The 1,153,433-nt window shown below is 44.7% G+C and overlaps 4 protein-coding genes and 1 long non-coding RNA gene across 23 annotated transcripts; 1 reads left to right on the top strand and 4 right to left on the bottom strand.

Annotated features, from left to right (window-relative positions):
* Positions 1–356,435: 356,435 nt before the first annotated feature.
* On the bottom strand, positions 356,436–957,144 carry GRM4 (glutamate metabotropic receptor 4). Of its 5 annotated transcripts, XM_053249246.1 has the most exons (12): positions 957,059–957,144; positions 834,437–835,341; positions 759,788–760,758; positions 635,101–635,317; positions 519,289–519,424; positions 504,505–504,659; positions 494,728–494,868; positions 441,037–441,237; positions 432,147–432,283; positions 429,992–430,927; positions 379,468–379,714; positions 356,436–357,355 (listed from the first exon to the last, which is right to left on the bottom strand). In XM_053249246.1, exons 3-12 carry the CDS (start codon positions 760,316–760,318, stop codon positions 357,306–357,308), a joined length of 2,751 nt encoding a protein of 916 aa, XP_053105221.1. In that variant the 5' UTR covers positions 760,319–760,758; positions 834,437–835,341; positions 957,059–957,144; the 3' UTR covers positions 356,436–357,305. The 5 variants fall into 5 exon arrangements, with proteins under 5 accessions (XP_053105221.1, XP_053105222.1, XP_053105224.1 ...); XM_053249247.1 differs by lacking the exon at positions 834,437–835,341 and having other exon boundaries at positions 957,059–957,134; XM_053249249.1 differs by lacking the exons at positions 834,437–835,341; positions 957,059–957,144 and adding an exon at positions 825,420–825,489.
* A 132-nt stretch (positions 957,145–957,276) lies between these two features.
* Positions 957,277–1,023,913, top strand: HMGA1 (high mobility group AT-hook 1). 8 transcript variants are annotated; one of them, XM_053245558.1, is made up of 7 exons: positions 987,883–987,984; positions 988,166–988,265; positions 1,002,634–1,002,742; positions 1,007,802–1,007,885; positions 1,014,739–1,014,789; positions 1,015,396–1,015,446; positions 1,015,521–1,016,447. In XM_053245558.1, the coding sequence occupies exons 3-7, from the start codon at positions 1,002,641–1,002,643 to the stop codon at positions 1,015,611–1,015,613; spliced, it is 381 nt and encodes a 126-aa protein (XP_053101533.1). In that variant the 5' UTR covers positions 987,883–987,984; positions 988,166–988,265; positions 1,002,634–1,002,640; the 3' UTR covers positions 1,015,614–1,016,447. The 8 variants fall into 8 exon arrangements, with proteins under 8 accessions (XP_053101537.1, XP_053101534.1, XP_053101532.1 ...); XM_053245562.1 differs by lacking the exons at positions 987,883–987,984; positions 988,166–988,265 and adding an exon at positions 957,277–957,402 and having other exon boundaries at positions 1,015,521–1,016,452; XM_053245559.1 differs by having other exon boundaries at positions 987,874–988,265; positions 1,002,637–1,002,742; positions 1,015,521–1,016,452.
* On the bottom strand, positions 980,960–987,828 carry LOC128323045 (uncharacterized). The gene is made up of 3 exons (XR_008306163.1): positions 987,415–987,828; positions 983,265–983,339; positions 980,960–981,713 (listed from the first exon to the last, which is right to left on the bottom strand). It is a non-coding gene; the product is annotated as an uncharacterized LOC128323045 (long non-coding RNA).
* Positions 1,023,914–1,027,393: 3,480 nt separating the features above from the next.
* Positions 1,027,394–1,040,407, bottom strand: SMIM29 (small integral membrane protein 29). 2 transcript variants are annotated; one of them, XM_053245565.1, is made up of 6 exons: positions 1,040,266–1,040,407; positions 1,039,957–1,040,055; positions 1,034,452–1,034,627; positions 1,032,258–1,032,283; positions 1,031,414–1,031,519; positions 1,027,394–1,029,044 (listed from the first exon to the last, which is right to left on the bottom strand). In XM_053245565.1, the coding sequence occupies exons 3-6, from the start codon at positions 1,034,560–1,034,562 to the stop codon at positions 1,028,982–1,028,984; spliced, it is 306 nt and encodes a 101-aa protein (XP_053101540.1). In that variant the 5' UTR covers positions 1,034,563–1,034,627; positions 1,039,957–1,040,055; positions 1,040,266–1,040,407; the 3' UTR covers positions 1,027,394–1,028,981. The 2 variants fall into 2 exon arrangements, with proteins under 2 accessions (XP_053101540.1, XP_053101541.1); XM_053245566.1 differs by lacking the exons at positions 1,039,957–1,040,055; positions 1,040,266–1,040,407 and adding an exon at positions 1,039,733–1,039,921.
* Positions 1,040,408–1,051,236: 10,829 nt separating this feature from the next.
* Positions 1,051,237–1,144,461, bottom strand: NUDT3 (nudix hydrolase 3). 7 transcript variants are annotated; one of them, XR_008306915.1, is made up of 7 exons: positions 1,143,677–1,144,461; positions 1,103,123–1,103,233; positions 1,095,249–1,095,293; positions 1,094,632–1,094,716; positions 1,077,801–1,085,324; positions 1,059,202–1,059,491; positions 1,051,237–1,055,250 (listed from the first exon to the last, which is right to left on the bottom strand). XR_008306915.1 is itself a non-coding variant. In XM_053249220.1 (5 exons), exons 1-5 carry the CDS (start codon positions 1,143,773–1,143,775, stop codon positions 1,085,152–1,085,154), a joined length of 513 nt encoding a protein of 170 aa, XP_053105195.1. In that variant the 5' UTR covers positions 1,143,776–1,144,461; the 3' UTR covers positions 1,073,077–1,085,151. The 7 variants fall into 7 exon arrangements, 4 of the variants coding, with proteins under 4 accessions (XP_053105195.1, XP_053105198.1, XP_053105196.1 ...); XR_008306916.1 differs by lacking the exon at positions 1,059,202–1,059,491; XR_008306917.1 differs by lacking the exons at positions 1,051,237–1,055,250; positions 1,059,202–1,059,491 and having other exon boundaries at positions 1,073,077–1,078,015; positions 1,078,725–1,085,324.
* Positions 1,144,462–1,153,433: the final 8,972 nt, after the last annotated feature.

The raw sequence follows: 1,153,433 nt of genomic DNA, 5'->3' as shown, positions 1-1,153,433 counted from the left end.
CAGGCTCACTTTCCTCTTTGCTAAAAAAAACCCACACACATGTATTTTATACCTTCACTTTCTTGGGTTAAATATCAGACACAAAATGAGCATTCCAATAGCCCTACAGTAACAAACTTCCACAGAAGCCTCTCAGACATTTTCCAATTTCAGGCTCCTAAAAAGTAATTATGGTGCATAGGGTTGTCTGAAATGTCTTCAAATGATAAAGAATGCCTTGTTCTTCTAAAATGCGGGGGGTGGGGGGACTTCCTGCTCATTCTGAAGACAGAGTCCAAATCTTTGTAGCAATTTATGTTTTCTTCTTCAGATCACTTAGCCAGATCCTAGCTATCCTAATTTATTTTTACTCCAGCCTCACTCAGACTTTATAAAATCACCCTGTTGTAGATATGCACAGCAGGGTGAAGGGGGAGGACATCTTGGCCCTACCACATCAATCACCCTTGTGCCCCATCACCCTGCTTAACATGGCTTGTCTGAAGAGGGGAAAGCCCAGTGCATGATAGCGGGCACTTCTGTGATTGTGAGACTGGATTGATCTAGTCTCACAATCACAGATGCACCCATCATCACAAATTGGGCTTTTCCCTCTTCAGACAAGCCCCACTCTAAGCGTGGCCTTGCCTTGCCTGGGTTCTCCAACTTACCCTTGCCTCCAGCCTTGCCTCGCACCTCCCACCTCACCTCACCCTACCTCCAGCCTCCTGCCTCACCACATGCATCACCTCACCTTTTCTGGCCTCACCTCAAGCTTTCTATCTTGCCTCTCCTTAAGCCTCCAGCCTTGCCTCCAACCTCCCACTTTGTCTCCCCTTCAGGCTCCCACCTTGTGAGGCTCCTGCCTTGCTTTGTGCCTACCACTGTGCCTTGTGCCTCATCTCGATGCCAGCCTCCTGCCTCTCCTCTCCTCCTGCCTTGCCTCACTTCCAGCCTCCTGCCCCTCCTTCAGACTCCCACCTCACCTTGCCTCCAGCCTCCCGCATCATCTCACACCTCCTGCATTGCCTCAAGACTTTTGCCTCACCTCCCACCTTGCCTAACCTCAAACCTTCCACCATGCTTCCAGCCTCTTTCCTCACCTCACCTCTAGCCTCCTGCTTCGCCTCACCTCCAGCCTTCTGCCTCCAGCCTCACCTCACCCAGAACCTCCAGCTTCATCTCCAGCCTCACACATCAGTTTGCCTTAAACCTCCCAACTAACCTGGCCTGGCCTCCAGCCTAGCCTCACTTAACCTTACCTCCAGCCTCGCCTTGCACCTCACCAGAGGCTAGGCAAGGCTCAAGGTGAGGCAGGAGTCCCTCAAGTTTGGGTCCTCAAGCTTGGGTCCCTAGCTGTGGTTCCCATCATGCCCTGCTGTGATGGACAGTAGGGTGATAGCTCTTGGAATCCAGCCACAGCTGGGTACCCACAAGGAAATAATAGAATTTTAGAGTCATAAGGTACCAACCTGTCAGCACAAACCTGAGCATGGCCACACCAGAGCAGTGGGGAAATAACCCATGTCCAAGTCTCCTTCCCAATCACTAAACTAACCAGGTGACATTGTGCCAGTCCCATGCTCAGATTAATCGAATTGATTAATTTAAAAATTGATTAATTAAAAAAAATTCTCCCATATCTTTTAAAAAACTGTCTTTTTCAGAGGAGGCATGACTCTACCTCCCCTGCTGAGAGACAGGGGAGAAACTGGTAATTGCTGGTAACTGATTAGCAAAAACGTGCAGATTAACTTTTCATTTGCAAATGAAGCCACAGCATGAGAATTAATTGAAGAACATTCTAAGAATAATTGGAAGTTCAGCAGGATATTATTGCAATTTCCTACCTCACACATTTATCATGAGAATCATTTGAGAATATTTTGAGGCGTATTCTTCCCAAGTCTATCCCCATCCTCTTTGTCTTCTCAATTCCTTTGAGAAACAAGGAATTAAATAAAATTGAAGGGAACATTCTTCCATCCTGTATTTGAAGTGTGATGGAAGTGATTAGTGAATACACATTACCCATGTTCAGGTGTTAGAGAAAGTGGGAATGCTGTTCTTATGTACAGTGTCCTTAAGAGCATGCTTGGGAATCCCATCCTTTTCTTACTTAAAGTATTATGTTAATCATATTAGTCAGTAATATTTTTAGTCAGTACATATATAGTTATATTTTAAGTTAGTAATAAGTTAGTATTTTTAGTATCACCATTAAGAACTGGCTCGACCTCGAGGTGGTTCACACATTCCTATCCAGGTCCTCTCTCTGGCAAGCCATAAGCTGATTGCAATAACATAAGAACAGCCTTGTTCGATCAGGCCCAAGGCTTATCTAGTCCAGCATCCTGTTTCACACAGTGGCCCATCAGATGCCTCTGGGGAGCCCACAGGAAAGAGGTGAGGGCATGCCCTCTCTCCTGCTGTTGCTCCCTTGCAACTGGTATTAGGCATTGTGCCTCTGTGTCTGGAGGTGGCCCACAGCCACCAGACTAGTAGCCATTAATAGCTACTAGGCAGAGCTTTAAGCTATAATGCCAATTCGGACCTTTAAGTTAAAAAGCCTCTTCATGAGTCCCTAATGTATATTGCTAGTTAAGTTTTATTGTCTTTTATCACTTAGGAACATAGGAAGCTGCCATATACTGAGTCAGACCATTGGTCTATCTAGCTCAGTATTGTCTTCACAGATTAGCAGCAGTTTCTCCAAGGTTGCAGGCAGGAATTTCTCTCAGCCCTCTCTTGGAGATGCCAGGGAGGGAACTTGGAACCTTCTGCTCTTCCCAGAGCAGCTCCATCCCCTGAGGGAAATATCTTACAGTGCTCACACTTCTAGTCTCCCATTCATATGCAACCAGGGCAGACACTGCTTAGCTAAGGGAACAAGTCATGCTTGCTACCACAAGACCAGCTCTCCTCTCCTATATTTGCTTAACTATTTTTCATTTCCTGTACCCCAATAATCCTTGTACCATATTCCTATCTCGTCTTTATTTCCAGACCAAAGCTTTGCACAAACTGACACTGTAATGGACTGTTCATTCTAGTAGCGCTAATTCCCCACACAAGCTGAAAAGTAATAACGGGATGTTTCACTAGCATTCCACAACTGTTGGTTTAACAGTTCTGAGAGATTATTCTCATGATTAGAATGCTGGGGCTCCAGTTTTCCATATTGTGAGGAGGATATCTCTACAAGTACAGGGTTTGTCTCCTCAGACAAATGCTATAAGCATGGAACGTGGGAGTAGGGCGTTTCATGGTGGGAAAGCACTTCTAAGTGCAATCTTGGGAATACTTGATATTAGGGGTATGCATGAACCAAACAAGAGTTTGGTTCAAATTTGAATCAACTTGAACCAAACTGCATTGCGCCAAACTGGTTTGATAGAATCGACTGGCCAATTTGGTCCATTCAGTCGAACCTGCTCAGTGGTTTGGGCAGCAATACTCGTAAAGGGGGATCCAGTGAGGATTCCCCTTTACAAGTAAAGGGGCAGGGGAGCGGCAAAAAAAATGTTTAAGTCTCTTACCTGGCTCGCCTCCCCCATCCACAGCCAAATTGCTGGACAGTTTGCTCTTAAAACACGGGTGGCCTGTACGGCAGTGGGGCAGTTCTGGCTTCTGCACATGTGTGGAGAACAGAGTCATGCTGCCACTGCACAGGCAACCTGAGCTAACCAGGCGGTGATTCAGCTGGGGTTGGGGGTGTGGAGTGGCGGCGACTGGCGGCGAGCTGGGTAAGAGAAATGGTAAGAGACCTTTTTCGCCACTCCCTTTCAAAGCACAACCAGTTCTTATCATGGACCGGACCAACCCCAGTTCTGTTCACAATCAAATCACCAAGCCAGCCTGGTTCAATGTGTATCAGTTCAACACTGAACAGTTCATGCACACCCCTACTTTATATGGGTAAAATATTGCCACTTTCTATAATGCCTGAACAGGGCTATTCTTTGTTCTGAAAACAAATCAGAATGCAGGAAATGTGTATTCAACTTCTACCATATTTAATATCAGGCTAAAGACCTTTGAAGAACTTTCAAATTGAAATTGAAAGGTTGCATTTATAGTGGAGGTGGACAAATCAGCTTCATCATGACTTTGGTGGTTGGCAGCAGTGTTCTTGGTGGTTAATGGGTTTCTTTCTTTCTTTCTTTCTTTCTTTCTTTCTTTCTTTCTTTCTTTCTTTCTTTCTTTCTTTCTTTCTTCACTCCACCTGCTAGTAAAGCCCCCAGAATCTTATAGTAAATCCAGACGCCACCACCACCATTCAAATGCACCTTTATGCACTCTCCTTTTCATTGCAGTGACAGTGTGTGTGCGCTGGGGTGTTTCAGGCCAGCCCTACTTAGGCTTTTATGTCTCTTTTCTTCCTTAGATTCCAGGGCAGACAGTACAAAGAACAGGTTTGTCATTTACCACTTTTGCCAGATGAATTGCATATTTCTCCCACAGCCCTTATTTCTTTCTCCCTTCTTTAACCCACTCCCCAATTGCACCCCTTTTTCTGCATACCAAATTGAAACAATTTATTAAAGCAGTTACCAAATTGGCTTGTTCCAATCTACCAGCAGTGACAAAGAAAAATGGGCTGTTCTGTTCCCTGGTGTTCCCCTGCTCATTAGGAAGGATAATGCTTTGGTAGCAAGGGAGCCATTTGCAGCATGCCTGACTGGGGAAGACTTATTAAACGCAAGACACATGACTTCAGATGATAAGTGATACTCAATATGATGAATGGCAGAAGCAATCTAGCCCCAGGATTCCCCACAAATATCCGGGGAAAACCCTGCAGCCCCAAACTCTGCATATGCCATGATTAATACAAGGCACAGGTGAAAGATTACTATATGCATTCAGCATGCTATCAGCGAGATAAAAATGGTGTGAGAAATGTGAGTGGATTATAAACAGAGGATGAATACATATGACCAAATGGGAAATTACTAAGCAATTACATGAACTCAGTGGAAAGATTTTCATCTGAAAGATCCTGCTACATTCTGAGGAGAATTTTGCCACTGTTTCTGCCTTAGATTTCTGATTTGTGTATGGTAAGACTCACCTTACTGCTTAGGAAGAAGTCACAGTGTGGTTACATATTATCATTTTACCACACATCTGCCTCTGTGCTGCCCTTTATGCCTGGAACTGCCTCTCAGAGTATCTGTGAAATGCCAGCTCCCTCATTACTTTTGGAGGCCACCACGCATGCACAATGGGCCTCTGCATGGCCTGGGTCATGTCCGCAGTCTTGGAGAGGCCTCCAAGAGGGGTAAGTTCTATTTTAAAAAAAGATTTACTCTCAGACCCCCCACAAACGGCTGCTGGTGGTGGTGGGTTTCGGTCCAGGGTTGGCCCAAACAGGGGGTGGTTCAGTTCAACCCTGAATTTGCGAACGAAATTGGTTCAACGTCAAATGCATTCAATTTCAAACCTGTTTGCACATCCCTACTCATACCCCACCAGCATATATGTGAATTTGGGGTTTCTTGCCCCAATATTTATCACTTTACACCAATGACGGCCGTTGGGTACTAGGGCTAGGTGGCAGAGGAGAGCCCACTCACCAAGGCAGGAGTTCCCCTGCCTCCCACTGTGCTTTCCTCCATGCAGGTGAGGGATAATAACATTGAACCACATTTGCCATTTTGTCACCCACTCACCCAATTTGGAGAGATCCTTTTGGAGCTGCTCACAGTCTGTTTTGGATTTCACTACCCAAAAGAGTTTGGTATCATCTGCTTCTAGATCATTTATGAATAAATTAAAAAGCACCGGTACCAGTACAGATCCCTGGGGGACCCCATGTCTTACTTCCCTCCATTGTGAAAACTCTCCCTTTATACAGGTGAAACTCGGAAAATTAAAATATCATGCAAAAGTCCATTAATTTCAGTAATGCAAATTAAAAGGTGAAACTGATATATGAGACAGACGCATTACATGCAAAGCGAGATAAGTCAAGCCTTAATTTGTTATAATTGTGATGATCATGGCGTACAGCTCATGAAAACCCCAAATCCACAATCTCAGAAAATTAGAATGTATACCTGTATACAGTGTAAAAGTATACAGTGTACTGTGCTTGATTGGCCAGCAAACTCGCCTGACCTGACCCCATAGAGAATCTATGGGGCATTGCCAAGAGAAGGATGAGAGACATGAGACCAAACAATGCAGAATTGCTGAAGGCCGCTAATGAAGCATCCTGGTCTTCCATAATACCTCATCAGTGCCACAGGCTGATAGCATCCATGCCACGCCGCATTGAGGCAGTAATTGCTGCAAAAGGGGCCCAAACCAAGTACTGAATACATATGCATGCTTATACTTTTCAGAGGTCCGATATTGTTCTATTCTTCAATCCTTGTCTTCTTGGTTCCATGTAATATTCTAATTTTCTGAGATTGTGGATCTGGGGTTCTCATGAGCTGTACGCCATGATCATCACAATTATAACAAATTAAGGCTTGACTTATCTCGCTTTGCATGTAATGCGTCTGTCTCATATATCAGTTTCACCTTTTAATTTGCATTACTGAAATTAATGGACTTTTGCACGATATTCTAATTTTCCGAGTTTCACCTGTACCTACCCTCTGTTTCCTGTCCTTCAACCAGTTAGCAATACACACATATACTTGTCCCCTTATCCCATGACTTCTACATTTTCTCAGGAGTCTTTGATGAGGAACTTTGTCAAAAGCTTCTTGGAAGTCCAGGTATACTATGTCAGCTGGATCACCTTGATCCACACACTTGTTGACACTCTCAAAGAACACCAAAAGATTGGTGAGGCAAGATTTTCATTTGCAGAAGCCATACTTGTTCTCTCCCAGCAGGGCCTGTTCTTTGTGCTTCAAAATTTTATCCTTGAGGATGCTTTCCATCAATTTGCCTGGAAAAGACGTTAAGCTAACCAGCCTGTAATTTCCCAGATCACCCCTGGATCCCTTTTTGAAAATCGGTGTTACATTTGCTACTTTCCAGTCCTCCGGTAAAGAGCCTGATTGAAGGGATAAGTTATATATTTTAGCAAGGAGGTCGGCAATTTCACAAGTAAATTCTTTGAGGACTCTTGGATGGATGTCATCTTGCCCTGGCAATTTGCTAGTTTCCAGATTTTCCAGACAGTTTAGAACATCATCTCTTGTCACTTCTATCTGACTCAGTTCTTTAGGCTTCATCCCTGAAAAGCCTGGTTCAGGAACAGGTATATTCTCAGTAACCTCTGCCATGAAGATGGATGCAAAGAACTCATTTAGCTTCTCTGCAACTTCCATATCTTCCTTAATAATCCCTTTCACTCCCTCATTGTCTAATGGCCCAACTGTCTCCTCGGCAGGTTTCCTACTTCTGATGTATTTAAAGAAGTTTTTGTTATTCCCCTTAATGTTTTTAGCTAAATGTTCCTCAAACTCTCTTTTTGTCTCCCTTATTGTCACCTTGCATTTCTTTTGCCAGAGTTTGTGTTTCTTTCTGTTCTCCTCATTTGGGTTGGCCTCCTAATTTCAGAAGGAAGACTTCCTCCCTTTCCCCTTGCGATGGCAAGCATGACTTGTCCCCTTAGCTAAGCAGCATCTGCCCTGGTTGCATATGAATGGGAGACTTGAAGTGTGAGCACTGTAAGGTATTCCCCACAGGGGCTGGAGCTGCTCTGGGAAGAGCAGAAGGTTTCAAATTCCTTCCCTGGCAGATAGGGCTGAGAGAGATTCCAGCCTGCAACCTTGGAGAAGCCGCTGCCAGTCTGTGAAGACAATAATAAGCTAGATGGACCAATGGTCTGACTCAGTATATGGCAGCTTCCTATGTTTCCTATGTTTAGTGGTACCTTTCCTCCATTTGGGTATACAATCTAACTGGGCTTCTAGTACTGTGGTTTTGGCTAAACTCCATGCACTCTGGAGTGAAGTGACTCTTCTGATTTTCCCTTTCAGCTTTCTTTTCACCATACTCCTCATTTTGGAGAAGTTTCCTCTTCTGAAATTCAAAGTGTTTGTGTTAGACTTGGTGATTCTCTATCTGCATGTATGCTGAATTTGATTGCACTATGGTCACTGTTCCCTAAAGACTCGATGACACTGACATCATGCACCAGGCCCTGGGTGCCACTCAGGATTAAGTCCAAGGTCGCCTTCTCTCTGGTTGGTTCCAAGACCAACTGTTCTAGGGCACAGTTATTCAGCGTATCTGGAAATCTGACCTCTTTGTCATTACCTGACTGTGAATTTACCTAGTCTATGTGTGGGTAATTGAAATCAACCATTATTACAGCCCTGCCTCTTCTTGAAGCCTCCCTGATTTCCTCCTGCAATTCCCAGTTACTGTCAGTGTTTTGATCCCGAGGGCTATAGCATGTCCCCAGTAGCACATTTCCTTTCAGGCCTTGTATTGTCACCCACAGGGTTTCTGTGGAGGACTCCAGTCCACCTAGGTTTTCTACTTTGTTAGATTCTATCTATCCCTTCTTTAACATACAGTGCTACTCCACCTCCAAGTCGCCCCTCCCTGCCTTTTCTATAGAGTTTATATCCAGGGATAACAGTGTCCCACTGGTTCTCACTATTCCACCATGTTTCTGTTATGCCCACTATACCTATTTCTGCCTTAGCAACCAAGCACTCCAGCTCACCCATCTTGGCTTGGAGGCTTCCGGTATTGGCATATAAGCACCTATACGCTGAATCTCTCCCCTGGTGTCTGCTATCTTTCTTTCGACTCTTTGACCAGCTGGCACAGCCTTCTGTCTGCTCTTTATGTGGTTCTGCTCTACCCGCTTGTGTTTTATCTTAACCCTTTGCACCCTTGCACTTTAAAGGATTGCATTTGCTGAACCGGATACTGTCCAGCTCCCATTGGCTGTTCCTCAGGCATCATTTTAAAAGCTGCTCTGCAACCTTTTTGATTTTAAGCACCAAGCAGTCTGGTTCCATCTTGGATCAAGTGCAGCCTGTCCCTTTTGTACAGGCCTTGTTTGCACCAAAATGTATCCCAGTGCCTAACAAATCTAACCCCCTCTTCCCGGCACCAGCGTCTCATCCATGCAATGAAACCCTTCAGCTCTGCCTGTCTCACTGTACTTGCGCGTGGAACAGGTAGCATTTCTGAGAATGCTACCTTGGGGGTCCTGGACTTCAATACGCTACCTATCAGCCTAAATTTGGCTTCCAGGACCTCCCAACTACATTTCCCCACATCGTAGGTCCTGACGTGCACCACAATAGCTGTCTCCTCCCCAGCACTGCCTAACAGTCTAGCTAGACACTGCGTGATGTCTGCTACCTTCGCACCAGGCAGGCAAGTGTGGTCAACACGAGGGTCACAAACCCATCTCTCTATACCTCTAATATTGAATCGCCCACTACAAGAATATTCCCACCCCCCTGGGGAGTATCCCCTGTGTGAGAGGATATGGGCTCATCTTCCACGGAAGGGGTCCCTTCTAAACGAGGATTTCCCTCTTCCTCAGACCTATGTCCTCCTTCCCCGAGACCTTCATTCTCCCTGGCAGCAGAGGGATGCCACTACCACGGCCCTGAAGATCTTGTCCACATGCCTCTCTTTCTCTCTGAGCTTCTCCAGATCTGCAACCTTGGTCTTGAGGGAACGAACTTGTTCTCTGAGAGCCAGGAACTCCTTGCACCGAGCACACACCCATGACTGCTGCCCATGGAGCAAATAGTCATACATGCGACACACTGTGCAATACATTGGGAAGTACCCCTTCCCTTACTGACTTTCTGTCTTCATAAATGGTTCTGTTGTCTGTTTACAGTATTTAGAGATAGTTTATTAAAAGGATAGGTCTCAGCTGTATTGGTCAGCTATTTAACTGTCCAAATAGCCTTTCTCAGGAATTTGAGGGAGGGATCAATACTTATATGAGGAAGGGATTTGTACTTAACTTCCCTTCTCCACTGGGCTCCTTGTGATCACAGAGACTTGTTCCAGGCAACCCTGCACACTTTCCGCTAAACTCCCACAAAACTCCAATGCCCTGTTCACTATGCTCTTGGGCCTGCAACTCTTATGTAGAGGTTAGGCTTCAAACTGAGACACAGGATGTGTGTCAAAGGAATCTGGGGCCTCCCACAGCCCTAGCTGACTGCACCCCCTCCAGGCAGGGACAAACAAAAACTGGATGTCACAGGAATTTGCTAGCCCTGGCAAGTGCTAACCCTGGCAAATAACAAAGACTAGGACTTATCCCTTAAAGAGAAACCTGCCCCTCAAAATCTCCCCTCTTCCTGTTCTTAGTTTGAAGGGAGGAAAGGCTAGATGTTGTTCTGTTTAGAAAAGCTTGCTCACCTCCTGAAGCTGCTTCTGCTCTTTCCAGAGTAGGCTTCAAACTCTATTCTGGTAGGGATAAGTAAGAGTGTGTGTGTGTGTGTGTGTGTGTGTGTGTGTGTGTGTGTGTGTGTTTGCAAGGGGGTTGGCAATTTCACATTTGAGTTATTTAAGGACTCTTAGGTGGATACCATCTGGCCCTGGCAATTTGTTAATTTCTTATTAACATCATCTCTCATTACCTCTATTTGACTCAATTCTTTAGCCTCTGTTCCTGAGAAGTTCAGTTTGGCACAGGTATATGCTCAGTATCTTCTTCTATGAAGAGAGATGCAAAGAACTCATTTAGCTTCTCTGCAATCTCCATATCCTCCTTCATAATCCCTCTCACTCCCTCATTATCTAATGGACCAAGAGCCTTCCTGGCAAGTTTCCTGCTTCTGATGTATTTAAATAGGTTTTTGCTATTCCCCTTGATGCTTATAGCTAAATGTCCCTCAACCTCTCTTTTTCCCTCCCTTATTTTCTCCTTGCATTTCTTTTGCCAGAGTTTGCGTTCCTTTCTGTTCTTTTCATTTGGGCAGGCCTTCCAATTTCTGAAGGAAGTTTTCTTCTCCTTTATAGATTCCTTGACTTTACTTGTTAGCCATGCTAGCATCCTCCCAGACTTGGTGGTACCTTACCTCTTTTTTGGTATACTTTGTAAAGTGCCATGCTCTATACTTTCATTAATTGGATGATGTAAGGTAACAACAACCACAAATCTTCCTCACTATTTGGCAGGATTAGCTCATATAGATTACCAAAGTACCCAGGGATAAATTCTGTCAACCCTGAGTAGACAGTATGTCCATAGCATCCTGCCAGATGGTAATGAGGATTGCAAGCACAGATGTGTAGGGTAAAACTTGTGATAACATGGCTGTCTGTACCTGCTCATTGATTCAAAGGACCTAGCCCACCCCAAGTTAGTTTGGTACACAAACACCCATTCACACAACCATGCATACCCAGGTCAGAAACTGTACTCAGGTATATACAGTATGGCCATGTGAATGGGTTGACTAGCATACCAAGTTTTTACATGTACACCATGATGTGTTACACCTTGCTAAATGGTTGTTTATATGCATCCAGGATGAGTAACTATCTATCTTTCATTAAATAATGCTAAATGATTAATGGTCCATTAAATAAATGTGTTACTGCCTCACAACTGGGCCTGCCTAAAACCTGCTTCATGTTATCTAAGAGGGAAGGAGGCCATGAAAAGCAATTGTTCCCTTTGGACTGACAAATTGTGTCAACAAAGCTCTACTGCGGGGTGCTGGCTACAGAAGTAGGGCTGGGGGACTAAAAACCAATGGAGACATCAGCTAACAGGTAAAGAGAGTGGGAATACAAAAATCTGTGTGAAATAGAAATGTCAAAGCCCAGGTATGACAGGTTTTAATCCCAAGTGCTTTGACAGGGCTGTCGCCTGCCATGTTTTGTCTGTGCTCTGCAAAGAGAGGGCCTTCTTAACGGGCACCCTTGTCACACATGCTGTCATGGTAATTTGTCACAAGCCCCTTGAAGTGCTGGGCCTTTGGATCTCCAGTGTCATCCTGGAGGAAAGGAAAAATGGAACGAGAATGTACGTGGCTGGCATTTCGCAGGTCACTTTTACACCCCTAGTTATTTCAGTCATTCAGCAGAGGATTCTTGGAACTCTGTGTTAAATGACATCTGATGTGAACAGAATACATCTGGTGAGTTTCTATAAACAATAGCTGAAGGTGTGGACTGTTGTCAGGATGTTGTCCTCCTGGGAGATGAAGGGAGGAGAAAGCTAAGGCCAAGTTTGATACTCAAGGGTTTCTGTGCCTGTTTCTGAACCTGCACTTGTAAATATACCCACAGCTTCAGTGTATGGGTTCAGAGCTGCAGATTCTCCCAGTCTTATTCTGCAAAAGATATACTGAGAGGAGATTAGTCTCTACACAAGGCCACTTTGTTTCTTGAGGATACTGCTGCAAAAAGTGTCATCATTTAGGACCATCTGCATTTTTTGACAGGCAGAGGATGACAAACCATAGGCTTGGCTCAGCACAGATTCCTCTCACCTGATGAAACAACCTTCATACTATGTTCTAAAAGGTGTGTAGAGCTCTCATTTAGGCTTCCAGGAAGAACATTGATGGAGTTTATTTTTGGACATTATTGTGCAAATTATTTCACATCAGCCGCCAAGCAGTCCTCCTGGGCTCCTTCTCCTTTTCAGAAGGATATGCTAGTATAATTTGGTGGGCAGACTGTTTGGCCTGGACTTTTAAATTTCAGCTCAGCCTTGGGTCTCTCTAGGTGGGTTTATGCAAGTTATAATCTTTCAGCCCTGTCCCCATTTACTTGGGAAGGATAATAGTATTATAATGGCTAAGTTGATAAAAGATCATAAAACACATTGCAACACCCTCAAAATGTTTTAAGAATGGTTAAAATAGAGCAGATTTTAGCTGGTGCAGCTAATGTCACATGAGAACTTCAAGCACTTGCTAAAATTCCCTCATACGCATAGCTATTAAATGCCCAGGAGCCCTTGTAAAGCGGGCCACTTGTACCGGAATGCCAAGTGAAGTGAAGTGAAGTGAAGTGAAGTGTGCCGTCGAGTTGGTGTCGACTCCTGGCGATCTCAGAGCCCTTTGGTTGTCTTTGGTAGAATACAGGAGGAGTTTACCATTGCCATCTCCTGTGCAGTATGAGATTATGCCTTTCAGTATCTTCCTATATTGCTGCTGCTCGATATAGGTGTTTCCCATAGTCTGGGGAACATACCAGCCGGGATTCAAACCGGCAACCTCTGGCTTGCTTGTCAAGTCATTTCCCCGCTGCACCATTAGGTGGCCTGAATTCCAAATACAGATTCTCAAATAAATTAAATAGAGGCCTTGATCAAATTAACATCCCCCCAAATCCACTCAGGGTTTATCACTGACTATAGGAGAAGTGGGATTTACATGACAGCAGAGAGGGTTAGTTCAAAGAAATCAGGATGCAGTCTGGATACTTCCTGTACCACACTCAGTTACAATTTTACTTCATCCTAGCTAGAATGGTAATCTGACCTGCTGTAGTGCAATGAGGACTTCCATTCACACTTGTCCTGTGCTTCCTTCTGTCTCCTCAGACAGCAAGACAAGTCTGTAGTGGGTGAATATTTTTGATTTTTTATTCTATTTCTAGCTGTTTGTGTGTTTTAATCCCACGCCCTACAGCCACCAGGTGCATTGCCAGATGGGCTGGCAGCTGACGTCCCCACACCTCCTGTTGAGCTCAGATCTGGAGAGATCTTGCAAGACATACCATCGTTCAAACTTAGACTCTTGGCTACACTTGGTACTTTCTCATGCAGTGGGACATGTACTTATATGCTCCAGCACAGGCAGAATCTAATTTACTCAGAAGGAAGATGTTTCTCTTAAGCTTTCACAAGATTTTCAATGTGTCACTAACTAGGGGAGCTACAGAGTCAGAATTCATCCATGGTATAATGCCACTGATGCCATCTCCTGATGCAATAGATGACATTTTCCAGATGAGAGTTTGGCCTATTAATTTTTCAATACATTTTAATCAGGGTCATGAGTCCAGCTCATGTTTTTACAACCAAATGGCCCTGAAGTGTAGACAAAGTTCAAATTTGCATCTTAATCTTACGTCTAATCAAAGCTACTATTCTGCTTGTACCACCTTTAGAGGCCATCTGTGATTCTTGTACAGACAGTTGTAAAATAAACTGCTCCCAGTTCTCCAGGATCTGATATTCTGATCTGGAATCAGAGCAAGGAGCAGTGTAATACGATTAAAGGAATTTCAAGACAATTTGAGGGGAAATGCATTACATTAGAGGCACACTGAGAAATCAGGTGTCCAGGCTCTTAAGTCTCAACATGGCTTTACATATAGGGTTTTCAAAAAACCAATAGGAGAGAAAACCTATTAAACAGTTCAAGGCAGCAATCCTGCATCTTGGTTTCAGTGCAACAATTCAGTGTTGTTACATTTTGGCATAACTGCATTATTCTGAAACTTGCCATTAGGCTTGCAATATATGTCAAAGTCTATTTGTTGAGAGAGATATCATGATTCTAGACCCAACCTCCAGTTGGTGTTATGGTACAAGAGTGAATATATTTCCACACATCAGTATTTTACTTTTTATTATATCCAGTTCTCCAATAAGGACCCAGTCATTCTAAAACTATATATATTGATGGCTCAGGTCCTAAATTCTTCCTTATATCTACATTTGTCAAAATTTACCCAGTCTTTGAATCCTTGACAACATTTGATGGCCAAAGGTATAGATTCAGTGAGTGATGATACTTTACTTCATCTTTAAAATCCCTAATCTAAATATACATCAGCTTTGACACTGATGTGTTGATGAAGCATGGGAGATATCAAATGTGGCTTGTATGACTTGGCCTAATGGCTCTACCCAGTGCAGAAAAGAGCATTCATGTTGAATATATTATTCCTTCTGAAATTCCTAAGCTGACAGGAATGGAAACAGTCTAAGATGAAATTTTATGAATAAACTGGCATGTTGAGATGCTGGGTTTTGTGGATCCATGAAGAGTTTGACATGTGGCAAAAAAAAAAAAAAAAGTGTGCTTGCTTTCAGTTCATAATTCTGAACTGAAACCTGTTGGAACAGTGAGAACCAGTGGGATACTGTTATTCCTGGATATAAATTCTGCAGAAGGGACAGGGAGGAGAGGGTTGGAGGAGGAGTAGCACTGTATATCAAAGAAGGGATAGATTCCAACAAGCTAGAAAACCTAGGTAGGCCGGAGTCCTCCACAGAATGGGTAACATTACAAGGAATGAAAGGAAATGTGTTACTAGGGACGTGCTACTGCCCTCCAGATCAAAACACTGAGAGTGACCTGGAGTTGGAGAAACAAATAAGAGATGCATCAAAGAGAGACAGGGCAGTAATAATGGGTGACTTCAATTACCCACACATAGACTGGGTAAATTCACATTCAGGTAATGAAAGAGAGGCCAAATTTCTAGACGTGCTAAGTGACTTAGCTGTCATGGGATAAGGAGATAGGTTCATATATGGATTGGTAACTGGTTGAAGGACAGGAAATAAAGGCTAGGAATAAATGGATAGTTTTCACAATGGAAGTAAGTAAGAAGTTGGGTCCCCCAGGTATCTGTACTGGGACCAGTGCTCTTTAACTTGTTCATAAATGATCTAGAAGTTGGGGTAAGTAGCAAAGTGGTAAAATTTTCAGATGACACTAAATTATTTAGGGTAATGAAATCCACAACAGGCTCTGAGGAGCGGCAAAAATATCTCTCCAAAGTGGGCGATAAAATGGCAAATGCGGTTCAATGTAAGCAAATGTAAAATGATGCATCTTGGGGCAAAAAACCTCAAGATGGCAGGTTTGAAACATGATATCTCATAACTGGGTTATGATCTTGTGGTAGAGTGCTGGTCTTGTGGTAGCAAGCCTGACTTGTCCCCTTAGTTAAGCAGGGTCCACCTTGGTTGCATATGAAAGAGAGACTACATGTGTGAGCACTGTAAGATATTCCCCTTAAGGGATGGAGCTGCTCTGGGAATAGCATCTAGGTTCCAAATTCCCTCCCTGGCATCTCCAAGATAGGATTGAGAGAGACTCCTGCCTGCAACCTTGGAGAACCCACTGCCAGTCTGTGTAGACAATATTGAGCTAGATGGACCGATGGCCTGACTCAGTATATGGCAGCTTCCTATGTTCCTAACTTGTAAGCTGTCAAATACTTATTACCATTGCATGTTATCTACCAGATGCTACAAGACAAGTGCAACTACATGATGAATACTAGTTAATATTAAATACTATTTCACACTTACCATCAAATGCTGTCAAATATGATATACCAATGGTTTTTAAACTATCTCCAGTGAACCTAAGGGTCTTTGGAAGCTTATCAGGGTTCCTTAATTAGAAGAACAACTGAAATGCAGCTTATCTACCACTACTGATTTTATCTCCAATGTGCAGCTATAGGTTTTATTTTGGACAGGATTTCCCAGTCTTGGGTCCCAAGATGTTGTTGGACTACAACTCCCATCATCTCCAGCCAGAATGGCAATTGTGGCTGGGGATGGTGGGAGTTGTCATACAACAACGCTTGGGGACCCAAGGTTGGCAACCCTTTTACTGGAACATGCTCTCACTTAACAATGAGCAATGGTAAAGCTTAACACTGTCCCATGTGGACACTAGAACATGCCCCAGAATTCCCAGCAACATGCAAAATTCCAGGGCAGCACACACACAAATGCTTGAGCAGGTGTAGATGTGGAATGTGTTCCTTGAAGGCAGTTAGATATTTCCTATGCTCTGCCACTGTGCATCAGCTGTTGAGATTATGGCTGGGTTCACACATAACGCCAAACATTAAAAGTGGCAGAGGTTGTAACTTCAGTACATTCAAATGCGTGAAACAGCAGTTCCAGGCCAAAAGCAATCTTCCGTTTGCCTCAGCAAACTCCAATTTGAAACTTCAGTTTGCACTAAGGTTCACTGCTGAGACCCAAGGTTTGGCTGCCGAGGTTTTATGCCCAACTCTGGACACTGCCATAAACACAGTTTGGGGCCAATTTCCAAACTGCAATCATAGAGGTGGTGGTGTAGACCTGCCCAAGGCTGTGGCTGCTCTATGCCTTTGGCGCTTCTTGCTGGCCTCTCAGAAGCCTCTCAGAAGCCAGCCCCTCCCCTTCACTCACTATCTATTATTATTATTATTATTATTATTATTATTATTATTATTATTATTATTATTTTACACAGTCAGACAGGTGTTATTGACTGGTTTGTTTTATCCATTAATTCAATTTCTATACCGCCCTTCCAAAAATGGCTCAGGGTGGTTTACACAGAAAAATAATAAATAAATAAGATGGCTAATAATTCTGTCTAATGATAGAATTGCCAGGCAGCAGGGACAGTACTACACCCCATTGCAGCCTTGCCATCCTCTCAGTGGGCAGTCCCTGTCTCAACTCTGCCCCTTGCTCCCCCCAGCTGGCAAGCAGGAGGGAAAGGGGATGAGATGACAGGAGGAGTACTAAAATCTTTGCTTCCTGATAAGGAATAGACAGCAGTGTTTCCCTCAAGCACAAACGTAAGCAAGGCAGTGTTGCTCCAGTGAAAGGAGTGATTCCTGCTATGTGATGAGGATGGATGCTGACCCAGAGTGGATGGCACTCACTCAAGAAAGTGCCAGGCCATGGGGACACCCCCACAAAACTCACGAGAAGAACCATCAGAGCGGAGGGGAAAGCATTATCGAGCAAGATCTTTAATCATGTGTGATGACAAAAGATCTCCCTTTTCCACGGAAAGCTTCCTTTCTAGAGTGTCAGGCCACTGGGGCTCTAAACAGAGCCAGGTTGCTGTGTGGAGGGAAGCTGTGTGGAGGGGTACCCCAGAGATTGCTTTCCTTGGCATCTGCCTTCAAGCTGCTGCAAAAACGTGCCCGCTGCCAGCCCCTCCACCCACGGGGACATATGAACCCTTGCCCCCACCCCTAAAGGGTGACCAGCTAGAAACTGGAACTCCCCTCTCCCATGAATCCACGCACCTGCAGATCTGCATATGGCATGATGCCAGACCAAACCCAGGTATTTTGAAAGGTCTTAAAGGTCTGCTTCTAACCCAGTGTCTCCCACATCAGTGCAACTGCTTTGCGGGCTGGGTGCTCATATCCGAGAGTAAAGGGCAGCCCAGGAATACTTGACAGTCAGAGTTCTATTTTTCACATGGAAAGGTTGGGGAAGGGGGGGCAGCCCCATCCCCTTTGGAGGTTTGCGCTCCCTTGGCTTGCTCATGGGTTAGTAGTGAACCAATACGTGGGAAGTGCACTACTGCTGAGAAGATAGGGCTACCCGACCGGGGCGCACTGCTCAATCACGAAAGGCCAAGGGGGCACCCCCTTTCAGCTCATGAGAAGAACCATCAGGGGAGAGGGGAGAGTTGCCGAACAAATTCAGTCATGATGCCTGATGGGAAAACATCCCCTTCTCTCACCAATTGCTCCCTTATGGGAGTGACAAGCCACTGGGGCTCTATGTTGAGCAAGGTTGCACTGTGGAGGGAAACTGTGGGGAGGGGTACTCTGGAGACTGCTTTCCCTGTCTTGGAGGATGCCGCCAAGTAGCTGTCAGAGTGTGCCCCCTGCCAGCCCATCCGCCCATGTGGACTTGTGCACCATTGCCCATGCCCCCAAATGGAGAGCCTACTGTCCCAAGGTTGCTTTAAAATGGTGGGCTCCTCTCTCCCACTATTCCCTGCGCTGACAAATCTGCGTATGAAGCAGTGCATATGAAGCAGGTCCTTCCCAGTGTCTCCCCCCTCCCCTCCATGCACGCGGCAGGGTCATGACACACGGGAGTGTCTGGATGTCCTTTGAGTGCATGAAAGTCTCCACAGGGAATAAGGGTGGGGAGATTTATGGGAATCTGTTCTATCTTTTACCATTGAGAGTTGGGGGCCCCACACAAGAGAGGCTCCCTTGGGTGCATGGATGGATGGGCTGGCTCAACCCGTGAGTTCACAGTCCATGGGTGGAGCAGCACCCTTTCAAGGGCATAGCCTTCCCCAGAAGACTAGCCGTTTCATGAGAGAGGAAGCCCGTTCGGCAGCAATCTCCCAAACAGCAGGATTCCAGTTGGGTGTGCATGGACTATTTTGCCAGGATTACCCTCCCAACATCTTCCCAGGTTATGGTGGGACAGACCCCCAGCATCCTTTGCCCTCCCTCATCTACATATCCCTTTATAGGAAGTCTCCATGTTCCCCTCCCCTCCCAGAGTAACAGCAGAATACCAACCCCCATACTCCCCACAAGAATTCATCCTTGTGAGGGACTATAAGAGTGGGGGCTAGGGATGTTTACAGAACCAGTTCAGAGAACTGACTATTCCACCAGTTTGAAGGCGGTGGGGGTCTCCATTTAAAGGTGGGGGGAGGGTGTACTTACCCCTCCCGCTGCTTCCCTCCAACGGCGTCAGTTTTTTATAAAGCCCATTGAGGCAGCAGCTTACCTCCCTGCATGCTGGTGACTTCCAGTCATATCCGGAAGATGAAGTCCATGGGGCAGCAGGGAGATACGCTGCCGCCCCGATGGGCTTTTAAAAACACTGAGGCTGGCAGGGGAAAGCGGTGGGAGGGGTAAGTGCACCCTCCCCCCCACTCTTAAAGGGAGACCCCCACCGCTTTCAAACTGCCCCAATGCAGTTCCATGCACATCCCTAGTGGGGACTCCTTGGGGGGTAACAGTGCCATCACTTGCAGAAGAAGCCATGGCAGGGCAGGGCAGGGCAGGGCACTGCAGGGCATTTAAATGCTCTTTCCATGCTAAGGGTGGGTGGGGTGCTCTGAAAATGCACAATTGCACTCGGCATGTCCCCTTCGAGATTGTGGCCAATAGTGGCCACCCTGCTGACGTGGTTACGCTTTGCCTACAGTCTGGCCATGGAGCTTGCTGGGATCTGGCTTGGCAGCCGAGCAGTCGTGAGAGGCTCTCCTCTCCTGGAACCTGGCAGGCGTTTGATGAACATTTGTGGCGTGATTTGGAGTTACCAATTGAAACTGCGGGTTCGCCTATCATGTTATGTATAAACCCGGCCTATCAATACTAATATCACCAAACTGCGTGTCAGCTATCAAATCCTGCCAGATATCAAACTCCAGGTATTAAATATCATTGGACGTCAAATACAGATGCCACATATAAGAGAATATTCAAACATGCCAATAATCATGGGAGAATGTCCAACTGCCAAATGCACTGAGGGAAGCTTTGGGGAGCCAATTTTTATCAGCTCTAATTCACAGTAACATGAGACCTGCCAAGCTGGTCCACCTTGTTCAGCATTCTGTCTGGCAACGATAGTCACCCAGATGCCCCAGGAAGGTTTGCAAGCAGGCCACAGTGGTAACAAGACTGGCCACCTCTGTGCCCGCAGTGCAGAGAGAGATGAACATAATTAAAACTAAAGACGAAAATGATTCACCAGAGAGGGTTCTGAGCCAATAATTAAGAAATAAGAATTAGTATGAGTAGTAAAAATAAAGTTGTTGGCATGCCTGTAGAGCTTTAAATTGCAAATTGTTTAACACACTCATTATATAGGAGTATTTCCATGTTTTCATATTAAAACAATATCTCAGAATTTGTACAGATATGATAATTTGGAGCAAACGAAAGACTCTGTCAGGCCCTGAACTGTCATCTCCTGCCAGGCTGCAACATCTCTGTGACAAACATTACCCTGATTTAGCTGTCTCTTGCCAATTTGTTCATTATTTCCCATTCTTAGGTCAAAGCTATAGCAGCCCCCTCCTCCCAAAGGCCAGTCTGTTCTGCAGCCGGGAGACTGCACAGCCAGAAGAGTCCTTGAGTGCATTTCCACTTGCCTAATGCTCATTTAAAACAATTACATTCTTGTCTCAGAGTTTGGTCATTAATTTTTTTAAACCTACTGGGAGCTTCATTAGTGACTGTGCAAAAGGATGTAACACATAAAATGCAAATGCTGGAATAACATTAAGGAGTGTACAAGTATTGTTATGTAGTGCTAGGACAGTGGTCCATCCAGTCCTGACACTTGGTGATTGAAGGGGCTCTGCAGTAATTGTGTATGTATCAACAGAACCCTCTGAATTGTTTCTTGTACCTCCCACCAGAAAAGGTTTGTGTCATTCATATCTCATCATCCCTTTAAAGAGTTCAGGGATGTGCACAGAACAGGATTTGTTTTCTGTTTTGAGCTTGGAATGGAACACAAATGCCCAGAATGTTCTGTTGGAACTACCAGTTGAGCTGGTGGTTCTGACGGAATGAACTCAGAACATTTCGAGTGTTCCTAGGGCCGTTTTGGAGGTCTGTTTCCCCGTTGCTGACTAGTTTTGGCACTGGCTTCTGATTGGCTTGTGATCGCCTTGCTTCTTGGTTGCCTTGTTATTATACAAATCAATTTTAATTTATTTATTTATTTTATTTTATTTTATTTTATTTTATTTTATTTTATTTTATTTATTTAAAATATTTATACCTCTCCCCTCCAGTGCACTACTGCTCAGGGCGGCTCTCAACAATAAGACAGACACAAGATAGAATAAAATTAATAAAATTAACTAAATTAAACAAACAAAAGTTGTCAGATTAAAAACTACAATCATTATTAGGTTCAAATTAAAACTGAAAATTATAAAAAGCTAAAGAACCTACCAAATATAACCAATGAATGAATGAATGAATGAATGAATGAATGAATGGAGCATTAAAAAGCCTCCTTAAAAATGTTTTAAGATTTTTTTTAAAAAATGTTTTAAGATTTGTTTTAAGATTTTGTTTTAAGATTTTTTTAAGATTTTAAGATTTTTTAAGATGTTTTAAGATTTTTTTAAAAAAAAAAACTCTCAGGGGGGAGCATGGCGAAGCTCTTCAAGGAGGGCATTCCAAAGCTGACGGACCACAACCGAAAAGGTCATCTCTAGTCCCCACCAATCAGATCTCTGTTAGTGGCAGGGTCATGAGCAGGGCCTGAGATGATGATGGGAGGGCCTTGGCAGATTCATATGGACGAATGCGGTCCGACAGGTACCCTGGCCCCAAGCTGTGTAGGGCTTTAAAGGTCAATACCAGCACCTTGAATCTAGCCCAGAAGTGGACCAGTAGCCAATGAAGCTGACGCAGGATGGGTGTAACACTCGTGAAGCAACTTGCGCTCACGAACATCCTTAGGGTAGCATTCTGAACCAGCTGAAGCTTCTGAACAGTCTTCAAGGGCAGCCCCACATAGTAGTCCAATCTGGATGTTACCAATGCATGAGTGACTGAGGTCAGATCTGACTTCTCCAAGTAGGGTTGCAGCTGGCATACCAGCCATAGTTGGTAAAAGGCGCTTCTGCACACCGCTGCCACCTGTGCCTCCAAGGACAGTGTTGGGTCCAGAAACACTCCCAAGCTGCGGACTTTGTCTTTCAGAGGGAGCGTGACCCTGTCCAAGACCAGATTTACCTCATTACTCAGATGATCAGTTCTGCCAACCCAGAGCACTTTCATCTTATCTTATTCAGTTTGTTTGCCCCCACCCATTGTTATATGATAACAATCCAACCAAGAAGCAAGGAGATCTCAAGCCAGTTGGAAGCCAGTGCCAAAACCAAGCGAAAAACATACCTCCAAAATTGCACTTGGAACACTCAGAGTTTCAACTTGGAATGGGGTCATTCCATTCAGAGCTTGAAACAGGCCCTTCATTTGAAGGGTGGTCTGTTTCAAGCTCTAAACCAGGCCTGCTCAACTTCGGCCCTCCTGCAGATGTTGGCCTACAACTCCCATAATCCCTGGCTATTGACCACTGTGGCTGGGGATTATGTTAGCTGTAGTCCAAAAACAGCTGGGGGGCCTAAGCTGAGCAGGCCTGCTCTAAACACTTGAAACAGCATATTTTGAGTCAGAATGTTTTGAGCCTGAAACACTCAAACACTGTTCAACTCCACTTTCCCCCTCACCATAGGAAGTAGGTGAGGTTGAAAGATACTGACCCATGCAGTGGGCTTCACAACTGAGTAAGAAGAACCAGGTGTTCCCAACCCTAGTCTAACACTCAAACTACTCGAACCACATCACAGTTGCTTTATGCACAGAGGACAAATATATTTACAAGAAAAAAAGTCAACTAAAAATAGATTGGAATAATTCATGGATTCTGGTCCTCACATATGCACAGTATAGGACCTTTACAATGAGAACAAAAGGAACTATGGTATAAAACATAACTCCATAATTTTTTTGCAGTGGAGTCCATGAAAATTCAAAGAACTTGGCCACGGCTGACATGCTGATCAGTGGACGTTTCCAAAACATCATCATGAGGAACCAAATTAAAGCAAACTTCAGCTGTCTAGATAAACTTTCCACTTGTTCTATATGATTAAATAAATGCACTGATCATTGCAATCACAATCCTGCCATTTCTCAATGCTGGTACTGAGAAATAGTTCAAGATCAATAGTATTCAGAGCTCTTAAAGGCAAGGATGCAAAATATAAGACACCTTCAGTTCAAAAGGACCCATGATATTTAGTAGATTGCAGTACTCATACATAGCTGGCTTTTTGATTCCTTGGGGAAACTGTGGAATTGTGCTCTCAAGTTCGTGAAAAGCTTTGCTACTCTGCAGCTCCTGTTCTCATTCCCTGAGAAATCAATTTAAAAGCTCCTCAATGATCTTTTAAATGTTAAATGTCAGCAGTCTAGTTCTATTGTGGTGCAAATGGAGCCCATCTCTTTTGTATAGCTTCTCTTGTCCCCAAATGTTCTTGCTCCAGCTCCTAAAAAAAAATCTAGATCATTGCATCCAGTGTTCCCTCTAACAGGGATTCCCAGATGTTGTTGACTACAACTCCCAGAATCCCCAGCTGCAATGGCTTTTGCTTGGGGATTATGGGAGTTTTAGTCAACAACATCTGGGAATCCCTGTTAGAGGGAACCCTGATTGCACCCATGCATTAAGACCCCAAGACTCTGCCTGTCTAGCTGGCCCTGCATGAGAACAGTTAGCATTTCTTAAAATGTTATTTTTGAGTCCCCACCCTGTACTTCAAAATCCCATGTGGTGACCTACATATTCCCCAGGACCTCACAATTACATTTCCTAACGTCACTGGGAACTTTTGTTGAAAAGAGGTATATCAATATTAGTCATATACATATTCATTGACATCAGCTCGCAGAATGATCACTGACTTCTTCTGCCGGCTCTCTACCATAATTTGATGTCAATTGAAACAATTGCACTCTCTCCTACCCTAATAATAAATTAATATCTGTAGAAAAGACAGATCTGCTAAGAGGATTTATCTATTGTGTGGCAAGCAAATGTGTGCCATAGATCAGCATCTTAGCGCCAAAGCACTTTTGATCTGCAAAGTGTTGCAATCTGCAATACATGCAAACAATTTGAACATATTGCTTGGCCAAGATGTTGCATGGATGTATAGGTTTTATGCAGAGGTGGATTTAGCCACAAACCTTGGGGATAGGGTCCATGGCCTCCTGTCTCAGGGGCCCTCAAATGTTCTGGGGGGCCTCCCCACCACACCGCTGCCCCGCCACTTAATTTAGGAAAAAAACCTTTTAATTGTCTGCCACTGTATGGCGGGGATGGCCACTTGAGGGGAGACCAAGGCGGGAGAGGTGGAGGCAGCAGCAAGAGCTCCCTCTTGGAGCCTGCCTGCCTCCCCAGTGACAGATCGGTCCCCTTGAGTGGCTGTCCCTGCCGCGCAACAGCAGACTGTTAAAAGTAAAAGAGAATTAACTTGCCCCCTAAGCCCTCAAGTGGTGGTGGTGGGGCTCCATAGCCTGGCCCCTTCCTAGGTGTGCCTAGGTATGCATAAAATTACCTAGGTATGCCTCTGGTTTTATGTACACATGTATATGTTTTTGTGTGAATGACTGTAAAGTGTTCTTTTAAAAAGTGAATCTGGCTACAGGCCCCCTCAAACGCAGGCTCCAGATAGGAAGTGTACTACTATCATTTGTGCATTGAACATAATGAGGCTGTTCACACACACAGGCTAGCCTAGCCTAGCCTAGAGCAGCCCAACCTGTGGTTCACTTAACCTTGGCCAGCATCGTGTTCATGATCACCACCGGGTTCAATGGCTTCCCCCCACCCTGGGCTCACTGATATTCCTGGCGGCTGTGCCAAGTGTGGCGGCTGCTCTAATGTGAGCAACCACCATGCTTGTAGCGTGGGGCACCCTAGGATGCAGGAGGGGGGAAGTCCTCCTGCTTCCAGATCTTGGCTTCACCGTGCCACCGCTCATGTGGGCACACAATGTGGTGAAGGCAAGAATGGTCACTGCTTGCCTGCTGAGGAAGGAAGGTGAACTCCTGCCTTCCCCGCAGCCCGTGAAAGCAGTGGCCGTAGGTCATGCGTATGACCTTAATGTGTGACTAATTGTACATAAGTACAGATCTGTACACATACAATGTGCATGGATCGTATGTGTGCTGAACATAATGTGTGAATGGGGATATAATGTAGCCAACATGCCTATCACACACTCATCTCTCCATCTTCCTAGTTATCAAACTTCTCACTACCGGAACTAGATCCTATTTGGTAGGGATACATAGGGAAGTGAGGGATTAGAAGCAGGAGGTATTAGAAGACACAGCAGGGTTAATGAAACTCAAGCTGTAACTGGAGATGGAAATAACCCCAATGCTTGGATCAGTAGAATTGGACTCTGTGAGACATTCTTATCCCAGCCATAGTTCAGCAAGTTCATTTAGGCCCTGGTACCTTTACAGAACTCATTACACACTTTGCAGATCAAAGTGTTTTGGCACTAAGATGCTGAGAATCTCTGGCACACCTATGCTTGCCACACAATAAATAAATCCTCTCAGCAGATCTGTCTTTTCTACGGAGATTAATTTATTATTAGGGTAGGACAGAGTGCAATTGTTTTAATGAAACACTTTGGCTGGCTACACAGCAAATGTATTCATCTAATAGTCCTATTATTCCTCCTATGCAGCACGCCAAATTTCCCATTGTCTCTTATACTTTGCTGTATTTTGAAGCATAATGCTCATTTTTCCCTTTAACACTGACTTTTGTTCCTAATTTAAAATACAGATGCAGTTTAATATGCTGAATGGATGGGTGAATAGAGTGACTCCACCTTCCATAACCAGCACCCATTCTGGTATGCATCCCCCATATGCCATATAGGCTTGAGGATCCATATCCCAGAGGCTGGATTTATCCATGAATTCCTGTTCTCCACCATAAGTTAGGAACACAGGAAGCTGCCATATACTGAGTATATACTATCTAGCTCAGGATTGTCTTCACAGACTGGCAGTGGCTTCTCCAAGGCTGCAGGCAGGAATTGAATGTTCCCCTTCTCGTAATCAGGTTAGTATACCTGTATGTCATTTATGCAATGCTCCTGCATAGGAATAGGGAGGGAAGACGCGACCAAGAGGTTCACGCAGATGAGACAGTAAATCTCTTCTGGAAAAGTTCGTATGGTTATGTGCAAAAAGACAAGAGTATCTCTTCTAAACAGCAATGGGACAAATTATGGAAATGGACATTGGACGTACCCCCCCCCCCCCCGATTACCTGATGTGCCTTGTAATCCCCCACCCCTGAGTTACAGTACTACCTGCATATACTTCATAACCTTGTGGGTTTCCAAATCCTTGTGTGTAAATCTTTGTAGATATATCATGTACAAACAACCACTTTGTATATAATTGTGCTTTGGCAATGTAATATATGCTTTGGTAGTTTGTTGGTTCAATAAAAAAATCTTGTCTTATTAAAAAAAAAAAATCTTGTCCTATCTCGGAGAAGCCAGGGAGGGGACTTGAAACCTTCTGCTCTTCTCAGAGCGGCTCCTGAGGGGAATATCTTACAGTGCTCACACACATAGTCTCCCTTTCATATGCAACCAGTGTGGACCCTGCTTAGCTAAGGGGACAAGTCATGCTTGCTACCACAAGACCAGCTCTCCTCTCCTCTCGTTGAAGTTCTATTCACGACACCACTGCAAGCACTTTATGAACTGAACTGTAAATGCCTCGTACTTGGTTTACCTCAGAATGAAGAAGTGATTAAGCATTATCATTTATTTATTATATTTATATCCTGCTGTTCCTCCAAGGAGCATGGTTATGTTTGTCTCCACAACAATCCTGTGAGATAGGTTAGACTGAAATATAAATGGCTGGCCCAGAGTTATCCACTGAATTTCATGGCTGAATGGAGATCTGAACTTGAGTCTTCCACAGTCTAGTCTAACACTCTAACCATTACACCACACTGGCTCTCCTATACCACACTGGTATGTCATTAATGGCATGGTGCAAGCAAAACTGCTCTTTACCTCAGTCAAGGTGAAGACAATTTTGTTGTCTTCACCTGATTGGATCTTGTATGGAGATTTTTTTGCCTACTTTACACTGATTCTTTGGGTCTGCGTTGTGTTAGTGGTGGTTGCCATAACTCATGTTAGTCCCTAGTCAGACTGATGCATGAATATTGTTGTGCAACCAGAGGCACTTTTATTGTCAAGGGGTGTTTACATGGAAGAGGCCTCAGGGCTTGGGAGACCAGGGTTGTTTGGGAATGGAAGCCTTTCAGGGACTTGTTCACCTTGATCATTCAGAGTTGCGGGGCTTGGGTAATGGTGACTCAGGCAGTCCTGCCTCTTCTGCAGTGCTTTCTTCTGCATGATCACCTTCTTCTGCATGAGCGCCTTCTTCTGCATGAGTGCCTTCTTCTGCATGAGCGCCACCGCATGTTAAGGTCATCTAAGGAAGTCTGTCTCCAGTTACCACCGGTACGTCTGGGGCGACTCAGAGGCGGGCCTTCTCTGTAGCCGCTCCTGGGCTGTGGAATGCGCCCCCTGACCTCTTTAGTGACCTTCAGGAGAGCCCTTAAGACTTATCCATTATCCATGGCCTTCCAGAATTTTTAAATTGTTGTAAGGGGTTTTTAATGTACTGGGTTTTTTAGGGTTTTAAAATGGTTTTTTAACTGATTGTTTTATGGTATTTTGGGATTTTTGTTTTTGTTGTTGACTGATTTTGACTGTTTTTGTTTTGTTTGTAAACTGCCCTGGGCCAAATTGGGAGGGGCAGTATAAAAATGCAATACATAAATAAATAAATAAATGGCAAACTGTGTGGGCTTGAAGAGGCCCAAAAAGTCACATTATTGTTACCAGCCTCTGAGCCCATTTAGCATGTCTATTTGGAAATGTCTATTGGAATTGTCTATTGGAATTATGCAGTTTTCACCTAATGAAGCTGCTTCTCACTTGGGATTTTACCTGCACTCTAGTAGGGATGGGTACGAAATGGATTTTGTGTTTTTTGTTGGTTTTTTTAGCTCAAAACAAAACACAAAAATGGCCAAAACATTTTGTCAAAACAGCAGTCAAACCAGCTGTTTTGATGAAACCAAATTTGAAACATTTTGAGTGTTTAGACCATAGGGAACAATGGAAAACGTGAAACACCCCATTGTTCCCCATGGATAGCTACTAGGGGGTTGTGTAATAGGGCATGATGGGTGCTACCTATCATCCAGCACACAAAAGAAATGGACAAGCAGGTGATTTTAAACAAAAAGTTAACCTAGGATCCTATGGGGGTTTGGGGGAAGCATTAAACATTTGTCTAAAATCACCTGCTTGCCTTTTTTTTTTGGTGGGTTGGGTGGTAGGTAGCACCGATCATGCCCTACCACACAACTCACTTTGGTGTCCCTAAGAGTTAGCCATGGGGAACAATGGGGTGTTTTGAGTTTCCACATTGTTCCCTATGGCTGGAACAAGCTGCACTCACAGAGTGCATTGCACACAAGTTTTACATTGAAATTTGCAATGCATTTTGCAACCCTGCCTTGAAAAACACTGAAGAATGACACAGTAAATGAGAATCTGTCCCTCCCAACACAGAACAACATATTTTGCCAAACACATAGTCCAAAAATGGCCAAAAAAGAATCACTGGCCCAGAATCCACTCCCAGCCATAGTGCTGGCACTGCAGTAACATCATTGGCACAAGTTGCTCTCTCACACATAATTATGACTCTTTACTTCCTAGCATTGCAACAACTGCCTTAGCAGCACCCTTAGCAGCAAGTATAGCCATAAGCTCAACTACAGCGACATTTTGACCGAGTACACCTTGCAATGCAGATTGCAGAGCAGATCAGAGCAGTGAGTGAAGCACAAGTTAGTCTTAAGGCCAGACATGGAGCTCATCATAGCAATCATCAGGAAATATGAGAGAGGGAGGGAGGGAGGGGGGAGGGAGACAGACTGTCACAGTCCATTTCTCACCACAACACTATTCTCACAAACAAACCAAACAACAACTCAAGTAAGTAAGGCACCCAAGTTCTGCCCTTGTCAATCTGAGATCCAGCAAAACCAGATAGTTAGCAGCAATAGCACAGAATATTATACTCAGTGCTGAAAAATGAAAATCACAAACTCAAATCTTTCTTGATTCCTTCTTCTTCTCCTCTGGATGTATCCTCTTCAAGAGAGGCACACTATAAGGGCTCTCTCTGTCTCCCAGTCCCTTTTGTTCCCCTCTCCCTACCCCCAGCCAATGGGGCACATGCTAACACTTGATTTGTATGATAACAAGCCAACCAAGAAACAGGGAGATTGCAAGCCAATCAAGCCAGTGCCAGAAAACCAATCAGCAAGGGAAAAACAGGCTCCAACATGGTGCTCATAACATCGAAATGTTTTGGATAGAAACAGTATTGCTTTGTTCTGGGCTTTAAACAGGCCCTTTATTAGAGGATGTTTTGTTTTGAGCTTGGAACACTTGTAACAGCCCATTTTGTATGAAAACATTTTGATGTCATAACATTCTGCACATCCCTACACTCTAGTTAATTGTTTGTTGCAGATCTTTTGTAGCTATTTAAGTAAGTGTGGCCCTAGCTTCAATCCATCTCATGTGTCTCAACTCTTATTTGGGGGTCCAGGCACAATTCAGTCTCCCAAATGCTAATAGCTAAGTATTGCCATAAGCAAAGCAGCCTGAACCAAGATGAGTGTAGAAAGCAACTTCCAGGTATCCATTGCATTTTTTCATCAAAGTTGTTCATGACCTTACAGAATCATGGCATGGTGATTGATCTCTTAAGACTGCACATTTGCCTTCAAAAACCAGGAACTTGGACTATGTTTAATGCTAGTAGCTAGAAGTGTTCATAGAAATGGTGTACATATTCAATCACACACCACTTTCATAGGGATGTCTATATGATTGAATGCAAGGGTGCGCACATTTACCTTGAACTTTTATCCACCTCTCCAGCATATTCTCACCTTCCCTCTATAACTATCCAAAAACTGAAAGCTCTCAAACAGCATTTGAAATGGAATCTGGAAGCAACTCTGAAATTATGCTCAGCTTATAAATGAAATACATCATGCAAGATGAAGTCAGTGGCCATGATCCTAAGATCCAAGCGCATCTACTTGCAGATAGCCACTTTGACTATGCTCCAAGCATTCTATGGGGAGAAATGGAAACTAAGAGGCTGTTCTCATGCACTGCCTAATAGTGATGTGCCCGGACCGTTCCGGAGGCCATTCTATTGCCCTCTGGACAGGTCCGGACATGGGCGACGTGCGCGTACGTGTGTGGCCGCGCACGCGCACGTCGCAGAGACGTGAAGCACGTGCAACGTGCGCACATGCAAAAGGCTTCTTGAAGCCTTTTGCAGCCAAGCGGGGGAAGGGGTGGCAGGGAGGTATCCTGTCACCCCAATTACTGAGGAAAATACGTGCGCCGGAGTGGGAAAAGCAGCAGGAGGGGTAAGTAAACCCTCCCCCCTCCCTTAAAGGAACCTCCACCCCAGTGCTGGACCGCAGCTCCATGGTTCTGTGCACACCTGTACTGCCTAACCCAGGACAGGTTAGAGAAGCCCAGCCTAGGTTAGGCTGTTTGTGAGAACTGCTGGGATCAGGCCCAATCCTGGCGTGGCAGTGGTGCCTAGACTGGGTTTGAATCTTTACCCCAGCTGACCCAGAGATGGGCACCTAGAGCACCCATCTCTTAGGGGCATCTTCCAATGCATCACGTGTGTCATGCAGAGCATTGTGGGATTCCCAGAGGCCAGGACACATCGTCCTGGCTTATGGAGCTGCATGCTGCACTATGCAGCGCTGCTTGTCTGAGAGCATGGTCCATGCTCCCAAAACAAAAATCACTTGCCTGGGGGGAAGATGAGTTTACCCAGCCTATCCCTCACCTGTCCACCACCACCCCACCTGGCCAGTCATGTGAACAACATCCAGATATCTCAGTGTATCATTCACACCTAGAACTGCTGCCAGAATCATATTTATCATAAGAGATACATTGTATTGCCACTTTCATTTCCAACAGCTCCCAACAACAAAAACTCATTCTGCAGCATATAATAATAATAATAACAACAATACAACATATTGTGCATTGCAATGTTTCAGATTTCAAAAATTCACTTTCAACAGTCACAACAGTGGAGAGCACCAAAATGAAATGTTGAATATCTGGAATCAAATTATGGCAGATTGAAGATAAATCTTAAATCTGATTAATGCAATTAGAAATGGTGAGTGTTCACACCAGATGTGACTATTGCAAAAAATAAGCATAACAAAATAACTTTCTACAAGATCATAGTTCTGGAGGTCAGCAACTTCTTCTCCTTCTCCTTCTCCTTCTCCTTCTCCTTCTCCTTCTCCTTCTCCCCCTCCCCTCCCCCTCCTCCTCTGCAAAAATTCTCCAGAGTTTTTCTTTGGAAGGAACCCTGAATTTCTTTTTGAAATTCACTTTGGAGAAAAGTGAAATTTTGCTTCAAACTCAACTCAGAGACACTGTCCTCTCAAGATGGCCAGCCATTTCAAAACCTTAAAAGAATATATTATATTCATAATAACAAAAATTTGGGCTCCCTGACTCAGATACTAGATCAAGGCAAACCTATAGCACACACATCAAGGCTTAAAAAAAAAATCTTCTACCCTCTCCATGCAAAAGCAGATTACTCCTGTCAGGAAGATAAAATGGTAAAGCTGTGTAGCAAAATCATGGACCGAATAGTTACAGACTAGCAGTAGGTGACAAGTAATTAAGGGACAGAAAAATGTATAGGAAACTCATTTGGATGAGAGGTGACTGATTAATACAATCACAGCATTTATTTTCTGTATTTATGGCCTAGTGCTGCAATACGTTCATGTGTAACACCCCCATATACAATAGTGGTTGTGACATGCAGAGGGAATGAAGAATCCTAAAAGAAATCAAGCTGATCTATATGACTGTTCCAAAAAAAAGAAGGAGAAATTAAGTAAGTAAGTGATACACTAGCTACTTAAATATCATCTGTCTAATGAAATGCAAGAAGCCAAGTGACAACTGGGTCATATTTAAGCATTAACCATTCATAATGGCCTGAAGAAAGTTGATCATTTATCAGTGACTACAAACAGAACCTAAAGGTGAACAGGGTCAAGACTCCAATGTCCATGGTGCTCTATAAATTTCAATACATGAACCAAATATTAATCAATCAAGTATAAATAGTGATTGGATTGTCTTTAAAGTGGAAGCTTATAATCTGACCCCAAAAAATAGAAGATAGAAGACATTCAAGGTTGTTCAAGCTGGTCAGTAGCACCCACTGGAATCAAGTCCAAGTATTCTGGTCATAGCTCATTCTCCCTCTTGTCTCCACCAAATTTTAGTGATGGTATCAAGATGCCCCTACATCCCATTTATGACAATTTACAATTCCAGTAAATTGTCTTATGCCATTGGTTCTCTTGATCTCTACGAGGCATGGACTCGTTTGAAACTATGAGGACTGCACCCCAGCATCTATATGCCACTTGTATCCTGTATATCTGCTGCTACTAGCAATGCAAGCATCTCAAAGTCACAAGCGGAGGGAGGCCAGTAGCAGCCCATATCTGGCTGTCAAAACGGCCCCCCTCGCCCCACCTTGCCCCACCCCCTACGTCTGATGTCAGATGTGGGTGGTTAGCAACATCCCCGGGGTCTTATCAGATGCATGGGCATGGTCTAGCTCCCAAACTGGGCTAAGAGGCCCCATTTTGGAGTTAGATCAGGGCCAGTGATCCTGGCAGGGAAAGCTGCTCCTGGCCATGCTGCGAATGCAGTGCTGGCCATTTAATTCCCGAATGGGGCCATGTGGCCCCATTCAGGAGCTAAACCACGTACCCCCCACAACTGACATCAGAAATGGGGTGTGTGTTGGGGCCATGAGGCATGGCCCCTGAAGGGCAGCGGCCCAAGTTCTTTGAACCCGGTTGCCCAATGCTGGCTACACCCCTGCTCAAAGTCATAACAATTGAAAGGAAATGCTGGCAATTCTGATAGGGGGGAAAAGACCAACTAGCTTAACCCATGCAGAGCATCTGCGCGCTTGTACATGATTGCTCCCCTCACCCCCTGCCACAGTCCTCCTCACCTCAGAGATCTCTCCTCACCTCAGAGATACGCACTTGAGCCGCACTCCTGTTCCTCCTCCTCCATCCTGTTGCTTCCATCCCCCTCACCCCTCTTCGTCACGGCTGCAGCATTGCTAGCACCTATTGGCCAAGCTGCAGCCTCCTATCCCCGGAAACCTCCCCACCTTCACCTGAGCCCCGCTCCTATTCCTCCTAAAAGCAGCAGCAGTTGACTGGGCCCTTCCTCACTGCTGCCACTGCCATGGCCTCTCGTTCCCCTCAGGCCGCTGACAGGCCGGGGCTCGTCCCTTGCCAGCCTGCCTGCCTCCCTCCGCCAATGGCCCAAGCAGCAGCAGTGGTTGACTGGGCCTTTCCTTGCTGCTGCCACCATGGCTGCTCATTCCCCTCAGGCAGCTGACAGACTCAGGCCCATCTCTCACCCTTCCTTATTTCTCTATTCCACTCCCTTTCTCTCTCCTCCACTTGCTTTCCCCCTTTGTCTGTCTTCCCCGCCCTTCTTTCTTTCTTTCTCTCTCTCTGTCCCTTCCTGAGTTAACTGATCTTGTTCATCTTGTTTCCTCATCTAATTCACACAACAGCAGCCTCCTTCTCCTGAAGGGGCTCTTTCCTCCCTCACAACCTCTCTCTTCGCAGACCCCTGCCCACTATCCTTTTATATATAGATAGATTCCTCTCCTCTACAATCAAGAACATCTTTTGACCAGTAACAGTTGCATTCCAACTGACCTTAACCATCACAGGCTCCTCCTCCCTATGGAATCCCCATTGCCTAATCACCATGGTACTTCTGCTCTCACAGGCTCTTCCTCCCTATCTGCATATGGAATACCCACTGCCCAATAAGGTGCTTTTGCTCATGGACTCTCAGGAGATCTGCCACGCACGGGATTAGCCACAGGTATGCCTTAGAGAATTAAATATATAGATAACATAAAGTCAGTAACATGGACAAATACAGAATCATGCTGTTTTCTGAAGGATGAGGAGCCCAGAACTGTGATGAAAAGCTCTCATTCAGGTGGCAGTCCCATTAAAGTATAGGAGAAGAGAATTGCCTTTTAAAATAAAGTTGCAAAATAACAGACTTAACACAACAAAAAGCCTTTTTTAAAGTAACAAAGAGTCCCCTTAAACACTAAACGATTTAGTATAGCATCAGCTTTCATGGAGTACAGTTCATTTCATCAGATGTATGAAATATCTTCAACTGAGAGGGTGTCCAGGGATTTGTAGTCTTTTCAGAGGCTGCAGCCATTGCGAGTCAAACTTAAATAGGTCCCCAAAGCTTCACAGAGCCCTATCATGAAATACAAGACATACAGTGAGGACATTCAAACAATCAAAAACTGTGTTCTATCCGGGTTTGGGAGCTATGTGTGCTCCCAATTTAACCCACTCCCTCAACCCTGCTGCTGGGAGCTACACGCAGCCTGAGGAAACACAGAGATGGGTGCCTAGACCAACTGTCTGATGGGCAATCCCATCCATGCACCGTGCTTGTGGTGTGATGCACTGTGGGATATCCAGAAGCCAAAACACATTTTCCCAGTCTCTGGAGCTCCACACTGCATGGCACGGCACAGATAGTCTGGGAACGCGGTCTGCTCTCCCATCAGTATTTTTGTGCTCATCTGGAAGGAAGGTGAGTTTGAGCAGCCTTACCCATCCCCACCCACCTGGTGGTGTGAATGGCCCCAGTGACACTGCAGTAATTGTTCATTTAAAAACCCTTATAGCTCAGTTTAAGTTAATTAACTCTGTAATGTGATAGGAATCCAGAATCCAAATTAAAGTCTGTGTGGATACAATCAAATATCATGATATATTCTGAATTTTTCCTTAAAGCTCCTCTGCAGAAGAATGGCAGCTTTCATACCAGCTATAGGGAAGGGTAGCCTAGAAGATTACTGTCCCCGTGTTTTCTGAATATTCCCATTTTTATTTCAGATTTGTGTCCATTTGTGTAGAGATTGACCTCATCATCCTATGTATATATCAGAAGGGCATGGCTAGTAGGTGAAAGCATATGCCATGATGGAGGATATGCAGGCATGAACGAGCCTCTGATTGTATGGCTGATGTTATTATTGTTTATTATTATGTCCAGTAATAATATTGCCTAAGTTGATCTGGGGACAGAATTAGCATTTAGCTTTGTTCCAGAATCTGGTCCCTCTGTTTTTGTCTCTTTTGTAAAGTCTGTTATTAGTGATGAGTATCTATCTTAAGATCAGTGCAGCCCCAGACACGCCCCCCGTATCTGATGTCAGATGCGGGGGCGTTATTTCGGTCCCAAATGTGGTCGCGTGGCACCGTTTGGAGCTGAAATCAGCACGCACAGCATTGGCAGCATGGCCAGAGTGACTCTCCCTGCTTTAAAGGCAGGGAGAGCCGCTCCTGGTCTCGCTGCCAATGCAGTTGGGCCGATTGATCTCCCTCCCAAACAGTGTCGCACGGCCCCATTTAGGAAAGAGATCAGCCCGTGCTGCATTGGCAGCACGGAAGGAACAGCCCTCCCTGCCTTTAAGGCAGGGAAAGTCGCTCCAGCCCACGCTGCCCAATGCAGCACAGGTCTATCTCCCTTCCAAACGGGCCCACACGGCCCCGTTTGGGAGGGAGACCACACACCCCCACTTCTGACATCAGATGTGGGGGTGTGGCTAGCTTCCAGCCACATGGAGGCCACCGCCAGCTCCATACAGGCTTCCACCAGCCTCCCTATGCTCCTGGTTGTAAGTAATTGAAGATATGTTGGAATGGTTTTAGCTGAGAACTGTAGAGCATCACAGAAAACCTTTTCAGGGGATCTGTATTGTTTTTGCTGCAACAGACTAAAAGGGGAACCTTTTAACATGGGGGAACCTTTTAACCTGGGGCCCTGATCAGTGGAGGCGGCTGAGATCTTCCTCATCTCCTGTATCATCCAGGCCATGTACAAAGTTTGAAGAAACATGATGGGAAAAATACCACCTATTGTCATTCAGTTACAAACTAATGGATTGCCACTGCACAATACCCAACTGAAAGGGTTGTGGTAGTAAAACAGTTCACTTTGTGCATACACTAAGCAGTTGTGCATATATTTCATCACCCCACTTCCAAACAACAATCTTTTATTTATAGTACTTGCAAGTGACAGTGGCCTTTCATCTGGCATTACCTGCGGTAGACACTATCCCATGAAAGTTTCTGTTTTCTCTAACTTGGGAAGGAAGCACAGGGTGTGAAGCCACCTTCTTTCTTCCTTTTACTAAATAGGATGGCAAATAGGGTCAGGTGAGGGCCATTCTAGCTTAGAACTTTATGAGGCAGTCCTTAAGTGTAATGATTTGGGTGAACAGATCCAGTGTGAGTCCTAGAGGAATTCCTCAGGGTTGCCTGTGGTGGAATAAGTGAAGGCATTCTCTTGTACGGAACTGAGAGTGTGACCTATGTAAATTCTTGTAGAAGTCTGATAGAAAGCTGGGAATGAAGGACACTCTAGGCTATTGGAAAGCCTGGTAGGGCTCTGTTAATGATATTAGAAGTTAAACAGACTTGAGAAGGACGTGAAGTTGAACTTGATGGGTCTTATCTTGTATTTTCTTTGAGGGAAAATGGAGACCTAGAAACAAGAACCGCAGGCAATACTTCAGTATTCTTGCCACATCACATTAAAACCAGAGATGGCGGCTGAACTTTTATGAACAGTCATTTTTCTTGACTTAAATCAGATAAATAAACTAAGGATGTGCAAAATGTTTCAACGTCAAAATGTTCGACTTGAAATGGGCCATTTTGAGTGTTTCAAGCTTGAAACAAAAAACCCTTTAAATTAAGGGCCTGTTTCAAGCTCAAAATAAAACAACCCCATTTTGATTGAAATGTTTTGACATTTTGAGTGCCATTTTGGAGGCCTGTTTTTCCCTTCCTGAATCAGCAAGGGAAAAACAGGCCTCCAAAAAGGCCTTTCTGGCATCTTTATGGCACCAGCTTCTGATTGGCTTGCAATCTCCTTGCTTCTTGAGAGGGGGGAATTCAAAAGGAGGGGATTTCAAAATGTATCCAAAGGGTCTGGGAGACAGAGGGGCTATTCTCACAACCAACAAAAATTGGGCTAGCAGAGGCTAGCCCGATTTTTGTTGGTCATCAGAACCACCGGGCTTGCAGCCGAGCCCAGTGGTTCTGGAGCGGCTAACCCGCTCGAGAACCTCTGGCAAAAAGCAGGTTTGTGGAGCGAGCTCTCCTGCAAACCTGCTTTTTGCGATCATGAGTAGCAGCGGTGCGCCTTCGCAGCATGCCTACTCATGAGTAGACCCCCGGTCGGGAGGCTTAAAAGCAGCCTCCTGGCTCGGGGGTCTCCCCAATATGCCCTGCGCACTCACGCAGGGCATACTGGGGCTTACGGGCGCCATGTGGCCCCCGCTCCCCCCACCCGCACGGCTCCATCAGCAAGGGAAGATTGTGAGACCCGGTCCAGAGAGAGCCCTTATACTGTGCCTCTCTTACAGAGGATACATGAGGAGGGGAGGAGGAAGGAATCAAGGAATGTTTGATTATGTGGGTGATTTTTAACAATTGTTTAACCTTTCTCCAAAACCCCCTTGGGTTTGGGGAAAAGGTTAAACATTTATTTAAAATTGCCTGCTTGCCTATTTCTTTTGGGTGCTGGGTGGTAGATAGCACTCATCATGCCCTACCACCCAACCCACTTTGGTGTCCCTAGACACCATGGGGAACAATCGGATGTTTCAAGTTTCCCTATTGTTTCCTAGGGCAGAAACAATTTTTAAAAATCATGTTTTGTTCCATTGAAACAAATGGTTCAACTGCTATTTCCCTGAAACATTTCATCCATCTCCATTTTGTTTTGAGTTCAAAACAAAACACAAACTCTGTTTCATGCACAACCCTAAAATAACCCCCACTTCTTTCATGTCTTCTATAGATACAAACCAAATCCTTAGGCTGCATTTTACCTAGCTCTCGAGTCTATCTGTTATCTGCTCACTTGCCATCCTGAAGTTAACTATAGTGATGTATTATCAATCTCTGTGTTCTGGCTCACAATTAATCCATTAGTTCAAATTCACTTTGAAGCAATGACATTTTTATGAAGTTTTTGATAGCCACTGAGGATTGCTTCAATGAAATCCTTCTAAATTGTGTCATGGGTAGAGCAAGCCTTGGAAATATGTAGCATTCCAGCCATGATCCAGATAACTGCACAGTTAGCTCTGTGTGCCAAAGGGCTTTCAGCTTATGCAGAAGTAAGTTTCAAAACTGATTTGTGATATGGCAGAGGAGTGCTGTTCCAAGGTGGGGAAAGTAAAAAAAAATCTCACTGGGTGTACCTTGGACATGCTCTTTGGATCTTACAGGATCTTACATGCTCTTTGGAGACAGGGCACCTGTTGTTGTTCTGTACACTATCCGTGTACCCAATATGTACATGGTGTTGTTGCTGCGTACACCATGAGTGCACATGATGCTTTACAAAGCACAAGAGTACAGGTCCCTGCCTTTAAGGGCTTACAACCTGGATACTGAAACAAGGAAGACAAGAGGGGAAGGTGTAAATACAAAGCAATCTTATGTTTGTTTAACTAAGACTTTATTCAAGAAACAACTCCATTTTCTCCTTCTTCTTTTCTTCCCTTTTCTTTCTGACTTCACTCCCCATACTTTCTACAGGATCCCCACTGGGACTAACTTCTAATCAACAAAACATAATGGACTGCTAGATAGAATACAACAGAAGGGAACGGAAATGAAGAGGAGGGTGAACAGCATGTGTAATTTCAGTTGCATGTACTTAAGTGCATTATATGGCATACAAACATGCAAATGCATGTATGCACACACAATTTTATAAATAAATGTCACCCTTTCCCCTTCTCTCTGTTGCATCATTTAAATGTCCCTTGAACCTTTCCCCCTTATCTAGGTAAAGCTTAGAAAATGTTTGCAAAAGTGCATAGCTATGAAATGCAGGTTATTTAAATGCAAATTGCACAAATAAAACTTCCTTTGTTAAAATGCAAATTGCTGTTCAAGGGTAACACATCCTGCATGTCCATCCCTATTGAGATAGGGCCTTGTATCCAAACCCTGGGCTCCCCAGAGGCTAGTAATGCCAGTGAAAGTCTTGCTATGATGACAGAGAAGAAGAAAAAAGAGCATCAAGGGCAGAAAAGGAAAGGGTTGAATCCTGAACCCATGATGGAGGAATCAAGAGATGAAGAAATATAGAAAAGGAGAGAGGTCTGCTTTTCAAGCGAATACATTTCTGAATCCAATTACCTCCCTCTGCAGTTTGTGTTGTGAAAGATGTCAGTCTTAAGAGTTTAATTTCATTATAAGAGTTGGAGATCTGATGGCACAGAGCTGCCATTTTGAAATGAATAATTATTGTTTTCACATTCCAAGAGATTTCTAAAACAATATTCTATGGAGAGGAAAAGTAATGACCCGAACAGATGCTGCTGGGGAAAACTTGGCTTCCTACCCATATCTGTGCCAAGCAAGGAATTTCTGTTTAACATTGAAAAGAACTTATTAATGCTATTTAATAAGTGTGAGTGTGCCATCAGTTTATGGTTTAGGCAAGTGTGAGGGTGTTTTCAATTTTCAAAGCACACTAATAAAAGATTAGTATGTTTTTAAATGGCAAAAAAATTTCAGTTAGGAGGCTTGATAGGATATGAAGATGTGGCCCAGAATATTGGAGGTCTATGATTGTGGCAAGACTCAAGAATTGCCTTCTTTTTAAAGTGGTGGCTCTCTTTATATTTAGGAGAAGGAGAGAAAATGTCCTGACTCACTGATTAACCCAGCATAGCAACTCTCCACTGACTGTTGCCAGTGTCGTGTGTGTGTGTCTGTTTATGTTTTATTCTAAGTCCTCTTGGGACAGGGAACCATTTTCTCATTTCTTTTACTATATAAAACCCTTTGAGAAGAGAACCTTTGTTGAAAAAGCTCTATAAATACAACAATAACAACAACAATAATGGTCAACATTCTGATTAAGACTGCACATGTGTAATGTGTGATGCAGTGGAAGGCTTCTATTAATTCAGCTACAGCAATGGTATGGGGGCGGGGGGTGGCGGACGGAGAAATGTGCCACTACTGCAGTAGATGGAAAGCCTTCTGCAGCATGGGTGCTTCTTCCCACAGCACACATACAGCTTTGGTCAGGGTGTTGGCCTATAATAAGTAATAATAATAATAATAATAATAATAATAATACTGCATTTACCCCGGAGTGCATACTCTACAGCCCTGCCTCTCTGATGGATGAATCTGTATGATACTCCTGCATTCAAACACCTTTTTGGCATGTTCAGAATTTACATTTCAAGGTATATCTTAACAAATTTAGTTGCCCACCTAAAAAATATGATTTGGGAAGCAGAGCTCAGCTCTTCTTACTGGGGCTAACTTCTGATGTCCCGCTTTACGTTGATCTTGGATTATTTTAATTTGATAGATATTATTTTATATTTAATGAATATTTTTGATTTAACCAGTAATGTTGCTTATGCAAAGTACAGATAGTATTTCTCTGTTTTAGTAGGTGAGGGACGTGGGGGAGAGGCTAAATACATAGAGAACACTGAGACATTCTGACACTTGATGGGAATGACGTAAATAACTCACAAGAAGATAGATTTTATCTCACCTGGACCCCTCTCTCTTTCAGACCCCTCATCTCATCTTCCCCAGATGTACCCAAACCCAAACCCAAACAGGGGGTGGATTTGGGGGTGAATGTACCAGGTGTTTGTAAATGCCCCTTGGATGACCCTTCCCAGGGATTTTAGGAGGCTATTCAATTAGAAGAGGGAAAGAGCTACTTTCTCCTTTGGTCTTGAACTTCTGTAAGCAAGTACAAGCGAAGGACATTTCAAGAAGTTTTTGCTCCTGCCAACCCGGCACATACCATCCTGTGATTAATTTTGCATATCAATCATTATAAGGCAGGGGTAATATGACTCAAACCTGCCAAGAACCAGATGCTCAGATCCCTGTTGTGGCAGCTGCAATGGCAAATCAAGATCCTTCCCTGTGCATACAAATGAGGCTGCATCTGAGGGCTCTGGCAGGGTTACTTCAGAACCACTTGCTGGGGCTTTGAAGAATGCAGCAACTTCAGATTAATGCCTGTGTCATCTCACTATCCCTCTGTTCAGAGCACAAAGGGCCTACATTGTGATTTTTCGAACTGCTCCCTATGACAGGAATCCTTTTTTTAAAGTGTGGAAAGCATATTATTAAATTGTGGTTGGAAAGGCCTTGATGGGGATGCACTGCACTTATGCTCCAAGTATATTTTGTCATTGGGGTAGGGAAAGGTGGCACAAGCACATTATTTCTGGAAGCTACCTGTCCCCAATTTAGCCCCTGTTATGGAAACACAACCTTCAGTTTTCTTTAAAGAGGCATGGAGAAATAAAGGGATACTCCTTTATTCCTGTATGTTGCAGGCATAGTTGGTTAAATGATCCAGCCAACCTATATGGGACACCAGCCAATGGCCAAATTCAGATGTAATGTTAAACAAGAGTTAAACAGGACAAAGGTTTGAACTGCATTATATCCACATTTGTGCAACTGTGGTTTCGAGCCGGAAGCAACCCCCAGTTTGCCTCACCAAACTCCAATTTGAACCTTCAATTTGCACAAAGTTTTGCTTCTGAGACCTCCAGTTTGGCTGCCAAAGCATTATGTCCGAACTGGACACTGTCATAATGGCAGTTTTGTGCTGGTTCTGGAACCACAATCATAGTGATGACAGCACAGACCTGCCCAGGATCACCCCCAACTCCATGCTTGCAGCGCTTCTCGCTGAGTGCCTTTCTGAGCACCAGCCTCACCTGTACTGTCAACTATCCAGCAATACAGTTGCCCAGCAACAGGGACGCCACCACCTACTATCCCAAGCCTGTCAGCCTATCAAGCAGCAAAGTCACACAGGGGCATTCCCATTCCCATCCCATTCCATCCTTTGCTCCCCCAACTCCTGACAAGCAGGAGGTAACGGGGATGGGATGACAGGGCATACATTAAAGTCCTTCACTCCCCGAGAACAAAGTAAAAATGATATATATTCACAAGCACAAACACTCCAGGTGACTACATAAGCAGGGTACCCTTACACAATGCTGGGATGGAGACATATGCTGCAGGTGGGGGTGTAGCCAGAGTCTTCATATGTGATGGTTATGGATGCTGACCGGGGGCATACTGCACTCAAGAGAGTACTAGGCCGTGGGGACGCCCCCTCACACCTCATGAGAAGAAGCATTTGTGGGGACAGGGAAGATGTCAGCCACAACCTCTAATAACATGTGATAACAAAACAATTCCTTCTCCGATGGACAGCTCTCTCATGAGAGTGTCATACCATGGGGACACCCCCTCATAACTCATGAGCAGAACTGTCTGTGGGGACCGGGGTGTCAGGGCAGAATTGCTAATAATGTGCAATGATAAAACAACCCCTTCTCCCACAAACCTCTCTCTCACAAAAGTGTCAGGCCATGGGAGCTCTCTTTAAAGCCAGGTTGCTCTATGGAGGACAGCCGTGGGGATGGGTACCCCGCCCACTGCCCGCCCTATCTTGGCAACTGCCAACCAAGCAGCTGTCAAGGCATGCCCCATGACAAGTAGGTGGACATGTGTACCCTTACTTGTGTCCCAAAATAGCGACCCCACTCTGCTGGGGTTGCTGGAAATTGGTGCTCCCCTCTCCTGAGAATCCCTGTGGTGGGAGATCTGCATCCGGCACAATGCCAGCCCAAACCTGGGAATTTTAAATGGGAGTAAAGCTCCGTCCCCACACCCAGTATTCCACCTGTCCATGCACACAGCCAGGCTCTGACAAGGCTCTGGCAAGGCTTCCCAGGGAAGGAGGGGGTTGCAGTGCAAAAGTTCTATCTTTTAACATGTGGAGTGGGGACCCAAGCAAGAAAGGCCCCCCTTTGTTGAGTAAGCTTGTGAACATGCAGTCTAAGGGAAGATGTAGGGTTTATAACCCCATGTTCCTCTCCAGTAGACTGGCCCTCTCATGAGAGCAATAGCCCACTGGCAGCAAGCTGACGGGGAGAGCAGGGGTGTGGTTTAGTTCACATGCACTGTTTTGCCGGGGTGACCCTTTGCAAGAGCATCTAAGTCACAGCGGGATGGACAACCCCCCCTCCATGGATCCTCTGCCCTCCCTCCCTCATATACATATCCCATCCTAGGAACTCTTCATTTTACCTTCCCTTTCCTGAGTAACAGGGAAATCGTGCCCCACAACCCACCCCCTACAATCATGCTTGTGCAGTATTATTCTGGTGCAGGGCTTTTAGGAGGGAAGCAGTTCCATTGCTGTCAGAGGAAGTGCTGACATGGCATGGTATTTAAAGGGATTTAATTGCCCTTTCCATGCCGAGGATGGGTGGTCCACTTTGAAAATGCACAATTGCACTTGGCACGACCCCTTCAAGTTTGTGGTCAGTCACGGCTGCTCTGCTGACGTGCTGACTCTTTGCCCACAGTCTGGCTGTGGAGCTTGTTGGGATCGGCCTCGGTGGCTGAGCAGCAGGAAGGAGCTCCCCTCTCCTGGAACTGGAGGTTGGCAGACCGTTGGGCGAGCATCTGCGATGCAATTTACAGTTTAAAATTGAAACCACAGTTTGGTCAACCTCCAGTTTCACGTTATGTCTGAATGTGGCCAGTGCTACAGCCATATGGAGTAAGGCTGGGCATTAGCAACATAATGAGAATCTGACCCAATCCTGATTATGTGCATCGATGAATATCTGAACTGATCTTGATTAGGTGCATTGGCAATGTGATGCACATGGTGTTACATGCATCACATCAAGCCAACACATTGGATTGGTTCGATGCACCATTGAAGGTGGGAGGCTTGTGTGTGAGATGATCAGCAAGCTCTTCTTCTATAGTTAAACTGAAAACCTGATGCCTTCCAGGCAGTGGCAGCAGCATACTTTACAATGGCACCTTTTTTGCTTGTCATTACCTCATAATGCACTGGGGAAGGAAGCAACTTTATGACATTAAGTCTTTCCCCAGTGCAATACTGGGGGGTGGGGGTGGGGAATGACTGTTACTTTAGTTGCAGGATCTGGGCATTATTTTCAGTAATGTGCCAGTGCATTCCTTCCCCAGTGCATGCATTGTAGGGTGACTACAATTGAAAAAATGCAGCATCTTAAAGTGTCACTGCTCTAAATGCAATCGATTATCAGCTTAAAGATGGAAGGGGAACCCACTAACAGGTAAGCTCTCCCTGCCACTGATACACTTCAGTGCAGTATGATATCATATAGCATTTTATCCAATTATATTATTTTGTCAGGTAATTTTTTCAGCGGATTGTATGTTATGAAAAATTGCCCAACAGAACGTGCATCATGTTGAGTCAGATTATCTGTGCAATGCAGTGCACAGCCCTACTATGGAGCTCTGATCATGTAAAGATGTGCTTTGGGACAACTCTGGCAACTATGTTGCTGCAGTGCTGTTTGGATCTTCTCAAATATATATATTATTCTAGGTTAAACCCAATCAAATTGCAGGCCAGTGTCTACCATTTAAATGCTGCTTTAAAAAATATATATTGAGATAACTCTCCCATCAGCAGTTTGAAAGTAGATCATATAAAAAGGTAAATTGTTTTTAAAAGGGGATGGTGAAAAATACTAGTGTCCCACGTACTGTGCAGCATCCGGTGGGTGGTTTCTGCAGCTCCTATGTGGCAGCAGGCATTTAAAACAAAATTTCTGTGGTTGCTCAAGAGCGCTCTTGCACAAATGCCTAAAATTGCACAAATGCAGTTGTGTGACACTAGGGCCCTTATTTCCACTGGATGTAGTGTTGTGCAACTATTTAAAGCATCTGCACAAAAGCGCTCTTGCTAATTTTGTTTTAAATTCCCACACTGTATGGGTGGTACAGAAACTACATGCAGAATGCTGTGTGATATGTGGGCTACTGGGAAGCAGATGAGTGGGCAGAGGAACAGCAATTGTTCCATGAAATGGCATCAGGTACTGAAGACTCAGCCTTTGATTGCTGGAAGCCCCATTTTCTCAGACTTCAGCAGGCATAGGACCAGGTCTCACGATCAGTGAGACCCGATTTTGTCTGGTGAGCGGGAAGAGCGGGCTAAGCTAAGAGCGGGCAGGGAGCCCTGGGTGGCCGGATCGGCCACTCACACGATGGCCAGCTCTGAGACGTAGCCGGCGGGGGGTGGGGGGAGTGGGAGCTGCGCGGCTCCCGCAAGCCTCAGTATGCCCTGCGCGAGCGCGCAGGGCATAATGGGGAGACCCCTGAGCCGGGAGGTGGCTTTTCGCCTCCCGGCCGAGGGTCTACTCATGAGTAGGTGCGGTGCGAAGCCGCACTGTGACTACTCACGAGCCTAAAAAGCAGGTTTGCTGGAGCACTTGCTCTGCAAACCTGCTTTTTGCCAGGGTTCTTGAGTAGGTTACCCACTCAAGAACCACTGGGCTCGGCTGCGAGCCCAGTAGTTCTTACGACCAACAAAAATCGGGCTAGGCTCTCCTAGCCCGATTTTTGTTGGTCATGAGAATCGCCCCACTGTCAACACATTTCCAAGCACAGAATAGGTTAGAAATGTATTTTAAAAATGAAAGCAGTATCCCCATGATAATGGAATCTTTGCCAAATACCAACTTCCTATCTTTTATAATGATGTTTTAAAGGTGTGGGATATTCATTCATCAGTGGATTCTCGAACCATGTTGACACACAGGAATGTCTGTCACTACGAATAGGAAGCAGTTCTCAATCAGATGTGCACTCTAATTCTAAGTGATTCTAAGTGATGGTGTGCACTCTAATTCTAACAGAGAACTAACTTTGATTGGTGTGTGAATTAATAGGGTGGCTTAACTTGTGAAGAAATGGGGAATGGGACCTTTAAGAGTTGCCCAATTGTGCTCTATGGAGAATATGGCCCTGAATCTGAAAATGGCCAGGAAAACTGATCTTCATCTCATGATGAACAAACTTCCCTCAGCTAAATTCAGAATAGACTAGGCAATCACAAGTATTCTTGGTGTGGAAAAGGTTGTCTATTTTCCAAGAGTTCTCTCCCTGTTGATTCATGTATAATACAATCATGCTGATAGGGGTGTGTTCTTATGCCTTCTTGTATTGTCCCACGGGAATCATGGTGGTGAGCTATTAGTGGGGAAAATCAACCACTCTTATCAAACAAACATAGCTCTGAACAAGATAACATTTTAGATATCAATGGGACATAAAATATTTTATTTTTATTAGTATTTTAGGTATTGATGGGAAATAAAATATATTGTTGTATAAAATATAGACAAATATAAAATATTTGCCCCTGCTAACTGGGTAAAGAGGTACTTTTCAAAGTGGTAATTCTCTATATTATGTAGGGGGAGAGCAACTGTTGCTGGTGTCTACCTTGTGTTTCTTTTTAGATGGTGAGCCCTTTGGGACAGGGAACCCTCTCCTTTTTATCCTTTTGCTATGCAAAATGCTTTATTTGTTGTTGTTGAAATGCAGTGAACAACCTTCAGTGAACAAACTGAAAATAAGTCCAGATGACAGAAGTGATCCTGGTCAGCTGCATATCTGCACGCCTGCACAGTTGATATAGTCGCAAACCCGGATGTCACAGGCTTGTGACGATTTCTCTCAACTGTGCAGTTAGTAAGAGTTGCTGGGCCAAACAAACAGGCCCAGCACTCACTCTGGCCGCCACCGCCGATGAGGGGAGGACTGCTTGGCTCATCCCCGGTAGCCACCCCTCGGCCGCGCAGCAGCTGAAATTTTTTTAAATGGAGGTTCAGCACAGCATGAGGTCCCCCCCAAAGTAAGTTTTGGAGGGCTTTGTGGTGGTGGAGCTTCTGGGGGGGCTTGTGGTGGGAGCAGTCCAGGCCCCATTATTACCTAGGTGCGTCCCTGAATACAGCCTGTGCTAAGTGGGGTTACACTCCCTTTAAAACTCTAGGTTTACTGTCTGAGGACCTGGCCTTGAGCTTGGATGCCTGGGTGGCAGGTGTGGCCTGTTGCAGTTGTATCAGCTGTACCTGTGTATCAGCTGTACCTGTTCCTGGTGATTGCAGATCTGGTAATGGCGATACATGCTCTGTTGACATCTTCTGGAGGACTGCAATGCACTTACATGGGGTCTCAGGTTCAATCCTTGGCAGACAATACTGAGCTAGATGAACCAATGGTCTGCTTTAGTAAAAGGCAGATTCCTAGGTTCCACTATTTTATTATTTGTTTTCCCCCCTGAATAATGAGATTGTTAAAATGTATTTTAAATGGTGTAATTGAAGCCTTATGCATTCTATGAATGGAAAGAGTATTTGTAATAAAAACAAAGAGCAAAAATAAGAGCGTTGACAAGAAATGTGTTTGCAGATGTATCTACTTGGTCTGCTGAATGCCACCTGTGCATGTGAGAATCTTGCAAACTCTTGTTTTACATTTTGAGCCAGAGAAGAATTTCTGTACTACACCCAAGCATTATAAGCTGCTGGGCAAGTTTGTATTTCAATCGAAGTAATTATGAACTACAATGACATCACTAGCTTTAACTAGGTGCACCTAATCCCTTGTTCACATGCAAAGGCACAAAGCACGGCTAATAATATTTCTCCCTCTACAGGGGACTGAATTGTTTCAATGATCTGTATGTTGCCCTTGATGCACTGTCTTTATCGCTCTTGCTGGGTCAGTATAGACTGTGTTGTTCCCTTTGTCCTTACTCAGAAAAGTATACTATCCATGTTATTTCCTTCAAGGTTAGAGAAAACAAAATGTTCCTGTCCTCCTACATGATTCCAGTAGCAGCTGTCTGATAAATTATAAGTATAATAAACTGGAGAAGCTGATTAGCAATTAGCCTTGTGGAGACACTGATCTAAGTGTGTTCAGCATATCCCTATTTTCTTTTAAAGCCCCAAATTCTGCACTAACCTTACATTCTGTACTCTCATTAAATTATGCAAATTACAAAAATATGCCAATCTGTACTTATTTTACATAGTTTAATCCATTTCCAAGATTCAGGTTTCAGAATCTTGTTGCAAGGAATGACAAGGAATAGGAATTGGCAAAGAAGGGAAATTAGAACTGCTGTCAGGAGTAGGGTTGTGCTTTCCCCCCCGTTTTGTTTTTGGCCCGAATCCGAAACACCCCCATTTTGTTCTTTGTTCGAAATCAGTGAATCCGAAACACGCCAATTTTGTTCTTTGTTTGAAATTGCAAAATCCAAATCCGATTTTAAAAAATGGCCCCGGGGCAAAACTAGTGGTTGGGGGTGCTAGTGCCCAATGGGTAGAAGCTACCACCCAAATTTCAGAGGAATTGGGCAAAGGGCTGATATTTGGTGGATTTGTGAAGTTTAAGATTTTTCCCATAGGAAATGATGGAGGTTTCAGCAAAAGTATAATTTCACGTTGGGGGGGAAAGAGTGGCCCAGAGCAGAGCAGGGTGCATGGTAGTGCCCGGTGGGGTCAAGGAAACTGCCAGAATTATTTCAAAGGAATTGGGCAGAGGGCTGATTTTGAAAGATTTGATCGAATTTATGCGTCTTTAAAGTTCTTCCCCATAGGGAATTATGGAGGTTTCAGCAGCCCCATAACTGCACTTGAAGGGCATCAGGGTGGCCCAGAGCGAGTGGTGGTTTAGAACACATAGGGTTAGCAACCCATGGGGTACTGGGTTCTGTTGTTTCTGAGATGTTTTTAGTGTAGATTCTCTGGTAGCATATGAGAGTGGATTCATGGTTTGTCGTTGAAAATCTCATATGCTACCAGAAAATCTACACTCAGAACACCTCAGAAACAACAGAACACAGCACCCTGTGGGTTAGCAACCCATGGGGGTGGTGGGCACCCTACGTGCACTAGGGTGCCAACCACCCTAGAGTTGGCACATAGGGTGGTTGGCACCCTAGGGTGCCAACCACCCTAGACACTAGGGTGTCTAGAGTACTAGACTAGGACCACTCGCTCCCGGCCACCCCAGTGCCTCCTAGGTGGAGTTATGGGTCTGCTGAAACCTCCATTATTCCCTAGAGGGGGAAACCTTAAAGTTGCATAAACTTCAACAATTCCTAAGAAATCAGCCCTTTGCCCTATTCCTTTGGAATCTGGGTTGTGGCAGGCACCCCTTGGGGCGCTGTCACCCAACCCACTGTTTTGCCCTTCAGGCCCCCTTTCTGCTCCAAATCTGCCCCCAATACTTGTAAAATTCAGAAATTGTTTAAAAATCAGCCCTTTTCCCAATTCCTTTGGAATCTGGGTGGCAGCAGGCACCCATTGGGGCACTACCACCTGACCCACTCTTCTGACCCCAAAGCCCCCTTTCTGCCCTGAATCCACCCCAAATAACATCAACATCACTCATCAACAACAGCAGCAGAACTTTGCAAAGAACCAGGCAGATTTCCAAAGGTCATGCACACCCACATCCCGCCCCCACCAAAAATGAAATTGATCTACACACAATAGTGTGAAACAACAACAATGAAATGCACACTGCCCCACGCAGTGTGCACACTGCGCCACTGGCCAATGAGGGTAAATTTTACCCTTAAATTTCCTTAAAAGGAATAAGGAGGCAATTGCCAGCAGATCAGCCCATGCTTTCGCTGGCCAATCTGCAGGCTGGAAGGACCAGAAATTCAAACAGATGTCAAAACTCAAAATGGAAACTGAAGGAGAAAGACTTTTCACAACTGCAAAATGGAGTTCCAAAACAGCCGAAACAACAAAACATTTTGTATCCGAAACAAGGACATTTTGTTTCAGCTACAAAATTTCTGTTTTGAGCATTGGGTGTTTTGTTTCAGCTACAAAACAGCCGAAATGGCCTGTTTTGGGCACAAAACATTTTGTATCTGAAACGAAACACACATCCCTAGTAAGGAGTCAGGATATGTGGGCTGAATGTGTTTCTTTTAAAGAATTGTCCTTGTGTGTGTGTTCAGCCCAGAATGATCAAACTTTCCACATCAAGAAATTCACAAGCTTGTAGGCATGAAGTAAACTACAAGTTCAGCCAGAGATGGATCACTTGATTTCAGCCTTTGAACAAAGACAGGGATATCCATCCAAAAGCACGAGCACCACACTTAAAAACACACACCTGACTTCACCTGGATCAAACTCTGGGGGCCAATTGCTCTCCACAGCCCTAGATGCTATTGAAACAGCCTGCTCATTCAGTTCTCTTCCCACCCTGAGTCCTGCCTCCTAACTTCCCTAGTTCTGGGACATTCCTAGAGGCTGGCTGGGGCATGTTCCTGGAAGATTATTAAAGATAGCAGGAAATAGAAAAGGTCCAAAGTGTCTCATTCTTTCTGATGCAGTGGTTCCCCCAGGACAGCATTTAATTGCTTTTTGAATGATTCCAGAGTTTCTGCCTGATCACCCAACCATTCCTGATATTTATGAGTCCACAGGGCCTGCTCTGGGATTTGTTTGCCTTTCACTTTCCATTACTGCTGTCCTAATCCTCCTGCCTCCTGAGACTACTCAACTAATGTGGCCTTACCTGACATGTACCTCAGCCTTTGCTCAGGCATCAGTAGAAACTTTTCATGCATACTGTATTTCCTTTTCTGTTCAACACAATTGAGAATTTTCCTCTGATGGAGAAGGGATGATTATCATGACCGAAAGAAAGTCAGCATAGCGTAGTGGTAGAGTGCTAGACTAGGACCGGGAAGACTCAAGTTCGAATCCGCATTCAATCACGAAACACACTGGGTGACTCTCGGCCGGTCATATATCTCTCAGCCTACCCTACCAACAGGGTTGTTGTGAGGATAAAAATAACCATGTACACGGATCTGAGCACTTCAGGGAAAAAGCGGGATATAAGTGTAAAAAGAACCAACACCACACAGCCAAATGCCTGGATGGGAACACCTGAAGAGTGAGCAGAGATTTATTTATTTATTTTATTTATTTACATTTTATATCCCGCTCTTCCTCCAAGGAGCTCAGAGCGGTGTACTACATACTTAGGTTTCTCCTCACAACAACCCTGTGAAGTAGGTTAGGCTGAGAGAGAAGTGACTGGCCCAGAGTCACCCAGCTAGTTTCATGGCTGAATGGGGATTGGAACTTGGGTCTCCCCGGTCCTAGTCCGGCACTCTAGCCACTACTGGATCTGGGAGAACTGAGCTCCAGTTCCCTCTCTGCCATTAAACTCACTGTGTGGCCTTGGGCATGTCACCATGTTCTATCTTTACTTTTGTAGGTAACGTGAAAACTGCATGGGGCTACAAATTAAAAAGTGCTATGCAAAGCACTTTTGATGGATGCATATTCACAGCAAAGTGTGAAGCTGTATCTAACAATGCAGTCTTTCTTCAGTTTCAAAAGCTGCCCAACTTATTTGCTTGCAACACCAATTGGTGTTGCACCAACTGGTGTTCTGTTCCGGCATCAAAGCCAGACTGCTGGGGAAACAGTGGGGCTGGCCATTTAGAGAACAGAGACTCCCTTGCTATTTTATATTTATTTTCATTAGATTAAATCCATGGATATACTCTCTTTGCTGTTACTGCTGAAACGTCAGTGCTAGGATATTGATTTCTCATTACCATGAATTGGTCTCAATGTTCCTGTCCTGTTTAATTAAAATTGCATGGAAACAGGGTGATGGTGTGAGAGTGTGAGTGAGTAGGGTGGGGGAGGAGAAAACAAAGCCTTTAACTGGAAAGGATACCTTGTTCCCTGTGCAGCTTTCAAAGGAATCTGCACAGATTTCCTGTTTCTTGACCACAGTATCAAAAGTACCTGCCAATTATTATAGTAGCCTGGCAAAATAGATTATTATAGAAGCAGATTGTAGGACACTCTAGGACTCTTGGTTTAATCTTGACATGGATTCCTGTCTTTTCAGGAATCTCTCATAGGACACTCCTAGTGAAACTCCTGCTCTCTTTTATCCAGTTTTGAGGATCAAAAGCTGGAAGGAGGAAGTTTCACATATGTATAGGTCACTTTTCTATTCCATGTCATTTTCCTGGGTCCACCATGGCTAGGCAATGGGTGATCCTGCAGTTAATACAGAGAAGGCTCATGAAAATTTGCAGGATGAACTGGATGACCTCAATAACCGGCATAACAGAAATGCAATGAAATTAAAATGTGAGGTCATGTGCTTATGCAAAAACATTCTTGCTATTGCCTGGAGTCTCATTTGCTGCCAATAAAGGTGCAGTAAGATTCATACCGGCTAATCATAAGATGACTCTGAGTCTTCAATGCAAAATGGCTGTGATGAAAGCAAATACAATTCTTGGATAATAGCAAGCAACTTCATTATATCGATTTTGCTCATTTTTCAGGACAGGGACCAACTGATTTGTGATCAGGCAAGAATTCTCTCCCTCACACAACTCCCTGCTTAGACTAATGGTCAATAAGTGTGTGCACGAATTGCTTTTTTCATTTCAATTTGTACCCAAATCGAAATACCCCCAATTTGTTTTGGGTGCAAATCTGACCCCCCCCCCCGAATCACCCCTGATTCGATTTGTACCTGAGTTTTCCGAATCTGAATAGATTTGGAATTGTAAAAGGGTCATGGGGCCAAGGGGGGGTAGTGCCCAATGGGTGCAACAAAGGTACCACCCAGATTTCAAAGGAATTGGGCAAAGGGCTGATCTTTAAAGAATTTGTGAAGTTTGTGCATCTTTAAGCTTTTTCCCCATTGCCATTGAAAATGAAATCCACTCTCATTTGCTACCAGAGAATTACACTCAGAATACCTCCGAAACAACAATACCCAGTACCCCATGGTTGGCACCCTATGTGCACTATGCCACTACTCTCTCTAGACCACCCTAATGCCCCCCAAGTGGAGTTACGGAGCTGCTGAAACCCCCATTATACCCTATGAAGGAAAAGCTTAAAGCTGCTCAAACTTCCCAATGTTTTAAAAAATCAGCCCTTTGCCCAATTCCTTTGGAATCTGGGTGGTAGCAGGCACCCATTGAGGCACTACCACACAACCCACTCTTCTGCACCCCAAACCCCTTTTCTGTATCAAATCTGCCCAAAAGACAAGCAAACTTCACAACTGCTTTAAAAATCACCCCTTTGCCCAATTCCTTTGAAACCTGGGTGGTAGCAGGCACCCATTGGGGCACTACCACCTGACCCACTCTTCTGCACCTGAAGCCCCTTTTCTGCCCCAAATCTGCCCCAAAGATGCATAAACTTCACAAATTCTTTAAAAATCAACTCTTTGCCCAATTCCTTTCAAATCTGGGTGGTAGCAGACACCCACTGGGGCACTACCACCTGTTCCACTGTGACACTCCTTGGAGAAACCCACAGGAAGAAATGGGCACTGCCTGTCCCCATTGTCCCATAGGGTGGATGCAGCACACATCATCAACAGCAGAGCTTTGCAAAGAACAAGGTTTTCAAAGGTCACACACATCCACTGTGTCACACACTCACCAAATCCATTGTGCACCCCCCCCGAAATGCAATTGATCTTCACACAACAGTGTGAAACAACAACTATGAAATGCACTGCCCCACGCGTCACCTTCCAATACAGGATAACAGCAGTAGCCAGCAGCAAGCAAGCAAGCAAGCAAGCGTAATATCACAGATGTAGCAGACTAAGGCAGCAGACTAGGGCCAACAACAGCATCAAATGTGTCCTGCCCTCCCTCCCCCAAGCATTTTTCATCCACAAGCAACAGACACAGCTACATCTGTGGCACCCAGCCATAAAAGCGGGTTAAGTAAGGAAGGGTGCAAAACAAACTTCTGCCAGTAGAACAGCGAGGTTTGGGCCCCCTCCTAACTACACAAGTAAAAGGGTAGTGATGACAACAATGGCACACAATTTTGGTGTTGTTATTGTTTTGACTTTTCTGCAACAGATCGGAGGCCTGTGGCACCAGCACAACACATTGTAGATGCAAGCAATCTAGTTTGAATAAAAATGATGATGATGCTAGAAATCACAATATGACCCAATCTTCATTGCAAAGAAGTCCACAGGGAGAGAGAGAAAGAACCTGCCCTGTGCCCATCCATGAGGTCCCCAAAATACAGGCACAACAAACCATCCAAAGCATTTGAACTGCATTATATATATATATATATATATATATATATATATATATATATATATATATATAAAATTATATATATAAAATTATATATATAATATAATTGCATTATATATATAGCCTTAGACTGAGTGAGTGTACCCCATTTTTACACACACACACACACACACACACACACACACACACACACACACACACACACACCACTCCACTGCTAGACTTGAGATTATGTAGGGGGGAAGCATAGTACACCTGTGCATTCGTGCTCTGCGAAAGGGTTAGTGGGTTTTGGGTTAATTTTTGCCATGGCCTCAGAATGCTGTAGTTGAGGTGGGGGTAAATGGGCACAGGGAGGAGGCTAGAGTCTGTGCCTTCCTGCCCACTCATATTATGGGCACAGAGGGCTGGAGGACAGGCTTCTGTTTTTTAAAAATGCAAAAAAATAATAATAATCTTTTGAATGGAAAAAGAGAATGAATTGTTTTTTAAAACCATGAGGCTACGCTACCCTTCTAACCACCTATTAGTACTAGCTAACGGGGATCCCTCCCACACAGAACCCCAGTTTAAACTTCTTCTAAACTAAACAACACACAACCTTTTAAATTCAATTGCAACCTCAAACCTCTCTACAAACAGGAAAAACCCCGAGAATACAGAACTCCAGAGGGGTGTGTGTGTGTGTGTGTGTGTGTGTGTGTGTGTGTGTGTGTGTGTAAATGGGGTACATTCACTCAGTCTAAGGCTTGACCCACATTGTGTCCTGTTGTCCACTTCTGTGGTCTGGTCTCTGAGTCTACTCTTTCTTCTTCAATCTTCTTCTTGACTTCTCCTCCTTCTTCAGTTTTCAGATTTGTGGGGGGAGGGGGCACTGGGGCAAAGGCCTGGAAAATCTGGGGGGAAGTGGTGGCTGGCCAGGTGGCCAGTGGCTACAGGGGCTGGGGCTGGTGGCTGGCACAAGCAGACACAGCAGGCACAGGCAGACAATGATTCTTTCAAAGGGGTGAAAAATGAATTCTTCTCAGGAACACCACCACCAACAAAAAAGCAATGCAGCAGAGATAATCCATTCCCAGGCTGGCATGCAGTAGCCACTAGCCAGCAGGGGCAGGCAGGCTGGGTGGCAAGGAATGCAGGCTGGGCTCAGGCTGGCAAGACAGAAGGCAATAGGCAATAGGCAATAGGCAATAGGCAATAGGCAATAAGCAATGGCATGGCATGGCATGGCATGGCAAGGCAAAGCAAAGCTCTCTCTCTCTCTCCTCCCATGAGGCAGAAAGGCAGAATGGTGGCTGCTGCCTCTTTAAATCTAATTGAATGAAAAAAAATCCCACCCTTACCCCTTCTTCGACTCTTTCCCTTGCCCCTGGAGTGGCAAGAGCCAAAACAACCAATCGGGAACAAGGAGACAATTGTCAGCAGAGCAGCCCATGCTTTTGTTCACTGGTCTGAAGGCGGGAAATTCAAATAGACGTCAAACACAACATAGAGACTTCATGGAGATCGCCACAAAATGGAGATCCGAAACAACAAAATTTTCAGATCCAAAATTTGAACAATTTGTTTTGTCAACAAAACTTCCGGAACTTGCAATCGGGTGATTTGTTTTGTGCACAAATCGCCTGAAATGGCCTGATTCGGGTACAGATTATTCTGTACCTGAAACATTTCACACATCCCTTATGGCCAAGCCAGCAATGAAATACAACGATAGTGACTGTGGGATTGTCCTAAGAGAATGAGCAGAATTTAATGCCCCACGTGTCCAGTGGGTAGGTTGATTCTACATTCTCAGAGAGGCTGAACAAAATCAAGTCTTTTCTAATGGTAAGCAAGGGTTACAGCCTGTTTTTTCATCAGTGCAAAGGCAGAAATCACTGGATGGACTCATCTGGGCTGCATTATGCATGTTGTCAAATTAGACAGTCATCACCGGCCCTAGCAAATCAATGAATCACTTCTTACTGCTGTCAATCCCTCCAGCTCCTATTGATGTTGTTTTGTGATCTCGTCTCAGCGCAGAATCAATGCATCTAAACACATCAGCCAGGAAGGGCTAAACTTTGGGCAAAACCAAATGCTTAAATGCACCACAGCTCTTGTCCTCATCTCCCAGCCCAGGAGATTAATTACCACAGCCCACCCTGCCTGTCACCTAAACTCTCCTAGGTGGCAAGATCTGAATTACAAATGAAATATGTCTCCATTGCATCCAGGTTTCCCTCCAGTTTTCCTGCACCTGTTTTTAAAACAACAGCTAAATAACCTCCCTCTGCTCAGCTGCATAAATCACCCTGATTATGGTTAAGTGACAGAGGCAAATAGCTCAGGTTTGAGGCAGATTCTGGACACACACAGAAAAAGGAATGCTCTAAAATCTCACAGACCTCAGGCTGTCAGCAGTCCTGCTGTTCCACACATGGGAAATGTGTTGGGTAGACCCTGCTGCTACCACAAAGCTGATTCACACATGGATGTCTATCACTTGATACCTAAGCAGAGGTGCACCTAGGTAATTTTGGAGCCTGGACCTAAGGGCCTTTGGAGCCCCCACCACTGCAAATTAAGCATCATCATGCTTGGCCAGGCAACCACACCACCCGGGACAGACTAAAGAGGATTGCGGGGGGGGGGGCAGGGGCTGTGTAGGCCATGGACCTCAGCCCCAAAGTCCAGGGGTAAGAGCGCCTCTGCACCTAAGTACTTAATGACTTGCAGATGAATATTTGACTTACTTAAACTGAAAAGTATCCTATTTGCAACAAATGATCTCAGCATTCAGAACTCAAAGTGGCACCCTTCCCTCAGCCCTATGTGAGGTCACCTCACGAGTCAAATTGGATCTGCCCAGCCAAATTTCCATTTTTGTTCTGAGCACTGGTACCCATTATCGCATTATCAACAAGCTATGATTGACCTTTTCTAGGGGCAGACCAAGTTATTTTGGTGCCTGAGGTGAGATGCCAAATGCTGCCTTGACCCATGCCCCTGGCTGGGCAAACTTTGCAAGTGGGGTAGAGATAGGGAGGAGGAAATGCAACCTCCTCTTGTCTCCTTGTGTCTCCTGCAAGCTTTGCCAGGAGTGTGAGGAGAGATGCTCCTTGCAAGAGGGGGACATCTTGATGCCCTGCTGGTGCCCCAGTAATCTGCTGCTTGAAGTGACCACATCACCTCACCTCATGAAAGGACTGCTCCAACCTCAACAATCAGAATGTTTGTGAACATTTCATGACGTCAGTGGAAGGAGAGCTGGTCTTGTGGTAGCAAGCATGAATTGCCATTTTGTTAAGCAGGGTCCAACCTAGTTTACATTTGAATGGGAGACTACATGTGTGAACTCTGTAAGATGTTCCCCTTTGAGGATGCGGTTACTCTGGGAAGCATGAGGAGGTTCTACATTCTGCCCATGGCATCTCCAAGATAAGACTGAGAGAGATTCCTGTTGGTGACCTTGGAGAAGCCACTGCCAGTCTGTGTAGACCAGAGATTCTAAACATTGGGCCCCCAGATGTCATTGGACTTACTCCCATAATCCCCAGCCCCAGTGGCCTTTGGTTGGGGATTATGGGAGTTGAAGTCCAATAACATCTGGGGACCCAACAATGAGAATCTCTTGTGTAGACAATACTGAGCTAGATAGGCCAATGGTCTGACTTGATATAAGGCAGCTTCCTACATTCCTATGTTCCAGTGCAGCACAGCCAATGGCCACAGGGGTCTCACAACATTATCATGTAGAATAACACATTCTTATACTCATAAGTGTTTGATCGTACTGACTTTTGCACATGTACAAGTCATAGTGATGTTGCAGTCACTGGGTGATGATCATGCATGTGTAAACTCATCCTAAGATAGGGCACAACAGAAGCCTAATTCCACATCATTCGCAGTAGGGGACTAGATCTGTAAATAAGGATTTGAGGAAGGTATTATTATTTCTTCTTTACACAGTCAGACAGGTGTTATTGACTGGTTTGTCAATCCAGACATCGAGTCCTTCCCAAGGACCTGGGATGGCCGAATTTTATCATCAATACTGCTTGTTATTATAGATATCATCGCAAAATATAGGCTGTTCCCAGTAAAGTTGCTTTTTGTAATTGGCTGATGGTGATTTCTGTGGCCCCTATGGTGTTGAGGTGCTCTTCAAGTTGTTTTGGAATTGCACCTAGGGTGCCAATTACCACTGGGATTATTTTGGTCTTTTTCTGCCACAGCCTTTCAATTTCAATTTGTAGATCTTTGTATTTTTTGATTTTTTCTATTTCTTTTTCTTCTATTCTGCATCCCCTGGTATTGCTGTGTCGATTATTTTAACTTGTTTTTCTTTCTTCTCGACTACAGTTATATTTGGTGTATTGTGTGGCAGATGTTTGTCTGTTTGTAGTCAGAAGTCCCATAATCTGGTCTGCTAGCCTTTGTTCTGTTATTTCTGTATCTGGATGCTTCTCTTTCCAAATTTGGTACATTCTTTTTAAATAACCTCTTCTAGTTGGACTAGACTTGTAATAGCAGATCATTATTTCCTTCTTGGCATTTTTCGTATATTTTTTTCAGTTAAGTGATGTATCTTCCAGTAACCTTGCAGACTCCAGCCCTGGTTGCTCAACTGAAGATCCTGTTGCCAACTTGCCACCAGACGTCCCGGGACTCCAGCACCTGGCATGGTCCTTGTTGACCCGGGCGACAACCGATCCAGTATAGGTTTATTAAAGTTACATCTCACCATATTGTTGATGGGAGAGGCACTCTTTGTCTGGCTCCTCTGGTGAGACCTGTCCAGTATGGTTGGACCTCTGGCATAGCTCTAACCTTCCTTAGAGCATGCAAGCCCCACAACCATGCCAAGGTAGTGTCTCACTGGGGGGTATTATTATTATTAATAATAATAATAATAATAATAATAATAATAATAATAATAATTTGATTTTATACTGCCCTTCCAAAATGGCTCAGGGCAGTTTACTATTAAAACAAAGCCATTAAAATCAGTTAACAATTAAAACAACAATTATAAAACAATTATAAAGTTAACAATTAAAACATCATAAAACAGCAATTAAACAATCACAACAATTAAAAAAACACTGAAAACCAGGTTACAACATTAAAACCAAATACAACTATTTAAAAGCCCTGGAAGGCCTGGCCAAACAGATAGGTTTTAATGGCTCTCCTGAAGGCCAACAAAGAATTCAAACTGTGGATTTCTGCCGGGAGTGCATTCCACAGCCCAGGAGCAGCTACAGAGAAGGCCCACCTCTGAGTCACCACCAGACAAGCTGGTGGCAACTGGAGACAGACCTCCTCAGATGACCTTAATGTGCAGTGGGGATCATGCAGAAGAAGGCACTCTCTAAGAAAACTCAGACCTAAGCCATTCAGGGCTTTAAAGGTAATGACCAGCACTTTGTATTTTGCCCGGAAACATATTGGCAGCCAGTGTAACTGTTTCAAAACAGGCATAATATGGTCTCTCCAGGTTGCCCCAAAGACCAAACTGGCTGCTGCATTCTGAACTAACTGAAGTTTCTGGACTACGTACAAAGGCAGCCCCACATAGAGCGCATTGCAATAGTCAAGCCAGGAGGTTACCAGCTGATGAACCACTGTTTTGAGGTCATCCTCTTCAAGGAATGTGCGCAGCTGTCGAACCAGCCAGAGCTGATAGAAAGTACTCCTGGCCATGTCCTCCACCTGAGATACCAGGGTGAGGCCTGGGTCCAGGAGTACTCCCAAGCTGCGTACATGTTCCTTCTGAGGGAGTGTAACCCCATCCAGCACAGGAAGATCTAACTCACCCCTCAGATTCTAAGCCCCCACAATGTGCACCTCCATCTTGCTTGGATTCAGCTTCAATCTGTTATCCCTCATCCAGCCCATTACTGCCTGTAGGCAGCCGTTTAGAGAATGCCATTTCCTGAAGATGAAAAGGAGAAGTAGATTTGGGTGTCATCAGCCTACTGATAACACCCAGCACCAAAACTCCTGATGACCTTACCCCGCGGTTTCATGTAGATATTGAAAAGCATTGGTGACAGAATGGAGCCCTGAGGAACTCTATATAACAGCTCCCATTTTAAGGAGCACCCGTCACCAAGCTCCACCATCTGGAATCTACCCGAAAGATAGGAGCGGAACCACTGCAAAGCAGTGCCCACTATCCACAACTCCCCTAGGCGAACCAGAAGGATACCATGGTCAATGGTATCGAATGCTGCCGAGAGATCCAGAAGACCCAGAAGAATCATACTCCCTCTGTCGATTCCCCAGTAAAGGTCATCCATCAGGCCGACCAAGGCTGTCTCAACCCCATAGCCAGCTATAAAGCCAGTGTGAAATTGATCTAGATAATCAGTTTCTTCCAAGACTGCCTGGAGCTGCTCGGCCACCATGTTGACCATTTTGTTGTCATTTTGCTGGAAAAGTACTTAAATAAGATTCAAGCACTGAATGAGGTTCACCCAGAATCCTCCACAGGAAAAAGGTTGGTTGCTTCTATCTAATTTTTCAGGAAAATAGAAGCCAGAAAAATGTCACATGGAATTAACATTGCAAAACACCACCAATCTTTTCATTGCTAAATGACAATCAAAATGAGAAATCTTGTTTGGCATGTCAGAATATCTTCAGGCTGATGTTCCTTCTCCATCTCACCTATTCTTCCTGGCTTTCTTATGCCTGTATGACTTGTCTAAACTCTGAAGTATTTATATAATGCTAAGGGATGGCAGGGCTTACTATACACTTGCCACTGAAAGCTAGATTGCCATTGACCCAGATAGGTAGACCATGGATGAAATCCTTCAACATATTCAGTGAGCCCTTGCTCATGATCAGTGAGAAGGGGCTTGGGGCATGTGGGGAGGAAGGCTGTAAACACTTATCTCCCCCTCAGATGATTGCCCCAACTGTGCTGGGCATGCAGATCTTGCGCCCAAATGGACACCAGCTTTTCCTGGCTGAATGGCTTGTTGCCCCAACCCCTGGGACTCCCATAGTGCACTGCACAAGTGCATGGTGCATTATGGGGCTTCCCCCAGCAATAGGCAGCTGCCCATCAGTGTCACAGCATCGGCTGAAAGCAGCCAACGCTGTCACACAATTCCAAACATGGGTCAAAGGAAGCTCATGCTCTCTTAACCTCATTTAAATGGGAGGCTGCCTAGGTGGATTTGTCGTCGAGGTGCCACTGGGATTGGGCATGATCCTGGTGGTTCTTATGCACAGGCAAGACCAGATTTGGCTTCCTTAGCCGAGTTTTGCTTGCACATGAGAACAGCTTCAGTCATTATAAAGGGGCTGGGCATGGAAAGCATTGGTACAGATCCTCAAAAACAGTTAAAGGGGTTGCAATGTGAGCTCCTAGGAAAACAAATATACTAATGCATATATTTAAGAGAACATATTTTTCACTATGAGCCCCATCGCCCATTGAGATCAGCTGGAGAGGTTCATCTGCAGTTGCCACCAAACTGATCAAAAGTTATTTTATTCATTCATTCATTCATCAAACTTATATACCGCCCTAACCTTCGTCTCTGGGCGGTTAACATAAAAATCATCTGAGTCCAATGGGAGCTTTTTAAGAGGGGCCTAATGACTGCCTACTTCATTAGGAAGGGTTCAGAGAGGCATTCACCGCTGCCCCCACTACAGTACCCAGTCCCTTCCTAGCAGCCTCCACCAACAATGAAGGGCAAGGGTCAAGCACACACATGGTAAGCCTCAGCCTTCCAAGCAGCCTGTCCACCTCCTCAGGCAACACAGTCTGAAAACCATCCAATATAACAAGACTAGACAGGGCACTGGCAACATCCAGTTCTGGTGCCGTAAAAACAGCATCCAAGTCAGAATGGATATGAGCGATTTTATCCACAAAATGTAATGCAAACTGCTCACAGCAGGCTGCCAAGTGATGGTCTTTGGGGCCCTCAATTGGAGGCCCTGAATCACATGAAAAAGCTCTGCTGGATGACACTGAGCACGTGCAATGGTGGTGGAAAAGTAGAATTTCTTCATCTCCATCACCACCATAGAATGGGCCCTAATATGGGCTCTAGCCTGTGTTCGGTCACATTCATTCTGAGTTTTCCACCAGCAACGCTCAAGCTGTCTACTAGCCTGCTTCATTGTCCACTGCCGGAGGTGCACCTAGGTAATTTTGGAGCCTAGACCTAAAGGCCTTTGGAGGCCCCCTCCCCTGCAAATTAAGCATAAGTATGCTCCACTGGGTGACCACAGCACTTGGGACAGACTAAAGAGGATTTGGGGGACCCCAGGGGCTGTGGAGGCCCTGGACTTCGGACCCAAAGTCCAGGGGTAAGAGTGCTTCTGTCCGCAACTCACCTATATACCTGGAAATCGCTTGGACTCAGTGGGTTGGGAGAGGATGTCTAGGCATGACCATGTCAATCATCTCCTCATACCAGAGGGAGACCAGGGCGTCAACAGGACCATTCACTCTCTCAGCAGGAAAATCCCCCAGAGCCTTCAGGAAATCCATTAGGATCCATAAGCCTCTGAGGGTGGACCATCCTAACTGATCCCCCACCTCTGCAGAGGTGTGTTGGGTCCACCCTCAGTCCAATCTTCACCAGATAGTGATCCATCCATGACAATGGTATTAAGGCCTCCTGGACTATCCACAGAGCACCACTGCCCACCATTGACCCAAAGACCAAATTGAGTGTATGGCCTGGCACATGTGTGGGACTAGAAATCAGTTGAGACAAGCTCATGGTCATCATGGAGGACACGAAGTCCCGAGCCACACCAGACAAGGCAGACTCAGCATGGACGTTAAAGTTCCCCAAGACTAACAGCCTCAGGATCCTCAATGCCACATCTGAGACCACCTCAAGCAGCCCAGGCAGGGAAAATGTTAAACCGCGGGGTGGGCAGTATACCAACAGAATCTCAAGTTTGTCTCATGATCCCATCACTGCATGCAGGCATCAAACTGGTCAGAATGGCAGATAATGCATCTGGTGAGGGGGGTGGTCTCCCAATGAACCAGGGCAACCCTACCTCCCTGCTCACCCTATTTTTGCTCATGCTACACCTAGAAACCTGGTGGGCACAGCTGAGGGAGATTTGCACACCCGGTCCGCATGCTCATCCAGGATAATCTCCCGGATGGCTGTGGTCTTTGCATTTGTGGACCTGGCATTTAATAGCACTAGCTTCAGGTAAGGTGGGCTGCTGGGAGAGTTACTGGGGTCCTCTTGGATGGGGGAAGGACTGGAGAGTGTGATTGCTTTGAAATAGCCAGCACACCTTCCACTTGGCATGTCCTACTCCCACTGCCATATCACCATCTGCCAAGGACAGCCTCAATTGGAAGCAGAGGTGCTCTTACCCCTGAACTTCTGGGCTGAAGTCCAGGGCCTCCACAGCCTCTGGGAGCCCCCAAATCCTTCTTAGTCTGTCCCAGGTGGTGTGGTCACCCAGTGGAGCATGATGATGCTTAATTTGGGCTCCAAAGGCCTTTAGGTCCAGGCTCCAAAATTTCCAAGTGCACCTCTGATTGGAGGGGCCTCCTCCAAAGTATCATGCCACCCAGACACATGTTGTGAAGAGCAACACCTTAATAATGACAAGAAATAAAAACTCCCTCCTATTAAAGCAGAGGCCAAGCTTCCATTTGCTCATGCATGCCTCTAACAAAGATTGGCATTTTGAAGTCTTCCAGTTCACCACATTTGCAGCTTTTATTCTTCTTCTCATTTGACTGGTTATTGCAGGTCATTTGTACTGGTTCTGGGTTTGCATGCCATACTTTAATATTAAATTAAATTTGGTAATTATTTGGTGACTTTTTAAATATGTTGTTCCCCATTCCCCTGCAATTGCTAGTCTGAGCCCACCCCCAACAGCTGGACCTGAGATTTGCTTTTTTTTAAAGTCAAATTTGCATAATGTTTGCCCTCTCCTTGGCCATTTATAAGTTCTACTAAGTTGGATATGGCTGGTCAAATTAATTGCTTGAGTCAAGGCTCAGGAACTCATTTTATAAAGTTCAAGTCACTTTCAGAAATCAGCAAGGATATGCCCAACACCAACAGAGCAGCTGACTTTTTGGACAACTAATGAGAGGAATGTAGAACTTGCAGATGCAAAACTGGCACATACATTTCAAAAGCGTACCAATTTAAACTATGAGCTGAAGACTGCTCATAGCGCAAGGGAGCTCACCTCAGAATATATCTTTGTATCACAACTTGGAAAATTCATATCTTGAGCCCTTTCTCACAATTGAGTGAGAGGCCCTTTCTCAGACGGCCTTCCCTGCACATGGCTGTCCATAGGGAGCCCTTGCAGGGGGCAGGGCCTGGGGCAAATGAGCCAGTGTGTGGCCTCCTTCCAGTTAATTCTAATTGGGGTTAAAAGAGCAGGGCCTGGGGCAGTCACCCTGCTTGCCATGCCCTAAGGACAGCCCTGTCCCCTCAGATGAGCAATGTGGAGTTGCTGGGCATCTGAATCATGCACCCAGATGGTCCGTGGCTGCCACAGGCAGCGCAGAGATGTAGGGGCCGGGATGCCTCATTTTCTTTCTGACTCCACCCCCACCTGCCCCCACTCTCTCTACAGGATCCCCACTGGGACAAGCTTCGTAACAACAAAAAACAAAAGGTTACTAGATAGAATACAACATAAACCTTGGCAGCTTCACTCATTTTCACTATTGACAGCAGCAAGGTGGGTGGACTTGATTACGACAGCAATGAATGCACGACTGAGAGACCTTAAAGGCCAAGTTGAAGAAAGATCAGTTTGGAGAGAATCTATCTATGTGGTCGCTAAGAGTCGACACCGACTTGATGGCACTTAATCAATCAATCAATCAATCAACATTTGAAAGAGATTTGAAGGGGGGGGATACCCCAAACACTCTTCCTTAAAAATACAGAGCAGAGGCGAAATATTACCCAACTTCTAAAAAGGAATTACAACTCTTACAAACCAAATTTAAAAAGAAAAACTTCAGAACACATTTTGTATTAGAAATGTTAAATGTTTACTTTGACATCAATGCACACATTATAACAAATGACCCAATTTCAGTAGGAATTGCCTTTTAACATTACAGCCGCATACTGAGCCATTTCTTTCCTGAAACAAAGAACCAGGAAATGGTGCCAAAACACCAGCAAAGCATGGAAGGACAGATAAAATGAACTTCTTTACTACATAGCAACAGGACAAGTCAGTTACTAGGGGTGGTGCAACAACAACCATGCAAAAGAACAATAATGACTACTATAGTAGAGCACTGTTGCACACATTTAGGTAATGAGCAAGCAGCCATGCATTTGCCCTGGGATGAGCTGGTTATTTGCATTCACCTATATGCATTCCACAGAAGTTTTAGAAAGTGCACTGATAATATCAACTATCAAATGGGAACCAAGTTTGCCCAGGCGAATGAGGTGGCATTTTAACACATCCCATCTCATACTTTCAGAAGATAGAGGAAAGTGAGAGCTTAAAACAAATACAAAAAAACCCCACAGAAGCCCATAAATGCTCCCACAGCCATTTCTCAGAGCCAACTGAAATATTTTGAAGAAGCACTTGGTAAATTCTTGCTGGCGTCTATGCCACTTCAGAATGCAGATGTTAAATTGCCTGACTGAATCTCCCATGTGTTGAAAACTTCCTGGCGGGCATCCAGACTAATGCAGTGCTGGGGGAAGGGATGATTTACAGTACCTCAATCTCCCCTTCCTTCTGAAGCCCACTGTGCCTATTACCTCAGAGACACATTTTTGGGAATCTCTGTGGGCTTCAGAGGGAAGGGGAGATAGATGAAAATAGCCTCTCCCTCCTAACACCAGAGCTGTATTATTTTGGATGGCATACCTTATATTTTGAAAACATATACATCAGGGGGAAAGCTCTGCTCTCTAAGGTATCAGACTAATTATTGCTTGTGCTTTTTGTACTTATTATAAGCAAAAATAATTATTATATAATTAACTATTATATTGAATAATTATAATTACTATTTGACTTTTTATGTTATGATTTTTGTTATTAATCATTTTTCACAACTGAAACGTATATTATACATCATGCATTATAACATATCTCCATTACTATTCTTATCCACATTAAAATTTTAATTGTACATGATGCATACTTTGTATATTGTGCATTCATTCTTCATCACTAAGCCATGCATATAACTGTAAACATTGTCCTATTTAGTCTGACTAACTAACACATATATTGTGCATTATAACACAACCTCATGACTATTCTTATAGGGGTGTGCACGAACCAAAAATTACAGTTAAGCTCAAATTCTAATCAAATTCAAGCTGATCCACATGCTGCCAAACCAGTTCAGTTGAATTGATCATCACCGAACTTGTTTGGTGGTTCAGGAAGCGAATACTTGTAAAGCATAATCTGGTGACTGGGGAATCCACCCCCAGTTTGGACTGCGGTTGAGCTACCAAACTGGCCTGATTTGAGGTGAACCGGTTTAGTGCCAAACGGTTCCTGCACAACCCTATACTCTTATCCACATTAAGATCTTAATCTTACATTTACATATGCAATCCAAAAAAACAGTTAGTGAATGCTTGAACCAATAGGTCATTTATGAACTTGACATCTATGAGAAACCACCAACCTGCCCATCAATACATTCCATTACTAGTGTCAGGTCCATGCAGATACAATTGTATCAAATTTCTCACTATTTTTGAGACCTCTGCTTCAACCTTCAGGGACAATCTTCCCTAACCACTGAGTAACTGGCCCTATCCACCCCCAGCACAGTATCTCCAGTGACTGGTGTTTATCATGTTTCTTCTTAGATTGTGAGACCTTTAGGGGCAGGGATCCATTTTCTAAAAATGTATGTTTGTATGTATGTATGTATGTATGTATGTATGTATGTATTTCTCTGAGTAAACCGCTTTGGGAACTTTTGTTGAAAAGCGGTATATAAATATTTGTTGTGGTTGTTGTTGTTTCTTGCTTTTCCCAAGGCCTCTGGTTAATGGATTAATGAAACTTGTACCCATGCTCAAAGCATAACTGATTATTCTGGCAGTTAATATTTTTATCTCCCCCTGCTTGACTTCAGAACCCCACAGACATGGTCACCTGTCAATTCAGTTGCAACTTGAACACACGGTACTGTGGCTCTTGCACAAACTTCAAAGGTGGTATTATTGAATCAATGCTTGTTGGACAAACATGTTATTTATTTATTTATTTATTTATTTATTTATTTATTTATTTATTTATTTATTTATTTTATTCACCTTCATATGATCCTACACTCACCCATTAATTATTTACACTAGTAATTTATGGCAATCCCCTCCTACTGCCCCCATCAATAATTTCCCGCTTAATTACATTTGTCCTCATCAAACCCCTAGAATGAGATTCAACTACATTTATAAACTATGGGCACTATTATGGTCTTTAACATGTTCTACAGATTGTAAATGCAACCAAAATTTATATATTGTAGCTTAAACTTTAAAGCACGACACTGAAGATGTTGATATGGGTGAATAAAAATAGCCCAGAAACACAACATTTTGGTCCTAAACATGCCATTGTTTTTAGTCAGTTTTACACATGCAAATCTCCACACCCCAGTGATAATGCCCCCAAACCCCTAAACAGACCAATGGGGCAGGTATCAGGTGCACCATAGATGCCTTGCCTTATATGCCTTGCTATAGATGCGTAGCCATAGAGGCCTTGCCTTGCCATGCCCATGCGGGTACACAGCAGTGATTAAGACATAAGCAAAAGCTTGACTTAGCTATGACTAACCCTAGGGTCAGTAAATTTTGTGCCAGCCACCATAGTTACATGAAGACCCTAAATAACAGCCCCCAGCATAAAGCATGGTTAGAAAATATAGTAAATTTAAGGAAGATTTTTTTTCCTAGCTGGAAAATGCCACAGAACAACCTTTAAACTGCTTAAACTAACTTTAACCTAATGAAAGATATGACACTGGAATTAGATACTCCACTATGCTTAGCCATAAACTTAGACAGTAAAAACACCAACTATCTGCCAGAGAACTACAAGCAAAAAACTCAAAGGATTTGATGATGTCCTACATCAACCTAGAGGAGCCTGTCCTATAATAGATGCTCCACATTAAACCTCACCGTTTTTGGCTACCCCAGCCTATATACTGCCATTGCCAGCCTATCCTATGAAGGCCAAATTGTAAGCAAAATAGCCCACACTAAAACATCATGTCAAGGTGTGGCTAAGAAGTAAGATGGGAGGGATTGGCTACATTTTCTGTGACAGAAGATATGAAAAATACAATGACATTTTGTAACAGAAGGTGGATTTAGCAGTATAATAAGCAAGAAATTTTATTTTAAACTTGCCCTGGGACGTGTACATACTGCCCATCACCCTCCTCAATTTGACGTAATATCCAACATATAAAACCACTAATCTACTAGATGAGGCAAGTCAAAGCATGGTAAGCATACCAGAAAGTAGGGATGTGTGAACTGATTTAGGTACAGAACAATTTGTACCCAAATCTATCTGTTTGGGGCGATTTGTGGACAAAACAAATCACTTCTGTGCTAGCTGGCCAGATTCAGGTATAAAGCAAATCACCCAGATTTCAGACCTGAAAATTTTGTAGATTCAGACCTCCATTTTGTGGCGATCTCTCTTGCTGTCTCCATTTTGTGTCAGGAATTTTTTTTTATAAAAAACAACCAATCCCGCCCTCCCAAGCTTCAGGTTGGTGACTTGCAGTGTGCAACAATTGGCTGGCTATTTCCCCCTGGCTCAAGACTGGCTTATTTCCATTCAAATATTGTGTTGCCAGGGGTGACTGACCCTGCATTGGCTAGGGGAAGGGTCAAAGAAGGGACAATGGTGGGGGAAGTTCAAAGGAGGTATTTTCAAATGTACCTAAGGAGGCAGCAAGCCACCATTCTGCCTTTCTGCCTCGTGGGAGAAGAGAGAGAGAGTCAGAGTCAGAGGAGCTTTGCTTTGCCTTGCCTGCCTGCTGCCTGGAGTGGATTTTCTGCTTTTTGTTCCTGCTTTCCTGATTGAGGAAAAGAGAAGAGGGTCCCCCGCACACACCCTCTTCCTGCTGCTGAGAGAATCACTGCCTGTGCCTGCTGTCTGTGCGAACTGATTTGGGTATAAAACAATTTGTACCCAAATCTACCTGTTTTAGGAGATTTGTGGATAAAACAAATTGCCCCTGTGCTGGTTGGCCAGATTCGGACCCAAAACAAATCAGGGGTGAACAAATCGAATCAAAAAAATCAATTCGTGCACATCCCTACCATAAAATGCAGTGAATTTGAACCTCCAGTAAAAATGCTGGAATAAGCACATAAGACAAAAAGACCCTGTGGAGCTTTCAAACAACCTGCAAAACGTGACAAAACCAACAGCAAATTGTAACTAGTTTTTACTTGGGAAAACGTCAGAAGAAAATAAAACTTTCAAGCATCAGGACCAAATAACTCTCAGGACGGCTAACAAGCCAAAGCACACTACAAAACTTGACCTGGCCCAAGCCAATAAATGAACCAAGTTACCCCAGGGATAACAGCATTGTTTTCTTTTAGAGTTCTTGTTGATCATGTCAACAAGACAGCTTACGACCTCAATGTTATGAGGTGTGGCTTTTCACCACAGAATCTAAAAATACAAATCATGAAGAGAACACATCTTCATTCAAGGAAATCAGCAAATGCCTGCTGATTTCATAAAGTGGGTACCACTAGGGATGTGCAAGCTGGCTCAATTTGAAATGCAGGCTGAACTGAACCAGTCTGGTTTAGCCAGTACAAGTTCAAACCAGACCAGCCCTGGTTTGAAAAGAAGTGGTCTGAACCGATTTGGGATATACTTGTAAAGGGGAATCCAGTGAGGATTCCCCTTAACAAGTGAAGGGGGATTCCCTATCATTCGGCCGGTGGGGTGGGCAAGCAAAAGAGTACTTAGCACCTTCTATTTTCAGGCAAGGTGACAGTGGTAGAGAGTCTCTGGAGACGTTAGAGGTGGCAGGGGCTCCTCCAAGTCCACCACCGGCCCCCTGAAGGACAGCCCGGGTCAGCTGCAGCCCTGTTTGAACCTATGCATATGTGCGGAGGAGCCCCTGCCACCATCCTCTGCTTCTGATATCTCAAGAAACTCTCCGTCGCCTCCACTTCACCTGAAAATAGAAGGTACTAAGTACCCTTTGGCTCACCCCACCACCCTGGCCTTATGATAGGGAATCCGCCTTTACTTATAAAGGGGAGACCTTGCTGGCTTCCCCTTTACAAATATAATCCCTAAACTGGCCCATTAACCAGTTTAGCCCAGTTCGATGGCCAGACCAGACCCGGTCTGGATTCTAATTGAACAGGCCAAACTAGTTTCATGCACACCCCTAGGTACTGTAGGGGAAGAATGGCAGTTCAGTCTCCAAATAGCAGAGCAAAACCAGTTTGGTGAGAAAGCAGCAAAGCAAGAGGACTTGAGACAGTTCTTTAGTACTGAAGAACTACAAGGACTTGTTTAAATAAAAGCTTACAAAAGAACAGGAAAGCTGAACTTAAGGCTGAAAGGGGAAAGAGACTAAACAAACAGCTATCTCTGCAGAGACAAAATGGAGACTAACACTGGAAGAACAAAGAGGGGAGGAGTCTAGGACTTATATCCATGACCCTAACCCCACAAGTGGTCAATATGAGACATTACAGTTGAGAGCTGATGCTACCAGGGTCCTAGCTCCAACAAATACCACCACTGAAAAGGCCCTTTAACGTGTAATTGCCAACTGAGCCTCAGAACACAAGGGAAAATAAGAAAAAATTTAACTCAATCAATCAATCAATCAATTTAAAGGGTAGCAGATTTCTTCCAGACAAGTCGGATCATAAGAACAGCCCTGCTAGGTCACACCCAAAGCTCATCCAGTCCAGGATCCTGTTTCACAAGATGCCTCTTAGGGGTATGCAAACAGGTTCGATGTCGAACAGGTTCGACCATTTGGGGTTGAACCAAACCACCTCCTTTTTGGTCTGACCCCGGACCAAACACCCCTCGAAGTTTGGGGGGTTTGTGAGCTTGTAATTCATTCATATCTATCTATCTATCTATCTATCTATCTATCTATCTATCTATCTATATCCCCTCGGGGGAGTTCCTAGAGGTAGTGGTGGTGGGGGTCAGCGGATGTTCCTGCTCCCCCCACCAGCCTTCGAAGTCAACCCCTTGGCTGGTTCAGCCACTCTTTGGCTGCTCTTCGGCCTTCACCTGGCAGCCCATAAGCCATTTTGAAGGCTGTGTGTCTGTGCACATGACCTCTGCATGGCCTGGCCATGCTGAGGCTAATTACACAGGTGTAGTAGCCTCCAAAATGGCCACGGCGCAAGAGGGGAAAGGCCCGAATGGGCCAAAGAGCTGGCCAAACAGTTGGTGGTGGCATAAAGGGAGGCCGGCGGAGCAAGGGGGACCTCTGTGGACATACACACCCCACTGCCTCCAACAACTACCCCAAAGGGAGTATGTGTGTGTAAATATATATATATATATATATATATATATATATATAGAGAGAGAGAGAGAGAGAGAGAGAGAGAGAGAGAGAGAGAGAGAGAGAGTTTGCGAACCTCCCTGGACCGAACCAAACTGTGGGAGTTCGAGGGGGTGCCAGACTGACAGACTCAAACCGAACCGGACCAGCCAGTTCCGTGCACACCCCTACTAGGGATGTGCATTTTGTTTCGGGCACAGATCATTCTGTGCCCGAAACAATGAATTTCGGGTGATTCAGCGCCGAGCCGAATCACCCCTGAGGACCCCCGAAATTTTCTGTGCCCGATCCGAATCAGCCCGATTTTGTGAAAAAAAATTCGGGTGATTCGGACCTCCATGGGCATGTCTGCAGCCTCCATTTTGTGGCTGCAGAATTGCCTTCTTCTTCCCCCTCCATTTTCATTCTGACAGCTCTTTGAATTTCCCGCCTTTTTTCTCCATTGACTTCAATGCAAAAAAAATTTCCCATTCACCTCCATTGAAAATAAAAGTTCCTACCTGCAGAGGAAAATGACCAAATAAGGTTTGGATAGTAAATCACACCCTCCCATTGGCCAGGTACAGGTGGAGGTAGGGTCAAGGGTGGAGGTGATTTTTGGAGGGCTTTGCAGGAGGGTATTTAAGGGGCCACCAGTAGCCATTTTCTTCCTTTCTGCTGCCTTGCGTGGGAGAAGAGACACAAGAGAGAGCTTTGCTGCCTTGCTTAGTAAGCCTTGCCTCCATTTTGATTTTGGATTTTTGTGGGTGCTGTTTTTCTGCATTTACGCCAGTGCTCTGCCTTGTTGGTTGGTTTTCTGATTTATTTAAGCAATTTTTTAAATAGAGAGAAGAGGGAAAAAATTTTTTTTAAAGAAACCTCTGCCTTGCAGAGGTTTCCCACTGCTCATTTTTAAATCCTTGTTGGGGCTAGAAGAGGGGGAGATTTTTTTTTTTTTTAAGGAAACCTCTTCCTTTCAGGGGCAAACCGCTTCTCAATTTTTAATCCATTTTTGGATTAAAAGAGGGTGAGATTTTTTTAAAAAAAGACACCTCTGCCTTGCAGAGGCAAACCCTCTGCTCATTTTTTAATCCTTGTTGGGGCTAGAAGAGGGGGAGATTTTTTTTTTTTAAGGAAAGGAAACCTCTTCCTTGCAGAGCAAACCTCTTCTCATTTTTTTTTAAATCCTTTTTTGGGAAGAGAAGAGGAATAGATTTTAGAATTTTTTTAAAAAACATCTGCCTGGCTGCAAGCATCGCCAGCCTGCAGCCCTTGGTGGGAAAGGAGGGGTTTTTTTTCTCTCCTTTTGAATCCCCCCACCCTATCTTTTGCCAAAACACTTTTTTGGCAATTTTTTTCTGCGGAGAGTCACTGCTGCCTGTCCCTGCCTGCCTGCCTGCCTGCCTGCCTGCCTGCCTGCCTGCACTCCAGGCCCTCCTGTGTGTGACCACCAGACCAGACCCTCAGAGGTGGATGACAGAGACCCGGCGTTGGAGAAGCCTACACCTGAGTGAGATTGGCCCAGCCATTTATATTTTACACACGCACACAACACACAGACACACGCACGTCACACACGGCGTTCTAATCTGTAGTGTTCCGTTCCTTTAACTGTGCGTTTGGGGTTTATTATTTTCCCCCTGTTTTTAGGTTTTTGGGGTTTTCACTTTTCTCTATAAGTATAGTGTTGTGATAGTTGTAAGATTGGGTTTTAAATAAATAGTGTTTTAAATAAATAGGGTTTTAAATAACTAGGGTTTGTGTGTAGCCTTCCCCGGTAGCTAGCTATTAGGAGGAGGTTCAACTGTAGAGTAGCAGTAGACTGTAAGAGTGGCCTGGCCTAGTAGTGCTGCAACTTTATATTTCTGTTGCTGCTTTCGTGTATTTTGCAGAAATATTTTTTAAGGGCCTAGTCTGCCCACAGTTACTTTTCCATCTTGTTTGCCTGTGAAATTGACACAGAGATGATTTTTTGAAACATTTTTGTAACTGTGTGTTACTTTCAGACCACAGAGAGAGTAACTTTCCCCTGTGGTGGAGTGCGTTTGATACATTAGTAACAACAACACAAGTTACTTGCAACAAATTCTCCAGTCCATTCCATTCAAAGTGGCCACAGTCAGAGAAAGATAATATAACTAAACTTACTTTCACTTCTACTGACTAAGTGCACTGCACACTGTGTGCGCAAGGCTCCAGCCTTAAATAACTCCTCCTGCACCTGTGCACTGCACAGCAGCTGAGCTAATATTTTAATTTTTAATTTTTATATTTTTTTGTTGCACAGCCTGCTTCTGTTGTATCGCGCATCAAGTAACTCCCACTGTCTCCCAGTCCCTCTGTGACTGTGTTGTGATACATTCATTGCACGGCAACTTCTGACTGAGATCTTGCAGCAACAGCATTTGTGCCAACAACAAGCCTTAAGCAAGGAGGCATTGTAAAGTCACCGGCGCCGCAGCACATCCACTGTTTTTCTGGCCCTCTAGTATACCTGCCCCCTGAGACAACTACCCCTTCTTCACATTTTGAAATTTTAAAAAAAGTTTTAAAAAGCAATGGTTGGGAGGACAGCAGGAAAAGGGAGGGCGCAAGTAAGTGGGAGGCTTGTCTTCCCTACAGCTGGTTGTGGCAGGGGGCGGCAAGAGGGGCCTACTCCCCAAGTCACCCCCGGCCCTGCTTCGGTGCGCAGGCTTGACTTCTTCTTGGGTCAGCCTGGCCCTATGCCAGGGCCTGCGGCCAGGCAGGATTTAGGGGGGGGGGGCCCTCCCAGATTGCCAGGGAAGAAGATCTTCCTGTGGCAGCTGAGGAGGTGGTGCTGGTGGAGGAGGTTGGCAGTCCAGCCAGATCCACCTTGCGGACCCCCCAAACGGTCACTATGGGGGTTGGGGGGGCTCAGTCTGGCATCTGAGGGGGCTCAGGAGGAGGGAAGATCTTCTCCTGCCCCTGGGCCTTCCCATGCCAGCGCTGAGGGCATCGGTGGTGGTATGCCCGAGAAGGAACCAGCAAAAGTTCCACCAACAAAGCGACCTCGTGTCGCTGGGGAGTCTGGCAGTGTGGTCTGGGATCACTTTGAGCTTAGCCCTTGTGATCCCACCCATGCTGTGTGCACCCACTGCAAGGCACTGGTCAGCAGAGGCAGGGACCCTATGCACTTCACAACCTCGGGGCTGTGGTCGCACATGCGTCGGCGGCACCCAGGTGTGGAGACCGCTGCTGGCACTGGCAGTAGGCCCGGTGCCTCACCTGGTAGCAGAAGCAGTAGTAGTGACAGCAGCAGCAAGCGGCCAGCAGCTCCTGCCCACAGGCAGGAAAAGCTGACCGATCATCAGTGGGTGCAATCTCTTGGGAAGCGGTCTGATCGTCCAAAGCCTCATCTCGTGACTCGGGCCATTGGTGAGATGATCGCTCTTGATGACCAGCCGGTCTCCATTGTCGACAATGTCGGCTTCCAGCGTCTGCTCCAGCTGCTTTCTCCGGAGTACAAGATCCCCTCAAGGACCACTTTCAGCAGGAGGGTGGTCCCCTCCCTGTACCGTGCATGCAGGGGGGCCGTGTTGGCCAAGCTGCGTGCAGCTGGGCCAAACACCAGTGTGCATTTCACTGCGGATATCTGGACTAGCTGCAGTGGGCTGCACACTGCCTTCATGTCCCTGACAGCCCATTGGTGGGGGCATGGGGGTGAGGGGACATCTGGCGCTGCTGGTGCTGTATCCAGCTCCTCCCATGCATGCACGACTTCTTGAGCAGTGTTGCATGTGGAGGCGATGGACACAGACCACACTTCAGATGAGTTGGCTGCCGTCATGGAGCGGCAGGTGCGGGCGTGGCTGGCTGGGGAGCCAACCCTCCGCCGAGGCTTCATGGTGATGGACAATGCAGCCAACATCACCAAGGCTGCTAGGCGGGTTTACGGTGTGAACATCGCTTGCGCTGCGCACACCTTGAACCTCGTAGTGAAGGGTGCGCTTGGCCTCAAGGAGGAGCCGAAGAAGGCCAAGGAGCACCAGCGTGTTCGGGGCTCTTCTAGTAGTTTAGGTCAGGATCCTGCTGCTCCCGTGGCCGCCCTGGTGGACCGTTGCCGCCAGGTAACGGGCCACTTCCACCGGAGTGAAAAGGCAAGGCGCCAGCTCAAGGCCAGACAGATCGAGCTGGGCCTGCCTGAACACCAAATCCCCCAGGATGTTCCTACCCGGTGGAACTCCACTTTTCTCTTGCTCCGGCACATGCATGAGCAAGAGGGAGCACTCAACAGCCTGGGGACGCGTGGTTGCTTGGATCTGTGCAAGTCTCTCTATGATGACTGGCCGGTGATCCGTGAGCTGGACTTAGTACTAGAGCCGTTCTATTCTACTATGAATGACTTGTGTACTCAGACCGCCATGCTGAGCCTGGCTTTGCCCACTGCAATTCTCTTGGAGAAGGCAATGAGCGATCTCCAGACCACTCTGACCACTGGGGTTGCGATTGCCCTGGCAGGTCGGTTGTCGACTGGGGTAGTTGAGCGGCTCAAGACACCATGGGCCGCATCTGCATGGCATGTCCTGGCATGCATTTGTGACCCAAGGATGAAGGGCAGCGCTGTGCCTCCTGGCGAGCTGCCCAGGTGGAGGGACCTCCTGGTCGAACACGTGAAGCGTGAAGAGGAAAGGAGGCTAGGGATAGGTGATGCAGCAGACAACCAGGAGGAGGGGTCTTGGTCACAGGCTGGCACTGCGCATCCCACCCCCAGCAGCAGCAGCAGCACTGCCACCACCCCCACTTCTTCCCAGTCCAGCGGCGTGGTTTCTCCAGCAGTGGGACCAGCAGAGCAGCCAGTGCGACCTCAAACCACCACCCGGTGGCTCAGAGGCTATGCTAGTCTCATGCCGGGGAGACGGGAGGAGCCTGTCCCTCGCCCCAGCCGTACTGAGCAGACTGTTCTGCAGTACCTGGAGGAGGTGACGGAAGACGAGGAGAGTGAGCCGTTCCCCTTTTGGGCAATGCGTCACAAAGTCTGGCCGGACTTGGCGACCGTTGCTGTCCGGTTTCTCTCTTGCCCGCCAACCAGCGTCTCGAGCGAGAGGTTGTTCTCCATGGCCGGGGACGTGGTGACTCCTCTGTGCTCACACCTGGATGCTGAGTTGGTCGAGCAGCTCGTCTTCTTGAAGGCCAACCTCCCCCTGCTGGGCTACCCCGAACTGGCCGTGGAGGGCGAGTGACTCGCGTCATCCCCCCTATGCAGCGCCTCCCACGCCACGGCAGTTCATCCCGGCCAGAAGATGTGTCACAGTCCATCCCTCTAAGACCACCCTGCCACTAAAACATGCCCCTTAGTGCTGCTGGCACATCCAGACACGCATGCAAACACAGGCACCGCAGCACTGTCAGCCTGGGATGGTGGACTGCCAGGTGAGTGCTCCCAGCATGAAGGAGGGGTTACCACAGATGTGGCAGAGAGAGACTACAACTCCCATTTCCCACTGTCTCGATGGCTGGCCACCATCAAGACTAGGGACAATGGGAGCTGTAGTCGCTGTCTCTGCAGAAGAAATCTGTGGTGGCCCCCCCCCTGATGCTGGGAGCACCCACTTGCCCAGTGCTGGAGGCTGGGCCGTAGGGCAGCGCACCATCCATCCACAACCTCAGAGACAGGCTGCTGCGTGTCCGTGTGTGGGGGGCACAGTCAGGATTGGAAGGGACATCCCTGGGGGAGAGTAGTGGCTCTGTGCAATGGGCCTGTGCCTCCTGGCGAGGGGGGCACACACACTGTCACTGAGAGGGCTTGCTGCTAATTGCTAGCCTGCTTGCCTGCTAAAACTGTCATCATTGCTTCCTCCCATGAACAATAGCATTGAAGCTGAAATCTAAAAAACGTCTGTCTGCTGCGTTTCTCAATGTGATGTGCTTATTTCTGATTTTGGCTTGCTGGTCAGGTGATGTTCTTTCTTAATCTTCATGCTCTCCTCTGTTCAAATCCAAATATGTGGTTTGCCTTGGTCTACTGAGCTATTAGGTTGTCGCTGCTGCCGCTGAGTGAGATGGTCTGCTCTGCTGCTGCCTGCTTTTTCTGGCCACAATGGGAATAGTACTACTGCTGTGCCTGAAGCGGCACACACACACACATGCACCCCCCTCCCCTCCCCCCAAAAAGCTGTGTCGCCAATGATGAGCTTGATGCTGGTGCAGCCCTCACACAAATGTCTGTCTCACGCAGACAGAGAGAGCACACATTGCAACCTGAGGTGACACAGCCCTTTCAGCCCTAACCCTCTTGCAGAGTGAGTGAGCAGCACACCCGCACAGTGCACACACACAGGGGAATAAAGGCATCTAGACTCCAAACTAGTGGCAATGTTGTATCATGTGATTGCACACAGTCTTTCTGCCCAGTATCTGCGGTATGCATTGGGATGCAATCCGAAAAAGCCTGCAAATTCTAGCTTGCTTTGTTGCAGAGACCTCTTCGTGGAGTGTGGTGTTGTTGTGTGATATGGTGTGGTGTGGCCGCGTGGGGCCCGGTAAAGGACAGGACAGGTGCAATTCACTGTGCCTGTGCGTGTGTGTGGGGAGATGTATTATGTTTCCAAATGAAGATCGGGTCATGTTTGAGAGTTGATTGACAGCATTTTATTTGAAGATTGTGCTTGCCCATACATAGATGCGGCGATCTCATGCCACAGAGTCAGACAGGTTGCGGAAAAGAAATGTCCAGAGACACGTGCGTGCTGCCATTCTCTTCTTATCTGCCATCATCATCCATTACTCTACAAAGCTGTGTGGGCTAGGAGGGGGCAACAACAACATGCCAAGCCTTGCTGCTCCACTTGCGGAGTGTTGTTGTCTTGCGTGCGTCCTCCACATGCTATGCGTGTTCCCTCCTGGCTGTGCCTGTCTGTTTACTGTAGTGGGCCAAAAAAGTTTGGATGAGGTGAGGTTCAGGGCATGGCACTGTTGCTGGACTTGGAGTGGGATATGGGGCAGCAGAGTGGGGTGGGGTGGGGTGGTAGTGCCTAATGGGTGTAGGCTGCCACCCCAATTTCAGGGGGGTGGGACAGAGGGCTGATTTTTTGTGAATTTCTGAAGTTTTTGTGTCTTTGGGGCAGATGTGGGGCAGAAAGTGGAGCTGCCCCCAAAGAGTGGGGTGGGGGGTAGTGCCTAATGGGTGTAGGCTGCCACCCCAATTTCAGGGGGATGGGACAGAGGGCTGATTTTTTGTGAATTTCTGAGGGTTTTCTTGGGTGCAGCAGAGTGCTAGATTGATTCATTCTCATACTCGTCATAGTAATAAAGGAGAGAGTGAGAGAAAGTGAGAGTGTTAGGGTCATTTAGAGTTGAGAGTGCTATGCTGCTTGATGAATGAATGAATGAATCATTTAACTGATGATACTGAAACCAATCTCTAACCAAATTTTGTTTTCAGTTAAACTTTTTAACTTACAATCCTTGTCTTGAAAATGTAGTTTTTTACACATATCTGGTAGCTGGTTTTTTACACATATGTGGCATAGGGGCCACAGAAATCACCATCAGCCAATTACAAAAAGCAACTTTAGTGGGAACAGCCTATATTCTGCAACGATATCTATAATAACATCAACAACATTGATAGCAAAATTCAGCCATCCCAGGTCCTTGGGAAGGACTCAATGTTTGGATAAAACAAACCAGTCAATAACACCTGTCTGACTGTGTAAACAAGAAATAATAATTATAAAAAAATTCAACCCAAACTGGGTTTTCTGGTTTTTTACACATCCCTTGTGTATTGGGAGAATTTCAAAGGGTTTTTATTTTTATTTTTAAAATACCGTCACATTTTTTCCTATTGGGAAGCCCAAGAACAATAGCTGCAGGGACAATGGCAAGATATATTACAAGCATATGCAATGTTTCCTACCCTAAAGGAGAATCAGAACTTAACCCAACCATAACAAACTGCACCCACCATGCAGAAATGTTGAGGAATGCCCTGGAGCCAGAACCTAGGCCTCACTCAAAGATGCAGAGAGATGCAACATCAGAGGATGGGTATGTGGGTGGAACTGCTGTATGCAGCCAAATTAGCTGCCATCTATGTGTAATGTCATTGGGAAGAGCACACTTAACAAACGCCACCACTTAGCAGCACTAGGCATCACTGGGAAGCCACATCCCTATGCTTGCTGATGAGCAGCAGTAGAGAGACAGCATTTAAAGCATAATTGTATGTACTTATTTTTATCTATGTAAACCATTTTGGGAACTTTTGTTGAAAAGCAGTATATAAATATTGGTCTTATTCCCTTTCATTATATCCCCTTTCATCACAAGGCATTTCCCATTAGGGAGGAAAGTGTGTGAGAGAGAGAAATGGAAGGAATGAGACAGAAGGAGAGAATGGAGTAATGAAAACAGAGCGGTATGAGAGACTGAATGCTCAGATAATTTAGCACTAATTGTGTAATTATTTTATTACAGAATGTAACTCACTGGGGGGACAAGGTACGCTTCTAGCGTAAATTTCCCATAGTGAAGAATCACTCCATGTTTGAAAACACTGTAATTATTCCTTGAAAACAAGTTGCACTGTGAGTAATTTGAGAGTTTTATCTCTTGGGTTCTGCAGCAATATAATTGAGCAAGTGGCAGTAAATCTTATATTAATACAAAGTAGTGGATTCCATAGGGTGGGGGGAGTAGTAAAAATACAGGGTCCGGCTTAATGCTTACTGTTGGAATCATAGAAAATGCCAGACAGGGTCAAAGCCTCATCTATCTCACCTAACGATCCTTTCACAGCAACAGCCAATACCAACTGCCACTCAGGATAGTGTATGGAAACCAGCATGAAGTAATTATGAGATAACTTGCCCTCAGAGGTAGCTTTTTTTCTCCTTACCTCCATTAAATTTATGTCTGGCTTCAGTATTGAAATGTGAAAGTCTGCATCTTTTCAGAGTTCTTGCATATTTTGTAAGTTGCATTCTTCGATAATTCGTTTTGAAATTTAGCAAAAATTCTTCTGTTTTCTAAACACAACTGAATTGAGTTATCTTTAGCCCAATTCAGACATTATGTGCATACAGGTATCTGTACATATGTGCATATTTTGGGGTAAAAAACTGTACAATACATCCATTTTAAAAGTGAATCTGGATATAGATCCCCTCAAATGCAGGATACTGATAGGCAGTGCATTACTATATGTAATCATGCTCAACATTCTGTATGCAGATCTGTGAGTACATACACTGTACACAGATTGTAGGTGCATTGGACATAATACATTAATAGGGCTCATTTGGCAGTGAATTCTGCATGCTATTTGTCCACTAGTATCTCCTTAATTGTACATATTCTGGCTGACATACTGGGAAACATTAGAATGATAATGTAACATTGTGATTTTGCAAATGCACAAGAGTGCTGTTGTGGAAACGCAAAAAAAAAAAAAAAGCACAAACGTCATTTGATTGGCGATTGTGCAACCATTGGAAATAATTGACATCATCATGCAACTGCGTCTGTTCATTTTTTTGCATTTGCACCTTCATTGTAATGTTGCACAGTATGTCAGCCTCTGTTTCTAAAGTTATTTTTTAAAAGATAAGAAGGGGGTCAGTTTGTTATTCTGGTGCAATACCCCGCATGCCGCTCCCCACCCTCTGGCTTCTTGTAGAGCTCAGTTGGATGTAGAACAGGCCTGCACAACATATGGCCCATGGACCAGATTCAGCCCATGGGCATGTTTTCTCCTTTCCAACAGTGGAGCCAGCCCGCCCTGGTGAGTGTGTGGGTGAAGGGGTGGCAGGAGCAGTGGTGAGATAGTGCAGGGCTTTGAGACGGGGGTAGGGTGCTGCCTTCAGGCCGACCAAGGCAGTCTTCACTCCGTAACCTGCCTGAAAGCCAGTTTGAAATGGGTCTAGCTGATCTGTTTCATCCAAGACTACCTGGAGTTGAGAGGCCACCACCTTCTCAATCACCTTGGCCAACCACGGGAGACAGGCCTATAGTCATTACAGTGCTGGATTAGGACCAAGGAGACCCGAGTTTAAATCTCCATTCAGCCATGATACTTGCTGGGTGCCAGTGACTTCTCTCTTAGCCTAACCTACTGTGTTGTTGTTAGGAGAAACTTAAGTATGTAGTACACCATTCTGGGCTCCTTGGAGGAAGAGTGGGATATAAAATGTAAAATTAAAAAAAAATAAAAATGAATAAATAATTGGAGACAGGCCTATAATTGTCTGACTCTGCGGGATCAAGCATAGGCTTCTTAAAAAAGAGGTCTAATAATTGCATCCTTTAAACAAAGAGGCATCTTACCTTCCCCCAAAGAAGCATTTATGACTTCGACCAGACCCTCTCCAACAACCTCCCTGCTTGATAATATAAGCCATGTCCGACAAGGGTCAAGAGTACAGGAGGTGGGATGCACAGTTCCAAACAGCTTTTTCATGTCCTCAAGAAACACCAACTGAAACTGATCCGATTTAACCTCACAGGAGGAGTTACTGGATACCCCCACTAAAGACTACACCAACAGTGGAATCCAGGTCGGCTTGAATATGTGAGATTTTGTCCACACACAAAAATCATTCAAAGCTTCACAGTGACTAACTTATGGCTCCAAAGCTGGAGTGGAAGGGGCCTGTATAAGTCCCCTTGCCACCCTTGACTAATCCACTGGATGGGAACCTGTGGACACAATATGTGCAGCAAAGAATCACTTCTTTGCCACACATATTGCCAGAGTGTAGGTCTTCAACTGTGCTGTTCAATTGTGCTCTTGTGTTCTTATAAACCACAGCCACTCTACCTCCCTGCCCACATCCTCTCACCTGCTGCACAACAGAATATCCCGAAGGGAGAAGCTGGGACCAAACTGGGCCTCTAGCCTCTTCCAACCAGGTCTCTGTAATGCATGCCAGATCAGCTCCTTCATCCACAATCAAATCATGAATAATTTCCGATTCATTTTGGACTGACCTGGCATTGCAAAGGAGCAAGGTGAGGTTTTGTGGGCAGCTGCCACTGTTCCCCAAGGTCAAAGAGCTCATAAGGCAGCTGGAGGGGGAGACAGCTATTGAGTTTCTGTTTTCCCTTCCCCTGTAATGGCCTGCAGACCTGCCAGGGCTCTTTCTTCTGTTTCCCACCATCACTGAAATAGCCACCTCGAGCTTCTCCATCCCCTAATAAGCTAAGACACATCTTTCAGCCAAACAAACAGAGAGGCTGTCCCAAGACCAATCACAAGTCCTTCAAAAGAAGGTTACTGCCCCCAGCCCTCAGTCCCACCACCCAAGGCCTAGCCACCCAAGGCTGGTAGGGGTGTGCACGGAAGCATTTGTGCATGCGCAGCGGCCACCAAAATGGTGGCTGTTTGCTCTTATGGCGGCCCAAAAGGGCCGAAAAGGATTTACTTACCTGGCTGCGGTGGTGATGAAGAAGGCCGGCGGGGGGAGAGGGAACCCGCGTGGACACACACAGGTGGCCTCTGCAAGCCCCCCGAAGGGGCTACAGGTACTTCATTCACTTTAATTCTTTTTTTTAAAAAAAAAATGTTTGCGGACCTGCCAGACCGGACCCGGCGGCCTGGTTCCAGTCCGACGGAACTGGGGGGTGGGTGGTTCAGTTAAACCATGAACCCCCGAACTCTCAGACCAAACCACCGGACTGGTCCGCACATCCCTAAAGGCTGGTCCCCTTTGGTGGCCAGCTTCAGTTGCCGCCAACAGGTAGGCCACAGGCCACCTTGCTGTGTCATTGGCTGTGCCTTTGGTCACGGACAGGGATGTCATTAGGGCGGGGTGACTGAGGCCATTGCCCTGGGCCCCACACTGGGAGAGGCCCCACACTGGTGGGTGGGCACTTTGGATGGGGAGGGGAAAGTATTGCCTGCTCCTCCTGCACTCTGTTTCTGCTCCCTGCCACCTCTCCACGGCCCAGCACCACTGCCGGTACAGTTGTGCTTGTATCCTGCTGGGAACAGGAAGTTCCCTGTTCCTAGCATCCCACAGGGGGCAACATCACACTGCAGATGCCATCTTGAGTGCCCTGGGCACTCAAGATGGCATCTGTAGTGTGACATCGCCCATCCCCCCGGATGCTGGGCATAAGGAAATTCCTGTTCCCAGCTAGATACAAGCACAGCTTTACCAGCAGCAGAGAGGGCATGGCCGTTTCTGTGTGATGACACTGAGCCCCAAAGAAGTAGCGGAAGGTAGCAGCAGAGCATGGGAAGGGCAGGTAAGACCTTCCCCATCCCATCTAAAGTGCCTGCTCGCTACCTGACTTTTTGTTCTGGGGTCTTGTGCTCCTCCCCCCACCCCCTATCCCCACTGGGAATTGCTGAGTGAGTGGGACATAATTGGCTGTTGGGTTTGTCTTCCCCCAGGATGGTAAAGCAAAACTCCTACCCCTTATTATCTGTTTGTTTTGTGTGTGAGAGTGATTTGTTCCCTTTGCTTAAGGCATGAACTGTGTGTGTGAAAGAAGTAATCTCAGTTTGTGCACATGTGTTTCTTTCGTTTGTGTCTGTCTGTTTCTGTGTGTGTTCCTCTGTGTGTGTGAGAGAGAGTTTTACTCTTCAAAAAAATCATTATCAAAGTATGCCCAAACTGTACAAACTTCTAAGAAAAACCCTCCCCATCCCAACAATACAGTATGCCTTCTTGTGAGGAAATTAGTCAGTTCAAAAGTATTAAAAGCTCTAAAGAGAATAAGAGGGAAGAAAAAATGCTCCAACAAAATGGATCTATTTTTGGTTTTGTTCTTGAGGAAACTAAACTGCATATAGCTCTAATCTAGTCCCTGTGTGGGGGTTTCTCCACCCTCCCCCACTTATTAAAAATATTTATATGCTGCTTTTTTTAGCAACTAAGTTCTCAAAATGGCTTGAATAGCAAAATATGAAAGAATTGCTTTTCTCAACATGTTTCCCCTTATAATCATTACTGTTTTATTTTGCTTTGTGCTTGTAACAGTAGTTCACAAATAAAAGACTTAAATATTGTCTTTTTAATAAGTTGGTAATGGATTATGTAATGGAAATACTATCAGCATTTCTGCAATGCTACACATATTTTCTTGATGCCCATTAAAAGACTGCTTCAAAGGAAAAAAGGAAAATAAAAGACCACCTTTGGTGGGTGAAGTGGTGAGGCAAGAGGGATGGATTAAAGAAGGGCTTGGGGAAGGGGGAGGAGAAGCAAGCAACAGGATCAAGCTGTGGATGGATATTCTTCTCTTATTTTTTATTTATATATTTATTTATATTTAACCCAAAAATGGTAAACACAAAGAATTTTAGTGCATTAGTGTTCAAATTTTGCTGAATCATAAGCATTTTTCTTCACGGTATTCCTGCTTTTGTGACAGAAGCACACTTGTATGCTTCACAAAGTGTTTTACTGTCAGTTTTACAGATAGGAGCAACTATCAAATCTGGGTTTTTGTCCAATATATTCAACTAGTAGGTGAGGCCTGTTGTTTGTAGGGATGTGCACAAATCAATTTTTTCTTTTCAATTTGTACCTGAATTGAAACACCCCCAATTTGTTTTGGATCTGAATCTGAACCCCCCCATCACCCCAGATTCAATTTGTACCCAAATTATCTGAATGTGAATCAATTTGGATAAAAAAAGGGTCCTGGGGCCAAAAGAGTGGGGTGCTGGTACCCAATGGATGGAAGCTACCACCCAAATCTCAAATAAATTGGGCAAAGGAGTGATTTTAAATAATTTTTGATGTTTACGGCCTGTAAGATTTTTCCCATAGGGAATAATGGAGATTCCCACAACCTGATAGCTCCACTTGGGAGGCACTGGGGTGGCCCAGAGTGGGGTGTGGTGGGTGGTAGTGCCCAATGGGTGCAAGGAAGCTACCACCCATATTTCAAAGGAATTGGGCAAAGGGGTGATATTTAAATGATTTTTGAAGTTTATGCATCTTTAAGCTTTTCCCCATAGGGAATAATAGGGATTTCAGCAGTTTTAGTTATAACTCCTGGTGGTGGTGGGGTTATGGCACCAGGGTGGCCCAGGGCACGTTGTGGTGGGTGGTAGTGCCCAATGGGGGCACCCATTGGGCAACACCCAGATGGTGCCCCCACCACCCAGATTTCAAAGAAATTGGGCAAAGGGCCGATTTTTAAATGATTTTTGAAGTTGGCATGTCTTTGGGGCAGATTTGGAGCACAAAGGGAGTTTCGAGGGCAGAAGAGTGGGTCAGGCGGTAGTGCCCCAATGGGTGCCTGCTACCATCCAGATTTCAAAGGAATTTGGCAAAGGGCTGATTTTTAAAGAATTTGTGAAGTTTGCACATTTTCACTTTCTCAGAAGTGTCTGGTATGATGCCTTGCTTTGGTGTTGAGGTGGGCTACTAGTGCTTTTTCTTTGCTGAGGAGACTCCTCCAAGAAGAGAGGCAAGGCGCAGAAATGGTGCTGGTTGGCACAAAAGGGGAGCTTGCATCTAGCTCCTTCTTTTAGTCCTGTTTCCCAAGTATGCTGGGGTGAAGGGAACGGCATGTGTCAGAGGTGGATGTGGGGTTAAGGGGATAGGGGGGCGATACATCTTCTAAAACAGCATGTGATTAATCAGGGCACTCCATTAATCATTAGTAAGAGGTTTAATTGATTAACAGATTTGCTTTGATGATTAAACACTGCAGTCCTGGAGATGGGTTGTTTTTACCCCATAATGCTATGCAGAGCACCCCTCCTAGTTTTGTCTGAGGAAAATTGCAGAAAGGCCCCAGCCATTAAAACCAATGCCATAAAATGGCCCTCCATCTCATAGCATTTAATTCTCGACTAATATGTTCTTAGTATTCAATTAGCATTTATGTAACACAGCAAAGGATTATCCTATTAAGCTTAAATTAAGTGCCTCCTTCATTAATTAACATTTCTTATTTCAAGCGCTGCCAACATTTCTCCAAGGAAACATAATATTGAAACCAAACAAAATATTCACAAATCAAGAAAGGGACTTTATTTCCCCTTTCTAGAGTTGTGGATTCCTTAGAGGTGCAGAATGATTGTAGAATTTGCTTGGCTTGTGACCCTTTTCCCTCTGAGAATAGCATACTTTAAGACAATAGCAAAAGGAATAGTGAAGCCACAAGCAAGACCTGGCTATTCAAAGCCCAGAAATCTTAGGACCATTTCCCAAATTCCACTTTCTGAAGGAGTGGTATACGATTATATAGTACATCATACCAATGAAATTGTCAGTACAAGTAATCAGCTAAATTAACAAAGGCAAGATACAATGGCTGACATCCTGATCAGTGAAGTGTGGGCCCTTAATAACATGTTTTCGATCTAAAAGAGCACTTTGGAGCACAGGCGAGCTCCAAAAAGTATTTTCACATTGCACAAATGCAAAATTTGTGCAAATTGTGTCACGCAAGAATAAGCACATTGCTTCCGATGGGATTACTTTTGAGTAGCACAGTTTACACAAATGTGATGTTACTAGGCTGACATACTCCTGTGCATTATGTCAACCACTGTATTTTAATTCTGTTTCATTCCCCAAATTAACATCGGTATCTGTACACGTCTGGTGTGTGTGTGTGTGTATGACTTTACATGTGTTCCTTTATGAGCCTAGGTACATACCGTCTCAAATGCAGGCTACAGATAGGAAGTATGCTACTGGATGTGTGTTGAGCACATATTTGTGTGACTACAATGTGTACAGATTGTATCTGTGTTTAAAAATAATTTGTGAACAGAGCTATTGACAATCCCTTATACGTTAAGCACCTGTTTTTGAATGGATTAAAACATTTTTGCATGTCTGAAGTTTAGCAATAACAAAGTGTGCTTAATTTTAAACATTAGTCATTATTTCTTGGATTTTTTTTTTTAAAAAAAATATCCTATCCAAATAATCCAGTAATATAACTAAAATACTTTGGGGTAAATCCAAGTTCGTGAAAGGTTAGATATTAAAGTCGTTCACACAGCCTTTTGCTGGGCCGGAGAGGGTGGGTGCGGGGAAGGTTAGAGGGCACCTATCTCCCTCCAAGGTGATCCAAATTCGATCCCAGCTGTGGCTCACGTGCCCATACAACTGGCACTGCCACGAGCCATGCAGCATTCTGGAGGCCGGGAGAAAGCACCCCAGCCTCCAGATATCCCACAATGCACTGCACAATAACCACGGTGCATTGTGGGATTCCCCCATGAGTCAGGCACTCTAGGTACCTGGCTCTGTGTCTGCTCTGGCTACGTGCCCAATCATGTACCCAGGTAAAAGATCATGTATCCAGATCGTGTACACACGATCATGTACGCAGGTAAATGTTCAGGTTAAATTCCCAGGCTACCTGGGGAGGCAGCACCAGCATTGGCCTCGATCCCGGCACTTCCCATGAGCAGCCCTACCCAGATAAGGCTGCCCAAGTTTGGGTAGGGCTGCTGGTGTGAACAGCCTCTTTCTGTCCTGGATTTTTAAAAAACACATTTGGTACATATTTTCATATACTTGTTTGTGGATTTCGGCACACTGAACTAGTCTCGCTGAGAATGCCCCAACTTATGTTCAGATTCTTTCTTAGAATGCTCTGGTTCAATCAAGTTTTGCAAGTGTATTAAGATTATGCTAGCTGACCCCGCACAGAACATCTGTGCAGTTGTGCACTGAGCCTGTGGCATCCCCCCCGCAGCTCTCTTGCTTGCTCTCCCCGCATAGCTCTCTCGCTCGCTCTCCCCCCGCAGCCCTCTCGCTCGCTCTGCCCCCTGCAGCTCTCGCTCGCTCTGCCCCCCACAGCTCTCTCGCTTGCTCTCCCCCCGCAGCTCTCTCACTCTCCCCCCCCCACAGCTCTCTTGCTCACTCTCCCCCCCCACCCCCACAAACAGCAGCAGTGGTTGACTGGGACCTTCCTTGCTGCTAGTGCTGCCATGGCCACTCATTCCCCTCAGGCTGCTGACAGGCTCAGACCAGTCCCTTGCCCTTTCTTCTCTCTCTCTTCCCCCTTTTCCTCTTTCTCTCTCCTCCACTCGCTCTTCCCCACTCTTTCTTCCCCCTCCCTTCATGTTTTTTCTCTCCCTCCCTCCCTCCCTCCCTCCCTCCCTGAGTTAACAGATTTTGTTCATCTTGTTTCCTCATCTAATTCACACAATGGCATCCTCCTTCTCCTGAAGGGGCTCTTTCCTCCCTCACAACCCGTCTTTTTGCAGACCCCTGCCTGCTGTCCTTTTATATATATAGATTCCTCTCCTCTACAATCAAGAACATCTTCCTACCAGTAACAGTTGCATTCCAACTGACCTTAACCATTACAGGGTCCTCCTCCTTATCTGCATAGGGAATCCCCACTGCCCAATCACCACAGTGCTACAGGCTCCTCCTCCCTATCTGCATAGGGAATCCCCACTGCCCAATCATCATGGTGCTTCTGCTCTCACAGGCTCCTTCTCCCTATCTGCATATGGAATCCCCACTGCCCAGTTAGGTGCTTCTGCTTGCAAACGCTGTCAGCCAATTGCCTCCTTTCTACCACATCCCCACGCATGGCCCGTCTTGGAGAATTAATAATATAGACTAGCTGACACCGCACAGAGCATCTGTGCACTTGTGCACTGAGCCTGTGGCATCTCCCCGCAGTGCTCTCACTTGCTTCCCCCCACAGCGCTCTCTCTCGCTCTCCACCCTGCAGAGCTCTCGCTCCCCCCGTAGCGCTCTTGCTCGCTCGCTCTCCCCCGCAATGCTCTCATTCACTCTCCCCTGCAGTGCTCTCGTTCGCTCTCCCCACAGCGCTCTTGCTTGCTCTCCCCCCACAGTGCTCTCGATTGCTCTCCCCCGCATTGCTCTCATTTGCTACCCCCCGCAGCTCTCCCGCTCTCCCCCCGCAGCTCACCCTCTCCTCCGTAGCTCACCCTCTCTCCCCATGCAGCTCGCCCGCTCCCCCTGCAACTCGCTCGCTCTCCCCCGTAGCTCACTTGCTCTCCCCCCGCAGCTCGCTCGCTCTCCCCCCACAGTTCACTCGCTCTCCCCTCGCAGCTCACTTGCTCGCTATCCACCCCGCAGCTCGCTTGCTCTCCCCCCACAGGTCGCTCGGTCTCCCCCCGCAGCACATTCACCCACTCTCTCCCCCACAGCTCTCTCCCCCCACAGCTCTCCCCATTGGGCCAGCCAGGCCAGGCCATCCCGCTGCCGCCTCCCACCTCCTCCTCCCGGCTGGTAGGGCTTTGCCTGCCATCTGCCCACCTCCTCGCCACTGCCATTATTTCTCCACCTCCTCTTCCTGGTCAGTGGGGCTCCCCTCATCTCAGAGATCTCCCCACCCTCATCTGAGCTACACTCCTGCTCCTCCTCCATCCCGTTGCTTCCACCCCCCTCACCCTCCTTGGCTGTGGCTGCAGCATTGCTGCCAGCTATTGGCCAAGCTGCAGCCCCCTATCCCCAGAGACGTCCCCACCCTCACCCGAGCCCTGCTCCTGCTCCTCCCTCCAAGAGCAGCAGCATTGGTTGACCGTTCCTCGCTGCTGCCACCACCATGGCCGCTCATTCCCCTCAGGCCACTGACAGTCCCAGGCCCATCCCTTGCCTGCCTGCCTCCCTCTGACAATGGCCTCGGTATCCCCAAACAGCAGCAGTAGTTGACTGGGCCCTTCCTTGCTGCTAGTGCTGCCATGGCCGCTCATTCCCCTCTGGCTGCTGACAGGCTTGGGCCCGTCCCTCACTCTTCCTTCTGTCTCTCTTCCCCCTCCCTTCTTTTTCTCTTTCTCTCTCCTCCACTCGCTTCCCCCCACTCTTTCTTCCCCCCCTTCATGTTTTTTCTCTCCCTCCCTCCCTGAGTTAACAGATTTTGTTCATCTTGTTTCCTCATTTAATTCACACAATGGAATTCTTCTTATCCTGAAGGGGCTCTTTCCTCCCTCAGGACCTGTCTTTTTGCAGACCCCTGCCTGCTATCCTTTTATATATATAGATTCCTCTCCTCTACAATCAAGAACATCTTCCAACCTGACCTTAACTATCACAGGCTCATCCTCCTTATCTGCATAGGGAATCTCCACTGCCCAATCACCACAGTGCCACAGGCTCCTCCTCCCTATCTGCATATGGAATCCCCACCACCCAATCAGGTGCTTCTGCTTGCAAACTCTGTCAGCCAATTGCCTCCTTTCTACCACGTCCCCAAGCATGGCCTGTCTTGGAGAATTAATAATATAGATTGTATGGTTATGGCATGCACGCATTCTGAAACTTCTCCAAGACCCATTTAATCAGCAAATTACAGACAAAAAGCAGCCCATATTAGCTTCAACATATTACAAATGGTTCTTTGAATCAACAAAATACTAGAGCAGAGTAAAAAATTGGATCCATATTTTCTGTGTGCTGGCCCACTGTTTTAACAAGGCTGCCATTCTTTTCCTCAGTGTACGAGACAGTAGGTGAAGCTGTAAAGAAGTAGACGTTTTGGAAAGTGATAATCTGTTGCTCCACCCTCAGCTGGCCTTCTGAAAGTGGAGATGTGTGGGCTCACCATTAACAGTGTGAGTCACAATGCTAGCATTCTGAAAATATCAAATTGTGTCAATTTCACATGTGCATTCTAAAATGGCAGCAATGCAATATCATCATCAAAAACTGCCATAGTTGCTAATCATTGGCTGCTCACCATATTTGAGGAAAAGTGCAAAATAGGGATGTGCACAAAACCAGTTTGCCCGGTTTGGTTCGAATTCGAACCAGGTTCGAACCAGGAGGGGGTGGTTCGGTTTTGGTTTTGCTCGAACCTCCCCTGGTTCGGTTTGAATTTGAACCAGTTCATACCGATTCAAACCAGTTCAGACACCCAAAAATTGGTAGGATGGTAGTTGGCACCCAGGGGTACCTGGCACCCAAACTCCAAAGCAATCGGACACTCGGACGATTTTTTATTGATTTTTGAAAAATATTTATATTTTTTTCTCATAGGATACAATGGGACTCCAACCAGCCCATTATTCCTTATTGTGGAGCACCCATGGCTGCCAACAACCATGCAAACCCTGAAGCAATCAGACACCCCTATGATTTTTTATGAATATTTGAAATATTTTTAATTATTTTTCTCATTGAGTATAATAGCACTTACACTTACATTTATATACTGCTCTATAGCCGGAGCTCTCTAAGCGGTTTACAATGATTTAGCATATTGCCCCCAACATTCTGGGTACTCATTTTACCGACCTCGGAAGGATGGAAGGCTGAGTCATTTTACTGACCTCGGAAGGATGGAAGGCTTAGTCAACCTTGAGCCCCTGGTCAGGATCGAACTTGTAACCTTCTGGTTACAGGGCGGCAGTTTTACCACTGCGCCACCAGGGGCTGTGCCACCAGGGACCCAAACCAGCCCGTATCCCCTATTGTGGAGCACCTAGGGGCACAAAAGTGGGGTAGGTGGTAGAAAACTAGGGGTGCCTACTATCCACAAAGTTCCAAGGCAATTGGACACTCCTCTGATTATTGGTGATTTTTAAAATTATTTTGGAATTCCTCATAGAGAATAATGAGGATTGCAGCAAATGTATAGCTTCACGTTGGGGAGAAAGGGGTGTCCTAGAGAGGAGTGTGGTGGGTGGTAGTTCCCAAGGTGGGCAAGGAAGCTATCAGAATTATTTGAAAGGAATTGGGCAAAAGGTTGATATTTAAGTGATTTTTGAAGTTTACGCGACTTTAAGGTTTTTCTCCATAAAGAACCATGGAGGTGTCAGCAAATGTATAGCTTCACGTTGGGGGCAAAGGGGTGGCCTAGAGCAGAGTGTGGTGGGTGGTAGTGCCAAGTGGGGCAAGGAAGCTATCAGAATTATTTGAAAGGAATTGGGCAAAGGGCTGATTTTTAAGTGATTTTTGAAGCTTATGTGTCTTTAAGGTTAGCAGATGAGAGTGGATTCATGGTTTGTCATTGAAAATCTTATATGCTACCAAAAAATCTACACTCAGAACACTTCAGAAACTACAAAACACAGTACCCCATGGGTTAGCAACCCATGGAGGTGGTTGGCACCCTCGCTCTGGGCCACCCCAGCACCCCACAAGTGCAGTTATGGGGCTGCTGAAACCTGCATTCTTCCCTATGGAGAAAAACCTTAAAGCCACTTGTGGGGTCCTGGGGTGGCCCAGAGTGAGTGGTGGTCTAGTGCAAAGAGGGTGCCAACCACCCTCTTTTACAAGATTAGATCACGAGCCCTTTCTCATTAGCACTGGGAAAGGGCTATCTGGTTTGTGGGGAGGAAGCCCTAAAGACCTTACGTCCCCACAGACAATCAATCCAACATCCCTGGGTGGGCGTGATCACCCGCCACACAAGCTGCCGGCAGTTCCGAGGGTTAGGGTGCCGGGATACATCGTTGCTTATCACCCTGCCCCCGGAGCTCCAATAATGCACCACATGACTGCGCTGTGCATTATGGGGATCCCCCCCTCCACTGCCCGCTTGCAGCCGCAGCTGACACACAATTTAAAAAATGGGGTTAGGATTGCTCAGGCCTGAGCTTGGTCCCGATCTCGGCAGTTCACATGCACTTGCAAAACCAGGCTGGGGTCCCTTAGCCCAGTTTTGCACTTGCATGTGAATAGCCTCAGAGTGTATTGTTAAAGAGAACAGATATCAGTGGGAGTTTAGAGTTTCCAATTATTTCAAGGCAAAGTCTTGCATCCTCTCAAGTCAGACATGAAGCTTGCAGTAGCTTGAATAAATATCCCTTCATTCTGTAGTTATTAAATACTTAGGCTATATACTGGAGGAAATCAAACCCTGATATTACTGTGTTGTCATCAGGCATGTTGCACTGGGGAGGAATTAGACCCAATAATGCCTATGCTGTTGACAATAGTTGCTAAGAAATAGCATGAAATTTAAATTAAACAAACAAGAGGTTCTTCTCAAAACAAATTCTTTCCCCCAAACAGGCTTTGTTACAAAACTCAATTATCCACAAGGCTGAGCTGCAGTATGTTCCAAGAAACAAGTTCACTGCAAGCATTTCATGTTACATTCAAATTATAACTTCCCTTCAGTGCAAGTGGGAGGTTCAGCGAACACAACTCATTGGTCCTTACCATTTGATAAAAAGCAGCAAAACAAGCTTTAATTCACAGAAAGAACACAGCTTATGTATAGGCAGCATCTTCTATTTTGCTAAGTAAACGTAGCATCTTCTGGGAAATAGAGGTTCATCAAAGCTAACAAGGGTGCAAATGGACTTTGGAATATCATGACCACAGGAATAAATCTTTATCTCTCTTTCTTCTCAGTCCAGATACATTCCATTTAAAAAAGAACATGATCAATGATTATAGTAGGGATATGTATTTTTTTTTTGTATGTTTACATTTCTATCCCGCTCTTCCTCCAAGGAGCCCAGAGTGGTGTACTACATACTTGAGTTTATGCAGAATGTTCAATCAGCAGAACGTTCCAACTCAAAACAGGGTGTTCCAAGTGTTCAGAGCTTGGAACAGAATGAAGGGCCTGATCCGAGCTTGGAATAGTAATATTGTTTTCTCTTTCAGATTTGTTGCAGCTTCCAACAACTATGCTGGTACTCATCTGTGGCCATAGTTATGTTTTTTGGGCCAGTCAAAGTGTGCACAACACAAGTGTGGACACTCAGTTGGGTTGTGTTGGTATGACAGAAGTTGTCTGGCTTGATCATCGAGGGATGCTGTGGTGCTGCTTCCTGTCACTTCTAAATGAGTACGCCACGTTGTATGGGCCCCCATGTGTCCATGTCATTCATCTGGAAAGCGATGATCTTGGCTTGCTAAAGGGCAAGGCTTTGATTTTGCAGGCGATTGCTGATCTATGTTTTTTGCTGGTCCAGTGACCAGGTTTGTTGGTATGATCCAACATGATTCCTCATGTGTGTTGGAAGGGTCAAGGTGGCCTGACTTGCTTTAACATGGCTCACAAGAAACTGAAGGTTGTCAAGCAATTGCTGCTTTGTGGGGGAGGGTAATTTCATTCACACCCTGACATACGTCTTCAGTGTGGCCCGCTTTACAGGGCAGATGGAGTTCACCTTTCTGATGTGTGGAACAATTTGTTCCTCCGGAACTTGCAGTGGGGTCTTTGAGATGATTAGGCAGGATGGGGAAAAGGGACTAAATGGAGGTGCCCCCCCCCATTTTGTGGTGTTCAGGCAGAGGCCCATTTTGTTGAGGGGGGTTACCATGGAACAATCCTTCAAGGTTTTGTGGCCCAAAGGGTTGGGAATGGCCCCCTTTGGGGGGGGTTTGCTTTGCTCACCAACCGACAGCTTTGTGGATTAGGTTGTGGTGCATCAAGTAGCCTCCCCTTGACATGGGAAACCCACATGGTGAGAGGATGTCAGGAGTTTGCCTCCTGACAGTTTCAGCACCCAGCCATTTCACCTTTGTGTGAAGGACAGTCCTCTTTAGGAGGTTGTTTCACAGGGGGAGGAGTTCTCACACTCTGGTTAGTTTATAACCCTGTTGCAAGTTAATTTGTTGCAAGTTAATTTGGGTTTATTAATAAAGTAGCTCTAGTTTACTCCATTAATGGACCGGGTCTCACGATCAGTGAGTCCCGGTTCCTAGCGGTGAGTGGGCAGGGAGCCCTGGGCGGCCGGATCGGCCGCCCACACGATGGCCGGCTCCAAGATGGAGCCGGCGGGGGCTGGGGAGCTCGGGGGCCGCGCGCCCCCCTGAAGCCCCAGTATGCCCTGCGCAAGTGCACAGGGCATACTGGGGAGACCCCTGAGCTGGGAGGCTGCTTTTAAGCCTCCCGGCCAGGGGTCTACTCACATGTAGCCACGGCGCGAAGCCACGGCGCGGCTACTCACGAGCAGATAGCCCGGGTTTGCTGAGCGCTCGCTCTGCAAACCCAGGCTAAGGTGTGGGCTACAGGGCTAGGGTTAGCCACTCCAGAACCACCGGGCTCGCCTGCAAGCCTGGTGGTTCTGACTATCACAAAAATCGGGCTAGGATTTTCCTAGCCCAATTTTTGTGATCGTAAAAATAGTCCCAATGTGTTTTATGCCTTATTTTGAGTTTTGGGTACAAAAAAAGAGTTCCTCCCAACAACTGTCTCCTGGTCACCACTATATCCCCTCCCCCAACAATGTTCCAAAAATGCCCTAATGGCTGTATGGCATTGTTGGCAGAAAACATGGCATTTGCTACAAAAACATAGTTAAGCTCTTCGCACGATCCATGAGAAAAGCTTCTTCCAGGTCGGCGGGGAGAGCGGGCATAGCCTGCTCTCCCCACAGATGAGCAGCCACTCATAGCTGGGCGGCTGGATTGGCTAACCACACGGCTCGGCCGGATTGGCCGCCCACACAGCTGCTGGCTCCGTCACGGAGCCAGCGGGGGCTGCGGGAATCGGGGGAAGCGTGGCCCCTGGAAGGTCCAGGATGCCCCATGCAAGGGCGGGGGGGGGGAATCCTGGAGCAACCCCCAAGCACAGGAGGCTTCTTGCAGCCTCCTAGTCAGGAGTCTACTTGTGTGCTGCCACACGCCGCAGTAACACACGAGCAATGAAATGAGGTTAATGGAGCGCTCACTCTTTTAGCCCCATCTAAGGGGAGGGTGTTTTAGGTGGGCTAGCTGCTTTGGGAGCACCAGGCTTGCCCGCGAGCACAGTGGTTCCCATGATCCATGGAAAGTGGGCTAAGCTTCCTTAGTCTGCTTTCCATGGATCGTGGGAATAGCCTCAGTGGCCGTTGAGGGGGGAAATGCTGAGCCTTACTACAAAGTAAATCCCCACAGCTACAAAATAAGCCCCCACGGATCCTTCATTATGACAACAAATGGGATAACAAAAACAGAGAGGTTGTAATGAAACAAATGTGAGCTTAAATGAATCAAACCAAACCAAATAGGGGCTTAATAATGAAAGCAAATTGAATCCCTAAATTAAAAGTGTGTGTGTGTGTGTGTGTGTGTGTGTGGTGGTGGGGGGAATCTTGCACATCCCTAGTTCATACATACCTCTTTGTTGTGGTATTCTGATTAAATACCCACTTCTTGTTTTTGTAACAGGGAAGTTGGAATTTAATTATAGAGGTTAACCTTTTTGTTATAGTTGTTCAGCCTTGTGCTGGATAAAACCAAAAGTTCATCAAGTCCAACATTCTATTTCCCATTATTTGTGAGACTTGTGCAAGTTATTTGAGGAGGATATGTGTGAAAATCTCCCTATTTTCCATTCTTCATGCATTTTGCATGCCTGTTTGCAGCCACTGTTTCCCTGATCCACGATATCTTTTTTAAAAAAAACAAAAACCTTGGAAATTATTCTTCACTGTGCAATCCCAACCAACTGGGAACACACTGACCATGTCATAATAACACAGCAAATTAGATTTGCCTACATGAGGATGTCATTCAGAGCAAATGAAGCCTCCCGTTGCTCTCCCATTGAATGGATATATGTGGACAGACTATGTCCCCTTGTCTTGGCAACTTGGCAAACACTCTCTGTCTTGTCAGGCTGAACTGGCAGTTTCATTGCCTGCTAGCAGAGTGCAATGTAAGTCTTTCACTGTGATCCAAAAATTGCACATAATTACATATAACTAGCTTAGGCAGAATGTGGTTAGGGGATGAGTATTGAATACTTAAAATGCATTTTCCATTGAAAGTAATGAGTGCAGGTAGACAATATCCCATGTGCCCATGTCAACCATCTAGAGTGCATCATTTTCAGTGGAATGTGCATTCAAACTGTATCCCCATCCACATTCTGCCCTAAACATCAGCCCTGCTGCTGAGTCAATATGGATGTGTTCCCTCTTTCCTGTAGTATTTTGTATATAGTTTTGCTCCCTTTCACAAAAATATGTCAAAAGGGGGTGCATTTTATGAAATGGGTGCACATATATATTAACTCTGGATTAATGCAGTGCCCAGTCTTAAGGTAAAGTGTGCCATCAAGTCAATTTCGAGTCCTGGCATGCACAGAGCCCTGTGGTTTTCTTTGGTAGAATACAGGAGGGATTTGCCATTGCCTCCTCCCACACAGTTTGAGATGACGCCTTTCAGCATCTCCCTATATTGCTGCTGCCCAATAAAAGTGTTTCTCATCGTCTGGGAAACATACCAGTGGGGATTCGAACTGGCAACCTTCTGCTTGTTAGTCAAGCATTTCCCCACTGCGCCACTTAAGGTAACTTAGTCAGAACAATTTCAGGTAAATCAGGATGAAGGCGGTCTATGTTCTGTTGCATAGTTATGGTGTGAATAGGACCACTTATGCTTCACAGACAGAAAGACATTTTGACAGAAAGAAAGAAAGAGGGCATTTCTTTTAAAAAGAGGGCATTTTCTCTAGAAAATGAAAACTTCTTGGGAAATAGGTAGCCAAACATTTTACCAGTTGCAAATTAGTGCTGCTTCTTATATCTACTATAGTTGGTACAAAATCTACTTCATGTGAAGGCTGCATTCTAAGCCCTATTCAGACATTAAGACCATTCACATGACCAAGTGGGGTGGGCTGCGGGGAAGGCAGGATCCTAGCTGCCTTCCCCCAGATGATCAAAGCCTCCTCTGCACCCCACTGCTTGTGCACCCACATGACTGGTGTGGTGGCAGACACACAAAGTGGGGTCGGGAGGAAGAAGTCCTGCCGTATCCCACAATGCACCGTGCAGGCAGCAGAGAGGCAGCCCTCATTAATGCAGCCGCCGGTGTGCTTCTCCCTGGCTCTGCTTTCCTCTGGATTCTTTTGTAGGAGTGTGCACAGAACCATTAATTGTGGTTCGATTCGAATTCCAGTCAAATTTGAACTGAACTGCCAGTCTGTGAACTGGTCTGGTTGGACTGACTGATTCGATGGGTCAAACTGGGTTGACCGGGTCAAACTGGTTTGACTCTATTCAAGGGCTTTGCTTGTAAAGGGAAATCCAGTGAGGATGCCCCTTTACAAGCAGAAGGATAGGGGGATCCTTAAAAAGGCTTCTAAAGAGCTTCACTGCTCGGGTGGCAGCCATACTGCCACCTCTAGAAGGCCCCTGGCCCATGTGGCTTGGAATTGCTCCCCAGCAGCCTGCCCATGCGACATTGACTGGCCTCTGTGCATGCACCGCAGCTATGTCATGCAGGTCATCTTATGGGGAGCACCGGGGGCCTTCTGTGAATGGCGGTATGGATCCCCTTTTACAAGCATAGCATCAGATTACAAGCATAGCCCCTGGATTACAAGCATAACCTCTCTGGATTTCCCTTTGCAAGCATCGTCCCCATGAATCGCTGAACTGATTTGACCCAGTCCACCTTGGACTGGGCTCAGTTCGGTTTGATTGCAGACTGAACTGCCTCCAGTTTGGTCCACAATTGAAACATCAATCTGGCCCAGTTTGAGGTGAAGCAGTTTGCCTCGAACCAGTTCATGCACCCCCCTACCCTCTTGTAAACATGGCCAACTGCTCCCAAGGTATGAAGAAGTAGCTGCAATCACCCATAGGATCAAAAGCTGAGTTAGGACAGCAGGGGTTTCTGTACTATCTGGGTTAAACCATGGGTCCAAAAGCTGTGCTACCCACTGAGGTAGGCACTGGGTAGGAGAGGTTTCTATGGCTCCAGACTAGCCCTCTGCACCAGGCTTAACCGTCTCCTACCCACAAAAGACTGGTTGTGAGAATGACTTCATTATGTTGTACAAGTATGTAGATGTCCGCACACAGGTACATGTAGGGATGTGCAAACCGGTTTGAATTCGAACTGATTTAAATCCGAACTGGGGTGGTTCGAAGGTTTGAATTCGAACCGAACCAGCCATCAGATTCGAGCTGCAGGTTCGAATTCGAAACGAAGCAGGGGGTGGTTCGATTTGAACCAGTTCAGACCTCCAAAAGTGGTTGGGGTGGTAGCTGGCACCCAGGGGTACCTGCCACCCAAACCCCAAAGCAATCGGACACTCTTACGATTTTTAATGAATTTTTGAAAATTATTTTTATTTTTTCCTCATAGGGTATAAGGAGACTAGAACCAGACTATTATTCCCTATTGTGGAGCACCCATGGGTGCCAAAAACCACCCAAACCCTGAAGCAATCGGACACTCTTACGATTTTTAATGAATATTTGAAATATTTTTAATTATTTTTCTCATAGAGTATAATGGGACCCGAACCAGCCCATATCCCCTGTTGTGGAGCACCTAGGGGCACAAACATGGGTTGGGTGGTAGACACCCAGGAGTGCCTACCACCCACAAAACCCCAAGGCAATTGAACACTCTTCTGATTATTGGTGAATTTTAAAATTATTTTTGAATTCCTCATAGGGAATAATTAGCATTGCAGCAAATGTATAGCTTCACGTCAGGGGGAAATGGGTGTCCTAGAGTGGAGTGTGGTGGGTGGTAGTTCCCAAGGTGAGCAAGGAAGCTATCAGAATTATTTGAAAGGAATTGGGCAAAGGGCTGATTTTTGAAGTTTATGCAACTTTAAGGTTTTTCTCCATAAAGAAGCATGGAGGTGTCAGCAAATGTATAGCTTCACGTTGTGGGGGAAAGGGGTGGCCTAGAGCAGTGTGTGGTGGGTGGTAGTGCCCAAGTGGGGCAAGGAAGCTATCAGAATTATTTGAAAGGAATTGGGCAAAGGGCTGATTTTTAAGTGATTTTTGAAGCTTATGTGTCTTTAAGGTTAGCAGATGAGAGTGGATTCATGGTTTGTCATTGAAAATCTTATATGCTACCAAAGAATCTACACTCAGAACACTTCAGAAACAACAAAACCCAGTACGCCATGGCTTAGCAACCCATGGGGGTGGTTGGCACCCTCTTTATACTAGACCACCACTAACTCTGGGCCACCCCAGCACCCCACAAGTGGCTTTAAGGCTTTTCTCCATAGGGAAGAATGGAGGTTTCAGCAGCCCCATAACTGAACTTGGGGGTGCTGGGGTGGCCCAGAGCGAGGGTGCCAACCACCTCCATGGGTTGCTAACCCATGGGGTACTGTGTTTTGTTGTTTCTGAAGTGTTCTGAGTGTAGATTCTTTGGTAGCATATTAGATTTTCAATGACAAATCATGAATCCACTCTCATTGCTAACCTTAAAGACACATAAACTTCAAAAATCACTTAAAAATCAGCCCTTTGCCCAATTCCTTTCAAATAATTCTGATAGCTTCCTGGCCCCCCTTGGGCACTACCACCCATCACACTCTGCTCTTGGACACCCCTTTCCCCTCGATGTGAAGCTATACATTTGCTGACACCTCCATGCTTCTTTATGGAGAAAAACCTTAAAGTCGTGTAAACTTTAAAAATCACTTAAAAATCACTTAAAAATCAGCATTTTGCCTAATTTCTTTCAAATAATTCTAATAGCTTCCTTGCCCACCTTGGGAACTACCACCCACCACACTCCTCTCTAGGACACCCCTTTCTCCCTGATTTGAAGCTATACATTTGCTGCAATCCTCATTATTCTCTATGAGGAATTCCAAAATAATTTTGAAATTCACCAATAATCAGAGGAGTGTCTGATCGCCTTGTGGGTGGTAGAAACCCCCGGGTGTCTACCCCCCCCCCCACCTTTGTGCCCCTATGTGCTCCAAAATAGGGGATATTGGCTGGTTCGGGTCCTATTATACTCTATGAGAAAAATAATTAAAAATATTTTAAATATTCATTAAAAAATCATAGGGGTGTCTGATTGCTTCGGGGTTTGCATGGTTGTTGGCACCCATAGGTGTTCCACAATAGGGAATAATGGGCTGGTTCAAGTCCCCTTATACCCTATAAGAAAAAAATAATAATTTTCAAAAATTCATAAAAAATCATACGAGTGTTCGATTGCTTTGGGGTTTGGGTGGTAGGTAGCCATGGGTGCCAGCTACCAAACTAACCATTTTTGGATGTCCAAACCAGTTCAAACTGGTGGTTCGAGCAAAACCAAACCGATCCACCCCCTCCCGTTTCGAACCTGGTTTGAATTCGAACCGAACTGGGCAAACCAGTTTTGTGCACATCCCTAGGTACATGCTTTTATGTGAATGACTGTAGCTGCATTCATGTTAAAAGTGAACCTGTATACAGGCCCCTCAAATACACAGTGCTGCTGTACTTGGGTTGAACATGAGAATAATTGTACCAGTATACAGATCTGCACTTGTGCATACTGTACACTCAATTGACTGTTAAACATAAGGTCTGAACAGAACTTCAGTGACAATGCACTATGCTTCCCTTCTCTCTCACATACATATGCCATGTTTATTAGGGATGTTTGGAACCAGTTTGACCGATTCAAGCTCAAACTGAACCAGCCCTGGTTCAGATCGAACTGGTTCGGTCTGGTTCTTGATGCTTGTAAAGGAGAATTGGGTAAGGATTCCCCTTTACAAACAAAGAGGGATTCCTAGCAACTAAGGGGGTTCAAAAAAGTGATGGGCAGGTGGGAGGGTCGGTGGATTGTCACCTTATGCGTGGCGGCTCCATGGCAGTGGTGGTGGGCAAGTGGCAGCTCCTCTAGGCCTGCTGGTGCTCCCTCCCATCAGCACAGGCCAGTGGGGGCCCTCACTAATGGGGGGAGCATCATTAGGGCCTAGAGGAGCTGCTGCCGGCTTGCTGCCACCAAACCAGCACTGCTGCCACATGTTAGGTGACCACCCCGTCTGCTTCTTTGAACCCCCTTTTAGTTGCTAGGGATCCCCCTTTGCTTGAAAAGGGGAATCCTTACAGGATTCCCCTTTGCAAGCATCCTGAACTGAGACAAACTGGTTTGAGTGCACAAACCGAACCACCCTGCTGGTTCCAACAAACTGTTTCGTGGATGGCGGTTTGGTTTGAATTCAGTTTGAATTTGAACTGAACCGCCCATTACGATTCTGTGCACACCCCTAATGTTCATCCACTACTAACCACAGACTGAGATGTGCTTTCAACTAGAAGAGTGAGCAGAAGTGGCAAGTGGTCTGGTGTGTGTCAGCCCTATGGTGAGAGGCAGTCTGGTCATTTTCTGGTGCTTATTGTACCCATAATTAGTTCTGATAACATTAATATAAGTCTAGAAGGAACTTTTGTTCCGGAAAGGGAAATGTTCTGCAAATTGAGGAAATTTGATGAGGGGGGTAAATGCTACAAACATTGCATTCATGTTTACAGACAGCTCACCAAGTTGCATGGTCCCAGCGCAAGCCCTGCCCCCCAGAAGAAGCCCAACGTTTGTGTGTGTGTGTGTGTGTAACTTTTAAAGAGATTGGTACCCCTTTGCAAAGAAATTACAGAAATGATTGCTTTTCCATAAAGAATCATTTTATAGAAAACCATCCGTTGCAGTAAATGTACAGAAAGTAGTATTCACTTCTCTTCTCTTTTCTGCAGATGTTGAATTGTTCTTTAATTAAAATAATTTCTGTAGATTCCTTCAGTTTCTTCCTATATATAAGGACAGGCTGAACACTGGAGAAAACCTCTTAATGGTAGAGCAGTTCAACAATGGAATCATTTACCTTGGGAGATGGGGAGCTCTCCACTGGAGATCTTGAAGCAGATGCTGGACAGCCATTTCCTGGAGATGCTCTAGCTCTGGGTTTCCTTCTTTGAGCAGAAGATTATACTAAATGGTCTCTGAGGCCCTCTCCAACTCTTTTTTCTTACTTTTCACTTTTGTGAGGGTGTTTTAAATACTTTCCTGTCAGCATACAAGACCACTCTATCCTGAAGAACAAGCACTTCACACTTTCCAAGTGTTGACAAACCAGCCTGATATGTATAGAAAACTCATATAGCCTTCACAGACTGGCAGAGGCTTCTTCAAGGTTGCAGGCGGGAGTCTCTCAGCCCTATCTTGGAGATGCATGCCAGGAACCTTGGAACCTTCTGCATCTAAACATGCAGATGCTCTTCCAAGCAGGGCCCCATTCCCTCAGGGGAATATCTTACAGTGCTCAGCTCACACATGTAGTCTCCCATTCTTATGCAACCATGACAGACCCTGCTTAGCAAATGGGACAATTCATAGGTCCTTCTTGCATCGTACTCAATGGTGGATGCTAGCAGCCTCCAGCAAGCCACCTCATGAACCACCACTGTCCTTATATCTAGTTTAGCAATACAAGCCATTTCAACACTGCTCATTTTATTACCCTCCGTCGTTCCTGAATTAAGCTACAGTGCTGCATTCTCAACCCTCTCACTGGTGCTCCAGTTTTGTCAAGTCAAGCAGAAGCCAAATCTTGCAGAGATTTGATTCCATCAATGTATGTTAGGTTTGCAGATAAGAGAAACTCGAACCTGGAAGACTGGAGGAGAGCACCATGGCTGAGCAGCTGATGAGAGGTACGACTGCCTGGTGGTCTAATTCCTGTGAGCATGCTCATGAGCAGTGCTGCTCTCCAGTGTACTGGGAGTCTTGGAAACAAGAGACACAGAGACAGGAATCATCACACACCAAAAACTTAATGAGCTCCCAGTCTACACAAAGTAACTGTCAGTTATTTCCCCAGTGTGTCTTCCAACTCCAGGTCCAATACAAAACCTCAAATGGGTTAGTAAAAAACAGCTACTGTTGGTCTAAGCATTCGTCCATATTATGTAGGAACATGGTCTAAACTCTTCATGAACACACCATACAATAACTCTTGCATCAAGAACCGTAAATGTGAAACCAAGAAAACAAAGGAATACTGAACTGCACTAAAAAAAAAAAAAAAAAATCTGCTTCCAGGCAATCCCAATTCTTCTTTAGCACAAAAATGTGAACTAGCAACATGAATCAATTATACAAACTAGCATGATTTCATTTTATTTTGCACAATTTAGTCTACAATTGTTAATAGTTTGTATTACTCTATTGTGATTTTGCTTGTCCTAGAGACAGGTAAGGGATTATAAACTGCAATGAGACACTCTACCCTCACCCACTGGAAATTCTATTCATTCACTTCTCTGGTATTTGAAATTTCAGCAGTCTTTGCCAATACACTGTCAAGCATAGTTTCAGAGCTAAGATTTCCAGGAAGCTGATTTCCACATCCAGTATTGCATACTGCACTTTTTCTGTGTTACTACAGAATCACAGCATATGGACAACAGCCCTATCCATAGGTTCTGTGCTCTGTGAACTAGCTTGAACTGTGCCAGTTCTTAACTCGTAATTCAGAAATGGGCAAACTAGACATTGTTTTGTCCTTTACCTTGCTGAGTTCCCATGTACTGGACAGGTGCGCTTTCCATCAAATAAGTTGCTCCCATTGGGCTTGAAAAAAGGTCACAAGAGTTCATGTGCAGCCCAGAAATCCATCAAATGTTCTCATCCCCTTGAAAGGCTGGAGGAAATCTCTTCTCTGATTATTTCCCTGGCAGTGGGGGAAAAAATAATAAGAAAACAGTTTACAGGCAATTTCCTTGTCAAAAGTTCCTGTCTATAAATACAATCAAGATAAGACTGACATGTCTAATAGCTCTTTCTTTCTGGAATGAATTATTCAATTCACAACTGATCCTCTCTAACTGGCTTATATTGCATCCCCTCCCTCCCTCCTTCCTCTTTTCCTATTTATTTTTACTTTATTTAGTCCTGCTGAGAAACTGGTGCCAATAAGCTAAAATATATCAGGTGATAACAGGACTTGACAAAATCTCCCCACGCCCCTTAAAATCTCTGCTCAGTGCTAAGACCTTTCTGGCATCCCTCCAGCCCCCTCCCCTTAGCCCATTTCAGATGTAAGCTCCAATGAAAGGGTGATGGATCAAAGCACATTATATTTAAGCAGGCTCCTTTATCCATGCATACACAAGGGTGCAAATCTTTTCAGTTGGGAGCTTGCATGCCATTCTTAGTGGCACACATAGAAAAGCTCTCCTATTTTAGAAAAAGGAAATGACTGGTCTGACTTTCAGGATACCTGCCTCTAACAGATTAACATAAGAACATAAGAATGGCCTTCCTAGATCCAAGGTCCATCTAATCCACTGAACTTCAGCTAGGGGTCTTGACTCACAATTGGGTCACACCCTAATCCATGGTGGGTCACATCAGCGACACGAGAAGCATACAGCCTTCAAATATGGAAGATTGTTGTATGCCCCACTTCTGAAAGTCTGTCCAGACTCTTTTGAACCCACACTCCCTTTTGAAGCTGCCCTTAGTTCCAACATGCACTGTTAAACAGAAGCATAAGAAGTGTCTCTGAAAAGGTAAGACAAGGAACCTTTTCAATTGGAATACCCCACCTCCAAGACTGGGAAGCTATCTACAGTATGTAGTAGACTGCACAACCCATGTTGCTCTAGCTTGCGCCCAATAGTCATGTGCCTATGCCATGCGTGATACCCAGCAGGTATACTTATGACTACTGATGCCACTGAACCTTGTATTTTGCCATTTCATAATATGAATCCAAATTGCTCATTAATCCTGTTTGTATAGCAATCTCTGAACCCCTAAGCATGAAAATGCTTGTGTTCTGATTTTTGGTGATTTTTTGAATTTTTTGTAAATGCTTGTCTTCCCCATTGCAGAAACACACAGTCAGTAAAAGTTAAAGTACTTTGAATGTTTTTGGCTTTGTGGTTAGAAAGAATTTCTCATTTCCCCCTTTTTAAAAGGTCTGCCAGTTCCTGCAATGGAGATCCAAAACATTTTGTAATGTTCTAGCTTGAAACAAGCCAGATTTCACAAATTTTAGCCATCCCCCCCCCCCCCAAAAAAATCCAACAAAAATCAGAGGAGTAACCTCTAATTTGGTTTTTCAGATTTCAAAACCTCTAGGACAGGGTTTCTTAACCTTGGGCCCCCAGATGTTGCTAGACTACAACTCCCATAATCCCCAAGCAAAAGCCATTGCAGCCGAGGATTCTGGGAGTTGTAGTCCAACAACATCTGGGGGCCCAAGGTTAAGAAACCCTGTTCTAGGAGGCATTGAAAAAGATTACACAGAGTCCTTCCAATGTAGACTTCGTCATGTGCACCAGATTTCATAACTATGCCCATCCATTCTGGAAATATAAAAGGGGGGCAAAAGGGGCATGCTATTACACCTTTTCATGAAGGCAAAGGGCAGATTTCTCCACATGTTGGTGATGGTCCAAGGAGGCTCTTCAGCTTCAGAGGTTTTTGTTTAAAGTTTTCATCTTTGATCTATTTTATGCTGTAAATTCCCCAGGAATGGAAGTTTGGGGCAGTCTAAACATTTGAAGAATGAATGAATCGATGAATATGTTCTGGCTTGAAATAAGTCAAATTTCACTATTTTAAGCCACTTTTAAACAAAAATTTCAAAGATTCACTAGAAATCAAGGGGTTGACCAATTCTCTTCAAATTCACTAAAGAGGCCCCTGACCTCCTTTCCCACATGTGTGGCAGGTTTCAAGGCTCTAGGACCAACTGATGATTTTTGGCGATTTTTAAATTTTTCCCATTGATTGCTATGGGGGGAAATCCGAATTTAAGTTGGAATTCGGATTCGGATTCCGAATCCAATCCAATATCTGACATTGCAAGAACCCATTGAATCCACCACCACCACCACCACCACCACCTTTTAATTACATAGCAAAATTGAAATATCTGTGCTGTTTGCACATGGTCAGATGTTCTTTATTTTAATCTCTTTGTTACACAGTGGAATTTACATTAGCTGGTAGTACGCACCACTGAGCACAGTGGGACTTATTTCTGAGTAAACATGCAGAGGACACAGTAAGTAGCATAATGTTGCTTCTTATTTGATGTGTTTATGCTGTGGGGAACTGGGAAGGATGGTGTTGGTTTGGACAGAGGAGGTGCTTTTTCAGAACAAGATTACATACAATGCTCTCTCCCTTGCAACTCCTAGTCTCAAGGATTGGGATCTTCCTGCATATGGGAAGGTGCCTCTGCCAGCTGTTCGCTCAAAATCACAATTTTCACAAGCACATGCACAGGAACACTGGCCAATCAGGAATGCCAGTATTGCCTTGCACATCATGTAGGCCTGTAATTTTTGTTTTTTATGCCTTGATTATTATATAATTGTATTTTTTGTTGTCCATCCTGCTGATAATTTCCATTAAAATGAAAAGGGGGGGGGGACACCTTCAGGCACCCTCAGCAAACTGCCCTCCACATGCCTCCTCCTACCTGGATGAGCACTGAGTCAATCAGCCACCATCATACGAAGACTATGAGCACAGGGGTGATCTTGGGGATCAACAAAAGGCCTTTCCGAGGGCCCTTGGTAGCTGCCCAGTTATGCCAAGCCTTGATGCCAGTAGCCAGAGGTGTGCTGGGCCAAGCCAGCACCCCCCTCAATTTTTCTCTGACCCCTATAATTTTTGCAAATGTGTAAGTGTCCCAGTACTTTTTTGTGGATCCCCTGAACTTTTAGGCTTGCTAAAGGCCTGAGGCTAGTCCTGCCTACTCTACAAGTTACATGGCATAGACCAATGAAGTTGTTATAGCATGTGACTTGAACTTGGAGTCAGGGGGGATATTTGGTTCCACGGTCTGCTGGAGAGATTTCAAGTAGTGCCCCACCTGATGCTCTTGGCTTGCCTGGGCTGTGAATTTGCTTACTGGGCTTATTTGCTCCTTGGATGTTGTTTGCTAACAAACAAAGAAAAAAATCCTTGTAAGCACATTAAAACATATCTACACTATTTACAGTGTTTACAAGCGAGAAAGTGAAATCCAAGCTCAAAGGAAATGATTGTGCTCTAACAGAGAACTGTTGCAAAAGCAGCCAAATATTATCTGGAGAGACAATTCAATTACACAGAAGATTAGTGCTGTTCTGTCTATGGAAGCCAAAGTTTCTTGCTGAGGTTGGGTTCCGAATGAGAACTTCATAAAATGCAAGCGAGATAAGAAAGGGCGGGAAGGGGACACAAGCAAAGAGGGAAATTGAATTTCAGCCCAGAAATATGGCACACATATTGAACAGCAAAAGTAATTACCCACTGCAACAGCCTATAGAGGGCCTAAACCCAGTGCAGTTGAACCAAAATTAGATTGGAGACTCTTTCCACAGGACATCAGATCCAAGGATCCAACTCTAAATAGAACTGTTCTCAGTTGCGATGAATGGTACACTTCATACCTCCCAGAGCTATCATTCTGACTGACTGCAGGTTCCAGCAGGCCTTGCTACCTTTAGTGTAGAAGTGGTATTTTTTAAGGTTGTCAGAACAACATAAATATATGAGCAATTTTAGAAAGAGAACGAGAGAGGGAGAATAAGAATTGGAAGGGGAAAACAAAACGTAAGTCATGACCTCTCTAGCTCGAGGATATCTTCCTGAAATTCATCATCGGGCTTTTGGACATAAGAGTGAGATGTTTGTGTGTGTGCATCCCACAAAAAATCCCCACAGTTAGTTGTATTCTCGTGAAATGTTTGATTTCTGGTGCTTCTGTTGCTGTTATTTCAGCCTACAAAGGTCAAGATGATTCTACTCTTCCTTTCTAGTTCATCAGAGGCCATCATCAGTAAAAACAGGAGCTGACATACCACACAATGCATTTCAACAAAGCATGCATGCAATTGCACTCTTGTGCAAATACATAGAATTGTCCAAGCAGAGTTGTGCGATCGATGGCTATTGGAAATAATGGCCGTCTATCACACAACTGTGTTTGTGCAGTCTTGTGCATTTGCACAAGAGTGCTCTTGTGGAACTGCGCACACAGTTGTTAAAAAGCACACAGAACACTGTGCAGTGTGCCAACCAGGATGTTGGGTTTCCCAGAGGCATCTGATTGACAGCGCTTGGAAACAGAATTAACATCAGATTGATAGTCCATTCATCTAGCTTTCTGTTTCCAACATTGACCAGCCAGATGCTGTTTCAGAAAGGTCACAACAGGGTTAAGTACAACAGCCCTCCCCTGTCCCCAGATAACAAGTATTTAATGGTACAGTGACTATGAACATAGAAGCTCCATTTAGGTATCATGTTAAACATGAGATATATATTCTATGAATTTATTTAATTCCCTTTTAAAGCCACCTAAGCCAGTGACCTCCATGACATTCTATAGCTACAAATGAATTACTCACTATTTGCAAAGAAGTATTTGTTTTCATCTGTCCTGAATTTAGTAGCTGACATCCAGACAAACACTGCGCTAGTGCAATAAACAAAGAAGTGTGTGCGCAAGAAGGTCACGAAGCTGAGTGGATGATCAATATTGCTCAGTCTCATATGCTCTTGGTCCATTTGTGCAACAAAGTTAGCAGATAGCTTTGCATCATTCCCTGCAACATATATGGACCACAGGTGTAGGAGGTGTACCACAGTTTGTGCAAGTGCACCCTGTTGCTCTAGTATGGAATGCAAGCTCTCAGATTAGTGAAGCTAGCTAATGGAATGTATTTGCACTAGTGCAGTGTTAATCTGGATGTTAGCCATTGTCAATAAATTTCTTTAGGTACCCTGAGTTCTAGTACTGGGGGGAAAAGAAAGAAAAACTTCTTTGTAGTATATATTTCTCCCACATCATCTGTAATATAAATCTGCTTGGGCCTCACTCCCTCACTCTCTCACTGACATGGAACTTCCAGTCCAAACCATGAAAGATAGAAACATGCTGCTTTTGAAGGTAGGTTCCAGACCTCACCCAGACTAGCAAAAACATTTTCCTCATAGGGGAAGGGTGTGGGCATTCAAAATTATTCTTCATTTTGGTTGCCCTATTGTCTTACCAGTTCTATGATATCTTTACTGAGATGGGGCCATCAGAATTTCACATAATTCATAACATGGATTTTAACTTTTTTCCCTCCACCACTGCACACTGAGTTGACATTTTCATTAAACTATCTGCCATGAACCCAGGATCTCTTTACTCGATAGTCCAGATACATCTGTATAGGTGTGAAATCGGGGTTTTCTTGCTGTGCATCACTTTACACTTGTTTACAGGGGATTCCACTTGCCATTTTTTGCTTCTTATTAGCCAGTTTGGAGGGATTTATGTGACATTCTTCACAGTCTGCATGGGTTTCACCATCCTGAATATCGGGATGCCACCCGCAAACTGGTGAGGAAGAGAACTGATCTTGCGGTAGTGAGCATGAATTGTCCCCTTTGCTAAGATTTGCATTTGGATGGGTGACTACATGTGAGCGGTGCTCTCACTGCTATAAAATATTCTCCTTAGGGGATGGGGTCATAGCTCAGTGATAGACCATCTGCTTGCATGCAGAAGGTCCCAGGACCACTCCCTGGCATCCCCAGATAGGGCTGGGAAATACTTCTGACTGAAACCTTGAAGAGTGGCTTCCAGTCAGTGTAGACCAGGGGTAGGCAACGTGACCCTCCCTCTGTTGTGGAACTACAACTCCCATCTCCCCCAGCCACAATAAATTGTGGCTGGGGATGATGTGAGTTGCAGTTCAACAGCAGCTGGAGGGCCAGGTTTGCCCACCCCTGGTGTAGACAACACTGAGTGACATGAATCAATGCATGGATGCTCTTACCGATGGTAGGAAAGGCTCCATGCATCCTAAATGCTGCATCAGAGCAGCTGCAACCTACTGGGGAATGATGAGAGTAGGTCACAGCCACTTTGATGCGGTGCTTAGGATTCAGGGAGCCTCCCCCCACCTTGGTAGCATCCATGCACAGGTGAGTGCCGCAAAGCCAGTGAGCCTCCATCCCTCTTGGGTGTGCAGCTGGCTGTACAAAATGTAAGCCCCTGACTCCATATAATTGATTATTAAGGGTCAAACTAGACAGGGCCCGGAACTTGATCTATCATAAGGCTCTCCCACTGTTGCTGTTGTTATTCCTGCGATGACTGGGTGCTGTGCAAACATTCAAAGTGAAGCAGGCCCTGCTGACAGGTTTACAATCTGAACAGTAAAGGCAATACACATTAGGGAGGAAAGGAGAAGAATGGTGCTAATACAAGCAATTATGCAAGTTGCATCCGTTCTTTCGTCTGTGGAATCCGTCTTTCCTTGGCAGAGTCTTTTCCTTGCAAAGTTTCCTTTTCCTTTTGTTTTCAGCACAGGCTACACACACACCTTTGTGTCCCTTGTCTCTTCAGATGAAACCCATGAAGGTGGGGAGAGCTCTTCTGTTTGTACAGCTCCTTGCACAATGGGCCCTTCACTTCAGGGGTATCCCCTGAAAATTGGTAAAATGAGAATGCTGGCAACGATAATTGATTGGAAAGGTGCAGGAGAAATGGTGGTGAGGCACACAGGGAAGTAATAATAATAAGAAAAGGAATCTAGGGTGGAATTGATTTAGGAAAGACTGCCAGCATCTCCTAGAAGTAGAGGCCGAGCTCTTTAGAAGCAATTTTAACACCTTTTCATTTCCTTCTTTGTAAAAGGGGAAAGGAAAAAATAACAAACTGATTCCTCTTCAGATAATGTAGAAGGGCTCCGAGTGCATTGTAAATGGATGCCTTTATCCATGAGGCAATTTGCTGAATTTCATAGACTGCTTTTGTATTTCTGTTTGCAGAGCTGCAACATCCTCAGCGGAAATCTCTCTTGCTTTAATACTCTCTTTAACACTCTGCATAATTGCTGGGCTTGATTTGTTCCCTGGAAAGGTTGCAGTGCGAAGAGAGGGGAGGAGGTAGGAAGGGGAAGAGAGAAGAAAAAATAAAATGGATGGCATTTTCAATTAAATCTATAGTATGGCTGTGAAGGAATGCAGCTGGAGTGTGTGGCCTAGCTTGCAGTACCGACCCTGGCCTGAAAGGCTGCGTGGGCATCACATCTGCAAAGGAAAGAGACATTTGAATGACAGCCAGCCAAATAATTCCATTTAGATTGAACAGAACTGGCTATTGAAAAACCATTCCTTGGTTTGTAAATATCATCAGCAATGCCTAACTAGCTTGCTTAGAACGTCGCCTCCATTACCTTGATACGCATGCGCTCCACAGCTCCTTGATATTTATTTAGCAGGCAACGAGTCCTCTGCTGAATCTCTGTTCCGTGCATAGTGATGGGAAATGAATGGCTCAGGGGAGCAGAAAGCAATGAGACACAGAGCCGCATGCGTCCATTCAGCCCTTAGCTGCCAATAAGGAGTGCCAATGAGCAGTGGGGATGACTTCGATGCAATCCATTGAAGCCCATGGAAGCTTTTCAGCTGACAGGAGTGCCTGCATTAGAACAGACCTTAATCGAGAATAAATTTAACAGGAAGGTCATTCTCATGACCAAACCGTGGGCAGGGGGTGGGGAGCAAATGATAAGGCAAGCATCTACCTTCCTGCTCCCATATGACACGAGCCTCCTCTGGGCTCTGCTGCTCATGTGCCTGCACAAGTAGTGAGGCAGCAAGTTACAAGAGCTCAGAAAGGAGGGGGGGAAACTCACACTGGGTCCTCCAAGATCTCACAATGCACTGCACAAGCAGCAGAGTGGCTGCCCTCAGCATTGCAGCAGCTCTCTCTGCCTGGCCCTTCTTTCCACCTGACTCTCTGATTAACATGCCTACCAGCCACCCTGGACCAGTTTTTTAAGCAGCAGCGGTGCAGATGACCAAAGGAGGAGGTAGGAAGGGGTTTCTCCTCCTCTTACCTCACTTTTAACCTGGGTAGCTGAACTGGGCTACCCAGGGATGGAGCTTCTGGCTCAGGAGGGCTCCCACTGCTGCAGGAGACGAGAGCTAACTGGGATAACCCTCCCCTAGCCAGGTAGCTTCCGGCCATGGAAATAGCACCAGGGATTCAGAGTTGTCAGTAAAATGTGGGAACTGCAAGACATAATACAAGAGGGTGGGTCACATGGCAATTACTAGGGTAAGAGATGTCTCCTATCCTAGTTTGGGAGCTGGGTACACTCCTGATTTGCCACTGTGTGTTAGATAAAAGCAAGGTTGGAAGTGAGGATCTTGATTGTCTGTCAAGCCTCGGCTGGGCAGGACAATTTCCCCACCTACCTCATTCAGAAGCTGGGGGCAGAAGCTGGGTAGAATGCACTCCTCCAATCCAGCTTGACAGTTGATCAAGATCCCTGCCTCTGGCCTTGATTTTATCTAACACACAACCACAAACTGAGAGCATGCCTGACTCCCAAAACTGGGTAGGACTTGTTTCCTACACAGTTTATGGTTGTGTTTAGTGCCCTAAAAACTGCTTTGTTGCATCAGACCAAGGGTCCCTCTAGTTAAGCATTCTTGTTTCAACAGTGGCCAGCCAGATGCCATAGGAAGCTCAGAGGCTGGACAATATAGCCCTGTTATTTGCCCCATCATCCAGAAATCAGAGATATACTGCCTCTAACCACAGAGGCTCATCTTGGCTCTTCAAAACTAATATCCATGGATAAAGCCATCTTCCCTAAATTTGGTCCTATTTTATCTGGATGAGAACCAGCATCCTGAAGCAAAGGACGAATATCCTCAAGAGGACAACATTCCTCCTTTAGAGCATCACATCTAAAAAAGGACATTGTAGAGTTGGAAAAGGTGCAGAAGAGGGCAACCAAGATGATCAGTGGCCTAGAGCATTTTTCTTATGAGGCAAGGCTACAACACCTGGGGCTATTTAGTTTAGAAAAAAGACAACTGTGGGGAGACATGCTAGAGGTCTATAAAATCATGCATGATGTGGAGAAAGTGGATAGAGAGAAATTCTTCTCCCTCTCACATAACACTAGAACCAGAGGTCATCCCATGAATTTGATTGCCAGGAAATTTAGGACCATCAGACAGAAGTACTTTTTCACACAATGCATAATCAACTTGTGGAATTCTCTGCCATAAGATATGGTGACAGCCAACAACTTGGAAGGCTTTAAGAGGGATTTGGATAACTTCATGGAGGAGAGGTCTATCATCGGCTACTAGTTGGAGGGCTATAGGCCACCTCCAGCCTCAAAGGCAGGATGCCTCTGAGTACCAGTTGCAGGGGAGTAACAGCAGGAGAGAGGGCATGCCCTCAACTCCTGCCTGTAGGCTTCCAGCAGCATCTGGTGGGCCACTGTGTGAAACAGGATGCTGGACTAGATGGGCCTTGGGCCTGATCCAGCAGGACTGTTCTTATGTTCTTATGTTAATGGGGTCAGTTTTGTTGTTTAAGAAGGACATGGGCATAGTGGCAAGGATTCCAAGATAATAAGAGGCTGAGAAGGCAGGGGGAGCATTCATAGGACCACTTTACCGCATGGCATATGAAGGATTTGTACAGACTTTTTAAAGGGGGAATAATTTCACTGGTAGCTCAGTACTCACTGTTGCTTTGCTATTACATCAGTGGCATGACAGAAGTGCAAATATAAGGGGGAGCTGGGGGGAGCCTTGATGTCTTTGTGTGTGGGGGGGATGTGTATTTCAGCAATGGAAAGGGATTGCAAAGGGAAAAGAAGAAGAAATCATTCAGTAAATGAGGGCACTGCAGCAAGAGAGAGGGCAGCTTTGGTCATGCCCATCGGTTTTTTCTTTTAAAAGGATATAGGCACACACTCATGTGGAACAGTGGAGAAATACCCAGCTTGGGGGGGGGAGGTCTCTAATAACATTACCAAAACCTGCATGAGCATGGCTGGAGGGTGTGTGTGTGTGTGTGTGTGTGTGTGTGTGTGTGTGTGTGTGTAAGCGTCATGCTTTGTCATTGATGCCCTAGACAGTCACATAACCACATTATGCACGGGATCGCTTAACAGCAGTAGTTTAGGAGGTGAACTGCCTGTCATCAGCACTACTGAACTGCAATTTGAGGGTTGGGTTCCCTGTGAAAAGCCTGACCTACAGGGAAGGTGTTTCTTTCACTTTGCAACTAGTCTAGCACTCTGTTTCCAGTCACAGCCAATCAGATGCTGTGGGAGCTAACAAGTAGAATATGAAAGGTGGTGACTAACCCCTGTTTTCAAAAACACCTCCATATACAGACAGTATACCCCTGAACATCAGTTGATTGTTTGTCCCCAGCATCTGGCATTCAGAGCTATACTGCCACTGTATATGTAGGTTCAGTTTAGCTCATGTGTAAAAGCTGTTGATAGACCAAACCTCTGTCTTAATTAAAAATAAATAAATAAATAAATAAATAAATATCCAACCCAGTGTAGATGGCCAGTAGCAAAAACAGCTTTAAATTTTATTTTTTAAAAGAAAAATTCAAATACATTTTAATCCATAAGGATTATGGATTAATCCATAAGGATTATGGATTAATCCATAATGGGAGCAATAAATGATCAGGGTTCCCTTATGCAGAGTCAGACCATTGACTCATCCAGCTCAGGATTGCTTGCACTGGCTGGCAGTGGCATTCCTGGGATTCAGCTAGAGGAGCTTCCCCAGCCTTTCCTGGAGATGTCAGGGATTGAACCTGGGCCCTTGTGCATGCTAAGCAGATGCTCCACCACTGAGTGGTGGTCCTTCCCCCGTGTGAGCTGAGAAGATGAGTTCACACAAGCAGAAAGGGTGCCTCAGTGGGGTGTGTGAACGATGTATGTGATGTCAGGCCAGCTTCACCAGTTACAATTCCTTACACACACATGCCCACACTCACGTAGAAGGATGTGTGCATTGAAAATAAATAAATAAATACAGGAATAGACACACAAGAGTGTGAGACCTGCATTTGGAAACCAACTGCTGCTTCCATTTCCAGAAACAGGCTGAGAAAAGCTGCTTGCGCAGAGATGGAGACGATGATTTCAATTACATACAGCTTCAGTCCCCAAAGTGAACCTGCATATATTAAATCATAAACGGATATAAGCATCCTTCAAAAGGATGGAGACTGGAGGAAAGGAGAGAGACAGGAAAGGAGGATTGGGAAAGGCAGGAATGAGGTGCAGAGACATCTGGAGGATGGGCACAAAAAGGGGAATGGTAGTGGAAGTGCAAGGGGGGAGAGAGGTTGGGTGCAGTGAAGGCAGGCTGTGTTTATTAACTTTCTGCCTCGCTGCGTTTGATGCCATAGCTGAGAGATCATGGAGTTGCTACACACCCTATTAAATAATTCAATCTGCAAGGAATCCAAGTGGGTAAGCGAAGACTCGACTTCTGTGTCTTAAAATGTAATTGTGGAGCTAAATGAGATTAAGCATAAGAAGTACATAAAAGATATAAATAGATGCTGTCCTTCAAAAAAAAAAAAAAAAAAAACACCACACAAAAAAACCACCCTAGCCCCAACATAAGCCTTCACCCCATTTCTCACTGGACTCCACTAAGCAAAATCAACTCTTTCCTCGCTCCTCGTTCAGTTCTTGCTCTATTTACAGCTGTGTTTGCAAGTGACAGGCTCGCAAATCACTTAATATCCATTAGAGCAGCTCTGTTTGGCTCGCCAGACTCCCCGCGTTATCGGTTTCTCTGTTATAAATCCCTATTTGCTGGGTTTTAAACTCAGCCCTGGAAATTTGCTCCAGCGTCCATTCTTCTTTTCCCTGGTGCTAGCCCTCAGTTCTTCCTAAATGTTCCAGTAATTGTTTCATGGAAGCTTTTCTCTCTCTTTGCTTTCATTGTGATTTTAGAGCTAATGAACAGTACTGTCTGTCTACAGACTACCGTGTGGGCTGGGCATAGACTGTATGACAGAAAGCACTTATCATTCAACTAAGGCTTTTTATTTGTATAACATTCTACATCTTTGGAATCTTACCTTGCCCATTCTCATGGCGCCTCTGTGAGGCAGACCCCAGATATTCCTGTCTTACAGATCAGAAACTGAGCCTGAGACGTGATAAACTTCTTGAGCCACAGATTCACCAACTAGCCCAGGACAAATTATCACCATTTCTCAGCCTCAGTCCACTATCTGCAAATGGGAAGATTTGTGGTCTACCATACAGGGTTGTCATGAGAATGGGTAATTTAAGGATGGTAAAGCACAAAGATGCTATATTCTGGGTCAGCTGAGAGCGTCACCAGCTTCTGTTGGGTGCTAACAGATTAAAAGGCTTTCATTCCCTGTTCCAAGGAGATAAAGGGATCATGCTTAACTCAGTCTTACATTCAAGACCTTGGAACATGTTCAGTTCTACTGCACTACTACCCTTTATTTTATTCATTCATTCATTCATTTACATTTATATCCCACTCTTCCTCCAGGAGCCCACTACACACCTAAGTTTCTCCTCACAACAACTCTGTGAAGTAGGTTAGGCTGAGAGAGAAGTGACTGGCCCAGAGTCACCCAGCAAGTATCATGGCTGAATGGGGATCTGAACTTGGGTCTCCCTGGTCCTAGTCCAGCACTCTAACCACTATACCATGCTGGCTCTCTTTAAGGAAGTACTAGTGACTTTCTTTCTTTTAACTTTCCTTTAAAGAAGTACTAGTGAATCCTGGACTTTTCTGATAAACATCTCTCTAATGCTTTTGAGCCATTGAAGATATTTACCCAAACTAAGAGGGATAACAGGACACAGATAAGAGTATAACTGAGGGCCAAGCAACACACTGAGGAGAGTCTCACGATTGGTGGGATCTGCCTTCAGAGTGTTTGCAGGGAGAGTGGGCTTAGCCTGCTCTCCCCACAGATGATCCCCAGACAGTCCAGGGCGGCTGGTTCGGCCGGCCACACAACTACCGGCTCCATCACAGAACCAGCGGGGGCTGCAGGGATCAGGGGCCACGCAGCCCCTGGAAGTTCCAGGAGGCCCCGTGCGAGTACAAGGGGCATTCTGGAGAGACCCCCAGGACTGAGAGGCTTGTTTCAGCCTCCCGGCGGGGGTCTCTTCATGTATTGCCGTGGCGTGGAGCCACACCGTGGCAACACATGATCGGAAAGACAGGGTTAGCAGAGCGCTCGCTTTGCTAACCTTGTCTAAGGGGAGGGGGAATTAGGAGAGTGTGCTGCCAGGAGCCACACGTCTCCCCTGGCAGCAGATGATCCGGCAAAAGCGGGCTAGGCTCCCTTAGCCTGCTTTTGCCCGATCATGAGAATCTCCTCATTATGTTCAATGCATCCATGTGTAGTTATATGCTTAAGTTTACTTGTGAGTAGCAGCTGTGAAGGGTGCAATTTGGATCAGGAGTGCAGCATTAAGAAAGGGGGTGTTAAATCCTATACATCCATCATGTTTTCTTCTGAAAAATACACTTCCCAGCTATTTAACCCCAGATGTGCCATTGTAACAAATGACATTTTCAAGATTAAATAGCTTCTTTGAAGGGGATGGTTTTCAGTAGGAAAACCAAACAATGCAGAGTAAATGGTTAAATACCCCCTACCTCTGTGCTGTTGTCCCAGTCCAAACTGAAGCCCTGCACAGCTGCTATTCACAAGTAAACTGAAGCCTGTCATTGCACACTGATTCATTGCCACCTTCAGACATAATGCAAAAATGGAGTTAAATGGGAGTTTGAGGGGTATGAGTTAGTGGTCATCTGAATGCATGAAGGCATGGTTTCATCATCCAGCCACGATTCCATTCTCCTCTCCAAAACTGAATTGGAACCTTCTGTTTGTAGTGAGTTTCTCTGCTGCAACCTTCAATTGTGCTTTTGCGACACAGTATAGCTGCAGAGCTCTTGAACGGGCAGTGGTGCAAGTGGTGTGAAATGTATTTTCCCTGCCGAGGGTGGGTGATTGATGCCGAAAAGGCACGATCGCACTGGACACCCCCTCTCTAAGACTGTGGCCAGTGGTTTCTGCTTTATTGATGTCCTGATGCCTTGCTTGCAGTCTGGCAATGCATATCGTACAGAGCTTGCTAAGATGCAGCCTCAGCAGACCAGGAAAAGGGAGGGGTCCTTCTGCCCAGAAACCAAGGATTGCGAAACCGCGATTGAATGATCATCTGTGGGATGACTCCTGGCTTCACGGATTAACCGCAGGTTCATCTACCCAAGGCTTAGCACTATGTCCAAACGGGCCTTAAATATCATATGAAATTTGGCCCAATAAGAGTCAGGAAGATGGACCATTTGCAATAATCAGATTGAAAGTTTAATATAGCTGGTCATATTAGTAAAGCAGAGGCTGGTGGGTACAGGAAACATGGCTACAAAGGCAGTTTGGGAGGGAAGTGCAGAATCCAGAGAACTAAGGATTGCAGTGCAAAGGGACCAGCAAGTAAAATAAATTAGGCACATATGGCATTTAATAATGAAAGGTCTTTAGTTTTCCAGACAGCAAAAAGTCCAGCCTGCTTTCCTGTTCTGTTTCTTCTCTCACTGCTCCAGCGCCCAGTCTAGGCCTAGAGTAGGCTGTAACTCTGTGGTAGGTGTTTGGCAGCTTAGCTCCCAGCTCTTCTGAAGTAGTAGCTCATGCTTTGGGGTTTGCTTCTCCTTTTCCTTCCCTTCCCACCAACATGGCAAATCTGACTGGTTATCAAAATGGTGGCATGTCTATTGTATTCTCTCTCTCTCTTTGAGTGATCAGGGAAGCTTTTACTTGCTCTCCTATTAATTTCGCCCAAATTTCTTCCCCCACAAAGCAGATTATCTTTCTCCCCTCCTGTCCTGCAACAACATTCTCCTGGAATTCAGGAGGTTTGGGATTCAATTCCTTATTCTGATGGTGTAATTTTTTTGTACAAGCTGTCAATTCTTGTACTCATTTGTACGAGTTCTGTATCTAGGAACATAGGAAATTGCCATATACTGAGTCAGACCACTGGTCTATCTAGCTCAGTACTGTCTGTCTTCACAGACTGACAACGGCTTCTCCAAGGTTGCAGGCAGGAGTCTCTCTCAGTCCTATCTTGGAGAAGCAAGAGAGGGAACTTGAAACCTTCTGCTCTTCCCAGAGCGGCTCTATCCCCTGAGGGGAATATCTTCCAGTGCTCACATTTCTAGTCTCCCATTCATAAGCAACCAGGGCAGACCCTGCTTAGCTAAGGGGACAGTCATGCTTGCTACCACAAGACCAGCATTCCTCTACTTTTTGCAATTAGTTTGGCCTCCATAAGCCACCTTTTTTGGCTCTGACTCCCTAAGCCACTGTTTTGTGCTCCCAAGGTTCTGGCCCCAAAAAGTAGCTCCTGGTCCTGGAAGCCTTCAGTCTGCCCACTTCTGCTGTAACTAATCTAAATAATTCTTCAAAAGCTGGTCTGGATCAAGGAATGGATTTCTTATACACCACAGGAAGACAGACTAGGCATGAGAAAGCAAGAACCTGTGTTCAGAGCCAGGTGGGTCATAGGAAGAGTAGGTGATGGCGATAGGCTAAACCTGATCTGGAAGCTTTTGGCTCCAAAGGGGTCACCCAATACCCAGTCAGTCCATTGGATGCTCATGGACAGTTTTATTCATACTGGCACTCGCCCCCCAACCCAACTAAAATCTAAACATAGATCAGTATTTACACTGACATGGAACAACAGGAATAAGTCAATGGGAAGGTTATCAGCAAAAGTCTAATAATAATAAACTATTCAGGCCTAGTTTTCTCAGCAGTAGAAGACTTAAAACAGTATATTGCCTTTTTTGTATGTGTTAAATTTAAATAGGGCCAGCTGCTCCTATGGTTTTATTTGATCACAGTTCCAAGAGGACCAAGTTGACCGAGGAGATGGACATTATCTATTAGTGCAGAAAAGCAAGCAGGGATGGGAAGAATCAGGGAGCATGGCAACTGCTTTCACGCTCCCATGGCTTAATAGGAATGGCCTTGCATCTGAAAGAAATCTATGAGGCGGACAACCACCACTAAGTGCTGCTATAAAGAATGGAATAAAACCAAATATTAGAGCCACCAGAGAACTTATTACTAAATGAGCAGAACTTAGAAGCATTATTCCCCATCATAACCCACCATTTGTCAAGGATAAGCTACATGAGAGTGTCGAAGAATTGGCTGAATGGCAAGCGTTGCTATCCCAACACAAAAAAATGGTATAGTACTCAGAAACCTTGCCTGAGATTCAGGAATGCACAAGTTTGCTCTCTTCTCCATCACATGCCACCATTTCATACAATGTTTTTCGAACAAAACGCTTTTCATGGGATGTTCAGTTCACAAGGTGGACATGTGAATGCTCACCACTCCTTGGAAAATCTTCCCAAAGTAGGTTGGAGCAGGACGTGGCAAGTCACAATCTGACACATGCTAGAACACGCACAAGACCAATTCAACATGTCAAAATCCACTGAAAGAGTTGGTTCTGATTAACATCACCACTGATACATTAGTGATGAGTGAGCACTTCTTGGCTTGACTTAGGAGTTGCTTAGTATTTAAAAGCTTTTGTGGCAAGCATTCAGAAAAATGTTGTTTATCTCCCAAGAGTTCTCTTCTGGCTCATAATGCTGTTGACACATACATGCTGATGGTGACATGTGCATGAATATTCTATATTGCATTGGAGGAACTGTAGTCTAGTCTTACCTGCTCTGAACCTATCCCAGAGCTCCAGCCATGGTGAAGAGCAGCTTAGTAATTCAACACTCCCTCCTAAAAACACACCCAGAAACTAAAGAGAATTGCAGATCTGCAATTGCAGACAAGGACAATTGAAATAATGGATCCAAACAGAGAAGATATGCACCAACACAAAACACTGCTTGTTCTCATAGTTCACAACAATCACTGAGTTTTATTGAGATTAAGGAATTAAACATTAGAGGAGCACATCTGCCTACAAAAGTGCTTTGCAATAAGGGATTAACACCATGAGAAAGGGGTTAACAAAGAACTTCTGCACAAAGCACTCACAAAGCAGCAGACCTTGGGCACTTTGGTCTGCTGACCACTGACTAGGCATGGTGAAGGACTGTAGCTCACTGATGAAACACATGCTTTGCACTTAAATATGAGACTAAGGGGATGAGGCTCAGTGGTAGAGCACATGGTTTGTTTGCAGAAGCTCACAGGTTCAATCCCTGGAATCTCCAGATAGGGATGGAAAATAAACCAAATTTGGAACACTGGAGGGTTTCTGTCAGGCATTGTAGATACTGACTTAGATGGAACAATGGTCTGACTTAGTAGAAGGCAGCTTCATATTATTGTTTCTAAAATCTTAGTTAACATTTCAAGCTGTAAAAGAATTTCTGGGGGAAATGGTATTCAATTTGTAATATAGTCAAGTATCACCATCTTCATCATTATTATTATTTATTGAATATTTCATTTATATACTGCCTATCCGAAAACAGCTCAGGGTGGTTCACAATAAAAATAATAATAAAACCATATACAATATTAACATAAAACATAACATAAACCTATTAAAATTTTTAACATAATCTCATTTAACATAAAACTTATTTAAAAACCATTTTACAGCGACTTTCTGTAAATAGTATTAAAAGCCAAGGTGAAGAGATGGGTCTTTATGGCTCTCTTGAAAGCCTCCAAAGATGATATAACCACAGGGAGCATGTTTCACAACCTAGGAGTGGCTACTGAGAAGACCTGTTCCCAAGTCACCACCAGATGAACTGGTGTCACCTGAAGTTGGACCACTCCTGATTATCTTAATGAGCAGTGGGGATCTTGCAGAGAAGGTGCTCTCTCAGGTAACCTGGGCCTAAGCCGTTCAGGGCTTTAACCAGCACAGGGGTGTAACTATAATAGGGCAAGAGGAGACAGTTGTCTGGGGGCCCACTGCCTTGGGGAGCCCCCCAGAGGCAAGTCACATGATTGACTCCCCCAGATGCACACCTGCCCAGGCTTCCTTCAGTTGTATTCATCCTCCAAAATTGATGTGAGTGTTAAGACCTGGAGCTACCAGAACAGCATGTCTTTCTGTAGTACCATTAAATGACCTGCATTGTCCACAATTTACAAAAACTTTAAAAAAATCATTTAGGATGATGTTCTATTGTGGCACATAGGTTATATATATCTATAATACTCATTTAAGATTTCTTTACTTCATGAGCTGAGCTTCAGTGGCAGTGGCGGGGGGCGCATTTTAAAACCTTGTCTCTGGGCCCACTACAACCTTGCTATGTCCCTGAACCAGCACTTTATATTTTTCCTGGAAACATACCAACAACCAGTGTAACCGTTTAAGAACAGGCATGATATGGTCTTTCTGAGCTACCCTTTCTGACTGCCGCACTGTAGACTAACTGAAATTTCCAGACTACAAAGGCAGCCCTACATAGAGCATAGTCCATCCTAGAGGATACCAGTTGATGCATCATTGTCTTGAAGTCATTCTCTTCAAGGAATGAGCAGAGCTGTTATATCAGTCAGAACTGATGAAATTGCTCTTGGACATAGCCTCAACCTGAGACACTTCATCCAGGAGCACTTCCAAAATCCAGGAGCACTTCCAAACTGCATATCTGTTTTTTTTTTAATCTGGGGGAGTGTAACTCCATTCAGAGCAAGAGATTCTATCCCATCCTGCAGATTACGACAAACACACACCCCAATCAGCACCTTCATCTTGCTTGGATTCAGCTGAAATTTATTATCCTTCATTCAGCCCATTACTTTCTATAGGCAGGCAGTTAGGGAGATAATGCCATTTCCTGATAATGATGACTTGGAAAGATATATCTGGGTATCATCTGCATACTGATAACAGCACCAAATCTCCTGATTTTCTCACCCTGTGTTTGTTGGAAGGGAAGGACTATGCGCTGTCTCTTGTCTCAATTACATAGGAGGACAGACTAGTGAGTCAGAGGGCTAGAGGGTCAAGACATTGGTCATCCCTTCTCTGCTGCTCTGACACTATCCCTTTGATATGTAGATTGCTAATCTTAGGGACTTCCTTCCTTCCAGCCACTTCCTTCCTCTTCCTTCTCTTCCCTTCCTTCCTCCTCGCAATATGCAAGCTCCTCTCCCCTGCACCATGTGTGCAGAGATGCAGAATCCATCTGCATCCAGCGAGCTAGCTAGATTAGAGATCCTAACTCCTCACTTTCCTATCTAGAATGGAGTTCTCTAATAAATACCACTTATGTTGATTTGAAACGATGAACTTGCTCCAAGTTACTTTACTCTCAGAATACATGCATGCCTACCTAAATTCTGCTGTGCTGTGCCTCTGTGCACTCTGCTATAATGAAAAAGGGTTTCTCCTACCAGAGAGAATTCCCAACAGGTTATGGGAGCCCAGTATTTTGAGCTGCGTGTACTGCAGCAAAAAAGCAAAGTCTGTTCCAGGAGATCCAGTGAGATCTAGCTGTGGACACTTTGAATTGCTAATCTACAGCAGCTGCCCTTTTACGGAGCTCAGTGAGGATGGCTACTTTTCTAGAGGAAAAGCTCAGGCTGACTATCCTGAACCCAGACAGTTACTTGGAATGGAAAACTCGACTGGCTTGTATTACGAGCCGAAGGACTACAGAAAGTCATTGAAGAAGATCCCCCCACAGATGGAACCTCAGCTGCTGAGAAAACTGCTAAAGAGGCGTGGCAACTCAAAGATGCAAAAGCTCAAGCTTTGATCGCTGCTTCTGTGAGTGAAAATTAACTTTCTACTATATGTAATCTTGAGACCTCAAAGGAAATGTTAAGCAAGCTAGATCCTTGCATATGAAAAAGGGGTGGGCATACACCTTTAACTTGAGAAAGAAAATGCAGAATCTCCAGTATAAAGACGGGGACCATTTTGCCACGCATGTAGGATTGCTGCAAGATTTTTTCTTTGAATTTAAAGCTGCAAGAGAGGATTTTACAGAGAATCAGAAATTGGAAGCTCTGTTTCTAAGCATGCTCTGCAGCTACAGAAATATAATCGGCCAATTGGAAACCCACACTGCTCTAACCTTTGAGAGAGCTGTGGAAACTATCTCTGCTGAAGCAAGCAGAAGACAAGTTTTGAATTCTCGATATGAAGGTAAATTGGCAAATAACTTTGCTCTTAAGTTGACAATTGGCCATTCCAGAGGAAACCCAAGGTGGGGAGGGAATGCTGCAAGAGGAAACTGCATGGGCCCCCCAAATTTGTATACAAAGAGATCTGGCTCCATTGCCAAGGGAACTCAGTCCAGAGAGAGAGGTCACATGACTGCCAGCAGGGAGACTGCTCCTGGAATGAGGCCAACTGGGACTAATGCCTTTAGATGTTTTCTGTGTAACCAATTTGGCCACAAGGTGGCAAACTATCCCCAGAATCAGGCAAAGAAAGCTGACTTTATAGAAAGAGATTCAAATAAGAATTTCAGTGTTCGCCTGATACAAGGCGATGAAAAATTTATTCTGGACACAGGTTTCATGGTCCATATTTCAAATTGTTTAGATTTCTATACTGAACTGTTTGATATTCCCGAAGAGATTGTTCATTTGGGCAATAATACTACAATTAAAGCAAAGAAGAAAGGCGAAGGAATTTTGTATTGCAAGTTATTAGATGGATCAATTAAACAATTTTTTGGGAAGGATGTTTTGTATATCCCTGACTTCTCTGATATGAAGAGGCGAGACTAACTCCATTTTGTGTCTGACTCCATTTTGTGTGCAAACAAGTCTCTCACCTCCCTGCTTGATTCTTCGCAGTTTAAAAGTTGACAGCTAAGGGCTTTGATCAAAAAGGCTAACAGAAGGTTACAACAATAGCTATAACGGATATGCGGGGTGATGCAGTGTCTGGAAAAAAGAGGAAGGAGGCAGTTAGACATTGCTACACGACCCCATGCCAGTTAGGTATTATTGCATTAACATGCTCTTTTGAACTTGCTGATATTAACACAAATATTTAGGGGGCATTAAGTAATGGTTGGGAGGTAGAGAAAGCTTGTTGTGTAAAATGCTGTAATCATTCAAAGATTGTATTAAAAACCACTCTGAGGAAGGAGGGGTGTGCTTTTGCTTTGTGAAATTATTCCCAAAGTGCCACCTTTGCTATTCTGCAGAATAAACTGGTTTTGGTTTGGACCTCCACTCTCTTGGTGTGTTAATTGGACCTGCACGCCAGGCAAGAGCCCGGCTTTCTGTCATAACAGTTTTCTCAAGCTCTTTGCTTTCAATATCCAAGCTAGAGAAACAAGGTTGTGAACTTTATATTAGAAATGGACAGTGTGTTGTTACCCAGAATGGAGAAGTTTGCCTTGTAGGCTCTGAATGCAAAGGCCTGTACAGCGTGCAGGAGCAACCTGTGCCAAAGACAGACAGAGAACATAAGAACATAGGAAGCTGCCATAACTGAGTCAGACCATTGGTCTATCTAGCTCAGTTTTGTCTTCATAGATTGGCAGCGACTTCTCCAAGGTTGCAGGCAGGACTCTCTCTCTTCCCTATCTTGGAGATGCCAAGGAGGGAACTTTGAAACCTTCTGCTCTTCCCAGAGCAGCTCCATCCCCTGAGGGGAATATCTTGCAGTGCTCACACTTCAAGTCTCCCTTTCATATGCAACTAGGGTGGACCCTGCTTAGCTAAGGAGGACAAGTCATGCTTGCTACCACAAGACCAGCTCTTCTGGTCTAAACCTGAAGCATACGAGCCCAATGAAATGAACTTTGCTCAGTCATGCTCGCATGAAAACTGCTTGCAACTGTGGCATAGACACCTAGGACACAGGAGCTATGAGTCAATCTAGAACATGAAGGAACTGGATTAGCATTGATTTTGTACCATGTGACATTGTGACTACAGAGGCGTAACTATAGGGGGGCAGGGGGGGCATGTGCCCCGGGCGCCATCTTTTCTGGTCACGTGGGGGGCGCCGCCATGACAAAAAAATTTTTTTAAATTTTTTTAAAAATTTTTTTGTTAATACAAATGTTTCCTGCTCAGTGCAGCAGCGCTGCAGCAGTCAAGGGAGCACGTCGGCGCCCCCTCCCCCACGAGAGGTCCCTTCCACACCGCCCGAGAATTGGCGGCGGCGGGCGCTTGTGAGGAAAAACCTAAGTATAATGTCGTATGTGGGGGGGCGGGGGGCGCCATTTCAGTGCTTGCCCCGGGCGCCGTTTTCCCTAGTTACACCTCTGTGTGACTAACTGTGTTTGTTGTCTTGAGTCCAAAGCAGTTAACAAGCCATTTCCTAAGCAGAGTGAAAGGAAGACCAGAAGACCCCTGGAGCTGATCAACAGCGATATATCTGGACCACTACTAGCAACCACAGGTAATTTCAGATATTTTCTCATATTCATTGATGATTTCTCACGATACATCCTTGTCTTTCTACTAAAGGAGAAATCACAGATGCTCGAGAAACTACAGGATTACGTGGCTATGGCAAGCAACACATTTGGTTGGAAGCCAAAGATCCTGCGCACAGACAATGGAGGAGAATATATGTCCAGCGCCACACAGCAGTTCCTGAGAGAACATGGAATCGTGCATCAAACCACGGTAGCTTCCAACGCATCACAGAATGAAGTGTCAGAAAACAGAAGTCTACTGGACATGGTAAGAGGCATGCTTGCTGACGCACACTTCCCACAGAAACTCTGGGGAGAATGCATCATGACTGTAACATACACACAAAACAGAATGCACACATAGCCTGTAGGAATAACACCATATGAACTTTTTGGCATGGTCATAAGCCGTCCATGACGCATTTGCGTGTCTTTGGAAGCACAGCTTACTCATACATCTCAAAGGAGAAAAGGACTAAGTTAGGGGCTAGGGCCACAAAAGGGATTTTTGTAGGCTACTCAGCACAATCCAAAGGCTACAGAATTCTGGATCCTGACACCAACAAGATAACCATAAGCAGATCGGTGTATTTTGATGAGAATGAAAGAGCTACCTGTCTTCAGAAGGGGCCTACACCGAAGCAAGCAACCAGACCAAACACCCTGATGACTGGATTATGCTTCCTGATCTCAGCAGAATTGAGGAGGAGGAGACAGCAGATCCAGATCCAACCACGCTCAACACAGAGACCCCCAGCGATCTACCAGACACACCTGAGATAATGGAAGGGACCACAGAGGGTGAGGTGAGGTGATCAACGCACTCAACCAGAGGTGTTCCAGCCCTGAGACTGTCCTACCTCGCAAGAATGGCGGAACAACCAGAACCCTCATCATGGGAGGAAATATCCCAGCTACCACAACCAGAAACCAAGAAGTGGAAACAAGCTGCAATTGAAGAGTTTGAGGCTCTACAGAAAAACAAAACCTGGACTCTTAGTAAGTTACCTCAAGGGAGGAAAGTTATAGGTTGCAAATGGGTTTTCAATCTCAAACATGATGCTGATGGTGAGATTCAGCGCTACAAAGCCAGATTAGTAGCAAAAGGATATTCACAGAAATATGGAGAAGATTATGATGAAACATTTGTACCAGTGGTCAAACACATCATAGTAAGGACTCTGTTAAGTATTGCTGCTAGCAAAGGAATGCATGCTTTACACCTAGATGTGAAAACTGCACTCTTGCATGGCAAACTAGAAGAGGATATTTACATGCAACAACCTCCAGGTTTCTTAGAGAAAGGCAAAGAGGACCTTGTATGCAAACTGCAAAAGAGTATTTATAGTTTAAAACAGGCTGCCAGAGCATGGAACACAAAACTAAATGATATGCTGCTTCAAGCAAACTTCAAAAGAAGTGAATCCCTGATCCCTGCCTGTACACGAAATTCAGAGATGGCTAGAGGGTCAAGACATTGGTCATCCCTTCTCTGCTGCTCTGACACTATCCCTTTGATATGTAGATTGCTAATCTTAGGGACTTCCTTCCTTCCAGCCACTTCCTTTCTCTCTCCCTTCTCTTCCCTTCCTTCTACCTTGTTGGGGAGTGCAATTTGATTTGAAGTCAAATCGATTCAGGTCAAATTGGGGGGAATTTGCAAATTTGACCTTGAATCGAATCACCCTCAAAATAGAGAACCAAGTTCAGGGTCAAAGTGAATCACCCCAATTTGATCCGAACCGATTTGAGTGCATTTTGAGGCCCATCTTTCTGAAAAAAATGGGTCTCAAAATGGTGCTTTCCCCCACAGGGAGAGCTGGTCTACCAATTGGGGTTAGCAAGTAGACCAGTCCTCTGCTCCAGATTGCACATCTGTCTGCATTGAGGGACTAGTCTACCCAGGTAGACCAGAGAAAACTGCTCAGGAAGCAGATAAAAGTATTATGGTTTAATCTTCTTCCTTTTAACATGAGGATTTTTAAAAGGGCCACTAAAGGGGGATGTAAAGGGCAAGCTGTTACCCAGCCACTGGGGCCCCCTCTCATAGGGGCCTAGGGACATTCCCTTCCTTGTTCCGTTATAGTTATAGTTATAGTTATATGTTACCAAACTAGCTGAATGTTGGTGCCATTGCTAATGAAAATGATTGTGTGAATTTGCCTTTAATATGACTGTGACTCAATTTCACTTCATAACCACAATTGCACACCTGCCAACATGTCCCTATTTTCCCATTCACCTGAAGCTAGCACCTGAATGGGAAAATAGGGATATGTTGGCAAGTATGCAATTGGAGGCTAAAAGAACTTCCTAGGAAGGCTGAGAAATCTTTACTAAACTATGGCCAGGCCATGTATTATTAAAAGGACATTGAAGTCTTATAAGCTAGAATGTTTTCAAAGCCAATGTGGAGTAGCAACCCTTCTACAAAACCTGGAGAGCAGCAGTAGTGCAGCCCTGCATTAATCGTTACCTGCAAGACAGAAATTTACAGCTCCAGCTTCTTTCCCAGTGCTGCGGGGTTAGGAAAAGCTGGAACCTACCAACATGCCTGTGTATGTCCAACTATTTAAAGGTGCACACAATTCTCTGCATATTGAAGCTGGCACCTCCAGGGCTCACTGGAAGCCTGCCACAATGGTGAATTCAGCCTGTTTGTTCACAACAACAGTTCTAGGTGGGAATGCAGGAAAGAAAGTCAGGGGGGGAAATTACCCCTTGACAAAAACAAGAAGTGAAGGAGCCGGCTTACAGCCTGAGAGAAAATTACTATCTAGCACCTGGTGAATTTATCAGCTTTTAATTACATTTGATGCTAATTATCTTGGTACATGGGGGGGAAATAATAGAAGACTGGTGCTCTGCTTATTTAGGAGACTGGCAGGAGGAGGAAAAGCTGAGGTTTTTCTTTTTTCAAAAAAATCTGTCATTCATATTCTGTCACTTCCTTTGTAAAGTGGGATCTTACCCAGCTGCAAAGAGAGAGAGTGCTTGGTGGTCTTTTTGGTATTGTTCTGTTTTGGGTTTGGGGTTTTTTGTAATGTTGCCTTTCAGAAAAAAGGAAACTCAAGCCCAGTGTGTAGATTGCATTACTTAAATTGACATCTGGAGATTTCCCACTCAATTAACTCTGTACTGTTACTTTGTACGCATCTCATTGTTACAGGAAGTCTGGGTTTTCCAGGGTATTTGTAAACAGTGCAAAAGTCTCTTGTGTAGCTGTGCTATGGGATCTAAAATTGGATTGTCTGTACACCCCTTTAGCACCCTACAGAGGTGCCTGGCCTGGCTTGACCTGTGTTTGAGAGCAAGACTTCAGGAAAGGATAAGTGTTTTTCTCTGAAGCTGGGAGCTCTGAAGCAAGGAAGAAAACATGGTCACAGCATCCTATCCCCCCAGAAATCTACACAGGGCTCCCTGACTTCCCACCTGGCCTCTCTTAAGCACTCCTGAGACTTCCAAACCAGGTGTCCATGGATCTTTCTCCTTTCCAACAAGTCCCTTGCATTCCTCACCTAGACATTAAAACAACTCATCCTCTATCCCGGATCTGCCTAAGCCTTAGAGTCAACAAGCCCTAAAATCCCTAATCTACTCTCCCCATCTAACCCCTTTGAATTGAAGGAAGGAAGGAAGAGAAAGGAAGAGAAAGAGAGAAAGAAAAAGAGAGAGAAAGGAAGGAAGGAAGGAAGGAAGGAAGGAAGGAAGGAAGGAAGGAAGGAAGGAAGGAAAGAAAGAAAGAAAGAAAGAAAGAAAGAAAGAAAGAAAGAAAGAAAGAAAGAAAGAAAGAAAGAAAGAAAGAAAGAAGGCAGGCTTCTTTCATTCCTGGTAGGGTGGATGCCAATTCCCCAATGGAATGGGGAGTTTTCATGGCTTAACTCCATCTCCACTGCCCAATCTCCGGAAGAGGTGGGGACGCTGATCCCAGGAGCCTGCTGGAAGTCAGGAGATTGGATCCAGGGAAATGGAGAAACCCTCACATTTAGCCCGACCTGGTGGTACCATAACTACACACACACACACACACACACACACACACACACACACACACACACACACCATGGAAAAGAAGGGGAAGAGGGGAGAGAAGGAAAATTTTCTGGGAGCAGAGGAAGGAGGAAGGCTTCCTATACTACCTGTCCCATGTGAAGCCTGAATATTCAGTGGAGAAGTGAAAAGGCACAGGGTCACAACCTCTGAGATGCATCCCAGAGGCTGCACACTTTAGAGGACTTCTGACTGGCTATTTTATATTTTGGGAGATGATTTGTGTGGTTAAGGCTGCATTCTAAACCTGTCTGGGTTAATGGTTAAAGAGGGTGATCTCTAGAGGAGAACAATGGGTTTCAGGGTAGTTAGACATCAATATGGGATTTCCTTAGGACAGAGGCTAGATCTTGACTTTAGAGATTTTGAGCCAGGTCTCACGATCAGTGAGACCCGGTTTGGGAAGGTAAGTGGGGAGAGTGGGCTAAGCAGACGAGCAGGGCGGGAGCTCTGGGTGGCCGGATCGGCTGCCCACATGACTGCCGTCTCCGTGACAGAGCAGGCGGGGGCTGGGAGGATCGGGAGTCGCATGGCCCCCGGGAGCTCCAGTATGCCCTGCGTGAGTGTGCAGGGCATACTGGAGAGATCCCCGGAGCTGAGAGGTGGCTTTTTGCCACTCCTCCAGGGGTCTACTCGTGAGTAGACATGGCACAGAGCCTAGCCCGATTTCAGCTGATCGTAGGAATAGCCTCATTGTCTTGTTGACTAGGGATTTGGGTAATCTGAAAGGCATGACTCAGTGGCATCAGTCAGTGCCCAAGTCAGGAGTGAAGCTAAGAAACTGGGTGAAAGGTGAGCTACAGTCATCTTGCCCTGAGTTTCAGGAAGGCTTGGATCTTCACTAAAAAAAAAAAATTGGGTTCAGGGTGTCAGGATGCCTGAGCCAGGTCACCCTAGGATAGGGAGCAACAGCTAGGCTTCTTTCTTCACTGGTTTCCCTCTGAGGTTTCTAGATCCAGTGGGCCCATTTTGGGACTCTTAGGAGGACACTTCATGTGTGTAGGGGTGTGTGTTTTTTGGACCTCATAAGAAACCAATTCTATGACATTTCAACAGTTCAACCAATGGGAACTTGTTCTGGAGTAAACAGCAGCCTCTCTGAATTGAATCTTGCTGTCCTGCAAAGTAGGACCATGATGGGGCATGGGAATAAAGCCGTCCTACAGCCCAGTCTCTTGGTGGGTAACCCAGCAACTATTAATGAAAGAAAAACTAAGTCTACCAGGGCTACTAACACGTTAAGTTCCGCATGTAGTCTGGCCCTATGAGAACTACTCAAACATCAAACTACTCATTTTACAGAACTCACAGGACTTACCTCTATGCTTTAAACCAAAAAAACCAAAGCAGTCTGGACAAGTTGTGAATCAGAGCAAAACAAGGACATCAGAAAGAAGCTGCTTAATCTCTTCCTCTGCGGTCTTGCTTCTTCTCTGGTTCTTTTTCACTTGTAGAAGGAAAGCTATGGAGTTTCGAATAGCTTCCCCTAGGGATGTGCAAACCAGCTCGACCTCAAGACAGTTCAACATCGAACTGGTCCACTTTGAGGGCTTGACCCTCAAGGTTGTGCTAAAAACCCCTGGACTGGTTTGGGCCCAGTTCAGGGTGCTAGGGATGTTAATTTGGGGGGGGGGAGGTGGACTTACCACTGCTGAGAGCTTCTGTGGCCTCCGGTGGTGCTGCTGCAGCTACAAGGAGTCTCTGGCAGTCCTCCCCTCTCCCTCCCTGGCCCGTTTGGAGCCTCTCTGAGTGTGCGGCAGCCTTTTTAGAGGCCACCACACATGTGTACAGGCCATTTGGATGCTGAGGGTCATGACTCGGACACGCAAATGGCCCATGCACATGCTCAGCAGCCTCTAAAATGGCCACCATGCATTCAGATGCCCCAAACAGGCCAAAATGGGCCGGGGAGACCATGGGGAGGACAGCGGAGGGAGGGGAAACTGCTGGAGACCCCCCCCAGACACAGCAGCACCCCCCTAAGACTGCAGAAGCCCTCAGCAGTGGTAAGTCCACCTACCCCCCACCCCCCAAAAAATTAACGTCCCTAGCACCCCTGCACCGGGCCAAAACCAGCCCAAGCTGGGCCACATATTTGGGGTGCCAAAACCGAACATGCCTGGTCTGGTTTGAGTCTGGACTCAAATCAACCTGGGAAAACCAGTTATGAGCACATCCCTAGTTTCCCTATATCTCCCCCTACCACTGGTGAAGCAGCAGGATGGGAAGAGTGATTTTGAGCTGCTCAGTTGCAGCCTGCCCAGGACTGCTTTGAGTGTAGAAACAAAAACTCTGCAGAAAAGAATCACAGAATTCTACACAAGCCCATGAAGCTCCATTTGACCAGAAGAAATGACAGCTGTCTCTTTTAAGAGCTAGAATGATTGATACGTATCATAGCAACCTATGAATTAAAGAGCCTCATGCTCTGACACCAGTGGTGGTAAATGCCATTGAAGATCAGGCATTATCTCCTGAACATGTTTTTCCTCTCTCTAAGCACAGCTAATTTAGATGATTTAGTAAAAGAGAACAGAGTGTGTGGAAGGCTATGTGAAGGAAATAAGAGGTTGTCACAACTATTTAGCTTTGGCAAGTTGTTGGGTCAAAACATGTCAGTCAGAGTTCCAGCTGAAGACAATAGCAGCTGTGATGCTCAAGTTGCGTACAACTGGGCCCTTTGGCTAGTACCAAAGTTCTCCATGCAACTTTGAGAGCCAATGTGGTGTAGTGGTTAGAGTGCTGGACTAGGACCGGGGAGACCCAAGTTCAAATCCCCATTCAGCCATGATACTTGCTGGGTGACTCTGGGCCAGTCACTTCTCTCTCAGCCTAACCTGCTTCACAGGGTTGTGAGGAGAAACTCAAGTATGCAGTACACCGCTCTGGGCTCCTTGGAGGAAGAGCGGGATATAAATGTTAAAAATCAATCAATCAATCAACTGCTCACTTCAATATGTGTTCTACTTAGGCCTAGTTCTTGCTCAGGTAGGATTCCTGTGTCTGGGCTGTAGCGGGTGTGTGGTCCATATGAAAGAATTAATAAACAAGGTCTTAGTCACAACTGCCCTTCCCAGTGTTCATTCTTGGGGTACTTTCAAATTTTGGTTTCCTTTAGCAATTGTCATGTTTTGTTTATTTGCTGAGTAGCATATCTATCTGCAAACCAGACCTCAGTTATGCTATGTAATTCCTGTGCTGATCACACTGTTAGGAGCTTGATCCAAAAATATCTGACAAATATATATTCAGTGACCCAGGGTGCTGAGGTACCTGGGGGCAGAATGAACTGGGACAACTTTCCAGAGAGCTGACAACATTCGCATGAACATTTCAAGTTGGGGGGCAGCTTACTGAAATTTGTGGTGGTGGCATGTGCAGAATTTTGATCCTTCAATAAGGATAAAAACTTGCAGGTTTGGCCGTGCTTGAAACATTGCTGTTCTTCCTGGTGACCAGTTTTTGCTGGTCACTATGTCTAATACTATTCCCTGTCACATTCTGGGGGAAATGGATCCAGAAGGAGCTGGCTACTAGGATGAGCAGCAGTGCTTCAAGCACAGCTGCTGCTACTACTACCATATATATATATATATATATATATATATATATATATATATATATATATATACACACACACACACACACACACACACATAGCGAGAGAGAGAGAGCGCTACACACACCATTGCCCATACTAGTAAGCCAGCTCCCACCCCAAAACTTTCATATGCATTTTGTGGGAAGATGACCCCAGCACACCTGGTCTCCCTGGCTGCTGGGAGGTGCCTCCCACCAACCTGGCTGCACTTGCTGCTATTGCTTGTTTGGAGTAGAGGACAGGAATGTGCAAATCAATTCAAATTTGAATAAATTTCAAATCACTGAAATTTGGGTGATTTGGGTGATTTTAATCCAAACTGATTCATCTCTTAAAAGGGCAACTCAATTCAAATTTGAAAGGAATTTCTGAAATTCAATTCAAATTTGATTCAAGAGCCATTTGGCACCTTTTAAAAACCATTCAGCACCCCCCATTGGTTAAAAAAAAGGTGCTAAAACAGGGTTGAATCAATTCAAATTTGGGTTGAATTCAAATTTGAATCTGATTTTTGGACCAAATTTGAATCTGATTTGAATTCAAAACAAATTTTCAGATTTCAATTCAAATTTGAAATGAACCAAAAAATTAATTCTGTGTATATCTCTAGTAGAGGAGTGAGTGAATGAGGCTTCTGTAAACAATGGAGGCCTTTAAAAATAATTCATTCAAGCAATAGGACCACAATATCAAATGTCTATTATCTGCCACTTTGCTGTAAAGTTCCAGTCTGGTGGATTGGGGTGGGGTGGCGGGAGCAGGAAATATTTTGTAGGGAATACCTCTGCTGGTGCTGAGAAGAAGGAATGTTCCCATGAACTCTCTTCCAGATTTAACCCTACCCCCAAAACTACTATTAGCTTTGCAGTGGAAAAAATATAGATATGCCTATATTTTTTCTTCTGCTAGGCAAATAACTGCTTTGAGGGTAGGTAGGATTTATGGCCAGAAAATGGCATGCCGGAGGGTTAATCAACCCTTCTCCAGCATGGGGGGCTGCTTCATTCAAAATTAGAGCCCCATATGGCTCCTTTAAACTAAAATGATGAAACTTGGGAACATCAATCTATGTCCACAGTCTAAGTGCACTGACAGGATGAGCAAGAAGATAGCTTAATGACTGTACAAAACCAGTGGCAATAGCTCCAGTCACCCTGAGTAAATGGCTCCTCTTTTATGAGACACCTCCTGCTTCACTTCCAGGCTTGTGGTTACCATGATTAGGGAAGCTGACATCTCTGGGTGCACCTTTTGTTGGTCTTCCACTCATTTCAAGTTTCCTACTCTGTGCCTTTCAAATGCAGCATATCTCCAAGAACTCAAAGTTTTCATCACCCCCCACAATCTGGCCTATGACATCAATATAGCAGATGGCCACAATTGTCTCCTCCCAACATTTGAAGAGCAAAGTAAGGGGCAAGAATGCAACCTGAAGGGTGATCATCCTCTTAGACTTTCCCATGTAGCTTGAGAGTACGGTTGTCAAATAAAACTAAATGTACAACAGTCTGCTAAACTAACCAAGTAATGTGTGCATGTCTGATGTTGTCTTCTTGTTTCCTCTTTTCTATCTCTTTTAAAATGACCGTTTCAGCAGTTTTACTAAGCATCCTTACAGCCCTTGCTAAGTTCACTGCATCTCTCCCCTGCAGCACACAAAAAACAAAAGCATTCACGTGAAGAATTCAATAAATTAGTATTCTAGAGGCAAAGGGCCTTAAAATAATTTTGTTTTGCTGTAGTGGCACTTTAAATCTAGAGCTATTGAAAATCCAATTTGCACTTAGAAACATTCAATTTGTTTGCAGGTGTTTTTTCTTTAAGTCATGCAGTGTAATTTAGACTAGCAGAGCAAGAACCAAGGGCCTGGGACCTATGTTGTGGCTGAGCCAGCCAGGCCGCTTCAGGTCATGAGATTTAAATGGTGCTTCACTGTGGAAGTAAATTAATTTATCAAGTCCAGTCAAGTCTCAGAAATAAATTCTGGGATAGACCCATATCCACATTGTCAGATGTGACAGTGAACTCTATTGAGGCTCCAGATAATCTCGGCAGCATTTATGTCAATATCTGGAATCCCTATTTATCATTGAGAATATGGGAAAACGAAATAAATGGAAGGCTAAGGACCCCAAAAGGAGACTTTTGCCTAAATGTGATGTGGCTTTATTAATAATGCTTTATTAAAATGTTTAAAAAGCCACATCAAATTTGGGCAAAAGTCTTATTTTCATGGACTCATGTACTTTCTTCCCTCCTGTAAATAGCATACATGGGGGATGATCCTGTCTGGGATCATGGTGGGAAGTAGTGGGGCTTTAACCCTATCTTCTTCACACAGTTCTGATCTGGATCAGGTCTGCCTTTTTTATTTCTAGAAAAAATACATAGAAGAATTATGCATTCTTGGATGAGGAAATGACACACTTACACTTATTGAAAGCAACTAATCTTTGAAGCTACCTATGCAACCAAGGACTGTGTGTTAGGAACATGAAGAAGAAGGCTGACATGGAAATATTGCTGGGAATCCATTATGTGTTGCTTCAAAGAGCTTCTGTGTAATTCTTCAGTGAGGTGGGTCACATGATCAGTGATCGACCTGCTTTTGTCGATACTGTGGGGAGAGTGGGCTAAGCCCGCTCTCCCTGCAGACTATCACGGCAGGAGCCCTGGGCGACCGGATCAGCCACCCACGCGATTGCCGGCTCTGTGACGGAGCCATCGGGGGGCTGGGGGGAGCGGGGGAGCCCCTGCAAGCTCTAGCATGCCCTGCGTGAGCGCGCAGGGCATGCTGGCGAGACTCCTGGAGCCGGGAGTCAGCTATTCGCCTTCCCTCCGGGCATCTCTTCGTGAATCACTGTGCCTCAGATCTGCGCCACGGCTACTCACGATCAGAAAGCCCAGGTTTGCGGAGCACTCCCGGGCTTTAGGGAGGGCTACTTGAGCAGGTTACCTGCTTGTAAGCCACTGGGCTCGCCTGCGAGCCTGATGGTTTACACGATCAACAAAAATCGGGCTAGGCTCTCCTAGCCCGATTTTTGTTGATCATGAGAATAGCCCCAAGGTCTTTTCTAGAATACTTTTGGCAGTTGTATTTCAGGATATGGAAAAATACTTACAAGCATGTTCTTGTACAGCTAATGTGTAAGTGTCTGAATGTTATAGAAGGCAACGATTGGCCATTAGGGGTCTGTAAGCTTGCTCGGAATTGAGCCAGCTCAAGGTCAAGCCAGCTCTTACCTTCCTGCTCCCACACAAGATGAGCCTCCTCTGGGCATTAGCAGCATGGTGGTGAGTTCCAGAGCTCAAATGGGAGGGAGAACACTTGTGCTAAGTCCTCTAGGATCCCACAATGTAATGCACAAGCAGCAGAGTGGTTTCCTTCAGCAGAGCTGTTCCATTCTGCCTGGCCCCACGCTCCACAGGACTGTATGGTAGTGACAGCTACCAGCAGCCAGAGCTGCATTTTTACCTGATCGCATACACAGATGACCAAACGCTGAGGTAGGAGAGGAGCTGTTTTCCTCTTACATCAGTTTGGACCTGGGTAATAAAATCAGGCTACCCAGGTCTGAACAGGGCGGGTGTTCAGGAGTTGCATGGTAGACCCAGACAATCATGAAAAGCTGTCTCTACAACCCAGCTTTTCTGTTCATGAGAACAGCCCCACTATTTCACTCTGTAGCAAGGCTATCTATCCAGCACCCCAATTACATGGGGACAATATATTGTGGTACTGTCCCAGATCTGGCTAGTACTACTTTCATGCTATCATAACACAGTTATTGTTTCCATATGTTCCTTGTTTGGAAAAGAAGCGATTCTATGAGCAGCCTAACCCAGGCTAGGGCAGCCCTGCCTGAGTTAGGCTGCTTGTGTGCAGCATGGGATTGCTCCTGCTCCCTACTCTTCTGTCCTGCCTAACTTGACTTTCTATCCCAGCATTTAGCCAGGGTTAAGGGTGCAAGCTCTGGGGTTGCGTGTGTTCGGGCTGCACACAACCCAAGCATTTAAAGCTGGACACCTCGAGTGCCCGACACATGGGGGATTCCCCCAATGCACCTCACTCATCATGCAGTGCATGGTGGGATATCTGGAGGTCGGGACTCGTTTTCTTGGCCCCTAGCAATCTGCAGTGCCTGGAGCAGCGTGGATTGTGTGGGCATGCGATGGCACACCAAAGAGGAGGCTGCAGATCATCTGAGGGGAAGGTAGGTCCAACCCTGCTTTCCACCCCCCACACTTGTCCTCCCCACCACTCCCACTGTCGTGTGGACGGCATTACAATCTTCTAGTGAACAAGACTATTCTACATGCAGAATACCTGTCCAATAGAGAACTTGGGGTGTTTTAACTGATTTCCATACCGACTTCACAAGGAAACCTCAAAATGCCTCTTTTGTGCCAAATAAAAATGCAAAGCTTTGGAGTTGTTGAGACTGTTGTCAAGCCCTTGTCATCCCTCCTGTGAGACAGTATGCAGTTCCCACTTTTCCCTACCGGGCTTTCTCTTATTTGAAGAACAGGGAGGGCGGGGAAGACAGAGGCCATAAAGATTAAGAAGAGAGGTCAATGAGGGGAAAAAATTAAAGAGGGACAGAGATCATGCAATATGTAACCTTTTCATTAATGATGATCTTCAGACAGATACATCACGTGTTTCATTAGAAAAGAGTTCTCTTAATGGGAGTCATGTCTAGAAAGCCGCCGGAGTACTGCATCTTGCTGGTTTCATCAGTAAGCTTTATGACAAAATACTTCATGCCAGCTCTGGTGAGTTCAAGCAGTTTTCTAGGTCGGGTAATATGCACACTGCTTTCAGGCAGCAGTTAGTTGCTACTTTCATCATTTAAAAGGCACTAGATGCACTTGGCCCCAAAGACTAAGTGAGAGATGAGTATTCGGTTGTTGTGTTGCCTGAGTCAAATTTCTATTCTGAATCTCCAGAGTTAAGCACTAGACTGTAGCCTGAATTAGATGTTATCCAAAAGCCCCGCTGTAGCTCTATAGAGTGGTGTGAAGCAAGACTTGATCGAGCCACACTTGCAGTCACAGGAGCGTCCACCATCACAGGTAGGGCTCTGCCCTCTTCAGAGGAGCCCTGCTGTAAGTGTGAGCGATAGGCACATGGGTGAATGATGAAGGAGAATGGGACCCCCTCTTCCTTCGCCTCATTTACATGGCTACAGTGGGGCCAGTGGTGCACCTGGGAGATTCTGGAGCCCAGACCTAAAGGGTTTTGGAGGCTCCCTCCACCATGAAGCCTCCCCACCACCCCTTGAGCCCCCACTTAGGGAAAGCTGGAGTTTTTTAAAAGAAAAGAAAAATTCTGAAGATACTTCCCACTGACCTGCACTTCGCACCCGTCTCCTGTCCCTGCTGGGAACCTCCAAATATCCTGGGAGACCTCCCGGAAACCCAATGCTCCCTGAAACCCAACCTCGCCCCGATGCACCAATCTCCACTCGCTTGTGTGTGTGTGCCATGTGGTTGGAGGTGGGTTCTGAGAGCCAAGCGGGCCTCTGTGGTGGTGCAGAGGCAGTGGCTAAGCCGCTGAGCCTGGCCAGGCCTGCTGGTGGCTTGAGCAGGAAGCCTGCTTCCATATGCCTGTGCAGTGCAACCCGTGAGCATCATAAGCATGTGACATCACATGCTTGTGATGTCGCAAGATGTACTGCACAGGCACACGGAAATGGCTCGCTTGTTCAAGCTTCCAGCAGGCCCAGCCATACCCAGACCCTGACCATTGGTTTAGCCACGGCTGCTGCACCACCATGGAGGCCCACTCAACTCTCAGCCCCCACCCCCGAACCACATGGTGCATACACACAAGCGACTGGAGATCAGCACAGCACGGTGGTGGCAGGCACAGTGGCAGCAGTGGCAGTGGGGGCGGTGCGCTCCAGGACATTTGGAGGCTCCTCCCAGTGCTGAGGATTGGACGTTGGACCCAAAATCCAATCTGAAGAGCGCCTCTGAAAGGGGCATTTTTATAACATCTGCCTTGTGTCAGATACTAGTTCTGCTGTACCTGCAACACAATACAGATAATTTTCTATCTTCGGATATGTTCAAATGAAACCTGAAGATTAAGTGATTTGTACAAATTCAATATCTGGTATGTTTTTGAAATGAAATCCATAACTGCAAATTTTGACATTAAATTTCAAAATGTGTTTTTAGTAGCCACTTTCAAAAGCTAAATCCTTTGTTGTTGATTTTTTGAAAAACTGCTAAGTCTTAACTTGCCAAATTCAGTATTTTACCATTTCTTACTGTTTGTTGTAAACCACCCTGAGCCACTTTGGAAGGGCGGTATATAAATTGAATACAGTAAATAAATAAATAAATAAATAAATAAATAAATAAATAAATAAATTACGATCTTGATATTCAAATTCATATACAGTATATGGTGTGAAAAAGCATTCAAAATTTGCAGCCACATACAAGGCAGAAGAGCTTGGGAACGATTTCCCAAATTCATCAAAGATCTTTATTAGATTTGAAAATCTGGAGGGGCAGGTTAGGACTCGGACAAACAAACAAACATTGGTTTCTTGGAGTTTTCCTGTCTTGACATCTGCCTCTTTTGATTGCAGGGGCGTATCTAGGGTGGGGCAGGCAGGGCACGTGCCCCAGACGCCACTTGAAGGGGGGCGCCATTTCTTAAAATTATTTTTTTTTTAAGAAAAGGCTGCCGAAAACAAAATGGCCACCACGCATGCTCAAATGGCCTCTGTGAGGCCCTAGGCCATACCAGGCCTCACAGAGGCCATTTGAGCATTTGTGGTGGCCATTTTGTTTTCAGCTGCAATTATTTGAAAAAATATATATTAAAAAATGGCCACTGCACATGCTTAAATGGTCCCTGTGAGGCCCTAGAGGCTAGCAGGGGGGAGGGGGAACCTTTGCAGACCCCCCCAGCCTTTAGGAAGCCCCCCAAAGGGGCTACAGGTTATATATATATATATATATATATATATATATATATATATATATATATATATATATATAAATAAAATAAGTCACTGTACACATATTCAGACATGTGACTTGTATGTGAACTTCAGACTTGTATTTTTCCACTGATATTATGGTAAAGTTATCTGAAAGATGGGTGTGAGCTGTTTGGACAGGGGGCGCAATTTCAATGCTTGCCCTAGGTGCTCTTTTCCCTAGATACGCCTCTGTTTGATTGTTCTTAAACTTGCTTCCTAGTCTGGATATTTAGAAATGCTGCTTTCATAGAAACTGCTGCTAATCACAAACATTTCCTTAATGCATCACTCTGATACTCCTTTTACGTCCCTGCACACTTCTTAAGGCCTTGCAGGTATTGATCCTGCAAACACCCGCTTCACTGGAGTCTGAAATCAAATGACTTAAAAAGTCCAGCTGAGCCCAAACCCTTCAAATCATGTTGACATGTTTAGGAGGTGCCGGATGCTTCATCCTCTCTGCTCCGATATGTAATTATGTAAGTGTCACAGTGATATAGGTGCTGAAAGAGGCCATAAAACCCCAGAGGCTCCTACAAGCTTGGACTCTGCCATTCCAAAGTGTCCACAGGAGTATTGCTGCCAATTTCTCTTTACAGTTAGGCTAAAGGGAAGAGTGTTTAATAACACTGGGCTTGTAGCAGAGCAATAGAAGTAATTGTCCCAGGAGATAATAGGCAGGGGAAGATTCTGAATTACTGCTCTGCCTCTGAGGAGCTCACTAGGGACAGATAATCACTGATTTTCTCACACCTGCCACTGCCCTTTCAATTGCTTGACTCAGGGGCATAGAAGGGTTGGAGTGGGACCTTGGAGAAGGAAGAGAAGATGCACCCGGCCTCCCCTTACATTCTTCTTCAGAGAGCAAAGACCCAGTCAGTGGGCCTCCCTCCCCCATGGACCCCAGGGTCATTTGTCCCCTCTTGTTCAATTGTGGCTACTGTATTTTTCAGAATCTAAGACTAGTTTTCCTCCAAGTTCTTCGATGGTATAAATGGGGGGGGGGCTTAAATTCAGAGTCCTTTTCCTTTGGGGTAAATACAGATATAATCTGGATTTAATCTGGATATTTTTAAGGGGGTCATCTTAAATTCAAACTCACCTTCTATTCGGGTAAATATGGTTCTCCCCTGGTTTGGCCAAATGCTTCCCTTTATTATTATTTTTACATTACTTCACTTGCTTAGCGAACTGTATCCCTTCTTTACTCTTTCTGTCTAGTCGTGGCCTAAATGTTTCCGACAAAACTGTCTACCCATCCCAAAATAGTGTCTCACATACTGCACAAGGCATTGTGGGCAGCTGGAGCACTGCTGTATCTGTGTAAACTTCACTGACAGTGTTGCAAAACAGTGCCAGTATGCTCCAGTGTAGAGTTGCACAAGCGCAATGATGTCCTCTGGGCAGTGATGTTGAGCAACATGTTTGTGCAACCTTATGGCAGAGTAGAACAGTGCTGTTCCACAGCACTATTGGCAATGTGTATATGGACGTAGCAGAACAGGTAGGGTGCCCACCACCTGTGATATATGAGCCACTCTCATTGAATTTTTTTTCTTTTTAAAAAAAATTCTAGGTGCCTTTTAAAAATGTTTGAGCATTGTTTTCATTTTTAAAAAATCATCCCCCACCCGCATCCTTTACAAGTACATAACATCATAACATGCACTGTAGAAAAATGTGGTTCACTCAATTATTATTTTTAAAAAAATAATGCTCCAGATCTGCATTTCCCCTGCAATATTCTCATACAAGATTTTTATTGTGTTGAATCAAAAATTATAACAAGATGCTGGACATTAAAATATCCGGATATGTATATTAAAACTTGGTTTTGATCCTGATCTGGAAAAACAAAAAACTAAGCACAATCCACTTCATTTTAATTTAAGCGTTTCTATTGATTTCAGTGGGATGTTAAGCATGTACCCAAATCTATTCCAAATCTGAAATCAACAGGTCTTTAAAATCCTTAATTCTGGCTGCATCCTTGCTGCCGAGCAGGCTAGCCCTCTCATGAGAGGGCTGGTCTACTGGGAATATGCTGTGCCTGTAGAAGGGAAATTCCCAACCCACGGATTGAGAGCTCATGAGTATTACCCACCAATGAACCCAATGGGGCCCTTCTTTAGTGGAGCCCTGTAGTGAGCAGCCTTCTGGCTCTTATAGGGTTAACAGGAAGTTAACCCCTGTCCTTGACTGATAGGCTGGCAACCATGGGTCTTGACCAATCAGTCCACAAGGTGTGTGGGACATGAGAGGTCCTGGGAATGCTGGGAGGAAGAAGCAGGAAGAAAGTGCGGAGGAACAGTGATTGGCATGGAGTCGACTCCCACATGGTGAGACTGCAGGAAAATCTCTGGGTCAGAGGGTCACCACCACATTCTTGGGAGCTCTCCTCACCACCTTGGTTAGTTTTACCATGGGACCAAAATGAGGCAGGATTCCAGGACCTAATCCATTTCCCACCCAATCAAAAGTTCAGATTAATTTTTGCTAGCCTGCTCAGCAGCAAGGATGCAGCCAGAATTAAGGATTTTAAAGGGATTTCATCTTGCCAGGATTTTGGTGAGTTTCAAGGGGGGAATGAAGCCAAGGCTTTGTGGCTTTGGAAGCTAGTGCAGGGGAAAGTATGTTTAGAAAGGCTGTGCTTCAGAAGTTATTTCTTCTAACTTCTTTGCAATTGCTGCAAAGAACAATTTTCTTTGGGTGTGCTTTGCAATTGTTACCCCTGCTAACTGGGCAACGAGGCACCTTTTAACATGGTGATTCTCTTTATTTAGCAGGGGGAGAGTAACTTATCCACCCCCAGCACAGTACCTCCAGTGACTGTTGCTGGTGTCTATCTTATGTTTCTTTTTAGATTGTGAGCCCTTCGGGGACAGGGATCCATCTTATTTACTTACTTACTTACTTACTTACTTACTTACTTATGTCTCTAAGTAAACTGGGAAACCTTTGTTGAAAAGCGGTATATAAACATTTGTTGTTGTAATTCCTAAATATTTATTTATTCATTCATTCATTAATCACACTTATATACTGCCCTGAACTCGTGTCTCTGGGCGGTTCACAATGATATAAAACAGTTAAAAACACATATAAAACCCCCATAAAACAAATAAAAACTAACAGCAGGAATCGGTCACAAAATTAAAACCTAGAAATTATCCAGAAGCTGAAAAAGCCTGAGTAAAAAGATGAGTTTTAAAATATTTTTTAAAAATTGTCAGAGATGGGGAGGACCGTATCTCAATAGGGAATGCATTCCATAGTCCTGGGGCAGCAACCGAGAAGGCCTGTCTCCGTATGGCCTCCAGACGAACTGATGGCAACTGGAGATGGACCTCCACAGATGAACACAATGGACGGTGGGGCTCATAATGAAGGAGACGTTCTCTCAGATACCCAGGGCCCAAGCTGTTTAGAGATTTAAAAGTTATAACTAGCACTTTTTATTTTGCCCGGAAACCTATAGGCAGCCAGTGTAACTCCATCAGCAGAGGTGTAATATGGTCTCTCCGAGATGACCCAGAGACCAGCCTGGCCAACGCATTCTGAACCAAGTTTCTGGACTATGTACAAAGGCAGCCCCATGTAGAGCGCATTACAGAAATCAAGTCTGGAGGTTACCAACATATGTACCACTCTTTTGATACGCAGTTGGCGTATCAACCAAAGTTGATAAAAAGCACCTCTGGCCACCTCATCCTGAGAAACCAGGGAGAGTGTGGATCCAGAAGTACTCCCAGACTGCGAACCTGTTCCTTTTGGGGAAGTGTGACCCCCATCTAGAAAAGGTAGATCAAAATTCTGTCTGGAGTTCCGACCCCGCACAATAAGTACCTCCGTCTTATTTGGATTCAGTCTCAGCTTATTCTCCCTCATCCAGCCCATTACTGCTCCCAAGCAGGCATTTAGGGAGGATATGCCATCTCCTGAAGAAGTTGACATGGAGAAGTAGATCTGGGTGTCATCAGCATACTGATAATACCCCACTCCAATATCTGTTTCCTTGTAATGGAGTAACTAAGATGTCAATGTGTGCCAACTAAAAAAAGATCTGGGTGTTCTGAAACATTCTTGTAATTCAAGTTAAGTGTTTTTGAGTGTATTTAAAAAGCCAAAACCTCAGACGAACCAGTCTGTAATAATTGAATAAAATATTTTTCTCTGTTCTTTTCTTTTTACAAGCCTCTCATAGTTGGTTATTAACTCAGGAGAACGAAGTGGGGGTGGAAGGAGAGAATTCCTCTAGTGCAGATGTGACGTCAAAAGAGCTTAGCCAGCTATCATTAGTTCCACATACAGGCAAACGCACAGGGGAGCAGTGAGTTTTTATATACTTGCCTGTTAGCAAGTATATAGTAGAGTGAAACTGGACTTTTCAGTCACTCAAGCCCTGTTAGGAAAAACTTTTAAAAGTGACTTGGTGGCAGCGATTTACTCTACCAGAGATTCGTCTTTCCATTAAACTACCAGAGTTTTCCTTTTCCCCACCCTTTAACTTCTTATCTTTAAAGTAAAAGATTAAACCCCCAGTCAGGTAAAGAACCCCACATTTCTATGGTAAAAAATAGAAATGATTCTCCACTGCCCCCATCTCCCTGAATCTCTCTGAAGCCTTGCCCAGATCAGTGCGAAACTGCGGTTATAGCTGAGCCACATGTCAGGCATAATGTTTCTGCGGCAAAACCTCAGGTGTTGTTGGCAAACCTTACAGATAACCGAAGGTTCAAATTGGAGTATGGAGAGGAAAATCGGAGGTCGCTTTCTGCCCATAACCATGGTTTTGTACATTTGGGCATAATGGAATTACAACATTGGCCACGTTTAACTGCGGTTATCCATTACATCTGAATGCGGCCCAAAAATCATAACTTGAAACTCATTTGTGGTTGTGCTAACCATGGTTCCTGATATGTCCAAATTTATAGATTATTAACAAACCTTAGTTAGGGTTATGACTCCAACTCAAATGGACTATTGAAACATGGAAATAGGAGAGAACTTAGGAACATATAGAGCTGAGCCCTGAGCAGATGGGGAACAACACAGACAAGCAGCTCTAAACTATAGGTTGCCTGTCAAACATATGCCTGAAAGCAAACCGTGGTGCAGGATTTTAACTATGATTAGCACAAACCATTATTTCATGTTATGTCCAAACCCAGCCTGAGGTATCCAGGATCCAGGATTCTGAATCCTGTACCAGATGCCAATTTCTGCCTTTGTACAGTATCACTGAATACACACAGCACAGGCTTTAGATGAAGAAGTGCCAAGCAGTCCCAGAATTGCCAAGATTTACTTTTAAGTAGCACAAGCTGTTCCCTGCTGTTCGATTCTTCCCATCAATGCTCAGAAAGTGTAATTTTTCTCCACTAATATATCTTTGGCTTGATGAGCTGTCGATGGTAGGAGAATTTAATCTCTTGTTCTGTCGCTCTCTTCCAAATCCAGTAAGGTGGAGGCACTTTATTACAGAACTACTCAGCTGTCCGTTTCTATCGATCAACCCTTGGCATGGGTGACCTTGGATCAATAAGCTAAGGATTATTTAGTGCCTTTTTGCCAATCAAATGCCGCTTTGGACTGATGGCAACATGTTGATATCTGACCTCCAAATCAGAATCCAGGCTCTGCTGTGGTAAGATTTGCATAGTTAAATTTGGCAGTCTGTTATTAGAGCAGGTTGACAGAACACTACTGTGTGGAAGTCCACTATAGCAACCTCACTCTGTTAAAACTCTAATATATGGGTGTACTGGCCTGTAAGGCTACAATCCTATGTACTTGGAAATAAGTTGTACTGAAATCATAGGAACATAGGAATATGCCTTATACCAAGTCAGACGATAGGTCCATCTAGCTCAGTATTGTCTATAAAGACTGGCAGTGGCAGGAGCCTTCCGGTCTTGTGGTAGCAAGCATGAATCAATGGCACGGACTTCTGAATGTATAGGATTGGGCTGCACATGTAATGTTAGACCCTTTAGTTGGATTTTCCCAATACTATATTTTCTAGGCTTTTGAGCATAACATTTTGAATACTGAGTTTCTTTTGGACTCTATCAGGCGGTTCCCATGAGCAGGCAGCCTGCTCCCGGCGGCTGCAGCAGCCATCCACATGACTGCCGGCTCTGTCACGGAGGCGGCGGGGGCTGGGAGGATTGGGGGACGCGCGGCCCTCAGAAACTCCAGCATGACCTGTGCGAGTGCAGGAGGAGGATGGGCAGTGGGCAAAGTGCCGCCACTCTGAGGAGGATGGCGAGGTGGAGGGAGGCGGCAGGATGGTGAGGCAGAGGGAGGCAGCAGCGGCACCCTGAGGAGGAGGGCAAGAGGACAACAAGGTGGCAAGAAGAAGATGGGTGGCTGGCGACGTTCCGCTGCCCCGAGGAGGAGGATGGCGAGTCGGAGTGAGGAGGCAGGAAGCCCTGGTTCTACCCCCCTCCCCGGAGTGAGATGGAGGTGGCATGGGGGAGGGGGATGGCTGGGCCCAACTAGAGGCACAGATGCTCTGTGCCCGGGCCCACAACTGCAAAATAATTTAAGACTTTAGGTGTGAAACCATCTACTACTGCTGCTACTGAGGAACCAGCTTTTCCACCATGGAAATCTCTTCATAAAGCTTCTTGCCAAAGGTAGACCCTTGCAATCCCATGTAAGCCTTTGAAAATGTACGACAGCAGACATCTGCAAACCTTTGCACCAGAGGCACCTGTGTTTAGCAGGCAGATGGACAGACTCAAGTACTGCAGTAGTTCAGTAACATATTTTTGGAATGTAGTTGTGCTGGAAGATGCGAGCTTGTTAGAAGATCATTATCATTATTTACCTGCTGTGCCCATTGCTCTGTACCTTTTAAAGCAGCATTTGCTGTTCGCCCACCTGTCTCTATGTCTTTTATTACGATAACATTAAAATCTCTGCCTGTTTCACAGACACCAATAACATCCGTTATGCATTGGTGGGGATAATGTGTTTTTATTTTTGTGAAGTCTTCAAAGGCAACAGATTGGATAAACTGAAGCCTCGTAGACATGGGCAGTGGTCGAAGGGGCTTTGGTGCACAGCTTCCCTTACTTGCATGCAGCTACCCTTCACAGTGCGAACAGCCATTCAATCCCATTTAGCGGAACCAAAGTGTGGTTGTTCTGAAAAGAAGATAATTAACATGGGGAAGCTGGAAAATTTCACTTGTGCTTTTACAGCCTCTAACCCTATTAGACTGGCTATTTGGAATCCTGGGAGGGCCATTTCTTGGGAGAATGGATTGCAGCAGAATTGAGTTTCATTATATTTTTAATTAAGAGGACAAAAAGCAGGGTGGAAAAAATGGTACAGTTGTTAGAAACTTGGGAAGAAATTTTAAAGACTTCCCAACTTATCTACAGTACCTAGGTTAAATTGCTTCCTCTTTCCCAATCACATTCCAGCTGGGATGGAAGTAGGGATGTGCACAAAGCAATTTGACATGTCCAGTAGGGACATGCTGAATTGATTTGGTGCGGCCTGCCGAATCGTTTTGGTGGGGCAGGGAGCGGTACCTTTAAGCATGTGTAAAGCAGGTCCTTGCTGCTCTGCTACCCCGCTGTTTTTCTAGTGCGGTGCTGTGCAGTTCAGAAGTCCACGTGTGGCTCTGGGACTTCATCCAGAAGCCTGTGCGTGGTGGCCATGTGCTTTGTCAGCAACACCATGCTGACCACACACATGGCCGCTGCACACGTGCAGTGGCCATGCGTGTCCCACCGTCGTTTGCAGGCTGCTGAGTGAAGCCCCACGGCCACCTGCAGACTTCTGAGCGGCACAAGAAAAGTAGCAAGGTGGTGGAGGTGTAGGTAAGGACCTGCTTTACTCATGCTTAAAGGTACCACTCCCCGCCCTGCCAAAACATTTGTGTACATCCCTAGATGGCAATTCACAAATGGCAAATGGTTAACCAGAATGGCAGAGACAATAGTTAATAAATAGAAGAGGCGAAATTAAAGCAGCAGAAGGGCAGGACAGGTGGATGCTGAGTAGCAGAATGGCAGCATAGCAGGAACTGTGGTGAATGTGAAGGTCTGCAGCCCCATAGCTACCATGGGTAGCAGATAAATTGTTATGATGAAGGCCACATCTCACCGGAATCCTCAGATTCTAAAGCAGGCAATTGACTGCATTATTGAAACATGGCACTCAGATCATGAGAAGTATTCTTTCTGTTCTATTCTGTGTTGTTGGTCATACACTTGGACTACTGGCTCACATACTAAAGAAGTGCTTGTGGTAGCAGACTTTAATGGGGGATGCAGGTGGAATCTGCACACTGCTCTGTGTGCCCATGTTCCATGCATGCCACACAATGGAGCAAGCTGGAACTTCTTGTGCAGCCATCTCCCTCCCTGAAGCCCTCTATCACCATGGAAACATGTCACAGAATGCTGTGATATTTTGTATGAATTACTATTTTGTGACTGACTCTGCCTCCTCAAGCCACCATTTTGTGACTGACTTTGCCTTTCCAAGCCACTATTTTGTGCTGGCAGATCCCCAAACTCTGGCAAAAAATGAAAGTAGCTCCTAAAAGCCTTAAATCTGTCCACTCCCACTGTAGCAAATTCCTGCACTGAACAAGGGACTGGGCAAGAAGACCTACAAGGTCCCTTCCGACTGGGATCAGAGTTTGACAGCATCTCCTCCTCTTAAGAGAGATCTGGAGAAAGGTGTTTGGGAATGTTGGACCTCCAGGACTGGTTCTTCTGGCTCAAGGTCACTATTGGAGGGAACTGGAGGCTCCATTAAGAGTAGACACCCTCCATCAAGACTGGTGCGAAAGTAGCTTGTCTTAGATTAAAATAAAGTGGTTGTTGTTGCTCATTGAAGGATCTTAGTGAAAGCTAACATGCAAAACCAACAGAAGTCTAAATACTGAAACAAATGTTATTGGCCAACATTTAGATGAATGGAGTGTGTATGTAGTTAATGCTGTGTGCACTGTGAGAAAGGGATGATTTTCATCAATCTTCCCTTCCCCCTGTAGCCAACTGTGACTCCTGAAAATATATCCCTAAGGGCTATGTGACTCTCAGGGACATATTTTCAGGAATCATAGTCAGCCTCAGAGGGAAAGAGGGATCGATGGAATTTGCTCTTCTTCTGTAGTGCAATTATGTTCACTACACATGCACCATTAATCTGGAAGCCAGCTATTGATTTCACTCATGGGCACTAAAATCCAGATGTTCCACCTTTAAGATATTTGACTACCTCAGTCGAACTGAACTAAGTGTATAACACTTAGTGCATAGATTGTGTTTGTAATTAAGGTCTGACCTCATTGTTTGTTAGACTACAACTCCCATCATTCTCCACCCTAATGCCCTTGTTCATTTAAATATCAAATGAGGGCTTACAAATTAACAAACAATGCAACAGGTATAGTACAATGAGGCTGTTCACATGAACAGCCCTAGCCAGGTTTGGGCAGCCCTACCTCGGTAGGACTCCTCGTGTGAAATGCTGGGATTGTGGCCGATTCCGATGCTGCCACTCCAGATAGCCCAGGAATTTCCCCCGGGCTTTTACCTGGGCACAAGTTTGTGACACCCTTGTACCCAGGTCCCTGGTCTGCAGGCAGCCCAAGCAGACACAGAACCTGGTGCCTAGAGTACCCGGCTGAGGGGGAATCTCTAAATACCCTGTGCTCCTCACATGGTGCATTTAGGGATATCTGGAGGCCTGGCTGCATTCTTCTGGCCTCCAGAATGCTACGCTGCTGGGAGCAGCACAGCTCATGTGGGTATGTGAGCTGCGAGCCCCACACAAGGATACAGTTCATCTGTGGGGGATGTAAGATCAATCTTGCCTTCCCTCCATAACCTCCCTGTCCAGCTAATAAGGTTGTGAGAATTAGAATTCTCGCAATGAGGATTTAACAGCAATTTGTCAACATTCTAAATTACAAAATGTAATGGGGAAATTATTAGGCAAGTTCACAGCCATTTAATTTAGCAGATCTAGACAACCTGAATCCAGCTCCCAAATTCTCTTTGATGTTGTGAGATTTGAAAGCAAAGTTACCTATATCCTATTACCGATTTCTCCTCCCCCAGCTGTTGCTATGGGGACACAATATTAGAAGATTTACTGTTGCAGGTATATGACTGATGCATCATATTAAACCAGCAACTCATAGATTTGCCAGTATGCAAAATAAATATAGATCAAAATAACAGGAAACTTGAAAAATACCAAGACCAGAAGTAAAAATAATTGGCTTTTGGCAGCCTGTAAGTCCTTCCTAGCCATCTGTTGAACTGGTGTGATGGAGAAGCCTGGATAAACCTTCAGGCTTCTCCAGTTTATTGACATGAGCCTCAGCAGACTGCCCTCCTGCCTGGGTGGACCCTGAGAGAGTTGTTCAGTTGCTACCATTATACAAAGGCTATGGGTGAAGAGATGGTCTGGAGATCGGCACTACATCCTTCTGAGCATCCTGGTTCAGGTGCCCTGTAAAGCTAGGCCCTGGGCCCGAGCATTTACAATTTCTACACTTGTCCACTTGAAGCACACCCAGCGAGTTCCAAGGTGAATGTAAACCCCTCCACCAATATGTTCTTCTGGGTGTCCACCTCTCATCTCTCCTTTGCTTTATGAGTCCCTTGATCAGCTAATTCTTTCAAGCCATAGTGAGTCCAAGAAAGACACTGTGCCCAATTCTCCTTTCAGTTTTCAACAACACTCGAAACCAGGCCTGCTCAGCTTTGGCTCCCCAGCTGTTTTTGGACTACAGTTCCCATAATCCGCAGACACAGTGGCCAATAGCCAGGGATTATGGGAGCTGTGGGCCAACATCCAACCACCTAATGGCACAGTGAGGAAGTAGCTTGCCTAGGGAGCAAGAGATTGCTGGTTTGAATCCCTGGTGGTATATTTCCCAGACTATGGAAAACACCTATATCAGGCAGCAGCAATCTAGGAAGATGCTGAAAGGCATCATCTCATACTGTGCGGGAGGAGGCAATGGTAAACCCCTCCTGTATTCTACCAAAGACAATCACAGGGCTCTGTGGTCACCAGGAGTCGACACTGTCTCAACGGCGCAACTTTACCTTACTAGGCCAACATCAGTAGGAGGGCCAAAGTTGAGCAGCCCTACTCTAAAGAGTGAATGATGGCAGCGGCTCCAGGACTGGAGTGCCAGTGGGTGCTGGTGGTCTGTTTTAAAGTGAATTGGCAGTGCTGTGTGAGGAAGAGGGGATTGGGAAAAATATCACTTCAAGCAGGCAGACCAGGGCTGTGGTTCATTGGCTGAGCTGTGTGAGGCAGCCTTACTTCTAGCTAGCTGATTAGACTTTCATGAGTGCTATAACTCTCCCTGAGTCATTCAATGTATTCATTATTTTTTAAAGTATGGTCCCATATCCTGTGATGTGCCCTGCATAGTGTGTCTAAGAAGCGGTGCTCTTTCTTATCTGTCTCCCACACTGTCTCAGAATTCTTCTGTTAAGTGTCTTTTGTCCGCTAATAAACTGATAAGCTCCTGGTAATCCACTGATTGCTGATAGTGGGAGCAGGTCTGCCCTGGCCTGGGTAGATAAGGAAGCTCTTTGCCAGCAAGTGGAGAGGGTGATACAGCAAGCAGAGTATGTGACATAGTGGTGACAGGGCCTCTTCTTGGTAGCCAGTCCTTAAAGGTTCTGCAGACTGGCATGAAGGGTGCTTCTTTTAGTGCCAGCACACCTGAAGGAGTTGAAGTCCCTTGAAACCCGACTGGGCAAGTATTGCAACACACATGTCAACAGCTGCAGCTTTCTCATTTGCTTTTTACAGAGACATATCATAAGCAGTGAGCCTTTTCACACGATCTAATGGGGGCAAGCTGGAGGGGAGGCAAGAACCTACATGGTTCCCCCTCCCAATGATCGGAGCCTCCATTGGGCTTTGCTGCTCACACACCCACATGAATGCCACAGCGGCATTCTTCAGGGCTCCAATCGCAATGGGGTCACATGTTTCCAGCCACAAATGAAATCCCCTGCGACAGAAATTCTAAAGCAGGAAATTGGATGTATTGATTCCCTTGGTAATCCAGCTTCTAGCCCACACAGCTTTAAGTTTGGGACACATCTTTTTGAGTCCTTATTAAAATTGCAGAACTGATAGATTTCTCCGTGGCCTAACAATCTGTAAACAAGTGTGCTAACGAGTAGTCCCACCACTAAAAAAAATGATTAGTGACAATGCTTCAAGGACCCAACTTTTCTGTATTGTAATTTGCTAGCAGCAATAGCAAACAAGTGCTGGTTAAAATCTATCAAGCGAGTGTCAGCTCAGGGATATTGCTGGATTAACCCTTAGAGATCAAAGCAAACAAAGAAAAGGAGGAAGTGGAAAATAATGAAATGGATAACAACCTCAGCTACCTTAATCATCTCTGAATTGTTTCATTTTGCCTTAGACACAGCTCAGAATTTTTCTTCCAGACACACCTCAGAATTGATCATCTGCCCCTTTCTTAAAGATGTGAGGTCTGGATATAACTAGTTCTCAAATAATGAACCACTAAGTGTATCCAAAGCAGATTCTATCCATTTCAGCCATGAAGCATCTTTCTTCAAGTAATTCTCACTAATAGAAGCCATTTGCTGGGCTCAAGACATTTTCACCGTCCTTCCCTTCTTCATTTGAACAATATTTTCTTCATTCTGTGTGGTTATTGTCCATCCATCTGATGTGTTCAGGGAATTCCAAGGATACATTAAGAAGTTCTTGAGTATTAGTACTAGGGATGTACGGAGCCCCCACCCCCGACCCCACCCTCAGGAATTTTGTTAACTTTTTGGATACTTTGGCCTCTCTCAAGATTCCCCATCTCACCTGGGAAGATACCTCCAAATTCTCTTTGAATTTCACTTTAGATAAGCCTAGTGACTTCATCCTGCCACCCAGAAGACTGATACTGTTTTCATTGAAAGTAATTTGGTTTCCTCTAAAATGCCTCACAAGCTTTACTTGAGAAGGAACTCTCACATTGGCTTGGGATTTCACCTGAGGTGAATTGAGGGCCAGTCTGGGCTGAATGAAAATGTCTTAAGTGTCTTCTCCTCACAGGGACATTCTGCTTTTAATGTACCCTACATGCTTCTGGATGCTGAAATAGAAAAGTCTTGCGACAGCAGGGTCAACCAATGTGCCTCCTAAGCTGAAGATAGTGAGGCTGTGCACATGAGCAACCCCACCCAGGTTCGGGTAGCCCTACCCAGGTTCGTGCTGCTCGTGTGCAGTGCTAGGATCTAGGCTGATCCCAGCGCTGCCTCCCCTGGTAGCCTGCGTTTTTTTTAACTTGGGCTTTAACCTCGGTTAAAGGATGCAAGCACACCCTTTATCCCAGTTTCAGGGTCCCAGTTCCAGGGTCATGTGTATGCATAGAATCAGGTGCCTAGAACGCCCAACTCCCAGCCTAGATTGCCAAACACCACTCATCACACAGAGCATTGTGGGATTCATGGAGGCTGGGAAAATGAACCCCGGCCTCCAGAGATCTGCATTACATGGAGCAGTGTAGATCATGTGGGTGTGCAGTGGCACACCAAAGGTAATCGTCGTTCATCTGGGGGGGGGGGCAGAGGCCAGAACCAAGCCACCACACAGGTGGCTGGGTAAAGGACAGAGGGGTGCATGTGACCCCTGCTAATTTGGCAAAGAGGCACCTTATAATTCATTCTCTTTATTGAGCAGGGGGAGAGTAACTGGCCCTATCCACCCCCAGCACAGTACTTCCAGTGACTGTTGCTGGTCTCTATCTTATGTTTCTTTTAGATTGTGAGCCCTTTGGGGACAGGGGTCCATCTTATTTATTTACTATTTCTCTGTGTAAACTGCCCTGAGCCATTTTTGGAAGGGCGGTATAGAAATTGAATAAATAAATAAATAAATAAATAAATATGATGATGATGTGAGCTGCATGGGGGGGCAAGCGGCAGTGCTGGCAGCCATGCTGGGCAGTAAGAAGACCCTTAATCTACCTCTCTCACCACCCAACCCCCGCCACCCTTTCAGCGCTGAACCAGTCTGCCCAAACTGGGCTTGGTTCAGTTCAGTCATGGACCAAAACACCCCTGGTCCAGTCCATGACTGAGCCGCTGAATCAGCAATTTGTGTTAAAACAGTTTGGCACTGAACCATTCACACACACCCCTAATGCCTCAGCAACCATTCGGTCTGATTGTGATGGATTTTTTTCATTCAGTGCAGCCGGAGGAAGTGGACAAGATCCTAGGCAGTAGGGATGTGCACAAATCGATTTTTTTGATTCAATTTGTGCCCCAAACAAATCCCCCCTTTTTTGTTTTGTGTCCAAATCTACCCCCACAAATCACCCCAGATTCGATTTGTTTTTGCATTGATTTGTATTCAGACTGATTCGGACCATTTAACAAGGTCCTAGGGGCACCAAATTTGGGTGATGGGTAGGTCCCCATGGGTGCAATCTACCATTCCAATTTCAAGGCAGTGGGACACTTGGTTGACCTTTAATGATTTTTTTTTTCATTTTTACTTATTTTGAACATTTCCGCCATAGGAAACAATGGGGATTTCAAGTTACCATATCTTAACCTTAACACGGATCCCCAGCTTTAATTTTTTTTTAAAAGGCTAACCTCTAGCCCTTGTAGAAGTGGAGTTAATGGAGCAAAATGTGCAGTTATTATTTTTCTAAGAGTTTGGATTCTTTGGTGTATAATAACTTTTCCTCATAATGAATCCCTATGAGGATTCATTGCACACCTTCATTTCTTCTGTTCATTTTGACTGTCACTGGACAGTGTCAACTGCCATGTGCCAACTACACCCCACCACCACTACCTGCAAGGCAGTGGGGTACTCATTTTCATTTTTAGGAATATTGAAATGTTTAGATTCTTTGGTGTCTAATAACTTTTCCTCATAATGAATCCCTATGAGGATTCATTATACGCTTTCATTTCTTCTGTTCATTTTGACTATCATTGGACGGTGCCAACTGTCAGCTGCCATGTGTCAACTACACAACCACACACACACACACACACACACACACACACACACACACAGAGGTACTCAGTTTATTTTGTAGGTATTTTTGAAGTGTTTAGATTCTTTCGTGTCTTCATTACACACCTTCATTTCTTCTGTTCATTTGACCCCACTGCTTTGCAGGTAGGGGTGGGTAATTAGTTGCATCCCGTGTTCCAACTACCCCGCAACCAACTAGCCACTGGGTGCTTCGTTTATATTTTAGGAATTTTTGAGGTGTTTAGACTCTTTGGTGTGTAATGAATCTGCATAGGGATTCATTATGAGGAAAGGTTATTAGACACCAAAGAGCCTAAATACTTGGGGGGAAAACCCCTAGAACATAAACTGAGTAGTACCCCACTGCCTTGCGGGTGGGAGTGGGGTGTAGTTGGTACATGGCAGTTGACAGTTGGCACTGTCGAAAAGACAATCAAAATGAAAAGAAGAAATGGAGGTGTGTAATGAATCCTCATAGGGATTCATTGAGGGGAAGTTATTATACACCAAAGAATCCAAACACTTAGAAAAATAGTGACTACACATTTTGCTTTGTAACTCCACTTCTCAAAGGGCTAGAGCTTAGCTTTTTTTTTTTTTTAAATGAAGGCTGAGAATCTGGGGGGAATTAATAGGAGGGATCCAAATCTTGAATCAATCCAAATCTAATCAGGCATGATTTGATTTGTACCCCAATCTAGCCAATGGACCACAGGGGTGATTTGTTTTGTCTCCAAATCACCCAAATCAGCTAGATTTGGGTACAAATCAATTTGTACCCGAATCAATTTGCACATCCCTACTAGCCAGTGTGCAGGCAACTTCATGTGATATGGACCATTGCCTTTCATAGCTAGTAAAATCTGTCAGGGAAGGAAAAGATAGGTAGTTAGGGCCAATTATTAATGCTTCATTAAGGGAGGGTAAGATGCAAGCAAGCCTCAAGCAGGGATTGGAAAGATCACTATTTAAAAATTCCTCCCTTGATTCCACCAACCTTAATAATGATCAATTGGTTTCAATTCTTCCCTTTTAAATTAAGGTGACTGAGCGTGTGTTGTCTGTGCCGCTGAAAAGGGTCTTGGATTATACAGATTATCTAGACCCTTTTCTAGGTTTTTGCCCTAGGTTTGAGACTGAAATATCCCTGGTCACCCCTAGTGGATTACTTCTGCTGGGAACTAGAGAGGGGGAGTGCTTCCCTGTTGGTTTTGCTGGACCTCTCAGCAGCATTCAATACCATCGGCCATGGTATCCTTTGGACTGCCTCTTAGGTATAGGGAGGGGTGTGTGTATTGGAGTTGTCCTTTCTTGCAGGGAGGTTCCTGAAGATGGTGCTGGGCAATCTGCTTGACTCCTTGGCCTCTGGGGTCCCGCAAGGCTCAATATTGTCCCCCATGCTGTTTAACATCTACATGAAACCACTAGGAGAGGTCATCAGGAGGTTTGAACTGAAGTATCATCAATATGCAGATGACATCCAGCTCTACTTTTCTCTGAAATCAGATCCTAGGAAAGCAGTGGATGTACTGTACCGGCGCTGGAGGTGGTGATGGGATGGATGTGGGCTAGCAGACTGAGGTTAAATCCAGACAAGACAGAGGTGCTGCTTGTCAAAAATCCAATTGGGATAGGATGATTCAACCAGCTCTGGATAGGGTTGTACTCCCCTTGAAAGAGCAAGTGCACAGCTTGCGGGTGTTGCTGGCCTGGCTGTGCTACTGGATGCTGTTCAGGTGGAGACAGTGGCCAGGGGTGCCTTTGCACAGCTTCTGTTAGTGTGCCAGCTGTATCTTTTCTCAAAGAGGCAGATCTGGCCACGGTTACCCATGCCTTAGTCATGTCACAGCTGGAATACTATAATGCCTTTTACATGGGGCTGCCCTTGAAGAATATCAGACACTTCAGTTGGTGCAAAATGCACCATATGCTCATTCAGAGCATATTACATCTATTTTGAAAGACCTGCACTGGCTGCCAATTTGTTTCTGGATCCAATTCAAGGTGTTGGTTATTTATATATTTATTTTCCTGGGTGTGCCATGGAATGTGCATCCCGGCAACCCAGCTGATTGGCTGGGGCGCAGGCCAATGGTGGCGGCGGGCCGGCCTGCTGAGACTGGCTGGCACTGGGAAGCAAGTGGCGGCTGTGGAGGCCAGCGGCGGGCTGCAGAATCGGTACTTGGCCTCGGTTGCGGAGGCAAGGTGGCGGTGGGCCCAGCCATGGTGGCGTGGCAGTGGGCCGGCCTGCTGGAAGTGGCGGGCCGCGGAGCTGGTACTCGGCCCGGCGGCAGGCCTGTGGGCCCGGCTACAGAGGCGAGGCAGCAGCGGCGGGCCAGCCACGGAGGCACCCATGAAGCCAAGGTGCCTGTGGGAGGCCGGGGCAGGCGGGAACCGGGTGGAGGAACTTCCCTGTTTGCTGCTCAGGAGGAGGAATGGCAGCAGCGGGGGCCTTTTCAGCCGCCTGCCAACCGGTAAGGAGGGCCTGGCCTGTGGCAGCGGAGGTAAGGTACTCAGTGTGGGGAGGGGAGGGGAGGGGGAGGGCAAGAGAGAGTGGGGCAGGAGAGAATTGGGTGGGAGGGTGGCGGAGGGAGGGCAGGAGAGAAGGGGAGGGAGGGTAGGAGAGAATTGGGTGGGAGGGAGGGCAAGAGAGAATTGGGTGGGAGGGGGAGGGGCAAGAAAGTGGGGTGGGAGGGAGGGGAAGAGGGGCAAGAGAGTGGGGCAGGAGGGAGGGGGAGGGAGAATGGGGCAGGAGCGAGGGGGAAACAGCTGGCCTCAAAGAGCACACAGATGCTCTGTGCGGGTCGGCTAGTTATCTTTAAAGTGCACCGCCTGCTCCCAAGGGTTCCTGCCCACCCAACAAGGTTGTCAGAGGGGCCTTTGCTCCATGTGTCAACATTGAGAAAGGCTAAATTGTTGTGCACATGGGACAGGGCCTTCTCTGTTGTTGCCCCCAGGCTCTGGAATGCTCTCCCAGTGAATGCCTGCTTTTTGACATCTGTGGCAGCTTTTAAAAAACACTAAAGGCCTTTTTATTTGTTCAGACTTTTACCCCTTAGGGGCTTCCAGGCCTCTCAGCTTTCCTGATTCTGTCCTGTTTATTGTTATGAAGTTTTATTGTATTTTAACTTTTGTAAACCACCTTGGGATGTTTTATAAAAGGCAGTATAAAAACTGAACAATAAATTTAAAAAATAAAATAAACTGGTAGGAGTTCTTGTTCCTTACAAGTAGCATCTGGAAAAAGAGCTTTCTGTATTCCGGCTTACCAGTCTTCATGCTATTATAGTTGACCTATTTTCCCTTGCCAGTGATGTGGAGGGCTAACAAATTACAGTGGGTGGAGAGGATGGACCTTTCCCCAAATTGAGCTCTTAAAGGAAGAGGAACAATTTTGGTGATGGGCTTGGAGCAGGAGCACAATTGATTGAGGAGAAGAAAGACTTGAGGTGGGTGGGGCAATTCCATCATGTGGCCATAAAAGAACGATAGATACTTTGGAAAATTTGGCCCAGTGTATTTGCTAATTGCTGAATGTTGGAAGTGAAGGAATCTGTGCTATCTCATGTCTCAATGACAAAGGGGGACAGACTAGTGATTCAGAGGGCTAGAGGGGTCAAGACATTGGTCATCCCTTCTCTACTGCTCTGACACTATCCCTTTGATATGTAGATTGCTACTCTCAGGGACTTCCTTCCTTCCTGTCTTGCCACTTCCTCTCTTTCCTTTCCTTCTCCCTTGCAACATGCAAACTCCTCTCTCCCTGCACCATGTGTGCAGAGATGCAGAAACCATCCCTCTGCATCCAGCTAGCTAGCTAGATTAGAGATCCTATCTCTCCACTTTACTATCTAGAATGGAGTTAACCAATAAAGACTCCTTATATTGATTTGAAACTATGAACTGGCTCCAAGTTTCTTTTACTCTCAGCATACATGCATGCCTAGGCAGACTCCACTGTGTTCTGCCTCAGTGCACTCTGCTGTAATAGAAGGGTATCGCTTACCAGAGAGAATTCCCAACACTGAACAGAAGGGAAGGGCTTAGCTCTAGGGTTGTGCGTTCCCCCCCCCCCGTTTGTTTTTTGTTTTTGGCCCAAATCCGAAACAACCCCATTTTGTTCTTTGTTCGAAGTCAGCCAATCCAAAACACCCCAATTTTGTTTTTTGTTCAAAATTGCAAAATCTGAATCTGAAACATTTTGGATTTTTAAAAATGGCCCCAGGGAAAAACTAGTGGGTGGTTGTGGTAGTGCCCGATGGGTGGAAACTACCACCCAAGTTTCAGAGGAATTGGGCAAAGGGCTTATTTTTGGTGAATTTTTGAAGTATAGGATTCTTCCCATAGGGAAGAATGGAGATTTCAGCAAAATTATAGCTGAATGTTGGGGGGAAAGGGGTGGCACAGAGCAGAGTAGGGTGGGTGGTAGTGCCCAGTGGTGACAAGGAAGCTGCCAGAATTATTTCAAAGGAATTGGGCAGAGGGCTGATTTTTAAAGATGTAATGGAGTTTGCATGTCTGTAAAGTTCTTCCCCATAGAGAATGATGGACCTCCATAATTCCTGCCCCATAACTGCACTTGGGGGCACCAGGGTGGCCCAGAGTGAGTGGTGGTGTAGAGCACATAGGGTGCCAACCACCCCCATGGGTTGCTAACCCATGGGGTACTCGGTTCTGTTGTTTCTGAGATGTTTTGAGTGTAGATTCAGATTGTCTGATAGCATATGAGAGTGGATTCATGGTTTGTCGTTGAAAATCTCATATGCTACCAGAGAATCTACACTCAGAACACCTCAGAAACAACAGAACCCAGCACCCCATGGGTTAGCAACCCATGGGGGCAGTTGGCACCCTATGTACACTACACCACCACTTGCTCCCGGCCACCCCAGTGCCCCCCAGGTGGAGTTATGGGTCTGCTGAAACCTCCATTATTCCCTGGGGGGGGGCTTAAAGAAGCATAAACTTCAGCAATTCCTAAGTAATCAGCCCTTTGCCCTATTCCTTTGGAATCTGGGTTGTGGCAGGCACCCCTTGGGGCACTGCCACCCAACCCACTGTTTTGCCCCTCAGGCCCCCTTTCTGCCCCTTTTTCAAAAATTATTTAAAAATAAGCCCTTTCCCCAATTCGTTAGGAATCTGGGTGGCAGCAGACACCCATTGGGGCACTACCACCTGAACCACTCTTCTGCCCCTAAAGCCCCCTTTCTGCCCCGAATCCACCCCAAATAACATCAACATCACACATCAACAACAGCAGAGCTTTGGAAGAAAATCAGGCAGATTTCCAAAGGTCATGCACATCCACATCCCCCCTGCCTGAAATGCAATTGATCTACACACAACAGTGTGAAACAACAACAATGAAATGCACACTGCCCCACTAGCCAATGAGGGTAAAATTTACCCTTAAATTTGCTTAAAGGGAATAAGGAGGCAATTGCCAACAGATCAGCCCATTCTTTTGCTGGCCAATCTGCGGGCTGGAAGGGCTGGAAATTCAAACAGATGTCAAAACTTAAAATGGAGACTGAAGGAGAAAGACTTTTTGCGACTGCAAAATGGAATTCCAAAACAGCCGAAACAACAAAACGTTTTGTTTCCGAAACAGGGACATTTTGTTTTGGCTACAAAATTTTCTGTTTTGAGCATTGGGTGTTTTGTTTTGGCTACAAAACAGCCAAAATGGCCTGTTTTGTACACAAAATGCTTTGTATCCGAAATGGAACACACATCCCTACTTAGCTCAGTGGCAGAATTCAGGCTTTGCATGCAGAAGGTCCCAGGTTCAAATCCTAACATCTCCAGGTAGGGCTGAGATGAGAAAATCCTTTTTGAACCAGTCTATTTCTCTCTAAGGGAGGTTTTGGCATAGAAATAGAAACCTAGTTTCTCAGTATAAGGCAGCTTCATATGTTCAACAAATACAAGATGTCCCTCATCAGTCAAGTTAAAAATAGCTAGTGACACAAATCAAACTGCTAGCCATTTTGCTCCAGTCAGGTTGAATCAGGCCCCCTTCACTTTGGGCTGTTTTGGCAGTTTTCTCCCCTAGCTCCCCCCCCAACTTCCTATGGGTAAGAGAAAGGCGCAGCTACAGTGATGTAGCTTCAGCACTGATTGGCTATTCTCATTTGCATAAAGTCAAAGATTTGAACATTTGCTTTTGTGCAAGTAAAATAACATATCTATCTATCTATCTATCTATCTATCTATCTATCTATCTATCTATCTATCTATCTATCTCAGGACAAGTACCTCAGAAGTTTTCAGGTTGGCCCTGTTAGCCTAGGAAAGAGCCAAACAAAAGTGTTCACTCATTCTTAACTCGTCATTATAGAAAAGAAAGCAAATAGGTTTTTCTCAGCTTCCATATTATGTAAACTGGTGATTTACTTGCACATGAGCTGCATCTAATTTAGTGATCAGTAATGCCCTGTAAATAGGTGTTGTCATGATTTAAAAATAACTCTGTGTAATGTAGATGGACAATTGCATCTTCTATTTCACTTGTTAATAAAACTGACACAGGAACACATTTACACTGCTTTATTTACTGTAAAAACCCCCCAGCAATTTCCCTTGGTGGGAGGGGAAAAATCACTCATAGTTTCTAAGGCTCTAGCCACAATGTTGCAGACTCCACAAGGCACCTTAATAAATGTGCTCCAAACCAACACTAACACCAGTGCATCACCACCCGAAATAATAATGATGATATTAATAGGGGCAAGATGACATTCAGTGGCCATCTGGGGCATAAGGCACTAGGAAGTTCTCTTCTCCTTAACAAGTCTCATGTCATGATATTTTCCTGATGAATCAAGCCCTTGGGTATTTGTACCTGATCTGAAAAGAACAAGCCAGAGCTGAATGACACAGCATTCTTCGTATTCAGCATTCCCTTTTCTCGTGTCTCCATTTATTTACATCATTTTATATCCCAGTCTGCAATTTCTTGTGGGTAGTGGAACTCCAGTGTACATAAGGAGCCTGCCTGCTAGTACTTCTCTTCATTAGCACAAGAAGATGCATATGTAGAGCAGCTCCTTCTACAGAAATGAATGGGAAGCCCACTTGTCATGAGGGCTTTAGCCCACAGGGAGTTCGGAGTCATCGCCCCAGAGTACAAAGTACTTTGCCATTTTTTATTTTGTTTAGGAACATAAGAAGTCAATATACAAAGTCAGACCATTGGTCCATCTAGCTGAGTGTTGTCTGCTCTGAATGGAAGTGGCTCTTCAAAGTTTCAGGCAGGAGTCTCTCCAAGCCTTACCAAGAGCTTTCCCACGAGGCTTTCCTGGGTGTTCAAATTTGTAAAAAGAAAGAAAGAAAGAAAGAAAGAAAGAAAGAAAGAAAGAAAGAAAGAAAGAAAGAAAGAAAGAAAGAAAGACCTAACACAAAAAGTGGATTTTTATTAACCCAGGACATAAATTGGGCTAGGCTCTAATGCAGACAAAAAAACTGGAATTGTGAGTACAGTGCTCCCCAATGTCCATGTTTAGGGAGGAGGAATTCTCTAGATAAACTTTCCACCCTCTTGCACTAGATTATAGGCATGGGCATTGCCTCAGAGTTGGGGGAGGAGGGAAGTATATTCAGTCCACTCCTTCTATCAGCAGGAGCAAAAAGTCAACTCCTCTCCCAGAGTCCACCAGACCAACAAGCCCTGCTGATCCTCTCATCTTTGGCAGCCCCTGTCTTAAATAAAGCCCTACATTTGGGTCACTACCCCCCCCCCCCACCTTCCAACGTGCTCCTTTTTCCCAGGCCAGGCAGGTGGATTGGTCAGCCAATCCCTGGCCTCCAAAGGGGACTTGTTCTTCAACTCCACCCCCTTCATTAACCTTTCTATACCCGTTTGCAGCTGTGGAGATGGTATTATTGCTATTCCCTCTCCACCATTTTGCTGCCTCTTGGGCTGCACCCGCCCATCCCCCAGCAGTGGTTGCATGCCTCTCTGAGCCCTTCCTGACTTCTGAAAGGTAATTGCTGGGGTTGTCCTGGTGTCTGGAGCCCCCTTCTTCTCCCAGCATACTGCCATTTGACAGGGTGAACAACCCTGTCTCAAGGAGGAGGGTAGGAAATCCCGACACCCAATATCTCGCACAGGCTTCTGCTCGAATCTGGCTGATGTGTGACTACATACCCTCCATTCCGAGCCAAAAGCCCTATCTGGAAATGTACCTGGAGATGTCAGAGAGTGAATCTGAGAGCTCCTGCATGCCAAGCAGATGCTCTGTCACTGAGCTATGGCCCCATCCCCATGGTCTCAAAACCACCCTGTATGGTTCTCTGCCTTTATTCCCATTTTGCAGATACAGAACAAACTGGGCATGACTTATTTATTCCAGTACTACTCCCCATGTACAGCCTGAATGAACTCTGAACCAACTAAACAACGTTCCATCAAATACTCTTGTACCTGCTGTAACATGTCAAGATGAACCTTTCTTGAGGATTCAAGGGAATGGTTGAATAGCCTCTGTCTTTCAGCAGCATTATCCTCTTAGCAGCAATTTCTGTTCTCAAACTTTAGACAGCCATGGAAATGCTAAAATATCCATAGGAGGTCTATATCTATGCTATTTTCAACTTGCCCGAAAGCAGAAGCATTTAACTTTGTATTTGTCAAGATTTCCTAGCATCTGCTGTCCAGGCTCAAGAAAGGTGGAATAAGCACCAGACTGTTGAGGCTTGTCTGAATCCTGACGACAAGACCTTGGTTTATGATCTTAGTTATGGTGGCATAATTCAGGAGTAACTTTAGTGACACACTTTACAGTTAAAAAGCTGAACTGAGAAGTGGATCTTTAGGTGTTCCCGCTCAGTGGCCTTCTCTCACAGACCATGGTCATAGAGTCCATTTTTACTTTCAGTTCTGTGTACTTCTCTCCACTATCATGTTACACTGCATAACTTCAAGTGAATTAATAGTACTGTTGGGATGCTATGTTACCTGGTTCCCTGTGTGGCCCTGTGGAGTCTGGAGGAGGACATGGCATCCATCCCTTGGGCTTCTGTTCCCTTCAGGGGACGGTAGAGGTGGTCTCAGTAGGGTTGGTCCAGGCTGGTCAGGTCCCACTGGGGTTGAGAAGGCAAGACATGGAAAGTTGCAAGGAATGGCTCCAGAGAGACAGTTAAATTGGGCTGGGTGGGACAGGAAGCAAGGTCAGAAAGGGGGCAGGGCTGGAAGTAGGCTTTAAGCTCTGCACTGGGGCATTTAAAGACAAAGCAGCTGATGAGGAGGGGCTGCTTCTGAGTATGGGAGCCAGGAGTTCCCCAGGAGAGAGAACTGGCTGAATGCAGCAAGCCAGGAGGAGGACTCAGGTGGCAAACTAACCTCCTCCCCTGGCTCTTCCTGAGGCTGATCTTTTCTGTGCCTACCCAGTCATTCTGGGGTTCAAGAAGGGCCGGGAGCCCACCTCATCCCCTGGGCGTCTGACAAGTACCTTCTGTATAGCCCCAGTTTGAGTTCCTCCAAAATGTTGTTCTGAAAAATTCATATTGGGAAAACCACCCAGGGGAAGGTTAATGCAATCAGTGTCCTATCTCCTGAGAAAAGAAATACCTGACAGGACTAGGTATTGTCAAAGATACTTGATAGACAGGCCCAGCCCCTTCCTCTTCACAAATGTGTAATAAAGATTGACTGGTGTGTGGAAGCTTTCTGATAACAGTTGCAGTTTCAGAGGATCAAAAATTGTCAGTTGAGAACTGCTGTGGAGGGCTTGGAACAGAAGAGAGCTGTCAGAGGCTGAGGAGAAGCATGAAACTATGGACAAGAATGCAGATGCACAGGAGCTAGTCTGGAAGGCATAACAGGGGCAAAAAAGACTCGGCTGATTATGCTGGGAAATGTACTAGGCCGGAGGATTAGTAATGTGAATTCCAAAGCAGATACTTCAAGCCCATTGCAGAAATATGGCTGCATACTTAAGGTTTGCAAGGCTTAGTTGTAGTGATGGTATGAATACACCACCACCCCAATAGCAGTAAGCATTTAACAATCCACAGATAGGGATCACTGATACCTAGAAGTTTAGCCAGTCATTCATGAGAATAGGTTTCTGTTCCTATGCCAAAATCTCCCTTGGATATCTTGTTCAAATTATTCAGTTTCCCTGGGCTTCAGATTCCACATGGTAACTTCAGAAATTACAGAATGCTAAACCTCACATGACTATTGTTAGTGGGAAGACCTTATGGTCTCATCTACACAACACTATCCATAAAATGAATAGCTTTGCAAGCTCTTTGTTACACATATCAATACAAGTAGTTGTAAGTAGAACTAATTGAGCCTACTTTCCACTTCTTTATCATGGTGGCTCTTACTTAGGACCCCCCTCCCATCTACTGTGAATTTGATTTGCATCTGACTTTGAGCACATGAGTTACAAAGGTGTGTTGATTATACTTTGAATGAGCACCATGTTGTACCTACATGGCAGATTGGCAAAAAGATGCCCCTGTTGGGGACCCCTAGGATACCCTCACATGTGCTGTGAATTTGGTTTGTAATGAGTTATAAAGGGGTGTTGCCTCTACTTCATAAGCAGCAAAGTGGCCAAATTTGCAGATGACACTAAAGGATTTAGGGTAGTGAAATCCAAAACAGAATGTGAGGAGCTCCAAAAAGATATCTCCAAACTGGGGGAGTAGTGACAAAATGGCAAATGTGGTTCAATGTAACCAAATGTAAAGTGATGCATATTGGGGCAAAAAACCTCAACTTCACATATATGCTGATGGGATCTAAGCTTTCAGTGACTCACCAGGAGAGAGATCTTGGGGCCGTGGTGGACAGCTCTTTGAAAGTGTCAACTCAGTGTGAAGCAGCGATTTTAAAAAGCAAATTTCATACTAGGGATCATTAGGAAGAGGACTGAAAATAAAAATGTTAATACTATAATATTAATATTAATTATTTATTAATATTAATAATTCCCCTGCTAACCTGGCAAAGAGGCATCTTTTAATGTGGTGATTCTCTTTATTTAGCAGCGGGGGAGTAACTGGCCCTATCCACCCCCAGCACAGTACCTCCAGTGACTGTTGCTGGTATCTATCTTATGTTTCTTTTTAGATTGTGAGCCCTTTGGGGACAGGGATCCATCTTATTCATTTATTATTTTTCTGTGTAAACCACCCTGAGCCATTTTTGGATGGGAGGTATAGAAATCAAATGAATGGATGAATGAATGAATGAATGAATGAAATTACAGGTGAAACTTGGAAAATTAGAATATCGTGCAAAAGTCCATTAATTTCAGTAATGCAAATTAAAAGGTGAAACTGATATATGAGACAGACGCATTACATGCAAAGCGAGATAAGTCAAGCCTTAATTTGTTATAATTGTGATGATCATGGCGTACAGCTCATGAAAACCCCAAATCCACAATCTCAGAAAATTAGAATATTACATGGAACCAAGAAGACAAGGATTGAAGAATAGAACAATATCGGACCTCTGAAAAGTATAAGCATGCATATGTATTCAGTACTTGGTTTGGGCCCCTTTTGCAGCAATTACTGCCTCAATGCGGCGTGGCATGGATGCTATCAGCCTGTGGCACTGATGAGGTATTATGGAAGACCAGGATGCTTCATTAGCGGCCTTCAGCAATTCTGCATTGTTTGGTCTCATGTCTCTCATCCTTCTCTTGGCAATGCCCCATAGATTCGCTATGGGGTCAGGTCAGGCGAGTTTGCTGGCCAATCAAGCACAGTACACTGTATACTTTTCAGAGGTCTGATATTGTTCTATTCTTCAATCCTTGTCTTCTTGGTTCCATGTAATATTCTAATTTTCTGAGATTGTGGATTTGGGGTTTTCATGAGCTGTACGCCATGATCATCACAATTATAACAAATTAAGGCTTGACTTATCTCGCTTTGCATGTAATGCGTCTGTCTCATATATCAGTTTCACCTTTTAATTTGCATTACTGAAATTAATAGACTTTTGCACGATATTCTAATTTTCTGAGTTTCACCTGTAAATACCCTTAAACAAATCTCTGGTGCGGCCACATCTGCAAATACTACATACAGTTTTGGTCATCATATCTTAAGAAGGATATTGTAGAACTGGAAAAGATGCAGAAGATGGCAACCAAGATGATCGGGGCCTGGAGCACCTTCCTTACAAGGCAAAGCTACAGCTGGGGCTCTTTCGTTTGGAAAAGAAGTGACTAAGGGGAGACATGACTGAGGTGTTTAAAATTATGCATGGAGTGTAGAGATTGGACAAAGAGAAATTTTTCTTCATCTTTCACAACAGTAGAACCAGGAATCATTCTATGAAACTGAAGGCCAGAAAATTTAGAACTGACAAGAGGGAGTACTTTTTTACATGGCGCATAATGAATCTATGGACTTCTTTGCCATGGGATGTGGTAATGGCCACTAGCTTGGACGACAAGTCTATCAATGGCTACTAGTCTGGTGCCTATGAGCCACGTCCACACTCAGAGGCACGAAGCCTCTCAATACCAGTTGCAAGGGAGCAACAGCAAGAGAGAGGGCATACCCTCAACTATTGCCTGTGGGCTCCCCCAGAGACATCCTGTGTGAAGCAGGATGCTGGACTAGATAGGCCTTGGGCCTGATCCAGCAGGGCTGTTCTTATGTTCTTATGTACCTTGAGTAAGCACCATTTTGTACTGACATGGCAAATTGGCCAAAGAAAACAAAACACACAAACACACACGCAAAACCCCTTAGTCGGAGTCCTCTGGAATCTCCTCCTACATGCTGTACATTTGTTTTGTATCGGACAGTCAGCACACGGATTATCAAGGGGGTTGAGTGGCCTCCATCCCCAAGCCCATCTCATGTGCTTTGGTTTGTATCTACTGCTAACGCATGAGAGGGAGTCCTATGTAAGGGCCCGCATATTAAAATAAGTGGAAAATAAGTTCCAATCCCGGCTAAGTGGGTAAACAGGCACCTTTTAAAGTAGTGGCTGAGGCTGTTGTTATGATCAGCCAAAACTGGGCTAAGGAAGCTAAGCCTAGTCTGGGGTGATCATAAGAACTGCCAGATTCATACCAAATCCCGGCAGTATTTTGGCGGCAAACCCGCCTGCAGAACCCACCGCTTAAACGGGGTTAAGGGAGGAGCAAGTGCTCCCTTCACCCGGTTTGTCTAATTGTCTGTCAGCGCCTGCTGCTTTAAGCCAGTGCTGGGAGACTGCGGGGCTCCAGTGCCAGGGGAATCTCCACAATGCACCATACACTCACGCGGTACATTGTCGGATTTCCTGGTCCCCCAACCCTCCACTCTGCCAGGGGCAGTCAGCAATCGTCTGGGTGGGTGATCCAGCCACCCAGCAAGGACTAGGTGATCGTCTGCAGGGAAGGTAAGTGTCTGAAGCCTTCCCCACCACTTGCCCACAAGCCCATATCATGGACCATGAGAAAGGGCTCACAGCCTTATATTTAGCAGGGGTGAACAACTGTCCCTATCCCACACCAGCAAGTCTCTCCAGTGACTGCTATGCTTCTTTTTAGATTCTTTCTGAGCCCTTTTGGGACAAGGAATCATCTAGTTTCCTTTTCTATGTAAACCACTTTGAGAACTTATTCTTCTTTTTTGGCTGAAAAGTAGTATATAAATATTCTTAATAATAATAAATACTTATTTCTGCTTAGAACTACTTGTTAAATCAAGAAGTTCTTGGAGAGAGTTAGAATAAATTTGCCCATAAATAACTATGTTTGATTTGATTTGAGAAATGCATGCTGCTGTTTTATTTATTAATGCAATTTTAAAACAATCCCATTAGGGTTTATACAACTGGTATCAATCAATACATTTCTGGCCTGCACCTGCTGGACATCTGTTTTTCTTTCCCTCCTGCTTCACTGGTGTTTCTTTTCAGAATTTTCCTTAGAATTTTTGATGCTGAATGTTCTCTGAATATGCAAATATTTGCTATTCAGTATCAGCATTCGATATCCAGAGATCCTGCAGCAGCAGTCAGCATTTGATAGTATCTCACAGTTTGCATGCTTGAACTGTCCACGTATGACACTGTTTGGCTTGTGGCATATTTGTCAACTGACATGCAATAGCAGACATGTATCAGTCAGCATTTGACAGCATCTGACACCTGGTATGCAACAGCAAACAGTATTTGTCATAATCTGAAATGTAGTAGTCAATATGTGACAATATGTGACAATATTTGACAGCTGACATGCAGTAGATGCCAAGATCTGACAATATCAGCCATGCAGCAATCAACATTTAATAGTATTTGACAGCAGACATACAGTAGCAATCAGCACTTGTGCAGTATCTGACAGATGACTTGCAAGTTAATAAAATTGTACATAAACATCATTAATTTAGCCAATATTAAAAGGTGAATCTGATGTCAAATTTCAATTCTCAAACTTGAGTGGCAATTTTGGTTGTGGCAATTTTGGATATTAAATTCCACCTTCAAAATCTGAGATCAGAAAAACCGCCATATTTTGAAAAGTGTGCAAATATTCTTTCTAGCTCTCTTCTTGGACAAAGAGGCAGCTGCAGTGTGTGCCAATCTGCACATTGTTCCAAGGTTCACATATGTGCACTTCCTCTCCAGTGAGGCCACTTTTCACACATTACGGGAAGAATGTAATTAATATGCACAGTGGCCTTGAGAAGGAGAAAGTTCTCTACAATCAATTTTGGCTTAGGAGAAGATCGCTTTTTGCTAGAGTGTAAGCCGATTTTTGTCTTGATTCTCTGAGGGAGGGCAAGATACCTCCTTATCAAGGAGGCAATTATTAAACCACTTCTGAAGAAGCCTGCATAGGATCCCTCTGGGTTGAGCAACTGCAGGCCTGTCTCCAACCTTCTGTGGCTGGGCAAGGTAACTGAGAGGGCAGTGGCCTTCCAGCTCCAGACAATCTTTGAGGAAACGGATTATCTACATCCATTTTAGACTCGTCTTCAGGCGGGCTATGGAGTGGAGACTGCCTTGGTCAGCCTGATGGATGATCTCCAATTGGGAATTGACAGAGGAAGTGTGACTCTGTTGGTCCTTTTGGACCTCTCGGCAGCTTTCAATACTATCGACTATAATATCCTTCTAGAGCGTCTGAGGGGGTTGGGAGTGAGAGGCACTGATTTGCAGTAGGGAGGTGCACAAACCTGTTCAGAGGCCCTTTTATGGCCTCCGAACAGGTTCAAACACCGGGCGATTTGGAGGCTCAAAGGCGAGGTGGAGACTTTAAGGACGGGGGATGGTGCACTTACCCCTCCCTCCGCTCCCCCCCCCCCCAGCACTGGATTTGTAAAGACTCATTCGGGGCAACTCCGTATCTCCCTGCCGCCCCATTCCCTCCTTGGCTGGGTGTGCATTTGTATGTATGTTACCATGGCACACCCCTGCTAACTTGGCAAGGAGGCACCTTTTAACGTGGTGATTCTCTTTATTTAGCAGGGGGAGTTTAACTGGCCCTATCCACGCACAGGACACTACCTCCAGTGCCTTTTGCTGGTGTCTATCTATGTTTCTTTTTAGATTGAGAGCCCTTTGGGGACAGGGATCAATCTTATTTATTTATTTATTTATTCCTCTGTGTAAACCGCCTTGAGCCATTTTTGGAAGGGCAGATAGAAATCAAATAATAATAATAACAACAATAATAATCCCCAGTGAGGCACTGCCTTGGCGTGGTTGTGGGGCTTGCGTGCTCTGAGGAAGGTGAGAGCTATGCCAGAGGTCTAACCATACTGGACAGGTCTCACCAGAGGAGCCAGACAAAGAGTGCCTCTCCCATCAACAATATGGTGAGACGTAACTTTAATAAATCTATACCGGATCGGTCATCGCCGGGGTCAAAAAGGACCATGCCAGGTGCTGGAGTCCCTGGACATCTGGTGGCAAGTGGGCAACAAGACTCAGGATCTTCAGTTGAGCAACCAGGGCTGGAGACTGCAAGGTTACTGGAAGAAATGTCGCTTAACCAGAAAAAAAATATACGAAAAACGCCAAGAAGGAAATAATGATCTGCTATTACAAGTCTAGTCCAATTAGAAGAGGTTATTTAAAAAGAATGTACCAAATTTGGAAAGAGAAGCATCCAGATACAGAAATAACAGAACAAAGGCCAGCAGACCAGAGAAGAATCATAATAAGACATAAAGTATTCACAGAAGTTGAGCTTGAAGAACTGCAAAGAGCAACACAGGCTCAAGATAGGAAAGAAGAATTACCACCAATTAACAGGCTATACGTGTTATCAGATACACTGCAGGAATAATAGACTGGACCCAGGCAGAGCTAGAGACTCTAGATTGTAAGACCAGGAAAATAATGACCATCAATCATGCTCTGCACCTCCGCAGTGATGTAGATAGGCTATACCTCCCTCGCAGCTCAGGTGGAAGAGGAATGCTGCAAGTCCATCAAACAGTAGAGGAGGAGAAAAGAGGCTTTGAAGAATATATCAAGGACAGTGAAGAAGATGCACTTAAAATGGTAAATAATGAGAAACTGTTCAACACCAATGAAACAAAACAAGCCTACAAGAAAGAACAAGTCAAGAAACGAGCAGAAAAATGGAGAAATAAGCCACTGCATGGTCAATATTTGCAACATATAACTGGAAAATCAGACATCACCAAGACCTGGCAATGGCTTAAGAATGGCAACTTGAAGGAAGAAACAGAGGGTTTAATACTGGCTGCACAAAAACGGGCACTAAGAACAAATGCAATAAGAGCAAAAGTCGAAAAGTCAACAACAAACAGCAAGTGCCGCCTTTGTAAAGAAGCAGATGAAACCGTGGACCACCTAATCAGCTGTTGTAAAAAGATCGCACAGACTGACTACAAACAAAGGCATGACAAGATAGCAGGGATGATACACTGGAACATCTGCAAAAAATACAAGCTACCTGTAGCCAAACATTGGTGGGACCATAAAAGTGAAAAAATTGTCGAAAAAGAAGATGCAAAAAGATTATGGGACTTCCAACTACAAACAGACAAACATCTGCCACACAATACACCAGATATAACTGTAGTCGAGAAGAAAGAAAAACAAGTCAAAATAATCGACATAGCAATACCAGGGGATAGCAGAATAGAAGAAAAAGAAATAGAAAAAATCACCAAATACAAAGATCTACAAATTGAAATTGAAAGGCTGTGGCAGAAAAAGACCAAAATAATCCCAGTGGTAATTGATGCCCTGGGTGAAGTTCCAAAAGACCTTGAAGAGCACCTCAACACCATAGGGGCCACAGAAATCACCATCAGCCAATTACAAGAAGAAACTTTACTGGGAACAGCCTATATTCTGCGACGATATCTATAATCATGGTCCATCACGGTTTTTAGAAAGCTTCTTAAATCTTGGCTTTTTACCCAGGCTTCTACATGACCATTGCTACTGCTGCTTCTATGTGTTCTTACTTATTTATAGTTTTTTTGTTTGTATTTTATAGTTTTAAATTAGATTTGTTTTATATTTTTAGCTTAATATTTTAATTGTCATTTTTATTGTATGTTTTTAACTTTTGTAAACTGCCTTGGGGTTGTTTTTAATGAAAGGCAGTATAGAAATTCAGCAATAAATAAATAAATAAATAAATAAATAAATAAATAAATAATAACAGCAACAATATTGATAATAAAATCCAGCCATCCCAGGTCCTTGGGAAGGACTTGTTGTATGGATAAAACAAACCAGTCAATAACACCTGTCTGACTGTGTAAATACATTAATGATGATGATGATGATGATGATGTCGCATGTGCGTGCCCACACCCAGCACTTCCAGCCACTTCCGGTCAAGGAGGGAATGGGGCAGAAGGGAGGTATGCTGCTGTCGGTTGCTGATAAGTTTCCGGGCAAAATACAGGGTGCTGCTTATTACCTATAAAGCCCTAAATGGCTTGGGCCCTGGATATTTAAGAGAACATCTTCATTGTCATGAATTCCACCGCCCATTGAGATAATAAGGAGAGGTCCGTCTGCAATTGCCACTGGCTCATCTGGTGGCTACTCAGTCAGGGGCGGTCCTTCACTGCTGTCCCAAGGCTTTGGAACATGCTCCTTGCTGAAGTAAGTGCCTTCGCATCTCTGACAACTTTAAAAACATTTTTAAAGATATATCTCTTCACTCAGGCTTTTAATTAAATATGGTTTTAATAGTTTTATCATTGTTTTACAATTTTAAATTGTTGTAATGTTTTAACTTTTTCCTGTTGCCATTTATTTTGTTTTATTGTAAACTGCCCAGAGACGTAAGTTTGGGGCAGTATAAAAATATGTTAAATAATAAACAATAATAATTGATTGAAGATCCAGCACAGGATTAAGGTTTACACAACTATTCCAAATGGTGCCTGTATCTGTTTGTTTTAACATGTGAGCTGACCAGCAGGGTGCCACAATCACTGGCAGGCCTTTATCACCAATCCCAAGGTGCCTCCATCAAGCATGGTCCAAGACTACCACCTCTGCTCTTCTTTCCTGCTCTGAAACAGGAGTGGGAAGCATAGGGCTTGTGTGTTTGTTTAGTGGTTGATGGAGGTGCCCTTGATGTTGCAAACAAGCACTTTAAAGGACCCCTACTCTGGCTTTTCTTTCTTGCTCTGGAACAGAAGTGGAAGCATAAGGTTTGTGTGTTAATCTGCCCAGCTGAAGCACCTTGGGGGCCACTACCAAGTACCAACCTCAATCATAAAGGCGATGGCGCAGACATGCCCAGGATCATGCCCCCTCCATGCCTGCAGTGCTTCTCTCTGGTCACCTCTCTGAGCACTCGCCCCACCCCTCCTGTCTCCAACCCAATAAAGCAGTTGCCTGGCAACAGGGGACATAGCTAGGTCCCAGCCCTAGCTTGTCAGCCAGTCAAATGGCAAAATCACAAAGGGTCATTCCTTCTTACCACTCTGTCCCTTGCTCCCCACTCCTGGCCAGCAGGAGAGAAAGAGGATGGAATGACAGGATGCGCACTAAGTGCCCTGCACCCCGAAAATGGAGTGACAGTGATGTATGTTCATAAGCACTCCACATGGCAACATAAGCAGGGCACCCCATTAGAGTGCTGGGATGAAAACATATGGCAGGGCGGGGATACCCAGGGTTGGGTTTAGAAGGCCATCCCAACCAGGGATTCTTGAATGGCCAAGGACTATTTTTTGTACAGTCATGTTGGGGAAGGGGGGCCCAGCCCCTTCCCCTTGGGGGTACCTGTGCTGTTCCTAGGCTTACTTATGAGAAGGGCCAGGCAGCAGGATCAGCATTACGCCTGTGCATTTCTAAATGTATGACGATGATGGATGCTGATCGTAAGTGGACCGCTCACTCATGAGAGTGTAAAGCCATAGGGACACCCCCTCACAACTCATGAGAAGAACAGGGGACAGGGGTTGGGCTGAAGCACTAATAATGTGCAACAACAATCTCCCTTCTCTCACGGACCACTCTCTCATGAGAGTGTCAGGCCATGGGGGCCAGATGGCAGATGCTGCCCAGAAGGGTTGCTCTATACAAGCTAGCAGCAGGGATGGGTACCCTGTCAACAGCTCTCCCTATCTTGGCAACTACTGCCAAAAAGCTGTTATAGCATGCCCTCTGAAGTTCATCCATCCATTTGGGCATGTCCACCCTTGCTTGTGCTCTGAAATGGCAACCCTGCTCTCCTGGGGTTGCTGGAACCTGGGGCTCTCCTCTCCCATGATTTCCAGCAGTGACAGATCTGCATATGGTGTAACGCTGGTCTGAAACCTGGAATTTTGAATGAGAGTAAAGATCCGTCCCCTCGCTCCGTGTTTTCCCTGTCTGCACATGCGGCAAGGCTCTGACACATGGAGCGTCAGAATCTCATTGGGGTCCATGCAAGACTTCCCAAGGGAGGAGGGGGTTTCAGTGCAAGAGTTCTATCATTAACCAGAGAGAGTGAGGGGCCCATGCAAGCAGAGGGCCCTTTGGTGGGTCTGCTCAACTCATGAGTGCACAGTCAGACAGGAGACATGGGTGTTTGTTCCCAAGGTCCTCCCTACTAGACTGGCCCTCTCATCAGAGTGCTTGTCTGCTGGCAGCAAGCCACCAGGGGAGCAGGAGTGTGATTTGGTCTGCATGGACTGCTTTCCTGGGCTGAGCCCTCGCAGGAGCATCCTTGGTCACAGTTCGCCAGACACCACCACCCCCGGATCCTTTGCCCCCCTCATAAACATGTCCCCTCCTTTCCCAAGTAATAGGAAAATGGTGCCCCCCCAGGTCCCCCTCCCCCAGAAATTGTGCATGTGTGCGATAGTATTGTTTCAGTGCACTTATGATGGTGGTGGTGAAATTGCTGTAAGAAGAAGCACTGGCATGGCATGGCATTTAAAGGGATTTCAATGCCTTTTCCATGCCGAAGGTGGGTGGACCATTCCAAAAGGCATGATCACGCTTGGCATGCCTTTAAGTGTGGTCAATGGAAGTTACTCTAGTGATGTGCTGATGCCTTGCCCACAGTCTGTTTATGTGAGCACTATGGACCTTGCTGGGACATGTCCTTGGCAGACCCAGAAGAGGGAGGGGCTCCCCTGTCCTGAAACCAGAGTTTGCCAGACCACAGTTGGACGCATGTCTGCGATAAAATTCATGGTTTCAAAGTGAAACCATGGGTTTGGCAACCTTCGGTTTCGCATTATGTGCAGATGTGGCCTATAGGTTTCCAGGGATCTCTCCTCCAAAGGAAACCTGAATCAGAGAAGCACTGCAAATTTCTTACCACTTGGAGAAATGTGGAGTGCATGTCACATTTTATAGAAATATAGATACAGAGAGAAGGAGCTAATCCCCTTAGGCTTAAGCTTAGAACAGTACTCTCTACGTTAGATACTGTGATAATTTAATCTCTTCTTTACACACTTGGTCAAAGAGGCAGAAAGCATTTTGCCATTTCTGTATTCTTTCTAAACTGGCTCTCCCAGTTAGAAATAGTAAAGCTATACTAGCATTCCCTTCATCTCCTAAAATTCTTATGGGCACATCCTCCCCCCCCACCCCCCACCCCTCTCTCTCACACACACACACGGCTTCAGGACACACATGTAATTCATTTTGATCCTATTTAAGGTGCTTGCATCTGTGACCAAGGAGACCTCTAGCATGAAGCATAATAGTTATTCTCCATTTGCAGTGGCAAAGTGGCATGACATAGACCTCCACTGCAAATGGAAAGTAAGTATATAAAATTGAGAAGTAAAATACCCTAAAAATCACAGGCAGTTAATGGGCTCACTGCCTCAATCCACCAGGGTCACAAAAGAAGCATCCCAAAGTGAAATAAATGCATCCCACAATTTTAACTTTCAATTTCACCTCTTGTTACGTGCTGGGTGTTGCCTTCTGCTTCTTTTAGAAATGATCCCCTTCTGTGTCCTTTGTTCTGAAAGACAACCTGCATTTGTCATTATATGGTAGTATTTCAAAATGATATAAGGATTGCTTGTGCCCGTCTCAGGTGTTATGCTATATGTCAGCACCTTATACATAGACTATGATGTAAAAGATCCCTCTCCTTTTCAGGCATAGTAAAATATGATCAATGGTTTTCAGTAATCTCTATTAGAAAGAATGCCTACATGTGCTTCATCTCACTCCCCATATCATGGGAATCAAAACAATGAATAAATGTTTGTGCCTCTCTCATGGGAAGCCAACAATCACTCTGTGTAAGGGCCAAATCACACACTACAAACAGGATTTCTGTAATCAGAAATCCTGACCTTTTAGCTTTTACTTACACGTAGACACAGGAGCTCCAAATATGATCAGAGCAATGACACTGGGAGAAGGGGTGTTTAATATTAAATTGACACAAGCCCACTGTATGTAATTTAGAAAGACCTGAAAAGCAGAATGAGTTTTATGTACATATATAACATACTCACAAATAAGTGTTTGGTTTTTTTGGAGTAACTATCATATATGGCTATACCAGCACTGGAGTGGCAGGTAGGTTCCAGGTACGAAATAGGTACTGAAGGCAAAAAAACCCAAACCCTGATTGATCCTTTCCACCTGACCATATGGAGGTGGATTGGGGTGGGGGTGTAAAGAGCCCCTACCTTAGTGGCAACAGTCTTTCAGAACCCCTGTTTGGGTCACCAGACTCAGCACACACACACACATACAAGTAAGACAGCCGAGAACTACATGGTTGACATTAGAAGCTGGAACAGTAGATTGAACAACATGCTTTGCAGTTGCACTGCCAGTAGACGGGCAGCCCTCATTACATCAGCACGTGACCTGATTGCCCATGAAGGGGCAGGAGGTGGGCCTGTGGAAGCACCTGCAAACCTAGGATCATCGAGTGTGCTTTGCAGAGTGGCATATTCATGGAGGGCAGCCCCTGTAGCCGGAGCTCTCTATTGTTGTCATGGCTACTAGTTACCGGTAGCTATAGGAAAGGTAAATAGATCCACATAACCAAAATAGCAAGGTTGAAGAGCTCTTCTCCTACCTGGGTTAAAAAGCAGGTTAAAAGCAGGGTACAGAAGGTACAGAAGTTGAGTTACCCTGTTTTGAGCAACCTGAATTGGAGGGATTTTAATGCATTCACAAACCCAGGGTACAAGGCTTCCTGCCTGGATGCCGATGGTCATGTGGGAAATCAGTGATTGGATCGCCTAAGGTTTTTAATTTTTTACTTAAAAGCTGCTATGGTAGGGTGCTGAATTTGACTGGAACAGCTGTTCTGGGTATGGAAAAGTTAAACTTTCCCCCTTGTGCTGTTATCCTGTTCTAAATGCCCCCGCCCAGCTGCTCTTTGATCCACTATGGAAAAAATACAGATACTTGTATACCCCCACCTTCCATGAGATTAACAGCAACTTTGAGTGGGCCATTTAGAGAGGTAAAAACCCTTTTCCTAGCACTGATATCCCACCAAGCCTGGCTTTATATAAAAATTTTTAAAAGCTGGCTGCTCTGATCTCCTATGTAACATGTGGTTTGGCCCTCAGTATCACTGACCTGGAAGTTTACCTGCCTTTCTGGTGTCAGAATAGGCAGATATAAAAGCTGGTAGATCTATGAAGATCTCATGACACCTAATGGCACAGCGGGGAAGTAACTTGCCTAGGGAGCAAGAGGTTGCTGGTCTGAATCCCCACTGGTATGTTTCCCAGAAAATGGGAAACACCTATATCGGGCAGCAGCAATATAGGAAGATGCTGAAAGGCATCATCTCCAACTGCACAGGAGATGGCAATGGTAAACCCCTCCTGTATTCTACCAAAGAAAACCATAGGGCTCTGTGGTCACCAGGAGTTGACACCAATTCGACAGCACAAATTTACTAGGGATGTGCATGAATTGATTTTTTTATTCGATTTGTACCTGAACAGAATCACCACCTATTTTGGGGGGATCTGGATCTGCCCCCCCTGGCCCCCAATCACCCCAGATTCGATTTGTACCCGAATTTCACAAATCTGAATCAGAATCAATTTAGGGCAAAAAGAGGCTCTGGGGGCAAAAGGGTGGGGTGGGTGGTAGTGCCCAATGCGTGGAAGCTACCACCCCGATTTCAAAGAAAATGGACAAAGGGGTAATTTCTAAAAAATGTTTGAAGTTGGCACATCTTTAAGGTTTTCCCCATAGGGAATAATTGGGATTTCCTCAGCCTTAGTTATAACTCCCTGGGGAGGGGCACCAGGGTGGGTGGTGGTGCCCAATGGGTGCAAGGAAGTTACCACGCAGATTTTTTAAAAAATGGGCAAAGGGGTATGTGGCAGATTCGGGGCAGAAAAGGGTTCTGGGGCAGAAGAGTGCGTCAGGTCAAATGGCAGTGCCCCCTGTGGGTGCCTGCTACCACCCAGATTTCAAAGAAATTGATGAAAGGGATGATTTTTTTTTTTTGAAGTTTGCATGCCTTTAAGCTTTCCCCCCATAGGGAATATTGGAAAATTTCAGCAGCCCCATAACTCCACTGGGGGGGGGGGGCACCAGGGTCACCCAGAGTGGGTTGTGGTACAGTGCACATAGACTGCCAACCACCCCACAAAATGACAAGCCCATGGGGCACTGAGTTCTGTTGTTTTCAATGTCTGAAGTGTTCTGAGAATAGTTTCTCTGGTAGGAAATGAGAGTGGATTCTTTCTAAGTTTAGTCATCATTTTGCACCCAAGAAGATTATGAATGAACAAGAGCACCTCAAACACATTTTTTCTCATAGTGTGTTGCCATGGCACGGCTCCACGCTGCGGCAACTCACGAGTAGGCTCCTGACCAGAAGGCTCAAAAGCAGCCTCCCAGCTTGGGGGTCTCTCTGGCATGCCCTGTGCACTCGCGCAAGGCATGCTGGAGCTTCCAGGGGCCACGCAGCCCACAATCCCCCCAGCCCCCGTCAGCTCTGTAATGGAGCCGGAAGTCATGTGGGCGGCCAGTTCGGCTGCCTGGAGCAGACTGCCTGCTTGTCTGCGGGGAAAGCGGGCTAAGCCCGCTCTCCCTGCACACCCTCTCCAGGCGCCTCCCACTGATTGTGGGAACCTCCTCACTGAGTATTTTTAACTATATCTAAAAGCTGAGAAAGCCTCAGATGAAACCAGTCTGCAATAATTGGAAAATACTCTGTCACCATTTAAGTGTTTTTAAATGAAAACTAAAACTGAAGCTTAAGACTACCTATTTTTGGAGCCTTTTGAATGAAAGTTTTCTTTTTCTGTGTGTTTTTAAATTTTTTACAAGCTTCTCAGAGTGGGTTTTATAACTAAGTGGAATAAGGGGGATTTCTCTGGTGCAAACATGTCCTCAGGAGCTCAGCAGCTATCTGTTTTCTCACTACATGTAGGTGTACACTTGGAAGATTTTTGTACTTGCCCAATAGCAAAATTAAGAGAGTTTTTTCTGGATTATCCCACTCCAAGCTCAGAGAGTTTCTGTAGACAAAGGGGGCTGGCAGTGGCAGCATCTGGAATCTACCGGTAATATAGAATAGTTTCAGCAGAAGCCCAGGGAACTCAGCAAGGATGACTTGGCATTTTCTCTCCCTCACATGAGCTAGCTCTGAGACAAAGGCTTTAATCTGCTACAGCTGGCTTTAGCTTTTATAAGAAAGAAACTTGTAAATTCCCCATCTAACATGTGAGAGATTGTAGCTAGGTCAGACTTTCTTAACCTTGGGCCCCCAGATGTTGTTGGACTACAACTCCCATCATCCTCAACCACAAAGGCCATGTATGGGGATGATGGGAGTTGTAGTCCAACAACATCTGGGGACCCAAGGTTAAGAAACCCTGAGCTAGGTGATAATGAATAATCCCCCCATACATTCCTTTCACATCTCTTGGATCAATGGGCTGATTGCTCTGGCAATTGAAGACAAGGACTCCAGCCATTACTTTAATCACTGTCCCAGGAAATAAAATAGAACTTGTGGGCTTCCCCTATTTGCACTGATGACCTGGTACTTAGCACCATTTGTGTCTTTCCTGACACAGGAAGGAGATCACATAGAAAGCAGGTTGGGTTGGTGACTAGGCAGAGGTGCACCTAGGCAATTTTAGAGCCTGGACCTAAAGGCCTCCCCCCACCCCATCCCCACAAGATAAGTTGCAGTGCACTGTTTTTACACCAGAACATGCTCAAGGAGAGCTGGGTGTTTGTGTTTTGGCATTTTTAGAAGAAATTCTAAATAAGATACTTTCCACTGACCTGCACATTACCACATTTTGCATGGACAGTCCTGCCACTTAAATTAGCTGAATGTACTATTTTTATACCAGAACATGCTCAGGGAGAACTGGAATTTTTTAAAGAAGAAATTCTGAATAAGATGCTTCCCACTGACCTGCAAATACCACATTTCTGCATGGATAATCATGCCACTTAAATAAGCTGAACGCACTACTTTTCACACCACAATATGCTCAAGGAAAGGTTGAAACATTTTTTGAGCAGTGGGTGGATATTTTTAGAAGAAATTATGAATCAGACACTTCCCACTAACTGAAAGATGCAAATTGTGTATGGACAGTCCAGCAACTCTCCCCTCTGTTTGGAGCCCAAAAGCAAGTGGGCAGGGGAAGAAACACAATACTGAGGCAGGCCAGGAAGCAACTCTTCAAGCAGGCACAGCTGGAGTCAGGTGGGGTGAAGGAATGTGGTGGGTGGTGGGAACCAGCCCCAGCAAGTGGGGAGGAATCGGGAATGCTGCCACTTCAGTGGGGGGGGGGAGAAATGTGGAAACAAGCAAATATCCTCCCATCCCTGTCCTCCAGCTCCAGCCGTGGCACGGCACCACATGGGACAACGGTGGCCCACTGCTGCTCCACACCGGAGAGGGAATTTGTTGACCCCAAGACCTTCAGGGGACTGAACTTCCACACAGAAGTCCAGGAGTAAGGGTGCTCCTGTGACGAGGAGACATGCATACACAGGGCTAAACATAAGGTCAGACAAGCTCAAAACTGAGTTTAGAATTTTAAAAAATTGAGCTTTTGGACTGAATAGAGACAGGTTTCATGACAATATGAACCTTACAATATGATTGCTGGGGGAGAAGAGAAGAGAAGAGAAGAGAAGAGAAGAGAAGAGAAGAGAAGAGAAGAGAAGAGAAGAATGTTTTCAGCAGTACAAAGTATTCTACGCCAAACAGTTATCCTGAGTCTACAGCTGGAGCAGAGTCCTAAAGCTCTGCATCTCTTGCCATTCAAGTCTTGCGAGGAGCCTCTTAATTCAGCACAAGCTCACTGCCCCAGAGCCTCTCTAACAGTCCTCAAAATACGAAGCAAGAGGTCAATGCTATAGCTTTGCCTTCTTCCAGCAGCTGTTTCACACACAGAAGCTGGACAAAGCAGAGACTGGGGTCAGGTACTAATTGTGCAAGCATTGTGATCTTTACACTCAATCCTGTGAGCTCATGTGTTCCTGAGGCTGCTCACAAGATTGAGCCATTCAGCGCTTTCCAAAGTCATCTAAGTGCATTCAACAAAACATGTTATTTCTCCTTCATCTTATATACCAGACATCCTGAATCTGTTAGGATATAAATGTAACCCCACAAAAAGGGTAAATTTTATATACATATATATAATCTAACTTTATGGGGTGGCTAGATTTATTGGTACCCCACAATCTATTGATCCTGGTACCATTTTTCTTTAATGCCATTGTTTTACTTTGCATCCAGTGTACAGCCAATGAAAAAGGCACCAGTGGCGAAGTTGTTTAATAAAATTGAATTTTTATATAACTCTTCTAACTACCCAAGCTCTGTAATTTAAAGGGAGATATAAAACCTGGTAATGAAAACCATGAAAAGCTTTATTTTATTCAATGCCAGAACAGTGAATAGTTTCTGTCTTGGCTGGTTCTAACAGGTTGATAAGCATCATGTAATATAATGATTACATCGCATTATATAAACGATTGGCTGATGGAGAGAGAGGAAGCAACGTGTATTAAAATACAGCAGGATTAAATACCAAAATGATATTTCAACTAAACTTGTGTAAGGCAGCCCTGCTTCCATTTTGGGACCACTTTTGAGCTTCCAAAGAGTCCTCTATTTTCCTTTGCCCCCCTCATATCTACTTCAAGGGGGCATGCTTTGCTTCGATCTGAACACTTCAGCTGCTTGAAATGATTCTCTGCCCTCACAACAATTACTTACCAAGACTGACGGGGACCAGGAGAAAAGCTTCTATATCCTGCCTCTTTTCTTCCCATTGCAAGGGAGCAAGCAGTTGTCTTCCACAGCTTGACTTTTAACATGACTTTTCTCCCTTTCCTCATGGAATTCCAGGAATTGCACAGGGGCTCCTGGGATTTTGTAGTCTTGTCTGAGGCTGCAGAAGTGGCCACAGCCTCAGAAAAGACTACAGATCCCAGGAATACCCATACCATTCCCAAGTCTCTATGGGGAACGACTTTTAAAAAGTCAAGCTATGGAAGGTGGCTGCTTGCTCCCTCATGGTGGGAGTGAAGGGTAGAAACTTTCCTCCCGGCCCCTGCTGTTTTTGTAACATCTGTTAATAGTGTTAGGGGTAGGAGTGAAGTGGGAGGTGAAGGGTTCGGCCTGGTTTGCTTGGCTTTGACACTTGAGAACCACCTGCCTCCAGATAGCACTTCACTTCAGGCTGAACCTGAACAACTCCCAAAACTTCGAGTAGCCATAATTTCTACTTTCTCCTGGACCAAATCCTATAGTGACACACATCCAGTCACCAATGCCTGAACATAGGACATTGCCTTATAATGAAACAGGCCCTTACATTATGTTGTATACATGTACAGAAGACATGTACAATATTTACCTGAATTTAGGTTTTTTCCAAATTCATTGATATTAGAAATTGGGGGGTCGTCTTAAATTTATGATCCTCTTCCTTATGGGTAAATAGTGTAACCTATATTTAAACCATATTTCTTAAGTGGGGGGGGGGGTCATCTTAATTCAGAGTTGTCTTCTATTTGAGTAAATGCAGAATACTCTACCCCTCTCAGAGATCCAGAGCAGTCTGAGCCACTTACAGCTTTGGAGGTCCCTATCATAATAAAAAATATTTCTCAAAATTTCAAAAGTGTGTCCTCATGAAAATTGCTATACAAAACTCTCCTCACAAATTTTCACCTTGAATCTGGGCCTATAGACTGCAGATCTATGATGATGGTCAATGTAGGGCTCAACCAACCAGTCTCATTTTTTACCTACAATATGAAGATAATGATACAGAAATTCTCACACATAAATAATTCCTCCTTAGTCAATTAGTTGTAAAACTGAAAAGACACTAAAAGGTAACAATTCTCTACCTTTCAACATGCACTTGATCCTGCACAAGCCACTAGTAGTGGTTTGTTTATATAATCAGTGGATCTAAGGGGACATGTTCATCATGGTCTAATCTTCTGCATTCAGAACCAATATGTTTTTATTAATAATTATGAACGTGTTGTTCTTTAATATGACAAAATCTATATCAGTTAACAACAACAAAAAGCCTTTTACCAAATCACATGTCTTATTAGCTTAAATTTGTAGCTTTAAGCTGATAGTCTGTGCCACATTATGGTTCAATAGAGATGTAAGTAAAAAACAAGTTGTGAAATTTATCAAATGCCAAAAAATCAACAGGTGTCTAAATCCGAGGTCCCTTTTGAACTTGAGATCCAAGCCAAATGGTGCTCCTGGCCCCTGCTTCTGATTGGCCCTGTATATATACAATCTGGGTACACCATACACAGATTGTTGATCTGCACACTTTACTGTTATTCACATGTTATGTTTGACAGCAGTACACATAATCTGTGCTTTGCATCTGAGGGTCTGGTCCTCAGGTTAAAATTTCAAATGTTAAATGAATTCAAGTACAATTGTTCACAAAACAGGTAGCTGTGAACAGTCAGTTATATGTGCATACAAGATAACAAGGTCTTTCTCACAACTGGCCAAAGCAGGGTAGGAGGAGGAAAACCAGGACAGAGAGGTTTGTGTGGAGCCACGGTATCTGCTCCTACCCTGCTGCTCCAGATCAGGGCTACCCTGTTTCTTTTAAAAACCTTGGGCTTAACCAAGGTAAGAGGGAGGAAGCCCCATCTTACCTCAAAGCCCTGATTGTGTGTGCAATTGAGATTGTTAGCTGCAGCTCCCAGCAGCGCAACTCACTTCCAACCATTGAGTGCTGCCTATAGAGCAGCCAGGAAGCAAGGAGCTGCAGCACTAACATGGGCAGCCTCTCCACTGCCCTCACAATGCATTGTGGGATACTGGAGGACTTCTTCCTCCAGATCCCGGCTGTGGATTAGGGATGTGCTGCCGGGGCGTCTCCCAGCTGCCTCTGCATAGCACCGGCATGCACATGCATGCATGGCAGCCATTTGTGTGGCCAGCAACCACGTCGACCACCACAATGTGGTCGATACCATCGATACCGTTCGATACCATCGACCATGGTATCCTTCTGGACTACCTCTTGAGTATGGGAATCGGAGGCACTGCGTTGCAGTGGTTCCGGTCCTTTCTTGAGGGGAGGGTCCAGAAGGTGGTGCTGGGGGACTACTGCTTGGCCCCGTGGCCGTTGGCCTGTGGGGTCCCGCAGGGTTCGGTCTTGTCCCCCATGCTGTTTAACATCTACATGAAGCTGCTGGGAGAGGTCATCCGGGGATTTGGACTGAGTCGTCAGCAATATGCGGATGACACTCAGCTCTATCTCTCCTTGTCATCTGATCCTAGGGAGGCGGTGGATGTCCTGAATCGGGGGCTGGAGGCCGTGATGGGTTGGATGTGGGCTAACAAACTGAAATTGAATCCGGATAAGACGGAGGTACTGTTGGTCAGTAGGAGAGCCAATCGGGATAAGGAGGTTTTACCGGTTCTGGATGGGGTTGCACTCCCCTTGAAGGAGCAAGTACGCAGCTTGGGGGTACTACTGGACCCGGCTCTGCTTTAGGAAGCTCAGGTGGAGGCGGTGGCCAGGGGTGCCTTTGCACGGCTTCGGCTGGTGCGCCAGCTGCGTCCCTTTCTCGAGAAGGCAGATCTGGCCACGGTTACCCATGCCTTAGTCACGTCGCAGCTGGATTACTGTAACGTGCTCTACGTGGGGCTGCCCTTGAAGAATATCCAGAAACTGCAGCTAGTGCAAAACGCGGAAGCGAGGGCTTTATCCGGAGCTGCCCGTTGGGAACATACCACCCCCATTTTGAAAGAGATGCACTGGCTACCGGTTCGTTTCCGGGTCCAATTCAAGGTGCTGGTTTTGACCTTTAAAGCCCTAAATGGTTTGGGCCCGGGGTATTTGAGGGACCGCCTGCTCCCAAGGGTTGCTGCCCGCTTGACGAGGACATCTGAGGGGGCCCTGCTCCGGGTGCCGACAATGAGAGAGGCCCGGCTGTCGTGCACTCAGGACAGTGCCTTCTCTGTTGCTGCCTCCAGACTCTGGAATGCTCTCCCAGTGGCCATTCATTCCTCGGACTCCATCACGGCTTTTAGAAAGCTTGTAAAGACTTGGCTTTTTACCCAGGCTTTTACATAATCATTTTAACTGCTGCTTTGGGGTGTTCTTATCTGTTGTATTGTTTTATGTCTGTTTTTATATGTTTTTATACTTTTAGCATGATGTTTTTATTGTGCTTTTATTGTATGTTTTTAACTTTTGTAAACCGCCTTGGGGCTATCTTTTAATGAAAGGCGGTATAAAAATGCAAAAATAAATAAAAATAAAATAAATAAAACAATGGCCACCATAAACACGCAGAGGCCATGTACATGCCAGTGTTGCTCAGGGGCTGCTGGGAAATGCCCTGCCAATGCACTGGCATAGCTGGGGGGAGCACTGGGATGGCAGTAATGGTGGCGGTATGGACCTGCTCTCTTCCACTTTAAAGGGCCTGAGTAAGCCCTCTATTTTAAAGGGAGGTACTCATGATTCGGACAGCCAAATCATATTTCAGCACATCCCTACTGTGGATACCTCCGCCACACCAATCGTGTGGGGCCATGGTATGGCAGAGTGCAGGTGAGCCTTCGGTCATGTGGCAGAAGACAGGTTGTGTCCTGCCTTCCCCCAGTGCCCTCCCTCCAGCCTCTACATATGAGCAACCTTAATGGGTTAATAGTTATTAGATATTCTAATTAAGAGCCCCTGTACAATGTTGAGCCTCTTCCTTCCCTTGCCACACTGTTCCCCATCTGCCACAGGGGAACACAACCCAATGCTATTTGAAATGTTGCTGGCATTGACACAGAATAATAGTTCTGACATTCAATTCTAATTCCCAAAATTTACATTTCTATACCCCACCTGCATTTTGTAATCCGGCAAAATTTTATTCTAGCCAATGTGTTAGAGAGTTGCTAGAGACCAATTTGGTGCGGACTTGATAGGGAAGATTGATACCAAGGACTCTTCTGCAGTTCTGGGAATGAGCAGCCAGCCTCTAGCATCTTTTTTTTTTTTTTTTGCCAGTTCTAAAGAGGTAACTGAAGTTTATAGCTTAGAGCCCCTTACATGGTTGCACAACAGACTGCAAAGAGTGAGACCCCAGAGAGTATCTGAGTGACAGATTAATTAATGGGAAGAAAGAGCACTAAGTGAGCTCTGTCTAAACACACACACACACACTCTCTCTCGCACCTCTGCTCTGCTCAAAGATAAAAATAATCTTCAGCACTTCTTTTGCATTCAGGAATGGCCTTGAAGTGTAAGAAAGGGTCAGGAGAGAAAGCTGCCCTCATATAGCACAAGGCCAGACAGGTCTCACTTATTTCATAGACATTGAGATGAGGCAATATATCACTTTGGCTGCAGCTAAACTGCATGGAAGTCATAATCTAATCCATTTGATAATGATAAACCAATCAGCACAATACTGTTTGTCTAACACGGTCTCTCTCTCTCTCTCTCTCTCTCTCTCTCTCTCTCTCTCTCTCACACACACACACACACACACACACACACACACACACACACACCCCTGGCTGTTGCCAACATACACATTTGGATCAAAGTCAGTTTCTTTCAAGTAATTATTCAAGTTCATTTACAGGGCAAATGGCAAAAACAGCTGCCAAATGGTTTGTCTTCACTAATAAGAGCATCTATCACATCACACAAGTTCTGCTTGGTAACCTACACTCATTAAGATTAACAGTATTATCATATAGTTGTTATTCCATTCTAGGTTCCATTCTCCCTTCCCCCCACCCCACATCACAGATGTTGGGAGGAGTGAGAGCCATTGGATTAGATTATACAAAGATGGGGGAATAAAAATTAAAGTGTGCCGTCAAGTCGATTTCAACTCCTGGCGACCACAGAGCCCTGTGGTTTTCTTTGGTAGAATACAGGAGGGGTTTACCTTTGACTCCTCCCGCGCTGTCTGAGATGATGCCTTTCAACATCTTCCTATATTGCTGCTGCCTGATATAGTACCAGTGGGTATTCGAACCGGCAACCTTCTGCTTGTTAGCCAAGCATTTCCCCACTGCACCACAAAGATGGAGAATAAGTCATCATAAATATGCTTATGAGACCAAATCTTTTGTTTCATCTGAGGTAGATCCTAGAATCTGTATACTTAATCTCTGGCCAGGATCAGGATATAAGGAGCTGCTGTATACTGAATCAGACCAATGTCCCCTCCTGCAGAAGCTGAAATACATCCAACCAAACACAGCTGTTGTGGCATCCACCAGGAACTCAATAAATGCCTTGTTTTTGCTGCCTGCCTTGAATTGCAACAACTGGGGTGGTGGTACTTGGCAACCTTCAGGACATGGCAGTACATGTGTACATATACTCTGTTCCCTAGGATGCCAACCAGGGACTATAACTCTCATCACCCCAAACACATTGGCCAAAACTGGGAATGATGGAGTTGCAGACCAGCGATATAGGAAGATGCTGAAAGGCATCATCTCATACTGTATTCTACCAAAGAAAACCACAGGGCTCTGTGGTCGCCAGTAGTCGACACCGACTCGACAGCACACTTCACCTTTACCCAAGGTTAGGAACGCTTGCCCTAGAAGATTTTTAGAAGCTGAAGTTGGTGCTCCTGGACCTATTTGTTATGCCTGAAATAGCCAGAAATATTTTTGTTTTACACAATCCATCTAATGCAAAAGCTAGTTTCTGTGTTGCACAATGATGATCTATTCATGATGTCCTTGCCTAATTTTTTAGAAAGAAAGGGTGAACAAGTGGGGCCCAGCCACTTCCCTGGGGTGTGTGTGTGTGGGGCGGGGTTTACAACACTGGCCTGCTCATGAACAGGGCCAGAAGGCTAAGGATCACTCCAGTTTTTGGAGTGATACTTCCTTTATGATGAGGGTGGCTACCAAAGCCCACATGGACTATGCCCGCTCATGAGAGTGTCAGGCTCCAGTTGCTGTGTGTTGGGAAGCAGCGGGCAGGGGTATCCCAGAGACTGATTTCCTGATCCCAGGGATGGTGGCAAAGGTGACGTGGAAACAACTGACTCGGAGGCCTGGCCATCCACACCAGTGCACAGGTACACACTCACTTGTAGCCCCTGCAGTCAACCCAGCTGCCCCGGGGTCAGGGGGGCAAAGGAGTGGGCCCTCTCCTGTGATTCCCTGTGTCCGCTTATCTGCATATGGTGCACAGATGGAGTGGACCTGAGATTTTAAAATTTGTGTAAATGTGCAGTCCCGTTGGCCTACTCCACAGCTGTGCACGTGGCCAGACTATGGCACATGGGGTGTGAGGATGTCCTCTGGGGCGTGTGCAAGGCTTCAGAGGGATTTGGGGAGAGCGCGGTAGTGGAGATTCCCCCCCTATTTTTATCAAAGAGGGTTGGGGGCCCACTAAAGCAGGGCCCCCTTGGATTCCCTGGTGGTTACGTCAGCTGGCTATTCTTGTGCGCTCTCAGTACATGGGTGGGGATTTGCCCTTTTACGAGCGAAACCAGTCTACATCCCCAGTAGACTGACCCTCTCATGAGCTACCAGCCCACTACCAGCCCACCCAGCATCAAGCTGCTGGACAGAAGGAATTCACTTGGGTCTGGATGGGCTGCTTTGCCGGGTCACCCTCGCGACATCTTCCCTCCCCCATCTGTGTATTCCATTCTAGCGAATGTAGGGTTTCCCCTCCACTCCCCCTGCACTGAAAGCAGGATTCCATCCCCCCCACCCCAACCCTCCCCCCCACCGGGAATTTGAGTTTGCATGGTCCTTTTGGTGTGCATATCTACTTTGAGAAGGTGACATTGCTATAGCTGGCAGAAGCATCTCTGGCATTGCAGGGCATATAAAAGGCTCTCAATGCCCTTTCCCTGCGAAGAGCAGGTGGAGCACTCCAAAAATGCACGATCATGCTCAGCATGCTCATTCAAGATCATAGCCAGTGGCGGCCACCCTACTGTTGCGATGAAGCTTTGCCCACAGTATGGACCCGGAGCTGGCTGTGATCAGGCTGGGAGGCCGAGCAGCAGGGAGGGGCACCCCTCTCCTATAACTGGAGTTTTTTCAATTTTATTATGGCCATTGGCCAGCAGAAATAGGAGTAACAAATATACTCAATACAACGATCAATAAACAATGCTAAAACACAATAAAACAGAACACAATCACTCATAATAAATTACTTAAAAACAATAAACAGCTCTCGCAATTAAGCACTTAATAGGGACCTTAACCTGATGGCAATGTAGAAAAATTTAGCTACAACTGTTGTAATCCCGGGGCTTGAATCCGTGAGGCAGTAATATGTATAAAAGAGCTCACACCTTCTGGGGAATTTGAGTAACAGAGGGGAAATAAGTTCTTCTCTAGCATCCCGATATAAAGAGTAATATAGCAATACATGGGTGACAGTTTCCAGGAGGCCAACGCCACAAGGGCAGAAAATCGCAACAGGATGATCTTTAGCAAACCTCCATTCCAAAAGAGAAGAGGGCAACACATTAAACCGGGCCCGAGCAAATGAAACCCGAAATTTAGAAAAATGCAGCGTTGTTAAGTAATTAGCACCTCTATCTCCCCAAGGTGGCAAAATCCCAAAATGTAAAGGGGAGCAAGTCCTTTTGGCCGAAGACCTAAGTTCCTACCGTTCAATATCGTGCAACCGGAGAAATAATATTTCCTTCACCTTATTATATTCCCAAGTAAGGAGTTCTGAAAGAGAAAGGCCCAGTTGCATAATTTTATTATTTACATATGTTAGCCAAGGGTTGGGATAAGAATCCACCCATAAATATTGGAAAAAAGAAAATTCCTGAACCTCTGAACAGAGTTTACTCCATCTAGCAAAAGTAAGCTCCCAGGCTTTACAGACAATAGAGAAAGACCCAGATTCCAAGCATAGAGCAGAATAAGGCACGCACCTAGGCACTGCAAAGATTGCTCTTAGAAAAATAGACTGTACTCTCTCCCTATAACTGGAGTTTTGCTGGCCACGGTGTGTTGAATGTTTGTGGCACAAATTGAAGTTAGGAATTGAAACCAATTAATTGCACTATTAACTGCGGTTATCCTGTATGTCTGATAGGGATGTGCAAACTGGTTCGACCCCGAACCGACATCAAACCAATTCAGTTCGGGTTTGAACCGAAACACACACCCCCCCCCCCCCGTTTGGTCTGGACCCAGACTGGCACCCCCCGCCCCTGCCGAAGTTCGGGGGTTTCGCCATCCTTAATTTTTTTAAAAAAAAATTCTTTATTTCTTTATTACCTTGTACTCCCCTAGGGGGAGTTTCTGGAGGAGGTGTGTATGTGGGTGTGGGTGTCTCGCAGAGGTTTCCCCTCCCCCCACCGGCCTTCTAAATCACCCCCTCGCCTGATTCGGGCACTCTTTGGCCAGTTTTCGGCCTTCACCGGTGGCCCACCGGCCATGTTGGGGGCTGGGCGCTAGGTGAAGCACCCAAACTGGGTGAGGGGGTGATTTAGAAGGCTGGTGGGGGGTGGAAGAAACTCCACGAACCCCCCACTGCCTCCAGGAACTCCCCCAAGGGGAGTACAAGGTAATAATAATATATATATATTTAAAAATTTAAGTATTGTGAATCCCCTGAACCAAATCGAACCGGGGGGGGGAGTTGAGGGGGTGCCAGTCCAAACTGGCCTGGTTGGGTTCGAGGCCACTCTGGCCTCGAACCCAACCAGGCCAGCCAGTTCCGTGCACATCCCTAATGTCTGAACCCAGCCATTAAGTCCCTCATTCTCCCCACATTGTTGTGATCCTGTCCCAGGGTTAGACTTTGGTCACAGTAGTGCAAACAGGGCTTTTTAAAATGTGCAGCTGGACACAGCCGCAGGGCAGAAGTTGTGCAGCCCTGTTCTAAAGCCTATATTCTAATCTAGCTGCTACTGATGGAGCCTGAGCTGGTGAAGATGCTCACATTATCTTTTGGACCACCCTCTCTGCCTATTGACTTCTATCTTGAATAGAATTTCTTAATGAGATGCAGGTTCATTAATCTGTAGCACCACTTTGTGATAGAGAGACAGCAGTCTAGTTTTTCAGGGACATGTTTGTCACTGTCTAAAACAAAAACCAAAAAAAACACCCCCTATTATCAATAGGCTGATATCCAGATCAAGTTAATCATGAGGAATCCCATTGAAATTAATGGGACAAGTTAGTCATGAGGAGCTTGTCTAATTAATTTCATTGAGGCCACTCATGGTGGGTAATTTAGTCAAGATGTCAGCCAGGAGTGTTTGGGACTCTCTACCCTGCACTGTATTTGTTCTCTGTTGCAGAATAGTGAGAACAGAAAGAGAAAAACATCTCATTCTGTATTCGGTTCTATATAAGTGTATGGCAATTTTCACCATCTATTAAATTATATAGGATTTTTCTGTAAGGCAAAGAAAGAATTTGAGGCTCCAAAGGTGACAATTCAGTGCAAAATGATTTTTAAAAAACAACAACCCCAAAACCAGTGGTTGCAATGGCAGCAGGCAACTCTGAAGTTAAAAGGCACATTCAGTTATGGCTCCAAAGGAATTAGCCCCTATAAAAATGAACAGGAAATTGCCTTAACGGGTAGCCTGGATGAAAGTCACTTCCTCTAATGGCAAATTCCTTGTTCAAGGGGCGGTCCTGCTTTGAACAGCAATTCTATCCAAAAGGCATCCTGGGGTTCCATGTTTGTTCGCTTCTCAGTGATGTGGCGTCAAATTTGCTTTAAATAAAAAACATCTGCTGCATTTGTAAATGTAACTGCAAGAGCCCTCCGCTCAAGCTGGGATCTGAAAATTAAGCCATGTGCTTTCTGGCTCCCATTCTGCCAGCTGTAATGGATAGCTGGAAATGCTGCATGTAACAGGGTACGTTTCCAGAGGCAAAAATCACAGATGCCTAAATGTCCACTAACTTTCCTTTGAGATATGGGGCCTCAGGGAGTGACTACCCAGGCATGTGCTTTGCTTGTCAAGCTTATTTCTATAGCTCATGCTTAGCTGCCAAACTAGTATGTTGCTTAGTCCAGACTGATAAACATTTGCTAGCCAGCCCAGATAGCATTCTGGACATTCATTCCTGTCACTCATAGTGCCTCAGTGTTCAGTCAGGCCAGTTTCCAAGCCAGGCTAAATAGAAGGCCATAGAGTTCTGTCCTGGGCCTTGTACTATTCAACATTTTCATAAACCACTTGTAGGAGGGGATGCTTCTCAAATGTGCAGATGACATGAAGCTGGGGCCGGGTAGCTAACACCTTAGAAGACAGAATCAAGTTACAATCTGATCTCGACAGGCTCAAATATTGGGCCAGAACTAACAAGATGAAGTTCAGCAGAGAGAAATCTAAAGTCCTGCATTTTGGTAAGAAAAATCAGATGCACTAGGAGGGAGAAAACCTGGCTTGGCAGTTGTACATACAAAAGGCATTTAGGTGTCTTAGTGGACAGCAAGTTGAACATGAGCCAACAGTGTGATGCAGCCGCTTAAAAAGCTAATGCAATCTTAGAATGCATTAACAGAGGCATAATGTCCGGATTACGAGAAATAATTGTTTCATTCTATTCTGTATGGGACAGACTCCACTAGGAATACTTGGTCCAATTCCAAGCCCTGCATTATAGTAGGACGTTGATAAACTGGCACGGGTTCAGAGAAGGCAACAAAATTGGTGAGTGGTCTGGAAACCAAGTCCTATGAGGAATAGCTTAAGGAGCTGGGTAGGTTTAGTTTGCAGAAGAGAAGTGGGAGGATATGACAGCTGTCTTCAAATATCTGAAGGGCTGCTACATACCAGAAGGAGTGAACTTGTTCTCTGTTACTCTTGAGTGCAGGACTAAAAACTATGGGTTGAAATTACAAGGCTAAACACTAGGAATAATTTCCCAAATGTAAGCACTGATTGACAATGGAACTCTCTGCCTCATGCAGTGGTGGACTCTCTTTCACTGAAGATTTTCTTTCAGTCAGGGGCTAGGCAATCATCTGTCAAGAGATACTGTAGCAGTTTTATGATATAAGAAAACACAGTTTTCCAACTCTGAGATCAAATTATTTTATTAATAAAGCACTTATGTAGGAATACAGAGGCACCCAAATCACTTCCAAGAAATCCGAAAAATCTGGGTAATGTCTTGAACCTTGAAAGATTATGCATACCTTACAATCCATAATCTTTCTCCTTTGCACTGACTTGGGTTTGCAGTCCATAAAATAGGAACTAGATGTCTAAATCTGGACTGCTGACTGATCACCAGTTTTCTGTTGCTGAGTTAGAGGAAGGTACATTAAGTGGTGCGGCAGGGAAATGCTTGACTAACAAGCAGAAGGTTGCCGGTTCAAATCCCCCCACTGGTATGTTTCCCAGATGATGAGAAACACTTTTATTGGGAAGCAGCAATATAGGAAGATGCTGAAAGGCATAATCTCATAATGTGCAGGAGGAGGCAATGGTAAACCCCTCCTGTATTCTACCAAAGAAAACCACAGGGCTCTGTGGGCACCAGGAGTCGAAATTGACTTGATGGCACACTTTACCTTTACATTAGTCATCATCAAGGTTTAAGAGGATGTGCAGACTTAAGCCAAGTTCAAATAGATGTGCAAATCAGGAAATCCAGAGCCTTGACACATCAATGGAGAAACATGGATCCTGACCTCAATCCTTTTATGTAATATATTCCTCCCTTGTGCCATCATTGCCCTTGCAATTGTTCATCCTGATGCCAGTCAAGCTAGACTAAAATCTGTTCCTGTGGCTGTATGGATTCAGCAAGAAAAAAAATTCAATTCATCTCCATAATCATGGAAACAAGCAGATGTATTTTTCTTATATCAGAACGGCAGCCCTGAACATTCAGTAAGCACTATTTATAATATTAATGTCATGCACTTCACTAATGATATTTAGCTTCTAAGTTGATTAATTCTGCCACATCATATGCAGAGAAACAATTAACCTTTTACTGCAGATGGGATTTCAGAGAGGTTAAATGCCTTTCCAAAGGCAAAACAGTGAAACAATATCAAAGATAAAAGGAAATAATTATACAGATTTCCAGCACAGTACTCATTTTTATCTCCTAAAAATCCATGTCTCATTTTCATTTCTGCCTAATCATTCAGACTTTTATTCCTGTACATATGTTTTAAACAGAGAAAGCCATGTAAGCAATGAGAGTAGGCAAAGCAAAAGCAAAACTATCATCTAGAATTTTGTGCAACAATCCACCTGTATCCATTCTACAGGTAAATGTCTGCAGGAATTGTGGGGCTCCAGTGGATTACCACAGAATCTATCTGGTCCTTCTGCCGTGTCAAGTGTATGCATGCCATGTGCATGTTACGAACCCAGTGACAACTACAAAAACTTTAGTATTGGCACAATGGAGCCATGCAGTCCCTGAGCCTAGGGGATTCTGGGGAAGCCTAGGTGGAAAAGTAAGTTGTTTCATTAGGACTGATAGGGTAGAAATTGCAGACCTTTGGAATATCAGTGGTTGAGGTTTCTCTCAAATCGTCTTGTGCTGATACAAAAAGGTAGTCCAATTACTACTGTAGTCTCCTTACGGCTGAAAACCATTCTTCTGCAAAGCACCAATCTGCCATACTTCTAACATAAAATGATATGGGGGAGGGAGATTTGTAATGGAAACTGGGTAAAGGGGGACAGGAGAAGGCTCCATTGATTCAGTCATGCTTCTCTTGTGCTCACACTATGAAGACATAAAGCTCAGGGATACAGGCTTTCTATCTAAGTATGTAACTTCCTTAATGAGCCTTTACAAGTTTTTGGACCTTAAATGTATGACTCAAGATACTCTTAAAGGGGTTGGTTCTTCTCACACATCTGTGCTTGGTTATAATTGGGATAACTGAAACCCCTTCCCTACAACAAGCCACCTGTCGCAGAAGCGTACCATCTAACACTGGGGTCAGGTACCATGAGATGTTTTCATCCCTGGGGATGGAACATTTCCTAACCCAGGCAATTGTGTAGTGGTTAGAGTGCTGGACTAGGACCTGGGAGACCCAAGTTCAAATCCCCATTCAGCCATGAGACTTGCTGGGTGACTTCTCTCTCAGCCTAACCTACTTCACAGGGTTGTTGTGATGAGAAACTTAAGTACCACTCTGGGCTCCTTGGAGGAAGAGCGGGATATAAATGTAAATAAATAAATTAGACAGTCTGCAGCTCCTGACTTCTCCTATAGTACATGAGCCAGTTGGAGTGGTTGATAACATATTGGGGAACAAATGCTTATTGTGGTTTTTGACAAGATCTACATCTCTAGAGATGGAAAATGGGTGATAGCATGGCAATACTTTCAGTGTATTATCATGCATTTATTGTCCTGACTATCGGACATGCAACATCCAAATTTGCAATAGTGTTTTAAGACCATTGTTGATGTTGTCAGAGGAATGGAAATGAAAATTGGCAGGAATGTCCTCCAGAGATTACTCCACAGAAAGAGTACAACAATTTGTTCATTATTACCCTAACCCTGACCCTTTGCTCTGTGCAAAAATGACTGCAATTTTACCCTAATTGTTTTGGTGGAGGATAAAGAAGGGGTAATAATACAAAGAAAGCTGTAAGTGCAACAATGCTATCACCTCTTTTCTAAGACTGTGCACGACTGCAAAGTTAGAATTGGATCAGGTCTGATCTGAACTAGAACCACAGTTCTTGGCTTCAGGTCCTTTCAACACTTCAGAATGTCAGGATTGGATCTGATCCTGACTTGGAGTCCCCATAAAAATCTATGGGGAATGGGGTTTTTTAAGCCCCCCCAAACCAAACAGAGAGCCCTGAAATTATGCATAGAAGTAGGTAAGGATGGCTAGATAATGTGTATTTAATTACAAATGAATCTGACCATCTGCTGTTTTAAAATTAAATTTTAAAGTAACCTGGAAATTGTACTCACAGAGAATCACAAAAAGTGATGTAACACAAGAAAATATCAGGGAAAGGGATGTAATACAAGAGTATATCAGGGAAAGTGATGTAACACCAAAGACTCTCAGGGGAAGTGATGTAATAGAGAATCTTCCACTTTCTTTTTTCTTTTTAATTGTAAGTATAAATCCAGGTTTTTAACTTTAAAAAATAAAAAAAAATGTGCAGGCAGGCAAATAGATGCCAGGAGATGGCTCGCCACTCCACCACCCAGCTGCGATTGGCAAAAAAACTGGATTCCCACTGCCATTGGAGCTCGTAAATGCTCCAAACCACATTGAAAAACTCTGAACCTACCTAGGCTTTCCAAGGTTAGGTTAGGTTTTTCTCCAATACCCGAAGTGGCCCAAATCAGAGCATTCTCAACCTCCCCAATCTGACCCTTCAATTTTCCCTCTCTAGAGAGGTAGATGTTGCAAAAAAACCCCACAACAATTATGATCATTCATCCCCCAAGATGGTACTGATGGCCAAAACCTGTGGGCCCAGCTCATGGACTACTAGTGCTGGTTTCATTGGTCAGCCTAGTAAAATACCAGCTGGCTGGTCACCTGACACAGAATATGTATAGCACTTAGCATGCCCCACCAAACAAGGAGACAAGGCAGACAGCATAAGAAGCACCCGTGCTCCCTGTTACACTGCAGGTATAAGCCAAAGACTTGCATGTAAGTTTAGTGTGTTTGCATTTGCTTCATGTTCTCTTCTCTGCCTGGAAGTTCTCTTTGCCTGCATAGGGATAATCCTAACCCTAACCCTCCTGTGGACATGGACTGAGCAAACTGTGTAGCAATGTACAGCACACCTTATCAGAGCCACTAATCCAGGTTGAAAGGCTGAGGGGGGATGAGATTTATGGACTTATTTAAAATATGTGTAGACTGTTTCCCCATAAGCTCAACAATGTTAACTCAAACACACCAAGTCCTCAAAACAAACAGTAGCAACTACAAATAAATCAGTTCTCAAAAGAACCCACAATACAAATATCCTACCTGACTGAGAGCCCAGACTCCACAGCCGCCACTGACCATCCTTCCTTGCTATGAAGATATGTGTGTTTTATCCTTATGCTATGGCAGGTTTATTCTGCCATTTGCTAATAGAGTTTTCTTATTTAATCTATGGAGTATTTGATCATCTACTGTAAATGAAAGGTTGCCTTTTGATCGGTAATAAAATGAAAAGTCTTATAAGCCCGATTCCTGCTCCCCTGCCCTTTATTTACCATTTGGAATTGCATTAATTCATTTTATCAGACAAACAAAGCTTTTCCACAGTAATAACATTCTTGGGGGCTATCTAGTCTCAAAGCTACAGGATAAATATACTGGCAATTTATTCCAGAGCAGGGGGTAGGGGAGCTATTTCTCCTTGCTGCAGTGGAAACAGGGGAATTCTGCCCATAGAGAGTATGAGCCTTGGAATTCTAAGATGCAGTGGGCCCAGGATTTTACACAAATCTCTAGTTTATATATTTTTGGGTTTTCCCAATAATATTTAACTGTGGGGGAAAGTTACAGGAGGTTATCTTGGGACTGAAGCAGAACATATGTAAACATTGAAGTTCTCCACGGTATGTTGGCACATGGCAGCTTGCACATTAACTGCTGATTAGACAATGTCTTTGGAGTCTTCTGCACAATCAGGTGCCTTGGCTAACAGATGTACGTGTGCTTTTGATCTGTCACTCACAATCTTCATAAACTTGCAATATTACCCTCATATGACACATCCAACGGTCTTTCCCACTGCACCCAAACAACTTCATCTCCATGCTGAGAAACACTGCATGTGTTTGAAACACAGTCTGACACACAGTTGTTAAAGGCATAGGAGCTCTGCCAGGAAAAACAGTCAACAACATTGTGTGCAAATAATGAGAGTTGCTAGCTTTTCAGCTGAGCAATGTAGCTGTGCCTGTCATAGCAGTGTGATGTGCAGATGTTAGCTTCAGTTGCTGATTTCTGCTGCATCTTAAGTTGCTGATAAAAGACCAGGTTGTTTTTCTGGTCAGCTGGCGACCTTGCCCACATCTGATGGGACTTCAGAAGTTGTTTCACCACTCACACATCTCCAGCATAGTTGATTATAACAGGCAGTAGTATTCAAAAGGAAATTATTTCATTCTAGCCACCTAATGACGCAGCAGGGAAATGACTTGACTAGTAAGCCAGAAGTTGACAGTTCAAATCCCCACTTGTATGTTTCCCAGACTATGGGAAACACCTATATCTGGCAGCAGCTTCATAAGAAGATGCTGAAAGGCATAATCTCATACTGCATGGGAGATGGCAATGGTAAACCCCTCCTGTATTCTACCAAAGAAAACCACAAGGCTCTGTGGTCACCAGGAGTTGACACTGACTCGATGGCACACGTTACCTTTTACACCCTCACTCACAATGGCAGAAAGTGAAGTGAGAATAAGTGTCTGCCAGTGTCATATTATGCCAGATGGAGTAGTGTCAAAATTTCAAAGAAAATCGCCTTGCTGAGAAGAAGCTACCCATCCAATTAGGGAAAGTTTTGCTTTGAAACTCCCAGTGCCACATCTTAAGTGGTAGCTCTGTGCTTAGAAAGACCAAGGAGGACACAGCTCCTGTAGCTTTAATGGTTATTGTGTGAGGAGGGCCCATAGCTCAGGGTAGAGCATGTACTGTGTGCACAAAATCCAGAGTTCTGTCCCTGGCCCCACCAGGTAAAGAATCTCAGGTGGCATGGCTGAGAAAAATCTCAGCCTCAAAGACCCTGAGAGCTACTGTTGATCAGAAAGGGGCTAGACTGTTGGGCTAGATAGACTAGACCACCAGTGGCTCAATTCAACACAAGACTGCTGTGTGTTTGTATATACACAAAAGGAAATTTGGGTAGGTGTTACTTTTCACTCAAGGTGACAGTCACTGAACTTTTAGAAATTCCTTCTTTGCCAGTTGATATACTGGCGATGGATTTACACCAAATTCTTCTCTGCAGACCTATTTACTGCATAAATTAAAAGAAAATTTAGAACTGCAAATAAGGAACAGATATTTCGATGTATAGACATCAGCCTCAGTGTTTAAAAATCCACACTTTTATATCCCAAACACTCTCCCTAAGTACATTCAGGCACCTGATTAGCATGTGGAGGGGGTGGTGGTGGATGCATTTATTTAATGCATCATTCCTTCTTTGTTATAGAAGTGTCCTGTCTGTCTTCCTTTGTAATGATAATCTTCACGGTGTTCTTTCTGAGGGGTATAAATTTTAAACAGCATACTGGAACTGGAGAGTTATGAAGCTGGAAAAAACTTAAGATGTGTGAATCAATTTGGGTACAAAATGATTTGTACCCAAATCTACCTGTTTGGGGCAATTCATAGACAAACAAATCACCCCTGTACTAGCTGGCCAGATTGGGTCCAAAACAAATCACCCAGATTTCGGACCTGAAAAATTTGTAGATTCAGACCTCCATTTTGTGGCGATCTCTCTTGCTGTCTCCATTTTGTGTCAGAATTTTTTGGGGAAATCCCACCCTCTCAAGCTTCAGATTGGTGACTTACACTGTGCAACAACTGGCTGGTGATTCCCCCCTGGTTCTAGATTGGCTCATTTCCATTCAAACTTTGGACCGGGTCTCAAGATCAGTGAGACCCGGTTTGGGGCAGTGAGTGGGAAGAGTGGGCTAAGCCCGGTCTCCCCGCTCACGAGCGGGCAGGGAGCCCTGGGCAGCCCAACTGGCCGCCCACACGATGGCCGGCTCCGTGACGGAGCCGGCAGGGGGTGGGGGGAGTGGGGGCCGTGCGGTCCCTGCAAGCCCCAGTATGCCCTACGCGAGCCGGAGGAAACCTCCCGAGGAGACCTCCAGAGCTGGGAGGCAGCTTTTCACCTCCCAGCCGGGGGTCTACTCATGAGTATGCACGGTGTGAAGGTGCAGTGTGGCTATTCACGATCCTAAAAAGCAGGTTTGCTGGAGCGTTCGCTTCACAAACCTGCTTTTTAGCAGGGGTTCTCGAACAGGTTACCCGTTCAAGAACCACCGGGCTCAGCTGCGAGCCCGGTGGTTCTTACGGTCAACAAAAATCAGGCTAGCCTCTGCTAGCCTGATTTTTGTTGATTGTGAGAATCGCCCCCTTGTATTGCCAAGGGTGACTGACCCTGTATTAGCTAGGGGAAGGGTCAAACAAGGGACAAGAGTGGGAGGAGTTTGAAGGAGGGATTTTCAAATATACTTGAGGAGGCAGCCAGCCACCATTCTGCCTTTCTGCCTCATGGGAGCAGAGAGAGAGAGAGCAAGAGTAGCTTTGCTTTGCCTTGCCTGCCTGCTGCCTGGAGTGGATTCTCTACTTTTTGTTCTTGCTTTCCTGATTGAGGAAAAGAGAAGAGAATTTTTTTTCCATCCACTTCCTGCTGCTGAGAGAATCACTGCCTGTGCCTGCTGTCTGTGTGAATCGATTTGGGTACAAAACTATTTGTGACCGAATCTACCTGTTTGGGGAGATTTGTGGACAAATCAAATTGAACCTGTGCTAGCTGGCCAGATTCGGACTCAAAACAAATGGGGGTGATTAAATTCAGGTACAAATTGAATAGAAAAAATCAATACATGCACATCCCTTAAAAAAACACAAGCAAGGAAGTTGATGGAGCACTTTATGAATCAATACTCTTGAGAGTTTCAGTGGTCAGTGATAAAGACACAGGCTGGTGCAGTTTTCAGTGAAGCCAGTCGGAGCTGCTTGTTCCCTGCATGGATGAGTGATTAGAATCGAATCCCTTGGCACCCAGCAAATCTTGTCTGCAGAGAGGTTTTTAAAGGAATCCCAGCTTTTTTACCCCAAGTTTAAATTCTAATTTCAAAAACAGCTGGACCAGCAAAACAATAAAGTCAATGTGGTGCCGGCTGACTGAAGTTCTTTCAAAACTGGGTTACCCTTCTTTTGCTATCATGGAAAACATCAGTGCTAGTAGATTTAATGTAGAGAGGAGTGGATTTTCCCCATTCCATTGCTTGATTATTCTGTGGGTGTGTTCTCCCTCCCTCCCTCCCTCCACCATGTTTTACAGATGTTCCAGTGTGTTCCTGCATTGTGGCAAAACACTGCACAAAAAGTCATGCGTATGATCATACCAAGATTCCCTTTTGGTATGTTTTACCAGTGCATGCATGTGCATTGGTAAGGCAGGGGGAGACACACAAATGAACTGAATGTTGTGGCACAATGTGCAGGAACAGTGTGGAATAAAAAGTAGAACTCTGGAGAGAAGTGCTGTTTTCACGATCATAAACAGGGTTGGAGGAGTGGCTAGCTGTGGTAGGAAAGTTGTGTGCACGCTCCAGATCAGCAACCATGTGTTTGCACAGATCAAGGTAGAGGAGGAGAAATTAATTATATGGGAGCCAGGAGCTGAGAAGGTAGGCTTTTTGTCCACCCTCAATAAATGCTGCCTCCCGCATTTACTGAGGATGGACAAAAAACCATATGACCGCCGATCAAGAGCGGGTGATCTTCCAACCCTTTTTAAAGGTTGTGAGAACAGCTCTACTCCCTAATGCATTGGTGGCCAACCTGAGGCTCAACTACTGCTGTTGGACTACAACTCCCATCATCCCCAGCTGCAATAAAGTGATGATGGGAACTGAAGTCCAACAACAACTGGTGAGCTTCAGGTTGGCTAACCCTGCCCTAATGCATCAGTTTCATTTTGGAAACAAGCTCAGGTAAACCAGAACTCCATAATCCAGAGACAGGTTCAGAGAAGAATTTCAAAATCAATGCTATTATTTTTCTCTCAGCTTACCAAGTTTTGTGAATATGATTTAAATTTCATGACTCCCCACCCTCCAGGGGGAAAAAGAAAAAAGAAAATGGGGGAATACAGTAAATTCTTCTTCACTGAAGTCTTCTAATACAAAGTCATCTGAAGAGAGGTAAGAAGTGGGAAGGGGATCTTTGTACATGTTGAAAACATGGAGGAGGGCTTTTTGAGTCACTGTTTGAACTGGGGTTCTTAAAGCAGGAGGAAACGATGGCTTCCAGACCTCCAGTTGAGCTGTAAGGACTTTCTCAGAAAGAACCATGTTTCTCCTATAAGAGGGATCGGGGGTTTTAGATCAGAGCAAAATTTCCCCTCAGATTAATGATGGCCTGTGGTGTGAGTTGCCTAGGGCTGTTCTGAGCTTCCAAGAATGTAGCTTTGCCCTCCCCACTTCTATGGAAATGAACTTTACATTCACAAGTGTTTTTGTGCATCCTCCTTTAGCAAGCAAGTATGCTCAGCAGGAACCATATTCCTCCATGGTTTCCAGCTGTAGAGGTAAAGAAGCATTTTATTTATTTAATGTATTGAATATCTTTTCATGTCTACATGACACCATATTCAAAGCAGCTAACAAACATGATACAATTCCGTGCAAAGTTTAGGATTCCCAAAGTTGGTACGTGGCTTATCCTGGGCAGCCAGAAAAAACATGGGGGGAAGCCAACTCTCTGATGTTCTTCCTACTTATGCTGCTGTCCTGAGGGGATTTCGGGGGAGCCCAAATAGAAATAGCTTCTCTCCAGCAATTATGCTGCCAGGCAGCCCCAATGAAAACAGAGACCAATCAGAGGCCCTCTTCTGAATCCAGAAACCTTACGATGGGCCCAAGAGAATACTGAAGCAGAGCCAAGCCAGGAGATACTTACATGGAGAGCTAGCGTGGTGTAGTGGTTAGAGTGCTGGACTAGGACCAGGGAGACCCGAGTTCAAATCCCCATTCAGCCATGAGACTTGCTGGGTGACTCTGGGCCAGTCTCATCTCTCTCAGCCTAACCTACGTCACGGGGTTGTTGTGAGGAGAAACTTAAGTATGTAGTACACCGCTCTGGGCTCCTTGGAGGAAGAACGGGATATAAATTGTAATAATAATGATGATGATGATGATGATGATGATGATGGTGGTGGTGGTGGTATTAACGCAGGCTGGAAGCATACTTCAGAACTGCTATGGAGCTTTCTGTACCAAGTGCACCCAGCTGGCATTCCTGAGCCTCCATATACATGCCGAGGTCTTGTGGGATGAAACCTCCAAATCATTGCACTGGCTTAAATAATTGCACAGTTCCCTTCACTCACCATGCTACCTGGAGAAGCCAGAAAGGAATTAATCCCACTACAGAGAGATTCCTTGGCTGCCGTCCCAAACAATTCTAAGGATGATCTTTTCCTGCATGAACATAACCAGAAATTAAGTATAAAACATCTTAAATGTTTTTGAGGTGTTGTTTATTATATTGTATTCTCTTTCTCAATGGTGGATTAGCGCATAGGCAGTACAGGCAGCTGCCTGTGGAGGCAAAGCTTGGAGAGCGGCATCTAGGAGGGAAACTTAATTCTTTCCCCCGCAACCTTTAAAAATGCTGCTGTGTAGCAGCAGAGGCTCCACCCACCTCCTAAACCATCCAGGGGTGTAGCAAGGTTGGCGTAGGCCCAGAGACATGATTTTAAAATGCCTCCCCCCCCCCGCCACTGAAGCTCAGCTCATGAAGTAAAGAAATCTTAAATGAGGCTGAATAGTGGTAACAAAAAGCAGAGTAAAAATTCATACACACACACACACACACATATATATATATATATGCGCTGCAACAGAACATCATCTTAAATTATTATTTTTAAAGATTTTGTAAATTGTGGATGATGCAAATCATTTAATGGTACTAGAGAAAGACATGCTGTTCTGGTAGCTTCAGGTCTTAACACTCACATCAGTTTTGGAGGATGAATACAACTGAAGGAAGCCCGGGTAGATGTGTGGCTGGGGGAGTCAGTCATGTGACTTGGGGGAGGCAAGTCATGTGCCTTGCCTCTGGGGGACCCCCCAAGGCAGTGGGCCCCCAGACAACTGTCTCCCCTTGCCCTATTATAGTTACACCCCTGAAACCATCACAGGAGGTGTGATGGTCAGGCACTGGAGGACAGCAGTGAAACAGGTCCTCACTCAAGCCCGACTTACAAATGACACAGAGCAGGTGATTTCAGGCCTCTGCACACATGCATGCATGCACAGAGGCCTGAAATCACCTACTCTGTGTCATTTGTGAGTAAGCTGGGCTTGAATAAAGACTTCTTTCGCTGCCATCTCTGCCATCCTGGCCACGCACAGATGCGGCGGCCTCAAAAACAGCCACTGTGCCAGAGGGGGAAGGTCTGAACGGGCCGAAGAGCTGGCTGAACAGGCTGGTTTGGGCAGTAAGGCAGGCCAGCAGGTGAGGGGGAACCTTCAAACATACCCCCCACACACACACCTTGAGCAACACCCCCGGAGGGGGTAAGCTAAAAAAATTAAATTAAAAAGAATTTTAAAACCCCTGAACTGCCAGGGGAGGGGGTTCAGTCTGGGGTCAGACTGAACAGGGGATGGTTCAACGTTGAACACCTTTGACATTGAACCTGTTTGCACATCACTAATGCCCTCCTCCCCTCTGCCACACCACGTGCCCACATGAGTAGCAGTGTGGTGGCAGCAGGAGCTGGGAGGACTTCCCCCTCCCACATCCCAGGGTCCCATGTAGCACAAGCACAGTGGCTGCTCTCATTAGGGCAGCCACCAATCTTGGCGCAGCTGCTCCTTCCCTCTGGCTTGCTGCCAGAAATGGCAGCAGGCCAGCAGGAAGCCTTTTAACCTGACAGAGATCATGCACATGATTACCTGCCAAGGTTAAACAGACCACAGGTTTAAAAGTGCAGCTAAAGCATTCTGGAGTAGCGAGAGCCAAGGGCTCCTGGTGCTCCAGTTGACACATTACTCCAGGCAGCTCATGCCATGTGAATAGCCTCTTTCTCTCTCAAATAGGAACATAAGCAGCTGCCTTATACTGACTCAGACCATTGGTCCATCTAACTTAGTATTGTCTACGCAGAATGGCAGCGGCTTCTCCAAGGTTACAGGCAGGCGTCTCTGTCAGCCCTATCTTGGAGATGCCAGGAAGGGAACTAGGAACCTTCTGCACCCAAGTTGCAGGTGCTCTTCTCAGAGCGGCTCCATCCTGTTGTGTTTCACCTTTGATTGCTACCTATTTTACATAGGCCTATAGCCTCTGAACAAAGAAGGATGGACAGTTCCCAGAATTTTTTGGATATGAAACATGAGTATTAAAACAAATTTATATCTATAGTATAGACATATACTACATCATTTAATCTGAGTGCACAGAAATAAAAAATGAGGTCATTTTAGAACCCAGTAATAGCAACACAAAGAAGTTAATTATTTGATTTCCTTGCAGCAGAGGATATTGGGGGGGGGGGGTGCATGTGTATGTGTGCTGGCTCAACATAAACTAATTCAGTCTGAGTGATATTCCATTTGGGTAAAGTAAGAAGCTAACCAACAGATGGAAACCACTGTTTCCATAACATCTTTAATTTCAGCTAACAGGGAACCAAACCTGGGTGCAACAGAACTTATAGCAATACTCAGATTGGGGCAATGAACAGCTGCATAATACTCAAGTTGGAGCTACACAATCATGAACACTTTGTCTCTGCGTGGTTTATTGTGTCTCTCATTTTGGAGAGTCGTGCTTCTAAATTGTATTCAGGGAATGCATGTTGAGGAAGCACAAGGCATTTGGCTGTGGTTGCTTAGAGAGGAAAATAAACTCCTGTTATAGAAGGTGTTCATTATGTCTTGCTTACTTCCCCACGTTAGGATTTACTGAGTGGGGGAAAATAGTGATCTGTCAGACCATGCGACTTAACCCAAAAGGCTGATTGGCATAGGCTCAGTCTTGTATATCTTTTGTGTCTTGTTTCTGCCCCCATCTAAGTAGCTAAGAATGTCTTGTTCTGGCACTATACTGATTTAATCTGCCAAGAACATGCCCAACCATGCATCACTTTAGCTGCTATGATCCACACTTTATCCATCACAAGGTCTTCCAGTGGGGTTATCATGCTGTGTCTTGCATTTCCAATTCCAACTTGGCAGAATGAAGTCTACTAAGAGCTCTGCTAGCAGCCGACAAGCTGAGAAATGATTGCATTGATTGCATGCTTATGTTTGTCCTGTTGCAAGTGGTCAGCAAAACGTTGCCTCTTTGGTTGCTAATGTAAATGTTTTTATCAGTATTTGCCGTATGCATTGTAGGTTTCCTTCATTCAGTCTTGTGCAGGTTCTATTTCTGGTGTTTGATCCAGATTCCCGGTCCGCACCAACCACTAGGCAGACTTAGGCCGTTGCCTAGGGCACCAATACTTTGGGGGTACATAAACAGTGCCAGAACAGAGTACTGCCAATTATTATTTCTTGCCCTCTTGTATTGCAGCCCTGGAGTACTGCACAGTAGGGATGTGTGAACCGGTTTGAATTTGAACTGGTTTGACATCGAACAGGCCCACTTCAAGGGCTCGATGTTGAGCCAGCCTCAAACAAAACCTGCTCCACTTAGGCTTGAGATTAGGCTGAACACCCCTGGCTGGTTCAGGGGTTCTAACTGTTATTTTTTTTAAAAAAATCACTGCTCTGGGGGTGCTGCCATGGCCATGGGAGGGGCAGTGGCCTCTGGAGGTTCATGCAGGTATCCACTGCACATTAGTGGCAGCCTCCAAAATGGCCGCTACAACTACACAGAGGCCTGGAACAGGCCGAAAACCACCCAAACCAGGCTGTTATGATGCCGGGCAAGGCCAGCAGAGGGAGAGGGAATCTCTGAAGATCCCCTCGCAGCTGTGGCAGTGCCCCCGGAGGCAGTGAGTTTTTTTAAAAAAAAATTTTTTTACCCCAAACCGGCTTGAACCGAACCAGGTGGTGTTCGCAGGGTGTTCAGAAATGCACAAAACCAAACATACCCAGTCCAATTTGAGTCCAGTTCTTGAATCAGACCCCTACTGCACAGTGGTGTAATAATGTAAAATGCAGTACTGCACCCTGCTTCCCAAAGTGTCTGCACATTCTGTACCCCAAAATACGCAGACTTTGCTCATTGTACCTCAGCCCTCAATAAACAGCTTGTTTTATAAGCTGCACTTCTTCTCTTGAATATGAATTGCTTGTCTCAGCATTCATTTCCAAAAAGAAATAGACTGGATTTCAAAATTAACAGCAGCAACTTTTCATCTCTGAAGTGTTGGAGTTTTGCCTCCATGAGTTCAGATCCCCTTTAAGCATTTAAAGATTTCCCTTCAAAGTGCTTTTCTGTCCCCTCCTCAAAAGTGTATTTCTTCTATCACACACACACACACAATTAACTGAGGAGCAGCTCCTCAAGCATTTCCTGTCTGCACCCAATATGATCTACACAGCCGTGTGATCTGATCCTCAAGAAATAAATGGGGAAGTAAAGAGCAATGAGAACAGAGAAGGACATTTGCCACTACTGATACCCATTGAAATTAAATACCACACTTAATCACATAGGCCTGGTTCACACAATTGTTCAGATCCAGGTTTAATGTAGGTTACTGACATTAGCATGATTGTGTGAATCCACACCAAGGTAGTTTATGGCTTGAGATGAATCTGAGATCCTGCCTTGGTGCAGGTTCACACAATCATGCTAGTGTCAATAACCCACATTAAATTGAGATTTGAAAGATTGTGTGAACAAGCCCACAGTGAGCAAAATTTCAGTATGTGAAAAAAGGCACCTCTGTTGCTAACCATTTCCAAATGACTCCTTTACTTTTAAGTGTCCTCCTTCCAAGAAGGTGTTATTTCCTTTTATGAATGTTATACCATGTTTGCCACACCCTCCAAGAATTTGATGAATTAATAGCAGTGAACCTGATACACACACTTCTGGGAAAGTTGTTACAAGGGCTGGTAAAACATCAATATATCAAAAGGTATGGCATGCCATAAAGTGCCTTTACATCTTAAGTTGTGACAAACCATTCTACTACCTCTGCTCTGGCTTTTAGTATTAACAAAGCAGTGGACCCCAGATAGTTGAAACAATGGTGAAAGATTTATTTTAAAATTATCTCTGCTGAGAAGGAAATAATTCTTGAGGAAGTTAACATTGGCTGGAAGTATCTGTATAGCCTACCAAGCCAATCCCAAGACTTAATGCTCCAGAGATATTACAGCAGTACAATGTTACAAGACATTAAGGATATTCACATGACCAGGAGGCAGGGAGAGCAGGCGGGGGAAGGCTGCGCTAAACCTACCTTCCCCCAAGATGAGTCCCCAACTTTGGTGGGAAGCACGGACCGTGCTCCCACACAATACACAGATCTCTGGAGTCTAGGACATATCCCACAATGCATTGTGCAATGAGCATCGTGCATTGGGGATACCCCCATGAGACGGGCACTCTAGGCAAGCAGCCCAAGCACATACACAATCCCAGCGCACGTGCCCCTAACTACTACTACTACTATGCCTATTTATATACTGCTTTTCAGCCAAAGTTCTCAAAATGGTTGAAATAGAAAAATAAATACATAAATAGGATGGTGCCTTGTTTCCAAAGGGCTCACAATCTAAAAAGAAACATAAAGCAAATACCAGCAAGAGCCACTGGAGGGGTGCTGTGCTGGGTTTGATAAGGGCCAGTTGCTCTCCCCCTGCTAAATATAAGAGAATCACCACTCCAAAAGGTGTCTCTTTGCTCAGTTAGCAGGGGTTAAAGTCCAGGCTTAAGAGTGGGACTAGCTGGGTGGGCAGTGCCAGAATCCGTGCAGATCCTGGTGTTGCACACAAGCAGCCTAAACCAGGCTGGGCTACCTGGGCTAGGCTGCTCATGAGAACAGCCTAGAGAACATATTATGGCATTGGGATATTGCAAAGATATTATGCTAGGACAGTATTTCAGATAGGGGAGTTAAATGCAGACAGATTCTCCACAAAAGTGTTTTACTGAGAGTTATATAAGGAAAAGGCTTTATGGTAGCAAGCATGAATTGTCACCTTTGCTAAGCAGGATCTGCCTTGGTTTGCATTTGGATGAGAGACTGCACGTGAGCGCTGCAATATTCCTCTTAGGGGACGGAGCCATAGCTCAGTGGAAGAGCATCTGCTTTGTTTACTGAAGATCCCAGGTTCACTCTCTAGCATCTCCAGGTTGAGCTTGGAGAGACACCTGCCTGAAATCTTGGAGAGCCACTCTCAATCAGTGTATATGATACTGAGCTAGATGGACCAATGGTCTGACTTGGTATATGGCAGATTCCTTTGTGCTTGATCCTGCAGCCATATTGTCTACAGAAAACAAGGCAAATAGCATGGGGGCAAATGGGACTAATCCTAGAAGCATGCCAAGAGCATATTTTACATGGATTCTTCGATGTCAAACATCTGGCCCATGAGCTGGATCAAGCCCATGGAGCTCCACTGACCGGCCTGCATGAATCCGGGCAAGCCATTGCCACTTTTCTTCTCCCTGCTGCCTGCTGAAGAGGTGGCATATCTTCTTATTTTCCGACTGACCTACAAGCTTCCTTTCCCACTCACTGGTGGTGGCATTTCCACTCACGGTGGCCATTTTGTTTTTGGTGGACATTTTTTTAAAAAATTAATTTTAAAAAAATGGCACCCCCCTTCAAGTGGCACCTGGGGCACATGCCCTGCCTGCCCCATCCTAGATACACCCTGCTTGGGGCATAATGTTGGTTTGATTAGTGATCTGATTATTAAGTGTTAAAAAACTGTTGAGAATACTGTTAATATATGATTGTTATGTTCACAATTCCTTCTAAAAATAGAAAAATATTAAAATTTCCCTGAGCATATTCTGGTGTAAAAAGTAGTGCATTCAGCTAATTTTAGGGGAAGGATTGTATATGCAGAATTTGGTATCTGTAGGTCATTGGGGAGTATGATATGCAGAATTTATTCACAAAATAACAGAAAATTATTTAAATTTTCCTCAAGCATATTCTGGTGTAAAAGTAGTGCATTCAGCTAATTTAAGTGGCAGGGCAAGGAAGGGAGAAAGAAAGGGTCAGAGAGAGAGAAAGAGGGGGGAGGAGGAGAAAGACAGAAGGCGGCATGAGGTGGGTGCGAGGTGGTGTTAGGTGGCATGAGGTGATGTGCGGTCCCCTGGAGGTGCATCAGAATCAAATTCGGCCCACCACCTGACAGAGTTTGACACCCCTGGCCTAAGGCATGTCTTTGTTATTTTTTCAGATAACAGATGCATTCAAACTGCATAAGTAATCACTGGTACCCTTTTGGGTGAGTTCTATGGTCCTCTAAGTTTTCCTGCTTAAGTTATTTGCATCATTGGCAGGGCAATTGCCACATTGCAGCTGCTTCTGGAAGTATGCTTAGCTGCCATGCACTCATATGCCCTCATTCTTCTTTGCCGCAAGAAGAATATATCACAGAGAGAAGCATCAAAGGGAAAGAAATAGAAGGATTGCTGTAGCCGGTAGCAGATCTCTTTGTGTTGCTATCCTTCTGTGGATCAGCTTCTAGCTCTCCAGGATAAGTCTCTAGAATTCTCTTATTGCAGGTTGTGATGCATTGTATTCTAAGTCATGAACCACAGCCAATGGAAATCAATTTATGATGAATTGGGCAGTTCATTGGCACTGTGGATTGCCACTCCGCACAAGTGCCCCTTGGAGATTATGCAGATGTTTTTTCTGAGCAAAACACTTGGGAGAGTCTTCACAGGCAATTAGCATCACCAGACCACCACCACCACCACCACCCCATACACTGAAGCCTATAGGAGATGAAATGCAGTGCACTCTGCACAGTACAAGACATTGGAACATCAGAATTCCCTTTTCCTAAAAGGGAAAAAGGCATTCAGAAGTCTAGATACTTTTCCTTTTGCCTGGCTTGTTCTGCTCCTCCAAGACCCATGAAAACACACAGACAAGTGATTAAAAATTAACAGTGTTTATTCTCACCCAAATCTTGACAGCCTTCAGCAAACAGAAGTAAGAGACAATTTTAGAGTTCAGGCACCATGTTTTTGGCATCGATCAGATATTTGGCTGTCGAAAATCAAAAGCTATTTGTCTTCACACTTTCTCCCCTTCCTGTCTCCTTTCTCTCTTTCTTTGGTTGTGCTATCACATGTGGTTCCTTGAAGGTGTGTCTGTTCTCTCATCCTCCTCCCTCATATTTTGTCTTAGAGTCATGCACTCAATTCTGTTTCCTTGTTTGTCTTAATAATGATTGGTCAGAAGAATTCAGACCACTGATAACCTATAACCTAATTTGTCACCCCTTTCTGGCTTATAAATCAACTGACCAATCATACTGTGTGTAGAATTTGCACAATCGATACCTGCAAAATCTTTATCTAGGTATTGTTAAAGAAACTACCTATAGCACAACTGCATCATACAGAACTTACTGTGGTTTATGCTCATCCTGTCAAAATGCCACAGCCCATCAAATCGCCTTTGAAGTAGAATTCAAGCTAAACTGGGAAAGCTGCCAAGATGCCCTTGGTCATGCCCTTCGGTGTGCCCCTGAAAGAACACCCTTTGACATTTGGAAACTGCTTGAAACTTATAAAAAAACAGATCATAATGGAGATAGCAGAGAGAGCATGTTTCTGCCATCATAGGCCCCAAAGCCTAGTTTTTCTAAAATCATTGTCAAGCAGACTGGTCAACCTGGCCATAAAAAAATGCCCTTCATGGGGTATAACAACAGGACAGAAACTCGGATCGATCTTCTAACAGGTGGAGATTTCGCCATCTTCTCCTATATGGGATTGTTTGCTCTCACCTTCCCAGGAACTAAGGAAGAATAGGGATGCTTTTCAAAAGGACTAGACTGATTAGTTTTGCATCTCTTCCATTTAAAAGGAATTGAGTACACCATAGCTAACTACTATTTTTCTATGGGAAACGATATGGCCACTGCTCTTTTCCAACAAAGGAGGTAGTGTCATCACATTATCCATCCTGAAAATGGGAGTATTTAGTTCTGCCAAATATAATCCAGTTTTAATTTTCAGGAAGAAAGTAGCAATTTCTATGTCTTTCTAAACAAGTTGTTCTAGTAAGAACTAATCTGCCTACTTTCCCTTCACTATCCCTACAACTGGACTAAATTTGGTCCAAATTGGTTAGGCAGTTCACGTCAGCCCACTTGTGCCTCAAATGTTCACATGTCTGCCATCTTGAACTGGGGTGGATGATATCATCACAAACTATGCATCTGAAGTGTCCCTATGTGTCCCTACAACTGTACCATATTTGGTCTAAATCAGTTCCCACTTGGAGCTTAAACGTACACATATCTGCCATCCTGAATCAGGGTGGATGACATTGCTGGTTCAAATAGGTTAGGCGGTCCACAAGTTAGCCCTCTCATGCCTCAAACATTCATGTGTCCACCATTTTGGATTGGGGTGGATGACATATTACAAACTACACCATGGAGATTGTCACTCACAACTGTACCAAATTTGGTTCAGATCAGTTAGACGGTGCACAAGTTGCACTTTGCACCTCAAACATTTATGCATATGCCATCTTGAAATGGGGTGGATGGCATCATCACAAATTACACCACTGAGGTGGTGTAACTATGTGTCACTCACTACAACTGTACCAAATTTGGTTCAAATTGGTTAGACAGTCCACAAGTTAGCCCATGTGCCATTCACATGTCTGCCATCTTGTATTGGAGTGGATGACATCTTCACAAACTATGCCATTGAGGTGTCCCTATGTGTTCCTACAACTGAACCCGATTTGGTTTATATTGGTCCAGGCATTGCAAAGTTGATACCGGGGGACACACAAAGACAGACACATGGATGGACACACACACGGAATGCTGAGTGATCTCATAAGCCTAATGGAAATTAAGCTTTTAAAAGACATAGGTTAAGCAAATATTTATTCACCATTTCCCCCCATCCTGTTTGGTGCTATCATTTCCCCAAGTGGCAGCTACTGCTGCTTCTGCACTATTTTGTTCCCCTGGCATACACTGCTTTCTGCTTTCTGGATCAGCCACATGGATAAACCCAACCCTATTGGTGATTACATAATGAAAGGAAAGATGTCACAGTGCTCCATAGCTTATCAGACTTGCCTACATAATGACTTTACTGAGGACAAGTGATGGCAATGGAAACAAATAAGCAAACACTTCTGTGAGGACTGCCAAAAAAACCTGACTCAAAAGATAGGAAGAGTTGTTTTTTGGTACTGCTAAAAGTGTTTAAAAAATTGAAGGAAGGAAGAGGACATTTCTTAACTACTAACTCTCTGTTTATTATCCTTCCACTTCTCTTTTCACTATCCTTTATTATCTACCCCAGAAAGATCAGGAACCAACCAAGGCCTCCCTAATCTCCCCAGTAATTAATCCAGGGTTTTGTGTGCGTGTGTGCATGCGTTCAGTAAGGAACAGAAGACAGATTAGGTAAGATACAAACTCACAGTTTACCTCAATTCTTACATCAGAATTATGCCTCTGCATGAGGGAGCTGGTATGTCAAAAGAAGCATAGAAACCTCCCCTCAATGCAAGCAGGGAAGTTGTCATGCCACCATGAACAGTGGGCTGTATAATTAAAGCATAATTGCATCCTTAAAGCCCATGCTGCATTTAATGAACACATTCCATTTAAATCCACTATGAGTCAAGAAAAGGCAATGGCACAGTCCCCCTCCCTCTTCAGTCCTGGAGCGGGAGGGAAATGGGGGGGGGAGAAGAAAAGGTGGCCGTTTCATCCTAATTACAGCTAAACCCACCAGTGCTTGGCCCTCACCTTTTCAGCACCTTTCCTGCTCAACCGCTTAATCACAGTAAACCAGTTTCTGTAATTAGTACCAGAAGCTATTTATCTTGGGCCCAGCAGGGCTGTGGTGTCATTTAGCAGGAACTTGGGAGCAAAAAAACACACACACCCCAAACCAAAACCAGGACAACTTACTAGGTAGTGTGGGAGGAACACTAGGAAGAATCAAGTATGTTGAATTTCTGCAACTCTCTTTTTTTCAAATTACTTCCGCCTACCTAAGTCCTGCAATGGCTGACAGAATGTTTTCAGTGCTGGAATCTTTAGTATTTTATGGATCTAGCGAAGGAGGACATGCGGACGCTTAGATCTCTGGCATGTATTAACAGGGGTGTTCTGAAGGCTGGAGTCATTTTCCATTATGAACACTAGTTGTCCTCCTAGAGAAGCTAGCATGGCCAGAAAGGATTCATTTTCCACTACATACAAAGAAGAGAACCACAGTTGTTTGCCTTGCAAATAATTTTAGAAAATTACCAAGAAATAATTTCAGCAAATGCAGACAGCTGCTGTGGTCCACTAGAAAACAATCCAAAAAAGGAGCTTAATACTTTTATTAGGATCTACGAAAAATCACAGCATAATGGCTGACGTGATGTACAGCATTACAGTGATGGTGTGAACCATGACAGTGTTGCTACGGATGCACAGTCACCCCCATATACTGTTAAGAAAAAGTGGTTACACAAGCAGTGCTACTGCCGCAGTTATTTTCATTCGCTGCTTGTGTAGCCACTCATGGGGCTTCTTGCATGCCAGCAGCCCCATTGTGGTTTGCACCATTTCTAGAACGCTGTGCATCATGCTTGCCAATGAGTTAGCTTTCAGGTTCCACTGAACTCTTCCTCAGGCTTGATGCTAAATAAGAAACAGGAAAGGAGGACAGGGGAAAATACGTTGCTGGTAGAGGGTATATTGGAAGTCCATCTGCAATTAAGACAGTGAATCAGGAAGTTCTTTGTGGAATAGTTAGGTAAGGACAGGGAAGCCCAAGGTATTATGCTGCCTGAGGTGAGGTGCAAAATACTGCCTTGCCCCACACCCCTGATGGGGTGAGCCCCCTTTCAAAACCACCCTTACAAGCAAGGAAGTTTGTTTCTCTTCTTGTGCTTCTTGCAAGCTTTGCAGGGTATGCAAGGCAAGGCACCCCTTGCAAAGCTTGCGAGGGTCAGATCATTCCCAAAAAGCTGCTGCAAAGGCAACAGGAGGCATTTTGCCTCCTCAATGACTTCCCAATGATCTGCCACCAGAGAGGACTGCCTCACCCTGCCTCATGAAAGGGCCGCCTCTGGGTAAGGTATGCTTCCAAAGTTCCCCTCATCTAAACTTCTTATTTTAGAATTTTTAGAATTGTTTTAGAATTTCTTATTTTAAAATTTTAGAATTCCAAAATACCATTTTTCATTTCCAAATGAAACTGATGCATTAGGAATTCTCCATTGTTCTGCTTTTTAGATTTTGTACAGAGTGCTGTACATGGACAATTTACCACAGTTTTCAGTTCATTTACATCCTTCCCTTTCACATTATTGATAAACATGTATACATTCTGAAAAAAGCAGTGTTTTTGCAATTATATCAAGATTCTTTCTGTGCAGTACAGTATTTCTGTCACACCCTATTGGACAAAGCATACTGAATGGACAGACACTGTCCCAATTGCTGGGGCTATGGTCCAGCCTCAGAGATATGGTGCCCTGACAACTTCACTGGTTGATGCCTGTTAACTTCCCAGGTGAGCCCGGCCTCGGTCATCCTTCTGAGGGCCTTTGTCATCCCCCAGAGCTGCCTACACCTCCACAGCTCTCAGTGCTCTGGCCCCTCATCACAGGCCAGACCAGCCTTTTATAGTCGTGAAATCTTGTGGCAACTCTTGCAGGACCCGGTATTCTTGCTGGAGACCTCATGAGTGTTCGAGACAGGATCTCGCGAGATATCGACAACTTCTTGTGAGATCCCGTCGGTGTCGGGCAAAACTAGGTCGCCCAACCACGGAGACCAGTAAGGCCTGCCTGGCTCGGCAGGAGGGGTATAAAGTCCGGTTGAGGGTGCAGGGACCTCGTTCCAGCTGGGTGAGGAAGGTTCAGCTGAGCCCTTGCAAGGTAAGAAGCGGGGATCCCAACAATTTCACATAATACAAACAAGTGTATATGTGCATTACTAAAGCACCATACATACAATCAATTCAAGAGTGATAAAAGACTGCAAAAATGCAATCTTAAACCATACATGCAATACAAAACAGAATTTAGCAATCAGGATTATTTTTGCACATAGTGTTTTTACTGATGCACATGTACACGTATGCATCTGCAAAATACTAGACAAATGTAATATATGTATGATTGCATCAAAACTGATAAAACACTGCAAAAAAGCAGTGCGTACATGTCGCAAATAATTTAGCAAGGAGGGGGGATGCAAATATATCGAATTACTTGAAAACTGCAGCAAATGCTCCAGTTCTGGAATTATTTTTTTAGAAATGCTGCTAGTTAAACCAGAATTCAAGAAAAGTGGGATACAGGGCAGAAGTGAACCCACAGAACAATAAAACAAATGGAATAGGTGTAATTCATTCATTCCTAGGTTAGAGCACATCCAGTACAAAAGATCACAGGTTACACTGAGATAAATAAGCAAGGGCTGCTCTCTGTGAAAATATAAATGTCAGTAGCTATTCAAATCTTTTTTAACACTAATTGGAACTCATGGACTACTTCTAAGATAGAGAGCAGAAATAAAGAAAAATGTGGTCATCCATAAGTTAGTAAAGCTGGAGACAATGTCCCAGACAGATAATCAACAGAAGTCAAATTGAGTGATATTTAGTGATTGGAGGACATGGTTTGGGTTTTGTTCCCCCTTTGAAGACCCCTGCTAACTGGGCAAAGAGGCACCTTTTACCGTGGTGATTCTCTTTATTTAGCAGGGGGAGAGTAACTGGCCCTATCCACCCCCAGCACAGTACTTCCAGTGACTGTTGCTGGTGTGTGTCTTATGTTTCTTTTTAGAATGTGAGCCCTTTGGGGACAGGGAGCCATCTTATTTGTTTGTTATCTCTCTTTGTAAACTGCCCTGAGCCATTTTTGGAAGGGTGGTATAGAAATCGAATTAATAATAATAATAATAATAATAATAATAATAATAATAATAATAAACAACCTCATTTGCCTGTCCTTTAATGCAAAACTCAAGTTTTAGACAGAAAGTATACTGAACATTGTTGGCAAAAAAGGCTATAAATCTTACATTTATGGATTATTGTAGAAAATATCTGAGCTTATATATACTGTCAGACTAGTGGTCCATCTAGCCTTATATGTCAGCTACAAATGTCCGTGAGTCTCAATCCTAACTCTGCACACTTTCAGAAAAAGGCCTGCTACTTAAGCTCTGTAAGCAGAGTCACCAGACAGATATTAGGGGACCCTAACCTGAGGTGGCGCAACTTTGACCTGCCAGCTATTGTTAGACAACTACTTCAAAGATTTATATACCACTTTTCAACAAATGTTCTCAGAGCAGTTTGCAGTTGCACAGACCAAATAAATAAATACTAGCTGGCCCTGTGCAGAACTTCTGCATGCTAGGACTTTATTGCTCTCCTTAAAGTCCTGCCACAGCCTCTGCTTTATTGCTCAGTGTCAGCCAACCCACTGGCAGCCACCCCTCTGCATCCTCATTCACAACCACTCCACTTGCAGCCACCCCCTCTCCTCCACTCCCCCACTCTTTCAGCTCACCCAACTGCCGCTCCCTCCTTCAGCAACAACCGCTGGTCTCTGACGCCTTGCTGAGTCTCCTCATGAGGAGGATGGCCAAGTCGGAGCGGGAGAGAGCACCAAGGGCCATCTTTGTAGGCCAGATGGGAAGCCCCGGTTTGGCTATTCTCCTCACGAAGAGACTCAACATGGCATAAGAGGCTGGCAGTTGTAGCTGAGGGGAGGGTTGGAGGAGCAATGCCATTGCTCTTTCTTCGGCCCTCCTGCTCCTCCTTGGCAGTAGCTGCTCCTCCATCTGGTCCTCAGCCACCTCCTCTGTGCCCTCTCTCTCTCTCTCTCTCTCTCTCTCTCTCTCTGAGTATTGTCAGAACTCTCGCAAGATGTGCCACGTACCATGGGATTTGTTACATACTTCCTAAGGTTTTATTTGCACATTAAAGAGGTCTTTGAAAAAGCGTGTGGATTTTGGAAGATGCGTATCTCATCATTGTTATACCGTCTTAATAAAACAAACAAATAAATAAAATAAGATAGTTCCTTATTCTAAAAGAACTCATAATAGAAAAATTAACACATGGTGGATGTCAGCAACTGTCACTGGAGGGACACTTTGCTTGGGTGGATAAAGACACCACTTTAAAAGGTGCCTCTTTGTTCAATCAGCAAGGAGCTTCTGACTGAGGCACAGTGACCAATATAGTCCAATAGCTGGGGAGCTGGAATTGTGCAGCCCTGCCCTAAGCTGTTGTGTTCTACCACTAAATCCTTCATCTCTTTGTGGTTTGTTGAAGACTCAGTTGGTACTTTCAAGGTCTATGTTGTGTTGTGTTGTGCGTGTGTGCGTAATGATGACCTGTAGAAAGTCTCAGGTTCTCCTGTGTTGATACTTCTTTGTGATCTCCAAAAGTCTCACATCTCAAAGCCGATCCCAATGATCAACAGGCCATAAGACTGTAGCCTAGTTCACCTACATAGGATTTCATGGATTATTTCCAAGAAAGACAGGGAAAGTTGGGCCAAAGAGCCAGGCGTGTGTGTCCCCAGGTGGTGACATTAATAGCCCACCCCACATACTTTCTCTTTGCTGCTCGCAGTGACAAAAAGAGAAGTGTGCCGGCTCTTTGCTGCCAGCGGCGATGGGGGAAAGAGGTGAGCAGACAGGCTTCTGTGGAGCCAGGCAGTGTGTGGTTTCTATGTGGCTCTAGCCCCATTGGGCAGCCATGTTCAAAGAACATCGGCTGCCCAATGGGGTAAATCTGCCTCTGAGTCTTATCATTGTTAGTTGGACTGGGAGCTCTGAAGGGATGCTGTTAAGTAGCTCCCAACAGATTTCCAGGTGAGCTGGTGCAGCTCATACCTGATTGCAGGGGCGCACCAAGAGCCGGGACCTCCAACACTGGAGCTGGATGCTAGGAGCTGAAGACTAAAAGATGGCAGGCAGAAAGTACTGTGACATTAGCAACAGGAAGAGAGGTGCACTGGCAATGACAGGGAGAGAGAGAGAGAGAGAGAGAGAGAGAGAGAGAGAGAGAGAGGCAAGCAAGTGGGTGGGCAGGTAGGCAGAGGCCAGTGTTGGGGGCAGTGGCATGGGGGAGCCACCAAAAAATCTTGCTGCAGGCTGCCACTCACATCAGTGGGCTAGTGATAGGCCTAGAACAGGCATGCCCAGATTATGCAAGCCAAACTCACTGGGTTGTCAAGAGAATGTCAACATGGCTGCTGGAGAAGAATGCAGCCAAAGCCCGGCAAGATTTATGGCGTCTCTCACAGGACAGCTCTGGCAGCGCTGTAAGGAGTATGGGCAGGTGTTCAATAAAAGGGAAGAAGCAGCCAAGTAGGAGCAAACAGCCACAGCTGCGGACTAGGAAGGGAATCAGCTGGGAGAAGGAACACCCAAGTGAAGTCCGAACCCCACCCCTGCTTCTTGCATTCTGAGGCCATGAGGAGAGAAGGGAGCACTCACATCCAGAAAATGACTTCAGAGAAGCCAGTAAAATACCCTCCAGACCTAGATTCCAGTATGGCCACTTATAGTGGAGTGGAGCTGGTCTTGTGGTAGCAAGCATGACTTGTCTCCTTTGCTAAGCAGAGTCTGCCATGGTTTGCATTTGAATGGGAGACAACTTGTGAGTGAGGACTGTAAGATGTTCCCCTCCGGGGATGGGGCTACTCTGGGAAGAGCATGCAGAAGGCTCCAAGTTCCCTCCCTGACATCTGCAAGATAGGGCTGAGAGAGAGACCTGCCCGCAACCTTGGAGAAGCCGCTGCCAATCTGTGTAGATGATACCGAGCTAGATGGGCCATGGTCAGACTCAGCATAAGGTAGCTTCCTATGTCCCTATAGTCTCAGCCTTACCCGAACAATGGATCTGTGATGTATCCATTAAAACTGTATTGTGTGAAACAGTCCTCAAAGAAAGAAAGTCATTTGGCTCATTCCACATAGGGACTGAATCTGCAAAACACTCTTTGTAACACGTAGACAAAATGAGAGGAATTGGACATTCCAAAGCAAGAAGACACAGTATTTTAAACAGACTGCAAAGAGTTAAGGTTGTTAAGCAGCATATCATTTACAAAACCCCAAACACTATAACATCACTTTCAGAACCTAAGCACCTCAAAGCAAAATCATAAATAGTTTATTACTGCAAAGTATTTTTACAGTGAATGTTTATGGGAGTAAATTACATAGTTGCAAATAAAAACAAACAAAACATCCAGTTTTTAGATTACATGAGTATGGGTACTGTGCATTATTCAAAGTACTTAGCACATTATTATTTTTTGTTTTGCTTTGCAGATTGTAGGACACCTTATATGCTTATAAAATATACAGTGGTTAATATTTCACAACAGCAACATTTTAAAAAATCATGATTTGATTGCTGGCCTAATTACAAGGCTTTGCAAAAAAAAAAAAAAAGGCTGAAATTTCAGGAGTGCAATTCTTGCTGTGCAGGAAAACTAAGGGGATAATCCAGTTTCCCCCCTGCCTACAGAAACTCACACCTCTGCATGTATGGAAAGGCGGAGGAGGCGGGGTCAGTACATAAATCCTCTGGTGCACATGCAGCTTGGAATGGGCAAGGGGGAGAGATCTAAAGAAAGAAAGGATAATCCCTGTAATATATATTTTATATATCTTTAGCCCCTTTTTGATATAAAAAGTTTGAAAACATGGTCCAAATATACAAGGCCCAAAGGGAACCCTGCTAACTGAGCAAAGCAGCACCTTTTAAAGTGGTGGCTCCCTTACATTTAGTAGGGAGAGAGCAGTTGTCCCTATCCAACCCAGCACAGTGTCCTCCCAGTGGCTGTTGCTGGTGTTTTCCTTGTGTTACCTTTTAGATTGTGAGCCCTCTGGAGACAGGGAACAATTTTCTTATTCCTTTTGCTATGTAAACATTTTGTTCATTTTTCTCTCTTTATCACATATATTTACATGATTTTTGTTGAAATGTATTATAACTCATCATCATCATGGTCCACATTCTCCACAGCTTTTCAAGGGCAGACACTAGCTGCATCACACTATGGCTCTGCAGCCCAGCATGTGGCAAGGGGGATCAGGAAGCCTATATTCTGCGACGATATCTATAACAATTGACAATAAATTTCTGGCATCCCATGTCCTTGGGAAGGACTCGATGTCTGGATAAAACAAACCAGTCAATAACACCTGCCTGACCGCATAAACAAGAAAATAATAAATATTAATTAATAAATAATGAGGCCTCTATAATTCATCTGTTGAATCCAATAACTACATTCAGTATGATATTTTAAAAGGTAATTATGTGCGGTGCTTTTTCAAACTCATGATTTCCATGAATTCTGCTCATTATTTTAGCACGTGTTATTAAAAAAATGCTTATATACTGTTTTTTGAGCAAAAAAATCTCAATAGTTTATATAGCAAGAGGCAGGAGGAAATGGTTCTCTGTCCCACAATAACTCATCTAAAAAGACATTTCTTAACTTTTTATAAAAGGAGAGAAGAGGGGAGGTGGTTATCGACAGATTACAAAAGAGCAATGTGTAGGTAAAGGGTGTAGATTAACAGCTATTTCAGCAAAGTTCTCTCAAGCCAAGCTTGGGAACTGACTCAAAGAAAAGCCAAACTTCACTACTCCCTCAGATTGTTCTCCAATGCAGATTTTAATGCAAGCCAGAGAATAACTGCTGGCTATGGATCTCCACATAGGGACTGAATTCAGATGTTGTTTTTGGGAATAAACCAAAGATGGGGAAACCTCTCAATCTCTCTCTCCAGAGAGGAGAGCTGGTCTTGTGGTAGCAAGCATGACTTGTCCCCTTAGCTAAGCAGGGTCTGCCCTGGTTGCATATGAAAGGGAGACTAGAAGTGTGAGCACTGTAAGATATTCCCCTCAGGGGATGGAGCCTCCCTGGGAAGAGCAGAAGGTTCCAAGTTACTTCCCTGGCTTCTTCAAGATAGGGCTGAGAGAGATTCCTGCCTGCAACCTAGTCTGTGAAGACAATACTGAGCTAGATGGACAAATGGTCTGACTTAGTATATGGCAGCTTCCTATGTTCCTATGTAACCCCCTGCAGGTCCTCCAGGGGAAGACTGGCTTGGAAAAATGATTCGAGATCTGAACCTTGTGGGGTGGGGTGAGGAACACCTCATATAATGTATGACTTAATCTGGGGTGAGTTTTGGAGGGCTTGCCCATCTCTAATAACTAGATATAGTGAAAGGGTCCCTTTTAAGGCAGAAGAGCGACTATCATGCCACTTAGTTTGATTTGCTTATGACTGTTGCACATTCACATTTCTGGGGCTTCTTTTTCAGTCTGGGAAGATTTTCTTCCAGCATAGATTGAATGCAATTGTGTGCAAGAAATACAGATCGTGTAAATCAGACACCAGATGCACAAATTGCCAGAAAGCACATAACACAATGTTATTGCATACCACATGCTGATGGCTTGAACTTCTTGCAATCAGCATAAATGACCAGTTTACACACAGTAACCTGTGTAAACAGTTTACTCATATACATATTCAATCCATGTTGTTTTAAGAGTGAAATTAATTTGTGTTAATGTGAATTGGCACTTAGCGAGCCATCTCCAAATGTGTTAAATGCACTCTTTATTCTAACTGTCATTAAAGATAAATAAATAAACCAGTTACTCTGCAGGACTATTTAAAATTGGTCTACCCATGAGTGAAATTTAGAGAGAAGGGGAGACCTGCAATTGATCACAAATTGCAGTGTTCCTTGTAAATACAACAATGCTTTTTACATGGGCTGGAGGAGAGTGGTGGCTGGAGATGTGGAAAATGACATCAGTAGAAGCACAGGAAAAATACTAGCCTGAATAATTAAACAGACAAGGAGAGAACATTAATGACAGACTGGACCCGATCTTCTTTGTGTATTCTGTTCGACTGATGTTGACTTCATACACAATGGCTTCAACCAGAACAGAAATTCAGTATGAATGCATTCTTGGCACTTCACTACTAGCAACTTTTAGACTGATCTCTGTTTTGCCTGTATGCTAAGCAGTATCAGAGTCAAGCTGTGACCTTTCAGAATTATCATCCACCAACAAAAGAGTCTTAAATCAGAACCCAGGAACTTATAGTTTCTAAAGCATGAGATGTAATCAAATCAAGCCTACTTGTCCACAAGTATATACACAGTGCGCCACCATGATGCGAATACATCTGGGAGAGAACTTACAGACAATCTGGTTTATCACCTTAGGGGAGCATTTGGATAAATCCCGAGGGCAAACACTGAAGACCCTCTGCTTGGGTGGTGAGAGACTTTGACAAGGGACTTCCCTACACTTTTTCTTCAAAATTAACTTTAGTGGATTGTTTTAAATAAAAGCCTTAAGGACTGGAAAAAGAGGAAACTTCCTATAACAACCAGTATTGTTATTATTTATATATTGCTTTCCAACAGAAAAGTTCTCAAAATAGTTTACACAGAATAAGAAGATGGTTCCCTATCCAGGGGCGGTGCTACCATTGTGCAAATGGGTTCAAAGAACTCGGGCCGCTGCGCTCAGGGCCGTGGCTCACACCCCAGCCACACCCCCTGCGTATGACATCAGGCACAGGGGGCGGGGCGTGCTTGCAAAGAGAGCCGCATGCCCTGTTTTCAAGCAGATTCCGGCCAGTGCCACATTTGCAGCAAGGCAGGAGAGGCGCTTCCTGCCTTAAAAGGCAGAGAGCCACGTTCCTGGCCAGGCTGGGAAGCCAGTGCTGGCTAAGCTTCTCAAAAAGAAAGCCAAGCTGTGCCATTTTTGAGAAGCTTAGCCAGCACCGGCTTCCCAGCTTGGCCAGGAACACAGCTCCTTGCCTTTTAAAGCAGGGAGAGCCACTCCTGGCCTTGTGGCGCTGGCCAGAAGCTGCTTGAAAACAGGGCACACGGTTCTCTTTGCAAGCACACCATGCCTCCTGCGCCTGATGTCATACATGGGGGGCGTGGCTGGGGGGGCCCACCACTGAGCTGAAACGGGGCCACCAGCAGCTTCCCTACACTCCTGTCCCTATCCCCAAAAGGACTCACAACCTAAAAAGAAACACAAGGTAGAACAAGCAACAACCACTGGAGAGACACTGTGCTGGGACTGAATAGGGATAGTTGCTCTCCCCCCTGCTAAACATAAAGGTGATTTATGTTGAAAAGTGCCTCTTTGCCCAGTTAGCAAGGAAACATGATGAAATAATCCCGCTCTCTATGAATGAAGGTTTTAACTTTTAAGAGCCTCCCAAAGTATTATTATTCCCTCAGAGAGAGCACAAACTCCAAGGAATAACTAATTTCTGCATTTATTTGGATTGCAAAATCAATCCTTAAGTAAAGACATGCTGAGACTCCAGAAGAGAATATTATGAACAGTATAGAAGAAGCTGCCGGTCTCAAGAGCTGGAACATAGTCAGTGATTAAGCTTGCTATTTTATAAAGTACCAAAGCCTTACCTCTTCAGAGACCAAGAAGCAATCAAAAATGATGAGTAGAAGAGATAAAGGTAGTCACTGTCTATGGGATGTTGCAACCTCCACAGATTCAGAAGTGCCATATCTGTTCTGTTCCAGGCCAAACCAGGGCCTCTGCTGAGGCAGGGATATGGAACAGATGTCAGCTTTAGACAGAGAGCTGTCTTGAGGGGAAAGGCTCAGGACCTAATTCCAAGCAAGAAAGCTGGGCAACACAGAGTAAGAGGAATGTTATTCCAGCAAATGTTTGGCCCCAGCAAATATTCCGAGCCAATTGCTCCAACCATTTAAAAAGAGAGAGAGAGAGAGAGAGAGAGAGAGCTGTCCAGGTAGAGTTGTTTGGCCCCTGGGGAAGATTCTGAGAGCCAGTGTGGTGTAGTGGTTAGAGTGCTGGACTAGGACCGGGGAGACCCGAGTTCAAATCCCTATTCAGCCATGGAACTAGCTGGGTGACTCTGGGCCAGTCACTTCTCTCTCAGCCTAACCTACTTCACAGGGTTGTTGTGAAAGAGAAATTCAAGTATGTAGTACACTGCTCTGGGCTCCTTGGAGGAAGAGCGGGATATAAATGTAATAATAATAATAATAATAATAATAATAATGAAGAGGCCGTGCCAGATTTTCCTAACTGCTGGCTCCAGCAGTGTTGCGGGACTTGTACTTGGGCTAGCAGGCCTTCAAGGGAGTCTCTGTCAGAGGATGAAGGCAGGGCTGTAGTAGCCTTGGGTTGTTGTGGTGGAAGTGCTGGCTGTAATTCCCCTGGTTTTTCTAGTATATGGGATCCTAGTGACATAGGGTTGCCTGGGGTCTGGGTCAAAGGATCTTCCCACCTGTCTCATCCCCTGAACTGTCTACCTTGTCCCCCAATTGGTAGGCCCTGGATCTGGGATCATGACAGTATCATGTAATATATGTATGCATGTACATACACATATGACAGGGCATGCCTTCACATTGATCTAGATTTACAAAATGCTTCTGAACAGGAAGCATTAATGTGTCTTTCCTAGATTTAAATGGCCAATTTCAGCTGAAGTGAAATTAGAGGCAAAATTGGACGTTTCTGCTTGGGCAAAGCAAATGGATTTTGAGAGAAATAAAGAGAGTTTCAATAAGAGTAGCAAAATGTCAAGGATTTCACACATCCCTATCAAAGATGAAGGGAAAGGATCTTAGCTCATTCATAGGCTAGAAAACTTTGACAGGGAAATCTGGTAAATCAGTGTGAGGTCTATTTACATTAGCATCATTCTGAAGCCCAGTTTCAGTTACAATGCTTCTTCCCCCAACAAAACATTTAAGGTTCAAAAAGTTACCCATTTTGTTTACCGATTGTGACACTTTCCCAAACCTTGGGCTCTAGAACTACAATAACTGACAAAATTGTTTCCCCCACACAGCCTTTGCATGGGGGCTCCTGGATTAATGCTCTACCTGCCTTGTTCCTGCAGCTAAGCCACTACTTAGGAACTTTTGGTGGGCCAAAATTGGCTCTTTATCTTTTCAAGGAAGTAATCTTTGCGGAATCATTTACAAAAAGACCTACTGTATCCATCTGATTCCTGTGCATCAAGATATCCTCTTTAAAACCTGGACCTTCTCAGAGCCAACAATTTGCCGAGCTTTGACCTGGAAGCTGAGAAAGAGATAGATGCACCTTATTAAGATCCGACAAAAATCAGAGCCCAAATAAATTTTTTAAAACTCAATATTATTGCAACAATTAAGTATTTTTATTAAAACAGATTAGCATTTTAATCATTCAAAAACACCCCAGATAGAAGCCAACTTTGGAGAAAGAAAAGGAACATCTTTCCCAAACCCTTCTTCTCTCCCTTCCTTGCCATCCATGTCTAGAAAAAGTTGCCTTGTCAACCTATAGTGTAGCCCAGATGGCCTGCATGGGTCTCATTCTTTAGGCATAACTCGCATCTTTATCATACAGGTAATATGCTCAGAACAAAACTGAACAGCAGATATAGGATCAGGACCCCACATTTGCTGAAATAATATGAATGTGGGTGGACTCACAGAGGAGGACCGCCCTTCAAGGCAACACTTCCCCTAGCTGGCCTCACCTCCTATTTTGGAGTCTGGGTAGGGGAAAACAATTAAAAACTGCCATGGGGAGAACTGGTGGGCAGGGAAATGGTTAAGCATCTCCACCCATTTGCTGATTGTCTCCTGAAAGTACCTCCTCAGTCCCCACCTCAGCATTCAGCAGGAATCAAAGGGTTGGGAATCTTATGTTTTCCTTGTAATGTTTCGTTATGCTGTCAGTGAAGTATGAGGGTGGAAACCATTTTCCTACTCAGGCCTTGCAATGTGTATAGTGACCATAAAGAAAGAAGCTACCTGGTGAGGCTCAGACAAAAAATCAGAGAGGCCCAAATGCACAATGAAGGGAGAATTTAAGGGAAAGGGAAATCTGCACCATGCATGTCTTTTTAATGTATGAGTAATCAGATACAAGTTTAAAACTGGGCTAGATTCAAAGTGCTGGTCTTGACCTTTAAAGCTCTACACAGCTTGGGGCTGGGGTACCTGTTGGACCACATTCACTTATGTGAACCTGTCAGGGCCCTCTGCTCAGCAGCTCAGGCCCTGCTCATGGCCCCACTAACAGAGATCCAGTTGGTGGGGCCTTTTTGGTTGTGGCCTCTCAGATTTGGAATGCCTTCCCCAAAGAGCTTTGCCATGCTCCTTCCCTCCATGTTTTTTTTAATTAAGTGTACTATGAGTTGGCTGGAGGCTGAGCTCTTCGCAGATATGGGGCCTCTCTCTGGGGATCTGTTGTGAGATAAAAGATCTGCTCTTTTGTAGGAGTGTCCGCTGTTTGCCTCCATTTAGCGTCTGCTTGCATAGTTGTAGATAAAGCTTATATGATGAACATACCATAAACAGGGCTGTCCTTAGGGCAGGACAAGCAGGGCGATCACCTGGGGCTCTGCTATTGTTGCTGACACTGAAATTAACTAGAATGGGCCCTGCACTGGCTGATTTACACCAGGTCCTGCACTGTGCCAGCAGAGGTGCTCTAACCCCCGGACTTTGGGGCCCCGGTCCCGTGGCCTCCAAGGTCCGGGGGAGCCTCCAAATGGCCGGCGGGGCCTCCTACAGCCACCCTGCACCTGCCTGCCGCGGCTAACCTACGTGCCATTTTTTAAAAACAAAGCCACTGTGCGGCCGAGGGGTGGCCGTGTGAGTGTGGGTGAGCTGTATAGTCAACCTCCTCCCCGCCACCGGCGGCGGCGGCGATGGGGTGAGCGATCACGGGGCACGTCCTCTCTGCCCAGCAGCTGCTGTGAACTGCAAGGCATGCCTGCGCACAGTTCAGAAAAAGATCATCGCAAGCCTGTGACAGGGGGGAGGAGGAGATTGACAACTCAGCTCGCTCCCTCCCCGCAGGCACCCCTCAGCGGTGCAGCGGCTTTGTTTTGTAGAAAATGGCACATAGGTTAGCTGCAGCAGGAGCCCCCCCCCCACAAAGTAGGTATTGGGGGCCTTGTGGAGGGGGGCCACCTGGTGGGAGGGGCCTTGCAGAAGGGCTGGTCCAGGCGCCAGGATCATCAAGGTGCACCCCTGTGTGCCAGGGCTCTTGAAGGACACCCCTGACCAGAAGTCCCCAGTGCTCTCTCATCCAGCAGAAACCAAAGTCAGGGAACCAAAGTCAGGGAACACTCCCCCAGGAAATGCTCAGTGCTCAGGGAAGTGGGGGGCATGCAACAGTTCTTTTAAATTTCATTGATTTCACAAGGAGTGTTAAGCATGTGCTCAAATCTCTACCACTGAAATAAATGGGACTTAAGTCTTCTAATAGTTTGCTTGATGGTGCCCATGCATTTTTATTCCTCTTCCAACTGTCTCCAAATGCCCCTGGCAGCGGCGGCTGGGGGTGGGGATCATGTGGGAAGCAGCCTGAGGGCTACATCAGCCCTCAGATGATGTACACCTAAGAGTGTATACATCATGAACATGTGGAGTACTCCATCATGTTTGAATTGAAGATCTATTCCACCACAGAGCTGAGACTGGCCATGGCTTCCCTGTGTGTGCACAGTGTATATACATGCATTGAAACTGGCACACAGAGGTGCTTCAAACAGGATGGTGTACATTGTGTTTGCATGTTTGTATAATGATGTAGGGTCTTAATCTGTAATGTGTAAAGTCGTACCTATGAACTTGGGTTGCCTAATTCTTTCCCCTCAAATTTGTATCCATCCCTAATACACACACACACACACACACACACACACACACACACACACACACACCCTAATATATCAAATAAGTCGCCTCCCTATCCCAGAAACCTCTCTCAGCTGCATTTAAAATTTCTGCCATCAGGCACTAAGAAATCAAATGGTGATATCACAGAGCATTAGAATTAACATACTTTGGCCATGCGCCTAGCTACTGAGCCACACTTCAGCCCCGGTTCTGAGCCCTGAAATCTCCTCAGCAAGGCAGCTCCATGCCTCTGAGCTGAATCAAGTTTGACAGTGCTCAAGAAAGAGGGTCCCAGGGGAGAGGGAAAGAGGTGAGTTGCAATTTATAAAGCCGCTTTCAGTTTGACTGCATTAGCTTTGCCTTAGGCTCCAAAGCAAGACAAAACGAAAGCCAAGCAAAGGAAAGGGCTAGGGAAGGGAAGCTGGGGGGGGGGGCAGGAAGGGGGAGAGCAGAAAGCTGTAATTGCAATTGCTGGAATTCACTTTTAATGTTAGCTGCTGAATACAGTAAACACACTCGTGCGATCTAGGGAATAGACATTGATTTTTGCAAGTGTTCCAGTGAAAAGCTTCAATCAATCCTGTTCTGTCAGAGACTTTTGCCTCCTGGCCTCCAATTACTCAGCCTCAACCTCACCTTCCTCCAGTACGGAGGGACTGATGATTTAAAATTAACACACACATACACACACACTCCTTCTCGCTGGTTGTGAGGGATACTGGAGGAGTAAAAAGGGAACATAACCACAGATGAAAAATAAAACATCCCTATTAAAAATGGGCATCAACTGATGCAGCTTAGAAAGCAACAGGGAAATAATGTGTTTGCCTGACCAAACCATTGTATTGTGGAGTCTCCAGTCACATGACACAAGCCAAGAAAAAGTCAAGAGGAGAATATATAGTATGGGAAACAACAGACCAATGGTAGCCATAAGGTCTGAGACAGAGTAGTAGAGGACTTGCACCGATCTATAGCTGGCTTGCACAGAGCTATATTGTCCACCCTGATGACACATGTATGCCCGGTCACCATCCCCCGACATAAGGTCATGGAGAGAGGACTGTCTCTGGCTGCCACCTGCTTGCCTGGCAGTGATCTGAGCTCCAACCTTCACTGTGGTTGCTCCTGGGCTGTGGAATGTGCTCCCTATAGATATTCAAGGCTGTGTATTGCAGCCTCAGATGAAATCAGAAAGTATTATGTATAATATTAAAATGCATCCCCCAAATTCCTGTATTTGGGGGCCCTGAACCTGGAAAGCCTTCATCAGTTATCCTGCCTGCCGTTGTGACTGTCTTGATTCTGAGCTGGTTTTCTCACCCAGAGAAGGGAGGCAATAGTCACATAGCAATTGCCATAGCAATTGTCCTTAGAGAGGGCCTTCTTCAGTATGATCCCCATCGCTTGTTGAGGTCATCTGGAGAGGTCCGTCTCCAGTTACCACCAGTACGTCTGGTGGTGACTCAGAACCGGGCCTTTTCTGTAGCTGCTCCTGGTCTATGGAATGCACTCCCAGCAGATATCCGCAGTTTAGGCTCGCTGTCGGCCTTTAAGAGAGCCCTAAAAACTTATTTGTTTGGCCCAGCCTTCCAAGGCTTGTAAAGTGTTGGTTTTTAAAAATATTTTAATGAGTTTTAAATGGTTTTAAATGGTTTTTAAATTGTTTTTATATTGTTTTTAGCACTGTGTTTTAATTGTGTGTTTTTATGTCTTTTTAAAGTTGTTGTACACTACCCATAGCCTCTGGATGGGGCGGTTTATAAATGTAATAAATACATAATAATAATAAATAAATGAATATCTTGTGCTTCTGTCTGCTTTTTTCCTGGTTCTACTTTGTCCTCTTCTGGATTATCTGAAACATAGATATCCTCATACCTTTAGGGATGATATTTGTCAAACAGGTACTGCCCCACTCTCGTGGGCTATACCCCAGGCGTCCTCTTTTCTGTCCTCATTTTCGGTGATGGGTTTCCTCTTCTTTTGTGATGTGTATGTAGCTATCTTATGCTGATATCTAGTAAATAAAGTTTCAGGTCAAGTTTTCAACCCATATTTCTGTATCCTGTCTCCAGGGCCTTTTTAAGACTTTGAGGGGCCTGGGGGCAGAATGCTCATTTGATTCTCCCCCCACCCATTTATCTGACTGACATACTGTGCAGTGTTACACATATGGTGAGACTTAATATTTGTGCAATTGTGCAAGTGCATACTTTGTGCAAATGGAGATGTGCGGCAGGCCAATATATATAATGGCCTCACTGTTGCACAACTCCATATGTACATTTTTTGTGCTTGTTAAACAGTGTTTTTTCAAAATTGTGCAAACATTAAGTTCCACCGCATGTAACATTGTGCAATATGTCAGTCACTGCATCCTGCATCAATATAATAACCCCAAATGCTGAAATAGCTTTTGATCCTGGGATTGTATTTTGACTGATTGGTTTTACTGCCTTGAATAAAAAGGAGCGATCTGGTAATTTCAGATACTGATCTATACTTTGAATCGAGCCCCTCCTCTATATGTGTGGCCCAGGGCAATTGCTCCCTTTGCACACACGGCTCTGCCTGTCTACTATTTTTGGGTGTAGGCTCAAAGCTCCTTGCATTTTTGTGGCTCTCTAAAAATATAGCCATACTTTGGGCTGCAGTCATTTGTTCCAGTGTGTTTTGTGACCATCAAGCTCTCCTTATTCTGTCTGTGCTCCTATCTGTCAATTCTAACCCAAGGTCTTCAACAAACTATCATTCTTAATTAACTGCAATCAAGCTTCTTTTATATCCTATCACCTGATCACCTTAGGGGAAGCTAATCTGGCATTGTTGTAATTTCATTGGTTGACTTGTAGAAGCAAAAGAATCAGCAGACAGTGAACTGAGCTGTGAACCACTTAAATATTTAGTGTAACCTATGAAAGCCAACATATGGTTGTTCACCCTTAGTTTGCCTGCCTTTTGGATCACAGTATTAGAGCGTGAATTTAACCCTGCTCATAACCAAGGAGTGTTTATTCAGCATCTGTTCTGTTTACTTAAAAAAAATACAAAAAAGAAAAAAGAGAAGAAAAAGAAAACCACTCCATCTGAAAATGAGCATCCATATGGATCCTACTCAATTTTCTTTTCATCCATTTCAGTAGCTTGGCTGCACTGGAATAATTTTCCAATATGCCTATAACCTACATTCTTTCCAAGAAGTCCACCACCTAGAAGTCTAATTACACAACCCAAATCAATGGGAGTATTGAAATCCAGCTGATAAAGTAAATGGGAAGAACACATTGGTTGCATTTGTACATAACATGAAACTGGACTTGAGGGGGCCTCTGGTTGAAAGGTCTGTACATTCGAATGCGTGCAACCGCAGTTTGGATGGGAAATGGACCTGCAGTTTCCCTCCCCAGACTCTAATTTGTACATATTTGTTTATTTTTATTTATTTTTGCATTTTTATACCGCCTTTCGTTAAAATATAGCCCCAAGGCGGTTTGTAATAAGTTTCATTCCCTGTACCTTGGGTTTTATGGTGCCAGTGTTACATCCGAATGTGGCACCACAGTCTCACTCTTCGGCAACCAGAGTTGAGGGAGGAAGCTCCTCCCTCCCAATAGATGTGGTACGATTGGCTGCTGGAGCTGTCCTTCAGTCAAGAAGGAAGCCCATGCAATCAGTTTGCCCTCCTCTCTGCAGTCTCGCTGACTGCAGAGAGGGTGCTCTCTGTTAAATCTGAATTTAGACAGGAGAGAGGGGGAGGGGGAGGGGGAGGCAACCATGGGTCCATTGTACCTGCGATTCCATGTTATGTGCGGATGCGACTGTAATGTTAGCTATAAAGTCTGAAGTAACCCCTCACACCCTCAGTGTGAATGAGTGAATTTAACCTTCTTTATAACCTATCAGGGGGCTAGCAAGGTTGAAGTGGACCCTGGGAGTGGGCCAATAAGTGAATCTGGGCCCTTGGGCCCTCTGCCACCACCATCTTTCTCCCTGTCTCCACCATATTTTTTGCTGCAGAAGAACTATGTGGACATGGTAAACAAAAACAAAAAAAAACCATTCTCAGCATGCCCTTTCTCTTGCTCCTATGCAAATAATATCACACACTCCCCACGCTCTGATCAGGAGCCAGCAGCTTGCCAATGAGTCAGGGAGGCAGGAAGGGAGAGTGAAGAAAGGGCTGGTTCCCAGCTAGAGGGCCTCCTCTCCCTCATGGGCCCAGGGACATTTGTCCCCACTTGTTCAGTTATAACTGTGCCCCTGTAACCCAGACTACTGAAGGGTTAGCAGATTAACAGCCCAGCCCTATGCATGTTTACTCAAAATGAACTCCCACTGACTCTGGTGTGACTTCAGGGGCACAGCTATAATTGAACAAGGTAGGACAAATGTTCCTGGGACCCTGAGAGAAGTGGGGCCCACTGGCTAGGCAACAGCTTGCTCTTTGCTTTCGTGTGTGGGAAGTGTACCATATTTCCCCAGATAGAAGGCAAATTTCAGTGTAGGATGATGCCTTAAAAGATAGAGGGTAAATACAGGTTATATCTGTATTTACCCCAAAGAAAGAGGAATCTGAATCTAAGATGACCCCTTCCCCCATATTTAACAGAAAAGAACTGGGCGGGGGGTGGGGGACTCGTCTCAGATTTGGGTAAATACGATATATTTGCGAGAGAAAAGGTGCATGGGGAATGTTTTGTTTTTCACCATGTCCTTACAGTATTTCTGCAGCAAATACATGGGGAGAAGAGAAGAAGGAAGTGGGGTGGAGGGGGCAGGGGCCCATCTTCACTCTTGTCCCAGTGTCCACTCCAAACATGCTATGCCCCTTTGTGAAGTGTGGCTTTGGCAGCCAAGCAGTGGTTTGTGCTGTTGCAGTAAACATAGGTATATACTATACCTGCCAAGGGAGTGAGCAAAAGCCTGCCCTGACAATTAAGCCTGCCCAGCAACCCTGACTTCCTTACATGGGTGGTGTGTCTGCAGCTCCAGGTGCCTGCCCATGTTGTACAAGGGGCCTAGAAGAGGCCCTCCCTCTATCCCACCAAAAGGGTGTAAGTGTCCTCGTTAGTTAGCACTATTCCTCACTGCAGCAGTCATGCCAACTTAATGCTTATTTACTTGAATCCTTACTGCAATCCATTGCATGGGGACCAGGAGCATGTGCCAACTGAGCGGTGACCATGGTTGCTGCTGTGCTTGAGCAAGGATGCCATTTGGTCTTTGTCTCAGGGCCAGGACCCTTATGCTTAATTTACCCACTCCAGCATCAGAGTGCCAGGCTGAAGGATCAGACTGGAAATGAGATCAACAGCTATTATCTCAAAATCGGAATGAAACCTTTGGGAGCACGACAGGAGAGATGGTACACATGATAAAGATAAAGATAAAGTGTGCTGTTGAGTCCTTGTCGACTCCTGGAGACCACAGAGCCCTGTGGTTGTCTTTGGTAGAATACAGAAGGGGTTTACCATTGCCATCTCCTGCACAGTATGAGATGATGCCTTTCAGCATCTTTCTATATCACTGCTGCCTGATATAGGTGTTTCCCATAGTCTGGTAGGCATACCAGCAGGGATTTGAACTGGCAACCTCTGGCTTGCTAGTCAAGTCATTTCCCCGCTGCACCATTAGGTGGCTCATGCACATGATAAGCGGGCCACAAAACTGAACATTAAGTACAGCAGGGCCAGATTTCCCAAACATCTCAGCATCAAATGGGTCCTGGTGTGTAATAAGTCTTTGTGAGCTTTAAGATTCATACTCCTCACTTCCTCACAAGATTCCAGGGGCAGTCCTATATGAGGCTGGTTTCTTTTGGAGGAGAAAACTCTCCCCCAAGAAGATTATGAGTTCTTCTAATACATGCCACTAATTACAATGGAGAACACCCACAGAGGACCCTGCTGGCCTCAGAGATCTTCTGCCATCAATTACCAGAGGCTGCAATCGGATGACTGACTTGATACAGTCAGCCGTGTGCCAAGACAAGCAAGGTCTCTCCCAGTCTCTGAATTTTAGACCTCTGGCTGAGCTAACTCTCAAAACCCACCATTGTTTCTCGCAGGTATGAACATACATACCAGTTCATACTTCAAGATTATAACGATCCACAGTTCTTGTCTGTATTCAGTTGATCCGTGGGTATTGTCTATTCATTGCTATTAGCTTTTATAGCTGTGATGTGAAACATTTTCTAATTAAAAGAGGGTTTCTTTTATGTACTAATAAACTTTGCTGCCCCAGTCCTCCAAGATGCCTTCTGCAGTTCTCTGCTGTGCCTCTGCCTGCGTCTTTCAGACTGCTGTCCCTTCACATTCAGCCTGCCAAGAGCTTGTCTTAGTACCCCATCTCAACCCCTGAAGGTGACTTGCCCATTCAGGAAATATCCAAGCCACTAAGAGACATTTTTGTCAAAGAGATATTTTTGTCAAAATCAGGACTCTTATCAGGCAACAATGTATGGCCAAACCATCGCAATAGACCCATTCATGGTAATCAGACAGCAAACTCAAAAATATTATCATGGGAATTTCTGAAAGAAGGTTGCTAAAGCTACTGTATATTCCCACCCCAAAAGAAATAAATACATATTTTTAAAAGAAAGCAATGAACTCTGAGGGCCAGGCTGTTGTTATGGGGCAATCCTGACATATTTATTTATGGATGTAAAAAATTCCCCTGAGAAATTTTGCTAAACGTATTAGAACTCCTTATCTTCCTTTGAAAATCTTCAGTTGTTTTGTTCAAGCAGGAATCTCAGCATTATTGACTCAAATTTCTTTCTTCCACCAGTGACAACTAAGAGGTGTGTGAAAGTCCTCTGGGAAATTTCACCAGTCTTGTCATATCCTTGACATTTCTTTGCCAGAGTATAAACATTTTTGCCATAACAGAAACCTCTAAACTCACCTCAAATTTTGCTTTAGGTGAAATTTGGAAGCAGCAGTTATATTTTAAAAGTTTAAAAACTCACCTGTCCCCCATCAAGTGGTGCCCTGTCTGGTTTAGGGAGGAAAACACCATGTTACCTTCTCCCATCTTCCTTGAATGTTGAGAAGGGCAGTGCTACTCAGCTGTGTTTCCTTTGAATGACAGTGCACTGGAGATTTAAGATGTCTTTGTAGTGCTTGCTTTATCTACACATATAGAAACAGAGCATGTGGAGACAAACAGGCACTCCTAAAAGCAGAAGATTCCCAGACAATGGGAGCACCTTGGACAGCAGCCCAAAACTGCACTTCCAATTTCAAAACTCCCTCCCCCACAGCTGCAAAGCTGTGGATTTCCACACATATACACACCTCACATCTGCTCTCTCCTTCCCCCGACCTGGAAGGGTGACACCTTTCCCAAGCTCTGGTGGGTCTGTCATTTAAAAACAAAAGACAATCCCAACTATCTCCTAATCAACAGCTCCTGTTGATGTTATATATGTTAGTGACCATCCAGGACTGTTAACCAGCATTGTGCCTAACAAAGAAATGGACAGCCAGCAGTCATAATGAAATAATTTTTTTGAAATAATGGCAGCTGCAGGGTCCCATATGGCTGCAGAAGGGCAGTTCAACGATACTCTCCTTGCCACTGACACTGTTGAAAATACAGGTGAAACTCGGAAAATTAGAATATCGTGCAAAAGTCCATTGATTTCAGTAATGCAAATTAAAAGGTGAAATTGATATATGAGACAGACGCATTACATGCAAAGCGAGATAAGCCAAGCCTTAATTTGTTATAATTGTGATGATCATGGCATACAGCTCATGAAAACCCCAAATCCACAATCTCAGAAAATTAGAATATTACATGGAACCAAGAAGACAAGGATTGTAGAATAGAACAATATCGGACCTCTGAAAAGTATAAGCATGCATATGTATTCAGTACTTGGTTTGGGCCCCTTTTGCAGCAATTACTGCCTCAATGCGGCGTGGCATGGATGCTATCAGCCTGTGGCACTGATGAGGTGTTAAGGAAGACCAGGATGCTTCATTAGCGGCCTTCAGCTCTTCTGCATTGTTTGGTCTCATGTCTCTCATCCTTCTCTTGGCAATGCCCCATAGATTCTCTATGGGGTCAGGTCAGGCGAGTTTGCTGGCCAATCAAGCACAGTATACTGTATACTTTTCGGAGGTCCGATATTGTTCTATTCTACAATCCTTGTCTTGCATAATCATCACAATTATAACAAATTAAGGCTTGACTTATCTCGCTTTGCATGTAATGTGTCTGTCTCATATATCAGTTTCACCTTTTAATTTGCATTACTGAAATTAATGGACTTTTGCACGATATTCTAATTTTCCGAGTTTCACCTGTACTCTGTAGATATTGCAGTGAGCTTAACATTGGCCTTGATTCCCATTCTGTTCCTAGTTCAGGGAGATAAGATACAATAGCTAAAAAACCCCACTCTAGCTTGAAACAAAACAAAACAAAACAAGAGAGCTGCTTGCACTAGTTTGTTTTGAATTTTTTACACGTAGCTTACCCCCTAAACTGCATACATTTTAAAATCAGGCTAAGAGGAGAAGAACCAAGGCAGAGGAAATCAGAGAGACAAGAACAAAAATCAGATTTTAAAAATAATTTTTTTTATTATGAGACAAGCATTAAGGAAGATGAGAGAATCCCCTTCCAAGTATCCTCAGGTGAGAATAAAACTAGGGATGTGCATAAAACCAGTTCTCCCAGTTCGGTTCGGGTCCGAACCGGGTCCGAACCAGACCGGGGTGGTTCGGTTTTGGTTTTGCCGAACCACCCCCCGGTCCGGTTTGGATCCGAACTGGTTTGGATCTCAACCGAACTGGTTCGGATCTCAAAGAGTGGCTGGTTTTGAAGGGAACCTTGTGTTCTACCTGCCACCCAAATTTCAAGTCGATTGGACCTTCCTCTGATTTTTTACAATTTTTTTTTTAAAATTAATTTTTGCCCATAACTCACAATGTGGAGCCCTTAGGGGCAAAAAAGCTGGGGTGGGTGGTAGCCACCCATGGGTGTCCTCCACTCCAAAAATCCCAAGGCAATTGGTTGCTCCTAGTATTATTGGTGAATTTTTGAAGAAAAATTTTTTTTCCACTGTCTAGAATGGGGGTTTGGGGCTGCCCCAGACCCGCCTCTGTGGGGTGGCAGCACCCCCAAAGTGGGTCCGGGGCCATGGCAAAAATGCCCTCAGTCCCTCCCAGCAATCCCCGGAGAGATAGGAGTGATGGTTCTGTTGTTTTTCTGAGGTATTCTGAGTGTAGATTCTATGATAGCTAATGAGATTTCCAATGAGACACCATGAATCCACTCTCACAGAGGTGGGTCTGGGGCAGCCCCAAGCCCCCATTCTATCCAATGGGAAATATTTTTCTTCTTCAAAAATTCACCAATAATACTAGGAGCAACCCAACAATTGCCACCCCGTCTTTTTTGCCCCTCTCTCTGGGCGCCCTAACACGTAACACCTAGTCAGTCCATCTTAATGCCTACCTACTACCACCACTCCTATCCAAGCAAGTAAGAGGAGGACACTCAGAGAGACAACACCCACTCTCTGATCTAACAAAAAGGCCACTGCTGTGCTGCCTGCCAGCACAGCAGCAGCAGCGGAGCAGCACACTAAGCACAAGAGCACACACACAGAGAAGAAGCAGGAGGCGGAGCAGCAGAGCAGCAGACCTGCCGCTCTGCATGATGGGTGATGTGATGCCCAAAGAAACCACCGCCTCACTCAGTGCCTGCCACTGACTAGGCCCGACAGACAGAAGCCAGCCAAGCTGCTCTGCTCTGCTCTGATGCTCCCCATGGATGATGCACACACACCCTACATCTGCATCCAAATTACCAGACCAGACCAAGTGTAGTTCAACGATGGAGGGGCAGAAGTGAGGAGACAACACTATTTATGTGTTGTTGCTCAACTCACCCCCAAGCAGAGACAAATGAAATAAAACAACTTTCAAAAGAAAAAAAAACGATGGCGGGGACCTCCAGGTGAGGTCGGAGGTAGGATACTGTGTGGCTGCAGCTGTGGGAGGAAGAAGAAGTGAAGGGATGAGCAGAGAGAAAGAGAGAGAGAGAGGAAGAATAGAGGAGGAGCTGTAATGTAGCAGCAGGGAGGGGGATTCGGGTGTGGGAGGACAGCAGCAGCAGCGGTGACGGTCCCAAGAGGGGGAGAGACCAACAGAGGGTGTTTGGGGGGTGGAGTGTGTTTCAGGGGGTCTGGGGTATGTAGCAGGGAGTCAGGGGGGCAAGAGGGGGAGAGACCAACAGAGGGTGTTTGGGGGGTGGAGTGTGTTTCAGGGGGTCTGGGGTATGTAGCAGGGAGTCAGGGGGGCAAGAGGGGGAGAGACCAGAGGGCAGGGTGTGTTTTGGGGGGGATTAGTATGCGTCAAGGGGATGAATCTGGGTGGGAGGGGGCAGGCAGGGTAGGAGTGGAGGAGGAGGTGGCAGTGGGGGGAGTGGGTTTCTGGAGTGGAGGGAGGGGGGAAGCTGGGAGCAGAGGGCCACACAGAGGGGAACAATCAATGAATCAATCAAAGCAAACCAAACAATATGAAAAAAAAAGTCCAAAAAAGAAAACCTGGGACCAATGGGCAGAAAGTCGGGGGGGGGGGGAGGAACCAACAACAACCAGCAGGGAGGAATGGGACACACACACACAGCAAAACCAGAACCAAAAGAAGCTAATTGATTTCACCAAAAAATCCAAAGTAACTAAGACAGGACTCAACAGGCAGCAGCAGCACCAGGGAGGATGGGGAACAACACTCAGTCTGGGTGGGAGGGGGCAGGCAGGGCAGGAGTGGAGGAGGAGGTGGCAGTGGGGGGAGTGGGTTTCTGGAGTGGAGGGAGGGGGGAAGCTGGGAGCAGAGGGCCACACAGAGGGGAACAATCAATGAATCAATCAAAGCAAACCAAACAATATGAAAAAAAAAGTCCAAAAAAGAAAACCTGGGACCAATGGGCAGAAAGTCGGGGGGGGGGGAGGAACCAACAACAACCAGCAGGGAGGAATGGGACACACACACACAGCAAAACCAGAACCAAAAGAAGCTAATTGATTTCACCAAAAAATCCAAAGTAACTAAGACAGGACTCAACAGGCAGCAGCAGCACCAGGGAGGATGGGGAACAACACTCAGTCTGGGTGGGAGGGGGCAGGCAGGGCAGGAGTGGAGGAGGAGGTGGCAGTGGGGGGAGTGGGTTTCTGGAGAGGAGGGAGGGGGGAAGCTAGGAGCAGGACCACACAGGGGAACAATCAAATTTGAATCAAAACAATCTATACTCAAAGTAAAAAAAAGGAAACCAAAGGGCAGCCAGAAAGTCTCGGGGGGAGGGGTAACAACTACCAGGGGGAGGGACTGGGGGAGTGGGTGGGACACACACAGCGAGCAAAACCAAAACCAGAACCTAATTCCACAAAGAAATCCAAAGAATGCAAGACTCAACGGGCAGCAGCACAGGAGGGAAACAATCTTATCTGGGTAGGAGGGAGGGAGGGAGGGGGGAAGCTAGGAGCAGGGCCAGAGGGGAACAAATTAACAATCAAAATCAGAACACAAGGAATCAAATTGCAGCAATAATATAAACTAAATCCTCAGAAACACAACTCAGACAGGCAGCCAGCAATAACAATAGCACAAGTTATTAATTAAAAACCAAAATCAGCAAATATATAAATTTACACAGAAGCAATAATTGAATGAAACTCAAAAAGTGGAACAAAAGTCAGGCAAGGCACAAAAACAGGAAAGCAATGCAGAAGATGGGTGGGGGTGGGTGGGGGGGAGGAGGGCAAGCCAAAACTTTGGGAGAAGGATTGAGAGAGAAAGGGTGAGAAGAGAACAGAAAACACAACAGGAAAAGTTGGAAAAAGTTGAGGGAAAAGTATTAAAGAGGTTTGGACAGAGACAGACAGAGGGCAGATGGACAAGGTGGCACACAACAACACACAGAGAGAGCAAAGAGACAGACACACACTAATGTGACACACAGTCACGGACTCACAGATGACACCAGCAGCAAAACAGCAAGGTCTCAGAGATGATCCCACAACTGCAGCCAAGAGAAGTTTCCAGAGAAGAGGCTTGGGTTTATATAGGTTTGAAATTCCCTCCTTTGGGAGCCCCCACCTTTGCACTCCCCCCACGGCCAACAGGGTGCCAGCTCTCAACAGTGCAACAGCCAAGCAGCCTACCAGACCAAAGGACTCATTCTGGCCAATCAAGGATCAATAGCGCAGCCAATACAATGCCTGGAAATAGCATCACAAAATGGATGCAAGGAGGAGCAAAAGTTTCGGGAAGGAGCCACAAAATGGAGGACACACTTGAAACTTTGAAACAACACTCCAGAGACTCAATAGAAGGCAATGGCACTCCCGAACCGGCTCGGAGTCGGTCCGGATCGGTCCCAGAAGGGCCCGATTCGGTCCGGGACCAAACCGCCGGATCCAGACCGAACCGCACATCACTAAATAAAATTGTTTCGCTGCCATGATTTATTTCCAAATTGAACCTAATGATTTCATGCATACTCATTTGGAATAAAACCAGCCACATGGGAATACAGCAAAAGGATACAATCTAGATCCATGAACAATAATGGGGGATTTGCCTTTGATTTCTGTGATGGGACAGTTGTTCCTGAATGTGCTGATCTGGTTTCAAATAGATACACCATTGTCAGGCAAGGGGGAAACAATGTTGGCTGTGATAACTGATCAGCAGGGAAGAGGCAGAAGCACTGAGCTGTTTGGAAGCAGATGCGGAATTCCTCTGGCAGTGATGGAGATGTCCCTTTCCTGGACTTAGCTCTGTTTGTCCTCTATCTCAGCAAACTGTGAAGGATCTTGAAGTGGCCAAGCTGCACCAGAATGTAGATATGGCAAAACTCCCCGGTGTGTCACGTTCTCCACTTCCCTGACAAATGGAAAATTCATTGAGTAAGGAATTTTGGAACAAAAGAAGACCAGAAATGTACAATTTCTTTCTAATAACCTGTTTGCTACAAATGTCCAGGTTGAGTAGATGTTCATAAGGGAGTAGAAGCAGCCCCATAAGTAGGCCTGAAGCAACATTAGGCCAAATCCAACAACTCAGTTTTAAAATTACTGCCGGGAACCCTCCAGGCACTCATTCTGCCAGGCTCAGCCTGTACAAGCCAGTTGCAGTCCTCCATATCTATGCAAGACAGAACTTGCATTCCATATGGATAACCATTCAGACAGGCTGAGGTGATCCACTTTTTTTTTTTTTTTTTTACTATTCACAAATTAGTGGCCATTGTCCACCAATAACAACCAGGCCATGACAAGCTCAGGAAGAGAGCTATTTCTTTAATATCTTCATCAGAGGCCTTTCTCTGGGTACTCCTTCCTTTTGAATTGAAGTGACTAGCAACCACCACCTGCAAGGGTCTTGCAGCTGGTGGCTCCTTGGCTGTGGAACATTCTTCTCACCAGCAACACTTGACTGGCACCTGCTCTGACATTTAGAAGAGAGGTTAAAAACAATGTTGCTCTCCCAGACTTTGTATGAGTGTTGCTGCTCTGCTGTTTTCACTGCTACTTACTTACTACTATTTATACACTCCTTTTCAACAAAAACATTCTCAAAGTGGTTTACATAGAAAAAGAATAATAAGAAAGGGCTCACAGTCCAAAAAGAAACATGAGGTAGACACCAGCAACAGGCACTGGAGGGATGCTGTGCAGGAGTCAGGAGCATAGCTATAATTGAGCGAAAGGGTTCAAAGAACATGGGTCCCCAGCTCCTGAGGGCCTCCGGCTCCATCCCTCCCTATTATCTTCATTATCTCCCTCACTCTGGGGGGCTGCCAGAGAGAGGGATGAACACGGGCCCCCTCTCTCCTAGCTACGCCCCTGGAGGGAGTTGAACACAGTCAGCTGCTCTCCCCTTGCTTTATATAAGAGAATCACCACACTGAAAAGTGCCTTTTTGCCTAGTTAGCAGGGGACAACTAGCAGGGAACAAGCTTCTTTTTATTCTTTATTGATGTGTCTGCTTGGGAAGCTTCCACTTTTACTTTTCTATTTTTCTTGCTTCCATTTTGTTTGTTTGTTTATTGTGGATGTGCGGGGTGGGGGGGGTGTATTAATGGATAACTTTAATCCTTGTGTTATCCACCTTGGAAGCTTTTGAGTTGAAAAGTAGGATACAAATCCGTACAACAGATTAGATAAACGTGACCCAGAACTGACTTGCCTTCTTCATGATCTTCCAAGGGCTGTGCTGCCTGCCAACTCTTACTCTTCCTCCTCCTCCTCCTCTTTGTCTCTTTACAAGCAGCTTTGAATTGATGGCCTGTGGGAAGGAGGAAAACTCCTGTTATTGGCTGCATTTCTGCTTATTCTGCCTGACTCAGCCCCAAATTGCATGAAACATGGCTGAACTTCTCCTGACATTTGATTGCCCTTCTCCAGAATGGGGAATATGGACCTCAGGTTTAATCATCAGAAGTGCTGAACCTTCACATCTCAATTTGACAAAATGGGATTTCCTGTGCAAGCTCTAGCCTTAAATGGATACTTAGGGACGCCAATACATAACCTGCAAGACCAGGGAATGTATTCTATTTCAGTACAAGCAGCTCTGAAAACGAGCTCCACATGTTCACAGGATGAGCTCTTCAGATCTCTGAATGGTACCACGACTGGCTATAACTGAGACCTAATTCAGGACCCTCATGCTGATGGCTAACATCCACTCTTTGAGAATCCCTCCCCCCCATCTAAATACCCCATGGGTATTTAGACTATTGCTGTGCATATTGATCCCTAGAGATCCTTACTTTGAGAAAGCACCTCATATTGAGATGTGAAGAATCAGCATTCCTGGTTATTAAAACTGGAGCCCATATTACCCATTCCAGAGAAGGTCAACAAATGCCAGTTGCTTTTAGAAGATGGTCAATTGGCTCTGTTTAATTTCTCATCAATAATCAGCAAGATATTCCTCAGTGTGGTTTAATAGTATTATTTTATGCAAAGCTCCCCTTTCACCATTCAACAAGGAGTGCTATCTAAAGATATATGAATAATTATAATTTCCCATGTTATGCTTCAGACAGGTGCTTAGCTTACATCAGCGCTTGTTCTCAGAGTTATGAGGATCCCCTCTCTTGATGTAACTAGAGATGTGCTGGTAAGTGGTTCTGGAGAAAACAACAACTGGATTTTCATTTCTTCTCTAGAAAACAAGGAGAATATAAATATATATTATATAATATAAATTTATGCAATATTATCTTTTATAATATATTTATAAATATATATATTATATTTTATATAATATATTATATAGAATATAATATTTTCCAAGAATATAAGGTTTTTTATTCAGTCCCTCTCCACAAACAAACAGAGAACACATGTTTTCTTGAAAATTAGTTTTCTTGAAAATATCACATGAATATGAACAAAACAAGACAGTAAAATCAGTTTTCCAAACATGATTAACCTGTATAATTACTTTGTTCACTGCTCATTAAGGGCCACCAGATACCTGAGTAAGTAAAGCAAAGAAAAAGCTGAGATTTTCTACAAAGGTGAATGGTGTGGCATTTGTACAAGGTGGGAGTATCCAACATGCTACTACCATGTGTTTCAAATCCTCTTAAAATGGAGAATGAGAGAGATTAAACCACCCTTGGTGGGATGGTGTGTAAACTGAAATGGAGTGGGAGCTTAATAGATGAAATGGATGCAACAAAGTGGGATGTGTGAGAGGCCTATGAGAACAGTATTTTAGATCTGAGACACTTGCTTTTATTAACTACTTCTCAGCCAGAATCCATCCAAAGGAGAACAGGCCGGAACAGACATTTGATAAATGAGGATTGTGCAAAAACCAGTGAGGTAATGTTAGAGACATATGAGAACAAAATTGTGGAAATAAGATCCATATATTATTAAATATCCATTAACTCCTTCCCAGCTTAAAGCCAGTTTAACCAAAAACTATAATGAAACATAATGATTCTAAGGCATCAAATAGAGCCATATTCACACACCAGAGAGGTTTAGATGGGGGCAATGCGGATCAGACTTAGAAGTCAGCAACATATCGTATCAGTCTTCCATATTATGGCCTTTGCATCTACGATGCTGCAGCTCCTGCCTGGCCACTTCCATTCTAGCTGAAGGATCTCTTGTCTCTCTCCAGTGCCTGCTCCAGTGTCCACGTGCTTGAGGTGCGCCCCATGCGTTGCTGGCCATACCCTCTCTTGCAGTGTTGGGGGTTCGCTTCCTATGCATCCCTCTACCCCTCAAGGTTGACTCAGCCTTCCATCCTTCTGAGGTCGGTAAAATGAGTACCCAGAATGTTGGGGGCAATATGCTAAATCATTGTAAACCGCTTAGAGAGCTTCCAGCTATAAAGCAGTATATAAATATAAGTGCTATTGCTACCCTCCATCAATGCTGGGTGCATTTTAAACTTCAAGTGGGGCAGCAAAGAGGAAGGAGATTGCCCAGCCTGAAGTTTAAAACTGATCCCCATGGCAATGAGGAAGGGTGGCAGGGCAGCCAGGAATGGGAGGCAGGTGTAATGGCATTCTTACCCCTGGACTTTGAGGCTGAAGTCCAGGACCTCCACACCCCCTGGGCACCCCCAAGTCCTCTATTCTATCCTGGGTGGTGTGGTCACTGTTGGCCTGCACTGCACCGAGTGTGATTGTGACCCGTGCCTGGTGCTTTAGAGACAGAGGGGGGAGTGGGGAAATAAATTTGCGGGATGGGAATATGTTAAGTTGCATGTTGAAATGTTTCTGCAAATGCAGAAACATGTTTTATATTCTTAAGTCCCTGTGTTATTTCAGTTGCTGTTTGTGCCCTCAAGGACCCACATGTTAAAAATACTGTGTGTGTCACGCTGTGTAGGAGGAGGATGCTTAATTTGCAGGCAGGGGAGGGGGCCTCCAAAGGCCTTTAGGTCCAGGCTCCAAAATTACCTAGGTGCACCTCTGGGTAGGTGAGGCAACATCCAGGTTGTGGGGAGCAGCATGGGATGTTCACACATACCCACCCCATCACAGGGGGTGAATGCACCAAAGAGTCTAAACACTTCAAAAATCCCTTAAAAAAAACCCTGAATACCCCACTGGCTTTCAGGTTGGGGAGAGTTGGAAGCCAATGTGCCCTACCCCCAAAACCACTTTGGACCACCTTGCTACTACTCATGAGAAATAATGGGGATGCTTTAAATACTCATTATTCCCTATGGCGAAAAAATAAACCACTTCAAACTCAAAAAAATCCTTTAAAATCACCCATTTGGCCAATTCCTTTGGGGTTTGTGTGGTAGTTTGCATGCAAGAGGCACACTGAAGAAGGAAGGTTTGGTCATCTGTGGGGGAAGGTGGTAGTTGGCATCCATGGGACATGTTTCAATGGCAATGACAAAGGGGAATTGAACCTCAAATCAATTCAAATCGAATCTGGGAAGATTCAATTCAAGTTCTATTTTGGCCAGGGGTGATGGGGCAGATTTGTTTCAAGCTTGAATCACTTAAATCAACCAGAGTCAAGTTGAATAAATTCAACCCTGAAATGATTTGCACATCCCTACTCTGAAAGGCCTTGTTACAGAAATCTTGTATTCCAGCACTTCACTATAGAGAACAGGGATGCAAATACTTCCTTACATTCCCAAAGCATAACCTTCCACTATAGGTGATCACATCCGGAAGCTCTGACTTTCTACACTAAATTACAAGGACAGTGCATTCCTCTTAAGGATAAGCACAGTATTCATGGTGGCGTGTTAGGCACTGCAGGGCAATGCTGTGGAGACACAGCTGTTCATGTTGCTAACAGCTGAAGAACTATTTTTCTGTCTAAGCAATTTATTATTGAGTAGAGTGTCCTCTTTCACCCTTAGTTCAAGAGTGGTACCCTGTTAAAATCTGCAAAGCTGTTACATTATCCCTTTTTAAATCTCTCCTTAAACCTGCCTTTGCTCTGACACCTGCAAAACACTTGAAGACAGCTAGGCTTAGCAGATTTTAACAGGATTCTTACTTATTATATTGGCCAGACCTGCCTCATCACTTTGGTTTCATATTCTTCCAGTGCAAACAAACACAGTATATTCAATAGTACTACTCATAATATGTTGAAGCTGTTCTCAAAAACAGCCTAACCCTGCCTGGGCTGCCCCAATTAGGGCTATGTTGGTTGTGAGAAGTAGCAAGATCCTGTGTGGGGGGGATGGGGTGGGGTGGGGTGGGGGTTCCCAGCCTTGTTGGACTAAAACTCCCCTCATCCCTATCCAGAATGGCTGAAGGTCAAAATGGGAGTAGATAATGTGTCCACAACTATCAACTATCAATGGTTGGAAACCCTTGATGCAGAGAGGATACTAGCCTCCGCAGCCAGGCAACATGTGGCTTCGCTTGCTTCCTTGGATCAGCTGAAAGTACTTGTTCTCCTGCCACCTAACTGTGCACCTTTGTGATTGTGGCATTACATGAACTAGACTGTATGAACTGTATGTAGCATGATCTGGTGAGGTCATTACACAATCAAAAACTGTGTTCTGCCCAGGTTTGGGAGCTGTGTGTACTCCCAATTTTTGATTGTGTGGAAGCAAGGTTAGAGGAAAACCTGGGTAGAAGTGATTGTGTGGAAGCAAGGTAGGAGAAAAAGCTACCCAGGTTTTCCTCTAACCTTGCTTCCGCACAATCAAAAATTGGGAGTACACACAGCTCCCAAACCTGGGCAGAACACAGTTTTCGATTGTGTGAATGACCTCGGTGTTGACCCTACCTTACAGATTGTATTTCAGTTCTTTCAAGGTGCAGAATTCTATGTCTGTGCCAATGGGAGCCATAGTTATCCTGGTTCTCAAAAACATGCCTCTTGAAAAATTCCAAATGTGATGTGGGAAGATCCTGGGTGCTGGCTAGCATTGCTGCTGAATGCCCATTTTCTATGATGCTGAATAAGCATGAAACAAACACCACTGCATATTAGCAGCCAAAGGCTCTAGGCAGGCTACAGCTTGCATGGCATGGAGTTGGCTCTCCCTGCTATTTGCAGATGACACCAATAAGGTTCTTATCAGGAACATAGGAAGCTGCCTCCGACCGAGTCAGACCCTTGGTCCATCTAGATTAGTATTATCTACACAGACTGGCAGCGGCTTCTCTGAGGTTGTAGGCAGGAGTCTCTTTCAGCCCTATCTTGGAGATGCCAGAGAGGGAACTTGGAACCTTCTCCATGCAAGCATGTAGATGCTCTTCCCAAAGCAGCGCCATCCCTAAGGGGGATATCTTACGGTGTTCACATGTGGTCTCCCACTGAAATGCAACTAGGGCGGACCCTGCTTGGCAAAGGGGACAATTCATGCTTGCTACCACAAGACCAGCTCTCCTCCCTCTGCATCATGGAGAGAGCCTCAAATGCCAGCATATAAATTAGGCCTTTTCTCTCTCCTCTTCTATCACAGGCTGTGATTCTTCACTGCTCTGGGCAACTGAGTAACACACATGCACACCGGAATTTTTCAAGAGAAGAAATGTGCGTTGATGTGCATTGCACATCAGTTGTGCCAAGCCACTGGCTTTTAATTTAATTGGTGGTTGAGGCCTGCCTGCAATGATTCCTGCTTATGAATAGGATAATTTAATTTCTACAGCATGGTAAAGTCAGATTAAATAATCACAGTAGCTTTCTTTGGCTATAGATAATGTTGAACATGAAGTGAATATTTTAAAAGTACTCTAGGAGTTTTAGGAATGTAGGTTTCATTGAAAATCAATGACTTATCGACTCCTTGTTTTCCGTAGGCAAGTATAAAAATTGCACTCACCAGAATGCTGATCCTGAAAACACACATGAGCAGAATCATAGTAGTTTCTATATTTTGGCATTTATAGGAACAGAACTAAATATTGTGAATACTGTTTGTTTGTTTTTGTTATTAATACATTTAATCTTTTATCTATGTTGCCCTGGTCTAGCAAGGGAGATGGAAGTAGATTTCCAGTGGTGCAGCAGAGGTGCATATTCATGGCAATGTTCATTCAACTGGCTGGATGCATTTTTGATGCATGTAGGAATGTACATCTGTATCTGCAGACATTCGTCGTTCTGTGTAACTAGTTGTACATTAGAGCTGGAATGGGGCCTGTATGATTATTAAAAAACAGCTGATTATGCCAGCCAAACCTGGAAATAATAATAGATTTTTAGACTGTTTGCACTGCCCATCTTTTATTTCAGGAAGAACACAACATTTTATTTATTTAAGTGTGCACTCTTTGGGTTCAGTTCTGCCAACACAACAGTTTTTTTTCTCCCATGTAATGAGTGTGTATGGCAAACTGTTTATGCCCATCTGTCCAACATGAGTTGAAATCAATGAGCTGTGCCAATTTTCTTGCAGATTGTAATACTGCTGCCTCACGCTTATCATAGTCATGGTGGCCCACATACTGAACAGCATTTTGTAAGTATTTTGTGCACCATGGGAACTGCTATGGGTTCCTCACACATAATCAATGCAGTTAGACAAGAGCGCTTTTGAACAAATGTTAGCAATTATGCAAATACAGTTGCATGATAGTACAGACATGGGGGGAAATGTCTATACCATCACGTAACTATATTGATATATCTTCTGTTGTACTTATAGACCACTGTTCACAGTCTGCTTTGGTCTACTGACTGCAATAAATCTACTGTGCTATCACATAACTATGTTCATGCAATTTCTGACATTTTCACAAAAGTACTCTTGGGCAACTGTGTGGACGATGTGTTAAGAACTCGTGGCATTTCCTGCAATGTACAAAATGCCTGTGGGACACTGCACAGTATGTGGGCCAGTTAATCCATATTTTACCTCATGCATGTACACCATGCTGGGGGCGGGGGCCAAAAAGCTGTTGCACATATTCAAAAAGAAGCTTGCAAACTGGTTGTGTAAAAAAGTAGATTTCCAAATCCTCCTGGGCATCAGCTTTGGACTTGACAAAGATCAACAAATTCTGTCTCTCTGCTTCCCCATCAAGTTCAATGGATCTTCTTATTGTCCCCCCCCACCGCCCGAGATGCACAAGCTGCCCTTTCATTTGGAGCTTACGCATCTGTCCATATGGAGTGGGATGCTGTGAATGAGATGTTGAAGTTCTTCAGTAAAAAAATGATGGAGACAAGAAGTACAAGGCAAATGAAAACACGTTTACTCTGTACCAATGGGAGTAGCTCAAGGGTGTTATTTTAACATAGTTCTTAAATGCGCTTTATTGTAACGTGCAGTGATGGCCCAAGACTTTGGGGCACCTGAATCGGAGTGCCAAATTCCACTGCCTGCCTGGCTCCCACTGCACTTGTCCCCCATTGCTGCATCTGCCCCCTGCCTACCATTCAGTGGCAGTGGAAAGAGCTGCTTCTCCTCCTCTTCTTCTGCATACTGGATCTGAGCAATGGAGGAGAGGAGAATAGTGCAATAGAGCATCTCGCCATCACACCCCTCTCTGTTACACGTCCTCTTCTACTTCATCACCCTTCTTCTTTTCAAATCTAGCGTGCCAAGGAGAGCAGGAGGAGGAGGAGCAGCAGCAATAACAACAGCAGCAAGAGCAGTTCTTTGCACTGCCATGAACAGTGGGGAGAAAGGGGCAGTGGAGGCAGCCACCCCGCAATCTGCCACAAGATGTCTGCTTTCGTTCACCTTGTTATGATGCTGGACATGGTAACTTTATTGTAAAGCTTACACACAGTGCAATTGAGGCTCAAAGACATACTTATTTCTCAGGTGAAAACATCCCAAAAGTGGACTGTCTTAATATCTTTCTTAATAACAGCCATGGTAACCAGAGGTTTTTTTAAAAAAATAGTTTTCTTTAAAAATATGGTAACAATTAAAGAGATACTGCTAAATGAGAAACTGAATCAATGAACTTACTAATAGCTGAAATATGTGGCCTGGAAGATCTGCAGCTGGGATTTCTTGATCTTGGTCAAAATTCTACATTCAAGCTGCTATTCGCCTTGCTGTGGGTGGGTGGGTGGGTGGGATACGGGTACCTGTAGTGTACCTGTCTATTTTCATTGACGTTTTCTTAGCAGCATCTGGGATGATTTAGTTCTAGAAAATGGCACGGGGGGGAATATACACATGTACCCCAGCACCACTACACCAATCAAAATCAGCACCCCTGTCTTAGCTGGTTAAATAGAAAACATTATCAGGAGATCTGGTTATGTATCTTCCACACAGCACATCTTGTTTCAGCTCTAACATTATGGTGCTCTTCACAAGTATTCATCATGCTGCCTGGATAGCTATCCCACTTCAATTTTATTTTCAGCATTTCAGGTAAACTTTTAAACTTCCCGACACCCGGCTTATAAGTGCTTGAAATTAGCTGGAATAAAGCCTGAATGCACAACTGCAAACTACAGGGAACATATTGAAACAACCAAGAGGAAAAAAAGAGATAAGTGCGACATAAAATCAGAAACAAGGTTGTCCTTGATAGATCTCGCTCCAAGGTTGATGAAGCTGCCAGGAGATGCAGCAAGTGCTCCTTATTGATCTATCAAAGTCTGTTTTACAGAGAGGGGATTATTCACTTCTGATAACATATCAAGGTTGCCACTGATGAAAATCAATAGATTTGGGCTGCCCAGTCCTCATTTAATTAGATAACACTGTAGATATCAAGAGAGGACATGCGTATTTGTCACAATTAACTTAGGTTCCTCTTCCTTTAACCAGGAGGCTTTACACACAGGGCTTCTACTCCAAATCTACTCCAGAGGAGAATGTGTGTGTTCACACACCAGACAAACTTACCCGAAGTCCCTTAGAGAGCCTTGGACCCACTTTACATACAAATCGGGCTTTGTGATGTGAATTCTAGCTTATCCCAAACTATGTCCAGATTTTTAAAATGCTGGTTTTAAGCTACTTTTTCTGAAAACGATGGAGCAAATCGGGAGAGGCACTGACGTAGAAACATTAGCATGATAAGAGGGATGTTCTCTTTAGAAATTGAGATATCAGTCTTTAGGAAGCTCCCATCCCCCATTGGCTAAAAGGAAAACACGGAGCATGCCATGTGAACTTGTTTCAAAACAAAATCCGAGAGCAGAGGGGAGGGGTTGCTTCCCTAAATGCCATGAGTGTAGTTCGAAGTGGCTTCGCTAAACATTTACCCTGAAGCATGAAGCCATGTGCGAATAACTCACTGGGCATTTTTCACACAGGGCTTTTCGCTCACATCTCCTCCAGAATGGAGAGTGTGTGTTCACATATTGGCTAGATTTACCCCGAAGTCCCTACAAGCTATTAGAGATCACATCACACACGATTTGGGTTTTTCATTGTGCATTAGCGTGTAGCCCGAATTATATCCAGGGTTTAAAAAAATCCACCTTTTGCGTGGATTTTGGGAGGCAACTTCGAACTCCCAGTAAAAGCTTGCAGTAAACACGTAGTAAAGCCTGCTGTCTGAAAATGCCCCAGGCCCAGCCATTGTTTCAGAACTGCAACATTATAATGCAATCTAATTAGCCTAAAACTAACATAAGGTGCAGTAAACACATGAATGCGTCATCTCTCATTGGAAGGAAAAGATAACATACTAACCTCATGGCTGCTTAGAAACATGATTACTGCCGCAAAGCACCCAAGACTCAAAGAAAACAGAAAACCTTGAAGCGATGAAGCCACAATAGTGATTCTATAATTAAGGTGAAGTTTTCAGCTAGAACTAAGTAAGATTTAAATGTCTGCTGCTTCTAAACTCTGGGCTGTATCATGCTGGCCTTTGCCATGATAAAGGAATGCCTTGGATTTGAGGGGACATTTGGTAAGAAATGGTGCTGCTGTGGGGGCTGCAAGGCAACTCAGCATTAGAGTGAGAGTATAGTACATCAGCTTAGGCCTAAAAGGCACTTGATGGCATGCTTGAAAGGATATGATCCTTTCATATCAGACAAATGATATGATCCTTTCATATTGGTTACTGACCATGTGAAACCCAAATGTTAGTGACCATTTGTTGGATAGATGACATGGTAGCATTCTGTGGATTGCTCCCATCCTGCATCCTGTGCTTGTTGGGAATTCTTTCTGGTAAGAGATACCCTTCTAATATAGCAGAGTGCACAGTGGCACAGCACAGTGGAGTCTGCCCAGGTGTGCATGTATGCTAAGAGCAAAATAACTTGGAACCAGTTCATAGTTTCAAATCAATATAAGGAGTATTTATTAGTGAACTCCATTCTAGATAGTAAAGTGGAGAGATGGGATCACTAAACTAGCTAGCTAGCTGGATGCAAACGGATGCATCTCTGCACACATGGTGCAGGGAGAGAGGAGCTTGCATGTTGCAAGGGAGAAGAAAGGAAAGAGAAGGAAGAGGAAGTGGCAGGCAGGCAGGCAGGAAGTCAGTCCCTAAGAGTAGCAATCTGCATAACAAAGAGGTAGTGTCAGAGCAGCAGAGAAGGGATGACCAATGTATTGACCTCTCTAGCCCTCTGACTCACCAGTCTGTCCCCCTCTGATATTGAGACATGAGACAGAGCAAAGTCCTTCACATCCAACAGTGCTGGGGGATAGACCTTTGTCCCACCCACCCCCAGGTGCATTCCCGAGGAGGGCCATGATTGACTGGGGCTGAGCAGAGGGCAGGGACCACGCGCTGTCTGAGCAGCTCCCTCGCTTCCTCTGCCTTGAAGTGAACTGGGCTCTCCCTGATTCAGCAAGCCATCGCCAAGTTCGCTACCATTCGCCAGTGGGCCCCCGGGGTGTACATTGTATGGGCTGCCTGCCTTCAATGTAGGGTTTGGTGTGGGGCCCTGAGCCCTGCAGATGTCAAAGGGGCTCACAAGAAGGTGAACGCAGCTATGAGCAGGTATGTCATGGCCCAGGGGGACACTTACACCCCACAGCTGGGTATCGTGCACTCGTTGCCGCAACTTTTTCATCCCAACAGGGTGCATTTGTTCATGGTGGGTGCGATTTGTACCAGGCGAACCTGTGGAGTGGGCTTGCTGCGATCTTGGAGGGTGGTGGGGTCGGAAGGCCAAGCTAGGCTGACCTCCCTTTGTGGCAGGTACAGTGCAGGCTGGGTGGAGGTGTACATGGTTTTGAGATCGGTGAGCACCCTTGGGCATTTTGGAAAAAGGTGGATTGGACAATCAGTCCCTAGAGGCTTGGCGGCTCAGGGACTTAGATCTGCCAGGAAACCTGCTTCAGGGCTTCATACGCCTTAAAGACTGTGCGGCTTGCAGGATGTGAAACCCTAAGAGTTGCCCTGATCCTGATGGGTTGACAAGGAGGGGGATGAAGCAGGCTTATCCCGCTTCTATCCGGAGTCAGGGTGTGTCGCACATTTGGGGGCACGGGCAAGGACAGCAATGTCCCAAACCACCCTAGTTAGGCCCGCACTGCAAGGGGGTGGAGTCTACCAGAGCTCCTGAAGATGCCAGGCATTGAACCTGGGACCTTCTGCATGCAATTTTGCTACAGCCCCAAATCCCATCCACAATTGTGTCTGATTTTTAAAGCTCCTCCTTTCCAAGCTCTTAGTAGTCTTCTGCTGCAAGGCAGGCCATAATTCATGCTGGTTGCAGGTTTTGCAGTAAGGAAGAACTCATTCTTATAGCAGCTGGTACAATTAAAACATAAATCCAGTCCCAAGCCCAGTGTTGATTTCTCAGACAGCATTTGTGCTTCAGACACGGGTTATAAATAAACATAACAAAGTGTCTTGTGACACCTTAAAGGCTAACATGTTTATTGTAGCATGTGCTTTCATGGATTAGAATCCACTTTGTCAGATGCATGTACAGTGTGTGTGTGTGTGTGTGTGAGAGAGAGAGAGAGAGAGAGAGAGAGAGAGAGAGGTTTTGCAACAAAAAAATGTTAGTGTTTAAGGTATCACAAGATGTTTTGTTATTTTTACTGTAATAGACTAACATGGCTGCCCCTCTGGAAGTGGTTCTAATCAGAGACTTCTAAAGCTCCTAACTGAAATGAACATGTCTATGTAGGATAGTAGAAAAAATGGCTGCAGACTAATTAAGAGCTATGCTTTTCTCATTTACTTAAAACATTTCTATACAGCCTTTTGTTTGGGCAGCTTTCCAAAGCTTCTTAGATAAAATATCAATAGATATAATAAAATGATAAAACAGTACAAAATTCACATGCACTGAGGTCTCAATTACATTGTAGAATGCTGGGCCAAATTATGAGCATGATTTATGTATGTCTTTTCAAAAGTAAATCCTATTTACTTAAATAGGCTCCCTGTGAGCCCTGAGAACACCGCTTTGGAAATTTGATAATTTGACAATTATCAAATTCTGTCTGCAGTATCAATATTTCTAGTCAACTGAAGAGAAAGTTTAATATGAGTCAGGGCTCATCAGTGCTTAGAAACAGAACCTGGTTTGAATGTCATGGCTCATTCATTGAAATGTAATGCACAGAAAAATTATGTTCTGAGTATGAGCAAAGTGCCTAACTTTCACCATCAGATAATGATAAAAGCTATAATTAGGGAATCAGAGAGAAGAGCTTGGGGAATGTGGGAATAGGGCCAACAAACAAATAAGGTAACACAAAGAAAAACAAAACCCTCCCTCCTGCAGAAATGCTAGCATAAACGGCAATATTCCCTCTTCCCATCCACTCTCCAGAAACACTTTCATGTAACTGTAGTTAAAGAATGAATGCTCACAACTGCAGGTCCTTCAAACACAGGAGATATCTAAAGATGTCCCAGAAAGCGGGGATGAACTCACCCTTTTGCATAACTGAGCCATTTTTGGAAGTTATTATTTTGATTTATAAATCAAATCACATCAAATCAATCAATCAATAAGCAAGCAAGCAAGCATGTTGTTTAGGCTTTAACAAGGCCCTTTTGCATAACTGAGCATGCTCAGATTCACCATTTTACTCTTTAAAATTTAAACACCACCCACATGAGTGCCAGCACACTTCCCCGATTTCTGTTCTTACTTAGCCTCTGGCCCAGAAGCTTCACCCACTGGCTGAGGTCCCTACAGAGGTCACATTACTGTAAAGATCATAACTATTGAACAAAACTTCTGGACCAGGGACTAATAGAGATTAGAATAGAAAGTGTTGAATCAATGTGTGGCTGCTGTGAAAAAGGCCAATTCCATGCTAGGGATCATTAGGAAGGGGATTGAACATAAAACGGCTAATATTATAATGCCCTTATACAAAACGATGGTGCGGCCACACCTGGAGTACTGTGTACAATTCTGGCCACCACATCTAAAAAAGGACATTGTTGAACTGGAAAAGGTGCAGAAGAGGGCAACCAAGATGATCAGGGGCCTAGAGCACCTTTCTTATGAGGCAAGGCTACAACACCTGGGGCTATTTAGTTTAGAAAAAAGACGACTGTGGGGAGACATGATAGAAGTCTATAAAATCATGCATGGTGTGGAGAAAGTGGATAGAGAGAAATTCTTCTCCCTCTCACATAACACTAGAACCAGGGGTCATCCCATGAAATTGATTGCCAGGATATTTAGGACAAACGGAAATACTTTTTCAGACAACACATAATCAACTTGTAGAATTCTCTGCCACACAGTGTGATGACAGCCAGCAACCTGGAAGGCTTTATGAGGGGCTTGGATAACTTCATGGAGGAGAGGTCTATCAATGGCTACTAGTTGGAGGGCTATAGGCTACCTCCTGCCTCAAAGGCAGGATGCCTCTGAATACCAGTTGCAGGGGAGTAACAGCAGGAGAGAGGGCATTCCCTCAACTCTACCTGTAGGCTTCCAACAGCATCTGGTGGGCCACTGTGTGAAACAGGATGCTGTACTAGATGGGCCATGGGTCTGATCCAGGAGGGCTCTTCTTATGTTCTTAACTTGTGGACATTTGATGCTGCCTATAGAAGGCAAGGTTATATCATGTGATTCTCAAATTAACTACTCCCATAAAGTAAAAGTGAAATTGTGCTGTCGAGTCAGTGTCGACTCCAGGCGACCACAGAGCCATGTGGGTTTCTTTGGAAGAATACAGGAGGGTTTACTATTGCCATCTCCCGCGCAGTATGAGATGATGCCTTTCAGCATCTTCCTATATCACTGCTGCCACATATAGGTGTTTCCCATAGTCTGGAAAAACATACCATCGGGGATTCGAACTGGCAACCTTTTGCTCCCTAGGGAAGTTACTTCTCCTCTGCACCATTAGGTGGCTAATTACCCCCATACCATTCCCTGATTTAGTTTGAGAGGAGGAGAATAATGAGGAGAACAGTGTGATGGTTAGCAGTGTGATGCAGTGTGATGCACCCCAGTGTTAGCAGTGTGATGCACCCCAGTCCTCATGGCCATTTCACCTGGTACAGTTTGAATACAGGCATTGGTTAGACCAGCAGCTGTAAAGAAGGAAATTGCACCAAGGGTGCTGAACACCAAACTTGCTGAAAGATCCATGGATGGCGTTGCTGATTACAACTGTGGCTTTGAAAGTGAGATTAGTAGAATCCAGGGAAGCATGAATCTAGGGAAGCATGAATCTGTAACTTTTGTATTTCTGATATATGCTACTGTCATTGCTCTAAGTGACTGGCATATTCACCCTCTATGAGACAATAGTCCCGTTGTGACCTCACCTTACCCCTCTGCCTTTTCCGCTCCTAATTCCCCACTTTGAAGTGTCAATAAAAGTTTTGATGGCTGAAGGGGCGAGGAAGAAAAGCTATAGTTGTTTGACAGTTAGTGCTTCTCAATCAAGGCCCAAGGCCAGGGCAAGGGAGAGAATGGCAACAACTCTTCTGAAACATCCTGTACCAAGCCATGGGGTGCAGGAGATAGGGACTATAATTTGGACCCATGTGTGATGACAGGACCAGAGAGTGAGAACACAACAACATTTTCTGCGCCCAGACAGATGGCATTGAGGATGGTATAATTGCACCCCTGACGGATGTAAGGGTTGACCCCACCCTGACCATCAAAAGACAGGAGCAGTATAAGACCTCATCAGAGGGCAGGTCCAGAAGTCACATCTTCATCCTCTCAAATGCTGCAGTGTACCTCACACCACAGCTCCAAGCACCCCTCCCCCCTCTTTGAACCACAGCATTTTCAGTCACCAGGAGAAACAGCGAACTGGGCATTCATTAGTTTCCCTGCTTCCTTTGGTAATGAACTCTTCTCCCTTCCCCTTTCCCCCCTCCTTTCCCTCTAACCCTCTCCTCTTCCTCGCTAGATAGACTCGCTTATATTTAGGATAGATGGGCCAGCCTTCGCTTCCCAGAGCCCATTAGCTACTGTCAATCCTTAGGTCTCTTTCTTCCGTAAAACTATAAAAGACATCCCTGCCTTGGTTCTTTGTGTCTCCTCACACAACCATTGGTCATGGCCCCCATAACTGGGCCACTAAGTCCTGAAAAAGTTGCACTGTCCCTGCAGGACTTATATGTTGGTGAAATCCTTGACTATAGCCCAATAGGGAATTGGTGAGGTCTCGGCTATAGTCCAACATTCAATTGGTGAAGCCCAGCTATAGTCTAATACAGGGGTGTCAAACTGAGGCCCTCCAGAAGTTGCTGGCCTACAACTCCCATCATCCCTGGCTACTGGCCATGGTGACTGGGGATGATGAGAGTTGTAGGCCAACAACAGCCTGAGGGCCACGCCATCTCCTATTAGACACCCCTGGTCTAATAGGAGATGGGGTGTGCATAAAACCGCCTGGCCCAGTTCGGTTCGAGTCTGGTCCAGACTCGAACCTGACCAGACCAGTTCGGTCCGGCACCCCTCCAAACCTCCCCATCCGGGGGGGGGGGTGTTTGTGAGGTGTGTTTTTTTTAAAATAATAATTTTAATTTACCTTCAGCCCCCTCGGGGGGCTTCCTGTAGGCCACAGGGGAGTCTGCCAAGGTCTCCCCTCCCCCCCCACTGGCCTCTCACATCACCACTGTGGCCTGAATTTAATCAGTTTACTGGCCCGTTCAGGCCTCCATAAATCAGTGTGATGGCCATTTTGGAGGCTGCAGTGCATGTACAAATGGCCTCTGCAAGGCCTGGCATGGCCCAGGGCCTAGCAGAGACTATTAGCACATGAACGGTGGCCATCTCTAAAAAATATTTTTTTAAAAAAAATGGCTGCTGGGGAAAAAATGGTGTTGCACATGCACAAATGGTCTCTGTGAAGTCCTGGGCCATTCCAGCCTCACAGAGGCCTCACAGAGGCCATTTGCGCATGTGCGGTGGCCTCCAAAATGGCCACCGCGCCAATTTATGGAGAGTAAACTGATTAAATTCCCAATGGGAGGGGCTGCTGAAGCTCCCAAGGGGGTGTGGCTCAGGACAAGGAAGAGCCCTGAGCAAACTCACCCCGCCCACAAGCGAGCGCTTCCCTGTCTTTTTCAGGCAGTGTTTGCTACCTGAAGGCATCTATTTCCCTTTATCTCCCTCCAGAGAGGGAGAGAAAGGGAGAATAGGTGCTTTCAGGCAGCAAGCACTGCCTGAAATGACAAGGAAGTGCTGCTCGGGCTCATTGGAGCCCGAGGCCATGCCCCCTTTGCACGTGATGTCACAAAGGGGGTGTGGGCCCAGGCTCCAACGCTTGCTCATGGCTCTTGGTAGCCCAGGCGTGGGCAGGGGGTGTTCCCTCGGGGCTCTTCCAGAGCCCAAGCCATGCCCACTTGGGGGTTTCAGGGATGCGCATGGGACATTGTTGGAGGGGCCGCTGGGCAGGGCCGGACCGGACCCAAGCTGCCACTCAGCTGGCTCCGCTCCTGACTGTGGCTATAGAGCAATACAGAAAAAAGGAACAGGACTGGTGAGGTCCTAGACTACAGTCTGACATCCAACTGGTGAAGCCCTGTTACAGTCCAATAGGCGATTGGTGAAGTCTGTGGCTCTAGTCCAGTGGTACATTGGTGACGTCTCTGACTACATTCTAACCAGGATGAACACACAATGAGCAGGCATCTGGTATCCTGGAGTGGTGAGCAAAGCTCCCTTTGATGCACAACAGCACTCTTTAATTCTCCCTCCCTGTTGGAGTTCGACATAGATAGCACATAGCAGTGAGAAAAACAAAGCCTTCAGTTAAATATTTTTTATTTTTCCCTGCTGTCAGAGTGGGCACACCCCACAGCCAATAATGGAGGAGTCTCCTCTGCTTTCAGACACCTGGTAGTCACCTGTGTGAAACTGAGCAGCCATCACTATGTACACAGACATAATAGGGTGGTTCTCATGACCATAAAGCTGAGTTGGGGAGAGCAAACCCAGCTTTTCCTTTCCTTTTTTCTTTTCTTCTTTGTGTTAATTGGGCCCATGGAATTCCTTCACTCCCACCCCATTTGGACCTGGGTAATATGGTTTTGTTTCCCAGGTCCAAAGTGATGTAGGAGGAAAACAGCTCCTCTCCTACCCTTGCATTTTGTTGCCTGCATGGGCAATCAGCAATAACAGCAGCTCTGGCTGCCAGTGGCAATCTTTATCAAAGAGTCCTGTGGCTTGCAGGGCTAGGCAGAGTAGAGCTGCTGCAGTACTGAGAGCTAGCTCTTCACTTCTCCTGCAGTGCATTGTGGAATACTGGAGGACCCAGCCTAGGTTTCCCCCACTCCTGGAGCACACAACATCCCGTTTATGTGAGGGCTGGGTAAGTAAACCCATATGGGGAGTTGGGTCATCAGAAAGGCATGTGGTATGAGCATGCCTCCCCTCCAGCCTACCCCTATGTGGTTGTGTGAAAGAGCCCAACGTCTTGAGAACTGTGGCACAGGATATGAGCAAATATTATTTACAAATGTGTGAATGGCCTCTGGAATTTTTGAAATGCTTTCCCTCAACTGGGAAATAGATGTCTGTCTATCTATCTATCTATCCATCCATCCATCCATTCATCCTGAAGTGACATTCTGCACACATCTTTGAGCATGGAACTGAAGATGCACATTTGTAAAACTATAATGTCAGAAATGATGCTCAGACAACAGGCAGCACACAGACTCTCTAGAGAGCTGCTCATATCCAGCTCAGGGAGCATGTCAGTTCATTGCTTCCTATAAATTATGGATCCAACCTGGATCCAGTCCAAGTCATCCAAGAGTACAGTGTGCGCAAAGAGCTCCCAAAGGATTCTGCATGTTCCAGCCTGACTGTAGCAGACTGGAAGTACCCACCGAAAATTGATGTCACTGTTTGAGTACCATATCGCCACCTGTTGGCTCATATTTCAATATCAACAATGAAAATCAAATTCCAGAGATGGAGTTCACTCAGTACCAAACCTTTCTTACCTTGTTTGCATGTGTACAGCTGTTATAAGTTCTTTTGCAGGAGCTGTACACACACACACACACACACACCCTCCAAAGCTCAAACCTGTGTTTAAAGCCTCACAGAGTAATCCTAGGCCATCAGTTAAATGGACTAAGGCAAGCAGCCCAGGGCAAAATTTGTATTGCATTCTGTTCATACAAGAATCTACAGCTGTGCTGGCTGTATTATACACACACAGCTTGAATGTAGCCATAAATCTGCAGGATCACCAGCCCATATTTCATTATTATTGCCACCTTCCAGGCACCACTATCCTTAAGCCACTATGTTGATCTGATAGTGTTTTGCTTGCCCTGCTCAGAAGCTGCATTGGACAGTAGGCATATCCCTCTCTCATCTGAGCTTCACAGCATGATAAACGAAAGCCTTCCTGCTACAGCACTCTTAAAGACTACAGTCTGGAGCCAGCTGGGAGGCTGCCCACTATTGCCTGTGGCTTCTTGGAATACTTTGCTGGTCTGTATTCTAGAGTTACTTCATTTTATCCCAAAGGACCAGGGCATATCTATCCCAGAAACTCATATGCTACCAGTTTGTCATTCATGGCTTCATCAAAGAAATTACATTTTTGGTGAAAATACTGAACATTCATTAGAGGCCCCTATGCCCCATCATAGAACAATAGTGCTTGGGTTCCCTGGAGGGAGAGAATAATTGCTAAACCCATTTAAAGATATGTCCAGAGCCAGTGGCTTTCATACATCACAGTGCTCCACTGATCCAAGAGTGGGGCACCTGATTCTAAGCCATGCTCCATCTGATTCTAAGCCACGTCCCCACTGTTACTCAGTAGGAGCTGGTACAGGCGGTGAGTGGCACCTTTAAGGGTAAATTAATAGGTGCTTACCTCTGCTCTTGTCACTCCTGAATGCTGCTCAGAGCAGCAGTGCGCCACCCAGCACCACTTGCAGAGGGGGATCGCCTCTGCAACTCACCTGGCTGCTGGCGGGAGATCAGCTCTGCACAGAGGCCAGGTGAGTGGTGGAAGCAATCCCCCACTGAAGGGGATGCTGGGTGGCATGCTGCTGCTCCAAGCAGCATCCAGGTGGAGCGAGAGTGGAGGTAAGCACCTATTAATTTACCCTTAAAGGTGCCTCTTACTACCCACACCAGCTGCTACGGCTGTTACTGAATTTGGAGAGACTCTGTGGCAGCTAAGAATTGTGTCAGCGCTGAAGTGACGCCTCTCCATTAGGAATGATGGTAGAGGTACTGATGGTATCAGCACTGATGCAAATCTTAGTCACCACAGAGCCTCTCTAAGCTTGGTAATAGGGATGTGCACAGAACCAGCTCCGTGCACACCCAGGAGGCAGGGGGTAGCTTTAAGGCATGGGGAGAGTGTCCTTACCTCCCCCACCACGTTTCCCTTTCTGGTGCTGCTCCCAAACTACATGTGCATGTGTGACTTTAGTTTTCCCACTAATGAAAGAACTGACACACGGATGCTGGCCCCTTCCACTATTACGCTGACCAGGGTGGCAAGAGGGTATACTTCCGCCCCGTGACAGTGGTTTTGGAAGCAGTGTCAGAGGGGAAAATGTGGTGGGGGAGCTAAGGACACCCTCCCCGCACCTAAAAGCTACCCTGGCGGCGGTGGCAAGAACCTCAGGGGTATACTCATGAGTCAAATGGGCCATAACCCAAAATTTGGCTTTAAAAAAGCCAAATCTGGCAACAGAGCCCCCCCCCACACACACACACCTTCGAACCGGTTCAAACACTAGCCTTTCGAACCGATTCAGCAGTCTGTGAATAGGCTACCGAACCAGTTTGCACACACCCCTACTTGGGATGTAACAGTGTAGGCACAGTTTAGAATCAGGTGGAACCCCACTCTTGGACCAGTGGGATACTGCACAGTATGTAAGCCAGTACTCCTTGCAGCATCATCCAACTAACCATTACTGTTGGGCAGGATAACTTATAGTGTGAGTCTCTGAACTCAGATCTCTGCCATGCAACCTGGCAAGGAAGAATGGGCTGGCACAAACAGCCTGCATTGTGCTGTGGGCACCCAGTTTCATCTCCAGGTGGGAGTGAAAGGAGACGCACACTAGCAAACTGCCCCATCAAATCTGTGCATGTTAAAAAGCAGTGGCATACTCTCATTTGTGTTCATTCTAAGCAGAAAGCATATTGTTGTCTGTAATTTGTTTGCTGTCACGCCAATAGATCATGCCTGTCAGGCAAGTGTCATTGACAGAGGTTCTTGAAGCATATTTTCCAGTGGGCTGTGACAGATCTTGGCAGACAGGGGGGCAGTTGGGTCATGTAAGGATAACTGATACACTCTGGAGGGTAGGGCTGAATGGAAAACAGAAGTTACTTAAGCCAGTCCTGCTGTACCTATTACTCCACAGCATGGCTGCTTCTTGGGATTAACAGTTTCCCTGGTATAAAAAGGAGGTGGCAGTGGCGATAAGACAACTGAAGCTAAACCATCAAAGCAATTGAATGAATTCCTGTGTACAATAGCCTAATAAATGTGATCCAACAACCCAGGCACATTGGCGTGGTTTTTAAAGGGTTTGCTTTGCATCCTTGATTCAGTGTACTCAGTCCCTGCCAGTTACACCACAGGCAGCTTCCTAACATGCAGTCCTCTGCTCTGTTTATATTAGTGGCGGCTGGTGGTTCATGGGACTGGGGACACACTAGGCAGGGCAGGTGATGAGTGGAGCCACAGGTAGTGAGAGGTGGTGCCAATTGTGGACAGCTGCAGAGGTGGAGCCAGAACTAGGTGGGTGCCTTAGCAATAACTGGCAATGTGCAGATTTGTAGCTAACGAGTGGGATCAAAATACAAACACACACACACAAGCACACAAATCTCAGTTGCTCATCAGCAGACTTTCAGAGAAATATGGAAAACACCAGTTGTTTTATAGTGCTTAAGAGGACTAGAGTAGGGTATAGATTTGTATCTACCATGACAGGATCAAAAAAAAGCACACATGCACACAGGAAAAGAACTGTGCAAGCCACAAGTAAAGCACAGACTAGCTACAACAGGCTGCTTCTGTGGAGAGTAAATACATTCTGAAGTCACCAGGGCAGCTCTGTCTGATTATTTAAAAAATGAATACTAATACTAATAAATAACAACAAGAAAGAAGTCTGAGCCAGAGTGGTACAGTCATTAGTGTGCTGGACTAGACTGGGGATATCCCAGTTCAAATCCCCATTCAGCCATGAAACTCACTGGGTGACTTTGGGACAGTCATTCATCTCTCAGCATAACCTTCCTCATAGGGCTGTTGGGAGGATAAATGTAACCATGCACACCACTCTTGGCTTCTTGGAGGAAGCAAAGGCTATAAATGTAAAAGTGACTCTATATAAGCCACAGGTAAAGCAGAGGCCAGCTACAAAAGTGGAGAACAAATTAATTCTGAAGTTACAAGGGCAACTCTGCCTGCCTATTTAAAAATGCATACATAAATAACAGGGAAAGCACAGGTCTTTCAATGATGCTTGCTGCAGCTATGAACCATTTCGTGTGGCTTAGAGGACACCATGGGAAGCAAAGATGCATGGGGACACCCCCTCCCAACTCCATGCCTGCTGAACAGCTGCATGCTACTCTCTGACCACCTTGGGTGCTCACCCCTTTGCATGAGTGTCCATCTTAGCAAGCAAGAAATGTTTTTAACAGAGATCACTTCCTTGATCCTTGCCCAATGATCCATAACCCCCAGTGGACTTATTAATGTTACAGATAGTGGTCACAATCCAGAAAAAAACCTGGTTAGCTCTCTGAATAGCAAATTTATTTCTAAAATTATTTTCCTTCCAACAGAATCCATTCCTTCTCTACAACACACCCACATGGATAGCCATTTCTGCAATTATTGGGACTCAGAAATCCATGCATATGCCCTAAAAGAACTTTCTGGCTTCTTATGCCAGTTTCTAATCTAATTTTAGTCCAGTCTTACAGTTTGCTGTTCCTTCCAATGTTTTATGGCATGTCATTTTGAGAATGAGCCATATTACTGTGCATACAGATCAGATCAGGGAGCAAGGGAGAAAAAAAGAGGTTATATTCTGCCCCCACCCCCACAAACCAATGCAAACAAAGAAGCCAGCAAAAGATCAGACTTAACAACAGACAGCCAGCATACCTGCTCTCTAACCAAAATGGTGATTGGATTCTTCTGAGTAGCTAAAAGAAAAAAAGACTTTCCCCGCCCTCTGGGCACATGAGTCAATCCTCAGGCAGGCCCCCGAGCCTGCAGTGTAGGCTCTCTGTTGGTCTTTAAGAGAGCCCTTAAAACTTACTTGTTTTGCCTGGCCTTCCAAGGTTTGTAAAAAAATTTTTTAAAGCATTTTATTTTAAAATGGTTTTAATTGTTTTTAATTGTTTTTATGTTGCTTTTAGCACTGTGTTTTAAATGGTGTGTGTTTTTATGTCTTTTTAAATTTGTCGTACACCACCCAGAGCCTTTGGATGGGACAGTTTATAAATGTAAATCATCATCATCATCCAGCCTAGTCCCTCTCTGATTGGCTTATAGGGCAGTCCTGGGACTGACCACTTTGCAAAAACAAAAGTGAGCATGCTTATTGGCTCCTGCCTTATTGACATTAACATTTTCAATGATCTGGGTGCGTTTCATTTGTTCTTTGAGGCTGGTGCTACCATCGCCCACTTCACAACTCTTAAAGCTGCATCAGGCTGCAGGCAAAAGCAGTAGAGAACAACGCAGGGAGGCAATAGGCACACAAAATGGAGGCAGAGACAACATGGCTGACTGAGAAATTTAAGGTGAGTGCTGTCCACTTTGCCCATAGTTAAGATCTGCCCCTGGTTTTTATATACATGAGGTGTAGCGAAAGGGTTCAAAGAACCTGGGGCCCCCAGCTCCTGAGGGCCCTATTTTCTTCAATATCTCCCTCTCTCTGAGGGGCTGCCAGAGAGAGGGGTGAACACGGGCCCCCTCTTCTCTAGCTACACCCCTGATATATACAGTATAATAGACAGCTGCCAGAGTGGGATTAGCACATCCTATGTTTTCTTTATATCAAAGATGCAAAGTTGGCCTGAAGTTTTTCAATAGCACATTATTTAAAAGTATGCTTCCTGCACTACCAATTGAATGCTGGAGTACTGAAATGCAGTGCTTCTGCCACTGGAAGGAAATTTCAAAGAAACATACAAATTCTCCACCTACTTAGATCTCTATTTTTAACCCTGCCTCTAACCTGCAGTATCAATGCATCCATTTATTTATTTAGCCATAGCTATTATGAAGATATTTAATTCAAAATTAGTTAAGGCAATGAATAGTATCCCAAAGACTTCCCTGGGTTAAGCACAAGCAATGGCCGAATAAGTACATCACATAAACCATTGTAGGAGTTTTATTTTTTAATGTCTCAAATCTTAGTCTTGCCTAGACTCACATAGACACAAATGCTCTATCATAGGAATTCCAGCCATATAGCCTGTCAGCAAAGTGGATGGTAAGACATTAACTCTGGCAAGTGAAAAGGCTTCCCTAAGTCTTATAGATTTTCCTAAGTCTTATCACATTTAACAAATAAGGGGCTGGGAATGAGGAACTCTAACCTGCAGTAAAACAATGGACTACACAGTACAGCAGATCTGGTGTCAGTCACTCTCTCCCACCCCTACCCCCCAGTATGAGGAAGATGGACAGCACTGGCATTGAAAGGGACATTTTAAAATATTTTAAAACTAAAAAAAAAAGCATCTGATGCATTTAAAGAAGTTTTTATTCCCCTTGATGCTTTTAGCTAAATGTTCCTCAAACTCTCTTTTTGCCTCCCTTATTGTCACCTTACATTTCTTTTGCCAGAGTTTGTTTTCCTTTCTGTTCTCATTTGGGCAGGACTTCCAATTTTGGAAGGAAGTCTTCTTCCCTTTTATGGCTTCCTTGATGGTCCCTGTTAGCCATGCTGGCATCCTCCTGGACTTAGTGGTACCTTTCCTCCATTTTGGGTATACAATCTAACTGGGCTTCTAGTATTGTGGTTTTGAGTAAACTCCATGCTAGGGATGGGCCCGGACCGGTCCGGAGGCCATTGAGAAAGCCTCCAGACCGGTCCGGACCGGTCTGGACCTTGGCGGTCCGGCACTGGGGGGGGTACCTTTAAGAGCAGCGGGAGGGTTTACTTACCCCTCCCGCCGCTTTCCCGCTTGGCACCGTAATCCTATGTGTAATTGGGGAGGCAGGACACCTCCCTGCCACCCTTCCCGGCGTTGCTTGCAAAATCTCCCAACAGTCCTTTGTGCACGCGCGCACGTCACAGAGACGTGCGCGCGCTCATCTCTGTGACGTGCACACGCGTGCAAAGGACTGTTGGGAGATTTTGCAAGCAACGCCGGGAAGGGGCGGCAGGGAGGTGTCCTGCCTCCCCAATTACACATAGGATTACGGCGCCAAGCAGGAAAGCGGCGGGAGGGGTAAGTAAACCCTCCCACCGCTCTTAAAGGTACCCCCCCACCCCAGTGCCGGACCGCAGTTGGCGGTTCCATGCACACCCCTACTCCATGCATTCTGGAGCGAAGTGACTCTCCTGATTTTCCCTTTCAGCTTTCTTCTCACCATACTCCTAATTTTGGAGAAGTTTCCTCTTCTGAAATTCAAAATGTCTGTGTTAGACTTCCTTGGTGATTCTCTCCCCAACATATATGCTGAATTTGATCGTACTATGGTCACTGGTTTTTTTTGGGGGGGGGGGTGCACTGCCCCTCCTGACCATTCACCACTGCAACTTGGTGTAGAGTTGGTGTAGAGAAACTGCCACATTCGTTGCTGTCTTCAGCGTCAACATGGCTGGCAATGACTTTTGTAAACAATATGATGTGATAATGATGCAGCCAATAAGGTTCCACATTTAATGTTACATATACTGATGCTGTTGCCCTTGATGTTTCCCATGCTGATGCTCACTGCCCATATGTTTTCCTCAGTGTGGCAAATGGCAGCAGGTGGTAGGAGAACAATTATAACTGGAAACTCAGCTGGGGAAAAGGTTAAAACCCCCTCCTCCAGCACCATGATTCTGATCCATTCCCTCTACCCCTGCAGCAGCTACTGCTAAGGATAAAAAGGAGCATAAGATCTGATCATACATTTCCTTGTGCCCTTTCTAAGACTCGAGAAGGCCCAGGGCCCCCTTCCTTCTCCCTGCACTGTGTGTCAATGTTGGGGAGGCCCATGCCCATGTGTGAGGCTACGGCAATTTTTCCCATTGCTCCCCCAAATAGACCTGGATTTCCCTCATCTTGTCAAGTTTGGCCCATAGGGCCAAACCATCACTGAGCTGGTTTGGAAGAATGCCAGCCACAACATGTGATCAGGATGGGGGCATATTGCGAGTGTACCTGTGCAGACATTACTGGAGGATATCCCGAAAGAACCTTTGACTAGTACATTTCTATGGACCTCAGGGAATCTGAAAACTGTTGAGGCATGAAATGGACACGTTAACCCTATTCACACATTGTGTTCAACACTCATTCAATCTGTGTACAATGTACAAAGGCACAGATCTGTACACCATTTCAATTATTCACGTATTATGCTGAACGCAGGTACAGTAGTACCCTTCCTATCTCTACCATGCATTTAATGGACCTGTACCCAGGTTCACTTTTAACATGAAGTGAGGTACAGAAACTAAGGTTCAGATCCCATTATTTCATTCCAGATGATCTCAAATGGCAAGCCACTTTCCCTGTACTCAAGAGCCCTAGTTCACACAACCATTAATTGGGTAGGACAAGCATCCTACCAAAGTTTGCGAGCTGTGTGCACTCCCGTTTTGTGATTGTGTGTGAGTAAAAAGCAAGGAGGAAGTGGAGAAAGTGATCGTGTGCAAGGCTTGCACTGGGTAGGGTGTCTCTGTCCTACCCAAATGCTATACTCCGCTGTTTAATGTTGAAGCCCTCCTACCCATTGCAAGCCTCACATGCGATCAATTTCTTCCCCTCCTACCTTGCTTTTTACTTGTACATGATCACAAAACATGAATGCACATGGCTCCCAAACTTGGGTAGGATTCTTGTCCTACCCAATTAATGATGGTGTGAACTAGCCTAATGTCTGAATAGGGCTCTTGAGTAGTGGGAAAGTGGCTTGCCATTAGAGATCATCTGGAAAGAAGTCATGGGAACAGAACCTTGGTTTCCTTATACCAGACTCAGCACCCTACGACTTGGTTTGTCTCACCTTCTGATGATGTTGCTTTAAGTCCTTACTAGCTGTGTAGCTGCCCATGTCTTACTTCAAATGGGGAGGGGAGTGGGTGGATGGTGGCGGTGGCTGTTTGTACATCTCCAGTTTTCTTCACATGTGGATTTTGCTATTTATCACCAAGGGAAAGGAAACTGTTCCCATTAATCTCACACACCATTTCTGCCATCCCCAGGTTTCTACCTACTGGGCCTGAGTAGGAGGAAGGGGAAATTCTTGCCTTTCATCTATCTAAGACAAAACAAAAGCTGTTACAATAGTGCCTCGGAAATCTGCAGCACTCCTGAAGCAGCCTGGGGGTCAGGGCTTTGTTCCTTGACAGGTCTAGGTCTTCTCAGTGCTGTAATTTCAATGTCAATTTCTGCTAAAATCCCTGCATTTATGCGCTGGAAGAAATTCACAATAGAGCTGGTTAAAATGCTCTAAAATAAATCATCATATCTTTCTCCAGCGAGCTCAGATTTGTTGCAGGAAGCCATCCTCAGTCCCACCCAGCCTTTATGAGGCCAAGTGTACATCACCAAGCAGTGCCAAAGCTTCAAGGCTGTCCAGTAGCCAAGCATCTGGGAATCTGGCCTCAAACTGATATTGCTTTGGAGAGGAGATTTTCCAGGAAACTCCTGATGGGAATTGTAGCTCCAGGGGTGTAGGTATAATTGAAAAAAGTGGGGGGGGGGGTGGGGGGGATGTCCCTGGACCCATGAGGAAGTGGGTAATATCTTGCTCTTCTGCAGCAAAGATATTATGGTATGGGAAGAGGATAAAAGGCAGGGAACTGAGGGGATACGTGCCCATCTTCACTTTTTGTCCCAGGGCCGACTAATACTTTGTTACAGCCCTGTGTAGCCCAACAATATTGGGGACTCAAGGATGAGAAACCCTACTTTAGAAGGAAGGGCCCGGAACTTAGAATGCACCACCAAATGTCCAGCACCAAAAGACAGTGGCCGACATGATGCACAGTCTCCTGTCAATAGTAAGGACACATTGGGGCCACTGCACAGGTTCAAATGGTGATGTGATGGGGCTGCTGCAGAATGACATTAAACCAGAGGTTCCATGGTACTCCAGATGTTGCTGAACTACAATTCCCATCATCCTCAGCCACAATAAATTGTAGTTGGGGATGATGGGAGTTGTAGTTCAGCAACATCTGGAGTACCACAGGTTGGCAACCTCGGCTTTGAACTGTTTCCAAGCAACAGTACAGTATTCTTACCACTGGAGACTGCGCATCATAAAACTAAAGTAACTAACAAAAAAGAAAAAACCAAATAGGTAAACTACAGGGCAAAAACCTGGTGAAAAAGAAAAGTCTTCAATAGAGATTTAAAGATCAGTAAGGAAGGGGATAAACGAATCTGAAGGGGAAGGGAGTTCCAGAGAAGTGGGGCAGCAACCGAAAAGGCCCTTTCACGGGACCTAGTGCCCTGAACCTCTTGGAAATCAGGGACTGACAAAAGGACCATCTGAGATGATCTGACCGGATGAGATGTAACTGGATGGGAGAGGCGGGTCTGTAGGTAGACAGGCGCCAAACCCCACAAGGCTTTGAAGGTCTTATTTGTTTGTTATTTCTCTGTGTAAACCGCCCTGAGCCATTTTTGGACCTTAAATTGGTCCAGGACCTTAAATTGAACTCGATGGACAGATGCTTGTCTGTGTGAAGGTAGGTTCGATGCTGCCTTCCCCCTGCCTTGCCCTCCCTGCCCCAGTAACAGTCAAGTTAATGACCTTTATAAATATTCATAGTAGTAGTCGTAGTAAACTGTAGCTGTGGATACAGTGCTAAAACATTTCTCACTCATTCTAAGGAGATCGCACACCCAGATGTACAGCTGCCCCCTTGGGCAGCGAGGAGGGTTGGGAGCCAGGATGCATCGCCCCCTGGAATTCCAATTATGCACCGCCAAGTGTGTGGTGCATTATGGGGACCGCCCCCCCCCCCCCGGTGCCGGCTGGGATTCCCACAGTCTCCCAGGACTGGCTGGCAGACAACCCTATAAATGAGGCCAAGGGAGTGCTTCCTCCCTTAACCTCATTTTAGAGGTGGGTTCCAGAGGTAGGCTTACCACCGTGGTGCCGCCTGGAGCTGAGCAGCTCCCAGCCATTCTCACACACAAGGGAAACCAGGCTGGGCTTTCTTAGCCCGGTTTCCCCTTTGTGTGAGAATAGCCGCACAGAGTTGTACTGAGAGTTTCACTGGCCAGATTTGGCCAGATTTTTTAAAACAAAAATCTAGAACATGGACTTCTTGTACATAAGAATTGGCAAAGGCCAGTGGTCCACCCTCAGCTTTAGTCACCTGCCATTCTTCCCCAGCACCTGTATTTGAAACCATCTGAGCTAGGGCGAAAATATGTCCAGCCAGTCCTACAGTGCTATGGAAGCGATGAACGGGACTCTCTGTGTGATTAGATAATGGGCCCGTAGGTCTTCAAGGCTAGGCAGAAGAATGGGAGCCCTGTGGGTAGTCATCAGAGGTTGGCCTTGCTACATAAATATGGGGCAGTGCTTAGGGCATCATAAACTGAAATGCCATCTGTGGTGCCCTTTGCACTAGCAAAGAATATTGGTCCTAAGAGAAGAAAGGGACATTAAAAACTAATTCATCAGCCAACAGCAAATTTGCTTACAGAATCTTGACACATGAGTTGCATGCTTTTATGCCTTGTTGGCTGTATGATTAATACAGGCGCTTTCTCTCCCTATGCCGCCTCTGCCCCCTCTACACTGAGGGACGTCTTCATGAGTTAGTCAACATTTTTGTGAAATTAAATTAAAAATACAATTAGCTCGGAGAGAATTCAAGGGCAATGCAGGGTTGAGCTGGCATGGTGATTAATTACAGCTGAGCGGCTGTTGTACCAGTCACCATTCATTCTTTCTTGCACAGAGGAGAATCCTTACAGGTTGAAGCCAAACACAGTGAAAGAGGCTTTTGAGCAGATCCTGGGCAGCAGAGATCTTTGATGCACTACACAGAACTGGTTACAGACTTGATATTATTTATGTTTCCTTATGTTTATTACTTTTGTATTTATGTTTCACCTTTCTTCCATTGTGAAGTTAAAAGCACCATGCATACACCAGTTGGCCACACTTCCAATCACTGATCAGACTTAGACCTGTTTAGCTTCTGGAAGATGGCTGTATCATATGACCTCAGACTATGCCCTGGGACCTGTTATGCCAGAAAATGTGTGTAGGCATGGTGAAACAGACACATATGTGTTCATACAATGGGACTGTATATTGTGGTCCTCATGCTTTACCAATACTGATCTGTATAATATTTGTGTAGGCAAATTATCATATGTAAAAGAGCCCTCACTTGATTAGAAAGGAATGAATTTGCCATTCACTCATTTGTGCTTGCCAGCTGGAGTATTAAAAGTGCTGGTTTGATGATTGGCTTGGCAATTCCCTAATCACTCCTAGGTACACTAGGAAGACTACAGTACATAAGAACATAAGAGCAGCCCTGCTGGATCAGGCCCAAGGCCCATCTAGTCAAGCATCCTGTTTCACACAGTGGCCCACCAGATACCTCCGGAAACCACAGGCAGGAGTTGAGGGCATGCCCTCTCTCCAGCTGTTACTCCCCTGCAACTGGTACTCAGAGGCATCCTGCCTTTGAGGTAGCCTTTAGCCCGCCAGCTAGCCGATGATAAACCTCTCCTCCATGAAGTTATCCAAACCCCTCTTAAAGCCATCCAGGTTGTTGGCCGTCACCACATCTTGTGGCAGAGAATTCCACAAGTGGATTATGTGTTGTGTGAAAAGGTACTTCCGTTTGTTTGTCCTAGATTTCCTGGCAATCAATTTCATGGGATGACCCCTGGTTCTAGTGTTATGTGAGAGGGAGAAGAATTTCTCTCTATCCACTATATCCACACCATGCATGATTTTATAACCTCTATGATGTCTCCCCGCAATCATCTTTTCTAAACTAAGAAGCCCCAGGTGTTGTAGTCTTGCCTCATTAAAAATGTGCTCTAGGTCCCAGATCATCTTGGTTGCTCTCTTCTGTACTTTTTCCAGTTCTACAATGTCCTTTTTTAGATGTGGTGACCAGAATTGTATGCAGTACTCCAAGTGTGGTCGCACCATAGTTTTGTATAAGGGCATTATAATATTAGCCATTTTATTTTCAATCCCCTTCCTAATGTTCCCTAGCATGGAACTGGCCTTTTTCACAGCTGCTGCACGTTGAGTCAACACTTTCAACAAACTGTCCACCATGACCCCAAGATCCCTCTCCTGGTCAGTCACCGAGAGCTCAGATCCCATCAGCATATACTTGCCGTTCCAGGCAAAGGTGCAAAGGATTCAGATAAAGCAGAAGGGGACAGAGCAGAACCACATAAAGCACAGACAGGAGCCTGTGCCAGCTGGTCAAAATGTCAAAAGAAAGATAGCAGACACCAGGGAAGAGATTCAGCGTATAGGTGCTTATATGCCAATGCCAGAAGCCTCCAAGCCAAGATGGGTGAGCTGGAGTGCTTGGTTGCTAACACAGAAATAGATATAGTGTGCATAACAGAAACATGGTAGAACAGTGAGAACCAGTGGGACACTGTTATCCCTGGATATAAACTCTATAGAAAGGACAGGGATGGGAGCTTTGGAGGTGGAGTAGCACTATATGTTAAAGAAGGGATAGAATCTAACAAGCTAGAAAACCTAGATGGACCGAAGTCCACCACAGAAACCCTGTGGGTGACAATACAAGGCCTGAAAGGAAATGTGCTACTGGGGACGTGCTATCGGCCTCTGGATCAAAATGTTGACAGTGACTGGAGTTGCAGGAGGAAATCAGGGAGGCTTCAAGGAGTGGCAGGGCAGTAATAATGGGTGACTTCAATTACGCACACATAGACTGGGTACATTCACAGTCAGGTAATGACAAAGAGGTCAAATTTCTAGATATGCTGAATGACTGTGCCCTAGAACAGTTGGTCTTGGAACCAACCAGAGAGAAGGCAGCCATTGACTTAATCCTGAGTGGCACCTAGGACCTAGTGTGTGATGTCAGTGTCATCGACCCTTTAGGGAACACCAAAAGAATGTTGAGGTTGGTGTATGCTTGACTGTGGACAGTAGGTCTGGAGCAACCACATATATAAAATGTGCAACACAATTTATTAAAAGCCCAACTACTCCAACTCTGATGAAAGGCATAACAGAGATGAATTCAATTTTTTATTGGGCCAGATAGTTGTTTTTAACCTTCATACATGCTTAAAGAAAAGCTTTTTAAACTTTAAACCAATTCCACCTCTTTTAAACAAATATCTGATTTAATGCATATCTTATTTGACCTAGTCCAAATATCTCTCATTTTGTGGGGCCAACATGGCTAGAGGCACACTCTGGTCTAGAGCCACTCCAGAATAGCATTTAAATTGTATTGAATGACAAGGTCAAAGCGAGCTATGACCAAAAGTTCACCAAGAGTTGAGAACTCAATTGATCGATGAAGAATAAAGTATTTGATTATGGGAGTTGAAGTCCAACAACATCTGTGGACCCAAGTTTGAAAACCCCTGCCTTACTCCAAACAGGAGATATTTCCTATTAGCTAAGAGGGGCCTTTACTTCTTTTCAGTTACGTGGAGTTAGCATGTATGCACATGTCTCTTCCCCAACAGGCTATAGTCAGGTAGGGTTATCACATATCTGGGATTGGCTTAGAGAGTCCAGGAATCAGAAGCCCTGTCCAGGATGTAGGGAAAGTGGCAGCCTGGACACAAAACGTCCAGGAATCTAAGGAGGGGAATTGCATTAATGATTTTTACCAATTTTTATGGTGCTTCTCTCCAGACATTGTAGCTATATGGTGTTTAAAGGCTCCATATTCTTACGCTTTACCTGGCACCAGTGTTCCCGACAGGTTAGGTTGGCTCTGGCTCAAAAAACAAAACAAAACTGAGGATGGTAGTCACCCTCTGTATTTTGTTAAGAAGTGTAAAGACAAAAAGAGCCCCCTCTTTCTCTAGAAAGTTTAATTTCTGTCCAGAACACTCATTACCTGATATAGCACCTACTAGGGGTGTGCAAACAGGCTTGAAACCAAATTAGTTCAGTGTCAAACTGGTTCTGTTTGAAGGTTTGGGGTGAGCCGAACCCCTCCATGTTCAACCCCCTTCAGGGGGTTCAATGAGCCTTTAATTTTTTTTTAACTTACCCCCTCTGGGGGGCTTCTCCAAGGTGGCAGGGGGATCTGCAGAGGTTCCTTACTTTAAAATCTTTAAAATCCACCCGATTTGGGTGTCCCCAGCCCTTTCTGGGCCTGTTCCCTAGCACGGTGGCCATTTGGGAGGCTGCCGTGCGTGCACAGTCCATGCAGGGTCCCACTGTGCAGGTGCAGCAGCCTCCAAAACTGCGCCAGGGGATAGGCCCGGAAAGGACTGAATATGCCTGTATATGCCAAATTTTAAAGGAAGGAATGCTGGTGGGGGGAAGGAGAACCTTTGTGGACCAACCCCCACTACTACCTTGGAGAAACCCCCTGGAGGGGGTAAGTTCTTTTAAAAAAACGAAATTTAAGGCTCGTTTAATGGGGGGGGGAGGGTGAAGGTGGCCAAAACTAAACTGGCCCGGTGCAATTTGAGTTCAGTTCGAACTCGGGCCAGGTGGTTTTGTGCACCTGGTGGCTTGTGCTGTGTCCATTGAGGTGGTGGAGGTAATGTCTTGTGATTTCCTTTGGGATATGTTTGAGCTGTGGAGGCTGATGATGTGGATAGGGTTCTCTGTGGTATGAGTACAGCGTCTTGTTCGCTTGATCCTTGCTCCTCCTGGTTGATTTGTTCAGCCGGGAGGGGTGTGAGGTCCTGGGTCCAGGAGCTAGTGAATTCATCACTCAGGGAGGGAGAGGTTCCTTTAGCTTTGAAAGAAGCAGTGGTCTGCCCTCTCTTGAAGTCTTCTTCCCTGGGCCCAGAGATATTAGATGGTTTTAGACCTATCTACAACCTTCCATTTTGGGGGAAGGTTTTGGAGAAAGTTGTTGCTGTTCAACTACAGAGAATCCTAGATGAAGTGGATTTCCTTGACTCTTTTCAGTTGGAGTTTAGGCCATGGCACAGCACGGAAACAGCACTGGTCACTCTGGTGGATGACCTCTATCGGAGCCTCAATGAGGGGAGTGTGCCTCTCTTGGTTCTATTAGATCTCTCAGCGGCTTTCCATACCATAGACCATGGTATCCTTCTGGATCATCTTCAGGGGTTGAGACTCAGGGGCACAGTGTTGTGCTGGTTCCCTTCCTACCTTAGTGCACGGTTTCAGACAATTTGCATTGGAGGTGAGTGCTCTATTCCATGGCCTCTCTCATGCGGAATGCCGCAGGACTAAGTCCTCGCTTCCATGCTTTTTAACATCTATATGAAGCTGCTGGGTGAGGTCATCCATCAGTTTGGGGTGAGGTATCAACAGTATGCTGATGACACCCAATTGTTCATCGCCATCCTGGGCTGATCCGGAGATGCCGTGAATGTGTTGACCCAGTGTCTGGAGGCTGTAAGGCTTTGGATGGGCCAAAACAAGCTCAGGCTTAATCCCTCCAAAACAGAGTTGCTCTTGTTCAGTTCTCGATCTGGCCAGGTTCTGGTTTTGAGTGTTTCCCTGGATGAGGTCATGCTCCCCTTGAAAGAGCAGGCTCATGATCTGAGGGTCATACTGGATTCATGGCTCCTTCTGGAACAGCAGGTGGAAGCAATGGCCAGGGAAGCCTTTGCTCAGCTTTGTCTGGTGCACCAACTGCAGCCTTACCTCAACTGGCAGGCCCTGGCAACTGTAACTCATGCCCTCGTCACCTCTTGGTTGGACTACTGCAAAGTGTTCTCCCTGGGTTGCCTTTGCAGATGACTCGGAAGCGTCAGCTGGCCCAAAATGCCATGGCCCAGCTGCTTATGGGCAGCAGAAAATATGATCATGTTTCACCTTTGCTGAGGTCACGGCAGTTTGCTTCTGGGTCCAATTCAAGGTGCTGGTTATCACCTTCAGGGTTTGGTGCCTGTGTACCTTCAGGACTGCCTCTCCCAACTTCAACCCACCATGTAAGATCGTCTCAGGTGGGCCTTTCCAGAGTTCCGGGCCCAGGGGAGGTACATGGGGCTTGTGGGAGGGCCTTATCTGTTGCAGCCCTCTCCTTATGGAACATTCTGCCTCCTGAGATTCATAATGCCCCTCCCTTCTGTCCTTTAAGAAGCCCCTGAAAACCTTTTGTCAGGCTTTTAGTTTTTAACGGGTGTCTGTGTGGAGAGGGGGTTATTTTTCTTTTTCCCTTTTCTTTTTTTCTTCCCCCCAATGGTTGGATGACATTGTCACAGTCTAAGCCATTGAGGTGTCCCTATGTGTCCCTGCAGCTGTAGCAAATGTGGTTCAAATAGGGTAAGCAGTTCACAGGTTAGCCCACTTGTGCCTCAAATGTTTACGTGCCCACCATCGAATTGGGTTGGATGACATTGTCACAATCTATGCCATTGAAGTGTCCCAGTGTGTCACTCACTGCAACTGTATGCAATTTGGTTTAAATCAGTTAGACAGTCCACAAATTAGTCTGCTTGTGCCTCGGATGTCCATGTGCCCGCTGTCTTGAATTGGAGTGAATGACATCATCACACACCATGCCATTTGGGCATCCCTATGTGTCCCTACAGCTGTAGCAAATCTGGTCCAAATTGGTTAAGCAGTTCACAAGTTAGCCCACTTGCGCCTCAAAAGTTACTCATTCACCATCTTGGATCAGGGTGGATGACATCATCACAAACTACGCCATTGAGGTGCCCCTATGTGTCCCTAGAGCTGTACCTGATTTGGTTCATATTGGTCCAGGCATTGCGAAGTTCATGGGGGGGGGGACACAGAGACACACACAGAATGCTGGGTGATCTCATACGCCTACTGGAAAGTAGGCTAAAAAAGCTGAGTTTTGTGTGCCCCACCCTTGACCATTGTTTCCAAGAACTTTCTGCAACTAATGTGGCAACCCTATAGTCAGGCCATAAAGCTAAATGAAGTGGGCCTCTACAGGCAGCAGATTGTGGTCTAGTTTTTAGAGAAAGCACAGTAGCACAAGAAGGCATGCACACCAATTGCTGTTCTGCTTCAGGCAGCAAAATGTCATGGGCTGGCGCTGGCTACAGTACATCTGAAAACAAAATGGATACTGTTTCTACACAGAGTGTTTGCAATGCAGGCATTAGGGTGTCTTCTTATTATCAATTCCCAAAATGCCTCTGCTGTAGAGCTTACATTAGTGTACACAGGCAAGGGATTGAACTGGCTCAGTCCCACCAGTATTTCTGGATAAAGGCCAAGAAGGAGGCCAGTATAGTTGGTTATTGGACTGCATCAGCTCAGCCACTCCATTATCCTCCCACAGTCAAGATCGCTTGTGCTTTAGATGCATGGCCTACCTGCCTTGAAAAGCAACCGGGCTGGCAGGCCTGACCTGCATTCTAGTGAAGCTTTGATACCAGTGGCCAATACCAGCAGAACTATTAGTACAAAGAGATTAAACCAACCGTGCTCACTTACACGGTTACCGTGGTAACGCCTGCTCTGTACAGTGTGTGAAACACTCCATTCGTTTATTGATTGAGCCCCAGTCAAATTCAATCACAAGTGAAAATGGATTTTTTAATGCGACTATTAGCTGCTTTTGAAAGGCAAATTGAGTTCAGTTATACGAAGTCAGCCATCAAAAAACAATTTACCATCAGCCAGACAGTCCAGATCGGAGCCTGGCTCTGGTGCTTAGGGGAGAAAGTGAAAAAGTGAAAGCCAAAGAAATCAAAAGGGAAGGAAAGAGAAGAACATCATTTTCAGCAGATTTGAGGGATGTGGCATTGTGCATCTCCGTTCTGTGCTACTTCTGCTACCCATTAAGTATAACTATGCTTTCCCTCAGAAAATGAGAGTGTGTTCTCAGTGGGTAACATATACTTGCAAGACAAATGCTTGTGTGTCTTGGGGGTCTTCTTCCAGAGCTGCTGCTGATTTTCTAAAATGTCCCTCTGAATAGAGAGTTGAGTATTCGTGATGAATCAAGAGGGGAAGATATTGTCAGGGGCGTGTCAAGGTTGGAGTGGGCCTGGAGATGAGAATGTGAAATGGGCCCCTCACTGCTTTCCTCTCCTTCACCTTCTGCTAGGTGTAGAACAGATCTCAGTACACGTGGGGGGGGGGCAGTAGAACAAAGAAAAAAGTGGCTGCCCTGCCCCACTTTAATATAAAATCTAGCAGTTAGTTGAATCTACGTCCAGCACTAAAAAACAAAAAACCCAGATTTCTTTCAAGGCAGACACACACACACACACACACACACACACACACACACACACACACACACCTCTCACCCAACTCAAGACCTATCAGTCTTAACCTCCTGTACTCCATCTCAAGCCTAGAACCAGGATTTGGGGCTTGTCCTTGCCTCTCTTTAACATTCAGCTTGAAAAAGATACTTCAGCGTTTGCTTGAGATACTTTAGTTGGTCCCAATAAAGGTATTACCTTACTTTGGATGCTTTCCCTTAATAGACCGATGGCCACCCATTGGTCAAATTCTGGCCACCCATAATTTCAGGGGCCCTATCCCAACCCTATCTGACAGTGCCATGGATTGAACCTGGGACCCCCCTTCTGCATGCAAAACATGTGCTCTTTTACAGAACTAGAGTCCGATGATCCCTAACAGACAAACGTACACCACAGTTAACACAGATTAGGGATTCTAACATAAAACACAAAACACTGGAAAGCAGAACTGCACAAACACCTAGTCAAAGGGAACCATACTGGTAATAAACACCAAGGCTGAAAGCTAAGCAATTGGCACAATTTAACTTGCTCTAGCTAAATGAGTGGGAATCATCAACTTTCTGATGCCAATCTACCCAGTGCCTGCTTCTGCTTTAACATGCCACAGGGCTCTTTGTCTGCTCTTTGCCCCTCTGCTCTGATTCTCACCCTGTGCTGCTGCTCTTCTGCTTTGGATGTCAGCCAGCCCTCAGCACCAGTTTTCTACCTATTTTATTTCATTCATGTGCAGAATGAGTTTTGTTTTGGGCAGCAGTATCAAGGCAATCTGTGCAAATTTTGTATGCCATTATAGATGCAAGTGTACACACACATATCCACAAATATGACAGAAAAAAATTGATTTCACAGTTTTTTCCTTTCTTCCACTTCACATTTGCACATAGGGAACAGATTCAGTCCTGAACAAAAAAATAATAATATCTTGAGTTCGTCCCAGTGAACACAGGTTTACTATGGAGTAAGTGTACATGTGTGTGTTTTTAGTTTATGCCAGCCAACCTTAATAATGTTTAGCCACTCCAGCACTTGTTTCATAGCTAAAATAAGGAGTTGAGTCTCCTTTGTCTCCTGTACTCAGTAACCCACTTAGTTAAAAGTTAACTGGTTAGAGTGTTGGATGAGAATTGGGTTCAAATCCTTCCATACGCAGCCAGGAAGCTCAGGGGATACCAAACTAGATACTGAGGTGACTCTCACGATCGCCAAAAAGTGGGCTAAGGGGGCCAGGTCCGCCTCTTGGCAGTCGTGTGCTGCCACAGGAGACGCGCAGCTCCCAGCAGCAAACTGCGCTAATTCCCCCTCCCCTTAGCCGAGGTTAATGGAGCAAGCACTCCAATAACCTTGGCATTTTGCTCATGTGTTGCCGCAGCGTGTGGCGACACAAGTGTAGACCCCCGACCGGGGCTCGGGGGTGTCTCCCGGATGCCTCACGCAAGCATGTGGGACATCATGGAGCTTCCGGGGGCTGTGCGGCCCTCGATCCCCACAGACCTTGCAGGCTGCAAGACGGAACCGGCAGTCATGTGGGCGGCCAATTCGGCTGCCCGGGGCTGCAGGAACAATCATCTGTGGAGAGAGTGGGCTAAGCCCACTCTCCCCACTAACCCCCTTAAGGTGAGTCTCACTGATTGTGAGACTCGCCTCATTCTCTCTCATCCTAAACCACCTCACAGGATTGTTGTAAGAATGAAAGTAGGAAGAAAGAATCACACAAACACTACCCTGAGCTATGCCAACAGGAAAAGAAGTTACCCACCAGCAATCAGTTTAGACAATCAATCTCTATCTCTCCAAATTTGATTTCAAACCAGACAACAGAATGGAATACATGGAGGCATCCCAGTTGCTTGGGATTTAAGTAGTAAGCATTTCAGGGACAAGAGAGAAAGGCAGCTTTAAAAAAAAAAATCCCCATCATCAACTGATTTGCAAAGTCTTATTTCAATACAAGTTTTTTAAAAAGCATTTATTCAGCAGCTCTTTAGCCCCTTATCAAATGGATGACACAGCCTGCAAAATCCCAACATTGAACACCAACTGTTCTCTCTACCTCCATCATGCTTACTTTTTAAAAATACAAGTTTCTTTTACCTTACCTTCCTCAGTACCAAGGTATCCCCCACCCCTTTCTCATCATCTCTTCCTCTGTTTTCATTGGTCTTCTTCACATTCCACTTGTTCTCTCCACCCGATGGTTACTTTTAAAAACACGAGTTTCTTTTACCTCCCTCCCCTTGCCTTGCCTTCTTGAGGGTCAGTCAGCACAGCAAAACAATGGGATTATGCAGCCCTGAGGGAGCTTTTCCTTTACATTCTTCTTCCCAGGGGTGTATCTAGAATGGGGCAGGCAGGGCACGTGCCCTGGGCGCCACTTGAAGGGGGGCGCCATTTCTTAAAATTATTATTTTTTAAAAGGCTGCCGAAAACAAAATGGCCACCACGATGCTCAAATGGCCTCTTTGAGGCCCTAGGCCATACCCGGCCTCACAGAGGTCATTTGAGCATGTGTGGTGGCCATTTTGTTTTCAGCTGCCATTTTTTAATAAAAAATTATTTTTAAAAATGGCCACCGCACATGCTTAAATGGTCCTTGTGAGGCCCTAGAGGCCAGCAGGGGGAATCTTTGCAGACCCCCTCAGCTTTTAGAACCCCCCAAAGGGGCTACAGGTAATTTTTTTAAAAAAATTAATATAATATAAGTCACTGTACACATATTCAGCTATGTGACTTGTATGTGACTTGTATTTTTCCGCTGATATTATGGTAAAGTTATCTGAAAGATGGGTGTCAGATGTTTGGACAGGGGGCGCAATTTCAATGCTTGCCCTAGGCGCTATTTTCCTTAGATATATTCCTTCTTCCCCTCCCCCTTCCTAATACAACTAGCATTTACTTTACCCACTGCCTTCTTGTGAGTCAGTCTGTCAGCAACAAAAACAAAACAAGGCTTTTATGCAGCCCCCAGGTAGCCTCCAGCCAGCAGCTCGGCTTCAAAGCTCCAGCACTCCCTTTTGCTGCTGCTGCTGCTGCTGCTGCCTGACTTGTGCCTGCCGGACCGTCACTCAATTGGCATGCTCTCAGTTTCAGTGAGTGAGTCTGCGCAGAGCACAGCTGGTCCAGAGCAGCCACGCTGAGAGGAAGACAGGAGGCAAAAAGAAGAAGAAGTGGGTATTGGATCACTGTGCTGCTGCCACAGCAACAGAAAAAGGGAAAGCGTAAGAAATGGGGAAAAGAGAAAGGGCAAGGGCTGGCCTTGGGGGGTCCTAAGAGGCTGTGGGCGAGGAGACATTTGTGTCCCTTTGCCTAATTAATGGTACACCTCTGATATTATTGTCGATTACAAAAGGAGCCTGAAAGAAGGTGTGCTTCAGGGCTTCTTGCTTAAAATGGATAAGCAAGAAGATAAAAACTGGAGAAGTCAAGGAAACAGAATGAAGTTGAGAATGAAGGCAGACACAGAAGAGATCCCTTTCATGGGCATGTCATTCCATTCCTAGAGCTTGGAGCATCTTCCATTGGAGAAAAGACTAAAGAATTTTGGCTTTTTTAAAATTTAGGGGGAAAGACAAGAAAAGGAGGGGAACATGATAGAGGTCTATAACATCATTTTCATCATCACCACCACCATCATCATTGAGCCTAGAGCCTTTGGAGTCAGTTGGTATATAAATTTAATAAATACAACAAAAATTTTATTATTATTTCTTACAGAGTCAGACAGGTGTTATTGACTGGTTTGTTTTATCCAGACATCGAGTCATCCACCTGAGCGGCGAGGGAGGTATAGCCTACATCACTGTGGGGGTGCAGAGCATGATTTATGGTCATTATTTTCCTGGTCTTACGATCTAGCATCTCTAGCTTTGCCTGAGTCCAGTCTATTATTCCTGAAGTGTATCTAATAATAGGTATAGCCCAGGTATTTATGGATTGTATGGTGTTCCCACCATTGAGTTTGGACTTGAGGATTTTTCTAACTCTCCTGATGTATTCACTTCCAATTTTTCTTTTAACTTCAGTGTGTGTGATGTTATCAGCCTGGAGAATGCCCAAGTATTTGTAAGGTTCTTTCTCTTCCAGGTTCTTGATGTTGCTTCCATTGGGCAGTTCTATTCCTTCTGTTTTTCTTATTTTTCCTCTGTTCATTATTAATGCAGCACACTTGTCTAGTCCAAACTCCACTACTATATCGCTACTGAATATACAGACAGTGTTTAGCAGTGATTCGATTTCTGACTGGGACTTTCCATACAACTTCAAATCGTCCCTGTACAGCAGATGGTTTATTTGACTTGATGTTTTAGATGTTTGGTATCTGAGGCCTGTTTTATTTAGTATTTGTGAAAGTGGAGTCGTGGTGATCACAGAGGGTGATCACAGTGAGTCCCCTTGGAAAATATCTCTTCTAATGCTAACCTGTTCAAGTGTCTTGCCATTGATTGTTAACTGTGCACTCCACATGTTCATTGCTTTTATAATAAGTATCTGAATGTTTTTGCTGATACCAGTTGTTTCTAAACATTTTAGTATCCATGTATGAGGCAATGTGTTGAAGGCCTTCTTGTAGTCAATCCATGCAACACTTAGATTGGTTTTTCTTCTTTTGCAATTTTCTAAAATCATTTTGTCAATCAGCAGCTGATCTTTTGTGCCTCCGGTGTTTGGGCAATTTCCTTTCGGTTCAACTGGAAGTGTTGCATTACTTCATCTGTTATTATTCCAGTTAATAATTTGAACATGGTTGGCAGGCAGGTTATCGGTCTATAATTACTTGGAACTGCACCTTTTGCTGAGTCTTTCATTATGAGATGGGTTTTCCCAGTTGTTAACCATTGTTCAATATCACCTCCTTGCAAAATGTGATTGGACTGTTTTGAAAGTTGTTTATGAAGGCTTGTTAGGTGTTTAAGCTAAAAGCCATGGAGTTCATCGTCGCCTGGTGCAGTCCAATTTTTAATTTTCTTTGCTCTTTCACTTATTAATTCCGGTGTTATTATTAGATCTTGCATTTGCTGATTACCTTTTTCGACCTCTTTTACCCATATTATATTCTATTGGATTGTCCCATAATTTCCCCCAGAATTGCACAGTTTCTTTTTATTTGGTGTTTCTATGTTTCTTGCAGTTTCTCCTTCAATGCTTCGGTAGAAACAATTCTGATTCGACTGGAATTGGAGATTCTGCCTGTGTTGTGTAATTCTGGCTTTGTATCTGCTAATCTTCTTCGACACTGCTGTTATTTGCTGCTTTATTATTTACAGGACTTCTTTAATTTTCCTTGAATCTAGATGGTATGTTTGGATCAGATACTATTTGGTGTTTTCATTCTTCAGCTTCTTGTCTTTCATATCTTTCAATTTACTAGCATCTGATTTAAGCCTGGCGATTTTATTTTCTAATCTAATCTTCCATTTAGGTGATGTACTGCTTTCTTTTTTTACAGGTCCACTGATCTTATAACTGAGCTCTTGTGTTGTTATTGTTGCTGCACTGTACATTAGTTGGTTTGTTTCTTGCAAATTATTGTTATTTCTGCAAGTGCAGCATTGACATCTTTTAATGCCTGAGCAAGTTGTTTTTTGGCAACTGTCCAGTATGGTTGAACCTCTGGCATAGCTCTCACCTTCCTCAGAGCATGCAAGCCCCACAACCATGCCAAGTTAGTGCCTCGCTAGGGGATGATGATGATGATGATGATGATGATGATGATGATGATTTCAATATACTGCTTTTCAACAAGAATGTTCTCCAAGTGGTTTACACAGCAAGGTTATAAGAAAATGGTTCCCTGATCAATAAGGATTGCACAATCTAAAAATAAACACAAGGTAGACACCAGGATCAGCCACTGGAGGGAGATTACACTTGGCCTGGATAGGGATAGTTGCTCTCCTCATGCTAAATATAAGAGAACCACCACTTCAGATTGGTGCCTCTTTGTCCAATTAGCAGGGATGAAGAGGTATATAGAGAGTGGTTTCTCTCTCTCAAAATGTAGGGTCTGGTTTGGCAGTCATTTTAGAACTGACAAAGCAGGTCCTATTTCAACCAATAAATTATTAATTTACAAAACTGAAGTGATGGTCATTAGCTTAGATGGTTTTAAAACTATTAGACTAATGCATGGGAGATAGGTCTATCGACAGTCTATCCATGTGGAATTTCTAATGTTCATAGACAGTAGGCCACTGAATGCCAGTTCCTGGGGGGGCCATGGTGGGGGGAGGTATTACCTTGGTGCCTTACTTATTTATAAGCCTGACACTTTTGCTGTTGTAATTACCTTTTGCTCCCCCCGCAAACTGCCTTGCTCTCCTTAGTTTTCCCCTAATGTTCTATTTCTGTACCAGTGTAGGTTCAAATTCATCACCACACATTCTATCCATTGTGATGGAGTTAAAGAAAATAAACCAAAGTAAGGAGCCTCACCCAGATAAAAAGGAATTTCACTTTCAAAGGAAAGTATTTGAAAGTCATGCCACAGCATGCTTTTCCACAGGGTTTCCACTTTTTCCCTGACAGAGGCTCTGAGCCGTTCACAATGGCATGTCAGGCAGAAATTCGAAGCATGGGGGTTCACACAGCTAATAAAGGGACAGTGCTTATGTCAGGAAGAAATGGTGGCAACCTTTTCTGCACTTGAGAGTGCTGTTTGATGTAATCCATAGAAACCAACTCACATGTTAACCACGTTCTGCTTCACACACAGCAGAAGCAGAAGTGGCTGTACCTGAATACTTATGGCTCATAGGATTGCCATATCCTTGGCCAGAAATTATGCCAGTCCTTCAAAAAGCTCAGAGGCAGAGAGTTTGTAGCTGCTGCTCTGGCCTCTTTGCTACCTTTATATTCTATCTGCTGAAGCAAATAGGACTCTAGTTTTGCCCCACAGTGGGTGAGAAAGAAGACTGGTCAACAGAGATGTGCACAAAAAGAATTTTTGATTTGTTTCAAATTCAAATCATATTCTGAAAATTCACTTCAAGTTTGAATCAGATTAGAGTTCGGTCCAAAAATTAGATTCAAATTCAAATTGAATTTGAGTTGTTTTGACTCTGTTGTGGAGCCTTTTTTTAACCAATCAGGGGACCTGAATGGGGTTTTTTAAAGTGCCAAAAAGCTCTCGATTCTAATTTGAATCAAATTTCCAAAATTCATTTTGAATTTAAATAGAATTGCCATTTTAAGGGGTGGGTGAATTTGAATTCAAATCACGTGAATCACCCAGATTCAGGACAAACAGATTTGAATTTGAATTTATTTGTACATCTCTACTGGTCAAGGCAACTAGTGAAGCACCTAGGTTGGAGGTGCAAAAGATGTATCTTCTGATAGTGCCCTAAAGCAAATTACAGCTCTCTGTTGCATGAAGTCCTGGTTACCCTATCAGCCATTACTGATGTCATGCAGGCACTATGATGTTCCACCTGCATAGAGGTCTATAGCATCCTGCATGGCCAATGATTTCATCCAGTCTCCTTCTGGTAGGGTTACCAGTTTTCTTCTGGAAAATGTTAAGTAGGTGAAGTGTACATCTGAGCAGCTCTCTATAGGCTTCTGTACAAAACCAGAGCCCTATTCAGTCATTATGTTGTACAAGTGTACAGATGTCTGTACACGGGTACATGTTTTGTGTGAATAAGTGTACTTGTGTTCACCTTAAAAATGAACCTGGGTACTAGCCCCTCAAATCCATGGTATTGATAGGAAGTCTACTGCTGTACCTGTGTTCAACATAACATGTCAAAAACTGTACCTGCACCCAGAGGCGTATCTAAGGAAAATAGAGCCTAGGGAAAGCACTGAAATTGCTCCCCCTCCATCCAATCTGACACCCATCTTTCAGATAACTTTACCATAGTTCAGGGGTTCCCAACCTGTGGCACTCCAGACATTGCTGAATGACAACTCCCATCATCCCAGCCACAAAAACTGTATCTAGGGATGATGGGAGTTGTAGTTCAGCAATGTCTGGAGTGCCACAGGTTGGGAACCCCTGCTCTAGTTGAAGGGCTTCCCAAATGAAGGGCAAAGAAATAAGCGTCTAAGCCCATTTGAACTCCTACAGTCCTTGTTTTACACGTTAGGAACGGTGGATGCCCTTCCGGTTGCTGCATATCAGAGGGACCACTGAAGTATGCAATCCTTTTAAAAAGGGAGAAAGTGACTTTTATTTCACCAAAAGCTGGGAAGGGCCAAGAACTGTGCATGTGTGTTGCACTCATGCTGCCTTTGAACACTGATACCAGTCTCCTAGAATTCTTTATAAGCACTTGAAACCAACTAAGCATTTTTTTTCCATACATCAGACTTGAAGCAATGTGGGGGAAGTGGGGGGGGGGGGCAAACAAACACACACGCACAGGGCTAAGGAAGGAGCGCCTCTCTAAGGAAGGTACCCCGGCCTGGGAAGCAGAGTGGGGGAATGGGGTGCGGTGGGGTGGGGCTGGGGAAACAAACAAAAAACACACACACACCCAGGGCTAAGGAAGGAGCACAACCCTGAGGAAAGTGCCTGGGGAAAGCAGCGTGGGGGAAGCAGGGGACGCACACACACACGGCTAAGGAAGGAGCACAACCCTCATCCAATAATAATAAATAATAATAAAATAAATAAGGAAAGCGACGGGGAAGCAGTGTGGGGGAAGCGGGGGGAGCAAACAAACACACACAGGGCTGAGGAAGGAGCCCCTCTCTAAGGAAGGCATCCCAGGAAGCAGCGTGGGGGAACAAATACACACACACACACACACAGAGGGCTAAGGAAGGAGTGCAACCCTAAGGTAAGCACCTGGGGAAAGCAGCATGGGGAAAGCGGGAGAAACAAACAAACACACGCGCACACACAGGGCTAAGGAAGGAGCGCGGGAAAAGCGGGGGCGGGGGGAACAAACAAAAACACACAGAGGGTTAAGGAAGGAGCGCCTCTCTAAGGAAGGCGCCTGGCCCAGGAAGCAGCATGGGGGAAGCTGGGGGGGGGGCACAAACAAACACACAGGATTAAGGAAGGCAGAATGCTCAGCAGGCAGCTGCTTAGTTTCCCTGGCCATGTGGTTGTGCAGGGAGGCATGCTCTGGATTCAACCAGGTCGGGGGCACGCGCTTTACCAGCCAATGGGAGCGCCCGCCCACTGCTTGGAGATCTTGCGAGTGCGCTGTTCAGCTGCTGCGCCTGGACGAGTGGGGGAGGGTGCACGGGTGCCAGGTCCAGGCGCCCGACGCTGGCCAGCCATAGTGGTGAGCAGCACCATCGCCCGCTGGGGCTTGTAATTTTTTGTGGTAGGGCAGTCATCTTGCAACCCCCCTTCATGTGGTGCCCAGGGCACATGCCCTGGCTGCCCCCCCCCCCGGTAGTTACACATCTGCCTGCACCTGTAACATGTGAATAACTGTACCTGTACAGTTAGGCAAATAACTGTAACAGCATACTTGTTCTATGAGTTTTGAACCTAATGAGGTCGTTCTCACAACCAAACAGGAGTGGGCTGGAGGGAAGGTGGGAAACTTCCTGCTTCCTCCCACACAACTGGAGCTTCCGTGGAGCTCCACTACTTGCCTGCCCACACAAATGCTGCAGCAGCATTCCTCAGGGCTGCATTCGAGGTGGGAATCCTTCAGTATCCTACCATGCACCACGCAGGCAGTGGAGAGGCTGTCCTCAGCAATGCAGCAGCATGCCTCTCCCTGGCCCCACTTTCCACTGGAATCTCTTGTTAACATGGCCACTGGCTCCTAGGGGTTGCAGAAACCAGAGCACTCACTCATAATATCAGAAGCTGAGGTAGGGCAGGGGTGGAGTTGGGGTTGGGAGTTCTGTACTACCTTGTTTAAAGACTGGGTACAAAAGCTAGGCTACCCAGTTAGGCAGGCACTGAGTAGGAGAGATTACCGTGGCACCAGACAAGCTTAACCCTCTACTACCCACAAAAGGCTGGTTGTGAGAATAGCCTTAATGTGTGAATAGGGGTCACATCTTCCTCATATTCTGTTGCTACTCTGTAGTGGTGGCCAGAAAGTGCAACAATCACCCACAGTTGGAATTCTGGGGGAAACATCCAAATAGGCCCTTTTCCAGTAAGCAAACTGCTCTAGGGTGTCATTTTTTTAATCAGTCAAAATACTTGCAGTACTCTTGTCAGATATTAAACATAGCAATAGCAGCTTGGAACATCCTAAGGGATTTGCTCTCTAGGCTTCCTGCTCTCCTTTCCAAAGCCTCTGGTCTGAACTAATGAAAACAGCACTTAACCATGTTTGTAGTGGAGGAAAGAGTGTCATTTTACAATTATTGTCATTCAAATATTATTTATTTAACCTGCAGCCACATTATATCGACCGCAGAATTACTTTCATTTTTACATTTGATGGCACCCATATTGAGCAAGGCTCGCACTTTGGCTTTGCATCCCCAACTATAAATGCTATTTTTTATCAGATAAATTCTCTCTCCCTCTCTCTCTCTCTTCAGGACTTTGGTGCTCTGATGTGAAGCAGTTTTCTTGGCTGGTACCAGCCTTTCACCATGTGAAGAAGGTATATCTTTTCATAAGCAATCTCTCTGTTGTTCACCCCACTTTCAAAACTACTTATTAGTATTTATGGTAAATTAGCAGTGAATATTTTTCTCCTAAGATATTGTGCCTGAGTTCCAAGCCCAGACTAATATAAAGGGCAGACACCTTTGTGTACTAATTTGTGTACTAAGTCTTGCAGGACATGGGGTACAAGAGGTAAATGCTGACACCCAGACACAGTTTTTCAACAGTACAACTTAGGAATTATGCAAAAGGATCGGTCAATTTCAATAGGACTACTCAGGAGTAATTTGGTCTAGGTGTCAGCTGCAGTCCAGAAATGGTAACTTCTGTATCATCTTTCCACATCCTGTCTTGCAGCTTTCTCCAGGAACTTTGCTTTGATACAGCTGAACTTGAAAAATTAACATCAGCACTTTATCAGGGGTTCTTGAAAATCCCTGCTGAAAATGCACAATATTGAGGTAGCATATAAAATGCAGACCATCATATGAAGAATTGCCAGGGTAGAACAGTAGTTTTTCTGACCTGAAGAAGACACATAAGCAAAATGGAATTATGCCAAGGCTTGAGCATTCTAGAAGCAAGGGGTGATAGTTCATTGCCAAAGCTGGACTTGTCTGTATCAAGTCGAAGGTCCAACCCACTTCAAGGCTTTTGGGTAGCAGTGTTGGGGAAGATATCTGTCCATGATCTTGAAGAGTTACTGTCAGTCAAACTAGACAGTACAGATCTAGATATACTAAGAGCCTGATGCAAGTCCCAAACAAGGTGGCCATCAATGGGGCTGGGAGAGACTTTATAAATTATACTTGCCCCATTTCTTTCAACACTGCTACAGCCAGGAGGAACTGAATTCCTCAGTCCATGTCTGGGTGAGGAGAACTCTGCATTGAGGGAAAACATCTGGCCCTAGAGGCAATTTTAGGGGTGGGTGTGGTATTTCTCCAAGGCCTAAGACCTGACACAGATGGTGTCAGCTAGGGATGTGCACGGACAAATTTGGAGGCCCTGTTATAGACCTCAAAACTGGTTCAGGCAGTTCAATGGCAGGGGTTACCTTTAAGGAGCTGGGAGGGTGCTCTCTTTGCCGCCCAGAAGTGCCCAGTGTGTGCGCATGTTGTGTGGCAGTCTCCAAAATGCCCACTGCTGGCACAAAGAGGCCCAGAATGGGCTGAGAGCAGCCCAGAATTGGCTGAAACCTACCTGACCCAGGCTGTTTTGAGACCAGAGGAGGCTGGTGGGAGGAGGGAGAACCACTGGGGGCCCCACCACAGCCGCAGAAATGCCCCCCCTCCCGGCAGTGAGTTCTTTAAAACAACTTTTTTTGTTTGAATCCCCAGACCAGCTCCAATCTGAGCTGAGCCACAGGGTCTGTTCAGGGGGAGGGCCAAATTGAACATGCCTGGTTCTTTTCAAGTCCATTTTGGACTCAAACTGAACTGGGCATACCGGTTTTGTGCACAACCCTAGAGGGCTTCATCTTACTAACATCCTGTGCAAGGGCATAGACTGGTATTGTTGTGTATAGACTGTTGTGTGTAGATTTTCCTTTGAGAAGTATCCTCCATTTTGACCCTGAAGGAGTAGGAGGTAAACATCTCAAGCACCTATTGTCGCTTGCAAGACATTGAGGCTGTTCACATGAGCAGCCGGGCTAGCACAGCCCTACCCGGGGTGTGCAATAGCCTGGCTCAGTTCAAGGTACCTTATATAAATAATGGCCTGGCTCAGTATAAGGTACCTCCTTATATCTGGCAGCTGTCATCTAGTATAGATATAGTGCAATGTCATATGGCTATATAACAAAAAGTCCAAAATACAGCATGAAGAAATTCTGAGCTGCTACATTTTCAAAGACCCATTCCTATGTGCCAGAAGCTTGAGGGAGGAAAATTTTCTTAACCTTCAAGAGCCAGTGTGGAGGAGGAAATCCTATTACCATGACTGACAGTGAAATCCCAGGCAAATTTATTCAGAAGTAGGTCCCACTGTATTCAGTGGGGCTTACTCCTAGGTAACTGTGCATTGGATAGCAGCCTGCATTATGTAACCAGCCACAAACATTCTCAGAGATTACATTATTGATGTTTTTCCTTAGGCAATGCCTGCACTTTGCCTCCCTGACACTTCGGTGCAGCAGGAGGCAGGATGAACTGCTGAGAGGTGCTTCACACAACAAAAGTGAGATGGTGTAAGATGCTGAAGTGTTGACAATTCTTATACGGGGACTAGAAAAAGAAGCTTGGATCCTGCAAGTACAGATATATGATTCTGACTGATAAGTATCCCTTCTCTGAAGCCAGGTCTGAAGAGGCAATGGAGACACACCCCAATATTTTGTCCTATGTATGCAGTCTGGCTTACTCTGTGCTGTAATACTGGTTTCTGTAAGAGGTCCCATGTTTTTAACTGTGCTGTGCGAACATTTTCCCTTTTCAGACTAATCATTGTGCATTTCTAACACAACATTCTGACAAGAAATAGGAAGGACCCTCTGCTGTAAGCCATCCTCACTCTATAATGTTGCGGCTGCTGCTTTAAGAAACCTAGGATGCAATATAACATTCCAGTCACCACAATATCTATTTACACAGAGGAGTAAATCACTAAACAATTTTTACAAGCCATCTGAAAAACAACAATAATAGTAACACAACATAATTTGTCAATTTTCTGTGTCTGTATACTTTCGACGTTGAGCTTGTTCTTCCAGTAGCTCTACAGTCTCCAGCCCTGGTTGCTCAGCTGAAGATCCGGAGTCCTGTAACCCATTTTTCAACAAGTGCCCAGGTACTCTAGCACTCAACGTGGCCCTTGTTGACCCCAGCAACAACCGATCTGGTATAGAATTTGTTTTTCTTGTTCTCGGATCAGGCACATTTAGTCTGGCTTGGAAGACCCTCCAGCATAGCCCTCTGCATCCTCGAAGCTCGAAAAAGAAAACAATAGTGGTGCCAATAGTTTTTTGTGCCCTTGGTGCAGTACCAAAAGAACTTGAACACCATCTTGACACCTTGGGCATCAATAAAATTACAACACATCACCTTCAGAAGGCCACACTACTTGGGGCAGCATGAATACTACGATGCTATCTTTAATTTTTATTTATTTATCCTAGACCCTTGGAAAGGGCCTGATAATTAGAGTACCAAATCCAGTCAATAACATCTGGCAGACTGTGTGTAAATAGCATAATAATAAAAGAATAATTGCCAACCAACCTGGCAGCAGTTTTCTCAATAGTCTCATGAGGTAGGGAAACACCTGGCATGTTTGATAAGATGAAGTTTTCCGGTGCCAAAATAGAGGAGAGGTGAGCAGTACTTCACCACATGGGTGGTCAGAAGAGAACTTGTAAATATGAACAAATGCAGAGGGTCTTGGGTTCAAGAAAATTGTAAACCGCCCTGAGCCATTTCGGAAGGGTGGTATATAAATCAAATAAATAATAATAAATAAATAAGAAAATTGATTCAGCTCGAAACAGAAATGCTGGGAGGAAGACAGGGTTTACTCAGGCCAGCTACATTTCTCAGGGTTTCTTTCCTCTCAGTCTGTACTACTATTTGACAGTGCCTTTTCCCTCCCTAACACAATCCCCACCAATTACAAGTAAAATATATTACAAATAATAATGGCTGAGATTTATTGATTTTAAAAAAACACAAAAAACAGTATGTAGTAAAAATTAAATAGAATGACACACTCTGGGCAACTCCAGGACTCCAATTCCCACATGCCAGTTTTAATTTAAAGCCATTTGTCTCAAGGTTCGGCTTTCAGCTGATACAGGGTATTTGATTTTATGTTAACAAGTTTCAAGAGTACACTATAAGGCTTCACACGCTGATGCCATGTAGTGTGAGTGGCATATGTCCCACTGCACTTTAAATAACAGTGCTTCAAGAGCTTCAAATTGCATTGAATTCCTATGCTGCAATACTGGCTCAAAAAGTATATTCCTCATTTATTTTCAAAGAAAGAGACATGAATAGCCCTCTTTTGCATCATGATGGTTCTTTCTGGCAGACTTAACTCTGTGATATATTACAGAAACATTGTTATTCTTCAGCTTTTCCCACTTTCTCGCTCTTTCCAGATGCCAATTTCCCCGGGATTGTTGTTGTTGTTTGTGGGGGCGGGGGGTGGGGGCGATCCTAGAAAATAAATCCCTGGTGGAACAGTACAGATAAGTCGTTGGATTCAACAGGAAAATTATTTGCAATTATTTGTCTGGACTCAGTACTAGGATAAATTCTTCTTCTGTACATAGTATCTGTCCAATGTTTAGCTTTAAAACTGGAATTAAAACCTTTAGTTGAATGATTCCCAAATGTTGCGTCAGGACCCACCAAGAAGTTTCAGGGATTTTGTGAGTAGATCATCAAGATGCTAACAAGTGAGTGTTGGAATAATACAAAATTTAAATAATTTCCAGGTCAAAGGAGGAAATTACAGGCTGATTAAATGTACAAATCAAGGTGAAATTCTGTTGGTGTGTCTGTTTTGTAAAAGTTTTGTAAAAGTGTGGAAATCATTCTGGTGCTTTGCTGAAACATTTGAATGAACTGGCAGTAGAATTTATTTTATCCTCAGATTTGCACAAGAAGAAAACAGTCAAACTTTTCATTTCTGAAAAAGATTTCAGAAATGTTCTCTTTTTATTGAGGAATGCTTTGGGGAAAGTAAGGTTCATATTAATTTACAACATAACAATTTGATCTACATGGTAGCCAAACATCTTTACAGATGCAATCACACCATTTCCAGGATTTGTACAATTTCCAGAACAGTCCTGATGCAAGAATGTCCTATGACATATCACCCCTTGTTCTTGACATATAAAATATCTCATAACCAAGTGTTTTTCATTGCACTGGACCTGGAGCCAGTGGTGGCCCCCACGGACCCTAAGTGCAGCTCCTTGACTAACTGTGGAACTGTGTGGAGGCAAATTCCCACTGTGCAGGGCTGTGATTTGCCCAACACCAGTGAGCTTCTTCAAGGGAAACAGCACTCTCAAGCTCCAGTGCCATATTGGGAGGTATGCACGGAACACTGGGAAGTGTATAAAGCTCCAAAGCTCTATAGAGAAAGTGGTGGGAAGGACTACACTTTCCAGGACTCTGAAAGCTTTTTCACATAATTGTATGGGGTGGGCTGGGGGAGGCATGCTCCTACCCATATGGCCCTAGCCCAGAGTTGGGTTTTCTTACCCAACCCGCACACGAAAGAGCTGCTGCACACTCCAGGAGAGGGAAGGAAATTAGGCGAGTCCTCCAGTATCCAACAATGCATTGTGGGAGCAGTAGAGAGGCAGTCTTCAGTTCTGCCACAGCTCTGTTCTGCCTGGACCCACTTTATATAGGACTTTATAGTCCTGACAGCCCCTGCAGCTGGAACTGCTTTATTATTATTATTATTATTATTATTATTTCTTGTTTACACAGTCAGACAGGTGTTATTGACTGGTTTGTTTTATCCAGACATCGAGTCCTTCCCAAGGACCTGGGATGCCAGCATTTTATTGTCAATTGTTATAGATATCGTTGCAGAATATAGGCTGTTCCCAGTAAAGCTGCTTTTTGTAATTGGCTGATGGTGATTTCTGTGGCCCCTATGGTGTTGAGGTGCTCTTCAAGGTCTTTTGGAACTGCACCCAGGGCTCCAATTACCACTGGGATTATTTTGGTCTTCTTCTGCCACAGCCTTTCAATTTCAATTTGTGGATCTTTGTATTTGGTGATTTTTTCTATTTCTTTTTCTTCTATTCTGCTATCTCCTGGTATTCCTATGTCGATTATTTTAACTTGTTTTTCTTTCTTCTCGACTACAGTGATATCTGGTGTATTGTGTGGCAGATGTTTGTCTGTTTGTAGTCAGAAGTCCCATAATATTTTTACATCTTCATTTTCTTCAACTTTTTCAATTTTATGGTCCCACCAATGTTTGGGTACAGGTAGCTTGTATTTTTTGCAGATGTTCCAGTGTATCATCCCTGCTACTTTGTCATGCCTTTGTTTGTAGTCAGTCTGTGCAATCTTTTTACAACAGCTGATTAGGTGGTCCACGGTTTCATCTGCTTCTTTACAAAGGCGGCACTTGCTGTTTGTGGTGGATTTTTCGACTTTTGCTCTTATTGCATTTGTTCTTAGTGCCCGTTCTTGTGCAGCCAGTATTAAACCCTCTGTTTCTTTCTTCAAGTTGCCATTCTTAAGCCATTGCCAGGTCTTGGTGATGTCTGATTTTCCACTTATATTGTGCAAATATTGACCATGCAGTGGCTTATTTTTCCTTTTCTGCTCGGTTCTTGACTTGTTCTTTCTTGTAGGCCTGCTTTGTTTCATTGGTGTTGAATAGTTTCGCATTATTGACCATCTGAAGTGCATCTTCTTCACTGTCCTTTATATATTCTTCAAGGCCTCTTTTCTCCTCCTCTACTGTTTGATGGACTTGCAGCATTCCTCTTCCACCTGAGCTGCGAGGGAGGTATAGCCTATCTACATCACTGTGGGGGTGCAGAGCACGATTGATGGTCATGATTTTCCTGGTCTTACGATCTAGCGTCTCTAGTTCTACCTGGGTCCAGTCTATTATTCCTGCAGTGTTTCTGATAACAGGTATAGCCCAGGTGTTTATGGCTTGTATGATGTTCCCGCCATTGAGTTTGGACTTGAGGATTTTTCTAACTCTCCTGATGTATTCACTTCCAATTTTTCTTTTAACTTCAGTGTTTGCGATGTTATCAGCCTGGAGAATGCCCAAGTATTTGTAAGGTTCTTTCTCTTCCAGGTTCTTGATCTTGCTTCCATTGGGCAGTTCTATTCCTTCTGTTTTTCTTATTTTCCCTCTGTTCATTATTAATGCAGCACACTTTTCTAGTCCAAACTCCATTGCTATATCGCTACTGAATATACGGACAGTGTTTAGCAGTGATTCGATTTCTGACTGGGACTTTCCATACAACTTCAAATCGTCCCTGTACAGCAGATGGTTTATTTGACTTGATGTTTTAGATGTTTGGTATCCGAGGCTTGTTTTGTTTAGTATTTGTGAAAGTGGGGTCATGGCGATTACAAACAACAGAGGGGATAGTGAGTCCCCTTGGAAAATGCCTCTTCTAATGCTAACCTGTCCAAGTGTCTTGCCATTGATTGTTAACTCTGTACTCCACATGCTCGTTGCTTTTTTAATAAATATCTGAATGTTTTTGCTGACACCAGTTGTTTCTAAACATTTTAGTATCCATGTGTGAGGCAATGAATCGAAGGCTTTCTTGTAGTCAATCCATGCAACACTTAGATTGGTTTTTCTTCTCTTGCAATTTTCTAAAATCATTTTGTCAATCAGCAATCACCCTTTCTGTTCAACTGGAAGCTGTTTGTTAGTTAATAAGTGCTGCATCACTTCATCTGCTATTATTCTAGTTAATAATTTGAACATGGTTGGCAGACAGGTTATCGGTCTATAATTACTTGGAACTGCACCTTTTGCTGGAATGTACTTCAAGGGGGAATTATTGGAGGGAGTTTCTTTTTTTATAAGGCTAAGAAGAACAGATTTACTGAGCTCCTTAAAGTGCAAGAATTCTGGTGGAAATATATATTTTTTAAAAAAACTTATCTTTTGAGCATCCAGCTCCTTCAACACATAATTCAAATTAGACCAAATGGCTAATAGAGATTAGAGGACTCTCTCTTAGAACATTAATGGGTTAAATACAAAAAACAAAACAAAACAGACTCTTTCATTCTTTTAAGAAACAAAATTTGGACATTGTGTGTTTGTAGAAGACATATATTAGAAAGCAAGAGAAAATTTTTTTTAGTTAATAAGGCTTTTGGACAAGGATTTGTTTACCTAGACAAGAAAAAAAGGGGGGGAGGGGTAGTATTTTATGTCAAATAATAATTTGAATCTAAATTGATTTTCAAAGATGAGGAAGATAGGTTATTAGTACTGGAAATTCAAATATTTGGAATTAAAATGGTGATAATTGGAACTTATGCCCCTAATGAAAACGCTGAATTTTATAATTATTTAGATTTTTAAGTTGGATTTGATGATTAGATTTTAAGTTCTGACAATTAGTTTCTAAATGTATAAAGTGTTACTTTTGGAGGAGACAAGAGAGGAAGTGGTTAAAATGTTTATGAAAAAGTGGGCTCAAGATGTGGGGTGCAATATAGAAACGGCAACCTGGGAAAAATTATGGAAAACTGATTTAAAATTCACTGTATCTTATGCTCTAAAAGGAAATTATTATAAAATAATGTATAGATGATATTTGATAACAAAAAAAATGGCATTGATGTATATATGTATAGTAATGGAAAAGTAGTGAACTGCCTTTAAAAGAAGATTGGTTGATAAAAATTTTGGAATATGTGGAGATGGCAAAATTTATAACACTGATAAGAGACTAAAACTTAGAATGTTTTAAAGAAGATTGGAAATTAATTTTGTTGTACTTAAAGAATTCCTACTATGGATCTTACAGCTGGATTTGAAATCTGAAATGCAGGTTGGGTAGATTAATGGTGGTGGAAGGTTTAAATTTGTGTTTTTTATTAATATTATAATAAGGGTAAAATTTATAGTTGTTATCATGAAAAGAGGTGCGCAGGAAGTCAATTTGTAATTGTGTTTAGTATGACTGTTATTGTTAAAAGTTAATAAAAATTTGAAGTTTAAAAAAAAAAGGAACTGCACCTTTTGCTGGGTCTTTCATTATGAGATGAGTTTTCCCAGTTGTTAGCCATTGTTCAATATCACCTCCTTGCAAAATGTGATTGAACTGTTTTGATAGTTGTTTATGAAGGCTTGTTAGGTGTTTAAGCCAAAAGCCATGCAGTTCATCATCGCCTGGAGCAGTCCAATTTTTAATTTTCTTTGCTCTTTCACTTATTAATTCTGGTGTTATTATTAGATCTTGCATTTGTTGGTTACATTTTTTGACCTTATTATTATTATTTTATTTTATTTTATCTATTTTATTGAATGTCTATACCACCTGATATAGAAATCTCTAGATGGTGTACAAATTAAAACATAATATTAAATATGAAAGATTTAAAATTCACAAAACATAAAAATCACAATAGATAAAAACACATTAAAATTTAAAACTTAGATTTCACTTAAAAGTCTGGGAAAACAGGTACATCTTCAGGGTCCTCCTAAAAATAAACAGAAAAGTAGATGCACTTATTTCAGCAGGGAGCGCATTCCAAAGCTCTGGGGCAGCCACAGAGAAGGCCCAATCTTGAATTGCCACCGACCAAGTTGGTAGCAACCGGAACCAGAACTCTCCAGATGATCTTAATAGGTGGCAGGGTTCATGTCGGAGAAGGTTCTCTCTTATGTACCCTGGACTCAAGGCATTAAGGGCTTTATAGATAATAATCAGAACTTTGTATTTCATTTGGAAACATATTGGCAGCCATTGCAGTTCTTTTAGAATTGGTGTTATATGGTCCCTTCAGGTAAACCCAGAGACCAATCTGGCTGCTGCATTCTGTACCAATTGTAGTTTCCGAACTACATACAAAGGCAGCCCTATGTAGAGTGCATTACAGTAGTCAAGCTTAGAGGTTACCAGCATATGTACCACCGTTTTAAAGTCATTTGTCTCCAGAAATGGACGTATCTGGCGTATCAAAACCAGATCACACTAGAACATTTTTCCCCTCCTACATTGGTTTGGACCTGGGTAACAAAATTAAACCATATCATAAAACAGCCAGGGAGTAATACAAAAGTAAAGTGTGCTGTCAAGTCGGTGTTGACTCCTGGTGACCACAGAGCCCTGTGGTTGTCTTTGGTAGAATACAGGAGGGGTTTACCAAAGCCACAAATTGGCTTGAGCCAAAGATGTGTCTCAAAGCCAGCAAGTAGATGGCTGGATGAGTGACAAGGAGGGGAGTGCCCACTTGGTTGCCTGCTTGCTTGATCATTCTAACAATGGTAGGTGTACACACATGCCTGCAGGGGTGGGTGACCTGCGCAGCTGGCACATGACTCAGGACGTTGAAGCTCCTCCCTGCTTGCCACCCTAGGTGACTGCCTAGTACAGCTAGTGGATAAGCTGGACCTGACTGTATATACTACCACCTGCTTTTAGAAGTAATCAAAAAATGACCCCAAAATGAGCTTGGTTTCCACTATCTGTATACCAAACCCCTTCAAGAAGCCATTCAAACCTCCTGTATAGATAAGGCTTTGGTGGTTACTCCAGAGGTATAAAAATCCATGCCCTTAGGGAACAGGAATATAGTCAATATATGTAATATTTATTTGCAAGAGTGAAAACCGCATATTTGCAACTACAAAGAATGTCCTAAACATGCTAACATGTTTTCAGGTAGTTACTGCAAATTCATAATAAATTGGCGGTGTGTGTGTGGTTTCTTTAATGAAGTGATAAGAACATAAGAACAGCCCTGCTGGATCAGGCCCAAGGCCCATCCAGTCCAGCATCCTGCCCAACACAGTGGTCCATCAGACGCCACTGGAATACTACAGGCAGGAGTTGAGGACATGCCCTCTCACCTGCCGTTACTCCCCTGCAACTGGTACCCAAAGGCATCCTGCCTTTGAGGCTGGAGGTGGTCCACAGTCCTCCAACTAGTAGCCGTTGATAGACCTCTCCTCCATGAAGTTATCCAAACCCCTCTTAAAGCCATCCAGGTTGTTGGCTGTCTTGTAGCAGAGAATTCCACAATCTTGTAGCAGAGAATCTTGTAGCAGAGAATCCCACAAGTTGATTATGCGTTGTGTGAAAAAATACTAACGTTTGATGGTCCTAAATTTCCTAGCAATCAATTTCATGGGATGACCCCTGGTTCTAGTGTTATGTGAGAGGGAGAAGAATTTCTCTATATCCACTTTATCCACACCATGCATGATTTTATAGATCCCTATCATGTCTCCCCGCAGTCATCTTTTTTTCTAAATTAAATAGCCCCAGATGATGTAGCCTTACCTCATAAGAAAGGTGCTCTAGGCCCTTGATCATCTTGGTTGCCCTCTTCTGCACCTTTTCCAGTTCTACAATATCCTTTTTTAGATGTGGTGACCAGAATTGTACGCAGTACTCCAGGTGTGGCCACACCATAGTTTGGATAAAGGCATTGTAATATTAGCCATTTTATTTTCCTAACGATCCCTAGCATGGAATTGGCCTTTTTCACAGCTGCTGCACATCGAGTCAACACTTTCAACCAGCTGTCCACCATGACCCCAAGATCCCTCTCCTGGTCAGTCACCAACAAACAGCTCAGATCCCATCAATGTATACTTGAAGTTGGGGTTTTTCATCCCAATGTGCATCACTTTACACTTGCCAACACTGAGCCGCATTTGCCATTTTGTCCCCCTCTCCTCCAGTTTGGAGAGATCCTTTTGGAGCTCCTCACAATCCATTTTGGATTTCACTACCTGAAACAGTTTGGTATCATCTGCAAATATGGCCACCTCACTGCTTACCCCTACTTCTAGATCATTTATGAATAAATTAAAAAGCACCTGTTCCAGTACAGATCCCTGGGGGACCCCACTTCTTGCTTCCCTCCATTGTGAAAACTCTCCCTTTATACCTACCCTCTGTTTCCTATCCTTCAACCAGTTAGCAATCCACACATGTACTTGTCCACTTATCCCATGCCTGCTAGGTTTTCTCAAAAATCTTTGATGAGGAACTTTGTTGAAAGCTTGTTGGAAGTCCAGGTATACTATGTCAACTGGATCACCTTGATCCACACACATGTTGACACTCTCAAAGAACTCCAAAAGGTTCACAAGGCAAGATTTACCTTTGCAGAAGCCATGCTGGTTCTCTCCTAGCAGGGTCTGTTCTTCTATGTGCTTTACAATTTTATCCTTGAGGATGCTTTCCATCAATTTGCCTGGAATAGACATTAAGGTAACCGGCCTGTAATTTCCCAGATCGCCGCTGGATAACTTTTTGAAAATCAGTGTTACATTTGCTACTTTCCAGTTCTCCGATACAGAGCCTGATTGCAGGGATATGTTATATTTTAGCAAGGATGTCAGCAATTTCACATTTGAGTTGTTTGAGGACTCTTGGATGGATGCCATCCAGCCCTGGCAATTTGCCAGTTTTCAGTTTTTCCAGACAGTTTAGAACATCATCTCTTGTTACTTCTATCTGACTTGGTTCTTTAGCCTCCATCCCTGAAAAGCCTGTTTCAGGAACAGGTATATGCTCAGTATCCTCTGCTGTGAAGATGGACAAAAGAACCCATTTAGCTTCTCTGCAACCTCCATATCCACCTTAATAATCCCTTTCACTCCCTCATCGGACTGGGTCTCATGATCAGTGAGACCCGGTTTCTTTCAGTGAGCGGGGAGAGCGGGCTAATTCCGCTCTCCCTGCACACAAGCGTGGAGGGATCCCTGGGCGGCCGGATTGGCTGCCCACATGATTGCTGGCTCCTTGACAGAGCCAGCTGGGGAGCTCGGGTGCCACGTGGCCCCCGGAAGCCCCAGTATGCCCTGCACGAGCATGCAGGGCATACTGGGGAGACCCCTGAAGCTGGGAGGTGGCTTTTTGCCTCCCCTCTGGGGGTCTACTCACGAGTAGCCAGAGCACGGAGCCGCACCACGGCTACTCATGATCAGAGAGCCCAGTTTTACAGAGTGCTCGCTCCGCAAACCCGGGCTAAGGGCAGGGGTACTTGAGCGGGTTAACTGCTCGGGAACCACCGGGCTTGCAACCGACCCCTGTGGTTCTTACGATCAGCAAAAATCGGGCTAGGTTCTCCTAGCTCGATTTTTGCCGATTGTCAGAATAGCCTCATTGTCTAATGGTCCAACTGCCTCCCTGGTAGATTTCCTGCTTCTGATGTATTTAAAGTAGTGTTTGTTTTTTCCCCTTGATGCTTTTTGCTAAATGTTCCTCAGACTCTCTTTTTGCCTCCCTTATTGTCACCTTGCATTTCTTTTGCCAGAGTTTGTGTTCCTTTCTGTTCTCTTCATTTGGACAGGCCTTTCAATTTCAGAAGGAAGTCTTCTTCCCTTTTATGGTTTCCTTGACATTATCTGTTAGCCATGCTGGCATCCTCCTGGATTTAGTGGTACATTTCCTCCTTTGGGGTCTACACTCTAACTAGGCTTCTAATATTGTGGTTTTGAGTAAACTCCATGCATTCTGTAGCAAATTGACTCTCCTGATTTTCCCTTTCAGCTTATTTCTCATCATACTCCTCATTTTGGAGAAGTTTCCTCTTCTGAAACTCCAAGTGTCTGTGTTAGACTTCTTTGGTGATTCTCTCCTCACATGTATGCTGAATTTGATCACGCTATGGTCACTGTTCCCTAAAGGGTCCATGACATGCACCAGGTCCTGGGTGCCACTCAGGATTAAGTCCAAGGCCACCTTCTTTAGGGTTGGTTCCAAGACCAACTGTTCTAGGGCACAGTCATTCAGCATATCTAGAAATTTGACCTCTTTGTCATTACCTGACTGTGAATGTACTCAGTCTATGTGTGGGTAATTGAAGTCACCCATTATTACTGCCCTGCCTCTCCTTGATGTATCCCTGATTTCCTCCTGCAACTCCCAGTCACTGTCAGCGTTTTGATCCCGAAGGCTATAGCACATCCCCAGTAGCAAATTTCCTTTCAGGCCTTGTATTGTCACCCACAGGGTTTCTGTGGAGGACTCCGATCCACCTAGGTTTTCTACTTTGTTAGATTCTATCCCTTCTTTAATATAGAGTGCTACTCCACCTCCAAGGCGCCCCTCCCTGTCCTTTCCATAGAGTTTATATCCAGAGATTATTTATTTATTTGATTTGATTTGTATACCGCCCTTCCAAAATGGCTCAGAGATAATAGTGTCCCACTGGTTCTCACTGTTCCACCATGTTTCTGTTATACCCACTATATCTATTTCTGCATTAGCAACCAAGCACTCCAGCTCACCCATCTTGGCTCGGAGGCTTCTGGTATTTGCATATAAACACCTATACACTGAATCTCTTCCCTGGTGTCTGCTATCTTGCTTTTGACTCTTTGACCAGCTGGCACAGCCTTCTGTCTGCTCTTTATGTGGTTCTGCTCTGTCCCCTTCTGTTTTATCTGAATCCTTTGTACCCTCGCACTTTAAAGGGTGGCATTTGCTGAACTGAATACTATCCAGCTCCCATCTGCTCTGGTTGCTGCTCTGCAACATTCTTGATTTTAAGCACCAGCAGTCTGGTTCCATCTTGGTTCAAGTGCAGCCCATCCCTTTTGTACAGGCCTTGCTTCCCCAAAATGTATCCCAGTGCCTAACAAATCTAAACCCCTCCTCCTGGCACCAACATCTCATCCATGTATTGAAACCCCTGAGCTCTGCCTGTCTTACTGTATCTGCATGTGGAACAGGTAGCATTTCTGAGAATGCTACCTTGGGGGTCCTGGACTTCAAAACCTTACCTATCAGCCTAAATTTTGATTCTAGGACCTCCCGACTACATTTCCCCACATTGTTGGTGCTGATGTGCACCACGACAGCTGTCTCCTCCCCAGCACTGCCTAACAGCCTATCCAGACACTGTGTGATGTCCACAAACTTCTCACCAGGCAGGTGAGTCATTGTGTCGTCAACACACGGGTCACAAACCCATCTCTCTATACCTCTAATGATTGAATCGCCCTCTACAAGGAGGCCCCCACCTCGCAGAGGAGTATCCCCTGTGCGAGAGGAAATGGGCTCATCTCCCACGAAAGGGGTCCTTTCTAAAGGAGCATTTCCCTCTTCCTCAGACCGATGTCCTCCTTTCCCAAGACCTTCATGCTCTCTGAGAGCAGCAGAGCTATCAGCCCTGGAGTAGGAGCCTCTACCATGTCCCTGAAGGTCTTGTCTGCATGCCTCTCTTTCTCTCTGAGCTTCTCCAGATCCGCCACCTTGGTCTCAAGGGAACAAACTTGTTCCCTGAGAGCCAGGAGCTCCTTGCACCAAGCACACGCCATGACTTCTGCCCATGGAGCAAATAGTCATACATGTGACACTCTGTGCAATACTCTGGGAAGTGCCCCTCCTTCTGCTGGCTTTCTAGCTTCATACTGGTTTTGTTGGCTGTTTACAGTATTTAGAGAAGGTTTATTAGATGGATAGGTCTCAGCTATTTAACTGTCCAAACAGCCTTTCTCAAGAATATGAGGGAGGGATTTGTATTTACCTTCTCTTCTCCTCCGGGCTCCTTGAGATCACATGGGCTTGTTCCAAGCTCCCCCGCACAATTCCCACTAAATTCCTGCAAAACTCCAATGTCCTGTTTGCTATCCCTGTTTGCTATGCTCTTGGGCCTTCACCTCTTATGTAGAGAGTAGGCTTCAAAGTGAGACACAGGCAGGCTTGGACTTGCCCACAGGGCAACAGGGCATATTCCTGGTGTGCCCCATCTGCGGGGTACCCCTATGGCCCGCCGTACTTGGCATCAGTGAATACTCCCACCCTTAAGTACCCATTCTGCTCAAAACCTAGCGCCCTCCCCACATACATTCCTCCACCCTCTCAGTGCCCCCAGTCTGGCCCTGAACACAGGATGTGTCTCAAAGGAACGTGGGGCCTCCCACAGCCCCAGCTGACTCCACCCACTCCAGGCAGCGACAAACTAAAACACAGGCGTTTGCTAGCCCTGGCAAATAACACACATAGAGACTAGGACTTATCCCTTAAAGAGAAATCAGCCCCTCAAAATCTCCCCTCCTCCTGTTAGTTAGTTTAAAGGGGGGAAAGGCTAGATGTTGTTGATTAGAAAAGCTTGCTCACCTCTTGAAGCTTCTCTTGCTTTTTCCAGAGTAGGCTTCCAATATGATGCTTTATTGTGAAAGGCATTGCATACATCTACACAGAATGGGAACAATGTACAATAATGGTAGAATCTACAACAGCATACAATCAAATCAGTTGGAAAATTTTGCCTTTGCTGAAGCTTTGAATGAAACAAAGGGTGTGTCAGATATACTGCCTTTTTCATTGGGGGGCCAAAACCAGTGATATATGAGAAGGAGAGAAGCATTTCCTGAAAAACTTTTAATTAGGTAAATAGTCTTTCTCTCAGTCCTTCATGCTACCATTGTTTTCCCTGTTGCTTTGGTGTCATTTTATTCTACCAACTACTATTTCTTTTTTCTTTCCAGATGGGATGTCACAGTGCTACATAGTCAATCAGATCTGTCTACATGAAGATGCAGTGAGGACAAATGAAATCTATTGAGAGAGTGAGAGGACTGATTCCTGCATCAGTCACATAGATGATCTCAGCCTGTGAGGGGTCACACAAAATAGGATAAATGTAATGACATTATTGAGGCAAATGAAGCCGATTGTGAATGAAAACAAGATGTAAACTAGCTTGTGAACATTTTTGCAGGCATCACCAACAAATCATTGAAAGGGGGACAGTCTTCAACATTGCTAAAAAATGTTCCCAGAAAAATGGGCAGTTTCAACTCAGTCCTAATAGGAACTAAAATAGGTGCTAGCAAGCTAGTTAGGGCTTTGAATACGTGATATAAGATGAGCACTAGCAAGATGCTTAGGGCTTTGAATGGGGAAGGGAAACAAAGATGAGCACATTGCCTATTAGTAAGATCTGGCACATTGCCTAATAGTAAGCCATCAATGATTTTAAAAGGTAATAATGCAAAATAGTCATTTTTCTCCATCACCCCACTCCACACCCTCTAGAACACCCTTTGGACTGTATTCTTTTTAACCAAAGAAAGAATGGCCGACATCCTAATTAACAGTGATTTTGAAAAAGGATGTTGTGCTTGTGGAAAGATATTGTCCCAGTGAGTTCTGCTAGGTCTGGAGCTTGCATTCCAGACTAGTGTTGCATTCCACTAGCCCAAACACATCTGCACTTGCACAACAGGTGTGTCGGGTAGCATTCCTCATGTGTTTCAAAGGATACCTTTTCACAATTGTGCCCTTGCAATAGTCCACATCTGAAAATCCCTATGATTTTCCCAGCTATTTATTCTTCTTGTGAAAGCACAACTTTGTTTGCTCACTGTTATTCAAGATATAAGCCAATGTGCACATGTGTGTTTCTGTAAAATAAAATTTTAAGGTGGTGTCTATGCTCTTAAATAAATGAGGAATCACGCACATGCACACTCGAATCTGAACTATTATGCCAGTAACAAAAGATCTAACCAATTCAAAATAGCATGTCTAGTTTTAGGCAAAAATGCTCTAAACATGTAATGGTACTTCCACACAAGTAACAGGGGGATATTTCATGCACCCCTAAAGCTGTCTGAGCATCTTTCAGAAGCCCTATAAGAAACCTTTGCTTCAGAGATGGAATTCAGCAGGTTTTATGATCTAGTAAGAATTTAATCTGGAACTGATTTATTTGCTTGCCTTATTGTCACCTCCTTCAATCCTCAGGATCAGATAAGAAAAAGTCTAAATAAATAATATGAATAATAGAGTGATACAGCAAGGACTGAGTGGCAAAAGTATGTTTTGACATTTTTGTCATGGAAAATAGGAATCATCTTCAGTCCTGCTTATTTGTCAGTGGATCCCTGTTCCCATGCCTCCCATATACGTGCGCAAATGCCAGCGAACAGGTGCTTATCGAGAGTGAATAATATACACACAAGTCCTTATTAAAGTGCACACTCTGCAACACATTGCAGAAACAGATGAAGAGCAATGACCCTGAAGCTAGTTCGAGAAAAATTAATACATGGGGGAAACTCCTACCACTGCACAGCTGGTTTCCCTGTGTTGCTACAGAAAGGTCAATTCCCTTGGCCTTGTAGGTCTGAGCCAAGATATCCCTTCTGCCAGAGAAATTGCTCTGGTCCTCTTAATGCTCATGTACATTGTTGCTATAAATTCTCTCGCAGGATTTGCCCCACCATTTATTTTTATGAAATGACACAGAAGCTCATTCCCAAGCAATTTGGTCTGGTGATAGGAGAAAGAGAAGAAACTGCAGCCAGTTTGGGAAATGCAAATCTGGTGGGTACCTAAGTGTTAAAAGTACAGACTACAGAGAAGTTGATGAAATAAATAGATTTAGCACAAGGTTTCTTAACATCTGGGCCCCCAGATGTTTTTGGACTACAACTCCCATCACCCTCAGCCACAAAGGCCATATCTGGGGGTGATGGGAGTGGTAGTCCAACAACATCTGGGGGCCCAAGGTTAAGAAACCCTGAAGTAGTACATTGCACATGCTGAAAAAGAGACTGTAGGAGGAGTCAGATTATGTGGGGTCCCAGTCTCCATTTTGATGCTACTTTCCTGATGAAACCTTGGACATTGCTTCCTTCCCATGCACCACAGTTCTCATTCCCATTCTTTGATTGCAAACAAAGCTGGGTCCAAAGAATATACTGATAATCTACATTGTGTTCTTGCTTGAAACATAGTTGATGCTCTCTGTCCTTAGGAGAAGCAAGGGGGCAACTACTGTATTTGTCAGTTGAAGGGAATTTTAAAGGAGCCCAGTGTACAGAACAAGAGAAGGGCACTGCACATTGTGAAGCTGTCACCTGCTCTCACAGTCAGAAGTTTCAGAGGTGCAGTGGTATTCAGGTTCTGGCTTCCTTGGGAGGAGAGTTCACTGGAGACTTATGGTGCTTTTGTAATATTTGGTTTACTTAGAAATATTCAAATTGAGAATTCGAGGGAGTCAAAGAGCAATCCTACAAGTCAACTACAGGTTTCCTCTGTTCTGGTGTAAGTACATCATGTTTACATGGTGCACATGTATCACAAGAGGCTTCAGTTCCCTGACCATTTCTTCATTCCACTCTCTGCAAACCTCAGCCTGTGTCTCTATCTTACACCAAGCCTATTGGTATTTCTTCACATTGACCTCCTGTTTTATAGTTGCTTCCCTTGTAAATACAAAGTAGTCTTACATTGTGTTACCTAAGACTTTATTCAGAAACAACTCCATTTTCTCTCTCTCTCCTTTCTCCCTTTCCCCCCTGACTCCACTCCCCACACTATCTACAGGACCACTACCACCCCCGCACTGCTGTGACAAACTTCTAAAATGACAAAACATAAAAGATTACTAGAATACAACACCCCTTCAGACACCCTTGGCTGTGCGAGATGAGCCATCTCACATTCTCACATCACCAGGTGAAAGATATGTGTGTCTTCTACTTCTGGGTGATCTCTCAGCCACTAAGAAACATCAGCTGGCCTCCTGAACTATTAGGCAGACAATTTGCCTCAGAAAATAGTTGGCTAGCTAGCATTCATAATCATAACCTCAAATCAGTTACATGATTATGCCACACTGGGACCCCTTTACTGTAGCTTGCTCACCATAACAGCTAGTCTAGCCTTGGCAGAAGTTAATATTGAACTTCTTGCTTGGAGAAACCTGTCCGAGTAGCTTGAGGAGTAGCAGATGGCTAATTACAGGTGAGTACACTAATTTGGGGAAAGCTCATTAGTTATGCAGATATAACTGCTGCTATATTTTCCATAATGGGAGGGTGGTGGAAGGAGAGAAGATGGCTATTGCCAATGTGTATATGTTAACCCCCTTTTTAAAATGGAACTGTCCATTTGTTGGCTAACATCTAACCAACTTTTAAATAAAAGCAAAATGGCAACCAGAGCTGGTGAACAGGAATCAGAGAATGATGGGCTTTTGTAGTCTTGTCAGCTAGGGTGACTAACAATATATATCCAATTTATTCTAGAGGGAAAGTTGGAAAATCATTTGTAGCTTAAGGGTGAGCACTCATTTTCATAATGAATGAAATGCTGAAATGAAAAGAGTTCATTCGTTCCACCTGCTTTTATTTATTTATTTAACATATTTCTATACCACCCAATCTTTATTAGTAAAGATATGAATGCCAAAGATACAAATGAGTTCCGAAGGGTCATATGTCCATTTGTTCTATTTTTAAATTGTTATTTTCTCCCCTAACACACCAGCCAGAATAGGCCAGATGAAGGGAAAAAGAAAGAGATAGCAAGCAAACATTGGGCAATTTACATCAATCGTCAAACATATTTAATAAAAAGTGTTCAGCATTCTGATAGGTCTGGTTTCAACGTTCAGCATTCCAATCACAGTGGCAAGGGTAGGGAGTGTAATGACCCCAGCCCTCAGCAGTAGAATGGTGTCATACTCTGAGGAGGGAGGAGCAGTTGAGGGGGAGAAGCCAGGCCCAACCCAGCTCTGAGCCCTGATACTAAGCTGCAGCCTGAACCTGCCTACTAGGAGACCCTAGAATCAGAAACCTTGAAACCAGCACACACTGAGCCTGCGCTCAAAGCCTCCAATGAACTGGTCTCTTCTGCACCAGGTACCTCATGTTTCACGAGGCGTGCACAATCGTGAAGATAATGGGTCAGAAGGGACTTAATGGAGCAGAGGACAAATGCTTGACTCCAAGCATGAGGGCTCCACGCCCTTTAAACCTCTTTGCTCTTCAAGCAAGTAAGAGAGTCTGAGAGGGTTACCCTGAGTCTGGAGGTATTTAAAATCTCATTCCATCTTTGATCCTTAATGGACCAGGGTGCTCACTGGGAGATATCCAGGATGCTGAAACCCGATGGCCTTGTTGCCTCCTGGTCTAGACTCTTGATTTTGGGACAAGACAAGAACTTGTGGAAGTCTCAGGGCTGGCCATGCCACCCCTGCTAACTTGGCAAAGAGGCACCTTTTAACGTGGTGATTCTCTTTATTTAGCAGGTAGAGAGTAACTGGCCCTATCCACCCCCAGCACAGTACCTCCAGTGACTGTTGCTGGTGTCTATCTTATGTTTCTTTTTAGATTGTGAGCCCTTTGGGGACAGGGATCCATCTTATTTATTTATTATTTCTTTGTGTAAACCACCCTGAGCCATTTTTGGATGGACGGTATAGAAATCAAATAAATCAAATCAAATAAAATAAATGAAACAAGGTGAAGTGGGCTGTTCCTCCACAGTGGATTTGGAGGCATTTGTCATTTTTGCTCACTTACTCACATGTAACCTTACATGTTTATAGAAAGGGAATCAAACAAAATTCCTTAAGTTTATGTTTGCTCCTCTAAAGTAGGTATAAATCAGGGCAGCAGCAGGAAATGGGCAAGCAGGCAGTTTTAAACAAAATTTTAGCCTCTCCCCCAAACCCCCATAGGATCCTATGTGTCAGGGTCTCGACCGGACTTGGCTGCACTCTGTCGACATATAGTGACGAATGTTGTTTTTCAGCAGGGAGTAGCCGACTGGCAACGTGATATATAGTGCAAGCCACGAGAGCTCCCAGCTGGCAGGGATTTAAGGCTTATCAGCCCTCTGCAATAGGCGTTTGCTTTTCCTAAGAGTCTCTAATTGATCCCTGCGTCTAGTGACACGCCGCTGTTGGGGGGTCGGCGGGGGTTGGTTACATAGCTCTTCTTCTGATTGGTCTTTCATGATTTCTGCTGCCTCAGGTTGTTGTGCCTGCTCAGAGTCATTATCCACAGCTGTTTCATGAATACTGACAGCCAGGCTCTGCCCCTCAGACACTCCTGCCTCGCCTGGAAAGTTGACAGCTTCCCCTTCCTCCTCGCTGTCGGAGATCGAGGGCGTGACACTATGAGTGTTTGGGGGGAGGATTTAAAATTTGTTTAAAATCACCCGTGTGCCCATTTCTTTTGTGGCTTGGGTGGTAGATAGTACCCATCACACCCTACCAAACAACCCACTTTGTTGTCCCTAGGAGCTACCCATGGAGAACAATGGGGTGTTTTGAGTTTCTCCATTGTTTGCTATGGCCAGAACAAGCTGCACTCACAGAGTGCACTGAACACAAGTTTTGTTTTGAAATGCATTTTGCCTTGAAAAACACTGAAGAAGGACACAGTAAAAAGGAATCTGTCCCTCCGAACACAGAGCTACACATTTTGCCAAACACACATTATAAAGATGGCCAAAAAAGAATCACTGACCTAGAATCCACTGCCAGACACACTGCATACGCTGCAGTTACATCACTGGCACAAGTTGCTCTCTCACACACAATTATGACTTCTTATGTTACTTCCTAAGAATTGTAATAGTCAGCTACCACAGCAGCACCCTTACTTAGCAGCAAGCATAGCCATTATGTCAACTAGAGCAACTTCAGCCACATTTTGACTGAATACACCTTGCAACACAGATTGCAGAGCAGAGCAGAGCAGGGAGTGAAGCATGTTAGTCTCAAGGCCAGGCATGGAGCTTATCACAGCAATCACCAAGAAATATCACACACACACACACACACATACACACACACAGCTGCCACTGTCCATTTCTTGCCACAATACTACCTCACAAACCACATCTCGAGGAAGGCAGGCACCCAAATTCTGGCTTTGTCAATCTGATATCTAGAAAAACCAGATAGTTATAGCAGCAATAGCATTGCATATAATACTCAGTGCTGAGAAAAGAAAACCACAAAATCAAACCTTTCTTCCTCCTCTCCTGATGTATCCTCTTCTTCAAGAGAGGCACACTGTAAAGGCTCTCTCTGCCTCCAGTCCTTTTCAATACATTTTGAAACTCCCGCCTTTTATGTCCCCTCCACCCTCCCCTCAGCCAATGGGGGCACAGTTGCCCATGACAACACTTGATTTGTATGATAACATGCCAACCAAGGAGCAAAGAGATCACAAGCAAATCAGAAGCCAGTTCCAGAAAACCAATCAGCAAGGGAAAAACAGGCCTCCAAAATGGCGCTCGAAATGTTGGAAGATTTTGATCAAAATGGGGTTGTTTTGTTCTGAGCTCAAAACAGGGCCTTTATTTAGATGGTGTTATGTTTCAAGACTGAAACACTCAAAATGGCCCATTCCGAGTTGAAATGTTTTGATGTCGAAACGTTCTGCACATCCCTACCGAATATAGTTATGGCAGTACACTTCCTATCAGCACCATGCATTTGAGGGACCCATTCACTTTTAACATGAACACAGGTATAGTCATTCACACAAGCATATGTATGAGTGTACAGACAGCTGTAGACTTGTACAATATAATGAGGTTGTTCACATGACCTTTGAGAGCACCAAGGAGGGTGGGAAAGAGGAAGGCAGGTTAGCATCTACCTTCCCCGCCCAAGACCATCTGGTATTGTCCGGGGCTGCTCAGCTCATGCACCCACACAACCAACTCTTTTGTGAGCCATGTGGTGTTCTAGAAGCTGGGAAAATGTATCCTGAACTCCAGATATCCCTCAATGCAACATGTGACAAGCGCGATGCATTGAGGGATTCCACCATGGGCTGGGTGCTCTAGGCATCCGACTCTATTTGTTCAGGCTGCATGCAGCCCTGTGCAGGCAAAAGGGTGTGCTCATGCTCTTTTAGCCTGGTAAACAGTTGGGGGGGGGAATACCAGGCTACCTGGAAGGGTAGTGCTGGGACTGGCCTCAATTCTGGTGCCTCCCATGAGCAGCCCTACCCAGTTAGGGTTACCCTAGCCGGGGTAGGGCTGCTCATGTGAACAGCCTCAATGTCTGAATAGGGCTATTGGCAGACATTGGAGATGCAATAATGCCTGTCAAAGTCAGTCAAGCTCCACAGGAAAGCAATGGGATCGTTTGGGGAAAGTCCAGTTGTTTACCTGATTTCCCAACTAAATGGCTTTTACCTGAGCAGATTAACCTTCATTCAAGGGTTACAAAAGATATATGCACAAAAATAAATGAAACACATCATCATTGTTTAATTAGAAACTAACTTGGTAAATGGGACTATGGAGACAACAGCTGGGCCTGACGTGAAGTTGAGCAGTGGGTCATGAGGCCTCAGGAGAACATTTCTCTTCCATGAATTGTTATCTGTGATCACATTGCCTCTTGTCAACAGAGCTTTTTGCATATGCAAATGAGGCCATCCTCCCTGCTATTACATGGCAATCAGAGCCAAATTACATTCTTGCTGTTTACTTTCAGTGTCCTTAATTAATCCCGTTATTAGACAATTAATGAAGCTTGTTTGGTATGAAACTCACAGTGTTTGGGGAGAAGGAAACCTGCATATGTGCCTGTTTGTGGCTATGCCCAGGAAACAGACTAGGAATAACACTGTGACTCAGAATCCCTCACTGACTTGATTCTATTCTGATTTGGAGTCAGGAACTCGAGTTTACAGACGTGTGTCCAGATTTACATTAGAAGTTGATGACTCCACATCTGTGGCCAATTCCAATGCAAGATGCTTCCAAATGTCACCTAGAAAAGGTAGGTAGGTAAGTAGATAGATAGATAGATAGATAGATAGATAGATAGATAGACATCCCTCTTTATTGACTAGTTCATAACTATGGCGTTTGTATTTTCCGTATCTCTAGCAAGCCATGATTATAGATATAGAAAATGCCTTGGATCCAAACTGAAAAAAACAACCAATCATTGTTACAAATCTACTAATATTTGCATCCATCTTGTTGCCTGCAAAAGATATGTATAGGGTTGGATCCAAAATTTCTCCAAAGTGGAATTTGAAAAGGAATTTCAAATTGAAATGTGAAGAAAATTTAAGAGTTCCTCCCAAAAATTGTGTTCTCAGATGTTTTCTCCACATCATGAGGCGAGACCAAGTAATTCAACATTTGTTCTTCCTTCTCAGACGGATTAAGGCTGTTTTTACATGTAGCCCAACCCAGGCTAGGGCAGGATCCCTCAATGCACTGCGCTCCTGGCACGGTGCATTGAGGGATACCAGAGGACTTCCTCCTCCGGCCACCACTTACAGTGCTGCTGCTCACTCATGTGCTGCAACAAGTGGCAGAGTGAATTGGGAAGAGTGATCATGTGCAGGGAGGCAGGCAGGAGACTGCTTCCCTGCCCACCCTCCCCAGAGAGGCCATGTGCATGACCTTATTGGTTGCAATCCTAATTAAAGTGTGCAGCCAAAAAATTGCATGTGTGGAGAGAGAGCATCCCCACTTCTGAAATGCAGGGGCTCACACACGAGGGAGGCAATTTTAGCTGATCTCCTCTTCCCTCTCTGTGCAGCATGAAATTATGTCCTTAAGGGGCATAATTCCTCAGGGACATAATTTCACGTGACACAGAGTGCTCCCAAAGGAAGAGGAGATTGGCGAAAATCCCTCCCAAGCCCCAATGCTTCAGAACTGAGAATGCAATATCTGCATGCATGCCTTTTTTGGCTGTACTCGCACAGTTAGAATGTAGCCACTGGCTGCCTTTAGTTAGAATGGTAGCCACTGGCTACCTTTGGATGTAACATGGAATCACGGGTCCAATGGACCCACATTTCTGCTCCCCCTCCCACCGCTCTCCCGTCTGAATTTGGGCTTCAGGAGAGCTCCCTCTCTGCACTCTCGCTGGCTGCAGAGAGGAGGGGGAACAACTTGTTTGGGCTTCCTTCTTTACTGAAGGACAGCCGCAACAGCCAATAGCAGCCAGAGCAAGAGAGGAGCTTCCTCCCTCAACTCCAGCTGCAAAGCAACCAGTTTGGAATCTCAGTGTTCAGATGTAACACTGGCACCGCAGAACTGGAGGTCCAGGCAGCGGACCTCATTACAGACTGAAAGTACAAATCTCTGTCTGAGGAAGAAAACTGTGGGTCCTTTTTGTTTTTTTGTTGTTTTTTTTTTTTGGTTTTTTTGTTTTTTGTTTGTTCCAAAACTGCAGTTGCCTGCATTTGGACATACTTAAAATGAAACTGGAGGTCTTTTCACTGGTTTCATGTTACATGCAAATGCAACTACTGTGTGGTGGTGGGGACTAATGTTTGATAAGGATTAAGGCAGTGGGCATGGTGACTGGTTTGTAGGTGGTTGTGGTGGTAATTAGTTAATTGGGCATTCTTCAGATTATTTCTTTGAATTTCCTCGAAAGATGACCTCTTCCTGCATCTGGAGTGGAGTAGTGGTGGTAGTATTTAGCAGTACCCCACCGATGGCTGTTGCTAGTGTCGATGTTTCTTTTTAAATTGTGACCCTTTGGGACAAGAAACCATCTTGTTTGTTTGTTTGTTTGTTTTTCTGTGTAAGCTGCTTTGAGCACTTTTGTTGAAAAGCAGTATATAAAATATTTGTTGTTGCACTAATAGTAATTGCTGCTGAAATGAGCCATGAGGTGTCTCCTCTCAATTGGCAGTTGAACTCCAAGACCCAAGTGTTGCAGGGGCTGCTCACTCTTCTCTTGCAGCCACCTTTGCATCCTCTGCATGCAGAGCTGTGTTTACTTCAGTTCTAAACAAAAACTGAGGCATTGGCTAATCAGAGGCAGATGTGTCATCACCAGGTTGGCTGCCTTGTTAATGGTGAGGCACACCCCTTCCAAAGATGCACTTTGGAAACATGCATCAACTGAATAATGAGCAGATTTGAAAGCTTGGCATATGCCAACAAATCACTGGTCTGAGGTGGTCAGCAGGGCCATCTCTATTGCCAAAGTGGCTGGTTTTGAGTTCAGCTAATATTAAACTGGACTCATGTTTATGAGTCCAGTTTTATGCCAAATGGATCATAGAACAAATCAATCCAGAATTTTCACTCGAGGCACAAATGACCAGGTTCAAACTATCATACTTTGGACACATTATGCAAAAACCTAGCTCCCTTGAGAAGTCCATAATGCTGGGGACAGTTGAAGGAAAGAAAAGAGGACAACCAGCACCAAGGTGTATGGACTCAATTACAACAACAATGAATGCACCACTGAGATATCTTAAAGGCCAAGTTGAAGACAGATCATCCTGTAGAGAGTCAATCTATGTGGTCGCTAAGAGTCGACACTGACTTGATGGTACTTAATCAATGAATGAATCAATCAATCAGTCAGTCAGTCAGTCAGTCAATCAATGTTAAACTGACCTCAAGCTTACTGTATGCCTTCCCCACAAGCACCTGATGCTTTTTGCTTCCCCATCTTCACTTACCCCAAAGGTCAACCCAACTTATGTTTGATTAAACCTCTGATAATTAAGTGGCATGTTAGTCTAATGATCAAATTACAATGGCACAGGCCCAAAGGAATGAGGAGAACTAATTAAGGAACAAATTTGCATACTCTAGTGTTTCTGGTCTGTGAACATGGTGTACATGAGTAGTTCCCATAGAAACTGGTACAATAAGAAGCTCACGTGTGTTTTTCAGTGCTTTTTCTTCCCTTTGTGTCTAAATTCCCATTGTTCTTGTGAAGATAGTGAAGGCTTTGTAATCAAGGAGGCTTGCTGCCCAGAGAGGCGACTAAAAATCTGTAGCATGAGAAACCAGAACAAGCACCAAAGCCATGGAGTAAGGGGATGTGAAGCACATTCATCACCCCTATGGCATGACTGAGGAAAGAGGAGTCCGGAAGAAAAGCAGAGCAAGGCTCCTTGAAGGATGGTGTGGGGAAAAGAGTTTTGGCTGGTGATGCTCATTATACAGATGTGAGAAAAGCTGTGCCTGCCAGAAATGCCTCTTCAACACCCCTTCCTAGAGAAGGCAGATCAGGCCACTGCAGCCCATGTTTTAGTCATATTGCATCTTGATTACTGTAATCCTCCTATGCTGGGATGCTCTTGAAAAAGATTTGGAAATTGCAGCTAGTACCACATATGTGACAGCTAGATTATTATCAGGAGTAGCACATATTACTCCTATACTCCAATTTGATTCTGGATCCAATTCAAGGTGGTGGTTATTACCTTTCAAGCCCTAAACAGGCCACATCCTCGGTACCTGAAGGTCTGCTTACTGCCAAGTGAATCTATCAGCATGCATGACCCTCTGAGACATATTTTTGGGTGGTGCAAAGCACTTCAGAGCAAAGCAGAGATCAGCTAAACCCCTGCCCCCCACCACACACACTTTACTCTGGAATGCAGCAACTGAACATGTACTTCTTTTGCTGCTTGCGCATAGCATTAGTCAGGATGTTGGCCACCTAAATTAAAGCTACATTGCAACATTAGTTGCTGAGTCACTCCTCCCCTCTCAGAGCAGCCTGGGCTTGGTTTTCTCTTTAAAATAAAACTTTTTATTTCAAAGCCTTCGGTAGATTTAATGCTGCCACCAGACACTCTTTTAATCAGAGATAGGTCTGCCAGAATGGAGTGCCACAGCCAGACTTCAATCCTTGCCTTGTTACTGGACCAGAGGCATAACTATAGGGGGGCAGGGGGGCACGTTCCCCGGGCACCATCTTTTCGGGTCACATGGGGTGTGCCGCCATGACCAAAAATTGTTGTTGTTGTTGTTGTTGTTTTAAAAAAAATTAAATACAAATTTCTCCTGCTCAGTGCAGCAGCGCTGCAGCAGTCAAGGGAGCGCGTCGGCACCCCCTCCCCCACAAGCAGTCCCTTCTGCACCACCCGCACCCCCCCCCCATTGCTTTGCTGGCGGCCAGTCAGTGGCCTGGCTTGGCGGCGGGCGCCTTTCATGCTGCTCACTGCACCTGCCCTTGGCTGAGGCTCACTCGCTCTGTCGCTCGCTTAGTCTGGAACAACCAGAAAGAGGCCCTCTAGTGGCTTGCCAGCCACAGGGTCTCTAATCATTGACTCATGCATGCGCGACTCGGCCGGAGTGCCATGTCGCGCTGCGCATGCGTGCAGTGCGTCCATCCTCCTCTGTTCGCCTGCACGTGGTGGCGCGGTTGCCATCGCGGAGGAAAGCGTTGTTGCTGGGGCTGGGGCTGCACTGCAGCAGGCGCAGGCAGGACGACGAGGACACACATGGACACCCGCATGGAAGAAAGGATTCGGCAGCGGGCGGGTGGAAGCAGCAGACCAAGTGTCAGGGTGAGAAAATGAATGAGTTGCAAAAACTACAGAAGCCACATGTGGGGGGGGAAACATATTAAAGAATCAGGCTTTTATTTAGCTGCCCAACTATGGTTCTCAGATGCCTAACAGGTGTTAATGTTTGCATTATACGCTCCTCTCTCCGCCCCAAAAGAAAGAAAAACAATCATAAAGATTCTTTGGCACTCAATCTTAAATGCATGCATGTATATGGAACTGAGAGTCAATTCCCACAGCCTGGGTAGTACAGCAGCGTGAGTTGACTCAAGCAGTGTAACATAGCTGCCTGTGCATTGTTACAAGGTGTTTCAAGAGAGTTTTACCATGAGTTCTGCTTGCTGGCATGCTCGTTTTTGCACTGTGAAAGCTTGCCTTGTGATCTCAGTTTACGCTGAAGTGCTCCTATAACAGCTCCATCTCAGAAAAACCTGCAGTGTTAGCTTTAACAAGTGACTGTGGTATCCTGCTAAAGACACAAAGTTCGGCAAGAAAAATGGGGGAGGGGGTTATATGCCAGGACCTTTGGAGATTGTCTCTTGCTTGTGAGGAAAAACCTAAGTATAATGTGGTGTGTATCATCAATCATTGCATCATAATTCTGTTGTTTGAGATACAAGCCAACTCCACAGGGTTGTTGTGAGGAAAAAACACATGTGTGTCAGTCAGATGTATGCTGGGGGGGCGGCGGCGGGTGGGGGGCGCTGCGGGTAGGCGCAATTTCAGTGCTTGCCCCGGGCGCCATTTTCCCTAGTTACGCCTCTGTACTGGACAAATATAACAACCACCCACAGTTTTGCAGTAGAGGTATACCTCCCACCCCCCTTCCAGAGTTAATCAAACTCTCTGTGAGGCTTTAGGAAACAAAAGAAAAAATGATTTATTAAGAAGCTTGTCCTTAGGCTTCAGCATTTGGGTTGCATTTAGGAATACTTAAAATGGTTACAAGAAGGTTTCACAACACCCAGGATGGTTTGGAGCATTGGCTATTGGTTCTTATTTCATTACGTTACAGAGGTAATTCTAGTACAGAATCTGGGATAGCAAACCAACACACTCAAAGGAAAATAAATTCTAACACAAGTTCTTGCTAAACACTTTCTCCTGAGCTAAACGTCTGAAAGCCACTAACCTTGGCTTCCCTTTCCTTGGACTTAACCAAACCCCTGGCAAGCCCAAACCCCTGCAAACTTGTCCACCAAGAGTTGCAGACTCACCATGAGGTGATTCAGCCAAACACCATTGTTCCTTCCCACCTGGGTCACCTCTGTCACACCTTTTTCATCCCAGAAGCCACCTGGAGACCCCTAGGACCCGCCCAACCAGTAGGGGTGTGCACAGAACTGGGTGGCCCAGTTCGGTTTGAGTCCAGACCATACTCAAACCTGACCGGCCAAGTCTGGTCCAGCCGCCATCAAATCCACCCCACCCCCCAGTCTGGTCCAGACAAAGTGCACAAATTATTATTTTTTAAAAATGCCTTAAAATTACCTTTAGCCCCTTCGGGGGGCTTCCTGTATGCCACAGGTGTGTGTGTCCATGAAGGTTCCCCCTCCCCCTGCCAGCCCGTGCATGTGCAAATGATCACCTGTGAGCCCTGGCATGACCCAGGGCCTCGCAGAGGTCATTTGCCCATGCACGGCAGCCAAAACACAATGGCCACTGTGCATGCGCAAATGACCTCTGTGAGGCCCTGGGTCAGGCCAGGGCTCACAGGGGGTCATTTGCGGATGCACGGGCTGGCAGGGGGAGGGAGAACCTTCACGGACACAGACAAACACACACCCGTGGCAATCAGGAAGCCCCCCGAAGGGGCTAAAGGTAATTTTAAGGCATTTATGTATTTATTTTAATCACAAACTTTGTCCGGCGGTTTGGTTCCGGTCCAGATGGAACCGGGGTGGTGGTTTTCGGTTCAATCCCGAATCCCTTGAACCTCCAGATGGAACTGCCGAACCCACGAACCACCGGACCATTCACACATCCCTACCAACTAGCAAATTGGGTTATGACCTAAGGTCTCCAGTCTGTCAATCAGGCTCACCTGCTATCTCTCAGTTAACTCTATCAGTTCTGGCTGTCTGTCCACTACAGGTGGTTCCATACATCTAGGGCAGTCGTTCCCAACCAGGGTTCATCCAGATGTTGCTGAACTACAACTCCCAGCATCCTCAGCTACAATTTATTATGGCTGGGAATCTGAGAATTGTAGTTCAGCAACATCTGGAGGAACCCAGGTTGGGAACCACTGATCTAGGGTGTTTTAATTCTGCAACCCTGGTCCAGATAACTGGTACTAAAATTCTACATCCAGTGCTCTAATGGATGGCAAATGCCCATGCATCATCTCATTCAAGAGAATGGCACATAAAATGCTCAAAGCCACTAAGCCTACCCATCTTTCCACTCCTTGATTTCCTGTCTGCCAGCTTCATGCATTAAGATGATCTTTCTTTCTTTCTTTCTTTCTTTCTTTCTTTCTTTCTTTCTTTCTTTCTTTCTTTCCTTCGTTATCCCAGAGGAACAGAGTAAGCTATACGTTGCCCTCTGAAAAGATCCATCAAAATAAATCTGAGGCTTAATCACTATTCACTTTCCAGATATTTGGATTTATTCTCGTGACTGCAGGCTCACACACCTTAGGGCCAAATTAGATATGACACATGTCGTATGTAATTTGACACATGTCATATGTGCCTGTGCATCATGTCAGCTGCTATTTTAAAGTGAAAATAAGCCTTAAACTAGATGATACATTTCTCATCACATCTGATTTGGCCCACATCTGATTTGGCCGCCTTTAGTTAGAATGGTAGGCAGTGGCTGCCTTCAGACGTAACGTGGAATCATGGGTCCAATGTAGGGATGTGCGAACAGGTTCGGATCCAAACTGGTTCCGGTTTGGAGGTTCGGATCCGAGCCGAACCACCCCCGGTTCGGTTCGGATCTGAACCGAACCGGGGGTGGTTCATTTCAAACCGGTTAGGACTGGTTAGGACCGGTTCAGACCCCTGAAAGTTGGTAGGTTGGTAGCTGGCACCCAGGGGTACCTGTCACCCAAACCCCAAAGCAATCGGACACTCGTACGATTTTTTATGAATTTTTGAAAAATATTTTTATTTTTTTCTCATAGGATATAATGGGACTCAAACCAGGCCATTATTACTTATTGTGTAGCACCCATGGGTGCCAACAACCATGCAAACCCTGAAGCAATCAGACACCCCTATGATTTTTATGAATATTTGAAATATTTTTAATTATTTTTCACATAGAGTATAATGGGACCTGAACCAGTCCATATCCCCTATTGTGGAGCACCTAGGAGCACAAAAGCGGGGTGGGTGGTAGACAGACAGGGCTGCCTACCACCCAAAAAATCCCAAAGCAATTGGACACTCCTCTGATTATTGGTGAATTGTTAAAGTATTTTTGAATTCCTCATAGAGAATAATGAGGATTGCAGCAAATGTATAGCTTCATGTCGGGGGGAAAGGGGTGTCGTAGAGTGGAGTGTGGTGGCTAGTAGTTCCTAGGGTGGGCAAGAAAGCTACCTGAATTATTTGAAAGGAATTGGGCAAAGGGGTGATTTTTGGTTAATTGTTGAAGTTTACGTGTCTTTAAGGTTTTCCCCCATTAGATATAATGAAGGGTGTATAGCTTCACGTCGGGGGGAAAGGGGTGGCCTAGAGCGGTGTGGGGTTGGTGGTAGTGCCGGTTATGGGCAGGGAAGCTACCTGAATTTTTTCAAAGGATTTGGGCAGTGGGCTGATTTTTGGTTAATTGTTTTGGTTAATTGTCTCTTGTTTCTGAGGTATTGAGTGTGGATTCAATGATAGCAAATGAGATTTTCAATGAGACACCATGAATCCACTCTAATATGCTATCATAGAATCCACAAGCAATACCTCAGAAACAAGAGAACCCTGTACCCCATGGGTTAGAAACCCATGGGGGTGGTTGGCAACCTATGTGCACTACACCACCACTTGCTCTGGGCCACCCCAGCACCCCCCAAGTGCACTTATGGGGCTGCTGAAAGCTCCATTATAACTTCTTACGAGGAAAAACCTTAAAGACGCGTAAAATTCAACAATTAACCAAAAATCAATTAATTGTTGTAATTGTAATTAATTTAAAAATCAATTAATATTTCAAATATTCATAAAAAATCATAGGGGTGTCTGATTGCTTCAGGGTTTGCATGGTTGTTGGCGCACAATAAGTAATAATGGCCTGGTTCGAGTCCCATTATATCCTTTGAGAAAAAAATAAAAATATTTTTCAAAAATTCATTAAAAAACCGTACGAGTGTCCGATTGCTTTGGGGTTTGGGTGACAGGTACCCCTGTGTGCCAGCTACCATACTAGCTACTTTTCGAGGTCCGAACCAGTCCGAACCGGTTCGGTTCGGATCCGAACCAGTTCGGATCCGAACCGAACCAGGGGGTGGTTCGGACAAAACCAAAACCGAACCACCCCCTCCTGGTTCGGTCCTGGTTTGGATCCGAACCGAACCGGGCAAACCGGTTTTGTGCACATCCCTAGTCCAATGGACCTGCGTTTCTGCTCCCCCTTCCCTCGCTCTCCCATCTGAATTTGGAAGTTCAGGAGAGCTCCCTTTCTGCACTCTTGCTGACCGCAGAGAGGAGGGGGAACAAGCTGTCTGGGCTTCCTTCTTTACTGAAGGACAGCTCTGGCTGCCAATAGCAGCCAGAGCAAGGGAGGAGCTTCCTCCCTCAACTCCAGTTGCAATGCAACCAGATTGCAGTCAGTGTTCGGATGTAACACTCCGAATAGTAATTAATCAATTAATTCTTTAGTCCAATTAATATTACTCCTGGTTTACCTAATAGCCACCACAAGAAGGTAACACCCCTGCCTCACTGTTTATAAATATCCATATCTGAGAAGTCGCGTGAAGCAGCACTCAGACTCCTTCTAGAAATAAGCAGCTATTTATTGAAATATTTTCAGTGAAATATGTTTACCTTTCCAAAGCTAGAGTGATGTGACTGGGGTGGCATAAACAATATGACAGACTTTGCCTCTTTCTGGCTGTGAATTGCTTGTGAGCAAAGCACAGTTCTCCTCAATTTATCTGAAGATTATTCACCAGAGGATTCCAAGTCTCCAGGCTGCAGAAGAGCTGTCTGATGCAAGTTCTCAATAGCGTCTTTTTGCATTATCAAAGCACAGGAGGCCTCAACGGATCAGGATGAATTCAGGTGACCCATTCATAGGATGACCTATGTACTGTGTGTACAACCTCCTTTCCCATTGTTTGTGCGTCTTGAAAGGGCTGTCATGGATAATAATGAAGATATGACAGATTTTTCAAACAACCAGACTACCATACTTTCTTCTGATGGGCCAAGCCATTAACTGCTTTGCCTTCTTTTTGTACATAGATTTTGAAGAAATGTCTGAGTAGAGAACTAATGTGTTTCCAAACAAGTACCATATTTAAGGATATGTACTTTGATTAGTGCTGGAGATGGAAGAATAAACTGCTGGATTTTTTGTTTTCTAAAAATGAAATTAGAGCCACTATTGACTCTTCTTTATCCCAGAAGCCCTGGGTGCAGTCTGAGATCATGTTTAGCATCCAGTAAGGCTGATCAAGATAAGTCTGCATAACTCCTCATGGCTCCATCTTTTTCTAAAATGTAGGTCTTTGGGAGCCATCTCACCAAGCCAAACTCTTCACCTCCCTTTTGCATTATGGGGAATATGAGGAACATCCCTTTCTCACTTTATACAGTAGCCGTACTTGAACAAACCTGAAATGTTGGCTGTTTTGCACCCCATTTCTGATGCACATACAATTTAAATATTTTTTGCTTCTCCCTTACCTGAACATGAATCCTGCATCCTCAGAGTGAGATGGCATGGAAAACCCTATTTTTTTGTTGCTATTGGGAAAGTTTGACGGTATCTTTGCATTCTCTCAGCAGTTCAAATTGTGATTTTCCTGTAGTAGAATGGGGAGTAGTTCAGTAGTTTCACAGATTGCCTCTTTCCAGGGTTGTTGCTCCTTTAAAAGGATGCATTCTTACCTGCTCCTCCACTGCCACTGCCACACCACCTGTGGCAGTGGCAGTTCTAAAAAGCTGTGCTGTGTGGCTGTGGTGCTGTTCTAAGCAGCCCTTGCACCATGTGGCTTTTTCTAACTGACAGCACCATGGTGGGGTGGCAGGGGTGGTGAAGGAGTAGGTAAGACCTGTGTGCCTCATTTTAAGCTACCCCCCCCCCCCGCGGGTGCACGAAATGCATCATGCACATCCCTACTTTCCAATAAGTCATCCTCAAGGGAATGACTTAGTGGAAAATAGGGGTGTGCATGATACATTTTGTGCAGCTGGGGCGGGGGGGCAGAGAGTGGGAGCTTTAAAAGAAGGCATGTAGATCTTACCTCCTCTGCCACCCCCCACCACCCCACCATAGTGCTGTTGGTTCTAAAAAGCCATACCACACAAGGGCTGCTTAGAGCCACAGCCACACAGCATAGCTTTTGAGAACTGACAGTGCCACAGTGGGTTGCAGGGGCAGTGGAGAAGCAGGTAAGATCTGCATGCCTCCTTTTAAAGTTACTGCTCCTCCACCCCAACCAAAATGATTTGGCTATGGCAGCACAAATGAGGTGCCGAAATAATTCGGCCACATTCCTAAAGGAAAGAATGAACAGGTGTCATGCCCACGAGCTCCGACAGCGAGGAGGAAGGGGAAACTGTCGGCTTTCCAGCTGAGTCAGGAATGTCTGAAGGGCAGAGCCCGGCTGTCAGCCTTCCTAAGACAGCTGCAGTAAATCCAGCTGATGATTTAGAACAGGCTCAGCAGCCTGAGTCAACAGAAAGCGTGAGGAACCAATCAGAGGGTGAACTAGACATTGGAACACCGCTGACACCGCAACAACACAAGTGTTCTAAACGCAGGACACAATTAGAAGCGGTTAGGAGGAGCAAATGGCTATTGTTGAAGGCTGACAAGCTGTGAATTCCTACCAGCTGAGAGCTCTCGGCTTGCTCCATAAATTACAGCTCCAAACTCCAACTCATTACTGAGATTCAACGTTCGTCATTCAGCCGACAGCGTGCAGCCAAGCCGAGAACTTCCCTGGCCTTGGGCCAGACCTTGACAACAGGTTAGTGAAAGAAAGTTTAGAGCTTGCTACTACGCAACAACCAACATGGGTTAAAACATGGTTATGCAAGTATTGCTCCATTTCAGATGAGGTAAACTGTGTCCCATTGTCAGTCACAAGTTCTTTAGGAAGACCTTCCCTCACAAAAACTGCAGCCATGAACAGGATCATCTTGTTTGTAGTAATATTGTCAGCAAATGAAACTTCTGGGCACCTGGAATAGTAATCCATCATCATTATAACAAATCTTTCCCAATTTGGTAATCAAAAGGTCCCATTATATCCAGAGCAAGGTTACCCCAGTGACCACTGGGATACTTTATTGGAGTCAAGAGAGTGGTAAAGGTCTTCTGTGATTTGTCTTCTGTGGTATTGTACAAATAGCTTCATCCACTCATGGAATGATCACCTCTCCTGAATGCTGATCAAGTGCGCAAAGAATGTAAATCTTACATAACTAATGGATGGCCATGCAAAAACAATTACTACTCCTTCATCCTCTTTTTCTGGGATCTCCTCTTGGCCTGGAAATGGAAGTTGAGATAAACAATCTGCAGTTGTAATTTAAGACCTGGAAGATATTGCATCTGAAAACCAAAGTCCATAAATCTGGTGATCCATTTGCCTATTCATGGGGTTGCATGAATTGATCTGCAATTGAAAATAAAACTGTTAATATTATAATGCCCTCATACAAAACGATGGTGCAGCCACATTGTGTACCAATTCTGGTCACCATACCTAAAGAAGGACATTGTAGAACTGGAAAAGGTTCAGAAGAGAGCAACCAAGATTATCAGAGGCCCAGAGCACCTTCTCTACAAGTCAAGGCTACAGCACCTGGGGCTTTTTAGTTTAGAAAAAAGACCACTGTGGAGAGACATGATAGAGGTCTATAAAATCATGCATGGAGTGGAGAAAGAGAAATTCTTCTCCCACCTGCAAAACACTAAAACCAGGGGTCATCCCATGAAATTGATTGCCAGCAAATCTAGGACCAACAAACGGAAGTACTTTTTCACACAACACATAATCAACTTGTGGAATTCACTGCCACAAGATGTGGTGACAGCCAACAACCTAGATGTGCTTAAAAGGGGTTTGGATAACTTCATGGAGGAGAGGTCTCAACAGCTACTAGTCTGAGGGCTATAGGCCACTCAGGATGCCTCTGAGTACCAGCTGCAGGGGAGTCACAGCAGCAGAGAGGACATGCCTTCAGCTCCTGCCTGTGGACTTCCCATCAGCACCTGGTGAGCCACTGTGTGAAACAGGATGCTGGACTAGATGGGCCTTGTTGGGCCTGATCCAGCAGGGCTGTTGGAGTTCTTATGTTCTTAGCAAATAAAGCAGCGAGGTGTTTATGGTCTCACCATAAAGTGAATTTTCTGCCCCACAAGTAAGTCCTGAAGTGCCTCACCACCCAGAAACGTGCTAGAGTTTATTTTTCAATGACAGAATACATCTTATCTGATGCAGTAAGCAGGTTATCCAGTAGGGATGGGGGCAAAAAAAAAAAAAAAAAAAAAAAGGTGGTGATGGGATCTGAATCATACTGCAGTGATACCTTCAGGGATTGTGCAGGTCAGGAAGCTGGAGAAACAATCAGCAGCAGTGACAGTAGAAAGCAGTTCAGGAATGTAGACCCAGTAATGCAATGAAATGAGGTTGCAGGAACTTTCACACGCTTTGCAGGCTCACTTAGCTGCTGGTTCAAAATCTTATCACCAAATGTTTCATAGCAGCTTTCCTCATGAACACAAGGTAATCTTATATAGATTTAACTAAGAGTTTATTCAGATACAACTCCATTTCACCCTTCTCCTTTCCCTCCCTTTTCCCTTTTGACTCCATCCCCCTCCCCCCACACACAATACACAGGACCACACTGGGACAAACTTCTCAACCACACAACATAAAAGATTACTAGATAGAATACAACAGCCACTTCTGCCCAGAAGCAAACCCATCAATCTGATTCTTTCTTCCAATTTCACTGACATAAAATCAGGGCAATTTAGTCGGCAGAGTTTTATGCAAAGGAAAACAGAGTTCCTTCCTGTTTGTTTAATAGCTATGTAGATGAAAGAATTTTGGCAGGTGCAGCTTTTCTCATCCCTAGATACCATTCTTCTGCTACATAATTATTAAAGTACAAGAACTCTGTTTTTCTTTGAATCTGGACACCTTGTTCTCCATCTAGGCTATGATGTACTACAGAGGAAAACATTCAAAAAAAAATTTCTAACATATACATGGTGGAGGCTACCATTTCAAAAACGCTAATCATTCCTCTTTCTGGGAGGATATGCAAGAGCTCCAGAATGAAAGGGGGGGAGGTAGGCAGAATAAATAGCCCATCTCTGCACACCATATGGAAAACAGCATGCTGTGTCTCTGATGTTAAGAGCCTAGAATTAATGCACTAACACCCAGCGTTAGAGTAAATTAACTATTAGCTTTATTGAGCAGGTCCATTCTGCTGGATATTAGCAAGCATCTCTCATGTAAACAACAATATTTGTTATTTCTCTGAGTAAACTGCCCTGAGCCATTTTTGGAAGGGTGGTATAGAAATTGAATAAACAAACAAACAAATAAATAAATAAATAAATAAAATAATAGCTGAGTCTGGCCAAAACCTGAACAAATTCATGGGATGGAACCGAGGTTCTCTTTACCTGTAATATGCAGCCCACAGTGGGCCAAGCTTTCCTTCAGACATTGGAACTAGAGCCACACATGTCATGAGAAATTCACTACCTTTTTCCAACTCAAAGAAATCTTCAGCTTAAACATAAGTCATATTTATCCAGAAGGAGCCCTCAGGCCTCAAGGTGTTCAAAACCAGACCAATTCTTCATTTTCAAGATGAACCAAATACAAAATTCATATTGTTTTCTCCACTCTTATAATTTAATCTTGTATCCCTTGGTAAGACCATCATGCCATTTTATGTAAGTTCCAAGTTCCAGAGTTCAAAAAGGGCAATATTTTCACTGGACCAGTGTCTATTGTTTCATGTGCACTAGGATGAAGTTTCACTGAATCTTTTATTATTACATAGTAATGGGAAAGTTGATGCTTCCAATTGCTGAAGTTGCAAGATCCTTAAGGTAGCTTCTCATGTTGCTTTTTCCAACATGGAGATTATCTCTATGTCAAGAATAAGCATAGTCACATGAAGCCACTCAGTATATGGGCCAAAATACTCATACATCCATAACCGAGTGAGAAAGTATTTGATGCAGACATTACAAAGTTGGCTTGTAGAGTCCATAGATGCTAATATTTTTCAAAAACATCCACATATGTAATGTCCCTACATGAGGCCTACAGCATGGCCGCAAGGGTCAGAAACAAAACACAAATGTATGGAAAGCAGCTTTGTTTTCCACTGTGCTTTAAATAGTTACAATTCCTAACCAATCTGCATGATTTAAAATAGGGATGTGCATGAACTGAGTTTCATGCGCTGATTCAGTGCAAAGGGAGGGAGCGGGATCTTTAAAAAAGAGAGAGATGAAGTCCTTACCTGCTCTTCACCACCCCATGCAGCTTCCTGCTGCAGTGGTGCTTGTCCCAGGAACCTGCGCATGGCGCCAGCACACACATGACATCTGTGCATGCGTGGGCACCATCTGTGTGGTCAGCAACACCATGCAAATGGTGCCCACACATGCATATGCACAGATGCCATGTGTGTGCCTGAGATGCACATAGGTTCTTAGAAGCACCACTTCAGCAGGAAGGTCCATGCAGCTGCAGAGAGCAGGTAAGGATCTGCTCTCCTTTTTAAAAAAAGATCTCCCTTTCTGCTCCCCTCCCTGTGGCACCGAACCAGTGTGGCATCAAACCAGTTTGACCTCATTTCATGTACATCCCTAATTTAAAAGCCCAATTCAGGCATTAATTTTAAAAAGAAACCAGGCGCTTATGGTTACAGAAGCTGAAAGCGGGTGGGAAGTCCCACCCCATGCTATCACGCACCCTCTCCACCTTGTCCTTCATGATTACAGAGCTGTTTGTGTAAAGAGGGAAGCACTGTAACTATGATGGCCCGTGTTTCCATGATCGCTCCCAGCTGATGATCACAGAAACACCGGCTATCATGGTTACAATGCTTCACACAAGCAGCTCTGTAATCAGGAAGGGTGGGGTGAAGGGGAGTAACAGCATGGGGTGGGACTTCCTACCCACTTTACACTGCATAACCATATACATGGTTTCTTTTTCAAAAAGGCAAGTATATTTGTTTGTACATTTAGTTATCTTGAGATAACAGTTTTTCTCTTTCACCCAGGAAAATCTGAAGTAGTTTGGAATGTAACCATAGTGTGATTTCATACTGTAGGTTCTGACTGAGGAAATGATTTGGCAACTTAGCAAAGGCTGTCCTGGTGTTTCTCCTATTCTTAGAACATCCATCTAAGGAAAGCCTCCATAAGAAAGTTAGGAAGAACTCTATATTGTATCTGTTGCTACTGCCTGAGGGATGCTAAGTGGATTGCCACAGTTCAGAGGGTGATCTGGTCTGGAGGGCAAGATCAGAGTGGAAGCTGGGTATCAAGCTGTGGCACCAGCCCATGCATAGCCGATATTGCTGACCATACAAAAAGTAGTTCCACCTATTCCTTGACTTGCTGTGGCTTGCTTCTTCCTCCCAACCAGGTCCATGGAAAAGCAATGCCTTGGGAAACTAGGAAGGTGCTTCTCAACCAGTTCTTCTGATGCCACTGCTGCTTTGGGGTCCCATGAGCAATGGAGGGACTGGAGTGGGGCCAGGCAGCCCGAAGGTGGAAAGTGAGATCCCGTGAGATTTCAGCTCCTCAGAAGAAGTATTCATGGGAGGGGGAAATTCCAGATGTCTCTCAAGGGCTGAAGCCACTGACCTTGGTTGGTTCTAGGAGGCTGGACCTCCCTTCTCCCTAGAGGAGGTTTTGTTGGAGTCCAGCATGGCTGCCTCCTGAGTCCTGACAATTCGCCACCTAAGAGCCTCTCCTCCCTTAACATTGTTTTCATTTTTGCCTCTTTAAAAAAGAAAAAAAAAACCCTCAGTAAAAACATAATTACAGGGCTTTTAAAAAAACTCAACAAATTATAGTGACATACTTTAATTATCTCTGAGCAATGGAGAACTAAATTACACAGCCAGGGAATCTGAGGTTACCTAAAAATAAAAGAAAGAAGTCTCATTAAAAACTAATTGCATCTTTTGCCACTGAAGTGAGATTTTAACACAATTTGCCTTTGACTCATTTGGCCATTTATGAGAGTATTTGCAAAAAATCTGGTGTGCAAACAGAGATAGATAGTCTCTCCAGCTGATGTTACATTTGCACAGGGACTAAATAGTGGCTATTCACATGTTTGGGGTGAAATCCAGATGATGCCCCTAGTTAGCACACCAGCTACTGGGAATCTGTGGTTTCCCCACCAGTTGTGGAACAAAAGGTGAAATCTGGCTGACATGCTAGATTCATAATCACCTGGGATGGGTCTGTGACATTATAGCCAAGCAGCAGGACACTCGTCCTCCCCCACTGCTGCTGCTAGAGCCATTTTGTGAGTAAAAAGCTTTTCTAGTTTTTCCTTCCCAGAAGTAGTTGTACTAAGTTAATGGCCTGTTTTCATCCCAGTTCAATGCCCTCCACACTCTCCAAACTGCTTAGCCACCTCATGTTTCCATCCATAGTTAGGGTTTGATGAAAGCTCTTTGAGATATCTCACAAAGCTTATTATGATTTTCTCTTTTTTTAGCTTTCCTTAAAATTAGTCAGACATTTTGCCTAGACAGGCAAGAATTGTCTCTAATTCCCCTGTGGGCAACATTCAGGGACATACATTATAGATGTATGAAATGTAAGAGAGCTCACGAGGGGAGATTTCTTTATCTGGCCCAGCTACAGCAGAAGTGCACAGACAATGGAGCAGTGCTAATTAATGTTGTCTGGAGATATGGAGTTAAAGTTCTAAATAAAATAATTTCTTTAGGAAATCCATCAGAGAGAGAGATAAGACCTACATGCTTTGTTGCCAGCTTTATACAGGAAGTGGGGGAAGTGGAGAAGATGGAAGTCTCTCTCTCAGGTGAGAGGATGAAACCTATCAGTCTAACGAAGGGGAGTCAGACTAGAGAAAGCATGGTCAGAGATGCCCTTACTGGCTATCTCTACCCCAGTGCCCCTAATGGTCAATAGAGTTACTGGTAGGGATGTGCGAACTGGCTCAAGGTCAACCTGGTTCACCATCGAACCAGGCCTGTTTGATGGCTCACTCTCCATCCAAGCCGGGCTCGGTTTGGTATGCTTTGGCTCCACCTCAAGCCAAACCCACCCACCCACGCTCTGGTCCAGCTCGGAGGTTCTAAAACTAAACTAAACGGAACTAAAATTTAAAGAAAACTTACTGCCCAGTCTGGAGGCCTCTGGGGGATGGGACTGGTCTCTGCCAGCCTCCGCCCAGTCATTTAGGGCCAGTTTGGCCTGTGAATAGGTTTTTTTGGCCCTCTCCCTGCTCGCAGAGGCCATTTTGAAGGCAGCTATGTATGCACACTGGCCATTTGCATGCTCAGGTCATGACCAGGCATGCAAAACGCTAGTGCGCATGCACGGCAGCCTTCAAAATGGCCACTGCAAGCATGTAAACAGCATGTAAAAGGCCCATAAACAGGCTGAACAGGCTCTAAAAAGATCAGGGGGAGGCCAGCGGGGGGAGCGGGAACTGTTGGACACACACACACACACACCTGCGCCTGTGACAGCACCCCCGGAGGCCGCCAGACTGGGTGGTAACTTTTCTTTTTTAAGAAAAGTTTTTGGATCCCTCCCTCCCACCGCCTTCAAGCTGGGCCCAAACTGTTTCAGCCTCAAGCCGAACTGGGGCCCAGCTTGATATGCATGGAACCGAACCGGGCCTGGTTTGGTTCTAGTCTAGTTCGATTTGAACCAAACTGGCCTTCCCAGTTCCATGCACACCCATAGTTGCTGGTGCTAAGAGTTGATGCCATGAGAAGCAGCATCTCCAGCATGAAATGCCTCTGGGAAAATTTTCTAATTCCTGAAACATGTTTAGCTTCCGTTAGAAGAAACCACCACATTTCCCTCACAATTCTCCAGAGTCTAATCTATGGTAATACAAATAAAGACGTTATTTATTTTTATCATAGGAAGTGGTGGGAAAGAAAAAGCCACCCCCAGCCTATCTCTCAGTTGCTTCAGTTTTCTCTGCCTCGATTTGCCAACTAATGGAATAATGATTTTGCTGTCACTGTCACTGGCGGCACCGGCTCCTCCCCTTGCAGCCCCCTCTCCCTGCCAGCAGTGTCTATCACCCACTGTCAAAGAGGAACAGCCGCTAATTTTGCCCAAGCTGCCGTATTTAAAGCAGGGGGAGCAGAGTTGGAAGAATTCACAAAGAAATGATTTTGTTTTTCTGTTTCCTATAGCACTGGCCTAATTGTGTCGCTAAGTCTGTAATTTGCCTCTCACAGAGCTGAGGTAATGATAGGCCCCACACTGCTGCTTCTCTCTCTTTTGATAGATTAGTAGTGTACAGACATGCATACACAGCCATCCCAAGACTTACAGGCTTTCCAATCACAGCTAGCAGAGCCTATACCAGCAATGACCCGCTGGGCAATCCTTCTCTTTCTGCTTTGGTTTAACTTTCTTGGTAGAAACGCTGTGAGGTCAAGAGCAACTTACTCTTGACAAACTGACAAACATTTCCACTGAGGGCAAGAAGAAGAAGAATACAGCCCAAGCAACTTCAGCGTCACCCAGCCTACATGATCTGACCTAGTCTTACGTTAGTGCTCCCATTCCTTATAAACCTGGACCAGGGAGACCCGAGTTCAAAACCCCATTCAGCCATGAAACTAGCTGGGTGACTCTGGGCCAGTCACTTCTCTCTCAGCCTAACCTACTTCACAGGGTTGTTGTGAAAGAGAAACTCAAGGATGTAGTACACCGCTCTGGGCTCCTTGGAGGAAGAGTGGGATATAAATGTAATATTATTATTATTATTATTATTATTGTTATTGTTATTATTATTATTATTATTATATTAATAATAATAATACCTAACTGTGCAATCTTACAGATCCATTGTGGCACTGACTAAGGCAGAAGCTTATGAAAGCAGCCCTCACCTCACTCATTCTTAGTGTCAGGGGAATCTGGGATAATGTAATGTGTCAGTCAAGGTAGCTCTGGCAGACCCTAAGCACTAATGGGATGCTGTGCAAGGATGCCAAAGATGAGTCTGCCCCTGACCTTTTCTATCCCTGCTAAATCTTCATCGCTGCACAACCACCAATGTTGCAGGCTACAGCTATGCCAATCCCATGGTTAGGCATTGGCTCCTCTACAAGAGTGCCATTTGTATTGTTAGTGTAAAACTAAGTCCGGGGAATTGATTCAGGAGAGGAGAGCAGGTCTTGTGGTAGCAAGCATGACTTGTCCCCATAGCTAAGCAGGGTCTGCCCTGGTTGCATATGAAAGGGAGACTAGAAGTGTGAGCACTGTAAGATATTCCCCTCAGGGGATGGAGCTGCTCTGGGAAGAGCAAAAGGTTCCAAGTTCTGTCCCTGGCATCTCCAAGATAGGGCTGAGAGAGATTCCTGCCTGCAACCTTGGAGAAGTCGCTGCCAGTCTGTGAAGACAATACTGAGATAGATAGACCAATGGTCTGACTCAGTATATGGCAGTTTCCTATGTTCCTATGTTCATGAAGCATAGAGCCCGCCTGTCTGGCCACAAATCCACACATGCTTGGAAATATGTTTTACTGATATCAGTGGGTTTCTCTTCCATGTAAATGTGATTAGGATTAGGATGTAAGGCCGCAAATCATGTATTAGCTGCTAATGTATGTGGGTTTACTGGTGTGTGTGGACTGTATCATAGGGAACTTGGGGATAGGAACATAGGAAGCTGCCATATACTGAGACAGACCATTGGTCCATCTAGCGTAGTATTGTCTACACAGACTGGCAGCGGCTTCTCCAAGGTTGCAGGCAGGAATCTCTCTCTTCCCTATCTTGGAGATGCCAGGGAGGGAACTGGAACCTGATGCTCTTCCCAGAGCGGCCCAACCCTTAAGGGGAACATCTTACAGTACACACATGTAGACTCCCATTCAAATGCAACCAGGGCAGACCCTGCTTAGCAAAGGGGGCAATTCATGCTTGCTATCACAGGACCAGTGGCAGCTCAGTGGTAGAGCATCTGCTTTGCATACAGAAGGTCCCAGTTTCAATCCCTGGCATCTCTAAGTAGGCTGGGAAAGACTCCTGCCTAAAACCTTGAAAAAGCTGCTGCCAATCAGTGCAGACACTTCTGAGCTCGATGGGCCATGGCCTGACTCTGTATAAGGCATCCTCATTTTCATTTGTGCCCATGTTGTTGTGTACAGTACTAAAAAAAGGCTGAGTGAACCAGAAAAACCCAGTTCAAATCTCACATCTGCAAATCTTCACTAGGTCGCCCTAGGTAAACATCAGTCCCGCTCGGCAATGTGGGGGGCAAACTATTCACGTGCCGTGCAGGGTTTTTGTAAGGATTAGTAGCTTACATACCACCCAGACTTACTCACCGCTCTGTCTATGCTTTCTTGCAAAGGCATGAGAGGTTCCATGCCAACCATCCTTTGCATCATCATTGCTGCGCCTGACCCCCATCAGAATTATGGGAGTCGGGCGCAGCAGCACTGATGCAGAGCATCATTGGCATGGAGCCTCCCACACCTTCGCTAGAAGCACAGACAGAGTGGTGAGTAACACACAGCCAGCAAGCCCACATCCTGCTTGGGTGCACGGCTGGCTGCACAATATGTAATCCACTGTTCATTAATATATGTGATAGTGGACGCTCTAAATGTCTGTATAAATGCTAAGTATTATTATTAAATGAGTGGACCAAAATGACAATGGGCCATTTAATTATAAAATGCATTTCCCCTGCCTCCTCCAGGCCTTTCCGTTCCTCCCCTTCTTTCTTGCTTCTCTCTATGACCCCCCTGGTTACATTTAGTTTCCACTGAACCTCACACATGCTCTGCTGGCAGCATTAAGATCATCTCCTTTCACTATGAGTCATGATCAGCATCTGCATTCCTTGCAGAAATTAAAACCTCCCCTTCTGCTTCAGTTCTAACAAAAACCTGGAGCGTGGCCGTGCCAATCACGGGAACGCTGCCAAGAGCTGTGAGCTGCAGACACCTCCCTACAGGATGTGTCGGGTTGAAACACAACTTTTGAGGATTATGAAATGGGGAAGAAGAAGAAAACACATGCTTCCCTCCTCCCCATTTCATTTAGTGCCCCCTTTTAAGTGTAACTATGTTTTTAAACAGTGAAAGGGGAATCATAAGATGTCTCCAGAGTAATATCAGGTCTTTTTAAAGTGAGTGAGTGAGAGGGAGGGAGGGAGAATACCCCATACAGTTTAAGGAGGGTTTTTTCTAGTCATCTTGAAACAGGTAGCGTTTTCATCACCCTAATTCTCCAAGACAAGAGGAACAAGTCTTGCAGTATCATTTACTGCAGGGGTTTGGTTTATTGTGGCTAGGGATGAGTGAGTAGTAGTTCAGCAACATCTGTAGTGCCACAGGTTGGGAACCCCTGGTTTATTGACTCCTACCTCTGTTAGTACAGGAGTAAAATAAAAGTCTGGGTGAAGAGTTCTGTGTTACAAGAAAGCTTGCAAACAAGCCCTAAAGGAAGAAATTACTCTCCTTCAAACACCTTTTCTGCCATCTCTCAGCTTTGCCCTGAATCCAATGACATTTGTGTTCTAGTCAGGAACCTTCCTATTCCATCCATTCTGTATACCTTACGAACCCTAGATGGAGTGAAAGTGACAGGAGAAGACACTTGAAGAGGGGGACAAGTGTATTGATTGATAGCCAGAATCAATTGGCTGTTTAGGCAGGCCACAAACAAACCAGCCATGCAAGTAAACAGAAATTCTATGCTTTGCAAATGCTGACACCAGATCCTACACAATCAATTTATTCTCACATATAAACACTATAAAAGCACCACTCAATGCACTCAGATATTTATAATAGCTTATGTCATGTTTTTATTTTAACTTTAACAAATGCAGGAAATACACAGAGATCTCTACCAATCGTTCCTTGTAGATCAGATTCCCCACATCCACAGAGCTGCAAGCCAAACATCAATATACACAACAATCCCTGAGGGGAGCTGGTATATTGTTCCTATTTCTGTTTTCAAGAAGCGAGAAAGGTAAAAGGTGCCATCAAGTCATTTTCAACTCCTGGCGCCCACAGAGCCCTGTGGTTTTCTTTTGGTAGAATACAGGAGAGGTTTACCATTGCCTCCTCCCATGCAGTATGAGATGATGCCTTTCAGCATTTTCCTATATCTCTGCTGCCCGAAATAGTAGCAGCAGGGATTCGAACCAGCAACCCTCTGCTTGTTAGTCAAGCATTTCCCTGCTGCGCCATTAAATTCTAGTGCCACATTAAGGGAGGATTTCATGCTTATCTTTCTCTTTTGGTCAATATCATGCAGTACTCGATGGAAAAGGAGATCATTCATTCATTCATTCATTCAATTTCTATACCAACCTTCCAAAAATGGCTCAGGGCGGTTTACACAGAGAAATAACAAATAAATAAGATGGCTCCCTGTCCCCAAAGGGCTCACAATCTAAAAAGAAACACAAGATAGACACCAGCAACAGTCACTAGAAGGACTGTGCTGGGAGTGGATAGGGCCAGTCACTCTCCCCCTGCTAAATAAAGAGAATCACCACATTAAAAGGTGCCTCTTTGCCAAGTTAGCAGGATCAGAGGTAATCCAGGACTTTGGGCAGGGATAAGCTTCTTTGGTTCTGGTCTGACTGAACATATTAGCTGAGATTATTTAGCGGAAGATGCTATGAATTGAACCTGGGACCATCTGCATGCAAAGCATGTGCTCTGCAATGGAGCTATGACCCCCCTCCCTCAATGTACCAAATCTCATTTGAGGAGCCAGCAAACCTAGCAAAACAATAAGTCCTAAATGATATTAAGGGTATTCACATGACCCACTCTCATTTCCTACCAGAGAATCAACTTTCAGAATACCTCACAATGACAAGCCCATGGGGCACTGGGTTTTGTTGCTTTCAATGTCTGAGGTGTTCTGAGAGTAGATTCTCTGGTACGAAATGAGAGAATCCACTCTAATTTCCTACTGGAGAATCAACTCTCAGAACACCTCAGTCTTTGAAAACAACAATACCTAGTGCCCCATGGGCTTGTCATTCTGGGGGGTGGTTGGCACCCTATGTGCACTATAGCACAACCCACTCTGGGCCACCCTGGTACCCCCCAAGTGGAGTTATGGGGCTTCTGAAATTCTCCATTATTCCTTATGGGGGGAAAGCTTAAAGATGCACAAACTTCAGGAAAAAAATTAAACATTACCCTTTCACCAATTTATTTGAAATCTGGGTGGTAGAAGGCACCCATTGGGGCACTAAAACCTGACCCACCCTTCTGCCCCTAAAACCCCCTTTCTGCCCTGAATCTGCCACAAAGACATGCCAACTTCAAAAAAAAAAAAATAAAACATCCCTTTGCCCAATTTCTTTGACATATGGGTGGTAGCTTCTTTGAACCCATTGGGCACTACCACCCACTACAACCCACTCTGGCTGGTACCCCACCACAAGGGAGTTATAACTAAGGCTGATGAAATTCCCATTATTTCCTATGGGTAAAAGCTTAAAGATGTGTGAACTTGAAAAATCTTTTTAAAATCACCACTTTACCCAATTTCTTTGAAATATGGGTGGTAGCAAATTCTTTAAAAATCACCTCTTTGCCCAATTTCTTTGAAATGTGGGTAGTAGCTTCCATCCATTGGGCACTATCACCCAACCCACTTTGGCCACAAAATGGAGGTCCAAATCTCCAAATTTTTCGAGTCCAAATCTGGGGTGATTTGTTTGTACCTGAATCTGGGCAATTGAGCACAGGGGTGATTTGTTTTGTCTACAAATCACCCAAATCAGCCAGATTCGGGTACAAATTATGTTGTAGCCAAATCGTTCCACACATCCCTACACAGAACTATCCAATATTCAGTAGTACAGTTGTCCCTTGACAACCGCAAGTGTTCCTCTCCTGGAAACCTTTACGGGTGGAGAATCCATGGTTGACTAGGCATTGAAATGAATGGGAAACAGGGGGTTAAGGAAATTGCAAGTGCCAAAGCACCTAAAATCCACCAACAAAGCAAAAAAAACAAAAAACAAAACCCCATGACCCCTGATCAGCCCCAACCCCCCCCCAAATCACCCAAACCCCCTGAAATCACCCTCTGACCCCTTGTCCTATAAATGACTCACTGACCCTCGGATTGACCCCATGACCCCAGAAATTGGCCCAAAAAAGGCCAAAACATTTAAGAAACGGCACCGAGGGAGGTAACAATTTGCCAGTTGCGGATACTCAAATTCACAATTGGCAAACCCGCCGTTGGTGAGGGACAACTGTACACACACAATCTATCACAGGATTATAGCACGTTCCATGCCATTTTTTAATCTTTTATATATATTGTGAAGCTGGAAATACTTCCCCATTTCACTTCTGTTCTATGCCCATCTCTATTTCTGCAAATATCTCAAATATTTTAAAGCCAGATTTTAACAGAATAATTTGAAATATGGCACAGATGTGTTGGTTTTAGATTCCCTTTGTTTGGATGTTAAGGGTCTATTCACAGACAGTATACAAGTTCATTCACAGATGCCTAGAAAGATTGTTGAATCACTTCTAATTGTAAAGTACCTTTTGGAAGGAAGGGAGTAACTAGCCATTTGTGGCATTCTAGAACTCCTATGAAAATATTTCCTTGGATACTATATGCAGCCAAGACCTCGATCCCACATCTGCTTTCTAAAACCCATAGCAACAAGGTGGGTGTTGTTTCATTGAAGAGTGACTGTCAATACGAGCTAGTAAATCAGAATGTTACTTGCTGCCATGTGCTTCATCCCACTTCCAGTTCCCTCATCAATCTGACAAAGTCCCATCTCAGCAAGATGCAGATAGATGGATGTTTCTGGCTTCCTTTGACATCCATCATGGTATCCCTCTATTTATTTGATATTCATCAAATATTTGTCCATTCCCACTGGCCACTGACAGGCTTTGCAATTTCATCCAGCGACATAGCTTTGAAAGCGACATAGTTTTGAAAGTTACTTTCTTCTTCCTTTTCACAATCTTGGGCAAGAAGACGAGGCCCTGTTAAAATATGTGAGAGCTAGAGTGGTACAGTGCAGGGGTTGTCATACTAAAGGATATTGTGGCTGGGAATAATGGATGTAGTCCAACAACATCTGGGGACCCACATTTGAGAGCCCCATATATATTGGATAGAGTGATGTGCTTGAACTGGGGAGACCTGGATTCAACATCTGCTTGGTTATGAAGCTGTGTACAAGTGGGATAGCCCCATATATGTTTCTCTCACCTAGTAGAAAAGACCAAACAAAAGTGATCAATACAGTTACCACTTGAAGGAGTAACTGAAGCCTTCTTACAAGGTACAGCCCCCAATGTATGTACTTTGTGGTCTGAACAGATTCCCATTCGTACAGCTGCACATGTGGAGGGCTCTCCTCTCTGTATTTGAGGACCCTGAAAAAACAGGATTTTGGAATGCACATTAAAAGCCCATGTGTTCAGACATGTAATGAATGCATCCTGTTGAGCATAACAATAATTTAAAAAAAAATCCCTGCTGGATCAGACCAAGGCTTATCTAGTCCAGCATCGTGTTGAACATAAGAACATAAGAACAGCCCTGCTGGATCAGGCCCAAGGCCCATCTAGTCCAGCATCCTGTTTCACACAGTGGCCCACCAAATGCCACTGGAAACCTACAGGCAGCAGTTGAGGGCATGCCCTCTCTCCTGTTGTTACTCCCCACTACTGGTATTCAGAAGAGTCCTGCCTTTGAGGCTGGAGGTGGTCCTCCAACTAGTAGCCGTTGATAGACTTCTCCTTCATGAAGTTATCCAAGCCCCTCTTAAAGCCATCCAGGGTGTTGGCTGTCACCACATCTTGTGGCAGAAAATTCCACAAGTTGATTATGCATTGTGTGAAAAAATACTTCCATTTGCTGGTCCTAAATTTCCTGGCAATCAATTTCATGGGATGGCCCCTGGTTCTAGTGTTATGGGAGAGGGAGAAGAATTTCTCTCTATCCACTTTCTCCACACCATGCATGCTTTTATAGACCTCTATGATGTCTCCCCACAATTGTCTTTTTTCTAAACTAAATAGCCCCAGGTGTTGTAGCCCTCAGAGGCCTCTGGGAAGCCCCCAAGCAAGAAGCCTTTCTCCCACCATTGCTGCCCTGCAACTGTTATTCGGAGGTGTATTTTGTCTGAACCTGGACATAGCATGTGGCCATCAAGATCAAGACTAGCAGTCATTGAAACACTTGTCTGCCATGGAGTTATCTAATCCACTTTTAAATCTATCTCTTCTAGAAGCCTACACCACATCCTGCAGCAGCAAATTCCATAGACTAATGTTGTGTTGTGGGAAGAAGTACTTCCTTTTGTCTATCCTAAATCTTCTGCCAATCAGCTTCATTGGATGACCCCAGCTTCCAGTGCTGTGAGAGGTTGAAAAACCTCCTTCTCTCCATTTTCTCCTCGTCATGTATAATTTGATAAGCCTCAGTCATGTGCCCATTTAGTCCTTTTTTTTCTAAACTAAAAAGCTCCGGACATTGTAGCCTTCCCTCATAAGGAAAGGTGTTCCAGACTCCTGCTCATTGTGGTTCTCCTCTTCTGCAGCTTTCCCCTGTTGCAGTCAAAGCCTGTTGACATCACCCGCTCCACCCTGCACATTCATTGTATGCACGTTAAAATGTCTGAAAAGGGCTCAGGAACATAAGAACATAGGAAGCTGTGTTACCAAATCAGACCATTGGTCCATCTAGCTCAGTCTTGTCTGCACAGGCTGGAACTCTGGCAGCAGCTTCTCCAAGATTATAGGTAGGAATCTCTCTCAGCTCTAACATGGAGATGATAGGGAAGGAACTTGGAACCTTCTGCATGCAAGCATGCAGATGTTCTTCCCACTTACAGTGCTCACATGTATTCTTCCATTCAAATACAAACCAGGATGGACCTGGCTTAGCAAGGGGGCAATTCATGCTTGCTACCAAGACCAGCTCTTGAATGAAACAATGCAGAGACTTTGGAAGCTGACTTATTTCAGTTTACCCCAAACTGACAAGCATCCCTCTGGGTGAGAAAGGCCATATTGGGATGTGCAAAGACTTCTATTAGCAAGGATTCCTGTCCTCCGCACCCTGCAGATGAAAGATATCTGTAGCTGATAGAGCTAGAATTATCAACCCTAGAAGGAGCAGACCTGGAAGGCCAAGTCATTGTTTGCATGCGATAGGGCTTGATATCTCAACCCCATATTGCCTAATAGTCCCATTAAAGTCATGAATAATCTCTTGTATGTAAGATAGTAGTACTTAACAGCTTAGGGAGAAAAAGAATGGCAGGCAGGCTCAGGTTTACATGACTCTTCTGAAGTAGCTGGTGTTTCACATCCAATCACCAAATGATGAATGTGGAGGGACGGGGTAATTTTTTCTTCCCAGAAGCTCTTTTGACAAGTGTGATCTTATCAAAGTTTCAGGCTTTTCATTATCTCAGGGGTTTTTAGCTGCTGCACTCAGACCTGCTCCCTCCTCTCCTCGCTGGCAAAAGAACATTCACTTTTTCTTGGACTGATTGATTGCATTCCCTCGGCCCAGGCAGCTCTGCCCTCACGCTCAGAGCCCGAAGAACAGACCGCTCCCCATTTCCAGGACCCAGGAAAGTAGAGAGGCTGTTTCCGTTCCTAGACCTGATCACTTACTTCAGATCTGGTGCACCTGAACACCCAGCTCAGATCAGTATGCTGTCTTGAGCTACATAAATTAGTTCCTTTCCAGCCCTACACTTGTGAGAGGTTCATCTTTTGACAGGATGTGTGTGTGCATGAAAGTGCGGACTAATTCTGAAGACTGGACGCCAGAACTAAAATAACTCTAAGCACTATTTAAGGCTGAGTATGCATATGCACACACATGAACACAAACACCGACATCCTGACTGATGCTGCAAATGTGCAGCAAAGGAAGTGTGCGTGCAGTGTGCTGCCTTCCAGACTAAGGTTGTGGTGGTGTACATGCATGGGTGTGTGTGTGGGGGGGGGGGTGCTTTGCTGATCTCTTCCCTCTCAAATGCTCTGTGACTCCCAGAAATATGTCCCTGAGGGTTGCACAGCCCTCAGGCAGTATTCTTGCCTCAACAAACTTTGGGCTTTATGTCTATCATGATAGTCAAAAAAACTCACATCCAGTTTCACAGGTTCAGATGAACCATTTTCAGTTGTACTGAAAACTTAAATAGCAAACAACTTGTAAATATAAAGGGCTGAATACTCTGCTATAAGTAGAGGGTAAATAAAGGATTAGCAGGCTTGAATCAAGGAGATTGGATGAGGTGAGTCTGTTTGACAATGCAAGCCCAGGCCTTTCTAGGCTACAATACTTAAAAGCAGACTCCAGTTCAGTGAAGAGCTCACTTGCTATAAATATTTGTAGCAAGCAGTAGTATAAATGCATTATGGATCATCATGATTAGGTGTCACTTTGTGGGCATGGTTTGTGTTGGCATTTGCAAACCTCCATCCGGTGCAATATAGGATTTGCTGAAATATTTTCTGAAACACTGTATTTCATGGCTTTGTGGGGTGGTTGTTGTTTGTAAAGCTATTTGGAAGTTTTATGTTCACCCATACCCCTGACTAAGCTTCCATCTCAATATTTTTACAAAGTTGAGTGCTTGGATATTGGAATGAAGCTATTATTACCAGGGTGGCAGTAATTAAAAAAAAACCCCAAACTATTCTAGTCTGAATAATATTGAATTGCAGTCCAGATGTGTGTCTATGCACTGCAGTCCACACTCATCGCTGTTGTTCAAATGGAAAATGTTGTTGGAACAGTCAACCCTGGGCCCAAGATTGTGGCAGTGGGAAGCTGGGCACCGGACAATCATGGGCTGAAATACTGTGCCCAGGTACATGAGCCCAGTAATGTTGCATGCATGCAAAACACAAATGCAAAACTTGTGCAAATGACATGATCCAAAGTGATACAAGAGTAAGTCAATTGGAAATAATGGGCTTAGTCTTGTGGAATGTCATTTGCACAGTTTTGGTGCTTGTGCAATTTGTGCAGTTGTGCAGCTTGCAAATGTGCACCATTACTGGACTGATGTATCCTTGCACGCTATGTCAGCCATTGACTTTGTCCTCTACTTGGCTCCTTCACCATCCCCCACCCCCACCCCCTGTCTCCCTTGCCTCTACACTTGTCCTGTTAATCTTCTTTGCATCTGTTTTCCTTCCCTGTGATCTTCCCCTCCTTTTGCCTCTTTCAAGCCTCTTCCCATCCCCTCCTGAAGGATGCCTGATGAAAAAACCTGTGTTTCCCTTATTTTAAAAGACTGCTTATTCCAGCATTTCACAGGAGACAGCAGGGGTTCTCTTATGTTGGAACAGTGCCATTAACAATACCACAGCTCTGCAATGTCCTTCACTTTGAGATGGGCCTGCTAAATCATTACACCAGTGCAACTCAACAGCAAACACCCCCACCACACACACACACACACACTTTGACTTCTTTTCTTCTAGACCTCCCCCTTAGATAATGGGTATGCAGCAGGCTGGTGTGGCCAAAGTACATCTCCCATGGTGAACAAGGACTGCCCAGGTTGCCCATTTTCTGCCATTAGTCACACAACACATGCACACAGTGAGAACCCTCTTCTGCATAATTCAGCCAACCAGCAACATTTAAGGTTTTCCCCTAGGCCACCGCATGCTGCTTTCTCATCTCTCCCATCAGGCTGCCTGATCCCTCCCAAGACTGCCACACAAGGCTGCTTCTCACCTGCTGTACCCAGAGGCAGCTCTGCCCTTTTGCTAGACTCTTCCCCATTCCCCCCAGGGCACTGCTTATTATCAACCACATGCAACGGCACACAGTGCCCTCTTCCCTGGAACGCTCCCAAGGAGCAGACAGCATGTGGCGGCCATAGAAAGAGAAGCCAAGGCTTGCATAGGAGGCAACGCAGAGAAAAGGCAGTGGCACAAAAACAGGGCATGGGAGGGGGATGGGCTGCAGCTCTGTGACATGTTTTATATGGAGAAGGTTTCCATTTCAATCTCTGGCATCTGGCTGGGATAGACCCCTGCCTGAAACGCCAGAGAGTTTCAGCTGCCAGTCATTGCTGAGCTGGAGGGATGAATGGTCTGACTCAGTAGAAGGCAGCTTCCTATGATCAAAGGAACACAGGAAGCTGCCATATACTGAGTCAGACCATTGGTCCATCTAGCTCAGTATTGCCTACACAGACTGGCAGCAGTTTCTCCAAGATTATAGGCAGGAGTCTTTCTTAGCCAAAAGAGTGTGGCAGGGAGTAAGCAAGCTGTTAGAGTGGCCTGATTTGGAAAAACAGACTTGGGAAGAACTAACCTCGGGTTTGAGCAATAGAACCTCCTTTCGAGGTCCCAGAAAGAAACCTTCAAGGAAACGAGACGGAATGGGTGCCCTCATACTAAGGAATTGGAACGTTCCCCTTCTCGTAATCAGGTTAGTAAACCTGTATGTCATTTATGCAATGCTCCTGCATAGGAATAGGGAGGGAAGACGCGACCAAGAGGTTCACACAGATGAGACACTAAATCTCTTCTGGAAAAGTTTGTATGGTTATGTGCAAAAAGACAAGAGTATCTCTTCTAAACAGCAATGGGACAAATTGTGGAAATGGACGTTGGACGTAACCCCCCCCCCATTACCTGACGTGCCTTGAAATCCCCCACCCCCGAGTTACAGTACTACCTGCATATACTTCATAACCTTGTGGGTTTCCAAATCCTTGTGTGTAAATCTTTGTAGATATATGATGTACAAACAACCACTTTGTATATAATTGTGCTTTGGCAACATACTGTATGCTTTGGTAGTTTGTTGGTTCAATAAAAAAAAAAATCTTGTCCTAAAAAAATAATAATAATAAAATCTTGTCCTAATTTGAAGATGCCAGAGAGGGAACTTGGAGCCTCTCTTCCCAAAGCGGCCCCATCCACTAAGGGGACTAGCTTGCAGTGCTCACACGTCGTCTCCTATTCAAATGCAAACCAGGGTGGACCCTGCTTAGCAAAGTGGACAATTCATGCTTGCCACCACAAGACCAGCTCTCCTGGTTCACAAAAGTGTGAATCATGTGTGAGTAGGGCAGAGAAGGAGCCACAGGAGATGACATGATGTATCTAAAAGTGCGACTAAAGCAGGGGTGTTGCTCTTGTGGCAGCCTAGATCAGACGCAGCATCATTTGAGGTGCAGTGAGGTCCCTAGAGAAAATGGCTTCACTCCTGTGCAGCACCCTGCTCTTACATCAGCACGGCATGTGCACTGGCTTCGTGAGTGTGGGGAGCCCATCCATTCTCCTTGCAAAAATGTAAGCCCTTGTTAAGAACTGCATCTATGCTGTGGAACATAGGAAGCTGCCATATACTGAGTCAGACCATTGGTCCATCTAGCTCAGTATTGTCTACATAGACTGGCAGGAGCTTCTCCAGGTTGCAGGCAGGAATCTCTCTCAGCCCTCTCTTGGAGATGCTGCCAGGGAGGGAACTTGGAACCTAGATGCACTTCCCAGAGTGGCCCCATCCCCAAAGGAGAATCTTACACTGCTCATACATGTAGTCTGTGGGATGTTCCCTTCTTGGGAATAATGGGAGAAGCACCCGGATGTGATTCTTAAACACCAAAGAGGCTCTGCACATTTACAAGGAACCAGGGTGCTTGTAAATTGGGTGGAGGCAGGGAAAGGAACCAGGAACCATGCAGAGGCAGGAAAAGGAGCTCCCAGTCAGTGATTCAATGAACTGCTGACTGGGGAAACTCTGCAGGAGCTGAATGGCCCCATGTCCAGTATTGGTCACACCCCCTATGTCTGATATCAGATGCAGTGGGGCATGGCTTGGGGGGCACGCTTTGCTCGCACGATTAAAAATCAAAATGGGTGGGGGAGTCGTTGGCAGGAGGACTTTGTCCTCTGGCTGCAGGTGAGTTCCCTACATGATCCCTGCAAGGTACACTGATGGACTCTTCACACTCATACCCCACTGATGGAAGAGCAAGAGGCAGTGCAGTTTCTAAGGCAATGTCTGGAATAACAATGTACTTGCCTATTAGAAAAAAGTGGTGGATTAAGGTGGATCTCATCACTAGCCTAACCTCTTGGCAATCAGTCTCTGCAGCTCTCAGTTCTGGCATATGAAATGGTCACAGGTTCACTTCCTGTTCCTGTGTTGTCTGACTGGGGCAGGTTATGTGCTACTGCCTCATACAGAGCTTGCAAGGCACAGCACATAGTACTGGTGCAGAGTAATTACTGATCTTGTATATGTGATTACACAGGAAGCAACTTGAACTGAGAAACAAGAGTTTGATATTTCTTACGCACTAAAAACATAGGCTAAGAAAACGATAAACAGGCTCTTATGCAGAGAGAGGGAGAACCTCTCAGTTTGCATTCAAGACAGCAAGTAAGGAGGAGACAGACAAACACAGTGGCCGACTTCAGATGTAATACAGAACCGTAGGTCCTCATCCCCCCTGCCCCGCTCCCCCGTCTGCATCCATACATTCAGGAAAGCATCAGCGAGACTGCAGAGGGGTGGGGAAGCAGGCTGTGTGGGCTTCTTTCTTTCCTGAAAGACAGCCACACTTCCAATAGCAGCCAGAGTGAGGGAGGAGCTTCCTCCGCTTGTGGAGAAGTACTGGTTATTGCCTATAAACCCCTTAATGGCTTGGGTCTGAGGTATTTAAGAAAATGCCTTCTTCTTCATCAGTCCCTATGTCAGGCAGTGGACCACTTCAGAAGTTTCGGAAGCGGAACTGCTTGACCCACAGTCCCCTGATATGGCCCTGCTGCAGGATGCTGAGGAGGAAGCCCCACAGATGAAGAGCTTATCTGTTGTGGAACAGCAAAAGACTGCCGGGGAGCCGTTGCCTTCCTCAGATGGGGAGGATCTGGGACCAAGCAGCAGACCTGTGAGCTACGTGGAGCGTTGGCATGACTGCAGAAAGGTGCAGCGTTTTGTGCAGAGAAGAAGTAGCTGTTGGTGGCTGCAAAGGCTGACTGGGGAGGCAGCTGAATCTTTAGCCCCAAAGGCAGGTGGGGCTTAATTGGCTTCACCTGGTGATTAGCCTTGAAGGGGTATAAATTCAAACCACTCACTCTACACCGTGCTGGTTTCAACTGATCGCTTTGGAGTGCAGTTCCAGCTCCCTGCTCTTGAGGACCTTTCTCCTGTTTGCTCCTGGGAACTTGACACTTTGCCTGGCTCTTGACTTGTGACTCTTTTCAGAATGTCCTGGACTACAGAACTGGCAACCGACACCTCTCCTGGCATCGACCCATATTAGACTTGGCATTTGCTTATGATTTATGGACTTATGATTCAAATGTGGTAATTTCCATTGACTTTGTCCTACGTACACTAGTAAAAGTGTGCTAGTAAAAGCTCTAATCCCATGCATTCCAGCTGTTGCCTTGATGTATTGCAGGAGCATGCGCTCTTGACACCCACCACCTCTCAAGATCACCTGGGGAGGTCAAGCTGAGGTTGCCACCAGCTCGGTTGGTGGCGACTCAAAACCGGGCCTTTTCTCGAGTTACCCCAGGACTCTGGAACTTGCTTCCTAATGAAATTATAGAGTTTCCCCTTCTCTGAATGTTTTTAAGAAGGAATGAAAAACATACCTGTTTAGTCAGGCTTTTAGTTTATAGTTTTAAAGTTTCGGTTTTTAGAGGTTTTATTGTATTTTAAATTGTTGTAATTATGTTAATGTTTTAATGGTTTTTATATTGTGAACTGCCCAGGGACATTTTCTATAGGGCAATATATAAATGTACTAAACAAACAAACAGCAGCAGTGTCAGCATTCAGATGTAATGTGGGCACTGCCAAACTGGAGGCTGGGTCAACAAAACCAAGAGTTAACCAAAAAGTGACAAATGGAGTTTGGGGAAGCAAACCATTGGTCCATTTCCCCCTTTAACTGTATTTTGCAGCATTCAGACATTTGGTTAGCAAAACCGGCGGTGAGTGGACCTCTGGTTTTGTATTACATGTGAATACAGCCACAGATTTCTCCCCCAAGTCGGTACACAGACACATTCAAATATATACAGTAATGCCCTACATATAAAGAACTGAGGCAATGTCCATGATAATATCCCAACAAGTACATCATCAGGGCTTTTGTGGAGCCCAGTTGAGGTGCTGCTCAAGCAGGCCGAATACAAAGTGATAGATAGAGGCCAACAATTATACAGCTTCTGCTGCACAAGTGACTTCCTGGCTCTTGGGAAATCATGAACCAGACTTTCAAATGCTTGCCAGGATGCTGAGATCACCACTCACATCATGGCACACCTAGCCAGAGCCCAGTACATTGGTTGGATGAGCAAATGGGTCTCATCAACAGATTCGGCTTGAGCAGTGTCTAACTCTATATAAATGTGTCTGGCTGTCTGAGCCTTGAGCTTATTTATCCTTCCTCCTGCCCAGCTGGCTCTCCAGGCTCTCTCATGCAAATGGCATCTCTCCTGTTAGGACTAGATGAGGAGAGCTTCATTTCCTCAGCGCATCTGCATTCCAGTCATTCTTGGTCAGTCCTTGGCATCCTTCCAGCTAGTTTATTCATACCCAGTGAAGGCCGACTTTTGTGCTGCTTTATCGGAAGTCTATGAGGTCTTGGCAGTTTTGCTGCAGTGCAAACCTTCTCTGGGGACGGGTGTCAGGCCTTGTGCCATTGGGTCCAATAGAATCTGGCATTTCCATTAATGCCCCCCTGACTCTAATCACATTTTGTGATTTCCTTTGCCAGCTCCAACCCTATAGAGTGGTTCAGATCCCTCACAGCTTATATGGCAGCTCTACCCCACTAACTGCTGCAGAGAGATATCCCAGCAGCTCCTCTTTTTCAGTTGGCATGCTTACCATTGAGAAACATTTGGGAGATATTGCAATTTGCAAGGTTTATCAGCAATTCATAGGAAACAGAGGAATGTGGAGATATATATGAGAGTGGGAGGAATGCTGCAGATATACTGAATTGCATAGTTGCAGGGAATAGTAAAATAATGGGGGAAATAACCAGAACTAAAACAAAATCACAGTGGAGAAACTCATCTAGAATGTGTGTTTGTATTAAAATTGAGGGAAGGTTATGATTTGCCCCTCAGTACAGACTCTGGCTTCCTCCTAACTTAGGCCCCCAGGATGTCTACACACAGGCACCCTACAGGGCAGGGGCGAGCAGGCTGGAGGTTTCTGGAAGCTGCTGTGGTTTTTTGTGCCAGAGCCTTGGGAGCTATCACCATGAAATAGCAGCTTGGGGAGGCAAAACTAGTTGCAAAATGGCAGCTTGTACAAAAGTTTGCATTGACTGAAGAAGCAAGAGAAGTTGCTTTGTGGGGGAAGAAAGTGGAGATAAATTAGTGGGAGAAAACTAGTGGGAGAAATTAGATAAATTAGTGGGAGAAAGTGCAATTCTGATCACCCTGAGAAAGAGACTAAAAAATGGCACAGACATGCTGTCACTCAGCCAGCCAATTGGCTTACCAGTATTGGCTGGAAGAGAAGTGAAAAAGAAACAAGGCCAAATGCCTGGAGATTTATTTCAGATAAGTTCGGTAGCTCCAAGTAGCTCCCAAGCAACCTAGTGCTGACCCCTGCCATAGGGAGTGTGTGGTTGTGGTGTAATGATGAGGATTCTAGAATGATCTGAAAGGACGGTGAGTTTCTGGGATGCAATGATCCTACACTTTGGTACTTCCACTCTTGATACACCAACACTAGATTCCCATGCCTAGAGGCCCCCTGTCTGTCTCCTCCTGTTGTGTGTACTGTGAAGTTGGCCACTGCAGTGAGACTGTTTCATAGCAATGGAAGCTGCACAGTGGGAGCCGAGGCCAGATGAGTGGCTGGTGATGGGAGGCAGAATGGAGCTCAGTTGCCTAGGAGAATTGACCTGCTAGTTTGGGAACCCCTGCAGAGGTAAGAGAATTTTGAAATGCTGGCAGGAGGAGAGGGCAGCTTGTGCATTAACCCCCATGAATGAGGAGGAGCTGTGCTCAAATCACGCTGGACAAGTTGCTGCATTCCAGCTATATATACACCTTGTAAACAGGAAGCTGTTATGTTGCACCTTTGTGCACAGTCATCCAGGAGACAAAAAGACCACCTGGGGCGAGAACATAATTAAAATGCTAATAAACCTGACTCAGAGAGAAAAGCTTTTCTCTCCACTCCCACCTAGGGAATGCATGCATGTACCCTTTTGAAATGGTAACAAGAGGCACTGACTGTAAACAGGGGCAAGAGAAAGGAACCTTTCCAAAAGCTTCCCCATGGGGTGGAGGCAGGGGGGACAGGGCAATCTTTGTGCTTGCCCCATAATATTGTGCCTTAGCAGTAAAGCCATAATGTACCAAGGGTGACATCGATTCTCAACCACCGTTAAGAGCTCTGACAAGCAGTCCAACAAAGAACACGGTGGTGGGATTGAGAAGGAAAAAAGAATGGCCTCTCCAGAACCACCCAACAAGACAGTCAAATGATGAGTTGTGTCACTAGAGCTCCCAGAGGCCCTTGGGAATGAAGTCTCCTGCTTTGTGCTCCAATGCACCTTCCACACTTGAGTGAACTGGAAGCCCTTGTAAACGCCATGTATGCATATGTGGCAACCTGGCATTGGTGGGTTTGCACAGTACACTATGGTGGATTAACGTAGTATCAAATGTAGCATTTGTTACGAGCCCCACATTTTCAAGGGCCCTGCACACCCGGCTTCCAACTGGGAATTAAAGTTAAAACTTTGCCTGTTTTATTTGGTCCATGTTAGATAAAATATCCCTTTTCTGCTATATGTGCCTTTTAAGAGAAGGCCCAGCACAGCATTTGTCCAGTGGCTGTTGCTGGTGCCTACCACATTTTTCTTTTTAGAGTGTGAGCCCACTGGAGACAGATAATCATCTATCCACTCTTTATTTTTCTATGTAAACCACTTTGAGGATTTTGATTGGAAAACGGTATATAAATGTTCACTGTTGTAGTAAGTGTGAGTTTGTGGCTTGGTCTCCCGTACTCCAAAATATAGCAAATGAAAAAAATGAATCACTTTACTATGCAAGTAAATAATTTATGTTTTAATATTTATGTGCATTAAAAAAAAAAATTAGGGGCCCTTTATAACATATGCTACAGGTCCCACACTAGCTTAATTCAGCCCTGACAGTACAGAAGGCAGGCTTGTGGCTTGATGTGGAAGTCCATGTTCATCGGGAACCAAAGATTGGTGGGATAGGACTTGCTGCTATTCATGTGAACCCATCCAGTTAGAGCTGACTGAATTACACATGCGGCTCAGGTGCTGGATGTGGGAGTTTGTACACTGCACAGAATGCTTGTGTACAGAGAGTGCATTCAGCAGGCCAGTTCACCCTTGTGAAATTGGGCAGCTGACCTTAATGGTCTGCACCATCTGCCTGACCTCAGTTCCCAGGCTGTACAATGAGAAGGGTATCACCTTGCCTCACAGGAGTGGTTTAAAGATAAACGAGGTAAGGATTGTAAAACATTTTGCACATTAACACCCTAATCCAGAGGTTGCTTATGGAAGCAGGAAATCTCAACACTTCTACATATACAGACTCCTCCATCCCTTTGTGTGCATTCTGAGTGAGCGGAGGAACCTAGGCATGTTGAACCCTCATGTGTACATATAGGAGCATACACAAGGCTCTGGAACAGGGTGGGGGGAAAATACTACCAAGTTGATCAATGTATAAAATATATATACATGGATATTTTGTACAGGATGCAGCATTTACTTCTGAAAAGCAACACTTTTTTTAACCTTTAGGCACAGACCAACATCAAGCAAGGAAATACAACTCATGAGTGCAAAACCATGGTTTTTATTAGAAATATTCTGGTATAAAAATGATCATGCTCTACACATTGTCATTGAATAATTCATAAACATCCAGGCACTGAACTTTTGAATTTTTTTGTGGTTTTTTAAAATCTTTTTTGATTGGTCAGTACATTAAAGCAGACATATTTCAATCCATATGATCATCACATACATTAATTTACCACCTATAGAAATCAGCACTTTGAACACAGTCTAGGTTTTGTTTTCATTTTTGTTGTTGTTGTTGATGTGGTGTTTTTTTTTAAAGGAATTTTTACTATTTTTTGCAACACAGAATTTGGTAAGGAAGAGAGGGAGAAGACAGAAGGGAAAGCAAGGCGGAAAAAGAGTGAAGAGGACAAATGACAGGAATGAAAAAGGGAAAAGAAAAAAAAGGAAAATGAGAGAAAAAAAGACTCTTCACAACCACAAACCATCTCACAAATTTTTGGATAAAAGGGAAATTTATTCTTATTCTTTTTTTTTCTTTTTTCTAATGCCGAGATACAGAAAGAAACCAAAAAGTTGCTAAATATCTGTCACCTTCTTTCCACTGGTGTGAGTGTGATGTTCACTCCATTAGCCTGTTCCTCTCCCTCCGATGGAAGGCAAATATTCATGTGGAGTTGGCTGGTTCCTTCTGTTGCTATTGGTTGGCAGCCATCTTCTGGATGAGCTGCTTCCAGCAGCCCAGCCATCAGAATCAGGCACCGGTGATGCCTTCCTGGAATCTCGTTTTGTTTCACCCTCTCCCCCACTTTAGCATCATCTGTGCTGAGGGGCTCAACTCCACTTCCTGGTTCCTTCTCTTCAGCAGCCCTTTTCCGGTGGTCAGTTGCCACTGGCTGGGTTTAAATTGCGTGGTTGCTATAGCTGACATAAGTCTGTTTGGTAGCCAGAGCTGGAAGAAAAGAGAAAACATACGACTATCAATAACAAAACTTTTGTCCCCTTCCCCCTTTTTAAATGGAGAACCTTATTTAGATTTCAATTTCCAGCTTTTCTTGCATGCACAATCTAAAGCAGGTGACCATTTACAAACAAGTGAATACAAACAAGCACTAATATAATAAAACATCCTCACCAAAGCAAATACCAGCAGAAAACATTTTTAAAACTGTCCAAAAAGATTTCAAACAGCCCCAGAGTCAGCAAAGAGCAATTTCCTAGCAACAGAAATGAACTAATGCCAAAGCTTTTTGAAAAGTCAAGTCTTTGTTTGGCCTCTTATGTATGAAGAAATAAAAATTAGGGGCCAATATAGGTTGCCACAGAGAGGGAGTTCCTCAGTGTTGGTGCTGCAGCTGAAAAGGCCCTGCTCCTAGTGGATTTCTACCACACTTCAGAAGGCAAAGGCATCTTGAGTAGGGCCTCAGATGCTGAATGAAATGCACAAGAAGGGAGACATGGTCCTTCAGAAGCCATTTAGGCTTAAAGGTAGGAGCCAGAATGATGAATAGGGCCTGGAAACAAAGAGGGACTCAATGTAGATCAAATAACATTGGGACAATAATGTTGGCAAAAGCATTTTGTACCACCTGAAGTTTCCAAACACTTTTCAAGGTCAGCCGTACGTAGTGTGCATTGGAGTAGTCTTCACTTTCCTCTCAGCCATGCCTGCACATGACCACATTGTAGGGCTCCCAGACGTGGACTTTTATCCCAGATTTGCAGCTATTTTAAACCCCTTTAAACTATTTATGTGCTGGAGGAGGTTTCTGGAGTTCCTGCAATCCTGCTGCAGGCTCCGAGTGGCTGAAATCACTCAGTGACTGTTACCGGTGAGCAGGCCCATCGGAAACAATTGTCTAACAAACATGTGTGATGTTTTGTAGTGTGGTGGCAGGAGCAGCTCATTTGTATGCTGCTGCTGTCTGTGCTGGCAATTGCCATCCCATTTCCTCAGCCAAGTGTGTTTTGCAGCAGCCTGCCACCTTGTTTTCTCAGCGACTCATTGTGACTGGCCCAGGAGGGACTTTTTCTGACTGTGTCTGTCTCTGCTGCTCTGCAGCCAGCAAGCTCCCTCCAGGTCAGGAAACTGATGCTTCACCTATGTGCACCACTGTGGAGGGGAGGCTAGTGTTGAACTGTGGGTAAGGGGTGCATCTCTCCCATAATGATTTTCAAAAAAGGTATTTATTTATTTAATTTATATACCACCTTTTATTAAAACAATCCTAAGGTGGTTTACACAAATATTAAAAACAAGACTCTAAAAATGACACAATTAAAAAATTAAGCTAAAATATAAAACAAATCTGATTAAAAAGATTTAAAATACAAGCATAAATACTGTACAAAATACAAAGAAGCAGCAGTAGAGATAAACATATAAAAGCCTGGGTAAAAAGCCAAGATTTAACATGCTTTCTAAAAACTGTGATGGAGACTGAGGAGCGAAAAGCCAGTGGGAGAGCATTCCAGAGTCTGGGGGCAGCAACAGAGAAGGCCCTGTCCCACGTGCATGACAACCGAGCCGCCTTCATTGTTGACACCTGGAGCAGAGCCCCCTCAGATGACCTCGCCAAGTGGGCAGCAACCCTTGGGAGCAAATGGTCTCTCAGGTATCCCGGGCCCAAACAGTTAAGGGCTTTAAAGGTCAAAACCAGCACATTGAATTGGACCCGGAAACAAACTGGTAGCCAGTGCAGCTCTTTCAAAATGGGTGGGATGTGCTCCCACCATGCAGCTCCAGATAAAACCCTAGCTGCCACATTTTGCACTAGCTGCAGTTTCTGAATATTCTTCAAGGGCAGCCCCACGTAGGGTGTGTTACAGTAATCCAGCTGTGACGTGACTAAGGCATGGGTAACTGTGGCCAGATATGCCTTCTCGAGAAAGAGACGCAGCTAGCATATTAGCCAAAGCCGTGCAAAGGCACCCCTGGCCACCACCTCCACCTGAGCTTCCAAAAGCAGAGCCAGGTCCAGTAATACCCCCAAGTTGCATACTTGCTCCTTCAAGGGGAGTGCAACCCCATCCAGAACCGGTAAAATCTCTTCATCCCGATTGGCTCTCCTACTGACCAACAGTACCTCCATCTTGTCCAGATTCAATTTCAGTTTATTAGCCCACATCCAACCCATCATGGCCTCCAGCCCCTGATTCAGGACATCCACTGCCTCCCTAGGATCAGGTGACAAGGAGAGATAGAGCTGAGTATCATCTACATATTGCTGACAACTCAGTTCAAGTCCCTGGATGATCTCTCCCAGCGATTTCATGTAGATGTCCCCCATATATCATGTCCCCCATGTAGCATGGGGGACAAAAGCATGCCCCCCATGTGGCATGTCCCCCATGTAGCATGGGGGACAAAACTGAACTCTGCAGGACCCCACAGGCCAATGGCCATGGAGCAGAGCAGTAGTCCCCCAGCACCACCTTCTGGACCCTCCCCCAAAGAAAGGACTGGAACCACTCCAACACAGTACCTCCAATTCCCATACTCAAGAGGTAGTCCAGAAGGATACCATGGTTGATGGTACTGAACGCCGCTGAGAGGTCCAGCAGAACCAACAGGGACACACCCCTCCTGTCTAGTTCCTGGCACAGGTCATCCACTAGAGCGACCAAGGCAGTTTCAGTCCCATATCCAGGGCAGAAGCCAGATTGAAAAGAGTCCAGGTGATCCGTATCAGCTGGGACACCGCCACATACTCTATCACCTTGTCCAAAAAGGGCAGGTTAGACAGATCTATAATTGTGTGGGTTGGAGGGATAAAGAGAGGGCTTTTAAAATAATGGCCTTATGATCGCCTCCTTGAGGCACGATGGCATCCTGCCCTCCCTTAATAAAACATTAATAATTACCTCCAACCATCTGCCTGTACCCTCCCTGGCAACTTTTATTAGCCATGAAGAGCAAGGGTCAAGAGCACACGATGTCGCCTGCACACTGCCTAGGATCCTGTCCACATCCTCAGGCTGCACCAACTGAAAAGAATCCAACACAGTAGGACCAGATGGTACCAGAGGCATGTCTATCGGAACTGCCAAAACTCTGGAGTCCAGATCAGCACAGATGCGAGCAATTTTATCTGCAAAGTGACACACAAACTGATCACAACAGGCTGTAGATTATTCCTCTCCCATTACCTGGGAGAATATGTGCAGCACTATCTTTGCTACACAAAACAGCTCCGCTGGTCTGCACTGAGCAGATGCAATGGAGGCAGAGAAAAAGCATTTCTTCACCACCCCCACCGCCACGGAGTAATCCCTAAAATGGGCTCTAGTCCGTGTTCGGTCAGATTCGTCATGACTCTTCCTCCCGCATCATTCCAGCCATCACCCAAGTTGTTTCATCGCCCTAAGCTCTGAGGAAAACCAAGAAGCCGAAAGGGTTCCACCAAGCCAGAGAGGGCATTTAGGAGCAACTACGTCAACAGCCTGGGCTGTCTCTCCATTCCAGCGATTCACCAGGGCCTCGACAAGGTCACCAGCTCTGGACACTGGAAACTCCCTAAGGGCCGTCTGGAAACCAAGCAGATCTATAAGTCTCTGGGGGCGGATCATTCTAATCAGTCCACAACCCCTGCAGTGGTCAGATGGAGCAGTCAAACTAAAGCCCACCAGATGATGATCTGTCCATGACAAAGGAGTTATCTCAAACTCCCCCACCTCCAGATCATTTATTCCCTGGTCACCAAAAACCAGATCAAGAGTATGTCCTGCCATGTGGATAGGGCTCGATACCAGCTGAGACAGGCCCATGGTTGCCATGGAGGCCATGAAATCCTGAGCTGCACCTACTAATCGGGACAAATTAAAATGCACCATTTGACCCGAGAGATTCTGTAATCCAGAGGTTACTGGTGTTTGAACCAGGGATTCTCAACGTTGGGTCCCGAGATGTTATTGGACTTCAACTCCCATAATCCCCAACCAAAGGCCATTGGGGCTGGGGATTATGGGAGTTGAAGTCCAATAACATCTGGGGACCCAACATTGAGAATCCCTGATTTGAACTGTGTGGAAAAACTGCTGTGGTGTTTTTCCTCCCCTTTGAAAATGAAAAGAAAATGCTACCATTAAGAAACATTTGGGAGATATTGCAATTTGCATGGTTTATCAGCAATTCATAGGAAATGGAAGAATATGGATATATATATGAGACTTTTTTGGTGAACAGCACCAACTATTTCCATTTTTGTGTGACAGAATTTGACTATCTTCACCACCTGGACCTGGCAACCCTACCACACCGTGCTGCTAATTTGTCCAACTCTTGACTGTTGGTTTGAATTAGTCAATTGCTGGCAGTGCTGGCCCATGTCATTCTGCTACCTGGAGCAAAAAATAGCACCCTCCTCTTACCCTCTTTTTTTCTATTAAAATACCCCCCACCCCATTCCTTCCTCCTCTGAAATCTCTTCTCCTTTCTAACAGAAAAGGAGGAAAGAGGATAGAGAAAACCACCTCCATCCATGGGGAGGGTGCTGGGTGGCCTGCTGTGCTGCCCCAGAGAACTGGCCCACAACCTGCCACTGGAAGCAGCCCACTTTACCCAGCTTCATGGTAGGGCTGGTTGCTGACATTGCTTAAGGTGGTCCAGGCCCTCTTTCCAGAGTTCTGACTTCCAGGCCTCAGACTAGTCTTTCAGCCATTTGAGCCCCAGATGAAACTGAACTTAGGTGTTTAAAGGGAATAGCTCACCCTCACATAGGCTGAATGTTCTCTGTACTGGGGGAAAGGGGGAAAGCCAAGCCAAACAAAAGTAATGGAGTGTTGATTTGGTCAAGGGGATGATTTGTCACAGCCTGCACCCGCTCTTTGGGGGGGAAATCAAAGGGAAGGGTTGAGAGGAGCAAAGAAATATAAAATGCAAGTGAGCAGCAGTGCTTGGGGAACAGAGCTCACACTGAGCAATTTACTTCTCCCCTGGGGTGTAATATGCATTAAACAGCAAGAGATAAAGGAAGGAGGGAAAGGAAAAGAAATGATTTCCTTGGTTTTACTCCAGGCACGAGAGTCTATGATGAGTTGCTCTTAATTAAATACCCACTTCCAGATGGGGAGCTGACTCTTGCAATAGAACAGATTAACCTCCCTAATGGACATGGGAGCAGGAGAGCCAGCCAGCCCCTTGGTCTTCCTTGTATTAGTTCAAGGAAAAAAGGTGGGCGCGGGAGGCTCACACTTTGAGTACTAGAAGACTTTAAAAGGGATGGGAGAAGCAACTCTAGTGCTATGATGTCCTATATATAGCCCTACTAGGAAGGGATTCTCTCAGAGAGGACAGCGAAGAGGGTCAGATTTCACCAAGACCCAGAGCTTCGAGAAAGAGGAATTTGTTCTGGAAAGATATAGTACCACGCTTGAGAATATATATTTACACAATCCTCTATAAGAAAATGGTTAGGTGTGTGCCCGTGTCTCTGTGCCCGTGTCTTTCTCGGCCGTTCTGGGCATGTGCTCCGCAGCCAGAGGGGAAAGACAGAGGGGAAGGAGAGAGAAAGAGAGAAAAGAAAGGACAGGAAGAAAGAAAGAAGCAACGGTGAGGGACGGGCCTGGGTCTGTCAGCAGCCTGAAAGGAATGAGCGGCCATGGCAGTGGCAGCAGCGAGGATGAGCCGGGTCAACCACTGCTGCTGCTGCTTCTGCAGGGAGAAGCAGGAGTGGGTGAGGGTGGGGAGCTCTCTGGGGTTAGGTGGCTGCAGCTTGGCCAATCAGCACCAGCAACGCCGTAGCCACGACCAAGAGGGTGAGGGGTGGAGCCAGGGGTAGAACTCTAATAGGGCAAGGGGAGACAGTTGTCTGGGAGCCCACTGCCTTGGGGAGCCCCATAGGCAAGTCACATGACTGACTCCCCCAGCCGCGCACCCACCCGGGCTTCCTTCAGATGTATTCTTCCTCCAAAACTGATGTGAGTGTGAAGACCTGGAGCTACCAGAACAGCATGTCTTTCTCTAGTACCATTAAATGACTTGCATCGTCCACAATTTACAAAACCTTTTAAAAATAATTTAGGATGATGTTCTGTTGTGGCATGTGTGTGTGTGTATAAATTTTACTCTGCTTTTTGTTACCACTATTCAGCTTCAGTTAAGATTTCTTTACTTCATGAGCTGAGCTTCAGTGAGCTTCATTTTAAAATCTTGACTCTGGGCCCACTTTCTACACCCCTGGGTGGAGCAATGAGATGGAGGAGTGACCAAGAGGGGTGAGGGGGATGGAAGCAACAGGATGGAGGAGGAGGAGCAGGAGCGTGGCTCAGGTGAGGGTGGAGAGATCTCTGAGGTGAGGAGGCTTTGGTGGGGGGTGAGGGGAGCAATCAGGTACTAGTATACAGATGCTCTGCGCAGGTTAAGCTAGTTTGCTATCAATTGTTTTAACCCTTGTAAATTGTCTCGAGCATTTCTAAGAATGGAAAGGCAAAATGTAAGTTTACACACCTACCGCGCCACCAAATTAAAAGAAATAAATTTACTTGCTGTTTAAACAAGGCCTTGGGGTGCATGTAGAGGGGCAATCAGGCTGGCTCTAGGTGTTTCGGCCCGCTAGGCTAAGTTTGATTTTGTTGCCCTGCAACCAAGAAGTGGATAGAGCTCCAGCTTTATCTTGCGCCATATAGGCTGCTTATTTGTGAGGTCAAATGACCATCCCATGCAGGATGAGCAATGAATGGTCAAACCAGCCCATTCTGGTTTGTGGATACAGTGGGAGAGAGTTCCCAGTCTATTACTGGGCAAAATATCTCTTCATTGATGACAAGATACTGCTGTTAATTTGGAAATCCAGTCTGAGACTATTTATTTTTGGAAATGAATGCTGAGGCAGGCACTTTGCTTTCAAGAGAGGAAGTGCAGCTTATGAGACTGTTTATTGGGGGATGAGGTGCAATGAGCAAAGAAGATTGTGCATTTGATGGTGAAGAATGTGCAGGCCCTTTGGGGAGCAGGGTGCAGTATTACCTATTACATTCCTACATCCCTGTGCAGTACTTCAAGGGTACAATTGAAGAGAAAAAGAATAATAGGAAGTACTATCTTCTGGCATTACCTTTGTGCCCCTCCCCTAAGAACAGGTGTCCTAGGCAAGTGCCTAGGTCTGCCTAGTGGATGAGCCAGCCCCAGGAGCAATTAGGATGATGAACACTCCATTTATGCGATTAAGGGGCACCCTGAGTATGTGTCACGATGTCCTTGTGTGACAACTGGGCAGGTGAGCTCTTCGTGCATCCCCACTTTATTGCACATGCCAGGCAAAACTCATCCAAACCAGTTCTTTGCCTTCTTTATTACAGAACTCTACATATTCACTGGGTCAGCCTGGGCATGTATTTCATTTTAATTTATTTGAACATGCAAAGGTGAAAGTTGAAGGCTTTGTGAGAGTTGAAGGCTCCATTTCAGCTTGTTGAATGCTAGTTGGTTCAGTAAACCAACCTCACTCTATGTGTTCATTTTCATTTATTTTGCCCATGCAAGATCTTCTAAAGTTTGGGGATGGAGAGATTACCATTTGGTCCTCTTGGTATAGAGTTTAGGAACAAGCATTATCTATGCTAATATTTTCCCGGTGTGCTCAGGCAGCACAAAGTGTCCTTAAAAGCGGAGAGGGGCTAGATATCTATATGCCAAAGACATGAAAATACCTTTGAGGGTGGTTGTTTTCTTTTCAAAGGGCTGCCCAAACCTGGACTTGGCTGCTCGTGTGCAGTGATAGGATCAATCCCAATCCCAGTGCTGCCTTGGCCCCTAACCCCAGTCTTTTATCAGGGATAAAGGGTGCGAGCGCGCCTTCCACCCTCAGGGCCAAGATCGGTGCTTGCCCGAGCACACACAGAGTTGGGCACCTGGAGTACCCAACTCACAGGGGATTCCCCAAACACACCATGCTCATCACACAGTGCATTGTGGGATATCTGGAGGCTGGGACTTGTTTTCCCAGCCTCCAGAGATCTGTGCAGCTTGAAGAAGTGCGGATCATGTGGGAGCATGAGTCACACTCCATACAGGGGAAGAATGAACATCAAGGGTGGGGTGTAGGTCCATCCCTGCGTCCCGCAGCCACCCACCTGCCTGCACTGTCAGTTGTGTGAATAGTCTTCTAGGATTAGCCCACTGTTGATTATGTACATTAAGCTTGGGCAGACCAATTTCTGATACCAAATCAAGACTGCTGTTAAAAAGCAGGCCATAATTTCCTGTTTTGTTGGTTTGTTTGAAATCACACCACCAATGTTCTTCCTGTCTAGTTAGCACTGCAGGTCTGGGCTCCTTTCAGTCTCCATCCTGGTACCCCTGGGAGAAACATACAGGTATTTAATTTCTGACAGTGTGTCCCATATCTGGTATTTGTGGGATCTCCCCAGCCCTCTCTTAATGGAAGCAGCGCAGGCTGAATGGGGCTGTTTTTTCTCCACCTGTGATGATGCCTCCCTGACAAATGAACCTTATTGAAGATTTCAGGCACTGTTATCCTCAGATAACGATTAGATGGGCCATAAGAAATCAGAGCTGACAGCACTATTTGTTAGCCACAGTGTTTTCATAGCCAATCTGCCTGCAATCAAGCCCTGTAAATTATTTATTCTCTTGTTTATTTAAAGATACGTGACCTGCCATTGACAGAGTGAAAAATGTCTCTTCCTTCCCATGCTGACAACTCCATAGTATCTCCTGTCCCCAGCGTTAACAACATGATTGCTCTGTGATATTTTCCTCAAGTTGCCTTGGCATTTGTATAACAAGTCATGCCAGCTTCCATTTGGGCTGAGCTGCCGCATTCCAAATGTGAAGCACATGATCGCCCAAGGTGCCACAGCCTGAAGGATAGCTTCTTGCTCTTCACTGCTCTCTGTCTGAGCTGGCTCTTAGTGCCAAGGGCAAGAAAACCCAACCCAACCCGTGTTTCCCCCTGAGACCCAGGATTATGACATGTGGCCAGAAAGGAAGAGGTCTGCTGCTTGTAGCTTGGCCAAGGTTCTGGCCTTGCCCTATAGGCAACTGCAGAAGCCAAGTCAACAACATAAGGCCATTTATCATACTTATATTTTTGTAACTTTGCACTCATCTCTACCTGGCCATTTACTGCAAAGGTGTTAATAGGGAAATGTTATCCTTTTCTGAATGACAGCAGGTCCTACCACACTTGGGAGTTTCCACCCCTACATTTATCCCCAGGGATAGAAAAATATTTAAGATTTCTAGATGGAAGAAAACATGTAAGCTTCCAGGCAAATAGATGCTTACAGTATTGGTTGTTTCAATTGGTTCTTTCCTTGAAGATTTGCTTTTAATTTCTCTTCAGTTCTCTGCTTTGTCACTGAAGTCTCATATTGCCTTGGTCAAGACACTTGGATTAGACACAGAGGTCATTCACATAATCAAAAACTGTGTTCTACCTGGGTTTGGAACCTATGTGTGCCCCCAATTTTCAATTGTGTGGAAGCAAGGTAAGGAGAAAACCTGGGTAGCTTTTCCTCCTACCTTGTTTCCACAAAATCACTTCTACCCAGGTTTTTCTCCTACCTTGCTTCTGCATAACCAAAAATTGGGAGCACACATAGCTCCCAACCCTGGGTAAAACACCGTTTTTGATTGTTTGAATGAACTCACAGTCTTCCAGATAATTAAAGTATCATTTCAGTGACAGTACCCAAATGTTAATAATGGGACTGTTCTGAGGTCAAGACCACTTCTCACATTATACAGTTAGCAGATACACTGTAGCCCACTTCAGACATTATAGGAACACAGGAACGTAGGAAACTGCCATATACTGAGTCAGACTCTTGGTCTATCTAGCTCAGTATTGTCTTCACAGACTGGCAGCGGCTTCTCCAAGGTTGCAGACAGGAATCTCTCTCAGCCCTATCTTGGAGAAGCCAGGGAGGGAACTTGAAACCTTCTGCTTTTCCCAGAGCGGCTTCATCCCCTGAGGGAAATATCTTGCAGTGCTCAAACATCAAGTCTCCCATTCATATGCAACCAGGGTGGATCCTGCTTAGCTATGGGGACAAGTCATGCTTGCTACCACAAGACCAGCTCTCCTCTCCTTATGTTGTACATGTGTACAGGTGTCTGCACACATTTACATGGGTTTTTGTGAATGACTGTACATGCATTCATTTTCAAATGTACAGGCTCCTTCAAATGCAGAATACAGACAGGAAGTGTACTACTAAATATGCATTGAACATAATGTATGAATGACTGTATGTGTGTACAGATTTGTATGTGCATGCACTACAATTATATGTGTGTTGAACATAAATTTAGAATGGGGCTTGTGTAAGCACTGTGTGTATCTTTGGGGTGTCAAAAATGTTTGATGCAGATATTAGTACACAGGACAGAGAACTAAAGCCAACTGGAGCAATCCTAACACCTATGTAATAGGGAAGTTTTTCTGGTCTGATGTCAGATCCTGTTCTTCTCCTGCTATGGAGCTTCTCCTCCTGGACCTAAAGGCCTTTGGAGCTGCCCCACCCCCACCCCCCGGCTGCAAGTTAAGCATCACTTTTTAACTCATAGGTTCTTTAAGGCACAATCCACACCACCTAGGACAGACTAAAGAGGATTTGGGGTCCCCCAGGAGTGTGTGGAGGCACTGGATTTTGGCCCTATAGTCAAGGGGTAAGAGCACCTCTGGTCATATGTCTTTGCCATCTGCCCCATTTTGAAGGTGCATTTTCTTTTCCCTGTTTAGGAACATAGGAAGCTGCCATATACTGAGTCAGACCATAGGTCCATCTCACTCAGTATTGTCTACACAGACTGGCAGCAGCTTCTCCAAGGTTGCAGACAGGATACTTTCTCAGCCCTATCTTGGAGATCCCAAGGAAGGAATTTGGAACCTAGATGCTCTTCCATCCCTTAAAGGGAATATCTTACAGTGCTTACTCTTCTAGGGCAAATCTGCTTAGCTAAGGGGACAAGTCATCCTTGCTACCACAAGACTGCCTCTAGCCGTTCATTTCTCCCTGTTAGCCCTTATCTATAATCCCCCTATGAGATTAGACACACTGAGTATGTGGAGAATCACTGGGTTTACTTGAATGAGGGAAAGGCTTCTGAATAAGCTCAAAGGCACTGCTAACTTCCTATTTTAAGAATTATGTTCTTAATTCCTTAAAGTCCTGTTGGATTGGACTGTGGGTCATTTTTTGCACAACATCCTGTTTCCAACAATGACCAGGCACATGTTTACAGAAAACCTCCCCAAGCCTGGCATGAAAGCAAAAGATCTCCCCTGTTGTTTGCCATCAAGCAAGTATTATTCAGATACACACTGCCTGAACATGGAGGTTCCATTTGCCTATCATGGTTAATAGCTATTAATAGATGTATCCTCCATTAATTTGTATGATCTTCCTTTAAAGCCATGTAAGAAATGATGCAGGAGAACTGTGAACAAATATCCCAACAGGATTTTTTTAAAGGCTTAAAAACAGCTGCAGGGGTGGGGCATTGGACTGGAGCCACATAATTGGGAGCGGAGGTGTTAATCCTTTCCCCCTGCACCTTCTGAAATAAATAATCTCAAAACAGCTATTAGCTAAAGCCAGATACAATACAATAAACTATCCTTTTCTCCACGGTGGCTGATATAATCTCTCTCTCTCTCTCTCTCTCTCTCTCTCTCAGAAGATGGGAAGCAGCAAGAGGGAAATAGTTAAATCTCCCTCCCCCACCACCGTGGTGCAATCTAATCTCACCACCACCACCACCCCCTCACAGAGAGAGGGAGAGAGAGAGAGAGAGAGAGAGATGCTTTTAAGTCTACAAAACTAAGCTAGGACCTAAGCTTGGTCCTAAGGCAGTGGCTATCACTGTATCTTGTCAAATATATGGCAACAAATTCCACAATAAAAGTTTGTGTGGATTGTTTATTTCTTTTTGCCTGTCCTGAATCTTCTGCCAGTCAATTTCATTGGGTGACCCAAAGTTCTGGTATTGTGAGAAAAGGTGAAACACTTTTCTCTATCCACTGTCTTCATACCATGCATAACTTTATACACCTCTTACTATGTGTTCCTCCAGTTAGGGGCGGCCATGTAGTGAGGCAAGGTGGGGCAGATGTCTCAGGTGGCAGATTACTGGTGCAGCAGCAGAGTGACAAGGCGTGCCCATCATCACCACCACTGGAGCAGCTCTTGAGGACCTAGCAGTCCCTTGCAAGCTTTGCAAGGTGAACCTATCCTCACAAAGTTTTCAAAAAGCACAAAAGAAGAGAAGAGGAGGCAACCTTCCCTCCTTCCTGACTGAAAAAGAGTCATGACTATTCATTGGAATGCCATGGCCTGGGTATGATTTCAGAGGGACTGTTCTCATGATTCTTCTTATGGCTTACAAAAGCTGTGCTACGAGGTGTGTGTAGGAAACAGGAATACCAGTGTTAAAATTACACACTCCCCCCCCCCCAAATACTGGACAAAGAAAGTGACAAGAATGTCATTGACTCTGCCCACAAGCAACAGTCAATGTCTGATTTGCTGAACTTTTGGCCGGACATTTTTTTAAACAGTGTGTCTAATCTATTAAGGTCCCTTTGCACTTCTGCAGACAGATACAGTTCTAAGCATGATAGCACTGCTCTGTTATCTCTCTACACCAATTCCCAGGCATTTTCAGCACAGGTCAGATATACAATGATGAATCTACAAGAACACAGCAAAAGCAAGACTAAGTCAGGAAGCTTTTTGTAATGGTGACATCAATTTACAGGCACCTAGCACCTTTCATCTCAAGATCTCAAAGCACCTTATAAAGGCAAGCCTATTGATTTAAGACCACTGACTCATAATCCGATTAAATGGAGACCCACCACAGACTATCAGGGAAGCTATAGGAGACAGAAGAGAGGGACAAACACTGTTCTTACGTTCTAAACAGAAATGTAGCTGTTAAAACAGTACAAAGCTGCCAGACAATTTCCCTTCTTTTTGAGTTGATTGTGAGGCCAGAAGAGATCCTTTGTTGCTGGATCCTCTGCATGTAAAAGGTGTGAAAAAATTATTTAGAGTGCTCCCCCACACTGCCTTGAATATTTCTTCATGCTGACTGCCCAGAGCTTCGTGGCTGGAGATAGTACAGGCCCTATGCTGTGCTGTCACCAGGCAGTTTCCTTCAGTGTCTGCACAGCAGAGCAGATCTTTAACATGCCCCAGCAGGAACCTTCAGCAGCATGATGTTTCTTGCATCCTTCAGATGTTGACATCTACCTGACAAGGACCTCAGCAGGACAAAAGAAAAGAGCACCTGCAGGAGGGATGCTAAGGACCCAGAGCAAAGCAGATCTGAAGAAAGGACGTGATGCCTTCTTCAACAAGGTTGTTAAGGGACTTTCAGGCTACAAACATGCAGGAGCTATCCCAAGTCTTTTGCCTCATGGCAGCTTTATTTTTAGTTGGGAAGCTCAGGAATTCAGGAGGTATAAAAGAGTTGAACTGTGCAGGCTGGGGTAGAATTGTTTGGTGCCTTTACAGTGAATAATTCTACATGACGTATCACTGACTTCAAAACTCAATATGTTCAACCATTAGGGATTTTGTATTGGACAATCTGTTTTGTAAGTTCTTAAAGCCCACACCCTGGGACCATTTTGTCCACTGTTTTTTCACATTCAGCCAATTAATAAAATCAACAGATAGGCTTAAAAATGTATAACTATGATTACTGATCAAGATGGTTGTAGATGAGCACCAGGGGCTTATACGATACTCTTTCTTCCTGGATGAATTATGGCAAGCCTGTTTGCATCTTCAAAATTCTCCTGAGCCAGGCTCAGAAACTAATTCCAGGGATTTGATAGAGCTGATATCCATGGAGAGGTGAACTTTACAAGATCCTGAATTCTTCCTCAACTTGGAATAAAATCTAAGTGGGGAAGAATAGCTGGATTTCCTTGCTCCTTATTATAATGGAGCTACAAGGCTCCATTGCATTAAACAGAGGGCATACTCAGACATGACTGGGGCCAAAAAACCCGTTTGGAGGAAGTGTGAAAGAAAGTCAGTACTCAAAGGGCCCACAGGTGGTGGCTTCCTCTCCCAGCTACCGCCCCCACCCCAACTGGGCCTCTGCAGAATTTTAGTGCAGCTCCAACTGAATGTAATGGAGTGACAGTCAAGTCCACCTTCCCATCTGCTTACCTGGTTTGCTGTTCCAGTGGCCTTGGCAGTGGGAGAGAGGAAGGGGGGACTCTCTTTTCTCCCCCTCCCCAGCTCCTGAAGGGGAAGAATGAGAGAATATCTCTCTTTTCCCCCACCGCTCTGCTGCAGCTATCAGAGCAGAAAGCCAGGTAAGGGAGCAGATGAGTGAGTGAGTGGGAGGAGGTTTCCAGGGGTTAGGGAAGGGATTCGATTCCCTCAATCTCCCAATGACATAGCAAGTGCTATGGAGTGTGAACTGGGTCCAAAATAAATCAAACTATTTTCCAAGTTATGAGGAATAACATTCAGTTTTCTGATCCCAATTCTGAAGCTGCGTGATGGAGTTTATAAAAGTATACCAGCCCAATACTTTTATAAAAAGGCTACAATGGAAGAGTGCTCTTGGCAAGGGATGATAGCATCACAGAATTTCAGAGTTGGACCTTGGGAGCCTTCCAGTCCCGCCCTCTACTCAGAGCAGGAAACTGCTACAGGAAGTGCTACAGCAAGTTTCCTGGATGGATCACAGAGGAATTCAGCGTGAGATACCTCTTAGGCACTTTTGGTTTCACTCCTTTATGCTCTCGCTATTGGTCCATACCTCTATCTGTAGGCAGAATTATACTCTATAAAGGGAGATACTCATGGGGCTATAAGAGAGCATATAAAGCTATAAAGGCAGAAAACATGGGGCTGCTGCTGTAAACGAAACAGCTCTGTGTCGAGTTGCCACCCTTAACAGATAGTACAACTTGCTTTGTTCCTTGACTGCACTACACTGTTTCCCCCTCTCAGCTCTGTATCACGGGCTGTTGCTGGAGGTGGTGGAGAAACGCTCAGAATAATCATGTCATCAGAATAGAGGGTCAGTTTCAGAGGAGAAGGGAGGGAGTCAATATGAGGTCTGCTCTCTTCAGCAGCCGCCACCACTGCCCATGTTTCTTATAAGGTGTTGTTCTGCTCTATGAGAGGTTGCTCTCCACAAGTGCAGCCCAAGCACAGGAGACAAAGTGCTAGCAGCCAATTTTTCACTGCTGTGGTACTATGGGGCCAAAGTGCACAAACAGATTTCTAAAGAGGACTCAATTTGGTTTTACCAAATTCAGGAGCGTAACTATAATAGGGCAAGGGGAGACAGTTGTCTGGGGGCCCACTGCCTTGGGGGCCCCCCAGAGGCAAGGCACATGACTGACTCCCCCAGACGCGCACCCGTCCTGGCTTCCTTCAGTTGTATTCATCCTCCGAAATTGATGTGAGTGTTAAGACCTGGAGCTACCAGAACAGCATGTCTTTTTACATTTTACTATGCTTTTTGTTACCACTGTTATTCAGCCTCATTTAAAATTTCTTTACCTCATGAGCTGAGCTTCAGTGATGGGGGGGCATTTTAAAATCTTGTCTCTGGGCCCACTACAACCTTGCTATCCCCTTGACCAAATTACTGGCGTTTTACACAGGACTTGCATGCATCCATGTCTTGCGGAAAGCAGTGCTGAAACAAGGTGTGTGTGTGTGTGTGTGTGTGTGTGTACGCACGCATTCGTGCATGTGCATGCAAGCACACCATATGGACCCAGATTTAAAGAGGCAATGAGCCCCACAGCTTCCACTGAAGGCAATGGGAGTTCCAGGTAATTGGTGCTTCAGAATATCCGGCCTTGCTTTGGGTTTCCTATTCTTCTAAGCACTATTGAATTTCTCATGGGTTCCCATCCCAGGAGAGGAAAGGAAGGGTTGCTATGGAAACAGATTTCTAAGGAAAAAATATGCCTCATTTCCCTTGTGTTTGTTCTAGGTTTGGCAGCACGTGCTGCATACATATACTTAACTTGTGCATTCATATACTGACTGTGTGTGAGAATTAGCTCCTTCCTTAGGATATCTTCTACCGGTCTGGTAACTGCCTTTAATTCCAAATGTATGCTGTTTCATATGGTCTCAGCACCATCGTGGGGGGTCATTTCTGAGTAGCTGGTGTACTGTAGCTGTCAAGCAGGAAGTCCAAATCCCTGATTCAGGTGTCATTCCTTGACACTAAGTGCCCATAGGCAAGCCAATTTTGGTTTCAGCCCCCCCCCAATCTGCAATAAGAGGGTAATGCTGATCAACCTTACAAGGTTATTGTAAGGATTACTGAGATAATGTATGTAAATTGTGTTAAACAATGCTTCTTAATGTTTTCATTATTCTTATTATTCTGAAGCTGAGCCTGAGTGACCTGAGTTCAAATCCTCATTCAGCCATGAAACTCACTGGGTGACTCTGGGTCAGTCACTTCTCTCTCAGCCTAACCTGCCTCACAGGGTTGTTGTGAGGATAAAATAAGCCATGTACACCACTCTGGGTCCTAGGAGGAAGAGCAGGATAGAAATGTAATAAATAAATAAATAAATAAAATATTAGCTTGACACCCATAATTAAGAGATCAGAACAGCAGATGGACAATGCCCCCTTTCTGTGTCCCAAGTTTTCCATCCTCACACTTCCCTCCAGTCTTCGGATTTTGAATTTTTAATACCTGAACATTTTCATTTTTCTGATTCCCCATTTTCTATGGTTTGCATACAGTGCTGCAAGCTGCACATCCAAGAAGGATGCAGGCTCGCTGGTTCCACGCCACTTAGCAGCCCGTGTATGCTCCTAACTATGACAGGAGAGGCTCAGTGCAGACCGCAATGCACCATCACACTGGGAATGATGGCAGTAGGGAGCTGCAGCAATGATGCACAGCCTCACTTGCACAGAACCATCTCCACTTCATTAGGAAAGGGTATGCGCTGGTAAGTGGCATGGAACCAAAGAGCCTGCATCTCTCTTGGATGTGCAGATTGCATCCCTGGTGAGCCCCTGGTGGCGCAGTGGTAAAACTGCCGCCCTGTAACCAGAAGGTTACAAGTTCGATCCTGACCAGGGGCTCAAGGTTGACTCAGCCTTCCATCCTTCCGAGGTCGGTAAAATGAGTACCCAGAATGTTGGGGGCAATATGCTAAATCATTGCAAACCGCTTAGAGAGCTCCGGCTATAGAGCGGTATATAAATGTAAGTGCTGTTGCTATTGCTATCCCTGTACGCAAGCCTATATGAAGTTAGACTAGGGATATGTGAATTGATTCAGGTACAAATTGATTCGTACCCAAATCTAGCTGATTCGGATGTTTTGGAGACAGAACAAATCACCCATGTGATCCATTGGCTAGATTCAGGTCTAAATCAAATCCCGCCTGATTTGAGTCACATCAATTAGAGATTTGGATCCCTCCTATTAATTCCCCCAGATTCCAAGCTTTCATTTAAAAAAAAAAAGCAAGCTAAGTTCTAGCCCTTGTAAAAGTGGAGTTATGGGGCAAAATATGTGGTCACTATTTTTCAAGTGTTTGGATTCTTTGGTGTATAATAACCACTCCTCAATGAATCTCTGTGAGATTCATTACACACCTTCATTTCTTCTGTTCATTATGACTGTCTTTGGACAGTGCCAACTGTCAACTGCCATGTGCCAACTACACCTTCCTCCCACCTGCAAGGCAGTGGGGTACTACTTAGTTTATGTTACAAGAATCTTTTCAAGTGTTTAGACTCTTTGATGTCTAATAACCTTTCCTCATAATGAATCCCTATGAGGATTCATTACACATCAAAGAGTCTAAACACCTCAAAAATTCCTAAAATATAAACTGAGTACCCAGTGACTTGTGGGGTTGGGGGAAGGGGTAGTTGGCACATGGGATGTCACTAATTCCCCACCCCCACAGCAGGGGGGTCAAAATGTATAGAAGAAATGAAGGTGTGTAATGAAGACACAAAAGAATCTAAACACTGCAAAAATTCCTTTAAAAAATTTAACAGAACCACAGTGTGTGTGGTGGCGGCGGGGTGTAGTAGACAGTTGGCACTGTCCAATGACAGTCAAAATGAACAGAAGAAATGAAGGCGTATAATGAATCCTCATAGGGAGAGCTGGTCTTGTGGTAGCACTTGTCCCGTTAGCTAAGCAGGGTCCACCCTGATTGCATTTGAATGGGGGACCACATGTAAGCACTGTAAGATATTCCCCCTCAGGGGATAGACTGCTTTGGGAAGAGCAGAAGGTTTCAAGTTCCCTCTGTGGCTTCTCCACGATAGGGCTGAGAGACTTTCCTGCCTGCAACCTTGGAGAAGCCACTGCCAGTCTGTGTAGATACTGAGCTAGATGGACCAATGGTCTGACTCAGTATATGGCAGCTTCCTATTATGAGGAAATGTTATTAGACACCAAAGAATCTAAACATTTCAATATACCTAAAAAAATTAAAATGAGTACCCCCACTGCCTTGCTGGTGGTGGTGGTGGGGTGTAGTTGGCACATGGCAGTTTACAGTTGGCACTGTCCAATCACAATCAAAATGAACAGAAGAAATGAAGGTGTGCAATGAATCCTTCTAGGGATTCATTATGAGGAAAAGTTATTATACACCAAAGAATCCAAACACTTGAAAAATAGTGACCGCACATTTTGCTCCATAACTCCGCTTCTACAAGGGCTAGAGCTTAGATTTTTTTTTTTAAAAATGAAAGCTGGGGGTCCTTGTTAGGGTTAGGATAGGGCGATTTTGAATCCCCATTATTTCCTATAGTGGAAATATACAAAATCTGTAAAAACTAAATAAAATCATTAAATATCAGCCAAGTGCCCCATAGCCTTGAAATTTGGGTGGCAGGTGACACCCATGGGGAACTACCCACCACCCAAATATGGTGCCTGTAGGACCTTTTAAAGTGGTCAAAAATGATCCAGATCTGAATTGAATCAAATCAAATACAAATTGAATCTGGGGTGGTTTCGGGGTGTAGATTTGGATACAAAATAAATCAGGGGTGATTTGATTTGGGCAATAATTGAATTAAAAATTGATTTGTTTTGTTCACATCCCTATGTTAGACTGAACAAACACATTGAAGGCCCGATCTAGCCTCATTCGAGAAAAATGAAGATGAATCTTTTAAGAGGTTTCTGACAGACTACATTTCCTAACAAAGCATATGAGCTTCTTCCTCTTCGAACAGCCCCAGCTGCTCATGTCCCAAGTTATCTCCAGTGCAAAGCCAGCTATTCAGAGTGCTGGGAGCATGTTATGTAAGCACATGTCACCTTGATATTTTTGCCCAACTATCTAAAGTTTTGAGCAAAGTATTCTGTGTCACTTCAGCTAGGAAAGAAGTTTGTTTTGGTGAGAGTCTGTGGGTTATGTGGAGAGTGTCTCCCTCTGGACAGGCACTCCCATCCAGCATCGTGGAGCCACATCAGCACACACAATTCCATGTTGTAGGGATGTATGTGTAAACAGCATGACTATGTGAGTGGGGATGATCCTGTGAGCCTTCCCCATGGAAATGACAGTGTGGGATAGCAGGACGCTGAAGCAATTCCCACTTTGCTGGGATTATGTGTGAAGGAGGTCTGTGACATGCAGAAATCCAAAGAATAGAAACAAAAACTATTGGAAATAGTGAGATGCCCATTAAGTGAAAGCCAAAAAACCAACAACAATAGCCCTTTAAAAACACAATTACAATAAACACCTGCAGGAAGATTTTACAATGCTTTGAAAAACTGGCTGCTGTGCAGATTGGCAGTTACTCAGGGTGGGGGCTACTTTCCCTTGCAGTGTCTGGCTTGCCTTGTTGCATGAATCATCTCAAGCTAGTTGTCCTTTGAGCTTTTTCAGTGATGCACCTGCTCCTTGCTTCTGGCATACAGTAGTCTGGATTTGTAGCTTGAGCACGGGGTTGGACTAGAAGACCTCCAAGGTCCCTTTCAGCTCTAACATTCTATAATTCTGTGATCTATGGGGATGAAGCTTATGAATAGATCATCCTCCTGGTTTGGCAGGCGTGTTGGCAGATCTGTCGGTCTCTTCTAATTCTTTGATTTTGTTGTCACTCAATAAACACCATAATTTGAGGACGTGGTCCACAAAATGGGGTGGTGCTCATTATAACAGAAATCATATCCAGACTACAAATACAAGTGAGAATTTCCAAAAGTATCATTCCTAGTTTGCGGAGATCGCAACACTCACCTCGATATAACTCAGAAATTATCATTCTCCCCCTGCCCCCAAAATCGGAACCAACTTGGTTTCATTTTGGAGCCAATGATTCTCTGACCTCTCCACCATCCTCTCGCCCCACTGCAAACATACAACCCTGTCCTTTACTTACCAGACCAGTTGTGAGAGCTGCAGTGGCACATGGGGGATGGGTGTTGTCCATCCCCATCACCCTCCACAGTGCACCACTCCGGAAGAAAGCAGTGGTGGCAGCACACTGGAAGTGGGGTGAACATTTCCATCTCCCTTCATCTCCCTCAGCCTGCCAGGTGAAAGGAGGAGTGGTCCTTGGGTTCCCCCAAGGCTTCTTCCCATGGGCTTCTGCGATCAGGGGCATAATTTATCTTACCACTCCTGCCTGTTTCACAACAGGGGTGGCACTCCTCTCAGTGGGCCCTGGCTGACAGCCACCATTTCTCTTCGGAATTCTTCCACAGAACATTGCTACATGATGGGCACTACTGTCACATGTAACCCTTTCTGCCCCATTTTGAATCCCATCTCCCCATTTTTTTTTTAATGACCCTTCAGCTCTGCTGCCTGTGAATGGGTCAGCAAAGATTCTAGTTAAAACAAGGGCGTTTAAAAGGATCTCAGGTAGCAAAGCTGGGAAAGTTCTCTGCCAGAGACCTTGGAGGGCTGCTACCAGTCAGCATAGAGCATAGACAGTGCTGAGACAGATGAACCAGTGCTCTGACTCAGAATAAAGTAATGAGGTGAGTCTCACGATCAGCAAGACCCGCTGGAGGGGGTTCTGCAGGGAGAGTGGGCTTAGCCCACTCTCCCCACAGACAATCAAGGCAGCAGCCCAGGCAGCCGGATCAGCCACCCACACAACTGCTGGCTCCGTCACGGAGCTGGCGTGGGCTGCGGAGATTGGGGGCCATGCGACGTGGGCTGCAGGGATCAGGGGCCGTGCGTCTGAATTATAATGAGGCGAGTGGGGTTAGCTCACCCATCTCCGCGCTTGTGTGGGGCATCCTGGAACTTCCGGAAGTTCCAGGATGCCCCATGCAAGCGTGGAGATGCGTGAGCTAACCTCATTTGCCTCGTTATAATTCAGAAATTAATTATAATTTCTGGGGGTCTCCTCGTGTGTCGGCTGGGGGTCTCCTAGTGTGTTGCCGCAGCGTGGCGTCATGCCACAGCAATACATGATCAGGAAGCCCAGATTAGTGGAGCACTCGCTCCGCTAACCTGAGCTAAGGGGAGGGCTACTTTGCCTGCAAGCCCGCTGGTTCTCCCGATGACTGGAAAATGGGCTAAGCTCCCTTAGCCCACTTTCCATTGATTGTGAGAATACCCTCATTGTCATATATTTTCTTCCAGGACTGTGTATCTTTTAAATATAGAGATTACTGCACGTGACAGGATTTCAGTCTGGGCAGCATTAAAATGCTGCTTAAAGAGCATTCTGCAGGGCTCCTGCCCAAAGTTTGATAATGGCTCCTAATACTTTGATTCCAGGATCTAGGAATTTGAAATATTGTTCTAGTCCCAGTCACTTGCTGTATAGACTTGCTTGTGATACTAGGAGCAGTGTCCTGGTATCCAAGCATCTATGACTTGGAGTATCACAGGGGTATGAAGTTTAAATGGGAACTTTCAGAAGACCAGTGTATACAGTTTGAAAAAGCTAATGGAAAATAGCCTGGTCGCTATTTAGGGTTGCTTTAGTCACTTGCTGAAGAGTTCTTCCTTCCTAGTCAAATTATATAGTTCAAAGGGCTATAAAGCTGCAGTATGGATGTACTTTCTGTTATATGGTATAATTTATAAAGGGAATGGAACAGCATGGCTTGAGGTGGGCCCAGAAGGTTACCTTGTGTTTCAAGATTTTCACACAGTTCCGATTTGGCCTCTCCATTTGGGCGGAAGCCTCCTTTCTGAGTGAATTTGTTGGACATGGTGGCTGCTGTCACAACTGCCTTGAGGCTGCGCTTTCGTTTGGGCACATTTTGCTCTGGGTGGAAGAGGATGATGTAGACCTTGGGCATGTAGAGCATACCCAATGAGACAGAGGCGCTTAGGCTCACCGAGATGGTCAACGTCGTGGTCTGAATGTACATCTGAAAGAGACAAGGAAGCAGACTCAGCTCTGGAACCTCAGCCATCTTAACATTCTGTAAGTGTACTCTGTGGAAATACTTGTTTGGAGCAGAAGAGAACACAGAAAAGTATGGACTAATTCAACTGAATAGAAAAATGAATGTGTGGGGAAAGTAGGGAAAGTGAGTACCAGTGAGGGTAAGCTTGAAATTATAATTGTTCTGTGTACCACATATAGCTCCTGGGTGCCCCATCCATTCCAACACAAAAACACATAGCATTGGGTGCCAGAACTTACATAAGAATAGTCTTGCTGGAGCAGGTCCAAAGCATCCTGTTCCCTACAGTGGCTCACTAGCTGCCTGTGGGAAACCCACAGGCAAGAGATGAGGGCACGTCCTTTCTCCTACTGCTTCTCTCCCACAACTGGTATTCAGAGGCATCCTGCCTCTGAGTCTGGAACTAGTCTATAACCATCAACATTAGTAGCCATTGATAGATCTGTCCTCCACGAATTTGTCTAAGCCCCCTTTAAAGCCATCCAAGCTGGTGGCCATACCACATTCTGTGAACTTCCTTCACCCAAAGAATTAAATGCTGAGAAAGTAGGGAATTCATCTCTTTATTACATGTATATCATTCCTTTCTTCCATGGAAAAAACTCAAGGCAGTGCATTACCAGATGGTCTCCTATTTAGGCACTAACCAGAACCAGGCCTGCTTAGTAGAGCTCTGCATCAATTTGGGCCAACAATTCATTGTGGACCGTATACTGAGCTAGATGAAGCAATGGTCTGACTCAGTATATGGCAGCTTCCTAGGTTCCTATGTTCCTGATCTGATACCAGGATGTACAATATACTCTGCACTGGATCAGGTTGGATTGGTGGGTGAGGGGTGTTTACCTGGAGGCAGAAAAGTTGTGGCATTGTTTCCGCCTCCAGGGGCATTATGGACTAGCTGATAGGGAGGAAAGCAGAGGTTTTTAAATTCCATTGGTGCTGTTTGACTAATGAAGGGGAGCTAATCATAATTCAGTCCAGTTCAGTGCAGGAACCCTCCAATGCATCAGTGCACCAACACACTTGATCAGAATCAGATTTGATCTGATCCAGTTCACATCTTCAAGCACAGCCCTACTGCTTAGCCAGTAGCAAATTAAAGGAGAGGTGGTGTAGGCAAATGCCCACGGCGGCAAAATTTGAGGAGAGGCAAATTTTGCCGCTCCTCATTTTGCCACCCCTCTCTGAGGGCTGGAGAGGCTGCAGCGATGGGAGGAGGAGAAAGCCCCCCCTTGCACCGTAAAAACCCCCACACCAAACCCCACTGTACGGTGGTGGCAGTAGCTGCGGGGAAGGTGGGGTCGAGGAGGGGAGAGTCCCCTTTACCTAAATATTTACCCAGTGAGGGTGCAGTGGTGACAGCTGCAGGGAAGGTTGGAGGGGCGGGGAGGGGAGAGTTCCCCCTGTTACCAGGATGGGAGGTGGTCAGTTCCTTCCAGCTCCCCTCCCTCCTCCCAAGTGACTGCACACACCTCTTGCCTCTCTGCTGAGCAACCCATTTCTGGCCTTCCTCCATGTGGAGGAAGCATCCCTGTGTGCCCCTGAGGCTGGAGAAAACTTGGTTCAGATCAATTAAGCAGTTCACAAGTTAGCCCAATTGAGCCTCAAAAGTCAACACGTCCTCCATGAATTGGGATGGATGAAATCATCACAAACTATGCCACTGAGTTGTCTCTCTGTGTCACTCACTACAATTGTACCTAATTTGGTTCAAATCGATTAGACAGTCCACAAGTTAGCTCACCTGTGCCTCAAACATTCACACATCCACCATCTTGGTTTGGGGTAGATGACATTATCATAAACCATGCCATTGAGGTTTCCCCATATAACCTCAATGTAACCGTCATCACAAACTACATAGTTGAGGTGTCCCTACAGCTGTACCTGATTTGGTTCATAATGGTACAGGCATTGTGAAGTTGATAGAGGAGGACATATGGACACACACACACAGAATGCTGGGTGATCTCATAAGCCTACTGGAAAGTAGACTAAAAATAGGTACATGAAAACAAAAACATGAAAACAAAAAGATAACATACACTAATGCTTCTCCAGCATTAAACCACATCACCTGTTGCCAGTCTAAAAAAGCTCTTAAGCTTTGGCAAGTTGCAAGTCATTGGGGAATGGAGCCCCTGTAAAACCTCTGTATAGGTGAAAATCCTCATAATAAGTGACTTTTGGAGATACTGAAGGAAATATTAAATGATCTGTAACTTAAATTGATGTGACCATTCATGGTTAGAAGGAAAGACCAACTTAATTTCATTCCCTATTACAGTAACATAGTAGAACCAAAAGTAATATAGTAAATGCACCAGTCTCCAAAAAATAAATTACATCCTCAATTTACAGCCCCTGCTTATCAAAATTTGCCCCTCCACCAATTAATTAAAGCAAGCATTGATTTATTAATCTACTGATTATAAGTTGCAGACCTGCTGAATAGCTGTGTAACACTGTTACACAGGGGGACACTTTGCACACAATCCCATATGTCAGGGCATGACAAATCCCAGGCACCAGGGAGCCAGGGCACCTAGAAATTTAACTGTACCTTGATAAGGTTATTCAAAGGTAGAGTTATTTAATAAAATCTTTATTTTTCCCAGGCAGTCATATTTATGTTCTAAAGAGAGCCCTATTTGGACATTATGTTGTATGAGTGTACAGATGTCTGTACACACATATATGTTTCTGTGTGAATGACCTAGCTTCATTTATGATAGAAGTGAACTTAGGTACACAACCTCTGAAATTAAGGTCACAGATAGGAAGTACCTGTTATGCTATATATGCTACAGATATGCTGTACCTGTGTTCAACGTAACACGTGAATAACTGTACCAGTGTATAGTGTACACTCATATGAGTGCTGAATATGATGTATAAATGGGGCTAATGAACTTGTAACAGGAATAAAGAAAAGCTCATTTGCCCTCCCCCTCCACAAAGTCCATCACTAAATCTGGTAATTTCATCACATATCTGTTGTCTGGCTCCCAATTTTTTGGACTGGCTCCTAGATTCAAAGAATTTTTTTTTTCAAGGTCTACATTATGTCACAGTCGATAATTGAGATGATCGAAAAGGGGACAGATAGACAGACAGTTCTATGCCATGCAGGTTACATTGCATCTTTGCTTTTTCATTCCATACAGACATCTATGCAAGTACCCCTTGCATCCCCTCTACTCCTCCCTTCACTATACCTTTCTCTTATAGTCATTCTATGTAGAACTTGCAGCAAATACGGTATTTTTGTGTGAGCACATCAGAAATATTGTGCTCCCAGAAATGGATAGGCATCATATATATAGCTGGACATAGCCCCTCCTGCAGCTTCCACACATGACCCCACCCCACCCCTCCCCTCCCCCCCTCCCTGTGCACTTAGACAAAGCCCTTAATCCTTTCAACAGGTAATTTTCATTCACCAGCTTGCTTCCTGAGCCGTTGTAATGTTAGTCACATATTACACACCGACGTAGCCTTTCTGCAGTCAAAACTAATTTCACGCTCACTGTCCAGGACTAACGGTGACAGATGTTTTGCAAAATGAAAGCCCATTAATCTGACTGCAGAATAATCCATTTTTCTATGGAAAGGGCCTGGCAGGCATCTTGCAAGTGGGGGGATGTGTAAATCAGATAGGACCAGGAAGGGAAGCTCCTTTCAGTTTGCCCATTCATAGAAGGAGTGGCAAGGCTCAGCAATCCTTCAACACCTCCATATGACAAGTTATCCTCCCGATTTGAGCACTGGTCTGCCCACCTCCCCCTCTTTAACCATTAGCCTAATCAATCCTTATCACACACCAAGTAATGACATGCAAGATCCACATTTTATTCTATGTCATTTGTCTTGACATAGATCCATCCTACATCTTGGCATGTAGACACACAGTGGCTGGACTAGAGTTGGGATACACATTTTTGGGGGGCATCATTTACCCCAAGATAGCATTACCTTGCAAAATGCATCTGTTCTCACCTTGTGCTAGATATGAGCTGCAGTCAGTTTTCCCTTGCTAGACCAGAGGTCACTCCAGACAAAATGTAATAAGGTGAGCAATGAAGAGGCAAGGCAAATGGAGAGAAACACTCATACACTGTTATCGTCTCAAATAGAAACAAGTCTATGTTTCACATTAATGGTTTGATCTTAATGGACTGCTACTGAAATCTATCCTATCCGGTGGAAGCATTTTGAGAAAGGCACCATGATCTGCTAAATTAGAGCAGCTGCTGGCCAAGGGCCTCTTTTTTTGACCGCTCCAATCTGCCTGGCTTCCTTAAAGGGAACTTCTAATGCCAGCTCATGCCTCTGTGGTATGCATGTCTGCACATGTGTGTGTGCACGAAAGCAGAGATTGCTTTGCTCTCCATTCCTCTGGCCAGTTCATCTTTAAAGGGAATGGAAACTGACAGCTTTAAAAAGAAATGGGGTCAAAGAAAACCCTTCTGGACTACTACACAACTTCCCCTATATCTGCCATGCCCAAAGTGATAGCTTCTAATTAAAACTGATGCGCAGGTAATCCTTAGGGTTGCCTTCCCACTTTGGTCCAAACCTATGCTAGTCTCATACTACCTTCTAGAAAAATACTCCTGCCACTGCTTAAGGATAGTTATCTAAAGATAAATACAAAAATTATGTCATGGTGCAAAAATAATTTTTAAAAATATATATAGGCAGCAATCCAGAATGCCATCAATGAAGGAGTCCTTCCAGGGGCAACTATAGCAGATGGAGCTATAAAAGTGATTGTGCATGCCCCTGCCTTTAGGAAGTTCAGCAAAGAGCTAAATCTTTTTTTCTTGCTGTCTAACTGAGCAGAGAGACACCTTTTAAAATGTGATTCTCTTATATTTATTTATTTATTTATTTATTTATTTATCTATCACATTTCTATACTGCCTGATATGTACATCTCTATTTAGCAGGGGGAGAGCAAATGGCCCTATCCAACCCAGCACAGCACCCCTCTAGTGGCTGTTGCTGGTGTCTATCTTATGTTTCTTTTTAGATTGTGAGCCCTTTGGGGACAGGGAACCACCTTATTTATGTATTTATTTTTCTATTTAAACTGCATTGAAAACTTTGGTTGAAGAGCAGTATAGAAATAGTCATCATCGTCATAGTAGTAGCAATAGTAGTATGATAACATTTCAGATCCTTGCTATAGTCAGGGAGTTCTCATTTTCAGAAAGACTATTGCTCATTGGACAATGTGACACAGACTAACATTTTTTCCACAACATGCCAATATGGTGATGCTGCTGGTCTTTAGAGGTGTCAAGGTGAACCTGATAAGACATTCTGGAAATTCTGGGGAATCACAGGATTACAAAAGAATTAGGCAAGTATTTGGGCCAAACCGTTGAAACAGCTGCTCATTGGAGACAGGAGCAACTCTAGAGCAACTAGTCTGGGGGAACAAAGAAGTAGCAAAGAACATTATTAAAGGAGTGGTGATTTTGCTATACATTATATACTTACAGTGGTAAGATAATTAATGAAATTAAGGTAATTAATCAATTTCCTACATACCTAGTTGCATTGACTTCTGCAGCTTATTCTGGGGTAGAGGAGTGAACTAATGAGGCTTTTTGAAACGTCTGAGATTTCTTAAAATAATTTATTCAAGCTATAGAACCATAATATGCTATGACTGCATTGTCTGACACAATGTAAAATTCCACTCTGGTGGAGGGGGGAGCAGGAAACATTTGGCGGGAGGTAGGAGCCTTTGCTAGCTCTTGGAGTAATCCCTGATTGGAGATGCCTTAATGCTGATCAGCACAATTGGCCTGGATCCCAGTTTATGGAGCAGGAGTCAGTATCCTTTTGTGCCCAGGGATTTCATAATTAGGAACTACTCTGGGTTGTGTGAGAGAGAAACCGGTCATTGGCACGGGAGTGAGATTAGCAAACAGGCACCGCATGATTGCTAGTGTTGTTGTTGCTGGTGTCACACAATCAGTATGACTGCATGGCTGAGCACCTAATCACATCACCGCATTTTCTATGAAATGGCTCTTTGTGTTGAGCAGCCCAGGTTACATAAAGCGCTTCATTTTTCTCTCCTGTTGATTTAAGTATATTTTGCCACTCTCAAAAGCTGTGGGATTCAGAGAGAGCAGGCAGACTCCAAAATCATAAATCCTGGACCTTGGGGGAGCCTCCTAAGTAGACAAATAGAAGACAATGAGGCTATTTTCACGAGCAGCGGAAACTGGGATAAGGGAGCATAGCCCAGTTTCCACGGCGCGTGGGGACCACCAGGAACCATGCAGCTCCCAGCAGTGGCACAGTGGCAAACCCTCTTGGGTAGTCTGCTGCTTAACCTGGGTTTCGGGCGCAAGAGCAACTCACAAGTAGCCCCCCAACGGGAAGGCTATAAGCCTCCTGGCATCAGGAGGCTCCCCCAAATGCCCCACACACTCACATGGGTCATCCTGGGACTTCCAGGGGCCGGAAGCCCCCCTTAACCCTCCGCCCCAACCGGTTCCGTGACGGAGCCAGTAATTGTCTAGGCAGCAGATCCGACTTCCCAGGAAGGGCTGCCTGATCATCAACCCCATTTTGGCTCTACACAGAGATCATGTGTAGAGCCTTAATAAATTTGAATATACTTCTTAAGTGCTTTTAGCAGAGCAGGGCTCCTGCACTTTTCACAGTTGGGAAGAAGTGGGGGATTTCAGCAGATGCTGCTCTTTTTCAGAACAAGCTGCACCTGGTCCTTAGCCTCCTCTAGGGAGGAGCAGGAATGACACAGAGAGGCCACGTTAGCATGTAATGTGAAACTGGAGGTCGTCGGACCCGCAGTTTCAGTTTGAAACCAAGAATCGCATTGCAGACATTCATCTAACCGTAGTCCAGCAACCTCCGTTTTCAAGACAGGAGAGCCTCTCCCTCTTCCTGGTCCACCAAGGCCACATCCCACCAAGCTCTGTACCACTCATGCTGCCAGACTGTGTGCAAGGTGTCAGCACGTCACTAGAGTGGCTGCCATTGGCCTCTCTAATCGAATGAATGAATGAATGAATTGGCCACAATACTACAGGGGGCAAGCCTAGTGTGACTGTGCCTTTCGGAATGGTCCGCCCATCTTTGGCATTAAAGGGGCATTTAAATCCCTTTAAATGCCATGCCATGCCAGTGCTGCTTCTGACAGCAATTGCACCACCACCATCCTAAGAGCCCCAAAACATAATTGTCTCACACATGCATGATTTCTAGGGAGAAGGAGACAGGTCTTGGGGGGCACTATTTTCTGGTTACTTGGGAAAGGGAGGGGGACATGATGACTTCCTAGGAGCAGATATGTATATGAGGGAGGGCAAAGGATCCTGGGGGGTCTGGTCCACAGTGACCAAGGATGCTCTTGTGAGGGCTCACCCCAGGAAAGCAGTCCATGCAGACCAAACCACATTCCTGCTTCCCTGATGGCTTGCTGCCAGTGGACTAGCATTCTTATGAGAGGGCCAGTCCACTGGAGAGGAGTCCGATCAAACACCCATGGTATCAGGTCGGACTGCATGTTCATGAGTCAAGCAAATGAAACAAAGGGGCCCCCGCTTGTGTGGGGCCCCCACTCTTGCTGGTTAATGATAGAACTATTGCACTGCAACCCCCTCCTCCCCCAGGAAGCCTTGAATGGGCACAAAGGAGGTTTTGATGCTCCATGTGTCAGAGCCTTCCCGCATCTCAGAACACTGATTGCAGGAATGGATCTTTACTGTCATTCAAAATTCCTGATTTTGGACTGGCATTGTGACTTATGCCAATCAGCCACTGCAGGGAATTGTGGGAGAGGGAAGCTCCAGGTGACCCCAGGAGAGTGGGGTTGCCGTTTCGGGGCACAAGCAAAAGTGGACATGTCCAAATGGGTGGACAGGCTGGCAGAGGGCACACTTTGACAGCTTCTTGGTGACAGTCGGCAAGACCAGGAGAGCTAGGTACCTATCTCCATTGCTTGCTTATATAGAGCATTCTGGTTTGGCGGCACCTGGCATTTGGCCCCTATGGCCTGACAGTCTCTCGTGCCACAGTGGTCCGTGGGAAAGGGGGGTTGTCACTGCACATCCCAATTCATCCCGACACCCATGTCGCTAAAGTCAGTTCTTCTCATGAGTTGTGAGGCAGTATCCCCATGGCCTTACACTCTCATGAGTGAGCGGTCCACTTAGGATCAGCATTCGTCATTGTCATACATGTAGAAATGCTCCTTAAGCGGGGGCAAAGCTGATCCTGCTGCCTGGTCCTTCTCATGTGTAAGCCTAGAGACTGCACAGGTACCCCCAAGGGGAAGGGGCTGCCCCCCCTTCTCCAACATCATTGTACAAAAAAATAGATCTTGGCCATTCAAGAATCCCTCGTGGGGGCGGCCTTTTAAACCCAACCCCAGATATCCCTGCCCTGCCATATGTTTCCATTCTGGTGCTCTAATGGGGTGTCCTGCTTATGTTGCTACTTGGAGTGCTTGTGAACATACATAATTGTCACTTCATTTTCATGGAGCCCATCCTGTCATCCCATCCCCTTTCCCTCCTGCCTTCCAGGGACAGAGTGGGGAGAAGGAATGTCCCTGTATTACTTTGCTGTTTGTCAGGCTGACAAGCCAGGGCTGGGGCATGGTGGTGTTCCTGTTGCTGGGCAACACTATGACTGAGGTTCCAGAAACTACACAGAACCACATTTATGGCATTGCCCATGTTCAGATGTAATGCTGTGGTGGCCAAGCCTCAAGTTTTAGCGGTGCACCTTACTGCAAACCGAAGGTTCAAATTGGAGTTTGGTGAGGCAAACCACAGGTCACTTTCAGCTCAAAACCACAATTGAACACATTCGGACAAAATGGAGTTTCAGTTTCTACCCCATTTAACTGCGGTTTTGTGAATCATCTGAATGCAGCTGATGTCTCCTGGTCGAAGTACAGTTCCAGGTAGATATTGCTAAGAATTGGATAGTGTTGGTTTTATTCCATCTGGATGCTTCTACAAACTCCAGATGCTGCAGCCACTTGGCATTTGCTGAGTGTCTTTTCTAAACAAATTAACTTTGCCCCTTTAGCAGCATGTCTGTGTTTTCCATGCTTAGAAGCTCAATGTCTAGCATACAGCCACATGAAGTTGCAAGCACAGGCAGGGCCTTGCAGGGGAGAAGGGGGAAATTGCTGTAGGCCCCACACATGGAGGGGCCCCTATCCAAACACAGTTCAGTATTTGAAATGATCACATCAATCCTTTTCATTTAAGGCAGTAAAACAAATCAGTTAAAATACAGCCCCAGGAGCAAGACCTATATCAGTGTTTTGGGTTGTTATATTTTGACACAGGATGCAGGGGCTAACATACTGTCCAAAGTTACGCACGCAGCGGAATGGAACATTTTCGCAGCTGTGCTAGAGCACTCTTGTGAAATTTGTGCACACATGGAGTTTTGCGATAGTGCAGCCATTATGTATAATAGTTTCACTGTCATGTCCCACAACTCAGTTTGCACAATTTTTGTGCTTGGAAAACAGCACTCATGTGCAACTGCAAAAACATTATGTTCCATTGTGTGCATAATACTGCACAGCAGCTAGAAAGAAGAAAAAGGTAAAGTGTGCCATCAAGTCAGTGTTGACTGCTGGTGACCACAGAGCCCTGTGGTTGTCTGAGTGTTCTGCCCCTGTGCCCAGGGTTCTAAAAAGGACCTCAGCACAGGTGACCACATGTGGCTGTCCATAGAGATATAGATAAAAGATGAGGAAGAGCCATTACCCTGAAGTCTTTCTTACTACCACTAGGCACTCTGCCAAACTACATTATTCTGACAGTCTCATGGTAGTGGTAGCTTCAAACAGAATTAGGTCAATGTATAATCCTGTCCCGAACCTCTAACATTAGCTGGAGTGAGACATGCAAGAGATACATGGAGGGAGAGGCAGAGCCACTAGAATACAGAAAGGTGAATGCTGGGGTAGAGCAGGAGCCTGTATTTTCCCATTCTCCAAACGAGCAAACCTAAAAGCACAAGGAAAGCAAACTTAATGAAACAATTATTGCATGACTGAGTCTTCTACAGCTTTGAGCTCTAATTTGTAGGAAAGTGGGATATAAATGTAATGATTCGTAGAGAAATTATTCAATGTAATTTAAATTTAATTATTAACAGTGAATAAAGAATTATTAAGAACAATAAAAGTAATAATAGTAATAATAATAATAATAATAATAATTATTATTATTATTATTACTAGTAGTAGTAGTAGTAGTAGTAGTAGTAGTAGTAGTATTGTCATCATCGTTTGGTGACTCCATTTTTAAAAAATGTAAATATCAGTCACACAAAGCCCTGATTCAGCTTATAGTTGCAGAGGGGTGAGGGGAACTTTACTTCCTCCTGCCTGGCCATGTTCTTGATCCAGAGCATGCGCACGTGCACACACTGCAGCTGCTATTTGCCCTGGTCACATTAAGTACCAATTAATTAGTAAGGCTTCTTCCTTCCTGGGCTAAGAACACTCGGTCTAAGGGGAATGAGTAGTGATGGGAAGTGTGCATGTCTGACAAGGGAGGGACTTGACAGGTGTGTGTGTGAAAGAGGGAGAGCATCGGTGTATGTGGACAGGTTGAATGGATGAAGGGAAGAGAATGGATGAAGCCATTTATAATTTTTTTCAAGCTTCCACTTGTGTGCTATATTTAGGCCATCTTACATATACTGCCCTGAGACCTTGGGTTGGGGCGGTATAAAAATGTGCTAAATAAATAAATAAATAAATCACTGTAGTAAAGTAGAAAACACGTTATATTTGGACCAGAGAGATCTGCCTTCAAATTCACACTCTACTAGAAAGCATTCTGGGTGGCCTTGGGCAAGTCACTGTTTTTCAGCCTACCCTATCTCACAGGGTTGTTATGAGGATAAACTGCTTCCTAAACTCCTTGAAGGAATAGTAACATATGTGCTAAATATCAGTTTTAAAATTACTTTGAATATTTTGAAAATAATGACGTTGAATTAAGAATTAATTTTTGGAAAGCAAATTGAAAACCATTTCTAAAGCTTTCTTTTTAAATCACTTGATTGTTCATCTGAAGCATCCCCACCTTCTAGTTTATTTACAGAGACACCCATCAGAGTATTTTAGTTTGAGTTCTGGCCTCGTAACAATACATGCTTGCCAACCAACTGAGAGGGGGGAATTTTAGTTAAGAAGTTGGGAAAAGAGCTGAAGACAAAGGGTATTATATTTGTTGTGTCTTGCATCACCAAGCAAGGCTGAGACATGTAAGCCAAAGGAAATCTGTGTGTGGGGGGGGGAGGGGGAGGGGGGAGGGAGGAGAAGGAGGAGAGCAAAGGTTTGAGACGATATCTCATACTGAAGATAATGTTAATGTGAGAGACATAAAGACTTTTCTCAAGAGCCGCCCATGAGACCTGTCAGGAGTCACATGAATCCTGGTGCTGCCACAGCGCCAAACCCAGCTTTCAAGCCTGGCTTTTAGCCAGGGTTAATTGAGTGAACACTCCGTCCACCCAGGCTCCAGGATTGTGTGTCAACAGAGATGGTTGCCTAGAGCCCCCGTCCACCAGGGGAATCCCCCAATGCACTGCACTCATTATGTGGTGCATTGTGGAATTCCTCTGGCCTCCGAAACGCTGCAGTGGTCCCCACTGCAGCAGCTATGTACATGGCAGTGTAGCTGGGGCCAATCCAGTATCATCTGTGGGGAAGGTAAGCTTAACCTTGCCTTCCCCCTGCCCGCCAGTGCAGTCGTGTGAAATGTTCCATACAATGTTCTGCAGACAACGAATTCCGCAAATAGATGTTATTCTCTGCCTTGATATCTGTTCTGAGATGCTTTGCTAAGCTGTTGTCATTTGAAACGAAGTGGGATATTTTCATTTTTTTAAATTTCAGATCCCGCTCTTCCTCTAAGGAGCCCAGAGCAGTATATTACATACTTAGGTTTCTAGTCACAACAACCCTGTGATGTAGGTTAGGCTGAGAGAGAAGTGACTGGCCCAGAGCCACCCAGCAAGTATCATGGGGATTTGAACTTGGGTCTCCCCGGTCCTAGTCCAGCACTCTAACCACTACACCATGCTGGCTCTTTGTGTCAGTTTTACTCCAGTTGGGATTGTATAGACCAGGGCTGCACTAAAGTGGAGCCCTCCAATTGTCATTGGGCTACAGCTCCCAAAATCCCCAACCATAGTGAGTGGCCAATAGTCAGGGGTGATGTGATTTGTAGTCCAACATCTGCAGGAGGGCTTAAGTTGTGTAGCCCTGGTGCAGACTGATCCAAAACGCCAGAACTGTAGTAAACAAGGTCATGATGGAATTTGGTGCAGCTTCCACCAACGGCAGCACAATGTCTCTCACAAATAGTCGCATCACAAAGTGAACTGGTATGTTCGGGCTGAAATACTCTAGTAAATGGAACTGTGCCCTCCAGCACCTCAGATGTGAATACACTGTTGCAAGCTGTCTCTGGTGCCTCAAGTGTGGAAGGTGATTGTGCGAGAGGAAGCCAGCTCAAGCCTGTCCTGTCTGCAGTGCCTCTGAATGATTTGTACCATTACCAAGGGTCCTCTAGGTAAATGAATAGCAATTACACCTCCAGAGCAACACAATCTTCGTGATACCCAGATGAGTGATCCCCAAAGTAAACTCGAACTATCTACAAACTCAACTCTTCTCAAGCACTGGAGACAAGAAGTAACAAATATATTGATACACCATTTCTATCAAGATACTCAACACATTCATGGGGCTAAGTTGCTAAGCAAATTTGAAGTGAATCAATGGTGTACTGGCAGGATCAGTCCATCCATCCATGGGAGCCCATCACAAATAAAGATGATACTATACAATCTTCTTAAACAGTGGGGATGTTAGCATATTACATATTGAGCAGCTTTCACAAAGAGCGTGTCCAAATGGAGTCTCATGTAGGGATGTTCTCGAATCATTTTGGTGCCTCTTTAGAAAGGCGCCGAAATGATTCGGCCTCCTCCAGCTGAAATGTTTTGGTGTGGGGTAAGGGGTAAGGATGTGCAAACAGGCAGGCTCGGACTGCCCACAGGGCAACAGGGCACATTCCCTGTGCGCCCCACCCACAGGGCGGCCCTGTGCCCGCCGCACTCAGCAGCAATGAATACTCCCACCCTTAAGCACCCATTCTGCTCAAAACCCGGCGCCCTCCCCACATACATTCCACCGCCCTCTCAGTGCCCCCAGTCTGGGTCTGCAAACAGATTCAAATCTGAACCTGTTCGAAGTTGAAGTGGTTTGGTTTGATAGCTCAGTGTTGAGCTGAAACCACCACCACCTCAGTGTTCGGCTCAACATCGGACCGAATTCCGGCTCAACATCGGACCACCAGCTGTTCAGGGGGTTCATGAATATACTTTTTAATTGGAGAGGGGTACTTAAATTCATTAACCTCCCCCCGAGCCAAACCAAACCAGGAGAGGTTCGGGGGGGGGGGAACTGAATTGGCCCAAACCGGGCCATCCAGGTTTGTGCACACCTGTAGTGAGGAGTATTTTTAAAAGGAGGCAGGCAGAACCTGCCTGCCTCCTTTTTAAAGGTACACCTCCCAGCCTCCTGGGATATGCATGAAGCATTCCGTGCACATCCCTAGTCCCATCTCTCTTTCTTCTGCTCCACTCCATGAGCCTTTCTGCACTTTGGGGGAAATTGCTACCCAGAAGTGGTACAGATATATGGGAGAGCTGAAAGGGAGCTGAGCCCTCCATTTTCTTCAACCTCAGACAACATGTAAAGCATCTGCAAATACAGATTTTTAGTGGACTTGATTCACTGGTTCGGTCCATCCATTTTCTGCGCTAAATATAGTCAGGGTTCTTCAATCTGTGGCAATACCCCTACTGGTTCACATGGCTGGCAAGGTTCATGGAACTTTGGGTATGGAGTGACTCTCTGCAAAATATGTCTTTTTAAAGGGATACTTCCTCTACTTCATTGTATGCAAACTGGGATGGCAGAGGGAAGTTTTATGGTCATGGCCTTAGCATGAACCTAGAAAATGGACCAGATTTCTCTTCTACTAGAAAGCAAAACTACTGGTATGCTACCAAGCAGAGCTAGTGGAATAGCTGGGTTAGATCAACTGAGTTGTCAGACAAAGAGGAAAGCACACGTGCCGAATATCTATGGAAAAGAAGCCATGCGGTCCGTGCTGACAGATTTGCTGACATTCTGCAGAACTCTTTACACAGATCAGTCCCATCCCACTTCTACCAGGCATGCAATCCACCCCCCACCATCTCCATCTCTCCACAAAAGGGGGGACAACAAATTGCTAATTGCATTGCTTACAAAAGGGGATTCATGTTGAGATGACTGCAGCATTATCTTCCCCTGCCAGGCACCAATCAGGTTGTCAGTGACAACTAATTCACCAGGAAGATCCAGAAACAATTGCAAGCATCACTGGGAAGAGACAGTCAGACAGCTCTGCTGCCAGCTATAGGGCTAATAAGGGAGAAAAGGAGAAGTTCTTTCTATAGGCTGTAACCAGAACATTATTCAGTTGAGACAAGGTGATCTAAAGGGGCATAGTCCCAAATGGCCAATTTACATCAGCTGGGGATTTGAATACAGATGCTAAATTCTTTTGTCACACCTTTACACTGAAGGCCTGTCCAGACAATCATTTTACTGTGCCACAACAGTTGTTATTCAGTTCTTGTCTTGGATCCAAATGTCTTCCCCACAGCTAGTACATCTGTTGTACTTTCCTCTAATGAACACATCTGTTGGAGGGAAATCACATCCCTGCCCCTTCCTGATGGATGGATGCAAAAAGAGACAAAATTTTGGGCAGGATGGAATCCCTTCTCCCCACTCAAATGAGATAGAACCCTGCTGTGTTTGTGTAAGAGAGAATGAGGGTTGCGAGATGTGCCTTCTTTTATAGTAAATAGCTTGTTTGAGCCATCTGTATCTTTTTCTCTCTCTACAGATATAAGAACATGAGACTATAAGAAAAACACTGGTGGATCAGGCCAAAGGCCCATCTAGTCCAGCATCCTGCTTCGCACAGTGGCCAACCAGGTACATCAGAGAAGCCTGCAAGCAGGCTTCTGCACTGCCCATGTGTATAGTGCATAGTATTACAATACAGAGTTACAAATACAATTTATTAATTCACCAAAAATCAGCCCTTTGCCCAATCCCTCTGCAATTTGGATGGTAGCCTCCACCCATAAGGCACTACCACCCCACCTCACTCTTTTGGCTCTGGGACCCTAAATTCAAGTAGACGTAAGATCGGACCTTTTTGCATTAAAGTCAATGGGAGGCAAAAAGGTGGGAAATTCAAATAGACGTCATTGCTCAAAATGGAGGGGGAAGAAGAAGCACTTTATCTGCCACAAAATGGAGGGCCAAAACAACAGATAATTCAGAGCCGAAACAGGGGTGATTAGTTTCCGCTCCAAAACATTTCAGGGGGCTAGGAGGGTGATTCGTTTTGGGAACGAATCACCCGAAATCGGCTGTTTCAGGTACAGATCGTTCTGTACCCGAAACGTTTGACACATCCCTAGCTGTAACCCAGTAGTAGAACATTGTTTGTATGCCCAAGTCCTAGGATCACTTCCTGGCATCTCCAGGTAGGACTGGGAGAGACTCCTGCTGGAAAACCTTGTAGAGCCGCTGCCAGTCAGTGTAGACATAACTGAGCTAGATGGATCAATGGTCTGATTCATTATAAGGCAGCTTCCTATGTTCCTATGTATTTCTGCTAGGCTTTGCGCACTGATAATGGTGGGGAAAATACTGGGAAGGATACTGAGCAATACTTAAAAGAACAAGGAATTAAACATGAGAGAACAATACCTTATACTCCAGCAGAAATTGGAGTAGCAGAGAGAAAGAACAGAACTTTGACTGAAATGTCTGGAAGTATGCCTCTTGACTCAGGTCTGGAAAACAAATACTGGGGAGAAACTGTAATGACTGCAAGTTATTTGCAGAATAGACTTCCAACTAAAACTAGAGGAGTAACACCCTTTGAAATGTAGAATGGGACAAAACCTAACTTAAAACATATTAGAGTATTTTGATGCTGAACATATGCATAAATTCTTAAATAAATAAGAAAATTGCAGAAGTGAAGAAGGAATATTCATAGGTTGTGCACTGAATAGCAAAAGCTACAGAATAATTGATCCTAACACAGAGACTGTTACACTGTGCATATTTTGATGAGAGGCAAAAGTCATATGGCAATGTGATCTCTGACTGTGACCTGGATTTTCCAATAAGTGAAAAGGCGAAACAGCTACACAGCAGCAAAATGAACAAGTAAGCATAGACGATGATAAAATATAGAGACTCAATCAAGAAGGGGAGATTGAGATGGAACCAGAGAGATTCCATCAAGAAGGGTAGACTGAGACAGAACCAGAGGGTTTGTCAAGAAGGGGAGATTGAGATGGAACAAGAAGTGAGATGTTCAAGCCAAATTAATAAAGGGGTCTCACCTAAAAGATTATCACTGTCAGCCAGAGAAGAAGAAGAAAATGCCAGAACTTACAGATTTGCACAAAACTGAAGGCATGCCTGATTCAGAGACAGATAAATGGCTGAAGAGTGAGACAATGAGAAGGGGGAGGTTGGAATTTGGAGCAGAGTGTTTTCTCTGCTCTAGTCTAGGGGTATGCTTGCCTGTATGTTTTGTGTCTATGTTCAGACTTGGGCAGTGGGATCTAAGTTTCTATTAGCCTTCTTACTTGTTGTCCTGAATTCTCCCTCTCCCCGCATAAGAGTCTGTTTGTTTTCTTAGCCTCTGTTTTAGTTAGTAATAAACATCATATTCTTGTTTCTCAATTAAAGTTGCTTCCTGTACAATTACTTATAGAAGATAAGTGATTTCTCTGCAACAGCAAAAGCTTTGCTCCTTGGAAGTTTTGCACACCCGACTTTTATTTCACATCTCCTCCGGAATGGAGGTGTACATTCACATATCGGCCAAATTTACCCCATAGTCCCTGCAAGCTATCGGGGAGCACTTCACAAACGATTGGGGGTATTCACTGCATGTTAGGTTGTAGCCTGATTTATATCTGGGGTAAAAAAAAATCCACTTTTTGCATCAGGTTTTTGGGCGCAACTTCAAACTTGCAATAAAGCCTCACAGCAAACCCAGGGCAAAGCCTGCTGTCTGGGAAAGCTCCTGGAGAATTATACCTGTGCATTCTGATCCTGAGGAATTCTAGGCTCACCTCATGTCCTCATCTCACAGTATTACCTTTGTGCTGTTTTTTTCTATCTAGTAATCTTTTGTGTTTTGTTGTTTGTCTCAGTAGGGATCCTGTAGCGTGTGGGAGGCGGAATCACAAAGGGAGGAAAGAAGGAGAAAAATTGAGTTACTTGTGAATAAAGCCTTAGTTAAGGCAGCATAAGATTTCTTTGTGTTTACAAGGGAAGCAGCTATAAAACACTTTGTCCTTTCAGCCAAGCTAATAAGAAAGAAGTATGGTAAGTTTCAGGTGGGTGGGGGGGCAGGGGCGGCTGGCTGATTAGAGATCAGAAGCTGGCAGAGTTATAATTTGATAGCCCAGGTAGCCCTCTAAATAAAATAAAAAACCTCCCGATAGTTGTTGTTAAGAATCCTCATACTCATTCAGAACTACCAATTTAAAGTATATTTTAATTTGGATTTAGTCCCAGTCAGGAAACTGCAGTGACTAGACTCCCTATCTGATCCAGTTTACTAGGGGAACCAGGATAAGGAGAGGGGTGAAGAATAGGGACCCTTGAAAGAACTCCAGGGACATCATAATGATGTGGGTTGAATAGGCTGAACCTCTAGAAGCTAACAGTTATATTGTTCTTCATTTGGCAGAGAGCTGAAGTAGAGGTCCTTTGGTGGCCTCCAACTCTGTGTTTCCATGACTTTATTATATGGACTTCTGTGGAGAAATGCATAAATAGTGTTTATATATAATCCAACTCCAAATTCCTGGTCAGCCATGGATTAAAGGCACAGTAGAAGGGCCAAGAAAAACCTTTTCTTGGCCCTTCTACTGTGCCTTTAAGAGCTGCATGACAAGCAGAAATGTAACCAGAAAGGTTTCTCTTGGCATTCAAACACAGCAATCACAGGAACATAGGAAGCTGCCTTATACTAAGTCAAACCATAGTTCCATCTAGCACAGTATCATCTGTACCTGAGCTAAACAACTTTGGCCCTCCTGCAGTTGTTGAACTACAATTCCCATGACCCTTTACTATTGGTCACTGTGGCTGGGGATGATGGGAGTTGTAATCCAATAACAGCTGGAGGGCTGAAATTCTGCAGCCTTGATCTATGCCAGGAGTTCCCAACCGGTACTCCAGATGTTGATAAAGTACAACTCCCATCATCCCCAGCCATAATTTATTGTGGCTTTATTTAATAATTTATTGTGATGGAAATTGTAGTTTAGCAACATCTGGAGTACCACTGTTTGGGAACCCCTGTTCTACACTAACGGTTACCAGGGCTTCATGATTTCAGGCTGGAGTCTTTCCTAGCCCTACCTGGATATGCCAGGGGTTGAACTAATGACCTCCTGCATGCAAAGCTGATGGTCTACCACTGAGCTATGGCCCGATCCCAACAAAAATTGGAAGGGGCTCAGATTCCACTAAGATTGCTGCTGAATTCTAGTTTTCATAAGCTATTACATTCACAGGAACCCTGCCAGGAAAAAAAGCAGAACTGATCAGCCATGAAACAAACAGGATTGTCAGGGGCAAGTCACTATTTTCTAGCCGACCTTCAATCTATTGTTGTGAGGATGAGGCAGGAAATGTAAAGCCCTCTTTACACTGAGAATGCTAGAGACATAGAAAACCTGGCATATTTCATCAGATATGCATTTGATTTTATCTTAGCGATGGGGGAGGTACAAAGAGGCATTCAAAATACAGCATTCAATCTGAGAGGATGTAAGAGTAATAATGGAATTGTAATCAGGGCTGATTTGGAATTTTCTGATTAATCATTTCCCCTGTTTTTGAAAACAAAACAAAAAAAGTAGGTCTTTAATTTTCTTGCAAGAACGTTGTGTTCTGGGTGCACCACAGATTCACCTCAGTGCACACCTCAAATTGCTAACAGGAGATGAAGCTTTGGCTTCATTCTCTCTTCTGCAGTTTATTCCTTGGGGAGGGATACTATATCCTCCAGAATCTAGGCAGCTATGATACGCCAGTGTCTCCTGGGGAATGAGCCAGGACACAGGCGATGAAATTCATCACACAACAAAGCTTGTCAAAGAGAACAGAAAATTATTTGAAACTATTGCACTCCAACAGCTACTTTGCTCCAGAATATAAATGATCTACAGTCAACAAAAACAGTTTGTTTAATGTGCACTAGAATCTACATTTTTTGACCATTTTAAAAAGTATTGATGTTCCTTTGACTGGAAGGGCTTGTTTATGCACACAATGCAGATATGGTTCTTAAGTATCACCATTACTGGCTCTCACAGTTCTTTGAGCATCCATACAAATCCACAGGAAAAAGAATGAAGACTGAGCATATTATGGCTGTATGTTTCCCTGCTATGTATCTAATAGCAGCTTTGTTACAGGGTGGGAGTGGTTTGGGAGAAAGGATTAGAGCCTTCTCTCGCACAGAACTAGAGCCTGGTCCAAACTAGAACTTTATGGGGGAGCTTTAGCAAAAGAAAAATATGTCAGGAGATGCATTCAGGTTCCTAAAGCATGCATCATGTTGACCAGTTTGCCACCTATACCAATCAACTGCCTGAGGTAACCACCTCATTCAGTCTCATCAGGCCAGCCCTGCCTTGGAGGTCTTCCGGTCTCTCCCTGTTCAGAGAGGGAGAAAGCTGCTAAGATTCTTTTCTGTTATCCTTGGCTCAGTTGTCACCTATGTTTCTGCCATGTGAAAGTTAGAAATGTTATGAATGGAACTGACCTATTTTCCCCTAACTCTTTTAGCTTGGTGTGAATCTTAAAGCAGGAATGCTGTGTGGGGGAATTTTTTGTTTTAGTGTCAGAGGGACCTAGAAATAGAGTGCCAGATATCTAGTCCATGAGGAAAAAATACCGGTGGGGGTGGGGGCAGGAATCTTACAGAGAAGACAAAATCGAATTCTAGTCCATGAGAAAACCGTACTAGAAACAAAAACTTCATGGTTAAGGGACAAAAATCTGCTACAGCATATATTTGTTTTGGGGGATAGGCAATATGGACAGTTGATAAATGTGCAAGTACCTCTGAATTTGCTATTTAGATAATTATTTAAGTGTCTAAACTGCCCCGAGCCAATCCTCACCAGATTCCCCTTTACAAGCATAGCCCTCAAACTAGGTCATACCAGCCTGTATCAGACCGAGCCAGTTTGGTTTGAACTGAGACCCGCCACCTTTCTCTGAGGCCAGTCCAGTTCACGTTCAAACCGGTTGAAGCAGGCTGGTTCAAATAGAACCTAGTTCAATTCAAACCAGTTCTGCACACCCCTATTCTATGGCCTCTCAAAGCTTTCTGTTTGCACTGTTCATGCTAGAAGAAGGAGCATTTTTACACTCAGAATCATTGGCTGAATAAAGGTTTCAGGTTTTTGTAATCAAATCAATTGAAAAATGGCAAAGTTATTAAGCAGTTAAATTTGAAAAGCTGACCGCCTAACCAATTTGAACTAAATTTGGTACAGTTGTAGTGAAACCTCAAGGGTGTAGGGATACCTCAAGGGTGTAGTTTGTAATAATATCATCCACCCTGATCCAAGATGGCAGATGTGTGAACGTTGGAGGAACAAGGGGGCTAACCTGTAGATCGCCTAACAGATATGAACCAAATTTGGTACAGTTGTAGTGAGTGACATACAGGGACAACTCAATGACATGGTTTTTGATGATGTCATCCACCCCAATTCAAGATGGTGGACACATGAACATTTGAGGCTTGAGTGGGCTATTTTGTGAACTTCCTAACTGATTTGGACAAAATTTAGTCTAGTTGTAGGGATAGTGAACGAAAAATAGGCAGATTAGTTCTTACTAGAACAACTTGTTAAATAAAGTGATGGCTTACTTTAAACACAAGCACAGCCTCTTTATTACATCTGGCAAGGCTAAAATTCCTTGTTCACACTTATACTGTGTAGCACATATAGCACCATCTAGTTTTTTTAAAAAATGTGTGGAGGTATTAAAACATGTGAATAATTTGTGCCAATAGATTTATAAATATTGTTTAACTGTATATGATTTATTATCATTGCTTCTGAATTCATTTCCCTGTTGACTCTGGAGTATGGACTCTGGGATTGTATAACAGCACTCACCACATGCTCAGAGGAACATATTACCAAATTCTGCTTAAACAGTGCTATAACACTAATCCCCAGCTCACTAATTACCAGCTTTTGCTGCTGCCATCAGCCTACACAGCTAGTGCAATGGAGCATGGAGGATCTAGCCAAATTGTGTTTCCATGGTCTTGTAGGCCAGTACAATATCTCAGACTGGTCATCAGATCTCATGCCCTCATGGTGTGAACATCGTGGGTCATCAAATGTCTTTGTTTTTCAGAGCTCAGTTGCCACATCCATAACTGTCCTGTAGATCAAAGGTTGTTTGCCTTTAACGGGATAAAATTATGCATGGTGTGGTGAGAGTGGATAGAGAGTTTTTCTCCCTCTCCTACAACACTCGAACCAGAGGTCATTCCATGAAACTAATTGGCAGGAAATTTAAGACAGAAACATAATTCAGCTATGGAATTTTCTGCCACAGGATGTGGTGATGGCCACCAGCTTGGGTGGCTTTAAAGGGCAAGTCTATCAATGGCTATTATTCTTGGTGGCTAATATGCTACTGTACCTCCAGGTTTAGTGGCTGTATGTCTCTGAATACCAGTTGCAAGGGAGCAATGGCGGAAGAGAGGCCATGACTTCATTTCATGTTTATGGGCTTCCCAGAGACATCTGGTGGGCACTGTGGGAAACAGGATGCTGGACTACATGGGCCTTGGGCCTGATCCAGCAAGTCTCTTCTTATGTTATGTTCTTAGTGCAAAATTGTTTTGAATTTAGAAGTCTTGAGGTAATCACTCTGAGACATGTTATATAGTGCACACACACTGAGGGATACACGCTTTCCAAGTCACAGGATTTTAACTGTATGCAGTCTCCGACCATGGATTAAGGTGGCCATGTGGCCTATTTTATACCAAGCCATCCCCTTTTATGAAGTGCTGTCTGGATTTTGCCCAGTGGATTCATGTGTTCATTGTTTGGGAGCAGCAGCACTGGCTTTATTTTTAAATGTTAAAAAACCAACTCTTGATGGCTGGGTGTTTGGCACTACAATCAGCTCCCCCCACATCCAGCTTCATGAATAGTGGTATCCCATGGGGAAGCAGAACAGGAGGTTTGGCAGCACTGAGCTCATATGATCTGCTGGCTACTGCTCCCACTCTCCGTTCAAGTCCAATGAAGCAGCATCCAACAGCAGCCCCACTGCACTGTCCCTCAACATCTGGACTTGACCCTGAGAGGCAAATATTTGCTACCACAGCAGCTACTGCTGCCTGAGTGGCAGAGAAAGGGGGACTCAGGCAGCCAGCCCATACGGCCTCCCTCTCTCAGCCACACATACCAGCATATAGCCCAAAGAGGACCGACTTGCTTGGAAGAAAAGCCACACTGCGCACCCTATGTGAGTGGGACTAGGGTGTATGGGTGGGTGCACTGGGTGACAAGGGATTGAGAGGAGGGGGAGGTAAAATTAAACCCTGGTTAGATTACAATAGGAAGAAAAATATGTGGGTAGGAATAGAAAAAGAGTTGTGAGGGGTACATGGAAAATGTAGGCGCTAGTGCAAAACTAAAAGGTATAAGAGACACTAGAAGGTAAAGGGAAGGATTGGGTGTTGGGGGGAAATTATGTGGAGAGAAATAAAAGAAAGAAAGGAGGGAATTCAGGAAGCAATAATCTATATATATATATTTCTCTAAGGTATACCCGTGGCTAATCCCGTGCATGGCAACTCTTGCGAGAGTTCGTGAGAGCTGATTGGGCAGTGAGGGTTATTATTTCTTGTTTACACAGTCAGACAGGTGTTATTGACTGGTTTGTTTTATCCAGACATCGAGTCCGTCCAAAAACAAACCAGTCAATAACACCTGTCTGACTGTGTAAACAAAAAATAATAATCCCCACTGCCCAATCAGGTGCTTCTGCTCGTCTCTCAAGAGCTGCCATGCAGCACCTTATTGGGCAGTGGGGATTATTAATTATTATTATTATTATTATTATTATTATTATTATTGTTAATTGGATTTCTATACCGGCCTTCCAAAAATGGCTCAGGGTGGTTTACACAGAGAAATAATCTATATTATTAATTCTCCAAGACGGGCCATGCATGGGGACATGGCAGAAAGGAGGCAATTAGTTGACAGAGAGTGAGGGAGAGGAAAGGAGGCGATTGGCTGACATGAGGGGAGGAAATTGGCTGATAGTGCATGAGAGTTCGGAAAGCAAGAAGAGCCAGAGAGGAGTGTGAAAACCAGGGAGTTTTCCGGCTGGGGTCATGAAGCAGGGAGTTGAGGGACTGGGGACGGAGTTTGTGGAGGACTGCAACATAAAGTGCCAGGGAATTCAGCAGAAAGGGGTGGGTGGCGGTTTGCTGCCTCAAAAAGTGCCAAGGAGCTTGAGGCTGGAACAAGGGTGCTGCGGAAAGCGGTTGGGCAGCAGGGAGGCCGTTGTTAATGCCCACCTGCCACACTCGCCATCGGGAGGGAGTTTGGTAGCTGGGGTTGGCTGTCGGTTGGAGCAGAGGGAGTTTGCGTTGGGCCACATCAGCAAGTGCCAGCGAGTTTGGCAGAAGGGGGTGGCTGGCAGTTGGCTGCCTCAGAACACATTGCTATTGCCCACCCGCCACACCTTATGGCGGGGAAATGGAGACTGAGGATCAATTGGACAATGACAGGTCGACACAGGCGAGCGAGAAGGTTGGGGGGGGGGAGAGTGAGCAAGTGAGTTGTGGGGGGGAGAGCACAAGTGAGCGAGTTGTGGGGGGAAGAGCAAGCGAGAGGGCTGTGGGGGGGATGAGCAAGTGAGAGGGCTGTGGGGGGGAGCGAGCAAGCGAGAGGGCTGTGGGGGAGAGAAAGAGAGAGCTGTGGGGGGAGAGCACAAGCGAGAGAGTTGTGGGATGGAGAGAGCAAGCGAGAGAGCTGGGGAGAGTGAACGAGAGAGCTGTGGGGGGAGTGAGTGAGAGAGCTTTGAGGGGGAGCTGGTGGGGGAGAGCGAGCGAAAGAGTTGTGTGTGCGGGGGAGAGAGCGAGTGAGAGAGTTGCGGGGGGAAGCCAGTGAGAGAGCTGTTGGTGGGGGAGAGCGAGCAAAAGAGTTGTGTGTGCAGGGGAGAGAGTGAGCGAGAGAGTTTTTTGGGGGTGCCACAGATTCCGTGCACAACTGCACAGATGTTCTGTGTGGGGTCAGCTAGTAAATAAATAAGATGGATCCCTGTCCCCAAAGGGCTCACAATATAAAAAGAAACATAAGATAGACACCAGCAACAGTCACTGGAGGTACTGTGCTGGGGGTGGATAGGGCCAGTTACTCTCCCCCTGCTAAATAAAGAGAATCACCATGTTAAAAGGTTCCTCTTTGCCAAGTCTGCAGGGGTTAGCAGGGATTCCATATGCAGATAGGGAGGAGGAGCCTGTGAGAACAGAAGCACCATAGTAACTGGGCAGTGGGAATTCCATATGCAAAAGCACCTGATTGGGCAGTGGTGATTCCATATGCAGATAGGGAGGAGGAGCCTGTGAAAGCAGCAGCACCATGGTGATTGGGCAGTGGGGATTCCATATGCAGATAGGGTGGAGGAGCCTGTGATGGTTAAGGTCAGTTGGAATGCAACTGTTACTGGTCGGAAGATGTTCTTGATTGTAGAGGAAAGAAGATAGATAGATAGATAGATAGATAGATAGATAGATAGATAGATAATAGTGGGCAAGGTTCTGTGAAGAGAGGGGTCATGAGGGAGGAAATAGCCCCTTCAGGAGAAGGAGGCTGCTGTTGTGTGAATTAGATGAGGAAACAAGATATGTTAACTCAGGAAGGGAGGGGGGAAGAGGAAGACAGAAAGAGGGGAAGAGCGAGTGGAGAACAAGAAGGGAAGGGAAGAGAGAAAGAAGGAAGGGTGAGGAATGGGCCTGAGCCTGTCAGCAGCCTGAGGAGAATGGGTGGCCATGGTGGCGCCTATTGGAAGCAAGGAAGGACCCAGTCAACCAATGCTGCTGTTTGGTGCTACCAAGGCCATTGGCGGAGGGAGGGAGGCAGGCAGGCAAGGGACGGGCCTGGGCGTTTCAGCAGCCTGAGGGGAATGAGTGGCCATGGTGGTAGCAGCAGCGAGGAAAGGCCCGGTCAACCACTGCTGCAGCTGCTGCTCCTGTGGGGATGAGCAGGAGCGGGGCTCAGGTGAGGATGGGGAGGTCTCTGGGGATAGGGGGCTGCAGCTTGGCTAATAGGTGGCAGCAAAGTTGCAGCTGCAACCAAGAGGGGTGAGGTGGATGGAGTAAATAGATGGAGGAGGAGCAGCAGGAGTGCAGCTCAGGTGAGGGTGGAGAGATCTCTGAGGTGAGGGGGGCTGTGGCAGAGGGTGAGGGAACAATCAAGTACTAGCACGCAGATGCTCTACACGGGTTAAGCTAGTTTAAATTAAACACAAACAGGTCACCTGGTTATAGGCTTTCCACTCTGGTGAATTCCATTATATTCAAATTTCTTAATGTACATATACACATCTAATCAACATTTACAAATTTTATGCAAATTAGCACCCTGTTTTCATCTTTATTTGGTAATGCACGTCCTCTATTTGGGCATTGTGCACCTGGACACCCTACCATGGATCTGTATCTGGAGTCAGCTTTTGCTTTCATATTGATAGGTGCACAAAGCTGTTCCTCTTTTTTGTTCTTTTCTTTTAAGGAAACTTTTGTTCATTGGGGCTTTTATTCAACATATCCAGTCTTGCAGCACTTGTGTTTTGTTAAGAAGTTATTCAAACCTTGTATTGTCTTTTAATACAATTGCTGTATCTTGCATATCATTGTTTATCTTTTATCCAGTTTTGTTCAGGAAAAGTTTTTAAAGCTTTATTCTTGTACCTGTGTTAATTCACTGGAAGATAGCACAGTATCATGAAAATAAAACTAACAATTGGCAGTAACCTGAATTTGGTATTATTGATAGTGTACTATCATGTAGCTACTAGCTACGTTTCTCTCCTACATTTTAGATTCACAGTACAAGGGAAGTTTCACATGAGTGTGCTTTCAAATAAATGATCCTTTTCATAATTTTTAATATGGCACAGACACATTAGAGAGCATTATAATATGCCTGTACATTTGCATTATATCTAAAACCCAAGTTTATTATTATATGGTTTAACTAGTGCAGAATAAAGTGAAACTATTATTTTGGAAGTTCAAAATATGGGAAGAAATTCAGCCAAGGGTAATTCTTGAAAAATTCCTAGTAACACATGCCATGGTGGGGTGAAGACGAAAGGGAGAAATATGGGGTTCCGTGTTCTCTTTTTAAAATCCATCTTGCCATTTTTCTAAAGTTGAATATTTCCTGCTGGGTCAAATATTATGGCACTTATAATATTTATGTATTTTGCCATTTAGTATGCCTGTTGCTTTAAAACAAATTTGATTTGTGCTGAAAAATCACTTTCTGGAAATCTTTAATAAAATATACTTTTAAAAGATAAATATGGCTAATAATGTGCTGCTGAGGTGGATGCATTTGGAGACCTTCTGTCACAGGCTCTGGGATATTGATAAAAGCTGAGAGGAAAGAAACTCCTCTTAATAAGCAGAACTGGAGGAGGCGGAAGAAGGAGGTATAGAGTGGATGCTAATGGGTTTGTGTAGGCAGCAGCCACAGTGATGATGCTCTCACTGGAGCGTTTTCTAGTGCCTTCTTTTAAACAATAGTTTTGCCTCCCTTGAATAATCAAATATGCATTGGGCATGGTGCAACATTTTAAGGGCAGCAACTGCTGTTTCTAGAGGCAGACTCTATGTGACTCCTGCAAATATATCAACATCCTCTCTGTGGTGGTTCAGGCTGGAAAATTCTTCACTCCAGTTGTTGCTGATGAGCGCACACACCTTATCACAGTGAAGTACATGTTGGTCCCTTATTCCATTGTGGGTGGTAATTCTGATTCTGAGAAGTACTTGAGAGGTGTTCTAAACTAGGCTTCCCAGGGATTCTTCTTTCTCCAAGGCAGCTGATTGCTTGGGCTGAGAGAAAAAGAAGCTGGCCTGAGAGAATGGTCAGAATCAGATCATGCCGCCTGGACTGCATACGACAGGGCCAACTGACTACTTTGCTGGCTTTCTCAGAGAGCCACCTTTTTTTTGCTGTTCCAGTGAACCAATCACCTCTGGCTATCTCAACATTATTAAGGTCATTTCATTTTATTTATTCATGCAGAATGTTTCTATACTACTTTTCTAAAAAAAAAACCAACAGGTTTTACACAAAGCAGTTTACAGTAATTAAAGCATAAAAAGAAGAAGCCCATATGAAATCCAAATGAAGAGGAAAAATAGCAAACAAAACAACAAATGCTGCTGACTCTCTCTCCTGGGTCTCCCTTGACACCCCTTCTTGTTGAAGTCCCACCCAAGAAAGGCAAGCCCTCTTTTTGCCTTAATCAAGTGCCTACATATGTCCGCCCGTATAAAATAACTAAAAGATGTTTGCTTCCATCATTCATTCGTTTGCTTTCTCAAGACCACTCAAAATTCACTCTGAAAACTCCACACAATAAAGGACATTAAAGTAATAATGTACATGCATAGGAGGGGGGCGGTTTCAAAGAGGCTGGCAGGTGCACTGAGGCATGGACACTATGGAGAAGCTTTTTGTAATTAACATTGATTTGTTTGTTTAATTTAAACCCTCTCCATGCAGACAATCTTAATTTGGATCTACTTCTTCAAGTCAAAGCTTGTACTTTCATTGGTTGACTTTATACATCTTTCCTTCCTGCCTTTACTACAACTACTATTATTTATATACCACCTTACAACAAAAAGTTCACAAAGCAGTTTACATAGAAAAGGAATAACAATAAAAGTTGGTTCCCTATCTCCAAAGGGCTCACAATCTAAAAAGAAAACACCAGTAAGAGCCACTGGAGGGATACTGTGGTGGGATTGAATAGGGACAGTTAAGAACATAAGAACAGCCCTGCTGGAACTGGCCCAAGGCCCATCTATTCCAGCATCCTGTTTCACACATTGGCCCACCAGATGCCACTGGAAGCCACAGGCAGGAGTTGAGGGCATGCCCTCCCTCCTTCTGTTACTCCCCTGCAATGGTACTCAGAGGCATCCTGCCTATAGCCCTCTGACTAGCAGCTGTTGATAGACTTCTTCTCCATGAAGTTATCCAAACCGCTCTTAAAGCCATCCAGGTTGTTGGCCGTCACCACATCTTGTGGCAGAGTATTCCACAAGTTGATTATGTGTTGTGTGAAAAAGTACTTCCGTTTGTTGGCCCTAGATTTCCTGGCAATCAATTTCATGGGATGACCTCTGGTTCTAGTGTTATGTGAGAGGGAGAAGAATTTCTCTCTATCCACTTTCTCCACATCATGCATGATTTTATAGACCTCTAGCATGTCTCCCAGCAGTCATCTTTTTCCTAAACTAAGTAGCCCCAGGTGTTGTAGCCTTGCCTCATGAGAAAGGTGTTCTAAGCCCCTAATCATCTTGGTTACCCCCTTCTGCACTTTTTCCAGTTCTACAATGTCCTTTTTTAGATGTGTTGACCAGAATTGTATGCAGTACTCCAGGTGTGGTGGCACCATAGTTTTGTATATGGGCATTGTAATATTAGCAGTTTTATTTTCAATCCCCTTCCTAATGATCTCTAGCATGGAATTGGCCTTTTTCACAGCTGCCACACATTGAGTCGACACTTTCAACGAGCTGTCCACCATGACCCCAAGATCCCTCTCCTGGTCAGTCACCAACAGCTCAGATCCCATCAACGTATACTTGAAGTTGGGGTTTTTAGTTCCAGTGTGCATCACTTTACACTTGCCAACACTGAACCGCATTTGCCACTTTGTGGCGCACTCAACAAGTTTGGAGAGGTACTTTTGGAGCTCCTCACAATCTGTTTTGGATTTCACTACCCGAAAGAGTTTAGTATCATCTGCAAATTAGGACACCTCGCTGCTTACTCCTACTTCTAGACCATTTATGAATTAATTAAAAAGCAGCGGTTCCAGTACAGATCCTTGGGGAACCCCACTTCTTGCTTCCCTCCATTGTGAAAACTCTCCCTTTATACCAACCCTCTTTTCCCTGTCCTTCAACCAGTTACCAATCCACACATGTACTTGTCCCCTTATCCCATGACTGCTAAGTTTCCTCAGGAGTCTTTGATAAGGAAATTTGTTGAAAGCTTTTTTGAAGTCCACGTATACTATGTCAACTGGATCACCTTGATCCACACACTTGTTGACACTCTCAAAGAACTCCAAAAGGTTGGTGAGGCAAGATTTACCTTTGCAGAAGCCATGCTGGTTCTCTCCCAGCAGGGCCTGTTCTTATATGTGCTTTACAATTTTACCTTTGAGGATGCTTTCCATCAATTTGCCTGGAAGAGACATTTAGCTAACCGGCCTGTAATTTCCCCGATCACACCTGGATCCCTTTTTGAAAATTGGTGTTACATTTTCTACTTCCCAGTCCTCCGGTACAGAGCCCGATTGCAGGGCTATATATTTTAGCAAGGATGACAGCAATTTCACATTTGAGTTCTTTGAGGACTATTGGATGGATGCCATCCGGCCCTGGCGATTTGTTAGTTTTTAGTTTTTCCAGACAGTTTAGAATATCATCTCTTGTCACTTCTATCTGACTCGGTTCTTCAGCCTCCATCCCTGAAAAACCTGGCTCCCTGATTAATATAAAGAGAATCTTACTTTGAAAGGTGCCTCTTTGCCCAGTAGTAAGGGGTCCTGGTGACCTGGACAGAATGGCCAATTATCCCTCTCATTATTTATGATCACCACATGCCTTTGCTAAAGAAACAAACAGGACAAGGAGCATCAGTGTATTTTCCTTCTCCTTGATGTATCTCTGAGTGCACAGACAATAAACAGTGGAAGAGACAATGACGCTGCTATTTGGTTTCTTCCTTATCGGCACAGGAAATTGTCTCTTTCTTTAGATCCTCAGTTATTGCAATTTCTGTAATCCACCGGGATCTGTTACGATAAGAGGCTCCTTTGAGAAAGGGCTTGGGGGACTTGTTAGAATAATCTGCTGCCTCCATGTAACGTTGTAGACACAGGGTGGGAAAAATTAATAAAATAACACAGAGATAAAATCAGTTGCTCCCTTAGGAGAAAACAATGAGGCAATTTCACTCGAGTACACAGATCAAACAACACTTTTGCACAGATGCTGTGAAAAGGCAAACAGGGTGACATTTCAGCTCCTGGCACTGCAGTGCTGCTTGTAAGAGGGCATGTGAAAACACACACACACACACAACACACACAAACACACCTACTTTGAAGGCTTTTAAAAGGGTACCTATACAGAAAACTGTCAGACCAGGAAATCTCATAATTTTTGTACTACAGTTGCAAGTGGAGGTCCCAAATGAGCTCTGAAGCCCCATTTACATTGTATGATGACAATAATAAATGCAGTACCTGCTTTGAATATTTCACACTCTCTTTCAGCAGAAGAAGAAGTTGTACTTCTCAGTCTTGAGGGGAAAGAGGCACAAAGCGGATTTTTAATGGAAGTGGGTATCTGGAGTAGGAATCTCAGCTTAACCTGGGCGTTTTCCAGATTACACACTGCAACAGTTTCCCAACATGTCCGTTAAGCACCTCTCTGCATTTTTTCTGTTGTGTCATCACAGTCATTGTGCTATCACCAGGGTGTCCTCAATATTTCTGCTGCCTTGATTTGGATTTCATTGATGCGTTTTAACCCTCTAATGTTGAAAAACTGTTGCAGGAAAGTGCTGTGTTTTTCTGTTGTGCGGAGGCTTGCCCCATGTTTGATGCATTGCAGCCTGGTGTGTACCACACAAGTTCACTTGGATCTACTGATTTTTACAGCCCCTTTCCACCCATTCCTGAAATAATGTTACCACTCATGTAAAAAAGAAATCTAAAAGAAATTTCAGTGCGAGTTCTTGTGCAAGGGTGCAACCCACAATGGTGCAAGGGTGCAACTCGTTTTTCATCTGCTTTTGATTTCGATTGCTCATGTTTTTCATTAAGACTTTTTTTTTTTTGACACATTCATGCTGTGGATTTCCTGGCTCATTCAGCAGATCAAGGATCTGTTGATATGTAGAGCCACACAATATATTTTGCTTAATATATTGTTGCCTCACAGTTCTTCATTTCTGCCTACGGCCTTAGGTTTTGGTCACATTTATCTCTGGAATTTGATATACAAAGCCAATTCCCCTGCCCCCCCCCCAATATATCTTATGTATTTCCGTTCTGTTTCATTTCCGCTTTCATCCTTGGCTTTTGATCCCATTGGTTTCACACCCCATGTGTTCGGTGCTTCTGCTTGTGCAAAGGAGAAAATTGTTGTACTTTTGCACAAAGACACCAATAATTTTTTTAAAGAGTTCATCGCATCAGTGGTTCCCCACCCCCTCCACAACCCTACTGGCTAGAAATAATGATGGAGGAGGAGGAGGGGGGCAATGAATGCAATCCAGATGGAATGTGAACAATTCCTGCCTGGAAAATCTGCTGCAGTGGTGGGCAATACAGACTGTCAAAACCCTGTCATGTTGCATAGAAAACTGCATCAAAGCCACAGTGCCTGTGATTTAAAACCACTGCTTAATTCTGCTGCACTTTGCAACACTTTAAACATTGCAAATCCCTTAATCCGGAAAATGCCCTGTTGTTACTAATCACAGGTAAATTTCTCAAAGGATCATGACTGGTAGGGATTCCTGCTTTGATTTGAATTCTTAATTCTTGATTTGCTGTTCTTCATGGCAAAAGAAATGCAAGATGACAATAAGGGAGGTGAAAGAGAGTTTGAGGAACATTTAGCTAAAAGCATCAAGGGGAATAACAAAAACTTCTTTAAATACATCAGATCTAGGAAACCTGCCAGGGAGGAGGTTGGACCATTAGATAATGAGGGAGTGAAAGGGATTATTAAAGAGGATATGGAGGTTGCAGAGAAGCTAAATGAGTTCTTTGCATCTGTCTTCACGGCAGAGGATACTGAGCATATACCTGTTCCTGAACCAGGCTTTGCAGGGATGGAGGCTTAAGAACTGAGTCAGATAGCAGTGACAAGAGATTATGTTCTAAACTGTCTGGAAAAACTGAAAACTAGCAAACTGCCAGGACTAGATGAAATCCATCCAAGAGTCCTCAAAGAACTCAAATGGTAAATTGCCGACCTCCTTGCTAAAATATATAACTTATCCCTGCAATCAGGCTCTGTACTGGAGGACTGGAAAGTAGCAAATGTAACACCAATTTTCAAACGGGATCCAGGGGAGATCCAGGAAATTACAGGCCGGTTAGCTTAATGTCTGTTCCAGGCAAATTGATGGAAAGCATCCTCAAGGATAAAATTGTAAGGCACATAGAAAAGCACATGGCTTCTGCAAAGGTAAATCTTGCCTCACCAACCTTTTGGAGTACTTTGAGAGTGTCAACAAGTGTGTGGATCAAGGTGATCCAGTTGACATAGTATACCTGGACTTCCAAAAAGCTTTCAACAAAGTTCCTCATCAAAGACTCCTAAGAAAACTTAGCAGTCATGGGATAAAGGGACAAGTACATGTGTGGACTGGTAACTGGTTGAAAGACAGGAAACAGAGGGTCGGCATAAAGGGAGAGTTTTCACAATGGAGAGAAGTAAGAAGTGGGGTCCCCCAGGGATCTGTACTGGAACCAGTGCTTTTTAATTAATTCATAAATGATCTAGAAGTAGGGGTAAGCAGTAAGGTGGCCAAATTTGAAGTTGATGCCAAACTCTGTTGGGTAGTGAAATCCAAAATGGATTGTGAGGAGCTCCAAGAGGATCTCTCCAAACACAGTGAGTGGGCACAAAATGGCATATGCAGTTCAATGTTGGAAAGTGTAAAGTGATGTACATTGGGTCAAAAAACTCCAATTTCAAGAATACGCTGATGGGATCTGAGCTGTTGGTGACTGACCAGGAGAGGGATCTTGGAGTCGTAGTGGACAGCTCGTTGAAAGTGACGACTCAGTGTGTGGCAGCTGTGAAAAAGGCCAATTCTATGACAGGGATCATTAGGAGGGGGATTGAAAATAAAGCTGCTAATTATAATGCTCTTATACAAAACAATGTTGCGGCCACATCTGGAGTGCTGCATACAATTCTGGTCACCACAACTAAAAAAGGACATTGTAGAACTAGATAAGGTACAGAGGAGGGCAGCCAAGATGATCAGGAACCTAGAGCACCTTTCTTATGAGGCAAGGCTACAACACCTGGGGTATTTAGTTTAGAAAAAAGATTCCTGTGGGAAGACATGCTAGAGGTCTATAAAATCATGCATGGTGTGGAGAAAGTGGATAGAGAGAAATTCTTCTCCCCCTTGTATAACACTAGATCCAGGGGTCATCCCATGAAATTGATTGCCAGGATATTTAGGACCAAAAAACAGAGATTTTTTGTTTTTTTTACACAATGCATAATCAACTTGTGGAATTCTCTGCCACAAGATGTGGTGGCAGCCAACAACCTTGATGGCTTTAAGAGGGGTTTGGATAACTTCATGGAGGAGAGGTCTATCAACAGCTACTAGTCAGAGTGCTGTGGGCCACCTCCAGCCTCAACTGCAGGATGCCTCTGAGTACCAGTTGCAGGGGAGTAGCAACAGCAGAGAGGACATGCCCTCAACTCCTGCCTGTAGGCTTCCAGCAGCATCTGGTGGGCCACTGTGCGAAACAGGATGCTGGACTAGCAGGGCCTTGGGTCTGATCCAGAAGGGCTGTTCTTATGTTCATTACTCTTTCATGTTCCCAGTTTCCCGCAGAGTTGACTGAAATCCAATGGCCAGTTGGATTGCCATTGGAGTCCTAGAATTGTTCAAGTCCATTGTGGTGCATGCCCAAACACCTTCACATATTTCAAGTTAACAAGCCATTCATGCCAAATGTCAGGAAATGAAACTTATTTTGGAACATTTCTCTTCCATTCAACAGCTATTCCCCATGAGCACCCCAGGTCTCCTGGATGCTCTAGCCATAAAGCTCTGTATGGATCATTAAGTTCAATGAATTCCCATCTCTTATCATCCAAAAGTGGACTTCATCTCACTCAAAGAAAACAAAAACAATTTATTTCCTTGTTAATAAAAAGTTTGATGTTCCTCACAGTGTCCTTCATTATAAGGTGTTTGTCCCTCCTCTTTTATTTAGAGAACTCTTGCCCTTGTACTGGTAATTATATGCTGTTGGTTGTAGAAATGTTTCCTACAGCTATATTCCCTCAGCACCATTGGTTAAGTTGCTGGTTGTATTTCCAGTGCTACCTGGCTTGCTTAAACTCTATCTGAATTTTCCCCCAGCTCAGTCTCAAATGCAAACCAATGGACTATTCTGATTTTTCAAAAACAAATTAACCAAAGCCAGTTCCCCCACCATCACCGGCCTAAGGGTTTTTGTTCCACGCATCATTCTGGGAGATGTGGTGATCTTACCAGTGACATAAAGGTACCTTTGTTTATAGAATGGTATCCCTGAAAAACTATAGTTATTGCTCCATCTACCTGCAATGATTAGACAAGTAGTTGACATGGAAGTTAGCAACCTCAGTGATAAAGCACTGATGTTATAACTACAGATTAAAATGGCTATGCATTAGGGATGTGCAGATCGATTTGGACTCCATTCGATTTGACTCAAATCTGGCTGATTCGAGTGTTTCGCCTTTGAATTGAATAACTCATAAAAGGCTGCTCATACTGGACTAAGTCTTTAAATGGCCTCTGTGAAGACGTGGGGAGGCCATTTAAAGGGATAGGCCAGTGTTCTTTTAGCTAGAACACCAATGTTTTCCCATAAAAATACAGGCGTTCTAGCAAAAAATCAATAGGCTATCCCCTTGAATAGCCTCCCCTATACTTATATATACTATATACTATATTCCAAGCCAGCATGGTGTAGTGGCTAGAGTGCTGGACTAGGACCGGGGAGACCCGAATTCAAATCCCCATTCAGCCATGAAACTAGCTGGGTGACTAATATTAGCAGGTTAAGTAGACTAAAATCGAGTTTGGTAAGATATAGGTTATATTGTTTTGAATTATTATAGCAAGGGTTAATTGTATAGTTAGTGATTCGCGCTGATTGGTGAGCTGGAAGTCAATTTTGGTTTGTTTAAATGTAATGAGATGTTTATGATATTGTTAAAATCAATAAAAATTTAATGCAAAAAGAAACAAGAAACTAGCTGGGTGACTCTGGGCCACTCACTTCTCTCTCAGCCTAACCTACTTCACAGGGTTGTTGTGAAAGAGAAACTCAAGTATGTAGTACACCGCTCTGGGCTCCTTGGAGGAAGAGCGGGATATAAATGTAATAATAATAATAATAATAATAATGGCAACTTGAAGAAAGAAACAGAGGGTTTAATACTGGCTGCACAAGAACAGGCACTAAGAACAAATGTAATAAGAGCTAAAGTAGAAAAATCCACCACAAACAGCAAGTGCCGCCTTTGTAAAGAAGCAGATGAAACCGTGGACCACCTAATCAGCTGTTGTAAAAAGATTGCACAGACTGACTACAAACAAAGGCATGACAAAGTACCAGGGATGATACACTGGAACATCTGCAAAAAATACAAGCTACCTGTAGCCAAAAACTGGTGGGACCATAAAATTGAAAAAAATTGAAGAAAATGAAGATGTAAAAATATTATGGGACTTCTGACTACAAACAGACAAGCATCTGCCACACAATACACCAGATATAACTGTAGTCGAGCAGAAAGAAAAACAAGTCAAAATAATCGACATAGCAATACCAGGGGATAGCAGAATAGAAGAAAAAGAAATAGAAAAAATCACCAAATACAAAGATCTACAAATTGAAATTGAAAGCCTGTGGCAGAAAAAGACCAAAATAATCCCAGTGGTAATTGGCGCCCTGGGTGCAGTTCCAAAAGACCTTGAAGAGCACCTCAACACCATAGGGGCCACAGAAATCACCATCAGCCAATTACAAAAAGCAGCTTTACTGGGAACAGCCTATATTCTGCGATGATATCTATAACAACAGCAACAACATTGACAATAAAATTCTGGCATCTCAGGTCCTTGGGAAGGACTCCATGTCTGGATAAAACAAACCAGTCAATAACACCTGTCTGACTGTGTAAAATAATAATAATAATACTATTCACACTGGGCTTAAAGGCTTAATCCAATGTGAGTAGCAGGCCAAGTCGGCCGCAGGGAGGGATGGTGGGTCCATTTGCCACCTCCCCATCACTGCCAGCAATGCAATATTTACAGCTCCCACCAGGAGTGGTTCAAAGGTGCCTCTTCTTTGTCAAAGAAGCAGTCGGCAGCCACAGGAGGATGGTGGGTCCAGTCACTGGCCACTTCCCCACCGGTGCCAGCTCTGCAGTTACCGCTCCCACCAGGAGCGGTTCAAAGGCACCTCTGCACCTCTTTCTTTTCAAAGGGGGATAGCAGGTTGTGTTTCCACCTCCCTCTCACCCCTCTGCTGTACGCTCTGCACAATAAAGGTAATTTTGGGGAACCCCAGCACCTCTTTGTTTTTGTTTCTTTAAGGCTGAATGAGGCTCTCCTTCCCCCTCCCCCATACAGTACAGGTCAAATCGATTCAGATTCGAATTGGAGCTAATAAAATCCAAATCCAATCTGCCTGATTTAGGGCAGATTCATGTTCGTATTCATGTTCTAAGTGAAAGAGCAGGTTTTGATTTGACCTTGAACCAAATCACAATTTCCCATTTGTGTACATCTCTAATATGCATACAAATCCTTTCTGTGTTAAATATTTATCAGTATAGGCAAATATGGATGCACTGTTCAGACACAGAGCTCATGGAGGTGTTCCAACAAGCCCTATCCCCATACTGTCCATGAGTACATGGATATCTATGGACAACTGATCTGCCTTTTGGCATTTCAGCCAATTCTATTTGTCCAGCCACATTTTTAATATGGCCAATTGCTCCTTTCAGTTGCAGGCCCTGGAGGTTTTCATGCATGTGCAAGTCACTCACATTATATCATTGGACTGGTAGTATTGAGACTGCACAACTATTTACTAGTTCTTATTTGTGGTTGTGCTACAACTCGGACAGCAAACACTGACAATCTTTATACTAGACTTGGGACAAAACAACATGCTTAAAGATCGAATGAAAAAGCCAAAAATGAATTGAGGAAGAAATGGGCACAATTTGAAATGGGGCACAGAGAATGGATTTGTAAAGTTGCAAGATGTGACTAGCACAAAAGGATTAGAATGCTGTGATAATAAAAATGTCATGAGAATAGAGAACATGCTGATGCTGGAGGCAACAGAGAAATTCCAAGGAGGACATGGTATAGTTCTTACAAAAACAATTGGTAATTTTTTCCCACTTTGGCACTTCCTTAAATTTCAACCCAAAGCCAACATCTGATAGCAATTTTAGTGTTAAGGTTTTTGCCTTACACCAATTATCAGCAATACACAGCCTGCCTTCAAAGCTGGGTAGCAACATATCAAGCAAGCATGTCCACAATCTGAGCAAATGTGTTTCCACAATCTGGAGAAGAAGCTTCTGGGGGCTTCCCTGTCTGTTCTTAGTAGTCCACACAGACAGCAGAAACCCTCAACATGGAGGGCTCTTGTTCTATCTATAGGAACTTTGCTATACTACCCTCTAATCAGGTTGTTAGCAGCCTAACAGAAGAGGAACCCTGCTTATTACTAGCCCCCCAAATGAGGCAAAGCTTCTTGTCGAATTGCAACTTGACAGCTAGCTTTCGGCAGCCCTAAATTATCCCATGACAAGCAGAAGTGAGGAGGTGAGCAACCTTGCACATAATCTACAGTCATTATCATTTCCATCTTTATTACCCACAGTATGCTGAGCACATTAAACTAGCTTTAAGGGAGCTTTTGTTTTTTGAATAATTTCTTAAGAAACCTTTCTTGTTAGCATCTCCCCTGCCATTTCATCAAAATGGAAAGCCTGCCAAAGGCACTATTTATTTTCTGTTCATTCTCCTGCCTGCCTTAACTGGACCACCTTTGCTTGGCACTAGATTTGCTCCTGGACCATGAGGTTTCTCAGGAGCTGAAATCCCATGCAGAGATTGCTCTAACACAGGATTTGGCAGTCGTAAGGCTTTCAGAAGCCACAAAATAGCAGTCTGGGAAAGGAGAGCCAGTCACAGAATGGTGGCTTCGGGAGCTGGAATCTCTCACGGAATTGCAGCTTGTAAAGTACATAGACAGAATATGGGATTTCATCAGCATCAAAATTCCTGAATTTCATGAGAATTGTGTTGCAAGGAAGGAGGGGGAGTAAGAGAAGTGGCTTTGTAGGAGAAGAAACTGGAGAGAAATTAATGGAAGAGAAAGCAAACCAACCCTGAAGAAAGAGATTAAAAGTGGCATGGCTATACCCCCACTCAGCCAGCCAATCGGATTCACAGTATGGCAAAACCAACCCTGAAGAAAGAGAGATTAAAAGTGGCATGGCCATGCCCCCACTCAGCCAGCCAATCAGAGTCACAGTATGGCTCTTGGGGATTAATCTGGGGCAGAGCTTAGAGCAAGAACCTGTTCTCAGTGTCTGGGGCATGATCCAGAATATCTGCCGTAATAACATACAAGATCTCTGATTTCTCTCATTGTTGAGGCCTCCTCCTCCTTCTTCTTCTTCTTCTTCTTCTTCTTCTTCTTCTTCTTCTTCTTCTTCTTCTTCAGCAATGGGCTCATTATGGGCCTTTTAGCAGCACACTAAAAGTTTGTAAATTTTAATGTCAGCTATGAATTCCCTTATGTATCCCTGTGGCAAACCTGCATTTACTACTGTGTAATATGTGGAGCAGCCCAGAGTAACCACAGTTTACTCCCATGCTTCTGGGATTAATGACAAGGCATTCTAGGTCACTGGTGCTTCCAGGCAAACTTGAACCCAGCACCTCTTTGTAAAAAATACGCTGAGAATTGGCCTCTCTGAGTGGCATGAATTCTAATGGCTGAAATTTCCCAAGCAGCAGCTGAATCTGTAAAAGCTAAACACTGCAGGGACACATTTAGTGCACAGCTTTTCTAAATACATCAAATTGTTAAGTGTCACGTAGACAATATAGAAAGCAGACAGGGATACCATAGATACCACAGAGAAACAGATAATTACTATATCAGGTTCTATTTTTCTTTTTGGAGATCGTATCTCACCCACACTGCTCACAAAATGACACTCCTAAAGGATAACAGACACCCTAAGCAACAGAAAGAGAAAGCAATTGAGACTGTTTCATTCCATTCTTCCAAGCAGAATCCTATGATACTTGTATTATGTAGTGAAAAAGTAAAGCCTGTTTCCTTTTCCTATTCTTCATCGATCCTTGCAAGGACTTTTATTCAGTGATATTAATTACCAGTGAGCACACCTCACATTCAGTATCAAGTAACGATGAGCAACAAGGGCAGTCATATCCTGCTTCCAGACAAATTTGGTGGCAAAGAGCTGAATAAGAACCACACGTCTCTAAGTGAAACACAGTCTGCATTTTGTCATATACTCCTTTAGGGATGCTTCAGCTGGGCTGATCTGATTGCAGAAGCAACCCAAGTGGGTGCTTGAGGCAGCAATATTTTTAGGGGAACTAGTGAAGCAGTGTGCAGTCTGAGAGATGCATCTAGGGATTCACAAAGAATGCTTGGACATAAATCTCAACATTGCAAAGATCCTGGGTCATTCCTCTTGGATCACATTGTGTACTTGTTTGGGGTAATCCAACATCTTGGGGCACTGCTGGGCATCAGAGGCTGCAAAGCAGCAAGAGAGGAGGTATTTTCTCTTCTCGTGCTTCTTGGGTAACATACAAACCTCTCCCACAGTGAGCTGCATTGTCTTTGTGCACACCTGAAACACATCACAATGGGGGCAATGCGTAACTTCCTGCTTTGCATGTTACAGAGGAAAGGTGAGAAGAGGGAGGAGCAAGTCAATCACACTTCCAGTGTCACTGTTTGTTTACAATGTACAAAGCCACTGTCAGAGGTATAGCCTTATTTGCTAGCTAGATCCTGATTCAGAAGTCTTAATGCAAAGTTTTATTCTTGGTTCTGGTCTGTGTTGCAGAGAATTGTTTTATTCCCGGTTCTTGAAGTGTATATGCTAAAACAGCAGCAGCAGCAACCGCAACAGCAACAAAGCACAACAACAATGCAGCTGTCACCCTGAAGACCCGGATTCTGCAATTAAAACAAACTTTGCTTATACATTCTATCATTCGAGGATTTGGATAGATTCATAGAAATGAAGTTGGGTGGGGGGGAGGCAGAACTGAAGATCATAGAGAGAGCATCTGTGTCAGGGGTGCACAATGCAAATGCCCTAGTAGGCCGGAACCAACCATGACATGATGTGCAGGGGATGAAGTTAATTTTAAGCATATTAATTATGACATTAAAACTAATTATTAAAAATAGCAATGCAAGTGAGAGGGCAGAGGGTTGGAGTCAGGAGGAAAGGCAAGGGGGAAATGGGATGGTGGGCTCCAGCCCGGGGGTGGGAGTGGGGCATATGGTTTCAAGCAGCCAACTGCATTAAGCCGCTGCTGGTCAGCAGGACAGGCCAAGAGTTCTTCGTGGCTCCTGCTGTTGCTGCAGGATATTCCTGCCTGCAGGCCAGTGGGGCAGGGGAAACTCTCAGTGGGCTTCCTGGATCTGAGTCCCATTTCATCACTAGAAACCTGAGCCACACATTCTGTCTTTTTCTAAATATTTGTTGAGATATACCAATATACTTTCAGAGGTTTTCCTAAAGAGTTGTCAGCACCAGAATCAAGGCTGGCTGCAGGCTTTTGTGCACATCTGGCAAGATACTTCCAGTGTCTTCTTGCCTTGTGCACACACAAGAGTGGCTACTGCTGACCTGGGAGGCTGGGACTCCCCTCTGCTCCCCGTGCTTATATATGAAGAGGAGGAGGAGCAGCAGCAGCAGCACGGAAGTTGATGTTCTTCTTGCTAATGCCACCACCAGTGAGTTAATATGAAAAGAAAGGGGACGTGTGACTGGGGATCCTGCCTGACTCATCTGGTTGCTGTCCTATGGAAAGAAGAAATGCTAGGGCTATGGGAATCCTGGTCCAGAGATACGTTCCCCTGTTCAAGGTACCAGTGGCTGCTTAGCCACTGGTTGCTTCAGTCCGTGGCAGCAGTTACTGAGAATTAAGGGCAGGAGGTACTGTTCGTGAGGAGTAAAAGATGGATGCAGAACATGCATTGTGGGAGAGCAAGCAGTTCAAGATGGCTGCCTGCATCACTACTTTCCCCTGTCTTTAGAGGATTGCTATGCCTGCCCTCAGAGAGGCAAGTGCAGAATGGACTAGAGCTACTGCCTGATAGGGATGTGCACAGAACTGGTTTGGAGGCCCTTTATGGCAGGCGTGTCGGCGACTTCCGGTCATATCCGGAAGACAAGGGCAACGGGGCAGCAGGGAGGTACGCTGCCATCCTGATCGGCTTTGCAAAATACAGACGCCATGGGGGGAATGTGGTGGGAGGGGTAAGTGCACTCTTCCCCAAGCTTAGGGAGAGACCCCCACCGCCTTCGAGCCTCCCTGCTGCAGTTCCGTGCATATCCCTACTGCCTGAGTGAAGAAGGAAGTACTATAGCTGAACCCAAGCAGGATGGTAGAACTGGCATCCTTGCCACCCACTTGAAAGAGCAACTGGCTACTGGCCAGGTAGTGAGGAACAGAGTGAGGAACAGCTGTGACATAGTTGGCATCTATGTTTTTAAAAGCTGCTAATATTGTCCTGCAGCCTATGCTCCCTATACTGGCAACTGGGCAATGGATTCTCACAGTCATCATGCTAAAATGTCTGTAGCCTTATGCATAGGTTTGACCATGGACCAATAAAGATGCAGTGGAGTTTTGGGGTGATGATGCTCATCACTGGATCTCCTGCTAGTTCATTGATCCCAGCAGCTGCCCAACTATTCTGATTGGTGACTTTAGAACTTTTTTTTTAAAGGAAAACAAATGCAGCTGAGATGGTTAGAAATCTACAGAAGCCACTGGATAAGAGGACTCTTTCCACATACTGCTACATGATCACAACCAAATAGATACATGCTCCAATGTATACACTGGAGAACAATCTCAGCAGCGAGCAACATCTTAAATAGCACTTAACTAAGGAAAAAGTTTCCATCTCATTTAAGTCTTCAGACTAATTTGCATGATACCAGGGGGAACTGCTGCTTGAGAAACACAAGACCAATGTTCCCTTGAGCATGCAGAAGAAATCATATGGTTCTCTGGATCTGGGCTATATCTTTTAGGCAAAAACATTGTGGAACAAAGGTTTCCAGTTTTTTTTGTTTTTTTACAAGAAGGTTGATCAGATTTAAGAAATATTGGGAAAGTCTTAACTCAGTAAAAAGAAAGCACGTTCATTGTCATTGGCTGTTGCAGAAAATGATTACAGGGTAATAAAAGGGTCACTTTCTTTAGGGATTAGTGCTGAGGAACCTTCATCCATTTTTATGGGGTTGGCTTAGGAACCCCTTGAAGCCTCATTAATACAAATGGAGGTTGTGCAGCATCAGTAATGGTTGGGCAACATTCACCTCCTCCTTAATAAACCTGTGTATACAAGAGATTTATACAGATGTCAAGAGTCATTAGGTCAGGAATGCTCAGGGCCCAAAATAATGCTTCTCCTTGAATTGCTAACAGAGCATGAAGGGACAGATTCTCAACAGGGCCAGAACAGACACACAATCTCTGGCATTTTACTGATCTACACCAGCTGTGAATCAAGCTTAATGTGCTTTCTTCTCCACTGCCTGCCAAGTTGTGTTTAACATTGGATTAGCTAATGCGATTCCTCCGGGTCACGTTTTACACAACCTGATCTGCCACTGAAGACAAGGCCCTGGAGAGCTTGTGACCAGAATGATGGAATTATTTCATTTGCTAGCCCTGCTGCTGCTTCTACAAGATGCACCACCTCTCCCACAGCAGTGGAATCTGTCAGTGGAGCACAGTGTGGCCAAAACACCCAAATGTTAATTAAAATCTCAGCAGCACATTAATCTGGTGAGGAGCTGCACCATTCAACAACATGGCAACCACTCTTCTCTCTCGCACACACAGAGTTCTTGGGCTAACAATGAAGGTAGCTGGCATGTGCAAGGGGACTCCTCTGGACTAAATAAGTGCTGTGCTGGTAAATGCCAGGTGGCTGTGTAGGCTGGTGACCTCTTTTTTAAACACACAACAGGGATGGGGAAATCTGCTTTCCCACATAATTTCTCACAGTCCCAACTAATTAATCAGAAAGGGGTGTCTTGTCTTGTGGGAAGACTGTGTAGAAGGATTCAAGGAAGTGGAGTGAAAAAGGCAGGTATTAAGTAGAGATGTGCAAAAAATTTCGGGCACAGAACGATCTGTGCCCGAAACGAACAATTTTGGGTGATTCGGGGCCGAACCGAATCACCCCCGATGTCCCCCGATATTTTTCGGGCACGAGCCGAATCACCCGAATTTCGGGCATGAAAAATTCGGGTGATTCGGTTCACGGTTGATTTTTGGTGAATTTTTAAAGTTTTAGTGACTTTGGGGCAGTTCGGGGGCATAGCATGGGATCTGGGCAAAAGGAGTGGGGTGGGGTGGTAGTGCCTAATGGGTGCAGGCTACCACCCCAATTTCAGGGGGATTGGGCCAAGGGCTGATTTTTGGGAAATTTCTGAAAATTTCATGTCTTTGGGGCAGATTGGGGCATATTGGGGCAGAAAGTGGGGCCTGGGGCAGAATAGTGGGGTGGGGTGGTAGTGCCTAATGGGTGGAGGCTACCACCCCAATTTCAGGGGGTTTGGACAAAGGGCTGATTTTTTGAGAATTTTTGAAGTTTTAGTGACTTTGGGGCAGTTTGGGGGCAGAAAGTGGATCTGCCCCAAAATAGTGGGGTGGGGTGGTAGTGCCTCATGGGTGGAGGCTACCACCCCAATTTCAGGGGGATTGGGCAGAGGGCTGATTTTTTGAGAATTTTTGAAGTTTGGGTGTCTTTGGGGCAGATTGGGGGCAGAAAGTGGATCTGCCCCAAAGGAGTGGGGTGGGCTGGTAGATAGTGCCTAATGGCTGGAGGCTACCACCCATCCCCAATTTAAGAGTGATTGGGCAGAGGGGTGAATTATGGTGAATTTATTTGTATGAGGTTTGTCTTCATAAGGTGAAGTGTGCTAAATTGATTACTTCCTCATATTATTCATAGTAAAGGAAAGTGTGAAAAAGTGAAAGTGGGGTCATGAGAGTTGTTTAATTGAAAAAAATCTCATTTGCTATGATAGAATGAGAATTCACACCTTTTTCTGAGGTGTGAATTCTCATCCTATCATAGCAAATGAGATTTTTTTCAATTAAACAACTCTCATGACCCCACTTTCACTTTTTCACACTTTCCTTTACTATGAATAATATGAGGAAGTAATCAATTTAGCACACTTCACCTTATGAAGACAAACCTCATACAAATAAATTCACCATAATTCACCCCTCTGCCCAATCACTCTTAAATTGGGGATGGGTGGTAGCCTACACCCATTAGGCACTATCTACCAGCCCACCCCACTCCTTTGGGGCAGATCCACTTTCTGCCCCCAATCTGCCCCAAAGACACCCAAACTTCAAAAATTCTCAAAAAATCAGCCCTCTGCCCAATCCCCCTGAAATTGGGGTGGTAGCCTCCACCCATTAGGCACTACCACCCCACCCCACTATTTTGGGGCAGATCCACTTTCTGCCCCCAAACTGCCCCAAAGTCACTAAAACTTCAAAAATTCTCAAAAAATCAGCCCTTTGTCCAAACCCCCTGAAATTGGGGTGGTAGCCTCCACCCATTAGGCACTACCACCCCACCCCACTATTCTGCCCCAGGCCCCACTTTCTGCCCCAATATGCCCCAATCTGCCCCAAAGACATGAAATTTTCAGAAATTTACCAAAAATCAGCCCTTGGCCCAATCCCCCTGAAATTGGGGTGGTAGCCTGCACCCATTAGGCAATACCACCCCACCCCACTCCTTTTGCCCAGATCCCATGCTATGCCCCCGAACTGCCCCAAAGTCACTAAAACTTTAAAAATTCACCAAAAATCAGGATTTTGCCCAATCCGCCCGAAATTGGGGTGGTAGACTCTACCCATTGGGCACTACCACCCCACCCCAAAATTTTGCCCCTGGGACCCTTTTTACCCCCCCGAATCGATTCGGATTCGGATTAAATCCGAATCCGAACCGAATCAAGGGTGATTCGGGTGACCCAGATTCGGGCACAAAACAGAACAGGGGTGATTCGGTTCGGGTCCGAGCCGAATCACCCGAAATCCCGAATTGCACACCCCTAGTATTAAGTGGTGTTGCAGGCGAGAGACTAATCCAGGTTCCCTTATACGACTTTCCTTGCCAGGTGGTCTGTAAGGAAAAGCAAACACTGAATGGGCATATGACTATGAACAATCTAGAGAAGTCTGGTCTTTGCTCAAAACACATATTGCCAAGGTTCAGGAGCCAGGCCAGAGTTTGTAACTATGTACGGCCAGGTGAAATCCTACCGTTCCCTGGTGTCACCTGATAATTGCTGGACTAGAAGTTGCTGTACAGTCTTCTGGCCAGCTACACTGGTTGCAGCCAGCCACAGGAGAGTGCAGGCCAGCAACTCCATCTTCTGGCAAGCTACCATGGTGATGCAGAGAATGAGACTCCTGGGTTTGGCTGCCAGAGTCCCCAGTTCAAGAACCCCTCTCCACTGCACAGAACCGCCACAAAATTCCCAATCTACAAAGCATTGTAAGAAGCCCATCCAAGGATTCTTCAGATGATCTCCCTACACATGTGCACTGAATGTGGTGAGGGAAGCATAACAGCATCCACCAGCCCATGCACCCACCAGTCCCATCCTTTTATGTCCATGTTTTAAGTGAGATATCTGATTCCTTTGCCGGGTTGTGGTGGTGGTGGGTGCCTATCTAATGGTGCCTTATTTGTGTTGCAAGATATCCCAGGGGCATAGCTATAATTAAATGGGGAGGGGGAGGGGGGAAATGTCCCTGGGCTCTCAAGAGAGAGGGAGCCTACCAGCTGAGCAACATTTTGCTCTCCGCTCTCCTGCTCCCATCTCTCTGAAGAAGATGGCAGGGAGATTGGGGGGGGGGCAAGGGCCCATACCTTCTATAAGGTAAGGTGACCGCATCAAAAGATGTCTTTTGGGCACCATTAGGAATAGCAGGTTCATAGACAAACAGATGTGACCCATAGGCAGAAACTGCCAAGATATTCTCTTCTGCAGGCCAGGTTGAAATGAATGAGTGCTACAACAGAAAGGTTGTTCACACAACCAAATTGGCTGGGGCTGGGGTGGGCTGGGGGGAGAGGCAGGAGCCTACCCGTCTTCCCCCACACAATTGGAGCCTGTGTGCCCAGATGAGCAGCGCAGCAAGCAGGAGCGGGAGGGAGGGAGAGAAGGGAACCAGGCCTCCTGGAATCCCACAATGCACAGTGCAAGGGGAAGTTCCGACTGCTGGGCCACTCCCCCACCAGCTCTATGGAAACGTTGGCTGCCGGCAGCCCAAGTGCCCACATGACCTGAATGAGAGGCAGGAGGCACATACATGTCCTCCTGCCTCACTTTTAACCTGGGTACAAAAGCAGGGCTACCTGGGTGTGGAGCACTGGGATCAAGAGCAATCCTGGCACAGCACACGACCAGCCCTACCTGGGGTAGCCCCGTCCTACCTCTCTAAGGCAGGTTGTATGAATGACCTCAGAGGGTGGTAATGTTTTTGATGCGCTCCCATTCATTCCAGTGAGGCTTATGCAGAAGAACTTGATGGTTTGTGCCCTCTGTGTTATTCAGTGCTTGTAGAGATCCATTTAGGTTTTAGATCTCAATAACCACTATGTCTTGGGCTGGCTCTGACACCTTTCCATGTTTCCACACCTGCTTTAACCCCCAATATAAAAAGGGATGATCAAAGTCACATTCACTTGAGATAAATGTACAGTAAGGATGCCATGCAGAGAAGGCCACCAGGAAAGGATACCAGACCACATGATGGAAGTGTCTGACCCATTCTGGTGGGTGACAATGTATTTAATGAGCCCCAAAGTGCTGGACTGATGGAAGGAAGGATATAGGGCAGAAAATGTTTATGTTTGATAGCCATTATATTATGGGGCCAAAGGAGCAAATGCAATTTATTTCATTACTCTTTTTGGAGAGATTTGCTACTAAAGATTTGAGAAACGCTGCTCTCTACTCACAATTCATTTCTGGCCTGCAATCAAGTTTGCAACATACCAGGCAAGAATTACCTTCCCCTGCAGCATACAAGGGGATATCCTGGGGCTTACAGTCTCAAGACCCATGAGGTATGCCAGGAGTTAACTCATTTCCCCCCTCCATAAATTACACTCCTCTAAAAGTCATGCATGACTACAGAAGCTACATTTTCTGCTCCTGGTCCCAGTGGCCTTACAGTTGGCCACAGCTACCACCAACAGCAGATCCCCATTTCAAGCATCAAGAATGACTGCAGCAGTGAGTGAGTTGCCCTCAGGTGCTGCTTCTCCAGTTCTGCACGTGCACGCAGGTGTGGATCCGCTTTCCAAAATCAACACAGTGGCTGTCTTTGGGCCGTGGCACCTGTCGTTAGGCAACGCTAGTGCAAGGGGAAAGTCTGCACATGTGCTTTTGTCAAAAAAGGCTCCTACACTGCATTGTTCATGTTTTTATGAGTACTGTTTTGTGACTCCTACTACTAGCAGTAAAACTTTGAGCTTTGAGAAGCAGCCAAATTATCCCATCACGATTCACCATTCCATTACCTTCAGGAATGAGAGCAACAAAGTCCCAAAGCAAAATTCTTAGGAAGCATAACACAAAGAAAAAACTATGAGATCTAAATATCGTTTGAGGACTCCAGGATCAAGACTTTCCAGGATCCAGGAAGAGCTAAAGAAAGAGCAAACTATTCCTGCCTGCCAGTAAACAGCCCTGCTAGACAAAAAACAGGCTGCTCTCTCCCTATGGGTAAGTCTCTGTGTCAAAGTAATACAAATTCTGCACAAAGAGAAGCCAAATTTAAGACAAATCACTTGCTTGTACTGCATGAGTTATTCTGCTTTTGCTCATCTCGGTGGGGGGAGAAGTGGTTCTGCAGAACACTGAAACTCTGCCATTTGAACACTTAAAACAAAATCCCAGGAAAATCCTCATTTGGAGTTTAAGAATCCACAAGGCTGTATCAATTTGCTTTCAAGGCTATCTCTTCAGCCATAAGGGCTAGAAACTTGGCATTTTCAAACAGAGAAATCTGAAGTTCTAAGTATGTTGCATTTTGCACTGTGCCTGACTAAAACCCATACTTGCACAGTACAACAGCAGAAGTGCTTGATTCATGAAGACCTGCCTAAGGGCCACAGTTCTAGAGGAGACACCCACTAGCCTACATAGCCTGCCTTCTACGTGAAGTTAACACCAGGAAGTTATCCAGACATGGCTTTATGCTGCAGGGTATCCGAAGAGCGAACCTGCTTTGCAGCAGATTTGCCCCTGTTTAAATGGGGGGATTAAATGGACCTTTCACATAGGCCCTACAAATCATTTTTGTGTGCGTTCCCACAGCTTGGTTTTTTCTCCAACTAATCAATCACATCCCAGAGGAGGAGGCGCAAGACCTTCTTCTTCTTCTTCTTCTTCTTCTTCTTCTTCTTCAGTTTGACAGTCGGCATTCTGAAAGATTGACTAGTTAAAACAACAAGCAGCACCCTCTGCTGACATTTGGTGTTCCACAAGTCCACTCAGCAAATATTTTAAAAAAGAAAAACCCCACGAAAGTGTGAGTTTTGAAAAAAGCCGATTATATATCCACATAATCCACTTGTGGAATTCTCTGCTACAAGATGTGGTGACAGCCAACAACCTGGATGGCTTTAAGAGGGTTTGGATAACTTCATGGAGAGGTCTATCAACAGCTACTAGTTGGAGGGCTGTGGGCCCCCCTCCAGCCTCAAAGGCAGGATGCCTCTGAGTACCAGTTGCAGGGGAGTAACAGTAGGAGAGAGGGCATGCCCTCAACTCCTGCCTGTGGCTTCCAGCGGCATCTGGTGGGCCACTGTGCAAAACAGGATGCTGGACTAGATGGCCTTGGGCCTGATCCAGAAGGGCTGTTCTTATGTTCTTATTGGCAATGGCCCCTCCACACATCACAGAGAAGTGTCGGGACATACCAGAAACCTCGTTTTTGGGATTTATTTATTTATTAAACCGCCAAAATTAGAGGATTTTTTTACCCTGGACAGAATTCAGGCTAAGCCAGAATGTGCAGCCCTAATCCGGGGGAAACCAGAATCATGTGTGAATTGGTCCTTGATAGCCTGCTGCGACTTCGGGGTGAATCCAGCTGATATGTGAACTCACACCCTCCATTTACTGCTAGAGGTAGGAGATGCAAGTTAATAGCCATGTGTGGAAAACTTCCTGGGAGATGGAGAAATGGGGGGGAAAGGAAGGTGCATCAATAAACACAGCATCAGAAAAAATGGGAGTGGGAGAAAAAGAGAAAACAGAGAGATAAATAGGGAGAGAGTCCCATAGAAGAGAAAGAAATAATGGCTGCAATGAAAAACAAAAGCAATAGCAGGTAGTGCAGGAAAATCTAACAGGAAAACAGAAATAGTTCCCCCACCCTGCACCATCAGATCACCATGTCAGATGGGTTATAAGACATGCAGATTTGCACATACCAGGGACATTGCATCACAAGTGCATCTAGGAACTATGAGAGCAAACCTTCGGTCACACACACACACACACACACACACACACACACACACAGCCACTTCGGCCCATGTCAAATCTCCATTACCTTCTCTGCTGACTGTGACGTCCCAAAGAAGATGGGAATGAAGGCTAACCAGACGATGCAGGTAGTGTACATGGTGAACCCAATGGGCTTGGCTTCATTAAAGGTCTCAGGAACCCCACGGGTCTTTATAGCATACACAGTGCAGGTCACCATGAGCAGCATGCTGTACCCAAGCAAACAGATGAGGGACAGGTCAGAAATGTCACACTTGAGGACTCCCCGGGCAAAGCGGGGGTCCGTAGTCCGCTGGTCCTCATAATCGATGATGGAGTGGGAGGGATCCACAATGAACCAGATGCAGACCCCCAGGAGCTGCAGGGAGATGAGGCTGAAGGTGATGGCCAGCTGGGAAGCAGGACTGATGAAGCGCGGGGCACTGACCGACTTTTTGCCCTGCTCAAAGATGCGGTAGATGCGGTTGGTTTTGGTCAGCAAGGCAGCATAGCTGATGCTCATGCCCAGCCCCAGAAAGACACGCCGCAGGGAGCAGGTGCCCAAGTCAGGCTCAGCAATCATGAGGAAGGTGGTGGCATAACAGAGGAAGATGCCCGTCAGGAGCACATAGCTGAGCTCTCGCCCCGAGGCCTTGACGATGGGCGTGTCGTTGTAGCGCACAAAGGTCACCACCACAAAGAGGGTGGCGATGATGCCCACAATAGCAATGAAAACCGGCACCACGGCCCAAGGGGAGTTCCATTCCAGCTTGACGATGGGGATGGGGATGCAGCCAGTGTGGTTCTCATTGGGGCGCTCACTCAGGCGGCACACCTTGCAGTGGAACTCATCCTGCTGATACTGGTACCCATCACAGCGCTCACAGTGCCAGCAGCATGGGATACCCTTCACCAGCTTTTTCCTTTCGCCCGGCCTGCATGGCTGGCTACAGATGGAGGTGGGCACCCGGTTGCCTCCCCCAGGCCAATGGAGGCGTTCCATCTGCACCAGAGAGAGAGGAAGAATCTCACTAACCAACAAGAGCCAGCACAGTAGCGCCAAAGTTCCGGCAAGGGCTGGGCCAGGATGCCTCTCCAACTTTGCAGAAAGTGCTTGCTTTTCATTTATACTGCACCTAGTTATTCTAGCACTGCCCTCTCCAGCTCAGAAGCAGCTCCTATGAACATGTTAAACTGAGTCAGACCACTGATCCATCTAGCTCAGTGTTGTCTACATTGACTGGCAGAAGATCTTTGGTGTTTCAGCTGGGGGTCTTTCCCCGCCCTACCTGGAGATGCCAGGATTGAATCTGGGACCTTCTGCATGCAAAATGGGGACTCTACTACTGAGCTATATCCCCCTTCTACCAAGGTTTTCACCTTTGCAGAACATCAGTACCCCACCTCTTTTAGTCCTGCAGCAGGACTTCTTGATCTGCAATACTAAGCTTTTCTGACATGGATTCCCTGCAGGTGATCCACCCATGCTGATTAAGCCCACCCATGCTGATCTTGCTAAATGACACCTGCTATTCTAGCCCTGTCCCCTGCCTCTTCACATTTATACCACACTGCCTAATCCGCCTCTGTCTTCCTCTCCTCCACAGCTCCTACAGTTATTGCAGACCTGCAGGCCCACCCTTTCAGGTTTGCTGTCCCTCCCACCTGACAGGCTGTTGTTTTGTCCTGATGCATAGTCAGCACTGTGAATATCTTGTAATGAGAGGTGAAATGAAATTCTGCAAACATTTAGAATCTCAAACATTTTCAAATTTCACTTTTGAAATCTGACCTCACAAAATGGCCAAAGAACAGTGCAGGCAAGATTAAACATTTTAAGCCCCTTTTAAGTGGAATAGAATGGAAGTGCTTAACTTTTTAAAAACTCTCCCATTGAAATTGTGCCCTTTAGTCTTGCCAGTATATTAAGTGAATGACATAAGCATCACCTTGCCAAGGACAATACCTTTATGCCCTTGGTTCCCCCACCTCCAACTCCTTTCTGGCCTACAGTTGCTACCCATGGTGTGAGCTGGATTGTTGCACTGAATAGGATCAGAGAGCAATCAGTGCTGAATGCTTTAAAAAGTCTCACCATAGATTATCTTTATGGTGCCTGTATGTATACAAACAAAATTAATCAATACACTGAGGTGTCAAGGAGAAGGGTTGTCCCCATAAGCATCTAGGCAAACCGACACTCAGACAAAGAACTTGCTTACTTTTAAGTTCAGGTGATCAGCCCAGTGCCCAATAACTTTGTACTCAGGAGTAGCATTCTTGATCTGGTATTGGTAGATGTCATAGCGGCCTGGGGCATCTCCATTCTCATTGAATGTCACTGGGGTCCCAGCAATACCTGCAAGACACAAAGCATTTAGCCTTAGAAAGAAAAACACTGCTAGCTTGAGCAGTGTATCTAATCTAACAAAAGCCGGTTCTGATCTCTCTCTTTCTCTCTCTTTCTTTCTCCCCTCCCCATCTCTTCTACACACACACACAATCAGTGGAAACCTTGAGTGTGATCTAGCCAAATTAAACAAATCCTACTGATTTCAATGGCTGAGCTAGGCTTATCACCTTTCCTAGCTCTCATTAAAATCAACAGAACTTAAATATGCTTAAGTTTGGCTGGATTGTTCCCCAGGGGGGCAAAGTTGTTCTGTGCCTCAGCCATGTGATCAGAAGCCTTTCAGTAAATGCAATTTAGCAGGTAAACCATCCTTGCTAAATTATCCAAGCAATTAACTAACCAGGCCATTCCTTGTTGACTGTATTGGGGGAAACAGAATGATATAGGAGATAGATTCTCTGCTGCTGTGTATATGGACATCTCCATCGAAGATAAGGGGCCACATCTGGAAGTTAGTTAAATCAGCTCCTGTCTTATGAATTTCAGAGGTCAATTTCCTGTTGAGCTAGGTTGGCTTTAACCCAATGAGAATCTAGCCCATATCCTTATAGGAAGTATTTAATAGCTATATTCGCTTTGGGCAAGCAGAAAAGACCATCAGTCTTAAAATTCTGTGTTGCCAAGGGAAATCCCTTGGGCCTTTCTGCTCACATGGTGATAATTCATATAATTAAATATTTGTGCTGGGCTGGAGACCAAAAACCTTCTTTGTGGACTGGGCCTCCTACCCCATTAGGTGCTGTACATACTAAAAAGAAAGAGACTATTTTATATACATGGAGACTTGTTAAAAATCAGCTCCAAATGCCAACATAAAACTTTCACTGGCTGTCATAGACATCCATGTTTTTTCAGATTCTTCCCTGCATTCACATCATTCATAATAAATGATGTAAAAGTGGAACAGAGAGGTTCAAATGTGCTTTGGGGTGACATGTACAAAAACACCCTAAAGTTTCTGCCTGAACAAGTTTATAACTTGCATATAAATAAGAAACAGCTGACAGGCACAGAGAGCATAAATCTCTAATAGTATTTTATCCGTTGAAGTGTTTAGCATCAACCATACAAAGCTGGGGACAAACGATGCATGACATGTAATAGTCCTGATGAGTCCGGTTGGGTCTAGTTTTTCTTTAGCCAACAGCAGTCATAGAGGGTCAGATCTGGATTGGGACTAGATGGGGTGAAGGGAGCTTTGGCCCCAATCCAGATCACCCCTATGGCTGTTATTTTCCCCAGAAGTAAAGCTCTCATTGGCACCAATGGGATAAAATTCTTGTAGGAATCAGAGCAAAGAAAAGAAAAAAGTTCACAGTAGGTTACATAAGGTGCCTGGCTAGGAATGAAAAAGAAAAAGGAACAAAGAGAAGGACACTTCCCTTTCACTTGTCATTCACCCAATCAGTTCCATTATGTACATAAAGCACGCTCCAAAGGACACTATGTGGGGCTCCCACCCTCTGCCTCTTGATCCGCCTGCATATTGTTACACCCCCACTGGATGTCCAAGTGTATTCTTCTCTCTTAAGCCATTGAGCAATGAATCCATGCATAGTGACAGTACATCATGAGGCTACATCATTCATTCACCCAAAGCAGTAATCCCTTCTCAGTATTCAACCACTGAGATTGAGATGGAAAATAACAACACATTTATACAGAGCCGGGTGAATGTGCACTTCATGAAATCAAAGGGCTGAATGCAGTCGCTGGAAGGAGGAGGCTGAGCACAGGCAGGTGCAGAAAGCTATTCTCCTGTACACACCTTTTGTGTGGTCCACCTCTATGTGGTATTACTGAGCTCCCTCCACGAGGCAGATGTCAGCCCACAGTGCTGGGCATATGCACTTCAGTCCTGGCCTGATAGGAACATAGGGCACTGCCTTATACCGAGTCAGACTTTGGTCCAGCTAGCTCAGTATTGTCTACACTGACTGGCAGCAACCCTTCAGGCTGGAGTTTTTCCTAGCCCTACCTGGAGATGCTAGGAATTGAATCTGGGACCTTCTTCATGCAAGTGTATGCTCTATCACTGAGTTACGGCCCCTGAGCCATTTTGGAAGGGCAGTATACAAATCAAATCAAAATCATCATCATCATCATCATCATCATCATCTCCTGAGAGGAATATCCTATAGCAGAAATGCTCACACGTAGTCACCCACCCACATACAGACCAAGTGAAATCCTGCTTAGCAAAGTGGACAATTCATGCTCACTACCACAAGACCAGCTTTCCACCTTGTGTACCGATATCCTGATATCAACAGTCACTGGAGCCTAGTATCTCCGAGCCTATGGTTGCCCCTCCCCGCGTCCTGCGCCTCCTATGCCTTTACAGCAGGCTGACATAACGGCATTAAGCAACATTTGTCAACCTCACTGTAGGAAAGACAGCAGGGAGAATCATGAATCTGGGTCGCCAACCTCTGAACCAGTGATTGTGCTTTTAAGAGTAGCTTAATCCACAGCACTTAGCAGCTGATCATGTGCATCTCCATGCCATGAAAAAGCTTTGTTTGCTACTTCCTGCAAACCAGACCTCTATGAAAAGCCCAGTTGCAAGGGGCAGTTCAGAACAAGATAAAATGAAGGAAGCTTCACCTGCATAATTTCTCTGTGTCAGGCTGCTTTTAAAGGCACACAAGGAGAGCTAGGAGAAAACAGTAACAACCCCAACAGTGGTGCACCTTTGTGTGTGCAAATATGTCCATGCACTTACTTATAAAGTGTGTGTGTGTGTGTGTGTGTGTGTGTGTGTGTGTGTTTGCGCATGTGCATGTATGTGTGTGCATATGAATGTGGGTGCACGCATGTGTCTGTCTGTGTCCTCCTTTAACTCTATTATCTACCTCATGTCCAGTTTTAGATTGTAAGCTTCTTTGGACAGGAACCTATTCTGTTATTCTCTGTAAACAGCCATGACACTAAACGAATACATAAACTCCCTGCTAATCATTGCAGATCAAGCTAATGTTAAAAGCATCATGCCAGGTTCAAAAGCATTTGCCAGCCTCCAGGCTATGCTCAAGAATCTCCCTGTTAGCATTCCTACAGTGAGGCTGGCAAACAGCCACAGGTGGAGCCCCAGACTGCATTAACCCGGACTGCATTAACCCACAGCACGACTACAGCTTTCAGGAAAGAAGCAGAGGTTGTATTTGGAAACTCTCTCTCTCTCTCTTCTCTCTCTCTCTCTGCTGAAAACAAGGGTCCCTAGAAAGTGGCAGGCATGCTTGAGCGGACAGATGAGGGAGGCCAGCTGCTCTCTCCAAGCTCTGTTAGGCTGACCTGCTCAGCACAACAACACCTGCAGTCACACATAGATCCAGGCAGGCCAAAAGGCAAGCTGAGAGGCAGGATGGCTGCCTTCCGCGTGCCTGTTCTGGGTGCCTCTGCAGACAGCTCATTACACTTGATGTCCACAGTGAGTGATTAGCATTGACATCCCTGCCACTCATGTGCAAAGGGACAGTCACAGAGGACCGCTGAGGGATACAGCCCATGAGGGAGAGTGGGTGGGGGCAAGATGGAGCTCTTCAATACAAGAGCAGTCAGTGCCGGAGCGGGCATTTGCGCCAGCTGCTGAGTGCCCAGCAATGAGTGGGCAGACACTGTTTCATTTGCCCACTCCTCCTGGCTCTCGCTTTCTCTCTCTCCTGTGCTTGCACGCACACAAAGGCCAGAGCAATGCAAACAGGAGTTATGTGATTCTTATGAACAGCACAAATAGATTCAGAGCTTGCAGGAATCCTTCTAAAACTGGAGGCAGAAAGTTCTGAAACAAAGCAAAGTGCAGACACCTCTGCTGCCCCCTGACTTCTGCCTTGCTGTGGGGGGAAAGAGACATGCATAGGAGATGGCAAAGCTCTGTCCTGGTGGATCTTCAGCAGGATCAGAGCTATCTCCATGTCTCCCCTCTATCTTTTTTCTCCTGTGATGGAGAACCAATGGGAATGGAGAAAGTCTGGGGCTGCAGTTCAGTGGCAGAGTATCTGCTTTGCTTGCAGAAGGCCCCGAGTTCAATCTCTGGCATCTCCGGGTAGGGTTGGGAAAGACTCCTGCTAAATGGACCAATTTTCTGACTCATTATAAGGTAGCTTCCTATGTTCCTATGTCTATTCTATGCCATAGAATAGGTATATGTCTCCCTTTGTTCCTATGGGGAGGACGAGAGCTGGTTTTGCAGTAGTGAACATGAATTGTCCCCTTTGCTAAGCAGGGCCTGTCCTGGTTTGCATTTGGATGGGTGACTATATGTGAGCACTGTCTGCTGCAAAATCTTCCCCTTAGGGGATGGTGCCGTAGTTCAGTGGCAAAGCTGGTCCCAGTTTCACTCCCTGGCATCTCCAGATAGGGCTGGGAGCTGCCTGAAACCTTGGAGAAGCCACTGCCAGACAGTGTAATACTGAGCTAGGTGCACTAAGGGTCTGACTCGGCATAAGGCCGCTTCCTATATGTTAATTCTCTGCCACAAGATGTGGTGACAGTCAACAACCTGGATGGCTTTAAGAGGAGTTTGGATAATTTCATGGAGGAGAGCTCTATCATCGGCTACTAGTCGGAGGGCTATAGGCCACCTCCAGCCTCAAAGGCAGGATGCCTCTGAGTACCAGTTGCAGGGGAGTAATAGGAGGAGAGAAGGCATGCCTTCAACTCCTGCCTATGGCTTCCAGCGGCATCTGGTGGGCCACTGTGCGAAACAGGATTCTGGACTAGATGGGCCTTGGGCCTGATCCAGCAGGGCTGTTCTTATGTTCCTATGTTCCTATGTTCTCTCCTCATCAACCAGACAGGATGAAATAGGAAAACAGTCTCAAGCAGCATTCTGGATCTTGATAGTTGGCTCCAAACCTTACCAATATATGTGGGGCTTGGGATGCATGAACAAGAGCTGGAAAACTGTAGACAGGAACCACAATAATGCTCACTAGCACTTCTTGTGTATCTCACCAACATCCCTTTTGTATCATAGATAAAGACTCCTGTCATCTGATAACTCCTTTGAACTCTTTGAACTTTGCACATAGTAGACTCTTGGGTGCACCGAGAGTATGATCTAGTTTGTTTTGTTGAAGCAATTTCCTAAATGATCTGACATGTAGTGCGATCAAATCTTACCAAGGTATTTTCTTAGATTTCCCAAAAAGTGACAAGTTGTAGGGATTTGCAGACTGGCTCAAGCCGGAACAACATTCAACTTGGCTGACTCAAGGGCTCACCCCTGCCCCCCATGGATCACCCTTGAGCCGAACCAGACCCAGTTCAACTTGAACCTGAGCCAAATCCATCCCCGCCCCCCACCGGTCAGTCCGGGAGTTCTAATGGAATTTCTTTTTAAGAACTCACCAGCTCCAGGGGGGCACTGATGCAGCTGTGGGGGGAGGTGTTCTCTGGTGGTTCCCCTCCCCAAGCGAGATGCCCACAGGTCTCAAATTGGCCCAGTTTGGGTGGTTTTCCAGCCATTTCCGGCCCATTCTGAGCCTCTTTGCACTGGTGGTGGCCATTTGGAGACCACCATGCATGCACACTGGCCATCTGCCATCAGGTCATGAAGATGGCCAGCGCATATGGGCAGCAGCCTCCAAAATGGCCACTGCCATGGCACAAAGAGGCCCAGAACATGCCAAAAACAGTTGGAAAACTGCTCAAATTTGGCCAATTTGAGACCAGGGAGAGGCTAGCAGGGGGAAGGGGAACCACCAGAGACCCCACCATGACCGCTGCAGTGCTCCCCAGAGGACGTGAGCTCTTTTAAAAAAAAAAAAAAATCCACTAGAACACCTGGAATTCAAGACAAAGTGGGAGGTCTGTTCAGGGGAGGGACCAAACATGCCCAGTTCAATTCGAGTCCACTTCAGACTCGAATCAAACCGGGCATACCAGTTTCATGCACATGCCTAACAAGTTGCAATCTCTTCATATGTCAAATGTGTCCAGAAGACCCCTTCATTATGCCAGAACTGTGGGGGAATTTTAGCCAGGGGCGTATCTAGGTGGGGCAGGCAGGGCACGTGCCCTGGGCGCCACTTGAAGGGGGCGCCATTTTTAATTTTTTAAAAGAAAATTTAAAAATGGCCACCAAAAACAAAATGGCCACCGCACATGCTCAAATGGGCTCTGTGAGGTCCTAGGCCATGCCAGGCCTTGCAGAGGCCTTTTGAGCATGCACGGCAGCCATTTTGTTTTCAGCAGCCTTTAAAAAAAATTTAAATGGCCACAGCACATGCTCAAATGGTCCCTGTGAGGCCCTAGAGGCCAGTGGGGGGAGGGGAAACCTTTGCAGACCCCCCATGGCCTTTAGGAAGCCCCCAAAGGAGCTACAGGTAAAGAAATACTTTAAAAAAAATTAATATAATATAAGTCACTGTACACATATTCAGATTGGCACTATGTACAGAGAATCAGGGCTTGTGAATACTGAGCTGAAGCTTATGAGCTAGGATTGTATTCATTTGCTCTTATTTTGCTTCTTGTGATAAGTGAGTTAAATGTGATGTCTTAATAATATGGCTATTAATGGTGAGTTTGTCTCTGAATCAGTGTGAAATCCTTAATATTAAGGCTCACTGGGAGTTTCTTGCTCTCTTTCTCTCATTTTAACTGTCTTTCTGAAAGACTAGAATATATTCCAAGCAGTGACACAGTTTACTCTGCATATCCTTTAATTATTTTAAGAGTATCTGGGAAAAGTCAAATTCTCTATCTATTTTAAAAACTTATGTAATAGTGATGCTACAATGTATAGTAAAGAATTAGACAGGCACTTCTGTTTAGTTTTCCAAGTACACCTCCACATAGTATTTGGGTATTTCATGAGCCCCAGCATACTGAAATTGGTAGTTTTCCAGCATTTTTTGGTCTGGCTACATTCACTGCTAAATAGTTTTTGAAAGATTAAAAGATTAACGAGCTTGCCTTGTACTTTTCAGCTGATATTATGGTAAAGTTATCTGAAAGATGGGTGTCAGATGCTTGGACAGGGGGCGCAATTTCAGTGCTTGCCCTAGGCGCTATTTTCCCTAAATAAGCCTCTGATTTTAGCCCCTTGGTAAGCTCATTAAATGGAGAGAAAAAATCAGCACATATATATCCTGCAACATACTCAACCAAATAAAGCAGAATTACGAGCAGAAACCCAGTTGGCTGACTGTAAATGGACAGTCTGACATACTAAAGGGGGTTTATGGCATTCAGTCAAAATGTGTTTATCCAAAGAGGGATATGACCAGATGAGAAGTACTATGAAACCTTTAATTACAGTGATTTATTTAGCAAGTTGCTTCATACCAAGGCTTGTTGGTGCTTCCACCCCTCTCCCCCACCTCAAAAGTTTATCTTAAAATAAAATCAAATGAATTGCACAAATAAATCCCAATAACAGAAGAAAGCAGGAAAATCAAACAACATGATAAGGAGGGAATAAATAAGGGAGGCAGATTGTGAAGAGATTGTAGAGGAGAGATAAATAGATGTAATAAGAAAGCAGAAGCAGAAAATGTATATTACAAAGATATAATGTGAGGAAGTTATGTGTTTCTAGAAGATGTAAAGGAATCACTAATCAGGGGAGAGGGAACATTTTCTACCAAAAAAAGAAGCAGCAAAAAGGAAAGGGAGTAAGGAAATAAAAGCTATTAAAAGTGGACAGAGTTAGTATGGGGCTTCAGGAGATAGGCGTTTGGGTCTGGTTTTACGACAGGCTCCCTGGTCAACGCATATGGGCAGGTCTAAAAAATCCCAGTTATCCAAATACCCAGATATACAAACACTGAATGCACTGAGAAGTTTGATTTCCTGCCCCACCCCCATAGAAATGTATTGATGGGGAAAGTGTGGCCTGTAAACTTTTGTCTTACTTTTGTTATGGAGTTCCTAATGGAGCAGGACTTTCTTTAATTAATTAATTGATTAATTAATTAATTAATTAATTAATTTAAAATATGTATACCCCCCCCTCCAGTGCACTACTGCTCGGGGCAGTCCTACAGGCACACCGACCTCAAGCTGTGTAGGGCTTTAAAGTTCAATACCAGCACCTTGAATCTAGCCAGGAAGCGGACCGGTAGCCAATTAGACACAATAGCTTGGAGTAATATAGCAGGGCCGCTAGTCAGACTTCAGGAAAAGGAAAAAGGGGCTTGGCTGAAGTCAACTGGGACAGCTGAGAAGACTTCAACGTTAATAATATTACTCTTAATCAGGTCATTTGAGCCTGATCAAGTCATATGTGCAGGGAGGCAGGGAGGTGTGGTCTTTTTGGTTAATCCATTCGCTGACCCAGGCCAGCTTTTGAATAGTACTTTAGTTACTCTTAGTCCAGTCCTGGAGGAGTAGAGGCAAGGCTAAGAAACCAACAGGAGCAAGAGCACTGAAAGCAGTCTGCACTTGCCTCTCTGAAAATAATATCTATTTCATTAAACCATTAATATTCCTGATTCTACTCCACTGCCTTGTCCTTGCATGCCACAACTCTTTCCTCTGGGTTCTACGGGAGGGAGGGAGGGAAGGAAGGAAGACTAACCAACCCTTGCAGAGACGGAGGAGAAAAGTCCATGCAAGAGGTTGCAAATGAGGCACTTAAATTCACCCAGGTGTGTGTATTAAACCAAAGATTAAGCCTGAAAAAGCCCCAACAAGAGTCCCCTAGTTGCCATAATCTGGCCATGAGGGCAATCCCAATCATAGGGACAAACCTGAGAAATTGACGCTGCGGATGTACTTGAGCAGCTCGGCACCATCTACTGGGTCCATCCTGGGACAGAGGCCAATCTTCCCAGGGCACAAGTTCTTGTGCATATTATGCAATGCATGGCCCATAGCATAGACAGCATCGATGACAAACTGCACCTTTCCCTCCTGCTCATAAGCAGAGTCCTGGCCAATCCGCTCACGATCTGGAACAAAAAAGATACAGCACAGGGTTCTGTCACATGTTTCTGTTAGCAACTGTAGACACAGCCAGGGTTGTCTGCTTCCTTTACAATCTGGGATTTGATGCAGAATGTCCTTTCCTGGAAATTAGGCTACTGCCAGGGGTATGGCCTGATAGTCTTTAAAAGGTACCTCTTCCTCTTGCAAGGGATGTTCACTGAGGCCTTCCCCACTGGAAGAAGGCATGCTTTGAGATAGGAGAAGAACAGATAAAGCAATAAGGGCTGGGAGAGAGTTGGTTTGCTGCAAATGAAAGAAAGAAATGTCATTATTTTCTTACATAATTTATGACCCAGACATGGAAAGAATATCACTGTAAAGCCAGAGAGTTGCGCTGCTGAGGGGCTGTCAGGAAAAGGACAGCAATAGTCACAAACATATTCAATGCCACGCATTCTGCCAACGTGTAGACTGGTCCTGAATAAAGGAGCAGAACTTCAGGCATTTTCTCACATGAGACTTAAAGCAGGTTTTGCCTGAATGGATTTCTAAAGTGAAAGGAAACACAACCCTGCACATTCCAACTGTGGACACTTCCCTTCTGTATCACATTATCAATGGCTGTGTGTTCTCGAAACTAGCAAGGGACAGAGGCTCAGGAGTTATTTCAATTTCATGTGTGGAAATGCCCTTTGTGGAGTTCTATGCTGTTACAGTGACATTGTCTGAAGATACTTGATTAGAGTAGTTGGGACTCCCAATGTGATGGGAGGGCTGGCTTGCTGGCAGAGGACGAGTGCATTCATTTCTGGCATGCCAGGCTCTAGAGATGTGCAAAACGTTTCAAGCTCAAAACGTTTAGACTCGAAATGGGTTGTTTTGAGTGTTTCAAGCTTGAAACAAAAGACCCTTAAAATAAAGGGCCTGTTTCAAGCTCCAAACAAAACAATCCCATTTCGACCAAAATGTTTTGAGTGTTTCAAGCACCAGTTTGGATGTCTGTTTTTCCCTTGCTGATTGGTTTTCTGGCACCGGCTTCTGATTGGCTTGTGATCTCCTTGCTTCTTAGTTGGCTTGTTATCATACAAATCAAGCGTTGTCATGGGCAACTGTGCCCCCATTGGCTGGAGGGAGACAGAGGCAGGGGGAGGCCAAAGGAGGGAGTTTCAAAATGTATTTAAGGAGACTCTAGGGCAGACAGAGCCCTTATGGTGTCTGGTACATCAGAGGATTGGAAAAGAAACTTCAGCAGCAAGTGAAAACAGACTGGTGGTGGTGGTTTGGGCCTGCCTGGCTCAGTGGATAGAGAGACAGAGAGTGACTCCTGGGCTTTAGGGATGTGCACGGAAGCTGGCACAGGTGGCTTGATGGTGGGGGGTGTCTCACTTTAAGAGCAGGGGAGGGTGCACTTACCCCTCCCTCTGCTCCCCCACACCACCCCTGCCGGCACCTGATATTTTACAGGTCCTATGGGGCGGCAGCGTACTTCCCTGCCGCCCCATTTGCTCTTTGGCTGGAAGGGGCCAGAAGTAGCTGGTACATGTGCACCCGCCAGGCGCAAGAGCGCACACATCACGAGCACCTACAGGCCTTCCAACATGCGCGAGCAGAAGCGCGACATGCACACCAGCTACTTTAAGCCACTTCCGGCCGAAGAGCAAACGGGGCGGCAGGGAAGTACGGGGAGACTGAGGAGGAGCAGGAAGACATTCTGCTTCCTGGACCTTCTCAGTCCCAGACTGAGGGCGGAGGTGGTGGTGTCCCCCAAAAGAAACCAGCAGCCCCAATACGACCACCACCCAAATGGGGCCGGACCAGCACTTTGAGCTCCACCATGGTGAACCAACCCATGCTGTCTGTGTCCACTGTGGGGCACAGGTCAGCAAGGGGAAGGACCCTAAGCATCTTTTGATGTTGGGGATGGTGAACCCCCTCAACAGCATCACTTGGGGGCCCCTGCTCCTGCTGGTGTGCCCTCGAGTACCAGCAAGGCACCTGCTCCCAAGCAGGGGAAGTTGTCTGAGCAGTGGGTGCAGTCGGTGGGCAAGTGGTCTGGTTGCCCAGAGTCTCATCTCATCACCCAGGCCATTGCCAAGATGATCACTTTTGGACTGCTTGCCCCCAACTATAATATCCCCTCATGCACCACTGTCAGCAGGCAGGTGGTACGGGGCATGCAGGGAGGCTGTGCTGGGGCTGCTGTGCACTGCAGCGCCTGATGCCAGCATGCCTTTTACTGCAGCTCTGTGGACCAGCTGCAGTGGGCTACACACTGCTTTTCTGACCCTCACAGTGCCCTGGTGGGGGCAGGAGAGCGAGGGGACATCTGCTGCTGGTGGCGTGGCACCAACCCCTCCCATGGCAGATGAGCTGTCAGTGGCCATGGATCGACAAGTGGAGGGATGGCTGTCTGGGCAGTGCCTGTAGGAGCAAGAGCCAGCCATGCAAGGCCAGGCAAGGAAGCATGGCTTGGAAGTATGCAGCCTATCCCACCAGGTAAGGGCGCTCATTTCCAACGTTGTCTTGGCACTCAGACTGTTCTTTATTGCCATGAACAGCTTGTGTGCCGAGACAACAATGCTGAATCAGGCTTTGCCCACCACTCTTCTCCTCAAGATGACAAATGGGTGAGCTCCAGTCTATGTTGACCACTGGGAAAGCAATTTCCTAGGCAGGTCAGCTGAGGACTGGAATGGTGGATTGGCTCAAGACACCCTTGGGAGCATCTGCAGAGCATGTTTTGTCCTACCTATGTGATCCCTGCCTATGTGACTCCTATGTCACCCCTGACCAATTGCCCAGGTGGAGGGCCCTACTGGTTGAAGAGGTTAGGCAAGCCCAGGAGAGGAAGCTGGAACACAACCAGGAGGAGGGTGCTGGAGCACCTACTGATAGTGTGCAGTCCACTCCTAGCAGCAGCATCACCACTGCTTCCCAGTCCAGCAGTGTGGTGTCCCTGGCAGGGCCAAGTGAGCCGGTAGTTCTGCCTCAGTGTTCCGCCTGGTGGTTCACAGAGGGCTTCCTGGGTGCCTTGCCAGGGGTAAAGGAGGAGCCCTCTGAGCCCTGCAGCAGTGCTGAGCAGTGCGTTCTGCAGTACCTGCTGGAACTGGTGGCAGGCTGGGAGATGGAGCCAATCTAGGTTTGGATAACACATCTCCTAGTCTGGCCAGACTTGGCGATGGTTGCTGGACAGTTCCTCTCATGCCCACTGAGTGGCATCCAGAGCATGAGAAGGATGTGTCCATGGCCGGGGACATGGTGACACCCCATCACTCATGCTTGGAGGTTGGCTTGGTGGAGCAGCTGGTTTTCCTGAAGGCCAATCTCCCCCTGCTGGGCTATCCAGAGCTGGCCATGGAGGGTGAGTAACTCATGGTAACTCCCACCCACTGCAACACCACTGGTAGTTTGTCTCATCCAAAACCAGATGTGTCACAGTTTGCCCGTCAGTGCTGCTGTCACACCCAGACATGCACGCCACCGCCATGATGATATGGATTGGTGCCCTGGCTCATGTATCAGGCTGTCAGCCAGAAACATAATGCTCCTCAATCAGCACCAATCTGAGCCATGGTGTTATCCAGACACTGGCAGGCAGCAGTATGGATCCTATGGGAGCTTGGGGTGAAAGTTAAAAATTTGTTTAATATCACCTACTTGCCCATTCCTTTTGTGGATTGGGTGGTAGGTAGCACCAGTCATGCCCTACCACCCAACCCACTTTGGTGTCCATAGGAACTACCCATGGGAAACAATGTGATGTCTCCGGTTTTCCCATTGTTCCCTATGGCCATAACACTTGACACGTTTCAAGTTTGTTTCGCTGAAATAGCTGGCTCGACCAATAAGAGAGCATGCCCTCAGCTCTTGCCTATGGGCTTCCCAGAGGCATCTGGTGGTCTACTGTGTGAAACAGGATGCTTGACTAGAAAGGCCTTGGGCCTAATCCAGCAGGGCTGTTCTTATGTTCTTCTGCTGCTTCAATCCATGAATGCTAAAGTATTCTTTGTGTCCTGTTTTGACTTGTTAAGTCCATCTACATCCGTGTCCACAATTGTGGAGCATCATGTTTCCATTATTTAACATAATGTTCACACTATTTAGTTCACACTGTGAGCCAGCAGCTTGTATCCATCACCCAAAGATGCATTATGCTGCTTTGTGCAGCCCCTGCTCAATGGGCAAAGAGGCATTTCTTAAAATGGTCACTCTCTTATATTAAGCTGGAGGAGAGCAACTGTTTCTGTTTGACCCAGAATAGCATCTTTCCAGTGGCTTTTGCTGGTGTCTCCCTTGTGTCTCTTTAGCTTGTGAACCCTTTTGGGACAGGAACCCATTTTCTTATTCCTCTTGCTATGTAAATAACAAAATCTACCCATTGAAAAGTGGTATAATAATAATGAGACATAATGACACATAATGAATCAGAAAAAGTAGCCTTTCAGTACCATCTTTATTATCTAAAAGGAAAGGACTCAAAGCAAAGTGCAGGTTTCCAGGTCTCCCATTAACATATCCTCACCACACCAACAGCTTCACCAATAGCTTGCATGGAAGAGCTTTAGATTATTAAAGTCCTTTTCACCACAAGACACTGAGGGTCCTGGAGGACCAGATTCATCCCAAATTCTACAACACCAGCTCTTGTCTACGGTTTGCTACCCCTCCTCGGCCTGCATTAATGCTGTATGTTGTTGGCTGGAAACCACACACTTCCTTTGAACTTCTCCAGCTTGTACACCCCAGTCACGGTCTGAGCTGCAGCATATGCAAATATGATTCAGCCCCAGCACCATCCATCTCACCATCGGTTGCTCTCGCAGAAGTCTCTCAGGGACTCTCAGCTGTGTCAAAGGATGCTCTGTACAACATCCATCAGTTCCACGATGTGCTCTATCAAGTACTTGCCACTGCCAGCCACTCCTTCAGGTTTACTCCAGTCCCAATCCTCCTCCCTCCATGCCCACCCCACCCCCCACCCCTCTCCAGCCAGCACTGGATTACGGGATCATTCAAGTATATGGTAATTACCCACGACAGCTGCCTGCCTCTTCCTGTCATAACCATTCTTAATGGGACTTGAAACATGTTAATCATTCAGGAAAGATACCGATTAACATAGTGCACTGTTAATTAGAGCTAAAAGAGGGTCCCCTGTGGTATGGTGCGGTATGGTGCTTTGCCAGGGAGTAACAGCAAAGGCTTCATCACCAGCCCAGCCTCCTAAATTCTGCTCCCTCCCCAGCAGTTAGAAGAAAGGGAGGGTGTGCTTGCACATGCCTGCATACATGCATGGAGCCATGGGATTCAGAGGAGAGAGGGGGGCTTTTAAAATGGAGGACATTCTCAAACAAAAACCAGAGGGAACCTTGGAGAAGGCACTGAGCACTGGAGAAGGCACTTCCGGAAGGAGTGAAGAGAATAACTCGTGTCCCATAAGATCTATTGTGAAGAGCAGCTTCATACTACAATATTCTTGTTGGGATCTGATTCCAGATTCTTAATAGAAAAAACATAGGCAATTTGTGAATGGTACCCGCATGTGTAAAAATGGCAGCTTTCACTTGCAAAGTATACACACAACCAAAGGGGGAAACAGGAACTCCAGCTTGCTGGCAACTACTGTGATTTATACACCTGGGCAGGACTGGAGTAAGCACAGAGCACCCTTCAATAGCTGCTGAGAGCCCAGCACCTTAGGAGGACCCACTGTTGACTTCTGCCCTGGTCCTCAGGGGAAGACTAGGTCAACTGCTGGCTGAGTGAACCTCGTTCCATTATAATGACAGGAACTTCCTCCCTTCCCCATTCTTAGTAGGAAGAACAGTCGTGTTCTAGCTGACAAACCACCCCCGCCCCGCCACATAAACACACGCACAATTTTCCATGGAGTATTACTATACTACTGGGGCACTGTGGGTAAAAGAGAGAGAAGAGGCAGCCACCAGCTAGTATGGTTCACTGCTGCTGTTTCACTGAAAATGAAAGAAACTCACATCTGCCACCACTCTAAGGGGAGGGGACATCCATGTAGGAAAAGGCCCACCAGAGATTCTCTTGCTGAGGGCCCCCTCAAAGGTGGAACCAGCTGTGCATCTGGGTACTGTTCAAAATCACACTATAAACAAATATACGAAGCTGCCTTATATTGGGACAAGCTATTGTTCTGCCTAACCCACATTATGTCCTCTGACTGACTGTAGTTTTCCGTGGGCAAGGGTCCCATTATCTGAGACCCTTTTAGATGTGAGGACTGGATTTGGGACCTTTGACATGCAAGTCATGTGCTCTGCCACTGAGTTATGTCCCATGTACTCAAGGACTGCCCCATGTACCCCTGGCTCCTAAATCGACAGGGTTCTAATGTCAGGCTATCCTAGGCTGGCTGTATTTTGTGTAGCCTTGGCCCACATTAGGTAAAGTGTGTCATCAAGTTGATTTCGACTCCTGGAGCCCACAGAGCCCTGTGGTTTTCTTTGGTAGAATACAGGAGGGGTTTACCATGATGCCTTTCAGCATCTTCCTATATCACTGCTGCTCGATATAGTACCAGCAGTGATTCGAACTGGCAACCTTCTGCTTGTTAGTCAAGTATTTCCCCACTGCGCCACTTAAGGTGGTAATTGGCCCACATTAATTAAAGTGTATTTGCCATTCATCATCAGCTAAAGCAGGGTATTCTTAACCTTGGGTCTCCAAGTACGTGGCCTTTGTGGCTGGGGATTCTGGGAGTTGTAGTCCAACAACACCTGGGGGTCCAAGGTTAAGAAACCCTGAACTAAAAAAATCAACTGTGCACTTGTTTATCTATCTCCCTCCCTCCTCCCTCCTTCTCCCCCCACCTCCAGTATCTCTCCAGCTAAGACGTTTCTGTATCTGCGAGTAGCAAAGACATTATCCATACAGCAAGTCTTTTCCCCACCCAGCATGTTTCTTCCAGCATTATCACAGCTTACACTAACCTTGCAGAATATGTCTGCGCTGTGTGTAACCCTGATGTTATGATACATGGAAAGAGAAATGTTGGAGGGAAAGAGACACCAGTGGACAACAAATAATAAGGCAGCAAAGAACAACACAGCCAGTTCTGCCTTCTCAAGGAAGGGTCACAGCTGACTGGCACATAAGCCAAAGCTGTACAAAGGCACTCCTGGCCCTGGCAGCTAACTTAGATGAACTGAGTAGAATCTCTCAGCAAAACCCATGTAAATTCCTAAATTTTATTCTAGCGGCAGGTTCACCTTATAAATACCAGACAGCTTTAAAAGAATAGTCTGTTTTAAGAATAGTCTATATTCATCCTTGGTATGCTGAACTGAATACAGTTCCAGCTGAGGGGTGTGTGTGTGTGTGTGTGTGTGTGTGTGTGTGTGTGTGTGTGTGTGTGACATTACTAATTTGCAAATGTTTAATTTTTGTCACATACGTTCTGTGCATTTACATTTTAAAATAATAGAAAAGGGAAAACATTATTTTTATGTTGGAATATTCAACATCCTGAGTAAGAAAATTGTTTGCCTCATGTTCCATGTTAAATAAAAACAGTAACTACTGTAGTCCTAATTTCATAGTTCATGTAGATGCATGCACAATAAAAAGACTAAATAACAAGCCACAGAATAAAATATCCCAATTCTACTCTGTAGCTATTAGCAACCACAAAAAGAGAGAGTGAGAGGAAAAGTACATCCTTAAAAAGATACCACAACAGAAAGAGGAATACATAATATTATATACATACATTCATGTGCAATGCATTTAGCCAAAACAAAGTAGAATAACAAAATCCTAGAATCTTGGAGCTGGAAGGGACCTTAGAAGACTTCTAATTCAATCTCCTGCTCAGAGCAGGCAACTGCCACAGTATCCCTGACAGACATTAAAAAACAACAACAAAACCATACCCTGTATACAGGATAGTACAATACTATCCTCATAACAATGATGGGCTGAAAATAGAATAGCCTCTAATATATAAGCAAAATATCCAAATTTCCCACTTCACTATGCTGTGCACTCTGCTAGACAGAAGGCTAGTGTGCTTACCCATTTCACAGGCCCTTATTCATCGCCATGTAACTAGTACAGACAACAAATGCTGCCTCGCAGTATGTTAATAACTGATAGAAGGCAGCCCATATGCATCAGTAATTCAGTTCATAGGCTCCGTTACGTTGCTTTGATGTCCTTGTCCTTGTAGCATGCTAGACACTGAGAGAGTCCTTATGCTATTTTAATTCATTTCACACAGCTCAGGAGAATTCTTAGTTCTAACATTAAGTGCAGTATGTGTGGGTGGGTGTGGGTGTGGGGTGTCTAGATCAGTGTTCTTCACTGCAAGTGCCATTTGGGAGGCCTGTTTTTTCCTTTGCTGACTGGTTTTGACAATGGCTTCCAATTGGATTGTGATCACCTTGCTTCTTAGTTAGCTTGTTATCTTACAAATCAACTTGACCAGGTGGTGCCAGGGAAGGGGGTATAATCTGTTGAGAATTCCCCTTTACAAGTACAGGGCATTCCCTACAGTAAATGGTGTGTGGTGGGGGGGAAATGCAGGTGCAGGGGGAGGTGCTGGGGGGTCCTCCAAGCCCCCTGCCAGCCTCTAAAATTTCACCCCGGGCCGGCTGTGACCTGGTTCTGGCCTCTGCACACATGCAGAAGCCATTTCCGTGACCTCCACGCATGTGCATAGGCCATTTGTGTCACCATGAGATTTGCTGGGCTGGGCTTAAAGGTAGGGTTAGGCTGGGCAGGAGCACAAGGATCCACAAGGATCCCGGAGCTCCACCCAAGCAGCCTAACACAGGCTCGGCTGCCCTAGCCTGGGTTAGGCTGCTCGTGAGAACAGCCTTATTGAATGCTGACATCTGAGAAGCCAAGGCTTAATGTGAAGATGACATGGGTTTGCACCAGTTCCTCCAGCATCATCACAGAAACAGGTTCAATGATCACCAGAAGATGCACAGTCAAGTGAAGGGGCAGGGGGCAGATAAGCTCTGCTCTCTAGGCACAGAACTGATGATGTATGATGATACAGATGCCGCCGCCCCCCCTCAGTGTGAGAGGTGCCCTTGCATCCACATCTCAATGCCTTGATTTTGTATTTTAACATTCTTTAAACATAAATCAAATCCACAGCACGGGACTCTACTTTCTCAGGTATCTGAAAAAATCAATTTACATTTGTATTAAAATTGTGAGATTTCTATACACACTACTCCAGTGAGCTGCATCTATTTTCAGAAACTGGGGCTTTCTGAAAGAATGAGGGCATCAGTGGTCCCCTGCATAAGATAATACCATATGCAATAACATCATCTGGAACAAAACCCATATAATTTTAGGAGGAAGAGAAGGGTCTAAAGGTAATAGCTAGCTAGCTAGACAGACAGACAGACAGATCTGTGCAACAGCCATTAGAAAGATGCTAACTCGAGTAAACAACTCGAGCTACCCAGAGAGGCAGCGTTGGGATCGGCCCCAATCCCAGAACTTCCCATGAGCAGCTCTTCCCAGGTAGGGTTGCCCAAGCCTGGGTAGGGATGTACACAGACCAGTCCGGAGCCCATTCGAAGGGCCTCCGGACCGGTCCAGACCTGGGGCCAGTTCGGCGGCTTGACACCGGAGGGGTGGAACTTGAAGGGCGGGGTAGGGTGTACTTACCCCTCCCACCGCTCTTCCCCAACCAGCACTCCCAGTTTTTAACACATTTGGGGTGTCAGGGTACCTCCCTGCTGCCCCTTCCCCCATTCCTCGGCAAAAAGCTTCAAAAGCCTGCCTGCACATGTGCACACTGCGTGCGCATCACATCTGTGCGTTGTGTGCATGCGTGAGTATATCGCGCGCACATGTCTGAGGTACACACACATGCGACGCACGGACGTGATGCACGTGCGCGGCGTGCGCACACACAGTCAGGCTTTTGAAGCTTTTTGCCGAGGAATGGGGGAAGGGGCAGCAGGGAGGTACCCTGCCGCCCCAAATGCGTTAAAAACTGGGAGTGCTGGAGGGGGGAAGCAGTGGGAGGAGTAAGTACACCCTCCCTCGCCCTTATAAAGCCCCCCCTCCCCAGTGCTGGACTGCGGAGGTGCGGTTCCATGCACACCACTAGGGCTGGGCTGCTCATGTGAACAGCCTCACTGACTACCAGTTTTTTTCCATACTTACAATTATTCAGACAAATATCTCCAAAAACAGTTGACAAGCTGGCTGATATGATGAGCACCGCAATACTGGTGCTGGTCTGGAACTTTTCCATACATAATATGCAGCCCATTGGTGTTGGACAAGTGGGCTGCTGCTGCACTTGTCCAACACAATGTTAAAATTGTGAGTCTGCAGTTGCACAGTGCTACTTACACTAGAAACTATGTAAGTAGTGCTGCACAATTACAGGCATACAGGTTCAAGTAGCTGTGCAACTGCATGCTTGTGCAAAAGTGCTGAGGCTGCCTGTCATGTGTGCGGCAGCACAAGCTGATGGCCGACCCTGGTGTGGTGTTGCACATCATGTCAGCCAGTAGTTCTAACAGTGGAAAAATATTAACTCTGGAACATATCTAAAATGGCTCTGTAGAAGGCCACTGAGCAGACACAGGGAGGTAATTCACACAAACTCATTTCCAATAGGGATGTGCAAAAAATTTCGGGCACAGAACGATCTGTGCCCGAAATGAACAATTTTGGGTGATTCGGGGCCGAACCGAATCACCCCCGATGTCCCCCGATATTTTTCGGGCACGACCCGAATCACCCGAATTTCGGGCACGAAAAATTCGGGTGATTCGATTCACGGTTGCTTTTTGGCGATTTTTTAAAGTTTTAGTGACTTTGGGGCAGTTCGGGGGCATAGCATGGGATCTGGGCAAAAGGAGTGGGGTGGGGTGGTAGTGCCTAATGGGTGCAGGCTACCACCCCAATTTCAGGGGGATTGGGCAAAGGGCTGATTTTTTGAGAATTTTTGAAGTTTGGGTTTCTTTGGGGCAGATTGGGGGCAGAAAGTGGATCTGCCCCAAAGGAGTGGGGTGGGCTGGTAGATAGCGCCTAATGGGTGGAGGCTACCACCCATCCCCAGTTTAAGAGTGATTGGGCAGAGGGGTGAATTATGGTGAATTTTTTTGTATGAGGTTTGTCTTCATAAGGTGAAGTGTGCTAAACTGATTACTTCCTCATATTATTCATAGTAAAGGAAAGTGTGAAAAAGTGAAAGTGGGGTCATGAGAGTTGTTTAATTGAGAAAAATCTCATTTGCTATGATAGAATGAGAATTCACACCTCAGAAAAAACTTCTGAGGTGTGAATTCTCATTCTATCATAGCAAATGAGATTTTTTTCAATTAAACAACTCTCATGACCCCACTTTCACTTTTTCACACTTTCCTTTACTATGAATAATATGAGGAAGTAATCAATTTAGCACACTTCACCTTATGAAGACAAACCTCATACAAAAAAATTCACCATAATTCACCCCTCTGCCCAATCACTCTTAAACTGGGGATGGGTGGTAGCCTCCACCCATTAGGCGCTATCTACCAGCCCACCCCACTCCTTTGGGGCAGATCCACTTTCTGCCCCCAATCTGCCCCAAAGACACCCAAACTTCAAAAATTCTCAAAAAATCAGCCCTCTGCACAATCCCCCTGAAATGGGGGTGGTAGCCTCCACCCATGAGGCACTACCACCCCACCCCACTATTTTGGGGCAGATCCACTTTCTGCCCACAAACTGCCCCAAAGTCACTAAAACTTCAAAAATTCTCAAAAAATCAGCCCTTTGTCCAAACCCCCTGAAATTGGGGTGGTAGCCTCCACCCATTAGGCACTACCACACCACCCCACTATTCTGCCCCAGGCCCCACTTTCTGCCCCAATATGCCCCAATCTGCCCCAAAGACATGAAATTTTCAGAAATTTCCCAAAAATCAGCCCTTTGCCCAATCCCCCTGAAATTGGGGTGGTAGCCTGCACCCATTAGGCACTACCACCCCACCCCACTACTTTTGCCCAGATCCCATGCTATGCCCCTGAACTGCCCCAAAGTCACTAAAACTTTTAAAAATTCACCAAAAATCAGGATTTTGCCCAATCCCCCTGAAATTGGGGTGGTAGACTCTACCCATTGGGCACTACCACTCCACTCCAAAATTTTGCCCCTGGGCCCCTTTTTACCCCCCGAATCGATTCAGATTCGGATTCGGGTTAAATCCAAATCCGAACCGAATCAAGGGTGATTCGGGTGACCCAGATTCGGGCACAAAACAGAACAGGGGTGATTCGGTTCGGGTCCGAGCCGAATCACCCAAAATCCCGAATTGCACACCCCTAATTTCCAAGAGCCAGGGAAGGCCAGGGGGGAAGCAGGATTGGCCCTGCCTTTCCCCATATGACAGCTGCTGCTGCTCCACATCACACCATGCTCCCAGACGAGGGCCACTGTGGCAAGTGGCGCAGCAACAGAGAGGTCGGGGGAAGGATGTCTGGCCTCCAGAAAGCCTGCAATGCACCACGCTGCTCATGTGGTATACTGAAGTCATTCTAGAGGATGGGGCACTCCTTCCTCCAGTCTCTATGGTCCGTGCTGTCACAGGTCCAGCTGGTGGGGTAGGAGGGTGCATGCACACCCTCCTACCTCACTTTCAGCCTGGGGGGAAAAAAACTCAGGTTACTCAATGGGGCTGTCCCGAACCTGGTGCTCCACATGAGCAGTCGTACCCAAGAAGCCTGTGCAAGCCTGAGCAGGGCTTCTCATGTGAATCCCCTTAAGAAATACTATAGGTGATTTAAGAGGCTCTTAGCAGATTAGGAACATAGGAACATAGGAAACTGCCAGAGACTGAGTCAGACCATTGGTCTATCTAGCTCAGTATTGTCTACACAGATTGGCAGCGGCTTCTCCAAGGTTGCAGGCAGGAGTCTCTCTCAGCCCTATCTTGGAGAAGCCAGGGAGGGAACTTGAAACCTTCTGCTCTTCCCAGAGCGGCTTCATCCCCTGAGGGGAATATCTTGCAGTGCTAAAACGTCAAGTCTCCCATTCAGATGCAACCAGGGCAGACCCTGCTTAGCTATGGAGACAAGTCATGCTTGCTACCACAAGACCAGCTCTCCTCAGATTACTGACAGAGAATATGAACATATAAAGTTTCCTGATGCTGAGTCCTTATATAGGTCCAAGTAGTCCAGTATTGCCTCCTCTAATAAGGTCAGGAGGTGCAGAGGTCTCCAAGGCCTCAGGCTGAAATCTTCCCAAACTCTACTACTTGAGATCCTTTAAATTGGAGATGCTAAGGACTGAATTTGGGATTCTGAGCCTGCAAAGCATACGCCCTACCATGAACTACAGGCCACCTTGACAAGAATTCTAACTCATAATTCCATGGGAACAACCCTACCCAGAAAGTCAGGCTTAAATTGCTGAGCCACTAACTCATAATTCTGTGGTAGCACTATGCATGTTCCTCCTATCTTCAGTTCTATGCACAAAATGTGTATTGCTCCGGCATGCAGCCAGATGTTGAAGAGAGCGAAGAACAGAGCTGCATGAATGACACTAGTTCCATTCCCTGTCACTGCAACCTTTCCTTCAGGATGGACACAACTGATATACCAGGCACAGGAGACACTTTACCAAATTGATAGAGAACTGACCAATAAGAAAAGATTATATTAAGGAGGAAAATTTACAGCCTATCCTTCAAAGTTATAAAAATGCTCTTGGACTACATGAAGATTACTCATGTGAAACCCGTCAAGTTATCCTTTCTTTCCCATTATTGACAGCAACTATTAATCTTTTCCCTCAGCTCAGAGCCCTTCCTGCATTCGTCTCTCAATGAACAGACAAGCCACTCTATCTTGTCAAGATAATTACATATTTTTAAAAGAAGGTTGTTCGTGAGCTAAAAACCTCTGGGAGTTTCCTCTCAGCATTTTGCTGTGTGGGGTTCCAGGCTTCCATACAACGTGCTATGATTCAATAGCTCCAAATATGTATCTGTAGTTATTGCAAATGCTGGCACATATGCAATCTTGGGATTCTAAACATGGGAATTGCTCCTGCCCCATGCACTTCATGTGGCATTCACAATGGGCCCTAAGTATGGTCCAGAATATGTCCATTAGAGCAGTGTACCCCACAAAGTTAGACAAGATAATCAATTTGATTCTGTCGTTATTTTCAGTTTCAAAACACAGTTTTATTTTTCAACATGAGGGTTGGGGTGGGTAGCATCTCTTTGTCTCAGACGTGAGAGTGTGACTACAAGGAGGACCAGCAAAAAGCCAGAGAAAGTTACTGGGAAGGCAAAGGCCTCCTAAATCTCATGTGGTCTTAAACTCTTTTAGCCAAAATACACTGAATGTCCTCCACAGCATAAACAATGCAGGTTGGATTAACTATAAGCACTGAAAATGTCAGGGACTGACAGGAAAGGTCCATCTCCAGGGCTAGAAGCTAGGGCTGATACTTCGAAAACAAGGCTGAAACCCAGTTAAATGTATACAGCTTCAATAAGAAGTTTTTTCCACAGTCATGACCTCAGACTCACAATTGTATCAGGATCATAACTCAAAATCAAGACGGGAAAGGATTTCAGGAGACTGGATTTCAGGGGAAAGATAATAGCCACTACTAAATAGGAAATCCTATATATTAATACATAAGAACATAAGAACAGCCCTGCTGGATCAGGCCCAAGGCCCATCTAGTCCAGCATCCTGTTTCACACAGTAGCCCACCAGATGCTGCTGGAAGCCCACAGGTAGGAGTTGAGGGCATGCCCTCTCTCCTGCCATTACTCCCCTGCAACTGGTTCTCAGAGCCATCCTGCTTTTGAGACTGGAGGTGGCCCACAGCCCTCCAACTAGTACCCATTGATGGACCTCTCCTCCATGAAGTTATCCAAACCCCTCTTAAAGCCATCCAGGTTGTTGGCTGTCACCACGTCCTGTGGCAGAGAATTCCACAAGTGGATCACGTGTTGTGTGAAAATTTACTTCCGTTTGTTGGTCCTAGACCTCCTGGCAATTAATTTCATGGAGTGACCCCTGGTTCTAGTGTTGTGTGAGAGGGAAAATATATTTAAAATATAATTAAAAAGCACCGGCCCCAGTACAGATCCCTGGGGGACCCCACTTCTTACTTCCCTCCATTGTGAAAACTCTCCATTTATACCTACCCTCTGTTTCCTGTCTTTCAACCAGTTAGCAATACACACATACACTTGTCCTCTTATCCCATGACTGCTAAGTTTCCTCAGGAGTCTTTGATGAGGAACTCTGTCAAAAGCTTTTTGGAAGTCCAGGTAGACAATGTCAACTGGATCACCTTGATCCACACACATGCTGAAACTCTCAAAGAAGTCCAAAAGGTTGGTGAAGCAAGATTTACAGAAGCCATGCTGGCTCACTCCCAGCAGGGCCTGTTCTTCTAGGCACTTTACAATTTTATCCTTGAGGATGCTTTCCATCAATTTGCCTGGAACGGACGTTAGGCTAACCGGCCTGTAATTTCCTGGATCAACCCTAGATCCCTTTTTCAAAATCAGTGTTACATTTGCTACTCTCCAGTCCTCTGGTACAGAGCCCAATTTCAGGGATAAGTTAAATATTTTAGCAAGGAGGTCGGCAATTTAACATTTGAGTTCTTTGAGGACTCTTGGATGGATGCAATCCGGCCCTGGTGATTTGTTGGCTTTCAGTTTTTCCAGACAGTTTAAAACATCATCCCTTGTCACTTCTATCTGACTCAGCTCTCTAGCCTCCATCCCTAAAAAGCCTGGTTCAGGAACAGGAATATGCTCAGTATCCTCTGCCATGAAGACAGATGCAAAGAACTCATTCAGCTTCTCTGCAACCTCCATATCCTCCTTAATAATCACTTTCACTCCTTCATTGTCTAATGGTCCAACCGCCTCCCTGGTAGGTTGCCTGCTTAAAGAAGTTTTTCTTATTCCCCTTGATAATTTTGGCTAAATGTCCCTCAAACTCTCTTTTTGCCTCCCTTATTGTCACCTTGCATTTCTTTTGCCAGAGTTTGTGTTCCTTTCTGTTCTCTTCGTTTGGACAGGCCTTCCAATTTCAGAAGGAAGTCTTCTTCCCTTTTATGGCTTCCTTGATGGTACCCGTTAGCCATGCTGGCATTCTCCTGGACTTAGTGGTACCTTTCCTCCTTTGGGGTATACAATCTAACTGGGCTTCTAGTATTGTGGTTTTGATTAAACTCCATGCACTCTGGAGCGAAGTGACTCTCCTGATTTTCCCTTTCAGCTTTCTTTTCACCATACTCCTCATTTTGGAGAATTTTCCTCTTCTGAAATTCAAAATGTCCATGTTAGACGTCCTTGGTGATTCTCTCCCCGCATGTATGCTGAATTTGATGGCACTGTGATCACTGTTCCCTAAAGGGTCAATGACACTGACATCATGCACCAGGTCCTGGGTGTCACTCAGAATTAGGTCCAAGGTCGCCTTCTCTCTGGTTGGTTCCATGACCAACTGTTCTAGGGCACAGTCATTTAGCGTATCTAGAAATTTGACCTCTTTGTCCGGACCTGAATGTGAATTTACCCAGTCTATGTGTGGGTTATTGAAGTCACCCATTATTACAGCCCTGCCCCACCTTGACGCCTCCCTGATTTCCTCCTGCAACTCCCAGTCACTGTCGGCATTTTGATCCAGAGGGCGATAGCACATCCCCAGTAGCACGTTCCCTTTCCGGCCTTGTATAGTCACCCACAGGGTTTCTGTGGAGGACTCCAGTCCACCTAGGTTTTCTAGCTTGTTAGATGCTATCCCTTCTTTAACATACAGTGCTACCCCTCCTCCAAGGCGCCCCTCCCTGTCCTTGCTATAGAGTTTATACCCAGGAATAACAGTGTCCCACTGGTTCTCACTGTTCCGCCATGTTTCTGTTATGCCCACTATATCTATTTCTGTGTTAGAAACCAAGCACTCCAGCTCACCCATCTTGGCTCGGAGGCTTCTGGCATTGGCATATAAGCACCTATATGCTGAATCTCTCCCCTGATGTATGCTATTCTTTTGACTCTTTGACCTGCTGGCACAGGCTCCCGTCTGCTCTTTATGCGGTTCTGCTCTGTCCCCTTCTGTTTTATCTGAATTCTTTGCAGCCTCACACTTTAAAGGATGCCTTTTGCCAAACGGGATACTGCCCAGCTCCCATCGGCTGTTCTCCAGGTGTCATTTTAAGAGCTGCTCTGCAACCTTTTTGATTTTAAGTGCCAGCAGTCTGGTTCCATCTTGGTTCAAGTGCAGCCCATCCATTTTGTACAGGCCTTGCTTTCCCCAAAATGTGTCCCAGTGCCTAACAAATCTAAACCCCTCCTCCTGGCACCAACGTCTCATCCACGCATTGAAACCCCTCAGCTCTGCCTGTCTCACTGTACTTGCATGTGGAACAGGTAGCATTTCTGAGAATGCTACCTTGGGGGTCCTGGACTTCAAAATGCTACCTATCAGCCTAAATTTGGCTTCCAGGACCTCCCAACTACATTTCTCAACATCCTTGGTGCTGACATGCACCACGACAGCTGTCTCCTCCCCAGCACTGCCTAGGAGCCTGTCTAGACACTGCGTGATGTCCGCAACCTTCGCACCAGGCAGGCAAGTCACCATGCAGTCAACATGTGGGTCACAAACCCATCTCACTATCCCTCTAATGATTGAATCACCCACTACAAGGAGGCCCCCACCCCCCAGAGGAGTATCCCCTGTGCAAGAGGATATGGGCTCATCATCCACAGAAGTGGTCCCTTCTAAAGGATGTAAAATGTAAAAATACATTTATCTAACACATTCATCCAGAGTTTTGAGAAGTCACCTCAAAGGTCTCCTATGATGAAAATACTATTGTAGTCCTAACAGTTCACATTTTATGCCCCCAAAGTAGCCAATCAGGGATCATCTTGGATTGATCAAGAAAGAAAGAGGGTATAATCTAAGGTATGTGTCCAAACTGCAGTCAAAGCACAGTTCAAGCACTTTTTTTGGAAAGGGACCTGGGAACCTTAAGAAACAGGAGAGTATACACATGGTGTCCATGCTAAAGATGTAAATGACAGCCACGCATGCATGGATACCATGTGTATGCTGGCGCTATGCGGTGGGTTACTGGGGTGTGTGCCACCCCAGCAGGAAGCTGCATGGGGTGGCAGAGAGCGGGTAAGACTGCTCAATTTCTGACAGGGCCAGAGAATGTCATAGATAACATATTATACCCATTCTGTGTGTCATCTGCGTTGGCTGTCAATTGGGATGACCCCTGGTTCTAGTGTTATGTGAGAGGCAGAAGAATTTCTCTCTATCCACTTTCTCCACACCATGCATGATTTTATAGACCTCTAGCATGTCTCCCCACAGTCATCTTTTTTCTAAATTAAATAGCCCCAGGTGTTGTAGCCTTGCCTTATAAGAAAGGTGCTCTAGGCCCCTGATCATCTTGGTTGCCCTCTTCTGCACCTTTTCCAGTTCTACAATGTCCTTTTTTAGATGTGGTGAACAGAATTGTATACAGTATTCCAGATGTGGCCGCACTATAGTTTTGTAAAAGGGCATTATAATATTAGCCATTTTATTTTCAATCACCTCCCTAATGATCTCTAGCATTGAACTGGCCTTTTTCACAGCTGATCTGACACTTTCAACAAGCTGTCCACCACAACCCCAAGATCCCTCTCTTGGTCAGTCACCGACAGCTCAGATCCCATCAACATATACTTGAAGTTGGGGTTTTTCGTCCCAATGTCACTTTACACTTGCTAACATTGAACTGCATTTGCCATTTTGTCGCCCACTTCCCTAGTTTGGAGAGATCCTTTTGGAGCTCCTCACAATCCATTTTGGATTTCACTGCCCAAAAGAGTTTAGTATCATCTGCAAATGTGGCCACCTCGCTGCTTACCCCTACTTCTAGATAATTTATGAATAAATTAAAAAGCACCGGTCTCAGTACCTTGGGGGATCCCACTTCTTACTTCCCTCCATTGTGAAAACTCTCCATTTATCCCAACCAACACCCAATAATAAGTTTCAGCCCAGGTCAAAAGTGCATTGAAAAAGTAACATCATGATGTCACATCTAAAGGTAGATAGGGAGGGAATCAAATAGTGGGGCTGTGCATTGGAATATCTTATGCCAATGAATTTGTAGGAAACCACCCCCCACTCATCCCCAGTGCCATGAGCAGGTGTCCACTCATGCTGCAGCCCTCCTCATGCAGTGTTGCATAATTAGATTTGGGAAAAATATTCTCCAATCTGAATTTATTCAATTATTATTCACCTAGCGAATAAGAAAATCCAGATAATTATTCTCCGAATTCCCAAACCATCACCTCGTGGATTTTTCCACAAAGGAATACTCTGAATTCACATATCTATCCATAGATGGCTCCTTGGGGGCACTTTAACAAAGAATTCAGAAATCCTGAATACTTAAAGAGTTGAGGGGCAATCATCACAGACTTCTTTTTTTTTAAAAAAAAAGCCGTATAAGTGGCTGAGTCTGTTTAATGAGCAAAATAACATTTTGGGAAGAGCAGAGAAGGCAAGTCTGTTTTCTGGAATCTAGAGGCCTAGACTGAGGACTCTGCAATTCCAAGTTCCAAGCACCTATAATGTTTGCAAAACAAAAAGGGTCCTTAGGAGTTTCTGTTTTGGTGCTGGGGAGATAGGGAGATATTATTAGAGCAACCAGATCGCTCAACTTGTTTGAAGGATATGTTTTGGTAGTACGCAAAGAAGATTTATAAATTATAAAGGCTAATGCAAGGCTCTCTGCCTTAATTGGTTCAAATGCAAAAATCAGTTTAGTCCAGGACTACCAGCTCTAACTGTTTTCTATTTTCCTTTTTTTCTAAGGAACTTGAAAATAAGCCTGTTTGGGGCTTATTTCTTATTGCAGAAAACACCATTTGTAGAAATGATAGCGTGAGAATTATCTGGTGAATATTTGAAGAATAGGAACATAGGAAGCTGCCATATACTGAGTCAGACCGTAGGTCCATCTAGCTCATTATTGTCTACCTAGACTGGCAGTGGCTTCTCCAAGGTTGCAGGAATCTCTCTCAGCCCTATCTTGGAGATGCCAGGGAGGGAGTTTGGAACCTTCTACTCTTCCTAGAGCAGCTCCATCCCCTAAGGGGAATATCTTAGTGCTCACACATCTAGTCTCCCATTCATAGGCAACCAGGATGGACCCTGATTAGACAAGTCATGCTTGCTACCACAAGAAAACTCAGCAGAAAATACTCAGCATTTCCCACCTCATATCACCCCCCTGAGAATCTTCAGAGAATATTTTGGGGCACATTCATCTCAAGTCTTTGAGATATTTCCAGCACTGAGGGGAGACTCTTTTACCAGAACCAGAGCTGTATGGGCTCTTTCAGGAGGTTTGGAAAACACACAGGCCAGTGAGACTACCCATAGGGACAGCTCTGGCTGGAACTACATCTCTCAGCTGCCACCCTTGCATGGCTTGCCAAACTCCTGGCAGAGCCCAAGTGGCTTCGATTCCAGGAAAACAGGCCCTTTTGGCACTGGAAATGTGCATAACTGGCTGGGGAGGGCCACGGCATTAGCAGATGACTCTCAGTGGCATTGGGGGGGGGGTTCCTATGGATCTATCAGCAAAGGATGTCCTGATGCACAGCCCTACTAAATGAATACTTCAAGGCAAAGAGTTTCATAAGAGGGGTATCACCATTGAGAAGGCTCTGTCCTGCTATATCCACCTGACGTGATGCTTCACTCACTTTATGCCCTTAATCTGATTATCTTTCATGAATATGTGGGGGGAAATCATTATTCCAGAAAGTGTTCCTGGAGGGCTGAGATAATTAAGCTGTCAAGTGAGTTTACTGAGGTATTTTACTGCAGCTGGCTGTTCTATATGTGTGTCACAATTTTATTTTTATGTCAGTTTTTAATTGTGACTGTTTTATTAGTCACATTGTGTTGATAGAGTCTGCATTTTATACATCATTTTGTATGCTGCTCAAAACAAAGAACTGCAGCTTTAAAATGCTAAAATAAACAAGCTACACTATGTCAAGTGCTATGTCAAGAGGCCAATCATTTGTAAGGATGACTATGACAGAAAATATACACTTTCTCTTTTCTCTCAATAAACAAAGTAGGCACCATGGTTTCCAGATAAGTGTTCCCTTATCAGAATTGTTTTCTTATCGGCATCCAGCAACCAATAAAAAGAAACCAACATAGCTTCTACCACCCAATAATTCCTTTATTAAACAACTGCTTTTGCTTAAGCAACAGCTCATACCTACTGTAAGAAACTTTGTGAGATCTCCCCAGAGCCACTAAGTGTGAGTAGACATCTGGACAGCTAATAGGTGTATCTAGGTGTAGATATGCATAAATTATAATGTCCTGGGCAACAGCAGAACATAACCTGTAGATCCTGCACATATGATCTCAGTAACTCAGCCCAGAGAATCTGCGAGAACACCTTTTGCCATGTTAACTTTGGATACTGCAGACTTTGAGAGAAATCTGTCTTTTTAGGAACAGGGCCTTCTCAGTGATGGCCAGGAAGACCAGCCAAGCCACCTCTTACTTCACTTTGAGCACCTTTTGCCAACCTTTTTGTTTATAAGCAGCTATTTTTGGAAAGTTGCTGGGGTGGACTTTTGGCTATGTTGCTGTTACAAGTATTACATTTCTTTTTCTTTTTAATTCCGTCCTGCACATTGCTTTGAGTACTTGTTTAGAATATGATTAACTGCAAAAAAAAAAAACCCCTAAGATGTGAAAACCGGATATATGTAATGTTATATAACATAAAGGAAAATATTGTCTTATACAGATGCTGTCCTGAATGAAGATTTTTTAAGGAGGGAATTCTGTTTCACCACAACATTTTCTAGAGCAGGGGTTTGCAACCATGGGCAACCAAGATGATCAGGGGCCTGGAGCACCTTCCTTATGCTACATCCTCCTAGTGCTACAGCAACTGGTGCTCTTTACTTTGGAAAAGTGGTGACAAAGAGGAGACATGATCGAGGTATATACAATTATGCATGGAGTGGAGTGAGTGGATGGAGATAAATTTTCCTCCCTCTCTCACAACACTAAAAAAGGGGGTCATCCCATGAAACTGAAGGTCGGGAAATTTAGGATCAATAAGAGGAAGTACTTTTTCACACAGCGCATAATTAATCTATGGAATTCGTTACCATGGGATGTGGTGATGGCCACCAGTTTGGATGGCTTTAAAAGGGGCTTAGACAGATTCATGGTGGACAGGTCTATCAATGGCTACTAGTCTGGTGGCTATGGGCCATCTCCAGCCTCAGAGGCACGATGCCTCTCAATGCCAGTGGCAGGGGAGCAACAGATGGAGAGAGGGCTTGCCCTCACCTCTTGCCTGTGGGATCCCCAGAGGCCAGAGGTGCTCTTACTCCTGGAATTCCAGGGCCTCCACACCCCTGGGGGTCCCCAAATCCTTTTTAGTCTGTGCCAGGTGGTGTGGCCATATTAAAACTGTGTTTAAAATACTGTGTGAGTGGGTGGGGCCTCCAAAGGCCTTTAGGTTGAGCCTCCAAATTTACCTCAGTGAACTTCTGCCAGTGGCATTTGGTGGGCCGCTGTGTGAAACAGGATGCTGGACTAGATAGGCCTTGGGCCTGATCCAGCAGAACTGTTCTTATGTTCTAACTCAATGCCCAGTGAGCCAAAAACTACCAGGACTTGGCATGTGGGGCTGTGGTCAATTTTCAGCACATTATTACATTACAATTCATTATTTAAAATATTAATGAAAGTGAAGGGGGAGAAGGTTTGAATCAGGAGGAAAGAGGGATGATGTCAGTGGGCTCTGTCCCAAGGGCAGGGGATAAATGATCTCAAGCGGTCAACAGCATTGAGCCGCTGCTGCTCATCAGCAAGACAGACCAAAAGCTCTTCCTGGTTCCTGCTGCTGCTGCAGGGTATTCTTATCTGTGTGGCAGGGAAAAAAGTCTGCGCAGGATGGATCTGGCCCGCGGGCCTTATGTTGTGCAGACCTGTTCTAAAGCAATGATCTTCATTGCAAGGCCCATGAGCTAGAGACAGCTCCCATCAATCCTAAGGGTGTCTCCCTGACTAATGGTTAGGTCTGTGTTAAGCTTTGGACAAAGCTGAATACTCTCACAACTCCTCCCGCACTGGACGGAGGTTACCATTCCCACCGCACAGTGCTGCGCTTTGCCCAGTACCTTTCCCTTTAACGGCAATAGAGCCTTCTTAGAAGGCACTGTAGTCTTTCTCAGTGTTTCCCCCACATATCTTAATGGGGAAAGTACTGGGAAAGACTATACTCTCAGTGCTCTGTGCAAACTGTATTATTGCTATTTGCCCTAGGAGAAAAGCTCCTACTGGCACTACTGGAATTGCCCCATATGTACTATTCACACTAGTCAAATCAAGGACATGAGCTCTAATTTCACAATAAACATAGATGTCTAGATTGGCCCTTAGTCCTCCAACCTAAACATTATCACAAAGGCTAAATGGGGACTGGGGCTTTCTATTTTTACAACAGAACTTAAACCTCAGGAAGAGGTTGAACAAACCTCTATTCCTTGGAGTACAGAGATACAGATTATCTATCTATCTATCTATCTATCTATATATATATAACTAGCCAACCCCACACAAAGCATCTGTGCGGCGCTTTGGGGCCGGCTGTTTCCCCCTCCCTCTTCCTCTTCTCTTCCCCTTCCCTCTGGCCCGAGCTCTCCAGCCCTCCTCCCCTGTCGTTCCTCCCCCCACCACCACAGAGCCGCGGTGAGCGGCCAAGAAAGGCCCTGCCACTGCCGCCATTTTTCCTCGCCCCTGTCCGCCTGCCGCCGCGGCTTTTATCTCCTCCCTCCCGCTGCCCACCGCCGCCTTTCTCTCCCCCATCCACCACCGCCTTTCTCTCCCCTTGCCCACTGCCCACCGCCGCCTTTCTCTCCCCCCTCCTCTGCCCACTGGCCAGCCATCAGCACTTTATTCCCTCTCTCCTCCTCAGTCCTCACCTCAGAACTCTCGCAGCGTGACATGAGAGTTCCGCCATCAAATCCTGGGCAAGCAAGTCCAAAGAGAATTAAATATATAGATTATCTAAGGTGTACCCTTGGCTAATCCCATGCATGGCAACTCTCATGAGAGTTCACAAGCAGAAGCACCTGATTGGACAATGGGGATTCCATATTCAGATAGGGAGGAGGAGCCTGTGATAGTTGTCAATTAGAATGCAACTGTTACTGGTCAGAAGATGTTCTTGATGGTAGAGGAGAGGAATCTATACATCTATAAGAATAGTGGGCAGGGGTCTGTGAGGAGAGGGATCAAGAGGGAGGAAAGAGCCCCTTCAGGAGAAGGAGGCTGCCGTTGTGTGAAGTAGATGAGGAAAGAAGATGAACAAGATCTGTTAACTCAGGAAGAGGGGGGAGGGGGGAGGGAGAGAAAGACAGAGGGGAAGAGTGAGTAGAGAGAAAGAGAGAAAAAGAATGAAGGGGAAGGGAGAAGGAAGGGCGAGAGATGGGCCCAAGCCTATCAGTGGCCTGAGGGGAACAAGTGGCCATGGCAGCGCTTATTAGCAGCAAGGAATGGCCTAGTCAACCACTGCTGCTGTTTGGGGCTACTGAGGCCATTGGTGGAGGGAGGGAAGGAGGCAGGCAAGGGATGGACCTGGGCCTGTCAGTGGCCTGAGAGGAACGAGTGGCCATGGCGGTGGCGGCAATGAGGAAGGGCCCAGTCAACTGCTGCTGCTGTGTCATGGCTCAGACTTCTGACTCAGAGGAGGATTTGCCTGCTAGTGAGGGCTCAGAGGCACAGCAACAGGATTTGGCAGGGAGACCAGACTCTGGAGCTGAGGAATCGGAACAGATGTCAGAAATGAATCCTGATCAGCAGCAGGCTGATCAGGAGGAGGCTGGGATTTCACCTGTCTTGAAGAGGAAAGCTCAGTGGGAGACACGCAGGCGCAGGAGATCACAAGAGAGGAAGCAGAAGTACTGACTCAGGGAAGCCTGATTGGTTGCTGCTGGTTCTCTTGAGCCATATATATTTAGCAGTCTGTGAATTGCTCAGATGTTGTTAGCAACTTTTGCTGACCACGGACCACGTTTCTCAGTTCTCAACTTTTCTGAGTTCCATTTCGCCCTTGTTCTGTTCTTTCATGCTCTGTGCTCTTATTCTGTTAATTTTTTGCTCTGGTATCCTTTGTTCTTTTTCATTCCTTGCTTTGTTGTTTTCTTTTAAATTATTACTCAGTTATTGTTGGAGGGGAGTACCTAGTTCAGTTCAGGGGAACTTGATTCATTTACTATTTACTTTGTGAGCCTTTTTGTTTTCCTTCGTGCAGCTTTGATGCTATTTTCTGTTAACTCACAGGGGGAGTGCTGAAGGGGGTTGTAAATCCTGTTGGGTTAGCTGAGCTAAAAGATTTACGACATACTGCTGCTCCTGTGGGGAGAAGTAGGAACAGGGCTCGGGTGAGGGTGGGGAGGTCTCTGGGGATAGGGGGCTGCATGGCCAACAGTCACCAGCAATGCTGCAGCTGTGACCAAAAGGGGTGAGGGGGGTGGAGTAAAGGGATGGAGGAGTGACCAAGAGGGGTGAGGGGGGTGGAAGCAATGGGATGGAGGAGAAGCAGGAGTGCAGCTCAGGTGAGGGTGGAGAGATCTCTGAGGTGAGGGGGGCTGTGGCAGGGGTGAGGGGAGCAATCAAGTACTAGTGTGCAGATGCTCTGCGTGGGTTAAGATAGTTTTCTATTAAAATGCCAGGCCACTGTTATTGGACATCTTTTCATGAGTCAGATAAAGATTTGATAAAGGAAATAAGAATTCTATCTTGTTTGTTTATGCTGAAAGCTTTTCACTGCATAATTGACTTAACACCCAAATCAATGGGGTTATAATCTTAGTTGGAGTCTCCAGTGGGGGGATCAGTGCCTTCTGACGGTGGTCTCAAGGCCTATGTATGCCTAAGGCAGGGTGCTAAATGCTCCCCCCCCGTGTGACCCTCCTTGCCTCCTTCTCTCCCCTTTTTAAAAAACATGGGTCAGACAGACATCTTGCCACCACATTGGTGCTCCAAAAATCCACTCCCTGAGGTGAACGCCTCAACTTACCTCATGGAAGGGCTGTCTCGTCCTTTGGTCTTGTGTTGCATTCCCTCAAAAAACCAAAACCAAAAAAATACCCTGTGCTGCCAATGGTATCAGCCCAACACTATCAGGTGCAGTTGGGTAGCCACGACACAAAAACCAAGCTCTGAATTGTCCAAGGAGACTTATCTGTCCTGCCACACTTTGAAGCACAGCAGCAGGTCCTCCTGTGTTGGAAAGCCTATAAGAAAAGCTTTCAGTGTTGTTCTTTCTCATATAGCAGCTGTTCTCTGATGCACCGAAGCTATCAGCCCAACACCTTTCTGCAAGGAGCCAATACCTACTTAAAAATGTTTTTAAAGGACAAAATTAGGTTGGCACGAGCAGATGGAAAATGCAGATCAGAAAGCAGAGTCGTGCAGTGGCATGTTCCAGACAGGAACACAATAAATCTCTTTGAAACTCAGAGTAGATTAGGACAGCAGAGGAAATGTGACCCTGCTGATTATAATAGCAGGGTCGTGCATCGTTCTACCCATCTGATAATTAATTTTCAAGTACGCAACGAGTCTTGCCGGGCACCCCTCTGAGAATGAATGCAGCTATCTTTTCAGGCGCGGGATGAGAAAGGATTAGCATCCATTCTGATCACATCCTGACTCTGGCAGCGATTTTCAGCAGGAGTTAATCAAACTCACTTGCACGCCACTCTCCTGAGAGCTCAATTGATGGCCCTCCGGACCACCAAGGGGCTTCTGAACCATGACCTTGACTGCTGAGTCACTTCAGCGAGTGATAAATGGCTGCAGGCAGCAATCAAGCAGCAACTGAGGGCTGGGTACAACAAACGATCTTGCATCCACCAGATGGATTCCCATGTATGCATAGTAGAAAACTTGATTATTCTTAAACCATGCAGCTTGTTAAAATTAAGTTGAATGGCCGATGCCTTCTAACAAAGCATTTTCACCCACATGCATCCATGGGGCTCATTCAAAAAAATCATCCAGAAAAGCAGAATATTATGTTCAAACATACTACTTTCAGTTAGGACAGTGAACTTCACTATTTTTCAAGCAGGGGCCACTTTGACCAAACACACACACACACACACACACACACACACACACACACACACACACACACACACCCTTCAGTGTGAGACTCATATCCCATTGTGCTGACCTCTGCATGGTACTGCACTTTCCCCAAAGCTAGGAGAGCCCTTTAAGAGTGATGGAGCCCTCTCTTAAGAGCTCTATGCGAGAGCACAGAGAAGGACTACACTTCGTAGTACTCTGTGCATGCCCTCCAAGATGGTGCGGGGACTCCAGAGGGCTCAATTTCCCTTAAAGGAGCGCCCCCTGTTGGACATGGAGTTCCAGTGCACCAACCTTTTTCACCAACTATCCTAATGGCCACTAGGGGCATTGGGAGCAGAGGTAGCTAGTGATGGTCTCCTTACCTGTCCCTGCTTGCCTCTGCTCTATGACCCCTGCTTTGACTCCTCAGGTACTTCCTGTAATGAGTCAGTCCTCTTCCTTTCCTCCTAGAGAGAAGATGGAAATATCTCTCTCTCTCCCTACCTATTCATTATGTAGCTGATATATAGGATAGGTCTTTCCTATCTCAAATGTACTTCACCAATAAATCAATTTCGTTTAGACACTACAGTGATCTCCATGAGTGCTACTTGAACAGCTTTAACAACTAAACTCTGCACTCTGTATGTAACTGGAGTGGTAGCTTCCTTGATACTTTGCTAAATAATCACAAATCTCAACAGGGTTATGGGCCCAGCAGCCCAAGAGTCTGCAGCAGAGTTTTCCTTTTAAAGTGCAGCTGAGTGAGTTAGTAAGACAGCATAGAACCAGAGGTGAGCAGCTCTACCCTCTCCAAGCTGAATGGAAGGAATTACGATCAATGGGTTATGAAAATGCAAGCCCTCCTGATGGCAAAAGGACTTAATGGAGCTCTCACAGAACCACGGCCAACACAGATGGGGAGGCTGCCTAAAAGGAGTGGGATTCACAGAATGCCAGAGCATATGGCTTGATTCTCCTGCATTTAGGGTTGATGTGGGCCACCATTGGCCACTGGGCCTTACAATGAAAAACACTGAGTTAGAATTTCCAAAGCAAGTGCATGGTGGCCAGGATAGAATTGCCATATTCTGGCTTTCCAAATCCAGGTGCCTAATTTGCATATTATGTAAATTAGCTGGAAAAATAATTTCTGAGCAGAATAGTGACTGCATGTTTTGCTCCTTAACGCCGCTTCTACAAGGGCTAGAAGCTTAGCTTTTAAAAAAAATGAGAATCTGGGTGGGCTAAGGGTGAGATGCTCAGAATCCATCTGAAATGTGGAATTTCGGGGGACATGGCAACTCTAGGCCAGGAAGACCCCACAATATTACACAATTCACCATGAGGGCAGAAGGTCCCCCACTGACCCGTCCGTTGCACCCCAAAATTTTGCAAGAATGGAGGGCTAGTCCAATACTTGCAGCAAGTACATCTGATATGTGCATGTGCATTTGATCCCTGGTGGTGGAGGGGTCCCACCTTCCTGTCATAGATAAACTCTCTCTCTGATTAACACCTGGTTAATGACGGTGATGCAACACAGTGCTAGATACAGTGCAGTGTTAGTAGCAGCCATTTTCTCTACTGGATTGTCATCACACTCTGATTGCGGAATGCCAACCCTCAATATACCTGGCAGTAACTTTAATCTCCTTTAGGCACTTGATAAAAACTGTTTTATTTACTTAAGCTTTTGCTGGATTTTAGGTTTAACTGACTTCAATGTTACATTTATTGCAGTGTTGCTGTTCCTCTGATTTGTATGTACTCTATTATTGGTTTGGTTTTGTGTTGGTTTTAGCTTTTTTGTAGAAGCTCTCATGGACATCAAAATATATCCAGCAAATATCCAGCAGGATATATATTTCTAACTAAATAAAACATTGAAAATACCCTTTAGCTATGCCTGAGTTCTTGGGATAGATATACTTGACAGGGGCTCAAAAAACCCACCTCCCCACTCCCCCAAAATCTCTCATAAATACTGGAACCTGAAGATATACATGTTATGATCATTAAAAAGAATTTGGTTGTCTTGCCCTTCTGTATTGCAAAGGAGAGCCTTGGCTAGGTGAGGATTCTCCTTTCCTCTGAGGAGCGGGGCAGGCTAAAATGGGAGAAGTGTTCCAGGTGAGGGTTTGCAAAGGCATAGATCAGAAAGATCCAGGAGACTGGAACAATATTTCTCTTGGCTGCTTGAAGAATGAGCATGTTGCTTGAAGGCAAGTTATGAAAAGGAGGGGGAGGCGAAGGAAGGAATTTGCTGGTACATGAGGCTATGAGGGGCACTAATCTCCTGTAGCTAGGAAAGGAGATAAATTCACCAACACAGAGCACTGATGAGAACAAAACAGTTTGAAAATGTCCTAATTGTGTCCCGGGGCACAATGAGCTAGACAACAGAAAGGAGTGACAATTGGAGAACCAACGGCAGAACTCGTCAAAGCACAGCAGTTGCCATTACTACGGAGACAGAGACTTTTTTTTTTCCTTTTGCAGGTTGTAAACTGCAATTGAAATAAATTCTCAAGGTTGAAATAATCAGACAATAACCCATTCCTTTCCTTCGCCCACCCGAAAAGGGAAGGAATACAGCCAAACCATTCAGATGATAAAAAGCAGTGTGACAGAGCAGAATGTGGCTGTAGAGAGCAGGGCAGGCTGTCAATTTGAATCTTTACAGAAATATTATTTATTGATTCCTTGAACTAGGAAATTTCTCTGGCTCCTTCTTTCTCATGGCACGCATTCCCTTTCACTTTAGGAACATAGGAAGCTGCTTTATGATAACATTGATCTGTCTAGCTCAGTATTGTCTACACCGACTGGCAACGGCTACTCCAAGGTTGCAGGCAGGAATCTCTCTCAGCCCTATCTTGGAGATGCCAGGGAGGGAACTTGGAACCTTCTGCATGCAAGGATGCAGGTGCTCTTCCCAGAGTGGCTCCATTCCCTAAGCAGAATATCTTGTGGAGCTCGCTTGTAGTCTCCCATTCAAATGCAAACCAGGGTTGATCCTGCATAGCAGAGGGAACAATTCATGTTTGCTACCACAAGACAAGCTCACTCGTCTCACTTTTACATTCATCTTCCATCTCTGACCTATATCGGGCAGCAGTGATACAGGAAGGTATTGAAAGGCATCATCTCACACTGTGCGGGAGGAGACAATGGTAAACCCCTCCTGGAGTCAACACTGACTCAACAGCACAATGTTACTTTTTACTTACAGATGTGTAGCCTGGCCCCCTGGTTAGGAGGCATCCCTGACAGGTGCAGTAAAATACATTCCTGCAAAGAAACAGCAACCATGAAAGGGACAACCCTTATTTGGAGTGGAGCATGCAGAATTGCCTTCATTGTCTTTTCTTCCTAAGAAACCCTTTCCCCCATTGTCAGGCTACAACAGAATGGGTGATTGTGGGGTGGGGGGCAGAGGAGTCCCCAACAAGCATGAGTGGGATTGCCAGGTGCTGTCAGCAGGGGCGGAGCCACCACTGGGTGAACGGGTTCAAAGAACCCGGGCCACTGCCAATCAGGGGCCGCACCTTGCAACCCCAACACGCCCCCCCATCTGACATCAGACACGGGGGTGCTGGTTTAGCTCCCGAGCGGGGCCACATGACCCCCATTCAGGAGTTAAATGGCTGCTGCGGTCGTGGCGTGGCCAGGAGCAGCTCTTCCCTGCCTTAAGGCAAAGAAGAGCCGCTCCTGGCTGCTCCGTGAATGCAGCGCCTGCTCCAGTCTAGCTCCCAAAGGGGTCACGTGGCCCCTTCAGGAGTTAAATGGCCAGCACTGCGAATGCAGTGCCAGCTGGACTCCAACTCCTGAATGGAGCCGTGTGGCTCCATTCGGGAGCCAGACCATGCCCTCCACATCTGATGTCAGACGTGGGGGGGCAGGAGGTAAGCGGGGCCAGTGCTGCGGCCGGACACAGGCTGCTGGCGGTCAGGCTCCACGCCCGGCTGTCAGTCTATCTTTAAACAGTTAAGGTGGGAAGACAGAGGCCCAATCCTCCTTTTCCGGGGTGGGGGGAAGGGTGTCCAAAGTCCCTTCCTCCTCAATTGGGGAATACAGTTTGTCTTTCCCTAGGGAGAGTAAAAGAGGGCCCCCACAAGAGAAACACAGGGATCCTCATACTAGTTAGTAAACAGTATTTTTTTCTGGCTGTTTATTGATAACCATGGCTGGCAAGCCATCAAGCAGATTCCCCCTAGGGAGAGTCCCCTTGCTGCTCTCAGGCTGACATCCAATGACAGGGCATGCTTCAGCACTGGGATCTTCAACAGGGGGAATCCCTACCACAGCCCTTTCAAATACAGTGACTGCAAACTAAGTGTGGAACTCCTCCCCCCCCCCACACACTCTAAAATTCAGATGCATAGAACACGGGTCACTCCTCCTGACCAAAGGTGGGGGCCACATGGCTTTGCAAGACACAACCTTACCAGGCAGGTAACATCTCCCAGAAAAACCATCTGCAATTAATTTGCATGAGATCTGCCCCAGGCTCCAGAAGCAGCTGTGCAGTTGTGTCACAGAATATTTTTTTCTGGTGCACCATGCCTTCTGACACCCAACCAACCAACAACCCACCCACCCTAGCCCTAAGTTCTCAGTTGCCATTCTTTGTGTATCCCCTAAGACCCAATTGCCATCTTGAAGTGCCCCTTGCCATTCTGGGGTATCAATGATTGTGCTTCTGCATAACTGTGTAGTTTGGAAGTTCTTGAAAAAGGAGTGGGGTGCAAGTGATGTGAGGAAGGGGTTAAAATGTTTTTGCCCTGCCAAAGGCGGGCGATCAAGGCTGAAAAGGCACAATTGCATTGAGCACACCCACTAAAGATCATGCCCCATGGTAGCCACTTTACTGACATCCTGACACCCTGCCCACAGTCTGGCAATGAGAGTGGCACATAGCTTGTTGGGATTCGGCCTGGGTGGACAAGGAAGAGGGAGAGGCACCTCTGTGCAGAAGCTGGAGGTTGCTGGACCATTATTTGTTGAACATCTGCAGAATGATTCCCAGCTTTGGAAATTAATGAATCCATTGATGAACCCAAGATTTCATGCTCTGTCCGAAGGCAGTCTCAAGAACATGCCCAAACAGGCATTAGCCTTCAACAACCAATGAACAGTTTTAATTTGCTCTTAACTGACCAAGAGGCTATTCACACAATGGAATGAAATTGGGCTAGCCTCTGCTAGCCCGATTTTGTCCCATCGTGTGAACCACCAGGCTCAGCTTTGCAGAGCAAGCACTCTGCAAACCCAGGTTTTTGGATCGTGAGTAGCCGCGCCATGGCTACTCACGAGGAGACCCCCAACCGGGAGGCTTAAAAACAGCCTCCTGGCTTGGGGGTCTCTCCAGTATGCCCTGCACACTTGCGCAGGGCATACTGGAGCTTCCGGGGGCCTCATGGCCCCCGATCCTCTCAGCCCCCGCCAGCTCCATCATGGAGCCGGCTGTGGTGTGGGCAGCCAATCCGGCCACCCAGGGCTGCCGCCCTGTGTGTTTGCAGGGAGAGCGGGCTTAGCCCACTCTCTCTGCTTACCTGAACAAAGCGGGTCTCACTGATCATGAGACCTGCCTCCAAGGCAGACCAATTAACATCTCATCATGCATCTAGTGACTAAAAGAGGTTACAGTGGTGCTAAGAGCAATGCTTTAAAATTCTGACACTCCTTCTCTTTGCTCAAGCACTGATCAACAATTCGCATCATCTTTCGCAGTGTTAGAGAATGATCTCTTGGCAATGACTTTGCGAGTACTCCTGCTATCATCTTCTCCATTGGACAGTATTTCAACTCTACAAGACCCTTTTCTTGTACATCATGTACATAATGGTATTTCGTGTCAATATGCTCTGTTCCAGATTTTGTCTTCTGTGTTTGTGAATTGTCTTTCTCCACAATCTCAATTTGGGAATAAGAGAGAAAAGAAAGGAAGGGGAATTAAGAGATAGGCAAGAGTAACAAGGGATGAAGGGGTGAGCAAAAGCAAATGCTGATACATCCTTAGAATACTTTTCAGGCAGAAATGAGAACTAAGGGATTGAGCCATAAGTTTCACAGAAGAGAAGAGCTTTTATGAGGGGATTGAAGGAAGAGAGAAAGTATGTATCAGTTCTGCAAGAGGGTTCCAGGCATGAGTTACAGCAAAGAGAAGATGGAGTTGTTTAAGACAAAGTTTCCCAACTAGGGTCCCCAGATATTGTTGAAATACAACTCCCTTCACCCACAACCACAATGGCTGAAGAACGATGAGGATGATGGAGGTGACTGGTGTTGATATCCAACAACAGCTGGGGACCCAATATTGGGAACCCCTGGTTTAAGAGAACAGGGGCTTCGGGGACAGGGTGAAAAATCTGGAGGTGCAGATATCACAGGCAGAGTATAATAGAAAACAAGGGCAAAGAGATAAAGAGGGGCAAGGTCACAGAGAGAAGGGATTTATGCAGGGGCATCTCATGATCTAAATTATAAGAAAGGTTAATGATTTTGGTGGCAGAGGTGAGAGGGCTGAGGTGTGACAAGGTAGAACCAAAGAGAAGAAAGCTACAGTTGTCATGGTGGTAGATGACCGGAGCATCAATCAGAGATTTAGTTAAGAGGGTGGAGAGAGAGATAAATGGGTTTTGACAATGAGGAAGAACGAATCAACATGGTTTGGCAATGGAGTGAATATGGGGAACAAAGGAGAGAGGGAGAAATCAAATTGGTTTCTTGTCTGTTAACAGGATGGATGGTTAGGTTGTCAAGAAGATGGAGAGTAATTGAAGAGAGGAAGGTTTGGGAGGAAAGATGAGCAGTTCCACCTTAGATACATCAAGTGTGAGATGGTGATGAGACATCCTGTAACAAGCATCAGGAAGGAGGGAGGATTCATGCTTGTTGTCTGTTACCGGAGTCTCAGGAGAGAGTTGTACCATGTCACCGCACCTGCGCAGTATCCTTGTCATGAGCCAATTGCATTATAGGCTCAATGAGCAGTGGAAGCCATCAAAAGGGTGCAAAGACATGGCACAACCTTCTTCATGTGCTCAGTTGCCAATAATGGGCCCCTACTCTGGCAGTGAAAAGGGGTGGGAATGGTAGAAGCCAGAGTGAGGCAAGTCTCACGATCAGTGAGACTCGCCGAAAGGAGGTCTGCGGGGAGAGTGGGCTTAGCCCACTCTCCCCGCAAATGATCAAAGGGAAGCCCTGGGTGGTCAGACTGGCCACCCACACGACTGCCGGCTCCGTCATGGAGCTGGTGGGACCTGTGGGGATCGGGGGGCATGCGGCCCCGGAAGTTCCAGGATGCTTTGCGCAAGCACACGTGACATGCTGGAGAGACCCCGAGCCCAGGAGGCTGGGGGTCTCCTCATATGTTGCCATGGAATGGAGCTACGCCACAGCAATACACAATCAAAAAAACAAAGTTAGCGGAGCACTCACTCCGCTAACCCCATTTAAGGGGAGGAGTATTCAAGTGGGTTACCTGCTTTGGGGAAACCGGCTTCACCTGTGAGCCCGGTGGTTCCCACGATCTGTGGAAAGTGGGCTAAGCTCCCTTAGCCCACTTTCCACGGATCATGAGAATACCCTCAGTGTCTTTTTAGTTGAATGGGAGTGTGGCTAAGGCTCAGCAAGTCCCTTATACAGAACTTAGTAGAGGGGGAACAGCAAGCTGAAGACCTGCACCAGTCATCTTAACATATTAAAATGCTTATCAGAAGCACCAAAGAAATATGCACACATGAGGAAAATGACAGCATCACAGCCTGTTCATATTATCACTTTCCACGGGAGCAAAACTGTAAAGTTGGAACTGGCCTTCAGGCAGAGTTTTGCTGTGAGATTTGGAATTGGCTAAAGGGAAACACCAAAGGTCAGGATCCTCCCCAGATTGGTGCTGTAGGAAGTATTTCTACAACCCTCAGGGAAACAAAATCAACAAGCTCCATCTGGCTGCATTATTTATTTCAGTCTGTGCCACAATAAAATGCTATTTCCCCCTTGTCTATTTGGGAAGCAAACATTCCTCAGACAAATATTGAGATAATTTACTTGCTGACAAATTCAAATAAATTAAAGACACTCCTTGGATTGCTAAATTTAACCTGCTTCTGCAAAAACAATGCTCTTAAAATATTCTCATTTATGTAATCTTATCATTAAGATGAAGTGATCAGCAGTTTAGAGTAATTGGTAATAGAGCCGGTGGGTCGCTTTGCAGCACTGGGGATCTCTAGAAGATGCTTGCACCAATATATTTCTTAATGAACAGGTTTCCCAGTTTATGGAGACACAACGCAAATATCAATATAAGCACATAACGAAAGAACTGATGCTAACTATCATTAAGAGGAAAGAGAAAAGGCAGAATGATGATCCAAGGCAGGGATGATGGAATGCATTTCTTAGATTTATGCAGTGAAAAACTTAAAAATTACAGCAGATTCTTCTGGTATAAAAGATAAAATATTAGAAAGAAGGTCCAGAATTGTACAGAGAAGTGACTGAAGAGAAGCAGCAACAGCAAGAGGAGCATTTAAAGCACTTAATATGTTTCCCCCCCTCTCCATAATCCTCACAACAACTCATGTAAGGTAGGTTATTCTTAACATCATCGTATTTCAGACACCAGGCTAGAGGACACATTATACAAAACTATGGTGCAGCCACACCTGGAGTACTGCGTACAATTCTGGTCAACACATCTAAAAAAGGATATTGTAGAACTGGAAAAGGTGCAGAAGAGGGCAACCAAGATGATCAGGGGCCTAGAGCACCTTCCTTACGAGGCAAGACTACAACACCTGGGGCTATTTAATTTAGAAAAAAGATGACTGTGGGGAGACATGCTAGAGGTCTATAAAATCATGCATGGTGTGGAGAAAGTGTAAAAAGAGAAATTCTTCTCCCTCTCACATAAAACTAGAACCAGGCGTCATCCCATGAAATTGATTGCCAGGAAATTTAAGACCAGCAAACAGAGGTACTTTTTCACACAATGCATCCACTTGTGGAATTCTCTGCCACAAGATGTGGTGACAGCCAACAACCTGGATGGCTTTAAGAGGGGTTTGGATAACTTCATGGAGGAGAGTTCTATCAATGGCTACTCGGAGGACTGTGGGCCACCTCCAGCCTCAAAGGCAGGATGCCTCCGAGTGCCAGTTGCAGGGGAGTAACAGAAGGAGGGAGGGCATGCCCTCAACTCCTGCCTGTAGGCTTCAAGCGGCATCTGGCGGGCCACTGTGCAAAACAGGATGCTGGACTAAATGGGCCTTGGGTCTGATCCAACAGGGCTGTTCTTATGTTTGGGGATTACTTAAAAATAGCAGCCATGCAGAGGCCTGATCCAGATCTGGGCCACTTCATGAAGGTATAGGTAAAGTTGTGCCTTCGAGTCTGGGAAACATACCAGCTGGGATTCTAACCTGCAACTTCTTGGTCCCTAGGCAAGTTACTTCCTCGCTGTGCCAATAGGTGGCTCTGCATGAAGGTAGGGGATGTTTAACCAAAAGGTTCCGCCAAAAAGGTGCTTGTTTCACTAGCACCTCCAGTGGCCCTTAACTGTTTCAGAGAGATGTTCAGAGGGGAAACAGCATGGAAGAAAAATATGAAACACTCTCTGCCTCCATGCTGAACAGGCAATTTTGTGGCTACTTTTACTTTAAGGTAAGCAGGGGTTAAAGCCATTCTGGTTTATTAGGTAAGCCCTTGACCTGTGGATGGTGCATAACTCTGGTAGGTTACTTTCTTGGGATGGGGAGAGCGGCTGGCAATCTTCCAGCTGTGGGAAACTAGAGATACTGCTGGATCTGATTTTGCAGCTCACAGCACGGGAAGAGTGACAGTTTGCAAAATGAAGCTGAAAATTTAAATCTCTCTTTTTAGTCTCATTAAAAACAGATTTTGGCAGGGATGAAATCTGGTTTTGTTCTAGCAAACACAATTTGTCCCCTTTGCTAAATAGGGTCCACCTGCTTGGTTTGCATTTGGATTGGAGACGACATGTGAGCGCTGTAAGATATGCCTCGTAGGGGATCGGGTTGGAACTCAGTGGAAGAGCATTTGCATGCAGATTGTCCCAGGGTTCACTCCCTGGCATCTCTAGGTAGGGCTGGTAGGTCCTTCTGCCTGAAACCTTGGAGAGCCATACTGCCAGTCAGTGTAGACAATACTGAGCTACATGGGCCAATGGTCTGACTCAGTATAAGGCAGCTTCCTATGTACCTACTGTTTCTGAGCTCTCTCTTTTCTGGCCTCCCCTTCTTTCTCTCTTGCAACTCAGTCTCCGCACCAGAAAGCAGTGGTGGCTGGTGCTACTGGGGCGGTGGGAAGGCAGGGCAGTGGGGTGCAGAAGGTTCTCTCTCATGTTATTCCTGTCCCAGCTGCCCCTCCCTCTCTCTCTTCTTGGCCTGACTTTAACTTGAGCCATGTAGGCTGGTTATCTGCTGCGTTGGGACCCCCAGTGAATGACCAGCCGGTGTAACTCAACCCAGCAAATGACCAGCCTGCACAGCTCAATTTAACGCTGGGGCAGGGCAAGGGAAGGGGGGGAGAGAGAGGCAGCTGGGGGTGGGGTGAGAGGGATGCACCTGCCGTTCTGTGCCCACCTGCTTTGCCCTATACCCCCCAGCCTTGACTTCATTGGACGCCACTGGCAGAAAGTTTGTTTTATGCTCTAACACACCAGAGTCCAGTAAAATACAAACAGCACAAGAAAAGAAATGAAATTTCACTGGGGCAGGGTGAGTGGTGGAGAGGGGAAATGGAGATGGGAATGCTTACAGAGAGAGACTTACAAGGTGGTGCAGTAATTGAAGCTGCTCAAAGCAATGAGCACAAGAAAAAAAACAAATAGCACAGGAAAAGGAGATAAACGTTTGTTGTTTATATTGATACTAGTTATATCTTTTCATTTCCCAATGGGAGTGTTCAGCACTGACAAAAGCAATGGGCAGGACCAGGCCTACCCTGGAAAAGTACTCAGTAACGGGAAAAGACTTGCCTAGCAAGCCAGAGGTTGCCAGTTCGAATCCCCACTGGTATGTTTCCCAGACTATGGGAAACACCTATATCGGGCAGCAGCGATATAGGAAGATGCTGAAAGGAATCATCTCATACTGTGCAGGAGATGGCAATGGTAAACCCCTCCTGTATTCTACCAAAAACAACCACAGCACTCTGTGGGCACCAGGAGTCAACACCAACTTGACGGCACAACTTTACTTTAAGCCTATCTGGGCCCACCTACCTTGACCAACAGCTGAAAGTAAGCCTCAAACCAGATGATGACACATGTAATATCACATAAAGTTTTGCATTGAGAGAGGGTGACTTGCCCAATAGTCCTCTTTTCTCTTGATTCTTTGTGCTTTATTATGTTGTAGGCTTGCAGGTCTCTTTTGTATGGCACTCACTGTGGTGATAGCAATGTGATGAGTAATAAGTTACAACTGTGGTGCTCAAGACCTCAGAGTCAGTTCATAGTCAGTGAGATCTGAGTCAGGAACATCCTGGGTTCACAGTTTAGTCTAAGGTAGTACACTGACTAGTTCAGATTTCCATTTCCAGTGGTGACCAGTTCCAAGGAAAGGAAGCTAATATGTTCTAAAACAGGTAGGTGTAGGAGAGAAGAACTGATTGAACAGCCATTCCAATCCTGAAATGAGAATCATCTGGACAAACCTTATCTGAGCTCAAGGGAGTGATTTCATATCAGTGTGTTTGTGCACATAAGAGAGGAAGTGTCTTCCTCATAAGAGCACTGTATTGACACTGAACACATAAAAAACTGTGAAATGCTAAGATTCTACATTGATGGAAAATAGTACATTTAAAAAGTACTTAAAGCAGAAGTCAGTTCCTGCACCAGTCCAGATCCTTACCTGGTGCAAACTGAAGTAGTGATACAAACTTGGGGTGGGGAACTGCACTCACACACACCCTTTTTCCCCCCATAAGAGGACTAAACATGGGTCTGCTTTCATTCAGTTTTATAAGTGGCATATGCATCCATCAGCTAAAATGCCTGATGTGCAAAGCACTGCTCCTTCTTCTGTGCAGTCTTGACAGTTGTGTCAGACACTATTGTGCCCAGACTTTGCATGGCATCACTCTATGCAAAGGTGCAAATGGTGAAGTACACTATAAGGCAAAGGAGCCATAGCCACTGTTCCTCTTTCCATGCTGACACAGCCTTTTTTTGGCGGCCTCCAACAGGAAATAAAAAGCAAACAAATTCTGCCTCTCAGTGCTTGTAAGTAATGGGCCATTTTCCTGAGTTTGACACTGGGCTCCACGTCTGATTTCACTCCAGAAAAAACAACATCCTTCACAGTAGCCTAGGAAAAAGCTGTCATTACCAAGGCAGGTTTTATGAGGACATGGGAAGTGGCAGTAGTCTTCTTGGGTGTTTAGAAACAAGCTGAACTGAAAATATCCATCTCTTTAGACATTTTGATGGCAGACATGAGCATCTGAAATGCTGAACACCCAAATTGTTCCAGCCAGAGCAGAGGGAGAGGATTACAAGCACCTTTCAGCTCTATATCCAGTTGTAACCCGCCAGCCACTGGCCCATTCTTCCCCAGGATTTCAGCCCTTCCCCATTGAGGCATTTCAGGGCTTTGAGCTGTCGACAAACCTTTACTCTTCTTTGTATCCATTTGTGCATCCATTTGTGTATATGCCACCCAAGTTGTGACCAGTGTTCCCTCTAACAGGGATGTTGTTAGAGAATCCACAGCAGCAATGGCTTTTGCTTGGGGATTATGGGAGCTGTAGTCAACAACATCTGGGAATCCCTGTTAGAGGGAACACTGCTTGGGACCATCACTTCATGCATCTGATAAAATAGGCTCAATTCCACAAGTGCTTAAGCCACCAAAAAAGTATTAGACTTTAAGGTGCCATGAGCTTCTTTACTATTTTTCCTGACAAGGAAAAATAGCAAAGGGTGGGCACTGGACTTGGAAAGAATATTCACCAATGCATTAATTGAAATTATAGAGAAGATTTCAGATAATTATTCTATCCATTCTATTGAACACATAGAAGAATATTCTTTTCCAAGTCTAGTAGCACTGAAATTTCTAAAAAGTGAAATTCAGACTGAATTCCAGACAGGGGCGTTGCTAGGGGAGAGGGGGCCTGTGTTTACCCCTCTCTCCGGCAGCCCCTTGGAGATAATGAAGAAGATAGGGAGGGGTGGATTGGGGGGGGCTCAGGAGCTCTGGGGCCCAGGTTCTTTGAACCCATCCACTCAATTATAGCCATACCCCTGATGCCAAGGTTCCTCCAAAGTCCAAATGAGCTTCTGTAAGACAAGTGACATTTCTCAAGGGTTTTTCTATGCATCCCTGCAGACTCACAAGGCTAACCTTGTTAACCTGAGCAGTGTTTCTCAACGAGAATGTTGTGGCACACTAGGGTGCCACCGGACACTAGCTGGTGTGTCGTGCTGACTTGCTCCCTTAAGCACCAAGAGGGATGTGCCCTTTCTTGTGCATTTTGGGGCAAGTCAGCTTACAAAATAGGGCATTTAAACTAGGGGTGTGCAATTCGGGTATTCGGTGATTCGGTTCGGGACCCGAACCGAATCACCCCTGTTCTGTTTTGTGCCCGAATATGGGCCACCCGAATCACCCTTGATTCGGTTCGGATTCGGATTTAATCCGAATCCGAATCCGAATTGATTTGGGGGGAAAGGGTACCAGGGGCAAAATTTTGGGGTGGGGTGGTATTGCCAAATGGGTGGAGTCTACCACCCCAATTTCAGGGGAATTGGGCAAAGTGCTGATTTTTGGGGAATTTTTGAAGTTTTAGTGACTTTGGGGCAGTTTGGGGGCACAGCATGGGATCTGGGCAAAAGGAGTGGGGTGGGGTGGTAGTGCCTAATGGGTGCAGGCTACCACCCCAATTTCAGGGGGATTGGGCAAAGGGCTGATTTTTGGGAGATTTCTGAAGTTTTCATGTCTTTGGGGCAGATTGGGGCAGAAAGTGGGGTCTGGGGCAGAATAGTGGTGTGGGGTGGTAGTGCCTAATGGGTGGAGGCTACCACCCCAATTTCAGGGGGATTGGACAAAGGGCTGATTTTTTGAGAATTTTTGAAGTTTTAGTGACTTTGGGGCAGTTTGGGGGCAGAAAGTGGATCTGCCCCAAAAGATTGGGATGGGGTGGTAGTGCCTAATGGGTGGAGGCTACCCCCCCCCCCCCAATTTCAGGGGGATTGTGCAGAGGGCTGATTTTTTGGGAATATTTGAAGTTTTGGTGTCTTTGGGGCAGATTGGGGGCAGAAAGTGGATCTGCCCCAAAGGAGTGGGGTGGGCTGGTAGATAGTGCCTAATGGGTGGAGGCTACCACCCATCCCCAATTTCAGAGTGATTGGGCAGAGGGGTGAATTTTGGTGAATTTCTGAGGTTTGTCTTCATAAGGTGAAGTGTGCTAAATTGATTACTTCCTCATATTCATAGTAATTGAGAGTGTGAAAAAGTGAAAGTGGGGTCATGAGAGTTGTTTAATTGAAAAAAATCTCATTTGCTATGATAGAATTCTAATTCCTGCTAATTCCTAATTGTGGTGGTGGCATGTGGAGAGTTGGAGGCAGTCCTGTGCTATTTGTGTCCAGTAGCAATGCATTCTGCTGGGTTGGAGGAGAGAGGAAGTGAAAATAAATACATACATACATGTTGTGGGTGTGTCCATGTTGGCGGGTATAGTATGCCCCAATTTTTTAAAATGTAAATATGCCTTGGGGTGAAAAATATTGGGAAATACTGTGTTAGAGGTCTTCCCTCTGGAGTTCCTTTGAGACAGAAAATCAGAGAAGTGCATTTAAATTTTGAGCACCTTTTTGCCTTTTTAAAGCAATGACACAATCATGAAACAAACTCCACATTAATTAGTGGAGGTGAAATGTACCAACATTATTCCTTTTGTGATACAAGCATGAAACTCAGTAGAAATGCATCTGACAACATGATAAACAAACAATTTTAAATGCAACACCCGCTTTGAATAGCAATGGTCATTCTTCAATTTGGTTGCCAGAAAAATAATTAATTAAAACACCAGGCTTTTAATTAAAATTAATTTAAAACTGTTTAATTGTTTAATTCTGTGAAAGTTTTAATTGTTTTACTCTTTGAATTGTTTTTAATCTGAGAAACTGTTTTAATTGTTTGTTTATCTTTTTTATTGTCATTTTGATTGTGTACATCACCTAGAGATGTATATATCAAGTGGTATATAAATATGATAGGTAGGTAGATAGATTATTGATTGATCGATTGATGATTGATTAAGTGCCATCAAGTCAGTGTTGACTGTTAGCGTCCACACAGATGGATTCTCTCCAGGATGATCTGTCTTCAACTTGGCCTTTAAGGTCTCTCAGTGGTGCATTCAGTGCTGTCATAATTGAGTCCATCCACCTTGCTGCTGGTTGTCCTCTTCTTCTCTTTCCTTTAACTTTCCCCAGTATTATGGACTCCTCAAAGGAGCTGGGTCTTCGCACAATGATAGCATATTAGAGTGGATTCATGGTGTCTCATTGAAAATCTCATTTGCTATCATAGAATCCACACTCAATACCTCAGAAACAAGAGAACCCTGTACCCCATGGGTTAGAAACCCATGGGGGTGGTTGGCACCCTATGTGCACTACACCACCACTCGCTCTGGGCCACCCCAGCACCCCCCAAGTGCACTTATGGGGCTGCTGACACCTCAATGCTTCTCTATGGGGAAAAGCCTTAAAGACACATAAACTTCAACAATTAACCAAAAATCAGCCCTCTGCCCAAATCCTTTGAAAAAATTCAGGTAGCTTCCCTGCCCCTAACCGGCACTACCACCAACCCCACACTGCTCTAGGCCACCCCTTTCCCCGCGACGTGAAGTGATACACCCTTCATTATATCTAATGGGGGAAAACCTTAAAGACACGTAAACTTCAACAATTAACCAAAAATCACCCCTTTGCCCAATTCCTTTCAAATAATTCAGGTAGCTTCCTTGCCCACCCTAGGAACTACCAGCCACCACACTCCACTCTACGACACCCCTTTCCCCCCGACGTGAAGCAATACATTTGCTGCAATCCTCATTATTCTCTATGAGGAATTCAAAACTACTTTAACAATTCACCAATAATCAGAGGAGTGTCCAATTGCCTTGGGATTTTTTGGGTGGTAGGCACCCTTGCCTTTCTACCACCCACCCCGCTTTTGTGCCCCTAGGTGCTCCACAATAGGGGATATGGACTGGTTCGGGTCCCATTATACTCTATGAGAAAAATAATTAAAAATATTTCAAATATTCATAAAAAATCATAGGGGTGTCTGATTGCTTCAGGGTTTGCATGGTTGTTGGCACCCAAGGGTGCTACACAATAGGTAATAATGGCTTGGTTCGAGTCCCATTATATCCTATGAGAAAAAAATAAAAATATTTTTCAAAAATTCATAAAAAATCGTACGAGTGTCCGATTGCTTTGGGGTTTGGATGACAGGTACCCCTGGGTGCCAGCTACCATACTACCAATTTTCAGGTGTCCGAACCAGTCTGAACCGGTCTGAACCAGTTCGAAACGAACCACCCCCGGTTCAGTTCGAATCTGAACCGAACCGCTGAACCGGAACTGGTTCGGATCCAAACCGGTTCGCACATCCCTAGTGAATAGCCTCAAAAGTTCATTTTTTCTTTCTTTGTAGGCAATGTTGCTCTCTCCCATCTCATGTCAACCTCAGCCCCACAAACCTTTCCTTAATAACCATGTCCTTTGACTTTTAGTGCAGGTACACTGATGTGTTGTGCATTTCAAATAAATGCTGCTCTGTGGAGAAACTGTTAAACAAGTTATCCAGGGGCTTAGCAAGTTTGGAGTGGGCCCTGTGACAAGAAGAGAAGGTGAGCCCCTGGGGCCCTTGTTTGCTTCTTCTCTCTCCCTTCCCTGTGTGTCTTTGCTGCAGAAGAACTTGGAGAGGATGAAGAACAAAACATTTTCAGAATGCCCTTCCTCTCACTCCTATGCAAATAATATCACACAAATCCCACACTCCAATCAGGATCCAGCAGTTTACCCATGAGTAAGGGAGCCAGGAGGGGAGATCAAAGGGCCCATAGACATTTGTCCACACTTTGTTCACTTATAGTAATTATAGCTATAATTATAGCAATTATAGCTCTATCCCTAGGGCAGTGGTATAGTGATGCAGGGATGGGCAGGGAGGGATGCAGTCCCAGTATTTTTTCCGCTCCAATGTCTCAACAGGGACACTAAGCCCTTGGCTTTCTTCATGGTAATAAGGTGCTGCTCTTGCTATTCTGACCATTTATTACTATTCTTCGTGTTTTAGGAATATAGGAAGCTGCCTTATACCGAGTCTAACCCTTGGTCTAGCTAGCTCAGTATTGCCTACACTGACTGGCAGCAGCTTTCCAAGGTTGCAGTCAGGAGTCTTTCCCATCCTTAGCTGGAGATGCTGCCAGGGATTGAACCTGGGACCATCAACATGCAAATCCTATGGTGGACTAGTGTCAGGACATCCTAAAATGAATGACAAGGAATGCCTACTGAAATGCACTGGTTCCTTCTCAATGGCCATAGGCATGTACCTTATTTCTGAATGCCCATTTGGAAGGAACCAGAGTATTTCACTGGGCATTCCTTCCTAGTCTTTGCAAAACGACCCAGGCAATATTGCTGGTCCATCAATGGTCATAGGATTGCACAGGTCAACTCCTTTAAATACCTAGGAGTGGTTTTTCATTCATCAGGCTCACGCAATGCCCACCTCAAATCTACTTTGTTGACGGCACAGCTAACTACGAACCTTATTACATATTTTCATTTCTCGAGGGGGGCTTCTTATATCCCCGCTGCAGTTAAACTATTTGTATCTAAAGTCCACTCTCAAGTGCTGTACGGAGCCCAAATAGGACCTGTTAGCAACTTTACGGCTTTAGAAGCCCTGCAGTCTAAATTTCTGAGATCTATATTGTTAGTCCCCCGATGCGTGCCTAATGTTGCATTAAGACGAAAGGTGGGTATGATTAGATTAGAAACTTGTTATTGGAGGAATATCATATTATTCTGGTTAAAATTTGTCTTCTCTTGTGTAGGATTGTCCCCCCTTATTAAGACTGATTGTTTCAGATTTAAGTGGAAGACCCAAATTATTGACAAATTGGCTCATTATGGTTTCTCTCAGGATGAGATTATCAAAATGGGATACTGTATGATTGAGCCAGGATTGAGATCAAACAACGTATCATGGACACGGAACTGCAGGAAGAAGTTGCTTCCTTGCCTAAGAATGTCTTTTTTTGGGATCAAATGTATTAGATTAAACCAGCTAGCTATTTGAGTCTAATTACCATTCCTAAATTTAGACATGCTTTGACGCTCGCCCGTCTAAATGCGCTTCCATCTGCTGTTATGGAGAGAAGATTTAAAGGTACCCCTTTCTCTGCTCGACTTTGCCCTTTTGGGTCTGGTCAAGTGGAGACAAGTGCACATGCCATTTTATACTGTAATTTCTATAGGGATGCCTGCTTAAGATTAGTGTCCCCTTTGCTGCAACGTTTTCCTGGGCATTTGGATGACTTCTATTTGAAGTATTTACTGTCCAGTCTTGATGACGACCTAATTTGCAAAATGGCAAGGTACTGTTATATCATTTGCAACATCCACTTAGGTTTTCATTAATGTTTTGCCTTCTTTTTCCCGTGATTCCTGTTTTATGATTGTAATGGAGGGTGCTCTGCTCTCTTTGGCTTTCAGTAAGATCTATCTGGAGTTCACCACAACTGTCTTAATTTTAACCTGTCAATATTGTGTTACAATCTGTTTGATTTATTATGCTGAGTTTTTTGTAAGTATGTATGTTTTACTAAGTATTGGTCTATGACCACAATAAAGGATGACTGACTGACTGGGCATTCCCTGTCATTCATTCCCTAAACATTCTAGTACATTCCTTGACTTTTTGTAAGTGAAAGTAACTGGCCCTATCCACCCCCAGCACAGTACCTCCAGTGACTGTTGCTGATGTCTATCTTATGTTTCTTTTTAGATTGTGAGCCCTTTGGGGAGAGGGAGCCATCTTATTTATTTAGTTATTATTTCTCTATGTAAACTGCTTTGGAAACTTTTGTTGAAAAGTGGTATATAAATATTTGTTGGTTTTAGTAGTAACAGAAACCCCCAAATTATTGCCTCTATCTAAGTAAGGGGTATGGCCATTGGGATTGGTGTGGCCATGGGGCATGGCTATCAGGGTGGGTGTGGCCATGGGGGCTGTCATGAAGAGCGCCTGCACTTCTGAATTTGCAACTACATCACTGCCCTTGGGGTAGCTAATCTGAAAAGCCTAAAACCATAGTCTGGTAATAGCTATTTATTTTTCAGCATCAGAAGCTTGACACATCATTGGGTCACAGCTCATAAGGGGCTGTGGGCAATCAGCTGTTTATTCCCAAGTGTGTGAGCAAAAGCTGGCATCAGGCTAGAGAAGACTGCTTGAGTGTACAGAGATACCTGATATCCATGTGCCCCCTTTGAGCTTGGAGCATCACAATGAGCAAATGACTGGGTACTGCAACAGGTGGGAGTTGTTCTGCTCAGTTCACCACAAGCCCAAAGGAGGAAGGAGGAACTCTTTTTGGCAGACACTATGCAACCTACAGGCCAGCCACGTCTCCTTTGCCTGAAAGTCCAGACACCTTTATCTGTCTTTCCTCAGCAGGAAGCAGGCAGTAAATCTCTCCATCTTTCAGTAAACATGTCACCTGCAACCATCACCTCAACAGCATGGCTGTCAACAAGACAGATTCACTGTGTGACTTGTTTACTGCTCTAATCTTTCTCCAGTCAGTTTTAGTTGGAAATAGCTGAAAGTACAAGTGCCCACACAACGGCAGCAGGAGTGGACTACTGGTCTAGAAGTTGTGTGTGTGTGTGTCAGCCAGTGGCAGTCATCAGTTGACATCCAGACACAAGAAGTGCTGATGCACAGAGTGCTGTGCTGGTGCTACGGGGGGGGGGGGGATTTTGTCAATCTCCCCTTCCCTCTGAAGCCAGCTATAACTCCTGATAACATGTCTCCAAGGGCTGTGCCCCTAGGACCTCGTTAAGTGGTCTGAATCAGTCCAAATCCAAATCAAATCACGTACAAATCGAATCCAGAGTGAATGGGGCGGGGGGTAGATTTGGACATAAAACAAATCAGGGGTGATTTGATTTGGGCACAGATTGAATTTAAAAAAATCAATTTGTGCACATCCCTACTATCTAGTCCAGCATCCTGTTTCACACAGTGGCCATGTCAAGACTAACTTAAATCCCCTTAGTCTGAATATCCTTAAACACACACACACACACACACACACACACACACACACACACACACACACACCTTGTTAACAAAAATGTCGGCCAAGTGATTTGCATAAAAAGGGAAATGAGAAAATTGTTCCTTGCCCTTAATCGGTTTACAATCTAAAAAGAAGCACAAGGGAGACACCAGCAACAACCACTGGGTTGAATCAGGACAGTTGTTTTCCACCTGCTAAATATCAAATACCTCAACTTTAAAAGGTATCCATTTGCCCATTTAGTTGGGGCTGTGCAAATTACTATGAACCCTGTGCATCTCGGGACTATAAAGCCTCTGTCAACTTGGATTAATGCATGTTACTTCCTAAGTGATTTTTGTACCATATAAGAAGAATAAAATAAAACTAGCTGAACCAGGCACAGACCATCTGCGCCTCTAATCCTCCCCCAGATTTCTCCCCCCCCCCCCGAGCCCACCTGCCAGTCGCTGCTTTCTTCACCCTCCCCCCTCCCACCAGCCACTGCTTTCACCCGCCCACCCCGGCTAATTTCTTCTGTACACCCACCCACCCTGCCGCTTTTCTCTCCCCCCATCCACCCGCCGTCACTTTTCTCCCTGCCATCTGCCTGCTGCCACTGTTCTCCTCCCCATCCGCCCGCTGCCACTGTTCTCCTCCCCATCTGCCCACCGCCACTTTTCTCTCCCCCCATCTGCCCACCTCCACTTTTCTCCCCCATCCGCCCACCGCTACTTTTTTCTCCCCCATCTGCTCGCCGCCGCCACTTTTCTCTCCCCCCCATCTGGTTGCTGCCGCCGCTGCTTTTCTCCCCCCCCCCCGCTTTTCTCTCCCCCCGCATCCATCCATCCATCCACCCGCTGCTGCTTTCTTCCCCTTCTCTCCTCACTCGGCTGGGCCTCTTGCCAGAATTCTCGCAGCATATCGCGAGAGTTCTGCTGCCAAATCCTGGGCACACATGCCGGCTAAGAGAATTATAGATATAGATAAAAATGGGGGGAATTTGTAAAGTAGGCATTGTGCTTGACACTAACTTTAGTACACTCCACGGCTGAGAAACCAGCAAATTGCTACTTTGTACAAGGTGCCTGTACAAGATCCTAGGTCCATGGATTATTTGCAGCCAAGATGAAAATATAAATTATGTGGCTTACATAGAGTAAGACAGAATCACATACCAGTGATGCATAAGTAATGTTTTATGTTCATATGGGGGGAGGGTTGGATATTAGATGGGGAGCAGAAAGTGGCCCAGTGTTCAGGCTGGCTGGGGAGACTGGATACAAAGGATAAATGGAAAGGGGTTCATCCCCCCACCCATCATAATGAAACTCTGCCTCTGATGTGAAGTGACAGAAGCCCTGGTACTGGGAACCTCTTGCCTCAAGCATCAATTAAAATATTTCACTCCATAAAAATATCTAGCCGCATGGGAAATACAGTGCAAAATTGTTGTTAAAGGGAGGGGAAATAAACCCAGAGGAACTGGCTGCCATGTACATGATACCAAGTCTTCAAGCCAAGAGTACAGAAAGTGACTGGGACCGCTCCTTTATCTCTGTGTTGTCACATCTGCTCTCCCTCCTCACCGGACAGTGTGCCTCTGTGGAAATCATGGGTGCCACAGCAGCTCAGAGGAGAAACAGAGAAAGCAACAGGGACAGGGCAACATACCTAGATGGTTGCCCTCTTTTCCTCCTCCTGATCCCCCTTTGCTCTCCCACTCAGGATAGATCCAAATTAGCTGCTGAAAAACCTTCTCATTGTCACTTGTCACTGCATGGGGAAAGAGGCTGCAAGTGCAGACATTAGGAGCCCAGTATAACCATCCTTTCTTTGTCCTCCCTCTCCATATGCCCTTTAATTATAGCATTAAATGCTGCCAATGGGTTAGCATCACTGAACAGGCAGGGATTGCATCGTCCAGCAGAGGCAAAATAAAAAGCCTCCCTAGCCAAGAAATGCCAAGGAGCTAGTGGGAGTGTGGGTTATAAAAGCTAATTAGGAGGGGAAAGGAAGCCAATCAGGTCTAGAATGGACAACAAAATGCAAGTGAGTGTTTTGGACATACTTGTAAATAGAAGCCAAAGTTGATGGTAGAGCTGAAAAGAGATGCATCTTTTCCTTCATGAGAGATGCATCTTTGCATTCTGAATAAATGACTTATCCCTTCCTTTGAGATGCTGTTTGAATTGGACATAAAGCCCATTCAATTCCCAATACTCAGGGCATGTGCCTATATGCTAATTATTTTCCCAGGTCAGTTTGCATTAAAAAATTCTTACACTACTTCTGGAAAAAGCACAGGCTGGGGCTTTGGAGAATCTCTGATGGAAGAGAATTCCAAAGTTGAAGGCAACCACAGAGAATACACCATCTTGAAGTTCTGACTTGGCGGATAGATGGTATGTTTAAAGCAGCATGTTTAAATGTGTGAATGCACAAGTACTAGCAGAAGAGAGAAGTGCTGAGTGTCGGAAAATAGCTCAACTTATATAGCCATATTATGTAGCTTAGTCTGGCAAGCAAAAATGCCCAAGTGAGGTCTTATAAATCAGGGCTGCACAACGTCTACCCTCTTGCAGATGCTGCATTACAACTGCCATCATATCTGGCTACTGGCCACTGTGGCTGGGATTATGGGAGTTGTAGTCCAAAAACAGCTGTAGAACCAAAGTTTTGCAGCCCTGGTATAGGAACATAGGAAGCTGCCATATACTGAGTCAGACCACTGGTCTATCTAGCTCAGGGTTGTCTTCACAGGCTGGCAGTAGCTTCTCCAATGTTGCAGGCAGGAATCTCTCTCAGCCCTGTCTTGGAGATGCCAGGGAGGGAACTTGGAACCTAGATGCTCTTCCCAGAGCAGCTCCATCCCCTAAGGGGAATATCTTACAGTGCTCACACTTCTAGTCTCCTATTCATATTCAACCAGGACTGACCCTGCTAAGCTAAGGGGACATGTCATGCTTGCTACCACAAGACCAGCTCCCCCTTCTTTGTGTGCAAGGGAGCCAAATCATGAGTTATATGGATGTGAAAAATATGATGGTTAACAGCATGTGTGAGCTCATACCTGTGTGTGGGAAAGGGCACACATGCAGTCAAGTGGTTATACTTGTGCACGTGTATACAGCCCCAATCAAGTGCCGTTCTTTGCCAGAGCTATATGGCTTCTATTCCTATTGCCACTTTTATGTGGATCTCTAGAATAATGAGCACGCCAACATTCCCAGCTGAGGGCAACGCATTAAATGCCGAGTCGGTACCAAGCCGAGGGAGCTGGAGCGCTTCCTGGCTGTCAGTTCCTGTTTCGGCACAGAATCAAAGACAGCAGCACAGCAATAAGGGACGAAACTGGCCTGATCTGAGAGGCTGTAAGAGGAAACCAAATGAAACATTTTTAAAGCTGCCCCAAGTAATATGAATGTCTTGAATATTTTATATAATCGTCTGGAGGGGGCTGGGGGTACATTTCCATGGCACTGCATCTCTACCCAACATAGCTCTATAACCTGTCGGAATACATTTTTAAACAAATCATTTTAAATGTGTTTTCTCAGGGGAGCAAAGTGGTGGGGGAAGAATACGGAGAGAACTGTTGCTGAGATAGGTCTGGCTGATGCTGTGATGGCATAATGGAAATTTACGAGCAAATGAAGAAAGAATTAGTGTGGCATGGAGAGAGGAACAATGGTAAACAATCCAGAGGAAAACTAATGCACTGGCAGGAGATGCATGTTGATCAGGGGAAACAGCAAAATCTAAGGAGAGAGAATGGAAATGTACCCAAGGGGGGCCAGAGAATGGGCCCAGTGAGTCAATTCAGTTAAATGTCGGTTTTGGTGTTACTTAATGTTCTCAAAGACAATGAGGCATTTCGTTGCCTCATCCACATACTTTTGCATTTCCCCTCAGGACCTTCCACAACCACATTTATTCCTGAGCCGTTCCTCCTGTATCCAGAGTCATAATGAAAAATGATGCCCCAGCTCCCAACAGTTCCACCAATGTGCTTGGCCTTTAGCACCGCCTTTGTGCTACACAAGATCTCCAGAGACACCCCAGTCTTGTTCTATGGCACAACTGTTCTCTCACTCCTGCCCTCTACTTCCACTCGTGCAAAGCAATTCATCCTTCTCCAAGACATCCCCTGATATTTCAAGTCTGTCACTTCACCCACTAGGCAAAGAGCAAATTTGGTGAACAATACTGTGGTATTGCAACAATTTCTATAGTGCTTCAAATGTCCAAAAAGCTTCATGCAAGTGGCATAGCAATTCTGGCAGTGGCCCGTGTCTAGATTTTTTTGGCCGTCCCCTTGCCACCATCACTTACCCACCACAGCCTGCCCACTAGGGGTGTTCCAAACTGGTCTGCAATGGATCCAGCCCGCAGCAAACCAGGCCGGTTCAGCTGGGTTTGCAGACCAATTGCGGACTGGACTGGCCCCAGCAAAAGGGGTCCAGTCCACAATTGAACCAGACCAAAACTGGTTTGTCCACAGACCAGTTTGCTGGTCTGAGTGCCTGTAAAGAGGAATCTGGTGAAGATTCCCCTTTGCTTCCAAAGGTAATAAAAGTTGGGGGGAGGGTTCAGAGAGAAAGAGGTGCTTTTAAAACTGAAAGAGGCTTACTGGCAGGCCTTTGCGACACTCCCTCTCAACAGTGGCATGCGCAGAGACCATTTGCATGCCACCGCCGCTGCTGAGGGGGTGGGCAGGCCTGCTAGTTAACACCTTCTCTTTCGGTTTTAAAGGCACCTCTCTCTTGCTACTCCCCCGCCACCTTCTATTACCTTTGGAAGCAAAGGGAAATCCTCACCGGATTCCCCATTACAGGCGCTCAAACCAGTGAAGTGGTTCAAGCTGGTTTGGTCAGACAGACCAGACCAGCTGGTCAGTTTGACCGAACTGGGTCACGGACCATAGTCTGATCCAAATTCGAGCCAAAGTGCTCAAACTGATTCCATGCATAACCCTACCACCCACCTGCTGCTGGCCTCCATGGCCCCACTCGCAGCCGCCACCAGCTGTCCCCCTGCCCATCCACGGCTGGCCTCTGCAGCCCTTGCTCATTGCTCCCTGTTGTCTCCCATTATACTGCCACAATGAGACAAAATGATGTCACTGCCCCAGCACTAGGGTGGCAACGTCATTATGCCATATTGTGACAATATAATGGGAGGCAACCAGCAACAATTAGTGGAGGCCATGGGGTGGCAGTGGTGGAAGCGCAGTGGGCTGCAGCAGATGAGCAAGGCAGCTTCCCCGAGGCCCACTTGGCAGCCTGTGTTCAGAGCACACATTTGTTCAATTGTAGATCCACCCCTGCTGGATCCACATAAACTACCTCGTTCCACAATATTTTCAATAACACCATGTGGTAGGTCAGCATTATCATCTCGATATTGCAGATTGGGGGGCAAGTCTGAGAATAACTTGCCCAAAGCCATCTAGCGAGTTTATGGCAGAGGTGAATCTTATTCCAGAGATGTCCTGGTTCATTGCTCAGCTTTTTAGTTACTAGCTCAGTGCACTTTCATTCCAGTCCCAATTTCAGTATACGTTCACCTCAGTCCACTTTGTTCCAGGTGACTGCCCTAACTCCAGAGTTTTGTCACTAGAGTTTTCTCTCGTATCCACTAATGTTGATTGTGCAATACAATTGGTGCTATGGAGGATGAGATAGCATGTTCTCTCTGCCCAACAACCAGTCCCAGTGAGTCCTCCAGAGAAACCTGTTTATATACCTAGCCCATGAAAGCAAATGATATTCCTTGTGGGGACATCCATCTCTCTACACGAGCCTGCAAGTTCCAAAATGGAAGATGCTTATAGTCACAGTTCAGCTGGGCAGTGGAGTACCTCTTGTTTACAAGGCTAGGAGTGGAAGGATAGTCACTGGCTGTACACCTCCACCCATCCCATGCCCCTCCCACCTGCTTACAGACTCTTACTTGTACACTTCTTGATGGCGCTTCCCTTCTTGAGAGCATGGCGGCTCAGCTTGCAGTGGAAGTTATCCTCCCAGAATTCAGCAAACCAAATGTTCCGACGGTTATTGTCCAGCGTTCTGCTGGAGAAATAGCGATCAAAACCTGGCAGAAAGACAGATGATGGAATCATGAAGCCTTGGTGTCAAAACATGGGAGCTGCTGCATCTGACAAAAGGAAATCTACCAGTTTCAATGCCTACAAAGATTAAATCATGTTGTGTGTGTTTTCAGTTACTGGGGAAAAATCATGTCAATAAAAAGGAAAGGATTATTGTTTTGTATGGAAACAGGACTGTTTGCTGAAGGCTTATCTGTTGACTTAGGTGAGGACCTCTGGAATCTTTTATCCAGCAGGACAATAAATAACTTGAATGGCCATTTCAGTCAGCTCTGTCCATCCAGAGTATGAATGTTTTTGCAGGAGGACACAGTTCTGAGCCATATCCTCAATTCATTTAAGCTACCCTTTTAATGATACTTTACTAACTGAAAATGGTTTGATGATCTGGCTTTCTCAAAAGGTGAATCAGGAGGAGGAAAATCTATAGCTAGATTTATGTGGGCTTAGTCAATCCTTTTTGAGTTGCTTGTTTTCCTAGCAGAATCCCTGGATACTCATTTGGTAATATAGTCACCACATTCTGGAGGGGGGGAAAGCTTATTTTATTGTTACACAGGTACCCCACTGTTTGTCCAAAACATATTTCGGAAGCTTCCATATATATCTCAAGTGATCTCCCATCCAGGCATTGTTGAAGGTCAGACCCACTTCGTTTCAGCAATAGAATCATGCAATGGGCCCTCAGTCTAGTCATAAAACTGATATATTTTAAAATGCTAGCCATTAATAGCATTTAATCACATATTTCCTAACAGCCTTCTGCAGATACATGGTCATTACAGTGCAGAATTGTGAGTCATCAAATTCAGTGCCCTGCACTGAAACAAGAAGCTCCATATAATTTAGTCCAACCATATAGGTTTACACTATCCAGATTATAATGTGTAGAACAAACAGATAGCTGGGAGAACTGAAATGCATGATGGCACAAGTGCTCCAGGGTAAGGCAGCCACTGATAGCAGCTTCCCTCCTGAGGTAAATAGTAATATTGGGAGAGTGACTTTTGAGGAGACTATGGCACAAGGGAAAGAGTTAAAACCTCCCCACATGCCACAGTCCTGATTTTAATCTCTCTCTCTCTCTCTCTCTCTCTCTCTCTCTCACACACACACACACACACACACACACACTGCAATTTAAGTACACACATGCAGGTTCAAACTATATGTTGAATACAGTAGGTTTGTTAACACAATCATCATTTGGGTAGGACAAGCACCCTACCCAGGTTCAGGAACTGTGCATGCTCCTGTTTTGTGATAGTGTGTGAGTAAAGTGATAGTAGGTGCAGAAAGTGATAGTCTGCAAGGCTCATGCTAGATAGCTCTGTCCTACCCAGCAACTGTACCCAGTGCGCTGAAGAAAAGCCCTCTTATCCAGCAGGAACCTCACAGATGAGCACTTCCCACGCCTTCTACCTTGTTTTTTACTCACACACAATCTGAAAACAGGAGTGTGCACAGCTCCTAAACCTGAGTAGGATACTTGTCCTACCTAAATAATGATCATGTAAACAAGCCTAGAGTGTTGTCTATTTTTGAAGTACAAGTCTATGAGATCAAGCCAAACTCTTCCACTTCCAAATCCAGGGACATTATGAGCTTTGGAGTCTGAAGTCAGCTGACAACAAAGAAAAATGTAACAGATGGCCCTGGGACACCCCTTTTAAAAGAAAAGCAAATGCATGTGGTAGATCTGGGCAGTGACTTCACAAAGTGATGTTGCGTGCTCAGAGCCAATCCCTTGCAAGCTCCCACAATATCAAAGGCTTAATTACATATGCGGATTTTAGTCATGCACAACACAAACCTAATTTCCTTAGTAGGAGTGGATGTCGGGGGGGGGGGTAGGGAAGAAACTGGAAGGATGTTGGCTTTGTGTCTCTCCCACTAGGGTTTCATCTGGCAGTGGCACAGCCTTATTAAATGAAAGGATCTTTTAATGGGCCTGAGGCACTTGACAGCTCTTTCCCTACTAATGAATGACACCTCTACAAATGAATCTTTGGCTGTGAGCTAAATCTGTCAATACTTGAACCTGAATGCAGTTTGGTCAAGTAGATAAAATCATATTAATAAATAGCTAAGGCCCCATCAGTGTGATGTGAGTGTTAACAACCTACAATGGATCTGTCTTAGACCCTTTGCCTCTCTCTGGATGACTTTGATATCACAGTTGTGCTGGCCACACATTTATTATAGGCCCTCTAGCTGCCATTGGCTTACCTCCTTTGATCCTAAGATGACTTACCAGTCTTTGTCTGGGATAGCTTAGTGGAGCTTTTTTGTCCTTAGAATCTGGGTTTTGAGTTTTATGAGGAACCTTTGTGACACAAATTCCCTGCCATCTATTTTAGTGCTTCATGGTCTTTCAAAGTTCACCTTGCTGGTACATATCAATTCAATGGTGTCATAGCTCCTCTATAAAAGATGGACAGATGAGCAACTCTACATGGCTGTATATGTGACAGTGCTCAGATAAGTCAATTTTCTCCATAGGCAGGAAGTGCAAAGTTGCAAAGGAGGCATTGTATAGAAAGTGTGCAAATTTCCAAATAGGCTTTGTCTGTTTTGCATAGGGGGCTTTTCTCATCAACTTCTTGGTGGACACTGACAGGCAGTGATTTAGAAGTCGCTTGACACAAGAAGCAAAGAGGAAGATTCCTCTTCATTGCTTGTCCACCAAGAAGCAGATGAGAGAAGATCCCTTATGAAAGACTAAAGAAAGCCTATTTTTCTGTGGGTTAGCAGGATAATTTCAGTAAGTTGTTAGGGTATTATGTACTGTATTTCAAGAACATCTACCACAGACATATTTCTGTGAGTCAGCAGAAGAATTCCAGAAAGTTGTATGTCAGAAACATCCATCCCAGAGAAGCCAAATATTTAGATTAGGCAAAGTGAGATGGGTTCATGAGCAATAATCACAACTGACATCCAAACTAAGGAAGCGTCAGTGCTACACAAGAAGCAGCAGTACAGTCACTGAGTTTCCAGCTTCTCAGCACTAGTGCTCACACAGGGGGTGAATGTAGATGACCTCTCTTTCCCCTGGAAGTGTTGTGTGCCACACAAAAGTATGTCCCTGAGGCATGTGTGATCCTCAGGAACATATTTTCATGTGGCACAGAGCATTCTAGGGGAAGGGATATGAATACGACTAATATTTATATACCACTTTTCAGCAAAAGTTCCCAAAGTGGTTTACATAGATAAAAATAAATAAATAAAATGGCTCGCTTTCCCTAAAGGGCTGACAATCTAAAAAAGAAGCATAAGACAGAAACCAGCAACAGTCACTGGAGGGATGCTATGCTGGGGACGGATAGGGCCCAGCACTTTAAAATGGACCTGGAAACGAAAAGGCAACCAGTGCAGTGACCATAAAAAAGGAGTAACACTATCAAATCTACAGCCACCCATGAGGAGGTGGGCCACTTTATTCTGGACTAGTTGAAGCTTCCAAATCATTTTCAAAGGCAACCCTAGGCAGACCGCATTACAGTAATCCAAAATGCATCTGAAGCAGCTTCACAAGGGTTGGCAGTCCACTGAGAACTTCTCCTGCCGCTCCCATTAGTTTCAAGGCTTGCAAAGGAGAATTTCTCAGTGGACTATGCCCACTGACAGGTTCAAAATCAATGAAGAGATCCAGGTGATATTTGAACACCACTGCTTAGAAGAAGATGACCTTTGAAAAAGCTGTGAAAAACTGCCAAAGGTGTTCTAAAAGCATTGAGAATAACATGGCCAAGTCTAGAGCACTGCTATACACCATATATACCAAATTGGTACCATTTTCACTGCACACATTTCTCAGCTGGGTTCAATTACAAGTTCACAAAACGAAGAAGGGAAAAGCTACTCAAAGCAAAAGAAACACCTTTTTAAAGTACTGGGGAAAGTATTTACAATAATGAGTCAAAAAAGAGAACAGATTGATGCAGATTAATGTGGGGCACATTTGCTCGGGGGCAGTGGAAAACTCTTCTGAAACTATGACCATTTATGTAAGTGGACCATTTATGTAAGTGGTGGGATGGAAGCCCTGCCCTTCTGCACATCAGGTCCATGGAAGCTCATTCATGCACAGCACATTTAGAACAAAAGATTGCTGGGTATAATTGTCTTCATTGTAGGGATGATGAGCTCAGGAGACTGAATCAGCAGCATACAGCTGTGCCTAGTATTCTTAGTTCTTTATTCGCCTTAAAACAAGCACATTCTATAGAACTGAACAAATGACTGAAAGTACTCAGTTTACCAAGCATTTTCATTAGGGCTGCACAACTTTGGCCCTCCTACAGATGTTGGACTGCAGCTCCCATCATACCTGACCATTAGCCATTATGGCTGGGGATCATGGGAGCTGTAGTCCAAAAACCACTGGAAAGCCAAAGTTAACCCTGATTTACATTGTTGTGCTGCTATTTTGCATCCTTTTGTTTCCCTAGCTACAGCTTCTTCTCAGTGCCATTTTCCTTCTTCTTCTTTGCCCTTGGTCTCATTTGTACACACTCATTTATATGATTCACAGGCTCCCATTGATGCAAGGGCTGCGCCAGGGCTGCCTTACAACTTCAAAGGCAGCCCTGATGGTGTTGTCATGAAGCTGCTGCACAGCGACTTGAAAGCATTTCCAGGCAGCTGCATGGTGCTCCTTTCCACTGGAAATCATGGAAAGGAGTTCTGCCTAGCTGCCCAGAAGTGTTTTAAGGTCTCTCCAAAGCAGTCCCATCACAACACTGTTGAGGTTGCCTTTGGAGTTGCACAATAGCCCTGGTACATCTTTAGTGTCAACAGGAGACTGAGCTCATGTCACTCGCTGCCATTCAACCTGAGCAGCTGGGGCGAGCCACACCGTTTTGTTTCCAGCTCTCCACAACATCATCACTTTAGAAGCCATGTCAGGGCATCAGCAGCAAGACCACATGAGTTGCCACAGACAATCAGCTTAAATGGCAGAGTGGATAAAGTTTGTATTTGTTTTTAAAACATATATCCTACCTTTCCTTTCTTAACAAGAGGAGTCCAAGACAGCCAACAAATATCATCAAAACATCCAATAAAACCAATAAAAATAACAGAAACAACAAAGGTAAGAACATCAGTGGAAAAAACAGTGGGGAAAACACAGGGCAAAGAAGAAGGAAAATATCACCAAGGACAGCACCACTGAAACCATGCAACAACAGCTGAAAACTGCTGAAAATTGAAGCACTTCTGGACACTCAGAATGAATGTAGAATGAGGAAAGTAGCTTTGAGCTCAAATGTCCACAGTCACATCACATCCCATAGTCACGGGGCATTCCTCTTACTAGGAGATACTCAGTAGTATAACTAGGAGTAGAGACTAGCGAGCATGAATTTTTGCTCAGGACATAACCGCAAAGTAGGTATAGTGTTAACATGAAGTTGTTGCCTTCCAACAGCTTCATCTTATCTCTAAATCCATGCCACATGCAAAAACTAGAAACAATTTATTGGGCAATGAAGTTTTTACCTAGGGAGAAAGATCTATTTGCAATTCTAGTTGCGTTGATACAAAGAAAGGAGGGGCAAGAACTTTTTTCAGTCAAGAACTATTTCTAAGAATCTTTTGACCACCACTGGAAACAGGATGATTTAATGAGCTAGGTGAAGGGAACATAGCTCAATGGTAAAACAGACATTTTGCATCCAGAAGGTCCCAGGTTCAGTCCCTGACATCTCCAGGTAGGTTGGGAAAGACCATGTGGGAAACCTGGAGAGTTGCTGCCAGCCAGTCCAGATGATACTGAGCTAGATATGAACCAATAGTCCAATTCATTATAAGGTAGTTTCATACACTCATATATGATTTTTCAACATCCATAGTAGAAGCAACTTTTATAGCATTAAATTCCACTCGAGGGACATTACACTCCCCCTGGTATCTCAGGTGGAGGCCATGGCCAGGAGTGCTTTCTATCAACTTTGGCTGATTTGACAGCTGCGTCCAATCCTTGAAGAGGACAACCTCGAAACGGTGGTGCACCAGCTGGTAACCTCCAGGCTCGACTACTGCAATGCGCTCTACGTGGGGCTGCCTTTGTACATAGTTCAGAAACTTCAGTTCATTCAAAATGCAGCAGCTAGATTGATCTCTGGGGCAACTAGGAGAGACCATATTATGCCTGTTTTGAAACAGTTGCACTGGCTGTCGACATATTTCCGGGCAAAATACAAAGTGCTAGTTATTACCTTTAAAGCCCTATACGGCTTAGGTCCAGGTTACCTCAGAGAGCGCCTTCTTCTGCATGATCCCCACCGCATGTTAAGGTCATCTGAGGAGGTCCGTCTCCAGTTACCACCAGTATGTCTGGTGGTGACTCAGAAGCGGGCCTTCTCTGTAGCCGCTCCTGGGATGTGGAATATGCTCCCTGCAGAAATCCGTAATTTGAACTCTTTATTGACCTTCAGGAGAGCCCTTAAGACTTGTCTGTTTGGCCTGGCCTTCCATGACTTTTAAATTGTTGTAAGGGGTTTTTAATGTACTGGGTTTTTTAGGGTTTTTTAAAAAAAATTTAACTGATTGTTTTATGGTATTTTAGGTTTTGGTTTTTGTTGTTGACTGATTTTGACTGTTTTTGTTTTGTTTGTAAACAGCCCTGGGCCAAATTGGGAGGGGTGGTATAAAAATTCAAGCAAGCAAACAAGCAAGCAAGCAAGCAAGCAAGCAAGCAATAAATAAATAAATAAATAAATAAATAACAAGTCTATGAAATTCTTATTTATTTATTTTTACACATACACACATGGCAAGCCCTTGGCATCTCATTCCCTACATTCATTAAAGCTTTAGGTAATGCTCCCTCTGCAAAAATCAAACTGCACCCATAGTTGTAGCAGGAGGGCATAACTAAAAAAGAGACACCTTGAAGCTAACCTGACTAGAGGGAGAAGTAATAGAAAAATATCAGCATCAAATGCTGTATCCAAGCCTGCTAGGCCTGGGGGGTGGGATTTCAAAAGAAAACATTTAATAAATCTTCAACAGAATGAATGATGCCTCCATTTCTCCTTCCACTTTAAATGCTGTGGGACCTTCGTGGGGTCTGGTATAACAAAGAAGCACATCATCAATGATGGAATAGCAGCATCTTACACATGAAAACCAATGTGGAGGTCTGGCCTAGATGCGGGCACTCACAGCACAGGCACAGAGTTATTTATGTACATTATTTTTTTTAAGGGCAAAGAACAACTCACAACCTTGAAAAAAAGGAAACACAGATGTATGAAAAATGCATGAAAAGCGGCACTAGGACATCAAGGGACATTAAGAAATGCAACAAGGGGCACTAGTGCACAGATCTGTGAGCTGCGTGCTCAGTGCTTTCCCAGGAACAAAGCATATGTCACTGGTTGGGAGGGGCTAAGAGAGCTCATTGGCGAAGGAACTCAAAGCAAGGACATGGAACGTACCTGTGGCACAGCACTGAACAGGGAAAGGCTGGGACAGCATATGAAACCCTCTTTGTCCAGTAAGCTCAGTCCCCTTAAAACAAGGTCACCTGCACATGTCAGGTAGGGAATACCTCACATTCACTACACTAGGGGGGAGAAAGTTTTAATTGTCATTTTTAGCTTCCACAGATATGTACTCAGCTAATGTGCAAGAATTACCTGTCCACAATAAAGTGATACATTTTACTGAACATCTCTGACATTATCACTTACAATTCACAACAACAGCCCTAATATTGCCTTCCTTCACGAAGCATTCATCTGTTTCAGCTAGAATCTGTCACTCTCAGTAAAACATCATAATAATTACTGGGTTGCCAGGGGATAATTATCTAAATGGTACGTCTGCCTGTTGGTCTGTGTATACTCTATGATGATCCAGTGTATCAGAAATTTGCTCCACTCCAGGGCTGGATTAAGCTAGTGCGGGGCCAGTAGCATATGTTATGAAGGGGCCCCAAATTTTAAAAATGCACATAAATATTGAAACATAAATTATGGTTGTATGGTTGAAAGTATATCATTTTTAGACACTTCCCCATCATTGAATACAATTGTTAGCATTATTTATGCCTTGACATTGCAAACAAACAAAACCACGTTGTATCAGCCCTGCGGCCAATGTTTTTTGTGCCATGAAACAATCCTGGCAAACATAAGACAGTGGCGAGGGAGAGCAGGTAAAACAATGGGTGAGGCATCCTGGTTTAACCCATGGTAAGCAGAGCACTAATCTAATGGGCAGAAAAAAGTTTGCAACTAATAATAACCCAAAATTGACATTTGCTTTGCAAACAACTTTGCAAAATGTCCCCACCCCTCTTTTGTGTTCAATAATTTGCACACAGACAGGAGTCACAGCGGCAGAAGCCGGAGGGCTGAACCCACTACTCAGCAGTGCACGCTCTTTACGTTTCCCCACACATACCTGGTGCACCTGGCAGCAGCCCCGGCTCTTCAGATTTGTTGCAGGCGGGGGTTAGTGGGTTTGGTACAGCACACAGGCGGCAGCACACCCTGTGGGAAATGGCGGCGGGGTGTGTGTGTTGGCGGGTAGACAATCAGTGACACACTCTCTTTGTGAGCATACACAGAAGTGTGGTGTCATGTGCAAGAGAGAGAAGGCCCACAGAGCATCTATGGGTGACAAGCAAGCGTGCGTCGGTTGGCATCAGCGTCACTGAATAATATAGGAAGTTGTGCAGGCCCCGAAGACATGAGGAGGGAGGGAGCATGCGCCGGGCAGGTTGCCTGCACCTATTAGCCCCACAAGAAGAAGCACGTGGGTGATGGGCGGGTGGGCAGGCAGCCAATTGGAATTGGGTGGCAGACAACTCGGCTCAGGAGAGAATGGGCGGCAGCACCAGGCAGTGAGGAGAGAAGCTGCACGAGTAGTAGAAAGCAGAAAGAAGAGGGGCAGTTCAAGCCGGGTGTGCGGGGCCCTCAAAAATGCGGGGCCCATAGCAAATGCTACATTTGTTACTACGTTAATCCGGCATAGCTCCATAACTTTCTCATCCAGAGGGATTGTAACTCTGAATACCTATAGACTGCTCCATCAATTCCCCCCACCCAGCAGCTGGGACAGCTATTTTAAAGTCTTGGTCTTGATGACTAGGTAAGTATCTATTTAAATTAGATGGAACAGGTAGTTCAAATTCAGTACAACTTGAAAATTCTCAGGGATAAATAAAGGAAAGCTATAGCCAGAGATGGATGATGTTTGATAACTGCTCTTCATTTTTAGTCAGCAGTTTTGTATTGCTTTTTGTTGGCTTTTATAGTTATGTTGATTTAAAAAAAAAATCTTTTGTTGCCTAGAGAGGGGATGTTTCAGAGCACTGAAGGTAGTCTGACAGAGGCATCATTGCTCATGATCTGCATGCTTATCCCACAAACTTAAGTCAAGAGGCTTTTCAGGTGTTTGTGGTGCTTCAGAAACATGCAGATTCTGTATCTACAGAGACTATAACTGGACAAAACAATGACTGTATACACCACTGGCAACAATGACTCTGTCAAGCTGCTCTATTGATTTAAAAATAATAGTCCACCTCCACTTTTTGCCATGCTATTCCAAACCCCAATTAGCAGCAAGCTGCCAACACTGCAAAGTGCCAGACATACCTCTAACCGATGCCCTCTTGGGCAAGATAGTGACGGATCCCTCTGCCACTTCTTCTAGATCTCTCACTGGAGCAATTTTGGAGCCCCAGCTGTCAGAGCCCATCCAGATGAAGTGCCCAGTCTGATTGGCTCTCTTCGCTGCCATCAATACATTTCTACAGAGAGAAGAACAAAGCACCAGGTTTATGGAATCATCATGACCTTTGGATTCAGGCTCAAGCAGACAGAACGGAAGGGCAAGTAAGGCAGTGCCCATACACTGTACATATACTCGCTACAGGCAAGCATGGCTGGATATGTCCAGTCACACTCTGAAAACAGCCCATCCAGTTATCAATGCCTACAGCACATCAGACCACCATTTGCCACATTCACTCCTCCCCAAAACTTCAGATAGATGGGTAAGGATGAAAACCAGAACTGAGACTGTGCTTTACGTTTTTACTGGCTATATCATATCTTCAAAACACATTTTTATTTACTCTGTATTTAATAAATTTGTATACTGCCCACTACCGAAGTCTCTAGGCCAGGGTTTCTTAACCTTGGGGCCCCAGATGTGGTTGGACTACAAATCCCAGAATCCCCAGCCACAAAGGCCATGTCTGGGGATTCTGGGAGTTGTAGTCCAACAACATCTGGGGGCCCAAAGTTCTAGGCAGTTTACAGCATAAAACAAACCAAAAAGAAAACAAACCGATATTTGTATTTATTTATTTATTTATTTATTTATTTATTTATTTATTTAATATATATATATATAAAAACATATGCAGGCCCAAACTAGGCTTGACATGAATCACATGAGTCAGCATGCTGTCTAACGGTGTGGAGGCACTGTGTGCAAAGCACCTGCACAGCATTTAGTAATCCAGAGTCCCAGCACACAGGGACAGGGGACAATTTTCATTTAACACCCTTAAATATGTTACTGAGGGCCGTGCAGCCTTCAGGGAACATTTCCATGTTTTAAAGAACACACACACACACACACACCCCTATTTAGCAGGAGTCTGGATTACTAAATGCTGCAGAGATGCTTTACACACAGTATCTCTGCACGATTAGTCAGCATATTGGCCGTTGCTTGATCCATGTGTTTCTTTTTCAAAATGCAACTAGCAGTCCTAGGTGCCCCCAACCTGGATGAGAACTATGGTGGGAGCAAAGAGTAAATTCCCCCCTCCCCCTGCACCCTGGAGACCTGACAACTGCTATTTATATAAAACTAAACAAACATGTAGAACCAAATGACATGATTAATGTCACGACTAGTTTGGCTCTTCAGATCAGCACTTAGGAGCATAGCACGCTCAGGGTGCATCTATACAGGCTCTTTCTCATAAGACGGATGTGCAATGTTCTCCTGGCTACTTGTCAGAAAATATGAGGTGAGCATAGAAAGAAAGACGGTGATGAGTGCTGGCCATACAGGATGCTGACTCAGTGTTCTCTGGGGCAGGGAGGACTAAATTGCCTTTCCAGCTCCACAACACCATTCAGTCAAGCCACCCAAACCTGCATTTTCATCAGTCTCTGAAGTCTCTTGGCAAAGTTGCTGGCTAGGCTTAGATGGATCCTGCTCACAGGCATGCTGGTTCCCCAATGCCTTTTAGTAATGGACAGGTCTACCCTTTGTGCAATTCTGTACAAGCTTCTATATTTCTTATTTTTCCCATTTGTATAAAGCAGTGCATGACACCCTGAACTATGCCTGGAATAACTGAGGTCCTTTGGCAATATGAAATGATATGGATGGTGAAAGATAAAAGTCTGAAAACCTGAATTTAAAACATTAACAAGGGCCATAAACTCATTGGGTGACCTTGATAATCTTTCAGCTAGAGATGAGCAGACCTGCTGCATTTCATTCCAAAATTACTTTGGCAGAAGCAGATTTCCAACTGGATCCAGCCAAACATTTAGAATGCATTTTTTAAAAAATGGTTTCCAGTTCTGAAACTGTCATTCAGGGCACAGAACAGCTGTGTATGCATGGAGTCTTTATACATCTGGTGTAGGTAACAGACATAATCTTTATTGGCACATACATATACACACACTGCCACCAGATTCTAGTAAATTCCCTGTCCAAATCTCCAGGGAATGCACCAAGGTGGGCTGGAAAATTCAGTGCCAATTTCCATTTATTCCATATTTCTGAAGTATCTTTACTGTCAGCTTCAATTCCCCAGAAAGTAAAATAATAATGCTTCTGAGTTACCTTAAACATAAAGCAGTTGTAAGGATTAATGACACCTTGACAGTAAATTGATTTGCATGCTTAAGATAAGCCCTATTCACACATTATGTTCATACACTAGAACGCTTCCTATCTGTACCCAGGGAGAGGAGAAGTCCGCACTTGTATGTATCTACAAAATAATAAAGGTCAGCCCCATTTGTCCCAGGGCTGGGTGGGCTGAGGGGAAGGCAGGATCAGTTTTACCTCCCCCCCCATACACAATTGATGTTGCAGCAAGCAGAGCAATGAAAGAGAGAGGTCGGGGGAAGGACAGCTGGCCTTCAGGAACCCACAGTGCTCTGTGCTGCTCACTCTTCCCCCCGACCTCTATGGACAAAATGGCTGCCAGCAGCCCAGTCATCCACACAGGGAGTGGAGTAGGAGAGCATATGTGCACCCTCCTACCTCACTTCTAGTCTGGGTAAAAGACCCAGGCTACCTGTTTGAGGAGTGCCAAGATCTGGACCAATCCTGGCGCTTCTCACAACTGGCTTTACCCAGGCTAGGACAGCCCTACATGGGTAGAGCTGGTCGTGAGAATGACTTTAATGTCTGAATGGGGATAACTATTTAAGCTGCCAGTGCACTTGTCAACTTGGAAGTCAACTATGGGACCTCCTATTTGCTCAACTGAGTCACAAAGTTTATTTTATTTGTATAAAGTTAACTTCAATGAAAGAAGCGTCACTAAAGGCTACCAAGGAATGATACTTTTATTGCATTTGGTCCACAAAAAGACACAGCACAATAAGTCTAGGAAATTAACAGGGTCATAGGTCTAATATATTTTAAATCAATTCTTTTTGTATCAAAATGTACTTCCTGTCCCCCCAAAAAGAGCTGTAAGCACTCTGACAAATGGATTGAGAGCTGTCTAAACCTTTTGTGACCCCCAAACGTGATTTATGTTCTTTAGTCTACACCATGCTCTGGGCCTCCTTGCAACAATAGTCTCCAATAAACAGCACTACTACAGTGGACCTCAGTTACATCATTTCTTTTTACACGGAGGCAGAGTATAGCCCGAGTCCCTTCATAACCATGCCAATCATGTAGTCAACTAACCTACCTCAAAGAGTTGTTGTGAGGATAAAAATGACCATATACACCACTCTGAGCTCCTTGGAGGAAGAGCAGGATATAAATGTTTTTTGTTTTAACTGGACCTGAGGTTTCACAGAACATGATGCTCATTTATTATCTTTGGGTTCTACAGATCTAGAAAAGTTAAGAGGTGCTTCTTTATAGTGGCTGAAACTGTAAGCAGTCTAGGTCCTCAGTACATCATCTGAAATTTAGTTCAGATTGTGAGTGTTTTTTAAAAAACAAACAAACAGATATGCCTTTTGGCATCTGATGTGCCACCAGCCAAGTTCAAAGTTTGAGATAGTACCACCATAGTGTGCATTTCCATATTAACCTGAATTCAAGAATAGGTTTTCTCCAAGTTCTTTTAAGTTAGAAAGGGAGGGGGGGCTGTCTTAAATTCAAAGTCATCTTCCTCTGGAGTAAATACAACCTGAATGTAACCTTAATTTTTCAAGGGAGTCATATTAAGTTCTATCCAGGTAAATATGGCACAGCATATGTTGCAATCCCCAGTAGCAGCCACTGCAAACTGGGGCGGAGGGAGGTTGCAGGCAAAAAACCCCAAGCCATAGGCGTGGTGCTTGATGCTCCCATTCTGTACCATCATGGTTACTTCTCTCATCTCTCCCTGCCCTGAGTCCAGCTGACCAGGCAAATTACTAGCCATCTGGGGCTCAAGGCAGGGTGAGATGATAGAGGAAGAGAGGTAGATGGGGTTAGGTGTAATGGAAGCATCAAGCATCCCACCTTATTTGCAGTGGCCACTACTGCAACTCCTGTGCACTGAGGTGGCTTTGCCTTTTCGTCTACTGTGCTGGGAAACAGGCAGAAGTACAGCACTGGGAAGCCAGGCAAGAGTGTCATCTGGAGCTATGCCAGAGTCAAGTCGATGGCCCTTCCTCCTACTGTCCAGATGTGCCACAAGCTCTTGCTGTCTGCACCACCCACCTTGTAGGTTGTCTACCATGTACTAATCAATATAGTCCAGGGGTTCTCAACATTGGGTCTCCAGATGTTATTGGACTTCAACTCCCATAATCCCCTGCCCTGTGGCCTTTGGTTGGGGATTATGGGAGTTGAATAACATCTGGGGCCCTAAGGTTGAGAATCCCTGATGTAGTCAATGGAACAGCCTCATAGGAACATAGGAAGCTGCCATATACTGAGTCAGACCATAGGTCCCTCTCACTCAGTATTGTCTACATAGACTGGCAGCAGCTTTTCCAAGGCTGCAGGCAGGAATGTCTCTCAGCCCTATCTTGGAGATGCCAGGGAAGGAACTTGGAGCCTAGATGCTCTTCCCAGAGCGCCTCCATCCCCTAAGGGGAATATCTTACAGCACTCACACTTCTAGTCTCCCTTTCGTATGCAATCAAGGCAGATCCTGCTTAGCTTAAGGGGACAAGTCATACTTGCTACCACAAGACCAGCCTCAAAGACCATATTACTCAAGCAACCACCTAAGAATTGGACGGGGAAGACCTAAAGTCAAATCCACTTTAATCTGACTAGGTGGTCTTGGAAATCCACTCCCTTCTATTATAGGTGCAAATATTATTACGAGGAAAACGAGGATAAGCTCATGCCACCATGAGTTCCTTGGAGAGAGGTGAAATATAAGAACAACTACTACTTGGATGTGTTGGTAGCCTTGACCTCAGTCAGTGAGGAATCAGGCTCAAAGGACTCCAGGACAGGCTAATATGAAAGAGCTGAGGACACACACAATGTTGTGGCTTTAAGAAAAGCTATGCTAGTGGAGCTGCTGCCCCCATCACAGGTGTTTCACTTGCTTCAGAGCAGCAAAATAAGTTACCTGATGAGAAAGGGAGGTGGAAGAAAGGACTCTGTGCACATGCCTTAGGCAAAAGTAGTACCACTGGGTGTGTGGGACTATTAATGAAGGAGATAGGCTTGAAATCAATGAGGAGTGTACAGCGACTGAGATGTTGTGTGCGTGTGTGGTTTTAAATAAGCCCTTAACAAGAAAACAGAAGAAAAGGGTGCCTAGCTGATCAATGGAGACTTTTGTCAATAGCAAGGTTGATTAAAAAGCAATTAAGGGAGCAATGGCAGCAAGACTGAATGACAGGCAACCCCAGTGCCTTAAGGGAAAGGCAAGTATTTTGGGAAAGCTGCAGAAAACAGAAAAAAGGTAACCAAATCAGACAAGGGGAAAGAGCAAATGTGGTGGTGATCTTGATCAAAAAAGAGACAGCCTGGCAGTTGCTGTGCAGTGAGCCTAACTCCAATCTAGCCTCAACTCTTATTACTAAAGCCTCAATTATTTTTTCTTATAGCAGCACCTCAAAAAACCATTGTGTCGCATTATGACACTTAATAAGAGCTAGTCCTTGGCCTGATGAACCTGCAGTGTATGGGTGGGAGGGAGAACAGAAGCAAGGAAGTGGAAGGGAATCGCTCAAGGTCAGCCAGCAGGTCAGTGTCAGAGCTCGATACTGAACAGTCAAGTATGATGCCAGTTCTTTAACTACCAGGTCACAGAATGACTGGACAAACTGAAAGGGAAAACACCAGAAAGAATGTGAGTGCCATGGTTAATTTAAACACTACCAGGAAGTTTTTTACATTAGGTGGCTTTACCCCAAAGTAGGGTTGCCATATTATGGCTTTCCAAATCCGGGTGCCTAATTTGCATATTATGGAAACTGGCTTGAAAATAATGTTTGAGCCGAATAGTGACTGCATGTTTTGCTCCATAACTCTGCTTCTACATGGGCTAGAGCTTAGGTTTTTAAAAGAAAGAAAGAAAAAGCTGAAATCCGGGCAAATCTGGGTGGGCTAAACAATCTGGGTGAGATGCTTAAAATCCAGGTGAAACCCAAAATTTCAGGGGGCATGGCAACTCTACCCCGAATTGCTTGCGAGTTATCTAGGAGGAATTCACACACAATTGGGGTTTTTCACTGCACCTTAGAGTGTAGCCCAATTTTTATCTGGGGTTAAAAAAAATCCACTATTTGCTTCGGTTTTGGGGGACAACTTCAAGTTCGCAGTAAAGCCCCCACCCCCGCACCCCGCCATAAAGACTGCTCTGTTAAACAGTCCAAGATAAATTCTACAGTTGTTTCCCTGCTGAATTTCTCAGCTGAATTGTTTTGACTGGAGGCACACCAATAGAGGCATGAACTAGGAGTCCGGTTAGAAATTCCTTTCATCGGCCTTCCTAATAGTAGAATCTTTAAATGATACTTTGATTATTTGGAGACTTTCTTTCTTAGGAATGTTAGCTTTTTGAATGGAAAACGAAATGTTGCAACTATCAGCAGGAACTTTAAGGAAATGTATTTATTGCGCACACACCTCTCTCTCTCTCTCTCTCTCTCTCTCTCTCTCTCTCTCTCTCTCTCTCTCTCTCTCAGGCTTGTGCCCGAAACGTTTTGGAGGCCATTGTAAAGGCCTCCGAAACGTTTCGGCGCTGAGGCGGAATTCGGTGCTTCAGCACCGGCGGGGGTAGTACTTTAAGGGTCGGGGAGGGTGTACTCACCCCCCCCACCGCGTTTCCCCCACCGGCGCTCTGCAAATTTCAAGCCCCTCGGGGCGGCAGCATTCCTCCTTGCCGCCCTGTTCCCCCCATCGGCCGGAAGTGGCCAGAAGTTGCAAGCGTGTGTGTGCCTGTCGTGCGCGCGCGCCCACCCGTCTGCCATGCGTGTGCATGACGGGTGCACGCGCGCTCGAAACTTCCGGCCACTTCCGGCCGACGGGGGGAACGGGGCAGCAGGGAGGAACACTGCCGCCCTGAGGGGCTTGAAATTTGCAGAGCGCCAGCGGGGGAAACGCGGAGGGGGTGAGTACACCCTCCCCCGCCATTAAAGTACTACCCCCGCCAGTGCCAAAGACCATTCGGGCACATCCCTTATACACACACACACACACACACACACACACACACCACCTTTCTGCTTGTCAAAGGTATCAAAGGCAGTTGGTTTGTTTATTTGTAAACTACCCAAACTTCCATCTCTGGGTGGCTTACAACAACATAATGAGATCAGCTGAGGGGGCTCTGCTCTGGGTGCCAACAATGAGGGAGGCTCGGTTGTCATGCACATGGGACAGGGCCTTCTCTGTTGCTGCCCCCAGGCTTTGGAATGCTCTCCCAGTGGCCAATCGCTCCTCGGACGCCATCACCGTTTTTAGAAAGCTGGTTAAATCTTGGCTTTTTATCCAGGCCTTTACATGATTGTTTTATTGCTGCTTCTGTGTGTTTTTATCCATGTATAGTTTTTTTGTGTTTGTATATTATATATTTTAAATCAGATCTGTTTTTATATTTTTCGCTTAATACTTTTAACTGTCATTTTTATTATATGTGTTTTAACTTTTGTAAACTGCCTTGGGATTATTTTTAATGAAAGGCAGTATATAAATCTAACAATTAAAAAAAGCATAAAACAAATTAAAAACAAGAAGTAAGTGCATTCCAGAGTCTCAAGTCAGCAACAGAAAGTACATCCTTGTGTAGCCACCAGACGAGCTGCTGGCAACTGCACATGAACCTCTCTCTATAATCTCCAGATGATTATTTATTATCATTTATTATTTTTACATTTATATCCCACTCTTCCTCCAAGGAGCCCAGAGCGGTGTACTACATACTTGAGTTTCTCTTTCACAACAACCCTGTGAAGTAGGTTAGGCTGAGAGAGAAGTGACTGGTCCAGAGTCACCCAGCTAGTTTCATGGCTGAATGGGGATTTGAACCCGGGTCTCCCCGGTCCTAGTCCAGCACTCTAACCACTACACCATGCTGGTTCTCAGTTGACAATATTGAAAAACATTTTAAAAACAGTGTTGTCTCCGAATGTTGATGGGCTTTTCAGGAGCTCCCTTCCTGGGCTTTTCCTTTCTTGCCTTTCCTCGGGGCATTCAAGTGTCCCGACAGCCACTGGGAACGGCTGCACCAACAATCCTCACAGACCAGTGCTGATCTTTATAGGTGCTGATGCCATGCCTCCCTGGCCTGGGTACCTCTTCTACCCTCCCATCAGGGCACACGGTTCTTCAAATAGCCCTTTGGAAGGTCTGGGAAGGGTTGTCCCAACAATAGGTCACTATAGAAACTGATGGTATGAATTTGTGATGAAAGTGTTGCCACTTGATAAAATATGTGAAGGAACAAACATTTGGGCTAAGACAAGGCTGAAATACATTACAATTCCCCACATGCAGGTGAATTGAGTGTGTATTGTGATTTACAAAAGTGAAGTGCAAGTACTTTTCCTGCTCTAAGTACATGCATTGAGTAGCCAAAACATACAGTGGACTAATCCAGGGTCTCCCCAGCCTTGGGTTCCCAGATGTTGTTGCAGTACAACTCCCGTTATCCCCAGCCACAATGCACAAAGTGATCAGAGGCCAACAACATCTCGGACAGGGGCGTATCCAGGGGTAGGGCGGGCAGGGCACGTGCCCCGGGCACCACTTGAAGGGGGGCACCATTTTTCTAAAATTTTTAAAAAAATTAAAATGGCTGCTGAAAACAAAATGGCCACCGCGCATGCTCAAATGGCCTCTGTGAGGCCCTAGGCCATGCCAGGCCTCACAGAGGCCATTTGAGCATGCACAGTTGCCATTTTGTTTTCAGTGGCCATTAAAAAAATTTAAAAAAAAAAATGGCCACCGCACATGGCACACTGCAGATGCTGAAATGGTCCCTGCGAGGCCCTAGAGGCCAGAGAGGGGAGGGGAAACCTTTGCAGACCCCCCCCCCCACACACACACAAAATTACCAAAGGGGCTACAGGTAATTTTTTAAAATTAATTTAAAAAAAATAATTTTAAAAATTATTTTTTTAAAAAAAAAATTAAATTAATATAATATAAGTCACTGTACACATATTCAGTTTGGCGCTATGTACAGAGAATCAGATGGGTGTCATATGTTTGGATGGGGGCGTAATTTCAGTGCTTGCCCTAGGCACTATTTTCCCTAGATACGCCTCTGATCTGGGACCCTAGGTTTTGAAACTCCTGGACTAATCTATACATAGATATTTGTATAGGATACTGGCTCAGCACAACCCTCGACAGCTGCCATGATGAGATTGTGCTTCTGCTAGTTTTGAAGCAGGGTCCATTGGGTTGCTTAGCTGAAAGCATCATGGATTTGAACAACCTAGACTAGCAAGGATAACATGCTCCATCAATCATTCTCCAAAGCCTTACTTTATCTCTTGGGGAAGATTCCTAGGTGGTATAAAGCAGCACACCTCCATTGAACACAATGAATCAGAGCTCCAGCCAACACAAATTGACATTATTCATTGGGTTACACCGCTTTACACCTCCAGGGAATTTGGCTTTGTTTGCCTTTAGAGGCCCCAAAGCTGAAAATCAAAAGGAAAAGAATATAATTATAACCAGTGACACATAATGGTGGAAAACTTGGGATGTTTAAATCACACAAGAGCATACCTGTGCTAATGAAAGGGTTGTGCAATTCATTCCACAGTGATCTGGGAAGGCTGAGTTCTTTTTCTGTCATCTCACATGATGAGCTCTCAGCCACTTTTCTCAAGTGGCATAATATTGCAGTGCAATAGTGCTTTGGAGGAAAAAAGTGGGCTAAGTGCACATTTAAAATGTGTGTGCAGGCAGGCCAGGCTGTTCGCTCTACTGCCTTCCACTTCCTCCTCCACCTTTCTCCTATGGCACCTGCTTTGTGAGCCTCTCTGTGAATTCAGACAAGGAGAATCAAGAGAAAGACGGTGGACTCCAGTCTTCTCCATTTCCCACCCTTCCTCCCTGAATTACACACCCCTGTGCTGTAAGCTGGGCACAAACAAAAGATGAGGGCTCCAGACTGGTGGTATAGAAGACCAGTAAGAAAGGGACCAACCTCCTAGCTGGTCTGCCTTGCACCCCTAGATCAAATGGCAACCTAGGAAATGGACACTTTCAGCATCACCTGCCATTTTTGTCCAATGCCTTCTTTTTATTGTATTTGTAGGACTTTAATGGATTCATTATTTGTCCCTCTCATACAAGTCAGTAAAACTGCACACATGGATCTGCACTGCAGTAAGGCAGTTCACACCATTGTTAATTAGGTAGGAGGACGCTGGCTTCAGGAGCTGTGCATGCTCCTGATATTTGATCATGTGCTAGCAAAAAGCTAGGTAGGCGTAGTGGAGAGTGATCATCTGTGAGGCAGGAGCTGGGTAGGACAGCTTTTCCTCCAACCTTATTAAAATGCTGAGTACAAGTGGTGGGCAAGAGGGCACCTTGCTATCCAGCTCCTGACTCACAGACAATCACTCCTCACTCCTCCTGCCTAGAATTTTGCTAGCACATGACTAAAAGTAGGGAGCACACACAATTCCTGAAGCTCGGTACGCTTGTCCTACCTAATTAACAATTGTGCCTTTATATTTATTCATGCCATTTATGAGCACATAAAAACAGCTTTGCTTCCTCTAACCTGATGTAAGCTTTTTAAAAATTTTATTTTAAGAGTAACTGAAATGCCCAGCTCCACAGGTGGCTGCCTAGGTCACCTGTCCCTAAATCTAGCCCTACTGTCTTATTCTGTCTTACTGTCCCCTGGTAACTGAGTAAAGAGGCAACCTTTTAAGAGGTGTAGCTATAATTTTTAATAGGGTTCAAACAATATAATTTTTAATAGGGTTCAAACAATGCCCTCCCCCCAGCTCCTGAGGGTCCCACAGCTCTACCCTGGCCCTACCTATTTTCTTCATTATCTCCCTCCCTCTGAGAGGCTGCCAGGGAGAGGGACTAACACAGGCTCCCCTCTCCCCTAGCTACGCCCCTGGGTGATTCTCTTTATTTAGCAGGGGGAGAGCAACTGGTCATATCCAAACCCAGCACAGCATTACTCCAGTGGCTGTTGCTGGTAGCAATCTTATGTTTCCTTTAATAAGAAAACAAAAAAACTTTAATAAGGAAACATGAAATCAATATGAGAAGACAGTCTTTTGGGGCAGGGAGCCATCTAATTAGTTAATTAATTGTTTCTTTATGTAAACCACTTTGGGAACTTTTGTTGAAAAGTGGTATATAAATATTCATAGTAGTAGTAGTAGTAGTAGTAGTACTGTAGTATTCTGGACCGGAGGCAATGCAGGTGGAAGACTCTTCCCTTGATTTAGGGGAACATGACAATGTGCACTTCTACCTTCTTATGGCACTAGCTGGCAACTCTGCTGCCTTTTTTTCAGGTATGTTACATAGGGTTATAAGAATACGAGGATGGAATTGGAATCCCAGTCATGAAATCAATATGAGAAGACAGCACAGTATGTGTACATGCTGAAAGCTGTGGTGATGTGATCTGTGTATTGCATCTTGTGCGGGGAGAACCTACCACTGTGCTTTCGTGGTTCAAAAAAGAATCACATGGATAAGCCCTAAGAGAGGCATCTGGCGCACCAGTAAGCATCAGCCTATCATTGCATGAAAAATACAACGTTTCCAGATGTGTGTAAGCTACTGCCAACAGGGTGCAATTCTCCAGCTTACAAACCATTTTTATACAGGTAAATGTTTACAAACCCCTGTTTAATGGTGCCTGCCATTTACACTGCAAAGCAAATCTCTGATTTTGCTGGGAGTAAATGACTGTAAATGTCTGTGGGTTTCAAACATTTCTATTAGCCAGCTTCCCAGAAATGGAGATTGTTTGCATATTTGATGTAAACTGATTGAAAATGTCAGTTTGCTCACATTTGCATAATGTTTACTGATTAATAAATTAGACACTTTCAAAATCAGGTGTAACTTGGTGTAAATTGCTCAGCTCAAAAAACAAATCCAAACAGCAGTATTGTGTACTTGCAGTTTTTTATGCTGCAACACAGTTTCCACTTATTCTGCTGGAATGAACCATATTTTGCTTTTCAATGCAGGGCAGGCAAAATTCAAATTTGTATGACTGCAAGAAAATCCCATAAAATCAAGCATCAGAATTTCTTTAAAAATTGTTAAAGTCTTCAAGAACACTGGTTGACATCCAGACTAATGTTGTGAATGTTGACAGATGTCTTGTGCATGCAACCAGGGAGGGAGGAACTTTTACCAGTCTCACCTTCCATTTCCAGTCCACTGTGCCTTCCTTAAATATGTCCCCAAGCATTGTGGAACCACAGGGAAATATTTTTGGCACAGTAGGCTCCAGAGGGGAAAAGCAGATAGGCAAAAATCCAGTTTCCTCTCCAGTTGTGCACATGAAACCATTTTTGGCACGTGCACTTTTAGTCTGCATGTCAGCCAGTATAAAAATAGAAGAGTTTGAAAATTATACCTTTGAAGCTACAGAATTTTTTAAAGACCTTTCAACATTCAGTGGGTTATTCAAATTTCAGCAGATTAATGTTATCACTTCCAGTCCTACAGAACATGAGAAATGATCCAGAACTTGATTTTTTGATGGCACAGTCAAGATTGGACTTCCTATCAAAATGTCAATCAGACTCTTAGCAGAACAAAATACCTTCATTCTGACTCTGTCTTTTGATGCAGTTATTATTTATTTATTAATTAGAGGCTTATATCCTGCCTTGTCATGCAGGTACCATTCATTCCTGGTTCCCTTCCCATATGTCTCCTCTTCAGGTGACACTGGAGGCGGCACTGGGGCCATTTATAGATTTGTGGGAGATCCATCAATGTCTACTATATGATGTTAGACACATGGGTAAAAGAGATTGTCATCTTTGGAGTAGGAATAATACAACACAGCAGAACTTCTTGCTGATGTCACTCCTGTGATGGTGCAGTCAACTAGGAATGTGCACAGATTGATTTTCTGATTAGATTTGTGCCCAAAACTCAGATTTGACTTATAGTGTTATCAATATGCAACTTACAAGAAGCTGAATATATTAGATTTTACAATTTTAAGAGTCTGAATTTCTTGTTTTAGATATTTTTTCTTTACTGCTGTAATTAGTTATAAAAATGATTTGTTTTGTATTGTATTTATTTGTATTTATGGTGATTTGTCTTTATCTTCTTTGGTTTACTTCTCAATAAAAATTCTTATTTTTTTAAAAAAGATTTGTGCCCAAAACAAGAACCCCTGATTTATTTTTTATCCAAATCTACCCCCTCCAAATCACCCCAGATTTGATTTGTATTTGCTTTGTTTTGATTCAGATTCAGACCAATTTGGACCACTTAACAAGGTCCTACGGGCATCAAATTTGTGTTGTGGGTGGATCCCCATGGGTGCCACCTACCACTCAGATTTCAAGGCAGTGGGACACTTGGTTAATTTTTAATGATTTTTTTTTTCATTTTTACTGATTTTGAACATTTCCACCATTGGAAACAATAGAGAATCGAAGTTGCCATATCCTAACCCTAAAACAGATCCCCAGCTTTCATTTAAAGAGGAAAAAAGCTAAGCTCTAGCCCTTGTAGAAGTGGAGTTATGGAGCAAAATGTGCAGTCATTTTTCAAGTGTTTGGATTCTTTGGTGTATAATAACTTTTCCTCATAATGAATCCCCATGAGGATTAATTGCACACCTTCATTTCTTCTGTCCATTTTGACTGTCACTGGACAGAGCCAACTGTCATGTGCCAACTACACCCCGCCCCCTGCAAGGCAGTGGGGCACTCGTTTTAATTTTTAGGAATATTGAAATGTTTAGATTCTTTGGTGTCTTCATTACACACCTTCATTTCTTCTGTTCATCTTGACCCCAATGCTTTGCAGGTGGGGGTGGGGAATTAGTGGAATTAATTAGTGGGGAATTAATGGCATCCCAAGTCCCAACTACCCCCACAACCCCCAGCTTAGCTTTTTTTAAAAAAAATAAAAGCTGGGAATCTGGGGAAATTACTAGAAAGGATCCAAATCTTGAATCGATTCAAATCAGGCGAGATTCAATTTGGATCAGAATCTAGCCAATGGACCACACGGATGATTTGTTTCGTCTCCAAATCACCCGAATCAGCTAGATTCGGGTACAAATTGATATGTACCTGAATCAGTTTGCACATCCCTACAGACAACAGCTCCAAAGAGGAGGGGACTAGTACAGATTGAAGAGGGGTGTAGTGTGGACCTCAGGGTTCAGACACAAATCCAAGAGTATCTGATGCAGACTCAACCCACAACAAAAATCCATATGTGCCTTCAGATACACATCAACCTACAAAGCTGCGGAAGGCATCCATTGTTGTCTTACTGAGCTACAAGATAGGAATGCTAAGGACCCTTAGAGGATACAGAAGGGAAATGGAAGATTAAGAGGACACCATGACCTAGACATACTGCTTACCTTGTTCATTAACAAGCACACTCATTTTCTATGACACACCATGAAGCAGTGACAAACCAGCCATCCTTTGAACTTTTAGTGACTTTGTGTCTTCCTCTCCAACTCTCTTACTCACTCACTCACTCACTCATTCTTTCTACTTCCCACACAGCCCCTCAAAATCAGACCATTACCCTCTTACTTGATATCATCTTCATTGGCAAAGATGATGACGGCTCGAGCATGAGATGTCTCCAGTAGGCGCCGGATGATTTTATCAAACTCTCCTGCCTTGGGCTCCCGGGGAATCTTGACCGACTGTGCCACACACACACTTCCTGTGGTTGGACAAAATGGTATTGTTAGAGAAGCCCTGGAGCCAAAGCATTAAACTGCCCAAAGCCTGGAACTCATCTGCTACAGATTGTCTGGCCAGACTAAAGGAAGACATCTGGGGCACATCTGAACAGAGCCCTAAATAGTAATACTTTTTGGTGCACTTTTATCTGCACCTTTATGTATGGATATGGTTGGGACTCAGATAATGTGGGTGGAGGTATAGAATGGCAAGATACTAACTGTAGAGTTCTCCTTCCATTCTAAGGACCTGTAACTGCAGTGAAGGTGTCAATTCAGGTCCAATTCACACATGCACATATGTTTGATTTCTCTATTTTTTATTACTATGCAGTTGATTAAACACCTGTAGGTAAAGAATTGTATGGTTAGTTCAACAATATGTGAATCTTGTCACAATCTTGTCACAATCTTGTCACACCCAGAATGGGCAGAATTCCTCTCCAATGCAAATCTGAAAGTTACAGAAATCCCTATCAGTGTCTGGTAGTCCTTCTGCCTCTTGTGCTTTCTCTGTACTTTCTCCCCATCTTCTCTGTACTTTCTGCCAGGCATCCTTCACCTTCACCTGCCCTTTCCTCTGATCCCTGATCCCACGTCTATGGAATACTCTGTACTTGCACCTGGGTTTCCTGTCACATATTCTTCCTACCTCTTAGGACTTATTCCCTGACCTCACCTTGCTCAACAAACCTTCTCTTGTGCCCAGGGCATGTATTGAGTTTGATCTAATCAAGCTGGCAAAGTGAGTAAAGATACATAGGATCAGGCTGCAAAGAGAAATACAGGAAGCCCCACAAAAGTTCAAAAAGGGGGATTCACTTGACTATGGTTCCTATAGTAAGGCAACTTTTTGTAAATCCCTTTCTGAGGAGAAACATGATTAGGGTAGCTGTGTTGGAATCATGGACCTACCCTGAGCTTTACATGGTAGATAGATAAATACTTTATTTACGGCCAATGGCCAAAACACATGGTTATGTGTGCATGATGAACTCATACTGCCCAGCAATCTCTCAGCAAGGTGTTATTGTTCCTCTGATAATGCTCTTTGTAGCTCTCTACTGCAAGAGGCAAATATGCAATGGAGGGGAGATGGTAGCATATAACTATCTTTTATTTTACTGGTTGAAAAACAAATCTATAGTCGAAGTTTTAGTATCTCCCTCTAAAGTATCTGCCAGCATTTGCTGCCAGAAATGGGATGTGGAATAAGATGTGTCAATGGCCAATTTTACTGCAGCCTTTCCTGGATGAGTTTGACCTTTGGACCACAGCAATAAGAACCTTTAAACCTAATCACTGAGCCAACTCCTGGGGATTTATAGAAGCAGCTAATTAAAAATAATTTTTGAAAAAGAAGAAAGAGAGACCAAAAAGGGAAATTGGATGAGTAACTGCTCTGGCTTGCTGAGATTTAATCTTCAACATCTGTTTGCTCCCGCCCCTGAAAAAATACCAGCCTCTCCTGCTTTATGCAAACTTTTGCAGTGGCCATTCAGATATAAAGGAGGAAAGATTAGAGAGGGAGATGATGAAATGTTTCAGGACCTTCTGGATATAATTGATGGTCTCAATTTGCATAGGAAATTACAAACTTGCCACAAAAGGATCCCTATTTATGCAAAGGACAGAACAATTAGCACAGGACTGCTGTTACAGAGAGTTGCCCCATGATGCTCTTTACCTGGAGAAAGTGACCCTTTGCTACCAGGAAAAGATTGGGAGGGATGAGAAGGGGGGGTGGGTAGACAAAAATAACCACTAAAATGAAAGGCCTGAAATACAAATTCTTACTAATATTGAGGATGCTGAGGAGAGTGCACTGAGATGCTAGTGACTTCATGCCATTACCTTATTTTGAAAAATGATGGGTGCTGGGACGTCAGTCTGCCCTATAAGTCATGCTCTCTGGCCTGCAAACACACCCTCATTTCAGATTTGCAAGAAGCACTTCAAGTTTCACACATGCCCAGGACCACTCTTGTCTGTATGAAAGTTTCACACATGCCAGAGCTGAGGCTTGACTTTTAAAGGATGTTCCAGGGCTAAAGCTTGGTTTAGATTAATCGCTACTTAGAGGCAAATCTTGTTCCAGCCAATTAATACACATGCCCAGATTCATAAGTTGCTGCACCAGCAGAACATTGGATTGCGTGGTGTTAAACCTGCTCTGCAAGCTACCCTAAATGCTGTGCCAAAGAAACAATGTCGACCAATATAGTTTGCCACAAAAATCCACCACTGCAACACTGTGAAAAGGCAGTGAAATGAATGGAAGGGAGCCTGCCTTTCTCATTCCTCTGGGAGTGGTCCTGGAGCAGTCCGTGATGCTGTGAGGGACATGCAGTCTGACCAGCAATGGACATTGGAAGGAAGAGCTTCAGGTCCAGGTCCCAGGTATTCATGAGAGAGATTTTCACTGTATTACTGACATTGGCATGAACACATTTCATTATGTCTTTGAATTTCAAAAGACCCCTTTCTTCAATAATGTAGTGGGACCCCCCACTTTCTAACCTCTCAGCCCCTGGGTATCAGAAAACTGACACACATTCTGGGAAGGCAGTTGCACTGGGTCATACTGCCCCACACCATCCCTGGTCAGAATCCCAATGATTCATCCCACCTTCTGACATGTCAGCGCTGAAGCTCCCACTGGTGCAGTCACAGGCTCAGTCTCTCTGTCAAAACACGTTTTGCACAAATAAACATAAGATGACTAATTTCTTGTTAGTATAGCTGCCAAAGAGAGAGCAGAGAGATGGTTTATCCATGGCAGGAGGAACCCCTGGGGGTAAGAGGTTAATGGAGAGCAGCTCATGAATAACCATGAGCAAGAACTATTTATAAGGCAAACACAAGGTCTGGACTCTGGGATAGTTTGATTGTTTTGTAATGGCTGGAAGCTACTGTAAATCAGGGGCAATAGGCAGGGGAGTTCATCATCAAGGGGATGTCCCCCTCCACTGCAGTTCCATCACGCAATATCAAATGATGGTCCGGAAGATGCAGGTTACCCATTCAAGCTGAAAGTTATGACACCATATGCTAATCCCATCCAAATTCCTTCCCCATTGCTAGACGTTTGTGATAAAAAGCATTTATCGAAAATGATCACCACACTGTCAAATGATAATTGCAGTGATCAAGTTAATGATACAGCACACGCACACACTTATTACAGAGATTGGATGTTCTCACACTAGTCCCTGGTCTTCAGTTACAGCCCCACTGATACCCCACATCTCCTATGGAAGATGGGAATACCTGCAGGATCAGGAGAGTTTTCCATGGTTGGCACAGTGATGTCCAAGGGAAAGGTAGCTGCTTTTCCCAGGCCAGTACCATTCCTCATGCTTGCAGCATCCTACCTGAAATGCAGGCAGCTGCCCTGCAGACCTGCCCAGGGCTGAATGTTTTATGCCTCCTTGCACACCCTATCTCAGGCAAGAAAGAATCAAGACCCTTCTGTCTCTGACACCAGCTTCCAAGGCAGTTTTGTCAGGCAGGAAACTTGTTATAGAATGCCAATGTATATGTGTTCCTTGTATTAGGTTGCAGGCTATAAGAGTTAAGAGTCCATAGCTATCCATCTCAACACCTTGGTTTAATCCCTGTGTGCCGGTGAGGGTGGACAGAATGTGAAGACAAGAAGGGCATGCTAGCAGAGTGGTGCAGAACAGAGATAAAGAAGAGATCTGTTCAGGAGTCAGGCAGCTTTGGGGATTTAGCATTTATTAGCTTTGATATATTATGTAAATCTGTTTTAATTTGGGGTTGTTTTGAACTTTACATTTTATAAATTGATATAATAATGCAAAAGTTGGGGGGAAAGCATGGGGATTTAGCTGTGTGCACAAGATACACAGACTGGCCTTCTGTATACTTTATCATCATCGATGCATATAAAAAGCCAGTTCCAAGAATTATGGCATGCCCCGGGCCTGTCATGCTGGAGTGTGAGCAAGAAACATTTCTCAGGGAGTCAGTTGACAGAGTAGGGAAGGAGGCACTCTCACTTTCCAAATAAAGGAATGGAGGCGAGAAAGGAAGATATGCAGTTCTCCCTTCCCAAAGAACTAACTTGGTAATGGGGAGGAAAGGAGGGCAATGCATCTCCTTGCCTTCTTCTTCCCCCTCCAAAAAGGATCTTCTGCATTAGGGAAGTGACATATAGTGGAACACACTGGGAAATTCTTAGCTGAGTGACTGTTAGATCTGGGCCCAGCCGAATGAACATTTGTACATATTAGCCAGGAAGGGTCAGGTTACAGGTACCCTGAGGCTTTCTTCTCCCAGCACTGAATCACTGTGAATATTGATCTCCACATTCTCCTGCTATTCACTCCCTCTTCTTGGGGGAAGGTGGGAGAAACTAACCTTCTTACATGCTGAGATTTATTCCCCTGCTTCTTCCAGTTCATCAAACTGGCCTTTCCTTCCCAGAGCCCCATCTTCAAGAAGCTTCTACTGAACAGTTGTCCCTCTCCTCATTTCCATCTCATCTTTCCAGCAAGGCAGAAATAGATAAAAGCCTACTTTTCCAGAAGATATTCACAATGGCGACAACCCCACTATCATTTCTTCAGTCATTTCTCACCTCCACTGAGCAACAGAAGGACTGCTATTTAGCTCAATAAATCTGTCCGAGCTCGTCCCCACCACAAACAAAGATTTTGTACATCTTGGAGAAATACCACACACTTTAAGCCCCATGTGTAATGACCAATGTTATTTCTCCTGTTCACAAATTCCACCGGCACAAGGTAGGAGGTACAATTTTTGCTGATTCTTCCTTTCCTCTGCAGTGCCTTAGCACTCAGGAGAAATTTCCAAAATGTGCAGTGGACTGCAGAAGGAAGTAGTGATTTCCACTCTCTTCCCTGACATCCTCTTCTTTCTGTCTCAGCATCATCAGATGATATTAGTGGAGGCAGCTGCCTGTTCTACATGTAGAGGCGAGTCTCATGATCAGTGAGACTTGCCGGAGGGGGTTCTGCGGGGAGAGCGGGATTAGCTCACTCTCGCCGCAGACGATCAAGGCAGCAGCCCAGGTGGCCGGATCAGCTGCCCACATGACTGCTGGGCCGCCACGGAGCCGGTGGGGGCTGTGGGGATTGGGGGCCACATGGCCCCCGGAAGCTCCAGGATGCCCTTCATGAGCGTGGGGGGCATGCTGGAGAGTATCCTCACATGTTGCGATGCTGCGGAGCCGCACCACAGCAATACATGATCAGGAAGCCCGGGTTAGTGGAGCACTCACTCCACTAACCTGGGCTAAGGGGAGGGCTACTTTGGCAGGCTAGCTGCCAGGGAACCACCAGGCTCTCCTGCGAGCCCACTGGTTCTCACGATGAATGGAAAGTGAGCTAAACTCCTTTGCCCACTTTCCAGTGATCGTGAGAATACCCTTGTAGTATAGCTAAACCAAGAGCCACCAGAAGATAACCACAGAGGATATGAGCCAAACGGATAGGCCATCTGTGTGGAAACTCTCTTTCCCAGGTATTTCTCCCTCTCACTTAAACATACCCCTCGCTTGGGTATTTTGCTCTCAGCTTCAGTTTTGAGAAAATCTGCATAAATGATTCAAGTTTCAAAGAGAAATGCTTCACACGTCTTAACAATATCATAGATGAGGCCCTAAAAGTGCTGTCTATGTTTATGGTTTATGAAAACAAAATAACAACAATCAGAACAAGTCTGACAGCATTGCCAAGCATGAAACATGGCTCTTATGCCTTTAAAACATGCAGAAAACTAAGAATGTTGGGCAAATAGCATTTTCCGCTCAGCTGTAGCACTATGTTAGAAGCTGCACCTTCTGAAATTCTCCCTTATAGGCAACTTTAAAGGCAGAAAACTTTGTCCCATATGAAATTGGCTGAACAGAAAGAGGATGGCACTAACTCAACAAATTTTTAAAAAGCAGCAGGAGCCCACAAAAAAACCAAGAGTCTTACAACAATGATCCAATAAAACTGTCTCAGTGCATTTTGAGCATCAAGAAAGTGATATTTGAGTGGCCAGAAAATTTTAATGTACTATAGGCTTCAAGTAAATCACATTACATTCCTTCCCTTGAGGAAAAGAAGTGTTTTGAAGCTCAAGATGCTCTGGGACATGTTTATAGCACTGTTGTAGGAAATAAAAACTCATCTCTTATGCCTTTTGTGAGCATCCACTACAGTTTTTCAGCAGATAAGAAATCTAGAAAGCCTACTGCATCTGTCTCCTCCCCACTGTAAATGTAGGGGCTCCACTTAGAAACTCACCTCCTATCCATGTACAAGAAATTGTTGCTGCTGCTGCTGCTGACTGATACACAGTCCAAGAAACTTCCACCCCAGGGGAGCTGCAGAAGGGAAGAGAGTGGAAATCACCACTTCCTTCTGCAATCCACAGCACACCTTGGAAATTTCTCCTGAGGGCTAAGGCACTGTCCTTCCTACCTTGTGCAGGTGGAATTTGTTCTTCAGTTAGAAGTTCTTAGGATGCTGTTTCATATAGAACTTGCTTTGCATGCAGAAATGCCAAGTACAGTCACTGGCACTTTTGGTTACAAAGGATCTCAGTGAGCAGGGTTGGGATGGGAATTAGCTCTGCCTGAGCCCTGGAGAGCTGCTGTCAGAATAGACAGTACAGGGTTAGAGGGACCAATGTTCTGACTCAGTAGAAGGAAGTTTTATATGAATGGTTTATTGAATTAGAGTCCTCCTTTGGGGTCTATAATATATGCAACTTCCAGGATACATTGTCAGTAGGAACCCATATCCCTGTTCTTGGAACAGTCTAACTTCTATGAAATGTAGCATTTCGAAGTATAAAAGTCAGGAATTCAGCCTTTCTCCCCCCACACACATCATGAAATGAGTTGAGAATCAGAGAATGCCTCCAGCAGTAATATGTCTGAAGCCTTTTTTAATTAAGCAAATAATTCTGAATCAGAACTCTCACATTCCATATTTTGATTGTCTGTGGCCATTAAAAAAAAATCTTCATAATCTGAAACTTGAAGACAAAATAATGAGATTTATGACCAAACTGTGACAGGTGTAAAGCCCCCCCACCCCCCCACCCCTGCACGCATCCATGGGGTTTAAATGATGCTGAGACTATGGATGCACTGCATTTTTGGCAACAACAACTGTGGCTTTCCAAATAAAGATAAATAACTGCTCCCAATTTGAATGGGTGTTCCAGTCTGCAGGCCAGGAATAGGAAGATCCTATTTGCTGTCGGGAATAGGTGAGAAAAAGAAGGCTGCCAGATTAAATCCATTCACAAATAACAAGATTTGCATGCTTAACTCCTACAAGCTGATTTGGTATTTCATTTTTCTGAATAAAAAAGCAACATCCATGACTTTAAAAAGAAAGAAGAAAAATAGGAGGGATGAGTTGGCAAGGATGAAAATGCTAAGTTAGCCTATTAGCTAGAAGTGCAAGTATTCCTTGCTCCCAAAGGAAACAAGCTTTTTGCACACAAATGGCCCTACTATGATTAGGCTTCTGATACTGCCTTTCATCTGAATTGCTCAGAATAGGTGTGGCAAGTTTTAGTTCAAAATCAGAGCCTCAGCTCTGGGTTCAGTCCAGATATATAACAAAAGAGACAGCGCTTGACCCAAGGAATGTACAACCTAAATCAGACTCTTGTTGTTTGTTTGCTTGCTTGCTTGCTTGCTTGCTTTTTACAGAAAACTCAAGCCCAATTGTCTAAGGTCGGGAGGAAGAAAACCTATACCTGAGAGCAGAGCTGCAGATGCCTGATCTGCTAACTCTACTTGCCACTCTGTGTCGTGCAGCTTACATTTTAGCTATAGTCTCATACTTTTCATTTAATGGCTGAGAGCTGGGCCAAATTTGTTGTTTTCTTAAGGAGAAGCAGGTGGGTGGGAAAGAGGGTGTGTTGCATTTCAGGACCGAGAGACCAGTAGAGCAAGCAAAGCAGACAGCAGATCCTGGGCAGCCAGAGAACAATAAATTCTCTTCTTGCACAGCTGATGAGCCCCTGGGACATGTGGGGGATAACATCCTCACAGCCACCAGAGATGGCAGCTCTTTAAGGCACTCCGGCAGCTTAATGACTGTTTCCATGGCAATAAAGAGAAAAATCCAACATCAGCAGCAGTTTGCAAACATTGTGTGTAGAGAAATGCAAGCACTTCCGACTCCTATATGTGCACTTGTTTGCATTTATACACAAGTGCACCAGAGTCATGGAAACATGCACACATTTGCATAGTTACAACCCCTGCACACATAAAAACCTCCCCCTGCCCCACTATCATGCACACAAAAGTATTATTTTGCTCCAGGGCTGGAAGGAAAGAGACACCTTGAATGACTGAAATTTTGCTTGCTGTTGAAAACACATTGATAAGAGCTTACAGAGCTTTAAAAACCTCTGACCTGTATACACTGTGAAAATTAAAGAAACACATGTAATATATTGCCTAATTTTCTTAATATCCCTATTTTAATTTATTTTATCATTCATTCATTCATTCAGCTAGCTGGCTGGCTAGCTAGCTAGCTTATCATGGTGAGAAGTTGAATGCCCATCTCCTGGCCCAGAAGGATCTTATTTAACCACCACCGGTATTCTGAAATTTAATTAGACATTGCCCATAATAGTTTCAACGCATCTTTACAACCATTAAAACAAGAAATTGTCTAAGAAAGAAAGAAAGAAAGAAAGATGAGATTCTCAGATTGCTGAAAAATTCTGAGAAATAGACACCAGCTTTGGTGTTTCTTCTACTATGCTTTTGTGGAACTGAGTAAATCATACAGATGTTTATATGATCATAAAAGCTTCTGAAGATTTCCATGCTTCAGACCTAACCTACCCAGCTAGGTTAGTATTTATTTTCATTTTCATTCATTCATTCAATGTATCTTAGAGAGCACCTTCTTCTACATGATTCGCACTGCAGGTTAAGGTCATCTGAGAAGGTCCATCTCCAGTTACCACTGATTCGTCTGGTGGCTACTCAGAGGCGGGCCTTCTCTGTAGCTGCCCCTGGGCTGTGGAATGCACTCACAGCAGAAATCCGTAATCTGAGTTCATTGTTGGCCTTCAGGGGAGCCCTTAAAACCTACCTGTTTGGCCTGGCCTTCCAGAGTTTTTAGTTTGTTGTAAATTGTCTTTAACTCCTGTAAATGTTTGGCCTGGTTCTCCAGGGATTTTAACTGTTTAAATGTTTTAACTGTTAATTAGTTTTATGCAGTTTTTATAGTTTTGATTTTAATTGTTAATTGATTTTAATTGTTTTTACTTTGATGTAAACCACCCTGAGCCATTTTGGTAAATAATATACTACCATTCCTAAAGTGGCTCAGGGTGGTTTACATTAAAATCAAAAACACATAATAAAATAATTAAAATAAAAGCATTTAAACCAGATTAAAACTCATTAAAATTAAAACTAGATATCATTAAAAGCTAAGCTAAAAAGATGGATCTTTAAGGCTCAACTGAGAAGGCCTGATCCCAGATCACCACCAGACGAACTGGTGGCACCTGAAGATGGATCTCTCCTGATGAGCGATGGGGATCTTGTAGAGAAAGGCGCTGTCTCAAGTAACCTGGACCCAAGCCATTTAGGTCTTTAAAGGTAATAACCAGCACTTTGAACTTTGCCCATAAACTTATTTGTAGCCAGTGGAATTGTTTAACAACAATTTATACCCCAGAGACCAATTTGACTGCTGCATTTTGAACTAAGTAAAGTTTCTAAACTACGTACAAAGGCAGCCCTACATAGAGTGCATGGCAGTAGTCCTATCTAGAGGTTACCAGTTGGTGACCTCAGGATATTGTAGAACTGGAAAAGGTGCAGAAGAGGGCAAACAAAATGATCAGGGGCCTGGAGCATCTTCTTTATGAGGCTAGGCTACAGCATCTGGGGCTCTTTACCTTGGAAAAGTGGCGACTAAGGGGAGACATGATTGAAGTGTATAAAATTATGCATGGAGTGGAGAGGGTAGACAGAGATAAATTTTTCTCCCTCTCTCACAACACTAGAACCAGGGGTCACCCCATGAAACTGAATGTTGGGAAATTTAGGACCGACAAGAGGAAGTACTTTTTCACACAGCACATAATTAATCTATGGAATTCCTTGCCATGGGATGTAGTAATGGCCACCAGCTTGGATGGCTTTAAAAGGGGCTTAGATAAATTGATGGAGGCAGGGCCGGATTAAGGGCAACTGATGCCCTAAGCACAGCCCAACAATGGTGCCTCCTTTCGCCCCCTCCATTGCTTAACTGACAGGACATTAAGACTCAAGCAGATTATTTACTTATACCTTAATATTTATTTAAATTTTTAAAAGTTTTCTTCTAGATTTTTTAAGGTAAAACAAAACAGTTCCACTGCCTATAATTTCTTATAAATAGCTACAACAGAAGCAATGATTGAGAAAAATATTTCATCTTCAAGGTCAGACATCATAACAAACAGCCATCTTTTACGTGAATATTTTGTACTGCTCTTCACAGAAATCTTTCGCAAATCAATGACTTTTTACTTCAGATACATAGTTTAGTAGTTTCTTGAAACTTTAGTTGCTCACTGAGCGAAAGAAAACATTTTTTTAACCATGCAAAATAAAGTTGAACAGGGCAGATAAAAACAATTACAAAAAAATTGACTAAAGTTGAGTGTGGCAGTGAAATGCAAGGTGGTAAAAGAAATGCAAGGTGACAATAAGGGAGGTGAAAAGAGAGTTTGAGGAACATGTAGCTAAACGTATCAAGGGGGATAATAAAAACTTCTTTAAATACATCAGAAGTAGGAAACCTGCCAGGGAGGCTGTTGGACCATTAGACAATGAAGGAGTGAACGGGATTATTAAGGAGGATATGGAGGTTGCAGAGAAGCTAAATGAGTTCTTTGTGTCCATTCTTCACGGCAGAGGATACAGAGCATATACCTGTTCCTGAACCAGACTTTGCAGGGATGGAGGCTAAAGCACTGAGTCAGATAGAAGTGACAAGAGATGATGTTCTAAACTGTCCGGAAAAACTGAAAACTAACAAATCGCCAGAGCCAGATGGCATCCATCCAAGAGTCCTCAAAGAACTCATATGGGAAATTGCTGACCTCCTTGCCAAAATATATAACTTATCCCTGCAATCGGCTCTGTACCAGAGGACTGGAAAGAAGCCAATGTAACACTGATTTTCAAAAAGGGATCCAGGGGTGATCCAGGAAATTACAGGCCAGTTAGCTTAACATCCAGTCCAGGCAAATTGATAGAAAGCATCCTCAAGGATAAAATTGTAAAGCACATAGAAGAACAGGCCCTGCTGGGAGTGAACCAGCATGGCTTCCGCAAAGGTAAATCTTGCCTCACCAATCTTTTGGAGTTCTTTGAGAGTGTCAACAAGTGTGTGGATCAAGGTGATCCAGTTGGCATAGTATACCTGGACTTCCAAAAAGCTTTTGACAAAGTTCTTCATAAAAGTCTCCTGAGGAAACTTAGCAATCATGGGATACGGGGACAAGTACATGTGTGGATTGCAAACTGGTTAAAATACAGGAAACAGAGGGTAGGGATAAAAAGAGAGTTTTCACAATGGAAGTAAGTAAGAAGTGGGGTCCCCCAGGGACCTGTACTGGGACCGGTGCTTATTAATTTATTCATACATGATCTAGAAGTAGGGGTAAGCAGCGAGGTGGACAAATTTACAGTTGATACCAAACGCTTTCTGGCAGTAAAGTCCAAAACAGATTGTGAGCAGCTCCAAAAGGATCTCTCCAAACTGGGGAAGTAGACGACAAAATGGCAAATGTGTTTCAATGTTGGCAAGTATAAAGTGATGCTACACCTGGAGTACTGCGTAGAATTCTGATCACCACATCTAAAAAAGGACATTATAGAACTGGAAATGGTGCAGAAGAGGACAACCAAGATGATCAGGGCCCTAGAGCACCTTCCTTATGAGGCAAGGCCACAACACCTGGGGCTATTTGGTTTAGAAAAAAGACAACTGTGGGGAGACATGACAGAGGTCTATAAAACCATGCATGGAGTGGACAAAGTGGATAGAGAGAAATTCTTCTCTCTCATATATAACACTAGAACCAGGGGTTGTCCCATGAAATTGATTGCCAGGAAATCTAGGATGAACAAACAGAAGTACTTTTTCACACCAAGCATAATCAACTTGTGGAATTCTCTGCCACAAGATGTGGCAACAGCCAACAACTTGGATGGCTTTAAGAGGGGTTTGGATAACTTCATGGAGGAGAGTTCTATCATCGGCTACTAGTTGGAGGGCCGTAGGCCACCTCCAGCCTCAATGGCAGGATGCCCCTGAGTTCCAGTTGCAGGGGAGTAACAGCAGGAGAGAGGGCATGCCCTCAACTCCTGCCTGTAGGCTTCCAGCAGCATCTGGTGGGCCACTGTGTGAAACAGGATGCTGGACTAGATGGGCCTTGGGCCTGATGCAGCAGGGCTGTTCTTATGTTCAGTGAAAGAGTTAAGGGCATGATAGCTGGGGGGAAACTCTGTGGTGCCCCCCTTCCCTTGATGCCCTAAGCACGTGCTTGTTTTGCCTTATGGTTAATCCAGGGCTGCACAGAGGACAGGTCTATCAATGGCTAATAGTCTGGTGGCTGTGGGCCATCTCCAGCCTCAGAGGCATGATGTCTCTCAATATCAGTTGCAGGGGAACAACAGCAGGAGAGAGGGCATGCACATACCTCTTGCCTGTGAGCCCCCAGAGGCATCTGGTGGGCTAGGACCACTGCGTGCAACAGGATGCTAGACTAGATGGGCCTTGTGCCTGATCCAGCAGGGCTGTTCTTATGTTCTTATGGGTTACCACTGTTTTCAGGTCATTCTCCCCAAGGAACGGGCAAAGTTGTTGAATCAGTTGCAGCGGGGGGTCGGCGGGGAAGTGCTCCTGGCCACAGCCTCAACATGAGGTACCAGGGCCCAAGTGTACTCCCAGGCTATGAACCTGTTCTTTCTCAGGGGATGTAACCTCATCCAGAACTGGAGGTTCTATCCTGTCTTGCAGATTACAACCCCAACAATGAGCACCTCTGTCTTGCTTGGATTCAGCTTCAGTTTATTATCACTCATCCAGCCCATTACAGCCTGTAGACAGGCATTTAAGGAGCTAATGCCATTTCCTGATATTGATGACAAGGAGAAATAGATTTGGGTGCCATTAACACATTGGGGATGTGCAGACTGGTTTGACCTCAAGCCTGCTCAACATCAAACTGGCCCAACTAGAAGGCTTGACATCAAACTTGCCTCAAGCCGGACTGGCCCTGGTTCAGCTCGAGGGCAAACCGAATCCCCCCACCCACCGGCCAGCTCGGGGGCTCTAACTTAAAAAAAAAAGGGCTCACCACTTCCAGGCAAGGTGGGTCATGTAGGTGTCCATTGTGCATGCACGGCAACCTCCCAAATGGCTGCCGCCACTACACAGAGGCCCAGAACGGGCCAAAAACCACCTGAACCAGGCTGTTTCGAGACTGGGGGGAGGCTGGTGGGAGGGGGACCCACTGGAGGACACCCCCACAGCAGTGCCCCCCGGAGGCGGTGAATACTTTAAAAACTTTTTTTTAAAAGAAAATTGAACCTGAGCCGAGCTGGGGGTTGTTTGAGGGTGTACAAAACCGAACATGCCCAATTCTGTTTGAGTTGTGTTTGGACTCAATCCAAACCAGGCAAATTGGTTTTGTGCACACCCCTACAGCATGCTGATATGATAACACCCAGCACCGAATCCTCTGATGACCTCACCCAGCAGTTTCATGTAGATATTAAAAAGCTTTGGTGCAGAATGGAGCCCTAAGGGACTCCATATAGCAGCAACTATTTTGAAGAGAAACTGTCACCAAGTGCCACCATCTAAAATCTACCCAAGACATAGGAGCGGAAGCACTGTAAAACAGTGCCTCCTATCCCCAAATCCCTCAGGCAATCCAGAAGAATACCATGGTTGATGGTACTGAAAGCCACTGAGAGATCCAAAAGGACCAACAGAGTCACACTTCCTCTGTCAATTCCTAATTAGAGATCATGCATCAGGCTAACCAAGGTAGTCTCCACCCCATAGCCTGCCCTAAAGCCAGTTTGAAATGGGTCTAGATAATCAGTTTCTTCCAAGATCATTTGGAGATAGTCAACCACCACCCTCTGAATCATCTTACCCAACCATGGGAGGCTGGAGACTGGCCTATAAATTATCCATCACCAGGGGATCCTGAGCAGACTTCTTATGAAGATGTCTAGCCACTGCCACTTTCAAACAAGGTGGCATCCTGCCCTCCCTTAGTGAGGTATTGATGATATCAACTAGGCTAGCTCCACCCAACAACCTCCCTGCAAAATGCAATAAGCCATGATGGGCAAGTTTCCAAAGAAAAGCTGTAGGCCATACCACTCGAAGCAGCTTTGTCAGCAATCTGGCCACCCAGAAGGGAAGTCCAGGAAGATAGTCCAAAATACAAACTGGGCTGCAGGAACAAAACACAGCTGGGAATAGTCCTCCAGGCTTGGGCTGAAAGCTGTCGACACAAGGGTTGACAAATGTTGACTTCTGGCAGCTAACAGAAAGCTGTTGACGTGCTTTATAGTCCAAGCTGATAACTCTCAGCTGGCAGGGATTCAAGGCTTATCAGCCCTCTGCAAGAGGCGTTTACTCCTCCTGATAGTTTCCAGCTATGTTCTTCGCACGGCATTGCTGTGGAGTCAGTGGGGGTTGCCCGCACAGCTCATCCTCTAGTCCATCCATCACTGTCTCTGCTGCCCCAGATTGCTGTGCCTGCTCTGAAATACCAGCCGGACCCTCCTCAGCCATCTCTTGGGAACTGACAGCTGGGCTCTGCCCCTCAGGCACCCCTGCATCGGCTGGAAGGCTGTCAGCTTCCCCTTCCTCCTCGCTATCCGAGACCGAGGGCGTGACAAGCTTGTCCACATCTTCAGGAGTCACAAACTGAAACTGATCCAATCTAATCTTGCAGGAGGGATTGCTCTACACCTCCCTAACTGGCCCTGCAGAAACACTAGAGTCCAGATCAGTCCGAATGTGATTTCATCCCTAACTCTAGATAATTTATAAATACAATTTTAAAAAAGAAACAGAATTGATGCTGGTGGGACCTCATGTTTTATTCTTCTCCATTATAAGAACTAACTGTTTACTCCTTCCAGTCCATAAGTGGATCCATCCTCTTATTCCATGACTGCTAACTTTACTCAAGAGCTGAGAGACTTTGTCAAAGGTTTTTTTGAAAGCCCAAGTATATAATGAGGTGGTTCCTACAATCAGTGGGAACCGCCGAAATTGGGTTTGCAGGGAGAGTGGGCTTAGCCCGCTCTCCCCGCAGATGAGCAGTCAGTCTGCTCCGGCGGCCAAACCAGCCACCCACACAACTGCCAGCTCCATTACAGAGCCAGCGAAGGCTGGGGGGATTGGGGGCTGAGTGGCCCCTGGAAGTTCCAGCATGCCCTGTGCAAGCAGGCAGGGCATGCTGAAGAGACCCCTGAGCAGGGAGGCTGTTTTTTAGCCTCCCAGTCGGGGGTCTACTTGTGAGTTGCCGCAGAGCGGAGCCGCGCCATGGCAACACACAATCGTAGAGCCCAGTTTAGCGGAGTGGTTTTCACGGCCACCAGAAAGTGAGCTAGGCTCCCTTAGCCCACTTTTTGGCGATCGTGAGAATCGCCTCAATATCTACTAAATCATCCATATTCACAGGAGCATAGCTGTAACAGAGCAGTGCTCTGTGTCGGGGAACCGTGAAGCATCTGGAGGAGCCACCAAACTCCCCACCACCTGTGTTCCCTCTAACAGAGATTCCCAGGTGTTGTTGACTACGACTTCCAGAATCCCCAGATGCAACGGCTTTTGCTTGGGGATTCTGGGAGTTGTAGTCAACAAAATCTGGAAATCCCTGTTAGAGAGTGCACTGCCCACCACCTCCTCCTTCTGCTGTTAGCCCAGCTCTGCATCTCCTCTTTCCATCAGCCAGGCTCCCGGCTGATGGAAGGAGGGTCCACGCATGTGGCCCATTGCCATTACCAGCCACCTCCTGCAGTGTGGCTGGCCCAGCTTTGCGCCTCCTCCTTCCTGTTTGGGTATTTTGTTCAATGTCTCCCTCAATATGTGACATTTTTGTTTTTTAATAAATCTTTGTTTTTTGAACTTAATCTACTATCTCAACTCAACTCAGCCTACTGTCTCCGCTCCAGATAATCTCATGGCCTAAACTTATTTACCACGAGAGCATACTCTGCTGTGTGAGGATTGTGATGTTTCTCCACACACCCCTCAACATATTGAACAGGAACCCACTCTCCCCTCGCTATGCCCCTGCCTGTTCACATTCTCAAAAGGGTGGCAAGATAGGACCTCCCTTTGCAGAAACCATGCTGATTCTTCCCCAGCAAGTCTTGTTCTTCTTGTTCTTGTTTAAACACTTTATCTTTAATAATACTTTATACTAATGTTAACATTTTTGTTCAGAATGGTACCTTCATAGCAGGGAGGTATTTTTCATTCCAAAGAGGTCCTTGGGAAACCCAAGATCCCATCAGTCTCTTTCTATGTTGGAGCCTGATGGTACAAGCAAGATTCCCGTGGCACACCTATACACACATTTACACATTTACCATTGTCAGTGCTGATTTCAGGCTGTGACAAGCATATGCTGTGGCAAGCATATGTTCAGCATCTGATCAGTATTATGCACCATAACAACATATGGCAATACAAGTAAATGCAGCAGAGTCTCTCTAGTGTTATGAAGTGGAGGCTGAAGAATCAGTTATTTTACTTCTAAGTTCCCTGTGCAAAATGATGTTTGTGCGAAAATCCAGTGAATTCAATGCCATGGTTATCATCTGCATCTGCTTCTCCCTAGCTCATAAAAAGAGAGGATTGCCAATGTTGCCCAAAATTAGTCCCAAGGATTACCATGATGACAATTGTGTGGAAGATACAATATACAACTCCAGGTTTATTACTATTAAGAATATTTAGCTGTTCAACAAAAAGTAATTCTCAAGGCAGTTTTTACAGAAAAAGGAATGGAAGACTGTTTCAGTCCCAAATGATCTCACAATGTCACACACACACACACACACACACACACACACACACACACACACCCCACCAGCAATGGCCAATACTGGGAAAATGCTATGCTGGCTTGAACAGGGACAATTACTATTCCCTGGCAGAAATTACAGACTCACCACTTTGTAAAGTGCCTCTTTGTCAAGCTAAAAAAGAGCAAATACCCATGACATCATTCCCAGCACTAAACCAAATGTGGAAGAAGCAAATTCACTTGCAGTGTTGACGGGTAGTTACATCTGACCATGAGACACCTTCTCCTTATCTGCAGCAGGAGCTTTCTAGTGAAGATGTAGCATTGAGAGATCAGTTTGGGGCACACCATGTTTCAGACCCCATATGATGGTTCCCATAGCAGGGCCCATATTTCTGACTAATTCACTGATTCCACATCCAGAGTAACTTGTGCACTAGTTATGCATACCAAAAGGTAAGGCACAAATCCTTTTAATTGTTTGACATATGTTGGTAACATTGCTATGATGTATGGAAGAGAAAAGCTGAAAAAATGCTCTGGAAATACACTGCTTCTATGTAATTTTGAGTTGAATAGATTTAAGAGCAGGCCTTTAACATTTGCTGAGAATCTTGCTCCCTCTGCTGAAATCTCTTTGTCTCCCCCTGCCATCGCTATCAGGGGCCCCTCGGGCAACATGCTGCACTGGACCCTAATGGTATGTGGACACCCACACTTCCCCCAGTGTACCAATGACTTTGAATGGACTTGGCAGCAGTGTCAATGGGTGATGGTAGTTCAACCTCATCCCCCCTTAGGGGGCAGGAGGAAGAAGAGCTACCATCTGTTTTCCCCTGATGAGACAAGAAGAGGCCCTGCTACCCACTGCTGAAACCTTTGCTGGTGGTTCAATTTCTGGTGGTGACCAGTGTAGTGTTCCCTCTAACAGGGATTCCCAGATGTTGTTGGCTATAACTCCCAGAATCTGCAGCTGCAATGGCTTATGGTTGGGGATTATAGGAGTTATAGTCCAAAACACATTGGAATCTCTGTTAGAGGGAACATTGGTGGTGACAGCTTCTCCTTCTGTCTCTCACACACACACCACATCAGCCAGTGGGCTTTCCCCCAAAGGTCTCCAATATGAGAGGAAGAGGAGGAAGAGTGGCGCAGGAGTTTCACTAGCCAAGAGACTCATATGACGGCTCTTTGTCCTCCCACCCTCCCCATCAGCCCGTGAGAGCACTCCACCAGAGACTGTGCAATGATGCAGGTAAGAACAGCCCTGCTGGATCAGGTCCAAGGCCCATCTGGTTCAGCATCCTGTTTTGCACAGTGGCCCACCAAAGGGAGGTGAAGGTGCCAGGTGAAAGAAGAGGTGGCACAAGTCTCTCAGTCAAGTCATGCCACCACTGCCAACACAAGACAGTAGATACTGGAGATTCAGAGGCTGGCTTGGTGGGTATGGGTCCTCTGATAAAGGCATGGGCCCTCAGGCAGTTGCCCAAACTGCCCTGCCTATGCCACCAGTCCTGCCTCCTGCTCCCTAAATGGAATCTGAAATGGCACCCCTGGGAGGAGATCTAAATACAGGTGTGTCATGCACCACAAGGAGCTGGGAGTATAAGTACCAGGCCATTGGGGAGAAAATCTGCTCCCCACCTATCCCACACCCAAAACCTAAGGAACAATGTTGCAGAAAAAATAGAGTATCTTAACCCATGTTTACCACAGATACAAATGTTTCCCTTCCTACAGGGTATTATATCTACTTTGTAAATTGTGGCTAATCCTCAAAGCCTTGCATGGCCAGTTGCCTCCCCTGCAACGTCCTTAAAGGCATGTCATTCCATTAAATAGCTTCTCACCCCTTGTTCCCCTTCCTATTTGTGTTCACAGCACTGGCTCTAGCTTTGTTTTCCTCACAGGTCTTACCCTACTCCTTGGCAGAAGACCAGCTAATGGCCTTTTCACCTTCCTTTGCAAGGACTCCTGGGGTTTACATCAGTGTTGCTGCCAGAAAGGGACAGGTTCAGAATCTGCAAAGCTGCTAGGTTATCAATAAATGATGGTCTTATGGGAAAGTGCGCCAACAGTATTTCTGCAAGCAGTCTTGAAATACTCTTCTCCAGCCCAAGCCAGGATTTTTATCTGCCCAGACATGTCTTTCTGTGTCAGTTGTGGCCAACTAATATCCTCAATAGTCACATAGGCCCATGAAAGCTTTGAGAGAATTATGAAAAGACTACATGCAATGATCTGATAATCTAGTAGTGTAGAAGCTACCTTGCAAAACAAAAGCAAGTATTTGGGGGACATACTTTTTTATATGAGCAGCCAAATAGCCAAAATGTATTTTTTTTCCCAGAATATCTGTATTTTATCTCATGTCCCATTTAGGGAATTACAGCACAGATGTCATGCTGATTGACACAAAACAAAACCTGGGTTTCGAATCCCAGATGTGTGGGAGTTTGCTGTGATTATCTACTAGTCACGGGAAGGAACTGCATATGCTCAGAGGCACTCTCCTCTCAGCCAGTCAGCAGGCATATTATCCCAGATCAATTTCACTCTCAGCTGCCAAATGCTCAGTGACACTGCTTATTGTTCCAAGTGTATATTTGACAACTTTTAAAATAATCTCAATTACGTTTCTGTGCAGTTGTTGTACTCTGGCTAGTAACCTTTTATGTTGTGCTGTTGAGAAGTTTGTCCCAGTGGGGATCCTATAGAGAGTATGGGGAGGGAGGCGTGGAGTCAGAAAGGAAAAGGAAGAGAAAGGAGGAGAAAATGGAGTTGTTTCTGAACAAACCTTTAGTTAAATCTACATAAGATTTGTATGTGTCTATGAGGGAAGCAGCTATAAAACAGCAGTCCTAGTATAGTATATAGCTGTGTCCTTTATGTTGCACAAGTGAGCAGTTAGGATTTATTTCGGCAGAGGTCTGAGACTTTTTTTCATATCTAGGTTTTCGTTCTTCCCCTTTCTTTCTTCCCCCCCCCCCTTTCTTTCTAAATCATAGTTGGGGCTTTATGAAGAGGGGTAGCCTGGGGAGGTGGGCAGGGAGAAGAAACAGAATCATCCTGCTGCCAGTGTCTTCTCTAAAGAGGAAAGCAGCAGCAAACAGATGTGAAGCATCAGAGTCCCCTATTGGCCTTATTTAAGGCCTTGTGTTAATTTCTGCTTTAAAGCTGGGAGCTGTTCCAGCAGCAGCTAAATTTAGATAGAGCTACAAGGTGCTCCAGCCTGAGGATGGGATATGCTGGTTGGCGGAATTCAAATGGGCAGATAATCAGAGTGGAAAATATTGCCTTTTTCAGATGTTATAGCTTTGCACTTGCCTTGCACAGCAGCTGACTAAAAGGGAACAAAAACTGTCTTGCCCCCATTCACTGTAGCCCTATTCACATGTTATGTTCGACAGTCATATAATCTGTGTGCAAAGGTACCGTTATTATTTACATGTTATGCTGAATGTGGGTACTACAGTACACTTTCTATCAATGCCATGCATTTGAGGGACCTGAACTTAGATTCACGTTTCAAATCAATGCAGATGCAACCATCACACAAAAAACATGAGTGTATAGACATCTGAATACAGGTACAGGATAATGTCTGAATAGGACTTATCTTTTATTGGAATTGGTTGAGGGTTTGTTTGTTTGTTTGATTGATTGATTGATTGACTGACTGACTTATATTACTACCCTTCCAAAAATGGCTCAGATTGACCTTAAAAACTTCAGGTACAATTCTTGGTTGACCTGCTCCAACACTTGGGCCATGATGGGGAAAGAAAGGGGTGAAAGTTGCTTTTGGCTGTAGACAGATACATCCTGGACCCTTGTGCAGTCCTCTGTAGCATGCCATGCCTGCATTTCTCATTCTTCCGCCTTTTGCCACTCTCTGCCCCCATGTTGACTGCTGAGAAAGAGTAGAATGCATGACCTAGATTCCTCAAGGTGAAATGCTTTTGTTTTTGAATAAGATTCAGATGTTTCTTTTTTTAGCTAACAAATACTGAAACTCCTTTTTACACCTTCAGAGAACCTTTGTGAAAGTGACACAATCTGCAAAATTCCCAATTTGCAATTCATAATTTATGAATCTTCAAACTTGCATGATAAATGCCTAAGATGGCACTCAATCATGGCAAAACTCCAGCTGCTTTGAATGAACTTCAGGAATTAGCTTTCTAAAAACAGACACAGGAGAATGCACTCAGTCAATACAAATCGGAAATCCCCAGTGATATCCCTGAATCTAGTCATGCAAGTTGTTGCTTCACACTAGCTAATGAATTATAAAATTATGAATCACCTAGTAATAGCCTGCAAATAGCATACACCAAATTAATGAAATATAAATTAGCAAAGTGTGAATAGTCAATTGCAAAGTCATATAACATAATAGATAGCAATGCCATCCAATTACAGGACAATGGCCTTTTAAAAAATCAGACCCTAGAAACTAAGTATATCAAATCTAAAGTGAGAAAAGCACACAAAGGTTTTTCTAGTTCTCTGGATAACTGGTTTTTCAACAGAATCCTAGCAATAGCATGACTCCTATGCAGTATACAGAGTATCAGCTGAAAATTCCCCTATACCATATGCACTATTTCAGAAACAAATAAAGGTTGAGGTATAGAAAGAGGGAGAACAAGCTTTCCATCATAATTCCAAGTGTTTTGTGTGTCTGTAGACAAATTGTTCATTTTGTAATATTCCTCACTTTTGCGACACATAATACCATGGCACTTTTGTAGTCAGCTTCTTTGCTCCATCTTCCCTTCTCATTCTATGGCAGAATGTCTTTTAGCACTGTCTTTCCGGAGATTATTCCAGAAGGAAGAGCAAGCTGAAAAGCAAACTCCAGCTACAGGTGGCCCTCGTTATTCACGGTCTCGGAGATCGTGGTTTTGCATATCCGCAGTTGGCTTATATAAACAAAGTTTCTTTATCCACGGTTTAAAAATAGGCGGAATCTGCCTATCTGCAGTTCCTGGGTGGCCGGAAATGAGTTCCACTGTCATTTCTGGCTGTCATCTTGCAGCACAGAGCCATTTTGTGACTCTTTTAAAAAATATCCAAGAATTTTTACAAATATTTAGAGGATTTGTGGGAGAGCTGGAGGCCTTGAGAGCAAGGTACTGTATTTTATTTCCTTTATTTCTGTTTTTTTGGCCATTTTTTAGCCTAAGGAACCTAACCCCTGGATTCCCATAGAGGTAAGGTTTCATTATGCATGGTTTCTGTATTGGCGGCTAAAGGTGAGAACAGAACCCCCATGAATAATGAGGGCCACCTGTATAGTTCTCATTCTAGGGCAACATAAGAGAAATATAGATCTGACCACAGGTCCATCCATCTAATCCTGCATTCTGTTTCCAACAGCTAGCCCAATGCTATTATTATTATTAATTCTATTTCTATACCGCCCTTCCAAAAATGGCTCAGGGTAGTTTACACAGAGAAATAACAAATAAATAAGATAGGATGGATCCCTGTCCCCAAAGGGCTCACAATCTAAAAAGAAACATAAGATAGACACCAGCAACCATCACGGGAGGTACTGTGCTGCGGGTGCATAGGGCCAGTTACTCCCCCCCACCCGCTAAATAAAGAGAATTGCCACGTTAAAAGGTGCCTCTTTGCCAAGTTACCTCGATCACAGTATACACCAAGTGCATAAGACACACAGGGAGCCTGTTCTCACAACCACAGACCTGGGTAGGAACTGGTGGTCATCTGGGGCAGTGGGAGTCCTCCCAACCTAGTGGTTCCAAACCTGGATAGCCCATATTGGCCACCCAGGTTAAAAGTGAGGTGGGATGCAAACTGATCCAATCCTACCTTTTCCTTTGGTCATCTGCAGCAGTTTTAACTGGTTCCTGGGCTGCTGCTGGTCATCTTAACCATAGAGTCAGGTGGGAAGTTGGGCCAGGGAGAGGAGAGCTCTTGCTGTACTAAAGGCTGCCTCTCCACTGCTCACACGATGCATTGAGGGATACTACCAGACCCAGCTCAGGTTTTCCTTCCCTCTCAGAGCACATGGCAGCCCGATCATGTGGGGTTGGTGAAGTAAACCCAGCAGAAGGCTTGGATCATCTGGGAACATGAGATTGGAACATGCCTCCCCGCCAGCCCATGCCCATATGGTCATGAGAACGGGCTCAGGAAGAAAGAATCCAGAGTTTATCCAGTCACTAGTTCCAAAACCCAGAATGATCAATTAGAGAAAAACTTTATTTAGGTTCAAGATAGAGGAGAAAAATGGATGTCGGTAATAAATCAGAAGATGCTTTCTATCTCACCTATACATTTGAAAACCTAAGGGGGTCCTAATTTCATATACTCATAGAACAGGTGGAATGGAGTTCAATGGAACTTCAAGGAAAAGCTGACAGCTCACTGACAAGTGGAATTCAAAGCTGCCATTGGCAGGGATAAGGACTGAGGAACCAGTTCACCCAATCAACGCATAGGAGCTTCCTATCTAGAAGGCAGGAAGGATATTTCAGTTTTCTGACCATGAAAGAAAGTTTTCCCTTTTAGGACAGAGTCTTGACACTTAGGATTAAGCAAGCACAGCATATAACCTTGGGAATATGTGAGTGACAGCTCAATAGAGATCCAAAAGTGGAGAAACAGCTTAGCATTGAAAGAAGCAATACTTTTTGTTCAAACCATTCAGACAGCAGGCACATCAGCCTCCAGCATAAACATAAGAACAGCCCAGCTGGATCAGGCCCAAGACATATCTAGTCCAGAATCCTGTTTCACACAGTGGACCACCAGATGCCTCTGGGAAGCCCACAGGTAAGAGCTGAAGGCATGCGCTCTCTCCTGCTGTTGCTCCCCTGCAACTGGTATTTAGAGGCATCTTGCCTCTGAGGCTGGAGGTGGCCTATAGCCCTCAGATTAGTAGACTTTGATAGACTTGTCCTCCATGAATTTATCTAAGCCCTTCTTAAAGCCACCCAGGCTGTAGGCTGTCACCACATCTTGTGGCAGAGAATGTCATAGGTTAATTATGCATTGTTTGAAGAAGTACTTTCTTTTGTCGGTTCTAAATTTCTTGGCAATCATTTCATGGTTTCATCTGGTTCTAGTGTTATGAGAGAGGGATAAAAATTTATCTCTGCCCACTCTCTCCACACCATACATAATTTTATAGACCTCTATCATGTCTCCCCTCTGTCATCTTTTTTGTAAACTAAAATGTCCCAAGTGTTGAGGCCTTGCCTTGTAAGGAAAGTATTCTAGGCCCCTGATCATCTTGGTTGCCCTCTTCTGCAACGTTTACAGTTCTGTGATGTCCTTTTTGAAGTATGGTGACCAGAACTGTACACAGTACTCCAAATTTGGCCACACCATAGATTTGTATTATTGTTGTTATTTATTATTTATTACATTTATAAACCACCCCATCCAGAGGCTCTGGGTGGTGTATAAAGGCATTATGATAATAGCAGTTGTCAGGGAATTCCTAACAGGGAGGGGACCGCCTTGCGAGCTCAGGACAACCCCTGGGAACCTACCTCCCCACCGTGGGCCACATCTTGCCATCCCAGCTCTTGGACAAAGACGAATCCTCTGCCCAACTGGCCCTGGCAGAGATCAGAAGAGTCCCCACCCAACTGTGGTGTACTCTTGTGTAGCTGGAGGCAACGCTTGCGAGATTTCAGGACGAGATCTTGCATGATGGCAAGATCTCATGAGACTTGCCCTGAATGTCAGGGGCTATATAAAGCAGGACTGGCCAATGATGAGGGGTCAGTCCAGGAGGAGGGCTCATGGGGAAAGGAGCCATGTGACTCTGAGGGAGGCCTGGCAGCAGCAACTCCCAAAGAAGGCTTGGGAAGGCAACAAGCCTTAAAAAGGAGTAATGCTCCCCAGTGTCCAGAAACTCTAAGGCTGTCCTGGCCCCATAACTGACCACAGAGAGAAGAGACTGGCAGCAATTTTATTTTCAATCTCTTATCTAATGATTCCAAGCAAAAAGTTGGCATTTTTCACAGCTGCTGCACATTGAGTTGACACTTTCAACAAACTGTCCACTGTGACCCCAAGATCTCTCTCCATGACCCCAAGATAATGTTAGCAAGTGTAAAGTTATGCGTATTGGGTCACAAAAAAACCAACTTCACATATATGCTGAGTTGGGTTTTTGTGCCCCAATATGCATCACTTTACACTTGCTAACATCCACGTGCCTGTTGACACTCTCAAAGAACTCCAAAAGGTTGGTGAGGCAAGATTTACTTTTGCAGAAGCCATACTGGTTCTCCTTCAGCATGGCCTGTTCCTCTATAGGTGTAACAATTTTATCCCTGAGAATACTTTCCATCAATTTGCCTAGAAGAGAAGTTAAACTAACTGGCCTGTAATTTCCTGGATACCCCCTTGATCCCTTTTTGAAAATTGGTGTTACATTGGCTGCTTTCAGTCTTCTGGTCCAGAGACTGTCAGACTGATTGTAGAGATAAATTACATATTTTTGCAAGGAGGTCGGCAATTTTACATTTTGAGTTCTTTAAGGACTCTTAAGTGGATGCCATCTGGCCCTGGATATTTGTTAATTTTTAATTTTTTCAGTTTGGAATGTCATCTCTTGTCACTTCAGTTCTTTAGCTTCTGTCCCTGAGAAGCTCGGTTCAGGCACAGGTATACACTCAGTATCCTCTGCCGTGAAGACAGATGCATGAACTTGTTTGGCTTCTCTGCTATCTACATATCTTCCTTAATAATCCCTTTCACTTCCTCATCATTTAATGGTCTAACTGCCTCCCTTAAATACATTCTGATGTATTTAAAGGAGTTTTTGTAATTTCCCTTGATGCTTTTAGCTAAATGTTCCTCAGAACTGCTTCTCATGTTACTCCTTACATTTCTGTTGCTAGAGTTTGTGTTCCTTTCCGTTCTCTTCATTTGGGTAGGCCTTCCAATTTCTGAATTTCTTCCAATATCCATGTATGAATTGAATAGCTGAGATTTTAGACTTGTAGAGCAGAATGGATGCTGTACAACTTGGGCAACCAGCCTGGAGTCTTTTATGTATCAGGGGGCTGTTCTACCTGTAATCAAAGCATGTACTGCAGAAAGTGACATCTAGAGGCTGAACTATACAATTTTTAGAGTGAGTTCACACTGCTGGACACACACACACACACACACCCATGTGATTGTGCACATATAGGCTATATGAACCTTCAGGAAATATTAGTGTGAACATATGTCTGCCATAATATCTGCTAACATGGCAGCACTATTTACAAACATTGCAGTATTAGAACATTGTATTTATACTCCGGTTGCCCTACTTCCCCAAATGGTGAAAAGTTCCAGGAGTTCACAGTGAACTTTGGATTCTGGTTTCCTTTGGAAGAAGAGTCACTGCAGAGTCATGAGGTCTTTGTAATATTGGTTTACTTACACAATATATACAGATTGAGTACTAAATCAAGATGATAAACAGATAGAAGGCAGCAGTAGATTACATCAGAGATATCAAACCCTGCATCCTGAGATGTTGCAGCTCTCTGTCTTGGCTGCTCCATTCCAGGCATTCCTCAAAATCATTCCTTCAGTCTGCCCCTGCCCTAGGCACTTGTCTGCTCTTTTCACTCTGGCTTTACACACATACACCTTGCAAAGGAAGGGGGCATCTTCCCATCAGTCTCTGGCAGGGGGCAGGAAGTGCATGTTTCTCTCACATTTCCCGATGGCATCCTTTTCCGGGATGGAAGCCATCCAAGATTGTTTAGAACTATTAACAGTGAGTGATTAACTTACAAAAGAATGACCAGGCAGCAAATTACCCCAAACTCACAACACAGAGGGCCAGTTCTGATGATCAAAGCAACATCTGTTGAAAGTTAAATTCTAGATTTAACTTGCTGCAGCATGTACACTTTCCAGTTATGCAAACTCAGAAATTTCCAGTTTCCAGTCATGTGAACTCAGAAATTTTAGATGACACAGCGCCAACCCGACATTTATCCAACACTGAACTACAAATTGGGAGCACACACACACAGCAAATTTAAGATTTAACTTTTAACAGTCTACTGCTTCAATTGTGGGAACTGGCCCAGTGCCGCTGAACTTGTACATATTCTTCCCATTGCCTCCATCTGTTGTATCCTCTTCGACAACACTGAGATTGTAATCTCCTTGGGTCACTCTGTAAAGTACCATGCATTGATGGAGTTACATAATAACTACAATTTGGAGTTCTATTTAGCTATCATGGCTAATAGTTATTGATAAACTTATCTTGCCCAAATTTGAATACTCTTTTTTTAGTCATCTAAGAAGAGGCCATTTCCACATCTTGTGTTAGTGAATTATATAAACTAATTATATGTTGATTAATTTAGCAGCATATGCTTATCATAATGATAATACAGCAACAGATTTATATAGTGTCTGCTGTCTGTCATGCTACATTTTCAGGATACTATTTAGTGACCTAGAAGAAAAACCGTGGGAGACAGACAAGAGGAATATTAAGAATTGAGGATTTGGGATATTTTGTCCTATGATCTGACATGCAGGTTGGGCAGATCCATTTGGCCATTAGTAACATTCTTCTCCAAACAGTAGCAACAGCATGTGAGTTTTCTGCCAGGATTTTGCCTGGAGTCTGGACACCAGCTGCGGCTGCTGCTGGCTGGGCTGCTTATCTCATCAGCCTGTACTGAAGGCATCAGGCTTGGTGCAGTCTTTAATAACCCAGAAGCATGCTGACAGGAACACTTTGTTAACAGTCTCTGAAATCTAAATCGAACTTGCCTTTCACCCTCCTATTCATTTCTCTCCACTCCTTTGAAATTTATAGCCCAACAACATATCCAGACACATTTCCTGGACTAATGTGAGTCTCCTAGGCTCCAACTAATATGCAGCTGCAGCACTGCAGCAGAAGAGATGCAAAATTATTTTGACCTGTGACCCCTGCAGACAGGAGCTTGGAGTTAAAGCTCCCTCTTGCTTCCTTGTGTGTCAAAATTATTTCTGAATCGGGGGTTTATTTATTTATTTATTTATGCATCACATTTATATACCGCCCAAACTTTCATCTCTCAAACTTCAGTTCCCAGATATGCTTGGACTACAACTCCCATTGTCCACAGCCATAATGGTCAAAAGCCACCAAGAACCCTTTTTGTAGATTATGATGTGGGAAGAAAGCAAGGGAAAAAATAGAATATTGAGCCTTCTTAGTCATACTCAAGAGCCAGCACAATATGCTCACATGCTACACTTTGGGCCTATTTCGACAATCACTAGAAAGCGGGCTAAGGTAGCCTAGCCTGCTTTCTAGTGATCATCGGAACCACTGGGCTCACCAGCGAGCCCAGTGGTTCCACAGCAGCTAGCCCACCTAATTCCCCCACCCTTTAATGAGGTTAACAGAGCAACAGCTCCATTAACCTTGTTTTTTTAATCGTGCACCACTGTAGCATGCAGCAATACACAAGTAGACCCCTGACTGGGAGGCTACAAGCAGCTTCCCAGTCTTGGGCGTCTCCTCAGAATGCCCCGCATACTTGCGCGGGGCATCCTGGGACTTCTGGGGGCGGGGGGGACCCTATCCCTGAAGCCCCCACCAGCTCCGTGATGCACCCAGTAGTGGTGTGGGTGGCCAAACTGGCTAAGTCCACTCTCCCTACTGAACCCTCCCAGGCTGTACACACTGCTCATGTGTAGAGCCTCATTAACAACTGGATGATACACATTATATAATAAATCAGCAAATACAATCTGAAGTGCAATTGTGACCACCATTTTGCCTAAAGCAAAACATGAAATTAATTTGGGGGCTTCTTCCTAAGCACAGAATTCCCAAGAAAGTAAAAGGAGTTTTAACAACAGAAGCAAGACGTTTCCAGGAGGGGCAAGGAGGGCAAGTGCCCCCCCCAGACAAGCAGTTTCCCCCCACCTGTCCCATTTTTGTTTCAGAAGTCTAACAGTTCACCCACCAAGAAATGTGCTTTGCCCCTTCTGTACTCATCATTCCTCCCACCTAGTACTTCTCAAGGAGGTTCCGCATATGATAGATGGTCACCAGAAAAGCCCTCTTCAGACACGGCAAAAACCTGGATGCTGTACTTGTGTACAGAGACCCAAGAGAACACTGGCAAGCCCTGGTCTAGTGCTGACATGCCAAGAACCCTCACATCACTGCGTAAGGCAAGCGTACGGCTTTTGTGATTAGTAGACTCCATCATGCTTACGGTTTTTGCATCTTCAGACAGATGGCATATGCTTGGAGAGGGTGATGTTTCTCAATATGTCAGCACTGGGGTGGGACTTTCAGGCATCCTCTTGGGACGCTGTACATGAGTATAGCATCTTTGTTTTGGACATTTCTGATGAGGGCTTTTGTCTAAAGCGAATTAAGTTGGAGGTTCAGCCTCAAACAAAATATCTGAGGAACAGAAGAAAGCAAGAAGTTGTTCAGTAAAATTAGCAACGGCAGACAGTGAAGTAGGGATGTGCACAAAACCGGTTCGCCCGGTTCAGTTCGGATCCGAACCGGGTCCGAACCAGGAGGGGGTGGTTCAGTTTTGGTTTTGTCCGAACCACCCCCTGGTTAGGTTTGGATCTGAACCAGTTTGGACTGGTTTGGACCAGTTTGGACACCTTAAAATCGGTAGGATGGTAGCTGGCACCCAGGGGTACCTGCCACCCAAACCCCAAAGCAATCAGACACTTGTACGATTTTTTTATGAATTTTTGAAAATTATTATTATTTTTTCCTCATAGGATATAATGGGACTCGAACCAGGCCATTATTCCTTATTGTGGAGCACCCATGGGTGCCAACAACCATGCAAACCCTGAAGCAATCAGACACCCCTATGATTTTTTATGAATATTCGAAATATTTTTAATTATTTTTCTCATTGAGTATAATGGGACCCAAACCAGTCCATATCCCCTATTGTGGAGCACCTAGGGGCACAAAAGCAGGGTTGGTGGCAGACAGATAGGGATGCCTATCACCCAAAAAATCCCAAGGCAATTAGACACTCCTCTGATTATTGGTGAATTGTTAAAGTATTTTTGAATTCCTCATAGAGGATAATTAGGATTGCAGCAAATGTATAGCTTCACGTTGGGGGGAAAGGGGTGTCGTAGAGTGGAGTGTGGTGGGTGGCAGTTCCTAGGGTGGGCAAGGAAGCTATCAGAGTTATTTGAAAGGAATTGAGCAAAGGGGTGATTTTTAAGTGATTTTTGAAGTTTACGGGTCTTTAAGGTTTTTCTCCATAAAGAAGCATGGAGGTGTCAGCAAATGTATAGCTTCATGTCGGGGGCAAAGGGGTGGCCTAGAGCAGTGTGGGGTTGGTGGTAGTGCCAGGTAGGGGCAAGGAAGCTACCTGAATTTTTTCAAAGGATTTGGGCAGAGGGCTGATTTTTGGTTAATTGTTGAATTTTACGCGTCTTTAAGGTTTTTCCTCATAATAAGTTATAATGGAGCTTCCAGCAGCCCCATAAGTGCACTTGGGGGGTGCTGTGGTGGCCCCGAGCGAGTGGTGGTGTAGTGCACATAGGGTGCCAACCACCCCCATGGGTTTCTAACCCATGGGGTATAGGGTTCTGTTGTTTCTGAGGTATTCTGAGTGTGGATTCTATGATAGCATATTAGAGTGGATTCATGGTGTCTCATTGAAAATCTCATTTGCTATCATAGAATCCACACTCAGTACCTCAGAAACAAGAGAACCAGTTCGGATCCAAACTGGTTCGCACATGCCTACAGTGAAGTAGTTTGCTTGAAGGAACTGCTGGCAGGGTGATTAAGGGTGGAGCAGAGGGAGCCCTGCTGGTTCAGGCCCAAGGTTCCAGAGTCTCTATCCTTACCAGAAACCAACAAGAGGTGTCAGTGATACCAAGGCAAGACCTCATTCAGCACCATGGGATTTGCTTGAGTAAATTTAGTCAGGATGTAAGTGGCTGATATTCGTGTGTGGGGAGTGGCTAGCCTGTCAGCAACTGTGTGCTTGGCCAGTACTGCCTGAAGTGCTCACTGCCTTCACTGCCACCTCTTGTTAGTTTCTGGTAAGGATAAGAATTCCTTTCCCCCCTCAGCTCTCAGTGGCAAGCAACAGTACCTACTCACGGACCACTTCACTGGCCACTATGGAAGACAAGCAAAAACTCTGGGGGTGGGGTAAGGAGGAAGCTTGCACATCGCTCATCTGAAAGTACACAAACTTCTTACATAGCAGATGGACCTAACTTTGAATGAGCCTGGTCAAAGACAGACTGGCTCACAGTGCAACACGGCATATTCCCGGTGCGTCCCGCCACACTAGGCAGCAGTGAATACTCCCACCCTCAAGTACCCATTCTGCTCAAAGCCCAGCACCCTCCCCACATACATTCCACCACCCTCTCAGTGCCCCCAGCCCAGCTCTGAGCCTGGTATCCCATCCCACATGGGAACTCCAGATTAGTGTGATTCCTCTATCCTTCCCCAAACAGTGCCAGATAGCACTAAACCAGGGGTAGCGAACCTGAAGCTCTCCAGACAATACATTATGTCTGAGAATGATAGGAGTTGCAGTTCAACTACAGCCAGAGAGCCTCAGGTTCGTCACTCTGCACTACACTGTCAGGACAATTTCTTCCTCCTCCTCCCTCCTATTTTCGTCAAACCATTTCTAAAATCTAAGGAAGTGGATCCTATTTTTCAATGGCATGCACTAATCAATTCTCCACTTTTTCTTCAGGTTACCGTGTCTCATTCCAACTTTCCTCTTTGCTCAGACTATGGTATGGAGCTATTATGTAGGCCTGTGTGTGGACACAAAAGTCAGGAGCAGGTCCAAGCTGAACTAATTTGACCCTAAAAATGTCAGTTTGGGGTCCTTTGGACTCTTCTCAATTTCAAGATTGGAATCAGAGTTGGAATTGGAGTTGGGGTCAGGGTTGGACCAGGGTCGGAGTTGGACAAATCTTAAACCTTTTTCCCCTCAAAGTAACCACAGATATACTACTCACTGTGAACCCAGAAGAAAAGTTATTTCCACCAGAGAATTGCAAGGGAAGCAAGGTAACATCAGAGAATCTAATGGGAAGCTCACATCAAAGAATCTCAGCAGAAACCCGGAAATTGACTTCTTGTGAGTGAATGGGCTAAAGGAACTTGGAAAAAACCTCTTTTAAATTAAGATATGCACAGCCAGACAGGCAGAAGAAGGGACACCCCACCCCACCCCACCCCAGCCACAACCGCTTTTAAAAAATACACCAACTGCCATTTGGAGCTTTGGAAATCTCCAGTTTGGGGGCAAAGAGATCAGAGAAGTCCGATTTTCGAACTGGGCTGGCCAAGTTCAGGTTCATACTCTCTCCGAACCCTTTCAATTTCAATAAAAGAGGACCATGTCCAATTTTACCGATCCAGTTTTGAACAGGCCTACTATCATGAAAGGGGGTTATAAACTGAAAAATTATAAAACTATAAAATTTAAAATATACAATCTGTGCTGTATCATAGGCTATAGTTCTCCATACATGTAGTGCAGGTATAAACTAATTAATAGGGTTTGCCTGCATTCTGGATAGATTAATGGAGTTAGACCAGTGCTCTTCATTGCATGGCCCATGGACCACTGATGGCCTGCAAAGACCCTGATGGCTACCCCTGACTTGCTTCCCCCCATCTCCCCACTGACAGGGCATGGACCTTCCCCCACACGTTCTGCCACACCTTCTGTGAGTGGCAGCAACCTGCAGGAGCAGCCACAATGGGGAAGAAAGGAAAGTGCCTGGTGAGCACCTTCAGCATGTCGCCCCCCCCCCCGCCCCCCCACTACTGGGTCATGTGCCACAGGGGTTAGGGGCACTGGGCCAAGTGCAGACCTGCAGTCAGGCTACTTTTATATCAGCATTCTTTTTTGCCAGTTTTTTTTTTTTAAAGGGCTGCATATATTGCCATTAACTAATGCATACAAATGGACAGTAGCAGTTTGTCCTATGGAATATATGGCAAATACACAGCTAAAAGCCCTTCAGTTGTGTCTTGCCTCAGCCAAAGACCAGAATGTAACAGGATCAACGTATCCTCTTTTAATTAAGGGGAAGAAGGACTGAGGAAGCCAAATCTGTATTTACCAGAGGCTTATAAAACTATGGAAAGTAAATGGAAAACACTCCTGCTACCAGAATCATGGACACCCAGAAGAGGTAGCTTTTCAACATACGAAATGTGATTTCTGCTATTATGTAAATACAGCCTAATTAACTTTTTCCTCATTTTTCAAAATCCTCTCTCAATTAACTCTGGAAATCTTGTGTTTGCACTCTGTTATTTCCATCCCGCATGTCTTACTCCCAGTCTAATTTTGCATTTATTTCTGGTCCTTTCAATATCACTAAATTGAACATCTTTTGCAAAACCTAATTTGCCTGATGTTTACTTTTCCTTCCCAGGCATTTAATAAAGAAGTTAGGGAAACCAGGTACACCTGTCCATTCTCCTGGACACCTTCCACACAGCTCGTTAGAGTGATTACATTCCAATAATAATAATAATAATAATAATAATAATAATAATAATAATTCTATTTCTATACCGTCCTTCCAAAAATGGCTCAGGGCGGTTTACACAGATAAAGAATAAATAAATAAGATGGATCCCTGTCCCCAAAGGGCTCACAATCTAAAAGAAACATAAGATAGACACCAGCAACTGTCACTGGAAGTACTGTGCTGGGGGTGGAGAGGGCCAGTTCCCAGCTCATGGAAATCTTTCTGCTTCAGATCACTCATGTTGAATTAACTTGAGCAAATGCCTTCTTCTTCCCCTCTACATGTGTTGATTGCAACATGTAGAGCGGACACATGGAACATATGTTCAGTCCTACTGTATTTAAGCATTCTATATAGTCAAAATCCTTGCTCCCACAAGTGATGTACTTTTTCAACACCCCTTTACTAGCCAGTTGTAACCTAGCACTATTTGGCTACAAACAAGTTCACTCATGCATATGCACTAGTTGTTTTCTCATCACTTACATACTCAACAAGGACTTGTAGCTGATCATGCAAACTGACACAGATTAAAAGTGTTTAGCACTGATATTTTATCATCCACAATGAAATGGATAAATGTCATAAGAACATAAGAACATGTCAAAAGCGTGCTCTTGCCAATTAGGCCATAGAGTCTATCAATGACTATGCCAAATGGTCATTTTTAAGTGAGCATACTTGAATTTGAATTGGCTTGTTCCCCTCTTTTCCCCATCTTGTCTTCCTTTTACGTAATTGTAAACCTTTCTGTCTATTTGATTCTTTGTACAATGCTTACTGTAGTAGAATGTTAAGCACTTAATAATAATTCAGATTTACAAATAATCCTTATGAAGGGCTACAATGAGTAACCAACTCATCACAACCTTGTAACTTTTTAAATCTTGGCAGTGAAAACACTAATTGTTCAACAATGGAAACATTTGGATCAATTAACAATTGAGCAGTGGTATAATAAGGTGTGGTCAATTGCGCTCTTAGAAAAGATCACAGATAAGATTAGATTAATGCAGGCTGTGAGAGTAGAATCACAGTTCCACCATATTTGGGCAGATTAATTTATTACTAGCTGACCCCACACAGAGCATCTGTGCAGTTGTGCACTGAGTCTGTGGCATCCTCCTGCAGCGCTCTAGCTCGCTCACACACACACCACAGTGCTCTCACTCGCTCGCCCCCCCGCAGCTCTTGCTCACTCGCCCCCTCACAATGTTCTCACTCACCCCCCGCAGCACGCTCGCTCTCCCCCTGCAGTGCGCCCACTTACTCTCCTGCCACCGTAGCACTCTCGCTCGCTCGCTCTCCCCACGCAGCGCTCTCGCTCGCTTGCTCTCCCCCACAGCACTCTTGCTCGCTTGCTCTCCCCCCACAGCACTCCCGCTCACTCGCTCTCCCCCCACAGCGCTCTCGCTCGCTTGCTCTCCCCCCACAGCACTCTCGCTTGCTTGCTCCCCCCCGCAGTGCTCCCGCTTGCTCGCTCTCCCCCCGCAGCGCTTTCGCTCGCTTGCTCTCCCCCACAGCGCTCTCGCTCGCTCGCTCTCCCCCCGCAGCGTGCTTGCTTGCTCGCTCTCCCCCAGCAGCGTGCTCGCTCGTTCTCCCCCCCACAGCTTGCTAACTCGCTACCCCCCCACCCCCAAGGCAGTTCATCTCTGCTGCCACCACCATGGCCACTTGTTCCCCTCAGGCCACTGACAGGCCCGGGCCCATTCCTTGCCTCCCTGCCTCCCTCTGACAATGGCCTCGGTAGCCCCAAACAGCAGCAGTGGTTGACTAGGCCCTTCCTCGCTGCTAGTGCTGACATGGCTGCTCATTCCCCTCAGGCTGCTGACAGGCTTGGGCCCGTCCCTCACTCTTCCTTCTGTCTCTCTTCCCCCTCCCTTCTTTTTCTCTTTCTCTCTCCTCCACTCGCTTCCCCCCACTCTTTCTTCCCTCTCCCTTGATGTGTCTTCTCTCTCTCCCTCCCAGAGTTAACAGATTTTGTTCATCTTGTTTCCTCATTTAATTCACACAATGGCAGCCTCCTTCTCTTGAAGAGGCTCTTTCCTCCCTCACAACCCGTCTTTTTGCAGACCCCTGCCTGCTATCCTTTTATATATAGATAGATTCCTCTCCTCTACAATCAAAAACATCTTCCGACCAGTAACAGTTGCAATGCATTCCAGCTGACCTTAACCATCAAAGGCTCCTCCTCATCATCTGCATAGGGAATCCCCTCTGCCCAATCACCACAGTGTCACAGGCTCCTCCTCCCTATCTGCATACGGAATCCCGACTGCCCAATCACCATGGTGCTTTTGCTCTCACAGGCTCCTTCTCCCTATCTGCATATGGAATCGCCACTGCCCAATCAGGTGCTTCTGCTTGCAAACTCTGTCAGTCAATTGCCTCCTATCTACCACGTCCCCACACATGGCCCATCTTGGAGAATTAATAATATAGACTAGCTGACCCCGCACAGAGCATCTGTGCAGTTGTGCACTGAGCCTGTGGCATCCTCCCACAGCTCGCTCGCTCGCCCACCCCGTGCAGCTCGCAAGCTCCCCCTCCCCCCACAGCTTGCATGCTCGCCCTCCCCCCCCCACAGCTTGCACGCTCGCCCTCCCCCCGGCAGCTTGCTCGCTTGCCCTTCCCCCGCAGCTCACTCGCTCACCCTCCCCCCGCAGCTTGCTCGCTCTCTCCCCCTGCAGCTCTCCCCATTGGGTGGGCCAAGGCCAGGCCATCCTGCCGCCACCCCTCACCTCCTCCTCCCAGCTGTTAGGGCTTTGCCCGTCGTCTGCCTACCTCCTTGATGCTGCCATTATTTCTCCCCGCCACCTCCTCCTCTTCCTGGCCGGCGGGACGTCACCCGCCATCTACCCACCTCTTCTGGCAGGAGGGGCTTCGCCTGCCGGCCCTCCACCTCTGCATACTGTCCACCACCATTATTTCTCTCTGCTTCAGTGCTGGAACTCTTGTACGCTCTAGAGCATTTGCGAGTTAGTACTTGATTGCTCCCCTCACAACAAAGATCTCCCCAACCTCACCTGATCTGCACTCCTGCTCCTCCTCCATCCTGTTGCTTCCATCCCCCTCACCTTTCTTGGTCGTGGCTGCAGCATTGCTGGCGCCTATTGGCCAAGCTGCAGCCCCCTACCCCAGAGACCTCCTCACCCAAGCCCCGCTCCTGCTCCTCCCCCCAGGAGCAGCAGCAGTGGTTGACCAGGCCGTTCCTCGCTGCTGCCACCACCATGGCTGCTCGTTCCCCTCAGGCCGCTGACAGGCCCGGGCCCATCCCTTACCTGCCTGCCTCCCTCTGACAATGGCCTCGGTAGCCCCAAACAGCAGCAGTGGTTGACTAGGCCCTTCCTTGCTGCTAGTGCTGACATGGCTGCTCATTCCCCTCAGGCTGCTGACAGGCTCGAGCCTGTCCCTCGCCCTTCCTTCTGTCTCTTTCCCCCCTCACTTCTTTTTCTCTTTCTCTCTCCTCCACTCGCTCTTCCCCACTCTTTCTTCCCCCTCCCTTCATGTGTTTTCTCTCTCCCTCCCTGAGTTAACAGATATTGTTCATCTTGTTTCCTCATTTAATTCACACAATGGCAGCCTCCTTCTCCTGAAGGGGCTCTTTCCTCCCTCACAACCCATCTTTTTGCAGACCCCTGCCTGCTATCCTTTTATATATATAGATACCTCTCCTCTACAATCAAGAACATCTTCCAACCAGTAACAGTTGCATTCCAACTGACCTTAACCATCACAGGCTCCTCCTCCTTATCTGCATAGGGAATCCCCACTGCCCAATCACCACAGTGCCACATGCTCCTCCTCCCTATATGCATATGGAATCCCCACTGCCCAATCACTATAGTGCTTCTGCTCTCACAGGCTCCTTCTCCCTATCTGCATATGGAATCCCCACTGCCCAATCAGGTGCTTCTGCTTGCAAACTCTGTCAGCCAATCACCTCCTTTCTACCACGTCCCCACACATGGCCCGTCTTGGAGAATTAATAATATAGATATTAACAGTACTAGATCTGATTTTGGATTTTCTTGTGATATTTGGAAAATATGATTGTTAAATGTACTGTGTTATTATGTGATACTGTTCTATGTTAGTATGTGAATATTGCAAATAAAATATTTATTATTATTATTATTATTATTATTATTATTCAGATTTGCAAATAATCCTTATGAAGGGCTACAATGAGTAACCAACTCATCACAGCCTCCTACCCTTGCAGTATGCAGAACTCTAATAGGGGTTCAAGAATTGCTAATTTGTGCCTATCCTGAGCTTGTACTGAAAAACAACAGTGCCCGGGATGATGAATATCTGGGATTTTGAGCACTTTTTGTTCTGAAATGAGTCATCTTTCTCCAGAATAGAAGCAGGCAATCTTTGAAAAATGAATAAAGTATTGCAGAAGAATGAGACTTTTTATCTCCATAGAGAGAAGCTTTCTGGGGTTTCTAAGAAGCAGAGCACAAGAACTGAGAAGGTTTTTTTCTCCCCCCCCCCTTCATCTTCTCCTAGCAGCCACTCATGTCTCTGTCACAAGACTGATATGTCAACCATAAAAGGATCGTTTATATGTCTCTTTCACTTTTGTCTCTCTTTGAGATTTGTATACATAGGTTCCCAGCCACAGAATCCAGAATAATTATCTTCTGCTCCAGTACTTGGGTGACCTGAAGAAATGCTGCATTTAGTAAAGAATAGAGAAGCAACTTTATAGGAACTGGTTTGGATACTAAGAAGGAACTTCAGAGGACCTGATCTGGATCAGGACTGCAGTATGGGAGGAGAGATTTTGTCCCAGCATTGTTCCAATTTGAATTACAGTACACACAAATACATGCTATTTGTCCTGGAAGAAAAGTGCCCACTAGTTCCAATGAGAGCCTTCCTACCAGGGTAAACAGCAGCCATGAGGGGATGGATCTTGATCTAGATGGGGACTGTGGCAGGGGGAAAGGAGTCCTTCTACCATACCATGATCCCAGTCTGGATTGGGGGCCCTGCAGCTCTCATTTAGAACAAAACAAGCAATCAGTTCTAAAGACACACTTAACATAACATATAGTTCAGCCCAAAGTGTTGTTGGGAGCTGGGGTATGCATGCAAACTCAGGCTCCCACGCCCACCAATTGCACCAGATAGTTGCTTCTAGTCATACCAGCTACTGTAGGGGGCCAGTCCATTCAGCTGGAGAAAGCCCAGTGTTCACCATAGCATTCCTTCGCATATTAAAGACAATAGAAAAGGGCTTGTCAAAACTTGATCACTGTTGTCCAGAAATGGATTCAGATGAAAAACAATGGAAGAGCACAGAATGTTCCTCAGTTTCATCTCCCAGCTGTCCCCTGCTCATTTCTGGGGATCAAGTGCCACATAGGGGATACATTTCTGGTTTCAATTGAATTATTTACTGTGCAAATTCTTTAATACAGCACTAGTGAGCATGGCACGCTTACTGGGTATCATTACATCTTGATGTTCAGATCTCAGCAGAACTCAGAATTATTCAAGCAACTTTTATGATGCGCCAAGTTCAGGCAGTCCAATAAAGTTCAACAGTGCACATCATCAGTACCACATGCATACTGTACAGTACATTTATTCATTGCTTCACATTGATAGGATTTATGTTGTGCATGGATTCTGGACAGCTATTGCTTGCATCTGCCAGTGTCAATACCAAGACCAGTCTCTCTGGAATCTTCTAAATGAGCAGAGCAGGGTAGTTTGTTGGTGTGTTTAATCCTTTCCCTAAAAGCCAGGTAGGCAAGCACTGGAGTTGATAAGAAGGACAAGAGTTGGAACTGAAGTCACATTCTTTAAATAAATGCTTAGTGCACCACAACTTGCATTAACAGTATACATTGCACCCCTTAGCATTATGCTGGGTGAGGAATGGTAACATTTTCTCAATGGAAATTACATGCTTCCCAGCTGTTTGCAATAATCAATGTGCCAAGCCTGCATGCTCACTAGGGGAAAGAATCAACACTGAGAAATAGATCAATCTGCAGCCTTGTTCATAAGAGGATGAATGCAAACTGTGGCAACCATTTCTGCAAAGAAAAAGAAAAGGCCTTAATGGGGAGTAGGGGAGTTGGGTTATCATAGACTGATCTCACGGAGATTAGATCTCCCAGAACAGGTTGGTTTTAGTGTGCTTTCCACTCATATATTAGGCTTTTCCCCCAGATATACATACACTCATGCAGGGATTCAGTCTGTAAAATAAGCTGACCAGAATCCACTCACAATACAGAGACTAAGAACTGGCTCACTGGTGACTGGATATCCCAGACAGATCTCTCCTCTCATAATACTCAGAAGATAGCTCTGTTAACTCAGTAGATGGTAGCAGCTAGCGATTCATTGGGCTATTTGGGGTTTAGTCCCAGTGATAGAGCTGGGGGAATTAGACATCCATTTAGTTTGGCTTACTTGGTGATTCCTGGGGGTGCCAAGATAAGGAGGGGGGGTAAGGGCTCTCTGAAGGAGCCCAGGGATATCATAATGTCTCAGTATCTGCCTGATGTAGAGTTGGTGATGAATTTGCTTACAGCTGCACTGAACAGCAGCCAATTGGAAGAAAACAGAGTTTCTCTTCCATTTAAGAGTGATATCCCAGGATATATATAGACTAATATTAAAGTTAGCTCACTATAAAACAACTTATTTGGAATTAAAGGTAAAGTGCACCGTCAAATCGATTTCAACTCCTGGCGCCCACAGTACCCTGAGGTTTTCTTTGGTATATAAATACATTCAGACAAAAGAAAAGCTGAGCTGAATTGTCCGTCTCCCCCCACCACACACACACACACACACACGCACACACACACACACAGGGCTTCAGATGCAACATGGAAGCTCAGTTGAATTAGAGCATTCTGTGTTTGTTCTTCCTTTCAAATCTGCCTCCATAATTCAACTGCAGTTCAGTTTGGCCAAACTAAGCTTTGGAACCAAAGTTTGTAGCGGCTTTGTTTGCCTTAACTGTGGTTGAATGTGCCATTGTGTTGCATCCAACCCAATCCTGGTGTTTTATTCTCAGCTTCTTGCAAGAGGTGTGGCCCAGAGCAGCCGAGAAACAGCCACAGATTAGGCAAATGGCAGAGCGAGGGGCCAAAGAAACAATCAGCAGGCAAAACAAGCCCCCCTCCTGCTGAGCATCTGCAGAGGGAATTCTCTGCTTGCTTTAGGAAGGCTGATTAGAAGCTTCCGTGGCTCTGCGCATCGGCAAGAGCCCATCGTCCCATTCACAGGCTGGAAACCTGCATGGGGGAGGGGGGAGGAAGGTGCCATTTCAACATCTGGGAGTGGGTAAAGGAACTTACCAGTGACCATGATGCTCCTCCAGACGAGTTTATTCTCATGGTGAAGGAAAACTGGGCTAAGGGAGCCAGCCTGGTTTCCCCCAGTTGTAAGAACCACCAGGCTCATGGGTGAGCCCGGTGGTTCGACAGTGGCTAGCCCACCTAAAAATGCCTCCCCTTAAACAAGGTTAATGGAGCGAGCGCTCTGTAAATCTTGTTTGCTTGATCATGTGTCAGTCGCAGCTGCTTGCAGCCATGGTGGACACACTCGGGTGGGGGGAGGGGAGGGGGGACCCCAAGGGCTCCGGGGGCCAGGGCACTGTGCAGCGGCACTCCCCTTCCCCTGACAACCTGAAGCTCCTGAGGGAGCCAAGGTCGGGTGTCCACCATCAAAGCAGCTGCTCATGTGTAGAGCCTCAACAGCTATTTCCCCCAGAATGCCTTTGGGAATGATACTTCACAATGCTACAGTTTAGTTCTGAGAACATTCTGGAGGAAGACAAGGGACAGCCAGAAACCACCCAGAGTAGTACCACTGCTACTGCTATGGAACTGTTAGTCATGATGGGGCAGAGGTGGTGGTAAGCAGGAGTAGTTTTCCCCAATTCTCCCAATATTTGAGCCAGAAGTTCTCAAGAGAGAATTTTCAGCTTAGCCATATTGAACAATGGGCTGCTTGTTAAGTTCCAAAGCAAGCGTCAAGACAAGGTCCTACATAATCTATTCTATGTTATAAACTTTTAATGCGATTCTTCTCCCTCTTGTTCCATATGTATGTTTATACCTTCCTTACATTTTTCTAGTCTGAATGAAGTTTGTGTATGTGCACTAATGGTGCTCTGTGTATGCTCACTCTCACATTGCTCCTTGGGAGTTGCATTTTGGTTTGACCTACCCTGCACCCCTCAGTCAGATGGAAATTCAATTGCATTCCTCTCCCCCCCCCCACAAAAAATGGATCTACCAATTAAAAATGGGTTTCAGATCTGGATGACATGATAACCACATGACATGTTTGCAAGAAACAATCAAGAAAATTGACCCAAATGGAAAAGGTATTTACAAAACAAAAGATGTTTGATAGTCTGGTCATAATTCACAGAAATCAATGCGAGTTTCATTGAGGGTAAGGAGTTAGGAACATAGGAAGCTGCCATATACTGAGGAGATGCTCACGCTCCACTAAAAGTGGGCTAAGGGAGCCCAGCCTGCTTTTAGTGGATCGTGTGCTGCCATGGAAGCCCCGCGGCTCCCGACAGGAAACTCCACTAATTCCCCCTCCCCTTAGCCGAGGTTAGCAGAGCGAGTGCTCCACTAACCACAACTTTTGGATTGTGTGTTGCTACGCTGCAGCTCCACACCACAGCAACTCACGAGTAGACCCCCAACTGGGAGGCTAAAAAGCAGCCTCCCGGCTCAGGGGTCTCTCCAGCATGCCCTGCACGCTCGGGCAGGGCATGCTGGAACTACCGGGGGCCACATGGCCCCTGAACTCCAAAGCCCCCGCCAGCTCCGTGACAGAGCTGGCAGTTATGTGGGTGGCCACAGTGGCCACCTAGGCAGGGCTTGCTGCTTGTCTGCAGGGAGAGTGGGCTTAGCCCGCTCTCCCCACAAACCCTCTGGAGGCGGGTCTCATTGATCGTGAGACCCGCCTCACTGAGTCAGACCATTGTTCTATCTAGCTCAGTATTGTCTACACAGACTGGTAGCAACTTCTCCAAGGTTGCAGGCAGGAATCTCTCCCAGCCCTATCTTGAAGAAGCCGGGGCGGGAACTTGAAACCTTCTGCTCCTCCCAGAGCAGCTCCATCCCCTGAGGGGAATATCTTACAGTGCTCTCATGTGGTCTACCATTCAAATGCAACCAGGGCGGACCCTGCTTAGCTAATGGGATAAGTCATGCTTGCTACCACAAGACCAGCACTCCTCTCCAGTTAACATTTAAAGAATTTCTGTGCATGCACCACCTACACTAGCAGCAGTTTTGGGTTCCAGTGCATGCTGATTATGTATGCACAGAATCTTACTTAACATTTTGAACTGGGAAATAATTTCTGGAGAGAATGGTGCTTGATTCGTAATGCAGCTTCACAATTTGTACCACATTCGGTCATTATGAATTGTATTAACGTCACTAGACCAGATGCTGTCATGAACAGGGGCTCCTCCTATAGATTTAACAAATGTAGAAGAAGAAGGCATGTTGGAAAGTTTAGGTTGTCAAGTTCTGACAACTACGAACAATACAGAAGCCCCATTCTCTTTCATCCCATCTCCTTAATGATCGTGATAATGGGAGCTAAGGCTAAGTGCTTGGGTGCATCAGAAATGAAGCTAAAAATGAACTGCAAGGGTGGGATAGCATGTGATATCTATATAAAATTGGGAAAGTACAATGTAAAGAATACATAAGTGATATTTTACAAAGAAAGCAATTGAGTGTATCCAGATTGTAAGAGGGGGTGTTGTTTTAGAGAAGTGGGGGCTCTGTGCAAGAAAAACAGATAATTTGGTAGATAGGGCAGTAATTGACTGGAGAAGAGAATAGTGCAATGGAACAAAAATGGGTAATTTTGCTCCAATGCATTATTCCCTTCCTCAATCAGTTATTGTACCACGTGCTAAACTTTCTTAACTTCTCTTTTCTTCTATTGCACAGAGGTCCCAACTTTCTAAAACAACAACACCTTGCAACCTGTATACACAGAATTGCTTCCTTTTCTAAGCATCACTGCAGCTGCCATTTGCACAATCATTAGGAGCATGGGATACAACAGAAAATGGGGCTGTTAACAGTAGACATCACTTAACAACCAACCCCACAAAAATGCCTTCTTTTACACAGCTATTGCAATTACAGGAGGATTCACAGATTACTTACATTTGTATCCCATCCTTCTTCAAAAGAACACACATGCTTCTCACCCACCCACTAGGGGTGTGCAAACAGGTTCAAATTCGAACCGGCTTGAAGTCGAACATGCCCAGTTTAAGGGTTCGATGTCAAGCCAGCCTCAAATCAAATCTGCCCCTGTCCGGCTTGATCTCGAGCTGAACACACACATCCCCGGCAAGTTTCAGGTTTTTTTTAAAAAAAAGTATAAGCCCCAAACTCAAACTGTACTTGGGGTTGTATGGGAGTGTCCAGGTGTGCATAAATCCAAACATGTCCAGTCCTTTTCGAGTCCAGCTTGGACTCAAACTGAATCGGGCATACCGGTTTTGTGCACACCCACCATACATACTCCTACAACTGCGACTAGCCCAGGGTCACCCAGCAAATTTCAGGGCTAAGTAGAGCCTTGAACCTAGGTCTTTCACTCCTAATCCAACCACGATACCACACTTATTTCCTTGATAATTGGCACCATAGACCGATAGGGTCACACAGGTGATGATGGCAGGAAGACTGGGTGTAAGCGGAGGAAATGTCAGGACAGACCACAGTAGCTTTCTTTTTCTTTAATGTCAGCCCATTTGCCTATTACAGCCAAGGCTTTTAGCACCTGCATTATTCATGGCCTTTCAGCTGTTGTAACAGGAAGGGGAATTTTCTGAGTGATATTCCTAATATCTTAACACAAAACCCATTTAGTCACAACACTGCTTTGAAGAGAGAAATAAAGCGAGGTGGAGAAGACATTTTTTCCCCATGGTGACAGTTGAGGCTAGGCAGGAAGATGAATATTCTAATTTGTTTCACCCCTTTTCGCGTTTGAAAATCCAAGACAATTATGTGAGAGCACAGAAGCCAACCCAGTGGATCTAGCAGACAAGCCCAGTTACCTGGTATAATCAGGAATGATAGAAGTCTTGAATCTAATATCAATGTTTGCTTGCCAAGAATAATTCTGCCACTGCCAGATTAACAAAGTTAGACTTCAGGAAGCGGAGTTTGATGACAATTGATCTACAGTTACAACAATAAGCTTATAGGATACTTTCATTACAGAATATGTTTATTCTCAAGTCTCTCTCTCCTTCGCTCTACCACATTTTCCCTCTCATACCTCAGCAGAGCTCCCTTGCTTCAGGTAACTACTCTTCTCAATTTGTTTCTGTCCCCTAGAATCTGGATTGTAATTATCAGCTGTTTTCATTCAGCAAGGCCTTAGCCCCCAAAGGATCCCAGTTATGAGATAATCCAGTAAATTTAAGCAAACATTTAATTTCAGAATGTTGCCTCTGGGGGAGACTAACCAGCTGGATGGCTTTTACATTTAAATCCACAAACTGGGTCTTTCAACAGATATGGCTAATAATTGCTCAGCAGCAAAAGAGGGGCTAGAACTGGCTCAACACTGGGTGCAAAAACAGAAACAAAAACCCACCACACACACAAAAACAACAGCCCACCTAGCATTACCAGAAAGCAGCAAGAGTATGATTTCTTTTCTTCTGCTGTTATTAAAGGCATTTAGCCTCTATCAGAAAAAGAACTTGCAACCCTATTTTTAAAAAGCATGTACCAAAAGCAGGGTTGCCAACTTTTAAATGGCCCTGTTCCTGTGTATGTCATCAGGCTGGCAAGCAGAAATTCAGGAGAGATAGTTTCCCCCAAAATAAAGAAAAAGTGATGGGGAAAGCTTCATCTACTACGTTTTGGTGTTGAGACAGGAACATAGAACACTGCCTTCTACCGAGTCGGACCATTGGTCCATCTTGCTCAGTATTATCTACACTGACTGGCAGCAGCACTCCAAGGTCTCAGGCAGGAGTCTTTTCCCAACCCTGCCTGGAGATGCCAGGGATTGAACCTGGGACCTTCTGCATGCAAAGCAGATGCTCTGCCACTGAGTTATAGCTCTTAGCAGATACTGTTAAGAGGGCAGGAGCAGTGGGAAAAGTTGGAGACCCTAATATAAATCTATTCAGCTGAAACACAATTATTGGCCACAAATTCCCTCAGTTTTTGCATTTGCTTCATGGCTGATGTTAGAACTTAAAAGAGAATATGGACAACTGAGCCTTGCCTCTATAACCAAGGCCCTTAAATAGCCACCAACCAAAATTCTGTGTTATGCACCTCAAAAAGCCTTCCAGATGATGTAGCAGCAAAAATGGTAAATATTTATTTAAAACATCCTAAAATCTGACATAGCTTGATTCTAGAGTTCCTTCCAAATGAATGTGAAAGGTCATTATCAGAGAAGATCAGCCTCATTTTGCTGCTGATCAGCCACAGGGGGCTGCCAGTGAGTCCTTTATCTAGTGCATGAAGTGACTTACACAACTAATGGGTATTGCATCATAAAAAGATGGTCTCCCCTCACAGCTCAGGGCTTAAAGAAGACTTCAATAAGCCTAGTGAGAGATATGGAATGTATACATCTAAGGTGCTGAACTGGAGCTATCCAGACAGAACCATTGTTGCAAAGCACATTTAGCCTTCCACATGAAAAACATTTTCGACCAAAACTGCACAATGGAATGCATATCTAATTTTTTAATCAGGCCTGACATAGCCAAGGTAAGGACTGGCCAAGGGCCCAGAGCCATCAAATGGCCTATAGATAAATCCCAAGACCCTGATCAGATTCCACCTTCAAACAGTGGCAGCAATCTGAATTTCTTGGCAGACAACATTGCTCCATCACTACACTGCCTTCTGCCACTTTTCATATTTATGAATGGGATTCCTTCAGATGCCCCTACATCATTGCAGAGGCCTCTGGATGAAGGCCATTCACAGATCGGAAGGTCGGGAAGAGGCAACTATTGAGAAAACCATTTGGCCAACTGACTTCTCTTTTGTCAAGTCTGCTGAGGAACCTGCTCTTGTGGTAGAAACTGGCCATGCAGCATCTGAAGGCAGCCTGTTCATGTATTGGGGGTGGGTGCCTGGAAGTCCCTCTCCAACTGAGGCTTACCTGGGTAGCAAGGGCAGAAGCATTCAGACAGTAGAATGTGGGCCAAGTGCCTGGGGCAGCATCCTGGTGGTGGGGACCGTTTAATTCGCTGCCCACCACTGGTGCGGGTGTGGCTGAGTGGCACAGAGGTCCCTGGGAGTTCGGAGTGGGGGTGGGCAGAGAGTGTGGAACTGTCCCCTGGGAAGCCCGTGCGCTCCTGTGAAAGCGCAGAGGCTTCTGGAATTGGAGTCCTGCAGAAAACCTCTCCCTCTGAGAAGGCCCGCACAGGACGCCAATCCCCAGAAGCCCTCATGCAGGGCTTCTCCCTCTGAGAAGTTCTGCTCAAGACTCCAATCTCCAGAATCCCATGCGCTTTCCCAGCTGCAGGCAGGCTTCCCAGGGAGCAGTTCTACGCTCCCTGCACCCCGGAACCCAAACTCAGAGGAATTCTGTGGTGCCCAGCCATTCTCGCACCAGGACACTACCCTGGGCACTTACCCCATGTTCTACTGCCTCCTGGGCGGGGGGCAAGGAATTCAGATATTGGAATTTCGATTTTAGCAAAGCACACAGGCCTAGTAACAATCACCTACTTTAATCATTGCAAACCATTACAAACTTTCGAGTCTACAGTGCACTCTACTGCCCCCTCTGGTAGCCTGAGAGAATGCATGCTTGGTTAATTCTTACACTTCCGACCACTTGGGGCACCCCCTGGAACCCAGAAAGAACTTTGTATTAAATGAAGTGATTCCCTGTTGTGTCCAGCCAACACTAAACTGAGGACCCATTTTCAAGACAGTCATAACTGCTTACATCTGGTTGGGCCCCAAATATGCATTACAATAGAAAGTATAAAACATATTTGCAACCTAACACTTGTCATGATGATTATTATTATTTTTACATTTATATCCCGCTCTTCCTCCAAGGAGCCCAGAGCAGTGTACTACATACTTGAGTTTCTCTTTCACAACAACCCTGTGAAGTAGGTTAGGCTGAGAGAGAAGTGATGGCAGACACCTACAGGTGAACAAAGCATGCCTCACATCCTACGAAGAGTACCAGGATACACTGCTCCAATGCTAAGGTGATAAATGGTGAGACAAAACTGGGTTCATAGTTAGGAAGACTCTCTACAGAACCACCCCAGGGAATAAGCAGGCGACTCTTTTCTGTGAGGAGGCCTCTTGGCTACCCTATCCCTGAGGACTGCATCTGGCTCCCACTGACCCTGGACCCCCTGTAAACAGTTCTAGGTCCTACGCTGCCGACAGTGTTTGCTCTAACAGGGATTCCCAGATGTTGTTGACGACAACTCCCAGAATCCCCTAGCTGCAATGGAATTTGCTTTGGAATTCTGGGAGTTGTAATCAGCATTTGGGAATCCCTGTTAGAGGGAATACTGACTGTTGATGATACAGACTAGGGCTATTCACCTGTTATTGTGCAGCTGTGTCCATGTTTGTGTGCCAGTTACTGTGCATGCATACATGTTAAAAGTCAACATAGTGTCTAGGTATCTTGAAGATGTAGAGCAGTCTTTCTCAACCACCGGTCCACAGAGTGGTGCCAGTCCGAAAGCTGTTGGGTTTCCGTGAGGGTACCGGTCCCTTACACATAGAGGGGCGGAGCCAGGGATCCATGGAGCCTGGACGAGCTCTCCAGAGCTCATTTCTAGGCAGGCAGCCCTCATTGCTCGAAAACATTAATATAGATTCCTCAAATGAACATTATCCAGCAACAAGGGCTTCCTGGAAATGAGCTCCAGAGACCTCCTGGTGGTGGCCCCTACCGGCCTAAAATTCTTTTGGGGGGCCTGGGGTTGGGGGGGTGACCCCTACATTAACTCCTGATCCGGGAAACTGCACACGAAGAATGTACCGGTCCATTATTCCAAAAACGTTGAGAAACACTGAGGTAGAGCATAGGTCGCATGTGCTGCTGCCCACATAAAATACATACACATACATGAATTCAATGTGTGATCGACAATCATATACGCTGGACACAGATTGTTACAATGTTGAATGTGGTGTGTTAACAGGGCAGCTGACAGGGTCCTCCCTCGCCCCCCCCCCTTGCTTCATCCCATTCTACTTGCACAAACTGTGGGCAAGTATTCAGAAAGCCTGTCCTCCATTTGGCTTGCTGCGTTTGTGAGTGGCTGGCTTTGCAGCTTCTCATTAAAAAAAAAAATCTGAAGGACAACCTATCTCAGTGGAAGACATACAAAATATTCACCAGTAGGGTATTCACCTCACAATTCTCAAGGCATGAGATGGTCCACTGCTTTGCAAACATGAAGAAGCATAATTAGCAATATTTAATAGTGACCGTTGAATATGATGGTGTGATGCAAGCCCAATAAATTGACATCACACAACTTTGGGTGCTGTGTAAATCCTACATCCAGAGGAGAGTCCAACAACCACTTCATCGTGATAAAATTCTATCACATAAGAATTGCTTTTTCTTCAAATTAAAAATTCTGATACCTCTGGGAGCACCAGAGCACTTCTATGTGAAGGCAGGAATGAAGAACCGGACATGGTGGGGCGTGGATCCGGGTTCAGAGTGCAACCAAAACCTGTTTATTTACTTAGTATGGGGAGGGGAAACTCTGTAGACAGAAACAAAAAAGCCTCATCCCTTGCTTTTCTGGCAACTGGCACAAAACTCAAGAGAGTCAGGCTGGGGTTTTTCTTTCCTTATCTGGTTATATGTCAACCCTGCTTCGCCTGTGCCCATGTCTTTTTTTCTCTGATACCTTGCTGGGAAGTTGCAATTGGCCAGATACTTCCAAAATATTTTTTTTCATATATGCATGTAGTGTGATGTACATGCTTAACCATCGTGAATAGAAGTCTAAATGTAGATTAGATCTATACTAATTTCTATACAAGGAAGTCAGTGTTTATAAAAATATAAGAACAGCCGTGCTGGATCAGGCCCAAGGCTTGTCTAGTCCAGCATCCTGTCTCACACAGTGGCCCACCAGATGCCTGTTTTCCATATAGGATTTATACAACATTTGAAGCTACCCAAGCCAAAACCTATGACAACATTCATATGACAACAGCTCTCACAGCTTTCCCTCTCAGCCACTGTTGGGCTGCAAACAACTTTGCAAGGCAGGGCTCTTGGGATTCTCCTTGTTGTGGTGGGGTTAATATATGTTGTCAAACATGGGTCAGAGTTTGATCTCCAGCATTAAGGGCTCTATGGGAGCTGGTGAAACTCAGAGAAGCACACCAGGAAAATGCCCCCTTGATTGCAGGTGGATAATAAGCATTTGCTGTTCCCACAATCAGTCAGGGGCCAGTTTGTCTCGGGCTGCCTGCTGAGCCAATTGCGGCAAAGGCTTGAGAATCAGGCAACCTGCAAAGGTCTCTTGACAGGCAAGCCACAGAGAGAAGCAACAATCCCCCCCCCACCCAGTGGGGAAATAGCAAAGCAGCCTTCTTCTTCCCTGCCAATAGTTGGGAGGTTTCCTAGTCTAACTCATGCTTAACTCCTTAATCCTATGCTGTGTTTGCATGCTTTGATCTGTAGTCAGTGGCTTGGCTCAGTTTCTTGAGTTAGCTACTCTGCATCGGTTTCTGATTGTTTCCTGCTTTCTGATTGTAGTACAGTTGTTTTGACTGTTAATCTGTGAGAAGGATCCACCTGCTATTTTATGACAATAATATTGCTTGACAGCAGGGGACTTGTAAGAACACATAATACTTCCCACTTAATAAACAAACACCTGTAGAGTCATTTTCTTTAAACACTGCATGACTAACTCGCTTCTCTGAACTTTCTTGTGAAAGCAGGTCTTGATCCCCAGTGTGTCTGTTTTTAAAATTAAGCCGACCCTTTTTGAAGCTCTCCTGGAGTAGTAGTATTAGATGTTAGAACCACATTTATTGGTATAGAAGGCCCACCGCCATGTAGGGTTCATGATGTATAGAAGGTAACTGTGACTGGTTCTGCCCCCACAGCTGCCTGGGGTCTGACATTTTGTGACCAGCTCTGCCGCCCTTGGCTACTATTTGGTGACTTTCTCCTATTGGCAGATCCTGGGGCTCTGGTAAAAAATAGAGTCCTTATCTCTTAAAAATTTATCTGTTCTTGATAATACCTTGAACATTCATATGAAAGGAAAGGTGGGAAATACAATTTACATATTAAATAAATAAACCTGGGAGGGCGGGGGCGGGGGGAATCAAAGAAACAGTGTTACACCAAACAGTGCCGTAGGGTTCCCAACCGTGGACTCCCAGGTGTTGGCTGAAAGACATTATGGCTAGGGAGGATAGGAGCTGTAGTCATAGGAACATAGGAAGCTGCCATAGACTGAGTCAGACCATTGATCCATCTAGCTCCAGATTGTCTTCACAGACTGGCAGCAGCTTCTCCCAAGTTGCAGGCAAGAATCTCTCTCAGCCCTATCTTGGAGAAGCCAGGGAGGGAACTTGAAACCTTCTGCTCTTCCCAGAGCGGCTCCATCCCGAGGGGAATATCTCACACTTGTAGTCTCCCATCCATATGCAACCAGGGCAGACCCTGCTTAGCTAAGGAGACAAGTCACACTTGCTACCACAAGACCAGCTCTCCTCTCCAACAACATCTGGAAAGACAAGGCTGAGAACCCTTGCCTTATCTACTTCTCAGTCCTCCATGTCTCAGCCAACTGTGACATCCTCCATAGCAGCAAAAGGAGATGTAACTGTGGGTTCACTCGTCCTTTACTCATCCTTCTCTTTGCCTGCAGGAACAAATTGTTCTCTCAGCTTGCCTCATGGCAGACTGAAGGCAGGGATCCCCAGCCTTCGGTATCTCATTTGCAGTGCTGCTATAAAACAGGGCTTCTCAACCTTGGGTCCCCTTGGGTCCCCAGACTAGAACGCCTATCATCCCTAGGTGAAATGACCCTTGGACATTGGGGCTGGGGGTGATGAGTGGTATTGTCCAACAATTTCTGAAGACTTCCAAGGCATCTGGAGGGTTTGGAAGTCCTGCTATATGGCAGCACTGCAAATGAGATTAGAAGTGTGTGTGTGGGGGGGGGGGAGAGGCTGCACCCCAAATATGCATATTTGAGTGAGAATGAATGCAAAGCCCCCATCCTGTCAGGCATTAGAAGAGCCAAGAGCTGCATCTGCAAATGTCTTATCACATCACACCCCCAGTGTCATGGGGTTCTCTCCTGTTCTCCCATGAGCTAGGCCCTAGCAACAAGCTGCAATTAGCGATAACTGGCTGCTCTCTCAATGATATCAGGACGTATCTACCACTGCATACAAATCAGATAGGAACCAATGACCTTGATTTAATTTCTCTTTCCCAATATAGGCACTCCCTTTCCCAGCTCCTGCTATCCCTCCCTTCTTGCTCCCTCCCCAAATGAGCCAGTTTAAATGAAATGGCTGTGCCTGGGGTATTTTAATTGACAAGCTGGAGCACAACACTCCCATACCTGGAAGGATTCATTATTCATGTCACCTCATAGGCCCAGGAGGCCAGCTCATTAGAAAAGGTGGGCCAGATCCTGCTACCCATGCTTGGGCAATTCCCCTGGCATCATTTAAAAAGCTGCCCTAGCATGAAGATTGGCAGGAGCCAATTAAAAAATGGGGTCGCTGCACAGGGGCCTATCCCATTCACACTTTACCTCACGGTGTTTTCTCATGGCAATGTGAGTGACTGTGTACTTTCTGCATGGTCGGAGTCAGGCTGGGAGCTGCTTGCGCTTTATGTGAGGGACCACCTTGACTCTCCAAACTCTGCATGCAGCACACCTACCTTTCCTCGCTCTGGGGGGAAAGGGGACTCACTTTGCTGTGCTAGATGCAATTGCAGTGGCAGCTGAGAGCAGTTTTGCAGAGAGCTTTAGTGTTGGGTCAGAGAAAGAGAATGCTAAACAAGCAGGCTGCTGCCCCTGCTGTTTCCCAGGGAATGTGCTCATTTCATCTCTCTCAGAGGAATATCAGTGAGCTGCCCAAGTCCTTTATTAGCTGCTGCTCTAATCTTCCCCTTGTCCTATCAAAGCCCTAATGAGAACGATACCCAGATTAGTGCTGCTCAGAGGAAGCTGCAATACCCTCAGCCTCAGGCTGCTTGTCTAGGTAACTCACACAAGGAGGGAGGAAAAGCAGCGGAAGCCAGAGCTTCACAGCAGTGGGACAAACAGCTACTCATTTTGTGCTGCTGCCAGAACTGAGGGGTGGGTGGACAGCACTGAGGGTGTCAGGGTTTTATGAAATGGTGTCCAGAGCTTCAAGATACAGCTGGACTTCGACAGGAAGGTCTCTTTCCCAGGGATTGTCCTTGTTAAAAGCTTGAGCTGTAGCCACCAGCTGGTTTTCTGCCACAGGAAGTTTTCCCCTATACAACATTCATGACCTTTCAAACTACAAGTGGTTCCGGGCCCACAAAAAATGGAGGGAGGGTAACTTAGATTGACTCAACACAACAGAAAAGTAGGATCTCACTAGAGCAGGCCCCCTCAGCTGTTTTTGGACTACAACTCCCATAATCCCCAGCCACAGTAGCCAATATGCAAGGATTATGTAGGCCAACATCTGCAGGAGGGCTGAAGTTGAGCAGGCCTGCTCTAGAGTAACAGTTCAATAGTTTCCATGCCAGTGATTTCCCATGCAATTAAAGCCCCATGCAGCCTTTCATGGATAGCTAATGCTTGGGGAGGGGAAGAATAGGAGCATGTTGGCAAGCCATACCCCTTGGACATCCTCACATTCAGCACCCCCTTGTTGGCAGGTGCTGAAGAGTGCAGGAAGAGTTTCTACCTGTGAATAAGAACTCTGACTGGCCAAGATTTGAATTCAGAGGGAAGAGTTCTCCCCACATTCAGTCCTGGTTCTGAATGTGCAGATATCCAGAGAGCATTGCCAGTCAGCAAATCAGATAGGTGGCATGACTAGCTGGCTTGCATTACATCTATGGATGTCTGGCTGTTTAAGGCACAGGGCTTTCCTCTAATTCAGGAGTGGTCAACCTGAAGCCATCCAGATGTTGGACTACAACTCTCATCATCCCCAACTGCAATTTATTGTGGCTGTGGATGATGGGAGTTGTAGTCCAACAGCTGGTGAGCCTCAGGTTGGACATCCTAAGATATTCCCCTCAGAGGATGGAGCCGCTCTGGGAAGAGCAGAAGGTTTCAAGTTCCCTCCCTGGCATTTCCAAGATAGGGCTGAGAGTGATTCCTGCCTGCAACCTTGGAGAAGCCACTGCCAGTCTGTGAAGACACACTGAGCCAATCTGTGACACACACACTGAGCTAGATAGACCAATGGTCTGACTCAGTATATGGCAGTTTCCTATGTTCCTAACCCAATATGTAAAAATATTAGTGAAAATGTATTATTTATTTTGAATAGAAACAGTGAGTTCTTTCAGCCATGAAGTCCTAAGCATACGGTTGCCAACCTTGATATTAAAAAACCCTCTGCTCCTCTTTGTTTAACCACAGCTTGATTGACATCCATCTGCAGGTGATACTGCTTAGCAGCAGGCTGTGGAAAAAAGCTCTTCCATTTGATTTTTGCAGACAAAGCTGCTGTTAAATTTACAGGAGCAGGCCAAGCCATTCTGGTCAGTTACCAATCCTAAATAATGTTCTGAAGATGAATGGTTTGATTTCCTCTGAGACACAATGTTGTAGCTCCAAGGATGAATTCCAGAGACAGGAAATGTTCTATGAAGGGCCACCATGCAGTAAACCCAAAAGCATCGCAACCATTGTTTCAAATGACTAGTTTAATATATCTGTTCTGTTAGGACAGACACAAGTTCTAAAAAGTCAGTTCTCAGGTGTGGGTGTGTGTTTGTTCTAAAAAGTAAATACCCTTGCAACTTCTGTAACTGTGAGAGCTCCCTATTGACTTTCTCATTCTAATTATTTATTCATTTGTTTGTTTGTTTGTTTGTTAGCTTTATATACCACCCTTCCAAAATGGCTCAGGGCGGTTCACAACATGATAAAAACAATTAAAACAAATTAAAAATTAAAATCAAACTATTAAAACAATTATGAAAACATTTAAGAGATCTGCCGTGCTTTTAAAATCAGCCTCATAGTATTGGGAACATGATGCAGGAATTTGCTGGGTGACTGTGAACTTGCTCACAATCACTTCAGATCAAATCTTGGAGCACCATTTCAGACCTCAGTTTTTTGTTTCTTGGATTGTTTAGTGAGGTCCTCAGATTGCCGCGCCGGGGTTGGACAAGACCTTGGTGGAGCGCCAAGAAGACAGCCGAACTTGACTATCCAGAGGAAGTAAAAGGAATAACAAGTTGACAAGTTGTAACAAACTAGGACAGAACCTAATAGTCCAAGTTCACTGTCCTCTTTCCAGGCCCAGTTGGATGAATGGTTCAAACCTGCAGTTAACTGATTTCCCCTCCAACCAAGGTCCTATCTATGTCTTTGATGACTGCAGGGCAGGCTATAATTCCAGGAGTGTAGTGCTCCTCAATCATTGCATCTCCATGCCAAGGCAAGCTACTGTTTGGTTTCTTCCTGTCATGCTAATCAATGTAGCATAGACCAGGACTACACAACTTTGCACCCGCCACCCCAGTCATTGTTGTTGGACTACAGCTCCCATCATTCCCAGGATGATGGGAGTCATAGCCCAACAACATCTGGAGGGCCAAAGCTGTGCAGATCTGGCAAAGACTCTGTCAAGGAAGAAAAAGTAGCAACCTTATTCAAAACTCTCTGTACCAAGAAGTGCTTACATTGAACCGCATTTGTCATTTTGTCACCCACTCACCCAGTTTAGCGATATCCTTTTGGAGCTCCTTACAATCTGTTTTGGATTTCACTACCTTAAATAGTTTAGTATCATCTGCACATTTAGCCACTTCGCTGCTTATCCCAACTTCTAGATCATTTATGAACAGGTTAAAGAGCACAGGTCCCAGTACAGTTCCCTGGGGGACCCCACTTCTGACTTTCCTCCATTGTGAAAAATGTCCATTTATTCCTACTCTCTGTTTCCTGTCCTTCAACCAGTTACCAAACCACATTTGAACCTGTCCCCTTATCCCATGACTGCTATGTTTATTCAAGAGCCTTTGGTAGGGAACTTTGTCAAAAGCCTTTTGGAAGTCCAAGTATACTATGTCAACTGGATCACCTTTATCTGCATGCCTGTTGACACTCTCAAAGAACTCCAAAATGTTAGTGAAGCAAGCCATGCTGGTTCTTCTATATGTTTAACAAAGCCTGTTCTTCTATATGTTTAACAATTTTGTCCTTAAGTATGCTTTCCATCAATTTACCCAGCACAGAAGATAAGCTAATCAGCCTGTAGTTTCCAGGATCCCCCCCTGGATCCCATTTTGAAAATCTAGGTCCCAAGTTCCCTCCCTGGCATCTACAAGATAGGGCTGAGAGAGATTCCTGCCTGCAACCTTGGAGAAGCCGCTACCAGTCTGTTTAGACAATACTGAGCTAGATGGACCTATAGTCTGACTCAGTATATGGCAGCTTCCTATGTCCCTATAAATAGGGCATGCCCCTGTGTGATTTTCCTGTTTGACAGGCTTGGAAGCTTGGGATGCGACATGGTGGCATTCCTGTTGCAGCGCAACTGCTTTATTAGATCAGAGACAGGGGGTGGGGCAAGTACTTGGAGAGGCGGCCAGTGAGAAGTGCTGCAGGCATGGAGCGGGTGCAATCACGGGTGGGTCTGGACCACACTGTGTATGCTTACAGTTCCAGAAACTGAACAAAACTGCAGTTATGGTGCCATCCACATTCGGACATCTCCGCAAAACCTCAGGTTGGGCAGTGAAACTCACTACAAACTGAAAGTTCAAATTGGCAAGGCAAACCGCAGGTCGCTTTTGCCACGAAACAATGGTTGCATGCATTTGGACATTCAGAAATCCCAACCTCTGCCCCATTTAACTGTGGTTTTGTGTTATGTGTGAATACGGCCAATGTTAGATAGTGATGCATAATGCTATACCATGTGTCATTGCCAGAAGTCATGGAGTATGACGCCTCAAATATGTTCTCATGTTCTTTAGGTCTCTTAAAAACTCACCAGAAGGTGGAGTCCACACCTGGCAAATTTGTTCATGAAATGCAATAACCCTCCACCCTATGTCAGTTCCACACTAAAATATTAGGAGAGGCCACTTTTCCCCCAACAAGAGAGCCGCTGGTGGCGCAGTGGTAAAACTGCCGCCCTGTAACCAGAAGGTTACAAGTTCAATCCTGACCAGGGGCTCAAGGTTGACTCAGCCTTCCATCCTTCCGAGGTCGGTAAAATGAGTACCCAGAATGTTGGGGGCAATATGCTAAATCATTGTAAACCGCTTAGACAGCTTCGGCTATAGAGCGGTATATAAATGTAAGTGCTATTGCTATTGCTATTATGCTCTTATAAGGAAGGAATTCAGCATTGAAGGGGCAATATTTACTTATTTTGGTGATTTATAAACTGATCTTCAGCACATGACTCCCCAGGCAACAAATGCATAAAATAAAATAAAAAAAATACAGGGAAATATTATAAAATAGAAAAACCATAAATGACACAGCAGCCAAAATAATTAAAAACCAGCAAAAATCATAAAAATCAAAATTAAAACTGGTTATAAAATATGCTGGAAAGCCTGGGCAAATTAAGAAAAAGCCTTGATGGGCACCAAAACAGCATCAGAGTTGGTTCCAGGCAACATTCCTGGGGAGGGCATTCCATATCAGGAGCAACAGGACCAAAAAGACCCTCTTCCCACACATCACCTGCCCGGCTTCTGACAGAAGGGGAAGCTGGAAGAGGACCTCAGATGCAGCACAAGGTTTAGCCTGTAAGGTCATGGCAAAGCACTGTACCTCACACGATGCAGTCATTTTATCCTTGCACAGCTTTTGTAAATTCCCCTCTGTTAGAAAACAGTCACAACATGAGCAAACATAAAGTCCAATGAGTCCTTCAGAACTTCCTGCTGAAGAATGAAATGAATTTACTTATGATCTAGTAGAATCTGCCTGAACTGAAGCAGGCAAAGAGGGGCCTTCAGGTCTCTAGAAATTCTACAATGCTAGGAATCCAAAAGATGAGGTTGGAACTGAGGACTAGAGTTGTCAGCTTTTGAAATGCCTCCTGCAGCTATCTTAACATGCATTTGATCTGCAGAAATTTGATGGTGATGTTTATTTCTGTGCTGTGAAACTAGATTCGAACCTATAGGTTCAAATCTAGCTGCTATTAGCAGCACAGGAGCAGATCAGGTCATTTTTTTCTGGTTAGTTGGCAAACCTACCAAGGCAGCAAAATAAACAAGTAGGTGGTAGTCATAGGTACAGATTTAAGAGATACCTATACTTAGTACTGAAGATAAAAAAACCCTGCCTTGCAAAGCAGCTATCTCCTCCCCACAAATCTGCAGTGCTTTGCTGTGCAAACCACCCTCTCTCTCTTAAACATGTTCCCAATCCCAAGATCATTTCTCAAAAATCTGTTGGCAGGCTGCATCTCACTCTGGAACTGGTTCAGTCACTGCTCTTTAGTGTTTTGAAATCTCATTAGACATTATGAATTTGGGCAATTTAGCCTGCTTTTCAACCAGCAGTGATGTGCTGCTGAATCAGTAATTAATGAATTTGCAGTAATAAAAAGGATTTGATCAAAATTCTAAGCAGAGATATGGGTGAAATACAGACCAAAAGGCCAATCAGACTCTGAGAGGGTACAAGGAAATGCATATGGGTTTGAAAGGTGGATTGTTCAGTCACAAAAGGAATCGGACATTACTGTGGTTCAATATGGAAATTTCAATATGAGTGTTTTGATGTGACTTCAAAAATAAAAATTGCCCTCCCTGCTTTATCATTACTTCCCTGCGTTAAAAAAGAGAGAGATGAAATCTCCTCTCTTTCTTCAAGACTTTGCCCATTACATGCTCCCCCGGCCACTTTTTTTTAAAATGGATGTGCCCTGTGTTCGCCTCAATGCTAGAAGGTGCAAAACCTCATTCTCAAGATACTCTTAATCTTTGGTTAGCAGAAGCCAAGGGCTGAATGACAAAGGATAGACAATTTCTCCGCAACTGCCCAATGTTCTTGTAAACTTCCTCTGAAGCATCTTGTATTGATCACTCTTGGAAATATGATACTGTGTTAGAGGGACCAGAATTGCAACTGTATATTGTTCTTTGAGGCACGGATATGCATTCGCCATATGTGTTTATGGTGTCTAACATAATAAAACCCAGATCCCAGCTGAGTATTGCTATGCTACCACCATCCATAAGAACCCAAGTGTTCTGTGCAACCCTTCCCCCAACCTATGACTAGCAAATCCATTTCAGATTTTTTTGTCCAAAGGCTGAAATGTCAACATATTTCAAATACTGCCCGGGTTTAATAACTGTTCCGTTAAGTTTAATTTCCCTGAACACCCTGCCCTACATTTGAAACGCTCTACAACTTGGGGCTTATTTCTGCCTGAAGAGACTTTCAAACAGTATTTTAAAAGCTGATTACATGCTGGTTCAAAGCAAAAGTCCCACCACAGTGAGGACCTCAGGAGAACCTGATGATAGCAGGGTGTTAGTGAACTAATCTAGAAGAACTTTGATCACATTTGTTTAAGGTCAGACTTTGAAACAGGTTCAGTCAGCGATCAGTGCCAACTTACTCTCCACAGTGGAGATCCCGCCTCCCTTCTTGACAACTCAGCCTGCCTGTTTCTCCTGAAAGTAATCTATCCACACACAATTTGGAAGGCATTTGAGGATGAGATTGATCCACAGTTGGGGAACCATCCAGCAAGTTATGGCTGTAGAAGCACAGGGTACCACAAATCTTCACACAAAAGCAAGGGAAGGTTACAGTGTGCTGTTGCAGCCTCCTTACTTCCCCAAATGATGAGATATTCTGGGGGCAGTGTGGTCTGGGTTTGGTTTCCTTTAAAGGAATGCACAGAGGAGTCTTATACACAGATAAGTGCACAGAAGACATGTGGGGTTTTCTTGTAATGTTTGCTTTGTTGCAGAATGTAAGTGGAAGCAAACAGCAGACAGACCTACAAGGCAACATATCCATTGCCCCACACCAGATTCCCAGAGAGACTTTCTCCTGTCCCCACAAGGTGTTTGCAGCCTTGAGCCAATTCACAAATAAAAATAGATAAAATAAACTTCTCTCCTCCTCTGCCACTCTCTTTTCCAAAGTGGTGCTTCTCTCCCATGCACACACCTTACATCAGCACCTCCCATCAGAAGAAGAGATTATTGTTTCCCCAAGCTTTGATGAAAGGAGAGCTGGTCTTGCAGTAGTGACCATGAATTGTCCCCTTTGCTAAGCAGGGTTTGCCTTACTTTGGTAACTACAAGTGAGCACTGTCTGCTGTAAAATATCCCCCTTAGGGAATGGGGCCATAGCTCTGTGGTAGAGCATCTGCTTTGCATAAAGAAGGTCCCAGGTTCACTCCTTGCCATCTGCAGGTAGGGCTGGGAAATACTCTTAACTGAAATATTGGAGCGCCACTGTGAGTCAGTGTAGACAAGTCTGAGCTAGATAAGGCAGCTTTCTATGGTATCCCATTCAAACACAGAGGCCGCATTCGCACATAAGGTAGAGCCGCAGTTGAATAGCCCTGCGGTTCCACGGGCGTTATGTTACATCTGAATGTGGGAAGCTGGAGTCTGGCATGGTGAAGAAACCAAGGCTTCCAAACTGGAATTCCAGTCGGAACCCTCGGGTTGTAGTGAGTCTCATCGATGCAACCCAAAGTTCCAGGCAGCCTGTGGTATGTCCAAATTCAAAACTGCAGGCCACTGGCCCTGGAACCAGAGTTGAGGGAGGAAGCTTCTCTCTCACTTCTGGCATGATTGGCTGTGCCGGCTGTCCTTCAGTAAGGAAGGAAGCCCACACAACCAGCTCCCTCACCACTCTGCAGTCAGCGAGACTGCAGAGAGACTGCTCTCCTGAACATCTGGATTTGAACAGGAGCGGGGCGCAGAACCACAAGTCCATTGGCCTCACAGATCTGTGTTACGTGCAAATGTGGCCAGAGTATGTCTATAAGCCATTAATTAGGCCACAGAGTATGTCCCAACCATTTCGAGCTATATACCAGCAATCACTCTAACAAAATAAATTGTCAGATAGCAGACTTTAACATATGGGAACTTATGGATCTCTTTGTTCCCATTCTACCTGAACATCACGCAGTTTCCCTTGATTTCCATTCCTTTCTTCTGCTAACCCCCCCCCCCAGATTTTTTTCCTATCCCCCCACAAATCCCACATGTTAGTGGGTTTTTTCAAGTGTTTTCAGATATTTACCCAAACAGTTGCTGGGTAAATACATTGGAAAGCATGCATTTAAATATGGGTGGGGTTAATTTGTTTTTTGCAAACATATGGAATGCATAGAAACCAGAGATATCTCCGTATCTTTTTAATTCACTCTGCCGAGAAGCAGGGGGAGTCCAGAGCCATAAGTTCAGTTCTGTTGCAGGTTTGGGCAAGAGAAGTCATAGCCACCGTAGTTGCACTTGTATCCCTCTCTATAGTACCATTTAGCAAATGTGAGAATGTGAAAAATATACAACAGCCAAATATGGTGGAGGAAAAATGCACCACCTATTTGCATGGACTTTCCATCCCTAATAGAAATGAATTAGCAAGAGATAGAAAAGCACTAGAGGGGACTGGACACTGTTTGTAATGGTGCAATGCAAACACACAGGGCTGGTTCAGACAATACTACCCCTACACTGCCAAAGAGTCCACAATATGAAAAGAGGGGGCAAGCCAGGAGTGTGTACATCTGTACATCTTTCTTGCATGTCCCAACAACCTCCTGGCATGTTCTCTCTCTCTCTGTTTGTGTGTGTGTGTGTGTGTGTGTGTGTGTGTGTGTGTGTGTGTGTGTGGTGGAGGGATTAATCCAAACCACCACTCTACCCATGACCCAAATACTAATTTAAACTATTGTAGAGCAATAGTTTGGTGCACACAAGCGCGCGCGCACACACACACACACAATGAATGTGCCAGGAGGATGTCAGGACACGTGGGGAAAACATAAGGATGTGCACTCTTGGCAAACCACCCCCCACTGTCAAATTTTTAACCATATGAGACAGTTCAGGGGGAGAAAGGATTCTTCAAACTGTCCAATATGATTAGAGTAAGGGGGGAAAAATCTGGATATCACCACTACATAAGTCAATTCCCCTAAACACCTCAAGATCAAAACATCTATCTATCTATCATATTTTTATACCGCCTGATATGCATATCTCTAGGTGGTGTACAACATTTAAAATATTTAAAAACACAAATTAAAATACATGACCATAAAAATGATATAATAAAATTATTAAAACAAGTTTTTAAAATTATTAAAATAGTAATTAAAGATAGTAATATCTTTAAGCAAATGGTTTGGGCTTGCTTGCTAATTACCAAATAAATGTGCTGGCTGACAAGGTGTGCAGTGTTATGGCTCTGTGACACTGTGCCCTGGGCTTCTAAAGCAGCCCCAACACTTTTCAGAAGCGGCAGTTGGAGAAGCAGCATTTCCGCAGGCTTCCCCATTTGCAACAATGGGGAAACCGGCAGAGATGCTGTTTCTGTGACCACTGCATCTGAATAGATTGCCTTAGAAGCCCAGCAGCCCCAGGGCACACTGTTATGGAGCCATAACAGTGCGCATCATGTTAGCCACTAACCACAATCATGCACGAAAAGTAATATCTAGTTTGACCCTCATTCAACACCATTTGAGATGCCTAACAAATGATTCCAGAAGAGAATTTCCAGGAGATGTCAAACACCTTCTTTTTAGAGATTTATATCAGGATAAAAATATGATAGGCAGGATAAAAATATGATAGGTAGGTAGGTAGGTAGGTAGGTAGGTAGGTAGGTAGGTAGATTTTTAAAAAACAATGTATGCAATTCCTTATTGGAAGAAAGGGAACTTAAATTAGATTTAACTGCTGCCAGCAGGAGAATCTCTCTCTGTGACATAAAGAGGCTCTCACAATTAGAGATTTACAAAGAATACATGGCAAAGGGCAGATGACTAGGGCATTCATATACTGTATATGCAAGTCCCACTGTTGTAAATAGAATAAACAGCTGTTCAAAAACATAACATGATCAGAAGATATTCTTAGTGTCCTGGGCACAGTGTGACTCTCCCTACTAGGGAGAGTACAAATTGGCTTGAAATAAGACCGAATTTCTCATGCCAGTTCGGGGCCAGTTTGAGGGTGGTGATTGACATTGAAATTTGTTTTTAAAAGGTTGACTTATCACCACTGATGGCTTTGGCGTCTTCGGGGAGTGCTGCAGCACCTACAGGAGGGAACCTCTGGCAGCTCCCCATCCCCCTGGTGACTTCCCCCCAAGTCTCACCAGGCCGGTCCGGCCCATTTCAAGGCCAGTTTGGCCCTGTTTGCACACATGGGCCATTTGAGTAACTGGGTCATGACCCGGGTCACATAAGTGGCTGAAACAGGCTGAACCAGCCCGGGGAAACTTGGGGGAGGCCAGTAGGGAAGGGGGAGCCACCGGAGAAACCTCCATGGCTGCCGGAGCACACTCAATGCTATCAAAGCCCTCAGCAGCAGTAAGTAAATATTTTTTAAACAAATTTTAATGGCGCGCACCACCCTCAAACTGGGCCCAAACCAGTTCCAATTTGAGCCGAGGGCCCCATTCAAGGGGGCAAAACCAAATATGAATGGTACAGTTCAAATCCAGTTTGGATTCAAATCGAACTGGGCAAACCTATTTTGTGTACACCCCTACTCCCTACCATTCCCCAAACTCAGAGCTCCACACACCTTGCTATCCCTCCCTCACAGAGAGAGATGGAAATTCTCTTTGGGGAAATGCTTGTATAGTCATTGTGAATTGTGTCTGCAGAAGCTTCTTGCTGATGAAATGACAGTCAGTGATGGCTGCTCTTGAGCATCCGAAGTGATTCAGAGAAAAATACTAAAAGCAACAAAACAAAACAAAAGCACAGCAGAAAAATGCCACAGCACTCTCAACCGTAAACATAAGTACTAGTTTTGTGCAATAAATAAGTATGTGACAGTCCTGCTTGCTGTCAAGACCTTGAGTGAGCCCTCTCTCCTATAAAAATTGCACAGCCACACACTGCACAATGCTTGTATGAGCTGAACCCAGCTCATCTAAACAGCAGGAAGCTCCTTAAGCTACTCCCAGCTTAAATGGGAGTAAATGCCTCATGTTCAGGGGTGCAGATAGAGGGAGCAACTCCTTTTGAGTAGAAATGTTCAGAGACTGGGCAGCTGCAGCCCAGGTGGGTCAGCAGCAGCAGCAGGCAGGCAAAATGATGCCACAGGCCATCCCTCACCTGGCCTCATGGGGGAGCCATCCCTGTCCACAGGGCCGTTGCCAGACTATTTTGCACCCTAGGCAAGGCTAATTACTTGCACCCCCTCAAAAAAATTTCAACTTCAATTTTCAAAAACAGATGCTTTGTAGAAAAAATAAAAAGCACAAACTTGAAACTGCTAAATTTATTTTAAATTGCAAGAATAGGTAATACATCAATTTTTGATTATCTTTCTCAAATACAAAAGAAAATATTTTGGCACACAAATCATTTTGAACTAGAAGGGCACTTGGTAGAGCGCAAAGCTCCACTAAGGGCAACACAACCCTAACACCACATCAAAATCTCACTTTGTGTGCCTTTTCCTTTGCAAATTTTGTCACCAATTCAATCAGATCAAGTGCTGATGCCTGTTCATGTTCAATTGATATAGCTGCCAAGCCAACTAGTCTCTTTTGAGACATTGTTGAGCGTATGTAAGTTTTTATCAGTTTGAGCATTGAAAAACTACGTTCACCACTTGCCATTGATACTGGAAGTGTGAGAAGGATCCTTAGAGCTACGGAAACATTAGGCATATTATCCAGGAGTTTTTGTTGTAGTATGAAGAGAAGTACTCCTTGTGGCGGCATAGACTTTGGAAGTCTTCGAGTTATTGCTATAAGTTCGCAACACAGATCTTCAGCATCAATATCTTTGTTTCCATTATACATCAATGATTTTTCCAAATTCTTGCAGGCCTTAAGTACATCTTCAGTAGATTTTTTCTTTATAATGTATATATCATACAGGAAGCCAAATAGGGAACTATATTGTTGTAGCTGTTGGAATCTCTCTTCAACATATTGTATGGCCATGTCTAAGACATTATAGTAGAAAAGAATTTTGAATTTCTGCTTTGGATCTTGCAGTGCTTCTTCTTGGGCCTCATACTCAAACTGCTGTTTCTTTCTCCATTTTCTAACTTGTTCTGTCTCAAAGTATAGTGGTATCTCTAGTTCCTTTGCAATCTCAGTAGCATCTGTCAAAACTTGTTGAAAACCCTCATCACATCTGCAGCCCAAAAGATAATTCTTAGTCACTTGCAATTGGCTTGTAGCTGAATTTAAATCTCATATTTCTACTCATTATTCTGGTTTCTCATACTCCTAACACATTGACACTCTGCACTCCTCTGAGGTCTGCGCCCTGGGCTGCTGCCTAGTTGGCCTAATGGTAGCACCGGCCCTGCCTGTCCAAGCACAATTCAATACCTAAAATTCCTCAATGGTTTGGAGCCCAGATATCTGAAGGATTGTCTCCTCCCAACTGAACCTATTCCCTCACCGAGGTCATCAGAAGAAGCTGCTCCATGCATCTCTTCATCCTGTGAAGTGTGAAGGTCAGCAATGGGCCTTCTAATCAGCAGCAGCCAAATTGCTCATTAGCCTCTCTCCCCCCTCCTAGAGCATGTTCAGGCAGAAGGTGGAAATGGATCTGTATGGACATGTTTTTCATGGTACTGCTCTGTGACCCTGTTATTCTTTCTGCTGCTTGAGTTATTTAGCTGATCGTTGGGAGTCTTGTATTATGTTGTTATGGTTTGTAAATCACTCTGAGGTTTCTATTTGGAACCTGGAATAGAAATGATTGATTGATTGATTGATTTATCAGTTAGTTTGCCAAGCTGGAAGATAGTGACCAATAGGATCAGAATTGCTATTCATTGAATACTGTGATGTGCAGAGCTCCTTGGGGATTTTTCTTGTATAGTCAAGAGAACAATAAATGTGACACAAATGAAAGCCAAATAGTTTTGCAAAACTTGTGGGTCTAAAGCTACAAATGCTGCCTATAACTCAAACAGCTATCTGCATTCACACCTTCCATTCACCTTGCTAAAGCCTCTTGTGCTTGAGAAGTTGACATTTTAAGTCACTCAGCACCTACATGATGCTTTCAATTTATCACTGGCAGTCCCAGGGCATGTTCTTATAAAAACCTAAATACCTTTCAAGGATCATCAAAGCTGCCTGTGATGTCTACATTTGGGGGCAGTGTACTATGAATATACAAACTATTGCCATAAAGAAAATAAGAAACTGCACACTTTAGGAAGAAAGTATAGCCTACTATTACTACTGCTACTAATACTGCTACTGCTATTAGGGATATTTATATACCACTCTTCAACCAAAGTTCTCAAAGAGGTTCTCATAGAAAAATACGTAATAAATTAAGATGGTCCCCTGTCCGCAAAGGGCTTACAATCCAAAATGAAACATAAGGCAGATACCAGCTACAGCCACTGGAGGGATGCTGTGCTGCAGTTGGCTAGGCCTATCATATCTGGCCTTTACCCTACAATTTTCCTCTAGTGCATAGGAACATAGGAAGCTGCCATATACTGAGTCAGACCATTGGTCTATCTAGCTCAGTATTGTCTTCACAGACTGGCAGCAGCATCTCCAAGGATCCAGGCAGGAATCTCTTTCAGCCCTATCTTGGAGATGCCAGGGAGGGAACTAGGAACCTTCTGCTCTTCCCAGAGCAGCTCCATCCCCTCAGGGGAATATCTCACCTTGCTCACACTTCTAGTCTCCCATTCATATGCAACCAGGGAGGACCCTGCTTAGCCAGGGGGACAAGTCATGCTTGCTAGCACAAGACCAGCTCTCCTCTCCCATGACACTTAACCACTTTTGGTCAAATATAGCAGGGTAAAGAGATTCTGAAATATGTGAAGGATCTAGGACTGGTTACCAAAGAGTAATGAATGGCAATTTCAGTTTCTTCAGAATACATCCCAACAGCCTGAGGATGTTTCTTGGAAGTAAATTCCACTCAGTCCAACTGGGTTTACTCCCAATAAGTCTGTGCAGGATTCCTGTGCACACTTATTGGAAGCATTTCACTGTATTCAGTGGAACATCCTTCCAAGTAAACATGGATAAAATCAGGCTGTAAGGCTCACAAACACAGAAGTTCATATGGAGTATGCTAGTTTGGTTTTAATCATTTCACCACACAGTCTAAGTTTCACACAAAGGAAAGCAGCAATCTTGGGGTTCTTGTTTTGGTTGTATTACCAGCAGTGACGGGATTCTGGGCCAGCTCTAGCATAGCTATGTAACTGCATCCCCAGTCTAGTATGAATCAGATGCAAAACCATTACATTTTGTTGGTTCTGCAATGGAACAATAATCTAGGGAAAGCAGTGGAGCTAAGTGTAATGCAGGGCATAGAAGTGGCATCATTTCTGCCCATAGGTTTTACAACCTTCTACAGATAGCCAGGAACAACAGGGGGAAGTCAAGATGGGCTATGAGTAGCCCAGGGAGTGTGACATGGAAGAGACAGGGGAGTAACTATAATAGGGCAAGGGGAGACAGTTGTCTGGGGGTCCACTGCCTTGGGAGGCCCCACAGATGCAAGTCACATGACTGACTCCCGCAGCCAAGCACTCGCCCAGGCTTCCTTCAGTTGTATTCATTCTCCAAAATTGATGTGAGATAGATAGATATAAGTTTATTCGGTCATTGACCAGCAATGTGAGTGTTAAGACCTGGAGCTACCAGAACAGCATGTCTTTCTCTAGTACCATTAAATGACTTGCATTGTCCACAATTGACAAAACTTTAAAAAAAATAATTTAAGATGATGTTCTATTGTGGCTCATAGGATATCTATATCTATATCTACATCTGTCTATGCTTTTTGTTACCACTATTCAGCCTCATTTAAGATTTCTTTATTTCATGAGCTGAGCTTCAGTGAGAGGGGGCCATTTTAAAATCTTGTCTCTGGGCCCACTCCAACCTTGCTTCGCCCCTGGGAATAGACAAACATGTGAAGCTGACATACTGAGTCAGACCACTGCTCCATCTACCTCTAAATGGTTTTCTCTGACTGGCAGATTTGAAGACAGAGGTTGATTCCATTACATGCTACCTTTTCCCTGGAGATGGAATCTGGGACTATCTACATTCAAAGCATCTGCTCTACCACTGAGCTGTGGCCCCTCCATAAAATAATAATGGCAACTGAAGAACAAGAGACCAGTTTAAGGTACTTCAGGACAGACTATCTTAGAAGTGGGTCCTGAGGTAAAACCTGAAAGAAGACACATAGGCAGAATAGAGAGGAAGGCAGTGTGAAGCTTATTTAAAGCTTAAATTTCATGTTTGCTGCCAAACAGATGACATCTAAAGCGCATATCATTACAATAAAATTGATACCAATAATAAAACACTAGAACATCTAAAACCACTTAGAAACAACTAAAAATACAGCCAAATGCTGTCAACACAAATTTCCGGTAGAGAACATTTTTAAAAAAGCAACTTCAGCTGCCATTAACCAATGAAAAAGTGCTTTCCAAAAAAGCCACACTTTGACTAGATGCCAGAAAGCCAGCAGAGTTGTGGCCAGATGTACTTCAAGAGGCAAAAGATTCCACAAAATGGACTTCACGTTGAAGATGGCATGGCAGAGATGGGAGAGAGAAAAGGACAAACAGGACGCTGAAAGGAGATAACTCTGGGGAAGAATATACCCAAGGGTGTCCAGCTGTCCTTGAACTACAATTCCCATAATCCTAGCCACAAAAAAGCAGCTGGGAGTAAAGGGGTTTGTAATCCATCAACAGCTGGAGAACCTCAGGTTGGCCACCTTAGTATAGGCTATTGTTAACATGTTGTTATGAGTTCAGCTGTTCTGAATAGCATGGGTGGACCTATTGCTATGGTTTTGCCTGGCAAACCTAATTGGGTGATCAAGGACTAAACTAAAGGACTGGCTATTCCTTGATGGTTTTAGCATTTGGAATGTAATCCCATTAAAATTTGGGGGTGGGACAGAGCGACAACTACAAAGAATGCTCACAATTTATGATGGAGCAAATGGAGAAGGGATGGGAGAGCAAAGAGCTTTTATTGGGCATTTGCTAAAACAAGCCTCCTTGGGGACTACAGCAATTGGGAAACTGTTGGCAGATTTCTAGATGTACTCTCTGCTTTGCTCTTACGCATATGTCTCCAAAGAAAACTTGAAAGAGGAAATGGGGAAGCACATACCAAGGCAGAGGGGATGTGCCAAGAGCATTTTAGCTGCAGTTAGCTAAATCTAGGGAGCAGTCTTCCAAAGGTAATTAAACTGTGTGGCACTACCCCTGGAATTCTTACCACAGGAGGAACTGGAGAGAACAATAACAAGCAGTTGTGTTGTCCTGCCCACATCATCCATGCCTCCAGGATGTCCCTCCCACAGTTCAGCCCAGGCTTCCTCCCCCTTTTCTCTTGGTCTAGGAGAAAACCCACTGAAGGCTTATTTTTAGAGTACTATCATGGAGCTACAAAATAACCCCACTGTGTTGTGTTGTCTACTGAACTTCATGTTGGGCTCCACACTGGTGTTGGTGATGTTCAACAGACAACACAGTCCCCAAAGGCGTGTGAGATGCAGACCACAAAAAAGCTATTCCAACATCTATTTTCACTTGAATATGTGATGGGAAATTCAGTTCCTAGGTTTATCAATTGCTTTAATGTCATTTCAAGCATTATAGTTTTGGACTGTACATCTATCTAAAATCGTTTAAGCAAGGGAGGCTCCTCAATAAGGGCAGGTGGGGAATTGTCCTCCCGCCATTAATGTGACCATCTCTTACCCTTGCTTTGCTACAGTGGCAAGCATCTTTCTGTCAGGTTCCAGAAGATGGCTTTCTCTGCTCCCTTCCCCCTCACCCATCATCTCTCCAATTTTTTTTTGGAAAAACACCACCTTATTTCTAACATACATTGCCCAAGGTCAATTCTGTTTTAGAGGAGCAGCTGCTCTACCCAATTCTGCCTCAGGAGAGGAAAAAGCTACTACCCTATGCATACTTACATGAGAGACAGAGAGAGAGAGAGAGAGAGAGAGAGAGAGAGAGAGAGAGAGAGAGAGAGAGAGGCGCAAAACAAATCTGACTAGGCATCTTGTCCTCATTTCTCTTCCTTCCCTCTTCCGACCTCACCATTCCTCTCTAAAGCTTTCTTTAGAGATGTTAGAATGGGGCTAGGACACCTGTTGTAACTTACAGACTGGTAAGAGACATTCAGGGTACATTTTAGGCTCCTTAAAATAGCAAGTTTTGTATTCGAAATTTGCATTGGCTCTGCCTGTAGCTGGATTGGAGATGGTGAGCAATGGGGGAAGAAGGATCCAGCGGAGACCAGAGGCCCCTTCTTTCCCTTAAAGATGGTGGCACCTATGCCCTCTCTTTGTGTAAGAACATAGGAGCAGCCCTGCTGGATCAGGCACAAGACCAATCTAGTCCAGCATCCTCTTTCACACAGTGGCCCACCAGATGCCTCTGGGGAGTCCACAGGCAAGAGGTATGTGCATGCCTTCTCTCCTGCTGTTGCTCCCCTGCAACTGGTATTGAGAGGCATCGTGCCTCTGAGGCTGCAGGTGGCCCACAGCCACCAGACTAATAACTATTGATAGACTTATCCTCCATGCATCTGTTTAAGCCCCTTTTAAAGCCATCCAAGCTAGTGGCCATCACCACATCCTATGACGAAGAATTCCACAGATTAATTGTACGCTGTATGAAAAAGTACTTCCTATTGTCGGTCCTAAATTTCCTGACCTTCAGGAATTATGGGGATTTGAAGATGACCGAACTGCCCCCCTTGGGGGTTTTTGGTTATCAAAGTGGGTTTGGGGGCAAGGCACTTTGTGCCATAACTCTCCCCCTCCAGAAGGCCCAAGCCGGTGGGGCTCATGGTATTTGTTTTATAAATGTTTAAAGATTTTAGCCTGTCTCAACGCAACGAAAAGGAATTTCTCCCCCATTCAAAAATATCGAACAGTTTGTGACCTCAGAGTTCACAGGTGAGGGGGGGAGAAATTCCTATTCATTGCATTGCATTGAGACAGGCTAAAATCTCTTTACAAATTATAAATAAATAAATAAAAACATGAGCCCCTCCAGCTTGGGGCTGCTGGGGGGAGTTGTGGCACAAGGTGCCTTGCCCCCAAACCCACTTTGGTGCCCAGGAACCCTCCAGGGGGCAGTTGGGGCATCCTCAGATCAACATTATTCCCTATGGGGTAAATGAAAAAAATTGAAAAATCTTCAAAAAAATTATTTGAAAATCCCAGGAGTGTCCAATTGCTTTTGGGTTTGGGTGGTAGTTGGCACCCATGGGTGCCTACTACCCAAACCCAGTTTTGGAGGCTCAAACCTTCGAATCAGTGCAAATATAACCAGGCTCTGTTTGGTTCGAACTCAGGTCAGCATTGACAATTCAATGCCCTGTTTGGTTCAAGTTCAAACCTTCAAACCAAACTGGTTCGAATTCAAACCTGTTTGCACATCCTTAACTGTTACTACCTCTGACTCTGTCTACTGTTAGCTACCCTGCCCTCCACCCCACTACCCTCAATGGGCACCATTGTCACTGCTCTAAAGTGTACATTTGTTGGGGAACTTAGGCTTCCCTCTTTCCCATAATGTTTGAAATGGCCCTCAAATTAATGTTCTCAAACCTATGCATCCTATGCAGAACATTTGGTTCCCCCTCCTTGGAAATAATATAAATTTGAAACTACTGCACTCTAATTTCAGTGTTGTGCATCTCCATTTCTCCATAGTCATAATGCAGACTTTTTTTTCAGTATAACATATTTTGAACACTGAGTATTCTGCTGGAAAGTGCAAGATGACAACATATTGTTGGAGCAGAAACAGTGTTTATCCAATCTGAGTATTAATTTCCTTTGATGAATACTTGAATTCAAATCTGCATCCTTTTGAAAATTGATTTCTATTTACTTGCTCTGGCAGCTTCAGCAAAAGCTGCAGCAGATTCATTATTTTTGACTGCTCTGCCTCATATTTAACCAATCACAGGTGATGTAATCAAGTTAAAGGAGCTCAAAATTTACCAACTGCAAATTGCATCTTGACGAAACTGCAAACACAACTTTATTAATGTATTGAAAACAAAGTGGAGGAAAGCACTTTTGAATCTGGTTGACACTAACTTTATTTAAAAGCTTCCGGTTCAATTCACATAACACAAATACATGATTTTTTTTGTCATTTGCTGTGAATATTTGTATCCATTCTACAAGCTACTCTCAGACATATGGCAATAATGCTTGCTGGGGAACAACTATGCAAACTGAGGCAGGAGTAAAAGGAGGCTACTGCTGAGCCATCTGGCCAAAAAAAGGGGGGGGAGGAGAGCAGCAGTAAGCTTGCTTTATTACCTGGGCTGCTGTTGGGATCCAAGGCCAGCCAGTGCCAGCCAGTGCCAACTTGATAATGTCTCTCATGTGTGAAGAGCAATTTGCAGTAACTACATGATCGATTTGTAACTCACTCTCCAAAAATATGAGGGGGCCAAAGAAAGAAAAATGGGATTATATGGTCTTGCTGGACAAAGCCCACAAAACTACAAGGCCAGGAGTATGCTGGCCCTCCTTTTGGCACAATTCATCAGGAAAAATGCTAACCTGGAGACATGAATTCAGCAGCCACTGTCTACAGCAGACAGATCAATGGATAAATCACATCAGAGGCTAGTTCAATTCCTGACCTCTTTGTGCTGTACAAAATAGAGTGCCACTTTGAGAATGGAGGTAGTGGTGATTTTTCTTAAGGGCGGATAGGTATTGTTATGCAACAGTGACAACTGGCATAGGAATGGGATAAATGAATGACTGGGACTGAAATGAACTGGTCCAGTTGTAGACACTTCAACAGACTCTACCACATCCCTCAGGTGGATGTTACTCACCTGGGTCCTAAACTAAGTTATAAGATTGGTGCAACATGAACAGAATCATGTTAAAATATCCTTGCTCTCACAAAACACCCAGAATATCCCATAAACCTTCAACTGCACTGTTCTTGTTCTCTTCTCAACACAATTCCTTGCTCCCCAATATGAAAAAAAATTACTGTTATAAAATATTTATGTACTATTTTCAACAAAACGTTCCCAAGCTGATTTACATAGCAAAAGATATGAAAACGATTGTTCCCTGCCCCTCAAAAGTTCACAAACTAACACACACAAGAACCAGAGGTACAGACAGAGGGAAAACTTGAAGAGCAACTCCTCACTTTTTTGTGTGTTTTTTTTGTTGTTGTTGTTTTGCAGGGAGGAAAAATACTTTGGGGGAGAAAAATATGTTTGTGAGGACAGAAAATCACTTTGAGGCTTTTCAGTCAGAAGGCTATACTACATGTTCAGGGCATAACAGATACTCTGATGCAAAAAGAAAGTGTTTGGTTTTTTTTACCCCAGAAATAAATCAGGCTAGGTTCCAATACAGAGGGAAAACCCAAATCAGGTGTGAAGTGCTCTCTGAAATATCACACAGACTTTGGGGTAAATCTGGCCAAAATGTGAATGCAAGATTACACAAATCTAACCTCTCACCATAGACATCTCACTATTCATTACTTGATGCCTTGTCACTTAGTCACCCATAACTGAACTTATGAACTGCCTTCACTATAAAGGGGTGCACTGAGCTGCTGCCAGATGCTATGAAAGTTTTGTCTGTGATTATTATATTTTCACTTCTGCAAGCCATTATGTGGTTGCAGTCACTGAATGATGAGGATGCACAGATGAACTTGCACTGACTTCTTCTGCTATAGATATAGGGGGGACAGTCATGATGAGAGCAAGGCAATTTTTTCTGACCATACACAGCCCCAGTTAATGCCACTGTATAACCCCCCATCAATCCACAGTCACATATATTTGTTTTTTATCTGTTTTTATATTTGTGAACCCCCTAGAGTGATCTGGGTGAGGAGGCATAATAAAAAAATAAAATAAATGGAGCCAGAAAGCAAGCACCATTTGACTTCCGTGTCAGGCAGCTCCACCCACTCCTACAGCCATGCCTATATTATAGCCACAGGCCTGTTGACATTTCCTAGCATCCGCTTTGCTAGCATATAAGCTATTAAATAGCATTTAGTCAATCATACCTTGGCAATGAGGAATGAGAGGGGCTTGCAACAGGGCTGGGACTTAGCATCCTGCCTTCCCTTCTTTCCTTTCAGCTAATGGGCAGCCTTGCACCTGGTGTCCCTGCATGTGTGACATTCCTAAGTACTGCAAACCTAAGGCCAAACAAGCTGTGTCAAAGCTGCCACTAATCATATTATTTTCTTGCCAAGCCATAAATCACTCAGCTGGCACCTGGAAGATAAAGAATTTTTATGCAAAGGACACGCCACTGGAAGCTTGGTTGGAAGCCCTGTTCTGCCAGCCTCCCCTGGCAAAGCCAATCTCCCTTTCCGCCAAGTGGCTTTTGCTGAGCACCCCCTTTTCCAAGCAAGCCTCCTGGCAACAGTCCTGTGTAGCCTAACCTTTATCTGCCAGCCGACTTTAACTCAGCTTTTGTGAGTTCATAAATGAAAGTGGTGGGCTTCACTTTGGAGCCATAAAGGAATGTGCTGATAGCTTGGCATATCCTGCCATCCTCTCCAGTGGAGAGAGACTTTACAGCCGCCAAGCCTGGGCAAGAGGCATCAGCCTGCACGCCAACTTCTTCGCTTCAGCCAGGAATGAGGACACAGGTGCTGCCAAAGGAACTTCTGCCATGGCTGAAGTTTACTTTGCAAAGTGGATCCTATGAGCCACTGACGGATATGGGAAATTCTCCTTAGGACAGAGAAGGCTCATGAGATCTGTCGTTGAGATGCTGAAGGAACCAAGACCATGGGGATCAAGACATCAGGGTCTCCTCATGTATGCACTATTGACTTTTTGTCACACAAATACATATGTAGTTTAAACACTGGGGCTATTTACAGGCGCAGGCAAAACCGGGCTAGGAAAGCTGAGCCCAGTTTTGACGGCACGTACGAACCGGCAGCTCCAGGAGGCAGCACAGCAGCAAATTTTGTTGGGTGCCTTGGCTGTTAGCTAGGGTTAAGGGCACAAGCATGCCCTAAACACAGGCTAAAGATTGTGTTGTGGAAGTTCTGGAGGGCTCCCAGCCCCAAGGAGCTCCCTGCTGCTGGCAGAAGCTGCCAATCACCAGGGCAAGCAATCTGCTTGCCCAGCAAAGGGGAGAGGATCATCTACAGGGAAGGTAAGTATTTTGAGGCTTCTTCTCCTGCAGATTGGAGCCCTTTCTCACTAATCATGAGGAAGGGCTCATAGTCTGGTTGGTAGGTCATTTTAAACCCTAGAGTGGAATCATTCAGTCATCAGAGTGATACTGCCTTAGAACCTTTAGGTACTACATTTCACCCCACATGCCAAAAAACTTTGCAAGAATAAACCTTCATCCCTCAATTTTTTAGAAGTGAGGAAAGCAATATTCTTGATAAAACCCACCAGGAACTTCACTGGAGCAAGACTCACTGAGATAAATGAGTGTGTTGTGTTGAAAGGAACTGTGCAATTCCTACTAATTTTAGTGCATATTGTGCAGGAGAATTTTCCTGCAGTTATACTTTTTCTATTCTAGGCTTTCAAAAAGCTATTCACCAGATGGATTCACACAAGAAATGCTTTACAAAAGCAGGTATATAGAATACAGTGGGCAAGCAATGCAGAAGACAGATAGAGATGGGATGGGTTTCCAAAAGAGCCAAGAGATTCCCTCCAAGCTCTCCCACTTGATTTGTTGCCAATATCTCTTTTGCCTTTTTAAGTTGCTCAGGGTGAATGCATATGGTGCATGTATCTCCTATGCCTGTTGTACATGCATGGCCACAATCTGTAAACACCCATTCCCTTCATCCTACCACTAGGCCTAAAACCAGTTAACTGAGTTCTTGTCAATGCTAGATCAGTAATGGGTAACATGCAAAATATTTACATAAGGAGCCCTTACAATTGGAGAAAGGGCTCTAAAGGGGTGAGGGAAGGAAGGCACGAAGTGCTTACCTCCGCCGCAGATTATCATCTCTCTCATGGGCGGATCGCTCTCCCAGACGATTCCCAGCTCCTGCTGGCAGCAGGGAGTTCCTGGGGCTAGGAGTATGGGGTGCATTATGGGGAGCTTCCCAACACAGGCCAGGAGGCTGCTTGTGTGTAGGTGCCACGCGAAGCCATGCTGCACAGACACATGATCATTTAGCCCACTTTCTGGGCAACCTCGCACCCAAAACCCAGCTAAGCAGCAGGCTCCCTACATGGGTTTGCCACCGTGCCTAACCGGGTTTGCCACAGTTCCCGTTGGTACACACATGCAACCAAAACTAGACTGGGCTTCCTTAGCCCACTTTTGGCTGCACTTGTGAACAGCTACACAGAATAGAATCTGTAAAAGAGGGTTGTGATTTGAAAGGGGAAACTAAAGTATAAAATGAATGCATTGTAAGCACTGATTATGCTCTTATTACGATGATGATGATGATGATGATGATGATGATGATGATGATGATGTACATTTATATACCACCCCATATGAAAAAGTCCCTGGGCAATTCACAATATAAAACCATTAAAACATTAACATCATTAAAATAATTTAAAATGCAATAAAAATTCTAAAACCAAAGCTTTAAAACTATAAACTATAAAAGCCTGACTAAACAGGTATGTTTTTAGGAATGCTTTACATGTATGTTTTACATGTCGCCTATACCTACTACAGTATGGTCAAGTTCACCATAATAAACTGCAATCCTGGATAAGGCTAATTTGGGATAGCCAAAGATGTTACAGCAAACAAGCACAGTCAGTTAGCAATTACAAAGAAGAAATACAATGATGCGCATCACATGAGCAGTGTGAAGTGCCTCACGGTGGTTTACGGGGAAAGCGGGTCCCTGCAAACGATCAAACACGTAGCCCTGGGCAGCCAGATAGGCCACCTACACAACTACTGGCTCTGTCATGGAGCTGTGGGGGCTGCGGGAATCGGGGGCCGCTTGGCCCCAGGAAGTCCCCGCACAAGTGGGGGGGCATTCTGGGAGGACCCCCGGAACTGGGAGACTGCTTGTAGCCTCCTGGCCAGGAGTCTATTTATGTGTTGCCACACACCGCCGGGACACACAAGCAAATAAATGAGGTTAATGGAGCACACGCTCCATTAACCTTGTTTGAGGGGAATTTAGATGGGCTAGCAGCCTTGGAACCAACGGGTTAGCTTGTGAGCCTGGTGGTTCTGACAAGCACCAGAAAGCAGGCTAGGCACCCTTAGCCCACTTTCTGGTGATCATCAGAATAGCCTCAACGTGTAAATGCAAGAGTGGCTAAGAATGGAGTCCAGGCATCCTAACCCTAATGGATTTTCTCCTATAACTTACAACCACTCATTTTTTTTGTTAAAACCAGCAGTTACTGCAACATGGTTTTAAAAATACAGGGTAATAGTCTATCAAATATTATAGCAAGGAGCAACACTATGAAATACCTAATCTCATGGTAAGAAGAGGGGCCCATCCTTGTGATTTATGAGGCCTCTTAGTTTGATAACACTTCAGCTTGGAATGGTTCTGTGAATCAACAGTAACTCAGGAATTCATCATCAAATTGACTTTTAAAAGTGTTTCACTGTTCTGCCCACAGCTGTGAAATCTCTGTCTACCTAATCACATACATATGGAGGATTGCTGTGGTGGATAAGTCTTGTCAAGATAAAACAAAACTTGACCTTGGCGAGCCGCCTCTTCTAATCTGGCACAATGCTAATAAAAATAATAACAGCAGTTATAGATCACACAGATAGGACAGCCGGGGATGAATGAGGAGACGGGAGCCAGGAGAGATCACCTGCCCTTGCTAACTCCCTGATGATTTGCACAGAGCCTTTTCTTTGCTGTGGCAACATTTTACAATCCCTTGAGACGGAAAGCAGTTAATTAGACTTTGTTACCTAGTGCTTTGTGATGAAAGGAAGGCATGATCAGCAGTAATGCATTTTGGGGTTGGTGAGTAGGTAGGCTGGACTGAACCAAGCTGTCCCTGCTCCCTTTCATTTCCAAACACGATGTATTTTTGTTTTTATTTTGTTTTTACAGCTGGTGTTCAATTACGCCTTCTCACTTGAATACTTTGATTCAGGACCATGGACAGCTCCAAAGTATTCCACAAAAAATAGGTCAAGTGATCTTCACTGAAAAGGTTTCTCGGGAGCTGATAAAGGCCACATTTGCACAACCTTTTTAATGCAATAATGATGAGCTGAAGACAACCCAAGTTGCTGTTCATTAATGTAGTGAATAACATGAATGCTCCAAAACATGTTACGATGTGGGCTGAGCCAGTGCCAGGCACTGTGGTTCTCAAAGGCATGAGTCCCCTAATCCTTGTACCACCATGACAGCTGCCCTGGAGAGGGAATTGTTAGTACTTCAGTCCAGTCAAAAGTATAAAGGAACGCAGGTGACCTACAGGCTCCCATGACCTTAGATCTACATCATAGAACTCCATAACTGACAAATCAGTGCAGCAAGATCCTCAGTTTGCTACTGCTCCTTGCCACAGATGCTTCTTATCATCATGCCTTAGTTCACCCAGCTATTGCCACTTCTTCATCCTCCTTCCCTGAATTCCTCTATTCCAGTAGCCACCAGGTTGTCTCATACTATGCTCTTTACATGTTGGAACATTTACAAGACTGGCTATCTTATCTAGAAATGGCACGTCATGGTGGCTTCAACATGCAGTTACATTTATTTATTATTATTATTATATTTATTTACTATATATCAAAATAGTTGCATGAAGTGGCTCTTATAAAATTATAAGATGAAGTCAATGGAAGATGGGGTCTTTATGGAACTATTGGTCAACGTGGTCAAACGTCCAAAGTCAAGTTTCTAAGGCTGCTATTCTACGCACACATTCCTGGGACCTTCCAAATAAACATGCATAAGATTGTGCTGCACATCACTGATGGCAGGATTTGGAAACAAGTCACTATATAACAATGGTCCTTCGTGGCCTCTTCTGAATAATCCAGTCCCAGCCACTGGGAAGCTAATCAATAGATACTTGTGATCTATTCTTAATGGAGGACCTATTGAGTGCTGAAGTTGCTCAGCACTTTGGTAACTTCATCAAGTATCCTTCTTAGGGGGCTTACACATAGAGTGTTTTTCAGTTATTATCCCTCTCTGTATGGTCAGTGCACAAAGGGGGCAAATGGGAGCAATACCAGCTACTCACACACCCCATGCCAATGTGTTTTCCAGATACCCCCACACCTGCACACATCTGCCACTTGTCTGCATCAAATGTGGGGAGGGTTCCTCCATGCTATGTGGAATCCTGGGGGTTTTATGGTTGCACACTGCATGAAGAACCCCTCCCCAGATTTGGTGCTGTCCTCTGCAGACAAGCACCAAATTTGCAGAAGCCTCAAGTCATGATCAGTGAGTACATTGGTGTGTGGGGTGTAACTAGCTGACAGGCTCCGATCCCATCCACCCCCACAAGCATTGGCCATACACAGGGTAATAATGACTCTATAGGGCTGATATCATTCCACAATTAATTTGATCACAGTCCAAGAGAGTTAAGCTTCAATGGGCTTAAGCATATTTAACTCTGATGGTTTGTGGCCTTCATCAGCAATATATCTCACTGGTTTTGTTCCCACTGCAGTTGCACGGATTATAAACTGCATTCCAGTTTTTCCCAGGTTGCTGTCTTAATTTTATTTTGAATTTATTTTATTTTAATATTTTTATCCTTCCTGCTCAGCCCAAAGGCACTTGCAAGATTTAATCTTCCAAGCTCTTACAGCACTTTGCTAGATTTAATAACACATTTAAAAACAAATTAAAAACCAAAAAACCTAACTACATAACTAAAAGAAGAAGAAGCTAAAAACAACAAAACAGCTACATCTGCCATGCAGACACCTTATGAAAAAGAAAGAATTTAATCAACCTTTGAAAATGCATGAACACGTACTAGCTGTATCCCTCTGGGGAGGAAATTCCAAAGAGAGGGTGTCACTACAGAGTCTTGAGAGCTGGCTTCCCGTCCAAACCTCACTGACTGAGGGGACTTTAAGCGGACCATCTTCAGAGGACCTCAGCGCATATGGGCATAACTAGTGTACATATGAGGCTGCCTTAGACCCTTGGTCCATCAGGCACAATATTAGGAACACAGGAACATAGTAAGCTGCCATATACTGAGTCAGACCATTGGTCTATCTTAGGGATGTGCAAAACGTTTCCGATACAAAACGTTTTGCACCCAAAACAGCCTGTTTCGGGTGTTTTGTAGACAAAACAAAACACTCATTTTCCAGATCCAAAAGTTTTGTATACAAAACAAAACGTCCCTGTTTCGGCTACAAAACGTTTTGTTGTTTCGGACCTCCATTTTGTGGTGATCTCTGAGTCAGTCTCCATTTTGTGTTTGACATCTCTTTGAATTTCCCACCCTTCCAGCCTTCTGATCAGTGACCTAAATCATGGGCTGACCTGCTGACAATTCCCTCCTTGTTCCCCATTGGCTCTTTTGGTTCTTCCCACTCTTTACTGACCCCACATTGGCCAGGGGAAGGGTTGCTAACCTATGGGGTGCTGGGTTCTGCTGTTTCTGTGGTGTTCTGAGTGTAGAGTCTCTGGTAGCATATGAGAGTGGATTCTAGTTTTTCACCGAAAATCTCATATGCTACCAGAGAATCTACAATGAGCACCTCAGAAACAACAAAACCCAGTACCCCACAGGCTTGTGGGTATGGGGGTGGTTGGCACCCTATGTGCACTACACAACCCCTCGCTCTGGGCAACCCCAGTGCCCCCCAAGTGGAATTATGGGGCTGCTGAAACCTCCATTATTCCCCATGGGAGAAATCTTAAAGACACGTAAACTTCAACAAATCACAAAAGATCAGCCCTTTGCCCAATTCCTTTGAAATAATTCTGGAAGTTTCCTTGCCCCCGTTGGGCAGTACCACCCACCACACTCTGCTCTGGGTCATGCCTTTCCGCTTGATTTGAAGCGATACATTTGCTGGAATCCCCATTATTCCCTATGGGAAAATTCTTAAGATGTGTAAACTTTAAAAAAATTCACACACACACAAAAATCAGCCCTTTGCCTAATTCCTTTGAAATTTGGGTAGTAGCTTCCACCCATTGGACACTACCACCACCACCCACTCATTTTGCCCTGGGACCCTTTTAAAAAATCCAAATCAATTCGGATTCGGAAAATTTGGCTACAAAACAAAACAGGGCTGATTCGGATTCAGAAAATTTGGGTACAAAACAAAATGGGGATGTTTCAATTCAGATACAAATCGAAACAAGAAAATTCCAAAATGCACACCCCTAGTCAGTATTGTCAGTATTGTCTCCACAGACAGGCAGCGGCTTTTCCATATTTTTTTTGTTAGGTTTATATACCACCTTTCACTAAAACAATCCCACAGCAGTTCACACAGAAAAACTAAAACAAGGCTATAAAAATTACACAAAATATTAAGCTAGAATATAAAAACACAGATCTGACTAAAAAGATGTAAAATACAAGCACAATATAACCATACAAAATACAAAGCAGCAGCAGTAGAGACAATCATATAAAAGCCTGGGTAAAAAGCCAAGATTTCACACGCTTTCTAAAAACTGTGTTGGAGACCAAGGAGCGAATAGTCACCGGAAAAGCATTCCAGAGTCTGGACTTGAACCTGGGACTTTCTGCTGACAAAGTAAGGGCATAGGCAGCTGAGTGGAATTCAGATGCCTGGCAGGAGAAATCCAATCTATGCTACAATATATTCCTTAATTTCATTGTTGGAGTTACTCCTAGAACAGTTTGTGGCAGCTGTTTGATAGAATTGGTCTCATAGCTCATCCTGAGAGCAGATATTAATCCACTGTATGTAATTAGGTCTTCTGGACTTTAGCCTCTTAGTCCATCTTAGAGCTGCCATCCTTTCTGGCTTCCTTAGGCTCTGTATCAGTTACAGTCATAAGACAGCAGCAGAAATTCAACAGATCCCTTTCCATGCTAGAAAAAGCTACACCTATTGAAGTTCTGCCTGATACAGCTGTTCAGTGCACAGAGCCACCATTGGTGGGGATGGGAGGTGGCAGCACTACTCCATCTCAGGAGCATAAGGTCCAGTTTAAACACAATACTTAATATGGGGTCTAAAAAAATGTACCTAAGTTCTGCGCCCTCAGATGTCATGGATAAAACAGTGGTCTGTCACCTGGTGTTTACAACACCAGTGTGTAAACTGTGTGCAATCCAGTTTATATGTGACGCCCAGTGCATGGAATCCTGTCCATGTAGAAGTATTGGTTTTAACATGCCCAGGATCTGGTTTTAAGCTAGCCCCTAAGAACCTTGAAAACAATGCTTTGCCTTTGTCCTGCTCTTCCCTTCTTCTTGCAGCATTGCCTGCTTGCTGTACATATCCCTTATGCTTCTTCTCCCATCTCCCCAAACACTGCCGCACCGCAGTGCATATTAATGTAAGAAATGCTTAGCAAGATATACGAGCATGTTGTTGCATCTTAACCTTTCCAGGGTTTTCCTCTTGGTCTCTTGTCATTCTGCCCCTTTGTCCATAAATTAGCAGGAGCTCTTGCTGGAATGCAGGGCCTGCTCATTTCTTTTATGGCTCAGAGTTAAAAGGCAGCTTCACCTTGGCTTACACTGAGTAGAAGCCACTGTAGAATGGGCTAATTGGAAATTACCTTAACCTGGTTCACATGGGAACCCCTGATAAATGAGTGTGCTGCACATTTAGCTGTTTCTTTGGTAGCAGCAGCAATTATTAATACACTACCATTCAGCAACTTAGAGTCCTTATTTATTCAGCATCTGAAAAGTACATTATTCCTGTTCTTTGTCCTTATTTACCTGGGACAGTTGGTATATTCATTTTTTTAAAAGGAAATTCAATATATTTTATATATCTAAACACATCTTTTTATTTCAGTGGTGACAGCACAGAGTTAATTCCGAGATGGTTCTACCACAGAATTAGTGAAGTTGCCAACTTTCTTACTGGCCCTGTTTTCCTGTGCCATTAACAATATCCTGGCTTAGGGAATTCAAAGTTTTCCCAGTGCTTCAAAGTTAACCCAATTGGTTTCCTCCAACCAGTAACCAACCCTCAGTGCATTTATGGCTCCCTGGGCTAAGACTGCAGAAGCCAATCCTCTGCTTGCCTCACCTCTCAATTCCAGGCAATTCCCACCCTTACTATAATTGCTTTTTGGCTTCTCACTGCCAGAAATCCACAAGTGTGTTGAGAAAGCCTGCCTGAGGTACTGCCCACCAAGCTCAATATAGCTTTGGGTGAATAAGGCAGACATGCCCAGAAGGAGTTTTTGGCTTCTGCAGTCTTAGCCCAGGGAGCCATAAATGCACTGACGATTGGTTACTGGCTTGTCTCCTCCACCCACCCACTCACCCAGTCCAATTACCCCGAGAGATTGGCCTATAGCAAGGGTGGATGGACTTCAGGCTTGTAGCATCAACTTTGTTTTTACTAGAACATAGAGATCTACCAACCAGAGCCAGGTGAAAAATAGCAGCTGTGGGTGGAGCCAGATGCAAAATGGTAGCTCAGAGGGAAGAGCTAATTATCTCCTGCACCACATAAGCTATACACTGGGATGACCTGCCTATATACTGTGAGTAAACAAGTTGTTCTAGTAAGAACTAATCAGCCTACTTTCCTTTCACTATCTCTACATCTGGACTAAATTTGGTGCAAATTGAGGTCCACAAGTTAGATCTCTTGTGCCTCAAATGTGCATGTGTCTGCCATCTTGGATTGGGGTGGATGTCATCATTACAAACTGCACTATTGAAGTGTACCAGTGTGTCATTCACAACAGATGTTCCAAATTTAATTCAAATCAGTTAGACAGTCTTCAAGTTAGTACACTTGTGCCTCAAATGTTTATACATCCACCATCTTGGATCGGGGTGGGTGACATCATCACAAACTACACCACTGGGGCATACCTATGTGTCCATCAAGCTGTAGCAAATTTGGTTCAAATCACACATAGAATGCCAGGTGATCTCACAAGCCTATTGGAAAGTAGGCTAAAAACTACATCTAAGGAGGTATAGGGATTCTAAAATAGGCCTTCAAAACCGGTGATCAGAGCTACTCAGACCTGATGAAAAGCAACTAGTTCAGACTCCTATATTATATGGGAGGTAAATGAGCCAAGAGTAAATCAATTAGTACAATGCAAGGTGAGTTTGTCATATCAGTTGTTTGTTTGTATTTGTTTGTTTGTTTGTTTGCCATTCTATTTGCCACTATGAAACCACTTGGAGTCCAAAACTCCCTTGTTGATCTACTGCAAGTCAACAAAAGGCCTAATCTACCTTCTGCCCACCCTGGTCCAAGGAAGCCCATTCATCCTCCAAGTCATGCTTAAGTGGGCTCACTAATGTCTTCTTTTTCTTTGATTACCTACATTGACCTTCCAAGTTACAACCGAAAAGAAACATCATCCTTTAAGATTACCAAGACATCCACCTTATCTATGAAACACCACTCCCCAGGAGCAAGGACATAGTAGATGAGGGGAGGGCCTTCAGCCCTATGTCCAGTGCAAACTGAAAGAGAGAAACACCTATCCTACTACTAAGTAGAGATGTGCATGAAATGGATTCTGTGATTCATTTTAAGCTTGAAACAAATCACAAAATCCTCAAATCGATTTGTCAAAACAGTGGCCAAGTCAGCTATTTCAACGAATCACCCTCGAAACCTTTTGAGTGTTTCAGAACCATTTTGAGGTCTCTTTTGGGGGGAGAGCTGTTCTACCAATTAGGGTTCCCAGGTAGACCAGTCCTCCAAGGTGGACCAACTTGTAAGTCTGGAGCGGAGGGCTCATCTACCCGCTGACCCCAATCAGTAGACCAGCTCTCCCTGAAAAAACAGCCCCATTTTTCCAGAGAGAACTGATCTACTGATTGGGGTCGGCTGGTAGACCAGCCCTCTGCTCCAAACTTAGCACATCAGCCCACCTTGAACTGGTCTACCTGCTGACCCCAATTAGTAGACCAGCTTACCCCACAAAAACAGACCTTGCTTGAAACACTCAAAATGTTTTGAATAGAAATGGGGCAGCTTTGTTTCAAGCTCAAAACAGGCCCTTTATTTTAAGGGTGTTTGTTTTAGGGGTGTGCATGGAGCTGCTCTGGGCAGTTCAGTTTGAATTCAAACTGAACCACCAGTCCACGAACCAGTTTGTTAGAACTGGCCGGTGGTTCGATTCATGAACTTGAACCAAGTTGAACCAGTTTGGCCTGGCTCATCTCCCCTTTACAAGCAAAGGGGTATCCCTAGCAACTAAAATGGGGTTGAAAAGGGTGGGCAGAAGGCAGGAGGAGGGAGGTCACCTTACTCACAGTGGCGTAGCAGTGTCAGCTCCTCTAGGCCCTACCAGTACTCCTCAACTCATCTGGGGACCAGGCCCCTGCCAGCTCACGTTGATGAGGGGGAATGCCAGTGGAACCAGGGGGAATCCACTACCACTGAGGAGCTGCCGCTGCATATAAGGTGAACTCTTCCCGCCCACCCATTTTAACCCCATTTTAGTTGCTAGATTTCTCCCCTTGCTTGTAAAGGGGAATCCTTACCATATACCCCCTTTACAAGCATCCCAAACTGGCATATTGGGATGAACTGGTTCAATCCAAACCTGGCCCAGTTCAGCTTGAACCCGGACCAGCCCCCAATTTTGTGGGGCTGGTCCAGTTCAAGCTCAAACCAGTCAAAGCAAGACGGTTTGAATTGAGCCAGGTTTGATTCGAACTGATTTTGCACACGCCTATTTTGTTTCGAGCTCAAAATGGCCTGAACTCGAATCAATTTGCACATCTCTACTGGGAAGGCTACTCTGGGAAGAGCAGACACAGCTGAGAAGGTGAGCAAGCTTTTCTAAACATCTAGCCTTTTCCCCTTCAAACAAACTAACAGGAAGTGGGAGTTTTGCAGGAGCTGTTTCTCTTTAAGGGGTAGGGGTGTGTGTGTGTGTGTGTGTGTGTGTGTGTGTGTGTGTGTGTGTGTGTTACTTGTTAGGGTTAAGATATCACAGGGCTAGGAGTTGTTAGGGTTACCTAACTCCAGTGTTTATTTAGTGGCTGCCTGGAGGGGGTGGAGTCAGCTAGGGCTGGGAGAGGCCCCACATTCATTTCCTTTGACTCACATCTTGTGTGTCAGTTGGAAGGCTACTCTACATATGAGGTGAAGGCCCGAGAGCATAGCGAATAGGGATAGCAAACAGGATGTAGGAGTTTTGCAGGAGTTTAGTGGGAAGTGTGCGGGGGAGCCTGGATCAAGCCCCTGTGATCACAAGGATCACAAGGAGCCTGGTGGAGAAGAGAACGTAAGTACATATCCCTCCCTCGTATCCCTCATATTCTTGGGAAAGGCTGTTTGGACAGTTAAATAGCTGACCATTACAGCTGAGACCTATCCTAATAAACTATCTTATAAACAGACAATAAACTCTCTAAATACTGTAAACAGCCAACAAAAACAGTATGGAGATAGAAGGTCAGCAGGGGAAGGGGCACTTCCCAGTGTATTGCACAGAGTGCCACATGTATGACTATTTGCCCCATGGGCAGAAGTCATGGGTGTGTGCTCAGTGCAAGGAGCTCCTGGCTCTCAGGGAACAAATCCGTTCCCTTGAGACCAAGGTGGAGGATCTGGAGAAGCTCAGAGAGACAGAGAGGCATGTGGACGAGACCTTCAGGGATGTGATAGAGGCATCCCACTCCAGGGCTGGTAGCTCCTCTGCTGTCAGGGAGAATGAAGATCTTGAGCAAGGAGGACATCGGTCTGAGGAAGAGGGAAATGCTCCTTTAGAAGGGACCCCTTCCGTGGATGATGAGCCCATAACCTCTCGCACAGGGGATACTCCTCTGGGGGGTGGGGGCCTCCTGTAGTGGGTGATTCAATCATTAGAGGGATAGAGAGATGGGCTTGTGACCCGCGTGTTGATAGCACGGTGACTTGCCTGCCTGGTGCGAAGTTTGCGGACATCACACAGCGTCTAGACAGGCTCCTAGGCAGTGCTGGGGAGGAGACAGCTGTCATGGTGCACATTGGCACCAATGATGTGGGGAAATGCAGTCGGGAGATCCTGGAAGCCAAATTTAGGCTGATAGGTAGCATTTTGAAGTCCAGGACCCTCAAGGTAGCATTCTCAGAAATGCTACCTGTTCCACACGCAAGTACAGTGAGACAGGCGGAGCTGAGGGGTTTCAATGCGTGGATGAGACGTTGGTGCCGGGAGAAGGGGTTTAGATTTGTTAGGCACTGGGACACATTTTGGGGTAAGCAAGGCCTGTACAAAAGGGACGGGCTGCACTTGAACCAAGATGGAACCAGACTGCTGGCACTTAAAATCAAAAACGTTGCAGAGCAGCTCTTAAAATGACACCTGGGGAACAGCCAATGGGAGCTGGGCAGTAACCCGTCTGGCAAAAGCCATCCTTTAAAGTGTGAGGGTGCAAAGAATTCAAATAGAAGGGGACAGAGCAGAACCGCATAAAGAGCAGACGGGAGCCTGTGCCAGCAGGTCAAAGAGTCAAAAGAATAGCATACATTAGGGGAGAGATTCAGCATATAGGTGCTTATATGCCAATGCCAGAAGCCTCCGAGCCAAGATGGGTGAGCTGGAGTGCTTGGTTTCTAACGCAGAAATAGATATAGTGGGCATAACAGAAACATGGCGGAACAGTGAGAACCAGTGGGACACTGTTATCCCTGGGTATAAACTCTATAGAAAGGACAGGGAGGGGCACCTTGGAGGAGGGGTAGCACTGTATGTTAAAGAAGGGATAGAATCTAACAAGCTAGAAAACCTAGGTGGACTGGAGTCCTCCACAGAAACCCTGTGGGTGACTATACAAGGCCGGAAAGGGAATGTGCTACTGGGGATGTGCTATTGCCCTCCGGATCAAAATGCCGACAGTGACTGGGAGTTGCAGGAGAAAATCAGGGAGGTGTCAAGGAGAGGCAGGGCTGTAATTATGGGTGACTTAAATTACCCACACATAGATTGGGTAAATTCACATTCAGGTCCGGACAAAGAGGTCAAATTTCTAGATACGCTAAATGACTGTGCCCTAGAACAGTTGGTCATGGAACCGACCAGAGAGAAGGCGACCTTGGATCTAATTCTGAGTGACACCCAGGACCTGGTGCGTGATGTCAGGGTCATTGACCCTTTAGGGAACAGTGACCACAGTGCCATCAAATTCACATACATGCGGGGAGAGAATCACCAAGGACATCTAACACCGACATTTTGAATTTCAGAAGAGGAAACTTCTCCAAAATGAGGAGTATGGTGAAAAGAAAGCTGAAAGGGAAAATCAGGAGAGTCACTTCACTCCAGAGTGCATGGAGTTTACTCAAAACCACAATACTAGAAGCCCAGTTAGATTGTATACCCAAAAGGAGGAAAGGTACCACTAAGTCCAGAAGGATGCCAGCATGGCTAACGGGTACCGTCAAGTAAGCCATAAAAAGGAAGAAGACTTCCTTCTGAAATTGGAAGGCCTGTCCAAATGAAGAGAACAGAAAGGAACACAAACTCTGGCAAAAGAAATGCAAGGTGACAATAAGGGAGGCAAAAAGAGAGTTTGATGAACATTTAGCCAAAAGTATCAAGGGGAATAACAAAAACTTCTTTAAGTACATCAGAAGCAGGAAACCTGCCAGGGAGGCAGTTGGACCATTAGACAATGAGGAAGTGAAAGGGATTATTAAGGAGGATTTGGAGGTTGCAGAGAAGCTGAATGAGTTCTTTGCGTCTGTCTTCATGGCAGAGGATACTGAGCATATACCTGTTCCTGAACCAGGCTTTTTCAGGATGGAGGCTAGAGAGCTAAGTCAGATAGAAGTGACAAGGGATGATGATCTAAACTGTCTGGAAAAACTGAAAGCTAACAAATCACCAGAGCCAGATGGAATCCATCCAAGACTCCTCCAAGAACTCAAATGTGAAATTGCCGACCTCTTTGCTAAAATATTTAACTTATCCCTGAAATCAGGCTCTGTACAAGAGGACTGGAGAGTAGCAAATGTAACACCGATTTTCGAAAAGGGATCCAGGGGCGATCCGGGAAATTACAGACCGGTTAGCCTAACGTCCATTCCAGGCAATTTGATGGAAAGCATCATTAAAGATAAAATTGTAAAGCACCTAGAAGAACAGGCCCTGCTGGGAGTGAGCCAGCATGGCTTCTGCAAAGGTAAATCTTGCCTCACAAACCTTTTGGACTTCTTTGAGAGTGTCAACAAGTGTGTGGATCAAGGTGATCCAGTTGCCATAGTCTACCTGGACTTCCAAAAAGCTTTTGACAAAGTTCCTCATCAAAGACTCCTGAGGAAACTTAGCGGTCATGGGATAAGGGGACAAGTACATATGTGGATTGCTAACTGGTTGAAAGACAGGAAACAGAGGGTAGTTATAAATGGAGAGTTTTCACAATGGAGGGATGTAAGAAGTGGGGTCCCCCAGGGATCTGTACTGGGACCGGTGCTTTTTAATTTATTCGTAAATGATCTAGAAGCAGGGGTAAGCAGCGATGTGGCCAAATTTGCAGATGATACCAAACTCTTCCAGGTAGTGAAATCCAAAACAGATTGTGAGCAGCTCCAAAAGGATCTCTCCAAACTGGGGGATTGGGCGACAAAATGGCAAATGAGGTTCAATGTTAGCAAGTGTAAAGTGATGCACATTGGGACAAAAAACCCCAACTTCAAGTATATGCTGATGGGATCCGAGCTGTCGGTGACGGACCAGGAGAGGGATCTCAGGGTCGTGGTGGACAGCTCGTTGAAAGTGTCGACTCAATGTGCGGCAGCTGTGAAAAGGGCCAATTTCATGTTAGGGATCATTAGGGAGGGGATTAAAAATAAAACAGCTAACATTATAATGCCCTTATACAAAACTATGATGCGACCACACTTGGAGTACTGCATACAATTCTGGTCACCACATCTTAAAAAGGACATTGTTGAACTGGAGAAGGTACAGAAGAGGGCAACCAAGATGATCAGGGGCCTAGAGCACCTTTCTTATGAGGCAAGACTACAACACCTGGGGCTTTTTAGCTTAGAAAAAAGATGACTGCAGGGTGACATGATAGAGGTCTATAAAATCATGCACGATGTGGAGAAAGTGGAGAGAGAGAAATTCTTTTCCCTCTCACACAACACTAGAACCAGGGGTCACTCCATGAAATTGATTGCCAGGAGGTCTAGGACCAACAAACGGAAGTACTTTTTAACACAATGTGTGATCCACTTGTGGAACTCTCTGCCACAGGATGTGGTGACAGCCAACAACCTGGATGGCTTTAAGAGGGGTTTGGATGACTTCATGGAGGAGAGGTCTATCAATGGCTACTAGTCAGAGGGCTGTGGGCCACCTCCAGCCTCAAAGGCAGGATGCCTCTGAGTACCAGTTGCAGGGGAATAATGGCAGGAGAGATGGCACGCCCTCAACTCCTGTCTATGGCTTCCAACAGCATCTGGTGGGCCACTGTGCGAAACAGGATGCTGGACTAGATGGGTCTTGGGCCTGATCCAGCAGGGCTGTTCTTATGTTCTTACTACTAAGCTGCCTTTGCAGTATCACTGGGCAGGTTGGCTCCTGGTCTTTTTAGTGCTTGAATCTACCTCCCATTAGCCAGGCCTCACAAAGCAGGTTTGGCTGATCATTATCTCTCTCTGCTTTGTCTCCTCTTCCATTGTTGCCTGCCCACCCATCAATAAGGTGGGGTGGAGGGGAGGTGTGAAATTCATGCACTTAGTTTGTACATGAACTATCAACATTTTACAGGGACAGTTGCCCATTCCCAACCTCCGTGTTTGGGAATCGTGTCAGATAGGAAGCTTTACTCTTTATTGATTTAAGGAATCAGATGTATACCTCAAATCAGTGATCGTCACTATTTTTAAAGCGGGGGGCACTTTGACAAAAACCCTTCAATGTGAAAGCCATCTCCCACTGTTCTGTGTACAGTATTGCACTTTTCTCCGTGTTTGGAGGGGGGTGGCTTTAAAAGTGATGGAGCCCTCAATAAGAGCTCTGGGAGGAAAGCACTGGGAAAGGCTGCACTTCCCAGCACTCTGTGTATGGCATCCAAGATGGCGCAGGGGCTCCAAAAAGCTCAATTTCCCTTAAAGGAGCTCCCCAGCAGTGAGTAAAGCACAGCACGGCATGGTGGGACTGGTCATCTCTGCACAGTGCCTGGGGGACTTAACAGAGTATTCCACTTTGGCCAAAGCTTGACAAAGGCCTAACAAACCATTAGTCACACTTAGGGTCAATAGGGGCCGCTACTGGCCCCCAGGCTTTACAATGAAGAACACTGCCCCACTCCCTTCACCATACACATGCCATTACTCACAAAACTTTTGTCAGAGTTTTACTAATGTGGCCACTTCTCTGGCGCCGTTTCATTGCACCAAACAAGATGTAATGAACCCAGCTGAAAGGCAAACAGACTAACCCAAATGTCACACAGTAATGAACAAATACATTACAAATATGTATCAGCCTCTTAACTAAAAATGCAGAGCGGGGGGAAACCCAGCAAAGGATAGAACAGAATAGAGGGAGAAAAATGACAGTGTGAGATTGATCCAGACAGATGACTAAGGAGCCTTGTGTTCTGTTAGAAATATTACTCGCCTCACAAAATCGAGAGTGCCTCATTATGAAGCATTGTGTACCATGTGCGGCACACCAGTTAAATTGCATATATATATACAGCTAATATTTCATCTCAGAGTATTTGGTGGCAGAACAAGAAGTGGTTAGGTAGAAGGCATGTTTGAGTTGCACAATGCTGTGCAAGGAGAAGGCATTTGTCCTTCAGCAATGTCTTATACGTTCTTCATTTGGCTTCCTGGTAGGGTCCCACTGGCCTGTGCAGCCGTGCCTTTCGCAGGAGCCTGATGGGCAGGCATTGCCAGGTGGTGATGTTTCTTTTCTCCTGCTGTTAGAAGTTTAACCTGCTGGTTTCTATATTTCAAATAGATTTTAAAAGGCACAAGAACAAGTTAAGCAGTATTCTTCTGGTCATTTGGTAACCCCAGTTTCTGGCTCACCTTATTCTAAAAATGCAGGATGAGTTATGATTAGGGTTGCTTACACTCAATCACCAGAAACATCTGGAAGGGGTTCTGAGGACCCCTGCTTTAAGAAGCAGAAATGAAGCAGGTGAAACTTCTCCAAATATATAGATGCAATAATGGAAAAGCTTCATCTGCAGGCTATCGGCAATATTAAATCATAACAATATAATCCAATAATTATATATATAATTATCAATTATTTATTTATTTATTAACTATCAATTATTAATTATCCAATAATATATATAATAATATATATATAATAATCCAATAGCACATCTTCAGCAGCTACATCCAATAGAAGTCAATCCACAGATAGGCCAATGTATGGGACAACTTGAGTTCTGAAGGAATATATATTTCTAGTCGTGAGAGATAAAAGATGGTTTATAACCGCAAGCAGAAAGCTTATGCTCTCCAAAACTGCTATGCTTTAAGACAAGACTTCAGAAAATATTGTAGCTGAAGGTCAAGTTGATAGTGCATCAGATAGGAAACAGCTTGAATGCAAACTGGTAACTACAGTAATAAACATTATATTATGAAAATAAACATTCGTTCCAGAAATGTGGGACTGGCATAAAGAACAGAGGCACAGCTGTGTTATGGAGGAGGAAGCACACACAAAAACTGGAATAAAGCCGCACTGAGAAAAGAGAGGGGGTGCAGGATATTCTGAGATACAAGTGCCTTCTAGAGTTTCTCCCAGGCTTCGTGGGAGCCACTTATTCTGGAGCAACTCCAAGAACACTGAAATGACCAAACCATTTCATGATGTTTGTATCCCGCCTTTCTTCTGTGATGGAATGCAAGGAGCCATACATAGGGCAGTCTCACATCCAGACCCAGACCTGCATAGCTACAGCAAGATTATTGATTCAGTTGCCTTCAGACCATAGCCCTGGCATGAAACATATTGGTGATGCCCAATCATCTAGCTCTCTCTCATACAACTGACTCCTCTTCCTGGTACAGTGCCAAGTGCACAGAAAAGATAAATTGGTTTATCCATGAGCAGCTCCAGTATGGCTCAGAGAATGTTTCAATTACCCAGCCACATTCTTCCAGTCACAGAGGAGCTGCTCATGGATAAATGGCTCCCTTATAGCTAGGAGACCATCTAAAGGGTGCTGCATTCCAGGAACATCCAGCCTTGACTTTGCAATCAAAATGCCACTTTCGATACTGCAGGAAAGAAGGCTAGGTTTGTAAGTAACCAAAAATTTAAAGGCTAGTTATCCAGAGCAGTTCCACATTTTAGATGGCAATTGTGTTAAGAGTAGTCAACATGTAAAGTGTGATTGACAGAAGCCCTGATTTCATACTCGCATTCTACATGTCTGCTGCAGCAATGGCTGGTGTGACTGCAGTAAACCTGATTGTCCCCTAAGCTTGATTGACAGGAAAGGACTGTAGCTCTAGCTCAGTGGAAGAGTTTCTGTTTTACATGAAGGAAGTCTCAGGTTCAATCCCTGGCATCTCCAGGTCAGGCTGTGGAATATCTGTTTGAAATCCTGGAGAGCCACTGCCAGACACTTAAGACAATATTGAGCCAGATGGACCAAGAGTCTGACCAAGGCAGCTTCCTATGTTATCCTAAAGGTGTGATGCTATGTTCACACTGAAATAATTGGCCTGAACAAAATCTCCTCAAATTTCCCCTCTTTGAACTTTGATGGTTAATATTCTGGGAATGTGCAGCCATCAGCATCTGACATTCAAAGGCTCTGTAGTAACAGTCAACATTTGATAGCATCTGACAGCTGGCATGAAAGAGCAGTTTGACAGTATCGGCCATACAGGAGATCTGACAATATTTGACAAGTAACATGCAGTAGCAGACAGTATTTACAGCATCTGATATGTGGCAATCAAAATTTGACAGTATTCAACAGCTGGCACGGTGTACCACATTATCTACAGTATCAAACATGTAAAAATCAACAACTGACATGCAGTAGCAGTCAGTATTGGATAGTATCTAACAGCAGACATGTGGTAATAATCAACACTTCACAGTGTCTGACATGTAACATTCAGTAAGTGACAATATTTCACAGCTGATATACGAGGTGATAACATTTGACAGTACCTAACAGCAGACATGCAGTACCAGTAAGAATTTGACACTATCTGACAGGTGCATAGAAATAAGATGTAGGAAGTTTATGTCAATGCTCACTTCCTCAGTCAAAAAAGGGAAATTTCAAAAGCTATTTGCTTCTAGTTCTGAAACTCAGTCTCATGTTGAGGATTTTGGCATCAATATAGGACTTTAAAACTTCATCAGATTTCCAAACCTTACAACATTTCTTTTCTATACCTTTGTATACTACATTGGGAGAGGCAATCTACTTTAGTGGGTCTGAAGATGAGCCCTATTGAATATCCCCACAAGTAGGGGATAAAAAAGCCTGAAGTTGCACATATCAATTTGGCCCACGTGTATTTTAACTGCAGAATACTTTGGATTGATTCAGACATTCAGAATACATTTCATGCAATGCAACTCAGCTGTGTCTGTGGATGGCCTTGGTCAAAACTTAACATTCTCCATGCAGTGGTTTGGCTCATCATAAAGCAATGGAGGCAAAGGTTCATATTTATCAGCTTGTATGTGGGACTAACTGCCCAGGATAAAAGAAAGTCTCCCTTTCACCACCAACAGATGGGTGGATCCAAATGGGATTTTTTGCTTTCGGGGTCGGACAAAGCTCTTTGTGGGTAGCTTATTTCTAGGCAAAGACAACATCAGAAACTGGCCATTGCTAGAAACTAGTGGCTCTATTAAGAGAAATTAAGCATTCTTCTCACCTTCACTACCCTAGTGAGATGGGGTGGTGGGGTACAGCTTGAGGGCATCAGTGCAGGTGCCTGTTCAGCCCTAGTAGAGCAGAATTCCCAGCAACACCCACATGTGCAAGCCAGGCAGGAAAGAGCCACTGCTCTTGCTGATGGCAAATCTGCATAAGAGATCATTCAAAGTGAACAACAACCCCCACCCCACCCCGTGGGGAAAAAAACAGGTTGCTTTTCCCTTTATTCCTGTTTCTTTGTCAGAGAAATCATTCTATCGTTACAATCCAGATGGGGCTGCTGCTCCGTATTTCCAAGTTTCACCAAAAAATGACAAAACTGTTCACAGGTTATGTTCAGTACATGTTCTATCTGTGTACCATACACACATGTACAGTTATTCACATATTATGCATTTTATTATCTGATTGATTGATTGATATGCCACCTGACTCCAAAGGCTCTAGACAATTGACAAAAATTATTATTATTATTATTTTTACATTACAAAAACAAAATAAGACAAACTGTTAAAACAAATTAAAACAATCTGAAATATTCAAAGATTAATAAAAGCCTGGCTTTAAAAAATGTGTCATAAGGGCTCTTTCAAAGGCTGGTAAAGAAGATGTTAAACCACAAACATCTTGGGAAAGCATTCCATAGCCCAGGAGTGACTACAGAGAAGGTCCGTTCCCACATCACCGCCAGAAAAGCTGGTGGCATCCGGAAACAGACCTCTCTCAATGACCTTAATGTGAAGTGGGGATCATGCAGAAGAAGACGCTCTCCCAGGTAAACCCGGTCCTAAGCCATTTAGGGGGCTTGAACCCACATTAGCTTTTTAAATGAATGCATGTACACACATATAGTGCAACGTCTGCAGGCACACAGGAATAATGGAGAAGGGGCGACGAATGTCCCTGAGCTACCAGTGGCTGGGGCCCATGGCTGAACTCCAGCCTCACCTCCTGCATTGTATCTGAAGAGAGTTTGAGCCACTAGTGAAACATTTCCTGGCTTAGCATCCTTAGGTCCTTGAGTACTCCTTCATACCTCATAGCCATAGGAAGCTCATTGACAGCCAGAGGACAAGCTCCCTCCACACCTGATTCTCAACAGTCAGCGCTTTGTTCCAGCACTGTCTGGGAGCTCCTTTCTCTGCCACACAAGGCAGAGAAATGAGCTCCCAGCCAGCACTGGAATGATGCACTGACTGGCAACAATTGGGCCTGGTGCTGAGCGGCCCACTCCCATACTGGACATGCCCTTTGAGCCTGACATGGATGTGGGGGCATGACCACTACCTGGAAGATGGGTTACTCAGCCCCGATTGTCTCCCAGTCACATCTTCATTACAGCGAGGGAGAGAAAAGCCCCCAGCCAGCCAGCACTAGAACAAAGCATCAAGTGGGCAGGAGAGGGGCATGCCTCGAGCTCCCAGCCAGCAAGCACTTCATTTACTGGCTGGGTGCTGGAGGGGGCAGGGGGATTCCCTGGGGGTGGAGGGAGCCCTGGCAGCCCACCAGACCCTGATTGCCTAGGGATGCTTGTTCCCATTTGCTGCATTCTTCCTATGCCCCTGCTCCATACCACCCATACCAGCCATCTGTAGTAATACCTACCTCTACAGCACACTATTTATTTATGTCTACAGAAATAATGAAATTGATGGAGGCTGTTCTCATGCACACCCTAACCCAGGCTAGGCTAGAGAAGCCCAGACTGGGTTAGGCTGCACGTGTGAACTGCTGAGATTGCACCCGATCCCAGCAGGGCAGTGCTGCCTAGCCCAGGTTTTAAACCTGGCATTCACCCAGGGTTAAAGGCTGGACGAGCCCTTAACCTGGGCACTAGGATCATGTGTTCACTGGGGCTGCATTCAGCCCCAGCGGACACAGAGACAGGTGCCTAGAGCACCCATCTCCTGGGGGAACCCTCTAATGCACCATGCATGTCACATGGTGCTTTGTGGGATATCCAGAGGCCAGGACACGTCACCCCAGACTCTGGAGTTCTGCACTGTACCATGCAGCACTGACTGTCTGGGAGCATGGTTCACACTCCCAGCAACATTTCAGTGATCGTCGGGGGGGGGGGGGAGAAGGTGAATTGGACCAGCTCGGCTGGTCATGTGAATGGCCCCATTATCTCCTCAAGCACCTTAGATACAGGTTCTCATGCTGGCTACATGCACATGCATGTATTTCACTGGATTTTATCCTGAGCATATATAAATGAAGCTGCCTTGTAGTGAGTCAGAGCCTTGGTCTATCTATCTACAGCTGTTGCGAGTTGTAGCTTGGTCTATCTATGCTTCCCATAACTGGCAACAGTTCTCAGTCTGTTTTTTCAGACAGGGGTCTATCCCAGCCCTACCCAGAGATGCCAGGAATCGAACCTGGGACCTTCTGCATACAAATCATGTGCTCTGCCACTGAGCTACAACCTCATCCACCCTGTACACCACCCTTGAACCTTCTTGACGAAGAGCAGTATGGAAATCCATTAAATAAATAACTGCATCTACATAGAAAGCACGGATACTCTGTGCTCATCACAAATACCCATTTATACTGCAACACACAAATGCATTCGCCTCTATATAATCTAGCCACAGGTCCAAATTGCTGTTTTCCATAAACCCATCATGCACAAAACTCTACCACAACAAGTATAGAGTCACATCTGCCCCCTCGTGTATATGCATACAAAGGCTCAGTACATGAACACACACACACACACACACTCCAAGTTAGGCTATACAGCAGTCCACAAATATATAAACTCAAACCAAGTGTGCACAGGTATAGTGCTTCCCATCACATAAATGCATCCTCCTTACTCATTTCCCGCCACGCTTTTGTTCTGAAATTGACACATATGCATGCATAAAAATGAGCTCTGCTTGAAAAAGATACTGCTTGTCAAGTTAAATCTTGAAAAGCAGAGATTCCCAAATGGGCCCCTCTGTATAGTAAAAGCACAGCCAGTTCTCAAAGCCATGGTTGCAGAGAAGCCTAGAATTAACACAGCTCCTATTTATAGCACTTTGATTAGAAACTTGTCACCTCGAAGTTTTTATTCCCTTTATCCATTTATAAGGCCATAACACAGTGTGACTAGAACTAAATAGCCCGGTGTCCCACAGATCTCACCAGAACTTAATGTGCCATTCAGATACAGTTAAATTAGTAATAGACAGCAGTCTGTGCACCACAGGGCTCTAGCTGCCTCAGAAAACACTCTTCAGTTCCTGTCTCTTTCTCAGGATGGCTTATGTAGCAGAGAGCCAAGGAAAAAAGCCAGCGCAGAGTTGGTGGTAAGGTCTTGCATTAGTCAGCCCCTGCTGTATGTCCTGAAGAGTGAGATCCTGAGGAACGTGATGAGCTCAGAGGCTAGCCAGTAGTGCCAAAACAGTTCTGTAAAGAAGAGCTGACCCATAATTTCATCGGCCTGAGTTTCCTTCAACACTTCTCAGAACATACTGCAATTGCAACAACTCTGTTGTAATTGCTACAGCAAGCTCACCTTTAGTAGCACAGCTGAGACTGTCTAAACTATCTCGCTATAGTCAGCACTCCCCATTTCTTTCTATCAAAATTTTTGAGAGATGGAGGTTAAGAGCAAGATATCTTCCAATCCTCCTTATGTAGCCAGTGGCACAACACTGTTCTCCACAGTGACCTCTAAAGGAAGAGGCTGGGAGTGCTTGGAGCTCACTGCCAGCACAGCTTCGCGGAGTGGTAATCCCTTCTAAGCATCCTGTAGCAATAGTCAGCAGAATGCTTTCTCATGCCTGACAAATCCTTGCCAGGTTTTGCTGAGCATGGAATTTTAGGTCGTCCTAAGTCTCCAGACAAGTTAAAGCACCTGCCTTCAGGGATAATTCCACTAAATTGGGTGAGCCGAGCAATGGTGCCAACTTTATACGCTGTTTAAAACCTGGTAGTATTTATAAATGTCTGCTCTCTCCTGGAATGTGCCCAGGTTAGTGATGGGAGGAAAGGGGGGGGCTTCAGCTGTCTCTTTAGCCTGTCCATAATAAAAAGACAGTTCATTTCAGGTCTCTTTGTATACTGTAAATGTATCCACCAACCCTTACTTTTCAGGGTCCTAACACTGGGCATGTTTGATGTCGTATTCAGTCTTTGATCTGCAAGCTGGGGCTCACCTGCACAAGCATTTCTTCTTGATACACGGGGACAGGCAAATTGTCCATTTTGTACCATGCTGACATTACTGTAAACTCTGAACAAAGTCTTCCTGTAGAGCTTTCTGTCAACAGGAAACATTGCGGTCCTGGACTTGAAATATATTCCCTATCTTGCCACAAACACAGTGAGGTCATGCACACAACTGTGGTAGTAGCGGGGAGGGTGGGCAGAGGGGTAAGGCAGAGTTGGACCTACCTTCCCCCAGACACTCAACGTGCTCCTCTTTGGCATGCCATCATGCATCTACATGATCCACGCTGCTTCTGGCACTGCTGATCACAGGAGGATGGGGAAATGAGTCCCTGCCTCCATGAATCCCAAAATGCACTGCGCAAGCAGCGCGGTGCTCTGGGGGATTCCCCCGTGAGTCAGGCGCTCTAGGCACTAGACTCTATGCATGCAGCCCGAGCATACACACAATAGCAAGTGCCCGAGCATACACTCAACCCTGGGTTGAGCTGCTCGTGTTCACAGCCAGTGTGTGGCTTTTAGAGACTTTATGTCTCTAGGTCTCAGTTTTGCACTTTATAATCTGCATGTGTATGCTACTCAAAAGAGAGTTCTTTTTCAGCAGTTCCTAGATCTTCTTAGATATATGGTTCACAGTCTTGCAGGCTTTCTTAATCCTCTGAAGTGCTTCATTATTATGCCCATTTTATGGAGAAGATAAGACTGAGAATTAAAGGCTTGCTTGAGGCCATGCAATAAGTCCATGGCAGAGATAATACTTGAGTATAGGTCTCTCAGGTTTTAGACATTCTATCACAATCATTCTCTGCATTTGATTTCTGCCACTGGGTAGCCATTATGTCCGCACTTTGTCCAGCTCTACTAGAGCTGCTCCTCACAGAACAAAGCAAATAACTATCATCACCCAGCTAGTGACGGGAAAGCTTTCCATGTTTCACATCAGATTGGCTCAGGAATAGATGGAACTACTCCCCTTGAAAAAATAGCTCAGTTTATTCCCATGAATCCAAATTTAGCTCCCATAACCTCCACCCCCTGCCCACCTAAGCCCAAAGCTATCACTTGCAACCAAGGATCATGGTTCCTTGGCTACAAAATAACAGCTCTGGGGCCAGGGAGAGGACCTGCTGGTGGAGTACAACCCCTGCTGAAGACCCTTAGGGCAAGAGAGTCTTCAGCAAATACTGATGTCTGAATTCAGTTTAGCAGGGGGCTTTAATCTGATCCCAGGAAGAATTCAGTGACTTCTGCTGCTTACCTCTTCTTTGAGGTGATCATCACTGAGCTTCTGAATCCCATTTTCAGGGAAATTGGCATGCCCGGGGAAATTACCAGCACCTCCACATCCAACCCAGCTCCCTTTAGCAGCCACTGCTAATAGGATCCAACAGCGGCCAGGTCCAATCATCTGCTGCTAACTAGCCCATTCATAGTTTGAAGCTGTAGTAAACCAAATTGCACTGAAAATGTGACGAGGTTGAAGAGGGAGGGGGCCAGCAGGGAGAATAATGTATTCTCAAGAACATAAAGGAGGCAGTGGCCACCTCCTATAAACAGCAGCACACTTAGGAGAAGAAACTTGCTTTCTGGCCTCTTCAGCAACCCAAGTGACAGTAGCTAGAACCCAATTTGTTAGATACCAGAGGCTACTAGATGCTTAGATTTTTGCATCCCTACCTACAACCTCAATTTTCAAAAGCTGTTTTAGGATTATCACAGCAGATTTCTGGCAAACACAAAAGTTGATTGCATATTTTCATATAATCCCTTTAATGCTATACAGTTACTTAATGTTTCAAATGGGTAAGATGTTTTGTTGATGATCTGAACATATCTAGCTTTGTCCACTTTCACCACTGATTCCAGACTTCATTATTACTTTGCAACACTCGTTGTAAAGGAGTTGTACCCCATATGAATTGGAAGACAGTAGAGGTTGCCAGTAGATGTTGCCATGCGGGAAAAGAAAATCTGAAGCTCCAAAGACAGAATTACAATAAGAATGTGGAACATAAGAAGCGTGAATATGGGAAAGCTCTACACAGTGAAAGGTGAAATGAATCGACTACAGATTGACATCTTGAGCATCAATGAATTAAAATGGACTGGAATAGGACACTTGCAGCCAGAAAATCACACCGTTTACTACTCAGGACATGAAAACAAAAGAAGGAATGGTGTTGCTTTCATATCAGGAAGGATATAGTAATGACAGTACTTGGGTACAATGTGGTCAGTGACCGACTAATATAAATTAGATTTCATGGACAACCCTTTAACATGACAGTTTTTCAAGTCTATGCCCCAACGACTGATGCAGAAGAAGCGGAAGTTGATGAGTTTTATGCTCAAGTTCAGTCTGAAATTGATAGAACATGCAAGCAAGATGTGATGCTGGTGGTTGGAGACTGGAATGCCAAAGTTGGAAATGATAAAGAGGGAAACACAGTTCGCCTATAAGGCCTAGGAAACACAAATGAAGCAGTAGAATGACTTCTGCCAAGCTAATAATCTCTTCATTGCTAACACATTCTTCAAACAATCAAAAGCAGTGCCTATACACATGGACATCACCAGATAGAGTACACAGAAATCAAATTGATTACACTATAGGTGCAAGAAGTTGGAAGTTAGAACATCAAAAATGTGCCCGGGGCCAACCGTGAAACAGATCACGAACTGCTCATGTGCAAGTTCCAAGTCAAGCTGGAGAAACAAAGCTATCCAGTTTCCACAAAATGGTCTTGAAAATGTACATAGCATTTTCAAGGAGAACATCAGGAAACGCTTTGAAGTTCTGTACCTCATTGATAGGGAACCATAGGAAATGTGGAATGAAATCAAAGAAGCTGTTAAAGACGAATGTGAAAAGAGACTGTCCAAGACCAAGAAACAGAAGAAAGCAAAATGGATGTCAGAACAGACAGTTGAAATTGCCAAGAAGAGGAGAGAAGCCAAAGTCAAGAAGATAAAGACCTCAGGAAGGAACTTAATAAGGAATTTCAGAAAGCTGTTAGAAGAGACAAGGAGCAGTACTACAATGACATCTGCAAAGACCTTGAGGATGGAAATAGACACAGAAAAACAAGGCAGTTTTCCCCGTGACACACTATGGATGCAAAAGCTGGACTCTGAAGAAGTGAGATAGAAAAAGTACTGACGTTTTTGAACTTTGATGCTGGAGAAGACATTTGAGAATACTATGGACAGCCAGGAAAACAAACAAATGGATCATAGAACAAATCAATCCAGAATTTTCACCTGAGACACAAATGACCAGGCTCAAACTATCATATTTTGGAAACTGTGCGAAGACCCAGCTCCCTTGAGAAGTCCATAATGCTGGGGAAAGTTAAAGGAAGAGGACAACCAGCAGCAAGGTGGAGGGACTCAGTTATGACAGCACTGAATGCACCACTGAGAGACCTTAAAGGCCAGGTTGAAGTCAGATCACCCTGGAGAGAATCTATCTATGTGGTCGCTAAGTGTCGACACCAACTTGAGGGCACCTAATCAATCAATCAGATGATCAAACCTGTCAGTAGTCCAGATCTTGTGCTCCCTCCATCTACAGGTGAAACTTGGAAAATTAGAATATCGTGCAAAAGTCCATTAATTTCAGTAATGCAAATTAAAAGATGAAACTGATATATGAGACAGACGTATTACATGCAAAGCGAGATAAGTCAAGCCTTAATTTGTTATAATTGTGATGATCATGGCGTACAGCTCATGAAAACCCCAAATCCACAATCTCAGAAAATTAGAATATTACATGGAACCAAGAAGACAAGGATTGTAGAATAGAACAATATCAGACCTCTGAAAAGTATACAGTGTACTGTGCTTGACTGGCCAGCAAACTCGCCTGACCTGACTAGAGAATCTATGGGGCATTGCCAAGAGAAGGATGAGAGACATGAGACCAAACAATGCAGAATTGCTGAAGGCCGCTAATGAAGCATCCTGGTCTTCCATAATACCTCATCAGTGCCACAGGCTGATAGCATCCATGCCACGCCACATTGAGGCAGTAATTGCTGCAAAAGGGGCCCAAACCAAGTACTGAATACATATGCATGCTTATACTTTTCAGAGGTCCAATATTGTTCTATTCTTCAATCCTCGTCTTATTGGTTCCATGTAATAGTCTAATTTTCTGAGATTGTGGATTTGGGGTTTTCATGAGCTGTACGCCATGATCATCACAATTATAACAAATTAAGGCTTGACTTATCTTGCTTTGCATGTAATGTTTCTGTCTCATATATCAGTTTCACCTTTTAATTTGCATTACTGAAATTAATGGACTTTTGCACGATATTCTAATTTTCCGAGTTTCACCTGTATTCCCTTTCCAGATTGTTTCTGCCTATACCAGCCACAGCCTCACACACTTGAGCCACCTATTAGTGGTTACAGAGGACCATAAATGATATTAAATAAGGTGCAAGCCTCTAATTGCAATTACAGATCATCAATAAGATATGTGGCATTTTCATCAGCAAAAAAGAGAGAGGGAGTTTAGGTGTAAGAAATATAGAGAAGGCTCTTTAAGAAAGTGGCTGGGTGGACCAGACACTGTGATATTCACTGCCTCTGAATAATTCTGTTTATGTTCGTATTAGCTTATATAAAGGCGACACAATATGCATGATTGATCTGCAACAATACTTCTCTCCAGACCTTCTTTATTTAAGAGCCAGCATGGTGTAGTGGTTAGAGTGCCGGACTAGAACCGGGGAGACCCGAGTTCAAATCCAAATTCAGCCATGAAACTAGCTGGGTGACTCTGGGCCAGTCACTTCTCTCTCAGCCTAACCTACTTCACAGGGTTGTTGTGAAAGAGAAACTCAAGTATGTAGTACACCACTCTGGGCTCCTTGGAGGAAGAGCGGGATATAAATGTAAATAAATAAATAAATAAATGTATTGCGTAAGATTAAAACATAAGTAAAAACTACAACACAGAACAAATGTTTTGAAGTAAACACGTCAGCCTCAGTGTTCGAAGTTCCACTGTTTGAAATCCACATTCTTTTATCTGAAACGAGGGGACTTCGAACACTGAGGCTGATGTGTTTACATCAAAATGTTTGTTCTCTTTTGTAGTTTTTACTTATGTTTTAATCTTACACAATAAAGAAAGTCTGGAGAGAAGTACTGTCAGTTTACTTGTTCAGAGTTTTGGCACAGCATCTCCCCTAAACTCTGGCTGGTAGCAAGTCATGACAGAGGGGGCAAGACTATGGATTCCCATCTCCCCAGAATGCTTCACTTGGATGGAAATCCTTTCTGAATGAAGACTATGAGATTCCTCTTTGCCATCCTGTTGTCTGTCTTGCTGGCATTTATAAGTGATGGGAAATTCATCTATATACTGTAGCCCTCTTGCCACAAGAGTCTTCAAGGTTTTGAAATTTATGTTGTGTATGGTTCATCTTTGGTTCAGAATTACTCTCTCTCTCTCTCTCTCTCTCTTTCTCTCTCTCGCTCTCTCTCTCTCTCGCTCTCTCTCTCTTTAAATATTCATCTGTAAGCACTGGTTGGTTGCCAGCCTGCTGGCGAACAAATGATTTATACTTCAGAGAATGAATCAATACAATATATGGCCAAAGACATCTTTAATCTTTCAAAAGGATTAGGCTGGAAGGGGACGTCAGCAGCACTGCACAGTCTTTCAATTCAGTTTTCAATTTGGAGAAGTAGAGAAATGGCTTCTCTCTTTCTCCGCTCCCTTTCCACCACATCTCCCATTCTCCCTTCCTTTCTTTTCCTAAAATTAAAGATGGGTGTGAGTCATCCAGTTTCATACAGTAGGTGAGTTCTTCTGCAATTTGTCTGCTGTTTATATTGCACTACCAAAAGGCCACCTGTTTCATACACCACATTTTTGTCCATTGCCATATGAACAGACCTTTCTGCTACCCTAAAGTGGGATAGCAGGAGGATGGAGAAAGCGCTCCATAGACACAGCACTTCTGTATGCATGAAGCAGAGAGAGTAGCACTGCCTCCCAAACTCTTGGTCAGGCTGAGTTTTTACTCCTTAGAGGACAGAAATTCAGGGTGATTATACACAATTCTCCTTGCCCTCACCTTCCATTTTATCGTCATAGTAATCCTATGAAGAAGCTTGGGCTGAGAGACTATGACTGGCCCAAGTCACCCAGTGAGTTTCATGGCCAAGAGGGGATTAGAGGATTTGAACCCAGGTCTCTCTAATCAATATGTCACACTGGCTCCTTTAACCACTACCACAGCCATGCAACTGTACCGGCTGTGCACCTTGGTTGGTTAGCTGGAGACTGACAGAGAATCCACAAGAGAGAAGTAAAAGGTGAATGTGGATTGCACTGGTTGGGTGTGCACTTTGAAATGCACATCAGCAAATTATCCCAATGGCTATGTAGACATGCCCTAAGGATGAACCAGAGATTCTTGGACATGACATCATAAACAACTAGAAAACAGATGGTTTCTTTTCATGTTAAGGAGCCTCTAGAACAGGCCTGCTCAGTTTAGGCCTCCCAGCTGTTTTTGGACTACAACTCCCATAATCCGCAGCCACAGTGACCAATAGCCAGGGATATGGGAGGCCAACATCTGCAGAAGGACTTAAGTTGAGCAGCCCTTATATACCACTTTTCAACAAACAAACAAAAAGTCTCCAAAGCGCTTTACATAAAGAAATAATTAAAAATTTAAAAAACCAAGATGGATCCCTGTCCCCAAAGGGGTCACAATCTAAAAACAGAAGCAGGAAAGCTTTTGTGCATCCCTAACCCTTAATGCCTCTGCACAACTATCTGAGAACACGATAAGTCAGAAACTGTGGGAAAGCAGTGGATTAATTCACTTCCTATGCATGGTCCCTTAAGATTGCCAGATTGCAATCAACTGATCCTGCCTGTAACTTTGGATATTCTGAGGCAGTGGAATTAGAGTTGCCACGCACCCCAAAATTCCGAGTTTCACCCGGATTTTAAGCCAGATTGCTTAGCCCACCCAGATTCTCCCAGATTTCAGATTTCAGTAAAAGAAGAAGAAGAAGCTAAGCTCTAGCCAATGTAGAAGTGGAGTTATGAAGCAAAACATTCAGTCACTATTCTGCTCAAAAATTATTTTCAAGCCAATTTACATAATATGCAAATTAGGCACCCAGATTCCGAAAGCCAGAACATGGCAACCTTAAGTGGAAGAGGATGCAGCAACTTCACCTCTTGTCCCATTGCTATACCATCCCATAACCAACCTTCATCCCCTACCTGTGCAGCAAGCAGCGTTCTCTTTTACCCTACAGATGGTGGATTTGGAGGGTGTGTTAAGGGACTGATGGAGGTAAATGATGGAGGGTAAAGGATGGGAGGCTCAGTTGCTGCATCATCCATTACCTTGCTATCTTATTTACAGGCCAAAGCTCTGTGCCTTTCATAGCTGCATCACAAACAGAAATTGGTTTAGAAGATAACGTGATAAGAAAAGCTTCACCTGTTGATTTCTGCCTGCCAGGCAGCTGTTAAGATTACAGCCTTTCTCCATGAGAAGGTGGCAATCCTTTCTCCAAGCAATTATATGTTTGGGATACTCACTGCTGTACCATGACATTATGCCAGCATTGTAGAAGCTGTTTGAGATGTCTAGCAACAAGTTTTATTCACCCAGCAATGCAAATCACAGGAATTATGCAGCAAATACTGAAGTGCCATCTACTGGTGCAGTAAGGATTTACACACATCAGAAACTCATCTCAGCTTCTTTTTTTTAACCATGATATACTTACTCACACCTTTGCAATAGCTCACAGAGGCTGAGAAGAGAAAAAGGTACACCCTAAAGATGCTTAAAAGAGCACAGAGCCTACAAGAGTTCTGGAGCCAGCCCACAGGGAGAATCAGAGGTAATGAACAGCAACAACATTTCCCCTGCAACACAGTTGCCTGTTTATGCTAAGAAAGGGCAAATAATTCTTGTACTAGAGTACAGGATTAAACAAAGCATCTGCAAATCTTCTCCATTGTCTGGGGGGAAATAACCACAGTCCTCCAGTCCCTGATTATGAGTGACTCTACCTTTGCTCTCTGAAAGGAAAACAGTCATTTCAGCATCCCCAGATACAACAAAAATAGAAAGTTTGCCCTGTGGCACTTATCTTTGGCCCAGGGAAAAAATATATCTTTTAAAAAGAAGTGTGTAGGTGTGTAACAACTGGAGATATAAGAACTCATCTGCCCGTGAGCTAGCTGATCCCTTGGCTCCCAGCACAAACAATCCCCACAAGGGATAGAATACCTGGTGCCATGTTTTATACTGGCCATTGTGTATGGAAAGAAAGAGTTGAGACATTCTGCCTCTGGACTCAGTAAAGTCACACATTCGAAGAGGTGACACTTGCACTTCCCCCTGGCAACTGCCCACGGCTCTCTACCACAGCCTGATTTACACTTGAGAACTCTTGCTTGAAGCTTACTCTGGGGAGAAGCTTCTCATGCTGTTTGGTCATCAGAGAGCACCTCTCTTGTGTAACCCATTCCTTCTTTCACAGGGGTTGTCTGGGCCAAATCCTAGCATCCTTCCATGTCTGTCATCGGTGCCCTAAAAGCTCAAACAATTGCAATAATGAATGCAGCCTAGGCTGTGCAATTAAATAGGCTTAGGCGAGATTTATAGCAGGATTATATCTGCAGGGTATTACCAGTGTCTAACATTTGGGCACTATGTGGTTCTTCGAAAAAAGCAATTACAGTGAGCTTGATGTGCTGTATAAACACAAACACAGGGGCTTTTTCTCAAGTTTGGAAAGCATATCTTGTATAGTTAGTCTGGCAGATAGAATCAGGGGGTGGGGGCAAACAAGAGAAACACGAAGCTGAAAGCTATCTACCAAGGAAAGTTTCCAGTAGTTCAATCCTTGGTTGTATAGGATAATGCTTAGAGACCAGGAAGCACTCAACATTTCTTCTGTAACGCTACATCACAGGTAGATTTGCCCTCCTTTTTTATTGGCCGTGCTCTGTGATCTTAACAGCAAACGGACACAGAGAAATTCAGCAGGCAGAACTTCTTCTGGCATGAAGATGAATGACTGGGAAAATTTTGCCTGTTAAATTTATGTTTTTCATGCTACTGCTAAAGATACAGATGTAAAGCCAGTTAGAAATGACAACCTTACAGGCTTCACCATTATTTAAAATATTAGCCTATTCAACATGGTTGGGCATTCTTTTGGGGACAAGTGGAACAATGCAAAGAGAAGAACACATTTTGTTTTGTTCATCATCCCACACACACCTAAGCATAATGGCCACAAACCAGTTCTGATGGCGCAGTTACACATTTTGCTTTTTAAGTCTAATCATTCTTCCAACCTCACATTCCTTTTCTGCTGGTGCCACACCCACAAAAGGAAGGAGCAAGAGAAAGGAGGGCTGATTGGGCGCCTTAGTTAGATACAGAAACTCCAGTCATAATGACAGAGAGGTAAATCAGGTGTGGGGCATTCCAAAAAATAAAACATAGGGACCACAGAGGCTCTTTTTATCCCCCACTCCCACCCAGCCCACAGTTGAGTTAGGTCACAACCGGGAGCAGGAGGAAGAAGTGTAGCAGACTGTGCTTAGTGCTTTGGCTTCCCCAACATATATTTTTCTCAGTTCTGTTTTGTGTTTTCATACCATACAGTAATCATGTTTCTCTGTCTGTCAGTTGCAGATTTTTTTAAAAAAAATCTGCCCTACTCCAGCCAGTCCCATCTTCCAGTGGTGGCTGGTCAGTAAAGGCAGGAGGGGCAGTGCCCCCCCCCCCCAAAACCAAATAAAGGATCAGACTTACCATCAGCCAGGGAAATCTTCAGAGCAAGGAGCTTCTTCCAGCCCCTCCCCCCTGCTTGTAACTTCTTGTTTTGGTCTTACTGGCTGGGACAGCTGCTACTCAAGCTGCTCCAGCCAATCTGATTCCTAGGGGGCTCCTCCTAGCACTGCTCCTAGGAATAACTAAAATAATGAGTTAAAATGCATTTCCTGGTTGCTTCAGGGAATATATTTTAAATACATTTTCCCTTCTTCCTGGGGGCAGTGCCAGGAGGAGCCCCCTAGGAATCAGATAGGCAGGAGCAGTTTGAATAGCAGCTGTTCCAATCAGTAAGACCAAAAGAGGAAGTTGCAGGCAGAGGAGGAGGAGCTGGAGGAAGCTCCCTGTTCTGGAGGATTTTCTGGCTGCTTCTAAGTCTGATCTTTTACTGGCTTGTTTGTTTGTGGGGGGGGGGGGGGAGAATGCAATCCCAGTTTTCTCCCTTCTGTTCCTCTTTCTGTCTTTTGTGTCTGATTTTTGCCCTTCCTTTCTCCTTGCTTTTTGCCCTGACCTTTTTGCTTTCTGCCTTCTTCCCCCACCCCACAAAACTTTTCTGTTTTCTACTTTTGCTCCTGCTTTTCTGTTCCCCCCCCCCTTTTCCTCCATGCTGGCAGCCTTGGGTAAATACCCAAGCCCGCTGGTGTGGAGGAAAGGTGGGGTAGGCTTCTGCCTTGGTGACCAGGTTCCCCTCCTGCTCCAATGCCCACCAGCTGCTACTGCCATCTTCTTATACTCTTATTTTATTCTGAGTAGGTGATATTGCATTTTGAATAGCTTTCTGTGTTTGCTTTCCCACTTCACTATTGGTCACCTCCAATTTTTCTATTTTTTCTAGCAATTGGGGGGCTAAGAGTTGTAACTTGGCTTTTTCTGAAGCAGTTCATTAATCTGCTTTCCACTGATTTTTGAACAACCGTACCCAACAAGTGCTCATCAGTGGCTCCACATCAACCTGGAAGGAGGTATCAAGTGGAGTGCCAGAAAGCTTTGTCCTGGGTCTTATAAAAATAAGATTTTTATAAATGACAGCTGAGGGAGAAGAAGAGTTGTTTATCAAATTTACACAAGAACTTGGAAGGCATAGCCAACGTCTTAGCAGACAACATCAAAATTCAAAACCATCTGGACAGATCTGAACATTGGGTCAAAACCAACATGATGAAGTTCAACAGAGATATATAGAAACAACTGCATTTAAGAAATGCAGGTAAGAAAAATCAAATGCACATGTATAAAATGGCTTGGCAGCAGTTCACGTAGAAAGGATCTTGGTGTCTTAGTGGGCTACAAGTTGAACATGACCTAGCAGAGTGATACAGCTGCTAAACGAGCTAATGCCATCTTGGGCTCCATTAAAACAGACATACTGTTAGATGATGTGAAGAAATTGTTCCACTCTAATCTGCACTGCACTAATTAGCCCTCGTTTGGTATACTGTGTTCTGGTCACTGCATTTTTAAAAGGGCATTGATAAACCAAAACAGGGTCAAAAGGGCAATAAAGATGATGAAGAGTCTGGAAACAACAAGTCCTATAAGAAAACGTTAATGGAACTTGGTGTGTTTGACTTGGAGAAGAGAAGACTAAGTGTAGATATGATAACTGTCTTCAGATATCACATGGGAGAACAAGCATGGATTTGTTCTCTGTTGCTCCTCTGGGCAGGACTATGAGCCAGTGGGTTGAAATTAGAAGGAAGTAGATTCCGAAATTACAAGGCATTTACTAACTATAAGACCTATTTGACAGTAGACATTCTGCCTTGTGCCATGCTGGGCTCTCCTCTGCTAGACGTTTTCACAGAGGCTCAACTGGCATCTGTCAAGAGATGTTGTAGCAGTCTCTTGCTCTAAGCAAGGGGTTTGACTAGAAAATCCTCATGATCCCTTCCAACTCTAAAATTCTATGATTCTACAATCCACAGTTTCTCAACCACCGGTCCCTGGACTGCTGCCAGTCCATGAAGGGTTGAGTGCCGGTCCCTGACTGGGAGTCACACACACACACCAAACAACTGCAATCAAGGCACTCACATCCTCAATTTTGCACATAGCACGGAAAAGGGAGAGGAGGAGTATCATGGAGGCGCAGGACCCTGCTTCTGCCTTGCCTCCACATGCTGCTGAGATCTTTCTACAGCTATCTTATTCCCTATCTTTACAGCTTCAAACTGTATGCAGTGCGGGAGCATCGAGGAAAAGGTATGGCAATGGGTGCCACTTGAAGGGCTGCTGGTTTTTGCATGCTCATTATTAGCAGCCAAAGGTTGATTGATTGAAACCCAGCTGCCTGTTGGGGCTGAGGCACCTTGAGAAGGAACGCTGTTTCCCTCTTGCATCGGTGGGGCGTTGTGGTCCCTCGGCCCCCTGTAACCCCCTGGTCTGCACCGCCAATGGAAGATGGCGATCCCCTTTGTGACCTCGCCAGGGGGTGGAACCTCTGGCCAGGATCATGCCATGGTGAGGGCTAAGTGGCGGAGGAAGGGAGGAGGGCCACCTTGACTTGGGCTTTGCAGAAAGGGAGTGTAGGTGGACCATCCTCAGGGGAGGGGGAGCAAGCACGCGTACCAAGGAGGGCTAAGTGGTGGAGGGAGGCAGCGTGGTGCGGGGAAGAGGCAAGATACCATTTTCTGCATTCATGCAAAAGGGTCATTGGATGAATGGCACTGGAATGAAGTGATCCTGGGGATATGATGCCCAGCACGGTTCGTGTCCAATCCCAATCAATTTAAAACCAGCTGCCTGTTGCAGCCAAGGCACTTTGAGAGGGAACGCGGTTGTGGTCCCTCGGCCCCCTATAACCCCCCTGGTCCGCACCGCCAGTGGAAGATGGTGGCCCCCTTTATGACCTCACCGGGTGGGAGGAAGACAACCTCTGGCCAGGAGCATGCCGTGGTGAGGGCTAAGTGGTGGAGGGAGGGAGGAGGGCTGCCTTGGCTCGCCTCAGCTCACCTCGCAGTGACACGTGGGCAGTATGTGGGACCACATGAGCTGCGTGGCCCCCAAGGCAGGCTGGTGTAATTGGCGCATGCAAGGGAGTTGGGAAGGGGGCACAGAAGCGCACGCTGCAAGAGAGGATGGGGAAACACCTGCTATACTCTGGTGCATAAGGACAGCGGCAGCAGCTCTTAGACCCAGGTGACCTTCCGAGCGCGGTCCGGTGCACCATTGCCTCACCCACCCTGAAAAGTGCCTTGTCTCCCCAGCGAGGAAGACAAGGCATCCACCACTGCAACACCCCGCACCCCCCGCCATCTCAGAATTGCCCCCTTCCCTTTAACACCAGGTCCCCACCGCTCTTCACATTTTCTTTCACCATTAAAAAAAAACAACATTCCCAGCACCTGCCATGGAACTGTTTTTAAGGAGTTTTGGAGGAGCTGCGCAGGTTTCATTAGGTCTGCCTCACAAAGTGCACATCTAAGAGCAGGATCCAGATCAAGCCAGGTGATCATGACCAAGCAGCATTGACACAAATGAGAGATGACTAAATTAATTTCAGTGGGTGGTCCTGACTAACGTCATCTGGATCCGGCCCTGCGACTACACAACTCCTGCTAAAACTCCACCTCCATCATGAGAGGGTTAAACTGTAGACTTCGGGCTCTACTGACAACTTGCCCAGCTCTCCTCTCCTCACCTCCTTTTTGCTTTGCTTGACATCCAGCCTGATGAAGAGTTTTGGGGAATTCAGAGGCTTGCTTGTGTGTTGTTATCGTTGGCCCCATGTAGCTTTTGAATTTTTCTAATGGCCCAATATCCCCTCTCCATTGAGTAATAACAAGCACCCCCACCCCCAACCCGCACATACGAAAGACATACTGGAAACATATTTGTTCACCCAGGCTTTTAGATTCAGGGGCATTTCGCCATTATGGCTGGGGGTTATGGGAGTTTAAGTCCACCAATATCTGGGGACCCAAGGCTGAGAACCCCTAATATTCCATGTTTGCAAAAGATTCCAAATTTAATTATTTTAATGCTTATATTATTTTAATTGTAAACTGCCCAGAGATGCAAGTTTTGGGCAGTATAGAAGTCAGATAGATAGATAGATAAACTTAAACTTGAAACCACTTTACTAACTGCTGGTCTGAGAAATTGTGCATGAAGAATGTAGCGGTCCTTGAAACTCTGCACAAAGAATTTAGAGGTCCTTGACTCCAAAAAGGTTGAGAAACAGTGCTACAACCTACTATCCACCCTACCCCATATTTTTTCTATCTTTCCTAGCATACTGGAGGCTCATGTGTACTTATCTATTTGTCCTGCTTGTCTTGGGACTTTTTACTCACAAGGTAAGTACTATTCTATGAGGCTGTTCTCACGTGCAGGCAAAACCAGGTGAACAAAGCCAAAGGCGGTTTTGCCTGCGCATGAGATCCACCAGGAACATGCCCAATCCCGGCAGCACCTCAGCAGCAAACCCGCCTCCAGAGCCACAATCTAGAAGGGGGTTAAGAGAATGAGTGCTCTCCTAATCCCATTTTTCTGATCATCTGCCAGCTCCAGCTGCTTGCATCTGGGGCTGGCAGACTGCAGGGCTCCTGGCCAACTTCAGGGAAGGGAAGGGGATCCCCATAATGCACCATGCACTCACGCAGTACATTCTGAGAGTTCCAGGGGCAGGGCAAGGCAAAGAGGTGTGTGCCAGCACCCCGATCCTCTCAGCTACTGGCAGCAGCCAGCAATTGTCTGGCCAGGCAATTCACCCACCCAAGAAACAGGAATGGATTGTCTGTGGAGAAGTAAGCTTTTTAAGATGTCTTCCCCACTGACGCTGTAGCCCTTTCTCACCAATCGTGCAAAAGGGGTGTGTGTGTGTGTGTGTGTGTGTGTGTAAGAGAGAGAGAGAGAGAGAGAGAGAGAGAGAGAGAAGTATTTCTTGTTTGTTATATGCTTGGCGGCTACTGCTTGTTCAGTGGACTTTGGTTTCCCTAGAGATTTTTGTTTGCAAAGCAAGTACAACACTCTTCCTATTAAAACCCAGGTATTACTTCTTTCAACCTATTTCTTATTTCTTCTTACATATCTGGTATTTATTTGCCCAGGGAGTTGAAGTCAGAAAATTGTGAAGGAGAAGAATTATTATGGGGAGGAGAATTAGAGCTTTTTCCTCCATTGAAATCAATGGGAAACTTCTTAGAGGTGAGTGCTGTTCAATGTGCAGTAAAACAGATTCCCTTGGTGCTATCTGTAACATGACAGATATGATCCCTTGGAGGTGTTGACAAATATTCACTGATTTCATGCAGATTAATTGGAAACTCATAAAGTTATGAGCAGGAGATCCTCCACTGAAACCAATGGGAAAGGGGAAAAGGACAAATCAGCGAACAAAAATTGACAATTTTCATGAAATCTCAAATGCAGTTCCTGACAATGCATACAAAGATGAACAAGATCATTACTATTTAAAAAAAACTATTTTTAAAAAATGCACAACGTGCTACTTAAGATATAATATGCTTGCCATTCAAACTAAGAAGAGAGCTTAGTTTTTTCATTTAAACTAAGAGAGCTGGTGCTTCTTAGATAATGCTGCACACACTAGGATCTGCATTAAGTTGACTGATTATGAATGAAGCAGTCAGTGTCACTTTCGAATAAGGGAAACAGATGCTGTGCAATCATTTGGCAATGCACTATCATTAGCAACTTCTCATAGGCTAAGCTTCTTTGATGGGTGGAGCTTAGCAGAGTGTCATGACATCTCCCATTTTTACACCTTGGTTGGCTACTATCTTTGAAAATATAGTTCTGTCTAGAATTATGGCATGGTCTGCACTAATGCAGAAGAAGAAAAAAATGGCTTGCATACTAGAGATATGCAAAACACACGCCTTAATTTTTGTAGATATTTTCACCTGCCCGTATACTGGCATTATGTGTTTCAGATACATCAGTATTATGCATTATTCTCACTGGGGAAAAGCAAATTACGTACATTTGTGTCAACCCTATTCCATGATCTTCCTGTAGTCATGGCTTTTCTACCGCTACAGAACTTATTAAAGACAAAATGCTCTCCTGGTCCCTCATAAAGGCAAGGCAAGTAGCTGTTGGCATTTCCAATCAGACAATGTCCAGTTGGTTTATAGCAGGAACGCAGCAAGTACCCAGTTGCCTGGTGACCCTTTGTTCACTGGTCATCGCAAAACACCTCTGCCATCTGACAACATTGTATCTACTTGCACTTCAAGAGGAATGAACATTCTGGGAACCCTTCTGCACTGACAAACTCTTCAGTCTCCTTCAGATATTGCCACTTTCTAGACAGTGTAGCCAATGGGGATCCCTTATTCACTCAGCTCACTTACCATCTACACAATGGATATCAATACATTACAACAGAGCTTTGTAATTACCTTTTGTGGCTTCTAAGACTGGTACAGGAGTTAAATAAATCCATCAGTGCATGTGAAGACATCCAATAATCCATCACCTACCATTCTTAGAAGTCCCATTCACTGTGGCCCAAGGCTCATTCACCAGGAGGAGGAAAAATCGTCATTTAGCTATGGTTCCCAGCAGTTCTATACATCATCTCTGTCCCATATACACCATCTCTCTATAGGAACAGACATTTACTTACCATTCTCTCTGGATTTCTGAATGAAGGCTTCTACTCCACTCTCACCATAGCTTCCTTCAGAGGCTAAGGTCGAAACATAATTCCACTTGAATGCTTTGACAATATCCACCATAGCCTGGGCCTGATAGGTGTCCGATGGGACAACACGGGAAAAGAAATCATATCTGCTGTTGTCACTCAGGTCAGGGGCAGTGGAAGCATAGCTGATCTGGGGGATCTGTGAAAGCAGAGAGAGAGAGAGATCATTAAATCAAACTAGAGAGCCAGTCTTAAAACTCCATAAATCATATAGCTGTATCTGAGAATCTAATATGTAATGGACTATCCCATGAGGTAGCAAATAAATTTACTGCAGTTCCTTTTAAAAAACAGTGAAGAGGGTAGGAATAAAGGCTCAGAGATTAATAACTGGACTAGAGAAGAGCAGTCTCTATTATTTCACTGGATTTAGCTTGAGTAAAGACAACATTAGGAGACAATGAGCACCGCATTTTAGAGATTTGAATCCTCCTAGGGAGCTACCAAAGAACATATAGGCAAATCCCTCTGCCTGAAACCCTGAAGAAGACAAAACAGAGCTAAGTGGACCAGTGGGCTGCCTCACCCCAATAGTCCATCTAGCTCAGTATTGCCTACTCTGACTGGCAGCAACTCTTTAAGGTATTTGGCAAGTTTTTTCCATCAACCGTTACCACATCCTTTCAACTGAAGATGTGAGGGATATGCAATCTTCAGCATACAAAGCAGGGGCACTACCACTAAACTATGGCCCCAAACATTATGATCACACTCCTAGATAGCCATGTGTGTCAGGAGGGCATGTGCAGACGTACATATTTTGAAAGTGTTTATGGCAGTCAATCATCCAATACAACCGACAGGCTACTTTTCCATTTATCATTGGTTGGCAATGGTAAACCCCTCCTGTATTCTACCAAGAAAACCACATGGCTCTGTGGTCGCCAGGAGCAGACACCGACTCAACGACATAACCTTTCCTTTTACCTTTTGCCTGCATAGCCAGGCATTCTATTGCCATAAGAACTTTCAAGACACTTCTGGCTACATGTATGCTTCTCTTCAGCCCAGCTTGCTATCTGAGTTTGTGATTTATAAATACTCCGGGGGTAAAGGGAAATCATACCGGGAGTTACCAGTGGAGACAAAATCCCATAGAGAATACATTTGGACATATACTGAGGTTGTTCACACAACCAGGAAGGCAGGGCAGTGGGGCGGGGGGAGGCTGGTGGAACTCACCTTCTCCCCCCACCCCCAGACGAGTGCTACAATGTTGTTGAGAGCACGAACTGCACTCCCAGGCAATCCACACTGCATGCTGCAGCACGGAGCTCCACAGGCCAGGACAACATATCCTGGCATCTGGATATCCCACAATGCACTGCATGACATGCACAATGCAGTGGGGGAATTCCTCAGGAGACAGGCACTCTTGGTACCTGTCTCTGTGTCTGCTGGGGCTGAACATAGCCCAAGTGAACACTTGATCCTGGAGCCTAGGTTCAGGGCTCACTGGAGCCTTTTACCCTAGCTATGAGCCAGGATTTTAAGTGGGGTAGGTGGTGCTGCCCTGACAGGATCAGACCTGATCCCGGCAGTTCGCATATGCAGCCTAAACCAGGCTTGGCTTCCCTAGGCTAGGTTAGGGTAAGCATGAGAATAGCCTCACTAATTTACTTTCTTCAACCTACACACCAAATGTGCAGATTTAAAATCAAAGGAACATCTAAAGAATTGAAGACCTTTCATGGGTCCATCAGGCTTTTGCACAGGCCCATCAGGACCAACCCTCTTGCACACAGCAATCAGAGAGAACATCAGGAAGTTGTTCCAGCCCACTGCATCTCTGGGACCTTTCGTACTCACACAATGCCAGCAGGGAGTAGGAAGTGCTCTCTAGTGCCAGCTAGCATGCATGCTTCGATGAACTGTTTTTAAAGTGTGTCTGAATAAAGAAGTTGAAACAAATACTCTTCTTCACTGCTTTCCCATCCTTAAACCTCAGAAAGTTGTAAAAGGGAGGCCACATTCATGTGTAACGTGAAACTGGAGGTTGCTGAACCCATAAATTGCACTGCAGACCAATCGCAGCCCAGCAACCTCTGTTTTCAGGGCAGGGGAGCCTCTCTCTCTTCCTGAACAGCAGAGGCCACATCCCAGCAAGCTCTGTAACACTTGTGTCACCAGACTGTGGTCAATAGATTGGAACATCTGTAGAGTGGCAGCCACTGGCCACGATCTTCAAGGGGGTGTGCCAAGCGCAATTGTGGCTTTTCAGGATGGACTGCATGCCCTCGGCAAAGAAAGAGCAGAAATGTCATGCAAGACCTTCATCTGATAGCAATTGCACCATTGCCCCATAAGAGCCTGGCAACAAAACAGTCTCACACAAGCACAATTTCTGGCGGCGGCGGGGGGGATGCCTAGTGGCACTATTTTTCTGTTACTCAGAAAAGGGAAGAGAACAAGAGGAGGGAATATGTATATGGGAGGGAGGGGATATGTATATGGGGGAGATCAAAGGATCCTAGGGTCTAGCCCTCTGTGACCAAGGATGCTCTTGCTATGGCTCACCCTGGCAAAGCAGTCCATGAAGACCAAACCACAATCCTGCTCCCGTGGTGGCTTGCCACCAAGGGATTAGCACTCTCATGAAAGGACTCATCTGCTGGGGAGGACCTTAGGCTCACCAACCTTCAGTCTTCCATCATGAGCTGAGATATCAAAAAAAATTGGCCCCTGTTCTCTCTGGTTAATGATAGTACTTTTTTAAATGTATTACATTATGTTTGTACACCACCCCAAACATTTGTCTCTGGGCAGTTAACAATAGTATAAAACAAGTTAAAATATATACAAAAATTTAAAACAATTTAACAATTTAAAAATCAGCCACGAATCAAAACCTTAAAATTTTAAAGAACAGAAAAAGCTTGGGTGAAGAGGTGGGTTTTCAAATGCTTTCTAAAAATTGTCAGAGATGGGGAAGATCGTATCTCAGTAGAGAGTGCATTCCACAGTCTTGGGGCAGCAACCAAGAAAGCCTGTCCGCGTGTGGCCACCAGCCAAGCTGGCGGCAACTGGAGATGGACCTCTCCAGATGACCTCAATGGGTGGTGGGGATCATAATGAAGAAGATGTTCTCTTAGATACCCAGGGCCTAAGCCATTTAGGGCTTTATAAGTTATGACAAGCACTTTGTATTTTGCCCGGAAACCTATTGGCAGCCAGTGTAACTCTATCAACAAAGGAGTGATGTGGTCTCTCCAAGATGACCCAGAGACCAACCTGGCCGCAGCGTACTGTACCAAATGAAGCTTCCGGACTACATACAAAGGCAGCCACACATAGAGCGCACTCAGAAGTTAAGTCTGGAGGTTACCAACAAATGTACCACTGTTTTGAGGTCATTCATCTCAAGAAACGGATGCAGCTGGTGTATCAGCCAAAGCCGACAGAAAGCACCACGGCCACCGCCTCAACCTGAGAAACCAGGGAGAGGTGTGGATCCAGAAGTACTCCCAGACTGCGAACCTGTTCCTTTTGTGGAAGTGTGACCCCGTCTAGAACAGGCAGATCCAAATCATCTCTAGAGTTCGGACCCCGCACAATAAGTACCTCCGTCTTATCTGGATTCAGCTTCAGTTTATTCTCCCTCATCCAGCCCATTACTGCTTCCAGGCAAGCATTTAGGGAAGTTATGCCATCTCCTGAAGAAGTTGACATGGAGAAGTAGATCTGGTTGTCATCAGCATACTGATAACACCCCACTCCAAATCCCCTGATGATCTCTCCCAGAGGTTTCAAGTAGATGTTAAAGACCATTGGATAAAGTATGGAGCCTTGAGGGACACTATACTTAAGCTCAGAATTTGAAGAGCAACAGTCTCCAATCAACACCATCTGGAATCTGTCCAAGAGGTAGGAGCGGAACCACTGTAAAATAGTGCCCCCCCACAACACCCTCAGATGTTCCAGAAGGATACTATGGTCAATAGTATCAAAAGCCGCTGAGAGATCCAAAAGGACCAACAGAGTCACACTTCCTCTGTCAATTCCCAATTGGAGATCATGCATCAGGCCGACCAAGGCAGTCTCCACCCCATAGCCCACCCGAAAGCCAGTTTGAAATGGGTCTAGATAATCAGTTTCCTCCAAGACCGCCTGGAGCTGAGAGGCCACCACCTTCTCAATCACCTTGCCAAGCCATGGGAAGTTGGAAACAGGCCTATAGTTGCTCAACTCTGAGGGATCTAATGCAGGCTTCTTAAGAATAGGTCTAATAATTGCCTCCTTAAGACAAGGAGGCATCCTGCCCTCCCTCAGAGAAGCATTTATGATTTCTACCAGGCCTCCCACAACAGCCTTCCTGCTAGATAGAACAAGCCATGTTGGACAAGGGTCAAGAGAACAAGTGGTAGGCCTCACCGTTCCGGGCAGCTTGTCCATGTCCTCAGGAGTAGGGATGTGCAAAACATTTCAGGCACAGAACGATCTGTGCCCGAAACAACCAATTTCGGGTGATTCGGAGCCGAACCGAATCACCCATGATGAGACCCGATAATTTTCGCACCCGAAACAAATCACCCCTGTTTCAGGTCCGAATTTTTTGGGTGTTTCGGGTCTCCTTTTTGTGCCCTAGAAAAGTGCCAGCCTTGTCTTCTTCTTCCCCCTCCATTTTCAGTTTGACGTGTCTTTGAATTTCCCGCCTTTTTGCCTCCATTGATTTCAATGCAGAAATTGCTTTCCTTTTACTTTAATCGAAAAGGTCCTGGGGACAAAAGAGTGGGATGGGGTGGTAGTGCCCAATGGGTGGAGGTTACCACCCTAATTTCAGAGGGATTGGGCAAAGGGCTGATTTTTGGTGAATTTATGAAGTTTTAGTGTCTTTGGGGCAGATAGGGGGCATAACATGGGATCTGGGCCAAAAGAGTGGGGTGGTGTTGTAGTGCCTAATGGGTGGAGGCTACTACCCCATTTTCAGAGTGATTGGGCAGAGGGCTGATTTTTGGTGAATTTCTGAAGTTTACGCATCTTTAAGGTTTCCCCCATTAAGTATAATGGAGGGTTTATCGCTTCACGTTGGGGGGAAAGGGGTGGCCTAGAGTGGTGTGGGGTTGGTGGTAGTGCTGGGTAGGGCCAAGGAAGCTACCTGAATTTTTTCAAAGGATTTGGGCAGAGGGCTGATTTTTGGTTAATTATTGAAGTTTACACGTCTTTAAGGTTTTTCCACATAAGTTATAATAGAATGGAGCTTTCAGCAGCCCCATAAGTGCACTTGGGGGGTGCTGGGGTGGCCCAGAGTGAGTGGTGGTGTAGTGCACATAGGGTGCCAACCACCCCCATGGGTTTCTAACCCATGGCGTACAGGGTTCTGTTGTTTCTGAGGTATTCTGAGTGTGGATTCTATGATAGCAAATGAGATTTTCAATGAGATACCATGAATCCACTCTCATCTGCTATCATAGAATCTAAACCTTAAAGACATGAACTTCAACAATTAACCAAAAATCAGCCCTCTGCCCAAATCCTTTGAAAAAATTCAGGTAGCTTCCTTGCCCCTACCCAGCACTACCACCAACCCCACACCACTCTAGGCCACCCCTTTCCCCCCAACATGAAGCAATACACCCCCCATTCTACCTAATGGGGGAAAACCTTAAAAATGTGTAAACTTCAGAAATTCACCAAAAATCAGCCCTCTGCCCAATCACTCTGCAATTGGGGTGGTAGCCTCCACCCATTAGGCACTACCACCCCACCCCACTCTTCTGGCCCAGATCCCACTTTCTGCCCCCGATATGCCCCAAAGACAATAAAACTTCAAAAAATCACCAAAAATCAGCCCTTTGCCCAATCCCCCTGAAATTTGGGTGGTAGCCTCCACCCATTGGGCACTACCACCCCACCCCAATCTTTTGGCCGCAGGACCCATTTTTCTTACCCGAATCAATTCGGATTCAGATTCAGGTAGATCCGAATCCGAACTGAATCGGGGGTGATTCGGGTGAGCAAAATTCAGGCACAGAACAGAACAGGGGTGTTTCGGTTCGGGTCCAAACCAAAACACCAAAAATACCGAATTGCACACCCCTACTCAGGAGTCACAAACTGAAACCGATCCGGTCGAATCACATAAGAGGAGTTGCCGGACACCTCCAGTTCAGACATCGAATTAATTTTGGACACTCCATCTAAGTCTGTCCGAATCCAAGAGATTTTATCTGCAAAAAACTCTTTAAACACATCACAGCGGGTAACTGATGGCTCCAAATTCTGATTCAAGGAAGTGGGGCACTTACTAGCCCCCTCACAACCCTGAACAACTCCGCTGGACATGAACTCACAGATGCAATATGGGCAGAAAAGAACCACTTCTTTGCCGCACGTATTGCCTGAGCATAGATCTTTAAATGTGCTCTATGTCATAATCTGTTGGATTCGAGTCGAGTCTTTCTCCACTTGTGCTCCAGTTGCCTACCTTGCCACTTCTTCCCCCGTAGATCTTCCATATACCAAGGGGCCTGTTTTGAAGCAGGTCGGAGGGGATGCTTAGGAGCAATCGTGTCTACTGCCCTGTTGAGCATGTTATTCCAGTTTTGCCCTGTTGAGCATGTTATTCCAGTTTTGCATCAACAGGATCACCGGCATAGCCAACATTAAATCCCTCCAAGGCTTCTTGGAATCCTATTGGATCCAATAACCTCTTTGGGTGGACCATTCTAATAGGCCCCTCACCCCTGCAGAGATGGAAAGTAGTTGTAAGCCTAACCTTAACCAGATGGTGGTCCGTCCATGACAATGGGGAAATCACAGGAGTCCCCATCCATGGAACACCACCCTGATCACAGTAAAAGACCAAATCAAGCGTGTGACCTGCAATGTGCGTCGGTCTGGACACCACTTGGGATAGGCCCATAGTTGTCATGGCTGCTATGAACTCCTGAGCTGCCCCGGACAAATTGGTCCCAAAGTGAACATTGAAGTCCCCCAGCACCAAAAGTCTGTGAGACTCCAATGCAAGTTCCGCGACCAAGTCCGTGAGCTCAGTAAAGGATTCCGTCGGGCAGCGGGGTGATCGGTACACTAACAGAAGTCCCAATCTATCCCTGGTCCCCATACTTAGGTACACACATTCAATATGGTCAGATACCTTGACAGGGACCCTGGTAAGGGAGATGTTATCCTTATAGACAACAGTCACTCCACATCCCCGCCCACGTCCCCTCACCTGCTCCTCTACAGAATACCCTGGAGGAAGAAGCTGGGACCAGACTGGGCCACCAGCCTCCCCCAACCAAGTCTCAGTGAAACACACCAGGCCGGCCCCTTCATCCATAATCAAATCATGGATGACCTCGGGATTATTTTTGACTGACCTGGCATTGCAGAGGAGCAAGGTAAGGCTATGTGGGTTGTTGGCAGTGCTCCCCGAGGTCATAGAGCTGGCAAAACAGCCAGAAGGGGAGACAGCTATTAAATTTCTGACTACCCTTCCCTTGGAATGGCCTGCTGACCTGCCAACATTACTTCTTCTATTCCCCACCACTACCGGAATAGCTGCCCCACATTCAACCAAGGCACCCACTGTCTCCCCATCTCTAGATGAACCCAAACACATAACTACTTCGACCCAATCTCACCAACAGTAAAGTGAGCAAGAATCTTCTCTAGGTGTTCAAGTTAGTATGTCGTCGATAGCCCTCAGTCCCACCTCCGAGGGCCACCTCCAAAGGCCGGCCCCCTTTGGCGGCCGGCTTCGGCAGCCGCCTGCAGGTGGCCTGCGCCAGCGGCTGCACCTCTGGCTGCAGTCCACTGAGGCCAAGATCTCAGAAGCCCAATGGGTGTGTCTCACACCCACACCAATCAGGCAGTTTGGCCAGGTGCAGAGTATATATGAACACAATTAGAGTGAGTTTGCCCCTGATAGCAAACTGGCTTCAGCAAGGAGGACAAGAGCAAAGAAAAAGCCTTGGCCAGACCCTTCCCCACCCAGAGGAGAGTGGAGCGTAGAAGCCAGATAAGAACTCCTTACCCCCACAGCCGTCTTCCTTCCAGCCACCCATCTGACTTTTGCATAGCGACCTCCTCCTCTCCAGGGAATTTGGCACTCCATGTGTGTGTGCATAGCTGGGTGGGCAGACTGGGGAAACACTGGGACCAGGACAAATCTTAAAACTCTCATTCAAATTCCCCGGGTTCAGGCCAGTGTTATGCCATATGCAGATCTGCCACCATGGGGAATTGCGGGAAAGGAGGGCCCCAGTTTTCTGCAGCCTGAGGAGAGTGGGGTCACTGTTTGGGGCAAATGTAAAGATGGACATGTTCAAATGGGCAGATGGGCTGGCACATGGCCCACTTTGACCCTTCTTTGCAGCAGTCACCAAGACAGGGAGAGGTGTTGCCAGGGTACCCTTCCTCGAAGCTTGCTTGTGTCAAGCAACCAGGCTGGGCAGCATCTGCCATCCATCCCGCATGTGTGTCTGCATGGCCTGACACTCTCATAAGAGAGATGTCCGTGGGAGAAGGGATGTCATCGCACATTATTAGCGATTATGCCCAGCACCCCAGATGGTTCCTCTCATGAGTTGTGAAGGGGTATCCCCATGGCCTTCAACAATCATGAGAGAGTGGTCCACTCAGGAGTAGCATCCATCATAATCATAGAGGAGGAATCTCCCTGTCACTTGAGGCAATGCTGATTCTGCTGCCCAGCCCTTCTCGTGAGTCAACCTAGGGATTGCAAGCATTCACCTAAGGGGAAGGGGCTGGGCCCACCTTCCCCAACATCATTGTGGAAAAAATAGACCTGAGCCATTCAAGAATTCCTGATTGGGGCTGCCCTTCCAACCCTGGGTATCATCGCCCTGCCATATGTGGCTGTCCCAGCAGTCTGATGAGGTTGCCTTGTTTATGTTACCACAGTGACTGCATGTGCTTGTGAACATACATCTTGATAGCTTCATTTTCAAAAAGCTGAGCATATAGTGCCTATCTTACCATCCCGTCCCCTTTCTCTCCTGATTGCCCGGAGGGGGGGACAAGGGACAGAGTGGGAAGAGGACATGCTCCCATGAGACCTTCCCATTTGACAGGCTTGGGAGTTTGGGATGGGACATGCATGTTGCTGGGCAACTGCTTTATTGGATCAGAGAAGTGGGTGGGGCAAGTGCAGGGGATGGGACAAGCCAGCAAAAAGCACCACAGACATGGAGCGGGTGTAATCCTGGGTGGGTCTGGGCCACCCTCTCTATGATTATAGTTCTAGAAACTACATGAAACAGTATCTGCATTGGGATATAACGCTGCTGCCATAAATTCTCAGGTTGGGGGTGGCAAAACTCATTAAACTCAAACTGAAATTTGGAGATGGAAACCACAGGTTGCTTTTGCTGTGAAATTGTGGTTTCACGCATTTGGACGTTCACAAATTCCAACCTCCGCCCGATTTAACCCTAACCGGCCAAAGCTGAAATGGAGAATCCAGGTCAGAGAGAAGATAATATTGCCATGTTTATGTAATACGCCAGCAGCCTAAAATAGACAGAGGACTCAGGCCCCAATGCCTCTTAGTCCAGAACCCCAGTTCTATATATACAATACCTGACACATCCAGAAAGGAAATGCAAGTAAAGAGACAGTGATGGGCACTTGGAACAATGTCCATTGGGCTCCAAGCACCTTGTGATTCTCCCAGGAGTGCTTTGTTCATCCTTATAATGCAAGGGAACAGCAGCAAAGGCAGCAAAGTGTTCTCTCTGCCTCTCTAAGGAACACATTCAGTCTGATCACAGATGAAAAGCTTGGGAAGCATTAGATAGAAACCATGGATTTGCAGTTCTGTGTTTTCTCCCACAAAATTTGGCACCACAACAGAGGATGGCAGATGAAAGAAACCCTAGAGTCTCCCCCAAGAAGAAGACAGACAAAAGCTCTCACCCTCTCATCTCTGAAGAAGACGTGTAGAAAGGAGAGAGAGAGATTCCAGATGGATTTTGGAGCCCAGGAAGTTAACTGCCACTGAAGGGAGATGTGAAGGGCTCTGAAGACCCAGGTTTCCAATTGCCAAAAGAGCAAATAAAACAGCTCTTGGCTGTTTTAATTTCCCCCCCTTTCATGGTTTATATCTGCTTAATTGGCACAGCTGTCACCGCCCACCAACTTCTCCTCCTCCCATGCTTTGAGCCTAATTATGACGGGCTTCAAAAGGGCAGTCAGGAACTCCAGGGACAGGAAAGAGAAGAGAAAGATGTGTTTATAAAACATGGCAGCTGAAGCTATCAACAAGTCACTTTGGCAGCAACACAAGATTATGCCACTGGCTGTTAGAAAGAGAACAGGAGAAGGGGTAGCAATGCAAATTTCCTCTCCCCACACCCAGCCTCCTTTCTACTCTGTGCCCTTTGCCCCACATACCCTGAAGGAAGGCCAGATTAAACATCTACCATCCAGGAAATGAAGGAAGAAATTTTGGAGGGCAGATTCACATAACCAAAACTGGCTTCTACCACTCAGTGAGCTCAGTACATATCAGTGGCAGCTTGCAAGATGCTACTGCCACTGAGCAGTCACCCTGGGAAAGAGGGCAGCATTTCCCAGCCACCCTGGGAAAGGGGGGGCACAGCAGAAACACTTTGAGCCGGGTCTCACGATCAGTGAGACCCAGTTTGGTGAGCTGAGCAAGGAGAGCGGGCTAAGCTGTGGATGGTAGCCCATCTTCTTTCATTTTAAAAAAAACTGGTTAATGAACTTAGCGCCTTCTTTCATAGGGAAGATCTGAGGGATTTTTTAATTCATGGAAGGTGGCTGACATGTGAGGTCAGTCTTCTCCACATCTGGAGTTCCAGAGGCTTGATTAGGTGGGTACCCAAGCAGGTTTTCCATTTCCACATTTGGGTTTCCTGTGATAGTGAACTCTGCCTATAGAGTCATGCACTTCCTAAGTTGATTAGCTTAATAAATAGAGGAAACATTCTTGGCTGAGAATAGCATCATTAATTAGGATTTCAGAAATACTTAGGAGAGAACTGAGTGATTCCAAGGACACACACTCACATATCTTCCCATGTCTTCCCAAGCTATTGTGCCTGAAACCTTTTTAACTCTTTCTTAGTCAAAAGAGGTGGTGAGAGACTGCATTCAAGCCTCCTGTGAAAAAGCCATTTCCCTGGTCCTGTTAGCACTGTACAGTTGGACTTGGATTCCTTCCTTTGGCTGGGAGACAAGCGATGGTGGGGTATACTGAAAAAGCAGACCATTACATGTCAACTATCAATGCTATCTAATATGTAATACAACTGTATACCAACCATCACATGCTGCCAAAGATAGGATACATATGGTTTTCAAACTATCTTCCACAGATCCCAGGGGTCTTCGTAACCTTATTTAAGAACAACTGAAAGATAACTGGCCCACCATTACTAATCCTCCTCTGCAATGTGCACCCACATAAATGGTAGATGTGTCCTAGGACACACTCTCATTCACAATGGACAATGGTGACACACTATACTGTCCAATGTGAACTGAGTATGCACCCTAAAGCATGTTCCAGAGTCCTCTGCTATTTGTCAGTATATTGCAATGTGGAAATTGTTTCCTGGGAGACCCTTTAATATTGACCCTTTAATATTGACCCTTTAATATTACCACGGAAGTTAAAACTGCAACATTAAAAATTTAAATCTAACCTGGAAAATGGGGTTACGCCTTGGGAGTTCCTGAGAAACAGTGCAGGCTGCACATTTGTGGGGTTGGGGGTTTAACCTTTAAATCCCCAACCCTGTGAACAAGCAGCCCACCCCACTTCTCAGCCTGGAAAATTTAAAGCACAGCCAAGCTGCTTCTCAACTGGAAAAAAAAAAACCTGAGATAACTCCTTTAATTTTTAAATACCCAACCCCGTTAAAAATTAAACCCCCCAACCCCAAGAGTGAGCAGCTTACATTGCTTCTCCTGGGAAAGGGTTGTGGATTTAAAAATTAAAAGGGGTTATCCCAGATGCTCATCTGCAGTATACAAATTTAGTTATCACCAGGATAGTTTGGTCATTCACAGAGTTTAATTTTTAAATCCTAACCGGGGTGGGGGGGGCGGGATTCCCTCTATCCACTTTCTCCATACCTTTCATGATTTTATAGACCTCTATCATGTCTCTCCACTGTCATCTTTTCTCTAAAGTAAAAAGCCTCAGGTGTTGTAGCCCCTTGCCTCATAAGGAACATGCTCAAGGCCCCTGATCATCTTGGTTGCCCTCTTCTGCACCTTTTCCAGTTCTACAATGTCCTTCTTTAGGTATGGTGACCAGAATTGTACACAGTACTCCAAGTGTGACTGTACCATAGTTTGAATGAATGAATAGCTTAATGTGATCATTTATCAGATGTACATAGAAACAAATAATACTACATTATGATAAGAATTCGATCATACCAAGTACACCAACATAGAAGTCTCTTGTAGCAGCATCTAGAAAGTAGGGCTAGAAACTACATGAAACATGAAGCTGTTGGAGGATCTTAGCAATCACACAAAATTTGGCAACATTGTAGGTGATAAAAGTTTTCTTATCTGCAAGAAGGAGTGTGGCACAAAGGTCAGCAGTTGGACCAGGAAAGTGTGATAGCAGGGGAGAAATAAAACTGCACCTACTATCATTATAAAAAGAACAGAACAGCAGCACATGGCGGACAGATTCAACCTCACCTGAGGCACAAGGGAAAATCCAACTGGCCAAAGGCATTTTAAAAAACCTCCCAGATAGAACTGCTGATGGTAAGGCATCATATCTTGCCCTGAGAAAACACCCTATGATGGTTTAGTAGGGAAAGTGATAGTATAGGTAACTAGCAGGTTCCTGGTTAGTCACCAAGGCACCCTCTTATGGTCTCTGAAATGGAGCTTAAATCATTCTGGTATTCATTGTCCAAGATCCTCTGTTTGAGGATCTCCTTGGCTTGATTGCAATCTAATAATAACAAATATTCAATAGAAAAGCCAAATGATGACAATTTGCCCAATAGCGCTTGTGTCCAGGTGGATTGGCACACCATAGTTTTGAATAAGGGCATTATAAATATTATTTCTCTATGTAAACCGCCCTGAGCCATTATTGGAAGGGTGGTATATAAATCAAATAAATACTACTACTACTACTACTACTAATAATAATAATAATATATTTGTGAGCATGGTGCTTCAGGTATATGTGTGTGTATCCAAATGTTCAGCCTTGGCCCCTCGGCTTTCAGGTGCTCCAGACTGGTACGGCACCATGTGTGCCAGCAAAGGAAAGCCTACCCTCAACAGGAGAAACCAAAGTTTGGACAAAGGATCCTGGGGTTTGGTCCCCTGTTACAAAGGATGCCCTTCAAATGGTAGGCCCAGTTGTTCAACTGTGACAATGGATGCTCTTCAAATGGTAGGCCCACTGTGACAAAGGATGCTCTTTGAATGGTAGACCTGGGTCAAGCAGTCCAGGAAGCTCCAACACACTCCTGCCCCCATTTTGACTTGCTGCCTGGGGATTAGCCCTCTTATGAGAGGGCCAGTCCACTGGGGAAGACCAGAGGCTCCATTAGCTTCGGGTCTCCATTGGACTGCACTCTCATGAGGTAGGCCACAACAGTCTGGGGCACCTCCAAGCCAGAGGGCCAAGGCTTAACATTTGGATACACATACATGCAGTGTTTAGGGGACCACTCTATAGAGTTGGTGGGAGTAGCACCATTCATGGGAACCTTAATAATACAGGCACTGTCCAGGAATCCAGGGAGATCATTGTCCTGCTGACCATACTTCTGCAACCCTTTATTCATGGAGACTCCTCCCCCTGTGCCCGTTTTGTCATCCCATCCTTTTTGTGCAGATTGACAAAGGGGGAACCACAAAGTGGAAAGAGGGATTTTCCCAGTGTGGATCTATCCCTTCACATGCATTGGAGCTTGGGACATGGCAACATGGTGTCCCTGTTGCCAGGCAATGTCAGGAGGAGTGCAGAGAATGCGGAGAAGCAGCCAGCAAGAAGCACAGCAGGCATAAAGCTGATGCATTTCTGGGCTGGTCTGCCACCCTTTCTATGGTTTCTGGAGCAGCCACAGCACAAAACCCAGGTTATGGCGGCAGCAAAATTTGAATGACATCATGCTGCCTTCGAACCAGAGGTTTTAGCAGTGACACTCACTACAAACTGAAGGTTCAGATTACAGTTTGGGGTTAAAACTCTTGGGTCAGTTTGGTGATGAAGCCATAGTTCCATGCATTTGGACGACCACACAACTGAACCTCTGGCATGGTTGCCTCTGGTTTAGCGTTATCTCCAAAGGCAGCCTAACTCTTGTTGTGCAGTTACACCCCGGCTCAAAGCAGTCTCATGACCCTAAGGTTCAGCACTGTACTTCCTATTAATTATTATGTATCATAAAATATATCACCGGCATTTCTTTTCAATCAGTGTCTAACTAACCATTCCACAGTACATTATTATTGACAATATTTAGATTTAGAACTCAAGCAACACCTTTAACATTTTGAGCCAGTGATATTTTTGCTCATTAAACCCACTGAGATAGACCACCATTATTTCAATTTTACTAATGGAGAACTGAAGCTGAGATTTAAATGACCTGTCCAGGGCTATCCAGTTGACTTACAGCTGAGGTCAGATTAGACACAGATCCAAGACAATGGGGCAATTCACACGGTTGCCCTGGGCAGGTGGGGAGGGCATGGGGGGGAAGGCTGCTTTCATCTTACCTTCCCCCCAGACAACCAAGCTAGTCCTCTTTGGTGTACCTCTGGTACGCCAGCATGGGCAGCCCTGCTTCATGCAGCTCTAAGAAGCACAGAGCAAGGCGGAGAAATCCTGGGCCAGAACTTCTTGTTCCAGCCTCTGGGCATCCCTCAATGCAAAGTGCAGCACATGTGTTACTTTGGGGATTCAGCCCTCAGACGGACACTCCTTGCATGCAGCCCAAAGAGTCACACAATACCCAGTAGCCAGGTTAAGGGTGAGAGAGTACCCGTAACCTCGGCTGACAGCCAGGTTTGTTAAGGGGCTTAGGCAGGCAGGGAGCGGAGGGATCACTTCCCATGGCCAGGCTAATGCTGCCCCAGGCCTGGTCATGAGAACAGCCTCAATTTCTTTCTATTGAAGCACACCATTAAATACAGGTCTTAGATTTGTTCACTTGATAGGTTCATGCCATCACAGTAGAAGGAACTTCAGCAGAGCCCTCTCCAGACACTGAGGCTCTTCTCACGATTAGTGAGAAGAGCCTTGATGGGGTTTGCGGGGAGAGTGGGCTAAGCCCACTCTCCCCACAGACGAGCAGTCAGTCTGCTCGGGGCAGCCATAGTGGCCGCCCACATGACTGCCAGCTACATTATGGAGCCGGCGGGGGCTGGGTGGATTGGGGGCCGTGCAGCCCCCGGAAGTTCCAGCATGCCCTGCTTTTCAGCCTCCCGGTTGGGGGTCTACTCATGAGTTGATACGGTGCAGAGCCGCGCCATGTCAACTCACGATCAGAAAGCCTGGGTTAGCAGAGCGCTCGCTCCGCTAACCTGGGCCTAGGGGAGGGTTGTTTAAGCGGGTTACCCACTTTTGTGAGACTGGGCTCGGCTGTGAACCCGGTGGTTCTCACGCGCATGCAAAATCAGGCTAGGCTCCCTTAGCCCAATTTTGCATGACCGTGAGAATAGCCTTACTATGTTGTACAGGTGAAACTCGGAAAATTAGAATATTGTGCAAAAGTCCATTAATTTCAGTAATGCAAATTAAAAGGTGAAACTGATATATGAGACAGATGCATTACATGCAAAGCGAGATAAGTCAAGCCTTAATTTTGCCGTGTACTGTACGATACAGTGTACTGTGCTTGATTGGCCAGCAAACTCGCCTGACCTGACCCCATAGAGAATCTATGGGGCATTGCCAAGAGAAGGATGAGAGACATGAGACCAAACAATGCAGAAGAGCTGAAGGCCGCTATTGAAGCATCCTGGTCTTCCATAACACCTCAGCAGTGCCACCGGCTGATAGCATCCATGCCACGCCGCATTGAGGCAGTAATTGCTGCAAAAGGGGCCCAAACCAAGTACTGAATACATATGCATGCTTATACTTTTCAGAGGTCCGATATTGTTCTATTCTACAATCCTTGTCTTCTTGGTTCCATGTAATATTCTAATTTTCTGGGATTGTGGATTTGGGGTTTTCATGAGCTGTACGCCATGATCATCACAATTATAACAAATTAAGGCTTGACTTATCTCGCTTTGCATGTAATGCGTCTGTCTCATAGATCAGTTTCACCTTTTAATTTGCATTACTGAAATTAATGGACTTTTGCACGATATTCTAATTTTCCGAGTTTCACCTGTATATGCTTTCAGATGTCTGTGTAGAATGTCTCTATATGTGTTCATTTTAAAAGTTAGCCTGGCTGCAGACCACCTCAAATGCAGGGCATAGATAGGAAATATATGTCTGCATGTGCATTGAACATAATGCGTGGATAGCTGTACATGTGTACAGATCTGTATATGGGTTCCTGTACACAGATTCTATGTGTGTTGAACATAATGGGTGGACAGGGCTCAAGAACTGATCCAATCAGAGATGGCAACCATAGCTGGAGGAGTGGAGGGAGTGCCCTCACAAAGAATAACTTCTCAGAGAGATGTTAATTTGTTTCCAGAGAAGAGAGAAGTGCAAAAAGGATTGAGTCAACTTGGCACAATCTAAAAAGGGCAGGGATGAAAGCAAGGCCAGTCATTGACCTCCATTCAATACTCAGGAAAGTTATTGCTTCCCCATTGGGAGAGAGGTCATAAACACCCAGAAGCCAGCTTAATGTAAGGAGAAAGAGCAGTATGAGATGGGAATAGAATGGTATAAATGGTGTCAGTAGATAGCACTCAGCACAACTCCACTCAGCTGTGTTACTGCTGATGAAGGTCAGGCTATTCAGAACCTTGCAGTAGCACAGCTTTTATACAGTTTCCCATCAGGAAGGCAAGGGAGTGGGGAAGATGGTGTTCCACCCCTTGCTGGGGGCTGGTTCTAAAACTCTACCCAAGGAAGTAATAAATAAGCCTCTTAAATTAATCAGTGCTGTCCCACACTGAATGGTGCATTAGAATGATTTAGTACGAGAGAGTCTTAATGCTGCAGAGCACTTATATAGCACTTTACATCTTGCTCTGCAGGCATTAATTAATCTCAGAAACAGAAAAGACCTATTAAATCATCACAGCTTCTGCTCTCCTCCCCCCCAGTTTTTCCCTTCCTTGAAGATGCAGGAGATTATTACAGTGGCAACAAGTTCTTTGCTCAACTTTCATTGTCTTCATTCTTATATTTGGATAGCACATTTCTACATACATTTGTTACAAACCTTACATTCAGGAAACACTGCAGAACTGTTGCGGATCAGCATGAAGCCTCCTCTAGGGAGGAAGATGACAGCTGATTCCCAGAGTGCAACAATCTTGCATGGCCATTGAGTAAAAGCTAATGAAAAATAACATCACCCAACTGAGACATTTTAAAATCATTTTATACATGCAAGATCTCATTACTGGAATGAGCACTTTGGTTATGATCTGAGGCCTTCTAGTTCAGCTTAGCAAAGAGAGTGCTATGGCTGAGCTCAGAAAAGGAGAGTGACCATGGCTTGGCTGAATCCCAGAGCCAAAAGATGGCAAATTTGGCCAGGCAATAGTTTCTAAATGCATTCCTCAGGACTGCTTTCAAAGCAGCACAGAATCAGAGAAATCTTAGATAAGCTGCCCATTCATTTTCACAAGTGACAAGCTCCATGTGATGTTGTGTTAATCACATGTAGTTTCTACACACACACACACACACACACGTATTTTTTCTGCTAAAAATCCCCTCCCCGGGTAGGGATGTGCAAAACATTTCGGATACAGAACAATCTGTACTCAAATCAGGCTGTTTCAAGCGATTTGTGCACAAAGCAAATAGCCTGAATTTCAGATCCAAAAGTTTTGTTGTTTTGGACCTCCATTTTGTGGCAATCTCCATGTAGTCTCCATTTTGTGTTTGATGTCTATTTGAATTTCCCACCTTCAGATCAGTAAACGAAAGCATGGGCTGATCTGCTGACAATTGTCTCCTTCTTCCTGATTGGTTCTTTTGGCTCCTGCCACTCCTGACTGACCCCACATTGGCCAGGGGAAGGGTTGAAGAAGGGGCAAGGGTAGTAGGCAGTTCAAGGAGGGATTTTCAATCAGATTCAATCAGATTTAAAGAGGCAGCTACTGCCCTTCTGCCTCTTGGGAGAAGAGAGCCCTGCCCTGCCCGCCTTGCCACCAAGCCAGCCAGCCTGCCTGCCTGCCTGCCCGCCCCTGCTGGCTACTGCATGCCAGACTGGAAATGGATTATCTGCCGCATTGCTTCTTTATTCCTGAGAAGAATTCTTTTTTCACCCCCTTGAGAGAAGCACTGCCTGTCTGTGCCAGCCGCCAGCCACCAGATTTTCCAGGCTTTTGCCCCAGTCTCTCCTCCCCCAAATCTGAAGACTGAAGAAGGAGAAGTCACGAAGAAGTTGAAGAAAGAGTAGACTCATCAGAGACCAGACCACAGAAGTGGAATACTGGATGCAATGTGGGTGAATCCTTAGACTGAGCGAGTAGTACCCATTACACACACACACCATAAACACACACGTCTCTGGAATTGTGTATGATTGCAGTTTTCTCCTGTTTGGAGGTAGATTTTGGGTTGCAATTTAATTTAAAAAGTTGTGTGCTATTTAGAAGAAGTTTAAACAGGGGTTCTGTGTGGGAGGGATCCCCATTAGCTAGTACTAGTAGGTGGTTAGAAGGGTAGCATAGCCTTGTGGTTTTAAAAAAACAATTCTGTCTTTTTCCCCATTCCAAAGACTTTTTTTTTTGCATTTTTTTAAAAAAAACAGAAGCCTGTCCTCCAGTCCTCTCTGCCTATAATATATCAGTATTAATATTCTCTGCCCAGCAGCCTACAGGCTCTGAATGGGCAGGAAGGCACAGACTCTAGCCTCCTCCCTGCACCCATTTACCCCCACCCCCAACTGCAGCATTCTGAGGCCACGGCAAAAATTAACCCTAAGCCCACTAACCCTTTCACAGAGCACAAATGCACAGGTGTACTATGCTTCCCCCCTCCATAATCTCCTTATGACATAATCATAAGTCTAGCTGTGTGTACACACACACACACATATATATATATATATCTTGTTTACACAGTCAGACAGGTGTTATTGACCGGTTTGTTTTATCCAGACATCGAGTCCTTCCCAAGGACCTGGGATGGCTGAATTTTATTGTCAATAATGTTGTTGTTGTTGTTATAGATATCATCATAGAATATAGGCTGTTCCCAGTAAAGCTGCTTTTTGTAATTGGCTGATGGTTATTTCTGTGGCCCCTATTATTATTATTATTATTATTATTATTATTATTACGTTTTATATCCCGCTCTTCCTCCAAGGAGCCCAGAGCGGTGTACTACATACTTAAGTTTCTCCTCACAACAACCCTGTGAAGTAGGTTTGGCTGAGAGAGAAGTGACTGGCCCAGAATCACCCAGTAAGTATCATGGCTGAATGGGGATCTGAACTCGGGTCTCCCCGGTCCTAGTCCAGCACTCTAACCACTACACTACACCACACTGGACTTATGACTTACACCACACTAGACTTAAGGAGTGTGTGTGTGTGTGTGTGTGTACACACACACACACACACACACACACATAAAAATGGATGGGCACAGGACAGGGTTTGTGTCTGTGTGTACTTCTTTGTTTGGGTCATATTGTGACTTCTAGCATCATCATTTTTATTCAAACTAGATTGCTTGCATCTACAATAGGTTGTCCTGGTGCCACAGGCATCTATTGCAGAAATGTCCAAAAAATATGCCAAAAAATTGTGTGCCATTGTTGTCGTCATCACTCTTTTACTTATGTAGGTGGGAAAGAGGCCAAACCTCACTGTTCCACTGGTAGAATGTTGTTTTGCACCCTTCCTTACTTAACCCGCTTTTATGGCCGGGTGCCACAGATGTAGCTGAGTCTGTTGCTTGTGGATGAAAAATGCTTGGGTGGGGGAGGGCAGGACATATTTGATGCTGTTGTTGGCCCTAGTCTGATGCATCTGTGATTGCTTGCTTGCTTGCTTGCTTCAGCTGTTACCCTGCATTGGGAGGAGCACGTGGGGCAGTGCATTTCATTGTTGTTTGTTCACACTGTTGTGTGAAGATCAATTGCATTTGGTGGGGATGGTGGGACACAGTAGATGTGGTGAGTGACACAGTGCATGTGTGTGACCTTTGGAAACCTTGTTCTTTGCAAAGCTCTGCTGTTGTTGTTGTTGTTGTGTGCTGCATCCACCCTATGGGACAATGGGGACAGACAGTGCCCATTTCTGCTTGTGGGTGCCTCCTAGGAGTGCCCCAATGGGTGCCTGCCACTACCCAGATTTGAAAGGAATTGGGCAAAAGGTTGATTTTTAAAGAACATCTGAAGTTTGTGCATCTTTGGGGCAGCAAATGAGAGTGGATTCATTGTTTGACACTGAAAATGAATGCACTCTCATTTGCTACCAGCGAATCTGCACTCAGAACACCTCAAAACAACAATACCCAGTACCCCATGGGCTTGTGGGTATGGGGGTGGTTGGCACACTCTGTGCACTACACCGCCACTCACTCTAGGCAACCCCCAAGTAGAGTTATGGGGCTGCTGAAACCCCTATTATTCTCTATCGGGGGGGAAAGCTTAAAGATGCACAAACTTCACAAATTCTTTAAAAATCATCCCTTTGCCCAATTACAGTACTTTAAAATCTGGATGTTAGCAGGCACCCATTGCGGCACTACCACCCGACCCACTCTTTTGCCCCCCAAACCCCCTTCCTGCCCCGAATCTGCCCAAAAGACATGCCAACTTCACAAATTATTTAAAAATCAGCCCTTTGCCCAATCCCTTTGGAATCTGGTTGGTAGCTTCCTTGCACCCACTGGGGACTACCATCCACCACAACCCACCCTGGGCCACCCTAGTGCCACACACACACACACCCCGGGAGTGATAACTAAGGCTGCTGGAATACACATTATTCCCTATGGCAAAAATCTTAATGACGTGTAAAATTCAAAAATTATATAAAAATCAGCCCTTTGCCAAATTCCTTTGAAATATGGGTGGTAGCTTCCTTGCACCCATTGGGCACTACCACCCACCACACTCCACTCTGGGCCATCCAAGTGCCCCTCACATTGATCTATAAGGTTGCTGGAATCCCCATTATTCCCGATGGGAAAAATAAAGACACATATACTTCAAAAATTATATTAAAATCACCCCTTTGCCCAATTTCTTTGAGATTTGGGTGGTAGCTTCCACCCATTGGGCACTACCACCACCACCCACTCTTTTGGCCCCAGGACCCTTTTTTTGATCTGAACCTATTCAGATTTGGAAAATTCATGTACAAATTGAATCTGGGGTGAATGGGGGGGTCATATTTGGACCCAAAACACATCGGGGGTGTATCAATTCAGGTACAAATCAAAATGAAAAAATAGATTCTTGCACATCCCTATCCCCAAGCTGCTTTTCCTCTAATACAAGTAGCCATATCCTTTCCCCTGCAACAGAATAAACAGATTGGTAATTTTCAGCATTCCTTGCACCCAGCACTGGTTTGAGTGCTGGCACTGCTAGAGGCAACCCCCAGACACTGCTGCCCATGTCCCCTGATGGGATGCTGGCCTATCCCTACCTTCCTTATTCATGCCACTCTTCCCCATCTCTCGACTGCCTTACCTTCTGGGCACACTGGGCTTTTAAACTGCAGATTGGCAGCAAGGCAATGGCAAGAGAGGTGAGCAATCTCATGGTCAATTAGCAATCTCCAACTCTCTATCCCTAGAAAATCACTAAAGGGTTTGTTTACATGTTACATGAGTCTGCAGCATTTCCATTATGTTTTACATGCTAAATAATTTACATGCTAAACCAGCAATGTACATGGTTACAGTGGGTGGAATTCACAATTGTTCTTTTTAATCACACTGGCTGGCTGATTCTTCAAGCAAGTAGGTAAAGGAGGCTAGGGTACAGCAGTAATACCAGGGTTTCTACGTCACCCACAGTTTCAAAGAAAATACAACTACTTTTTCGATGTTTTGCTAGGCAGTTACTCATGTAGATAGTAGTGAGGCTATTCCCACGATCAATGGAAATCAGGCTAAGGGAGCTTAGCCCACTTTCTGTTGACCATGGGAATCACCAGGCTCATGGGCGAGCCCGGTGCTCTCAAGGCAGCTAGCCCGCCTAAAACACCCTCCCCTTAAATGAGTTTAACGGAGCGAGTGCTCCATTAACCTAATTTTGTTTCTCGAGTGTCACCGTGGCATGTGGCGACACACAAGTAGGCCCCTGACTGGGAGGCTGCAAGCAGCTTCCCGCCCTCAGGGGTCTCTCCAGGATACCTCACGCAGAGCATCCTGGAACTTCCAGGGGCCAGCCAGCCCCCAATCTCTGCCACCCCTGCCGGCTCCATGACAGAGCTGGCAGTCGTGTGGGTGGCCAATCTGGCTGGGCTCTGGGCAGGATCGTCTGTGGGAGAAGCTCTTCTCATGAATTGTGAGAAGAGCTTCCCTGACTTTTCAAGGGTAGATGCAGCAACACTGCAATCATAGACTATTTGGATATATGCTGGATGCGAGTACATTAGTGCAGGCTGTGCTTAGCCTGATAGAGCTGTGCAATTCCCTGCCAAAGAAGTAGCCCACTGATAAAAAGGGGGAGAGCATGGAAGGGGGGGGGTAGGAAGGTGTTACGATAGACCAGGATCAAAGGTACCACTTCTGACAATTGTGCTGTCAGCCTCACGTTAATTATGCACTCCCCTAATTATGGTGATTTACATACAGCATTTGGCTGCTATTTAAAATATTGTTGTAACCTGCTTCAGTCTATTCACGCCCAAGCCATGTCAGCCCCTGCATTTTGAAAACAGGAGCCACTTTACCACCTACCAGATTAGACTATTGTTGCCAAGTGCCTCAGTGAATAAGCCAGGGAGGAAGCCTTTGCTCTAGCACAGGGGTGGTCCTTCCATGAAACAAGGTGAGGCAGTCACTTCAGGCAGCAGATTGTTAGGACAGAGAAGCAGCTCGTTGTCTCCTCTTCCTCTTTGCCATCATCACCTGCCTTGGCACAGAGCATTCAATCATGACATCAACTATCTCTGCCTCCTCCCTCATGCACTACTGGGCTGGTTATAAATGCCACTTCCTCCTCCTTTTCATAATCAGCCCTGCAGCGCATAAGGGAGGGGGTGAAGGAGGGCATGTGTGGTGCAACAAAGGAGGGGGTGGGAGTGATTGAGTCTGTGTGTGTGTGTGTGTGTACACATGCATGTAATCAAACAGTGGCTCACACCACTGCTGCTTGAAACAAAAGGAAAGAGAGGGAGGAGGGCTCGATGGCAAGGGGCAGCATTCAGTGCCCTGTCTCAAGTGCACAGTGGTCTTAGGGCACCACTGCTCTGGTGATCATGGTAGGTGTGAAGTCTCCTCAGGCCCTGGCTCTGAAAAAGAGACATTGGTTCCACCCTCGCACAGCTTGAGCCCATAAGGAAGCCCACATGGTTTCTGAAGTGAATGAAGGACACACCAGTCTAACATTTCCATGTATTTACGTTGTCCTTGGCAGGTGAATAGGAATTGCTTGTTGGCTGAGTCACAAGGGATGGAAACAAAGGCTCAAGGCATTTGCAAAGCCATTAGAGAGGGAACACAGATGCAGGCTCCAGTCTGTTAGAATGGCTGAGCCATCCCTGCAGTCCTTAGCCCGGCAGAATCCTCCCACCTGAATGTTCCTGTCATGTGCCTCAGGCCCCTGGAGCACCGCAGGAGCAGTTTAGAGGGGTGAAGAGAAAAAGACTGTCCCTGGGTCTCACATCCACAGATGAAGGGAGCGGGGCTCAGTGAGATGGTACAGGGAACAGACAGAGGGTTGTGCTGGGACATGGGACACCCAGATTGATGGGGAAGCATTGAGTCTCTCTCAGCCTAATCGCACAGGGCTAATTTAAAATGAATTTTGAAGCCTTTGGAAATGAAAAGTGCTCTAGAATTAATTATTTTAAACTCCTATTAAGGCAGTGCCTTACACTTTCCAACAGCTATGAAGAAAACACACAAAAATGCTCCTTATAGGAATTATGAATTAGGAAACTCCCGAGATCCTGTTAACATTTAATCCTCTGCCACAGCTGTCTCTTCCTATTTCCCCATTTCATTCAAGTTTATTCTTCATCTTTGCATTCTACTACTGAACATTTTCTATATTTTTCCATTGCTGCTTAACTTGCTTTTCTTATTTATTTCCCCCTCCCTCTCTCTATTAAATATGATGCCAGCATTGTAAGTGCACAACTACTCCTGAATGCTAAGAGAACCTTGTAAAGTGGTATCTCCTCTTTTTAACTACCTGCAAAGAGGGAGAGGGAGAGGGAGAGAGGGAGGAGAGCAAGTGCAGGAGAGAGAAGAGGGAGAAATGAGAGGGGGAGAACCTTTATCAAGGCGTAAATAGGATTATTATATGTGACAATCTGCTTTGTGCTCTATTCCAAAGGGCTGTGATCTGCTTATTAGGTATCTGTGACCAAGGCTATTTATGCGATGCTTGATTAAAATTCTGCTCAGCAAGTAAAGCTCTGATATCCTAACGATTCCTTCAGGGGGGCACCTTGTTTTCTGCCTCTCTTTCCTCCCCCTTCATTTCTTACAGAGCCGGAGATATTGGAAATTACACAAGCTCAAATACCGTGTAGGCTTTTGAAGGGAGTGGGATAGGTACTGCAAGCAGTGGTGTGCATTGTATGAGGATGAATGTGTGGGATGGAGTGTGCCAGCCTGAGCATTTGATCTCATGTGGAAATGTGTATGCAAATAAGATTCTGGAAGTGCTAAGGTGGGTATTTATAGCTCCACTTTTTAATGCAATGTAATGCATTTCTACTGGCACAAATGTGTGGTTGGGACATGGAGTATCTGAGCCATTGGTTTCAAAGTGGAAGGGTCATACCCAGTGCATATCCAACTCCCACAACTAACATACACCCTGGATTCCATCCTGCACTGAGATCCAATCTGTCTCTGCAATTGATATCACAGGTGATGACAAATGTTGAGTAAATGTCAGACCATTACAGCAAGACACATATTGGTTTGTTGGTCTAGGGATATGATTTTCACAAAGGATGCAAGAAATCTGAGGTTCAAAGCTCAGACAAGTCCTTGGAGATAGGGTGGCTGTTTTTTTTTTAAAAAAAAAGGTCCTTGGCAGTTCTTGGGCACTTCTATCCTACTTGCTAGTTTTGAGCTGTCAGAACAACTGCTGAGGGTCAAGGGAGACTATACTTTTGGGAAGGCTGTAGCTCAGTGGTAGAACATATGCTTTGCAGAAGGTTCCAGGTTCAGTCTTTGGCATCTCCAGGTAGGGGTGGGAAAGATCGCTGTCTGGAACCCTGGAGAGCTGCTGCCAGGTCCATGGTCTGCCTCCGTTTATGGCAGATTTCTAGGTTTACTAGAAGTTCACTTCTCACATTTCAACAAGTTAGTCTGAATAAACCAAGATCAGTTGGCTCTGACATCACCACCAACATTGGCTGAGTTTTCAACCTACACTGGAAGTAGAATTCCTGGAATGCTTACACAGACAGGACTGGGGAAGTGTGCGATTCCAAGGCTCAGGGACATTGTGTGGAACCTATCTTTAACCATGGTTCCACATGATGTCTGAACCAGCCCAATGTTGCTCTTTTGTTCCTCTTTTGGCTTGGGGGTTGTCTTATGGGTAAGTGGATGCGTCTTGACTCTAGTGCACATGCATGTAAATGCATGTGCATGAACACCATGCAGTTAATGCTTGCCATTTCACACATAGCAGCCACTAGATTTATTTTGAACGGCTAATAATCTATTTTAGGACAGTTATGGTTTTGCTAGTCCACCTTTAACAAGAACAAACACCCTTTGGCCTTTAAAGACTGATTTCACAGAACACATTATGAATACCGCCTTCATGCCTGGGGATAGGAAGTGGTATAGAACCATCAGCAATGTGTAAAAAGAACAATAGCCACCTTGCTTCTGGAAAGTTGTCCAACATGGGCAATGTCCTATGATCAGCTTTTTCACTACTCCAGATTATATTAAGTCTTGCACAACATGAATGTATGGACATGATGGCTGTCCTACAATAGTCCAAGTTCCACTGATGCAGCAAAACCACTTCTCAGCCATCCCTGTAATCTCCAGCTCATAGGTCCAAATTAATTTGCCACCATCTGCTTCTCCCTGATGCTCATCCATCCCCAGGCATGAAAGTGATTGTGCATTCAGTCTCACTCCCAGTCTGACAGCGAAGGTTCTTCATCTTCACATCCAAAGCTCTGCTCAGAGAGCTGCACATTTCTGGTTTTGCATGTTTTGGTTCTAATCTGGCTACAGAACAACAATGCAAAAGAGTCTCATGCTTCCAAGGCAAAAGATAGAGGCATATATACTTGTCTAATTTGGTCCCATTCTGCTTATTCCCACTTTTGGTTCAGATGATGGCAGAAGTCAGAGAAGGTTTCTGTATTGTCCTGGTGATATTTGAGTCCTCCCTTCTTGGTCCCTCACCTTGGTGGCTTTCTGCATTCAGGCATCACCTGCCATTTGGGGGTCCCACCAATGCAGCTGACTTTGACATTCATACTTATGCTACTAAGTCCTGCCAGAAGGAAACAAGCAACCTTCAGATATGTCTGTTCTTCACTCCTTTATCTTCACATTCAACCTAAAGACCGTCTTATTATCCAGGTGCTTTTTGGACATACACTCTTGAGCTATCACTTATTTTACCTTCCCACTCCTATCTTCTTTTTTTAAAAAATCAGATTAAATTGAATTTTATGTGATGATATTGAATGTTATGGCATTATGTGAAATTAATTATTAATTGAATTTAAATTAATGTAGAATGCAACAGGGAGACACTTGTAAAAACATTATAAATGTATTCACAGCACATCGTTCTGGGGAGACGATAAGGGGAGGGACTCCCCTTATGCGCTATTTGTAAAGATAATACCAAAGAGCAGCAGAAAAATTACTTGTGAGAAAGCAGACCAGTCTTTCATGCAACGTGGCAGGCTGAGGCTTCATGAGTAAGTACACTGACAGGGCAAGCTCCAGCCTGCCTCTTGATATTGTAGGCTAGATGCCTTTCCAACCAGCAGTTCTATGCTTTAGGAAGGGTTTCTGCAATAGATTGAGGCCACCAAATGGCCTCATGCTGGGGCGGGTGCTTTGTTCAACCCCACCCCCGGAGCAGGCAGCACGGTGGCTGCCTGTGACTGGGTCCTTCTGGCAGGGGGCAGAGCTTCGGGGGCTGTTAGCCCAGCACACTCCCTCCCAGAGTCAGTCCTGGTTTGATGAGCTTCCCCTCCCTCCATCCCTTCCTTGTTATAGAACAGGCTCTGGCTGATCGTCCTATTGGAGGCCGAGTAGGAATTTTTACACTCCACCTGATTGGCCTTGTGTGGGGTGTTTTTCACCTAATCTGTTCTGTAACCCTTGTAGGTTAGTTAGCTATGTCACAACAGGCAAGGTTAGTGCAGGTGGGAGTGGGATTCAGTGGAAGTTGGGGGTTTACACCGGTGAATATCTCAGAACTACTTAAATCACGGGAGTGTGCAATCTGTCCTTAGACATTTCGTGGCTCAGGGCTACATTTCAAACTCTCACCTGCTTCAAGGACTTCACAACTTCAAAGGCTGTGCAGCTTGGGTGGAGTGGGGGGTGAAGTCCACAAAAGGGTCCCAACCTTTTGGGTCAGACATGAGGGACAAGTATTAGCACTGATCTGATGCCAGGTTCTGAGCCAGGGTGTGTCACTCATCTGGATGGGGAAGGGTTACATTGTCCAACCTCAGCATAGGTTAGTCCCACGCTGCCTGGGGTGGATTTTTCTGTCAAATAAATAAATAAGATGCAAATTAGGCCACCCGGATTTGGGAAGCTTGAATATGGCAACCCTGTGGCCCTTTCTCACAAGTCTTGCTTTCAGTGCATTTTTGGGCACTGTGCTGGTGGGTGTGGGACAACGTAACCTTTCCCCAAAAGGAGATCTGCTACTGGCTAGGAAGGTCTATGGTCTATTGTTTCCTGATAGGCTGGAGCCCTTTCCAGACAGTAAGCCTGCTCCAGAGGAAATGTTATTATTATTATTTTTCCTCTTCAGGGCCAAAACAAATGTGATATAGGAGATCAGTTCTCCTAACGTTTTTAACCTTAAGGAAGCCACAGGGAGCTCTGGAAGAGCACTGAGTAAGGGGGGATGACCCTTTCCCCAATGGCACTTGGGGAAAGAGAGAGAGAGAATATAAGCACAATGCAGGTACCTGTATTTTCCCCCACTGTGGGACTAATAGTGGCTTTGGGAGAATGATTTAGATTTGGCCAATGGACAGGGGGAAACAATGTAAAGCCCTCCCCACCCCCCAGTGCCACTACTTCCATCAAAATCGAAGCCAACCTCCCCCCCCCCAGCTTTTTATAGTAAAAAAAAAACAAAGTCAGACTAAATCAGTCTCCCAAATCAGTTTGTTCAACAGCATCTGAGGCTTGAAAGATCCTCTTCACTAAGCAATGCCAGCAGAGCTAGCCAGTGCTCTATGCATACCATAGAAATTGCATCGTTTCTTATCAAATGTCTTACAAAGTTTTCATCCTTATTAGGAGGATGGAAAATCTAACACGATAGGCCACGTATATTCTTCTAGAATGCAATATCTACTTGAATAGTCCTGACGTGATTTATTCAGAGGTGTAACTATAGGGGGGGCAGGGGGGGCACGTGCCCCGGGCGCCATCTTTTCTGGTCACGTGGGGGGCGCCACCATGACCATTTTTAAAAAAATTTTTAAAATTTTTTTGTTAATACAAATGTTTCCTGCTCAGTGCAGCAGCGCTGCAGCAGTCAAGGGAGCGCGTGGGTGCCCCCTTCCCCACGAGCGGTCCCTTCTGCGCCGCCTGCGCCCCCCCCCCATTGCTTTGCTGGCGCCTGGCAGCCAGTCAGTAGCCTGGCTTGGCGGTGGCGGCGGGCGCTTGTGAGGAAAAACCTAAGTATAATGTAGTATGTTGGGGGAGCGGTGGGGGGGCGCCATTTCAGTGCTTGCCCCGGGCGCCGTTTTCCCTAGTTACGCCTCTGGATTTATTTATTTATTTTCAAATCAAGATTCAGAGGGACTTTCTTCTGACTGATGTCTGACAACCAAACATATGCGGCTGTGGACATCCACCATCAGATCTCCTGACTTTGTTTTTTTTTTACTATAAAAAGCTGGGGGGGGAGTGTCTTTTCATGAAGGAAACAATGAGAATACGTTCTGCAGCTCCTATTTTAGACTGTTGTCTAAGCTCAGTTTAAGAGCACCTGTTGATTTGCAAGCTACAGGCTTTGAGTTCAGGAGGGGGGTTTCCTTCTTTCTATTTTGGACAGAGAGTAAATACAATGCCAGCTCCCAAAATGTTGAGTTTCACAAAGACTGTTTCCCACCCGCTTCTGCCTTTTTGATCTTGCGCTCTGCAATCGCCTAACTCCCTACATCAGCTCTTTTCGCAGATAAAAGACAAAAAGTGCTTTTAGATACATAAAAGCAAATACAGCATGGGAATTCAAGGTTTTTATAAAGGAGGGAAGGAAAAAAAGAGAATGAATCTACCTACTGCATGTAGAATTAAATCTGTATTTCCCTTTGCTAAAATCAGGTCTGCCCCAGTGCCCGAGGCAGCATGATGAGCCACTGATCACCATCCCTATGATGCCAGAGTGCTCCATGCACCAATCTCCCCTCCCATCCAAAACATACATGGCATACAGAGAGCACAGCAGATGAACCTCCCCCAATCTCCCCCTCCATCATACCTGCTGCTCCTGCTGCCGCTATCATCACCCATACTCTTCCCACTCAACATACACTACCCTTTTAAAAGGCAGAGGCCAGGAAGTAGAGTGGCAAGAAGAATGGAGTCGAGTGATGGATTGTCTAGCCCACCAATCTGCTTCTCCATACACTCTACTGCTTTGTTCTCTATCATCTTCCTATTGAAAAAGCAGGACGCAAAGTGAAATTAATGAGAGGGAAGAAGAACAAGAGTGCTGGTGGCTGAAGCACCACCACTAGGTAGAGTGGAGTGGCCAGTGTAGCAGCGATATAGCTGGCAGAAGTGAACAGAGGGAGCCTGCCATTGCAGAGGGTGGCCTGCCCCGCTTGGCTCACCCCTCACCTCTTAGAGGCCAACCAACCAAGATGAGATATAGTGGCGGTGGGGCAGAGCAGGCGGGGCAGAGGCAGCCTGCTTGGGGGCCCCCTGACCCTCTGGACCCAGGGACATTTGTTCCCCCCCCCCCATCCAATGAATGCTGTGCCCATGGCCAAGTCTCTGCAGGACAACTGCAAGCACATAGGGAACCAGTTACTTGTAAAGGCAGTTGCATGCTGAGATGAATTTGGCCACATCCTGATACTCAACTCTTCCAGCTGGTTGTATGAACACTGTAAAATTCACCTCACATCTAAGTCAAGCATGACCAATGACTGGTAATTGCAGCCCCTCTGCAATGTAAGTACAATAATGGGCCACCATGCAGCAAATGGTCATTTATTATTATTTGCACTGGTTATCTGCCAGATAAAATGACTTCGTATTTATATAGCACTTTTCCCTAAAGCACTTTGCATATTTAGCACAGGAATCCTTACCAATCTCCCTGTAAAGTAAGCCAGCATCATTATCCTCATTTATAGATGAGTGGTCTAAGACTGAGTGGCAGTGAGGTACATAAGGCTATTCAGGGAGTTTGTATATAAGATGAAGTCTGAACTACAGTCTTCAAGTAAATACTTCATGCTCTTAACCACTTGATCAGACTTCAAGAGCTCAATAGTCACTGAAGCCAATATGGAGTTACTCTAGCGAGAACCAAACGGCCCCTGCCTACAGATGACGTGGATACAGGAAAATGTCTATGACACTTGTACATTATTGTATACCACACTACACCGAGTCATATGAAGCCACAATGAGCTGACTTCTTGGGCATGGCCACTTATCCAATGAGGCAATCGTGACTTGCTCCTCCTCCTGTCTCAACCCACATTTGGACGATTTTCTATGCATGGAAATGAGCTTCAGTCTGGGCAGGTTATAGCATTCTCATGATGAACCTCTCTGCCAGAAAAGTCAGCTTGTATTCACTTCCCTAAACAACTAAAGGTAAAGTTGTGCTGTCGAGTTGCTAATGACTCCTGGCGACCACAAAGCCATTCTAGGACTCTCCTCACCTGGCCTTGGTCTCACTGACAAGTCTTTGACATAGTTCCCCAGATTTCTCTCAATAAAATGTAAAGGTAAAAGGAAAGATTGTGCTGTCGAGTCAGTGTCGATTCCTGGCAACCACAGAGCCCTGTGATTGTCTTTGGTAGAATACAGGAGGGGTTTACCACTGCATCACCCACGCAGTATGAGATTATGCCTTTCAGCATCTTCCTATATCGCTGCTGCCCGATATAGGAGTTTCCTATAGTCTGGGGAACATACCAGCGGGGATTCAAACCAGCAACCTCTTACTCTCTGGGCAAGTTGCTTCCCAGCTGCACCATTAGGTGGCTCCAATAAAATGCAACAAGCACATAAATTTTCTCTGCTCACTGAGGAACCTAAAGGAGACTGGAGAAATCAGCTGAAACCCTACGAGTCCTTTCTAAAAGTCCCATGAGAGAGCTTGAGGGCAGGCAGCAGGGAAGGCTGTGGGAGCTTACTTCCCCTGCAGATGATCTTGCTGCTGCCTCTGGCAGTGTGGAGGGTGGGACGCGTCATTCCAGCCTTCGGAAATCCCACAGTGCACCGCAGGAGTGTGCAGTGCATTGTGGAGATCCCCCTGGTGCCGGCCAGGAGCCCCACAGTGCAGCCAGTGCCAGGAGGTCTAGGACCAACAAATGAAAGTACTTTTTCACACAACGCGTGATCCACTTATGGAACTCTCTGCCACAGGACGTGGTGACAGCCAACAACCTGGATGGCTTTAAGAGGGGTTTGGATAGCTTCATGGAGGAGAGGTCCATCAATGGCTACTAGTCGGAGGGCTGTGGGCCACCTCCAGTCTCAAAGTCAGGATGGCTATGAGAACCAGTTGCAGGGGAGTAATGGCAGGAGTAGAGGGCACGCCCTCAACTCCTGCCTGTGGCTTCCAGCAGCATCTGGTGGGCCACTGTGCAAAACAGGATGCTGGACTAGATGGGCCTTGGGCCTGATCCAGCAGGGCTGTTCTTGTGTTCTTATGACACACGAGCTGTTAGATGCAGTTAAGGGTGCGAGTGTGACCTTAACCTTGGCTAACTGGCGGGCATCTTTGGTGGGTTTGCCACATGGATCCCAGCAGTTCTTACGCATCCCTAGTCCAGGTTAGGCTCCACGTGAGAACAGCCTCTACACAGGAGGCACTTAGCCCAGCCTGCAAGAGGGTAGGTCCAGCCGTAGAGCGGGACCACTGGCGGCCTGTGTGCGTCTGCCGTGGCGGCCCCGCCCCAGCATCTGACATCAGACGCTGGACTAGCCATGCCCCCACATCTGATGTCAGACGCGGGGGCGTGGTCTAGCGGAACGGAGCCTTGAGGCTCCGTTCGGGAGGTCGGAGAGTTGTAGTTTAACTCCCAAAGGGGCCATGCGGCCCCTTCAGCAGTTAAACTAAGGCTGGCACTGCTTTTGCAGCGCAGCCCAGGTGCAGCTCTTCCCTGCAAAAGGCAGGGAAGCGCCACTCCTGGCTGGTGCTGTGAATGCAGCGCCAGCCTTAGTTTAGCTCGCGAAGGGGCTGCACAGCCCTCACTCAGGATCTAAACTAGCACCACCATGTCTGACGTCAGACGCGGGGGGCGTGTCAGGGCCGCGAGACGCCTTGGAACCTGTTTATAGTGGCTCAGCCCCTGGCTAGGTCAGAACAAATATAAGCAAAACAAGCCCAAATTCCTCAGAGTTGTAAGACATGATACTGGCTACAGAAGAACACAGAACCCACCCTGGGCCATTAGATTATCTGAATACTGTATTACCAGTGCAGGAAATGTTGCATGCTGACCTTCCTCCCCACATAAGCACATCTCAACTATTTTATGCTCTAGCACAGATACCTGGTACAAAATACACACATATGGCATCAGATATGAAAGGTGCAGGTGTGTTTCAAATGCAAGTGTTTCCTTTTAAAATACATTAAAAAAACAGGGATCCCGCGCAGGGGGTTGAACTGGTAGGCCTCCAAGGTCCCTTCCAACTCTAAAATTCTACAGTCTTTCCTCACTTGCTATTTCTGTGCATTTTAAATGTGAAAGCCATGTTTGAACGATGCATGCACTTTTCAGAATGGATGTATTGTGAGTACCTGAGACATTCTTACAAACTATTTTGAAGAAGTGTCTATAGTGCTGATAAAAAGTATTGTTTAAAAAAAAGGAATAGCCTTCATATGGAGTTAGGTATCTGTACACTAAGCCACCTAATGGCACAGTGGAGAAATAACTTGCCTAGCAAGCATGAGGTTGCCAGTTTGAATCTATGCTGGTATGTTTCCCAGCCTATGGGAAACATCTATATCGAGCAGCAGCGATATAGGAAGTTGCTGAAAGGCATCATCTCATACTGCGTGGGAGATGGCAATGGTAAAACCCTCCTGTATTCTACCAAAGAAAAACCACAGGGTTCTGTGGTCGCCAGGAGTCGACATCAACTTGACAGTACACTTTACCTTTACCCGTACACTAATACCTAGCATCTTTGCCTTGACCTTAGTTGAAGTGGGGGAAAATTGGAAACTGCTGACCTAACAGAGTCATGCCAATGTTGAGCTGATCAGACTTCATGAACTCAATAGTCATTGAAGCCAATACGGAGTTTCTCTAGCAAGAATCAAATGGCCCCTGCCCACAGATGACATGGATATAGGAAAATGTCTATGACATTTGTACATTATTGTGATTGAAAATAATGCCAGGGTTTCTGTTGATATGAATCTATGTGGAACTTAGGGTTTATTGCATATAATCCCATGTAATGACACTCACTGATTTTTACACATAGCAGCATACAGTAGGTGCTTTGTACATGTTTTTTCTACGTATACATCAAAAGAACATAAAGTGTGAAGTGGCCTTGAAAGGAGTCCAACAGCAGACAAACTAAGCGAAACACTGGAGATTCAGGGTTGGATTCCCTGGAGCTATTCACACGGTCTGCAAAAATCAGGCTAAAGGAGCCTAGACCAATTTTTGCAGTCCGTGTGAACCACCGGGTTCAGCTGCAAGACCAGTGGTTCCTGAGCGGGTAACCCACTCAAGTAACCCGCCCCTTAATCTGGGTTTGCGGAGCGAGCATTCTGCAAACCCATTTTTTTAAATCATGAGTAGCCGTGGCTACTCATGAAGAGACCCTCTACTGGGAGGCAGTATGCCCTGCGCACTCATGCAGGGCATGCTGGAGCTTCCGGGGGCCACACGGCCCCTGATCCTCCCAGCCCCCACTGGCTCAGTCACGGAGCCAGCAGTCGTTTGGGCAGCCAATCTGGCCGCCCAGGGCTGCCGCCCTGCTCGTCTGCAGGGAGAGTGGGCTTAGCCTGCTCTCCCCGCAAACCCTATGGAGACGGGCCTCTGTTATCGTGAGACCCGCCTCCCTGTCTCTTAAAAGTTTTGCAAAAAGTAGCCACAAGGGCTCCTGATTTGGATCAGGATCATGGTGCTGAGGGATATGGATTAACCCTTTCCCACCACACTGTTTGCCTGATTAGAATTGCTTCTCCCCGCTGATATTTCTATTTGCCCCCTTATGGAAAACTTATGCACACAGACTATGCTTTTCAAGTTTCCTCTTTGCTTGCCTTCAGCATTGCAGCACATACAAGAGGCACTGTCCCTTCTTGAACCATTTCCCACATGGAATGACATGGTCAGCTTGTCTGTCAAAAGGCCTGTTATCCATTGCCTTCCTTTCTCTCCTCTTCGGACTCTATGACTGCAGAAGCACCACCATGTTCTGTGCACCTTCCATTGCCTTCAGTTTATGAACTAATGCAACATTTTCGTTAATAACAGTGGAAGGCGCCAATTTAACCTAATCAATTTCAGATTGGAGTGAATTAGACAATGATGGCAATTTTGTGTTTTCCCGCCAACTGAGGTGCGCAGGATGGAATTCTTGAACTTAAACCATCAATTTGAGTCTCAGCACGAGTAGCTGAAGCAGCAACATCTGCAGGGTGTTTTTTTTTAAGGACTTTCAGGGAGAAAAAGCATCAGCATTCACCCTAGCTGAATCTCAGGTGAGGTAATTCTGAGTGCAGATGTGAAGTCAAGGAGACCTAAAGCCAGATCCTCTCCAAATGAGTTTATTCAAATGATGAACAATGGTCAAGCGATCCTCAGTTGCCATCACCTTTCTTAGATGAGCGCTTAATCTCTTTTTCTTTTTTTAAGTCATGAGCCTTTCAGATCAATACTGTATCTGGCAGATCCTCAAAATCTTAGCTGAAGAACCCCAAGGGCATCTTCCTTGCCTCATAAACAGCAGCTCCCAAAATATCTGCTCAGTAAACTGAAGTAACATAAAGAAAACTGCTTGCAAGTGCCTTGATGTCCCTTTCAATAAAAACAACAAAAAGCTGCTGTTCAGACTCCAGTTGCAAAATCAAGAAGCCCATGATGTCAGACATGCACAAAAACATGTTTAACAGATAACAACAATAATGTGCTCTCTTGTTCCAGAGTTTTCCTGCAACCGTCTGCTATTAGAAATTGGCAACAGTGTCTAATGGCTAATTCAGATTCCTGTTCAGGATATCTTTATTTTATTTTACAAATGTACATGCTACTTTTCACCTAATGGCCTCAAAGCAGTGAGCATCATACTTTAAAAATATAGAAACAGCAAGGCTGACATGTATTACAGCATTATGAAGGTGAAGCAAGGGTTCTGTCCTCACATGAAGCCAGTAAACTAGCTGCACATGAACTTGCTTGACTTGCAGTCCACTGTGGGTGAAAAGGAAAAGGGAGTGACTTGCATTTTTCTCCCCTCCCCATAAAAGACCTTTTCTCTGTCAGTAATATGTCCATGAGGGTCATGCAGCCCTCAAGGACATATTCCTGGCAGAGAAAAAGGCTTTCATAGGGAAGGGAGAGAAATGAAAATACTCCCCCTCCCCCTCTGCCCACACTGGACAGCTAGCCCAGCCCTCTGCGAGCTAGTTTACTGGCTCCTTCCGGGGACATAGCTCTTGCTTTACCCTCATAAAGCTGCACTGCACCTGTGAAGTAAGAGGAGATGCTCCAAAAATGTTCTTTTCGATGGATGAGCACAGTGGTAGTGTGGAAGCTGTTTGCACTACAGATGTGCCTTCATGGCATGTCTGTAATTGGCTGCTCTGAATGTCAACCAAGGTGCTGGCCGGGTTATGACCATTAATGGCCTAAATAATCCGGGCTGAGAGTACCTGAAAGACCACCTTACTTCTTTCAGTCTGCCTGCCCGGTGAAGTTATCAGGGGAGACTCCATTCCCTGTCCCGTTGCCTTCTGAGGTTAGACTGGACAGGGCCTTCTTGGTAGTTGCACTAAGGCTGTGGAACTCCTTCCACTGGGAGACCTGCTTGGCTTCATCTCTTACCACCTTTAGGAAGGTGGTGAAGTTAACTCTTGTCATCAGGACTTTGGATTGGAGCAACTGTTTCTGCTGTAGTTTTCTTTTCTTCTATATAATTACCATTGGCTTTTCTTTTTGTCATTGTTTTATGATATTTGATTTATTTTTATATTACTTTTATTGTAAGTTGTTAATTGCATTGGGGACCTGTGCTATCAATAAGACAATATCAACATCTGTGAATTAGGAGCTTGTACAGGAGACAGAGTAAATCATTCACTATCTATGCTAGCAAACATTGGGCAATGAAAACTCTACCCCAGTTTTTACCAGATGTTGAGTAGGAACACCAGTAGCTTTATGGATGCTAACAGTGGGAACCACAGATAGTTTAGCACCAGCAACTAGGAGCTCCATCATATATAATAAGGACTGCATGGCTGCCACCCAAAAATGATCATATAGTGGGCTCCACATGGTGCTCATAACATATGGCTTCTATTACAAACAGCTTGCCAGATAGACTAACTTGATCACATGCAAAATCTCCACACCAGCAGTCCACCTTCTTGGGGAGCTGCTGGCACTAGCATGGAGACTTTTCTGTTTTCAGAACTACCCATGTGGCAAGCCACTTACAAAGATTATCGCTTCTTTGTGCAGCTTTGACAGCAACCATGCCATCGGTATCTTTGCTTAGTTACTCCTGCTAATGGAGGAAAGAGGCATTTTTTTTAGAGGTGATTCTCCCAATAATTAGCAGGTGGAGAGCAACTGTGCATATCCTACCTCTGCACAGCATCCCTTCCGTGGTTGTTGCTAGTGTCGATCTTCTATTTCCTTTTAGTGGGTAGGTCTTTTGGGGAAAGGAAGCCATCTTTTCTATGCAACCACTTTGAGCACTTTTGTTGAAAAGTGGTATAAAGATATTTATAATCTTAGTGGTAGTATTCATGCACCATTTCACTTCGAGGCGAGAGACCAGAACAGCTGGGTTCCAATCCAAAGCTATTATTCTGACAGAAATATGGCTTTATACATTTATTTATTTTTAAGGGGAAACTCATAGTGTGACATTCTGCCCTTTCTCTGAACACATTGCCCTGTTCTGCACATAGTCCACCCAGCCTCAGGATATGGGTCCACCTGCCACTTCCTACTCCCCCCCTCCTTGCAGCAGGTCCCCCCAAGTTACAATTATCTCTGCATTTTGGAAGCTAGATAAGATGGAATGAGACAATATATACCAGATATGGCTCTCAAAGCAGCTGATCCCAAAACATAATTATTAATTTCATGCTTTATGTTATGCAAACCTCAGGTTCACAAAGAAGATGGGGTTGATTTAATTAGAATTTCCAGCATCAAACCATTTGGATCACAGCTTTTAATTAGAGCACTGCAAGAAAAGAAAACTGTAGGAGCTGAGCTGCCAGAACAAGAGAGGGGTGTGTGTGTGTGTGTGTGTGTGTGCACGCGCGCGCACACACACACACACACACACAGTTGTGCAATACACTCTCCCCCCCCCCGGCCTTTTAAATTAGGCCCCATTCGGACATAGCATCAAACCTCAGGTAGACAAAGATGTTTGAAGATCTTTGAAGTCGAGAATCATGCCATTGACGACCGTTCAACACTCATATCATGATTCACAATCTGCAGCTTCTGGACAGGGGAACCCCTCCCTCTTCCAAGTCTGCACAGGCTGTGTCCTAGCAAGCTCCATTGCGCTTGCATCACCACACTGTGGCCAAGGAGTCAGCACCCTAGTGAAGCTGCAACCATTGGCCAATGATTGCACCATTGCCCAGTGTAATTGTCCCATTTCAGGCATGGAGCCTCCCCATCTCTGATAACCTTTAAGAAGGCTTATGCTGGTCTGTGACCATAATAAAGATAGATTGATTGATTTAAGAAGGCAGTTATGACCTATTTTCACCCAGGCTTTAAAGCAGACTTACAGATTTTAACATTTTTTAAAATTTTAAATTATTTTAATATTTTAACATTTTAACTTTGTTTTAATTTGTGCTGTTCTATTGTAAATCGCCCAGAGACACATAAGTTTTGGGCAGTATGATGTTAAATGAAATAAAGAATTGATTGTCTGCCCTTGGCAGGCTGAAGACATTTTAACCCTTTCCTTGCACTATTCACAGCACTGCCCTTGCAAGAACTATGAAACCAGGCGGTCATGCACAAGCACAATAAGTAACAACCTCAGGATGGTGTGGGGCACTTTCAAAAGATTATGGGGTCTTGTGGGAGGGATGCTGAACAGTACCTGAGAAATTGGGGTGAGTGGGTGGTGGGCTGTTGGCTGGGGGGGTGAAAGAAGGGACGGTACCCCCTGAGAACTGATGCTGTGTGGTGTCCGTGCAGCTGCTCCCAGGCGTAAGGGCAGATCTAATGCAAATTGCTGATGTTTCTGGGAACTGCCACCTACCCTGAAAGGCAGGTCCTGGCAAAGCCATTGTAATCAACACCTTTGGGCAAGAGGAGTTACCTGCATTGTTTGCATCCCAGCTTGGAGACAAGGAATGCAAAGATTGTAGTCTGCAATCACTGCATGTAAGAGGGCTGTTGTGGAGACACACCCAGTAGTGGTTCCAGTGCTAACCCATTCCCCACCATTAAATGTGTGGCTACAACCAGCAAGTGGACTCTCCCTAGGAGGAATCTGCTTGCCGCGTTGGCCTTAAACATACAGAAAAATGCCTTGTCACTTCTGGCTGTGGGGATCCCTGTGTTCCCCTTGTGGGAGTCCTCTTTTAATCTCCCTGAGAAAAGACAGACTGGCTTCTCCAGCTGATGAGGAAAAGACTTGGGGGGCCCTTCCTCCACCCCCCCCAGAAAGAGAGGATTGGGTCCCTCTTCCCACTTTAACTGGTTAAAGATGGAATGGAAAAGCTTTCCCTCTACATGTTCCCAGGTGTGTTGTGGGTTTTGTCCTGGGCATCAGTACAAGTGGGCAGTGTGTTCAACCTTCCCCTCAGAATGGGGAATTCTCCAGCGGGATTGAAATTCAGTGGGGGAGACATTGAAAAAGGCTGTTGCATGCTCACATTGGCACATCTTAATGTGAACACTGCACTGCACTGCACCTGACAGTGCCACCCCTGCATGTTGGGGACTTGTTTTTTCTATACAAGCATCCATTTAACCATGGAAAGGTGATTCTGGTAAACCCTATTATACCACTCTTAAAAAGGCACGGCATATGTGCCCTTTCTTGGGAAAATAACTTGGTTGCAAGGACATCCCTCCCCCATCACCCTACAATAACTAGGGATGTGCGAAACGTTTTGGGTACAGAACGATCTCTACCCAAAACAGTGAATTTCGGGTGATTCAGATCCGAATCGAATCACCCACGAAGAGCCCCGAATAATTTCGGATCCGAAACGAATCACCCCTGTTTCGGATCCGAAATATTCGGATGTTTTGGCCCGCCATTTTGTGGCCAATAGATCCCCCTCCATTTTGAGCAATGACGTCTATTTGAATTTCCCGCCTTTTTGCCTCCCATTGACTTCAATGCAAAAAGGTCTGATGTGACGTCTGCTCGAATTTTGGGTCCCAGGGGGGAAATAGTGGGGTGGGGTGGTAGTGCCTAATGGGTGGAGGTTACCACCCCAATTACAGAGGGATTGGGCAAAGGGCTGATTTTTGGGGAATTGTTGAAGTTTACGCATCTTTAAGGTTTTCCCCCATTAAGTATAATGGAGGGTGTATCGCTTCACGTCGGGGGGAAAGGGGTGGCCTAGAGTGATGTGGGGTTGGTGGTAGTGCCGGGTAGGGGCAAGGAAGCTACCTGAATTTTTTCAAAGGATTTGGGCAGAGGGCTGATTTTTGGTTAATTGTTGAAGTTTACGCGTCTTTAAGGTTTTTCCTCATAAGTTATAATATAATGGAGCTTTCAGCAGCCCCATAAGTGTACTTGGGAGGTGCTGGGGTGGCCCAGAGCAAGTGGTGGTGTAGTGCACATAGGGTGCCAACCACCCCCATGGGTTTCTAACCCATGGGGTACAGGGTTCTGTTGTTTCTGAGGTATTCTGAGTGTGAATTCTGTGATAGCAAATGAGATTTTCAATGAGACACCATGAATCCACTCTGATTTGCTATCATAAAATCCACACTCAGAATACCTCAGAAACAACAGAATAGCACAATAAAAACCATTGTGCACTGGCACAATGGCACACTGGCACATTTGTGAAGCATCTCAAACCAAAATCCCACAGCATGTAACACAAGTGTGTTCATGAAAATAAACCCGCTTGGTGGACTTATGATGGAAGGATGGGGGAACCAAGGGCGATGGAGATGTTTGTGCTGGAGAATGCATTCCATTGTTTGTGCTACCAGGGCTCTATGTGTTTGTGAACAAAGCTCCACAGAGATGAATCCTGGAGGACCTCTCCCCCTGTTGTTCTACCATCCTTTTCTTGCTGAGGAACAGCCAAGTTCCAGAACACGCAGGGGAAAGTAGGCTTTCTCCAATGTGTTTCTGTCCCTTTAAAAGCATGAACTCCAGGGAAGCAGCATCCCTGTTGCCAAGCAGCAGCAGGAGGACAAAGGCAATAGCAGAGGGCAGGGCAACAGGCCTGAGAGGGGGCCAGCAAGAAACGTGGCTGCCCTAGAACCTACACATTTCTGGGCTGCTCTGAGCAGATCTCTTGATGGTAGAAGGAGGAGCTTGAGCACAAAGCCCAGGTTATAGCAGCGGCAGAATTCGGGCAACACGATGATGCCTTCCGACCTCGGGTTTCAGCAGTGAAACTTACTGTAAACCAAGGGTTCAAATTCAGGTTTGGGGGCAAAAATTGAGCTATGCCTTGGAAACCGCAGCTTCACACTTTCAGATGATCACAAACTCAAACCTCTGGTACATTTACCTCTGGTTTGGTGTTAAGGCTGAACTGAGCCTTAGTGTTGGAAGGAAGGTGTTCTTTAGCAGAAACAAACACTCAACTCTCCTCTCCCTGCAAAAGCTTATTATTCGCAGACAAAAAGAAAAGGACAGCCTCGAAGCTAGTTTACTGTGTTCTCACCAGTTTAAGGACAAACATCTACTCTGCAATTCTATTTACTGACTAATAAACAGGGATTCCAAAAGCTTGTTTTCATGATCCTAAATAAAGGTTTCCATTTCCTGACCAGAATCTCCAAGAAGAGCAAGCAGGGCAGCTACATGGCTTACTTATTTATATTCTTTATTTTATTTATTTAAACAGCTCTAATCTGTCTGATTCAATAATCCACACCAAATACCATAATCTACATAATTAATGTCAGAGCATAAGCATCATTAAGAAACCTGTGTGTGTGTGCGTGCGTATAACCTAACCCCAAATCTCTAATGCTGAAACACTTTAAAATTTAAATTAATGCTATCCTATAAAACAATGTTGCATGTAGCCTTAACATAGAATGCAATACTAGACTATGGAGGATCCCCATCTGTAACTAATCCTATCAAAAAAAGGTCAACATGGAAAAAATCATATGTTCTAGCAACTTGAACACATTCAGGTGAGAATCCAAGATTATTATTTTTACATGCATCTATTTGCATCTTTTAAACAAAAAAAAATGGATTTTTATCCTAATTGTTCTGAATAACATATTATGTATTATTTTAAATACAAACATTTTAACTGGAACCTTTTTAAAAAACATTAAAAGTAATCAGATCCCCAAAACATGTTCAGCACTCCAGGTGAACCACATATAGTCATCTACTTATGGGCACTACTGAAAGCCAGCCTACAAAAGACCGTGGGATCTTGCCAGGAAAAGAGATTTTCTCCAAGCCCTGACTTGACCATGTAGTACAGACAGGCACCACTCAATGCACTCTAGAGGCAGACACACCTCTGCAGGGGAAAAATACCCATGTCTTGTCCCCTACAGGTAGAAAAGCAACTTCTGAAAGGAACAATGGCCAAGAGGAAAGAGTTAAGCACTCTCTCCTCCTTTTCCTGCAGTTTCTCTGCTTAGACTGGCAACCTTCTCCACCTGCTTTTCATTTTTTTTTTAAGCTGACCAGCTGTTAATGCCTCTTCCATGTGAAATATGTAATTTGTCCCAGAAAGGCATCCATATGTCTCATCTAAATACGCTTCTTCTTCCATGATCTGCAAGTGTTTGTGACATTTCACCTCTCAGTTCATAATCATCCCCACTCACAAAGCAATATAAACCATTAGTTTCTCTTCAAACACCGGAGGTGGGTTCACACATCACATGGAACTTGAGGTTCCCTCAGTCCAAGTTATAGCGGCAACCTGAACTTAGCGCTGCACATTATCACACCAGTGGTAAGCTCCCTAGCCGCACCTTCCAGCAAGGCCCTGCATGCTATGTTTGCCTCACAGCAATTGGCCCTGATGGCAAAAGGGGGCAGGCTCATCTGGAATAAACCAGAAGTTCATGAAGATCATAGGTTCAGACATATGTATGTAAGTGGGAGGAGAAATTGGTTTGGCAACCCATATTCAAACCTTGGTTACACTTCTCAGTTTGAGGCCCCAGGTATGCCTCAGGTTCCTGCCTTGGCATGGGTTCATACCACTGCGGACAACTGGGAAAGTGAGATTGCAAGTCAATTCCACATATTGTCAGAGGCATCATTCCTACCAGACTTCAGGGCAGACATCCAGGTAGTGGCAGCCCTCGCTGTCTCTGGGGGCCCCCCCAATCATGCAGGATTCTGTCATGCAGTTGCTGCCCTGCCACTGCCAGCCTACAAAAATTCCCAAGCCCAGCAGTGAGCATCCTCCCTACCAAGGAAGTGCGGCTGGGTGAGCTGACTGAAGCCCAGCCCCAGCATGGCTGCTCTCCTGCCATCATGGCCGGGAGCTGTCAGCACAGGGAATCAGCTCCCTTAGCTGCTGCCAGCATGGGCTCTAGGATGTCTCCTCTGCGCTGGGCACAGGCGGGCCCATCAGCAACTGGCCATTGGGCAACTCTTTCCATGTGAGGCCAGTGCAGGCTGGGGCTGCTGCTCTCTCCCCCCACCCAAAGATCAGTGGAAGGGCGGGGCTTACAGAGGCCTCTGTTCTGTCTACCTCTGTGATGCTCTCCAGCATGGGAGAGCTCTCATGCCTGCTTCACAAGTGCAGAGAAGGAAGGAGAGAGAGCAGCCAGCACTGGCTACAGATACCAGAGTGCTGTGAACGCCCTTTGCCCTGCCTGCCCCTGCATCCTTAGTGTGAGAAGCTTGTGCCCGCCTCATCCTCAGTGGAAAGTATGGGGCTTGTATGAGTTATCCCCCCTTTCTATATTTCTGGATTCATTTGGCATGGGGCTTTGATATCAGACAGAAATGTAGGGCGGGGAGGGGGGGACTCCATGTCTTAAATTTGAAGCATATTGGCCAATTAATTGAATTTTAATAAATTTTTGATTTTTTTTAATTCCCAAAAAGTTATATAAGTGGTTTGTTCTGTGTCAGAAAATTGCAAGAACCTCTGGAGTAGAAGCCCCACCCCATTGAATGATCATTCCACCCCCATGTGGAAGAATCTACCCGTTGCCGTCATAAAACATGATAGTTTTCTGCTCAACCCTTTAGTTCTCCTGGAATAGCCTGGCATAGGGCTTTAATACTGGGCAAAGATGTAGGGTGGCGGGGTGACTCTGTATTTAATCTGAAGCAGATTTGTCAGTGAATTGATTTTTTATATGTTTTTGAATTTCTTTTAAACTTAAAGTCATATAAGTGGCTTGTTCTGTGGCAGAAAATTACAAAAACTTCTGCACCTGAAGCCAGTCCTCCCACCACCACCTTGGACCATCATTTCACCCCCATGTGGAGAAATCTGACCTTTGCCTTCATAAAAAAGGGTAAAGCACTCCACCTTTCTCCCAAATCCTTTAGGTCTCCTGGAATGGCTTGGCCTATGGCTTTGCTATCAGGCACAAATGTAGGGTAGAATGAGAGGGCTCTGTATATTTAATCTGAAGCAGATATGTCAATCACTTGATATGTAATAATTTTGAATGTTTTTTAAACTTTTAAACAGTGAAAATGGTGCACTTAAACATGCTGTGAGAAACCATGGTGTGTGGGTGGGTGTTAAAGTGAGCCATCGAGTCGGTGTTGACTCCTGGAGCCCACTGAGCCCTGTGGTTGTATTTGGTAGAATACAGGAGGGGCTTACCATTGCCTTCTCCTACACAGTATGAGATGATGCCTTTCAGCATCTTCCTGATATAGTTGCTGCCCAACACAGGTGCTTCCCATAGTCTGGGAAACATACCAGCAGGAATTCAAACCGGCAACCTCTGGTTTGGTAGTCAAGCCATTTCCCTGCTGTGCCATTAGGTGGTAGAGGAGGCTTATTTGTCAAGGGCAGCCCCTGTAAGCCCACTAGGTCCAGGCTCCAAAGTGCTACACCTAGCTACACCTCTGCATATTGCATTATCCCAGCCAACGGCGGAGCCAAGGAACAGAGCCCTGGGTTCTGCCCTATCCCCAGCAGCCTGGCCGTGCATGTGCTACAATTGCCAGTCACACACATGTGGGTGTGGCCCAATTGCCAGAGGGCACATAAGAGGCCTCCAGAGTGCATTCCTTCGCTGGAGGAAGATAAAGGGAAATAAATGCATCCAACCAGCAAATACTGGCTGGGAATAAACTCCAGAGGGCTCACACAGCCTTTCCGTGGCTCGCGGCCAGGTTTTTTCAACCCGACTGCTCAGTGGTGGCTCCACCCCGACACACACAGGATATTTCCCAATGAGCAGGGAATGTTTCCCCCCAAGTACAGTTTAGTCTATGTGTGTTAGTCCTGCAGGTCCTGGTTTGAAGATAACAGCATGATCTCTCATACATACAGAATAAATGTTGCAGAGGTGAGATATCCTTGCTTGGGGGTAGGCAATCCTTGGAGGCACAGTTACCTTCTTTTTAAAATGTAGGTAGAAGTGCACTCCACTCTGTGGAGAAGGACAAAGAACTAAAAACATTACTTTTTTATAAGAAAGCAAAACAAATCACAAAATGGCACAGGCTTGGAAAGGGAAAGTAGTATTGCTCATCACCATGTACATTATGGGTAATATCCACCTGGGATGTAAACAAGTTCATTCCACATTGCAATGACAGTACTATCTGGAAGAGAATAGCATTTTCCCATGGTACAAGATACTGCATTTTGGGTGCTCAGAAAATGAGATATTCCTACAAACAGAAGCACTCTCTTGAGTGGCCTAGCGGCTTGGGAATTTTTGAGCAACGATGGCATATTTATTGCACAAATAAAAGGATTGTGTGGAAAGTCTCTTCAGTTCACCTAGAAGGAAAAGAATGTAAGAATCCCATATTCTCCAAAATGAAAATATTGCTAGTCTTGATTAAAGCATTGCAAATGTCTGGGGCCAAAACATCTCGCTTCTGTACAGACACTCCCAAAGCAGATGCGTACACAAGAGATTAAAACCTGGCTTTGCTAGGCTGACAGTTTGCATAAGAAATGGGCATTATGTCAGTTTTCTGCTATCTTCTGCACTGTCATTTATCCAACATTACACCATTATAACAGGTATCAGTCTTTGGCTGTAGTCCTAAGCCTATTTATTTGGAGGTATGTCCCACTAAAATCTGTGGGGATCACTTCCAAATAATAATGTTTAGGACCAAGTTCTTTGGCACAAATCAAATGAAGAACTGGGTTTTCTGCCAGGAACTATTTATTTCTTGGAATGAGCCTAATCTGGTGAATCTTTTTCAAGCTACAAAGCCTTTACACACCAAAGTAGCCCCACTGATTCCTTTGTGACTGTACTTGTGAAGGACTGCTCGTGCAGGTATGAATTCAGTAGGGCCAGAGACCACTGCATGCAGGAATCTCTCTCCCGAGTCTCAGGCAGGCATTATGGGCCAAATCTGTCCCACACGTAATCCCTACTGAAGATAATCAAGTAAATGGTGGGATGTCTCTATCCCTCTGGGTTTTTAGGAGCAAAGGAGAAAGAGCAATAAGTGTAGAGGGAAAGAATAGGCAGCTGAGCCTGTGCGGCTGCTTCGAAACGTTAACAAAGGATTGGAGAGGTTGGATGCAAGCTCAGAGGAATAACCAAAGATAAGAGAAGCAGAAAGCTGGGAGGGAGAGGAGAGAGACAGGAGGGAGAAAAGAGAGAGGCAACAAGATTCTCAAATCAGCACTTGTCCTATTTCATAAGCAAAATGTAGATCAATAAATTACGCTCACTTTTCAAGATTTAACATGCTGACTCCGTAACCTTGTCAAGTGTGATACATCAGCCAAGGAAGCGGGATGCCAAAGCCAGGAAAATGAGCAGGGCTTGAGAAGAAACACACGGAGGAGACCGAAGGAGGAAGGAAACCCTGTTACAAAGGCAGGATGCCTACCCTTGAATTGGAACAGTAGCCATTTAAGCACTTCTCTTAAGTGTTTGCTTTCCCTTGAGCTATGTGTATACCTGGTCCTCCCTTATCTCCCCTTTATTTTCCTTAATGTACTCTCCCCTTATCCCTTTCTCTCCCTTGTCCAAGTGAAGGGATTTATCTCAGCTTTTTCTGGGGCACAAAGACTAATTTTCTTGGCAAAATTTCCAAAGGAGATGGAAGGAGGGCATTTGTGAGGGTGTTCACTTGGGCAAATGAAGGTGCCACTTCCACATAGCTTGGCGAGATGGGGCAACTGTAGCCTCCAATACCAGTAATGGCCTCCAAAAGCAATACTACTAATAATACACATCTCAGATACCTTACCAGCACAATAGAATAAAATGCCATTTTAAAATAGCACATCAGTTCCCAACAGAATAAAAAAATAGAATGTCCCAGTCCAAATGTTACCTTAAAATGCTTTTCAAAAAATGCAACAATTTTTGTTTTAAAAGTTGATAAAGATAATCTAGGTGGATCTAGGGCATATGAGCAATCCGGGTTGCTAAAACTTTGTGGTGAGCCAAAGCACATCTACATCAGTAAAAATCTGCATCAGCAATTCATTCACAGCTTGAATAAATGTTGTTATGTCCCATATCATGGAATGCTTGTGCATTGAGTTGTATACAATGCACAAATGGTGTATAGGGGGCACCAAATAGCAGGCTGGTGCTGTTTCTGATATGCATCATCCATTTGACTAACAGCTGTTCTCCAAAGTTGCAGGCAGGAGTGTCTTCCAGCCCTACTTTGACATGACAGAGGGAACCTGGGACCTTCTGCATGCAAGACAGGGGTGCATGAGCCAGCTTGGTTCAAGCTGGGCTCAACATCGAACTGACTCAGTTCAATGGGTTCAGGGTAAACCAAACTGGGCCTGGTTCAAACCAAGCTGATTCGGAGCTATACTGGTAAAGGGCAATCCGGTGAGGATTGCCCTTTATCAGCATAGGGACAGGTGGGCTGTCCTAAGTATAGAGGGGGTGGGATCATGAGTACAAGCCATGGCTGAGATGGCCATGGAGGGCGGCAGAGGCTGCCTCCCACCCCTGCCAGCCTCCCTCTGAGTAGCCTGGGCTGAGTAGCCCAGGCAGGGGTGGGGGAGAGCTGCTGCCACTCTCACCACCCCGCTGGTTGCTGTTGTAGCTTGTACTTGAGTACAGATTTACTGCCTTCTAGCCCCCTCTATACTTAGGACAGCCCCCTGCCCAGATTCCCCTTTAACACCTCACCAGATGCCCTCACCGGATTGCCATTTACCACTATAGCTCCGAGCTCAGTTCAAACTTGAACCGGGTCTGGCTCAACCGGGTCAAAACCGAACCGGCAAAACTGTTTTTGTGCACATACCTGATGCAAGTATGCAGATGCTCTTCCACTGAATTATAGTCCTGTCTCTTAAGGGGAATATCTTACAGTGCTCACACATCATCTGGACTAGGACCGGGGAGACCCGAGTTCAAATCCCCATTCAGCCATGAAACTAGCTGGGTGACTCTGGGCCAGTCACTTCTCTCTCAGCCTAACCTACTTCACAGGGTTGCTGTGAAAGAGAAACTCAAGGATGTAGTACACCGCTCTGGGCTCCTTGGAGGAAGAGCGGGATATAAATGTAAAATAATAATAAAATAATAATCTCCCATTCAAATACAAACCAAGGTGGACTCTGCTAAGCAAAAAGGACAATTCAGAGGAACAATTTGGCGCTGTGTTGGAATAATGGCAGCCAAGAGTGCAAACACAGACCAAGGCAAAGTAAGTAAGAGTGGATGGAAGAGAGCTTTTATATATGAAGACAAAGAATAGATACACTCAGGGTCAATTCACACTGTACATAGCAAGTGTGTTTATAAAATATGCAGCAATCTTTGAGTAGCAAACACCATAATGCACTAAGTTGGTCTGCATGTGCTGTGAGAAAGGAGCTCCATTTGGCTACAGCTCTCCTATTTGTCCTTGCATGATGACAAATGTTTCTGCTTCACACTTGTCTTCTGCTCCAAACTTTGCTATATATGTGGCAAACATCCTGCTATGTAAAGTGTAAATTTGTCCTCATGTTGCCAAGATCATGTCCTCATGTTTTCTCAAGATCTCAGGATCATGAGTCCAAAAAGTAATTTTGAGAATCTAGAAGGGAGGCTGAAGAAACTGTGAAGGCAGCTTTATGCTAGGAGCAGAGGAAAAGCCCAAGAAGGATGGCATGCGCCCTAGAAATTAACGAATCATTTCCTGGGCTGGCATGAATGGGTATGTATCTTCTCTTTTAAGTCAAGAAATCCGACTATGTAGGAAAGGTGCTTGGTCTAAACAAGGGCTAACATTTCAGAGAACATATTAGCCTTCTTGAACTCCCTTTACAGTAAACTTGAAAGGGAACTGAGATCAGCATAACTGTGATATAACAACGATGGTGGCATTAATTATTGGTTGGACACTGTTCAAACTGGCTGGAAATTGAGATCTAAAGGCAATAACTTGGGAATCTCTTCCAGCCTGCATATGGAGGCTACCTAAAAGGTACTTCAAGCATGGAATTGCACTCCCCATGCAATTGGACTGGCAATTGTTACAACCCCCATATGGAATTTTGCCACACGGCAAGGCTATTTCAGCAACCTCTATAAGGGGCTCTTGCATATGAAGCAGCCTGGGTGCAGTTTTGGGGTGCTCACATTTGCAGGTACAGCCTGGATAACAAAATGGATGGGCTTGGATTACTAGCACTGGATTTAATAAGTCATGCAAATTATTAAAAAGTATGGCGCAGCGGGAAATGACTTGCCTAGCAAGCATGAGGTTGCTGGTTTGAATCCCTGCTGGTACCTATATTGGGCAGCAGCGATATAGGAAGATGCTGAAAGGCATCACCTCATACTGCATGGGAGGAGACAATGGTAAACCCCTCCTGTATTCTACCAAAGACAACCACAGGGCTCTGTGGGAGCCAGGAGTCGACACCGACTCAATGGCACACTTTACTTTATGGGTTTATAAACATGAGTAGAATATAGGCACTGGTGAGATGCTCCATTGAAAATACAGAAATGTTGGGAAAGGGGGATAATTAGCAGTATGCATGTCACATTGTCAGTGTCACAACTGACAGCAACAAAACAGAGAACAACAAAAAGAGTAAAACAGATTAAATAAGTCATGGCTAAGATAACCTTGGGCTAGAACAACAAAAGTGATTTGGTGGCTGCAGTATTATTGCTTTGTTACAGAAACAATCATAGGTCAAATCTGAGGGGATCAGAAAACACTTGTGCTGTTTCAACATAAATTAATGATACTGGTGAATCTGTCATTGGATGTTCTGATTTTTCTGTGATAGTTGGGGGCAGGGAGGGGAAATAATGCCACTAACAGCAGCAAGGTCTATTCTTGGATGTAAAATTTATCCACCGATGCATTCAGCTAGCAAGAACGTGGTTGCTGTTTTTTAACTTCAGTTCTAGGGAGGATGAGAGAAGGATAATCGGATAAGTATGATCACGAACCAATTTGATTTGAATAAACCAGAAGGTTGTTTAGAATCAGAGCTGTAACTAAGATATTTGATTTTTCAGTGGCAGATTTTGTGAAAAAGTATTAGGAAGGCAACTGAAGCAAGGAATCTATGCAAATAAATACAAAAGAGGGCTCGATTTTGTTCAGTGTTGTTATTACATTTCGTAGTCCACCCACAAAATGTAGCGATCTTTGCATGGGAACTTGGGAGCTGTTTAACAGAGCCATCAATGAGAGGCAGAGATGATAACAAATTCCTATCTTTCACATCCCACTGAAACAGCAAGTTCCTTCAGGAGCAATCATAAATAAAATGTTGTGTACCCTTGCTCTGGGTCAGTCCAAGTCTGAGTTTGCATGTCAAGAGGTTGAATGAAAGGATGTACAAGGCAAACTATATCTTTTCTGCACAGTTTATTGCAGATATTGATCCAGTTCTCTTAAACGTGCGCTGGAGGCCACTGATTTGTGTTGTTATTTTCTTCCCTCTCAATAAGGATTTGAGAGTTTGCATCTCAGCTGGTACAAAGCCACTGACTTCAATAGAGCTACCTCATTTAGCCACCTGAGGGCCTGGAAGTCATTGAATTATATGGGAGCTATTAACAAAATAAAATGCCAAACAATTATAGCTGTCACAAGATGATCTCTCCAGCCGCCAGCCTACCTGCAGCAGGGCACCCAGCCATCTGCTGGCCCCAGCTTATGCTGATGGCATCCACTGAAAAAGTGCATTTCAGCTACTGTATGAGACAGTGGTAGGAGTGGGGGGGGGGAAGCAAGAGAGCAAAAACAAACTCCTTGATGAAGGAAGCAGAAGTGGTGACTGCCCAGCAGGTGTTAGTATTGCATTTGCTTTCCCATCTGGGAGAGCCCAGCATATGTGCAAGGCCTAGAAGGCCAGATTACAAAAAGGTCAGCACCCAATTAAAAACCAAAATAGATGCTAGATTCTCAAACTGCTGAGCATCCATTGTTTCATCCCAGACTAGGTTCCCAGAAGATAGCATCTGGGTAGGGAAACAGAAGAAAGCTTTTCCTCAGAATGTGAATCTGGAAGCAAAACCTGATGCCTGCCTTCATGGCCTTCTCCATGGCTTGCATCTTTTCCCAGCCACCAAACATTGGCCATTGGCCACTAATGAAGTCATGGTATTTGACCTTGCTGAAGGGTGCAGTGATCAAGCACGGAAACATATAGATTTTCCCCAGCTACCACAAACAAAAGCTGAGGATGCAAAATGGGGAAGAGGGTGGTAAAGTTATCAAAAGGCTAGCAACAGATTTCTTAAACCCCAATTTTCCTTTCATAATCACTCAACCTGAATTGCAGAGAGCAGACAGAGACACAAGGAAGAAGAATGAAAGCATCTCAGAGTCACTAGCATTGATTCTCAAACTTTTTGTTGGAAGCCAAATGAAGTGAGACAATCGACTCACAGCTCCACATGAGACATCGATCAAGATGGGTTCAGGGAAATGAGACAAGGACTCCTACCTCTGCCCTTCCTCATTCTCCTCCACATTTCAGTCCTTTGTGGGAGTCCATCAGACCTCCTGATCAGTTTGCCTTCTGAGATGCCCTGTCAATTTTCTTTTCAGTTTACCATGCACCAGTGCTTTACTGCTAGTCTGTGGAAGCCTGATTTTGATGTGGTCTGATCTATAATTAAGAGCTAAGGTAATTGGAAACTGAAGTCAGCCTATTATTCCTTTGCCAATAATTCTGAAAAGACTCTGGGGTTCTTCCTTCCTTAAAAAAAGCTTTGAGTTATCATTGGATTGCTTCTCACGTTTACTCCTCCTGTTCCACAAAACTCCTTTCATTTAATTTCTTACTTTGAAACATCTACCTAGATATTATGGTTAGTAGGTCTATAGAAGTACATGGACACCACTGAAAGCAGGATATGGCCTCCAGTGTGAATTCCTGTAGCTTGGGCAGAGCCCAGAGAATTTCATTTTTTAAAAATGTAAAGAAATGTTCCAGCTCTCATGTTTGAAGATCAAATGCAATGTGTAAGATCAAAATAAAGCCACATAAAATATAGCTCCATTTAAACAAGTGAATGATAAAAGTATAAAGAAAGTTATGATATTTCCCTTGCAATGCACCAAAGCAAAGGCACTATGACAGAAGCCAGCCAGTTAAAAGAATTACTCTGAGCAAAGAGATACATTTCTGGTGCATCAAACCAACCCATATTTCAGGAGCATGCCAAACAAGAATTCCCATTAGAAGGGCAATGGGCCCATTAACCTCCTCAGCAGTACCTTTTATAATCCTTTTATTGCCCAAGCTAAAACTATATGTGAAACTATGCATGGTAAGATTTTTAGGATGCTCTCTGAACATCTATAGGGATCAATCAAGAAAGGGTCAGAATAAGCTCTCAAGGTAGATCTTAGGAACAAACAGACTTTCTGCTGCCTAGATTATCTTCACATATAAATATAGACCTCCTTAGCATTAAACGACTTAGTGCCAAAGGGAATCTACAGCAGAACAGGTGCTGAGAACAGGTCTTCAAGCACCTTTTCTATTGAAACTTTTCTGACAAGCAACAAAAGCCCTTTCTCAGAAGCAGTCTATCATGTCTATATTGCTGGGCGAGGTGGGCTGGACAGGAAGGCTGCAGGAGGGATCAGATACTGTCATGCCCCAATGAGATCACTGGAGTACAACAAGATCTGATTTGGCTCAGGACACAGCTTGGAATAAACCATGCTATTTTTTGACTTTTGCAGAAAATGTTTCAGTTATTTGACCCCAATTCTGAACCTGATTGGGGAAGTTTGTCCCTTCACTATTTTGGAGAGGAACTAAACACCTCTGGAAGAGCTTGGTTCTCCAATTCAGATACTGTGCTCTCCCGGTATAGAAGTTGGCAGTAATCAGGATAAGTTATTATTAGTCTTCTCTAAACTCAACTCCCTGACTTTGACTGCCAGTGAACCATTATTTTCTGCAACACCTGCAACTCTAACTAGTTTATTGTGACACAAGCTTTCACTGTCACAGTCTATGTGAATCAGTTGAGTTAAGAAGGTAAACAGCATACACACGTTATCCAAATCAAGCATACAAAAGTCCTATGCAGATATAATAAGCTCTGCAGGAAGTGCCAATAGAAGGAAGAGCACACTGGCTAGTCATCAAGGGTGGCTCCAGAGGGGAAAGAAGGGTGGGCAAGCAACCCCTGAGAAATGTCGTTGGCAAGCATCCCAGTGCCCCCTGCCCAATTCTGTTTCAGAAAACTAACATGGGGGACACAGGTCACCCACCCAGAGATGCACTTTGCCCCTTCTGTGCCCCCCTCAATTTTTTTTTCTGGTGCTGCCATTGCCAGCCATGCCCCCACCCGCCCCACCTGCCAGACATACTTGCGTTCAGTGCTGAACGCAGAGAGACTTTCTTCCCATGATTTGGAATGCTAGCTGCTCCACTTCCCTTCTTTTGCTCCATACTTTAGTCTCCACACAGACGATTATGTCTTCAGAGCGCTAGAGTAAGAAAACTGGAATTCACGGAACACATTCCAATACTTGCATTTCTAAATGCTGGTACAATACATATAGGATAGTATTCACATTTGGCATCAAATTTCCCAGAATGTAGGACAATATCAGGAAGCAGCCCTTTCCCTCGGGAGCACCTCTGGAAGCCTCCGTTCCAGGGGCAGCTCTGCAACAACAGGACACCTGGGATGCCCAGGCAGGTGTAAAACATGAGACATACATCAGTGCATTGTATCCATCAGCTTTGTTTCTCAGCTAATCAAGCTCTTATTCTTCTTTGTCTGATTATCCTCCACAGGATCTCAAGTGGAATAGGAGGCATGGAAGGCTTCTTGCAGGCAAGCAAGGGCTTTGCCTCGCTTTTCAAAGGCACACAGCTGATTTTGTTTGTCAGAAAGTGGTTGGGAGGAAGAAAGAAAAACAAAAGCAGGCAAAGTTGCAAGGAAGCTGTTTGGGAGTTAGAAAGCACACTGGAGTGCTTCTTGGGAGAAATGCTGCTATAACTTATTTTAATAATCCCAGCAAACAGTCAGGAAATTAACAAGTGAAAAGTCAGAGCAGAGCCAAAGGAGGGTTGGGTTTATTCATTTCCACTAAACTGCAGGCAGAGATGGATGAGCAGACCCCTTTTCTTCATTTTGCTAAATCCATTGTCATCAAGTTGGAGGCATATAATATGCTGGTCATAAATGTGTATATACCACCCCAGAAATCGCATGCTAGCATTAAGATGATTTGGGAGGGCCTTAAAAATTACATTGACAATCTCTTGGTACAATTCCCAAATTTTTATTTCATAATAGGAGGTAACTTCAATGCTAGAATGGGTCCAATGACAACCATTTATCAAAGTAACTTATCAAAGTTATCCACTAGAAAGGGACTGCCCGCCCCCGCTCCAGAGACGTCAGTCTAAAGATTAGGTCTGAAACCTAGCAGGCCTTTACTTGGCTCATACAATGAATGCATTAGATCTGTGTTGGCTAAACAGGGATATGGGTAAAGATACGATGAGCGAGTTCACCCGCTGGTCTGGGCTAAGAGCGAGTGTTTTGGATTCTATATCTGTCTCACGAAATGTACTGAGTTCTTTGATTCAATTTAATGTAGAAGGACGAATGGACAGTGGCCATCTCCCACTGTCCCTTACCCTAAAGATCCCAGGAGAGGGAGTACTTCTCAAGGAGGCCCCCCACCTTGACCTTTGTGAAGGTTCTGGGTTAATAAGGGCCAAATGGTCTTCATGATTAGAAAAACAAGTCAGGGATCTTCTGGCCACAGATTACTTTTTGCAACTTTGTACACTCCTCTTGTCAGAGCCCCCAAATGTGGGTGCCCTCACTCACTACCAAATCCTTGTTCAGAAGATCCAGCATTGTCGGATCCAGCATTGTCTAGGTCAAGCCACCAAAACCGGCCCCAGCAGGAGATGTAAATCCTAGAGTTGGTTTGACCAAGATTGTATTGCAGCAAAAAAGGACCTGGCCACAAAATTCAAATTGTAGAGTGCTAACACGGATGTGGTGACCGCCCAAGGAATATTAGAACAGAAGAAACAATATAAATCATTAATAAGAAAGAAAAAGGGAATTGCAATAAGGGAATCCTGGGAACAGTTATATGCAGCCTCCAGAGCAAAAGACTCGATTGCATTCTGGATTATTGTGTCGGCCAATTCTAGTGGGAATTCCTCCAAGCTGGGTGTTACATCTTGGCGGACACCTAGGTGACACTTTTAAAGACCCTTTATTTGGCCGATTATACCAGGGATACTCCCCTTTTGCTACATTTAGACTCTCTCCCTGCTTGGTCTCCTGTCACCACCCAAGAAATTGTTAACTTGGTGTCCCAGTTAAAATCAGGCAAGGCACCTGGACTAGATATGATCCCTGTGGAGCTATTAAAAGTAAACATTGAGTGGTGGGCCCCATTACTGGCAAATCTTTTCTCTTATATTGATCAGGCAGTTCACATACCAGAAGAATGGAGTACTACAGTTATTGTCCCTATCTATAACATAGGTCAACACTCTGATCCATCTAACTATCACCCAATAAGCTTGCTGAGCATAGTTAGTAAAATGTATGGCAGACATCTCTGTAACAACCTTATTGATTGGGTGGAGCAAAAGAATATCCTTAGGGACGAACAGGTTGGGTTCTGAGTTGGGCAGTCCACATTGGACCACACCCTGGTTTTACGGCATCTAACTGAAAAGTACGCTGGTAAACCCTCCTCGTCTCTATATGCAACATTTATTGATTTTAAAGCCGCTTTCGACTCCATCCCTAGATCGCGACTCTGGAGCAAACTAGCCAACACCTCCATAGACCCAAGTTACTCCTGCTCATCCATATGCTATATGAAAACACCTCACTGAGAGTAAAGTGCAATAATAAAGGTCAACTGTCTGAACCTGTAGCCACGCGTAAGGTGGTTAGGCAGACTCATCTCAATCCTACTTTATGCCAAATATGTGGCTATACTATCGAGGACATTGGTTTGCATGAGGAGAGCACTACTAAGACTTTCAACAGTTCTATGAAGATGAGTACCTAATCATAAAATATGCAAAAGACTAAGGTTATGGTATTTGCCAAAAGACAGAAAGAATGCAAATGACAAATTAATGGGAGTAGGATTGAGCAGGTTAGGAGCTATAAGTACCTGGGCATAGTTTTCCATGCAAATGGTACATGGGGTACACAATGCAAGCATGCTGCAGCAAGTGCACAGAGGAATGCATCTGCTATATTAAAAAATTTCCATACTAGAGGGAGCTATTTTATCCCTGCAGCTGTCAAGATATACCAGGCCAAAACATTGGCACAAATGCTATACAGGTTTCTGATCTGTTCCACCTGCAACTTCAAACCCATGGAAGTTGTTCAGTCTAGATTCCTTGGTGCCATAGTCCAAGTACCTAGATGTGTTTCAAATGCCATCCTATGCCTAGAGGTGGGTTTAACCAGAGTCAAGGCCCAGGGATGGCTTCACATATTTAATTACTGGATCAAATTATATATTTGCCATCAGGGCCTGCCCGCCCCCTGGTATTGAAAGATGAGTTCCATTCTAATTGGTGTAAGAGCCCTCATGATAAATTGGGCAGATATGGCCTCTCTCCACAATATCTACTTTCATTGGGACATGACATCACCAAAGAAATTATTAAACAACATATTGTGGATATGGAGAAGCAATCTGTTTTAAGTCTTGTTAACCTTAGTAGCATTCCAGGTGGTTTCTCATACTACACTCAGCCAGCGGAATACCTTACAAATTTGACCACTCTAAACCAGAGGAGAGTGCTCTCGCTGGTGCAGTTTAATGCCCTGCCTTCTGCCATTTTGGATGATAGATTTAAGAGAATGCCGCTCAGGAACCGGCTATGTCCATGAGGTTCAGGCAATTTTGAATCCATCTCACATGTGCTTTTATACTGTTTATATTATAGGACATTCACATTGCCTGGTTTGAACCACTTATAAAAAACATGCGAGGTCGATTATAAAAGTATTATTATTATAACAAGTGAAAAGAGAGTTAGAGATTAATCAAAGTTTCCCTGGTACAATTGCCACCTTCCCATCATAATGAAGGTTATTTATTCACTAAGTGATAAAAAATGGAATTGAATTAAGTGATTTTGTTTGCCTCACACCTCTTATTAAGGCCATGAGTCTGGCTAGATTATTTCCCGTTATGCAATTCCAGGATTGTGGGACCCTTGAGCTTTTGATGCATTGGAAACTACTCAATGGATTCATGACATTTGTATTCATTTCTAAAATACATCCAAATAGTAAATCACTAAATGTATAAGCCTATTGAGCCTTTTGCTAAATACCCCAGATATTTGCAGGAAGGTAGGCTGTATAGATATTGGTATTGCAGCAATACCAATAAAACCTACAAGAGCTTTGGATTTCCCATCTTGTGCACAGTCCACAGCAAGTTTGGGCATTAAAAGATCTATCTGAAGAAACTAGGCTACCAACAGAGGCTATAAAAACTATAGAATGCATCTATGATTTTGCATGTCTCATCCTTTTCTTAGTCACCACAGTGGCCCTCACTAGTTATGAGGAAAGAACAGGTTCCCACAGAGGCAAGTGACATGTAAATATATGGACTAAAAGATATGTATCGAAGGAGTGCTATGAAACCACATAGCTCAATAATTCAAGGCGATAGAAGGGATTAACTTCACTTCTGTTTCCCTCATCCCAGTTCATTAGAATTCCTATCACCATAAGACCTTCCCCCAGAAAAACTCATGAGAATTATGTTTGGCATAAAGAAATAAGAGGATAAAAATACAAATGCCATGCAATAATTTGGTCCTACAAATAAGGGTTAGGTATGCCAATCTCAGAGTCTCTCCCATTTTTAAATCTCTAAGGACAGTGTCAGAGACCATCTGTGTTGGGTGAGGTTAGGTTACCCATAAGTCCAGAGTCAAAGTAATCCTGTGCAAGGCAGGGTTCAGAAGGTGTCTGTGGGCGGCAGACAGCCAGCAGAGTCTTCCAATAGAAGTTGCTATAGCACACAGAGGCAAGGAGCTGGTTAAATGTACTAAAGCTTTTTAGGTTTTGCCAGCAGTAATCATTGTGCAGATTTGTGCAGAAGAACATCTCCCAGTCAAACGCCATTCCTCCTGCTCACATATAAAAAAACCTAAACTTGTGATGCTTAATCATCAAGAACTGTTTCTCAGATCATTATATTAGTAATTATTTCTTTATAATAGCAGGACAAATCAATAAATTGGGGGTACATTGCACCATATAGAAGCAGGTACCACACAGAGGGGGCATGTCCCTCACACTCGCTGGACTCCAGGAGGAATGTAACCCTATACTATAGCTTTCCCCCATCCACACACACTAGCATATTGCATCTCCCTTCTCATCTGAAATGAGCTACTTAGAAGTTTCCATAGGTGGGAGGTATTAACCAGAGGCCCCTTAGTAAGAACTCAGTACAACTATATATGCATAACTATATATAGACACTCTTTGGGAGTCCACTGACATTCATTTGCTTCTTAATTCCCCATCCCTCCTAGGGCAGGCCTGAGACAATATATGGGAAGAAGCAACATGGCAGTGGGTACATGCCCAGGAGAGTAAGTAGCAAGGTTAACATGGCTACGGTGATATGGCAAATTGGGGATAAAGCAGATAGTTCTGAGAATGAGATAAGGTGAGAAGAAACTATGACCTAAACCCCAGATGATCCTGAGCCTTTAGGATCCCCCAAACCAAGAGAATCAGAGGAACCTGAGCCAGCACCTCCACCACAACCTGAGGACATAGTCCTGCCTTCATCTTTCAACTTGGAAGAGGCCTCTGAGGTTCCACCAATCATATCAGAAGCCAGAGCCAGTGCCTAGGGAATCAAAAAAAGGCCCCTTTAAGACACAGAACATTCTCTAGGGAAGGGGCAGAGCCAATTCCATCTGCCAAGGCAGCAGCCATAAGAACCCACAGTCTGCTTCAAGATGCTACTGAAGCAACATTCTGGCCACATTCACACGTAATGCAGAATTGGAGTTGAAGGGGCCAGCGGTTGCCAAACCTAAACATCCAAATGCAGGGCAGCCCCTCAGAACTCCAGCTCCATGCAGAGAGCGACCTGAGGTTCCAGTCTCTTCTCCCTCAATTTGTACCCTCGGGTTTTAGTGAGTTTTGCCAACCTGAGGTTTAATGCAGCCCACGTTACATCTGAATTCAGAAGTGCCAGCTGCATTCCCTCAAACCGGAAATGAGAGAGGAAGCTCTACCCTCTCTCCGGCTGTTATAGGCTATACAGGCTGTCCTTCATGAAAGCAGGAAGCCCACACAGCCAGTTACCCCTCCTCTCTGCAGTCTCACTGGCTGCAGGCTCTCTGCACGTCCAAATTTGGATGGAGGGGAGCAGAACCATGCGTCCATTGGACCCGTGGTTCCACGTTACATGCAAATGCGGACTCTATTACTGTTGCATTACCTGGCTCCTGTGACCTTGTTTGGCTCTAGCCAAGGTGCTGATATCTTGCACTCAGAGCTGTCCAAAGTCCATGCTGATCTGCCCCCTCTTCCTTGGTGGAAACCCTGGCTTAGTCCAGAAAGGGATAGATTTATGCTCTATATCAGGCTGGGCTCCCTGTTGACACCTTTCTGACAGTACTGCATAGCCTAAAAGGTCCCAACTCAACTGAAGGGACATAAGGTAAATATCTTGCCTAACACAAGAACTTAACATCCCAGGCAGAAATAGAAAGACCTAGTTCTCTTGAGGACTAGACCCTTAACCAAGGTACCACACTCAATTGCCTACCTTCTGCAACTGAAAAAACACACACATTCCCGCAATACATTCTTTATATGACTTTATCCACGTGGATGCAAATAGCAGGCAAATGTCTCCATTAAATGAATTATTTATTCTATACATTGTTAGCTTGCTAAAGATAGCAACTATATCTCTAGGCCTCAATTAAAACATCAAGAGTGCCTATTTGTCTAACATGTTTTGCTCCAGCTTCACATTCCACTCCCACAAGAGTGTTCTGGACATGCATGGATCTCTGCCCTCTTCCAGCTGGGCTGACAGCCCTCCAGCTTGCATCTGTGCCTCACTGCAGTGGCACCAGGAAAACAGAAGCTATTTCAGGACCACGGCCAACATTCTTCCTAAGCCTCACGTTCCTGGAAGCCCCATGCACAATTCTATTTTGGGGCTATGTTATATTAACAGCAGTGGACATCAGCAGAAAAACTGGAATAAGTCTTGTCTTCATCCTCATTTGAGAGAAAGAGAGCGAGAGAGAGAGCTCAATTACAGCTATAATTATACATAAATAATCAGAAGAGGAAAGTTACCACAAAGAGCAACAAGACTTTCAGACTGTGTTCCATGGAATAAAACAAGAGATACAAGACAGATATTACTTTGCCTTAAGCCCAAACTAGATGTGATATGCAGCCATGTGTATCTTTCCTCTGATGCTTTTTAGAACCAAAAGCATCTTCAGTGGGCAATGGATTTGAGTGTGGGTGCGGGAATGGGCAGGGACCTGTTTTCCCACACAAAACCACAACCAAGCCTGCTTTCCCTCCTCCCACTTATGTTAAACTATTGTCTCCCATATGGAAACCAACTTAAGAGTGATTTTGAGTGGGAAAACCAACAGAAGAGAAAAGGTTAAGCAGCTCCTATTTTCGCTATTCCTCCACTTAAACTCACAATCTCTCAAAGCTGTTTTTGGTTAAAACAAGGATCAAGGGAATGATACATACAATTACATGCCACATCTATTTTGGCCCCGTGGTAAGAGGTCTGTACAACCAAGAGATATGCACAAAGACAACGGCTGTCAGCAGCAACCTGGGTTAAAGCTGGAAAGACAAGAACGCTGTGTATAGCTGCTCTGTGTGGCAGACTGCTGAACCACAATAGCCTTCCCAGAACATAGAGATCTCAGGCTCTAGACTGGCCCCACCCAGTTCAGCTGACCATTCGAACATTCCTTAACAGGAAGGATATAAGGGCTCCCTATTTAGCTTTGTCTCAGTATCAAGGCCTTCTTGGTCCTGGTTAGGGCTGCCAGAGGGGCGTAGCTAGGGAAGAGGAGGCCCATGTTCACCCCTCTCCCCGGCAGCCCTTTGGTGTGAGGAGGATAATGTAGAAACTAGGGAGGGGTGAAGCTGAGGGGCCCTCAGGAGCTGGAGGCCCACGTTCTTTGAACCCATCCACTCAATTATAGCTACACACCTGGGCTGCCATATGCAAAAGAGGGCAGGTCTCCTGTACTGTTAAGGAATGCATAGAAAAGGGAATTTCAGCAGGGACAGCTTTTTATGCAGGGATGAGAAAGACTGCACCTGCTGAAATTCCCTCTTCTGTGCAACTATTCAAGGTACGGGAAACCTGTCCTCTTTTCCATATGGCAGCCCCATGGTGTATTGGCATCTCCGCTTCCGCATTTGACTTTTCAGCTTCAACTCTGACACTCTGCTTGCTTCCTAATCCTGGTTTCTCGACTCAGCCTTGTCCCCTGGATTCTGCTCCAACTCTCAGCTTACTTCTGACCCCCATTTCCTGGTCTGTTCCTCCACTCCTGGTTGCCTGCTCAGCCCTCCTAGACCCAGCTTCAGAGCCTGAACTGACATGTGATGGCTGCCAACTGTCCAGCTGTAACAGTAGTAGCTCAGTAAGCCATTTAGAGAGACTTGCTGGGCCTGGTACATCCCATAGGCAGCCTATCGATGAATGGGATCTTAGAATGCAGTCAAGAGTCATGGCAAAAAAGCTCTACTTTGCACAACAGTGCCCTCTCCTGAGCAGAATCAAATCCTCCTATCTACCATTTTCATGCCCTTCAGATTTTGCCATTGCATCAATGATCATACACATACACAACTGCCAACTGTCCCAAGGGGAAAATCATCATCTAATGCTCATCTAATGATTCTCTTATATTTAGCAAGGGGAGAGCAACTGGCCCTATCCAGCCCCAGCACATCATCCCTCCAGTGGCTGTTGCTGGCATCTGCCTTATGTTTCTTTTAGATTGTGAGCCCTTTGGAGACAGGGGACCATTTTATTTATGTATTATTTATTTTTCTTTGTAAATCAAATAAATAAAAAATAAAATAAAATAAAAAATAAAGCACTTTGTGAACTTTGGTTGAAAAGCAGTATATAAATATTCATAGTAGTAGTAGTAGTAGTAGTAGTAGCAGCAGCAGCAGTAGTAGTAGTAGTAGTAATGTGTACACAATTGCAAATGTAGGCTTATGCAAATATAATTTAGCTGTGATTTCCCCAAATTTAAATTAATCACTAAAAAAGAGAGGGTAAACTATTCACAGAATTTCAGCGTGACTGAACTTCCTTGTATCATCCAAACACCATTCTATATTTTCCCCTCTGAAGTAAACCTTCTTATATTCCCCAATAAGTTACAACTTGCTTCTTGTATTAATGTGGCTGGGTCATTCCATTTGGAAGATACCACACTAATGCCAAGAGTTTTACCCTTCATAATCGTCTAGGCAGAATCTACTCCAGCCCCTGGAACATGCCAGGCAGCCCACTAAGGAGAAAAGAAGCACATTTAGCATTTTGAAATTTCATAAATTTTGTCCCTTTGCTTCCAACCCATAGCACAGGACTGTAGACCTGAGGCACAAAGGTCACATGGCACAAAATGTAGAGATGGGTTAAAACCAGAGGTCACTCTAAATTAGCTCAGAGAGCTGCACCAGACTGCCAGAAAGAATGCCTTTTACCAGCACTGTGTATTTTCTCTTATATTTGTGAAATGAGATTGCTTCTAAGCATAACATTTGTACACCTTAGTTATTTAGCCACACTGACAATTAAGCTACAATTTATCATCATCCACCACTTAACATATTGGGGGTTAGATGATATCCCACTTTTATAACAAGTGAATTAAGTCTTTATCTATCTATCTATCTATCTATCATGTTTTTATACCACGTGATATGTACGTCTCTAGGTGGTATACAGAGTTAAAACACAACAAATGTAAAACAGAGTAAAAAACAATTAAAATTCCACAAGATAAAACAATCTCATAAGATAAAAACAAATTAAATAGTTTAAAATTAATTTCAGTTAAAAGCCTGAGAAAACAGATGCGTCTTGAGGGTCTTCCTAAAAGCAAACAGAGAAGGAGATACTTTTATTTCAACAGGGATAGTCAACTTCTTTCTCATATGAGAAAGCAGTTGACACATATTAGGACTTGTTAAAGAGCCACAATTCTAGGTTGCTTTCTAAACACATCAGATGGAACCTCGGTTGAAGCTGAGCACTGGGCAACCTCCCTCAGTCCCAGGAGCGCATGTACCCCACTTCCATCCCCTCGTGAACATCTACTTCCTTTTGAGGTTAGGCTATGCCAAGACTGGTTGTGATGTCAGAACCCTGCCCCCACCCTAGTCTCACTTATCCTAACTTCTTTACTTCAGAGTACCCAAGCTGTGAACTTGAGTGTTGAAGTAGATGTGGATCTCGGGTTCTCTGAAGCAAATAGAAAACATTCCATTGGTTTCAGCTAGGGCTGAGCTTTTCCCAAATATTGGCCAACATAACAACTAGTTCTGTGTGCATGCAGCCCAGAAGAAATACACATGCAACAGATGCATTCTCACTTCTGAAGCACAAGTGCTCACATGGGCAAGGGGGGACAATTTTCATTGATCTCCCCTTTCCGTGAAAGTACTCTGTGCAAAAACCAGATAAGTCCCTGAAAGCTGCGAGATGATCAGGGACATATTTGTGCATTGTACATGTCAGCTTCTGAGGGAAAGGGAGATCAGCAAAAATCAACCCCCACATGCGAGAGCCCAGAAGCGGGAACATATGTGCTGCATGTGTGCTTCTTTTGGCAGCATTAATCAGGATATCAGTCACTTTCTACAGCAGTGCAAATTGTCCCCTTTTGGTAGCTTTGAGGGCCTCAGACACAGGGGCAAAAGCATTCACCTAATGAGCTACATGATGACCTTACTGAGGACAAAGCTAATCCAGAATCAAGGCAATGCTTCCTCCATTACATTGCGCTCACTCTAAATTGTTTTCTTTTGCCCTGGCATCATTGGCTATGTAGCATCCTGATATCATCAAACTCACTACATGATCTCTGGTCGGCTGGAATATCACCATACACCAGCCTCATGCTGAGGCTGGTGGCTTTGCCTCACAAAACATGGAAGGAAGGACACAAGGCTGCACTTGATTGGCCTGACACTCAGCTGAGGGAGGAGCTCTTCAAGCCATCTTGGCTCATTCTCCACTAACACCCCAGTCTTCAGTGAGTGGTTCACCTTCCTCCTACCCCAGGTTCAGAATTTGGATTTACTGGCAGACCTTTTGAGAGGGCAAGTAGGGGTTTTTTGTTGTCTTTTTAAATATATATTTATTTATTTATTTATTTTATTTTTTGGCTTTCTGACTGATTGGCTGGGTATGGGCATTTTTTCACCTACTCTGTTCTGTCCTCTTCCTTGTAGATGGGTTCAGGTCATAACCTGGCAGGTTCAGTGTGGGCAGGAAGCAGGATTAGGGTTGATTGTTTAGTGAACACCCTTGATCTGATTTGATAAAAGGGGAGTGTCCAGGTAGTCCTTAGAGGCTTGGGACACAAGTGCTCTGATTGGGACTCCATCCTGCTTTGAGGGAGTGTAACATTTGTGCAGTTGCACAAAAGCACTGTTCACAAGCACAAAAATTGTGCAGAGTTTGCAGCCTTTATATATAACCCCATTTGTGCAATTTTTGCTCTTGCCTAATAGTGCTCTTGCACAACTGCATACATGTTACATTCAACAGCATGCATAAAATTGTGCAGTATGTCAACCAGAGAAAGGGGGGTGGTGTCAAATGAGCATTCTGCCCCCAGACCTTAAAAAGGCCCAGCTCCCACAACATCTGCCTAATAGGCAGATTCATATATACATATACATGTGTACATAGAGATAGATAGATAGATAGATAGATAGATAGATAGATAGATAGATAGATAGATAGATGTAAGTATGGAACTGCATGGCAGGCTGCATAGGATCAGAACATTGGCAAACTGTGTAGCAATTAAAATCTGATCTATATACAGTTTGGGCTGTCTTGCTATGCAGTTGCTAACTGTGAATTGCTGTCTGTACAAAAACATGCTTTATATGTATTTGGTTTGAGAGAAAACCAGACTGTTGGAATCTGTAACAATATGTCTGCCTCTATCCACTTAAATAAAACTTCATTTATTTTATTGAAACCTCCTGCTTGGTTATTAGGCAAGGAATCTCTAGGTTACCACTCACCTGCCTTAAAAGGACCTTTGGAGAAAACCTCAAAGGGGAGCTTTGAAGGGTGATAGATAAAATCAAAATGTAACACAACACTCTGCGCAATACAATGGAGGCAGATTTCTAGAAATCATCGAGTAGACTTCAGCCCAATGCAATTCAGTGCTCGGAAGAGGCGCCTCATCTGCACATTGATCCACTGATGTACAACTTTAATTAGTGCGGCATCTAATAAAGGTCCACTTTATAATCCAGCAAAATGACAGAATGCACTGTGCATGGCTGAAGTCCTCTCACTAAATATTTAAAGACTATGTGGAATTATAGTTGGAGTTTGTTCATTTCAAGTGGGGTAAGCAAAGATCAAGAGACAAATGCAAGCTTTTTTAACTATAGAAGTGAAAAAGAGACATAGAAGTTCCAGATCAGTTCGCATTTCCAGAGAGCTGCAGTAGTGTTTAGGCTGCAGGTTAAGATTAAAATATTTGGTGAGAACATGAGGACAGTGGAGCTCAATAAGGGAAGGGACAATGTGAGTCAGAATTTAAGACATTGATGTAACTGGATTTAACAGTACAAGGATTAAGGAACACTAACATCCAATGCTTGTCACTAATTTAGGAGGCACTAAAGATCAGATTTCCCAGAATTCCTCAATTAGTAATCACAAGGGTTATCACCATACTATAGAATGCCATTGGCATGTAAAAAAGTCTCACGCTTCAGAAACAGATCAGTACCTAAAAAGTGTTAGGATGCAATACAAAGAAATAAATATCCCTCTTACGGTATTCTGGTGACTGGCCCAGAAGATTCGGGATGAATTTCAATCTCTGCCACAGACTGAATAACTTTCAGTTGGGTGTGAGATGGTCACTCCCCAGCTGTGAAATGAAGAGGTTATTCACACAATCAAAAACTGTGTTCTGCCCAGGTTTGGGAGCTGTGTGTGTTCCCAATTTTCATTTTTGTGGAAGCAAGGTAAGAGGAAAACCTAGGTAGAACTGATTGTATGGAAGAAAGGTAGGAGGAAAAGTTACTCAGGTTTTCCTCCTACCTTGCTTCCACACAATCAAAAATTAGGAGCACACACAGCTCCCAAACCTGGGTATAACACAGTTTTTGATTGTATGAATGGCCTTGCTTTGCCTTTCCATGCCTCATGGGAAATTGTAAGGAGATAGCACAATAATGCTTGTGGTTATCAAGCACTATGGATGTTGAATCTAGAACCAATCAGAAATTCTGTTAGCAATGTGACTGGATTAACTTCCTAGTTTTCATTTATTATTATATCATCAATTACTATTATTATTTCCTTGATGCTTTGCTAGACACTAGCGCAACCATGTATGCCATTGTCCAAGGAAATCGTGAACCATGGAAACTATATTTCCCATAGATCCCGGCATCTCTAATGCTGCCATGAACACTTGAGGGCTTGTTGCAGGGCCCACCAACACTGGTGAGAAGAGAAAATATGGAGTGGGGAGGGCAGCACAATAGAGGATGTTAAAGAGTATTTATGTTGGACCCCATCCATAACAGACCCAATCTGAAGCTCAAATTATTGTGTTCAACATGCAGAGGGTATTCAGAAAAATAATATAGTCCTCAAATTATTTCTAGTGTGGAAGGGGGTAGTAGTCCAGTGATCTCAAGAAAATGACATCTCTTTTTACCAAAGACGTCTCTAGAAATTTCCACCATTTGATCCCTCAATTTACCAGCTTCAGGTACAGAGAAGGAAAACTGCAGACTGCAGTTTTGTTTCAAGTATTGATTGGACTCAGGTCAAATCCCAAAGGCCAAGGATCTTTTGGAAAAACTGCTGACTAAAGCCACTCCCTCCAGGCTAGCTGTGAGCTTCTGCATACTTAAAAGGGAGGGAGGAGAAAAACACCATTTTCTTTAAATTACTTTGGTGTACTTTATAATTGATTTTGTGCCTGTGTCATTTACGGGGGGATGTGATATAATCATTTCAGGAAACCACTTAAGCAATTTAAAATAATCAGAGTACTTATAAGCCACTTAACATTTTCTAACCCTTTGGATTCTGGTTAGCATTTTTGGATTCAAAAATGTCTACCCATCACTACTAAATAGAAGGAGGAATGTAACTTTTGTACCCTCCGATGAAGGAAGTGTGTGTTGGGGGAGGAGGTGATTCTCAAGAAAGGGGATATTCACATGACCATGAGGGGAAGACGAGGGGCGGAGGCAGGGTTCAACCTACCTTCCCCCAGATGATCAATCTTCGTTTCTTTGGCATGCAACCTGCATGCCCACACATCGTGTGCTACTGGGAGCAGCATGGATCACTATCTGTGCTGCTCCCAGTAGGGCAGATCAACAGAGGCCAGGACTTGTTTTCCCAGCCTCGGGATTTTCTACAAGGCACCAAGTGATGAGCATGGTCCTTTGGGGGATTCCCCTGTCAGATGGGTGCTCTGGGCACTGTCTTTGTGTCTCCTTGGACTGCACACCCAAGACCCATGATCCCGGCAGCCAGGTTAAGGGCGTGCTCGCACCTTTAACTTAGGCTAAGAGCCAGGCTAAGAAGCATGGTTAGAGTAGGTGGGAGCACTGGGATTCGCACAGATCCCGGCACTCCACACCCAGGCTAGGCTGCTCATGAGGACAGCATCAATGGAGATTTCTTGGCATATATTGTAACAGTGCTTTGCACAGTGTTTTGCTTCCGAACTTCTCTCTTTCACTATTACTTTTAACAGTTAAGAATCCTTGCTGTTTCTATGATTTCTCAGATCCCTCCAGGATCCTTCCCCACTTACAACAGTGACCTACGGTTTTATTAATCCCTCAGCCTATTTCCACCACATTTTATCCAGACTCTTGGTCTTAACATAGCTCTATGTTATAACTCTAAAGACAAAACTGCAAATGAAGTTAATTTCTCCAAAATATTTGGTGTACTGTACTAAATCCATTTTTTCATCATGAACACTTATCACTTTGTTATCCAGACTGTCATCATCAGCTGGAGGGAGATCAATGGTGGCCCAATACACCTGGTGCATAGGTAGCCATTCCACACCTGTGTAGAGGCCTCAGTGATGGCTGATGATATGATTGGTCTTTGCTGGCACAGGCCACTGGAGGCCTCTGTATTCTCAGATAGACACACTTCGCTTCCCAGTAGTAGCAACCCTTAAGTGCTCTCCCTCACCTCAGCCACCTCTCCATGATGGTGGCGGCGGCTGAAGAACAGTGTGGTGTTAAGAGATCCATTCCCCTCTCCAGGTGTGTCCATTATTGGGATTTGATGACAATGTTCATCATGACCACGGATATGCTCTTAATAGGACTCTTACCAGTGTCACTCAGTGAGTAGATGGGAAGACATCGGGTCTTAGGTGGTTTCATCTTTCGCAACCTAAACCTCCCTGCTCTTCAAACAGGCACAAGCAAGCTCCTATCAGCTCTTTGCCAGTTTGGCTTTTACTCCCAGGGAATCATAATAATGCCCACCAAACACAGAGCCCTTCATGGTAAGTGAGAAGAATTTAAACAGGAGTGCCAGCTTCACATGATTTTATTTTATTTTATTTTATTATTTTATTTTATTTATTTAACATATTTTTATACTGCCCAAAACATATGTCTCTGGGCAGTTTACAACAAAATAATAATAATTTAAAAAGTAAAACATTAGTTGAAACAAAAAACAAAAAGTCTAAAACATTACAATTTTAAAAAATTTAAGTAATATTTTAAAACACCATTAAAACCATTAAAACAATATCAGTTAAAAGCATGGGTAAACAGATGCATCTTTAAAGACTTTTCAAAAGCTGTCAGAGATGGGGAGGCTCTTATTTCACTAGGAAGCGCATTCCAAAGCCTCGAGGCAGCAGTGGAGAAGGCCTGTCCCTGAATAGCCACCAGATGAACCGATGACAAATGTCAGACGAACCTCTCCTGGTGAAGTCAATGGGCGGTGGGGTTCATGACAAAGAAGATGTTCTCTTAAATACCCAGGGCCCAAGCCATTTAGGGCTTTATAGGTTATAACCAAAACCTTGTATTTTGCCCAGAAACATATCAGCAGCCAGTGTAGTTCCTTCAATACAGGAGTAATATGGTCTCTGCAAGACAATCCAGGGACCAACATGGCTGCCACATTGTGGACCAACTGTAGTTTCCAGACTACATACAAGGGCAGCCCCACATAGAGTGCATTGCAGTAATCCAGTCTGGATGTTACCAGCAGTTTTGGGGTCGTTCATCTAAAAAACACACAGATGCAGCCGGCGTATCATCAGCCAAAGCTGATAGAAGGCACTTCTGGCCACTGCCTCAACCTGGGACACCTGGGAGAGGCTTGAATCCAGAAACACCTCTGGACTGCATACCTGTTCCTTCTGGAGAAGTGTGACCCCATCCAGATCAGGCAGATCAAAATTGCCTCTCGAGTTCCGACCCTGCACAATGAGTACCTCCACCTTATCTGGATTCAGTCTCAGTTTGTTATCCCTCATCCACACCATTACTGCTTCCAAGCAAGCATTCAGGGAGGATATGCCTTCTCCTGATGATGCTGACATGGAGAAATAGATTTGGGTGTCATCAACATACTGATAACACCCTGCACCAAATTTCCTCATGATCTCTCCCAGCCGTTTCATGTAGATGTTAAACAACATCGGAGACAATATGGATCCCTGAGGCACACCATACAAACGTTCAGATTTTGAAGACGGGCTGTGTCCAAGGGACACCATCTGGAACCTGCCTGAGAGGTAGTAGCAGAACCACTGCAGAGCAGTTCTTCCCACTCCAAAACCCCTCAGACGCTCCAGAAGGATACTATGGTCAATAGTATCGAAAGCCGCCGAGAGGTCCAAAAGGACCAACAGAGTCATACCTCCTCTGTCAATTCCCAACTGGAGATCATCCATCAGGCCGACCAAGGCAGTCTACACCCCATAGCCCGCCCGAAAACCAGTTTGAAATGAGTCATGATAATCAGTTTCCTCCAAGACTGTCTGGAACTGGGAAGCCATCACCTTCTCAATTACCTTGCCTAGCCATGGAAGGTTGGAGACAGGCTCGTAGTTGTTCAACTCTGAGGGATCCAAAGTAGACTTCTTCAGAAGCGGTCTAATAATTGTCTCCTTTAGACAAGAAGGCATCCTGCCTTCCCTTAGAGAAGCATTTATATTTTCTACCAGGCCCTGGTAGGGATGTGCACGGAACCGGTCAGGCCAGTTCAGTTCGAATTCAAACCAAATTCAAACCAACCTGGCCTGGTCCAGTTCCGGTTCCAGTCGAACTGGGCCCAGACTAGTTCAACCACTGGACTGGTTAGAACTGGTTCATGGACTGGTTCAAAGTTCTGCTCATAAAGGGGAATCCAGTAAGGATTCCCCTTTATGAGCAAAGGGGTTCTCATTTACGAGCACTACCAGATTCCCATTTGTGAGCAGACTCCTGAACTAGTTCTAACCAGTCCAGCTTGAACCAGGGCCGGTCCAGTTCAAACTCAGACATTCACCCCCTTTTGGGAGGCCGGTCCAGTTCAAACTTGGACTGCCCCAGCTCAAGTCAAACCTGGTTCGAACCAGAACTAATTCACACATCCCTACTTCACAGAGAGTGGGAGCTCCCCCAAAGTTGACCATCTCACCTCAGTTCTATGCAACAACAAGCCCTGCATTCCCAAGCCCAACTATACAACACTCCCAAATTCAATTATAATAAAACAAAGGAGTATCTATTAGGAACAGCCCCAGAGGAGAAGAAAGGCTAGCTGCATAAGTACAGAAATAAAACATGGGAGTGTATTACAGACTGTATCATAGGCCAGAAATTCAGTACTATCTTCTCCATATTGACCATGGTTCCATGGAGGCCCCTGGTTTTCTCTGGCTTATAGTATCTGCCATCACATTCAGCTTCCAGATGAAAATAATGTCAGTTTCCTGCTAGTGGCATAGCAAGGTTGGAGTGGGCCTAGTGACAAAAAATGAAGATGGGCCCCCTTGCTCCCCATCTTCTTTGTTTCCCCCTTCCCCCATATATATTTTGCAGGAAAACTGTAATAAAAACAAGATTCTTAGCATGCCCTTTCTTTCCCTTCTGTGCATATATTACACTCTCTTCATATATGCATACACTTTCACACACATACTTGTGCATGCATATTAGCTCAGAAACATTTTTAACAAATATGCCTACTACTGTGACCTGATATATGCATACATACAACCCTAGCAATGTTCTTATCCCTATTCGCCCATTTGTGCACTATCATGCTCCCTCTCTCTCTCTCTCTCTCTCTCACACACACACACACACACACACACACTTACTTATCAAAGTTGCTCCAAGGACTCTGGATACTACATGATGAGAAGACGTAAGAAAGGACTTGACTTTTGAGGGCTGGCAAAATATGTACACCAAGGACAACAAAATCAGCCATGGTTTAGAAACTAACTTGCAGGATGGAATTCAGATGGAATGCATGCAGCCTAAGCATAGACATGACTCCAGCACACTTGTACTCTTAAACCCTAGCTAAAGTGAAGGGTAAAAAGTTGGGCTACTCACAAGAATCGGGCTCAATCCCAGCAGTACACACAGGCAGCCAAACCCAGCCTGGGCTGCACAACCTCAGAGGGTGAGCTTTAAAGAAAAATAGATCTGCGGTCTCCAATAAAGCTACCTCCCACATATGTCAGGTGAAGATATGGTTCAGATGGAATGACTTACAGGGGTGTGAGCAACTGAAGAGTGTTTGGAATTTTGCAGTTATATTACTTTGAAAACAGAAACATTACAGACATCAAATCCTGTGAGTCCTTTTCTAAACCCATTTGATACCATTTCGAGTAGAATTTGCAGTCTGGCTATCCTAGTGTTTTTTCTTCCTCTCTCCTTCATAATAACCATTAAGAATGTCAGAAATGCATCTGGGGCATCCTGACACATGTATATGCTTAATAATCCACTATATTCACTCGCTAGTAAACCAGTAAGAAAATATCCCCAGATTAGCAAAACAGCAGGTTTTAACAAAAATGGATGATGACATTTTGAAATTATGATGACATATCCCCTCCCAAGTTGCAATTACAATAAGCTGTAGCTTACCTGCCCACGTGGTAGGGTTGCATTACAACTCATGTGGCTTTCATTGTGCATTTATAATTAAAGTCCACATGAGGCTTTTGAAATGGGAGGATAGGGTGCATGTCTGAAAGACGATGAATGTCACCACCCACTTGCACCATACAGCTGATTACACACCACTGTGGACACACCGTAAAACTGGATACTTTGTTAATGCTAACATTAAGTGCATGATTCAGCATGTGACCCTGGCAAGAAAGGGGAAAGGCAGCAGTGCACACATTATTTCCTGTGATTTCACAGGGCGAGCTGAAGCTCCAAGCCTCGTCACCACATCTTAAAGGTCAATGGCAGCATGAAATGGAATTTGTGTTATTTTCATTTTTAATGTGCCTGGGTGATAAATCGACTATTGTAATAACTTTTTTAAAAAATTGAGAGAATTGTTCCTTCACTGCTCCCAAAGACAAAGCCAGCTCCTCAAGTAGGAGGAGAATGTTATTCTGACCGTAACTTAATTTCTTTGCTGCTGTGGGAACAAAAATGCCTTGAATCATATCACACAATCCAAGGGAGCAGAGAAATTAAAGGACTCCCACCACAACTTGGTGGCAAATACTGTATGCAACCCAGGAACTTCATCATCACTTCTGATAGTACCGAGTGCACAATTAGATGAAGTTTGTCATGAAACTATGAGAGGAAGGGAGGGAGCAGAGGAGGAAGTGCAAACTAAAGAGAAAAGATTGATGTGGGCTAGAGCGCCCCGCCCACACCACTCTTCTCTCCTCTGTACTTCCTCTTCTGATCAATTTCCCTCTTCCTTTTTCAAGGCCATGGATCCTGGGGGGAGGGGGGAGGAAAGGTATGGTGGCTGATGCACTGTCAGGTAAGGAGGAGCAAGGCGACATTTGGTGCAGCAAGGGGCATCACACAAGGGGAGATAAGACAGCATGTGGTGTGCCATCTCGGGCACCAGGAATACAAGTACAACAAAAATGTATATACCACTTTTCAACGACATTTTCCAAAACAGTTTACATAGATATAAATAAATAAATAAAATGGCCTCCTGTCCCCAAAGGGCTCACAATTTTAAAAAGAAACATAAGATTGACACCAGCAACAGCCACTGGAAGGATGCTGTGCTGGGGATGGATAGAGCCAGTTGCTCTCCCCCTGCTAAATAAAGAGCATCACCACTTTTAAACGGTGCCTTTTTACTCAATTAGCAGAGGGAATCTTGGGCCAGCCCTGAAACTGAGTACTAATGGCAACTCCTTGAAATCAAGTGCCCTCAAGGCAAATCTAACAAGCATCTAAAACCATCTGGTTGAAAAAACAGTAATGACAGTCTAAACACACATCAGGGCAGTTCACAGCATCATAATGAGAGTAGGAGAAGCCTCCTACCCTAATTTGGGACCTGTGAATGCTTCCATTTGCTGATCGCCTGCCAGTCAAAACCAAGGTCAGAGGCACAGTTGGTGCTCATATGCTATGTAGCAGCTGGGTCAGAGGGCTCCCACCTATTCAGCAGCTGTACCCAGCTGCTGAATGAGATAGGCTGAAAATTCCCAGTTCACACATGATCATGTGAACTGCCCTGTTGAGTTACTGACCATACATACCCCAAGATATGCCTTAAACAAGAGAAACATTTTCTGCTGACAGAGAAAATTGTATTGTGAGAACACCAGCTATGTCTTTCAAGGGTCAAAATCTCACAGAGTGGGTGCCTCATAGGGTTAGTCACTTGACCAATCACAAAACATCTGATCAACTGGCTGCTCAAATATCATCAAATAACGATCAGAAAATTTAAAGCGTTGACTTTATTAGAACAATTAAAAAGACAATTTCATCATCAGTTCTGGACCATTCTTCAGGAATCATCAGTTTCATGAAATACTGCACATTTGATCAATCAGTTGATCAGTATGCCAATCTCAATTTAGAGGTGGGGGAAACCCTACTCTACATCATCTCAATTCTCAAAGTAAAAAAGAAAGCAAGAAAGCAATGCAGAACTAGCATTCTCCAAATGTCCTCAACAAATAGGGAGATATGGAGGGGGAAACAGATACTCCCAGGGAATGCAAGACTCAGACCCTGGACATTATGAACAAGGCCTCACTGCTTTAACTTTAGAATGGAAGAAGTCTTTGTTTGGACACACAGGAGTTGGCACTCTATCCGTACAAATTCAGCCATGGATAGGAAGAACAGATGAAGCTGCCTTATACTATCTAGCTCAGAACTGTCTCACAGCTCACCAAAGTTTCAAGTGGGAGTCTTTCCTAGCCCTACCTGGAGATGTCCAGGGCTGAACCTGGGACCTTCTGCTTGCAAGGCAGATGCTCTACCACTGAACCTGTGGCCCCATCCCATGATATTGTAGCTGTGTACAACATGCACATCCCCACATTTCCATACATGAGAATCTCATGCATTTAACCTGAAAGGCACAACAAGGCTATCACCTCTACAGTATACTATAGGGCTAGACAATGGAGTATTGTAGCCTGGAGGGATAAAGAAAGTCATCTAGGTTGGTGAATCAAACCCTCCTTTTCTAACTCCCATACAGACACCCTGATCCAGGAAAGTTACATTTCTAGTGAATGAACAGCATATGCAGGGCCAGATGGCCTGAAAGGGAAGACGTGACTGCAGTACCCTCTGGAGGATATTCACTCTGCCATCAAATAAGCTTGCAACATTGCCTCTAAACTAAATAAAGAAGAAGATGAAAGCCAGAACAATGCATTAAAACACCAATACCATCACCTTCCCTCAAATGAAAATACAGCGGAGTCTGATGCAAAGTAAACAATCTCATCCTGCTTGAGGGAGAAACCTAATGGTTTGCAATAGCAATACACACACGTAGTTAGCTTTGAATTAAGTAGCTTGTTCTGCCTAAAGTCCACCGGTTGTTCTGTCAGGTTTCTAGGGTATTTGAAAGATCATGTTCTGGAAGGCATACACCATCGTCTGTCAGACCCTAGTGTAGAGCAAGACAGGTACTTCCATGTACAGAGTTTGATGTGGAGATATTTTGGTATGGAGATATACCCCTGCTAACTTGGCAAAGAGGCAACATGGTGATTCTCTTTATTTAGCAGGGGGAGAGTAACTGGCCCTACCCACCTCCAGCACAGTACCTTCAGTGACTGTTGCTGGTGTCTATCTCATGTTTCTTTTTAGATTGTGAGCCCTTTGGGGACAAGGATCCATTTTTTTTATTTATTATTTCTCTGTGTAAACTGCCCTGAGCCATTTTTGGAAGGGCGGTATAGAAATCGAATGAATGAATGAATTTTCTAACACAATTTTTTTTGGCGGGGGGCTCCATAGTTTAAAGAATACTTCAGCCACTTCAGCTTTGGTAAATAATTCCTACAATTCTACATAATAGGTTGCATCTCAGAAGGAAAACTGAGATCCTTGTACTCCAGGCTAATAGATCCACAACAACTATCAAACCCCAATTTCCTACTCACAATCACTAGCACAGATACAAATACCCATTTGATCAACACCTAATCATGAGTGAGATAGGTTGGTTAAACAGTGTTAAAGGGTGTAAGAAATCGGCATTAAACATTCTTGATATGCACTCCGAGGAAAAGAGCTCTACAAGAGAAATGGTACTGTTTGAAATGAGATTCATTTGGAAATGGGTCTACCAATGCAAGCAACAACAAAACTAAAGAAGGTTCCTTCTTTACAGAGTGAGAACATTGCCTTGTGACAGAGTGAGAACATTGCCTTGCACAATATTGTGCTTTCTGTCACATAATGTAGGGGTCTGCCTGCAGTTCCTAATAAATGAAACAAATGAGACTCATTTGTTTTGAGTTTCAAAATGAGTGCTAGAGGTCCTGAACAGCTCCATATGATGTAAATGGCATTTATTTCATTTGGAGTTGTTCAGAACTCTTTCAAGTAGGGGAGGGCTTACCCTTCCCCAATAACAATGGGGCACACTTTGGCAGCTTATTCCTGGCAGCCTCAATTTTTTTCAAGGCCTTGGTGTTTTCAAGAACACCAAGAAAAATGCCAGGAGGCACTACCAAAATGATCTCTGCCACTGCTGCTACTGCTGCTGCTGCTGCTACTGAATGCAACACACACACAAATTGGCCAACATCCAGATCAACAAAGTGCCAGTGCTCCTATCACTGCATATGTGCTGTGAGGAAGGGGTGGTTTTCATCAGTCTCCCCTTCCCACTGAAGCCAACTGGAAGGAAGGAAGGAAGGAAGGAAAACAGTAGTTTAAAACAATCAACTAGAATAACACCCAAAATGAATAAGAATTCAATATATGAATGGCAAAACAACGAGGTTATGAAGAACAAAAACAAATGGAATAACAAAATGAAAAGATATATTACATATAAGGGAGTGATCTGCAAGGCTTACGAATCCAGGTTTAAACAAATGGGTCTGCTGCTTTCATGGGTGTGGTGTTTTTGGTTAACCCATTCCTTGATGCAGGCCAGCTTTTGAAGAGGGCTTTAGTTACTAGTAATCCAGTCCTGGAGTAGAGGTGGAGCTCATAAACAGCCAGCAGCAAGAGCACTGAAAAGCAGTCTGCACTTGCCTCTCTGTACATAATATCTGTTTCATTAAACTAGTAATGTTCCTGATTCTACTCCACTGCCTTGCCCTTGCATACCACAACTCTTTCCTTTGGATTCTACAATGGGTACTTGGAGCTTCAGACTCCCTGTCTGTTTCTCAAAACATCCACCTGTTTTTCCTCACTGCAGAGCTTCAGTAATGATTCACTCAGGGATTGCCTTCCTCTATGAAACCTGATGCTGGAGCCAACCACCCAAAGATCAATGAAGTCACCAAGCCACCACATGTGCAAAACAAGAGTTCCATTTGCTTAGCTTTGCACATTCCAGTTAGCCTCTTTAATTCCAGTGGCTGTGGGGAGCCTGTAGAGAGTCAACTGGAGCAACAACCAAAAATAAAATACCTACTGCTCCTCTAGGTTCCTTATTACAGCTCTGAGAGAGACCGAAATCAAATACTGAAATGGTGCACAGCAAAAAAAGAAAAAAGAAAGAAAGGCACCAAGTCCCTCCCAACTTCTGTGAAAAATAGAAAGAACAAACTGAAATCTGGGAGATGAAATCTGCTTCATTTCAGCAGCACTTATTAGGGATGTGCACAAACCTATTCAGAGGCACTTTTATGGGCCTCCAAACAGGTTCGAATAACCAGTGGTTCGGCCAGTTCAAAGTTGAGGGGGAATCCTTTAAGGGCAGGGGAGGGTGCTCTTACCCCTCCCACTGTGTTTCTCCCACTGGTGCTGCACTTTCAAATGGTCTAGCAGAGCAGCAGCCTACCTCCCTGACACCCCATCCCCTCATCAGACCGGAAGTGGCCAGAAGTAACCCCTACGTGTGCACACATTGGGCGCATGCACACAATGTGTGCATGCATGCACAGTACTTACAGCCACTTCCAGTTCAACAAGGGGACAGGGCAGCAGAGAGATATGCTGCCGCCCCACCAGACCGGTTGAAAGTGCAGCGCTGGTGGGGGAAACACAGTGGGAGGGGTAAGAGCACCCTCCCCCACCCTTAAAGGTATCCCCTCCACCTTTGAAGCAGCTCCGGCCAGTTCTGTGCACATCCCTAGCACTTATGAGCCCCTGGTGGTGCAGTGGTAAAACTGCCGCCCTGTAACCAGAAGGTTGCAAGTTCGATCCTGACCAGGGGCTCAAGGTTGACTCAGCCTTCCATCCTTCCGAGGTCGGTAAAATGAGTACCCAGAATGTTGGGGGCAATATGCTAAAATCATTGTAAACCGCTTAGAGAGCTCCGGCTATAGAGCGGTATATAAATGTAAGTGCTATTGCTATTGCTAAGTGCTATTATTCCTAGACCTATTGCTGTGTGAACTGTAGGTATTATTTATTTTATTACTCCTCCAGGAAGCTCAGAGGCAACAACACAAATCTCCACCCCCATTTTACCCTCATCGCAAACCTGTGAGGTAAGGTAGACAGAGATTCTCCCTGCTACCCAGCAAGGGATCTATACTTAGATCTCTCCAAACACTCACTCCCAAATGCAGAGGGCTATAGGCTCAGGATCTTGATAAGAACCATATTACAAGTCAAACAGCCATTCCATAGTGGGTTCCCCAGCAGATGCAACACTAAAACAGCAGATATATAACTGTCAGCACATCAAAATAAATTGAGTCTCCATTTTAATGGCAAAAGAGCCCATTCTGAACATCTGTTCTAACTCCCTATGTTGTGTCTCAGAGAATTTCACTTTCTCATTCCTCCATCCTGCCCAAGCCATCTGGATCATCTAGATTAGTGAAAAGGAAATCCTTTATCAAGCAACAAGCAGTGGGGATGGAAGACTTAATTTTGGAGTTGAGCCTTGTATCTCGAATGCTTTGTACTGAATTTGTGATTTCAAATACGTATTTCAAGCATATACCTCTACCAAAACCTGATTAAGGCCCAGTCCACACTGGGGGGAAAAGTCTAAGAGTTTTGTTTCCCTTTTAGCTGCATCCAAGTCAGTTCATAGAACGCAAAAAATCCTAGACAGGGATTAGGGCCAAATTTACTGACAGGGGGTCCAGGCCTGGGGACTAGGGATGTGCAAACTGGCTTGAGGTCAAGCTGGTTCACCATCAAACCGGGGCTTTTTGATGGCTCTCCCTTGAGCCAAACAGGGCCCAGTTCAGTTTGGCTTGACCTCAACTTGATCTCCCCCGACTGGCTCAGGGGTTCGAAAACATTTTTTTAACAAAACCTGCTGCCCAGTCTGGCGGCCTCCAGGGGCTGCTGCCACAGCTGCGGGAGAGTCTCCAATGGTCCCCACTCCCCCCACCAGCTTCTCCCCAGTCTTTTTAGGGTCTGTTCATCCCATTTATAGGCCTTTCTGGCCCTCTGCCTGCTTGCTGTGTCTGCACACTGGCCATTTGCGGGGCCCGTTCGAGACACACACACCCCCGGAGGCCGCTGAACCAGGCAGTAAGTTTTGTTTAAAATTTTGTTTTGTTTTCAAACCACCACCACCCCTTCCTTCGAGCCAGGCCGGGACTGGTTCAGCCTCAAGCAGACCTGGGGCCCAGCTCAACATGCATGGAATCAAACCAGGCCCAGTTTGGTTCAAGTCCAGTTTACTTCGAACTGAACCAGGCTTCCCAGTTCCATGCACACCCCTATTGGGGACACTGGACACTTCAATTAATCCTGAAATTAAAACAATTCTATAAGATTGGGGGGAGGGGGTGAGTTAGATTATATATGGCATGAACAAATACAGATTTACATGACTATGCATGCAAATTCGTTGTCAGGGATAAATCATATGTGCCAAACATTCATGGAGGCCGTTAAATGGGCTACAAGATACAAACGAGGCATTCAGAAGTTGAATAAACATAAGGGCACCAAAGACGGACACCACTGGGTTTAAGGCTGGCCCTGCTGAGATCCACATAACTGGTTAGGCTCAGTCAAAAAGCTTGCAGCGGCTCACTGGGATTTTTGACCCACATGCCATATTATTAGTAGTAGTGGTAGCATTAAAATATATATATACCACTCAGTTCTCAGTGTAGTTTGCATAGCAAGAAAATGGTCCCCTCTCCCAGAAGAGCTGACAGTCTAAAAAGAAATGCAACAGCCACTGGGAGGGACTAGGGATGTGCAAAATGTCTTGCCGTTGAAATGTTTCTACTCAAAATGGGACATTTTGGGTGTTTTGAGTTTGAAACAAAATGCCCTTTAAATGAAGGGCATTTTTCAAGCTCGGGGGGGGAAACAACCCTGTTCTCATTCGAAACATTTTGACATTTTGACCACCATCTCCTTGCTTCTTGGTTAGCTTGTTATCATATACCTGTAAATTGAGTGTTGTCATGGGCAACTATGCCCTCATTGTCTGGGGGGAGGGGGGAGGGAGAGGGGAGCCCAAATGGAGGGAGTTTCAAAATGTATAGGGACTGGGAAGCAGAGACAGCCCTTATAGTGTACATCTCTTGAAGAGGAATCATCAGAAAAGGAGAAAGGAAGGTATGATTTTGTGGTTTTTTCAGCACCAATTATAACATGCTGTGCTATTGCTGCTATCAGTATCAGATTTTTCTGGATCTCCAATTGACAAAGGCAGAACTTGGGTGCCTACCTTCCTTGAGTTGTGGTTTGTTTTGTTTGTGAGATAGTGTTGGGGTGAGAAATGGACAGTCACAGCTATGTGTGTATGTGTGTGATATTTCTTGGTGTGATGTGTTCCATGCCTGGCCTCAAGACTAACTTTTGCTTCACTAACTTGTTCTTCACTCACTGCTCTGGTCTGCTCTGCAATCTGCATTGCAAGATGTACTCAGTCAAAAAATGTGGCTCTTGTTGAGGTTATGGCTATGCTTGCTGCTAAGTAAGGATGCTGCTGTGGCAGCTGTTGCAATGCTAGGAAGTAATGTAAGGAGTCATAATTGTCTGAGAGAATGAAAGTTGTTCCAGTGATGTTACTGCAGTGCAGGCACGGTGGCTGGCAGTGGATTATAGATCAGTGATCCTTTTCTGACCATTTTTAGACTGTGTTTGAAATGTGTGTTCTGTGTTGGGAGGGACAGAATCCTTTTCATTGTGTGCTTCTTCAGTGCTTTTCAAGGCAGGGTTGCATTGCAATTTGCAATGCAAAACCTGTGTGCAATGCACTCTGTAGGTGCAGTTTGTTCCAGCTATAGGGAACAATGGAGAAACTCAAAACACCCTATTGTTCCCCATGGGTAACTCCTAAGGACACCCAAATGGGCTGTATGGTAGTGCATGATGGATGTTACCTACCACCCAAACCCACACAAGAAATGAGCAAGTGGGTGATTCTTAACATTTTTTTAAGCTTTTCCCCAGACCCTCATAGGATCTTATGGGGGTTCTGGGAAAACTTTAAAATTTGTTTAAAATTGCCTGCCTGCCCATTTCTTTTTGTGGGTTGGGTGGTATTTAGCGCCCATCATGCCCTACCACCCAACCCACTTTGTGATCCCTAAGAACTACCCATGGGGACAATTCAGTGTTTTGAGTTTCCCCATGGTTTCCTATGGCCGAAACATTTGAAACATTTCAAGTTTTGTTTTGGTGAAACAACCGGTTTGATCCCTGTTCTGATGAAACATTTCAGCCATCTGTGTGTTTTGTTTCAGGTCAAAACAAGATGCAAAATCCATTTCGTGCACATCCTTAGGAGGGACACTACACTGGGCTGAATAGAATAGGGACAGATGCTCTCCCCCTACTAAATATAAGATAACTATCACTTTAGAAGGGACCTCAGTTAGCAGGGGTTCACAAAACTGGTTTTGAAACTCTCTTCAAAAGCAGCTTGTCATGCAGTTTAAGAGGGCAACTGTTTGAGAAATTGTCTATAGCCCCCTTGGGTTCACCGACTAGTTTCATAGTTCTTTGGATCCCAGCCCTTGTCTCCAAAGACTTTTCCTTCCACTGGGACTGCAGCCCTTCCCAGTTGAGCCCAGAAATTTATTGCAGACATTCCTCTCTACTCAACTGTTAAAGGAGCCTTTTCAAATGTGAAGAAGGAAAGAAAGAAAGAGTCGCTATAATCTCAGTCCATTTCTATGTTTTCCCTGTCTCAATAATCCCCACACACTTCCTTTTTAGTCCCCAATAATTGGCTCTTTCATATACAGAATAAAACCTCTTTGGGAGAAAGACAGGACAGAGCTAACAACATGTCAGGGAGAAACTCTAGCCGCACAAAATTCCATTGCAAATAAAACTAAATGCTTATTTTTAATTAAACCACCACAAAATACTCTCCCTGGAACAAAAGGAGGAAGTTGACTTCTTAGGATCACCCTTTTAGCTATACAACAACTGGGCTTTTGTTTATTGGTTTTCACAGCTCAATTTAGAAGCACATTTTTGCAAGTTCTCTTTTATTTTCTAGTCAATTGCTTCTTAGACCAATTTCTCCATCTACATAAATGGCCCTTTTATCATCACAAGCTGAAATGGATACCAAGGAAGCAAGCAAACATTAGCTCTCTCCCAGTGGATTCCATTTCTTTACACCTTCACTGCCTGCACTCTATTTGGTAAGCATTTCATCCTGGGGAAATGGGTATCTTCAAGGCCACGTACAATATGGTAAAGTTTGAATCCTGAAGCCCAGCACTGCAATAAAAGGATTTTGATTAAATAGTGTCACATTGCCCTTGTTAAATGCTGCCCCGTTTTAGAATTCACATGAATGGGGACCTGTTGCCCATTTTATTTATTATTTATTTATTATTTATTTAGCACATTTTTATACTGCCCCAACCCAGGGTCTCAGGGCGGTTCACAACAAATACTAAAAACAGTTTAAAACAAATAATAAACAATCAAAATTTAAAAAGTTTAAAAGTTAAAAGCTAAAAAGTTAAAAAGCTAAAAGACCTGGGTAAAAAGATAAGTCTTTAGACACTTTTAAAAAGCCGCTAGAGATGGAGAGACTCTTATTCCCATGGAAAGCACGTTCCAAAGTCTCGGGGCGACAACAGAGAAGGCCCATCCCTGGGCAGCCACCAAATGACATGAAGGTAGCCACAGACGAGCCTCCCCTGATGTAAGTAGTGAACAGAAGAAGACACGCTCTTAAATACCATGGGCCTAAGCTGTTTAGGGCTTTATAGGTTATAACCAGCACTTTGTATTTTGCCCGGAAACTTATCGGCAGCCAGTGCAACTCCTGTAATATAGGAGTAATATGGTCTCTTCGAGATGACCCGGAGACCAACCTAGCTGCCGCATTTTGTACTAATTGTAGTTTCCAGACTACGTACAAAGGCAGCCCCACATTGAGCGCATTGCAGTAATCTGGAGGTTACTCATTCCTGGAGGTTACCAGCAAGTTTACTACTGTTTTGAGATCATGAACCTCAAGAAACGGACGCAGCTGGTGAATCATCCAAAGCTGATAGAAAGTGCTTCTGGCCACTGCCTCAACCTGGGGAACCTGGGAAAGGTGTGGATCCAGAAGCACTCCCAGACTGCATACCTGTTCCTTCTGAGGAAGTGTGACCCCATCTAGAACAGGTAGATCAATATTGCTTCCCGAGTGACAACCATGCACAATAAGTACCTCCGTCTTGTCTGGATTCAGTCTCTGTTTGTTATACCTCATCCACACCATTACTGCTTCCAAGCAAGCATTCAGGGAGGATATGCCTTCTCCTGATGATGCTGACATGGAGAAATAGAACACCCAGCACCAAATCTCCTGATCATCTCTCCCAACGGTTTCATGTAGATATTAAAAAGCATTGGAGACAGTATGGAGCACTGAGGGACCCCATATAAAAGCTCAGATTTTGAAGAGCAACAGTCTCCAAGCGACACCATCTGGAATCTGCCAGAAAGTTAGGAGCGGAACTACTGCAAAGCAGTGCCTTCCACCCCCCAACACTCTCAGATGTTCCAGAAGGATACTATGGTTGATAGTATCAAAAGCCGCTGAGAGATCCAAAAGGACCAACAGAGTCACACTTCCTCTGTCCATTCCCAATTGGAGATCATCCATCAGGCCAACCAAGGCAGTCTCCACCCCATAGCCTGCCCGAAAACCAGTTTGAAATGGGTCAACTTAGTCAGTTTCCTCCAAGACCGCCAGGAGCTGGGAGGCCACCACCCTCTCAATCACCTTGCCCAACCATGGGAGGTTGGAGACAGGCCTGTAGCTATTAAACTCTGAGGGGTCCAAGGCAGGTTTCTTAAGAACAGGTCTAATAATTGCCTCCTTTAAACAAGGAGGCATCCTGCCCTCCCTCAATTTATAATTGCCACCAAGCTCTCCACAACACCCTTGCCAGATAGTATAAGCCACATTGGGCAAGGATCAAGCAGACAGGTGGTAGGACGTACCATTCCGAGCAGATTGTCCTTATCCTCAGGAGTCACAAACTGAGTTGCTAGATACCTCTGCATCTGACACTGCGCTAACTGTGGAGTCTAAATCTAAATCGACCCGAATACAAAAGACTTTGTCCACAAAAAACTCATTAAAAGCGTCACAGCAGGCAACTGATGGTTCCAAATTCGGATTCAGGGGAGCAGGGGGCCCTACTAGCCCCCTCATAAGCCTGAATAGCTCAGCTGGACAAGAGCCTGGGGAAGCAATACGGGCAGAAAAGAATTGCTTCTTTGCTGCACGTATAGCCAGAGCATAGATCTTTAAATGTGCTCTATGTCGTAATCTGTCAGATTTGAGTACACCAACAGAAGTCCCAACCTATCCCTGGTCCCCAAACGTATGTACACACATTCAATATGATCAGACATTCTGATAGGGATCCTGGTAAGGGAGATATTATCCTTAAAGACCACAGCTACTCCACCTCTCCACCCACATTTTCCCTGGGATCCAGCTATAATCAGGGTTGGGAGGATCCAAAGAGCTGAAATGGCACCCTCTTATCTTTGCATGCTGCTCCATTTTATAATCCACTTTTGTGGGGGATCTTTTGCCCATTTCCTCTGGGACTCAGTCAGGGCTGAATGGAGCCCAGATGGTCCCCTTCTAACTTTCAACAGAGTACGTATATAACTACTTGTTAGAATCCAAATACAAGGTCTGTATCATAACAACATTGGCATAAATATAGGTCTGAGAAAGTTATTATTATTATTTAATATTATTATTAAATGCATTTCTATTCCACATCCGACAGACAGGATATCCTATCAAGACTAAAAGCAGTAAAATGTTACATCATCAAAACGATCAACGTGATTGATTGTGATTAACCAATTTGATTGCTTTTAACAGAATTAAAAGCAGTAAAATGTTACATCATCAAAATATAATCAATACATTGAAAATAATGGCTACCATCCAAACTAAAGCTGTACTAGCGGAAACATATTATGCTAGCACAAGGATGTTTTGAAAGCTGTTTCCGCTGTTGAGAACATGCATTCAAGACTCATGTTGTGCTAGCATCATACAAGGACATTGTGCAAAGAAAGGAACATCTGTTTGTGCACTAGCAGAAGATGTTGACAAGTTGCACAGTACTTTGCACAATTGATTGCATGACATGTTCTACAACCTGTTTCACAATGGATTGTACAATTTTGTCTATGTACTGGAGAAGGTATTCCACACTGTGAACTAACACAATTTCACACAACTTCTAAAATGTGCACAACTTCTTTTAATGTGCTAACAAAGCACTAGCCTGGACATCAGTCTCTGTTTAACTATCCTTGTTGTGCAAGCACATTTGCACAACTGCAACAAAAGCACAAAACACTGCACAACTTTGAACATCTCCATGACTTTGTGCTGCTCCGTATAACCTTTTTGAGTGTACACAACTGTGTTGTGCTAGCGATGCATTCGTCTGGATGTCAGCCATTTAAAAAAGAAAACAGAAGTGGTGACAAATACAACCAGACAATGAACAATAGCCAGCAAACTAAGTTACTGCATTTCCAAAAGCCTGCTTGCATAGAAAAGTGTTCACTGCACACTGAAAGGCTAAAAGAGAGGGAGACAAAAAGAGCCTCCTGAAATAAATAAGATAGATAATGGGTTTATTTCTTTATTAATAGTTTTGATTAGTGTAAGCCACCTTGAGCAGCTCTCCATTTCGGAGTGGGTAGGAGGGTGGGTGGAGTAGAGCAAAGCCATGAAGGTGTTTGAAAGCAAGTAAAAGATGTTTGTACTGAACACAGAGAGGACAAAAAGCCAATAAAGGCAATTAGAAAATCACCCCAATATATCAACATTCCAATAGCTGCTCATTTGAATTAGCCTTTCCATCCATCTCTACAGTGAGGATGTTGGTACTTCTTCCCTACCTCTCAGGGATACATTCAGTCTTTGAAGAGCCACTATAGATGACACGCACATACACAATAACACAAATACCATGTGACAGGATTCATCAATGGCTGACATGATGCATGATGCCTGAGACATAACGTGTGCCCATTGAACAGCAGATCTCTGGGATCGAAAAAGCCATTCACAGAAACATCTGGGGTTATTTAGCTAAGGAAATCACTCAGTATGGATGCATCTTAATATGGAAATCATAGCAAGAACTGTCCCCTTGAAAGGATGTCTCATAACTAATAGAAATGGAAGTCAGAAAAATGGCCTCAGGGCAGATCTACGTGTTACGAGGACCACACAGAGCTGCTGCCAAAACAGCAGCCTTCTGTCAATTTCTCCTCATCTTGCAGTACAGTTCAGTTGTTTAGCCCATGTTTTGATATCAGTACAGTGAGTATTTTCTCGTCCTGGGACTAGGGAAACAGAAATTACAATCACCCCAAGATGTGCATAAGTTGAACAAGACATTGGCTGGGTTCACAAAATCACAAGGATTCTGTTCAAAAGTTAATCAGTGAGCCCCATGGAACTCATTGGGAAAACCCAGCATTTCAGGGCAATCCTAATCAAACCACCTAGTCATTTATCCTGGTTAAATGCTGGTTAAACAGACCAGTTTGATCAGGATTCCCCTAAAATTCTAAGTTCTCAAAATCTGCTCCACAGGGCTCACTAAGGCTGACTTAAACAGGATCCTTGCAATTGTGTGGACTCAGCCATTATATTCACATGACCTTAGGGGCTGGGGCAAGGGAAAAGGCAGGATCCTACCTACCTTCCCCTGCTCAATCCAGGGCCTAAAGAAGGCTCCGCCTCCTGCATGCCCACACAAGCAGCAGGGCAGCAAGCAGCATGCTGAATAGGGTTGCCATGCCCCCCGGAATTCTGAGTAACACCCAGATTTTAAACATCTTACCCAGACTGCCTAGCCACCTGGATTCGCTTTCATTAAAAAAAAAAAAAAAAAAGCTAATCTCTAGCCTTGTAAAAGTGGAGTTATGGAGCAAAACGTGCAGTCACTACTCTGCTCAACCACTGGACTTGGATTAAGAGAGGAAGAGCACAGGAGGCTAGCTGGGAGGGTTTCACTTTCACAAAGAAAACTGAGGAATGTTACCTTGTTTGTTATCAGCAGGGTATCTCTATCGCGTAGTTGAGAGGATAGCTTGCTTTTAATGTGAATCACTGCCTGCCCACCAGGCTGTGTATTGTAATGTTTAAGGACTTTCTTAGCTTTACATTCAATGCATGCCTACTTAGAAGTAAGCACTGTTGGTTTCAATCAGATCTTCTCTCAAATAAGTGTGTACAGAATTGCAGCCTTAATTACAAAGGTATGCTTTTTTTCCCTTTTCTTTTTTTCCCTATTGCTGCTGTTAATATGTCAAGGAAAATAGTCAGGCAAAGATATCATCCCCAGACATCCAGAGCTAATACAAGTCGACTGGAAAGGGCAGCTGCTAATTTGCATATGCAAGTTATTTCAGGCCAATTTACATAATATGCAAATTATGCACCCGGATTTGGAGAGCCAGAATGCAGCAACCATAGTGCTGAAGGAGAGATGAGGGGAAGGATGACTGGACACCAAATATCCCACAACACACCACATGAGCACTGCAGTGCATTGGGATATCTACCAGCTGCCAGGTTGCTCCTTCCCCCTGGTTGCATGGTAAGTATGGCTGCTGGCAGCCCGAAAGGAGCTGCCTGCAGGCCAAGCGCCCACATGACCCAGGTGTGAGGTAGGAGGCACATGTGCATCCTCCTTCCTCACTTTTATCCTAAGCACAAAAGCTGGGCTACAAGGAGGAAGAGTGCCGGGATCAGGAGCAATCCTGGTGTTTCTCATGACCAGCCCTACCTAGGCTAGCACTGTCCTACCCAGATAGGGCTTGTCATGAGAACGGCTTCAAAGAGGGAGAACTCAACCCAGGACCGTCATTTTTTGATGGCAGCCCCATATTATTTGCAATGTATAGATCCATTCTCATCTTGCAGGCTGCCTCCTCTAAGGATCTGCAGGATGGTAACGGTGGTATTCCATGACTGCCCCTATCCAAAGCCTTCTGATCTTGCTCAAGCAAGCGGTGGTCACTGCCAAAGAAGAAATAAGAGGGCCATAGTTGTATGTGCTCCTCATGAAGATCCTACACTCATTGGCTCTACCCTACAAGTCTACAACCTATGCAGCATCCTTCTTGCCAACTGCATGAGGTGCTTGACATAAAAATCAGCTAGCGGAGGTTAAAATTAAATCCCAGGAAAGTCATTTAAAACAAATACCTTAACGCATCTTCTCCTCCCCCTCCTCCTCTTTCACACATTCATACCTTCTCTCCCTCCCTCCACCCCCATCCCACAGTACAGCAAGCATACTCAATCTTTTTTGTCTCAGCAAATGGCTTTTAAGTTCCTCTCGTTCCCTCTAATTTATATTATTTTAATTATTGAATAGCCCTCTCACTCATCGCCTGGAACATTAAGGCATTTTTAAAAGGGACCTCGGAAAATCAAACTCCATCAGCGATCTGTTTTTCTGTCTCAGCTAACAGCCTCCAGCTCTCCCAGGAGAGCAAGAGTTTTGCTGCTGCTTGCTGGGTAAAGGAATTGAGGAGGGTAGGGGGAGATAATCGCAGAGGGGAAAAATTTGAATTTCAAGATGCCATAGAAAGAAACAGATACCATTTGCTAATGCTGAAATTGTGCACCTTGGGCAGAGAACATAGCCGTGCTTTGTGGATATTATGTTGCAGCTGCTTCAGCATTTGCATTATATTTACATTTATCTATGCTCTTCCCTCTATCTGTGTTGCTGCTAAGGGGGTTTTTGTTCAAACAAACTTTCTAGCCCCCGGGAGGTTCCTATGTATAAATAGGTACCCAGCTAGCAAATATGATAATTATGAAGTCCTCTGATTTCTGTTCAGCTTGTATAGGAGTGGGGAGAAGAACTGGATTAGATTAGACCTGACAGCGAGACTCTCAAAAACTGGGACAAATATTCTGGATCTGATACTTCTAAATCCTGGAAATTATGATAAAATCCACCATGTTATCAGTTAATCTAAGGAAACATTGCCTTAACAGCATTATGTATTCTCCCGGCATCTGCCGACTCACAATATTTAAACCTTTTCATCTTCATGATAGCCTTACCTTTCACACCAAAAATCTGCAATGTCACAATATTTTGTCACAACCTTTTTGCATCAAGTAATTTTAATTCTCATGTTAAAGTCCCAATTTAGTGTAACTACAAGTTGCATGGGAGCAGCCATTTCTGCAGCCTTGAAACACAAGGTTTGCACCCATGGGTCAACTCATTGGTGTAGCCACTGAACCATGCTGAATCACTTTTACATGCTTGGTGTCCTATTAGCTCCCTCTGACCCTCTCAGTCCTTTGGTACAGAGCCTGATTTAGTGATTAGTTACAATATAGCAAACAATGTTTTGCAATTTCACATCCGAGTTTCTTCAAAACTCTAGCATGAATATCATGTGCTCCTGGTGACTTATTACTGTTCATTTTATCAATTTGCTCTAAAACCTGACACATCAATTTGTGGCAATTCCTTAGATTTATCACTTCAGAAGTATAGCTCAGGTGTGTTTCTCCCCAATGCCTCTTGCAGCAAAAGCCAAAGCAAAGAATTCATTTACTTTCTCTGCAGTGCTCCTATCTTCATTGAGTGCACATTTTACTCCCTGATGGTCACAGCTATAGCAGCTCTCCTGCAGCTTTCTTGCTTCTAATGTACTTTTGAAAAAATCTATCATTTTTGTTTTATCATATTATGTCCTACAAATTCCCTCTTGATCGGAATTATTAAAATATTACATTTTGTTCACAAAAGTTTATCCTCCTTGCTGTTCTGAGTTGGGCATAATGCCCTCAGTTTCAGAAGGTACTTAGCTGCATTTCATAGCTTCTTTTATACAATCATTTAGCCCTGCTGGCATAAGGGTTGGGATGGTACCCTCTGCCCTGCATTTATGATCACAACCAGAGTTTAAAGGTACTTTTCATCTCTTATAGTTGTTTTGTCTATGATATGTTTAATTTCATTTTAGCCCAAATGTGCAATGGAATGGACTATCCTAGGCAGTCAAATAAAAGGCAATGTTACCTATGCATAATATTGAACCAACTAGGGAGACCTGAGTTCAAATCTGCACACAGGCTCACAGCGAAATTATCCAGACATGGCTTCATGCCACAGGGTATCTGAAGAGCAAATCTGCTTTGCAGCAGATTCACAGCTGTTTAATTCGGGGGATTAAATGGAACATTCTCGTAGGACCGGCTCCTCTCCTGTGTGTATTCCCACAGCTTGCCCCGAGTTTTCTCTCCAACCAATCACATCCCAGAAGAAGAGGCGAGAGACCTTTTTTTCTTGTAGTTTGACAGTTAGTTGTGGAAGACCAGTGAGACAAGATGCCAAGCAGCTGGGTCAAGGCCAGGGGCTCTAGTCTGTGTTTGCTCATCAACCAAAGTAGCTATGCTGGGGATCAGTCCTGCCTCCAGAAGCGCTCCTCTGGGCATCTGTCCACCACAGACGGAGTTCCTTGGGATCCATTTCCCTGCCTGCCTGCCTGCCTGCCTGCCTGCTACTTTTGGCCTTACTCAGCCAGCAGCAGCATGGCCATTTGGTGGCATCTCACTGCTTTGCAGTTAGGAAGGACTCCAGCCACCCTTGCACAGCTGAGAGAGGGACCAACAGAAGGATGAGGAAAGCAAAGAGAAGTCTGGGGCGATTGGGACTTCCTGCCTTTTGGTGGTTGCGTTTGTGGTCGCCGTAAAAAACTTGTGTGGGAGGAACGGAATTTGGACCAGGCAAAGCAGGGGGGGCATTAGTAATTGAGATTCTGACCGTTTCCCAATGTCAGTCTCATCACCCTCCAAGTTGTTGTTAGCCATGGAGAGGAAAACGGTTGGACTCCTGGGCGCTCCAGTTGGACCCGGACCCTAACCCTAACCCTAACTCTCTCTGCTGACTCTTGGTGGTCTGCCAATCCATCCAGCAAATATTTAAAAAATAAATAAATAAGGTGCAAGTTTTAAAAGCCCATTTTTTGGCAATGGCCCCTCCACACATCGCAGAGAAGTGTCAGGGCGTAGCAGAAATCTTGGGGGGGGGTCAGAAAAAGGTGCAAACAGAGGATTTTTTTCTTTACCCCGGACATAATTCAGGCTAAGCTAGAATGTGCAGCCCTAATTCAGGGAAAGTCCGAATTGTGTGTGAAATGGTCCCTATTAGCCCACTGCAAGTTTGGGGTGAATCCAGCTAAAATGTGAACTCGCACCCTTCATTCTGGAAGAGATGCAAGCTAAAAGCCATATGTGTGAACATCCAGGGTGACCTTGGACAGGCACAAACTATCAGCAGTGCCAGATTTAGGCACAAGCTAAGTAAGCTACAGCTTGGGGCCTCTAAAAACAAAAAATGATGAAATTTCAAGTTTTACATAATTGATTGAAAAACATAAAAAAGAGAGGCAAAAATATCATTGAGAGTATGTGCTTTATTACTGATTATTTTGAGGTAGTACTTTTTTAATATATTAATTGACCACATTGTTAATCTGGTCAAATGGCCATTCTTTTAGATCTCTTGCGACTTTTTTGTTGTTGTTCCAGCATGAATATCTACACAGTCTTAGCCTGTGCTATGATGTTTTAATTAATATTAAAATATGCAGCTTGCTGTCATTTTCCCATTGCAGCTATTTCTTCTAAATATAGTCCCCATTAACTGTTATAGATGCCTTCCTTAAATTAACTGATGTTTTCCTGCAAAGATGTTGAGTACACTTTACATTATGCTTTTCCACAGTTCAACTCTACTTACCTTGAATTAGATCTCCTGCATGCAGCTTGAGCAGACACAGAGTTAGGCATCTAAAACACCCGTCTGATGGGGGATCCCGTCAATGCATCGTGCTCATGATGCAGTGCATTGTGGGATATCCAGAGCCTGGGATGTGTCGTCCCGGCCTCCGGAGCACCACGCTGCATGAGGCAGCATGGATCGCCTGTGAGCGCAGTCTACTCTCCCAGCAGCATTCTTTTGCTTGTCCAGGGGGAAGGTGAATTTGAGCAGCCTTCCCTTCTACCTGCCCACCCAGTCGTGTGAATGGCCCCACTGAGTCAGAGTCTTTCCCAGCCCTACCTAGAGATGCCAGAATTGAACCTGTGATCTTCTGCATGCAAAGCAGATGCTCTAGCACTGAGCTGCAGCCACATCCCTTTCATCTTCCCTTTCATCCTCCATGGAAATGCGCTTTGCATGCCCTCTACCCTATATATTGTTGCCCACATCACCCTCATATACCATAGCCCCCACCAGCATGTGATGCTTTAGTGATTTTACATTAAAATCATACAACTTTTATGTAGGCTGTGCATCTCCAAAATAAGTGGCATTAGATCTGTTCTGATGCAATCCCTATGAAATGCATCATCTTGACAATACACATGGGGAGCCCTCATCAAATGGATCTGACAGTGTGGGGCTCATTGTATTAATCTGATGTATTCAGAGGATGGAGGGGCTTCCCTTGCAGCAATGCAGTAAGCAATCCCTCGATAGGCGGCGGCAGTGCTGTTTAAACATGCCACTTTTCTTCCCCACCAGGTAGCCAACAATGTTCTAGGGAAGGGTGCAATGTCATAACCATTGATTGCATTACTGCGGAGAAATGGTAACGACATGGCAGCTACCCTCCCCAATAATACACCAGGGAAAGAATGCATGATGGAGCATCTTTCCCCAGAGCATTATTGGACAGCTGCAAGGGAAGGAAGGTGGTGTGTTTAAATGGCACTGCTACTGCTTATCAAGGCAGAGAATTGCCCACCGTATTGCCACAACTAGTGTTCCCTCCAAAGCGTGCACGTGTGCATGCACTTACACTTTTTAAAATGTCTGCTCAGTTAATTTTAGATCCTGCTCAGATTGAATCAGGAAAGCCCCCGTGTGCATACACTGCCTTGATACTGTCACCCAGAACAAAACTCATTCCACACACAGATGAAAAACATTAGATAACACTGGCTACAAGGTAAGCCCTCCCATCTCCTGATAGTGTAGCGTGCATCATATTGATCCAATGCATTGAAGACTCGGGCCACATATAAACTGAGAAACCTAAAGTTGGGGAAACTGAGTCATAGAGACTTGTTCAGATTAATTTAAATAAGTATTTGTATGGTGTGTAGAGAAGCCATTCAGATTAACAGCCTCCCCATGTGATAAAGGGATGTGCTGGGAGGGCATCAAGACTTCCACAGAGGATGTTACAGCACAGATGCTCTAAGTGCATCCCCTTCCTAATCATGTGGAACATAGGAAGCTGCCTTATACTGAGTCAGACCATTGGTCCACCTAGCTCAGTACTGTCTATACTGACTGGCAAGGTTTAAGAATAACCCTGCTGGATCAGGCCCAAGGCCTATCTGGTCCAGCATCCTGTTTCACACAGTGGCCAACCAGATGCCTATGAGAAGCCCACAAGCAAGAAGTGAGGGCATGCCCTCTCTCTTGCTCTTGCTCCCCTGCAACTAGTATTTAGAGGCATCATGCCTCTGGGGCTGGAAGTGGCCTATAGCCACCATACTAGTAGCCATTCATAGGCCTGTCCTCCATGAATTTGTCTAAGCCCCTTTTAAAGCCATCCAAGCTTGTGGCCATTACTAAATCCCTTGGCAGAGACTTCCATAGATTAATTATGCACTGTGTGGAAAAATACTTTCTTTTGTCGGTCCTAAATTTCCCAGCCTTCAGTTTCACTAGTGGTTCACTAGCTCCTGGTTCTAGTGTTGTGAGTGAGGGAGAAAAAATTCTCTCTGTCCACTCTCTCTACTCCATGCATAATTTTATAGACTTCAATCATGTCTCCCCATAGTTGCCTCTTTTCCGAACTAAAGAGCCCCAGATGCTGTAGCTCAGCCCTACCTGGAGATGCCAGGGATTGAGACTGGGACCTTCATGCAAAGCAGATACTCCACCACAGAGCTATGGCCAGGTCTATTTCATCTTCCCTTTCATCTCCCATGGCAATGCACTTTGCAATTTGCATGCCCTCCACCCTATATAACTATGGACCCATCCCCAAAGGTAACATACATGAGTCTACCCATCTAGGCACTAGCCACAACCCAAATAGCTTGGCTTCAGCAAGATAATAGGGATGGGCCTGGACCGGTCTGGAGGCCATTGAAATAGCCACCGGACTGGTCCGGACCAGTCCGGACCTGGGTGGTCCGGTTCAGGTGGGGGGGTACCTTTAAGAGCGGCGGGAGGGTTTACTTACCCCTCCCACCACTTTCCCGCTCTGGCGCCGTAATCCTAAGAGTAATTGGGGCGGCAGGATACCTCCCTGCTGCCCCTTCCCTGACGTTGCTGGGAAAACTCCCAGCAGTCCTTTGCGCGCATGCGCACGCTTCACGTCTCTGTGACATGCACGCAAGCGCAAAGGACTGCTGGGAGTTTTCCCAGCAATGTCGGGGAAGGGGCGGCAGGGAGGTATCCTGCCGCCCCAATTACTCTTAGGATTACGGCGACAGAGCAGGAAAGCGGCGGGAGAGGTAAGTAAACCCTCCCTCCACTCTTAAAGGTACCCCCCCCCCCACGCCAGTGCCGGACCGCAGTTGGTGGTTCCGTGCACACCCCTACAAGATAGCTGGATTGTGTGCCTTTAGATCATAATCATAATCATTATCATTATTATTATCATTATTATTATTATTATTATTATTATTATTATTTTAGACCCCCAGTGAGGCACTACCTTGACCCCCAGTGAGGCACTACCTTGACCCCAAGTGAGGCACTACCTTGACCCCCAGTGAGGCACTACCTTGATGTGGTTGTGGGGCTTGTGTGCTCTGATGAAGGTGAGAGCTATGCCAGAGGTCCAACCATACTGGACAGGTCTCACCAGAGGAACCAAACAAAGAGTGCCTCTCCCATCAACAATATGGTGAGTTGTAACTTTAATAAATCTATACCAGATCGGTCATCGCCCGGGTCAACAGGGACAGCGCCAGGTGCTATAGTCCCTGGACATCTGGTGGCAGGTGCTATAGTCCCTGGTGCTATAGTCCCTGGACATCTGGCCAGGTGCTATAGTCCCTGGACATCTGGTGGCAGGATCGTCAGTTGAGCAACCAGGGCTGGAGACAGCAAAGCTACTACAAGAAACGTCGCTTAACCGAAAAAAATATACAAAAAATGCCAACAAGGAAATAATGATCTGCTATTACAAGTCTAGTCCAACTAGAAGAGGTTATTTAAAAAGAATGTACCAAATTTGGAAAGAGAAGCATCCAGACACAGAAATAACAGATCAAAGGCTAGCAGACCAGAGAAGATTCATAATAAGAAATAAAGTATTCACAGGAGTAGAGCTGGAAGAACTGCAAAGAGCAACACAGGCTCAAGATATGGAAGAAGAATTACCACCAACTGAAGAAGTTGCTCAGGCGCAGGTGGAGGAGGTGTTGGAAATAGAGGATACCACCGTTGCTGAACTGTTTCAAAATCAAAACCAGGCAACCTCCCCTTTGCCTTCACCTCAAAAACCCAAATGCCGTTTAACAGAAAAGCAACAAGAACTAAAGCAAAAAATAACTGAGCACATGAACCAAACAACCACCAGGGTTCGACTTCCAGCTCTAAAAACAGTTGCTAAAAAAACAACTTGCTCAGGCATTTGCTGCACTTGCAGAAATAACAACCAATAATTTGCAAGAAACAAACCAACTAATGTACAGTGCAGCAACAATAACAACACAAGAGCTTGGATATAAGATCAGTGGACCTGTAAAAAAAGAAAGCAGTACATCACCTAAATGGAAGATTCGATTAGAAAATAAAATCTCCAGGCTTAGATCAGATGCTAATAAATTGAAAGATATGAAAGACAAGAAGCTGAAGAATGAAAACATCAAACAGTATCTGATCCAAAAATACCACCTAGATTCAAGGAAAAATTAGAGAAGTCCTGGAAATAATAAAGCAGCAAATAACAGCAGTGTCAATGAAGATTAGCAGATATGAAGCCAGAATTACACAACACAGGCAGAATCTCCAATTCTAGTCGAATCAGAGATGTTTCTACCAAAGCATAGAAGGAGAAACTGCAAGAAACATAGAAACACCAAATATAGAAGAAACAGTGCAATTCTGGCAGAAATTATGGGACAATCCAATAGATTATAATAAAAAAGCAGGCTGGATGAAAGAGGTCAAAAAATGTAACCAACAAATGCAAGATCTAATAATAACACCAGAATTAATAAGTGAAAGAGCAAAGAAAATTAAAAATTGGACTGCGCCAGGTGACGATGAACTGCATGGCTTCTGGCTTAAACACCTAACAAGACTTCATAAACAACTATCAAAACAGTTCAATCACATTATGCAAGGCGGTGATATTGAACAATGGCTAACAACTGGGAAAACTCATCTCATAATGAAAGACCCAGCAAAAGGTACAGTTCCAAGTAATTATAGACCGATAACCTGCCTGCCAACCATGTTCAAATTATTAACTGGAATAATAGCAGATGAAGTGATGCAATACTTATTAACTATCAAACAGCTTCTAGTTGAACAGAAAGGAAATTGCCCAAACACCAGAGGCACAAAAGACCAGCTGCTGATTGACAAAATGATTTTAGAAAACTGCAAGAGAAGAAAAACCAATCTAAGTGTTACATGGATTGACTACAAGAAAGCCTTCAATTCATTGCCTCACACATGGATATTAAAATGTTTAGAAACAACTGGTGTCAGCAAAAACATTCAGATATTTATTAAAAAAGCAATGAGCATGTGGAGTACAGAGTTAACAATCAATGGCGAGGCACTTGGACAGGTTAGCATTAGAAGAGGCATTTCCCAAGGGGACTCACTATCCCCTCTATTGTTTGTAATCGCCATGACCCCACTTTCACAAATACTCAACAAAACAGGCCTCGGATACCAAACATCTAAAACATCCAGTTAAATCAACCATCTGCTGTACATGGACGATCTGAAGTTGTATGGAAAGTCCCAGTCAGAAATCGAATCACTGCTAAACACGTTCCGTATATTTAGTAGCGATATAGCAATGGAGTTTGGACTAGACAAGTATGCCGCATTAATAATGAACAGAGGGAAAATAACAAAAACAGAAGGAATAGAACTGCCCAATGGAAGCAAGATCAAGAACCTGGAAGAGAAAGAACATTACAAATACTTGGGCATTCTCCAGGCTGATAACATCGCACACACTGAAGTTAAAAGAAAAATTGGAAGTGAATACATCAGGAAAGTTAGAAAAATCCTCAAGTCCAAACTCAATGGCGGGAAAATCATACAAGCCATAAACACCTGGGCTATACCTGTTATCAGATACACTGCAGGAATAATAGACTGGACCCAGGCAGAGCTAGAGACGCTAGATCGTAAGACCAGGAAAATCATGACCATCAATCATGCTCTGCACCCCCGCAGTGATGTAGATAGGCTCTACCTCCCTCGCAGCTCAGGTGGAAGAGGAATGCTGCAAGTCCATCAAACAGTAGAGGAGGAGAAAAGAGGCCTTGAAGAATATATCAAGGACAGTGAAGAAGATGCACTTCAAATGGTCAAGAACGCAAAACTATTCAACACCAATGAAACAAAACAGGCCTACAAGAAAGAACAAGTCAAGAACCGAGCAGAAAAATGGAGAAATAAGCCCCTGCATGGTCAATATTTACACAATATAAGTGGGAAATCAGACATCAGGAAGACCTGGCAATGGCTTAAGAATGGCAACTTGAAGAAAGAAACAGAGGGTTTAATACTGGCTGCACAAGAACAGGCACTAAGAACAAATGCAATAAGAGCAAAAGTCGAAAAATCCACAACAAACAGCAAGTGCCGCCTTTGTAAAGAAGCAGATGAAACAGTGGACCACCTGATCAGCTGTTGTAAGAAGATCGCACAGCCTGACTACAAACAAAGGCATGACAAGGTAGCAGGGATGATACACTGGAGCATCTGCAAAAAATACAAGCTACCTGTAGCCAAGAATTGGTGGGACCATAAAATTGAAAAAGTTGAAGAAAATGATGATGTAAAAAATATTATGGGACTTCCGACTACAAACAGACAACATCTGCCACACAATACACCAGATATCACTGTAGTCGAGAAGAAAGAAAAACAAGTCAAAATAATCGACATAGCAATACCAGGGGATAGCAGAATAGAAGAAAAAGAAATAGAAAAAATCACCAAATACAAAGATCTACAAATTGAAATTGAAAGGCTGTGGCAGAAGAAGACCAAAATAATCCCAGTGGTAATTGGCGCCCTGGGTGCAGTTCCAAAAGACCTTGAAGCACCTCAACACCATAGGGGACACAGAAATCACCATCAGCCAATTACAAAAGGCAGCTTTACTGGGAATAGCCTATATTCTGCGACGATATCTATAACCATTGACAATAAAATTCAGCCATCCCAGGTCCTTGGGAAGGATTCGATGTCTGGATAAAACAAACCAGTCAATAACACCTGTCTGACTGTGTAAACAAGAAATAATAATAATTCTTCGATTTCTATACCGCCCTTCCAGAGATGGCTCAGGGCGGTTTACATAAGAGAAATAATAAATAAATAAGATTGATCCCTGTCCCCAAAGGGCTCACAATCTAAAAGAAACATAAGATAGACACCAGCAACCAGTCACTGGAGGTACTGTGCTGGGGGTAGACATGGCCAGTTACTCTCCCCCTGCTAAATAAAGAGAACCACCACATTAAAAGGTGCCTCTTTACCAAGTTAGCAGGGTAATTATCATGCTCTGGGATCCAGTGTGGGCCGGAAAGGTATCATCCAGACCAGCCCTTGTTCTTCAGAAAAACTCACTGAAGCTCTTCTCATGATCTTCTCACGTGAGAAGAGCTTCTGTCAGGTCTGCGGGGAAAGCAGGCTTAGCCCACGCTCCCCGCAGACGATCAAAGGGCAGACAATCAAAGCGACACACAAGCAAAGAAATGAAGTTAATGGGATGCTTGCTCCCTTAACCTCATTTAAGGGGAGGGTGTTCTAGATGGGCTAGCCGCCTTGGGTTCCCATGATTGATGGAAAGCAGAGCTTAGCCCGCTTTCCATCGATCGTGGGAATAGCCTCACTTTGTTTCCTCTGTTAAGAGAGAGAGAGAGAGAGAGAGCGCTTGTAAACCAACCTCTCTGTGTCACCGTAGTTCATGCCCCATAATCTGGTATACTGTAAATACTACTTAGTAGGCAAGTTGTGAGGATTAATAATGATATTTTGCGAGATGATAAGATGAAGGCTATGTAAGCATCTCATATGGGCCTGATATCCCAAGCAGCATCAACAAATCACACTTTATCCATTTTTCTTTGACAAAGAAAACTGCATCATATGGCACATGACAATTGCATGCTGAAAGGTTTAGGAACAAGGGTACAATTAACATCCATAAAACAAATTTCACTTTAACAATGGAGTTTGTACCATGACTATTTAGGAGGTAGCTGCCCCTTTTCTGAATGATACATGAGCCACACTATGGCAATCATTCCACCATTAAGAATGGAATGAAGATGTGATTTCACACTTTGGGTATATAATCCACAGCCCCATTATCCAATCATCTACAATAACTTGTGTCAGGATGATATATATTAATATGGTTCCATATACTATCTATTAACTGATGGAAAGCAGATAGGTTAAGAGCATTAGTCTGTACACGACAACCACGCAGAGGCTTCTGAGGATATCTTAACATTATCACAAAAGTGAAAGATGGTTGAGATTTATTATCAGACTGCAATATCCCAGAAGAAAGAGTCATTGCTCGCCATTAGTAGCTAACAAAGCTAGAAGAAAGAACGGCTACATTGGCTGTGATGCTGCTAGATTATTCATGTGCTAAGTTCCACTTCTCTGCCACACAATCTCTGTGCAATTTGGGGCAAGTCACTTAAACCCTCTTTGCAAAGTTAAGGTAGAACTCAGATCATCTTTAGTTTCGATATGGGTAACCATATAGCATTCAATTGCAGTGGCCACCTTGAAGCAAGTGTTCATACGTCTAATTGTGTATTTCACTTTGATGAAGCTATTTATTCTAGTGCTGATCCCATGGAAAGAGTATGCAATACTGTATGCTGAGCATACTTCAGCAGGCAAGTGTGTAAACTTCACTGAGTTCCTCTTCACCAAGAATAAAATATTTCAAGGTTTAACAGGCAAAGAAATAACTCCCAATAATCTGAAATCCCACAAAATAAGACAATATCCATAGTCGATTAAGGTAAATAGGGTGCTGACAAAAATACTACTTTTCACAAGTAGAGGATCAATTCATAAAGCTGGTGGCAACTGCATATACAAGATAAAAGTGCATATTAGGGGTGTTCACGAAATGGAGTTTGTGTTTCATTTCAATCTTGAAACAAAACACAAAATGCTTGAAGCATTTCCTTGAAACAATGGCCACGCCAGCTGTTTCGACGAATCACTCAAAACATTTCAAGTGCCTTTTTGGAGAGCTGGTCTACCAACTGGGGTCACAGAGCAGTGACCCCCATCGCAGTGGGTAGACCAGGCCTTCGCTCCAAACAGTGTGTCAGCCTGCATTGGGGGCCTGGTCTACCCACTGCATAAGGTCGGTAGACAAGGCGTCCACTCTGGACTTAGCATGCCAGCCCGCCTCAGAAGACTGGTTTACCCATCAACCCCAATCGGTAGACCAGCCCTCCAAAATGGTGCTCAAGACTCTCGAAATGATTCAAGCTCAGAATGGGATAGTTTTGTTTCAAGTTTGAAACAGCTGTTTTGAGCTTGAATCATTTTGCATATCTCTATTGTACAGTGAGGGAAATAAGTATTTGATCCCCTGCTGATTTTGTCCCTTTGCCCTGACACAGAAATGACCAGGCTATAATTGGAATGGTAGGTTTATTGTAGCTGTGAGAGACAGAATAACAGCAAACAAACCCTCAAAAGCACAGTGCCCAAAAGTCAGCGATGGATTTGCATTGTAGTGAGGGAAATAAGTATTCGATCCCTTCACAAAAGATGTTTTAGTACTTGGTGGCAAAACCCTTGTTGGCAATCACAGAGGTCAGACGTTTCTTGTAGTTCGCCACCAGGTTTGCACACAACCCAGGAGGGATGTTGTCCCACTCCTCTTTGCAGATTCTCTCCAAGTCAGAAAGGTTTCGAGGCTGATGTTTGGCAACCCGAACCTTCAGCTCCCTCCACAGATTTCTATGGGATTAAGGTCTGGAGACTGGCTGGGCCACTCCAGGACCTTCATGTGCTTCTTCTTGAGCCACTCCTTTGTTGCCTTGGCTGTGTGTTTGGGGTCATTGTCATGCTGGAATACCCATCCACGACCCATTCTCAATGCCCTGGCTGAGGGAAGGAGGTGCTCACCCAAGATCTGACAGTACATGGTCCCGTCCATCGTCCCTTCGATGTGGTGAAGGTGTCCTGTCCCCTTAGCAGAAAAGCACCCCCAAAGCATAATGTGTCCACCTCCATGTTTGTCGGTGGGGATGGTGTTCTTGGGCTCATAGGCAGCATTCCTCCTCCTCCACACACGGCGAGTTGAGTTGATGCCAAAGAGCTCGATTTTGGTCTCATCTGACCACAACACTTTCACCCAGTTCTCCTCTGGATCATTCAGATGTGCATTGGCAAACTGCAGACGGGCCTGTACATGTGCTGCCTTGAGCAGGGGGACCTTGAGGGCACTGCAAGATTTCAGTCCTTCATGGCGTAGTGTGTTACCAATTGTTTTCTTGGTGACTATGGTTCCAGCTGCCCTGAGATCATTGACAAGTTCCCTCCGTGTAGTTCTGGGCTGCTTTGTCACTGTTCTCGTGATCATTGCAACTCCACGAGGTGAGATCTTGCATGGAGCCCCAGACTGAGGGAGATTGACAGTTATTTTGTGTTTCTTCCATTTGCAAGTTATCGTGCCAGCTGTAGTCACCTTCTCACCAAGCTGCTTGGCAATAGTCTTGTAGCCCAGTCCAGCCTTGTGCAGGTCTACAACCTTGTCCCTGACATCCTTTGACAGCTCTTTGGTCTTGGGCATAGTGGTGAGTTTGGAAGCTGAGTGATTGCTTGCTTCTATGGACAGGTGTCTTTTATACAGGTACTGTAACAAGCTGGGATTAGGAGCACTCCCTTACAGAGGGTGTTCCTCATCTCAGCTCGTTACCTGCATATAGTGAAAAGACACCTGGGAGCCTGAAATCTTGCTGGTTGCTAGGGGATCGAATACTTATTTCCCTCACTACAATGCAAATCCATCGCTGACTTTTGGGCACTGGGCTTTTGAGGGTTTGTTTGTTGTTGTTCTGTCTCTCACAGCTACAATAAACCTACCATTCCAATTATAGCCTGGTCATTTCTGTGTCAGAGGGCAAAGGGACAAAATCAGCAGGGGATCAAATACTTATTTCCCTCACTGTATATACCTAATCCTCAAGATGCCTAGGTGCATGCTGATTTCCAAATGATGTATGGGGTGAATTGATCCTGCACTCAGATGCTGTACATCCAAATGGAGCCCATTTCTGCACACCACTACTTTATAGTGAGATCAAAATCATGGAAATTGGCTACCCTTGTATACACAATGATTACATGTAAGTAATCTGTATAGCCTCCACAGTTTTGGCCCAGTTATTTACAGCTGACTGTTAATAAACAGCAGGTCTCAGACTTTAAGAGAGTGCCAGATATCATTTAAATAGCTAAGGAAAAACAAGTTCAGAAGAGATTATTGCATGTTGAATATGCCATCTAATTTGACCATACAACTTTAGAAAAATGTTTCTACACCTACTCCAAGGGAGCTGTGGTTCAAATTCCTCCACATTGGGAAAATACCACCACAATAGCTTGTCAGGCATGACTGAAGCCTTCCTGACATGTTAGATTTCTGTGTGAAGTATTTCCTTATGGAGGAAGTATTTTAAATTTTAAATTGTGTGGTCCAGATCCTGCTGCTGCATGTATAAACTGGCCCAAACCAGAACTTGGCTACACAGAACATCTGGACTAAAGATATGGTAAAAGTAAAGGAAGGAGAACTGGTCTTGTGGTCGTGAGAATGAATTGTCCCCTTTGCTAAGCAAGGTCAACCTTGGTTTGCATTTGGATGAGAAACTTCATGTGAGCATTTTAAGATATTTCCCATAGAGGATGGGGTCATAGTACAGTGGTAGAGCAACTGCTTGCATGCAGAAGGTCCCAGGTTCACTCCCTGACAGCATCTCCAAGTAGGGCTGAGAGAGTTGCCTGCCTAAAACCTTGGAGAGCTGCTGCCAGTCAGTGTGGACAATACAGTCATCTGACTTGGTATAAGGCAGCTTCCTATGTTCCTAAGACACTATCCCTCTTCCTAGATACTGTAGGACCATTAGTTTTAAAAGCTATTTTCCTGTCGACCAAAAGCCATTGGACAGAGATGAGCTTTGAAGATAGCTAGGAAAGAGAGTGTGTAACACACATACATTATGCTCCCAGGATGGCTGGGGGAAGTAAACAGACAATGTTCAGATACAACTTGTTCGGCAAATTCAGTAGAAAGCGGGTGGGGCAGATTAAAAAGCACTTATTTGGTGGGTCATCTTCTCCAAAGTGGAGGTACAGTTGGGGGAGATGACAGGTACTGTGCTATATATGAGAGGTATTGGGAAGCACTGCCAACAACCCACATAGCCTTACCTTGCTCCTTTGCAATGCCAGGTCGGTCCAAAATAAACCTGAAGTCATCCATGATTTGATGATGGATGAAGGGGCTGACCTGATGTGCATCACCGAGACTTGGTTGAGGAAGGCTTGTGGCCCATTCTGGTCCCAGCTTCTTCCTCCCGGGTATTCTGTAGAGTAGCAGGTGAGGGGACGTGGGTGGGGAGGTGGAGTGGCTGTGGTCTATAAGGACATCTCCCTTACCAGGGTCTCTGTTAGGGTATCAGATCATATTGAATGTGTGTACTTAAGTTTGAGGACCAGGGATAGACTGGGACTTCTGTTGGTGTACCAATTGCCCCGCTGCCCGACGGAATCCCTTACTGAGCTCACGGACTTGGTCACAGAACTTGCGTTGGAGTCTCACAGACTTCTGGTACTGGGAGACTTCAATGTTCATTTTGAGATCAACTTGTCCAGGGCAGCTCAGGAGTTCATAGCGGCCATGACAACTATGGGCCTATCCCAAGCGGTCTCTGGATCAACACATATTGCAGGTCACACACTTGATTTGGTCTTTTATTCTGATCAGGGTGGTGTTCCGTGGGTGGGGACTCCTGTGATATCCCCATTGTCATGGACAGACCACCATCTGATTAAGGTGGGACTTACAACCACTTCCCACCTCCGCAGGGGCGAGGGGCCTATTAGAATGATCTGCCCAAAGAGATTATTGGATCCGGTACGATTCCAAGAAGCCTTGGAGGGATTCAATGTTGGCTCTGCTGGTGATCCTCTTGATGCCCTGGTTGAGAATTGGAACAACTTGCTCACCAGGGCAGTAGACACGATTGCTCCCAAGCATTCCCTCTGACCCGCTTCAAAATTGGCCCCTTGGTATACAGAAGATCTACAGGGGCTGAAGCGGCAAGGTAGGCGACTGGAGCACAAGTGGAGAAAGACTCAACTCGAATCTGGCAGATTACGACATGGAGCACATCTAAAGATCTATGCTCAGGCAATATGTGCGGCAAAGAAGCGGTTCTTTTCTGCCCATATTGCATCTGCAAGTTCACATCTGGCGGAGTTGTTCAGGGTTGTGAGGGGACTAGTATTCCCCCCCCCCCCCGCTGGAATCAGAATTTGGAATCATTAATTACCTGCTGTGATGTGTTTAAAGAATTTTTCGCTGATAAAATCTCTCGGATTTGGACCGACTTAGATGGAGACTCCACAATTAATTTGATGTCTGAACTGGATTCCTCTTATGTGATTCGACTGGATCAGTTTCAGTTCGTTACTCCTGAGGATGTGGACAAGCTGCCTGGGGCGATGAGGCCTACCACTTGTTATCCTGATCCCTGTCCAACATGGCTTGTTCAATCTAGCAGGGAGGCTGCTGTAGGTGACCTGGTGGAAATCATAAATGCTTCTCTGAGGGAGGGCAGGATGCCTCCTTGTCTTAAGGAGGCAATTATTAGTCCTATTCTAAAGAAGCCTGCATTAGATCCCTCAGAGCTGAGCAACTATAGGCCTGTTTCCAATCTCCCATGGTTGGGCAAGGTAATTGAGAAGGTGGTGGCCTCTCAGTTCCAGTTGGTCTTGGAGGAAACTGATTATCTAGACCCATTTCAAACTGGCTTTCAAACTGGCTATGGGGTGGAGACTGCATTGGTTGGCCTGATGGATGATCTCCAATTGGCAGTTGACAGAGGAAGTGTGACTCTGTTGGTCCTTTTGGATCTCTCGGCAGCTTTCGATACTATCAACCATAGTATCTTTCTGGAATGTCTGAGAGTGTTGGGGGTTGGAGGCACTGTTTTACAGTGGTTCCGCTCCTACCTCTCAGACAGATTCCAGATGGTGTTGATTGGAGACTGTTGCTCTTCAAAATCTGAGCTTAAGTATGGTGTCCCTCAAGGCTCCATACTCTCTCCAATGCTTTTTAACATCTACATGAAACCGCTGGGAGAAATCATCATGGATTTGGAGCAGGGTGTTACCAGTACACTGATGACACCCAGATCTACCTCTCCATGTCAACCTCTTCAGGAGTTGGCATATCCTCCCTATATGCCTGCCTGGAAGCACTAATGGGCTGGATGAGGGAGAATAAACTGAAGCTGAATCCAGATAAGACGGAGATAGTTATTTTGCGGGGTCAGAACTCTAGAGATGATTTTGATCTCCCTGTTCTAGATGGGGTCACACTTCCCCAAAAGGAACAGGTTTGCCGTCTGGGAGTACTTCTGGATTCACACCTCTCCCTGGTTTCTCAGGTTGAGGCAGTGGCCAGAGGTGCTTTCTATCAGCTCTGGCTGATACGCCAGCTGCGCCTGTTTCTCAAGATCAATGACCTCAAAACAGTGGTACATTTGTTAGTAATCTCCAGAATTGACTCTGTAATGCGCTCTACTTGGGGCTACCTTTGTACATAGTCTGGAAACTTCAGTTGGTTCAGAATGCTGCAGCCAGGTTGGTCTCTGGGTCATCTCAGAGAGACCACATTACTCCTCTGTTGATGGAGCTACACTGGTTGCCAATAGGTTTCCGGGCAAAATACAAAGTGCTAGTTATAATTTACAAAGCCCTAAACAGCTTAGGCCCTGGGTATTTAAGAGAGCGTCTTCTTCTCTATGTGCCCCACCTCCCACTGAGGTCACTTGAGGAGGTCCATCTCCAGTTGCCACCAACACATTTGGTGGCTACACAGAGACGGACCATCTCAGCTGCTGCCCCAAGATTGTGGAATGCGCTCCCTGCTGAGATACGAGCCTCCCCATCTCTGGCAATTTTTTAGAAACTTCTTAAAACACATTTCTTCAACCAAGCTTTCTCAGCTTTTTAAAACTTGTTTTTACATTGGTTTTGGCTATTTAATTGGTGTTTTATGATGTTTAATTGTTAATTATTATTTTATGCAGTTTTATAATTTCTGTTTTAATTGTTAATTGATTTTAATGGTGTTTTAATGTAAACAGCCCTAAGCCTTTTGGAAGGGCGGTATAAAAATTCTAATAATAATTAATAAATTAATAAATTAATATTGGTGATTTTTTGCAGGAGGGGCAGCGGGTGGGGGATGGGACAATCTTCTTGATGGACACACTGTTGATGGACACACACCTGGCAACTTTCTAACCTCATCCTAAGTGGGCATATTTGTTCAAGACCTTTCAAAGACATAAAAGGACAACATATTGACATGAGTCAGCCAAAACGGAACACTTTTTAGTCCTGTTAGGGTTTTGTTGTTGTTGTTTGAAAATGGAAGGATTTAAACACGTTTCACTTTTTCTCTTTAAAAAAAATGGGGCTGACTTTAGCGGGATTGTATCCATTATGTATAACAATTTAACAATGTGTGCTGCATGCAGTGTCTTTGCCCCACCCATCTTTTGATAAAGCAGTAGAATGGTGGGGACTATTGGTTGGTGGAAAATTAGGATGGGTGGAGCGAGAGAGCCTTTACTGCTCTCCTGGACCCAAATCCCAACTTGGTGTTTGAGCAGCATCACTCCCTCCCTCTTTGGGGCACAGTCTGGCCTAAGCTAGTCATCCTTTTGGCGGCTGGGTAGAATTTTTGGCTCCTTATCCACAGTAAGCTAGGCTCACTGGTCACAACGACAGGTGCATGTTTGAGGGTGGTTAGGCACAGCTTATTTGTGAGCTCCCTAAAACACACAGCTTTTGCATAAAGCCATAGGGGCTTTGTATGAAGGGGAGTCCCAGTCATTCTCCAAAGGTTTTAATGGCTCAGGGTAATTGGCTGGGGGCTTCTGTTGGCACTGGGACATCATCAACCCTAGAGGCTGCATGGCCTGCAGGGAGGGGGCGATGCTTCTTGCTGACACCTTGACTCTTTACAGGTCAACCGAGAAGAGCAGTGCTTGGCCTCAGGGATGTGAGGCTGCTTCGAGTCAGGGTGCAATTGCCCAACAAGTGTTAGGTATAAGGATGATATCTTGGCCGAGAAGCAATTAGTATCCTCACAGTGTATGTAATATCCTTTTGTTTAGTGAGTTGCAAGGGAGTACTCAGTCGTAGAATCCCTGCATATTCTGTTATCATAGGCCAGCATCAGCCAGAGAGAGGGATTCTTAAAAGAGCATCTGTCTTTATTGAAACTAAGCACAAACATGAAGGCACTACATACTACCACACATGAGACTGCTACTGACCATGCCCACAGAGTAGCAAGAGGGAGCCTGGGTAACAGCACTCATGCCACACACTGTATGGGGTGGAGAGCCTATTCCCCTACAACCTCGATTGGGTCTGAATGAATACAATTGTGGCTCATAACTTCCAAGAAATGTTACCTTGTGGTCTTTATTGGTGTGGGGGCAATGTTGCAGCTTATAAACAATGGATTCTGACCCCCACACATGCACACACCATTTTCCCACTGAAAAACTCCCTGCAAAGGGGAAGATTTTTGATGGCGGGTGGGATCAGACTCCCCATTCACACATGCCATGGTCTCAATCTAGATCCCCTGCCCTTGTCAGCTATTTTTCCTAAAGAAAAGAAAAAACAAGTGTGGGAGAAACTATTACATGTTTTAATTCATTGTCTAGTCTGGCCTTAAACACTTTAGTTATAAAGCTAGTGAGATACACTCACCCACTTTTTATCTGTCTTGCCTGCTCCTGCTCATACTAAGTGCTAGGAAGCAAAATTCATCCCTCCGTCAGTTTCTTCACACAAAACATAGTGAAGCCCTTCTCTCTCTTAGTACCACATCTGCATAGTAAAACACAATTCAGCATCTACAGACAATCCCCTGAATTGCAGGACTCTGTTAATGCCACCTTCAATTCCAAGTCTCCAGCCAGATGCTCCACAACCAGTTGCTATGCAGAGTTATCACATGGTCACTGCATTGTTCCATGCCTGGTTGTCCACAGAACAGAATAAAAACAGTTAAAATTTACAAAATACAATAAAAACAGTCTGATAAAAACAAATTAAACAGTTTACAATTGATTTCAGTTAAAACCCTGAAAAAAACAGGGCCTTGAGGGTCTTCCTAAAAGCAAAAAGAGAAGGAGATGCTCTTATTTCAGCAGGGCGTTTGTTCCAAAGCCCCGGAACAGTAGGGATGTGCAAGCTGGCTCACCCCCAAGCCGGTTTGCACTCAAGCCAGCTGGGCTCGAAGGCTCACCCCTCAAACCAAAGCGAGGGGGGGTGCTCAGGCCGGCGATCAGCCAAGCCAAACCTCCCTCTCCCTCGCAAGGCGGATTGAGGGCATGTAAAAGGCAATCTGGCAAGGAATCCCCTTTGCAAGTAAAGGGCCACAGTGGCAGGGGCAGGAAAGGGGAAAGTTCCCCCTTTAATCTTAAAAAACACCACCACTGTGCGGCATGATGGGGTGGCGGCCACTGAGGGGAGGGAAGTGATGGCTTCAGGTGGGGGGCAGTGAGGGGGAAACTCCCCTTTTGCTCTTAAAGCCATGGTGGGGGAGGGGCGAGGGGAAAGCTCCCCCTTTACCTCTCAAAGCCGTGGGACAGGGTGGCAGCAGGATGTACACGCATGTGCAGAAAGACCCAAAATGGCCTGCAGCCCAGGCGCCACTCAGGAAGCAGGAGGGCAACTGGAGTGAGCTCTCGCCAACCCATCCTACAGTCACCGTGACTGCCGCACCCCCCATCCCGCATCTTTAAGTGCTAAAGGGGGAGCTTTCCCCTACCCCCCAACCGTTTCTTGAAGAGTAAAAGAGGAGCTTTCTCCTCCTCCCCCCTCCACCGCAGCCCTCATCACCCTCACCCGCCCTATCCCACCACGTAATGGCGGGTTTTTTAAGATTAAAGGGGGGATTTTCCCCTCCCCCACCACCACAGCCCTTTACTTGTAAAGAAGAATCCTTGCCAGATTCCCCTTTACAAGTATGGCTGTCAAGCCATCAAGCAGGCTCGATGGCCAGACCGCACCAGACCAGGGCTCATTCTAGCCCAAACCGAGTCACCTGGGGATAGTTCAAATCCAGTTTGGATACGAACCAAACCGGGCTGGCTGGTTCCATGCACATCCCTACAGAGCAGCCACAGAGAGGCCTGGTCCCGAGTCGCCACCCAACGAGCCAGTGGCAACCATAACTGGAGCTCTCCAGGAGATTGTCATAGGCAACAAGGGTTCATGATGAAGAAGTCCTCTCTTAAGTACACTGGACACAAGCCATTAAGGGGTTTATAGCTAATAACCAGCTCTTTGTATTTCGCCCAGAAAGATATCAGCAGCCCATGCAGCTCTTTTAAAATTGTTGTTATATGGTCCCTTCGAGATGTCCCAGAGACCAGTCTGGCTGCCACATTCTGTACCAACTGTAGTTTCCGGACTACATGCAAAGGCAGCCCAACATAGAGCTCATTACAGTAGTCAAACATGTGTCAGCTTTTTTCTGGTCACTTCTGGCATTTGCTCAATAATCAAATATTAGCTAGTAGATATTAAATTCAACCTGTACAGGCTGATATTTCCATTAACTTCCCTATAGGGTGCATCCACTATATTGTACAACTCTGGGCAGTTGTTGTACACCGCCCAGAGTGCCTCTGGATGGGGCAGTTTATAAATGTAATAAATAAATAAATAAATAATCCATGCAGCAGCTTCTCCCCCACGGCCTGATTCAGGGTGTTTCCAGGCAGCAACAATGAAGCAAGAGGGGTTTTTTGCCATCAATTTACAATTTACCTGCCTTCTTCAGTGCTTGTAATGCAATATGTGGCCCCCATAGAATGGATAGCCTTTTGGTGCAGCTTGGGGGACTTGATTTACCCATGCTTTCCCACACAAATTCTTGAAGTCACTGTTGCTGCTACTCCGGGGAAAGAAGTTCTTTTTCTCTCTCTTTTCAAAAGGGAGCTTCTGTGCACACCAGTGCTGGTGTACTTGGTGCATAGTTTAATTTTTAATGGAAAAACCCCTCTACCCTTAACCAGATCTAACTTCAGCCTTATCTTGTAGAAGCTCACTCTGGCCAGCTATGGCTGCTGGCAGAACTCATCCTCCCACCTCTTTCACTAGCAAGGCTCCCGATGCCAATGCTGCTGCTTTGTAAGAAAAAGGGGAAGTTTGCTGCTTTTCCTTTTATTGCTTTAGCAATAACCCTGAAATAGCACCACCAGCCGCACAGGGGTTTCAGGCTATAACCTTTTCTTTTTTCCCCTACCCATTGTGATCTTCCAAGCAACCACCCAGTCTGCCACTTAGGTTAGCCCATAGAGCTTGTGGGTGTTGGGAATGTTGCATCAGGATGCCCTAACACTTTAAAATAATCTCCATCCAGAAATGCCCTTCGCTCTATTTTTTTTTTTTTTTTTGGTAATATGGTTTCTGCAAAGTAGTGCTGATCTAGCCAGAGCTATTATGACATCAATACCAACAGTTGTAATCTATCTTGTTATTTGGAAAGGTTTCATATGTACTTGCTCTCTTTCCCACAAAGGGTCAGATCTGACAAAGAATTCCCATTTGCCAAACAATTCTGAGAACACAATGAAAAGGGATGTTTTATTCAGCAGTGCCAATGACCTTCACAGAATTCAGGCATGACTAAGAGCTGTGTTGATGAACAAGTCTACTGCCAACCAGAACTCTTTCAAGTGCTCTAAACTACCCACTGTGCAAAAGTCACCTGGTTTTATCCTTTTACATAACCTCTTTGTGCTCTGAGCCTTGTATGTATCCTTTCAGGATAGAACTGTCAAAATGTGGAAGGGGGCCATGCTTTGCATGAGCAGGATTGTAGGTTCCATCCCCAGGATCTCTGCTTAAGGGATCTCCGGTGTGGGTGGGTGGAGCAGGGTGAGATAGATGGATAGATAGATTGATTGATTGATTTGACATCTGGTATATACATCTCTAGGCAGTGTACATAACCTGAATTATAATATAAAAACAAAACACTTTCACAGGATAACAACAATTTCAAACAATTCAAATTTTAACTAAAAGCCTGAGGTATGTCTTAAGTGTATTTTTAAAAGCAATCAGAGATGGAGACACTCTTATTTTGACAAGGAGTTGCTGGGAAAGTCTCCTGCCTGAGACCCTAGAAAGTTGCCACCTATCACAATACTGGCCTACATTGACTAATGACCAGGCTCAGCATAAAGCAGCATCATATATTGCCAGACTCGTGTGCAGAAAAGCTGCCTGATCCAGGAAGGATACAGAAGGGCAGTTTCATAAATAATGTTGGTTCTACCTACAAAACACTGCTAGGTAGGAAATCATACAAGTGCATATAGAAGAGGTGCATGTGGTTAATGCACATTAAGATCTAAAATGGGTTGGATTATTTCCTACACAGAAGGGCAGACTGGACAGATGGCCAACATCTTCGTCAGAATGCTATCCTCTAGAAGTATGGAACTCCACCCTGAGACACAAGGATATATTTGCATGCTACTTGTTGTATGGGTAAGTTCCCATTCAATCAACATCTTGATTGATTTATCTTACATGTGAAGATTCCAGGGCCAATGATTGCTGAAGCTAAGCTGGGCTAAGTTTGGTCAGTGCCTGATAATTCTATGTAGCAGCGGGTCTTCTCAAGCCTGGGTCCCCAGAGATTGTTGGACTACAGCTTCCATCATTCCCAGCCACAGTGGCCTTTGATGGGAGTTGTAGTCCAACACCATCATCTTCCATAACGGCATTCCATGACAGATGAAAGGTAAAATACAAATTCATTCTCCAATGTCTAGCAAAATAATGACACCATATCTGAGATACATTCAGAGATTTGATTGTAGGGATGTTTAAAATAGCTCTGCTGCCTAAAATTCATATCACCTCATTTGGCATCCTGGAGGTCACACCTATGTGTACAATCACAGCCATCCCAATAGGTGTGCATTAGACTCTAACCAGCTTCATTTTGATGGTAACCAAGAGCCAAAGAGGGTATGTTCACAAACAAGGAGCAATACAGAAAGCACAGACTATACATTAGAAAAGGCCCTTCCAAACTGACCTGTCTGAATAGCCCACGTAACTGTAACATTGCAAAAGAATGAATTTGAAGGTGAGACTTGTACTTTTTAACCTCTCAGTTTGGAGTCTAACAAAGTAATGACCTTTTGGACCTCACAGCAAGAATAAGTGTAGATCAATAAGTACCTCAGATTTAGTGCATAAGCCTCCTCATTCTTCAACTAAAGGAAAAGACAAATTGGACGTAAGTTTCAGAATGGGGCAAATTTATGTCACCACAGCCAATAAGAGACAGTGACCACTTGCACCTTGCGCGGGGGGAATCATGATACTGAGGGTGCATTTAGGGAAGGTAGAAGGGACATTTTCCTCCAACCAGTGTTTCAGATCTATGCTTTTATTTATTAAGTCAGCCTGTATCTATGGCCAACTGATTCTACCCACAGAGGGTGCATTCACACATAATATGAAACTGAAGCTTGATGAACCCGTAGTTTCAATTTCAAACCATAAATCACATCGCAGAAAATCATCCAACCACAGTCCAGCAACTTCCGGTTTCAGGAGCTCCAGGGGCGTATCTAGGGGTAGGGCAGGCAGGGCACGTGCCCCGGGCGCCACTTGAAGGGGGGCGCCATTTTTAAAAATTAATTTTCTAAAAAATTGGCAACTGAAAACAAAATGGCCACTGTGCATGTTCAAATGGCCTCTGTGAGGCCCACATGCCAGGCCTCGCAGAGGCCATTTGAGCATGTGTGGCAGCCATTTTGTTTTCAGCAGATATATAGATAGATAGATAGATAGATAGATAGATAGATAGATAGATAGATAGATATAGATATAAATGGCCACCATACATGCTCAAATGGTCCCTGCAAAGCCCTAGAGGCCAGCGAGGGGAGCGGGAACCTTTCCAGATCCACACCACAGCCTTTAGCGGCTACAGGTATTTTTTTTTTTTAATTAATATAATATGTCACTGTACACATATTCAGTTTGGCACTATGTACAGAGAATCAGGGCTTGTGAATAATAAGCTGAAGCTTATGAGCTAGGATTGTATTCATTTGCTCTTTGCTTCTTGTTATAAGTGAGTTAAATGTGATGTCTTAATAATATGGCTATTAATGGTGAGTTTGTCTTTCAATCAGTGTGAAATTAGTATTAATTAGCCTTAGTATTAAGGCCCACTGGGAGTTTCTTGCTCTCTTTCTCTCATTTTAACGGTCTTTCTGAAATACTAGAATATATTCCAAGCAGTGACATAGTTTACTCTGCATATCTTTTAATTATTTTCAGAGTAAATAGGGAAAAGTCAAATTCTCCATTTCTTTTAAAAACTTGTGTAATAGTGATGCTACAATGCATAGTAGAGAATTAGACATTAGTTTTCCAAGTATACCTCCACATAGTATTTGGGTATTTCATGAGCCCCAGCATACTGAAATTTGTAGTTTTCTAAATTGTTTTTGAAAAATTAAGAGATTAACGACTTGTTAATTGACTTGTATTTTTCAGCTGATATTATGGTAAAGTTATCTGAAAGATGGGTGTTGGATGTTCAGACAAGGGGCGCAATTTCAGTGCTTGCCCTAGGCACTATTTCCCCTAGATACGCCTCTGAGGAGCTCCTCCCTCTTCCTGGTCCACCAAGGCTGATCCCAGCAAGCTCTGTAACGCTTGCATCACCAGACTGTGGGTAGAGCATCAGCATGTCACCTTGTGGCTGTGATTGGCCACAAAGTCAAAGGAGGCATGCTAAGCACTACAGTGCCTTTTTGGAATGGTCCGCCCACCCTCAGCAGGGAAAGGGCATTTAAATCCCTTTAAATGCCATGCCATGCCAATGCTTCTGACAGCGATTGCACCGCCCACCTCCTAAGAGCTCCACAACAAAACTGTTCCACACAAGTACGATTCCAGGGGTGTGTGTGTGTCTTGGGGGGCACTATTTTCCAGTTACTCCGGGAAAGGGAAATAATGACTTCCTAGGAGGGAAAATGTATATGAGAGTGGGCAAAGGATCCTGGGGGGTCTGTCCCACCCTGACCTAGGATACTTTTGCAAGGGCACACCCCAGCAAAGCAGGCCATGCAGACCAAACCACACTCTTGCTCCCCTGGCAGCATGCTGTCGGTGGACTACTACTCTCATAAGAGGGCCAATCTGCTCGAGAGGACAATTGGGGTAAACATACAATCCACTGGATTGTATGCTCATGAGTATGCTCATGCCCAACACAAGCAGGGGGGGGGCACTCTCTTTGGTTAATGATAGGACTTTTGCACAGCAACCCCCTCCTCTTGGGAAGCCTTGCATGAACCCCAAAGGAGATTGTGACACTCCATGTGTCAGAGCCTAGCTGTTATGTGCGGACTGGGAAATTCTGGGTACAGGGACAGATCTTTACTCCCATTCAAAATTCCCAGGTTCAGGCTGGCATTGAGTCATAATGGAGGGGAGGCCCGATTTGCAGTGACCCAAGGAAAGCAGGTTCACCATTTTGGGGCACAAGCAAGAATGCACATGTCCACAAGGGTGGATGGGCTGGAAGGACACACTTTGACAGCTACTTGGCAGCAGTCACCAAGACAGGGAGAGCAGTAGCCGGGGTACCCATCCCGACTGCTTTCCTGTATAGAGCAAACTGGCTCAATATAGAGCCCCCATGGCCTAACACTCTTGTGTCTGTGGGAGAAAGGGGCTGTTTTGTCATCACACATTATTAATGATTCTGCCCAACACCCCTGTCCCCACAGATGGTTCTTCTAATGAGTCGTGTCCCCATGGCGGTGTCCACATGGACTACAGGTGGTGTCTCCATGGTCTTACACTCTCATGAGTGAGTGGTCCACTCAGGATCAGCATCCATCATCATTACACATGTCGAATCGTTCCTTTCACTGGAGCAATGCTGATCCTGCTGCCCAGCCCTTCCCATGAGTAAGCCTAGGGACTGCACGGGTACCCCCAAGGGGAAGGGGCTGGGCCACAGGTGAAAAAAATAGGACTTGGCTGCTCAAAAATCACTGGTTGGGGCTGCCTTTTAAACCTGAACCTGGGTACACACACACACACTCTACCAGTCCAGCACTCTAATGGGGTACCCTGCTTATGTTGCCACCTGTTTGTGCTTGTGGACATACATCATTGTCTCTTCATTCTTGGGAGCAAAGCACTTACTGCCAATCCTGTTATCCCACCCCTTTCCCTCCTGCTTGCCAGGAGGGGGAAGCAAGTGACAAAGTGGGAAGAGGAAATGTCCCTGTGTGACTGTGCCACTTGACAGGCTGACAATCTTGGGAAGGGATGGGGTGGCATCCCTGCTGCCGGGCAACTGCATTGCTGCATTGGAGACAGGAGGGGCAGGGCTGTTGCTTGGAGAGGCACCAGTGAGATGTGCCAAAACACAGAGCAGGCGCAATACTGGGCAGATCTGTGCTGCCATCTCCATGATTGCAGTTCCAAAAACTGCACAAAACCATGGTTATGGTGCTGTCCGCGTTCTGCAGTTTTGCAGCCAAAAAAAAAAAAAAGTTCCGCATTTTGCAGCCAAACCTCAGGTCTCAGCAGCAAACCTTCCTGCAAACCAAAGGATCAAACTGGAGTTTGGCAAGGCAAACCACAAGTCGCTTTCACCGCAAAGCCACAGTTGCATGTATTTGGACATAATGGAGTTCCAACCTCTTGACCCGTGTAACTCCGGTTTTGTGTTACGTCTGAATTTGACCAGAGTGATTGTTTAAATAAATAACAACAACAATAATAATATGCTTAATACACAGTAGCCCTGTTCACATGACCATTTGCGGGAGGACTGGAAGGATAGAGAGTGTCTAACCCATTAGCAGTACATGATCAGAACCACTGTTTGGGGCCGCAAACCCAAGAAACACATGGTTAAACTAAGCAAGTAGCTGCAAGCATGGAAAGTTCTCCAAAGGCCTAGCAGGCCTTCCCAGCATGCTTTGCACTGCCAGTAGACTGGAAAGTCTCATTATATAAGCAGCTACCCTCTGATTGGCCACAAAGGAGCAGGAAGTGGACCCAGCCCTGCTGATGCGGCTGCAGCTACAGAATCACAGAGTTTGGTTTGCAGAGTGGCACATCCATGGATGACAGCCCTTGTAACCACAGCTCTCTATTGTACACAGTACGCCGTCTAGGGGTGCTTCTGGATCCAAGTCTCTCCCCGGTCTCCCAGGATGAGGCGGTGGCCAGAAGTGCCTACTGTCAGCTTCGGCTGATATACCAGCTGCACCAGCAGTGGTACATCTGCTGGTAACCTCCAGACTGAATTACTGCAATGCGCTCTGCATGGGACTGCCCTTGTATATAGTCTGGAAACTACAGTTGGTCCAGAATGTGGCAGCCAAGTTGGTCTCTGGATCATCTTGGAGAGACCATATGGCTCCCGATATGTTTCTGAGCAAAATACAAGGTTTTGGTTATAACCTATAAGGCCCTAAATAGCTTGGGCCCTGGGTATTTAAGAGAACATCTTCTTCATCATGAACCCCACTGCCCATTGAGATCATCAGGAGAGGTTCAGCTGCATTTGCCACCAGCTCGTCTGGTGGCTACTCAGGGACGGGTCTTCTCCACTGCTGCCCCGAGGCTTTGGAATGTGCTTGCTGCTCAAATAAGAGCCTCCCCATCTCTGACAGCTTTTAAAAAGTATTTAAAGATGCATCTGTTCACCCAGGCTTTTAATTAATATTGTTTTAATGCTTTTAATGCTGTTTTAAAATATTCTTTTAAAACTTTTAAATTGTTGTAATGTTTTAAACTTTTCATTTTTGTTTTAACTAATGATTTACTTTCTGTTTTTATTTTGTTGTAAACCACCCAGAGACGTATATTTGGGGCGGTATAAAAATATGTTAATAAATAAATAAAATAAATGTTGTTTCCAGGGCTGCTATGTCCCAGTGGCTGGACAGAAGAGGTAAGTGGATCCACATCACCAGAAAAGCAAGGTAGGAGCACTCTCCTCCTACCTTGGTTAAGACCAAAGGGGGCACTGGGAGGGCTCCCAGAATGTCCCTTTCCTTGAGCATGTTCTGGTGTCAAAAAAATAGTTCATTCCACTAATTTAAGTGGCAGGACTGTCCATGCAAAATGTAGTATGTGCAGGTCAGTGGGAAGCATCTCATTCAGTATTTCTTCTAAAAATAAAAAACTATCCAGGTTCCCCTAAGTATGTTCTGATGTAAAAAAAAAATAGTGCACGGCAGCTTATCTTGTGGCAGAGTGGGTGGGTGGGGGCTTTCAGTCCAGGCTCCAAAATTACCGAGGTGCACCTCTGGAAAAACCCAGGAAAGGTTGGTTACTTTCCAGGAAGGATTCCAATAATTTCCAAATATACCCTGGAAGCAACACTTTGTGCAGCTGAAAGGAAGGAAGGAAGGAAGGAGATATAGATATAGATATAGATATAGATATAGATATAGATATACTCCATCAGGATCACAGGCCCTCAGCAGATCCTAGACAAATGAGCTTAAGACAGCAAGGCAGGGGTGGATCTACCATTGGGCAACTGTGTGCAGTGAACACAGACCACCCAATGGGGCCAGGGCCAGAGAAGACTCCGTGAGCTAATGATGTCACCAACCAGAGACACATACCAGGCAATGACATCATTAGCCTGCACACTGACTCTTTGCCACTGCCAGCAATGGGGAGGGAGGTGGGAGGCTGCAGGAGGCTACGGAAGGAGGGAGACAGGTGGGTGGAACGAGGCTAGGGGTGGCGGCAGTGGAGGGTGCCAAAAAATCTAGCTGTGGATTACCGCCCACTTCACTACAGTAATGCAACAAGGCCTTTATTATAAAGTAGTTTATGTGATGATAAATTCACACCACAATAAATGTGTTCACCTTAAATATATCATGAAATTATTCTTTGTTGGTTTCTCTAATTTTACTTCTGCAACCTAGTAGTGGAAACTGTTTGCAACCATGTGACTCACTTTCACATCAGAATTAGGGCACTGAATAATTTTCACTGTCCTATGAAAGTGCAGTATTCCAAATATGTTTCTGGCTGCAATCCTAAGCATTCAGATATAAGAACAGTAATTAAAACAACCTATTTAAAACAGGAATGCACCAAGGACACAATACTATGCTTTTGAAAAAGTTGAGTGGCACAGGATTTGTTATAAGCCCCATTCCAGGTGTAGAGATACAGCTCTGCTCCCTCTACTACACAAGTGTAACTGTGGCATTATGCACTGCTGGTGGAAACTCTAGCTGACAGGGGCCCCAAAATGGGGTGGCAATGTGGTTGTGTCATGGGCAGGGCAGGAAGGAACTGATTTGTGTCAAATGCTAAAGCACCTCTAGACTCCAGATATGACTCTGATGATGGCATAATGTTACCCCAGCTCCAGAGGTGGCACACATAAAAGAGCACTTACTGAAATCAATGGAAAGCAAAACAAAAAACCAGCCCTTGCTGCCCCCCTCCTGCTTCATCCACTCCTACTCCTCGGCACTATTGGATTCAGATTAACCCTGCATCCAGGATCCCAGTATATAAACCCCTGACAGGGAGACCATAATTCAGAGTGCATGGAACAAGGCAGGCTGTATCTCTCTGGCCTCATGTTGTGCATGCTTAGAACACTTTAAAGTGAACTTCAGTGATAGGGACTATGGAGAAAGAGCCCTTTGCAAATAGCCTGTTCATCTCAGAGCATAGATGGAAAGAGCACTTTGCTAAGAGTTGTCTTCTCAGGACCCCACAAGTACTCTGGAGGACTCCACATGCAAGGAGGACTCCACATGCAAACACCCAACTGGAACTTCCACCCCACCACTCCCAACTGGGGATACACACACAATGCACATCATAACGGTAAACAAGGTCATGGGAATGCCATGACTCAAAGTATGAATGCTGCAAAGAACACTCATGTCTTTCTCTCCCACCCCCCTTAGTATTGTCAGTTGTATCTTGGCTAAACTGTGTTAACGAGCCATTCTTTCCTCCCCCCCCCCAGTTAAAAGAGCAGTGTCTCCGCAGTAGAAGACACAGGATAAATGCTCTCTGTTGGTGGGTGTCAAGCACTTCACCTAAAGCTGGCCAAACATTCATGAGCCCCTTTTGTTTTTAAGGACTGCAGCTGGCCACATGGAACAGAATAGACAGTCACTTCAGAGTGCAACCCTCCACAAAGGGTTCAGTCACTGCACTCTCTCTCCCACAACAGGGGATCGGGGCACCAGGTCTGAAAGAGGCAAGAGCACCACTGCATGGGCACTGAGTGTGGGGACTGGTCCAAAAACCATGTATTACTGCCAATGACCATGGCATGTTACTGTCTGTTTGTTTCTCTTTGTTCTCTACATGCAGCCCCACAACTGATGCAGAGGACCAAACTTTCCACATGCCCAGAGAGCTCACAGCATCCCTAGCAACAGTGCCTAGTGCAATTCCAACTGAATCTCTATGGAGCTGTGAATCTACTCCCTGTAGTTTGACAAACTGCATGACTAACAGGTATGTAACAAGTGCAGCCAGGACCAAGGACACCACTGCTGCTATTCATTTGCAAAGGGATAGAAGCTCTGCTGCAGTTGGGCTGCTTGGGCAGCTCCACTAATGTGTCTTTGGCTGCAGTGCCACTTTTAGATGCTGCTCAACAAAAGCGCTTTTACTGTTGTTCTTGCTGTTGTTACTGTTATCAGGGTTTAGCAGATAGGGTTCCCTTCTTCCCACCTTAGTTGTTTCTTACGTCAGCAGGCCTCAGGATGAAACCCTGAAGGGGAGGGGGAGAAAACCTTTTGTTACCTGGACTCAGGGCCTACAAATTCACCATTCAAATGGTGAGAGGTGGCAGCCTCTTCTGGACCCAAAAGCAGCTACATAACTGCTGGCTGCCATGGTGAACAAGGTCCTCAGTTAGGTGGGGGGGGGTGATAAGGTCTGCTGGACAGCTAGGCAATTAAAAGAAATGAGCTTCATATGTGACAAGATGAGACAGCTGGAGCAAAAGGCAAACCATGTCATGTGAGAACCGGATGACTGACTGTTGCAATGCTCTCTTGAGTGGCTGAGACCCATCTGCAGGCTCTCAGGTGTGCTTGTTTGTGGGAACCCCTCTGAGTCCTTTCCAGTGGAGGATCACATCTATGGCTCACTCCTGTGACCATGACTGACATCCTAACACTGCAAGCATGCAGCCAAAGGATACATGCCCGTGACAGCTCCACACCCACTTCTGAAGCATGGGTGCTCCCTTGAGATGGATTATTCTCACACATCTCCCCTTTCCACTGGCTCTAAACAATGTACAGTTATGTCCCCATCACCATGCGCAGATTGCCTGGCCCATAGGGATATGTCAGCATGTGATTGGTGACTGGTGTCTGTTGGTAGTGTTGACATAAATGTTGGGGGAGTGCTTGGCAGGGCTGTACCTCTCTGGAATATTTTTTTTTCACTTTTCTTTCCTTCTCATATCTTGTGCTAAACTGGTATAGGATCATGTTATTAGGCCACCATAGCCAAAACGCTGCCCTATTAAAGTGCAGGATTGCCTGACAAGAGAAAGATAAGCCACTGCATAACAATGTATCAAGATTCAAATAATCTGAAAAGAAATCTTGCAGGGGGGGAAAGTCATTGTCTGTTTCTTGAATGTCCCTTACAACCATTGCACTCTGCACAAAAAATAATTCATCACAAAAGTGCATCCTTCTGGGATAGAAAATGGTAGTTTCTGTCATTTGCAGCTGTGTTCTAATATTTGGGAGGATTGCTAATATAGAATGTTTCTGGGGGGGGTTTTGCAGAAAATGCTACTATTCAGCATGAGATAGCTGGACAAGTCTCATACTGTATCCAGTTAATGTAATCTGACTCTTGCATAGTCCAATTGGAGCTCAGAGATTTGAAACAAATAATACATCTGATAAGTGGTTTCCTGCAGCAGCAAGAAGTTTCCATGGGCTTTCTTATCCCATACACTGTCAGATTCGTGAGATCACCACCCCAAACAGTTATTTTTGGCTTACTGTACAAAACCTTCAGGGAGCCATGCTGGCCTGTTAGAACAAAACATCTGAAAGTAGTGGTCAAGTAATACCTTTATTAGGACCAGCTACCAGTATGTTTTTCATTATCTCTCCCTGAGGCTAAGGCACCACTGTTCCTTCACAGACACCAACAGTTCTGAAAACAGTTCAAGAGAAGTTGCTCCATTACAGACAACAAATAAGGGGAGTACAACCATGATAAATAAGTGGGGGTAGTACAGCAACCCCTGGACAGGAGAGCCACTTGGATGGAAAGGAACTGCAAACAGGGATCTTGTTAATATAACCACTTTGGTGAGTTAACAATCCATTCACCATGCCTTTTTTTAAAGTGATGAGGTGAGAGGTAAGGTATTGAAATCATATCCATAGCCCTGCCTGAACCAACCTTTGCATGGATCTCTGTGTGATACAGTAACTCATAGAGCTTGTTCACACAACCCTACACAGGCTCAGTGGCGGCACTGGCACACCACCCAGCATCCACTGCGGCGGAGGATCAGCTCCACCACTCAGCTGGCAGAGGCCATTTGCGTGGCCAGCAAATGGCCTCTACGCATGTGTGAAGGCCAGCTGCGTGTCAGAGCCAATCCTCCGCTGCAGCGGGTGCTGGCGGCATGGCGCTTCTGAGAAGAGCTTTCAGGTGCAGTGGTATGGGAGGTAAGTGCCTACTAATTTACACTTAGAGGTGCCTCCCGCCACCCCCCTGGTAGCACCCGTACCAGCTGCCACTGGAACAAGCCTAAGGTTTTTTGAAGAGGAGGACCATAGCTGGGGAGAAGCTGCAGTTCAGTGACAGAGCGCACCTGTTGTGTACTGAAGATTCCAGGCTCAATCCCTGCTACCCAAGTTAGGGCTGGAAAGGACCCCTATTGGAATGCTGGGGAGTTGTTGCCGCCGCCGCCACCAATCAACACGGACAATAGAGCTAGATAGACCAGTGAAAGGCAGTTCCATTCGTCAATCTGAAGTTAGCCAAGTGCTACTTTCTCCCATTATACAGGCAGACCCTGCAGTTATAATTCTGCAGTTATAATTCTGTTTTAAATGTGAATTTAAAAGGGAGGACCATTCTCCTCCTTCCTTCCACGATCTATTTTGCCAACCTGTAATGCAGCATCTTAAACAATCATACAGAAGCTTACCATTATCACCTGTGTATCAAAAGTAATATGCTGCCATCCTTGCAGCTGGGGTTGGGAAGGCAAGGTATAAAAACTGCACCGATGTTCTGGCACTGAAAGGTAAATTAGGCTGAGGGACCTCCCTCACTTGCCCCTAGAGCTAAGTGCATCCTCCCAGGATTGGAAATTATCATGTGTACTAGAAAAGGGTCTTCCCCCTCACACTGCTTTATAAATGCTTTTGTGGAACAAATCTCTCATTCTCCCCACCTCCTCACCCTCCCACAGCAGCTTCTTGGACACGCACAGCATGAATATTCCTCTCAGCTGTAAAACAAACCATATAATTCCCCCCACCCCGCTCTACACTGAGGAACGCCCTTCCCCACAGAATCCAATGGCATCAGAATCAGCGTGCCCGTTTTGCCTCACATGTGGGAGATGCAAAAGAAAAAAACCCTCCTGCTCAAAGTATCATGATTGCAAGGGAAGGGAAGGGTCAGACTTCCCCAGGGAGACAGGGAGCTCTTTAAACACCCACAGAGACACAGAAAGCGCTTTCACTCCCCTCCTCTTTCCCCGCCAGGGAGCAAGAACTTAGTCTGTATAATTATTGTTAAAACTACTTTAATGTTTTTTCCACTTAACAGTCACTGGCGGTTATTTTAGCAGCTACAGCAAGAAGGAAGGCATTGAATTGCAAATCATCTTACACAGTTGGAGTACGAGAAGATATAGGATAGGAAGAGCAAAAGGGTAGCTCTCTATCTTACCTTGAAGAGGCGCAAGATATTGGCTACCATGATGGAGACAGAGCTGGCAGACGCTCCGATCACCCCAACCACACGTTCTGGCTTAGTGATGATTGGTGGCCCACCATTCACACAGCGCACATCAGTACTGTCCTTTTCAATTAGGGCCTGGACAAAGGTGAGTGACTGCTCCAAGGCATGGGTATCTCGAGAACAAGTGTCCAGGATGCGGGCCCCCAAGGTGATATTTGGGAGCAAGTCAGGATCATTGTTAATGCGGTCCAGAGCAAAAAGCATGGCCTCGAGGCGGTGAATCCCCTTCTCTTTCTTTAGCTCACCACAGGCCTTGCCTTCTGAGCCCCTCCCATGGACTGGAAAGAGTCCTCCTAAGGTGATATCACCATCAAGGCGGATGGAGTTCATGTGTGGGTGTCCTTGGCCTTTTGGTTTGGCTGAGCTGGCTGGCTGATACCACCAGCCACAGCAGACACTCAGGAGCAGACAAAAGGAGAGTTGCTCCATGCACAAAGATCCCCCGTTCTTCCCAGTCATTGCCAAAGTCACCTTGAGACGAAACCCCTGCAGCCTAAAGACCCATGAAAGTCAAGGACTCTGTCACCAAACTCCGGTAGCTTGGACTGTGGCTCCACACTGAAATCCTGCTGGGGAGCAAGGCAAAGAAGCCTTCAAAGGGCTGAAGCTGAAAAGGAGAACTGATCAGTGACCTTCTGAAGGAGACGAACCATGATTCTCTTCCCCCTTGAATGTCACTTTCCCATCAGGATATCCAGTCTACTCCAGTATCCATTCCAAGGCAGGTGGTTAAGAAGGAAGAGACTGCTGCATTTGAGGTTTTTATGAGGACCCTTTTCTAGCCCTCTGGAGGACTGCAGCACTGCAACTAGAGACAGCCTCCAAGCTTTGCATAACTTTACATGGAGAAGAGCAGAGAGGCTAAAAAAAAAATCCCCTTTGGTCCTTTCTCCAGAATCCTTGAAAGGGAAAAAGAAAGAGAGAAAGAGAATCAAATGAAAGCACAAAAAAGAGACATTAGCTATTCAGATCTTTTTATCAGAGAGTTTGACAGAATGGCATAAGTTATTGCACAGAAAGCTTCAAGATTCACTTGATCAGGGTTTCATCACTGTTGTTTCATTACATTTTGAGAGAGAGAATATTTGTACAAAAGCAACACACAAAGGGGGAAACAGAACCATCATGTTTGAAGACTGCTGAACTCTTTATTTCATTCATGGATTGGAGGCAGGTTGTGGGAGCTGAGCTATGCAGCACATCCTGCCTCTGTGAAAGTCAGCTTGGCTTTTTCCTTGCAGGGAGAAAAAGGATGAGTGATCTCATGTTAACTTACAGGTGCTTGTTAACAACCATATTAAAGAAAAACAGACAAAAACATTTGCTTGCTTTGTTGATTTCAGAAAAGCTGTTCAATCCATCTGGCAACCAGGACTGGATTTTTAAAATACCACACAAGTGGGACTGCAAGTAAAGATATAACCTTATCAGATCAATAGGCCCGTACTCTGTTCCATGCAGGATAAAAATGACAGAGAAAATTGATAAAATAATACTCTGTATTGGGGTAAACCTGGTGCAGAGCAGAGTACGCACTGCTCAAGACCACTGAATCCCATTACTCACTGAGATGGCTAGTATGAAGAACTACAGCAGCTCATTGGCGACAAGATTCGACTGATGACAACATTTAGAGGCAGGGCTGTGGGTGACTGTTTGGAAGGAATGCCAGGTTAGGAGTGTCATTTTTTCCCTTTTGCTGCATCAGATGCCAAAATATCTAAGGCTGACCCTGTCCTTTCCTATTATCGACCTGCCTAGCATTCACCCAGGGTGAAGAACAGGTGTGGATTTTTGGTGTTGTTTTTAATCAATATCATTTTGTGGGAGAAAATAAAGCACCTTTCTAGTGACTGGTACAGAAATAAATGATCTTCAGGGGATTCATTCAGCATTTATAAAAAGGGATTAAAAATAATAATAATAATAAGGGATAACATTTATAAAAAGAGATAACAAGGCAGCACCTAGAAACATGAGAAAGGTCATGCTGCTGCTACTACCACTACTATTTATATACCACTTTTCAACACACACACAAAGTTCTGAATCAAGAATACCTTCCCCTGAGCTGAAAAATGTATATCTGCTTGGGTCCATGTGCAGCTCAAATATCAGGATGGGCAGAAAGCTTAGGTGTTGGAGCTGAATAAAAAGTCTTTTTCTGGGTGATATATTATAAGAGGTTGCAGAGAGTTGCCTTGCTTTTGTTGAGTTCCTGTAGTACTTAAGACTGCTTCTGGAGGGCGGGGATAGAGGACACCGACGTTTAAGGGCAAAGGTTCCTAGGTGGGCTAGATGCCATGGAACCACAGGGCTTGCGGGTTCCAGTGATCACTGGAAAGCGTGCTAAGCTGCCGTGATCGTGGGAATAGCCTCAGTGGCTGCCAATATGGCTGCTGAAAAACACTCCGAATCACCACCGCTGCTAAGGGAAGCCCACACAGTTACAGTACCTTGGAGTGCTTATTGGCTACTAAGGCGGCCCACAAAGGCATGTCTCTGAGGCTCCCCAGGAACATGGTGCCAACAATGCTGTCACTGACATCCTGTGTGACCTTGGGCAAGCCTTTTTTTCTGTCTGCCCAGTAGAATGAAGTAATAATAGCTGCTCCTCAACTCTATAAACACTTTGTGGCCTTGGTATCTCTGCATTCATCTTTAAAATCTGATGACCTTCTAGAAAATGTGCTCCTCCCTTCCTATGAAAATGGCACAACAAATTCTAATAAAAGCCCAGAAAACCCTAATAAAAGAAACAGGCCTATCATTCAGTGCTGATGACTGTCCATAAGCAACCTCCCTTGAGGGGCGTTTGTTATTAACAGTTGACTGCAGTTCTTAGGCCTCAACCTTCCAGTCTTTCCCTTCAAGGGAACAAGAAGCTCCTGAAGCTGTTTGATTAAAATGTGCAAACACCTCTAACATGACACATCTCCCAGCTCAGAAGAGCTAGGATTGTACAGAATGCGGCTAAGTATAGCTAGGAGTCAATGGAAGTGAGAAAGAGAAGCATTGGCAACACTGGAGGAAAAAAAGTGCAGCCAGGGCCTACATAAACCATAGACACTAAGAGGAGGCTGAGTATGGAAGGAGTGGTCCTAGCTGGTGATGATATATATATTCTTACACACACACACACACCCCAAAAAGTTCTCTACATGGTTTACATAGCAAAATGAATGAGAAAATGGTCCCCTTTCACCAAAGGGCTCACAGTCTAAAAAGAAGCAGAAGGGAAACAGCAGCAATGGCCTCTGGGAGTGAGCAGCAACCGCCCGGATCTATGCTAGTAGGTTGAATAAGGACAGTTGCTCTCTCCCTGCTAAATATAAGAGAGTTTCCACTTTAAATGGTGCCTCTTTGCTGGAAAGGTGATTTGTCCTTTGTGCAAGTGGGGATGAAGCCTCTCATGCTCAACTCAGGGGTTCTCGCTGAGGGAATCCATGGGGAAAGGATGGTTCCTGGCAGTGATGGTTTAAGTGTTGCCCCCATGCCCCTTAGACTGGCCACACACCCTGGTGAAGAGAGTACCAAAGACCCCACCTCCCTAGCGTGCTGCTTTTCTCTTCTCCCATCATTTTAAAACCGCATCCCTACACGCTCAGAAAGTAAGTGTCAGGAGAAAGGGAAGGCAGCACGTGAGGCACCGCTTTTCCCTGCTCCCTTCTTCCAGCGCTTACCCACTGTGTACATAGGGGTGGGGTTTTTAAACCCCATCCACAAATACTCAGCAGGTGGGATAAGGGGAAAGCAGGATGCTAGGGAGGTGGGGTGGAGGGAGCTGACCCAGCTGGCTCTGCCCAAGGGGCTAGGCTAGCTGAGCCAGCTCCACCCCAGCTCCCACACATGTCACTTGCGCCTTCTCTTGCTGCTTACCTCCCAGGTGCATGGAGGTAGGCAGGCAGGAGAAGAAAGAACGGGAAGGCAGCAGGAGGCACAGGGAGTGGCAGGCTGGTGAGGCGATGTACACAGGCAGCAGTGGGGCAGGGTGGGATGCCTGCGGGTACCCCTTGAAGCTGTCGCCTTCCCTTGCCATTACTGAGCTGCCACCAGTTACTGGTATATTGCCTATGAGGCTTGCGGGAGGAGCTAAATCCTGACAGCCATTTAGCTGAGCATCCCTACAAATTCACCTATTACTGGGAACCCAAGCCTGGGTTGACACAGAGCCTCAGGGCATCTAAGCAGCAAGTTAATATTTAATCCCCCTCTACAAAGTGTTTATATATTACATTCATATTCTGATTTAAAGTCCATTACTTAAAGGGGCTTTAAAACAGTTAAAATGATCAAACGTAGCTATTAAATGTCTTCCCATAAAGCAACAATATAGTGGCATATAGCATCAGCAACAGAACATTTTCTAGGTCAGCCCTCAGTCCCAAAGGCCTGGAATGAGACAGAGATGTTTTCATCAGTGTTCTCTATACAACTGGATAGAATGGGACTGGCAAGACCTCTCAAGGGAGGGAATTTCACCCGGAAGGTGCCACTACAGAAAAGACCCCATTCTTTGTAATAACTCATCCTGCCTCTGTTGGCAACTGTATTCAGAGCCACACCTTACTCAAGGATCTTGACATATGGGATGGTGGGAGGAGAGACATAATGAGATATCCAAGGTTCAAATTATTTAAGGTTTGATGGTGTCTTTGGTATATTCTGTGAACCTGGAGGCTTCTAGATGCTCATCCGGATATTTATCTCAGACTAGACATGATCCTGGATGGCTTGAGGTCTGGTTTAGAATGGATCCACATGAATCTAAATCTGGGTTTAGTAGAGTTTTCCAGTCTTCCTAGTATCCACAAATACTTTCCTTAAGTGTAGTTTCACTGGCTGTACTGCAGTGACTCCAAAGTAAACACACTGTCACCTTTGTTTCCTAACTTAACTGCTCCTGGTACTTGTTGGCGAACCAGCTCCAGATGGCACCGACCTTTTGCACAAGTAACCCTAATGACCACTAGGGGTATTGGGAGTGGAGACAGAAAGGGTCCCCTGCTCTTTTCCTATTTATCTCTGCCTCTATGACCCCTCTATTGATAGAATGTACTCACGAACTTCCTGGGAGTGACTGACTTCTTCTTCTTCCCAGAAAGCTTCTAGCTCGCTCACTCTGAGCACCATGCTTCTATAGGTCTCTCTCTGACCAACATGTGGCCAGAAGTTAGATATAGGTCTTTTCCTATCATCATGTACTTCTGAATAAAGTAGATTAGTTTAACCTTACATGAATTTCCATGCTTTTCATTTACAAGCTGTTGCCCCTGAGACCCTGTTAACTTCTGCTGTAATAGGAGTGTTAGCTCCTGAAATACTCTGCTATATAAGTAATTACCCCCAACAGTATTATAGTACAAGACTCATATGACTTTGACACAAAGGTGTGCTCCAAGCCTCCAGCCTGGGTAAGCCATTCCTCTCTGCCTGACTAAATGAGATATAATTGTTCACTGCTTCCTCACAAGGTCTGTTGTGAAGATTAATTGCATGCTGTTTGCAATGCATTTTTAAAATGAAAAGCTTTGTGTTATATTAGTATTAGAAAAACAAATAACTTCTCAGTACTGACTAGTAAAATGTCAAGATTACTTAACAAAAAAGGGAAGAATGAAAGGATCACTAATGAAAGTATTTCAGGATCTGAAAAGCATCATGAATCCAACGTGACTCCCTCCAGTTCCCATCATCCACTGATCCAAAACCAAGCCGTGACTCAAGACTTCCTCACATAATCAAATACACAGAGGTGTTTTAACCCAGATAAGCAGAGATGCTTTTAATTCAGGCTTGGATTTCATGTCACTGCCATAACCCCAGTGCTCATGGCAAGCCTGTTTGGAGACCACTTGTTTTCAAAATGGGCTCAGAAGATGTAGGATTGAGCTGGTTGTGTGAGCAGAGGTGCTCTTACCCCTGGACTTCGGGGCCAATGTCCAGGGCCTCCACACACCCAGGGGACCCCCCAAATCCTCTTTTGTCTGTCCTGGGTGGTGTGGTTTGTGCCCTCAATAACCTGTGGGTTAAAAAATGATGCTTAACTTGCAGCGGGGGGGGGGTCCAAAGGCCTTCAGGCTCCAAAATTACTTAGGTGCACCTCTGTGTGTGAACTATGCATCCTAAGCACAACGGGCAATTTTGCACACACTGATGAATCCACTTTACAAACATTTTCGACATCATGCCAACCATGGCCCAAGTTGGTCACAATATCTCATGTGACCGGCTCATTCCAGGCAGAATCTCCACAAGCATATGTGTAATGGGAATCTGCCACTACTTACATAAGTGAAGGGTATATCTGAGTATGAAGTGAGATAAAAGTGAAGAAAAGACCCCCAAAACAATAAAGGCCTTTCCTTTCTTTCCTTTGTCCATCACATTTTTGCAATTAAATATGTAAACTCCTGAATAGGATGTGGGGTCACAAAGAAACATCCTCTTCCTTTCTATCTTCATACACATGATGCATTTTCAATGCTCAGGGTTGATTGGCTCCTTGTGCCTGGAGATGATGGCAAATAAAGTCATTTCCTGTTTAATTTGTGTCCATGTTAAGGATGTGTGTTCCCCATCTCTGTTCCTCGAGGGCCCCTCAAGGAACAGAGATGGGGAATGCACATGGGCACATCATTGGTTCTTGTAATAAGGCAGACTTTATTCCTTCCTATGCAGCAAGACTCCTTCTCCTTTCCTCCTGCACTCCATGTGTATAAACAGGAAAGCTGCTGGAAAGCCAAGTAGACCATAGCACCATTATTATTTTACATTTTACATTATTATTATTTTTACATTTTATATCCCACTCTTCCTCCAAGGAGCCCAGAGCGGTGTACTACATACTTCGGTTTCTCCTCACAACAACCCTGTGAAGTAGGTTAAGGCTGAGAGAGAAGTGACTGGCCCAGAGTCACCCAGCAAGTATCATGGCTGAATGGGGATTTGAACTTGGGTTTCCCTGGTCCTAGTCCAGCACTCTAACCACTACACCGCACTGGCTCCACCATGCTGGCACTACCAAGGGACATCTCTCCTACTATTCCAAGACAAGGATTGTCTGCACAAGCCATTAGGTCATGAATCAATGGTGCGACTGTTAATTTGCAATAACAAAGCCATGTTAACAGCCTTTGAGTCAAGATCGGAATGCTTGAATATGCAAACACAAGCCCTCGGTAATGGGAGTAGGTGATATGCAGAGTTTTAATTAAGGGTCAATAGGTAGGTAGGTCCGGGATTTATGATGCATGAGCAGCCGGGCCATAGTGTTAAACGGAGGAGAAAACAGTTTGTTCAATGATATGGTGCTGTTCGATGGAATTCACAATCAGATTCAAAGGCGGGGACTGTGCTCACAAAGATGCCCACAAACCAAACTGGAACTATCCTGAGTGTTCAGTAACATCACAACACCAAAAATACTGCAGCTAATTAATACCGTAAGCAAATGAGGTATCCAAATGTGGTATGAAGGCATGGTGTAGTAGAGAAAAATCCCATGCCATATCATTGTGTGTTTTGCCAAGGGGATGTGGGTTGAAGTCGATGCTGCCAGGAGAACTGGGAACTACAAGAGGCAACATTTGGTAAACCACTCCCAAATTAAGGCTGCAATCTTCCAGTCTCTTACTCCAAACTAGTTACCCATTGAGATATTTCCGGAACACTATTTAAGGTACCAGAGTAAAAGTGAATCGAATTAAAAGGGTTGCTTGAAACAGCTATAGCTGTGCTGTCAGGACAGGAAAAACTGCAGGCAATTAAGCAAAACATCTGCCTTGCCAGAAACTCCCAAAGAGAACTGTCAGCTTCCAAAAATGATGCTAACATCTGGAGAAAGTCCGCTAGGGCAGGAAAAACCAGGCACAGCAGGGACAGATATGGAGAGGAGTGGGGTTTGTTAGGATAAAGACTGAAAAGTTTGATCACCCCTTTGTATTGGAACTGCTCCCAGAAAAGGGAAAAGAGGACATGAAATATTAGTATTCCAGGCACAGAAAGGTTAAGGAGATGGGGGCGGGGGGGGGGGAGAATCTCAAATTGGAAACATGTTAGCATTAGCAGCTGGTCCCCTGAAGAGCAGCAATTAAAGAGCAGTTTAGTGCTGAAAGTGGTTCTCTGAATATGCAACCATGGGGTTCCAACCTCATTGCCTTCTCAGTGATTCCAGACCCCTTGTTTGTACAATTTATAAGGCAAATGATTTCCCCCTCTCCCCTACTCCTGCCCAGGTTTCCATCTGCAAATGTTTATCAGAAAGGTAGTGACTATTTAGGGGTTCTATTAATCTACACCATGTGAGCTGTTGCAGCATGAACCCGCCCCAGGGATCCTATCTCTGAAAGCATGTGGGAAGGGGAACCAGCATGGTTACTTCTCACACCAGTACTGTCCATCCCATGACATGAGCCAGGATAACAAGTAAGAGGGCCCTTCCTCCCTTTTTATCTTGGGGCTCCTAAATTGCTGCTGTGCAGAGGTGTAGGAAAGATCTACACTAAAGGGATTCCCACACTGCTGATATAACAAAATAGCAGGGCTTTTGGCAAACTGCTTGTTATGATTCCATAATTAGTTTCAGGAGAAAATAAACAGAATCAGGAATTTCTGATTCACACTCACATTCATACAAATTTTGCACATTCCTTTCCTTCTTAAACAGCAATCACATTGGGGAGGGGTCAGACCTCCATAGGACAAACTTCCCCTAATCTGTTTAGACCGTAATTGGAGGTTTTGTGTAAAGGAAATAGGTAAATTTAAAGGAAATAACCCTAGCTCCTCCCTCAGGTTGCATAATTGTTTATTATAGAGCCAGGTCTCAATATCTAAAGGTAGCTATATTGACAAAGAAATTGACCAATAATCATTAAAACTCATGTTGGATTTATACCTTCAGATTATCAAGTTTGGCCTTTTTCAAACAAGTGAAAGGGAAGGATAGGTTATTTCTCCAGTCCAAAGTATTTGCATGCAGTGTATTTCCTTAAGGTTCCTCACAATAAACTATTGTGGAGTGTTGCCAAACCATCAGTCATTTGGGACTCTGCTGTGATTAATTACGTATTACCCTTTCCATTCACTTGCTTACATTTGTCTCCCCCACAGATTTTCCCTCAAGGGGCACCGAAATGTCCGAGGAGCATTAGAACTATAGTTGTGTTAGCTAACCCTCTTAGTCCTGAGTCATGCACCAGGTTAGAATTAGAGTTGTGCATGAAATGGATTTTGCATTTTGTTTCATGCTCGAAACAAAATGCAAAACAGTTGAAACGTTTCCTCAAAATAGTGGTCAAGCCACCTGTTTCAACTAAACAAAACTCAAAATATTTCAGGTTTTTCAGCCATAGGAAACAATGGGGAAACTTGAAACACTCCATTGTTCTCTATGGGTAGCTCCTAGGAGCACCAAAGTGGGCTGTGTGGTACAGCATGATGGGTGCTACCTAACACCCAACCCACAAAAGAAATGGGCAAATATACAACTTTAAACTAATTTGAAACCTTTCCCCAAAACTAATGGGGGGGTGGAGAAAGATTTAATTTTTGTTTAAAATCACCCATGTGCCCATTTCTTTTGTGGGTTGGATGGTAGGTAGTACTCATCACACCCTACCAAACAACCCACTTTGGTGTCCCTAGGAACTACCCATGGAAAACAATGGGGTGTTTTGAGTTTCTCCATTGTTCCCTATGGGCAGAACAAGCTGCACTCACAGAGTGCACTGCACACAAGCTTTGCTTTGAAATTTGCAATGCAGTTTGCAACCCTGCCTTGAAAAACACTGAAGAAGGACACAGTAAAAAGGAATCTGTCCCTCCCAACACAGAACAACATATTTTGCCAAACACAGTCCAAAAATGGCCAAAAAGGGAATCACTGACCCAGAATCCACTGCCAGCCATAGTGCCTGCATTGGTTACTTCCTAAGAATTGCAACAGCTGCCACAGCAGCACCCTTACTTAGCAGCAAGCATAGCCATAACCTCAGCTAGAACAACTTCAGCCACATTTTTTTGACTGCATAAACCTTTCAATGCAGATTCCAGAGCAAAGCAGACCAGAGCAGTGAGTTAGCCTAGAGGCCAGATATGAAGCTCATCACTAGAGATGTGCATGGAACCGGCGAGGGCCGGTTTAATGTTGCAGGTGTGCCTTTAAGGACAGGGGAGGATGCACTTACCCCCTCCCCCTCCGTGTTTCCCCCACCAGTGCACGATTTCCAAAAAACCCATAGGGGCAAAAGCGTACCTCCCTGCCACCTCGTTGCCACATTTACCGGATATACCCGGAAGTACTAGATGCATTCTCACATTGCGCACATGCACCTGACATGCACACACGCGAGCGTGACATGTGCACATGCATTTATTACTTCCGGGTATATCCAGTAAACATGGCATCAGGGCGGCAGGGAGGTAGGCTGCCACCCCGACAGGCTTTTTGGAAATCATGCGCCGGTGGGGGAACCATGGTGGAGGGTAAGTGTATCCTCCCCTGCCCTTAAAGGCGGACGGACACACACACACACACACACACCTACCTCTGTCGAACCTTAGAGCCAGCCAGGGTTCAAACCTGTTTGGAGACCTGTAAAAGGGCCTCCAAACAGGTTCGTGCATATCCCTACTCACCACAGCAATCACCAAGAAATATTACACAACTCACACACATATACACAGAGCTGTGACTGTCCATTTCTCACCATAACACTCATAAACAAAACAAACCACAACTCAAGGAAGGTAGCCACCCAAGTTCTGCCTTTGTCAATCTGGGATCCAGAAGGGGGGGGGGGTTGTTCTAGCAGCAATAGCACTGCATATTATACTCAGCGGTGGGAAAGAAAACCACAAAATCAAACTTTCCTTCCTCCTGTCCTCATGTATTCTCTTCTTCAAGAGAGGCACAGTGTAAGGGCTCTCTTTGTCTCTCAGTCAATTTGAATACATTTTGAAATTCCCTCCTTTTATTCTTCCCTGCCCTCCTCCCTCCCTGCAGCCAATTCGGGCACAGTTGCCCATTACAACACTTGATTTGTATGATAACAAGCCAACCAAGAAGCAAGGAGATCACAAACCAATCAGAAGCCAGTGCCAGAAAATGAATCAGTAAGGGGAAAACAGCCCTCCAAAATGGCGCTCGAAACATCAAAATATTTCAATCGAAATGGGGTTGTTCTACTCCGAGTTCAAAACAGGCCCCTTTTTAGAGGGTATTCTGTTTTGAGCTCAAACACTCAAAACAGCCCATTTCAAATTAAAATACTTCACAGTTGAAATGTTTTGCATACCCTAGTTAGAATATACCTAAACCTAGTGGACTATTCTAAGAGCAAAAATGTTATCTATCTTATGGTGTCTATCTTATGTTTCTTTTTAGAATGTGAGCCCTTTGGGGACAGGGTTCCATTTTATTTGTTTGTTGTTTCTCTGTGTAAGCCGCCCTGAGCCATTTTTGGAAGGGCGGTATAGAAATCAAATTATTATTATTATTATTATTATTATTATTATTATTATTATTATTATTATTATTATTATTATCTTGTTTACACAGTCAGACAGGTGTTATTGACTGGTTTGTTTTATCCAGACATCGAGTCCTTCCCAAGGACCTGGGATGCCATAATTTTATTGTCAATGGTTATAGATATCATCGCAGAATATAGGCTGTTCCCAGTAAAGCTGCTTTTTGTAATTGGCTGATGGTGATTTCTGTGACCCCTATGGTGTTGAGGTGCTCTTCAAGGTCTTTTGGAACTGCACCCTGGGCACCAATTACCACTGGGATTATTTTGGTCTTTTTCTGCCACAGCCTTTCAATTTCAATTTGTAGATCTTTGTATTTGGTGATTTTTTCTATTTCTTCTTCTTCTATTCTGCTATCCCCTGGTATTGCTATGTCGATTATTTTGACTTGTTTTTCTTTCTTCTCGACTACAGTTATATCTGGTGTATTGTGTGGCAGATGTTTGTCTGTTTGTAGTCGGAAGTCCCATAATATTTTTACATCTTCATTTTCTTCAACTTTTTCAGTTTTATGGTCCCACCAATTTTTGGCTACAGGTAGCTTGTATTTTTTGCAGATGTTCCAGTGTATCATCCCTGCTACCTTGTCATGCCTTTGTTTGTAGTCAGTCTGTGTGATCTTTTTACAACAGCTGATTAGGTGGTCCACTGTTTCATCTGCTTCTTTACAAAGGCGGCACTTGCTGTTTGTGGTTGATTTTTCAACTTTTGCTCTTATTGCATTTGTTCTTAGTGCCTGTTCTTGCGCAACCAGTATTAAAACCTCTGTCTTCAAGTAACCATTCTTAAGCCTTATTGTTGTTGTTGTTGTTGTTGTTGTTGTTATTATTATTATTATCTGCTGATATCCAAAATTTTGGGTGATGACATTTTCCTCTTCTGAAACTATGACCGTTCAAAGTCAATCTGGCAAAGCAGCAGCAGCCAATGTGTCTTAACAATCAACTAATCAAAGCTTTTGCTTCCATTTTTCTCAGCAAAATGTTTGCTCTAAGTACACATCAGTCTTGAGGCTTTTACTAACTAACCCAAGTGGTTAGTTTGCTTACATTATCTCCCAACCTGTATCTGATCTTACCTGTGTACCCTCTCATGTTATGGGAAAGTGAATCCAACCACACCTTTTTCATCTCTTAAATTACTACCACCTTTGAATTTGACCACCACATGCTGCTGCATGTGTGGACAAGGCCTTTGTACTTCTACTTGCAGCTCACAGGACCTTTTGCCTATGTCTATTCTCTCTACACTTTCCTGACACTACAAAGGAACATAGGAATCCAGCAGTATTGTCTACACTGACTGGCAGTGGCTCTCCAAGGTTTCAGGCAGGAATCTTTCTATGCCCTACCTGGAGATGCCAGGGATTGAACCTAGGATCTTCTAGATACAAAACAGATGCTCTACCACTGAGCTATAGCCCCATCACCCTGCAAGCCTCTTCTGTTTCCCCATATCAGCTAATCTCCTGCAACATGCTCCCTCTGCACACCTGTCCAGACTGGTTTCTGGGAACAGACCTCAAGCTGCATTTCTGATTTTCTGATCAACTCCCATCATCCTCAGCCACAAAGGCCATGTCTGGGGATGATGGGAGTTGTAGTCCAACAACATCTGGGGGCCCAAGGTTAAGAAACCCTGCCTTAGAGGATGGGACTGTAGCTCAGTGGTAGAGCATCTGCTTGCATGCAAAAGGTCCCAGGTTCAATCTCTGGCATCTCAAGGTTGCACACCTTAGCCCAGCCCTGTGGGGAGAACACAAAACACCTCCTTTGCATGATGGCTGGTAACTGTAAGTAAAAAATACTACATGGCAAGGCACCATGAGTGGGCCCAGTATTATCCCTGGAGCCAAGAATTTCTATATAGGGACCTGGATATTATTGTCCCATGAGATGACATAAAGCAACTCTGCTTTTCCATATTCCTGCTATAAAGCAATCATGCAATATGATCTGCTGCTGCAAGATAATCCCCCATCAAAGGATCTGTCTACTGCCTCTGGAGGACATCAGGTTCCCTTTCAAGTGCACTTATCAGCCCACTTTATCGATACACCTGAGAGCACATCACAATCATGCATCCATTTCTTCTCATAATCACCTCTGCAAGGGAGACTAGAGCATTAGTCCTGTGTCACAGATGGGGAGCCGAAAGACTAAAATCCCAGAGGACTGCCACACTTATTACAGAAAAGGACTAGTGTACCATGATATGCTTTTCCTCCTACCTCATTAAAATGCTGGGGATGGAATCTGAGCAGGATGTGCTCATCCTACCTAGTGGCCACTTTGCACATGATCATTCTCTCCTTCTCCTACCTTAATGTCTGCAAGCACATGACCGAACATGGGGAGCACACCTACCCCCTAGTCTGGGCACTTCTCTAACCTTGCCAGCAGTCATGTGAACAAGCTAGCAATTTGGTCCTGAGGGTGCATCCAGACAGGCAGTTTGTGCATGATCTCTGACTGATCATTGTGTGAAGTTGTGGTACAGTGTGAAATACAATCCATAAACTACCAGTATTTAGTTCTCAACTTCCTGGGGTTGTGTGTGTGTGAAAACATACAGTACACTGTTGGGACACAAACCTTTTTTACAACTGAGCTGGACAGAAATCTTGTAGCATGCATCCCTGAGTTAGCCATTCATCTACCTCTTCCATTATCAGGCACACTTTTTCTTTCTTTGGGGAGGAAAGAAGTTTGAATTTGCACCACATACTCTTTCAGCACCTTGCTAATTTTGTATGCTAATTCCTCTTTGTAAAAATAAAACCTTCATCGCTTTCTCTTAACATCCCCCATAAACACATTTTTAGTGTGCTGCGCAGATGCAATTGTGCAGATTGAATATTGTTTAGGGGGAAAAGAAGATATCCACAATTCTGAGAGGTGAGAGCGCGTATCCACAGCACTGGGAGAATGTGGGATTAAAAGGAAACACCAGTATGCCAGTCGAGAGGATGCACCCTGTAAAATAGAGGTAGGCAACTTTACTATCCAATTGTTATTGAACTAGAACTCCCATCACCCCCAGCCACAATAAACTGCTCAACAACAGCTGGACCCGAGATTGCCTAAATCTATCCCAGTCCAATACTCATTCCTTCATGGTATTGAGCAATATGACCTACCATTAAAATCTTGGAGAACACAAAATAATGGGAAGCATCCAGACTAATGCTACTCTTGCTTTACAATGCATGTGAACTGATTTTTGCATATTCCCTTCTTCTGCTCTTGGTTTATGCCAGTGAGTCCACCAGCCCTAAGAGACATATTTTCAGGGGATATTGGGGGCAGAAAAGGGAAAGAGAGATTGGCAAAAATTGTCACATGTGTGAAACATTCTACCGTGAGGGTAGCATTAGTCCTGATGCTGCCCAAATTTTTCCAGTGCAATCCCATGCATGTTTACTCAGAAATAGGTCTCATTATGTACAATGGAACTTATTATACTGGCACAGTCATGCCAGTATATTAAGATGGGAAGTAGTTTTAATATTCTACCATTATAAGCCAAGAGCATTTTATTAGTAATAAAATAGAAATTGCTTGTCTGAGCTGCCTGATCATTTGCACATATCAACTAGGTGAAAGGAGACACCACTCCTCCAAATGTGGTGCAGATCTGTTGGAAAATACCTTAAATAAAGCAGAACCCCGAGCCGAGCCAGGCTTCCAGTTCAAGGGTGCCCAAAGCAAACATGCCCGGTTCAGGTCGACTCAGGTTCAGACTCAAACTGAACCGAGCTGTAGTGATCAACCACCCCTCCCCTAAAGAGTTAACTGAGAGTTAACCCTGCCCTGACTGACAGGCTGGTGAACTCCAGGGATCAGCCAATCAACCCACCAGGTGGGTGGGACCTAGATAGCCGTTGGGAGGAAGGGGACTTTCTTTGTTAGAAGAAGCAGGCTGGGGGTGCAGAGAGGAACATATGTGTCCAGGGAGGATGGCTGCTGGAGGATGACTGCAGTTCTTGGAAGCTAGAACTGCTGGGGCTTGAATTCTCATCCAGGATTTGGTGTCCAAGACAAAAGAAGCCAGGGTTTTGGCTTTGGGAAGTTTAGTCTAGGCTAGGGAAAGTTTGTTTAGTCAGATTTTGTGACTCAGTCCTCACTTCAGAACTCTCGCAGCGTGTCACGAGAGTTCTGCCGACAAATCCTGGGCATGCATGTCCCAAGAGAATTAAATATATAGACAAACAAACAAACAAACAAATGGCTCCCTGACCCGAAAGGGCTTGAAATAAAAAAAAGAAATCTAAGATAGACACCAGCAACAGCCACTGGAGGGATGCAGTGCTGGGGATGGATAGGGCCAGTTGCTCTCCCTCTGCTAAATAAACAGAATCGCCATTTTTAAAAAGTGCTTCTTCACTCAGTTAGCAGGGGTTAACAATAAAACTGTTGCACTGCAACCCCCTCCTCCCCTGGGAAGACTTGCACATACCCTAAGGAGATTTTAACCCTCTGTGTGTCAGAGCCTAGCCATGCGTGCAAACAAGGGGTACACTGGGTGCAGGGTGGATCTTTACTCAAAATTCCCGGGTTTGGTCCAGCATTGCACCATATGCAGAACTGCCACCATGGAGAATCGCCGGAGAGGGGAGTGCCAATTGCAGCAACCCCAGGAAAGTGGGGTCACTGTTTCAGGGCACAAGAAAGGGCGCACATGTGTACATTGACTGACAGACTGGTAGGGGGCACACTTTTGACAGCTGCTTGGCGGCAGTCACCAAGACAGGGAGCGCAGACACCAGGGTACCCATCCCTGCGGCTTTCCTCTATAGAGCAACCTGGCTTGATATACGCATTCAGAAGTAACAGAGTTCCAACCTCTACCCCGTGTGACTCTGGTTTCGTGTTACGTCCAAATTTGGCCTGTGTCTGTTGCTTAATGCTTAGAGAGGTGCAAGGTCCTATCAAATCAATAGGATATTGCTAAGTGAAGCATATTTAGGTTTCCGTTAATCAGATACTTCTGGGAACTGCACGAGCAGAGCATGAAGAAAACTGTTCTTCCTAGTTAATATACCATGGCTAGCTGAAATTGTATGTATACTGCCTCTTAATATGGAGGCATTTCTAGCAATCAGTAATAGACCTCTCCTACTCTTCAAATTTCTCTAATTCCATTCTTACAGCAGTATGAGATGAGTGCCTGGCAAGATCAGAGCAAAGGCCCTTCTAAATCAAGCATCTTGTTATTTTATTTATTTATTTGATTTATATACCACCCTTCCAAAAAAGGCTAACAGTGGCCAGCTAAATGCATCTTGAAAGCTCCCAAGGGCAGCAAGATGGAAGCAGCACTTCCCTCATTGTCCCCCCTACAACTCTTATTCTGAGGTAGACTGCCTATGAACATGAAGGTTCTACATAGTCCTCATTACTAATGTCCAGTGATAGTCCTCTTCTCTTCCATGAATTCCTGGGTTAACCCCCTCCTACCCAGGAATCTCTGGTTGTGACAACAGGCTCCTTTTTCAGGGTCCCTTTAAATGTATGTTGTTTTTAATTCAGATACATGCTGGAGCATAATCCTGTGTTTTGTAAAAACAAAAAACACCTGTTCACTATTTCCTGAGTTATTGGCCTCTGAAGCTCTTGCAATAGCAAGGTAAAATCAACTAGGGGCTCAGATCAGCAATGTTGTCTATTCAGAGTTGGGAAGGATTAGATTTGGAGAGTGGCTTGCTTGTTCTGAATGTAGCTACCTGATAAAGAAATCTAGGAGCACTCCTACACTTCTAGAGTTAAATGTTCCTTTCTGCTCCCTTTTCCTTGTATAAGCTTTTGTTTTCTCCGTCCATGGATGTGGCAACAGAATGGCAGGTGTCTGTACAAGCAAGGGAGTACAAGGCAGGTGCAGTGGCCAATAGACTTTGAGGAAATGTGGGGCAGCAGTCAGGTGGGTAAATGGATCTGTGAAGCAGTGGTGAGGGGCTTTCTAAGGTCACATAAGGTGGTGGTGGACTGCCTTTGAACATGCAGGTTCTACACAAGAGGTATAGTGCCCCATAGGAGCTTAGAATTCTACTTTTGAACATGAATTTCCGATATCTGAGAAATACTGCCTGTGAACATGGAGGCTCTACTTAGGCAGCATGGGTAAGATCCATAGTTAAACATCCCTTTTTCATAGTGCCCAGTTAGATTTTTCTTCCTAGTGATGCCCTTGATGAATTTCTGCCTGAAATTCAATAGATCCCCATGTCAGGCAAAATCACTTCCTACAGATAGACCAGATGGATTTCTCTCTGCTTCAACATGTACTATGGTACACAGCATTTGGGGGCAGAACTGTGCCATGTAGAGATACATATCTAGAAAGTGATTGGGGAAGCTGCACCTGTTGAATGTCTGCCTGGATGCATCCCTCCCCATCCCAGTGGCCAACTGAAGGATGAAAGCAAAGTGTGGGTGCATGGAGCCTCATTTCTAAAGACAGCATAATATACAAGATGGTACAAAGTCCTTACAAAGTCCTTACAGCTTCTATGCTGCAGAAGTTAAGGTGGGCAGCTTAATTGGGACTTTCCATGCTCTTTAGAGCATGAGTGAAAAAGTAAACCCATCTTAACTCTCATCTTAAACCAGAAGTTTTTAAAATTATTTTATGTTTCTTTTTAGATGGTGAGCCCTTTGGGGACAGGGATCGATCTTATTCATTTATTTATTATTTCTCCATGTAAAGTGCTTTGGAAACTGTTTTGAAAAGCGGAATATAAATTGTTGTTGTTGTTGTTGCACTATTCATCTTCACAGGAACTCAGATAAGGCTGAGCACTCCCACTCCACTATTTCTGTGCTGATGTTCTGGCATGGACCAGAGGGAGAGGTGGTTGCTTTCAAAAGAATAATTGAAGCGATCCTCATGATTGCCGCAGGAGGTTACTGCCTTCTGTGGGGAGGAAGCCCAAAAGCGCTTACCTCCCTGCAGACAATCACGGCCTCCTCTCTGGGTGACTGGATCAGCTGCCCACATGGCTGCCGTCTCCATCATGGAGCCGGCAGGGGCTATGGGGATCAGGGGGCGCATGGCCCCCAGAAGTTCCAGGATGCCCTGCACGAGCACACAAGGCATTCTGGAGAGACCCCCGGGGCCGGGAGGCATGTTTTAGCCTCCTGACTGGGGTCTCCTCGTGTGCTGCCATGGCGTGAAGCCACGCAGTGGCAGCACACAACCAACCCAACGGGGTTAGCAGAGCGCTTGGTCTGCTAACCTCTTTTAAGGGGAGGGGTACTTTTGGTAGTTTGCTGCCCGAAGCCGCACAGCTCCCGTAGCAGAAGACGGCCAGGAGGAATCGGGCTAGGCTCCCTTAGCACAATTTCTCCTGGTCGTGAGAATAGCTTCATTATCTCCCCTCCTGGAAGGTCTTCCTAGTGTGCAGGATAAGCACTAGGCTTATTTATTCATTCATTCATTCATTCATTCATTCATTCATTCATTCATTCAATTTCTATACCGCCCTTCCAAAAATGGCTCAGGGCGGTTTACACAGAGAAATAACAAATAAATAAGATGGATCCCTGTCCCCAAAGGGCTCACAATCTAAAAAGAAACATGATAGACACCAGCAACAGTCACTGGAGGTACTGTCCTGGGGTGGAGAGGGCCAGTTACTCTCCCCCTGCTAAATAAAGAGAATCACCACGTTAAAAGATGCCTCTTTGCCAAGTTAGCAGGGGTTAGCAGGCTTCCCCATTCACTGCAGGCCATACAGGTTGTTCAAACCATTTCACAAGATCACACTACCAGTGATCGAATCAAGCAATATGAATTATTTTGTCAACCATGGATGTCAGTCCCAACAGCAAGGAGGTGTGACCTGTGTATGGCCCAAAGGCATGATTTTGCCTATCTCTAGCCCAAATGCCAACAAGTTTTGTGCTTTTGCTATAGCTATACCATCAACTACAGCTTTTTCTCCACCCTTGATTCCAGCTTGGATTCTAGCCTCTGGTCTGAACCTGTCTCCAGACCCAAACTGTGCAGCACTCTAGGCTGCTCTAGAGAATTGGACCTTAGAGACCCCACCACGTCTGGCCTTTTCTGGAAACTATCCTGGTTTCCCAGCTTGTGAGTGGCATGCTTGCCTCTCCTTTTTCCTGCCTTTCTGCCTTGTCCCTGTGAGGAGATACACCAATGTACACTACTCTGCAAGTGTGACAGATAAACCACCAGATATTGGATGAGGCATTACTAATTGCCTATCTTCCTAACTCTCCTCACCCCCTTCCCTTTTCTCTTTAAGTCCAAAGCTGCTCTTCAGGCCCTTTCTCTAGCCAGCCCTTAGCTGACTCTAATAATTCAAACCTTAGGCTAAGATGCGTCTTCGTGAGATTCCAAATTAGCACTATTAGTTAATCTTTTATTGCCACCTTGCCTGCTTAATCAATTTTTCTCTTCATGTACCCCTCATTTCCTAAATACATCTGATTGTACCACATTTCTGTCTCCTCCTCATTTTCAAGACACCAAACTTTGCACAAATTTATTCTGTCTGTAACTATCCCACCTAGTCACACTGATTCACCCACATTAGCCCAAAAGGCCAATTTGACTGTTAGCCAGCACTCTGGAACAGTCCATTAACACAATACACATAAAACAGCTAGGTTTCAGATGAAGGACCAAGCAAAGTGTGGGTGCATGGAGCCTCATTTCTAAAGCCAACTTGATATATGGGCTGTACAAAGTCCTTACAGCTTCTATAAGATGGGCAGCTTAATTTGGAATTTACATGCTTTTTAGAGCATGAGTGAAAAAGTAAGCACATCTTATGTCTCATCTTAAGGTTTTTTATTATTGAAATCCTCAGATCAGAGTGCATTGTACATAGGATTGAGGCCCTTTCACACTTTAGTTCACAATATGGCTTTAATGTCCTCTTCTCCCAAATCTCACATACTCAAGGAATGATTAGTCTAGTCTAAATCATATACGCACCTTCCGCTTTTGTGTAGTCATCTAAAATTTCTTTCCTCCAATTGTTTTTCGCAGCCATATCAGGTATGAAGGAATCAGGTACCAGTGCTCTCAAATTTACCATGGAAAATAAGCCAGAAATAGCATGGTGGTGTGAGGATTGGAGCATGAAATTACTTGGGAGACTGGTCTGTCTGAGTAACACATCAGAATATCTTTTTTTCAAAAAATCAAGACATAGAACAGCAAGTCCCATTTCAACTCCCTCCTGTTACACACTCAAATATACACCTCCACAGCTTAGATTTCCCAAAGGGCGGGCTTATTCCTCCATGCTGCACTACATATATCAAAACATTGTACCAACTTCAGATCACATTCTCCTCCCCAAATCCCATGGCTATTAATCATTTCATACATATGTGACTCCAGCAGGAGTCCAAATCGCTCAGCTGTCAACCCAAGAGTAGTTTCTGATATTTGCACTGCTGGTGTGGCTCTAGCCTAGACACACACTGGCAAAATCCACAGGAGAGATGCTGGGACCTGCAAAACTACATTCAAGTGTCTAGGGGCCAGAAGCACTCTTACCCCTGGACCTTGGGGACCCGGTCTGTAGCCTCCAAGGTACAGGGGGACCTCCAAAAGCCCAGGGAGGCTCCTGATGACACCCCACCCTGCCGCTGCCCCATGGTGTCGATTCTGCAGCGTCGAAAACTTCAAGAATTATTGCTGTGCCATGTGCACAGCCGGGGTCTTTTTAAGTGCAAGCAACAAAGGGAATGTCAGTGTCCAACAGGTGCCTGATTCTTAGAAGTTACTGATGAACATGAGTGGTGTGGGGCTTCAGCTCAGTCGCAGAGCATCTGCTTAGCATGTAGAAGGTCCCAGGTGCACTCTCTGGCATCTCCAGGTAGGGCTTGCAATGACTCCTGCCTGAAACCTTAGAGAGCCTCTGCCAATCAGTGTAGACAGTACTGACCTAGATGGGCTGCCTCGGTATGCAGCAGCTTCCTATGTTCCTAACATATCTCAAAAGTAGCAATTTAATGTGGCCAACAGGATTTACCCAAGGCTATAGCTCTCTGTAGTGTTATTCCATTTTCAATCTCAGTTTGTTTCTATGATATCTTGGCAAAGAGAACTGCAGACAAGGTTCCACAAAACATGCTTTCTTCCCAAGCACACAACTCAAAGGAGAAAAGAGGGCTGACTCAGGGTAGGGTAGTACTCTTCTGAATGAACTAAGAGAGCCCCAATAGGACAAAACTAGCATAAGCAAATTCTGTTGAACAATGCCTGTAGAGGTCATTCACATTATGACAGTTTCCTGTCACAATTCAAAGTGCTGGTTATTAATGTTGAAGTCCCCAGTTTAGGCCCAGGCTTTCTTAAGGAACACTTCATCTCACCTGCCTTCCCAGAGCCCCCAAATGCGGGCATCCTTACCCATTATCAAACCCTTGTCCAGAAGATTCAGCACTGTTTGGCCCAGGCCACTAAAAGAGACTCCAACAGAGGATGCAAATCCCATAGCTGGTTTAATCAGGATTGTATTCTAGCCAAAAAAGATCTGGTTCCAAATTTTAAACTCTACAGGGCCAATATAGATGTGGTGATGGCCCAAGAAATTTTAGACATGAAGAAGCAGTATAAAGCATTGATAAGGGGGAAAATGAGAACTGTAATAAGGGAGGCCTGGGAACAGTTGTATGCTGCTTCCAGAATGAAAGATTCGAGACCATTCGGAGGATCATTCTGGCCAGTCCCAAAGGGAGCTCCCTTAAGTTGGGATGTCATATTTCAGCAGACACTTGGGTGACATACTTTAAGACTCTATATCTGGCCAACTGTACTAGGGGTACACCCCTACCACGTCATTTGGATGTGCTTCCCACTTGGTCTCCGGTCACCTCTCAAATTGCTAGTTAAGTGCCTAACTAAAACCAGGCAAGGCACCTGGAGTAGACCTGATCCCTGCGGAGTTATTAAAAACAGATCTTGATTGGTGGGCCCCAGTTTTGGCAAATCTCTTCTCCTATATTGATCTGGTAGGTTGTATACTGGAAGTATGGAACACAGCTGTTATTGTCCCTATTCATAAGAATGGTCAGCACTCCAATCCATCTAATTATCACTCAATAAGCTTGTTGAGCAAAGTTTGCAAATTGTATGCTAGACATCTTTGTAACAAGCTTATTGATTGGGCAGAGCAAGATAACATCCTTAGAGACGAACAGGCTGGTTTTCGTGTCAGTCTATGTAGATTGGATCAGGCCCTGGTTCTAAGACAGCGGAAAAGTCTACCAACAATTCCTCCTCCTTATACATGGCATTTATTGATTTCGAAGCCACTTTTGATTCTGTCCCTAGACCCCGACTCTGGAGTAAATTGGCAATACCTCCACAGACCCACGATTACTCTTCCTCATCCATATACTATACGAAAACACCTCATTGAGAGTAAAGTGTAATAATAAAAGCTACTTGTCTGAACCTGTTGCTATGCAGAAGGGGGTTAAGCAAGAATGTATTTTAGCTCCCTTTCTATTTAATTTTTACATTAATTTCTTAATACCCCTCTTAGACAACCCTGACATCCATCAGCTTGAGCTAGCTGGTGGACCCATCTCGATTTTACTTTATGCCGATGATGCGGCCATACTACCAAGAACACTAGCTGGTATGAGGAGGGCACTATGAAAACTCACACAGTTCTGTGAAGATGAGTTGCTTGTTATAAATACACAAAAGATCAAGGTCACTGTATTTGCCAAGAGACCAAAAGAACATAAATAGCAAATTAATAGGTACAGGGGCAAGCAGGTTAAGACCTATAAGTACCTGGGTCTAGTTTTCCATGCAAAAGGTTTGTGGGGCCCACAATGTGAATACATGGCAGCAAATGCACAGAGGAGTGCATCTGCTGTACTCAAATTCTTTCATACTAATGGGGGACATTACATTCCTGTGGCGGTTAGGGTCTATCAGGCTAAAATACTGGCACAAATGTTGTACGTGGTTCAGATCAGTCCCACCTGTAATTTTAAGCCCTTAGAAGTGGTGCAATCTGGATTTCTTCCTGCCATTTTTCCAGATGCATATCAAACACTATCTTGCATTGAGAAACAGGGTTGACCAGAGTTGAGGCACAGGTGTGGCTTAGTACACTTGTATTTTGGGTGGTATAGAAATTTATTAAATAAATAAATACTGGTTTAAATTATATGCCTGCCCCCAGGGCCTTGCCCCCTTGGTTCCGAAAGATGAGCTTCATTCGTCCTGGTGAAAGAGCCTCTATGACAATTTGGGCAGATATGGCTTCTCACTGCAATATTTATTCCCTTTGGGTCATGATGCTGCCAAATAAATTATAAAACAGTGTGTGGCAGATATGGAGAAGCAACTGGATTTAAGTCTGTTTATCACCAGTAGCACTTTAGGTGGTTTTTCAAACTAACCCCTGCCAGCTGCATACCTCACCCACTCGACCACCTTAAACCAGAGGAGAGCCTTTTCGCTGGCACCAGGCACAGAGCCTGACTTCCAGTGGTCTATGTGCGGCCACGGCAGAGGCCCTGCTCACCCCGCCCCTCGCGTCTGACATCAGACATGGGATGTGTGGTCTGGCTCCCAAATGGAGCTGCACAGCTCCGTTCGGGAGTTAGTCTGGCCGGCGCTGTGTTTTCAGCGCCAACCATTTAACTCCCGAAGGGGCTGTGTGGCCCCTTTGGGAGCTAGACTGGGGCTGGCGCTGCATTTGCAGCACAGCCAGGAGCAATTCTTCCCCGCCTTAAGGCAGGGAAGAGTCCCCCCTGGCCACGCTGCGAACTCAGCACCAGCCATTTAATGCCACGCGGCCCCTTTGGGAGCTAGACTTGGGTTGGCACTGTGTTTGCAGTGCAGCCAGGAGTGGCCATTTAACTCCCGAACAGGGGCCACGCGGCCCCTGCTCGGGAGCTAAACCAGCACTCCCGTGTCTGACGTCAGATGGGGAGGGTATTGGGGCCGCGAGACACGGCCCCTGATTGGGCATGGTCCAGGTTCTTTCTGTTTCATCAAGCATTTGGCCCCACTGACATGTCTACCTGGGTCTCTGTTGTACTGTTTGGAGTATGATTTGGTTGTTGCAGTGGTATGTTTTAAGTTGCTCTGTGCTAATCTTTTTGTAAACTACATTGAAGGCCCTAATTAGGTGGGGAAACACCTAAAATATTGACATGAATAAAACAATAAAACAAATATGTAAATCATTATGAGAGCATCCTGGCAGAGAGCTCCCTGCCTATTTCCCTGCACATTAGAGTATATCTGGAATGCACCACCCCATGGGTTGTCTCTGCTTTCTACTAATCCCAGAAGCAGAGTGCTAATTGAACCAGCTTTGAACCAGAAACTCTCTAGAGACTAATCAAATCCTGGTCCTATTCCAAAGAAAGAGGAAGTCATAGAACTCTCGTAAACCCCTAATCTGAAGAACAGAACAGGGGTTGTAGAATTCAGCCCAATGCAGCCAATTTCTGTCTCTGACCACAAGTGCCCGCCCTTCCTCCCTTTTGGTGCCTTAGTTTCCCCAGTCATAAAAGTGGAAAAAGCAATTCTCACCTACCTCTGAGAATTAGGGATGAACAACATGGAGCATTTTTATAGAAGGGTACTGTATTATTTATGCAAGCCACAGAAAATTATTACAGAGGAGGAGGTGGAGGCAAAATGCATTCCCAGAGTGGGAGGCTATTCAGTACTTAGTGCTGGAGAACAGTTTAGTTTAAGCTTATTTTGTACAGAACTTCAGAGCACAACTCAGCCGGCTGGGCCAGATCCTCACCCTAGCTCATCTCAGTGGTGCCCCACCAAAGTCAATGCAGAGGTGCCAGTTTCCACCTGCCGAGGAATTAGCCTTACTTCACGGCTTACGCCTCCTAAGGATCCAGCCTCCTCTGCTCCATAGTTCTGTGACTTTCTCATGTGGGTGGGGCCCAGCCTGAACTAACCCTGATAAATTATGTACATCTGAGCCTGTCGAAGCTGCTTTGAAGGCCAAACTCCAAAGTGCTTCTGACAGTTGGGGCTTTTAAGCAATCAGAACTGCCCAGAGCCAAGCGGCTTGCTTCAAGAGAGGAGGGCCCTCCAAGCACAGCAGCATGAAAACCTCTTATTCCCGGGCCACTTGCTCCCATCCCACTCCTGCCTTCTTTTTAATGACAGCTTCCACCCTGGACACTGTGGCACTGGCAAGCTGGAAAGACAGGATAGTGAGGATGTTATCAATGTGCATGACACCTCACAGAGCAAGAAACAAGGAACACAGGTTCCTTTCATGAGGAACTTACAATCCAAAATTCAACACATGGGAAGGCAATAGAGGAGGAGGAGGAGATGCAAGCAAGAAAAAAAAAGATGCATTTGGGTCAGTAACACATATTTAGGCTTAATTTCAGTAGGAAAGGAGGACTAAGGGGTTAAGCCAGGGCTTCTCAAACTTGGGTCCCCAGATATTACAGGAGTTGTAGTCCAACAACATCTGGGGAGGAGGAGAGCGGGAATTGTGATAGCAAGCAGGAACTGTCCCCTTTGCTAAGCAGGGTCCACCCTCGTTGCATATGAATGGGAGACTACATGTGCAAGCACTATGATATATTCCCCTTATGGGATGGAGCCACTTTGGGAAGAGCATCTGAGTGCTTACATGCAGAAGCTTCCAAGTTCCCTCCCTGACATCTCCAAGATAGGGCTGAAATTCCTGTCTACAACCTTGGAGATGCCGCTGTCAGTCTGGGTAGACAATACGGAGCTAGATGGACCAATGGTCTGACTTGGTATATGGCAGCTTCCTATGTTCCTATGGCCCAGGTTTGGGAACCCCAGCTTAAGTCAAAAGCATTACAGAACAGGTGGGTTGAAGAGGTTTTTGAAGGAAGGGAGGGAGGTGGTATGTAGATATTCTGGTCGTTCAGACACATGGACAGCAGATACTTTGAAGTCAGGTGGGCTGAAGCATGGTTTATTCTAATGTGCAGCTAGACACATTTTGTGCAGTGTCAAAAAACTATGCAGTGTGAAATAAGATTTTGTGCAGTTGGGCAAATAGAGCTAGGTTGTTTCTTATGAAGAAATAGATGAGAAAAAGAAAAAATGGCGATGAATACTCTTTCCTTTCAATCTTCACCAACTAATACTGTGAGTATATTACAAGACAAATTACTTGACAAGTCAAAGGAATTTATTGACTCATACTGAACTCTACTTAAATAGTATATATAGGTATGCAACCATTTTGTAGCAGTACAAAACACAGAAAAGAATTATTTATCATTTTCTCTCCCCTCTTTCCTGGTCTCTTTCCTTTGGTTACAAAGTGTGGGGCCAGGAGGTAGGTGGTGTCCTGGTGCCTGCTTGGGCAGCCGGGGATGGGTGGGGTGGGGGTGGAAAATAGAATCAATCCTGAGCTAAAAGCAGATTGACAGGCAGCCAGAGACAGAAAGGACAGAAGTAGTTGTGAAGCAGACCCTGGACAAGTTAGAAGGCTGACAATGCAGATAAGGGACCAGGCAGCAGTGGCATAGCCACCATTGGACAAGGGGAAACAAGTGTCCTGGGTCACTAGGATTTGGGGTCACCCCAGCACGCCCTCCCCCTTCCCCCAGAGCAACCCCTTGTCCTCTCCTGCACCCAGCCAGTGAATGAAGTGCCCGCTAGCTGGGAATGTGAAGCAAAGCCCCTCACCCACTCTTTCCCATTCAGCAAGCAAAGTGCCAGCTGGATGCTTGCTTTCTCTCCCTTGCCCCACTTCCAGGTGCTAGCCTTCTCCCCTGCCAGGAATGGAGAGAAAGAGGAAAGCAGCCAGACAGCAACAAAGCTCAGCTGACTGGGAAGGAGTAGGAGAGAGGCAGAAGAGGCCTGCAGTGCATGTAGCAGAACACTTGGGCAAGGGGCCACCAGCTGGAGCCCATTCCTGAGCCTCCGTCAAGCTCCCTACACCCCTGTCCAGGCAACCTCTCCCAGTTCTAAGTTACCCAGACTGGAGGAAATCAGCAGGTTTGGTAGTCATTCTATCCCTCCCTGGTAGCTGATTGGCCTTTCAGAATCACTTGACTTCCCAGGCCAGGATGATCACAAAGCTTCTAAGTCAAACTTCTGGCTCAAATAGCCGTAGGCAGCACTGGGGGGTGGATATGGGGCAAGTGCCTCCCCAAGACAAGTAGCTCAATCCCCTGCTACATCCCATTGCTAAGCCTCCTGTGGCAACTTGAAGGAAAGGCACTTTTAACATTTTCTTTATAAACTCTATCCACACATAGAGGTTGTTCTCACAACTGTGGTTGGTGGGGTCAAGAGGCAGGCTCCTGCTTGCCTCCCTGCACATGATCTCCCTACCCTTCCAGACTCTGCCACTCACCTGACATACAATCAGCTCCATGGCAAGCGGCAGAGCTGGGAGCCAGAGGAGGAAGTACTCCAGCATCCCACAATGCACCACACCAGAAGTGCGCTGCATTAGGCAATTCCACTGCTGCCAGTCACTCTTGCCACCCAGCTTTGTGCATGCTCGGGCTGCAGGCAGCCGGAACATACACACAAACGAGGAGCATGTACACAACTTCTACCTTGGTAATAGCCCAGGGGGTGGGGACTTGGCCACCTGTGTAGGGCTGTGCAAGCCCACATAGGGCTGCTCGTGTGAACAACCCCATTATGTCCAATGCACATACAATCTGCATACAGTGCATTCACGTACCAATCTCTGCACAGAGGTGCACCTAGGTAATTTTGGGGCCTGGACCTAGAGGCTTTTGGAGCCCCCCCCCTCCACTCTCATGCAAATTAAGCAGCATATGCTCAGCCAGGTGACCACACCATCTGAGACAGACTAAAGAGGATTTTGGGGGGCCCAGGGGCTGTGAAAGCCCTGGACTTTGACCCGGAAATCCAGGGGTAAGAGCACTTCTGTCTCTGCACACATACACTTAGTCACACAATATGTTCAATGCTTGTGGAGCAGTGTGCCCAGCATTTGAGGGGGCCTGTACCTAGGCTCAGTTTTTAGATGAATGCATGTGCAGTCATTAACACAAGAACATCTATGAGTGTACACACTTGTCTGAATAGGAAAATAATGTCTGAATAGGACAATAATCCTATATAATCTGTTGTTGTTGTTGTTGTTGTAAACCACCCAGAGACTTGCATTTTGGGCAGTATACAAATGTATTAAATAAATAAAATGTGTTGAATAAAATAAATATAAATAGCATCAATATATGCATACACAAAAAACAGATCCTCATGGGCTTACTTTTGTTCATGCTTAGGATGGGAGCATTAATGTGAAATATGCTCTTCTTCTTCTTTTAGAAATCTAAAGTGTGGGGCAGAATTTCTATACACCCACCATAAATGCATTTCCCCCTTCTGTGCCCCACCCCAATATTTTTTCCTATGCTGCCACTGCAAATGGCTGTAGCTCCTTCCTCTAACCAACAGCTTCAGTGGTGCCAGGAGTCATGCCTGATCCACAGGCTTCCGGGTTCAAGCCCCATAGTGCCAATTGGGGAGGGAAGGCCAAGCACAATGGGGCAGCAAAGGGGAAAGGCTGGTTTCTGGTTTTTTAAGAGTAGTAGGAGTCTTTTAATAGGTGGCTGAAAGTGGTAGAGCTGGAAGTGCAAAGATCATGGTCGGGGATGGATCACAATATGAGAGTGGAGAAAACAGAAGGGGCAAAATAAGGAGAAGAAGTTTGTCCTGGATACAGAGATGGAAAGGATAAGTTGGGTTATCATATGGTATGAATAATGTGGAAGGTATATAGTTTTCGTGACACTGTTCCATATAGAGGTAAAGAGCTACAGTGAGGCAGTCAAAGGAGAGAGGAGCAGGTTACAATTGTCACAGTGGGAGATAATCAGAATATGAAAGAGTTTTTACCATTGGGACAGAGAAAGCCTACCATATATTCACATGCTGTAAAGGGAAAAGCAGCATTATAATCATCCTTAGTATTGGTACAGCACCTTTGAGTGTTCAGAGCGCATGCATTTTCTTGTAATCTTTTCAATGACCCTGTTAGGTTTACTATTACCATAATACATACAGCTGAGAGTGGCTTGCCTATGTAAGTTTGAATTCACTGACCTAGTGAGTTCATGGCAGAGGTGAGATTCAAACCAGGGAAGTTCTGATTTGTAGTGCTGAGCTTGTGCTGTACTAGCTCTAAACTCTCCCACCAGCTGTAACATGACTTGGTGATAGAATGAATATAGGGAGCAGGGGAATAAAAAAAAATAAAGCCATGGCTTTGTGTCTGATCCACACGTGGATAACGACGTTGTCAGTGTTGAGTATCTGAGGATCGCAAAGGGCTGAGAACAGATCTTGAAAGGACCATGGTGGACACAGGGAAAGCAGAGGAAGAGCTTCCTTGTAGAAACATTAAATGAGATGGGTCAGAAGAGGACTGTCTCAGACATCTAAGGCATGCACAGAGTCAAGCAGGAGAAAGTGAGGACAACATCAAAGAAAGCAGAAATGACCATGGTGAGGGCAGAGTAGAGACCTTTGGGCTTGGCAGGCAGTGAGGAGATTATCAGTTATTTGGACAAAGGTGATTACAGTGAAATTCAGAGAAAGGAAGTCAGTTAGAAGAGAGTCGAGATGACTTGGAGGAGAGAATGTTGAAAATAGTAGGAGTACACTGATTCAAACAGTTTGGAGACTGGTAGAAGGGAAATTGGATGGTAATTTGAGGGGGAGAGTAGACCAAGGGATGGGTTTTGAGGGGGAATGGGGGAAATAGTGACATGTCTGAATACAGCAAAGAAGGACTAGAGGAGGACAGATTAATCAGGGACCCCTTTCAAAGCATCCTTTTTTTTGCACCCCCAGGCCCCAGTGAAGACAGGACACACTTAGTGGGAGTAAATAAGGGCCTCTTTATTATTGTACAGCAATAACAAAACTTGCAATGAGGTCCCAAACTAATCACAATGTGGGTACTTCTCCGTGTGGTGGCCCTTCCTAGTGAAGGGCATCCCACACCAGGGCGAAGCCGGGTCCTGATTCGGTCAGGCTCCATGTCTTGACCACCTCTCACCACAAGGCTTCCCCCGCTGAGGGGGGGTGGCCCAACACCCCCCCAACCCAGGCCACATGGCTCTGAGCCAGTGAGTCGTGCCACCCCCCCAAGTGAAGAGGCATTCCCGGCCCCACAGTCCACGAGACTCCGAAAGGGCTATTCCATGACTCCCCCCTCACCCAAACTGGCCCTCCAGCCAATCACCGATCTCTGACTCTACCTGCCCAACACCCGACTCTCCTGCCATGTGACTGGTTGTTTAGCAATGCTTGCCTATAACCCAGCTCCTAAGCCTCAGTGAGAAGTAGGTGAAAAAAGGTCGTACCCAAAGCCAATCTGGCATGACCCCAAAAATTCCTACTTGGCCTCTGCAGGCGACCGGCTATCCCTCATTGAGTACCAGGAGGGTGGGCGGGTCCTTGCCCGGAAGTTGTGCCCCACCCACCCCCTGATTGGCCATACCCCTGGCACACGGGGGGCCAAGATGGCAGCCACCGTGCCTGCTTCACAGGCCAGTGGCACAACCCCGCCCCCTGCCTCACCACGCAGGCGGTGAGCGGCACTTCCTCACAATGACCGGTCACTACAAGCCCAAACCTATTTCCTAACTACCCTGGGCTAAGCTCTCTCATGTTGTGGTAGCTGCCCATCTGTACCTTCCTTCCAAGTGCTAAGGGAGATTTTAACCCATATCGAAAGTTAATATTGTGGACCACTTCCTATAAAATTGTTTTAGAAAAGCAGTATAAAAGTATATTACATAAATAAATACATGCATGTGTGTGGGAAGAAGCATGAGAGAAAGCTTAGCAAACCAGTGTCCCTCAACAGATTTGTCCTCCTCAATCGGTACAAGATCTTATTTTGTCCAATTACAAATGGCACCAAAACATTATTTTATGTCAAAGGAATGTGAGGTCAAAATGTCAAGGCAACATTACTTATAAGATCAGTAGCTATCAAAGGCAAGAAATGGTGTGATGTGTTTCTGATGGAGAGCAATTGAGGGGGTCTCTGTTTGGAATCAAGCTCACCAAATGTATTGAAACATCTTGCTTTGTTCTCTGGTTGTAACTATGCCTCTGTGACCTGACTTAGACTAATAACTCTCTTTGGAGGTACTGGAACTAATTACTACACACACTACACTACACTAACATGGTAGGAAATGGAAAATTGAACTCTGTAAAAACCCGTTTTTATGAAGCTGTTCCCTCCAGAGCTGCAGCTTTCTCAGTTATGGCAGCAAAAACTCCCTTCACCCCCAAAGAAGAGGGAGGCGAGAGGTTATCCTAAATTAGCTCCTTCACACAAGGGCGCTCTCCAGGCTAGCTGCTCAACAGCAGCAAAATGCCTCCATTCAGGAAAGTCACATTGGAAAACATAAACAGCAGGGGGAGCAGTCTCACAGCAACTAACAGCCTGAAAAAATAGCAACTTCCTTACACCAGATATATGACATCCCCTAGCTCTATATTGCAGCGATTAAATTCGAGACAAGGCATTGGCAATGTGAACGGCACCCTGCTGCCCGTGTAGGGACTGCGGTGTCACAACGCAGGAAGTGTGAAAGCACACTTCCGAGATCCAATGTGACCCTGTTGCAGGGTCTAATCTGGAAAGCGCCAAGAAACATCTAGGTGGAATGGTACCCAAACCTTCAGTTGCAAGATGCTAAAAGGTAATGTAAAATATGAATCAGTCCTGAATATCTTGCCCTTTCTTAATAGCATTACCATCTCTTAATAGGTCATACTTGAAACAACTTAGCATTTAATTAAGTTAGCATGTGTAAGAACCTATGTTCTTTTATGCCTTATTCTGTTTTCAATTTTAAAAAAATGTTGTCCTTTATTGAATAATGTATCCCTTGGGTTATTTTAAATTTCTGGGCAGCCAGCAAGCCTTTTTGCTTGGTGCAATGACGCTGGGATATGACATGCCTGAGGAAGAAGGGAAAGTGATTCCAGATCATCAGAAGTTATGATGATCTACAAGCGCAAAATCACACCATTCAGCAACTTCAGGATCCAAATAGGAGCAAAGAAAAATGATTGCTTTTCTTCATGGCTGAGCAATTTGTCCAGTGCAAAACAGTAAGAACTACCATGTTGCCAAAATTGCCACAAGTCCAGAAAGCTTTGGAACCTCTCTTCCAAAGGCATCCTAGTCAAAATTATTACTTGTATAACTTACTGCAGTCATATACCTTCACCTGTCAATGCCATTCTGAACAACCCAAGTGTCCATCTCTAGGTAACACAGCACTGCAGAACTTTGCTCACTTCTGGCGAATCATATTTTTATGACAGGCGAATAAAATGTTATTAGTTTTCCTTTCATCATTATTGTAAAAAAGCAGCTGAGAAAATTCTGTCCCTCAACTGTTAAATTTTCCACATGACTTTTGCAAGGCTGAGGTAGATAAATATTCATGGCATTGATCATAATAATAAATTTCTTCCAAATATGCAGTTCCTTTTTCTTCCCAATGTGCTTTGCAAGCTGGACCTGCTCTGTGTATTGCTGGGTTTTACTGGATCCCAAACCAAGGCCTTGATTTCTGAGAACTGTCCTAAACATACGAGAGATAGTCAAGAACCAGAGGAGCTTAGCACCAAAACAGACAGGAGAGGAGAGCTGGTCTTGTGGTAGCAAGCATGTCCCCATAGCTAAGCAGGGTTGCATCTGAATGGGAGACTTGATGTGAGAGCACTGCAAGATATTCCCCTCAGGGGATAAAGCCCTCTGGGAAGAGCATAAGGTTTCAAGTTCCCTCCCTGGCTTCTCCAAGATAGGGCTGAGAAAGATTCCTGCCTGCAACCTTGGAGAAGCCGCTGCCAGTCTGTGAAGACAATACTGAGCTAGATAGACCAATGGTCTGACTCAGTATATGGCAGTTTCCTATCTTTCTGTGACAATAGAAACAGAGAGAGAGAGAGAGAGAATCACTGGATTATAGTTAAGTACCTGAGGTACATATAAATGAAAGTCCCATGAGCACTGCTTTACAAAGTAAGGACAAGCATTCAAATGTGCTTGAGACTCAATGCTTCTTTTCAAGACTATTCATCATGCAAGTATGCTGTCCCTGTTGGAAATTAAGGGGTGTCTATCCCTAAGAAAAAAACCCACAGAAGCATTGGAGTCTTTGGGAATATATAAAACAAGTGTTAAATGATATCTTAAAATGGATCACTTATCTTTTGACTACAGCCAAGATGTGTATTTAATATTTTATATTATAGTGTTATATATATATTTGTTATATTTGAATTATATATGGAAAATTCTATTTATGGTTAAACGTACATATTATATAGTTCAAATTACATACAGTATTACAAGAATTCTAAGGAAGACACAGTTAACAAATTTGTCAAAAATTGGATCTTATTTATTCAGTATTGGATGGAGCAGTATTGCATACATCCATATGCACTGTTCTTGAAGATAAAGAGGTTGTGCACATGACCACAAGGGGGTGGGCTGTGGGGAAGGCAGGCGCCTACCTGCTTTAGAGCCCAATCAGGGCTCCGCTGCCCATACACCCACATGAGCGGTGCAGTGGCTAGTCAAGCACCAATTGGAGGGGGGAAGAAACTGGGCCACCAGGTATCCCACAATGCACCATGCGAGCAGCATTTGAAAAATGTCCTTGCTGCCTGGCCACTCTTTCCACAGAGCTCTATAGTTAAGATGGTCTGGGAGCAGCTGCCAGCAGCACTGAGCTGCACATGACCAGAGAGTGAGGTAGGAGGCTTGCACTTGTCCTCCTACCGCACTTTGTACCTGCATAGTGGATCTGGGCTACCCAACTCTAGAGCAGCTGGGTCAGGAGGCTTCCCAGTGGTGCAGACGACATGAGCTGCCTGGGATAACTCTCTCTTATCCACGTAGCTCATGTTGTGAGAACAACCGTGTAAAATTATTGGCTGGCATCCAACTAATGCTGCACTAGTGCAAAGAACATGCACACATGCCAGAAAGTTGAACAGATGCTCAAAGCTGCACAATCTCTTGCGTTCTCAGTCAACATGCACAACAAGGATAGTGGATAGCTTTGCATCATTCCCTGCAGCATACAATATATGGGCTGAGGAAAAGGTTTCACAGCAGAAGGCATGCCATGGGTTGCTCAAGTACATCCTGTTTCATTGGTGCAACACCGGACTGGAACTCAAGCTCCTGGCTTAGCAAAACTAGCTAGTACCAACAGGAGTTGTGTCACTAATGTGACATCTTTGCACTAGTTCAGCATTAGTCTGGAGGTCAGCCATTATCATTATGAGTGGATTTGTAATACACGTATTTATTAACTGTATTTATACATATGTATTTATGAACTGCATTTTTAAAATGAAGGAAATACTTTTAGGGCTAATAAAGTAACTGTACCTTTCTGTTCCGTATTCTATGGCAGAGTCAGTTATGTAAAAATCACCCTTAGGAGAGGTTGTACTTTAATGGCATCCAACACAGAGACATCATAAACTCCTTTAGACCCCGTCCAGGGGTCTCTGCCCCAAGGGTCTGTAGACTGACAAAGTCAGAATTTAGCCCAAGCTCTGTACTGGTTTCTGGATCCAGCACCTCTGAGACTTGTGCTGCTAGCCCTCCTGATTCCTGAGCAGTTTAGGACTTGGCCCTAGTATTTCCCCAGCAAAAGAAATACATTTACATTTAGGAATATTTCTGTGGATCGATTGTGTCAGTCTGTGCCTGTTCCTGTAGAACAGGATGATAGATCTCCATCCCTGTAGAAATAGAGATTTGTATGAGACCGAGACAAAGTCATCCTGTACAACACTGCACACTAGGTTAACTCCCCATATGAAATTTGCTCATTTGCTTCTTTCCCCTTCATACATATGTGTAATTTGTTACATATGTAATTACATCATTTCATCTTACTGCAGCCTAATTCTTCAATGTAGTATTTGCTGCTGCTGTAATATTCTGCAGACAAGGAAAGGCAAAGTAATAGGAATTGCTTTTTTCTCACAGTGCAATTCAGCATAGAAATTAGAAAAAGGATATGAGGTGAGCATTAACCTGAATGACATGATCTATTTCATTAAACATTAAGGAGTTAGGGGCTTTTCACTTGGTCTTTATAGTGAAGCTATCATGATCCTTTTGATATGGTGGCTAGTCTTGTCTGTGCTCCAGCATAGTCTCTTGTGAATTCACAAAAACTACTGAAGTACAAGGCAGGGTATATGAATGATAATTGTAAAGCATGATGAAGCAATGAAAAAGCCACCACACCAAAGGCTGTCACACTGCTGTGGCTTTAACACAATGTGAATATGTTCCCATGAATTGGCCCTTAGAGAAAGTGACTTAGATTTTGCCCAGTGAGCTCAAATGGGTGTCAGCATATGTAAACAAGTGGGACAGGAAGCTCAGTTTGACCCATAATTGCTAATATCCACCCATCCCTCCTGTTAAGTGTTGTAGTTCAGTCTGTCTGGCAATTGGAAAATGATCTAAACATCCGTTCGAAAATATTATATATATTTTATTTTTATTATTATTATTTATTCAATTTCTATACCGCCCTTCCAAAAATGGCTCAGGGTGTTTTACACAGAGAAATAATATATAAATAAGATGGATCCCTGTCCCCAAAGGGCTCACAATCTAAAAGAAACATAAGATAGACACCACAACAGGTATTGTGCTGGGGGTGGAAAGGGCCAGTTAACTGGGCCATATTTAAATGAAGATCTACCAGTCTCTGCTCTTAAGTCATATTTGACCCATATATGAGGTCACTGTGGGCAATCTGTAATTGTTGCATTCCAGGAACATTAGCAGCCTGGTCCCTGCAACAAGCAAGAGATTAATTACTGCATATTGACCATTCTGACAAAATCTGAGGAAGCAAATAACAGTTGCCCATTATCAGGGGCAGCTTGCTAATGAGGCAAAGTGAGGCAACTACCTCAGGTGCTGCTTGTGAGTCGGGCATCCTACCCTGCCCCTGTGGCACCTGTGGACATCACCTCACAACAATGCTTGTGGTACAGTAGGCACAGGTCTGGGCAACCTCCCGCATTTTGCTACCAATTATTATAGGTTGGGGCAGTAAATGCTTCACCTCCTGCATAAAATCTGCCTTTACAGACATGAAACAATGCTCAGCCAAAGAGAGTAATACATAAAGGGATCTAGTCTTTGTACAATGTCCATGGCCCTAGCAGTACTTTTATTTATTTTTATATTTATATCCTGCTCTTCCTCCAAGGAGCCCAGAGTAGTATGTATGGCTTAAGTTTATCACCACAACAACCCTGTGAGGTAGGTTAGGCTGAGAGATGTGACTGGCCCAGAGTCACCCAGTGAACCAACTCAGTGAACCCATTCAGAGTCACCCAGTGGACCCATTCAGTTTCTTGGCTGAATGGGGACTTGAACTCAGATCTCCCCGGTCTCAGTCCAACATTCTAACCACTACATCATGCTGGCTTAATGCCCAGCTGCCTGTGCCAACACAGAAAGAGGATGCAGCTACCTCTGTAAAGATGGGGCAAAAACTCTGGATTACCTTTATGTAGTCTCTGGTTAGGTGTCTTTTGCATGATGCCCAAAATATCCTTTGTCCAATTTTTAATCAAAGACACAATCAATGCCAAGCCATTTTTTTAATGCATCCTCTGAAGGGGTAAGTCAGTTAAATAAGGTATCACCAGTCTGGAGTACAAATGTGTTACACACTCATGTACCATTGAATATTGTGGGCCGGGTTTGGTTGTTTCTTTGAGAGTGGGGGGGATATTCCTGTTCATCAAATTGCTCTTGTGGCATCAGTTACAGGATCTCTGGGATTTGGGCACCATTTGGAAAGAGTCAGCAAAGTATGTAGCACCCCACGGAGCTGGTAAGCTGGGTTTTTTCCCCCTTTATTAAGATCTTTCCCTTTGTTCGTGCCTCTCCCTCCTTTGATCGTGCTGCAATCTGAGCAAACAGCAGGTAAAAATACCATAGCGCAGAACTAGAAAGCATGAATAATGGGAGGATAAAGAATTCCTGCTGCTGTCTGCTCTCAACAGGTGGACCGAAGAGGACATATGGATGCATTTCTCATTACATAAACTGGGGCAGGCTCCATTCTACTCACCACCCTTTCACTTCTGCTTCAGAGAACTTGCCCTGCCAGCTACATTCTCCTGTCCGAGAAACAAAAGTAAAACTCCCTTTCTGCAACCCTACAGAAATTATTCCATGTTACCACTACCAATTATTTTCAACAGCAAACAGTAGCCAGCTGGCCTCCTGTGAAGTGTCCCCAATCTATCTTTATTACCTTCCTCTCTCTCCCCTGCCTTCTCCCACAGATTCTGACATCTCCATGAGGCACAAGGGAGGGGTGGGGAATGGGGAGACTAAAGCCTACTTGGCAGATGAATAATTCAGCTCCTAACAGCTTTTCTGGTGCATCTTCTCTGCCTGGGGATTCCTTCCCTGGGCTAGGTTATCCTCTTACATGTTCCTGTCTTACTTTTAGACAGTAACTTCCATGCTAATGCACTTTGCAGTGTGCTCCACTGACATGCACCTGCTTTCCAGAGTGGAGGGCAGTAACGCCTTGGGTGCATGGAGCAGACTAGTGGGATTACCTGTAGCTAGGAGGGAGAGATATTTAGCAATAGATATCAATGTACGCTGCCTTTGCAGAAGGTGCTTTTCCTTAATTGACATTTGATGCCAAAACAACCAATAAGGACAGCTTAGACATATACAGATGGCCCTTGTGACCCACGGTTCCGGCAGCTGCAACTTCAGGTATCTGTGGGTGGGTCATAGGGACCCAATTTCTTTATCTGCAGGGCGAAAATGGGGTTATCTTTGCCTATCCATGGTTCTTGAGTGGCCAGAAATGACTTCTGATGTCATTTCTTGCTGCCATTATGTAGTGCTAAACCATTTTGTGACTCTCTTCTGCCCCCCCCCCCGCCAAAGCCCTCCAAAGGGACAAAAATCAGAGCATTTGGAAGGGGAGGGGGCATTGCTTGAGAGTGTAGAGCTAGAGAGTGCTTATTTCTGCTTCCCCCTGCTTTTTCTTGTGATTTTCAACACACTTCAATGTGTGTAAGAACCTGACCCTCCAATCCCCATAGGGTTAAGGTCTCTTTATTCACGGTTTCATTATCCACTGAAATAGGCAGGAACAGAAACCCTGCAAACAAGGGCCATACAGCTGCATGGAGTCTCTGCCTTGTCTGTGTATTCTAGGGTTACCAACTGTTCCGCACTGCGCTGGATGTCCCTCCTTCCAGCAGGGAAATGCTTGTCCCGTGTTTGTTTGTTTTTTTAATTAACCTTTAAAGCCAATGTTGTGCTGCAGCAGCAGTGGAGCAGGGACAGAGGTGAGAGCTCCTCCCGCCTCCCCAACTAGGTGAAGTTGGCAGGCACGCAGGCTGCTGCTCGGGGCAGGTGCACTGCAGGCGGGGCTTGGGAGAAGGTGGGGAAGGAGTCCTGACCCACCTCCTTCCCCACCTTCTCCCAAGCCCCACCTGCAGTGCCTTCAGCGTGCCTTTCAGCACACCCACCCCAAGCAGCAGCCTGCGTGCCTGCCAACTTCACCTAGTTGAGGAGGCGGGAGGAGCTCTCACCTCTGTCCCTGCTCCGCTGCCGCCGTCACGCAACAACAAGAGCAGTTGCCAGCCACCACCTGGACCTGGTGGTGGGTGACCACCACCAGGTAGGTGCACCCGGGCTGCCACCCAGGGCAGTGAATGGAAGTCCTGCCCCTAGGTGGCCCCGCCCCAGCCCTGCCCCCCAGCCCTCCCTCATTGTCCCAGTTTTGGCCAACACCATGTTGGCAACCCTACTGTATTCTGAGCTGCTGATGAAAAGAGCCTAAGAACAGCATGGGCTTGTTCACATGACCATTAAGTAGGCAGGACAAGTGTCCTACCCAGCTTTGTGTGTGCTCCCAGTTCTTTGTGTGTGAGTAAAAAGCAAGATAGGAGGCAGGGTGAATGATTGTCTGTTAATCATCAGCTGGGTAGGACAAGTGCACCCTACCCTGATTCCATCCCCAGCTTCTGAACTGGAGGAGAACTGGTCTTGTGGTTCTCAAGCATGAATTGTCCCCCTTGCTAAGCAGGGTCTATCCTGGTTGGCATTTGAATGGGAAACAACATGTATGAGCACTGTAAGAAAGGGAACTGCATGAAACGCTGGTTGGATGGTTTGGCGGTGGGGGGGGTTACCTGTAAGGAGCAGGGAGAGTATCCTCCCCCCCTCCACCATGTTTCCCCCGCTGGTGCTGGTGCCAAAACCGCTGGCAGGGGGCTGCTGTGTGCTTCCTTGCAGCCCCAATCAGCATAAAACTGGAAGTGCCTGATGCACGCACACTAAAGAAAAGATCCTCAGCCCAAGCCCGGTTTTGCTTGCGCATGAGAATCAGTGGGATTGCGCCTGATCCTGGTGGCGCCTTGGCAGCAAACCCACCAAATCAGTCACCCTCTTAAACAAGGTTAAGAGAGCAAGCTTTCTCTTAACCCCATTTTTCTGATCATCTTCCAGTCCCGGCTGTTTGCAGGTGGGGCTGGAAGACAGCAGGGCTCCCGGCCGGTATCAGGGGAATCTCCATAATGTACCACACACTCACGCAGTGCATTATGGGAGTTCTGGGGTGGGGCGACACCTCCTGGCACCCTGACCCTCCGTGCTGCCAGAGAAAGGAGCTGTGCATCTGGGCACGCAATCTCCACGCCTGGACCAACAGAGTGCATCATCTGCAGGGGAGATAAGCTTCAAGCCCTTTCTTGTGGATTGTGAGGAAGGGCTCTATGACCGGGGGCCAAATGACACATTTAAGCCTATCGTTATTAAGAGATGGGCTTAAAACCACAAGTGCCTGTTGTTCACATCATCATCTTGGGCGGGGGTCTTGTGTGTGTAGAGACTGTGGCATGTGGGGGGAGTTTAACACAGATTTTAGACAGAAGACGGTACGAGGGAGAATGTTAAGCCTCTGCTTCCTGTATGTCATATCGCAATACATATCTCTCCCTCTCCGATGGCTGCTTCTTCTGAAAAAAGAGCCATGTCTGATTTTAAGCCTCTGTTAATGATGGGCGTAGCATAATGTGTGCAGTTTGCACCCAAGACTCTGAACCTGTAGTCAGTTCGTCCATAATAAGTTGTCCTGCCTGGCAAGAGCTTTGGATGCAGAAAGGGACTAATAATGGCACAGGAAGAAAACTAATGCTTGTGGTCCAGATTGGCACTCCACCCAAGCTGTTTTCCAATGGACATTGAGTGGGAAACCAAACTGGCCTTAGAGCACTCCACCTAGATGTATGGAAGGGTCCTGGCACACAGGAAGAGTCCCTAAAGTCACACAGCACAGTTCAACAATCTATATAATTATTTCTCTTAGCCGCCCACCGTGGGGATGCATGTCTTTGGGGCGGAACTCTCGCGACAAGACAGGAGCAAGGAGAGAGGAATTGGGGCCCGATTGGGAAGGAGCCGCACGAGGGAAGCAGCGGGCCCGGACACGATGGGGAAGCAGTGGTGGCCGCGATGGGGAGGTGGCAGCCCTGGCCGCGGTGGCAGGGTGTCGGCGGGCCCAGCCATGGTGGTGAGGTGGTGGTGGGGTGAGGAGGGGACTGGGCCTCCTGCAAGAGGAGACAGCCCAGGAGGGAATGGGCTGGCTTTAAAGCCAGCCAGAAACCACGGGTGGGGAGGGGGGAAAGACTAGCCCAAGAGGGAAACGCCGCCCCCAAATACCGCACAGATGTTCTGTGTGGGGTTGGCTAGTCAATTTTTATTCCATTAAAATAAAAACCCCACCAGTGTTCCCTGTAACAGGGATGCCTAGATGTTGTTGACTATAACTCCCATAAACCCAGTCAAAGGTCATTGCAGCTGGGTATGATGGAAGTTGTAGTCCACAACACCTGGGGATCCCTGTTACAGGAAACACTGCCCCCGACCCATCCATACAGAGCTAAGGCCTTTCCGCATAAACCATGACAAGACTGCCCCGTTCTTCTGCAATCTGCTATTTCCAGCTCATTGCCACTGTGTGGTCATTTTTATCCTAAGCTTTTGACTAACAAAGAGCACATCACAGCCAACATGACAAGAGACTATGGCTGAATATCCCCACATTGCCTGTCCCCAGCACATTCTGCTGTAGATGAACTGCCTGGACTAAGCTGGAGTCTGTGTGTGCCCATCTACCCTAATGGAAGCAGTACAGCCACTCCCTCCCCAGCATCACGTCTTGCTGCACCTGCCAAGCACTGTATAGTCCTTCTCGACAGCTTGTTTCCTTTCAAACAGCAGGAAATTTGCACCTACCTCCTGCAAGGCTCAGCAACTCGAGCTGGAACCTTGCAAATGGAACAATAACCATAGTCTGTTACCAGTTCTTCAGCCATAAATCCTGGGCCATAGTTAATCTCACTCGGTCTGACTCAAGCCAAAAAAAAAGAGTTGCAAGAATTCCAGGACTAAATAGAGGTGCCTGCCGGCCAGTTCTCCTATGTTTACACTACTTGTTATGTTTGCAGCAGACTGCCCATCTCACTTGTCCACCTCCAAGCAATCCACTGACGGCCAGCCAGCACTGGCTTCCCATAAGCAGGCTGTCAATTAACATGTTCAGACACCGGATAACTTAATACTATTGATCCATTAATTAGCACGCATTACTATCATTGCTTGCATGGGTAGCAGAAGCACGGTGTTGCCTGGAATAGTACCAGAGAAGCAGGCCATTCCTGGAAATAGACAGATAGATAGATAGATAGATAGATAGATAGATAGATAGATAGATAGATAGATAGATAGATAGATAGACATTTTTATCGTATTTCTACACTACCTGATATATACATCTCCAGGTGGTGTACAAATTAGAAAATTCAACAAATATAAAAACAGATATGCAGGTAGGAACATAGGAAGCTGCCTTATACCGAGTCAGACCATTGATCCATCTAGCTCAGAATTGTCTACACTGCCTGACAGCAGCTCTCCAAGGTTACAGGCAGGAGTCTCTCTCAGCCCTATCTTGGAGATGCCAGAGAGGGAACCTGGGACCTTCTGTATGCAAAGCAGATGCTCTACCACTGAGTATGGCCCCATCTCTGAAGGGAATATCTTATAGCATTCACATGTAGCCTCCCATCCAAATGCAAACCAAGACAGTCCATGTTAGCAAAGGGGACAGTTCATACCTGCTACCACAGGATCAGCTCTCCTCCCCAAGGGTCTTCCTTCCAAAACTGCACCACATGGCATTTCTCTAGGATCTCCAAGTGTTACCAGCCCACATTCTGACACCCTCCCAGCACTTCACTTTTGGGTGTATAGCACACAAGCTGAAGCACTGTGAAGCTGAGGCACTTTTGCATGTGTAGCTGAACACAAGCTGAAGCATTCAGGTGATCATGCCATGCCGTGCCAAATCTATTCAAGCCACACCCTCAAAATGCCATTATGATCAAATAAATTGGTTCCAAGAGCAAAGATATATGTTAAATTAGTCTGTGCTCCCTTATACCATGACATTAAAGAACACATTCATATGCACATTCTTCAAGCTCACAAGGCATTTCAAGCAGTGATTTCCCCCCAAAGGGGGGAAAATACAATAAAAGAATATGGACTTCTCACTCCTCCTAACTCAGCACGGAGCTGTTATTTAATTATCATTATTAAACACTTGTCTGGTGCCTGCAGTATTTAAGGATCTCTACAAATCCAGAGGTATCACAATCCCTTTCCAGTGGGACTTACACTCCATGTAATACAGATGGAGGGGGGAGGAAGAGAACAGGGTTTGATGAAGGAAAAATAAGGATAATGAAAAGAAGAGTTGAATTATAGCTGAGAAGCACCTGCAGGGAACCAGGAAAGGATTTTGCACAAACTAAAAGTAACATTTGAGGAATAATTGGAAGGGGATAGAGGGGATTCTAAGGGTGGGGAGGGGAGCTTTCAGAAACATACTTAGGGTAGCAGAATGCAAAGCATGGCATTCAGGAGTCAAGCAGCAAGGCAGCTTAGTTTATTAAATACCCAGGTATATAAAAGCATATTTAGTACATATATGACCTTGCACATTCAGAAGTATAGGAACCCATACATGCATTAATACATACACTCACAGGGGTGTAGCTATTTCAGTATATATAGTCACTCATGTGCATTCTCACATCTCCAAGCAAATCTGTTATGTCCCCGATGTCTGCAAGAGTGCTCAACTGTCTTCTGTTCCTGAACCTCGTTGCTGGAGTGAACTTGAAAGTGAAATATGGAGAGGAAACTGGAAGACTGGTAAAGCTGCAACCTCTTACCTGGGATGAACCTTCCCTAGAAGCTGCACTGGAATAGGGTGTGTTCCTCTGGTTTAGTGAAACTGCTTTTGTAACTTTAACAGTCATCACACCAATCCCCATTCTCAAACTCTATTTGCATATCTAGCAACCAAGATCCTTCACACAAAGGATCAAATGAGACATGAAGGCTATGCACACAGGCAGCCCTAACCAGGTTAGGGAATCCCTACCTAGGTAGGGCTGCTCATGTGCAGTGTTGGGATCAAGCCCGATCCTCGCACAGCCTCCCCCTCAAGCCCAGGTTTTGAAAACGGGCTTATACCTAGATTAAAGGGTGTGAGCGTGTTCTTTACCCCAGGTACAGGGTTATGTGTATGCTCAGGCTGCATGCAGCCCGAGCATACACAGAGTTGGGCACCTACAGATGAAAGCACCCATCTCACTGCAGTATCCCTCAATGCTCCGTGCTCATTGTGCAGTGCATTGTGGGAAATCTAGAGGCTAGGATGCATTGTCCTGGCCTCTGGACATCCGTGCTGCTTGGAGCAGCATGGATCATCTGGGAGCATGAGCAATACTCCCAGCAGTTTGGATCGTCTGGGGGGAAGGTAGGTTCCACCCTTCCTTCCCACCCTGCCTCCCCCGCCCCCACCTGCCCAGCCATGTAATCATGAGTATAGCCTCATACTGGCCACATTCGCACAAAACACAGAACTGGCTGCATTCACACGTAACGGAGTTGAAGGGGCCAGAGGTTCTCCAAGCATTACATGTGAATGCATGCACCTCCAATTCCATGCAGCAAAATACCCTAGGTTTCATTGTTCTGACTCCAATCTGAACCCTCGGGTTATAGTGAGTTTCATCACCACAACCTGAGGTTAGACGCAGCCTGCATTACATCCAAATTCAGAACAGCAGACTGTGTCCTCTTCAACAGCTCCTCCCTCAACTCCAGCTATGATTGGCTGTGTGGGCTGTCCTTCATACAAGAAGAAAGCCCACACAGCCAGTTCCCCCTCCTTGCTGAAGTCTCACTGACTGCAGAGAGGTTGCTCTCCATTACATCCAAATTCGAACAGGAGAGCAGGGGTGGGGTGGAGAGCGGAACCACGGGTCCATGTTACGTGCAAATGCAGCCAGTATTTAACACATCTGCCCTTCCCTTTTAAAAATGCAGCCATGGAGGGACTTATTTGGTATGGAGTTTGGCATGGGAGGGAAGGGGGATTATTTTTCCCCACACATTATGGCCCCAAAGAAAACTACCAAGTTGATACTGCTATTTGCCCCACATCACCACATGCCATTCCATACCTCTCTTCTCCAACCTCACCTTCATCACACCTTCTTCCTGAAGCCCATCTTCATACAGTGCCAATCTAACCTGTCCATTATATTCTCACTGTCTAAAGTTCCCATAGGTAGATACTAAAATCTCTCTCCTGTCAATCTGCTTGAAGGCACTGGCTGGTTGCTTCAATCAAGGAGCAACCCACCGCTGATACAATCCTGTGAAAGCCAGGAATCCAGCCTACAGGGTGAAATGAAGGCAGGTGGGTTCTCCCAGTCCAACCTTTTGCATCTGCTGTCTCCAAAGCCTTAAATATTCTGTCTCAGCAGACTTTAGTGCTATTCCCTCAGCACTTTGGTTTAATACCTGACTAGCAACCTGCATTATTGATAGCAACATAAAATGTTTTAGCTAATGAGGTAGCGTTGGAGCCAGATATATGGCCCTGTAAAACCAGGCCACCTTTACAGACTTATTCATGTTCCCTGGAAAGAAGTGACAGAATCTTTCTTCTCCTCCTTCTGGGAAGCACAAACATGAGAAACTCCCTGCCCAGAAACAAAGGAGATGAATTTATATATATATATATATATATATATATATATATATATATATATATATATATATAAAATTTATCATTTCACTATGCTCAAGTTGATTTGCAACCCAGAAGGTTTGAGTGAGAACTGCGAAGCATGTGTTGTGCTTTTTCTTTTTATTTCTTTAGAAATGCACTATATGTCCAAGCTGGTTGAACATGGCCAAAAACCTCACTCACACTATTTACACTGCATGTCATCAATCAGTATGATTCTGTAATGATATGAAATGTTAAGGAGGCCCTGCACATGCTGATTCGCCCCCAGCCCTCAACCCCCCTAGGGACGGCCCTGCGGGGGGGGGCGGAATCTCAGTAGTAGAGCAAACTATTCAGACCAGAGGAGATGGCTTTTGAGACACCCTGGTCTGCAGTCATTTAGACTCTAGTTTTCAAGGTCAAGACCCACATCTTGCACTGAGCCTGCAAACCATTTGGTAACTAGTGACATTGAAAAAATAGCATAACATAATTTTATCTCCTGACTCCAGCCATAAACCTAGAAGCCACACTTTGATCCACTTGAAGTTTCTGAATTCCCACCATAAAACACAGTATAGTAATCCAGCATGGGGCGATTCCAGAGCTTCTGCAACTGAGGTTAGGAGATGCATCCGCCTCCTGATAGACCACCATATAGCATCTGTTGGCTACATTTGGTCCGATGGCTCACACGTTGTGCAGGTCTGACATAAACGGTGAAATTAAACCTTGTTCCAATATCATCTAAGACCCTGGCCTACAATCCTTCACAAAGACCTAACATTACTTTTGTGAGAAGGCCCATTGGAATAACTTGGCCCACTTAGGCACAAAGTGCACCATGGAGCTACTTGATGCCATGTGCTGCTGTTTTGGAAATTTGCCTTCCCAATGCCAAGGGAAGTCACTGCAAAGGAGTCTGGGGCAATGTCAAAGGCAAATTAATCTCCATTTTGAGGCTCAATCTTAAAAGGGGAACTCCTTGTTGTTGCTGTCCCTTCTCAGATTGGAAAACTATGACAGGGAAAATTAAGCAACTCACCTTTACAAGCAAGGAACATGTGGAAAACTCTGCACTGACCTTTGTCCTGACTCCCATCCCATTGTCACACTCCTTGTTACTTTTAGGAAATGGTTCACAGCCACCCTCCACTGCCGTGCTCAAGCAGAAGTGCAAGAGTTAATGATGAACCCGATGCATTTGCTTCAGCTGTTCCTTGAGAGCACTGAGTGTGCCAGAGACCACACACTAACTATTGGGCACAGCAGTAGGTGAATGGTACTTGAATGCCAGGCGTGGGAGATGGCAATACCCTAAAAGTAAGGGAGGTGGAAACATCAGTTTATGGTTTCTAAACATCTCTCATTAGATGCTCTGCAAAACGGCCCCCTGAATGCAGTTTTGGTTCCCTCCAGCGTACAGTTTGGTGGTGTTTTCTGCAGACAGTGCAGTAAACAATTCATTGGAAAGTGCATGCAAAATGTTGACAGATTTTAAATGAAGATCTAGGATCTGTGACTGTCTCTCAGCTCAGACGGGGGATCATGCGAGGTGGTGGGGGGGGAGAACACATTCGCATTAGCACAATGCAATCCCTTACATGGGAAAGCTGCCGCTGCTGAGCTCCCATTTGTAAGCTGCATTGTGCTGCAAACTGGATTATCCTCTGGCATTTGCATCCTTCTTGTGAAACAATGCTCGGGAGGGGTGTAGGCAAAGCGCTATTATTTTTCAAAAGCAGGGGCAACGGGGTTTGGTACATGGCATGAAATGCTAAGCACAGGGAAGAGATTATTTGGATGCCGGCTTTGCCATTGTGTACTGTGGAGACCTTGGCCAGACCTTCTGTCGGGTATTCCTCTCAATAAAATGCAGGAGTAACACCCACCCATCCAGAAGAGGCACTGTGAGGATTAAAGGCGCCACTCACCAGGGTAACAAAGTGCTCTATGAGGGTTCAGCCTCTAGATAGCCAATGTACAGAGTTCTCATGATGGCAGTGTGAGTCAGATCCTCAGGAATCCCATGGATACAGGGGTGTAGCTATAATTGAGTGGATGGGTTCAAACAGCCTGAGCCCCCCAGCCCCTGAGTGGCCCCCAGCTCCACCCCTCCCTTTCTTAATTATCTCCCTCACTCGAAGGGGCTGCCGGGGAGAGGGGTGAACCCCCTCTCCCCTAGCTACACTCCTGCATGGATAGTTTGAACAAACCTCTCCTCTGTGTTTTGTTAGCTCACAGCAGCTTGGAAATAGATGTTGATAAGCAGAAGAGCTGTTCACACAAACCTAAACAGGGTCGGATGAGTAACCAGCCAGGGCAGAAGAGCCTTTTTTGCTCCCGATCAGTGTTCATGTGAATTTCAACATCAAGGTAGGAGGAGGGGCAAGTCATTGTGTGGGTTGGGTAGTATGGCTTTTTATCCACCCTTAGCAAAATGCAGGGGGCAGAATATTGGTTGGCTGCACCTGTCCTACCCAGCACCTGGCTCCCACATGATCATTCTCCCCTCCTCCTATCTTGATTTTTTAATTCACATGACCATGGGTTGGGAGCACACACAGCTCTCCTACCCTGGCTGGGTGCTCCTCCAACCCTGTTTAGGGCTATGTGAGCAGCACTAGAATTTCCCACATTAGAGATGGAAACTGGATTGCATCCTTGACCCCCACCTCCACTCGTCACTCCCTCTACAAGCCACTTCCATGTGACTCTTTGAGAGATTCTGGAAATGACGCTACCGCCACCACGTGTGCAACTCTGTTCAGCCCAGAAACACTCCAGGCCAAATGATCTTGTGGCAGGAGGAGCAACAAGTTCATAGCGACATAGGAAGCTGCTTTATACCAAGTCAGATCATTGGTCCATCTAGCTCAGAACTAATGTCTACTCAGACTGGCAGGCAGTGGCTTCTCCAAGTTTTACAGGCAGGAGTCTTTCTCAGCCCTATTTTGGAGATGCCAGGGAGGAAACTTGGAACCTTTTGCATGCAAGTGCTCTTCTAGAGCAGCTCTATCCTCTAAGGGGAATATCTTACAGTGCTCACACATGTAGTCTCCCAGTCAAATGCAAACTAAGGACAGGTCCTGCTTAGCAAAGGGGACAATTCCTCTGTGGGCCCGCCTCCAGGGAGGTGAGTAACAGAGGGAATTATAAGTAACTTACAGAGGATTCCTGAAGGTGACTCAATCGGAGATCTTGGGTGCCTCTAGTGCAGCTGCAGGTTTGTTCTGTCTCAGAATTCCTACAGAATATTGAGCTTGTAGCAGGGGCCATTCCCTCTATAAGCTACCTCCAAAGAAGCCACTGAAGGTATAACCACCACTGACGAAGTTGGCCCTGAAACTCACCAAGCTGAGCAGATTAGTAATAACAGCAGCTTATTCTTTGTATCTTCCAGCTCCAAAGAGTGTGAGAACTGGGTCTGTTCATCTAGAACAGCCCCTGCATCCACATCATCACAAATAAGAGAGTCAAAGTCCTAAGGAATCCATAATTGAATGTAAATGAGAACCCAAAATATCCTATAACATCATTCTCAGCAGGGGTGTAACTACTATTAGGCAAGGGGAGTCGGCTGCCTGGGGGCCCCCACGCCTCGAGGGGCCCCCCAGAGGCAAGTCACATGACTATATATTGTGAAGTGTGTGTGTGTGTGTGTGTATCAGCGAGGGGTCCATTTTAAATTTTTGTCTCTGGGCCCACTCCAGCCTTGTTACGCCCCTGATTCTCAGAGTTAATTAACCACTTCACAACAGGATCAAAAGGGGGGGGATGTTTTTGTTGATGGTTTAGTAATTTATATATGAGTGCATGGAAGAGCCGCCCAAACCAGCAATAAGCTAAACTACTACAAGAACTGCACATAATTATTGCACTGGGTGGAGGGGGATACCTAAGTATAGCAAGATGTGCAGAACTAGGATTGTATGAAACCTCATGCATTGCTAACCTTTCCAATCTGGCCTAACCAGTAAATAAATACAGCCAGGCTTGACAATTCAGCACTGATCACAGAAGATCCAGGACTCAAATCCTAACACCCTACATCATGTGGGGTGAGTTCACTTGCAATGAAGGAGTCAACTATGAGAGCTACTTACTAGCGGGAATCCATGAGTAGAAATTTGCTGCGCACAATCCTCTTGATCCCAAGGAGAATGGGTGTCAGGGGCTTGTGGCTTCCTTTGGAGACTGAGCTCATTGCAAACAGGTTAAATTGAGAATATTATCCTTACTGAATTTTCTGTGAAGAATGAAACAGGTTAGTGGGGAAAGGTCTCTGAAGGACATATTGAAGACTTGTGGCCAGAAGCATAGCTAGGGGAGAGGGGGCCTGTGTTCACCCCTCTCTCCAGCGATCCCTCAAAGTGAGGGACATAATGAAGAAAATAGGGAGAGGTGGATCTGGGGGCCCAGGTTCTTTGAACCCACCCACTCAATTATAGCTACACCCTTTAAAACTGAAAAACAATCACTGGTGGTGCCCGAGGTCACATCCAATGTCAGGGGATTTGCTGAAGTTGCAAGAGATGTCTTGGTACAAAAGGGTTAAATTGTAAAGAGAATGTTGATTGCTTGCTGGAAAGAGACTGCGATAACTGCAGAAACAGAGATATTGTGAGAATATATAATCCTCACTGATGCAATGAAAACATCCCTATCCAAAGCATAGTGGGTAAAATATGTAGCATTACAAACATGACAGTCTTTGGGTGGAATATGGCACTTACAGCAATTCAGAATCCTGCTTTGAACATTCTTGCAGGCACATCAATGGGGTGTGTGTGTGTGTGTGTGTGTGTGTTTCAGTAGTCAATATAGAAAAAGGCATAACCATCCAATATTTAACAAGCTGCAATAAAAAGGATGGAGAACAATAAAAAGAACACAGAGAAAGGTAGAGTTTGGTTAAATATTAATTAAAATGCCCTACTGGCAAGATCAGGCAAGTGATAAAACAAATTGCAGGTTGTTCTTTTGGGAAAGTAGCATGAAGGAAAAAATTGTGTTCTGTTATCCATATTAAATAACTCTGACAACTGACAGAATCCAGCCGGCTGGTAATCCACCAGCTCCATTGGAGTTCATCTGCTTTGGGCAGGGGGCAAGAGCAATAAATGGAGCTGAGGATACTCAGGAAAATAAAGTTCCATTACTAGGATTTGTATGAATTCTTGGAGCAGAGATACAATCCAGTTCCTAGAATCAATGACAGTTTTATCACTGATTTCAACAGCATATAGCTTGCTCCGCAAATTATCAAGTACAATTAACCTATAACGGGTACCAAATTCATCTATGTGGTCCGGTCACTTTTTTAGGAGAGAAATTGCATACACCAACAGTTCTGAAGTCTTCAGTAACCCGGTCCAGATGCAGGCCTGAGCTCCAATGATTCGATAACACTTGCTCAATAAGGACAAATGGGACATGCCCTACAGTTATCTGGAACAATTTGTTTTAGAGAAAGCATTATCTATCCTGTTGATTTTATTGTGCTTGCCACCCTCCCAGAGATTTATCTGAAGGAAGTAATCGTTAGCCAATCTGCACATTAGCCTTGATTACTACTCTTTCTGTAAGCCCAACTGAGTGCTAAGAAGCTTGCTGGGTGGTAGTGCTACCTTAGGAAATACAAAACAGCCTTGTCTGTGCAAATGTCTCCCAAGGAGGATTATCTACATGCACAGTTCAGACATTTGGTTCAGACAGTTGTTGCCAGGCTAAGAGATCCAAAATAAGGTTCTAATTTATAGTAGAGGAGAACACAAGCAGACATCATGAGAACGCAACTCATCTTGAGTTCTTAAGTCACAAACACACTCTGTTAGTCATTGCTGGCCAAAATATTTGTTGGAAGTGCTAAGTGTGTTGAAGTTAGGCAATGATCCATCTGAAGTGATTGCAAATGTTGGCATTTAATTAATTAATTAATAGCCTGCTTAAAGCTAGCGACTTTGCCATTCTGTCTATGATGGTTTTTTGTTGTTGTTGAAAAGCTGTATCTAAATACTCATCATAAATATTGGTCAACATAAATATGGGAGAGTTTTGTGAAACAAAAGCGGGCCCAATTAAAACATCATCTGAATCATGTGGTACCCTTGAATTCCACAGGGCTGTCATTCTCATAAGGCATCAGGGGTCTCAAACCAGGGACGCTGGCAGCAGAGCTCAGGCATCTTACTCCCTGTTCCACCACTAGGGCAGCTCCCAGGCATGAGGAGTTATCAGCCTGAATTCTGCTGTGTTGCAGTGTCACCCTTGCAATGCAATGGCTGGAGCCAGTACTATGATCCTTCAGTCCAGGCAACGGAAGAACCAATAGGATCCTGACTGGTGCCATGTCACAGTTCTCTTAGCAACGTGTCCTGAGTAGCAACAGACGGCTTCATTTTGATTTTGACCACTGCCTTTGACCACATATTTTTTATTATTATTTCTTGTTTACACAGTCAGACAGGTGTTATTGACTGGTTTGTTTTATCCAGACATCGAGTCCTTCCCAAGGACCTGGGATGGCTGAATTTTATCATCAATACTGTTGGTTATTATAGATAGCGTCAAACAGTATTATTATTATTATTATCATTTATATCCCGCTCTTCCTCCAAGGAGCCCAGAGCAGTGTACTACATACTTAAGTTTCTCCTCACAACAACCCTGTGAAGTAGGTTAGGCTGAGACAGAAGAGACTGGCCCAGAGTCACCCAGCAAGCATCATGGCTGAATGCTTGCCGCTACACCACGCTGGCTCCATATATGACATATATGATGTCATATATCATCAGAGACATAGAGATATATATCGACGTATATATATCAAAGACATATGCTGTCTCTGGCCCGAGAGAGAGAGAGAGAGAGAGAGAGAGAGAGAGAGAGAGAGAGAGAGAGAGAGAGAGAGTACATAGACCAACATACAATATAAAACAAAAAGCTTTCACAGAATAAAAACAATTAAAACAATTTATGAGAGTAAAACAGTTAAAACAATTTCACAAGATTAAAACAATTAAACAGTTAAAAATTAATTTCAATTAAAAGCCTGGGAAAACAGTTGTGTCTTAAAGGTCTTTTTAAAAGCAATCAGAGATGACAGGGAGTGCATTCCAAAGCCCTGGGGCAGCCATAGAGAAGGCCCAGCCCTGAGTTGCCAGCACACGAGCAGGTGGCAACCATAACCAGATCTCCCCAGATGATCTTAAGAGGTGGCAGGCAGGATTCATGGCAAAGAAGTTGCTCTCTGGACCCAAACCATGGAGGGCTTTATATTATTTATTGTATTCATTTATTTAAAATATTTGATACCACCCAAAACTTGCGTCTCCGGGTGGTTTACAATTAATAGGCTAATATTTATAGGTAATAACCAGCACTTTCTGTTTTGCTCAGAAACATATCGGCGGCCAGTGTGCTTCTTTCAAAATCAGTCCCTTCAGGTTATATGGTCCCTTCAGGTTGTCCCAGAGACCAGTCTGGCTGCCACATTTTGTACCAGCTGTAGTTTCTGGCCTACATTCTAAGGCAGCCCCACGTAGAGTGCATTACAGTGGCCAAGCCTGGAAATTACCAGCACATGTACCAGTGTTTTAAGGTCATTTACCTCCAGAAATGGGTGTGGTTGATGATTGTGGTTATCAGCCGGTGCTGATAAAAAGTGCTCCTGGCCACTACGTCAACTTGAGAAACCAGAGAGTTTTGGATCCAGGAGCACTCCCAGGCTACGTACTTATTCTACTTACTACACACTACATGGGGGGGGGGGAGTGTACTCCATCAAAAACAGGCAGATCTAACCCATCTCTTAGGTCCTGACCCCCACCCATCAGTGCCTCGATCTTATTTAGATTCAGCCTTGGTTTGTTATCCCTCATCCAGCCCATTACTGCCTCCAGGCAGGCATTTAGGGAAGTTAAGCCATTTCCTGATGAAGCCGATATGGAGAAATAGATTGGGCATCATCAGCATATTGATAACACCATGCACCAAATCCCTGATGATCTCTCCCAGAGGTTTCATGTAGATGTTAAAGAGCATTGAAGATAGTATGGAACCTTTTGGAACTCCATACAGTAACCCTCGTTTTGCAGAGCAACAGTCTCCAAGTGACACCATCTAGAATCTACCCAAGAAGTAGGAACAGAACCCCTGTAAAACAATGCCACCCAATTCCATCTACCTCAGGTGACCCAGAACGATATCATGGTCAATGGTATCAAAAGCCACCAAGATATCCAAAAGGATAAGCAGAGTCACACACTCTGCCAATACCTAATTGGAGATCATTCATCAGGCCGACCAACCCCATAGCCAACTCGAAAACCAGTTTGAAATGGGTCTAGATTTTCCTCCATGAGTGCCTGGAGCTGAAAGGCCACCACCCTTTCAAACCCCTTACCCAACCATCGGAGTAGAGGTGTGCAGAACCAGTTCGAATCAACTTGGGTTCAATTTGAACCGGCCCAGTTTGACCAGTTCAAACTCAAACCAAACTGGCCCCCCAAAAAGGAAGCCAGACCAAATTCAAATCAAATTGGTCCCAGTCCATTAGGGACTGCTTCAACCCAGTTCGAGGGTTTGAAGGACGATACTTGTCAATGGCTTGCTGTAATGCCATAACTCATGTGGCATTGTTCCTGTGTCCTTTGTTGGCAATCTGTTTTTCAGATAAGTAGCGATTCTAATTTCAGCCTGTTTTAATTACATACATTCAATTATATAACTGTAAACAATTATATCACTGTAATTTTTCTCTTCTGTTTTGGCTTGTGGCTGTAACATTAAAGAACTTGAACTTGAACAGGTAAGTAGCAGTCATCACTGCCTCCCCACAAAATTTAGTAGCCAAACCAGAAGGGCAAGCAGGGAGGATTCGCTTACACCTCCCTTCCTCTCTCGCCGGGGCCTTCCGGGAGCGGCCTATTCAGCCCGCCCGCTGCCCCCCTCCCCGGGCTCCCTCCGGTTGCTGCCCCGATGCTGCTGCAGTGAGGTCGGCTGCTGCGCCGCCGCCCTCTGAGGGGACGCGGGGCCTGACCTGGAGACGAGCCCGCGCAGGCGAGCGCCAGCCCACAGGAGCCGCCAGAGGCACAAGAGAAAGTGGAGAAGGAGGTCCCAGGCAGGCCCCACCGGCAGCCGCGATGAGCAACAACCAGCAGCAGCCGCAGCCGCCGCTGCCGTGGGTCACCAACGTGGGCTCACTGCTTCTGGCAGAAGGAGGGAAAGGATAGAGCAGGGTGCGGTGGGAGGGCTTGGAGGGGAGATGGAGGTGAGAGGAGAAGGAAAGCTCAAACTCTGAAAAACTGGATTAAAATCAAGATGCATCTTATAGTCTGTAGCGTCTTATAGTCCATAAAATACGGTATTTAAAGAAAGGGTTACAAACAAATGTGAAAAAGCCTGCAGCTTATTTCAGCTGTAGCTCATGGCTGGAGAGAGACCAAAACAAACAGACCAAAACAAACAAAAATGGAGACTAACACTGGAAGAACAAAGAGAAGAGAAGCCCAGCACTTTTATCCATAACCGCCCCCCCCCAGTGGTCACTATGAGACATTGCAGCTGAGAGCTGATGCTGCCAGGGACCTAGCTCCAACAATAACACTGATTCTGAAAGAATTGCACTGGCTGCTGCTATGTTTCTGAGCAAAATACAGGGTACTTAAGAGACTGCCTTCTTTGTCATGAACTCTGCTGCCTATTAAGATCATCTGGGGAGGTCTGGTTAAGGTTGCCGCCAGCTTGTCTGATGGTGACTCAGTGCTGGGCCTTCTCTGTGGCTGCCCCAGGGCTTTGGAATGAACTCCCTGTCAAAATAAGAGCTTCTCCATCTCTGATTGCTTTTAAAAAGACCTTTAAGTAACATTTGTTTTCCCAGGCTTTTAATTAAAATTAGTTTTAAATTGTTTAATTGTTTTATTCTGTGAATTGTTTTTAATTGTTTTTATTCTGTGTGTTTTAATGGTTTTCATTTTTATATTATAACTTGGATTTTGTACACTGCCTAGAGATGTATATGTCAGGTGGTATATAAATATGATATATAAATAAATATATACGTTCCTGATTTCCCTTACCCTGTAATGGCCTGCTGACCAACAAACACCATGTCTTCTGCAGTTTCCCACCACCACTGGAATGGCCACCCCAGAGTTACCCCCACCCCATCACCCCATCTCTGGACAACCCAAGACACATACCGCCTACAGGCAAGCCACACCAGCAGCTGTGACAGAAGCTGTGCTCCTGGCATTGCTCTCCTTTATAAGGGCGAACAGCTGGGGAGGAAACCCACCAGGTGACTCTCACTCACCTGTGAGGCAAAGTTGGCAATTAAAGGAACAGAGCAATTAAAGGAACAGAGCAACAGATGATAAGCAGCCAGGAGGAAGGTTGGGAGAGACAGAAGCTACAGCTCAGATTGCTTTCCCAGCCCAGCCCAGAAGGGAGGGGCGGGCGGTAGGGAAGCCAGATGGAATAAATGCCTACCTCTCAGCTTCTTCTTCAACTTATCTTTTTGATCCCCATCTACCCAATCAGATATTTGATGGCAGCTTATCTTGATCATATCTGCTGCCTGTGGCTCCTCTCATTCTGATCTGCTTGCTCTGGAATTGGATCCCCCCACTACTGCAGTCTAAAAAAATCACCTTTTTAACTCATTTGCCTGATGTTCAGCTGCTTCAGCACCATTTTTTTAACCACTGGGTTTTATTTTCTTCCTTACAGTTGGATGAATCCAACTAGTTAGGGTTCAGCAGTGAACATGATGATGTCACAACATTCAATAGCCTTTTGGATTTGACATTGTGACAGTATCACTGAGGGCAAAAAGCCCAATTCAATGTGTGGGTGAAGCTTTCCTTTATGATTGTGCTCATTCTGAATATGTGGGGGTGGGGGGCGGGGGAATGGGGCCAAATGCTTGCTTTGAATGTATGTCAGAAGAGGAAGGGAAGTGCTGCTACTATTACAACCACCACTGCCCCTCAGTAACTGCTCACCACCAAGCACTTTCCTGATTCCACTTCTATTCATTCTACTAATGGTAAGATAGGCAAATTCTTCAGCCCTGTCTGCAGGCCACCAAAAAAATCCGACCAAAAACGACCTTTTCCATACTCTGTGAAAAGGCCTGTGAAGTTGCCAACTTCACAATTTCAACTCAGTCATACATTTAAATAATGAGAGTTGAAAGAGGCACAGGAGTCTCAACATGGTGCTACTGAGAGAGCTACTAGAATCAGAGCATACTTCTTCAGAGACTGAACTAGATGAGCCTAGTGAATTATGAAATTACAATTATGAAAACTTACAATTTGAAATTATAATTAAGAAATTACCATTATGAAAACAGATTCTGTCTTATCAACAATCATGAATATAATAATATTCACAAGACAAACACACAATTAAAGCCTACTAAAGCCTATGAGGTCAGTAGAGACATTATTAAAATTATATTGTCTCTTAGAAGCAGGGGTGTGCACGGAACCGCCAGAGGCATTCCAGTTGAAATTTGAACAGAATTCGAACCAAACCACCGGTTTGCGAGCTGGTTTAATCGAACCAGCTGACGGGATGCGAGCCAGTTCAAGTGAACTGGCCAACAGTCCAATCCATTCGGGCAAACTAGGTTGAACCGGTTCGACTCGGTTGAAGGTATATGCTTGTAAAGGGGAATCCAGTGAGGATTCCACTTCACAAGCAAAGGGGTGGGGAAGTCCTTTTAAAGTATACTAAGAGTGGCCAGAGGGGAGGCAGAGAGAGGGCACTTTACTGGCTTCATTGTCAGTGGCTCCTCTAAGCCTCATCAGCACTCCCCCCCACCGGCAAGGCAAGTCAGTGGTGTCCTGGTTCCAGCCTTCACAAACCTGTGGAGGCCAGAACCAGGCCACTGCTGGCCTGTACTGCTGGGGGAAGCACCAGTGGGGCTTAGAGGAACTGCTGACTACCATGAAACCAGTAAAGTACCCTCTTGCCACTGCCCCCAAGGCCACTCTTAGAACACTTTTCAAGGATTCCACAAGCCCTTTGCATGTAAAGAGGAATCCTCACCACATTCCCCTTTACAAGCATTTATTATTATCATTTCTTGTTTACACAGACAGGTGTTATTGAATGGTTTGTTTTATCCAGACATCGAGTCCTTCCCAAGGACCTGGGATGCCAGAATTTTATTGTCAACGGTTATAGATATCATCGCAGAATATAGGCTGTTCCCAGTAAAGCTGCTTTTTGTAATTGGCTGATGGTGATTTCTGTGGCCCCTATGGTGTTGAGGTACTCTTCAAGGTCTTTTGGAACTGCACCCAGGGCGCCAATTACCACTGGGATTATTTTGGTCTTTTTCTGCCACTGTATTTGGTGATTTTTGGTCTTTTTCTGTATTTGGTGATTTTTTCTATTTCTTTTTCTTCTATTCTGCTATCCCCTAGTATTGCTATGTCGATTATTTTAACTTGTTTTTCTTTCTTCTCAACTACAGTTATATCTGGTGTATTGTGTGGCAGATGCTTGTCTGTTTGTAGTCTGAAGTCCCATAATATTTTTACATCATCATTTTCTTCAACTTTTTCAATTTTATGGTCCCACCAATCTTTGGCTACAGGTAGCTTGTATTTTTTGCAGATGTTCCAGTGTATCATCCCTGCTACTTTGTCATGCCTTTGTTTGTAGTCAGTCTGTGCGATCTTTTTACAACAGCTGATCAGGTGGTCCACTGTTTCATCTGCTTCTTTACAAAGGCGGCCCTTGCTGTTTGTTGTGGATTTTTCTACTTTTGCTCTTATTGCATTTGTTCTTAGTGCCTGTTCTTGTGCACCCAGTATTAAACCCTCTGTTTCTTTCTTCAAGTAACCATTCTTAAGCCATTGCCAGGTCTTGGTGATGTCTGATTTTCCACCTAGATTGTGCAAATATTGACCATGCAAGGGCTTATTTCTCCATTTTTCTGCTCGGTTCTTGACTTGTTCTTTCTTGTAGGCCTGCTTTCTTTCATTGGTGTTGAATAGTTTCTCGTTATTGACCATTTGAAGTGCATCTTCTTCACTGTCCTTGATATATTCTTCAAGGCCTCTTTTCTCCTCCTCTACTGTTTGATGGACTTGCAGCATTCCTCTTCCACCTGAGCTGCGAGGGAGGTAGAGCCTATCTACATCACTGCAGGGGTGCAGAGCATGATTGATGGTCATGATTTTCCTGGTCTTACGATCCAGTGTCTCTAGCTCTGCCTGGGTCCAGTCTATTATTCCTGCAGTGTATCTGATAACAGGTATAGCCCAGGTGTTTATGGCTTGTATGGTGTTCCCGCCATTGAGTTTGGACTTGAGGATTTTTCTATCTCTCCTGATGTATTCACTTCCCATTTTTCTTTTAACTTCAGTGTGTGCGATGTTATCAGCCTGGAGAATGCCCAGGTATTTGTAAGGTTCTTTCTCTTCCAGGTTCTTGAACTTGCTTCCATTGGGCAGTTCTATTCCTTCTGTTTTTGTTATTTTTCCTCTGTTCATTATTAATGTAGCACACTTGTCTAGTCCAAACTCCATTGCTATATCTCTACTAAATATACGGACAGTGTTTAGCAGTGATTCGATTTCTGACTGGGACTTTCCATACAACTTCAGATCGTCCATGTACAGCAGATGGTTGATTTGACTTGATGTTTTAGATGTTTGGTATCCGAGGCTTGTTTTGTTTAGTATTTGTGAAAGTGGGGTCATGGCGATTACAAACAACAGAGGAGATAGTGAGTCCCCTTGGAAAATGCCTCTTCTAATGCTAACCTGTCCAAGTGTCTCGCCATTGATTGTTAACTGTGTACTCCACATGCTCATTGCTTTTTTAATAAATATCTGAATGTTTTTGCTGACACCAGTTGTTTCTAAACATTTTAGTATCCATGTGTGAGGCAATGAATCGAAGGCTTTCTTGTAGTCAATCCATGCAACACTTAGATTAGTTTTTCTTCTCTTGCAGTTTTCTAAAATCATTTTGTCAATCAGCAGCTGGTCTTTTGTGCCTCTGGTGTTTGGGCAATTTCCTTTCTGTTCAACTGGAAGCTGTTTGTTAGTTAATAAGTGTTGCATGACTTCATCTGCTATTATTCCAGTTAATAATTTGAACATGGTTGGCAGGCAGGTTATCGGTCTATAATTACTTGGAACTGTACCTTTTGCTGGGTCTTTCATTATGAGATGAGTTTTCCCAGTTGTTAGCCATTGTTCAATATCACCGCCTTGCATAATGTGATTGAACTTTTTGATAGTTGTTTATGAAGGCTTGTTAGGTGTTTAAGCCAAAAGCCATGCAGTTCATCGTCACCTGGCGCAGTCCAATTTTTAATTTTATTTGCCCTTTGACTTATTAATTCTGGTGTTATTATTAGATCTTGCATTTGTTGGTTACATTTTTTGACCTCTTTCATCCAGCCTGCTTTTTTATTATAATCTATTGGATTGTCCCATAATTTCCCCCAGAATTGCACTGTTTCTTCTTTATTTGGTGTTTCTACATTTCTTGCAGTTTCTCCTTCTATGCTTTGGTAGAAACATCTCTGATTCGACTAGAATTGGAGATTCTGCCTGTGTTGTGTAATTCTGGCTTCATATCTGCTAATCTTCTTTGACACTGCTGTTATTTGCTGCTTTATTATTTCCAGGACTTCTCTAATCTTCCTTGAATCTAGGTGGTATTTTTGGATCAGATACTGTTTGGTGTTTTCATTCTTCAGCTTCTTGTCTTTCATATCTTTCAATTTATTAGCATCTGATCTAAGCCTGGAGATTTTATTTTCTAATCGAATCTTCCATTTAGGTGATGTACTGCTTTCTTTTTTTACAGGTCCACTGATCTTATATCCAAGCTCTTGTGTTGTTATTGTTGCTGCACTGTACATTAGTTAGTTTGTTTCTTGCAAATTATTGGTTGTTATTTCTGCAAGTGCAGCATTGACATCTTTTAATGCCTGAGCGAGTTGTTTTTTTGCAACTGTTTTTAGAGCGGGAAGTCAAACCCTGGTGGTTGTTTGGTTCATGTGCTCATTTATTTTTTGCTTTAGATCTTGTTGCTTTTCTGTTAAACAGCATTTGGGTTTTTGAGGTGAAGGCAAAGGGGAGGTTGCCTGGTTTTGATTTTGAAACAGTTCAGCAACAGTGGCATCCTCAATTTCCGACATGTCCTCCACCTGCGCCTGAGCAACTTCTTCAATTGGTAGTAATTCTTCTTCCATATCTTGAGCCTGTGTTGCTCTTTGCAGTTCTTCCAGCTCAACTCCTGTGAATACTTTATTTCTTATTATGAATCCTCTCTGGTCTGCTAGCCTTTGTTCTGTTATTTCTGTATCTGAATGCTTCTCTTTCCAAATTTGGTACATTCTTTTAAAATAACCTCTTCTAGTTGGACTAGACTTGTAATAGCAGATCATTATTTCCTTGTTGGCATTTTTTGTATATATTTTTCGGTTAAGCGATATTTCTTCCAGTAACCTTGTTGTCTCCAGCCCTGGTTGCTCAACTGAAGATTCTGAGTCCTGTTGCCCACTTGCCACCAGATGTCCAGGGACTATAGCACCTGGTGCAGTCTTTGTTGACCCAGGCGACAATTGATCCGGTATAGATTTATAAAAGTTACATCTCACCATATTGTTGATGGGAGGGGCACTCTTTGTCTGGCTCATCTGGTGAGACCTGTCCAGTATGGTTGGACCTCTGGCATAGCTCTCACCTTCCTCAGAGCACACAAGCCCCACAACCACGCCAAGGAAGTGCCTCACTGGGGGTATTATTATTATAATTATTATTAATAATAATTCAATTTCTATACTGCCCTTCCAGAAATGGCTCAGGGCGGTTTACACAGAGAAATAACAAATAAATAAGATGGATCCCTGTACCCAAAGGGCTCACAGTCTAAAAAGAAACATAAGACAGACACCAGCAACAGTCACTGGAGGTACTGTGCTGGGGGTGGATAGGGCCAGTTGCTCTCCCCCTGCTAAATAAAGAGAATCACCACATTAAAAGGTGTCTCTTTGTCAATTTAGCAGGACAAGCATTGCCCTTGAACTGAGTCAAACTGGGTTGAACCTGGCTGCACTGCTGGAGGGAGCACCAACGAGGCTTAGAGGAGCCACTGATGACAATTAAGCCAGTAAGGTGCCCTCTCACCACCACCCCGCCCCAGCCACCCTTAGAACACTTTTTAAGGATTCCCACACCACTTTGCTTGTAAAGGGGAATCCTCACTGGATTCCCCTTAACCATAGCCCTCGAACCGGGTCAAGCTGGGCCAGACCAGCCCATGCTGCTGGGGAGGAGCACCAGCAGGGCTTAGAGGAGCCGCTGACAATGATGAAGCCGGTAAGGTGCCCTCTCACGGCCCGCCCCCCAGCCTCCTTTAGAACACTTTTTAAGGGTTCTCCCACCCCTTTACAAGCATAGCCTTTGAACCGGGTCAAACCAGTCCGTATCAGTCCAGGCCCAACCCAGTTCAAACTCCGACCGGCTGCCTTTTTTTGAGGCCGGTCTGGTTCGAGTTCAAACTGGTCAAACCTGGCTGGTTTGAATTGAGCCCGGCTCAGTTCTAACCAGTTCTGCACACCCCCATGTAGAAGCACTTGTTTTCAGATCAATCAAGCAATCACAAGTTCACAGAGTCTTAAAGATCAGCTCAGTCCAATGAAAACTGCCACATGCATTTCAGCTTCTGTCTTCATCAGCAGCTATTAACCAACAGCTACACTTGGTTACATTTTGAATTTTTCTAGTAACTTGGCTGGATTTACTTAGACTTAATTGCATGTTTGCATATTGTCATTTATTTGTTATATTAAGGATAGCTGATTAGACTGAAACTATTTATATAATTAGATCAACCTTTGTTATTATTGCATTTAGCCTTAGGCTATATCTCTGTTTTGAAGGGTATTTGTGAGGTCAAGTCACTGGCCCATACCAGTCTTTTAATATAATAATCACACATTTTACTCCGAGAGCATCTTCAATTGCAATGTTCATCCAAATATCCAGAGGTCCCAGAATTTATCTATTTTTTAAATAAATGGAGCTGTAAACCACCCAGAGACAAAAGCATCATGCTGACCACTGAATGGAAATCACCATTCGTCTTGCAAGGGCAGAACTATATAGGAGCACTGTTGCATTTGTGTGTATTTTGTGCCTCAAAGCACAAAATATAGATCTACTAAGATATACCAAAATGAGACTACTACAAACCTCCTCATAATGTGATCTGTTCTTGTCAGATCACATTAGATCAGCATGGAGCCCTGCTAACCTGCCCCAAAAGGGGTGGGTTATTTTCTGATCACGCTTCATCCAAACATAATCCTTATCATAGAGTCTGTCCTGCACAGAAAATCTTCTGAAGCAGTTTGCCCGTGATGATTATTGTATAGATCACATGCTGGCTCCATAGAAGGGGCTTCAAGTAAAATCTCATGCCACAAGGCAGGTCCACCCACCCACCCGAAAACTGCTATGAGTAGCTTCAATACAAAAGTCTAGTTGTCACAAACAGCAGATGAGGTGGTAAACCTGTGTTTGGACTGTCCACCTCAGAGTGCCAGTGGTGGTTCACATGATTGAATTGTTCTCTATTCAATATTTTTAAAAAAGAAAACATAGAAATCCAACTTGACATGAGAAGGTTAGTATCCTTCTCCCTAACATTATAGATCTCTGTGTTTAGGGAACCTTTCAATATGCATGAGCATTCAGTCAAATGGGTCCCAGTTGCAGTCTGACTTGGTGCAGCCCAGACAAGCTTACCAGCTCATCAGCTGGTTGTGAAAACTAGGCCTATTTCCATGCAATTCAGGGAACCTAGGTTTGTGTTCCTAGAAGAGAAGCTGCTTCCCACCACCACAACACCACCAGCCAAATCTCTTTTGAAACTATGGGAGTTTCTAAAGTAGTTTACAGTTTGGCATGAGTGCAGGAATCTGTGATTGAAAGAGGAAAACATTATCAATTCCACTGGACATGCCTAAGTCCATGGGCATATCTAAAGATTGGTGGGTTTGACCAACGTGGCCAGTCTTGGCATATCGGAGTCTCGTATATCGACCAGTCTTGGCAATACATTACCTCCATTGTAAGTAGGGGCAGTGCAAACTCCTGAAGCTGTGGCACCTTGCACGAACCAGAGGTGCTGCTGTGTTATATGTGAACCCAGCAATATTTTGTGGCAAAGCCCCCTCTCCCTTGGAAGGGCAGCCAACAACTTTGAAGTCTACACTCTCCATAGCTACACAGAATACGGCTGACATACTACACAACAATATGTCAGCCTACTAATTTTGTGTTTGCATAATTTGCATAGTTGCATGAATGCAAAATTTGTGCAAAATGAATTACACAATGGGGCTTATTCTTGTGGAATGCAATTTGCACAAATGTGACATTACTAGGCTGACATACTATTCCGCAGTATGTCAGCTTGTAACTCTAACTTTATCTCTCTCTCTCCCTCACTCCCCACTTCGTTTATCATCCGCATCTCTTCCTCCTTCTCTTTATGCTGGAGTTCCTATCAAGCTTACAGTAATTTGAATTTAGTGCTCTGCTTAAGAAATGGCATCTTGTAGTTGGACAACCCTGTCTGGCTCTCTGGTGGTTGTCAGCTACCACTATTTTCTAGTGCACCTCTGTCTGTAATTTATTTATTTATTTGTTTGTTATTTAAAATATTTCTATACCACCCAAAACTTGCACCTCTGGGTAGTTTACAATTAAAAGCATTTAAAACATCAAATCAATTAGCAATTAAAATCATTTAAAACATTTAAAACCAATATTAAAATTATTAAAACTATAAATCTAATTAAAAGCCTGGGTGAATAAATGTGTCATCAGTGCCTTTTTAAAAGTTGCCAGAGATGGGGAGGCTCTTATTTCAATAAGGAGTGCATTCCAAAGTCCAGGGGCAGCAACGGAGAAGGCCCGTTCCCGAGTAGCCGCCAAACGAATTGGTGGCTTAATCTTAATTTAATCTTTGTTTTTCAAAAACTTGGTCTCAAGTCTGTTATCCCCCCTAGGGGTACCCTACCCAGCACTGACCTGCCTTCATCCACAACCAACTATCCCCCAAATGTACTGCTGTTTGCATGTTTGCAGTTGAATCAGAGCTAATTCCCCCACTTGAAGCAAAAGCGTAGTCACAGGGCATAATAGCAAATACATGCCTGAGGAAATGTGGTAACACTTGAGCTCCTTGGAGAAAGCATGTGATACAAATGAATTAAGATTGTATATGCTAAAGCTGATTTTTTTTTTTTAAGAGTACTGGGTTCAATACAGTGTCACACCAGCACCCCTCCCTCAAAACTCTCCTCCAGTTTGATGAAGAACCATTGATAAGCATTCTTTGAGTTGGGAATCTACCTAATGGTATCATCATCTGATCAAATGATATCATAAAGCAGTCAGTTTATAAGCATCATAATAACAATGCAGTGATTAATAGAAGATACCATGGATTTGTCAAGAATAAATCTGCGACTAATATTATCTATTTTTTTTAATTTAAAAAATCAGCTTTTTAGTTTAGTGGATTATGGAAATGCTCTGGATATAATTTGTCTTGATTTCAGCAAAACATTTGACAAAGTTCCCCATAATATTTGGTTAGAAAGCTGGTTGCTGAATTATCATTTTGCTTACAAACTGACTGCTTTATTCATTCTATTATCTTCCTTAGCATCAAAGTCAGACTGGCCAGTCTGTAGTTTCCCAAATCTTCTTTATCTCTCTTTTTGAAGATTGGGACTACATTCGTCCATCTCCAGTCTTGGGGCACCTCACCTGTAGTTCAGGATTTTTCAAGGATAATAGACAGATTCTGAGAAGACATCAGCAAACTCTTTTGGTATCCTAGGATGTGATTCACCCGATCCTGGAGATCATTTAAGGTAGACAGGTGTTTCCTGACCAACTCCTTACCAGTCTCGAACTGTAATCTTGACCCCTCACCATTCATACTTCTTTTGAAAAGTTGCACACAGCTTCCCTTTTTGGAGAACACAAAAGCAAGACAGGAGTTGAGAAGTTCCACCTTCTGTTTGCCACCCCATTAACATTTCACCATTCTTATTGAGTAGCAGGCCTACTGTTTTTTCTTCCTCTTCCATCAAATATATCTGAAAACCCCTTTTTATTATTCTTAGCATCCCTTCCCAGCCAGAGGCGTAACTATAGGGGGGGCAGGGGGGGCACGTGCCCCGGGCGCCATCTTTTTTGGTCACATGGGGGGCGCCGCCATGACAAAAAAAAATTTAAAATTTTTTAAAATTTTTTTGTTAATACAAATGTTTCCTGCTCAGTGCAGCAGCGCTGCAGCAGTCAAGGGAGCGCGTCTGCGCCCCCTCCCCCACGAGCGGTCCCTTCTGCGCCACCCGCGCCCCCCCCCATTGCTTTGCTGGCGCCTGGCGGCCAGTCAGTGGCCTGGCTTGGCGGCGGCGGCGGGCGCTTGTGAGGAAAAACCTAAGTATAATGCAGTATGTTGGGGGCGCGGGGGGGCGCCATTTCAATGCTTGCCCCGGGTGCCATTTTCCCTAGTTACACCTCTGTTCCCAGCCTAAGGTCATTCTGAACTTTAGCTTTCCTGACACTGCCCCTACAAGTTTAGGGTTACTTATCTGCATTAATTCTTGTTGAATTATCCCATTTCATATACGTCTCCCTTTTTCCCATTTTCAGCAAATCACTAAGATATTTATGCAGTCACATTGGCTTCTTTAGATGTCTCCTGTTTTCCTTCTTCACAGGAATTCTTTATGACAGGAACCAATTCCTTCTTCAGGAACTCCTACCCATCTTGGGCTCATTTCCCCATTAATTTATCTAGCCATAGAATCCTATCTAATGCTTCTCTGAGCTTATTAAAATCAGCTTTCCTGAAATTCAGGGTACATGTTTGACTCTACTCACCTTTGGCTTTCTATAGGATCAAGACTGTCAGCCTTACATGATCATGTTCACCCAAAGTTTCCACTGCTTCGGCCTCATTGACCAACTCTTCTCAACTGGTTCGGGTCAAGTCAAGGATCTCTAATCTCCTTGTTTCTTCCTCCACTTTTTTACAGAGGAAGTTGTCAGCAAGGCATGTCAGGAATTTGTTGGAGATTCAGTACTTAGAGTTTATCTTCCAACAGATAGAGTTTGATTAGAGTTTGTCTTCCAACAGGGTAGTTGAAGTCCCTGTTATGACTAATTCTTGCTTCCTTGAAGCATATTTAATTTGTTTCAGGAAAGCATCATCCACATCCTCTCCTTACTATGACAACCTGTTGTCCAACAGCAATGTAGTTTTTATTTTCTTCTCCATTTATTTTTACTCAGATGCTCTCCACTGGACTAGTATGTTCGCTGGCTTGGATTTCAGTTCAGGCATATACTTTTTTTTTTAATGTAATGCTACTTTTCCTCTCTTTCTATTGCATCTCTTATTTTCTTTATAATCCTGGGAGTCATCCTCCAAGTCTCAGTTCGACCTATTGGGTCATATTTGTGGACATCTTCCAGGCTGCATAGTGAGCAGAGAAGAGCACATCATTCCCCCATAAGTGAAGTGGTGAGACACACAAAGAAAGGATTAGGTCAGTTATTTCTTTCTTTAAGCCTTCCCCTTCCCATGCTTCCTTCATTGTCTGCTTCAGATTCTAACACTGGGTGAGGCGAGAACAGTCACAGATAGAATCAGAGTCTTCCCATTCATTGCCCCAAGGTTGTGGATCAACCTTCCCTCCAAGGTTCACAATGCCTCTTCTTTGGTGACCTTTCAAAAGGAATGCACAATATTCCGCCTCCAAGTGGCTTCTAGTATGGTGATATAGGTTTGTCACACTGTTGCTGAGATTTTGTTTGTTGTCCTGTTGTATTTCTATTCCAGTTTTTAAAAATTGTTTTCAGTGTTGTGCACTGCCTTGCTCACAGGAAAGGTTAAATGATTTTCAAAAATAATAATGCATATAAATAATAAAATATTTTTTAAATTCTGCTGGAAAATGGCAACTCTGCAGCACCTTACCAAAATAATCTAAAACCAAAATACTCATAATTGATGAAAACAGTAAAAATGTATAAAGTGTGCATTGCACTCAAATCCTCTTGCAACTGTAGCCTGACTACTGTACAGACATTTATGCATGCAATCTGGAAATCCTACCTTTGGGTGTAAATAGTAACACTCACAATGACCCCATAATGCCTTAACTAACTATTCACTAGCTATAACTGTCATCAAGAGCAGTTGAAGAGAAGGAGGAGGCTCAAATACAGTCAGAAAAATAAATAAAATATCTCTACAGAATGCTTTGGCTTGCATATTTTGGAAATTTTAGTTTACTATGGATCATGAGGCCACATTCCCTGCCACACAACATCATTTCTCTTTCATTGATTTCCTTGAAGGAATGCAGTTAACTCCCAAATAAAAAATACTTCAGCCTCCAAAAATGTTAGGGCAAAGTCCTCCAACACAACAGTACTGAAATTAACACAAGAAATTGTGTTGAAATGACACATCTTGCATGATTCACAGAAGCTCTTGAAATCCACCAAAAGGAAAGAATGTTAGCCTGATTCATAGTTAGCTAAATGAAGGCACCAAGTTGCTGGAATGATATATGCAATTCATTGTTCAATCTGGTGGCTGTGTTCACACATGCAGAATTTCCTGCACAGACATCACTTCAGTGCAAGAAATTCTATGTAGTTGTGCACACGAGCAGCCAAACCCAGGCTTAGTCAGCCCAGCCTGGGTTTGACTGCCCATATGCACCACTGGGGTTGCTCCTGATCCTGCGACAGCACTGCCCTCACTGGTAGCCCAATTTTTCACCCTGGCCTTTAGCCAGGATTTAAGGGTGCAAGTGTGCCCATAACGCCGGGGTGAGGGTCATGAGAATGCTCGGGCTGCACACAACAGAAGCATACACAGAGTCAGGCACCTAAAGCGGCCAACTTCAGGGGGAATCTGCCAGTGCACCACGCTCATCGTGTGGTGTATTGTGGGATTCCTAGAGGCCAGGAAAATGAGTTCCAGCCTCCAGAGATCCATGCTGCACTTTGCAGTCAGGATCATGTGGGCACATGACAGCATGCTGAAGCGGCATTCAGAGATTGTCTGGGGGGGGAGGTAGGCTCATCCCTGCCTCCACCCGACACACCAGCCTCCCCACCTGTGTCATGGTCATGCACACAACCTCTATGTATCTCATATATGTACTTGTGTGTGTGATGAATGCATATGTTTCAATGTCTGTACTTGTCGCAAAAACTAACCTCAAATTAGGCCTTCTGTGAGGAGTAGATATGACATAATGGCCTGTTTCACACAACCATTTGAATCTAGGTTTACTGTGAGTTACTGACATTAACGTGACATTGTGTGGAGTGAACCCACACCAAGCTGGGAATCTTAGATTCTTTTCAGGCCATAAACATCCTTGGCGTGGGTTCACATAATTGCACTAATCTTGGTAAAACCCACATTAAATCCATATTCAAACAGTTGTGTGAACCAGACCAGTCTGTTTGGTGGTGAAGTCATACCCATTCAGGAAATATAATGTGTAAAGCAAATCACTACATTACCCCACTCCATGCCTCCCCCTGCATCAAATGCAGCATATATTCTAGAAATCTCACTTTTCTGGATGCAGCCCTATCCAATAAGCTGCAATCTCTCTTTGTGTCCCCTTTCCCACCCAGGAAACAGAATCTGCCAATAAAGTGATTAAAATCTGTTAGTCCTAAACAACTTGATTTCCCAGGCTGATCGCTCAAATGGGATGAGCTATCACTTAATTTCTGTTGTTTGGCAGTTGTGAACTGTCCCTGTGTCTATTTCGCCTGCCCCTTCCTTTAAATCAAAACCATTTTCTCCACCTGCCCTAATCCTTTGGAGAGCAAGGACAGTCTTATCACAGCATAATATTCCAATTAGCGTACACTAGTTTTTTTTCCCCACTTGAGAGGTCATTATTACATGGGGCTTTGCTTTTGCTGTGGATTTTATTACAAAGACTGTGTTAAGCATAATGGAACATAAAAGGAGAGCTGCTTTTAATCTATCTCATGAAAAATAAGGCTCAGGAATTCGGAAGCCCCACATTTGTTTGTTTTAAAGACCCTTAATCACCTGGCTATAGGTGATTTTTTTTTAGCCAGCTAACACCCCAAATATTTAAAAATAATTAAATTACAGCCTCAATTCATTGGTGCCTAGATGAATTAGTATGGCCAATAGCATGAACTCTTATATAATCATGACCCAATTAAAAGCCAGTTAACAGCTATCACCACTGAATGTGGTCCAGTTAATGTCAGTGATCTCCTGATGCTTCTAATGCTCCTATTGCTTATGAAAGCTCAGGACCACAGGAGAGTGCTTATTCCCAATCATGAGGCAGGCAATTAATAATAATTAACCTCTCAGTGCAGACTTTTAAAGAACATTCTCATTGCCTGTAGCAGGGTCTGCTCAATTGAGGCCAGGTGGTTACCAAAGACATTGGCTCAAAGCTCCAAAGTCTTAGAATAAAAGAATTATATATCTCTAATGTTGGCATTGATCATAGCCTGAATGTCTCTACCTACCCGGAACAGCATTTCCTCCCAGCCTCTTCTGCCATAGTTTTCTGAAGCGAATCAGTTTTTATCACATTGAAAATGAAAAGCAGTGAGAATTAGGAAATCATGATAGACAGATCACAGGATTCTACAATGAGAGTGACAGGCAGAAAGGCAAGCAGTGTATCAGATTTGTACTAGCAGCAAACGTGCGGGTAAACAAACTCACCCAACGCATCTCAATTGGGAGAGGAAGGAAAGAAGAAGGGAAACGTCCGCCTTTATTTCCGCTCTTGCCAATTGCAATGTAATCTTGAAATAAATTTTTGATAGCCTCTTGCTAACTAGGGCAGCACATTTTCCAAATGACAGTGATTCCCCTACTGTATGGAACTACCAAGCAAAAACAGGTGCCCAGGATCTTTGAACAGCTCTTGCTTTTCCCTTCTGTATACCTGCTTACCAGGATATAGACATGCAAAGCAACTGGCATCCCCTCTATTTCAGCAAGCCATAGTTGGAAGTCTTCCATACAAACAAATATGTGAAGTATTTTCAATGGAGCAGATCCTGGTGTCCCCAGGGTAGTTGCTTGCCAGGCCAAGATGCGGGATACATGTGCATGTAAAGTCATTAATTTCAGATAGGTAGCTTTCATACTGCTACAAGATAATGACAGAAAAAAGAGACGGAATGAACAACACAGCAATGAGCATGCTCCAGTGGCCATTAAAGATTATACAGGTGGAAATGGTAGTAAGAGTTGTGATGATTTAGAAATTGATATTTATTCTTCAATATGGTTTTCTGGAATATTTGAGTGAGGGCTTGACAAAAGAATATTGCATCTTTCTGGATGCATCTTTTTAGTGCTTATTGGCAATAGTTCTGGGCTTCTACCAGTGGGAAAGATAACAAGTAGTCATCTCTGGTTGCTTTCCAGTGCAATTTTGACCAGAAGCCAACCAAGAAATGCTATAAAGAAAATACTGTCAGAGTTTGGTAGGAGTTTTAAAGTCCTGAACTGACATCCATTGTAACATATCTCATGATACTTATGTACATAGCCAGTGTTAGGATTGTTTTATGCCTGAAATCACTTTAGAGATCAGCTGAATTAGGTGAGTAGGCTTTCTTACACTTTTTTCACATATTGCCACTGATGCTGGTTCCTACTGGATACAGAAATGGGTCATTAGATTGCCTAGATAGCCAATATGGGAATCTAAGGCCTATTTTCTTGTACTTTAACTTCTATTCTCTGGGCTTCTCTGGATACCAACTAAATAGTGAACAAACTTCAAGAAGGGGCCTAGTCACCTGAACGACAGGTACATTTTGTGTGTCCTAGAGGGGGAGAGGAATTGCAGAGTTAACCCCTTCTAACTGGGCAAAGAATCACCTTTTATAATGATATCTCTCTTATATTTAGCAGTTTAGCAACTGTCTCTGTTCAGCCCAGTGTAGTGTATCTCCCAGTGGCTGTTGCTGGTATCTCCCTGGAATATCAGTTTTGGGGGGACAGAGAACCATTTTCTAATTCCATTTGCTGTGTAAATTGCTTTTAAAACTTGTTTTGTTGAAAAGTGGTGTGTGTGTGTGTGTGTGTGTGTGTGTGTGTGTATATATATATATATATATATATATATATATATTCTTTATCATCATCATATCATCAGTGATCTTTATCTTATTTGGCAGTCAGAAGTCTTGAAACAGCAGGGCAGAGCTTGTACCACACTTCTTTCATTCTAGGTAGAGCCTTCTTTCATTTTATAATAGTCCAGAATCACATTGTGAGGCAGGTGTGATCATTCCATAGCTCAGTACAACATCTTCCTTCAAAACACCAAGGTTTTCTGCAAAAAGGAAATCCTGGGTTTATCTGCATTCACTTGAACACAATGGCAAAGTTGATTGATTCAAATATAGGAGACTTGAATTTAGGTAAGAATAGGTGGAAATCAACATACAACCGAATTAGGGTAGTTTCTGATTGAGCTATGGTATCATATTTTTCAAATATTATTCCTAGGATAATCCATTATGCTATAAATCCTCCTGTTTATTCCAGTGCTACCTTGTAAACTCCTTTTCAACCCAGAGCCAAAGGTGAGTCAACAACAGCAGTGACTCATACTTGAGCCTCATAAGTGCTGATATAATCAAATTGATGGTGGTGGTTTTCTGAGAGAAAACGGCTCCCCGCCAGGGCTGAAATGGGCATGACAAAGTTATTACAGCAAAACAAATGAGTGTGGAAGCTTTAATTCAGAGGGGACTAGAAACTGTTGTTTTGGTTTTATGTCCCATCAACTTGCCTTTTATGCAGAGAAATCCCAGATTTGTTTGTACAAAATCCCTGTTCAGAGAGCTCTCCCAAAGGAAAATACACACAAGATTATGCTTGACTATACTGCGTAGGCAAAGCTTTGGTCTGGAGTTCTGAGGTGTGTTTCAAAACACAGCAGCACCTCTTCTTCTTCTTCTTCTTCTTCTTCTTCTTCTTCTTCTTCTTCTTCTTCTTCTTCTTCTTTTTAAAATAGCAGATGTTGAGAAGGTGGTCTGGCCTTCCTCATTATAACCTTAATCTCAAAATGCCACCAAGCTGAGATGCTTTTTTTTAACCAATTCACACTTAATTTACAACACAGAGACTGACCTAGCATAGGCAGCTGTTATTTACTGCCTGCAGTGAAAACACAGACCTTTGCCCTTATATTACTGGAAGCCAGAGACAAGTGGAAGTTAGTCACTCCTCTCCTCCTACAGCCAGCAACTACTTCATCCTCCTCCTGAGAAGACAGGAAGGCTAAAGAAACCACTGTAGTAATATGAAGGAGTGAACTCTCTGAAACATCTAGCCCCAAAATAGTAGCTAGCTACATGACTAGGTAGCTACCGTGGAGAGCTCCATGTATTGGGTATTATTGTGTGTAACTTTGCCATTAAAGATACATTTTCCAGCCTCAGCATGTTATCTCTTCTGCAGAGGGAATTAAAAATGCATCCTCTACCCAAAGAGATAACATAATAATTCCATTCTGAGCTAGATGGGCAGGAGTTAAGCAGATGATTTTGTTGTTCAATCTCTGAAGCAAAAAATAAATAAAAAGCCAAAGGTTCATAGCCTAGAGGTGTGTGAAAGCATTATCTTTCAGGCAGCAAAAAAAATCAGAGCCGTATTTCCAATTCCAGAGGCAGCGTATAGTAGTAAAAGGGGTGGGGAGCGAAAGCTAATCTGAGGAAAGATTAGCAGAGCACCAAGGGGGGATAGTCCACAGTGCTCTGGGGCTTGCAGATGAAAACTATTAATGCAATTAGCTACAAACAGAGAAGTGGGGAGGAACTGAAATAACTCACCAGGCATTCTAAACAATCTTCAAGAAGCTTCATATAGCACTATATCACCCAGGCACGGTCTGGATCTCTTCTAAAAAAATCTCCCCATAAACATGCATCTTATTTCATTTGCTTGCCCAACAGCATATAGCATCACTCTCTCCTGTGCTGGCTTCATTCAAGCATTTTTGGTTCTGTTTAGAAGCCTCCCTGCTGCATCCCACATTGATGCAGTCTTCCTCCTCGGCATCACTAAACTGTTCCAGGGTTTCAAACAAAACAACAGCTAGCCATTTATGCAGATGCTTTATCAAAATGAATGGAGCAAATGCAATGGTGTCTGCTCATTTGGTCCAAGCTCTCCCCTGCTTGTGCTGCAGCTCTTCCCCCGCCTGCCCTCCATGATATGTGAGTCCCATTACATTGACCACGGTATATAGGGGATGCTTTTCTCTCACCCCTTCCCACTTCAGCCCTGCAGTCCCAATGATTCATTGCAAGCCATTAGCAGGACCCTTGTGCTCATCCTTCATCGCCCATCCAATCCCCCTGCCAGTACTGATATGTTCATTAGCATATTCTCAAACATCAAAGCCCTCAACCCACAGCAAAGTTCCTCACATGTGGCGAGTTCTTCTTTCGCTATAGTAAGGCATAAAGCTGGGACAATAGGTAGTCACAGAGCCACACAAATGCAGAGCTACACGCCCCTCATTAACTGCAATCTTGATGATCGGGGCTTTTTCAAAGAGAGCAGTCCTTTGAACAATTACCTGCTGTGCAAGTGTATCATTTTACTGGGAAACAAATAAGCAGGGAAAAGAAAATGAACTCCGAACCAATCAGTCCGAAAGAAATCCCTCCAGACCCCATTCACCACTACCAAGGAGAATCGGAGAACTCACCCTTAGAGACCAGGCGAAGTTGGGCGAAATCCTCCCATCCCAGTGTCTTAAAAATCCACGTTTCCCTCCTCCCTGCAAGCCTCACTTTCCTGAGAAGCTCAGCACGAAGCTATTTCCAGCGCTTGTGGTGTTCCACTCCTTAGGGTGGTTGTTGTTTTCTTAAACACACACACAAAACTCCCTCTCCCTTGCTTTCTGCCTAATTGCCAAGAGGATCACACGCTTGTTGTAAAAGTCTCTTTTCTTCTCCCGCAGCTCAGGATGGGGGTCTTGCATAGTTTAGGAGGCAGTTCGGAGCGGTGACTCTCTTTCACCTAAGCATAGCTGGAAGGAACGTTCTTGCCGCCCCTCTCCTGTGTACTATTCGGCAAGTCCCGGCTGTGGCTGTAGCAGGTTTCCTTCTTGCCTCTTCCAGCTCCTGATAATTAATGGGTAGTGTGGAATCTAACCTGGCTATCTAAGGCTTTGAGTCCCCCGCTCCCCGCCCTGGACACACACACACACACACAACACGCGCACACAACACATACACGCTTCTTCTAAAGTGCCTTACAAAAGCCAGGCTTGCCCCGAGGAGCTGTCCGCTCTGAATGGTGCTGAAAGAGTCATTCGTTTCAGAGCCAGCTAGGAAGCGGGGGGTGGGCGGGAAGACTCTTTTATCCTTCGCGGATCTTGCTGAAGGAAAGCTGTATTCCGAGACCAATGGAGCTGAAACAGGGTTCTCCGGCGCACACCATTCAACTGCCTATTCCAATATTTTTAGAAATCCTATAATTCAGCACATTAAGCAGCGGGACTCCTGCCGGGAGTGACCGCGAGTGTGTGGTGCTGGACGCAATGCAATCCTTGTCACTCGCGGCTGATAGAAAAGCTCCCGAAAGGTTCTCCTCTGGTTCTTTCAGCTTCTGGGGTTATCAGGAGAAAAAGAGAATAGTCCTTGTACTGAAAGCTATATACAGTCTCAGGAAACAGGGAGGGGGGAATCGACAGTCACGCTAAACTAAATTCAATCTGATAACATCTGCTGAACAGCATGCACAGCAGCCAGAAAGGAGGGAGGCTTGGAAGTTTTGCATTAGGATCCGCTGCGAAGCTCCAGCCTTTGATTTCTGCCAGCCTTTTAAAGCACTAGCACACCTTGATATTGTGGCAAAGGGAGCCAGAAAGAAAGAAGAAGATCCTAGAAATGCGTGTGGTTCTGTATTAAGCCATTCTCTTATATGCATATACTGGAATGCAAAACAAAATGCAACCATAGCACTTAAATACAAGTGCACACATGCATGCGAGTGCACATGTCATGCGCACGCACGTGCACACACACACACACACACGCACAATTTCTTCATATACTTTAAAGATTTTTAAATGCAAAGCATCAAGCCATAGTATGAAGCAGTTTGAAAAACATCAAGATACAATGAGACATAAGGAATGTATTTATAAGCACAAATGGCATTATAGATGTATTACGTGTGTGGTTTTTAATAGCTATGTAAATATAATGCACAAAGGATGATAGGTCTATAATATTGGTTATTACTCATTCATTAACCATCTGTAATCTTTTTTTTAAAAATGTACAGTATAGCCAATAAAAGCATCATAAAAATATATTTATTTTTGGTTCAGGGCTCAGATATTACTGCAAATAAACAGGAGTTGAAAAGAATATTTGAGTTGTCTTTGTTTCACCATCTATAAAATGGGACTAGATGAAGTGGCTTCTAGATTTTTTTTGCCACTGTGAAACCTTCAGATGAAAAAGGATCACACGAATCATAACTGTCATTAGTGGATATAATGTGTAATAAACCTCTTTTAAAAGAAAGAGCAATAAGAAAATATACATACAATGCTATATTTCACTGTGAAGTTCAATGAGATGATCACCAGTCTTTAGTGAGCACCAGAGAGTAAAAGTGTCCCAGATGACACAAATCTTAAATATGGCCCTTATATACTATTGTATGTGCCATAAAGTGCATAATCTTAGAAAGGCTGCCCCATGCACAATACAATCAAGAATAGAAGCAACAGTATGCTTCCCACACATAGTCAGCATAGCTCACGCTCTGCAGTGCATCTTTAGTTAATGAGCAAACTCACTGGCAGACCCTAGTGGCTCTGAGGTAGTCACTGCGGTCTATCAATTCATTAATCCAAAAACAGGCCCTCTAGTAATCATCATTGACACCATTAACTGCTCCTATCCATCAAGGTAATGATTGATACATAAATTGGTCGTGAAAATCCATCTGCAGCATCTCATCAGGGTTGGGAGGTATAGTTTGGCTTGCATCAATCTCAGACCGTTTCCATGTAGAAAAAGCAGCTTCATCACCCTCTTTTTCCATTTTCCATTCTAGGAGGACTAAACATTTGAATGTTTGGCAATCTCACATCCCATTCTTAAGTCATGTCAAGCAGATAGGTCTTTTATGTTGAGTGCCAACCACCTCCCAGTGAAGGCAATGGCAAACCTCCAGTGGGCAGGACTGGCTCCACCTTTAAGGACTCTCCTTGGTCATTCTGTCACCCCTGTATGAAGGCTATGGGTGTAGAGGTGGTCTCAGGGATCAGCAGTGGACACCCCTGAAGCTGGCCCTTCCCCTGGGTTTGATGGAAATGAGTTGCACCTATAAAAAGCATAAGCAGTACCAGCAGCTAATGCAGGTCTCTTAGGGGAGGAAGAAGAGGACCCTAATCCCTTAATGGCCATTCACACAGCCCAAGTGATTCTGCTTTCCAGGGTTAGCTTCTACTCTCCAGAAGCATAGAATAATTGCATTCCTTCTCCACACAGTCCCCCCACCACCACAGACAGTAGATTAATGGTATTGATTGTCCCCTCAGGGTTTCTCTCAACTGTTCACATTATAGCACTCCTGTAGAAACATGGTACATCATCAAGATTGGTTATTTCAGCTGTGATCGAAAGACAAGGAATTCCCTGGGAATTAACAACTAGCTGCACACAGGGAGTAGATGCAGATGGGCCAGCCATCTCCAGATACATTCTGCATCATCAAGGTTATTACTGTACTTATCCGAGTCAGGTCTGCTCAAGCTATTTGCTGCCTTAGGCAAAAATTAATTCCCCCTATCCGACATGTTGTTTTATGTTGTGGCAGTGGAGGAAATTGTGTTTCCTCTTCAAGGATCTTTTTGATTGCAGCCCTTCCCCCCTGTTTTATGCAAGCAAATGGAGCAAAGGTTAGAGATTTTCACTCTCTTCCCCTGTATGTAATGAGGGGAAAGGGGCTGCAACTGAGGAAATGAGGACAGAGTTTCTCCCCATACCATGTTGCCACTAGGCTCTGGGGTGGGGATTCTCACCATTTCCCAACAGTTAGCCTGGAACTCTGCATCCCAAACAGCTGCATATACTGCAAAAGTGGATTGGGATTAATTGTTCATTCATTCATTCATTCATTCATTCATTCAGTTTATATACCACCCTTTCTAAAGTGGCTCCGGATGGTTTACATTAAAGACCAGATGCCCCTGATTCATTACCAAAGCACCTTCCAAAATATAGATACTAAGAGTTCAGGGCCAGGTCCTCTCAGGGACTGGAATACAAAAAAAATACGTCTAGGTGCTGCACAAGAGGTGAAAGCCCACTGCTGATCCCTGGAGCACCTATTCTTTCTAAATTCCATCTCCGGCCCCCAACATCAAAGCCACATGAAGCACTTTGTGTAGAAAGCCATACCACACAGAGGCCAGGGAAAGGGCTGCTGCCATGCTAGCATCAGGACCAAGCTAAGATGAAAGAACACACTATCCTCACACTGCCCTCAAAAGTAGAGCATTGATCCAGAGGGTTGCATATCTGCAAATTTCTGTGCATTGTTCAAGTGTATAGTTTGGATCTAGGCAAACTAGGCACCCCTTCAGTGTCTCCACTTGTTTATCAATATGTCTTTAAACTGCCTTTCCAAAATAAGCTGACCCATTTGCAAAAAAGGAGAGGCTTGCATACAGCAACAATAGCTCTCAGTTTAAAAGAAGTTTTACGAGAGATGACTGATCCTTCCCTTCAGTTGAATTAAATAAAGAAGTGGCTGCTATAAAAACCATGCTGGAATGCCAATCTCAGACTGACAGCTACAGAGCCTTAAGGGGAATATCCATTCATGAGACGCACAAAATACAAACAGACACCTACTGTGCAAGTACCCCTATACTAAAATACCAGTCCCCTTGCCTGAAGAAGTCAGTCCTTCATGCATGACTCAGGATGCACTTTTCCATGGGGTTCAACATTGTTATGAACCAGTGACAGAGAGTAAAAATTAGACCTACAACATCCCTGCACAGTGTGATCATTATCATCATGCACCTGAGGCAGATGCCGTACTCCTCTAAAGGTCAGTGAACAATTCCCTGTCCACTCCCATTCACTCAGTGCAGCAAACCATCAACAGGACACTTTTGTCATGTGTTTACTTGATATCCAGCAACCTGACTAAGGCCCAACCTAGTTAGCACACATAGGACAGAAAATAGCTAATCATCATTACCCATTCCTAAGGACGGGGAAATCAATGAGCCCATTTCCCAAGAAACTCACAATGTATACTGGATTGATCTTCTCTACAGATATTTTTCAAGAAGGAAAAGACCCTGATCCATGAATTAAATTAGTTAATGTCTGGAACCTACATCGCCATTGTTCCTGGGCTATGGGTTTGCATAGATGCATGGGCAGACCCATATTTAGAATGGAAACTTGCAGCATTTGGACAGCAAGCTGGATTTACCATAGGCTGCAGCTACCACTTCATTGCCATATTTCTTCATTGTATTGATTCAACTGAACTTAAGGGAACATCATACAAACAACTAAATGCATGCCTGAGATGGTTAATAAGAAACTTAAGAACCAAATGGCGCTTTCAAGCTCTTAATCACTTGACAATCAACATACAAAGTCAGCAGCTGTCTGCATGAGAACACCTTTAATTTCTTTAGATTAGTTACCAGAGTCTTCCTGTGAGAGCTGACAGTTGTATTAGTAAAATCTGGCCTCAGTCTTAAAAGGCTCATATTTGCTTGCACAGGCTTGCTGTCACTACAGCAAAGTAAAATTGCATTTGCTTTTTTTGGATCGCTTTCAAAACAATGCTTTGTGCTTCTGACATGATGTGTTTATGTATCATTTATTTTTACTTTACATATTTATACCGCATCTTCTCTAAAAAAATGGTCTTCCCAAGGTGGCTTACCAAGTAAAAATACAATACAATCAATAACAACAGTTAACAAAAAGATCACACAATTAAAACAGATCTGCATTAAAAATCCAATGTATGAGCCAGCACAAATAAAAGGAGTCATAAAATGCCTTGTGGAAAAGAAGAGATCGTGAATTACTCATTTTGACTAACATTACTTTTCCACATATAAGTGTACGCATGGGGTCACTTTCAAACAGTCATCCTATATGTACCCAACACTATATTAGAATCAACCCTTTATAACAAATGTTGGCTTTCTTCTGCCTCATCTTACTTGTGAAGCACCAATTGTTAATGAACTGATACTTTACTAAAATGGTAGTTAAATGTTGTATATTCTCTAGAGGATCATTAATTGGAGAAGAATTATATAGTGGAATGCCCAACCTGCTTGGGGACAGCAATACAAAGGCTAATTCACACTTGTGTGCATATCACTTGATGACACTCAGCCACATGTGTGTAAACTCTATGCACTGAAAAGTTTTATTCATATTGTTAGTCGTGTGTGTGTGTGTGTGTGTGTGTGTGTGTGTGTGTGTGTGTGTACCAGCTCTTCAAGTTCTGCAGGCATCTGTCACAGAAATGCCATGCAAAGCATTATACTTTTCCTCATCCTTATGAACAACAGCAAAGAGGAGATATGCTGGAAACAAGTGCACTTGACATCAGAGATCTGATAGCAAGCCAGGTGCCAACTTGACTTTTCATACATTGGGAGCAAATGTGTGCTCTACAACACTGGACACCAATTGAGATGTCATTGTAAGGCTGCTCAAAGTACTCTGGGCTTCCTCTGTCATTACGAAATGAGTTGACCAAATTTACTCATCATTATTAGGAGAGTTGAGAGTTGCCAATGAACTGTTTGAATGCAAGTCATGTCACTATGATTAGTTTCAGACATTCATATTATCTATCTATCTATCTATCTATCTATCTATCTATCTATCTATCTATCTAATCAGTCACATTTATATGCCACACTATATAAAATCTCAGGGTGGTTTACAACCCAATCAAACCAAAATTCAAACCTAAAAATAATATAAACAGAATAAAATTACCATAAATAAAACGTTAAAACTTTAAAACTTCATAAACTAAAAGCCTAATTTTAAAAAGGGTTGTTTTCAAAAATCGTTTAACAACAACTAGAGATGGGGAGATTCTGATTTCATTTGGGAGTGTGTTCCAGAGCCTCAGGCAACCCTAGAGAAGGCCTGGTTTTGGGTCGCCACCAAGCAAGCTAGTGTCAATTGCAACCGGACATCCCCTGATTATCTTAATAGATGGCTGGTTTCATGAAGGAGGAGGTGCTCTTTTAAATACCCTGGACCCAAGCCATTCAGGAATTTATAGGTAATATCCAGAACTTTGTATTTTGCTTGGAAACTATTTGGCAGCCAGTATAGTTCTTTTAAAATAGGAGTAATGTGGTCTTCACGGTGATCCCCAGAGATAAACCTGGCTGCTGCACTCTGGACTAGACGCAGTTTACAAACTACATACAAAGGCAGCCCAACATAGAGCACATTGCAGTAGTGAAGCCTGGATGTCAACAGCATATGCACCACTGCTTTGAGGTTGCTTGTCTCGAGAAATGGACGCATCTGGCATATAAGCCAAAGCTTATAAAAAGCATTCCTGGCCACTGCCTCAACCTGAGATATCAGGGAGAGATTTGGGTCCAGAAGTACTCCCAAGCTACGTACCTGATCTTTCAGGGGGCATGTAACCTTTACTAAATCTCCTGATGATCTCTACCAGCAGTTTCATATAGATGTTTAAAAGCCTTGGAGATAGAATGGAGCCCTGTAGGACTCCATATAATAGCTCTCACTTTGAAGAGCAACAATCTCCAAGCGATACCATCTGGAATCTACCCAAAAGGTAGGAGTGGAACCACTGCAAAGCAGCGCCTCCCACCCCCCACCCCCAATCCTCTAAGGAGGTCCAGAAAGATACCATGGACAATGGTATCAAAAGCCACCGAGAAATCCAAGAGGACCAACAGGGTCACACTCCCCCTATCGATTCCAAATTGGAGATCATCCATCAGGCCGACCAAGGCAGTCTCTACCCCATAGCATGCCAAAAGTCAGTTTGAAATGGGTCCAGATAATCTGCTCTAAATTCTGATTTGTGGAACGAAGGACATGTACTAATCCTTCACTACCCTGGACAACTCTGCTGGATGTGAGCTTGCAGATGCAATACACACAGAAAGGAAGTGCTTCTTTGCTGAGCATAGATCTTCACATGTACTCTGTGCTGTAATCTGCTGGATTTGTGTCGAGTCTTTCTCCATCTGCACTCTGCCTTGCTACTTCAGCCCCTGTAGTTCTTCTGTATGCCAAGCAGCTAATTTAGAAGCACGTCAGGAGTGGCACTTAGGAGCAATTATGTCCACCGCCCTAGTAGGGAGGAGAGCAGGTCTTGTGGTAGCAAGCATGCCTTGTCCCCTTAGCTAAGCAGGGTCTGCTCTGTTATATATGGAGAAATGATGTGTGAGCACTGTAACATATTTCCTTTAGGTGATGGAGCTGCTCTGGGAAGAGCAGAAGGTTCCAAGTTCCCTCCCTGGCATCTCCAAGATAGAGCTGAGAGATATTCCTGCCGGCAACCTTGGAGAAGTCACTGCCAGTCTGTGTAGACCAGGGATTCTCAACGTTGGGTCCCCAGATGTTATTTGACTTCAACTCCCATAATCCCCAGCCCCAGTGGCCTTTGGTTGTGGATTATGGGAGTTGAAGTCCAATAACATCTGGGGACCCAACATTGAGAATCCCTGGTGCAGACAATACTGAGCTAGATGGACCAGTGGTCTGACTCAGTATATGGCAGCTTCCTATGTTCATATGTTCCTAGTTAGTTCATTATTCCAAATCTGAACCAGGGCTCCGACAAGACTGCTGGCAGAACCAACCTTAAAACCCTCCAAGCCTTCTTGGAATCCTATTGGATCCAATAACCTTCTTGGGAAGACCATCCAAATAGGTCTTTCACCCCGGCAAAGTGGGTTGTGGTTGTCAGTCCAACCTTAACCAGGTGGTGGTTTGTCCATGACAATGGGGATATCACAGGTGCCCCCACCCATGGAACACCACCCTGACCAGAGCAGAGGACTAAATTGAGCATGTGACAAAAAATGTGCATCCGTCCTGAGACCACTTGGGACAGGCCAATCATTGTTATGGCTGCTATGAACTCCTGAGCTGCTTCTGACAAAGTGGTCTGAATGTGAACATTGAAGTCCCCAACCATCATCAACCTAGGCAACTCCAGTACCAACTCTTCAACCACATCAGTAAGCTCAGCTGGGGATTCTGTTGGACAGTGGAGGAAATATGAAAAGGCATCCCCTCAAATGAAAAGAACGTTAGGTGATTATGAGAGCCTGCACCTGTGGCTATAAAGGGCTAGAAGAAGGAGTTCAATTTTCATTGAGCAATGGTCAGGTAAAATGTATGAGAAATGTTTGCCTTCTTTTCACAAAGAAACAAATACAATCCAGGACCAGAAATGGGACATTGTTGGATCAAACCATCAAAGAAAATCCTGCAATGTCTTTATAGCTAGATCCCTCCATAAGGTAACAGTGCATGCAAGAAAGGAAACCAAAGCAGAAAGTATTTTCTAAAACTGCAGTCTGATACTGTTGCATGCACTTAAGCCCCACAGAAGTAAGAACTATGCAAAGGATTAGGGATGTACATGAACCACGGTTCTAGCGCACATCGCTAGAAGCCCCACATGGCATCAGCACGCACATGGTGTCTGCGCATGCATGGGTGCCATTTGCATGGTCAGAAACACCAATTTGACCATGCAAATGGTGCCTACATGCATGGATGCTATGTGCATGCTGAAGCCACACGGGGCTTCTAGGGATGTGCACCACCCCAGCAAGAAGCTGCATAGGGCAGCAGAGAGAAGGTAAGGATCTGCTCTCCTTTCTTAATTATCCTGGGCCCCACTCCTAAAATGTGCTCGAACTGCAGTTCGTGCATGTCAATACAAAGGATTGTGACCTACATCCTTAATTTCCATTCGTCATCCTTCCTATGGTCTCTCCACTACTGACACCCAGGCAAAGAACTATTCATTCTGCATAGGTGATGACCAGTGTTCCCCCTAACAGGGATTCCCAGATGTGGTTGACTACAACTCCCATAATCCCCCAGCACAAACCATTGCAGCTGGGGGTTCTGGGAGTTGTAGTCAACAACATCTGGGAACCCCTGTTAGAGGGAACACTGGTGGTGACATCATAAAGGAACAACTCCTGGCTTGAGGTTCCACTTTAAACCTCCTTGGACTTGATGTTCAGAGAGTACCAGGCTGCTGCATCTCTAGCTGAAACTGTGAAGCCATGCAGGAGTTTATTTAGCCTCTTAGTTTCCTAGAGACAGAGTTGTTCATAATTAGAAAACCTTTTCAAGTATGTAGCTGAATATATTGGTGTCATTTGTTTTCTCCCAAACTCCTGGTCAGGTGCGACAGTCTTTACAATAGCAGTGACTTATCCTTCTCTCCATGTGCCTCTCGCTGTCAGCCAGGAGCCAAATATCATCAAAATGTGTGTCACAACCAGGAATGTCAAAGTACAATTAACATTTAAAAAACCAGCTCAACCCAGCCAACACTGTGCTGTTGAATGGCATTGTGCCTCCCCAGCAGAGACCTGTGCATGACAATCAAAGAGGGAATTGTGTTTAGCTTCCAGAGTGACTGGCAGGGGGAGGAGGGACAAGTCTGGCAGTACTGCACTAACAGTTGCGTGTATTTGCTTCATTAGGACCAACTCTACTAGTTTGAGTGGTGACGCCTTAAGATCACATTTGTCCTTCACTCTGCAGATTGTGTTTGTCTCCTCCATTATCTTGCAGCAAACTGCAGACATTTATCAAATAATGCAAAAATGCTTGCTGAGGAAGACTGTGGGGAATCTGATTTTTCAGACAGCTGATCATGGGGCGGGGGAGAGAAACAGGATGAAATACTCAAAGACAATTCAGTCCTATCAGCAAATGGCTTGCCATACGCAGCACATAATGCAATATTTATCATCCACAGAAATCAATACAGCTTCATCATAGACAAACAAGAGGGATTTGAACAAATCAACTCTCTTGCTTCCATCTCAAAAGGAGGGGAGTGGTCACTGGGTGACAAGAGACCTCTTCACACAATCACACGGACCTGGGTTAACTGCCTCTAACCCAGGTTTGCATGCACATGTGAACAAGGGCAAAACCTTCAAGCCCAGGCTGCCCAAAACTGGGTAACTCTGCACCTAATCTTAACCCAGGTTAGCGCAGAGCAGGGCCCTTGGTACCTGGGTTCCTGAATTATGTATCTGCTTTCTGTTCCATTTTCAGGTCCTAGCATTGGGCTGTCATGTTTTATAGAGAGCACTGTGGCTGGAAGGGCTGTGATCTGTGAATGTGCTGCTCTGCACAGTCCCTTCTATGATCATTTGCTTGCAACAGCTTGAATTGGGAGCTTGTCCGGCTTCTTCCCCCCCCCCCGGCCAGAGTGTAACTGATGTTGTCATGGGGGTTGCTGTAGGGGTGTGCAGGCCAGCCATTCGGCTGGCTCAGTTCAAATCCAGAATGGATTTAAACCAACCCAGGCCAGTCCGGGCTCAAGCTTAGCCGAACCGGGTCCAGTCCAGTTCGGCCATCAAGCCAGACCAACCTGGTTCATGGGCCAGCTCAGGGGGTATACTTGTAATGAGAATCCAGCAAGGATTCCCCTTTACAAGTAAAGGTCATTCCCAGTAAATGTGAATGGGGGTGGCAGGAGAAAGGCTTTTTACCTTTAAAATGCAGGTGGCGAGAGCAGCCACAGCAGAGACATTTGAGGCGATGGAGGGGGATCCTCCAACTCCCACCAGCCTCCCAAATGACAGCCCGGGCTGGCTGTAGCATGGTTCAGGCCTCTGCACAGGCATGGAGGCCATTTTCATTATCTCTGCACGTGAGCACAGACCATTTGCATCACCACGCGATTTGCTGTAGGGGTGTGCAAGCTGATCATTTGTCCAACTCAGTTTGAATCTGGACTGGATTTGAACCAGCCCAGCCCAATCCAGGCTCCGGCTCAGCCGAACCAGATCCAGTCTGGTATCAAGCTGAGCCGAGTCGGCTCGTGGGCGAGCTTGCAGGGAGGTGTAGCTGTAAAAGGGAATCTGGCAAGTATTCCCCTTTACAAATAAAGGGCATTCCCAGTAAATGCAGGTGGGGCAGGAGAAAGGCTTCTTTTTACCCTTGAAATGCAGGCAGCAGGGGCAGTGGAGGCAGTGGAGGCGGCCGTGGTGGAGACATCAGAGGCAGTGGCAGGGCTCCTCCAATCCCCCTGCCAGCCTCCCAAATTAAAGCCCAAGCTGTGGTGATGCAGATGGCCCGTGTGCATGTGCGAAGGTAGGAAAATTGCCTCTGCATATTCACAGAGGCCTGGGCTGTCATTTGGGAGCCCAGCAAGGGATTGAAGGAGCCCCTGCCACTGTCTTCAATGTCTGCACTGCTGCAGACACCATGGCCATCTCCACCATCCTCACCGACCAGGTGCCTGCATTTTAAAGGTAAAAAGAAGCCTTTCTCCCACCCCCACCCCGCATTTACTGGGAATGCCCTTCACTTGTAAAGGGGAATCCTCACCAGATTTCCCTTTACAAGTATACCCCATGAGCTGACCCGTGAGCTGGTTCATCAAACCTGGGGTTGGTCAAGGTAGGAAATTGCTCAAGGTAGGAAAGCTGTCTACTGATTCCAGTAAATTATATTGGACTGGACTATTTATCTGAGGATCTAGCTAAACAAGTGCATAATTCTGACATCCTTAGTATCACAGAATGTCAGTCATATGCCATGGAAGAACAGAAGGTACTATCTAGAGGCCATTTGGTCCACTTGCAACATTTTTAATTGGGACATGAATTGTAAGCAGCCCTTGGAATTCCAGAACTGAAGTGAAATGTGCGAATCATATAGACATACCCATTGCCCTGACACAAGCCATTCAATGCCTAAAACATTCTGGCCAGATACCTGCTCAACCTTTTCTTAAATGCCTCCCCTTTAGAAGATTCCACAACTTCTCTAGGCACCTTGTACCTTTGGTGAACTGCTATTATAGTTTGATTTTTTTTTAACCTAAATCTATCTCCTTACCATTCAAAACCATTGGGCAAATGAAAGTTCTGTACTTCTGAGTTAAACTGATTTCAGTGAGGAGGAGTTGCATGTTATCATGTTCTAGATCAAGCCAGGAAGGATCTATAGCCAGGAAGGTATCTGGTAAGGAAATGGACCCTGCAGAGCTCCAAGAAGAAAGAGGTCAAGACCTCGGCTACCTTAGATCAAGAATCCACAAGAGCTGGGTCTAGTAACATAAAAAGGAGGTTGCGCCAGAGGCTGCTTAGAGCAGACTGCCAGGTTTTATGGCTGCAGCCCAGGCAAACTTAATTAGTGACACTCCTTCCTAGGAGCACTGGGAGTCCACTACCAGGACTGGTAGGACTCATAAGATGAAGGCATGGTTATGTCCTCAAGCTGTGGTGGAAGTGCTGGCTCGGGTTTCCTGGTGTGGCAGATCCTGGCAGCCTGGGTCTAGATCATAGGGTCTTCTTGCCCTGTCTTATCCCCAAAACTGTCTGCCTCATCCTCCAATGAGGGGTCCCAATTCCAGGGGACACGTGCCCTAGATACAACATACCTCTTAATAACTGATGCTGCAGTGCAGACAGTCCCAGCAGGAGGCTGTTGTCTTAATGCCTTGCTTTTGGACAGCAAGAGGCGACTGGGGGGCTACACTTGGAAACAGAATGCTGAACTAGATGGACCTTGGTCTGATCCAGGAAGGCAATCCTTACACTGCTATTTTCTTAATGGGACTTACAAGGGACTAGATTGTGCTCTTTGTTTGTGACCACTACATTCCTGCTCTCCACAGAGCACAAATCATGGTTCAACAACCAAGGGCCACATGGCACAAAGAGAGATGGTTGAATCCAGCCGTAAGGCATTCTACTGATGTAGCTATTCAACATTTCATGAATGGCAGTTTGCCTAGAAGTGATACAGGCCTGGCTGGGAGATTTCGCCAGCTAAAGATGAACCCAACAAACAGGGAATAATTTCAAGATTGACAAATGAACAAGTAGGGAGAAGACAAAGCAGGGTTTTCAAATTGTGCTCCAGGAAACCTGCAGGTTCCTTGAAAGCATATCAGGAGCTCCTCATTGGAAAGCTCAGTAATGACAGACAAGCTTCCCTAAAAGACAGCTTGCCCATCACTACCATGATCCCCCAAAGGATGCAGTCATAGAATGCCAGGTGTGTTCTAGGCCATGCTCAGTTTATGTAGGTTGGCAGTGGATCCCAACAAGCAGAAGATGAACAGTGCCCCATTTGAACTGTGTGTTTTCTGGAATATGTCCCAGAATCCTGCCATGCAGGGTTTCCATGGCAGAAATGGAGCAGACCCTTGGTAGGCAAGTTGATGTGGAAAAGGTTCCCTGAAGGTAAGACACTTGAAACCCAGTGACAAAGTCTTGCATCTTCCAGCTCTTTCTCCAGCATATGGTAATGTGGATGCAAAGCTAAGGCACTTCAGTTGTTTACATCAGTCAAGTACTGATACAAGGCTCTGTTACATGGAGCTTATTCATCAAACCTGCTTCCATCTGATCACTTTCCTTTGCCTTACAGTGTACATGCAGATTTATTGCCAGTAACTCCTCTAGTTTGTTAGAAAATAAGATGTATACATATTAGCCTTCCTCTTAAAGACTCAAGTTTTCTGGCCTTACTCCAACAATGAAGGTCATTTTGCCCATTGGTAAGAATCATTGTAGCACATGGGGTGAGGAGAAGCCAGCTGCAGATGCCTTTAAGGAAAAACAAACACTAAAACCATATCTTTACCTTTCTATATGAGCAAATGTCATTTGGGGACCTGGGACACGCTATCACAAAACCCAGCACAGATGTTTTACAAAGTACATGGGCTTTTATTTGTAGAATGCATTTTAAGAAAATCTGGTCTTTTACAAGCTGAATTTACTCCTGTCTCAAGGAAAGGTGCTGGAGGTGGACATCTCTAATTCATCAAACTGAAATATCAGTAAAACTATAATGAGCTGTAATGTCTACAGAACTAAAGCCATAAAAAAGCTCAGTTGGGGGGGGGGAGAGAGCAGGAAAAAATGATAAATCCACAAAAGATTTAAAAGTACCTTTTGTAGCATCCTGCTTCTCCAATGGTACAAAAAAAAAAAATCCCCGGAAAGCATCACATCTTCAAGGTACCAAAAATCTTAACTAAGAAATAAGGAAGCAGTGGCATTGTTCCGCTCAAAGCCCATGTTGCACAACAATGAAGAAGAAGGCATCAAAGGAGCTCTTCCCAAAGAGAAAAGAAAGACTGCTGGGTGTGGGGCGGGGGGACTCTTCTGTTCTGCTTTCCATTTAATAGAGAAAAAGAGAGCATAGATCTTCAGCTATTATAAACCACTAAAGTCGCAACAGTTTATGCCTCTAAAAAGTATAATGAACTTCCCCAGCAAAATCCTCAGTTGACGTACATCAACACACATAGATCTATCATTTTTATGTGGTCCCATTATGCTATTCACTGCATTCCAGTGCATTCATCCTCCAAGGTGCAGAGAGATACAGATAAGGTACAGATAGCAAATGACAGGAAGGGAGATGGGCATCATCATCACCCTAAGCATGTGCACCAGTCTATCTTCCTACAATGCTGCAGTGCTGTTTTTGTCTGTGAGCTGCACTGGCATAATAATCTCTACATTTGGGGGGCGCTGCCACAGGAGGCTGTGGTCCCATGCATCTTCATCAGGCAGTGACAGCAACATCGAAAAGTGACTTGCATGAGCAAAGCATCCATCACAGATCAAACACCAGAAACAGAGAGGCTGTTCTCACAAACAGCTAAGACCAGGCTAGGGCAGCCCAGTCTGGGGTTGTCTGCCTGTGAGAACCAGCGGGAGCCAAGTGGTTCCCGGTGGCACCTCGGCGGCAAACCCGCCTAGGGAGCCCACCTCTTAAACAAGGTTAAGGGAACGAGCACTCCCTGAACCCTGTTTACCTGATCCTGTGCCAGCACCAGCTGCATTCAGCCGGCGCCAAAGTAATGATGGACATCCGCTCATTCATGCATTGGATTGTGGGATCTCCAGGAACCAGAACAAATTCCGGCCCCAGATCCCTCTGCCCTGCTTCGTGCTTCATGGAGCAGGGCTGCTCCTGTGGGAGTGCGGAGTGCCACCAATTCTTTAATCATCTGTGGGGAATGTCAGCTCTTTGGAGCCTTCACCACCCCACCTGACCCCACACCCACCCAATCATGAGAATCACCCAAGAGTTTTTCAAAGCACCTTCAGGGCCAAATTATACATCATGAGTCTCCTGATAAGTGCTATTATTTCACTGATATGAAACTCAAGGAAGGCTGTGAAAGATGTCGTAGCAGTGGACCTAGGGAACATAGGGAATTGCCTTATACCCTCGGTCCATCTAGCTTTGTATGTCTACATGGACTGGCAGTAGCTCTCTCAGGAGTCAGACAGAAGTCTTTCCAAGCCCAGGATCCAGACAGGAGTCTTTCCAAGCTGATGTTCTACCACTGAGCTACACCCCCATCCCCGTGCAGGGAAGGAGGTGCTTAACTCCTGTTTTTAAGGCTGTATTTGCAATCTTGCCACCACCACCACCCCACACACACACATTATACTCATAGGGAGAAGTGTAGGGACCCTGAATCTTTTCTCCCACAGATGGGGAAACACTTGAGAGGAAGAGTTTTTGACCATGGAATGGTCCACTGGGGAAGGATTCAGCATCCTCTTCCCCATCACTGCTGCTGTGATCAAATTCATAGCTGCAGTTCAGTTTTTTAAGTAGTCAGAGTTGAGCTCAGAAGTCTCCCATCACATATAGTTTAGTCCTAAAATCCAATTTCAACATAGACCATTCACACAACAGTGAGCTGAGATAATCAAGTTATTGATATCATGTGATGTGTGGGCCTGGGTTAACTAGTCCCTAAGATGAGGCCATAAACAAACTGAGCCTGAAATCAAGCAAGACGGAGGCACTCATTGTGAGAGGTCAAAACTTAGGAAGTGGTTTAGATCTGCCGGTTCTGGATGGGGTTACACTCCCCTGGAAAGAGCAGGAACATAGTCTGGGAGTACTTCTAGACCCAAACCTCTCCCTGATTTCTCAAGTTGAGGCAGTAGACAGGAGTGCTTTTTATCAGCTTTGTCTGATTCACCAGCTACGTCCATTTCTGGAGGTAAATGACCTTAAAACAGTGGTGCATATGCTGATAACATTCAGACTTGACTACTGCAATGCACTCTATGTTGGGCTGCCTTTGTATGCAGTTCGGAAACTTCAGTTAGTACAGAATGCAGCAGCCAGGTTTGTCTCTGGGGTTGCTTAAAGAGATCATATTACATCCCTTTTAAAAGAATTACACTGGCTACCAATAAGTTTCTGGGTGAAACACAAAGTGCTGGTTATTACCTATAAAGCCCTAATGGCTTGAGTCCAAGTTATTTAAGAGAGCGCCTTCTTCTTCATCAACCCCACCGCCTGTTAAGATCATCTGGGGAGGTCTAGTTGCAGTTGCCATCAGCTCAGTTGATGGCAACTCAAAACCAGGCCTTTTCTGGAGTGGCCCCGGAACACTTGAACATGCTTCCTAACAAAGTTAGAGTTTCCCCTTCTCTGAATGTTTTTAAGAAGGACCTAAAAACATACCTGTTTAGTCTGAGTGTTTAGTTTATGGTTTTAAAACTTTGGTTTTAGAGTTTTCGTAGTATTTTAAATTGTTTTAATTATGTTCATGTTTTTATTATTATTATTATTATTTATTTGATTTCTATACCACCCTTCTGAAAATGGCTCAGGGTGGTTTACACAGAGAAATAATAAATAAATAAGATGGATCCCTGTCCCCGAAGGGCTCACAATCTAAAAAGAAACATAAGAAAGACACCACCAACTGTCACTGGAGGTACTGTGCTGGGGGTGGATAGGGCCAGTTACTCTCCCCCTGCTAAATAAAGAGAAACACCATGTTAAAAGGTGCCTCTTTGCCAAGTTAGCAGGGGTTAGGGTTAGGGTTAATTGAGTTGTAGTACAAAAACAACTGGGGGGCCTTAGTTGAGCAGGCCTGCTCTAGAGCCACATATTCAGTCTCCTGTATTGCTGCAACACTTCCGGAGCTGTATACATGGCCCTAAGGGCTATTAACAGCTGCTCTTTAACGCTAAAAGAAAGAGGCAGCACTGTAGTGGCTCAGGTTGTCCCTTCCTCTCCTAGTCTCAAAGGCAAGAAGCCCTTTAATATTAGAAGGAGAACCAGAGTCTCATAGGCTAGTATGAAACATAGAAATTTTACAGATACATATTAACTCCCAGCAGTGAAGGGAGAAAGCAATGTCAGTGTTATGAGGAAGGAACAGCAGTACAACAGGTGAGTGGAACAGGGCGGGAGTTAACTGCCCCCTAAATCATTATTTGCCAGCCTGCAGTACTGCATTCCTACATACACTCACACAGATCCCTCCTACACACCAACAGCTGCTGGTTGCCAATAATAGACATGAGATTTCGGCGAGTCAAATTGGGAAAGGATGCTTGCCCGGAAGAAGTCAGATGCTGCTTGTCAGGCCTTTTAGACTGTATATCACACTCACCACCTCATTATATGTCTCCTGCCTATTACTGTGCTCTGTGAAAAGTCATAGGGATGCATAAGAAAGCATTAAGAACACAGAGGGGTGACATGACAGCCTCCTATTAGGCGGAGAAACCGTCTGTTCTGGAGATGCTTGTCGCAAACTGCTGTGCCAACATTCCGCCAAGCAAGAGAGAGGGGCCATGCGGAGAACTCCAGGGAGGTTTTATTTTCCTCGACTCCGTGGCTTATGTTACTTTGCAAGATCTGGAGGCTGCCAAAGCTCATTGGAGCATGCTGAGTGAAGATCTCTTTGGTGGACTGAGGCGCCGTCTAGTGCTGGAGCACAGCCTGCTTGGCTGGTCGGATGGCTGGCTCACTCCAGCAAGCACGTCGCCTGGAGCATAGATAGCCAGAGAGGCTCCTGGCACATGCAGGCATCCATTGCAGCTGTTCCCCCAGCAGAAGTTTTCATTCAGAGAAAATATCTCAGGAAACACTGGCGCATAATCTATACTTCCTGAAGCCGGTACACTGAACTGATTTCATTGCTGTCACTGGGGGAAAGGGCGGGGGGTGGAAATGGAATGAAAAGTTATAGCTTCCCGAAGGGCACAGGAAATGAAAAGCCACATGGTAGGGGTGAAAATGTGGGAGATAAGGGGCTGGAGTTGCTGGCAAGAACACCTGATGAACCTTGCTCTGTATATTTGCTTGCTGCTCAGGTGTGTATCTTAGCTTAAGAGGCATGCTTGCAGAGAGCGCACAGAGAGAGAGAGAGAGATGTATGCATGCAGAGACACTTCTTACAAGCACACAGATTTGCACCCGTGAAAACAGGTCAATTCACAGCTGAAGATCTGTCAAACCCATGGCAAAGGAAGTTATAAGAGTCACAGGGGCATCATATTTATTTAGTTATTTATTTATTTATTCGGTTTTTGTTTTTTTTAATACCGCCCTTCCAAAAATGGCTCAGGGAAGTTTACAGAGAGAAGTAATAAACAAATAAGATGGCTCCCTGTCCCCAAAGGGCTCGCAATCTAAAAAGAACACCGGCAACAGTCACTGGAAGTACTGTGCTGGGGGTGGATAGGGCCAGTTACTCTCCCCCTGCTAAATAAAGATAATCACATTAAAAGGTGCCTCTTTGCCAAGTTAGCTTGGGAGCTACACTATATGGAAATTACACAGCTGTCCCCAGAAAAGACCTATGGATGTTACCATCGACAACACTTGTCATGGAAAGAATGAATAGGGAGTTTATCTCCAAAAGCAGAGAGAGAGAAGATTCTGCAATAAAAAGGAGCCTTGGATTACAAGAGTGCCTATAGTAAAGGAAACTAGAAGAATTGCAGATTTGATCAAACTTAAGCTGAACCTCTGCCTATGAAAAAGGTCAGCCCCAATGATCTGTCATGTCACCTTAAGTGGAGCAGCGGGGAAATGCTTGACTAACTGGGCAAAGAGGCACCTTTTTAACATGGTGATTCTCTTTTTTTAGCAGGGGGAGAGTAACTGGCCCTCTCCACCCCCAGCACAGTACCCCTCCAGTGACTGTTGCTGGTGTCTATCTTATGTTTCTTTTTAGATTGTGAGCCCTTTGGGGACAGGAACCCAACTTATTTATTTGTTATTGCTCTGTGTAAACTGCTCTGAGCCATTTTGGGAAGGGCTATTTTTTAAATAGTCCCCACTTCTCCCTGAGGAGCTTGCCACAGCCTCCACTATCTCAGTAGCAGGGTTTTATTCCAGCTGATCGTCAGCTCACACATCTCCTTCTGCTGATTTCCATTCAGTGTAACATTTAAGCCAATTGCCGCATTTATTGTAAAAGACAGAAGAATCACAGAGAATGTGTTGCACGCTTCTATTATCTAGAGCTGCTAGTGGGAGAAGGCAAATATTTTCCTCTCCAACCCTTCCACCTAGCGGTCAGATTAGATATTGGAAAGAAACAAATCCTCCCTGACTTGCCTCTCTGAAGTGCTCTTGTGACAGCCACTGCTGTGGAGAGCTGGGTTTTTGGCAAGGCAATCATGCATGGCTGGAGGCCACGGCAGAGTCATTTGACATGGTATGAGTATCAGGTGGAGCTCTTCATTCTCACATGGTAATGCTATTTGCATAAATGCCTCCCCACATGTGATGTTTGTTACCATAGTGGAAGGAAACACGACTCTACCTGTTAGAGAGAATCCTACATCTAACAGGATCTGATCCACTTTAGTCCATTGTCATTTGCCCTGTATTTACTATGGTATCTGTTGCTGCATGTGAAGTTAGTCTTCCAGGCTAAAAGGTTGTCAGGATAGAGTGCCTTGCTGATGCGTTTTTTGGACGGCAACTGTGGACTAGATCATATTCAACACTGCACTCAGGGAGGGTGAAACAGACAGGACTTTCCCCTTCCCTCTGCAATAAGAGGAAGCCGTTTCACAGTAGAAGTGGAAACTGAGAAGGGGTTTTCAGATGACAAGCCATGCTGCCCAACAAGGTATGGGGTCGCCACAGGGAAGTGGCTCACCATGCAGATTAACCAGTCCACTAGTGCTTTAGTCTCATTTACGGGGTAATGAAATCCTAGCAGTCAAAGGTATATATCCTCAGTATTCATGTGGATCATCAGCTATATATTTAATTATCTAAGACGTACACGTGGCTAATCCCATGTGTGGCAGCTCTCGCAAGAGTTCATGAGCAGCTGCCAGACAGCCAAAGATACGGGCAAGAAAATGGCCCGTATGAGTACCCATGCTGGCTGGCCTGCTGGTGGAAAAAGAATGGCGGCGAATGGCCGCCGCCACTGCAAGGCAGAGAATGTGGCTGGCGTACAAGCAAGAAAACTACGGTGGGCAGGCAGTGGAGAGGATAGCACACTCCCTCTCTGGCTTGCCTGCTGGCCAAAATGAAGGATGGCCCAGCACGCCGGGCGGAAGAAGGCGGCCAGCCGGCGGGCAGGCAAAACCAGCGGGTGGGTGGTGGAGAGGGCAGAGCACTCCCTCTCTGGCCCACCTGCCAGCCAAAATGAAGGATGGCCAGCCACTGAGGAAAGCGGCAGGGACGAGAAGCGGACACCAGGCCGGCCAGCCACCGGGAGAAGCCGCGGGGAGGAAAAGTGGCAGCCAGGCCAGCTGGCCGCCAGAAGAAGTGGCAGGGAGAAATGGGGTAGAGGGGAGAATGAAACAGGGCTGGGGGGCAGTGAGAGACAGGTAGAACTGGGGGTGCCAATGCTCTGCGCCAGGTCAGCTAGTTTTATATAATAGGAACCAGGAAGAAGTAGTGGTTCATCCTAATGAGCCGGGGGGTGGGGTGCCAAAGGAGGCACAGCTGCCTCTGCCTCTGCCTCCCAGTGATGTATTGGGGTAGCCTTGACCCAATAGGGGAGGTTCGTTCCTGGGCAGATGGAGCCCAATAATCAGCCCAGACGATAATCAGCACTTCTATATCTAATTTGCCATACATCACCAGCAGCAGCTTGGGTTGCTTCTCTCTCTCCCGCCCCACTGGAGAGCTGTACTGCCCACAGGCTGACCATTCATCAGGATAGAGCTGCACAGCTCTTGGGCAGGGTGGGAGAGAGAAGAGCAACCCAAGCTGCCTCCTTAGGTGCCCCCTGACTCTTTAGGACAAGCTGCTACTGCCAGGAAAGCCTTGGCTTTTCTCACAAGGGAGACTCTGCAGATCCCTTGATTGGTTATCTGAACACCCAGATCAGGACCCTAACCACTAGCCCATTTTATTTATGTGTATTTATGGTGTCTATTTTACACTTCTAGCCCATGTCTTGACCCAAATTGAGTCCGCAAGGCAACTCACAAATAACAATAAAACATTAAAACCACATAAAAACAGATTATTAAAGCAGCCAACAGAAACAATTTAAAATGTAGCAGAGGGATAATCAGCAACCAAGTATTGGGGGTGGGGGTGGGAATTAACACGCTAGCTAGCAGGGAATCGAGTAGACATTAGAAAGCCAAACAAATCCAGGAAGCAGCTTTCCACGTAGAGAGTCCACAATGATGGGACAAGCGTTCAATTTAAAAGGCAGCTTCCTCATATCAAACGCAGGCTGTAAGCTCACACGCATTGTATATGGATGGTGCTTACATCTTGCTTTAGAACTCTTTGTCATTCACAGTGTCATCTGTTCAGCATTTATTACCCATGCAATCCATAACATGCCAGATACCACATTATTAAAGAACCAGCATCGCTGCATGTAGCAATCATTTCAAGAAGATGAATAATACATTTATAAATGATGTCGCCTCAGACCGAAGTGTAAACTCTACTGCAGGGAGGGGGCGAGAAAAATAAGAAATATTCATTGGCTTAGGGAACTTGGATAAGAGTCCATAGATAATGTGGGAATTATGTCCTCTCCTATGAGCGGGAGCTCATGGGGCAAGGGGAGGACCTGGGAGTGGTGGGGTGTCAATCCAGCTGTAAGCAGTTTAAAGATGCAGTGGGGAAATGCTTGAGTAACAAGCAGAAGGTTGCTGGTTCGAATCCCCGCTGGTACTATATCGGGCAGCAGCAATATAGGAAGATGCTGAAAGGCATCATCTCATACTGCATGGGAGGAGGAAATGGTAAACCCCTCCTGTATTCTACCAAAGACAACCACTGGGCTCTGTGGGCACCAGGAGTCGAAATCGACTTGATGGCACACTTTACCTTTTTACCCTCAGTTAACTAGCTAGCAGGGTCAGGCTAGCATTGCAGGACATCAGAAAGCTCCAAACTGGCAACCTGCTCCAATGAGGTCTGGAGCCCAGCTGAACCCTTACATTCCTCTGCGGCCTGACTCTCCCTCCTAAGCTCCACCCCTTTCCTGATGAGGGAAGAGCCTTCTAGTCCCTTGGCCTGGTGTCTACCACTTCTCTGCCAATTCCTGCCTTGTGCATTGCCTGAATTAGTAAACAGGCACTGTGGAACATGCCGCTTCTAGTCTGTAGGGACCCAGTCCCTCGGAGGGATTTGCTCAGATAAGTATCAAGAGGTACTTATCTGGGGTCACAGTTCAGGGATCTCTGGGTCAAGGACTCCTAGCTGACAGGCTGAAATGACTTGTTCAGTGTTGGAGTCCAGATTCAGCTTGTGCCACTGGCCCTCCTGACCTGTCTGGCTCCTCCCACTCTGTGCCTGAATCCTAGCTGCTGCTAGAGGGTTTTGGCAGATGCTGCCAAGAATAGGAGCCCCATATCAAATTTACTCCTATTATATATAGCAACATTCACCCATGTTATGACGCCTCTACTTTATGCATTCCCCTGTCCCACCAGTAGCAACCAATGGCATTTGCAATACAGAAGCAATAGAACCAATGGCATTTGCACAACAGCCAACAGAGCCAATGGCATTTGCACTAAAATCTGCACAAAGAGGCACCTTTTAAAGTTGTGCTCTCATATTTATCAGGGGAAGAGCAACTGCACCTATTCAAGCTGGCACAGCATAACACCCTGGTAGTCTCCCCTCCCTCTAAAGAGTTAACAGGAAGTGAACCCTTCTGAATCCTTCTGACAGGCTGGTAAACTCCATGGTTCGACCAATCAGTACACCAGGTGGGTGTACAGAGGGACCTTGGATTAAAGCACCCAATCCACTGGTCCAGTTCTCTGCAAGTTTTAGGGTACTTGGTGGCAGCATTTTAAATCTACTGGAAATATAGAAAGGTTTTAGGAGAAGCCCACCCAGGCAGCCCACCAGGGATGACTCAGCATTACTTTCCCCTCATGTGAGCTAGCTCTGAGACAGAGCTAGACAGAACTGGTCTTGTGGTAGCAAGCATGACTGGTCCCCTTAAGCTAAGCAGGATCCACCCTGGTTGCATATGAAATGGAGACTAGAAATGTGAGCACTGTAAGATATTCCCCTTAGGGGCTAGAGCCACTCTGGGAAGAGCATCTAAGCTCCAAGTTCCTTCCCTGGAATCTCTAAGGCAGGGCTGAGAGAGATTCCTGCCTACAACTTTGGAGAAGCCACTGCCAGTCTGTGTAGACAATACTGAGCGAGATGGACCTATGGTCTGACTCAGTATATGGCAGCTTCCTATGTTCCTATGTAAAGGCTGCAATTCACTACAACCCCAATGATCACTGCTGTTGGGATCTTACTTGTGTTTTATTTTTAAACTGTGAGCCCTTAGGGACAGAGAATCTCTTCACGTACTTTCTGCTATAAAAACTGCCTTGAGAACTTGTGGTTGAAAAACAGTATATACATAGTCAAAGATAATAATAAAGCATCATGTGATGACCTCATGACATGGATATGTTGCTTCACATTTGGGTGGAGAATATGACCAGGGGATGCCATTTCCAACACCATCCTTCTATTGCCTGAAACATAGCCAACATGAACCTTAAATACAAGGAAAATAAAAGTTTTCTTCTGTAAGTAGAATCTCGGGCTATAAATCATTCTGCAGATCACCAGCTGAAAAACACAATACTTAGAGCATCTCTCTAGGATCAATTTGAAAATAGCTTTCCCTCAACATGGGAAATTATATAATCTTGGTCACATTTGTCATCCCAAATCAGAATAGAAAATAAAATTTAGTATGTTTCCATCCAACTAAGGAGACCAACCATATTTTGTTTTGCCCCAGAAAGCATTGAACTCAATGCTTTCTGTCTGTGCATGTATGTGAATGCGCATGCACACATACACAATAGAACATGCATGGCAATGAACAGTGTTCTAGGAAATTATATGCACACTGAATTCAAAGGGCAAGCATTCACTGTGAACCCACTTCCCTTCTGCAGAGCAAACTAAGAACTTCTCTTGAAGACCAAAAGGAAGATTTTTCTTTCATCCATTTTTCATCTTCACAAAACATTTTCTCCAACAGAATATATATATATATATAGAGAGAGAGAGAGAGAGAGAGAGAGAGAGAGAGAGAGAGATCTCCAAGCTACTTGTCATGTTCAAAGATCATGATCCCAATACATTCCAGTATCATAACTAGTAAATTCTACACCTGCGGTAAGGCCCTACTCTGAACGCAAACACACCTTTGAAAATAGCATCAGTGGTAAATAAAGAATGATTGTGAATCTACAGCTGAAATTCAAGGTTCTCACTGTTCATATATATATGCCCAGAGGCTGTTGCATATACACATGCACACACAAATACCTTGCTGCCTGATACTGTCCAGTGTTACATCTCATTCCTTTTCTCTTCTCCTGCCAGAAGTATTTATTAAATATTAGGCTTCTGGCACATGAGAAGCAACAATGATGCCACTCTGCCTGACCTACTACCCTTACTAAGTCCCTAAAGAGGCTAAGAGCCGACTACTAACTTGAAAACACACTTATACAGGGGAAAAAACATAATTTAATATTCTTTCATAAGAAAGTACATTACATGTTCTTTGATTCTTATTTTGCACTCAGTCCAAGTTGCATCCAGGCAGGTCTCCCTGTCCATATTGGGTAGGAAGGGTGAGGAATGACAGGACAGTGGTTTATAACTGATGGGCCTCCTTTGCACAGCCTTAATGCCAAATGGGAGGTGAAGAGGGCAGAGGTTCCATTTCATGGTCATCTGAATGTGCGAAACTACCCTTTCATCATGACAGTGACCCAAGGTTTCCCTTTCCCAAACCATAATTTTAACCTTCAGTTTGTAGTGAGTTTCAAACCTGAGGTTTGAAGGCGGAATTGTGGCATCCGAATTCTGCCCCTGCTGCGACCTGGGTTTTGTGCCCTGGTCACTGCTAAACCCATAGAGAGGGCAGTTCAGACCAGCCCAGAAATACACTAGCTCTATGCCTGCCGTGCTTCTCACTGGCCACCTCTCCAAACACTTGCCCTGCCCCCTGTCTCTGCACTTCTCCAGCTATTACTCAGCAACAGGGACACCATGCTGCTGGGTACCAAGCTTCAAAGCATGCAAAAGGAAGAAGTCGCATTGGGGGATGCCCATGTCCGCCCCCCCCCAGCAATCTGCAGGAAAAGGGGATGTGGTGACAAGACGGGCACTTTGTGGAGAAGACTCCACAAATCAAGTGATAAATAAACACTTGCACAAACACGTGGCGTCTCAGTGGCACCATGAACCAGGCAACCCGGTTGTGCCAACAAATATAACAAATGCCAGGGGAGTGTTCTGGGTTGTAAGGCAACCCCTGGAATTCTTGAGTGGCTCTGCTCTACTTTTTGTACAAATTAGTAAGGTAAGGGGGGTCCAGCGCCTTCCTCTTGGGTATAAGCATGCACTATATGGCATTACTCATGAGAAGAACCAACGGGGTGCACTGGGATGGTGATTAAAGGGCTGGATTGCTAATGTTTGATGATGCCCTTTTCCGAAGGACCGCTCACTCATGAGAGTGGCAGGCCATAGAGATCTGCATTCAGGAGATGGAGGGTTTTCGCACTCTAAGTGGGGCCATCATTCCCTGCCACAATTTATTGATGATGGGAGTTGTGGTTCAACAACAGCCTAGTTTGCCCACCCTGGTCTACCTGGCTTTAAAAGGGGATTAGACATGTTTTTGCCATGCTTCTTTGTTTCTGGCTGTATTTCTTTTGTGGTATCTTAATGAATGTTGTTCACTGCCTTGAATCTAAGGAGAAAGGCAGGATAGTGTTGTTTTTCCCCCTTTTAACATACATGCATGCATGCATTCATGGAGGACAAGTCTATCAATGGCAGTTACTCATAACAGCTAACCAGAACCTCCATGTTCAGAGGCAATATTCCACTGAATACCAGGTGCACAGGAACAAGCAACAAAGGAAGGGGAATTTGCAGCATAGTGCATGAAATTTTTTTTAAAAAAACCTGGGATTAAAACCATTGCATTCCTTATGTTTTTCTCTCTTCCCTGCAAATAGCTCAGTATTTTCCTACCTTGGCTCCAAGCAGGAACCCTTTCCTGAACCAGCAGTTTAAATCACAAAGCAATGTGACCTTTCATCTATATACTGGCACTTATTTTCATATTACTGTCTCTTTCTTTGGCAGACAGATCAAATTGCTATGCACTCCAATGTTTTAATAACATATTCTTCCCCTCCTCAGGAATAAGATATCTTGAAGATCTAACAGGAAGCTTGCCAGTCAGAATGCACATGCAAATCACAATTTGTACATTGGACTAATGTGTGCGTGGTCTCTTGTCTCTCTCTAGTGGCTGAATATGGTACTTAAGATAGACTATTAGAAACCTGAAGAAATCAATCCTTTCATTCATGAAGTCATGTATTGCTCATTAGAATCACATTCTGACAAGTTCTATCATCTCTTTTGGTCAGGCAGTAACTTCTCACTGTTAAAATTCAGGTTAAATTGCTGCTGCTAAGCAAACAGAATTATTAATCTCTCCAGAGCTTGCGTTTCTGTTCCTTGAATCATCCCAAGGCTGCCTTTAAAAGCAGCTCTTTAACTTCAGTTGCTTCAGAAAACAGTGGGCAGACTTTTGTCTGACACCAGTCAGTCAGAGAATACAACTCCCATTTTGTTGCAAATGCACGGGCTATCCATTTATTTCCAGATTCAATTTAAAGTGCTGGCTTGGCTTTAAAACTCTAAATGGCCTTGGCCCAGGGGCCCTTCAGGAGCACCGCCTGCTCCCATGTAGTCCTATTCAGGTTTTCAGTTCTTCTTTGGAGGCCCTACTTATGTGCCTTTATCCCAGGCCATAAAAAGGGTGAGCACAAGAAACAGGATCAGCTGAGTGGAAGTCCTACAGCTCAGAATACCCTCTGCTGGAGATCCATCTGGCTTCCTTGCAGTTAGACCAAAAAATAAAAATGAAAATGAAAATAAAAATAGACAAACATTTTAAACATGTTTATTTCAAAAGGCTTTTAATGTGTGTTGTGCAGTGTTTTTGAACAGATTTTATATTAACTACTGTGCTTGAGTTTATTCTAATCTATATATATTATTCTCTAAGACATACTCATCGCTAATCCCATGCCGGGAAGGGCAGAGGAAAGCAGCGGCGGACAGGCATGGGGGTGGAGGGGGGAAAGAAAATGGCAGTGGTGGCAGGGGGGATGAAAACAGCGGTGGCGGTGGGGAGAAAGCAGCAGCAGGTGGAGGGGAGAAAACAGCAGCAGCGGGAGAGAAAGCTGCAGCAGCCAGGGGGGCTGAGAACGGGGGGGGAGCTGTGAAGGAGGGGGGAGAACTAGAGGCACAGATGCTCTGCACCCGGGCCAGCTAGTTTGTATTATTTTTGGATACAAATTCTCATATTTTGTTTTCCAAAAAATTATACAAAATATATTGGCTGACACAGTGAGGGAAATTGCTCAAAATAGTCCCATTGAAATGAAGAGAACAAGTTAGGCATCTACTAGCTTGTCCTTTTAATATCAATGGGACTACTTTGAGTAATTTTCCTCATTATGTCAGCCATGAATTATTGTTAGGGCTGACTCTAGAAAAAATTGTGTCCTGGGTGAGGAGTGTCTTTGGCGCACGCATACACATTTAGTTACCAGTGTCGCCATTTACTTTCTCCCTCCACAAACAGCAAGTCACCTAGCTTATCTTGCTGTCTGCTTCAGGTAGGTGCCCTGGATGACCATCCAGCTCACCCACCCCTAAGGCTGCTCCTGATTAAGAACAGCCCTGCTGGATCAGGCCCAAGGCCCATCTAGTCCAGCATTCTATTTCCCACAGACAGTGGCCCACCAGATGCCTCTGGGAAGCTCACAGGCAAGAGTTGAGGGCGTGCCCTCTCTCCTGTTGTTGCTCCCCTACAACTGGTATTTAAAGGCATCTTGCCCATAGGGTACAGGGTTTTGTTGTTTCTGAGGTGTTCTGAGTGTAGATTATCTGGTAGCAATGAGAGTGGATTCATAGTTTGTCACTGAAAATCTCAAATGCTAGCAGAGAATCTACACTCGGAACACCTCGGAAACAACAAAACCCTATACCCCATGGGTTAGCAACTCATGGGGGTGGTTGGCACCCTATGTGCACTACACCACCATTCACTCTGGGCCACCCCGGTGCCCCCCAAGTGCAGTTATGGGGCTGCTGAAACCCCCATGATTCCCTATGGGGAAAGATCTTAAAGACACAAACTTCATTAATTCTTTTAAAAATCAGCCCTTTGCCCAATTCCTTCAGAATCTGGGTGGAGGCTGGCACCCATTGGGGGACTACCACATAACCCACTCTTCTGCCCCTGAAGCCCCCTTTTCTTGCCATCAAAGATGGGCAAATTTCAACAATTCCTTAAAAATCAGCCCTTTGCCCAATTCCCTTGGAATCTGGGTGGTGGTAGGCACCCATTGGGGCAGTACCACCCAACCCAGTCTTCTGCCCCCAAAGCCCCCTTTCTGCCCTGAATCTGCTCCAAAGAACATAACAGCACACATCAACAATAACAGGAGAGCTTTGCAAAAAAAAACCCCAGGTTTCCAATGCAAGCATGCTATCACACAGATGCAGCAGACTAGGCCCTAGGGCCAACAAGAGTGCCCTGCCCTCCCTCCCGCAAGCATTTTTTTATTTATTTATTATTTTATTTTTATTTTTTTGGGTCCACAAGCAACAGAGATGCAGCTACATCGGTGGCACCCAGCCATAAAAGCGGGTTCAGTAAGGATGCAAAACAATGAACATTCTGCCAGTGAAGCTGCAAGTCTTGGCCCACCTCCCGCCTACACAGGTTGAAAGAGTGATGACGACAACAACGGCAGCACACAATTTTTTGGTGCATTCCTTTGACATTTCTGCAATGGATCGGAGCCTGTGGCATGAGCACAACCTATTGTAGATGCAAGCAATTTTGAATAAAAACACTGATGATGCTACAACTCACAATATGACCCAATCTTCATGCAAACAAGTCCAGAGAGAGAGAGAGAGAGAGAGAGAGAGAGAGAGAGATGAACCTGCCCTTTGCCCACCCATGAGATCCCCCAAAACATAGGCACAACAACAAACCAAGACATTTGGAGCTGCAATGCCTATGCCGCTAGATGAGATTATGTAGGGGAGAAAACAAAAACAATAGCATATATCTGTGCATGAGTGCTCTGAGAAAGGATTAGAGGGTTTAAGGCTAAAAATTTGGCCATCACCTCAGAATGCTATGTGCTGTCTAAGTCTGTGTGAGACAGACATTTGTGAGGGCACCAGCAGCAAGCTCATCCTTGGCTAGGCTGTTTGGAGGGGGGGGTGTAGGTAGGTGACTGCATGTGTGTATGTGCTGCTGCTGCTTCAGTCACAGTCCTTCCATGGGTGGAAGAAAGGAAAGCAAAGTCTCAGACAACAAACATTAAAGAGGCAAGTGGAAGCAACAAGTCACATTATTACAAAACCAAAATGCATGAACAACTACTCATCAATCATCAGCAGCACAGCATTAGCATCATATATATATATTATCACATTGACATTCATCATTTTCATTCCAGCATCAATTCAAAACAGTCAGTTAAAGCAATTCTTTCACACTGAAGGGAACAAGCAAACCCTCTGTGACAGTTCTCCCCTCGTGTGTGTGTAGGAAATTCAATGTAAGCATGCCATGTGTGAGACATAGCATCCCAGAAACGTTCCTGTGCCTGCACACACAGCAGCAGCCGGCCTCTGTGATGGATAGTGTGTCGCTTCTGCATTCCGGCCCTCAGGACCAGGCAAGCGGGTGCTCCTGCAAAAGGGAGGGATCCACCACAGATGTCTGCTGCTGAGACAGTGACTACAACTCCCATTGTCCCTAGACTCAATGGTGGCAAGCCATCGCAACAGTGGAAAATGGGAGTTGTAGTCTCTCCCAGAGACATCTGGGAGAACCCCTCCCTGATGCAGGAAGCGCTCCACCTGCACTACCTCCACATCTGCCATGTGAAGAACTTCCCTGGCAGGGGAGGCACTCCCCACTAACTGCTGCCTAGCTGCAGGCCCAGACGTAGGGCCAGGCAGCCCAGAGAAGTTAAGCCTGCGCTCCAAAGCAGGGGCGGGAATGACTTGGGGAGTAGGCCCCTCTTGCCGTCCCCTACCATGACCAGCAGCAGAGGGAAGCCTCCCCCTACCAGGCATCCCTCTGCCTCTTTCGCCCCTCCCAGCCATCTATTTGGGGGCTTCTTTTTAAAACCCTGACTTTAAAAAAAAAAAGTTTTTTGGAAAGGAATGTATTGGGGGTGAGGGGGTGGGGTGAGTTTCTCAGGGCAGGGGACACTCAGCTGGGAGAAGGGCCAAGAAGTGAACAGGTCCTGGGCTGACTTCAGCAGAGTGTGCACACACACACACACCCAGTGCCAATGGGTTGTGATGCTGCTGCAGCAGTGCTGCTTCTTTTTAAGGCTGCAGTTGCGGGGGTGCAATGGAATGCACTCACTCACTCCGTGCAGTACTTGCCTGGGGCTGTGCTGCTGGTGGGCAGGAGAACAGAGAACGTAGTATTTATTGCACAGGCTAGATTCAGGGAATTAACAAATAGTTAGAACAATGTATAAAAATAAAATAACTACTAGGAGAGGAAGCAGCAGCCAGAAGATACAATGTAACTAACTAGGGACAATGGGCCTACAAACACAAGCAACGATATTACAAACTATGGGCAGAGAGAGAATATGCTCTCTATAAAATGGGGTGGGCACAGACAGAGGCAGGCTTCTTTAAAAAAACACACACACACACACACACACAAAGTGTGTGGCACTGCAGTAAAGAGCCTAGAGCACGAGCAATATTGAATTATTAATACTAGGGCACATTGGAGGACAGGCTCCTTTTGGAAAAAAATGCAAATGCAAAAAAATTATTTGGTAGGGGGGGAAAAGAGATTTTTTTTTTTTAATCACAAGGCTACGCTACCCTCTAATCCACCTGCTAGCTAGCTAACGGGGATCCCTATTTAAACTCTAAAGCTAAACAGATTAAACAGAATTTAAATTTATTCTAAATAGGACACAACTTTTTTAATTCAGTTAGAACCCAAAACTTCCCTCCAAACAGGGGGGTGGGACCCAAATACACAATTCAAGACTAGATACGTTTGTGTGTATAGTGTGGTGTATGTGTGTGTGCATGTGTTAAAATAAATAAGTACCATCACTTAGTCTCTCAAGGGAACACTGGGTCTCTGTAGTCTGCTTCTGTGGGTCTGGTCAGTCTTTCTTCTTTGGTCTTCTTCAGATGGGGCACTTTAGAAAATCTGGGGTGGTGGTAGTGGCTGCTGGCTGGCCACAGGTGTCCAGTGCTATGGGGCTGGTATGGCTGGCAGCTTGCACAGGCAGGCAGCAGTGATGATTCTCTCAGCAGCAGGAAGAAGTTTTTAAAAATCATTTTTAAAAAAATTTTAAAATCTCTTTTCTACCAATTCTCTCTTTCTCAAAAATGAAAAATGCAGGAGAGAATAGCACAGGTAGAAGGCTGGCAGCAAGGCAGAACAGTGTTTGTTTGTTTTTTTAAAGGAATTCTCCTCCTTCTCTCCTAATCCTTTTTTCTACACACACACACACACACACACACACACACAGAAAATGCAGGAGAAAGGGCAGGCTGGCAGCGAGGCTGAGCAATGGTGTAAATGCAGAACCATAGTGACTGGCAATGCTTTCTGAGCAAAATGGATGCAATGGTGGATGATAGGGGCAGCAAGGTTTAGCAATCAGGCAATAGAGGTCTCTTCTCCCACACACAAGGCAGCAGAAAAGAAGGAATGGTGCCTGCAGCCCCAGTAAATATCCTGGTGCAAAACCCCTCCAAAAATCCCCCCTTGCTGTTCTTTGCCCTCCCTCTGGCCAATGAGGGTAGATTTAACCCTTAAAATTCCTTAAAGGAATTAGGAGGCAATTGCCTGCAGATCAGCCCCTGCTTTCGCTGGCCAATCTGCAGGCTTGAAGGGCAGGAAATTCAAACTGACATCAAAAACACAAAATGGTGGCTGAAGACTATTAGCAATCACAAAATGGATGTCCGAAATAACACAACTTTTGCAGCTGAAACAGGGATGATTCATTTTGGATACAAAACTTTCGGACTTGGACAGCGGATGTTTCGTTTTGGCCCAGACACCTGTTAAGTTAAGCAGTCTTTAATTTCCTGGATCTCTGTTTGAAAAACAATGTTACAATAGCTATTTTTCACACCTCTGGTACAGAGGACAATTTTAGGGAAAAGCTGCATATTTTTGCTAAGAGGTCAGCAATTTCACATTTAAGTTCTTTTAGAACTCTTGGGTGGATGCCATCTGGCCCTGCTGATTTGTTAATTTTTAATTTTTCAAGACAGTTTAGGACATCATCTCTCATCACCTCTAGCTGACTCAGTTCTTCAGCCTCCACCCCCGAGAACCTCAATTCAAGAGAGGAAATATACATTCAGTGTCCTGGAGACTCCACAATTAATTTGATGTCTGAACTGGAGGTGTCCGACAACTCCTCTTATACGATTCGACTGGATCAATTTCAGTTTGTGACTCCTGATGATGTGGACAAGCTGCTTGGAGTGGTGAGGCCTACCACTTGTTCTCTTCACCCTTGTCCAACATGGCTTGTTCTATCTAGCAGGGAGGCTGTTGTAGGCGGCCTGGTAGAAATCATAAATGCTTCTCTTAGAGAGGGCAGGATACCTCCTTGTCTTAAGGAGGCAATTATTAGACCTCTTCTAAAGAAGCCTGCGTTAGATCCCTCAGAGTTGAGCAATTATAGGCCAGTTTCCAATCTCCCATGGCTGGGCAAGGTAATTGAGAGGGTGGTGGCCTCTCAGCTCCAGGCGGTCTTGGAGGAAACTGATTATCTAGACCCATTTCAAACTGGTTTTCAGGTGGGCTATGAAGTGGAGACTGCCTTGGTCAGCCTGATGGATGATCTCCAATTGGCAGTTGACAGAGGAAGTGTGACTCTGTTGGTCCTCTTGGATCTCTCGGCGGCTTTCAATACTATCGAACATAGTATCCTTCTGGAACGTCTGAGGGGGTTGAGGGTGGGAGGCACTGTTTTACAGTGGTTCTGCTCCTACCTCTCAGATAGATTCCAGATGGTGTCGATTGGAGATTGTTGCTCTTCAAAATCTGAGCTTAAGTATGGTGTTCCTCAAGGCTCCATACTCTCTCCAATGCTTTTTAACATCTACATGAATCCTCTGGGAGAGATCATCAGGGGATTTGGAGCTGGGTGTTACCAGTATGCTGATGACACCCAGATCTACTTCTCCATGTCAACTTCTTCAGGAGTTGGCATATCCTCCCTAAATGCCTGCCTGGAAGCGATAATGGGCTGGATGAGGGAGCATAAACTGAAGCTGAATCCAGATAAGACGGAGGTACTTATTGTGCGGGGTCGGAACTCAAGAGACGATTTTGATCTGCCTGTTCTAGATGGGGTCACACTTCCCCAAAAGTAACAGGTTCGCAGTCTGGGAGTACTTCTGGATTCACACCTCTCCCTGGTTTCTCAGGTTGAAGCGGTGGCCAGGGGTGCTTTCTATCAGCTCCGGCTGATACGCCAGCTGCACCCGTTTCTCGAGATCAATGACCTCAAAACAGTGGTTCATTTGTTGGTAACCTCCAGACTGGACTTCTGTAATGCGCTGTACATGCGGCTGCCTTTGTACGTAGTCCGGAAACTTCAGTTGGTTCAGAATGCAGCAGCCAGGTTGGTCTCTGGGTCATCTTGGAGAGACCACATTACTCCTTTGTTGATGGAGTTACACTGGCTGCCAGTAGGTTTCCGGGCAAAATACGAAGTGCTAGTTATAACTTATAAAGCCCTAAACAGCTTAGGCCCTGGGTATTTAAGAGAGCGTCTTCTTCACTATGAGCCCCACCGGCCGTTGAGATCACTTGAGGAGGTCCATCTCCAGTTGCCACCAACTCGTTTGGTGGCTACACAGAGACAGGCCTTCTCGACTGCTGCCCCGAGATTGTGGACTGCACTCCCTGCTGAGATACGACCCTCCCCATCTCTAGCAATTTTCAGAAAACACATCTCTTCAACCAGGCTTTCTCAGCTTTTAAAAATTTGTTTTTAAATTGTTCTGATTATTTAATTGTTGTTTATGATGTTTTTAATTGTTAATCATTGTTTTATGCTTTATAATTTTTGTTTTAATTATTAACTGATTTTAATGGTGTTTTAATGTAAACCGCCCTGAGCCTTTTGGAAGGGCGGTATAAAAGTTTTAATAATAAATAAAATAAATAAATATCCTCTGCCATGAAGACAGATGCAAAAAAAACCCTCATTCTGCAATTTTCATATCCTCCTTAATAATAACCCCTTTCATATCACTCCCTCATCATCTAACAGTCCAAATGCCTCCCTGGCTGGTTTCCTGCTTTTGATGTCTTTAAAGAAGTTTTTATTATTCCCCTGATGCTTTTAACTATATGTTCCTCAAACTCTCTTTTTGCATACTTTCTTGTCTCCTTGCATTTTTTTTGCCACAATTTGTGTTCCTTTCTGCTCTTCATTTGGACAGGACTTTCATTTTCTGAAGGAAATCTTCTCCCTTTTTATAGCTTCCTTGACTCTACTTGTTAGTCACTCTGGCCTTCGCCTGGAGTAGGTACCTTTCCTCTTTTTGGTATGCATTCTAACTGGGCTTCTATTATGATGGTTATAAATAGACTCCATGCATTCTGGAGGGTTTTGACCCTCCTGACTTTCTCTTTCAGCCAAGGATGTGGAGACCATTGAGCAAGGGAGGATGACCATCCCCCGCACCAAGGGTAGGGGGGCTGCCAAGGCACCCCTCACCCAGGGCACCCACTTGTCCTCTCCCATACCTAACTGGTGAATGTAGTGCTTGCCAGCTGGAAGTGTGAGGAACACCCCTCTCCTCCCCACAGTGCTTCACTGAAACACTGGCTGGGCTGTGTGGGGTGGGGGGGATCCCAGCCAGCCAGCATTTCAATAAAACACTGACTGGGGAGCATGAGAGAGTAAAAACCCACCCACCCCCTGTGACTGTCAAGTGCATATGTTAAGCGTACATGCACCCCAAGCCCCCTGCCACACACCCTGTGTCTGATGTCAGGCAGGCAGCCCTGCAGAGTTTCCCCAGTCAGCAGGGAAGGATTGCTGACTAGGTGTTCCTTACTCTGCCTCCAGAGGAGGCAGGGAAATTAGCTCCCAGTCAGTGATTCAATGAAGCACTGACTGCTGGGAAGCTCTGCAGGGACCAACTGGCCCTGCATATGCCCCCTGCATATGATGTTAGATGCAGGAGGCATGGCTTGGGGCTTGAGGATCACATGTACTTTGTGCACACATTTGACAGTCACAGGGGGTGGGGAAGCTGCTGGCAGAACTTTGTCCTCCAGCCTCCCAAGTGCTCCCTACACCCAGCTTTTTTGTTTTTTACTAGTCCCCAATTTTTATTTTTATTTTTAGAAGTTTCTTCTTCTGAAATCCATAGTATCTGTGTTGGACTTCATTGGCAATTCTCTACTCACATATATGCTATATTGGATCACAATATGGTCACTTTTTATATTATAATACAAAACAATTATACAAAATATAATTATAAAACTATATCATGCAAATGATACAAAACAGAATAATCAATAATCATTGTATTGCATTCTTATTTGCTGAAAGCCTTTTTATAAGTACAAGATATAATGCAAGTGCAAGACATAAATATATTGGCCGACAGCCAGACTAATGAAGTGCTGGTACCAATGCAGCATTGGTACTACAAGGAAGAGGATTTTATCTCCCCTTCCCTCTGAAGCCCACTGTGCCTGCTGAAAACATGTCTCTGAGGGCTGTGTGACTCTCAGGTACATGTGTTTGGGAGCCACAGTAAGCTTTAGAGGGAAAGGGAGATTAATGAAATTGTCCCTCCCCTGTAGAATCACTGTAGCATCGCTGCACAAGCACTTCGTTAGTTTGAATGTCAGCCATTATGAAGAACAATTAAATAAATAATGCTTTAAAGAGTACACATTTGGAGCAAATACCACCCGTCACAAAGGCATGTTACTACTTTACAAACAAGCATGAACCAAAACGGTCCACCGTGATTGGGAATGCTGTGAATTGTAGCCCAATAAGAGCTGGAGGGCCAGAGTTGTGCACTCCTGGAGGTTATTCACACATGGCTTCATGCCACAGGGTATCTGAAGAGAGAATCTGCTTCACAGCAGATTCGCAGATGTTTAATTCAGGGCATTAAATGGACAGTTCACAGTGTCGGCTCCTCTCCGCAATCTCTGGCAGATCTTTTTCCTGTGCATTCGCAGCAGCTGGTTTCAGGTTTTTCCTCCAACCAATCCTCGCAGAGAAGGTGGTGTGAGGCCTTTTGTTTTGTTAGTCCGGCAGCCTTGTGGAAGAACAGCATGATGGGTTGCCAAGGGATCAAACAGCGGAACGCCTAGCCCAAGCCTGCCGAATCTGACCCAAATCTTTGCTGATTTTTAGAATGAACTTGCCTTTATATTTATTTTATTGTTAAATTTATATACCGCCTTTCATTAAAACAATCCCAAGGCGGTTTACACAAAAAATTTTTTAAAAGACTATTAAAATGACACAATTAAAATATTAAGCTAAAATATAAAACAAATCTGATTAAAAAGATTGAAAATACAAGCATGAAATCTGTACAAAATACAAAGAAGCAGCAGTAGAGACAATCATATAAAAACCTGGGGAAAACACCAAAATTTAAAACGTTTTCTAAAAACTGTGATGGAGGCCGAGGAGCGAATAACCACCAGGAGAGCATTCCAGAGTCTGGGGACAACAACAGAGAAGGCCCTGTCCCATGTGCACATCAATTGAGCTTCCTTCATTGTTGGCACCCAGAGCAGAGCCCCCTCAGATGACCTCGTCAAGCGAGCAGCAACCCTTGGGAGCAGGCGGTCTCTCAGGTATCCCAGGCCCAAACTATTAAGGGCTTTAAAGGTCAAAACCAGCACCTTGAATTGGACCCGGAAACAAACTGGTAGCTAGTGCAGCTCTTTCAAAATGAGTGTGATATGATCCCACCAGGCAGCTCCAGATAAAACCCTAGCTGCCACATTTTGCACTAGCTGCAGTTTCTGGATATTCTTCAAGGGCAGCCCCACGTAGAATGGAGACTACAGAAATCCAGCCATGATGTGACTAAGGCATGGGTAACTGTGGCCAGATCTGTCTTCTTGAGAAAGGGACACAGCTGGCGCACTAGCCAAAGCCATGCAAAGGCACCCCTGGCCACCGCCTCCACCTGAGCTTCCAAAAGCAGAGCCAGGTCCAGTAATACCCCCAAGCTGTGTACTTGCTCCTTCAAGGGGAGTGCAACCCCATCCAGAACCAGTAAAATCTCCTCATCCTGATTGGCTCTCCTACTGTCCCACAGTACCTCCGTCTTGTCCAGATTCAGTCTCAGTTTATTAGCCCACATCCAGCCCATCATGGCCTCCAGCCCCCGATTCAGGACATCCACTGCCTCCCTAGGATCAGGTGACAAGGAGAGATAGAGCTGAGTATCATCTGCATTTTGCTGACAACTCAGTCTAAATCCCCAGATGACCTCTCCCAGCAGTTTCATGTAGCTGTTAAACAGCATGGGGGACAAAACCAAACCCTGCGAGACCCCACAGGCCAGTGGCCATGGAACCGAGCAATAGTCCCCCAGCAACACCTTGAGTACCCTCCCCCCAAGAAAGGACCAGAGCCACTCCAACGCAGAACCTTCAATTCCCATACTCAAGAGGCGGTCCAGAAGAATACCATGGTCAATGGTATCAAACGCCACTGAGAGGTCCAGCAGAACCAACAGGGATGCACTCTCCCTGTCTAATTCCCGGCGTAGGTCATCCACTAGAGCAACCAAGGCAGTTTCAGTCCCATATTCAGAGCGGACCCCAGATTGATAAGGGTCCAGATAATCCATATCATCCAAGACCCTCTGCAGCTGGGACGCCACCACACGCTCTATCACCTTGCCCAAAAAGGGTAAGTTAGAAAGGTCTATACTTGTCCAGGTTGGAGGGATCAAGAGAGGGCTTTTTTACTAATGGTCTTACGATTGCCACCTTGAGGCACGATGGCATCCTGCCCTCCCTTAATGGAGCATTAATAATAATGTTGAACCATCTGCCTGTACCCTCCCTGGCAGCTTTTATTAGCCATGAAGGGCAAGGGTCAAGAACACACAATATAGCCTGCACACTGCCCAGGATCTTGTCTAAATCTTCAGGCTGCACCAAATGAAAATAATCCAACACAATAGGACCAGATGGTACCAGAGGCGCATCTGTCAGAACTGCCAAAACTCTGGAGTCCAAATCAGCACCGATGTGAGAGACTTTATCTGCAAAGTGGCACGCGAACAGATCACAATGGGCTGTAGATTATTCTTCCCCGATTACCTGGGGCGATGTGTGCAACAATGTCTTTGCTACATGAAACAGCTCCGCTGGTCTGCACTGAGCAGATGCAATGGGGGCAGAGAAAAAGCATTACTTCGCCGCCCCCCACCGCCACAGAGTAATCCCTAAAATGGGCTCGAGCCCGTGTTTGGTCAGATTCGTCATGACTCTTCCTCCAGCATCGTTCCAGCCGTCACCTGAGTTGCTTCATCGCCCTAAGCTCCAAGGAAACCAAGGAGATGAACGAGCTCCACCAAGCTGGAGAGGGCATTTAGGAGCAACCGTGTCAATAGTCTGGGGTGTCTCTCCATTCCAGAGATTCAACAGGGCCTTGACAGGGTCATTAGCTCTGGACACTGGAAACTCCCCGAGGGCCATCTGGAAACCAAGCGGATCCATAAGCCTCCAGGGGTGGACCATTCTAATCGGTCCACCACACCCTGCAAAGGGCAGACGGAGCAGTCAAACTAAGCCCACCAGATGATGATCTGTCTGTGACAAGGGAGTTACCTCAAACTCCCCCACCTCCAGATCATTTATGGTCGGCAAAAACCAGATCCAGAGTATGTCCTGCCATGTGGGTAGGGCCCGATACCAGCTGAGACAGGCCCATAGTTGCCATGGAGGCCATGAAATCCTGAGCTGCACCTACTGGGGGTGGGCCACAGCATGGACAATGAAATTCCCCAAGACAATAAGTTTGTGGGAACCCAAGGCCACCTCCAAGACCACCCTCGCCAGGTCAGGTAGGGAGACTGAAGTGCAGAGGGGTGGTCGGTACACCAGCAGGACCTCCAACCTATCTCGGAGGCCTACCCTCAAGGACAAACACTTGAAATTCTGAGATTGCCTGACCGAGCACCAGGAAATGGGAAAGCTCTCTCAATAGATTACCACAATGCCCCCTCCCCAGGTGGGGAGCTCCAGGCGGGGCTGCTGCATGATCAGGAAACCTGAAGGACAGAGCTGAGAGAGATCAACCCCGCCCAGTTCATCCAACCAGGTCTCTGTCACACATACCAGGTCAGCACGCTCATCCACAATCAAATCGTGGATGAGGGATGTTTTCGCGTTAACCAACCTGGCATTCAATAGCAGCACCCTAATCCTTGAGGGAGTGTTCTCAGAGCTCCCTGAGGCCACAGGGTTGGGAGAAGAGCTGGAAGAAGGCACAGGCCTCAGTTGCCTCAACCAGTTTCCCCTGTAACGGCCTGCCCAACTCCCACTGCCATACCTCCCTCTGCCCGCTGCTGTGATACTGCTGCCCCCACACCATCCTCACTTTTCTGCTCTCTCAGACACATCTCCTCAGCCTGACCAACCACAGCTGCTCTGTTTGATAAAAATTAGGTCCAGGACTCACGCAGTCAAACTCTCGTGCTGGCTTCTTGATGGAAAAAACAAACAGAAGGTCTTCTGAGGCCCCAGTCAGCTTGCCCCATGGCTGAGAGGCACAAGGACAAGAGCCCTTAGTCCAGCCTGCTCTTTGTAGCAGGAGCAGCAGCCCCACAGATGACACACACCTGGAGCAAGATGGGGCAGAGGCAAACACCAGAGTCAGTGCCCCGCCCAAGCTGTTCTCTCTTTCTGTTCTCTCTTCCTTTGTGAGTGAAAGCCTTCATCACCTCATGTCCCGCCCCCTCACAGCCCGGAGGCAGGGAAGTTTAAAGTAGATATCATTGCATTCTCTGTCATGAAGAAAAATGCAGGCGAATCAGCTAAAAGTGGGGGGGGCTCAGGTCAGAGCAGGCTGTAGTCTCCATTCTGCATATCTAAAGCCTATGTTAAGACCCACATTTTGCAGTTTGTGCTTGTATTTAACTCAGGAATTTCTCCCGCCCTCAGACTCCCTCCACAGAATTTCACCAATCTGCTAAAAACTCTCCCCACACCCCAGCACTTGCAATTGCAAATATTCAGAGCAGACCATACCCATCAGATGTCAAACTCCCCTTCATTGCGTTTTGAAAAACGCCACTCCACACATCAAGGGAAAGTGGCGGAGCATAACAGGCTTTTTTCAAAAGTCGTTGGAAATAGAGGATTATTTTAAGCTGGACATAAATCAGGCTAAGCCAGAATGCACAGCCTCAATTCGGGGAGAAACAGAGTCCTGTCTGTACTGGTCCGTGATAGCCCAAAGGGACTTCAAAGTAAAGGCAGCTGATAAGGAGATTCGAACCAAAAGCCAGTGAGTAAAGCCTCCTGCTCTACAAGGAGTCAGAGCCCTTTTTTGCAACTTTGTCACACAAGTGCTATCATTTAGGAGCTATGTGCATTTTATTATTATTATTATTATTATTTTTAAAAGAAGAATCCTCCTAACACCTTACATCCAGATACCATTTGCCTTTCTGCCTGTGGTGGAAACAGCCACAGAACATGAGGCCTTCATTTATGCACTAGTGTGCCTTTCACCCAGTATCAAAAAGAGACACAGTTCTCCCACTTGGCAGGATGCTTTATGTTGCAGCTCTTAACAGCTCAGAGATGTATCCTCACTCCCTACCTATTATGTGAAAGAAGAAAGAGCACATGAAACTTTCATGGAATCCCGCCTTGCACTCTCCTGAAATGAGCACAGTAATGTTGCATTTATCTATCCATCTCTGAACAAGCAAAAACTGATGGGAGGAAAGAGAGGGTGATTAATATGAGATCTGAAGATCCTTTTGGCTCCCACCATTGGCTCTTTTTGAAAATGAATTGATCTAGGCTGGAGGATCAAATGAAATGATGTTCAGTCTTACACTAATTAACCTTCCCAGCACACAGAGGAAGCTGGAGGAGGGCAGGAAAGGACGTGTCTCCAGAATATGGTGCTTGATGAGAAAGCCTGAACTCAGCAATTAGAACAATTTTCAACTTGGCAGCTGATTACTCTGTCATGTTCAAAGAAGGGCAGATCATGCTCTGCCCAGGGCTTCATGCATATTATGTATAAAGAGGCCTGGCATCCACTTACATGGGCAGCCAGAGAAGATCCAATTGCTCCTCAACATTGCAAGGGAATTTTTCAAGTGTTCGTGAAGTTAGGGGAGATGCATGATTGACAGACGCTAACACTACCAAAACGTCAAAAATGCAATCAAGCGGGGGTGTAACTATAATTGAGCAGATGGTTTCAAAGAACCTGGGCTCCCAAGCTCCTGAGGGGCCCCCAGCTCCACCACTCCCTATCTTCTTCATTATTTCCCTCACTCCAAGGGGCCACTAGAGAGAGGGGTGAACACGGGTCCCTTCTCCCCTCACTATGCATGGCTGATTTTGTGACTCTCCATAGCTATCTCCACTTTGGCTACTAATCTGAGGGCAATTGGCTTCCTTCAGCCTCAGAGGCAAGATGCCTCTAAATATCAGTTGCAGGGGAGCAACATCAGGAGAGAAGGCATGCCCTCACCTCTTGCCTGTGAGCTTCTCAGAGGCATGTGGTGGGCCACTGTGTGAAACAGGATGCTGGACTGGATGGACCTTGGGCCTGATGCAGCAGGGCTTGTCTTGCATTCTTCTTTTCTTATGACAGCAACAAATGGCAAGGCCTGGAGGCTCGTGTTCACAGAATATGGATGGACATCACAAGATACACCACTAAAATTATTTTGAGAACATTTTGTTGAAAAGTAGTATATAAATAGTCTAATGTAAAGTAAGTAAATAAATAAAGCACCATGCAATAACCTCATGACATGGATAAATATTGCTTTCCATTTGGCGGGGGAACCTGACCAAGGGATGCCATTTTCAACACCATCCCTCTATTGCCTGTAACTTAGTTCCTCCCCTAGCTAACATGGTCTTTAAATACAAGGAAAAGGTTTTCTTCTCCATGTAGAAGCTCAGGCTATAAATCACTCTGCAAACCACCAGCTGAAAAACACAATACTTAGAGCTTCTCACTAGAGAATCATTTTAGAAATAGCTTCCCCACAACATGGGAAATTATGTATATTCTCTTGGTCACATTTTTCCAAATCAGAATGGAAAATAAAATTTAATAAGTTCCACCACTAAAGAGACCAAAGATGCTTTGTTTTGCCCTAGAAAGCCCCTAAACATTTTGTGTATGTAAGTGCATGCACAATGGAACATGCATGGCAGAGAAGTACAGCTTTCTAGGAAACCATATTTCCTATGTTACACTCTCTATAACATGCAAGTTGAACTCAAAGGGAAAGCATTCACTGGGGACCTGCTTCCCTTCTGAAGAGCAAAGAAAGGACATATTTTCCAGACCAGAAGGAGGATTTTGTCTTTCATAAATTTTTAGCACCACAAAACCTCTGCTCCAACAGAAAAATTATATATGTTGGAAATCTCCCTGGTGCTCATCATGTGCAAAGATCTTGACCACAATACATTTCAGTGCCATAACATGCATTTCTTTTCAGATTGTGAGCTTCTTTGGGACAGAGAAGAATGTTCTTATTCATATTCCTTTTGGAATAAATGGCTATATAAACCATCTGAGAACCTTTTTTTGATGGAAAATGGAAGAATAATATAATAGTTATTCTATTCTATTCTGTTCTATTCTATTCTGTTGTAAACCACCCAGAGACATAAGTTTTGGGTGGTATAAAAATATGTTAATTAAAGAAAGAAAGAAAGAAAGAAAGAAAGAAAGAAAGAAAGAAAGAAAGATATTATTTCTACACTGCTAGTTGGACCTGTAGAGTGAGATCCCTGGTCTTGTAAAGATGTTCTGCTAATAACGACCCACAGCACTCATTGAGGCTGTTTTCACAAGCAGCCAAGAATGGGCTAGGGCAGCTAAGCTCAGGCTTGGCTGCCCGTGGGAACTGCCAGGAGCTGACCGGCTCCCAGCAGCAAACCCACCTAGGGAGCCCACCTCTTAAACAAGGTTAAGGGAGCGGGTGCTCCCTTAACCCCGTTTTCCTGACTGTGTGTCCAGTGCTGAAACAGTGATGGGTGCCAGTGAGAATTATTAACTGAGAATTATTTTCTATAACAGGACATAAGAGACTCAGATTCAAATCTTATGTGTGGCTTTGAGTGGATCACTCTCTCTCACTTCCCTTTTGCAGGGTTGCTGTGCAGAGACAATGAAATAATATTGTAACACACTTGCATGCTTGTGAGAGAGTGGATCATAAGTCTTTGAAAAATTAAGCAAATGTCAATATAACTTTGAATCCACTTTGAGACGCAAGTGGAAATGAAGATCTTTCCTGTTCCAACTGCAGGTGAAAAGCACCCTGTGGACAGAAAGGGAGATTCTGTAGGACTCACCACCCCATGCACCACCCAGCCACTGGATCTTGGATTTTTAAAGCTGCTTCTTGTTGAAGATAAGTCATATTTAAAGTTTTCACCTGGCGCACCCAAACCTGTAAGGGTTTATGGGCAGGCTATTTCAATATATATAGCAGAGTATTTCAGGAGCTAGCTCACTCCCATTACAGCAGAAGCTAACAGGGTCTCGGGGCAACAGCTTGTAAATGATAAGCATGGAGACTGATTTAAGGTTAAATTATATCTACTTTATTTAGAAGTGCATAATAATAGGAAAGACCTACACCCTAGCTGCTAGCAACATGGTGGTCAAAGAGAGACCTATAGAAGGAAGTCACTCCCAGGAAGTTCCTGAGTTCATTCTGGGGGGTCATGGAGGCAGAGATGAACAGGAAATGGAAGGAGTCCTTAATTGACTAACTCTACTCCCAATGCCCCTAGTGGTCATTAGGGTTATCTGTGCAAAAGGCTGATGCCATCTGGAGCTGGATCTCCAACACTTCTGATCATAGGGCATAGAAACGTAGTGGGGCTGCTCAAGAGCTCCAGTCCCTATTACACATCTGCAACCCTTTATCTAAGCAGCAAAAGAGCACAGAAAGATCGGAGATTCTACCCTGCTCTTTACGTGGAATGAGGAGAGACAGACTGCAACCAATCTGGAGCTTAGTGAATATGGGCAGGGGTGGTTCACCTAAGTAACCAGGTAAGGTGACAGCCTCAGGTGGCAAGTATACAATGGGATGCTGAGTGCAGGCACCACAGCAGACACCCCCCTGGTGCTGCTGCCCCCACCTTGTATCCGCTACTGCTGCCCATCACTGGGCATTTTCCCATTCACTGATCGCACCCGCACCTCCTCCATCAGCCATGCCCTCTCGACTGCAGCAGGTGGTGCTGCTGCCTTGCCCTCTTCATCAGTCCCACCCCTTGCCTCACCAGACCCAACACTGCTCCATGTCAACCTCACCTTCTGAGCCTGCTCTGACCTCCTTATGCCCTCCAGCAAAGCAGACAGTGTGGGTTCTAGCTTTCCATGCCAGGCCATCCGACTCCCATCACTGCTCCAGTAGCAGCAGCTCTCACTCTCTCTCCCCTGCTGTCACTTAAGCACATGGAACAAACCAGGGCTAGCATATATTTTGGACACCTGAGATATTTCTCCAGGTGCTGAAGATACAGCATTGGGGTGGGGGGGGAGAGAGATCTGGTGGTGGCATAGCTGCATGAGACAGACCGGCTGGTGAGCAAAGTGGATCCACATTGCTTGCTTTGCCAAGTGCCTAGACCCTGAAGCCGGTGAGGGGTAAGAGAGGCAATGTCGGGGCCAACAAGATGGAGGGGCAAGGCCATCACACGGGCAGTGTCAGCACCACTGCCAGTGGGGCAGATTAGCACATTGCATTCACCTCAAGTGGCAAAAGGCGATGAGTCCACACTGCATATGAGAAATATTTTACAAATTTAAAATAGAAAAACCAATTGTTTTTTTAAAAAATGAATAATCTGTTGGAGCTAGGACCCTGGTAGCATCAGCTCTCAGCTGCAATGTTTCATAGTGACCACTGGGGGGCTTTAGTGTCATGGATAAAAGTGCTGGGCTCCTCCCCTCTTTGTTCTTCCAGTGTTAGTCTCCATTTTGTCTCTCCAGAGATGGATGTTTGTTTTGCTCTCTCTCTTCAGCCATGAGCTACTGCTGAAATAAAGATGTAGGCTTTTTCACATTTGTTTGTAACCTTTTCTTTAAATAAATCCTTGTAGTTCTTCAATACTAAAGAACTGTCTCAAGACCTCTTGCTTTGCTGCTTTTTCAAATAACTGGCTTTGCTCCGCTATTTGGGGACTGAACTGCCATTCTTCCCCTACATAATCAACAACCAGGGGCATAGCAAGGTTGGAGGGGGCCCAGAGACAAGATTTTAAAATGGGCCCCTCGCTGATATACATACACAAACACACTTGACAATATATAGTGCACTCACACTCACATCCCCATTATGAATACGGTGAATATCTAGTTCACATGGAATCTAGTTTTTTTTACTCTCAGCTCCTGCCGATCTCCAAAAGACTCAACTTAATTCATAGGGGGTGCAACATGGGCGGGTGGGGAGTCATGTGATGTGCCTCTGGGGGGGCCTCGAGGCAGTGGGGCCCCAAGACGACTGCCTCCCCTTGCCTAATGGTAGTTACGCCCCTGTCAACAACAACAAAACATAGATGGCCCAATCCCAAACCACAATTGATTACAGCCAGGGTGTCTGTCACTGATTGTATATCACTTTTCTGACTATGCACTGTTTTGTCACAATCTGTTCCTATCACATGTGTTCACTCTTCTTATATTTTCTAACATCTTGCAAATCTGCTTTTCTTCTCCTCTCCTCTTTCGCTGGCATCTCCATAGCTATCTCCACTTTGGCTACTAGTCTGAGGGCTACAGGCTACCTCCAGCCTAAGAGGCAAGATCCCTCTAAATACCAGTTGCAGGGGAGCCACAACAGGAGAGAACGCATGCCCTTGGCTCTTGCCAGTGGGCTTCTCAGAAGCATCTGGTGGGCCACTGTGTCTGTGTGAAACAGGATACGGGACTAGAGAGGCCTGGGGCCTGATCCAGCTGGGCTGTTCTTATGTTCTTAATTTCCCCTTGCATGGTGAAGATCCCGGGACCATTCCCTGACATTTGGGGAAGGCCCCTGTTTGAAATTCTGGAGAGCCACTGCCAGTCAGGATAGACAATACTGAGCTAAGTGGACCAATGGACTAACTCAGTATAAGGTAGCTTCATACATCCTCCAGCTGTCACAGTCTGACTATGTTCCTCACTGTCTCCCCATAGTCGGCAGCTCTACCTTCACTAGTCGTACGAGCAGGCATTACCCTGCCATTTCCACTTTCACACCAATGTTCCATTCAGATGTATCTGTTTGCACAAACACTGCCACCCTTTTCCAAGCGCTTCCCATACTTAGGACCCGACCTATGAAAGCAGAATCAGTCATTAGACCTTAGACCTCAGGAGAGGAGAGCTGGTCTTGTGGTAGCAAGCATGACTTGTCCCCTTAGCTAAGCAGGGTCCACCCTGGTTGCATATGAATGGGAGACTAGAAGTGTGAGCACTGTGAGATATTCCCCACAGGGGATGGAGCCGCTCTGGGAAGAGCAGAAGGTTTCGAGTTCCCTCCCTTGCTTCTCCAAGATAGGGCTGAGAGAGATTCCTGCCTGCAACCTTGGAGAAGCCTCTGCCAGTCTGTGAAGACAATACTGAGCTAGATAGACCAATGGTCTGACTCAGTATATGGCAGCTTCCTATGTTCCTAATTAGCAATGGCTGTTCTTGCTTATTGATACTTCAGACCAGTGTAAAGAAGATCTCCCTGGAGGCACCTAGCCACAGTCATGTATCTCTCTCTTCTCCACTTTCCATCCAAGTCCATTTGTTCCCCTTCCCCAACACCTCCTGCTACCGAATCTCCTCCATTTTCACTCCTGAGCCCTTCTAAGACATCAACTTGATGATGTTAATGTGGCAATAAAAATACTTTTTCCCCACATGGAAGTGTCAGCATATAATATCTGAGAACAGCTGCAAGATTTGGAACTGGATTTAGGAACAGAAGATGCCTGTGAGAGGATGGTGAGGATTTATTTTTAATACATAGGTTTCAGTAGAATCTCAGTTATACTGTACATACCAAGGAACTGTTTAAGTTCCAACCAGCACTCTCTTAAAGGTTTGCAAATTCCATGACTTGGTACCGTAAAGCAACTCTTAACTATGCTTTTCCTGGTTTGTTTTACTTTTTCCTGCACTACAACTGCACATTACATTAATTGCAGTCTAGACTTTGCATGCCTGGGGACATTTTTGTAAATATGATCCATGGGGGGGAGGCAGTTCTGATCCAGATAAGAACCGTGATATGTGGGAGTGCCACTTTAATCCCTTGCCCCCACTGTGGTCCGGATTCAGATCAGGCAGGGCCTCTTGCAGGGGCTATTTTTCCAGGAAGGGAAGCTTCCATTGGCTCCAATGGAGAGCTGGTCTTGTGGAAGCAAGCATGAACTGTCCCCTTTGCTAAGCAGGGTCCATCCTGGTTTGCATTTGAATGGGAGACTGCATGTGATATTCCCTTCAGGGGATGGCGCCACTCTGGAAAGAGCATCTGCATGCTTGCATGCAGAAGGTTCCAAGTTCTCTCCCTGGCATCTCCAAGATAGGGCTGAGAGAGACTCCTGCCTGCAACTTTGGAGAAGCTGCTGCCAGTCTGTGTAGACAACAATACTGAGATGGTTCAATGGTCTGTCTCAATAGAAGGCAGCTTCCCATGTTCCTATGCAACCATTTCCAGGGGAAACAGCACCTGGGGAGGAGCAATCTTAGCTCAGGATTACACTGGGGGTAAAGAGTTTAGCCCTTCAAGCAACAGTTCCAGTCCAGAACAGACCCTTCTGCAGCTCCTATTTAAATGCACGCGCACCAAGAAAGCAGGGGCAAAACTTGACTTTTGCTATAATGTGTAGTTTGGTTCTGAATCTATTCCAAGAAAGAAAAAATGACTCAAATTGCTGACACTAGTCACCATCGGCAAGAAGTTGCCATGGGGAGTTATGAGGGTTATGTGCTGTTGCTTTGTGGGGACTGATGTTGTATTAAGGCTAATATTGGCTGTCTATGTTTCTGCCCACACTGTGTCCAACTTGTATATTAATATAAAAATATTTTTAAACTCCCATAAATTTCCAACATTTGTTTTCCATAAAGAAACTGTCCTTCTCATGCTACCTTGAGAAGGATTTATTACATCTCAGGGAATTGGGGTGCATAAAATAATATTTTGGATACTTCAGAAGCAGCCAATGGTTGTTCCTGTAAGTCAAGCAATGCAGCTTTTGTTTAAGATTCATATTATCCACCCTGAGCTTATTCTATAACTCATTAGACTGCCAAGGCTTCTGTCAGTTCTACTGTGTACACCTCAGTGGAGACTGGGGCCCCATTGTGCTAAGAACTTGTACAAATCAGAGCCGAAACCAGACTTTGCCATTTACTGAATAACATTTGCATCTGTGAACACTTTGATGGAACTTTGGGCTTCAGCCCTTTTGAGAATGTCACTTTGGTACATTTCTCATTCAAATGTGCACAATGCACATTACTGATTATAATAATCGTGGTTGACATACTGCACAATGCATGCATTTAGGCAATGGTGCATCTTCCCAATTCAAGTTGCGAAAACACAGCTGACACAAATGCTGAAATTGCATAAGGAGACTTGCACGATCCCACGGCCTTTGGAGACAGCAGCCATGTGACTGCGCAAGCTTCTTGAACAATTCTGGTATTTCTGTATGTGTGCACTTGCGCAACTTGCATTAGGAAGATGCAGCAGCACCCTCATTGTGCTGAATGTACATTCAGTGTAGCATCATATGTGTGATGGCAACAACAACAACAACAACTTTATGTACAAATGAGTTCCATATGTTAGACATTTGATCTGGCTGCAGGATAGTAATATATGTTTAGCAATTTATATATCTGGCCACATTTGCTTGCCCATTTGTTCAGCTTATCAGATTTCTTCTCACTGATTGACCTTTTTGCTCATTAAGCTGCAGTTAGAACTTTTGAGGCAGACATTTCAAACACAGAAGAGTTTTGTCTCCAGATTAAGACTATCTAAATTGCTAATTGTGATGGATATGAATTTTGCTATGAATGCTTAGTTCAGCTCCAGTGAGAAACAATCCTGGTCCCAAAGCTTTACAAATGAGACACACAAGACAGGTCAAGGAAATATAATCATTCCCATCTTCAAGATGGAGAACCAATGAAATTAAGAGGCTTGCCCAAGGCCACGCACGGAACCAAATCTAAAACAAATTAAATAAGTTTGTTCATGTCATCTTGCTGAGCTTGGAATCATTTTTGTTCTCTGATCCCCTCAGCTCGGAGCTCTAGAAGCCGTGCTGCTACAGTAATAACATGAGGCCAGAAAGGCTTATTAAGCCCTGGAGGGATTCCTTGCAGTGCCCAAGTCACAGAGCTGCCTAATAAGCAGAGAACGTTGGCCATGCTAATGTCATTAGTGGTGCCATTTGTTTTAGGCTAAATGTTGTACAAAGCAAAATCCGTTTTAATCCCAATTTAGAACAGGCTCGCGGCTGTTCTAATGCTCACTGGGGGCATTTTTCCGCAGCCTATTTTTAAGAATAATCTGTCAGACATGCTGGTTGCCAAAATTCCACAGAGAGCTCTATTCCAGCGCCTTATGCTTTCAAAAAGAAGCTTTTGCACAGTGCTGTGCACGTGCTGACAGAAGGGCTGACTGCAGTGCTAGAGACACGCTGCATGAATGGTTCGCTGTCACTTGAGGGCAACACACAGGATGGGCCAAATTCAGCCTTAGCCACAAATTGATAGTGGAGATCAATCACCACCTAACCCTGTTCCCAAATCAACACTTAATCATAGTTGATGGATCCTGTATTCTTCGCTTGAGGAGGTAAAGGATCGTTGCTATGCCTTGTTTACCTGGGACTTTCACACACATGGCTTTTAGTTCGCATCGCCTCCAGAATGGAGGGTGCGAGTCCACATATCAGCTGGATTTATCCCAAAGTCACAGCAGGCTATCAGGGACCAGTTCACACACAATTCTGCTTTTCCCTGAATTACTGCTGTGCATGCTAGTTTGGCCAAAATTATGTCCGTAGTAAAAATAAATCCTCTATTTTCAGTGGCTTGGGGGGGGGGGACAGGCTTTCTGGTATGCCCCAACACTTCTCCCGTGATGTGTGGAGGGGCCATTGCCAATAATTCAACTTTTTTCAAAACTTGCCCTTTCGTGGTTGTTTTTTTAAAACTTCAAGTGGTGCCGATCAGCTTCAGAAGGAGCCTGCAGCTCGGGAGGGGCTTTCGCTGGGGATCAGAAGAGGAGGCATTAAGCCTTGCCTGCCTGACCCCAAACTCAGCCTCCCTCCATTTTCAGTCCATAAACAAACTTCAGCAGCACAAATCCTCTCACAAGTGTTCAAATTCAGGTTACAGAACTGTCCTTGGTTACTGTTTGGTTATCAGTAAACCTGTATTGTGTTGGAGAGGAGGAGATTCTGCTCTCGGTGTCACTTGTCTCAGTGGAGAATTCCATGGGCACAGATCCAAGGGAAAGGAAACCCTGCTCTGCATGCCTCTTTCTTGATATAAGAAATGTTTGTTACCTTTTGGAAACATTCACTCCCCTTTACCAGGCTTTACCTATGCAGATGTTGTTGGAGGATGCCTGGAAGCTTAACAACGGAGACTACAGGTTCGATGTAAGCTGAGCCCTTTATGTCTGAGCTGTTTCCATGAGGCTGCATTTTTCTTTATCACAGAGAGAAAGCAATGATTTCTACTTTAAGCTTCCACAGCCTCTTAAATGGTCTGGGGTGAAGAGAGGGACATTAGGTGATGAAGGCAATCACAAAGGCAAGCTCATTATAAACTTCAGCAAAGATTTGGGTCAGATTTGGTCGGTTCGGGTTAAGCGTTCTGTTGTTTTGACTAGTCAATCTTGCAGAATGCCGGCTGTAAAACTTAAACAAAAACAAAAACCAGTGGGACGCATCTCTCGCCTCCTCCTGGGATTTGATTGGTTGGGGGGGGAACCCACAGCAAGCTGTGGGAACGCACACAGGAAAAAGAATGTGGAGAGGAACCGATCCTATGGAATGGCCCATCTAATCACCCGAATTAAACAACTGAGGATCTGCTGCGAAGCTGATTAACTCTTTGAATACACTGTAGCATAAAGCCATGTCTGGATAATTCCCTGGCTGCCCATGTCCTTTCCTGCTCTTGCAATAAATAGAGAGGCTGTGCAGAGATGACTGTTGAACTTAAAATTCTTCACTGTATGCATTACTCTTTAGTTCCAGGAGCAGACAGACAAAGGAACAAGAAGCAAAGAATGCCTAGAAGCACGTGCTATCTAGGAAGTCTTCAGTTCAATTCTCAACTCTAGGAAGTCTCCAATTCTGCTCTACTCAACCATAAATGCATAGGGCAGGCTACCATGTTTCAGTTGCTTTTGCAATATGGATGAAATACTGGGCAACCTTCCAGGGTTGTTATATGGAATGCCATGATAATGTAATGTGAAGTGTGTCATGCCCTAGGAAAACTACACTTTTGTTATTGTTATTATTATCAATAATATAGATATGACAAATATTTCCAACACTTTTCCATTTGAATCAATACTGAGATTAGGATTTTTAACCATGGTGAATTTATCTGAATCTTAATTTGTTCAAATTTCATTCATTCAAATGCAACCAAAGAACTCAGATAACTTAATTATAAGGACTTCAACTGATGGAATATAATGACCTTGAAACTTAAAAGTGCTTCTTTCAAACATATATCTAATCAAATACTGTGTTCTACAGCATAATATATATTATCTTGATAATACCAAATATCAGCATTCAGAATTGTCAGGGAAATCTGGGAGGAATTATATCAGTAACAAAGTGAATAAGATCCAGTCCTGAAACACTCCAGGCATTGGTCATGGAACACAAAACTTTATTTGCTGTGCATACAGCGAGAAAGTGGAATCAGGAAAAGAAGAGAAGCTAGAGGGCTCCATGTCTTCCTGGCTGGGGTCAGAGGTGTGCGAGCTGGCTGTGAGATGGGCTCGGTTCAAATCCGGACTGGATTTGAACCGATCTGGTCCAGGCTCAGGCTTGGCTGTCCAGTTCGGTTCGGCCATCAAGTCAGCCAAGCCGGCTCGTGGGCCAGCTCATAGGCCAGTTCGGAGGTTATACTTGTAAAAGGAAACCCGACGAGGATTCCCCTTTACAAGTAAAATACTCCCCCAAAATGACAGGCTGGGCCAGCTGCTGCCTGGTTCAGGTCTCTGTACATGCACACAGGCCATTTGGTCACCCAGATTCACCACCTCCAATGTCACCCCCGCCACCCAATTTCTAAAGGTAAAAAGGAGTCTTTCTCCCACCCACCCCCTGCTCCACATTACTAGGGAATCCCCCTTTACTTGTAAAGTGGAATCCTCGCTGGATTCCCCTTTACATGTATATCTCCCAAGCCAGCCCGCAAGCTGGTTCTTCTATCAGAGGGCGGTACAGTTCAAACTTGGACTGGCACCCTCCTTTGGGGACCAGTCTGGTTCAAACTCAGACTGCCCAAATCGGGCTGGCTCAATGTCAAGCCTGGCTTGTGTTGGAAGTGAAGGACTTTGCGCTGTCTCATGTCTCAATGACAGAGGGGGACAGACTAGTGAGTCAGAGGGCTAGAGAGGTCAAGGCACCGGTCATCCCTTCTCTACTGCTCTGACACTATCCTTTTGGTATGTAGATTGCTACTCTTAGGGACTGCCTTCCTTTCTGCCACTTTCTCTTCCTTCTCTTTTCCTTTTCCTTCTCCCTTGCAAGATGCAAGCTCCTCTCTCCCTGTACCATGTGTGCAGAGATGCAGAATCCATCTGCATCCAGCTAGCTAGCTAGATTAGAGATCCTATCTCTCCACTTTACTATCTAGAATGGAGTTCACTAATAAACACTCCTTATATTGATTTGAAACTATGAACTGGCTCCAAGTTATTTTACTCTTAGCATACATGCATGCCTGGGCAGACTCCGCTGTGTTTTGCCTCTGTGCACTCTGCTATATTAGAAGGGTATCTCTTACCAGTGAGAATTCCCAACAGCTTGAAGCAAGCCAGCTCACACATCCTTAGCTGGGGTGTCTGCCAGGCAACCCTGAAGCTAATAGGACATTCAGCAGAGAGCTCAAATTGGCCATTCATATTCCATAGCAACCATAGTCTGTGCATGCTGACACTTTGGCTCCAGCACCAATAGTAGAAATACACATATATATGGATCTATGCCATAGTCCCACCAACATCTGATTGCATGTTGGACCCAGATAGGGTTTAATGTGAACTAGAGCTTAGCCCTGCAGGAACCCATTTTCATCGCAGGGGCCACATATTCTACATCATACATTAGCAGAACCTTTTATTTTCCAAGTGTAGGCTGCTCCCTTGCCACCATCAATTCACATGAGTAATGTCACTGAAGCTCAATTACTCAGTACAAAATATGAAATTTATCCAACTCATCTGCATTATGAATCCAGCACCATTTCTCAAAAGAGTTCTGTTCAGAATATAAAATGAGATCCTGTTTATGCACAGGCAGCATTCAGCAGAGAACGTGTATCCAGTGACAACTACTATAGGTACATGTGTAAAGGTTTGTTAATGAAAAATCCCTTACTCCTGGTAAAATGCTCAATGATTGCTGAGAAAACATGATATGACCACCCAATCGGCAACCTTTTCTTTGATAACTAGTTGACATCCTCACTAATAGTGTGGAGGTGTTGCATCCACAGTGTTTAGTAATCCAGAGTCCCGCTGCATGGGGTAGGGGGTAGGGATTTTTGACACATTCGCCTTCTCCTGGAAGTGTCATTTAACAATATGTCCCTGAGGGGTATCAAGACCAGCAGGACTTTGAATTACTAAATGCTATGGAAGCGTTAGTGAGGATGTCATCCCCTATCTCAGTTTTAGTCAGTTCTCTCAATTGTTTCTTGCAAATATTTTATGTGACTGTTGTTTCTCATTCAGATATAAAACCTCATCTCATTCCTGGGTGCCTCTCCATAATGGCAGGTCCTGGGAACTACAATTCCCAGAGGACAATACAGTCAGAGGCGCTCTTACCCCTGGACTTCGGAGCCGAAGTCCAGGGCTGTCACACCCCCTGGGGGGCCCCCAAATCCTCTTTAGTTTGTCCTGGGTGGTGTGGTTTGTGCCCTCAAGAACCTGAGTGTTAACAAATGATGCTTAACTTGCAGCAGGGTGGGCCTGGCCTTTCGGTCCAGGCTCCAAAATTACCTCTGGATACAATAAGTCACATGTACACACCCATCATCAACGTACATGTGCCAACATGATGAGCTGGGACAGAACTCTCAGGAAACCATTTTTCCCCTTCAAAAACATTCATCAAGAAAGCTTGCAAAAGCTGAGCCCATTCTGAATCAAATCGAGATGAGCTAACCCATCACTAATTAACCTGTATCTAGAATCAGGGGGCAGAATTTCCAGAGGAAGGGTTATCAGTTTCAATCAAGTCTGAGCTATTTCTCCCATTTATAAATTAAGTGCTGCAACCAACACTTACTGCCAGAAGTTCAACAACCAATCAATCATCTTTATTGCAGTCATAGACCAGCATAAAATGCAGGGGGTGATTATACATGTCATGACCCTGCTCTCCCCACGGCCATTCTCTTGTTTTACTTCTCCCTCTCACCTCCCCCAGGGAGGGCCTCAGGGCTTTTGAGGGGCTTGGTTCACCGAAGTCCTCCTCCTCCAGGCTCCTTGGGGTCACTGTGGCAGTCCTCCACCACTCGCCCTCCAACTGCCCCTCAGCACTGGCCGAGCCTGCCTTAACTCCCTCCTGACAACTGATGCATCCCACGCCCCCATTGATTGGACCTCCGCCCTGCCGTATCAGGCTGCTCTCACTCTTATCCCCCTCAGCTGTGCCTCTCTCTACTACTGCCTCCTCCTTTGCTCACCCCCACCCTTACTAGCCCCTCTAGCCCAGCTCCTTGGTCCTACAGTGTCTTGGCTGGCCGCTCATGGGGCTGTTCTGCCTGGCCGCCTGCCCCACCTGGGGCCTCTTTGGCCTTGGCTGCCAAGGGAATGCTGGAGCCAGTAAAGCCAGCAAGGGCCCCCGCCAGACAATACAGTACGAAGTATAATGCATACTGATACGTTAAAAGCCCAAGGAAATGTTAAAAAGCATTTAAGCATAGAAGGGCATAAAACAACATTAAATGGCATACAAGACATAAGGGTATAAAAGGCATTAAAAGGATAAAAAGGGATAAAAGGCACAAAGAGGCATAATTGCATAAACGCCTAAGTGATAAATACAGTGAGACTATATAACTATAATAAAGAGTGAAAAGCTATAGCACAGAAAAGGTGGAAGGTGCATAAGTCTTTCAGATGGTGCGCTGTGTTGGATGAATGCATTGTAGCACACAAGAGCCAGTAGGAGGTCAGACTAAGGCTGCTTGGACCCACTGCTTACCAGGAAGTCCAACAACCTTCTCAAAACATTTCTACAAGCCAGTGGAGCATCTAGACTTCCCATTTGGGAAATATTGTTTAGATTTAGAAGAGAAATATTATGAAACATGGTCTAGATTCAAGAAGAATATAAGTTGACTTCTATATTATTAAGAATTAATTTTGTTATACATTGTTTCATATATATAGATTATATACTAGTAAACCAGGCTTGCAGGCATTCCTCCTGCACCACAGAGTGACCATGCACTCTCCCTTCACTCATTGGTAATTTATGTGCAGAAGAGTTTATGTGTTTAAAAATATATATTTCTCCATCACTTAAGAAATTGAAAAACATGAGAAACCTTAAGTGATTTTCATGCAAATCTGACATGGATTGAAATGCAATGAACTGAATATATATATAGAGAGAGAGAGTTCTTTGCTTCATAATTCAGTGAAAGTCTGGACTTTGTTTCAAAATGTACCCAAGAGAATCATCAAAGTTTGTCAGAAGATATCATTCCCTGTGCTTTTCCAATGGGAGAATTTCCCACATTTTCTGGCAAATTAATCAATTTTCCCAGGATTTCAATTTTTCTGGTAGTGTGAGCGAGGTCTGGAACCTACTTGCAAAAATGGCATGTTTCTATCTTTTATGGTTTAGTCTGGGAGTTTCATGTCAGTCAGTGAGGGCCAAGCAGCTTTATATACAGATATACATTTTTTTTTTAAAAGATGTTTATTTAAAATCACCAGACACTATTACAATACATTTATAAATACCATCATTAAAAAGAAAGAAGAGGACCAAGTCTATGACTACAAAACATTAAACATATAACACTCTGCAATGTCATTCTTAAACAAACATATCTTTCCAAACTTGAATGAATTGGGTTGTCCCCTCCTTGTGACCCTGCCATATCATAATAAAAGATTGGGATAGAATTACACCTTTTCGTATCTTTAAAAAATAAGTCAGTTTTTTGGTTGTTGCAATATATCAGAATTTGTTGCACCAGTCCTCCAGAGATAACTCCCTCTCTTTCCAATTTTTGGCTGTGATTAATCTAGCTGCTATCAACATAAAGGACAGTAAATCTTTAGATTTCAGTGCCTCTAATTCTCCTGAATATAGATATATATTATTAACAACAACATGTGAGTAAACAATAAAAGGCTTTAGAAAAAAGCTTAAATGCTGGGACATAGAACATTCAATATACTAGTAGAAATGTCATATCTGAATATCATGCTCACTTTGGGCATCACAGGAAGAATGTAAAGAAACTAGGGAAAGTTCAGGAGGATGAACAAAGCTTCAATAAATGCAGGAATCAAGGCCTGTGAGAAGAGGCAGTAAGGATCAAATGCAAGCATATTTACCCTTCAGAAGATGAGAGAAAGACCAGTGTTTTAAAATCTGAAGTGTGGACTAGCAAAATGTCAGGGATCAGTTGTACACCTAGTCTGATGATAGCAGAATACTAAAAAAAGGATCCACATTGGAAGGGTAAGTCAGGTTAAGCAACAGGATAGGTAATCTTTCTGCCCATATGAACTGCTGTGCAGTCATTCAGGTCAGAAAGGGCAAATATGAATGTTCATTGCCTATGCTTTTCATCAAAAAGCTTTAGGGCAACACATCAACCAAAGGGGAAGCATCAGGCTAACTTATGCTTGCTTTGCTGCAGAAGAATGGAATATACAGACAGCAATTTTGATGCCCCAAAATTATGTTATTCCAAGGCAGACTTGTAAAATTGCTAGATTTGGGACCTGAAAAAAGCTTGATGCAATTCCCACTATTTTGTTCGGAATAACTTTAGACAACTCAATGAGTTCCCCATCTGTAAAATGGAGCTCTGAGGAAATTTTATCTTTCTCATTATAAACTCTTTTGGAGACTCTGTCTGAATTAAACCACAGTATGAACTGAGGCCCTGGAGTCCTTTACATCACATAAAATGTCCTTGTGTATGTGAGTGAGCAAATTATCGAGCCAGGAAATCCCTTTTCCTGCATGCTGTAGTCCCATCTGTTATTCTACATGTGGCTGGAGGGAAGATCAAAAAAGAAAAATGTGCCCCAGTTCCATTGATGTACACCACTCCTGAAATGTGATCATCTTCACAAACATGAAATCTAAAGATTTCCAGAGGGGAAGAAGGAACAGACACTTTCTTACAGTTTACATTTTGAAATGTGTGAGTTTTATTCTATTTTTTTACCCCCAGCAACCATTTGGTAATAGTAAATTATCTCTTTTTCACTCCTTTTTGAAAGTGCAGTTAAATTTACTGTGACAGCAAGTGGACACATGTTCCCTCTGCTCCTGACATGGCAATTAGAGAAAAATCTTTACATATTAACAAGTACAAATGCTGCTAAGAGGAGATTTTAGTCATTTATCGTTCAGCCTCCACATTTTATAAACGTTCAGCCTCCACATTTCATAAATGTTGGTAATACGAGCCTCTCATCTTTAAGGCTTTCCAATCAGATTACTCCTGTCCTCTCCTTGGGAGAGGAGGCTAGATCCTGGTTCCTTTGGATCCAAATCTCTATGTTTTTGCCATCCCAGGAGGTCAGGTAAATTGTTAGACCTTTCCAAGGGATCAACATATGCAGCTGAGCATCCTCAAGTCCAGGAGGATTAGCTATCATCCTGACCTTGTGACTGACCAGAAGGCCTATCTAAACATCCTGTTTCTTTAAAAAGAAAAAAGAAACCACCCTCAGTCTGGGGGCAAAACTATACATTACATTAAGCCTGTGACTAGTACGAACATGATTTTTAAAAATAACTTCAATAGCAGACCCCAAGGAGGCCCTCTCAGGAGAAAACCCCAGCTGAGACCCCCAGGCCTGACAAAAGTGCCCTCAGCTGGGGTTTTCTCCTAAGAGGGGGTCTCAGCTGGAGTTTTCTCCTGAAAGGGCCTCCTTGGGGTCTGAAGCCAAGGGGTTGGAATACCTTCCCATGCCATGGTCCCAATCCTGATTGCTCACTTATGGTTGCTATTGAAGCCCCTCCAACATACCCTGAACAATCAGAGCCCACCCTCTTACTCTTTTGGATACACACAAGAGCTCCAAGGATCCAGTGCCCCACTGCAAGACTCTTGTCCCATTCTCAGGGCCCCTCCTCCATGGATAGGGCTGCCATATGGACAGGAGGACAGGTCTCCTGTACCTTTCAGAGCTATACAGAAGAGGGAATTTCAGCAGGTGCAGCTTGTCATGCAGGGGGAAGAAAAGCTGCTCCCACTGAAATTCCCTCTTCTGTGCACTTCTTAAAGGTGCGGGAGACTTGGCCTCTTTTCCATATGGCAGCCCTACCCCAGAAGTAGTAGCAACACCTCACCAATCTCCAGCATCAGAGGCAAAGTACTTGCCTAGCTGCTCAAAGCCCCCTCTCAATGGATTTACTCAGGAAAAGAGGAGGCCAGCTCAAGTGCCTCCCTCAGATCTGGGCCAGCCTGAGTTCCAGGAAGGGGTGAGGCTTCAGGATCCCATAAAAACTCTTCATTCAGGGCCTGACCATTGCTGGTGCAGCCCCTGCTTCCAACCAACTGCGTAGTTGTACTTTGCCCTGGACTCTGATCATGGGTCTTCAGCTAGCCTTGTAGACATGGACAGGAGGAAGAGGTCCGCCCTTTGCCCCCACCATGGTCTCAGTCTGCATCAGGACTCCCACACATACTATCTAACACCAATGGAAGTTTCCTTCCCAGGAAAATAGCAACTGCAAGGTGGCAATCTGGACCAGACCCACAGTAGGGGCAAAAGGGTAACACTCCCTATGCCATGGTCCCAGTCCTGACTGGGGGCCCCACAGCTGCTATTTAAGTTGTAAACATCAAGCATATTCTCCCGACTCAAAGACTTAAACCAACATTAGTTTGGCCCTTGTGTTGGAAATTCTCTGTGGTGAGAGAATCCCTTTCTCATTATAGCAGAGTGCACAGAGGCACAACACAGCGGAATTTAGTTAGGCGTGCATGTGTGCTGAGAGTAAGGTAACTTGGAGCCAATTCATGGTTTCAAATCAATATAAAAGGCATTTATTAAGGAACTCCATTCTAGACAGGAAAGTGAGGAGTTAGGATCTCTGATCTATCTATCTAGCTGGATGCAGATGGATTCTGCATCCTCTCTGCACATATGGTGCAGGGAGAGAAGCTTGCCATGTTGCAAGGTAGGCGGGCAGGTAGCGAAGAGAGAGAGGAAGGAAGGAAGTTGAATCCCCTAAGAGTAGCAATCTACATTTCAAAGGGATAGCATCAGAGCAGTGGAGAAGGGATGACAAATGTCTTGACCCCCTAGCCCTCTGACTTACTAGTCTGTCCTCCACTGTCTGAGGCAAAGAGACAGCGCAAAGTCCTTTAACTTCCAACACCTTGGACATCTAGCTATGATTTGATTGCCTTGCCATCGAGCTCCCATTAACTGCTCTTTGTAGCTATCCAGCCCAGTCCCTTCCCAGTTCTGGTTTGTCCTACCATCAGTACCCATCTGCCCTCACATATTACACAAATCCTCTTGAAAACTGGGATAAAAAAAACAAAAAGTGAAACACTCAAAGATGACATTAGGGTATCTGTTTCAAGACCCACATCTATTATGGTAACTATTTCAAGGCCAACTCCCACACCTGCTAACTGGGCAAAGAGGCACCTTTTTAACGTGGTGATTCTCTTTATTTAGCAGGGGGAGAGTAATTGGCCCTATCCATCCCCAGCACAGTACCTCCGGTGACTGTTGCTGGTGTCTATCTTGTGTTTATGAGACCTTTGGGGACAGGGATCCATCTTGTTTGTTTGTTTGTTATTTCTTACGTAAACTACTTTAGAAACATTTGTTGAAAAGCAGTATATAAATATTTGTTGTTGATGATCATTTGGTAAAGTGCTTCAACCATTTTCTAAAGACCACAAGAAGATAATTAATTCAGTAAGCAACATTTCTGCATACACCTGCTATATTTTTAGTAGTATTTCTATTAAATCCCACATTTGCAAGCATTGGCCTATGGTGATTCTGAATCCTCAATGTGTTTGTACAGCTGTCCATTCACAGTTCATTTCTGCAAAGGTACTCAGACATGTGAAATGCAGTCTTCCACTCTCTTCCTGTTTCGGTTAATGGCATACAAGCAAGATGGGTCCTTTACTTACCTGGAGTACAATGAACAGCAGAAAAGTTGCTAAAGCAACTGCATCATTCTTGTATTGTTGCCTGGAGATTGCCCACTTTCAATTATTTCTATATAATGGCCTTGACCACTAGACTCATCTAATGGGCTGGCAGGGCATGTGTGTGAAGTTTGACTGCTGAATTGCCTTGACCTTCTCTCCTGCATAGTTGGAAATCAGATTGTTAGAAAGAAGATGCAGTGGATGCCACTAGTCCTTTACTGTCTCCAGCAGCTTTTCACCAATGTTTGCCCATCTGTAGAATTTCTACAATGCTGGCAATGCTAGATACATACCTGCCCATATGTCCCTATTTTCCCATTCAAACAGAAAGGGGTTGTCTATAAAATCACTTGTGGAGAATGTGGTGAAAATTACTTAGGAGAAACAGGAAAACATCTGGTTACCAGATTCAAAGAACATCCAGTAGACTCTAAATATATAAACAAGGAAAAACCATGGTCAATACATATGAAAAACAAATATAATGGAATAACAATGCCTCTCAAAGTAAGCATTTTAGAATCTGAACATTGTACACTTAAAAGAAAGATAAGGGAAGCATTTTATTTGGATAAACTATGGCCTGAGGACAATGGCAAAAAAGAAATAAAAGAAAACTTAAAGTACATAGGCCATTAAAGGGTGCAAGTCACATTTTTGGTTCATACCGTCCCTCTCCCAGGTTTTTTTTTCTCTCTCTCTCAGTATCAGTGATAAATAGGCATAGCTGTGAGTGATCAGTCTTCCCCTCCTCTCTCCTCCCCTTTCTGTTGCATATTAACCAGGTGTTTAATTAGGTTGAGGAAAGCTGTGGATATAAGAGTGTGAATTTTAGACAGTGGGACATAGAACACTGAAGCTGACATATATATGTCAAAATGTTTTTTGTTGCAGTTCCCTTTTATGTGTTAACTTATACAATTAAAAGCTCTGGAGAAAAGTAAGTGTGTGTGTGTGTGTGTGTGTGTGTGTGTGTGTGTGTGTGTGTGTGATAGATAGATAGATAGATAGGCTAGACTTAAGGTTCACTGCCCAAATGACAGTGATATATATCTCAAGAGAGCCTACCTGCCACCCCCCCCCCCCCACACATGATCTGAGCCTGCAGAGGGCTCTGCTGCTCACATGCCCACATGAGCGAAATGGCAGCGACCAACGCGGTGAGCAGGAGATGGGGGGAAGACAGCCAGGCCATTAGATATCCCACAATGCACTGAGTGAGCAGCGCAGTGCACTGGGACATCTCCCTGTTTCTCGGCTGCTCCTTCCCCTAGCCTCTATGGCCAGGATGGCTGCTGGCAGCCCAGCAGGCGCTGCTGGCAGCACAAGCAGCCAAACAACTAGACAGTGAGGTAGGAGGTGCATAAGTTTCCTCCTACCTCACTTTCAGCTCACGTTTCAAACCTGGGCTAGGGTTAGGGCTAGCACTGCCTTACCTGGGTAGCACTGGTTGTGAGAACAACCACACTATCTAGCAAGCATAGAGATAGGGGTTTTTTACATTTATATTCCGCTTTTCCTCCAAGGAGCTCAGAGCTGTGTACATGGTTATGTTTATCCTCACAACAACCCTGTGAGGTAGGTTAGGCTGAGAGATACATGACTGGCCCAGAGTCACCCAGTGAGTTTCATGGTTGAACGGGGATTCAAACCCGGGTCTTCCCGGCCCTAGTCCAACACTCTAACCACTACACTAAGAGAATGACCACAGTTTAAAAACTGCACCTCCAGTTCCTTCTTTCTTTTCAAACATTTTGCCCTCTAGAAAAAGCAGCATGGTACCACTGCACCTTCCTTTCCTCCGCAAGCCAGCCATAAGAGGGGTGCTGGGTGAGCCGCTATGCCTGTCCTGAGAGCTGGTCACAATCTGCTGCCTGAAGTGGCTGACTTCATCACAATTCATGATAAAGCTGGCCTTATGGACTGCATGAAAAAATAAGTGCATTTGTTGTGCAAACAGCTGGTTGTGTGGAAAGACCCTAAGGCAAGCAAGACTTAGCTAAGCCTGCATGCCCATTTACAAGTGGTAAACCCCCGTTGCACTCAGTGAGGCTTCCTTCTGAGTAACTCTGCTTGGAATGGTGCTACACAGCTGTGACAGTACAGGGAGCTGAGCCTCACCCTCCCAAGCTGGGAGCCCAAGCACCAGACTATGACGTGCGTGGCGCAGCCTGGACTCCCCAGGAACACCCTCACAGAGCAATCAGGGCTGCCCAGGGGGCACTCCTTCCTCTTATGGCAGCAAAATGGCCTTCCAGCAATAATGGCTTGTGTTCCTTTTGGAACATTTCCATAATTCATACAGTGGCCTTCTCTTAGGCATCAAATATTTATGTCCTGATACTTAGTAACAAAACATCATCTTCCTTGGAGCATGGCTGAACATTCAAGGCTAGCATGGATTTTCCTTTGTTAAAGTAATTACATTTAGTATCGATTCAAACCGTCTGGGTGAACAAGACGTGCTTTAGCAAAGGACAGGGTACCGCCATTCTCCTCCGCCATCCCCAAGAGTCTCCAAAGCAGAGCAGCTGCAGGTCCTGCTTTTTGCACTGGATTCCCTCTTGGCTGAGTTCTAACCCCCAGCCATGGATCTGCTCCTCTCCAGGCAAGCACAGACACTCTTCATATCACCTGCCGCTGGCAATGTGACTCTATCCCCCTCTAGTGACTGAATAGCTGCATTCAGAAGTTCATTTCCCATATGGATGTTTGACTAGCAGCAGCTCTCCTTGTTTCCGAGCAGGCCCTGTGTGGAGATACCAAGGACTGAACCTGGGACCTTCTGCATACAAACCAGATGCTCTAGCACTGAGCTACTATCCTTGTAAGCATCAAGGTGATAGAGCCAGCAGCTGCTCTAGGCTGCAACACAAATTCTCCAGCACAGACAATGCAGCATGCTGCAGCCCTAACCAAAACAGTGGAAGCCAATGCACCTCACAGACACATCTGGCAATTGAGATATACCCAAGAAGTAGAAAGCTGTAGGAAAATTGTGAGCTGGTCAGGATAGCAGCTGGTCCCACTGCTGATTTTCCTGTTCCACTGTGCCCTGTTTGTGGGCTTCCCAGAGAAACCCGATTGGTCACTGTGGGAAGCAGAATGCTCTAGTAGATGGACCTCTTGGTCTGATCCAGCAGGAGTCTTCTCATGTTATTCCAAAGTGTAAAACCAGAAGTGGGAGGGATACCACAAGGGACAGATCCAACCACCTCAGGGATTTTGCACAACACTCACTCTTCTAGGTGTGCCACCCATGGATCCTACTAGTCCTTGTTCAGCTGCTTGGACTAGCTGGAATCAACGTGGGGATTTGCCCATGTCAAGCATGTTGTTTGCAAATGTCAAGTGTACTGGATCACCACATATCTCTCTCTCTCTCTCTCTCTCACACACACACACACACACACACACACACACACACACACACACCAAGGCTTTTTGAAAAGGAGAAAAAATAGACCACCTCCTGGTTAGCCACTGTGCGAAACAGAATGCTGGACTAAATGAGCCTTGGGCCTGATCCAGCAGGGCAGTTCTTATGTTCTTATATCTTTGATGAGGGACTTTGTTGAAAGTTTTTTGGAAGTCCAGGTATACTGTGTCAACTGGATCACCTTTACCCGTTGACACTCTCAAAGAACTCCAGAAGGTTGGTGAGACAAGATTTACCTTTACAGAAGCCATTCTCCTTCAGCAGGGCCTGTTCTTCGATATGCTTAACTATTTTATCCTTGAGAATGTATTCCATCAATTTGCCTGGAACAGACATTAAGCTAACCAACCTGTAATTTCCCGGATCCCCTCTGGATCCTTTTTTGAAAATCGGTGTTACATTGGCATATACAGTACCGAGCCTGATTGTAGGGATATTAAATATTTTTGCAAGGAGGTCTTCAAGAAAGAAATGATTCTACTGACAGCAGAACAGAGACAAAATGCAGCTAGTTACTGTACCAAAAAAGTGTATTAAAACAGCAGAATCCTCTGACTCTCTGGCTCCCAGACTGGGTCCTTGATGTCCAGCATCCACATAAACAATTCACTATAAAACAGCCTGAATCAAGCACTATGTTACAGTCCAGGCCTGATTTCTATACTAAATCTGCTTATTAGCTAGCATACCAAATTAGGCCTGGCTCATAGTGTCACCAAGTGACCAAGTTCTTTTATATGATGACCATGTAGGATCTGGGTGCAAGGAAGAAAGGAGATCAAACCAATCCTAAAAGATTCAATGGGTTTTATTGAGTATAAAAGAGTAACAACGTAATCTAGCAGAAAGCAGAACACTCTATCAATATTACTAACTGCATTTAAACAGAGCATCCAAACCACAACCAGTGTTCCTAACTACCATATGTGTGTGTATTAAATCTTCCTAGAGCCTAATATAATTCAGATACAGATGGAAAAGGGGAAAAGGAAAGCTGAGGGCTGGCATGGTTTGGGGAGATTAGTAGAGGAAAAGGGGGGGAGGAGAAGGAGGCAGGAGAAGGGGAAGGGATGAGGGGATTCCAGGCTTGTAGGAGCAGCATATTTACTAGGATCAGAGACTTGAGAGCGGAGATCTTTTCAGTTTGAAGGAGCGAGGCACTTGGTGGGAGACAGGAGCGTTTGCAGTTGCTCAGATCACGGCTGAGAGCCAGAGCACCATGGCTGGGGAGTCAATAGAAGTCACAGACAGCTCCTGTCCATGGACAGAGTTCCTGCTTCTGCCCCGCGGCTTAGCAACAAACTCTGGGATCTTTGTTGAGCAGTTCTAGGCAAAAGATTGCCCGTAGGCACAAGACTGCTTGTAGGAGACAGTTCCTGTCCATGGACAGAAGTCCTGCTTCTAGCCCCGCAGCTTAGCAGCAAACTCTGGCATTGCTGTGAGCAAATCTTGCTGTAGGCACAAGATTGCTGACTCTCTGTCTAGTAGCCTCCTTCTTTATAGTGTATTTTCCTTTGATCTTTCATAGAACCTATTCAAATCTCATCTTTTCCTGGGTCCCCCAAAAAGGTGACAACTTGCTGCTACCTTCTGGACAATGTTTTTTTTTTTTTAATTATTCAGGATATTGGCCAGTTGAGAGAGATCTGAATCTCATCTTCTGTAAACTGTGCGCTTAGAAGGGAGGGGGAACATTGCCCAAAACAAATCTGCATCTCTGAGCAAATGGGCCCTTTTTCTTGTCCCAGATGTGCTAGCCTGGTCCCAAAAGGTGTTAAAAGTCAGGAGTTAGTGAGAGAATTAGATCTATTTGTGTAGCAATTACATTATTTCTTGTGTACCTCTATCTGGTATGTAATTAAAACAAGAGAATATTTAAAGTGACATAAAAAGGTGAGACGTTCAATACATTTAGCTAGGGCAGAAGCATCCTGTCGGTGAGGTAAGAATTACAGGTATTTTCTTAGGGTGGAATTTCTATAGACAGCAACTGAGTAATCCCCTTTGGGCATAGCAGAGCCATCATTGACAACGATTACCATAGATTTCTTGCAACAGGAAAGAGGAGTTCAGCCCCTGGCCTCTTCCAAAGACATCTAGTAGTCAGTGGCATTTTAGCATATGGATATAGCATTCAGCATTCAGGCCTGGCTTTTGTGTTTCCTTGCATATCCATTTTTACAATACAATGCTGGATTGCCTCCTCCCTTCGCAGAGCAGGGAGAGCAGTATGCCAGTTCACCTTGAGTTCAGGAGTTAATTCATTTCTTAATATAAAGTGAAATCAGACACAGGCCTATATTCCACATACTTCTGAGTTGTACATTTAAGTCCAAGGTTGGGGTACATAACAACTATAGATAGGAGACATGCAGCATCTCCCTCCTTAGCAAAGGGGACAATTCAAGCTTGCTACCACAAGACCAGCTCTCCTCCTTATGAAGGGATTTCCTATAGATGGTGCCTCAACAAGGGGTGTTCCATTTATTACCCAAGATAAACCAAGTAATGCTGGATGCCTTATTGTTTCAGACATCAGCACTATCACAGTAGTAATGCCAGGCTACATCGATTCAATACACATGCCACCAGCACTTCTAGTAGGATACCCCTGAGCTCCTGAGGAAACTATAATCCATAGATAATCTCCCAAAAAACACCATCCTGGCAACCATTGATATGAAGTATAATATACACCAACAACCTCTCACCAAAAAAAGAAAGGAAAGGATAACAAACTATCAGGAATATCATACCACAGCATGTCTGGCTACCAAGTTTCGCCACTTTGTCCTCACTCAATCAGTTGTCATCACTCAGTGTCACACTGATCACACAATCACTCAAGCAGTCATCATCAATCTTTATCACAGTCAATAGACTAGCAAAATATAATACATACATAAGCATATAGAACACATATATGGTAACTAAAAGACACACGTAAATTATCTTGCAATGAGTAATAATGGCAGTAGCCACAAATTTGGGGGAAAATATCAGTAATAAGGGAATCCCAGTCAGATAGTAGTAAGGAAAAATAAAACTCATCTAATCTACCCTGATATTTAGTGATAATAATTATAATAAAAGTAAGGCAAATATCCCAATAAAAATAGCAATACCAAAGAATGAAGTCACTCTTTCCACTATACCTGAGCCACAGGGGCAGGTACAGTTGTCATGGAAAATATCCTGAAATCTTCCTTCAAATAATTTAGCAGGAAGCACATTGCAATGTGTCAGCATAAACGCTCTTCAATATTTCAAAATTGTAAGATTTTAAAAGATACTTAGCTGGAGTGGACCTGTATTCAGAGCTCCCTAAAGTGTTATAGATTGAGGCCAAACCCTGATCCCTTTGCAGCTCTATATCCCAGATGCATTGTTTAATAGCCATTCTGGCTTTTAGATATCCCAGCAATCTTAAATAAGGAGGAGAGAAACCATAACTTAGCCTTTTTTTTTTTTTTTTTTTTTTTGCAGAATCCTCTTCCAACTAGTTTGAAATGAATCCAGCAAAGTTAATGGAGCCAGACCAGCTGGGAGAAAATCGATTTTAACCATAAACTTAAACTGTACAACCAAGCTCAAGCCTCAGTTGAGATCCGAATTTCTAAATGTAATGATGTGTTGGAGACACAACACGGAACTAGAAAAACGACCCTCAAAAATATAGATTGAACCTCCTCATGAGGACTATAATTCGGATAAGCACAAAATGTGCTCCAAACAACTGGGATACAACTTTTGCCAAAAAAAATACTTTAATAGCTGACGGAATAGCCAATTTAAGCTGCCTTAAATCAGTCACCAGAGACATTCTGCTGCGATGGGTTCTTTGCAGACAAAATCTCCTGTATTCAGGCTGACTACTACTACTCCACTACTTCTGCAGGGTCTATGAAGGAAGTGTCCAGCAATCCCTCTTGCAGTATTAGAATGGATCAGTTTCAATCTGTGACTCATAAGGATGTGGACAAGCTGCTTGGGGCGGTGTGGCACACCACTTGCTCTCTGGATCCTTACCCAACTTGGCTGCTTCTATCTTGCAGGGAGATTGTTGGAGGTGGCCTGGTTAATATTATAAATGCTTCATTGAGGGAGGGGAGGGTACCTCCTTGTTTGAAGGAGGCAATGGTTAGACCTCTTCTTAAGAAGCCTCTTAGCCATGGATTATAGGCCAGTCTCCAATCTCCCTTGGTTGGGCATGGTGATTGAGAGGGTGGTGGCCGACCAACTCCAAGCAGTTTTAGAGGAAACAGATTATCTAGACCCATTTCAAACTGGATTTAGAGCTGGCTATGGGGTTGAGACAGCCTTGGTCAGCCTGATGGATAACCTTTACCGGGGAATCGACAGAGGGAGTATGCTGGTTCTTCTGGATCTCTCGGCAGTGTTTGATACCATCAACCATGGTATCCTTCTGGATCACCTGGAGGAGTTGGGGATAGGGGGAACTGCTTTGCACTGGTTCCACTCCTATCTCTTGGGTAGATTGCAGATGGTGGAGCATGGTGACAGTTGCTCCTCAAAACAGGAACTGTTATATGGAGTCCCTCAGGGCTCCATTCTGTCACCAATGCTTTTTATTATCTACATGAAACTGCTGGGTGAGGTTATCAGGAGATTTGGTGCTGGGTGTTATCAGTATGATGATAACACCCAAATCTACTTCTCCTTTTCATCTACACCATCAGGAAATGGCATTCATTCCCTAAATGCCTGCCTACAGACAGTAATGGGCTGGATGAGGGATAACAAATTGAAACTGAATCCAAGCAAGACAGAGGTGCTCATTGTAGGTGATCAGAATTTGAGGGATGAGTTAGAGCTTCCTGTGCTGGATGGGGTTGCACTCCCCCAGAAGGAGCAGGTATGCAGCTTGGGAGTACCCAGGCCTCACCCTGGTATCTCAGGTAGAAGCTATGGCCAGGAGTGCCTTCCATCAGCCTCGGATGATTTGACAGCTGCACCCATTCCTTGAAGAGGATGACCTCAAAACTGTGGTGCATCACCTGGTAACCTCCAGGCTTGACTATTGCAGTGCACTCTATGTGGGACTGCGTTTGTATATAGTTCAGAAACTTCAGTTAGTTCAAAATGCAGCAGCCAGATTGGTCTCTGGGGCAGAGACCATATTATGCCTGTTCTGAAACAGTTACATTGGCTGCTGATATGTTTCTGGGCAAAATATAAAGTGCTGGTTATTACCTTTAAAGCCCTGAATGGCTTAGGTCCAAGTTATCTTAGAGAGTGCCTTCTTCTGCATGCTCCCCACCACACATTAAGGTCATCTGAGGAGGTCCATTTTCAGTTACCACCAGAACATCTGGTGGTGACTCAGAGGCGGGCCTTCTCTGTAGCCACTCCTGGGCCGTGGAATGCACTCCCGGCAGAAATCCGTAATCGGAGTTCATTAGTGGCCTTCAGGACTGCCCTTAAAACTTATCTGTTTGGCCTGGCCTTTCAGGGTTTAAAAAACTGTTTTTAAATGTTTTAACTGTTAGTGGCTTTATGTTGTTTTTATAGTTTCTGGTTTTAACTGTTAATTGATTTTACTTGTTTTAATTTTAATGTAAACCGTCCTGAGCCACTTTTGGAATGGCGGTATAGAAATCAAATAAATAGATAAATAATAAAATAACCTCCAGCAACACAAAAAGAATATGAGGCCTCACTCAGTTTTCAGTTTTGGAGACACCACCTGTATCTTCAGGTCAATGGCACTGCCATGGGCACTTGCATGGCTCCACAGTATGCCACCCTGTTCATGGCCAGCTTAGAAGCAGCCTCTGTCCCCAAGGGCCTCTCCTTCGCCTGCTATATCCTGATGACATATGATGCAAATTATCACTGTGCTTATCCCATATGCTTAGCTTCACATAAGAATGTCATCCCCTGTACTTCTCACATTCCAGTCTTCTTGTTCCATCTTTCACAGATCTGGATCAACTCATTTAGACTTTATAGGAAAACATTGTTCCCATCTCACTACTAGTGCTAATTTATTTGCCTAGTCGGGCAGGTATCCATTCCTATACTATATATAAGGATCTCAAACTGCATCTTGTGCATTCCACAGCCCTCAACTGTTTTTCTCTTCGTGTGTGTGTGTGTGTGTGTGTGTGTGTGTACGTACACACTTGCCAGTTGAGGAAATCACTTCATTTATCTGATCAAGTGAGCTCATCCACTTCATGAAAGCTATGAAGTCTATGCCAAAATAAATGTGTTAGTCTTTAAGGTCCACAAGACTCTCTTGGTTTTGCTACACAGGACTAACACAGGAAGCATTCATCTCTTTAAAAAGGCAAAATTCTCCAATCAGTCAGGCTCAACAATACACATTCAAAGGCATCTGAATCAACTATATTGTACCATACATATAAAGAGGTATGCCCCCACCCCAAAACATGGAGGTGGGGGCTACACTTTCCATGTATCACCACTAACCCACTGACACAAAATCCTAGAGTCTCTCTTCTATTGTTGGGAGCAGGCAGAGAAACAAAGAATGCAGCCACAAGAATAATTAATGCATGACCCATAAAACCCCAGTTTGCAGACATGTGTTCCTGCTGGGCAGTTAAAAAGCAGTGTTTTAAAATCCCATCCATTATTCACTGGGCTGTACCATTTTAATAGTTAAACTTGTTTCCAATTAATTTTTAATTAAATCTACTTTTTTTAAAAAAAAGAGAGAGAGAGAGAACACTCTGCCTGCAGCAAGATCTTTCAATCCACTGTGGAATCATAACTTGATGTCAGGACCAATTCACACATTATCAAATTTCTGCACAGAAGGCAGTTCCCTGTAGGCATTAACACAGAACCCCAAATAGTTTATTTACCAGTCACATCTGTATCCCACTCTTTTTCCAAGGAGCATGGGGCAATTTGCATGAAGTTTTCCTCACAACTTTGTGCTGTAGGTTAGGTCAAGAGGAGGTAGAGACCTGCCCAAGGCCACCCAGATCTCCCAGCTCTGAGTCCAACACTGCCGGAGGTATTGCCTGGCTCCATATATAAAACCACTCTGCTTGATGAAGGGGACAGAAAACCAAGAACTCTTAAGAAAGGAAAATGCCATAAGGATGAGCAGAAAGAAGATTAATGCCTAGGCAGGGACTGCAAATTGTGATGTTGCAGCCTTAACCCCAGTGGACAGAGCAGGGCTCTAATAAATGCTGCCTGCCCTAGTGCAGCGGATTAAAGCCTTTGTCTCAGAGCAGCTCACATGAGGGGGAGAAATGCTGAATCATCTCTGGCAAGCTGCCTGGCTGGGCTTCTCATAGCTCTAATCTATATTTCCGGTAGAATTAAAATGCTACCGCCGCCATCCCTCATCGACAGAGCTTGAACCTCCCTGGGCTTGGGGTGGAATTCCAGGAAAAACTCTTCTTTATTTTGCTATTGGATAAGTACAAAAACCATCCATGTGTAGGCCTACATGTGATAAGAAAACTGATAGCTCCTGGGCACTTGAGGACACTTTTGCAGCAGAGAAATCCCCTTTCCGCCCTCCCTTTTTCTTAAATTCAAAACCAACTCTGAGAGGCTGGCAGGGGGACCAGTTTTATTCAGTGACTACAGACTGCTTCCATCTGAGGTTTCTAGCTTTCTTAGATACACTCAAAATACTTAATAGATTACAAAAATAGGTTGTCTTAGGCTTCAGTTTAGGTTGCATTTAGGTACACTTAGATGTTTTAGAGTCTTTTGCAATGCCCTAGTTTGGTTAAGCGTAGGCTAGTGTTTCTTATTTTAATTACATTGCAGGTAAACTGTAATAGAACAGTATCAGGGATATGCAGAGCGCACACACACAGAGAAATAAAAATTCCTAACATGCAGTCTCACTAAACAAACTGTTCCCTAAGATGAATACCCTTTTCCTTGAAAATTCACCAAAATTGCGGTTGAGAATCAAGCTTCCTGAAATCTTGTCTTTCAAGAATCTGCAGAGTCACTCAGTGAGAGAAATCTTCATGCTGGCCTCTGCCATGAGGGAGGAAATTCCATGCCCCTCACTAAAGCCTTTCTGCGCGTGCTTCTCTCCAACAAGGACCGCCCACCCATGTTTCAAGAATTCCCAGCAACCTCTCTTTAGCTCCCACCCACCGGGTGTATAGATTGGTTGCCCTGAAGTTCACTAGCCTGTCAGTGGAGAAGGGTTCACTCTCTGTTAACTCTTTTTAAAATTATTATTATTATTATTATTCCGCCTGATATGTAAATCTCTAAGCAGTGTACAAATCCCAACATTAAAATCACAGGTTAAAATACATAAAACAATGGTAATAATTCCCTCTTTAGAGGGAGGAGAGGCTGACCACTACACCTAGAAACAGAATAAGCAGTCATGTATGGAAAGAGGCTTACCTTGGACCACTCAGCAGCCCAAAAAGCCAGCCTAAATGTAGGTCTCTTCCCTGAGAAGGGAAGTTCCAGGTCACTCCAGTCAATGTTCATGACTGGTATGCTGCAGACCCCCTATGTGATGGTGCTGAGCAATCCTCACACCCTTACATAGTAGGATGTGTATTCACCAGCAATTTCTTTATTGTCTTGTAGTCCTTTTAGTGAGCATTCTGGCTGGCTGCCAACAAGGGTGCATTCCTGGAGCAGAGATAGGAAATTTTCTGTTCTGTATATTTTTTTTAGTATTCTAATTGTCTCTTTCTAATAATATTATTATTATTGATTTGATTTCTATACTGCCCTTCCCAAAATGGCTCAGGGTGGTTTACACAGAGAAATAATAAATAAATAAGATGGTTCCCTGTCCCCAAAGGGCTCACAATCTAAAAAGAAACATAAGATAGACACCAGCAACAGTCACTGGAGGTACTGTGCTGTGGGTGGATAGGGCCAGTTACTCTCCCCCTGCTAAATAAAGAGAATCGCCACATTAAAAGTGCATCTTTGCCAAGTTAGCAGGGGTAATACACAGCCTGATCAAGCCAAAGGTTAAGCTTTCTGCCTACCAGGCCTGGTTTTCTATCGGTGGCTGACATGTCCCACAGTGTAACATGGGCAATGCAGAACAGCCCATGCTGCTGCAGGCCTCTAAATCACCTGGCGAGAGTGCAATCCTGATACTACTGACTCTTTCATTACTGCATACCACATGCTGCTTTAATAATTCCCAATGGAAGTGGCATACAGTGTGCAATCACACAAGAGCCAATGGTACTGGTACTGTCCTCTTGTGCAGCACCATCACCAAGTGATTTAGAGCCCTACATCAACATGTGTAGTTCTATACTTCCTGTCTTATGCTGTGGGACATGTCAGTCGCTGTATCTTATGCTGTGGGACATGTCAGTAGCTCTATTCTACATGCATCCATTCAGTTCAGATGTTACATAGAAAAGTCTTCTTCTGTAGATCCTCCTCCTCCCTTCTTCCTCGCAGTGGCATATCTCTAAAGCCCTGTTTGCAGGTTCATCTGTGTAGAAATGAATGCAGGAAGGAGAAAGGGAGGTGGCGTCCACCAGACCTACCCCTCAATCGCCACAGCCCTATTCACACATTACTTTCAATGCACAAACAGTCTGCCTGTGTAGACTGTATGGTACACATGACTGTTGATCTGTGTGTGTTTATAGTTAATCATGTGATATTCAAAGAGCATGCAGCAGTACATTTTCAAGGGGTCCAATTCCTGTGTTGACCTTTCAAAATGCCGGTATGATTGATTATTATGATTACAAATATTTATATTTATATTTTACTTTTCAACAAAAGTGCTCAAAGCGGTTTACATAGAATAATAAACAAGCTGGTTCCCTGTCCAAAAAAGTGCTCACAATCCGAAAAGAAACATAAGGCAGATACCAGGAGCAACCACTGGAAATATGCTGTGCAGGAGATGGGATTGGGATAGTTGCTCTCACCTGCAAAATAGAAAGAATCGCCAGTGTTTAAAGTTAACAAAGGTGACATGTATGTGCATGTGTACAATGGACTGTGTGAATCGCCCTCTTGTGCCACTGCAGCTTAACAACAGGAGATGTGAATGTATCATGCTTTCGGGTTTGTAGAGAAATGTATATTCTGACATTAGTTCAAATACAATGCAGTTATGCATAGTCCTCAGTCCATGGAAGTGATTCACATGTTTTGTTTGTGCACTACCATCCCAGAAACATCCTATTCCACTTAACAAAAAACCAATATATATATGTTTTGTCCTCTGCAAACATGGTGGAAAGAATGAGCAATGGTTGCTTTAAAAAAAAAGAAAGAATAAGCTCAAGCCTATCTTGAAGCTGTACCATCTGCCCCGGAAACCCTGCTGCCATTATTCAATGGTGAGAAAAAGGTGCTTTGCACATACTCAGAGGCACTCACTATTATTACTTTCATCAAATACCTTGACATTCCCTGACTTTCAAAGCTGATTCTGGGACTCAGCACTGACGAGCTCTGGCTCATGTGCCCTGAAAATGGGATTGCCATCTTCTGTGATGCTGAGTAGGAAATTATATCTTCACCCTTCAAAACTGCATTCTTAAGTGCCTGCTCCTCACAGGCTTAGAGATGAGAACAAAAACATTCTACCGTCAGGAAGATAAGTCTGCTTAGCAGCTGCAAAGCAATTCCATGTGCTGGAAGGGACCGGCTTAATAGCCAATTCTTCTCTAACAAAAAAACTCCTAGAGAAGACTAAAGCCCCCATTTGTTTTACTGCACAGACGGCAGCACCATCCAGGTTATGGCGAAGAATAGAAACAGGCACACACAAAATCCCTGACTTTGCTATTGGAAGGCTATGCTGTATCCATAATGCTTAAAAATAAACCCTGCTTTGAACAGAGCTGAGTTAAAATGACAGCATGAGTTTAATTACTCCCATCTTGTTCAGAGCGATAGGAACTATAATAAAACATGGCCCAGATTTCATGGTTTTTCACACCATAAGCCAATTAAAAAGTGCCTCTGACATGAGCCCTGCTGCAATTAACCAAGAGGGGCCTTGCACTCAGAGGACTTATGTAAACAGAGGCCAGCTACAATGCCAGCTAACTCACTCCCCTGTCATGGGAGCTAAACTTGCAGCATCGTGAAAGAAAGGAGTCTACATCAGGGTCATCATTTCAAGCAAGAATGCCTGGAAGTGTGTCATGAAGACCACAATACTTCTGATGCAAGCAAGTGGTGAGAAAGATCCATCGCCTTTTGGAATAAAGCAGTTCTTGCCAAGTCTCAGCAGCTGAGGAAATTGGAGATGGACAGGTTCATCTATGACACTGTGAGCATGAAATTAGACAGTGTCAAAGGTAATACATAAAGACAGCTGGATGGATTGGTTTTCTCCTGAGCAATGAAAGCGTATCTGGAGAAACAACAGAGCCAGCTCCAGATTTCAGGGACCTTCAGCAAACTGCCTTCCAGGGGAACTCTCTTGAGTGGATCCCCAGAAAATTGTTCCACCACTACCATGTAAAGGCTAGAGGCACAGAGGAAATTTTGGGAATCAGCTGTGGCTCTGAGCTCTCAGCAGCTGCCCAATAAGCTGAGCAAGATGTTCCCCAAAGAGGGACATTGTACTCATGTACAGCATCCCAAAAGCACTGGCAAACCCCACCCTGGCACTGCTGCACTGAGTAATCTAACACCACCACACTATCCAAGTTTACAGTTTGCCTAAAGAGGCAAGTGCCATTCACAGGATGGAGCCTGTTTCTGTGATCAAAAGGCTGGGATGCCCCAACCTTCCAAATACAAAAACAAGCTCCATCACCCTTACAGCACTTGCCTCTTTACATGGGGAGCATGGCTGTGTGAGGCTTCTCAACTTCTTGTCCATACCGGAGGACGGCGCCCAAGCACACTCTTGGAATATACACTCATGCACCATATCCCATGGTTTTGCAATGTCTGAAGAAGGCTTATGTCAACCACAAAAGTCAACCTTAGAAATGGATGCACCATGTGATCCAAAAATGAAAAGCCAAGCCTTGAGTTTGTTTGAGATGACTCTATACACAGTTCTGCCTGCAGTCACTGTCTGAGGCGTAAGGAGACTCCCTGGAAAAAAGAAGACGCTAGATGCAGACACAAGCCACAACTCGTAAACAGCAAGGGAATCAGAGGAGCCCGAGGAGAAAAATGTTTAGAAGTGGTGCAGCAGAGTACTGTTTTCAAAACTGACACCCCAGTCATATTTTTGGATTCACTTACTGTGAAGATTGTTGTTTTGCCTAACACCTCCTTAAAAGAGATTATTCTGGCATTATTACAGGAAAGCAGGACTGCAAGTAGTCAATCAAGGGCTTGCCCAGATCCTTCTCCTAACTGAGATCTTGAAGCTATTTCAGTTTTGGATATCAGGGCACATCAACAAAAGGCTCCTCTTACTGTAGTGTTGCCTCAGTGTGAAGATCTCAAAACGGCCATCTGTAGTAAGATTGCAAGCACAGCAGCCCAGGACAATGGGCCTGCACAGCAGCCACGGCATGATGAGGAAATAATTAAACCCCAGAAGCAGGCTAGAAATAGAGGTCATTCACACAATCAAAAAAACTAGCTGGGCCAGGCACAGAGCATCTGCACCTCCGACTGGCCCGCCCACTACTGCTACCTTCCCCACCCCACTGCCCAGCTTGATGGCCAGCCAGCTGGCTGGCCCCTCCCTCCATGCTTTCAGGTTGGCAGCCAGCCAGCCCACTTCTTCTCCTTCCCCTTCTCCACCTGCCCCCCACACCGGCGCTTTCTGGCTGGTGGCCTGGCAAGCTCTAAAGCCTGTTTGAAATCGGTCTACTTAATCAGTTTCCTCCAAAACCACCTGGAGCTGGTTGGCCACCACCCTCTCAATCACCTTGCTCAACCAAGCAAGATTGGAAACTGGCCTATAATCCATGGCTAAGGGGTCCAGGGAAGGCTTCTTAAGAAGAGGTCTAACCATTGCCTCTTTCAAACAAGGAGACACCCTACCCTCCCTCAGCAATGCATTTGCAATATTAACCAGGCCACCTCCAACAATCTCTCCACTAGATAGAGGCAGCCAAGTCGAGCAAGGATCCAGAGCACAAACAGTAGGCCACACCACCCCAAGCAGCTTGTTCACATCCTCAGGATTCACAGATTGAAACTGATCCTACCTAATACTGCAAGAGGGACTGCTGGACACCTCCTTCATAGACTCCGCAAAAGTAGTGGAGTCCAAGTCGGCCCGCAATTTTGTCCACAAAGAACCCATTAAAAGCGTCACAGCAGAACGTTTCCATGTCTGCTGTAGAGTCTTTTTTTCTTTTCTTTTTCAACCAAATACATAAAACTTAAAATTTAGTCTTTTCTATTTTGGTATCCAGAGGCCCTCATAATGTGAGGCCCTAAGCTGTAGCTTACTTAACTCATGCCTAAATCCAGCACTGGCAGTAGCAGCTCATCCTAATGAGCCGGAGGGAAGGAGCTCCAAAGAAGGCACAGCTGCCTCTGCTTGCTGACAGTTTGGTTTGCATCTCTCTGTGCCTGCCCAAGAGCCACGCTGCCTAAAGGCTGGCCACTCGTCAGGTAAAGCTGTGCGGTTAACCGAAGAGCTATCCTGCGGGCAGCATGACTTTCGCGCAGGGTGGGAGAGAAGCAATCCGAGCTGCCAGGAAGCAAAGGCAACGGTACCTCCTTTGCCACCCCCATGGCTCATTAGGACAAGCCTCTACTGGCTAAGTGTATACAAACACAAATTAAATCCAGATGTTTTTTCTTAATTAATCAGGCTGTTTTTCGACTAATTCCAGTGGATTGTATTTGGAGGATTTGTAACCAAACTTCAGCCCCACATGGTAGGATATAAGTTGCCTATTTCCGACATCAGGAAATATGGTAGTATAGTCTTTGGAATTTACATGAACGATTTAGTGAGCACCAGCTTCTTTATCTCCAAAGACAAGATTTTTTAATCCATATTAGCGGATGGTTTAAGGAAGTAGCATTTGACAAAGCCTTCTGTTTTGCATAAAGATAAGAATAGTGTGCACTTTCATTATAATTGGGGAATGATCATAGGAGGAATAAATCTGGACAGATTTCTACAAAGCCCAATTAAATTCCAGTCTCACCTTTGGCTCACCTTGGCTGAACAAAAAGCTGAATACTAAATCTGAATTCATGAGGATTCCAGGGACAAAGGGAGGACCTGTGGCTTCCCTTCCAGATAGAGTTAGGACAAAACTACATGTTACAAGAAATATATGTTTTGCAACGGGTTGTGTGTATGTGTGTGTTTTTCTCCTCTCAACAGCTGCCTGGCTTTGAAGCTCCTTGAGAAATTTGTTACTTTCAAATCCTGCTTTGATTAATGTCATCAAAATCTTTCTTCACATTTTTTAGCTCCTTAGATCTTTTCTGATAACTGCAGGTAAATCTTCAAACATTTTTGGAAAGAGTCAGATGATTTGACCCCAAAATTGGTCAAACAAGCAGGAGAAATGTCAAGCAAACCAATTGGATTATGCTGTCAAGACACTGATTTCCTGGAAGGAGGATTTAAAAAAAAAAAAAAAAAACACTAATCAAAGCCAATAAAATTTATATCCGAAGAATAGGTGGCTTTATTTAAAACATGCTGCTAGAGCAAAAGATGGTACTTCATTTTGAATGTTGGTCATTGAGGTCCTTGGAGGTTTTGGGATTTATTAGCCCTAAGTCAACAGTGTCTGGGAGAATCATTTTTATGTTTTCAATGAAGTGATTAGTATTTTCAAAAACCAGGACAATACTGATAATTTTATTAAGATATGAAGCTGCCTTAGACTAAGATCAGTATTGTCTAGGTGGATTCCTCTGGTCTTAGAAAGGGGGTACAAAGAGGTTTCTACACCTCTCTACTCCCGAGAGCTAGCCCTTCCTCCATTCCCAAGTTTGCTCTGAGAGAGGAAGGGGAGGCCAAAAGAAAAGGTGGAAGGAACTGCCACGCCAGGCATACATGTCCCCAGCATCACTCTACTTCTCTGCCTCCATGACAAAGAGCCCTCACCCACTCACAGGCTGAACTCTCCATTCTGCAATGGAGGTTTGGTAAGGCAAGGAGATTGGAGGAGGATACGGAGGGGAGTGGAGCTGCACCACAGAGGTGAAGAAAAGGAGGAGGAGACTGCTGGGAGGGGAGGAGTCCCACACAGTTCTGACTGTCAGGTACTCCCTGCGGCTATGGTGGAATTCTGTTCAACAATGCCCAATAAAGAGCAAGTCGGGCAGTTCTGTCGGACCCGACACAGTGCACAGCCCTAGCAGGTAGGCTCCAGCTGTTTCCGGAGGTCATCTTGATTAGAGGGCTGTTGTTTTTGTTTCAACCATTATGTAGGTGGCACTGCACAGCAGCAGGCAGCAGACTGATAACTCCCTCTGCCTCGGAGCTGCTTTGGTGATACCTACTAGGAACACAGGAAGTTCCCTTATACTGAGTCAGACCATTGAGACATCCAGCTCAATATGGTCTACAGTGACTGGCAGAAGCTCTTCAAGGTTTTAAGCAGGAGTCTTTGTCATCCCTACTTGGAGATGCCAGGGAGTGGACCTAGGACTATCTGCATGCAGATGCTCTTCCAGTGAGCTAGGTCCCCATCCCCTAAGGCAGGCCTGCTCAACATAGCCCCCCCCCCAGCGCTTTTTGAACTACAATTCCCATAATCTCCAGCCACAGTGGCCAATAGCCAGGGATTATGGGGAATGTAGGCCAACATCTGCAGGAGGGCCAAAATTGAGCAGCCCTGCCCTGAGGGGAATGTATTATTGCACTTACAGGTAGCCAGCCATCCAAATGCAAACCAAGACAGACACTGCTTAGCAAAGGAGACAATTCACACTTGCTACCACAAGACAAGATCTCCTTGGTATAAGGGGCACCTAAGCCCTGCTGCCTGGGACCACCAATGCCTTATATTTATAAGAATAAATAGTGGACTCCTAATGGGTTTTTTTTAAAAGGTTATTTGATGTTATTTTACATGCTTTTAGCATGTAAAAGGAGTGTTAAAGATCCTCCTGCCAGTTGCCTCCCAGCAACCATCATATTTCCCCCACAATATCCCATTACAGCCTGTAGCATTGCTTGGGGAAAACATGATGGCTACCCGTTGGGACAATGTGGGGCAAAGTATAGTGGCTGCTAAGAGGCAGCTGCAGGAACAGCTCTGGCGCTGCTCGTACACTTTCAAAACAGTTTTTAAGAGTCCAGGGCTCAGCTCCACTACAACAAAGGCTCCCACCCCAGCGCCTTTTTGTTATGAAAATGACTGGCATAATGAATATTCAGTTCATTCAGTCTCCACAGGAATTCACCTTTGAATAAATGAACACCGAACCAAATGGGCCCAATTCTGTTCAATTTTCCATTTATTCCTAAAGAAAGGCAAACTTCTACCAGCACACCAGAGGCACAGCACAGCTGGAGAAAGTCCTAGTTGATTCACAGCTACCTCCTCCTAAAGTACGATTCATTCTGTAGTACATGACTTTTTGCCAGGAAGTAATCCTTGCTTAATTAGTTCCATTTAAAGTATATGTGCTTAGCAGGTGAGCAATCACAGAGACAAGAGAACTCAAGCTATTTCTCCTCACCTCCACCGACCCCTAATTACACCAGCAATGCACCTGGAACATTCAAATGCACTAAAGCAGGAGTTTTCAAACTACCATCAAGAAACCTGTTTAAGAGCAGGTTCTCCTGGGGTGGGCAAGGAAAAAATGGGATGGCGGTGGGATCTGAGCCATGCTGCAGGGGGCCTCCAGTGAACCACAGAGTCCAGAACTGAGAAGAGGAAAGTACCTTCAGGGGGTGTGCAGGTCAGGAACTGGAGAAACAAGCAGCAGCAGCAGCAGCGATAGTAGAAAGCAATGCAGGAAGGTAGGCCCAGTAATACAATGAAATGAAGTTGCAGGAACATTCACAGGCTTTGCTGGTTCAAAATCTCATCACCAAACATTTTATAGCTGTTTCCCTCACAAACACAAATTAGTCTTCTATAGATTTAACCTCTGGGGTTAAATCTATAAATCCAAGAGGAGAGCTGGTCTTGTGGTAGCAAGCATGACTTGTCCCCTTAGCTAAGCAGGGTCTGCTCTGGTTGCATATGAATGGGAGACTAGAAGTGTAAGCACTGCAAGATATTCCTCTCAGGGGATGGAGCTGCGCTGGGAAGAGCAGAAGGTTTCAAGTTCCCTCCCTGGCATCTCCAAGACAGGGCTGAGAGAGATTCCTGCCTGCAGCCTTGGAGAAGCCACTGCCAGTCTGTGTAGACAATACTGAGCAAGATGGACCTATAGTCTGACTCAGTGTATAGCAGCTTCCTATGTTCCTAACAAACTGCTTATTCAGAAACAACTCCATTTTCTCCTTCTCCTTTCCTTCCCTTTTCCTTTCTGACTCACCCCACCTCTCTCTCGCTCTCTCTCTCTCTCTCCCTCCAGGATCCCCATTGGGACAAGCTTCTAAACAAAATATAAAAGCGACTGGATGGAATACAACAGACTGGATGGAATACTTCCGGAAAATCCCTGCCCTTTGGCTGAGCCAGCTCTGCCCACTGCAGACAGAGGTGCTCTTACCCCGGGACTTCGGGGTAAAAAGTCTTCCTTTCTTTGGTCCACTCTCTGTTTCAGCCTGAGCTGACTTCCCATCACACTGCCACAAACAGCTTTATAAATGCTGCTCAGCCTGTGTTGAGCTGCGCTCAACTTGTCTTTTTGCACACCGTCACTCAGGGATTGCACTTTTGCAGTAGCATGTGAAAAGCTGGCCCAGGCTCAACAGAAGTGCAGCTAGCAGAGACCATGGCCGCATGGTTAGAAATGAAGCCAGTGTTGGAGGTTAAAGGACTTTGCACTGTCTCTTGTCTCAGACAGTGGAGGACAGACTAGTGAGTCAGAGGGCTAGAGGGTCAAGACATTGGTCATCCCTTCTCCACTGCTCTGATACTATCCCTTTGATATGTAGATTGCTGATCTCAGGGACTAACTTCCTCTCTCTCTCTCTCTCTTTCCTACCTGCCCTTCTACCTTGCAACATGGCAAGCCTCTCTCCCTGCACCATATGTGCAGAGAAGATGCAGAATCCATCTGCATCCAGCTAGATAGATAGATTAGAGATCCTAACTCCTCACTTTCCTATCTAGAATGGAGTTCCTTAATAAATACCTTATATATTGATTTGAAACTATGAATTGGCTCCAAGTTACTTTACTCTCAGCATACACGCATGCCTAACTAAATCCGCTGTGTTGTGCCTCTGTGCACTCTGCTATAATGAGAAAGGGATTCTCTCACCACAGAGAATTTCCAACAGCCAGAACTGCAGCCGCCACAGGCTCAAGCAGCAATGTGAACAAGAATTAGGAGACATTGCAGGGCTTGCTTTTATCATGCAAAATGCCTGCATACTCACTGGTGTGTCTCTCTATGGCCAACTGAATATGAAAACAGAAAGCTGATAGTTTAGAACTGTGAGCAAGCTCTGGAATCTATTGGTTGGCAAGAGTCAGATACTTTGCAGAGTGGGGCTAGTTTACGCCTTGCCTTGGAAAGAGCCCGAGACGGCAATTGGATCTGGGACAAGGCAGCTAAGAAGCACCCTATGCCAGAATGCCTGGCAGTAGGAGTAGATGCCAGAGAGAAGGGTGGCAGGTACCAGACAGGCTGGCAGCTCCTAGGAAACACAAAGACACCAATCCCCTGGGACTGGTAGCAGAACGAGTCTGCCCAATGCACAGGCGCCAAGGTGTCACTGATTCTTGCCCTTTGGCTTAGTAGCATCAACAGGCTCTCTAGTTTGATGATGACTCAGGAAGTCACAGCCGTGCTCTTAGCACAAGCAGCTGCAGCAAGATTTATGGAAGGAATGGTTGCTGAAAGGGCCCCTGCTTCATTCGGATGCCTTTGTACAGACACGTTCTGTAATCGGTTACTCCCTGGATCTCTGTACACTAATGTGGGGTTCCAGCACAGTTGTATTTCCCACAACCGAGATTCATGCACTGGTTGGTTCGGTGCCACGGGGGGGGGGCAAGTGGGGTCTTTAAATAAGAGGAGAGCAAGTCTCTCCATGCAGCTTCCTGCCATGCTCGCCTCTTATTTCGAGATCCCGCCCATCGCTCCCCTCCCTGCAGTCCCAAACCAGTTCAGTCCTTGTCTGAACCGTTTCAGCACTGAACCAGTGCACAAACTTTGGTTCATGTACATCATCCCTAGTAGACTAGTAGATTGTGACAGCAAGTTCTGAGGTCTATGGCCCAGTTCATACGTAACACAAAACCATGGGTCCAATAGACCCACAGTTCCGTGCCCTCGCTCTCCTGTCTGTGTTTGGACATTGGGGAGAGCATCTCTCTGCAATCAGTGAGACTGCAGAGAGGCAGGGGAGCTGGCTGTGTGGGCTGTCCTTCTTCACAGAAGGACAGCCCGCACAGCCAATTGGGCTGGAGTGAAAGAGAAGCTCCCTCAGCTCTGGCTCCATGGGGCCCCAACTGCAGTACCAGAGTTCATACATGACGTGGGCACCACAGAAATTGAGTTTGCGGTGGCGAAACTCCACTCTGACTGAAGGTTCAGAGTGGAGTTTGGCAAGGGAACTACATTCAGCCCTGCACGAGCGTGAACACAGCAGACAGCCCATTGCATACACCTGCCCCAATTGCTAGTTGTGTGACCACTGGAGTTTGATGGCACACAACCTCTAGTTTCACACGGACACCAAGCTGCTCCAAACAGCCATGCAGTCCAAGTCCTCTTCTGCTGCCACACCATCAGCTGGTGGCACTGGCACCACCAGTGCCACAAGGAGCAGTCAAGCTGGGAACACCTCAAGGAAGGTCCATGCCAAGCTTTGGACGGACATGGAGACCGGGGTCTTTGAGGAATTGTGGAAAAGCAAGGGGGAGCAGGCCCAACTGCAGAACAGTGTTCCCTCTAACAAGGATTCCCAGATGTTGTTGACTACTACTCCCATTATTGCCAGCTGAAGGCCATTGCAGCTGGAGATGCTGGGAGTTGTAGTAAACATCATCTGGGAATCCCTGTTAGAGGGAACACTGTTCTGCAGAACCAGTTCTACAATGAAGCCACCTAAAGCTGGATCTCCAACCAGATGGCTCTCCGTGGGTACCAGTACACTGACAACCAGTTTATGGAGAGACTGCAGCACAAGTAAAAAAGGTAACCTCACACAACAAGCTCTCTGGAGTGAAGCCCAGGACAATGGCCCACTACAACATGCTGGCATCAGTCCTGCTGGACAGGAGGGACGTCACGCTGGGGGCCATGGTGGAGACTGGCCACCCAATGCCAGGGAGGAGGCTGAAGGCTAGCTAGATGTCCGCTCTTACTACAATGCAGGGGGTAAGCAGGTCCACTCAACAATCGGCCGCCATGACCACTGCCCCAGCAGCACTGGCCGGCACCTCCACTGCCCCTGGCCCTGTGCGAACAGAGGCTACTTGCATGGCACCCCATCCAGCCATCCCCACTTCTCTTCCTCTTGCAATGGAGGCCCCTAGCTGCACCTGGGTCCCAGGGCGACAGCATGCTACCCCTTTTTGGGGGGGGAACACCATCCTCCTTTTCCCAGCCTGATGGGTCTAGTGCCAACAACTGCAGTGCCCAGCCAGCCCCCCATGCACACTACACTTGCCAGGGTGCCAGAGGTAGCTGCAAGATCGTTCTTCCCTGGACCCTCATGCACACCAGCTGCCACCCAACAGCAGATAGCTCAGAGAAACCTCAAGGGATGCCAGTGGCCATAGAGAACCCATGCTTGGCCAATTCGTGGGATCCCACTGGACATCTCCTGCAAACTGCCCTCTGTGCCATCAACTCTGCCAATGAGAACAACAAGGCCCAGATGCTGGATCTGTCACCACTGTCCCCATCCTATCTCTTCGAGGAGGACAGCCAGGCCTCTCTGCTGGAGTGTGAGATTTTGCAGGGGGCAGGACCTGGAATTGGCAGCCCTGTCAACACCAACCCATACGTGGCACACCCCTTCCCATCCTAACATTCTGTCTACGTGCAGTCCTTGGGGGAGGGGTGCTTGTGGTGACAAGGCACGTCCGGTGGGGGGAGGGGCAAGAACTCCCTGATAGATCTAGGCAGGTAATGCCACAGGCTTTCTTCAAGCTAAATCCTAATGCTGTTCTCCCTCTCCATGCCCCCCTCCCTGCAGCATAACTGGTGAGAGAGGATCCTGGCCAGCCACAACCTGTTCAGGAAGAACCTGCAAGACCTGCCATGCCCACAGCATCCACGGACCAGCCCCACGCAGATCGTGCCCCAGGCAGGCCATTGACCAACATGGAGTGGGCATGAAGCAGGAAGGTATGCCAATACCACAAACAGCTTACCAAAACCATGCCCCCGCCAGGGCACAAAGAATGGATGTCCACTCCCTCCCTGGAACACCGCCCCTTTGTTCTCTTGGCTGTGCAGCTTAGGTGGGTGGGCACCCCCACCCACCACCAACCCCCTGGTTTGCTTTTATTCAAGCTGGAGGTGTGTTGATCCATGGGTCCCTAGGTTCAGAGAGCGGAAGGTGCAGGAGAAGAAAAAGCTTATTTATCTGGCAACTATGGAGAGGGGAATGGGGGCCTCCCTGGGCCCCCCCCCACCCCAATGCTGCCCACATCCAGTCCAATGCCCAGGGGGTTAAAGAATAAAGTGCCCCCACCCAGATGAGTGCCCCCACACACACACACACACACGTGGATGTGCCCCTCTGCTGTCAAACAATTAGCGCATGATTCAATGTTCTGATGCAGTTTTATTGAGAGAAAACATAGCTGGGAGTATAATGAGGAAAGGCTTAAACTGTCATCAGCCTGACAAAGCTGTAGTGAGCCGAGCACGATCAACACACCCCCTTGGGGATTGCGGGCAATAGCAGCCACCTGGACGGTGTGCCGATGCCCTGTCCTCAGTCTGGCAACACGAGTGGTGTGCAGGGGCTGGGATACAGCCCCAGCAGCCGAAGAGCAGGGAGGGGCCACCCTGACCTGAAACCAGAGGCTGCCGAACCATGGTTGGACAAACATCTGTGATGCAGTTCATGGTTTCCAGTATAAACCTTGGGTTTGACGTTGCTTGAGAATGCAACCTTTGTTGTTTAAATCTTCTTTGCTTTAAATGGTGAATCTGAAATTCAACATTGGCAAGCAATCCCTCCTGAATTGAGCTGCAAATACCATGAGCCAGACCTCAGTACCAATGTCTCAACTTAGATTTTACTTCCAGTAAGGACCACATTTTATTACAAAACTGGTATCTCTCGGCAGCGAATATTTATTTGCTGGTTGTTACTTGGAAGGAGCAACAGCTCCCTCTAGAGGAGGCTCTCCTCTTTATAGCAGTCAAGCCTGGTTCAATATAATCGCCTTATTGCTGCAAACAGCCACTTGGGGGAATACTACCTTGTCAGGGGTGGGGCATGATTTTCAGCTGGAAAACAGTGCAAGGGGAAAGAATTAAGCCTCCCCACTCTTCATGATCCCAGACTTTTTATTAAAGAAAAGACATTTTAACCTCTTAATAAAGCATCGTGTGTAACATATATTGAGCCCAGTATCATGATTGGTGAGAAAGGTCTCCAAGGAGAGCGGGGAGGAAGTCTGCTTGCACTTACCTCCCTGCAGACAATCTCTCTTCTCTCCCTGGGAGGGCAAGTCACCCATCCACATGATTGCCAGGACTCGCTTCGTCCCAGTCCCCAGAACTCCCACCATGCACCACACAAGGTCACATTGCAGTATGGGGATTCCCCTGATGCCGGACAGGAGCCCTGCACTCTCCTGCAAGCAGCTCGGGCCGGCAGATGATTTTTTTAACATGGGGTTAAGAGAGCGCTAGTGACTGTGAGTCCAACCTTAACCAGATGGTGGTCCATCCATGACAGTGGGGAAATAACAGGAGTCCCCATCCACAGAACACCACTCTGGTCAGAGTGAAAGACCAGATCAAGTGTGTGACCTGCAATGTCTGTTGGTCCCAAGACCCTTTGGGATAAGCCCATGGGTGTCATGGCCACAATGAACTCCTGAGCCACCCCGGACAGATTGGTCCCAAAGTGGACATTGAAGTCCCGCAGCACCACAAGCCTGGGAGAATCTAATGCCAAACCCATACCAAGTCCGTTAGTTCAGTTAGGGATTCCATCGGGCAGCGGGGCAATCAGTACACCAACAGAAGTCCCAGTCTATCCCTGGTCCCCAAACTTAGGTACACACATTCAATATGGTCAGACACTTCTACAGGGATCCTGGACAGGGAGAAGTTATTCTTATAGACCACAGCCACTCCACCTCCCCGCCCATGTCCCGCACCTGCTCCTCAACAGAGTACCCTGGAAGGAGAAGCTGGGACCAGGCTGGGCCACCAGCCTCCCCCAACCAAGTCTCTCTAATACATACCAGGTCTGCCCCTTCATCTAGAATCAGATCATGGATGGTTTCCGACTTATTCTGGACAGACCTGGCATTACAGAGGAGCCAGGTGAGGTTCTGTGGGAGGTTGGCACTGCTCCCCAAGGTGAAGGAGCTGGCAGGGCAGCCAGAAGGGGAAACAGCTAATAGATTTCTGACTTCCCTTCCCCTGTAACGACGCACTGAACTGCCAACTTTACTTCTTCTGTTCCCCTCCACCACCAGAATAGCCATCCCACAGTCAGTGGACACACCCCCTATCTCCCCATCCCCAGACAAACCAAGACACATCTGAAAAACCCAGGACCCAAAAACAGCAGAAGCCAAAAAATACCACCAGGTCCTCACCCTCGTTGTCCCCCGAAGTGGCTCCCCCAAAGGGGCAGCAGCCCTTTTATAAGCCAAGAAAGATGCCTAATCTAGGCAGCTGATCCTCAGGAACTGCGGACTTGTTCCCTGTGGCCCTGATCGCACACAGACTCACCCACAGGGCAGCAGCCGCAGCTCCACATGTTAGGGAGCACACAGGCTAGCAAGCTGACAGCAGCAGACAGAAACCACACAGGCTCTCACCACTGGACAGCAGCTGTTTCTAGGAAGCAGACGTTAAAGCCTCCTCCTCCTCCCTGCAAGGTTTCTGGCAAATGAGGCACATGGCAGCAGCCCTTTTATAAGCCCAGAAAGATGGCTTTAAAACAGTTTTAAAAAACCTTGAAGGCCAGGCCAAACAGATAGGTTTTAAGGGCTCTCCTGAAAGCCAAAAAAGAATTCAAACTACAGATTTCTATAAGACAGTTTTCTATGCTCAGTTGATCAACAACATATCTTATTGTAGTAAATCCTTTACATCACAAAAAATCCATCTCATAAACCTTTAGTAGCACTCTTATTCCCAGGCCTTCTAACAAAGGCCTAGTTTCAAACAGCAAACACCTGTTGCCCTGGAAAGCTCTTTTCCCCTTTTCAGCCTAATTCTCCTCAGATTCTCACACCCCACTAACTTGTTAGGGAGAGTAATGCCAATACAATGTCTTTCTCTTCTTGAGGCATGGCACAAGCATTACAAGCATAACTGGGACCTTACCGATGCACTGCATTGTACCTACACATCAGCAGTCTCTACAACTTTACATGTAATCACTCAGCTATGCAGATTAAGTGCCCATGCAGTCAATTCTGAAAGCAGTAATCTTTTCCCCTACCATTAGGTAGCTGCAGTGTTGAGGTTTAGCCTTTCCTATGTTTAATTTTCTTATTAAGTGCTTCAATTATGTTACATCACGCTCTTGCCTTGTTCTGTTTTCTGAGTTTGTATGTATTCAGAGATTAGAAGTTTAACATGTTCACGCTGATGTGAATATATTTATGGCAACATGTTGGCTGTGTAGCAGACTAAAGCCTTTGCCTCTGAGAAAGCTCACTTGAGGGAAAGAAATGCTGAATCATCCCTGCTGAGCTGCCTGGCTAGGTTCTTCCTAAAACTATTCTGTATTATCAGTAGGTTCAAAATGCTGCCGCTGCCACTCTTTTTATCTACAGAAACTCTCTGGGCTTAGGGTGGGATAACCCAGAAAGAAAAACTCTCTTAATTCGGCTCATGGACAAATAAAAATATCTTCCACGTGCGAGCATACACGTGGTGAGAAAACTGATAGCTGCTGAGCATTTGAGGACATGTTTGCACCAGAAAAATCCCCCTTTCAGACCCCAATTTCCCTGAGTTAAAAACCAACTCAGAGAGGCTTGTAAAAAGAAAAGAACTAACAGTTTTATTCAGTTACTACAGACTGCTTCCATCTGATGCTTTCTCAGCTTTTAGATACACTCAAAAATACTTAGTAGGATACAAAAATAGGTTGTCTTAGGCACACTTAAGTGGTTATAGTCTTTTGAAATACCCTAGATAGGGTGGGCGTAGGCTAGTGTTTCTTAATTACATTACAGGTAAACAATTATAGAACAGTATCAGGAATATGCAAAAGCGCACACACAAAGAAATATAAGTTTCTAACACAAAATCTGACTAACGAACTGTTCCCTAAATTAATTTTCCCAAAGCCCAGACTTTCTTTTCTTGAACTCACCAAACTCCTGTTGAGAATCAAGCCCCTCCATCTATCTTCCAGGAGCTACCATCATCCTGTTGTAGCTAACTCCATTGCCACATATCAACTTGTTCCTCCAGCACAGAACTTCCTTTCTTGTTCCAAGAATTCCCAGCAACCACTCTAGGTCCCACCCACCTGGTGTACTGATTGGCTGCCCTGGCATTCACCAGCCTGTCAGTCGAGACAAAGGTTCACTCCCTGTTAACTCTTTAGAGGGAGGGGAGGCTGATCACTACAGGCTGTGTCTAGTTTGATGCTGCATAATACTCCAATGCATTCACCAGGGCATAAGTTTACAAACCACCAAAATTCTGGTCTCACTGGTAGGATCATAAGGTGCATACATACATTGTGGTACAATCTTCTCCCCTGAAGCAAGATAAGAGGAAAAAAGTTCTGTAAGTTTATAGCAGAAGTCAGTTATTCACAGCCAGGGCCGGATTAAGGGCAACTGATGCCCTAAGCAAAGCCCAACAATGGTGCCCCCCCCCCTCTGCTCCCGCCATTGCTTAGCTAACAAGACATTAAGACTCAAGTAAATTATTTACTTATAGCTTAATATTTATTTAAATTTTTAAAAGCTTTCTTCTAGATTTTTTAAGGTAAAACAAAACAGTTCCACTGCCTATAATTTCGTATAAATAGCAACAACAGAAGGAATAATGGAAAAAAATATTTCATCTTCAAGGTCAGACATCATAACTTTCAACCATCTTTTACGTGAAGTTTTATCAATATTTTGTACTGCTCTTTACAGTAATCTTTAGCAAATCAGTGACTTTTTACTTCAGATACATAGTAAATGTAACATCAATTTTCAAAAAGAGATCCAGGGGCGATCTGGGAAATTACAGGCCGGTTAGCTTAACGTCCGTTCCAGGCAAATTGATGGAAAATATCCTCAAGGAAAAAATTGTAAAGCACATAGAAGAACAGGCCCTGCTGGGGGAGAACCAGCATGGCTTCTGCAAAGGTAAATCTTGCCTCACCAACCTTTTGGAGTTCTTTGAGAGTGTCAACAAATGTGTGGATCAAGGTGATCCAGTTGACATAGTATACCTGGACTTTCAAAAAGCTTTTGACAAAGTTCCTCATCAAAGTCTCCTGAGGAAACTTAGCAGTCATGGGATAAGGGGACAAGTACATGTGTGGATTGCTAACTGGTTGAAAGACAGGAAACAAAGGGTAGCGATAAATGGAGAGTTTTCACAATGTAGGAAAGTAAGAAGTGGGGTCCCCTAGGGATCTGTACTGGGACCGGTGCTTTTTAATTTATTCATAAATGATCTAGAAGTACAGGTAAGCAGCTAGGTGGCCAAATTTGCTGATGATACTAAACTGTTTTGGGTAGGGAAATCCAAAACGGATTGTGAGGAGCTCCAAAAGGACCTCTCCAAAGTGAGGGAGTGGGGCAACAAAATGGCAAATGCAGTTCAGTGTTAGCAAGTGTAAAGTGATGCACATTGGGACAAAAAAACCCAACTTCAAGTATCCGCTGGTGGGATCTGAACTGTCGGTGAATGACCAGGAGAGGGATCTTGAAGTCGTGGTGGACAGCTCATTGAAAGTGTCGACTCAATGTGCGGCAGCTGTGAAAAAGGCCAATTCCATGCTAGGGATCATTAGGAAGGGGATTGAACATAAAACTGCTAAAATTATAATACCCTTATACAAAATGATGGTGCAGCCACACCTGGAGTACTGTGTACAGTTCTGGTCACCACATCTAAAAAAGGACATTGTAGAACTGTTGGGAATTCTCTCTGGTAAGAGATACCCTTCTATTACAGCAGAGTGCACAGAGGCAAAACACAGCGGAGTCTGTCCAGCCATGCGTGTATGCTGAGCAAAGAAACTTGGAGCCAGTTCATAGTTTCAGATCAATATAAGGAATCTTTATTGGTGAACTCCATTCTAGATTGTAAAGTGGAGTGATAGGATCTCTAACATGGTGATTCTCTTTATTTAGCAGGGGGAGAGTAACTGGCCCTATACACCCTCAGCACAGTACCTCCAGTGACTGTTGCTGGTGTCTATCTTACATTTCTTTTAGATTGTGAGCCCTTTGGGGACAGGGATCCATCTTATTCATTATTTCTCTGTGTAAACCGCCCTGAGCCATTTTTGGAAGGGCGGTATAGAAATCAAATAAATAAATAAATAATCTATCTATCTAGCTGGATGCAGAGGGGTGGTTTCTGCCTCTCTGCACACATGGTGCAGGAAGAGAGGAGCGTGTGTGTTGCAAGGGAGAAGAAAGGGAAGAGGAAGTGGCAGGAAGGAAGTCTCTGAGAGTAGCAATCCACATATCAAAGAGATAGTGTCAGAGCAGTAGAGAAGGGTGACCAATGTCCTGATCCCTCTAGCCCTCTGACTCACTAATCTGTCCCTCTCTGTCATTGAGACATGAGACAGAACAGAGTCCTTCACTTCCAACAAGAACTGGAAAAGGTGCAGAAGAGGGCAACCAAGATGATGATGATGATGATGATGATGATTTTACATTTATATCCCACTCTTCCTCCAAGGAGCCCAGAGTGGTGTACTACATACTTGAGTTTCTTTTTCACAACAACCCTGTGAAGTAGGTTAGGCTGAGAGAGAAGTGACTGGCCCAGAGTCATCCAGCTAGTTTCGTGGCTGAATGGGGATTTGAACTCGGGTCTCCCCAGTCCTAGTCCAGCACTCTAACCACTACACCGTGCTGATCAGGGGCCTAGAACACCTTTCTTATGGGGCAAGGCTACAACACCTGGGGCTATTTAGTTTAGAAAAAAGATGAGTGTGGGAAGACATGATAGAGGTCTACACAATCATGCATGGCATGGAGAAGGTGGATAGAGAGAAATTCTTCTCACTTTCACATAACACTAGAACCAGGGATCATCCCATGAAATTGATTGCCAGGAAATCTAGGAACAACAAACGGATGTACTCTTCACACAACACATAATCGACTTGTGGAATTCTCTGCCACAAGATGTGGTGACAGCCAACAACCTTCATGGCTTTAAGAGGGGCTTGGATAACGTCATGGAGAAGAGGTCTATCAATGGCTACTAGTCAGAGGGCTATAGGCCACCTCCAGCCTCAAAGGCAGGATGCCTCTGAGTACCAATTGCAGTGGAGTAATGGCAGGAGAGAGGGCATGCCCTCAACTCCTGCCTGTGGCTTCCAGTGGCATCTGGTGGGCCACTGTGTGAAACCGGATTCTGGACTAGATGGGCTTCCTTGGGCCTGATCCAGCAGGGCTGTTCTTATGTTCAGTGAAAGAGTTAAGGGCATGATAGTTATGGGGAAAGCTCTGTGGTACCCCCCCTTCCCATGATGCCCTAAGCACATGCTTGTTTTGCCTTATGGTTAATCCAGGCTGTTCACAGCCCTGATTGGCTGGGAAATGGTCACTAACATATCTTCCCCTGTGATTCAATTTTTGACATGTTAAAAACTGATTTTTTTAAGACACACATGTAAATTTATTGAAAAAGGGCATTTATTACTATCCATATGATGCTCTTCTTCCAAGGAACTCAGATTTGTATATTGTTCTTCTCTCCACCATCCATTTTATCCTCAACAGGGACATAGTTATAATTGAACAAGGTGGGACAAATGCCCCTAGTCCAGGGGTGGGGAAACTTGGCACTCCAGCTGTTGTTGAACTACAACTCCCATCATCCCCAGCCACAATTATTGTGGCTGGGGATGGTGGGAGTTGTAGTTCAAAAACAGCTGGAGTGCCAAGGTTCCCCACCCCTGCCCTAGGCCCTTGGGGAAGGGGGCAGGTGCTGACTGAGCAACAGCTCAACATTTGCTCTTCCCCCCCCCCACACTCAACTCACTAGCACATTATTGCCTCCTGATCACAGCACCTGACTTCAAGCAAAAGGAGTCTTCTCTAGGAGGGATGGGGGGAGTGTCCAGCACAGTCCCTCCCTCCTTCACTCCTGCTGACTTACTAGGGCTCAGAACCACCCCATCCCTCCCTCAGCCTGGCAGATTCAACAGTGAGGAAAGTGTCACTGAGACAGTCAGTCAGCAGAGAACAGAAGGAAGGCATGCTGCCTGACATTCTTACCCCTTCCTCCGCAAACCAAGACAAAGCTGAAATGATCTTCAGCTATAGGCGCTGAGGGGCCCTTTTTAAAATCCTGCCCGCATAGGAAGCTGTCATATACTGAGTCAGACCATTGGCCTATCTAGCTCAGTATTGTTGTCTACACAGACTGGCAGCAGCTTCTCCAAGGTTGCAGGCAGGAATCTCTCTCAGCCCTACCTTGGAGATGCCAGGGAGGGAACTTGAGAACTTCTGCTCTTCCCAGATCAGCTCCATCCCCTGAGGGGAATATTTTACAGTGCTCACACATCAAGTCTCCCATTCATATGCAACCAGGGTGGACCCTGCTTAGCTAAGGGGACAAGTCATGCTTGCTACCACAAGACCAGCTCTTCTCTCCTACTCCCCTCATTAAGAACAGGATACAGGAGAAGCAATATGGCGTCTGAATGAAAACTCCTGACTAAGTCAGCTGTCAGGGTTTTCCAAACCGTTTGATCTTATCACCTTCCATAGGCTAGATGGAGGTCAGTATGTGCGCGGGGCTTTCTCCTCCGTCCAGAGGTGGAAGCCCAGGGGGCCTTCAGACCCTAAAAAGTCTGGAAAACCCTGAGTGAACATCTGGAGAGACCTTTCTGCTATCATTGGACCGAACAGGAAGAGGCATTTTCGCCTAGTCACAGACGACCCACTCTAACACTTATATTTCCTAATAAATCTCTCATATGTCCACGGCCATGGGTTTGGCAGATCTACGGCTTTTTTATCAATAGTTCTTGCTCATTTTCTGCTGTCTTTATTTTGCTGGAGATCTCAGCATTCCAATGCTAACAGCTTTCAGTTTTGCCTCGAATAATTTTTTAAAATGTCTGATACTCCAGCAATTACTTATTACTTACTTTAATCTTGAACTCTAAACTATTTATAGTTTTCGTCGGAGATCATTATGGATTTTTTATTTGTTTGTTTTTTCCATTTTAAACTCTTTGTGAACGCCCCCCTCCACCTCGAACTTCTCGGCAGATAAAAACTAGCAATGGAAAAGTGGAATGGAGAAGAGGATAGACTTGGAGAGAAGAATGACTTCTTTTTTCTCTCTCTCTCTTTTGATTTCATTTTTTCATTTTATTGTTTTGCAAAGCCACAAGTCTAACCAGGATACGTATGTCTTACAAAGCCCTGTGTGGAAAAATTCTGCTTACCCGCTTGCTGGGAGGATTCAACTCTAGAAGATTTTGCTTTGAACTAATAGTTCCATTTATAATTCCTTCTGTTTGCATGGCTGACAAAGTGTTTTAAGGCTGAACAATCATCTTTTTGCCATTAATTATCTAAGCTCTGACTGAGGAAATGAAAGTGTTGGAAAAAGTTTTATCTTTTATGTTGAGACCCTCTTTTATGTCGAGACCATGACTTTGTCTTGAAGAATTCCCATATACATTACTTGGTCGAGCTGGGGCAGTGAAGATTTATTATTCCTCATTACTCTCATTCCTCATTACTTTCACTTTTACTGAATGTTGATCTTGCTAAAGACAGGCTGGGCTAACTGGTATGGGGAGAGACTGTTAAGATGTGTTTCACTTTGAGATAAATTCAGAAGATTCTATCAGAATGGACCTGAAAGCTTTAATTTTATTTGAAAGTTTAGTTGCTTCAGTTGTTTACTTTGTGTGGGTGTATTAATAGAACTATTTGGCTTTGGGAACTACAACTATGGTGAGGTTCTACGTGGATTGATCTCAACTGGAGTGATTTCTCTTTGAAGAAACTTGATAAACATTTGTCTTGGCCGCAGAAGTTATAGTTCCGGCTTGCTTAGTCTCTCCCCTATGAGAGAATGTCCTTGGACATTGTTTCTAAGATTTCAAATTAACCCTTTGTGGTGTGAGTGGGAAGATTTTCAAAGCGTCAAAGATCTTAATGCTGGCTTCTCCCTTTTTTCTATGTTTCTCTCCTTTTCCTTGGTTCCGAGAAATGTGATCAACTCAAGGTCTATCTACCTATCTAAAGGTTCTAACTTTGAGTATAAATACATATTATACCTCTTTAATTGGCTCTTCAATGTATTCCCTGTGCTTAATGTTTTCTACATCAAATATTATTTAGGGAGTTCCACATAGGGTTTAATACTGAAATAACCTCAATATTCAAAGTCTTAACCTAAATAATTAATACATATCATCAGAAAAGGAACTGAATTATATGTGATCATTTAGGGTTTTACTTTAGGATTGTAACTTTGAGTATAGCTTAATATTAAGCCTTATTACTTAGTCTTTCAAGGTATTCCCTGTGTTAACTGCCTTTCTTATTTCAACCATCAATATTTAGGGAGTTCTGAATAAGGTCTAACTTGGGTAATAATCTAATCAGGAATGTGGCATTATGAACCCGATGGTTTCAAACACCTAAGGAAATGTCACATATATCTGCTTTGGTTCTTAGGAAGAAATGAGAATGCATTGGGATTGGAGGATTCAGGGAAGAACTGAGAATATTCTTGCAAACTTAATTCTAAGAAGCAAATTGATATAATCGCACAAATATTTTTAAACATATGGAACAAGATTACAGGCTATACTCTATTATATGACATTATAGTTCTGAAAGGATACGAATGACAAGCAGCTGAAGAGTATGCTGTTTCTCTTTTTAGCTCCAGTTCATTATTCCCTCTTTCCTCCCCTATGGGCTTTTTTATTACCTGTTATGAATACTTTATAACAACACTTTGAGAAGCTTAGCTGGATGCAAACAATTGGAAGTAAACTGTGAAGGATTAGATATATGTATAGAGGGGATATTTTACTGCTATAGTTTGATAGCTTATGCCACCAGGTGTAAGTTATAAAGATCAGTCAAGGCTGAATTTAGTCTCCCTCCATTTATCTCTCCAGCTTGTTTGTTTTTCATTACATGTGGAGGGGGACTGTTAGAGGTTTAGCTGATCTTTGTTAATTATTTTACTATAGTTTTTGAATACCAGTCTGCAACAAGATGGGAAATTTATATGTTGGTGGACACATGGCCTTGTATTTACAACACGCATACTACTTTTGTCATGGCAGAATTTGTACTTTCAATTCTTGTTTTCTCCTCCATTGAATATTCTCGTTGGAAATAGTTTTGTATATACAGTTGTCTAATAATTAATTGAATTCAGGGGGAGTGTTCCATGAAAGTTTTAAATTCTATCCTCTCTGACGATTAGATTTATAGATGAGCCCATAGACACCAATAAGTTTTTTGCGTACTGCTGTTTTTTGAACTTCCCATGGATTCTACAGGAGGTAACTGAATTGTCTTTAGAGGAGACAGCCAGTATGAAGGGACTGGTGTGATTCAGGGCATGATTTGAGCACAGAGAAATGCATAATCAGTTTATGTTTGGCTTGATATATCTTCCCTTATTGTATTGAAATTATAATAATATAAACGGCATTGAAATACATTTAAAATTACACACCAGGACATATTTGAGACATATTTGAGATACATTTAAAAATACACATCTATTTTTGAGCTCTTACTAGTGGGATTGAATTCACCAATTCTATCTAGATCCCTTCATTTGTTATTTATAATATTGAAACTCAATTGGAAGAGAATTGCATAGTATTTTGCTGGTGAAGTCTGCTGGTGAGGTTTTTGTGGTTAACCTGTAATCTGGTTTGATAGAACAAGGATTTTAAAGTTCTCGGAATTCATTTTTGGCTCTGCTAGAAACATAGATGTCCTTTGATCTTTTTAGATTCTCTCAGTCCATCAGCTTGACATATAAGATAATATACTAAATTTCTCATTTAATGTAGCTGGGACAGAAAAGACTAGAGAATCCAAGATTTTTCAGAATTTCCCCTGTTATTTAGCACTGGAGAGTAATACATAACAAAACATATTTAATTAAATATATACATTATAAGATTCAGTTAACTTACTTAACAAAGTTTTTGAATAAACTTCTTTTCTTATATTTATATAGGTTTCAAATCAGATGCAGGATGAAATTGGAGTGAGAGAATTTATACTCTCTTTCCTCTAAAATACAGAATTTAATCACCAATATTTAACAACATTTCTTGAGCTTGTGGTATGGAGCTCACACCACAGAGTATTGGGGATGTCTGGCTCTGCGCTTGAATTACTTGCATTATTTCTATTTTGTATGCTATAGTTGGGTTGGTTCTCTCCCCTTAGATTACCTGACAGTAGGATGATCAACCAGGTTAGGGCTGGGTTTTTCCCCCCTTCTTTTTCTTTAGGGTTAGGGTTCAAGATTCTTTTATTGATAGCTACTGATACCCAGTTAAGGACTTTCCTTCAATTCTATTGTATTTTTCTTCTGTCTTGGTTTTGATGGATAAGACTTTGTATGTTAACTTGTTTGGTTTTCTTGGATTCTCAGAGATATAACCTTTCTGTTTCCACTTATAACACTAATAAAAGCATTTAAAACAAATAAAGAAGAAGAACAGGATACAATCATAATGCTCCTTTTCTCTGCTTGTTCCCCCTCCCAACATGTCTTAGCAACTGTGTTCAGTTTATCCCTAAATCCTGAGAAAAAACTGGGAAAGCTTTCCTTGGAAAATTTTGAGTGAGTGAGAGAATGGGCAAATGAGATAGAAGTGTTATTGACGCTGTATGAGTATATGAGGTGATTGCCGTAGGTATAAATGTAGGGGGGGAATGTTTCTGATCCAGACAAATATACTTGTGCATGCACAAATGTATTTGTAAAAATGTCTGCATACATAGGGTGTGTGATTCTGGCACAGGAGCAAGAGAAAGGGCATGCCGAAAATGTTCCATTTTTCACCATATCCCGAGAGTTCTTCTACAGCAAAGCCACAAGGTGGGGCGGAGGTGGGGGCAGGCAGGACAGGATGAAATGAAATGAGACTTTATTATGGTCTGTGGCCAGTAACAAAAAACAATGGGTACCATATATACAAAATTGCATCCTGTTAGCGCAACAATAGCTTATGTAGGGGTGGGCAGGGTTCCATCTTCTAGACAGATGTAAAAGCTGGGATTGGGTCCAACCTGATCCGACCCCACAAATGTTGGTTCAGGTTCCTTTGGACCTTTCCGCATGTCAGGGTTGGAGTCGGGGTCAGGATAGGAATCGGAGTGGGACAAGCCTGGAAACAAATGTTTAAAGGAAATTGCGAATCCAGAAGAAAAGTAACATAAAACCAGAGCATTGCAGGAGAAATCCAGAAATTGGCAGCTTGCAGGTGAAAAATTAACTTTTAAAAACTTTTTTTAAAATTCTTTTTAAGAATCGGATGTATGCACAGGCAGGAAGGCAGGCAGAAGATGAGTTTCCCCACCCAGCCAGCTAGGGGAAAGAGAAAAAGACTCTCTGCACCATTTGGAGCTCTGGAAAGCTCTTGTGTTGTTGTTGTTGTTTTATGAAAGGTGTTGGAAAAATCCACTCCGATCTTGTCTATACAAGTTCAGGTTCAGACTCTCTCCAAACCCCTCTGATTTCAGTCAAATCAGACCATGAGCCCTTTCTCACAATCGATGAGAAAGGGCTTGAGGGAGAGCAGGGAGGAAGACTGCTTGCACTGACCTCCCTATAGATGATCCTTTGACTCCCTGGACAGGCAGATTGCCCCTCCCCATGATTGCCGGCAGCTGCCGGCCAAACAAACATTGAGTCCCAGATGTTGTTGGACTTCATCTCCCATCATCCCCAGCCATCATGGTCTTTGGACGTTGTGACTGGGTATGATGTAGTCCAACATCATCAGTGGACTCAAGATTGGGAACTCCTGAGTTTGGGGATCTGACAATTATCAGCACTCTCTCCAAACTAGAACTCCCAGGATAGGACTGGTATCACAAATAAGTCTGTATTGTAGATAGGTGCCCACCAGCTACATCTCTCCCAGTGCTGGAGGATGACACTTTACCCCCACCTCTGCAGGTCATAATTATGCCATCGCCTGTGGTTTCTCTATTATGATGCAATCATTGTCCGTGATAGCTAAGTCTCAGTGGTGTGATGCAGAAGAAGCAACAGCATCTCACTGGGGGCAGCTTGGTTCTCCTCCTCCTATCTCAAGAACAGATGGGATAATAATCATTGCAAAGCAGTTGTGCTCTGATTAAATATACAAATGAATGGTAATGAGCTGCCAGGTAAGAAGTATCATTCTGTTCTAGAACAGCAGTGTGTAAAGGCTGGAGGCAGTTTGAAACCAAGTGACCAGATGAGGCAATTATTTCAGCATGTCAAAATGCCAAATTGTTTTGCCTCCTTTCTTTCTTTAAACTCTGTAATAACCTTTGCCAAAGTTTAATTCTAGAGATGGAAGAGATACTACATTGCCTGGGAGTTATTCACACATGGCTTCATGCCACAGGGTATCTGAAGAGCAAATCTGTTTCACAGCAGATTCGCAGATATTTAATTCAGGGGATTAAATGGGCAGTTCACATAGGGTCAGCTCCTCTCTGCAATCCCTGCAGATCTTTTTCTGTGAGCATTCCCACCACTTGCTCCAGGTTTTTTATCCAACCAGTCACAGGCGAGAGACCCTTTTTTGTTGTTAGTTTGTCAGAGGGAGCGAGAGTAACACTCGCATTCACACAGGCGCCTTCCTTACCTCTCTCTCCCCCACTCCCCCCCCGGTACCAACTCAATGTGGCCAAGCAATCCTCTCTCTGCCCCACCCTGATCGCATACACAGAGGGAGGTGGCAATGGCGGCCGTGGGAGAAGGGAAGAACCCAGTCAAGGCCAAGGAGGCCCCCTCTTCTCCTCCCTCCCTTCTTCTCACTCCCTTCCTCCCTCCCCTCTTGGGGTTGGTCAGTGTGTGAGGTGTTTATGAAGATGGCAGCAACTTACCGGATTCTCTTCAGCCGCTTCCCCACCCCACCCCAGCTCTACATGTTTGCTGCACTGAGGAGGAGACAGAAGAGGAGACAGAACCCCTCCCGGCCTGGATTATCATTGTTATATTATCTCCCCTCCTCCTCTTGCTCCACAGAGGCCCAGCAGCGACAGCAGTGGATTCTTTGAGGAGGGAAGGGGCGGTTTTTCCCCCTTACCAGCCCTTTCACTTGGCTTTCAGTTAGATTCAGATGGCGTTTTGTTCAGTGCCTGGGAGCAGTAAGAGGGATTTGCAAATGTTGTTGACTACAACTCCAAGAATCCCCAGCTGCAGTGGCCTTTGGCTGGGGATTATGGGAGTTGTACTCAACAACATCTGCAAATCTCTCTTACAGGGAACACTGCTTGGAAGATGAAAAGTAATGATCTCTGGCACCCGAACTGAACTCTGTGTCTCCACTCCCAGCACTCACAATTGCAAATCACTCTGAGTAGACTTGACCATACCCAACACAGTTGTCAAATTCCCCTTCACTGCGTTGTGGGGGAAAGCCAAATTACTACTATGGCCCCTCCACACTTCTCAGGAGAAGCTGTGGGGAATACCAGAAAGCTCAGTTGTTCCACACACACATAAGCTGCCTCAAATAGAGGATTTTTTTTACCCTGGCCATAATTTGGGCCAAGCAAGAATGTGCAGTATTCTTAACAGTAATCTGGGGGAAACAGAGTCCTGTCTGTACTGGTCCCTGATAGACGCAGACGTCGGGGTAAATGCAGCTAATATGCAGACTCACACACTCCAACCTGGAGGGGATTCGAAGTAAAAGCCCTGTCTGTAAAGCCTCCTGCAGGAGTATCTCCACCCTGGAAACATACCAATTTGAACAGGAAACTACAAACAAATGGACAACAATAAGACAACCTTCATTTTGGGATTCATTTGGAAAAATCTAAATATATATATATAGATAGATTTTGCCAGGTTTAAGAAAATTAACTCATAACAAAAATCATGAGTCACGGTAAGGAACTTAACTTGTTGCACCATTTCAGAAAAAGTGAAAAACTTCAGACATTAACATCACCAACCTAGAGGTAAATATTTTATTGCTAAAGAAAGTAGCCATTTGTTTTTTTCCTAGATAATGAGAAGCACCACCATGAGAATGTGCTTTATTAGCAGGAAATGGCTGTTTCAGGAAGGAGGAAGTGTAAAAGCTCACAGGTGGTCACCATCAACAAGTTAAGAGGTAATTCCTTTCTTGCCAAAGAAAATGGCTACTTGCTTTCTTTTCTGACCCACTGGCCTTTTCAAACCAATCACAGAAGACATCTGTCATGGTTAAATGTTAACCTGACTATTTTGATTATTATTTTGCAGATTGAAAAGGTAATTTTCCCATTTGTGAGGAACTGCAATCTGTTCTCCCAAGAGAAAAAGATATGTCTCCAAGTTAAGTTAAAAAAACACCTTTGTCTTTCATGAGAACAGACTTGTGAAAAGAACTGGATGGGAGATGGGGGTGGGGAAATCTTTATTTGCAGGAAAGTATTTGGTTTGAAAAGCATAAAGTAATTCATGGTTTCCCACAAGCTTAAAAAAGCAACAAACTCATAACAAAAGGTCTGGTGTGAAATAAGGAACATCAAAATTGCTGCTTTGCTTCAGGCAGGGCTATCCCTAGGACAGTGTGAGGCTGGGGGCAAACATCACTCTGCTTCAACACTTCTCCACTTCCCCCCACCACCCCGCCAGGTATCCAGCACTCATGGCAATAAGAAGCTAAGTCACCTCCCTTGTCCCAGTGATGAGCAGCGACGAAAATTCCCAGCACCACACGAGCTGGGTACTAAAAATTAGACACACTCATGTGCTCTAGTGCCTAACCAGGGCGCACATGTGCTTCTCATGTAGTATCCGGCTTGAGAGGCGCAACTAGCATAGTGTGACCTGGATACTAAATAAGGGCACATGCACACCTCTCATTTAGTATCCAGCTCCCACAATGCTAGGAAGTTCAGTCACCCCTCTCCTCACTCAAACGAGGAAAGAGGCAAACGTCCCAACCACACGTGAGCTGGATATCAAGTGATAGGTGTGCTTGCACCCCGCTGCCTAAACAGGGCGCATGCATGCCTTTCATTTAGTATCCACTGTGCACAATACTTGGAAGTTCAGTCGCCACTCTCGTCACTGGAATGAGAGAAGTGATTGAACTCCTTAGTGCTGCACATGTTGGCTATTGAGTGGGGAGAGAGGATGAGGAGCAGCAGCTGACAAGGAATGCATGAGTATTTGGGTCTGGCTGTGGGGCCTGGGAGCGATTGTTCCAGTTGCCCCACCCAGAGGATGGGCCTAGCTTCAGAACATGTGAAAAATCACCAACATGGAAATAGATCCTTAAGAAATAAGTCTTTTTATTGGTAAATTGATGTGGCTGCTTGGTTCCATTTCTAACCCACTGACCTTTTCCGACCAATCACTGAAGACATCTGTCATGGTTAAACACTGAACCAATCATTTTGGTTACTATTCTGCAAATCAAAAGCAAAATTTACAAGGAACTGCACTCTTATCTGGTCTATCAAGAGGGGAAAAGATACTTCTCTGCTTAGGAGAAGGACACCCGTCGTGTCTTGCAAGGAATGTACAGGCCTGCTGTCCCTGCAGGGTGATTTTCCATGAAGGACAGGAATACAGCCTCCAGGGCACCAGTCAGCCACTGAAGTGGGAAGGTGCTGGGGTGCTGAAGGAGCACTTACTTATGGTCCTTGCTCATGTGCCCAAGGTAGCATTGACTGCCACTTTGGGGGTGGGGAAGGAATTTTCCTCCAGGGTAGATTGGCTAAGATCCTGGAGGTTTTTCACCTTCCTCTAGGCATCTTGCAGGCGTTACTTTCTAAGTTATTGAATATGCCATTAAAAAATACCTTTAAAATGCGGGTTCTCACATTTGGGTCCACAGATGTTGTTTGACTACATCTCCCACCATTCCCAGCCATAATAGCCAAGGGGCACTGTAGTTGGGGGGTGATGGAAATTGTAGTCCCTTGCAATATAAGCATATTAATTGTTTAAACAAGTTGTTCTAGTAAGAACTAATCTGCCTGCTTTCCTTTTACTGCCTACAACTGGACTAAATTTGGTCCAAATTGGTTAGGCAGTTCACAAGTTAGCCCACTTGCACCTCAAATGTATAGTGCTCGTGCATGCACGCAGGCTCGGACTGACCCACAGGGCAACAGGGCATATTCCTGGTGCGCCTCAACCACATGACGCCCCAACACCCCGACTCCCACCTTTAATTACCCATTCTGCTCAAAACCCAGTGTCCTCCCCGCATACATTCCACTGCCCACTCAGTGCCCCCACTCCAGCCCTGCACACACGTTGGGTCTATGTGTGTGACATACACACGCACACAACAGGCGCAGTCGCAGCTGCTACTTCTGGTTACTTCCAGATAATGCTGGAGCAGGGCAGCAGGGAGGTACGCTGCCACCCCAATGGGCTTTTAGAGAGACGTGCACTGGCGGGGAAAAAACGGTGAGGGGGAGTAAGTGCATCCTCCCCCACCCTTAAAGCCACCACCCCCGCCGAACCAGCCGTCTCCGGTTCCTTGCAAATCCCCAGCCAAAACACTCAACATGTTTTGAGTTGTTTTGTCCAAACAGCCCAGCTCGACTGCTGTTTTCAACAAAATGTTTTGGCCATTTGCGTTTCATTTTGAGCTTGAAACAGAATGCAAAATCCATTTCATGCACATCCCTACTGAATATTTATGTCATTCACACACACACACACACACACACACACACACACACACACAGAAGCTTTATTCCCACTAGTTCCTGCTGAGACTTGTTCCCAATCCAGCTTTGTCATGACACTCCTGTTCCAGATAAAAAAATATATAAGTTTCTCCTCTGGCTTCATCAGCAACATTACAAAAAAAAAAAATAATTGCTAAGCAAGCAGTTCATCAGCCCTTGGGAAGCTAAACTGCAGTTTTAAACTCCCACTAAGATGGTGACGCAAGGAAGGGAGAGCAGTGAATACCCTTTTTTTTTTCCCATTTCAGACACAATGTAATGAAGAGAATATAGTTTACAATAACTTTTGCAGACTGTTACTGTGAAGAACCCTGTGAAGAACCCTGGCCTTTCAGTGATCCTACAGACATGTACTTACACACCTGGGAAGAGTGACTGTTAAGCTGCATCACCTGAACTTGAAGGAATTGCTCAGATACCATCTGGATAAATGGTAGCGGAATACATTTGATGTCTAGGTTCTGCTGCTGCTTGATGCCAAAGACACTTATCTATATTGTTGCAAATGTGCAAGAGGTTAACTGGTCAATACAGCTGAATATACATATTGTTCCATGTTTCACTTAGGGGGAGAAACAAAAGCATTTTTTTCCTGCTAAGTGGAGCATGGAACAATATGCATATAGTGTTCCCCATACCAAACCCTCCCAAAGTAGAAGATACAAGGGAATAATTGTCTGGACAGAACAACATCAGTTCTGTTCAGATTTGCAAATCAACAACACGTAAGCAACATTTTAAAAGTGGATTTACAAAATAAGTCACAAGTCCTCTTTCCTAAAACAGCAGCTTTGATAATGAAATTATTTCCACTCAACAAAAGATCCCCCCTCCCAGACAAAGGGAGTGAGATATGTAATGGATAGACCAATGATCAATCAAGACATTTATTGGTATTTTGCCCCCTATACACATGCCTCCAAGGTAATCACCTCCTACATGCTATATTCCATCTGTACACAAGAGGGCAGCAAATCCCCACAATTTTGGTAACTTAGGTCGCTGGCTTGTGCAAGCTGCCAATTCCCAGCTCTGTTCAAAGCAAAGCCAAAGCCTCAGATACAGAACAGATAATTAAGGGTGGGAGTTGGGGCGCAGGGGCGCCACACAGGTAGGGTGCAGCGAGAATATGCCCTGTTGCCCTGTGGGCCAGTCCAAGCCTGGACCAGACTATGACCCAATGACAGTTGACTGACCCACAGTACTGACATGCTCTCTTGATGGCCAACCAAAATTGTGAAAAAGAGGAAAGAGGAAGCTGATTGCTCAAGGCCAGGCTGCAAACGCCTGTGGCAAAAAGATGGATGGAACCCAGACACTGCAGTCTATCGCTGCTAGACATGCTTTGGATATGGTTCATCACAGAAGCTTTTTTCAACTGAAGTCCCTTCCAGTTCTAAAGTAGTCTATTTGGGGTCCGCCACAGACCCTTTTTGGATAAAGCAACAACAACTGGAGGTGGGGGCAGAAGAACTCACTGGAAAACATTGCATAAAACTGGAGGAACAGAAGGAAAGCCCTGCTGGATCAGGCCAAGGCCCATCCAGCCCAGCACCCTGTTTCCCACAGTGACCAACCAGACCCCCCTGGGAAGCCCAACCAGACACCCTTGGGGCCATAGCTCATCAATAGAGCATCTGCTTTGCATGCACAAGGTCTCAGGTTCAATCCCTGGTGTCTCCAGGTAAGGCATGGAAAGACCCCCTCCCTGAAATATTGGAGAGCTTCTGTCAGTCACCGAGACAGATGGACCATTGGCCTGACTAAGTATAAGGCAGCGCCCGACCTTACTATGCAAGCCCACAAGCAGGAAATGAAGGTGTACACCCTCGGCTGCTGTTGCGCTCTTGCAACTGGTATTTAACGGCGTATTGCCTCTGGACCTGGAGATAGCATACAGCCATTGAGACATATGCAGCAGATAAATAGGGACTAATCAGCAAGTGTAGTCACCTTAAGTAGCGCAACGGGGAAATGCTTGACTAACAAGCAGACGGTTGCCAATTCAAGTACCCGCTAGTACTATATTGGCAGCAGCGATATAGGAAGGTGCTGAAAGGCATTGTCTCATACTGTGCAGGAGGAGGTAATGGTAAACCCCTTCTGTATTCTACCAAAGAAAACCGCAGGGCTCTGTGGGAACCAGGTCAAAATCGACCTGATGGTACACTTTACCTTTAATCGGCAAATGAAGAAAAACAATAATTTTTAAAAACAGAATTCCAAGTCACTGTGACACACTATATTATTATTTGATTCACTGCATTTTTATACTGCCCAAATCAACTCTCGGTGGATTCTATTTGCAGATTCGTTGGTAACTATTTTCTGATTTGGCATGCTAAAACTCCAAAGGTTTCCCTAAGAACCACCAGATTTGTGCCACCCAATAGCAATTAAAGAATTTGTGTCACCAGACAGTTCTGCTAAAATCAAGTAACCCTAAAGTGTAACTCCTATTGAGTAACTTAGTCTGGACATTACTCAGCATCTACAAAAGCAAAATTTTAAATAACCTGGATCATTCCTCTAATAAAGGTTTTAGTGAATTCAACAGCAGGACAGATATAATAAAAGCACCTTTAAAAATACCACTGAGGCAAAAGAGCACTCTCAGAGGAGATCACTGAATTCATGATTGAGGTTATGCTATGTTAAAAGTTTCTCTGTCATGATCTCACTGGCAAAGCAGTGGGTAATTATTATTCTGCCACAAAATCAGCTAAGGTCCCAGGGCATTCATGAACAAGACAGCCATAAATAATGGATTAAAATGAAATAACTGCTTAACAAAAAAACAGGAAAGATGATGCTGTGTTGTCCAGCAAAGACTTTGCTGGTTTTGAAGGTCAAGAGAAAGTATCTGCAGCAAGAGAAAGATCAGGGGGAAATATCTGCAGCAAGACCAAGGTGAATAGTAGCAGGGGTTTTCTCCCAGTGCTCATTACCATCTCTCCACTAGCAAGTTGCAATACACAAAAGCATTTTAAGAGAGAGAGAGAGAGATATCTCAAGATCATTTTTGAAAAGCATGGCTAGTTGTTCCCATGTGGGTTATTCAGGCATTTCCCACAATAGTCTATTTAGTACATTTGAAAAACTCATGATTCTGAGATTAGGTTGTGGTATGTTCTAGTGTTTCAATCTGCACATTGATCTCCAACAACCCTCCAGTTTTGTCTGTCTTGGGCGACCCTTTGAAAGTCAGCTTCCAGAAGATGCCTTTTCTCTTCTTTAGTATGAGTATATCTTCTTGGTAGTTGTGCAGATTAGCTATTTCCTGTGTTCATAGGCAGTTGATTCAGGTTCTGAAGCAAACCTCACATGATGGTGGTGTACAGAAGCACACTGTTGCATGATGTCCCCACTGCCAGAAGGAATAAGAAACTTCAGAGGCAGTACTAGTGCGTTTGCTTTCCTTTGGATGAGAGTGCACTGAAGACTTACGGTGCTTATATTTATTTTATTTACATACAATCAGAGCATGAGTGGAGGGACACAATGGATACTCCTAGAAGGCAGCAGTTTTGCTACCCCACATCCAGAGGTACACCTAGGTAATTTTGCAGCCTGGACCTAAAGGCCTTAGGAGCCCCCACCCCACCCTCTGCAAGTTACACATCATCCCCCTACACACACACCGTGACACATGCAGTATTTTTAACATGTGGGTTCTTGAGGGCACAAACAGCAACTAAACTCACAAGAATGTAAGAATAGAAAACAGGTATGTTTATGCAAACATGCATTAGCAGAAACATTTCAACATGCAACATAACATATTCCCATCCCACATCTTTCTTTCCTCACTCCTCCCCCCCTCTCCAGTCATGCTATGCTAAACCACCCTGCGCAGGCAGAGGCGTAACTACGTAAAACGGCACCCAGGGCAAACACTGAAATTGTGCCGCGCCCCCCCCCCCAGGCGCCCAGAGCCTTTGGATGGATAGGGCGGTAGTTGTAATAAAAATAATAATAAATACAACTTACCACGTTTTTATTTATTTTTTGTTTTTTTCTCTCCTAGCAAGAGAGAGCCTGGCCCTGCAGGAGGCAGCCGCCTGCTGCCGTGTGTGTCCTCCAAGGGGATGGCTGTGGGCGGAGGGGGAGCAAGCGGAGTCCGGAGTCCATAGCGGCGGCCGCCACCAGAGCAACGCCGAGGCCTGCCGTGTGGCCCGGCATCGCTAATCAACTGAGATGGGGCAGGAGCGGGGGTGAGCAAGCGGCAAGAAGCAAGGTCTTTGACTTGCGGCAGCAGCCGCTGCCGGCACAGCAAATGTAACATAGAGCGCAACGCCGAGGCCTGCCGTTTGGCCCGGCATCGCTTCTGAACTGCAAGGCACGCCACACGGGCCACACGGCAGGCCTCAGCATTGCTCTGGTGGCAGCCGCCGCTATGGACTCCGGACTCCGCTTGCTCCCCCACTGCCCACAGCCATCCCCTCGGAGGACACACACGGCAGCAGGCGGCTGCCTCCTGCAGGGCCAGGCTCTCTCTTAAATAATTTTTTATTTTAAAAATGATTTTTTTTTCCGGTAAGGGAGGGGATCAGCGGGGGGGTCATGGCACTTTTTGCCGCCCCCTCCTCAAGTGGCGCCCAGGGCACGTGCCCTGCCTGCCCCCCCCCTATCATTACGCCCCTGTGAGCAGTTCACAGTCATGCTCAGCTGCCCGGTGCAGCATGGACTGCACCATCCTTCCTAGTGTGATCTTATCCTCTGGCCACATACTAAACATGGATGTTGCATGGTTTTTGCAGTGTCACCTGACAGCTAGCTCATGCATTTGGAGAAGAACCCATCCCTTTCGCCAATCACCACAAAAGTAGTGGGTGGGTTCTCTTGTAATACAAAAGCTGGTCAGCAGGTGGCACCATGAAAATTCTGTGGCCTCTGCTCAACATGTGGCCAGAGAGAAGTTAGGGATGTGCACGAACAGGTTTGTGCACTCCTGGGAGGTGGCGGGGGGGGGATAACCTTTAAGGAGCAGGATGCCCACTCCCGCCACTTTCCCCCTACCAGCCCTGTCTCCAAAAATGCTGGTGCAGGGCTGCTGTGTACCTCCTTGCAACCCCGGTCAGTGTCGTACTGGAAGTGGCTGGTACGCGTGTATGGTTGACTGGAGCTGCAAGTAGGTATGCAGCAGCCCCACGCCAGTGTCTTGGGAGACAGCAACAGTGCAGGGGAAGCCAGGGGGATGGGCATCCTCCCTGCTCCTTAACGGTAAAACCCCACCCCCTGCCTCTGAACTGGTCTGAATGCCGGACCTCCAAACAAGTTCAGTGGTCTGTACAAGGGCCACGGAACCAGTTCGTGCACATCCCTAAGAGAAGTTTCAGAGCAGGAAGGAGCACAAAATCCTCCACAAGCATGCATACTGTGAGTAAAACAGAGTTTGGAGCTTGCACAAAAGCTTTGCTGCTCCCACACTTTATTGTTGTCTTCTGGGAAAGCCCTCTGTCCCTTCCAAGCTGTAAATTGCTGCTTCCTCACACACACTCACATCTGCTCCCTCTCTCACCTGGAAAGGTGTCACCTTCTCCGCACTTTGATGGCTATCTTATTCCAACACTTAGGCAGAGTCTAAGCTCTCTCTTAATGTTAGCTCCCAGTGAGGAAACTTCATCCATTCACTGAGGAAACATAAACTGACCAGAGGAGAGCTGGTCTTGTGGTAGCAATCATGACTTGTCCCCTTAGCTAAGCAGGGTCCACCTGGTTGCATATGGATGGGAGACTGGATGTGTGAGCACTGTAAGATGTTCCCCTCAGGGGATGGAGCCGCTCTGGGAAGAGCAGAAGGTTCCAAGTTCCCTCCCTGGCTTCTCCATGATAGGGCTGAGAGAGATTCCTGCCTTCAACCTTGCAGAAGCTGCTGCCAGTCTGGGTAGACAATACTGAGCTAGATGGACCAATGGTCTGACTCAGTATATGGCAGCTTCCTATGTCCCTATGTCCATTAATCAGCAGTCTGTCTAACAAAGGAATCCTGGCCATTACACCATGTTTTATTCATAGACTGACCTGTCAGTAGAGGCGGGAGGGAATTAAAACTCCTATGATTTGCCAATATGTTATAATGGAATTTGACTTCAGTGACACAGCAGTACATGCTACCTGACATGGGAAGCAATGACAAAATGTTTCCTTCTTCCACGCTCTTATTTCTACCACTGGAATTTCTTCTGGAGTCTCAACCCTATTTAGACATTGTACATGCATTCAGGTGTCTGTACGCCTGTACATGTTTTTTGTGTGAACAACTGTACATGTGTTCATTGTAAAAGTTAACCTGGGTACATGCCCTGTCCACGAGCCTGCGTGGTGTAGTGGTTAGAGTGCTGGACTAGGACCGGGGAGACCCGAGTTCAAATCCCCATTCAGCCATGAAACTAGCTGGGTGACTCTGGGCCAGTCACTTCTCTCTCAGCCTAACCTACTTCACAGGGTTGTTGTGAAAGAGAAACTTAAGTATGTAGTACATCACTCTGGGCTCCTTGGAGGAAGAACGGGATATAAATGTAGTAATAATAATAATAATAATAACATCTGCCGCACAATACACCAGATATAACTGTAGTTGAGAAGAAAGAAAAACAAGTTAAAATAATCGACATAACAATACCAGGGGATAGCAGAATAGAAGAAAAAGAAATAGAAAAAAAATCACCAAATACAAAGATCTACAAATTGAAATTGAAAGGCTGTGGCAGAAAAAGACCAAAATAATCCCAGTGGTAATTGGCAACCTAGGTGCAATTCCAAAACGACTTGCAGCACCTCAACACCATAGGGGTCACAGAAATCACCATCCGCCAATTACAAAAAGCAACTTTACTGGGAACAGCCTATATTCTACAACGATATCTATAATAACCAACAGTATTGATGATAAAATTCAGCCATCCCAGGTCCTCGGGAAGGACTTGATGTCTGGATAAAACAAACCAGTCAATAACACCTGTCTGACTGTGTAAACAAGATAATAATAATAAATTAAAGCTACAGATAGGAAGTGCTATACTGCAAATGCATTGAGTGTAATGCATACATAGGACTTCAAACCCCCACTGATATGTTCAGGCCCAGGGGTCATCCTCCACTCAAAGGCGTTGCTATAATTTAGCAAGGAGGGACAAATGCCTCTAGGCCCCAGAGGGAGAGAGACCTACTGGTTGGGGGACAGTTTGCTCCTAGCAAGAAGACTTATCTCAGCTTCAAAAGAGATAAGCCTACTTCAGAAGGTATGTATGTAGGCAGTGGGAAAGTAACTTGCCTAGGGAGCAAGAAGTTGCTGGTTCGAATCCCCACTGGTATGTTTCCCAGACTATGGGAAACTCCTGTATCGGGCAGCAGCGATATAGGAAGATGCTGAAAGGCATCATCTCATACTGTGCAGGAGGTGACAATGGTAAACCCCTCCTGTATTCTACCAAAGGACAACCACAGGGCTTTGTGGTCTCCAGGACCTGACTCCGACTCGACGGCGCAACCTTACCTTTAATAGGTATATATGTTTATACACAGTAGTAGATATGTTTCATATATATATTTCTGAGGAATATGTATATATGTATATGTATGCGTGTGTATTTCTGAGGAGTGTGTGTGTGCACGCGCGCGCCTGGGGGAATGCACATGTGCAAGTGTGTGCATGAGAAAGTGTCTGAGTGCATGCAGAGAGTGTGATGTTATTTGCAGAGGGGTGACTGAGAGCACAGGCATGGGAAGAATGTCCTGTTGTTCACCATGTCCTTACCATTCTTTTGCAGCAAAGATGGTGGGGGAGAGGAGGAGGAGAAGGCAGGGGCTGATCTTTGCTCCTTGTCCCAGGGTGCACACCCAATTTCCTACACCCCTGCCCCCACTCCTCCAAACCCTACTTTGTCCCTAGGACTCTCATCATGCCCTCATTCTAACAGCCAAAGTAAATTAACAGTCACAAAGAGCCTGGCAGAACAGAAGAAGCTGCAACAACATCTAGAGGTCTCTCATAGAGCTGCCTTCCCCACAAAGACATCAGCAGTTTCAGCTTGTTGTGCAGGGGGTAAACGTGGATGAGATGATTTTGTATGGTCTGTAAGGATATGTGAAGGGGGTGTGTGCGCATGCATGCATGCACATGTGAATAAGATTTAATGGGCAGGTACTTATTCCTTTAAAATAAACCCAACCATGATATTTAACGGGTTTCTCCAGCTAGAGCCACATTCTCAATTAGCAAATGAGCATAGCTCAATTTCAGTCAATGGATGAGACCTCCAGCCACCATGAAATCAATACAGCTGCCTTGAAACTAATGGGATAGACTCCAGCAGGTATAAATGACTACAGTTCCCTTTATTTTCCCCATGCAAACCCCATGAACAATTGAGGAACTTAAAAGGAAACACTTTGCAAGGGCTTTCATCCTATCATACAGGTGGATTTTGAGAAGAAATTGGGAAGAAGTGAGTTTTGAAGAAATAGTTTAAAGGAGAAATAGGTGGCAACCTGTAAGTGGGAGATAAGGTGGGAATATGGGAGAAATGAGTGAAATTGCTTAAGAAAGCAGGAAACCTGTGGGTGGTTGAGGGTGATAGTTATAAGAGCAAAGGACACAGGTGGGAAGATACCAGGAAATAAGAGCAGAAAGACAAGGTGAGCCTAGGTCATTAAAGGAGAAAGGGCAAGGAGTTTGTGATAGATGCAGAAGGGGATAAGAAGACGGTATAAAGATTGGAGCAAATTCACATAACTTCCTCCAAAAAGGATAAACAAATCTGACAGTAGAAGGCCCAGCAGGGTGACTTTTGAAGGGCTCGTTCTCAATGAGGATATACTTGTGCTGGACAGGGCAGTTGTCTGGGTGATGGGCCCATACAGGGTCCAATGTTGAGGACAGCATCTAGTGTTGCTAAGCAACCATAAAGTACCGCTTTCTCCTTGGAACCAGCAGAGCAGTTCGCTGGGGCTTCATACAGGCAATGGACAGTGGTGGGGAGGGGGGGGGCCTTTCCATCCAGATGAGAATGAGGGCGTTGACCCAACGCTGTATCTAGCATACTAAAATACTTAGGGTCACAGTGGAAGAAGGCACCAGAAATATGCAGCAAAAGGTGAAGAGGACAGGAGACACAAAAACAGTGTCACAGAAAAGCAGTCTGAAAGTCACCGTCTGTTGCAGTCTGCTTGCTGCGTGTCTCTCTGTTTCTCTCTTTCCTCTGCCACCCCCACACTTTCCTCCCCCACACTGTTTGCCCCTAGTTTCGCCTTCTCCTCCGCTCCATTCTCCTGCTATGCTCCCGTGAGAACATCTGGCCTGGTGTCAAGACTGCTGAGTCACCGCTGCGTATGACCAACATGTGAGTCACAAGAGGGAAGTCCCTTCCAAGGGTACTTTTCAAACCGGAGCTGACTAAAAGGGAAAGTTGTCAAGGAATTTGGCACTGTGACTGGAGAAGCCTTCCTTGGAGCAGGGACAAGCTTGCTGCTATCCCCGAGTTATTTCCCTTTGCCACAGTGAACTTGTGCCACTGATGATGTCCAAATCCTTACGAAAAACAGCAGACTTTGAGCTAAGCAGCTGGAAGAATCGTAACTGAGGAAGCCTGAAACTTTTGTGTGTGTTTGTGGAAAATGAACAGGAGCAGGACTGTTCACAAATTCTTTGAATGCAGAGATTTCTTGTGCATCCAGCTTTACTATTTAGACTAGAGCTGTTTGGAGAGAACAAGTCTAATAGGGCAACCATCCAGTCATAACAACATCTAGAGGTGGGGGGTAGGCATAGGCCACTGGTGGCTCATGGGAGCTCAACCCAGCCCCTGAGGACTTCCCATCTCATTCTCAATCTAGCCTCTCAACCCAAGGACCGATCCCTATTAGGTTAGTCATCCATTTCCTCTAGTGTGAACACCCAAGACACAAGCAAAGTGCTCTTGAGCCCTTCCTTCTCAGCATGAATAGCAGTAGAGACCACACGCTATTATACCTCAAAGCCCCTCACCCAAAACACATGGAACGGACTCCAACACAAACCACATCAAAGGCTTTGTCAGGGTTCTCTCTTGTAGACCTCAGCTGCTAACTCCCCACATGCAAGCAAAGGCATAGGCCATTCAAAATATGGCTCCTCCTAGCAATTGCTGACTGGAGAGCTGCAGAGTTTTGTTCCAGTGCAGTTTAGTGGCAAACAAAACGTCCTGTAGGCCAAGACATCTTCAGTTTGGGAATGTGCAGGCTCAGTAAACGTAGGCCTCCCAAAGCGTACCTGAAACACATGGGCTGATCAAATCCCACAACTTGTACCCAGGTTGTAACCCATCATGACAAGCTTGACATGAGAGTACTTTTTTCATACAGATAGTCTAGATAGTCTAGACTAGCCAGGGGCACCATGTGCAGTTAGGTAGGCCAAGAAGAACCAGGCAGATGGAGAAGCGGATAGTCATGAACAATCTGCTCTAAAACAATGAATTGTTCAGGCTGAGTATAGGCCAGGGGTGGTCTATAGCAGGGATTCTCAACGTTTGGTCCTCAGATGTTATTGGACTTCTCAACTCCCATAAACCCCAACCAAAGGCCAATGGGGCTGGGGATTATGGGAGTTGAAGTCCAATAACATCTGGGGACCCAACGTTGAGAATCCCTGATCTATGACATTTTGCTGTCTGAGGTGAAGGACAATATGATGCCCACCCCCCACACCTGTGAGCAAGTGCTTGGCATTCTCAGACCATGCTGCTGAGGCTGTGGCATGCAAACACTCTCAGACTATGCCACACAGCCAGACAGCAGTGATAGCAGGACCATTCCTGGTTTACCTCAAAAGAGGAAGAAGGGACAGATGAGGCCTGCCTCAGCAGGATGAGGAGAGGAAAATTAACAGTATATTCCAGTAGAATGAGGAAGGGTAGTGGCAGCAAGGAGGCCCATAGAGTGGCACCTGTAATGGTGAGGGTGGTACTTGCACCCTTCCTCATGTCCACTCACAAGCCAGCAACCTCACCCTGCCTAATGGAAGAGCCACCCCTGTCCTAGGCTAGAGCTGGCTGCTTTATAGGGCCAGATGGGGCTCCTTGCATCATCAGATCCCTGTTAGGCTAGACCAGCCTGCTCAACTTCGGCCCTCCTGCAGATGTTGTCCAACTCCCATAATGCCTGGTTGTTGGCTACTGTGGCTGGGGATTATGGGAGTTGTAGTCCAAAAGCAGTTGGGGGGGGGCTAAGTTGAGCAGGCCTGGACTAGACACTAGTGTTGTTTTCTGGCCATCTGCAGTGGTGATACTGCAGAACAGGTGGAATTAGACCAGCAGTTCTTGCTATAAGTACGGTTGCTCTGGAAGTAAGGCACTTGGGCCCTGCTTCCAAAGCCCCTCATACAAGATCCCTGGCACCCAACAGCTCCATACCTCCACTGCTTCATCAGGAATTTCCACAGACAAACACAAAAAAGTGTGTGCTAGGTAGTGTAGAGAAGCATCTCAATTGGATGCTTCAATCTCAGTTTCCCCAAGAATCACTTAATGAATGTGTTCTACCCATGTTCAGGATAGCCAATATTGATTGCCATATTTGGTGCTGGAACAGATGGGATCTTCCCTCAAGTGAGATTGTCAGAAACCATGGGAGTGTTTGTCTTCCTCTGAAACACAGAAGGGCTATTCACATGACCAGGAGATCAGGCGGAAGCGGGGAAGGCAGGGATGAACCTACTCCCCCCTCCCCCATTGGTGTTCCATTATTTGGCGTGCCGCCACATGCCCACATAATCCAATCCACACTGCTCCTGGCAGCACAGCTCTCTGGAGGCTGAGACAATGTGTCCTGGCCTCTGGATATCCCACAATGCACCGCACGATGAGCATGGTGCATTGGGGGATACCCCCATGAGTCAGGCGCTCTAGGCCACTGACTCAGAGGTGCACCTAGGTAATTTTGGAGCCTGGACTAAAGGCCTTTGGAGGGGGGACCTGCAAGTTAAGCACCATTTTTAAAACATAGGTTCTTGAGGGCAGAAACCACACCACCCAGGAGAGACTAAAAAGGATTTGAGGGCCCCCAGGGGCTGTGGAGGCCCGAAGTCCATGGGTAAGAGCACCTCTGCCCTGACTCTGTGCATCTCTGAGCACTCTAGGCGCCCAACTCTGCAAGCAGCCTGAGCACGCGCACACTCCTGGTGCCAAGGTTACGGGCATGCTTGCACCCTTAAACCTCACCTAAGGGTTGGGGTTAAAAGTAAGGTTAGGTGGGCAGGCAGCACAAGGATCCACACAGATCCCAGCACTGTACACGAGCAGCCTAACCCAGACTGGGCTGCCCTAGCCTGCTCATGAGAATAGGCTTAGAGTTTGGTTCACTGTATAGCACTACAGATCAGGCATTATAAGTATAGATGCAATGGGCAAAAACCAGAAACACAGGAAGCTACCTTATACAAAGTCAGACCTTTGGTCCATCTAGCTCAGTACTGTCTACACTTGGGCTATTCACATGACCAAGAACTGGATAGGGCCAGTGTTACCCACCTCTGAGAGCTGTGCATGTTCCCGATTTCTGATCACGTGTCAGCAAACTAGGTAGGGGGAAGTGGGAGTGACTGTGTGTCAGAGAGGAGCTGCGGATAGGACAGTGCTGCATTTTAACATGTTAGAAGGAAACGCCATCCTATCCAGATCCTCTTTCCCCTCCTACCTAGTTGTTTGCTCACACATAACTGAAAATTGGGCGCATGCACAGCTCTCAGAGCTTATACTATTGTGTGGACAGCCCTAAGGATTGGCAGTGGCTCTCCAAGATTTCAGGCAGCATTTCTCCTATCCCTTCCCTACCTAGAGAAATCAAGGACTGAACCTGGAAACATGCAAAGGAGATGCTCTGCCAACTGAGATACAGTCCATCCACTAACAAGACTAACTTAGTTATGACATAAGAAAAGCCCTGCTGGATCAGGCCCAAGGCCCATCTAGTCCAGCATCCTCACACAGTGGCCCACCAGATGCCTCTGGGAAGCCCACAGGCAAGAGGTGAGGACATGCCCTCTCTCCTGCTATTACTCCCCTGCAACTAGCATTCAGAGGCATCTTGCCATTGATAGACCTGTCCAACATGAATTTATCTAAACCCCTCTTAAAGCCATCCAGGCTGTTGGATGTCACCACATCTTGTGTCAGAGAATGTCATTGGTTGATTATACATTGAATGGGAAAAGTACTCCCTTTTGTCGGTCCTATATTTCTTGGCAATCAGTTTCATGGGATGACCCCATGACTAAGTCCCATTGAAATTGAAGGCAGTTAAGTTAGTCATAACTAATTAATCTGGATGCTGCCCAGTATACCCATAGTGGGGAGAAACGGGAGTATGGTATAGGGCTGCCACCAGCCCCATCCCATGCCAACACACTTCTTAATCGTACCTAAAATGTCCCTGCATTCAGTGGTTGTCTGCAGAGTCAAGTGCTGAACCTGGGGAGAGGGGTGCTAAATTGTGAGGAAAAGCTCAGACCATGTTCAGCACTTGTCTCTGTGGACAACCACAGTACTGGGGCACTCAAAGGGTGTGGCTAAGGACTGCATGTGTTCAAGGTTGAGGCTTGCCAATACACTCTCCTTTTCTCCCATCACAGGATTTATCATCATCAGCTTAACCAATTTGGTCTACTACGAGCACCTTTCTGCATTTTGCCTGATCTTTGCTTGCCTTACAATGCAAGGTAAATTTCATCCACAGATCAATATGGAGCTTGTGAATGGATGGCCTTGCACTCAGAAAGGGGCTGAACTTTGGGTTTGCATTTTCATGCTTAACAATGATGTGGCATGCACTGTTATTATGCAACTACAGCCCACTGTATCATCCCAGTGGAAGTCACTGCTGCTGTTTAGAAGATTGCATGCTCTTTTGGCCAGTCATCTTTCTTTTCCTTATTTGGCTGTAAAATGACAAATTTAGACATTCTGGTTTCAAAAGGCAAACTCTTTCCAAATGTCATTTCCAGGTCATGTGGCCAGTGTATTTGAGGCATGCTCATTCTGCAACCTCTAGGATTCAAAGAATTGGTGTTCTTTGACGGCCTTTTGAAATCTGTGCACAGTTACTTCAGTTTAACAAAGTTGCTTAGAGTACTTGGTGTTCTTTAATTCTTGTATTGCCAAGAGTGAGAGGATAGCACATATTACAGGCAAACACACACATAAGAGTCTCATTAGTATATTTTTGAAAGCAGATCTGAGAAAGGGGAATTCAGAGAGAAGAAACCACAAGTGCAAGAATATGCAAGCCTTTGTGCAATACAGACACCTGCATACTTCTTCATCCCCTTGAGCTGGTCCACTAAAAGTTATAATTGTACCATCTCTGCATCCACTGTCTTTATAGCATTATTTATCTACTCAGAAGGTTATATTAGGATTCCATCTTTTGCTTAGTGATTTGGAAGCATTCAGGGTTCCTCTTGGGGTTTTTTGGAAACTGGGGTGCATTCATTTAGCATACCCATAGTCTACACAGCACCCATTCAATCAGTCTCACTTTGCTGAGTATTTAAGAGCTGCTCAGTCCACACAAGCAAAGAAGAGATGTGGGCACAAAATTCCGATAACTTGAGGCTACTCACGCAAGCAGCCTCACCTGGGCTTATGCAGCTCCTTCAGGGTAGGGCTGCTTGTGTGAAGAGCTGGGATCAAGGCTGATCCTGGTGCTGCCCTGCCGGACAGCCGAGGAATTTCCCCCAGGCTATTGCCAGGGTAATATGCAGACTAGTCAATGCAATAATATTTCCAATAGCTACATATGGCTGTGAAACTTGGACTTTGAAGAAAGCAGATAGGAGAAGGGATGGATGCTTTCAAAATGTGGTGTTGGAGGCGACTGTTGCGTATCCCATGGACAGCAAGAATCACAAATAAGGAAGTTTTAGATTGAGTTAAACCAATAATATCGCTAGAAGCCAAGATTACTAAACAAAGACTGACATATTTTGGTCAGGTCATGTAAGCTGATTCACTCTAAAAGACAAATTATGCTGGGAATGGTCAGCGGAAGAAGGAGAAGGGGACGGCCGTGTACTCAGTAGCTGGATATTATTAAAAATTACACCGGAATGAACATGGTGGAATTAAAGGAAGCCATACGAGATAGGATGGCATGGAGTGGATTGATCCATAGAGTGACCGAGAGTCGGACACAACTGAACAGATAAGAAGAGGATTACCAGGGTAGAAGAACACAAGCGCACCCTTTCAGCCAGGGTGTGTGTGTGTGTGTGTGTGTACACGCGCGCACGCGCTCAGGCTTCAGGCAGCCCAAGCGCACATAGAGCCAGGCATCAAGAGCACTGCATTCCTGGCACTTCCTCCTCCAGCTCCCTACACCATGGCTCATGTGCCCTATGAGCAGCAGAGCCTTCCAGCAAACTTTGGTCATATCATGTGCAGGGAGGCAGGTAGGAGGAGCCTGCCTCTCCCCCAGCCTTCCCCCCCATGCCCATCATTTTTGGTTATGAGAACAACCTTCTTGGGTCCCAGCAACACCATTTCCATATCTTCTTTCTCTGCAGGTTTTAGGAAGTGTGGGTGTCTGAAGCTAGGTTCTTTTAACAAAACAGCTATTTGGGAAAGTTCTCCAGCAACAGCTGTGCCATCTTTGGTGATCAGTGGCCTGCTCCTGCAACTGCTGCTTTGTGGCAGAAAGACTATTTGTAATAAAACACTTTGATTGAAGAGCTTGGCAGACAGGCTCCCTGCAGTCTGAGCTCTTATTAATGACCCTTTGCATCTCTCATTGAGAATCATTACTCTAGTTAATCAGTAACACCATTTCCTCTCCCATGCTTCCAACCTTTTGCATGACCCCTCTGGATCATCCTAATGAAGCTCATCAGTCTACTAATGCCACAAGGTGTGCACACATTTGAGCCCGTCTCATGCCCACACGCACGCATGTTTCTGAAGGTGCTTGGTCTGACTGTGTGTGAGGTTTAGAAGGTCCTAACCAGCTAGAAGGCTTTCTAGGGTTGCAGTAAGGATGGGCCAGCATGCTGAAAGATGCAGAGCTTTAAACAGAACATGAAACTAGGCAAGGGGAAACAGAAGGAAACGAAACTGCTGCTGTACCATTGAGGTAGCTTATTTTGTTTCCAAGCCGGGTGGACCTTGCATCAAAACAAAAATTAAAAAGCCCCTTTCACCAAGGTAGCCCCAACCCTATGTTCAAAATAATGATGCAGAGTTACGAACGCGACAAACATTTACATACAGCTTTTCAACAGAAGTCCCCAAAGCAGTCTACATAGAAATAAATAAAATCGCTCCTTGTCCCCAAAGAGCTCATAATCTAAACAAGAAACATAGACAGCAACAGCCTCTGGAGGGAGGCTGTGCTGGGGATGGATAGGGCCAGTTGCTCTCCCACTGCTAAATAAAGAGAATCACCACTGTTAAAAGGTGCCTCTTTTGTTCAGTTAGCAGGGGGTAACTGGGTTTGCTGAAGTCACATAATTCTGATTACAATATTTGCTGCTGTGCTAAACAGGTTTGCATATTTGCACAAGGGATGTGTGATAGAAGCTAGGGGCATGTCAAGGTGCATTCGCAGTCCCAGATCAGAAGATGAACTGTCAGGAAAGCCAAGGAGATATTCGCAGAACAGGCTAGACCAGGAAAGAAAGCCTTTGGTAGGGAGCTGCCAAGTTCACTCCTGCTGCCAAGAAAGAAAAGAGCACAATTGAGTGAGAAAACCAGGCCTCATAAACTCTGGGTAGCAACTTTTCACCTGAGAACTCACCCAGACTTAGAAGAGGAAGCAGAACAGGAACAGCAAGCCTCAGTCAAGACCCCCAACCCCAACTGGTCCCAATCAGTCAGAGCCCACTCATCTCACAGTTACTTTTTGGAGGAACCCCAAAATCCTTTAGATTTAATACCACCTCTGGACAGTGGAGCTTCTCAGAGGTACCTTCCATTACCTCTGGCACCCTGGCAGTAGAGATGATACCAAACCATGGCTGCCAAGTCCTAGCACTGGAGACAAAAATATGCCCTGAGCCATTTTTTGGAAGGGCAATATAGAAACCGAATAAATAAATAATAAAATGCTTACCTGGTTGTTTGAGACCTTCCTCCCAATGGGCTACTCAAGAGAGAGGGGGGAAGCCAGCTCAGGCACCTGACTCAGGTTGGGGCCAATTATTGCTCCAGGAAGGGGGTGGGGCTCTTGACTCCTATATAAGCACTTCATTAAGGGCATGACCTTTGCTGATACAACAACTCCATAGAGAGCTCCTCTTTGTACCAGTTTCCCATTACAGCTCTTGGTCCGAGGGCGGGTTTCATCTCTCTCTTTTCCAGATCTTGCCTGATTTCCACCTTGTCTCCTGGGCTCCAATCCAGCGTTGCTGCCCACCAAAGAACCCTTTGACCCACCAGGCACAGATATCAACAGAGGTACTTACTCTACACAGATCACAATGAGGGGAAAGGAAATATTCCTCTCCCATTTTCACTTTGTTCCTGTGTAACTTAAGCTTATTGGAAGTCTCTTGTCCCAAAGGCTGACAACTCTCTGTCTCTCAAGCATACCAGATAGCAGAATAGCCTGACAAAGCTCATCCAGTGCAAGCAGAGATGCTCCTAAGTAATTTTAGAGTCTGGGCCTAAAGGTCTTTGGGGCCCCCTCTCCCCTGCAAATTAAGCATCATTATGCTTGGCTGGATGACCACACCACCCAGTACAGACTAAAGAGGATGGGGGGGCAGGGGCTGTGGAAGCCCTGGACTTTGGCCCCCAAATCCAGGGGTAAGAGTGCCTCTGAATACAAGTACACTCTGTCTTCACTAGTGTTGTACCATGTGGTTACTTTTTGGTGGCATATTGCTACGCATGCGATGAGAAGTGACATTTCAGATGTGCTCCTATATATGTGGTGCCTGTATGTACCTACTGATCTTGCATACGTGTTAGTCTCTGGACATATATGTGCACAAATATCCAGTCTTTTTTGTAAAAACTCTAGAATCTGCAGAGCATGTCATACCCTAAAGCTACATATGGATTCAAGACAGATTTTAAACTTTAAATACAGGTTTGCAAAACGTCAGTGGCGTGTGCAGGCAGTTGGGACCTCTTGTGTAGATCACCAGGCTGGTAGCAGATGTTACATATTAAGCTGCCCTATGAATATTAGTCCACCTTGGTTGGTATTGTCCACACCAGGGGTCATAAAGTCAACATCTCTGGCCCCCATCCAAATGTTGCCCTACAACTCCCATCATCTCTGGCTATTGGCCATTGTTACTAGAGATGATAGAAGTCATAGCCCTATTTGTAGACACCAGGGAATGAACCTGCGATACAAAGCATGTGCTCTGTGACTAAGCTGTTAAACATAGGACAGTACAAGAAGATCATGGTGTGTGACTTCCTAATCCAGGGATAGCCAACCCTTCCTTAGGGCTACTATACAGAGAGAGAGAGAGATCACTTTTATTTCTTCTCCTTTTACAAAGCATGAAAACCACTGACTAGCTCTTAGGGGTTTTTTTTTAACTGCCAAGTCACAGGCCAATGTAAGTATGCTTCATATGGCATGAAAGAAATGCTTTCATGGGTTGGCTTTGACCAATCCTTTATCCTAATGATCAGGGGTGGAGCCACCATTGCATGAATGGGTTTGAAGAACCCGGGCCACCGCCCCTCAGGGCCGTGCATCGTTTCCCAGCCACACCCCTGCATCTGACCTCAGGCGCAGGAGTGTTGTTTTGCTCGCAAAGGGGGCCTCGTGGCCCCGTTTACAAGCAAAATCCGGCCAGTGCCACGTTTGCAGCCTTTCTGGGAGTGACTCTCCCTGCCTTGAAAAGGCAGGGAGAGCCGCTCCGGCCACACTGTGAATGCGGCACTGGCTTGACTTTGCTCGCAAATGGGGCCGCATGGCCCCATTTGAGAGCTGAACTATGCCCCTGCATCTGATATCAGATGCAGGGGGTGTGACTTAACCACGCATCCTGCATCTGATGCAGGGGGCAAGGCTAGAGGCGTGGCAAAGGGCTGGACCCGAGCTGCCACTGGTCTCCCTCTGCCCCTGCTAATGATCCAGCTGTTCCACAACTCTCAAAATTCAAAGCAGTTATACAGTATCCTCTGGGGCAATATTCCATTATTGTACAAAATCTGGAAATCTGCAATACAAACATGAAAGAGCAAAACCACAGAGGTCAAGATGGTCAATCAAGGATGACTTTTAAAAGACATTGTCCCACTCAAGCAATTCAGCCACTCCTTCCCTGCAGCTCCCAGCATGGTGTCAGGGAGTTGGAGCTGTGTCCAGCTGCTGGAAGAGATGAGATGCACTACCCTCATCATTGGCATGCTATGACTTGGGCCAAGAGACGATCTGCAGTGCTGGACTTTGCTATTTAAGCCAGCCCTGTCCTCTTGTGGCCCTCTTAGTCAGATCAGCACCCACACGCCTGCCCACCCATGGCTGCCTGGGAGAAACCAGTTGCCACATGGAACAAAGCAGGAATTTTTCACCCCCACTATTATTGGCTTCCAGTGGGGAGCTTTTTGCCTACTTCACACTGGCACTTTTACATGCTGCTTTGATTCTGTGGCAGCGGCAGTGGTGTAAACAGTGTAGTAGGCGAGTGTGGGTGCAGGGCAATTGCCATACTACAATCACTGGTGAGTAAGCAGAGGCACTATTACAATGAGGCAGGAGGTTCATTAAATAGTCTCAAATTGGGGCCCAAGGCTATGGACCCCTTTTAGGGAAGTGGTCCCCTCATCCACTCTGTGGCTTGGCGGGGAGGTGACTCCGGAGAAACCTTCCTCAACACAGCCAACTGTGGGGCTTTGAAAAGGAAGCAGCAGCTGGATGACTGCTTTTGACATCTGAGTCTGGTTTGCTTGCTTGAGAAAGGAAGGGAGGCGGAACTGCTTCAGCCCTAGGAGCTGTACCTACCGATAATCAGATTTGTTATATTGCAGATCCATGATTAAAGTTGATCTGAGTTTAATCCATATATCGTGTTGCAGTCGCGTTTCTTATTTACTGTCTGAGTGCAACATGCAGGCATCATAGTTCTGTTACTCACATAGAACTCCACGAAGACTTCCCTGTTCACTACAATGAATGGAGATGGGGCATGTCCACTGTGTACAAGTGGGGAACTCTGCATGTGCAGGGGCATCATAACAGCACAGATGGGTCTAAACTGAAGTAGGCAAATTGAATGCCCAGGGCAATGAGCTAGATCACGGGGGGGGGGGGCTAGAACCATGGAGTGTTTGTTACTAGCAGAGGAAAAAGACGACAGATTTTGCTGCCTACTATACAATTGGTCTTGACCTACAAACGTTTGGGCCAGGATTCAACTTCAGATGCCCCTACAATTCTGGGATGAGCAATGTAATGTTTAGAATCCAAGATTCCTAATTTGGGGGGTCCTTTAAGGGGTTAGGACCAGAAAACCCTCTGTATCTCAGCCCTACCAGTCAAGGTCTTGCCATGCTGAAAGTAAAGCATCTCTAATGCATGTCAAGACATGGAAGAAGAAAAGAATGGTAGCACCCGAGTTAAATAGTGCCCTTCCCAACAACACTTTCAGAAACATGGCTCTCCACTTTCCCAGGGGAAATTCCTATCAGGGAGGGCACAGGTGTGAGTAGCAAAGCATAGCTTGAGTAAATAAGCATCTGTGCCAGCAGCAGATCTCAGCAGGATCAGCACCTGAGACTGGGGATTTACCTAGCATGTTTGTGCATGAGAGGGAGAGAGAGAGAGACTGATGTTTCAAGACAAAGCTCAGGTTTTTAGAGAGCGGCTTTTCCTCTGTGAATTCTCAATTTCCCCCCCAGCAATGAAAAACAACCCAACTAATTGACTTCTCCTATTTCTACCCTTACTCACACACATCACCCTTCTCTATTTCTATGAATTGATCCTTCCCAGCTTTATTTCTTCAATCTGTTGATGTTCCCTACGATTCTGTATCAGGAACCCTTCCTTTTATTCTTTAGTTGTTACCACATTAGACATTCTTTTGGTATTAACTATCAGAGATATCCATTGATGTAAGACCAATGCTAAAATGCAATCAGCAGAATCTATTTTGTTTTGTTTGGCATGCATCCCAAGCCAAGCACAATGACCACAAACCAGTCCTGAGGGAGCAGCGATCCATTTCAGTGACTGGGTCTGATCAGATCTGCTTTGTTCTCTCTGTTTTGATTTCCACCATCAGCTATATGGTGGGGGAGGAAAGAGAGAGCTTTCATGCATGAGAAAAAATTGACAACGTAAACTCTCCAGTCTTGAACTCAGACACATTCTAGCCTAAATGCCCCAGGCTAGAAAGGATTGGTCAAAATCAATCTGATAGGGTTTCTTGAGACATGGAGTGGAAATGCCATAAAGTGAAAAGGGGGAAGGTGTTCAGAAATATAAAAAACAGATGACATATGCTCACTTTGTCCATTCTCCATGGTGAGGTAGAGAATGGATAGGATATGCAAAAGAAAAAAGAAAATCCTGTTCTGTTCTGCTTTTTTATTCCCCCAGTCTGTTTGGCATTTGTAGATGTTTGCCCAAAGCAAAAATCAAGTTGTTCATTTCCATTTAGGATATTCCAGCATTATTTCTCTGACTCTGTCTAGGGTTGAGCACTTTATTTTTATCCAGTTTTATCCTAATCTGACCCAACCACCCTAACCCATCGTCTTTCTTATACTGCCATATAACTCTGAGTTTGTAACATTGCATTTTGCATGGGAGGGAAGTTTAAGCAGGCTTGCTGTGGAACTTTATTTACTGTTAAATTTGTATACCACCTTTCATTAAGATAATCTCAAGGTGGTTTACAAGATAATGAAAACAATATAAAACTATAAAAACTGCAAAATAAAAATTAAATTGGAATATAAAAATACAAATCTAATTATAAGGTTTCAAAAACATGTACAATATAACCATAAGATACAAAGCAGCAGCAGCAACAACTTTATTTGAAATAAAGCTTCCATTCTACTATCCACCACCCCACACCAAATTCTATTTCCCTCCCATAGTTGTTTATAGGATGGAATCTTGCCTTGACTTTATCTGGAGCAATGTATTGAATTCCTAATCTGCTTCCCACTGATCATCACCATCCCACTGAAATGGTTTCCATCTTTCTCAGCATATTATGAGCTTGCATACTGTACTGTTTGTGCTTGCCTTGGAACTGTTTGAAAAACACCACCCTGCCCTCAAACACACTAGTATTCCAATAAATTATTCATTTCTCATGTATTTGGGGGCTGTCTGGGTACCCTTTTGCTATGCCTGGAGTTTTTTATTTCTGTTTACCATTAGTTTAGATCAGGCTTCCCCAAACTGTGTCCCTCCAGATGTTGCTGAACTACAACTCCCAGCATCCCTAGACACAATTTTTTGTGGCTGGGTATGCTGGAAGTTGTAGTTCAGCAACATCTGGAGGGCCACAGTTCGGGGAAGCCTGGTTTAGATAGCAAGCTGTGTCTGTATGCCCTTTTTTAGTGTCCTCTAAAACAAGTATCCTTAGTACCATCTGTCTGAAATTTGGCAGGCATGATCCCATGGAAATTTTCCCAGATGTCAACAGATTTCATGCAAGATATTGGCAGGAAGAGTGGAAGTGGCTTTCTCATTGAAACCAATGAGAACAAAAGGTGTGGGGGAGGCATATTTTGTGATGACATGAACACTACTTCCATGAATGGACACAGACATGCACAGTATCTTTAGACACAAACAAATCACAAAGAGAAAATTATTTTTCCCTGCATAAATTGTATCACTTTTATGCTGATAATTTTCAGTTATATTTGTCAGTTACAGATTTTATTCCCAATGTCAATGGCTAATCTTTGTCCGCCTTGCTTCTGTCTCTTTTTGGATGACTTCTCATTTTAAGTTAAGTTTCTAAGGCTGCATTTCTTATTTTTCCTCCTACAGCTTCTTCTTCAGTTCCTTCTATTTCCTTAACTCTAGATAGTGTTTCTGTTTCCCCTGTTCCATATGCTAGGAATCTGGATGCAATTGTTGACTTTACTTTGCCTTTTTCTTAGCACATTTCAGACTTTTTCAAAGGAAATAATTATCAACATTTCTAAAATAAGTTTTTCTTTCTGAAGATGCTGCTGCAACTCTTGTTACTCTCTCCTTTAATCCACATTTGAATATTGTATTGCAGTCTTTGTTGGTCTTCCCATTTAAAAACCATTGGCTGACATCCTAACAAAATGCACATGTAAAGAGGGACTACAAGGATATATGCAAAGGGGTCCTGTGCACAGCTCTGCCATCCCTGTAGGCATGAGCTATTGCTCAATTAGGTGAAACATCCCTACTCTGCCCATTCTTCAGAAGCAATTTGGAAGAGAGGAACCAGGTTGCTGAAGGTCAGTGACCAGTTTCCTCTCTTCCATAGCATGAGCAGAGTGGGGATGTTTCACCCACTTGCACAACAGTGCACACATAGAGAGACTGGGAAAATAATCCCTCTTTATGTGTGTGCTTTGTTAGTCAGGGTGTGAGCCAGTGATAGCTAATCTTCTCTGGACAGCTTATCTTGGTTTTCTTGCCAATAAATATTTCTTATTTGTTTCTCCTCTTTTGTAAAATATGTTTCTCCTCTTTTGTAAAAACTTCCTTCCTCTTATGCCCACCTTACAGTTCTACTACTTAAATACCTGAATACTCTCTTACTCCTGTTTATCTTGTTTCATTAATTTCTCTTTCTACTTCTCCCAGAGCTCTGTGCTTCTCACTCCAATCTTTTTAGTCAGGTGCATCTGCTACTGTGTCCATTGTCTTTGGCAGCACCTTATCTCTGGAATTCATTGCCTCTAGACATTTGCATGGATTCAGTCCCTCCCATTCTTTAAGTAGAACTTCTCTTTTCCCAGGCTTCCCTCATTTGCTGAGATTTTAAACTTCTTGTCTGTCTCCTGCCAGTGTCTTTCCTTACTCCCTTCCGTTTCTTTATGTGTCTGTCTATTTAAATTGTAAGCGTGCAAGCAAGACTTATCATTGCTTTAATAATTGTACAGTACCTTATTTTTGTAGGTGCTGTGCTTAAGATATAATAAGCATTATTAAATATAATTTCTAAACCTTTTTCACAGAATTGTCCAGAGGGAACATAGTTGACGTTTCTCCATCCCCTTCTCACTAATCCTGTAGACCTGTCTAACAACAATGTATGTGGTCCTTTGCCACATCACTTACTTGAAATCCAACTATCAGCCCAGATTCAAATATGCCCATGATCAAGTGGTACTTTAAATGCTTTGTTGTGGGGATGAAAATGTGAGCCCAGCAGGGAAATAAGTGACTAGCCATACACCAAAGGAGCACATGCGCTGGCCCTTACATATGACCATTTCTGTGCATTAAGCCTAAATTCTGAACAGCAACAAACTTTTTCCCATAGGCCTTCATAATGGGAAAGGTGGCACATCTCCAAATGATCCAAGGTCACTTCCTTCTGTACCATTAATAATTTCATATAGGTAGACAATTGGTAGGTGAAGCTTTTCCTGGCAGGGAGATGAAATGACATGAAACCTTCACATGCCAAATATCCCCTTATCATGCAGTTGTTAAAGATACAGGAGCCCTGCTAGAAAATTAATGAACAATGCTACATTTCGTACACAATTGTACCAGAAGCAACATTCAGAATGGCTGAATGGTCAATGGGCACTAAGTTACTCTTTTTGTATTGTGTAGTGCTCACAATGTGTCATGGGCTTCCAAAACAATGAGTTTTACTTCTTAAACCTGTCCCTTTCTTGTTGACCTGCTTTCTTGCCATTTGCACAATAGAGATTACAATAATACTTGCCTACTTCGCAAAAGAAATGTGAGGTTTCACTTCTTGTTTTCACGTGGATTACCTAGTGACTTGGTAGGCTGTGAGGTCCTGCTGTAATGCAAAGTACAGTACTGTTTACTTATGTATCCAAGGCTAATATTCTGCTCCAATGCCAATGCAGACAGTTGTCAAGGGCCTGCATGCCTTCCGGCCAGTGTCTTCTCCTTCTTACACTTGCATCTCTTACTCCCACGCAGGGGCCTAACAAGGCTGGAGTGGGCCCAGAGACAAAATTTTAAACTGGGCCCCTCGCTGATACACATCACACACTTCACAATATATAGTCATGTGACTTGCCTCTGGGGGGCCCCTTGAGGCGTGGGGGCCCCCAGGCAGCTGCCTCCCCTTGCCTAATAGTAGTTACGCCCCTGCTCCCACCTGATGTCTTCCAACTCATGCAGATATATTGTGACTCTCTTGGCATAGCATCTGTTTCATGGTTTTATTTTACCTGGCACAGAGGGACTGTAACTGATAACAAGATGCTACTTCACCATTAGCAATAAACAGTAGTAACAGATCTCCTTTGCCACACCCACTCACATCTGGACAGTACCTTGGATAAGGCCAACCATGTTGCATTGTTCCAAGAACTGGTCCTCAGGAGCTCTGTGGGTGGGCAGGCATCATCAGCCCTCTCTTGTCAGCACTATGTGTGGAGGAAGAATCTGAACCCCGATGGGATTTTTTAATCTCAGAGTAGGGGTATCAGATTATTCTACCAACATGGGTTAGTCATGTCTGCAAGGAAACTTTACAGGTTATTGGGTACTAGCTGCTTCTACAAAAAGCAATAAATTGCACATATATTTTTAACCCTTGGTAACTGGGCAAAGAGGCATCCTTTCAAGTGGTGGCTGTCTTATATTTAACACAGAGATAGCAACTGTCTCTATCCAACCTAGCCCAGTGTTCCTTAAGTGGCTGTTGCTTGGGTCTTCCTCCTTTATTTCATTTTAGGTTGTAATTCCCTTTGTGACAAGGAATAGGGCTGCCACATTGAAAGGAGAACAGGTCTCCTGGATCTTTAAGAGATTCACAGAAGAGGGCATTTCAGCAGGTACTGCTGGTTGTGCAGGGGAAACAAAAGCTGCACCTACTGAAATTCCTTCATCTGAGTACCTATTAAAGGTACAGGAGACCTATCTTCTTTTCCATATGACAGCCCTAACAAGGAAAAATTTTCTTATCCCTTTTGCTATGTAAACTGCTTTGAAACTTTTTTTTTGTTTTTGCTGAAAAGCAGTGTATAAATATTATTCTTAATAACTGTTACAACAAGAAATGTCAACAATTTGGTTTCATGTAGGTAAGATGAGAAGGAACTGTAGCTCAGTGGAAGAGCACAGAAGGTCCCAGGTTCAATCCCTGCCATCTCCAGTGGGGGCTGGGAAAGACTCCAGTCTGAAACCCTGAAGAGCTGCTGTTTCAGTACAAACAATACTGAGCTAGATGGACAAGCAATCTGGCTCGGTATATGACAGCTTCCTGGGTTTTTTTAAGCTTCCGGGAAGATCTGCTTTGCAAACCTAATGAGATAAAGTGTCCAGCTTTATAAACAATGATAGAATGATAAAGTCATCTTCATTTTGCTGCAAAGAGAAGAATTTGGACTGACAGCTGAGCCCCGGATTAATTTTTTGCTGCTATTAGAGGATTCACTTGTGACTTGAATAAGTCACATGTAGAAGCCACCTTAAGTGGGGCAGTGGGAAAATGCTTGACTAACAAGCAGAAGGTTGCCGGTTCAAATCCCTATCGGGCAGCAGCGATATAGGAAGATGCTGAAAGGCTTCATCTCATAGTGCGTGGGAGGAGCCAATGGTAAACCCCTCCTGTATTCTACCAAAGAAAACCACAGGACTCTGTGGGTGCAATCAACTCGACGGCACACTTTACCTTAGAAGCAGGCAAAAAGGACCAAACTTCTTCTGTGGCAGGAGCACACATGGATCAAAATCCTGAAGGAGGCACAACTTAATGGGGGAATCTGGTGATCTCTCAATCTTCCCCTTCTGCAGAGGCATAGCTACAATTGAACAAGGGGGGTGACAAATGGCCCTGGACCCCTGAGGGGGGAGGGGCACCAGCTGGGTGACAGCTTGCTCCTTACTTTCCCCCTCGCACGTCTCTGAAGAAGAAGAAGAAGAAGGGGGCAGGGGCCCATCTTCACATTTTGTCCCAGGACCCACACCCACCCCAACCTTGCTATACACCCCTGCACTTGTCTTTGCAGTCCTGTCATCTGACACAAGCAGCTATATCCCTATCACGGCTTCCTGCCACATTCCCATGATTTTGCCATTCCCTATTCACTTCTTGCAGCTTCTGATCTTCCCATAGATCTTTCCATAGTCTTCCTTGTAACCCAACTGTCATCCTTCCTAATCTTACATCCCCAACCACTGTTCACTGCCTAGTCTTCACACTCTGCCCCAATTCACCAACTGCCCCAGTGTCTGTGCACATCTCAACCATGCTCATCGCTACTAGTTCAAACATGCATCAGTTAGCGGAGGCAGAGGGGGCATACCCTTTGCCCAGATCTGACAAACCTCAAGGACAGCAGATACTTATTTGTACTTCCAGGTTTGATGAATGTGGAAAAGCTGCTGCATCTGGAAAAGTCTTTCAGTATGTTTCAGGCAGCAAGGTGCTCTTGTACCATCTTTAGTGTTTTCTTTGTGATGAACCTGTGATGAACCTCCTTCAAAATCAAGGAAATCAAAAGTATTATCCTACGCACTTCCATGTTGGTATACTTCTGCTGGAACAACTACAGAAGTTGTCACCTCAACATTTTATTTTCAACATGTGAGCCATTAAATGGGGGGGGGTGTCTTACATAAAGACAGCAACATGAGTAAGAAGCAGAACTGAAATAAAATTATCCACCAAAGTGGCTTTCAACAAAGTATAAAAATTTGAATTCAAAATGCTACACTTCCAAAAAAAAGAAGGAAAAAAAGTTCAGATGTTACCATGAGCTTTCCCAGACAGCAGGCTTTACCGCAGGTTTTCTGTGAGGCTTTACTGTGAGTTCGAAGTTGCCCAAAAAACTGATGCAAAAAGTGGATTTTTTAACCCCAGATATAAATCTAACGCACAATGAAAAACCCAATGAAATTCACAATGAAAAAATTGAAATTGTGTGTGATGTGTTTCTCGATAGCTCACAGGGACTTGGGGGTAAAGTTGGCTGATATGTGAATGCACACCTCCATTCTGGAGGAAATGCAAACAAAAACCCGGATGTGAAAAGCTTACATCTAAAGTTTGACTTCTTACTATTTTAAAGTGAAATAATCTAGTATTAAATACCAATTTACCAAAAGCCAGTGTAATATGGAATGGATAGAGAGTGTGGTGGAGAGATCCAAGTTCAAATTCCCACATCAGCCATTTAGCTCATTGGGCAGCCTTGGGTAAATTGCTGTCTCTTGGCCTAATCTACCAAACTGGAATTCTCATATGGTACAACCTCATGTAGGCCCCCCTGAACTTGTCAGAGGGCAGGTGAGGCACAAACTTAGTTGGTAAGTAGGTAAAAAGAATATTTTATACCAATCCTGATTAAGCTAAAATCCCTAAAACATGGGATGTAGGGGCAAGATACAAATGGGAAGACAATACATGCAAATTTCCGCAAGCAATTTTGAGTTAGAATTTTAAGTGGTTGTTTTTTAATCGTGCAAAATAATTTAAGCTTGACCAGTTAAATATATTACATTTACATCACATCAGAAATGCAAAAACCTTCACAGAGTCTCATTGCAATTAAATGAGAAGGAAAAGCAATGTGATAAACTGGGGTTTTCTTGTGGCTATTCAGCTGTCTATTACACAGACTATTTAACAGGAGACAAATATCCTCTGTGGAAATCTGCTTTTCACCCCCTGCTTGGTTCTGAACCCATTTAATTTTGTGCATCTTGGCTCACCACAAAGTACTGTCCAGGTCACATCCTCAGTGCTGACCTATGGTCACTCCTTAGTGTGACTCATTTGCTATTTGGAGGTTAAACTAATGAATGCTTGTAATCTTTCTACCATGAGCAACTGACTATAAAGCAGTTCTCACTATAAAGTAATTGTTAGGTCTTGCTCCCTCCCCTATAGCTTGAGAACAATGGTACCCAGTAAATACCACCACAGCACACTCACACACTCAATAAAAGAGTTTTTAGAAAGAGTTCTTAAACCTGAATCCCTATCCCATTCATTTGCAGCTGATCTGAGGCATGTTTACTCAGAAGTAAGTTTCACTGTGTCCAATGGAGCTTACTCTGAGGCAGATGTGAACAGGACTACACACTTAGGAGGATCAAGAAACATAGCTGTTACCTACCATTCTTACATACACATAAATATGCAAGGACAATGAGGGGGATACAGTGAATGGGGGAAAGGAACTGGCCTCAAAGAGAAAAGGCCCATCCACACATTATGTTCAACACTCATACGAGTGTAAAGTGTACACAAGCACAGTCATTCACATTGCTGAATGCAGGTACAGAAGTACTCTTCCTATCTGTATAATGCATTTGAAGGGTCTGTGTCCAGGTTCACTTTTTAAATGATGACAGGTACAGCCATTCACAGCAGCATATATGAGTATACAGACATCATACAGCATAATGTCTGAATTGGGCTAAAGTGTGTCTTCTGTGTCTGGTTTCCTCCTTGCTCCGCATCCCAATAGCGCGTTGGTCACTTCCGGTTTGGCGCTGACCGGGGCAGCAAGGAAGTACGCTGCCACCTCATGCCAGTGATTTTCCAGACAGTGCCACCAGGGGAAATGTGGTGGGGGTAAGAGCACCCTCCCTGCGCCTTAAAGGTTAAACCACCACCACCACCACCACCACCCCGCAACTGAACGGGCCGCTTGTGGTTCCGTGCTGCACATCCCTACTCCCCACTTTAGGCTCCAGGCTCAAGAGAAAGAAATGGAAAGCCCACCTCCCAGCCCCAGAGGCACACACAGGCCTCCTCACCCTCCATCAGTATTTGATAAGGTGGGGGAAATACACAAGCCATTATTTTCCTGCATACCTATTGACTCCTAGCCTGCCACATGCTCCTCCCCACATCTCTGCTGGGGACCCACAGTACTAAAAGATGTGCACATGTAAACATACAGCCCACTTGTGTGGTATCTTGCTTGCCCTATCTCCAGAACCTTCTTATAGGGTTGCCACTTATTCATAACTTAAATGGATTATTCATATTGCAGGAGCTCTGTCTATGCATAAGAGAACATACATGAAGTTTGTCAGTACTTTTGGTGAACGCAGAATTGGCATCTGAGCAAATTTCAACCAGGCCTGCCTTTAATTACAAAAGTATTGGGCAGGAGGGATCTTTTACTGTAGCCAACAGCTACAGGAAGTATGGTTTCCCCAAAAAAATTAACCAATAAGGACACACTGTTGTGGAGAAAGACAGTGCATAGTATTGTTTTGTTTATCATGCACACTCTGAAAAATGAAATTGCTGTGTAAAATAATAAAGGAGCTATCATGTCCATTAGGCATTTGTGACCTGTTCTCCAATACCATATTGAATCATTTAAATAATTAAAGCAATGTGGCCCATGACTATATTGGGGTCATATTATGCCGCTTGCTGTCCTTATTTTGCCTCACTGACATAGCAAATAGCTGGATGGACCCTGTATAATTTGCCCGGTTAAAAGGTGTTGGTCCTATCCAGTTTTACCATACATTTCCAAGAGGAAGAGACCAGGAAATTCTGTTCCTCTCTCTCATTGTTTCCAGCACTTGTTCTTTCTCTCTCCTCACCTCAACTGCAGAGCATCTGCAGATGCCCCCAGAGTAAGTCCTGATGACATTGTACACCAGTTTTCATCACCCACTGTTTCTGCAGCATAAAGGTAAAGTGTGCTGTCGAGTCAGTGTCGACTCCTGGCGACCACAGAGCCCTGTGGTTGTCTTTGGTAGAATACAGGAGGGGTTTACCATTGCCACCTAGTGCACCTAGTGCATCTTCCTGTATCAGTGCTGCCCGATATAGATGTTTCCCATAGTCTGGGAAACATACCAGTAGGGATTAAAACCAGCAACCTCTGGCATGCAAGTCAAGTCATTTCCCTGCTGCGCCATTAGGTGGCTGTTTCTGCAGTATTCTGCTTCCCAAATTATGTGCCACAAGAGGAGCTGAAGAGCCCCCTGAAAAGTTAAACCTCCATGTAGGCTACATCTGCCACTTCCTGCCCACCAGAGTGGGGAGGGCCCATGAAACACTGAGGAAGGCAGGACGCATTAGAATTCCCTGAGGCCACCTATGCTACAATTAACAGGGCCTGAGGGATTCCAGAAGCATCATTATTGCCCAGAAAATATGGCCCTATTTGTGAGCCTTGGTTCAGTGACCAAAGTTGTCAGAAAGACACCAGCCCATTGTTCTGGGAGCTAATCAAGGAAACATTTATATGCTTTTTTGAGTGCAAGTATGAAGTGTGCATCCAGTTTTAATCCAGAAAATATCTGTCTCCCAGGTATCAAAGGTTTGGGGAAGTCTGCTTTAGGGTCAGACACAATGGAATGTCAGCAAGAAAAACATCTATGTGGCTATGCTGCAAAGTGTTCTCTGCACTGTCCCTACATCTCTTCTTCATTTCTTTAGTTTGATTCCTGAAGTCATGTGACTTCTGCCCACTGTAGCTCCATTCCCTTCCATTATATGACAACATGGCATTATACGAAGATCCTGTGCTTAAAGCAACAGAGTGCTTGAAACTTCATTTCCTTTAACACACAAGTCGAAGCCAAATTTGTTTGGAAGTGAAATCCTACCCTTATTGAAATGGTAGAAACTCCACTATGAATGACTCTGTTTATCTGCATACAGTATACAGAATCTTATATTATAATGCACTTATGGCAGTGAAGCCTTGCCCTGAAAGGTGCATCAGTCAGGCAGAGGTAGAAGGAAGGAAGAGAGACTGCTGGAGAGGAGGAGGAGGAGGAAACTTTGTAATGGTCTTTTGTTGGGAAGGGAAGGGGGGACTCTCTGGGTTCAGTCAGCTCTGACACCAAAACCTGATTCCTGGGCTGAGCTCTGACAAAGAAGCCCTGGGGGTGGGGGGCAAACAATGGAGAACTTCTCTACTGAGAGAGAGGCAGTTGGAGTACTTTCTTGAAGAACTGCTAAAAAGGGTAGTCACTCAGAGAAAACAAGGAGTGATTTTTTGTGGAATGGGATTAGATACTCTGTTTGCACATTGTACTAGGAAAGAAGATGGGGTTAGCTTAATTTCTTTTTTAGAAGGAGAGGTGCTGGAGTTCAGCCTTGACATGCCATATGGCATGGAAATCCTGGAAGTCTGTGTTCTTAATGGTAACCGTGTAGAGAGTAGATATGTTGTAGTTCTTCAGTAGTGAGGTAAAAGCACTCAGCACATCCTCAGAGGCACTCACCATCTCGTATTTCTAGATTCAGTCTCTGTATTCAAAACAGATTCCAAAATTGTGCTCACTGGGGTGGAATGCAGCCCTGAGCAGGACATCAAAATGAAAAAACAGAGATATGGGAGGAAATAGACATGCATGCAATACTTACTCTCTTATTAAACCTAAGCATGTTAAACATATTGGGTCACACACTGGTTTGTGCAGAACGACATTTCACTTAAGCATGGAGGGAGAAGGGCAATTTTCACTGGTTCCCCCTTCTCTCTGCTGCCCCAATGTCCTCTGAAAATATGTCCCTGAGGATTAGGGGAGCCTCAGGGACATATTTGGGAGAAGCACTGCACTAGGGCACAAGGGAGGATTGGTGAAAATCTTACCTCTCCTCCGTGCATATAACACTAGTCAGTATGTGAGCCAATATATATATTCAGTAATCCAAAAACCGTTGGTTTAAGATGAGAGTTAAGAGGCTTTATATTTTCATTCATGCTTTAAAAATAATAGAAATGGCAAGTTAAGGTGCCCATTTTAACTTGCACACCAGATAAGCTATAAAGACTTTGCATAGACTTTATTGCCATAGTCTTTATTGCATACCCACATGATGATGGCTTTAGAAATGAGGTTCCATGCACCCACACTTTGCCTTGTTTAGAGATGCATCAGGCAGAAAACCATCAGGAGCATCTCTAAGAAGTGATTAGGGAAACTGCACTTGTTAAATGTCTGCCTGGATGCATCCCTCCCCAGCCCAATGTCCAACTGGAAGACCAAGGTAAAGTGTAGGTCCATGGAGCCTCATAACTCTCATCTTAAATGGAAGGTTTCTGGATACTGAATTTCCAGGCATTTTTAAAAGGAAAATCTAATCTAATTATACTCTATTATATGGGGAAGAGCTCACCCAAACCACAAGGTAGAACTTCCTGATGCTGAACACCAAAAATTTTGTAACATCTTCAGCTAAGGTAATCACACTCCCCCTCCCCACCAGCCACCTGAAAAAACACAATTAAATTAAATTACTGGATTCAGTAATTGCCTTATGATTATTTAGCAATGAATAAGGGCACAACAAGAAGTAGGTAATTTGTGTTCACTTAAAATCAGTACTTCTTTTTTTTCTTGAAAGAAAACACACATAAACAATAATGATCATTAAAAATAACAAATACTTTAACAACCGTGTCCAAAACTTCAGATTCTCTTCTTTGAAATTTCCCATAAACCTCATAGTTTATGGGAAAGAGCCCCTGGTGGCGCAGTGGTAAAACTGCCGCCCTGTAACCAGAAGGTTACAAGTTCGATCCTGACCAGGGGCTCAAGGTTGACTCAGCCTTCCATCCTTCCGAGGTCGGTAAAATGAGTACCCAGAATGTTGGGGGCAATATGCTAAATCATTGTAAACCGCTTAGAGAGCTCCGGCTATAAAGCGGTATATAAATGTAAGTGCTATTGCTATTGCTATTGCTATTGCTATTGCTATAGTTATCCTGCTTGTTTTAATTTCCTTCAGGATGTTATTATCGGCAAAATTGTGGTAGGCCTTAAACCAATCTGACTGAAATAGTAGGCCTTGACTTCCGGTTGGACGGCTGAAGAGGCTGCATGCTTCCCGACAGGGGAGACCAAGGAGGAGTTGTTTGGAGGGGTTTGAGCCTTCTTAACCCCACCACCACCACCCTGGATTAAAGGGTTTGGACTGAGATTGCCCACTGCATCCCCCAGAGCCTGCTCGTTATCTCAAGTTGCGCTGGAAAGTACAGCTTTGATTTAAGTCAAGCGGTGGGTCCTGGGATTCATCATGCTATACTGCTCCTTTGGAAATCCAAGGACAGAAGCTTCTCCGGCATCCAATTTCTTTTGATTTGGATTATGATTAATGGTTATAGGTCAAGGAGCTTACCCCGAAGTGTGATCAGTGATAAATTGCTAGAACTTTACCTGCTGTTGCTGTAACGATTGGGCTGCCATCAAGCCATGGCTGAGAGGTCCATGTGAGTCTGTCAACCATAAATTAAGGTTGGGAACTGAATCTGTGTATTAAATGCTGCAATTCAAGTATTGAACTGATGGTTAAAAATTCCAAAACTTAAAAAGTAAAGTAATTGGGACTATTCTGTGAATTCTCCAGAGAGAGTAAAACTTAAGAAGCAAATGCTATTTGCTGTTGAATATGTCTATCAGAAACCGCACCAATTAGATAAAGAAGGTGGACCATTGAACCATGGGAAAATAAATTTGCGGTGAAAAGACAGAAGGGCTGCGGTCTGGAGCTGAGTCTATTTCAGGGGCATAACTACCATTAGGCAAGGGGAGGCGGCTGCCTGGGGGCCCCCATGCCTCGAGGGGCCCCCCAGAGGCAAGTCACATGTGAAGTGAGTGTGTGTGTATCAGCGAGGGGCCCATTTTAAAATTTTGTCTCTGGGCCCACTCCAGCCTTGTTACGCCCCATTTGGAAACAATTGGAGGCCTGTACATTTTTGGATAACAAGGAGACTGAATTTTGCTCTAAGAGTTGTGTTTCTGGGTTTGACTATTTACATACTGCTTTATGTGAAGAAGAGTTGGAAATAATGCAAAAAGTTAAACAACAGAATCCAACACAAGCCAGAAGGCTTTCTGTCCCAAACCCAGGCTGGGGGGAAGGGAAAATGTCCTCAGAGCTGAATGAGACATTAGTTGCTATGAAACAGCTACTAGAAGCTAACTCTGGGACCTTACAACAAGTAAGTCAGGACATACAAACACTGAATAAGAGAACATCAAATATTGAGGAGACAGTGAAAAAATTAGCTGATGACAATAAAGAATTTAAAAGAAGGGTAGAAAGTTTGGAGCAAGACCTGGGATCATTAAGAGATGATAGGGAAAAATTACTAGACCAGATGGCTTTGCTAGAACTGAGACAAAAAGAGTGCTTTCTGAGGTTTAGAGGAATCCCAGAAAAAACTGGGCAAGATATCCAAAAAGTGCTTAGGGAGGAACTTGAACTTCTTTTGGGAACCTCAAGTGAAGAGATGGATAAGCAGATAGATTCAGCTTTTCGTCTAAATTCTGTATATGTCACAACTAACAAGGTACCAAGAGATTCTATGGTTCAATTTAACTCCAAATCAATCACAGAGCAGATACTGCAAGCACATTTTGCTAAAGCCCCTTAGAACTGAGACAAAAAGAGTGCTTTCTGAGCCAACAGGTTAGAGTTTTGAAAGAAATACCATCCAGGATCTTAACGAAATGTAAGGATTACAAATTTTTAACAGATGCCTTAAACGCCAATGGAATATATTTCAGATGGGAAGTCCCTGAAGGGGTCTCCTTTTTTTACAAAGGGAAGAGGAATAGGTTTACAGAGCTCCTCAAAGCGCAAGAATTTTGGCGTAAATACAAAAAGACTTTAACTCCAGAGCACCCAGTGCCTTCAACACATAATTCCAACTAGTCAAAATGGATTACAAAATAGTCTCATGGAATGTCAATGGTTTAAATAATAGAACCAAAAGGGCAAAAAGCAAAATTTGGACATTATATGCCTACAGGAGACACATATTAGAAAACAAGATAGAAAATATTTGGTTAATAAGGCTTTGGGCCAAGAATTCGTTTCCTCTGACCAAAAAAAAAAAAAAAAAAGAGGGGTAGTGCTCTATGTGAAGCAACAATTTGAACCCAAGTTGATTTTTAAAGACGAAGAAGGCAGGGTGATAGCTTTGGAAATTATAGTTTCTGGACTCAAAATGGTGATATATATATATATGCACCCAATTTTTTAAAAAAGTAGAATTTTATAAATATTTAGAACAGAAGATGGCTGAGTTATCGAATGCTAACTTATTCCTATTGGGAGATGTTAATGGGGTTGTCTCTACAACTTTAGATAGAAAATCTGATACGTCTGAAAGGATTTTAGAAGGTAGGCTACCAAAAGCCTTTTTTGATTTAGTAGAACACATGGATCTCTATGATTTGTGGAGAATTAAAAATTCAAACGCGAAGGAATATACCTATTTCTCTGAAAGATACAAATCTCACTCAAGGATAGATATGGTCTGGACATCCAAATCTATCATGTCGTCAGGGGCGTATCTAGGGTAGGGTAGGCAGGGCAAGTGCCCCGGGCACCACTTGAAGGGCGGTGCCATTTTTTTTAAAAAAAATAAATTAAAAAAATTGTCGCCGAAAACAAAATGGCCACCGCGCATGCTCAAATGGCCTCTGTGAGGCCCTAGGCCATGCCAGGCCTCACAGAGGTCATTTGAACATGCGCAGAGGCCATTTTGTTTTCACGGCCATTAAAAGAATTTTTTTTTAGAAAATGGCCGCCGCACATGCTCAAATGGTCCCTGTGAGGCCCTAGAGGCCAGTGGGGGGGGAAACCTTTGTAGACCCCCCCCCAGCCTTTAGGAAGCCCCCCTGAAGGGGCTACAGGTAAAACAATTTTTAAAAATTTAATATAATATAAGTCACTGTACACATGTTCAGTTTGGCGCTATGTACAGAGAATCAGGGCTTGTGAATACTGAGCTGAAGCTTATGAGCTAGGATTGTATTCATTTGCTCCTACTTTGCTTCTTGTGAGAAGTGAGTTAAATGTGATGTCTTAATAATATGGCTATTAATGGTGAGTTTGTCTTTGAATCAGTGTGAAATCCTTAATATTAAGGCCACTGGGAGTTTCTTGCTCTCTAAGAGCTTTTATTCATGAAGATCAAGCAGGCTTTTTGCCAAAAAGGCAATTAAGAGACAATGTGAGAACAGTCCTGAATGCATTGGAGTATTATGAAAAACATAATGATAAACAAATAGCTATGATCTTTCTGGATGCAGAGAAAGCATTTGATAATGTTTCCTGGCAATTTATGTGGAGGCTACTGGATGCAATGGGAGCTGGCAAGAATTTCACTAGAGCGGTTAAGACAATATATTCGGAGCAATATGCTAAAATTATTATAAATGGGGAACTATCAAATAATTGCAAAATACAAAAAGGAACCAGACAAGGTTGCCCACTTTCCCCATTACTTTTTATATTAGTTCTGGAAGTCCTTTGTAGAAATATTAGAGAAGATGATCAAATACATGGCTTGAAAATAGGGAAGCAGGAGTATAAACTTAGAGCCTTTGTGGATGATGTGGTGTTTTTTCTTGAAAATCCATTAGAGAAGATCGGAAGGCTCTTGGAAAAAATAGAACAATTTGGCCAATTGGCTGGGTTTTATATAAATAAGACTAAAATGAAGGTATTGACAAAGAATATGGACCAGAAATTTAAGGATAGACTCTATGAAATAAGTGAATTGAAAGTGGAGAAGAAAATTAAATATTTGGGTGTCTGGCTGACAAATAAAAATTCTTTGCTGTTTTCAAATAATTATGTCAAAATATGGAATACAGTAAAAATTGATTTGCAAAGATGGACTAGAATGAACTTATCTTTAATGGGAAGAATTTCAGTTGTCAAGATGAATGTTTTGCCTAAAATGTTGTTTCTTTTTCAGACTATTCCTGTAATTAATACGTTAACTTGTTTTAAGCAGTGGCAAAAGGACATAACTAAATTTGTTTGGCAAGGAAAAAGACCAAGAATGAAATTTAAAAATTTAACAGATGCTAAAGAAAGAGGTGGTCTTACCCTGCTGGATTTAAGGTTGTATTTTGATGCTGTTTGTTTGACATGGTTAAAGGAATGGATAACATTAAGAAATCCCAGAATACTTGATTTGGAAGCATTTGATAGAAGGTTTGGATGGCATTCTTATTTGTGGTATGATAAAACTAAAGTGCATAATGATTTTCTTAAACACTATGTAAGAAGGAGTCTAATGCGAGTGTGAGCAAAATATAAAACATGGCTGGAGCCTAAAACTCCATTATGGGTATCCCCGATTGAAGCTTTGGCACATAAAGAGATAAATATGCAGTCTGAATGGGGTGCCTATAGAGATTTGTTGTGTTTTCAAGATAAGGGCTGTAAATTAAAAAATCTAGCTGAAGTCCAAAATTTGGTTAGCAACTGGTTTCAGTACCATCAGCTAAACGAAATTTACAAGAAGGATCTTAAAGATGGATTTGAGGATCAGATGTCGAGATTTGAGAAGGAGCTGTGTGAAAATGATGAAAAATTAGTCTCTAAGATGTATAAGTTGTTGCTTTTGGAGGAGACAAGAGACAAAGCGGTTAAAATGACTATGATAAAATGGGCTCAAGATGTGGGTCATAATATAGAGATGGCAGCTTGGGAAAAATTATGGAAAACTGATTTAAAGTTCACTGCCTGTTATACTTTAAAAGAAAATTGTTATAAGATGATGTACAGGTGGTATCTGAAAAAATTAGCATTAATGTATAAAAATGCTTCAAATAAATGTTGGAAATGTGGACAATGTGAAGGAACTTTCTTTCACATGTGGTGGTCATGTGGGAAGGCAAAGGCCTTTTGGGATATGATATATAATGAGTTGAAGAAATTTTTTTAAATGACATTTCTAAGAAGCCAGAATCCTTCTTGCTGAGAATAACTCAAGGAGAGTTCTCTAGAAGAAACTTAACTTTTTTTATGTATGCAACCATGGCGGCTAGAATAGTATACACGCAGAAATGGAAAGACAATAAAATGCCTTAAAAAGAAGACTGGTTGATAAAAAATTTGGAATATGTGGAGATGGCAAAACTTATAACACTTATAAGGGATGAAAACTTGGAATGTTTCAAAGAAGATTGGGAACCTTTCTTGCTTTACTTAAAGACCTATTTTTCAAACATGGACCTTTCAGCAGGGTTTGAAATTTAGTAATTACAGCAGGTTGGGTAGGGTAAAATCAAATTGTAAGATGGAGTATATATGTTTTATATTATTATAGCAATGGCTTATATGTATAGTTAACAAGAACCACACAGACTGGTAAGCGGGAAGTCAATATTTACTTAATTAAGTGTTACTTGATTGTTAAGGTATTGTTAAAATCAATAAAATTTTAAAATGCAAAAGAAATAGTAGGCCTTAAGCCTCTGTGTGCCTTTTAACCATATTTATGTATTTATTTATCTATCATAAGTACATCTCTAGGTGATATATTATTGTATTTATTTATTTTTTACATTTTATATCCCACTCTTCCTCCAAGGAGCCCAGAGCAGTGTACTACATACTTGAGTTTCTCCTCACAACAACCCTGTGAAGTAGGCTAGGCTGAGAGAGAAGTGACTGGCCCAGAGTCACCCAGCGAGTATCATGGCTGAATGGGGATTTGAACTCAGGTCTCCCCGGTCCTAGTCCAGCACTCTAACCACTACACCACGCTGAGATATAGTGACTCATACTCTGCTTTATGAGCCCCCTAGAGAACAAAAGCGCCCAAATTCTTGAAACTCCAACTCTTTTAAGGGATGGAAACTTATAGAAGCCCTTCTCTCTTCTGCTTGTTCTCCTTCCTTCACTCAGGACACACAGGCCTTGAGCAGCAGCCCTCCCCACACCTTTCCAGGGCCTGTCCCCTGCTACAGTTGAGCTCTGAGGAGATGATATGAGTTCTTCTGGCCTTGGCTCTTCTTCCTCTAATAATAAAGCTGTGGCCTGTTTTAATATACTTATTCATGTCTGTCTCTTCTGTCTAGAAAGTAGTATATTTTAAAGGATGTACACAAGTGATATAGCCTCTAAGCATAGACGGAGTAGATTTCTTCCCTTTAAGACTCAGACCTCCACTTAATGGCTGATAGGATAATGGCTTACTCAAAGTAGTCTCATTGAAATTAAAAGGACATTAGGCATTCCTTAACATGTTTTTTTTAATTTCAGTAATGTTCCTCATCATGTCAGTCACTATCTCTTTCTTGCTGTACTCTCTACAAAGTAGGAGAAGATGGGTTATTGGCATTTTTGTTTTAAACATACTAGCAGATCTTATGCATTCACGTGCAGAGGCCATGTGCATGCAGGTGCTGCACGGGGGTAGCTGAGGGAAGCACCGCCAGTACGGCAATGGCACAGCGAGTGGAGGAGCAGGAACGACAGCCCTGCTCTCCTCCATATTAAAGGGGTTGAGTAAGCCCTTGGTTTTAAAGGAACTGTGTCACAATTTGGCTTTCGAATTGCGTTTTGGCACATCCCTACCTGAATTTGGGCGGAATGCTAAAAAGACATCAAACATTCTGAAATATACATTATCTGTGGTGAAAAAAAGATCGCCAACACTTCGAAACCTCTTTTTAGGAGTTTAAAACTTAAACTGCCGTATCATAGCCATTTTGCAACGGATATGCACCAAGTTCAGAAGAGTTGTGTCTCATGTCCTCTAGTACATGTGTGCATTATTTCAGAGGGATTGGGTGGATACTTTTGACTTTATAAGCAATAAAATCTTTAGGGCTTATAACGACAGAATGCTGAAAGCACTCCTCATCTTAACTATACTGGCACAACTGTGTCAGTATAATAACATCACTTGGCACTGTACTCTTTGGTATATTTATGAAACTTTAAAGTATAAATGCCTTTGTTTTCCTAAAACAATAATTACAAATAAAATCAGCATTAGAGATGGAACCACAAGTTGCCACTTGCCCCCTAAATATCTTTTCATTTTTGCCAGTTAATGGGTGGGGGGAGTTGGAAAATATAAATAACGTTTAGTAAACACAACCAAGATTTTATTGCTTACGCTTAGAAATAGTACACAGACCTCAGCATTATCATGCAAAAATAGGAGAAACCCATATTTAAAGAGAAAAAGAAAATAAAATCCCTATAACATAATTAAGGATTAGCAATACATTTAGATATTCAGTTACACTTTATAATACTAGGATATTATTTCATCATCAAATACAGCAAGAGTAATTTCTGCCAGGCAGAATTAGTCATCCATATATATTGATTTGGTTTATATCCTCCTCCAGCTCAGTAAATAATATATCCTGGAAAATAATTACATAAGTTTATTTCTCCAGAAAAATCAGTTCATTTCATATTCTGAACTTTCACACTGAGCTTCATGGACATTAGAAAATGAAAAGTTGACATGTACTACTACGGGGATAGACATAGATAGAGAAAAAGGCAGACACACACTGTTTTCAAAGCAGTTTATGTTGGGTGGGTGGGGAATAACTAAATAAATAAGATGGCCTCCTGTCCCAAAAGGGCTCAAGCATAAAGCAGACACCACTACTGCAGGAATGCTGTGCTGATGCTGGATAGGGACAGTAGTCCCGCTCCCCACCAAGAAATACAGTATAAGAGATTCATCACTTTAAAAGGTGCTTCTTTACACAGTTGGCAGGGTAAGTTTCTCAAGTCTTTTCACATTTTAGCTTGTTCCCTGATCTTGGATCCATATTTCAAATCTTCATCAGTTTCTTTCACTTGATGCAGAAGATGGAGGAATTAATTTTGTGGGTGGATACCTTCCTGTGTGTATTTCTATGTTCAGAGAAAAACTTTTGTGACATCACAGTAATTTGGCAAGATACTTTGTGGAAACAAAGTAAACTGTACACTGACATACTTTGGATAATTTCAAATAGTTTCTTGGTTATTGGTAGAAGTCACAATACCATATCTGTCTTGTATCAGAAGATTTCTAAATGTCGAGCTATGATGCCCAAACTGCTTGAAACTTCATTTATCATTATTGCAAATCATTCAGATCGTGTTAGAAACAATCGACATTCCACAAACCATTTGGAATGGCTATTCTAGCACCTGAATGTCTTGTGGCCAGAGATCTTTATGTCATGAATGAAGATGATAGAAAGACTGAAATGAAAGATATGGTGTGGAGCCTTCCCAAACCTCATCTATCATTTGTGCATAATGGTACAGTTACTTATGGAGGCTTGACGCAAAATACATATTTATGTTCTACTTCCAGTTCCTTGATTGCAGAAGGCAGCGTACCTCCGAGTCCAACAGGATTTCTCCCAGTCCTCCTCAGCCCATCACCATTGTACATAGAGCACTTAAGAACATGTATTACAAGCTCATTGCCAGACTTCTCATGAAGTAATGCTTGTGAATATGTTTGAACAGGCGGCTGTGATACTCTTCACCATTAAAATGTAGACTATCCTTTTCATCATCTGTATGGCTGGACAGCAGAGCTATTATTTCAAAGTTTGCCTTCAATGTGTACTTCTTACAACAATAATTGTTATCATGGTACATGCATTCCGTACTTACCAGCATCTTTAGCTGCCTGGCAACAATGTCCTGTCATATAACAGCAATATCAATAATACACTCACAGCCCATTTCACTACTGTAGGCCTTTGAGAGCTAGCTCTCTGCAGAGGCGTATCTAGGGACATTAACTATTAAGACATCACATTTAATGAATACAATCCTAACTCATAAGCTTCAGCTCAGTATTCACAAGCCCTGATTTGCTGTACATAGTGCCAATCTGAATATGTGTACAGTGTCTTATAGCATACTATTTTTTTTAAAAAAAAAAACTTTTTACCTGTAGCTCCTTCAGGGGGCTTTCTAAAGGCCGTGGGGGCATGGGGGGTCTGCAAAGGTTTTCCCTCCCCCCCACTGGCCTCTAGGGCCTCACAGGGACAATTTGAGCATGTGCGGTGGCCATTTTTAAAAATAATATTTTTTTAAAAAAAAATGGCTGCTGAAAACAAAATGGCCACCGTGCATGCTCAAATGGTCTCTGCAAGGCCTGGCATGGCCTAGGGCCTCACAGAGGCCATTTGAGCATGTGCAGTGGCCATTTTGTTTTCAGCAGCCATTTTAAAAAAAATTTTACAAAATGGTGCCCTCCTTAAGGTGACGCCCAGGGCACGTGCCCTGCCTGCCCTACCCTAGATACACCCCTGGCTCTCTGGCATGTTATAGCCTGATGGGGATCAGTTTCCTCTCTTACATCTTTATTGATCTGTCAGGGCTACTTCTTTGCCTCGGTCATTTTCTGTTCATTTAAGACACATCCCATCAAAGAAAAAACATTAAAATTTTACTTACATTTATGAAACCACATTCCTCATTCTGAAGAAGATACCCATGGTAATTTGGCACTCAATATATACATGTTCAAATCTGAAAATACAGTTAATAATGTATGTGCTTATAATAGCTGAGACAAACATCATTGGTTATATCATTACCTGCTAAATGGCTAAGATTCCAGATGTCTAGCTAAGTTTTGTTTCATTAAATCTACTATCTTTCTCTTGGACTTTACAAAGTTTTTATCCTAACATACAAAAAGATGCCCATCTGTTCTACTAGGGCAAGAGAAACCAGAGGCTGTGGTCTTTGGGGGTCCTGCCACTATGTTGCAGGAACAATAAGCTGAATACTCAAATACAAATTCCTGAAGATGTTCTGCAAGTTACAAGTTCTGAAAGTAGCTTTCCAACATTAAGTCCTAAGAGTGTGGCTTGTTTAATAATCCATTCAAATATAGTAACAATGCTATCATCACTAACATGATTACCTTTTAATTTAAGAGAAGATTTGCAGCAGAACAGATTGGCTGTGCAACAATATTATTTTAAACACTGTTTTTAGAAGTATTTCATTTATGCTTTGGAAAAAGAATAATATTTATAAGAGAGTTTTACTTCCATTTCCCCCCTCAACATTTCAGTTTAAAGTCTTGTGGAATAAATGGTGGGAGGGAGGAAATGCTGTTTTGTCTGAATGTATCCAGACCTTCACATCCCTAACTTGGCGAGCTTTTTGTACATAAAAATGTTTGTCTATGGGACTCCCTTGCTTCTTGAGTAGCAGGGACCCAAGGGGAGCATGTGTCTTAAAGGAAAGAGATACACATGCAACAGGGGCATAGCAAGGTTGGAGTGGGCCCATAGACAAGATTTTAAAATGGGGCCCCCTCCCTGAAGCCCAGCTCATGAAGTAAAGAAATCTGAAATGAGGCTGAATAATGGTAACAAAACACGTAGTAAAATTTATTATACATATAACACCTATGTGCCACAATAGAACATCATCTTAAATTATTTTTTAAAAGGTTTTGTAAATTGTGGACGATGCAAGTCATTTAATGGTACTAGAGAAAGACATGCTGTCCTGGTAGCTCCAGGTCTTAACACTCACATCAATTTCAGAGGATAAATACAACTGAAGGAAGCCTGGGCGGGTGCATGGCTGGGGGAATCAGTCATGTGGGGGGGCCAAGGCAGTGGGCCCCCAGACAACTGTCTCCCCTTGCCCTATTATAGTTACGCCCCTGACATGCAATAAACTGATGCCTCCCAAGAAAATGGGGGGTGAAAGGAACTATCCTGCACTGCCTACAGGAGAAGTTCTGTCATGTTGGCATCAATAGAACAAGAGAACAGGAAAAAACCACCAGGCTATTTGTTTAGCTATTAATATCTGTATAGTTTTTCAGATCTTCAGTTCTAATGCTGAAGATTCAGAAGAAAGAAAACAAAATCATTGCGGCTGGTTTGTAGGATGCAGAAAAAAGAAGGCATTTCAGGCTGCTCTGCATCCCCAACTCTATTACCTGTTTCTAAAAGAGCTGGAAATGTTATGATCCTTATAGGTGCTGCAGCACCTGTGAGCAAGAAGCAGGCACTGGCAAACTTGGGGTAACCTGTAGATAGATCAATTTTTCAGAAATCTGAAGAAAAAACCTAAAGGGAACCCTCCCCCCAAAAAACCCCAACCCCAAACTGCCCCAATGTAACTCAATAAAGCAGAATATATACAGATTCAGAGGGCAACTAACAGACAACAAGGTGGGTGGAGCTAATGGAACTCAGTGGTGAGGAGGGCTTGCACAAAAAGAGCAGGAAATTTCTCAGCTTGAAGAATACTCCCTCAAGACAGTCCCAACCCCTTCTGCTTCTGAGATGGAAATGTGCCTAAAACTTTCACCATGCTGAGGCACAGACTCAAGTAACCCATGCATACTAGAGATACACTGCAACATTTTGTTGCGGGTCCATACTTGTTATTCCTGTTTTCTTCTTTCAGTCTCTTTTTATGCTCTGTGCCTGCCTCTTCCTTCTGAACTCTCCTCCTCCTCCCTGATCTTGGCAACAGCATACATGGTATTCACTCTCCCAGCAGTTCATCCACTAAGGACCTTTATGCATAGAACATAGCTGCAAACTTAGAGTTGAAACAATGTGTACTTGACAGGGAGCTGTAGCCAGTCCTGGCTCTCTAATAAATGTACAATATATTGCCTGTAGACCTCTAAACACAGTTGTCTCATAATTCACACATTACATTTCTTTAGAGATGCAAGTTTTTGTTTTAAGCACACTTCTAAAACTATGTGTGGACTGGCCCCAGGAAAGCATTGTGTGCAGGCAAGTACTATGACTAGCTCTACACAGTTTTGGGCCAGGGTACCTGTCAGACTGGATTCACCCCAACTGCCAGGGCCCTCTGCTCAGCAGCTCAGGCCCTGCCTGCCACTAACAGAGATCCAGTTGGCAGGGATTAGAGGCAGGGCCTTTTCAGTTGTGGCCCCTCAGCTTTGGAACACCCTCCCTTAAGAGCTTTGCCATGCTCCCTCCCTCAGTGTTTTTAAAAAACAAACACATTTTTAAAAGAGGCTTTTTAATGTTTTATCTGCTGCTTATATCGGGTAGGGTTTTTAGTTCTCAATTTTCACCTTTTAATTAATAACATGTAATTTGAAACACTTAAAAATTTGTCATTTTAAGTGTGGTTTTAGTCTTGGCCTTTTAACTAGTTTAATTTTATTAATCTTTTACTTTATTTTATTGTTGTAGTGGGCTACTCTGAGCAGTAGTGTGCTGGAGGGGCGGGGTATAAATATTTTAAATACATAAATAGTTGATGATTGCAACAGGCTGACAAGACTGGGCAGCTCCACCTATGAATCAAAGGAAGAGAGAAGCAAAGCAGGAATGTTACACCCACACTGCTGCTGATGTGGTCTGTGTAGATTTCCCCACAAACAGGTGGAAACAGGCATCAAATAATGGGTGTTTGGGATTCCTCTGGGGAACACATGTGAGAAAGGAGGTTTCTTTTGGCTTGCAGACCTTATGTTATGCAAGTCTGAAGTAAGGGCTAGTAACAGGGTCTAGCTGGGCTGTTCTAATCTGTGCATCTTGACAGATGCACACCACAGATCTAACAGCACACACCGTGACTTGAGCTATTGCAGCTACATGAATATAGAGATCTAGCTATTAAATAGCTAAAACCAAGTTGACTGGTTTAGCTAATTAATGATTTGTTTATAGCAACCATTTTGCACAGCACAGGTTGGTGTTCTGTGGAGAAATAGCGGGTCACGTGCACTTTTTAACCTCTAGCTACTAAGATCACATTAAAACAGACTTTTAAAAAAGCATCAAATGCTTTCACAGTGTTATTGTTACAGTGGAAAAGTGACTGCTGTTATCACCAGGATGCTAGAAAATGGAATACATATAAAAGAAAGTGTGCCTGAAAACTACCCTAAGGAAAATGTGTTTTTCCACACTACATTAGAGGAAAGCCTGGGCTGCTTGTTGTTTTCACCAATCATGAAGGCTGCACCCACAAGCACACTTACTTAGAAGTAAGTTGCACTGAAATATATGGGACTTCCTTAGGAGTACATGTATGTAGACTCATGAGGTAAGTAATTGCTACACAGTCCAGTCCTAACCACATGTACTAAGAAGCAATCTCACTTATTTTAGTGAGTAAGTAGGGCTGCTGTCCTATGTGCCTTTACTTAAAAGTTGTATTCAACTTCATAGGAAATGGAAGGCAGCAGTGTGTTACCTAGTACAACAGGGGTCCAAGTCTGAGATCCTCTAATGTCATCAAACTACAACTCCCATGATCCCCAGCCACAATGGCTGAAGATCATTGTGCCTGGAGTTCATGGGAGTTGTAGTCCAACACCCAGCCAGCCAAGTTTTTGACCCCCTACAACCCTTTATGGCAGGACAGCCAGAATCACCAATTACATCAGTCAGCAAGGAGAAATCCCTCAAGCACCTTCCTGTGAGAAAAGGAAGAAATTTTGTAGTCAATCCTCACATCATAATTAAGTTTAAGCATTAATTAAGCAATTAAGCATTAAAGAACTGCATATTCTTCCTTAACTTTGACTGGGTTGTGCTCAATGAATGTGAAGAAAAGCACAATAGTTACTAATACTTACTTTTTATTTCAGGACTGTTACTAAATATTGTTTATAATCACACCACAGAATGCCAGTGATGCACACATAATAAGGAACAAGTCCTAATAGACTTTCTCTGTGTTTTTGTCTTCAGAGTAACTTGCTTAGCCTGGCATTGCATTCTCCCTTAGGCCCACACTTCCCATGTTACAGAAGACTGAATTTTCTCCTGTAAAAGAACTAGAAGCTTTCCTTGTTTTAAAAAAGTTTTGGAAACATTATTTCTCCATCCTATCGAGCGAGAGAAGAAGGCAGCAGCAGCTGCTGCTGCTACGTCTGCTAATATTTTCCTTTTGTTTTCCGTTTCAGCAGTTTTCACCACCTTTCTTTACAATGCCTGCTTTAAACGAAGCAGTCCTTTTAAACCACTCTTGTTGCCTTCTTTGCATTCCCTCCACCCACAGGTGATGATGCAGCCTCTGCGTAGCTCCGCCCCCTCCCCTTTACCCTCTCTCTCTTCCATTGGAAGGGCTAAGCTCCCCTTAGCCAGCCTGCCCTTATTTAATTTGGAGTGTGATTTTGCTATTTTTAGCTCCTGGATTTCCTCCAGTAAGACTTAGAGGAGGATTTTATTTCTTCCTTTAAAAAAAAATTCAGTAAATGATTTTGACCCAGCTTCCTTCCTCTTGGAACATTTTTTTAAAATTTATATAAATAAGAGGGGGTCTGTCTGCTCGCTCTCTTTCGTTCTCTTTTTTTTTTCAGTGCGAGTTTCTGTCTTCTGTTTCAGATCTGCATTTGCAACCATCAGCAGCCAGAAGGGGGGTTTATTTTAATTTCATCACAACACACAAGGAAAAACACACACAGATTCGCGAATAAGAGCAATTGTAAGTTTCTCATTTCTTTTTTTAAAAAAGTTTACGTTTATCTTATTAGGATTTACAAAATTTAGTAATGCGTTTTGCAAAGTCATCTTCCAACTGCAAAAGAGAGAGAGAGAATTCTATTTGTGTTTGGAATTTGCATGCGGAATAAAGCATCCTCCTGGCTTTTATTCTCATCCTGCATGGCAAGGGGAGGAGGGAGGGGGGATTCTTTGGCAAAGCTTGCTGGGGTTGGGGGAGGGAAGGTAGCTATGTAATTTGTACGCTGGGGGTTAATTCTGTCGGGCATTTCTCCTTTAATGTTAAAATTCCAGGGTACTTGATCCTGTTTTCGGGGGCGGGGAAGCGGGCGTATTTCTGGAGCAGGTCTCGACCCGATGGTTGGGATTTCTCCCTCTTCTTCCATCACCAGCCCCCCGGAAGAGAGGAGGAGTAGTCCGTGTTGAGGATTGGAATTGCTTTTCCTGAAAGGTTATGATCGGCTCCCCGTTGCCTTTTGCAACTTGCCCGTGTCTGCAGGGCTCCGGTGACGCTGGTGCTGTGTGGCGGCTGGCGTTTCAGGTTGCCCTGCCCCCCTTCTTCCTCCTTCGTTCGAGGTCCTTGCAAATATACGCGCGCTGGAGCTGTTTCATTTTCAAATCGCGCGACACTACTTTCCTCCACTTATTAATTTTTTTTGTAATATATGTCTTCCAATAGACATGCAGATCTGGAATCTCTCTCTCTCTCTCTCTCTCTCTCTCTTTTTTTTTTAGCAAGTAGCAGGTAGTGCATTGGGCTTACTAGCAACACCCCCTTCCGCTCTTTTAAAGGGGAAGATCCCAGGGCATTCATTTCCTTTAAAGAACATGGTTTAATAGCAGTGCTATAATTTTGCAGGTGTTTAGCGGCGGGAAGGTTTTCGGTTTCATGGACTTGCTCCCGCAAGATGTGGCAAAACCTATATATGTGATGGCTTTCGCTCTTGAGCAACGGGTTTGCTATTGTTGGGGTTCCGCGTTTCCAGCCATGAAGTGTGTGTGTGTGTGTGTGTGAGAGAGAGAGACTTTGGCTCAATGCAAGGTGGCACCCATCTCTCTCTCTCTCCAACCCTAATTGCAGGCTCTTGTTAGGTCTTGCTGAATCTGTCAGGATCTGCCTACCTTTGTCGGCGGATTGTTCATTTTGGAAATGCTGGGAAACTCAAATTTAAAAGTGCATTCTGGCATGACCCCTGCTGCCTTAATACTGGTGCTTGGCTAACTCGTATTTCAAGTGTAGTTAAACCCTGCCCATGGGGTGGTGGAGAGAGATGCCGTGTTGGGCTTCTAACACATAAAGAGGGGTGGTTGTGTTGTGGGTGTTAGACACGATTGATTCAAGTAGCCAGCAAGCTGGGGATAAAAAGTTGTAACTCTCCAACTTAACCACCCACCCACCAAGCCCACTGTGAACTTTAAAGGAATTCTTTCCTTACTGCTTCCTCTTGATGATGAGGACCACACTTCACCCATGAAATCAAGCCCTCCTGGGGCTGAATTTATATCCCCAGCAGGGCAGAGCTCTTCAAAAGTCTTAGGTTATTCTCCTTCCTGTGTAAACCCCACTCCCCCAGCCCATCACTTTTATTATGCTAGTTTTAAGAGGGCTTGGCTGCTTGGCTTGGCTGCTTTAGGGCTTGGCTGCTTTATTATCTTCTGGGGCTTCAAAGAATCCCCTTGGAATGTCTCTATTAATGGGTCTCTTGTGCCACAGCCAGTCCTGTTTCCTTCAAACAGGCTCTTTGAGCTCTTCAGAAACTGATCTATCTCCTGGGAGGTACCACTGGGACGCCACATTGTTTGGAATTAAGCCAGCCATCTTGGGGTTGCAGGGAATCTAGACTTAAGCAACCATTTGTCTTTCAAAATTTATTTTGAATGATTAGTACACCTGAGGGCGTGGGAACCTGGGAGATAAATCAACAGGTTTCTTTGTTGGAAAGAACTGCACAGGACTGTTGCTGCTTAGGGTTACAGGTTATGGCTGTGGCCATTTAACTTCCTTTGGGAGCACTGATGAGGTTCTCTGGCTTCCAGATATGCTCAAAAATAGGTCTCTGTCTAAACCACCCTGAGTCATTTTTGGAAGGGTGGTATAGAAATTGAATGAATGAATGAACAAATAAATAAAAATAATGTTTAAGAAGATGCTGTGGTCTTGCACTGGCACTGTACACTTGTGTTTTGAAAGGGGCAATATAACTGTTCAGTCCAGCAGCAAAGGTGGGAATTCTGACAACAGAGTTATCTATAAGAGCTATTCATCTATAAGAGCTATTCATTCAATGTTCAGACACCTGAACATTGTAGACATGTCCAGGTGTCTACACATGTTCATTAAAAAGTTAACCTGGGGTTGCTGACTGGACCAGTGTTCCCTCTAACAGAGATTCTCAGATGTTATTGACTACAACTCTCATAATCTCCAAGCAAAAGCTGTTGCAGCTGGGGATTCTGGGGGTTGTAGTCAACAACATCTGGGAATCCCTATTAGAGGGAACACTGGACTTGGCCCTCTCAAAATGCAGAGTACAGATTGTGCATACTCTCCTATAGGCGTGCTGAATGTAATATGTGAACACAGTTTGTGCTGGGAGGACAATAAAGCACAAAGGGCTGATCAGGACCACATGGAAGTCACTTAACAAAGACATTCTTAGTGGGACATCCTTAATAAAATGTTCAGGAACTGCTATTGCAAGATAGCAATTTAAGAGCTGATATCCTTTAGAGATGCTTAGGCTGCATACATCTGATTCAGCTAGTTGATCTTCTACACCTAATGAACATCTACAGTACATTAGATACTATGATATACTGGATATATCTAGTATAGTATGATATACTAGCTATGTCTGTATCTAGTATGCTAGATACAAGTTACATGGTTCTCCTGTGTCCTAGACCAGAGGGTTTATAGCAGCTAGAAGAAGCTAATGTTTTTGTAATACTTACTAGGACATTATAAGCAGTGTTTACAATTTGGCTAAATAACTCATGCGTGAGAGCCTATCATGTTGGGAAGTTGGAGCTAACAGTAATATTTTGTACAGTTTATTTCTAATTAGCCAGGTTGTCAAGTAAGAGTGGTGTATCCACCTCCATTTATTTATTGTGCCTCTATACCATCAAGTCATAAAAATCTCATAGCAGTCATGCATTGCATATCAAATATACACATGTAGAAACTTAATGTAGAAACTTAATGAATTATATAAATTGGGCTGCAGATTTTGATCTGTTGAATGAGTGGCTTAGCATCTACAACAGGGCTGCTCAACTTCAGCCCTCCTGCAGATTTTGGCCCACAATTACCATAATCCCTGGAATAGTCCAAAAACAGTTGGGGGTGGGGCTAAATTGAGCAGGCCTGCTATCTAATATTCATAGCTTAATCATGTTCTTGTGACAAAGCTTGACTTTGGGTTTGTGGGACACTGTTTGGGTTCAGAAGCAGCATATATCCAATAACAGTAGTGTTGTAGAATCCTCTTTCACAACTCTATGAGGTCTTCAGCCCATACATCCTATAGATTCACTTACAGAGATCCATGTGAGATCAGTGTTATCTTTTTGGACATCTTTGCCACACTATTGTTTCTACTTTGTTCTGTTAAGATTCCATTGATTGATTGATTAAGTGTTGTCAATTCGGTTTCAACTCTTAACGACCACATTCTCTGATGATCTGTCTTCAACTTGGCCTTTAAGGTATCTTGGTGGTGCATTCGTTGTTGTCGTGATCAAGTCCATCCACCTTGCTGCTGGTCATCCTCTGCTTCTCTTTCGTTCAACTTTCCCCAGCATGATGGACTTCTCAAGGGAGCTGGGTCCCTTCGCATAATGTGTCCGAAGTATGATAACTACTGCTAATTTAAGTTCTTCCATTTCCCTAAGTTCTTCATGTGAGAGCCAGCGTGGTGTAGTGGTTAGAGTGCTGGACTACGACCAGGGAGACCTGAGTTCAAATCCCCATTCAGCCATGAAACTAGCTGGGTGACTCTGGGCCAGTCACTTCTCTCTCAGCCTAACCTACTTCACAGGGTTGTTGTGAAAGAGAAACTCAAGTACGTAGTACACCGCTCTGGGCTCCTTGGAGGAAGAGCAGGATATAAATGAATAATAATAATAATAATAATAATAATAATAATGTGACCTAAATGTGCCTTGCATGTTCTAGTCTTGTGGTAGGCTCCTCTTCTAAGCTATAGGGAGGGAACTCTAGGTAGAAACAGAGTCCCTGTGGCTATCTGGTGGACAGGAACATATGAACTTGCCTTGTACTGAGTCAGACTATTGGTCCGTTAGTTCAGTGTTGTCTACATTGATTGGCAGCAGCTCTCCAGGGTTTCGGACGGGTCTTTCCCAGGCCTACCTGGAATGGGGATTTAACCTAGAGCCTACGGCATGCCAAGGTTGGGCTGTACCACTGAGCTACAACTCCTGATCAACCTGGCATTTTGGAGTGGAAAGACCACCTTTACCCAGTCTCCCAACTGCAAGAGTTTCTCACTGTGCAAGAAAAAATTTTTATGGAGCTAACACCACTCTGGACTTTCCAAAGCCCATCCTGATATATCTGTCAAGCTTTCAGAAAAGAACAACTGTACAGCCTTAGTGAAGCATATATTGTTGCTTCCCAAACAATGTGGTTTTCAGTTGTGGTGGTGGTGGTGGTGGTGCTGGAAAAAGTGGAGGATTTATAGCAGATGAGCAAAGATATTTATCTACATTAAAACCACAACACTGAAAGCATATTTTTCACGTGAGAGCTTCTGAAAGAAAATATTTAAAGTGCCTTTTAAAAAGTTGTGAGTAATATTAAGAGTGTTTATAGGAGTCTGTGACTTTTTTTAAAAAAGAGAAACATCCTCAATATTTTTTTTTTTTAACCATGAGTAGTTTCCATAATTGAACATGAGTCAGTTTACATATTTGTCAAGACTAGGAGGTCTCTGTGTTCAAAGTTCAAGTCTCTGTCTGGGGTATATATTTATTTTTAAGCATATTTTTCCTAGAAATATCTGAGTCCTGCAGAATGCCAATTCAAGCCATAAAATCCCACTTAGCAGTCCCGTAAAAGCCCTTAAGATGGACCAATAAGGGATTTTCTGTAATGTTAAAAATAAACGCATTCTAGTTAGTAAAAAAGGACTACTGACAATTTCTTATTTATAAGCTGTGAGGGCTAATCATTCAGTTAATATCTCTACCTTATGGAAATTAGAATTTTTTATCTGCATGATTTGCAATGGGGAATAAGGATTTGGACATTAAAAATTGAGCCTTGAGTTGGCAGTTACAGTTTTCAACTTTAGGAAACCTACTCTGATTATGGGGAACTGATTGGAGTTCTCAATCCCCTGAGCATACTTCAAATCTTCATATGCTGAGAACTCCAAGATGTCAGCATTTCTGCTGCCATAAACTAAGCATACTACTACAAATATTTATATATCACTTTTCAACAAAAGTGCTCAAAGTGGTTTACATAGAAAAATAAATAAGATGGTTCCCTGTCCCAAAAGGGCTCAGAGTCTTTAAGGAAATATAAGGTAGACAGCTACTGGAAGGATGTTGTGCTGGGGTCAGATTGGGATCGACCTCCCTGCAAAATATAAGAATCGCCACTTGATAAGACGCCTCTTTGCTCACTTAGCAGGGATTACTAGATGGAGGGAAAGGGTGTAGGAACTTGGTATAAGACACCAAGTATGTTTAACTTGAGTCTCATTTGGGTTAAACGTCTCTACAGGTTTTGCTATAGTAATACAGGTAGTTCAAAGTAGAAGTAATGAGCCTAATATCCACTTCTTTTAACATAGCATTGGAGATCTTGCATTGATCTCCTCCTGTGAATTTGGTTTTTATCAGGCTGTTGGCACATAGGTCACAAAGGAGTGCTGCCTGTATTTGAGCAACTGCCATCTTGAAACAAAATACCCCCATCAATTTGGTTTATATCCACAATAAATGCAAATGTTGTTAGAGGGACACACAGATACATGGTGATTTCGTAAACCTTCTTTCCTTCAGAAAGTAGACAAAAGAGTAATACTGTACCTCTTCTCTAGAAATAGTTAAATGTCTTTACTCCTTCTTACTGGATTTTGGTCAAGGCTAGCCACCTTGCTCAGCTGCCACTGAAAACTCTTTCTGGCCCACACAGCCCCAACTCTCCCTAGTCCTAATCAGGAGTTCACAAATTTTGGCTTGCTTTGGCAGCAGAGTCAAAATGTGTGGTCTCCACACTCTGCCTCTCCCTTCAGCTTAATTGTATGTAACATCTGAGTAGGAAGAACTCCACTATGTTCAGTGGGACTTATTCCCAGGTAAGCCTCAATTGGATTGCTTTGACCATCATCTTGTGCATACTTACCTGGGACTTTTACACACAGCAGGGTTTACCATGAGTTTACTGGGAGGCTTTACTGCAAACTCGATGTTGTCCCAAAAAACCAATGCAAAATAGTGGATTTTTAAACCTCTGATATAAATCAGGCTAAGCTAGAATATGCAGCCCTAATTTGGGGGAAACCAGAATCACACGTCGATTGGTCCCTGATAGCGCACTGTGACTTCAGGGTAAATCCAACTGATATGTGGACTTGTACCCTCCATTCCAGAGGAGATGCAAGCTAAAAGCCATGACTGGATAAAATCCTGGGAGCAATTCCCATTGAACACAGTTGGACTTAATTCTGAGTAGACATCAGAATGAGCTGTTGATCTTCCCTCTTTTTGTTCCTCTGCAAATTCAAGGAAAATCTGCTGTTCCCTTCTGTCAGCTCCAAGGTTGGCACTGAAGAGAGGGGTTGGTGGAGTCTCTGCAGTTGTACTGGACTTAGGCAGCCTTGGACGTGCAGCACAACTGTGGGAACATTCCCCACCCTTTTCCACGTCCCAACTTGGAGCTGGGGCTTGTTTTGATCCTGGGTGGTTGAGATGCTCCAAGTGCTGCTTCTATGCACTGCATGGACAGCCAGATCCATCTCTGAACTGAAGAGAGAGCTGAGAGGTCTTCCCTGCAGTGCTGTTGCATCCTCTGAAATTCAACACAATGGTGTGGGCAATCCGCACCCCTGCCCCAATCCAAGCTGAAGAGAAAGGTAGGTAGGGTGGCCGCGTCTCAGAGCACCCCTTTCTTCCCGCTCTTCTTTGTGGATGAGTCTGTAAGCCAGTTTTCCTGGGAGAGTGTGTGTCATGGTGAGAGACACTTGCACAAGTGGGGTGGTGCCCTTTCCTTCACTGGGTGAGTTGTGTTGGATTAAAATTGGAGCAGTTCATTTCTAAATTGACATCTATCCATATAAAGCCAGTTTACACAATACGTTAATGAGGTAGGACAAATGTTCTTCCCAGCATTGAGAGCTGTGCACACTCCCGATTGTTGGCCATGTGCTCACGCAAACCTTGATAGGAGAAGAGGGGAGTGATCGTCTGTGAGATGAAACCTGAGTAAGATGCCATCCTGTCCAGCCCCCGTCTCTCAGATGATCATGCCTTCCCCCAACTAGGTCTTAACTAGCACACAACCAAAAATTGGGGATGTGCACAGCTCCCAAAGCTGGGTAGAACACTTGCCCTACTTCATTAATGATGAACTGGCTTATAATAACCACATGCAACGTTGTCCTCTTGTGTGTCTGTGTTTGGGTTGTGTGTTCTTGTTTTTGCTTGATAATATGCATCTGATTGCCTTAAATGTGGAGCTCTTTTTTGTTACCCTTTCCAGAGTTTGGTAAAACATTTGTCATGGTGAGGAGAATTGTGGGTTGCTAATTCTAACCTCCTCAGCTGATATGGCTATCATAACAGCAAAGACCTCCTATAGGCTTTTCCACTGGGAAAATGGAGACTGCCCATCTAAACTGCCACCTCAACATTTACGCATGTTTTAGGCACTGAAGTGTTTACCTAGATGTAGGCCTGGACATACATTTCCTCCCTATCACTAGGAAGGAAATGTATGTCCAGGCCTACATCTAGGTAAACACTTCAGTGCCTAAAACATGCGTAAATGTTGAGGCTTTCTGTTCTCAGTGACACAAAGAAACAACTTGTGGCTCACAAGACTGTTTGGTCAGCCATGTGCCAGAAAGGGTCAGTGACATTTTCCTCCTAGAACTGGAAGTGAGATGGTACCCCTCCATTAGCATCCCAAACTTTGTTGTGTTGCTTTGTAGTGACACCCCTCCTGCTCCCAGTGCTCACCATGGCAACCACTCTGCAGGTAGCTGGTCTCTTTGTGGTCCTGTTTCTGCTCCCTGTTAGATCTTGACTGCTGACAAGACAGCAAGCATAAAGGATGAGAAAGCAGTGAATGTGTGGTAGGAAGACTGCTTAGGACTAGCTGCATTAAAGATCTGTGATAGGATCTCATGAGGCTTTTATTTTTAAACAAATATCTAAGCAGACACTTTTTGAAACAAATATTGTTGATTGGAGCAGTAATTCTGGGGGAGGTAACTCCCATGCACCATTCTTATTCCACAAATACATCCCAAAGCTGTTAACAAAGGCAATCCCAGGAAAAATCCTCCTTCCCTCCCAAGGAGGGGGTCTGACGAGTGTAAAGAAGCTTCTGCTCCATTCAAGGCAAGGTGCTGTTATATTAGCACAATGCATGTACTGTGGAAATACTATTTGTATACTACTTTGCAACAAAAAAAATTCACAAAGTGGTTTACATGGTAAAAGAAATGGGAAAATTTCCCTGTCCCACAACAAACAAAAACGTTAAAAAGGCACAAGGAAGAAACCGGCAAATTGTCACTGAAAAAGACTGTATGCTGGCATGAATAGTGACACATTTCTATCCACTACTTTTAAACGTACCTCTTTGTCCAGTGAGTGGGGTTGTGGGTTCTTCTTTTTGTTGTAGGATACTTTACATTTTCAGAAATACTTACTTGAATTTATTTTGGCTTAAAATACATCTTGGTTTATGCTCCTTATGTTTAAATCTTTTTGGAACAACCATCTTACTATGATATCCAAAACTCTATGAAAACTTGACTTGCACTTTGTTAGCTCTTCAAAGCAGAGAGTAACAAGCACTTACAATCATTTTGCCACACATCTGCACCTGCTGTGTGGTAAAATCTTCCTTTCTGCTAGGTAGGATTATGTAGATCACCAAGCTACCTAGAGTGAGAGAAGCTGATTCTGGGTAGGTAGGCCATCTGTATGGGCTCAACATGTGGTCTGGATGTCTTTACGTGTAGCTGGAATGCTGCAGAGTACTTGCTAGTCTCTTAACATCCAGCTGTCAATGTTTCACTAATAGTAATATATAGGCAATTAGATGTGAACTCCTTTAGAAGAGGGTGAGAGGTCCCTTTGCAAAAGCATCCTTCCAAATTCTAGTAAAATTCTAGATGAAATCTCTAAGTAACAGAACTTCAGAATGTCAGTTTCTTTTGTTTGTGAATTGTTACTGGAAGTGCCATGATAAAATAACACGGGCTGCAATATTTGGTCAATTTAATCAGTTGGATGAATTGATCTTAAATCCCATTGATCAATTTTCTAAAGGTGCTTCAGTAAACTCTTAGGAATTCTGAAACTATGTGAGGGAAGGAGAGAATGTGTTTTCTGGGAAACATTGAAATAAGATAGTGGTTTCTTATCGGATCTAAACTTGCTTTACCTCTTTAAGAACATAAATAAATGTATAGTTTAGCACATAGAATTGTACTGTTTGATATGAAAACATTAAAAGTATGAATGTCTTAGTTTTATTCAAATAATAATTACAGATATACCCAGCCAGTATTGGAGATGAAGCAGCAAGCAAGAATCAAAACATCTTACCAGTTGTAAAATAAAAAAACTGAGGGTGGGGGAAGAGCTGAAAATATCGTAGTAAACAAAAGAAGTTCTTATCTGGAGTTAGAAACCTACTAGAAAATTTCAGCATTGTCCAGAAACAAAATGCTACAAGACCCTGCAAAGTGAGATCCTAATCTCAATCTCTAGTTAAACTTTTTGATACTGAACTCCTTGGCAATCTATCATCACATACATTAAGTGGCCTACTAACTGAATAACATTTAGCTACAAGAAACCAACATATCCATTTTGAACAATAAATACAGCCTCTAATAATACTGCTGTCTCAAGTTTCTTAATTAGTATCTGTTTCTGAAAGAGCAGCAACTTCCGATTCAGAATCTCTATTTTTATGTCCATGGTTTTCAGAGAACTGAAAGCTTGCACAGATTGAAACAAGCTTCTCCTTGATTTCACATGCTTGCTTGTTCCTTGATCTGGTGTGTATGTTACCAAATCTAGACATGTTTTTCACAGCCTGCAGAAGTCAGAGAAATCTGAAGTGAGAAGATAGGAGTTGTACATGTATACAAAAATTGTAATTTTCCAATACGTTGCATCGTTGTCAGCATATTTGAGGGAATAAAGAGTAGCTAAAACAATGCTGCAAAACTTTGCCCTAAGTACTTAACTTGTAATTCTAAAAGATAAAATTTCATAGAGGGTTTTTCCTATGTTTTCTGAAACTTTCACTTTTCAATTGAAAGAATCGGTGGGGGGGCTCAGGAGGGTGGGAGTCATTTTTTATTATTACTTTTCTAAGGTGGTAGTGGTGTTCTGGTTAGTAAATTGGGCTAGAAACATTTTTTTAAAGTTAAAAATGGTAAGGCAATGGCTTCTTCAAAGAGGGATAATATGTGCCATGTTAGAGGCATTCCCCACCTTTCATGGCACAGAAAGACTTTTCCAAAATGCTGCCGACGTAAGGTATGCTTTTCCCCCTTCAAAAGCATCTCTGTATGTGGATTTAACAATTTAAGTAATAATCATATTAGCTTGAATCGATCAAGATTTCTTTAATTGGGTGACAGACTGCAGTCTAGACAGACCACAGAGATAAAACTGGAGTGAGTTGATTACTTCTATCAAAGAGTGGTATTTTTCGTGCAGTTTTAACAGAGTAAAGCATGTCACCTTTAACTGGAAGTAAACAATTGTTGTGCTTGGCTGTGTGAGAAAGTGACACCAGCAACTTTTCTAATGAATAAGCATGCTACCCTAGACCTTGTAGTTCAATGAAACATGTATTCTATGTAATGTAGAAAAATTCTTCCCTCTTAGTCAATGGCAGATATGTCGAATAAGGGGGCAAGCAGTCTAGACCAATTTCAAGTGAATATATTTTTTCCTGTATTTGTATTTGTTTCTGTCAGTGTATTGAGTATATTTAATACTGATTATCTTTTACATCCTATAAGAGTCAAGTTCATAGCCAGACTAAGGAGAAGGGTGCCCCCATCTTGATGATGATGATTATTATTATTTTACACAGTCAGACAGGTGTTATTGACTGGTTTGTTTTATCCAGACATCGAGTCCTTCCCAAGGACCTGGGTATTATTATTATTATTATTATTATTATTATTATTATTATTTCAATTTCTATACTGTCCTTCCAAAAATGGCTCAGGGCAGTTTACACAGAGAAATAACAAACAAATAAATAAGATGGATCCCTGTCCCCAAAGGGCTCACATTCTAAAAAGAAACCTAAGGTAGACACCAGCAACAGTCACTGGAAGTACTGTGCTGGGGGTGGATAGGGCCAGTTACACTTCCCCTACTAAATAAAGAGAATCACCACAGTAAAAGGTGCCTCTTGCCCAGTTAGCAGGGGTTACAGGATGGCTTGAATCTTCTGAGGATTCCTTAGATGTCACTGGCTGACATGATGTGTAGCATCTCAGCAAGGCTGCACATCATATCGGGATTGCTGTGGGCACACAAAGGAGACCCAACACTATTGAGGATGAGTGGCTGCACAAGCAGTGCTGCCTCAGTTATTTGCTGGGGAAGTAAATGCAGCAGCACTGCTTTCACAGCCACTCATCCTCAAAAGCTTCGGGGTTGGTTTCCACAGCTGCCCCAATATGATTCTCAGCAGCACTGAGACATTGGATATCATGTTGGCCACTATAAATAGCAGAGAGGGGAAGATATGCAACTGGGTGTCGCATAAAATGTATTTTCTAGCAGTATTAAGGAAGTGTTGCAGGCTTGATCAGGCTCTATAACTGAGGTGACATCTCCAAGGGCTTCCTTAACCTAAGTTAATCTTCTGCTAATGTAAAACTATTCCTATTCTACACTTCTTACAAGATTTATTTTAAATATATTTGTTTTGCAAATATCTGTAGTATATTGGCCCAAACCATGGAGGGTATCGCATGAAAATCTCAGCAGGCCCTGCAAAAGCGCTTGATGCTGTCCTCAAAAATCTTTGCATCTGTGCCAGTAGTTTAGACACTAGATAAATCTTCCACAGGTAGGACAAGGGAGGGCCAGCAAGGGGTAGACCATATACAGTCGTCCCTTGCCAACCGCGAGGGTTCTGTTCCTGGGAAACCTTGCAGTTGGCGAATTTGTGGTAGACGAGCAATAGGAAAGCATTAGAAACGGGGTTAGGGGAATCATGGTCACAGACAGGCCGAAAAACAAGGTAAAAACAAAGAATCGCCCCCTGACCCCCGGAAATGACCCCCCCCAAATAATTTAATTGCCAAACTGCAGGTACGCAGGTCACAGTTGGCAAGACTGGTGACAGTTTCCCAGTCTCAGATACTCAAATCGGCAATTGGGGAACCCACGGTTCGAGAGGGACGACTGTACAACCAGCCAGACAGGGGCAGGGCAAGGTTGCAGTGAACCAATAACAATGTAGAAGTCTCTCATCTATTGCTTCTCTTCAGATGCTGCTGTTAGCACTACAAATGTTCACTATTGAAAATACAGTAGAGTGGCATAGCTTTTCAGTTAGAGGCTTTTTCGAAGGACTACTAAGGATGATGGTTCTCCTTATTTTTTTATGTAAACCGCTTTGAGAATTTTGTTGAACAGTGGTATATAAATATCCGTAGTAGTAGTAGTATGACAGGACAAAAATCTGTGTGTTGGCCACAAAGTTTTATTGGATTAAGAATATGCAGTAGACTTTGAAGGGGAAACAGTGCACCAGTCAATCTCTTCTCATCCTCTTCTGATTATCTCGGGCAGCAACTGGAGATGAACAGAATGACATGTTGATAAGCATGATCTAAAGGGCATAGGTATACAAAATTGACCTCTGGTTTAGGGCAATTCCTTGCTCAGGTAAGCCTCTCCAAGTCATGAGAGCAATTTTGCAGAGTCTGGTTGAAAGGCTCAGTACTGGCTGCTTCTTCTTGGAGCTGGCTCTTGCCAGAGAACTCTACATTATTTCTTTAGACGATGAAGTCCTTCAAGGACTTGTGCACTATATAATTGATTAATTAAGTGTCGTCAAGTCGGTGTCAACTCTTAGTGACCACATAGATAGATCCTCTCCAGGATGATCTGTCTTCAACTTGGCCTTTAAGGTCTTTCAATGGTGCATTCATTGCTGTCATAATCGAGTCCATCCACCTTGCTGCTGGATGTCCTCCTCTTTCCTCAACGTTCCCCAGTATTATGGACTTCTCGAGGGAGCTGGGTTTTCACATAATGTGTCTGAAATATGATAGTTTGAGCCTGGTCATTTGTGCCTTGAGTGAAAATTCTGGATTGATTTGTTCTATGATCCATTTGTTTTCCTGGCTGTCCATGGTATCCTCAAAAGTGATCTCCAGCACCAAAGTTCAAAAGTGTCAATGCTTTTTCTGTCTTGCTTCTTCAGAGTCCAGCTTTCGCATCCATAGAGTGTCACAGGGAAAACCATTGTCTGAACAGCACTATGTAATACTTCTACCTTAATCTTTACCTACATTAAAACCACCATGCTGAAAACATGTTTTTTCATGTGAAAGTGTCTGAAAATGCAGGTATTAACCCTCACCGATGATAGCCTTTATGAGCCACAGGTTTTCCCACAAGCACATGCCACAGGCCTTGAACAACAGATGTTTGGAATTCTCCCAGGAGGCCACAGTCTGCCCACAGACCTTAGGTTTTGTAGGTCCACTGTAGAGCTCCTCTCCATCAGATGCCTGCAGAAGGGATGGTCAACAGGCGACCCATAAACCTGATCCAAATGTTGAACAGTGTGGTCAAAAGTTTGCATGCAGTTTCACTTGTAAGAGGTAGTCTACATGTTCACGTTGCATCTCTTTGACTTTTGTATGTGATGTTTCTGCTGTGCCAGAATACCTAAAGTTCATGACTGAAGTCCTGTTAAATCAACGAACTTGATGATCACTTTGTGTAGCAATGCAGCAAAATTCACTTATAGTCTCCAGACTGTTAACTGGAGAATAGATTGGCCCCTGAGAGCATTTCCCCAATCTGCATCGTGAGACAGAAGCATACTGTAACTTCATTTTGTTCTTCTTTCTGTCATTTAAAAGAAGGAAGATGAGTGAATCCAGTTCAGAATCAAGCCAACCCCTGGCTGCCAAACAGGACAAGGACGTGTCTGAGAAGAGAGGACGAGGACGACCCAGGAAGAAACCTCAGGTTTGTAGACCACTTTTGCTCATGTGACTGAGAGAAACTTTTTCATGTTGTACTGTGAATTCTCATTGGCTGTTGCAGAACCAGTTGTGACATGGGGAATAGGAAAGAGCATACTATGGTACAAGGCAAAATTATTTGCTGATGTACCACACAGCCTCTTGTGTGCATTTAGCGCAACACAGGAGCTGCTATATCTTTCTAATGACTGTTGTGAAAACACACACTTGCATAAATGCTTAAATTGTGTGAGAGAGTTGCACAGTCACACAGCCATTATTTCCAACGGCTGTGCAACTCCTTCACACAATTTCAGCATTTATGCAAGTGTGTGCTTTCACAACAGCCATTAGGAAGATGCAGCAGTGCCCACATTATGTTGAACACTCATGGGAGGCTGCATGGTCTGTCAGCCATTGTCTGTACAGAGTGCTGTAGTTCACAAAAGCAAGTCCTTTGAAGAGAAGGGTAGTTTAGCCTGATATTATTGGCAACAAATTATGGTATCTGATTTATGTCCAGTAAAGTTCTGAATCTCTGGTACTATGTAAGCATTGGAACGTTATCTGCCCTGATGTACGCTGAAGACCTCCAATCCATGCAAGAATACTTGGCCTACTTGTTCTTGGTTCTAGAACATAAGAACAGCCCTTCTGGATCAGGCCCAAGGCCTATCTAGTCCAGCATCCTGTTTCACACAGTAGTCCCCCAGATGCCCACAGGCAAGAGGTGATTTAGAGTCATATTGCCTCTGAGGCTGGAGGTGGCCTATAGCCATCAGACTAGTAACCACTGATAGACCTGTCAGTGGATTTGTCTAAGCCTTTTTTAATGCCATCCAAACTAGTAACCATCACCACATCCCATGGCAGAGAATTCCATAGGTCAAGTATGTGCTGTGTGAAAAAATACTTCCTTTTGTTGGTCCTAAATTTCCTAGTCATCCGTTTCATGGGATGGCCCTTAATTCTAGTGTTGTGGGAAAGGTAGAAAAATTTCTCTGCTCCATGTATAATTTTATAAACCTCTACTATGTTTCCCCATAGTCACCTCTTTTGCAAACTAAAAAGCCCCAGATGCTCTAGGCTTGTCTCATAAGGAAAGTGCTCCAGGTCCCTGATCATCTTGGTTGCCCTCTTCTGCGCCTTTTTTAGTTCTACAATATCCTTCTTAAGATATAGCGACCAGAACTGTACTCAGTACTCCAAATGTGGCTACACCATAGATTTGAATAAGGGCATTATAACATTAGCGCTTCTCCTGCCCACCCAATCCCCTTCCTAATGATCCCAAGCATGGAATTTGCCTCTTTCACAGCTGCTGCACACTGTTATCAACACTTTCCATGAGCTGTCCACCACAACTCCAAGATCTCTGTCCTGGCCTCAGACAGTTAGTGCTGCTCTGGAGTTACTATCTCTGCAGTTCATAAAAGATGGTAGTTCTCTCCCTAATTTTGACTACTGAAGGAGTTGCCCTGTATCAAACTTCTGGGTCTTCTCAGAAGAGGCAGCAGTGATGCTTTGATCACTGCTGCCTCATCTGTTCCTCATGACTTTCCCTTTATATGACTTTCTGGGGGGCATTGCATGCTGGATGGGTTTCAGTACTTTCTCAATGGGGGCAAAGTGTCCCTTTAAAAACTTTGGCTCCTCTTGGTGGTAAGCAAGGCTGCTCTTCCTTTTGCTTTTCAAGCTGTAGGAAATGCCTCTGCACAAGCACCCCTCCTCCCAAGACCATTGCTGTGTGTGGCAACCACCCAGGGTTCATCATGAGGATGGGAGAATATGGCTGGGTAATGCACTGACCCAGCTGTTGCATGTTCAAAGAGCTGTCTTTCAGTTGATTGCCAAATGTGTGGCTTCTGCTAGAACTGGGCTGCCATCAGATGTCTTCTGCCACAATAAGGCTATGCACATGAGCAGCCCAGCTCAGGTTAGGGAAGCCCTATGTAGGTAGGACTGCTTGTGTGCAGTGCTGGGATTGAGCCCGAGCCCAGTGCTCACCCCACCCCACTGCAAGGCCAGGTTTTGTACCTGGGTTTTTACCTGGGTTAAAGGGCATAAGCGCACCCTTTACCCCAGGTACAGGGTCATGTGGGTGCTCAGACTGCATGCAGTCCGTGCACACACAGAATCAGGCTCCTAGAGCACCTGACAGCGGGGGATTCCCCCAATGCACCATGCTCATCTCACAGTGTATTATGGGATATCTGGAGGCTGAGATGCATTGTCCCAGCTTCCAGAGATCCGTGCTGCGCCAAGCAGCTCGGATCATGTGGGAGCATGATTCGCGCATCCCACCGATGAGACAGGATCATCTGTAGGGAAGATAAGTTTGGCACAGCCTGCCCACCCAGTCATGTGAATAGCCTTGGTATGTGTGACATGTCACTCCCTTGAGTGTCTGTGGCTGAGATCTGCACAGGGCCAACTTCTAGGAATGTGTACTCCACACACCCCCACCCCCACACACACTATTACTTGCCAGGGAGGCAAGGTTTGGCTTTGGCAGTGTTCTTAGTACTAGATTGTTTTCTAAATCCTCATCTGCGGCTGCTGTATTGAAGGGTTTAAAATATAGAGAAAGTCGAAAAGAAATCTTTTGTGATATATTTCAGCCAAGGCTTGGACCCTAATTCAGGGCTTGACAAAGCACAGGTGCCAGGGAGCCCTGGCAACTGGACTAGGTTATTCAGAGGCAAAGATGTGTAATGAAATCTTCATTTGTCCCAGGCAGTGCTGTTTCTGTTCTACATGTGCTACTTGTAAAGGGGGATGAAGAGAAGCCCATTTACTTGCCCCCTTCTTAACATCAACACTAAGTCTGGTAGTTTTGTCAAGTGCCTGTTGTCTGGCTCCTAAATTTTTGGACTGGCTCCTCAATCCAAAGAAAATGTTGTCACAGCCTACTGTAACTTCCCAGCTCTGTGCCTGGAGTCATTCAGGGGCCCAAAGGAGCAGTCGGAATCTGGTGCCTCCTGGCATTTCTTCTAGCTGGTCTAAAGCTGCAGCTGCCACCTTCCTCCTTTTCCACCTGCCAGGGCTGCTGGAAAGAGGCAGGCGCTCTGGAGGGGATGGGGGTGAAGCTGCTGGTGTTGGATTACTGGTTGTCTATTAGCTGCAGCTATAAACGGAATGTGGCAGGGAATTAGAAATGGAAGCTGTGTGACACTTGACTTGACAGAATATATATAATTCACATTATTTTAATTAATGTCCTAGGCATTTTTCACTAGCTCGCATCTCCTAGGGAATGGAGGGTGTGTGTTCACATATTGGCTAGATTTACCCCAAAGTCCCTACAAGCTATTAGGGAGCACATCACACACTATTTGGGTTTTTCATTGCGCATTAGAGTGTAGCCTGATCCAGGGTAAAAAAAATCCACTTCTTGCATTGGGTTTTTTGGAGAGGCAGTAAAGCCTGTTGTGTGAAAAATGCCCACGTACCACGTGTCTGGGTTGTGCTGGGTAGTGGAGTAATCTTCCAAAGTACATAGGAAGCTGCCATATACCGAGTCAGACCACTGGTCCATCTTGCTCAGAATTGTCTACCCAGACTGGCAGAGCTTCTCCAAGGTTACAGGCAGGAGTCTGTCTCAGCCCTGTCTAGAGATGCCAGAGGGGGAATTTGGAACCTTCTGCATGCAAGCATGCAGATACTCTTCCCAGAGCAGCCCCATCCCCTAAAGAGAATATCTTACAGTGCCCGCATGTAGTATCTTATTCAAATGCAAACCAGGACTGACCCTGCTTAGCAAAGGGGATAATTCATGCTTGCTACCACAAGACTAGCTCTCATCCCATAAAATTACTGATGGTCAAGTAAAATTATCTGTATTTATTAAACCGCCCCCTCCACGATCTCTCTGGGATTAGTATTAGTAGGGTTGCCTCCAGACGTGGGTATTTTTGGTTTGTTGGTCTAGCTTTTTCTAAGAGAAGTTTCTCTTCTTTCCTCCCAACCCCGTACGACTTCCCCATTCAAAGAAGTTGTGCTACCAAAAATCTGAGTAATGCTTCCTGCTTTGTGCCAAGATTTTTATGAAGGTGTAGATGCATCTTGTAGTCCTGCATTGCAAACACCAGCTTCAGGCAGTTTCTGCGTAGGAAAAGTCGTATCACCTGTGAGGTGTGGCATGGGTGACACATTTTCCCACACCTTGCTTCAAACATTATGCTCTCTGCCAAAATATAACATTTTGAGGCTGGGTTTTGTGATGTTTCCAACTGGTAATAGAATGAAGTGTAGTACCAAACATTAGGGGTGTGCACAGAACCAATTCCGTGCACACCCAGGAGGCGGGTGGGGGTCCTTTAAGGCATGGGGAGGGTGCTCTTACCTCCCGGACCGCGCTTTCCCCTCCAGTGCTGCTGTAAAAACCTCTGGCATGGGGCAGTTGTATTCCTTCTTTGCCGCCCCAGCCAGCATAATGCCGGAAGTGGTGGGTGCATATTACACAGCAAGAGGGAATATAGCCGCCCCGCGCCAGCACCTTTTACAGAAGCACCAGAGGGGGGAACACAGTGTGGGAGGTAAGAGCACCCTCCCCACGCCATAAAGGAGCCCCCGTGTTTGAATGCAGGGGTTCTGATCCTGTTCGGCATTCTAGGAATAGAACATCAAAGAGGTTTGTGCACTTCCCTACTAAATGTTAATCTACAACAGGGCTGTTTAACGTTGGCCCTCCTGCAGATGTTGGCCTACAACTCCCACAATCCCCGCCTATTGGCCACTCCAACTAGGAATTATGGGAGTTGAAGTCCAAAAACAACTTGAGCAGGCCTGGTCTACAAGGATGTCACCATATTTGTATTTCTGTTTTAATTGTTTTTAATGATTTCTGTTTTTAATTGTAAACCACCCTGAGCCATTTTGGAAGGGCGGTATAAAAATCGAATGAATGAATAAATAAATAAATAAATAATATAAATTGAAAACATTGTATCGGTATGGATATTCAGCAAGAGCGCTTAGACTAGGGGAGGCAAGTGTGAAGGAAGCACAAAAGTATCTGCACACATTGCCCTGTTGTTGACTGTAGTGTTCTTTTTCTTTAGCAAGAACCCAGTGAGGCACCAGCACCCAAGAGACCACGTGGTAGACCAAAGGGGAGCAAAAACAAGGCCACTTCAAAGGGCAGGGTAAGTATCTTGAGCGGGTGGGTAACATATTGGACTTCTTTATGGTTTCTGTCTAAGACTACATCTAATGTGGTGCCTGGCCAAAAGTCCCTTTGCCATGGAAGAATGAATCATCTACAGGGAGAATCAAAGTCATTCTCTCAGCAATAATTCTATTAAGACAGTGTCCCACTATCTCTTATTAGGACCAGCTAAATAACACAAAACGGTGAGCTGTGGTCCTAATAAAGGTTTTGGTGTGGTTTCTAGTTGCACTCTGTTAACCAGTTTATATTGAATTTCTGTTCCAGGAAGTCTGAGGGCAAAGATAGACCCCTACAAAATAGAGATGTGGATTCCCAATTAATGTTAATGTGGGGACTGAGGACATCTGCAGGGCAGAATCGGGGATGGGGTACTTAATCTTCCTCTCCCTGTCTGCAGACTTTCCATGGTTCCTCACTACTGGACTAATCTTAGTCACCGAACCAAAATGGTGGTTGTCTGCACAGAATTTGCTGATGAAGGGGCTTCTCCCCTACTCTCACAGGCAGAGAGCTGTTCAGTCACTGTGCCTAGGTCACCTTGGCTAAGCAGCAGCCAAGGGTAGTCCCTCAACCTCCATTTTTCCTGCTCAAAAACAAGAAAGGGAGAGGTGCAGTATGCCAATTTGGTTTAGCAGCAAGGGACAGGGATGGCTAGTCTGGCCCTGTGCAGTCAATGCACATGGAGTGCCTTTGCAACACAATGGCCAAACCTCAACCTTCTTCGCAACTTCGATGCTGGGGAGAGGCCAGGGATCGCCACATAATTGCTGGGGCAATCTCCGCCTGACTTCATGGGTGGAAGGAAGGCTGGGACTCATCCTGCTTGCCAGATGGTGGCAGCAGAGCAGTCATCAAGGTGAGCAAAAAAGGTGACACCTTATTCCTTTTTTCTCCATCTACCCCCCCCCGAAATGAGCCCACATCTTAGTGGGGGCACGGATTGAGGACAGAAGCAGCATTTGCAGGGGAGAATTGGGGGGTACAACAGGGATTGTTGTTAATCATCCCTTCCTCCAAATCCTGCCCCCCCAATGCACCCTCCATCCAAATTCCCTGTTACCTTGGTAAATGTGGACCTGGAGATTATGCATTTGTCAGGTGAATGTCTGCTCTGTTGGTCTTAAATTCTTATTTCAAACGAGTGGCTGCATTTTGATTTATTTATTTTTTTAAAGCTAGCAAGGGAAAATGAGTATAGGAGTCCCCAGGGGCATCGCTAGGGGATAGGGGGCCTGTGTTCACTTTTTTCCCCAGCGGCACCTCGGAGTGAGGGAGATAATGAAGAAAATAGGGAGAGGTGAAGCTGGGGAGGAGGGCGGCTCAGGATTGGGCAGAGGGGGGGCCAGGTTTGTTGAACCCATCAGCTCAATTATAGCTTCACCCCTGGGAGTCCCACAAACGTCCTAATCTAAGCTGTTTCGTGTGGAAGCTGCTTGGGCTAGGTGGACAGCTGGTGACTCTTGTTTTTTGAGTGAGTGTGTCCTGGCAGCTGGAGTTTGGCTGTAAAGAAGAGGAATGGGATATGCCCCACTTAACTTGTGCAAGGGGAAGATGATGAGGGGAATTCTTTGGCATGCCTTCAATGCCAGACATTGGGGCCCTTCAGCTCCTGGCCCCTTCACTTCCCTGTCTCTTATCCTGCGTAGCAGCCACCTGACTATATCATTCTCTGGACTGCTGAGTATGCAGCCTTGTGCTGACCAGGTGCCATGTGGTTGAAACTGGCTGAGGGTTGGAAAGGTGGCAAATGAGCTAATAAATGACTCCACAGCTGGCAACTTGGCAGCTGCCTGTGTGTGCTAATCTTGAAACACTGGGCCAGTTGCTGACAAAAGGCATACTTGCACACTCTTTGCCTGTAGACACCAAGCAGAATCTTTTAAGTGTCTAGCTGCTTTTGAGCAGCAGATGCCTGGTCATGAATTGGGAGCCAGGCCACAGAGGTTATTTCAGTGGACACCTCACTTAGCCCAAGCCATTGCCATCTGTTCAAATTATAAACTCGAAGGAAGGAGCATCCAGCAAGTTCTGGAAATGGCTGCCTCTGGCTGTCGTGCACCTGGCTTCCTGCAGCTGCTGCATTTTCTTCCCTCTGCCCCTGAGCTTTGTAAAAGGGACTCTTTCATAACTCACTTGGTTGGAAATATTCAAGCAGGAGCTGGGAACCACAGTTCTGCTCACAACTTGGAAATGACTGGAAATCGAGCTCTTCCTGTGATCTGGGCCCTGTATCAGGTGCATTTGCGTTCTCTCAAGTGCAACTGCATTGGGCTTTGGTTCATACGATGATTCCAACGTTGGTTCAACAGAAATTAGAGATTCTCGCCCCACATGTACTCCTGCAGAGCATGTTGTGTGAACCTCAGACCCGTTGACAATCTCTGCTTGGCAACGCCCCAGCCCAACATGAAACTGAGATAGCCAAGGTGACATGAAGCAGAGATCAACAAGCAGACTTCACATCCCAGATTATGGATCTCTGCTTCATGTAAGGTTGATACGTTGCCAAGCAGAGAGCACACACACAAAAAAAGCCTAAGTTGGAACAACACGCTTGACAGGAGTGCATAGGCAGTGAGAATATCCAGGCTTTGCTTGGCAACCCAAGATGAAGCCAAGATCCATAATCTGGGATCTGAAGTCTGCTTGTCGATCTCTGCTTCATGTCAGGTTGACACGTTGCCCTGCAGAGATTATCCAAAAGGTCTGGGTTCACACAGTATGCTCTCTGGGAGCACACATGCAGCGAGAATCTCCAGTTTTCATCAAACTGACATTGGAGCCATCATGTGAACCATCTCTGAGTGTTCCCTGTGTTATGTACTTCTTGGTGTTACCCACTGCCATGGATCCACAAAGTTAGGCTTAGCTCACTAGCCAGCTGCTATTTGTGGTTGCCGCCAATCCCCTTTCTTCCCTCAGATTCTTTTCTAGCACACAGGCAGAAGTTTTTGGAGAGAAGCAGGTCTTCTGTCATTTGCACTGAGGTATGGAGATGGTAAGGAACCGTGGGAGCCCTCTTCTGCTGCTCAGAAAGAATTCCTGCTGTTTCTTGCCTTCTCAAACATGGCAGTGGAAATGAGACCTCTGGCGAAGAGATCTGTGTGGTGCTGGGTGTCCTCACCATAGGGCTTGGGGCACTCACCACTGGTGAGCTGGCAAGTGGATTTGTAGCTGCCTGACTTCTCCTGTCTTTACCTTCCATCACAGAAGTGCTTGGTGGTATTGCTCTCACGGGCTGCCGGCTGCCCCTTGTAGCAGGGCTTCCCTTGGGAAAGAAAAGGACCAGCTTGCCTGCGAACTCCTTTATGCAGCATTCCTTGGGTCTTCTGGCTCCACAGTAGCTTACTGTCTAGAATGCCTGGTGTAATGCAGCAGGTTGTACTGGTCTTGCTTTTAACACTTGTTCAGACCGCCTCCCCTACATCTGGTTTCTGCTTATGTCACTAAACCAGAATGGAAGGGAGTTGCCATGAAAACAACGTCTTTCAGGAACTCACTCATACTGTACCACCCACGCTGATTGTGTAGTTCGTCATCTTCTGTCAGGACTAGCAGAGACTGGCACAGTCCCCTGAGACCTGAAGTGTTGAGTGAACTGAATTGCAGTGCCTGACACTTGGATAATCTTCTGCTTTGAATCTTGCAGCCACAGCAATGTCAGCTACAGCCTGCCCCCATTGCAGATCAAATGGGATTGGGCCGCCCATGGGGTGGGCATGCTTTGGGAATCAGTAGCTGGAAGCTGGACCCCAAAAGGGGACTTGGTGTCTCAAGTCCTGGGTTCTCTATGATGGGGACTGAGGTTTGGCTCCTATCTTTAGAGGTCTGTCCCTGAATGGATAAACACTAGGGAAGATGTTCAGGAAAGAGAGAGACTCTCGCAAAGCTCCAGGAATGGGGTGTGTGTATGTGTGTGTGGTTTGAAACCTGTTTTGAAAACACGTGACTCATATCCTGCATATTTCTGAGTCATGGGGCTGGAGCCCAGATGGCTCGTGTTGGAAATGGCTGTGATGGGGAGGGATGACAAGGGAGGGACTTGTGGCACTGACCCCAAAAGGCGAGAGGAAAGGCCTAATGAAAGAGGCACTCCTGCCAATTCGGAGCACGTGTGACTCATATCCTCCAATTGTGAGATTAGCTTAGAACTCATGAGATCTTGCATTTTTGTAGCTCATCTTCCTTTTGAGGAGTTTTGTTTGTGTTTGTTCTTGGCAGCTGTGAAGGGTCAGTCTTGTGTATGTGTGTACACACTCCAAGGAAAATCAAGATTTCACATTGACATACCCCTAGAATTGGGGCTAACATTATATCTGTACCAAAAGCTGCCGTATTGCATTGCATTTCTTCTTGTGGGTTAATTTTTCCTTCAGTGTTCTTGTGCTGCTGTTAGATAATTTCACACACACACAATGAGGGGCGGGGGTGCCTTCTCACAAGCAGATTTCCTTGTAGATAGAGCTGCCATAGGCTATTTCAGACACTTAGCATGAAGAGGATGGCGTGTTTGTTCTTTAGACACAAACATTGCAGGAAAGTTAGTACTTTTCCCCTGCTGCCTCCCACCCCAGTTCTCTTAAGGAGGCATTGATTAGGTCAGTTCACGTAATCCCAGTCTACAGGTGAAACTCGGAAAATTAGAATATCGTGCAAAAGTCCATTAATTTCAGTAATGCAAATTAAAAGGTGAAACTGATATATGAGACAGACGCATTACATGCAAAGCGAGATAAGTCAAGCCTTGATTTGTTATAATTGTGATGATCATGGCGTACAGCTCATGAAAACCCCAAATCCACAATCTCAGAAAATTAGAATATTACATGGAACCAAGAAGACAAGGATTGAAGAATAGAACAATATCGGACCTCTGAAAAGTATAAGCATGCATATGTATTCAGTACTTGGTTTGGGCCCCTTTTGCAGCAATTACTGCCTCAATGCAGTGTGGCATGGATGCTATCAGCTTGTGGCACTGATGAGGTATTGTGGAAGACCAGGATGCTTCATTAGCGGCCTTCAGCAATTCTGCATTGTTTGGTCTCATGTCTCTCATCCTTCTCTTGGCAATGCCCCATAGATTCTCTATGGGGTCAGGTCAGGCGAGTTTGCTGGCCAATCAAGCACAGTACACTGTGTACTTTTCAGAGGTCCGATATTGTTCTTTTCTTCGATCTTTGTCTTCTTGGTTCCATGTAATATTCTAATTTTCTGAGATTGTGGATTTGGGGTTCTCATGAGCTGTACGCCATGATCATCACAACTATAACAAATTAAGGCTTGACTTATCTCGCTTTGCATGTAATGCGTCTGTCTCATATATCAGTTTCACCTTTTAATTTGCATTACTGAAATTAATGGACTTTTGCACGATATTCTAATTTTCCGAGTTTCACCTGTATGTTTTTGGTGTCCTGCAAGCAAACCTCAGGTTTGTATACTTCTTCTTAACCCTCCATGCTCCAGTTAACTTCCTGTTCAGTGCAAACCACAGTTTGCCAAGCCTTTGTAGCCAAACGGACAATGAGGTTATTCACATAGGCAGCCTTACCAGGGTAGGGCTGCTCTTGTGCAGTATCAGAATCCTAGCCAATCCCAGTGCTGCCTCACCAGGTAGCCCAGGGTTTTTAGCCGGGCAAAAGGGCACCCTTCTTCCCAGGTCCCCAGCCGTATGTCTGCTCAGGCAGCAGGCAAGCCGAGTAGACACTGAGCCGGGCACCTAGAGCATCTGGCTGAGGGGGAGATCCCTCAATGTACCACGCTCCTCGCACAGTGCATTTAGGCATATCTGGAGGCCGGGCTGTGTTTTCCCAGCCTGCAGAGCGCCACACTGCTAGAAGTGGCACTGATCATGTGGGCATGCGAGTTGCACAGCACATGGAGAAAAGAAGATTGTCTGGGGAGAAGGTGAGAGCACTCCTGCTCCCCCGCCAAGCCAGTGTGACGTAGTGGTTAGAGTGCTGGACTAGGACCGGGGAGACCCGGGTTCAAATCCCCATTCAGCCATGATACTTGCTGGGTGACTCTGGGCCAGTCACTTCTCTCTCAGCCTAACCTACTTCACAGGGCTGTTGTGAGGAGAAACTCAAGTATGTAGTACACTGCTCTGGGCTCCTTGGAGGAAGAGCGGGATATAAATGTTAATAATCATCATCATCATCATCATCCCTCCCTGCCTGGCGAAAAAGGTTGTGTGAACAACCTTTATGGTTTGTGCTTGCCTACCCCCACAACATAATGGCAAGCCATGATCTGACTAAGTCTTCCTGTTCTGGCTTGGAAGATATGCACAAACCATAGTTTGCTAATTTGGATGTGGTGGCAAATCCTGCTTAGTACAAACCATTGCGTGATTGAATGGGGAAGGCACAAGGGAGAGAGGCAGCAGCAGAAATGCCTGAGTTAGACTTGTATATAATACCAAAAAGTGAACCACTGACTCCTTAGAACCCAGGTGTGGAACCATAATTGGAACTTTAATTAAGTGTGGAATCTTAATTGGGCCTCGGCTCGAACCAGAAACACTGCACCAGCTTTCCCTTATGTTCTGGGACAAACTATTCCCTTTGCAAAGAATGCTACATGTTACCATGAAACCTTGCCAGCTCTTGGGATTACCTTGCAGTGATGATCCTAGAAAGCGTATGGTGCTGGGAATTCTTGAGAAGGTATAACTACCTTTTAAATCAAAACACAGTCATCCTATATACAGAAATAAATGTCTGGGTTTGGAGTGGGTGGCAAAGTCTGGTTGTAGTAACTTGACTTAATGTTTTCCCTTCTCTCTCTCTCTCTCTCTCTCTCTCTCTCTCGTGTGTGTCCAGAAATCTGCTGTAACACCTGGGAGAAAACCTCGAGGCCGACCTAAAAAATTAGTAAGTATTCTTCTTTTTCTTTTCTTTTTTAAAAGGGGGTGTTTTTCCTTTGAAGTGTTTTGCACCTTTTTCTACTAGCTGAAGGCTTCATGAATTTCACTTAGCTCAGCTTCCTGAACTGTTCGTGAATAATTGGGGTTTTTTCCAATAGGGAAAGCAAGTACCAAATCAAGAGCAGTGAGTGTATTGAACACCATGTGAATCTGTTCAGAAACAAGTGCCACCCATGACTATGCTCATGAATACGACATATATTTATATACTGCTTTTCAACAAAAGTTTCCAAATATAAATATATATATATTTATATGTATAGATAAATAAAATGGCTCCCTGTCCCCAAAGGGCTCACAATCTAAAAAAAGAAACAAAAGATAGAAAGCAGCAACTGCCACTGGAGGGGTGCTGTGCTGGGGATGGATAAGGCCAGTTGCTCTCCCCCTGCTAAATAAAGGGAATCACCACTATCAAAAGGTGACTCTTTGCTCTGTTAGCAGGGGGTCTGCTGTTTGTCATACATACTGTCATTCTAGCTAAAATACTATTTTTCTGTTGCATTTTGTTGCTGTGCATATTGAGCTCATCTTTCTTTCTTTTTGTGTCCAGAAAGCTGCTGTAACACCTGGAAGAAAACCTCGAGGCCGACCTAAAAAATCAGTAAGTATTCTGCTCTCTTTTTTAAAAGGGGGGTGTTTTTTCTTTGAAGTGCTTCACACCTTTTTTTCTACTAGCTGAAGGCTCCATGCTTAGCTCAGCTTTCTGAACTATTTGTGAAGAAGGCAACTACCAAACCAAGTGCAGGGGATGTACTGAACATCATGTGAGCCTACTCAGAAGCAAGTGCCATCCATGGTTGTGCGCATGAATCTGTTGGTTTTTCATACACACTGTCATTCTAGCTCAGTTGCTACTGTACTTTTGCACTTTGTTGCTGTGGATCACCCTGTGCTCCTCTCTCTGGTTCTGACCTGTTGCTTAAAGAGAGACTGGTGTGAGTGGAGCTGCACCAGTCGGCAAAAAGTTGAGAAACTGGTCGAAAGAATAAGACTGATGAAACAAACTGTGAAACAACTGATGAAACCACTGTGAAACAAACATGGAGTCACGTGAGCTAGCCCAGCTGTTGCAGACTGAGCTCTTCCCTTCCCCCCCCCCACAAAGGAAGTGACTGTACAGACTGGTGTCTAGAAATGGGATGAGACATACCATAAAGGTGGCAGAGAAATGAGGGGTTAAAAAGAGTTAACCATTTCATGCCATGCTCTCAAATCCCTGCATCTTAAAGTGCATATCAAAAATTAACCTTTTGGAACCTTTCTCATTGTCCCCAGATTGCAAACCAAGATGCAGGAAGTTGTTTGCTTCTGCTTTGTTCAAATGTTAAGTAAAAACACTGAAATACAATGAAGAGGGTTCTGTGTCCTGCATCAGCGTCTTGGGGTGTCCCTCCGCATCCAGATGTTTTCACGATCTTCACTGCAAAACAGCAGATGCGAATGTTTCCTGGCCAGTGTTGATATAGCACAGAGGGAGCTATTGGGCCTCTACCAGAAGCCCTAAAGGCTTTGCTGCCACAGTTATTTCTAGCTTTGGTGGCTGCATAGGGGCTTCCTCTGTGGTACAGTTTATTTTAAACAAACACATCCTCCAGTTTCTTCCTCACACTACTATTTTAATTATAATTATCTTAGTGTTCTCTCTTGCCCAGAAGTGAGTAACAGGAAGGTGCTTGTTCTCTGCTACCTGGCACAGATTTGGTGTTACCAGTGTGGCATCTTTGAATTCTTGCTGAGTGAGTGGGCAGTTTTATGTAGCCTTTCTCCCTTAGAGCAGCCACCGTTTCACAGCCACTAAGGCAGGGGTAGGCAACCTTGGCTCTCCAACTGTAACTGAACTACAACTCCCATCATCCCCAGCCACAATTTATGGCTGGGGATGATGAGAGTTGTATTTCAACCACAGCTGGAGAGCCAAGGTTGCCTGCCTTTGTACTGAGGTGTTCTGGCTATACGGTATGCTCTAATGGGGAAACCATGTTCCATTGGTCTTGGTCTGGACTGAAGAATTCACCCATCTCTCAAGTCCTTGTCTGGCCACCTGAGAGCTGCTTGGCAGGCTCTGCTATAAATGCATAGATCTCCTTTCTAATGATGGCTAAATGACCAATAATGGGCCCCAGAGCATACTCTGAGAGTACATGATACTGCTACCTTGCTGAAGCGAAGTAGGCCTGCATCTTGTTAGTGCCTGGATGAATGACCCCTTTGGAACCCCAGGAAAGCTGCCCTGTGATCCGTGATGGAAGAAAGGTAAGAGATGCTTGTAATGCTCACTAGGCCTTTCCCATGCAGCCTCTTTTTAGAACAGAATAGATGCCAAATTGGAATATTCTATAAGTAGGTTATGTTTGCTTCATCTTTTCTCTCGCCTCTGAGTGACCTTCTTTTTACATAGGAGGAGGTCTGGGTCAGAGTGCTAAGTAACTGTTCCATTGATTCTACCAAGAATTCTTGTTTATAGGCCCAGAAGTAGATTGTAAATGGACCAATGGCTAAGCTTTTATTGAGCAAGTCAAGTTCAGCTGTGGTGGGCATGTGTGCACTTCTTCTGATAAGTTCCCAACCAACTGAATTTGCTAACAGTTCAGAGAAAGAAGAGTCTATCTTCTTAAGAGAAGTGGGCCCACCCAAAAATAAGTTAGAGTTGATTGTGTAATCAGACTCTCTAGGTACCCAGAAGTATAGAAATTTGTAAATTGAGAGAGTGTGTAGTTAACTGGAGGAAAAGGAGGAATGGTATAATGGTTTGTTTCCAAAGGGGTTTTAAAAAACAAATAAACCGTGAACTTTTAGGATCTTATGGAATGTGAACGCCATAGAGATAAGAAAATACTAGAATATCTCATGTGGCAAAGAAAAACTCTTGTATTTGCAGCTACCTTAAGGGGGAGAAGTACAGTTGCCATTGAATTAATGCTATACTAATGCTATAATCAAATTATTTATTATTTTTGTTTGTTTGTTTATCAAATTTGTATACTGCCCCAAACTTTTGTCTCTGGGTGGTTTACAATAACGTAAAACCAGTTAAAAATATATACAAAAACTTAAAAACAATTTAACAATTTAAAAATAACCAGAAGTTAAAACCCAAAAATATTAGGAAGCTGAGAAAGCTTGGGCGAAAAGATGGGTTTTCAGGTGTTTTTTGAAAATTGCCAGAGATAGGGAGGATCATACCTCAGCAGGGAGCGCATTCCACAATCTCGGGGCAGTGACCGAGAAGGCCCGTCTCTGTGTAGCCACCAAATGAGTTGGTGGTAACTGGAGACAGACCTCTTCAGATGACCTCAATGGGCAGTGGGGCTTGTAATGAAGGTGCTCTCTTAAATACCCAGGTCCTAAGCCATTTAGGGCTTTGTAAGTAAATACAAACTAGCACTTTGTATTTTGCCCGGAAACCTATTGGCAGCCAGTATAACTCCATCAGTAAAGGAGTAACATGGTCTCTTCGAGATGACCCAGAGACCAACCTGGCTGGCTTATTAATAATAATAATAATAACAACATTCTGAATTCTTCAAATGGCAGCTCTTACTTCTGCCCCAAGGGAAGGGAAGAGGGAAAAGGTCTACAGAAACCTGAAGTTAGACTTTCATAGTCTGCATGCTAATCAAATCAAGTACTGTATGTCATTGACGGCAGTTAAGATGTGGAATGTTGAAGGGAGAAAATGGAAAATGTAGGGCAGAAAGAGACAGGGGCTGGCCTGCTCAAGTTCCTTATAATTTATAGTATCTGCAGGGAGGAGGGCATGCCTTAAGGTTCAGTTTCCCTCCCTGCACTACTTTCTTTTTCTCCTCATGCAACCTGAGCAGTACTACACGTCTCTTGTCCCAGGATGGTTGGACCCCTGTAGAGCAGCATTTCTCTTGACTAGGGATACCCTGCAACATTTTGTTGCAGGACTATCATGTCTGTTCCTAAAGCAAGCTTCAGCTATTCAGTGGCAGGTTTTCCATTGTTCTGAACGCAAAACATGTTGCTTTCTTTATTCGACCTAGAGCATTATAAGTGGCAGCAGGCACCACAGCACAAATCTGGCCACCAAAGTATGAAGTGAATGTAGGGCAGCCCTGCCAGACGCAGCTGACTGGAAGCATTCCTAATAGGCAGCGGCAGTGTTCCAAACACACAAGCAGATTTGCAGCTAAGATTTTTGGGTTGAGGTTTTTCACCACTCTTTGCAACCCTGATATAGGATATTGCAAATAGGACAACCTACTTGTCCTCTTAACCTTCCTAAAGGTTAGATTTTTGGAAAAAGCCAAGTCTTGTCATTGAAGATGCCCAAAGCAGCCAACTGCTATCACTAAACAATCAGATCTGCAATGGCAACATTCTGCCTTTCTGCCCAAATCTGCAGGGTTGGCTGAGGGTGCACACGAGCTCAGATCTGTGAATAATACTACAGTCTCAAGCCCTGCCATAAATTGCAGCAAAATGCTTTGGCAGAATTGCATTTAGGAAAGCTGGTACCTAACTATAGCAATTGCACTGGTGATAGCACTAGGTTACTTCAAACACCATGACAATGGACTTTAGGCTTTGAAATGTTGAATGGTCTTCTGAAATACCAGCTGAAGAACTTCATTGACCCTCTAAAATCACTCTGAACTAAACTTGCATTGAAATTGCAAATGTCTAGTGGCCACATGCTGCCAGCCAGCCAAACACTCTTTGGTTTGGGTTATTCTCTAGCTCTTGTAGCCCACTCTCTAGTAAGCAGAGAAAGGTTAAATAAGTAAGATCAGTCACTTCCTTCCTTTACTAAATGAGGTCTCTAGCCCTGGAACTTGCTGTTCAGACTTGGCAGGCACATTCCACAGTGGCTTAAATGTATATTTTTATGAATGAAACACTAGGAAGTGGAGGTTGCTGACTCACACGCACACTGACTCAGCCATGACTCATCTTCTTCTGACAGTATTTGTATTTTAAAAGAGAGAGAGAATGAATGAGTGAGTGCAGGAGGAGAGAGATCTCTTGAAGAACTATGTTTCCCCCACCCATACTTTGTGGTGGGGGAGGGGGGTTGTTGGAAGGATGTGGGTGGTAGAAGCTCTTATTTATTGATAGGATGTGTAGATTTTTGAATAAGGAGTCCCTCTTGTGGCAGCTTAACAGTATGGCAACCAAAACACAGAGGAAAGTATGGCCAAATGTAATGGAAAACCATGGTTTCCTACTGTCATCCCATAGACTTAAGATGATGACCCTAAAGTATTGCAAGAGACTTAATGTTTGCTTATTTTAAAGTCCTTATGGGGTCCAGGCTAGGCAGTGAAGTAAGCAAGTACTTGTCAGTTTCAATTACAGCGCTGTTCTAAGTTTTGAGCCCTGCTTTTTGAGTAAAGGGGCACCTTTACAAGTGGTGGCTTTCTTATATTTAGCAGTGGGAGAGTAACTGTACATGTTCAACCCACCAACTTCTGCTGGTGTTTTCTTTTGTGAGTTGTTTTCGAACAGGGAACCATCTTGTTAGAACTATTTTTTTTTAAATGGAAAGAGATTTTTAATATATTAGGATGGAGATTTATATCAATAATAATGATATTTAATATTGGGAGCACTGACTTGGCATGTGTCATGGAGACCTGGTTGAAAAAATGGGAAGGTGTAAACTTTCCCTTTCTCCATACCTTTGTGTGCAGCACCAGCCAAGGGTGCAGAAGTGGGGTGGCCATGGTCCATCAGGATACTACCTCCATCCTAGTTACTCTATCCACCAATCTTCCCATTTTGAGTGTCTGCATTTGGTATTAGGGGGACACCAACATTGGCATTGTGTGGGTGTACTGATCACTCCACTGCCCGTCTCTTTACCCAATCTTCTGGAGGTGGGCTCAGATGTGGTATAGAGGAACCACAAGGTTTATATATGCCAAGGCCACCTGAAGTGATGGTTGCAGGAAAAGCATGTTTTCTACTAACACTGCATCTATGCTCCCTGGCCTTCCATTATCTCAAACTCGTACAGCAGTGGCCAGAGACAAGGCTTCTTGGTGGTGGCTCTGAGCCTGTATAACAGCTTCCCGGGGAGATCCAACAGGCTGGTCAGCTAGTACTAGAGTTATGGCCTTGCATATACAGTGGTTTGCAAGCACTGCAGTGGAAGCAACCACACAAATGCATCCACTATTGGTGATGGGGAGCAAGAATAATCCGTGATGATGTTCTTGAATTAGCATTGCATATGGCCATTCCTGTTAACTTGTTCAGTTTTGAGCTTCTCAAATGTGGCGATGCCCACTTTAGAAACAAAAACACATTGAACAAAGTTCAATTCAATCTGATGTAAGAAAAGAAATGGGTGTATTTGCAAATCAATTGCATGAAATGTTTCCATTCTCTCATTCCTAAATTTCTAGATTTAATTTGATTTAATTATTTAGCTAGCTAGCATATTTGTATAACACCCACTACCTAAATCTCTAGGCGGTTTACAGAAACTGGCTGAACAAAAGAGTACTCTCCATCAACAGTACTTCAGCCTGTTGATAGTTTGCATAAAGGACTTTGCAGAGAAAAATGAAAGTAGAATATTTTCTCTTGCAAGTTTGTTTTTAAGCTTACGCCAAATATGGAACTTGGAATGAGCTATGAGAACAAAACTGCTAGAGCTGCAGACTTGTGTACTCTCCCTCCGTGTTCAAGAGGAGGAGTGTGAATGCTTTCACTTTAAGAACAAAGCACAGTTCCACACTGCATACTGTTCAGAACCGCAATTTGTTCTTAAAGTGAAAGGATGGGGAGCGTGCAAGCCTGTGGCTCTCCAAAGCATGCTCTCATAGCTGGGAAACCATGGTTCCTTGTTATATCTATGTCTTGAGTTTTTCATGAACTACTGAATCTGAGTGATGCTTTAGTCCCAAAATGTTTGCTTGCAAGTGGTGAAATGATGTGGTTGGGGAAGTGTCAGTGAGCCTTCTGTACCATATTTACATGACTTACTGCTCCACACTCCACTCCATCTCGGCATCCAGGTCCTCTGGATGCCAATATATGTCTTGTGTGGTTGCTTTGGTAAGGAGGAGGTGGGCAGGCTCATGTTTTTCAGAGTACATTATAGCTAGCATGATGGGTTTTGCCAAGCCTATCTTAGATATGCTCTAGGTGTAGCATTGATTTGAAAAAGCAACATTGCTCATACTTGTCCCTTGAAGAAAGAGAAGTATGGAGATAGTGTTCCCTGTAACAGGGTTTCCCAGATGTTGTTGCCTAAAATTCCATCATCCCCAGTGGCAATGGCCTCTGGCTGGGGATATTGGGGGCGTTGTAGTCAACAACTGGGAATCTCTGTTACAAAGAATGCTGATGGAGACTATCAGTTAAACATTTGTGATCACTTGTATTAAAGTGTTCAGGAAGCATGGTCTTGAGGCTTTATTTGAGCCAAGGTATGACAACTCAGTCCTGAATCAGATTGTCAATGCCACACAGTTCAGTGATAGGTCATATAAGTAATAATTCTGTCTAAAGACATGAGTGCATTGGAGTGAATGTGTGATGCAGCCAGTTCTCACACATCTGGGGCTATGCATTCTTGCTTGCAGGCAGCCTTGAACTCCTGCACCATACACCTCTAGAAACTGAGCAGCGTTGTAGCTTTAATTGATGTGCTGCACCATATGGATAAGTTGTAAACCAAGTGAAACGTATTGCTCGCAGAGCTTCTCAACCCTCTGTCTTTTTCTTCCTCTTGTGCAGAAGGAAGAAGAGGTCAACATCTCCCAAGAGTCATCAGAAGAGGAACAGTGAAACTGATTCTACCTCACAATTCAGTTTTCCTATTTCTTGTCAAGTCCTGGGACTGAGGAAGGAACAAAGAATCCTCATCACTTTCTTGCCCCCACTTCTCCAATGTCCTTGCAGTCAAAACAGTAACACTGGAGTACAGTGTAAAACAGATCAGCCATCACGTTTGTTGATGTGTAATGGGAGAACCCTGTATTTTGTTTTCCCCTCTTATTTGACAGGGTTAAGATTTTAGCCTACCAGTTCATGTAGTTCTGTATAATACCTGTTTTTTTGGCCTGTCTTTTTTTCAATACACTCCTTAGAGAAAGGGGTATATAAATCTTTATATTAGCCACTGATTCATGTTGAAAAGAGTGGACAGCCTAGTTCCCTTTGTCAGCCCTGTTCTCCCCTTTGGAGAGAGCATGCCACTCTCCCAAAGGATGATACTTGGCACTGGCAGAAATTTATGCCACATAGAAGAGCTGGGAGCATTGTGGTGGGTTATTTTTTCCCTGGAAAGCAAGTACAGAGCCAATGCATTTAAAGGGGGCAAGTCATTAGAACTTTCCTATTGTAAGCCATTTGCCCAAGTACTGTTTTTGAAGTGTTACCTTGCCACTTCCTTCCTTCCATTCCCTATGGTTCAAGAATAATATGTCTCCTTGCTGTAGGTCTTGTTGACTGTATGCAGTCCAGCCCCAACCAGCTGCTTTGGAGGCAAAGCATGTAGGGTTTCTAGTAGTAGCAGGGATTGTTTTAAAACACTCTTTTCTCAGTTGGCAGATGAGCCAGTGCCCATGTTTAACGGTTCCATCTCATCCACCTCCATCATAGCCCTAGCTGCTAGCTCCCAGGTAAGAGAAACTTGCAGGTAGGATACAACAACTGAAAGCTCTTTCCCTTGGTGTTCAAATTGTTCTGCACAGAAAGGACTGCAGGATCTTCTTTGAAACCAGAGACTTTACCAAGCTGAAGGGAAGTAGGATGGCAGAATTTCTCTTCCCACTCACCCCACTGGGTTCAGCTATTCTCTATTGAAAATAGCACAGTTAGTGTATTAGTTACAGTTGTCTTTTCAAAACATGGTCTCTAAGGTTTTCTTTTTCCTTCATTCACAACTACCTCTGGATAATAATTTGTTTCATTCTCTTAAAACATGTTGCTGCTGCTGCTTCTGATGCTGCTGTAATGGTTACAAAGTTTTATTATTCCAACAGGTTCTGTCTGGTTTTTTCCTCTCTGGAACTGACATTTTACACTATAGATAACTTAGTCTGAGTTGACTTTTAAAACTATTGTGCTATTAAAGGGACAAAAGCTTACATTTGTCAGACTGAGTGGTGGGGGAGAGGGAGGCTTGTTGAATACGGCTTGATTTCCAAGAGTCAACAGTAGTTACCACCATGGTACCCCCCCCCCAATCAAACTACTTCTGAAAATGCCTGTTCAAGAACAAACAGTATCTCCCCCTGCAAACACACACACAAAAAGAAGTTACAGAGGATGCAGCTGATGGTTTTCAACGATGTTACGTTAAAGAGCACTTCAAGGTGGAGGGTTTTGAGCGTTCCGTGTTGATCAGTGTGCCTGACCTTGTGGATTATGTCAGTTTCCTGTACTGATCATTTCTAGTCCACCTTGGAGGCTGGAGGCTTATAAGAGTTGTGTGGGTAGCAATTGGACTCTGGTGCAACCCCTCCCACCAAGGCCTAGTACCTTGCTTGGCTCAGGTAATTTATCTGTTTCTCACACACATACCCTTTCTGGTTTAGCACTAGTGCTGCTCAGAGAAGCTGCTGACTGGATGTAACCCTGTCCTCAGCACATTATAGTTTGGGGGTTTCATCCACTGATAACTTCCCTAAAATCAGAAACCAGTAGAGGAGTAAGGAAGGTGGGGGGGATCCCTCTAGAACCACTGTATAACTACTTTTAAATGCTGGAGAAATGGGGTCCACCATCGGCCAAGAGCAATACTTCTATTTTTCCCACCTAAGTACTCTAGAAATATGCGGTGGTGGCCTTGCTATGGCTGAGACTGGTTTGACATGTTCCTAAACCAGGATAGCATGATGGATGTTGTGCTTCAATGTCCAGACTGAGGATTATTGCCATTTAGCCATCATAACAGCATAATGCTGAGGGAAGCGATTAATATCACTGTTTGCCATTAACCAGCTTGAGATGTTGCTGTGAAAATCAGGGAATTTGCAAGAAAAGTAAAGCATTTTTCTGCCTCTTCGAACTGTAAAGGGTTAGACAGTCCTCTTATCCTCCCCCCCACCCCACTTTATCTTATCAGATGACTTGGACCATAAGTCTGCAAGTAGTCTGGGAGTTCTGTATTGATGTGGGAAGGCAACTGTATGAGAATAGGCAATGGGGGGTGGGGTGGCCAGTGGCTTGTAGGTTGTCGTGTGGATATCTGGTCCATTGCTAAAGATTTCTTTTCCCTATCTGCAGTTTACTTGAATAAAACAACTTGATGTTCCAAGCCTTGGGTTTTGTTTAAGGAGCTTCATTTGTAGGCTACCGCTCCAGCTGTATGGAAGGTGGGCTGCACTGTACAAGCAAGTTCAAATCATCTTCGGGAGGAAGGAGGTTTGCCACTGCATCAAAAACCCACCGCTGTCCTTATTTTGCTTCCTGCCTAATAGAGTTTGCAATGGCTGCTTCTAACTTCACAGGGTATACTTAATCTCAAACATGTGCCACCAAATCCCTATAAAGGGGCACAGAACTCTTCCTTTTCTTTTGAAATTGCTTCACTTTTTGTGGCACAAGGGAGTAACTCCCACTTGGAAGAAAAACAGCTGGAAAGCAGCAGCAGCAGCAGCCCCTCATGCTAGCCTATGTTGTGAGCTTGATATGACCCCCTGCCTACTGCATAGGAGACAAGATGACCTATTTCAGGTTGTAGTGCTTTCTTTAGCCCCTGTGGAACTCACAATAGGCAGCACTGAAGTGCCTGGGTATTGGCACTTCTCCCCTTAAAGCCATTTGTGTATTTTAAAGGGATTTTCATAGAGATGGTGCATGTCACTTCAAGTGGGTGTACTTAAAATTTGGGACCTTTCTATGCAAACTTAAGTGGGAATCAGAGGCCCCCCTGTATTTCATGCTATTATTAACAGTGGCTGACATACTGAGGAAAATTATTCAAAGTAGTCCTATTAAGGACAAGTTAGATAATGTTTAACTTCTCCTTTTTAATTTCAAGGGACTACTTTGAATAATTTTCCCTCAGTATGTCAGCCAGTGTTTGGAACCATGACACTGTTTTAGGAACTATACTCTGCAGTTACAGGCACAGTCAGATCTAAACTAGGCCATCCTGGAGATTCCTAACATTAGTCAGTAGTAAGACTAGGAAACTAGAAAAGATAGCCAATAGTTTGGATTTACTATTTTTCTGTAAGAGTTTCCTTTGTCCATTGGTGGTATGTCCAGAAAGAGCCTAAGATTACATGTTTAGAAATGCAGATGTGTCCAGCCTGTAACTACAGCTTAGTTGGTAATCTAACTAAGTCACCCTGTCATCTCACCCAAAGGCTTTACCAGCTTCTGTGCTACTAAAAGGTAAAGCCTTGCAATCACAACACTGTCAGAGCATGAACCTTTAGGCTCCTACCTTCACAAACTGTGCAAAAGGAGGAATGGGAGCAAGTGCAGCTTTTCTCATCACTGTCACAAATTGTATCTGCTGTAATCCCTTCTACACAGCTATTGAAGGTATACAACTAACAGCTTGGTCAAATTGCTGGAATCAATAAGATAACCCTCCGATATTGGCTACCACTGACTTAGTAGAAGAGTATCAGTTATGGCAGGGCTGCTCTGCTCAACTGGCCTTCCAGTTGGTGCTGGCATACAGCTCCCATCATCCTTGACTTGGCCACTGTGGCTGGGGATGATGGGAGTTGTAGTCCAACAGCTCAGAGGGCCAACGTTGTGCAACCCTGAGCCACGGTTTAGTGGTGGAATGAAGTTCACTTTGAGTCTTTACATTCTGGACAGGAAGGGGTGGATAGAGTGACTTCCATTCCTACATACACTTGTTAGGGAAAGGATGGTTACTCCTACAAAGGAACCCAGTATTGCCTCAGTTTCACTGGTTTATCACTTTGGATTATTCAGTTTTGGAAAAGTAAGTAGGACTCTTGCTTGGCTTTCTACAGAAACAAAATGTAAGAGAAAGGTAATGCTTCTAGCTTCCATGTTTTGGACACACTTTCTGGAGACTATGAAGGAAGAGATCTTCTCCAACCAAAGTACAGCAGCAGGAATTACCATCCATATCATTCTGTAAGCAATAGCATGAAGCCTAAAGGATGCATCCTTTAAAGTTAAGTTTGCCTGAGAGGGTTTTACTTCAATGAAATTGGTTAACCTTTGGGCATGTTTACCTGTAGTTTTTTATAGGTCTATACCTAAATAGTGTTTGTCTGAGAATTTAACACTCAGATAAATGCAGCCTACGTCAAGCAAAATGGAGAGATAACCTGGCCCTAGCCACTTTTGAGTTTACTCCTGACTACATGTCAGTTTATATGATCAATGCAACATGGCATGAATGCAGATTAAATGGGTCTGGGGCAGCTTAGACAAAGGGTTAGCAATTACAGACTACACACAAGCTGTCTTATGAACTGCTCAAAGTCCAGCAATGAGCTGCCAGCTTCCCCATGTGGTGACCTCAGCTCACATATCCTACAGCAATTCAGCTTAGTGAAGTAGCCCTGTGTATGCTTAAGAATAAGGCAGTGGTTGATGCAACATGCATTTTGAGAAGTTCCCTATAGTCATACACAAATTAAAGACATTTTATTTTGACAGCCAGGCCTTCCCCCCGCCACCCTCAGGTTTTACAAATTACTTAGAACCAAAATTGCATCATTAAGCCTGATACATGCCCTGCAGAGCAGCAAAATAAGCCAGATCTCTCCTACAGTCTCTGCAAGAGGAAGACAGTAGTAGAAAAGCAGAATGTTGAAAAACCAAAATCAATGAAGAAAAAAGGGAGACACAGAAGCTACAGACAGTCTTCTAAACTGATTTGGTGAATTTGTTCACATGCTCCCCCTTCTCCCCCTCCCCACCCCCCACTTGTAGGGCTTAATTCAGGACTGCACAACTTTGGTACTCCAATATCTGCAAGAGGGACCAAGTTGTACAGCACTGGCTCAATTCATTATTTCCTGTTTAGATGAAGACACAAATAATGACTTAAGCCCTACATGTAAGACACTCGTTCTGTCCTCCAAACCATGGTTTGGAAGATCTTCTGAATGCAGCCAATAGCAAAAAGAGGGCAATACACAGTATTGCCCAAGCAATCCTATCCAACATTCTAGTCATGACAATAGGCTATATAAATTAAACAGCTCCTAGCTGAGCAGCAGACAACAGCAAGGCCAACATGATGCCTCTCTCACATTTCCATTGTGTGCCATAGTGGGGTCAACAAGCTATTCTCAAAAAGGTAAGCATCGATTGAGAGCAGCTTGAGCTTTTGCCAGGGATGCTCCCATGTACGCTGAATTTTATTTACAAGATGTATGGATGACCTATCAAATACAAAATTGTCATAGAAAGAAGCACCTTGCTGAACTCAAGGTTCCATTGAAGGAAACTCTTAACACTCTTAAAGCCCCTTCTGACCGACATGCCAAATGCTTCCCGAATGTATTTTGTAGCAAAACTGCACCCTCCCAGCCACAACAGCACAAATGCTAATTCTAGACTCACCTGCAAGCATTCCTTGCCAGATACTTCAAACAAAGTGAGATCTCTTACATCACAAATCCTCCTGCTTGTGTGCCCATGTGCACACACATGCATCTCTAGCAGTGCACTTCACTATTTTATTCACTTTCCCTACATCCACAGATGGGAACCCAATAGCTAAGCGATATGCCCATTATGTGCATAGGAATGTAGGCAGGGGGCAATTAGCAAATGAACTGGAATGTCACAACAGACTTAGCACTGATACTGCTTATTCACAGAAGGAAGCCAAGATCAGGCTGGGTTTTCAGGAAGCTAAGTCTTTTGAGGATTGTAGGTCAGGAGCCATTTAGTGGCATTTTACCTGAAATTTTGGAAGCTGCAGCATCTCCCTACATCTCAAAGGCCAAGCAGGAGGAGAGTTAACTTGCCAAGTGAGAGGTTTTCCACAACCACCATGTCCTTCAATTCCCCAGGCTTCTCTGCACCAAACATGCAAAGGTAGACAACCACTCTCTTTCAGTGGAAGCCAAGACAAGGGGACACAGTATTGAAGTGGAAAGAAAGCCATTGGATTCAAAGTTAATGGCATTTGAGAGCAATTCAAGTTGACCCAAGCGCCAGGTAAGAGATTATCCATCCAAGCCCTGTTTCCGAGCTGCATTAAGCCTTCACGTCCATAAACGAAGCACGGTATGGCTGGTATCCTCCCCAGCTTCGCATCACCTGCAACATATAACAGACATATTCACTGCATTCACCATCTGTTAGGACAACATCCTATCTTCTGAAACAGTTTATCCTGAGGACAGTTTGCATAGTTTTCAGCAGCAAGAACACAGAACAGGCAGTTTGTTCAAATCAGCCAATAGACTTGAAATCCCCTGAATCATCTGGGCCTAAAGAGAGCCACTGAGCATTCAGGAGTTAATGCTAAAGAAAACAGCAACAGGCATCTACCAAAGCATTACAATATTGCCAAACTAAATTTTCAATGAAAATCCTGCTAAATATCTGTTTTATAGGCCACTATAAGGGCTAGACACTATGGCCTGGCTCATATAATTGTTCAAATCTAGGTATTTAGGTTTAATATGGGTTACCAAGATTGTGTCTTGGTATTGTGACTTAGCATGATTGTGTGAACTCAGACAAAAGGCAGGAATCTAAGATTTATCTCAAACCATCTAGGTGTGGGTTCACCCAATCATGCTAATGTCAGTAACCCACACTAAAACTAGATTTGAATGATTTTGTGGACCATGCCAGTGGAACTTCCATTAGCAGATTCAGTAGTTAGGCTGAATGGAAATCCATAATTGGTACTCTGGGTTACCTCTTGGGTAGAAAATTAGTGGGAAAAGGGATGATGTCATGCAACTGTTATACATCTTCATTGTATCTGTTTTCCAAACACAGGACTTCAGGTAGGTTTTTGCTAACATGGAGTAACAAACTGATCATGCCCTGCACATTAGCAGAGCACGTTTTTTAAGTTTTGCAGCAGTGGCAGATGTTTAGAAAGTATGCTTTCACTAAAAGCAATGTGATTTATTACTGCAATGGTTAAACATTTTTATGCTTCTGTTCACAAAGGGGCTTTCAACCTTGGGTCCCCAGATGTTAAACTACAGCTCCCATCATCCCCAGCTTTAACAGAGCATTGTCTTTATTATGTAACCCCAAAGGAGGATAGAAAAGGGTGGCACATGTCAGAGCTTAAATGGCCAGCTGGAGCCATCTAAATCTGTTACTACATACAGCATAATACCGGATCACATTTATAAAAAGCTATGTACATTTCCTTTACACAATCCCCGTATGTGTATACACTCAAGTCCCTGATCCAGTTTTCAGATCACTTCCGTGTTTGCCAGCATTACAAAAAGAATGCTTGGCTTCTTTAACTTTGATCATACCTTTGAAATGGCAACCATATACTAAGCAGTCATGCTTTTCTATGGAGTTGCACTATCTTAATATGGTTCTCACACTTCTGAAAATGGCTTCCCTTCCCCATTTCAAGCACGTATTTCTTGCACTCCTGCTTTAATGCTAAGTTGGAAGTGCCAAAAAAGAGTGGCTTACTATTTCCAAATGCAAACACTTCCCTGCTATTTATGGGCACAGAGAAAATTTGTAGCACTTCCAAGTAGAGGCCTTTGTGAGCAACAGCACAATCCAGTACAGACAGGCTTCAAAGGACTTGTTTCAGTCTCTATACTGATGCACCCTACATCAAACACATCAACCAGGAGAGGAAATCTATCTTTTGCTTTTCAGCCAGTTTTGTTACTGCAGCTATACTTCCAATGTGCATGTGTGCCTCTATTACTATTATGGAAAGGGGACAAAGTCTATACATTCAGATTACGGAGGGCAAATATTGAGATAAGGCAAGTACTGCAGCTTCCCAATGCTTCAGGAATGGATCCCAGGTATTACTAACCTAACACGGCCAGCTGACAGCATGCTTTCCATTCCTCTTCTGGCCACCTTCAGCAGGTGGAAGTAGCTTTAGCTCCCTCTTAGACAGCCAAGTTGCACTTTTCTGAATAAGATCTCCCAGATTCAAAGAAGCCAGTGAACCCTCACCAAAACTTGTCCAAAAAGACAGACAAGGCATTTCAGCTCTTGCAGCAGTCTCCTGTGTTCGCTGGGTCTGGCATGGCAGAAGATGCTGCAACACTTGATCAGCTTGGCCAGGAATGCTCTGGCCTCACAGGCCTAGGCTTTGAATACCTATGTGCAGCAGATGTGGCACACAGCTATGAAGGTGGGACAGGAGCTATGAACCATCCTACTCTTCACCCCTTTCTCCAACAATAACTGAACACAGTGAGAGTATGCTGCCTACACATATCATGGAATCTGTGCTTTCTGGCCTACATGTTTCATGCACAATGTAAGCCAGGCATACAAAACTGTCAGGGGAGCAAGCCAAATGGAAGGAACTAGGGCTTCGCGCCCAGTTCTCCTTGAATCTTCTGCATCCAAGACACAAGACAACCAAGTAGATCTCACATTGAGACATGGTTCTACATGAGCCTGCAATTTGTAGAATGGGGGGGGGGGTAGATCCCAAGGAAGCTCACCTTTGTGTCCTCTGGCTCCACCAGCAGCTCCTGCTCAGCCTCATGCAGCTCCTCTGCAGGATCATAGCTGTACATTGGCAACAAGTGATGACGTAGCCGGTCATACCTGAGAGATGGAGTGGCAAATGCAATATCACTTTGACATACAGGCTCATATCAGGGTATTACCTAGGCTTGCTCTCATGTAATTGGAAGCTGCACCTCTCAACCTTTGAGAGTATCAAATAGCACAACCAGCATTTATCTGGATCAGTGACACACTGCCAAGAATTTTAGTGTGCATTTCCCCACACACACACACACACACACACACACACACACACACACACTTGTTTCCAGGCTTATCTTAAAGAAACATATTAATCCTTCCACCACCCCTCAGCCTCCTTCATGAATCTACAGTATGTATTCTTATGTGTTATGTAGAATAAAAGGCTATAGGCTGTCATAGGATTAAGGTTTAAAGAACATAGAGTGACGTGTCCCACTTAATCAGTGGAAAAGAGTTTGAGAAATGCAGATCAAAACAGAAACCTGTGAATATGTGTCCAACACTAGAAGTCATAATGTAGTTGTTGCTAACAGACATTCAAATACCCCCACCCCAATTAGCACTGTCTGTCAAATTCTCTAACAGCACAAAGCATAAGAACTGACCTATCACTGCTCAGTATCTAAAACAGCATAAGAATATAGTTTATAGCAATGCACAAAGACTTCTGTGTTCACATGCAGAGTCAAAAGCATTTTCCTCTAGCAAGAAAAAAGTTAATTCTGAGAACCATATGACTAGAACTCCCCATTTCCAAAAAAATCAGACCACTCTCACAATGCAGTCTCTTACCTCCTCTTCTTTTGGATGTACATCATCTGCAATGTGAAAAGGAAGAGAAAAAAGCTATCAGAAGAACACACACAGTTTATGGTTTCATTTCTCTTTAGAGGGAATGAAGCACGGAACAAGAAAGAGAAGGAGAAACAGAGCTAGAAGTGTCAGCAGCAGGAGAAGCATTTCCTACATCTGCAATGCACAATCCTGGCAATGCGGCTGTCACAAGATCTTAGCCTATCAGGTATATGTGGAGCACTCAGCTCATTAGAAACTCTGGCTCAGTGTCAGATGACAGCAAAGCTCTCAAGCTGCTTCACAGCAGCTGTGTGGATAATGGTGCTATCTCCTCAGCCTGTTGGAATCAAGGCCCCACTATGAACTATGCAGATGCATAATGGGAAACTGCTCATTTTTAAAAGTCACAGCTTTAGGGAATAATTATAGTCACATGGGCCAGATTTAATGCTGTAAAATAGCACATTTATCTGTGGGCCACTGTTCAACCCAGAGCAACAAAACATTTCAGATCTCCACATGGAAAGAGTATCAACATTCTCAGGGACACTTTCTATGAGATATGCGTAGCAAGTGAATTATGAATAGCACACTCATATGCAGCCTTCCCCTTTAAAATGCAAAAGAGAGGCTCAATCTTTCCTATTCACCATTTCTATATACTTTAGAAGGAGGAGCTACAGTTAAAGCATGTACACCCTATATAACTAAAGCAATAAATAGTGTGGTTTATGCAAGTACCTACACCCAGCTACAAAAATCTCATTAGAAGCAGCCCTTAGATAACAGTGTCTGGTTTCAGATACCTAGGTAACCAGGTGCATGAGATTCTTCAGGAACTAGCTTAATGCTCTATGTAGCCCTCTACAGATTCTAGCAATAGTCAGACTTTTATAAGTCATTCTCCTGCACCTCTTGTGCAAAAACATCACACACACACAAAAAATCCACAACCATCTTGTACTGCAAGCAGGGGGAAAGATGTTTCCTGGGACTTAACTGTCACCCTAGCTCAACAGGAATAGGAAGTGATTTGGAAAGAAAGTGCATGCTTATCTTGCCTTTTAGAAATGAGGAAACAAAAGGGTGGAGGGAGAGAGAGACACACAACACAGGAACCTCAATGGTCTCTTTATAAAATCCTTTGTTAAAGACACCTTCAAAACTTAGTAAAACATTTTTAAAAGAGGCTATAGCAAATGAACCTCACCACAACTCTGCTACTATTGCAGTAGCAGAGCTGGGCCCAAATAAAGAGACCTGTGAGGCATCTGGGGATTCCTTCTCTTTTTTGTTTCCTCAGTGGTACCTCCACTCTCTTCCCCCCTCCCTTTTAAAAATGAAGAAAAAAACTTCCTTCAGGACCAGTGTTCCCTCCAACAGGGATTCCCAGATGTTGCCTACAACTCCCAGAATCCCCAGCTGCAATGGCTTTTGCCTGGGAATTATGGGAGTTGTAGTCAACAACATTTGGAGATCCTTGTTAGAGGGAACACTGTTCAGGACCTAACAAGCATGAATTGTCCCCTTTGCTAAGAAAGATCTGCTATGGTTTGCATTTGAATAGGAGACTACATGTATGAGCACTCTAAGATGTTCCCCTCAGGGGATGGGGCCGGTCTGGGAAAAGCATCTGCATGCTTCCATGCAGAAGGTTCCAAGTTCCCTCGCTGACAGCATCTCCAAGAAAGGGCTGAGAGAGACTCTTGCCTGCCAACTCGGAGAAGTCGCTGCCAGTCTGTGTAGACAATACTGACCAGGTCCAGGTGGACCAATGGTCTGACTCCATATTATGCAGCTTCCTAGAAGAACCCTGAACAATCCATTCTTCTTCTCTCATCTCTTTTATGGAACTCCAACAACCAGGAATTCCTGCAACTACAAAACAAGCAGAGCAGAAGCAGAACAAGCCACCCATCAACCTTGGGAATCCATATGGGGCTCACTAATTTCTGAAGCAAGCTGGCAAAGCTGCTGGAAAGAAGTGGAGACACTTTTGCAGCCAAGCACCAGCTGCTATGACAGCAACAGTTTACCCAGCACTTTAATTTGATGCAGCGACTTTTACATGAGCAAGAGACTATTCGCTCAGGGATTTATTCTTTCCAGAAAAACAATCAAACTCCACATATTCTAGAAGTGTCACAAGGTGCAGAGACCAAGCTCTTCTGATCTGAAGCAAGCCACTCACCACAGCCATGATGACCCCGACAATGGTGATAAGGAAGAATGGCACCAGCACATAGCTCACAAGGGAGTCGTTGGTCAGCCCAGCAGAGGTGGGCATGGTGGTGTTACTCATGGCATAAGAAACTGTGGCTCCAGGGGGACCGTAGAAGCAGCTTCTGTCTTCATCAGGAAGTCCGCCTCACAATCACAAAAACAAACCACTTAAGGTTAAGCACACATATTATTTGCTTCATCCAACTGTCATAATCCTCTTCTCTTTCCTCCCCTCACAAAGAACTGTGCATAACAGGGCAGTAGAAATCCCATGATGGAGCCATGAATTAAGTCACAAGTCAGTCACATGTCATCCCTCACACTAGATTAAGTGCTGCAGTCCTGCTAAACGAAACCCATTGAAGTGGTATTTAGCATTGAGATCTATCCACAGCTGGCTGAAATGAGACGGAGGATTAATAGGCAAGAAATAAGGGTCTTTGCTACTTCCCTAATAAGCAATGTAGCCTGCTTAAGGCAGTTTTACTCTGAAGAAGCACTTCCAAAAAAGCAGGGAAGAAGAGGCAAGCAAGGACATAACAGGAATGACAGAATCCTGACCCACCTAGCATAAGGTCATCCCTCATCACACTATGCAGAAGCCCAGTCATCCAACTCTGACTCTAGGGGTTTCCTCAGTGGGAACAAAGGGCATATACACCCACACCTGCAACTTTTACAAAGTTTGGCTTCAATCTCGGTTATCCTAATATGCCTCACTCACCAGAAAGAAACATTGGTCTTACCTGTGAAGGGTTCTTTTTCGCAGTGTCTGATTTTATCCTAAATAGTGGGTTGTGTTCCAGATCATGCCTCAGGAAGACAGGGAGTTCAAAGTTGTAAGCCCATATCCGGTAGCTAGGTAGGTGGAGCCCAATACCCCAGTTCTTCCTGTCTCGCCTCAGGAGAGCAGCACGCCTTCGAGAGAGCTCTGTTACTTTCCTTCTATGGAAGTGGGTCCTTCTTATGGCAAGCATCATTCTCATCGCCCAGGGTATCAGATGCCCATGGTGGCGTGGACCTGGTCTCTCTTCTCATCCAGGATCCTCTACCTGGGCTGCGAGGGCAGGTATTCTTTCTCCAAGGGCCCCCCCTCCCTTTTTTAGCACACGGACTCAGACTGGATCCACCTAGGCTCATGGAGGTCGAACAATCCCTCCCTGGTCGGGCCTCATGTCCACAGCGGTACTACATCCCAGTCTAGCCTCCAGACGCCTCTCCTCAATCGTCTTTTTTAAGTTCCTGGTTAATGTTTTACCCAGGGGGGCGTGCAAGATGCGTCTCCCCCCTGCCATAGCGGGGATATTCGAAGTATTCTCTCTTCCAGGAGGACCTTTTTTCGGGTTGGTGATCCTTCACCCTGCGCAATCTGTCTCAGCTCCGGCTCCAGTTTTTTAGTCCTATTTCCTGGAGGTGTTCCAAGCTCCATCCGTATCTCAGTCTTTTTCCTGTAAGGTGCCAACACTTCGGCCCCTCTTCCTTCCACAGATCTCTGTACCGGGATCCAAATAAGATTTTCACTGCTCTCGCATGCCCTTCTCCATCAGCCCATCAGTTCAGTCCTCTTGAGGATCTTCCCATACTAAGTCCTCTTCTAGTTTTTGTACCTCAGTGCAAAGGTCTAGGAACTAGTAGCGCTGCACAGCACTAGGACTCTTGTTGCCTTCAGAGGAGGCAGTTATCCTGCACTCGAACCTTGCATTCTTAGTTGTCTGTAGGGCCCTCAGGACCTACCTGAAATGAACTCATCCCCATCGCATTTGGTCGCCATCCCAGAGTTATGGGTCTCTGGGTCTCTAAAGCGAACTTGGCCAAGTGAATAAGGGCCTCTATCTCCTTGGGTCCAAGACTCTGTGCCTTCACGGACCTTCTTCATGCAACACTAGCACATTAATCGCTTTCGCGACCAATGCAGCACTCCAGGTCATCCATCAGGCAGGCTTCTATACGGCTGCAGCACAGGCCTCCATCTCTGTTCCCCAGCTACTACGAGATTCCACATCTCAGGCTGAACAGGCAGTCATGTCCAGTACCATTTTTTACAATAGGTGGTTTAGTGTCCGCTTCTCCCTCTTTTTATCTTCTCACAGCTTGGGCATGTCCCACTATTTAGGATAAAATCAGACAACTGTGGAAAAAGAAACATTGGTCTTACCTGTGAAGGGTTCTTTTTCGCAGTGTCTGGTTTTATCTGGCCCTCCCATGGACTGCATATCTTATGTCTGGTTTGGTATAGGTGCAGTAGTGGAAGCCGGTGTCTCCCAGGGTACAGTTTTTTCTTTCTTATGGCCTCTCTGGATCCTGAGTACTGTTCCGTATGGTTCCTGCCACGGTCCCTGTCCAGCCTCTTGAAGATCATTACTCATCTATTTTTTCTGCTCTCTCATATATTTCTTAAGGTTTTTTCCTTCTGACAGATGCGTTTGACTGGCTCAACAGTCTGGAACTGAGGTATTGGGCTCCGCCTACCTAGCTACCGGATATGGGCTTACAACTTTGAACACTACTTCCTGTCTTCCTGAGGCATGATCTGGAACACAATCCACTATTTAGGATAAAATCAGACAACTGCGGAAAAGACTTATATTAGTTCAAACCAGACAGCATCACATTTTCAAGACAATGCAGATTTAGATAACTGGGACTGGGAGTCAAGACTCTCAATCTAAGTTTAAAAGGTGTACAATGCTTCTAAAAATATCAGGAGCTCAACATCTTTTAGTTCATCTGTTTAAAAAAAAGAGGCTCTTAGAAATGGAAAAGAAAACAGGGAACTCTGCAAACACTGAGATGAGAGCATTTACCCAGACTTCGGATGACCTCTGTAAGTCTCTATCCTAAATGAAACAAAAACAGGCTTAACTCTGGGAAATGACTTCCGGTTCTGTAATGGCACAGCAATGAAAGAGGAAGTTGTGTAGCACAAATCCCATGCAGACTCCTCAGAAACCATTTTTCCACAACCTTCTTCACCCTTAAAAACTTTTTTAAATCTTTGGTTGTAAGGTCATCAGGGAGACATTCTTGACAAGTTCCTTCAGCACATTTTTTAATGAGAAAGTTATGACAGATCCATAAAATATGCAAAACTACTGCTGAAGATCATCCTCCCATAGCACATCAGTCAATTATGCAACAAGAAGGAAAAGTGGGTGAGTTGTTATCACCAAAGCAAAATTTTGCAGATGAATTAGATGTGTCAGCATATAAGAACTGTTGACCTGCCCACTTGTATGTACCTCTGCATCACAGGGTGGGTTGAACAGTATATGCCTAGCAAGCTACTCACTCCCCAGAATAAGTCACTCACAACAATTAGGCAAGCAGCTTACTACAATGCTGCTTACATGACACTGTGAACCCGCCCTACATCTCAGTGTGTATGTGCATGCCTGCACACAAATACCTGACACAAGGCAAATATAAAAAATCCCCATAACACCAAACAGCTCTTCAGTAACCCCTTTCATATGACACAAGATATGAATACCAGATGGCTATTCCCTAGGGTGAAAGAACACACATACACAAGTTAATGGACTTAATAATAATAATAAATGTCACACTATGATTATTATTATTATTACTACTACTACTACTACATTTATATCCTGCTCTTCCTCCAAGGAGCCCAGAGCGGTATACTACAAACTTAAGTTTCTCTTTCACAACAACCCTGTGAAGTAGGCTAGACTGAGAGAGAAGTGACTGGCCCAGAGTCACCCAGCTAGTATCATGGCTGAATGGGGATTTGAACTCGGGTCTCCCCGGTCCTAGTTCAGCACTCTAACCACTACACCACGCTGGCTCTCATTTAAGGGAGGGAACACACAATGACACACTATTGCAGACTCCACTGCAGCTAATGCACAGGAATCTTACATTAGGGCTTCTGTTCATGAGAATAAGAATATCAACAAATGACAGGAGCTGATTAAGCCAATCACCATCAGCCTTCAAAGGAGGAGGAAGTATTAAGCATAGGGGTGTGTCTAAACAAACACATGCATGAGGAAGAGAATTAGTCTAATGAACACAATGTGTTTCCATTACGGAAACCATTTCCTTTGCTTCATTCAAAACTCAAACACGGAGCACCTGCTACAAGACACTTGTATCCCACCCTTCCTACAAGGAGCTCAGAGTCTCACACATAGCATGAATAACCCTATACCAGGGCTGCTCAGCTTCGGCCCTCCTGCAGCTGTTGGCCTACAACTCCCATAATCCTTGGCTATGGGCCACTGTGGCTGGGGATTATGGGAGCTGTAGTCCAAAGACAGTTGGAGGACCAAAGTTAAGCAGCCATGCCCTATACTAGGCATCCCCAAACTGCGGCCCTCCAGCTGTTGCTGAACTACAACTTCCAGCATACCCAGCCACAAAAAATTGTGTCTAGGGATGCTGGGAGTTGTAGTTCAGCAACATCTGGAGGGCCGCAGTTTGGGGATGCCTGCCCTATACTCTCACCTTACCAGCTGCTGCATGAGCAGAGATTTTAATCACAATCCCCAAGTCCAGCAGAATTCTGTCACTATCTGCCACAAGCCTATAGTCTCCACTTATTTAAGACAAGACAAAAGCACTGAATGAAGCACTGAACAAGACTTATCTGTAATTGCACCATTTTGTACTTGGGCAACTCTACAGTCCCTATTGCTTCATAGTCTTCCCTCTAATCACAATATAGTGATTGACCCAGAGATCCGTGCCAGAGAGCAGGGCATTGACCAGAAACCTAACTAGACTTTCCCTCCTTTTTCTAGGAAGTGCAGCACCACCCTACAGAAAAGACATAATGGGATAACCAAGCACAGAGTTAATATAGCCATGACTGCAAGCATGAAACTAGTATGAACTGGAAGGGACAAAGCACCCTACTGTTTCACCCTGGGTGCAAGAGAAAAACAAGGCCCTGCTCCCAGAGGAAACTAGTCCTCTTCTAGAGCAGAGCCCCTTTGACTCTCCAGGAACCATCTATGCCATGGCAAGACTGGGGGTGGAAGCTGTATTGGCCAACATTAGCAGAACCCCTTCAAATGAACTGTCAGCCGAGTTCACACATTTAACCCCCTAAATCTCAGAACCAACAGCCAGGCCTGCTCACTCACATGCAGCAGCAACATACAACAGGCCGAGCTCCTGAAACCCTAGGGCTGCCATTCTGAGCACGTACAAAGGGGACCTCACTTCCAGGTACAAACACACATGGACTCGGGCTGCAAGGCTACAACTGCGCAGACACACACCTTTATTTGGGAATAAGCCTCACTTCGTTCGCTCCGGAGTAAGCATACACGAGGCAGCAGGACTGCCAACAGGCCACACGCTGAAGAAGAGGGATTCTCACGTGAGCAGTGAGCGTTCCCAACATCACTTGGCAACCCGGGCCAAGAGGTAGGACGGGCCCCCGCAAGCCTCGCCCATGAAACTCAGCCGGGATTGGAAACCCGTTCTCCAGAGCACGGCTTACCCTTCGGCACTCTCAGGGACTGCAAGAGCCGCTCCCTGTAGAATCACTCCCCGGACAGAGCCATCTTCCTCCCGACAGGCCACACGGCTTTGCCCAAACCTGCGGAAGAAAGAGCACGCAGAAGAATCGATGAGAGACTCCGTGCGTTGCTTGCATTCCCGCGGAGCCAAGTAGTCGCTCTGCCTCTTGAGCCATCTTCCCCTTCGCTTAGGGTACCGCGGCTCCCTTTGCTAGGCTCCCTAGTCTAGCCCCGCTTTGGTCGCTGCAATCAGGCACGCCTCTGGGCGATGCAATCAATCACCTCCTCACCTGCGCCCAGCCGCTCACGCCCCTACAACCACCACCCGGAAGAGCCAAGAGGTGCGCGTGACTGACAGCAGACATCAGCAAGGGGAGGAGCCGCAGCCGATGCTGGACGGGCGGGGAGGAGTCAGGCCTGGGCCGGAGGAGTGGGCCGGATAACTGCGGTGGGCAGCTGGAGACAACAGAGGGCAGCAGAATCCTGTATAAAGTTTGGGGCGGTGTACAAAAATGTAATAATAAATGAGCCCTGCGAAAATGATAGCGACGAGTCAGGCGGTAGCTGCAGAAAACTATCGCCATTCACTGGACCCTATCCGCCATAACTGTTGCCCATCTGGAGAAATGCTTTTAGCCAGCGAAGTGCTTCAATGGGATCCAAACTGGGTGAATGAGCATCAAAATGGCAGATCAGGCTCAGTGTAATTAAGGTTATTGGGGCAAACAAACGAACAAAAACACCACATCCAGCAGAATAATCAGGAATGAGAACTTGGGGTCGTGGTGGATGGCTCAATGAAGATGTCACTGAGCAGAGATGGGGGAAATTCCCTCCTTAGGGAAAGGACTGAAAATAAGACGGCAAGTCTCATAATGTCCTTATATAAATCTATAGTGTGGCCCCTCCTTTTGGAATACTGCAAACAGTTCTGTTTGCCACATATCAAAAAGGATATGGAATAAAGGTGCAGAAAAGGGCAACCAAAACTATCAACGGATTGAACAGCTAAAGCATTTAGGAATTCCTAGTATATCTTTTTTAAAAGACAACTAACTGGGAGGAACAGGGTAGAGGTTTATGGATGGTGTGGAGAAAGTAGATAGGATTTTTCTTCCTCTCCTAAAACAGCATAATTGGGATCAATGAAATTGATTAGCAGCACATTCAGGACAGACAAAAAGTTTCACAAAACTGCTTAATTGGGCAGAGGCACCTTTTTAATGGTGGCTCTCATATTTAGCAGTATAATTAAGCAGTGTAACTGTCCCTATTCATGCCAACATAGCAGCATTTCCAGTGACTGTTTGCTGGTGTCTCCCTTGTGTCTTCTTTTGTTGCTGTTGTTTTTAGATTGTGAGCCCTTTTAGGTCAGGGAACCATTATTTCATTTCATTACCATTTTTGCTGAAAAGTGGAATATCCATGTTCTAATAGTCAATGGATGAAATTCACTGCTGCAAGATGTTGCAATGGCCACTGACTTAGATGACTTTAAAAGGGGATGACATGGAGGACAACTCTATCAACAGCTGTTAGCCAGAATAGCTAAGTAGAACCTCCAAGTTCAGAGGCAGTATGCCCCTGTATGTCGCTGGAGGACAACAGCAAGGAGGGCTATTGCTTTCGTGAGCTGATTGTGAGTTTCCCAGAAGCATCTGCTTTGCCACTGTGGGAAGATGCTTGGCCAGATAAACCTTTGCTCTGATCCAGCAGGGCTCTTCTGTTCTTATACTGGCCACATTTACTTTACAGTATATATATATGTAGCCAGCGTGGTGTAGTGGTTAGAGTGCTGGACTAGGACCGTGGAGACCCGAGTTCAAATCCCCATTCAGCCATGATACTTGCTGGGTGACTCTGGGCCAGTCACTTCTCTCTCAGCCTAACCTACTTCACAGGGTTGTTGTGAGGAGACACTCAAATATGTAGCACACCACTCTGGGCTCCTTGGAGGAAGAGTGGGGTATAAAAATGTAAAAATAAATAATAAATAAATAAATAAAGTAAATCCCATTGCTTTGAATAGGACTTGCTTCCAAGACAAGATGTAATCCTTAGTACAGTTAGCTAGGGCAGTGTTCTTCATTGTAAGGTCCAGGGGCCAGTGGCAGCCTCCATCAAGGGAAAGGGAGGGCTGTGTGACTGGCACAGCAGGTGGCAACTATTACTAGCAGCCTCTTCGAGTATGAATTGTCCTCACACTGTTGGCCTCACTGCCAACAAGAGTATACAAGAGAATAGCATTTGGTGCAATGAGAGTCGCACTGGATTCCCCTGAAAACTACAGTGTATTTTGCATTTTTATTAGAGGAGTCCCTCCACAAGAGTTATGCCATCTGCTTCTTTACTGTGCCACTGAACATTTGGTTTGATCGGCGAGAAGATGTTGATCTCCTGGCTCAAAGGGTTGAGGGTACAAGGAATGGTCATCTCAGCAAGTACTCTTCTGAAGATGCAGCTTTATGAGACACACTAGCCCAGGGGTTCCCAACCTCTGGTACTACAGATGTTGCTGAACTACAACTTACATCAACCCTTTCTGTTTCAGATCTGTTTCCAGAAACAATGTCTCACTGTGACACATTCAGTTAGTTCCTTGCAGATAAAATCTCTCACGTTCAGGCTGACCTGGACTCCAATATTTCTACAGGGTCAGTTAGGGAGTAGTCTGGCAATCCCTCTTGCAAAATTAGATTGGATCAGTTTCCGTTTGTGACTCCTGAGGATGTGGACAAGCTGCTTGGAGTGGTGCAGCCTACCACCTGTTCTTATAGGCCAGTCTCCAACCTCTCATAAGATGTTTGAGATAGTTAGGTAAGATGTTTGACAGCTCCAAGAGGCCTTGGAGGGAACCAATTATCTTACCCATTTCAAACTGGCTTTAGAGGCTATGCAGATGAGATGGCCTTGGTTGGCCTGACAGATTATCTTCGCCAGATAATTGACAGAGAGATTGTGACTCTGCTGGTTCTTTTGGATCTCTCAGTGGCTTTCGATACCACTGACCACAGTATCCTGAGGGATTTGGGGATAGGATGCACTGCTTTTATTTATTTTTCATTTTCATACCGCCTGATATGTACATCTCTAGACAGTATACAAAATTTAAGATATTTCAAAAATCACAGATTAAAATACGTGAGACAATAAAATAGTATAAAACAGTTATTAAAACAAATTAAAATTATTAAAATTAATTCTAATTAAAAGCTTGTGAGAACAGGAGAGTCTCAAGGGTCTTCCTGAAAACAAACAGAGAAGGAGATGCTCTTATTTCAGCGGGGAGCATATTCCAAAGCCCTGGGGCAGCCACAGAGAAAGCCCGGTCCCGAGGGTCCCAAGTCGCCACCAGATGAGCTGGTGGCAACCATAACCTGACTTCTGCAGAAGATCATAACAGGCAACAGGATTCATGACAAAGGAGGCGTTCTCTTAAATAGCCTGGACCCCAGCCATTAAGGGCTTTATAGGTAATAACCAGCACTTTGTATTTAACCCAGAAACATCAGCAGCCAGTACAGTTCTTTCACAACCAGTGTTACATGGTCCCTTCGTGTTGTCCCAGAGACCAATCTGGCTGCCGCATTCTGTGCCAATTGTAGTTTCTGCACTATTTACAAAGGCAGCACCACGTAGAGAGCACTGCAGTAGTCAGGTCTGGAAGTTACCAGCATATGTAGCACTGTTTTAAGGTCATTCACCTCTAGAAATGGACGTAGCTGATATATCAGCCAGAGCTGATAAAAAGCGCTCCTGGCCACCGCCTCAACCTGAGAAACTAGGGAGAGCTTTGGGTCCAGCAGCACTCCCAAGCTATGTACCTGACCTTTCAGGAGCAGTGTAACCCCATCCAGAACAGGAAGATCTAAACCATCTTTTGGGCCCTGACTGTCAGTACCTCCATCTTATTTGGATTCAGTAATGACCCTCATACAGCCCATTACTGCCTCCAAGCAGGTATTTAGGGAAGATATGCCATTTCTTGATGAGGTCAACATGGAGAAGTAGATCTGAGTGTCATCAGTATATTGATAACACCCAGCACCAAACCTCCTGATGATCTCTCCCAGCAGTTTCATGTAGATGTTAAAGAGCATTGGATACAGTATGAAGCCTTGTGGAATTCCATACTTCAGTTCTCGCTTTGCAGAGCAACAGGCTCCAAGCAACAACACCCAATTCCATCTCCCTCAGGTGGTCCTGAAAGATACCATGGTCGATGGTATCAAAAGCTGCAGAGAGATCCAAAAGGATCAGCAGAGTCACACTCCCTCTGTTGATAGCCAGTTGGACATCATCCATCAGGCCGACCAAGGCAGTCTCAACCCCATAGCCTACACGGAAGCCAGTTTGAAATGGGTCTAGATAATCTGCATCATCCAAAACTGCCTGGAGCTGAGAATCCACCACCCGCTCAATCACCTTGCCCAACCATGGAAGGTTAGAAACAGGTCTGTAATTCGCTAACCCTGGGGGATCCAAAGCAGGTCTAATAATAGCCTCCTTAAGACAAAGAGGCATCCTGTCCTCCCTCAAAGAAGCATTTATAATATTTACCAGACCCTCTATGATAATATGATTATCAGATGAGATAAGCCAAGTTAGGCAAGGGTCAAGAGAACAGATTGTAGGGCACACAGTCCAAAGCAGTTTGTCCACTTCCTCATGAGTCACAAACTGAAAATGATCCAATCTAATCCCATAAGAGGAGTTGCTTTTTAAAAAAAAAGTGCTTCAGCTCCTATTCTCAGGTAGATATCAGATGGTGGCACTTGGTGACAGTTACTCTTCAAAATGGGAGTTGCTATATGGAGTGCCACAGGGCTCCATTCTGTCACCAGTGTTTTTTAACATCTACATTAAACCACTGGGTGAGTCCTAAGGGATTTGGTGCTGGGTGTTATCAATATATTGAGGTAGCAAGCATAAATTGTTCCCTTTGCTAAGCAGGGTCTACCTGGTTTTCATTTGAATGGGAGAGTACATGTAAGATATTCCCTTAGGGGATGGGCTGATCTAGGAAGAGTATGTGCCAGGTTCCACGTTTCCTCCTGGCATCTCCAAGATAGGGCTGAGAGAGAGTCCTGCCTGTAACCTTGGAAAAGCCACTGCCAATCTGTGTAGACAATACTGAGCTAGATGGACCAATGGTCTGACTCAGTATAAGGTAGCTTCCTATGTTCCTAATATGCTGATGACACCCAAATCTATTTTTCTGTCATCAATATCAGGAAATAGCATTAGCCTCATAATATAATACCTGCCTACAGGCAGTAATAGGCTGGATGAGGGATAATAAACTGAAGCTCAACTGAGGCAAGACAGAGGTGTTTATTGTTGGGGGTCATAATCTGCAAGATGGGATAGAACTTCCTGTTCATTCTGGGGGAGTGTAACCTCATCCAGAGCAGGTTTGTAGCTTGGGAGTGCTCTTGAAGCCAGCTCTCACTCTGGTGACTCAGGTTGAGGCTGTGGCCAGAAGCACATTTTACCAGCTGCAATTGATTCAACAACTCCGCCCATTCCTTGAGGAGAATGACCTAAAAACAATGTAGGCCAAGTTAACTTCCAAGTTGGACTACTGCACTGCGCTAGATGTAGGGCTGCCTCTCTATGTCATTCGGAAACTGCAGTTAGTCCAACGTCCAGCTGCCAGATTGGTCTCTGGGGTATCCTGAACAGTGTTCCCTCTAAGGCGTGTGCATGTGTTTTTTGATGTCACCTCTGTTAATTTTAGATCCTACTCAGGATGAATCAGGAAGGTCCCACTGAATGCATGTGTGCACAAACTGCCCTGATATTGCTGCTCAGAACTTGGAGAGGAGAGCTGGTCTTGTGGTAGCAAGCATGACTTGTCCCCATAGCTAAGCAGGGTCTGCCCTGGTTGCATCTGAATGGGAGACTTGATGTGTAAGCACTGCAAGATATTCCCCTCAGGGGATGGAGCCGCTCTGGGAAGAGCAGAAGGTTCCAAGTTCCCTCCCTGGCTTCTCCAAGACAGGGCTGAGAGAGATTCCTGCCTGCAACCTTGGAGAAGCCGCTGCCAGTCTGTGAAGACAATACTGAGCTAGATAGACCAATGGTCTGACTCAGTATATGGCAGTTTCCTATGTTCCTATGTTCTTAACAAAACTCATTCCTCACACAGACGGAAAAAAATAGAGAACACTGATCCTGAAGGCACCGTATTATGCCTGTTCTTAAACAATTCCATGGGCTGCCAATATGTTTCTGGGCAAAGTACAAAGTACTGGTTATTACCTTTAAAGCCCTGGATGGCTTTAAGGACTGGGTTACCTGTGAGGTGCCTTTCTCTACAAAATCCCCACTGCTCATTAAGATCATCCAGAGGGGTCTGTGTTCGGGTGCCACTAGATAATCTGGTGGAGACCTGAGATCAGGCCTTCTCAGTTGTCGCCCCTAGATTGTGAATGTAAAAGGATTATATCCTAGTGACATAAGAGGATTGTCTTCCTTGAAGGCCTTCAGGAGAGCCTTAAAGACCCATCTTTTTAGTCTGGTTTTTTATGATATCTAGTTTTAATTATAATGCGTTTTAATCTGGTTTAAATGTGTGTTGTTTTTTTTTAAAAAATTGTTTTATGATGTGTTTTTTATTTTAATGTAAACCGCCCCTAGCCACTTTAGGAAGGGCAGTATATACAGTGTGTGTGTGTGTGTGTGTGTGTGTGTGTGTGTGTACACCACATTTCATGTACATTTTCCAGCATTTCTACAGCCCTGTGGGGTAGATCAGTATTATTGGAGGTGGGGAGAAAATGACTTGTCCAAAGCAACCTGCTGAGTTCATAACAGATGAAAGACTTGATGTGGGGACTTGCTAGGTGATAGCTCAGGCTAAAGGCCAATACCTACAGCTGGCCTTAAATAGTGGAATTTGAACTCACAGGTACAGAGCACAATGGATTTCAATTCCATCACTTTCTACACACAAACACCAAACTAAATAAGTAGGAAAGGTTAGGTAGGGGCTCAAACATTTAGAAAGATCGTCTTGGCAAAAATGACAACCACCCTGTAACCACTGCTTGGAGATGACAAATATATTACAGTACCTTGATATTGCACTCTGGCAAAGTATTTACAAGCCACAATTAAGATTTATACTGTATGTGGGGGGAAAGCCATGCAAAAAGGTGCATGATGTATACATTCCGTAATAAGAACATAAGAACAGCCCTGCTGGATCAAGCCCAAGGAGGCCCATCTAGTCCAGCATCTTGTTTCACACAGTGGCCCACCAGATGCCACTGGAAGCCTAAAGGCAGGAGTTGAGGGCATACCGTCTCTCCGCGGTTACTCCCCAGCAACTGGTATTCAGAGGTATCCTGCCTCTGAGCCTGGCCTATAGCCCTCCGACTAGTAGCCATTGATAGACTTCTCCTCTATGAAGTTATCCAAACCCCTCTTAAAGCCATCCAGGTTGTTGGCTGTCACCACATCTTGTGGCAGAGAATCCCACAAGTTGATTATGCGTTGTGTGAAAAAGTACTTCCATTTGTTGGACCTAAATTTATTGGCAACCAATTTCATGGGGTGATCCCTGGTTCTAGTGTTATGTGTGTGAGATAAATTTCTCTCTATCCACTGTCTACACCATGCATGATTTTATAGACCTCTATCATGTCTCCCCACAGTCATCTTTTTTCTAAACTAAATAGCCCCAGGTGTTGTAGCCTTGCCTCATAAGGAAGGTGCTCTAGGCCCCTGATCATCTTGGTTGCCCTCTTCTGCACCTTTTCCAATTCAACAATGTCCTTTTTTAGATGTGGTGACCAGAATTGTACGGAGCACTCCAGGTGTGGCCACACCATAGTTTTGTATAAGGGCATTATAATATTAGCAGTTTCTTCCTAATGATCCCTAGCATGGATTTGGCCTTTTTCACAGCTGCCGCACATTGAGTCGACACTTTATAGGAATATAGGAAGCTGCCATATACCAAATCAGACCATTGGTCCATCTAGCTCAGTATTGTCTACCCAGACTGGCAACGGCTTCTCCAAAGTTGCAGGCAGGAGTCTCTCTCAGCCCTATCTTGGAGATGCCAGGAGGGAACCTAGATGCTCTTCCCAGAGCGGTTCCATCCCCTAAATGAAAGATCTTACAGTGCTCATACATCAAGTCTCCCATTCATATGAAACCAGGGCGGACCCTGCTTTGCTAAGACAAGTTATGCTTGCTACCATAAGATCAGCCCTCCTCACTTTCAGTGAGCTGTCCACCACAACCCTAAGATCCCTCCCCTGGTCAGTCACTGACAGCTCAGATCTCATCAGCATATACTTGAAGTTGGGTTTTTTTCATCCCAATGTGCATCACTTTACACTTGCCAACATGTAACCACATTTGCCATTTTGTCACCCACTCACCCAGTTTGGGGAGATTGGGAGCTCCTCACAATCTGTTTGGGATTTTACTACCCGAAAGAGTTTGGTATCATCTGCAAATTTGGCCACCTCACTGCTTACCCCAACTTCTAGATCATGTATGAATAAATTTAAAAGCACCAGTCCCAGTACAGATCCCTGGGGGACCCCACTTCTTACATCCCTCCATTGTGAAAACTCTCCATTTATACCTACCCTCTGTTTCCTGCTTCAACCAGTTAGCAGTCCACACATACACTTGTCCCCTTATCCCATGACTGCAGGGGCGTAACAAGGCTGGAGTGGGCTCAGAGACAAAATTTTTAAATGGGCCCCTCGCTGCTATACACACACACACACACACACACACACACACACACACACACACTTACTTCACAATATAGAGTCATGTGACTTGCCTCTGGGGGGGCCCTCGAGGCGTGGGGGGCCCCAGGCAGCCGCCTCCCCTTGCCTAATAGTAGTTACGCCCCTGCATGACTGCTAAGTTTTCTCAAGAGTCTTTGATGAGGAACTTTGTTGAAAGCTTCCCTTGTTGATGCTGTAATACTTAGGACACATCCCACATCTGTCAGTTAAGAACATAAGACGCCTGCTCAATCAGACTAAAAATCTATCTAATCCAGCACTCTGTTTCCCATACTGGCCAATTAGATACCAAATCTTCACCAGGATATGCCTGTTGAGTTTGACTTTTCTGTTCAATTGTTATTACCCAAAATGCTTTCTAGACACTATACTATTGCCTTGAGAAAGTGCATATGATCTCATATGGGAAGGCTCCTACCTTTCATTCAGAATTTGCTGTCCAGGTACAGCTGGGTCAGCATGGCATCTACACACAATCTATCGGAAAGTGCATTATAGTCCTTCAAAAAACCAGGTACACTCACAATGGGTGTGGGAGGAGAGTAAAGGCGGTTAAGGTTTTCGGATTCTTTGCAAATGTCTTTTATTTCAGTACTGTCAATGCTCTTTAATTTTTCTAGACACAAAATTAAGTTCTAGCTACTGACATTACTGGTTACAGTATATTTTTATTCACAAAAACAAAGAAATGAAAAAGGAGGAAAGGCTGACATCCCAGTTATCAAAGCACGTGCATTAGCCGAGTCTGCAGGGATGCAGCAGGAGCCCTGGAGCAACTCCGTCCTCTCGCATCACACTGTTGTGCAAGAACACTAATACTTCTGTGTGCTGCCTATGCTCTAGAAGCACTCTGTAGGAGTGCAAACATGTCACTGAGCCTCAGCAATGTGTTTCCACTCTTCCAGAGCACTTCCAGAGCATGGGCAGTGCTTGGAAATATTAGCACTCTGACTGGAAGAGTTGCCCAAGGGCTCCTGCTGCGTCCCCACAGGCCCTACAAATGCACACACTTCTTTAGGATGTCAGCCAAAGAACAAAAGAAAAACATAAAACTTGGACAGTGTTGGTTGATTATAATTGGGTTTTTTTGTCAAACTAGATTTACAAGGGTTTTTTTCTCATTAATCTAGCTCTTCCTTCACTGATGTATCTATTAACATCAGAGAAAGCTTTACAAGTCATATTACCCAGGGTTTCTCTTCAATTCTCCTTCTGTAATGGATGGTCTCTATACTCCTGTACAGAGTATCCATCTCTAGCTACTACTCCATAGTAGTACTCTACTACTCCATCTCTAGCTACTGTCTGTGGCTATCCATCCATCTCTAGCTACTCCATCCATCCATCCATCCATCTCTAGCTACTACTTCATATTCCTCCAATGTAGACCACACTGCTTGTGGCTTTCCTTGAAACAAACAGAATACCAAGCATACCACCAGTTCCTGAGATCATTTCAACATGAGCATCAGGTACATTATAGCTGCAGAAAATCCAGTTGAAATTTTTATGAATTTTCAAGCAGTGTGTTTACAAGTTAGGAACTTGGCTCTCTCTCCTTTAATCTAAGTTGTTTGTATCCAGTTTCACTTTTAAAATGTATGCATATACAGTCATTCACACAAAAACATGTAGATGTATACAGACACCTGTACACACTACAAGACTATGTATAGGTCTTTCCCAATGTTGTTGGACTATGATTCCCATCATCCCCAGCCACAATGACTGGACCCAAGGTTGGGAACCCCTGCCATAAAGTGCTCCCTATGGAGACATTATTCAAAGCCAATGCTGCCAAGAAAAAAACTGGACATTTGGGGGGGCGTTTCCAGATCAGAAAGACTCTGGAGCTATGAGAGCTCTCAGCTAAAATACTCTTATGAAAACTGGTAGCAATTAAAGTATAAAGTTGTCTGACCACGAGCTAGTCTATGTGGCTGTTGTTTGTTCTATCACGTTTAATGAAACCAAACTGAAACAAGTCCTATTAATGCATTATGTCACAGTGAGTACAGGTGTCTGCACATGTTTTTGTATGAATGACTTTGTGCCATTGTGGCTGGGAATGATGGGAGTTGTAGTCCAACAACTTTTGGGAACTCAAGACTAAGAATTTCTGCCTTATGGAGAGGGAGGTGAAGTGGAGGTGCTCTGCACTGACAAGGAACTTGGCTTTAAGGGCAGGAACAGAGTGCAAAAATAGGGCACATTCAACTACTAGTTGCATATTTCAGGTAGCAGCTGTTTGAGTATGGAAGCTCATAAATCAGTCAAGATTCTTTCACACAGCCCAGGCAGAGCAAATGACTAAAGTAAAATGTGAAGCAATTATGACATTTATTCATGACTAAATGTTCATAATTGCTAGAGCCAGTCCAAAATCCTCCCCACTTCTTTGCCACCTCATTCAGGGGTGGCAAAAATAGGAAGTCATTTTTTACTTTATTTTCTAGGAAAACATAACATTCAGAAAGCATGTATGAACAAAAGTGAAGCTTTAATATGAATACAGAGTATTTACAACAAATATATATCAAATAACTTCAATAAATACTGACTAGGCTCTTGTCCCACACTATGGAATCATTAGGAAGGGGACTGAAAATAAAATCGCTAATATTATAATGCCCTTATAGAAAACTATGGGGCAGCCAAACATGTACAGTTCTGGTCACCATGCCTCAGAAAGGACATTATAGAACTGGAGAAGGTGCAGAAGAGGGCAACCAAGATGATCAGGGGTCCATAGCACCTTCCTTACGAGTCAAGGCTACAACACCTGGGGCGTCTTTGGTTTAGAACAAATTCTAGTAAGAACTAATCTGCCAACTTTCCTTTCACTATCCCTACAACTGGACTAAAATTGGTTCAAATCAGTTAGGTGGTCCACAAGTTAGAGCTCTTACGCCTCAGATGTTCATGCATCTGCCATCTTGGATTTGGGTGGATGACATGATCAGAAAACTATGGGGCACCCCTGTGCGTCCCTATGGCTGTAGCAAATTTGTTTCAAATTAGTTAGGCAGTTCACAAGTTAACCCACTTGTGCCTCAAAAGTTTACGTGTCTGCCATCCTGAATTGGGATGGATTACATCATCACAAACTATGCCGCTGAGACATCACAAATGATGCCAATGACTTCATCACAAACTATACCCTATGTGTCCCTACAACTGTACCCAGTTTGGTTCATATTGGTCAAGGTGTTGCAAAGTTGAGCAGTGGGGGGGGACAACACACAGACAGACACAGATTGCTGGGTGATATAAGCCTACTGGAGAGTAGGCTAAAAAAGATGACTGAGGGGAGACATGATAGAATTCTATAAAATCATGCATGGTGTGGAGAAAGCTGATAGAGATAATTTTTCTCCCTCTTGCATAACACAAGAACCAGAGGGTCATCCCATGAAACTGATTGGCAAGACGTTTAGAACCAACAAAAGGAAGTACTTTTTCATACAATGAATAATTAACCTATGGAATTCTCTGCCACAAGATATTATGACAGCCAACAGCCTAGATGGCTTTAAGAGGGGTTTAGATAAATTCATGGGGGACAGGTCTATCAATGGCTACTATTCTGAGGGCTATAGGCTACCTCCAGCCTCAGAGGCAAGATGCCTCTAAATGCCAGTTGCAGGAGAGTAACATCAGGAGAGAAGGCATGCTCTTGCCTGAGCGCTTGCTTCCCAGAGGCATCTGGTGGGCCAGTGTGTGAAACAGGATGAAAATCTTATTATAATAACAAGAATGATTAATCCTATAATCTTAAATGCTGTACTTATGTGCATTCTTAAATACCCAGACCGTAGACAACTCCTGTTCACCTACTCTTGTTCTAAACAAGGCATGTCCCCTTCCTCTTTTTCTCTCTTTTTATACCCCACTTGTTCATTTTTAACTAACACAGCACCCATTTGGTGGGAAGAGTTTAAGGTCTCTCTCTCTCTCTCTCTCTCTCTTTCTCTCTCTCTGCCCTCCAACTTATCTTCCCAGAACCTGATGTTCTTGTTTCTCAGCTTTATCATTCTTTTTATAATTTCCCTACATTTCTGGCTTACCAGCCCTATGTTTTGTGCTCATCACTCTTTTTTGTCCTCAGAATCTATGGTCACTTCTCCAATTATCTCAACCTTGTCTAAACAAGCCCTATTTTGCGGTCATTTGGCCTTCTACTTCCCCTTTGTCTGTATCCTTGCCTCAGTCTCTGTGGTTATTTCTCATCAGTGAAGAAAGCTTGCTCATCCATTGTCTTTTTAATATCTTAAGTCCTGCTATCCTAATTAGCCCTTATCCTAAATTGTACCTATCATTTACTTAAGTACCACATGCTACATGTGTCATCATGCACATGATCATATTGTAGCATACCACTGCAACAGCCCTAAATGGAAGACAGTCACCATGACCCAAATCATTGTGTATATTAGCCCACCCTCTAAATAAACAGCACACTGGTCTCTGTTAGTCCCTGCCTGTTGAGACACAGCACAGAACACTCCGACTTTAACAATCACTTAGCATTTGTATAGCACTTTCAAGTGTTCAAAAGGCTTCACATGTACTAGCTTGTTGTAATCCATACAGTAACCTTGTAAAGTATTATCCCCATATTGCAGCTGGAGGGCTCACGCTGAAAGAGAGTGGCTTGCCTACGGCCATCTAGCGAGTTCATGGCATTTGAACCAGGGGCTTCCTGAGTTATAGCTCAGGTCTCTTAACCACCACACTACACTATTTTCTAACCTGGAAGGAAAACAGAGGGCCATAAGAGAGGAAAAATAGTGAGATAACCAGGAGGATTTGAATCCACAAGCCTATTTCTGTAACAGGATAATTGCATACCCATACAAAGCAACTCTAAAGGAAATCTTCTACATGGCCATAAACACACTTTAGTTTCAAAAACAAAACACACACACAATGTATTTGATTCCTTCTTTCTCCCCCAACAACCTCAAATATTACTAGCATAATGATAAACAGAAGCCTCCTTATGCAGGTATGGGGAAAGAGATAGTTGTCCACTTCCTCTGTGACACAAATAAAGCTATTCTATATAGAAAAGCCTGGTGCTTTGATTTTCTCTGTGGAAGCACTATTTGTTTTAAGTGCATTGTTTCCAATTATATGATCACAAAACATTTGTTTCCCTCCTTGAGTGCAAATATCTGCTTCTACCACCACAGTAACTACTTCTGTTTCAGCCATATGGTGTTATTTTTCACTTTCACTTTTCTGGCTGGCATTGAGTGTCTCATATTCTAAGTAGGTACTGAGGAGGGTTTTAGAAGGACTCTCAAAGCACTTGCTTCCTTCTGAAAGGCCAAGAATAGTTATTTTACTATCTACATTCTCTCTTCAGGTGCAAGTTAATTTTTCATACCACCTCAAGTGTGCAACTGAAAAAATAACATGTTTGTCACAAAATGTACACATGCAGGGAAATGTTGAGGTTAAGAGCACTTTCAACTAAGCTGTTCAACATCTACATATATGAAGAAAGAAGTACCATGAGGACTGTTCCATATTGTCTAGTTCAATGTTCGAATTGGCTCTCAGTGCTTCAACTTTCAGAAGTAACTACTGTTTGGGGAAGTTCACCCCTCACAGTGACAGAGATATTCCCTATGATAGATCTAGAAGTAAATCATGGTTTAAGGCAAAACTCCAGTGATGAGCCAATTAATTATTGCATGAGTCTTGTTTGCAACAACATACCAATTAAAGGCTAAGACATTTAGGGTATTTACTCTGGGATTTTAATTTTGGTCATTGAAATATTTTCCTTACAGAACTGCTAGACAGGCCCATGAAGGAAGCAGAAAATCTATTATGTAACAGATGGGTGGAAAAGCTCAAAATACAGTAAATCATTTGGTCATGATAGGGTGAAATTTTAACCCCAAAAAACCCTGGCTTCCATGTCTGTTTTGCCTCAATCCATGCCCTTGAAGACAGACTTATGAGAGCAAGATGAGTTACTGGAAAACACTAAATTTTCCAAGCTAAAGAACATTTTAATAATTGTTAGGGGTATTGCAGGTAGCCCTTGAGCCTCATAGGAAGAGGAAGGGCTGTCACTTGCTGAGTGCTCCTATTGATCACCAGCCAGCACAGATGCATGGAAATATATAGTGGTTTAATCAGCAAGGAGATGGATGTGTCCATGGTGATGAGTAAAATCTCCTGGTTTGGTGGGTGGCTCCAAATGATTCGTATGCCTCAGTGAGGCCAAAGAATAGAACTAGATCAAATCCACAGCATGCTTGAAACTCTGGAGCTTGGACTTAGCCAGGATGGAGGAGTCAAATCCAAAGTGCCCTGCTGTGTAGCAGATGTGGATGTGGGTGGGACCAACAGAGGTTTTGACTGACAGAGGAAGCAGGTTTTCTGAGCTGGAGCTGGTGCATATCAGAAAGGAGCCTTCCGGGGTACCATTAATAAGCTTCTTTGCCTCAACAGCAGAGATGGGTCCCCAGTACCATCCTGTCCAAAAAGAAGAGGAAAGTTAAGGAAGGGACAGATTTAACAAGCTGCTAGGCAATGCTGGTGGGGAGGGGAAAATAATGCAAGTTGGTTGTATCCCACAGAAGAAACTTGTGGGCAACTTAAATGAAGGGGAAGAAAGGCAGATTTATAAGCACTTGCTGTAAAAAAAATAAAATGGTCTGAGCCATTTCAAAAAACTAAAGCATTACAATTTTGGGTGACCAAAATCACACAATTATTACTACTACTACTTATATACCACTTTTCTAAGCATTTTAAAGTCTTAATAGGCCCCATCACTCACTGTCTCGTGGACAAAAGTTATGAAAGCCCTCTGCACAAACCTACCTGCATGATCCAACATCTACAGCAACTCATTCCAGCTTCCATTCTACCCTACCAGCTTGCCCCAGGTGTCTCATCGTGTCCGCAATCTGCCCCAAATATGAATCTTCAACCCCACTCTTACCAGCTGTGCAGTTCAGGGTTATAATGATGAATGGACTTCTCTCTGCAGATTATAGTGTTGGGTGATTTCATAGTTAAATGTTCAGTCAAGGGATTGACTGGCCAGTGCAAGATGATGAGACAAGAATGGATGTGCTGCCACCTCACCATGAGCACCTGAGGTTAGGTTTCATCCTGTTTCACAACACTTAAAACACAATGCACAAGATTTGAGATGGAGGGTGTAAGGGCAAGGACTTGTGTTCTGTACTGATCCATTAATGTAGTAGCTTACCATCACTATAGTAGCAGGGCATTCCTTCAAAGACTGCAGTTCCATGACAGAATATCAATTTGATGGCACTAAACCTTCCTTAATAACACGTCAAGCACCCTAATATTGCAAAGGACTTATACAGAAATATTGTACACCGCCCAGAGCCTCTGGATGGGGCGGTTTATAAATGTAATTAATTGATTGATTGATTGATTGATTAATTGAAATAAAAATAAAATAAAATAATAATAATAATAATAAATACTCTAAAACAATCTCTTTGGAATCTAAAGAAGTTATATTATAGTGTTAGTATTGCAGACTGGGTGGCAGTAAAAGCCTAAAAATCACACCCACAACACTTTACTCTCTCATTGAATTTCCCCTTGCCTTAAAGTCCATGTTGTGCTAGCAGAAAGAGAAGAGGAGGTAGAACAGCAGTTTCCTTACTGGGAAGATCAGAGCAGAGTCTGATCAGAAAAGAGAAAGGCAATAGTGAAGCAGTCGTGTTGCAGCATTTGAACAGAGCAGAGAAACAGGCAGAGGAGTTTCTGTCTCTCCCGTGGCACCCACTCCACAGTGATTCAGCTGCTGCTGCTTTGTCACTAGCAAGCTTTGCAGTATTATGCCCTCCCCATCACTGCCAAATCAAAGCATTAAACAGCAAACATGCTATTTTAAGGGAATGCTACACAGTCTCCTTTTTACCTTGGCTGTAGACTCTGGCTGCAGCATTCAGCTGTTCAGGCACCAACTGCATTCACCTTGAATAACTCCGTTTAGGCACAGTTGACAACCTGGTTAATGTGATTAAAGCTTCCTTCCAAACACCCCCAAGACCAAGTGCACTTATTCCCTTGCCTAAGCTGAGGGACAAGTGGGGATCAAATGAGCTCACCATCCAGCAGAATGTTGCAGAGGAATGTCGGACAAGGGAATTTTAATAAGGATTGACATTTTAAATGCAATTAGTTCTAAACAGAAATGGGAAGATACAGTCCATGGAAAGACTGTTTGATTTCCCAGCATATGGGGGGACAAATCTGTGGCTGCTCATTTTCCATCAGGATGCCCCACTAAATCCATGGATAGATGCCATGTCATCTAGTGTTCATAGCTGAAGGGAGTTGTGGGCACAACATTCTTTTGTACATGTCAGGTCACTTCTTCACTTTTCTCCAACCGCTCTGGATTGTTTCTTTGAACACAAAGTAATAGTTTTGCTGTACCTCAAGATAACCCTTCTTTTGGTGTTGGCCCAATAAGAGAGATTTAATGTGGCCACTGGATATGATTTCTGCAAATGTGGATTTAGGCTGGCTTTTCGTGAACCAAGAGTTGCATTTTTTCCAGTTTGCATTCAGAAGACTTGAAAACCGTCCTGATCTTTTCATTGACCTCAGTGGCTGAGAATCCACTGGCAATGGCTGAATGCAGACATCTGTTCTCTAAGCATGTGACAAATGCATTCAACGCAAATGTAACATTTCCTCATACTTCAAAGTGTTCTCAATATATCCGCTTAGAAATCCACAGAAAACATATTTCACAGAGTTGGTCAACAGAAGGTAGGTAGCTGCACAAAACCACACTAGCAAGCTTTAAGGGTCTGTTTTTCAGGAGACTTAATAGCTACAGTGAAACAGGTGCAGGGTATGGTTTTATTAGGTGTGTTATTGTGTTACTTTTCTTGGACAGTATTTTTAAATTCTGTCCCAAAATCTAAAGATGGAGGTGGGTGGATTTCTCTTTATTTATCCCGTCTAACTGGCAAAGAGGCATCTTGTGTTTAGCAGGGGTAGAACTGTTGCTCTTCATCCCAGCATAGTGCCCCTCCCAGTGGCTGCTACTGGTGTCTTCTTTGCATTTCTTTTTGGATTGTGAGCCTCTTTGGACAGGAAACAGCCCCTAACCCCCACTCACCACGCCCTGTGTAAACTGCCTTGAGAACTTTTCTTTTCTTTTTGAAAAGCAGTATACAAATTATTTTTAATAGTAAGCAAGGAAGAAAATGTCAGTTTCATGTGAAGCATGGGAGAGCTGCCAGTGTGATAGATCAACAGACTCTTTGTGTATTCCTTCAGTGCTAACAAGGAAATAAAGACAGAAACAGCCCATGGTACCCCACTTCCAAGAAGGTTCATGATCACCTTAGAAAGCAAAACAGAAACTTGCTTGAGTCAAGAAACCACTTCTTAAGAGGCTTCCTATATCCAAGGGCAGCAGCTGTTCTGGTGGGGAGCCTGACTAGCAGACAGCTGTTTGATTGCCATTGCATAGGACCAAGTAGTGGGGGAAAGAGGGACTGGATGGGGAACCTAAAAGACAGCTTCCAATATTAAAGCTGTAAGGATTATTATTGTGGGAGCCCTAGAGGGTGAAAGACTAAGGCTGTAGTTCTATGCATGTTTACTCAGAAGTAAGTGCCACTATATTCAGTGGGGCTTACTCCTAGGAAAGTGTGGGAGTCAGCCCCAGTGAACTCACGAGGACTTTTTGAAAGGGGTTTCTTAAAATACCCTTATGATTTATTAAACAGACCCAGGAGACCCAGTTCTTTACGACATTTTCAAATGTGCCAAATACTAAAAAGATGCAAGGGCAAGACATACCTCATGATTTCGTTATTTCAAGAGCTAGGACTAAATGAACAAACAGAAACAAAATGTCTGTGCATCCAACAAGTGGCAGCTTGGAGCACACATCATATATTCGGGTCAGGATGCCTTTCTTTCAGGAAGCGCCAATAACTGCAGAAAGATTTTTTGTAAAACACAGCAAATACTGCTGGACTAAAAGCAGGAAGGTCTTTATAGAAGTTTGCTCCTCCCTAGCTCGAATGTGCCTCACCCAGTAAAAAGACAATCGGCCAAACTGAAGGTGCAGTTACAGAAAACCAACAGAAAGCTCAACTACATCTGAAAATGCCAAACCTAACACAAGAACGATAGCCTCATGGCAACCTGTGCCTCTGTGTGCCAAGCTACAGATACATCTTTGAGCAGAAACAATATATGTTTCATTGATGTAGTCCACCTTCTACAGCAGCTGATGTTCTACCACTGCAAAACTAGGGAACCAACTTAATTGTTCTGGATTGCTCCACTTTGTTTCCTTGAGATAGATAGATAGATTTATTTATTTATTTAACATATTTGTATAGCCCTCAAAACGCAAGTTGCATTTGCTTTCAGATGAGCAACTCACACAAGGTTAATTCATACCTCTGGACTCCGTGTGGACAGGACAGTCAGGGAAGCAGCACAAGGCTGCAAAATCCTGGTGTGTTTTTAAGATAAGACACACATAAATCTGTAAGCCTCTTCAAAACAATGGCTGACATTCTCCCCAGGGCTGGGCTATAAAAATGGAAGTAGATATGTGGAGATGCAAACAGACTGGAACTTAACTGTGCACCAGTCTTTCCCAGCAGCAGCAGAAGGGAGAAGGTGCAGTTTTTGCTGCTCTCTCCTTCCTCCAGAAGGTTTGCCGTTCACCATCTGTGAGCTTCCATCTGCAAGGAAAAGAAAATTGTGAAAATCATGCCCTCCTTCTCTCCCCTGAAAGATGAGCGCAGTTAACCTCCAGTAAGTTTGCATCCCTGCAGGGCTACTTCCATTTTCATAGACCTGCGGAGAATGTCAGCCAATATGTGTAACTACCTGTGTATGCACTCTAAAATAATGGCAGCAGCTCTGCCGAGGACAACTAGAGTGGATCAGCATTTTTAAAATATCACATATTGCAATATCACAGAAAACGTCCCCCCTCTTCTGGTCTGAATATGAACTAATTTTCTGTCTAGAAGAGTGCCAAATTGTTTGAGGACGAATTTGTAGAAAGAGACTGGTATGCAGATGGCATTTGGATTGGGTTACAGTCCAGCAAGTAGTGAAAAGGTTTATGAGAGCTTCACCATGTTCCCAACTCGCAAATTGATCCACACTCCATGTGATACTGCAAAGCTGCCAGACCTTAGGTAAAAGGAAGCAGTGCAGGACTGGAAATCTCTGCATGGGTGGTTTATCCAACATGAGTCTAACCATAAATCAATATGAAATAGACAGTCACTTTGAACAGATTCCAAAAGAGACAATTTTTTTAAAAAGACAATCCAGATACAGAAGTCTCAGTGTCATTTTTCACTTTAAAAAGAAGTCTTAAGGCTAGCCTTGATTCCTTCAGGGTAAAAAACTAAAGATGCAGATAATATGTAAGCATTTAGGTTCTGGAGCAATTCTTGACAATTTCTACTTCATTTTGTGCTGGATTTGCTGAGCTGGCGCAGCCTCCTGTGGCAGACAAAATGAGGCAGACATCAAAAATGGGAACCACACATTTAGCTCCCCTCTCTCCATCTGCAATGTCTATTTGAACTCCTTGTATCATGTTGACATGACATATTTTTACTAGATATTATGGAGAAAAAAAGGTAAGGTTGCCATTTTAGCTGCAGCTGTGCATTAAGTTTAGATGTTAGATTAAAGCAAGATGACTAGTCCTCAGAAATGAATGGGAAAGAAGCTACTTGTTACATTTCCATATGAAACCCTTCATAAATTTTTGCTCTTCTTTCTGCAAGATGCTTTGTGCTTCATATTCTGTCCTGATATTCTGTATTGCAGCTTCTCCACCTGTATAACCTTTCCAAGTACAAGCCTGCTAGCCCATCTGTGAAGCAAAGCTCCATTACAAAGCTCCACACATCTAATATTGGCACTACCATGCCAGTATAATAACCTCAGAGGCATTTCCATCCCTCTTCATTTCTTTGTTAACTACTCACACAAGAAATGAAAAGTCAGGTCTCATACATTAAGTATTTGCCAGAGAACTGAGAATGCACCTCAGAACTTTATGTAATATCTCATGAGACTCAAGAGCACAGTCTTAGTTGAGCGAAGACCACCTTGACCTCATCCACACATCACCCTGCCCTATCCAAGCAGTACAAAATCTTGAGTTTACCTTGAATTGCAGAACCATGTCTCAAGGAAGAGAAACCAACTGGAGCTGGGATTTTGTGCTACAATTGGTGATTTGGGTGATTTTTCACAAGGGACATTTAAAGCTGCAGAGGCACTGCTGGTTGTTTTTAAAGCAGCTTTTGTATCCTTAGGCAACTGTTTCTTTAAGTAATTGTTTCCATTCCAGTTAATGACTGGATATACATTCTCAGATTAGACAATTTACCTGCAGAGGTGTCATCTGAGAGCAAAGCTGGGGAGAGGCAAGGAGGTGGGGGGGGGTGATAGTTTTGAATCAGCCCTTTCATTAGATGTGTAGCTATAATTGAAGAACATGGAACAAATGTTTCGGGGCCCTTGAGAGTGCCAGGGAGACACTGGCTGGGCAACAGCTCACACTTTCTCTCTCCATTAGGGACCTTTTTGAATCCTGCCCTCATTAAAAAGAACAAGGTAAAATAATAAGAAAGCCAACATGGTGTAATGGTTAGAGTGTTGTCCTAGTGTTGGACTAGGACCAGGGAGACGCAAGTTCAAATCCCTGTTCATGAAACTCATTGGGTGACTCTGGGCCACTCACTTATTTCTCAATCTAGCCTGTCTTACAGGGTTGTTGCAAGAATAAACATAGCCATGTATACCACTCTGGGCTCCTTGGAAGGAGAGCAGGATACAGGCGCGTAACAACGATCGGGCAAGGGGAGACAGTTGTCTGGGGGCCCCACTGCCTGGAGGGACCCCCCAGAGGCACCTCACGTGACTCCCCATTGCCCCCTGCCCAGCCCCAAGGCCCCTCAGCCACTTGCCCTCTTCGCCGTCTCTCCAGCTTGTTCTCCTGGCCGGCAATCGAGCAGCAGACAAGCTGCAAAGAGCTCCTTTTCTCCCGCCTCTCAGCTGATCGGCGGGTGGGCGGGGCTTCCACGGAGGCCTCCGTGTAGGCCGCAGTGAAGCCTGAACTCGAGTAGGGCCCAAGCAAGCCAGGAAGGAGGAGGCAGCCAGAGTGTTCTCTGCAGCAGAAGACCCCTTGCTGCCAGGTAGAGTGTGAACTCCTTTTTGTGGTTACCTTCCCCACCCCACCCCCCGGATATATAGGCATCTGCTTGCCATAGGGCTTGGATATGGGGGGGAGGGACTGAGAAGTCTCTGAATATTTATTTTTAAACAGCTTGGAAAATTTGCTGGCTTAAAAAAAAACTATCTAAAAAGTCCTATAAGTGGCTTGTTTCATGGCAGAAAATTACAAAAACTTCTGGAAGAAACAGTATTATATTTATTTTATTCATTCATTCATTCATTCATTCATTTATAAATGCACTTATGTTCAAGTTTTTTTGCAACCCAGAAGGTCTGAGTGAGAACTGTGAAGCATATCTTGTGCTTTTATTTTATTTTATTTTATTTTTCTTGTGTGTGAACTGCTCCCCAATAACTTGCAGGGACTTCAGGGTAAATCTGGCCAACATGTGAATGCAGCACCTCCATTCCAGAGGAGATGTGTGTTAAAGGGCTTTAAAAGCCTCCTGTGAAAAACCTCCTGCAATCAAACTTGACTGAATTTGTTCAGAATTCTGAGAAAACAAACATAGGTTCACCCTGCATGGTTGAAAGTCTCCTTTGCTAATCTGCAGTGAGGGGCCCATTTTAATAATTCATCTTTCTAGTGTGTTCTAGGCATTAAAAGTAATACAAATGTATAGTACTCAATGTATATCACGATATATTGTGACGTGTGCATGTGTGTATTCAGTGAAATGTATTTCCAGGCAGCATACTTATTTTGGAATATCAGACTTAAATCCTTGGGGGCCTGGGGTGTGCGGAGGCCCTGGACTTTGAGTGGGGGGGGCATTTTAAAATCTTGTCTCTGGGCCCATTCCAACCTTGCTACGCCCCTGGCAGGATATAAATGTAAAAATAAATAATAATACCGCTAAACTGTTTCTTGTGAAAAACTGTGAGTGTGAGAAAGAAAAAGTACATATAAAGCAGAAGCATTGCTGATGTATTAATATATGAGGCAACTGTAGTAGGTATATAGGTTTAAAATGTTTCTGAGCTGAGGGGTGTGCATATGCAAGACTGTGTGTGAAAGCATCTGAATGAGTGAGGACTCTCTGATATTATTTGCGGAGGAGCGAGAGAGAGGGCATGCTGAGAATGTTCTTACAGTTTTTCTGCAGCAAAGGCATGGGGCATGGTGGAGGGGCAGGAGGAAGAAAGCCCAGAGATCTATCTTCACTTCTTGTCTCAGGGTGCACTTCAACCTTGCTACGCCCCTGCCTTTCATTATTAATTTCCTATTCTTTGGCAGTAGGCTCTTCACTAATTTGTTTCCTCTGCAGTTAGAGGAACTGCTAATTCTTTTTTCATAATGGCAATTACAATATTTTTTAAAAAATTAAGTGACTGAATAATTCATTTGGTTGCAAAGTGGAAAACAGAAAAGAATCTCTCTGACACAGAACAGGAAATGGTTAATTAAAGGGCTCACATAGTAATGCCATGTCGAATGGGACTGAACACACAAAAAAATTAATTAAAAGAACAGTAGCCCTGGCCGAGAAGCTTCAGTGTTTTGCCAGTCTACGGTAAACAAGCTGGTGTTGTACTTTTATATGAAGTTTTTAAAACCACAAATTGGATCTAGGAAAAAAGACAGGATGGCAATAGGGAATACTGGAATGCAACAGAATGGCAACCAATGTCATCTGAATTCTCCATAAAAACTGAGTGAACAAATGATGCAAATTACAGAGAGAAAGGCTAGTGTGGAAGCAACCTTGTACTGTGTTGTAGCAAATAAGTCTATTTCTGGGGACCCCCACACATCAAACATCAGCTACAAGTAGAGGTTGTTCAACTCCCACTCGTGATGGGTGTCTGTTGAGAACGTACGGCTCAGGTCGTCCACCAGAACGTTGTCTGTTCCCTTAATGTGTAGGGCTATAGGGGTGATGCTGTTCTTGATGCACCAATGCCAAATCTGAATGCTGAGCCCGCAAAGAGACCTGGACACTGTCCCCCCGTCGGTTGATGTAAGCAATTGCAGTGGTGTTGTCCAACTGCAGTTGCACTACCCAACCTCTGAGCAACGGAAGGAAGACCTTCATAGCCTGAAAGACTGCTAGAAGTTCTAGGAAATTTATGTGAAGCAGTCGCTGGGTTCTTGTCCACAGACCTTGTGCCATTCTGGCATTGCAATGGCCTCTCCAACCTCTGAGTGAGGCCTTGTAATCAGTCTCCTCTTAGAACAAGCCCTTGCCATTGAACAGCAGGCTTTCAATCTTATCCTTCAAATCCTGTTGCAAAGAGGCCGAGCATAGTCATTCGTGATGCCTTAATGTGATTGCTGCCGTAATTGATCGAGATTCTGACTCCGCTAAATGCTTAGCCATGCTTAGCTGCTGACAGGTCAGATCCCCTGCCCTTTGCAGTGTCTTCCTGAACTGAGTTTTCAGTTGGTCAAGTGAGAGCATGACCAGATCCTTTTCTAGGTTTCCCCACAGGCAGTAACTATATTTAGCCATACAGGCCGAATAGTTGGCCACCTTGATGGAGAGGCAAGAAGTTGAGTACAGTTTTCTGCCTAATATATCCAAGGTAAGGGCCACATGGCCCCTTCAGGAGTTAAAAGGCTGGCGCTGCTTTCGCAGCGCAACCCAGAAGTGGCTCTTCCCTGTAAAGGCAGGGAAAAGGCTATGCTGCGAAAGCCGTGCCAGCCTTAACTTAACTGCCAAAGGGGCTGTGTGGCCCCTTCAGCAGTTAAAGGGCAACTCTCCTGTCCTGGGCCAAATGGAGCCTCAAGGCTCCGTTCAGCCAGACCATGCCCCCACGTCTGAAGTCAGATGTGTGGGCGTGGCTAACCCCAGCGTCTGATGTCAGATGTGGGGGCAGGGTCAGTGGGGCAGAGGTGGTAGCTGCACACAGGCCACCGGGGGCCACGCTCCCCCACTGGAAGAAAATAGGGAGGAGTGGAGCTGGGGGGCCCTCAGGAGCTGGGGGGCCCAGGTTCTTTGAACCCATCCACTCAATTATAGCTACACCCCTGGTCTGCCAGATGGACTAAGAAGCAATTACTATGGGGATAAGCACAGCATAACCACCATCATCCCCAGTGGTTATGAATGTTCAGGCTGCATACTTGAAGAGCTCTCCTCCTGGAAGTGACTTTGGGGCAAACAAATATTGAATACGCCTGGCTACCGGACAGATGAACCTCATGAAAGTGGTGCAAGACATCAGCAAAAGAATGAATAGCACATTCTTTTGCTAGAGAAGGTCCCCTTTTCTTTTTCAGAAGTGTACTATGTGTGTCACATATATTTATCTAATGTCTGTGACACAGCTTGCCCAGTCCTAATTGCACTTTGCTCCTTCTGAGCAGCCCTGCATTTCCCCCTCCCTCGTTGCCGCCACTGGCAGCCTTGGAGAGGATCGCCCTAATTCGTCCCTTCTGAAAGCACCAATCCAGTCCCAGTCAAAACGCTGCCCACGACCACACCACGGCGGTTTCATAATTGCCTTGGGCGGCTGGGGAGGGACACGCACACGTGGGCAATTCTTGTCAACAGCTATGCCTATGATGCCTGTAGGGGAAGGGTTAAACGCCTTTCCCCCAACATTGCTAGAGCCCACCCCCCCACATCGGAGGAGCAGCACCTCCCCTTTTTAGGGGTGGTGGTCAGGAAGCCTCTCGTCCCCGGCCCCGCCCACCCCCTCACCCCGGGTCTTGCTCTCGCTCTCAAGGTCAGTCTGCTACACCGCTTGCCATACTGGACTGCGGGCTCCCCAACCTGCTTTCGGACAACAAAGCGACTAGGCTTGGCGGGGAAAGCTGCAACATTCGAGCCACCCTCCGCCCGTCTCCTCCCCTTTGCGCACAAGCATGCCTAGAGATGGCTCCGACGGAGAGTCGTCCATGACTCGCCAATGCACCTAAGCTGCCTCCTGAGCTCGCATTTACTTGCTTTCTCCTCACAGTCGCAGGCGAGCGCGGGTTGCGGCGGGAGGAGAGAAGACTTCTTTGCAGCAAACCTCTCGGTCCCGGCTTTAGTTGTTAAGCGCCCCTTCGAAGCCCAGGAAAGCGCCGTCTTCGAGAGGGAAGGAGACAGAGACGTGCGGCGGCGGGGGGGTGGAATCTAGAGCAAAGCGCTCCGCTGTGCGCCCCTGATTTTAACCCTTACACTCCCTGCGCCGTCACTACCACACCCCGCCACCAGGCTTTCACTGGCTGCCTGCTCCTGACCCGTAGAGGGGCCGTCGGCAGTGCCGGTGCTGCTCTGGTTCCCCTCCTGTGGGCAACATGGAGTGGCGCTAGGGCGGGAGCCATGCCATACGGCTTCCATGTATTTGTTACTTAAAATATTCACATATCGCTTTTCGACATTGTCCCAACTTAGCCCATCCATAGGAACTGCATTGTTCCTGAACTGCCCATCCATGGGCGCCGCAAATGCCATCAGAAGAGCAAAGGAGGAAGGTCGCTCGGGAATTACTCGGCGACTGCAACGATCTCTAAAGACCAGCAAAACGCTTCTCATTAAAGGAAGTCCCTATAGGGAAAGGATACTGCAATGTAGGCTTGTGCACTAGATGCAGAAACATTGTCGTTGTCCTCCCTGCTGCCCCGATCCATGCGAGCTCTATCAGCCCTGCGGAAATTTTACTCTCAATTGAATGTTGTGAAGAAGCACTTCACATTTTCTAATAGCAATGAAGGGCAGATATTGGCGGGGGGGGGGGATGCCGCTATTGCTCTTTTGTGAACAGTCCTAGCTGTTGGAACCTGTCCCATACACAGCCACGATTCACTGGGAATCAAAAATCTGCTCCTATCGAGTCTGGGCCTGGATTTTGTTTCTTGGCCATGTGAGAAGGAAGAGAAAAAAACTATCACTACAAATACTGTTGGGCATGGATTTTAAAGTCGCACAACCAGTTGTCACCAGACTTTTCAAAAACTAATCTCTTCCATTTTCTCATTGCTTCATTTGAACCATCCCAGGATTTGATAGCTCCATAATGAGCACTCTACAGCTGCTGAGACATTTGTTCTGTATTAACATGCACAAGCATTGGAGGAGATGCTCATGTGACCACACTAGCCTTATTCACCACAGAGTATTCAAATTCTACAGTTATGAAGCTGTTCCTCCAAGACCAGGAGTCAAGGTGAATCGAAAGCAGGCACTCATTTTCTTACAAGTTGACAGCTGACCTTAAGAATGCTTTGCATCATCTGCAGATGCTGCTGCTAAAAAACAGCAATACCTTACTATCATCTCTCAATACAGGAAAATTGTGAATCCTGAATACACAGAAGGTAGGATAAAGCCACACCCACTTCTTTACTCCCAGCTTCAACAGACCTTAAGCAGATAAAGAAACCCAAATGGGAAAGTGCAAATGCAAGGGGAAAGTGAACAATAAGTACTCACACACCATGTTGGTCAGTGATGAAATCAATCTCCATTTACAGCTCAGGCTGCCACAGTATGGAACTGACAGCCAGGCATCATTTTAATTACTGCCAATTTGTGTTTTTTAAAAGGAGAGCCAACACAGTTGTTTCCAAGTTGTACATGTCACCCTGAACAGAACAATGATGCATAACAACCTAGTAATGTGTTGTTCATGTCCTATTCTCAGAATTATCCCTTTAATAAATATATTTCTGTAAGAAAATCAAGTTATTTTATTTCAAGTGACAGCATCAAAGTGAGAAAATTCACAAGCTGAGTTGGGATTTGGGAAATGGGCAGGCTAGGACTGATGAAGTAGCTGAGATGGCATACTTAAGAGATCAGGCATCAGGAATGTTTTCTATAGACTCCCCCCGCCCCCAACAATACACCACTCTTGGTGCTGTTTGTTCACACTAACTGAACCTGTAGCAGTAGCACAGTAGCCCATCCCTACATAACAGAGGGAAGTGCCTTGCTGTAGGATGGGGCTACAGTGTAGGATGGAAACTCAGTGGTGGAGCACATGCTTCGCATGCAGAAGAACCCCGATTCATTTCTGCCATCTCCAGGTATGGCTGGAAAAGATAAGCTAGAGAACTGTTGCTAGTGGAGACAATACTGAGCTAGATGGACCAATGGTCCAATTCAGTAGAAGGTGGTTCAATAATGTACTCATATCCACTGCTTCTGATTAGAAGCCCTGTGATCACCAGCTATTCTTTTAACTACATTCTCCTACGTAAGTATGCTTTCCCATTCATCCCTTTAATGGTCCTGATGCATTTATTCAGTGCAATCATATTTTCTACCTTCATACTGCAAAGCAAAACAGAGCAGCACCAAGAACATCCATAGGTGTTGTATTGTGGGCGGGGGGAGATTTACCACCACCCCCGCCACAGTCGAGATGGCCTTGCTAGAGTCCAGATTGTCCCACAGTCTAGATAGCCTTGCCTCTCATGGCAGTGCTAATCAGTCCTCCGATTGGTTTTCTTCACTTTGCAATCTATTCTAGTGTCTTCATACACATAGTCAATTGATATGGACTAGGAATGACAGCCCTAGCTACTCTGCAAAGCAGAGACAAAAGAGAAGCTGTGTGGCTATCTAAAAGGGCCATATAGGATATACCTCCCTTTGCTGATCAACATTACATTTGCAACAAAACAGATTTCCTCCTTGCAAAAAATTGGGTACTCTTGGCTTAAAGTAAAGGTAAACAGACCTGTTTCTAACCTTCCATGGCTGGGGAAGGTAATTGAGCGGGTGGTGGCTTCTCAGCTCCAGGCAGTTTTGGATGAAACCTTATCGAGACCTATTTCAAACTGGCTTCCATATGGGCTATGGGGTTGAGACTGCCTTGGTTGGCCTGATGATCTCCAACTAACTACTGACAGAGGGACTGTGACTCTGCTGATCCTTTTGGATCTCTCTGCAGCTTTCGATACCATCAACCATGGTATCCTTCTCAGGTAGCCTGGGGGAGTTGGGATTGGGTGGCACTGTTTTACAGTGGTTCTGCTCCAACCTCTCTGGTAGATTCCAGATGGCGTCGCTTGAAGACTGTTGCTCTGCAAAGCAAGAACTGAAGTGTGGAGTTCCACAAGACTCCATACTGTATCCAATGCTCTTTAACATCTACATGAAACTGCTGGGAGAGATCATCAGGAGGCTTGGTGCAGGGTGTTATCAATATGCTGATGACACCCAGATTTATTTCTCCATGTCGACCTCTTCAAGAAATGGCATGTCTTCCCTAAATGCCTGCCAGGAGGCAGAAATGGGCTGTATGAGGGATAACAAATTGAATCAAAATAAGATGGGAGGTACTGACTGTGAGGGGTCAGGACCCAAGAGATGGTTTAGATCTGCCTGTTCTGGATGGGGTTACACTCCCCCTGAAAGATCAGGTATGGTCCCAAGCTATCAGGTAGCTTGGGAACGCTGCTGAATCCAAAGCTCTCCCTGGTTTCTCAGGTTGAGGCAGTGGCCAGGAGTGCTTTTTATGAGCTTCAGCTGACGTGTGAGCTATGTCCATTTCTAGAGGTGAATGACCTTAAAACAGTGGTACATATGCTGTTAACCTCCAGACTTGACTACTGTAATGCGCTCTATGTAGGGCTACCTTTGTATGTAGTCTGGAAACTACAATTGGTACAGAATGCAGCAGCCAGATTGGTCTCTAGGACAACACAAAGGGACCATATAAAAACAGTTTTGAAAGAACTGCACTGATTGCTGAAAGGTTTCTGGGTGAAGTACAAAGTGCTGGTTATTACCTAAAAAGCCCTCAACAGCTTGGGTCCAGGCTATTTAAGAGAGCACCTCCTTTGTCATGAACCCTGTTGCCTTTTGCGATCTTCTGGAGAGGTCCAGTTACAGTTGCTGCCAGCTCATCTGGTGGTGACTCAGGAGTGGGTTTTCTCTGTGGCTGCCTCAGGGCTTTGGAATATGCTCCCTGCTGAAATAAAAGCATCTCCTTTTCCGTTTTCAGGAAGACCCTTGAGACTCTCCTGTTCTTGCAAGCTTTTAATTAGAATTAGTTTTAATAATCTAAATAACTCATTTTATATTGGCTTTATTGTGTTTTATGTAATTTAATCTTGTGATTTTTAATATTAAAATTTGTATACTACCTAGATAGAGATAAAGTAAATCAGGTGGTATAAAAATATAACCCATAAACAATAAATAAGTTGTGCCATAAAGTCGGTGTTGACTTCTGGTGACCACAGAGCCATGTGGTTTTCTTTGGTAGAATACAGGTGCGGTTTACCATTGCCTCCTCCTACGCAGTATGAGATGATGCCTTTCAGCTTCATCCTATATTGCATAGTCTGGGAAACATACCAGCAGGGATTTGAACCAGCAACCTCTTGCTCCCTAGGCAAGTTACTTTCCCACTGAGCCATTCGGTGGCTTAGTGATGGCTAAACTGCAGCAGTTTTATTGAGGCATATGTGTTCAGCTGTTACTTGGATCACTGATATTTCTGTAGGTTACAATACTTATTATCTTTGTCAAGAAGAATTTCCTGTGTCAATTGTAAAAAAAATTTGCTTCCTCTTTCTTCCTATTATTTTGGTTATATTTATTTGATGTCTCCTGATTTTACATGTGAAATATTTATTACAGCTTACAGCAGGTGGGAAACCACACTTGTTCTCTAGCATGTACATTCCACATTAATATTCACAAACCCAAAATTATTACTTGAAGACGTGATGTTGCCAGCAACATGGAGGACTTCATCTGCAGCCCTTCAAAGCATTTACAGGGCACAAATGCAAGCAAATGAAACAGAACTGCAATCACCAAGAAGTAACAGGAGTCTTGGGGAACCTTAAAAATGAATCAGTTTTTTCTATCCTAAGCTTATGTGGTCTATAGTCCATTTCTATCAGATGTATGAAGTGTTAGGCACAGCTGGCAGAGTTTAAATATTTTCTTTTTAGAATAAATAGAAATGCGTACATTCAGATTGTCAAGTGCCGTCTTAAAGCTGAAAACATTTTTCTGAGCTTCCAGATTTCCAAGTGAAAGAACAGTGGTGTCTGTCTTTCTTACAGCCAGCCAGCACATCAATGGAAGGACTAGATTTGGAATCCCAAGTTCACTTTCCAGCCAAACCTATAACTTCAAAACAAGTGGTGCTACTTCAGCCATTTACTCCTTGTACATTGCAATTGCAATGCCTATATTTTCCTTGTCCTTTGTCTATGAGAGGCAAAGCACCTAAAGCCTGAAAGAACTGAAACAATTTCTCAGTAGAGCTATACAAAAGAAAACTGTAAGAAACTCTTGGGTATTTCCCCCTTTCCTTTTAATCAAGTCAAATACAACTGCTAAAAATAAAGGCAGTTTCAAGGACTGCTCCTTGGAAAGCATGTGTGCTAGGTGTCTGCCCTCTGGTGGCACTGAAAATCCTTGCATTTGACTAAAGGAAATTAGTTTTGGGAAATCATTTCCGATACACCAAGTGGGCCAGTGTTAAAGACATCTTGACTTTTCCAGAACCTTTCTCCCACTTTGAATCCACACACAAAACTTATAGCATGCAATTCATGGGAATTACTAATTATCATTAGCCATGATGGCTAAAAATGGAACTGCTATGGGCCCCATGCAGCCTAAGGCTATCACGGGTGAATTAGACTCTGCAGTATCATCTAACATGTTCCTAGTCTGGAATGCATTGGTATTTACCAGACACTCCTGTTTCCACTACTGAAAACCAGTCACTGAAATTCAAATACTGAAGCTGATATGCTATTATACATTCCCCAGGGAAGGCAGTGCGATACCCAACATGAACACAGTACATTAAATGCTACATCACATACAAAGTAACATGTTTTTACCAGGCAGCCCCTACCCCATACACACACACACAATTATTTATTTTTTATTTGTTTGTTTGTTTATTTGATTTTTATACTGCCCTTCCAAAAATGGCTCAGGGTGGTTTACACAGAGAAATAATAAATAAATAAGATGGATTCCTGTCCCCAAAGGGCTCACAATCTAAAAAGAAACACAAGATAGACACCAACAACAGTCACTGGAGGTACTATGCTGGGGGTGGATAGGGCCACTTACTCTCCCCCTGCTAAATAAAGAGAATCACCACATTAAAAAGGTGCCTCTTTGCCTGGTTAGCAAGTTATCCAGTCATGCACCACTGAAATGGAAGAGTGAATGTTTCTTCAATGATCCTATGCTGCAAAAAGCTAAATCCCCACAATCTGCAGTAGTAAAGATCACTTGTGTGCAATTATTTTCCCCAGATTGTGTTGTGATTAATCTTATCCTTCCCCCTATTATTTTGCTTGAGTTTGGTTTTTCAAGCACAACACACAAGATGGCACACTGGCTAGCACAAGTTACAGAGCACATGCTTTCATGCTTGAAGCAACAGGCACACATCTATTTCACCATATGTAAGAACATTGGCCATGGCTCCCTGGTATATGCACAGATACAGATCCCCATCATGTGTACACACAATGAAATAGATGTGTGTAGCTCAAATTTAAGTGTGATGGGGTGTGTGCACAAACACACACCGCCTGATCCTTAGGTCTTATGGCGTTCAGTGAGATTTACTTCCAAGTGTGCACAGGATTTGCCCACCCTAACCCATAACTTGTGAAATGACCTTATATCAATGAGAAGCACTGACAGCAATCCAGGTACAAATCACTAAGAGTACAAACAATATAGGAAGAAGCTGAAAGGCACCATCTACTGTGCATGAGATGGCAATGGTAAACCCCTCCTGTATTCTACCAAAAGACAACCACAGGGCTCTGTGGTCACCAGGAGTCAACACCGACTCGACAGCACTTTACCTTTATAAACTAAACAGAGCATGGAGGTTTATCAGTATACCGGGTAACAGTTAAAAGGGCTAACATAATGCAGTTTAAGAGTCCATGACTTTCATACAGGCCAATCAACACTAGAGGAAAGAGGCCTGGAATATTTGCAAAAGGAGAAATAATCACATGTATTTCACAATCAGATCAGATTGATTATCTATAAAAGGTCCTAAAAGCAGATTCATATATTTGTTTTCCCCCTTGTGTGGGTTCTTTTTTCTACCTTGCAAATGTATTTACATTCACCCATTTGCAGAGGAGCTTTTCAAAAAACACAGTAAGCAAAATTGTATGTTAAATAGTGATGTGTTTATTGGTTGGCAGCACTAGATTATAACCTAAACTTGTCCAATGGAAAAAGAGTTCTAGCTTTAAAAAGGGGGTCTTTTTTTTTTTTTAAACACACAACTCTTACACCAAGGGAAATATTTTGAGAGAGAAAAATAACTTTGTATGAACACCAGGACCCAGATCCTCTCCTGAAGCAAAGGAGCACCATTCTATTGACTTCACTTGTACAACAGTCACATTATTTGGGTACCTGGCCCAACACAGACAAGATTTTATTTAAAGAAGTGAAAGATTTTTTTTTAAAGGCTGAAACCATAACAAAAAGAAGCTTTTACACTTTATGAGAAGTCTGACAAACATGGAGGAGTTTTATGTACACACAATCAAGTAGGTGTGTGTTCCGTCTACACAAACATGTAGCCTTAACACACAAGCAGTGTCACAGATGTTGCTTAAAAACAGTTTGAACCAATATCTGGCCCTCAGATGTAATAAACATCATTAACTTTTCCTTGTAAATGTATATTAATTAGGAAACACACATTTGCACTCTAACCTTCCAGTTGTATCAATTCTCAGATAATATCTGGTGCTGAAACAAGTTTTCAAAACAGTCGCACTGTGCATTTAGGATTAACCTAAATTAAACTGCAATATATAGTCCAAGTGACAACAACTTTGCAATGTTTTGCCCTTTACCATTAAGTACAAATAAACCATTTCAGGCAGAGTCATACACCAGCAGGAGTCTATTAAACAGGATGATGGATCTCTGTCATTGAGACACATTTTGGTCTTGGGTTACACAATGGAATGATGAACATATTCAAGAAAATTTGTGCTCAAATCAAACTCACTGGAGAGATTTCTGTGCAGTGTTACTGAAAGTGCTATTTGGCACTTTAACAGACATTTCACAGCTCTCTGCCTGGATATTTAGTCTTTTGCTGGTGTTTATTTTACTTTTTGCATCAAGACTCAGTTGAGAGCAGTTTTTAACGTTTAAAAGTATACTGTAGTATACTTTCTGGAAACCTTGCATATACAACCTGTACACAGTGCCTTGGTTCAATGTCAGTAGAAAACCTCCAACACAACCATGTACACCACTTTGGGCTCCTTGGAGGAAGAGCGGGATATAAATGTAATAAATAAAAATAAAATAAAAAGTTTTAAAGTTGTCATGTTTCCAGTGGACTGTATCAAGTACAGTCATAACAAGAGACCTTAGACACATGTTGAAAAAAATATTAAAATCTACAGTGAAGGACGCATTGCTCCATAACAGGAAAAGCAGTGCATTAACTTCATGTTGTGAATTTCCGTATCAGCTTCAAACAAAAAAATGATTACAAAAGACAGATTACTACTGAAAGCCAGATCAAAAGTGGGCAACTTGGGCAATGTAAAACCTATCAGTATAAGCAGATGGGTGTTGTCCCAAGCATGTTCATTCATAGGAAATAACTTTCATAAGGTCCAAAATAATCACTATTTTAAAAAGAGGAATAGGCTGCTAAGATTGTTACTCCAAAAGAAAATAAGGGTTCTCACTTAAAACATCTACAGAGTTAATGGGGGATGGGGACTAGAGAAGAAGAATAAAAACTGGCTAGTAATAAGGCTCTTTCAGAGCAATTCCTATTCAAGCCAAAGTTCACTTTCATGAAGAAGTTCTTGTAAATGGACAAATGACATCACTTGTATGACTTACTTGGTAGTTAGCCAAGGCAGAGGCAACATTCTTTGTTCAGCTTCTTTGCTTAATAGTTACAAGTTGTGTACAAGAAAGATTGAACATTTAACCTTATCATTTTAGCCTGAGTTGCAGGGCTTGGAATACTAGTGTTGGCTTCACTGGAAAGTCTTAATCTCATCCAAGTTAAGTTCCAAATAAAATTTTCCACTCAACATTTTGAGCCTTTCCCCACTTTCACTGTATGTAGCTCTCATGTGCTGCTGTTACAGGGATATCACATTTCCTTAAGTGGAACAGCAGGGAAATGCTTGACTAACAAGCAGAAGGTTGCCAGTTTGAATCCTCACTGGTACTATATTGGGCAGCAACGATATAGGAAGATGCTGAAAGGCATCATCTCATACTGCACGGGAGGAGGCAATGGTAAACTCCTCCTGTGTTCTACCAAAGAAAACCACAGGGCTCTGTGGGTGCCAGGAGTTGAAATCGACTTGATGGCTCACTTTACCTTTAACACAACTGTAATACTTTGTATCAGGAAGTATGCTGTTCTTCCAGAAAGCACACTACTGTTGTTGGTTGCCCAAGTGCCATGGGACCTCCTAGATACAGCTTATGATGCAACTCTTGAGTGGGAGCCCTCATCTAGGGGTGTGCATGTACATATCCATGCACGCACGTGCACACACCCGGTGGTGTGTAAAGACCAAAATGTGGTTGAGACTTGCACTGGCTGGCCCCGTGGAAAGGTCCAAAATATTATGTGTGTAGAGGTACCCCTTTTTTGCCATCATCGCCAATCTTATATCCCATTTTTATTAACACTATTCATCTTGAAATACTTGCTATTACATCAAAAGGATTTATCTTAAATGAGACACAGTAAAAGAATAAGAATAGAATAAGAAAAGAATAAGAGAGAAAAAGAGAGAGAGAGTATTAAATATGCTAGATACCGTTTCACATGTAGTGCTGGGTACTAAGGGCTATTACCTTTAAATCCATGGCCTTGCGAGAATATGTGATAAGCAAAATGTTAGGTTATAGACCCCAGTCATTTAGGCAACGCTACAATAGTTAGTCTCAATGTGTGTTTTCCTTAACATAATTTTGTTTAAGAGGGTATCAAGTTAGTGCCAATTCTATGTGCATTATTTGTGGCACCAAATACATGGCACTGTGCAGTACAGGCTAGCTAACATGAAGAGGGAATCCTGATGGAATTTGACTTTGTACAGGATACAGCCCGGTTTTCAAAATTCTCATCACAAAAGAATGCTTCTTCTATTGGTACTGACAATAGAGCCCATGATCCCAGAATTTCCAAGCTAGACACCCAAGAGGCTCATGACAAGCAATAATGTTCTCTGCAATGACAGCCTTTTATACTGTTTTCAGTACTGGGCTCAATTCTAACAGAGTAAAATGGGCTAAAGTCCCAGGTAAATTGATCCAGAAAGATCAGCCCAGTATCCAATAAGTCTTTACACTTAGTTTTTAAGGTGAAATTTGCTAGGTTTTCCATTAAATGTATTTGCAAAGTTTATCCACTTCCTCTGACACGAAATCAGGGAAGGAAAAAGCCTGAACAATTCAAAAAGGAGCTGCAGCTTAAGGGGACGCAATTGCATGTATATGACATTATTGCAAGAGATGCATTATGCCATATTCCTTTCATTGTTAAGGAAACTAAAATGTTCATGTTTTTGTAATAAATGCTCAAACTAAACAATACACAGTACATACTAAAACACATGACTTGGCAATTTGATATCAATCTGAACAAGCTTCATACAAGACTAAGTTGATAATTGTATTTTACATGTAGAATTCTGAGACAGAGTACTGTATACATGAAACTGTATACTCAGTACATCAAGTCAGACATGTAACTCAGTATTTTTCACTCTAACTGGCAGATCTCTGATGTCTCAACATAGGGGTCTTCTATAGCTCCACTAGCTAAGGTTATTTAACTGGGAGATGCCTAGGATTTAAACTAGGACCTTCTTCATGCAAAGCATGTAGCTCAGAATTATTGAACTATAATTCTGGTCCATAGTCAAGGGAATTACCTAGTGTCACCATGAACACAGAGCTGGAACTGGAAGTAAAATTCCTGAAGTAGAGAGAAGGCATTCCCATCTCAAGCTTAAGCAACTGAGTAGCACTGCTCACTTGATATCGCAATTCAGAGTAATTATGTAAATGTTTCTTCCCTCAAGCAAAAAGGGAGTTGTTCATTTCCTCTATTTTGATTTAAACAATCTAATTTAGGCAAACAGCCACTACTAAGTGTCATTAGAAATAATTCCGATGAAGCTTATATTAAGGTTTTAATTCTATTCCAATTCATAAATCATATGGTCCATAGAAACCCAAGGTCTCATCTTTAGCCTGTCTTGTTGTAGACAGCAATATTAAAGATGGGGCAAGAGTTCATCTTGGGGCCAATTCCCATAGTTGCCATTTGACGTATATGTTATTGAACTTCATGTCTCAAAATAGCTGCACCCTGCCTTCCTTGAGTGAGCTGTCCATTTGGGCAGTTTCATTTCTCAAAGGGCACACTAAAATATAGTATCTGTCTGGACATGAAGTAAGCGTTTGGCAGAATTCAGCTGTAATCCATAGGAAGAAATCCCTCATTTAAAGGATTCTCTCTCAAATTAGGTATTCATTTTTAAAAAAACAGAGATCAGGAGGTGCAAATGCTAGCATTAACACACATGATGAAAGCAGTATTTTCAAGTCATACAACCTTATAGGAAGCTGCCTTATATCGAATTAAACCATTAGTCTGTCTACCTCACTGCTTCCTACACTGACTGGCAGCAGCTCTCCAGGGTCTCAGACAGGCATCTTGCCCCGCCATTGGACGTGGGTCCTTCTACTTGCAAAAGATGTGCTCTGCTACTGAGCTACAACCCCACTTCAATCCCCTTGACCATTTTTTCTCCCTCCGACACTGCTTGGTAAACCTGACAGTTTTGTGGAATGTAAGAGAACATAAAAGTCTACCTCTTTCCATGCATAAGGGACGCAGGTGACGTTTGGCAGAGTGGTCCTCAAATATTTTATTCATCTCATCCACCATCGTAGACAGGAGGCAAAACAAGACAGTAAATAAAACGAGGTGCAAGGACTCAGAAATAACGTCTCTTCAACAGCTCCATGCAGTTGCTTTAAAGATTTTACAAGAAACCATGCACGTTCACATTCTCCTAGTTCTTCCTCTGAAACAGGGCCAAAAGAAAATGTTTGGTTATCAGAGTTGATCAGGAATGTGGTATATTAACTGAAATCTTAAGCTGCACAGGTAGCCTCCAGTTTCCCAATGTGGACATACACACTATGGCAGTAAGGCCCCATTCTTCATTGCAGCCCCCATCAACCCTAAGTGTGGTTTCCTGACTAATTGTCTGTTGGACCGGTGTGACGCTTTGGCCAAAGCTGAATACTCTGCACAGTCCCCCTCAGCACCACATGAAGACAACCATTCTCAATGTGCAGTGCTGTGTTTTGCCCAGTGTGGGGTGGGCTCCTTTAAGGGAAACAGTGCCTTCTTGAGCCCCTGTACCATTTTGGAAGGTGTGAAGAATGCTACCAAGTGTAGCCATTCCCAGTGCTTGCCTTCTAGAGCTCTTAAGAGGCGGTTCCATTTCTCTTAAAGAGCCCTCTCAGCACTGAGAAAAGCACAATATTGTACAGAGGTCATACAGTGGGAAATGACTCTTACATTGAAGGTGGCTGTTTGGTTTTTTTTTTTTTTTTTTTGCCAAAGTAGCCCCCATCTGAAAAACAGTGAAGATCACTGCACTATGGTATCTTACCAGAATTTCTCCAGAATACTACTAAGGAGAAACTGATAGCACCTAAGAGCAGCTTTATAAGAGTTTGTGAAATTATACCATGATTTCTGGAATGATTACTTTCATTACTTACCTAAATGTTAATCAAAAGAACTTGAGGGGTTTCTCATATGATAATCACAAATATTTCTGAGTGTGGGTTTTGTTAGCATAAGCTACTATGAGCCTTTCTACACACACACCATTTGAAATGCCCCTTTTCTTGGTGTGCACAGCTGCAGCATGAGGTCATGGAGTTGGCAGGAAGTAAAGATATCGCACCAACTGAGGCCCTTCCAACTGTGGATACAGAACAGCAAACTATATTTCAAGTGCATAGTCATTTTACATCATTGGCTGGTAGTTTGTAATTCCTTTCCCACACCAATCCAAAGGCTGCTTTGTATATGTGCAAGCTGAAAATCAGGCTGCTACTCTTTCCTAACAATTTCAGTAGGAATAGCAAAAGATTAAACTATTAGGTTTGCCTCTGTTGGCAATCTTATTGTTTGGCATCTATAATGAATTAATTGGGACAGCCTCCATTTTGGATAATTTAATCAGACTTCGCAGTGTTAACAAGCCATGTTTAGTTCCTTCCATAATCCTGGTCTCCTCTTATTGCTAGCAAAATTAATCCATTTTTCAGTATGCTTAAAAACTGGTAAGCCCCTGGTGAAAATTTTGTTCTTTGTTAGCCAACACCTACTGTGATGAAGCAAGACAGTTTGTTGATTTTACAAAGTAATCATCAATAACTGCTTTCTTGCAAAAAAATGCTAAGACTGCCAAAAGTTCTTGGTATCTCATCTTTACATAGGTGGAACAGACTGCTTTTAATGGCACGCTCTCACTCTCTCCTTCTCATCTTTAATTATACGTTTAAGTCCACCCTCTCCAATAAGAGTCATTATTTGCACTCAACTCTAATAAACTGGTCATTGAGATTCAAAATAAATAAATAAATCCTGTGATCCTGAAGCCTGCTCAACCCTGGCTCTAAGCAGCAAGGCTACAAACATTATGCATAGACCAACTATGCTTCCTTGTTTTTATATGCTTTAGAATCCTAACCAAATAGATTGGACAAAACTGGAGAGGTATCATGACTCCATTCTTTCTTCAGAGCCCACAAAGAGAAACCATATACTTATTCCCTTTATAGTGAAGCTACACTATAGGTAAGAAGTTACTCAAAATGCTGATGAAACAGCTCTGTGAATGCACAGTGCCAGCACAATTTCCCAAATGACGAACCTTTTGAAGGAGAACAACTGCTTCCCTGGCACGCACACTTGTTCATTTCCCAAATAAACCACGGCTATTGGATTACTGACCAGAAAAGTCTGATAATTCCCATCCTGTGCTGCTTCTATGCAAAATATATAACTTGAGGGTGGAATGGGGTCTGATAATGTGATATGCATTTTGCATAAGCTTTTCCTAATAGTACTACACACTATTTGTATGGAACCTCTAAGAAAACAACAACGAACAACACTTTTGGAAATTGGTTTCCAAAGAAAAAAATCATGAGAAGGTTTAACAACATATTGTAGTGAATATAACAACATTTATCTTCAAAGACATCTGGAAGGTAGATTTCCCTTCAGTGCTTATAATTTCCATTCACTTTGAGAGTTTTCTCAGTATTGTACAGAAGGCAGTATCCAGACTAGTTAGTCATGAAACTTGGGCTGGATAAAGGCAATTTAGTCCATAAAAATGTGAAAGTTTCAAGGAACCAACTTTAGCAGCCAAACAAAAACTTGTAGAGAAAGAAAGAAGTACTAGTTAACTGGCTGGTACTGATACCATGCATGTATTTGAACATTTTGCACATATAATGGTGGAAGGGGTCATTTTTGCCAGTTACCCCCTTCCCTTTACTATCCCAGATGGCCTCTGAAATACATCCTTAAGAGTTAGGGAACCTTCAAGAACATGTTTTTGGGGGATGCAGAAAGAAGTGAGGAATCGGCAAAAATTGCCTTTCCCACCTTGCATGTGTGAAATGTTCTCATATGCGTATGACATTGGTATGTGACCAATTGTCAGTGTATAGTTCACTGCTCTAATGAAATAAGTGGTACACCAGAACTGGAGTCCCAAATGACTTTTACTACAGCATAGGGATAACAGCCACCTGGCAGATGTCTCAAAAGTTTCTGTGCTTGTTAAAATCAGCAAAGTGGTGTTTTATGACGGAAGTAACACTCACATATCTTTAACTCCTTTGGTGCCCAGTTCTGGAGGAGTGCCCACATACTACCAGGACAATTTATACTTCATATTGAGCAAACAATCACACTGGAAAAAAGTGTACTAGTGGTTCTTTTGTTGTCATGAGAGATGGGAAACTGTACTCAAAGCAGCTTCTTTATTTCAGGGATTAGAGCACACATACATATATACCGCTTCAGTATAAAGTAGGCCCATAATACTACCATCTCTCTCTCTCTCTCTCCTCCCAAGCATTAATACTCAATGCCTGGGGACAACTATATTGACAGATAAACTAAGTATTAAGAAATATACACAATCTTTGATTGGAACTGAACTTAGCCCCCTTTAGGAAAAGTCACATTTTTAACATAAGAAACAGCAAATCCAGAATCACTAGAAAATGTTTCTAGAATTTTCATTAGTACATACTCCAATTCCCATGCTTTTGATTTCAGAATAAGTTCATTATCTAGCAGGAGTCACAATTAAGCCTAATCCATTCTCTTACTTAAATTTAAAAATGTGACAGACGACATCTCTAAACACTTTCCCAGTTATAAGTTCTGATGTAACTACTACTGGGATAGCATGGCACTAAATTTTCTTATTGGCAAGTTTTGAAATGAGTAAACAAAACGAGGGCTTTCTGGGGAAAGAGAGATGGCGGGGACAGAGAAAAGAGATTGTATGAATATGAGTAACTAACCGAATGCTTTTGGAAGAAAATAGCTATGCTGCATCTGAAATCCAGAGGATAAACTTAGCTAAATGCTTCAAATAAGAATTTTTTTTCAACTTTCAGAAGATCTAAAGGGAGCTAATTCAAGGTTTAATTCAAAAAAGAGCTACATCAAGATACTCCAGCATGTTCTATTTACTCTATACCACACAGACTTTCTAATCTAGAACACTGAAACACAGAAGGGATATTAGAAAATCACTATTGCATTGTTCACAACAGGATGCCAGATTTTATTGCAGGAGCTGGTTTTATTCTCCCAAAGAAAATCTATTTCTCTCCACACTGTAGAAATATAGAACTAGCAGGGTGTGTGCATTCTCACTCACAACCCTACTTGTGTGTCCGATTCACAAAGGTTACTCAGCAGTTATGTGCAGGCTCACTGCCAAGAACAGATTTAAGCAGTACTAGCAACCTTGATTTAAGTAGGGCTAAAATATGGGAGGCACAATGGAAATGCCCACCTTGATTGTGTCTAAAGGACAGACATAAAGAGAGCAAGCACTGGCACCAAATTATGTGTAAATATATTCCAAACAAATATCTAACACTGCCCAGGCTGTTCCACCATTTTTCCTAAAGCAAGGAATGCTTTATGAACTTGTGTTCAGCAAATTTTTGCAATTAATATTCAACCTCCAATCTGCAACTAAAAAGTTATTTATAAAAATGAAAGCTGGGGTTCCAAGGGTCCATGGGATGCACTAGAGTGGTTTGGAGGCTATATGCAATCTTTAGGATGTTGGGTGCTCAGCCATAATTTAAATCTAAAGCTTAATATAGGAGAAGAATTTAATATCAAGCATGTTTTTCCTCACTTGCCAGCAGTACTTGATTACAATATGTAAATCTAAGTGTTTTGTATGTACAGACTAAAGGTGATTGCATTTTATGTAAAGCCCAGCATGAAGTCTAACTCAAATGAAAGTTTAAAACATTTCAACTCTAAACTGAGAGTCTGTCAACCTACTTAGCACTGGATTGTACTTGAATCAAAATAGCTAATTACTTATACTATGTCAGATGCATGGTCTACCAATGTAGGACGTTCCAGTGTATTTAGACATGCTCTGTAAAGGTGCATTGGTGTGACGTTTTCATTATGATTACTTAAGTAGTTCTATGATTCATTTATTACAGAATACCCTGAGATATTGGGAAAGCTGTGGACTCACTCTATAGTGCATTAAAAGTAGGTGAAAAGGTGAGTTTTTAGTAAACAGGAGCAAAGACTGGATTAAAATATACCGTTGATGAAGAATCCACTGTATGCACCCCAGGAGCTGCATCTTCCATTTCCAGTTGAAAAAGCAAACATCAGCCACTCAATGTAGTTGCATAAACAGCATCAATCCATCCCACATTAAGCTACTTTCTTGGCACAATTTATTTTTTTCTGACCCCACTCCCCAAAAAAAGCTGTTAGCAAGTCATCAACAACATTCTATCCTAAATTGTCAGTTTAACAGCCCTATAAAAACATTTTAGAGTTTTAAAAAGTGTGCATGCTATAGATATTAAAACTGCAGTCACCCTTTCAGGAGTCTCAGTTCTCTTTCAAACAATCTTTCATGTTCTAATCTATTTAGTGACACACAAACCCTCCTTAGCTGAAGGCAACAGTTTGCTATATATACAGCTTATGAGAAATCATACTGTATACTTCAAGACACTAGTCAAGCCCTTTGAGTTAATATTTTTATTGTTTGATTTTTAAGATGAAGGGCAGTGAAGTGGCAAAGCATAATTTTGTATTTGTTCTAGATGGTCATGTTTAAGCCACTTCTTGAATAATGCCTTTCAGCCTTTTCCTGTATGGAGTTTTTGGAATTAGTGATCACTGGCTTTACATTTGTCTTTGTGATCCCATACTATGGAATGCTATCCCATTCACTGAAAGCAGGGAATTCAAGCAAAGAAATAAGATTGGATTTCAAATTCAACAACTCCTTTCAAAAATTATACTAAATTTACATTACTTCAGGCTGCATGGCTATTTCAGGATTTATTTATTTTTATATAATGCTGTTAAGTATTTAGTGGGAAGAGAGAATAATCAATTAAATAGGAGTACTGCAGATTTAATTTCACATCTTGGCTATACTCTGACAAAGAAGAAGTCACCAAATATAGCAACTAGGTCCTGTCCCAAGCCAGGGATTAACTAATGCCCCACCCCAAACTTTCCCCATGCCCACCCCCTCCCATAACCCTTTCCAAAGTCTCCCAACTAGACAACACTGTTGGCAAATCAAGACAGCATGAAACATACATCAATAGAAACAAAAGTGTGACATGTGCCAATGCATCAGGCAAACTATCCTATTAAATGACACAGTTCTCCACACCAGCATTTCAACTTGGGAGGCAGTTGTACCTTTGCCATTGAGGGATAAAGTTTACAATTTTGAGCATGCTCCGTGATGCATTTACAAGTGCTGCAATGCTACAGACAAAGGAGATTGAACACCTGAAGGTTTTCCCTTGGATTTCTTTTCAGGGACACAATGTGACCATCCCATCATGCAGTGACACTCAAAGTACAATCCAATGCTTTAGCACAAGTTACAATATCCAGTTCAGTATGGTGTAAGGCATGTGGACAAGAAGAGACATCAGCAGTATGCAGCAAGAAGATAAACAATTCCAGACTAGCAGAAAGCATTGAGGCTTGATGCTCCAGTTCACTAGATTTTACCTCAGTTTGAATCCCTGATTCCTATTTACTGAGGCTGGAATTCATTTAGTTTCTGAGGCCATATGTTTTTGAGTGAAGGGTGATCAATTCCTTGCATTGCTGTTCGATGTTAAAAGATGACATATTGGCAGAAACAGTAGAAAGAACAGAGCACCAGGGAGGTCTTGCAAGTGATTGTAACTTGGTCTTCTTCTTTAAGTGTCACTGTACTAAATTTGGGTCAGGGAGTAGGGTGCAGAAAGTCAAACTGGCCCAGCCACTAGCACTGTCACAAAAAAAGTTTCTTTAAAAAACAAGGCAAACAAGATTATGAAGCCCTCCTTTACAGAAGCAACCCATGTTTAAAAAAAATCTGCAGAATCAAAGTGTTAGGTTTCTCCATCTAAAAAAGTATACACACATGCGCTGAGAAAGTGGCCACCACACAGATCTCAACAGCACCTTACTGTACAAAATCTAAGACTTAAAGAACTGATCTCACATTTGCAGCCTTCTTTAACTGAAAAGACAAGAGGTCTGGCTATGGCTGGGACAATACACACAGGGACATTTCAGAAGACAAAGCAAAGGTGAAACTAGCAGCCTTGGTCTTCCGGTTGTCAAAATGCTGTTAATAAGGGAAGGGGCACTTCATGCACAAGATGTGTTTTACAAAATACATATCCAAGAAAAAGCAAGAAAACCCCACTTTGCACTAGAATGCAACACTCAAACATTTGCTCTGCCAAAGGCTGCTGCACATGTCTTGTTTGGCAGAGGAAGCATGTGAACGAGGCAAGGAGAGGGGAGAAGAAAGGGAAATCCAAGTTTCAGTCTACTTTTCAAAATCTGTTTCTCTTATAAGGACATCCTCAGTCATCTGATGTCAGACAGTGTGCTCTCTTTTGAGAATGATGTGGTCACAACAGGAGTGCCGTTGTTTTCCAAATAGCCTTGCCTCAAGGTTTCAAAGTATGAGGCTTGCACAGGTTTGTGATACTGCAGAACTTTTATGGCATCATCTACCTTAAACCATTCCCTTTTCCTTCCTGCAGGCAAAGAGAGAGGGGTGGTGGTAAGTAATGCAGCAAAGAAGCTATACAGAGAAGTTTCACAGATAAATTGTATGCCTGTGTCAAGAGCAGTTGCATTGCAACATAAAATAGGCCTGTACCTCAATGACAGTTGTCATGAGATGTTTCACCTCTTCAAAATACAATAAAGTGATTCAACTTTTCACAGTACAATACAGATATATTTTATTTAACACATTTTTATGCCGCCCCATAAGCAAGTTTCTGGGTGGTTCACAATGTAAAAACAGATTAAAACTTTAACACAATGAAAACAGTTTAGAATACAGATTAAAAACTTTAAAACTATAAACTAAAATCATGACAAAACAGGTATGTCTTCAGGACCTTCTTAAAAACATCTAGGGAAGGGGAGTTTCTAATTTCATTAGGAAGTGTGTTCTAAAGTCCTGGGGCAACCCTAGAAAGGGACCGGTTTTGAGTCGCCACCAACCAAGTCAGTGGCAACTACAACCGGACCTCCTCAGATGATCTTAACAGGCAGCGTGTTTCATGAAGAAGGCAGCGTTCTCTTAAATACCTTGAACCCAAGCCATTCAGAGCTTTATAGGCAATAACTAGCACTTTGTATTTCGCACAGGAACTTATTGGCAGCCAGTGTAGTTGGCTGCCAATAAAATCTGTGCAATAAAATATCTTTGGATAACCCGGAGATCAACCTGGCTGTTGCATTCTGTACTAGCTGCAGTTTCCAGAATATGTACAAAGGCAGCCCAACATAGAGCACATTGCAGTAGTCAAGTCTGGATGTTACCAGCATATGCACCACTTTTCTAAGGTTGTTTATCTCCATAAATGGGCGTAGCTGGCACATCAGCTGAAGCTGATAGGAAGCCCTCCTGGCCACTGCCTCAACCTGAAAAACCAGGGAGAGATGTGGGTCCAGAAGTATTCCCAGACTACATACCTGCTCTTTCTGGGGGAATGTAGCCCCATCCAGCACAGGAAGATCTATGCTACTTCCTATGTTCCGATCTCCCACAATGAGTACCATTACAACAGCAAATCCTCAGTATAACAAGTACTCTCTGGTTTTGACATTTTAAAAGTCAAAGTGATCTTATTTGTTACTTCTACATAAGAGTAAGGAGCTAGGAAACAATGCATTTTGTAAGGATGCATATGAATACACAGAATGTAGCCACCTTTCTTATGGAACATAAATCGGAGAAGGATAGTATTACAGAAAGGTTACAAGTCATCATGTTGTCTGTACAGTTTACTGAAAGTTCCATGCATCCCTTTCTGATGTATAAATCATTTACGGTAGTTTTTGTAACTAGGAATGAAAGAGTTTGGTTTTTTTTTAAAAGGACTAATATGTTATTCTACAGCACATGCAACTTCTTTCATTTTCCAAAGAGTCTGTTCTTCAGTACAAATGTCAAATATGGGTATGAGGAAGCATGAGAAGAAATAAGAAGTACCTGGGTGTTTATGAATTATATGAGGGTTTGTTACTCCTGTAAGAGATATAATTAGCGCATTTCCTTTTTTAAAAACAAGCTAATTTCAAGATTTAAAAAACCTTGAGGAGAATTTAGATTTTTCCACATTCACTCATGCTCCAAAAAATTATGGAAATTGCAAGTTAAAGCTCCTGCCCTAAATTGTGCGCCATGTAAACAGTAAAGATATTGTACAGTCTCACACAATCTGCTTGATTAAACACACTCACACTTTGCCCAGTTTTGATCTCCTTCCTTTGCAGGTTGGAAGCACCACTGAAACAGATAGCATGGGAGCAGTGACTACTAAGCTGCATTGACTCCCTAATTCCTTATATGCCTTCACAAATAAGTGTGAAGAACAGCACACAACAGACACAGGATATGAAGGAGACAACTGGAGGAAATCAGGCATTAGGGCAAGTGCCTGCATCATCATGGGGCAGCCAAATGCTTGCAGATTGTTATTGGGAAAGAAGATTAGACATGGTTGATGTGCACGCACAAATAATGCTGAGACACAGGCAGGGTGGGGAGAAGTTTAGGCAGTAGCAACAGGGAGCACAGTGCTGAGCAGGGTGTATTCTGCAGGAGAAGGATGAGAGATGTAGATATGCATTCAGTTCAAATCTGCGAAACAAATAGGGGTTGGGAAGCCATGTGCACATGGGAAATGGGCACCTAAGTGCTGCAGCACTAGAGATAAGGGAGTTAGAAATGGGCAATATATAGCAACAGACACAGCTCGGGGAAGGGGCAGAGCAGCAGGTGTATGTGGGGGGTAAGGCTCAGAATCAGCAAGGGGTGGAGAGTAGTGTTATGGGGGAAAGGTACTTATATACTTATGGGATAAATACGAATACGACAAATATTTATATACCTCTTTTCAACCAAAGTTCCCAAAGCGGTTTACATACATAAATAAATAAATTAATTATATGCATGAAGGGAGATTTGGGGTGAGGCATCAAAATGCTGTTTTTTCATTTTCAGCTGAGTCAAGTGAGGAAGTGCTATTTATTTATTATTTATTTATTAATAAAAATTTTATACCATCCTTCCAAAAGGCTCAGAGCGGTTTACATTAAATCATCATTAAAATCAATTAACAATTAAAACAGAAATTATAAAACTGCATAAAATAATAATTAATAATTAAAACATCATAACACACCAATTAAATAGCCAAAACAATTTTAAAAGTTTTTAAAAGAGAAAACTTGGTTGAAGAGATGTGTTTTCAAAAATTTCTTAAAAATTGCCAGAGATGCGGAGGCTCGTATCTTAGTAGGGAGCGCATTCCACAATCTTGGGGCAGCAGCTGAGAAGGCCCGTCTCTGTGTAGCCACCAAATGAGTTGGCAGCAACTGGAGACGGACCTCCTCAAGTGACCTCAGTGGGCGGTGGGGCATATACCAAAGACGACGTTCTCTTAAATACCCAGGGCCTAAGCCATTTAGGGCTTTGTAAGTTATAACTAGCACTTTGTATTTTGCCTGGAAACCTATTGGCAGCCAGTGTAGCTCCATCAACAGAGGAGTAATGTGGTCTCTCTGAGATGACCCAGAGACCAACCTGGCTGCTGCATTCTGAACCAACTGAAGTTTCCGGACTACGTACGAAGGCAGCCCCACATAGAGTGCATTACAGAAGTCAAGTCTAGAAGTTACCAACAAATGTACCACTGTTTTGAGGTCATTGATCTCGAGAAACGGGCGCAGCTGGCATATCAGCCGAAGCTGATAGAAAGCACCCCTGGCCACCACCTCAACCTGAGAAACCAGGGAGAGGTGTGAATCCAGAAGCACTCCCAAACTGAGAACCTGTTCCTTTTGGGGAAGTGTGACCCCCATCTAGAACAGGGAGATCAAAATAGTCTATAGAGTTCTGACCCTGCACAATAAGTACGTCCGTCTTATCTGGATTCAGCTTCAGTTTATTCTCCCTCATCCAGCCCATTACTGCTTCAAGGCAGGCATTTAGGGAGGATATGCCAACTCCTGAAGAGGTTGACATGGAGAAGTAGATCTGGGTGTCATCAGCGTATTGGTAACATCCAGCTCCAAATCCCCCAATGATCACTCCCAGCGGTTTCATGTAGATGTTAAAAAGCATTGGAGGAAGTATAGAGCCTTGAGGGACACCATACTTAAGCTCAGATTTCAAAGAGCAACAGTCTCCAATCAACACCATCTGAAATCTGTCCGAGAGGTAGGAGCGGAACCACTGTAAAACAGTGCCTCCCACCCCTAACACTCTCAGAAGTTCCAGAAGGATACTATGGTCGATAGTATCGAAAGCCGCCGAGAGATCCAAAAGGACCAACAGAGTCACACTTCCTCTGCCAATTCCCAATTGGAGATCATCCATCATGCCGACCAAGGCAGTCTCCACCCCACAGCCCGCCCTAAACAAATGCCTGGAGTCAATAATGGGCTGAATGTCACAAACTGAGCTTCAGTTTACCAAGACAGAAGTGGTAGTGGTGGATAGTTCAACTGACCAGGCGGATGATATTCAACCTGTTCTGGGCAGAGCTGCACTCCCACCTAAGGATCAAGTTCACAATCTAGAGCACAAGATTTGGCCATTATTTTTAGTGCTCAGGTGGCATCCAATGGAACCCACCTTTCACCAGCTTAAGTTGGCATGCAAGCTGCGGGCCCTCCTAGCTAATATATAGCTTTCCTACAGTTACCCATGTTCTGCTAATATCCAGATGGGGCTACTGCAATGTGTTGTAGACGGAGCTGCCTTTGAAGACTATTGAAGGCTACTTCAGTTGGTTCAGAATGCAGTCAATCAGAACACAACTTGCTAGCTTTTGGTGTATTTTTTAATCTTCATTCGCTTCCAATTTGTCTGAAAACAAGTCAAATTGATGGTTTTGACCTATAAAGCTCTATACCAGGGCTGCACAACTTCAGTCCTCCAGCTGTTCCTGGTCTACAACTCCCATCATTCCCAGCCACAATGGCCAATAGTCAGGATGATGGAAGTTGTAGTCCAACAACAGCTGAAGGTCCAAGACTGTGAAGCTCTGCTCTATACAGTTTGGGACCAGGGTATCTAAAGAGCACCTGCTCCTCTGTGAGCATGTCCCATTCACTAAGTTCTTCAATTTACTAACATTTTACCACTGTTTTAGTACTGCTTTTGTTAGGGACGGCATCTAACTGAAAGGTATGCCAGCAAACCCTCTTCTTCCCTATATGCGGCATTCACTGATTTTAAAGCCACTTCCGATTCCATCCCTAGATCGTGACTGTGGAATAAATTGGCTAATACCACCATAGATACAAAATTACTCCTGCTCAATCATATGTTATATGAGAACACCTCATTAAGAGTGAAGTACAACAGCAAAGATGACCTGTCTGAATCTGTAGCCACATGGAAGGGGGTTAAGCAAGGATGTATTCTTGCCCCCTTTCTGTTTAACTTTTATATTAACTTTTTCATTCCTTCTCTGGTCAACCCCAACCTCCATCCACCTAAGCTAGCAAGGAAACCAATCTCTATCCTAATTTACGCTGACAATGTGGAAATGTTATTGAGAACATTAGTTGGTATGAGGAGAGCGCCGCAAAGGCTTACACAGTTTTGTGAAGATGAGTCCTTAGTCATAAATATCCAAAAGACTTAAAGTCATGGTATTTGCTAAAAGAAGAAGGAAGATAATTGGAGTAGGACAGAGCAGATTAGGAGTTATAAGTACTTGGGTATAGTTTTTCATGTAAATGGTACATAGGGTGCACAATGTGAATATGCCGCAGCAGGTGCAGAGTGTATCAGCCATATTTTTTTAAAAAATCACACTAGAAGGGGCATTTCATCCTGGTGGCTGTCAAGGTATACCAGGCCAGAGTATCAGCACAAACACTATATGGGGTCCGGATATGTTTCACGTATATCTACAAACCTATGGAAGTGGTTCAATCTAGATTCTTTCTTTCATGCATATTTCAGGTGCCCAGAAGTGTTTCAAATGCTATCTTACACCTGGAGGTGGGTTTACCAGAGTTTAGGCCCAGAGGTGGCTTCACACATTTAACTAATGGCTCAAATTACATTTTTGCCATCAGGGCCTCGCCCGCCCCCGCTCCCACCAGTACTGAAAGCCGAGGTCCATTCCAACTGGTGCAAGGGCCTTTATGATAAATTGGGCAGACATGTCCTCGCACCACAATATTTATTTTCATTGGGATATGTTGCCAAAGAAACAATCAAACAATATTATATTTGCACTGTTCTGATTGAACCATATCTAAAGAATATGCCAGGCAGATCAGATAAGTACTATGTTTTTTCCCTTCTGGCAGACCAGTATGCACCAATCACAGCTGGGGTAGCAAGATTTAGTTCAGCAGCATGTAAGCTGAGACAGGAGTTAGTGGACTAATTGTAATTGAGATTTTTGCATGAATATGTTATGATGCTCTACTACCCAGCCCTGTTTTTGATTTTTAATTGTTGGTCGCTTAGTGTAATAAAGTTTCATTCATGTTTATGTTAGGGATTTTGGGTATAAAACGAATTATTATTTTTATAACTTTTTTATATTGAAAGGCAGGATATAAATATTGTAAACATAAATAAGGTTTGAGGGAAGAAGGGTGACAGATGGGTGGTATGTATTCAGAGACATGGAGGTTGTTCTCACTGTCAGCCCTACCCAGGTAGGGGAGCTGTAGCCCAGGGTATCGCTGGCCACGAGAACCGCTGGGATCATTCCTGAACCCAGCACTCCACCAGGTACCCTGAATTTTATACCCAGGCTATAAGTGAGGTAGGAAGGCACACATGCGCCCCACCACCACCTCACTGCCCAGCCGTGTGGAAAATCAGGCTGCTGGCAGCCTCAGCTTCCATAGAGCCGGGCAGAAGGAGCGGCCTGGCAGTGGGGAATCTCCCGATGCTCCACACTCCTCACACAATGCATTATGGGATACAGGAAGGTCCCGCTTTGCTCACACACCAGACCCTGGGAGCACGAGGATCATGTGGGGAAAGGTAGGTAGTGTCCTGCTGTCCCCCCTGCCCCAGCACAAATGGTTGTGTGGACTACATTATAGTTTCAAAGAGAGCTACTGCCCAACATGTGATTTATGAATGAAGAAAAAATTCCACTGCACAGGAGAAATTAAATTCACAAGATTTGGCCAGAGAAAACATGCTGTCAAAACACACAACAGAACAGGGCCAGTGTTCCCAAAACATTTTGATAACATGTTATCAAGGAAACATCTACAACAACACACACATCAACACAGTATACTCACATCATTACAATTCTCTAAAATATTTCTCTGTATGACCTATGGCTGTAATAAATTGATTCATTGATTCATTCTAAAATATTTCTATTGAAAGAAATAGAATAAGAACCCCCACCCTCATAAAAATATCAACTTTGTGTTAATTAAACAAAAACACTTTGAAAACTACTTAACTGCTTTATAAAATCTCAGTGAAGTTGCAGTAACCTCTGAAACACTAAACAGTCAACCTCCCACACTGTACAGAAAGAATACGCAACACTGACCCCTCATTACAACATCTAACAAAATTCCTGCCTGTAGTTTTACATATAATATTATCTCAGATATATCACCTTAGAATTTATACATGATGGAAGCAGAAACTGCTAACCACAATCTATATTACTTTATAATCCATCAGAAACCCTGCAATCTGGGAAACTATTACCTACATGAACCTGGTGCAAGACATGTTTAAAGTAACAAAGCTGCAAGGATAAAATTCTTATTCAATATGTATATAGCACTAACATCATCTTCACTCCCAGTTTGCAGAGGAAGAGGACTGGAGCTATAAAGAGCAAGGCAAAGTGTGGAATGCAAGTTAAGGCAGGAACCTTACCTTGCAATTTCCATGCATTTTGGAACATGAGTGAACATATGCTGTAAGAGCCTTAACACTTCTCCTAAATCAACAGGTGTGGTTTTTTTTTAATCCTAGTACATGAAATTAAAGCAGCTAAAAACAAAAGGGTAAAAGCTGGAAGATAAAATGTATAAACCACCCTGAGCCATTTTTGGAAAGGTGGTATAGAAACTGAATTATTATTATTATTATTTCTTGTTTACACAGTCAGACAGGTGTTATTGACTGGTTTGTTTTATCCAGACATCGAGTCCTTCCCAAGGACCTGGGATGTCAGAATTTTATTGTTATAGATATCGTCACAGAATATAGGCTGTTCCCAGTGAAGCTGCTTTTTGTAATTGGCTGGTGGTGATTTCTGTGACCCTTATGGTGTTGAGGTGCTCTTCAAGGTCTTTTGGAACTGCACCCAGGGCGCCAATTACCACTGGGATTATTTTGGTCTTTTTCTGCCACAGCCTTTCAATTTCAATTTGTAGATCTTTGTATTTGGTGATTTTTTTCTATTTCTTTTTCTTCTATTCTGCTATCCCCTGTTATTGCTATCTCGATTATTTTAACTTGTTTTTCTTTCTTCTCAACTACAATTATATCTGGTGTATTGTGTGGCAGATGTTTGTTTGTAGTCAGAAGTCCCAAAATATTTTTACATCTTCATTTTCTTCAACTTTTTCAATTTTATGGTCCCACCAATTTTTGGCTACAGGTAGCTTGTATTTCTTGCAGATGTTCCAGTGTATCATCCCTGCTACCTTGTCATGCCTTTGTTTGTAGTCAGTCTGTGAGACCTTTTTACAACAGCTGATTAGGTGGTCCACTGTTTCATCTGCTTCTTTACAAAGGCAGCACTTGCTGTTTGTTGTGGATTTTTCGACTTTTGCTCTTATTTATTTATTTATTCATTCATTCATTCATTCATTCCATGCATGCTGTTTTGGCTCATTGAGCGTAAATAATCAGCTATCTCTGTGACAGCAACCGAGGGCTACCACAGAAATATACTAAGCACCAGAAGACCACAAATCATTTACATATCAGTTGACACCCACACTAATGCTATACCGGCATTACCGGGTGGGAGGGCTGTTGCCAATCTTCCCTTTCCTCTGAAGCCCACTGTACCTCCTGAAAATATGTCCCTGAGCATCGTGCAACTCTTAGAGAATATTTTTGGGAAGCACAGTGGGGTGAAAAATCACCCTTTCCCTAGTAGCACAGCATTAGTCTAAACATTAGGCATAATTTTGACAAAAACATGAAAATGCCAAAGTAGGTGAACATGTTAACTCTACAACACGTTGCCCTCTATTGTGAAACACAACTACTTAATCTTCAATTTTCTTGATATATGAGATTTCAGTAGAAAATTATAAACAATTCTGGGGGTTTAGACTGTTTGAGCATCAAGTAATTTTCCCATTTAAATTCTCTGCAGTCACAATGCACACATGAGGGCTATGTCAGAGTGTCCTGAGGAGCTATAAAGGTTTCCCAAACAAGTTTGCATAGGCGCAGCTCCCATTATGTGACTGCATGGATAAACCACCAACCATCTCTTTTAGTTTGTTTGTTTTTAGTTGTATTTGTCACCACAGTTTTTAGAAAACAAGTAAAGACGTGGCTCTTCATCCAGGCTTTTAAATGAGATTAGTTTTTACTGCTGCTGCTTTGTATTTTATGTGTTATTCTTTTATAGTGGTTTTTAAATAGAGATTATTTTTATATTTATTTTAATAGCTCTACTTTTTGTATTTTAATTGTGTATTGTTTTAACTATATTGTAAACTGCTTTGAGATGATTTTAATGAAAAGCGGTATATAAATTGAATAAAATAAAAATAAATAAGTATTCAGTTGTTACTCTTCTAGCAGAGAATCAAGAATCCAGAGGAATGCAAAAGTCTCACCAATATTCAAAGAGTCCTCCCAGTCTTCCAACACTTCTGTGACAATAAGTACGTAAACATATGTTCTGTGTTTCCTGTCCTGGTTCTGCAAGGGGCAGAAGCAATATTACAATCGAGTTGCAAACAAGAACTGTAAAAACTGCTAAAGATTATTCTTGAGCGAGATAAGAATATTATTAAAACTGTCATAACTACTGCAATGCCCTATCAAAATTACATTAGGAAATGTAAACACGCGACTATGTATGACAACATTTCCAATATTAAGTAACTTTGCCCTTATACCTTGGCAAATACACTGCTTTCTAGTTCCAAATGCTGCAGAGGCTACAAATCAGAGGGAATTTGATCAGTGATCTTACCATCTTGTTGAAAGCTTTAAACATACTCAAACCTTAATAATAAAACGTGCATGATTTCACAATAAGAAAAATATTTTGCCAACTTTATATTGATTAAGATGCTTTATTTATATGGTCATTCCATAACCAATTGTTCTCTGGGCAGCTTACAAAACAGTAAAATATACAATTAATAACACATTAAACATGCAAAAATTACCAAAAAATATGACTAAAAAGACAAAAGTATTTTAACACATTTTAATTTATACTTACTTCAAAAATTCCTACTAATCTTCCTAATGTCCCTTTTACTCCAGCCTATGAAAAGTTCAGAGAGAAGAAAAAGACATTTAATATTCCCAAGTTAAAGCTCAACTTTACTTGTTTCAGTCTGAGTGATGGCTCAGCACAGAGGCACTGCTGTTTAAAGTGTTGTTGTTCTCAGAATATGCACCTCCCTAAAAACCTCTACAATATGGTGCATGGCAATAGTGCAAAGTGTTTAATTCTTTCTCTGTGCCAAGTTCATGGTCAAAATCATTCCCGAAAGCTGTGAACAACAGAATTCCTCCCAGCAAGCTAGCAGGAAAATGATGAATGACTTCTCTGGACCACTGCTTCAACCTAGTTTCACCCCAACCAGATGTCTCACATCACATGTGACTTGGCCTCTTGATTACCAGGTCCAAACACAGAAGAAAGCAGCACAAGTGTTAATTTGTTTGAAAAGAGGTGGAGTAATAGGACTGAAATAACAGCATTTTAATTCCATAAATGCATACTTTAACCGTTTCCATCTGACAGACCTTGAATCAAGTTGAAATATAATTGGCTTTATAAAGTCAGGACTCTTATCAAATAAAAGTTAAACCAAGCCTAACAACTGTATTAGGTTCCAGTTGCATTACTATATTAAATAACTTGCAATTTACCATTAACATGCCCTAACAAACAGGTCCAGGCCCAAGTTATCTTGGTGTCCAAGTTTTTAAAAATCCAAATGGCACAGGTTCACGTACACAGACACACTAATTAACACGGGGTACATCCCATTGGGAAATTCTCGAAATGAATGGGACCTGCACAAGTCATAGTACAAGATCACCCATGCAGCTCCAATTCATATTGGCATGGCTTGCACAGGAAAACTTCCCAGTTGATTACACACCATGATCTGTTTCTCCCATTCCATCTCCTTTAATGGCACCAAAAATCCACTACTTGAAGCAGCTCCCACACCTTACCCCAGGGGAGAGTTGCTTTCCTCCTACTCTTTCCCTATATAAACAAATATTTTGTAAAATGTTTTGGCTGCTTATTTAAGTCTTTTGAAGCTCTTTTTGGTTAACATGTCCCACTCCCCATGTTGTACTGCTCAGGGTAGGAAGGATGAGGCACTAGCCTTCACTTCAAGGGGAAAGGGGAGTTGTCTTCTTGCAAATCCTCATGGGCCGTAATGTGATCTTTGTGTCTAAGGAAAAATTTCCTTGATTCCTCAAAGAATCTTCTTCACCTGTTGTCAATTTAATACATCGGTTGAAGATACCCTTTCAATAAAATGCTGTTTGTCTTTACATTTTCGGATGGACATTTTCATTCCAGCAGCAGAAACATGTCCCACATTGCATTGGTCAACTTGTGTTACAATAGCACACCCCTACTTAGTATGAATAAAGATGTTGTCGTGCCCAATATTGTAGAGGTCTTTAGGGAGTTGCATATTCTGATAACAACAACTATTTATATACCACTTTTCAACAAAAGTTTCCATAGAAACTTTTTACTTTTTACATAGAGAATTAATTAAAATTGATCACTGTCATAAACTGCTCCATCCAGAGGTTCTGGGTGGTGTACAACTACTTTAAAAAACATAAAAAACAACACATTTAACACACACTACTTAAAACAATATAAACACAATTTTAACACAATTTAAAACCAATTAAAAATACTTAAAACACAATTTAAAAACCTTGGAAGGCCAGGCCAAACAAGTAAGTCTTTAGGGCTCTCTTAAAGGCCAACAGCGAGCCTGCAGATATTGGGAGTGCATTCCATAGGCCAGAAGCAGCTACAGAGAAGGCCCAGTTCCGAGTTGCCACCAGATGTACTGGTGGTAACTGGAGACGGCTCTCTCCAGATGATCTCAACATGCGATGGGGATCGTTCAGAAGAAGGCACCCTCTGAGGTAGCTGTTCAGGGCTTTAAAAGTAATAATCAGCACTTTGTATTTTGCCCAGAAATGTATTGGCAGCCAGTACAACTGCTTTAAAACAGTCATAATATGGTCTCTCTGGGTTGCCCAGGAGACCAATCTAGCTGCTGCATTTTGAACAAACTGAAGTTTCTTAACTATGTATAAAGGCAGCTCCATGTAGACTGCATTGCAATAGTCCAACCTGGAGGTTACCAGCTGATGCACCACTGTTTTGAGATTGTTCTCTTCAAGAAACGGACGCAATTGTCAAATCTGCCAAATGGAAAGCGTTCCTGGTCATAACCTCCACCTGAGATACCAGGGTGAGGCCTGGATCCAAGAACACTCCCAAACTGCATACCTGTTCCTTCTGGGGGGAGTGTAACCCCATCCAGCTCAGGATGCTCGAACTCATCCCTCAGACTCCGATCCCCCACAGTGAGCACCTCTGTCTTACTAGGATTCAGCTTCAATTTGTTATCCCTCATCCAGCCCATTCCTGCCCACAGGCAGGCATTTAGGGAGTAAATACCATTTCATGAGGAGGAGGAGAAATAAATGTGGGTGTCATCAGCATACTGATAACACCCTGCACCAAATCTCCTGATGACTTCAACCAAGCGGTTTCATGTAGATGTTAAAAACCATTTGTGACAGAATGGAGCCCTGAGGGACTCCATATAATAGCTCACGTTTTGAAGAGCAACCGTTACCAAGCTCCACCATCTGGAGTATGCCTAAAAGATATGAGCGGAACCACGGCAAAGCAGTGCTTCCTATCCCAAATTCCCCCAGGCGATCCAGGAGGATCCAGGAGGATACCATGGTCAATGGTACTGAACGCCACCGAGAGATCCAAAAGAGCCAGCAGAATCACACTCCCTCTGTAGATTCCTTGGTACAGTACAGTACAGGTCATCCATCAGGCCAACCAGAGCAGACTCAACCCCACAGCCTGCTCTAAAGCCAGTTTGAAATGGGTCTAGATAATCAGCTTCCTCCAAAACTGCCTGGAGCTGGTTAGCCACCACTCTCTCAATCACCTTGCCCAACCATGGAAGATTGGTGAAAACCTATAACTATCCATTACTGAGGGATCTAGGGAAGGCTTCTTAAAAAGTGGTCTAAACATAGCCTCGTTCAAAGGAGGAGGCATCCTACTCTCCCTCAGTGATGAGTTAATGATATTAACTAGGTCATCTCCAACAATTTCCTTGCTAGACAGAAGCAGCCAAGTTGGGCAAAGATCCAGAGAGCAAGTGATAGGCCGCACTGCCTCAAGCAGCTTCTTCACGCCCTCAGGCATCACAAACTGAAACTGATCCAGTCTAACACTGCAAGAGGGATTGCTGGACACCCCCTTCATAGGTTTTGCAGAAATAGCGGAGTCGAAGTTGGCCCAAATACAGGAGATTTTGTCCACAAAGAACCCATTAAAAGCATCACAGCAGAACAAAGTCTCTGGGGGACTCGTTTGAAATGGAAAGAGCCCGAACAAACTCCTCACAACCCAGGACAGCTCCATTGAATGCAAACCTGTAGAAGCAATGCTTGCAGACTAGTGTTGTGCATGTAGAAGAATGCTTCATTCAAGGAGGGGAGGAAGGAAATTTTTCACCAAATCTTACCTTTCTCCTCTGCTGCCCCAAATGCCACCCAAACCATATGTCCCTGAAGATTCCCCAACCCTCGGGCAGAGGGAACAGAGGGGAGAACAGCAGAGGGAAGGAGAGATTGGTGAAAACTTATCCTCCCCCCGTACGCACAAAATGTTTTTCCACAAGTGTGCTAGTCAGTTTGTCTCCCATGTTTAATGAAATGAAATTTAAATATATGCAGATAAATATACCAAAGAGTTAATGAATGCACAGTGGAGTTAATTTGGCATCACTAGCATTTGCAGAATCGAAGCATAGTGAAAAGGTTGTTGATCCAGATTCCCTCCACTGTGCAAGATTCCTTTTAAAAGTATCTTCAGCAGCTACCTCCAAAAATTCACTGCTTTTTCTCACATATTTCAGGAGTTTATCACACAGTAGAAAGATACAGTTATTGAAGATAAACATGAAAGGAGAATGCAAATGCAACAAAAGAAAATGTCTCTTAACAATGCTAATACAGAAGGAAAGTAGCTATTTACATCCCATGTCAGCAATTTTCAACAAGGCTCCATTTTGAACTTAGCAAGGGCTGAAAGGCCAGTAACTTCAGCTCTGCCTGCCAAGTCACACATATGAGCCAAGACAAAAGATAAGGGCTCTTTAATCTCTTACCTCTTCTAACATGAACAGAGTCCTCCCTTTATGCATCTCAACTGCTCACTCCATTTGTCCAACTCCTGGCTTGTACAGGGGCCTGAGCAGTAACAAGGGCCAGCTCATTGCCTTTCATGACTTGAAGCAAAGGCAACACTTTGTTGGCTCTGCCCCAGTGCCCAGATTCAGTGTTGATGCTACCCAACCCCCTCATCTTTCGTCTTGACACTGACCCTCTACTCCCTGTGCTGGCCTCACCTTCCGGGTGTACCCACACCACCATTTGGAGATCCATCTGGCAGCTGCAGCGTCCCACTGACCTCTCTTATTGCTGCTGCTGCTCCAGTACCACTCTCCCACAGTCCCTTCAGTAAAGTGGGGGCAGAGCTGGCATGTGAGCAAGGGAAGCAGGGATGGGGCTCAGGGCTGGTAAGAGGGAAGACACACAAGAAGAGTTGCAGCAGGCAGGTGGGACAACACCCAGGGCAGGGGGTGGGATGCCTGCACTCACTCTCCCATAGCACACTTACCATCCAAAGTCAAAGCCTTACCTTGTCTCATGGGGGAGATGCTCTGGCCAGTGGCGGAGCCTGACTGCCAGTGGCCTGTGTGTGGCCGGTGTGTGGCCGCGGCAGTGGCCCCGCTCACCCCGCCCTCTGCCTCTGATATCTGATGCAGGAGGCATGGCCTGGCTCCCGAACGGAGTCCCACAGCTCCGTTCGGGAGCGAGTCAGGCCGGCACAGGGCTGGCCGTTTAACTCCCGAAGGGGCCGTGCAGCCCCTTTGGGAGCTAGACTTGGGCTGGCGCTGCGTTTGCGGCATGGCCCAGAGCGGCTCTTCCATGCAGGGAAGAGCCACTCCGGGCCGCGCCGCGAATGCAGTGTCAGCCATTTAACTCCTGAAGGGGCTGCGCAGCTCCTTCGGGAGTTAAACGTCTGCTGGTGCTGTGTTCGCAGCACAGCCAGGAGCGGCTCTTCCCTGCAGATGTCAGACGCGGGGGGGGGGCGTGTCGGGGCCGCGAAGCGCAACCCCTGATTGGGTGCAGCCCAGGTTCTTTGAACCCGTTGGCCCAGTGGTGGCTCTGCCCCTGGCCCTGGCGAATTTCAACAAAGCCTCTCTTGCTGTTCACAAGAGAGGATGAGGTGAGTGAGTCCTTTGAGTGAGGGTGAGGTGGTGGGTGAGCCCTTTGCTGGTTACAATTAATTGTACCTATAACTATTGGTGTATGCTTTTACAGTAATCTCAAAAATCCAAGTAATCATTTCTTTAACCCCAATATGGAACTACAAAAAGGCCTGGCAACAATATTACTGTGGGCAATACAAAATCCACCACTTAATGGTGCAGCAGGGAAATGCTTGACTAACAAGCAGAAGGTTGCCAGTTTGAATCCCCGCTGGTACTATATCAGGCAGCAGCAATATAGGAAGATGCCAAAAGGCATCATCTCATACTGTGCAGGAGGCGGCAATGGTTAAACCCCTCCTGTATTCTACCAAAGGAAACCACAGGGCTCTGCCAGGAGTTGAAATCAACTTGACAGAACACTTTACTTTAATGCAAAACAGAGTTTGCAGGGGAGTTTTCCCATGGTTCTTATCCTGAAACAACCCCTCTCCTCACAAACAAGAATTCCAATGTTCCAGCCATACCCACAGGGCTGACTACCTTTAGTCACTCATACATGACAATGTTTCTCTAAGCAACTGACAACTGCTCCTTATGATTTTTTTATATTTGTATACAGACGTCTAAATGTGTCAATTCTGAATAGAGTGTGGACACAATCAAAATAACTCCTCTTATCAAAATGCATAGATCTTCTCTCAAGTACTGCTTCTATCTAGTCTGCATTAAACCAAGGAGTTCTGGTGATAAGTAATTTGCCTATTCTCCTTTCACTATCCCTACAAATGGATTAAATTTGGTCCACATCAGCTAGGCAGTTCACAAGTTAGCCCAATTGCGCCTCAAGCGTTCATGTGTCCACCATCTTGAACTGAGGTGGATGTGAGCTTGTGGACATCACAAACTATGTCTTTGAGGCATAGAGTGTTCCTATTCCCAACATATGTGGTGGTCCTATTTGTCCCAAAAACTGTACAAATTTGGTCCAAATCAGTTCCCACTTGCACCTCAAATGTTCACATGTCTACCATCCTGAATTGGGGTGGATGATATCAACACAAATTATGCTGTTGAGGTGTCCCTACATGTCCCTACAGCTGTTTAAAATGTGGTTCAAATCAGTTAGGCAGTTCACAAGTTAGCCCTCTTGTGGCTCAAATGTTTATGTGTCCACCATTTTGAACTGGGGTGGATTACATCAGAAACTATGCTGCTGAGTGTCCCTATGTGTCTCTCACTACAATTGTGCCAAATATGGTTCAAATTGGTTAGGCAGTTCACAAGTTAGCCCACTTGCACCTCAAACATTCACGTGTCCACCATATTGAATTGAGGTGGATGACATCACCACAAACTATGCCACTGAGGTATTCTTACAGCTGTAACAAATTTGGTTCATATCAATTAGGCGGTTCACAAGTTAGCCCACTTGCGCTTCAGACATTTAGGTGTCCATCATCTTGAATCGGGGTGGATGACATCATCACAAACACCACCACTGAGGTGTACCTACAATTGCACCCAATTTGGTTCATATTAGTCCAGGCATTGCAAAGTTGATGGGGCAGGGGGGGAAACACACAGACACAGAATGCCAGATGATCTCATAATCTTACTTTCCTTAAGGAAAGGCGGCTAAAAAAAAAGTGGCAGTTTAAACATGCATTGACTATTTCTAACTGGTACCCAACAACCTTAAAAAAAAAATTAACACATAACTTCATGAGAGGGCAATATGAAATATTCAGAATCCTCCAGAGGCAGGGAGTAAGTTGGTTTGAGGGGGTGGGATTGAAGAAGAGAAACAGCAGGCAAGGAAAGTGTTAAGCACATGCGCACATGCTACCCTGCTGCTTCTCATCTCCCAAAGATGTATTTTCTGGGGAGAAAAAGGGCTGTGGGGAGAGTACTTGCTTGTATGCCCATTCTAATTTGATCCTCAGTGTTTGAAGTCAACAGAGGCAGTTGGCAAAATCAGGTGGTTTAGGCTTTGAGGAAGAGAATATATCAGTCAGTCCAAAGAGAGGTTCCCAGTAACAGAGTTTGAGAATCCTCAATCCAAGTCATAATCAATGTAGATATGGAGAACAGAGACAAATTATATTGAAGTATCTATCTTAACTAAGACATGCAAGTTTCATTCACAAATAACCCCTGCGAACTTGGCAAAGAGGCACCTTTTAACGTGCTGATTCTTTTTATTTAGCAGCGGGAGAGTAACTGGCCCTATCCACCCCCAGCACAGTACCTCTAATGACTGTTGCTGGTGTCTATCTTATGTTTCTTTTTAGATTGTGAGCCTTTTGGGGACAGGGATCCATCTTACTTATTTATTATTTTCCTGAGCCATTCTTGGAAGGGCAGTATAGAAATCAAATGAATAACTATGAATAAATATAAATAAATATAAATAAATATGAATAAATAAAAAGTCCACAAAACTACTGCTGTAATTAACTGGTCAGGCATTTGTTCCTATATGTGGATTACCTGGAAAAGACAAAGGAATAATGAAAGGAATTAAAAACAACAGCAGGAATCCAAGTAGATCTTGGAGATTTACCTCTTCACAAACTTCTCGCACAGCAGCCACACTTGGCTCCTCTTCAGGCTCCATACCCCCTCCGGGGACAATCCATCGATCTGGATGACGACTACTGCTCACTAACAGCACCTACCAATGAGAACAAAGTATATACACATTATTTCATTGTACTTTTGAGAAAATTTAGAATACAGTCTTGCCATACGAGAAAGCTGTAAATTTTCTCCTCACAACAAAAATTAGTTCCTATGAGTCCTCTAACTATTTTTTGAGCCCACCTATTGTTAATCATTTCTATATTTACACAGTTTACTAAAAAGCTGTTTATCCAAAAGCTGAAGTTATTTTCATCAACTTTTCCCAATAACTAAATTTAAGTTAGAATAAACTTGGTCCCAGGGAATGATTAGAGGACATACAGTATTCTCTAGCCACCTTAATAAAGCTAAGCAAATCTAGTTCTGCTTAAGTGTCTGGATGAGTGACTGCCTAGGAATCCTATGTAGACTACCTTGAGTTCCATGATGGAAGATAAACAGGATGTAAATGCAACACCAGAAACAGGCAGGTTACTCTACAAAGCACTTCAAAATACTAGCGAGTATGATACTTGTTTGAAAACAGATTTTAGTAAAGGAAATTTGCCTAGATTAAATACCCTATAGGCAATATATTGTAACAATGGCAGACCGCCTATATCAAAGCAGTCAACTAATAGAACCACCCTAACAATGTCCACATATAGTTGTCAGGGGTCTGCCACTGTCACAAAACATTCCAATCCTCCTCCACTCACAGTCAAGGGGAACCCAATCTACTAGACCTACTTCTGTTGTAGAAGCCAACTTGCAAGTCCTGCTAACTAGAAAAATGAAAGGCTTCAAATGGCTCAACCCTGCGCTGACTAATCATCAGGTTCAGGATGGGATGGGGCTGTGTTGATACTAAATTAAAAGACCACCTCCAAAAAACAGAGGGGTTGGGCATTTGACCAGTCAAGAGAGATCTGGCCAACTGACTGGTCAAGTATTTTTAAATCATTCACTTTATTAGATGAATAAAAACAAGCAGAGAATCAAACTGAACTCAAACCCAGCAAACAGTTCAGAGAGGGGGTTTTTCCCTCCCTTCGGTCAACCAGAACTGAACCTGAACCTAAAATCTCAGGGTTGACATGAACCTGAACAAGAACTAAGCTCCTAAACAAACCAAGCATTAACTGATTCAGAATAAATTGTTCTATAATGAAGACTCAGATATTCTTTTTCAAGGAGTGGTGATAGCTCCTCTATGCTCCAGTTATATATGAAATAAATTATATTTCCCAGTGAGCCATCTGAAAAGAGGAGGAGGAGGAGAAGGAATCGAATCTGGTAAGCAGGACCTAGTGCTCAAGTAGTAACTTCCCATGCACAGACTGTCATTGCCCAGCAGCAACAAGGTCTCAGACTCTGAGGCTGTTACTGTCTGCAAGTTTCTTTTATTATCTTCTTACCATTCATTCTAAGCAGGATAAGTTAAAGTTTTTCATTTTAAGTTAGGATAGAATCCTAATTGAGAGAGGCAAGATGGAAGCCTAGAGCCCAAATAAGTTTGGAGGACAGGAGATGGATATGACAAGCCTCTGCTCCAGACTTGGTGTGTCTTAATGTTCCGTTGGAACAACTGGCTCAACCAGCTGTTCTGACAAAATGATCCAGGCATTTGCGTTTCATTTTGAGCTCGAAACTAAACACGAAGTCAGCTTTGTGCACACCCCTAATGGCTGTGCAAATGCCTGTGGGAAGTTCCTTTGCTTGTTGGAGGCAGTGTGGGTGGCAGGGGAAATTTTGCTGCCCTGTTGATGCCCCAATAATTTACTGCTTGAGGCAACCACCTCACCTTGCCTCATGAAAAGATCTCCCCAGATAACTACTTGAGGCCTTCCCATTAGTTTTGGTTTCTTCTAGCCACTTAGACTCTTAAGGTTAGAAGCTTCCTTCTTCCCATAAATATACTAGTACTACTTATATACTGCTTTTCAACAAAAATTCTCAAAGCAGTTTACATAGAAAAATAATAAATGAAGAAAATCACTGCATATTGCTTATTTAAATTTAGGCAGAGTAATAATTCCTTGTGTTTAACAACATTAAACACACACACACACCAAGGAATTACAGTTTCTAACTATCCTCAGAACAATAATCATGTTACACTGCTATAGTGCGAGTGCAGGATAGGAAGCATAAAAACAACATTAGTGAGCAACTTAATGAATAAATATTATTCAGTTTATAGTTATTAGATAAGGTAAAGTGTGCTGTTAAGTCAATTTTGACTCCTGGCACTCACAGAGCCTGTGGTTTTCTTTGGTATAGGAGGAGTTTACCATTGCCTCCTCCCGCGCAGTATGAGACGATGCCTTTCAGAATCTTCCTATATCGCGCTGCCCGATATAGGTGTTTCCCATAGTCTGGGAAACATACCAGCGGAGATTCAAACTGGCAACCTTCTGCTTGTTAGTAAAGCATTTCCCTGCTGCGCCATTTAAGATTATTACTAAACTCCTATTGTAGATTTACACTGCAAGCAAAATAGTTTGATATTATTTTACATGAAATGCATACTGTACCGGTTATCAAACCACTTTTTAAAGTTAGTGCTTGAACCAGCTGTGTGCAGCTTGGGGGTACTGCTGGACCTCTGCTTTTGGAAACTCAGGTGGAGACAGTGGTCTTTGCACAGCTTCAGCTAGTGCACCAGTTGCATCTCTTTCTCAAGAAGGCAGATCTGGCCACTGTTACCCACGCCTTAGTCACATCATGGCTGGATTACTGTAATATGCTCTAAATGGGGCTGCCCTTGAAGAATATTCAGAAAATGCAGCTTAGTGCAAAATGTGGCAGCTAGGATGTTATTCGGAGCTGCCCACTGGGACCATATTACCCCCATTTTGAAAGGGTTACATTGGCTGCCAATCTGTTTCTGGGTCCAATTCAAGGTGCTGGTTTTGACCTTTAAAGCCCTAAAGGGTTTGGGCCCTGGATACCCGAGGGAGGGGCCACCGGCTCCAAAAGGTTTCTGCCTGCTCGACGAGGTCATCTGAGGGGACCCTGCTTCATGTTCCAACAATAAGAACATAAGAACAGCCCTGCAGGATCAGGCCCAAGGCCATCTAATCCACCATCCTGTTTCACACAATGGCCCACCAAATGCCGCTGGAAGCCCTCTCTCCTGCTGTTACTCCTCCGCAACTGGTACTCAGAGGCATCCTGCCTTTGAAGCTGGAGGTGGCCTGTAGCCCTCCGACTAGTAGCCAATGATAGACCTCTCCTCCATGAAGTTATCCAAACCCCTGTTAAAGCCATCCTGGTTGTTGGCTGTCACTACATCTCATGGCAGAGAATTCCACAAGTTGATTATGTGTTGTGTGAAAAAGTACTTCTGTTTGTTGGTCCTAGATTTTCTGGCAATCAATCTCATGGGATGACCCCTGGTTCTAGTGTTATATGAGAGGGAGAAGAATTTCTCTCTATCCACTTTCTCCATACCATGCATGATTTTACAGACCTCTATCATGTCTCCCCGCAGTCATCTCTTTTCTAAACAAAAAAGCCCCAGGTGTTGTAGCCTTGCCTCATAATAAAGGTGCTCTAGGCCCCTGATCATCTTGGCTGCCCTTTTCTGCACCTTTTCTAGTTCTACAATGTCCTTTTTGAGATGTGGTGACCAGAATTGTATGCAGTACTCCAGGTGTGGCCACACCATAGTTTTGTATAAGGGCATTGTAATATTAACCGTTTTATTTTCAATCCCCTTCCTATTGATCCCTGGCATGGAACTGGCCTTTTACACAGCTGCCACACATTGAGCCAACACTTTCAATGAGCTGTCCACCACAACCCCAAGATCTCTCTCCTGGTCAGTCACCGACAGCCCATCAGCATATACTTGAAGTTGGGGTTCTTCGTCCCAAAGTGCATCACTTTACAGTTGCCAACACTGAACCGCATTTGCCACTTTTTCACCCACTCACCCAATTTGGAGAGATCCTTTTGGAGCTCCTCACAATCCGTTTTGGATTTCACTACCTGAAAGAGTTTGGTATCATCTGCAAATCTGGCCACCTCTCTGCTTACCCCTATTTCTAGATCATTTATGAATAAATTAAAATTCACCAGTCCCAGTACAGATCCCTGGGGGACCCCACTTCTTTCTTCCCTCCATTGTGAAAACAATGAGGGAAGCTCACCTGTTGTGAATATGGGACAGGGCCTTCTCAGTCATTGCTTCCAGACTTTGGAATGCTCTCCCAGAGGGCCTCCGCCCCCCGCCCCTTCTCCATCACAATTTTTAGAAAGCAAGTAAAATCTCAACATTTTGCCTAGGCTTTTACATGAGTGTTTTGTTTGCTGCGGCTTTGTACCTTATGGTTATATTGTACATGTTTTTTAAACTTTTAATTAGATTTGTATTTTTATATTCCATTTTCATTCTTATTTTGTCTTTTTATGGTTTTATATTGTTTTTAAATGTTTTGTAAACCATCTTGAGGTTAGGTGGTATAAAGGTTTAACAAACAAACCAGAGTGTGAAAATCTGCTGTTGAACCTGAAATGAACCCAAATTTGTAGTAGTTCAAAACCCTGCAAAAAAGATAGGTATTTGACCTCTTTAACAAAGTATGCAAATATTATGAAAACAAATTAGTTACTGTGAAACAGTGAAATTACCAATTGTAATTATAACAACTTTAGGTATGGTTTCTATAAGCTTAGATATGATGCTAGATTGGGACAAAGCCTTCACTCCTGCCCTTGCTAACAAATGACACCATAATGAATTAAGATAAGCTGCCACCTACACAACAGCATTCTTGGTTTCATGGAATATTTGGCTGCAGTCAAATAAGTAGTCAATTGATAATATCTCACTAGTAAACTGACCAGCATGCCAGCCTTAGGAAGACTTGGTAGGCAAGAAATATCATATCTTTCCCATTACAGGTACCAGTATTGAGTTGGTAACAAGAAGGGGTAGTAAGCAGGAACTTACTTCTACATCCTGAACCACTACTAGATTCTCTAGACAGAGGAAACAGAGATCAAGAAAATAAAGCCAGATCTTCAAAAGATTTGGATCATTAGTTCACAAGAACTAATTTGAGCAAAAGGAACTGGCCTAACTGTAAAAGGTAAAGTGTGCCATCAAGTTGGTATCAACTCCTGGCAACCACAGAGCAATATGGTTTTCTTTGGTAGAATACAGGAGGAGTTTACCATTGCCATCTTCCACAAAGGATGAGACTATGCCTTTCAGCATCTTCCTATATCACTGCAGCCTGATATAGGTGTTTCCATAGTCTGGGAAACATAGCAGCAGGTATTCAAACCAGCAACCTCTTGCTCCCTAGGCAAGTTACTTCCCTGCTGCGCCATTAGGTGGCTGGCCTAACTGTGGATGGCCTAACTATACCCTCTTTATTAGTAGTATTAAAAGAAGTATTGTCTCACAGTGTTAGGAACATAGGAAAATAGGAATCTGCCATATATAAAGTCAGACCATTGTTCCATCTAACTTAGTATTGTCTACCCAGACTGACAGTGGCTTCTCCAAGATTACAGACAGGAGTCTCTCCCAGCCCTATCTGGAGATGCTGTAACGTACTGTATGCTTTGGTAGTTTGTTGGTTCAATTTAAAAAAAAATGTCCTCTTAAAAAAATAAAAAAATATTGTCCTATCTGGAGATTCCAGGGAGGTAACTTGGAGCTTCAGATGCTCTTCCCAGAGCAGCCCCAGAATACCTAAAGTGCTCACATGTAGTATCCTGTTCAAATGCGGCATACCCTGCTTTAAAAAGAGAGACAACTCATGCTAACTACCACAAGACCAGCTCTCCTCCCGAGAGGAGTTCTTTAACTCCTGTTCACTGTTGCTTATTTTATTTTATTTTATTTATTTTAATAAATTTGTATACTGCCCACTACTGAAGTCTCTAGACAGTTTACAGCATAAAACAAACCAAGAACACCACAAAGCAAGAATTTAACAGTTAAAACATAAAACTAGATCAAAATATCCATAAAAACACCAACTGACTGAAAAGCATGGCTGAAGAGATGTGTCATCAATTGTTTCCTAAATGTTAACAGAGATGGAGCAGCTCTACCCTCAGCAGGAAGAGCATTCCACAATCCCGGGGCAACCACAGAGAAGGCATGCCTTTGAGTCACCAACAGACGAGCTGGTGGAACCCTCAGACAAACCTCCCCTGAAGATCTTAATAGGCGGTGGGGTTCATAAACAGTTAGGCATTCTCTTAAATACTATGGGCCCAAAGTGTTAAGGACTTTATAATTAATTAGCCGACCCTGCACAGAGCATCTCTGTGCTCTTTGGGGCCGGCAGTTACATCTCCTCCCCCTTTCTGCCCCAGTCTCCACTTCCTGGCGACGGCCAGCCCGTGCCGGGCCCAGATGCCTCTCCTCCCCACTGCTACTTCTGTCCCCACTCTCTTTCTCCCCTCCTGGGCCTTGCCTTCGCGGCCGGGCCAGCCCCCCCGCCACCGCCTCCGGCCACGGCCGAGCCGCCCACCCCACCTCCAGCCTCCTGGCCACAGCCGGGCCAGCCCCCCAGCCACCGCCTCCTCCACCTCCGCCCTCCTGGCCGCAGCCAGGCCGCACCCTCCAACCGCTGCCTCCACGTCCACTGAGCTGGCCACACACGGATCGGCCCTGCCGCCGGCCTCTTGGCCGTGGCTGGGCTGGCCCCCCAGCCACCACCGCCTCCTGGCTGCGGCCAGGCCGGCCCCGCCACCGCCTCCGGCCTCTTGGCCACAGCGCCTCTGACCTCCGTAGACCGCGGCAACCAGACACCGGTGGCGGATCCGGATGCGGCCAGGAGGCCAGAGGGGGGCCAGCCTCGCCGTGGGCCGGAGGCGGCAGCGGGTCCGGCTGCAGCCAGGAGGCCGGAGGGGGGCCAGCCTCGCCGCGGGCCGGAGGCGGCAGCGGGGCCAGCCCGGCCAGGAGGCCAGAGGTGGTGGTGGGGCAGGCCTGGCTGCGGCCAGGAGACCGGAGACAGGCAGAACTGATTGGTTTCAATGTGTGGATGAGACGTTGGTGCTGGGAGGAGGGATTTAGATTTGTTAGGCACTGGAATACATTTTGAGGCAAGCAAGGCCTGAACAAAAGGGACAGGCTGCACTTGAACCAAGATAGAACCAGACTGCTGGTGCTTAAAATCAAAAAGGTTGCACAGCAGCTTTTAAAATGACACCTGGGGAATAGCCGATGGGAGCTGGGCAGTATCCGGTTCAGCAAATGCCATCCTTTAAAGTGCGAGGGGGCAAAGGATTCAGATAAAACAGAAGGGGACAGAGCAGAACCACATAAAGAGCAGACAGAAGCCTGTGCAAGCTGGTCAAAGAGTCAAAAGAAAAATAGCAGACACTGGGGAAGAGATTCAGAGTATAGGTACTTATATGCCAATGCCAGAAGCCGCCGAGCCAAGATGGGTGAACTGGAGTGCTTGGTTGCTAATGCAGAAATACATATAGTGGGCATAACAGAAACATGGTGGAATAGTGAGAACCAGTTGGACACTGTTATCCCTGGATATAAACTCTATAGAAAGGATAGGGAGGGGCACCTTGGAGGTGGAGTAGCACTGTATGTTAAAGAAGGCATGGCATCTAACAAGGTAGAAAACCTAGGTGGACTGGAGTCCTCCACAGAAAGTCTGTGGGTGACAATACAAGGCCTGAAAGGGATCGTGCTGCTGGGGACGTGCTATCACCCTCCGGATCAAAACGCTGACAGTGACTGGGAGTTGCAGGAGGAAATCAGGGAGGCGTCAAGGAGAGACAGGTCTGTAATAATGGGTGACTTCAATTACCCACACATAGACTAGGTAAATTCACAGTCAGGTAATGACAGAGAGGTCAAATTTCTAAATATGCTGAATGACTGTGCCCTAGATCAGCTGGTCTTGGAACCAACCAGAGAGAAGGCGACCTTGGACTTAACTCTGAGTGGCACCCAGGACCTGGTGCGAGATGTCAGTGTCATAGACCCTTTAGGGAACAGTGACCAAAGTGTGATCAAATTCAGCATACATGTGGGGAGAGAATCACCACGGAAGTCCAACACATTTACTTTATTTATTTACAGTCAGTGACCAAAAGAGAAATGTACAGTCATAAATAACTCAAAATCACATAAAATCCTTAAAATAAAAATGGCAGTTATGTGTTTTGTTTTTTAAAGAATACCCTCATGAGTTTGAGACTCTTATTTTAAAAGCCACATAACAGTACTTAGCAACTGTTCCGGAGATTACTGAATCTTCATCAGCTAATAAGTACTTTAAAAAAAGATCCCCGGTTTTCCCCTTCAAATTATTTAGCAAGGGATGGATTAATTGCTGCCTTACATCCTGCTAAAGTGGGCACTTTAATAAAATATGGGCCATTGACTCGATCTCCTGGCCACAAGGACATATGCACTTTTCATAGGGCAATTAGTTATACTTCCCATATAAAAGTGCTGAAGGGAAGGCGTTAAAGCTCGCCCTAGAGAAAGCCTACCTATGACTGCATTGAGTAATCATAAACAAGTTTGCATTTGAACAGGAGACAACATATCCAAGGCTTTCTTCAAGCCTATTCTACTCTGAGACAGAATCACTGCGTCATCAGCGTACATTAGGATTGGTATGCATCTATCTGATAGTTTGGGCGCATGGATATCTGTTTGTTGTAGACGCTGGATTAAATTGTTCACATAAAAATTAAATTAAAATGGCGCTAAAATGCAGCCCTGTCTGACTCCCTTATTTGTTGGAATCTTATTTGAGAGATGACCAGCAGGGCTGAGGCGGATGCAGAGTTGAGTCCAACACAGATATTTTGAATTTCAGAAGAGGAAACTTGAATGAGGAGCATGGTGAAAAGAAAACTGAAAGGGAAAATCAGGAGAGTCACTTCGCTCCAGAATCCATGGAGCTTACTCAAACCACAATACTAGAAGCCCATTCAGATTGTATAACCCAAAGGAGGAAAGGTACCACTAAGTGCAGAAGAATGCCAGCATGGCTAAGAGATAATGTCAAGGAAGCCATAAAAGGGAAGACTTCCTTCAGAAATTGGGCCTGTCCAAATGAAGAGAACAGAAAGGAACACACACTGGCCAAAAAAAAATAAAAAATTGCAAGGTGACAATAAGGGAGGCGAAAAGAGAGTCTGAGGAACATTTAGCTAAAAGTATCAAGGGGAATAACAAAAACTTCTTTGAATATGGCAGATGCAGGAAACCTGCCAGGGAGGTGGTTGGATCATTAGACAATGAGGGTGTGAAAGGGATTATTAAAGAGGATATGATGGTTGCAGAAGCTAAATGAGTTCTTTGCGTCCATCTTCACGGCAGAGGATACTGAGCATATACCTGTTCCTGCAACAGGCTTTTTAGGAATGGAGGCTAAAGAACTGAGTCAGATAGAAGCAACAAGAGATGATGTTCTTAACCGTCTGGAAAAACTAAAAACTAACAAATCACCAGGGCTGGATGGCATCCATCCAAGAGTACTCAAAGAACTCAAATGTGAAACTGCCAACCTCCTTGCGAAAATATATAACTTATCCCTGTAATCGAGCTCTGTACCGGAGGACTGGAAAGTAGCCAATGTAACACCGATTTTCAAAAAGGGATCCAGGGGCGATACGGGAAATTACAGGCTGGTTAGCTTAACGTCCGTTCCAGTCAAATTGATGGAAAGCATCCTCAAGGATAAAATTGTAAAGCACATAGAACAATAGGCCCTGCTGGGAGAGAACCAGCATGGCTTCTGCAAAGGGGAATCTTGCCTACCAAACCTTTTGGAGTTCTTTGAGAGTGTCAACAAGTGTGTGGATCAAGGTGATCCAGCTGACATAGTATACCTGGACTTCCAAAAAGCTTTTGACAATGTATCTCATCAAAGACTCCTGAGGAAACTTAGCAATCATAGGAGAATCATGACCCCTGCTAACTGGGCAAAGAGCCACCTTTTACCGTGGTGATTCTCTTTATTTAACAAGGGGAGAGTAACTGGCCCTATCCACCCACAGCATAGTACTTCCAGTGACTGCTGCTGGTGTCTATCTTATGTTTCTTTTTAGAATGTGAGCCCTTTGGGGACAGGGATCCATCTTGTTTGTTTGTTGTTTCTCTGTGTAAACCGCCCTGAGCCATTTTTGTAAGGGCAGCATAGAAATTGAATTAATAATAATAATAATAATAATAATAATAATAATAATATTAATAATAATAAGGGGACAAGTATATGTGTGGATTGCTAACTGGTTGAAAGACAGGAAACAGAGGGTAGGGATAAATGGAGGGTTTTCACAATGGAGGGAAGTAAGAAATGGAGTCTCCCAGGGATCTGTACTGGGACCGGTGCTTTTTAATTTATTCATAATTGTGAAGTAGGGGTAAGTAGCAAGGTGGCCAAATTTGCAGACAATACCAAACTCTTTCAGGTAGTGAAATACAAAACGGATTGTGAGGAGCTCCAAAAGGATCTCTCCAAACTGAGTAAATGGGCGACAAAGTGGCAAATGCAGTTCAGTGTTGGCAACTGTAAAGTGATACACACTGAGATCAAAAACCCTAACTTCAAGTATACGCAGATGGGATCTGAGCTGTCGGTGACTGACCAGGGGAGAGATCTTGGAGTTGTGGTGGACAGCTCGTTGAAAGTGTCGACAATGTTTGGCAGCTGCAAAAAAGGCCAATTCCATGCTAGGGATGATTAGGAAGGGGATTGATAATAAAACAGTTAATATTACAGTGCCCTTATACAAAACTATGGTGTGCCCTTATACAAAACTCCAGTACTGCATACAATTCTGGTCACCACATCTCAAAAAGGACATTGTAGAACTGGAAAAGGTGCAGAAGAGGGCAACCAAGTTGATCAGGGGCCTAGAGCACCTTCCTTATGAGGCAAGGCTACAACACCTGGGGCTTTTTAGTTTAGAAAAGAGATGACTGCGGGAACTGGGAGAGATGACTGCGGGAACTGGGAGAGATGACTGCGGGAACTGGGAGAGATGATAGAAGTCTGTAAAATCATGCATGGTATGGAGAAGGTGGATAGAGAGAAATTCTTCTCCCTCTCACATAACACTAGAAACAGGGGTTATCCCATGAAATTGATTGCCAGGAAATCTAGGACCAACAAATGGAAGTACTTTTCCACACAGCGCATAATCAACTTGTGGAATTCTCCGCCATAAGACGTGGTGACAGCCAACAACCTGGATGGCTTTAAGACGGGTTTGGATAACTTCATGGAGAAGAGGTCTATCATCAGCTACTAGTCAGAGGGCTATAGGCCACCTCCAGCCTCAAAGGAAGGATGCTTCTGAATACCAGTTGCCGGGAAGCAACAGCAGGAGGGAGGGCATGCCCTCAACTCCTGCCTGTAGGCTTCCAGCAGCATCTGGTGGGCCACTGTGTGAAACAGGATGCTGGACTAGATGGGCCTTGGGCCTGATGCAGCAGGGCTGTTCTTATTTTCTTAACCGCTGCTGCTGCTCCTATAGAGAGAAGTAGGATTGGGGCTCGGGTGCGGGTGGGGAGATCTCTGGGGATAGGGTGCTACAGCTTGGCCAACAGGCACCAGCAATGCTTCAGCCACGACCAAGAGGGGTGAGGGGGGTGGAAGGAACCAAAGAGGAGGAGGAGGAGGAGGGAGGATGGCTCAGGTGAGGGTGGAGAGATGTCTGATGTGTGGGGGCTGAGGCGGGGGCTGAGGGAAGCAATCAAGTACTAGCGTGCAGATGCTCTGCATGGGTTAAGCTCGTCTGAATTATTTTCAAACCCTGAGCTTGAGAATTAAAACTAAGTAGCCAACCCGCACAAAGCATCTGTGCACTCTTTGGGGGCGTGCTGTTCCCCCACTCCAGGTGCACTCTCTTGCCCCCTCCCCCATTCCCTTTCCCCCTCCCCCCTGCCCCCGCCCCCACCCCACCCTCTCTTGCCCCCGCCCCCTCTCTTGCCCACCTCCCCTCCCTCCTACCCCACTCTCTTGCCCCCTCCCCCTGCCCCCCTCTTTGCCCCTCCTCCCTCCTGCCCCACTCTCTTTGCCCCCTCCCCCTCCCTCCGGTCCCCTCCCCCACTCTCTTCTTACCTGGGCATCAGCAGGCCGAAGAGTTTCCCTCTCATCCCAGCCTCTGATGCCTCCTGTGGCTCTTCCATATCTGGAATGGCCAGGTCAGGCCGTACCGCCACCTCCCACTTGGTCGGGCTGCTGCCGCCACCGCCACTCATAATTGGGACGGCCTGGCCAGGCCAGGCCATCCCGCCACCTCCGCATCCTGCTTGGTCACGCCGATGCCACCTCTCATACTTGGGATGGGATGGCCAGGCCAGGCCATCCTGCCGCCTCCGCCTCCTGCTCAGTCACGCCGCCTCCTCTCATACCTGGGACGGCCTGGCCAGGCTGCCCCATCACCTCCCACCGCCAGGTTGGGCTACCGCCACTGCCTCTTCCATACCTGGGACGGCCTGGCCTGGACAGGCCAGGCCAGGCCATCCCACCGCCACCTCCCAGCAGTCAGCCGAGCCAAGGCCACCTCCTCTGCCTGTTTTGCGGCCCGCTCACACCGCCGCCATTTTTTCTTCCCCCTCTCAACTCTCACAGCTGCGTGGGCCCAGGAACTCTTGCAATGTGTCGCAAGAGTTCCGCCGCCAAATTCCTCAGGACACGCACCAGCTAAGAGAATTAATTAGGGTGACATTAAACTTGTATTATTTTTCAATTTCTTTACAGACAAGGAAAAACAAACAAAAGATGTGGTGGTTGTAGGAGGCCTATTTGTAGAATGTGCTTGACCAGCTTTCAGGCCTGTGATTATTGCCATTTGGTCAGTCACACTGGATTATGGGTATGCAGAACCAATTTGCAATTAACCAGTCCGCAGTGAACTGGGCCAGTTTGAGCGGTTTGATCGTGAACCACTTTGAACCAGTTCACACTGGTTTGTCTGTCCGCCCAGCCAAGAAGGTCGGTTTGAATTTGGACTGATCCACCACAAATGGTCTGTGCACACCCCTACATTGGATTCTTTTCAGCTGAAATGTGGAGATTTGAGATGCTGAGGATTCTCATTACTGCTGGGTTTGAAATGTTAATTTTTCTTAGCTGGCAATTCGTGTTCTCAGTGAGTTGTGTAGTTGCACAGGGCACCATGCAGGGGCAAGGGGTGATGGCTGTCACTGCAGCTCCATATATATACCATTATTGTAGATTTCCCATGGTCCAGAAAAGTTGAGGAGCATAAAATTGAACTACTCTGGAGTAAGATTTCATGATAAAGGATGAGTAATAAATACTACAGTATACCTGGGAATCTGGTCCCAGTGCTGGAGACCTTATTCTGTAATCTACAGCTCAACCCTACTGGGGGGTGAGGAAGAGGAGAGAAACTCTCATGGTGTATTCACTACTTAAAACTCAAAATCTGACCTCCCCAAAGTATAGGATTCCCCCCCCCCCCCGCCGCCAAATTCTAAAGATATTCTGGTTTCATTTATGAGCCTACAAAAGCTATTAGCCTATTCTTATTGTGGTGGTAGCTTTAAAAATAAAGAGGCTGGTAAAAGTGGCAGCAGTAAGCCCCTTATAAGACAACAGTTACTCATCGTACCTGCTTTAATTGAGCAATACCTTATTTCAGAACATGGTGGATATATATGATACACATTTATTACTTTGGGAAGACACAACCCAGCTCCCAAGTACTCTGCTAGAACAAATACCACATACTCAGAATGTCCCTTGTTTGGGAAGTTTTTATCTGACAAAACTCTTCCCTAGGCAATGACAGTCCAATAACTTAGATCATTTTCTTCCCCAGCCTCAAGATATCAGTTTTACATCTATCTCAGAATACTGCACTAACTTCTTCCAAGTTACAGCATTTAAACTACTGATAACCTACCTTTACTTTTAAGTAAACGTCTAATGAATACTTTCAATTGGTTATTTAAAATAAGAAAGAAAACATTTCAACATGTAGCAGTTAAAGTTCCTGCTGGCTGGCTTCCCAGGAGTACCCACAATGCCTCCTCTACATCTCTACTAAATAGTCTCCACTCATATATCCAACAACCATCTTCAACTGAGATGAATGTGCAGTCCTATGTATGTTTACTGAGAAATAACCCCAACTAAGTTCAGTGGGGCATACCCCCAGATAAATGTGCAAATGACTTCAGCCTAATACTGGCAAAAAGCGAAAATAAGGTCTAACCAATCTTAACTTTACACTGACTACACACAAGATCAGTCATTTGCAAAAGTACATGATAACATGAATGCAGAGAGAACTATAAGATGCTCTGTTATGCCTGCAACTGGTTTGTTTTAAGGGAAAGGGCATGATTTATAGAAGGGAAAGGGTATAAAAATGTTTAGTTTTCAAAAAGATATAACTGTGCACAGTCCAGTTGGGTCAGATCCAATATTCCTGTATTTCTCAAACATAAAGAGCAGCTCACAAGATGACATGTTTCTTCACATCACTCCTCTTTATGCTAATATATGGAACAAGTCTCCTTCTCATGCAAAGTCAAATCCCCTTTCTTCCAAGCTCAGTTTCCTGTCGGTTGAACATTAAATGGAACTGCTAATAGTACTACTGCACTTTGCCCCTGCACACCTCTCTCCATCAGGTTTTACTTGTGACATTAACACTGAACTAGATTCATCCAGTACAAGCTATAAACAACCCGCCTGTCTCCTGAACACTGTATTCCTTGCTCAGTTTACTCAGTAGAAGAGGAGTTCTACACAAACCCCTTTCAAGCTTCTAGGGCATTCAGGCTTTGATCCAGATCTCCTCTTATAGCAATAGCAATAGCAATAGCAATAGCACTTACATTTATATACCGCTCTATAGCCGGAGCTCTCTAAGTGGTTTACAATGATGTAGCATATTGCCCCCAACATTCTGGGTACTCATTTTACTGACCTCGGAAGGATGGAAGGCTGAGTCAACCTTGAGCCCCTGGTCAGGATCGAACTTGTAACCTTCTGGTTACAGGGCGGCAGTTTTACCACTGCGCCACCAGGGGCTCTTGCATGCAAAGTTCACTCACAGTTGTGCCACAGGTACTTTAGTACCTTAAATGGTGCAGCGAGGAAATGCTTGACTAACAAGCAGAAGGTTACTGGTTTGAATCACCGCTGGTACTATATCGGGCAGCAGTGATATAGGAAGATGTCAAAAGGCATCATCTCATACTACATGGGAGAAGGCAATGGTAAACCCCTCCTGTATCTTACCAAAGAAAACCACAGGGTTCTGTGGGCGCCAGGATTCAAAATCGACTTGACGGCACACTTTACCTTTACTAATGATGCAGCACATTTAAGCAGGGCACACAAGTACAATTATCCATTTCTGTCTTAAGGCAGAAGTGGGGAGCATTTACAACCTGTAGGAAAGTACTGTAATCCACAACATTAGAACATTAAACATACATACACACATACATACATACAAATAACCCTCCCAATCTACTTCAAATTCCAGTTGAGAAAACTGAGGGGCACCCCTACCAACAAGAGAACAAAGAAATTGCCTTAACAACTAGCTATGTCCCCTACTCCACAATATGGGCAGCTTTTTCCTTCTCTCTTACCTTCCAAGTCATTTCTTTTGCTCAGTTGTGAGGTCTTGTCTTCCTTCCTTGTCTTCCTTAATGAAACTTTATGCTATAGTTTTAGATGAAGTTTGAAAACAGTGTTCATACTTATCCTTCATCTGCAGAGATTGTCATCTCCACTAGAGATGTGCACGGACCGGTCTGGAGGCCATTCTACAGGCCTCAGGACCAGTCCGGACATGGGCGGTTCGGGGATCGGGTGGACTGGTGTGGGGGTTCCTTTAAGGGCAGGGGGAGGGTGTACTTACCCCTCCTGCCACTTTCCCCCCTCCGGTGCACGTATTTTAGTCAGCAATTTGGGCGGCAGGATATCTCCCTACTGCCCCTTCCCCCGCTCGACTGCAAAAGGCTTCAGGAAGCCTTTTGTGCATGTGTGCGACGTGCACGCGCATGTGTGCGTGGCCGCGCGCACATCGCAGAGATGTGGCGCGCACAAAAGGCTTCCTGAAGGTATCCTGCCACCCCAATTGCTGACTAAAATGCGTGCGCCGGAGGGGGGAAAGCAGCAGGAGGGATAAGTCCACCCTCCTCCCGCCCTTAAAGGAACCTCCACCCCAGTGCCGGACCGCAGCTCCACGGTTCCGTGCACACCTCTCCACCTGCAAGAATGCACTTAAGCAAAAGGGCAAAACTGAGCTGATCATGGCAGACAACTGTATTAAGTGTGCATAAGCCTTACAAAGTCAACCTGTCTCCAAAATTCTCATCATAAGACCTAGAGAACATTAAACTACACCCCTTAATATCTGTATCTGAGGCTAAATACAGTGCAGTTCTACACCCATAATAAGAAAAACTTGCACACTGGATGCTCACCACTGCATCTAGAAATTTAATCATCATGTCTAGATACCAGCTATTGCTCACACATGCACATTTGTTTTTCTTGACAAACTTCCCTCCCAAAGTAAAACAACACATAACAGAGGGCCTCACGCCACTATTCCCTTCTTGCCCCATGCTGCTGAAACCAGGTGATTTCCCCTCATGTCCTCTTCTTTCCAGAGGAGGAAGACAGTGAAGGAGAAGAGATGAACTGAAGGTACTTGTTCTGGTCATCGTATCTTGAGGATACTGTAAAATGACAGGTTGCTTACCTGTAACTTGGGTTCTTCTAGTGGTCATCTGTGCTCTTACACAAATGGGCTTTGCGCCTGCGCAGAGACCACGTTGGAGCTTCCAAGCTAGATTTCTTAACTTTTGGCAGTAACCCCGCCCCCTTGGTATATAGGCAGCTGCACAGGCTTCCCTCTCCAGTCTTCTGAGTTCGCCAATCTGAAAGACTAGCAGAAAAGACATTAGAAGAGGGGAGGATGGGTAGGCGTGTAAGAGCACAGATGACCACTAGAAGAACCCAAGTTACAGGTAAGCAACCTGTCATTCTTCGACGTGGTCTCTGTGCTTTACATGAATGGGCGCATAGCAAGCTGCACCCATGCCATGCTCACCCGGAGGAGGGATCAGGAGAAGATGGATTGTAACACTGCCCTGCCAAATGCAGTGTCTTTTTTGGCTTGGACAGCGAGGGCGTAGTGCTGCACAAAGGAGTGTTTTGACGCCTACGTAGCCACCTGGCAGATGACGTCCAAGGGAATGGACCTGTCAAAGGCAGTAGAAGCCGCAACCGCCCCTGTTGAGTGGGCTTTGATGGAGGGCGGGAGAGGCTTCCTGGAAAGCTGGTATGCTAGAGAGATGGTGCAAACCACCCATCTGGATATAGTCTGCGTAGAAGCCTGCTTGCCTCTGTTGGGCCCAGAGTGAAGCACAAAGAGGGAGTTGGAGGTGTGGAGAGCGGAGGTTTGGTCTACGTAAAAGGCAAGTGATCTGTGAATGTCAAGAGTGTGGAGACGTCATTCGGTGTCGGTCAGCGGCTCAGAGAAGAATGCAGGTAAGGAGATTGGTTGGGAGCGATGAAACGATGTGACTACCTTTGACAAGAAGGCAATGTCCGGCCTAAGGACAATTTTTTCTTTGTGGAAAAACAGGTAAGGCAGGTCAACTCTAAGTGCCCTGAGTTCACAGACCCGCCTGGCAGAAGTGATGGCCGTCAGGAAGGCTACCTTCCAGGAAAGGAGGTCCAGAGAAATTGTAGCCATGGGTTCGAAGGGAGGGTACATGAGGGAGGAGAGCACCAAAGTCAGGTCCCATGCAGGGGCCATGACCGGTGGGTCTGGATAAAGGTGAGTGAGTCCTTCAAAGAAACGCTTTACCGTAGGGTGTTGGAACCACGATGGCGTAGACGGCGGGGAGTTAGCCACTATGGCTGCGAGATGAACGCGTAAGGAAGGCATCTTAAGTCCGGCCTCCTTGAGGGGTAGTAAATATGAACAAACATGTTCTACAGAGATGGAGTGTAAGGGAACCTCCCTATCCTTTAGAAAGCTCTGAAAGCATGTCCATTTATGGAAATAGGAGGCAATGGTAGCAGGTTTATGTGAGGCATTGACTATTCTCTGTAGATCTATGGGCAGGTTGGGACTATGCACCAAGCTGTGAGATGGAGGCGCTGTAGATCCGGATGGAGGAGGCGACCCCCTTGCAGGGAGAGGAGGTGAGGCGTGTGCGGCAAGTAGTGGTAACGATGGTTGGATAGGTGGAGGAGGAGGGGGAACCAGGGCTTCCTGGGCCACCAAGGAGCAATTAGTATGCAATGCAGAAGGTCCTGGGAGATTTTCTGAAGGACTCGAGGAAGTAGAGGAATTGGAGGGAAGGCATAGACTAGAAGTCCCATCCAGTTCATGGCAAATGCTTCCCCCAGGGAACTGAGTCCAATCCTGGACCTGGAGCAATATAGGCGGCATTGTGCATTCGTCTCTGATGTGAAGAGGTCGATTTCTGGGAGAAACCAGCAGCGGAAGAGGGAGCGGAGCACGGGGGGATGTAGTTGCCATTCGTGTGATGTTGCCATTTGAGTCCTGCTCAGCCTCTCCGCCACAACATTGTCCTAGCCCTGAATATGGACCGCCAGTGGGGTGACGCCGTGGCGAATGCATCAGAACCACATTTCCATGGCGAGGAATAGGAAGGAGCTGGAGGAGGTGCCGCCTTGCCTGTTCAGGTAAGCTTTGGCAGTAGTATTGTCCATTTGGACCAGGACGTGAGAGCCCAGTATCAGAGGAAGGAAAGTTTTAGTGCCTTGAAGATGGCCAGGAGCTCAAGGTAGTTGATATGGTGGGCAGCTTCGGTTGGGGACCAGATGCTGTGGATGTTGTGATTGCTGGCGTGGGCACCCCAGCCATCCATGGACACAACCATGATGAGTAGAAGGGCGTGACGTTGGGGCTGGAAGGGGGAGCCAACGCTGAGGTTGGCAGGGTCTGTCCACCACAGCAGGGAATGTAGGACCCGAGGCAGGATCCTTAGGGTGTAGATGAGGGAATCCTCATGTGGCGAGAACATCGAAAGGAACCAGTGTTGAAGAGTCCAGGCACGTAGACGGGCGTGAGGCAGGACATAGGTGGTGGAAGCCATATGGCCTAATAGGCGCTGGATTGTTCATGCTGGTTGACGAGTGTGGTAAAGGAGGTGGGATGATAAGTCCAGGATAGCTTGAATCCTGCGTTGAGGTAAGAACAGTTTTGACTGGATGGAGTCGAAGAGGATCCCCAGAAATTCTATCGTTCTGGATGGGCTGAGCTTCGATTTTTCGTAATTCACCTGTAGACCCAGGTTGGAAAGGAGGTCGATGACCATGCACAGGTCTCTCAGGAGAGACTGTGGGTTGTTGGCTATCACGAGCCAGACGTCTAGGTATGGAAAAAATTGAATATTTTGTTGTTGCAGGGCCTGAACACCCGCGGCGCGGATGCCAACCCGAAGGGCAAGGTGCGGAACTGGTAAGTGGTGTCCGCTATCTGGAAGCAGAGGAAACGACAGTGTTGAGGTCTGATGGTGATATGATAGTAGGCATCTCTGAGGTCTATTGAGACGAACCACTGATTCTTGTGCAGAAGGGAGATGATGGTGGGAATGGTGACCATCTGAAACCTCCGGTGAAATAGGAGTTCAGCTCGCGGAGATCCAAGATGGGGCGAAGGGAGCCATCTGGTTTGGGTAATGTGAAGTATCAGGAGTGGAAAACTGGGGATTGTGGGTTGTGGACTAGTTCTATTGCAGATTTTGTGAGTAGAGAGTTGAATTCCGCGAGGAGAGCAGAGGTGGCCGGAGTGGAGAGTGGGGGATTGTATGGTGGGGTGGATGTAAACTCTATAGCATAGCCGACCCTCACGATGGTAAGGGCCCAGGAGTCGGACATGATGTTCTCCCAGGTGGAGATGAAGGTGGAGAGTCTGGTGCCTCACCGGGGAGGGGGTTTTAAGTCATTGTCTCTTAGTCTGGGGCTGTGACCCCTCAGAGCATTGCTGCCGCTTGGAGCCGGTAAAGTTGGAGTGCTTTCTGTATGGCTGGTACCTGGCGGAGCGAAAAGACCTGTCCTGTGGTTGGTAGTAATGGTGTTTGGAGGAGTATGGCTGCTGCTGCCATTTTTGAGGTTTATAAGGCCGGGTTGAGGATTGTTGAAACCCCATGGAGCAGGCCATGTTACGAAGTTTCTGCACTTTCTGAAGCGTCTTCTCTCCAAACAGAGATGAGCTGTCAAAGGGAAGATCTTCTACCCTGGATCTAGTGTTGGGCGTAAGGCCGGAGGATCTGAGCCAGGCGTGCCGACGAAGAGCAACAGAGGTTGCCATCACCTTAGCAGCGCCTTCTGTTAAGTGACAGATTGCATGGAGTTCATGTTTTGAGACTTGCATGGCTGCACGCAGGAAGACTTTAGCAGGGCCCTGCTGTTCCTCAGGTAAATGATCTAAGAAGGGAGCAACATGGTCCCACAGAAAGGACTGGTATCTGGCGTAGTAGGCCTGATAATTTGTAATTCTTATCAATAAAGATGAAATAGAATACAAACGCCTTCCAAACTTGTCCAGTTTCTTTCCTTCCTTGTCGGGTGGGGTGGAAGAGGTATATCCGCGGAACTTAGAGAGTGAGCACTCCACTACGATGGAGTCAGTGGAAAGGTGCTGCTTCAGAAAGGAGTCATCTTGGTCAGCAGAAGCATGTACCTTATAGAAGGAATTGAGTTTCTTCGATATCTGGGGAAGTGAGGAGGGTTTTGACCAAGAGGCCTTAGTGACCTTGAGGATGGATGGTTTCAAAGGAAGTGATACCGAGGGACGGGCATCATCCTCAATCAATTGAAAAAGGGGGTCCGGTTCGGATTTATCTCCTTGGGAAAGTTGAACACCCAGGGAGGTCACCATACACGAGACAAAGTCAGTGTATATTCGGAAATCTTCCGAATATACTAGGCCTAGAGCTAGGCATAGGTTTATTATAAGTGTAGAGGGAGAAGAGCCCAACGATATCCTGTCTGATACCGAGGACTCTGGTCCCTCTTCATCTTAAGACGAATCTGAGGAGTCACTCGAGACCGGAGGAGGAAGGGGTCAGATTCGAAGCCGAGTAGGAGGTGGTCTAGAATCTGGGGTGATCATGGCCGCCTGCACGGGAGAGCTTCTCGGTGGAACCCATGGCGGTAGCAAAGACGTGGTTCGGGGTGGAGGCGGAGGAGGAAGGATTGTTGTCTCCGAGCATAGATTTGGTATCAAAGCCGGTACCGAAGTCGACAGCCAGGGTGAGGCAGAATGCCGAAGGGGCGATTCCGTAGCAGCCAAGGCCCGGTGGTGTTGGAGAACCTCTTGGTGGGCATAAAAATAGTCCGCCTCTTCCTCAACCTGACAGGCATAGCACTCACCGAGGGCAGCTTCGAGCTCTTGATTGGACCACTAACAAGGTTGCTCTGGGGGAAGTTCCTCAGGTTCAGAATCCCGCTCGGATTCGTATACGGGATCGTGGGGACTAGATGCATAGACCACCTCAGCATCTAGAATGGTCTCCGTCTGGAGCATACGGGATTGGTGTTCGGTATCGTACGTCGATTTATGCTTTTTCTTAGGAGGCTCCGTAGGAGCATGACAGGCCTTTCTCTTTTTCTTTTTAGCAGATTGGACGGAGCGTGGTTCAATGAGTGCCGCTGTCGAGATCGACACTGCCACGGAATTCTTCGGTACCGAAGTTGAAGCCCAAGCCATAGGATCAACTGGTACATTGGCCTCTGGAGTGTTCACCAAGATCCCCGGTGGGGAGGAAATGGGCTGTAAGCCCTGGGCCAAAGGAGAAGCGCTCGTAGGGGCCTGCACAGTAGGCAGTTTGTCCAAGCCCAAACACTTGAAGGCCTGTTCCCAAAGCCAAGAACAAAGTCGAGACGCCCGATTCTTGCGTGCCTGTTTGGTAAAGGCCCACATAGTGCGAGCAAGAGCCAACTTTATGGGCCTTGCCCAAGCAAAAAAGGCAAAGTTTGTGGCCGTCGATTGAGGGGATCTTAGATCTGCAGCGACCACACTGCTTAAAGTTTGCAGTCTTGGCCATAGGCCAGAAAGGGACTGGAGAAACCGTAACACGCCAGGCCTGAAGGCCATGACGTAATGGTGAATTCGAGAAAAAAATCAAGGGGGGGGTGGTACCGGGGATGAAATAAAAATGCTAACTAAGGGGAAAGCTGAACAAAATATTGGGTAAAACCGACAAGGGTAAATACTTAACAGTGTAACCTAGCAAGGAGTGCTCAACGATGTCTCTTCTATTGCAGACAAAGAAAGACTGGAGAGGGAAGCCTGCGCAGCTGCCTATATACCAAGGGGGCGGGGTTACCACCAAAAGTTTAGAAATCTAGCTTGGAAGCTCCGACGTGGTCTCTGCGCAGGCACAAAGCCCATTCATGTAAAGCACAGAGAACACATCGAAGAACTGGAAAAGATCCAGAACAGGGCAACCAGGATTATCAGGGGCCTGGAACACCTTCCTTATGAGGCAAGGCTACAGCATCTGGGGCTCTTTAGTTTGGAAAAGAGGCAACTACGGGGAGACATGATAGAGGTGTATAAGATTATACATGGAGAGAGTGAACAGAGAGAAATTTTTCTCCCTCTCTTACAACACTAGAACCAGCATCCTCCCATGAACCTGAAGACCAGGAAATTTAGGACCGATAAAAGTAAGTACCTTTTCACAGAGTGCACAATTAATCTTTGGAATTCTCTGCCACGAGATGTGATGATGGCCACTAGCTTGAATGGCTTTAAAAGGGGCTTGGACAAATTCATGGAGGAATGGCTATAGACACCAAACTAATGGCTATTAGTTTGGTGTCAATAGGCCACCTCCAGCCTCAGAGACAAGATGCCTCTGAATACTAGTTGAAGGTAGGGATGTGCCAGAACCGGTTCGGAGGACCAGTAGTTCAACCGGTTTGACGGCAGGCGGCTACCTTTAAGGAGCAGGAAGGGTGCTCTCCCCCCATCCACCGCATTTCCCCCACTGGTGCTGTGTTTAAAAATGGTCCCACAGGGCAGCAGAGTACTCCTTGCCACCCTGGTGCACACTGGAACAGAAGTGCCAAGTGCAGATGTCACATGCATGCACCAGGCACTTCTGGTCCAACGCGCACTGGGGTTGCAAGGAGGTAAGATGCCACCCCACGGGACCAATTTTAAACACAGCACCAGTGGAGAAGACACAACGGTGAGTAAGAGCACCCACCCTGCTCCTTAAAGGTAACCCCCCAGAACTGGCCATCACCAGTTCTGTTTATATCCCTAATTACAGGGGAGCAACAGCAGGAGAGAGGGCATGCCCTCACCTCTTGCCTGTGAGCTTCTCAAAAGCATTGGTGGGCCATTGTGGGAAACAGGATGCTGGACTAGTTATGCCTTGGGCCTGATTCAGCAGGGCTGTTCTTACATTCTTACTCTAGTCTAGAGCCTCTGCAGGTCTTGAAGGTCCAAAAGCTAGAAAGGAAGGGGCAAAGAAAGGTGGCAATGGATGCCCTGCTGTATGTGGAGGAAACTGGGAGAGAGAAGAGGGGAAAGGGAAGTTGCATTGACTCACTATCCTATTTAGGGTTCATGTGCATCTCTCCATTATTTATTGTGTCATTTCCTTAATGCAACTTGCCTCTGATTTCTGTCCCCATCTAAGTACTTCTTCCAGGTCAGCTGTTCAGTCATTAACAGCCCACACAGGTCTTTCTACGGAACCTAAGTGAGTTTTTCCCCAAGCCCAACCAAAACAATGAGTCTTCCCACAGAACCTGGACACAAGTAATGTTGATAATTTTGATGAGGCATGTTTAAATATGCTCCTCCTCGAAGGTTTAGTAGAGCAAAAGGAACACTGGCTTACCATGAAGGGTTCTTTTTTCCCCTGTCTTGGTGCTCATCAGGCAGGGTTGTGTACTGAGCATGCTCAAGACAGAACTGGATCACATGACGTTAATTTCCTGTTGCTGGAGGCATGTTAGCCCCAGTTCCGGGGCTGTCATGGAGAGTGGAGAGAGCAGGAGAGATAGGTATGTCATATCTTGGCAAGAGAAAAAACTTGGAGATACTAAACATAATTAGAATGGTGTCAGTGGAACTAGATAGCACACATGGCACACAGAGAGTAGGGAAAAAAGGATGGGCAATAGCCAAACCACTGTAACCCTGAGAGCTGTCTATCCCACTGAAAAAAGAGGGATTCTGTGAGCCACCAGAGTATACCTTCCCATGATAGCACCCACGATATGGATACATCCGGGCGGGGCTGATGAGCTCTGAACACAGAGAAAAAGAACACTTCATGGTAAGCCAATGTTCCTTTTCCTCCTGGGTTGGAGTTCATCAGGGAGGGACTTGCAGAAGAGTATTAGGGAGGGAAGGATGTATCAAACTACGTGTTGGAGGACCCTGCGACCAAATGCTGCCTGGGGAGTAGAAAAGGAGGATATTTTATAATGTCAAATAAAGGGGATAATAGAAGACCAGGTGGCAGCTCTACAGATTTACGGGAGCAGGGCATGCACCAAGAAGGCCGCAGATGTAGCTGCGCTTCAGGTGGAATGGGCCATGACACCTCCGGGTGGAGGAAGGCTAAGTGAAGCATAAGCAAGGAGGATGCAGAACATTATCCAACCCACTGAGGTCACCTTGGACACTTTGTTGCCCAAGGTGGCAGGGTAAAAGGAAAGACAATACTGAGCTAGATGGACTAATGGTCTGACTCAGTATATGGCAGTTTCCTATGTTCCTAATGAATCCGACTTGCGCAGGCCTTTCATGTGATTGATATAACTGCACAAGGCAAGACGGACATCAAGCTTGTGCTATGTCCTTTCTTTAGGGTGGGACGGAGATGGGCAAAAGGATGGCAAAATGATGTCCTGGGACCTGTGGAAGGAAGAGTTGACTTTTGGGAGGAAGGTAGGATCAAGTCTAAGGGTAACAGAGTCAGTTAGAAAGATACACAATTCCTTACGTAGAGATAGAGCCCCCAGTTCGGATATCTTACAGGCAGAGGTGATAGCTATAAGAAAAATAACCTTATAGGACAGGGTCTTGAGGGGAATAGAAGACAGGGGTTTGAATGGAGGTTTGGTTAATGCATTCAACACTGTTGAGGTTCCAGGATGGGAAGCGTTGTATCGGAGGAGGCGGCATGCTGGTTGCACCCCTGAGGAATCTTGAAATATGCAGATGGAGAGAACAAGGACCCAAGCTGGTGCAGGAGATGTCAAGCACAGAGGCTAGTGCTGACACCTGGCATTTTTGGGTATTCGGCTGGAGGTGCAAATCCAAACCGGCTTGAAGAAAAGTGAGTACTTCAGGCACATCTGCCAGTAGTGGGTCGGTAGACCATATTGGTGGATTGTCTACAGGAGACTAGGATGTGTTTTGCACTGGTCTGGAATAGCCTTGAGAGGCTAATTTCGCACGCTCAACTTCCACACAGAGAGTTGCAGCCACACTGGGTCTGGATGAAGAAGAGGGTCCTGAGAAAGCTGGTTGTGATGGATGGGCAGTCTCCACAGAGGTCAAACCACAAGATTGATGCCTGGAAACCATGGTCTCCTTGGCCAGTGGGGGTGGGGGGTGGGGACGAGAATCAGATCAGCTCGTTCCAGGACCACCATCCTGAGTACCTTGGTTATTATCGCTGGAGGGAAGGCGTAGAGAAGAGCCTTTGGCCATGATGATGTTAAGGCATCCATTGCTTCTGCATGAGGGGAGTGAAACTTAGTGAAAAAGCAAAGGAGAAGACGGTTGGAGGAGGAAGTGAAGAAGTCCATTTGGGGTCTCCCGAAGATGTGTGCGACCTGAAGGAAAACCTCTGGATGGAGAGACTACTCTGCTGGGTCCACCAACTGGTGGCTGAGCCAGTCTGCCTGCATGTTCTCCACTCTGCTGAGGTGCTCGGCAGTTATGGATAACAGGTGAGTCTCTGCCCAGCAAAATAGAAGGGACAGAGGGGGAAGTAGAGGCACTTATTGGTATCAGAGTAGATGTACCAGCCATAGAAGAAGCAGTAAGAGGAGCATTAGACAACAGCGGCTCCGTCAGCAGTGCAGAGAGAATATGTGGGCTAACTAGTTCCCTCTCGGACAGTGGGCCCCCTGCAGGCGAGGGCAAAGACACCAGGGGAATCGCCCGAAGGATGCTGGACGTCTACCTCAGTAGGTTAAGTTTTGCAGATGCAGTGCTTCACTTTCATTTTTGAGCAGATAGCTTTATTTATTTATCAGATTTGTACACCACCCCAAACTTTTCTCTCTGGGCGGTTTAATTACTTTAATTAGTAGCCGCTCACTGAGTCTTTCGGAGCCATCAGCCTCAGGAATTGGTGATTTCTTCTGTTTCCTTTTCTTTGATGGAGAAATGAACACCCATTTCTTTGGATGTTTAGTCTTTTTAGGGGCTTTACCGAAAGGTAAGCTAGCTGCCTGTGTCTCTAGCAACTAAATGGCGGGCGCAGGAAACAGCCTTCTCTCTAGAACTGATCTAGGCTGTTCTGTGGAGGTGGCTGCGGTTTGCTCCATGCTGCCCAAGTCCCGTGGCAGCCGAGATCCCTCCAAGAGGGAGCCCCAAAGGAGCTCTTCGGCATGGGCCAGCTCCATTAGAGAGGCTCTGGAATAGGTAAATGAAAAACAAATTTAAGCAAATAGTCAAATTGGAAAGGAAAAATATTGGGGGTTTGGGGGGGGGGTTTAAAATGAAGCCAATGTTAGAGCAGATCCCTTCCCACTCTTGCACAATATAGATAGTAAGAAGGTGGAGGGAGATAGAGAATATAAAAATAGTAGCCCAGAGAAAATGCTAAGAATGAAGAGCTCTCCCCCAGACGTGCAAGTCTGAGCAAGACACAACTGGAACTGGGGCTAACACGCCTCCGGCAACAGGAAATTAACATCACGTGATCCAGTTCTGTCTCGAGCATGCTCATTACACAACCCTACCTGATGAGCACCAACACAGGGGGAAATGTTAGCTATGTTTCCATAGTTCAGTGGCAGAACATATGCTTTGCATGTAGGAAGTCCAAAGTTAAATCCCTGGCATTTCCAGTTCAAAGAATCTCTGGTAGCTGGCAAAGCCCTCCATCTGATATCTTAGACCAGGCATCCCCAAACTGCGGCCCTCCAGATGTTGCTGAACTACAACTCCCAGCATCCCTAGACACAATTTTTTGTGGCTGGGTATGCTGGAAGTTGTAGTTCAGCAACATCTGGAGGGCCGCAGTTTGGGGATGCCTGTCTTAGACCCTGGCTGCTAGTCAAAGGAAACAATATCAGGCTAGATGGACTAATGGCCTAATTTAGTATGAAGCAGCTTCACATATTAATAATCATTTATACAGTGCAATTATTTGTATAAATATACATTCAGAAATAAGTCGTACCATGTTCAATAGGGGCATACTACTAGGTGAGTATGCATAGTGCAGTTGTATAGCACAATCCTCTTGTGCATGTTTACTAAAAACAAATCCCACTGTATTCAATGGTGCTTATTCCCAAATGAGTGTATGCAGCCAAAATCACATTCATGCACAAATGGACACAATCCAAGCAAAATAAAACAATGATCAGCCCTATCAGTTGCAACTGGAGAACATTTTAATACAAAAATAATGTTATAAGAGCTTAACATAAAACATTAACATATAACAGAGAAAAGAAAACATAAGGAGAGACTATTCTGAAATGTATCATTCCAAAAGACATAAAGAGACCTATCAATCAGTGCATCCAACTGATTACATTCAAAACGTTTCACAAAACAAGTTAATTTACCATTAAAGCTGTTTCTATTTCCTGACCGCCTGCCAAGAAATCGGATAGCTTCCAGGCCCTTGCTATACAGGTTCTTGTAGCTTGTAAAAGGTTCAACACTAATGCCAAATCTGTCTTAATGACAATATCTTTGAGATAACAATGGCACTTTAGGATCAATGGAATCCTATAACGTCATTTTGGTGATTAAGGGGGTTATGGGTTTTTTTAAATGTTTGAATTATGGAAAATAACTCAATTTTTTTTAATGACAGGAAAAAGACAGTCAGCTTTTTCAGATGAACATCTCCAGTAGACAACTGGGACTGGAAGATAGATCAGATGTAATCTTTGTATTATTAAATACCTTTGACAAGTAAGTTTTTAAAAATATTCTTTCAGATCAGAAGAGATCCATCAAGAAGGAGTATTAAAAAACAAACCCAAGATCAGTTTTCACTCACTAAAGGAATAGAGATCTCTCTCCCCCATTTTACTCTTCAGGTATATTGAATTATATCTTGGCTTAATAGCAATATATACAGAATTCACTGGGAGAAATTTTAAGTGGGCACATTTTTTTGCACTGAAATTAAGGACTTAGTTTTGACTAAACAATGTTACTTTAAAAAGACTTTTAAAAAGTTTAAAGATGCACCTATTCACCCAGGCTTTTGATTAAATATTGTTTAACAGTTTTAGCATCATTTTAAAATGTTTAGAATTTGAGTTGTTATAATGTTTTAACTTTTACTATGTCATTCATTTTGTTTTAACTACTGTTTTAAGTTTTTGTTGTCATTTGTTTTAACTAATGTTTTAACTTTTTTTGTTTGCTTGTTGTAAACCACCCAGAGACTTGAGTTTTGGGTGGTATAAAAATATGCTAAATAAATAAATACAAATATTATAACAGTACTGTAGCGTTGCAGTTTGAGAGGTTGAATTCTTATCTTCAGAGTCAGAAAAGTTCTGCAAGATTATTTAAAATATTTATACCCTGCCCCTCCAGTACTGCACAGGGTGGCTCACAAGATTTTGGCAAAGTTTGTAGTTTTCAACCCTGTCCCACAACAATTATTACTCAAATAAACGTTATCCAAACATTCATCAGGGTACATGATACAGCCCTTATGGAATTTCATTTTTAATCGTCTTCCAGCAGCACTTTAAAAAATTGTTTTTAGCTTAGTCTTTCTCTTGGCATCAGTGTGTCCAAACATGTAACACTGCACACATATCTCAGGCCAGGGTTTCCCAAACGTTTGATATTGGAGTGCCTTTTCCCATTCTGAATTAAAACTGACACTTTTAGTCAGAAAAATAAATTTATTTTTCCCATCTGTTCTTATTTGCATTTTTAGCCTGTCTTTGTAAGGTTTTATTTGCAAAGTCAATTGCAGTCATTCATACGTTACAAAGGACTTATACTCTGAAGGCCAAAAAATCAGTCTGATTTCTAAATGTTTGGGGTGGCTCCTAGAGTAAAATAAAATCCACCAAGTCTTGCTGAAATAAACTGTTACTTGATGCCACTGTATTGGAGACTTGCCAGACAGTCTCCAATCTTTTTTGGTAGGCAAGATTTTTGACAGGGTAACAGCATCTCAATTCCAAAGATGTTTGGAAGATACTAATTATCTCAACCTATTTCAGTTCAGCTTTCAACCCAGTTTTGGTCTAGAAATTGCCTTGGTCGCTCTAACAGATTATCTATGCCAGTAACTGGACAGAGGGGATGCATTCCTGTTGGTCCCCTGGACCTTTCAGCAGCTTTTGTTACCATCAACAATGTATTCTCCTGGACCAACTACTGGATATGGGAAGCACTGTTTTACAGTTACTTTGCTCTTTCATGATGGGTAGGTTCCATGAAGTGGTTGGGGAACTTCTCTTTCCCCTTGACTCTTGTCTCCCTTCCCCCATGCTGCATGACCACGTGTACCCATATATGCCTCCCTGCTTTCTCTCATTCTTGTCTCCATCTTTTCCTTTCTGCTCCCTCATGCATGTGCTGCTTGTGGCGAGGCTTCACTGTCACAAAGACAAGACACTATGGATTAACTGGAATCTCCATGTTCAGGAGCCAGTTGTTAGATACTGGAGACAAACGATCACCATTGTGTCCAGTCTGTGATCTTTGTTGAAGATTAAAAAGAACAAGGTAGACCTTTGGCCTGATCCAACAAGATAGCTCTCATATTCACTTCATTAACTACTGAACGATGGTTCAATAGCATTCATTTAATAAAGAGCTAAAAATCAATGGTATGTCTTAAAACCAACAAGGGTCCGATTTTAATATGATTAAAAGTAGAATCAGTGATAATCCATGAGTATACTGTCCATGAATCCAAGAAGTGCTAGTATTATTTCCTGCAGAACTTATGACTGATGATATATAAGTAAGCACAACGAACAAAAGGAAACACAGATTTTAACAAAGTATAGGAGAAAGAAGAGACCCGAAAGGGCCACCTGAGATTTCTCGATAAAGGGCAGAGAAGGGAAAGAACAGAATGTAAGAGGAAGAAACTAACCAACAGATTAACTGAAAAAACAGTCAGAGTTTAAGGGACAGAGAACAACTTTAAAAATATAAGTATTAAAAAGGTATATTCAAATAATGAAACACACACATGGTCTATTAGCAAGTAATTCCCCTATTTTGACAGGAGAGATACTAAGTGACATCATAAAACTTTTGTTAAAGATAGGTGGAGGACACCACTCTCTCCCTGGTCACCCTGTTCCTTCTGGGGGAGTGTAATCCCATCCAGCACAGGAAGATCAAGCTCATCCCTCAAATTCCAATCCCACACAATTAGCACCTCCGTCTTGCTTGGATTTGGCTTCAATTTTCTGTCCCTCATCCAGCCCATTACTGCCCATAGGAAGGCATTTAGGGAGTGATTGCAATTTGATGAGGAGGAGGAGGAATAGAAATAGATTTGGGTGTCATCAGAATACTGATAACACCCTACACCAAATCCCCTGATGATCTCATCCAGCATGTTCTGAGAGTCACAGGAACATTCATATTTGAAATCTAGAAAACAGAGAGCAAGATTCTACTATTAAGCATTTATTTATTTATTTATTTAATATTTTTATTTAAAATATTTCTATACCACCCAAAACTTGCATCTCTGGGTGATTTACAATTAAATTCATTTAAAACACTAAATCAAACAACAATTAAAATCATTTAAAAGATTAAAAACATTTAAAACCCAGTATTAAAGTTATTTAAAACTATAAATCAAATTAAAAGCCTGGGTGAATAAATGTGTCTTCAGTGCCTTTTTAAAAGTTGCCAGAGACGGGGAGACTCTTATTTCAACAGGGAGCACATTCCAAAGTCCAGGGGCTGCAACGGTGAAGGCCCGTTTCCGAGTAGCTGCCAGAAGAGTTGGCGGCAGCCACAGGCGAACCTCTCCAGATGACCTTAGCAGTCAATGGGGCTCATGGCGAAGACATTCTCTTAAATACCCAGGGCCAAAGCTGTTTAGGGCTTTATAAGTAACTAGTATTTTTAAGCCTGTTATGATAACGGGCGCTAGCTTTCTCTCCCGCCTTTAAATGGTTTTTTTTAAAGTGGTTTTTTTTCCTTTGTCTCTCTCTCTGGTGGTTTTTTTTTTCATTATCCCCTCCTCCCTCTGTCCTCCTGCTGCCCGCTCACCCGAACTCCCAGCTTTCCAAAATCCCCTTCCCCGCTCCTCCCTCCAATTGATTACGGGCCAAAAGGGCCCATGAGAAGGCCGTCGCCCCCGCCTATCGCCCACCCGCGCACCCAGCTGCCCGAGCCCACCTTACCTGCTCCAGCCCGCGATAGTCGGGCGAAGGAAAAAAAAATTATTTGCACAGTAGAAGTGAGGAGCTCAGGAACAGAGCTCCTCTCTGTGCTATGCTGCTGCCCAAACTGACGCTATGGACGAAAGGACGCAACGTCCTTTGCGTCCATAGCAGCAGTTTGGGCAGCAGCATAGCACAGAGAGGAGCTCTGTTCCTGAGCTCCTCACTTCCACTGTGCAAATAAATTTTTTTTCTTCGCCCGACTATCGCGGGCTGGAGCGGGTAGGTGGGCTCGGGCAGCTGGGTGGGCGATAGGCGGGGGCGACGGCATTCTCATGGGCCCTTTTGGCCCGTAATCAATTGGGGGGAGGAGCAGGGAAGGGGATTTTGGAAAGCTGGGAGGGCGGGTGAGCGGGTGGCGGGAGGACAGGCTTCCCCTGCCGCCTCTTCCCCCCTCAATCACCGGCCAGGCAGTCTCTGGAGGCGCCGCTGCCATCCTCCACGGCCGGCCCGGGCCCTTCATGGTCGGCTCTGTCCTGCCGGCCTCCGTTGGCCTCCATTCCGTCCCCCGTCTCCCCAGCTTGGTTGCTGTTTCTTCTGGGCGAGGCGGCGGCTCTGCCGCCGCCTCGGCCAGTTTCCCCCGCCGGCGCTTCTCCGGCTTCTTCGGGGCGGCCGCTTCTGGCCGCCCAAGATGTCCGGCGGGTACCGGCGAGCGTGTCTCCTTTGCCCTGTTCTGCGCCTGCGCTTCGCGCAGGCGCAGAACAGGGCAGGGACACGCGCTTGGTGTCCATCCACGGACGGACACCAAGCGTTTTATTAGAGAGGATGACCAGCACCTTGTATTTGGGCTGGAAACATATCGGTAGCCAGTGCAATTCCTTCAACACACAAGTAATATGGTCTCTCCTAGATGACCCAGAGACAAACCTGGCTGCCGCGTTCTGAACCAACTGCAGTTTCCGGACTACATACAAAGGTATGCTCACATAGAGCCCATTGCAGTAATCCAGCCTAGAGGTTACCAGCAGATGTACCACTATTTTGAGGTCATTCATCTCAAGAAACAGACGCAGCTGGCGTATCAGCCGAAGCTGATAAAAAGCACCACTGTCCACCACCTCAACCTGGGACACCAAGGAGAGGTTCAGATCCAGAAGCACCCCCAGACTGTGTACCTGTTCCTTCTGGGGGAGTATGACCCCATCCAGAACTGGCAGATCAAAATTGTCTCTTGAGTTCTGACCCTGCGCAATAAGTACCTCTGTCTTATCTGGATTCAGCCTCAGTTTGTTATACCTCATCCAGCCCATTACTGCCTCCAGGCAGGCATTTAGGGAGGTTATGCCTTCTCCTAATGATGTTGACATGGAGAAATAGATTTGGGTGTCATCAGCATATTGATAACACCCTGCAATAAATCTCCTGATGATCTCTCCCAGTGGTTTCATGTAGATGTTAAACAACATCGAAGACAATATGAAGCCCTGAGGGACACCATACAAGAGTTCAGATTTTGAAGAACAAAAGACTCCAAGAGACACCATCTGGAATCTGCCCGTGAGGTGGGAGCGGAACCACTGCAAAGCAGTGCCTCCCACCCCCAATCTCCTCAGACATTCCAGAAAGATACTATGGTCAATAGTACCGAAAGCTGCTGAGAGAGCCAAAAGGACTAACAGAGTCACACTCCCTCTGTCAATTGCCAATTGGAGATCATCCATCAGGCCAACCAGACAATCTCCACCCCATATCCTGCCTGAAAGCCAGTTTGAAATGGGTCTAGATAATCAGTGTCCTCCAAGACTGCCTGGAGCTGGGAGGCCACCACCTTCTCAATCACCTTGCCCAACCATGGAAGGTTGGAGACAGGCCTGTAATTATTTAACTCTAACTCTGAGGGATCCAAGGCAGGCTTCTTCAGAAGCAGTCTAATGATTGCCTCCTTAAGACAAAGAGGCATCCTGCCCTCCCTCAGAGAAGCATTTATAATCTCTACCACACCCTCTACAACAGCCTCCCTGCCAGATAGTATAAGCCATGTCGGGCAAGGATCAAGAGGGCAGGTGGTAGGCTGCACCATTCCAAGCAAGTTGTCCACATTCTCAGGAATCACAAACTGAAACTGATCCAGGGTCATCACATAAGAGGAGCTGCTTGACACCTCAGCATCAGACTCTGTAACAACTGTGGAGTTTGAATCCAAGTCGGCCCGAATATGAGATATTTTGTCCACAAAAAAACATCACAGCGAGTAATTGTTAGTTCCAAGTACTGATTCAAGGGGGAAGAGGCTCACATTAGCCCCTTCATGACCCTGAACAACTCTGCCGGACGCGAACTTGCGGAGGTAATACGGGAGGAAAAGAATTGCTTCTTTGCCGCATGTATCGCCTGAGCATAGATCTTCAAATGCTCCCTATGTAATAATCTGTCAGATTCGAGTCTTCCTCCAATTGTGCTCCAGTCGTCTACCTCACTGCTTCAGCCCCCGTTGTTCTTCCGTATACCAAGGGGCCAGTTTCAAAGTGGGTTGGAAAGGACGCTTAGGAGCAATTGTGTCCACTGCCCTGGTGAACTGATTATTCCAATTCTCCACCAGAGTGTCAACAGGGTCCCCAGCAGAGCCAACACTAAATCCCTCCAAGGCTTCTTGGAATCCTATTGGATCCAGTAACCTTCTCAGGTGGACCATCCTCATGGGCCCCTGCGGAGGTGGGAAGTGGTCATGAGTCCAACCTTAACCAGATGGTGGTCCATCCATAACAAAGGGGAAATCACAGGAGTCCCCATCCACAGAACACCACCCTGTTCAGAGTGAAAGACCAGATGAAGCATGACACTAGCAATATGCGTTGGTCCCAAGACCACCTGGGATAGGCCCACAGTCATCATGGCCGCTATGAACTCCTGAGTCACTCCAGACAAATTGGTCCCAAAGTGAACAATGAAGTCCCCTTTAGCACTGACATTATACCAGGCATTCGCAGAATTTATCAAGGTTTTGTATCCCCCAGAAGACACTAGATGCACCACAGAGGACTGTGTCCCACAACACAAGAACCCAATCGAGTGACAAAAACAGTTTGTCTAAAAATCCAGATCCCTACTGGTTCATCAGTTCTTTTGTTCCCACCAAAAATCACACATCAAAAGATCCAGAATTCATTCCTATTCTCAACTGTCGGTCACCATCTAGTGCAGTAGCCCTCAAACGCAGCGGCCTTTGGCCTCTTCTGACCACAGACAGCCTCACTTCCATTTCATGGAGAAGAAGGAAGTCTTTGCTCACCATTATTTTCCCTGGGGAAAGTAGTTCTTGGAAGTATCTATTACTTAGTACTCTCCTGACTACAGCCTTACAGAAAGTTGCTGGCACAAGAAGCCTCCTTTATTCCGATGGTTAGGGAAGAAAGGCTGCTAGAGAGGAAATATTAACCAATAAGATATCAAAACATGATAGGCTTGAACACTATAAAGCCAGGTGGTCTGCCACCATCTGTTTCCTTACCTACCAGCAGGAAGGAACAGTCCAAGTAGAAAAGAGATACAGATGATCCGCAAACAGAAGAGCCACATAGCCAAGTGATGAGACAGGCAAAAACGATGGATGAAAGAAGATATGTTTTACTTTGCCAAACTGATTTTCAAGTTCCCTAATAATTTTTGAACATATATTGTTCATCAGGAAAACAGTACTTGGAAATTATATTCTGAAAACAACAACTAACAAACTAGTTTATTCAAGCCAAAGGCATGATCCAGCTGAATTAACACATTTTTAAGTCTCACATATTTCAGTGGGACAGAGTCAAGTGCGTGCTTAACACTCAAATTATTGATATGCCCCAGAAATGTAGCCTAAGATTAATTTAAAGAAACCACTGAACAAAGATTCAAAGCACTTCTCCAAACCCTTTTGAAGAGTGCAAGAAGCATTCCACTGTGTATTAGACTGCTCAACTGACTGTGTGAAGACACAACAGGAATTGGATCTTAATACTCACTTCACTCCCATGACCTGTCAGCAAAGTGATCAAATGGCAGGGAGTCAGAGTAAAGAACAGAGAAGAACATCCAGCAAAGCAAATAGCAAATGGCATGGGTACAGCAGAAAGAGGAGGTCTTATTGCTCCCATCATACATAATTCCACTGACTGAAGAAAGAAAGGGGACCACAGTCTTGGAGAAGTGGCAACAATAATCTGTTGAGTCCCTCCTAACAATTTTACCTAACATTGTGCGCAGGATTATTAAATTCATTTATTCAAATGTCTCTCACTGGTGATCAATGCTCTCATTGCTCCATTTCCTTCTTTGATTAAAATCCTTGTATGTTCTGGTACTGGGTACTATGGAAGTGAATTTCCAAGAATAATAGCAGCAGAAAAGGGGGGAAGGGAGAGAAAGATGGAAACTATATAATCTGCTTATCTCCTTTAGGCTCTACAAGCAGCTCTTTTTAGACCAAGAGAAAGAGGGACAGAGCAGTTTTTATCGTGATAGAAAAGGCAGTCGTATTGTGTCACAGTGTTCATCCTAAATCAAACTCTATGAAATCTGCTACAAAGCAAGAAGTTCCAGTTGCTCTTATGAAATATACTACTTACTGGTAACAATGTCACTTTCTCAAAAAGTCTCAAGACTCTTAACATTTGATGGGAATATTTTATGCTGGCATTTTATTATCTAGCTTCCCCCGCCCCTTGCATTTCTACAGAGGGCTGGCACCTAAGAAACTAAAACTTTATTCTTGTATAGAGAAATAACAGTGGAATATCTGACAAGGTTGTGTGAGTGCTTTGTTTGGGGTTTTTGTTTTGTCTTTACACATCTATACTATACAATAATTTGAGCAGCTAATTGCTTCTGAATGTTTACACTGAACTTCAAATTTGAAAGGAATAATTAAATCATCATGATCCTAAAACTTGCAAGGGATTCCCATTCTCTTGTATGAAAATAAAAAAGAAGGGTTCCATGCCTTATGTGCATAGAACTCCAGGTATTGACTGTGCTATAGTTTTCTGTCTAGATCACTGTCTAGGCAATTTATAAGAGGATCTAATGTTTTACCAATAAGCATTAATATCAACATTAAAAAAACAACTTCAAAGAAGCAGATGAGTTTAAAGTAGCAATTTAGACAGAGCACAGTCAATATATGGTGCCTAAAAAATTACCTAACCACTCATAACTAAAAGGAGGCTTTTAAAAAATGATTTTAAATTACTTTTTTATATTAGTATTCAATACATTATCTATTCTTTAAAAGAAGCTCATGTTACTGCATAATATAGCTCCATCCTCATGCATGAACTGGTTGTGTCCCCATACCATCATAGCCTCAGTTTTTACAACAGTGCAATCTACACTGGGAAGAAAAATTGATCCCAAGGTAATTCAGCTAGCAAATCTGAGGCTTTTGCAAACTTGAAAGGTACTATATACGATGAGCAACAGAAACTAGTTTCCGTATTCCAACTTCACAGTAGGTCTAACACTGTTAACCACTAATATCTACCCAAGCTCACTACAAAATGTGTTTACATTATTGATCCTGACAGTAAGCTAATTAAACATTGCTAAAAAGATACAACATTTAAACGGGAAAATACCATGGTTAAAAAACAGTTAAATATAAGTTGTTTGTTATATGATAATGATAGATACTATTTCCCCCACACAACTTTAACATGGAAAATTAACTTCTCATCCCACTTTGAGCCATCTGTACTCTTTTCACCATGCTTACTTTTCTTGGAATCTTAACAAAAGCACTTTTCATTTTTAAAGTCAAGTATATTTTTAGTGCCTTTACATTTGAAATAAGCTTCAAGACATAATGGAATATATCCCAGAGATTCAGTTCAGGCCAGAGTGAGCATCTAGAGTTCAGAATTCACTACCTTTCAAAACCATATTTTCGATACTAATCTCATTACTATACATTATCAGTAAAGAGATTAGGTATTGTGATGTTTAACCTCCAAAGAATCCACTGTTGAAAGTGCTGATTAGTTCACTCTACTTTTCCAGGTTTTTAGTGAGGTCTGTATAGCTGGGTATAAAGTGCACATAACTTACTAGTTCACAGATAGCTTTTTTTTTTAAAATGATACTGCAAACAGAGTTAAAGAATCAGTTGACAATTCAATGCATTGGTTATGAACTCCAAAATGGTGTACAACATTATAATCACAAAACAAGGAAATTCAGTACCATGAAATTAATTACTGCACACTAAAAAATCACAGCATCAGTAAAATCCAGTAGTGATTCTATTTTACCATACAGCTCTTTTTAAAACTATTGTGCAATATGAAGAAAGGAATAATGGTCACATGAGTTAACATAATGCTGCAATTATCTGAATGTTAATTGCTCTATATGTCAGGAAACTATATCTCTTAAAATCTTCAAGTCTTAAACATACAGTTCAGTATTTTTATAACAAACCTAACTGTTCAGCAAGTGGGTAATTAGTGCAGTAAGTCAGAGGTTGGAAATATGTTTGTGGAGATTCTATCAGTTTTCCTATTCCAAGATAAGACTTTAGGAAACTAATCAAGTGACATTAACAGGATACAACACTCCTGACTGCTTACAGAGTACCAAACTGGGGGCTCTTGCAAAAGGGTCTGAGCATCTCAATTCCTTGTGCTTCTCAGACACTTTGTAGGCAGATGAAATGGCTGGCCTTTTGATCTCTCATACTCTGCAGCATCACCCTATTGATAGCCAGTGGGTATACTGCAACTTTCTGCCCAGCAGGATCAGATGACCCAAGGAGCCAATAAGGCCCTGTGGGGCCCAATACAACTGTTGACTTTGGCATGACTCTTCAATGTGAGCTGCACAGCCTACTTCAAAGCCCTCTCTTATCCAACTGAAACATCTGCCTTGGAGACACCCCAAATCGGTAGACACTTTATTGGAAGTCCTAAATAAATGGTGTAGTTTAATTACTAAAATGTAACCCAAGAAGTCTCAAATTCTAATCTCAGCTATTAAGTCACCAGGTAAGGTGCTTTCTCAGCCTCAGCTCCCCCATCTGCAATATGGGGATAAATATCAGACCTATTTTGGTGAGCTATTGTAAGGATTAATAAGATAAGTGTATGGGAAGCACTATACATACACACACACACACACCACATTATTTACATGAAACTTTCTTCTAAGTAAATCTGCTTCAGATATATTCTTTGTTAGAATATCTTGATCTCAAACACAGTACTGCAAATACTACAATGTGCCAATGTTTCTACTGAAAAGGAACTATTTAAATGCATAAATTCACTTCTTTCAGTCTACAAAAAATAAAACCATGCTTAAGACAAAACCAGTCTAACACAATTTTGATTTCTTCTCAGATCCCTCTAATGGCAATTTCTGGCAAGTAACCAGTCTCTTTTCTCCCAGTTTCTTTTTATAAACCCAGAATCAAATTTCTTTCTGCCATGTCATATGATGTGCTCAACCGAGCGTGGCAGTAGTAGACCACTGCCAAATCTCATGCCATGCCACACCAGTTCATATCACCCTTCATTGTTATAAATCTTTCATTCTGCATGCTTTCCTCATTTGGGAGAAAGTGTTTTCCCATCACTATGCTGAGCTCTCTCATTTTCTTAATTATGCCCTTTAAAAAAAGATAAACCTATTCTGAACTGAGGCATTTAAGCATACCTAAAAACCAGGAGAGAAACATGAAGGTGCTCCATTTTTCCTGTCATTGTCATTCTAACACTCTTATACCTATTCTAAACCAGAGTATATTCGGATTGCTCGTGCTTCTACTTTTAAAAAGGTAGGAGAACAAGAAGTTTGCTGCTTTAGATGCTTTACAATTTCATAAGCCCCTCAGAGCTTGCAGTCAAAATAGACTATTTGAACAGTACATATAGGGAGCCACTAAAGTTTTAGTAACTAGAGTTTAAACAAAACTAAATTTTGCTTTTTCAATCCTAGTTTACCAGAATTGAGTACTTGGTTTGGATTCTTGCCACTCCTGATCAGGACTGCTTCCTACTTTAATGATTTAAAGACCAGAAAATAAAGTACAAGTCATCCCCTCCCCTTCTACCTCCAAAAGCAAATTCTTGCACCATCTACCCTTACTTCTCTTCACAGGTTAATTCTGACACTGCTAAAAACTAAAGATCCTCGACACATGTAGTACTTCTACTACAAATCTAGTACTTCTCGAGAGCGCCTTCAAAACCACCATTTAACTCTGGTTCACACATATAACTTACTCTAAGAGATTAATTCGTTCTACTTTTCTGCTGGAGAGCGCGCGCACAGTGTTTTAAACAAAGTAAGGAGCAGACGGTTACTTTTCTTGGAAACGTATTGTTCCCTCGCAGAAACTAATGCTTTAAAAACAGGAGGCAGGTGTTAATGAGGGGCGTTATTATGTCAGTTCTCGCCTAGTAACAACCGCGTGTTCTCACTACCAGCCACTAAGGCAGCCCCTCCGTCACACTCCGTTATAAGCTGCAACATACATCAGTAAGCGCTGCACGAGGAAAGCGAACGCCTAAAGAGCTCTTCATCGTAACGAAAAAGGGGGCCCATTCTTAAAATCGCTTCCTGCTCACCCTACTAATCCTCCAGGCGTGCCCACCTTCACAAGCTCCACCTCCCCTCATCCTCGGTCCTCTTTCAGCACCACGCAGCCGCCGCCGCCGCCTCCCCCCATCTCGCTCCCATTCCGAACCTCCAGATTGCCACACCTCCGCCGCCGCCGCCTCCTCTCTCGCATGCCGAGTGTCCCATTACTACCCCCGCTTCGACTCTCCTCTTCTTTTTCTCTCCCGCCCCCTTGCAGATTCACCTTCTTCGGCGCTACTCGCTCTCTTCTTTTCTTTCCCCCTCTCCTCCCTTCACCACCCCCGGGCTTCCTTCTAATCCTGGCCCGCCGGCTTCTTACCCACCTCTTCCTCGCTCTCGTTGCGGAAGCAGAGGCAAGCCGCCCGTTTCTTGTATCCGTCCCCGTCGTAGGTGCGAGTCTGGTTAGACTTGAGCTTCATCATCCTCCGCTCAGGGGAAAGGGGTGGGATGCCCCACCACCAAGCAGAAGGCGGCGGCGGGATAGACCGAGGAAAGGATGTCGGCTGCGCGCGCGGAGAGGTGGGGTGGGGGAGAAGGTCGGGGGTCTCCCTGCCTGAGGGAGCGGGGGACCCGCTATCCCGGAGAGTCTGTCTCACACGGCCGCCGAGGAGAGGGGAGACCCTTTCTGCGACAGCTACTCGCTACTAATGCTGCCACCTTCCGCCCGCCGCTTCATTCCCCCTCGCAGCTCTTCCCACGTCGGCACCGCTGCTGCTGCCAGCGCTCCGGCCACCGCCGCCAACGACGACGACCGCGACGCCATCTTGGGGCACGCTACGCCAACAGCGCAGAGGCGACGGGCGGAGAAAAGCGCTGGCTAGGTCTTCTCCTCCAACGACGGCTGCGCAAACGGCGTAACTGACGACTGGGAATCACTCGTCCCTTTCCACGCTAGACACCCGTTACAGAGCGTCTCTCGCAGCGCGAGGCTTGCCTTGCGCCCAGCCCTACACTGAGTAAAACGGGGTAGAGAATAAGAGGGAGGGGCGCCTAATCCGTTCGCTTTCATCGCACCCTTACGCCATTTCCGTCCGCGAAAAGCACACTAAGCCAGATGTCTGGCGGAGCGTTCTGCACATGGCTACCGGCTTGACAGCGGTGTTGCGCAAAACGCGTATCTCCAGAGAGACAATGCTCATCTTGTGAGGAGAAAGCAGCGAGCTAAAAGCGTAGTGAAATAGAAGTCTCGTAGCAAGCTCAGCATGAAATAAAGAGGGAGGGGAGGGACCGGGGTAGCTTCAGATAGGTCGAAGAAAGGGTGTCTCCTCTCCTCTTTATGTAGTGAGGAACAAGAAGGCTGATTTATGCCAAAAGAAAGACTACTTCAATCCCTGCAGAGTAGCAAAACTGTTGGAGGAAATTTCGCGCCCGTTGGGGAGAAAATTGCATTTTCCCAGCTCCGCAGCTGCAATATTTTGTCACTGAGAAAATCCCCCCCGCACCGCCCATATGCAGAACGTCCCCGTCCCCCCTCCCCCATGCCTTGGCGCGTGTTCACTGGAAGGTGCTTATGCGACTGTCATGGGCGTAGGGCTCTCGTGCAGAATTATGGTGGTTCCGCGTTTGACTGGCTTTTTTTCTCCCCCCCGCAAAAAAACCCCAGAACTTATTCTGAAACAGTGCACTTCTCCACAGCCCAGCACACTTATGTACACTTAATTGGGGGGAAGTGCCATTGAGCTTACTTCCGAGTAAACATGTTAGCTACAAAACGTCTGCCAAAAGCATGCTTTTTTTCCAGCAGTGAAGTTCTCCTGTCCCGGCATTGCACACGGGCAGGTTCTTGTGACACTGGCTATTATTCTGCTTTAAGAAAAACAAAATGAATGGGTTTTAGTGTGGTTTGACCTTCTGATAACGTTTTAAGTATATCTAAACTGAATGAGAGATACCCCGAACTCTATGTAGGTGATGACTAGGGCTTTATTCAAGGTAGACCAGACTCAGTGAAAGAACTTTCAAATTATTTGCATTTGCATTATTTACATTTTTACATTTTTTTTTTTGAATAGGAGGATGCCTTCAAATAATCCACAGAATGACCCCAACCTGTGAGTGACTTGAGCCTGTGCTCTGTGCCTTGTTTTTTTACACCTTAACCTCCACAGAGGAGTCACAGCAACGAATAAGGCTGCAATCCTGTATACACTTACCTGGGAGTAAACTTTCTTATCCTTCAAGGATGTCATGAAAATGCAAACATTGTTGTTCTTATAGGGTAATTCTATACCCCCACATTGGCCAGTCTTGGCAACCATGGCAGAGAGGTACACAAAAATACTTCCTGTTGAAGGAGCATCCATTCTGCTTTCAGAGGCATATCTAGGGAAAATAGCACCTAGGGCAAGCACTGAAATTGTGCCCCCTGTCCAAACATCTGACACCCATTTTTCAGATAACTTTACCATAATATCAGCTCAAAAATACAAGTCAAGCTTGTTAATCTTTTAATATTTCAAGAACTATTTAGCTGTGGACGTAGGCAGACCAAAAAATGCTGGAAAACTATAAATTTCAGTATGCTGAGGCTCATGAAATACCCAAAGACTATGTGGAGGTGTACTTGGAAAACTAAACAGAAGTACCTGTCTAATTCTCTGCTATGCATTGTAGGATCACTATTACATAAGTTTTAAAAATAAATGGAGAATTTGACTTTCCCCAGATACTCTGAAAATAATTAAAGGGTATGCAGAGTAAACTGTGTCACTACTTAGAAAATATTCTAGTATTTCAGAAAGACAGTTAAAATGAGAGAAAGAGAGCAAGAAACTCCCAGTGGGCCTTAATACTAGGGATGTGCCCGAACAGGCTTTGGCACCAGCAGGGGTACTACTTTAAGGGTGGGGGAGGGTGTACTCACCCCCCCGCCACGTTTCCCCCGCCGGCGCTCTCCAAATTTCAAGCCCCTCGGGGCGGCAGCGTTCCTCCCTGCCACCCCGTCCCCCCTGTCGGCCGGAAGTGGCCGGAAGTCATGAGCGCGTGTGCGCCCGTCGTGCGCGCGCATGCCCGCCCGCCTGCCGTGCACACGCACGCACAACGGGCGCCCACGACTTCTGGCCACTTCCGGCCGACGGGGGGAACGGGGTGGCAGGGAGGAACGCTGCCGCCCCGAGGGGCTTAAAATTTGGAGAGTGCCGGCGGGGGAAACATGGCGTGGGGGGGTGAGTACACCCTCCACCGCCCTTAAAGTAGTACCCCCCCCCGGTGCCGAAGCACTGAATCCTGCCCCAGCGCCGAAACGTTTCGGAGGCCTTTACAATGACCTCCGAAACGTTTCGGGCACAAGCCTACTTAATACTAAGGATTTCACACTGATTCAAAGACAAACTCACCATTAATAGCCATATTATTAAGACATCAAATTTAACTCACTTATCACAAGAAGCAAAGTAAGAGCAAATGAATACAATCCTAGCTCATAAGCTTCAGCTCAGTATTCACAAGCCCTGATTCTCTGTACATAATGCCAAACTGAATATGTGTATAGTGACTTATATTAATTTTTTTTAAAAAAAAGTTGCCTGTAGCCCCTTCAAGGGGCTTCCTAAAGGCCATGGGGGTGGGGTCTGCAAAGGTTCCCCCTCCCCCCACTGGCCTCTAGGGCCTTGCAGGGACCATTTGAGCATATGCGGTGACCATTTTAAAAAAAAAAATTTTTTAATGGCTGCCATGCATGCTCAAATGGCTTCTGTGAGGCCTGGCATGTCATGGCCTAGGGCCTCACAGAGACCATTTGAGCATGCACAGTAGCCATTTTGTTTTCAGTGGCCATTATATAAAAAAAATAATTTTAAAAAATGGCACCCCCCTTCAAGTGATGCCCAGGGCACCTGCCCTGCCTGCGCCACCCTAGATATGCCCCTGTCTGCTTTGCTCTCCTTCTCCTGTTCTCTTGCTTGATCTTAGTTCACACTTATTTGCTTTTCTGTCTTTGTTGGTAGGAAAGGGGCAATGGAATGGAACCCATATTTTTAGGCAATTGTGACTGGCTGACATGGGGCTTCTTATATTGAAAGGTCAAAAGTGCAATGACTTGGCAAGAATGCCAAGGTGAAGAAGAGGTTCCTTCCTCTTTAAAACAGGTGACAATGACTTTTCCCTATGGCCAGGCATAACACAGGGGTCACCGTCAGATAACATTGTTAGGTGTTAAAGGGTAGTCATTGCTAGGTCAGATTGTTCCAAAGTGAACTCTGAATGCCCGTAAGTCAACCAAGCAAAACTTGCAGAGGCTGGCAAACCAAGTCCTAAAAGAATATATTTCATGAAGATTGTGGGTGTTTTACAAGTCAGCTAACAGGGGTACAACTGTACTCCTAGTGGAGCATGCTTGTACCCTGGCATTTTTTTATAATGGAGGCAAACCCATGTATGATAATGACCTGCTCTTTGCAGGCTTTGTTTAATGGAGTGTCACTGACAATGCCCTAAATGGACAACAGTTTAGAATTCAGAACCAACAATTAATATTTTGAGCATCCAGGGGTACAGAAATACCTCATGACAGCCAGTGAGGGTTAAAACACAGGGGAGCTTACTTCTGAGTAAACATGTTGCACAGATCACAATTCATTCTTGTAGTTAAAGGAATGTCTAGTCTTCTAAATTACACTGACTGCACAAGGCAACTTCTTGTTGCTTTAAATTCTAGCAGCTTTGCACAGCATGACAAATTGAGGTACCTCCCTCTTTGGCAGCATCAGGATCACAGGCAAACCAGACCCTGCCTTGCACAGACTCTAAGGCAAAAGTTACCCTAAGCTGTGAAAGGGCCTAGTTAGTACAATTCAGTTCTCTGTTCCACTATTGAGTAGTGGCTTTGAAACTGTTTAATGTGGAGTAGCTGAGTGTACAGCCAACATTTCCCCCCCCGCCTTTTTTTAGCACAACAGGGTAACTTTGCAAGGAGTGTCTTTTTGCAAAGTTCCTTTAACAAAGAGCTCTGGTCAGAAAATCTCCAGTGCAAACTACCATATTCAACATAATACTCTGATGTGGGCTGTATGAACAAGAAAAGTTACAGGAGTTACATATAACAATGTAACCTTGACATCACTGATTTTAAAAAGGACTTTGTTTAATAAGGAGATTGATGGACCTTTGCATATAATTTGAGCCAGAATTTGGTGGTATTACTAGTGAATATCTTCGTTTTATCCTCTAAATGTGCAAAAATCACATAAACAAAGAGACGCTTTAAAGTGGTGACTCTCTTATTTAGCAGGGAAAGAGCTGTCCCTACTCAGTCCAGTATCCAGTGACTGTTCCTGATTTCTCCCTTGTGTTTCTTATTAGATTGTGAGCCCTTTGGGGAAGGGACAGAACAGTTTCTTATTCTTCTTTTGCTACCCTCAGAACGTTTTTGTTGTTGAAAAGCTGCATACATATTTTAATGTTTACCATTATGACCACAAGGAATTTGAATGCTGAATTACTATTGATTATACCAACAGAACTGTGCCCAAAAGCTTTAAAACAGTCAAACCAGACTGTAATCAGTGGCACTGATTTTATGTAGTGTTTTCTTCCGCATTTTGCCTTAGCTATCTCAATTTTGCATTCTTACATTGATTACCTACTGAAATTTTATCAGCAGTTAATTCTCTCCCCCACCCCCACAAAGTTGTTTTCAAATACATTAGTAATTCAATTTGTGATACTCAGTGCTTCATGTCTGTTCTCTGGATTTCTACAGCATTAATGTTTTTGACTTGTTGCAGAGAAGGTACTCAGGACAGGAATTTTTACATTGCAAGCCTTTCCCTAGATATTCAACTCATGTTTAAAAAGTAAACCTCTAGCACTTTTGCTTAGGGAAACAAGGAACACCAGGCAGGCAGTATTGTACCTAATTGTGCCCCAAAAGCTGCAATCCTGTGTTCACTTACATAGGAGTAAGTTCCACCAAATGCTGTGGGTCTTGGTTCTGAGTAATTGAGTAACACATATTCTGTATCCCTTGGAGGGGGGGGTTGTTGTTGTTAAGAGGAAATCATCCTTTATTGTTTTATCATCGGGGTTGTGCATGGTAAATGATACAGATTGGATTTCCCTATCATTCCAACATAATCAGCTTTAATTTTTTGTAAGATAAAGCATCAAAGATACTATGGCACTCAAGAAGCTCAGCCTACACACAAACACTCTTCAGTTCACAGCATTCATCCTCAGCTTTGACTAGAGAGAGTTGACATTTCTTCTAACAGGGTAGAGTACATAACTGTGGTAGTGGGCGGGGGTGGGTGGGGAGAATGATGAAGATACTTATTTATTTATTTATTTATTTATTTATTTGATTTCTATACCGCCCTTCCGAAATGGCTCAGGGCGTGACTCAGGACTTCAGCATGATTCTTCAATGCATTCTATATCTCCATCAAGCTTGTGCCTTCTGCTTCATCAAGGAACAGGACATCACATGTTTTCTTTAATGGAGAGTATATTAGAGGCACACACTAGCCTCCAGTTTACTGCAACAGCCTGTCACTGCATGTCAAGGGGTGGGGTGGTGGGGAGTTTCTTATGCCACTGCACCCAGAATTCCCTGTGGATCTCAAAAATTGACCACCATTTCAAACATGATGTTTGGGGCACTCTACATACTGATAACCTCAATATGAGTTATATATTCTCCACACATGTTCACCTGGTGATGGAAATTGTCAGGAAATTCTAAAATTATAATCCAGCATTAATCAAAAGAACATGTACAAAGTGGTGATGAAAATCATGAACCAGAAATTGAGAAAGTTAGGAAAGTACAAAAATTTACACTGACAATATATTTAGTTGGCTGCAATGTAAAAAAACCAAAAAGCTATACTGAATCTGAATGATGAGATCATTCCAGATGAATAGTTGCATGCATAAAATACAAGAGGTAGCTGTAGGCTGTGACATGCTTATCAAAGGCCAAGTTTATACCAGATAAGAACAAATAAGAACAGTGGCTCATTCACAACCGAAGTAAAGGGTAATAATGCTATGTTAACATCTATTGTAGGGAGGAAAAGCCCATAGTTAAAATTCAATATAATTTGCTGTTAAATTCTAGTTCAACAATTTCACATTGGAGCATCCCGTTGAAGTATATGACCCGAGGTCAACAGTTTAAATGTCCTGGAAGACTGCAGTGTTCTCCATCTGTTTGTGGCTACTGTCATTTTAATAGTCAGATTTGTATCCATTCATCTTCTTGTATAGAGACCGACCTGTTTCTCCTATGATGATAGCAAAAGGGCCTTGTTGACAATTATATAAAACTAGCGGGGCTGGGCGCAGATAATCTGCGCCTCCACCAGCCCACCACCGCCTGCTCCTGGCGGCCAGCTACCCACTTGGGCCGGCATCCCTATTTTCTCCCGCCCCTGTCGCTAGTGGGCAGCTGCTCATGAACTCTCGTGAGAGCTGCCACACATGGGATTAGCAACGGGTACACCTAGGAGAAATAAATATATAGATATAGATAAGCAAGCCCTTGATGGTATGACTGACTGTCTGGGAAATATTTATGTCTTGCCTTTCCACCTTAAGACAGCTTACAAACATATTGAAACAACATAAATACCAACAACAACATTAAACAGCAGAGACATAGCCTAGAAACCAAATAAATAGGTAGCAGCTATGATAGGTCAATGTTGATTGCTGTTAAAAGTTTAAGTCAGAGTTGCACAACTTTTGCCCTGCAGCTGCTGTTGGACTACAGCTTACATCATTCTCAGCCACAGTGGCCAGTAGTCAAGGATGATGGGAGTTGTAGTCCAACAAATGCTGGAGGGCCAAATTGTGCAGCCCTGGTTTGTAAACAAATGGACTTAACCTAGCATTTGAAAGATAACTATGTTGGTTCAAGGTAGACGTGCTTAGGAATTCTATAACTGAGCTCATACTCAAGAGAAAACTATCTCCAAGTGGAGCCTCAAATAAAGGTCTTAGCAAACAGGCAGATATTAGGTCCTGTAATAGTGCTAACTAAATAGCTATGGGGACAGAACTGGCATCGAACTTTGCTGCAAGGACTTAGTCTCTGGCGCTGTATCATTGTTATGTGGAAAATTTCTTTTGCTGGAGAGCAGACATTTTAGATTAGGAGGCTGTTTGTAAATCGGGATTTGGCCCACCACACAAGATAGTTCATAGGCTATTGGCATGCTAGAATAGTTTAGCTAGAATCTGTAGGTGACTAGTGGTGTTCTGTCATTTTCTCTTCTGAGTCTATGTTGTAAGCAGCTGCTGGATATCAGACTGTCCTTGTCAATCTGTGCTTCATTTGCTGGGTTGATTTCATTGGATAGTTTTAATAAAACCTGATGTCAGTCCTTTATGTGTACTCACTGTTTGAGAAACTGGAACAAATGAAGCTATATCATAGGGCTCAACAGCAGCAGAGGGACCATATGGTATATTCCGGATGGTAGCTGGAAGCATGTAGATCTGTGTAATGATCAGTGGGTTTCTGATATAAAGTGGTGGTTGTATGTGTGTCACATAGTTCATAGTTGCATGGTGATATCAAGAAAGTGAATATGAATTGATCCAAGCTTAGATTAATGGTAGAGTGAAATCTGTTAAAGAAATTCCTGATGGAATTTCTTAAGAGCTCATCACCACTTCCTGAGGATCCAGATGCATATCATTTACCTATCTTAGATGGAGAAAGGCCACTGGGGAAAGCAGCTGAAGAACTGCTGCTCTAAATCCACCAGGAATACGTAGGCATATAGTGATGCCATGGTGCTATAAGAAAAAGGGGGCTCTGCTCCGGATGCCAACAATGAGGGAAACTCAGTTGTCGTGCACGCAGGACAGGGCCTTCTCTGTTGCTGCCCCCAGACTTTGGAATGCTCTCCCAGTGGCTATTAGCTCTTTGGTCTCCATCACAGCTTTTAGAAAGAGTGTAAAATCTTGGCTTTTTGACCAGGCTTTGTTTGATTGTCTTTGCTGCTGCTCTTTGTACTCTATATTGCTTTTATGCTTGTTTTAAATTTTTAATCAGGTTTGTTTTATATTTTTTGCTTAATATTTTAATTGTGTCTTTTTTACAATCTGGTTTTTAAATTTTGCTGTAAACCGCCTTGGGATTGTTTTAATGAAAGGTGGTAAATAGATAGATAGATAGATAGATAGATAGATAGATAGGATAGATAGATTAAATAGCACAACAGCACCACAGCAGTAACCATGTAGTGAAACTACATGTATTGTGGTTAAGGAAACAAATGTGTGAATAAATCAATGGCATGGAACATGATAACCTTTTAAGGACAGCCCATTTGTGCTGAAACAAGTGAAGACAGATTAACAAAGATAAAGAGATGGGGCAATTTTGAATCTATTACATGGACAAACAAACTAACGTAGACACATTGTTTCAGTTTAGCACTGGTAATGGCCATTCTTAGAAATAATAAATCTGAAAGTAGTATAAAGCTGTATTACCCCATGTACAGCTATGTGCAATTCATTATTTGCAGAAAATGACTCAGTTGATAAGCCTCTTAATTCTACCTCTAGTGGGCTGAGATGTAAAATCAAATATCAAATGGGGTGGATGCATTTCTAGGATACAAACAGAATCCACTGGGTTAAGTGAATGCTGGTCCTGATCTTAAGAGTAACTAGAAGAGGGATGTGTTTTTATGCCCTACTCCCTGCTTCAAAGGAGGCCTTGTAAGGAAGGTGCTCTAGGCCTCTGATCATTTTGGTTGCTCTCTGCCCCTTTTCCAGTTCCATCATATCCTTTTTGAGATATATTGATCCAGAACTGTACACAATACTCCAAATGTAGCTACACTATGAATCTGTATAAAGGCATTATAATTAATTTTTTTAGACCCCTAGCATGGAGTTTGTCTTTTTCACAGCTTCTGTACACTGAGTTAAAAATTTCAATGAGCTGTCTACCAAAACCAGAAGATCCCTCTCCTGGTCAGTCAACAATAGTTCAGACCCCCCTCAGTGTGTGTAGTTGGGTTTTTGCTGCCTCAGTCTGCATCACTCTACACTTACATAAATTGAAACATGTTTGCCATTTTGTGGCCTGCTTATCCAAAAAAGGAATCAACTGAACCAAAG

The sequence above is a fragment of the Hemicordylus capensis genome, chromosome 4 (assembly GCF_027244095.1).
Source record: "Hemicordylus capensis ecotype Gifberg chromosome 4, rHemCap1.1.pri, whole genome shotgun sequence".
Lineage (NCBI taxonomy): Eukaryota > Metazoa > Chordata > Lepidosauria > Squamata > Cordylidae > Hemicordylus > Hemicordylus capensis.
Note: the sequence above shows the minus strand (reverse complement) of the source record. Positions and strands in the feature narration are given on the sequence as shown.

Bases quoted from the DNA above. Each gene is read 5' to 3' on its own strand.
- HMGA1 (XM_053245556.1), top strand. The intron at 1,002,743-1,007,801 runs GTTTGTAGACCA...CTTTTTCTTTAG, and splicing joins GACCCAGGAAGAAACCTCAG to CAAGAACCCAGTGAGGCACC. The intron at 1,014,790-1,015,395 runs GTAAGTATTCTT...TTTTGTGTCCAG, and splicing joins GAGGCCGACCTAAAAAATTA to AAAGCTGCTGTAACACCTGG.
- GRM4 (XM_053249246.1), bottom strand. From the start codon at position 760,318: ATGACTGGGAAGAACGGGGGATCTTTGTGCATGGAGCAACTCTCCTTT. The intron at 504,660-519,288 runs GTAAGAGGGTAA...TTCTCTCTGTAG, and splicing joins GCCAATGAAGATGATATCAA to AAATGTATTGATGGCAGCGA. The intron at 494,869-504,504 runs GTATGTCTGGCA...TCTTTCTGCCAG, and splicing joins CAAGAGGGCATCGGTTAGAG to GTTTTGATCGCTATTTCTCC.
- SMIM29 (XM_053245565.1), bottom strand. From the start codon at position 1,034,562: ATGAGTAACACCACCATGCCCACCTCTGCTGGGCTGACCAACGACTCC. The intron at 1,032,284-1,034,451 runs GTGAGTGGCTTG...TTCACATTGCAG, and splicing joins TCGGGGTCATCATGGCTGTG to ATGATGTACATCCAAAAGAA. The intron at 1,031,520-1,032,257 runs GTAAGAGACTGC...TCCATCTCTCAG, and splicing joins TACATCCAAAAGAAGAGGAG to GTATGACCGGCTACGTCATC.
- NUDT3 (XM_053249220.1), bottom strand. From the start codon at position 1,143,775: ATGATGAAGCTCAAGTCTAACCAGACTCGCACCTACGACGGGGACGGA. The intron at 1,103,234-1,143,676 runs GTGGGTAAGAAG...TCTCATTGGTAG, and splicing joins GCAACGAGAGCGAGGAAGAG to GTGCTGTTAGTGAGCAGTAG. The intron at 1,085,325-1,094,631 runs GTGAGACTTTTG...CTTTGCCTGCAG, and splicing joins GGAGGACTCTTTGAATATTG to GAAGGAAAAGGGAATGGTTT.